Here is a 1063594-nt window from a genome sequence, read left to right as displayed (position 1 = left end):
TTATATATACTGTAGCAAACAGCAGTTTTCAATAAGAAAAAGATTTAAGAGCTGCCAAAATGGACCTCAAGCCCTTGGAATGTGTTTTATTTGAAAATCTCTCCATAATCTGCTAGTGCTACTGAAGTATTTGATTTTTGTTTCTATCCTAAATCTATATTTCAGGTGAAGGTCCTCCTGGCAGCCACCGATGTGAACTTGGTAGGAGTCATGTGTTCAGCATCTGAGGGATTATGTCCTTATTCAATAGCAATGTCAAATCTAACAAATGACTGAAATGAAGAAGGCTCTTCTGTCTTTACTGGCCCCATAGAATGTAATTATCAACTTGATAAACACTTGAAAGTCTTGTGGAAACTGTCCATGCTGTGTATTGGATAGGTTGAGAGTTTCCAGCTATCACTGCTTTTAGGATGCCCTTGTGTCTGCTCTGTCACAGAACTGGGCCTTTGATTTTCTCTGTTGTGTTAATTGGCAAGAATAAGCTAATATACCATAGAGTTCCCTGTACAGAGCAAATAGTTGCCCAGTGCATTGACTGTGACAAGTACTGCCTCCCCTCCCTTCTCCCACTCACACTAACAAGCCCAGCCATGTTTCTAATCCTGTCCTGCAGTGACTACCTCTCTCGTCTTTCTGTGAAGCTACCTGTGGGGCACAGTAAAATGTTATCAACAAATGATCCAGATTTGTTTTTTTTCTTCCAAATTATTCCTTTTATCGTCATTCTTTCAATGATTCTGTTTATTGCACAACCTCAAAACCAGTAATATTGACATAAGGAAAGAGGTAGCATGACCTGGGTGGGAAGGCGTGCTGAAGTGAAAAGCCACAGATTTCTTACTCAGATTTTGCTGCAGAGGTTATTACAAGTCAAGCATATGTCTGAGGGTACCATCTGAATAACTAACCTGTGAGCTGAGCAGTACTGTGTGGATTTGCTTGACCTGTATGTCTGTGCTGTAGTGTCAGAAGTGACTCTGGGGTAGTGTGCAGATACCTCCTTCAGCTTTTGAACAATTATTTGGAATCCCAAGAGCAGGCCATCCACTGGCATATGGCATTCATAAAGGCAAATTTATCCTTCAAGAAAAGGAGATCTCAGATAGTACAGAGGAAACAAAATGTCAATAGGTTTAAAGTGCATGTTCTTGTGCCCTGTGGGAAGGAAATCCTTTGTGTACAGTCAGAAGACTGAGCCCCATGACACTACAGCAAGCTCCTATCTCTGAACTGTATTTAGAACTATAGTGAGATGATGTGTGACAGAGCTCACCAGCTCCACAAATTTGATACCATATAATGTGCTATGTGCTGGGCAAGTATTAACAGTGACAGCAGAAACTGGAGATTCATATTTATGCACTATGTCCTAACACAGAGTCTAAACAGTCCTTGATTTTATATATTTTAGCTTTGTTTTCTTTCCCACCTGCCTGCTGTTGACAAAATTTACATAAGAACATGCCTGTTCTCAAGCAGAAGACTATTGGCTTGTGGCTTTGACCACTTGTGTCTACAAGGAGAGATCCCCAGATATTAACATCTGGCTCTTAAAATACTGCTTGGCATATAAATATCCATTTTCAATGATTTCACAAACAGCTGTCAGCTTTCGTGATTGTTCTTCAATTCAAGCCATATTTTTTCCATATTTTTGCTCCTCCTCCATCTTTCTTCTTGTGACATGCTTATGATCTGTGTTGCTTGTACAGCAGCTTTTCCAGGACTCAAAGGAGATACTTTTAAGAGGCTTCTCAAAGCACTGAGAAGAATTTAAATTGCTTGAAAAATGGTAGTGTTGTCTCCTCATTAAGGTCTCCCTCCCCCAGCAGTTGTCCACTGGCTTCAACTGTACATTCTGGTCTTTTGCTTCCTCTTCTTTCTGTTAAGTTCTGACATCTCTGTCACCAAACCTGATGGGCTTGGGACCCCTTCAGTCAGGCCTTTACACCGCTCTTTGGCCTCCATAGTTTCTGTATTCAGATTTGGAGCTTAAAAGTGGCTCACCTATCTGTTCTCCTGTCAGGATCTTTGAGCAGAACTCAAAGAATATTAGCAGGTACCCATTTACCCCAAGGGGTATTACATTTCTGCTGTGTCAGCTTTGAACAATTCTTTGTGAAGAGTCCTCTTGACTGTCCTTTCCCTGGCCTGCCTTACCGGTGGGTGCTTCTGGCAGCTTCTGAGCTGTGCTACTGATTTCAGAAAAGAGGGAGATCACAGTTTTTTCTCTCTGATCAATACCTAAATCACTTCTTATTCATTCTCTTCTTCAGAGGATTAGCATCTTCATTATGTTATCCCTAATTCTGGGCTGAACTCTTTATTCAGGAGTCATTCTCTCTCCATCAGTGAAGGGCTCATGCCATGTAAATGTAGTCTGTTGCTCACTGTGGAAGGTGTTTTAATAGGCACTGTCCTGCTTAACGGAACATTTCAGTTCCTAGCACTGCTTGTCCTGTATTCATCAGATAGGATCTCTGTGAAACATGATTATCTGTACCAAATTCCAGCCTTTCTATAAATAAATGTGTCTTTATAAAGTAAACACTTTTTCCTTACTTATAGTTCCTCTGACTCAAGATGACATTGACATCCTCCAATTTCATAGATAGTAGTGATATTAGCAAGCATGCATCTAAAATGTGTTAGATGAATTATGCTCTAAGGTGCTGTTTAGGCAGACCTTGATGACTGCAGCTATTTTACAGTATGGATATATCAAGTTAAATGGGATAAGTGGCATATCAGGTCTTGCTGGCAAGTGGTTCAACTGAGAACTGAGTTTATGTATTTATCTGAGTGATCCAGCTATTCCAAGAGACTGTTGTTTTCATTTCTACTCCAGCAGTCCAAAACAAATACAAGAATTAGGTGACAATTATTCATAATCAACTAGTTAGCTATGCAGCTTAAACAGTTCCTCCATCAATATGGAAGTGAATAAAATCAATCATAGTTTTGGCAAACCATGTGCAGGGTGGATCTAGGCATTTGAATTGACATTCAGCATGCTTGCACTTCCAACCTTTATCTTTCCTTCTTCTAACTTTATTGAAAGTTATTAGTGTGCTTTTAGAGAAATTAATTTTCAGTAGAAGAATAGATTCAAGGGTCTTGTAAGACCTTGGAAGACAACAATTTACAATTATGCTTTCAAACCTTTAAGTTACTTAAACTTTTAATTTGGTCCCTTGCATTTTTGCCTGGCCCCTAAAACCCACTAAAATGGTTTTGCTCTGCTCTATGTTCAATGTTTCATTTCCTGTGGCAATTAACTTTGTGAGAAGGGAGAAAGACCATAGACATTGGAGTACGTCAAGTAACTTTCTCTTCCTACAATTTTTCATTGCTATGCTAAATAACATCTGTGAAATATCCTTCATTTCAAGGCTCTTCATTCCACTCTCATGAAACATATTGCACAAGTGCCATACCCCCTGTTCAATTGCCGCTGGCCACAATGCTCTGTTGCACAGCTGTGATTATTATGAAAGGGGGGACATTTGTTACAATGGCAACAGCTACAGTCTTGATGTCAGAGCAAGGATTCCTGCGAGAGCTTTCTCAGCTTGTCCTTACTTTGAAAATGGTAGTCATCACTGCACTGTACCAGTGCTCTGTGAGATTAGTAAAGTTGTAACTTTGCAACTTGGTTTGTTTTCTGGATGCTATAAAGTCAACACAGCTGCAGCTGCTTTTGAGCAGATTGATTTTAGATGCTGTTTTGACTAGTCACTGCTTATATTTTTGTTGGTATGCTACTGCTTTCTATTTTGACTTCTTATGGTATGGTGGCTAAGCCAGAAGAATACATCAGATCTGCTCATTTGAGGGCCTTCTGCCAGTCTAGAGATGTGTTTTCTTATTTTAAGCCTTTCTCCTTTTTCCAGCACTGCCAAACTGTTTCTCAAAGACCAAGGATATGAACAGGATTGTACTCACCCTCTTGCAAGAAGGCCAGAACTGTGGTCTGAATTGGTACAAAATGATCCAAAACAAGGGCATAGTCACTGGTCACAATCAAACTAATTTGTCCTCTAAGTGGAACACATGGTGCGTGAAGAACACACACTCCTTTGCACCCCCCCCCCCCGATTTTTTTTCTATAAATATTGCTGGTCTAGTGACTGTATATTTTAAGGTTACGTGAATCCTGTCCAAGAAACACACTTTTTTGGGGGTAAAATAACAACAGGATTTTCATGTATAATTGCAACATGCATTAGCCTGATCGCTGTCATGAGGAACCTACAACTGGACCAGAAGTTCACATTTAAATAAGGTGAGTATAACAAGATTATCTAGTCTGTGCTTTAGATTATTTTAAAAAGCTTTTTCCCATTTGAATTCCCTACAGATAAGTAGTGAAGGGTTTTGTACAGGATTGATCAGCTTTATCTAATTTCAGAAAGCGATGTTGTGAAACCATGGATCATATCAGAGTAAATGGACCTTGTTTCTTAGTCCAGACCAAGGTTTCTTAATCTGCTGTTTTTCTTGTTTGTATTGTGTTGTGTGTTCAGCTAAGGCAAAACAAGGTCGAAGAGGCATATTTTAAAATACATCTAGATTCAGAACCAAGAAGGTGAGAGACAAGTGGGTTTTTCAAATCACATCTGAAATCTGAATCTGGTTACAGAGTGATGGAAATTTTACTCAACATTTTAACACTTCAGTGTGCTTTAGGAAACTGGTCATCATCCTTTAATGAATTGCATATAAATACTGAAATGGTCACTGAATTAGGAATCATAAAATTTTGTTTACCCTTAAACCAAGTATCTAACAACTAGACTAGAGCTGTGTGGACTTCTTTCTGACTATTTAGTCTAAGGACTGTTTAATTAGGCTGTGTGAAATGGGACATGATCAGTGAAATGGGTGTCGATTCTGAACTTTCCGTAGTTTGGCAGTTAGTGATTCTTGAACAAGATACTTATCTGGATGAGGATTTGAGTTACTGGATGAAAAGAGCTAAAGCAGTCATGCTCTGAAAAGACCATCTTTTCTTGATTTTTTATAATAGACCTGAGATACACCCTCAGCAGAGTGTTCAGGGCCGTGAAACATAAATGGGGATGGAGGAGTGTCCATGCCATTCCAGCTTGGAGATATTTGAGACTTGGTTTTGGCCACAGCATTTCCTACATGCTATGAAGAAAATATGAAGGGGTGATATATAACACAGAGCTCTGAGTCAGTACAGCCTGTTTGGCTAAGCATATGTCATGCGTAATTTTTAAATCATGTTGTGTGGAATGGGTGGGAGAATGCTTATGTTGGCCTTCAACAGATAGGAAATCCTCAAGCAGAAATGGGACACTTGGAAAAATTGAGAGCCAAGTCCTAATTTTATCTCCCAGCTTTGTTAAGGGTATGGGTGCTCCTCACAAAGCTCTGAGGAAATGACAGGTTTTGCTGCTGATTAGCTGATGGTGCCTTGCCTTTACTGGTGGCAGCAGGTCCTGAGTGCAAACCTTCTCAGGCCAAGTCACTCTGGGTGGGTGACCTTGAGGGCCACCTTCTGGCAAAACCTGTATCTCAGCACTGCCATTCAGCATGGGCTCAGTACCCACAGATTTCTGAACTCTCCTTTTGATTTTTCTTTTTATTTTTTTTTTTTGAATATAAGTTGCTCTTTCTACTTTGTTGTGTATTTTTATCTCAGGCAGCAAAGCAGTAGCTGTGGCAGGAGGGACACAGGGATGTGTTACCTGGAGGTGGGAGTGCAGCAATGGAGATGCTGGAGCCAGTGTGCCAGAGGGAATACAGACTCAGGGAAGGCAGAAAGAGCTATTGAGCCAGAGGTATCCCAGTGGGCTGTGATAGACCATGTTACCTGGGAGCTGAGCCCCACCACTCGCTCCTGCTTATGACAGGCAGGAAAGGGTAGTGGATGTTCAAGCACCAGTTCTCCGAAGTGGATATGTGAGCACTTGCGATGAATATTTTTCACACTCTCCAGTCCAATTACAAAGCCTGGAGGAACAGAAGGAGCATTGCTGGAGTAAAATTTAGGTTTTTTTGCTTCAAATGAAATTACACTTGAAAGCATTTAATGCCTTCCTTGGCTGGCAGTTTCAAGTGTGGTAAGTTTTACCATGAAAACCAGCCTTCATAGTTTATTTTCTTTCATGTTGCAGTGCAGAGCAAGCTTCTCTTGTTTCTTCTTTTATCTGGGTTGTAGTGGGAGATCTCTTTACCTGGTGCAGTGAAGACATTAAGAAACTGCCACTGGCCACAGTCATTTGCTGTAATTCTTCTGCTACATATAGCATTGATAGCTATGTATCTATCCCCATGTTTCTCAATCTCTCTCTTTTTTTAGAAAAAAATGTCCAGCAGCTGAGACAGAAACATACAACAATATCTCTTTCTTCTTCTCTGTTGTACTGAAAGAGAAGATGAGGAGCAAAATAATTGCATGGGAGCTTTCAATACAGCCTGTCAGGGCAGGGTGAGCCGTAGTTCATTAGTCCCCTTAGCAGTAAAAACGGCAGTCATGTAAAACTGGCACAAGGGGGCAGGTGTGCACCATTGAAAATTCTTCATAGTTTGAAATTGTGTTTATGAATGATCAGAATTAGCTGCAGGACATACACTGGTAACTGTCTTGTTACGTACATAAATGGTTATGTTAATTGTGTTTTAAGAAAAATGGTGCTGTATATTTAATTAGAATGAAAACTCACATTTCTACATAAAACAAAAGGGTTTAACAATACAAATTATTTACAAAATTTGACTTCCGGTACAGATCAATAGCAGAGATAACTAGGGAATAAAGATGTGTTTCATTAATACTGTTTACTGGATCAGATGAAATGAACTCTTCAACTACTGTAATTCAACACTTAAAATATAAATATGTGGTCGCTGTGTTGGGGTCATGCTTAAAGGTGTCCTAGTACTTAATCACATATACATGCTCCCTGAACAGTGCTAATTACTCAGAAACCTGTGGTGGTGTATATGGTGGAGTCAGGAGTTCATAGAGTTAAATGTGTGTACAATTGCTATATATGACTGCAAGAAGAAAGCCAGCGCAGGAGGTGCAGTCAAAGAAGAGCTGCAGTGAGAGTTGTTACAGCAGCGGAGGTTTCATTATGCTCTTAAGACAAATTAATCTGTTGTAGAGACATCTCATGCAGTGACAGCATTTTCTTCCCCAAACCTCTCCTTGCTGTGACATACACTGCATTTTCTTTACCTGATCTGTTCCACATTTAATCCAAAGCAAATAAATACTTTTATATTTTTATATTAAAAGACAAAACTCAAATGCTAGAGATAAAAACAGTAATTTTATTTCATGCGATTCCATTAAAAATTAATTTTTATTGCTGCCTGGACTTAACATAGACTTTGTTGCTCAAGCAATGCCAACTTCAAAATCGTCTTCTATTTAGATTAATCTGAAATTTTTCAGTATACAAGACATGGGGATGAAGCTTTGCAAGAACAGGTGTTTCACGAGAACTTCATTGTGGCTGAGCTGAAATGAATGTCATTAATACAAGTGAATAAGGTATTTACACAGATACATTTATATAACAAGATATATACACGTACGCAACATGAGTTTGCAATTCAGTGCTAATCTGAGAAACTGTTTTTTGGTGGAAGAAATAGACACTCAAGACTGTTTAAAATCTGACTCTTTTATTGTTGTAATACCACGTGCCAGCAAATGATCAAAACTTAACGTGAAGCAGTGGGGCTCTGTTGAGCTGCAGACAATGCAAAGGTGAATAGCTGATGCTTCCCTGCTGCCTTTCATGTTTCCAAGCACATTTCTCAGCCTCACTTGGATTGTTCCAGGTCAAAAGTAGGTAAGTTTCTTTCCAAACTGATAACATCTGACTGTGAGAGTCATCCCTGACTGATGTTCCCTATGTATTTGATATCTTCATTTTGCCTAATGACCTGTATTACTGATGTGTTAAAACAGTTCCTTTGCCTTTACTTTATATAAGTGAGCATAGCTTGAGTCTCTCTTGCATTATTTTCTTAAAATTTCTTCATATGCCAGTTGCAAATAATTTCTGTTCTTCTCTGAATTTACTCCATTTTCTCTTTGTTTCTCTCATTGTCTAAAATGTGTGCAAAGATTAGAAAGCTTCATCAGAAGCATGGAAAAGAGGACAGTTCTCCCTTGCTCTAAGAAATGAAGCCAGTTATGTAGGGTAGCTGAGGTCCATGACTGTGATGTAGAGAAGAGCCTGGGAAGCATCTCCTCCACCAGACACTGCTAAGACTTGACTTCTGCTCCTCTTGAGCCTTTTTATGAAATCTGCTACTCTTATAGCTCCATGTTGATGATCAGAGCATTTGGGATGAAAGTGTATTCAGACTCAGGCCAATGTGGAGGTCTAGATGTGGCTGTGTGGCTTCAGCTCAGTAGAACTAAAACTGGCTCCAGCCTCTGGGAATAGGTCTCTGGGAAGCTGTCCATTGAAGACCTCCTTCTCCACACTCTCTGTGTGGCATCAGACAGGCTTCTCTTCTTTATTTTGGAGTGCGGTGAGTGGCTGCTAAGTGGTAGGTTGGCATGAATGCCCTTTTCCAAGCTTTGAGTGTAGATGCTACTGATACTTACAAGGAATCTCTACAGTCTTGAATTTTCAAAAGTAATAGCTTGTGGTTCATTAAATTCCTTACTTATGTCCCTAGCTCCTTAGCCTGAATATCACCAGGATGCATTTTTTTAGCATTTTTCCATACATTCTCTTTTCCAGTCATAACAACTATCAACTTCCACATAATTTTGCTAGTAAGAGTTCCAAAGCTGCTTTTAGCTTGTATTTTTGTTGGGTTTTCTTGCTTCCCCCCCCGGACAACAGTTTACCTAATTAATTCTATCTATAGAAATGCTGGATTCTTCCCACTGTGTTTTGTGAGTGTAATAAAGAACAGAGCAGAAGATGTGCGAGCTTAAGTTTAATTCCAGATTTTTTATTTTGGTTATAACTAGGTCATTGCCAAGATGTTGTAGAGACACTTTGATTAAAATAAAAAAATACATTACTGAAAGCAGGAAAACTGGGTACCTAAATAAAGCTATTTAGCATGTCATAATCTTTTAAATGCCAGTTACCTGCTGTGTAAACCTGGGCTAAAAGTGGTTTCTTCACAACATAATCCAATCCCACAGGAAATATGCTAACATTACAAAAGTAATTTGTACTTTATTTACACAATATGATCAAGACCATATCCAACTACTTTGATGAAGTCTTAAGTTATGGTCTGTGAAGAGGAAGTATCTGTCATTGAAAAAATTTCTCTGCTTCATCTTTCAACCCTAGTTGATTTTCTTTCTCAAATTTTATTTGATGGTGTTTATTAACCTACATTTAACAAGACAGCTAATTTTAGCCAGGTTGATGATCTTTGTCTTGGCATATTGTAGAAGTTATTTCTGACCTCAGTCTCAGAAAACATGGAAAAATACTATTTCCTAAGTTTAGTGGAAGATTTGTGATAAATATTACTGTATTTACTGAGTGTTTGTAAAACATCAAATTATGTTCCAGTAATGACTATTTAATGCTGAAGTTCAGCACATCTCACAGCTGGGTATTAGCTAATGAACACAAGATGGTCTAAATATAATAGCTGTTTATCCTCTCAAGGAAAAACACAAGTTTTCTTCTAAAAAGCCTGAGTGAAGCTTTTAAACCAGACGGTTTTGCAGACATGTTGTCATTCCTCAAATTAGGAATATTTCTCCATTGCCTGTCCATGCTCTAGGAGGTATGAATGGTGATTCAGTAAAGGACCACCTTCTGTGACTGGTTTGTTCAAAGGCCCTGCCGCAGAGTGATACTCTGCCATGCATAAAACTAGGCCACTGAAATTTTGCACATGCATTTTAGAAGAGGAAGACTACTGTTCCTTGTGTTCTGACCCAGTTTATATTTTTGTCATTATTTTCTATTTCCAGAATTCTAATTATTTTCTATTTTTGTAATAATTTATTACTTTCAGTGGAGATGACACTGATTTTGTTGGTATACAATTTTGGAATACTAGGGAGGGTCCAGACTGCTGCTTTGACCACCTTTTTTTGGTACAAAGATGGGCTGTTGAGGTCCTCATTACACTAGGACTCGACTGCTTCCCAAGGTGACTTGTTGGTATATTTTGTATGCAATGAGTAATTAATAGAGAATTTTTTATGAATTTTGCTTAAATAGTTATCTCTGATGGTGTTATGATGTAGAAATTGTGCTATGAGAGGCTTATATGTGCAATAACTAGGAAATAAGTCTGGATGAAACAATACTGGATTTTCCAATGAAAACTTGGACATTTGTTTCTCAGAGATTTTAGTGTCTGTTTTTATACCTGTGCTTTGAAAAGCTCTTCCTGAACAGACAGACAAGTGATCTGCACAGGCAGCCCCAGCCTTAAGCTCTGAGAGAAGTGAAAGGCAGAAGGCAAGAAAACAGGACAATAGAACATGTATCTGTCTTGCACAGCTGAGAAGTGCTTGTGATATTTTTTCCCATTTTTGCCAGATCTTCAAACATCACCTGTCAAATAGTTTAAGGGAATTCATTCTGTAACTCTTGTTAACTCCATGCAGCAGAATTCAGTGAGGATGTGACAGGTGTTTTGAAGTTGCACCCCAAAGCTCGTGGTTCACCTCTTGGTTTTCTGGCTGAAAACATCATCACTGCCTGTTGTGGTTTAGGAATGGCATTCTGCAATTTCGTGCCCCCCAAACTGAGACTCTCCCAAACCAAATGCCACTCTCTCACTTCCCCCACTTTCCCCTCTTCCTTCCCACTCCAGAGATGGGGTTGAGAATTGGAGGCACAAAAAAAAGGTGAAAAGTACAGGTTAAGATATGAAAAATTTACTGGAAACAGCAATGAGATAAGAAAACGAACAGTAATAGCAACAATATTAATAACATAAGTATACAAAAAGAGAGTGATGTACATGCAGAAAATGCTCACCAACCGACCTGATGTGGTTTGACCCTGAGACAATGAACAATGGTGGCCTGTCCCTCTGCGACCAGATTTTTTCCCCAACTGCAACCCAATTTCCCAACTGCAATCCCACGACCATCTTCTTCTCAAAGTGAAAATGCCTTACTTCCACACTCCAGTGATGATGGAAGGTGGTATAGAGTAACAACCTAGACATGCCCACATGGCTCCAGGCTCCGCCCCCTCATGGGTACTGGGAAAAAATCAGCTGTCCTGGCTGAAAACCAGGACACTGCCAAACAACTATCAGAGGCGATGACTAATTTTCGTGCCCAGAACTGAAAAGCATATTATGGCCTGCAGATATCTCTTCCAGTTATTCATTCCAAATATTCAGTGCTTCTTTTTGCTGAAATTAATCATGCACTTACATCTCTACATTCTGACTGAGATCTTACTAGAAATGCTACGCATCAGATGTGAAACACAATATCTACAATGGCATAAAAGGAAAGTCTATTATATATATTGAGATTCATGAATCTGTAATGTCTTTCCTACAGATGTCAAAGGTGATCTATGCTGTCCAAAATGGGACCTAAAGTAATGCCAAAAATGTCAAAATATGCTAGGATACTTAAGATCAGGAGTGTCTTACTATAACTGAGAAGTGACTTATGTCAACTCCCTCCTTGGAGAAATACTGAGAATTGGAAGAAGGATTACAATTTATTAATAGTTTATTGTTGACTGAGTAGCTTTTCTTGGCAGTACGTCATGGATGCAAAACCAATTCCTCAGTGACTAATGTTTCTCACTCTCTTTTAAAATTATCAAGTGGTTATTACATGATTGTCTATTCGAAGAACATTATGGGGTGAAGTTTCGACCCTTTTACTTTCCTAATTTTCTTGTTCCTACCAAGAGTTTGTATATAAGTTGGACAAGTTGGATACAATTGCTTACTTTTGTGTAAACCAGGGGAGGTTGGCACTTGACATTTTCACTTTTAGACAAGTCTTATGGTAAAAATGGTGCTTTAGTTGCTATTTAGAAGCTCTCTCTCAGCTAGTGTATTCCAACATATATATGTGTGCATATATGTATACCAGCCTTGGACCATTATAACACATAAATGAAAAGCTAACTGGGACTTTGCTCTTTAGAATTCAATTTTGGATTTGTAAGACTAAGTGGAAAGCAGAGATAACTGCAGTTCTGCGGATTGTTTTACCTGACATGATCTATATTAGTGAGAAAAGGAACTTGCTCATTTGTTCCACCCTGTACCCTCCTTACTATTATGCAGGCAGAAGTGTCTGTACAGCCATACAGTGAAACAAATCCAGCAACTGAGCATGACCACAGGTAACTCATAAACAAAATCAGTTAGTTTTAACCTTGATCAATTCCCCATCCCAGGTCCTGGTCCAGCTGATGGATGCAAGCTGATACTGAGTAGTAGAGAAAAAAAATGAAAGAGAAAAAAAATCTGTCAGAACTTCTTAGTAGAAGATAAATTTCCAGGTAGAAAACCTTTCTTCAGTGAGATTATAGGCCTGTTTTCACTGTTTCCCAGAGTGTAGCACAGCTTTTTAAAAAAAAAAAAAATCTAATTGAGTTTTTTTTTTCTTAGTTGGTAGTTTTTTTTGTTGTTGTTGATTTGTTTTGGTTTTTGTTTGTTTGTTTGTTGGGTTTTTGTTTGTTTGTTTTTGTGTAAAAGGTTTTTTCCCGTCTCCTAGGGTATTTACAATTAAGTTTAAGTCTTGGTAAAGAACTATAATAGAAACAGTAGTAAAACCTAGACATACTACCTTGCTATCAGCAGTTTAATTTCATCGAATGTAGGCATACAGGAAGCTCTAGTATGGTGTTTCACTGCAGATTGTCATGTTGCTGTCATGGTACATCTGTCCGATGTAGATGAGGTTTGAGACAAAGCATAGCTGCTGTTTCACAGAGTATGATATCAGTAAGGATTTTAAAGTCAATTTTTATGTGAAGGTGGAAACATAAGCACTAGAATTTCAGTTCTTCTGGCAATGTTTTGAGCTTGTTCCTACTCTATAAACCAAGAAACCTGCTGTTTGAAGGAAGTTTGCTAGGATTCTTAAGCTAAAAATGGGAGGTTTTGCTGGGCAGCTTGGGTAAATGTATATAAGGTATATTAGGCTAGCTAGCCTTGCAGCAGAAAAGTGTTCTGTACCATTAATAAATATCTGCATCTTGTTTTATATAATCCCTACAATATTAATGGGGTAACATTAGAGATACATTTAAAAAAAAAATTAATGTATAATTTCATGTTAGCGTTCATTGCTTTCAAGGTCTGTATTTAGAAACAAGCATGTGCACCTCTTCTGCATGGGCCAGCAGAGATGAAAACACAAGAATATTATAAATGTTAGGTTGCATGTGTCCTGATTTCCCACACAGACATGATAATGCAAATTATAGAGCCAGCTCTGACTATAGGCATTGAAAAACAGGTAGGGAGTTTCCTCTCTCTCTGATGACAGTTCTCTCCCTTCCTTGTTCCTAACCTGTGGGCATAAACTCATTAGCAATAATAGAGTTGTTACGTTCAGTATTTTGTTTTCCTCCACAGGAACCTAAATATATTTTCTTCATCAAAGAAAAGACCATGAATCAGAATGACTACTTTATAAAACAAGATATTATAAAAGGAAAGGAAACAGTGTTTGAATGCCTAAGCTTTTTGTGGGCAAACCCAATTAGCAATAAAGGAGTTTTGACTTTATGGGAAAGCTGTGATGGTAACTCTATTAGAATGAAAACCAGACTATTTTCAGACTTTATCCCTTTAAAAAAATCTTATGTCCATTTGCATTTTTTCACTATTGAATTTCCAACCTATTCATGAAGAGACAGATACTTTACACATTAAATTATGCTTTTGTGTTTGTACATTCAATAGATCTTTTCAGTCCTGTAAATCCACTATTAGTCCTATTACAACGTTTGCTTATGTCTTTTCTGTGTCAGAAAGCTTCTTTCTATTCAAGTCTGCATGAAGTAACAACATTTCCTAATTTAGTACAGTCCTACTATGTCAGAGCAACCCACTGAGCAGTTGTTCAGCTGAATTAGCTGTATGAATTCATTGGTCCTTTGCCCATTGTACGTGCTTGGGCACTCAGTGCAGAAGAAGTCCCAACTTTCCCATCACAGCATTGCTGTTACATGCTTCTCTCCCCCTTCTGCTCAGCAAATGAGCAAATACCTAAAATGTCTTTGGTGATGATGAAGGCTTGCTGTCTTAATTTTAAACCTGACATACCCAGTGTATGGTGTAATTCAGGCTTTGTTTATCACATATCTTGTGTTCTGGGATACAGGAGGGCAAGACTTCTAAAAGTATTGGGTGGTTCTTCCTCTTCCCTCTGTCATCCCAGCAAGTAAACACCTCATGAATCATTTATTTATGACTTTTTCTTTCCCATTAAGCTCTACTATCCACAAGAGCTTGGCAATGCATACATTTAAATATATTTCAAGAATTTAAAAAATTAACATATACAAAGTCCCTTGAGAGGTCTGAGTGAGATTCCCTCTGTCTGAGATTGCAGTTTAATGAAAGCACCAGAACTCCATAGTAGACTTTATGTCTGAAATATAAAGTTCCAAACTTACAGTCTGTCCCCAGAATGACCATATATCGTCGTTAAATCTAGGCAGATAATGAGAAATTATTTGTAAACATGACTTAATTGGATGCACACCACTGAGTCATTCTTTTAAAGCTTTGGTGAGAAGCAGGCAGCAAAAAAAAGAGACTGAATGAGCTTTGAAGACTTAATTCTGTCTGCCAGGCTTTTTCAAATGGAGAAAAAAAGGAATGAACAGCCTATGCCTTTGCAAACTCAAAGCATGTCATTTTCCTCCAATTCATCGCTTTGGTCAGACTCCCCTTCTATATATAAAGTGAATATCAAAGTTAGCATCCCTTGTCCCACTATCAGTTGCAGTATTTTTGGTTGTATCAGATGATGTTTGTACAATATAATACTTTACTGGCCTTGCAGGTCTGGCAGCAGCTGAACAACTATTAGGGGCAGTGTTAAATTTTACAGACTGCTCTAAAAGCACAGCCTTGAACTCTGTGCAGGGTGGAAGGCTGACAAGAGACATAGTATCTGAATTACAAATACGTCTAAACCCTTCTGCAGCAGAATGCAGCTTTTGAGAGATGTTGTAGGAAGCAGGGATGAAATACTGTCCTGAATTTAAATTTTGTGAAGTCAAAGTAATTTTCAGTAGCTCTAGAAGGGAGACATGCTTTAGTATTGGAACTATTATAATAGAAATGCATTTTTAGAGACAGCAGTAGGTAATAGAGTCTGTAGGGTAAACAAGGATAGGAAATAGCACAACATTCTGAGATTTCATGCTGCCAGTCACTCCAGAGAAACAGAATTTATATAAGTTCCAAGAATGTCAGAAATAGGCCTAATCTAATATAGAGAGCATTAAAAAAGAATACACTCAAAATTCTGTTGCTGATTTATTTATTCTGCTAGCCAGCACTTTCAGCTTATGGCTAAACCATTAATATTCAAGGAACAGAAGAAGAAGCCTTTGCTTGACAGGTGTTTCCATAGCTCCTGCCTCATTGTGTCCTCTTTTGATCGTAAATGGAGGTGGGCTTTTAAAAGTGTCATAGCTGCCACACTCGCTTAAACGTGATAAAATAATGATTTTCAGGCAATAGGATAATTTAAGCAGTACTATGTGATGGTCAGGTATAATAACACTTATAAGTTCTCTTTGCTTCATAGCTATCAAACAGTCAATACAACATCCTTATGAGGTAAATGAGTAGACTGCAGTGCTCTTCTTTTACAATGGGTAAAATAAGACAAAAGGCAAATGACTGCCCAAGGCCATGCAACAAGAAAGTTGCAGAATTGGAATTAAAACTGTGGGAAATTTACAAACATTTACTTCATTGGAACTGTAAATGCTTTATTGAAATATTTTTTAAAAGCTGCTCTCCAGAACTGTTACCTTTGCCAGCTCAATTTAAAACAAGACATAGAAGGAGTAGTATCAACATCATGAACCAAAGTAAGCATGTTAGTAAAAATTCATCAAGGACCTTTAAGTACCTGACTCTGCATAGGGAATTTTTGTCTGTTCCCTTCTATGATGTATCTTTAAGATGATGTTGAATATGTATTTTTATTGACAAAATCAAAGCATACTTCTGAAATTGTTAATGGACATTATGACTTTTTCATCCTCTGCCTTTTAGTGAAAAGAGGATGGAGCTGATAACAAAGCAGAGTACATGGTAAACAACCAGTGATACAGGTAGTAACTTTTTGATTATGCAGCTAACCTGCAGCTGTAAAGTGCTGTGTATCTCTACATTTTATCTTGCTGGAATAAGGCATATCTGACTAATAGAGCACTCCACAAATGAATGGAAAGACAAAAGTCATGTAAGTAAAGGTATCCTATTTGTTATAAACTATCTTAATATAAAAATTTTATTAAATGAATGTTTTTTTCCCACAGAGTGCTTATGTGTTGTGTCTAAAATGTTTCTAGGATCTGAATTAACTAATTTACAGCTATTTCAGAAATCTCCCATTGACATGAGAGATCTTGATCTTTGGGTCAGATTCTTATACTGAAAATTATATATGCCATCTGGAAGGGAGAAGTAATGTTTTTCAAAGGGGCTCCTGATAGAAAAGCAACTTGTCTGTGTTCCAGGCAATGGTGTGAAGCATCTGTTGAATTCAGAGCACTTTACTAGCCAGGAAATAGGAGTTGATGCACAGATGTCTCTCCTGGTTGTGCTGTTTTTCCTGCTTTGTCTTGCCCAGTCCTGCTGTACACTGTTATGATCTGCCGTGAAAACATAACCTCACTTTTCCTCATTGAAAATATTTCAGTTAGATAACTTTGAAAATGTCACTTTAACTACTTTACTGCATAGAGAGCACATGACATCACACCTGTACTTTACAAAAACTACAACCAGCAACAGCTATAAAACCATGGGAAGCAGCAGTCCTGTGTCATCTTGCATCGTGATCCCATAAGTTGTTGTGAGGGCAGGAACTGGGGAGGTAAGCATCTAGGTCCTGCAAACAAAATCTGTATGGGGCATTCCCTGAGATTTAGGGAAGAAATGTTGTTACTACTCTGTTGTTACTATTACATATATAAGTCTATGGAGCAGGATGCAATCCACCCAAGGGTGCTGAGGGAGATAGTGGAAGTGCTCACTGAGCCCCTTTCTGTCATTTACCAACAGCCTTGGCTAACTGTGAAGGTCCCAGTTGACAAGAGGTTAGAAAATGTGATAGTCACCTACAAGAAGGGCTGAAACTACAGGCCAGTGAGCCTGACCTTGGTGCTGGTAAAGGTCGTGGAGCAGATCATTTTCAGTGCCGTCATGCAGCGCATGCAGGACAACCAGGGGATCAGGCCCAGCCAGCTTGGGTTTGTGAAAGGCGGGTCCTGTTTGACTAACCTGATCCATGACAAGGTGACCTGCTAGGTGGATGATGGAAAGGCTGTGGATGTGCCTGCCTGGACTTCAGTAAAACTTTTGACACCATTTCCTACAGCATTCTCCTGGAATGCTGTTTCCTGAAGAAACTGGCTGGTCATGGCAGATTGGATATTAGGAAAATTTCTTCACCGAAAAGATTATCCAAGATTGAAGCAGGATACCCTCAGGGAAGTGGTTGAATCACCGTCCCTGGGGGTATTTAAAAGACATGTAAGTGCAGTGCTTAGAGGCATGGTTTAGTGGTGGGCTTGTCAGCACTGTGTTAATGGTTAGACTCAATGATCCTAAAGATCTTTTCCAACCTAAACAATTCTATGATTCTATTCCTTGAACTGAAGCAAAACACAGTGGTAAGTTGAACCTGGAGCTCTGGTCTCTGTCATTTTACAGAAAGAAAGAAAAATAAAGTTGGTTTTACTTCAGTTTAGTACTTGATTCAGGTGCTTTACGCACACACAGCTCACATGTCCAGAGGTTTCCCACCTGATCACCAGCTGCCAGCACAGTGGGGCACATGTCCCTCTTAAATCCTCTGTCTTATCTATAGCCCTAAATAAATAAACTCTGTCCTAAGAATCAGCCATGCAACTGTTGGCTTCAGTTGAGTTGATCACCAGAAGGCTCTCTTTATAGTCAATATAAGGAGCAGAATTTTGGGATGAGATTTGTCTGACCTCTTTCAAATGTCTACCTTAGGATGAGAAGAATTGCACCCTGGAGTCTAGTGAGCATTAACTCATTCTGCACTGACTGAAGTAGGCTGGGAAGGCTAGCTCTGGTGTGTTTACACTGGAGACGTGTTGTTAATCATATGAATCTTGTTGAGTGTGACTGAGCACAGAGCAGCCTGGAGCAGTTTGGGGCAGCTGATCTATCACTTTCTTATTGGTTTCTTGGGACACCACTTTGCATTATGTTGAATTAAATTGCAGAATTCCTTCTGTCTACAAACCGGGGTGCAAGGAGGAGGCTTGCCACAAGATTCCCCAGGTGCAGCATATTCAGTAGCTCTGCAGGAAATTTTAATTCCTTTTTTGGCCATTGTAGAACCAGAGGAAATTTAAGTATAGATTTCAGAATTCAGGTAGTTCTCCTGTATAACTTGGCAAGAACTTATAATCAGTTCAGCTGCTGTTTTCAGGCAGAAATTAACAATCTATACCACTGATTAATATGACTACTGACTTAACCAATATTAACAGACCTTGCTGAAGACATATTATTACCTCAGAAGTGATTAAAGATGCATTCCAAGCAGCAATGATTCTCGGAATACTTGTTATTGAAATGTTGACAACATTGATATCAGGATTTTAATATCCTGCTTGATAATTAAACTTCTGTCTGGCACAGATTTCCTCTGGGTCCGCTGTATGGGATCCAGATATTACTTCTAAGTTACTGAGGAGAATTATATTCATGTAGTGGTCAGTGAAAGATTGCCATTAGTGCTTTTGTCTTGGTAATGTTTCACAAAGATGAGCCTGAAGTTACAAAAAGCAGCTGCCAGCTGAGGAGAAAAATTCAGGTTCTCTAGTCTTTGAATCTTCCAGCTTGTCTTCAGTTTCAGGGTCTGATGCTTTAGGGTACTCTGTGCTGTCAGATTTTCATTTGACATTGTGGGGGAAGGGGAGGGAGGTAGGCTAAGGAAAAGAAAGAAGCTTTATAAAAGAAAACAACATCAAAGAATGATAAATTCCTTGCAGATGTTAGTGTAGTACAGCACATTTTACATGAATTATTAGTGTTGTCAACTCTTCTTCTGGACTGTAGGGAAGAATGTGCTCTGCTTCAGTTCACTGTTTAATTCTGCATTTCCTTTAAAATGAGTGAAGTAAAAGACAGCTTATTAAAGTGGAGGCGTTGTTTGTATGTTTAGAGGATGCCATAGAAGGATAACTTCTATTTTACTGGTTTTCTAATATTTTTTTATTTTTCAGAGTTTTTAGTTAAAATGTCTTTAGTGTGGCTTTCTAGCAGAAGGGTTGTAGTAACACATTGCATGTCCTTGCATAGCTTTCCAAATCCTCTTCTGGATAAGTTTTTTGACCAATATCAATCCAATAAAATGAAGAGGGCAAGTGTTCTGAAGAATCATAATTTTTAAGAAAGTATACAACCAAGCTGAAAAGAAAGACCCTTTGATATCCTAATTGAGAGAGAACTGCAGAGAGAATTCAGACACCAGGTAATCCATATGCAACAGAGAAAGTAGTGGCTATACTGTTTTTTCAGAACACATAATTTTTTGCTCACACTTTGTTAGATATCAGAGATGGAATTCATATTAGGTAATGTTAAACATCTACAACAGTTTGGATACACCTGAGCTGTTCACCCTGGAGTTCCTTTGCAATCAGTGGAGAAAAATATACAAATTATGACTTGTTGAATAGTTTTTTTTTAGGAGAATGATTTTTAATAAGGGTTTCATTAAGAGTTTCTGGGAAGCTGATGCCCTCAACAGTCAAACTGAAAGGACATAGGTAGGGCACAGGCATTGTTATACCTGCCAGCCGTATCTCATATATTCTAGGGCATATCACATGGCACTAAATTCCTATGCTTGAGCATCTAAATTGTGCCCTACCAGTCCTAAGCTTGGTTAGTGCCTCCTGGGATTATATACACCCTTTTATGCCAGTTTTACAGCACTATGCCTGAGTACAAAGTGCATCCCTTAAACATCATCTTCCTGTTCGCAAAAGACCAAGTTGAGGAGAATGGAAAATGGAAAATAATAATAAGGGGTTTTTTTTTTTTGTAACATGAACTTATTACCTTAGCTGTTTTCCATGTTATTTTGAAATTTATTATGAGCATTTCAGTCTCTGCCTAAGAAAATGTCATTCTAACTGGCTAGTGCAAATTGCATTTTTCCAGTCATAAATGGGAGGGGCAGTATAGAAAAACTATGCCTCTCATTATTTAAATCTTAATGCCAGGTTTCTAGGGATTGAGGAGTGGCTAGGTTTAATCTTGGAATGGGGAGTTCTAATGTTCTGTATGTAGATGTTATAGGTAATTGATAAAGATATATATTTTTAATTGACTGCTAGATTGAGGCTTTATAGAACAGTTTTGCCATTGTTGTTCAGAGTGACATTGCATAATTATGTAATTTTGAATTCAGAAGGACAAAGTCTTCTTGTTCTTTTGATAACAGCATAGTTAACAGGTGTATTGTAGACTATTAATTCTTCCACAAAAAATGCCTTATAGCTTTTTTTGTGTCAAGCTGAAAATGAATGGCTAAAATTTGAAAGGGGTGAAGGAGAATGTTCATAATTATGCAAATACAACTTTGCAATGAGAAGAGGAGATTTTGCTCTCTAGTGGGACATGACAAGAGTTTATGTAGCAGAGGTTTGGAAGATTGTGTAGATAAATGATAATGATATACACTCTTTAGTATTTAAATCTGCAGCTCATCCATTTTAACAGGACTCATTGGGTAGAGGACTCTTTTCAGACCTTTGTTTAGAGTTCAGGAAGTTGAGCATCTGATTGAGCCAAGATGTCCCACTGAGCTACAGAAAGGCCAGTTTTTGGTGGCTGACAGCACACAGAAACCAGCATGGCTATCACTGCATCCAGCTACCTTTGATGCCTCAGGTCTGTTAACTTTGTATTATTTATAGCTTCATAGAGCAGGACTTTACTTCATCATGAGTCTGATAAGAGGTCTGAACTTTTTCTTTTTGATCAGTAATAAAAACATTTATTATTGTCACAATATCTTCTTGCTTCGGGGTTAGTATGTAAATATATGTGTATTCTGTGTGTATAGAACTATATATCATGGTCTTGCTTCAATAGACCCTGTGTCATGATGTAGGAAACCTGGAAGGTTTTGGGTTTTTATGTCATCACAAAATTAAAAATTATTGTCATCAATGAGGACAGATTTTAATGTGTAAGTTGTTGATATTTATGAAGGTATATTATTGCAAAAAGCTCAATATCCACTCACACAGAAGACACATCCAGTCTTTTGAGTGAGACATAAATGGTGTATCTAGGGAAGAGTTAGTGAACTGTCAACATATAAGATAATCCTAATAAAGTGGACTTTATTAAATATTTTGACAGGATTCAAATTTGGGATTAACACTTCCACTTTGTTGCAAAAAGAACACAGAGGATCAGGTTCCTTGGGCTGCTCTGGCAGCTTTGCACTGTGTCAGCAACGCAAAGCAATAACAAAGCTTGTTTAACTGGCCTATTAAACCTGGTTTACAGCTGCTTTGCATCGCTGGAGTGGTACAAAGCAGCTGGCACCCACCGGTGAACCCAGCTCTACATGTGTGGTAGTCTGCTGCTGGTGCTGCTAGCAGCAATGTGGCTGTGAATGACCCCAGTGTGAACTGCATGAGTGACGTTAAGTAATGGTAGGGTTGGACTGCTGGCATGGAAGAGTTGCTAAATTTTATTCTCTAATGATTAGATGGCTAAGAGCCCTTTCTGAATGGTCGTTTTTCATTTGTTTCCCTTTGAAGTGAAGAAAGGTATCAAAAATCCAAGAAAAGCTTTTCTGGTGCTAGAACTAAACTGACTTGCAGTGAAACTTGAAGTCATTTTTCCTCTTAATGTTTCTTATGTTCTGTCCAATGTTTCTCTGCTTCATGTAGTCCCATTTTAGGAATCCTTTTGGACTAAGTTTCTCTTGAGACAGAGGATTTTTCAATAAAAGGAGAAACACTCTGTCTCTAGTGCCTCTGCCTTCTTTTCATGGCTTAACTAGTCTGAAGTGGCTGACACAGAATCACTGCGTGCATCAGCCCTTACTAAAGTGCTGTTTTGTTCTTCCATGACATTTTCATGACCTAAATCACAGGCGTGCCAAAGCTTTATGTGACTTGGGGGCAAACCCATGGGCTTGACTTGGGACAAGGACAGGTAATCTTGTATGCCTTCCCTGGATATTTTTTTAAAAATATTTGCTTTCTAATATAAATATATTTCCTCTGGTTTTGTGAATTTTTGTGCAGCGCACATGTCCTCCATTCAGGCATCTTTTAAGTTCATGATGCTGAATGTCTCTCATGCATTTTTTAAGTTGCTTCGTTAAATTTAACATTCTTAAATAGTGGCTTCGGTGGCTTCCTCTGGGCATAGAATGCTGGCAGTTGGAGGTTGTGTCCCTGGCTGGAGGCTGGTAACACCTTTGAAAATCTCTTGCAGGGATCTTCTATCCCAGAATGTGCATTGCTTTGTTTGCAGACTGGATGAATTGCAATAAATTTAACATCCACAAAGGCTGTCAACCTTCAGCTGTTTGCATGCTCAGTGATGAGGCAGCTAAAAAGTTACTTTCAGGAGAAAGTCTCTCAGTTCCAGGAAATCATCTTTTGGCTGAGCAGTGACTACTTCAATTAAACTGAACTAAAATGGAGAGAGAAGGCACTGGAAAACTACCTGGGACCTTGTTTCTCATCCTCTGAAACTCCCATTCATCACAGTACATAGCAGCTCGCTGGCCTCCTTGCTAACCTGGAGCAACTGGGAAATGACAGTCTTTAAAATTGCCTTTTCTCACCTCCAGCTTCTCGAGAAACAGCCCTTCTTTTTGAGCAAAGAGCTGTCCACAGCAAATACTGAATGAGCACATTCGTCACAGCAAGCCATTTGTCAGCTCCAGTTGGGATTACTGTATAATGCTCTTCCTGCTGGTACACAATATGGCTCAGGCTACCACATACTCCAGTTCCCATAGTGATTGCTGGACTCCTGGTGACTGTTTAGTGCCCTGGTTCACTCTTCAGAGCTATCAGTGTAGCAAACCTCAGTTATTTTAAAGGGTCTTCTCCAGTTTGATTTTTTAACTGTCATAACTGTCATGACCAAGAAATAAGGACAAGGTTTAAATAAGGACAAGGTTTACAAGTACCTGGATCAAAGTTTTCAGTGCTGAAGAAGATAATAATTAGCTATTAAACCAAATTTTAGAGCAGAATAGATGAGTCAAGCATCCTACTGTTTTCTAAAGGTGGCTGCATAATATTACTCTAACATGGTGGGAATGATGCTCTCAATCTCTCAGCATCGACAACCCTTTGTATCACAAATCCTCTCAAATGAGAGAAAAGAAAATATGGCAAGTAAAAAAAAGCCAGCACAAAAAACAACATACAAGGATAGTCTTAACAGCATTTTGACAATGGAAACAGAAAAAAATATTAAATAGTGCACGAAGTCATCTAGATATCTTAGACATACGTACAGAGTGCAAGATAATTAGATACAGTGATGATGGGTAGTGGACAGCGCAGTAGGTTGATAATTCTGGTATCTCTTTTGTAACTTACATGCAATGCTCTCGGCTGACTGTTAGGTAGGATGTTTTTGTGGTTATATACATGTGAGGGAAAGAGAGAACAGAGTAAAGTGAGTGACCAAATCTCTCATGTTAAAACAAGTTTGCTGACAAGGCAAAGAAATGTGTGAAAAGCCCTTCAGCAAACATTCAGTATGCTCCGTTTTTCACCAGAGGACAGCTGGTACACAGATGGCCTGGGATCAGAGGAGTACAAAGCTGTATTAAGCCATACATTCTTCCCCTTGTGAGTCGACATGTACGCATTGTAGCTGTAAGCAAAGTTCTCTCCTGCCATCCCAGCCCAAATGCGTGGGACAAGGCAGATCATGAGGAAAGGATTGGATTGTTGCCTAACTGTCTTTTTGACCCTCTTGGTCAATTATATCAGGTTTTGGAGTACAGCATCACCTTTGAAAGTTGGCTTGGGCTATCAGCAATTCAGAAGAGCTTTGCCTACTGCCTGCAATGTTTCTCAAGTAGATTGGAATGCAAATTATTTTGGTTACTATGTATTTTTTCTAAAAATCCAAAATGCAAAATGAATATTTCAGATGAAGGGTCCTAGCTGAATAAAGCTGGTACCAGTCCAATTTTTCAAAGATTCTTCAAAAAGAAAAGGACTCTGCTTATTTTCCTTGTCCATACGTGTTGCACAGAAGTCTTTGTGTATTGAGATTCTCTGTAGAGACCACTAATCCTGAGAGATTGCAATGAAAGGGAGCAGATTTCCACATCCTACATATGTGCCAAAGATGGATAAGGCAAAACAGTTTTCTCTGTGTTAGGTTTTCCTGGGGGGACATAACTACTTGACATACGGTGAAATTTGTAGGGTAGTGCCTCCTGTTCTGTTCTAACCTCATCTGAGATGGAATGGCCTGGCTGGTTCTTTGTGCTTTCTTGCTACCATCTTTACATATTTGGGGCATTTCTCTTATTTTAATGATTAGAGGTAGCGGAGGGTGGAAGGATGGATTTTAAGTAGTCAAAAGGGTACCTCTGAGCAGGGATCATTGACTCATTGTGATAACAGACTTTCACATCCATGAGTTCAAAGGCTCATGAGTTTTACAATGGATGGTAATGGCCAGTGATGCTATCCAGATTCCCATCATAAAGTGCCATGCTCTGTGTTTCTGGTTTTGTTTCATCTGTTACTTTCTACTGGCCTCTCTATTCCAAGAAATATGTACAGGAAACCCTGGCTCTAAATATAAAATAGCTGAAGTGTCATTTTCTATGTACTTAAAAAATATGAATGCAATGGCATTTGCTGTGGGTAGCTGCTGATTTTTATCAAATAGTCTTGTATTTATGAACACTATTTTTGTGACATATACAAGGAACCCTAAAAAACCTGCAATCTTAATCTGAAATTAATATTTTTTTTTCCAAAATGCTGCTGTGAAAAACAGATTGTCTAGGATACATTTCACAGATTTATTATCCAAGCCACAAAAGAATAATTTTTCATATTGTTGTTTGTTTATTTTCCCCAAAGATTTGTGATTTGTGCAATCAAATGAGAGGAAAAAAGTCTTTCTCTCTCTCTCTGATCTTAATTGTTTATAGTGAGTTAGGCACCACGCTGGAGAGTCATAATTATTTCAATGGAAAATTTTTTTAGAATGCGTATCAGTTGTGGAATTATTCAGTGCATCCCTCCCAATTAATGAAAACATTAATAATCTCATAATTATATTCCTTTCTTTTTGAAGCATTCAATAATTTTTCTCATATTTTTCCTAGCAGCCAAAGCATACTAGAGTCACAATTCACTTTACAAGTGTCACTAATTGAGTGAACTGGAGCAGACTTTGCAGTGATTCATATCAAGTGCTTTGTCCTTTGGATCAGCCTTTTTGGTTCATATCTCTATAGGGTATCTCTAGGGTCACAAACCACTTGATATTTAAACAGCTAAGGATACATTTGCATGTACTTTTATTTTAAATCTGTCTGAAATTATGGGAAATAAATTTGCCAAGGTAGGCAGAAGTAATTTTTCATACAAACAGAGCCCTAGTCATACCTGAAGTAATGTAGCTGTGTAATATTATTTTGAGTAATGTATCTCTATCACATGTACAGTTTTTACAGTTTATAGTACAACAGGAGTCTCTTAGCTAGTTAGAGTAGCTGTAGTGATTGAAACATAAAGAAGTGAAAATTAAGCAGCTATTCCTCTTATTTTGAAAAAAAAAGTAACCAAAAAAGAAAATCATCTCTCAGACTCCAGATTGAGAAGATGTGGCTATAAATTACAAAAATCACAACAAGCTTTGTTTCCCTGTTGTCTGGAATAAATTTGCAAATGGAGGTAGTTTATAACTTTATTTTGTGCTCCTAGAATTTTAAAAGAATCTGCAGCTTTTAATTTATAGTTCACCTTCCCTTACTGAAGACAGAAGCCTTTCTCTTGCCTTTGCTCTCTGCTTCTAAAACTATAAATTCATTTATAGCTACAAGCTATTAGAAATGTTCCTATCACTGAATAATTTAGTAATTTTCAGCCAAAATTTTGCCAGTAAAAAGAGGAATGTGGGCATAAGGTTACTTTAAAGCAACATTGGGGAAACAAGTGTTGAACTGTACTAAGTGCTTGAAGTTTCCAAGTGGAATCGTTCTTGCCTAAGTTTAGACATCTACAGTAGAAATGTATGTTTGTTGCTAGTGGTCAGTAGAGAGCAACAACAATTTCTGGGGTATGTTTCAACTGATCTTTTTTAGATCTTCCCTTGTGATGAGTTTCAATCCAAGTGTTGTTCCCCAGTGACATGAAGAGGAGTCTGAGGTGCAGGTTTGGAAGGGAATGCCAGACATTTGCATTGAACACATTTACATTTGGGGGCATAAGTCCCACTCTGCCTCATGCATTTTTCTTCTATGTTGAATTTCCATCCTGTTACATATTTCTGTGTTGTATTGCACAAACTATAACTTTTATCTTTAATCAAGCTAGATAGTAGGAATACTTGTCATGTTTTTGGTAAGGCTGAACATGAAGCTAAAATGTCAGGGTTGATGGACCAGAGTGGTGTACAGCATTTTTAAAAATCCTGTCTTTGAAAAGATATTTTCTTGAAGAGATTCCTTCAAAAATATATCTATATGTGTAAAATTGGCATTTAAACAGTTAGGAAGCAAAATGTAAGGCTTTGGTTGTTTATACCCATGGGCTATTAACCTTAGAATCAATAACACTGATTTCTCACAGAGTCTGCAAAACAAACTCATGACAGCAATTTCCAAATAAGTGTGCATTAAAAAAAGCACCTTAGCCTGTATGCTGCAATATAATAAGTGACTTCCAAAAAGTGGTAGATATGGGCATCTTTATGTAGAATATTCACTTTACTATGACATCGTTTGAGGTTTTCATAATAGGTTCATTAAGCTCAGCAGACACTGTTTAAACTGCATTTAAACTGCGACAGTTTAATGAGCCAATGAGTATTTAATTGTCTACTGTCAAAGTGTGTGTGATGAAGTCCATATAAATTAATGGCCATATACAATATCTGAATCAGTGCAGTAGAAAGTATCCGTGATAAGCAGAGTATTAAATATTAATGTTAATGCTTTGGTAAGGGAAAATACAGCAAAACCTGACTTCACTTTAGATGGGTCTGAAAGTCCTTACATGTTCCCTCTCTCATAAACAATGCATTCTTTTAATCCCTCTGCCACATTTCAAAATGAAGTGTTCAGGAAAAAAGTTACATAGATGCATCACTGAATGTTATCAAAATCTGATAACACTGAATCCTATGGAAACTCTTCCTACATTGTTGTAACATATCTGGTATGTAAAAGCATTGAGCTGTCCATTGTGAAGAAGAAGCATATTATTCTTGCAGAAGTAATCTTTAAAGTTTTGCTTTCTCAAGAAAATGACAAAAGTTCTGTCTAACCAATTAGAAAAGCTTTTTACTTTTTTATACTTTCATACCTGTAGTGCATAAAGCTTCCTCAGCAGAAAACAAGAGGGGTGTGCTGGATAAGTATGACAAATGAAATGCATATGGAATAAAAGGCAGAAATAAATCTAAATGTTAAAAAAATCTGTCTAGAAAACCGAGACACAAAATAATTATTTCGTCAAATATGAGAAAACAAGTAACAAATGTGAGCAAACTGGAAAAAACTGTTAAGTGAAAAGTTACGTGACATGAAAATTTATTGACCAAGCTAAAGAGTCTGGGATAACATGAGAAACAAGTTCGTAAGTGGCCAAGCCACGGGTTTACAACATTAACCAGTCTACAGATTTCTTGTTCATATCACTGAATGTGAAACTGATGTCCAATTTCATGTTAAATTATTCTAAGTTGTTTCATTAATTGAGATATTGCTCTGATAATGCTTCCATCATTATGACTTCAACTCAAATATATAGATTTCCCCAGAATGGTAATTTACTTCATTAAATTGAAGATAATACCAGAAAGAAAGGCTATTAAGTAACTATTTATTAAATGATAGCTTGAGCTGGCAAGACTAAATCTGATTGTGCATGTTTTTCTTAAACCTGAGTGTCTATATTTTCTGTCACTAATGAATCCTGGTTTTAAAACACAGGTACTACTTTTTCTATTGGGCCATAAATAATGACTGGTAAATTCTCTTTTAAGGAGAAGCCAAATTACCTTCTTGATTTCAATTCATTGATAAGATTTAATTGATAGGAGAATTTGGATTAATATAAAATAGTTCAGAAAATGCAGGATATGGATGACGACAAAGAAGTGGACTTCTGCAAAATATTTATGTTGTCTAAATGTAACCAAGTCTTATTGATCTTTTTTTTCAGTGCCTGTATAGAAAATATCATAGAATAACAGAAAGATTTGTGTTGTAAGAATCCTCTCATGGACTTGAAGTTCAATCATCTCTCAAGGCAGGGGTAACTTTAAATATACATCAGGATGCTCAGGACCAATCCAGTTTGAAAATCTCCATGACTGTCACCTGAATCAAAGCAGGTGTAGAGAATGAAGTTACCTGCTCCTCAGCCTTATAGGCTTGCTGGTCTGCACAAGTCCAGGCAGATTGCTGGGGGTCTATTTTGTTAGCTGAATGTGGTTTTTGGAGTGACAGTTTGGGTGCAGACACTTATGTATGCATGTCTCTGGCTGTCTCTTCTTAAGTACTTCCCCAATCTATCCCTGCCAAAGAAAGAGCAGTAGCCCACATGAGTACCTGCTGTGTCCACAATGGCATGTTGTCTGTCTTGTACATGACATAGCCTGAAGTGTCTGGTGTTGTGGCTGGAAGACTGTGTGGTAATGCTCTAAGCCATGAAGCTAGCCAGGATTTGAAACATTAGGTTCTTAAAAAGTAAGGTGACTGTATTTACATCTATATCTAATAGTCAACAGAATCAATTTGGTTTTAAAGCATTTGCTTAAGCCCTTGCAAATGGAAATGCTTGCCCAATTCTTTTTAGGATTTTACCTTTCAAAATCTTGGCTGGAATTCCGAGTACATGTGAAAGAACAAACTGAGCCTTCAAAACATGGCAATCAGCCATTACCAGTTGCTGAGAGCCCATGCGACAAAAGTGGTGCCAAGACCTGAGCTGTGAAACAGTTCAGCTCAGTAGCAGTCATCACCTGCAGCTGCTTGTCAACTTGTTGAATCTAATGTGATAATGAGAAATGCATTGGTCTTGACGTTAAATACTTGTGCAGACATCCAGAGAGAGGATGTTTAGGAAGTTTTGGGATGAGAAAACAGAGATGAGAGATGAAAGGTTTTTTTTTTGTGCTCATGGCAAACTTCAGTGAAATTTAAGTAACTGACAAGGTATTGGGTAACAGATGATAATGAGTCTATTTGGTATTGCTAAGCTGTACAGGCTAAGAAAATTACCATATTCTTTTGAGAATGGGATGTGGCTTTAGAAGACTGTTGAAAAGTATCACTCTTTGGCATGCAGACCAAGTTGTGCTGTTGAAACGGAAGTTTTTGCAATACAGATCTAGCCCCCTGCCCCTAGGAAAACGTGAAGAATGAGAGTACCTGTTAGAGTCCTTTTGGTTTAAACCACCATCCAATCAACTAAGATGAAATAATAGAACAAGGTTTATGCAATTTAGTTTTTTTTTTCTACAACAGAACGTTTTTTCTGAATTTTGCATTTCTTGAAGTCATGCAACTGTGTAGTTAAGTTTTCTTCGTGAATGAATAAAGTAATTAAAGTAAATTCTGTCAATATAGGATGATCACGATGAAAACGATACTTTTGGTCAGAAAGCTCTGAGTTGTTTTAGAATGAATAAAGTGTAGCATCAAATCTCCATATATAAACACATTTATTAACACTTCTGTATTTAGTTTAAAAGGATCTGGGAAATACAGTAATTTTTCAAGTTTCATTTTTAATGTTATTACAGTCAAACAAAACCAGCTGATACTGGACTATTTCTGCTCTTCAAGGTGGTGAAAATCTTTGAAAATGTTTGTTGTGAGGTTTCCAAAGATCATGCTACAAAGAGCAAGAAATCTTATAAAATTTACCGAAAGGATATCAAGCATAGATATTGTGGACTGGATTCACTCTCATCCACAGATAATTTCACACATGACTAGAATTAACACACACTTACCTCTGAACACATCCCTATGTGGCTGATGCCCACTTCTGATAAAATTTCAAGCAGCAAGATTTTTGATGTTGACATTCTAAAACTTTTCATAATACTGTCTCTATAGATACCCATATACATGTTGTTTTCGTCTTTTTATTGGGCACCAAGTAGCTTTTTTTTTTTCAAATCTTCTAACTATTTCTTTTTCCAAAAACCACAGCTGTAGCTTGTTAACAACATCTTGGAAAGACATGGTTACTAAACACTATTTAGTATGTCTAGTCTACCCTCATTGTATTGAATTTAATTGCTTTGGGTTTATATTAAGTAATTAAGCAAGAATTAAAATGATTTAAAATATTGTGTATTTTATGGGTGTTCTGTGAACTCACAAAACTATTATAGATACTGCATATGCTGTAGATACTAGGTTTTAGATGTTGTATAGCTGGATTATTAGTACCAATAACATAACTATTATTATATTGTTTCTGGAGGTGTTCATAATATGCTGTTAGTTTGCAAGCAGAGTAAGACATGCAGCAATTTCAGCTATAGCCCTTGAAAATCTCTTGGGCTCAGGATGTTGCTAACACTCTACAATCCTAACTGATGGAAGAAAAAAAGCATGTTTGATATTTGGTGTGAGAGATAGAATCCAAAGCTAACAGGAAATTTATTGGCTTCTGTTCACATAGGTCCATACTCTGGCAATTGTGATTCACTTGGGATTTAAGCAAATCTCCACATGCAAACTAAAATTCCATCGAATCCACAGAGTTGTTTTTAAAATGTGTTTTCAGGTCTTTGAAGCTTTTGATCTGCATTCAAGTGAAATTTGAGCCAACTTTGACATGTGGCTTCCAAACTCTTGGGTGAATGTGAGCTTACTTTGTGGAACCTGATAGTAGAGATGCAGCACTATGAAAACTGGCTCACGACTGTTTCACAGCACGTAAAGTTAAGCATGGCTTGAGGCTACAGTGTGCTACACTTGATTTAATCAACAGATTTTTCCAAGTTTTTTTTTTTTTTATTTTTTCTGTTTAGAGAAGAGCACTAAAACATTGGACTAAATGGGATGTCTCAAAAATAACCAAACTTATCAAGTGTCTGAAGCAGGAGTTAAATAGTCAGTGTTTGATCTACTCGAGGCTGAGACTAGATAATGCTTTTGTTCGTATGCACTGGTTGCTACCAATAGACAAGGAAGAAAAAAATTACATCACAGGAAAATAAAAAGGAGATTTAAAGAAAGTGTGAAGGAAAGCAATTTCTTAACCATACTGTAGCTATTCAGTCCACCTTCAAGCCCTGTTAATTCACCCTAAATCAAGCACTAAGCATATGGTATGCACAGATGGCTCATGCAGCTGTTCAGGCCTAGAATCAAGGTGGGTGTTTCTCTGAAGTTTTATCATATTTTTTTTCAAAATTGTGTTCCAATTTTTAGTGAGGAAGTTCCCGAGAATGCAGTAATAAAAAATGCTGGGCAATAGACAGTATTCTCATTTGGGCTTACTTGCATTTTTCTTTGGTGTCAGGCCCTTGACCTGAAATAGGGACCCTCGGGGCACTTTTCTCAGTGGGTATTTCAGTGTGTTGTTCAGGCTCTTACACATTTGCTTAACATATATCCTGTACACAGGTGCTGAGATTCCTGTACTAGCTCACCACCACACAGTGTGCAAAGATACCCACACACAGAACAACACTAGATTTATTTCCCTAGACGAGAAGATACCAGTGACAAAGGACTAACAACATAGCAGGTGGCCAGTGGGAGTTCTTTGAATCAGACAAAAGTTATTTAGAGATTTTGTAAATGCTAAGTGTTCATTCCAAAACTAAGTGATGGTTCTGGGCAGTGTTTTTTCCCTTTGTAGAGCAGCAGACTGAATGAAATATGTCCTAAGAAACACCTGATCATACTGGGTTGCCTTGTCCTTTCTCTGTAGATGACTCTGTTCTATTCTCAGCCAGTAAATTACTTGATATAAATTGTGGATGGTAGAAGACTTTAGTACTGAGACTTCCTGCATCATCACCCTAACTTGATTCTTGCCTTCTCTGCAGGGCTCTCAGAGAAGAGAAATGTGTCTGAAGGAGATATGTAATTGTTCTCTCTCTATATCCTTGTATCTTTCTCATTACACTGGTATTGCCTATTTTGTTACCCTTGCTTGGGTTACGTGAAATAGTCACTAGTGCTGTGCTGTCTGAATGATCAGTCTCACAGAGATGGAACCAAGCTGCTCTGCTTACAGTGGGCTGCAGCCTGGAGGGATGCTGCATTCTAGTTCACTGAGGCACTGTGGTCTTAAAGTGGTGGCTGGCTAAAGGCTTTAGAAGCAGAATTAGATTAAATATATATCTGATATTATCATTATTGAAATAGAGTAGCAGCTTTTACTGTGCGATTGTTTTGTTCAGATAACTGCTCTTAAGATTAAAAAACTGAAGTCCAAAAATTGCAGTCTTCAGGATCTCACTGAGAAGCTGCCTAATTCTAGAGCTGAGTGAATAAAATACACAGTCAAAGTCCCTAGTAAGAATGTGTAACAGAACTAGTTAAACACCCATTTTCTCCTCACTCTCTGGACTTGAGAATCTTGATCAAAGGAAGGGTTCTTCCTGAAGTTCAGAAAATGATAAGCAAAGCAGGGTTGATCTAATAATTTTCTGATATCAAAAGAATCATTCTGGTTCTCTTCACCTTACTTGCCCTGCGTGCAGCCTTACAACCTGTACTCTGCACTGTTTCTGGAGTTTGTCAGTGTTGATTCATTTCACTGAATTTGGCAGAAAACTAAAAGCAATAAAACAAGTATTTTACTGATTTCAGCTGATCACTGGGGGACGAGATAAATGTCAGAACTGGAAGAAGGGAGAGGAGAAGAGGAAGGAGAGTAGGGTTAGGACCATCATTCATGGGAGCAGTTGGCAAGTAAATCTGAAGTTGTCTCAGCTGCCTCACTAAAGCTCATCTTATGCAGATGAGGCCTCAGAGATGGATGGCATCGAGGACCTGAAGTGTTTCTCTATTAGCTAACTTGGTTTACTTCATACTTTGTTTTTGAGGATCTAATTCTGAGGTGCTTTTCTTCCTCTACTCATTGATTGTATATAGGAATTTCTATCATATAAATTAATGTTAGGCAGTGTGGTGCTCAACTTTGCAGTTCTCAACTCCATCCCAGATCTGTGCCTACCTTCTCTGTGGGGGTGGACAATGAAGTCTTCTTTGGTCTTCTCTGAGGCAAAATGCATGTAGATTAAAATTTAATTCATGCTTTTCCTGAGTCTGCAGGGGATTAGTAGAAAAAGGACAAACAAACCAGAGAGAGGAGATTGCTTGGTATAAATAAAAAAAAATAAAATAGCTAAAAGCAAGGAAGTTATTCTCCAGCTGAAGATCTTATCTCTTTTATTTCATTTTTGGCTCAAACCGTTCAGATTGGGATTTTTGTTTACCTCTATTTAAACAGGCTTATCTACACTGCAATTTTAAACATTTCTTGATTGAAAACTTAAGGAAGACCTCAAGATCCAGGCTTTTGTTAATTTAATGTGAGTCCTTTTAGATGAAATCACTTCTAGATGAAATTGCTTCAAAATATGGTTCCTTTTAGCTCTTCAGTAGAATTTAATTAAGTGGCTCAATCTAAAATACTGGATGTATTTATCTCAGAGTAAACATTTTGATTATCCCCTTCAAAATAAAACACTTCTCTAAGGAAAAGATGAAAAGACAGCAGTATGACTGTAGCGTAATAATAATTGAGGTGATTCCTAGACTCTTTGTCAGGCATGGCATTTTCCTGCCTGGATGGCTTCCTATAAATACATTGTCATTGCTGTAACAGAAACCCTTCCTAGTCTAACCTAGTTCATCATGGCCTTGTTAAATTAGAAAATAGAAGGTTTGTTGTCTACTTTTACAGTAATATTGTAATGTACTATGGGGAAATTTTGGTCACAAAATTTTATCTCAAATAAATACTGTCATTATTGTTTTACTTCTGTTTATACCACTTTTTTTCTTTTTAAATTAAATTGACAATTTTTTATGAATTTGTCTATGAAAATGTGGTTCAGACTAAGAATGTGCAGTGTGTAAGAGGCATTAGGGGTGTGTATGTACTAAACATTTATGTGTCTATGATGAGATGAAAGAACATTAAAGTTATTTAGAATCTTACAGCTCAAGAATTATTTTTGATTCTTGCTTACTCGATTTTTTAATTCACATTTTAGGATTATTAAAGAGGTAACTTTCAGTACAAGATTCATATATGCTTTTTGACCTTGAGATTAGCTCAGTTGCTTACAGCATGGTGCTAAAAACACGAAGGTTTTGGGTTCAATCCCCATATGGGCTATTCACTTACGAGTTGGACTCCATGATCTTTGTGAGTCCCTTCCAACTTGGAATATTCTGTGAAATTTCTCTGTGAAACTTAATGTCTAAGTTTAATATCTGAGATACATTCGGATTTTTAATCTGCTTTGTACAGATTTGAGAAGAAAAAGCTATAAGAGTTCAAAGGATCATAATTATATTCATGTGATAGTGCTTTAAGTGTGTGTTGGTAAACCATCTATGCATACTGAGTTTCAGGACAAAATATCTCAAAAATATCAATACTGAACATGAAATAAAAGCTTTCATCTCAAAACTAAGTTCAATTCTTTTTGAACCTTTGCGAGAGCTTAGCAGACTTCTCCTCATTATATTTGTATTTCTGTATATCTGCTTTTGGACTATTTCCAAACAACTGGAAGTCTAAAATACAATACCTTCCCTCCTGAGGTTTGCAGCCCAACTTTGCTCACTTCAGAGTATAAGAGGGCTCTGACTTGATTTTTAAGAAGAATAATGGTTTAGATGAGAAAAAATATTTTTGTGTGCCTATACAAACAAAATTTTAGCTTAGTTTAGGACTCTAAACACATTTATTCATCCAGAGTATAGGCAGAATATAAAGTGGTGATTGTACAAAAGCCTCAGGAATCAGTGATTCTAGGCACACCCGTGGATTTAGACTAGCTTTTCAACCTCTCAGCACCAATTTAAAAATAAACCACAAGTGTTCTTTATGCTACCTAGTTACATTCTATAAGTTAATGATGGCTTCAAAGCACTATGCAAAGCTGCAGACCGTTTGGATTTATTCCCCAGAAATGTTATTGAGCTGAGGTGGCAGTGAATGGCTCAGCATTTTGTTTTTTATGGTCAGTGAACGAAGTCTGATGAAACTTTGCAAATAGGAATACATGACAAGAGGGTACAGGGGGACTATCAGCACTGGTGCCAAAGCTTGGATGCTGTCATACACTCACATAAAAGCAATGCTTGCAAGTGCTGCTGTTGGCTACAAAGGAATTTCTAATCCCATCTGAAGTTCATCCACAACCTTGCAGTAGAATAACAAAGTAACCTTCTAGCAAAAGAGCTAATCAGCTTTGGGACAACAAAATGTAAACAAAGAAATGCTCTTAAAAAATTATGATTGAAGCCCATAGGCTTTAAGGACTTGGCAGCTAGCTTTACAAACAAACAGAAACCGATACAAGTGTGTCCCTTGGGCTGGGAATTAAATTTATAATGACTCAGATTAACTCCTTTGCTTTTAATATAAATCTCAAGGCTGCATAATAGGGTGTACTTAGAATCATCGAGTCGTTTACATTGGAAAAGACCTCTTAGATCATGGAGTCCAACACAGCACTGCCAAGTCCACCACTGAATCATGTCCCTAAGTGCTGGGATGGTGACTCAACCATTGTGGCAGCCTGTTTCACTGCTTGGCAGCCCTTTCTGTGAAGAAATTTTTCCTAATATCCAATCTAACTCAAGTTGCAGTGCAGCTGCGGCTGAACAAGTTGTTTTCTGTAGAGTTAATGAGCAGAAAGGATATCCTCCATGCAGAAAACCATCATGTTTTCTACCTCACTACCTACTTCAGATCCTTTGATGACTGAAAAAGTATTAGGAAATATGTAGAAGCTTATTAAACGGGACATACTGGAGTGAAGGATAATGCTGCTGAATTCCCTATTTCTGCCACGAGAGAGACATAAATTGGATAGTTCTATAAAATTTGAGGTTGCCTCCTATAAAATACACACAAGCAAATAAGATTACTTTTAGATTATCATGCACATGTCTATTGATTTACCCAGTGGAGTTAATTTTAGATCCTGCGACTGCAGGATGAGGGAAGAGATAAAGAATTCCAGCTGAGTGCAGAGGGAAGATGACTGGCATCAAATGCCAAATTCCTCGTGGTGGCTTGAATCAGATATGCCTTGCACCAAGGCAGAAGCTGTAGCATAATAGGTTTCTAAGGACAATAGAGCTTAGGAAAGGACACTGGCTTAAGAGGAAAGGGAAAACACAGAAAAGCTAGGTTAGCATGTGTATTAAAAGAGAAGAAAATAATTCTCTGGACATATGTCTTGTGACAAATTTTTATAGCATTGAATCTGAATGATCTATGAGTATATTCCAGAAACCTAATAGAGATCTTAAGGAATTACACAAAATACTTAACTGAATGGTTTCTCTCTTCTACAGTCTTACAAGCCTTTCATAAAATTCCTTAGCAGCAACATTAGACCAAGACCTATCAAGTTAATGGGGTTAAGGTGTGCTTATTTCTGACCATGTGTCGAGGAATATGGTGTGGTGCCTTTGATTCCTTAGCTCAGCAAGCCAGTGCGTGCTTACAGCTTTCTTTCCTGGAGACACCCCTCAACAGGAGTTCAGAACAGGACTTAGATTTGTGCTGCAGGTCCTTAGTGAGACTTTTTGACCATTCTACTCTACCAGTTACCTGATTTTTGAGTGCATAAATATAGTAAAATTTTATAGAAATGCATGGATTACAAAGACGCATGCACGTATGCACTGATAAGCATAACGTGGCGATATACACAGAGTTGATCCTTCCCTCCAAAATTCTAGAAGGTATCTCTGTAAAAGGTTAGCTACTTTAAATTTGCTGTCATGGTGGGCTTCAGAAAGCAGCAAAACCAATGGAGAATGTACTGCATACAGTACTGAGGCTCTGCTGCATGGATATACTAAGCATAACATGAGTAATTAGTTATTATTAAACTCCTGTCCAGTCTAATGATCAGGTTTGGAACAGAAAAATACATGGCAGTGAACTGCTGCTCTTGGGAGGGAAAAAGGCAATAGACTAGCAGACAGCCTTCATTTTTCAGAATGCTTTAGAGAGCAATGCTAAAACAATGTTCTGTATAAGTGACTTTGGAAAAATTGTTTTTAGAGTCAAGTCATTAACATTTTTAATGCATGAAATAAGATGGAAGTCTGTGACCTACTTTCTGAAGTGGCTTAAATGTAATTTACGCTAAGGAAATGCAAGTTACATGCAAAATTGTAGGATTTTTGATTTGCATCAAGTGGGTAAAACTCCTTAGGGAGACAGTTTCATCATTAGGGAGGTATGAGTGTGACCACTTTCATACGAGCATGGTTGCATTTGTGGGTGGGAGGTATAGGGGTTGCTGATGTAATTATGATGATATAGATAAGGGAGAACAAAGTTTTAATGTAGCCATGAGAACCTACTTTCACCCAATGGATGAATGCAAACACACTCAAAAAGTTGAATTGTGACACCTTATTTTCAGAAAGTAATTTATCTCTTAGATGAGCCAAATCACCTCGATGTTCCCATGATGGCCAGATGTGCTAGACGTCTAACAGAGCCACTACAGGTGAATGCCTAAAGCAACATGGATTATATAAAGACCCTCTTCACAGTAAGGTCCTGCCCTAGCATTTCTGTGTAGGTTTGCTAACAGTTTTGCTAACATTCTTCTGTAACTAGTTCCTGCTTGTCACAGACCACCCTACCAGAATACAGAAAGACACAGATATCCTATATATATTTGGCACAGAAAGTAAATGGCACAGGGTTCCCTTAGAATATGCAAAAATTTGACTTCTATTGCACTCATCTTGCTACAACTGACACCAGCTATCTGTTCCTTGAATCATCCCAGTGATTCTTTTCTTTCATGTTAGATTTTCAAGGATTGCTACAAAAGGCAAATTTTTAGAAACTGACTTGTATTAAAAGGAAATCTATACATTTACTGTGTCCTCAGTAGCTATATATTGTGGAACTCAAAGCCCAACTCGGCCTGTCTCAGCTGTTTGCACATGCAGCAGTTGTAAATGTGACATTATGTGGGACAAGTCCTCTGTACTTAGAGCTGAGAAAGCAGTTTCCTTCGTTTTATTTAAGCTAGTGATCTCATAAAGCCTTTCCAGCTGATGAAAATGACTCACAGATTAATAGTCTTTTATTTTTAATGAAGCTATTGTTTAATAAAGTCAGTTTAATCTGCAATCATATCCACATGAACTAGGTAAACTGGAATAGTTTAGGCAGGGAAGGTAATACATTATTCTCTTAAACTATGCTGTCATTATGTCAATCAATTTCCCTAAGCTGACATGTTCTAATGACCTATTCTATGAGACTGGAAATGTATCCTGCAAATCTTATTTGCAGCAGTTCACGTGACTATATATTTTTTAATTGATTTTATAATTATTTACTTCATTCCTTGCCAGATGGTAGACATTTCTGGACATGGGCAGTAATACTCTGTGCCTGCACCTCTAATTTATGCATTCACCTCTCAAAGGCAAATTTTCAATATAATAAAATACTGCAGCAAAATTACTGCATCTGAACGAAAATTTTTAAGTTGAACTCAGTTTTGTTAAGTTATGAACCTTTCTAGATGTGCCATGATAATGGAATAAAAAGCATACCCTTACAGTAGAAAGAATTTTCATGGCATGTGTGTTGACAGTGAATTATGGATCCCTTGGGAATGGCATGTAAAGTCTTCATTTACCTGTTGTAATTAGTTGAGTGTATGTCACTTTTTTTCTCATTGTTGCTAGAATTTTTCCATTTAGAAGGAAAATGAGCATCGGCCTCATAAGGCCTTATTAACCACAAGACGAGATGACATGTTGGTGGAACAGCAGCTGTGTCCTCAGATTTGTTGGATCTGCTAGTTCTCTTTTGGTACTTGTGGAGGAGACCAGAGGCACTGAGATATGCTGGCCTTTGAAGCCACCCTTTTCCTGCCTTGGAAAGATGATGTTAGATTACTTGGGAAATATAATTCCCTTTTCCCAAATGGTTAGGACTTAGTTCCTTCTGTCAAATGCATCTGGAATTGCCTAACATTTCAAAAGCTATGGGAGGAAGATGAGACAGATGGGGTCTGATGGATGGGCAGAGTGACTGACAGTTTCCCCCATACAGCCTTTGTGCTCCTTTCTCACCTGAAAGCAGGATGGTAGTGTTCCCTCACCAGTCAGGGATGAAAGAAGAGGCACTTGGCAGGGTTAGGTGACCCTGTGGTACCTCCTGCCTCCTCTCCCACCTCCATCAGCAGTCAACACAAGGTGCTTTTGGCCTTGAGGGATAGCAGGTATGAAACATTAAACTTCACAAGGACATAAACTGACATAAAAAGTTCTGACACAAATTTTTTTTCCCTTGTGGTTTTCCTTAAAATTAATTATTATCACTGTGAATATCCCTTTCATTCACATTCTTGTCCTGCCTGTTTCTGGATCTTGGCTAATAAACTGTTGGCTTCTTGGCAAAAATCTTCGCAAACCTCTCTGAGATGGATTTTCACACTGTTTCTCATCTCTGGAGTGCCTGCTCAGCCTCCATGAAAAAATAATTATAGTAAAATTAATTGGGTTACTATAGATTTATATGCTGGTGTAGAAAATACAGTCACCTTTTATTTTCCAGGTTTCACTTTTTTGTAATCTGATGGGGGATGATGAACCTTAGTCACTGATCCAGACCATGTTCATTCTGTCTCTGGCCTTGCTTGTGTTAGGTAGTTTTTCTTAAAAGAAATATTATTTTGCTATCAAAACAGTCAATTCAGTGAAAAGTGGGAACAAGATATGAAAAAAGTTAGAATCAGTAAAAAATAAAATACTTTGAGTGGAGTCACTAGTAGAAGCTCTGTTTATTACTGTTTTTGCCAAGGCACCTCTATAAGTGGTTGTGATCCCCTAGCTCCTGGTAGCTGGGTAGCTTGCAGAAAGAAACTGTTTGGGATTATAATGACAATATGTTTGTTCAGGTTTTTTTTCTTTTCTCCTCCCCCCCCCCCCTTTTTTATTAGCCGACTTTATTGGGCCCTATAACATGCCCAAGAATTTGAGGTTTTTTCCCAGAACTCCTGAGTCTGTGATGTATAAAGCATCTTCAGTTTCTGTGGAATCTGATGGGAACTGAAGGGATCTTTAGGCTAGCAGCTAGACTATGGCTTTATACACTGTACTTCCTTTTTTCCCTCACCCACCAGCAGTGAAGAAATCATCCAAAGTGGCTGCATGTTTGGTGCTGCAGGCAATACAATGTCTCTAGAAGCTTCTGAAAGCACAAGAGTAAACATGATAGCTTCTGGGCATGTTCCAAGACTGAAAAAAACCCGCTTCTGCATCTCCTCAATCTCCTTCTGTTTGTAGACATGAACATTGTCAACAGCATTTGCTTCACTCAGGGGAGCATATGCATTGCAATATGGCCTTTAATTACTCAGTTGTAAACTATTCCTCAAGTAATACAGAATTGTATCCATATTGCTCTGTAACCTCAGATCACTGTTTGCTGCTCTGCATGAGCCCCTTGTGTGAGAAGTACGTGGAATTCCATAGTAACATTATAAAATATTTACACATTTTAATGCTGTCTGTAGGCAACGTTAATTTTCAGTTTAAAAAAAAGCTTAGTATTACAAGGCTGCTGTTTGCAGTGTATTTTTCTATCCACAAACTCAGCACAGCTTTGGTGTCTGTGTTCCCTTTGGAGGACAGATCCTCACTGAGGTCTCAAAAGCTGCAACAGGTGTCCGTGTGACCCGAGAAAGGTTCTGGGAAGTAGTTGTGCATATGAATGCATTTTTCAATTGTGATGAACCTATGCCCCATTGTGGATTTATGTTGAAAAACTGCAAACGTTAGCTTAAGTTAGACTCCATCTGGAATTCCTAATGATTGGTTTCTATTAGTCTCTTGATTTTAGTGATACTGTTTGAAACACAGGCCTTTATTCTTCCATCTAGACATGCTTCCACAGACCTACTTATGCAGAATTCTGCAGGGCTTAAATCTCACACTGCAATAGGCTATGTTTTTTTATTTCTTTTTATTTTTTCAATGTTTGCTTTTTAAGTTAAGAATGGACACATTTAAAATATTTGAGAATCAAATGCATGACTTCACATTTCATGTGCAGAGTGTCAAGACATTGCAGAGTATAATTTTAGGGATGAAAATCGGTAGTGGTAAAAGGAAATGCTGATGTATCCAAAACTCTGCAGTCCCAAAGGATGCCACTGTAATATAATTTGCTAGAGATTAAAGCAAGATGGGAAGGGTCTCTGCTGCCTGTCATACTGCACTAACAACAAACACGGCACATTTTAAAATGATTAATGGTGAGAGGATAAAAAAAAACTATTAATTTTAACAGATGTTAATAAACAGTATTTAATAGGAAGAAGGCTGTACAGGATGTCTGATATTTATTTATGTCTAGTCAGCGGTACAAAAAGAGAAGAGTATAAATTATTCCTGACATCTTGATTCTCAACAGAATTCTGTTGCATGTAGAAAGGCTATGCAATATCTTTAGTTTATTATAAGCTATGTGACCTGTGTGTGTGGTTATGAAATGAAGTGTTGACAAATGCTTTTCTCTGAGCAGAAACCGGTGCTGTCAGCCTGGAAACATGGAATTGCTGTGCTTCAGCTAGCACTAACTCTTAGGCTCTGTTCTGTCATTTTGAGGTGTTGGCTGTAATGAAAAAATGCATGTTTAAAGAGAGATGCTTTTATCAAACCTGGGAGTAGGGAAATAGAAATTGTGTGCATGGCTGAGGATAAAGAAAGGTAAGAAAGTTAGGGAGGGAGTGGCTATGACTTTGTTTTTCCCTCAGAACCTTTGTGCTGGTATGGAAAAGACTGCTATACTGAACACAAGGAGAAAAGCTGAAAATAAATTGTGGTATGTAAAAGGAGGAGAAACGAGATCCTTAGTGGTAGAAGTCAACATAGCCCTGTGTGAATCGATGAATAAATACTGAAAGAACAAATTGAGGGAGGAAGGTCCCTGGTTGCTCAGCATACACCCTGAATTGTGGGGCAGGGAGGATGCTGCATGCACTGAGGGTGTGAGTGTGATGTAAAAAGAAGGAACAGAACCAAAGAAAAGCAGTTAATATGATGAAATCCCCTCTTTCCCCTGTCCTGGGTTTACAGGACACTCACTGCTAGACCTTATGAGCAGACCTGGCTGCACAGCTGTGGGCTGGAGTCCAGCCTGTTGACTGCACAGAGCCAGTGGGAATCTGGTACTAAATAGTTCATGTTTAGATGCTTCACTCTTGCCACTCTCCGTGGTTGCTATAGAAAGAAGCTTTGCTTTTCCTGGCTCGAGTATCTCTTGTCAATTGACTTTTTATGAATTGAATCTATTTGCAATAAATCTCCCACTCACAATAAATATGCAATCCTTGTCTAAGAACTGCCATACTCTGTGTAAAGACATGGCACTTATATTCATGAAATGAAGAAAATAGCACATTCTGCTGCATTATTAACACCTGAACTTGCTATGAGTAGTAACACATATTAAGTAGCAAAAGCAGGAAGAGATTGAGATGGGGACAAAGGGAGTACTGGGCAGGCATCCTAAGGAGGAGAAGCCCTATATAATACCAGAGTGGGTATTAAAAGTTCCTAGAGGGGCTATTTCCCTACTACAGAACAGGTTTCTGGGAGGAAGCACCTAAGGAGGAAGATGCTGTATGTTATTTCCCACTATTTTGATTACAAAAGCTTCAGCAATTCCTAATGAAGACAGAGTCTCAAGTTGTCCTCCTTGCTATCTCAAAAATTAAGTCTAACTTCCACTACAGTCTCACCAACACAATTCTTATACAGGCTGGTCTCAAAATTCCATTACTCTTTTCTCTCCAGGACTATGTTCTTTTCTTCCATAATCTGTTTCAGAGCACCTTATCTCCTCCTCATCCTTCCTGGTTCTCCATGGTGCTCCCATTTCCCCTTAACATCCTCCTACTGAAACCCTTTTGTCCTTCATTCCTCATAGACTTCTTACTCCAGGTACTCTATCACTACCTATTCTCTTAAATATACCCATTGTAGTGGCTGACATCTCTTGCTGCTATGCCTGTAGCTGATATTTTGGGTTTTTTGGGGGAGGAAAATGGAATAAGGAAGGACTTAAACTCACGCTCTTCCTCCAATCCAGAAGCATCCAGAAATTATTAAAACAAAAAAATCCTATAGTAGAGACCTCAAGGATATATCTAGGGAAGCGTGGACACACTGTAATCCCAGATGCAGATGTGAAGTCCCCAGGGCTTGCCAAAGTGCATTGAAGCTACATAACAGAACAGCTCTTGGAGAGAGAAGGATGACAGCAGGAAGGTAAATGATGTGAGGACCACCGTTACCCACTTCTCTCACTGCTAGCAGCTAAGCTTGCTAGAGTAAATCATAGTCCTGTTATCAAGACACTGCATGGTCCAGCACTCATCCAAAAGAACACCTCGTAACACTTCACTTGGTTTGCTGTTGCAGTCTTATAATGTTCATTCCATTTCCAAAAGAAGCCTTCTTTTTCCCCATATCTTTGTCTTCTTCTCTATCACAGAGCTAAACTCTGGGAGCATATGTAATGCAGTTGATCTATTGAATGACACAATCAACCTCAGTTCCTTAGTGGTCTCTCAGTTGTCTGTGGGGAGGAAAACAGCTGGGACCAGACTGCAGCTACCCAAAGTAGACAGAATGCCAGCTCATCTGGATAGCTTGTAAATCAATCTCAACTTGGATATAAAAGAAACTGATCAATATTTACATTAAATTTTATTCCTTGTGGTTTAGGTCTTCAGTCCTTGGTATTGTCTCAAACAATTCAGCTTACAGGCTGGCTGGGTCTGTGCTGTCCCAGCACTAATAGGGCCTGGAGAGGATGACTGCACTTTTTCAAATCCAGGAGCAACCTCATACTCTGTTACACACACTTCCCAAAGCCTTTTTTTTCATGCAGATTTGGAAGCCTCTATGCAAGTTCCCTGGTACAGGTGCTCCTGAGCAATGCTCTAAGCTGAGCTCTGGGACAAGGCATATCCCATTAGTCATGAGCTACATTTGCATAGCAGAATATTCTAAATTGCCCTTTGAATAGCAAGGAACAGGCAATCACTGCTAGCCTGGAGTCAGAGAGAAACTTCCTCTCAAGGCTATGTCATTCTATACTTGTCATGCATTTTCCTCCTGAAGCAGGTGGTGAAGCATTGTTAGAGCAGGATATCAGATTTGACAGCCCCAGGGCAATGTGTGCTCCTTTGTTTCCCTCCTTTCTGCCTCTGGGGCAGCTAGAGGTGCAGTACCTGTTTTTCATTCTCTCTCAGAGTCCAGGAAAGGTCTATAGCACATAGAATATTGCTTTTCGCTGTAGTAGGGTTCCTTATTTCTGTTCCACACCAACAGTCTTGAATTCTTTAGTGAAAAGTGTTGTAAGAGTTTGTAGTGCAAGGTGACCACCTAAACAGGAAGTGACCACACACACACACACACACACACACACACACACACACACAAAAACAGCTGAGACATAGAACATTTGGGGAAGGGGGAAACTATTTTAATATGAAGAGGACAGACACTGTGGTCTCCCAGGTGGGAAAGGCAGGCAGGAAGGTACTGCACTTCTGCACAAAGTTTGACTTTCAGCCTTTAATCTTCATGCATGTCTGAGCATGTGGATGGTCTTCCACTTGAATACATGAACTTCCCATCTGCCAGAACTTGTGTGGTCATCTTCAAAGAGGCCAGTGATGGGGTGCTGCATGCCACATCACCAGGGTCCTGTACAGAACAAGGCCATTAGACCTGAGGCCACACGCAGATTTTGTCCAGAATTCCCTACAGAGTGCAAACCTGCATTACTGAGCCTTAATTCTATTTTCACTTATCATCTCCAGCTGTTTCAGCCTGCAGTACTAGCTCTTTTATTAGTAACAGCTGCACCAAATTTCAGAGGCAGTGTTCTTGTTAATTTTGCCTGAAGCAGATTATGAGTGGCTTGAAATATCTCTAATCTAATTGTGCATTTAATATTTGTGTTAACATTCAACAGCAAAAATGAAGACCAGAATTATACTTGAATACTGAGAAAGAAGAAAATATTAAGTAAGTAGGCTACCTTTAGCTTTTGTCTTTCTGCTAATGTATTTGTTTTGGGGTTTATGAACATAATAAATTTCAGAGACTAAGTGGAGTCTATTCAGTCTATTAAGACTCATTTTCTTTTAATACTCTAATCCCCTCAGGATACCATTTGCCCTAATTGTTTCTTGAATGATCCTCCAGTGTTTAAGCTTCAGCCTCTGACTCATAAGCTATTCTGCATACACTTGTGGCTCTGTGCAAAGAAAAATAGGACACATGACATCTGTTTCAAATTTGTTTTTCTTTGCTTTGCAATTATGCCCCTTGTCTTCTTATCTGTCTCCCATAAAAAAAATGGTAAGTCCATCTGACATTAACTATACTGTTTAAGATTCCAATAAACCAAAATTAAGTCTCCTCAGACTACATTTTTGTATCTATAAATTCAGATTTGATGGTCTCTTCTCATACTTCTTTGTCCTCAGATCAATAGGGCTGCCCTCCTTTTGAACTTTACAAATATTACAAACATTAGGCAGACCCGTGAAGTTGTCCTGGTCAGAAGGATAGATTGCATTGAAGAGAGAGTGCAGCCAGACTGTGCTTTTTCCACTCACAACTTTTTTGACTGGTGACTTAAATTCCACATATACTTTCACTTTTTTTTTCTAAGGTTTTTATTTTAAAATTTGTTTGCATTTTTTTAATAAATCTTGTTCGCAAGGAAGTAATTATTTTTAACTGTTAAATATTTTAAACCAATAACTATTATTCTTAACATTATAATTTTATTTCCATAGAAGTCTTATTGAAAAGTGACAAAAGATATTTTAAAAAAATCCAGTCTGTTATCCTAGTAAAGTAGCTTATTTCTATGAATTTTCTAAGTGTTTTGCCCACTCTGATTTGAAGTGTCTCCAAGTTCTCTGATTTTGGTTGGAAACTATTTCAGTCTTATAGAACTTAACTTCAGGAAGGATATTTGTCTGACATTCGGTCTGAATTTCCCCTTCTTAAATTCATGTCACTGCTGATATATGTGTTTTCATGTATTGTACTAAAGGATGCCTCACATCCCTAGCAAGAGCCCCTTCCCTTGTCCCTTAATACTATGCTTAGCCAAGCTACACATACTCAGTTCTTTTAATTTCCATATAATTTAATCCCATGATGCCCTGACCATTTATGTTTCTGCTTTCTGAGCTTCCCCCAGGTCCCCCTGGAGGTGACTGAGCACCCCTAACTGAGTGTAAACATACAGCACAATAGCACCAGAGCCCGTCCTGCAGCTTGCCAGCTGCCAGCAGCAAAAAAGACAATGGAGCCATCACACCTTACACTAACTATAGATTTCTCCCACGCCTAATATTGTGCATCCCTGATATTGTATTGCAATATGATGCCTCCATTTACGCACTCGAAAACTGCTCAACTTATTTCCTGTAGTTACCTTTCCTTCCAAGTATGTCTTACAAACAACATTCTATCACTTAAATTTCTGGTATAATGTTGATACTTCCCACATTTCTCACTGATATTATTTCATATATAAGATTAGGGTCCTCCCAACAGCCATACAGGAGCAGGTGTTCATTTTAATGTATCTACTTATGGGATTTTTTTAAACGTATTTCTATGATTTCCAGATCTATCCTTTGTTGTTTCTTTACCACAATCAGTTTTTGATGCACTTTCTCAGCTACTTAACACAAATTTTATATTATACAATACTATGCTGTACTACATGTATTAAGTATATATCATATTTATGCTTTACATTTCTATACAATACAATGTCTCAAACTTTAAACTTCATTGACTTAAATTTTTTTCCTGTTCTGGATGATAGACAAAAAAACTTCACCTGGTTGTGAACAGTTGTTTTTATCTCTGGTTGCATTTTTGGTGCAAAAATTTTAGCTTACAGTAGGTTTCTTTTATTCAAACTGATGATTTTCATTTAGATAAGCCTTAGTCAAACACAGTATTTACTGTAGGCAAACACTGAATTCAAACTTTAAAATGTAGTCAATAACTTTCTAAAATGATACAAAAATTCCTTTTCTCTGGTTTTATGCTCAGTTTTTTCCACTGAAAGAAAGAAAGAGAGAGGGAAAAGCATTAAGTGGTGACTGGTGGAGGAAAGTCTTTCTGTCATCAATTTATGTGTCCTTAGGAGAGATAGAAAAATAGGAAAAATGCAGAGGATTTGGAAAACATGTATATTCTATTCTTTCTTCTTTTCCTCATTGAGAAATGAGGAAAATAATGAGGCAAAAATGAGACCAGTCAATTTTTCTATTATTTTTTTTAAACAAGTGCTTCCAGTTTTTGTAATAAAATAGGAGGATTTAAAAATAGAGTTTGTTCTTACTGATGGAAACTGTTTGTTCTTACAGTATGGAAAATATTGATGAATTTTCAGTAGCTCCTACTGAAACCATACGTCAAAAGCTACTCAAGATATGGGGGTATTTATGTAAAGTGTAACTGTATGGCTGGGGTGTTCCTTTCTCAGGCTCTTTTCTACTCTCTTCCCTCTTTTCCTAAAATGCCAGTGTGACTTTTGATGTCAGTAATCATTCATTGACATAGTTACCAACAAATGGGAAGGTGCTGTGCCTGTTTGCACAGTGAGGGACAGTCAAATCCGGTTTGTCAGAACGCAAGCAGTGCAACAGCCGTGGCTGTTCAATGAAATAAGTAGCAGAGAGCAAGTGGAGTGAAAAATATGGTGATAGTTTCTGGGACATTGATTTTGCAGCCACACACCTTAGTCTTGAATCGTTCTGTTTGCCGAGTCTATGGGGAAGTTTCCAGCTTCAGGATATATAATTTTCTCCCTGCTGCTCTTAGTTGACAAGTGTCTCTGGTGGCGAGTCTATGAAACCTGATAGACTGATTGGCCTTAATGGGAATGCTCTGCTGCCTAGAGACTGCTCTGGGGCTTTCCAGCAACTGCAGCAGCCTACTTCAGCTGAGTACCATACTTGGCTCTGCGTGTCTCACTCTGCCAAAGTACAGGAGTCAACCACAGCTTATGTCTCAGTATCCCTGAGCCTTTTTCTTTATTACACCAGAGAAAAATCAATTGTAGTAACAGAAAAATGTGGGTCATGAATATACGTCCTCTTTCCTTCTCCTTGAAGTGACAAATTTAGATGATTAATCTCTATGCAATCTATTTCTAGCTTTGGCTTCCAAATAGAGAATGTCAGAGAAAGTGGTACATATATTCTTTATACTAAGTGACACGAGGCAGAAGACAGATAAATAAATATCCTCTACGTTCAGAGCTCTAAGTAACAATAGGAGTATTAAAATGAGAGGTGTATGAGCTCAGTGGATTAAACAATAGTGAGTAAATACAGAGCAACCACTGTGAAAGCTCTGTGAATAATGGGCAAAGCTTGTCTAGGTATACTTAAAAAGTGAATAGCAGCCCTTTGGGTGTATGATACTCTTTTTGTGGAGGGCTGTGGGGGAACACAGATAAAGAAAATCAGAGTACACCTAAGTGATAGGGACAGGGCATTTGCAGGCACTATGCTGAAGGCAAATTAGTGAAAGCAGACCAGGGAGCAGAAAAAACCTTTTTCTCATCAAAAGGCAGTGATCAAGGAAGGAAAACAACTAGTAAGAGGAAGAGAGGACAGTATCACGGGTGATCAGTTGTCTTTACAAAAGAGGGGTCAACCATCACGTGGTGGGGGGTTTTAGTATAAGAGGGAAAGACAGCTGGTGAGTGAAAGCACCTCAGATATCCAACATTTTATCCCAGCTGCCGTAAAGCTTAAAAACCCCAACACCCTTTGACTGTTTTTAGTTATGTAGGGAACTTGAAACTCAAGTCCACTCAGGAATTTTCAGACTTCTCCTTCAAAATTCAATGAGAGCATAAAAGTTTCTTTTCAGAAGCAGCTTTTCCAAGACACTAATGGGATTAAATGCTCAACTCCTATCGAGTCTTAATGTAAGTTAGGCATCTGACTTCCTTTTATGCCTTTGAAAAACTCCTTGTTAATCTTCACAGTTTACAGTTTGCCCTCTGAGACTGCTCTCTCTTAAAATAAATAGACTCTGATCCTTCTGAGAGTTTGAAGGGCTGTACATATTACAAAATCCCCACAGGAAGACAGCGTATGTGATGAGGGAGAATTCTTATTCATTATTTTGCTCAGGATCTCTTACACAGTTTCATGCATAAATAAGAGAGCCTGAGCATCCACCAATTCAACTAATAAATGAAAGTAAAGATGCAGAGCAAAGTATCTCAGTCTTATGGTCCACTGTGACAAGAGCAAAGCTAAATCACTATGGTAGTACATGATACATGATTAAGAAATTCTGATGTTATTTAGTGGTATTACCCCGATAGAAAATCTCCACCACATCCTGCAAACTGAACACCTGCTTGAAGAGAAGCTAAGTCGAGAGATGCCCTAGACCAAAGGTCACATGTTATAAAGAATCACTTCCATTGCCTCTTTCTGGAATTATAAGGCCACAAAGGCCTCTATAGTTTTGAAATAAGCTGCACTAGTTGAGCTAATGCCCTTATTTGCAATAATTTTTGCTGCTTCAAGAATTTATGTGGTTTTGTGTTCTCCAAGGTATATTACTCATGACTTGATTAGTGTCCATATCACATCCTGAACTAGCACTATCCTTCACTAAACCACAGACAGATGTGTGTTCTCCACACTTGGTAGAGACTTCTCTGTTCCCATTACAAAAAAGAACAAGAGCAGGTTGGAGAGACAGTGTATCGAAGCAGAATGAAGAACATAGAAGCACCAGTCAGGAAAAGAGCTGGAAAAGTAAATGCATATTGCCTGTGTCGATCAAATACCAGCCAAACCAAAGGTAATTCAAACTTCTAAACTTGATCTCTGAAGCCAGTGAAGCAAGCTTGGATAGACAATCTCCACAAAGTTTGAGTGATAACAAAAATCAGTGAAGTCACAAACATTCCAGAGAGACATTCGCTATGATTTTCCTCAGGTTGGGCAAACCTGAGCACAGACAGACCAACTTTGAGATGAGATTAAGGGTGCTATTTTACAAAACATAATGAAACTAGTAACTGAACAGAAAGAGCAGGTGCAGCTTGGAGGAAAAGAGCAATGTCTCTTGCCAAAGACAGCTGACACTCAGTGAGATTCTCAGCAAGAAATGAATTCAAGTCCTTACATTTTATTTAAAATCAAACACATATTTTTCTCTTTCTGAATTTAGAAACAGAAAATATTTTACAGAGACTGGGATTGTATCAGTTTCTCAGACTTGTGCGGACTTTGTGAGGGAAGGTAACTTTAGAGACAATCCTCTTGCTAGTAGACCAGAACTATCAGCCTCTCATAGCCTGAAGTACTTGTTGGTACCTGAGAAACAAGTGATTCAGTGGAAGTCAAATTTACATTTGTAACTTTCTTGGATTTTCATGGAAATCTGAACTAAACTGGTTTTGCACAATTTTGCCTAAAGATTTAGTAAGATTCCTTAACTGTGATTATTCTTCTAGATGCCATATCAAGGAAAATAACTTCACGAACACTGCCCAATTTATATAATTATTTCTATTTCTGATTAGTTTGTTAAGAACGAAGGTGAGGTTCTCTTTAAGTACTTCTGAAATTATGAATCTGTCTGAGCAATCAGTGCCGTTAGTTTTCAAGTGTGCGACTGAGTCCCTGGGGTGATGGTTTCTGAGTTGTGTGCTGCCAGCCTAACAAAAAAAGCAATTGTTTTCAGAAGGTGAAGACTCTGCATATTTAACTAGCTATATTTAGCACAACTGCAACATTTGCAAGCCTTTTCATTATTTATTAATTAATCATGTGTCACCACACATATATTAATGTGTGTTTTTCGCAAACCAGATTCAAAAAATATAGCAATATGGAACATAGTTTAGAAGCACAACAATAAAGTTAAAAGGCACAGCTAATTTTACAAGTAGTGAAAAATCTCACTTTGAAGATACGTACATCTGCTGATCTATGTTGTGGTGAATCAGAACAAATAATTAGAGCAATGATTATACTTTTGCTCTGATGGCAGAAAATGTTGATAAGTCCCATTCAGAATACCTGAAAAGTCAAGCAGATACTTCTCTGGAACTGAAAGATTAAAACAATGTGTAGACGTTTAACATTGCTGCTTTGTAGTTATCCTTTTTTCTCTCGACAGACTGTGAGTAATGCAACATGGTGCCAAGATACTCGAGTTAGCTCTGAATTTGCTACTTGGGGCACTACAAGTTGTGTAGCTATTTCAGTCCTTGGCTTTGCATGGGTTTCTTAGCAAATCCAGCTACGCTGCAAGGTGTGCTCACAGCTATGCTGTTTCTGGCAGTACAGTAACTCTGTGTATGCTGGGTGGATAACTATCCCGCTTTTCCTGCACAACTTGAGTTGGTGAGATGAGTTTACTTATCCCTACGAAACAGCACTTCTACAGTAACATTTCTGAAACACATGTGGTATTCTCAGTGGTATCGGGTTTCCACTGCTGAAGCAACAATTGCTCTGCATCAGATTTGGAAAATATACAGGGACAGTGGGTCTTTTCTGCAATGGTTGCCATTGAAAAAGTCATCACCTGTTAGCAACTTCCCCAGAGCAAGAAGACTAGGATGCCGAACTCGCTGGGCCATAGCAATAGGCACTTTAATACTGTACTGCATGATTAATTTATTGTAGTCTCATGCACTGAATACACCTGACTAGCTGTAAAGTTGTAGCGAACTTTGCAAAGGAATAGAGTGAAGAAATATTTTGCTGCAGTGGGATAGAAAAAGATAATACATGTCAGTGGAACATCTTTCAACTAATTATTCTTACCCTTGCTAGTTAATTTTTGCCCTTCAAGCAAACTGTTACTGATGTTAATTTTGGCTTTAAATGTTGCTAGAAAGTGTTAGTGGCTTCTCAGATTGCCCACAGCTGCAGTTAGAATGGAGATTGAAAATCGTTTTGGCCAAAGAAGGGAAGGATCTTACTTTTGCTGTCTGAGATATATGCTGAGTGTATGGATACTAGCTTACTGCAATTTATGTTCCATTTACCAGCTGGACTCAGATCATGTACTCTGTGCCAATAGCTGTTTCCATAGTGCCCAGAGGCGGAATTCAGGTCACTACAGAGGCTTTATTATATTTTTCCATTTGCACACTCACAGTGTTATTTTACTCCTTAGTAAGTAAGACTTTATTTTGGATTAGGATCCCCTGTGACACTTCAGAATAGTGTAAGGATGATTGACTCCTTATATTTATCTTTGGCTAGAAATTAAGCTTCAGCATTAAAATGATTTTACATGCCTCTTGCACCTGTATTGAAGACTCCAAACCTCAAGCTTGCAGTTCTGGGTTATACAAAGAACACAAAATAATTCTGGTGGGGAGTGAGAATATGCTGAAATTATCAAACATCCATTACTACGCAATTTAGATAAAATATATTTTATCAAAATGAAATGCTTTCCTCATTAAAACTGTTCTCCTTAAATGGGGCATATCTTTTATGGCTTTCTGGCAAGCTTTTAAGAAAATATGTTTATACTATTAGCCCCAGTCTAGGTACCCTATTAACTTTTTTATTTTATTCTATACTAATAGAAGCAGTGAGGGCCATTGTATCTGTGTTTAAGGACATGTAGAGTAAAAGGATTTACTACATTTTCATCAGAGGACATATTATAATATCTTACAAAATACTGTCCACAACCAGAAAATAGTAGAAAACTGTCATAGCTGCACTGACTGTAAGTATTTTTCAGCAATGTTTTTTTTTCTGGAAAATTAACCTACTGGCATATAAAGTTCCAGTATTTTCTTTAATTTGCTTATAGCAGGACTGTCAACAGAAAATATGACTCTTAGAAGAAAGATTGCCTGACTTAACTCAGAACTCAGCCTTTAATGGCTCTTCACGAGCTGTAGGTAACATATCACCATTTTCCATCAGAATTTCAGTTTCAAGGCTGGTAGTCCAGAGACAGATGTATCCCCATACTAACTACAGAGTATTTCCTCTACTGGTGGGCACTTTCAGAGAGCATTGGGACTGAAATTCTCATCATTCCCTTCAGCCAATCTACATTTTCATCTAAATTTTCAGATTTTTTCATATTTGTCTCAGAAATGCTCAACCCCAGCATTCTGTTAGAAGAAACAGACCAACAAGGGCTGAGTCCTTTGACCTGCTGTGACAGTCATACATAAGACAATGGGGTAATTAAGCAGGAAATACCCTTGCAAGCTGATAGAATACTGATGTATCTATGGATTTCAATAAGACTGGATCACAGAAAAATATATAACCCTAAGACAAAACTACTGCAACTCTTCAATCAGGGTGCTATTTCCACTTCAGTATATGGATGGAAGTTGGAAGTATATCAGTGGAAGTTGGAAATGCCAAAGGCATAAGCACATCTAAATGGATTGAAAATGAACATCTTGGGCAAGAACTAAATAGCAAGTGGAAAGAATCTACAACAAATGCTCAGATTTATTAGAAATTTCAAAAATCCCTTAGGACTGCCCAGAAAAGAAAGCAGAAATATTTAGAATATACTAAGGGTGAAACCAATGACAATCTATTGACAGGCATCTGGGAAACAGGGAGGATCCAATGCAAAGAAGCTGCTAAAAATCCTTAGGAAGGAAAAACTTTCAGGAAGATAAGAATAGAGAAGCAGAGAGTACATACTTATGGGACAATATAGATATGTACAATGTAAGCTTGGGATGGGAAAAGGACTTGGGCAGGAATATGATAGAAAGAGGAGAGCATATCATAGACTCCAAAGTAGAGCAGAAGTTTCTCAGCTCTGAATTAAAGCAGTTTGAACAAGAGAAAAAAGTAATGTGTGTTTTTCATATTCTTATATAGATCTTCTTTAGAGGATTCAGACAAATGTTTGGAATTTTCTTTACCCTGGAGCATACAGAAGAATTAGGTCTAAGGATATTATTATTTTATTTTTTTTTAATCTGTAGCTGGTGGGAGGTTTTCAAAGTGGTGCTTATGAAGGATTTGTGTCTGTGTGCCAGTGCAGATGGTCTTGTCAAACTGGGCCTAGTAAGTCATACTCAATCAACACAAAATGTCTGGTTTAGGGCTCTGCAGGTATGTTCTTAAAATTTATTTATTTTTATTAATTGTTTTAAAACTAGTAAACTGCTTGAAGAAAGTGTATCTCTTGACCTCTTCTTTGAAGGCCTTACATCAACATCCTGTCTCACTTCTCATAAAGCTTTAATTCCTGAAAGGATATTTGATAAAGCTTTGGTTTTATAACAATGATGACCTTATATTCCAATGTGGCTGTGTAGGGGGGTCTGAGCAGCCTTATGAGAAAATGGAGTAATAGCAATTTGTGTGAAGCTGCATCCCTAAAGGCAGAAGCAGAAAAGAGAGATTTTAAAGGAATAATTTTTTCCTTCCCTAACTGTGACTGTGCATGGACTCTGAAACCAAGCCATGAGCTTTGTTTTCTGTTTCAGTCCCAAGTTCACCTTTTCCACCTTTTCTCTATCTCTTTCTCTCCCTCAGCAGGAGTTTGACATCTCTTTGGACTGGGGGACTTCAGTTACAGACTGCGTTTTGTCTACTGGATTGCTATGCCCTGAAGGAATATTATGAGCTACTGCCACACTAGTACTCATTTTTACTAATCTTTTCAATGTATCTCATTCCATATATTTTGAGTTTTTAATTGAAAACCAATTTATTCCACTTCATTATTTTTGTTGTGTAGACTTCTCCCTCACACAGATCAGTCTGAGATGCGGTTCCTCCCCCATGGTTGCCTCAGAAAGCCTTAGGTCCTTGTGTGCGCTTTTGACCCTTGCAGCTTTCACAGCAGTAACCAAAACCTAGGAGTCAGTGTGAGGTAAAACAGAAGGAAAACATTCCTGCTCAGCAGCATCTGGACTCTGAATCTGCCCTACACCTGAGCTCAGCAGGCTTTGGAAGTCGCTCTCGCTTTTTGGCAATGCCCAAAATCAGGAAGTGAGTCTATATTAGTGTTTTAGTTTTGATAAAGAATGAACATCTGAAATTAGTCTCCCACTGAGCCCTTTAAGTGTCCTTCTGAAACTTAGCTTCCTGTAGGCTATGAGATGGTGCAGCTGAGCGCGTGTCAGCCCAATTAGTTCTGAAAGGGTTGAAGGCTGGATGATGATTTGCCTCTTTCTGGGTATTGTGGTGTCTGTAAACTCAGAATTTTCACAGGACTCACACTGGACTCCAGCAAACATTTCTAATGGAGTCTTTATCCCTTGAAAGCTGGTATCTGTCTGCCTTAAGGCAAACAAATGAGCATACAGACTAACAATGAAAGGGTAAATATCCTTCTCTATGCTTTTACACTTTGAGTGCTGCCAGTGATGTTTTAAAAGCAAAGTGTTGGTTTATTAGGACCAAAGACTGACTAAGAAATCATAGAATAAGCCACTAATCTATCTATATGATTTCTACATCCTTCCAATGTCTCACTGTTTTTGTAGTTCAAAGACTCTGTTCCTCCCCATTCTTCACCCTTGGCACTCCTTGGTCTATTCAATTTCAACATCCCTCTTTTAAGCACTATTTTGAGTATTTTTAATGTCTCTTTCTTTGTAAAATTGTCCCTAGAGATTTGAAATGGGATAGGATGTTTAAAAACAAGAGTTTTAGCTATCATCTTTCAGGTTTTATGCTGATTATTTATATGTGAGAATGTATTGCGTTACTTTTTATTTCCCCCATTTCTAGAGCTGTCACAAATAAACAATTCTAAGGCATAAAGGAAATATTGCACTATACATAATACCTAAACAGAATCCTTAATTTATTGAATAGGAAGTAGTCCTATTTGCTACAGCATTATCCTATGAAACATGAATTAAACACTTGAAAAAGGAAAAATAACAGATGTATAATGTTTATCTATATTATTTCATGTTTAGCTTCATTTAAAGATGTTGGATTCTCATTTCACAGGCAATTTGAAATGTGGATTTAATTAGTTGGTTTATAGTAATCGTAGTCTGATAGTAATAGAATTTTTGTTGGATATGCTACAGCATAAACCAATGACATCTGGGTACTGTATAGAAAACAGGATGTGCAGTATTCTGTTATTAGGGTTGTTTGTTATTTTAACAGTATTTCCTCAGTTGATTGTACATAGTCTCTGCAGTGTAGAGCATTGTTTGACCTGGTCTTCCTTGTTTCGGTTTGGTTTTGTTTGTTTGTTTGGTTTTTTACTTGAAAAGTTTTTTATTTAGACATACTTTGAGGCCAAGGCTCTGTGCCATAATACTGGAGGTGAGGCACCTGTTTCCTCGTGTTACGTTCCCAGATGAGGCATTTCATGCAGGTGTTATGTGGTGATTATACAGGCTTGAGTCATTGTCGGGACCACGTAGCAGGCACGTAGCAGGCACATGCCAGGCAGAGACTTCCTCTTCTCCAAGATTTTATTAAAAGCACATTTGGGAAAATGAAAACAAAGCAATAAGGAGCCATCCCTGTGAAATGGCGTTCTCTAGATGAGATAACTCAGAAAAATTTTTAAGTGCTCCTGGTGTATCCAGACCTTACCCATCTCAAATCTGCTTTCTGGAACCTGGAATATTGTGTAGAAACAGAATTATGAAGAAACAGTATTGTGAAGAAACAGAAAAGGTATAAGTTTTGGTAAAGCCCAGGCTTTAGGGACACATTTGAAAATTGTGTTTATTTACAGTAATATGGGATACTGGCAGCTATTGTTGTAGCATAGCTTCAAGCTTGCTACGTTTGTGTGATGCACAGTTAATGAACTCCAGACAGTGTACATGCCCCTCAGCCAGAATCCCGTCACCTCTTCTTGAGTATTTTCTCCCTACATGCTATCTCAAATAAAAGTCTTTACAATGGTTGGACAAGAGTGACTACTGAGGAGGAGGGTTATGTCTTGCCAAAAAAATGTTTCTGTTACTAGAGGGGATGCTTAGGTCTAATGTCCATAACATACACAGAGGTTGAGCAGTATTATTAGAAATCTGACTGCCAAAAGTTGTACTATTATTAGGCAGAGATCATTCTTGTGAATACTGAATAGTGGGAAAGCTGTAAGCAGAGGGCGCATTATAAACCCACTTTATTGCTAACCTGTGGTAGTACCAAGCTTGCAATCAGGCTAGAAGTAGCTTTACTCTCTGGCTGTAAGGGTGAGTGAAGGAAAAGTTTGGTTTGCAGTAACTAGCAATAGGTATTGAGATAGGCACGGTTACCCTTAGTCACCAAATCGAGGTAACAAGTGCATATTTAGCATAACATGTGTTACAAAATATAGAATGTATTCACTTGCTTCGTTATTGATTTGCAGTGACATACCTGGTGATAAGACCTTTTTTTTTTTACACGTTTATGCTCAGCTGAGTGTCTCTGTGTGTTACTGCCAGTATTCCTCTCAGCTTTTTTTCCTCTGATCAAGTCATGGGTATGGAGAGCTGCTACCCTGGCTGAGAAGAGGTGGTCAGCTTGTTTCCCAGATGAACAAGGAATCAGTGGGCAACCAGAGGAGTGAAAGGGTAATTCTGAAGTGTGCTGTCATCTTGTGCTGACCTTACCCCTCATACAGTAAAACCTGTGAGTAAGCCTAGAGAGTTATGTGATGTTTTGTGGTTTTTTTTTTTTTTTTTTTTTTTTTTTTTTTGTAGCAACTAAAATACAAGTAACTTGAAAAAATGTGTCTGTTTTTTATAAGTAAGAAAATGTTCAGAAACTTCGTGACAAGGACATGCAAGAACAAATGGCTTAGGAAAATGAAGAAGTGGTGAAAGACTACTTGTTATTTAAAAAGAATAAAAATAGCAATAGTGGAAAGGACACACAAAAGCATGGAAGACTTTCAATTAAATGAGGATGGTAGGAATATGAAACAGCTCCAGGATGAACAGTGCTGGTTTTATACATGTGTTTTCAGAGACAGTAGTAAGTGAAAATCTTTCCCTGAATTCTAGTGGGAAAAGTGACATTTATGTCATGAAGAGATTTAAATCATCTGCCTAAAATGGGTGAATTTCACTATGAAGATTTAGCAAAAACCTTATAGGTGAAAGATTGGTTTTATTTAGTAAGAGAACTAAGAGAAAAATGAGGCATGATGTGGCAATGGATTTACCATATGTAGGATGGAAAAAATCCTGTCAAAGATGGACTGGTGAGGAAAAAGAAGAAAACGGCTCAAATGTTATAGAAACAGAAGTTTTTAATGTTGTTTAAACATGACTTAAAATGGCTTTTTGCATTTCTGCAAAGTCACTGCTCCTTCTTCCCGACACCCTCTGTGAGGGACTCTTATCTCCCACACAGGAGTGTCCCGGGAAGATGTCCTGAGGTGTTCTCACTGGCCTTTGTTAACCCCTTCCTATTGGCTGTTAACTCTTTACCTGATTGGTTTTTCTGTAAGACCCTGAACGTGTAATTGGTCCCCTTTTAACCCTCCTAAAAGCCTTATAAACCCTTATCCCCACAATAAACTTCCCCTTTCGTCTGTCCCTCCCTGGTGGTCTGTGTGAGCTCCTTACGGGGTCGCTGGGCCACGTGGCAGGGGGCAGGGGGGAAGAGCATTCACCTTCCAGGTAATGGGCTGGCACCCAGGGCCTGAAGGTTCCCCCTCCAATTAATCCGCTGTAAGCATTCTAGCTATCCTTCACAAATCCCAGCAGCTCCTTTCCATGTTGAATTGATTTCTGTGAAAAAAGTGAGAAAATGTTTTGCTTAATCATACATGAGAGCCTGAGAGCAGAGATCTGGTCAACCAATGAACAAGATGCACTATTTGATATGAAAAAAACCCCACCCTTCACATTTTAAAAAAGTTTTCTTTATGTTTCAGTATATAGGAAGAGAAACTACCTATAAATATAGAAGAGATAACAATTTATAAATTGTGAAAGGTAAATGTTTAATTTAGGGACTTTGTGTTTATATGCTCCTTAATAATTTTCAGTCTGAAAATTATATCAAAAGAGTCTGTTGAATACAATAATGCTGAGAAAAAAATACTGCTTTAAATATGGAGATTAGAACACTTATTTCACTTTAAGGGAACCTTTCTCCATCTGAGACAGACATGACAGATGTACAGATTGTACCTTATATTTAAAGATTGTCTCATAAAATATTATAATTCTCATCATCATATTAAGTAGCAGAAGAGATTCTTTACTGTGGTTATGTGAATTTTAATATGTTAAGGTACTGGTTCAGTTAGAGGGAATATTTTGTACTTTGGAAAAAACCAATAATATTCTATATTTCTTTTCCAGCAGTACACTGACCAAAGTGAATTGTCTGTATTTAAAGAGATATGTCAACCATACGTGAATGAATTATTTAGGAGCCACCAAACAGGTTAGAGCCTGTTCATTCTCAACAGTGACTGCCTAATTTAGTTTGGGGTGGCCAAACACAATCCACAAGATAAGTACTTCAGCTGCTGAGGTGAGCTGAGGCACAGCCTTTTGCTGCTTATGGGTTACCTTAAGAGATTATTTCAGATAAAGGTCCTCAGTCTGTTCCTGAAGAGTTTCAAATACCCCTAAGAAGAAATTCAGTAAAGTGCACTCCATCTACTGCTTATTAGCTAGCAGCATCAGAGAGATTATCAGAAACTTTTGCAGATGCTTTCAGAAGACCCTAAGGAAAAAAAAAGTCAATAAAAATGGCTATACAGAAAATTCCAGCAAAGTTATTTCTCAAATGTTGGATATGAATTAGGTTTGATTTATTGGATTGTGTTTTAGCAAAACATCTAGGAAAACAGTAGAGTAGATGTATTTTTAAAACCTGAGTACACATGCCTTGACTAAGGAATCAGTTCAGGGAAGGATATTTTGCAGGTGGTGGATGTTGCTTGGTGGATGTTTTTTGTAGCAGGATTAAAATGACAGATAATGAAGAATGGGATGACCATGTACTTCAGCACAGAAACTTCTAGAAAGGGAACAGATTTGCCAGTATTGAGGAAGTTTTGGAAAGAGAAAAATGAGATACATGTATTACTACAGAGACATGAAGGCAAATATTTATGTTTTGATCTGGAGGACACTAAAGATGCTTCTGGTCCAAGCATCTATAGTCATAATGAAATATAATGCTTTACAAGTCCAGTTATACAAATACGTAGAAAATTTAATTGGACATAGCTACTTCTAGTGTAATTATGCAAAGTATATGTAATTAATTTATACGTAGTGGGTAAATACAGTAGACATGAAACATACAACTGCAGTGGTTTTAATTTTCATGCACGTTATCACTGTTGCAAAAGGAGCCACTCTGTGAGGAAACTGCATCACAATGAGCATCAGAAGAGAAACACCTTGCTGCCCCTAAGGGCCTGACATTTGTTCTTTCTTACCTGGCTGCTTCATTTAATCTAAAATGAATATTATCATGACTTATAGCACATGGCATTCTCTCTGTACATGAACTGTAGCCAGTCCCATTGGCAATCTTAGAAGTCAACCAGTCATCACTTTACTCGTGAGAACTTTCAGAACCTATTAAATGACTTTGCTTTGGGAAATAGCAGTTTTCATTTTACATTAAGGACCAGTCACAAAGGAAACCAGAGGCATCAGTATGTCGTCTCCAATTTTAAAAAGTGCTGAACAGACGACATTTGACATTTAAAAAGAAAAAAAAACCCATATCTTAAACTGGAAGATTTAAATGTCATCCTTTTTTTTTTTTTTACCTTGAAGTGTGAGGAATTATATCTTCCAAAGAATAACCCAAATTCGCAGCAGGCAAATGAGTGAGGTAGAGTGCAAGAGATCTTTTGTTATTGTTATTAGTGGCACCTTACATTTTCTGTAACATCTTTTATCCAATGAAGATCATTGCTATTACTGAACATGGTTTGGTTTTTTAATTCTGTTTTTGTAAAGCTTGATTGAATATTAAGCCATGACAGACATAAATTACATTTAATAATCATGCTACACAAGCATTCAAATCTGTCACACAACAAGCACAAGTGTCTAAGAAGCATTTTAAAGCACTATATTAATTTATTCTAAAACATGATAATGTCTTACATTAGGTGAAATATATTGCATTGAGTGACCTGTAAGATTTGCTAAACCAAGGGAAAGAGGCTTTTGAAATTATGAGTTAGAAATAAAAGAAAATTATAGCTTTGCACACCAGATTGTTGTGTATAAGACCCTTTGTAACAGAGATATGAGCACCAAATCGTTTGATGCATCCAGTTGAAGGAAATGAGCTGTGTGATCAAATTGAAATTTGAAAAAGTAAATATGAATATTTATGAGTTATCTGGAAGTAAGAAGTAGCCTTGTGATGAAAAATATTGTTACTTGCTACTTCAGTGGAGTAGGTTTTGTAGGTTGCTGTCACTTTGCTGGGTATCTACTTGCCTGTTGTGTGCATAGGACAGATCTTCCCTAGAACAAGAAGAGGAGAATCTGACGCTTTTGCAGAGGCATTCCTTACAGATGAACTCTGCAAAACCCACACTGGCATGCTTTACTGGTCACAACTATCAGAAGCAGAGAAAATTTTCAGACTAACAGATGGGACTCAGGAGTAGAAAGAGATACTTTATCTCTCATATGACGTCAAAACTATATCAGAAAGTAAGTAAAAAACGTAGATAAAGAATTATTTCTATGAATAGTTTATCCATAACAGGTGTAACTATAGCCTGAGAGGATTTTTGTCTTTGTAGTATCATAGAAATCACTGGTGTGGGACTGGAGTTCTACTTGCAAATATTCCTCTCTGTGACAGATCCCAAATTTTTTATTCTCTGGGGCAGCATTTTTGTAACCACTACTGTGGAGAACAATGTGCCTTGAAAGACTCTTGGAAGAATGTGTTTTACTATATTGTCATATGTCCAATCTCTCTTTTTACCTTTCATACAAGAAGCAAAACCTGCACAACAGAGGTCTGACATGGTGGTGATAAGACTGATGGTAAGCAAACAGGGCCTTTTTTTCCCCTATATTTAGGCATTTTTTATATTAACAGAGATTATAAGTGTTTCTGTTTGAGTCTATCAGGGTCTGAGTTGTCAAAAATGCTGATTGCTAGTACTGAAAATGAAATGTTGTAGAATTATCATGAATTAGGGAAACAAGTCTCGAGCAGCAAGGTACTCCAAAAAGTAATGTTTACACTGAAGCCTTGGATCTGAGCTTTCCTCTCAAAGTTTGCAAGTTCTCTTTAGAACTATATGTAAGGTATTACCTTTAGAAATCTGCTGTGGGATGTCTGATGATGACAGTACCCTGAAGCTGATAATTTAGAGTGGAAAAGAGAAGAGCTCCACAGTGTTTAACTGTGTTTATGATCCACTCATAGCCTCATCTCAGGCCTTCCTCACCAGCCACTGCCCCACAGTAGTGACCCATTGTTCTCCTGGAGGTAATAATTTACTGTCAACACAACACATTGTCTCTCCTAAAAAAGTAAGTAACTCCAAAATTTCTTTGTATTTTTGTATTTTATGGCTTTATAAAGATTAATTGGATCCTTGCTCTAAAAATAAGAAAATTTCTTCACTGAAAAATTTTGCCTATATCATTCATATTCCATTTTTATAATCGGGAGTTCAAGTCAAGTTCATGTCACAAAGTAAAAAACTGAAGCTGAACATTGTTTAAATTTCCTCTGGCTATTTAGATAGATAATAGGAGCAAAGGGTGATGGCACTTTATTAGCAACACAATCAGAAAACTTTAGAGGATAACAGAGATTTTCTAGATCAGAAAATTGTGGCAGCAGGTTTAATGCTTCACTGATAAAAACAATTCATGGTGCCACTTTATGGATAGATTCATTGTAGGAATCCACACGTTTAGTGATAGAACTGAACTTGGTGTTAAGAAAATCCACTCCAGACCAGACTTTATTTCAGGCTGTATTTTTGTGTTTAATTAGGGTCCCAGCTTGCACTTTCATCCACACATTTGATTGTCTACACTGCCTGCTTATTGATTTATACTTCAACAAATATCTGGAGCAAACCAGCCAATTTACCACGTGGAGAAACATAGTCACAGAAAATTGAATCTTGTCTTTTCAGGCTGGGGCAACTCCAGTCTCAAGCCACAGGGCATAAGCTGTGGCTTATTCTTTGTAATAATTAACTAAGTACAGGTTAGAACAGCATAGCAAATCCCCCTGCAAATCCCCACCAAGTGAATCTGGTACTGTGATTTCTCCTGGGATTGTATCTGAACAATACTCCTTTTTACTTTTCATTTTTCTCTCTGCACACCAATGCTTCTGATTTTTACCAAGGCAGCAAAGAGACAGAACAGAAAAGGCATGAGGCTGAAATGTTGCCTTGCTTAACTTTAGAGTGTTCAGGATTATGCAGGAGACAAAAAAAAACAAACCCTCAAGAATTTTAAAACCGTGTTGAGTTCTTTCCAGACATTTCTAAGATTATAACATTTGATTTTGAACAGAGCCTGAGGTCAGCAGTGTTTTTTTTCATCTCAGCTAATTTCCTGTATTCCAGTAATTTTGCTTCTTATTCCAGTTAATGCCAGAAAATACAATTGCACAATCTGCAAACATGAATTTAACTTCTAACCCTATAATAGAATTTGTCAGTCAAGTACATAAATATTTTGTCACATGGGTTGGTGGACCTTTCAGACAATTTTTTCCATCTCTCACAGAAAACTTTACCTTTTTTTTACATCTCCAAAATATCAATGTCTTTTATTTCAGATTGCCATGGAATTATTGAATTTCTGGTGCACACTCTCTCATTAAACTCATTATACCTTAACTCTTGCAAAAACATGTGGATTGAGAACTACTGGAATTGTAGCCCAATGTTAGCAGTATAGGGCGACAAAACCCTCAGATTGCCCACATTGTGTATCATACTCTAAAAGGGTTAAGGGTTGAGATGATTTCTAAAAAGATGTTTGTAGGAAACTTTCTGTTCACTGAGAAGAAAAATAGTTTCCAGGCTTTTTTTTTTTTAATCTGTATAACCTTTTTAATAAGGGATTGATTCTATCCCTGAATATATGTAAAATGAAACAAGTGTTGTGCATGTGTAAGGTGTGATTAGAGATTACTGGTTTTTTTTAATTTAAAGTCTGTTCTCCCTGACCTTCAACAGGAATGAGTTACTTATAAAGCCTATGCAATTCCAGAGTCTAAAAATACACCTGTAATGTACATCTGAATTGCAGAATATATGGTGTCAAATGGAAAAATATTGTCCCCTTTAGACTCTACTCTGTGAATAAGAATTGGGTAACAGCTCTTTAATATCCTTGTTAGAAATCTCATCTCTGATCAGAATTTTTTTCCTATGAATCAGTGGAAGAAAGGGAGTATGATCCTGTGTTCTTTGAAAACTCACCTTTTCTAAGTATTTAAAAAGTGAGTGAATTCAGAAAAATTCTGCTGCATTCTTGTATTTATGGAAATGCTTGTGTTGAGGGTGGGAGAATATTGTCTATTTTCACCTTCTCATCTCCTGAGGAAGTAAGAAAGAGAGAAAGTAACTTCCATGTCTTAAAATGGTACCTTTCACAAAATAACTCTCTCTTTAATTAAGAGAAAACTACAGATATTTGTCCTATCTGAAAATTGATAAATAAGTATAGGGAATTTAATCACAATTCCTTCTCCTTACTTACTACTGGAAGTAAGATTTTTAAAGAGAATTAGATGAGAATACAGCCCCCCAAAAGTAAAAATGTTCAATTTTTTTTTTTCAATTAAATTGTAATTTATTTGGACTAAAAAACTTTAGTTCATATTTCTGTGTGGAAAATTGTCATTTTACATTCAAATTCTAAATGAATATGTTTATACTGTGCCTTTAGACCCATTTTAGAAGTAACTGAATGGTGAAAAACCCCATTCTTTCAAAATGACCAGATTCAAATGGGTTAAATTCGAACTTATGTCCTGTTCCAAGTATGTCATCTCCTTTGAAAAGCAGCTGAATTTTAGTGTCAACAAGCACCAGGAATAAAACACCTGTGTTCATATCAATTAGCTGTTTTGGATTGAAATGTCTTCTTAGGACAAGGGAGCAGGTGGTAATGATCTGGACAAAGTCACTCTTGGATATGAGTGGGAGCCTAAGCCTATCAAGGAAGAGAGGATGTGAAACTTTTATGTCATCAGATAACCCAAAGTTATTTATTATAATAATAATAATCAAAAAAGGATTACTCAAAGATTACATCCAAAACATTAGAAATAATTTTTATAACTTGAAAACTTTTTGTTTTCTAGGGCTATAGTTTTCCATAATATTTTCAAAAAAGTTGCATTTTATCTTTCTATGGATGGTGTATTCCAATGTTTTCAGTTGTATTTCATTTAAACAATAATCGTTAATGCCAATGGTCTCCTATTATCATTAACCCTAAAAAAAAATGCAGCAAGTTGACTCTTGACTTTGTTCCAGCTCATCCATTATGTCTAATGTGTTTTGTATTCCAGATCTATGGAGCTGTTCTTGTCTATTTGTATTGTAAGTTAAATCAAAACCTTGCTTCCTATTGTGGATACTGATTTATTAAAATGTATTAGGTCAGAAGCATCCAAAAAGATAAACCACCTAATCTTGTTATTATTTTTAAAACTAGAGTTGAAAGAGCATCTAATACTCCTTTAAATTATATCTGCTTAAAAACTGTAGGAGTTAGAAACCTCCCATGCTCTTTGTAGTGAAATTTGAAGTCTGAAATTTAAACTGAAGGAATTAAGCTGAGTTAAAAGTATAAAAATTGCAAAAATGTTAAGGATAAGTAAAGCTCATTTGTTCAGCAAGAATCAAAAAAGCATATCAGATCAGGAGAGAAGAGATAGGAGCAGGAATAAATTCAAAAATATTTTCCTCTTTCAATAAAAAAAAATACCTAGCTGTTTTTGTGTTTGTTTCCTTTGTTTCTTTTTCCCTGAAAAGAAGTCTGTCTTTCAAAGGCTCTTACAGTCTCAAAAACTAACTTTTTGGCACTCTCAGTTGCCAGTAGATATTGAATTTTGTGTGCCCCATGCACCCAAGCTGCTGGAGTCCCAGCTGCAGGGTGCTGGGGTCCAGCGCAGCACACACCGGTGCATGGCACGAAGGCAGTGCTGATGCTGCCCTCGGGACATGCCCATATTTCCTTTGGGTGTTTCATCTTCATTTTACTTTGCAGCACATCCCACGGGCAGCCTGGGCTCCTCTGGCAAACAGGAAGAGATTGATAAAAGTTAGGAGGCTGATATTTGTAAAGGACTATGGCTGGGGATCCTGGATGTGCCTTTTGGACTTTGCTTCCATTTGACTCATGCCCTCATGCCAAGATCAGTGCTTGGCAAGGTGGAATCACCAAAAAATTGTCTTCATTGTTTAGCTAATCCTTTGTTTACCAGACACTGCAACCAACCATAGTTCTGACCATGTTGCAGCTGACAACATTAGCTCCTTAATATTTTGTATAATAACCTCAAGTAGGCTTCCATGGAAGCAACCTGGACGCTGAGGTGTGAGCTGGGGTGAAGAGGACCATAGCACCCGGCCTCTCACCATGCAAGCCTGTCATCCTACAGCAAACATTTGGTGCCAGGAGGTGAGGGCAGGAGACCTGTTCTGCAGGTTGAGCTGTGGCCCTCGTACCAAAGATTTTTATGACTGTTACAGTTTGCTTGTCCCCCAGCTGTATTATCTCAGTGCTTGGGTGAGGTGAAATGTGTAAGTGGTGTTCTAGTAGAAGTAATGCTCTCTCCTGAGCCAGCCCTGGGTTGGGTTTCTGAGCTCCCAAGAGGAGTCAGAGCTCAACCATGTCCCGCTGGTTAATGCACTGGGTTTTAGGCATCTCTTGCATAGTACCTTCTTTTCTCTGGGAATCTACAGAAACATCAGTTCCTGGCTTAGGGTTTGGGCTTCTTGCCCCCAAACACAAATATATATATATAAAGAAAAACAACCCAAAAAACCCCCCAAAAAACCAAACCAAAAAGACCCCCACAAAACACTGTCTAGAGGCCAGATTGAGGGCTTGACAAACTCCTGGGTTTTAAATCAGGATGTCTTGACTGTATTCAAACTGACCAACCTGTTGACATGGCATAGCTAAACTGTTAGATAGTTACACAACAAATATAATATTACTGTGAACTACTATGTGTGTAAATCATAATGACAGAACCCATTTATTTAAAAAAAGAATTGATGAAAGGGATAAAAGAAAACTTTGCAAAGAGCTGCTGATTTGATTAATATTTTTGTGGGGAGGGAGGAGAATCACTGCTATATCAGCACTAGAGAAGTCTATCAAGACAGCTTGATTAATAGAAAAATATTACCTGAATGTGTAAGAGCAGAGATAAGATGAATTTTTGTAATTCTGAAGTTTTATAAAATGCCAGCTAGAAGATTAGAAAGACATGGTGTTAGTTTCTTTCAAAAAGTTCTATAGAGGAATTTCCTGTAGGAAGATTCACAGTAAGTCATTTCAGCTCTGAGTAAGATGAGGGTAAAATTAAGATACATTTTTTTACCACGTATACAACATCTTAAACAGTACATAAGTTTGTACACAGTTCATTGGGAATTACTGATAAACAACCTTCTTTGATAACATTTATCTTCTGTAAGATAAATTCTTATTTTTGGCTCATTACTTCCTGCATAGAGAAACCTCATTAAATGGCAAAAAATATGGAAAGCATAGCATATCAGGAACTTTTCTCATATCTTTTCAGAGCAAAATGTTTCTACTGGATTTCTTGGTATATCTGGGTTTGTTTCTCTGCAAAAGAATACAAAATAAAAATTAATTGGCTAAAGTTACGAGACCTGAGCTCATCTGAATTTATTTCTATGAACAAATGGGGAAGTTGGAAATCAAGTAATTCACAATGTTTTGAAGTGGATAATTTGTGTTCCAGGTGTAAAAAGTTTTATGATGTAACTATTATTTTTGCTTACAATTAAATAAAGAAAATATAGGTTGATGTTAACTACTTTAAATATTGTCATATTCATAAAGCTGTGCAATATCAGTCTATCTTCAGATAATGAATCATGACATGATCCTGAGTTCTTAGCTCCCACATCTGTTTGCTGGTACCATGGATTGCACACCATCTGCATACTTAGTGATTTCCAACTCCTAAACTTAGTTTCGGTATGAGATGAGGCGCAAATAGACACATGTGCACTGTCAGTAACAACTGAGACAGATGGGAAAGCTGCACATCAAATGCTGTAAAAAGCATGCATAATTTGGTGTGAGCGTAACAGTTTGGGGGAAAATGAATAAATTTATTAACTCTTTTGAGAAGCTCATCAATAAGCTGGTCAATGCACCTGGAGAAGACTAATTGGCTCGCACCTGCTCCTGCTGCTGGTTAGCTTGAAATTATTCTGTATATGGGAATCCTAAACTTATTAAAACTTTGCCTGTCGTGAGTCTGTTGTGACTCTTACAGCTATCACTGGAGATCTTGCTTAACTGTCCCACAGCCACTGGGACTTCCAGGCATATGCCTGGTGTGACCAGAGGCTGCCTTTCCCTCTGTCTTTCACGATGTTTCTGTAATCCTGCTGTGGCTTGGCATTTAGTATCAAGATCCCAGCCATAACCCCCTGCCAAACACACATGATCTCTGCTTAAAAGTCTCTGCACCCATATTGCTATGATAGTACAAGCTCTTAAGGAGTACTGATACGTATTTAAATTTGGTTTTAGAAATTTAAGTTGTATGTACCAAGATTAACTGGCTGGATACTTTATGATGCACCCTGCATAACCAAGACTTTTATTCATCTTAAGACTTTTATTCATTAGCAGTCTGTATCTTTTTTCTGGGTTATTTTGGCACAGGACAGATTGGCAGATTTAATCAAATTGAAAATCTCAGGTAGGAGAAAATCCCCGTTCAAGGATTTAGGGTAATATGTTTGCAAAATAAGTGTCCTGAGTGAAAAGATTTTTTTTTAATTATTTTTTAGGCTTGCATACTGTGGCTAAAATTGGAAAAAAATATTTACTGGAATGTTTGCAAAAAAATACTTACACTTATAAAAGAATCTGAACTCTCTTTAGGAAAACCGAGTGTCTACATTGGTAGACATCTCTGTTCAAGAGTCCAAGTTTCCCAGTTCAAACCAGTCACAATTAATTGCAAGAAGAATTTCATGACCTTCAATCACTTTCATCTGCTATGTGGCACCTGGGTAGCTGTTTTTTTACCATGACCCTGCCTGCTTTTAACATATCTAGGAAAGGTATGACAGGTATTTCAGAAGTATGGTAGTGTTTTTTTTAATATATAATAAAAAGCATTTTTATATACCTCTGATTTTTGCGGGGATGGTGGTGTGTATGATAGAGGGCTTAGTAGTGATAAACAGCCTGTGAACGCAGTCTGTGAGCAATGTTCAGACTTGAGCCAAGAAGAGCTCCCTGGCGAAGAAAAGCATGGCTGGAAAGCAAGTGAGAAATACAAAGCATTTTCAGTCTCTTACTCTTTTGGGAACAGCGTGTGTGTATCTGAAACCACAGCTTGGTCTGCTGTTTAAAAAGGTTGCTTGGGGTTAAACTCTGCCATAAGATTTTGGCATCTGGCTCTGATTGGAGTCAATGGGAGTCCTCTGTATGCATCTGAGGGCACAGTATGACCCTTTCTGCTTGTTTTCATTCACTATATTTTTATGGTATGGCACCTCTGAGCAGGGCCAATCTCAGCTGCTCATTCACTTTAAAGGCCATCTGTAAGGGAAGCTATTCTTGTGTTTCCTTTCATTCTCTGAGCAGTCCTCAGCCTTCTTTCATGACTTCCTTTCTTGTTGATTTATTAAGCTACTAAAGCTCAGACCACAGTCTATAAAAATTAAAACTTCAATCTGAAAGAAAAAATAACCAAATAGACAACGTAAGTACAAGATAATAGCACAAGCAGCTACAGGGCAGACACAGTGTATTTTATTTTCAGATATCTTCTCAAAGATAAGGAGCAGTTCAATCAAATTAAAAATGTGGAGAGATTTTCCTTCAAGCCACATTGAGCAATCAAGTCTAAAAAACAAGCCATACTGTGCTCCCGAAGCAGATAATAGTGTCAGTGATGAGGTATTACTATTAGGAGTAAATGGCTCCTGTAAAATAATAAACTAATTTAATGGGCCAAATGATGATAAGGTACTTTTCATGGATATTCCAGAGGCGGAAATTTTTTCATCAGGATTGGAGTCTTAACTTGACATTCCTACTGCAAAGCTCCAGAAGGCTTCAGACTGATGGCAGTGTTGTGATTACCATGATGGAAACTGAAGTGGGACCCTGAAAACTGAATATTCTACAGCCTGTTTAAGTATTCTTTGAGGTGAGCGATGCTTGCCTTTTGTTCTGTGTTAAAGCCTGTGTGGTTGCAGGATCTCTGGGCTTGCAACTGAGACTACTGCTGGGCAAAGCTCCTTTTGACAAAAGTGATACAGGCTTAGCACATTTATAGGAATGACTAATAAAATATTTTATATTAAATTAAAATATTAATTTAGTGATAGTTTTGCCCAAGCCCTGGGTTTCTGTCCCATTGCCTGAATTTGTTGTTGTATATTGTTCTTGTACCTTTTCTTGTTTTAAAGCTGTATGAAGGGTCCCAGTTTCAGGAACCATAGAAACTCAAAACCTAGATTGTGGACCACCTGATACTATTAGTGATACAATATTTTAATGTGCTGTCATATAATTGAAAGTTTTGTGTTTTTTTCTGGTAAAAATTTAAGTAAATTGACAGAAAGGTGCCATTGTTGCAGTGGGCTTTTTTATTCTTGTATTTTACTATTATCTATACCATACTAGTGAGCAGAGTTCAGTTCTATTTCCTCTATCTCCATGGAAACATTCATGTCTGACATGTAAAAGTTTATGTCAAGAATGTGAAAGGAATTTGGGAGCCTATTCTGCAAATTAGATTTTTTTTGACCTCTTTTTTTTTGTTTTTATTTTCAGTTGTAGAAAAACTGTAAGACCCTTGCTAGAGCCTTGATTAATACAGCAAAAGACTTATGAATATTTTTTCTTTGGAGGCAAGGCAAATATTTTCATTGCAAAATGTTTGGTTTATGCAGAGATATCACCTTCAGCAATAATTTAAATAAAATGTTTTAGTTTCCTAAGAAGTTTTATTGTGGGAATCTAAGCTTCTTCTGAAACTTTTTTAGTGTCCTCATGTATTTTTCTTACTATAAAAGTAATATATTTGCAGAAATAAAAAAAAAGATGAAAAAATACTGTCGAAGGAGTTTGGAGAGTTCAAAATAGGTATAATGGATAAATCTACCTTCCATGTATTAATAATGCAGAAAAAAAGAAAAATTATTTACTCCTACTTTCAAAACCACGAGATCCAAAGCATAAAACCAGAAAAAATTTGAAGAAGTATCACCCCACCTTTTAATCTTCAACTTTATTTTCTTAGCATGCCATTTTGCAACTAAAAATTACTCATGAGATAGGTAAAAAGTACTTCCTAACACTTATTCTAGCAATTTATTATCTCATGGGAGACTCACTATACCTTTGCTATTAAGTTGTCTTTCTCAGGGTGGCTTGTTATTTTTTTTTTTTTTTTATTTATACATGTGAACTAATTTTCCCATTTTGTATTAAAGAAATTGGTCAGTAGTCTCTGGCTTTTTGTTTAGAGAAACGTATGACAAAGATACACATATTCCCACAAGGATATGAAAAATGTGGGCTGAAAAAAGCTTAATTATTGATAACATTCAGAGAGCATTATGCTATCTGAGAATACATGATTGTTGCTTATTTAGGTTCACATTTCTGGTATGTTTCCATTACAATTTCCTGAATGTTTATGCAGTATTGTATTTTCTATGAAACTGGTCATACACAATATATTTTCATTGCAAATCACCTTCAAAAAACTCATCACTGATTAGCATTATTGTGAAGGGCTCGATTATGTCACACTGGCAGTGTGAAGTGTGTTTATAATATAATGTTATCAGTAAAAGCTATCTATTTAGGCAAAGGCTCTAGGGAACCATCAGGAATCATATTTTTACAGAGAGGTATCAGTCAAAATGGCTCATATCCCAACAGCTGTTGGAAGTATTACATGGATGCCTAAAGCACAGGAGGAGGATACAGCTCCTGCTTGGTTAATCACTGCTTGGAGGAAGAGAGACTACTCTTTGGAGATTGCAGTGTCTGCATTAATTGTTTAATCTGTTTTGACAAAAACCTGATTAAGTAATGAAAAAAGAGAGAAAATGTACGTTTGGAGAATTTTTATTAAGCTGAGAATATGGTTTACTGGATCTCTAGTCTAGTAAAAACCTTCTATCTGCTTTTCTCTGGAGAGAAAATTTTTAATTCTTGATCAGTGATTGTGTTGAACTCTCAGTTCAGACACCTACAGGGCTTCAAGGGGAAAGCAGAAATATAGCATGTCTCCTTGGTGCAGAGAAATGCATTCTACCTCTGAGGTTAATACCTCGGAAGAGTCCTTGGATTCAGCATGTTCATATGTGTTTGGTGGTGATTTTTTCTGCCTATATGTCTGAGGTCTCCGGTGTGATTGATTAATATATATGGTCTGTAATGTGCTTTCACGAGGTAATTTTTGAATTTCTATAACTGGTTCCCTTGCTCACATTACCTGAAATGAAAAAAAACCCACCATCCTGATAATCTGTTTTCTGTAGATCTGTTGCTCACATTGTATATTTTAGTGCTGTAAATGCTTTTCTATTGATCACTACATCTGACAGCATAGCAATGCTTCCTTTTCATGCTTGGATTTTTTCCTTGTTCCACTATCACTGATAATAGTTATCTCTGCATAGATTAATCACAGAATCATAGAATCAGCTGGGTTGGAAGGGACCTCCGAGATCATCAAGTCCAACCCTTGATCCACTACCACCATGATTACTAGACCATGGCACTAAGTGCCACATCCGGTCTTATCTTAAAAACCTCCAGGGATGGAGAATCCACTACTTCCCTGGGCAGCCCATTCCAATGCCTGATTACCCTCTCTGTAAAGAATTTCTTCCTAATATCTAACCTAAACCTCCCCTGGCACAGCTTAAGACCATGCCCTCTTGTCTTACTGACAGCTGCCTTGGAGAAGAGACCAACCCCCACCTGGCTACAACCTCCTTTCAGGGAGTTGTAGAGAGTGATGAGGTCTCCCCCGAGCCTCCTCTTCTCCAGGCTGAACAACCCCAGCTCCCTCAGCCTCTCCTCATAGGACTTGTGCTTGAGTCCCTTCACCAGCCTTGTTGCTCTTCTCTGGACCTGCTCCTGAATATCCTTCCTGAACTGAGGGGCCCAGAGCTGGACTCAACACTCCAGCTGTGGCCTCACCAGTGCTGAGTACAGGGGAAGAATCACTTCCTTGGACCTGCTGGCCACACTGTTCCTGATCCAGGCCAGGATGCCATTGGCCTTCTTGGCCACCTGGGCACACTGCTGGCTCATGTTCAGCTTCCTGTCAATCCAAACTCCCAGGTCCCTTTCTGCCTGGCTGCTCTCCAGCCACTCTGTCCCCAGCCTGTAGTGCTGCAGGGGGTTGTTGTGGCCAAAGTGCAGGACCCGGCACTTGGCCTTGTTGAACCTCATCCTGTTGGAATCAGCCCAACTTTCCAGCCTATCCAGGTCCCTCTGCAGAGCCCTCCTGCCTTCCAGCTGATTGACACTCCCCCCCATATGGATATGGAATTCCATATCCCCTAATTAATATGTTGTTCATACAAATGGTACATATGTCTCTAAATTTTAAAATTATTTGAATAAAAAAAGACATTTATTGTTCAATATCTACTCAGGCATCTTTCTATGATTCTTCTCCCCCACTGATTTATCTCCAGTGGATATTTTGAATGATACAACTTGAAAGCTTCTGTTTGAAAAGCATATGTTAAGGAAGATCATTCAAGTCTGATCGTTCAAAAGACTCTCTGTCAGTGTTGTGATGTCTGTAGCAAACCACTTCAGTTCATAAAGAGAAATAACATTATTTTTAGATGACAATGCAATGCAGTCAATTTGGTTCTTAACACAGTTTGTGGTTTTTTTTACACTTGCCCCCTGTGATTCTACAGTTAGAAAGTGTACAATATTTCATGAAGAGATTCAGAAAAGAATCCCTTGGACTTTTCTTGAACACTAGTTCTTCAGTCTTAGCACCTATTTGTTGATCTGAATAGGAAAAGATGCAGTCTTATACAAGAATTTTATCCCAGCATACTGAAGTTAATGGGAACTCTTTCACGAATGGAAATGGGAGCAGCAGCAAGGTTGTGCAACACTCCCTGCATACAAATTACCTAACTTTTGTTTGAAAAAAGATGAGAACAGGAAATCAGAAGTGGCAGTAAGGAACAAAATTTTTACTATTAATAGAAGTTCCTTCCACGTTCCTTGGATTTGGACGTGAGGATTATGTTTCCCTGCTTTCTGCTGTGTTTATGGCAGAGATGGGAGTACTGCTGTAACTGATATTGCCCAATTCCATTTTATGACACAGTTAGCAAATGCTTAGAAATTTTGCCAAAACATTACTCAATTTGGTTGATATATTCCATGTCAGATGTCTGCCTGAGCCAAAACACCTCTGTGTCAAGCTGAGTGGCTGAGGAAATACATTGTTTTGCCACATTGTCTTTGAAGTGCTCTAGCTCCATATCCAAAACTGAATGGGAATTTACATTCATTCTTTGTCATTACCTCCATACCGTCATAAGGGAAGTAAGAAGAGGACTATATTTCTGCTATAGCTTGTCCAAGGAAAATCAATACTTTCCCCCACAGCCCAGTCTAATGCAATTTATGTTGATTGTGATTTTGATTTTATTGATATAAATACTGGATTTCTGTGCTTCACTCAGTAACCTAATAATATGGTCCTGCACTTTGCAGAAATATGAATTCCTCCAGGACAGGAAAAAGATTTTTTTTTCCTAAGCTATTTTTCCCTGATCACTGATCTGTCACGTCATAAAAGTAAAGAAATGAAAATAAACCACAACAGTGGAATGTCATTCTGAGCCTATAAAAATTACTTCAATAGCTTCACCCTCTAGGAAAATACCAAATAAACCACCTATTGAAGGGATCCTGCAATTGAAAGGTGGAGACTTTTTTTGTCTGATGATTGAAATCGATGAGCTCTTGTCACCAAGTTATCTTGGTGAGATTGGCTAAGTGGGGAAGTTTCATTTTGGGGGATGACAAGATAAAGAAGGGGCAGGATGTCAGGACCATCATTTCTCCAGTGCAGGGACTTTGGCTCAGTAGGTCGTCAGAGACCTAAGATGGTGGGAGGGTATGAAGGTTTTTTTTTTTTTTGTATGTGTTTTTTTTTTTTGTTTATTTGTTTGTTTTGTTTTGTTGCTGTTTTGTTTTGGTTTTGTGTTTTTTTTTCTCCCAAAAAAGTACTGTGTTCAACAAAAGAACAAATTCTAAAGGAAAATGTTTTGTTGGATTTTTTACCCCAACTAGCTCTACAATGTGAAATTATAATATGAAGGTCAGACTCAAGATGATGCAGTAAGGAGGAGTACTAAATTATTTTTAAGGAGAAAGAATTAAACCTGAAATATTGAAAATTATTTAAGGCATTGATGCTCTTCTACTATGCAGAACCTAGTTAACACTGACCAGAAAGTTATCTACTGACTCAGACTCTTTAAATCCACAAACATGAATGAATTGGTGCCATATTTGCTGAATGGCTTTTACAAAATTAATATTAAGAAAATGTATTGCCTTCAATATGATCAATGTTATGGCAGGAAGAAAGGATGAGAAATGTATAGAGCAATTTGCTTTCACTTGCAGAAAAAACAGAGCTGCATTGAAAATCTATCAGGAGAAAATTAAAGAAAGGCTGGAATAAGCAACCACGTTAGTCTTCTTCAGTAGCAATGCTGAACCTGAAAAAGTGAAGGCTTTGAAAATTTGAAATGCTAATGAGTAATAGGAAAGAATAGCCAGTTTAATTTAATTTTGATATTGTATACAAAATGATGTTCTATCTTAATAGAATAGACCATGTGACACAATTTCTCTTTCTATTTGTAGCACAAGACTGCTCCTTGCTTTTTACAAAAGAGTGCTGTTTTGTTACAGCTTAGTAACCATCCTTACTGAGATAGAAACATTGATCTCTATCTTATTTCATATATATTTTAGTGAATTTCATAGGTTTTGCATTCAGGTATTAATTTCTTTCATACAAAATACTCTGCATACAAGAGGGGGGGAAATCTGAATGTATTGCCTCAGTGATTTTACTGCATAAATCTGCTACCATGGAAGATCTAAATAGATTGCAGTTTTAATTTGCAATGAGCCAAAGATGAAAATTAAGTATGAAAATGATTTTTCTGTATTTGGAGACTGATATTAAAAAATAGAGGCCTTCATTCCTCATGAAAAGGAAGTAGTAGCTGTTTTCAGTAGGAAAATGAATAGCAAATTGTTCTTCCAACAGTTTATGTTAATTATTTTTATTTAAAATTATATAGATTAACAGGCTTTATCAAGCACATGGCAGTCTGCCTGTTTCCATGCTAAAGAAAATGGATATTTAAACATGAAAGCACAGTGCTGAATTTCTGAAAGAAATGGGGACCAGATCCAGTAAACCACTTGAACTGGATCTGCAGAGAAGGGAGTGTCAGAAGGCTGAGGCTGCTTAACCCACTCTTTAGGCAACATCTCTGTAAGTGAAAACTGTGTGCCATTCCAAGGCTCCCTTTGACAACACTTAAGAGGACATACATACCTCAGAATACGATGCAAACCCATCACCCTATTTGGATTGGAACTGCTGAAATCTGTGTAGAGATGGTTCATGCCGGACAAAATGGAAACACTGAGCACAGGTGTGTTTCTGCAATGTCATTGTCTTCCACAGTGTGGATGCCTTTGGTCCCTTCAAATCTAAAAGCCAGGTGTCCACTTGAAGACAGGTATCTATAATCTTTCTTCCAAAGGAGAAAGTTCTCTCTCTTTACAGAAAGGAAAGTTAGTTATTTCTACAGCTGCATATTTCTTCTAGCCTTGCCTCTTAGAGCAATCACTCTGACAGTGCTTCAGGCTGTGGAGATTTAAACCCACTGCTCACTCTCTTAGGTTCTTTTTGTGGGTGAGGACAGTTCATCATGCCTTGGAAGTGGGAAAGAGAGAAGGAGAAATAACTACAGACCTGTAGACTAATGCTTATCATGCTCATCTCAGAGAGTAGTGTTCAGTTTCTGAGGCTGTTCTGTGACATTAATCACTCACTGTAAGAAGTAGTTCTGGGCTCAAGTGCTCTCAAATGTTAGGATATTTGCAGGAGAGAAGAACACTTGGATCTTCACAGTCAAAACAAGGAACTGTGCAGTTTCTCCATGAGTGCCATAATGACTGTACAAAAGAGCAAGTTACAAGCTGTAGGAAACTACCCATGGTGGAATATCAGACATGACTAGTTTGAGTTCAGAAAATAACATTTTGAGCCTAAAAGTCACTATTTTTCATGCTTCTTTTCATTACCGGAAAGCTTTGGGATTAGACCACGGGAGTTCTGGTACAAATTCTAGATAACACTATAGCAATTTTATCAATAAAATATTATTATACAGAATACGATTAAAAAGAAAAGATCAGATTAGGCCATAGAGTGGACATGTATAGAATTTGTGTTATGACTTTTTTAAAAATTATCTATCTATTCCTATACTTATCTATATGATAGTATAGAATCCAGCCAATTCACTGTATATACAGTCATATAGAAGTTTCTCGATGTACTGACAATATGAAATGTAAGGAAAAATAAGGAAAAGCCGTACAAAAGATTCTTTCAAATCAAGTTCACTACAAACATCACTGCAGTTTTGATTTCTGCTCCTTCGTATTACAAAGTTCGTAATGCTCCAAATAATCATCCTCAGAACTGTCTTTGCATGAGTGTGTTTTCTCATTGACATTAATGAGGCTGCTTATGCATATTAAATTACTCACAGTATGAAGAATCAGTGCTCTATATAGTTGCCTTTGGTCATGATAATATTGATGAAGATTATTAATTTACATACGAGAGACTTGGGTACAGCACAGCTGTGAAGCTGTAGAACATGTCTCTCTTTAAGCCTCTCTTAAAGGTTGTTATGGCATCTACCTGTGTCTTTCTTACCTGGAAATTTATACGTGGTCTGAATTGTTCTACTATTTCATATTCTCTGCTTTACTGTAGTATTGTAAATGATAGTGGGGGATTCCCTTTATTCTGGCTTATTTTTTTTTGTTCTGCGTATGAACTGAATACCTTGTACCTTAATTGGTACAGCAGATAATTTTGAAAAGGCAGGAAAAACTCCTAGAAAAAAGTCAAATAATAGAATTTTTTGGTAAGAAAATAATAGAAATTCTTGTCCCCTGTTCATCATATTAAAGTATCTGCATAAAACAGATCAGACTTTACAGCAAAATTTACCTGGACCCAAGAGAACCGTATTAAGCTGTGTTGGAGGTTAGATATTAGGAAAAGATTCTTCACCCAGAGGGTGTCTGGCCACTGGAACAGGCTCCCCAGAGAAGTACTCACAGTCCCAAGCCTTGCAGAGTTCCAGAAGTGTTTGGACAATGCTCTCAGGCACATGGTCTGACTCCTGGGGCTGTCCTGTGCAGGGCCAGGGATTGGATTTTGATGATCCTTATGGGTTTATTTCAACTCAGGATATTCTATGATTCTATAAATGAGCCCTATTTTCTAATTACCTTGTGGACAGTGCTTGAAGTTGCTGATCTAGACCTGTAGAGCCAATTGGTGAAGACCTCAGCTGTACCAGTTTGTAAATAGACAGAAAAGAAGCAATCCTACCTCTTGCAGGAAACCTGAAAGACTCTCTCAAAGATATCATGTGTCAGAAAAAAATCAAGTGTGTCTTCAACTCAAAGCATCCAGAAGAGAGATGAGAGATGGCTTTTGTGACTTCTTGTATCAATGCTATTTTATGAGTTGAGTAGTAATTTGTTTATGAGAGTCAGGGAAATTTCAGCAATGAGCATACCAAAGATTTTGTGTGAATCAAATGAGGTTTGGACAATCATCCAAATGACAGAGACTATTTGGTTTCAAAGGCTAACTGGTATGCCATGGATCACATCTACAGAGCTAAATTATTTTACTCTTCACTCACCTTCTTTTGTATTAATTTGGAGTTTGTGTTTAGGGGGGGTTTTGAGAGAGTACTAATTGGTAGGAGCTGAAAGTATAACAGCGATTATGGTGAGGATGGTGATAGGACGCTGGCTATATGTTTTATTTGACACATTTTTGTTTACTGTAGAACACAAAAGGTACTGAAGAGAAACCTAAAACTTCAGTTCAACACTACCCCATGGGCAAGTTTCTTTGTTCTCTTGTCTTAATTCTAGTCTGATCCATGGTATATGCCAGGATAGACAGATTATGTGGATTAGGTGACTAATATAATTCTTATCCGCTCCTTTACTGCTCAGCAAGAAAGTTTCTAACCAGCTCGTGCAGCGAATTCTCTTGTAGTTGAGCAGATCCTGTGTAAGTATACTTGACTGGCATTTACTAGTTTGGAGAACTGTCCCCTAAGTGCTGAAGTCCTCTAAGAAATCTTGAAATAACTGTTCTTAATGCCTGCAGCTCTGAATTTTCACCCTCACTCAAGCTCAAATGCTATAGCTACCCTTGACCACCTCCAGTCTTACCCTCTAATAAACATGAGACACCTCTGCAAACACAGTCTCACCACGTCTTGCAGAATTTAGCGATATACTGAAATCCACAGCCACTTCTGTCCATAGCATTACCCTAATCCTAGTCATATCTTTTCTCTGATTAGTATTCCTACTGTTGTGTTAAATTTCCCAGTACAAATCAGTTAATCAGCCTGTCTGAGAGCTCATTATGAAGCCCTGTAGACCTCACTGTCTGAAGGAGTATAAAGAAATTTCTATCTGGATTCAAGAAGTATGTTATCCCAGAGATGAAAGCCATATATTAAGTTAGGCATGGGTCATAGCAATCATGTAATGCTTAAGTTTAGAGTTAGCTTAATTTTACAGTGTGGGGAAAAGTAACTACAATCAGTTTACTGACAAGTCTTTAATACTTGTTTAATCTAGAGAGACTGGTGATCAGTCAGGATAGCTGGGTAAAAGATAAGAGGCAGAGGAGGGGTTTGGAGGAGAAGGACTGTAAAATTTCATTAATTCTTAAATTCTTCAAGTCTGATGACATCTGGAAAAGGGCTGTTGTTGCCAGAAGCTTAAGATCTCATTGTACTTGTATCAGAAAATCCTACGTAACTGAAATGCAATGCTTACAGAAATCCATGAACAGAAATATTCTGTTCAAATTCGGATAATGAATGATTTTGTAATGATTAAGAACAGATTTAGCATTGGCAAGAGAGTTAATATTCAGAAAAACAGCATCTGAAGAACTGTCTTCTTGCTCTTTCTGCAGAGATCACCAATGTGAGGTAAGTGTGGAAGAAACAGAGGCCAATGCTGTCCAGTGAACAAGGTGGTGTATTGTCATCATGCTCAAACTTCAGGTTGATCATGAAAATATGAGCATGGGGAATTTTTTCTTTCCAGTTCAAGAACTCCACTCCTTGTGAAGTTGTCTGGCTTTATCCTGATTGCATTTTAGCAGAGGAGACCTGTCAGTTGAAGTCCTTTTCAGGTTGCTGCTCTTTATAAACTCTTCCAAGAGGGAATACACCCATGCAAAGATTTGCTGTTTAAAAGTTAACTGTGTCTTAACATGCATTAAATTATCATGGAATTTACTCCCAAGGTGGAAAGAGTCAAATAACAGTAGTGCAAGATGTCCTGTTTGTAAGATTGTATTCCATTTCAGTGGGAACCAGGGGCATTCAGTGACTTGCAAGATCAGGAGTTTAATATCTGTAAATGAGATATACAGTGAGCATATCCTGTTTGGGGGAATTTCAGCAAAACTGAGCGCTCCTAGGATGAGAACTGTGTTTCTACAGGTCCCATTGCTGGGCCATTTTACACAAGGCTGGGCAAGACCTTCCTGAGAGCAAGAATCTTGCAAGGAAGGAAATGGAAAATGTTTCTTAGCTTTTTCCTGCCTCCCTAGGAATGAAATACTGTCTGCTGGGTAAATGATATGTCAGTGACATTAGTGTATGAAAGCTGTAAAAGAAGGAAAATACAGAAACGAAACTTGGCAAATTTCTTTGGCCTGATCCTGCTGTTTGTATAAAAGAAGGATTCCCAGAGTAGTATGAGTTTGTGTCTTTTGACTGAAAACTCCATAGATCCATAAATTACTAACACAAATTTACTATTAGACTGTTTATTTATGAGTCAGTGGCCAATAATACATTTATGAAGAGATTAAGAATTTAATTGTTAAGAAATGATTTGGTATATTTTATTTTTTGAAAAAATCCTGTTTAATATGAAATCCTGAATGTGTGAAGTGGGAGTTACACTGTCACTGGGTTTGTGCTCTTCTAAACCACCTGATTCTGAAGTGTGAAAAGGTTAATCTGATATGCATTCCAGTTATTTTTATTGCATAAGTCTTTTGATATTAGAGCATTACAAATCTCTCAGAGGGAAGCCATTATACAATATTTATGCAAAGCTGTGTGAATACTGTGTTATCCCTCTGCAAGCTTTGCTTTCTCTTGGTGGGCATTATGCAGTGACAATAACCAGGCAGCACTCACTTGTGGAATTTACAGAGAGATTACGTAGTCCCTAAATTGAGTGGACTACAGGCAGGGCTTGGATGCTGCTAGGGAAATAAAGAGAAAAAGTGCTTTCTCTTTTGTTCCCTCAGTAGCTGTTTAATATCAAATGCATTACTTTTGGTATTTAAATAAATTAACTGACAGCTGTAAGAGATCAGTTTTGTAACATTCAGCAAGGTATTTGATGTTTGCAAACATAAAGGTCTTAGTAAAATATCCATTAAAAACCTGAAAAAAAGAATGTGGTACTTTGAAATCCCAGTTAAGCAAGGTTTGTGGGAAGATGTAAACCCTTTTACTAGACCTGCTGATATAATTAGAAAAAACAAGCAATTTTAAAGGCATGGAAAGCTTTCAACACTTTGAAATATGAGATATCAACCTTCAAAACTAAGTACTAGTGAAGAATAATTGCTCAGAATTACTAGAGACGGGAAAAAGCTGGTTAGTAGCAATAGAGCTCCAACGCTAGCATCTCAAAAGATGTTCCAACTAAATATCATAGCAAGTGACGAGCCCAGGTGGTGCTGACATGGGGAGAAGATGGAAATAAGTTTTGATGATAACTCTTATTAGTTAGAAGTTGAAAGGGGGAAAAATGTAAATCACAGACTGACAGAAAAGCAGAATTCTTTTCTGTTTTTCACTTTTAATTTTCAGGGCAGGTACAAATTTGAGTTTCTGTGCAGTACAACTGCACTGTAATAGAGGTTACCCTTTTTGTATTTTTCCTGTGCAACAATATATATCGCTAAAGAGGTATTTTTAATCAGAAGAAGCTGTCATCTTCGATATAGTTAGGAAAACAAGCTAAGCATATGTCTGTCACATTATGTACTCCCAGAGGCTGTGGCCTTTTCGCGTAGGTGTTTCTACAGCCTAGAAGAATCAATGATGCAAAGGATCACAGGGTTAAAAAAATATTTCTCCATCAATTCTTTTAAGAGCTGGGCACTGGATTCATGACAGATAGGGTGTGCCTTTCCCTAGAGTCACTGAAGAAAATTTTTTGCTAACTGTGGATGCTGTCTAAAGGAGTTGGAGATTCTTGGAAGTATTTTTTTCTGCCTGTGTGTAACTCACCAAGGATCCAGTCTATCAGATCATCAGATTTTGTATGTGAGAAAAATAATAGTCTTATAAATAATAAAGCCAAAAGTGTCTCTGTTTCCACCTGGAAGAATTTTTACCTGAACTAAACATCTGAACTGTTTGTGACATCAGGTAAAGAAAGTAATAACTCAGAACGCTAGGTTAAAAAAATACAATGACTAGACGGGGTTTATTTTTTATTTTGTGCATTTACAGTTGTGTAGACAAAAAAAAGAAGAGAGTTTATTGCCCACACCCTCCTCAGTTTATTTTTCCCAAGTCTACAAATTAAACAAATGTTAGCTCATGTGTATATGTCGTTGTCCATTGTAGTACTACAACACTGTTGGGTATCTCTGTGTGTGCATGCAAGAAGAGGGTGAAGATGTTATTTCACGTGGGAGTGTAAGAGGGTTCAGCAGAAAGCAATGTGTTTAAAGGAAGAAAGAGTCAGTCCTGAGGGACTGGCTCAGGGAGAAAGTGTTTAAACTTTAATCATGTCCACATTGTCTTCCTAGAGAACTAATATTTTGTCTGATATATTGAAGTTGGAGCTTTTAGGAGAAAGGAGAAATAGCTGAGAAGTGTCTGAATTTTCAGCTCAGCCTGAATAATTCCCTCCAACTGTCTAGCAATGAAATTCTAAGCACAGATGGAGTGGTGATATACTGGGCTGGGGAAGCTGCCCAGACTGTTTGTTGTTCCAAGTATTTAATTTTGTGAATAGCAATAAAACCTTTTTCATTGACCTCTGAAGGATTAATTTCTTAATTTAGCACTCAGTGGCAAAGAAGCCTACAGAAAAAAAAATGGGATATGCGTTTAATGAATTGCAGTGTTTACAGTTTGTATAAGGTACAAACCCCATAATCTGCTGATTGCAGTTGAATTTGAGAAGTGCTAATTCATGAGCTTTGACATTCCAATTATTTTGTTATTAATACGTTCTGCATCCACCTGTGCTGCTGTCTTAGTATCATTTCAATAGCCCTGCTAAACAACACTAAGTACAAACAATGAGAAAAAACATATAACTGCATTTTTCTAAAGAAGAGTGTGGGAAATTTAATGGGACTTTTATTTGATTTAAGGTGGTTGCTTTTCAAAGCAGAAATACAGTATGTTGTTAAATTGTGCTGACAAAGGAATGTTAAAAAGTGAGAAAAAATTCAATTCCATTGAAATTTTAGACTAGTTCAACCAATAATTTCTGTGCTTGGCATATTTATTGGTGGCCTGATGCAAATGGCTTAATATTTCTTAAATGTGTTGCATTCATTTTTGGTTATAAATTGTTCTTTTTCTTATTCTCTCTGCTGGATGGATTTAGCTACAAAGATAATTATCCAAGTCACATTGCCCTATGATTAAAGGATGTAAGAAGGGAAACAAACATAAAGGAATTCAGACGATTACCTGAAAATGCTTTGCAAGAAGTAAATTATTCCTGGTTACTGTGGAATTATTACAGAAATAAAACAGTGATATGACTTTATTGTTGTGACATGCAAACTGTGTAATATAATAATTCCAGACCACCTTTCTTGAAGTGACTAAAGAAGGCAAGGCATTTAAAATCAGAGAGGCGTGAAGACCACACAACTGCCTGGGTTTGCATATGGTAGGATTGTCAAAGAGAATACCTAAATTCTCTTACATGAAACTAAAAGACCTTCTGGTGATGTGATTCAGCCAATCTGCCTGTGTCATGCTGGAGACCTGATGCTCCCAGGCCCTGGGATGCTGCTCTGTGTCATCACAGTGTACCAGGAGCAGGACTGCAACACACGACCCTCTTCTAATAGGCCTGAAACCCCCTTGGGTAGGATGTATTTCAATCTTGAATATGATCTCATTAAATATAGGTATTGTTTTCTCTGCTAGACAAACCTAGGAAGAAGAAGCATTATTTTTAAACCTTTCCTAGCTCTCCCTATTTCACCATCTGGCACAAGAAGAAAGAAATGGGAAGACAACATCATATATGATAATAGCAACACTGGAGGTTCTGGAGATCCAACTTTTTCACTCTGACCAGTAATATGTAAGATATGAGATTTCAACAAGGAATGATATGATTTTTAGTACTGCTAATAATTCTTCTTGATGGTATTAAAGATGCACCATTCATGGAAATTTCTATTCTGAACACATCAGAATATATCTCTTCAAGGTAAACACACTAACTAACCAAGTGATAATAAGCTAGGGCCTGCACTTTTGATGTCTTAATTATATTTTTAAGCATTTTATTGGCATATTTTTAAGTTGTTATAAGTAATGAAATCAGGTGCCTACTTCATTCCAAGAACATTTTCCTAGTGCATGTAATGGTTATGCAATTTTCCTGGGGTTACTTCTCAAGAAATTTATTTGACATTTCTTCCATAGTCCATGTGACATAAAGATAATTTCTTTCCAGTGATGAAAGAGTGTTCATATGGAAAATATTTCATTAACAGGGGCTAAAAAATAGAATTCTTAAAGACCATTGTAATGTAAATAGTGACAATTTCAACAATTGTTTGGGGTTTTTTTGTTTTGCTGAAAAAATTCCCTCCATTTCGAAGAACTTTGCTAGTTATTTTTAACATGAAGACAGATGGCTCCCTTTAGTGGAAGGAAAGAACTTTTTGTTTCTGGGCATAATAATATGGTAGGAATTCAATCATTAATATCAACATTCATGCATTCGTTACTGGCGTATCCTGCCTGTGACTGTAATAACCTCTTTTCTGACATTTATGTGCATATTATATCAGAACCACATTTTAGAATTGATTTGACTTCTTCAGGAGCTGAAGATGGGGAAAGCAATTTTCATAGCTCTCTGAAAAACAATCTTTGTCTGCAGATGCTCAGTTCAGGAGTACTTCTCAAGTTCACAACAATTTTAGCCCTAGTCTGAAAAACCTCAGAGCCTTACAATTAGCCAGAACTAAATCTTAATAAAAATCAGAGTGGAAAAATGTCATTTACAGATATTTTCTAGTCACCAAAAGATATAAGTTTCTGGAAATGGTTGTAATTCACAGTTTGAGCTTCCATGACATTATAAAATAAGTAACATGATGAATATTTCCTGACTACATTGAAGTGAACTGTTATTAAATACAAGGAATTAATAATTGTCTGATCTCAATTTATGAAAACTACAATACAAAATATTATCAATTTTGTACCACTTTTGATAAGTGCCACCCAAAATGAAAATGTGAAGCGAAGGAACAACGCAGCAAAAGGAAATGATAGGTGATAGTCCTGGAATATTTTTGATGCTATAAGATGTAACTTTATCAGCCATTTCAAGTCAAAAGAGGAAGCTAGATCTGATGATTAGGTTGGCAGAGTAAATCTATGTACTCTACATTATGGCTCGGAGACCATGCTGTCCATATGAAACAGTCCTGAGCTTCATGACAGAAAATGGATAGAAGATCAACCAGACATTACTGTCCATTCTGGACTGTAAACTCTCAAGATAATAAAAAAAATTTAGCATTTCTCAACAGGCTGCAAGGACCTAAAATTACTCTATATATGAAACCAGAAATGATAAAGAGATAGTCTGGATCATTGAGAAAATAGGAAAAAAGATATGTGTTTCATTAATAGGAGAAATAATAACCATAGGAAAATACTCCAAAAACACGACTGCAAAAACTTCTTTTGAAAAAGAAGTTGAATAAACACTTTCTTACACATGGTAGAGTAGATGAATTTCAGATCTCCACATATGGGTGAATAAGAAACTTAGCTGGAGACTAGCACTGGAAGAAAATGCTTTAACTGAGGTACAATTAAGAAAACTTTTAATTAATTCTGTTAGTTCTCAAGCCTGTTAAATGCAGCTTAGAAGATTAAATAAAATTCTGTCTGTTAATGTTCAAATGAAAGTATGGAGTTTCTTAAAAGAAACACTAGCAAAGCATTAGTCGCAGTAGAAAAGATAATAATGTTTAAACATTAAAAAAAAAAAAGCAAAATATATTACCTAGATCCCTTTCAGCCTAATGTTGTGTGTATATTTTTTCATAGTTAAAATTAAGGAATATAGTTTTATGGAAATAAAAGTATTTTTAAAAATTGAATATACATTCATATAAAATAAATTTCCAGTGTGGATTAGGTTGTTAATTATGGATCTGAGTCTTAAAGCAGCTAGATATCAAAGTTCCTTTAAAGACTGTGGATTAACAATACACCTGGCGAATAGCAGGCTGAAGATCATCAAAAGGAAACTCTATTTTCTGGGAAAACTTTGCATTTGTTGAGTAGATTGAGACATGCAGCCTTAAGCCCATGAGTTTGGCTGATGTTCCCTGGATCCAAGTTTGTCAAACAGGTTTGCCCTGTAGGAGATTCCCCTGATGTCTACAAGTCTCCTCACACGGTAAAAGCTGTACTTCCTTCTACAGATACTCAGAATAAAGTCCTAGTTTTCTGAAAGTCAGTGGCAAAGCTTCTACTGGTTATCATGTGGCCTGCATTTCAGTCAAGTTGCATTAATAAATCTCATTTTCATTAATAAATTCCATAAAACATCACCATCAAAAATGTATGAAGAGTGGGAATTTTAGTAGAAAGCAAAGAATGGGAAATTGTGTCTCTGAGAGAATGAAAGATAGTCACCTAAAAATTTAATATGATTGGACAGAAAAATGGAATGTATTTCAAGGCATAGTAAGCCTGAAATTTTCTGTATATCTTGTTCTTGGGGGATGTGGTGGGGTGGGTGGTGGATGGGCAATTGCGTTTTTACTTCTGACTCAATGGAATTAAGATCATCTACACTTTCCTATGTATTCTATTCTTTAATAGATAAACAATTAGAGGCCCACAAGATTCCTGTTGAGCTATGCACAGCACAGACAAAACCACCTTGTTTGTTAATTTATTGAAAAAGAAGGTCTCTTGTATATAAAGTGTAGGTAAGAAAAAACAGAGAAGCATAAAGAAATTAAGAAACCATACATAACACAGCAGTTCAGCCTAGTTCCCTGAACTGACAGGTTTCTGTCCAATAAGTTACAGTTCTCTTCAAACAGGAATTTTTCCTTTTGGAAATTTAGTTCAGAGATGACTTCTGTGAAAATGCTGGTAACAATGGGAGTTTGAGGTACTGAGTTTTTCTGTGACTTGAGATTTATTTGGAGAAAACTCTTGCACAAAAAGCCCTTCATTATGTACCATGCTATCTTTTACTGAGACTCACTGACTGTGATAAATAAGGAAACAGAGATTGACAGCATTTGCTACTAGCAGACTTGAGACAACTTCTAGTGTCTGGAATAGAAAATCAATCAGAGGATTGGGAAGAGAAAATGAAGCAATTAACGGGTAAATTGATTCCAACTGATCTACTTGGAAAAGTGTCTGTCTCTTCTCAGATCTGGGAAGAGCTTTGTTGTTGCTGCTCATTATTTACATTGTCTGATGTATTTATTTGCTATATTTATGGCTAAAAAAGGTATTTAAATCTGATATGAAAGAAGCATTTTCTTATGTTTTATTTCTTGTATTTTTTTAAAGGATAAATGCAAGAAATTCCAATGGCTGGTGGTGTAAAAATGTCTATGTACTTGCCCTAAAAGAGGCTTACTGTGTTTTTATTCTGCACTGATATCAAAACTCACAGAAACAGCATATGATTGGCTAGATAAGTAATAACTTAAAATCAAGTATTTTTTAGAAAGACATATTTTTTATAATTTGGGATCTAATCTCAGATATATTTAATCTTGGTCCCTCTAATAACAAGTGTTTATTTTCAGTACTAAACTATTGTTTCACTAAATAAATAAGCCTGATCATTTCTTGCAACTCCTCTTCTGTAGAAGTAAAAATGCTTTTATAGAAACTTACAATGAATCTTAACTGAAAATTCCTCAAAAAAAAAAAAAAAGGAATTTCTTGACAGCTTATGTTGATTTTTGAATGTCCACCTGGAGATACAAATAAGGTCCAAACTATCTAGAGTCCATAATTAAGTCCATCAGACCTAGTCTGATGAAACCTCAATAACACTGGTTTGTCCCCCAAGGCTTATATGAGTTATGGTACCCTTGAATCTACATGTTCACTAAAAAAATCCTACTTCATCTGCAGGAAAAAATTAACAAGAAATCTTTATGATTGAAAGTCAATTCTTTCATCTTCCCTGCCATAATCTTCCCTGCTATATGTAAAAATCTGCTGCATTTGGCAATGGTAGTTTTAGAAGTAAAAGGATAGAAATCACAACTATAATAATCATATACTTCATATTATGTTAGTTATGAGCTTGCAATGAGGGAAAGGGATATCTCTTCATGGAACCTGATTATAGCAGAAAAGCCTGTCAAATATGTTAAAAAGGGTGTGTTGATTGTGTTTGGTTTTTGCCTTTTTTGTTTGTTTGTTTGTTTGTTTGTTTGTATGTATGTTTTAATTTGGGATACAGCAGATCATTGTCTTTACATCTTTAATGCTGTAAGAATGACTGCTCATTATATATTCTTATAGCAGTCCTGCCGCAGTTGCTAGACCCACTGAGAAAAGCAGTCATATCCATCCATCCATCCATCCATCCATCCATCCATCCATCCATCCATCCATCCATCCATCCATCCATCCGTCTTTTTTTCTCCTTTTTCATTTTCTTGTGGATTGGGAATCATTGTGGTCATTCCATCTGATGCTATCCTTGTTAATATAGGACAGCATTCCCCGTAAAGGCATAGGAATGCCATTCTCACTAATCCTGTGAGATTATGGGTTGAGTTTGGTGCAGATAAGAAGTGGTGTAAATTACAGAAATGCCCAATTATGAGAAAATAAGAGCCTGTCATTGTTATGACCCGCCCCAGGAAAAGGGGGGGGAGGGGGTAACCCAGGTTTTATCAATGATTCCTTTGGGGTGGATTAAAGTGAAACGACACTAAATAATCGGTGTCTGAAAACATATATTGACAAGATTTATTTTAACAATTTTGTATCAATAGACATGTTAACATTTTGGGTGCTGTCATAACCTTTCTAGGGAGGAGAAAAATGCATAGGGGAGAGAAAGACAGGGTAAGAGTAAGGGAGAGCAAGAAAAAAAAGAAGATGAGATAATCACCGCCCACTGGATCCAGCGATGTCTTGATCCGCAGGTGGTGGGGGGAGAAGGAAAAGCAAAAACCCCTCCAAACCCCCAAAGTCACCAGTCAAAATCCATATCCTTTGCCCCTCCCCCAAGACGGGGAGTTGTTTTCATAGGTTGGTGTCCCCCTTTTTGGCGCGGAGTTCATGTGGAGGGCGTGGTAAACTCGGCTCTTCCCGCCTTTTCGGGGCTTGACATCTTCTGCACTGGAGGAGGGGGGGTGATGGGCCCAGTTGCCCATCAGAAAGTCAAAAGCCTGCAGAAGTCTCTTAGAATGCATAAATCATTAACTGTTCCAGTCTCTGACAGTCATGTCCATGGGTTTCCTGTTCATGTGACAAAGAGATGTACATTGTTGTCTGTGCAGCATCCTAAGCATGTGCAGTGTGGCTATAGATGGTGCTCCAGACTGGGGTGCCCATACTGGAATGACCCAAGAAAGCAATAAAGAAGTGTGAAACATCTTGAGTAAAGGTCCTAGATGAAAATAAAAGAATATAGAACGTGACACAGCTTGACACTCTATACATTGAAGATATATCTGATGAGAAAATTGTTCTTTGGTGAAGGGTGGCATTTTTATGTACCTTTACAAGGCTTGAAAAGTAGAGATGGAAAGAACTTGATAAGCGATGCCTTTTTTTTCCTGTGAATTATTTTTAATCAAGATCATCAAGTGAGCTTCTTTACTGTCTGATCTCCACAAACTGCTTTGTTTGTCCATTTGTGAGGGTGCAATAAATGTCAACAGAGGAGCAAAATTAAGTGAAGAAGAGTGTGAAAAGAAAAATGCCTTAAGAGCCTCTTAAACCAAAGATTTGCTACTAAAGGCAATATGTTACGAAAATAATCATATTTGGATAAATTTCTGTAAATTAAAAACTAAAAGAGTTATGATGATGAATAAATTACATTTATAAACTGGACTTGATTGATAAGCAGAATTATTTTCTTCTATTGTTGATAAGTCCAGAGTATGGCGCTCTTGATTGAAATGAGTCAAGTACTGAGAATGAAAGTTTAATATACACAGAGATGCATAACATCATCCTAGTTTGCAAGGTGCTGAGAGACTGCTATCGGAAACTGTTTTAATTAATTTTCTCATTTGTATTACCACATTGTCTTTCGTCCAGCAAAAGGGACCTGTTCTAGTTTCAAGCAGGTGATGGAGGGTGCAGGACTGGAGTGTCTCAACTCAGTTAACATGCTTTTCACCTGGTTTAGGGAATACCTAAGGCTGATAGTTGTCTACCTGAAGTTCAAATAGTAACAAAGACATTTTCACAAGAGAAAATATATCCAGATTTAATTTTGAAAGGACAACAATTGCGGCAGAGCATGAAAATGAGCTGACACTACATATGCTGACAATTACCCTTTTCAAAACCCATCTGTTGCAATAGGTCAGGTAACTTGTGATGCTGAACTCAAGCCAATCTGCCTTGAAGGTAAGGTGAAGAGGAGTGAAACACACCCACAGCCATCCACACACCCATCTTGTTTGTGGATAAACACCAGGTTTCCGTGCCTGGCTCCCATCAGCCCTGCTCTGTATGCGCTGCAGAGGGTGATGACCAGAGTGATGGTGACCTTTGCTTCAGCAAGTGCGTGGTAAGTCTGAGACATCGCACAATGATGAACTCACTGTCTAGCCACTGTACAGCTCTTGTGCACATATTTCAGTTTCAGAAATCCCAGACAGAAATATGAGCCCCCAGGGCTGTAAATCACCATTTTCTCACTGAACCCTAAGGCTGACGAGGCTCAGGTTGGCTTCAAGCCTGTAAAAGAACAATGGAGATGTTTCGGCTGTGGAAAGACTGAAGGTTTTAGACAAGTCAGACTGTGGAGATTTCAGGTGTGGAAAAGGGCATGACCAAAGACAGCTGAACAGATAATACATTTCTATATTTGTAAATATTTTTTTCCTTCCTATTTCTATAAACCATTTGCCAGATCTCGGTATGGAGTTTAAATATTGAACTGCTACTATTGCTAGGTAGGCAATCCCTTTCCCATCTCCTTTTAGCTTGGTAAATCAGGAGACATCTTTTTATTTCATCTCCAAATCACAAGTCTTTTTTTATTAAGTTCTTTCTCAAGCAGAAAAATCCCTATCTCCACATTGATATTTTTCCAAGTGTAATGCCTTTCAGCCTACTAAAAAGAATAAGCCAACAACTCCTTTCCATCTCAGAGCACTTTACTCAAAGTGCTTAGTGCATTCTTATGCTGACTAAAAATGGATGGAAGTGGTTTGGGTTGGTCTGTTTTATCTGCTGTGAAACAGCTATACTGCCAACAACTTGTTTTTCTAAACATCATCTTTCTTTTTTTCTTTGTGAGGGTGTATTTTTCATTTTAAGGAAATAATTTTTGCTCACTATTTGGAAGCATCAGAACTGAATATAAAACTGTAGGTCTACTTCCAGGAATGGCATGAAAATATGTGTTGTAATAAATTTTATCTTTCATGCTTCTCAGAGAAATAGTTTATGCCATTTAAAGGGGACCAAAGAAAAGAACCATACCTGGAATTTCACTAGAAGTTTTGTACCACGCAGAAGCAATATGGGGAAAAAACACAACTGAGGTCAATACCCAGGATGCTCTCCCTTCCACCACAGCATCACTCACCACCTCTCTCCATGTGTGATATTTCCCTAATGATTATTATCATATGTGTTCTGCTTCAAAACTGCTGTGCATGAACTAGAGGTGAGTGCTAGAGGTGAGTGCTAGAGGTGAGTGCTGTCATGTAAGGGAATGATAGTGGGAAAATTATTAAAAAAGTTTCAAAGTTATGTATCCAAACACAGTGCTTCAGTGCTGTCTTTTGCTCTACCCAAATAGCCTCTACTGCCCCACAGCTGAGGAAACCTGTATGGGGGTTCACTCAACCAGAGAATCTCATTAGGAAAAGATAAGGAAAAACATAAGTTTTTCATCTCAGCACGTTTGAATATGTTTCCTGTGATCAACTACTATAACTCTTTGCCTTCTGTCTGTTATCAGCTTTAGAAGCACAGCAGAAACATCTCAGCACTTGCAAATCAAAGATGAGCTTTTCATGCAATACTTATATTTTCTGATTGAAGTTATTATGTACTCTTAAAGAAGGGATTTTTCCTGGTGCTGAGGAAACGGGTACTCAGGCTGATGCAGACCAACTATATGCTTAACTGCTCATGTTCAGGACTTGGATGCCTTTCTACAGAACTAAGACTAACAGGATGGATCACATAGAAAGGGAAGAGGAGCCCAAACCATTAAACAGGTGTCCTAGTTAGAGCAGCCGGGACCAGCTCATCACTGTGTGGGTGTAACCCAAACTGTGTAGTCTGCACCTTCTATGTCATTTTCCAGGAACTGTTAACAATAGACCATCTGCAGCAGCTGCCCAGAGCACACCTGACCCCTCAGGCTATAAGATAGGTATTAAGAAGCCTGTGAGATAGGAGGATGTTCCTATCCTCACACCAGTGACTCAAGTGTGATGATTCTAGCACCTCCATACCCAGCCTGAGGGGTCATGTCTGCTAATGGGCCATCAAGGAGTCCAAAAATTTATCACTACTCACAATCATCCATTGTGGAACTCCCTGTCCTCGGGGAGGTACTGGGCATTCCCGCTCGAACCTGAAGGTATATAATCTGGGGGTCTTGGGACTTCTGGACTCACTTGTAGGATCCAGAGGAGGACCAGAACCTCGACTGGACTGCGATCACCACCCTCAACCAGACTGTGACAGCACTCTCACCAACACGTCTTCTTTTCCTTTTACTTTGGACTCAGGGGGACCACGTGGGGCTCTGCACGGGGGCCAATGAGCACCATTCTGTTCGTGCCCCAGGGTGATGGGTTATACATCTGGGGTTTGTGGGTTAAAACCAATTGTTTGTCTGTATAATTGTATTTATTCTATTATTTTTATTAAATTGTAATTCTGACTTACAATCTCTTTTGAGTGGGGTTCATTTCTCTTGGTGGTTTACCTTTAAACCAGCACAACAGGCCATGCCGCCTCACAATCATAAAATCAGTTGGCTGTTATTTCCAGTCACTTGCCTTAATCAAACTATGAGACTTTGGTTTTATTTTGTATAATGGGCTGGCAGAGCAATATGCTTAGTAATTTAAACCAGATGTATAACTAAGGCTTAAAGCTACTGGGTGAGAGAATTTGCCTTTGTGGTGTTTATAAAGTGTCACAACCATCCATAGTTTTAACTGGATATTTTTTCTTATTCCTAGTGTTCAGCTCTAGTCATCATGCCTTCTACAGGTTGTGGAACACTCTCCAGAGTTATTGAGGAGAGGGGGTTAGAACTACATGATCTTCAAGGTCTCCTTCCAACCCAAATCATTCTATGATTCTATGATGCTTGTTTTGCCTTTAGTTATTATTCACAATGTCACTTGCCATTGCAAAATTTTGCTTTTAGTTTCAGTTATGCTTCTGTAAGTCTATGCCCAGTGATATATTATAGAGTTGGGTTTTCATTATAGTCTGAAAGATTAATCAAAACCAACCCAACCATTTTAGAAAAAAAAAAAGGTAGACAGAAGATACTGTTTGTTTATAGTAAAGGTGTTTAAATGAGAGGCATTTTTGTGTGTCCTTCAGGGCAGAAACTGGAACAGTGGTTCATGATTACTTCTCTGTTGCCAGGTGAAACTGCTTAAATGTGCAAAATCTGAGTATTTAAATTTAAAAGCTTTGGTAGAAACATTTGCTACATGTGAGAAAAGAAGATCAATGTCTCTCAACCAGAAAGCTAGTCCTTAAATGCAGCTCTTCTTCTATGATATGTATGCATCCACTCACAGAAGAAAAAAATTACAAAAAAAAAGGAAATTATGTCCAATTTTAGTAAGCTGTACTCTTTTTTTGCCTTTTCTTTTTTTTTTCCTTCCACCCCTCTCCCCCCCCCCCCCAAGCAGTGTGTCAGACTTGGTCTTGTCTCAGAAAGAAAGAGAGAAAGAAAGCAAGAAAGCGGGAAAGAAAAAAAAGAAAGAGAGAAAGAGAGAAAGAAAGAAAAAGAAAGAAAGAAAAAGAAAATTTATTCTTAGGATGCTCCTCATCCTGTGTACAGAATAAGACAGACATCCCTCAGAACAAGAGTGTGGAAGTTTGTGTTTAAATACAGAATTGCATCTGAGGACTGAATCACAGCATGCAAACACAAATGTACTGTGACAAGCCGTATGTTTCAGTTCTTGATTTCTTCATTATAAGCAACTTGAGGAGGTAGTAGAAACAGATATGCCTCCACATATTTTCCATCATTCTACTCGGTATCCATTTTTGGGGTATATGCTAAATTCCCCTAGAAAATATAGAGTAAGTCACAGTGCCATTTTCCCAGCTCATTTTACATGTATAATTTTCCACCAATATTGCAGACACAGATGACTCTGCTCCACTCCTACTCCACATTTTCTTTTCTTTCTCAGCTTGAAATCAGTATAATTTCATATACTCTACCTGCCAGATTAGATGTATTGTGTTACTCATAAGACACATTAGAGCGGTTAAGCTTTATTTATTGTTCTTTACATATATCTCTGCATAACAGTGAATTTAATATTAGGTTTGTGCAGGAAGGATTAAATGACAGGAAATAATCTATATTTCATAGCTCCAAGTGTCAATATCCCTATTGTAGATATGACTTTTATTTTTGGAATAAGAAATTAGAAAATTAAAAATGTCCTCTTTTCTCATTTTAATATGTTTTACTGATATGAAATTTGATCATGTTGGATCAGTCCCTAGGAATGGAAAAAAGAAAGATAAAAAGCTACAGTTTGGAAACAAACAGGAAGAGCAAGTAAGCTATTCAGCATAGCAACACTTTGCCTCTTTAATGGATTTCTGCTGACTGTACAACTTCATTTAGAGAACATTAATGAAATAGTAATGTGATATATATGTCTGGTGAGACTCAGGTAATATAACAAATGATTTTGTAGGTGACATTTTGTGCCTTTTAAAGAGTATTTCTGTTTGTTATTGCCTTAAGCTTGTTCAGTGTGCTCAATTTACATTTGACTTTTTTTTTTCATGTCTTCTATGATACAGGTTCTTTCAAATAGGAAGTAGTGAAGATGCCAAAGCTTATAATTAAGGAGGGTTTAGAAATAAAATTTTAATCCAAGGCAGACAGATTAAGATCCTCACTTTTTCCATTACTGAATACCGAATAGTTCCTGCTGATTTCAAAGTGTAAGAATAACAGTGAATTGCTCCTCTGCCACGGGGTAATTACAGTTTTGTGCTGTACCTGTCCTGGCTCTCTGTATCTAACCTGTGCACTGGGAGGACAGCTGTGCACTTGCAAACCGCTTAACTGAAGGGTGGCATCACTGTGACAGGACTGCACAACTGTCCAGCACTAAACACCAGAAGTTTGCAAACAGCTTTACTTTTGCAGGCATTTTTTTTTGCTGTTATTCCTTAAAATCAGGTCTTTCCATTCAATTTCCATTGCTTCTCAATCCTTTTTCTGTCCATGTAATGGTATACCCTGCAAGATGAGGCTAAGTTCAGTCAGATATGCCGGGCTGGTGCCTACTATATTTTCATCAGGCTCAGCACAGGGTTCCCGCCTTGCTCTGTGGGGAGTGAGAGAGAGTGAGAAAATGGGGATAAGTTCCTTGCAGCACTTCTCCCCAGCAAGACCATGCCAGAAACTTATATGCAATCCCTAAGGCGAGAGAAGGGTTTTTGTCATTCATAAAACTTTTCCCAGCTTTGTTCCAGGAAGCATCATATAGTACGGCACTAGGCAGAGCACATTTTGTCAGCCTGTAACATATTTGCGCTTAAACATCTTGCCTGTGCCCTTACAGCTCTATTCCACTGAGCACATTTCCTCCAGCAGGAAGACCCGTGGAATTTTGTTTGCACTTTGTCAGTGGGGAAATTGCATGAGAGTCAAACATTCCTCACTTCGTTTGAATTACACTGTTATCCTGTTGTCTGCTGTGAAAAGCTTTTAAGTGGAGTGTTTACCATTAGAGCCTTTCCATTAAAAATTATTTACTATTGACAGTGTTAGCTAGTAGGGAACATTTCTGTTGCAAATGAATTTATAATTACACTGTTAGTTTAAGGTTTAAAGCTTTTTTTGGACCGCGTAGAGAGAGGATTCTTTTTGATTTTGAAACCGCAGTACATGTACAAGAAATCTGACCTATCATGTTGCCTCTGGCTCAAGAGAGGGAATCTGGAATGAATAATAATAAAAATAAGGCAAAGAATTATTTTCTCTAATAGCACTCTAATCTGATTCCATGGACAGATGGCCAAAGCAGAAATTGTTTTTTGTTTTGAAAGGTTTGTGCGCCTGCCTGGAAGCCATTGTCCCTGCAGCAGGACAGGCAGGGTGAACTGAGCAAACTCTCCTAGTGAGCTTCTCTGAGAAGTCAGCCAGATTTCCTTGCCACCCTGGATTTACTGTGTATGTAACGTATGGCACATCTGCACAGACTGGACTGCGAGTGGAAAAAGGTTGCTGTGCCAAAGGCACAGCTCTGCAGGTTCCGTGTGCAGTGTCTGTAGGACCTGGGCCACAGTGAAAGGTGTTACTGAGGTGGAGGTTTGGCTCCGAGGCACACTGCTGCCACGATGCTGTGCTTACCCTTTTCACACCAGAGCCTTTTCTTTGCTTTTAGCTGGCCCTGGCTATGATCAGCGATGTGTTTGCCCGGAGTGCATGTCAATATTCCTAAAACCCACATCAAATTTTATAAAAAGTTTTGACTCTAGCCTTGTGTGTTTGTATCCAAATAAAGACTGTGAATAAGGAAGGTCTTATTAAGTGACCGTAGAAGGAAGCTTTAAAATATACAATTCTGTTATCCTCCTAAATTTATTCCCTCTATTAAGCGTAATTATTTTAAAGTATAATTTTTTAATATTCATTCATTACCTTATGACAATATGAAAAATCTCAAAATAACTTTAGAAGGACAGCTTAATAGTGTCTGGCACAAGGCTGATATGCATCTTGAAACAACTGGTCTGAAAGTGATTGACTTCTAAAAGTGAAAAAAATCAGCCTTTTTCTTAATCAAAGTGCAAAACTTAACTAATTTCTAGTTTACTTCCCAACTGAAAAAGCAAAGGATAATAAGTGCAAATGTAGTTTTTGAATTAGACAACTGCTATTGTCATGGCTTTTGGAAACCAGTGCAACTATTGAAAAAGGAATTTCAGAACACCATAATCCAGAAAATGTGAAATTGCCTCAGGCAGAGGTCACTGTGAGAGAAATTCATTACATTAACTTACAAACAAGTTGCTAATGATTATAATGAAAGCCACTGACTGTCTCTAGCCATGTCAGAAGTGGGTGTAATGCAGCCACCAATGACACAGCCTGGCAGTGATGGGGTGCTGCTGCAAGAGAGGCACCACTCAAGGCTCAGGTGAAGCACCTGCTGGAACATCTGCCATGCACCAATTGCTAACCCATAGCTAACCTGGATGTTAACTTTTCCAGCCTATAATAATTTTCCAAGCTATGGTAAAATGGTTCTGACAAATGCCAGACTGAAATCTCTGAACAATTCTACTTTTCTGCAAACCTTACTCTTCAAAGTGACATAAAATAATGGAGTTCTTCTGTCTTTGTATAAATGACTAAAGCATGTGTCATCAAACTGTTGAGTAGATTTTAAGTACATCCATTTTTAATATTGTTTTCATTTTACAATGGCTTTCACAGAGATCTGAGTGGAAAACACATATGAAATATACGTTTTTGTTTAAATATTCAGGCAAATTAAAAAGCTATTTTCCTAGGATGTTGTCTCAGGACAGAAAGAAATGTGACGACTGAATTATAAATCCTTGACAGTCACAGTAAAAATGCTGATACAGCAGGAACTGTAATGTTGCGACCAATTTTGTTATAATAAAAACATTCTACTTTACCTTTTTATTTTACTTTTTCTCTCCAATAGCTTGTTGTAAACTTTAATTACTGCATTTGAAATAAGCCAGCTCTTGCTCTTCGAGAGAGAGAATTTCACAGGCACAATCAAAACTTGCTAATCAAAATAAAGTTGTGAACTGAGAAAATAATTTCAAGATTGTCGCAAACATTGCCTAAGTCTGTTCTGGTAAGTTTACAGCTGATTTACTGGATATTCACAGCATGTTCTGCACTCCTAAAGACTTTATTTAGTAAAAAAATGCTCCAAAAATACCATAGCAAACAGAATGATAAGCAAGTTTGTGTTATAATATGCCATGAAACAGAAAAGCAGAGTGGGTGTTGTTTGCTGGGTGAACACTCAGCAATATACTATATAGATATTCCATCTACATAGTATATTGACAACAGCAGATTAGAGTGATCTCAGCATCCTGAGTTGCTTTTTACATGTGACTCAATCTATTGAGGAACTGAGGAGATTTTCTGTGGTTCAGGGGAAAATCTCATTTGGTTATTGGTGACCTAATTTTGAGAACTCTGGCACTACCTTGACAGCAAATTTACAGAGAATTAATTCTGTAGAGTCTTTTTGCTAATAAGGCAGCATACTGCCATCCTGCACAGTGCCTTTTCCTGTTGCAAACACTAAGATATGAAAAATACTACAAGAGATAACTACCTCTGTTGTGGAAAAACATTCAAATTGCTTTGATGTAGAAAGTCCTTAAAGTTCCTACAGATGAATTCACTCCCTCTGTAATCTAATATTCCAAGCTGAAAACCACTGCACACTGAGTGGACAATAATTGATCAAAGTATGAGATAATTGGGATAAGACGATGGAGAAAATCGTGGCTGTGCTGATGAAATTTGGAATACTACAGTTCATACAAACTGTCTCTGCAGAGAATGGAGATTTGCTGAGCCGCTCACCAGGATGCTGGACAGCCTGCCTGTTCTATAGCTACTGGAAAGTAGAGTAGAAAGTGCTCAGAGCTTCATGACCAGAGTATTAATCAGTGAAAATGGAAGATGCAAAGAAACTTCGTCTTTGCATATAATTAGCTGGCATTCAAGTCACTGTTTCTATGGGATTAGTTTTAGACTCCATTGAGGCAGCTGAGCTGGGCATGGTAATTCAGCACAGTTGCATGTGCAGATAGTAGCTCTCAGATGCTGTCTTGAGTCCTGAAAGCAGTACAACAACGTTGGCTATAAATAATACAGGAGGGAATATGTAGGCAATGCTGTTTTCAATACTCATGTTAATCTATTACAAGTTTGTTTTGGTATCTTTCCCTGACACAGCTTTATGCTGCTTAGATTTACCCTTCATGTGCAAGCAGGGAAGCTCATTGGTTTTTCTGTGCTCAGGCAACATGCAATTCTATAGTCACAGCTGTATCTGGGAGGAGAAAGAACAGATGGGCTGGAAGTAAGCGTGCCATGTTCAAAATTACAATTAAAATTTTATGCTACTTCTTGAGGAATAAAAATCTAAAGGAGAAAATTCCTCAGGTTTTGTTTTTCAGATGATCATATGAAAATGAAGACTGGGGCATGGTCTCTCTGAAAGATTCTGGAAGGAGAGTGCTGGCAATGCACAACAGAGAGGCACAGAGAACTTTGAAATACTGCAAGTACTTTTTGTCCTGATGGTATTGGAAAAAGAATGTTCAGTCTTGAGGTTACAGGCACACTGTGTTCATTCAGACATCTGCCCATGAACTTGAGGAGCTTTGGCTGTGCTTGGAGACATGAACCCTGCAAAAAACAATCTAACTCCATTGGCTGGTGAGATGTGAGGGACCGAACACAGGGCTAGCAAACACTTACATTGTGCCTCTTATAACTGCCACGGTAATAAAACCTTTTTACTCTTCTCAGGTTTCTGATAAATTACAAACAGGAAGGTTACAGTGCTGCAAACAGGGAACATTTCTGTATATCTTTATTTTATTGTCTATTTTATGTTGTATTGGGCCTGATTTGTGGAATTCAAAGTGAGGCAGGTCACAAGTGAGTACATGCATACCTGTGTGCCCACATATATTAAAGTCATTCCTTACAGTTGGTCAAAAATCCTCTGATTTTCATGAAATGTATTATGATAAAATACTAAAATACTAAAAAGAAGGCAATGCCTTTAACTGATCTTATATGCAATGTGAGAAGAGATAAAGATGAAAACACTCATGCATAAGGAAGGATAAAAGCTTGAAAGTATAAGACTAATACAAATTTGTCTGATCAGTCACATGTATTTCACTAAGATTTTCAATCTCTTAGCAGTCAATAACATCTTGCAGGAACTGGTGTACTGTCAGGGACATTTGAAGAAAAGGGAAGGGAGAAGTAGATATGTCTGGAAATCACAGGGTTATGTGCTAAGGCTACAGGGTCAGTGACTCTGTGTATGCTTCCTCCTTAATACATCTGCATAATAAGCTTTTTCCTTTTCATATTAATATTTTCAAAAGTGTTTCTGATCTGTATTTGCATATGGATGCCAGATGATGATGTGTTAAGTCTGCAAGCTGAACTGAGCACAAAAACATGCTCAAATGAAGCAGGGAAATATTGCTGTGTCAAAGCCACAGATAATATTACATATGCAAAATTTACCTAGCAAGTTGTTGGAAAGAAACCATCTCTTGAATATTGCAGCAATAGGATTAGCATTTAAGTAAACCAGCAAAATTTTTCACTGACAAAGAGTACCTAAGAAAGTCATGGAATTGAACTTTAAAAGATGCTAAAATCTAGCTAGAACAGGGAATCAGCTATGTAATGGATTTTGTCAAAAAACAAGTTATGATTGTCATCTAATGAATCTATTTAGAAAAAGAAAAGAGCTTGAATATGTAATTCAAATTGTTTCTCAGGTCACTTGAGACTTAAAAATTAGGAGTATGTTATGCATGCCTTCTTATGATAATATAATAGATGTGTGTATTGGGTTTGTGTGGCCAGGTTTTGGTAGCAGGGTGGCTACAGGGGTGGCTTCTGTGAGAAGCTGCCAGAAGCTTCCTCCATGTCCAGCAGAGCCAATTCCAGGCTGCTCCAGGATGGACTGCCACTGGTCAAGGCTGAGGCCATCAGGAATGATAGTAGTGTCCCTGTGGTAACATATTTAAGAAGAAAAAAAGTTATTGGACAGATGAGAATTACAGCCAGAGAAGAGCAGTGTGACAACATGTAAACAAGTCAGTGGGAAAGGAGGGGAGGAAGTGCTCCAGGCACTGGACTGAGGCTCCTCTGCAGCCCCTGGTGCAGCCCCTGGTGCAGCAGCTGTGCCCCTGCAGCCCGTGGAGCATCACAGGGGTGCAGAGATCCACCTGCAGCCTATGGAGGAGCCTATGCTGGAGGAGGTGGATGCCCAGAAACTGTGAATCCGTGGGAGGTCCGAGATGGAGTAGGGTCCTGGAAGGGACCTGCAGCCCTGTGGAGAGAGGAGCCCACACTGGAGCAGGTTTTCTTGGTACGACTTGTGACCCTGTGGGGGACCCACACTGGAGCAGCCTGTGCCTGAAGCACTGCACCCTGCGTAAAAGTGATTCACATTGCAATAGTTTGTGAAGAACTGCTGCTCATGGGATGAACTCACATTGGAGAAGTCCATGAAAGACTATCTCCTATGGGAGGGACCCCACACTGGGCAGGGGAAGGACTCCCGAGCAGCAGCAGAAACAACCTATGACGGACAGACTGTAACCTCCACTCCCTGTCTCCCTCCACCACTGGGGGGGTAGGAGGTAGAACTTGGGAAGAAGGAAGGAGTGTGGGGAAGGTATTTTTAAGATTTACTCTACTTTTCATTATCCTGCTCTGATTCTGTTAGCAATTGATTTAATTAATATCCCCACTTTGAGTCTATTTTGCCCGTGACAGTAATTGGTGAGTGATCTCTCCCCATTCTTATCTAAACTCATGAACCCTTCATTATATTTTCCCTCCCCTGTCCAGTTGCAGAGGGGATAGAATGGCTTTGGTGGGTACCTGGTGTTCAGCCAGGGTCAACCCACTACAATCTGATGTGCCACATTTGACTCTTTGTATCTGGCCATGCTTAAAGAGCTATTTCTAAAGTGTGTGCTATCATTTCCAGTACACAGCATTGCTTTAAGCATTGGTGTGTGCTGACTGAGATTATGGTGTGCTACAAATGGGATTTCCATTATTACAGGCACCAAATAAGACTTATCTGAAAAGTCTCTGTTTCCTGACTCTGAAAGGTTTGCTTTAATAATTTCAATAACAGATCCACAGTTTTTGTCTTCTTCAAAGAGAGAAATGAGAGTACAAGAGGGCTCTCTATTTTCAAAGAAAAAGTTTGAAATTGCTCTATCTTTAATGTTTCATTCTGGGAACTCTGATTTAGCAAGAGTTAGCTTGACTGTGTTCACAACTTGAATACTAGAGACAGCAAGCACTTTTTTCCTTATGAGGGACAAAACTTCTAAGTATTAATGAAATTACAGGATGTCAGCAAAATATATGGGCTGCACCCATATATTGGGCTCCGCAAGTATACTCCTCTTTTTTTCAATGCCTCTGTTCCAAATTCAAAGCAGAAGACATCAGGACATGGAAAAAGTCAAATAGGCATAATTTTCATTTGTTCTTCCACTCATGACTCAGTACAGTTTCTTGCACCATGAAGTTTACATTGAACTTCATTCTTTCCTTGAGCCCGAATCTTTCCCTTTCCTGTGTGAGATATTTCGCTTGGTAAATGTATACTTACTGGAGCTAAAATATATTTAAATTGCTGCAAAGTTGTAAGAGAATGACACTTGCTACTGAATAACTTTCTCAGCCTTACATAACAACCACCTGAAAGTCAAAGTTTTGTCTTTTCCCAAGGACATAGTTTCAAAGTTGTCACTTGTAATTGTTATGCATGGAAAGGAATTAATCAGATAGATGGTGTTCATCATTTGATTTCATACTTGTTCTACAAGCTTTAAGCACAGGAAACCTATGAGAGATTTATTTCACTGCTTATTCATATCTTTACTGTACAGCATAAAGATGAACGTCTACAAAGAGACCTTTGAATTCTTTCCTTTAATTTCCTGCAAGAAAGGATACTGGAAAGGTTTGTAACACTCCATGTACTTAATTTCTATCTATGCCCGAGGGTGACTTCTGATCAAAGATGCATTTTAACAAGAAGGCTAGTGAAGATCCTTTAAATAAATGCAAACTTCTTTGCCAAAAGGCTGGAGAGGAGCAGGAGTAAGTCTGTAAAGAGGGAACTGGACAGTATTATTAGTAGAAGTGCACTGCAGAAATAAAAAATATTCCAAAAAGATGAGTTTCCTCAATGGAAAAGGACTTTGTTTCAATAATCCAATACAAAATTCAGTAAAACTTTGGGAAATGTCTCCATTTTGAGATATTGCTTTGACAAGCATCCCCAACTAGCATGATTATAATTGGATTTGTTCTGTTTTTTAGCACACTGGTCTTTTCAAAGTTTCCACTGTGTTATTTTCTAAGGGAACTTCAGTGTCCGGGAAGTGGAAGCTCATCCTGAGACCATGAATTAACCTGACATGCTGAATGATTGTCTGATTTTATAACTTGTATTTGTATATAATGCTGATATAAAAAAATTAATTTCAAATTCAATGTCATTAATATCCCATTTCCTTTACAAAAAGCCAATTCATTGCCACTTGGCAGGAGCTGGCCTGGTATGAGATAATAAGAACACATACTGTGACATAGCTTGGTACGTATCTTTCTTTTAATAATATAGTCAAAATCTCTCCTTGATAATAATTGTTCCTCATTTATTTCTTTGTAGTTTGAATAGTATGGATACATATCTTTAAACATTTTATTTATTGTCAGAATTGTATGTGAATGGATGTAATTTAAATACTTTTAAATAGTATGGGTTCATAAGAATGGTGTCATTCAGTACTTAAGACAGCTGTAAAATCTAAGATATCCCAGAAGAGCATATATAGGGCACATCTAGATTCCACTTGAAAACCAAAACATTGCATCAGTACTTTCTTCAAATATTTTTTTCGTTGAACTTTGTGTGAAGAAGGCCTTTGCTATTCACATTTCATTATTCAAACGAGTATTGAAGCAAAAGTTGCAGAGCCTTGAGCTTTGCTCCTGTTTACTTCATATATAAATCAGTTTTCTTATCCTTAGAGTTCAGAAATCACCTGCTGATCTCCTTGGTGTGACATTAGAAATTGCCAGGTAGAATAATGAACCTAGAAGCAGATTTCTTGATCATCTATATAAACATGATGTCACTCCTGGGGTCTATTCTGGAGTCAACCGGCCAGCCAGCTTCCTCCAGACAATGCCCAGGATGGCTGCAGGGACCCTTCTTCTATGCAGGATGAATGACATCACAAAAAGCTGCACTTACAGGTACCCTGTGCAGCTGCCAGTGCTAGAACAGGTTTCTTTCCACTTTGTCTGTACTTCTTCATGTGTCAGGACCCAAAAAGGTCTTTAATATTTTACTATAGGACCATCATTTCTGCCTTGCAACATCACCCAGTAAATGCCAGTGCCTGCATCCCATCACTAAGGTGATTTTCCCACTGGTTTGAAGAAACCAGAATGTTAGTCTCTACACACACTAAAATTATGTCTGTTGGAATGACACAGAACAAACCCTTGTGTTTTCTGGTAGGGGAACTGGTGGGAAAAATAATGTTAGCCTTCATGCCACTAGATCTGTAGAAGGAAGGTAAAGAAATATTTTACTATTGGATTATTCTGGATTTTACTAGAGAGAGGAGAGATGAACCTTGGAAGTTGTGAATCCAGGGGCAGGTTCTGCAGGAAAGTATTCTGCCACCATCTGAATCCTTCACCTATTTCTGCCTTGCTCATCCAAATTATCTCATTACCTCTTTTTCCTCTCTGCTATTTTATCAACAGTTTTGATGTTTGTTTACCTTTTTTTCTCTGCCTTCTATTTTTTAAAAAAAATTTTTTTGTTTTCCTTTTCTTACAGTCTTTCAAGTCAATCTTTTTTACTCTTACTATCTGCACTGGAGTTAGAACTACAGTTCTTGCATGGGCGTGAGGACGGATTAGGGAAGTGTGAATAGGGAAAAGAGGCAGGGAAGGCATCAGAGTTTCTAGGAGCTGAGGGAGGCAGGTATGACAGGGTTTCAGAGTAAAAACCCTGTAGATTAACTCTTGCTTCCAGCAGGGCAGAGAGATGGGGATGGAAGAGAAAAAGACTAAAACGCAGCATCTGTAGAGAAATGTGCAAATGGAATCCCTAGTTTTTATGTTTGCTGCTGTAACAGGTGAGATCTCTCTTCTGTGTAGGCAGTGAGCAGCCTGCAGCCTTAACAGTCTGTGACCTCAGGCAGGCTTTCTGTTGTCTAAAGCTATTTGTGCTATTTCTGGTCACGTTTTCTTTCCCAGGAATTTCTGCTTCTCACCTCTCTCCAGAGCTGGTGTTTTCATTTTTCTCAGTGCATGGGTGCAGGCTGAAGAGTCACTCAGCTCCCAAGTCTGGGAGACTCTGTGCTATTGTCCACTGCTTGATATGTGGGTGAAAGGAATTGAAGAGTGGGCAACCACAGAGCTAGAGAAGATCCATCAGTTTGTGGAGCAGTTTCAGTGGTGGTGTGATCTCCAGACAACTTAATGGGCAGCCAATATCTCCTTTTTGATTTACCATACATGTATTTTTAGTGCGATTTGGTTACGAACTAGTAAGTCATGTCCCTGAGATGAGGACAGCCATTCTCCTTGATCTGAAATCTTTTATCAAGATACTTTAAAAGATTCTACAAGCTCCTCTAAATAAACACTGATGTTTTTCAGCCTATAGTAAAGTCTTCTTTTCCAGTCCCATAGCAAATAATATATCTGGGTGTGTTTCATGTCAGCTTTTTAGCTATGTGAAAATGAAATCCACAACCTATCTCTTTGTTTTGACGAATCACCTCCACTACTTCAGTTTTTCCAGAATGCCTTAAATATTTTACATTTTTCCCCCTCCTATGAATTTTTTGTGTTCATGTGTAGCATTTAATAATAGAGGCCTTGCTCAGCATATGTATAATAGGCATATGGTCCCAGATATAGTAAAATAATTTGGCTATAAGCACTTTTTACACAGGTTAGAAAGATATTTGCCTTTTTTTGAAGAAGCATTGTGATTTGCAATGTACTTCTAATCTTTTCCTGAAGTACTTTTTAACTTTTTACTCCATATTTTGCATTTATGCATTCAGTGTTTTTCCTTCTCTGATTTACCTCATAAGTAACTCATCAGATATCAACTTCTTTCTTTCAGATGATTAATCAAAGTTGTTAAGATGATTTTATATTTTAAGTCTCTTATCCAGAGAGTGTTCTAATTGGTGTTACCTGTTTTTGTTTGTTTGTTTGTGTTTTTCCCCCAATATACTCTCTGTATAATGTTTCATCCTAATGGAAATATTGAAGAGTTTAAGATGTAGGACATATCTCTTTAAGACTTCATTAATCTCCTTTTTGTAGAAAACAAAATTCAAACTATTCTTTGTTCAACCTTCTGCATAGCAGTTTTATCTACCATATATTTCTTTAGTTTGATTATGATGCTGTTTTGTTGGTCTGTGTGAAAAGCCATAAAAAACACAAGATATTTTCATGCTTACCACTCATCCAATTAGCCAATAATTTTATCAAAGAAGAAAATTGTATTGAGCACCATTTTTTTTGAAAATATGTGTTAAATGATTCTTATTACCCTCTTGTGTTAACAAGCTGATGAACTACTTTATAATTTATTCCATTATTCTTTGGGGTAGGGAGGTCAGGTTGAATAATCACTAATTTCTTAGATAGACCTTTTTCCTCTTTGAGAAAGATTTTTTTTTTATCCTTTTCCAGTCCTTGGGGATCTCACTGTCTTCTAAGCGTATTCAGAAATCAGTGCTAATAGTTCTGGGACTGCTCAGGCTACTGGTGTGAGTACTCACAGGGGGACATTTTGTCAGACCCTGCTGAGTTTGTTATCTCTAACACTTAAATAATCTTCCATGCTTCTAGTTTATCTCCCTTCCTCTTGTTACTAATTACACAATAATTTTGGTGTGATTTACGGAGTGCTTGGACCAGTAGGTACTTCCATTTGAAACAGCTGCAGTACACTTAGTGACCCCCTATAAAGCCTGAATGTTCACCAGAGATCCATATCTATGTCAATGACTGGAAGGTCTAGGCTAGATCCATGTCCTACTCTCCTTTACTGGCCTAGGAGGAGAAGTGTCAGACTCATCTCTGACATCCACAGGTGTCTGAGGCTTCAGGAGCACTGAGCTCAGCACAATACCTGCTTCAAATCTAATATCTTATCTCTCGGAAGAGTGATGGAAGCTTTGGTTTTCCTTTAAAGAAAAAAATAATCCAATAGTTAAGCTGGGACCCAGAGGTGAAATCCCAGTGCCAATGCTCTCCCTGGTCCTGCAGACCCTGTCACTCCGTTATGAGAACCAGTGTCATGCCAGGGGCACACTGGGAGTGCACAGGAGGGAGGCAGAAAGGAATGGCCAGGACAAGAAGGAATGAGCCTTGTACTACTCTAATGGTGCACAGGAAAAGAAAAGGTTAAACCATGGTCTCTGCTCCAATGATTATTTCTGCTTTTTTGAACATAGATCTGTTAAAGTTTAGGAAAGTTCCTTGAGGTAGAAGTTATTGGCAAATTTTATGAAAATCTCATTTTGCAAAGAGGGTGCTACGTTGTAAAATAATGTTTTAAATAAAATAATTTTGTTATCCAGTAGGATGTAAGTACTCATTGTGTCATATTTGTCATGCCTTCTGGCATAACAAATTTAGCATTTTCTGCAAGACACATTGGCTGCTGTTGCAGAAGGCAGCAAAATTGATTTAAAAGAGTGACAGCACATGGCAAAAATATCACTTTGGTTAAGGACATAATGCTACAATTAATAATAAAAGAAGAAAATAATCTTTTTGTAAAAAGAAATCTAATGCATTTAAAGTGCATCCCTGGAGCAGTTTGCTGTGTTTCCAAGCCTAGGTGAATTCTCCTAGGTGCAGTAATCTTTCAGTGTAATTTATTTTGTCAGGATTATACCAAGCAGGAATACATATCAGATATAGCATAGAATACATAATAAGCTAGAACCTTACCCTCTCTCTGAAATCTTTTGGCCTGATGAACTTTTGTACAAAAGACTTTACTCCTTGAAAAAGAAAGCAGTATATATACTTGAGTTGGAATGTCGGACTTCTTCCTTGCTGCTGCATCACAGTGAAATCTTTTTTTTATTTCAACGTTGGACTGAGTCTGATGGCATGTGTTGATATTTCTGAATTCTTGCTTGTCTAGAAGTTGAGTTGAAGTGGAAGATCTCTAAAAATTATTGCTTTTTGACCAGGGAAGGGGAAAAAACCCAACGTACATAAATTCAATGAAAAAGTGTCTAAAACTTCTCTGTCTAGAAGGCCAGGTGGCTTTTGCAAGTCCACATAGATGATTATTCCAAAAGTTACAGCAAATGAATATACAAACCAAAGACTCCTGAAGAAGTGTGTATTCCCTGTTTTTCCAGAAGATAGGGAGAGGTTATTTCATCTAAGGACAAGAAGGAAGCTGACCTGCTAGATCCTTGCAATTGCTTTCAAGGACTTTTACTTGCTAGAGAACAAGGAATGTGGGATAGGATAGGAGTGGGTGTTTCACATCTTAAAGCTCTGAAGAATAGGTTTGACATATTGCAAACATGCAAGAAGTACATCCCTGAAGCAGTTTGATTGGAGGCAGGAGAGTTCTCTCAGACAGTAAATAGAGTTTGTTAAAGTGAGTGGCTCAAATAACTCTCTGTGCTGATTTCCACAGACAAGTTGCAGTGAGTCCTTCAGAAACCTTCAGATCATGTTGTGCAAGGTTGTGTTATGCACATGGCATCAACTACAGGTGCACAGAATAAAGTGCACCTAAAAAGTCATGCAGACTTAGGAGCACATAAAAGGTCATATGTAAAAGCTATGCAAGTCCTCTTTATATAGTTCCTCAGATGCACACCCAGAGATCCCTCTTGAGATTGTTCATAGGGCAAGGAAACGGAAGGTGATTTAAAAAAGATCACACTAAATCAAAAAGCAACAAAAAAACCCCTCCTCTTAAGACATTGACAACATGGTAAACTTTTTGAAAAGGATGGTTCTGTCTAAGAGATGTAGCATTTTACTGTTATGGTCAGACTACCTATGGGTTTTCTCCTGAAAACCTGTGGAAATGAAGTACACAGCCCTGGCATAAATCCTCTTTTTTGTACCTCTTCCTGGTATAAATCTCCTCTTAAGTTTTTCAAGGACTCAGATTTCAACAATTTCTCTGAAACAGTGATAAGCTTTTTAAGAAGAGATTGGATGAGCGAAGAATGATAACTGTATGAAAATCCATTTTCTTTCTGCTTCCTAGAAAATAGCATAAAGGAAGGTAAAAGAGAATTCTTGTTTCTTAACTGTAATAATATGAATCTATTCTTTCAGTATATGATTAGTCATGTTTCATCCCCCCTGATAAATTGACATTTCCACTTTATGCTTAGTACTCAGCTGAAAGAAAATTTAATTTATTCTGCTTTATAATATTCATATGAAAGATTATTTTTTGAGATTTGAAAAACTGCTAAAATTTATAAGTCTTCTGTTTAAAGTGTTGCTTTGCTTGTTTTCTACTTTGTAATAATAAAAAGCATATAGACTTCATCCTCCACACAGTATCTTTTTTCACATAAAACTTTTTAGGAGCAAAGATGTCACAAAGCTTCTTGAAATAAGTCATCAGGAACTCAAGAGAACTTGGTTGTTTCTAGCTGCCCAAGACTACACCTTCAAAGCAAAATCCACAGCCCTGCTCTGCATAACAAATAGTCAGACTATGAGGAATAACCACTAGCTAATATGTTAGAGCACAGAGAAGGACTCAGTAGAATGGGAATGATGGGATTTTTCAGACATGTCTGCTGAAACATCCATATTGGTTTGTACCAATCCCATCTCATTGACACCTAAAAGCACAAACTGGCAACAGAGAATGAAATAAAATCTGTAAAGACTTGGTATTTATATTTTCTTGATTTTCAAGAGAGAGGTGCAACATGGAGCTGAACAGAGAACAAAGAATAATTCATCTCTTTTGTATGTATTCTCCTTAAATATCTGCTGGTGGAGTAAGATAAATCTGAATGAAGACATCTCACATTAGAATGAAGACATCAAATTAAAGCAGGGGGCCTTAATATTAATGTGTGTTTCTCATTATTAATTAATAATATATTTTTCCCCCCACAAAATCAAAAGTGCAGAATGAGAGACTACAGATGTTTTTTAAACATTTCTCAGAGGACCTTTTCCATGCCAGTCAGATGATGGAATCTGTTCAAGGGTGCTGTACCTAGAGGCATGACACTGTTACAGCTGAAAGTTGGCATCGTCTACATTTTGTTGCAAAACTTTCCACTGCTACAAATTCCCAGAGCATCTAGGGCAAGGACAAGATTGCTGAAAAGTTACCCTGGCCATGTAGGAATATAGCTGAACAGAGCAATGGGAGAACAATCTTTGGTTCGATTCACAAATGTTGCTCTTTCAAGAGGTAATTTGGAGGGGAGGTAAATCACGCTAAAATGTATTTCATAGAGGAACTCATTCACATAGCCACAACTAACTTGAAGGCCTGAAGATGATGGAAAAGCACACACTATTAGGAAGGATGAAAATAATGTATTTATTTTCTTTCTTATGGCAAAGAATTCAGATTAATTTCTGTATCTGGGTTTGGATGAAAAGTTCCTGCCATTTGCTCAGCCCAGCGATAGCTTCAAAGCATTATGAGTATTTGGCTAGGTTCAGTTGTATTTTGGGTCATAAATTATGGATCACATTAGCTGGGCCATTCATAAAGTCAGTAAGTAATGATAAAGGGATGGCCAGATTTGGCTTTCAGTTGCGCAGGTGTAAGTCTGTTGTAGCTTTGACATCTACAGAACATTCAGTATGAGAAGAAACTCTTTATTTTCAATATTTCCAGAAGACATGAAAATCAAGGGACTGCTTCGAGAGCACAAAGAACAGCATATCATTTCAAATAAAAGTTTAAGAACCCCAGAGATTTTGTGGAAAAGAGACATGTTTTCTAAATTTACATGTTCCAGTAAATGTTGTCATAGTTTAATGGTGGCAAATATTTTGACTAGCAAATCTTAAACCTGAAGAGGCCACAAAAGGCAATAAAGGATTGTTTTGGACGTATTCTGATATCCGTTTTTGTGGATGTACTGATACCTTCTAGTTCCTCTACTCAGAACTGGCAGGAAGACCCTGGTTCATTTTTCAGCTGTGCTGCATCCTGTTAGAAGAAAAAAATCCTGACCTCATCTGGTAGGTATCCTGACCTCATCTGTAGATGATGCTTCTGACTCTATCTGAAGAACCCAGTTCTGGATAAGCATTTCTTCTTGCTTTTCTGTAGCAATAGGTCTGATTGTTGCTCTTTAATTAATGGGGAGATGATTGTCATACTGCTAGTTGGCAGTTGTAGATGTGTAGATAAATAAATGAGATGGACAAGAGGGTGGTATTGTTCTACTTCAACAGGAAAGAAAAGAAAGGACAGAAAAGAAAGAAAAGACCACTCTGAGCCTTGAGATGCCAGAATCATGGCAGGCTGTGTGCCCTGTGTCCAGTGTTTTTCCAGACACAGGCAAAGAGCTGACATAATCCGGCGTTTTAGGAATTATATTTTAGGCTTGTCAGAGGTTTCCGCGTGAGCGTCTGTACATGTGGATCTTGAAGGACTTTGTGCATGGAAACACATATGTTTGGAGGAGCAAACTGGAGTGTCTCATTTGAAGAGACAGATGCAGAACTGATAAAACACCAGTGGGACAGAAAAGGAGTAGTGGTTGAATGCCAAATACATCAGGTGTTACCTTGATGTAAAACAAGTCTGTGCAGAGGTACGTGTGAATTGTTTGTAGTGCTTTTGGGATGAATGCAGAACATAGATGCCTCAGCCCTCTTCAGATGTGGATTAGTGTTCCTGTTGGCTAATGTGTAAAGCTGCAGGTGCCTAGAACTAGCTCTTTACTAAAAAGTCTGCAAGGTCTACTCTGTTACTGAGCAGTTTTGAGAGAAGAGGAAACTACAGTATTCTGATTCAAGTCATCTTCTTAGCTTATGCACAAACTTCCTTCTGCGTGTGTATATGAGAGGCAGTGCCTCCATATTGCTGCATGGATCAGAGAGGGATGAAGCTGTCAAAATCCATGTGTAAGCAGCGAAGCTGCTCTACTTCAGTGCTACTTGGCTCCAGAGCAGAGGAGAAGTAGAGAGGCATTTGATTTATGCCTACTGTTAATCTGTATTAACAAAAAAACCACTGGAAGCTATTTTCATTATCCTTTGCTTGATTTTTGCTAATCCCTCAGTAGCCAGAAAAAAAGCAGCAGTATTTTGAAGGCTTAAATTCCTTTGCATCTGCGCTGCAAATATGCAAGTAGAGAAGAGCATGTGCTTTGAATATTATCAGTCCAGGTATTGCATAGATTCATCTACAGAAGACCACTTTACTGCCCAAATTAATTCCTATTAGCTAGAGTTGGTTGCACTGCTACCTCAGTTTGTTTCCTCTCCTACCACTAGATTATATGCAAAAAGAACAATTTCTCAGACACTGAATCAGTCAGAACTTTTTATATTGGAATTAAACAGCAATGCAGCCTCTCACTGCCAAATTCCTTGTGCGAAATGGTGGCAATAATAAAAAAAAACCACTCAACATTTACATCCTTGTGACACTTATCTTCTACAGAGCTCAAATCACCTGTCACCTCCAGTTTGTTCAGCTGCAAATACAAGATTAATGACTTGCTTAAAACAACATAAATAATCATATTGCTTTTCCCCCTGCATTTTCAGCATTACAATTAATCATCTGACATACTGCCTTTTTTAGATGATTCCAGAAGTCTATTCAACTTGATTCTAGTGTAGTGATACAAAGTAATATTGGGCCAAAATTTTCAAGGTCAAAACAAAAGCCCCAAACTGTTAGACATATCTACATTTCAGACATAGCTACATTGTATCCCAACTGTAAATAACTGTAAATCCCAGATGTTTTGGATCATGTGTGGGGAGCAGACTAAGCAGAGACATTCGAAAGAAAAACCGAAAGACTTTATGAAGCTAAAAGTGTATATGAGACTTAGAAAACTTGTATGAGATCTCTATATTTCATCAAAATGTTTTGATCCTGTGGAATTTGAATTCTGCTGGCAGTACTCTCAGAGCTTCATAAAAAAATCCATATTGTCATATCAGTAAAATATCTGACACAAATATCTGAATTTTTAGGTGTTTATTAAATCAGTGCCAGAAAAACGTTCTTACTGAATCGCATGATGACAGTCATTTGCAGCAGAAAAGGAAAATGAGTTGAACTACACAGAAAAAGGAAAAGCTGAGCCAAAAAGGGGATTGGAGGGATGAAATAATAGAATAATAGGTGACTGTGACACAGATGGGGTATGAGCTCAACTTTGACTGGTCTTATAAGGTTTAAAAAATTGTCCTTTCTCCCAGCTTTCTCTTGTTCAAACTGATTCATCACACTGTTTCTATTTTTTCTGGCTTCAGATAAATTTCATCTAAAGACTCCTTCAAAACACTTGAAGGAATCCCCTCTGGTGAGGTCTTGAATCATGTGTGTCTTTTTTTCCTGGAAAAGGCTATTCTGCCCTGCTGGCAGGCCTGCCTTTTTTCCTCAGGCTCTATTTCTCTGATACAAGACTTGTTTGTTAGAAATTATCTAGTTTCTTCAATGTCTAGGAAAGCCTGACCTGCTTTTATCTGCCGAGAGCCTTTTTCTTCATGAGCTAATGCACGTCCATTCCAAAGGGATAGGCAATAGATTATGACATCCCTATATTTTGCACACTCTCTAAGAGCATCAAACCCTCATGGGAGCCTGTTCTAGTGTAACACATTTTTCATCTTTCTAATTAATTGAATCCTTCTGCCATTATATAATAATTACACTGCCTTCTCATATATGTATTTTGAGTTGAGGGTACTAGTTTGTTAAGTTGTTGGCTGATGATTGGTGTTCTTTTTCCAATTAGGTAATTTTTTCAATCTTCTTTGAACTTCCTCTTCCATGATCTGCTCTTAACTTTAATTAATCACATCACTCCATTCACATGTGGGTATTTTTTGTTAAATCTCCTTTGCCGAAGGGTTACCTGGTGCCTCCCATTCCCATTTTTCTTTCCAGAAGTCTGTCATGCTTAGTTCATTTGTCATTGTATTATTCTCGTCTTTCTGCTTGACAGTTTGAAAAATTTCCTCTGGTCATCTCCACCTCCCAGGTAATGGTGTTATTTGTGTGTGTATTCCTTTAGTTCTCTTGTCTGTATCAGTAGATTCTCCTTCAATTCCACTGCAACTTCTGCAATGTTATGATACGAGATTAAGGTTGTTTGGCTTTTTTGTTTGTTTTTGTTGTTGTTTGTTTTTTTTTTCTGTGATTGCATTAGTATTGATCTACTTTTCAATTTCCCCTTATTCGTGTCACCCCAAATAAAGCTGCTGTCATTACAATGTTCCTGTAGACACAGTGGGACAAGTACAGGGTGGATACGAAATGGAGCCATGCCTAAAATGAGCATGTGTAATTTTATACACTGAAAAGCTCTGAAAATGTAACCTGTGCAGTGTCATGCCTATTTGGATCTGCTTCTCATTATGGTTTTGTCTTTTAAAGTAACACTGCACTATAGGGATTTTTTCATGTTTCTTTAGCAATTCCCTCAGGAATTGTTATCCCTTCAAACAGGTGAAATGCTTATTGCATACATGCATATAGAATGCTATATTTTATGCTGAAGTGAGCAATGAAGACAAAAAATTCTACAGTTCTCTTTCTTTCTTTCCTACTGTTTTAGTGGATGAAACAGGAAAGAAACAAAGCAAAATTCTTATGGATTTCCATTCACAAATTTGGCATCAGCTGGAAGCTGAGATTTTTCAGGGTGAACACTGTCATCCTATCGGAAGAAAGTTTTAGAATTTCAAGAATAAACAATGTAGTGTTTGGTCTCCCCTCTTCTGGACATCAGAAGTTTTTTTTTTAATTTGAAAAAAATCAATATTTTTATTGCGCTTTGTTTGTGAATTAGGTAATAGAATTTAGAACCTGTTATAATGAGTGACTAACCATGTGGTTTAGGTCAGGATTCTCAATATAAGTCAGGAAACCAGTTACTAAATATATTAATTTCTGGTAAATTACTCAGAGAGAGAACCGTGCGTGTTCTTTTAACATTGTGAGTTTCTATACTCTTTGATAAGAATTACCCCTATCTGCATGCTGGTAAAGGACCTTTTAAGAGGTCACTAACAACTCATTGTAAGTAAAATGTATTTTCTGAGACCTTTGCCTTGATAAAAAGACTGCTCTCTGTGAAAATAAAGTAGTTGACTTGCATACAACATAGGGATAATAATTTAAATTTTAAATCTGCTTACTGGAGAGAGGAATGTGTTTTGAAGTTAAAATTTCATAATTTGGAACTAGCTAGAGCATCTGTTCTTTTGCAGATAAAGGGCAAGTGTAGTCTGAATCAAAATTACATGAACCATTATTTTATCTCTGTGTTGTTGATATCCTCATTGCTTCTATCTAAACTTTTGAATATTGAAACTAACTTGGTGAGAAATTGTTTATTCCCATTTTAGGATTTAATTTGTTGCCTACCATTTGTTTTACATTCTTTCTTCTTCCCACTGATCTTTTTCAGCTCTTTTGAAAGTGTATATTGTGAAATGCATAATTAGTTAGAAATGATTCTACAAAGTTGGACTTCTACAATGTGCCAACAATTCAGAAGAAAATCCTGTTAACACACTTTTATTTTCCCTCCTCCTGCACTGTTTCCTTCTTCTTTGAATTAATTCTGTGCATGAAGGTATGCAAAAGTCATAGCAATTACTGTGTTTTAAAACTTCTACTTTATGCAATCTAAGAAGCACTGCATAAGAAAACAGCAGATCCCCATCACAGTAATTCTTTGGTCTTATAGGATCAGTACGAGTCTCTCCTATGAATTCTTGTCTATTACAATTGAGGAATGTCTAAACATTTTTTCTCGTGTGCTCTCTAAACATCCTTTCTCTTAGGCTAGGGATCTTTCATGCATAAATATAGTTTGGCTAGTGATGTTTAGACTAGATTTCATACTGTACAGCTGCTAGCAACAAAGACAACTTTGGCAGCACCCTTGTAATTCTCCTTAATAAATTCTCGAGATTTTTAATCACCATAAGGGTGATCTCTGGGTAGATAAGGTAATGCAAATTAGCTAAGTCTTTTATAGTCCCTGGATATGCCCACTGGTTTCAAAGCCCTCGTATGAACAGTTCCACACCTAAAATATCAAGCTGAATTATTAGAACCAATCTTGGCTGTGCAATCAGTTCTTAAATCCTCTAAGAAATGCCATTTTATCATCCACTTAAACATTTGCAGCATGATTGCAAACAGCCAGAACTCTCTCTGGCTCATTTCTTTCAGTGTAAAATGAGATTTCTAGAGCTTCCTGATCATGAGTGTGCATGTGTATATACATATATATATATATATATACACAACACACACACAGGGGCATGTCCATCACTGTACCCAATCTTGTAAAGAGGATATTAAAGCTCTTAAATATTTGACATCCATGAATAAACATGGGATTCATCTCACTGAGTGATAGTCTTCCAAAACTTTAAGCATCTAGGATCTCCCAGTAATTAAGAGAAAGTCTCAGTCTTGCCTGCCCTGGACACCTATCAGCAGATGGAATGAATCACTTCTCTGAAGGTGTGCATGTGTCCCCAGGGATGATAGAGATTACCAGATTAAACTATAATTCTTACTTTTAGAGGCAATACTTGATTGAGGTTCATATTCTAAATGGAAATCTCTGTTATGGCAGTAAGTAGAAAATACTGGTTTTTACCTTTGCATAAACGTGGTGCCATCAGAGATGATGATGAACCAGGAAACAACCCTATCAGATTTTCTAAACTTGGAGAGAAAAAAAATAATTATCTTTATAAACTGAAGTTAAAGGAAAGAAACACACTCAGTGAAGCTCATGTTTTCTACTGTTCTTGGTCTTTCTCTGTTTTCATGCTTTCTGGGGTGTGATAGCATACCAGAGAAGTCTTGCCAAATATTTTCTTGTTGACACCATTTAAATTCATGGTGATGAAATCCCTAAGTATCCTGCCAAATCTAGAAGAGGAGGCAAGTCTGTTCTCCACACTTTTTGCCCTCTTTTTCCACTAAAGACTGAGGAACCTAAAGGGTTTCCAGTCTCAAAAATTCCAAGACATCTGCAGCATGTCAGCAACTGTGGTCAGCAACTGCTGGTGATATCTGTGTGATGGAAAATGCTCAGATAGAGGAACTTTAAGCACAAAAGAAGCTCCTGCTCAGATTGGGTGTTGCCTTCTCTTTACTACCTGAGACACTTACTTAACTTTGGTCTGCATAATGTTTTATTTCCATCTCTACACAGAATCAATAGGAAACCCCGACTGGGGCACTCTGAGGCAGCCATTAGTGAGTAGCTGTGGATGTAAAATGAGTCAGTCACATTATACCACCTCTGTGCCACAGAGAATATGGAGGAGCTGTGGCTCCCCATAGGCTTAGCACTCAAATGTTTAAGCATTCATTTATTCAGCAAAAGCACGGTTAAAATTTTGCAAACCAAGTGTGGCGTGTAGACACTCACCTTCCACCGCGATTAAAACAGACCCACTGCATTACTAAGCAAATGTCAGATTTTAGTTTCTTTACATGTTACTCTGGAGAGCAAAGAGCTATTAGACTATTGGTTAGGAGTATATTTTGACCAAGATGTCCTAGAACAGAACTTCCTTTTTTTTTTCCCCCCAGAATCCCGTGTTTGTGCTCAGCACAGCCCCTTGAACATAATTGGAAATTTGAATAAAATCTATAAACAATAGGTAAAGAAAGAGGCTATATGACCAAGTGAAATGATCCCAAGCTGTGTCTGCAATTGTGGCACTATTTGCCAGTTTAAATAATGATGGTTTTGTCATTTCTTCCAAAGCTGAATTTATAACCACTTTGTTCAGTACTGTGTATTTTAAAGTCTTTACTATGAAATTAGCAAATGTGCTGAAGTGTATTCTCTTTAGAAGTTTGCTTGCTTAAAGGTCATTCCCTGCTGCCTGCACTGGATAAATAACAGGATTTGAGGATCTATTTATCATAAGAAAAGGCACTGTATTAGACAACAGGGTGGTAATATTCCTTGTTCTGCAACACTTGTATCTTTCTGAACACCATGCTTCTATGTATAGAAGAGAGATGTATGTATGTATGGGAGATCTGAGAAAAGAAATTACCATGAGGAGGGAGCCAGAGAGCCAAAGAGACTGACTTCCTAGAGAAGCTGAAGAGCCACACACGTACATGTGGAAGCTTGGTCAAGTGATCAATGGCTGCTGGGACTATGACAGAGGTCTTCCAATATTTAGTGGGTATGAACACAGAGAAGTGACAAGACATTTAATATAACAAAAGTGAAAAAAAGGTCTAAATCTTGTGAGTTGGGAAAATGTCATGTAAGAGATAATATATTAGGCCTATTGAAGTAATCACTGCCAGTGCAGCATTTTCCTAGGGCTTTTTTTATTTTTTTGCATGGCTGATAGAAATCTGCTTTAATTACAACAAGAAGAAATGCAGTCAAAGTCACAAGAAAAAAAACACTCAATTTTGAGGGAAAAATCTTCCTGTCTGGCAATTTTGATGAACTCTAGAACTTTCTGAAAAGTAGTAAATCCCTGTCTCTTAGGACGATAGTAGGAAAATGGGAAAAATGTAAGCAAAAGCATAATAGCATTGACAAAGAGCAGAACTAGATTTGCTAAGGTTTATTTATTTTAAATTGCACCAATGATCAAAGCCTTTAACTTTTTAAAAACACTTTACCCTTTGGTGCATCTATAATTCAGAAGACACTAGAAAAGCCAAGCAAAAGGAAAAAACAGAGTCCTACTGTGTTAAGGCACCCCTCCTTCTCTTTGTTCTTCTTCTGAGAACTGTGCCTCAGAGGAAGCAATGGAGTGAATATCATTTAAATTCCTTCTGGAACATAAGCACCTTCACCAGGACTGACATGCGCTTGCCTTGCTTTATGTACCAGCACAGGATGACAAACTTTTATCGCCACTCAAACATTTGCAACTTGACTGCAAACAGCCAGACATATGATGTGGCATCTGAGAAGCTCCCTCCTGGAAAGTACTGGGCAGTTGGTGATGCTACCAGGCTTGGGATGGGCACCCAGAGGTGATGCCAGAGTGCTTGGATCATCCACAGTGGTACTCTCCTGTTTGTCTTTGAAAATAATCTACCTCCCTAACCTGTCTTCCTGACTGCAGAGACATGTTTTACTCCTGTTGGTTGTTCAGAATAGTGAGTTTGGATTATTTTTTTTACTCTGGCTGTATTAATGAAGTACAGGGCTTCTTGACAGATCCCCCTGGACAGCACTGGCTGTGTAATTTGTACACCTTGTTGCTTCTTCCTTCTCTCCTTCTTTCCTTCTTTCCTTCTTTTCTTCTTTCCTTCTTTTCTTCTTTCCTTCTTTTCTTCTTTCCTTCTTTTCTTCTTTCCTTCTTTTCTTCTTTCCTTCTTTTCTTCTTTCCTTCTTTTCTTCTTTCCTTCTTTTCTTCTTTCCTTCTTTCCTTCTTTCATTCTTTCCTCCTTTCCTTATTTCCTTCCTTCCTTCCTTCCTTTCTTCCTTCCTCCCTCCCTCCTTCTCAAGCTGTTCGCTCTCTGCCTTTCTCTTATTTTACTCCACTTGGCATATTTTACTGTTTCTGAAGTTTGTTTCTTTTCCAACTTCTCAGCTTCCTTCCACATAAAAAAAAATGTCTGTGAATAACCATAAACAAAACTGTAAAAGAGCAATGAATTTTGGTCTTAAGATACATCTGGCTGTAATAGCTGAAAGAAAGAGTGAATCAGAATCTTGAGTACCCTGCATGAGGTCTGATGTCATGTATGATTTCATATTACAGTATGATAAAGGGAAATGGGTAACAGGCTAAATTTCCTTGAGGAAATCTATGACCTCTTGGACTAATGCATTGTTATTCTGACTCATCCAGCTAGAAGGGTCCCAGCTCTAAAAGGTGAAACATAGAACCTGATCTCTGGTGTATGCAAGCACAGAAAGATGAGGGCTTGATATATTTGAATAAATACATTTTCTAGGTTGAATATACCTTAGATCAAGGTATTTAATATGTTACTAGCGTCCTTATCAGAGTTGACTTCTGGAGGACTCATTATAGGTCAGTCTAGTCCCAGATTCCCCAAAAGGCCTGCAGCTCCTTAGGTCTCCCCAAATCAAAGTTTCTAGTACTCTTAAAACCTGAAAAACTCAGTGCCCCTGAAAAACTGGCTCTGCCCTCAGTCATAAATTGCTGTTTCATAGAGCATCACATACATTAAAAGTAGCTTATGTCAAAAGAATCTCTAAGCCTTTTTATGCTCATAAGACAATCACAGGCAGGGATTTAAGTACTTGCACTTATCACTCCTTTCCCCGTCCCCAGAGAGAAGGAATGCCACAGTCAGTGAGAGTTAATGCTTGCAAAATTGCACTATTTCATATAATTTCTATTAGTGTTGCCAAATGTATTTGGAATTGTAAAGTTTCCTTTATAAAATAACACAGAACCCTTGCTTTCTTCTATTAAAAACCAAAAACTAGTATACCTGCATGCGTGTGCCTGTGTGTATGTACGTGCCCTCTTCTAAACAACAAAAAAAACCTGTCTTCAGGACAACATTTATGAAAGAGACATAACATGGATTGTATCCTTAATACTAGATATTGTTTGCCAGTTGGGTGTGCTTTAACACACACTATGAGTTGATGACAAATTTGGCACTTTTTTGGGCCTCAACAGCAAAAAGAGTTTCTACAGCAGAGCCGACTTCCAATTTATACAGCGCTGATGTGTTTTCCTTACGATAAAATCCCTGTGCACTAAAAATGACTGGTGTTCCATTTCTGCTTTCCGTGCCATATATTTTCTCCAATTCTTATCACTGCTCATTGTTGTTGTTCAATATTTTTTGGTATTTTCAATGTGATAAGCATCTCTGCCTTTCTTTCCTATTACCACATTTGGTCTTCTCGCATATATTCCAAATCCATTAATAGTAAAATTTGAAAAATTTGGTAATGCTTTTTCATTTCTTTTTTTCTCTACCTTTGTGCCTTATGAAGATAACACTCTTTTCTTACTTGCTGCACATTACTGCCAACTTTCTAATGCAGTAATTTATAGTCATCTCCAGACAGTTAGTTGCATCAACTGAAACGTGATTTACAGTTAATGAGGCCAGGCCACAAATTTTATTGTCTGAATTCACATTTTCCCTATCATCTGTCTTCTGTCTTTGCATTAGCATATCTTATGTAAATCATGTACTTCGAGCAGTCATAGTTAAAACTTCAGGATGTTCTGTCCTTCCTTCTTTGTCATGTCACTTCTAATTTTCCGTTGTATTCAGTGAGATTTAATAAAATATACACCATGTCGATTTTTTTCATCTCTTTCAGCTTGGGTGTCTCTTCCTGTTGTCTAATGACCTATTGACAGAAGTAGTATATTCCTCAGATGGTTTTGGTTTTGATCCAGTAAGTCCATCTCTCATAGTTTCCTGTCATTACTCATTGTATTCCCTGACATCCTTCACTGATCTCATCTTTTCTTCTGTACACTTCATGCCAACAAAAAGTCACTTCAGGTCAGAGTTCATACAATGCTAACTTCCTCCTGCTGCTCCTGTCAGATTCCCTTAAATCTACTTTTCATCAAGTCACTAATCCCAGGCGTATGATCTAATTGGGTGGTATGTTGCAGCTCCTTAAATAAACCTAAGAATTACTGAATTTCCCTATGAAAATACTCTTTGTTTTCTTTGTTTGATTATCATAATTCTCCTCTCTTAAGTTTCTGTATAAAGCAGCCTGAACTCTTGTAATGCCCATGCCTCTTTCCTGTGGCATCTGTGAAATTCCTTTCAGTATCACAAGGCACTGTTAGATCTAAATACTAACTCTCAAATCTCTGAAAGTTTTCACTATGGAATTAATATAAAGGAAAACCTGTATATTTTTAATCTCTATAAAACATAGGAAAGTTGTTCTTTTAATGTTCCAATAACATTTCCTATACATTTCAATAGCAAAATGGCCTTTCCTAAACTCTTGTCTTCCTGTTGTATCAATCCATTCTTTTCTTCGTGCAGCCTATTTTAAATTCTAATAACAGATGCCCTTAAAAGATTCAAATATATTGGAAATTTCTCTCAGTGTGATACTGTTTTGTACTGCAGCGCAATTTGCCTGACTAAACTGCAGGCTATTTGGCAAGCTTTCATCTCTATGTCATCATTGTCTGCCTTCTGATGGCTCTTTACATCCTGCAGCTTTGGCATCCTTCTTGTTCTTGAAGAAGCCTATCATTACTTTCAATGGGCTTAATATTTTTTTTGCTATTAATACAATTAATGCTGTTCTGTTACACCCAAATCATGGGAAAACAGAATATAGACTTGCAATTTTACATGGAACATTTTATTTGTAACAATATTTTTCATTAACAAAATATTTCCTGATGCCATTCAGTTAAATGAATGTTTTTCCTGAGTGTTTGCATACAACTTTTGAGCAGATTTATATTTGCAAAACTCCTAACTGATGATTTTAGATTCTAATCAGGCATTGGAATGGGCTGCCCAGGGAAGCAGTGGGTTCTCAGTCCCTGGAGGTTTTCAAGATGAGACTGGATATGGCACTGAGTGTCATGGTCTAGTAAACACGCTGGTGTTGGATCAAGGGTTGGACTTGATGATCTCAGAGGTTCTTTCCAACCCGGTTGATTCTATGATTCTTCATTCCCAATTGCTTTCCAGTTAGTCAATTCTCTCTGTGAACATTCTCACCTGTGATCTGCACTTTATTCTGATTAACCACACCATGTTATTCATACTTTGTTTTTAATATCCACTTCTCAGAAAAGTCTTTGTTTCCCTTCAATCAAGAAACCAAGCATCCATTTTCTTCAGTAGTTTTATTTTTTTTAACCTTCGATTCTGTCACCTCTCCAATTTCCTCTTTTCATTTACAAACATCTTTTTTTTTTTGGTGGAAACATCATCATTATAAGCAAAGTTAGTAGCAATGAAAGGTTGTCCCAGATTTAAGCTGCAATAAAAATAATATTATTGACTTTAAGTGTGCCCTTCTTCAAAATAAATTCTATTCTTTAAATTTGATTTTGACATGAAACCTCTGTGTTAAGAAAATGATATATTGATTTTTAATTGCAAATGATAATGCCTCCTCAAGTTGGTTACAATGTAGTGATTTGTTCAAGTTTATGTGGAAATTGTCTTCTGCCATGTTTTTGTGAACACAGCAAATCCACATAAGAGGTGATATTTCTATTGACGCTGCTTAAATTCAAGGATTTCTTTTTCTAAGTAAAGGTATATGAAAATCTTTCAGGCTATGAGTGTTGGAGAGATTTGTTCCTCTGCCAGTCTCACAACTGCCAAAGAAAAGGATGGGTTGCCATCCTACTGTGTTCGTACACAAAAAACCTACATGACCTGCTAGCACTGCCTTTGCTTGCTGCAGAAAGTAGTCTGGCGAAGAGCCCTATATAAAGTTACCATCTGCTGGGCCTTTGCATTTTCTCAACAAGGCTCCTGCCCCCCATAGCCAAGTCTCTATAGAGAAATCAGCATTGGACAGCAACATGCTCTGGCATTCCAGGTCAGTGTCGCAGAATGAGACCACTGATGACACAGAAAGGAATTGGGATTTTGGCAACTACGTGGGAGCGTGTGATGCTTGGCACCAAAGGATGTGAAGAGGATCGCATAACTCAACATAAACCCTCTTAGTAATGTAATAACTGGCCCAGAATTTGCTGACTGTTTGTTAGTTATTGAACAATCCCAAACTGTCTAACCAAAAACCTACCCTATATCTCCTCAGTTGCTTGTCCCAGATGACTAATAGCAACTGTTTTTGAAAGGGTTCCAGGAATGTCTTTGTACTGCCTTTACTTTTCCACAGCATTAGCCAAGTGACTATGTACCAAGAACCCTGAAACTCTGAGCCAAAACCTCTGCCTCCTGGTACTTCTTCCATAAACAAGTTCTCTGTTGAATTTCAAATACAGCTGATGCTGAAATATGCAAAAAAAAAAGTTTGAACAGAAGGATTCTTCGATTAGAAATTCTCCTAGCATCTTCAAAAAATATAGCTTCTTCATTGTTGCCATTAATAGAAGTAACACAGGGAGGAAGGGAAAAATGTAAACTATTAGCTCCTTAGACAAGCAACAAGAGGTAGTAGTCTCTAAATTAATCTGTGAATAAATGTGTAAATCTGCATTTTGTACATAAGGTGTCTGTTCCTGTATTTCTCTAAGTTCCAGAGGAGTTTGAGGAACACAGACTAGACGTTATGTTCTAACACAAATTTTTAGAGATGACGCCTCTAAAAATTTATTTTTCAAATGTTTTTCTTTGGAAACTTGCACCTTTTGACAAATAAGAAAAAGATCAGTAGTTTTACAAAATCAGCTACAACTGAAAGAAAAGCTACACCAAAGCTTCATTTTCTGAACAGATATCTGTCTTATTTCTGTCATACTTTGCAAATGTTAACATTGTGAGGTTTATAACAGGAGAGCAGTATTATTCTTTAGTCAGCAATGCCCTCAACCAATACTGACTGAAGAACCTGTCAAATGAGATCCATGACTTCTTTAATTAGAATTTTAATCCTCAAATGCTGTTTGAGGCTTTATTCATATTCTGAATTTTAATGATACCAGTTGCCAACCCTTGCAGCACAATTCACAGACTCTTTAATAAAAGGTTTCTTTTCTTCGTTCTGTGATATGGTCACATATACTACTCAAAAGGAAAAAGAAACACTCTCCTTCAACATAACAGAAACAAATATATCTTGATCCTTTTCTGTCCCTGAAGCTCCAGGAAGGTGCCCACAGAAGTGATTAAAAAGCCCTATAATAGACTTTCTTGCTATGTCCTATGCTCTTAATGTATCTATTAGGCTGGTAAAGCAATTTCATTTGTTTTTTCTCTCTCTTTCCATGGAAACATTGCCATTTCCTCTTAAACTCTGTTGATTTACTCTTTGCTTGGGAATTTGACCTGTAATTAACTTTGACTTTTAACAAGCAGTTTTATGCTGCTATATATCCTTAGTCTCTCCAGATGGCAAGCTAAAATCTTGGCCATTTCATGTGGAATGTCGGAACAGGTGGAAACAAGCAATTTTGTCTATTTTATAGTTACTGGTATGCCTTTCTCATAATCTCTCCCTTTGGTTTGGTTGCTTGCCATTTAAACACCTATTACTGTTCTACCTGCTAAAATACTCTAACCTTTGTCTCCTTGGCCTTCATATTCATACTAAATCACAAACAGTAAGAGTCAGCAGCAAACAAAAAGTTATGCTCCTCTGCATGCCTTCACCTAAGTCTTCTACCTGACCACATCAGAATGTGTCTCTTCAACTTAGTTCCTAGGGAGGAGTCCAGAACTGTGAGTTAGGTGGGAAGTTGTCTCCTACAACTTAGGAGAAAAGTTAGAGACACCCGAATGGGACTGAAAATTACCAATGGAATGATCTGTCTAATGCAAGTCAGTGGGAAATACTGAGAATGGTGAATTTTCTGATTTTTTCCTAGTAATTTCAGGGCTGTGACTTTAGATAGGGACTTGCAAGCAATGCCTTGGAATCTCTTCTGGTAATAGACCCAAAGAATGTGTTTTCACATGAACTGAGCAGTGTTCATTTTTTTATTTTTCTGGGGAGAGGGCGGTGCCATCATCTAGTGTCATCACTATGGACATTCTGAAAAACAGAAGAGAATTCGGTGCAGTCAGACTGCAGCAAATTCTTTGTATTACATTTTGAACAGTTTCCTAAATCCTGTCTGTTACCAAAAAAAATAATTATCTGCCTCTATCCTTAGGACAGGTCAGTAGTATAAAACTGTATGTGTTTAAATTGTCATTGAATTGGTGAGAAGATTGGAATTAAATTAGCTATCTAGAATATTTAACTGAAACTTTCTTGCCTTCTTGAGTTGGAAAATATAATTTGTATTTATATGTTAAATAAGCTATGTTTAGCATTAATAATCAATATACTTCTGCAATATGTAGCCTGCATCAGGAAGGCCAGGAAGAGAAAAGGAGGAAAGGTCAAACAGTTATACTGAAATTTATATATTGCAGTTGTGTTTATACCAGGGTTTCAAAGAACAAGATAATATTTCTGTGCCAGAATTCAGACAGTATATCTGAGGTCTTTGGAATGTGCTGCATTTTTTTAATGTTCTCATCAAAAAGCTTGAATTTTCATTGACAGCATCTTGTGTAACCGTTAGGCAGGTGTTAAGAGGTTCACATAATGTGAGATAGTGTGGAGAAAGGTCCTAAAAATATCAGCAGTGAGCTTGACAATTTTCCCTGAGCTCTGTGTGCCCTCTGCCATTCAATTTCTGGTACATAAGGTAAAATTCAACCTTCAAGGGAGAATGTAGTTTTACAACAGGCATTTTGCAGAATGACTGTTCTTAAGCCTCCAGTTGCCCTCTTTGAATGACTATGGATACAGACAAGAATTGAACAGTTATACAAAAAGTTCCCATCACTGATATGTTTTGGTAGTTGTATGTAGGAGAAGCAAGTCCAAACCAAAAGATGATGAGGTTAAGAAATACAAAAATTAAAATCTAATTGATTTTTCTTGACACATTTAACTTCACTAAGGTAAGTTTGAACAAAGTTGAACAAACCAAGATTTTAGCTAATCAGCTGCTTTAATATCTTTCTTCATTTCTTGTCTCTTTTTAGTATGACAGTTCCCTCTGTGGTCTCAGATTCCCTTCCAGTTACAACTTTCAAGGCTGACCTCCTTCTTCATCTTCCTCCCCTACAACTGTTATTCCACACTGACTTCCTGACTATGCTATTGAAATAATATTCACAATAGTGCCTCCACAACACACCTTTACCTAGCCAGGAAATACATTATGTGGCTGCTTCTCTGGTATTTTGTCTATATCTTGTCTCTTCCTCAGTTTTTTCGCTCTTGGAGCTGTCCATGATTGTGTCTACTCTAAAAGTAATGGTAATCCAATGCTGGCTGCCTGCAGCTGTCAGACCTCAGACCCAGGAACAGATCATTGTATTTAGGCCTTCTGTCAAAATTTATAATTCATTGTATTAGTAAGAGAACTAATAGTTCTTTAAATTTAGGTTTTTACATTATGATTTGTTCTGGGATGACCAGCTGTGCTGATTTTAGAGATTTAAACTCTAAGATTTGCATTATTGTTTATAACAATGAATTTAAAACCTATGATGATTTAAAAAAAATCCAGACATCTGTCCTGCCTTTCCTTTTATGGGCATCCACTCTCATCTCAATAGTTTTTTTCGTTTTTATGCCAACATGTACAAACTAATGATTGAAAGGCTGATAATATGACTAAAAGCTGTATAGTTGTCATGCAAATTGAAAATGAAAATATAACTCTTTTAAGACTAGTCTACTGATTAGAGGCTGTGCTCTGTGTTAACTATTCACTTTTTGCCTGCTTCCCAAAGCAGACAAAAGACTGCCATGCTGCTTTGCCCACACAGGCCATGGCTGTCACATCTGGAGCTGGTGGGATTGGAGGGACCGGCATTATGAATCAGTTATTCAGAAATATTTAGGTGCTAACTCATTTTGAAAAACCAAATAAGAATGTATTTGACATCTGAATATTTCTGAATAACTGTTTTGTAGAGAACAGCGGAAGCTTGTCCTTTTGTTCCACAGAGGTATAGCTAATACTGCCTCTATTTATTAGACATTTTTGTATGCCATATTTCTTTTTTATTCTGTAAGACTTCATTCAATTAATAAAAACATTGATTTTGTAGATTTTTAATGTACTTGTAGTTTCCACTAGAATACAGAGCAACACAAATCCCAATTAAGAAAAACACTTTTGGCATGCTAACAAGTAATGCAGCATATGCTGGTTTTGAACAAAATGGAAAAAATGCAAAAATTAAGAAGCTGGCTATTTTGGATTACTACGAATTACCCTTTGTAAGTGCGTGTCTTGTGCAACTGGATAGAGTGAATTAAAATTAAATTATGTGCTGAGTTTCTACATGACTAAAGCTGGTTACATGAATTCCACCTTCTCTGGATGGTCTTTAATTGTAAATCAAACCCCAAATTTCCTTTGGTAACTGACCAATGATCAGGAATCCACTGTTATGAGGGAAATTATGTGCAAACAGAGAACATGACAAAAATAAATATTTTAAAAATTCTTTCTTACCAGTTTAATCATAACTAAGAAAATGTTTTACATTTCTTGGCCTTTTAACAATTCAATAGAATGATAACAATAATTAATAGATAATATTAGTTCAGCTTTCCAAGCCACTGGATGACTTGAAAGAAGATTAAATGGAGCAAAGACTATGTGGTAGAATTATTCACTTGTCCTTGGTTTGAGTTAGGGTGTCAAAGGCTATTGACTGCAATAAAATTGAACACCTCATACGTAGGCAATGTATCACTTGAATTTTCAAATTGAGAGTGACTCTTCAAATAGGTACTGATGAGCAATCTGAACAGCACAGGTTCTGAAAGCATCACTCTTGCTCAGTTGTACCTCACTTTGCAAACAAGCATTTGAAAGAATAAGGCTACTTATGGAGTAAGGGTAAATTTTGCAGCAAATGGAAATGATGAGTTTATCATCATTGACCACCATCATGGATTTTAGAGAATGCTGTATGTCTAACAAGTAACAGTTTTTTAAATCCCACAGAGCACAGGAAAAAATCCCACAGAACAGAGGAAAAAAGATAGCCTTTGCCAATATTTGCAAGAACCACTTAGTAATTACTGGCTTCAGAAGAAGATATATGTTGACATTTGGTTTTCACAAAAAAATTGGGAATGTTTTGCAAAACTTTGGTCATGAAGCAAAGAGCAAGTTACTCCCATTCCTTCACTTTAATGTTATTTTCTTCTTTACCACATCCAGTATTGTCCCTGAAGCACATCCTTAGCAAAATTTCAAAGCAGTATGACAGTTTCTTAATCCTCATTCATCATATCACTACTCATTGTAAGAGAAAGAACTGTGTCAAACTTTCATGTAAAATAACTGTGTCTTTTATGTCAACAGAAATGTGACAGCAATAACAAATAAGATATGATGCAGATAAAATTAAAGAATTATTCAAGAATTCATATGTTGGCTAAAATATCAAAACATATAACTTCCTGATTACATTTCCCAGAAATCTGCACATGTGAAGAGGATTCGTAGCTCCTATCTGCTGTTCAGTAGGTGTTAAGTTCTCAGAACTGAACTTGGCAGTATGCTGTCTGAAGGAATCCATATGTATGTCATAGCCAGCCACCTAAATATATATTATGGCAAGGTTAATAAGTTATTCATAAGAGTGCAAGCCTTTTGCAAATATCCTTCTTTTCTCAAACAAAATTGTCATCTATGTTTATTTCCCTTGTAAACCCACAACTCCATCAAGCAGACTGAATTATCTTTTCAAAATAAGTATAATGGCATCTGGACTGCTGGAAAGAGTGTACTTACTCAATCCTTTTTTAAATTAAATTATGCAGCCACATTCTGATAAAGGTAATATCTGAACTGAAACTTTGCATGCAAGTTTCAAAAACCAGCAAAGGTCTAAAACTAGAAGCTCGCTCATTGTAAGAAAACCAAAATGGTATCAGAAATTACTATGGTATTTAACCTGTTATTATCACAAATTTCAAAAAGGAAAATTGGAAAGCTTTGCTTGCTGTTTAATGAATCAAATTTTTTTTCTCTTAAAGTGAAACCTTATACTTCAATGCCTAGTTGATCATGAACAAAGAAATTAAAAATCTGAAATATCATCTCGGAATAGTATGTAGTAGATTTTATGTTTATTTCAGAGCACAGAACAATGTAATTGAAAGAACACAGCCTTTTAGAGTTTAAAAATATGCAATTTTCCTGTCCAGTTGACAAGTTTCGAGTTATTTGTTTATAAACCTCTTTGTCTAAATGAGAGCTCCAACAGCATGTTTGTGTCATTTTCTCAAAATAATAATAAGCTTTATGATAGAATTATACATTTGTCCTTGTTGATAGAAATAGTCTTCAATCTGGGCATGTAACTATGTGCACAGCTAATCTGGGACATGGAAGTGTCCCAGCAGGGCTGCAGGCTGGCTTAAAACCACTTATTTTAAAGAAACAATGGTGTTCTTCCTAATATTCTCTACAACCTTGGTTCAAGAACATGTCACATCTATTCTCAGTAAACAGAAGTGACAAAGTTTGAAAAATCCCTTCCTCTTCCCTTGTATACATTTTATATGCAACTTTTTCTGGATGTGGGTTTTTGGAAGTAATAAAACTCTCCCTCAGCCTTTCAGTGGGATTTGTAGATGCTCAGGACCCAAGTGCATCAGTGTCCATAGCCACTCTCAGTTTATGCCTCTGTGTCATTTATCACAAGTTATTACAGTGTCCCGATGATCTTTAGTAACTGATTTTAGACAACAGACCTTGCTGAAGCACATAGCCAAGAACAAGAAACAAGAGCAGTTTAAAACTACACTTTTACCACATAATTTTGTCAATTCATCTCTTGCTTTCTTTTAATTCTCTTCCGAAACTTTGCATCCTGGAATGATGAGTTAGATGTCAAAGACACATAGACATTGCGCTGACACCTCCAGGGGAGCAGGTCAACGTGGTCTAGTGGAAGGTGTCCTTGCCCATGACAGCAGGGTTGGAATTAGGTGACCCTTAAGGTCCAAACTGTTCTATGATTCTATGATTTCTTGGCCAGCCTGAGTGTGGCTCCTGATCCACAGATCCACCTGCAAGCTGCAGGCAGAGTAATGCCTTAGGGCAGACCAATGCCTGAGTAACTGATTTTGACCCATGACTAAGATTTCAGATTTAAAATTTAGCTTTGCATTGAAATAAGGAAAAGCAGATGGGAATATGTGGTGAAGGAAGAGTCTTACAGGTTAGTCTAATGAAGAATCTCAAGGATTTTTGTTACCTTTGCTCAAGATGTGATCCCCATATAAACCAGCAGAATCACCAAGTTAAAAAGGATAAGACTTTCAGACTTCATCTGAAAACCTGATCTGCAATATATTTCCCATCTTGTCTCTCTCAAAGTCTGTTGAACTCACTTATTGAAGCTCACTTAGAGAACTAGAGAAAAATAACAAGAAACCCTCTCCACCTCTATCTTTAACAGAACAAAGTTAGGAGTTTTCTTCTTCATGGTTTAAAGGTCTGAGAAGTGTCCTGCTGGGAGTCTGCCCTGCAGCTTGCTAGTACAAATTTTGCATAACTCCTTTCTAAAACCACCTGGTGTATCTGGCTTGGAAACTGACCTGTCTGTTTGAAGTGTGTGCATATTAGCTGAGGCTAAACTCTCATTTGCAGTGAGTTAACACAGCTCGAGAGAAATCTCATGCTATCTTGGTGACCCAGGATGGCATACTGATGAGAAAGAATTTTTAGCTTTTCCAGGAAGCTAATGGCTTCCTTTCAGCATATTACTATCATAATTTATTTTGTTATTCTTGCAAATTATCTGATTTTTCTTTTTTTTGTGGGATCTTTTATTTGTATTTATATTCATAGTTATATTTTATTTATATTATTTATATTTATATTTTATTTATATTATTTATATTTATAACACATTTTACTGAAATACCTTTTGGGTTGTAACGCTAGTTTATATTAACTGCATAATTTGAAGTGTTTCTTGTGTTCTGTTACCCTATCCCTCTCTTGAAGAAAATGTTATTTTGCTGATGGTAAGCAACAGCTTACAGTTTACCTTTGTGGGGTGTATTCTCTGCTGATACAGAGTTGCTGTCTTAAGCACCCCTACAGTTCCTAGAAAGCTGATTTCTCCAGGGCTTGTCTAGGATGGGAATATCACCTCTAGTCTCCAGCAATGTCTATGTAGTTTAGTTGCCCAACAACACAATAAGTCTGCTTTTGCTGTACCCTGTTAATGCATCAGCAGTCACAGACCTGGTCATGAGCAATTCCGTTCTGCTCCATCATTGAGGGCCTGTAAATGAAGCTACCAGTTCACAGCCTTTGCCAAGGCTGGCAGCCAGTTGACAGCTAATGCCTATTGTGATGTCTTTTCCTTGTGACAAACGAACCTCAACGAACCTCACTTAGTAGCTCTCATCCTCAGTTACAGCACCCCAGTCACCTATACTTTTAAAGCAGACCATGAAGAACCACATCTTCTGGATAAGCAGTTATGGGAAAGTAAGATTTTACGGTAGATATTAATAATTTTATTTGAGAAATACAGTGTTAGCAATGATAAATGTAGTTGTATGTAAACAACTCATTCAATGGAACTAATGGTTTAGGTTATTTTTATAGCATTAAGTTTGGTAAATACTGGATAAAAAAAGTAATCTGGCAATTCAGTATCAGGTTCCTTTTATTTACAATGATCTACAACAAAAACATCTGCTGCTACTGTTATTGTTCTTTATATGTTCCCTTCTGTGCAGCTTGGTTTTTTTGGCTGTGTGCTGAAACACAGCCTGTGCTGAAGGCCATAAAAAAACAACTTAATTGCTGTGTTGATGTGTTCTTGGATTCCATTGAATTTCTTGGGCAGCCTGTGAGCCCAATCAGAATGCAGAAATTTGGTGCACCATAGGTGTGTGAAATGCTTGGGGGCAGGAGAAAGACAGGAGAAAACCATAGAGTTAATGAAGCAGAGAAGAATCAATTCACTAGCTTGAAGGCAAAACAGGTATACTGGCCACTAGGACTTTGTAAATTGTTTTAACTAACTCAAATGAAATCCAAATAACCAAACCTTAGTATTGATAAATGCTGAGGGAGTAATATTTTTTTCATAGGAAGGCATTGGTAAGAGTACAGAGAGGGTAAGAGAGACAGAGGAAGGGTGACCTCCATTCCTCCACCCTTGTTTTGGATTCTTAGCTGATTCTGTTCTACGGTACCTCAAACAGTACCTCAGCTGAGAAAAACATAAAACAGAAGTAATTTATTTCTATTGTAATAGAAAGATATTCAAGACTGAGCTTCCAGAGAGATTACTACTTTTCACAGGTGGTTGAAGCTACTTGGCTTGGAGCCTTTATGCCTTATACCACCATCCAGGGAACTGCAATTGCCTGAAAACACACTGCCAGTCTTTTCCTACCATTTAGTTATAGCCTGGGTTTGCTAGCTACTTATCTCCTTTTTTAATTTTATTTAGCATATGCTGTATTCGGAATGACAGATAATGAAAAGTAGGATATCAGTGTGTTAAATCTGTTTGCTAAATTATTACAATATTTTTTAAACTCTCCACTATTTACCAATATTCCATAGATGATATTACAGATATGGACAATATAGTTACTTCTCTCTCAGAGTTTGTTTTTGTAAAAACTGAAAATATTAGAAAGCTGCTTGGAATTACATTGTTTGATCAGTGTAGAGTTAGTACATTTTCAAATCCACTGCATTAATGTAGTGCTAAATAAATAAAGAAAATGAAAGTTGTATTTTCAGTAAACTGTTAGTGCTGAACTTCCAGCTATCACCGGTTTTGTTTGAGAGTATCAAAATTATCAGATGTGTAAACATACTGATAGGAAAGAACTACAAGATAAAATCTGAAGAATTTCATTTAGAGAAAACAATTCAAATCTTGGTTGATCTTGTCACAATGCTTTTGCTGCATAGTACTTCCTTTTCTAAATGGATGTTTTTCTTCTTAGAATAAGAAGAGAAAATAAATTAAGGTAATAAAATCCTAGTCATATAAGCACAATGAAGGAAAGGAAAATATGCATTAATTGAGAATGAACAGCTCAAGGATTTAATTTATGTGAAAGCTTTTGAAAATCTACAGGAATAAATTCTCAAATTATTAGGAATATGTATGAAATTAGGCAATTTTTGCAATTAATTCTAATGCTACACAGTCAAGACAGGAAGGTGACTGTTGTTCCATCCAAAGTCATGAATGTGTTTCCAAATCCTGTGATGAATTGTTTCTCAGTATTGCAGTAATTTGGGCATATGTGCTCCTGAAGGAGATCCACCAAAGGATATAATACATGTATATATATATATTGCTGGCAGTTTGTCAATTTTCTTTATTCATGAAATACATCAGTTTTTGCTAGGGGAAATAGCTCTCCTAGGAACTATAAAACCATTCATTGTCTATAAATGTTATAGTGAAAATCTTATCTTTCCAGCATTTCGGCCTTGGAACAGCAACCTTGGTACCTGGGGACTTACAGGTTGAGATTAAAAAAATGGAAAACCACTTCACTCCTAGAAAGAAATTGGATTAGTGTTAGCACTTCTCCAAGTGGTGTCGTCTGTCTCTTAAGGGACTGAACATAAGAACATACCTTAAAATAGGTACTTCTCTGGTTTCTATGTCTGAAGAGGGCGCAGGAGTTTATAGGCTGGGTGCTGAGGTTGATGTGGTCACTGAAGCTGACTTCAAAGTCCATGAGCATCCTCTGGGTCACAAATAAGCACCCAATGAATTTTTGACAGCTCCAACATTAAGTATCAGCTTCATGTGGTTGGATCTTTTTACGCTTGAGCAGGGAAGTGTGGTCATTCCCTCATAAGTGAATTTTTCCTTCTGTTTTAAGATTATTTGATTTGGTAACTTAGCGTGGACAAGCCTTAAACCTTCTTTACTAACAGGCAAAGAAAATTAATTTAAGGCATGTTCATGTTTTTTGCAATATTGTAAAACACTTAATTTTAGTTTTTAGTAGTTCAAAAAATCAAGAAAAAGGATTAAATTTTTAGTATGACCTTTTGTGGGATTACATCTTCAGCACCAGGAGGAATAGTACTTTATCTCACTGAAGCGGTTGACCTCCAGGACCTCTTTCACTTGTGACCTTGCTGCTGAGACCTGTATATTATACTGCCTGTTAGAATCCTGGGGAGGAACATTTAATGTTTCTTAGTGTCAAACTGTTAACTTATCTAATCGTCCACTTCAAATTTGTCATGTACACAGAGAATTCAAACATGTTGGAGAAAACACACAGCCCACAATTTTAGTCCTGTTTAGTTCTATTAAGAAGTGCCCAGTTTAGAGGATTTATCTTCATAAGCTACTCCCTCTTTATCTATACAGCTCCAATTTCTATACTGCAAATAGAAGAAAAATCATAATGATAAAAAAAAAAGTATTGTCTGTTAGGACAACTAGATTTATTTTATGCTAAATGGCATATTTGAATATTTTATTCAAGAACACACTGTGATCATAGAACATGAATATGATTTTTGGATCAGTTTATGAATATTTAGTTTCAAGAGAGTTGCACTAACATGTTTGCCAGCATGGTGATTTTCACCCAGGGGTGTGTGTTTTGAAATAAGCAGATGAGAGAGTGTCTGAATCCCATTAACAGCAAGAAAATAATGGTTAATCATCATTTAGGTTTCATTACTGTACACAGGGCACAACTAAAAAATAACCTTTTTCTGAACATTGAAGAATTTGGGCAGAGTTGACAATTGTGACTCTTAAAAGCAGCTCCTGGGCTCATTCCAGTTAAGGTCCATGTGGTCAACTGTATCTTTCACCCTCAAGACTTACATGGGTGTCCAACATTCTCTCTATAACTTTAAGAAATTGAATTTCTTTGTTGCAGGTCTGGGATCTCATCCAAATTCTGTATGAAAGGAATAATAATTAATACTACTAACTAAACAATTGATGCACTAATATATAGGTATGTCCTTGGGTGAGCCAGCCAGTCAGTAAACAGTTGAGCTGTGAAGCCTTTCTTTGGACTTACTTCAAAGATGCCAAGCTTTACTGCAACCCAGATAACAGAGTGAGGATCTAGTATTTCTAACCCACAAGGGGGACAATGCATAAAAAGTAGTCAATTTACTTTGAAACATGAATTCTTGAATGCTCTTTATACACAATAAATAAACATTAAAGAATAGAAAATGGATCTTCTTCTTTGTAGGTCCCCTTTAAGAATTCCAGCTCTTAAAGAGAATTTTGTCTTAAGAAATTACAAATCTACTCCATTTTAATGGCTTATTTTCAGACAAAAGAATTATTCATTTTGATGCCAGTTGGAATGCACTGGCAAAAATTTGTTACTGGACAAAGACAGTGAGCAGAAACCATATTTAGCAGTTATGTGCTAAAGAAAGATATTAGCAATGTTAACTACCTCAGAAAGATACGAGGGTTTAAATCCCTAAGTTCCTTTTCCCATCTGATGCCTGCCAGGAGCTGTATTAGGGGTACTACCAAAATGGAGTCTTTCAGAGAGGCTTCTCTCCTTATCTTCCTGAGTGGGAAGTTTAAGCCTTGCTTCTACTTTGACTTTTGTGGATCAAGGTGTTGGGCCCCAATGTATAGACAGCAAGGCTGTATGGACAAGCTAGGATATTTCACAGGGGTTGGTTAACCCTTCTCCCGATGCAAGCCCCTAGAGTTAAGGTACTACCATATTCACAGCATGGCAGGAACATAATTTCTTTGTCTTAGAATGTCACTGGGACTCAGTGGCATAGTGATTTGCCCAGGATCACAGAGTAGGAAGTAGATGGGTAATCAGGGAGTTGCAAGAAAACTTCTGAGATCTGTGGTAGCCACTAAGGTACTACTTCTTATCATCTGACTATATTTATCAGCTGTATGTGACTCTCCAGGGTAGAAACCACCATGTTCATCGTGCCATCAGCACTGACAAAAGGAAAGGAAAACTTTTGGGACAATTCCTCTTCTTAAAACAAAGACAACTCCCTCTTTGTCTTTGTGCAAAAGAAGCTGATAAATATGTCTTTTTGTCCTCTTTCACTCTGCTTATTCAGAAACATGTAGAAACTGAACTGATGTCTATCTGCAGTGTTTTAATGTAACTCTTGAGGGCAAGAAATAAAAAAGAACAAGGACAAAAAAATCTTTTCCATCAGTTGCTCATAGCAGTGCCAATGGCAAGTTCTGCTTTAATAGCAGAAGGAACATTTCTACTGCTTGTTGAAGCAGAGAGAATATACTGTTGAAGAAAATAAATCAATGTAAATTATTTTAAATATCCTTCATTATATTACTCATAGTCAGACAAAAAAGGTGAAAATTATGCTGTATGTGATGGAAAAAGGATGTAGCTAAATACAGAAAGGCATGAATTATTTAAAGGCTAATGGATGACAGAAAAAATTCGACACAATTGCAGATGACTTATGATCTGAGAATTTGCCTTACAAGGTTTTATAACATAAAGAGAAGTACTTGGGTACTAATGCAGCAAGGGGATGTGAAATGCTATTGAATAAGAAGGAAAAGAAAAGCAAGTGAGAAACCAACATATGTGCACTGGGGTGAAGACTGTGCTTCTAGCGAGTCAACTGCTTTTGCTACAAGCTTTTAAGCAGAGGGCACTGATGGGTCCCAAAGTTTGGGCCTCTGAGGCCATACTGGCTCCTGAGTGATATATCCTGTGGGACTCTGTGGTCCAAGGATGACTACTTGATAGAGGGCTTTCAGCTGCAGTGTAGTGTGGGGCTGTCCCCATCCTATATGGTCTGCAGTCCTTCCCCATCACCTCTCTGGCCATGTGAGATGCCATGGTCAAGAGGACAAAAGTAGAGGCACCTTTGTAATTGGCTGTGACTTTGTTCTCTCACAGAGGATGACGAGAAGAGCTGCTTCGCTCCACAGCACACAGAAATGTTATTGCTGTTCAATGGCTTCCTACCTGCCTTAAGCTACTGGGGACTGCTTCTGCCAGGATGCTGCAGTCAGCACATCCAGCAGGTTGAGTGAAGTGAAAAAATTGCTGCCATAATAAAGTGCCCATAAGCCTGCTGCAAAATCACTCACACAGCAGTTTCTGGAGTTAGAGAGCTCTATCCTGCCAGGAGGTCTGGGAAGTTCCCCACTGCCCCCAAAAAACACCTTCAAAGCTACATAAGCCCTTCAGAGACTGTTGAACACTTAAAAAAATTTTCTTATGTTTACCAAATTACAACTGACTGCAGTACAGATGCTTAAGCAACATGCAGCCTAACTAAAGGTGCCAGCTTTGTTATATCTTAGTGTGCAAATAATAAATTATTATTCAATAAATCGAAGTTTAAATATTCAAGTGTAAGTTAACATGAGTGGTTACAGCATAGCAATTTTAAAGCAATCAATTAACTAAAACATATTTCATCTGACAGATCAGAGAAGATTAATTAGAAAGGAGTACCTGTGTCATATGCCTAAGTAATGATAGAAGAAGAAAATATAAAATGTAAAAAGACAATAAAATGCCTCATATTGACCTGTGCAAGAGCTGTAAGTAAGAATGAAACTTACATAAAAACATGCATTTGCATGCATGTATGTTTGATTTTGATGGGTCTATTTATCAAGTGAAAGAGCTTGAGGAAAGCAGCTGCCCTTAAGCACAACTAAAACTACAAAGATATGGTTTATTTATATTCAAATCAATGACCTTAATCAGAGATTAAGGTAATATGTAATGTATTGCTCAATGAGATTTGCCACCATGACTCAACTGTAAGGAGTTGCCCTTGTTATAGACCATTTTGTTCAGGAGGATGTGATATGATGTTGACTCCATCTGTCTGTCTACTTTAGACTGTTGCTCAGGGGCCACTAAAGATGAGGAATGGCTAGCTTGAACATTACACTGATTTGATTTGCGCTGTTTTCTTCTTCCAAGACATACACAGTTCTTAACTTCATGCTAAATCATCAAGCATTTGGCTGTAACAGACATTTACACCATGCTATACCTGTGCTATCAGCAATTACATTAATTGGAATGCAAACCAATCAGCAATCACATTTGGACAGGCTGCAAACAAGGCTCCATGAGAGAAACATGTAGGCAATTCAGATCATTAGCCACATACTTTCTGTACAATAGGGGACTGACTGTGCCTCCTGAACTTCTCAGCCTACATCAAGATGTATGAATGTGTGAAGCACCTGAGGGAGAAGAAAGGAACAACACTGTAGTGCAAAGAAAATTCCCTGACATTCTGGAAGAGTTATAAATATGTGTGTGAAGGACATTCAGAAGTGAAATAACCTTGGCTACCATTTTCACACCCATGTAGGTATTTCCAGAAGAAGGATAGTGATAAGTATGGGAACAATGATGAACTGAAATGACAAAGTGTCAATAAACCCTCAAATTTGGCTTTTTAAAGGTCAGAAAGTTTTTAACATTAGAACTTTGAAGGACTGGAAAATAGTATAGCACACACCATAAATCTTCTAGCAGACGCCTGCAGAAAGCTATAAAAAAAAATCTGTATTACAACATACATATGATTGAATTTAAATGAATCATCATTTTATAGCAGCCATGACATGAAATCTCCATCTTCCTCTGAAACTGAAGGTTAAGAATGATACATTATTTTACATTGTCCTGATCCTTATATAGAATTCTGAAAACAGCATGAAGCAAAACAGAAAAATAAAGCAGACATATTAAAAAGTTTGTATGATAACAGGGGAACCATTGTTCTGTTATACAGAACATTTTTCTGTTATATATACTTAGTGAACTGGAAAAAAACCGCCATAAATTAGCACTATCCTTCATTTCATTAGTGTAACAATCACGACTGCCTTGCTTTGGCTGTTGTAGCTTTATATATAACATACGTAAAAAATATATTGAAAGATTTTAGAGCTAGAAGTAATTTTGATTTTATTTTTAAAGTGACTAGCTCAAGTTTTAGTTTCAACCTTCAGTTGGTTGTTTCACAATATGGCACCAAGACTTTAAACACAATTCTGAGAAACTAAAAAAAAAAAAAATGTAATGAAGAATCTTATGGCTCTATGAGCTTTAAATTCTTCTGGCTGGAGGTATATCTGGTCACTAGAAACATTGCTAAACTGTCCTACATCAGGAAATTTAACATGCCAGCTGACTTCTATTTTTCCTGTGCTAAATCAATAGTCATACATATTGCAATTAATAATATTCCCATGGCATTGGTAACCAACTTTTTGCAAAATAATTGAGGCTGATCCTACTCTGAATAACAAGTGTATGATGTCTACAATATGCATGATTTAGGAAGTAACTATTTTTCAATTAAATAAAAAATTAATTGTACCATTGTATTTGGATAAAAAAAAGTTTTACTGAATGTATGAGTTGTAAAACCATTGCATTCATAACACAAGAGAGTAAAGGGAGAAAAGATTATTGTGTTGCTGGCCTTTTAGAATGGAATTTAGGGACTATGGTCCGTTTTCTGATTTTAACACTGAAGTCTGATGTCCCTTGGGACACCTTCTTGTAATCTCTGCACCTAGCACCCTTTCTTGCTTGACATCAAGCTAAACTGATATATTTTAGGGTCTCAATTCTAACACTTTAAAGGTATTTTAGTACTCAGGGTACAATAATAATACCATCAGTGTCAGAAAATCTGCTCTCTTCTCTTGATTACGTGTCCCAGATGACAACAGATGATCTAGTAGGTATGTGAACCTAAACCTTGCAAGGGAATAGTGTCAAAACTTTTCTGTTCAGAGAGGATGTTTGCCCTAAAACTGATAACACAAACAGGAAACTAATAATGACAGAGTTTACTTAAGGCTCCCTTACCCTGATTAAACAGTAGCCTGGGGATTATGAAGAAATTGTCCAGAAAACAAAGTGTCATCTTGAAAAGAGGCATGAGTGCAAAAGGGAGGGACTCACACCTTCTGGATTAGCTATATAAGTGTGTTACAAATTTGGTGTTTATTTTGTGTGTGTCTCATGTTACTTACCTGATTCAATGCTGAATGTGTAGTTCAGAATAACTGCACATATCCTGGGTAATTATGTGTCATTAGTAAATCAATAAACTCCTTCCATCCCAATTCCCACTGTTTCCCTGCACCATGCCCAGTGGTATTGACCCTTACAAAACCAGCAAAAATGACAAAGACACAGAAGGCTCAAACTAAGAATAAAATTCTTAAGAAACAAAGTACAAGGGGGAATATTTCTTTTGTAAGTTACAACCAGTTGCACTTGCACAGCTAAGATATGCTGTTGATAAAGATTACTGTAAAACTCCTTTTTGTTAGCTGAGATATGCCATCAACTAGCAGTCAGGAGAGCATAAGAACTGTCTTTCATCTCATGTGGAATTTTTATGTCAATTTAGTTTTTTAGAGTATGAACCAGTGATAGCTGGGATAATATAAATCACTGACATAAGTATTTGCATACTAGTTCTTTGGTTTTGCTGGGTGTGAAGCTGAGTCAAAACTGAAAGCTCTGAGGGTTTTTTTTTCACTCTCAAAATTTAGCAAAAGCTTTTGAAAAAATTTTCCATAGGAATTTTGGGCATTTCTATTCTAGCAATTGCAAATATTATCTTTTCTAAAAAATGCTAATGTTTTGATTTTGTTTTAGGAGAGCTGGAATGAATGAAGGCCTATGGTAGAAAGAATAAAAATCATCAACATGTCTGCAATAGCTCAATCACAGTAACTATTAAATAAACTTGAGAGAAAAGCCAAATTTCCTGAGCTGAACAGTCCATAGCAATCAAAAAAAAGGCCTGCTATGCCCCAAACTTAATCACAGCTAGTGGCAACAGCAAGAACCACTGAGAGTGGTTATGACCACTAACAACCATGGATAGAAAAATGTATTGCAGTAGAACTGAAAGGTGTGCATGGAGGCAAATGTCTTGCAGTATCCACTGCAACTGTGTGCCTCTCATTCTCTTTTGTATTGAAAGGAGAACACATGGCAAGTTTTGTTTAATACCAAGACCAAATTCTACATCAGTACACATGTATTTTATTTTTTACCCACCAGTTAACCCAATGCTGCAAAGTGCTTAGCTTCTATTGGACAATACATGTGTGAATCTGGGGTATTCAACTCATTGTATCTTCTGGGCCTCATATCATTCAGGGAAGTAATAGGCCCTACTTATAACAAACCTGGCAGTTTTAAAAGATATGACACTAAGGGCCCCATGACTTCAGTCACCTGAGAATTGCAATACATAATCACCATGAAATGCTCAGCCTGACATGTCCACTTATTATAAAAGTGAACAGATAAAAAAGGATAAGTTATAGTTCCACACATTTGTTAGACTCGAGTGGTTCACTTTCATTGGATCATCAGGATGTACCAGTTAATTCTGTTTGTCTGAAAATCTTATTAACAGTGTGCAATGCTTTTCCTGTTTTTTTTTTTTTTTTGTGTAAGGCTGGGTCATAATAAGGTCTTATATAGAAATAACCTCTTCTTATTAATTATATTTGTTTCCATGTTTAACTCATCTATGTAATAATATATATGATTAAGTAGGATGTGCTTGTAATAATCGCTGTGCTCCAGGCAGCACAATTTGTCAAGACAATAAGAGTGAACAAGCTGGAATATACCCCTGCTCACACCTCATCAGCAGATTGTTTCCTGCAGCTCAGTCCCTGGACGAGTGCTAGATGGGAGCAAATCCACTGAGGGCAATCAAAATGCACAGGTATTACTCAAGGCAGAAAACGAAAAAAAATGTGGCTGCCCAGACCTCTAACATCAACATTTAGCCTAATGTGACCTGCATTAGTGGAGCTGATGTATAGGAGGAAAACAGCCACACAGACCTTCAAGGTCCAGCAATGATTTTTCCAGGGTAATACTTGGTCAAAAATACAGTTAAATTCATATCCCATAAAACTAAATAATTATGTTTGGAATTGCCATACAAAATATATGGATACTCTGCTACCAGACACTTTGTATTATTACTCTGTATTAGTTCAGGATTATAATTTATAAAGACAATTTTATTTTATTTTATTTTGTTTTTTCTTGTCAAGCTGCTGGTTCAGAGCCTCACATATGTGGATCACCACATCTCATTTAAGCTGGCATCATAACTGATGGTCATATTCATCCATGATGTGAGCCTGTTATGAATATGAATTTTTCCTGGTATGTTCTGCACCTTTTGGGGAAGAAACTAAGTATAATTTTTATTGATGTATTTTAAATTACTAGACTTAGAAGTTAATTTCAACTAATTTTTTTTCCAGAAGCTTTTACCAAGTTCAAGAGCTTACACTGAATTCCTCTCAGATAAATTTCTTCCCTTGTGTTCCATTTCACTAAAGTGAGAGATTCCATTTTATGGTAAGATAACTAATTTAGAAATTTATTTAGCTATCTGTAACTCCCTAAATGAATCCAGCATTTTCTTTGCTCTATTTCTTATTAATCTAAAGGCCAGATGCATTATCTCACTTCCAATTCCATTGAAATGAGAAAGAAGATTACTTTTTTTAATTCCCATTTGCCATCAGTGCAGTAGTCCTGGAGCATTAGAAGTCCAGTTTCCCATTTATTTTTTGTACTCTGATTATTGCCCACAGTTTGAAAACAACTTCTGCAATACCCAATGCTGCAATATGGATCCCCATTCAAGTATTAACTATCTTGAACTCAATTACCATTTTGACAAAATTAAATTGGCAATGTCGAGTTTTGGGTTTTATTTGAGAGTAGTGAAAATAAAGTGATTTTCTTCTGCTCAAAACTAGGGAAATCTTATAAGGATTTATGTTGAGCTAAAAGACTAGCCCTTAGATTACAATGTTTGGAATCAGAGCTGCTTGAGTTATTAACATTAAAATGCATTACGAATGGGTCTTGAAAGCCTGGCTCTGCCTGGGGCCAGTACTTCAGGATTCCTCCCAGGGTTGTTGTCCTCTACAGAGATCTCATTACCTCCTGGCATATCTGCAAGGATGGAAATGGAAAATACTCACTTTTGCAGTTGTTGTTTAAATTACACTTGGACTTTTGAGCCTGATAGAGAATCAGACACTTCTCTCTCCTGGTGTTTCTACCCACATTTCTCTGGTGTGCATTCCTGTACATACTCCCACTTTAACTTGCTCACCTCCTGCAAAACTCTTCTAAATCCTGGAAGCTCTTGTTAGCACTCCAGAAATAAAGTTATATTTTACAGTTTGTAAATAAAACAAAGGAAATAAACTTACAGCTATAATAGACTCAGTTACAGCTGCTCCATGGTAACAGATGAGCAGATAGGAGCTTCCTTTGCCCATGTTTCAATTCAGATAGACATGAGGTAGCTGGGTATGTGATGCAGGGTGCTTGCAACACACCAAGCTGAGGCTATGCTGACTTGATGTTAGGAGATCACTCAATATACGGATTTAAAAAAAAAGACAGTGTTTTCTTTCATGTGTGCATTTTAAATTGTTTTCTTGAGGTTTTAGAGTATTTCAGGTACAAGAATAACTCGTGTTACTGTCCATTCAGCCCTACGAAGAAGCCTAAGGACATATGAAATTTCACATTGGGAATTTGAGCATTTCTGTGCTATTTAATACTGAAAAACAGAGAAAAGAAACTGTAAGTAGGTGGGAAATTCACCTCCATCTCTTTCTACTGGAAAAGACGAGTTTTGTTGTGCTTTCTCTGTGCATGGTTGCTCTGCTTCCTGTTCTCTTTTCCCACTGCTATGCCAATAAAGTTGATACCAGAAACACACCAGGAATTCAAATCTTGCCACGGTAAATCCTAATTGTTGTGAACAGGAACTGGAGTTTTCATGGCCATTTATCATGGGTTTATCAGTGATGAAGTGGGGAGAGCTTAACTTCCACCAGTAAAACCACTACCACTAGAAATGATGGTGTGTGGGAAGAGCACATTTTATGCCTTCTAGGTTTCGGTCTCTGTTGCGACAAGAGCAGAGGTGGCAAATGGCCTCTGTTGTGCTGTACCTGTGAGGGAGGCAAACTAGTGGCTTGTATCCCCTCTCCCTGAAGCCCAGTCTCTTGCCTTTGCCCACATCAGTTACCAGCTGTCAGCTGCTTCCCTGGTCAAGCTTCCTGTGAGCAGCTCACCAACTGGCAGTCACTGTGAGGATGTGCTCATTTCCAGAGCAACCTGCTCCTTCACTGATGTTTGTTTGAACAGCCATCAGGTCAGAAATTCCCTGTGTAAGCTGGGTTTCTGTTTTCCCTTTTAATGCAGAGATCTTTATTGGTTGCTGGCAATGTTCTTCTGTAAGAGATTGTGTCTCTGCCAAAGTCATATATGAGCATGACACAAATTATCATCCTGAATGAAGTTGTGTATTGCATTACATAACCCCTTAAAGGAAAAAGAAAAAGCAGCAGCTAAAGCAGCACTTATATTTACGAGCACTATTTCATGGTATTAGTTCCACTTAGGCTGTAATGTTTCTCTGATACAGATGCTTAATCTGCTTTTTATTTTCAAGAAAGCCATGCTAATGTCATTCAATAATTCTCATTTCAAATCTACCAGCATACACTCCCCAGCCCTTTGGATAATCATTGTGTTAAATATTTTTTCATAAATCTTTCCTTTCAGGTGCTTTATAATATTAGCTGTGATTTCTTTTTTTTTGGTTTGGTTGGAGTTTTTGTTGGAAATGGACTTCAACAAGACTGGCTTCTGTGTAGAGGCAGAGGGAAATCCATCCTGCAGGTTGCCATAGCTGCTGTATCTGCTCTAAAGGAAGAAAGCAGCAAATAGCACAATGTGTAAACTGATCTGGGTATTCACAGGTTTCAATATCATGTCTGGATGTACCATTAATCTCCTCTTTCTCTGCAGGTGGGCATCCCTTTGCCTCCCTAGGAGGTGCCAGTCAGCTGAAGGACTCCGTTTTTGGGGACTTCAGTACCTGATGACTCTTAATGGTTTCCATACCCCAATTTAATGTGAGTAGGAGGGAACTAAACCTTTGACACAAATATAGCCATTATTGGATTTAACTTCTCCATGATGCTCTTCATTCAGTCATTTGGTCAGTGGGTTGATTAATGAAGAAAACTTCTTGCCAGTGTATTTAAATATCACTCACTTTTTGTCCTCCTCCCTCTGAAATTTTTTAGCAACAAGTGTAAAAAGACACCTGTATTTTGGATTTTTACCTATAAGGGTTTTTTAGGATTTGTATGCCACTGATAAATGTTTACTTAAAATATTTGAAACATTTGCAGTAGATTTAGTGTTGCTATCAAAGATTAAATAAATTAAATATAGAATATTATTTTCAAAACATCTGAAATGCTTTCACTGATAATAAACAACAGAATAGAGTGACATCCTACAGTTTGGGAAACATCCCTTGCCTTCAGCAAAGGAAACACTAATGCTATCACACACTAATCCAGGTAGACATTCATATTTTGAAACTCAGTGAAAAAGGTTTGCCTTCTTTGGGCTGCTGACTATGATTATAACTTCATAGAAAATGACTCCTTTATTCAGATCAAATGTACCTCTGTTTAACACTCAGAATCATTACACAACAATTTTCTTGAAAATATTTGGGTTTTATTAGATATGGTGAGGAGTATTGTTTTTCTCCTCCTATGTGTTGCTCATTCTTTTCCCATTATCTTATGTAACAATCGAGATTCATTTGCAGGACTTCAGCCAAGCTCTCTACATGCTGTACAACTATTAATATCCACTGCAGGAAGAAAGAGGGATCAAAAACACAGGGCTCAGAGTTTCTCTCAAAGCCAAAGATCACTGCTTATTCAATAGAGAGACAACTGATAGAACTTTTACTAAAACAACTGTGTCTATAAAACTTGGGTTTGTGTATACATTATCTTAGTGGAAAAGCTGACACATTTCTAATCTGCAATAGGCAGTGGCTGGAGAGAAGATATAGACTAGACAAATAAAACTCCATACATCATTTAGTTCCCAAAGTACAAGGTGACTGCGCTAAACCATTAAAATAGATGACAGCTAGACTAGCCTCCACAAAGCACTTCATTGCTTCTGCAGTGAAGGGTTCATCTGATTTCTTTACTGTCTTGCTCAGGATTTCCTGTTCTGCAGCAGAGAGAAAAGTTTGGCTTTTCTTTTTGTGTTTATGTCTGTGTTCTTTATTCCTAGTGATGCTCATCACAGGTACCTCAGCATCCTGCAGTAATGCTTTACCTGTCCTCACTCCTAAGGCACCTAGCACGTCAGAGAACAGTGTACAGCGATGCAGAGCTTTTCCACATCAACTCCAGGAATTAAATTCCCAAGAAAATGTTCTCAAGCAAATGTATACCTAAATCCATATACTGGTGGACCAGATTCCTGAGGATGAGGTTGAAAAAATGACATAACATGAAGGGGCAAGGGTGTTTTATGTCCAGTCTGTCGCTAGTAAAATAGCAGTGTATGTCTGAAAATCTGTCTTACTGATTGTGGGAATCCAGCATCCTCGATTTAAGTGTATAGAGGCAAAGACACAACCTGAGACTCCTTGTTACTTCTGTAAGTTCAAATGACACCTCTAGATGAGAATCCAGTGCCCAGCACACTTTTATCCCTTAACAGAGACCTTTAGTTGGGCACTGACTAATCCCATGCTATGGTCTCTCACTCCTTTGGGGCCACAGAATCTTGCATCTTTTCTGCACCAGAGTCATGGACAGCTTCTAAAAAAGGGTTTGAGGAAACTTAATGTGTATACCACTGTTTGGGAGTCTCTCCTGGATAACAAGACTTCACATCAACCAAACACTGCATCTATAACCTCATGGTCGAATGATCAAACTGCTAAGCTTAGTCCCTAAGAGGGGTCAGACATCTCCATTATCACTAAATGTAGGTGGAGGCAGTTTCCAAGCCCTCCACCGTGAACATTGCTCTTGGCAACTGCTAAAGATATGTCACGAGCCCCTCATTGTTCTATCCCTTAAAGTCACTGCCGTATAGGATAACTCAGCCAATGCTGGTCATCTGTGTCAAGCATATTTACATACCGAAGTCACTTCAGGAAAAATTACAAGAAAATTTACATCCTTAGCTAAATTTTTGGATGTCTAATCTTATCTAATAGATTGTAATCTCTCTCCAGGTTCCCCGTCATGCCTCGTTGCCTCCAGGCATAAATCTGCAGGCCAAGACAACCCCTGAGCACTTGTCACCTTTCACTGATATGCTCACCCACACTTTGGAGGAGTAGTACAGAGTACTGGGAGATCTGTCAGGCAACCCTCTCAGAAAGCACAGTGGTGCTGCAGAGACACAGAGTGAAATGACTTGTGTCATCTTTTCTGGTAACAGAGTGCTCTTGCTCTGAGAAAATACTTGAAATGCAAAATGCATGGTTGACAGCAACTGGAAGGAGTGTGAGAGGGTGCAAGCGTGTGTGTGCATGGCTGCAGGGGGCCGTCATGAACAGAGCAAAGGCCATGCTAACTCCGCAGCAATGCCCTGGGGGGGCTGCTGAGGAGATCCTTTGCTCATGCTCAGCATTAAGGCAGAGGCTGCCACAAAGTCACCCCCTTTTTCTGGAGCACGTAAGCCTTAGCGAGGTGCCCACTGCCTCTTTGCTTTCCAAGCAGGAATGGCACCTGCAGTCCTTCAAGCATCCCCTCCCCTGCCCTCATTCTGTCCACATCCTTCCCACAGCCCTTGCTGGAGCCCTTTGTGGCCTGGCTGAGACGCCAGGCTGGGAGGCAGTGAGCGTTGGAGGTGATTTCATCCAGTGATAGCACAGCTATGCATGGCTTATGTTTTACAGAGTTAGTTATTTTCAGTCACACTCTGTAACCTACACTGCCAGACTCATCTCTCTAGGAAGAGGATTCCTTCTGGAAACAGGCCATTGTGAAAATGCCCACATATCTACGAAAGGCACACCATTTTTTTTGGAAAGCTTCATCTTGTCACTAAAACAGGGGTGTGTATTTGTGATGCAATCCTGATGTCCTCATAGGCAAGGCAGAGCTGGAAAGTTTTAAGGTGAAAAGCTTAGATAAAGGACACCATGGCTGATGTGTACTCAAATGTGAAAATCAGATTACAGTATTTGTTGGTACCTCCCAAAACAAAATTTAAAACTCTTATTGGAAAAAAAAAAGGATCTAGTAATAAAACCAGCAGTCCAAACAAGCTGGACAGCCAAAAGTGGTATTTTTTTCTAATAGCTTCTAAATGTCTGAGGAAACATTGTGCCATCCAAACAGTCAATAAATGAAATTTCTTTCAAGCTAACATTAGCAATTAATAGCACTTTTTGTTTTTCAAGTGAGAGCTATGCCAAAGGAAATAATGCAAACTGCATGGGAAGAGTTTAATTAACATCCCTGAATGCTATCTTCCCAAAGAGACTACAGAGACAACAGGCATCTATATTAATTAATTGAGTAAAATTATCTGCTTAGTTAAATGGATGTAATTAAGAGTAATGTCTTGAGGTCTGCCTTCTAAAGTCCTTTTGCTGCTTTAAAAAAATTATCTGGGACAACTTTTCCTCTGAAGAAACCAGTAGTTTGTTTGACCAAAATGTCTAAACAAAAAGTTTCCAAGAGATTCAGCATTTAGCTTGCTGACTCATGTGGACAGAATTCAGTCAATAACAGGAAAATCTACCTTCAGATAGTTCTGTGAACAAGAACCCACATACAGAGGAAAAATCAAGGGGAGCGTTTTTCAGATTGAGGCTTATTTTGAGTGACACTGAAAGTGGTCATGTTGACACATCATTCAGGGTTTAGAGGAGTGCAAGAAAACAAAGTAGTGAAAATGTAGAGTTAGGTCAGAGGTGAAGAACTGAAGAATCAAAAAGTGAGGCAGGAGATAGGTATTGAAAAATCTCACAAGAGAGAGAATTGCATTGAAATGCATGAAATGTCCTGAGAAAGACTGTGGAGTCAGCATGAGACCCACTAAAAAGAGTTGTGCACAGGAGAGCAACCATTCTGGCTGGGAAAGAGCTGTGTCGGGAGATAAGACTCTTTGCCTTGTCAGGTGGATACTTTATTCTACTTGGCATCCTCAAATGTTTTTTTCTCCATAAAAAAATTAAAAAGTCAAGAAAATCTCTTTAACTGATAGTTAAAGGACAGCTTTAGATTTATGATATTGTTTAAATCAAGTCCAATCAGTCCACAGACTTGAATATTTTATGAGTTCTCCAACACCAGGGATATTGGCTGCTCTGGATAAAATTAAACTCATTTGTTCCTTTCAGTTCCATGCAAGCTGCATCCTGCTTTGCCATATTTGACTTCTGTTAAAACACTACTAGCACACTGTTCCACCTCAAAATGCTACCTGTGGTCCAAGCTTCTTTTCCCTAATGAGTGGCACAAACCATCCATGAGGTAAAATATGGACTCCTGTAGATTTAGACAGAAGTCAGTGGTTCTGATGATACTTCTGATTTTTAAATGATGGAGATGGACATGAAGGAAGACTTCATGTGTTCTCATTCAGTGCCACTGGCACACAGTACCAATGCTCTCAAGGCTGTACATAAGGTTTCTTGCTGTACCTCTAGAGCATCTGGGAATATCGACACCCTTCCCTTCACTTCTGCATTTTTCTCTTCCCCTTCTCCTTCTCCAAAAAATCCAACACTCAAACTCAACTGAGCATTACATCCATAATGAAAAGTAGTAGCAGATGTCAGTTCCTGAAATCTCTGCCTAAAAGGTGACAATTAAGGTTAATGCTGCATTGTTGGTCAGTAACATTTAATTCTGGAGTTTTTTAGGCTTCAAGCTTCAAGCATTTCTCTGCAAGAAGGCAGAGGCACATGTGTAAGAATTCCAATGATCTTACTGTGGACAACAGTGCTTGCTGCTATTCTTTCTCATCACTGGAAGCAATAAATTCCCTGAAAGCAAAACTGTTGATCCAGGCCAAATTTGTGCTGTGTTCCAGTTCTTCTCCTAATGGCTAATACTGTGGTCATAGGCACTGTGATTTTCTGCAGCTGAGATATCTTCTAGGTGAATGCCTAATCTTTTATACAAAGCTTCATTGCTAGTGTCCGAAAATAATAACGTAACCATTGCTTTCTCCACTGTATGCGCCCAAAATGAAATTTCCCTTTGATGATCTTGAGCTGGAACATGATACATCATAGGGTACTGAATGCTCTATTCACCCACCCACTTTGTGAAAAACTGCCAGCTCCTGACAAATGCTTGTAGAATCTTATTTAGAGATTCTCTACAAATAAAATAATGGATGTTGCAATTTACAGTTTCTTTTTCTTATTCAAGAGGTTATCTAAGAGAATATAGAAATATTCTCATGTTTCCCTTGGAAGACTTCTTACTCTTCTGTAAAGAAAATCTCTTCCCTGCTCACTGGCAAACGGGATCATCACTTCCTTTTCCATTGCTTCCACGGTTGGATGGCAAACTAGTGCTTCAACTACTCAGCTGTCTCAGATACTAGTGTAATGAGTTTTTTAGACTTTGAGCTCTGTTGACCACGGAAAAATGGTGAAGTTTGCAAAGTCAAATATTCTGTTCAGCTTGGCTTCCACAACTTTTAAAATACAGTGATGTATTATCTTTTCCCCCAGAATTCCAGCACACACACACTATTTGTAAAAATGAACTTGATCTGAAGGTAACTTATAATGGTGCACTGAAGTAGGTTTATACTTACAAGATATCTATGTCATTTGTAGCAGAAGCTGTAGAGAATGAGAAAAGCAATCATATGAAAAGAAAGAACTGTATCACACTGGTGTTCGCTGGAAAATTGACTCCCTTCGCAGGAATGCTCAGAACAGAAATAAAACAAGGTGTATGCATCCCTTGAGTACAATAATGTTGATGGGTAAAGAAGAAAAGACCATGAAAAAAAAGAAGTCTTCTGAGCAGGGTTTGGATGATATGTAACAAAGTGCAATAAAACTTGAGCAAGGAGGAGAAAAATGTGGAATAGCTGCTTGTTATGAACAATCTCTGTTCTCTTTCTCCAATACGTCATAGGACATGCTGAGAAATGGTGGGCAATTAAATAAGATGGCATCATTATATGTATGCACACGGGAGTGAAATTACAATTCTACTTCTTCAGCAGTTCCAGAATTTTTAACATCTGAATACAATTTTGCAAATGTTAGGGTCTTTTTCCCAACAATTTCTGTGTGAGATACATGTATCCACTTTAGCGTTTCGTCTTAATGAGATTTAAAAGCTGCTTAGTAATGTGTTTTGAGTCCTTGTAGTTCCAATTTTCCCTTTTCTCCATGAAACAGGATGAGCTGAAGCATAAGAGTGTTAGGTGTTATGGAACATTTGACACTTAAATGGTAAATAATAAGAAATAATTTGGGGAGATCTTGAAATAATTACAAGCATTAGATACATAAATTTACAGGAAAGTTTAAGAGTTAAAGTAACTGTTAGGATAAATGACTCTGTAAGCAAGCATTTAAACAAATGACATATTCTGAGTTAGTTTCAAATGAAGGACCAGTGGGAATGCTAGTGAAGCCACTGTTTCAGACACTTGGATGTAAATTTCTTTATGAATTGTCGAATAACATTTCAGTTGGATTTCTGATAAAGGGTTATGCAACACTTTTTTGGTCTGTATCAATTAACCTGGTGCTTTATAAAAATACAAGAATAGGATTCTCAGTTAATTTCAATATTTTATCACACCTCTAGATTAATGTTTGTATAATTTTTAATGTGGCAATTTTAATAATTAAAAAATTAGAAAACCAGATGGAATTACAAAACATCAACAGATTACTTAATTAACTTTTGCCTACTGGGATAAATAAAACATACCACAGAATATATCAAAGCAGACACCAATGAGACACTATACACCCATTAGTATGCAGGAGTTTTTCTCTTCAGATAGCAGTTCTTATCAGATGTAAGCATATGCCTATCAGTCTTATTCAATAAACCCAGCAGCTCCTCATGTTACAATCCATAGCATATAACATCATGGCAAAAATCTAAAGAAGTATACTATGATGCTTCCCATAGACCAGTGAAATCTGCCATCAAATAATGTGAGCTGAACAAAAAGTGAAAAAAATAATTGCTATTATTTTATGAAGGAGTATGATATGTAAGTTGGTTTGCAAATACTAACAAACATCCTTCAGGTGTGCAAGAGTACCTTAAAACAAAATTAATAAAAATACCAGATTTTAAAAGTGTTGTTGCATTTGTCGAATCATGTTACAAATATTCTGCCAGTTCTATTGCATGACATGTATTACATACATGGGTAAAAATATGAGTGAATCAGATGAACTGCAGATCTGTAAATACATAATAATATAAATCTTCTTTACTTGTATGAAAAGTCCCTTGAATATATTGCAATTCTATGTAGATTTTTGTAAATTTCTTAGTATATTTTGCCAAGATGTGCTCTGAAATAAAATTTTTTCCAAATAGGATTCCAGAAGCTTTACAGTTGCTTCATTTGGCCAATGAACCCTAGCTGATGACCTCCAACATTCCTAGAAAAACTAATGATAATTATTGCACACCAAATACGTGCCTAAATGATGTGCACTGATACCTTTTTATTTAATAAAAAATGTGTCACCATATATATGTGCATACATTTGGTTATTGCTATCAGAATTAACAGCTTGCAATTTAACCCCATCTTATTAGAAACAGGGCTCAGCAGACCCACACAAATTGAAATGAATACTTGCCACTGGCTTTACACCAGGCTTCAAGACAATGTGTTTGTTAGTACCTTCAGATTAATACCAGTTAGGTTTTGAACAGTTTCAATCTCATGCTAGATGATTTAAACCAGATGAAAATAGAAGTGTGTTACCCAAAATAAAAGAATACAGAAAATATAGTATTGTAGTATTTACTGAACAAAAAAACAAGTAAAAATTGTGACTCTTTTTGTTTGTTTGTTTTTAAACATCATTAAGTAATCAAATTTAGGCCATACAAGCATCAACAAGAAATGTAAATAATGTACTGTTAAGGTGATAACTACAACTTTTTTAAACTGCTCGAGAACAAAACCCACAAATGTTGCATACCTCACTTTAAAATCATTCAAGTGCCTTGCACAGTATGTAAAAAATTTGGTAGTCAATGACTGCCATGAAATATACATACAATACCTGAATTTTATATTTTAGTAGCCCAGGCCCAGATCATCAAAGTATTTAGGTTGCCACTCCGCATGGAAGCTCTGGGTCTTGGTGTATGTTAACCCCTTCCATGAAAGGAGTAACTGTTTTTGATGGTGTGAATTTATAGTCTTGTCTTTCCCTATACAGGGAGGGAAAGGGTCGATATTAAAGAAAGAATGGTTCCAATAGGCAGAAAGTTTATGGCACTGCAACTACATGAACCACCTTCCCTACACAACATAAAAATATTCTAATATTAAGGATTATTTTACAACTCAGTGGAAATATGCAGTAATGCAATCCATTTCCTTTGTCTGGATGACAAAAATGCAGTCTTAACAGTCACAAGAACCCGCCTTGTGTTAGCTATAAAAAAAAATATATTTATATATATATTTATGCAACTACTATGTGCATTAAACAAAACCACTGTATGAATCAGGGTTCAATAACACTTGTATCTGAATCTCTGCAAGGGGTGCATTGAAGTCTGTGGTGTTTCTCAGTAATGACTCACAATGAAATGGCAAAGGATAGAAACCCATTTATTTTAAATCTTATTTTTTCATATCACATTGCCTAAGAAATGGTCCATAAGCTCTCTGGCAGCTAAAAGGATCTGTTGCCTTTACTTCAGTCTCCTGCTGAGAAATGAAAGATATTCCTTAAAACAAATCTGATAATTCATTTTTTAGTGAACACTGAAACTGAAAATCAGCCCAACTTCACTGTGAACTCCCAGGAAATAATTTCACCACCGTGAAAATTCTCTGTTGTCAGCAATGTACAAGAAACCTACTACTCCTGGAAAGCATTTACATTGTGACTCGCTCAGTTAGGTGGGTAGGTTAATTTAGAATTGAAAAGTGTGTGTATTTCACATCTGCTTAGAGAAATATTGGTAAGTTCCTTTTTTCTTCTTTACCTGCACTGAGATACTATTCTCAATCACCTGTGAACACTATTCAGTGCCCTTTGCACTGAAACAGTACAGATTTGTCCCTCAGTCTTTGAGATAACAGAGAACACTTAAACCAAAGGGCAACACTCTTGTGCACCAAAGCTTTATTATACTTCTGATTACTGTGCATCCCCACACCTAAAGCAAATAATATGGCACTTGTGCCATAGTTCTGATACTGTAGGTGTCCACTGACAAGTGTTCTGCATGAACCATTGTGTCTCAGTCCACTAACAAAAACTACTGTGCAGTAGTAATCTGGTATCTTAGATAGTTTTTCTTCTTGGACAAAGCTTATCCAAAATCTTCTTTCTATCAGGCTACAGCAGCTTAGGGCTCCTTTTCTTTAAAGAGAGGCAAAGTAAATGTCTTACACCTGTAGGCCAGTACTGGTGTTCTGTCCCAGAAATTTTAGCACTGCTCTGATACGATGAACCCTTCTTTTTCTCCGACTGGTTCCACTTCAGCATAGGCAGGATGTCCAGATCCTCTTCTGAATTTCATTGCTGGCCATCTGCTTGGACGTCGCTGTAACAGCAACAACAAAATAAACTTTCAGAATATGAAGGGTGCAACAATAAACAATTAAAAAAAATTAAAAATGTCCTACAATTTTGATCTCTCATACTAAAACCCACTCCATGTAGTTGTTACAGGAACAGAGAAGCAGAGTTCAGCAGCACCAGAAGTCAGAGGAATTAATCTCTCTTTCTAAATCTGTGAGTGATGGCTGTTCTTAAAGACATAAATAATTACCACTACTCTTAGCAGTGAAGAGGATGAAATAGCTCCTGTCTAAACCACTTGATTATTGGATTTGTCACATAAAGAACTGCTGATCCACTACCCCCTAAAGGATCTGTCCAATGCTCTTCCTTCTTAGTTCTGCATAGGAATTTGCTAACATACTCTACGCTATGGAAGAATGTGTAGTAGAGACGGCAGAGACTGTAATTTTAAAATTATTTAGGACAAAATTCTGGCATGTTTATACAGAACTGTCAAAATAATGACTTTCTGTTTCAAGTGTCATAATATCTACTTGAGTAGTTTACTTTGATTGTTCACATAGACTTTTAATTTAAAGTCTTAAGAACTTTGGGTGCAAAATTCTTAAGGAGTCCTAATCAATTTTCATTAGGATCTTTGATGACTGCTTTAAAGACAGCTAAATGACAAAAGAAACAATTATTTTCTAGGGCAGATAAAACAATTCCTGTATTATTATGATGTCTCTAGGAAGAAGAAGTGCTTTAAACAATCTGTATTTTCAAACTGATTAATGTCCAGTAAGGCTCAGACTTTGGGTGACCACTCTGAGATTAATGTCAAAGGGAACAGCTTTCAGGAAGAATAGGGAAACTCCTTCATAGCAGAAAAGCAGTGAGCAGAAAAGCTGTCCTAAAATGATTATTCTTTATTGAAAATTTTATCTGCCAAATATGCTGATACATATTTTTTTTTTTTTTTACTGACAACAGTTACAATCTGCTTGGAAGGAGGGCTAGAAAATACAGCAACCTATATAGAAACATTGCAGGAAAATGAGAGGAGAAACAGTGAAAATAAGTTACAGCCTATATTTTCATCAACAGTTCAAAATCTAAAAATTTTACTTCATGATCTTTCCTCTGAAAATAAACACTGCATTCAATTTGCTGTCCTCATAACACCCCATTTGGATTGCCTTTCAATTACTAAGGATATTTCATGCTGCTAAGAGGTGGTGTTGGTGACCACAGAACAGCCACAGCTGTGATGTGTGGCTGGGACTCATGGTGCTGTGGGGCAGCAGTCACTAAAGAAATCTCAGTGAATCTTGTTACCAACAAACACACATCTGTCTGCTGGTACAGCACAAAATGTTCCTCAGTGATCATCAGAAAGATACAATATAAAAGCAACTACTTCCTTTTTCTCCTGTTGCAGGATCAGGTTACTTTTGAGGCATCCAGAGTTAAATTCTGTTTGGCAAGTAATTTAAAATCCCAGGCCTATCAATGAAACATCTTCCCACAAAGTAGGAAGGCAGAACACTGTCTTCTTTAATGGGTGTTTTTTCCTAATAAGAAAACTTAGTCTATTCAAACTTTGGAGACTTTTTTCTACCTAAGCTTGATTCAATGTGGTTTCAAAATTAAGAAGGACAGTCTGGTTACTGCTAAAGAAAAAGGGTCATATTCTGTTCTTAGGCTTGCTAAAGAAAATCAAGAACAATTCAATTAAATGTAAAGGATTTATTTTAGATTTACACTGGTACAAATGAGAAAGGAATTTGACTGAGAGCTCCCTAATGAAAAGTGAAAATGAAAACCCACTGGAAAACTAGCAAAAAAATAGCTAGAAACTGTATCAAACTGCAGCCTATAAGGATGAACTGAGCTTTAATCTACTAAGTTACTCCCTAATTTAATTTTAAGATGTACCTATGATTAGTTACTACTTCCTTGCTACGTTGCTGATAGAAACTAAATCTACCATTTTGTGCTACTCTTTTTAATTGGTCTTTGCAGATGATTAGTTATGCAACAGATGTGCACCAGTTTTAATAATACAAAGTCATACAACATAAACATGAGTTGTATTTCCAGAAATGAAGAAACATACACAAATGTCACCTCCTAATATTACAGTTACAGTTTTCTGTGGTTTCTTGTCACGTCTGAGGTGAGATTTTCCCTTCCTAGTGATTGTTTTATTTCAATTACTTTATGTGCATGTGAGTAATGTAAGTGGTTGACAGTCTTAAAAGAGAGTGATGGCAAACTATCAATTCATTGCCTTGTGTAACCCCCCCAAAACCTGTAAAAATATTACAGCTTTAATAGATAAAATCAAAAGTAACTTGACTGGTGTTGGGAAATACAAAGCTCCTTCAGTTACCAAAGCACTTCAGGAAATGCCTAATGCATTCTTCCTTTTTGTTCTCTGGGAAGACTAGTAAGAAGACAGAAAAAACCCCCACCCTAAACCAGCAAACCAGAAAACCACAGCAAAAATACCACCAAAACCAAATCAAATGGGGAGAAAGCAAGATGGGTATTTTAACTAATTCCTTATTTTTGTCATGCAATTTTAGCAGGAAAAAATATGTTTCTTTCTTTAGAATTAGAACACTTAAAGGAAATCCTCTGAGCTGTGGCTGGAGAATTCTAACTCCTGCTTCCTTTCAGTGTATTACAAAGCAGGAAAACGGGACTAATATCTTTTTCATGGGACTGAAACATCCTTGGGTTCACTATTTTAAGCAAAGAAATTGAGAGAAAAGCACTTTTGACCCTACATGACCAGGATGCAGAAGAATAATTTACGATACACATTAAAAAGTTAGTTCCTATTAAAGAACAGTAAGATAAAATGAAAGAAACTTTATCTATGGAAAGGCAGGTCTACCTTTCACATTTCTTACACTATGCCTGTCTGTCTACACCTTTTTTGGTGGCTATGCAGAATATTTGATTTCCTACAAAGGCTAAAATATGTGTATTTACATGCATCTTGAAGTAGAGGCAGAATTTATACTATTTGTCTTACTTCTGAGGAAAAAATGAAGGGGATTCCACCTATGAATAAGAAAGGGTAGTGACTGGAGTAACCTTTGAGTGTTGTTGCATGGGAAGGTCTAGAAGTGTGTTATTGTTGACTAGTTTCTTCTTTTGACATCTTTCAACATCAGGGAATTTTGAACCTTATAAAGCCTATTTTATCCTTGAAAATCATATGATCTCATTTAGACGTATTAAAAAAACCTGGAAATATGCAAATATGAAGCTATCCAAATTCCAAACCAATTCTCAAAACCCCAGAAAAATTGTTATGACTTACTCAAAAGGATTAAGAAAAAGATCCAAAACTACAGTGAATTCTTACTAAATGGTTAAATTTTAATCTCATATTATTCAACACCCATTATTCTAAGTACACTTGTCCACTGGTAATCTACCTCTGCAGTCATGTCTTCTGCTGTCTCATGAGAAGTAAAGATCTTTCTGTAACCAATTACCTTTCCCGTAACATGTATTTTTGCGCTCAAAGTTATCTGAAATTTGTGCACCAGTCTTTAATCTCTTCTAGAAACACCCAATTGATTTGGCAAATCATAGTCAGAAGTGGATGAGGCTTAAAATATCTGAAACTATATTTCTAAAATGTATTTCCAAGAATAAGAAAAGACCAATTGCCTGACACCATTATTTTGAAGAAACTGTTCTGACATAAAGATTGCTTCAGACTTAAGATTCAGTAGGATCATTTACTGGCTTCATTTATTTTTCTTTTTGATAGAAGTACTTTTTTAAAGTATCATTTTGTGATTTAAACCACATCTTGCTATAACAGTCGTACGTATATCTAAGGACCTGGCTGCTGAAGGATGAGAAATAGAATGCCTCCTTCCTCTCCACCTTTGACTTTTATTGTCAGTGTTGATTATTTATTTTAGTGCTTCTCCCTTGTGGCTGATTTGTGTTTCCCTTGCTGAGCTGCTGGTTCCTGCTGAGCTGGATAAGCTTTGGAAAAAATAACTTTACTATCAGTACAAGGCAATGACAGCGAGATCAATGACAATACTCCAAACACCAGGACACTGCAGAACTTTGAAAGAAGAGAAAAATGATACCTGTTTTCTTCTTTTTAATCATCATTTTCATTAAACAAAATTCAACCTGAACATCTTGACAAAAACTAATTGATGACCATGGCAAGCCTATTTCAAACTAAAAGTATAATCCCCTGTAAAATGGATACATATAGTAAAACCAATGGGTTGTATCCCAGAAGAAAGCACTAGAGCTCTGTGAAGTCTATCAGCTGGATTAGAAAGCTGAGGATCTCACTGTTTTTTAAAAAATCCTTCTTTCTTTTTTACTCTGTTTCTTATTTATTCCTCAGTTGTTTGAAGATATACATTGCATTTGTTACATTAATGTAGAAACCTGGAAATGGTGCGTGGAGAACATTGTTGAATGTTAAATCTGGCTCTTATTTGTGATATGTTGTTATAAGCAGAGATGTATAATAGTGAGCCAGAAATGTCCATTAATTCCCTGAGCTCTGAAAAACCAAGAACTGCCTCCAGCTTTAACTATTTTCTCATATTACTTCCTTCCTCACAGCAGACAGGGGATGAGCAGAAGGTCAAAATCTTAAGAAACTCTACTGCTAGATCTGCGTGCCAGTGAAAGTTTCCAGATACTGAAATACAATCCCCTATATGGCCCAATAGTTAAAAAAAATACCTAATAATTAGTGCTTTCTCAGACCACTCCAGCTAGGGCTCAGTATTTGTGAACCATCTTCAGTCCATGCTAATACTCTCCATGCTGTCAACTTTATGTGAGACAGAGTTAAATGACAGGAATACAGATCTTTCCATGCTGGTTGGTCTTTAAGCTAAAAAAATCTTCCCAGCTTAATTTAATTTACTAGCAAAGACATAATTTAAGTTAAATCAGAAGGAGACAAGGTGCATCCTCCAGGCTCTGATCACACACTATTATTTTATTTGTGAAAGATCTGCAGCTGTTCATTCCTTCCTCCCTCTTTTTCCTCAAGGTTACTCCATGGCTCCATAGCACCAGTTCAACTCTCTGTGTGGCCATTTAAATAGATTTGTGAAATTATTCATCTTCAACATCCAAGATGAAGTGAAATAAACAATAAAAAAGACATCGGTATGTGTATATGTGTGATGTATGTGTTTATAAGTGTACATGTATGTTTCTAAGCAGCTGAATCAGCAAAATAAAGCTCTGGAATAACTCCAAGGAGGGTGGGAACATGAAGGCAAAAGCTATGACCTTTAAAATGGGATCTCAACTCTGAAGAATGTTAATTTTTAACCACAAGCACCCACACTGCTCTTCAGTGTGTGACATATTACCTACTATTAACACATACACAGCTGAGTTCATTCATATTCTCACAACTTCAGAGTCCACATATGTTAATAAGTTGGATTTGGTTTTGTATGTATAAGCTGAATACAAGAGAAAGGCTCTTTGCCTGAGGTTAAGATGATCCCAATTTGCAATGTTAGTTTAGACTCCTTAAAATCCCCTACCCACAGAGAATCTGCACAGAAAAATTTTATCCCGCTGTTATCAAGCCTTTCAGGCATGCTTGGTAACGGTATCACTGTCCATATGGGAAGAAACACTGCAATGTCTGACTCCTTGCCTTCATATTGTCCAGCAATCCCTCTGCTGTCTTCTCAGCTGTGGCCAGGTCATGTTGCCCTTGATCCCCAAAGGCAGAGCACTGGGATGACAGCTGAGGTAAGTTTCAAGCCTTAAAAGGACTTTGTTTCACTATATAAGTAAGAAAGGTAAGAAACATACAAAGTATGTGAGTGAAAATTTCTTGTATCACATGCAACCCTTTTATCCACAGATAACTCCGTGCAAACAGGCAAGACATCTGAGTAAGATGCAGTTGGCCATATGCCTTGCTTTTCAATTTGCTAAATATTCCCTGGAAATTAATTGCTCTCAATTAATTCAATGGTTCCATAGTTCACACATAAAAGTAGATCCTTAAAAGTTAAAAATGTAAGAAAAAAAGAACATGAGGGAAAAGAAAGGAAGAAGTAATATATAAAATACTACTAAAGCTGTAATCTGGTCCATAGCTCATTGAAATTTGAGCAAATCCATCTGGCTCAGCTGAGAATTTCTTCCCATCTCTTTATATCCAGCTCCAGATATTTATATCACTTTTGCTGTAATCTGTATCACATTTATGCAATTCCTGACATTCAGGGCACCATGATTGGCTTCTTGTCCAACAACTCTCACATCCTGAATGCAAGTATACCACATAGGTTAGTGAATAAAGGAATTGCTTTTTAATTGTGCTACAGTTAGCTTGTAGCTATATATGTTGTCTCTAGACTTTTGACATAAGCTTCTGCTTTGTTGAAAAAGTCATGAAGAACACTATTTGACATGAATGCTGCCTTTCAAGAATCAGTGCAAATCAGTTCAAAGTGTACACAAGAGACAGCATTCCTCAAGGTAAGAGTACGTATGTAACGTGATTTAAAAGGGAAAATTATTGGCAACCGAATCAAACTCAAGGGAGATAAAATACTGCAAGGAAAATGATAAATAAATAGAAAACCAAAGCATGCAACATCTCTTCTGTCAGTCTGTAAGCTAATCTCTAGAAAACATTTACTCTTAGCTTTTAGAAAGAGCTTGCATTCATTGGAACTTTGATTGAAGCTCCCTTAACTTTAAAAGCAGATAATTCATTCTACCCTTAGGTCACCAGAGAAGTGTCCAACTTAAACAACATGAGCAGTCTGGAGTCTGGAAGAAACAGGAAAGCACTGCATTTTGATTTGAATTTTCTACACACTTAAAAAAAGTGGAATTTTTTTGAAAATGTGTTGAACTGTTTGGATGGCATTCTTTTAAAATTGCATACTATCATAGCCAAATTGAATAGCATAGGCATTCAAGACTTTTCAAGCTGTTTGCTCGAAATAGCTATTTTTATTCCAAGTGGGGCTGCACATGTGCATTCTGCTCAACAGCTATGAACAAAAACACTAGAGGAAACATTTTCTTCAGACTTTAAGAGTAAAAAAGTAATAGAAAAATGTTACTCTGTTCTAAGACAATAGTTGCTTTTGTAATAAATTGTATTTTTCTTGGCTTTGTGTGGCTTGTTTAAACTAGTGCACTCAGAATATCATTTAATGTTGTTCAGAAGGGATTGCCTTTATCAGTGCAAGGGTAAAGAGTGCAGTCAAAATGTGGGTGTATTTATCCTTATGTGGGGGAGCTCACTACATGACAAACATGAGTGGGATTTGAGAGGAGCTATGTGAGAACCTCAGTGAGGCAGTAATTGAATATTGAATAATATCTGCAGAGAATACAAGGAAGAAAGAGACTTGAAGCCTCAGATATGGGGTCAGTTTATTACACTTTTCTTTATTCAGTAATCAGTCATGACTATAAAACAAATCAAGTAAAAATCACTTACATAGCCCATAACCTAAAACCCCCAACAAAATCTCATTGAAAATGACACTTTACAAAATCATGACAGTGTTTTAGAACTTAGATGTAAAAAGAAGTTTCTCTGTTAGTCATATTACAGTTTTGAATGAATGTTATGTTTAATGTTATATGATGCCCCTGTAAAGTTTAAAACAAAACAGAAATGGGCCAGGTTCCTGTTCTTTCTTTTGACCAGCCTTAGAGTTATATTAATTACTGATGATATATAAACTGATGCAGATCTTCATTTGGCTAGAAGACTTCATGGCAGACTACAGTGTACTCATAATTTTTTAGACAACTGCAGGAGGGAGCTGCCTGTCCATCTGTCACATCTTGTTTTAACTGTGCAGCTTGCTTTATTAATCAAGAGACTCATTCAAACCAGTATAATTTTCTGAAATATTTATATGCTTCTCATTTCATGACCAAGCCCATGGCAATTCTCTTGAGTTCTTTCCCAAGAATGGTAAAATCAGATCCACATTTCATTCATTTCCCATAAATAATGCAGCTTGTCTGCTGTGGTGTGTGGGCTATTATGTTATATGTAACAGCTTAATCAAATATTTTTCAGTTACAAAAATGCAATAAAAATGACTTTTTGTAACACTGTTTATACCAGTTTTGCCTCATTATTTTTTGTACTGTAGTTTCAAAATGCAAGTTTGAGAAGATATGTTCTTCTTTGTGTTGGAAACATGTAGATCCAATAGATTTCTCCTTTATTTTAAACAAAAAGCACATGTTTTTCCATTTTTTTCTAAAAGCCTACATTGCTTGCTAGAAGACATTTTAGCGTTGACTGCATAGATTGATTAATGGCACCTAAAGATTAAATTCAGTGGAAGAGGTTTAACAAAACTGTTTAAGGCACCACTGTTTGCATGATGAGTATGATATCAATAAAAGAAATAAATTAACATGCCCTTACTATATACTGAGAACAAAAATAAATAAATAAATGTGTATTGTAATTTAGTACTCTTCCCTCTTTAAAAAATGGTGTTGCCACTTACTTAGTCTTTTCAATCACACCATGACAGATAAGAAACTTGCTTTAACTAGAAGGAAAGAATAGAAATTCAACCTGTGTGCAAAGGAAAAAAAGGGACAAAACCTCCTCTTTTATATATGGACTTTAGTGGAATTTTGTTTGTATATATCTATCAATAGAGAACTGGCTTGAAATGTTGCATAAACATGAAAGAAAACTATATTTTATTGCATGGATTCTGTTTCCTAATGGTTAACACAGTTACATCACTTGAGGCTGGAATACTGATAACAATTCATTTTGATTTTTGTCACTACTATTGCATCTAAGAAGTATATTTATTATAATATGATTTAAAGATGAATCATTCTGTTCATGTGCATGTCTCACTTCAATTCTCATTGCTGTCACTAAGAATGAACTTCTACTTCCTATATTCCTGGTCCAGGCTTTTACCTAAGAAATTCCTAGGTACGTCCCTAGTGACACAGTGGTTTTGCATCTTCACTGTTGTCTAGCAGTAAGTGTCCAGGCTCTTAATAGTAGGGGAATACTGCAAATGGGGGTTACGAACAGTCAGCCTTTTCTTTCACATTTAGTAACTCTACACTTATCACAAGGTAGAGGAACACTACCTAGTAGGGAAAAAAAATCCACAAGTAGGTGTAAGTATTCATAGGTTTTTGAAGACTCAAACACCTATGGAGAATGTTCCTTTCTCATATTTTCAAGAACAGTGGAAGTGAACTGACTAAATGTCAGCATCTGCAGCGTAGATGTCTGCACCTAAGGTAGCTACCTGCATTTGAGGGAGTAAAATGGTAATTTATCTAATCCTAAAGGAGATGTCTCAAATAGGTCGGATGACTTATGGTGTAAAAGAGTCAGTTTCTCTCTACACTAATAAAAAGAGCAAAAGAAGATGATAGATGTAAAAAAATTAGATGAAAAAAATCTTTCTCACACTTGGAGACAAAGCGTTAAAATATTTCTTCAAATGATGTAAGGAACAGCTAACACAGGTTTTCAGCTAAAAACTTAGTGGTCAGCTCTTCTGCAGAATTAGTAATGCACACTTTTCTTTCCCCCCTCCCCAGGAAAATAACAGAAAAAATATATATCCTGAAACAAAATGCCAGTGCACATGAAAGGTGATGGAGAAATGCTATCATGAGGAAAACGAAGGATAGGAAAGAGAGTTGGAGTGGTATCTGAGATATATCTTTTAGATATATGTGCTGTCTAAAAGCAAAAAAGTTATAGTGATGGTAGTTAAAGAAGGAGCTGAGTGACAAACATGCTAGGAGCAAAACAGTATCACTTGCTAGGGGAGGTCAATTTCTTCAAAGATTACACTGTGAACACAAGAATACTTTCCAATTTAGTTAAGAAAGACCAATTCTGGAGACCCCAAATATTTGAGCCAAGAGACAGCACTGGTGACACAACTTTTTACTTTTGTCTTACCTCTATGAAGAAGAGACTGGCTGCTGATGTTGGATGATGATACATATAGACCGTCACGAGGATGGCTGCAGCCACAATAAGGACCAGGACTAGAATGCCAACAATTAAGCCAGCATGAAGCGTTCCACCTTTCTTCTCTGCCGCACTGTCATCTGTCGAAGCTGCACAAAAAGAACACTTAATAGCACAGTAATGTATGTCTTATCCGTTCCATTCCCCAGATGGCAAATAAGCATTTCCTTTTTATGTGTTTCATGTACCTTGTTTTCTGCAGCCCAGGTTGGGAAAAGATATTAGATGTCTTTTTCCTACAACTCATAATCTTAATGGAAAGACATTTTCAAATGTTTTACTAATTCTGACAATAAAATTAACATCTTTTGAATATAACTTAGATGTTTTGAAGTTCCTAATTACCTTCATAATGAATTTTGCCTTGATTTTCTCATAAAATTATTGCAATTCATTCACAGACAAAAAGTACTAATTGAATACATTTTGAACCTTGTATTTTTTTTAAATGTTCAAGTTGAGATATGTTACAAATCCTTTTAAGATCTAACTATTAAACACATTCTGAAAGCCTTATTCATTAGCTTGTATGGGAGTTTGGAACCACTTTGTACAACTGAATCAGACAGTGGAAAGTGCAACAGATGGATGCTAAATGATCCTGCAATATTCTAATCTTGGTTTGAATGGAACACTCATCATACTGAAGTATTAAAGAAGTATTACAGAAGACCATCCATTTACTAAACTTCTTACCATCAGGAGAAAAGAGAGCTGTCTCTGTCACACAAGCAACTTGTCAGCAGTGCTTCCAAATAAGTGACTAAAAGTCTTTTAACAACAACACTGTAACTTTTGTGGAAACAGTCTCTCAATATATCAATCAACACCTGTAGAACTGCTTGTTCTTCAGCATACTCTTGCATAAAAGAAGAATTACTGTACTGCCCACGTCTGCAGGCAAAAGCGCCATTCAGAAGTCCTAGGTTTAAGAAACACCAGAAGAGCACTGGTAATTTGACTTCACAAACTTACATCATTCTCCTAATATTCCCACTGCTTTCTGCTGTTCCAAAAATCCTTCTAATCACCTCTATGCCTTATTCCATACAGCACCTATCTCTGGTCTTGCTTATGAGAAATTTTCTTTCAATTCCACTTTTAAATTTCCTCTCACTATGCTTGTTTGCCAAGCTGACTATAAGGAAAACTGTTGATTTCTGCAGTCATCCTTTTTGCTGTGCCATCCCCCTGAACTATTTGTTTGGTAGTCTTAGAGTTCTGTGTTCTTTGAGGCCAGGGACTCCCTTTTGTTTGTTCTCTGAAGACAGATATTGAGTTAGGGGTACCACTTCAAGTTACGTGTTATTGTTATTAATGGTAACAAAAACTATAAAAACAGCAGTAGCAATAACTGTACATGGTTTTTTACCATTCATCAGATTGGAGTAGAGCACTCCATGCTAATGTTAATAAAGAGAATATAATAGAAATATAATGGAAAATAATAGAAGAAAGGTATATTGATCCAGGTAGTGTTAAATGCCTTGCATGAAGGGCAATAAAAGAAAACAGGAACAGTTCATCTCAGTGTAACAGCTCATGCATCCACATACGGCAGCACTTTTCTCACCAGACCAAGGAAGGTGGCATGTCTCATCATCCAGTGGATTGCAAGGCACCATTGCAATAACAGGGTGAAAAGGAAAACGAAGATGCCTTATTTTAGCCAAGACATAGTTCTAACTATTACTCCAGTTAATAGTTACTATTCTGTGGGGGCAGTGAAGGGATTCATGTACATTTGCTTTTGTCCCTATTTCCTCAATCTTGATTTGGAAGAGGAAAAACCTCAGTGTTGCTCTGTTCTTTTCCATAAAGTCAGTGACAGCTTATGGAGTAAGGACCTGAGTAACAGAGTCAGAAGATAAAAATCCCAGTAACTTGAGAGGCTAAAGTATGATGTGGGAAGCATTAATGAATCTAATAAAAAGTTGCAAGCATGATCCCCGTTCAGGTATGGCCTAATCCTGAAGCTATCTTTCTTTTTACTGCAAACTTCACGAGTACCTGTCCACACAGGAACTTCATCTTTAATTGTGCTGACTCTGAACATCAAGTTTGAGCTTAGGCATAAACAGGTCCCAAGAACCAGGCTTCTCCCTGCCTAAATCCTAGAAAGGGATTTACTTAGCTTTCTGAAAGCTTAGTTCACACAAAGGCATAGGAGCTTTTGAAAAAGAAAAGTAGTGTCAGCCCTATTTGATCTTATCTTATTTTAAATTTTTTTTTTTTCAACACAGTGCATACAGTAAAAATTACCAGGCCATTCTTTTACACTGAAGTGAAAGAATGGAGATATTGCCTAGAATCTGGAGGATCTATTTTCAAATTTTTCAAAATTCTCACCCAAAGGGTCCTTGAAACACTTGCTAGTATTTGTAGCACTATATAGCAAAGGATGTAAGATTCACAAAGGAGACAGAAAAGAAAGGTGACCTGAAAAAAGGTTCCTCTTACTTTCAGATAGCAGAGCCTTTTACTTGACGTAGCCATTAATACTCACTTCATCCGAGAATAGATGAATATATAGAAGTCTTAGTTTCTGTTCATGCAGTGTAACAATATTTAGTACTTGTACATATATTTCAAATCACCATACAAATGGAAATTAAGCAACTGAAAGGCCATCAGGAAAGGCCTGCTTAAATGTACATCCTCTGGGTTGGGCTATTAATTTCCAGTCATGAGCAGTTAGTTGTGTGAGTCACCCTACTGAGAAGTAAGTGCCCCCCAAAAGGAGCAGAGGATTCATATCTTGTTTGTCTCATAATTGTCTTTTTGACAGCTTCATAGTCTTCACTTCAATGTCATATCAGTGCATCACAAACTGCTTTGTCACTTGTACCCATTTTCAGGCTGATTTGCACTAAATGAGCAATTTCTATTGTTACTATTTTATGATTGAAGGCAGAACATCATGTTCTGCATATTAAAAAATGCTGGACTTCAGCAAAGGTCCTAAGCACTCTGTAAAGGTCATCAGTTTAATCCCTTTTGATCTGATATTTTCTCAGCTTTTAGCACCCGGCTTTGCAAACTAGAACACTGTCTCTTCCAAATAACACAGGTAACAACTGCCTGCCTAGATTTCTAATAGTCTAGGGTGCAGCACTGTGTGGACATCAGTGCAGTGATCAGAATGCCAAATGCAAAAAATAATGAAATAAAAGAAATGCTTTTCTTAAATTACAACAAGTGTAAGTAACTTGTAATTTCCATAATCAAGTTCAGTCCATTGACCCCCAGGGCTCAAATACTCATGAGAAATTGATTTCACTCTCTTTGCACAGAGACAATAAACAGTGTTGTCAACTTTGAAAATACTCTGCTGCAAAATCAACTGCCAGTTCTTTTAAAAGCCACCAAGGGAAACAGATGAAAAAACAAGGGTTCAGAAACCTTTTCAGGTGTAGAAATCTTACTAAGATTATCACAGCACATCTGCTGTTCCAGATAAGGCTAAACCCACAGGAGGCTTATAACCAATCCTTTCCCAAAAGGAGTATTCTCAGTGGAACTTTCCCCAAACTTTCCTTGTCTTGTGCTCAGAAAGCAATTGTTACATACAATATATTCTATATTTATAACTTTTCCCCAAACTCTTAGATGCACAAAACTTTCAAGCAGAAGGAGCATATTAACATCTCCAAGGTCAGTCTGCTTCTCAGTAGGTGCTGAATTACAGGACAGAAACAGCAAGTAGCTTTTTTCCCTGATATAAAGGCACAGAATCCAAAAATGAAATAACTGCTCTCTTGCTGGAATTATGTTTAAAAAACAAAAGTGAAAACACAATAAAAATATTCTCATTGTTTGCAAAATAAACACAAATACTATATAATATTTGATTTAAAATTACTGTATTATATCTCTAGTTACTGCTGGCTTAGCTTCTTTTGGAGTAGGAAAACAAAAAACCTTAAGGATTTATGAAATAAAATGTTGTCATGGCCCATGGGGACTGTAACACTGACTTTAACAGAACAAAGCGTGTACAAACTGGGACTGCTTTAGAGTGTGTGTAAACACATTGTGGATACTTTCTCAACATTATTTTTCTCACAATTGCATGTTAACCATTGAGATCTGCAAAATAATGAAATACGTTGTTTTACATTATCTAAATCTAAGGATTACAAATAGTTTCTACTGTGATAGTTTTATGTATGAGAAAACAAAATTGTGATACATACATTTACACCTCTTATGATATGAGATGGAAAAGAGTTTAATTTCCAGAGATTAATATCTCTGTCTGTGAGAGCAGAGATATGAAAAGTTCTACAGGAAAACTGAGGAAAAATAGACGAACTTCTGGTACTTCCTGTCTAGAAAATTTCCTTTATGTAAAGTGATGTGGAACAAAAGGCAAATGAGAGAAAAAAAAGGGGAGATTTATTTGTATGAACTTGGAAAATAACATTTTGTTTTTCCCTGCAAAACCCATGTAATTCCTTTTTACTCTTGCATTTTGGCAAAAAAAATCTGGAAAAACATAATTGGAATTGAACTTCAAATTCAAAGTCACTTATATACACATGCATCTTTAAGGGATAAAATAAGGGATACCTTATATGACTCTCCTGACTGACACAGAACACCAGGGATATAGGTGATTTAAATAGCAGAAACCAGCCTAAAGATGATAACTCAGTACTGAGCTTTGTTCTTTTCTCCCCTCTTTTTATAAGAAGAACGAATTTTCAGGGAAAACCCCTGAATTTGTCACAAAGACATAGGGAAGGACCCCTACAATTTCTTCTCATATAGGAATGTTTTTGATAAAATGAGTATTTGCTGTTAGGTCATGTGGAAGCAATTAGATGAATTTTTAATGTCCATCAAAACCCATGAATTTTTTAGCTGTTTGGTCAGATGAATATGAAACTAGGGATGAGAACACCATGCAGCACTACTGGTATAGAAATTCTGGTTTAGTAAGTTGTCAGTGTTTCTGGCATGGTCTTAGTTATATGGCAAAATTGGTCTGGGTACAAGTGCATGAAAAGAGCTCCTACATATGAAGCAGACTGGAAAAACATATAGGTATAACCACATTCAGGTGTAACCGTGTCTACAGTACAGATTTACCTATTCTTTTACTCTTATTACTTATGAGTATGCTCTAAACAGATGATTAATCAATACAGAAACAGAATGTGTCATAGTATTTTCAGAGCCTCCACACAAACATGTTATTTTTCAATAGTTGTAAACTGCAGAACTCCCCTTGCAATGTACATATTAGGTAATGACTGTTTTGGAGTTGATCATGATTTTGAAACTGTAGCATGTCCAGCTTAATAAAAATACATTAATTGATTTTATTGATTAAAGTAGATTGTGCCATATTATTAATGCTAATGCAAAATGAGTACCTTATTCTTACATAATCCTTCAAATACCTGCTTAGGAAATTCAGCTATGCTTATATATCATTATTATTACTATTACGTGAAATTATTATAGAAACAGAGAAACTTGATTATCCTTAAAGAATGCAGCATTTAGGTAACTTCAAACTCACTGTGACAACACAATCTGACTTTGATGTCATCAGAGACTGCAAGTTTTGTAACTCATTCTGTAAAAAATATCTCAGTCTAAAGTCCTGACTTGTGGATGGGATTGAGATATACTGAAAGCTTATTTCTTAGCTGCGCATTTCTACTTCTTGGTTGGGTTCTGGGTACTACATTTGGTAGTTATACAAAACTGATATATAAACAAAGGCATGTACTACTTAGGAGAGATGCTACTTGAGATATCACAAATCTATGATAATGTATACTTGACTTTTTTTAAGTCATCTAAGCAATTTTCAACCCTTTCCAAGACTTATTTCATGGTAATAAAACTGTCAGCCAGTGACAGTGCTGGAACATTCTGACTTTGGGCAAATCAGCTGAATCTGTCAAGTCAAGCCCATCTCTGCTCACTACTATCCAGTGCCTGTCTGATACTCTATGTTACCTGTGCTAACCTCTTCCAACCATCCTTACTAACAGAACAGTTCATCTTCCATAACCATCTTTGGATCATTATTAATCTGGTTCCAGCCATCCAGGAACTTCAGGGTGTTTGATAGCTGTTTCTATGTGAGAAATTTCTACAAGTCTTTTGACATCTCCTCTCCATATGTTTGTCCTACTTTTTGGTCAGCCAAAGAGAAGAAACTTTCTCTTGCTGCCTGATCTCGGCCTGCAACTACAGATCCAAGTTCACTCCAGCAGCCCTCCACCCTATTGCCTATGTAATTTCTACCCTGAAAGCTGCATCACTACTATTTACATGACTGTGGGTTTGAGTTAATAGGCTCCTGCAAAAAGGGAGGACATAGGATTTAGGACAGCTGAACACATAGGGTTACAGCTTACAGTGATCTCAATAGAGCCACTGAATTTTTCCCCTTTTCTGGGCCTCCATTTACATCTGGAATGTGAATCTACCAGGAGGTTCCTTGTTTTATGGAGCAGGTATATGGTTCTCCAAACCTAAGCTTTTTCTTGTACATAATGCAGATTTCTGAAAAGATGATTAATGACCTACATATAGTAACTGTGGGAGGGAATAAGGGAAGGAGTACAGGGAAGGAATAACGGAAGTACACTTGGAAGGAGGCTCAGAGGAATATCTATAAAAATTTTCTCTCTACCTCTTTTAAGAATAGCATGCTCTGGGGTTCTCAACTTCTTCACAGTAACGGTGTGTGATTTTCCTGAATTGTGGATTCATTACCTTAGCATTTGTTAACATTTTGAGGTTAAACCACTGTTACACTTTACGTAATTTCATGATGATTTATTCAGTTATGGCTTAGCTAATGCTTTAAAAATTGATTTCCAGTTGCATGTAAAAAGTGAAAGGTGGTCTTTGAGTGAGAATATTAGGAACTGTAACCCACAAATTCTGAATTCAGTATCTGGCTGTGCTATCAATATTTTGCAGGACCCAGGGCAACTCAGTAAGTCTCTCCAAGATTGATCAACTTCTTAGTGTAGTAAATTGATGAAAGCACATTAATATCAAATCCCTCTGTTCATAGGATGACAGCACTCTAAATGTGTTAGGTAAGGGCTTTCATTCTTCTCCTCTAAAATATGATATAATGCTACAACTGTTTTCATCTGTATTAGTTTTATTTTGAATTGCTTGAGGCCATGGAAGCCATTAAAATACTTAGTAGCATCAAGAAGGGGTCATTATGTAGCTCAATATTGTACCATGGAGGACTGCACTGTTTGACCTGGAAAGGTAGCAGACTCAAATCTAGATAAGCAAAAAGTTACCAGATTTTAAGAATTTCGATTCAGTCAGTCCATTGACTCCACTTGACCATACTGCAAGCAAACACAAGACAATAGCATCAAGCAGGCAGTTCCTCTCTAAAGCTGTGTCTAATGTTTGCAGAGTTACACACCCCTGTGCCCACCACACCTTTTGGAGACAGAACAACTTCAGGTACTTCAGTGCAAAACGTCCAGCTCTTATTAGCCTTCTTTCACTGGACCTTCACAGTTACCCTGCGCACTGATGTCAAAGATGAGTAAGCAGTGCAGAGGAGATTGCAAGAGGTTTCTGGCAGCAAATACTGGGTTAACACTATGTGGAATAGGCAGTTAAAGAGAGAGAAGATCACAGGAGCTTTGTGTGTCCTAACTGTCACACTGTGACACCAACAGGAGCAGAGGATAAAATGATAAGATAAAACATTAAGTAATGCAGCCTTGCATTAAAAGTTTATCCAGTTATTTACATGTAGCCCTCCTTAACATCTGCATTTAGAGCTACATGGGGTTTTCATATTAAGTCTTGAGCTTGTACAAAGTCCACAAAATTAATATGTTTAACAAAATCAGCTGTGTGTCTTTACAGGAAAATCCCGGCAACTGTAAGAGTAGATACCATACATCATTTTATATCTGGCTTGGGTCTGCATATTAGTCATTTGTTATTGAGTTTCCTAATCCCTCAAGCTCAAATTGAACTCTATAGCATTAATGTTAATCCTGTCCATCGCTGATGTTAGGATCTAGACCATCTTTGAAAATGTCCACAAGAGAGTGAAAGTAGCAGGACACAGGCATTTCCTAGCACTACTGCTGGGATGAACCTGTTCACAAATAAATAAAATAGCTTTCTCCCTCAGGTAGGTTTTTTTTTTTGCACAGTTTTCCTTTTTTTGAAACAGTCATTTCTGTACATTTTGATGAATGAGTAGTGTAGCATTTTGTCTGACACCTGCTGCCCAAGAGACAAAGACTTTTCTTTTGAGTTTTAAAGCTGAAGGACTGCGAGGGACTCATTGCAATCAAATCATCACAACAAATTGTCTAAAAAGGTCAAATAAAATGTCTAGATGTGCTGGCCAATCATCTAATCATCCACCAAAGAGTTCTCAAGAAGAAAATACTACATTACTGGCTAGCCACAGCCAATTGCTCACAATTTTTATGAAAAATTAGGCTTTTAAACTGTCTAGTTGGCTGTGTTGCATTTCAAGAAAAATTAAAAAAAAAGTAGAATCTGCAATTAATGAAAAAATGTACTTTTTTTAGTGCTGGATATATCTTAAAACTTATAAAAGGCATTTTATTTTAAGGACAACCAAGATACAACAAAAATTGTGATGGCATGCCAGCAGTATTTTAAAATGGTTTAGGCACGTATGCAATAGGCATCTGTCCTACCTGTAAAGAAAGAGAAACACACAAATTTGAAATGTACGTTAAGATATGCCACAAAAGATTGTGGGTGAATAATAGGACAGTTGCAAGTGATTTTCTCACATAATTGAAAGATCAAATCAGTATGACCAGAACACAAAACTTAATTTAAATTTAGTTATTGATTTATAATATTTGGTTTCAAAAGTTCCAGGCAGAGGTGAGATGCAGAATTTCTATGGAATCCTTTTGTTGTACCAAACTAGATATTGACTGCTATCACCCAAGGACACATCAAACTATAGGCAATCATTGATCCAATATAGCTTTGGTTTTCTATTTTAAAAGGTTCCCTTTCATTAGAGTTTTAAAGGATTTAGTGTGAGAAAGTAAAGACCCTGTATTCGTGACCTGGAATAATCTACTCTTTATGAAAGGCTAACAAAGTATAGAGAATCAAAGAATGTGCCTGCGGCTGCAGAGGTTTTATCTGAGTCTAATCTAGGGGTCACTGGAAAATTCAATGCATAATTGAAGATTCATCAAAAAGAACTTCTCAGATTAAAAGCTACGTTTACTGTGTGAATGAGAAATCCTGGAGTGTTGCTTTGCTTTTGTGTTGTTTGAAGTAATTTTCATTTTTTTTTAAATTTTAAGAATAAAAGAAGCAGCTCAAGGAAAATGAATAATCACATCAGGTTTTGGCTTGTCCTCCTAAAATGTAGCAGCTTTCTCAGTGGACATGAATGTTCTATATTTAAGATAACTAATACTACAAACCCTACATCTCACTCTACCAAGAAGGCCACAGCCATCTATCACTTTCTCTAGTATTCCATATTTTGTTTACTTTTACGGAGTTTTTCTTTTCAGATCTTGGGCAAAGAGTAGACAAGTCAAAAAATAATCCTGTTGCAATTCCCAAACTGAAAGAAACTTGGATGTGTTTTATAAACCCTAATTTTTAAATTGTTTTTTATATAACAGCATACTATTTTGAGCTGTGTTTGAGATGCATATGATGGAGAGCTGCCTAGTCCCAGGTTCACCACGTGCCATAGGGCATTGGCTCGTGGGGCAGAGCGTGGGCACAGTTCAGCTGGGAATATGCCTCCTGCATAGAGCAGAACAGGAGAGTGAAGTGCTGACTATTGACCTTTAAGAGCACTGAAGCACTTTTCACAACAAAATAATAATTTCATTTCCAGAAGAATAAGAGAAAGAATGTTCAGGGACATTCCTATAGAGAAAATGCCTAAAAGTACTACCCTGAACTTACAGATCACCTTATTCCAAGGGATCACTTATGTGTCAAAGCAATGTCAAACAGCAGCACCACCAACAAACGGACAATTCAATGCCCAGTACAGCATGTGACCAGCTATTATGTGACCGCTAACCTGTAGTTAGTGACAGCAAAGTGGTAAGGAAGTGGATGACAACTACCTCCTGTGGAGTGAAAAGATCTCTAATTTGAGGGAAGGAGAAAAGAATGGCTGAATATAACTGAAAAATACCAAGAGGAAAATAGACCAACTTGCTAAGTTGCCTCTGCACTCTGTTTTTTCAAAACTTGAATAATTCTCTGTGAGGGTCCTGAGAAACCACTACACCCCACCTTTCTGGACTGCTGCACCTGGGACCTCTGCCCACCATACTGGCATCTCCATGTACGCTCAGGTCCAAACTTAAGCTACATTGTAGATGAACCTGTATTCAGTCCCATCTTTGATCTCCTGGACCAATGCTGAAGGTAGCTTGTCTCCAGTCCTGCCCATGGGCCATGTCTCCGTGAATGGACCTTGGAGCTGTCTTTCCTTTTGCTACTGACCAGAATCTCTGTATGGACCTGGTTCATCACCTCACTTCCTCTGGGACTGCTGATGGGTCCTGCCTGAGCTGTGCTGTTGGTTGCTGTCCCTGGCCTGCTACCTTGCTGCTCCTTCGCTGCCTTGCCAACCTGGCTTCCTACCTTGACCCTGGGTCCGCACTGTTTCTGCAGACTCAGTTGAGGGTGACTAGACCATCACAGGGTTCACCACAGTTGCTTCCCCTGAGCTGCTGGACTGACCCTGTGCCCTACCTGTGCCTGCTGCTATGCTTGGCTGCCTGTTCCCCTGACCCATGAGAGAAGCTTGGTGCTCCCTGCTTGGAAAGGCAATCAGAGCCAATAATATTCCCCTTTATATCGGTGGAAATATAATTTATTTCAGTTTGCTGAAAAAATCATCCTCTGGTTTGATAGACCATTCTGAAGGCTGCAGAAATCAAGCCAAATCTTCTCTTTCACCTCATCAAGTTCTAGATTGGCAGTGAACACAGACACAGGTCTGTGTTCACAATCCAGTCCTGTTCTAACTAATAAGGGAAGGGAAATTCTCATCCACTTCAAAGCGAGAAGGAACAAACCTCAGGTCTCAGTCCTTGAACCAAAAAGAAGATGACAAAAGCTGTCCCCTGCAGAGCATATAACCAATAACTGTATTAGTACAGTTAAAAATTTACTTAATATGTCCATACATGGAAATTAATTAAACCTGCTGTTTTTTTATAGAATTATAAACAGAGTTGTAAATATTTAATTTTCCTAAGCAGTTTTGAAGCTTATTTGCCCTCCTTCTCTTCCACACAGATGTGGAAGGCTAAAGTCCTATGGGAGTCTGGTGAAAAACTATTTCTACAATCTGATTTTGATTAGTGAAGTTCAGTGGGGTATAATTTGACAAATTACTGCCACTACTTACAGAAAAAAATAAATCTCTTACCTCCATTATCTTTTAGGTGCAGTGCAATCTTGGTGTCATCTATAAAGGAAATTCAGAGTTAGTTGAAGGAAAATGCATTTTTCTAGATCATGAGTCATTTTAGGAATCAGTTTCTAATGTCAAAGAAATTCCACAGCTAGAAAATTATTTGGTACTCAACTCAGTGAGAATTAGATTACGGTGTTTCTTACGCTGAGCATTACCTCACCTCCTTACCACTAAAAAAATCATTTATGAGAGTGTACAGGAGGATTCAAAATACTGGTAAATAATGGTACTAGAGTCTGTCTCATAATGTTTACAAATAATTCATTTATGTTACATGTTCATACATATCTTGAGCATTCTGTCATATTAAGGATTAAATGGCCTAACATATTATAATAAAGTAAGACAATGACTTAGTTCCTCTTCTAAGAATCATGAAAAAGTCTACCAATATTAAATCATATTTATTTCCATATTCCTCTTCTTCTTGTGAATTTTAATGAACAAAATGCCAGGGAATATTCCTTTTAATGCAGTCCAAACTCTGTACTGACAGTTTCTAAACTTTTATTGGTGCGAACAAAACCAGACTTTCCTATCAGTAGATTCCCACTTTGAAATGCCTTCAGCTCAAATTTTCCTGTCAGAGGCCACTTGGAAAATTTGCCTGTACTTAGTACCTTTTCTTCTGTTAACATACAATGCCAACAGACAGATGCAAACACACTTTATAGATGTTCTTTGATTGATCTGATATAACTTTCCTGCCCAGTTGAATTTTCTCCCAAAGCAGGAAAGCAGGATATCCCAAGCCCAGAAAGGCAAGATTTAAGTAGCCAGTGGAACAAGGATGAGAACTGACACACCATCGCTTACCCAGTTAATTCTGTTCAGAAGCCTAGAGAAACTATTTCACAACAACAACAGTGAGCACCACATGAAATAAACAGTGTCAACTGACTGAAAAAAAGCAAACAGGCATATTTCAAAGACGTTTTTAATTTGGATTATCTAAAATTTTCACTTGGCTAAATAGAATACCTAAAGGAATTAAAAATCCATTAAGTCTGTAGTGGGAGTTGCTTCACTAACTTTAATAGGGCTCTCTACTACTGCTATTTCAGCAGGTTTGGACTATGGCTTGATGGTAAAGGAATATGAAAAACTCATTGTAATCTCAGGTTTTCCAGAAGTCTGCCTGACTTGCCTTTGCTTCTCCAGCATCACCCCCTCCTCCAGCCCTCATCCCCTTGCACCTTACTATTGCAAGAGTGAGCTGCAAATTAAAACCTGTAGCAGATATCGCCTTGACTGCAATTTCCAACTCCTTCCGCTGCCTCAGAGAAAAAAGGTCAACACGAACACACATACTTAAAAGAAATAAATTTCTTTTTGACTTCTAAATGACTTGTTTGCACTATAGAATAATGCATTGTATACACGCCACCTTCTGTGGGCAGACTAGTTGGAAGGTGGGAAGTGGTGGATCCTCTGGTGGTTGTTAAAACTCTGAACCTTGTGGTGGTTGGCAGAAGGGTGGTGGTGGAGTATGGAGGTGTTTCAGTTGTGTCTATATTCTTCTCACAGATCTTATCTTTTGCCTGTGGGGAAACAACAGAAACAAAGAAGAGAAAATTAAAGTGGAGACTGCCACTGAATGAAGAATTTAAGCATGGGCAAACTGCTGGAATAAAATGAATTATAATAGAAACCCTAAATCAAGAAATTTCAAGAGCTTTATCTTTTAATTTTCTTTTTTTTTTCCTTTGAAATACTCTACACTGCATCCAGTAACATGTATTTTTTTTTCATTTATCTGTAAAATTTACAACTCTCAGTTGTTAACGACAAGGCTTCAAAGTCTTCCCAAATTGTCAAGCATGTTATTATTTTAACATATAAGATTATAATTCATATTTTTACTCTTCTATAATGAAAGCTCACTGCCATCAATACAGGTGCCATAACATATGTTGAAAAGGATATGTGGGAATTAAACTGTAACTCTTCATAGTGAACAATGTGTAGTTAAGTGGAGCATTTAATTTGGCTTTGCATGCAGTTATCACAGAAGAACACACATATATGTGTAAAATGTGTGCATGTATTCAGTCTATAGAATATTTATTTACTACAACACAGCAAAACATTTACTGTATAGCTATTAATTCTACATAATATTAAAATATCATGTATTATTTGTATCTATAATAATTATTATACAAAATATATTCTAAATATAAACTATAATAAATAATAATGAAGAAAATTATTGTAATATAAATTATAGTCATCATCATCTAATAATTTAACTTATTTTCATGAGCAAATGTTTTGATACAAATCTTGAGTCTGTTTTTTTTTTTGTTTTTTTTTTTTTTTTAATTTCTGGACATTTTTAAAATTCTGAAGATGTAATGAATAATTCCTTTTATGGATCACACAGTTTTGCAGGAAAATACACCCAATTAACCTGCAGCAAATACTGGAACTGCACTTAACTCCTGCTGTCCTCATTCATTTTCATAAGAAGTGGAGTCCTGCAAAGCCTGTTCATTTTATTGAGATCTGACTGTCAAAACCCAGTGGGCCCTGTGTTTCTTTTAATATGCACAGGTACTTTATTATCCTTTGTTTTACCAAAAACAATATATTACATTAAAGAAAGGTATCAGTGCCTGCGGGAGAACTATTCTTCAAATTTCTTTGTGTTTTTTTCTTGAAAACTACTGGTAATTTCACTGATGCAATTAAATAAAAATTTAGCCCAAAATATATATTACAAATAAAGAAGCCCTGTTATGAGAATCCCCGCTATTCATCCTCTTTAGTGAAGGCATCTAAAATTAACCACTGTATGTTAATTATTGATCCGTCATTGAACTCTAGCAGTCAGCTCAGGCGTAATTCTGAAGATGCTAAATAAGCTGTTGCTTCTACTCCAGAGCCTGAAAGCTGGACAGTGAACTGCAATCAAATAGACTGAAACTTTGCAAATTAACTTATTAGTTTCTCAGATACACAAAGTGTATCGATAATTTCCTCTCAGATCATGTACTGAACCTTGGAGCACTAGCTGGACTGAAACGAGAAAGGAAAAGCAGAATGGTATGCTACTGTCCTGCAGAAAGCATTTTTGGGTAACTTCATTTACAAGCACAACTGAGTCCTAGCTAATTATAATTGGATTAAAGCCATACAAAGGTCAGGTACTATAATAACACACACTCCCACTAACTTTTGTCTTATGTTCTTGAAGAGGTTGCTCTTCACAGAAATTTTGTTCTTAAATCAGCAGATTACAAACTGCAAAGCTGAAGCTTCAAGGCTGTGTAACAAGGCAGCAAGTAGGATGCAGTTATTTTGCAATTACAGTTATAAGAAAAAAAATAATTCTTCCATTAGTCTGGATTTATGCCATCACTTCTCTTTGCTTCTACTGAGAATAAAACAGAATGTACTTTTCTAACTAGACACTTGGGGCTTTGTTTTGCCCTGAGTTTCACCTGACATTACACTTCAGAAGGCCTATGTTGCTGAAACTCATGAGAAAATTTAGCCCCTTCAGCAAAAATTGAAAAATAACTGCTCTTTTTTTATGGCCATCAGGACATTAAAAGTGTCACAAATTAATTTGTTCCTATTACCACAATCCCCAAATGAGAAATAAGAAAAATGAAAAAAACCCCAAACCAACTCCCAAACTAAAGGTCCTTATAAAGGGAGGACACTGGAAAAGAAACACCAGCAGCATATTTATATATGTATCTTGAAAATGAACTGCTCAGGTTTAGGAGTACCGCAAATAACTTTCAGAGGAGGTTTATAGTCCCTGTTTGGCAGCCTGCCACTACCACAATCAGGTATCCTTCTCATCCTCTCACTGCCTCCCCATGAAAGGAAATCCAATGCCCTGTAGGTTGGTTGTCTGAGGGCTTTTTAAATTTTTTTAAAATTTTTATTTTATCTCTTTGAATTCATCTGTGTAATGTCTTCTGTACTAAATGATTTGACCAGATTTCATAATCAAAATACAATGCCAGTTTTGCACTCAAAATTACTCTAGTTTTTTGAGGTGAGGAACATCACAGTTTCTTTCCCTTTCCCAGAAAATTCAGAGATCTAAAGAAAAATCAGCACAGGGACACTGTTTTGGAGTAGGCTTTTTTTTTCTCCTTTTTTTTTGTTTGTTTTGTTGTTTTTTTGTTAATTTAATTTTTAAAAATTATTTAAGTATTTTCTCAAGGATAAAAATTCAATTTATATCCATTTTATTCTACCAAATGGAAAGTGAAATTGCTCAGCCTATTCTTCTTTATTATGTATTATAGCATTTCCCCTGAATAATAAAGATAATTATAGAATGTCTTTGGCCTTGAAACCATGCTTCATAATCTGAAGAATTTAATCAAAAGCATCATATCTATATAAGTTTCCTCTGATGGGCTGAGGATGTAAACTACTCACATACCTCTTCAGGGCAGCCACTGTCTACCCAATCTTGCCGGTGACGGTCAAATCCACTGGAGCATCTTTAAATGATGAAATACATAGAAGTTGTTCCGATGGAAATCGGAGGAAAATAAGAATAAGAAAGGAAGGGAGAGGAACAGAAGAGAGTGACAGAAAGAATAAGTAAATGATGTGATTTAAAATTCATATGATTTTATGTCGTATCACTTTTATTCAAGATTTGTTACACTATGAGTCACTCCTTTAATCCACTTCTTTGAAAGGTGCTTCAATGAATGAGGTTTTACTTTAGGTTTTTCAATCTATCTATAGCTTTTCCACTGGCTAATTATTCTTAAGACTGCAGTGACCCATAGCATTTTTAAGTTTGATGTCAACCATAGGGATGTAAATTGGTTTAATTATTTTTTGTCCAGAATTTGCCAGGAAAAATTAATCTCACAAAGGATGCAGTGAACTAGTCACTGTTTTTTCAGTCAAAGTGATCTGAGACATCAAAATACACATATACCAGTGTGATCAACGCTCACAGCTCCTCTGAACACTCTTCACGACAATTAGAGAATACCATACAGCTGCTTCTACCTCTTCACTAAACGCAGAAAAATTAAATTGTGTGCACATTTCTTATCAAATTAGGTGGGTTTAATAACCTGTCTACAATATTCTTTCTCATTTGCAATATGTAACAAAGAAATTTTTAAGAAACTTGTAACACTTCAATATAATGACTCCCTTGGCAATCCCCATCTCACAAGAGTGTTATCAGTAGTTATAAAGTTAGGTTTTCCTAGACAACATCACAAACAGAAAGCATTATTAAAATGACAAGCAAATAACTAAAGAATGATGTTCAACTTTGAAAAAGATTCTTCCCATTAGGGTTTTTTTTATTTTGAAGGATTTGCTTTTTTTTTTTTCCTGCATTCATTTCCTGCAGTATTTTGTTATGATACAAGGTGATGCCATTGTACAACAAACAACTTTCTTGCTGTCATTTAATAAGACTAGACAAGGAAATAAGGCCACTGTTATGGTTAGCTATATTTAAGAGGTAATTTTTTGTTCTCAAAGAATTGAAAGATGAAAAGACATGCCAAGTGCTACCCTACTTCAACCGAGGTAAACAGGTGCATTTAGAAGAATGGAACAGTGGAATTATTTTTACAGTAGGAGAGGATTTTACAAGAAGATGTAAACAATGTTAACAACACTCTTGGGTGAAGACACTTCTCCATATAGTTATTCTGAGCACAATATATAATGTCTTTGAGAAAAGTTTTTGAGAAAATGTTCATTTTTTTGTTATACTTGCACTGATCCACATTCCACCATTCGCAATATTACCAAAAAAAGTACCCCAATGCTAACAGGTGTCAATTATCACACACTCTATAGCAACTGACTTCTCCAAAAACCTACAGCAGTAATGAAGAAAGATGTCCAAACAAGAAATGTGTTCCAAAGAAATAGAGATCTCCTTCTCAATGCATGAGGCCCCCAGTATAGGCAGGACATGGACCTGCTGGAGCAGGTCCAGAAGAGGGCCACAAAGATGATCGCAGGACTGGAGCCGCTCTCTTATGAAGACAGGTTGAGAGAATTGGGGTTGTTCAGCCTGGAGACGAGAAGTCTCTAGAAAAACCTTATAGTAGACTTTCAATACTTAAAGGGGGCTAGTAAAAAAGATGGAGAGAGATCTTTTATTAAAGCCTGTAGTGACAGAACAAGGGGCAATGGTTTTAAATTGAAAGAGAATAGATTTATATTGGACATAAGGAAGAAATTTTTTTTCAGTGATGCTGGTGCGTCACTAGAACAGGTTACCAAAAGAAGTTGTGAATGCCCCATAGGAAGTGTTCAAGGTCCAGCTGGATGGGGCTTTTTGCAACCTTGCATTCAGTGCAAGATGCCCCTGCCCTTGTCAGTGGGGCTGGACTGGATAATCTTTAAAGGTCCCTTCCAACCCAAAACATTCCATGAATAAAGACCACTGTAAAAAGTGTTTTCTTGATGAAGAGTGAATGAATCAGTGCTATGCTGGGAGCTGAGTGCTGCTTCTCCACCTCTATGATGTTCTGTCTCTGTGAATGTTTGAAAGAACCAGGAAAAATCTTACTAAGCAAGAAGAAACGATGACATAACATTCCAGGTATGAATAGAACATATTTTTTTTAGACTCCCCTACTTTTCTCTGAAGTTTGAAGAACTTCATTAGCAACTTCTGTGTCCATTTCAAATCCAACTGTACTTAGAGCTAGTAAGGATTAACAAACTTTTATCCTAGATTTTATCTTGTATCTAAGTGGTTTCCAATTTAAGGCTCCAAAGATTAAACGAATAAAAATGTATCCCAGGTGCACTCATTTACAGTCCTTAAATATTTTCTTACAAACCACTGAATTATGGTGGTGACTAACATTGCTGGGGTTAATTTCTTTTTCCTAGGCATTAACAAACTACCAAAGATTGAATGCAACATGTAAGGACTTGGAATGGCTCTTTCAAACATGTGAGGCACTCTTGAGATGACTCTTTCTTAAAAAACATTACATTAAACCCTGAGCACTGTTTATTTAACATTTCCTACTGATGCACGGTGAGTCCAAACAATATTATCAGAAAGCAGCTTTATCAGGAACGAGATAGGCTCCAGGCAAACCTGTTTGTGAACTTCCTTTGAGGCATATATCACGAGATGTCAGCTGCAGCAGCAACTATTATTGCTGTGCTGTTGATTTAGAACTCTGGAAACTGGCATTTCGGCGCACCACCGGCTTTACTGATTGCATTTTGTAGCATGGTGATAATTCCCTGTTTCCATTAAAACATTGGAGCAGATTTGATTAGCTATGCTCTTTATGCCATCTGTCAACACGGCTATTTTATAACAACTTCATTTTCAAGTGATGACCAAACTCAGCTCCTAGAAAAGCAATAATAAAGATGTTCTAGGAAATGAGAATAGGGACATTCATGAAATGTAAGGAATTTCAGGATTTGTATGGAACGCTGGAGTACTGGTTCAGGGAGGAAAGAGAAAATTAATGTGTCTGCATGTGTAGCAAAGACAATTTGGCATAACTGATGCAGCTGAGTCCGAATAACAAGAAAGCTGTCAAAAGCCTTTCAGTGAACTGTATGTAGCCAGAAAGGAGTTGGAGATGCCATCCTATCTACCAAATGCCATATACTGGTATTTGGCAGAGAATATTTAAAAGATGTGTTCATGCAGTATATGACGGCTGCTTCTCTTTGAAGAGAGTTCAATAAGAATTAATAATAATGAATCAGATAACGTGTATACAGAAAATTCAACAAGGTTTATCATGTAGGGCTAAAAACATAACAGAAAATTATTGAGAAGGAAAGTGACAAAGTCTATACGGAAAAATCTTTTCACTAGGTTGAGCTGGTATAATACAATCAAGAGCATTAAGATGCACAACACTTGTCCTTTAAACCTACCATTCCCTATTTTTTTTGGCTCTGTAGGAGCATGTAAAGAATGGATTCCTGGGACTGAAGGGCATTCCAGAAACCTGAAATGATTTTGTAAATACCATGTAATGATTTAGCTCAGTTAAAATTCTTATTGACTCAGCTAAATAAAAGGTTAATCTGAAAAATTAAAAAGACTTTCCTGCCTTTAACCATTAAAGAAGGACCATCACATTATGAAAAGATTAAAGCACTTGCTATAATGTTTGCATTACTAGAAGAATTAGAACATTTTAAAGTGGAATTTCTTTTCAAGTTGAAATAGGAAGCAAAATATAAATAAATAAATAAATAAATAAATGATATATTAAAAAACCTAAACTGGAGGTCATGAACTTTGTGTCTGTCCAACTGAAAAATAACCCTAATCATAAAGTGATTTTTGGAGGAAAAAAGATTTATCTTTGTGCTTGGTCTGGTTTTGCCTCTCTTTACCACAGAACAGGTTCCAATATTGTTCTTTCATCCTTCAAATATTACTTTCTTGTCACACTGTGCTGTCTGGGAAAAGACTGAATTTTTGTGCCTTTGTTATTTTCCACTTTCAGATGTAGAACTTTATCACAGCTTGAAATGCTTATGAGGTTCTGGTGAAGTGTCACTGCGAGTGACTGTAGTATGCATTTGTAAGGTATTTGAATGGTATTCGTGCTTACCTTGTTCAATACACCCAATCATACATCTGAATTCAAGAATAAGTGTGTTCTCTGTATTTATCCTTTACTTAAACACTGCTTAATGAAACTGTACTTTAGAATAGGATGACAATTTGATTAGTCGGAAGATTTGCTCCCACTTTGCTGTTGTAGAGTAAGAATATATAAGATGACTAGCTTAATAAAAGGATTTTAAACATATGGCACTACAAACAGTTTGTACTATTTTAATGTTTATGACAAATTTGAATATAATTACTAAGGCATAGTTAATAGTTAATGCAGCACTGAATTCCATCATTGTCTTAAGATTACGTACTTCTCAAAATTTAAAACATTCAGGTGATGATAAGGAGGATCAGAGTGGCATAAAGTCCAGCAGTCAATCTTCAACCTGACAAGGGTTCCACAATTTTATGGGATGGAAAGTTTGGAAAAATATAGCTACATGTTCTGTAATGTACTCCTGCAATATCATATAAACATAGAAGTGAACGATGTTAAAACTCGAGCTGTTATTTTACAGAAAAAGACTGAACATGAGTAAGCCTCAATATTTGTAACTCCGACACATTTGAATAGGCAGTAGGAAATAAGGACACCCATAGGGAATTCTTTCTGTTGAAAGAGGCTAAGAATAAAAGTGGGATAAAAGAAGTAAGTAGTTTTATTTCCAATTCAACTAGAAAGAAAAGAAAAAATTATGGTTAAAGGAAGACTTGGCAAAGTTCTGATTAAAGAAGAATAGGAGGATATTTTCTATAAATTTAATGTCAGTTACAACAATAAAGGAAACATGCTGAAAAGCAGATAAAGAATAAAAAATAAGCTTTTGCTAAAGGCTCTGCTTTGAATAGCTAGAAGGAAAAAGAAAGTGTAAGAGGAACACCTTAGAGAAAAATTTATGAGATTATGGTACCAGAATTTCCAAGAGAATTATCAGAAAATAATATCAAATGCGTTCTCTGGAAAGGAAACACACTGAGATTAGTCTCCGATACTAGATTACATGGAGGTGTTATAGAGTCCTCACTCTTTAGGTGACTGGAAAGATTGAGAATATATGTATGCTATAAAGAATCTTCAGACTACATTGAGAAATTGAACAGTTTGCCTTAATAAGTTTTAATTTCAGATAATCCAAACTTTATGAAGAGACATAAATAAATTTTTTTGGCAACATTATATAGGAATGTCTGTAGCTATATGTCAAATTTAAAATATGCTAACAAAAAGTAACTTTTCATATATGGCCCTTCCTTAAAGAGTGATATCTAGGAGGCTATGAAGCAAATATGATTTCAGCGATGCTCAAGTTGTATTGAGGAGTACAACCATAAGAGGTTAGCACTTCTGGAAAGCAGTTAAGACTATTGTGATCATCCTGTCTACAGTAGTACAACAAACATGGCTAGAAATGTTCCTTGGCACTGAAGGCTGTTGGTACAGAATGGCCTATGTCTGAACAAACTCTCTCAACCTTGAAAAGAAGGAGGCTGCATGTAAATTGCCAGCTGGGAGTAATCCTTGGAACAAACTCCTGCAACATTCCTGGGAACTGTTGTGGACAATGCTCCTGGGCGTGGACTGAAATGGCATCAGGAAACATCATAACTCTTTTAATGGCACAGAAAATAGTTTTAAAATTCCCAGGAAGCTTCCCAGGCTGTGTTTAATTTGCAATTCTATGTAAAAAAATATGTGGTATGGGAAGATGAACTATATCTGTACTAGTGACTGGGGCTGCCATTCTGCATTATATTTCAATGAAACAGAAAAATCAGAGAAAAAGAAAATTAGATTAAGTGCAAAAAATTTACATTAAAAAAATCTCGATTGCTTCAATTAAAAAAACCCTTGACTTATTTTATTTATTTATTATTGTTTTATTTATTTCCCTTGTAATGAGAACAAAGGAAATTAAGACAGCACCAAATAATTGGTGGAAGATGGATTTCTCCATGGTGATGCAGTGGGTTGGATGCTTATATGAAGGAAAAAAAAATAATGCTTCCAAAAAAGTGGATTAACATTCATCCTATAAAGTATCCTAGAGTCAAGTGTGATAGTTTGGGCTGTTTCCACATTTGTGACCTGAATTTTGACATTTCTTGAAATGTTTTGTTCTCAGTTTCTGTTTCACCTTTTTTTTTTTTTTTTTTTTTTTTTTTTTTTTGTTAAAAAAAAAACAAAAACCACTTGGAATAAGGAAAGAAAGGTGCAGTTGAGGAAATTATTATCTACACCAACAATTTAGGTTACAATGGTTAGGTGTTATCTGGCCTCTGTAATATAGTCTCATAAGTTTTCAAATATTTAATAAAAGATATAGAGCAAGTAATTTCTCGGAACATAACATTTTCTGACAGTTCAGGAAGGAGTTGGGAACTACAAATTAAATTAATCTCAGACACGAAAGGGAAGAAATCTGATACCTTGTTCTTCACTAAATTAATGTTCTACTAAGAGGGCCAATTGGAAAAAATGCACTTACTGCACAATTATTATTTTTGCTGATCCATTAATGAACCTTTTTCTGTGCCTGAACTTATCTGAAAAATTCTCCTGAAGTCATTAAGCTTGGGTTGGTCAAATTTGAGCATTTTCTAATGCATCATTTTTGGGAAAGAAAAGAATTCCCAAGTTGTTCACCTGTTGTAAGCAGTACAGTTGATTTATTTCAGTCCACTGGAAGAGAAGGTAAGACAAACTGCAAAATAGCAGCAACACTGCTCTATGTACAGTAATACATAAAAATATTGCAAAATGAGAAAATGAGAAACTATAGATAACGGAACTAACCTATTATAGTACTAACCTATCTTTTTTGATTCAGAATTCAGTTAGGACTAGAAAAACTAATTTGTTTAATCAGAAGGAGCTTACCTAGATATTTGGCTCAAAAACTGAGAGAACTGCTGTTATATGGCCTAGCTGCTCTCTTGAGAAACTTTTCTCTTTTTTTCTCCCTTAATTTCATATTAGATCTCTGATGGGTTTTTCTCTCCAAAGTAAAAACTTCTTATATCCTGCCATATTTGGTTTGAGTAGTGACCATGAACTATGTTACAATCCACTGTTTTCATAAGTGAGAGTCAGCTCACTTATAACTCTTCCAGTAGCATGGGAATAGTAGTTAGTGTAGAATAGTATAAAGAAATATACATGATAATCAACAGAGAGAAAGTTGGATAAAAAGATCAGTAGTTTAGCAAGTAAAGGTAATTCATGCAAATTAGTGTTATTTAGGTTAAGGAAAGTCAGCAAATTTCAGAGGTGTGAAAAAGAGATAAGTTGGGACTTTACACCCACAAGAAATGGAAGAAATGGCCTGAGTGTCAGGAATATAATCTGAGCAGGGTAAAAATTATGCTGTAGACAAGATGATAAGTTATTATCTCATTGTTTTTTGTTATGATACATTATAGTGAGCAACCAAAGAGAAGTTTGAGACCCTGACTTCATTCCTCTGTCTTTGAACTTGCCCTCATAGAGTGGTGGTTTCTATCGGAAGATGTCAAAACCTTCTTGAAGCTCTTTCTCTCAATTCAGATAAGGTCGATACAATTTTTGCCTTAGGTGGCAACTTCCCTCTCAGTGTTTTTTTAAGTAGCCTTTACTCATTTGTTTAAGTAACAGTCCTATTTTTTCTATTCTCATTTGTGTTCTGTATTCACCTAATCATCATCTATCTATATTTCCCATTTCACATTACATGTATATGGAAATCGACATCCTAAAAATTTTGCATTATTATTTATTTATTATAGTGCTTTTAAGTGTAGTTCTTTTAATTTGTTATCAGCAAAGCCTGTTTTATTTGAAATGTGTCCCTTCCACTCTTTGGATTATACATTTAAAGCCTAATAGTTACATTAGGCCACCACTTGAGACATTTATTTGGGAATCAGACAGGCTATAATGTCTAGTATAGGAACTCTGCCTTGAGACAGCCTATCACACGACACAGAATGATGACCAGAAGCCTGAGTTAAGTTTCTTAAAATGTCTAGGATATGTGTAAATTGCATCCTAAGGCACATGTCTGTGGAACCATTTCATGGACGAGTATTACTTTTCACTGATCAAATAGGAACATGTATGAATTCAAATTTAGCTATCAGTGTAAGAAATGAACAGATGAAAATGAAACCAAACACAAAAGAATTTAGGGCTGTGATGTAACTGAATGTAGTGTAGTTCTCTCAGAAAAAAAAAAAAAAATTTAATCCCAGAGGGAATGCTTCTCTAATAGAGCAGGGCAACACCCATTGTAATGGCTATCACACTCAGCATAAACAAACAATGTGGAATTAAGTCTGTACTCAACTCTGTTGCAAATTGAAAGATTTATGGCCAGCACAGAAGCTACAGTTCTAGATATAAATGGTTCATTAAAGACCGGGCTGGGCTTTGTCTTATTGTTCTAATGCAGCAAGTGAAGAATAAATAAACCACTACTAGTATGTAAAAGAATTGCAAAAGAAATTTCTACAGAAAAGTGTTCTACTACCTACCTATTTTTCTAGTGTTTTATCGCTATGGTATCTTAGGTGCATCTGTGAATTTAAACATGGAAATTAAACACAGATACTCCGAGGAGGTCAATAACTAACCGATCCCAGTTCGGGGGTAGAAACTGGAATCTTTATTGAGCACGCGCTTTGCAATATAAGGGTCTTGGGGGTAGGACACATTAATGAGGAGGATGGGTTATGCTAACTAGGGGATGGATTATGCCAACTAGAGGATTACACAGTTTTCTGCTACAGTTACAGGGTTGGTTAATATTTTCCCTTAGCTATAACTAAGGGGGGAAAAGAACAAAGGGGTTTCTACATGGTCTGATAACATCATCACAAAGTCTTTCCATATCTTGCTGCAAGAGACAGGCCAATCAACATAGTTAAATATCAATAGGTCTTGTGAGGAAGTTCCTCAGAGTAAGGAGTTTCTCCCAGCTCCTGCTGTCCATGGCCTGCTACATAATCCTTTTCTGCTGATATCCAAGTTTCGGATTGCTACATCACTCCAATCTTGTTTCCAAATTAATCAGGAAAAATAAGTATTCTCCAAGGCATATATAGCAGGTGGATGTGTTCTTTCCCTCCTCTCAATGAGATTTAGGTGCTTAACTGTCCTCTGTATCTTTGATAACTACTTTCTGCATTTAAACCAAAACACTTTAGGAATGTGATATATTTGACAGACCTATATGAAACAGACTTTGCATTAAGGTCATAGAAAAGTCCAGACAGTGGTCTATTCATATTAACTGTGATGTCTATATCTTGTCCAATTGTGTTGCAAAATTGCACACCACAGAAACCTTCAGAGTGGATAATGAACAGAATTTCTAAGCTGCAGAAGAAACAGCAACATCTTCAGCAAAGGATATTGCTATGAACATCTAGCTAGTGAAACCAACCTCAAATTTTGAAAAGCAAATGATATGGTAAGAAATAGCAATATACAACATGAGTAGTGTGAGTGATGTGGTTTGAATAAATCACTGTGTTTACATCTAGATTAAGAATCTTCAAAATGCTTCCCTGTCTTCAGGCCCAGGATTTAAAAGAAAATATTTTAATAGAAATATTAGGATTTCAGAGTAATGAGAATTGTAGCAATCTTCTGCTTATTTTCTAGAAATAACTTAGAGTTCTATAACCCAGCCTTGAACTTCTTAAAAATCTGCATCAGTTATGAGCATAACTGTAGTACTTATGTTGTTCTGAGTTATTCAGGGAAACAAAGCAAGGTATACATATGTAAAAGTAGTGACTAATGCTGCAGCTGTAAGAAAACTGGCTAGTTTCTGTATGAAAGCAGGATTCAAATGCAATCAGGTAGATATCAATCTGTTAATGTTAGGGTAAAAGTTTTAGGGAGCTGCTGAAAACATCAGTGAGTACACAGGAGAAGAATGTGTGGAGAAAAGAAACTTAAGGAGTGAAGCCCATGAGTAAAAGTTCTAGTAGTGCAGGAAAAAGCTCAGGTGTTTGTCTTGAAAAAGTATTCCACATATTGCTCAGGCAATTTGAGTCATCTGTTTTGAACCATGCAAGGGGATGATTCTACTCTAGTGGGTCCTGCCCCATATCTGGTGAATTGGCTGGTCTTGCTCTGACTTGTGCTAAGCCCCCAAGAGCTACTTCATATTCACTTGGGTTCTGTTCAGAGACTGAGCTTTTTAGGCTTATTTGTATTAAACATAGGAATTATTCCAAACAATCTGTGCTCAAGGGGCATTCCAGAAATTCCACAATAATTCCACAGACTCCAGCTACTAACAAATTGCAAACTTACCAAAAATGTAGAAAGGCTATTAATCTGCTATTTATTCATGTATGAATCTCAGTGAACAGCAAATTCCTCTGGCTGCAAACTAACTTTCAATAAAAACATATCATGAGGTCAGGATTATGTACATTCCTTAACAGTACTTTTCAATGTACTGTTATGTACAGTTTACATGTACATCTTTACTGTTATGCATTTTTAAGTGTACCTTCAGGCTCACTGAAGCTTACACTGTCTTCTAAACAGAACTGCCGTCACACTTGAGAATATCTATTACTATGTTCTTGTGAGGCATTTTTCATCAAACAATACCATCAATGCTTTGTTCATTAAACACTTTCGTGCCACTTTCTTTTCTTACTTTACTCCCATCAGGCTTGCCATGCATACAAAATTCTCAATTATTGAATGCTAATTTCCTAACGGTTTCTTGCAGTCCATGAGTGTAAATTAGCTTGTCAAATTAAGAGCAAGCAGCTTGGAAAGCATTTGAAGAAGCTGGGTGTGGAGCAATTTTTTTGCTCAATAAGGTATAGATCTATTTATTATATCTTTCCTATCAGTAATGTATCAGGGGTGACAAATTTGCACATTCATTCTTGATACATTTGTTGCACTTGATTAAAAGAATCAATTGATGTTTCAACATAACTTTTAAAACAGAAGAAAAATATGTTGCATTTTAATCAGAGCAACTCTGACAAATAGCCATAATTTCTGATTCTCGGGTTTGCAATGTGATTGCTTCATAATCAGCAAAGAAACAACATACAGGTTAGAAAAAGAGTAGTGACATCACTTTTCATTTATCAGAGGGTAAATTTGACCTAATTCAACAACCCAACTGCTAAAACCCAGGTGTTAGGTGTAGCTGTGTTTCCATACAAAACCACTCCAGCACAAAGAACTGCAGTAGTGGAATACAGACAGGCAAAATCTGGGCATATTTCTTTTGCTTTTTTTTGAAGCAGTGGTATAATCAGCAAATTCATGAAGTAAGACACTGATAGAATGCAACATATTTAACAGAATACACTATATTTTAAACCTCTAGCCCTTCTTAAGCATTTAAAATGAGATTTGCCTTGTCATTTGTATATGAAACTATTACATTGATTGGATTATATATGCTCCCTCTGGTGGTTTACTTAATCCATACAAATGCCTCATTTTTTTTTTTTCAGTTTGTAATTCAATGGCTAAGATACTGTGGCCAATTTTGTTATAACAGCACACTACTGTCAGTGTTTGGATAAAAAAATGCTTGAGTATAAATCAGCAAGTCTTTCTGCCATCTTTTAGTTTGAAATAGCCCTAAAGCAATGGAACAAGGAAAATTAAAACCTCAAATGGTTAAAATGAGAAAGTATTTAAAAGTGAACATTTTGAAAAAACCTAGTGGCCTTATGATGGAGTGATAACATCAGTGGACAAGGCAAGGTGTATGGATGTCACCTCTCTGGAATTCTGTAAGGCCTCTGACAGAGTCCCCCACAACATCCTTCTTTCTAAATTGGAGAGATATAGGTTTGATGGGTGGGTGGTTTAGTGGATGAGGAATTGATCAGATATTTGCGTCTAGAAAGCAGTGGTCAAAGGATCAATGTCCCAGTGGTTTCAAGTGGTGTCCCTGAGGGGTTTGTACTGGGACCAGTGCTGTTTAATATCTTCATCAACAACATAGACAGGGGGATTGAGTTCACCCCCAGCAAGTCTGCAGATGACACCAAGCTGAGTGATGTGGTTTGCCTTTCCCTGCTTCTCTAGTGGAATCTACAACCTTCATTGTGGTGTCAGCTATCAAATAAAAGCTAAGGAAAATGTAGATTCCAAACAGTAAGGCATGTGTGGAGAAGGATCCTGTGTTTCTTATTAGGATTTAATTATTTTCTTTTGTAAATCAGGAGGTTTATGTAGTTAGAATGATAATGATATTTGTGCTTTTTTTTATAATTCTGTATGAAAGATGCTTTGCTTAGCTGATAAATATTTAGATTACATAAAACTGTTATTTATACTACAATATTTTAGTCAACACAGTTTTTATGAAAATAGGTCTTGTCAGCTGGGACATACAGAACAACAAACAAAAAACCTAACCCTTTTCCTCTTCCTAATATTAAAAATTTCCAGACGCAAACTCACATTTGAAAACTAACTAAACATGTCTCCAATTTCCTTCTAAAGGAAGGATAAACAAACAAGACATTTCAAACTTGCCCAGAAGTTCAGAAGACAAGTAATAGGCATTCATTTTTTATCTCAATTACTATAAGGGCTCTATGGAAAACTGTCACTTCATACTGTAACATGTTTTCTTAAGAACTGCAGGTGGGTAAAGATTCTCCCTTCCCTGCTTTCCAGCTAATCAGCAAGGAATGCAAAACAACTTGTTTCTTTATTATCTGCTTAGATGGGAGTAGTGATCATAATAATAAAAGCTTAGAAGTGTCAAGACTTTAATCACATTATTGCTACTATTCCCAGACACGTTTCTGATTTTTCACTTTGCTCAGAACATGTTCCATAAAACCCAGCCATAACCTTTCCATTTATACAGCTAGTGCTGTTGTTGGCACACAGAATTAAACACTGAAGTGAAATGTATCACGAATGGGATTCTTTCACATTTTTTTAGCTCAGGATTGCTTTAAGAGTATAAGAAGCTTTGGGAGCTATGCATACACACATGGGCAAGATGATTGTTTCTAGAGTCCCTGGAGTGTCTTGGCTCATCACTACACACAGGAAGTCTTGGACTTTGTACAGTCTGTTTCAGGGCACCTCTCAAACAGGGGATTTATACTCTATGGGTCAATACCATAAACTGATATGATTTCAAACCAGATTATTCAATGCATATTCTGGAAAACAGAGACTTTTAAGGACAAGAGTGCATTTAAGCACTTAACATGAGCAAGATCTCTTTGTGAACTGGGACTCCCAAAGCCAAATCTCACTTCCCTTGCAGATCCAGGAAAGTCCCCAGAGGGGCTGCCTGGACAGCAGTGTCAGGAGTTAACCTTGACTCTCCAGGCAGCCAGTGCCTGAGGGTAGTGGAAGTGATCTGAGCTGGAGTCATGCAAGGAAGTTTCAGTGCTCAGGCTTACAGATCTGCACATCTAATGGGCCATTCTTCAGGGGTGACTTGTTTTCAGAGGACCCATGTTCACCTACCTCCTATGCCTCTGGGGGTTCTCTGATCACTGAGAGACTTTTGTGTAAAGGGCAGTGTCAACCCTAAGGAGTAAAGGAACTTCATGGGACTTGGATTTCACTGCTGAGTCCTGCTTAGACTCAGCTGAAGATCTTTCCTCAGACAAAATATTTGAACCTTAGAGACCTTTTTAGTCTTAGATTCTTAAGTCCAGATATTGGTGAAAAGATGCTCTCTTATTCTGCATAATTTCCCTTGAAAACCTAAGTAAGTCTGCCAGAAGAACCTCCTTGTGGATCTAGCTATTAGGGTTTTGGGTGCTCTTGGCATAAGGCAGACAGTTTTGAGGATTAAAAATTTGAATATAGGCACCACACCAAAACTGACTGATGTTGCAAGGAGCAGGAGATATTTTTATCCTGCATTAATGAAGTAAAGCATGCGACATTCAAAGCATGAGCCTCCAGCCTGCACAGATTGCAAGAATGGGCTCTTTGTCTGCTTATTTCTGAATGCACTGAAATATCAGCTTCATTTCACTGCTCAAATCTGAGACTTTCCTGAAGTTCATTAAAATAAAACCATCAATATCTAGAAAATATTTATTGGACAATTAACTTCAAATATTTCCAAGGGAACTCACTATTTCAGTATATGTGAGCAAATTTTACAAACTGAAACCATAAAATAACAGCAAGGTTTGTCTTAAAGCTTTCAAATACTTTCCTAGAAAATTATATCTCTAAAATGCAAGTTATACCAAATGCCTAGAGTATACAGACATTTTCAGAAGCATAAATAGATGATATAAACAAATCTAACATTAATAAATTCTCCCAATTTTTACATGTCAGGAATTCAGAGATAACGAAGACTAAATGATCCAAGTTTCAGGCACAGGTGACTCTTATGGGGCAGATGCTAAAGCACTTCTGGCATTTTACAGACATAGATCCGGTGTTGCAGACATACCATCTTAGGTTCCATATTTGTAGTTAATCTCTTTTTGAACAGTTTTACTTATAAAACAATTATGAAATATACATAGTTAAGAAAAAAAAATTAGCTCCTAGTGGGATGCTTCATCTGCTGAAGTCAAAAGAAAATGATGTGCCTTTGCTTTAGTTGTGATAAAATTGTATGACACACATCATGTTGGATTTCAGAGCGGATACTTTGATGACCCCTTATGAAAAGTCTAACGGTGATTTAAGCTTGTAGAGAGTGCAGGAATGGAGGATTTTGCCCTGAATTACATACAAAGTGATCTGCCTCTTCAACCATTGCAGAGTTTGCACAACAGCTGGGCTGAAGTTACAGGTAGGAAACAACCCACTGTTGCAGGATAAAGCTGTTTTCATTCCAACAGATTGCCCACATGGGGGAGAACAGTTATTCTGCAATCAGTGTGCTGGTCAATTTTCCTTGCGCAGTTACAGGTTTTAAATAATTTTTTTTTTCTGAACAACTGTACTTTGCTGTGTGAATGATTAAATATGTGGATTACATTTTATGCAAGGAAAAAAATACAACCAAGATGGTGCTCCTGATAGTAATGTTGTTCCTTGTAACAATGTTGCTGGATAAATGGCATAATGAGTTCCTGAGAAAAAAGATTCGTAGAATTAGTATAGAGTTTTGTTTCTCAACGGGTATGTGTTTGCTTGTAACCCACACAGAAGGCTGGCTGCTCTGGAAGATCTCACTTGAGAGCACCAAACTACTACTGCAGCACCACAGAAGGAATATCACTGCGTGTTCCAGCCATATCTGACCCTCATTACTGCCTCAGTCCCCACACTACCAAACAGGCATTCTCCCTCTGCAGAAATCTGAGTGCTAGATCAGTTGATAGATAATTGGTACTCTGAAAACCAGTCACTGACAGTTCAAAGCCTTCTTCAGGCTTTTGCACCAAAGGCTAATTGGCTTCCCCACCCTGGGCTTTGCCTACAACCAAGAGAGATAGTTTTGGTTCCTCACTTCCTGGACCAGCATGTCCAGCCAGCTTTGTAACCGAGAAGAGTCACTCCTACTTCAAAAAGCCCTACGAGCACTCACTCGAAAGTGTACAGTAAATATTAATTTTCTTTGTACTCCAGGCACTTCAGAAATATCTAAATTAATACTTCATTTAATGCTGTGCCCTCGTTTTTTCAAGCTCATTTTATTCTACCGCAGCAGAGCAACATATATCATAACAGGAGATAAAAGTCTCTGTTGATTTACAAGGATGGTGATTGAAGAGCAGTGACACACAGAAAAAGGTGGAGCATTATGGTGAAGGAATTCACAACTTTCCATCCTTTATGATTTTTAACCAGGATATTAGATTTTCTTGTTGAGCAAATGCTTCTTAATCAGATGCAAAAAGAACATTTTAACACAGCAAATTTATTTTTGAAGGGAACAAAACCACAGTGTGGTACTGAAGCAAATGATTCTTAGTATTCTCCTGTGATCCAGACATCTCCACTGAGAATGGAATAAGATTTTTTTTATCTTCCTAAAATGAATAGACACACTGAAAAACAGTAAGTTAAAAAAAGAGAAGCACTAGACTAGAAGGCAAGAGAGAGTATCCAGAACTAGAAGGGAGCAGAAAATTTTCAAAGCGGAGAAAGGAACGAGTCCTCATCACAACAATCCTGCAAATGTAACTAAATAAATGTTCAGTCTTCACATTTTGGAGAGCAGGTTGCCTCTTTTCACAAAATATGTAACCACTTAGTATTTTAGATCTGTTTGTCTCTAGAGCTGAAATAGTTAAAATAAACTGCTAATTTCAGAAGTTGGAGGAAAGTGGCCAAAAAAGGTAATGAGGCCTGAGGCAGACATCATCATCAAAGGCATGTTTCTGGAGGAAATAACAAGTTAAAAAATAAGGCGTAAAATCTTGTATAAGATTAAGAAGTACTGGGGACTGGACCACAGCCTCAGTGGTCAAGTCCAAGATGAACAAAGTCATGAACAAAGCACTCTGATCTCACAGCTGGCTCTGCTTTGAGTGGGAGGTTAGTCTAGATGATTTTTAGAGGATCCCTCTATTCTGAACTATTTTCTGACTCTACACACCATTCTCCATTTGCTAAAAACTGACTGAGTATTGTTCATCTTAAGAGATGCAAATTGGATGGTATGACTGTTTTAAAACTACTGAAATTCTCATACAGAGGCATATTCTTAGTTTGCTATTCTGGATCCATCCTTTTTTTAAGGAATCCTCTCGAGTTCCTGCTTTTGCTGGTAGTCAAACAATGTTCAAAGACAAGCTGTATGAAGTGACAGTCTCGCTACTGTCAGTAATGGGCTAATTAATAGCAATAAAACTGTTCAGTCTATCTGCTGCAAATCATGAAAGACACAACCATGCTGCAGCATGAAGCCAGCTGGTTTTTGGAAACAGTGCATGACTACCTCACAGTAGTTTCATCTTTTGATCACAGTATGATCTTCAGAGGCAAAACAAAAAGGAAGACTTTCTTAATTAAAAATTTGTTTGAATAGATGTGTTCAGACTGTATATTTTTTCAGTAGTAAATTACACCTTGCCAGTTGTGAGGGGGGCAGCCACAAATTCATGGAAATAAGTGGAAGGAAACACAGTGTGATCACATGCCTGGTATTGCTCCTGCTAAAGGTGAAGGATAAAACTGTCTTAGTTCTCCACAGTGAATTTATGCCTCAGCGAGTGAAACAAATTTTCCAGTAATTCCAGAACTCAGGAAACTCAGTTCTTTAGAAAATACAGAAAACCACAAAAGATCTCAAGGTTTGCCCGTTCTTCACAGGAGTCAGAACTTTACAATATAATTGAGTTTATCCAAACAGAAATAAGAACACTGGCCACAAAACAACAGGCCTTGCTCAAACCAAAGCCAACAGAAACTCAGTGCTACAACATCTGTTGATGGAAGGAAAATCAAGCAATGCTGAAAGCAAGGAATCAGCTAAAGCAATCATGAACTGCTCATACTTGCCTGGAACAGTTTTCTAAAAGTATTCTTTCTCTTGAAGATATTTGATTTGATGTCTTCTGTTACATGATTTCACTTAGCTCTAATTCCACTAAAATGTTTTTTGCAAGATAAATGGGGAACAGAGTTAGTTTTCAAGTGATTTACTACAGGAGTTGAAGCTTAAGAAGACATTATAAAAGTGACCCCAATTTCCTAATTCTGTGCCATGTTCATCAGCTATTTATCAGTTTTTCAACATGGTGTCAAATTATTGCACTATTTTAGAATGTTAACAGCCTTTTGTCATTTCATTTTGCATCCATTTTATACATAACATTTCTGAACATAATCACTAGGGTTGAAAAACACAACAACAATAAATAACCACGATATTGCATTTTGTTTCAGAGAACAGGTGTTAAATTCTTGTTATGAAGGTCAGTGAAAGTCAGTGGGTGAAGAACTTTTTGGGAAGCTACAGCTGCAGAGTTTCCATTTTGCCAGCTGTGCTCCAGCTGCTTCACAGTCTAAAGCGCTCCTGCCATGGACTTGACTGTCCTCATTAATGTGGCAGTGAGAGGCTGAGGAGACCCAAAGTCCCCTCTAAGTATAATGACAGGATAAAACTAAAAATACTCTGACTCTTTGGGTGTGCTGTTCTCCCTACTGTTGAATAGTAAGTCTTCATAGTTACATAACACCCTGCATCTCCATGTGGTTAAAATATTTTTGATGAAGCCAGGGATATAGGGAGAAAATATGAATTTTGTTATGATTTCTTCTTCTTGTTCTCCTTCATAGGGATTTTAAAGTATGACTAAAGAAATAGGAACAAGGGCTTAACTCCCCAAACAACTTTTTTGATTATTCTTGCCTAATTGCTGAAGTGAAATGGGACAATGATATGTTGCTAGTGATTGTAACTGAGGTTTGTGTTCATGTGAATGCTTATATATAAAAAGAACCAAATATAAGAACTCTTTATGCTGAATAACCTATGGGTGATGCTTTTGTATATCCTTTGAGCCCAGCTGCATAGCCAAGGCAAAAAAAACCCGACAAAAAAACCCCCTTTTCTTTACCTTTGGAGTTTACTGCACCAGCTGCAATTGAAACCAATCTGGGCAGTGACACAGGGACCACAGCTGGTAAACTGGAGACAAGCTGGGATGTAGATAAACAAACACAAATTATTATATTAGTATCACAAATAATTCACACAAAAAAAGAAGAATATATCTTCTGATAATATATATTTAGGGACTCAACAGGTTCTCCCATGTCCAAAATAAGACCCTGAACCCAGCCTATTACAATGCATTGCACAACTGCATGCACAAAAGTACATTTTATCTGCAGGATTCCATTTGTATTCCATTTGTAAATTTATTACCACTTCCACATCTGTTCATTCACCTTCATTGTTATTTTTTAATTTTTTTTTTTGCTCAATATTAAGATTTTCCTTAAATCTCTTTTTTCCCTGGTTCCAACATTCCTTGGTATTACTTACATCCAGACATAAGCAGATAAGAGTAGCAGAAAAGTGTGTAAGAACTATAATTGGATTAAAAAGTAAGAAAAATAGATCTTTTTTATTGTTTTTACAGTAGTACAGCTGGCATTTTAAATTCAGAGATTTCTAACCAATGTAGTTTTACCTTGGACAAAAGAGAGAGATGAACTGCAAAATATGTTTGGGGATATTAATTCGTGATGTGATGCACAGTGCACAGAAGAATTTATGTTTTCCTTGCAAGCATGAAAATTGTTCTTTTTTTTTTTTTTTTTTCTTGAGGAAACAAATTTAAAGGCAATATAATCATTCTTCTGAAAAAATGATTTGGCACAAATTTCATTCAGAATCTACTGGGAGCTACATACCTATAAACTAACTTGAGATAAATGAGGATGTACTTTATAAATGCATAATCCATATGGGAATCTGAGAGAGGATAAATGAATCTGTTCATGAATCCAAATCCACAGATAAAACAAAATATTTAAAATTGTGTTTGTGTTGCTGGGAGGGAGAGGGAGGTGCTTCCTAGATCTGGCTCCTGCTTGTTATGCTTTACTTACTTGGAAGAGGTATCATTTCAACAGCTGAGAGATTGGTAATCTTTGACATCTGTAGCTCCACCCTGTGGTATTCATAAATTGTTCTTCTTCGGACATCTACCAGGAAAGAAAAAAAAAATCATATTTTACTATTTTGCACTGTTAGATGGTGAAAAATAGTGGGTGTAATGACTGCACACTGTTCCTTAGGGGCACACAGGGCACCAATTTTCTCCAAGAATATATTTTTAACTTTAGACACCATGAAAGAACATGCAAAGATAGAGAATTTTTCACTTCAGAAACCCTCAAAGCTGTCAGAATAAGTACCTATTCCTGGCAAAGAATTATGAAAATGCTGAGTGTGCTCTCAAGCATCTTAGTGATTGATTTAGGCAAAAATTCTAGAGAGTAGACATTTTAGGGTGTATTTCAGATGCTTGCTAAGACATTTCTCAGTTTACAGGCTTGAGAGAAATATTTTATATGCTCACTTTGTCAGTTCTTGCCAAGATGTGCAAACAAAACTGAAATTCATTGCTTAATCAAATTTGTTAGCTACAAGTTGGCTCACATCTAAATGTACCAGAATATTTTTCATATTATAACACTGTTTTAAAGAAGACAAGACAAGCCTTCCTAAACAGTCAATGTTATGCATAATCTTTACACAAGCTGACTGCACCTGAGTTTCGCAAAGAAGAAATTCAATATAGTCAATGCACTGTTCTTATGAGCTTTGAACTCACAGGTGACTGTAAGACCCAAGCACAAGATAAGCATGAAAAAAATCACATGCTATTTCCCAGATCAATATCCTATAACGTATTTTGAATATCCTAGATTTTATGTGCACAGTTGCAATGTAGACGGGTGATCTTCTATATTTGCAAATTAAAAATCCAGCCTATACCACCAGTCTGACACAGAAAATTACAATTTTCTGATGTGCTGGTTTCATATTTATGTTCTTTTTGAAGGTCTGCTAAACTAATCGTAATTGCTGACCCCACGGAATCATCCCACAGAAGAATAAAGGGTTACATACAAAGGATTAACGGGGTACTCTGGTCAATGGCTGGGCTGAGTCTACATGCAACAGAAGAAAAATGACTTGTAGACAGCCATAAGCTCAATCTTAGGTGGTCTTCTGTGTTGCCAGTCCTGTGTAGATTAGCTCTCAGGCACAGGTGGGCAGTGTCTGGCTTCCAGACAATAATATTTCATGTTTACCTCAAATTAGCACCTGTGCCAAGCACTTCCTATTGCAATTTATTTGGAGCTTTGCTATGACTTCATCCCTCCTGATAGCAGATTTCTCTTTCAGTATGAAATTAACCTATAATTGAGCTAGTTTTATGTTTGACCTACAAAGTCATTCTGACTAGTTAAAAGACAGATATGAGCACGTGCCAAAGTTTACCCCAATAAATGCCTTAGCCATGTCCATCAAACTCACCAGGCAGAAAGAGTTTTCAAGACAAAGCTCATCATGTGCTGGGGTAGGAAAATCTCTTGCCAGCTGCAAGAGGTTTATGCTCACAGGATGGTCAGTCCCATAAAAGCACCTGCCAGATCAGAGGGATCAGAAAACTGTCTTTGAAATGAACTCCTGCCAATGCTGAAGGAGGTAATTTGTTTCCACAAATATCTTTATCCTTCTGTCCAAAAAAATAAGCAAGTGGATCCATAAGTTCAAATGGTGGATGCTGACACTTCAATTGAACTCCATCTCATCCCAGATGAGCCCCCACAAGTTCCAGATGTGGGAATCCATGGATAGTCCACAAGTTCGTAGGTTTTGACAAAGTTTGTCTCATTCATCAAGATCCCAATTAAAGGCCAGTGACTATTCTTATCATCAATTTTTGGCATTTGAGTACAAATCCAAGTTATTTTTATGAAGAATATTAGATACTTCTTGGACTAGAGCCACATGTAACTTTCAGTTCCAAACCTGAATCATGGTTACCAACTCTACAGATAATAAATACAGAAGAAATAGTCTAAGTCACATCTTCTTCATTCACATCAGTCTCTGTTTGACTAGTTGTCCCAGGAGCAGAAGCTCTTTTAACTCTGGAATAGTGAAACCAGGGTCCTTTGCCAGCAACTTTGACTGTGGTGAGGGAGGTCAGCAGAACTTGGAATGGTCCTCTCATCAGTAGTGGTATAGACTGGTATGCTATAATCCTGTTAATGCTGAAGCTTTCCTAATGGACTTCTCACAGGGCTTACAATAAATGAGGAATAAACCAGAAATCTACCTTTCAAAAAATTCGGTAAGAATCAGTGACTCAGGGCATAGGTACTTCTACCTCACCCAGTGCATGAAATTTTTGAAAAACACTACTTTTAAGAGTATTAAGTGTATTATCAAAAATAATAATTCTAATCATGCATATTTCAGCATGACTCTTGCTTCCATTAAATCCTATTGCCTGACAGACTCAAGTCTGATCTTTTTCTTCAGAAAGACGACTGTGTCAACCACAGGTGGTGAGTTTGCATATGAGGCATCCATCTACTGTAAGAAACCTAAGCACAGAGAGGTATTTGCATAGTCACCTTCTAAGGGCTTTGTATATATATGCAGGCAGGTTGTTGGAAACACAAGCATTTGAATTTATCGGCCTGGTCAGGCTGTAAAAACATGCAGGCCTAGATTCTTTTGAAAGTTTGACTTATACATACCACGCTTAGATCCTCAAAATGCACTTTTCCTATTTAGAAATCTGAACCTGTGTCCCCTTAACAAAACTGGGTTAAAAAGCTAAACTCAACAGTATAGACAGAAAAATGAATACTCTCCCCTGATGCTTTCCACTCAACCTCCTCACACACTCCTGCTGCAACCCAGGACACACATTGCCTATAACTCAGGTGGAACCTTTTTTCCCTTGTCTTATGCTGTCTATTTAGCTCTTTCCCAAAAAAACCCCACTAGTGGAGAATCACAAAGAGCTTATGAGCCCATGTAGCTCAGTATACACCTTAACATGACAAGAACTAGTGAAACTATTTGATGCAGTAATAGATAAATATTTAAGCATCATCTACAGGTATTTTGCTGAAAAGAGGTGTTGCATAACGTCTGTCAGGGAAGGGAGGAAAGGAAAAGGACTTTTTGCGTGCGTTTATACTTTTGAAGTACCAGTCCCAGTTCCGAGTGACAGAAAATATGTATTTTTCCCCCAGTCAAGAAAACATTTTACATTTCTATGTCTGAGTTTCCCAAAAACACCATTTTAACTGAATAACTCATATTTTTCAATAACAGATTCTATTTTTTTTTATATTTGGTTTAATTTTTATAGCATGATTTAAACTGTTCTTTGTTTTGTTTCTGTGACATGTACATGTGTTATCTTTGAACACAAGGCCAAAGGTACAGTCCCAGCAGAAAAATCTGAAGAAAACAGCAGCTACTTGAGGTAAGAACATTCCTCAGTGACCTAGAGAGATAACGTGGTGGGTCAGAAGGCCAGCTGAAAGAATCCTTTCAAGGGATTAGACAATGGATTGGTAAATTATAAATGTGCAAGATTCTGGTGTGACAAAATACTTCTCTGTGATTTTATCACAGTAGTATTAAACTAAATGATGCCATATAAGTATTCGGCAAAAGAGAACTGCCAGAATTGACTAAATGTACTAAACAGGGAGAGCCCTCTGGAGATGGATCAGTACCAGGAGAGCACCAGTGATTTCTTAAGATGTCTGAAGGCTCAGTAGCTCACAAAAAAACATTCTAAATATATGTCTGACAGATGCATAATCTCTCAGTATCTTTTGTATTACATATCATTTTCCTCATACACCATTCCTCGGCTAAAACCTGCAATACAGTGGAATGTGAAAATACCGGAGAAGTCATTCTGAGTTTTTAAATTATATGTTCGTACAAATAAAAACCTTTGCTTGAAAGATTTCTAGGGAATTGAGATTGGCCACAGATACAGAAAAAACTGCTAAACAAGGCCATATGTATTTGCACAACTGCACTTTCACTTTTAAGTTTTGCTGATAGAGAAAACACAAATGGTAAGAGGGTGTATTTGATTGTCTAGAAGCCAATTTGAAGTAAGCAATTTATGAGACATATCCAGCGAGCTGCAAGCAGTTTGTGAAAAATATAAGGCATAGAGAGGGGTGGGGCACAGCTGCTGTGCTATACAGCCATGGACTTTGATTGGCAGCAATCTTGTTTAACATCACTGACCGAATAAAACCTTCAGGCAAATATATATTTTGCCAGCCTGGTATGTCTGATTGCCATCACCACAAAAGACAGGGGAATCAGAATGACATTCTGATTTGTTTTTAACAGCTTTGTATTGCTAAAGTTAAAGGGTTGGACTTGATGATCTCGGAGGTCTTTTCCAACCCCGTTTATTCTATGATTCTATGAATATTAACTAGCTAATTCTTGAGGTGCTGACACTGGGACCAGACATGCCTGTAATCCAAATACCACCATGATTGCTCTTGGTCATTGACTATTACACATATCTGAATTTAGATAAAAATTCAGATCCCCTAGTTGTACTAGTTTTATCATTCTCTTAAAAAAAATCCTTTCAAACTTGGAAGCTGCAGGTCAAAGACATATAATCTGTGAACAAGCAAACCAGTGAAGTTGGTTCTGCAAACACCTTCTTTATGAACAATGTAGAAAAAAACATACTGTCCCAATGCTCTGTGTCTACCAAAAATCATTTACTTTGACACTCTCCATGTTCTTTCAGATTTACCTTAATTCCTAATGCCAGCTGAGTAGCTCTTAGTACAGGATCTAGGTGTGAAAACTTTGCTTTACTCCCTTAACCCACTATGCACCAAACTGCCTCACTCTGAGACTGGTCTGTGGTGGCTTATGAGAATATTTTAAACTTTGATCACTATCATGTTGCCGATGGTCAGCAGCATGTCCATCTCTTTCCTCCACCGCTCCTAAATCGCACACCTAGTGCAAGGAACCCAGCAGCTCTTTTGTACCAGCAGACAAGCACGCAGGGCTGGAGGGGCTGGTGCTCTGTGGGGTTAGTTACTCTAGTGGAAAGGATGAATAAACACTGAGAATTTAGACCAATAACTATGAGGCCCACTTCACACAGGGATAAATGACAACTTTGCCAGTAAGGCAGCAGCAAATTAGACTGCGATTTCCCAAGTGGTGCTGCAAGTTTATACAATAGACATCAAAACATAAACAGCTAGTCATCTTTTACCCTACAGGAAGGTAATGCCAAGGTTCTTTCAGAGGCTTCACTGCTGTAAACAAACTGGAGAGACATCTTCAGCAAATAGTTATAACATGCAGAGTTGTCACTTAATTGTATGCTTGAGGTACACTACACATTGAGTGACACTAATTGCACCAAAACTGGAATATTAATAACACATAGCTACAATTTTGTTTCGGTACACAGTGTTGTCGAATAATTTCAGTGTGATTAAATGTTGAGTTGTCAAGGTATGGATTTCCTAAAAAAGCTGTATCTAATATGGTATAGGCCAAGATCACAGAGAAGTATGTCTCATTGTGGAGAAAAAACTGCTAGCCATTATCTCTTAAGTGCGAGACTGTGTAGATCCTCTGAATCTGGCACTCTCTCATTTTACCAGTGTGTTTCACGGTTTTGTGGAAAACAAAGCACAATCTGGGAAGGCTCACTGGTGGGCTTTTTTATTTCTAAAATACAAAAGTGGGTTGCAGCAAATGCTTTTTTATTTCTTCTTCTTGCCCAACTAAAAGCTAATTGAAAGACAATAGGGGAGAGAGCACTGAAACAAAGGACAGAAACGTAGTAACCCTGAAGAAAAAGAAAAATGGAAGGGGGGAAAGATGGTCATGAAATTAGAGAGAGATCTTGGGAGTCTGCAGAAGAGAGAGAAAAGAACACCATAGGCAACTGAAAGAAGGACCAAGAACAGAATGGCAGTGATGGATGACAAATAAACAAGAAATAAAAGGGAACAGGGAAGAGAAGGCGGTTGCAATGGGAAAGGGACAAGGCTCCTGAAGCAGTGAAGATGTTGAAAAATAGAGAGAAGACTTGCTGGAGGAACACATAAAGCTATCTCCCAGTTTTTTCATCATCAATCATGTGTTGTCTAACTGGAAAACATCCAAGAAATATTCTTGGTGTCTTTGTTACAAAAGGAAAAATAGTGTACAAGTGTTCAACCTGTCTGAAGAAGAAATCAAGGTGGTCCCTCTAACTTATCTTACAAATCAGAAGTAGAGGTCCAGAGCCTGGCTGATTTCAACTGAATTACCTGGAAAAATAAGAAACTTTTCCTCTGAAATTAATTAATATACTTACTTTGCCATTTTTGCTGTCATTTAAATTTCAGAATTTAGGGCTTTTCAGGTTAACCTTGCTGTCAAACAGAAATTTACTTCCCTTCACACATTACCATTCATTCCAAAACACTTCTAGAATATATACAGGCAAATCTAGATCTAGATCTAAAAGATAAAATAATGGCCAATCTGCTACAATACAGTAGTACCACATATAGGCTTGAAAGTAAAGACATTGTCTATATGCAAGAAGTAGTAGCAGATCAAGGAAAAGTATCAAAAAGAAAAGAGGGAGAAAGTCACCTGCCAAAAACCTCCTGTCTCTATGCTCTAAATTTTAAAAGATAAAGTACAAAAGTGTAGGTGCCTGTATTCTTTTAGGGGCAGATGAAAGGGGTATTACTGCAAAGCCTTTATATAGGACTATATTAACAAAAATAGGTATAAAATGCTCAATGTCCTCCATTTTAAAAAGTTCAGAAAATCCTTCCTTTTTGCTCTTGACTCTTCAAGAGGATACTTTTCAGCACTTATTAAAATGCACTTTTGAAATGAAATGGCTGATCAAAAAGCAAGGCTGCCTCTCCTTAGAATGAAATAGGTTTGTCTGGCTTTTGAACCCACCTTTCAGAAGAATTTAAAAAGTTATTACCAATGTTTTGGACAGTACCTCTGAAAAAAAGTCTGATAAATAGTTCTAAATCTTCTGAAAGTACTTCAATAAAACTAGGACTGTTATAATGAAATTTTGGTATGCTGAGCATACAGACTGCACCAAAGACATTCAGCATCTTTGAAAACTGAGAGGATATTTTTGTTCAAATTGGCTTATGTTGCACTTACTGTCTCTTTCCTTTTCAAAGGCACAATATATACAAAACCAACAAATATACAAATGACAAAGGTCGAACATGAAACAGCAGAGTTTGGGGGATGCGATGGTGGTTTGTTTTGTTTGTTTTTTTTTTTTTTTTTTTAATAACTAGCCATGAACATAAAGGGAGACTGGGTTCTTTTGATGGCAAAATCTTTGCAAAAGTGATAACCTAGAGCAGCTAGCTATACTTTGCCTTCTTTTGGGACAGACAGCAATTTATATTTTTCCATTGCCTTAAGGAGCTAATAAAGTAAAATAACAATTCCATCATATCACTTTTTCAGTAATTGACTAGCCATAGTTGATTCGACACCTCTGAAAAACAAGCATTCAAGAATGTGCATATTTTAAGGGCATCTGATACTTGCTTTCTATGGACCAACATTATTTACCAGTTCTGTCAAGGTGTTATTATATTGCCCACACCTATCAATATTAACCTGTTTCGTTGAAAACACAGCTGGCCTTCAGGAAAATCTACTGCAAAAGGAGGGTTCCCATGATTAATATTAGCTCTTGTGTAAACTGCAAACTAGCAAAAGTAATCATGAATTACCACCATCCACAGAAGTGCAAGCTAGAGGTAGTTAGGGGGAAAAGCATTGCATTGCAAACAGTAATACCTGAATAATGCTATCAAAACAGTTATAGCAGTGGCATGGTTTATACTCCTTACCCACACTATATTCTCATTTCACTTGGCAGAAAGTGTCATGTGAGAAAAAAAATTACAAAAATACTAACACCAGAAGACTAGTAAGTAATTCTGCATTCATGAAAATCAACATTATTTAGTGCCAGTGAAACAAGGTGCGTGTCTAAAATATTGCTACAGAAAGAAACATTCAAACTAGAATAAAGACTCACATATACCATATGTTTTCCATACAAAATATGTAAATCTAAAAAAGGTTTTTTAGTGGTGTTTGATTATGGAACCCTGATGTCAAAAGATCTGCACGCTGCTTGCATCTCTTACATAGAATTTCTCTGTGACTGTTCTCATAAACCATTTGCATAAGTCAATCAACCTAGTTTCCACCTGAATCCATTTCTGGAGCTCTTACAAGCTGAAGATTCAGAAATATTCAGATCATTCCCTTGCAAACATCACTCACATTACTGAATTAGATTGCCTAGATTCGTTTGTTCTTAAACACTCAAAACCAATCCATCCAACCATAGGAACATCACAATTACAAATTTCTGACCTCTTAAGTGAAATCTGAGCTCATAACAAGTAACAGATGGTACTGAAATTTTCCATATTCCCCATGACCAGACATATAGGATTTAATCTCCCTCATGTTAAAGACTGTTTATATGTTTATGTGATAAAGATAAAGGATAAGCTGAGAGGCAATGGCACTTATAACTTCATTGTCAGCCTCATCTGCCGTCTGTCTTAAAGATGGGCTGGATCAGGTCAGTCTCTGGGAGTTTTGTCTGCACCACAGGGTGCCTCCTAGGAGGCTAGTTCAAGCACAGTTGCTTCCATCTACACCCTGCTATTAGAGGATCACTAAAAACTGAACTTAGTAATTTTTTTCCAAATATGTAAATAAAACCAGCAGACTCGAAAAATGAACATATTCTCTAATGGCTAAACAAACTCAAAGGGTTCTGTATACACTCTGTTAAAACAAAGCATTGAAGAAATCACGCTTGATGTCCTGCTATTCATTTTCAGTCAAGCCGTATAAAGTATAATGAAAGACAGGGAAAATCAAATGTCACCTGCAATACTGTTGCCATGACTATGTGAGCCCAAGATGTTATCTAATAACTACATCTCCTCTTCTTTCCTCTCACTAAAATGTATATAAAGTATCAAGAACTTCCAGCCTGGATATTTTTATATACAGATGGGTTTTTTGAACAGGGTGATTCTTCTTCTCTATGAATAAGGAGACATATTCCAAATAAAGTATCTTATGGAATACCAAATTGTGCTGGTTGACAGTTTAATTTGACATTATTTGACTGGCCATTTAGTTTTATTTACTTAATTTATCAGTTCAAAAGAAACAATGACAGAAAAAGCCATACTGGGAATTATCAAGCAAATAAAATTACACTTGAATTAACAAGCTGAAATTAGCTAAGTGATTTGTTGTGCAGCTAATCATCCTTGATAAAATTAGCTTATGGTAATTTCTAAGCCTCCAAACCGTTAGCACCATTACAATTCTACATACTGGGAATTTGCTGGATCCTGTGCACAACCACAAACGCATCTGAAAGTCCCACTTTCACTGGGTGGTTGGTTGAACTTATCTGTGTTACAGCGACAGGAATCTGGAAGACAAAACAGGAAGATATATATGAAATATTGAACTAAAAAAGCTCTGGCTAAAAATAACAACACTGACAAAATGAACATTTAGTCAGTGTAAATTGCAAATCCTAAATAAAATATTTTATACAACATAGCATAATATGACCAAGAATTTATTGAAGATAGAAATTACTGGTTTTAATTTGAATTTTAATGTATTTTCCTTTGCTTCTTATGCAACAATATTCACATTAACACAGGTAAAACAATTGTTAATGACAAAGCAGAAAAAGGTAATAATTGTGAGCAATTTTTGAAGAAAAAGTATCATGATATGCTAGTAACACTCAGGGAGAAGAAGGCAATACCCTCTTGTCTACTACTGAACACAAAACCAGCATATCTTGCTTCTCCAGATATCAGACCTAGTATTCAGAAGTTCTATTAAAGACTGAGAAGGAGACATAAATTTCATGCCTAGCAGTTCTCCAGATGGCACTAGCAGAGTAAAATTAATTAAATGCCTGGATCAATTAGCAATGTTAGACATTGCAAAAATTGCAAAGATGTAACTCAGACAAAAAAGAGCACGAGGTAGAGGATTGAGGACTGTGGTCTAGAAAGAAGCAGTTCTGGAAGGAACCTCAGTATTGTATTGGATGAACAATTCCAGTCAGAAGGGATATCATGGAAAGAAAACTTAATACAATATTTGGTTACACAAACAGTGAAATATAGCCTGGGAGTGGGGTGGTCATTTCACTTGTACCTGAACATTAGATCATTGCTGATAGTGTCTGAACATTAGATCATTGCTGATACATTACACAGATTTTGAGAGGATATATTTCTTAAAAAGAAATTAAGAGAAGGAAGATTAAAAGTGTCATAAAAATATGTTGTAATCTTTAGTTCTCAAATGACATTAACAGGAGGATTAAAGAGGTCTATCTATTTGGCTTCTATTTGGTCTATCTTTTTGATAACAAAAAAGGGATAATGGAAATCTGGCTAGATATCATAAACAAGTACTACCATAGGGAGAAATTACTCAGGGTCTTCTTTTTATTCTAGGACAGAAGGATATAACCAGAAGTTGGAAACTTTAGGCAGGTACCTTCAGAGTAGAATAAGCTACACGCTTTTATAACTGAATGTAATTAACCACTGGGATAAACAACCAAGAACAATTATGATTCTCTACCCATTGCTGCTTTCAGATCACAGTTGGATGTCTGATATTTCAAAGCTGGTCTTCATTTAACCAGAAATTACTAAGCTGAAGACAGATGGAATTGGATTAAGTGTAAGAAAATGAGAACCAAGGTGTTAGTTTAGCTAATCTAATAGTCTCCTCTGGCTTTATCTCTGTAAAACTATCAAAATTATACTGTCGGCCAGTACTTTTCACATAGGAGAAAAGTGCCAAACTAAAAGTCTGGTTACTTTTTTCCAGTGAATGAAGATTCAGTTCTGTCTACATGTCAATTAATGTCATGACTTCTGGTACTTGAATTAAACATCAGCAGTTGTTCTCCTTGGAAAATACCAGTTAGTTATGCTTTCTCCTGATTACACCGATAACTGTTTAGTAAAAGCTGAATTTAAGAATACTAACACAAAAAGTAGGTTCTGTTGAATTTAACATTATAATAAGTTTTCATTTCTTTTACTTAATTTAGCGACTGTTTTTTTAGGAGTTCTTGCACACATGATCTGCTGTGGTATAAAAAAGTCATGAGACATTCTTAAATCAACATGAAAAACAGAAGTGGCTTGGAAATACTAGTAATACATCAATTTAAATTTGGCTTATATCAGCTTAGCTCTGATGCAGTTATTGGAAAATACAACAGAAGAAGGCTGGAAATCATATTTTCAAATTCTTCAAAATAAAAGACTCACTAAGATCAGAAATAAGTCTATAAATTTTCTCCAGAATGTAAATATAAACAAAATAAGGGAATTATTCATAGTTGCAGAATACTAAGAAAAGCTTATATTAGCTGTCAAAGAAACTGTCTTAAAGAATTTCAAGGATACTCTAGAGAAATTATTGAAAATTAAGTTAGAAAAAGCACTGTTTAGAAAGATGCAATGACTGTTTCTTTTCCAAGTTAGGGAGGGAACAACAGATGAAGAAAGGACAGAGAATGTAGTTGGAATCAGCATTATGAGTATGTGTGACAAAATACACTGCTAAAATTGGCAGCTCAAGGCACAAATTGTGTCTGATGCATGAAAAGAATCATACTAATTTGTGTGGGTAAGTGTAAATCAGAGGAAGTTGCACTCAGATCTCCTTGAATAATACTCCTTTATTTTAAGCCTTTTCAGGTGTTCGTTATGAATTTGTGAATTACTGAACAACTTCCCTCAAAAATTATGAAAACAGCAAACTAATTTTTCTCTTTTTTTTTTCACCCCTCCTGGGAAGGAGTAATAGATTCTTTCGGTACTAACGCCACAAGTGAGTTTGTTTTGGTTTGGATTTTTTAAAGTAAATTTAGTTTCATTTCAACTTGGTTCAGGAGAAATTAGAAAAATCCCTAGCAGAAATAACTCAGTAGATTTTGCCAAAATCCCTGAAGATGTCCACACTCTTCTACTGGGCATTCTAGTGAGAGTAAGGAACTTGTGGACTAATTTTCTAAAACAAATAAGGAAGTTATAGTAGGGTCCAGTCTAATAAAAGAAGTTTAGATATATGTTTTAGAAATAGGGTTTAGGAGCAAGTGCTTGTGTAAGCTTAAAAAAAAAATCAAATTTGTTTAGCCGACTTCAGACTGAAGGGCAGGCTGTGTCAAACAGTCATACAGACAGAAATGCAGTCAAACTAGAAGGGAAACCATGATTCAGGAACACTCTTATTCTCCTGAAAAATTAGTGTCATTAAACCTGTATATATACATATATCTATTTTTTAAGGTGGGAAAAAGAAATTTGTAATGAGTTTACTGAGTGCCATATTACAGGTGAAATCTTTACATGAGATGTCAAGATAAAATGGGCTTTTGCCACACGCTGGCCTATTAGGAAACATGCCCTTCTGACAGAAGACTTGTAGTAAATATTAAAATAATTTGCTGAAAATTAGAACAAAACATTGGTAGCAAGCAGATAGCTCCTGTTCTGAATTCTTCACCCGAATGGCAAGATTGTCATAACAGGCCAACATGTGAAATAGCTGAACAGTAAGTTAAGAATGTGCAAGTGATTGCTAATGGGTGGCAGTGATTTTATGGCATTACCTTCAGAGAATACTTTTTAGCTAGAATAATTCCAAAGTGTATGTTAGCTCTACCACAGAAAATATGAATTTTTGTGTTGTACAAGTCACTAGTTTATGAATAAATGCACACTAGCACTGAGGCCATTAATGTCCACATTTTGAATTATATACTTTCACAATGGGGAGAAAGGTATTTAGAATTCATTCTGAATTCTATCACTGGGACCAGTAATTCTTTTCAACTTTGAGGTCATGCCAGAATCTCATCCTTCAAAAAGGAAGAAAATCATGGCCTCTAACCTTATTCTGAAGGAGATGGTAAGCAGGGTGCAATTACTGCCTCACTTCAAAACTGAGTAAAAGACCAAAGACAGAGTATGTTGCAAAATAATAATGAGGAACAAAATAATAGTGCCTATATAGTGTTTTCACTGACAGTTTCCTAAATAGCCGTTAATTACTCTACAGGCTAAACTACATGAAACCTACTCATGAGTTTTAAATTGTATAAAATGACTACCTCAAAAATCAAAGATCCTGTTTGCATGTTAATATTTTTGACAACAATAAAAGAGGCAAAGAAATGCCAGGCACGTATAATATAAGCAGAACATCCATCAAGAAGATTTTTTGGTTTTTTGGTTTATTTTTTTTTTGTTTGTTTTTTTTTTTTTTTAAATTTCTGTTAGTTTTCAGGCAACAATAACAAAGTTTGTAGTCTTGTTTCTGAAAACAGTGTATTTTCACCACACATAGCAGGAGCATAAATTTTATTTAAGTGCTAGCACTTTACCAGTTTCATTCAATTCTGTCTCCCTTTCACAAGAGAAAGAAATTATACGACAAGTTTCTTTTAGAATTTTTTTCAAACTTCTTATATTGGGAATTTGAACAAGCATTTCAACTTTAATAATGGTTTCCGGATGACCACATAAACAGAGAGTCATTACTATTTAAATGAACAAAGAAAGCCTTCAGGCTACTGAAATTAAGAAAAATACCCTAAACAATTAACAAGGTCTGTGGTACCTTTGCCTATTTTTTCCTGTATTAATCATTGATAGAAAAAGAAACAAAATGATACTCTAAGGAACATTAGCTCTAAGCATCAATGGGAAAAGACTATACAGAACAGTTATTTTGTTCACTTAGAAGCAAAACTCTTGAGAATTGAACTTGAGTGAAATTTAGAATATAAGAAATGAGTATTCACTACTAATTCCGAACAAATATGCCTTCACAGAAATTTTTCTTTATTACTTTGTTCTGTTGGCTAGTTTGCACTGTAATATATTTCATATGTAGTAGAGGTGCATCAATAAAATTTTCTTGTTAGCTGTTTCCTGACATATTGGCCCTTTGCCAGAATTCTAACAGTCAGCATAAGCAAAGTGATATTTAAAATTGAAGGTATGTGCACTGTAAACAAAGTAAATTGCTAAATAAATAAATATTTTGCTTGCTATAGGACCTTGCTATATTTCAAATTGTTTTCACATTTTGAAAACTTGACTATACAGCTCCTTCTCCTAACATTTAACACTTCCGAAAGATATTCTGATGTCTCCATATTTCTCTATCCTGATGATTCAGCTCCTTTTCTAAATGTTTATTTTTTCAAAATGTGTTCTAGATTTTGGATAACAATTGTGAACTTCATGTTGCCTCCTACTGGGAAAACAACAGAATGCAGAAAATTGGGCAGAATAGCTTTCATACTCAGCAAACCTCAGCCGAGATCTTGTCTTGGTGGTCAACAGGTTTATGAGGTAGCAAACCTTGTTTGGGAGCAGCAAGGATGTGAAAAAGGGAATCTCAAATGGTTTGAAAAAATAAAAAATAGAAGGTAAAATTTACCCAAAGTACTTCAGACATAAAAGTCCCTACTTGTACCTCCCTTAAATGTATAAACAGTTATTTTAAAGGTAGATTCTTCAAGATAAATGTGTCACTAGTGTAGAGCCCCTATGGGATGCTTTATAAAGTTACTGGCAACCTGTCTGCTACATTTCTTACATGGTGCTTCAGCTTGGAGATTTCAATGACAATGCCTTGAAGACCTCGCCGATTTGCCATACATCACTGTCATTTCTGATGGACTGTGATGCTAAAATAAAATGGCACCAAAAAGACAGTAGAAATCTTCTTGTGCAACTTTTAGTCGTGCTAGTGAGCACTTACACAAGTAATCCTACTGGACTTAATGACAATATGACTCACCAGCAAGAGAAATGGTTCCAGAAGGAAGGACTTCCTCAGAAAGCAATGGATTCTGCACTGGAAAGTAAATAAGTTCCTAGCCAGATGTATCAAGACTAAAATCAAGTTTAAATTTGTAAGTGTCTTGTTTGTTCTTTTCAGACAACTTGTGTCTGATCAGTGATTGGCATTTTTATTTAATTTTCCTCATTTAGGAGAAAAGCTGAGGTCGTTGTAATGGAGTAAAAGCTGTAAATAAAGAAAGCAGTCTTCTGGAAGTCTCAGCCTCCTAATCTATTCCCTAAGCAATTTCTAATGGTATACACTAATTTTAACTTTCTAAAATTTTACAAAAATCTTTTGTCAAAAGATTGACAGATCATTAGTGTGTTACAATTATAATTTTAAAAGTCTCTTTCCTTAGCTATATGCAATAGCTCTAAAGTGATGTTTAATAATTCCATTCAGGACAAGAATAACTCACGACAAGGGGATGAGTTAAAAAATTCAGCAGTAGGAAAAAAGAATATTATTTGATTTGTAAATTCCAGTTTTCTGTCTCAAAATTAACAAAAAGGACATTCATAGATCCTCCCCACAAAAGCACTGTGGTTTTGGAGGAAACTTCCAGTACTGTAATGAGAGCAAGCAGCCTGTGCCATTGTAGCACAGAAATTGTTTATCCACAGATAAAATGACACACTTGCATACGATTCTAGGGAACCACTTGTTATAAAGGAGGTGGCCCATTTCTTCCTTCTTCCTAAATGAATAAAGTTTTCCACTGCCTGACACTCTGCATCATCAATTACCTTTATGCAAAATGAATGCAAGGTACTTTAAGTTTAGAGCAGCAACTAGTATCACTGACATTAAATTCATTTTGCACAGGGCTGGAGAGTAACAGAGAGGGCAGAGAATAGTAGACTCCTGAAAATGTCACCATTTTAATGTCTGAATGCATATACAGTTCTTGACAAAATTATCTTAAAATTACAAATGGAAGTACTGTCCCTCCCCATCTCTCTGGGTCTTGAAGGCAGGAAATTTTCAGCAATCTTTAGAAGTTTTTGCCTTTCTTTGAAAAGATTTCAATAACAGGAGATAAATGAAGCTTTAGTCCACGATTCTTTGATCAAGCACAAGCTCTATAGTACTATGTAGAGTAAAGCTTACATGAAGTTGGATTCAAAATGCAAAGAAACTGCATTTTCATAGATGAAGACTCTAGCCTGTACCTAACATTCAGGAAAAGAATCTAAGCAGACCTTGCATCAGTATGTCTTTTATAAGAAAAGGATAGTCAGGTATGTGGGCATACCAGAAGTTTCTTGCTTCTACAAAATAGATTGAGCATTCTGTTTGCAAGGTGCAAAGATATGGCTGCAAGGTGAAGATATGACTGCTGCTAGTAGACTAACCCAGATCCTCTCTAGCTTTCTAGTGAAGGGGATAGGAGTGTTATTATTTCTGCTACATTAAAGGTGCATGGCTACAATACATCAGAGAGAGAAAAGAAAACAGATTTCTCCAAGGCTGGACAATCAGTTGTATCACTGATTACATTTCTTTTACCACAAGGAGTATAAGAGAGACTTACATCTTAAAGAGAAAGTCACAGTTTGCATGCCAAACAGATTAAACTAACAAAACCAAACCAAAAACCAAACCAAAACAAACTAAAGAGAAAGAAAGAAAGAAAGAAAGAAAGAAAGAAAGAAAGAAAGAAAGAAAGAAAGAAAGAAAGAAAGAAAGAAAGAGAGAAAGAGAGAGAGAAAGAAAGAAAGAAAGAAAGAAAGAAAGAAAGAAAGAAAGAAAGAAAGAAAGAAAGAAAGAAAGAAAGAAAGAAAGAAAGAAAGAAAGAAAGAAAGAAAGAAAGAAAGAAAGAAGGAGAGAAAGAAGGAAAGAAGGAAAGAAGAAAGAAAGAAAGAAAGAAAGAAAGAAAGAAAGAAAGAAAGAAAGAAAGAAAGAAAGAAAGAAAGAAAGAAAGAAAGAAAGAAAGAAAGAAAGAAAGAAAGAAAGAAAGAAAGAAAGAAAGAAAGAAAGAAAGAAAGAAAGAAAGAAAGAAAGAAAGAAAGAAAGAAAGAAAAAGAAATTCTTCTTTGACCCTAGAGATTTGAGCTTGTCTACTTTCTGATACTCATTTGCATGAATCACAGAAGCACTGAATCATAGAATACCAGGCTGAAAGGGGACTTCAAGGATCATCTGCTCCAACATTTCCTGGTAAAAGTACCAAAATTCAACTAGGCTACAGCCTCCAGAACTCTAGAAAGAAAAGAAAATCACCTAAAGCAACAACTGGAATTCTGAAACACCTGGAGAATGCAGAAGAAGCCATCCAATGCAACATATTAGTGCTATAAAACCAAACCAAATGGCCTCAATCTAAGCAATTTTATCACCAAACAGATGGGAAACCTCAAAGATCTAGTGATACAAACCAGTTATTTCTCATTTAAAATATATGAACTTTGAAATATGTGAGTTGCTAGAAATGACAGTTGCAGGGAAAAGGTGACCTTTTAATACTAACCATTGATTCTAGAGTATTTTCAAATAGGTCAAAATTGGGTGAATTAATTGAGCAAATTAGACCCTACCTTTTAAAACCCAAGAGGAATTTACTTAAAACCCCAAGAATTTACTAAACACTCAACACTTACAACCACCCAAAAAAGTCCAGTTGAAATCCAGGAGTAACACATTTGAGTCATGTTGATGGTTTTTAAGTCCATCATATGAACAACATTTTTACAATAAAACATTATTTTCAGCAAAATAGTGATCTTATGAACAATATAATGAAATGATCTTATAGCTGATCTTTCAAATACCTTCCCCCCACAGAAAAAAAATACCTTCCCCCTTCCCCGACAGGGAAAATCTTGGCAGGTATAATTTGTCCACTTAAATGATAATTTTTAGACTCGACTTACTTCTTTGTAGCCGAAAATGATACGCCCATCATTGAGAAGGGTGGCCTGAAAAGTGAAACTGCCCAGGTTGTAATTATCCTGCAGATGTACATGGTCCCACTGGACAACTAGTGCTGTGCCTGTGAACCCCAGAGCGGGGGTAGAGAGGCAAAGGGAAGAAAAAATGTAAGAAATACATTAACTGACTGTAGGAAAAGTACTTAACTTCAGTTACTTGAAACAAGAACAGTGACTAGCCTCTTTTTATCAACTTTCAGCTCCACACCTTGAAATGCCAAAGATATTAAAAACTCAAGTTGCAACTGAAATCCTCTTACATGTAGACACCACAGTGCCACACATAAGCACCTCGACTACTGCTAAAGCAGGAGTGGTCAAGTAACGTGTCTGGAATCAACAATCACTAAAGGTAAGATCCAGCACTCAGAGTTCAGGTGTGCTGCCATTACCACTTCTCTGCAGGGGCTTTTTTGCACCATATACATAAACCCAGATGACTTTGAAATGTGAAGTGCTAATAGCATCACCTGCTTAGTAAAAGTTCTTATTTGAGGAATTTGAATTCTTCCATTAACTATGCATTAATTAAATAGCATTAACTTTTTTCTGCATGGTACAAGTCTTTGCTGAGGTTCTGCAAGTTGAAAAATGTTAGGTCTTTGCATTAAATAAATGTAGTTTAAATCAAACTCACTAAGAATTCATGCATAGGGTAAATATTGAGTCTGGTATGCAGAGATTTAGTTGCAAGAGGCTTGTTAATATTCATGGGAGTTCACTAGCTGAATATCCACTTACCACAGCAAAAATGTACCTCAAGCAACTTGCATACCCTGTGAGTATGTTTTATAGATGTTGAAGGTTATTTTCAAGCAGCTTGACTGAAAGACACTTATCACCAAAACTGTGTTTATGAAAACCAACATTTTTGTCTTTATACGGCTTCCTCAACAACTTCTCTCTTTGGCATTAATGGAGTCATGTGCTTTGATTCACACTTTAATTTCCTTTCTTCCTGGAGTGTTCATGATGGCTCAGTATGTACCCAGCTCAAAATATTTTTGATATATCCTTGAAACATCTTTTGTCACAAATCTTCTGTGATGTAAATCTCATGAACACATCTTGGCAGGTGAAGTCATGAATACATGAACATAGAAAGTTTGGGTACACACTGCACTAAGTCCAGCACATTATTGTCTTTTGTGTCTTTCATAGATGTAGTACATACTCATTAATTGTGCACACAGTGCATTTTTTGCTTTGTGACCACACTCATTAACTGCTTTCTGAATATTTATTTATGATTGTATTAAATTTTATTTAAAGGTAGGTTGACTTTTAAAAATATATTTATTATCTAATAATATGATAATATTTACATTTTTAAATATAATTATTAATTATAAAATTATTGGAATAAAAACAGCCAGAATTTCTTATGGTTGGTCTTTGAGTACTTCAGATCTATGTGCATCTCAGACCCCTACCCAAAAATGAAAATCATCTGCCACCAAAACTGTCATCTCATTCCCAGGGCTTTTAGGAAGATTTGAGTGTGCCTAAACTCCTTGCAGTGAGCTCTGTCAGTGAGACCTTGATGGACCCCATGCTTTGTGCTTGCCTACTACAGATGCTGCTGTAAAGCAGCACACTTATTCATGGGGAAAAAACATGGAAGTAAGAAAGAAGGTGCTGAAGATACAGCTCAGTTCCTTTTTATTTGTGGTAAAATAGTCAATTCTTTGTCCTAAAGCACATGGAGTTCAAAAGATCATGCCTTACATGAAGGGGGATCCAAAATCTCAAAGAACTGTTTAACCTTGTCATGAAAGCCATGTGATACAGCTTGATTCACCTCGTATGAAGATTGGAAGTCTGGAATACAATGAGAATTAGCAATGACTTCCCCAGAATCCTCAGATTCTTTAAGAAAAGATGAAAAATCTCAGGCTACAATGTTAAATAATTTATGAATTCAAAATTATATTTTTTCTCTTTGAAATTCTTCATGTAAAGAGTAGGATTTTCTCATGTAAATATTTTATTGGGTTTTTAACAAACATATGCTGCAATGAGTAGATTGTAAAAAGGTTACGACTAGGTACAAAAGTTATACAATACATATTGATCACTGTTCTAAAAAACAAAAAGTAACACACCTGGTTGGAAATACAATATGTTTTGAACATGCTGTAAATTTATGCTTAAATTCACTATAAATAAACATTCAGATTAATCCATGTGTATCCAGGAAGATTTAAAAATCATGGATCTGATGATATTAAGTCATGATACTAAACTGTCTAAGTTTTAAATTCAGAATAGACAGTCACTGCCACTGTAGTTGATCACTAAAGGCCTGAAGTAAGGCACCAGATGCCTTTTAACCACATGGATTACGTTTCTGAAATATCGATTATAACTGAATTCAAGAGAAAAATATCCACACATTCAAGGCCTTTGAAATATCTCACAGAGTTTCAAGTATAACACTGCAGTTAGCCTTTTACTCTTTCAATCTTTTTTACAAGGAACTGTTGAGAATTCATGATGTAGATGAATGTCCTTGATTCCAGTCCTGGGACTCCATGCACTTAGTCATTGACAGGTTTATTAACCTTATGCCTGCCCTGCTTCCGTGTATTCTTGCTATTGCACTCCACAAATGCTATTTTCATTTTAGGTAGTGGGTAAATGGTATTTACTATCTCTCTCTCTCTCTATATATATATATTTTGAAATAGCAGGAACTTACACTTTTATACAAGACAGATTTTTCCTTTTAAAGCTGATAAAATGCATTGCTAGTTTGAGTTGATGCACTTCAACCTCCAGAAGATATCTGTTTGATAAGGAAAAGCATTCATGACTCTTTAACTGCTTTCTAAATTAAGAACTGTTTATGTATGTCTAGCTACATCCTTTATGCAGCTTGGGAGTTAAAAAAAAAGAACAAAAAAAATTTTAAAAAATCTTCAATGTTTCTCTCAAAAATAGTTAAGAAAATAAGAAGAGCCAAGGGATACGGACACATTCATTTATGAAGGACTGCTACATACCATTATCAAAGTATCTGACTGTTGAATTTCTTGATACACTGGGGTCAAAATTTGCCATTAAGGGTGCAATATATTGGGTAGCTGTTAGCATTCGATGTACAACTTCTCCAGTATATATGAAACCTACAATAAAAAAAAATTGAGACCATTTCAGTAAATTCTGGAAAGATATATAGAATGGCAGATTGAGTTAGGCATTGCCAGAGCATTAGAGGGTCATCGGAGAGAAATTAATCCCAAAATTTTATAGTGAATTAAATAAGAGCTAAAATGTCAGGAAAACATCTGTCATGGCTGCAAGAAGAACAAGATTCAAAATGAACAGTGGACCAAGTAGTTCAAGAAGGAAGTTCTCATATAGAAATAAAACCAAAGAAAACTTAAGGAAGAATAACTCCAGTTAAGGAAAACATGCAACTATGTGGCATTGTGAAAATGAGCCATTTACCAGCAGGCATATTCCATAGTGGTTTCTTCTATCCTTTCCAAAAAATCTTGTTTGTTTTGCTTTTGTAATTTGTGACCTCTTCAAAAGTTATTCTAACCCTTGTTCATATTTCTAGAGACACTGAGTGAGAGACTATTTCATCTAAAATTTAGATGAAGAGTGGAACAGACAGGACTATTTCAGGATTATAAGCCAAGTAACATTTCTACTACATTCTCTGCAGTGTCAGGTCGCACTACTTTATCCTATTTGCTCTTGAATCAACCATAGTCTGCAGATTAATAGTGAGCTTCTTCCATCAAAAACCTCTGGTGGTTTGGAATTGGAGACCTTCATTTGAAAGAAGAACAGTCATCTACAGTAATCCTGCAGGTTTTTTTCAAAGCAAAAATTTGTGTCTTTTAATGGCAGGAAACCTCTTCAATTTTAAACAGTAGATGGTCTACAAATGTTGTTTATGTTTGTTTTAGCCTTTGCTTTTAACTTGATTTGACTACAGGCAGAGCTTCAAAACTAAGGTTTGATATTACCTCTCCTCCTGAAGTGTTTACCAGATGGTGCCTTATGATGAAATGTTTGCTTTTTCTCCTTCTATTGAGTCAATGAAGTATATTCCAACAGCAAACAGCTCAACAACAAGAAGAATATTAGAATTTTTTCTAATATGAAAAATTTTATTTGAAAGACATCTCAAAGATATTTATTTTTTTACTGGCAAATGATACTATTCACTGCAACAGTATTTGCACTGGTTTGTGTTTCTTTTTCCATCTTCAATCATATTGAGAGTTTTTCTTCCTCCACAACTCCTTCCACTGTCAAACCCAAGAAGTCCTTTCTTCTCACATTAAGGATTATGGCAATGCAACATACTATGTAGGAGCATGCAAATCTATCCCTAAAATACAATTCTGAAATTCCAGAACTAAATAAAAACCTGATCAAATCTCCTGTTAAGAGATGCTGTCTCAAAACTATTAATGTGCAACCTCACTTTCTTAATAATGGTATCTCCATCTTAGCCACTGTGAGATGACAGACTTATTTGATATGACACAGGAAATCTCTGAGTGCACAACAAAGAATAATTTTATGGAGTGCTTTAGCCATCCTTCTACTCCTGTCCTCTCCTGAAATATGTAGCTAAATTCTTGATAACTGTTCATGGAACTAGTTCTAGAAGTCATAAGATGCTACAAAGAAACAAACAAAAAAGGTGGTTCTCTGGAATAATTCTTCTGCATGGCTGCTAGTATTTAAAATCAAGTTCTGTGAAGTCAACTAATGTGGAGGTGATAGGAGAGCTAAGAAAAAACCAAGTGTGGAGAAAATACAATGAAAAATTCGTTTGCAAGATTTGGCATCTGACAAAGGGGTGAGCTAGGAACCAAGCTGCTTTTTCTTCCGTTAAAACACATCTGTGTATCAGAAAGATACAGTATTTTAATATCTGGACACTCCCTAACTACTAAATTAAGTCTTAGGACTAAACTAAAACTTCTTTTTTTTGGGGGTGTGTGGAGAGGGGGTGGGGAGGGGAGAGAGTAGAGGGCTGAATATCTAAGTATCACTTTTCTTTTTTGGTAATTGATATGGAGAGAGAAACATAAGTTAAAAAAATATCTACCCACACATATTTACAAGTAATTTATAAACTTGAATTTTCAGAAAATAGAAGTGTGGCTGGAATTTTACTCTATAAGTTGCTATTTTAGGATAGCCAACTGTCTTGCCAAAGTATAGTCCCTGAAATGCATTTTCATTATTTTGTTTTTGTTATTGTCTGCTTCTTAAATGTCATTCCCTTGAGAAATAATCCTTTATTCTTATTTAGACATTCTAAATACATGCAATTTCATAGAAATATACCTCATATTATGTACTGCTTGTTATCCCTGTGCTCATCTGCACACATATTTTAACACAGCTGTGGGTGGGTCTATAACCTTGAAACCCTTCCTCAAAAGTATTTTGAAGACAATACGAACAAAACCTTTGAAGCTATATTCTTATATTACAATTAGTCTTAACAGTTCAGTACTTATTCATCCCTTGCACAACGGTCCTATCCTTACACACAGTTTCCCTTTCATGCTTCCATCCCATTTACAGTATAAATGTCACCATTATAACTAATAATGAGGCAGATACAATAGGGAAAGAAAGGACTTAATTGTGCTGAAACACATAACTAAGTAAATCAACCCAAGTAATTAGTAACCACAGCATGTATTTCCAAGGGTTTGCCGGATGCAGCTTTACTATAGACAAAAATGGAAAGCAGGAGGTGGATGATAGCTGGGAAGAGGGCAGGCCTTGCATGAAGATCACTCTAATGAGAGCTCCAGGCATGCATTGGAACAACTTGAAAAGAAACAAAAAGTAATTTCATATCATCCCAGAGATTCAAAAGCTGAAGCCACTGTTGATCATGGACATTTTATCATTGTCACTACAACTTAAAGAAAGTAGCAAATGTAAAATTAACTTATTCCTGAATGGAATTCCACGGAAAACTCACTTATATCATCTGTAACCTAATTTTCTGACAGTGGTAAATGCTTATGGTCGATTCATTTAGTCAAGGAAGACTTTTTTAGACCTGCAATTTCCTGAACCACTTAATCAGTCTTTTGTGGGAGGTGTTGGTAGAGCTCTTTTCCAAAACTCTCCACAAGCATTATACCTAGAAGCATAATATGTTCCTAAATACTGGAATGAAGACAAATAGGAGAGTGCTCAGCATTTTGTATGTTTAGTATGTACACATAAATTTGACTAAAAATAAGGTTGAAATAATACTAAAACCACTTGTAAATCAAGAAGGGTACACTTCCAGTTCTTGTAGTGTACAAATTTACACTCACACAAATAGGGGGAAAAATATATATACAACCACTTAACTATGAAAGCACATTTCCACCTGATGCAGGACACTGAATTTATTTAAAAATGCATTTTACATCTGAATTTATCCATTCCAAAATATGCTCCTTATCTGTTGCACATTAGCATATTAGATTTACAAAGAACATTTCATATACAAGAATATAACATTCTGCACATAAGATTTCTGTGGTTTCTTTTTTTATACTCCTAGCTGTGCACAAACTCAGTACGACTTAGAAAGTTTTTGACAATATTTGCCAAGTGTACAGAATAACAGAATATAGGTTCAAAGCTGAACAGGCAATGAGTCCTTTGAAGCTGCTATTTTGTGTCTATAAAGATGGTAGGATATGGGATATACAGATAATAAAAGAAAATGAAATTTCTAGGTTGATAACCATCTTCTAAGTTAGTTGATAACTAACTTTTATGATAAACCTTCTAAGACCTTGCATGAAAAACTACATAAATCTGAGCCTGGTATCTAGGTGACAATATGATAAACTGCTTTTGCATTTCAGTATTTAGCTGAATTAGAAAAAAATCTACTTTAGGTTGTAATTCCACGTGTAATTTATTTTTAAATATATGAAACAACTGGTCATATCTTAAAAGCATATTGGATAAGGGTATAAATGAATTGTACTTGTGATGAGTAGGCTTCGTTTCGAGAGTATATATTTTAGGTGCCCTGTACTACTTCAAAGCTATAATGCCAGTTCAGTCTATCTGTGTGATGGAATGACCTTTGCCATCTGCCACATGCCCACCCAGCTGCTCTCTCACAACCCTTCCTCAAAAGGATAGGAGGACAAAATAAGATGAAAATATCTGTTTGTTCAGATATAGACTGGGAGAACACTTGGCAATTACTGTCGTGGGCAAGATAGAAGTGATTTGGGGAAAATTAATTTATTTTGCTGCTAGATAAAACAGGCTTACATAGTGAGAAAGACAGATTAAAACACCTTCCCTCCACCCCTCCCTTTTTCCCAGACTTAGTGCCACTCCTTTATTCCTGACCTCTCTACCTTCTCCTCCCCATCGAGCAGTGCAGTGGGATGGGGAATGAGAATTGTGGTCAGTTCATAACACTTAATCTGTGTCACTCCTTTCTCCTCACATTTTTTTTCCTATTTCACTGTAGAACTTTCCCATGGGCTGCAATCCTTTAGGATAAGACTGCTCCACTGGGGTCCTCCATGGTTCCTTTATGAGAGTTCCATCTTTCCAATGTGGGGTCCTTCACAGGCTGCAGCACAGATATCTGCTTCAGTGTGGCTCTTCCACGGTCTGCAGAGAAATAACTGCTCCATCCTTGTCTCCTCCACAGATGCTTCAGTGCCTGGATGATCTCCTCCTTCTTCTCTCTCTTCCCTTGGTGTTCACAATTTTATTTCTCATGCTTTTTCCCTCAATTCTGACACTGATGTGCAACATTTTTTAACCTTTCTTGAATATGTTCCCCTGGAGGTGCCACCAAGGTAGTTCATGGGCTCAGCTGTTTCCTGTAGTGGGTTCACTGGAGCTGGCTGGATCTGTCTCTGTCTGACACAGGGCAGTCCCTCATGTCCTTCTATAAAGGCACCACACTACTTAAACCTTGCCACAACCCACAATACATCCTAAGACTTAACCTAATCATAGAATCATAGAATCAGCCAAGTCGGAAAAGACCTCCCAGATCATCAAGTCCAACCCTTGATCCAACAATGCTGTGGTTGCTAGACCATGGCACTAAGTGCCACATCCAGTCTCATCTTAAAGATCTCCGGGGATGGAGAATCCACCACTTCCCTGGGCAGCCCATTCCAGTGTTTTATTACCCTCTCTGCAGAGAATTTCTTCCTAATATCTAACCTAAACCTCCCCTGGCACAGCTTAAGACCATGCCCTCTTGTCTTACTGATAGCTGCCTGGGAGAAGAGATCAACCCCCACCTGGCTACAACCTCCTTTCAGGGAGTTGTAGAGAGTGATGAGGTCTCCCCTGAGCCTTCACTTTTCTATGCTAAACAACCCCAGCTCCCTCAGCCTCTCCTCATCCCACTTGTGCTCCAGTCCCTTCACCAGCCTCATTGCTCTTCTCTGGACCTGCTCCAGCACCTCAATATCCTTCCTGAACTGAGGGGCCCAGAACTGGACACAGTACTCCAGATGTGGCCTCACCAGTGCTGAGTACAGGGGAAGAATCACTTCCCTGGTCCAGCTGACCACACTGTTTCTGATCCAGGCCAGGATGCCATTGGCCTTCTTGGCCACCTGGGCACACTGCTGGCTCATGTTCAGCTTCCTGTCAATCCAAACTCCCAGGTCCCTTTCTGCCTGGCTGCTCTCCAGTCACTCTGTGCCCAGCCCGTAGCGCTGCAGGGGCTGTGGCCAAAGTGCAGGACCCAGCACTTGGCCTTGTTGAACCTCATCCTGTTGGAATCAGCCCAACTCTCCAGCCTGTCCAGGTCCCTCTGCAGAGCCCTCCTGCCTTCTAGTTGGTCAACACTCCCCCCAGCTTAGTGTCATCTGCAAATTTGCTGATAGTGGACTCAATCCTCTCATCTAAATCATCAATAAAGATATTAAATAGAACTGGGCCCAACACTCTTCCCTGGGGGACACCACTAGTGACCAGCCACCAACTGGATGCAGCACCATTCACCACCACGCTCTGGGCCCGGCCCTCCAGCGAGTTCCTAACAAAGCACAGAGTGTCCCTGTCCAAGCCATGGGCTGCCAGCTGTTTCAGGAGAATGCTGTGGGAGACGGTGTCAAAGGCTTTGCTGAAGTCCAGATAGACCACATCTACAGCCTTCCCCTCATCCACCAGGCAGGTCACCTGATCATAAAAGGAGATCACATTGGTCAGACAGGACCTGCCCTTCCTAAATCCATGCTGGCTGGGTCTGATCCAATGTCCATCCTGTAGGTGCTGTTCTTGTTTTATATATTACCTCTTCCATATTTATTTTATATAGCAACTATTTTAGGTAATTCACAAAAATAACACAATTTTCCGGAATTACTGGAATTTCTTGTATCTTGTAAAGAGGTTTATTTATTTATTTTTAGATTAGTCATATTTTAGTAAAAGATAGGTGGAAAATTGCAGCTGAAACAGAGCACTTAAAGTACCAATCTTACCCTCAGTAATTGCTAGCTCTTGTCCAAGTTAGGTTATTCACACTGCATAATATATAATATAATATAATATATGATATATATATAATATATAATATTTAATAATATATAATATATAATATATAATATATAATAGTATAATATAATTTTGTCTTCTAAAAAGGGAAAAATGTTCTGGCATAAAGAAAACAATCTACAGAAAAAGAATAATTGTGTCTGCTGGTGCTCAAGAAGTTGATGTGGAATCATGCCTTCAAATAGCCATGATATTGTTTTCATAAAAAGCACATAAAATTTTGCTTATTCTCAGAGATAATTTTGTTGGAAGTAAACACCTGGAACAATACTGGTTTCAACCTGAAATACTAAACAATGCATTTGACAAGAATAGGAATACTCAAAAGCTATTTGTACAGTTGCCAATAAGCAGTTTGACTCAGGCCTCTAAATCCCCTATAATTATCATTCCCTTCTTTTCACAATTCTGGAGAATTTGAGAACTTGACTGAATGGCACATGAGTTCCATCAAATCTCCATAAACCAACTATACTTATCAGGTGGTTTTGCCATCATGGTACAATTTGGTTCATGCACCTTTTGTTTCAGGTACAGGCATCAATATTATTTTAATGATCTCCAAAGCCTGGTGTGTTTTAAAGGCAATCAATTGATCCAGTTCCACATTGGTTGACTTAATCTGAAGTGTGTCATAGAGTCCCCAGAGAAGGCTTTTTCTGCCATACAATGTTGGCTCACAGGGAATCAAAAGATTTTCTTGAGACACCTTTATTAATTCCAGACCAGAAAAGTGAAAAGATGATACTTGGAATTTAAGATTAAATGAAAAGATATGCATTTAAAAATATACAAATGAACAAATCCCAGGAGCTCAAAACAGAGAACAAATCTAACCACCTCATACAAAATATTAAATGTAGAATAAAACATAAGATTGGTTTGGAAAAAAAAAGTTCATTTTTTTATCAAGTAGTTGATGTTAAGTAAAACCATATGTTAAAACCCGTAGTAAACCAACAAGCTGTGGTTACCAAGCTAGAAAAGAAAGGGCCTGCCAACAGTGGCTGAACAATGAAAAGTTTTGCATGACAGAGACTGTCCTAGGCAAAGGCAGCGCTGCCTTTCCAGCCCACAGTTCACTATGGGTTTACTCGAATGCCTTTGCAGCATATAAACTAGAAGGAATATAGCAGAGCAGCTTCCGAAATAGGGAACCAGAGGAAAGTGGTTTTCCTGAAAGGGTAGGCTCCAACCCAGATCACTCAAGTTAAAGCCTTGATTTCAGCTTATATATTCACATATGCAACAAGCTTTGAGAGAAGTAACAACACACTCTCACCATGCCCCCTGCCACCCTCCCAAAATGTCTTGCTGCACAGAGAAATCATTCCTTTCATTTCTCCCTGCTCATTTTCTCACTTAAGCAGGGTGAAAGTAAGAGACTTCTGATGCTCATTTTCCTCCAAAACACTTTGAAAACTGTTTGTGCAGCCAACAGAGAAAACTGCAGAGGAACTGGAGTTTCCCAACTCTCTGATAGCTTTTCTTTTGGTCTCAGCAAAATCAAACCCTTCTGAGAGGATCTGCCCTGGGGCATTTGATGGTATTTTATATGAGCTCAAAGCTACCTCAATGGGTAGCAGAACTTCTACTCTGTATTTACCATCTTAGACTGAGCTCACTACCCATTTTTGATGGAAACCAGAGTCAGCACAAGTATAGTACTGTACAGACTAAGAGTTACCACAATTTTCACAGCTTTACCCCCAATCTAACAATTATATGTTGTTGACTGACTGCCATAAAATGGGCTATATTATCTACCTCATTTGTTTATCTACTTCCCTATATCTAATGAAGAAGAAAATAGGAGAGAAACTATGAGACTTACCTTGGGGTTGTTTAAAAAACCCACCATAGTGAACTGTTGGGACAAAGAAGTGTTTAATGTCTGATTTCTGTCAGCGTTGGGCATCGCCAACCAAGACAAAATAAGCTGCTCACAACTTAATGGTGTGTAAAAACCCCTCATATCCTAAAAGTGATTTATATTCCATCTTAACATCTCCAGCTGTCAGAGATATTTTTTTGCCAAATAAAGAAATTGGAAAGTGGATCAAAAATTCTTCTGTGTTCTCCAAGTGATTATGATAATTGGTAATGTAAAAAGGTGTATTGAATTCTCTTGTCAAATAACTATTTGCCTGGACAGTAGGAAAAAATAGAACAGAGACAGAGACTGAGATGTAGGACATGAGAGTTTATACATACATCTTGTAAGACTGAGGTTTTTGTTTCTAAAGTGTCAGAGATTTCTAAATTGTTCTATCACTGGCAAATGGTACCTTAAAAACAACTGGTTCTTAAGTACTCACTTCTAAAGGATTTTTGTAAATGGTGTCTTATTAAAAATCAGCACCTAATAAAACCTTGACATTCTTTTATTCAGGATAACTCATTTCAGTTGCAGCACACAAACTATCTTATTTGCAAAAACCTCTGTTCTGTTCAAATGGGAATAAATTATGATTTGTGACACATGTAATCTAGGCTATAGAAACTAGGCTTCTCCTGTAAAAGACTATTCCCCACACATTAACACCTCTCCCTGCTCATTTTTTATTCTTTTATTTCATTAGAAAATACATATAATTTTTCTATGTGGTAGGGAACAATTCAACCCTTTTGTTACAGCTACTCTTCTCTAGGTGATAACAACATTACTGCTTCAAATGCACCTTCTCATTAGGTTAGAAGACATTTGTTTGCATGGACACTGTATAAATATGTTCTTGAACTAGTTATTACATCATTTTAATTCAAGTCCTTCATTTAATTTACCTTAGTACAATTATAAACAACTTCATAGAAATTTATTGAGAATAAGAAAAGAGTTCCCTAACCAACAAAAATGTATTCAAGCTTTATCAACTGGTAAAATTGTCTCTGTCTGTAAAGTGGTCACATATTTTTTCCATTTCAAACTATCTTTTCAAAATAGTTATCAGCAATTTATGATCATATATGATATCTCAGTTAGGAAAACTCAGAGCTGCAAGTTTTCTCTTCAGTTGAAAGCCCAGTGGAATGTAGATTTTTTTGTAGTTGTTTTATTTAATGCTGCTGAGAATTTTGACTTGCATTTTATTTTCAGGATGTTTTCTTGTCTCACTGTTTCTGACGTACCACATTTTCACCTTATGTTCTTTTTGTTCTTTTTTTTCTCTTCAGCAGTAACAGTAAAAACCTGATCAATCTATTCTTGTTTTTGGAAATAAACTACACAAGGACTCAAAAGAGACATTTACATTCAATCGAAAGATGGCAAGATGTGGGGAAGTAAAACATCAGGAGCTGTGTTGCTCATGTATTTATTCGGTGAAGCTGACAATTATTGCATAGGTGTATAAAGCATAGCCCACAAAATGCTGCACTGTATCTTTTTCAGTGCTTTTCCTGTGATTTTCATATTTCTTCACCATTTCATTATGAAGCAAATTCAAGAATGATATTCTACAAAGCCCCTAAAATACATTAGAATGCTGAATTTTAGAAATAGATAATGCAATTTATTTTCACGTCTTGTCCTATATAGCCATATTAATTTTTCTTTCATACTTCACTGAAGTAAGCTTTAAGTAATGTCATTTTCCCCCAGATGGCTAATTTATTGTTATGTCTGTAGAAGACTGTTATCATCACTGTAATTGCATGAAGATTACAGAGTAATTAAACAAAAGGATAACAGCAACTCCAGATTCCTCAGACAATCCGTGAAAGTTAAATACCTTAACGAGCTTTCAAGATCAGTGTAAAATGAACCAATCTCTCATGTTATTTTATGATTCTTTCCCAGTCTTCTGGGAAAAATGAATTAGAGACAGATTATACATCCTTTTTTGCTTTGCTTTTGCTTGACTAGATTGAATGTCCAACCCATTTCTTCTTTTGGCCTTAAAAATGGGCTATCTGAAAGCTAAACCCCAGAAGGCATAAGTATAACAGTATTTCTTAATTGCATAACCTTACAAGGTCTCCTTGTGAGTCTGTTCATGATGGTAAAAGAAAAGATACCCACAATTCTCATACTCTTCTTCGTACTTCTGTGTTATCTTATGTAGATATTTAAAGGCCAGAAAATTAGCTTTTCACTATTATTTTTCCTGCTGCTTTGTTAATACTTAAAGCAAGCATTATCTGGAAAATTTGAGAACATGCAATGTATGACATTGAGTAAATGTCAATAAGTTTTCCAGCATGCTGTAGCTTCCCTGCTACTCATGCTCTTTGGGAAAAGTATATGATCTGGTGGAACATAACCCTTTCTGATTAATATCCCATGCTACTCAGTGAAGGGGTTTCGGCGATAATGCATCATGAAACTCTACCAGTACATATTTTTCTTCTGACATCCCTTGTCAGGAAGTTGTTAGATACCAGTAGGAAAAGGACAGGAGCAAGAGAAGCCCTTTTACGTAAGGACGGTGACAGAGTGCACAGAACTTGCAAATTTAATTGTAACTGAAGTATCCATTCACATACTTTTAATGACTCAAAATTGCAAATTCAGGAGAAAGAATCACAAAAGTTATTTAGAGTCTAATGGCCTGTATTCGTTCCTCTCTGATCATGTACTTACTTCCTTAGGGAAAATTCTTGGACAGAGGTATGAAATACAGTATCTACTCAGTGAGATACCACCATAGTGTATTTGGGAGTGATAGCTCCCAAGTGCCTCTCAGCTTCAGCCAGACAAAGACCAACAGAGTTCCTAGACAGGCTGGAACCAGAGAAAAGAGGTTGGCAGGAGGATTATCTCACTTGGGACGAATATCTTAGCAGCTGTGTCATTGTTTTAACTTTGGCACTGCTGAATCCTTGGATGAGGCTTGAACAGAGCTGTTAGAGGGAAATCTAATTTTGCAGTCTATTTCTGATATAAATGTCTCTTCCACTGGTTGGGTAAAATATCTTCATGCCTGAACAGCTTTTGTCATCAATAAAAAGTTTGGATGGAACTGAGGAAAAGAGTCTTCAATGTTTGAAAACATTTAATATAAAGGAGTTCATCTTTGAGTCAAACTTGTAATATCAATACAGATTCTTCTTCTTTTGCTGTTGTATCTCTCTCCTCCTGTATTGCCACACAGTCTAATAAAAATAACTATCATAACTTTTCTGCTTGCTTTGCTTATTCTCCTCTTTCTTCCTTCTAACTTTAAAAGCTGTTTCTTACCTGGATAAATCACAGGAAATTTGAATAACAGGACTTTAATGAAAAATGAAAGACTTTCTGGTTATGATGAAATAATTATTCTCCAATGTATCAAAGAATTCATTACAGAAAGAATAATGGGGTTTAGAAAAATGCTGAACGCCATCAAACTTGGTTGTCATTCATTCTATAGAACTTTGAAGCAACAAGGTTGCAGAAGACAAAAATTTTAAATTTTAAATTTTAAAAAGTCTGCTTAAAATTTATGCATAACAGAAAGACAGTCTGGAGAATGTCTGGGTTTCTACTGCAATAAATCAGTGTTATTTGAAATAAAATTTTGGGGTTGCTAGGTACAGATTAATTCCACACACATTATATAATGCTATTGCACTACTATTAGTCCTTCATAAACTACTTAAGCTAATCCTATGTATATCATATTCACATCCATGTAAACAACAGCACTCAGCATGTCAGGGAAGACTGAAGAGGCTAATATGCATCAGAGAAATTTCAGAGATCCCAGTAAATTACATTTCACATATATACATACAAAATCCACTGAAATAGCATGTAATGAAGATGTTTTTTATTCTATCAAGATTTTTTCAGAAGAGAATTAGCTCTGGGTTCCTCTACTGCCATAGCTACGTGCCCTCCAATTCCTTGTTATCCCACCACATGTTTGTGTTGGACACAGAGTTCAGAGACCTGAGGCAGCGTGGGTTTGCCTCAAGCAAAACTATTCATCAGTGAATATACAGCTCAAAACAATGAGACAGAAGCTGGCAAATGTCCATGTGTAGCTTGGGCTTCAAGGAAGGAAGGTTACGTTTGTCTGTAGAGAAAGAGGTTCTTGTTCATATGTGTTGCTCAGTTAAAGTTTGGGTGTATATAAGCATATTACCCCGTTCTCTAGTTCAACTCTGCATCCCTCCCAAGAGGACCCCTCTAATGCAGCCATTGTAAGGGAAAAACAGCCAGCTCTTCCCCTTTCTGTGGCTTCAGTCTCATCACCAGAACTGGATATGCCACTCATCAAACAACGGGATATGTCACACACTAGACAATTTATTTCCCTTCTTAGTGAACTACTGGCAGATAATGCTTTGGAGGATGAATCTCTACACTGGTTCAAAAATAAATAAACCCCAAATCAAACCTTTTTGATTAAGATCAATTTGCTGATCTATCTCTTAGTGCACTGGACAAAGGTTGTCTGGCAGGGAGGGTGGCAGGCTGGTGTGATGAGGAACAGACAGCAAGCAGGGAAAACAAGCAGACTTGTAACTGACACGCTGTATACTGAAGGTGAAGCCAATTTTGGTCTTGTCCTTTCTTTGTCTCCTTTATCCACTCACTACCTCACCATCATTTTGGGCTATGCTTTTAATTTGTGGAGTTAATCTACGAAAACATCTGGCTTAGAGCAACACGAGCAGAATGAAACAGAGAACAGACAAAAATAAGTGGAGAAAGACTAGAATATATTAGTCTCAGTGTTTAGAGTTTGGGAATTAAGTCACATTAGCTTTGGTATCATCAGTAATTCCCTTGTGTTTCCTCTCTTTTGCTGCATTAGTTTACATTAAAGCAAATTACATTACATGAAAGCCCTGTATTCATCTGTAATTTAAAGCACGCAAACAAAACTTCTGCAAACGTAGGGAAATGGACCAATTTCCCTTCCAAAAAGAGAAATAATGCTTGGATAAAGTGTTCCTTTATGATGTTTAAGTTTTTATAAAATTTCAATACTGAAGACTTTCATAGGAAATATGGATATTCATACAAACTTTGTAATACATGATGGGGATGGGAAGAGCAAAATGTCTTTTTCAGTGTCATTTAATAGAGGAAGATATTCACCCAGATCCAAAAAGATGAAGTTTTCTCTCTAAGCAAGTAACTTAACAAAGTTACACCCATAAAAATGTCAGGAAAATCTGCACTGTTGAACTGGGTAATTACACTCTCTTTTCAAATTAGTTCTTTTAATTAGAGAAAAATCTTTCCCTTATCTTCCCATTAGAATAGGACCTGTGCTGTATCACAGTTTCAAGTCCAAGGTTTTAATAACCTGACCATAAAGAATGAATGACAAAAAAAATATTCAATACCAGTTTGAAGGATATGATTACAAATTTCTGCCATAGGAAGCATACTAGATTCAAGTTTGAATAGAAAGCAAAAGTAAAGTAAAAGTAACACCTCTTGATTGCAACTTTAAAAATAGTGTTTGTGTATGTGAATAAGCATTCTAAAGGGAAGAATTCTCTTATGGTCATTAAAAAAAAAGGAAAAAATCTTTGGTACCATTTCAAATCATGTTTTTAAAATGTGGGTGTCCTTTAAGAAAAGGAACTTTGGCAGGGGTCAGCCTGTTTAAGAGTTATGCATGCAGAGGTTTAGGAGCACAAGGGAATTAATCTTTCCATCTGAAGACCTCAAATCTGTACTAACGCATTCGTTCCATACAGTCAGAGTGTGGAAATAGGCCATGGCTAGGCGGCGGGTAGGATGTAGCTGTGCTGTTCAGAGTTCAATTTGTCATAGGCATAAAAAGTCATCTGTAGGAAGCTGATTTGCCTGCAATCTCTGTAAACCCCCTTAATAAATACAGTTCTGCCTTGTTTCATGGCTGTTTGTCAATACATTTTTAAGAAGTTGAAGTAGTACAGCAGCATTAGCCTTGCTAGACATTAGCCCTTATAGCACAAGGGAGCATGTCCTAACAGAAACATGAAACTGGGTTTATATTTCTGTGCTTCAGCAAAACACATATGAAAACATGTCATGTCTTTCAGATATTTGCAAAAAACTGGAATGGTCATCTTTTATACGTTCAGTATGCATTGGTACATGATCTGAATGAAACTCTAAATGACTGAGATTAAAAATGTTTTTCTAAGTCTTCCAGCAATTAACTGATGAGCTTTCAGACTAAACTAGACCGAAAATTAATTTCTATAAAGCTAAGAACTTAAGTTACAATATTGTTCTACATTGTGGAAGACATATACAATGCACACTTCACTCTGATGATAAATGTTGGTCATTTAATCATACGGTAAGTTACAAGCAGCAATAGGATATCTCTGGTAAATACCACGTAATAACAGGGTACATAAACAGTGATCCCTGCCTCCTAAACCAAAGTGCAGGTTATAACATAATTATGTTTAAACTTACTAAAAGTAATAATCACATGTGGTTGGATTGTATTTGCCAAGAAGAAGCCATTTAGGATCTGCCCAAAGAAAACACATTCGCTTCTTTCAACATTAGGAGTTGGGGAAGCATAACTGTAGCCCCTTGACTCAACACCCATCCAAAAGATAAAAGTTATGGCAGGAAAGCTAGAAGACTCCTCTTAACGTAGAAAGCCTTAGACAGACACAAGCTGTAATAATGATAAGGCTTTTTCATCATGCTGTGGTCTGTATGCTGCATAAGACACAATAGGCTGCTCTTCACATCAGATGACACCTATAGAAGAGTGGTGGCAGTTTTTTTCCATGAGCATTTTACCCACTTCCTTCTGAATGAATAACAAAATGGAGAGCATGGATTAAGCTACTAAGACGCAAGAAGAAAATCTTACCTCCCATGAAATCTTAGCAAGAAATCTTGTTCACATTTGGTTGGGTTTTTTTAAGAAATGAAGTTCCTGAAAGATTAAATTCAGGAGGCATGCACAGGCAGATGCAGGAACAAAACTGCTTTCAGCTACCACCTGCACTCATAGTTATTTTCGTTGTTGCAGGTCATGAATGGCAGCAGAGAGAAATGGAGAACCTATCAATTTTTTTTACTTCATTTTGTTTGAACAAAATAATGCAGGTTCTATTTATTTCCCTTGGGATTGTGTAGACATATGGTTTGGCATCCTTCTGTCTTCTGTCATGGCTCCATTAGGGAACTCATTATTACTTTTACTCTTGTACAAACTTTATATCCAGAAGCTGCTACTTTCACAAGCTGCTATCAGTATGGCAACTCACATTCCTTTTTTGAGGAACATAATTACTTGTTCAGAGTACATGATCTCATTAGGTAAGGTGCCTATACCCTTATTTCTTAATAGAGGAAATAAAATTATTTTTTCATCACAGGTTATAGTGATCTTAGTTAAGAATTTAAGAAAAAGGCAGCAAGAAAACATTTCAAATGTCCACCCTGAGTATACACTTTGAGACATTTAGACAACAAAGGAAATTTTCAAAGGTGAGCATCAGTACTATTTATTCCTTGACAATCTGCCCACACAACTGTGTGTCCACCCTCTCTATTTTGGGAATTCAGTAATGAGTACATTTTTTTAAAATCCACTGTGGACATGCAAATACATAAAAAAAATCATAATTTGTTCAGACCATAAATATGTTTTGTAAATGCAAGCAAGAAGGAACTGGCTTGTACTTTCAGTTACTAATTATACTAGGGGTATATGGTAGTGCAAGTCATAGCTAGCAGTAACCAAGATTTTCTTACTGAGTCTATGTAAAGGCCCTCTAGAGATTTGACTCCTCTGGAAATGTAAAGAAGTGATAGCTAGTACAAAGGGTATTGCAATCCTATTAAGTGCACAAACATCATGTGAGACACTTCAGAAAACCAGGATCCTGGTAAGGGGTCAGACCCAGCTTCATCTGTACGCTGCTGACACCGCTGGATCACTACAACAGTGATCGTACAACTCCAACAGTGAAGTTGTAGTGATTCTGACACTGTCAGAACACAGCTTCCTGAGCTCAGTGAGGAAGGCAAGACCACAAATGACCACGAGCAGCACAGTGACTTTGTTGATATTAACAGACATACCATCACGTGCATCCTGACTTCTTTGTACAGCATCAGTCAGGGAGGAGTTGTGAAAGATAAGGATGCCATGCAACTTCCTACATCAATCAAAATGACAGAAGGAAAACTTCTAGTATGATATACACTGACATACAGTGTGATAGAATAGTATGTTTTCTTGACAGAGAAGATAATGGTTGGGACGTGTCTGATCAACAGGACTGACACATTGAGAAAGCTGTCAAATCAAACCCTCTATGATCATCCCCCTATCTATTACTCAGCGATAATACTAGACTAGAGAGCTGAGGGATATCATCTCCTGAACTGCACTGGTGCTTGTTGCCTCTTTTGCACTAAGCTATCTGGCTCAGGGAAGGTCAGTTTCCAAATGGTCACATCAGCTCTTTTCTCCTGTCCCTTAAAACTCTGCATAAGAGGTAAGATCAATGGGGATTTTCAAGAACATTCATACTTTTGTCCCTAAGTTCTCTATTCACTTCCATTTTCCTCTATTTGGAGATGAACTTTAACTACAGCTTCTTACTCTGTGCATGCACTCAGTCATAGAGAATGCACAACACTTCAAAAAATCACTGCTGAGGATTTCTACCAATGTGACTGATGTGATTGATATTAATTCTATCTGTGTGTGATCAACTAAATAATGTACGATGTCAACTAAAACCAGCAAGCTCTCAACACAAGAAAGCTTGGTACAGGTACAGCATAGGATGAGTGCAATTATGTACAAATCCATGTTGTTGCTGCTGCTTTTCCTTCCTCAGCTGCCCACAGGAAACATGGAAACAGGACTGCTCTTGTAGTGCTCAAACCCAAGTAGCAGTCACCAGAGAACCACTAGTAATTGCTTTCTCTGAACCTCTTTGTTAAAATGATTGCTGGTATCAGAAGCAAAAGCTTTCACCTATTAGGGGAAACTTCCTTGAAATCCTCACCACAGAACAGGACTGCATTCCTTGAAATCCTCACCACAGAACAGGACTGCCTTCCTTTTGTGTACAGATGGCTTGCACCAAAATAAAAGTCCACTTTGTGTTTATGACCTTGAAAAGGATTGTCAGCAATCTGCCACTAATGATGCTTATGCCAGTCTTTTTGCCTCCAAGACCAAACTCACACTTTCCCATTGAAATTCAATTTCTCAGCTCTTCAGCTTGTTTAATGAACACACCAAGGTGATGTAAATCCACATCCTCATCCAATGTGCTGTCCCCAACCACTTTACCTGTTTTCACATCCCTCCTCTCATGGGACAGAAAACTAAGCCAGCAAAAATACCAAAAAAATAGCTTCATCACTCCACTGAACTGCAGCACAAGCACTTCTGCTATCCCATGGACAGTGCCCTAAAAAGGTAGCAGGCAGGATCAGCAGAGAATGAAACTATTTCTTCTCTTGGCTGTGAAGTCTTATGCCAATTCAAAGTTTTCATGAACTTGCAGCCTTACACAAGTTAGTGTGATTAATGTCTGTTTGAAAATGCCTTGAACTTTCAGTTTCCACCCGGGACTCTCAGTAGGCTAATCTACTCCCTCTAAACCTCCTAAAATTTTTGGCTGAAATTGCATCTAACAAAAAGTTTTACTTCTGCAAGTGTAAAGTAAGTGCAAACCTGAGAGTTAGATTTAACTTTTTTCATCAGTTCTAGGATGGAGATGATCTAATCACATCTTCCTGAAATGAAATCACATGCCTGTAGGTCTGGGACAGTTGAAAACCTTTTTCATCAGATGTTTCTGAAAGTGGAAACAACATGCCCTAGAGATGGATTTTCTTCTCATGTGCAAGTACACAGATTCAGTGATGAGTCATGAGCAGGAAGACACCTGGTGTGCAGATTCTGAACTTGAAAGTTTAACATTCAAGATCAACATGTTCAACATTCATGATCGGCTTCAAAATAAGCCAACAAAAAAAAGAAATTAAACCATTATTTATGACAAGATACTTAAAAACACTCAACCAGAACACTTAGGAAAGATCATAAGTCTGTCTTTCATTAAATATGTTTCTCTATGGAAGAAAACACATTGGTTCTTAAGAAACCATTGCCCCACATTTTATTTCAGCTTTTGAAAACTCACTAAGCCCCATCAAGTTGAAACCAATAAATTTGATTTAAATGAAAGTTAGGCCATTTCTCAATAGAGAAAGAGCAGGCATGCCTCTTTAATTCTCATCACTTACATACACTATAGAAATAGTAGAAGGACCAAATGTCATTAAAATACCTATTGAAATAAGACTGATGAATTCACAAGATGGAATCACAAAGAGAGAACTCAACTATTAAATTTATGTTAAATATAAAAATTAAATTTTTATGCAGTTTTTAATATACTCAGAAAAATAATGTTTCATAAAATAAATGCACATTATTTACACTGAAGCCTGTAAGAAATCCATGCATTTTACAACTACTTGTAATGCTTTAGTTATTCTGCAAAGGCTGGTAACACAATCAAATGAAAAGCCCTAAAGGCCTGAATATTCTACCAGTTGCAGAGATGGCTTTTCACATTTAGTAAATTATAAAAATCTTTAAGGGCCTGTGTCTGCAAAGGCTTGAAGGACCATCAGCACCTATTGAGTTCAGTCAATGTTTAGAGTGCTCACAGTGTACAAAAGGACTAATGGTTTTGACAGGAAATCTGGTTTTCCACTTATTCAATTTTTTTAACAAAGGGGAATGCACCAAGCCTGGCAGAGTTCAAGAAGCATTTGGATGATATTCTCTAGCACACCGTGTTACTCTTGGGAATAGTCCTGTGCAGGGCTAAGAGTTGGACTCAATGATCCTTGTGGGTCCCTTCCAACTCAGTACATTCTGTGATTCTGTGATTCTGTGATTCTCTGCAGCTCCTACCAATATTACCATAGCACTCAAGAAGAGTCTCGGCTACCATTCAGCTACACATGGAATATGGTACTGCAATCTTTATTTAAACTTCTACACAAGTTACTACCTTAAAGGATGTTACAGATATCCAGGAGCACCAAGCCAGAGTGGCTCTTCAGCCCTAATGAGACATTCACGTACAGTCCTCTTGGCAGTCAAATATCTCCTGAAGCCCAGGTGGCTGAATTCCCCATACAGTGTTTCCCATTTTGTTGAACAGCCTCATAGAAACGCAAAATCCAGCCATGCCTAGCGACTTTTCTGCCTCGGGTTGCTTCCAGATCCTCCATTCAACCACAACCTCTGACAGATGGAAATCATACATTCACTTAAGAGAGGAAATCCTTGCATGCTTGGCACTGTCTGTTCTCACAGCACCTTTCCAGATTGTGGAGGGGGAAGAGGCCTGATCTGAGGAGGGAATCTTATTGTAGTGGTGAATAGGCATTTATCCAAGAATAGGATACAGGTTAGGTGCTCTGAATTACCTCTTTCATTTCATTGACTATGTAAATAAATATGTGTGTGAACTGAAAGTGATTTCCATCTCTCTTGACATGTTTCTCTTTCCATCTTTCCTTCCACCTCTAGAGAGAGAAGCAGAGCTTTTACTGCACAAAGATTATGGCATCTTGAAAAATCACAACAGCAGAAATAATCTTTTGGCCGCTACATTTACTTAAGGATTTATAATGCTCAGATCATATAGCTACATTTTAAGCAGAAAAGATGTCTTGTAAAAACTTCTTTTCCATCGTGTATATACTATTGCTAGCTAGGCAACAACTTTGTAATACCACTGATATGTTTCTTATTTTTCTCTTAATATTTATTGAAATGAGTAAGAAGAGAGCATATTTAAAAGAATCAGTACAGAAAAGCCAATAAAGGTGGCAGGATAATTTGGGCAAAAGGATGGTGCTACCTCTCTTTCTAGAATTAAAGATGACAAATTTTTTTCTCCTTATTTCATCTCACTTTCTAAAGTTGGCTATTTTTTTGCACAGATGGCACTACTCTACATGTGGGCTTTACAGGTGCACACATTTACTTCTATTACCATTGCATGGTTTCTACTTCAGTTTCTCCCTTGTTACTTGTTTTAAAACATGGGTAATTTTTGTGTAGATTGTGTTACTGGAAGTCTGCATGGACAGTAAACAGTGATATACCATTTCTGCTGAAGCATCACCTATTTGCAAATTTTCTCTTCGGTAGAATATACCTCTCTTTCAAAGTAGAGATGTGCAGTCAAACACATTTCTTTAGTGACAATTTATTTCCAACTACACTTAACCTTTTATTTGGGAATGTGTCATTTGCTTGGTTTTGCACATTTAATTTTCTTGTAAGATGTGTAAGTTGTGCCCTTTCACTTGACCTGCAAATTAATAAATTGGGAAAACTCATACACTGTAAAACAAGTACCGGTATTACCTAGTAGGAGCTCTTGGGTAAAGTCCAAATTATACTGCTGTGTGATTTTTTTTTTAAGTGCAGAGGACAAAATATAACTACCACACAACATGAATCAGCCAAACTCAGCAAACAACTTTAGACATGATGGATATGACCTTTAGAAAAGCAACTGGCTTAACAGAGCACACAGAGCTCATATTCTAATATGGTTGAGCTTCCATCAAGATAGTAATGTGAAACATAATTCACAAGTTGTCCTGTCACAGGTTAGCAAGAAAGTCCTAATGAAATCTATTTTAATCAGTGAAAAACTTGATCAGTGAAAAATTTGGGTATAACCCAAGTACAGTTTTTCCAGGTCTCTAACAACAATTAAAAAAAATTAACCAAACAAAAACCCTCAAATGTCACTAGCTCTTACCATTGGGAAATGACACCTTTGGGTCTAACTAGTGCTTTATTTTTGTGAGACTGGAAAGGAAGAATGGCTTTTTTCCCCACAATTCTGCCTAAATTTCATATGTAAAACCACCTTGTTCGTGTTTTTTTTCAAAGGGACTCCTTGGGAAAATCTCTACATTTATTGTAGATAGCAGATACTAAAAATAAGCAAAATTGACTGCACAGAAAGAACACAGTACAAAAGAAATATTTGACTTGTCTAATTCATGCAGTTCTTGGGTGCTACGCTTCACTGGATCTACCCCCTTTAATCTTATGCAGAGTCAGTCAAATATTTTCTGAATGAGGGGCCAGAAAAAAAGTAATCAGCAGGTCTTTTGATACATTCATAAAAGTTGGTAGGATTTACTGAAGTTCTTCCTGCTTTTTCTTCCTTTTACTGCTGATGAAGAAAGTAATTTAAGATACCAGTGCTGCAGATTTAGTCCTTTACAGAGTACTGTTCACTACTCAGTTGCTTATATTTAATATTTCATCTTGACTGCTCACTGCTACTGATCCACTTCTGCTGAGATAAATTTTCCCTTTACTGTCAGTTCTCAACACATCACAATTCAAAGTCTTTTTCTTTGCCATCCTCCTTAATCTGAGCAGTTCTTTCCTGAGGCTCTTGCATTGGTCTTTAAAATCAAGTCCTCTCTGATTTCTCAAGGCTGCATGTTTTCAATATTTTGTGTCTTTCTCCTTGAAACAGGCTTTCTGATTTCTAGGTTAGAAATCCCTTTTCTGCAACTGACTTTCTGCAAGAATTTAATAGTTTTTCAGTGTTTAATTTTAACTATTTCTGAGGGATTTTTGTGAAAAGATCAGGCCAAGGGATTCTGTACCTAACAGAGAAACTCTTGGTTTTAACAATTATCTGTGTAATGCAGCTTGTATACTTCACAAAATTTTTGGCATTATCATAGCACAGTGGGGTTTTAATTTTTTTTTTAAATTTTTCTGCAACATTCAATGACTATTTCTCCTCTTGTATAAAGCCTGCTACTAAAGGTAGCTAGAACAGCACAGAACTACTAGCTGCTTTTAGCTGTGACCTCACACATCAAATTGTTGTGCATTTTTCTGTCCTACTGTCTTTTACTGATGACAGCTTCCATCTCACATATTTTTACACTGCACTTCAACAAAAGACAGCTCATTTTATTTATTGACACATTTACAGTCAATAAATTTGCTACCAGAGATCTGAGAACCTTACAGGGTTGAGATAAATCATTTACCTTCAGCAGGTGTAACTCTCTCACCACGTTTCTCAGTGTTGGTAATACATTCCTTTAGCTCATCTAATATGATCTGCTTTTGGTTTCTCATCAACAGATTCTTTGTTAGAGTGAATTCCCATACCAAGAGCAAAGTGAAAATGCCCTGTAGTGCTACAATGCTCTGCTATGAAGGTTTACGTCAGGCAATGACTGTGACTCCTGAAACAGGAGATAAACGGGAAGAAAAACTGTATCCTGGTTGGTAAGATATTTATTATCAAGCTGCTTAAGAAACCTCCCTGCGATGTTACTGTTTGATTTTCCAGGGAAGGGGAGTTGATGGGGTTGTTAAGGATTCCTACTATCACATGCAGGGACTACCTTATGTTTATCCTGTTACAATGAGTCTCACAGAAAGCTCTCTGGGTCTACAGACTACTTTTTGCTGTGTCAAGCTCTGCTTTCATTACATAGCTAAGAAGAATCCAGGTCTAAATAACCTGTTCCTGGAGCTTTAGTTTGTTGGAAATGCTTTACGCTGAGTGCCACACTACATCCTCATCTGAGACCAAATGTTAATCAGTGAAGTGCCTGATAGTTCTATACTCTTTTCATTTTTCTTTTCCTTTACACTAGTGCTGTACAACAAAGCCTCTACTATCTACAGTAATGAAAGTGATACCTCTTCCCTGGTAGCAGGACCTCAGGTGAGGAATAACTTTCTAAATGCAATCAAACTGAATCAAACCACACTGTGTTGAGATATAGATCTATTACAAAGCTAAACTTTTTTGATAAAGACATCCTCAATCAACATCTTTTGAAAAATTACAGAAACTAACAAACATTTTTACAAGAACAAAGAAAAAATTTTTCTTTCTTGAATAAAAAAAAAAAGGCAATTCTTCTGAACATAAGTAGCTTTTTAATTCCATGGATTTTAAATTTTAGTCTTGCTAATTGTGGTGTCACAATAGCATGTGCCATGTGCACAAAATCTGTGGAATGAGAGCCATTGAAGTATATACCTAGATATGATAAAGTATTCTACTGACAGTTGTTTTTTGCTCTTTGTTTTCAGAAAATTAGCTGATGAAAGTCAAGTGAATTTACTACCTTTGTTGATAGCATGAAAGCAGCAAGACCTGAAGCAAAGCTTTGTTAGATCACTCCCATCATGGCTGGATGCAGCCAGGTATCTCCCTTCAAGTCCTAAAACAACAACAGTTTGCAGCTAGATTTTTAACACGTCATTTACAATGAAATTTGATCTTAAACATCAGTTTTCATTGCTACTCCAAAAGTCACTGTTGGTATAAATTGTGGAGTAATTGATTTTGTCCATTTGAGACTTTTCTGAGCAAAAGCAGAAGACCATGCCATTAAATTAATACCGCTTGGCAAGAAACCATTTCAAAGTTAGATGACACCGAAACAGACACACATAACTCCAGCATTCATGAGATACTGAGTAATCTGAATTCTGGCTTGAGCTCAGACTTCAGGTTTGTGTTTGTTTGTTTTCGAGAGTATATACTCGGAGCGATTGGCTGGAAAGGAGCTTTGCAGAAAATGACCTGGCAGTTCTGGTGAACACGTCAGTAATGGTGGGACACATCCAGAGCACTGTGTCCAGCTCTGACTCCCCAGCACAACAGAGATATGGAACTACTGGTGAGAGTGCAGTGAAGGATGCTCCAGTGAGGACAGTCCAGCAAAGACGATCAAGGGCCTGTTCAGCCTAGAGAACACAAAGCTTGGGGTGGATTTCATCTATACATAAATGTCTAAAAGGGGGAGTGCAAAGAAAATGAAGCCAGGCTCAGCCAGTAGTACCCAGCAGCAGGACAAGAGCCAGTGGGCACATACTGAAGCACACAAGGTTCTGTCTGAACATTACTGTGAGGGTGATTCTGCACTGCCACAGGTTGCCCAGAGAGGTTGTGGAATATTCATTTCTGGAGATATTCAAAAGCACTCTGGCCACTATCCCAGGCAACTGGCTGCAGCTGGCCCTACTTGGGTAAGGGGTTGGACCCGGTGACTTCTAGAGGTCCCTTCCATCCTCAACACCTCTACTCTGTGATTCTTTTGGGTTTAAAAATTACTTTCTGTATGACTGACTGAAGTCAAATGCTTGAAAGACTATTATATGTGTATTTTGTGACACATCCATTAATTTCCAGGCTAATAAGAAAAAAGCTTTTTTTTCCCTCAAAAAGCATAAATGAGCATTTCATGAATTATCTTTGCAACCTTAGCAGTTTAATGAGATCAAACTGATTTTTAGGAAACAAAATATTTAATGGAGATCAAAGTCATTAAAACACTGGCAGACCTGCTAAACTAATCTAGTCATGGTATTTTGTATTTACTGCTTGGCTATGGAAATTGTTATAACCTGCCTCATGGGGTACAACAATTTAATTCTCAAATTGTACCGTTGGAGAAACTATAGTTATAGAATAGGGCAGTCTTACAGGATGAAGTTAGAGTCATCCTTGAAAAGAATTAAGTGGCCAGCTGAATTCCACAAACTATCTGCAGTGTGCTGATAACTATACTGGTTTTGTACTGCTTCAAACTTTACCTGGAGGTGAGGCAGTGTTTAGACCACACCACAACTCTTTTATAGATTTTCTGCTGTGTTACCATGGAAACTTTTCCCACAAAAATTGCATTGCATTACAAATTCTTACAGATACAGTGTTCATTTTGTTGATGGGTTAAAGAAGGGGCCAAAATTAAATGTTCCTTCATTTTAATCATCCAGTTAACTGATAACAATGCACTGAGTCCTAGTCAGTAATTTTTCTTATGGCTATTTTTTTCTCAAACTTCTTGCAAGGTTGAGAAGCTTCCCATGGATATCAATCAGCTCTTACAAATGAGATTCTTCTACTCAAAGTCTCCAAAAAGTTTCTCCTCTCACTCATTACAGAGGCAACCTTTTATTTGTTTCTTCCTCAGATTTATTGCTGTGAAACCACTGGGCTAGAACCTGCTTAAAGAGTTGTGATACAGAATGGGTTTTTAGGCTGATGCTTTTAAATCATTCATTTTCTTTGTCAGGTGAAAGGAAAAACGCTTCATGCATGTTTGTTTTCATGAAGTCAATCAGAGAAGCAGCCAGGCTTTAGATCTTTATATGGTGGGGATCAGTCAACATAGGATCAGAATAACTGTAATGAATGGCAGAAGTTACTTTTGTTTCTTTTTAGAAAAGTCAAAACTAATCATCTGAAAATCCCTGTGCTTATGAAAACAGCTTCATACAGCTGTTCTCAGCTCTGTTATTTTATCCAAGGATCAGGTAATATGTGATTAAGATGAAAATAGTGAATTAGGCTAATAACATGAAGATGATTTTAATGGCTACAGAATTTTCTGCAAGCACAGAGAAATTAGGTGGAACAAACAGTAACAGGAATGTAATAGGTCCTTGTCTCCCATGACCGTGATCTGCCTTGCTTCACTGAACCTACAAGGGCATTTACCCTCTGACTGAAGCTGAACTAGAAGGTCAGATGAATATTTATGAAGCAGGGATGTCTACAGGCAACCCAAGGTTTGCTGAATCCATGTTGCAAATTTTTTTTCACATATTAGTGAAAATCACATACTAGTGAGTTTTCCTTGGTCCCTATTTTAAGTATATTATGTGATTCTATCTCCCTAATATTACTAGAAATGCTTAAATCTTAAATACTTAATTCCAAATTTTATTGTAACACCTATATTATATATTTTAAATACACTGGAGGCAAGACTAATTTATTAGTTTCCTGCTTGGAGCATGAGGTTGGATGCAGTGATCTCTGAAGGTCCTTCTCTATCTGAGGTGCTCAACATTTCTATGATTATGTTTGTCCTATGCAGAGTTCACAATCAAAGGTCCAGTCTTTTTTTTCTGAAGCACGCCTTAAACAGAATTGTTCCACCATCCAGCAGCTTTCAGTCTCAGTCTGTGATGAGACACAATAGAAAGATGAGGCTAAACTCATCACAGATTGATTCCCACTCTTGCCAAAGTCAGTAACAGATCTCCTAATGATTTTGAGGGCAAAATGTTGAGATTTCAGCTAAAAGGTTCTGTTTCAGCTACTGTTTTAAGGCTTGAGAATGTGCTGAAATATAGACAGAAAGGGGTACCCAAATGGGAGCATTGTTACATAAACACACAAATATTTTCAGTGTCTGCTGTCTTAAAAGACAAGTTGACTGTCTGCTGAACAGAATCTTTTTTCACACTGTCCCAATTTTACATAAATATACTGAGTTGACAAAGCTATTTGACATATTATCAAAATGCATAGGTTAATTGTTGCAACACAACCATCGTCTTCCTACAGAAGAAACCAAATAACAGCAAGAAGACAACAAAAGGACTAGAGACAGAAATAGATAAGTTAAGTTGAAGTTCTTGGACTGTCATCAGGACAAGAAGATTTGATAATTTCATTCAGAGATGAATGGAATAAGACCAAGAATGTATTCATTGATTAATCTGTCCGAAACTAAAGTTTAATGTTGTATACGATGAAAAAATACAGGAGGGAAAGAAAGTAGAATACATGTCTAAATTCAACAGAGAAGACAACAGTTTTTGAAAATGATCAATGCCCTTTGCTCCTACTTGCAGACAGTAAAAACTACTAAACATTCATGATCATGCAGAAGAAAATCTCCAAGAGAGGTCATCAAAGAACACAAACATACTTAAAGGTGCAACTAAATTTCAGTATTATTGTTGGAAATGGAACAGAAAACAAAATAATCACAGAGTGTACTGAGTTGGAAGAGACCCACAAAGGTCATCGAGTCCAACTCTGGGCCTGCACAGGACCATTCCTGAGAGTCACACCATCTGCCTGAGAGTATCATCCAAATGCTTCTTGCACTCTGTCAGGCTTGGTGCTGTGACCACTTCCTTGGGGAGCCTGTTCCAGTGCCCAACCCCCCTCTGGGGGAAGAACGTTTTTCTAATATTCAACCTAAACCTCCCCTGACACAATTTCAGGCCATTCCCTCTGGTCCTGTCACTGGGCACCACAGAGAAGAGAGGGCTGTCTGCCCCTCCTCTTCCCCTCATGAGGAAGTTGTAACTGCAATGAGGTCTCCACTCAGTCTCCTCTTCTCCAGGCTGAATAGACCAAGTGACCTCAGCTGCTACTCATACAGCTTCCCCTCAAGGTCATTTACCATCTTCATTGCCCTCCTAATAGCTTAATATCTTTCTTATATTTATAATATAAATATATTTATTTTATATATATATATCTTATATATTTTCTTATATTAATGTTTCAACAGCAAACAGAAAGTTTTCATTATATTTTTACAACACGTAGCAATCTGGTAACATGACTTTTTTTCTGCCTAGTCACACATCAAAAATTATAAAGCTCTTAAAGATGGATTTATACTGCTGACTACCATGAATTTAAATTCACATTATTCATAATCCCGATATCACATAAACAGGTACATACGAGGATATGCACGACCAGATGCATTTCCCCACGTTCCTAGAAATGATTGCATTGTGGATTTATTTCTTTTTCTTTCCCCTGGCAAAAATTAACTAAATCAATAAAATTATTTCTGAATTTACAACCTTACCCTGGCCACATAAAGACACATTTCAATACTGTGATGAATACGAAAACTTCTTTAAGCTATGTCTGGACACAGACTATCTCTGAATCAGCTATTGCCTCTTTTCACACAAAAGGATGGTCATTCAGTATTTAAGGCCAAGTAGACTTTTCAGGACACACTGAACCCACACAGGAACCTTTAGGAAGTGTGAAAATATCTCCATTTTTTTCTGTACCGTCATACAAGAGATGTTATCTGAACTGGCTTGACCGTGAGGACAAGCTTCCACCAAGTTATAAGGTTATGCAATTTTCTGTCACTCCAGGACTCATGTCATTACTCCAAACCATGAGACCAAAAAAGGCATGCATATTAGATGCACAAAAAGATGTGAGGACAAAATATTTGTCTTTTGATTGACCTCTTGAATCATAACTAAAAATCATATTTTTATGTGCACAGTTCCAGTTGTTTGGAAGCAAGGGACATTAGCTTAATAGCAGTGCTAGTCTGTCACAGTGAGGAGATTACAAGATCTCTCTAAATCTATTCAAAATGAGCACTCTGTTCTGCTGTTCCTTGCATAGCAGCTTCTCCTGGTACATTGTTATCTTTTGAGCCCACCTGCTTCACACTGCTGTCCAATGAATATACTTTCAGTGCCTTCTGGCTTAAAGGACAAGTTGACTGCCTGATGAACGGAGTTCTTTTTTTCACACAGTCTGAATTTTACATTAATATACTGGTGTGACAAAGCTATTTGCCATATTATCAAAACTCATAGGTTAGGTGCTGCAGCACAACCATCGTTTTCCTACAGAGCGGCCGTTCCGTTGCAATACAATTAATGGGCACATCAGACAGTAATGGGTTAGTGAAAATGCACCAATAATCTCCCTACCAACACTGTGCTGGTATTTGCTCTTGCAGTAGGCAAGGTTCTGACTTGTCCAGGGAAGTCAACTGACTGCTGGGGCAATGACAAAGCAGTGCTGAAGAACACAGAGAAGTCAGTATGATGCCAGCAAAAAGTCACGGATAGAACCGTCTGACTGTCCAACTACCTCTCATACAGAGGGAATCATCAACAGGGGAAAACTCATTTCATAAATCTCTTAAAGTTGAACCATGCCTTGTTAATGCTAGGCCTCTGCTAGCAGAGAACAGTAGCTCTGCATTTTGAAGATGGAGGAGTCCTCAGTCCTTCCTTTTGAAGCTAAACCACTGCATTAGTTTTTCTGAAAAAAAACCTCAAAAAAACAACCACATTTTTGGACTGTATAGAAGAGGAAGAACAGTTTTATAATAGCCCACAGTCATCTGTCCTTATTGGCTTTGCGAGACCAAAAAGGATCTCTATTAGATGACAAATTTCATGTGACCACGCCAACAAGACCAAGCCTCCCTGGACACTGTGGAAGGGACAAAAGCTACCATGCATCCTCATCTAAAGGAGCAAGGCTGAAAGGGCCTTTCTCAGGGAACTGTCTTCTGTAAAATGCAAACACCAGAATCTTAGTGACCCAAGAGAAGCTGCAAGTGGGTAATGGTGCTTACATTTCATTTTACAAGAAAATATCCAGAAACAAAACCAGCAAAAACCTACCTCACTGTGGCATTCTGACAAGTTAAAAATCCCAAACCAAAATGCATTAGAAAAAATCAGACATCTAAAGGGGAACCACTGAATAAAAAACATCCCTTGATTAGTTTTCAAATATTTGATAAGTTTAAAGTGCTTCTGTGAGTGGAGCTGACCTTTAATATCTATAATACTGACTGCCAAAATGACTACATTTAAAAGAAAACAAAATGTCAACAGTGCTATACTTGAAAATAACTATATATCAACCTCAGAAATATTTAAGAATCTTCTTGACTGCCTCACCAGTACTACATTTTTGGTGGAAGTACTTTCAACACCTGTGAAAAAAAAGCATGTCATATGAGATTCTTGATAATTCAGATTCTTACCCTCTCCCTAGTCTTATCAAGGATATTCAATATAATTAGGTTACATTTCTGAACATATACGTGAAATTCTGTCTTCAAACCATAAATTGCCCCTTGCATGAATAAAAAAGGAATAGCTTTTTTGGATAAAGGACACTACACAGATATTTTCCTAATTTTTCTTTTTATTATTATTTCACAGTAAACCAAATAAATAATTTCCTACAGAAAATCCACATTTTACCATTCTTTTCTGGTCTGCATAAAATGTAATTAGACCTAGTAGATAACTGATAATTGTACTGTCAGTGTCCCTCTTTTAAGATGTACCTTCATGGATAGACATTATTTGTGTTCCATTTGTGTTCCCAGCAAAATTGTGTTTTCTCAATAAATGTCAGTGATAATAGAATAAACCAAACACAGCTAGCAGTGAAAACAGCATGCCTCAAGCAGTGAAATGACCCAAACTATGCCTTCCAAATACTCAGAGCACCTGGTAAAAATTACTTGAGTTACTCTTCATGTAGGGTAAAGCCAGCTGAATGCCTCATAAACATCTGTTCCAGTTCCTAACTGCACAATGGAAATAGATGAAAAATGTACTTATAAAAACTGAAATTGGTGCATTTTGCAATTGGAGATCCAGAGCTAGATTTTAAAGTGCTCTGTATTCTGAGAAATACCAGAGGATGCAAACTGCTTCACCAAATTTTTTCACTATTTGTTGAGTGAATACATATGAAGTAATGTCAAATATTATTCCTTGGACTTTTTCACAGCTGAATGCACAACTTTCTCATCTCTGTGTGATCAGAATCAATGTTCATACTAGAAGTTAGAATTAACAAAAAAAAATCATCGTAAAAACTACAGCTGAAGAAGTATGAAAAAAAGCATTTGTAAAAACTCAAAAACTCTCCTAAAAGAGAAATATTCAGGTACCTAATCAGTCTGCTGTCTGGCTTGCTGCTTATGGGCAGTGCAAGCATGTGTACTTCGAAGTAAAAAAGTGGTTTATCTTTCCCATCACTATTTAAAAGAAGTCACTAATTTAGTAGGATAACTAAGAACAAAACTTTTTTCAAAGCAAACCTGAAGATTTTTTTTCCTGAAAATGATGACATAGATTTTTATAATCAAGGCAAGTAATGCCATCACTGTCCTAACCCTGCTCTGACACTTGAAAACAGGTACAGCTCAGAGCTGTTAAGGTGGAGGAACAGTAGGCACAGGTAGGAGTGCATTATTCAGACAGGAAAGCAGGTGTAAAATTCACATAATAATTGCTCTGATCATTAAGAAAAAACAAAAGACTCCAGGTCTAACAGCTTACAGTGTACCCTGTAGAGATAAATGCAGGTCATCAATTATGAAACAGAATTTTTCCCTTACAATACTGGTTCTGATGCATTTGTGAGAGAGGTAGAAATTAGGGGATAGGAATCAGAAAGTAAAATGCAATTATATGTATAATGCCTCCCAATCACACTTCATAGAAATATACTCAAAAGAAGGAAAATGTTTTAGTGTATAGGACTGAGAGAGATGGATTTTAAGACTCTTAGTCAATGCTCCATAAATATTTTTATTCCTTTATATTTCATGTCTCCTCCACATAAGGCAAAGAATGAAAGCAGAACATAAACTGCATTAAAAAAGAACAGGCTGATGACTTTTATTGCATTATTTAGTAATTGCCAAACAACACCTTGTTTTATTTGGCTTCACTTCCATCTAACTAGAGATATATGAAATCACACATCTACTGCACTTGATATAACAATAATGCAGCTAGCTTACTTCAATTAATAAATTCTTAAATTACCACACATTTATTTCTTTGACAAAAAATAGGATGATAGCATGGTAATTTTTAGTGACTTAAGCCCTTTGATTCTTAAAAACAGCCACCATTCAAGTTCTCCTCAACAGCCTTTAGACTCACTCTGCTCTCAGATGTGCAGGCACGCACCAGACTGTCACGTGCAGCAGCCTGCAATCAAAAAGTCACCATTTCTACTTGAGCAAATAGCTACAAAAGGATTTTTCAAGGTAAGTAGCCCCAGGCATCATGGGTCATGATGCAGGTTACAAGGTCTGGTGCTTTTTTTCAGGTTGGTTAAAAGCAAAGTTATAGGCTACACTTCACCCTGAACAGATTTTGCAGTACAGTAATGGGTGAAGTTAAAACACTTCTAACATGAATTGCAGGGCAGACCCTGACCAATGAGTTACACCAATGTTGTCTGTGGCAACACAAGGCAGCTTTGAACCCACTAACAAATGAGAAGCAGTGTTTGCACCGATCGCCCTAACACCTTGGCTATTCATCCCCCACTTCTTAAGAGCTGAGACACAAGACTGCTGAGCGGGGCAGAGTAAGAATGCCATGCTACTTTTTCTGGCTACCTTGTCATTTCCTGGAAGCACACTAGAAAGACATGTCCCAGGCTGCTTTTCCAGGCTGAAGTAGCAGCCTGTTTGAGCATCACAAACAAAATGACGCACATAATATGTGAAATTATTACTTATTATGGGCTAATTATTATGGGCTATTGGTAGTAGTTCTAAAATAAAAGTCCTGTCTAGAATAGTCACTACAAGGCGTTGGAATGTGAAGAAGCTGCTCAAAGTAAATGGAACTAAAACACATGAAAACAAAGGTAGTTTTGATGTAAGCTTTCCATGAAAACCACAAAAACTATTTTTTTATTTGTTCAATTTTTCGTGACCAATGTTACCAATGTTATCATTAAATCAATGATTTGTGACAAAACTATGATTTCAAGACTTAGCAAGGAAAACAATTTCACAAATCTATGATACATTCTTTCCTAAGACTTTTGTAGAAATTTAGTCCTAAATGCTTCTTTCCACTGCTCACACCTGGAACCATCTCCCCAGGAACAGGCATATGCATGAAAAAGCTTGAAGACTGGGGATGTCACAGCCAAATGACAACACTGACAGAAGGGAAGAGAAAGGATGTGAATGGAGCAAGGCTGAGATTGTTAGGAGGAGTGGGAAGCGAGTAAAGAAATTTAAGTCCCAATTCAAAACTGACAAAGATCCATGGGAATCTGTTTATTTCAATGGCTTTGGTTCCAGAAAACAGAATGATATCAATCTGAACAATTTGCAAGGCTAATGAATTTAGCAAGGACTAGCTTGAGACGGTGGTTGCCAAGGAAGGAATGATGTTATAATGAAGAAGCCGGCAACGGGCAACTGATTTTTCATAATGTGACTCAGACAACAGTTGCATGCATTCTGCTTTCCAGTTGTTGATCATGCAAAACACGTAGCAGCATTTGCTTTTCTTAAGACTCTCCAGGAGTCAGGGATGGATGGACATGGATAGTCATCACATGCACAAGTCAAGATATTAAGAAAATCTGTACTCCCTGTACTGTCTGTTAGAGATGGTAAAGAAATTCCAGGTGCAGACATTTCCTCTGACAGTGACAGATCCCAAGTAGGAAAATTAGAATACTTCATCTGAAGTAATGAACATAAAAAGTCTTACATATCTTGATTCATGTGCTTTTCATACTATCTAGCAGTCTTTCTTCAGACATACAGATAGGAAATGAAAATTATGGGTGATTATGGGTTGCCCAGGGAAGTGGTGGATTCTCTGCTCCTGGAGATTTTTAAGATGATACTGGATGTGGCACTAAGTGCCATAGTCTGGTAACCATGCTGGTAGTGGATCAAGGGTTGGACTCGATGGTCTCGGAGATCCCTTCCAACCTGTCTGATTCTATGAATCTGTGATTCTATGAATAGCGTCTTTGGATGCAACAAAGCAAATACTCTTAGCAGCAAGAAGAAAGAAAAATTATATTTAATTTTTTAATAATGCTGCTGGTAACACTTAAAACTAAGTGACCAAATAGCCTCTTATTAATCTGAGTCTGTGCCATCAGTAGAATGGTTCCAGTAGGATGGTTTTTTGTTGCTGCCTTCTTTTAGCTCCCACAAAATATTTCCTGCTTCCTCATCAGTGAGGACTGGCACTGAGTCTCTATAGGCTGATCTAGAGCCATTTCAGGATGCAATTTACTTTGTTAATTATATTTCTTCAGTAATAGTTTCAGTGTTCACTTTTAAATCCTTCATTGATTTTAATTAATCCTGTGTAAGCGTCTAAACTTTTCTTTTAGATAACAACGAGCTGCTTACAGCACAACAACCAGCAATTCCACATTTACTAATTCAACTGGAAATCAAACATACTGTCACTTGCTAAAATTGCTTTGTACATAGTGACAGTGGTCTAACAAATTGGTAACTCTGAAGCAAAATAAAGAGGTAAGAAATATTCATCTTTCCAAAATATTACAAGTTGCAAACTAGGACATTATTTCAAGACTTTACATTTCCAATTTTCTTACAATTTGTTATTGTTAATAATTAATTCTTTGGATGATAGCTCTACACCAGGTATTGAGCCTTGCATAATGTTAAAGATACTAAATCTAATGTAATGCAGATTAAGTTGCAAAGGTAATATAGCATAAATGCTTAATTGTTGTACTAACACTGCACTAGCTTGAACACCTTGATATACATCATCATGTGAGCTTTTGGAATACTGTTTAAGGTAATAAATAAATTATTAACTGGATAGAACTTTTACCTAACCATAGCTTTAAAAACACCATTTAATTGAACTGACATAGCAGTTGATGAGTAATTCCAAATATAATATTTCTAGTATCTTTTCTTGACAGCATTAAAGGTACTTTATCTATACACATGCAAAACCTTTGTTCATGTTACTCTCTTATTGTATCTAATGTTACCCACATAAGTGGAAAAAACCAAACTACACAGACTTTGACACTTTACCCTTTGCTGCTCTGCTATACCTTGTAAATATACTCTGCTATTGCAGAGAGGAGCAGCAGTGACCATCAGTGTTACCTGCCATTGTAGAACACAGTTTTAACAAAGCACCTACTGAACCTGCTGCCTTGATATGAAATACAGACAATTAAGGGAGCACCCTGTGGCAACACAAGAAGCTTTACAGCTCATTTTGATAGCAATAATATCAGGATAAAATTTCTGTGAACAGTTGTCTTAGTAATTTCTTAAGGAAGTCAAATGATCAGTCAATGTATGTGTCTAGATTTCAGCAGAAACATGAGGAACAATATGAATTTCATAAGTATTTTAGGAATAAGAATATAAATTTATGACTTTGCAGATAAGGATGATGACATGTAAAGGAGATGAAGGCCTCAGTTTCTCTGCTTGTTAAGTGTAATCAGCAATAGTACCCTGTGCTATGGTACCAGACAACCATAACATCGCCTCACGTACAGGATTTCACATCCAGAATTTTAAAACTGCATTTAAAGCTGCCTGATTTGAGATGTAAAATGACTTCCCTCGAAAACTGAAGGAAAGAACCTTCACTTAAGTGCACATTGGACAAACTAGCTGAAAAGCTTATAATACCCTTTTACTTTGATATTGATATTATTAGGAATTCAACACATTAAAAAAACAACCAAACAAACAAAACCAACCAAAAAAACCAAAAAAACCCCAACCAGATAAAAGCCCCAACACCCAAACACTAAAAAAAAAACAAAACCAGGAAACAGAACTTTTGCTAAAGTTAGAAATTAACTTTATCAAAAAGGACAACTCCTAATGATATTTGGATAGAAAAATTAGACCCAATTCTTATTAAAAATAATGTAACTTATAGCAGCCCTCATGTTTAATAATTAATACTGACTCTGAGTTGTGTTCTTAACCCAATTCCCAGCCTGACTGGTCTCTAAATATTCTGTGCTTGGAAAGACTTCATTTTTTGAAAAAGTTTGTAACCAACTGTCATCAAGATTTTTATTTTGACTTTATGAAACAGACATATACAAGTACTATTTTACATATCTTAGAAACTTTATGGACTGAGCACATTTCATTAGTTTCAGGACTTCCACATTAATACATAATTTTTATGACATATTGCCTTACAATATCAAAAGTTATATTTCCCACTCTTTATCAGGAATTTCCTCTTTTAATTAGAAACTACAGGTAAAAATGGATTGAAGTTTATTTCTTTTTAACTTATAAGCATGCAACAAATCAAATAAATATTGCATTTTGTACGAGTTGGAGAAAACAAAGACTTGACATGCACTAAAAATCTTTATGATGATGTAATAGTACCATATTACTGAAACTTTGCTATGCTTCTATAAAGGCAAAACTTGAGATATATTATAAAATTCTACTATAAAAAGTGATGGATCCATATTAGACATAGCCTCTACCTAACAACTTGCCAGTGTTCAATGAAGCAGTTTCTGGTTACCCCAAAGGCTCTTTGCCTTAACATCAAGACATTTAATTTATTACTAAGATTCTTACTGGTAAAATTGTTTAATTTTGTTTAATTCTTATCTGGCATTACAAGTGGGCAAATGATTTTGCCAGTTATCCATTATTCTATCAGACAGAATCTTACAGAAACAAAAATGTCATAATTTTAAGTCCAGGAACCACTTCAGTGTGACTACTGTCCACAATCCTCACAGTCAAAGTTGGCAAATGCTTTCTTATATGAAGGTCAGAGTAATGTCAAGGCATATGGAATACGTTTTTTTTTTCCCTAAAGCTTATCATTCTCTTTGCACTAAGTGTTTCTGATTCAATTTGTAAAGATAAAGCATAAGGGTGAGAACAGAAAGAGTTGTAAGAGGTCACTGAGGGAAGCTAGACAAAGCAGAGTTTCAGGGAAAGGTTGATAAAAGGGCTACCCCCTTACAAAGACAGGGCAGGTAGTTCCAGGGACACTTGACACAAGAATGACAGGCAAAGGAAGATTTACATGGGGAATTTTTTTTTTTAGCAGTCATATGAAAGACATCAGAAGCAGAGGAGATAAATGAAGGCAACTGTGTGAACTAGTCAGCAGCAGGATCTCTACAGTCCCCTCAGAGTGAGCTGCCCACTGGTGATGACAAGTGTAATCCCCTGTAACAGACACAGGGTAGTCTGTCATTCATTTTGCCTAGAAACATTGTGTTTCACTCTGCTTTGTATCATCTTTTCCATTTAACAGATGTTGTCCATAGGGCAATTTTTGTTATCAAAGAGCTCTTTAAGTGATGAACACATCCCCTGCTGGCTCCTGTGCTGAAGGGTTCAGAGCAGCAGGAAAAACCAGAAAAGCCTCACTGAGATTTATGGCAGGCTCCAACAAGATGCCCCACTCAGTACACTGATACTTCAAAGAGCCAGGTAAACTTCACTCTACCTATCCACTGGTTTTGAAAGTTTAAGAAAATAAATTTATGAGATGCAGGGAAAATACATGTAAGCATAATCATTCCCTGAGGACTAGAAATCTCCAGATAATTTTTAAGTAGCCTAGACTTACTGCAGGCTGCAAATGAACCACCATCCTCACCATTAATAAGCTCAGATCCCAGCTCTGTTGATCCTTCTCTTTCCACAGCACCACCAGCTAGGTGGACACATTTCCCTGCTGCTCAGAGGTATTGCTCTGTGTGCCAACACAGAAAGATGGGGCTCAGACACTGCAACATCAGGTTTTATTCCTTCCCCACAGCATGCTCTCTCCTCTTTCACTGATCCTCTTTCCTTGAAAGTACTACAAAATGTGATGGAAATTATATTAGAATTCTCTGCACTTCAGTACTTATTTTTCATATCCCTCCTGCTACATTAAAAACAGAACAATTAAACATGAATTCCATAATCCTTTATACACATTCAATGTCCAAAAGGAAATTCAAAAGTATATTATCTCTGTATAGAGCTTCAGTGTTTAGGTAGCTAACCAACTAGCTTGCTAACTCAAGATATTTTGCCTCTGCTACTTTCCAACAAGCCATCTGTGCACTTACAAAGAGTTTTATACTGAAATAGGCATGATTCTTTTTTGTGAGAATAAAAGATTACTTTGAATCTGTTATCCTGACTGGTCAGGGTTGAGAAACCATGCTCAGGTACCTCACAGCTGCTCATCAGCACAGGTTCAAATAACACCAAGTTTCATCAGAAAATTTATTTCAGCACCTTCAATGCTTGTGGTTTTATCTTGTGTCAATAGAGGGTAAGACGTAGTTTTGATGAAAAGTTGTGTGAATCTTCGATGCACAAAGACCTCTCTCTTTCATAAGTACAGATATTTTTAAGCGTATGATCTGACCTCAGGAAGTAAAAATCATACAAAGAATTCTTGATCTCAGCTTTAGAAAATGATCAACTTTAATTTGATTACAGTGGGATTTACTACTGGGATGCCTTTTTATTTCTTTACTTGTTACTCCTTCTATTATTGACAGTGGTAGAAATGCTCAGGCAGCATCTCCATCATAAGAATTATTTCAAACAGTTCCTCCATTTGGAATATTCCTCTACCAAAAGATGATTTATCAAATATTATCTCACCAGAATTTAATACAGAATATTAGAATTTCAACTGCTTGCTTCAACTTCAGCAGTTTGCTGTTTCACTTGCTAGGTGGGCATTTCTGATGCCTTCCCATGCTAGCTGGCAAAATGTATCAATAGTCAAATAAGCTTTATAAATCTAAAAATGTAAATACCATATATATGATCTGATCACATGAGACTCTCATTGTAGCTATATTTATACATAGTGACATATAGAGAGAATTAGACACAGAATGCAATTCATCCAACCTATTTTAAACGTCTGTCTTCAGCATTCATATACTCTGCTGACTGTATTGATTACAACTCTACTGACTGTATATGGGTTTAGGCTGACAAATATGGAAATAGATTGGCACAGCTTGATGAATTGTACACTTTATATATAACCAATTTATTTTTACTTGTAAATTTGCCTGCAGGCTATGCCCATGCTTGTAGCTTATAGCAGTTACTTCCGACTGGGCACTTTCATTATACAATGTCATTTCCAGTGCTATCAAGGATCAACTCATTGTGAATTAGCTAACCTTTCATCAAGCAAAATCCATGTCACTCAGTTACCTTTTCCTTTCCTTCACCAAATACTAAACTCTTGTTTTCTGTTACTTTTTACTTCTTACTTCTTGATAGCATTTATAAGGTAAGTTTATAAAGATGTGTCTTTGAAATTGAATTTTTCATGGAATTTCCAGGCATTTACTGGCATGTTCAGAGGTTCTAGAATAGATAGTGATCTTTGTCTATTAAAGATCACTGTGTGGTTGCTCTAGCCTTGTTCAATTTATTATCTAAACCCCTGCAATTCTGTGGTTTTCTGAGAAATTCTGTGGTTACCATTAAGCATACTGTTTTTAAATTTTTCCACATGGCAGTCTGACACAATTATTTGCTTTGTAATCTTCTGTAATTTCTACAGTATTTGTCTTTCCAATTTCATATACCTGCAGAAATGCACTCATTTCCCACTTTATTACCTGCATGTTTGAGTACAGAGAGCACCAAAGAGGTGAAACTTTGAAGTTTCATCTTTTTATTCACACCTGTTTTTCCCTCTTGTTCCAGTCATCTGTGCTCCTCAATACCAGTACAACAGCATCCCCACTGGGAGCTACTACTGAAATTGCCAATCTATTAAATGGCTATTACTTATCCTAATAGTAGTGACCTTCAGCTTGATTTCTGCTTCCATATATTTCTCCTGCAGTTTTTTTTCCTTTAGCTTTTCTGGGATAATACTATTTCCTTGTTACAATCCAGTGCTCCCTGTGAGTTGAAATCACATTCAGCAATACTCTGCCTTTTCAGTGTATAAACCTCTTTCAGCTCATTTACCTCATGGGGCTCCTGTCTCCTTAACGCTGCAACTCCAAAGTCAAACCCTTCCTCTAACTCATCCTGTCCCTAACTGTCAGCATCGTCTTGTCCTAGTACAGTCCATCTAGCTGAGGTCTACAAGTTCATGTCCCAGTGCAATCTAAGCTTCAACCTCTCACTTCTCTTCATCTCTTTCTCCCTTTCAGCTTAGAAATCAGCAATTTCTTGCCTTAGTTAAGACTGACTGAAAAATTAACCAGATTTCAGGATTTAGCTCACAGACTTAATTTCCATTTTTAGTTTACAGAAAGTAATTACTCCCACATTTTTAGGAGTGACGTTCAAGCAGAAACAATTTCTTTCAATTCTGAAATATTTTTTCCTTATCAAAATCATAATTAATTGTAAAGAATTTGCCAGTGAAACATACAAGTGTACAGTCATAATAAACATGTTAATACTTGCACTGACTTCTGTTTTGCAAAGCAGTTACTGGCTTTGGGAATAAAACATGATGGATGGTTCAAAGCAAACAACCTCAATGTCAGAAAATTCTAGTCATGACAATATTCTGAATTGGTCTAGAAATATTCACTAGACAAAGAGAAAATTTAACAGAAAGGGGCTTTGAAAAACTTATACCAAAATTACAACAGAGCCCAATCTCATCGTTACTTATCAGAAAACTATAACATTTTTAGGAGATGCACACATGTCATTCTTTTTAATGATAATTCCTGAATAATTGTCTGACTCAAAGATCACATTGACTTGCAAGATTATCTAATCTGTTTTGGAGCTTCCAGATGTTGCTCTGCTAGGAAAAAAATAAAGAAAGCTAAAGGGAACTAACTACTCTGTCAAATAAGGAAAGTTAGAGCCACCATATACTTAAAGGTGACTCCAAGGGGGAATTAGACCCCATATGACACCAAGTTTTACACATCTATTTGAAAAAGACCTTTGTTTTATTTTCACATCTACAGAGTTTTGGTCATATTCCAAACACCTTTTCTATGTATTAATTGCAATTTCATGTATGTTATTGTTATGTTTCATTATTGCTGAGCAGTGCTTACACAGTGTCAAGGCCTGTCCTGCTCCCTCACACATCCAACGACAGAGTGGACTGTGGGTGCACAAGAAACTGGGAGGTGACACAGCTTGGACAGCTGATCCCCGCTGGCCAAAGGGATGTTCAATACCATATCATGTCAGGCTTAGAGTATACAAAGCTGAAGGAAGAAGAAGGAAGGGGGGATGTTGGGAGTGATGGCGTTTGTCTTACGGAGTCACTGTTACACCTGCTTTCCTGGGGATGGCTGAACATCTGCCCACCCATGGGAAGTGGTGAATGAATTCCTCCATTTGCTTTGCTTCTGCATATAGCCTTTTGCTTTACCTATTAAACTGGCTTTATCTCAACCCACGAGTTCTCCCCTACCTCACTGTAGGGGGAGTGAGCGAGCTGCTCTGTGGAGCTTAGCTGCCAGCTGGGGTTGAAACACAACAATCCAAGGCAACAAACAAAAGGTTTAGTGAAAGGTCATAATAATCTGGGTTGTCTACCACCCTTCACTGTAATGCTGCTACAGGCATAGCAATACAAGAGAGAAATGTAATGTCAAAGAGAGGTGCCATAAAAGAAAGAAAATCCTAAATAATTTACAGTATCTGATACAAAACTGCACTACAAAACAGAGACTGATAAAGAAAACAAACCAAAAAAAGACATGGAGATTAAACAAGTGGGATTTACTCCTATGTGCATGGAAAATTAATACAACCAGGGATGAAGATTTGCTGCATGTTGAGTAGGATGTGGGGTCACAGAGCTTCAAGGACTCTTCTAAGAAGTGTTATGATACTGCCTGGAGAGATGTAGCACAAAAAGGGTTTTCCCAGCTTCACAGCCACTGAAGTCTATGACGGGTATCAGTGACTGGCAACAAACAAACTTCATATACTCAGCTCCCTGGAATGCATTATGTAACTCACTATCTCACGAGTGGTTTATTACAAAATTAACCATACTTGTGGCCTGTGCAGTACAAACTGTAGAAAGCTTCACAAAAAACAGAAATCAGCTTTTTCTTGTGTTATTTACTATTACTAAAGTTTTGAGATCTCTCTATAGGAATGTGGCCAGATAGATGTCCATATCTCAAAGCTGCAATTACTAATTATGTTAATAATACTATAAGATGTCTTACCTTCTAGTTATGAATTAAATAGCCTTTTCAAATACAATCTAAGGACAACAGTGAATAAAGCCCTTGAGCTAATTTATTTTCACTCCTTGTTCCTCCTTTTCTTAAACACAATTGGCTCATCAAAACCATTCAGAAGAGGAAATAAATATTAGCTAAAGAGAAAAAAAAAAAGTTGAGATTTACATCGGCAGTTTCAAAGTTACCTTAAGTAACCTGGGAAGCCTACTATGCCACAATGTACCCTCCATGAAGAATTGCAGAAACCATTTGGGTAGACATTTTTATTATGACAGGGATTTAATGCACCATTGTCCTAAGCTTTCCTTTTAATAAGGTTATTTAATTTATCATTTAGAGGAAAAACAGTTTGTAGTGTTTTCATTAGCATAATTAATCAGATCCTGCTCTTCCTGAAGTAGACATCTGTCATGTGGGATTCCTGTAGATATTAACTCTGCCATTCTTTTGATGTCAGAATAACCTCTGGAGGTGTTTCAGCTCTCTAATAATAGTAATGCCATTGTAAAATCCTGGTTACTACAAAATAGTAGACCATACAATATACAAAGCACATGAAAACTGTATTTATCCTTTTTATCATAAGTCATTGGTGGTGAAGTGTGGTGCTTAGCCTAGCAACAAAATTTGCAAATATAGACAAAACAGTACAGAAATAAACCTTTCTTTTTCCACTAAATGAGTTTGGGGGTCTTGTAGTTGTAGAAAAAGTTGCATCCTGTATTAGACTGACAGAATGATTTACAGTTACTGAGCTTTATCAAGGTGATATTTTTAAAGCTATTACTGACTAGATCTTTCTTTTTCATGCTTAAGTTTGAGGTTGAAAATCATGCAAGTGTCAATGAAGACACAAGTATCTCTATGCTAATGGCAGTGGTGTATATTAAAAGGACTGATTTTAAGGTCCTATTTAGCTTGACAATAATCTATTCACAGCAATATTAGTTTACTTAGACCAAATGTAGACCAAAATAAAAGCAGAATTATCATCCAGTGTTCCATTAATAGCAAGAGAAAAGAGTGCTGTAGAGCTGGAGCTATTCTTATATGCTTATGTACTTTTTAAAAAAAGAAATCAAGACCAAAACCATCTGAATTCCCCACATACTCTGAAACAAAAGAAACAACATTTCCCATACAAATTACTAGTACACAGCTCTCCTTAGGAGCTTAACTTTGCTCCCAAGTCTTTGGGGTCAGATGGGGAAACTGGTAACAGCAGCGTATTAGTGAAAGGGGTAAAAGTGGTAAAAATTCAGGACTTCCATTAAAAGGGAAGGCCCAACAGTGACCACACAAAAACAATTAATTGAAGGAAGAATGAACTTTGTAAAGTTTTAAAGAACAAAGTACAGCAGTAGGAATAAGGGGACATTTAGAGAATGAACAATGTCTCCACTGCTGCTGTTTCAACTGTGCAGGATCCATCCTACCCCATTCTTTCATGCTGCACAGATCATGCACTTGATTTTGGCACCCCGTCAAATGCGACTCCTCTAATACAGAATACAGAACTATGCACTGACAACCAAGCACCAAAATGAAACTAAAAGCAAAGCAGAATGGAAATCAGGCAAGTCTCAAAATCAGTAGTTCATGGCTTTTCTGATCAAAATCAGCATCAAAACATCATTGCTGATCAAGAAGAGAAAACACTGATACTGAAGTAATCCCATAACTCTGCACCTTTTTTTATCATTCTTCTGCAAATCAACCATTTAATATCAGCATTTATTCACCTCTGTCCATCTCTTGCATTCTTTTGCTTTGGTAGCAAAATGGAAATCCTGATGGGGAGCATGATAGAAACCTCTATTCTAGTTCCTACTCTTATTGAGACACTGGTTGCAATTCTTTGCTAATCTTTTAGTCATAACTTCTGCATTTAGGACTGCAGTGGGACATGGACATCCCCTGATCTTGGCCAGCTGGTCACCCATAGCATGAGAAGAAGCCTTGACTGTGGCAGTGTAGGATTGCTCCTGATGATAGTGGCTCCTATTTCTGCCTGCTTGTCCTGTCACACCTCTAGGCAGAGCACCACCAGCCAGAGTCCATGAACTTGCTGGACCTGTTCAAGGACCAGAGGATGCTGTGGGTGTGCTCTCTGTGATGCCGTCTTTCACCTCCCTGTTTTCATTTTTTCACCATTACTCCTTCTTTTTATCATTTGTTGTCTTCCATGTCATCTCATTATCCTCTGGTCTCATCTTTGTTTTTCAAGGAGGCAGAGAGGGAGGGGAACAGAAGGAGTCAGTGACTGTTCCTAGTGCAGGAGACTGGTGCAAGTAGCAGCCAGCAGCAGTGGGAGGGAGAATCCTAACCACAAGTCAGCAGTGGTGCCCAGAGCTGCAAGACTTGGAGGTTGAGCTGTGCCACACCTCCTGTCTTACATCACAGAAGAGGAACACCGTGGTACATTTTCAGATGCCTTACCACACCAAGACAATGCACTGCAATGAGTTTGCCTCACAGGTGACAAATTGTGTACTTCTAGTATCACTTATCTTTGGATAGTAAATCCTCTGCCCTCGTACAGGCAAATCCTAAATCTGCCTCCTTGATTTGGCTCCAGCAAAATGATTTGTGGATTTCTCCACAAGTGTAACTACTACACACACATACACACAAGATTTCTGGGGAAATATTTAACAGAAAAGTCTGTTAAATTATTTTTATAATATTATAAAGTCTTACAGTGAGATGGGTTTATAACAGTTCATCTTGAACACCTGGAGGTTTTTCATCATATTGATATTTTGTGACTTTCTTTTTTGTGGACAGGAAGATTTCCTAAATAAAAGCTGCATTTTATCTCTTGACATATACAGGGGAAAAAACAGTATTTTAAAAAGCTGCAAGAAACTCTTCCCATATTACTCAAAGTAAATTGTTAGAAAGCCACTTACCCCCAGTTGCCACAGTAATTTCACGTAGAAAATGACCGTAAAATGGAAAATCAAAGGACAGATTCACTCTCTGAAAGGAACATCAGAAAATAAAATCAATATTGAGCAGAAAGGTAAGAGAAAACAAGATGGAACAGTCCTCCACTTCAAATATCTGTTTCATTGCTTTTTATTTTTCACTGAACCCTTGCTATTCTTTTTGAATTTGGAACTGGTAATAGCTACTGGAAACAATTCTGTGTAGCACTTGAACACCTGAAAGCAGTAGATCTTCATAATTAAAGACTTCAGAAAATAAAATACATTAATAGACATTGTAACTCATTCATAAGAATAAAATTAATAAAGATTTATAGAGTTTTTCCTTAAAAAAAGTTGCTTTAACCTCTTTCTTAAGAGGAGCCATCAATATCTAAAGCCTTAGCCATACCTACATTTTACAGGATGCCTCCTACCTTGGCTGCTGGTCATTTGCTCCGCCATCACATGTGCCTTCAGATCCAAGTGCTCACCCTGACATCCTGCAGCTACCTGGGTGCTTATCTAATGAAGGCTGGTCACTGGAAGGCAATTTCTCCACTAATCCCATATGACACCAGTTCCTAAACTTTCCTATACTGTCAACTAGGAAATGAAATGATATACAAAGAAATATTCAACAGAAGCAACAACAAACTACATAAGGTACTTACTGCAAAATAAAAGTTAAAAAAAATTGTTTGTATAAGCCTACAGATGACTACCCTCTATAAGGCGAATTCATAGCAGGGAACTTTAATTTGGGGAACAGACTTTTCTCAACTAAGCTTGCTATAAAGCATCATTCAAATTCAAACTCATTTTTCGTCTCTGCCTATGGCTTTCTCCTTTTCTACCTATTCACTACTTTCCCAAAGCTCGCTAAATATTGTGGCTGATCTTATCACCTCATGTGCTATCTGGTTAAACTCTGAATAAATCAGTAGTTATGGTAGAAAGGAATGCTGAAATCCCAGTAAGGCCTTTCCATAGTTTAAATATAATATTCCATGAAAAACATATCACTTCCATAATGGTCCAAATCCCAGATAGAAAACAGGCATGAAGCCCATTATTTCTTATTTAGGAGGAATTATTATAGTAAAACTCAGTGTGAAGGTGGGTTGTTGATGACTGTCCCTCAATCCTTTGATGTCTCCACTTAAGTAAGCACAACAGCTCATACATTTTAAAAAAGAGGGGAAAAAAGGAAAAAGAAAATCACTTTTTGTTTTTATTTTCCCTACCATTATTTCTGTCCTGGGTTTATTATGTTCAGATTATATCTGAGTACTTCTCTCAGAAAGAATTATGCTTACACCCACCAGAAATGTTTAAAGACTTATTTAGCATGAAATTAGCAGCTGAAGATTTACAGTAACTTTAAATTAGATTTACTTTCCACTTAAGTGGAAGACAGAATTTAGACAGGATTTATTAGCACATTTTTGTTTGTTTTTAATTAAAATGCAAAATCCATTTGCATTGTGTTAATTGGACTGAGTGGGTTCTAATGACCTTTTCTGTATATACATAAATATGGATGTGCCACTGAACATTTCTAATCAAAATGGCATATGCAAAAGACAACTAATGAATTAACTTAAACAAATGTTCTTTTACCGTGTCCTAAAGTTTTCACTGCTGAAGTGTATGCTATGTCTGTGTATGCAGTCCATTTAAATTGTCCTTGCTCTACCAAACATAATTTCCAAGAACTCTGTTAAAACTACCAGTTCACTGACCAAACCATCCCTCTTTCCTTTGTCTGCTACCCTCCATTTTACCTAGTAGCATTAGCTTGCTGAATACACAGTAACCATGAAACTGCTTCAAATCAAAACTGTCCCCTTAGCAGTCTTCTCAATTGCTGTAATATAAACATTAGTATAAAGATTTTTACAATAAAAACTTGATTATTTGCCCACTCAAGCCAGATACAGGTCTCCCACTGACTTAAATCGAAAAAGGGTGCCTTAAATTCTGACAATGTAAAAATGTTTAATGTAGACAGTTTAGCATAATACTGTAATAAGAAGCTACATGATTTAAGGAATGTTTTAAAGCACAATATTCTAATAGTCACTAAAAGTGTGCTTTCACTTTTGCTGCTAGAAAGTATACCTTTTTTTCAGAAAAGAAATCAGAATTTTTAACCCGCTGAAATAAAAATGTTTTCTTCATACTTAATGATCAAATGGACTGTGAGAAAAGGGAATTGAGTTCTCAGCTATGAGGTATCCTGTATCTAGTTCAGTGTTTGAGTAATCAGCTACTAGATATCTAAACACACTGAATATCCAAGCAACTCCTAAAATTTTATTTTATGGTTAAGAATATGGTGGTCATATGTTAAGAAACAATCCTTACTATTAGTGATGTAAATCCTGTAGTGTTAGACATTTTAATTGTTCCATTAATATATGTGTGTTACTTTCTGCAACCAATTTCTATGCCATTTATACAATCAAATCACCTCATGGATCTTCTCTTTATTACTTTTCCTGTAGAAGCAAAACCACCTGACAGCTTCTGGGAAATCTTAGGATTATATATTTCAAACTGAAGGAAAACACACAAATTAAGCGTAAAAGTTTTACCATTCAAAGAATCCCCGACAGTGTTAAATGAATTCACTGATTCTTAACATATAATAATTTAACTCCTGGTTCTACTGTCAAATTGGAGAATAATGTTTAGAAATTATCAGCGTGTAAATCACTGAGTCACAAATAATGTGCAAAATGGCCTTTAAAAAAGAATAATGACAAAGTTTATCTCTATGGAAGGGAAAGGAAGAGATTGCTGCTCAGTTATGTATGATCATTTCAGAATATATGACTCTACAGTTGTACAGTTATAGAGAGCACATCTCTGTTAAATAACTTCATTGTGTAGTACATATGAATGTTGTTTGTTCAGATGCATAGAAGAAATCAATTATAGATGTATAAATGAAATATAAAACCTGATGGGATGACTCACTGATACTTTTTCATCATTCAGGAAGGACATAAACCTCTGAAAAAGAGGTCTTTAAAAATATATGTAGACATGGCTACAGACACTTAAGTTCACAGTCCAAGATATTTGGGTAAGTATGAAAAGAGATGGATATCAGAGTTCTAAACCATGCTGAATGCTCCTCCACACTGATCTCACACCAAGAAAAAGAAATTGCCTCATTCTAAACCTCAGTTTAATAACTTCATTAAAATGTCTGCCTTGGAATTGACATTTTTTAGGTGTATAATTTCAGAAGCCAACTGGAAACAAAATTGCTTACAACAAAGATGTGGAAGGGTGTCGTCTTCACCAATACTTAAACACAGGTTAAAGTTTCTCAAAGGAATTTCACTGATGTTTAGATCTCACTTTCACAAATTACTTTTAATAGGGAAAGATGTTATACCTTTTATATGTATTTATAAATATTTTAATACCTTTTTTTTTTTTTTTTTTGACATATTTCCATTCTCTCCCTCAACACAGATCACCAGGAACCCACATGAAGCTGGCAAGGCAGACAATAAAGATTTTCACTTTTAGGTGCCCTGAGGTTTTTTTCTCATTAGAATCAAATTCTTTTATAAAAATAGCTTATACAATGTTTTATTAAATCTACCCCAAAGACATATAACTGCCTGAACCCTCTGTTTTTGCATTATCTCTGGCTTCTTACAGTCATTTTGACTATGAGGAATATATTTTTTGAATTGGACTCTTTGTCAGTCACATGCACTGGATTTATCATGTCATTCTGCTTTTTGTATTCTGAGTTAAATATCACAGTATTTCTTCCAGCCACCTCTTGCATTTCTCTGAGCCAGTCACCTGGTTTGTGACAGGGAGCAAACAAATAAATTCAGAGAAGATGAATTAAACTTAGGTTTTCTCTCAGCTTTAAAACTGTTAAGCTTATTTGCATCTTTAAAAACCATACGACTTTTAATTAAGGTGTCCACTAGAATTTGTTTTAAACTGGCAAAACCCAAGGACTTTTTGTTGGAGCTAAGTTGGCAAATGGATGAAACAAGATCCCCATGAACCACAATTCTGAGTTGTAATTTTCTGTATTTAATTTGCACTGATATTGGCTCTTCTATGTATGCAGCTTCTATCTACAGGTGAGAACTGAGAATACAATTTGTAAATCATACAGTATTCTATTGCACTTCCAAGTTTGTAAGCCTATTATTTTCATATCAATTTTACCAGGCAGCATGATTACAATAAGTTAAATATGATTGTTGTTTATGTTCTGTGATATGTATTTGTTAATAATCTAAAACTGTGATCACATCACTTCTATTACTATAAGACATTCTCATGACTTTTTTTTCAGTTGTCCCAAAAGGAAAAGTAAGTGTGACACCTCATGCAAAATAGAAGCGAAAACACAGACACATTCCATGGGAAATTTAAACTTCAACTTCATCCTGAACCCAGTTCTGTTGTTATCGAACTCAGTGGTAAAATTCCCTTCAACTTCAGCAACACAAGTAGTTTACTGTTTGATAGCTTGTGATCCTCCTGAACAGAGAAAAATTTTAAATCTATCTGTAAAGGCATCTCTAAAGGACTTTTATAGCATATTCAAAAATGCAACTTGGAATCACTTGATAGCAACACTGTAAAGACTTTCACAGCTTAACTAAGATTCAAAGATATAGCTCTGTGAACAGTAGTCATCATACTTAGTAATACTACTCTGTGGGTCACTGGTGAAAACATCAATGTTAGTCAAAGAAGAAAATGCTGTGATAACTTACTGCAGCTTGACGATGCGTATTGGAAAGGATCCCATGAATCTTTACTTTGTCCTTCTCCATCTGGTCTATATTGACCCACAAATCCCGACTGGTAGAATCATATGGGCCATACGTCCTTGAAGTATAATAATTATGATCTGTATCTTCCTGAAAGGGGGAAAAAACACAGTTTGATATGGAAGATGCACATTAGTTTTATGTAAAACGCTCCCTTGAAATACTGAGTCCTGTCGCTTCTGGGAGCAGCAGCAACATGTACACTGCAACTCAGTAATAAAGGAAAAAATGTACAAATTGCAAATGTGTTGCACAGACAGCTCTGTTTCTAACCACTAGCAGTTGACAAGACAGTTACCTCATCCAATCATCTTATATTATGATGAAAATGTTCTCTATCCCCAAATCCCAATCATATACTTCCTGTAATCATATCAGTGAAATCTATGGCAAAATGTTTGATGGCTTTTGAGGCAAGATGGCCAGTTAAGTTCCTTAATAATGGACACGCTCTAACAAAGCAATGAGCAGTATTCACAGTTAACACCTTAAAAACAATGTGGTTTTCAACATTTCTGAACATAATTCACTAGACTATCCTTTGTAAGAATATCCAAAAAAATTTCTGACAGCTATAGGCTTACAATGCTATTTTATTTTAAATCTCCAAAAGTTTGCTTTACTGTAGATTTGCCATTCAGAGACAAATACATATATATTTGTGGAAGAAAGTTTCCTAATTATCATGGTCTTTAAAATTACAGAAGTTGCTGTTATGCTCATGTCACAGCAAATTTCTGTCAAGGTCAGTAGCTGTGAAGGTCTGTACTTTCCTGTCTAAAACAGAGAAAGGGGAAAAAAAAAAGTGTGTGGTCTGAAATGAGCAATGAAACAAATCTCAGATTTCCAGTCTTCCTTTACACATCCCAAGCTGTTGTAACCATAAAATATTTAAACCAACAGCACTGCCAGCTTTCTGTTGAAAAGCTTGAAGTAATACTACAGAAGTAGTACATGCTAGTGTCAGTTCCTTCCTTGCTTCCACCTCCTTTGAGACAAAGCAAATTAAACAAGGCCTCAATTATAGTGTTTTAAAATTAGAGTAAACTTAGAAAATAAACAGTACTCTAGAAAATGGAAGAGGTGGACTTAGAATTTAGAATTACCCTGGTGATGGAGAAGTTCCTTTCCTGCAGTACCTCTTATTCCCAGCCAGCAGCACAGGACTACCGTCTCATCAGACCATGCTGCCGTGCAGACCTGACACTCCCTCCCCACAGCCCACTCCCCAGAACATACACAACCTATTCCTGGTGACATTATCCTGAGCTGAAGACATACTTGATAAGAACTTATATTCTAGATGAAACTATTAAGGTCCTAGTTTAAAATATATTGACCATAAATTCTGTTTCAGCTGGATTTCACCCTACATTAACGTCATTACTGATGCATTTTACTTTAGCTGTTGCAGATATTATCAGGTTACTTTCTCCTTGACACTTTCTGTATCATCTGCTGTACTTTCTATGCCAGGATGTACTTTATGTACCCAGTAAATCTCAGTGACACCTTTGAAGCAACTTCTAACAACTTCAGCAGCTCTAGGTAAGTCACACAAGTAAACATAATTAAAACTATACTGTCAGGAAGATGACAAAAGCCAGCCAGCTTAGAAATTCTTTCCTCCTTTAATGGTCAACAGAAACGGTTATTACTGTCATGTATAAAGAAGGTACAGTAAATTAAAAGGTTTTGAAAACAAAGATATATTTTCCCAGTTTAATTTATCATTCTGACAAAATTTCCATAGAAAATAAAAATTGCATTTGAGGCCCAAGGAAAGGGCTCCAGAAATAAAGAAGAAATAATTACTAAAATAGTTTGTTTCAGATAAACATGCAATATTTAAACCATAGTCAAAACTCTGCAAAATTTTTTATTTTTCCAGTTTTTCATAACTAATAATGCTACTCCAGTTAACTATTAGTACCTAAGCCTCCACCTCCACAACTGGAAGGCTCTAGTGCTGAGCCTAGTTGGTAGCTCTATACAAATGCTTTAAATGGTATCTTGATCCATGCTCAAAGAAGATTCATCATACATTTTGTAAATCAAACACTTTTATTATAGCCTTCAGCTCAAGATTTTGTCAGTGTGAGGACTTACTCATGTCTACCAAATTTTCTGTATAAAAAATGAAGTCTCATTTAGTATTTTAATTCAAGTTAAATAACCCTAGATACTTCTGGAAGGAAACAAATTCACTTCTACTTGGATATTAGAAAGAAGACAGAATTCCTCTTACTCCGAAAAAGCTTCATACCTTCATGAAAATACTATTAATTATTTCTCTCTCACATCCTAATTTTTCTTAATCCTATCTGTAAAAATTTACAATCTGACTACAAAAAGGCTCATGCAGCTAACTACTGAAGTTGATCTGAGCAGCTCAGGAGCCCTCAGTAAAGTTAGGATCCAAGCTTGTGTTCCAAGTTACTGCCTTCATGGTCTCTAAATTGTATTACTATGGAAATAGAATTCTTGGAGTCTTTCATAAATATGATTTTATTGGTATCATTAGATACCTAGGAGTTGTCATTCTGTCAGACCTGTTTATATGGTTTGGTTCACTGTACCTGCTTATAACGTATTCCATCCCCTACAGGTACTACATGCGTAAGAAGATGCAAAAATGCTTCAAAAATTATAATGATTTTGCATGTAAACTACTGAATTAAGAAAATAATTTTAATAGTTATATGGTACAGATGTAGAGTTCTGCTGATAGCTAGAATTCTATATAAATACACTTATGAAGAGAAACAAACTTTTCAGTGTCTTTTAATGATGTAGAAGCACGTTACTGAAAGGAAGATCATTCACAGCAAGTAGAGAACATACACATTACTACTTCAAGAAAGTTTTTCTTTTTCCTTTGTTTTTCAGGTATGGATATGAGTGTTATCTCCCACTGCTTCTCTAGTTGTACAGTTCTGTCCAAATACTGCATATGTATGAAGTACATAGCACCTTTATTCTACTGAACAGTACAGCATTAAAGCAAAGGATTTTTCCAGACATTTTTTTCACCAGCTATGAGGATTACTGTCAGCAACCCCTGTGAGTATAAAGGGAATATTTATTAGAACCTCTCTCATAACAATTGTCTTTTGGGGAAGTAAGTTATTTTTTACCTGAGGCCATCCTTGATGCTGAGTTGCCATCTTACTGTATATTGTAAAGAAGATTAATTTCTTACAGTTTTAACAAGGGATATTTTCTGATGACATCTTGCCTATATTCCCATATATCTCCAAATACAACTGATTTTTCTCAGGAAAGCTGAATGCATGCACTACTTGTAAAAGCTCAGCACAACTGAAGTTTAAGCCTTTTTTAAATTCTTGGTGTTCAGTATTTGTCAAATTCAAATCCAATTCAAATACTGAACATCCATTCCATATGTTACTTATATGGACACTCCCAAATACAGTCCAAACACCATTTCATCAATAACTGCTGTCCCTTAACAGATTAGGGTGATCTGTCACAATCAAGATAACATAAAGTTAATATATGTGATATTTAAAAGTAACAACTACATTATACCTCTGAAATTATTTCAGATTATTAACTGGGATTCTGGCCAAAGATATCTATGAAAGTAGTACTGAAACAGACATGAAACAATAAAGTTCCCTCTCAATGAAGTAAGACACCACGATTCAGTGATGTAATCACATATGTAAACATTGGACTTTTTAGGTTTAATTCTCTTCCTGACACATTTTTTCTTTAAGAGAAATGAAAAGGTACTATAAATCTCTAGGAGATGGAGGATATTATCAAACAAGGTTTAGGAATAAGAGCCTTTGTTGAATCCAACTGCATGAATATTTTGCTTCTAAATACTGGGTTCAATTTGATCCAAACCACAGACATTACTGAACAAGAAGCTCTGCCAGCTACTGAGCTCTCTCTCTTTAAGGCAATAACTGAAGAAAGCTGATAACTTCAACCAGAGAAAAAGCAGCTGGTACACCCAGGAATGAGCTCTGCTATTGCCCAATAGTATGTTGTAGAAAAACCTCTTACTGTCTCTGTAGTTGAAGGAAGAGAGTAAGGCATCCACAGAGCAAATCGTTAGAGATCAGCCAAACAGATGGCAGTTACATTCCAGTAGATTAAGTTTTGGCTGCCTTCTCCCAGTACTGGAAGACTGTTTATGACATTACCAATCAAAAATCAATCAATCAGTCAATCAACCAATCATCCCATCCGAGGCTCCTCATCTTCAGATATTTGTGGTCAAGTGTTGTGAGTTATTGCTAGGTGCAATAGGAAACAATGAGACTGCATTTGATAACTGCTGTCCCTTTAAATATACTATTTATTGAAATTGCACTTCCAAACTTCAGTTGAGATAACATCACAATGAAAAAAATACGAAGCCCTCAAGGACATGCTTAATTTTATCACTTTAAAAGGAAGGTGTGATATCTGATTGTTAACAAAATACATTAAAAAATTGCCCAAATATTGCCAAACTCACAGACAAGGTCTATTTTTAAATTAACTGAAATTGCTGGTAATATTTGTCCTAAATATTAATTCTGAGAAAATTCATCACCTATTACTAAGTTCAGAAGGTCATCTTTAAGCATTTCTTGATTAATAGCCTATGAAATTAATCAGAGAATTATGCTTTCTAAAAGGTGCATTTGTAGACTAAAATGGAAACACTGAAAGGACAAAACAGGCAATTCTATATTTTTTAAACAGACAATTTTTCAGCAAGAAACCAAAGATAATAATACTTCTTTGGATATTTAGAGAAAGGAAATGAACTAGCAATTAAAATTATTTCCCTAAGGAATAAGGCAGTTCTGGTGATCCATTTTGCAGACATACAGCAAAAACAGCTTCCCCAAAACTATTTGCACTCTTACCCAGTCTCATGTAATGTTTGCTATTCTCTTACAGTATCTGTGCCTATCATACAGCTAAAATAGACTTCTGAATTGTTTCAGACTTTTGCTAGAAAATTGCTTTTATATTTCTGAATATTATTAGTCCCCACCAGCTAAAAGCAGCACAAGGGGGAGAACAGAGATGATAGCTTGTGTAGGACTTGAGATAGCTGTGCATTGGAGCTGATGGAAAGCCTCTTCCCAATAGCACGTTTTTGGGCACCAAGAAGGGGCAAGAGAAATGCACGTTCATACTCTGCATTACCTGGGCAGGGGAAGCATGTGTGTATGGGGTTGCAACTGACTTTTCCTCATTTATTTACATTTTCCTTAGGCAGGGACTGACTGAGACAGGAGCAGGTGTTAAGGACACATGGAGAATACCCCTATCTAACAGTCATTAGCACAGGAGATGAGACAATACAAGATAAGATCACCTCTCCTGAGATGAGGTCCTAGTGGGAAGATTAAGACCAGAGAAAACGGGGAAAGAGACACTTTGTATGCTGCTGTCATATAACTCATTTTAACAGGGAGTACCATAATTACAATCATAACATAGCAATCCTATGTTGCAATTTTACAGTTTTATAGGATCTGATAATCTAAGAACCCTAAGGAGTTCTTGATTTGAACCGGCCTGTCAAAATGTGAAAGCTCTAATTTCAGCAGATAAGATACATGTAGACTACAACATCAAAGTCTTACAGAGGACATGTATAGGGGCACAGAGACAAAGTTATGATAGATTCCTTTTGTTGTTTTTCATGGTTTTGTTTTTTTGGTTTTTTTTTTTTTGGTTTTGTTTTTGTTTTTTTTTTAATATCTGAAGTGGAAAAAACTAAGGGGATATATATACAAATATGGGCATAGCATACCTGCTTCACATCAACAATCAGCAGAACCTGAAGACAGCCTGAGACCATCACTGTTGACTACACAAGCCCTAGCAAAATCCATTTTGAACAGCTAATGTAACAACTAATGAATGAGGGGAACCCAATCTAATAGAAGAGGAAATTCTGTGTCTGAGTGCACTAGGGTCAAGAACTTCACCTTACATTATATTCTCCAAGAAGAGACTACACAAGTGCTCTGCAGAGTCTTGAAAGCTACTGTGTGTGTGCAGAAGTCCTCAAAGTCAGACTGTCACTAGGGCCAGTATAAAGCAACATTGCCCAGAATCAGACAGATTTACATCTGTAGGTTATAGTAAACATTAAATGATGTCATCAGCTGGGATGAAACAAAGGCATTCAGCTCACAGCTCTCTCCCCTATGTAGACACAAGGCTTTACACAGCTCTACAACATCTTAAGTTCCCAGGTTTTTAAACTGCACTTCTGAGCTCCTGACAGCACCTATAATGGAGAGTCACACACATTGACAGACAGTCTGCAAGAGAAGGATGCCATAAAACTGTTATTAATCCAAAAAGCCATTTAGTCTTTCCGGCTTTGTGAAAAGTCAATGTGGAGCCACTGACTTTTCCATGATATTCAGCCCCTTTTGAAAAGAAGCTTCTCTCCTGGGGACTGCTATAATACTGTCAGCCTATTTAGGGGTCATTACAGCAGTCTCATAAAGCCCCTTGGATTGTCTTGTCATATGAGACAAGCTTCAAAAGAGCAAAAATCTCTGCAATGCCTTACTTAAGAGAGGAAAAAAGCCAAATTGCCAAGTCACTCAAAAACCAATTACAGTAGGGAAATATTTATTATGCAGTTTTGTTCCTGATTTGCTAGAGCAGGAGTCTGAGAAATGACATTCTCAAAATAAGCCTTTATTAACTGCTCTGTAGCACCCTCTCCACTAAAGGAAAATAATAGGAACCATTTCAATGCAATGTCCATTAAAACACCTAGCAGAATTTGATTTTGGTGTAATTATGACACAGGTTTTAGAGTTTATATTCTCATTTTTAGATCTGTATAAATGACTAAAGTGTTCATAAAACTGGAACTGTGAAAATTACTGTTTATAAACATAAATACTATCTGCCAGCTCTAGACTACAGAGCATCAGTGGTTATAACACCATGTCTGTTACCAGGCCCATTCTTGGGGGGTCATGACTCCAGATAATGCCATAAATAACTATTTTTTTGTCAAGTTAGCTTTTAGATTTAGTATTTCAGTCTTCTAAAGATCCACCTCCTGTGTGGAATATAACCAACAGTATATTTCTTTGTATGTACTTTGACATACTTACAACCACATTTGTGCAAATTTTTTCCTCTCCCTAAATATACAATAAGTTCAGTTTAATATTATATACTCTTTTTTTCTGTTTAATCCAGGTATTGGAACAACTTTAAACTCTCTGTAGCCTATGTAATTTCTCCACTATGTGTTCAGATGTCAGGAGAAGTACATCATCCTTGTTTCCCATTCTCTGGCACTTCTCTAGTGGAAGAGACAGGAGGAAAAGAGCAACCAAGACACAAATGAGAACCCTGAGGCCTCACATGAGGAGGCAAAATGGCAAATCTAAATTAGTACGAAAACTGTTACAGATCTAGAGGATTAAGTTAATATTAGCAGGTATAGTTTCTAGTTGATCAGGGCTTTCTGTAGGACAGTGCAGGAAGCTCCCTCCACACACACTGGTGTGTGATGCAGTTCCTGAGCCCTTAATACTGTGTCTCAGGGATCCATCAGGGTTCAGAGCCAAAAAATTGTAGGGCAATTAGTTGTAGGAATATGTACAACCAATACAAAGTTGATACAGGCAGGAGCATGGGTTTATTAATGCAGTAGCATTTTACCTCTAGGGATAAAGCCTAATTTAAAGCTTTTAAAAGTGTCCTATGTACACCTCAGCACCAATCTTTGCCAAAGCCATGCTGTTCAGTCCAGCTGTGTGCTGGTCAGCATATAGCCAGACAGCAGCATGCTCAGCACAGGGTCTGGGCATAACAGGATGAACTGCATCACCGTGGCTTCTCTGGAAAGCACTTGGTCTAAGCAGATTGCAACCAAAACTGGTAGTCTATTTAACCAGAGCAATTTCTAGTTTGGCTCTCCCATGCACATGAATCTTTAGTTACTAAAACACAGGACTGGCTGCAATCCACAATCAATAAGTAAAATTTCAAAATTACAATTCATGCCTTAGAGAGAAAGATAGTGACGATGAAAGTGATTAACCTGTAGCGATTGCTACTGCTCTTTGAAAGCTTGCTCTTTGGTTTGAAAAAGGGATTAATTTTGTTTTATTCACATGGATTTTTCTCTATACATCCGTAACAGGAGTTCAGTCAGGATATTCTCCACAAGAACAGTGAAAAGAACACGTGATTTTAACAAACTGTTCTGACCAGCCACATTTCTTAAGGACTTGTCACAGAAAATGCTTCTTTATCTGATCTTGCAGTCACACTCAAAAACCCAAATCCCTAGACAGCTCTCGTGCCACAACTGTAAGACATCATATTTAATTGAGATGCTTGATTAGTTACATGTTGCCTAGACAGGCGTATCCAAGTTGCTGCCTTTGCATGACATCAGGCACTAAATAAGCTTTCTGCAGAATCTGCACTCTTGTTCTTTTCAAGAGGGATAGTCTGAGCACTTAACAATTACTCTGACAAGATCAAGATGTTAAATAATATCCTCCCTCTACGGTCCCTGAAAAACACCACTGCCTTCAAGTTAACCCAGAGTGTAGTTGATCCAATACTCTCAAGTATTTAAAAATTAAACACATTATTTTGGTTTTGATAGATGCTATTTTTTCTTGTATATAACTTCTAAATCTATGTTGTTCTTTCAGAGTAGAGCAATTCAAAGAGGAAGGTTTCACAAACTTGTATTTCCTTATTTGGCTTTCATCTAAATGCAGGACACTGGAAGACAACACACACGGCACTACAGAATTACTTCTGACTGCAAGGGTGTCTTTTCACAATTTTAAGCAACAGAAGTGATGCCAAACATCTAAGCACTGAAAAACAGTGAAGGATAAAGTCCTGAGATTTTACTTGGGTTCCAAAAAAACCTTTTTTTTACTGGAGGTGGGGGTGGTCAATGAGACAGGAAGTGGTAAAAGAGAGGAATAATCTCAACATTTTGACCCTGACCAGAAACAGGTCATTTTTATTTTGCTTGATTCAATTTGTTGTTGGTATATCTGTAAAAAAAAAAATTAAAAATTATATCTTTTCACTTCAGATTTAAACGAACAAATAGGTAGCTGAGCAGGGTGGAAATCGGTTTGCAGGTGCAGCTGTCTGTGTAAGAGCTACATTTGCAAGGGCTCATTGTCAGGACCAAAGACCTAGTAAATGCTGTCAGCGAAGGTTTGCCAGCTCATGAAGTTTCCAGGTTCACTCTAGAGCAAATTAAATACCCACTTTGACTGCACTGACCATGGGTGACATATAATTGCCTAAGCACAGGAGGAACCCAGGGCTGTCTGAAACTTGCAGATATGATTCAGTACCTCCAGCAGAACCTTATCCTACAGGAGCAGCAATGGACCTTCAGTATAACCACAGTGCCCAAAATGATATCGGATATCCACAGCTAGGTAACTTTCATCTTAAATTTCCATCATCTGTGATCACAGAATCATAGAATACTTTGGGTTGGAAGAGACCTTAGAGACCATCTCATTCCATCCCCCCAGCTGTGGGAAGGGACACCTTCCATTTGACCAGGTTGCTCAAAGTCCCATCTCACCTGGCCTTGAACACTTTCATGGATGGGGTATCCACAACTTCTCTGAGCAACCTGTTCCAGTGCTTCACTACCCTCATGGTAAAGAATTTCTCCCTAACATCTAATCTAAACCTACTCTGTTTCAGTTTAAAGCCATTCTCCCTTGTCCTGTCAGTTCATGTTCTTGGACAAACTTGCACATACTTCATCTATGTCACATGCACCTATACTTAGGTATCCAAATTGAAGAGTTGAATTTCACCTTCAATTTCAATATTAACTACTACTAAAAAGAAAACCACTTGTACATATCTCAGCCTTTTGTAGCAATCACAGTGGCCTTGTATTTAGTGTAAACTCATATGCATTTTTAGAGCGGTATAGAGATGTGTACTAGCCTTTACTGAATGTTTATGTGAGAAACAAAACCTCTGCAGTGTATTTAAGAAATAACCTTGATTTCCAAGGTGATGGAATAATATTCCTGATACACTAATATAAGAAAAATTAACACTTCAAGCACTGTTAATAATTAAATGAAAACATTAGAAGTTCTATTTCTATTGAAAAAAGAATTCTCAGAAATAAATTTCTTTTTCTTTCAACTACATAGTCAGCAATTGTCCAACTGTAAGAATTGGCTGTTTTGTTTTCTAGACAAATAGGAACATTGGGTGCACTAGCTTATAACTGTGGAAGGAAGATGTTTCAAATATGTTCGCCAAATTTGCTATAAACCACTGTGCCAGCCAGCCAGTTATACCACCAAAATGAACAACCATTGGGTTGTTGACCTATGGAAGCCACATTGTTGGCCCACTCCTGCTGGATATGGCTAAACTCAGCAGTAGCACGTTGGAGCCAGATTATGCCTGTTTTAGCACTGAAAGAAACTTTTCTTTTCACAGACCAGGAGAGAGGCATTCATACTCTGCCTGAGGCAGGAAGAACCTGAGAAAGTTTGTTTTGCAGTCTCTACTGGAGTCAAAGGAGAATACCTCTGAGAGATCACGGCATTTTATCCCTCATGACATTTTCTGCTCCACCTATATGAGATCAGACAGATAGGATTTCCATCTGTAATTTCTCCCTCTTCCTATTTTTGTTGCCAAGGCTACAGAAAGAACACACAGAGAGTGATGTTTTGATTTATTTAAAAATTTTAATAGGTACTGGTGAAAAGTCATGCAGCTTGATACAAATGAATGAAACAAACCTCCAGTAACTCTGTCACATCCCTCTACTTTTGTCAAATGTTGTGCCACTAAGAGATCTGGTGGATATGTTTTCTGTCCTTTATCTTTTTTTTTTTCCCTTGTTATTCACACTGCAAATTGTTCAATTTGTTGTAGACTCTCCAAGATCTCCATTGCCAATTTTGTTTTCTAGAAATAAATATACTGTTTTATTACTGATGGTCTGTGAAAACTTAGACATGCTGCAAATGAATGCATGTTGGTGTTACAGAAGAAAGAAAACAAATAACCAAAAACCCCAAGTTATTTTCATTAGTTATTAATTTTTATTCAGTGCATGAAATACTACTATTAAAGGCATCTCCTCAGCATTTTCTTCAACAGTTGAAAGCATTTAGGTAGTATTTTTGGAAGGACAAATGCACATTTTACAAATGGAACTTTCTTAACTTTGATACCCCTCTTGATATGAATTTTGAGCGTTAGCCCCATTTATTATTCTCTTTGAAATTCTATACAACTCACATGATCACAATGAAGACAGACCATTGAATGAAGTTATCATCATGGCTAGGCTTTGCGAACGAAGATTTGGGAAGGACTCTACCCACACTTGCTAGTTATAATGAAGTTATAATTACTAACTTTACACAGAGTCAAAGGAAATGTCTGACCGAATCCGAAACAAAGCACTCATCTGCTTACATGCCAAGCTGCTACTGTTTTGGGATAACAGATAATAGACTCCAATATTAAAGAAACATGAAAGATTTTAGTAGGCATGGAATAATACATCAATGTCATTAGAATTCCTATGGCTTTGAAAATCTATCCCTAAGGATTGGTGTTATCCAAACTGGAATTATGTGGCTTAATGTGACAACTTTTTACTCACCTACCCAAATTCCTCTGCACTAACAGCCCGGTAATGTATTCACCCTCACTCCTGGCTCCAACCAGCTATGCACAGTTTGCTGTGTGCTGCTAAATTAGCTAAGGTTGTTTGCTTTGCATGGGTTGAAATGAACACAGTCTTCTGCTTTCTGCATGACCAAATTGATACAAGTCTCCTCCTTCATTGGGACACTCCAGGTGAACGGGATGAAAAGGGTCAGAAAGGAAATGCTCAGGATAGGAGAGACTTTCCCAGTCTTCACAGCCACACTCATATTCAGTTCTCACAAGCTGAATCTATTTTCAGCAAACTTCTGCAAGCAAGGGCTAAGGCATGCATGACTGAAATAATTAATTCAGAAAGAAAGTACAAGGTCTGTTGATACTGCTCACAGCTCTTTTCAGCCAAGAGTTCACTGATTCTGGCATAACTGTAATGTGCTTTAGGAAGTTGGAGATGAAGAGGGATATGGAAATGTAAAACATTATAATGAAGAAAATTCAAAGGCAGATTCCCTTAAACTCTGAATTCCCTGTCTCCTTCCTTGCTATAAAAATTCATTATCATCAATATGTTAAATTAAATGCCTTGCGTGCCAACATAGCTAAGCATGTAAAATAAACTCAGGATTACAATGGAGTTCTCTTACTTAGGAGTGGGGGAACTAGTTTTTAATTTCTTTCTTTCCCCATCTTCTCCCCCGAAGCTTAAAGGAAATAGAGAATGAATGTCACCTCCAGTCTTTGCCTTTTTCAGCTATACCTGAGTTGATAGCAGAACCATCAACTCTTGAGCTTAGATTTAAATTATTGGAAACATTTACAGTACTTTTTATCAAGCTGCCAATACATTCAGTCCAGCTGAAGACTGCAGCAACACCCAGTGCAAGTGTAAAGATGACCTTGATATAAGTAAGCAATTAATGTATTCAAAACAAAAAGATACATGAGGCTTTTCTCTAGTTTACCATTTTGCAACTGAAAGCCTGAAAGAAAACAAGACAGTGATATATCAGTCTGCTGGCTGGCTAGAAAGTGTGACATCACTGGTGAAAAACTCAGCCGGACAAGTGAAAAATAGTGAGTAAATAAACGATTATCCCAGATTCTGCTTTTAATTGCAGATGACATACTGTTTGTTGTGATTAGTAAGAGCAGAGAATTAGATTATTTCACATGTGATCTGTGCTGCTTTCCAGATCAATTCACTTTCTGGCTGTTCTTTATAATTACTAAAAATATTACTTAAATACTGAATGTAGCAACAATTTTCAGGCCTTTTAGTTTGACTTAGGATGTCACATGAAGAGAAAGTTCAAATACTTTCAGTAATATCACATAAAAAAGGAACATATTTTTTCCCTTGACTCAGTCTGAAAACAAATGACATTCTCCACCTCCAAAGTAACAAGGTATTTTCTAAAATTAACTCTGGCAAGTGTGAATAAAAACATTCTAAAATAGCAATAAGAACCTCTGCAGAAAAAAAGTAGATTAAAATATGGCAAGAAAATCTCATACATCTTAGTCTTTGATTACTGTATCAACTGTATCATTTAACAGCAAATGTTAGCTCTCTTACAACAAAAATATTACAACTAAATATTCTGCTACATAGAAAAGCAAAAGGTATATCCAAAATGGTTTCAGTGGGCTTCAGTGCAACTCCAGCATATCCCAAGACTCTTCCTTCAGTACATCTTAAATTTCTGCTGCAACTTTCAAGCTTCTAAATATGAAAATAATAACATGACATTTCAGTAAATCTAGTAAATGGATACCAATAAAAGCACAAGAACAGCTGGACTCTTTTTGGCCAAACGTACTTTTAGTCTGATCCTCAGGAATGACTGGGAATGAGAGTTGGACTCAATGATCCTTGTGGGTCCCTTCCAACTCAGAATATTCTGTGATTCTGTGCCTGTGCCTGATGCCCAGGAAGCCCAGGGGACCCAAGACAAACAATGGCAATTTCCCATTTTCCCTAGGTTCCAGTGATCTGCTCTTCAGAAACTCCCTTTTATGTTTAATAATCCTTGACAAATTCGTATTCCATGAATTTGTCTGATTTTGTAACTTTTGACATCCACAACATTTAGTGTCAATGAGCTCCACAGCTTTCGAAGTTTAATGATGTGCAGTAGAGAGGAATCATATGGGAAGTTTGTTTAATCCTGTAGAGCATTATGGAAATATCAGAGACATGAACATCTATTGCAGCAAAGACTTCTGGGTCAATGTTACACTGGCTTAAAGTCAGCAAGACAACTGTGTTATCAGTACAACTGACATGGCCTAGGGCAACATAAGATAGGGTCTGAAATTGCTGAAAACCTGATGCAATACCGCTTTCAACTGTAAAACCATGTTTTTTAGTCACAGTTGTTATACCCCTGGAAATTCTAGGGCTATACTAGATGGCCAAAGTTTAATCAAAAATGGAGAAAAATATTTGCAAGCCTATGGGAGGAACCCAAATTTTTCCTCCTTCTCTTGAATGAATCATGCGCCAAAAATATACATACACCAAAAAAATCACATGATGTAGTAATTATTAACTGTAAAAAAGAAATAACTACACTTCCTTAACATTAAAAATAAGAATGAATATAACTTTTGTTCTGATAAAGATTTTGCAAGTAGACCTGGCAAGCTACAGCCATGTAATTAAATCAGTTAAAATATATTTCTTCACCTAGAACTAAAATGATGCTAAACCAAAATTTGATGTTTCCCTTATTTCAGTCAAGGGCTAAATATGGTTTGAACTAAATAACATAGTCTAGAATCCATTCCTCAAATGAAGCAACATCACAAAGCAGATATCAAAGATAAAACTGATAGTTTCTTCAGTTTTTTAAGTTGTTTTGTTGGTTTTTCTTCCACACAGATTTTTGCAAATACAGATTTCAGAACAGAAGTACCACTCTTTTGCTCTCTACTGAATCAGTCAACTCCTGTGACAAATTTTTGTTCTGCAAAGGTTCATTCCTCCTCACTTATATGTCAAATATTTCAACTAAAATAAAAATTAGAAGCCTAAAATCTGGTTAAACCTGTGTAATGAACATATGTTACTTTGATATTTCATAATCCACATTAATATGTGACTATGCATTAAAAAAGAATTCTGTCCCAGTACAGAGATCAATAGCATCCCCAATATTAAACTGAATGACTATACAAAAAATGTTGCCTGTGGAATTGACTTGCACTGTTAACTTTAGGGAAAGGAAGACACAAATACTATTTAAGCAAAATATTAGAACTATAAATTTAAAAGCTAAACAAGCAGGCAACTCTACACAGGTAATTAAAGGCTCTAAAAATTGCAAGTCAGAAAACAGATTTTAGAAGTAAAGCGTGACACTCTCATAGTTTGGTATGAGGAAAAAGAACAGAAATGCTCATTAGACTATGTGATAATAAGTTTTTTTCTTAAATACAGAACATGCTTCTCAGTAACCTGGAGAGACTATGGTTTCAGAATAAGTTCTATTGATGCTGCTCCTTCTAAGTCCTTCAGATGCAACTGGCGTTAAAGCACTGGGATGTGAAAAAAAAAGGGAAAAATTAGGAAAACAGGAACAAAACAGAGGTAGGCTTGGCCAAACTGACACCTCACTATGAGGCTATGATATGAAATTGTTTAGTTTTAAGGTTTCAATAATGCATGGTCAAATTTTTCTACTTTAAATATATGCATTAGAGCAGTAATCACAGGATTGACTTATCATTTGCCCCGTTGAGGGGAATTTCATCTTAACCATTTATTTTCTTCCTTGCTCAGTCTTGAAGTGAGAACACAGCAATGGGCATGCTGACACTGCTGTTAGTAGCTGAGAGTAATTGCTCTCAAGTCTCAAGGGCTGTAAAACTCAATCCCTTCTGTTGTTTTTGCCAGTCAGAATCAGACACCGTCACTTCCCTGAATGACTGGGACCGATAAGGGAGAAGCATTCTTCTGGGCACAAGCTCTGGGTCAAAATGCAAAATTCAGCAAAAGACCATTTTTAGTAGGAAATCCAGCAGTGTTATTCCAATAGGGGCAAGGGGATTTTCAGGTATAAACTACAGAGACTGCTAAAATTTACATTTCAAACAACATTTAGAGAAAGTAAAGAAAGGAGAGAAAAAAGAAAGAAGAGTGTCTTCAGTTAACAACTCCATTTTAGTTAAAAGCAATACACAGCATGAGATATCAGTAACAGCCACAGGAATAAATGAATCACTTCACTACAGAAAAAAATTATTTTGCACTGAAATAGTCACAATTTTCTATGCTTGCAAGTATTATGTTAGGAGGGGTGGAGAAAGTAAGATAAAGTTGAAGTTTGGTTTGATTTAGCGTGCTCAGCATCCTGTTTATTGCTTGGAACTGAATTTTTTTCTGTCATACAGTTGCAATCATTCATTCTGTTCTAAGACTTTATATGAAAAATCATGTTTTCCTCATACTTTTCCTGGTACAAAGCATTAAAACCTTACTGCACTCAGCACAAGCTTGACTATGATTTAATCTATTATTTTATTGCTGGATTTATTTTTGATATTTGAAGTTTGCGAAAGACTATTGTTTTGATGTAGTATCTCCACACAATGGCAAACATTTGAAATAATTCACATGATCTAAAGTTATTTTGCAAAGTTTGTTATCTTCTGCTCATGCCAATGCAGGCTATATATTAGAGACTTTTCCACTTCAATTTCTCTGTATTTTACTTGTCAGTGTTCTACTGTGCACTGGAGGTGGCTGCAGACACAAGGACCAGGGAGAGAGAATGGTGAAACAAAAGACCATCAAGCAAGTTGTCCAAAACCTTTCTATAAAGTCAGCTGCAGCTGGGGCTGTTTTACAGAAGATCTGTGATAAAGAGATCAAAACTCTACATACAGAAGGAGAATCAGTTCTGTGTGGAGCTACACATAGCCATAAACATAGGATATTACTTGAAAAATTATGCACATTTTAAATAATGGAAAAATTATGATGCAAAAGTTTTGAAATGCACAATTGTATATTAATGCATTATTAAGCTTTTTTCAGTGCTCAGTAGTCAGACCTACATTAGGAATTCATTTGTGGATACCTTAGTGGTGAATACTGGGGACCCAGCATCCATACTAGATGCATTTCAGAGATCAGCTCCTTTTCCAGTAAATGCAGAAGAGCAACAGGCAGCAAGAACCTCTGATATCTGCCTTCATTACCTTTATGGCTACAGGGCTTCGGGGTCAATTGAACAACTGTCACATCATGACCATGAAGCTGTGTTTATTTTAACAATATTAATACTAATTTACTTAATAAAAATGAGTTATTATGGAGCATACTTTTCTTTTAGGAGAGTATATGAAGAAAAGTAGTGTATTTGTCTTATTTTTCTCCTTGCTTGAAAGAAGACATGCCAAACTAGACATATTCATGAAGATGTATTTTCACACTCACTGCTTTTACAAGGACTTACAGTGTTTGCAGCAACAAATTCCACCTGAAACATTGCATTTTCTAGGCTCTATTTATCATAAGTAAAAGGCACTTCTGAATGCCCTCAGCACAATAAACAAAAGTGGTGGATTATAGAACAACTGAAAAACCCAAAATGACCCTGACCCCCAAGACAAGAATCCTAAGAAAGATGGGAGAAAAAAAAAAAGGAAAGCTAGACTTGAAGTTATGAGATTGTGAAATCCCAGAAATTTGAGAAACAAACTTTCTAGAAAGAATTGTTGATACAAATAGCACTTCATGTTGGAATTTCCCACCTGATTTCTAATGTATATCCCACAATAACCCCTATCTTTGAGATCCCTGAACCACAGCGTGGTACACTCTTCCCCCATCCACCACCTGCAGGACCGTGGAAGCTGCCTTTGCACTGACCATTCCCAAGCACCATGTAGTGCCTATGGGATATGATTTTGATGCTTCCAAACTCAAAAAAACTCCTCTGGTATAGTGGGAAACACTTCAGCTTCTGACAGTTCCAAAGTTATTCCAGGTATAAGGCTTTAAGGTTTGGCTTTGTGACCCTTGGGAAGAAATATGGCTTAGCCATGGATTCTCCTATCTCCAACAGACTCTAAAATTCTCATTTGCCACGAAGCCAACTTGTTGCAATGCATCACCAGAATACTCTTTTTGGGATTGACCCTTACAGTTGATTTGAACTGCTGACAACATACTTCTTCACCTGCCCCAAGAAAAACTGCTTTGGGGATTTCTTTAGAACTGTGACTTTTGTATCCACCTATATAACATGGGATCTCACTCTTTTTACACCTGTACCTTTTCAGAGCTTTCTCCCTCTCCTTGGCTACTTTATGTAGTGGCAATGAAACCATAATAAGCCTCTTATGGAGTATGACTCTCCTCTGTATTTGGGCTCTAAAATACTAATTGCAAATAAAGGAAATGAGACTAACCTCCATCCTTGGGAGCCTTTTTAGATTTACAACATCATAGTCTCTAATTGACAAAGTATAATAGCCCTACCAAAGTAGGAGAAAAGAGGAATACTTTTGAGATAGTGATACTGTTTTATAAAGTGTTTATGATAAACATTTGTTATATACTGATTTTACCCCATAATTTACAGCTAGCTGTCAGCTCTCCAATCTGGCTTGCTGCAGAAACCTGTTCTTCCCGTCCTTTGCCTTTCTCTTGGCACCTCCAGTTTTGTGGGTTTGTGCTGCCACAACAGTGCACTCAGGGACCACAACATTCCTATTCTATGGCAACACAATGGGACTTGGAGATCTTGTCATCTTCTTCTCAAGGTCCTGCTCTTTCCGGAAGGTCTTGCACATCAAATGGCTATAGCCACTGCTTCTGCTAATCTCAGCAATTTAGTTCAAGTCCAATTCAAGAGAACATCTTTATTTAAAAAAGTAACTGAATATGTATATTATTTTGCATGAGTCCTTTCCTGAATCACAGTGCCAAACAAATGCACGAGACAAAACAGAGATGTGAAGAGAGATAGCAAACGTCCTGGAGTCCCTGATGGCTACACTGCTCCATCTCTTGGACCAGAGAGGCTGCACATCTGAACAGGCACCTTATGACGGTATAGATTTAAAACAAGGGAAATATTTAGAGTTAATTTTAAACAGCATGCAGAAATTTCTGCCTACTGGCTTCCCTTTTGTCCTTGGCTGTTTTGGGTTGGTTTGGATTTTTTTTGTTGTTTTTCTTGGGGGGTGGGAGGGGCAGGGTTGAGAGAGGGCAAGAGCTGTTTGTTTTGGGTTTCTAAAGCTGCAGGTAAAGTGAACTCATCATTGAAAAGAAGAACAAAAAATAATTTCAAGTGAAAACATTGCTGTCTGTCTTCCTATTAAAGAAGTCTTCTGCATTTGCATGGTAAGCCTAGAAAATATTTTGGAGAGAAACAGTATCTGTAAAGGAGGGATGTTGTCATCCTGTAGCATTGCTAAATATAAGTGGCAGGTAATACTCATTCTCTGGATTTTCTTTAGCAAGCCCTGCAATGTACACAGAGCAAGGATTTAAAATAATCAATATGCTCTCCAACACTACCGATAAGCTCCCAAGCTGCAGAAAACTGCGACATACGGATTCTTCCTCTCTGAATATCTGTAGTACACTTTACCTCCTCTATAAAGAAAGCCAGGCATCAACGTTTTTTTTGTAAGATGCCTGTGTGGCATAGTAGGGATTTTCAACAGAATCCGATAATGTGTAAAACCACAACTCAGTTATCTTATTGTGCTGAAAAGACCTTAGAAAAAGAGGTTACAACAGAACACAAAACCTGAATTCAATAAACTCAGTAAGGTTGACGCACTATTCGGGTTAAGACACTGTAAGGCCATTAATCTGACAGGAAAGATGCCCCTGGAAAAATGTCATTCTATGTATATTGATTTGCAAGCATTCTCTTTTTCTTCTTTTTTTTCCCCTCCAGATCTTGCTATACATTAGTGTTAGAGAGGGAGATCTGACCTGTTTTGCTTCATAAGAGCTGGAACTGAAGGGAGACACTGCATAGGGATCTATGGGTAAGCCATGGAAAGATCAGCTACTCAAACTTTGGTGTAACTGAGACATCTTGCACTTTACCTGCAAGATCGATCTGTGTTGTGTGTGCAAGAGCTGCTACACATATGGGCACATGAGGATTACATAGGGGGAAAACAGAAATTATAAAAGCAACATGCAATTCAAAACTATAATTTACCAACCAGTGACTTCCATGTTTATACAAGAGGAAACATAATTGGGTTTGTGCAAACTGGGAAGCTTAAAAAATAACAAACAGAAAAGGCACCTCTCAGAAAGCACTATTATTTTTCACTCATGCTGCAGACATGGCATTGTCTCTACAGATGGGTTTTATATTGCTTTGCTTTTTTACTTTGTAAGATAACAACCCAAAATCTGAAAGCTGTTTTGTTTGTCTCAGAGTGAGCTTCACAGAACTGAAAAATAAATAGTACTGTTGCTTTGGAAGTAGATTCTAAACAGTGAAAATGTTAAGTGTAGTTTATTCCAGGCCATATTTTATTGAAAAACAGGATGTAGATTTTATTAATAAGAAAACCTCAAAACCAATACTTAAAAAAACCCCAACAACAAAAACAACCAAACAAAACAGGACAGAGGACAGGGAAATATAGCAGTCAAAATTTTTTAAAAAAGAAATCAAAGGTTGAATGACACCATGAAAGAGAGGGAGAATATCCCAATACTTCATACAGAGGGACTTGATCCGTGTTATTCCTCTTTGGAAGACCAAAACTCAAATAACATGTGCAAATTGTTTCAATGACCAACCTGAATTTTCTTCCAAATTCTCATTTTTCTAGAGCCTTTTCCCCTTTGTGCCTGGATATAGCTCTCCATAAAGACAGGCAAAGTCTCGTAAATTGAGGTGTTTACACCAACTTCTAAAAAATAATTCAGTTTTATTTTATTTTAATACTACTTCTTTTTCCATGTCTCCAGAACTGCCAAAACATGGGACTTCCCTTAGGTGTTTTCCAGTAAAGGAACAGACAGCCTCAAGAGACTATCTTCAAAAGTCAGAAAGGATAGGCTCCTGTCTCAGAACAAGAGATAACCAACTTCCACATGCTGACAGGTTCACAAATACAAAGACCAGAGGTTCTCTTCCCTGTCGACATTTGAATACACTGAAGGAAATGTCCTAATTTTTTACTTACCCCCAATCAAAGATAACAAATTGAATAAAAAAATAGATGGAATGAATATCTACCTCAATCTGGGTGGTGTTGTCATGTCCTTCTTCAAGCAGCAGGTCTGTGAAACCCCCTGGCTCAGAGGAATCTTGCCCCATGCTGGCTCTGTTGGTGTCAATTGATTTGAGAGACTCTGAGTGCCTTCTCCACCTGTTGCTGCTTACATATGAATCCACTCGCACATTTTCCTCCATTCGAGGGAAGCTCTGAACAATTTCATAAAACGCACCTGTTTGACAGGAAAAAAAACCCCAAAGCAACATAATAAGTGAGCAGAACATTAGTTTACTAACCACAATTGAAAACTTAAGAATTTTTTATAAAGGTTTTGAGCAACTCCATAAAATAGCCATTTACACTTCTCATAAATTTTCTACAGCAACATAAGTATTTAAAAGAATAGACAGAATACTATACTTTCAAAAAATTCAGAAATTTGGACTGTTTTGTAGACACCTCTAAACATCCTAAATGTTTTATTTTCCTGATTATTTTATGTCTGGGAAAAGTTTTTCCTGTAACTCTTGTAACTTTAATACATGCCTACCCTTAGTTGTTCCTTTTCAAAATAAATTTAACAAAAAATATTTTAATTATCTAAGAAAAATTTAGAAGAGGTAAAGAAACACTTGTACATATTTAGTTTTTCCTACTGATTTTATGTTGAAAGAGCTTGGAAGCATTGATGACAGGCAAATAAACACTATGAAAGATGTGGAATTCTCATAAACATCTATTCCAGCGCAAAAATAAAGCTGTCCCGCTGTACAAGTGATAAACATGAATGATGTCTGAAGTCTGTAGACACCCACTATAACATCTGCAAAGGGTGAGCAGTTGAGCAGTTGGGTGGTGTGTTTTACATATTCTTTTAGGACTTTTTCATGCTCATTCACAACTTGTTTCATGCTAGTAAAACTATCAGCAAAACAGAACTATAAAACTATCACCAGACAAAATCATAAATTCTTCTATTTTGCCCAATCCAAAAATCAATCATTTTTCTGTTTATTTATTTCTGTTAACATCGTCAAGAGAGGGTAATTTTGCATATTTTGCATTAAAAATCAGATATGTTTTTCATACTGTCTTTGGGTTTAAAGGAGAAGTAGAGGGATGTTCTTTGCTTTTCTTGTGCCAGGAAGAAGGTGATTTCTTTCAAAAAACAGAAAAAATGAACTTTCAAGAGAAGCTGCAAAGTAAAAGGAAACACTGAAAGGGTACACTGGTAAATAAATTAAAATATTTCCATTGCTTCTCTTTAACTGAAGCTTCTGAACAAAAGAAGGCAGCCTTCCCAAGGTCCTTTCTGAGCACTGCCTGTATTGTCTAAGCACCTAAGAGACAGGAAAATAGAAAATTACCTATCAAAGGTTTAAATAAGTAAGAATTTTCTGCATCACAGCAGGAAGACATGTAGGAGTCATGGGTATAGGAAAATCTGCCAGATGCTGGTTTTGACAGACTAGAAAGTTCACGGCTCACATACATGCTCGACATGTTGAGGCAATCACCTAAATTAGCAAATAGAACATGTGAAAGTTAGGGGAGGGTCTTAAATCCTATTCACCTCAAGATGAGCTCCATTTGTAAAGGAAAGCACTTATGCCTTGTTCTTCCACATCCTGAATAGAGTTTAAGGTGATTTCTAACCTATAAGGTGTTCATAACATAAGATTTTTTAAAAATTATAATAATATAGTGATGGTGAGAAGAAAGAGAAAAGTATATTGGGGTATTTCCACTGTCTTGGAAACTCTGTACAATTTTCTCTGTATTTTCTTTTACAGTATAATTGCATCATGGCATCTGCAAAATGTGGCTTACACCATTCCCCATTACAGAAATCTCTGATGTCATTAATGCACAACTTTTATCTCTTTTCAACTATTTTAGTTATGTGATTTTTCTCTTTGAAACATAGAAAATGTTCTGAAACATACTGTTTCTGCCATTACACTGATAAATATTTTTTACAGGTACAAGCTATAGTGACATAAGGAAGCTTTAAAATCATCTAATTGTATTCAGAATGCATGATATCCTTCTAAATGCAATAGTAGCAAGAATTAAAAGCATGAACTGATAACTTTTCAGTTTAAAACTAGTCTTCGGGGTTTTTCACACCATTATCTTTGAAATCCATGAAACACAGTTATCAATAGACTAGTTAACTATCCTGGACTGGCAGATTAGAGATACTGAAGCTAGAGTGTGGGATAAAATCTGGATGTGATTTCAAAGAAGAGAGAAAAGTACTGTATGATTCCTCCTTCATTAAACGTTTTCCTTAAGCTACGGGGGATGCAGAGAGAGAGGTGATGGCTTGGCTAAACCAGCTCTGCTCCAGCATGCTCTCTCTGCTTATCCCAGTAGATCTCTAATGTTGAGAAAATGACAAACATTTTTAAAATGGCCTGAATAGGATGTTTTACTTTTATGTAAATATAACTTAAATATATAAATTCTCAGATAATGGATCAATAAATTAATTTTCAAATTCTAAAAGCAGGCAGCTCATGAAGAAAAAGCATTCAGAAACCTAAAATTCCAATACCCTACAAGTTAGAACTATTTAATGTTTCTGATTGGGATCTTTGTGTAGCTAATAAATCACATAAAAGGCATTTTAGAGGAAATGTACCAAAGTATTATAGTCTTATCTTTTAGATCTTGGAGCTTGCACCTAATTAACACTGAAGTAGAATATGTCATTCAAATAAATTGGAGAGAAGTCAAATGCAGTAATATCTGTATTATAATAAAATCATAATATCGGCAAACACAGATGAGTAGCAACTTGTTCAACTTGTATGAACAGAGACACAAAACTACAATAAGCCTTCGAATCTGTTAAAGTTGGAATTACAGCTTTCAACTGATATTTTTTATGTGCAAACTAAGAGTCTTATATATAGTCCTGCCACTGGCATGCCAGTATCTGTGTGAAGGTCTATATGGCTGATACTGTACTGCAATATTTTGGAAGTAGTAAAAATAGAGTAGAGGTTTGTCCAATGAATACGTAATACGTGTTTTGGTTTGATCCTTCAGCTCTTGTTCTTGAAATTTTCATAAAATTAGCAATGAAAATCATTAGGTCTGCAGCTCCTTGCCTCCTTGGGTTAAGATTACAGCTCTATAGTGAATAAAGCTAGAGAGACAATAGAGTGGGGATAGGAGAAAGAAATCTACAAAAAGCTTTCACTGCTTTATTTGGCGACTATTGGCAAGTTCAGAAACTTGTCAGAATTGGCCAGTTCAGCCATTTGTAGTTGATGTGGTTGATCAGAATGACCACCAAAGGCTTTGAGGGAATAGAGGCATTATTTACACAAACTGCAAAGGCCTGCGCAGAATATTTACAGAAGGCACTGTGGAAGAGGAATGGGTGAAAATTATAACTTGGACTCACTTTCATTCACATCTAAGACAGGTGCTCAAATTTCCTTTTGTACAGGTTTACATGCTCACATCGAAAAGGTTTTTGAAAGCTTTTGGCATCTATTGCTTAAACCACCAAGTATCCAGATAACAGCTTTTTTACTACTTGAGTTTGCCTTTTAACAGGTACTAAATAAACCTTTAAACTGTGTTAAACTAAACTGATGGAAGACAGACATCCAAAAACCTGTGTCTTGTACATCAGGACCTGACTTTTGAGGATGCTCTGATAGTCTGAGATTTTGGAAAGGTAGATGTTTGTCCTGTACTACAAAATACATAGAGCTGCTTTACACTCACATCGTTAATAAAAATCAATGCTGAAAGTGGATAACAACTAAATAAGCAGAGAAGTTTGTCCACTCCAATATTGTGAGTTATGCAAGGTGCTCTTACAGATTGGAAATGCTGGGCTACACAAGACAGATTTGCTGAAAGGGAAGCAAACACCCAACTATGGTGGGGGCATGGGTTCTCTGCTTTTCCAAGCCTTCCCTCAAAGAAAAGATGAAAAATTCTACGCAAATTAAACCAAAATGCAACAGCAGAACTTGACAAGTAAAACCAGCTCTGATTTAGTACAGAAGTCTGATCTGCATAAAGCTTTATTTATAAGGAAGATATATCTCACTTTACAAGGAAAAAGACGTTATAATTTTATGGACAGCAATGTAACCAAAGGAGAAAAACCCCCCTATTTGGAAAAAAAAAAGGCAAATATGAAAATCATCTACCACTAATTCAACTAATTTTGGGGGGTTTTTTCCCCTTTTCCATGAGCTCATACAAAGGTTTCTGGAATATTTCAGCACATCAGAATTTCAGAATTGCATTTCTGGAAAACATGTTATCCACATTTCATGATTGCACACATTTAAGCCAACTCTTCAATTTGACTAATTTCATAAATGCACCATAATCAGCAAGATTTTTTTTTGAAAGCCTAGAAATACTCTCACATTGAAACCTCTATTCAACGGATTGCTTATGAGATATACTATGAACTTTATAAATATGCCACAGTCCAAATGCCAGCAAAATTAAGTATCAAATATACAAATTTATTCATCTAGGGACAGAAAATGCCATCATACTACTTCAGCTTAAGTAACTTTCTATAGACTGTCTCATGAGTCTTTATTTCTATTATGATCATTTTGGTATAAAGATGAGAACTCAACAAATGCTGGTGGAAGGTATGAATACTGGTCCCATGAAGTTATAGACTCTTCAAAACATAAACATTCCTTTAAAGGATTCTCCAAGGAGAGGGCTCATATACTGAATGACCAAAATCACAGCAAAAATCAATCATACTTCCCATAAGAAGAAAAATTTCTAGTTTAAATTAACTCTGCCTATGAACAGCTCAGCACGATAGAGACTTCTTTTTCTGCTGTACCTGACTCATGGGACTAGAACCAATGCCATTTCTCTGACCTTCTTTAGGAATGATATAACAAATAAGCTTAACTTTCAATATGTCTATGATAAAGATATGATAAATTTCTTAATAAATTAAAAATAACATTACTTGCAAAAATTATCCCATGGTGACAATTAGCACACAAACAGCTGTGTCAGTTTGGTTCGTGATTTTAAAAACCACAAAAGACCAGATCCCTATAGTTTTGTTTTACAGATTGGCTGAGACTGCTAAAAGAATTGTAGTAAATATGTGGGAAAATAATGCTTAGCATGATCCTGTTTTCACCGAACAGGGCCTGCAAAGGGAGTCAGAGGTTAACAATGATAAAATACTGATGATGGAAGATGATGCTATTGTATTATATGCTCAGAACAACAAATAATACCAACACGATTTTGATGCATGTTTTCCTTGCAATTATACAATAAGTAGCAATTAAGACTCATGTCCAATACAGAGTTAGTATCAATAATAATAGGTATTATGGTAGGGAAATAAAATAACTGGTAATTTTCTTACACATCCATTTTATCAACAACATGAACCCAGACTTTCCCTTTGTCCCAAATATAACTGCTGCAGGCTGGATTTTTTTTTTTAATTACCTGATTTAATTTCACTTTGTAGTTATTTATGTAATCATACCAGTAAATTAGAATGGTATAAGCAAAGTCAAGATCTGAGTCCACTGGTAACAATACTGTTACTTTGATTAGCTTACATCAGCATCGAGGAAATACTGTTTAATTCCAGCTTCACTCATATTCTCCAGCTACATAAACACAATAATTTAACATGCACATTGAATTTACAAGCAGCCTGATTACAGTTTTATAGCTTACTACAGATGTGTTTTGCTGTTCTTCCTGTCAGTTCCACTTGGGGACCAAGACCTAAGTTTATTCCTAACTGGATACACACAGAACAAAAAAAGTACAATTTATGTGTCAAAGAAGGCTTGCAGTCTTGAAGGTATTATGTAATAAGAGGAGGGAGAGAGAATTTTGGTCAGTACACAGTGATATCAGTCATCACCAAAAACCTAGCCAGTATCAAGATTTTGAAGCCATTATAGTGGGGAGATTTAAAAAGAAAAAAGTTCTATTCTGATGTGCTTAATTTTTTTATACACACAATCTAGATGGATTTCACTTGGTTTCACAGCTGAGGTTAAACCAGTGATAAGAGTCTAGGGAGGGCTGATCATAACAGAAGTGGAAGGCATATAACCTTTCACGTCTACTAAGTTCTTACATGTCTTATGCACATCTGCGTCCCACACTTGCAGACCTTTTTTGTATTGCTTTTGGATTGATGATAACACAATTATGATTAAGGTAAAACTCCAGAATGTAATCCTCTATCTCAACCCTCCACTTTCTGAGACAGGAAGACAAAATCACTTTGAAAGGAGATCACAGGTAATGAAATTGGAATTGATTGAGGTTTAGCCTTTTCTTACAAAAAAAAAAAAGCTCTAATAGGCTTAGATGCCCAGCCATGGTAAATTCAATCTGAGCACTACTCAGCATCCCTACTAACAGAAAACCTAGAAAAGCCAGAATGATGTCGTTCTGATTTGATTTAAAACTTCACAGATGTACTGTTACTGATGTGATATTTCCAGAATTTTCAGGTGGATCAGATCAGAGAGCTGGACCCCATGGATCAGGAGAAGAATTAAAAACCGTGCTATTCGTGTCTACCTAAAGTCAATATGCAATGCGCAACTGGAATAGTTTTTCTGAATGAAAGATGGTAAAGACTTTGCTTTCTCCTTAACTTTCTCTTGTCTCACCTGCTGTAACATCAGTATAACTTCACATAGCTTTGATCATTGCTATACATTTTTTAACACTGGACTTCAAGATTTTTCAGCTGAAGATCCCTAAAAATTTCCAAGTAGAGTTATAGGCCTAAGCCTACTTAAAGGAATTTTTCCAAGTTCTCCCTTTCCTTTCCTCCTTTCCAGCACAAAATTTGGCATTATAGGTGGTAAACACTACTCTCCTGATCTGACTAGCAAGAAAAGGGTGCTTCCTGACACACTGGTCAATGCTGGGATTCTTTCTTTTGGCGGTATTCAGCACAAATAATCACAAATATCACTTAATCTTTAGTATGTTTTGTATCCACATTCCCAGTAACACTTGCAATAATTATTAATAATGCAGACACCCAAGTGTACCTACATGAATTCTTAGCACATACTAAGCTTCCAAAGGAAGTATATCTGTAATGTTCCTATGTCCCTAGTACAAAACTCAAAATATTAATAATTGTATTGATTTGTGGATTATCAAAGTACAGCATAGAAAAGCAGGAACTTAATAAATTTTAAATAATTTGACATTTTCTAATTAACCATTGTAGCAATAATTTCAAAATATTAATTCATCTGAAATTTACGTATTTTCTGTCCAAACCTCTCCATATCACAAATCCTTGTTAAGCCACAGAATTATTTGTTTAAAAAGCAACAACAAGTAAAGAATTCAACAAAAAAAGTCCTGCTAAGAGAAATGGAGATCTCTCTATAATATTCTATTTATATGCAAATTCTTGCCTTTCCAAACTTGATTCTATGGTTTTCCAGAGAAAATAAGGTACCAACTGTACCTTATTTAAACACATTGGAAAAAAGTTTCTTTCTGGTCAATAACTGGATTACAGTATGATTGCTAATGTTGCAAAGCAGTATTAGAGCTGTCTCCATAGTGTCCACCTCACAGTTCCAATTTGAAAGCACCTTTATTTTTCCTCAAGGACGCAGCAAACCTAATGTGATGGACTGATAGGTCAGTAATGTCTTAAACATTGTCAAGATCATAGAAAGACTTTTTGTCAAACTGCAAGGAAGCAACAGTCTGTGGCCACCAAAGCATCCCCTCCTCCCAGTGTCTCCTGACTGGAGTTTGGACTGTGACTGGGGACTTGAGATAAAACTATTGTTTAATCATTTCAAGTCTGAGGAGAAGCAAGCAAGGCTCAGGAAAGAAGAATGCATTTGTGTTAAAAATCAGCCCTAGCTAGGCTCAGGGGGTGGTGAGGGAAAAGGAGTTTGGGTCTGTGATGGTGAAATCTCTCCAGACCAAACCAAAGGAGTAACACCCTGTCCCCCAGAGAAGACCACATATATACAGGACATTCACATGAGAGGCAGCTGAGAAGCAGTCATAAACCACCGAAGACCCCCAAAGCACCCCCCAATTCATTCCTGAGACCTTCCACCTCAGAAGACTGCATGTGATCCAAATCTGTTACAAGAGACTGCAAAGTTTCTCCCACTCCAAGGGGAGGTGCCTGGCATCTCCTGAACATATATTAATCCATTAGACTCTATGTTTTTTGGGAAACTCTCCCCACTAAGAAGACCAGAAGAACCGAACCTACAGAACAGTGCCGGTTTACACGGAGTGCTGGTACTTTTTCTATTTTTATCTCTCTCTGTCACTTTCTTTCTTCTACCCCCATCCTCCTTTTCCCTATTTTTTTCTTCTATCTCTCTTCGTCTCACATTTACCATTAAATAAAACCCATACTATTGACTGTGGCATTTGGTCTCATTTGTACCTTAATTCAGGAAGAGGCATTTCTAATAATTTTAATAAACGGATCTTAACACTTAGGCCCTAGAACAATCCAGGGATGCCAGAGAAAACCATACAAAAAATGAATTAGGCATTCATAATTTGAACTGCAGCATATGTCTGCAACTTCTTTTACATGACTTGTTGAGACAGAAGACAGCAAATATCTGGAATGTACCAAACTGTGTTAGCATGGCTAATTTATGCCGTTCCCAGCAGACGGTGCCAAATGCAACTTTGGTAGAAGGGTTGTCTTCAATTTTAGCCTGAGGAAAAGCCAAAGGCTAAGACAGATGCAAGCTCATTGCTTGAAAAATGGATTAGCACAGACAGCACACACAGTGCCCCTGCACTCTGTAGCGTGCAGAGGCAAGGAGCAGTGATTCCAGGGACACTGCTTTGGCCCAGACACCATCACTTAGCTTTCCACAGGCTTGTCACTCCCTGGTGCTGAAGCAGCATCAGAGGGTAATTGGCTTCCTGGGTAGCCCTGTCAGATTGACTGAGGCACAAGGATCGATGTCAGCATTCACACCAAAGGCAACCACGCAGAATCTGGTTGCTCAAGCAAAGAGAAAATGGGGCTCACCTCTCAGCACAGTGTAAACATGTATAGACAACATCACCTCAGGGGCATAGATTAAAGCCTGAGCAACCAGGCACAGTGGAAATAAGAGAAGGAAGGTGGCATAATGCCCTGTCAGCTACAACAAATGCTGATGGACACGCAGATGAAGGATTTTCTCTCCTCCCTTTTCAGGGATACCCAACAGATTGAAATTACCCTGTTAATAAGTTTGTCTGCAAACAGGGCCAAACTCCTAAGCCCCTTACTTGCTCTAAACAGATTTATTAATGAGTCTGTGGCAGTGGGACAAAATACAGTCTACATAAAGAGTGCCATTTCGCAGAACTCAACCTGACCTGGACACCTCAAAGAAAAGCAGATCATGCAATGTAGTCCCAGCATGACTTAAATATGGCACATTTCTCTTGCTGTGTCCTAAATTCCCTCTGCCCCCATCATAAGAGTGGAAAGGAAGTGGTTTGCAGTATTAGATGTTTCACAGAGCTCAGGATTTGGAAAACTGGAAAATGAACAAGCAATTGCTGTTGCCCAGAAATGTGTGGCAGAGAATGCAACAGTATCTGATATTATAAAAGCTGAAGAAAAAGTCTGCTGTGATGTTTCTTCCTGCAAAAGAGGGTTTTTTGAAGATGGGAAAATTAAAATTTAAACTGTTTGTGAAAACATAACTTAAACTTTTCTTCAGCTCAATGCTAAATGCACACACCTATTTTAGACAGAACTTAAAATTTAAACCCCTTCACTTTCATTGTGGACTAAATAACAAAATCTTATATTTTCTTTCATTTTCTGCACACAAAGGTTTCCTACACCAACAGTGATTCAGGATTTAGAAAGATTTATCCAGGTGCAAGCAAATAGATGGATGATTTGTGGAAGCAATGAATTCGCTTAATAAACAGTGAAGGCTTAGTGCCAGACCTCACTAAACTGTGGTGTCAAGACAGGGTTTTCATAAAATGTCCTGCAAAAAGGAAAAGAAGTAAATTGGCATGTTCAAACATAGAGTTGCTCCAAGGGTCAGGAAAAAAAAAAAAGTGGTTTCACTGGGCTTATATGGCAGGGTTGTATGTTGAAGTCAGCAATGATTGAGAAATATCTTAAATGTTAGTACTTTAAAATTATCAAGATATTTTTAGCCTAATTATCTTGCCTTTATAGATACACTTAATTATGCTTACAGTGTTTTACTCTTGGCACTTTTTTGGTAGAGATGGGATGGTCAAGAAATGAAAATGGTATTTAAAAAAAAAAAAGACATCAGAGCTTGTCTCAAGATCTCTTCATCCTCAACCTGCAGCTGCTGTTCAACTTAAATTTCTCTATACATTTACCCAGTCCTCTCATTTCTGTATATTTTGTTCCAAAAGAATAGTACAAAATTTTAAAAAATAAGATCTATTGCCTTCCATTTTCATTCATATGCATTAAGTGTTTTAAGGACTTCTGAAAATATAGTAGTGATTTGAAACAGTAAGGGCTTCAATCTGGCCCAGTGCAGTAACTCAGTAACACAGATATGGTCCTCTGTAAAAGCAGTCAATAGAGAAATCAGAACCTTTCAACTTTCAGGAAGCACAAGAGAAACCTAAGTAACTACAGTAAATATATATGATGTAGAGATGGATTCTATAAAAGAACCCAAATATAAGCTCTGAAAGTGTAGGTTACTTATTTTTTAAAAAAATATTTTTCACAATAGCTCAATGGATACTTCTCTTTTGCAACCTGGAAGATGCAGATAATGATACTCACTGTGATAAACATAGTCTGTGTTACTGATGACTAGATAATAGCTACATACTGTTACTGAAAGGCCAATGCTTATTTCTTTTAAACTCTCTGTTGGCAAACTATTTTCTATTTTATCTAATGAAGATTAAATTTGTCACTGAAATTACAATGGATCTAAATGCCTTCAGCTTTTATTTCTTATTTTCAGGAGAAATTCTCATTTTAGCTTGAGCTAAAATCCTAGATCAGGAGATCTGCTGGAGAAAAATATCATGTTTCTAGTACACTAATGGTAGGAAATTAGAGTGGAGATTGTTTTTAAGCTCTGGCACAGAATCTGCCTTGCTAGACTTGATGTGGGAACAAAAAAATATGTAAATCATACATTAAGAAGGAATTGTTGTAGAAATGAGTTTAGAGTCAAAGAACAGCTGTATTAAACCCATCAAGAATCAGAGACATAAAAATAAGAATTAAGCTGATTTGAGATATGAATGATAGAAAGACATTCTTTGCTTGGCAGAAAAGAAATAATCCATCTGAAAACTGGCAGAGATATTGGAGAAACAGAAGATAAAATATTGCCTCAATCTTGAAACTTGTCAAAGCAATGAAATTATCCAGCAAATGTTTAATTGGACTGCCTGATACATGGAGTATTGAATATTGCCTTTGTCTCCTCTCAAAAGACAGACAAACTAGTACTGTGGATTGTCCAGATCTTGGGAGTAAAGGGCAGGAAGGGCATGTTTTCACATGTCAGTTTTTAACTGACAAACAGAACTGGAAGGGCTCAACTCCTATAAAGGCATTTTAGAACTTACAGATAAAGCCTAGTTTTCACACTGTTCACATGCACTCCCCCCATGCCTAAATAAAATGAGGAACTGCATTGCTGCCATTCAATTTTAATACACCAAACTTACATGGAATTTAGTTATTTGGATAGACATGTTCTGGGACAAGATTGAATAAATGTGGTTTTCTTCTTTATTATACATCTTCCAATGCTACCACAACATTTCCAAGAAAAAGCATTAACAGCTTTGCAGCACTCCTGTTGGACTGGCTTTCCTGTGTACATACATTTCAGCTGTGCATTTTTTTAAAAAGGAGGCAGAAATGGATACTGCCGTGTTGGAAAGCACATGGTGTTTTGGAAGCTGTGCAGGGATGAGCCAGCTCAAATTACATCGGTCTACACTTACAAAGGGACAGATTTACAACTCTCTGCTGTGCCAGTGCTTTTCTAAGTGGAAGATAGGACATTATGTAATGTGTGAAGATCATTACACATTAATCATCACATGAAGAGTATGTTATTTTACTTTTCAGAGGGTAAAAAAGAATAGAGGTGACACATGGAACAAGGGAGTTCAGTTTCTTAAAAAACCCACAAATGTGCTTAAGTGCTTTGGAGGTCCTTACTTTATAAATGAACCTGAGCTTATAGGAACTCAGACTTGGTAGACTCAATGATTGAATGCATGCAAACTACCCAGTCCATTAAGAGAACTGAAGGAATGGCTCTACGAGAAAGAGACCTTCTTCACAAGATGGTTTATTTCCCTGGGTAATCACTATTGTGCAGAGCATTTGTATTTCTATTCAGCCACTTGCTCAGGCTGTTGCTCAGGTTCTTTATTATCACTGGCAACAAGGCAAATTCAAAGGAGAAAGGAGAAAAATGTCTTTAAATAAGAGTGAAAATAGTATGTTTTAAAAGCTTTTTGGATACAATTATATTTGTGTGTTTACCTACTAATCAAAAACAGAAATACCTGGGTACAGAATGGTTTGGGAAAGTAAGTCAGTCAAAATGCAGTCTATGTTGTTAGACAAACTGATATATCTGTAAAATATACTTGAAAAATCACCCGTTTCTCCTCATTCTACCCACTATAGATTTTATTCCTAAAAAGCACATAATAATGCTGTCTCAACACGTTTTTTCTTTTCCCTTTCCAAATGAAGAATAGTGTCATCAGTCAGCTATGATTCCCCATACCCTGCCCTTAAGATTCAAAGACAGTAAAGCACCATCCAGTTGCACAAAAAGACATCTTTTACAGCAATTTTATACGTCTATGTCACAGCACCTTGCTGCCAAGGTTTTAACCCACAGACTGGCTGACAGCCTACCCAGAGCCAGAGCAACCACAATAAGGTTTGGAAACCAGATCTTCACATCTTGCGACATGGAACAGATTCAACAACAGCTAGACTTCATTCAGTGTTGCAAGAGTACAATGCAAAGAATTACCTGATTCCTGGAAATGAATACAACCCTAGAAATCATATTTTAATTTCTCAAGAACATATTCATAGTAATTTTGGTTCTATTGCTAACTAGCTCAATGTTAATTTAGGCCATAAACTCTCCCTCCAAAACACATATATTCACACTGTCAAAGCACTCACATCTCATGCAAGTCCCAAGCTGGTGCACTTTAATAGGACTTTAACAGCCCCTAGAACTGCTCATCTTCTACAGGGCTGTCAATTCCACTCCACCGAGGAGTTAGTCTTAAATTAATCTGTCTTCTTGCTGAATGCTGACTGTCTTTCTCAACATGTACATCTCATTTACTCAGGCAGAGAAACAGCTCAGTCTCCACAGATATATCCATGTCTGGACTACAGAGGGATAAATTACCAGTTCCTGGATATCTAGGTGTCTAGGCCAAGCAACTGCTAAGCTTGCACAGGCTAATTGTGCTTGTGCACTGTGTTCCACAGACCCAAACCCACTACCATTGACAGGCCCGGTTACAGGTCTCTTTTCTCTTCAGATAAATGTAAGAGCTAGGCTATCAATCAGTAAAGGATGCAGTCAGTAAAAGACTGGGAGACCACACATCCCCACCTTACCAAAGAACTGGTTTGGCCACCTTTCTTATCTGCCTGAGCAGCTCACTTGATCCTGCTTTTCATTTTCGGAAAGCAAGTGCCTATTGTGACAGAACTGTCTCTTAAAACTCACAGGAAACTTTTTTTCTTTTATCGGAGAAAGTTACAGTCCTTGTGGATTTTTTTAAACTGTCTGTCCTGCCCCTCTCTTTTGCTCAAAGTAGTCTTTCCTATTTTCTGGAACAACTTCAAAAGCAGGACATTTTGGTAGGATTGTAGGTGCTCCGTCATCACATTTGTAACACGAAAAAAATTTGGGAGGAAGAGTTCGTTAAACAATAACCAGTGTTTACAGCAAATGCACACTTGCTTCAAAGACTAAACCTGGTTTTGCAGCCCATACGTCAGTCATGTGCAAGTTTCTCATAGTTTGGTGCATTTGGGCACATTGCTGGCTCAAAATGAGCCCCCAAAACCACTGACACTTCCATGAACCAGGTCCTTTCAAAGGCCTGTTATTTAATGGAACTTTATCGCATAATTCAGAATGGACATTTTTCCTCTTTTACATTGATGGTAAACCAAAACCTCACAACTTCTCGTGCCCTAAATTAGTCTCACTTCTGCCTGGTTATGCCAAAAGTTGCAGATTTTCCACATAGTGTATTCATCCCTTCACATGATTTAGCTAAGCCGTTTCTAAGCATCTGTCCGGTATCATCTGTTTGTAAAAAAGTGAGAAGCATATATCACTTTTTACCTACTCCTGGAGGAGAAAAGTAATAAAAGACAGCACATTCAGCCTCCTCCTCTCATATAAATGCAGTAAGAAGGGAAAAAGCACAACATACTTTATTACTCCCATCAGTTTTGCTGAAGTAAGGAGACTGAAAGCTGTGGGAGAAAACTTTCGGTGTCATTAATACAGCCTCTCCACAGGAAACACGGGCTGATCAATATATTGTTTTTCACCTTAAGCTTTAAATATGAGTGATTTCACAAATACCAGCTCATACAATTTCTTTTAGGTTTGTAATGCACTCAACTATAGGCAAACTCAATCTTGCTTCTCTTTTTCTTATGGATTTTTTCTTCCCTTCCCCCACATGTGCATGTGCTCCCACCCCTCACAGTGTGCCCTGCCCCAGACACCTCCTCCCTCCCTTCCATGGGGTACAAAAACGCAGACTGACTATTCCCTCTGACATTCTCGGACTCCAAGTCAACTGTCCCCCCATCCAACCAAAGTTATCTTTCCCATACCTTGAATGACAGGTTTTATTAGAGGCTCCACCACCCAGAGCCCTGACAGCTCCATCCCGCCAAGTACAGACCTAGACAGGGAATTCCTCCTTTTATAGCTTTATTCAGGTTTCTTTCTGTGCCCAGTTCAGTTAATCAGCACTTTTCAGACTCACTCTGATCATCTCCCTTTTCAACAGCTGCCTGGTCTCTCCAGATGAGCCTGTGCTCTCCCAGGCAGAGGCATATTTTCACACCACATGTTGCATTACTTCTGTTTAGCCCGGCTGCAAGGAGGAGCAGGAGCAGTGTGGGGAGGAAGGGTGATGTTGCATGCAGAGGCTGTCTCATAACCTCAGCCATAGGCTTTGGCCCCACTTGCCTGCTACCTCTTCCCAATCTTATTGTCTGAAATCAGATGTTATCCTCTCCAGTGACCTGTCAGAGGAAGATAAAACAGCCGAGGGGAGAGTAGGACTCCATGGAGTTCTGCAGTCAGAAAATCACTGCTCTGAAAAGCAATGTGACAAGCCTAAACTCTATTTTGCTATAATATATTTTCTCAGTATCACAGAGGGAATCGCATTTCTCATTTAAAAATTTTAAAACCAGGACCTTTCTTATCTGAACTTAGTATCAAAAATTTGTTACATTATAAATGCATAGCAACAGCACTGGGCTTATTCCACACCCTTCAAGCCTGTGGACAAAGAACTTAAATGTTTTAATTTACAGAACAGTCTATATCCATATTATGATCTGTTACTTACTGTTCCATGAATAAATATGACATAAATCACTAAGAAAATCACTTAGCCAAGGCAGTGGCAAAAGAGCAAAGTAGTTTTTATGCACATAGGGAAGGAATGAAATGACTGTGCATGTTAAGTCCAGTGAGATGTCTAGATTCCAGGAAAAAGCAGAAGGTAATTTACTGATGGTATCTAACATACAACAACACCATAAAACTGCTAGTCATGGAGTGGGTTCCTCTAGCTTCTCTTAGAAAACTCAGATGTTAGAAAACCCAGAAACAGACAGAATTCTAATATTATTCTACTGCAAGATGCATCATATATCCAATAAATTGACATCTTTAAATCTCATCTTTAAAAGTGATCTAGAAGTCATACATTTTGCATTGAAGTGAATAGGAATACTTGTTGGTGCTCTGCAGAGGACTGATTAGTCACAGCATGCTCTTTCTTCAGTATTCAGCTACTAAACAACATTTAAAAAGTTAAACTCAAATATTTACCTGATTTTTATTGTTCCATGTAAGCAATTGCTGCAAATGCCACAGGAACACTGTTCCATTGCCAGAAAGAGGATAATCATCTATGCAATGGCAAATAGGCTGGGAAGTAGGCCCATGAGGCAACATCTTTGTTGTAACATGAATTTGTGAATCCTCTGGCCAGCATTGCTCAACATGACTGAGGCATTTCACATTTTGCCGGTGCATGACTGAAGCATCTTAAAGAAGCATAATTTCTTCAGAGTGACCTGCTGACACTTCCTGAACATCATTCCATCCACAACATTCCATCCACAGACATCCACCAACTCTCACTCTGGTTCTTCTCATTGGTAAGCTCAGCTTCTTCCTTCTATTAGCACTATCCCCACAGAGTTCAAGACTTAGAATTATAAGCACTTCTGGAACATGTAAAAGTAAGTGCAACCTCCTGAAGATCTAATGATTTCAGAGGAGTTGTGGATACTCAGAGCACTTTTGATGTCAAACTGCTTCTAGTATAGGATGATGTCTGACTGGAGGTGGTAGCCTCTCTGAAACACGCAGCTGTGGAAAACTGAATTGAAATCAACTGCAACAGACTCTCAAATTTCTGGAAACAGGCAGTGCTACTTTCTCACAAATGTATGTGCCTCATACAATATCAGGTAGAAGAGATCATGTCCCCAACTTCTAAGTCCTCTTGAGTATTGCAACTATTGGTTGTTCTGGCTCTAGTGTTACTGGGTTAATTTTCCTTCACAGACCAAACATTTTCTGTCCTGACTAACTTGAAATCCTTTAAGCCTGAAATATTCTAGGTGATCAAAAAAAAAGGTTTTTCCCATTGTGTATTGAGGATGTTCAGGAAGTCTTTGAAACTGTTCTAAACTTCAATTTGGCATATAAGTAACCTCACTTTTCTCAAACTAGCACCCTCTAACACATTGCCTGCTCCTAAATTCCCTGTCATTACTAAGAAAGTCAGCATTGGGTCAGTGTCAGACATCTGCATTTTCAGCTCAGTAACCACCCTTTGTGGAGGGAAGGAAGGCTTGCCAGAAAGGACAAAGTTCAAGAACACAACACCCTTATTAGCATAGTTCAGTTCTAGTCAAAATAGCTTTTTTACATCCTTATTTGAAATCAATCCCTCCCCCAATCAAATCCAGATGTCCTCTGTTTATTTATTTATTAACATTTTTTTGAAGCAGGAAGTGATGTAGGTATGGTGAGAAACAGTTTGAAGCTCTGAGAAAAAGCTTTGATCCCAGAAGCATTGCTAAAACTGTTGTGAAACATGTTTTTTTTTCTCAACCAAAATGCTATGAACTGTATATACTCAAGCTTACTAAAAAAAAAAAAAAAGAGGAAAAATTAAAATTAAGTCCTTCCAAGCACATTCTATGTATTTCTACCCTATATTGTGACTCTAACCAAATGTAGCTACTTTCTCCTTTACTTATTGAAAATGCAATCAGCAATGAAGTTAATTTGTGTCTGAGCAAGGCTCTTACAGTAACTCATTACTTACAGATGTCAAGTCTCCAAGTGAATTTTTTGCCACCTGCTTTCAATTTCAGGATTGGCAGTTTTGTATTTCCACAACTTACTGACCTCGTGCAGGGCTATACCATCCGTTGTTGTGTGCTCCATGCTCAATCATCAGTTTCCACAGGATATCAACAACACCTTTATATAGCTTTATCAGGAGGTTTCCTCCTTTCTACAAGGAAGTATCTTAAATATTACAGCCTGGAAATATCACAATGGTCTTCCACGTCAAAAAGAAGCTGTAGATGAAACATCAATTACTTTTCATGAGTAAGTTGTTTCATTCAGGATGTGAATATGGTTTATTTATATGTCAAATTAACTATATCTAGATGTTTCCATGTATTGTCCAGGCCAAATTTCACTGCATTTTTATATGGATATCTATTATCTAGCATAAACATTTTGTATGGCCTGGTGATTTTTAGAAGAGCCCATTTGATTAATGGAAACAGTACTGTCAACATTAAATATATGTACTAGGAAATACAACAGTTTAATTAATTTTAAAAGGGCAACAAATACACTTGGGAAATAAACGGGGTTTGTTGGTAATAAGCAATGATCAGAATTACAAAATAGCTTATTTTTTCCCCAGCAATCTGCAAAGGATACATTGTTAAATAGTTTTGCAAAACATTTTTTCTATTTTAGAATGACACTCATTTTCCAAAATGTATTACCCATATTGTTTAAGACATGACTCATCTACAAATTAATTTCAATATATATTCTCATTATAATTATTACTAGATGACACCTTTAAGAGGAACCTGTTATGGAAAAGGACCCTTCAATTATCCTATCTGTAAGCTGCAGCACAAACCTCTAGGGGATGCTGTGTTTATTAAATTTATACCACATTTTTACTTTTGAACTCTTTTTATTATAGAAGTCCCAGCTGATATTAACCCACGTGGCCTATGGTTGGTTGATGCTATTATTTTTGGCCTGTACGATCACAGTGAGTAAGTGCCTTTGCTGTTGACAGGACCTAGGATGGTAGATGCACTGCAAATGCAGGCAAAAGAGACTGTCCCATCCTTTCTGTTGCTGCATAAAGAGTTAAGCATGTGCTAAATTCATCTGTGCTCTGAGGTGATGTGAGCATCTTCCCTCTCTTCCCACCATCAGAGGAGGCAGCAGGGCTTTGGAAGAGGGGGAGGTTGGAGATGAGTATTCTTTCCACAGCATTGGTGTGGTCTATCAGAGGTGGAATACAAGAATTCAGACATGAAGGGTGAGTGGGCATGGGTCACAGACCATGGGCAACTTGCTTAGGATGGGAGAAAAGGAGAGTGGGCTGAGAAATAGTCACCTAAGAAAAGGTCAAAAATAAAAGGAAGGAGGAAAATGATGACTTTTTGCTAACACACTAAACCCCTTAAAATGATAGTTTCCCTCTTTCAATGCCCCCCACAGAGATTTCAACACAGTCTCCTCCCTCTGCAAGAAATGATGGGTGTCCCCATCCCATCCCCTAGTTCATGAGGCAATTCAAACCCTTTCATAGTCTCCAAAAGAAGCTTTTGAGCATTCTCCTTGGGTCCAGTATTGGTAGAGACAAGAGACAGTACAGGATCAAAAGGCACTTTCCAGATAGTCACAGCTCTTCCAAGCTGGTCAGACTGCAGTTACGGCTCTTGCGCTAATGCTGATAGACACAGAACCCTTTATTCCTCATAACAATTTGGTTAACCTTCTGCCATACCATTTGCTACTGCTCAGTCTCTAGAAGAGTGAGGGAGACTTTGGCATCAGTCTGAAGCCACTAGAGCTTTTATGTCTTTTGCTTAAAGAACTCTGCCAGGCAAAAATTAGCCAGGATTGTGGCCCACTCACTGATGTCCTCTGACCTCAGTTAACACTGACATACAACTAGAAGAATGCTGTTGACTGGAGCACAGCTATTACCATTGTACAGGAGTGCATCTGAGGTCAGAATCCTACTCAAACTGCTTGCCAAAGACTGCAAAATATTATGAAAGAATGGCTAACAGAAGCTATCCACACCCACTGAGCTGTGGATGTTTCAGCTGAGAAGCAGATGTTTTAAGGGTCAGTACTTCTGTAATAAGTAAACACATTTATTGTAACGTAGAACACTGAGCTAATAATATAAATACCAAGTAGGATACTTGAAATACCATGCAAACAACAACATACATCTGAAAAATAACTGCAACAAATGCTTCTTTTTCACTAGAAAGATCACAGGATCAGCAGCTGTTTACTGCTTTAGCACAGCAATTACGACATAAGCTTAGCCAGTGTTTCCAATAAAGCCTGCTCCCATCCATCCCATTTCTAATAATCTGTGACAATTTTCCTGGGTCTAATATTCAGAGAGTTTGCTGTCCAAAATTCTAGCAGAGTTACTCTCAGAGCAAGGCCAAAGACCACGTGCTCTGCTTTTCAGATGCAGTTAGCTAAAACTAATTCACTTCATTCTTTGCAAAGACCCCCGGCTTCCTACTCAGCAGTATAGTTGTAGAACACAAATAAGGAAGTTTCTGAAGACTAAACATTTCGATTAGAAACTAAAAAAAAAAAAAAAAAGGCCTGCCAGAACAAAAGAAATCTTTGCATTTACCGTTTTTTTTCCTGTGATTTGGTTAAATAAAATATACTGGTATGATAGCCAAGCTTTCAGCCCAGGAGAAGACACCCACGCAGATTCAAGAACAGATCCAATGTTTGCACTTCTGCTGACTTTGGTGGGATCTGAGCCAGCCCTCAGTAAGGCAAATAAAGTCTCACTTTCACCAGTGTTCCTGCTTATCTGCATCCCTGTGCAAGTTCTCCATAGGCTCTGACACTTTCAGAGAGAGGCCACAAAGCCTTGCTTGCACCATGTGGTGGTTTGAAAAACCTTTTCTCTGAGATAGTAATGGTTTGCCCCACTGATAATACTGGACCAATCAATAGTCCACATGTGCCCTATGGAAATTACATACTCACAGAAACGGAAGAGAAGGTAGTGAAGATAGTTTAGAAGGTGGGTAGCCATGATCTGAGCCACGAGGAGGCAGGGGGCCAGTGAGCCCCTCTGGGGGCCAAGGCCCAGCCGAGGCTACGGGAGTCCCAGTATAGTGTCAAAGCTGGACTGGGTCCTGTAATTAAGAGCTGGAAAAGTTTCCTTACTGTCAGCAGCAGAAGAAGACACTGAAAGCAGCAGCGGAGCAGTCCTGAACAGAGGCAGTGATGGCTGAAAGCCAAAAGATAGCCAGTAGCAATGAGATAACGTGAAGCCGGCTGAAAGACGCAGAGATGTTCCTGCAGGAGGGAAAGCGGGCAACAAACACAGGTAAACTCAACAGAGCTGGTTTGGGGTAAGACTGTATTATTTTCCCAAAAACCAGAGACTCTCTGAAGAGGAGAGGTGGACTTCCAAACCCTTAGGGAGTCCCGAAAAGCAGCAGCAGCTATATAGAGAGAGAAAGGAGCTGAAAACCCGAAGTTGTCCGGAGAGCTGAGCCAGGATGGAATGCGGAGGAGGTGGCCGTGCCCTCTGCTGCTGCTGCTGCTTATATCGTGCTACCGAGCTGAGACAGAGCAGAAGAGCTTTGGTAAGACTGAATTGAAAGCTGCCTTCAATGTTCTAACCCAAGAGGAGTGAAGATCTACAAGGAAATCCCCTGAAGGCTCGGGCTCGGGGTTGAAATTTCCACAAAGTAAGAACAAAAATCCTGACTGCCACACTTAAATCTGCTGCCTTGGGAAAAATGAAGGACACTAGCCAGTGCCACAAAAAACTGAAATGAAGGAACTGTGGCCTGAGGAAGTGACAGAAAGACTTTTTTCTTCTTGGACTTTTATTGAAGAAGAGGAGAAATTTCATTTAATGTAAATATATATGTGGGTGTAAATAAACCTTTGTAAATATTTTCCCCTTCCCCCAATAATGAATGGTTGTGTTTTGTCTGAAAACTCTCCATATGAGGTGAAAAAGATATCAAGTCCATACCATCACTAAACCCTCTCACAGGGGCAAACTGTGGGAGGGGGGCTTGAACTTAAAAATTAGATTCTTGGGAGTTTCAAACCACCACACACCATCAGCAGAAGTCTGAGTTGTGAATCCAGACAGTCACTCCAGGGTGAGGAGAGGCTGTTTGTCACAAGGGAGCTGCCTGTGCCTGTCCCAGGGGTGCCTTGTTCTAGCTGCCCCCCCACCTGCCTAATTCAGACTTGTCTGTCTGGTGTACTGGGTATGTTGGAAGGTTAGAAATTAGTAGAGTCCAGCATCACAGTCAAGAAGAGACTGTTGTATTCACTGCAGTATCTTCTCAGACACCTTCAAAACTGCAAAAATAGATAAATATGCTCAAATGTGGGAGCAATGTTAAACCAGATCAGCCTAACTATTGCATCCATATGAACATTTTGTATTGTTCTACATGCTAGCTAATTTGGTTTTATTTTTCATTTTATTCAACAGGTTAAAACAGAGGCATCATCCAATCTCTTCTACTTTTTTCTGGGAGAGAAAGGGACCAAAAATCACAGTGAAAATGCAGATATACACACATATTTTTGCTAGCATATCTAAAGGTTTGCAGACATATCTCCTCCTTCCTTTTCCTTGTCTAGAGGAAAACTTGGCATTTCCTTTATTGTTCAAAACTGTAAACCAAAAGCCATACCTACCATTCCTCATAAGTCCCTTTCAGAAGTTAGGACTTCTGCACCAAGCAGTGAAGCTACTACAGAAGGAAGCCAACTAAGCAGACCACTCACAACCCAGAGAAGAACTCCTCATAATCACAGAATCACAGAATATACTGAGTTAGAAGGGACCCACACAGATCATCGAGTCCAACTCCTGGCCCTTCACAGGACCATCCCCGAGAGTCACACCATGTGCCTGAGAGTACTGTCCAAGTGCTTCTTGAACTCTGTCAGGCTTGGTACCGTGACCATTTCCCCAGGGAGCCTGTTCCAGCAACCAAACACCCTCTGGATGAAGAACCTATTTCTAATATCCAGCCTTAACCTCCCCTTAAACAACTCCAGGCCATTCCTTTGGGTCCTGTCCCTGGTCACCACAGAGAAGAGATCAGTGCCTGCCCCTTCGCTTCCCCTCACAAGGAAGTTGTAACTGCAGTGAGGTCTCCCCTCAGTCTCCTCCAGGCTGAACACAGCAAGTGCCCTCAGCTGCTCCTCATATGGCTTCCCCTCAAGGTCCTCCACCACCTTCATTGCCCTCCTTTGGATACTCTCCCATAGCTTAATATATTTTTATATTGTGGTGTCCAAAACTGCACACAACATTCAAGGTGAGGCTGCACCAGTGCAGAGCAGAGGACAATCCCCTCCCTCGATGGGCTGGCAACATTATGTGTGATGCCCTCCAGGACACAGTTGGCCCTCCTGGCTGCCAGAGCACTGCTGACTCATATTCAACTTGCCATCGATCAGGACCCCCAGGTCTCTTTCCACAGCACTGCTTTCCAGCATCTCATCCCCCCTTCTGTAAGTACATTTTGGATTGTCCTATTTCAGGTGGTACTTTCCCTTGTTGAACTTCATGTGGTTGGTGATTGCCTATCCATTCCAGTGTGCCTAAATCCCTCTTTTAACCTGCCATTTTGCATGTACTAGCCCAGGTTCATCTGGGGTGAACAAAACTGGTTTGTTGACTCCATTAAACAGGCAAAACTTTGGAACCTGTTCCAAAGTTCTTCCTGCTCAGGAAGAACCTGTATGTAGTGCATCATCTAGAATTGTAGTGGTTTATTTTGTCCTTTGAACATAGTTTCTGCCTATTTATTTATTTATTTCTAAATCAAGAACATACTCTTTTGCTTGAATGAAAATAATTTCCTTCTGTAGTCTATAAAGGTACACATGTGTTTCTGATAAATTAGGGGATCTTCCTCTGTTCCTGAAGAAAGAAATGTGAAGACAAATGTTGATAAACAGGGTCAAGATTAGAAAACTCAGGGGCTGGACTGAGCCATCAAATTTAGAAAATGAATTGGGCAATGTCAGACACCAGGATGAAGGAAGAATTTTTTCATCACAGCATCAGCTAGCACCCTCTGGTAAATGGCATGCAGCACGGGAAGAGCTCAGGTAAATGTCTCATCACCATGTTCTGTATCTGGATTTTAAATCAGTTGTAAGTTATAAAACTGCTTACAGAGTTTCACGTTACTGACCTCCAAAGATTTACTTCTGATGTCTTCTAGCTCCTTAATGTCTAGCTCCTTTTGTCTACTGGTTGGATAAGTTTTCTCCAAGTTCAGAAAGCCCTACTATTAATGTAGATGTCAAAAATGTTGGGTTTTTTGAGTACAAGCTGTTAGGATTTACACAGTTATGCTCCTCCACCTTGCAGCTCTGGGTTAGAAAAACACAGATAAATGAAAAGGGATGTAACAGATACATGGATGACTTGTTTATTTTCATTGGCCAAGTAGCATCACATGGAAAAAATAAAAGGGTTTTAAAAACAAGATTTAAAACACAGCTGGATAGCTATAGACATGTAGTTTAAAAGCATAAATTATCTGTGAGCTCTAATGCTTACTATCAGAATGTGAAAAGGTAACCACATGCAAAACAGTATAGTCTGGTCTAACATGAAAGATTGAATTAATGAACATAGTCACTAATTTCAGTTGTATTTCCATAATTCAGAGTGAGATTTATGGTATTTGCACATCAGAGGCCTGCAGGACAAGACCAATGACTCTGACAGACGGCTTTCACAACACAGCTTCGTATATGCTCTGCTTCAAAAAAAAGGAAAGGTACAAGCAGAGATGGCAGGCTAATTCCTTCCATATACAAACCTTTCATGCAACAATTATATAATGTAATAATCTTATAATATTCCTTTAAACATTAGATTTCTCTGTGTAAATAACTTGAAATAATATACATAAACTAAGCATCCAACTTCAGCTTCTTAAGAAGACCTGGATATAGGGATGTAATGATGTACAGGTAATTTCTAGATGGAAAACTTGTGATTGGAAAGAACAACAAATAAACAACTTAAGTCTTGGGTTTCATTCAGTATAAGGAAGTTACAAACATATTGGATTAATATATCAGGGCAATATAACCCCAGATTTTTGTAAATCTCCTCATTATATTTAACTGGTTTTCATGTAAATTTTTTCCTTTTGAAAGGCAGGGGTTTACTCACCTTTTTAAAAGATATTGAGAACAGGGAACCTCATCATCATTCATGTCTATTAGCTGAAATTTTATCTAGTAACATTTTGCCTGTTTTAAAATATTTTCTCCCTACATTGGTAAAGCAATTAATCTAGATTAGTGTAAATTGACTGCCTGTTAAATTAGCTCAAGAATGCATGGGAAAATCCTTCAGGTTAATATCTAGTTGCTCAGCTGTGTTTTGGAGAATGTGGAAAACAATATTCTCTAGGATGCAAAACCTCTTCAGCAAGCTAAGCAAGTTTTACCAGTAATTATGTTATTAATCTTCAGTGTGACTTCAGTGATTTCGGGAATTCTACAAGTGTCAAAAAGTATAATTATACATTATGCATTAGCCTCTTTAATGTTGTAAAATACTGAAGTAGAAACAAAGACCTTGCTCAGCACAAGGAAAACTCAGTGCATGCAGGGTACCAACATAATATTTACTCCCTAGATACCCAGAGGTAGAAGAGATGGTTTAACATGACAACTACCTTCATGGTCTTATAACTCAAATGTATTCAACATGCAGTCAGTCCATTAGGAGTAATATACCAAAAAGAGTGACAAATTAATATGAGAGTTTTATATTTTAAAAGCAAAGTCAGTGAAACTGCATGAAATCCATCAAGCTCTTTGTTACCATTACCAGTTTTCAAGGAAATTGCTGTTCTAATAGATAGCTGTATATAATCCTAAAATTACTCTAACCCCATTTTCTATCTGTTCTCAGTTATTTACTCTGCAGAAAAAGACAACTTACTATTTATTTTCCTTGTCTAATTTTTGGGTGGAAAACTGTCTCCTTCTGTGGATTAGTGCTCCTTGGCCTGCACTAAAATATTAGAAGGCATTTAATGGCCTGAAGAATAAGAGTCTGAATATGAAGAATGAGGGATACTAAAAGCTTCCAAACCCAAGATATTTCCATTTTCTTTCACACAGCACGAATTTGAGCCAGCAGTACCATATGTGCGACTGTATTGTAATGAAGGTGAGAATTCTTGGACATGCACTGAGACTAATGGCACCTACAATGAAAATTAATGAATTTTCACATTAGTTAGAAAAAAAAGCAACATTATTTTAGGTAATATAAGAAACATATTTTATCTACACCTTGTCATTTTCTAGCTTTCAAAATAAGCTTGTGCTTCAGCATATGAAAATGTGGATAGGCAAAGTATCAAGTGCATAACCTTCACCCTCTCATGATACATTCACAAGTCTGAATAATGAAAACACAAAGCAAATCTGGAAATTCATCAGCTCTGCATATGGCAGAGCATGTGCTATATTCCCCACAGCTAGAACAAGAATACAAAAGGTGTCAGAAAACAGGGCCAAATTCGCCCAAGGGTAGAATCTCAACTGATTGGATAAATCCCATCCCCAAAATAATCAACACTTCTGTAAAAGTGACTGAAGACAGAGTTCTCACAAGCACGTGGCAACTTCCTTCACATTCCAAGGAATACATGGATAAACACTTCCTTCCCAAGAAACTTTATATAGACTATATGTATAAAAATAAACATTCCCCCCCAAAAAAACAGTGGTTCCATAAAATATTTTCCAGGGCTCATCACCTGGGTTTTATTATTTTTTCAGAATATAAGTGCTGAATTTTTCTTGCAATTTTACCTGGACATTGTATTTTGTGAGATGATATCAAACGAAGTCACACTGTGAAGTTCAGACCTACAGGTAAGCTGGCAGTGCTGTCAAGTTACACACAGTGCTCTGCAAAGCTTAATTTCTAAATTCAACTCACTGAAGGCTGAATATACACTGTGAGGATATGCTCACTGTCTATTCCATTTACAGATATTAAACTCCTGATCTTGCAAGTCACTGAATGCCCCTGGTTCCCACTGAAATGGAATACAATCTTACAAACAGGTCATCTTGCACTACCATTATTTGACTCTTTCCATCTTGGGAGTAAATTCCATGATAATTTAATGCATGTTAAGACACAGTTAACTTCTAAACAGCAAATCTTTCCATGGGTGTATTCCCTCTTGGAATAGTTTACAAAGAGCAGCAACCTGAAAAGGACTTCAAGTGACAGGTCTCCTCTGCTAAAATGCAATCAGGATAAAGCCAGACAACTTCACAAGGGGCGGAGTCCTTGAACTGGAAAGAAAAAATTCCCCATGCTCATATTTTCATGATCAACCTGAAGTTTGAACATGATGACAATACACCACCTTACAGTGAGTTATTGTTAACAAACTACTTATCAGTGATGGTTTAATAGCACTACTATTTTTTAATATCTCTAGTTTCCCTGATTGCTGAAATAATGGTGTCTTTATGCACTAGATTCTGAGTCAAGTAAATCCCTAGTGTGATTTGGATGCAAGGCAACAGATTACAGACATTTCCCTATCTCTTCAAAATATCTCTAGAAGGAAAAATTAAATAAATTTCTCACTCCAAAAGAAATTGTGCTATGTTCTTAAAACAAGAATGCAGCCTTGCAAGGAGACTGCTGTCTCTTTTATTCATGCCCAAAGGATGTATTAAGAACATGGGAAGGCCTCTGCTGAGCTGCACTGCCAGCATTAATTGCTTTTTCATAAAGAAATATCAAAGAAGAAAGTAGGCACCAATGGAGCGAGTGATACACAGAAAATTTCTTGCCAGGAAAAGTACTTCAAAGAAAGTCAATGACGTTATACAAGTTGGGATAGAAAGGGAAACCTTTCAAACTGCCTTCCACATCACCTCCATTAGTGTATTGCACTCACCGTGGGCACATTGACCAGTGATATAAAACACTTCTAGTTTCAATATCTGGAGATCTTCACATTAATAATGGCCTGTAAAAAGTTTCCTCAGGATGGTAATCATTCTAAAACATAAAATGGAAATGTTATAAATGTCTCTTGGTATTTGTAAGATCAGAAAAGTGTCCTGTTGCCCTGTTTGATTTATGATTAATTTTAATGCGTTTCTAAAGAGAAGCAATAATTTTCTAGTTCACTTAGAAAATACTATCAGAATAACAAAATCTTACAACCCTACTGTTAATATTTTATTTTTCCCACAGTTATCTTGCTTGTATTTCTGTACCTTGAAAAGCAATTTTTTTCTGTCCTCTTCTACCTGCAAAAAGTCTAACTTGACCGTAACCATTTTCTGCTCTTGCAACAGACTGTATTATTGCTCAACCTGAAGGCATCTTTTAACAAATAAACTTTGAAGCAATCTGTTTTAGCCTTTTACTTTAAAAAGAAATTAAAAGAAAATAATTATCCCAATTCAAAAGTAATGGAGCCCTTTGGAAACAAATATAGTCTATTAGCAAGTGCAAGAGCCTCTAGTATTGGCTCATTAAATAGAAACCTTGCTTTGAGTAACTTCTGGATTAGACAAAAATAATAATATATTGTAGACAGAAATTTTACACATTCACTAAAACCATCTCTAGGTATGTTTACAACAGTGTAATCCAGAAATTCTGCAAGCTGAGAGATCACATTTTTAATGTGCAATTCACTTGAGATTAGAAGATCTTTTGCTGCCTTTGGCCCTGCCTGTCTCCTTTTCATCTCCCTGCACCCAGCTATGATACAAACAGGGACAGAGGTACAACTGCAATCAGGGCTTTTTTTTGGTGTTCACCCCTGCATGGAGGCAGAGAAGGGATTAATACCATCCATGACTATTCAGGCATGTACAAGAGACAACATATTTTCCCTTCCCTCTGGTATCAGCCATAGGTGATTACCAGAAGCAATAAAGCTATGAGGTACTAAGACCACTGAGGCAGTCTTACATTCAGAATACTCTTGGACCTAAAGATCCTGTGTCCAGCTGCCAAGACAGACAAGGCGTGTGGGTTGTGCAGACATCTGTAATGCTGGTATGCTGCAGCATTTTATTTTAACATCCTGTTTATCCTGGCCCTAATTTTAGTTCATTGCTGGGTAATGATGCAAGAGATTATCTGATGAAACAGGAACTTTGAACATGCAACCAAATTTCCAGGCAAATCAGATTTTTCATTTTTTCCTTGCAGTTCCCTTTGGCTCATACCTGGTAATTGCATACCACAAGATGAAGAACACGAGATGGCATAGACAGATGACCTTCTACCACAGTCTTTGCTCCAGGATCTCCCAGCAAGTTCCCATTTTCTATTGCCAACACAACCACGAATTATAGAGGACCTTGACTTCTTCAGGCCATATATCAAAGTAACTAATATTGCATTTTTAAGGTATAGTTTTGTCTTATATATCACATAGTACATTTTTACTGACCGAAAAAGCTGAGCAGAAAGAGGAGCAGAGCTGGAGAAACTGATGGAATTCATGACTACAGAGTAGAACTCAATTTCCTTTTGAGCAAGTCAGAAAGAAGACACTTCTCTCTTGCTTCCTCTCCTCTTTTCTCATACAGCAAAATAACTTACTTGCAGAATGCAAGTATTACTTCTCTATGCGTAAAAATAAAGGTGGTTTGAGGAGTCAAAGGACTTTGCAAGTAAAAGACACCAGAGGCTACAACACAACCATACTTAACACGGGAAAGAAAGATATAACAGATTCCCTGAGCTGCAGGGGGTGAGAGGGAGCATAACTGCCACTGGCACTGTAAGGTCTGCAGGCAGCTGCTGGCATGCAGCAGCCAGGAAGCAATGGGACCCAGAACTTCAGATGCTTCTCCTGGTCAAGACCCAGCCTGTTAGGATGGCTCCCATTGCTGCTAGCAATCCTTGCAGCCCTGGGACAATTGTGGTTCAGGGAGAGGTGCCGGACAATCCCTCGAGCCCTGTTCTGACATGGTGAGTACTAACTGCAACACCAGCATCAGGTCACAAATCAGAGCATCACATTGTACAGGCTTTATGTTCTCTGTGCTGCCTATTATTTTGACTATTAATATAGAATTTTTCTATTCAGTCTCTCAGAGAAATGTTTGAGACAGAACAAAGAAATTTCAAACCAAAGGGTTTAATAAAGTCTCAAAAAAGAACATGTGGAATTGCATGTCTCAAATGTAAATTTGTACGGCACACCAGGGCTGTGCTCCATATCCATGGTCACAACCACATGCTTGATACAGGTTTCTTCACACTAAAGATATATGTATGCAACCCATTTTTGGATCTTCTGGACCATGCCTGAGTAACCAAAGGTACACTTTCTGGTTATTTCAATGTTTTATTTTGCTGCTTTTGCCCTTTATCATCTCAGCATGCTGTGATCCCAGAAATGACAGTGTAATTGCTGGTGTCTAACAGGCTTTTTGGCTTCCACACACAAAGTTTATGATTCTGCCATCAAACTGTAACTTGTACACATATGATTACAACTTTTCAAAGAACAACTTACCGTATCTGTAGGAGGCAGAAGATAATAGGCAGTCAATACAGACACTCTCTTTACTGGTGGGAAGATAGGCTGCAGATAGATATCTAGAGCATTGCACACTGAAGGAAATGTCTTGCCTGCACTGGTGCGTTAAACTTACATCTGCTAGGGTGTAAAAAGAATAGAGTATCTCTTTCACTTTTAGGAAGTAATTAAACCAAAGGTGCGCAGTCAAATGCAGCTCTGAGAACCATGTGACATATTCCCTTAGACATCTCACTGGTTCACAAGAGAGAATACAATGCCAACTTGAACAAAACAGCTCTTAGACAGCTTTTTATAAAGGATTTTCATACCTAGACTAGTCTAACCCAGGCACTAATTTGCCAGATTAATGCTGCTGCGAACAGCTGCTACTCCTTAAAAATATTCTAAGTGCATCTGACTGAAACCAAAGGGAGACAGTATGACTTTGTATTTCATCTCAATAGAAGTAGACCATTCTTCAGGAGAAATTCTCCTTCTAAATCAGGCTCTGGTGAATGGCCAATGCCAAAAGCAGGCTCTAGCACTGGTCATGTAACTTTCTCTCCAAGTGCCATTATTTCTGCCAAGTGTAATGAAACAAACGCTGCAGCCTGTACTTCCCAGCACATAATGGAAAAGAATTTGGAAGCGCATATGTATCTGCACCATGCAGTGACATCTGTCTTAACACTTATCTGTTGTAACACAATAAAACAGAAATAAAATAACATCTGGGACTGCTGCAACAAGAATCCAGCTTTTGGGAAGTATTAAGGACCTTGTTTTACCTTCTGTGAGGTCAGCAGTAATTTTGTTATTGACATTAGCAGACATAAAATTGAAGAAAAAAGCTTATTTCAAGCCTCAAAATAGCTGCTGACTGTGGTGGAAGAAAGATGAAATGTTTGAAGAGGTATTTATTGCAATGGTAGGACATTTCCTTGGAGTGATTAACTAGTGTACAATGGACACAAAAGCAGTAAGATAACAATGCTTAAAAAATTATTACATACACAGTGATTCAGTATTTTAGCTATATCTTGTTGCTTTTCAAGATCAGAACATATGAGGCTGTACTGTTTCTTCAGTTAACCAGAACATTACCTGACTGGTATAGTGGACCCGGTAGCAATGATCTTCTAGAGTTGGAAAGCTATAATAGATATATCTATCCTCTTGGATTTTAGAGGGATTCTTTAAATTAAAAAATAGATTCAAATCTGTGTGTAATTTACAGGCACAAATTTGAATCTACAACTGCTGCTCCATTGACAATTTACTCTGAAGTGCCATACACTGATTTTGTTAATGAGAATTTTCAATTAATTTAATAAGAGCTGAATTTATCTTCCATGTGTTGTTCTAACCTAATGAAGCAAACATATTAACTACTTGACAGTCACAAGACATTATCTACTAAACATCTTTAGAAAGATGAGGAGGAACAGACATTTTGGGAACTAATTTTTCAGTGCTTTTGTACCACTTTGGTAAAACTATGTAATTGGTCTTTCTTCAAAGATGTTATACTGAGCTGAATGGCAGATATGTGTGGGGTGGTTGTTTTTAGTTTTGGTTTGGTTTGGGGTTTTTTCTTAGAAAAAAATAATACTTTCACTTATTTCACATTTTGAGTCAGGCTTTAATGCTGTTTAAACACTGTCAGTAGAACAACCAAACTTTCAATTATCACTTTTTTTTTTCTGAATTGACTTAGCACATGAATGTTAAGCCTTGCCCAAACAGCATTTTATTCAGCAGATTCACAGAATTTCACTTTAAAGAAAATATGATAACCTGCCTGGCTTTGCTTTATTCTACTTTTTAAAAACAGGACCCAAAATATTGTGTGAGGAACCTCACATCTAGCAGATTTTTATCTCTTGACACTTTTGCCTTTTTTGACTATTTTGAATTGTTTTCTCCAAATTTCAGTGGAGGGGCATTTCTAGTTTGACAGCATTAGAAATTGAAGTACTCTTTATTTAAGTGAGGAGCAGCAGAAAAGCATGTTAACCTATCAAAATACCTTGAATTAGAGATCACAGTTTCAGAAGTGGAAGATAATTCAACTTGCATCCATTTGATTTTTGGCAACTTAACAGAACAAGCTAAAAAAGGGTGACAATTAGTATCGATTGTAGTGTAAGTTTTGACAAGCCCAATTGAAACAACTGCAGTTATAAAGACCTTACATTAAATATAAAACCAATAACTGGACAGTTAATGAAATACCATCACGGTAGCTTATGCTGTCACTGGTCAGATTTAGACAGAATGATTCATATTTTAGAAAGACAGGTACCATTTTTTCTACACTACCCCTCAGTTAATTGAGTATTGTATCTCCCTTGTGCTATCCAAATTACTACTCTAAGTACAGGCACTTACTCTCTCTCTAAGCCTAACCTTTCACACTCCCAGAAGATATGCAATGCCACTGCAGTCAGACATGCAGATGTCTTTGAGCTCAGGCTGAAGTCACTGCCAGCTGCAGTAGCTACTTCGAACATTACAGAGGAGTTAGAATCCTCCATGAAGCCTTGTACATTATTAAATCTTTCTCATAATGGTGTTTTTATTGCAGTTGACTAGTACTCGGATTTTTTCTAGGACTGCGGTGTTTGTTACAATCTGCCTTTGAGAAAATTAATTCTAAGTCTGCTACCCTAAACTACACATGACTGTGGAATACATGCCCTAAATGTACAGAAACCAGGATTCACAGATTCAGTTGCAATAGCCTGAAATTATGTCCTCACAATCAGTTTGCTCTCCTGACATTTGTTTATAAGTGTTATCACTATCTATTAAAAAAATGGTTGAATTGGAGTGAAATTTAAGCAAACACCTGTCTCTTAATGTACCATGTTTTTCTGTACTGCCTTTTGGAAGCCACACATCCTACCACTAAAGCTGTCTGGAACACTGTTCTCCATCTTGACAAATAATCTTTTGGACTTAGCAACATATAAATTTATTATTCCAGTTTTACACCAGAAACATGAAACGACGCACTCTCAAGGGATTACAGCTGTTATCAACACAAATACTGCATTTTCTCCACAGTATGGGTTGCTGTAAACACCTTTAGACTACAGTTACATCAACAAGCAATATCAACCTAAACTATATGTAGACATATAGTATATATGTTAACATAATTTAAAAAAACCCAACCATTCAGAAGTTTATAAGCATTAAACTTTTCATGATGCTGATTCCTTATAAAATATCATGTCAGACTGATTTTATTTTTTGTCTTTAAGGATCTCAGTAAGAATTTTGCCAAGTTAGGTACACATCAAATGAGGCAGATCACTGGCTCAATTTTCAGTGCTCAGTTCCAGCTGATCAAAATAAAAGACTTACAAAAATGCTTCTGAAAGTCTCAGTATGCCTGCTTCCTTCCTCTGACACATCTGCCTTTGAAAACATGACCCTTAGTGATCTCTGGAGTATCTAAAACTTTTCCTCAGGCACAGGCTTGAGGAACTCAGTCAGGATGCTCCACATTCGTTTCTCCTATAATTTGACCAGAACACAGATATCTGTAAAAGAATACAGGATGAAAATCTGCTTAATCCCAACACCTCACCCACACATGCTATGATAAAGTCCATTTTTACAGCATGCCTTCCCATACATGTTTGTGTGCCTCTGTCTATGTGTGTGTGTGGCACAACACTTTCTCCTGAAGACTATGAGAAAGAAAGAGAAAATGAATAATTTGTACGATACATTATAGTTATATTAATCAACATGTTTCTGAAAGGCACTTGGAGACCACAAAAAGAGGCATGGAATAGGAAGAGAAGGGTGGATTTAAAGTGTACATGAGATCATAGTATAAATAAAGGAGAGTTTAGTCCTCAAGTAAACCTGTGGTAATTTTGATAGATCAGCAACCTCTTACAGAAAACATCTCAAGACTCATATATCCAGTTGTGCGCATAAAAAAAATTAAGATGACCCAAAGGTATAATTCTGTCTCTTTATCTTGTTCACTCTATGTAGAAAACTTAATACCTCCATAATTCACAAGCTCCTTCATAAATTGATCATATTGGTAGTCACAGAGTAGCTTGGTCTTACTAACCTAGCAGAAAGCTATCCAAGAACATCTTATATATTTCTCCTAAATTCTGACTTAGATGTATTCATAAGTAGTATGCATGTATTTGTTCTTGTGCCAGTGTTATTCTATAGTTTAAATAGATCTTCTCCTCTGTGTTATTTACCCTGCTAATCATGCATGAAATCAACCAGCTCAGCTTCCATTTTGGAATGCTAAACAAGCCAAGACCTCTTAGTCTTTTTAGTTTTTGACAGCTCTGTATTTAATTTTGCTCTTCCTTCAGTGCCTATTCCAGTTTTAGTTAATCCCTCCAGAAGATGGAAGACCAAGCTCCATGCAGCACTGCACGAAAAAAAAAAAAGTCGTACCTGTTCTCTGCACAATGTAATTAGTTTTCATTCACCTGAAGTGCCCTAAATACCACATTTTACAATCATAGCACCATTGGATCATATTTATTTCTGTGACCCTGCTGAAATTTCCTTCATGAACTATGGCAGATTAACTGGAGACGAAACCTAATATATCCTAATAGGTTTCTGTTCTGAGGTTTCTGGTTTATTCAGAAACCAAACTGGACTTTGTATCCCAATGAGATGGTACTGCCATGTTTTCAAGTTAAGTAAGAAAAAAGTCAAACAAGTGACTATCATACGTCATAGATTTTTCCAAGGAACCCATATATCAGGCTCAGAATGCTCTGGCTTTTTTACTGACTTTTTTTGCTCAGAATACATAAGGAAAACCACATCTTTGTTTAAATGCCATAACACACTGTGGTGAACAGCAGTCTTATAATGACTCTGGATGCCAGTTACCATCATTTCTCAGGCTTTCCATTTCATTTGCTTAAGACTTTCTTAATTTTTCAGATGTTCAAATAATCAATCATAGATAACCCCAATCTCAGATCACAAGAAATTAAAAGCTTGTATTTTACCTCACAGACCTAGCCCTTCGAGCAATCCATCTGGCTAATTAGAATTAAATTTGCTTTTAATTTACCTGTACTAAAATGAGACAGGATATATCAGAATGTATTACAACTCAGTACTATCAGCCAGCATTGTTCAATCCCAAAAGAACCGAAGGCTTTAAAATGGAAGGATTATTCAGAGATTATACACTATATTCCTACATGTTAAATAATTCATCAGAATTAATTCTACATATATTAACAGCTCTTCTCTCCTTCACACAAGTCCCACAGATCAGTTTATAAGAATATGAAGTGATTCAGACATCCTTACCGTATTTTTCAGATTTTTCCTTTTTTTTTAAACATCACCCTCAGAATGACTGTAAAAAAGGGACAAAACAAAAAAACCAGACAGTGAAAAGGATAATAGCAAGTGAGCAAGTGAAAGGGCCTCATGTTGGACAAATCCTGATTTCTTGGATGCCTGAAGTCCATCTTTTAAAAGAAAAGGTCACAAATCGTTTTTATTGCTGTCTTCCCCTCCAAGAAAACAAGCTATCAACATAACTCACTCTACAAGCATAGTTTAATACACTTAAAAGAGCAAAGCACATTTTTCAGATGACTGGCACTAAGCCAAAGCAAAGAAAACACAAATTGTGCTTCCAGTGTTCAAAAGCACTATTAGATTAGCAGGGCTGACACAAGAAACTGGCCATGCTGACAGGTTTGTCTCACCTAATGTATCCCAAAGAAAGTGCAGTGCTCTTATTCTTTGATGATTGCTGAACAGTGTGCTTAAGCTATTAAACTAAGCTAAAAAACATTTGGGTCACTGAAGATTTTTAATATTCATGAACAGGCTTCTTACACGTTGAATAGCTGAAATCAAGAACTCAAGTGATGGGTTCTTCTAGTAAGTGTTGCCTTTTTTGTCCTGTCACTCTCAAGACATGACCTTTCTCCATAAATACTGTCCATATCTTTCAAGAGATGATCAGCATGGTCCTTTGGCAGTTTACTCACATGTAAGTCACAACACACCTTGTTCACTATGTCACAATTTTAATTTAGATCCCTTCCCTCTCTCCCTACCACCTATCTCAGCTGGCAGGCTTGGACTCTTTTGCCTTGCGCTGAGGCAGGATCCATTATGATCTGGCTCTTCTTGGCTTGGATCAGGAAAAATTCCTGTTCAGTACTCCAGAAAAGAAACCCCTTAGGTACTCCACTTAAAGAAAACCTCTTCTCTCTGGAACACAAATATTTTTAAAGATATTGAAAGTGTTTCAACAAAATAATGCATTAGTTATTTGCTCAATGAGGATTAAAATTGTAATTGGCCTATGTAGTTTGGTTCAGACTCTCAGAAATATTTAGAATATTCAGTACTTAGCATCACTAAGTCCCACTGAAACAAGAAATGAATTTAATAATTCAGGCTGTAAGTTCTTATTTAAATATTGTCCCTTCATTGCAAGCTGAGGTAAAATCTGAGTCAAAGAAGCATAACCCTGCTGCAACAGCTTTTCAGCAATTTGTCAGAAAAACATTTCTAGAAGTTCTGGCTGATGCTCTTTTCTCCTGGGTTGAGAGACACTTTTAAGCTTTCTCTGTCTTTCAGTCCTAAGCCTTATGATCTTGTTAGCTCACCTGGATGGAGGATGACATTTCCCTGTTATTAGCACTCCCTCTACTCTCACAGGGCCTCACTTTTCTCTTTGAGACATTTCACATTTGAAACTGTTCTGTGCTTTCCTGCTTTCTTCCTAACAGCTTTGTCTGCAGCTCCAACTGGTCCTGCTGAATAACATCAAGCAGATAAAGTAATACTAAATAGCAGTGATATTACAACAGGAAAAAAAAGATATTTCTTTTATTTAATTCACTTTGCTTAAAAGTAAAGGTGAACACTGTCTTCCCTGAGAGTGCAGCTGAGAATGATGGCAGTGTATCAAATATAAGAGCAGAAGAATATATCAAAAGGAAAGTCCCCATTTTAATATAAAATTAGGATAGAAATACTTATTTTGTATTCTTGACAGGGTTGATCTCACTGTCCTTCTGTTGCTTCACTCACTGAGAGTCTATATGTCTATGCTGATTATGCCATTGCTGACTTGCTACATACAAATATAACCAATTTATGAGTTTTTCTTTTTGATAAATTTAATTAAATCTCATAAAAAGCGTCATTAAAAATAATGACTTTTACATATGTACATACATATGATTAAATCATGGAAACACAGATATGCAGAGGTACCTTTCCTCTCTCAGAGAAGGACTTGGTATGGCTGTGATTTGAATTCATTCATCCTCAAATATAAACACCTAACGGGTCTCATCCTCCACTGAAGCCTCTGACCATGGCAGATGGATAGATGGATGCCGACCTCTGTCATTTATTTAGCATAACTTCTACAATGTTTTCTTTTCATCTACCTTCCTCCCTCTTTTGCAGCCTATTCTTTATTTTCTGTTTCTTCTCTTTCACTCCTTGTCACCTATTCCCCCTTCTCGCTATTTTTTTTAGTGTTTGTAGACCTCTGCTTCATTTTACACACCAAGGAACAAAAGTGCTTCTTGGCATGGGGTCCTCCTGATGCCTTCAACAAGCCACACCGGAAACTTTTTTGGAACTTAAACCTGAGTGTTCCAGGTGAAAAAAAAACAAGAAGATAAAAAAAAAAAGAATTATCGATCTTTCGTCTTCTATAACTTTTTCACAAAAATAGGAAAGATTTTTTTGTGTCCAACTGGAATAAAAAGCCCCTCCTAAAGGAGAGTACAGGTGTAAGGTGTGACAATTATGAGGCAATTAAAACAAAATGAGGCAATGGATTAATGTGAAAAAAACCTGCATAGGATTAAGCAACTTAATCTCCAAGCTCTTTTCAACTCTGAAGCAGTTTATATATTAATAAAGGCAAAAAATTGCCTTAAAAGATCTCTCCTAATTTCAAAACTTATTCTCATTTTAGGAAGGGCCATTGTAATTCTAATTTCTCAGATATTAGTTATATAGCAGATATGCTCACGTGCACACACAGGTGCACACCCACTGCAAAGCACCTCAGGCTGTAGAGAGGTGATGAACACTCCCACTCTCAACAACATTCTACATGAGAACACACTCTGTGTACACCCTAGGGGAAGTTTTAGCAAGCTTTTATTAGCTGTAAAGTATGTAAAGTCAAATAATGAACATGAAGAAAAATACTAAAAAGAATAAATAAGATTAATTATTACAGAAGGTCTTGGAAACATGCCTCTATCTATTTCCGTCCCCCCACAACCCCAGCAGTGTAAAAAATGTGTGTGGGGAAAAAGAAACCATTACTGTCAGCAAAAAACACTCCATGACCAAAGACTAAAGATGTGCTCATCATTATGCCCTTAAAAACAAAATCTTTTTTCTCCTAATAAGAGTTAAAAATGTTTAACAGTGCATGAATGTGAAATATACTCAAAAATTCAAGCCTGCTTTCTTTGTGCTAAAAAAATGCAGACCAGTGATGTTAAAATATTTGCAAAGTATGGTTGATACAATATTCATCCATATTTATGCATTGCATACTTAAAATGGAAATATTAAGTATCCCAATTTCATTTTACAAGGAGTATAAGCCACGGCACAGATCTTATTAAATGTCATACAATTTCTCTGATCAAATACAGATAAGCAACACTTTCTGATTTTGCAGTACATATTGTTGATCCACATCACTCTAAAAACATTTGGTTTGAGGAGTAAGAATCAAGGCAGCAAGCTTTTCTGAACTAAGAAGAGAGGTTAACTTTATCAAAATTTGTCACGGGCAGCTACTCACCAGAGCTACATCAGCTACTTAGGAGCCCAACACGTGAAAGGTCCTCCTTCATACCACCAAGAATTCACACTCAGGTGTAAGCATAGCCCTAGGATTTGCTGAACTTATTAAATTACTTTGTTCATGGAGTGTAGCCTTGCTGTAAACCTTTGTAGCATGATAAAGATAATATTGAATTTGACTTGTGACAGAGAATTGTAAAAAAACTCAGTGAATCTTGCTGTCAATGGCAGCTTCAGCAGTATAGTATAACATAAATATAACCTTCGATTGCAATCCTCAAGTCATTTAAGTAGGGGTGAGTAACAAGGCTTGCTTTAAGAGAAAATCCTGGTTTTTTCGGCCATCATGAACTAAAATAAATACCTGGTTAAAATAAATATCTGTAAAATAATCAACAAAATATAAGAAAAAAATAAACTATTAAAAATACTTCTGTATTTTCTGAAGAGTTCGGTAAAAAATATTTTATATAACAGATGTTTCTTAGATTTCAGCCATGTAGAAGAGGAGAAGATGAGAAAGGGAGAAGGGAAGAGAGAGAGAGGGTGGAAGGGAGACGAAAAGGGAGAAGTAGACAGGCAGGGAGAGAGAATGTTTACTCTAGATCAGCTCTGAAAGTAAAATGTTTTCATACTAATTTTTGAAATAGGAGGAGTTGGACAGGGAACCCTTTCCTTGATGTTTGCAGGATAAACTAATTTAGTTAAATGAAGGAAATGAGGAAATGTAAGTATACATCTCACTAGCAAAAGGTTTCTTGTTACTATGGTAGACAATGCTAAAATAGAATCTCTGTGATCCTACGATGTTTAACAAGACTCACAGAGCATCTGTGACTAAATGCAGGTCACATAAAATAACATCTGTACCTCTGCCAACTTCAGTGAGGCTCAAGCATGATACTGATTAAATGGTGGTCACATAAAATAACGTGTGGACTCTGAAAACCATGGAACAGATTTGCATTTCAAAGCCACGTACACAAATATATATGTGTACTTGGATTATAACTGCTGGAGATTAACTAGCAGGAAATTCTTATGTTCTCTAACAAGGCTTAGAATGTTGCAAGGTAGGCATAATCACAACCTTTACTAACACATAGGAGTCATGATGTAGCTCCTCATATGCGGGAGTGCTGTAGTAGGATGCGTTGTAGTCTATCCCACAACACTAATGATTAAAGATATTTCCACACTTCAACGTGTTCTCTAAACATCATACTGGTTTTACTGAGTGTTGGAGGGATTTATATGAAAATAAATAAGAAGAATATTTCCCTCCCCTCTCTCTTTCAATCATTTGAAGTGCTGTTACTAAGTAAAAATAAGAAGGACAGAGCACTGCTGCATGACCTGAACTCTCCAAGGGGTGGTAAGGCAGGGGAATAACTTCTTCCTGCAGCAAACACAAACCAGAGCTGGGTGTCAAAAATATAGCTCCTCACATCAGCTGCTGCTGCCGCCTTTGGAACCAAGAGCTAAGACCTATTCATTCACATGGGTGGACTGAAAACTAAACATTATCAACTTGTGTTAGATCTGTTTTCAGAATGGTTGCTCATGATGCATGATAAAAAAATTACAGTTTCAGAAATCAAATCAAAGCAAATCTCCATTACATTAAAAAATATTCCTCTTCAAAGTCCTGACAGTCCAAGCTACTTTTTCTAACCTTTACAATGCCAGGTGCCACACCAAGATATCAGCAAGCTTGTGAAGTCCTGTTTGTCTTTAGTAAAAAACATCCCTTTTGCATCAGTTTAAGAGATAAAGGTGCTTTTGCTTTTTCCTGATAAAGTCATGCTGACATACTGAATGCACACGTCCTGCAGTCTTTCTCAGCCTAATAATGGAAGCGTATAGAGCCAAAACTTAGCTGATGCTTTTCATTTACTTTTTACTTATACAGTAAATCATGACGGTTCTTCTGAATTCTTATTTTTCTTCTCCTGACCTACTTTTTGAACATGAGGTTTTGGGAATACTATTACATGTTTGCCTACCAGATGTCTGGACCTCTGATAAAGTGAGCTTCTCTCTCTTCTACACTTGCATAGCTGCTACTTTCAGAGGAATAATAAACTGCCAGCATGAAAAGGCTAAATTTAAATATTTCAGTACAAAGCCACAAGTGAGTGCATTTGTTGAATGCTTCTTTAAAGACTCGACATTATCAGTAGATTAATTTTTACTTCCAAGTTTAGCAGGTTTGCTAGGAGTACTAGCAAGCATATTGACAATATGTACAGTTCTGTCAGCTGTCATCGATTTAGTCCTTTGACCTTTTCCAGTGGTAAATCTTACAAAATGTACTACATTACTGAATTTATTTGAATCAGAAATAGAGTACAAATAACCTGTCAATTAATCTGGCTTCCAGTCCTAGCATGAACCTAAATTTCCGCAGCCATTTTGTACTGGCACTTTTGGCACTGAAATGATAGATATTAAATATAAATAAAAAAATAAATATCTCTCTTTCCCTGTTAACAAGCTTAGAAGTCAAAGAAGTGGTTTTATAGAAGCAAAGATACTCTACTTCTTTACTTTCATCTTTCCTTAAGCTTTGCCTAGTTCACAGACCAGCTTCTGAAGGAACCAAGCAAAATATTTGTGTGACTCACTTCAGTCATTCAGAGAAAAAAGACTTCAGCAATCTCACTACTGACATAAAACTTGTAGAGGAAGCAGTTAATATATGTGCTACCTCTTTAAGGAAAATATGATACTATAAATTAATAGTAAAACCAAGACTAGCTAACAATTAAAGTAGAAACCTTATGCTGCAATGTCTACTCTCTGCAAAGACGTGAGCAGGTGTTTTGTTTTGCACATAAAATAGACTCATTAAAATTAATGGGACAATTCACTGTACATAAGAGTGCACAGAACTAAATCAAAATGATTGGAATCACCAAATTTAATCAGGACTTAAATGAGTCAGCAGAAGAGCTTCACTTAAATCTTCAAGTTTAATCTTGTTTTTCATTTTGTACAGTTTTTTCTTTAAAGAAAGGATGAGTCTTTATGGCTGGTAATTTTTCCTCTCTTACTGCAACCAGGAAACATTAGACCAAACATTCCTATAAACAGTGGCCAACATAATTGTGTCACTTAGTAAAATTTATTCAAATCCTTAATTTTTATGTTTTATTAAGTATGAAAATAGTGAATGGAGTATTTCTTACTGACAAGTTAATGGTTATTCTTTATCTAGGTCTATGGATACAAACAGAAGATTGTATTTCGGTTTAAGCTAAACAGAAAAGAAAATATTAAACTAATTTAGTAAGGGAGTAATCTCACTTAACTTCACCCATATAAAGTTAAGCACCCAGTCTCTGCAGGCAACGTAGGTTCTGTTTGCACTCAGTGGAGATAAGAGGCAACTTCATAATGTGATTCCTCTTTTTAATGATGAGGTGATTTGTCTTCTGTAATGGCTATCTTCTCCCTCTGACTAAAATGGGAAGACAAACTTTTTGCTTGGAATTCAACAACTAATGTTAGGTGGAATGATTCTCACTCATATTATTTAATCTAAACACTTAAATGCACTAGAGAAGTGAAAAGAAAAATCTACCTAAATTTAAAGTAAATAAAAAAATATAAATATAAAAATAAATAAAATTATTTCAAATACAAATATCTTCATTTTGCAATTTAAATACATTGACTTTGGTTAGACCAGTCTTAAAAATTTTAGAACTAGTAAGCAGTACTTCTCTTGTATTTTAACCATAAACTGTAAATTAAAAATATGACCAACTTTCAGGCTTTTCCAATTTCAGACCATTTCTTAATTTTTAGGGAAAAAAATCACTAAATAGACCTCACTGAATAAACTGAAATAAAATACCTACAGTGAAGATTAGAATATTTCTGTCAGAAGCTTATTTTGCACTTCATCAAACTTATGTTTCAGGTGGTCCATGTTTTAGCTGGCCAATGATTTCTAGTGGTTCATGCAGATATCTTTCTAAAAAACTTGTACCAAAAACACAGTATACTTAAAAGTGTTTTTTGTTGCTGCCTTTTTTTTTCTTTTGTGCTGGGACTTGGCTCTAGGCAAAACAAATGTTCAGAAAGTGCTTGTGCACAGGACCATAGCAGCTTATTATAATTTTATGGTTAGTCATTACAAGAATGTAAGCCAGAGTTAAAAAAAGCATTTTGCAACCTCCACTATAACACATATTCATTCAAATTTTTAAATTTCTTGGGGATAAAAGTATTATTTGTCTGAAATATCTATTTCAGAACATTAAAATAAACAATTAAAGTAGTATTTGTTAGTAATTGCTTATTGCATTTCTTATGTCTGATGAAAAACCTATAGGAGTAGAAAAAACAAACTAACAAAACAAAATGAGATTGAGCATTCTGCCTGCTGGTGCTTCTATTAAGTAGAAAATCACATATTCCCTGCCCCTGAGGTGTTCTGCTAACAATGTGCTCTTTGGATGCTTGCTCTTTTCACAGCAAATTTACAGCTAAAAGTAAAACCAGGCTTATTAAAAGCACACACCACCACCACCCAGCTGAAACATCCCTCTCTCTAACTGAGAGAAGGCTCACAATCTCCTAGGAAACACTTTTTGTAAGCCCAGTTAATAAAATGAAGATTTATTGGTGAAATATGCAAGGTTCTTGGAGACCTTCTTCCCACAGATAAAAAAAAGAGGAATGTACCTTTCTTTCTGAAAAAAGATGAAAAGAAACATGTGATCGGGATAGGGCTGTGATAAAATGTTTAGCATAAAGCAATTGATGCACAGTACCTGAAATTGCAAATACTTCATTTGAGAAGCTACTGCAGAAGTTGTTTATTGTCAGCTTTATCTAGACAACACATGAAGAAGGATTCCTATCATAAAATTAATGTGTCATAGCACCAGTTAAAAAATAACCTCCTTCCTAGCTTTAACATTTTGATCTATCATCCTGTTGTAGACACTATGATAACATTAGGAAATGAAAATATATCGAGAAGCTTAACAACCTTGGATTATCCTTGGTGCCTTTCTCTGAACAATTCCAAGTTCTACTGCACTGTTTCTGGGAGAAAGAGACCATGATGGTACACAGTACTCAATGTAAAACTGCCTTGTGAAATGTTGCAATTGCCCAGTGATGTTGTCATGTTTAGTTTTCTATTATTTTCCTAATAAGTCCTACATTTCTAATTCTACAGGACCACTCCTGTAGATGTAACTGAATCTTTCATAGAACTACCCACCATAACCCTTCAGCAGTAATGGCCAGTAGGTCAAGGGTCATTTATGAAGTTAGCTTTTTTTTCCCCTCGTAAGCATCACTTTACAATTATTTGTTCTGAATTTCTAACTACCTAAGATTAGCTAAAATGATGAACATTGCCAGGCCTCTTCCTAGATCCCTGATCCAGCACTGTGAAAACCTAAACATCTGATCTTGATGGCATATGCAGGACCCAAGCATTAAACTTCTAGGGTACCTAGTTCCCTGTTTTGGAGCCACACATTTTACTTCCCAGTCTGAAACACAAAGACAAGAATAAAACCTCTGTGCTTGATACTCATAAATGAACAAACAAACAAACAAACAAATTTGTAGTGTAATGCAAGAGAAAGTTTCTGGGCTGTTAATTTATACTGTTTAAGCATCCCATGTGCTGCTAAGGTTAACATCCGAATGGATTGTCTGCCACGTACATCTCAACACGGATACAGTATTTTTATAATACAAAGGTGATGTTTATACAGATGTTCCTTTTCTCTCAAGTTATGTTTCTTTCAGTTTGGGTACTATAAAAAAACCTGTTTTCAGGAATATTATTTTGAGATGTTTCAAGTAATAGCATGGTCCAGAGTGCTTTAAAAAATTTTGATTGAAAAGATTCTAAAACCAGCCACATTTTTGAGGTCCAAATTTTACTAAATTTGAATTTAAAATCTAGAATCACCACTTTGATGGCTGGCAGTAACCTCTGATTTCACTTGCACATCAGTTCAAAAGTATTTTGCTCAAGATGCTATGTAATATTCTTAATTTCTAAGTCTATCCTCAAAAAGACTAGAAATTGCATTTCTGGCACTGATTTGGATACTTTCACACTATTATATAAATGGCATTAAACTATGAAAACCTGTATGATGTCCAAAAATGCTTGTTAGCCAGGTGTATTAAAATCACCATAAAGGTTGGGTTTTTTTGTAAAATAAAAAGTAGCAATAATAACAGTGCTAGGAAAATATTAATATCTGAATGACTTTTCCTATGTGTGGGTTAATGGCGCATGTGAGCTGACACAGGCAAAATGTCTACCCAGAAAATAAATTCTGAGCATGAAGGTTTTTGTCTAGAGTTGTGGAACATGACAACTTTAATCTAAGCCAGACAGGTTACCAAAGACAAGGTAGCTCCAGAGGTGTGCTTGGGATCAATGCATTCTTGGATCACAAAGAATTTGCTGCACAGCATTTCTGCTGGCAAGGGAGCTAATGAGATTAAATTGAAGTTGTGCATGCCCATGCAAAGGGCAGTCACCATCACCTTCTGTGTGGACATATTCAAAGCCTAATGCAAAAGGTTTTGGTGATGCATAATGTTAGGTGATTCATTTTAGCCACATGTAAACAACATAGCAGGAAGAATTCATATACAAAAGATAAGTAGAAAATACCTAACACAACGTATGTTAGAAAAATATTGTGGAACTTACTCTTTGCAAAGCAATGCAAAATACTCAGAGTAAACATTTATAGATGTTTGAGGCTATTAATCATTGCATAGTTTGCTTCCTCAGGGAACAGAAGACATATTAACAAAATTCTTCTATTATTAAATCAGAAGACAGATTCTGAACAGAATGTCATAAGGGACTGTGTTGACAGAGTACTGAGAACAATGGCCAGCAGGTCAGGCGCTTAGCCTCTTCTGCCATGATACAAAGCATCATCCATCAAAATATCTAACAAGGTTGCAGTTTTATGAAGAATAGATTTTTGCTTACAATGTAATGTAAATGGTAGCAAAAACTATGGTATATTGTAAACAACAAACACATTACACAAAAGACAAAAATACAGCCACTTCATGTTAACAGTTAAACAGTGCAGTTAAACACTGCACATAAACCCACAAATTTTATAAAAATCACTTTACAAATAGAGAAATAAAAAGAAAGAGAACCAATCAACAAACTATTTTTTCTGATAACATAGTACAAAGCTTGCATTTTTTTCTTCATAGTCTGGACCATTAAGCTTTCATCAGGAAAGTAAATAATGTTCATATTATATCCCAACTTCAGGATAGGACTGCTGACAAACAAGACTGGCAACGAACCAAGACATTATTTTTTCCCAAGACTGGAAAGCGTCAGGAAAGTTGTTCTTAGCAGACCGTTCAATTCCATAACTCTGCTATTGCCCCTTGTTTGCAACAGGCTCCTCATCAGGCTGAGAAATCACAGCTTGATTCAGGCATTCACATTACTTCTAACAAGCATTTACATGCAATATACTGTGGTTTTAATCCTGTGCAGTGAACAGGACTGAGTGAGAACAGAAGTTCGTCTATCACTAGACATCCCTCTGCCTCCAGCACTGAACGTGGGAAAAGGGAAAGTAAGAGATTTGGTTTCACAATCAACAGCTCTAAAAAAGGCAAAATGAGAACTCTACCTAAGTAAAGATGTCTTAAATAAAAAAAAAAAAAACAAAATAAAATACATCAAGAACATATTGATTTTTGAAATACTACCTTTGCTGAGGGATTAATTGTCTAGCTTGCATGCTCTTCACGATAAATACTGACTGAAGTAGCAAGATCATCAGGTCATTTGAAGCCCCTGTATGTATTAATTCATATATTAAAATAACAGAAATATAAAAGATCCCTGTAATTGTAAGGCTTAGAAGAATAAAAATGTAATTTTAAATATTTTATAACTATTCTCTTTCAAATATTTATCTGCTCTTATATAACATATCCCATTTTTTATTCTCCTTTCTTTTTTTTTCCATTTCTTATTTCACTCTATCATTTCTTATCTGTTCTTGCAGTTGCTTTTAGAAATGGAATCTAGAGAAAACTCCTGCTGAAAGATAACAGCTCTGTTTGCAGATTAAATAGTCTATGAGGAGATTTAGCACATGCAGGGGAGCTGATTCTGCTTGAAGTTAAGCACCATCAGTCATGTTCTGAGCATCAACAACCACAGCCAGCATCACTTTGCTTAAAAGTGGCAGAGTTTTGCTGGATCTAACCCTTTCAAAGAAGATAGAAATAAAAGCAAAAAGAAAAATAAAGCCATGGCTTAAATATGAGTTTACAAGGTCATATAGTGATAGGATGAGAGGTAATGGCTTTAAACTGAAAGAGGGGACATTTAGATTCGATATTAAGAAGTTCTTTATTGTGAGGGTGGTGAGGCACTGGAACAGGTTGCCCAGATAAGTGGATGTCCCTGGAAACGTTCAAAGCCAGGTTGGATGGGTGTGTGAGAGTATTTATTAAAAAAAAAAGAAGCTAAACTTTAGAAGAAAAAAGAAATTACTGGATTTTCTTTGATTCAGCCTCCCAAAACATTCCCTCGTCTCTGACAATAACGTACAATCTGAAGCAGCACTTCCCTATAGAATATTCTACTTAGACTTACCTAAGACAAAAAACAAAACAAACCACAAATCACAAAAAATCCACCAAAAACCACAAAACCAAACGCACAAAACAAAAACCCCTACCAAAACAAGAATGGTTTTCTAAGTTTTTGAAAAGAGGTATACTGAATTATATGCATTAAATTTGGTTAAAGCTGAACCAGCCCCAAGGAATCACCTTTTCTCTACTTTCTTAACATTCTGTGAGTATTTGTCCATGTTTAAAGCTAAGATATACAGGTGTTCAGACTTTACAGTGGTGGGAGAGACAAAAACAGTAATAAGTCTGAGTCACTGAAATAAGCACTGCACGTTTCTAGAGTTTTTATTTCACAGTATTTATCTACTGTCCTGACCATAGAGGAGAAAAAAAAACAGATAGAGATTTATTTCACTTAACTTTCGCAACTCGAAGTTACTAGTAATATTTAGTCTGAATTAGGTGCTTCAGCTCCTACAATGTTGAAAGACAGACAACACACCAGCAGACCCCGAAGTTTACTTGTCCCAGCATTTCACAGACCTGCCTTAGACTGGGCTGACTCAAACCTTGTGGTACTTACCTCTCCCCCCTGGTTACAAGTTGATCCTGGATAATAAACCAATTAGACTCAGGCTAACCCAGCTCTATAGGCAGCTACAGTTCATGAAATGATTTCCAAAAAAATAAGTTAGACCCATACCTAGCATTTACTCAGTAGGAGTGCAGCTTACACGACTATCAAAGTGGAAATTAGTGAAATAACAAATTGGCTCTGCTCAGGAAGATTAAAACCACCTTTTTCTCTCCCTCCACCCTCCTTAGTATATATAAAATCACTTTTAAAACCTGAAATCAGATTCTCCTTTGTTTATGTAGCAAAAATGGACACATATCTATAGCCAGCATACAAGTAAACACAGGATTAGAATATTCTTTTAAGGGTATGCAGAAACGTTCAGAAAGTGATATTTAGTTATCACTATCAACCCTCTTAACCTGCATGTTACGTAAGTCAGGTTTCTGTAAACTCACTTAGCACAAGATCCAGTGTCACTTTCACATTGAGTCCAACTCCTCCTTCCTGCCCTTCTTGAAAATTGGGACAATGTTCACCAGCTTCCAGTCAGCTGGGACCTCTCCAGATTCCCAAGACAACTCAAAAACCATTGAGAGAGGTTTTGCGATGACATCAGCCACCTCTTTGAGGATTCTTGGATGAATCCCACCAGGCCCTATAGATTTGTAGGGATCCAGCTGGAGCAGCAGATCCTGCACAATTTCAGGATCGACTGGGAGTTTATCATTCTTGCAGTCACAGTCCTCCAGCTCAGGGCACTGAACCCCCCTTGGTCTGTCATCTGTGTTGAAGATAGAGATAAAGTAAGCGTCAAACACCTCTGCCTTGTCTCTGTCCCTGTTTGTGAGGTGAGCATCTTCATCCTGCAACTGGTCGATGGTATTTCCATACTGCCTATCACTATCCATGTATTTGAAAAACTCTTTTTCCTGCCCCCCATATTTCTGGCCAGTTTCAACTCCAGTTGAGCTTTGGTTGCACAGGTTTTCTCCCTACAGTGGTGAGCAGCATCTTTGTATTCTTCCCACATCACCTGACCTTCCTTACACTGGGCATTCACCTTCCTTTTTTGACTTATTTTGAAGAGAAGATCCCTGCTCAACCAAGCCAGCCTTCTGCCTCACCTGCTTGACTTCTGAAAGTCGGGAATTGCTGCTCCCGTGCCCTTAGGAGGTGATGTTTGAAAAGTGACCAGCACTGATGGGCCCCAGCACCTGCAAAAACATTTTCCCAGGGGACCTTACTCACTAACTCCCTGAGCAGCCTGAAGTCTGCTCTCCTCATGCCCAGAATTGAGGTTTTGCTGGTACTTTTCCTCCTGTGAAAAGATTTTAAACTCAATTGCCTCGTGGTCACTGTGGCAAGATGGCTGCAAATCTCTACTTTGCTCATGAGATCCGCTCTGTTGACAAGCAGTAGATCAAGGAGGGCATCTTTTGGAGTCAGCTCCCTTAGGACCTGTTCCATAAAGTTGTCATCAAGCTTCTTCAGGAATCTTCTGGTCCAGGCTATACCAAGTGTGTGATGCTTACAGTTAATTTCTGGGAAGCTGAAGTTCCTCACAAGGACAAGGGCAGTTGACTTGGGAGTGTCACTTAGTTCCTCGAAGAATAATTCATCGGTGTCGTTGTCCTGGCTGGGAGGTCTATAGTAGACAACCACAATGACATCCACATTACTTGTTCATCCCTTGATTCTTACCCAGAGACTCTCCACTGTGCCATTGCCAACTGTGAGCTCCATACATTCTAATCCCTCTATTACGTACAGTGCCACCCCTCTGCCTCTTCTGCCCTGCCTATCCCTCCAAAGAGCCTGTAACCATCTAACAGGGCACTTCAGCCACAGGACTCTTCTCATCAGGTTTCACTTATGCCAATGATGTCAAATCTAAGAGACTGGGCCAAAGCTTCAAGCTTCTCCTTTGTTCCTCATGCTGCCTGCATTGGTGCAGAAACATTTCAGGTGTGGGTACATTGTAGCCAACACCATCTGCAGCAGATTGAGGGATCATATTACTGCTCGTTTCCTCAAGTTTTGGCACATCAACCCATCGCTCATCATAGGTGAGCCTAGTTTCATCCCCTTCTCCATTCCAAGGTAGTTTAAAGCTTTATCAACAGGCCCTGCTAGCTCCCATGCTAGAACTCTTTTTCCCCTCTGAGATAGGTGCATCCCGCCAGGTGTCAGTAGACCAGGGATTGAGTAGATTATCCCATGGTCAAAAAACCCAAGCAACTTTGGAGTTTTGCATTGATTGGATAGATCTGCCTAATCCTATCATTATTATTCCCTGTTACCAGAAGGATCAATGAAATCACTACCTATTGTCCTGATCCCTCTACCAATCATCACAGGGCCTTGGAGTCTCTTTTGGGTTTTGACTTTGGTTGAACCTGTACAAAAATACACCTTGCTAGGGATCCATCACAGCACTAAGACAGTCAGGTGTGCACCCTGAGATGAAGTACAGATGACGCTAAATAGCAACCCTTCTTCCTGCCCATCTCTTCTGTCTACTTCTCCCTATTCAGCAAAACAGCTCAGACACATCTCATTTTCATGAACTCCACAAGCTTAAACTTAGTTTTAAAAACACTGATGTACTACTGTGCTGATTTAGAAAAATCCAGCAGCCTTGGATTCAACAATACAGAAAAAAGAAGCAGGACAGATCACTGTGAACACCTGGAAGTGTCCCAGGTTTGACTTTCAGGAGGCAGGCATGTGTACATGTCTAAACCACTCATGCAGTTAAAGCTATATCATCGAGTTATTAAATTTTTAATGAATACACATTTCTGAATGCTGCAGTAAAGCTGGTGATTTCAGATACATTGAGAGAGCTTCATGCTGAATACATCCTCTGCTTAAAATGCTGTTAACAATGTCATATGTGCAAATGAATGTGGTCAATCCATCAACAGTGGTTTTTACTGTGTTCTGGGGCAAAGCACAGGCAATCAAACAATACCAAGGGGAGAAGTGAAAGTTCTGTTCTTCAGTTTGCAGTGCCTTTCAAGAGAGATTGAGCCTCACAGTTCCTCGTCAGCGTATGCTGCAAGGAGTCAGAATTCCTTTCATCAAATTTACAGGAAAATGAGAAAAAGTGGAAGTAGAAGGAAGGAAAAAAGACAGAGACAACTCTAAAGAAGTAATTTCATTGTACACAGTGTGTCTTACGGTTGCTGATTAAAAAAAGACAATTTGATTCATTAAATGGAGATTGCCATTTTGTAAACATAGACTGCAGGCTATTGATTTAATTGAGTAAATTCCACCTATCCTGGGATATTGTAGGGATGCACTAAGCCTTTTATATCACTCCAAGCAATTTGGCATATTTCTCTGTATTTAACTTTTAGCTCTCATTAACAAATGTTTATTTAATTTAATAGCATTTGTAGTGGGAGTATTCAATGTGTGCAAATTCTTGTAACCTCTATTAACAGGTTTCCAGCCCAGGGATACAAGACTCAGTTCCGATAAGTAAAAAAGAAGGTCAGGTGCCTTTAGCAAGGAGCAAGCCTGACAATGCTGGCCTTCGTGTTTTGTGGTGGTGAGATTATAATTGGAAACAATTTGCCAAAGCTAGGCCAGACTCCAAATATATCAAAATATTCAATGGATTTGAGAACTGCAAGGGATTGGTTAACAGAGCCTAAAATTAAAATGTCATGGTGTCCCAGCTTGGAACCAGCAGAAATTCAATGCCTGAAACTGCATTTCAGACAATAATTTCCCCACAGAAGAGAGAAAGCCTAACAATGCCAACATCTTTTCTGTTCCATCTAAATTAAGTTTGAAATTTGAAAGAGCTGCCCTCTTTTTAGTCTTACAAATAGAGCAAAAGAGAAACGGAGGTCTCGCTTAGACCAGCTCTTATCACTTTGTAGACCAAGGGACTCGACCCTTGTGGGTCCCTTCCAACTAAGGATGGTCTATGATTCTATGAAGTCATGTTTCACTGAGTGCCTCACTTTCTCTGTTTGGAAAAGTATGTATTTCCATGGTGCTTGACTGCTTTTCATCATATTTCCAGGGATTTGTCAGAACTATGGTATGCCCTAGAAAAATACACCTTACTTCTTTTTCAGCAGAAATTCTCATTCGTCATCTCTTATTAGGTCTCAAGGTCTCAATTGTTTACTTCAGTTGTTGAAACAAAGCTATCCATCACAGTCCATTCATTCTGCATGAATTACTGGCATCAGGCATAACACATTTACAGTGGTCCCTGCCCTACAGATCAAAAGGTAAAATCTCAAACAAATGCAAAAATTACTCAACAAATTCCAATGTAGAAATGAGTTAGAGGTAAATTCTCCTCTGCTTGCTAAATGTAAACTGACTTTTTTTTTCTTTTACTTCACTCCATGGCCTGAATGCATTCACAATGAAGAACTATGGAAAAAAAATGGATGATGAATAAAATCAGTACTTGTAACACAAGAAATAAAGAAATCTCACCATAATTTACCAAGAGAATGAGAAAAATGATAGAAATTTTGATACTATAGAAATGGAATCTTGCAGCTTTCCTAAAGATTTTGCTTATGTTCCATGAAGAACGGGACATAAAACTACAAATCTTACATACATCAAACAAATATTCTCAATATTAGGAAAACAGAAGTGATAGTCATACAAATAATAATCTCCTAAGTACATAGGGAACTTTGAAAGTAACGGACAATGGAATGAATCGTGTAGGCATTTGACATGATTAGGGATAGAAGAAAAAATCATGTATATTGATGTCTTCTTTTCTTCCCAAATGATGACCCAAATTTGTTTCTTGCCAGCTGGTCTACAACAGAGCAATCGAAGCAATCAACTGGCAAGGAACTCTAAGCCAAGAATGATAGTGATGTTTGCTTCTGCAGTGACAAATGCCATCTCAGCTTCCATGTGCTATTTCTTTTAGCCAAGAAATCTAATGATCTCCTTCTATAACAAGGCTGCTATAGCTACAGACAGAAAAAGAGTTTATCACAACTGAATAAAGCTCAGCTGTGCAGAAGACAGTTTTCAGATCAGAACAATTTTCTGTGGGAGCTAAAAACCTCACTGTCTTGTTTTTTTCCCAAGTGCAATAGAAACTCTTTGATTTTGTTATCACAGTATTTTATAGCATATATATAGTGCACACATAATTTACAAAACCCCCTTAAAAGTACAACACCGTTGGATAAACAATTTCGCACTTGGAGAAGGGAGAAAAAGAATGAACTGCATATGACAAACATTTGTCAAGCTACTTAGCATGTTTCTGCAAGGCAGTGAGAAACTCCCTGATAACGGGAGTAGGAAGAAAATAAATGGAGCAAATGTAGAGGTAGCAGAAAAGTGGACAGGATAAACTATTTAAAACAAAATGCGGCAAACACTTCTATTTTTATAAAGGATTAATAGTGTTCATCACATAGGTACCTGTAAATAGTTTGCATAGAAAATGATAAATATATATTGCAGAACTATAAACAGAGTTTGCAGTCATTTCTGAAGGGAAATAAGGTAATGTAGGCTTATTAAAATTCAAATGAAAGATTTGTAAAATCCCAAGACATCAGCTTTTGGTGTCATGTAAATGAAAGTAGCCCCAGCAGACACAGGAGGATCACCACCATTTAAACAAGATGAAAACTGTGCTGTTGTAGTCAGTTGATTTGAACTTATTAGGAGAGCACTTGCCAGCTCATCAAAGTGCGGTCTTATTCCTGTTAAGCTCCTTCTCATCCAGTATCATTCCTCTTGATTATTAACATCTTTATTCAGGTACAAAGGCTAAATTTACTGTAAGACACCTGCTATAAATCTGTTTGGAAGTTTGATTGTGTGGTCAGGGGACTCTGACAGCATGTTTATGCATTAAACATACACATTACAACTACATATAAATTTCTTTTCCCTCTTCAGTCTCCCCTTTTACGCATTTACCCTTTTACGTCTCTTTGGACTATGGCTCTCTGAAACCAGAACTGACTTGGTATTTCTTTCTGGCACAGTGTCAGAATTTAACAAATAAGAATTAGTAACGATATTCCAGAGGGTGTTGTGCAGTGCCAGAGGAAAGCTGTCATGAGGTCACATGTCAGCTGTGCCTGCTCGCTGCCAGCGGGCTCTAAAGGGTTTTGAGGAGAACCCCTGCAGAATACTGAGCAGGAGAACCCCTGTGGAGTCATTCATCCAAACCCTGCATCCTGCTACCAGAAATAACATGCTGGGGAATAAGGTTGGGGAAAGTAAAAAAGGCAAGGAAAAATAAAATAAGCAATAAACTAGACACACATATACAGCTAAACTGCTTGGAAGTGAAAACTCAGCAGGGAGGTAAATGTTGCTACATAACTTTGAGACCACATACAACACAGAACCTCCAATTTTCATGCAGTTTAATTGCAAGTTCTTTCCTCCTTCGGGAATTAAATCAGTGAGAACCATATAACTTAGAGTGGCTTGTTGTGGGCTCTATCTTCTGCAATCAGTGCCTGGTTTCATTTTTTCATGAATACTGCCTCTGTTGTTGCAAGCATTATTTCTCTTCTCCTGTAAAACCGGATTGCAGAAAAAGGTGTGTGGGAATTTTTAGATGGAAAAGTCTGCCGAATTTGAATGAGAGAGCTCCACTCATTTCAAACCACGTCAAAGAGTAGATGCAGAAGCTGTAAACGACATGCAACTAAGGGCTCAATAAGGCATCCATAAAAAAGATTGAAATGCAAACTGAGTGGTCCAAATAAAAAAAGGCTGAGTCTTGCCTTTTATTTTTTAATTAAAAATCCTCTCCATGAAAGCCCTGTAATAAGTTAAAAAGGGTAAGTGAATTATCTTGACAATATTTGTAGAACAAAAACAATACAATTTTCTGTGATTGAAAGTGATGTAGTGAAAATCAATCAGAACCAAAATGAATCCTTCTTTCCTATTCATCATCATCATCATCATGGCTGGGCTTTGCGAACGAAGATTTGGGAAGGGCTCTACCCACGTTTGTTGCAAGCGCGTTGGTGGCTAAAAAGGCCAATAGGAGATAGACATTCCTATTATTATACTTTTATTAAATTACTGAATTTTTTCTTGGTATTTTCAATACTTGGTAATATTTGGGTGCAGTTATCCCACCACTCTGTTATTTTCATAAGAAAAAACTAAATAATTCAAAATTACCTGCCATTACTTCAGAGAGTTTTAGACCAGAGTAATTTTTGACATCACTTCTCATGATTCCAGAAGGGGGGAACGTTTCTTGCACTAAGTGCCAGAAAAGTACAAGGAAACACTCTACTGAAGAAAAAAAACCCCAAGCTAGCTCCTTATTAAGGCATCTATTCACCTTAAGAGTTGCATTCACTGTGTGCTTTCAAGCCACATGCACACATTTCCAAGCTTTCTTCTCTCCACAGCCATCCTTCCCTCCCTCCCTCCCTCCATGTTTCACACAGGTTTCTACAGCAATGCTTACAATCGAGTGCCCAGCACACACACAACAGAAAAATATCCCCTAGGAATGAATGAGGAAGAAAACAGCATTTGATGCTGCCTTGAACAGAATTCAAGTAAAATGAAAACAGCAGTTTTCAGTCATTCATTTAGTCATTCATTCATTCATTCACTGATATTCTCTAACAATTAGTCTACATAATCCTTTACAGCATTTTCTGATACTGAAGAGAATAAAAAGCACCAGAAATCATCTTCTCAGGGAAAGGTGGATGGATGGGCAAAAGGACAGAAAGGAAAGGAGGGGGTTGCACAAGCAAATACCTGCTCATATGGTATGACTGGGGGGCTCCTGTCCCATTCAGCAGGTTGTGAGAGCTGTGTGGCAGGACAGACTCACCCACCCCTTACCTGTGACAGCAGCTCCTGCCTGGCCCTGGGACAGGACACTGCCCAACCCTGCAGATGCACTACATGAAACTGGACCATGCATCTCTGGTTTTAGCAAGGAGTTAATGCACAGGCTCTGCACAGGCAGGCTGAGCCTGAAGGCACTTGTTCTGGAAGGCTGCAACAAAGGGGTGAGAACCATTGTCTCCATATATGACCTCTCAGGTATCCCTTAACATGCAGATGCTCTCTCTCCATTTTTGTTGGATGAACATAACCTCCTCAGATTCACGCTTAAATGGATCCAGAATTGATCACTCAAGTTGAAAAGCTGCTCTTGACCACTTCTTAATGGGTAGTTTTGTCTGTTAACAAGTTTCAGCATGGTTTGCCATCACACTATCCTTAAAACAAAGAGAACTTTACCTTGAGGGCTTGACTTTCCCTGACTCTAAGTTCCCCATAAGATTTCAAGCTACAAAAGGTGCCGGAGTCCAGGGATGGATATTCTGGATGCTGGCAGAGGACCGGGTTTAGCTCAGTGTGCACATGCACATCTCCATCTCCAGATCAAGCCCATTACCTCCAGCAAGCGACATCATAGCATTCAGAAAGACATGGAAACAACTCTAAAGATTTTGTGTAAAGGAGAATCTGCCAAATACATGTGCAAACTTTTCTCTATTTCTCTTCTCTTCTAACTATTTTAAAATCATGTCTCATTTCAAGCCTTAATATATTAAATTGAAGCCTTCAGTCATTAGGACACTTAATGCCTTTCTGCTAAATGAGGTGCCTCTCTACTAGAATAAATGTTTTCACTGGGATTTCTCTGGAACATACAGTGTTTGCTTTTAAAAATACCTCAGACAGGTTCTTTTTGTGTTACCCTGTTTTTAGTGCAATTGGGTGGCCTTGATTTTTTTTTTAATTTTCTGTATTTCAGATTGAAACCTGTCATAATGTCATGTTTTTCTTCTATGTATTCAGTGAAGAAGTTGAGGAGATTGAGAAGAAAAAAGGTCTGTGTATGAAAAAAAAAAAGAAATAAATCTCTATGGGCAAAAATACCTTTCTGAATTGCCAGGAAATACCATTATAGTTTCCCCTATGTACCAGCATATATTAGAACATTATCCCTCATTTTAAATAATATGATGTAGTCTATAATTTTGGCCATGTAATTTTAAAAAAAATGCTACTACAAATATTCCCATTTGTTTTCAGCATAAACATGAATTGGAATTTCCAACTATCTCTGTAAAAAAATACAGAATGAAGATTAAACTGAAGCTCACTTTCATTATGTATCACCAGCCTTGGTAGGGCATTGATCCTTTGAATAAGGATTTCCTACAGTAGACAAAACCCAACCAACTAACCAAAACCCTGTTAAAAATAAATAAATAAAATCCTGTTAAAAATAAATAAAATCAGAAAATGGCTGGATACAGATGTCACAATGCACAAACCTGGTGCAATGTAACAGTGCAACTTAAATGTATTAACTTGCAGCGTTTTATTAATTTCTCAAGTACTACAACCAATTTACAAATAACAGGGACACCATCTGTTCTCTGAATCATGGTAAAAAAAGCCTGCTAGCAATTAAGAGGTTGTACACAAGACACAATTTCTGCAGATTTCACTTTCTTCCTGTTTTGTTTTCTTTTGTTTGCTTGGTCTGGAAACCATGTCATCACACCAGTAGATGTCCTTTCCAGTTTTTTTTTTTGTTTTTTTTTTTTTTTTTTTTTTTTGTTCTAGACTACTTAGCTTACAGATGTACTTTTTTAATCAGTGTATTTGGTATTCATGACTAATGCGAATTTGTAGACGAGATCTGAGAGAATTATGTGGATTTAGATTTAGAGCTTTTCTCATCCTGGCAGACTGGCATTAGTTGAACATTTATTCTATTCTGGCTAATGTATTCTCTCTCTCTGGCCTCTCAATTATTCTTAGTTTTCCCTTTCTCTTTTTAATAGTTATGGTACATTAGTGTAAGTATTGCTTCTTTTGGATTGTGCTATTACTGAGACTTTGCTAACATGTGGACATCAATGCTGTCACAACTATTTCACTGTTACAGATTTTCACAGTCCTCGAGGGTTTAAAGTTAAAAGAAACTATAGATTTGTTAATGCATTTTGCAATTTGATCACGTTGATGTGTTCAGTAACATGCTCAGATCTTTGGAACAAGTCTGTGGCCTTTGAATTGTATTTGAGAATAATTCTTATGTACACAATACCATTCTGTCACATGACAGAATTGCTATTCAGATAAGTCAATAAAGACACAGTGAAATACAAAACAAAGTCATACAGGAGAAGTAAATGATGTAGGCTGCAATATTACTTGATGTCAAAAACACTCTCTTCGGCCAAAACAATTTTCCCTAAAAAAGAAGTTCAAGTTCACTATTACCATAATGTCTTGGACAGTTAACTGAACTTTGACAGCAGAGACACGATGACTATTTTGGTTTCCATTGCAGTAAGTCTAGTCAACATCAAGTGCTTTCTTTTAATATATCCCTACCCTTGAAAGAGCACATATTCCTGCTGTCGGTAGAATACTGGAAGGATTAGGATGAGTAGGAATTTTAAGCTACAGGAACACCTGGAGTCCTGCAAAGATCTGTAGTTGTTGAAAAAAAAACCTTCCACAGACATTGTGCTAAATCAATCCTCCCTGCCAAAACCCTCAAAAGCCTACGTAAGTGTGATTAGTAAGATATGATTGCATTTGCCAGTCACACCAAACACAGCATTTTTGCTGTCCATAGTGAATGAGGTGAGGACCAGTCTCTCAGAGCAGAAGATAAACCAGACCAGCATCTTCAAAACGTCTACACAGAACAATCCTGACTCATGTGACACAGAGGAAGCCAAGGGGCACTTTGGCCACACTGCCATTAAGAAACAGAACTTGCAATATCATTAGTTCTTCTCAGCTGCTAAGAGATGTCTTTCGAGATTGACAAAAACTGAGCACATGTAAATTCAAAACTACACAGAGAACACATAAAGAGACTTCACATTCATTTACTGAATGATTTTAACAGCAGATAATTTAATGCTAGGATTTAAAAACAGAGAATTTTACAACTGCCAGTAAAACTGGCCCAATATATCTGAGCACAGCCCTGAATTTCCTGGAAGTGAACCTTCATTTCGAAGGAATCCTGCTCTTTCTGATGTCTGATGCCAGCATTGCACTTCAGTAGCCAGAACTGGAGTTGGATCAATAGCAAGCAGCAATTAAGTGTATCTAAGATGAATGTAATAGGTGTATTTTCAGTGTGGAGGAAACCAGCCACACCACTTGCACTAATGGGAGTTATGCTTTTAAACTTTATTTGTACTGTATGCTGGAAATCCTACTCTGTTCCACTGATCTACAAGGTACTTGACCACTATACTTAAAAATGGAAATTGAGAATGATTATCCTGTTTCACTTTTTCCTCATATGAGTGCCTGACAGTTTAAATACAAATGGAAAGTCCTGACTTATTACTTTATATATAAAAGAGGTATCTCTGCTCATAGGAAATGGAGAGGAGTGGGTAGACACACCTTTAGACTGGATCAGGGAGCACATCACAGGAAAGGGAATGCACAATCCTGGGCTCCTCTGGCAGAGCCAGTGACACAGGGGATTCAAGGTGTTGGTAGGGACCAGTGGCACCCATTTTTGTCAGCAGCAGACAAGCAGCATGCATGAAGCAAGCAGGGACAGGACTGGGCTCTCTGACTGGATGTTTTCTGCTACTGGCATGAGCAGGGATGTACACAGGCTGCTCCCTCTGGGCTTCAGAGGTGTGTTCCAAACTTCATGAGCTAACAGAGCCCTCAGAGGCACACACAGGCCAGAAATCATAGTGTTTTTATTTACATTTGAGAAATTATTTGTAGCCTGTGTGTGAAAATGTATGTACAGACATTTGGGATAAGAAAGTTCAAACATATCTGATTATTTAATTGCTTCACTTGTTCGAAAAAGCTTGAGTAAAACTACTCCTTGTTTGTGCTTGTTGAATTGAGCCATAGTGATTACATCAGAGCAGAAATCATCTCACCTAACCACAAAATACTTTGCTTTAGGGTGCCTTATGGAAACAGGCTATTCACACTACTGTAGCTAGAGGAAGATTCTATATGCTAGGAAAGCTAAGGCTGGCCGCAGTTCCTGTATTTATGTGGATGGTCCATATCTCTCTGTATGTGATCAAATATTTCTTTGTTCTGTCTCAAAAGACACGGTGCTGAAATGCACAAAAATAGTATTTTTTTAAAAAAATATTTATAGCAGAACTACTGAGCATTTCAGTACCCTGCCTACCCACAGGATCAGAAGGGCAGAATACCTCTTTACACATAGCTATGAATGAAGAATACCTTTGAAATATCACTCTGGTGCTGCCTGATCTTCTGTTAAACAGAACAGGCTATTTAATGTAGTTCACTGAGTTTTGTCTTTTCCCTGTCACTGCTCCTGACATAATTTCACTCTTAAGAAAAGAGAAGGGTGTATTTTTTTATATGAAATAGATTACATCTTGAAACAGCCATCTGTAAGGTGGTATTGTTCTCATTTTTATTTAACTCTACATTTCCTAAAGTTTGTATACTTTTTCAGAGTTAAAAAAATGTTCATTTTCGCACTTGGCAATTGGCCTGGGAGAACAGTAGCGACAGGACTGAAAAATCATTCTTGCAGTGATCAAGATGCAAAAATAAAAAGTTGCTTAACTAGGCAGAAGATATCTTTTTATAAGTTGGTCTTTCTACCAGCAACTGATTTCCACCACCAATTTGAGTTTGGCAACAGGCAAAGATTCTCATTTGCACCTCTGGCACCAACTTATGCCGCTATTGTCTGTATCACCATTTCATAACCCATGTCCTGCTCCTAAGGGAATAAAATAACCATACAAGCACCAGGCTCAGTATTACAAGTCTGCACGTCAGGCACTGGCACAGCAAAGATAATGCATCTACCATTTGGACAAATGTGGTCTTTAGGTGAGAAACTTTCTCAGAGCCTGGTCCAAGGCAGCATGAATGACCAGTGAGAGTCTGTGACAGAGTACCAAAAAGTTGTACTCCAAGAGCAAATACTAATGTAAACAAGGACTATTCTAGAAGTATTGTGGTGGCACATTGCTCCTATGACTACACCCAGGTTTGGGCACCAGCCTTGACTCACTGCTCTGTTTTCCAGGCTCTGACTCTCTGCTTTTACCTGGGACTTGAGCAGAGTCCCAGTCCTCTGGTTACTGTTTTGGAAGAATAAGTAACCAATGCAGACAGCACAATATAATGTTGCGTACCAGTATTAGGCAGTTCCTAGTGAAAAGCAAGGACCATGATCTGCTCTGGAACCATCTCAACTGCAAAAAACCATCCACCACCTCTGAAGAAAACTCAGGAAAGGAATTTTGCATTTGTTACAGGTTCCACATGGGTCCAAAAGAAGTCAAATATAGTTTTACTGCTGATTTGTTGGAACCACTTTACCTTCCGTGCCTGATTTCAATGAGGTTGTTTTTCTTTTTGCTCCTTTCCTGCCTTGATTAGGGCACACCTGATGGATTAATGAGGAAGAAAGAAGCAGCTATTCATTCCACAACTAGTGGGTCCTGTTTCTCTCTGAAGTGTATCATCCAAAACAGCTACTGATGTTTTCAGTGAATGTCTATCAAATATTTATCACTCTGACTACAGCCAAGCTTTAATTTGAACTCTAACAATGATGACCTCAAGCAAAGCACTTAAAGAAATCACTAGAACCCAGTAAAATAGAAATTTGATTGTAATATGGCATGCAGACATCATGATTTATCAGAGTATACCAAAAACTGGTGAGTTCATTAGCATACTACAAAACTACTTCCCTACTACTCATGTAGCTGTTTGGTTGTAGTAGTCAATAATCTACATTGAAATCCTGGGTTCACTACAAACAAAAGCATGCAAATTTCAAAAGAAGCTATTTAGCTTTTGTGTTCTGTTGCATGAAAAAGGGGAAAAGGGAGGAAAAAAGAAAAAGGAAAAAGAAAAAAGGAAAAGGAAATAAAGTAAAAGGTGGTAGGAACTGACTTACTGATTTACAGTTTAATAAATGGTGAAATAATTTGCTGAACATCAACAAGGTTTTAAAGATGCTCTGAAGGACTATCTGAAAGTTCAGTAGCGTGTTAAGACTATAACATGCTTCAGTGGTCAAGATAAATCAAGTCAACAAATCAGGGATCTGTTTTTGAAAAATGGAAATCTGTTGTTCTCTGCTAAATGTTGAATTAATCTGTATTTTGAATCAAAATTTTTGCTGTTTTCAATACTACAAAAAAAAAAGTAACTAATTACTCACTTGTTATCCCTTCCCTTTTTCACTTGCAAAGCTGTTAACCCCCACAAAGATGATAGTCAGTTGAGAAAAGCAGGAAGGAGCAAGGGCAAATGGCACAAAAGATCATTTCATTTGCTTGACTAGGCACATTAATGAATTCCACTTAGATTGAAAAAATGCAGTGAGCACCACAGCATCATACATTGTTTTAGCTTGAGTGATTCAGAGTTTATGCCATTAAAATGTACAGTAAACTGCAATTAAGCAATTAGACATGAAAGAGCATAAGCTGGGTTGAAATAATGTTAGACCCCAAATGCCTTGTTTATTTTATGCTTTGAGCAGTTTCAGCTTTAACTCTATTTCAAAATGACATATGCCCTGTCAGAGCTGTCTAACTGTGGTTATAAAAAGCTATCTCTTTTTCTTTCCTACCACAAAACAATTCTTAAAGTATTTTGTTCTTATACTTTTGTGTAAATCCTTTCAATTCCTGTTAATTTGTTTGCTGCTCATAGAAGCTGCCTTCCAGAAAGTGTGATGATGGCTAAAAGGCAAAAAATGAAGTGGAAAGACAGGAAAGCTTTCCTTAATATTAGGAGAAATAATAATTTAGTCTACAGGATAGTTTTAGTATAACCTAAAAAGGATGCCAACATGAAAAATTATTTTAATTAAACTATGAGTAATTGTAAAACCTTGTTGGAAGAGATAGATTCTCTGCATCTCTCAGATCAGAATGTAAAATATATAAATAGGAAACTCAGATGAAGGATGTACAGAGAGATGAGATAAGGTAAACTAAATTGTAAGGGAGAATTATGACTATATCTCATTTTTACATTTTTTCCAATAATTTCCTGGTGTAAAAAAATTCAGGCCTCACGAAGACTCAGTGATGAAGTCTAGCCTATACGCAGCAATGAAACGAATAAGGGAATACATTTTAGTAAAAGAAAGGAGAGGTCAATACAGAAATCTTACAACATAGGACTTCACAGATGATGCCAGTGTTTGAAATGGTCTAGGACATCAGGATATCTTTTAAACATATGTTTTGGTGATCTCAGTTGAAACCTACAGAATGAACTTTTATCACACCAGCAGGTCAATGTAAATATTCAGAACTTGTAAATATTCATTCTGACCACAGGATGACATCATTCTGATTCTCATAAAGCAGAGATGACAGTTGTTGAAAGTGTTAGGAAAAGATTAGGGAAAAATAACTGTCATTATATAGTTTTGCTAAGGAGAGTTTAAAAACAAACCTCAAAAAATCCTACAGAGTTTAGAAAAAAGGATAGCTATGCTTAACGTGTCATAGTGGGATTTTTAAGCACTAGCTTTCACATTTTCACATGTGTATTAAATTTATTTTTAGGATGTTTTGTTGTATCCCAAAACATATTTCTTTTGGTAGAAACAGGAAGGTAAATACTGTAAAAACTATTATTGCATAACAGCTACTAATCAGCAAGGTATGCTTCTACTTTTATTTCCAAGAGGAAAAAAAACATATACTAGATCTGTAGGTTTTATTTTTTCCCTTTTCATTCTTTTTTCAAACAGAGTGTATGTACTTGAGCCATTAAATTGAAATATTAAAAGGAGGCTTAAAGTCTCAAAAAGTAACTAGTGAGATGTGATTTAGGAGAAAACATGCCAAACAAACCAACTTCACCACATTTTAAAATTAGAAAAAACAGGTATATAAAGTGCATTATAATGTGTTTCACATCTGAAGCAGCTGGCACTAAACATCAAAAGGGTCAAGCTAGGGAGACTGAACACTGGCCTGATTCAATGCCACAGATTTTACTGTATGAGGCCATCTCTCTGTTTTCAGCATTGACTCCCGATCACAGGCAGTATAAGACCTTCCACAGGGAGCTTGTGATCAGCAAAAGCAAACAGTGTTTGTGAGGTATCAAAACCTTCCCTGCTCTCTGCATAGCAGGAAAAATGTCTGTTCAGGCTCCAAGGCAAAACTTGGTTCCCAACAAAACAACTGTCGTGAAAAACAAATGAAACTGAACAAAACCCTTCTACCCTTTTTGTAACCCACACACTAAGATATCTTCAAATAGCTTATTCGTTATTCTGTAGGGAGCCTTCCGCAGCACTCCTAACCTCTGTGCAGAGCCAACTGCACAGTGAAGAAATTAGTGACATTTGTGAGATCATGAGATATTTTGGAGAGAGTGAACTCTCATTTCTTTTCTACCCAAGTGACTGTCTAGTTGTGTTCCTGCCAAAAATTTGTTTTTCTCTTTCCATGTTTTCTGTTCTTCCTTTTTAAATTAAGGTCAGTTTGGAGTCAAAGATTTAACACAGCTGAGTTTTCGGGTTTGTATTGAGAATAGTCATTTACTCATTTGAACTCTAAAATTCAAGTTTTCTTACTTTCTCCAAAATTTATGAACTCAGCCATATTGCAACTATATAGTTAATCAAGTTGTGAGTATTTAACAAAAATAAAAAAAGAAAATGGAGGTATTAAATATTTTACATTTGGATTTTAGCATATATAAGTCTGCTAGCAAAAATGCAAAGTTCAATTTCCTGATGTCTTCCCAAAATAATGAAAATAAATTTAGAGGTTACGAAAGCACTTGGCTCAGCAGACTTGCAGACTAATGTCCTCTGTTTTTCAGAACAGGAGGAATGTGGATAGTGGCCAGGACATCTGTCAGACAAACTCCATCAACAACCAGGACTCAGCAAGCCAGATGTGTGCAATCTAATAATCCTGGCAGATCAATATTATGTAACATTGAAGTTGATGAACTTGCAGTACAAAAGAATTTATCTGTGACCAATCATGATCAGTTTATAGTGTGAGAAGACTACCTGAAAGGAGGTTGTAGCCAGGTGGGCGTCGATCTCTTCTCCCTGGCAACCAGCAGTAGGACAAGAGGGCACAGGCTTAAGCTGTGCCAGGGGAGGTTTAGGTTGGATATTAGGAAGAAATTTTTTACAGAGAGAGTAATCAGACATTGGAATGGGCTGCCCAGGGAGGTGGTGGATTCACCATCCCTGCAGGCTTTTAAGATAAGACTGGATGTGGCACTCAGTGCCATGGTCTGGTAACCACAGCAGTGTTGGATCAAGGGTTGGATCTATAATCTTGGAAGTCTTTTCCAACTCGGTTGATTCTATGATTCTATGATTCTATGAAGACACAATTACGGGATTGATACTGCAGGACAAACCAAGTTTGCTTTTTTTTTACTTATTTTAAAAAGACAAATAACAATCACCAAAATCAGCAGAAAGGATAAGAGACTAAAAAGAATTATGTCTTTAAAGCAAACAAATAGGAGCCAGTGTGATTTATCAGAGACATATAACAGGTCATCAGTACATGACATATCAAGAAAACCTTAGGATCATTATTCAGAGATTAATTATCTCTGAGGATCATGTGGTCCAATCCCTTCCTCAAACCACAACCGATCTTGCAATTTTTTCCCCTAAAATCTAACTAGATTTCTTTTGTTCCAACTTATGTCCATTTCTACTTGTCCTATCACCTTTTATTTTTAGCTGCCGACAGCTGTGAGGTCCTCCCTCACCATTTTTTCTTACAGTTTAACAGTCCCAGGCCCCTCAGCCTCTTCTCACCTTATCCTTCTTGTCCTTTTTCTTCCAGAAATGCTCTGTGCCAATAAACCTTCATAAGGAACGGTTCTTGAAAGGTAGGAAATGCCAATGCAAACTTACTTAATCCTTGAGTATGCTTTATTTACACAGTTACATGAGTTATGAGGCAAAACTCATCTTCAGTGAGTACACAAAGCTGGTACATTATTTAATTAGGACCTCTCTTATGTTGTTTCCAGAGCTAGATGACAGGCAGTAGAAACTTCCATGGCCCAGAGCCTGACCTGACAAGACCACTGAACAGAGCTCTCAGGTCTCTGTTACCAGAGCAACCCCTTCTCTCTCTTCTCCTCCTGGTCATATGGTCCTGCCCTGTTGCCCTTGTGCTGACTCTTAACTTTAGCCTGAGCACTTGGTCAGCCAAATCACCTCACCAAGCTGCAAGGGACTTTTTTGGATTTTTTTTTCTCACTTAAAGAGTCAAATCATCTGTCAAAAGCCAATGCACAAGAGGGACTGTGCTAGGTAGCCAGACTTGGGGGCAAGAAATGGATAGAAGGAGCACATCCTGTTTTGACTGGAGAGATTGTCTTGCATATAAAAGTAACAGACGTGCCTCCAACAGATCTCTAGTAATAATGTGTATAACAAATTCCCACATGATAGAATCCTGTACAGCCTATGTTTTAGGTAGAGAACAAAGGACAAGAATGTGTGAGAGCTACAGAACTGAATTATCACAACTTTGGTGAAAGAAGGAGATGACATCTCCCTTCCACCCTTCATAAGCACTCCACAATGAGTCAGGACCAGTGGCAGGATCTCAGTTTTACAGTGCACAGGGAAACCAATCAGAGTGGAGATCTGTACACAAAGTAAGAATATATGTTAAAAATCTCCACCTTACTGGGTCTTAATTGTCTAGTCCATCAGGTAGAAAGCAGAATTATTAAAAAAAGCAAAGGAGAGAAAAGTAATTCAACTGTCTTCACAGCATTGCTTTTGAAGGTGCACTCATCTCCCCCTCACTGCCTCAGAGTGCAGTATGACAAAGGTTTGATGTTTGCCTCAATGGAGAGCAGCATCTTGTGCAAGGAGTTGAAGACATACAAATGGCAGCATTTTTACTTGCCTTTTCTCTCAGCACCTTCAGATAATTTCACTCCTCTTTAAATAAAAAATGCAAAAAGTCAAGGCTACTACAAATACAAAGGAGGTAAAATCAAAGCAAGATTACTAAATTCTAGCAATTCTTTTGTAAGTAAATCAGAGCCATGGCAAACTGCTGATAATGTAAGAACACAAATAGCCCTGGAGTTAGAATGGAGGAAACAAGAGTCTCCTTTCTTCCAGTGTAGACAAGAAAGCAATCTTCTTTTATTAGGCCATATTTCCCTGCACTTATCACAACTGGAGCAATAAGATTTCATACTGTGAACAATCACACATTGCACATTCTTAATTGTAATCAAAGTTTGGAGTTTCTAGATTATTTAATTAAATATTCTCCTACTGCCTTTAACATATCACATAATTATAGTATTCTCATAGCTCAAATACATCTGTTTGAGAGATCTGACCTATCCCTACTCCTGAATGAGTCATCGTATAGTTACAAAAGCCACAAGTAACACTATCGATCATCCCATGTATTTACTGATGAACTGTGAGCGACACAATTCCACAGAGAGCAATACTGAAGGAAGAAGCTGAGCAGCCAGCAGGCCAGACATGAGTGCAGACCAGAAACTTTCAATTTGCATTTGGACTTGTTATTGTCCACAGATTAGACTCATTCAAAATTTCCATCCAGCCAGGGCAATCAGAGAATTGACAGGAACCAGAAAGAATTCAGTAACATGACTCCCACATGAGTTGGAGAAAGCCAAAGGCCAGTTTTGCTGTTCTTCGTCAATTAATATCTCCATGCAGTCCTTTCAATTTAGGGAAGGCTTCAACAAATGTTTGTTATGATTAAGCATCACTTTAGATGATGCTTAACACTGGAAAGGTAAATAGGGTAAATGAAATCATGGAACTCAGGACATTGTCACCCACTTGCAATGGAGGAGTTTCATGGTGATGCTGAGGGCAAATGGCAGAGTAACTGCATGCAGAACACGCTGTGCATTATTAAGACTTGGCAATTGCACAACTGATTAAGAGCTCACCATCACAAATGCTTATTCACAGAAATAATTGCTATTCAGATAAGAAAGCCTAATGAAAGCAATGGATCTGCTAAAATGCTCACAAGGACTGAGGTCAGAGTAAGACTCATCTACAAGCTAGAAACAAACTAAAGCAGTCTGGCTTATTCTCTGTCTTGAAGAATAATCACGCACAGTCCTAAAGCAAGAAAGTAGGGCCTCAGTTTTAGGTCAGGTGTTTCCTTGATAACATTCTATGCTGTGCTGTGCAAGAAATTACCATGATCTAGCTAAGCAGTAGGTGGAAAACAGTCCATGATGGATTTAGCCATCTCTACCAAACACTCTGGTTAATTATACAACAATAAAATGCATTATTTTTATCTTCTTTTCGCATTGAAAAGATCTGAGTGCAAAATAGGATAATAACTTTAAAATAAACTTTGTCCCATTTTATACAACACAATAATAACAAATAAGATACAAAAATAAGGTATGCTATAGGATTACAACACTACTGTCCTTTTGCATTTTGCAGTATTAGAAATAAGAATTCATATTGCAATGCTTCAGCCCTGTTACTCACTGTCATTTCAACAAGTGCTTTAACAGAGCACACAGCAAAGATGGTTGACTTGTAGTTTCCCAACTAAGCAGTTCTCTTGTGTTGATCACAAAGCAGGTACCTTCTAGTATATGGTTGGCAATAGAAGCAATCAGTCATAAAAGCAACAGAATGTCAAGAGGGAGCTGCTGAGACCAGGCTTGCTGGGTTACACAAAGCACAGCGGGCCACCCAAACCAGACTAGTCTCCAGCATGTCATGATGTAGCATTAGCCATGTCACTGCTTCTTGCCTTTGAGACCCACAGTTGCCTTTCTGAATCAGGTGCTGTGCAATTTGTGGCCACATAAAGGCTCCCTTGGGAATCGTCAGACCAGAAGCAATCTGAAGTGTATCTAACATTGGATTAGAGAGATGATACTTCCGTAAAACTCTTTTACCATTAAAATTCCATTCATGGACACATATGTCTTGGTCTACAACTCAAGACGGGTGATGAGTGTTAACTTTAAAACTTCAGGTTTTCAACAGGATTATCAGTTGCATAATTTAGCCAGTAAAGTTCTGGCATAGTCTTTCTCAGATCCACAGACAAAATTTCTATAGACAACAATGGGAACAAAATATACACAGAAAGGCAAATGAAAAAAAGCAATCCTTTCCTAGATTCATAGAATATTTATCATATTCTTTTGAACATGTTAATGTAGATTCCACACAGCAGTGATGGATTTCCGTTTTCACAGTCTATGTCATGTTAATATCCATATTTTTCTGCCTCTAGGTTTAGCATTTGACACTGAGCCATTAGATAAACCATGAAGTACAAAGAGAAATGCAAAACAAAAGCATGCTCAGAGTTTCTACAATCAGCAGTGCAGACTTTGCCAGATGGAGCAGATGATATGGTCAATGAAGGTGCAGAAGGTGAAAGAATTAATCTAAGGAAATTAACAGGATGCCTGACACCAGACTGCTCCACAAAATCTCTTGTGTCGGCTTCAGCCGTGTATGCAGTCAAGTGCGCATGGTGGACATGCACTAATTATGTGTGCCTCTCTCTGCTCTTACAGAATTTATTGATTGTTTTTACTGTGCTTATTTAATTTCTTTTCCATTATTTAGTTTGGCCAAGAAATCTCCACTCCAAACACTTTGAATTGCAAATTACAGCTGCCAAAAAACTAGCCTCTAACACTGGTTCTTGCGCATTTTCCACAGTGTTTCCAAAAGCATCAAAAAATGCCCTTTCTTGAGAACTGACACCATTATATTCCCATCAGCAGCATATTATGTTTGCACAGTGCATCTACAATTATATCTGGATTTTCCATGCATATAGCTGTTTATTTGTCCCCACACAATTTTTTCATCTTCTTTCAAGATCTACTGAGGATGCAAGGGAAGAAGTACATAGTCCAGGATGACAACAGAATTTCTCAAGATAGACTTCTGTGGTTCCCAATATGTTCCATCTTCAACTATTCAGTTATGAAATTTGGAAGACTTGGATAAAAAGGTCTACTTCCTGCAGCAAGGGCTGATTTTGGGTGCCTTGTACTACAGTCTCAGAATTTTCTACACAAAGTGTAGAAGAAAGTATCTTTGTGTAAAAAATTTAGCGATAATAACTTTGAAGAGATGGAGTTTGCTTCCATTCCCACAAGGCATATATGTGTTTGTGAGCAAGTTTATGCAGAAGAAAGAAAAGGCTTATAACCGTTTTGTTATTTAGAAGACTCACACTTACTCCCTGCAGTTCCCTTTACTTGTATTTAACTCTACTCCAAGTTCTTCCTCTTAAAACTTCTGCAGGTCCTCAGACAGCCTGTGACACTGTGCAGGAGGGCCAAGGTCAGAGAGACCTAGACCTGGGCATGTGTACAACTGCAAGCAGTGTTATTACATCAGGTGATGTCACAACTGACCTAAGAAGGGACATCTCTGAACTAATGGTTCCAACCACTGTTCTCAGTGGAACACACTGGAGGGAGAGGTTAGCCAGACTTATTAACTGATTAAATGATGCCCTGGTATTATTCCAGAAGTACCTGTGCTTCCTGCTGCACCATGAAACCTAAAACACCCTACGGAATCAGCTTTTCATGGAACAAGGTAGTCTCTTCAGATAGTATATCCTTCCAAACTCTCCCATGCTCACAGCTTGTTCACCCTGTTGCTCTGAGAAAAACTTTTCCACGAATTTATCCTTCTTCTCCGCATCTCTCCAAACTGGTCATGATCTGACCTAAAACATCAGGTCATTTTAGAACACCAGACACCTGCCACTAAGAAATAAGACAACAAGAAATTCTGCCTGTCTCTTTGTGGTGGAATACTCAAACTAAGGAAAACTGATAGATTATTCATAAAGAAAAAAGAATTCTGACTATGATTTGTTAAATTGAAGAAAAATGTTCAAGTTTTTAATAGCAGAAATAATACCCACATCTTCTCTTTTGGAGTTTTTGCTTAACCACTAAAATTTATATTCCCCAGATTTCACCAAGGGCTATTCAATAAAGAAGGTATTCCAGTCAGTAAAACCTCTCCAAAAAATCTTTACCTGCTCGTAATTATCTAGCTTTCTTCCTCCTATCATTTCTACTACTCTCATTGCCAATTATTTTCTTCTAATGAAAATCAAGAGACACTTCAAGAAGAATAATTTCCTTTACTTGTCAGCTCCCTTTCCCTTTCCCTTTTATTAGCACTAGCTGATGCCTGCTGCTCCTACACTTCTTCCAGTACAAGTATCTCAGATCTCCAAGCTGACATTTCTGAAAAATGAAATCTATACCACCCTTACAACATTCTTCTGACCCATTTAAATTTTTTTTGTATAATTTATTACATTTTATTTATTTTATATATATATATTCCTATACATTATTTATATGTGTCAAAATCTGAATTACAATTTGTCTGCTAAAACCTTCTTTTCAATAACTTTGTAGGAACATACTTGCATATATACAAATAAATGGAAAATCTTATGAATTCCTTTGTGATAAGACAGTGCCTATAGCATCACAGATAATACACAGATCTGTTATTGCAAGAGAACAAATGTTTGATGACTAACTTACTACAGATCAAGTCCTTAATATCTTAAAGTAGATATTCCTGTAACATCTTACCCCTCTGGTTTGTCAATGGACTGCAGTGCACCAACTTGGGAGAATCCATCTCTACCTTTACATGCTTCTGTGCCTGAAAATGCCACAAGATAAACATGATGCTGTTGAAAGCAGCACAAAATATCTTTATCTACCATGCTCTTTGTAGAGCACTATCTGCAAATGGAGAGCTGAAGATATGAATTGTGTACGGTGGGAATCACTGCAATGTACAGTGGGAATCGCTTCCTTGCAATGTGAAGCTGATGTACTTTGGGAGATGAGGTGTTTGCATACACGTGTGAGTGCATGTGAAGGGGGGATAAATATACTGAACAAACTTTATCCAGAAGTTTTACCTCCAACTCCAAAGTACAACACATTAAGTTTGTCTATTCATAGAAATTAATATCACAATTCTAGTCCAATACAGGTAGAATAATACACCTTAGGATATTGGTGTTCAAAAATATTACTCTAGCATTTTCCCAAGGAAGTCAAGATGATCAAGCCATGATGAGCAACCTGATCTAGTTGAAGACATCCCTGCTTAGCACAGGATGTTTGTACTACATGACCTTTAAAGGTCCCTTCCAACCCAAATTATTCTGACCTTATGTTTCTATACTGTTTAGCCTCTATAGCTTTTCTTCGGCTGTATTAGAAAAGTAGCTGTCCAGCACTATAGGCACAGACAGTATATACTTGCAATATACTGTACTTCACTAGATTATTTTCTAAGGAAAATGACTGCTTGATTTAATATTGCTTCAGTTGTTAAACACGTTCTCATAATTAAGCCAAAGATGGTACTTTGCTGACAACTAGTCAACACTAGAATGTTCCTTGTTTTAGATGACTGGCATAAGGCTTTCATTTTCTTTTAAGTGAAACTAGATTTTAGGAAGCATTTCTTTACTGAGACAGTGGTCAAACACTGGTGTTTGAGGCATTTGAAGTTAAGGCTGACCCTTAACTTGGTCAGCCCTGAATTGGTCAGGCAGTTGGACTAAGTGATCATTGTAGGTCCTTCCAGCTGGAACTATTCTAAGAAATTGTAAATTGTAAATAAATTGTTAATAAATTGTTAAATAAATTATTAAATATATAAGAGATAGAAAAAGTCATAAACTGCCTCTCCCAGGGAAGGGTAAGGTGCCTAGCAATGAACATCAGGGCTGCTACATTCAGTGTGAAGTTGAGAATCAAAGCATTGGCTCACGCCTATTATTGGCCTAAGGGATTTCAAGACAGCAAGACTGTTGAGTTTCCATCTGGAGAAAGCCTGCTTGATTGAGAATAATTAATGTCACAGTATTTTTTCTCTAGATAATGACTTTTTCTCTCCCGTCTGAAGCACCGCTGTCATTTTACTGCTAAGGTTCCTTCCGACCTTTGCGTTATACCACCGATGTGGCAGTACAGCCATTGGAGCACAGACACCAAGAAGATAGAGGAGAGGACTGCAGCGGCTAAAATGTCATCTCAAATGGAACTTGAATGATTTTGTCAGCAAGTGGTCTCACTGTGTCAAAAGATGTAAATGCTCAGCTTTTTGTTCATCATTACCTTGCTTTAAAATAACCAAGAAACAAACACTGAATTCAGTGAGGTAAGATCACCGTGAACATTTTGATTTAGAGGTCTGTACATTTCATTATCAAACATTATTAGATAAAGCCCTGTTTTAGGTGGTGTATATTTCTGAAAGATAGTTTTCTAGTTTTCAAGCACATCGCCTGTAAAACAGATATCTTCTATCTCTCTCTCTCTCTCACTCTGTCTTTACATTGTCAAATTCAGACATGCAACATGATTTGCAAAAGCTAAAAAAAAGACAAACCCAAACCGTGGCATGAATTTAGATGCTTAATTACACATTTAAGAACCAGATCTTTTACCCTACCTTGAATGAATGGGCAAATAATCTTGACAGAATGATACATGCTTTATCATTGTTTTATCACAAGAACATCCAAAGATTTAATTTATATCTTTTATGATGTCATTCATGACAAAGACATACATAACACATAAACACATTACTAGCTAACAGCTGTATATCTCCTCTCATCATCCTGAGCTTTGAAAACTGAACACAAACATACTGGCTTGTTATCCTTTAAAAGGCATTGATGAACATTTTCTCTCTCCTTCTTCCTTTGTTTCATCTGTCAAGCATTAAGGCTTTCAACTGCCTTAGTTGCAAATTAAACTGTTATTGGGGAATTATTATCTAGGTCTATATAAAATCCTTTACTTTTGCTCCATGTATTAGGCGAAGCTGCCATTGTCTGAAGAATACAGCAATAACACACTATAAAATATGAAATTAATAAAACAAGTGCTGTGCTTCTCGTACTATCAAATTCATAGATTTAACTAGTGTACAGAGAAGAAATGCCTGTTGTCTGTCCCTGAACACTCCCACCATTACCTCAGTGATAACAGAATGTTCTCCTGGCTCTGGAATATGTGCACAAAACCCAAACATAGTGTTTCTTAATTTTTTTCAGTTGAGAGGAGAAAAAATATCTCTTCTTTCTCATCCCCCAAAACCTGTGGCCCCTCTGATATCTCTTTATATACTTTTTGAAATGGAGAATAAGCAGGAATGAAGCAATTATGAAAATGAAATGCTATTGCTTAAAAAATTTATAATTTTACTCTTTTAATTGAAAATGAAAAAATATCAGTCATTAGTAAGTTTCTTAGTATACTTGGTAATAGACTTTGACCAGACAGAACCTACGCCAACGTTGGAAAATTACTGTATTAACTTTATTTTCCCCTATTGTTTGCTTATATGCACAGGGATGTTATGGTGCTTCTAGGGATCAGTAAGATTTGTACACCTTCCTGGTTTTTTGGATGAAGAATGATCACAGTGACTGAGCAAAATCATGCTAAATAATTACTAAGAAGTCAGTAAAACTCAGGCTGTCTAGAGTATCTGGCCCAGTCTTTCACTCTCTGCTACATGAAGTGCAGTTTCTGGCCAACTCAGCTGTCTATACACAGCAGGCAGAAAGGGAAAAATGTAAGGTGTATGCCAGCCTCTCCAGCCTTGCAGGATGTCAACTGGCAGCCATTTCTCTAACAATTCCCTCAACTAAGTATTCCTTTGAACTGGGATTTATGCAAATGTTTATGTCAACAAACATCAAAAATGTCTAATGAGGGATGAAGCAAGAACCTTCAAAATAAATAATTTATTTATAATAAATTATAATTTCATATTAAAAATAATTAATTATAACATATGTTATCAGACAACAAATGGAAAGACAAGGAGAAAAAACCCACAAACCAAAAAATCCTTTAACAACCAAACTTTTGTGGTTTTTTCTCTCATTTTTGCCTCAGAGGCTATTCAAAAACAAAACGTAAAATGGGTATTGATGGAGCTACTCATCAGCTCAAGCAATTTTAGCTACAGCCTTTCCTGCCAGCCTTTACAAAAGGGAGAATCTCTTCCATCCCAGAATATTCTCTCTATGCCTGAAACAGGTATTGGATTAGCAATACAGGTTGAGTAGGAAGCCTTAGCAGCTGGTACGGGCACCAGTTATTGAACCTGGTTCTAAACTTTAGTATCCAAAGCCCAAATGTGAAAAAAAGCATTGATTAAATAAAATCCAAATGAAAGGGCAGAAAGATTTTCAATGAAAATGTAAGATGATTTGATTGCGTTCTTCTATTTTATTCTCGACAATCTCACTGCTATGAGCTTTATTTCCCCCCATCCCCCCAAAGATTGCTTTCAAACAATGCAATTGAAATACTGTCAACTTTGGCACATAAAGTTTTGCATTAATACTAGCAAAATCCTTCAGATCACAGAATCACAGAATATGCTGAGTTGGAAAGGACCCACAAGGATCACTGAGTCCAACCAAAGCCTAATGTTGAGATGCATAATTTTCTTCATAGTTAAATTAATTCTCTTTTTTGTTTGCTTGTTTTCTCTTATGATGGTTTTGCCACTTGCATATTCAAGATTTACAATAACGACCCAGATGAATGGAGGGTTGTGCATTTCTCATATTTCTTTTTTAAAACCTGGTATTTGAGTTTTAATACATTGATTGACCATTGGAGCTTGCCCAGAAGCAGAATTCCACAGCAGAAGACACACAAAACTTATGCACAAATAGCAGATTTGAACCAAGCAAAAGGAACATAGCAGGGTGCCAATATGGAAGAGTTTAACCTTATGTGATCTCCACTCTTGTTTTCACTCAGAGAAATAAAAAAAAACAAAACAGGAATTCTATGCCAGACCAAATGTAGGAAAGATTACCATTTTAGTATAAGAAAAGTCTACTAAGTAATAAATCAATACTGAGAGAAAGCAAAATTACAGGTAAGAAAATTATTTTTTCCTTTTTCCTCTGTTATATCCGCTCGTATGGGCAGAAGTAATAATTCATAGGAGGTATCAAAGAATGACCATCATCCATCAACTGCACAGAAATGGTGATGAAAGAGTAAAATAAAATAACTCTGCCTTCCTCTCGAAACTTCAAAAAGGCCTATTTTCAAGATCTTTCAGTAACTCAATTTTGTGAAAGACGTGTTCTTTTCTGTATACATAAAAAAGTACATTTTTTACAATTTATAGCATTTAATTTCTGAGTAAATATTAAATATTCTAATAAGAGGGAGATACAAAGAAAGGGGAATTTTAGACATTAGCTTTCATACAGAGAGACTTCCTTTTTCATGCACAGAGCAGATAAAATGAGTACATGTGCAAAGCTTGGTTTCTATGAGTAGTATGAATCTTCCTTCCAAAGGTGTTTCCGAGCAGACTAGATGATTTGCTATATCTAAATACTGTATTTCAACACAGATCTAGAAAAAAATTGATTTTTCACCATCCAGAAGCATCATACCTCCTCACAATCATACATGTGACAAAACTGAAATCTGAAAGGATGTTCCCAGATTGCCAGCTTTCCTGCCTGAAAACAATGGAGCAATTTCACTTGGTAAATTATAGCACAGTATTATATGGCTTTTTCATGAAACAGCCATACAACATAGGAGAGGCAAATAAGCTTCTTTCAGGTCAGAACGTTTTAGATAGACATTATTGTCAAGACTATTTCCAAAAAGACAGAATACCTTTCCAAGTTATTGAAAAAAAATTCATTCCACCCAAATGATTAGAAAAAATAGGATAAAAGAATCATATGCTTTAGGTTGAAATCACCCACCTGCTAGAAAGGTCCAAGAACTTCCATACAGGTTTTTTAAGATATAAAAACAATAATACTGTTATTAAGTTAAAAAAAAAAGACCTCTATTAGTGTAATACACCTGAGCATATGCCCCCTGCTTGGTCTGAAGAAATTATTTTAATGAACAGCATAATGAAAAGGAGAAGGTACTGCAGTGTGAGGGTGAAGTACAGCTGGACATGGTGAAGGAGGGTTCTTTAGCTCAGCCTTTCAGAAGCCATCTCCTATTCAAGCATTCTGATGTTTGCCTTCACAAAAGAGTTTACTCCAAGCTCTCTCCCAAACACAGATAATATCTTAGTATCTTCGTCAGTGTCCCACTATCTACTAGGCAAGACACTCCTTGGATGCTAAATATGTTGTACACTACATTGCTGGTGGGGGCCCCTTGGTGGTCTAGTGGTTAGGATGCAGCACTCTCACCACTGCAGCCCAGGTTCGATTCCCAGTTGGGGAACTCCTCCAGGAAGATGGAGCTCGTCAGCCCTGTAAGGCCATACATCTAAGAGAAGGTCACTCTAAACAAACCTATGTCCTGAGGACCTTGCTGCCACCGTCCGAGCTCGCTCAGCCCCGGCAGTTGAACCTCAGGATTAAAGGGTGGGCTCAGTTCAGCGCACACTGTGTCTCACCTAAAAAATCCACTGCACAGGCTCGAAGGGTAAAGACCTTTCCCAAATCTTCGTTCATGAAGACTGGCCATGATGATGATGACATTGCTGGATATATAATTACAGCACAGAGATTTTACTATATGCCTTACTCCTGCTGGCTTGAACAGTGATAGAGAAAAAAAATCTGCCTGGATTATAGTTTTGCTTCAGAACTCAAATTCTGATTCACTTTCAAAAGATGAACCTACTGACATAATTAACCAGCAGTCTCCCAGGGAGGGAAAATAGTCATTTGGGGTTTTTTGGTTTGGTTTTGTTTTGGTTTGGTTTTGATTTGGTTTCTTTTGTCTCGAGGAGGCCTCACTATAGAGAACAAAAAGAGTTCAAAGAAGTATTAAAGATGAAAAAATAAAACCATACATCTAGAAGAGACTTGAAAAAGCTTTAATTGAAGATTGTTTAGTATCATGCAAGTACAAACAAGAAAAACCTGCACTATAACTCTTTGTTTGTGGAAGTAATAGTAATTAAGTAAATGTTCTAAATGCATTTGTAAAGAAGGCTGTTTGCTCCATCTCTCTCAGCTTTGGGAGAGACCTACCAAGTGTTGAATCAGTTAGCACCTCAAAAATAAACAAGTTTTCAATCTACTAATGAATGGGAGACAAGGGGTTTTTTAAATTCTCATGTAATCAAAAACTACTGGATCTAAGAGATACATTATGTAGTGATCTGCAGATATTCTGTCCTGTTCCTTAGTCCCTGAAAACACTGGCTTTCTGAAGGAGCATATTTGCCAGTTAAAAGTGTGGAGCCAGGGCAGCTGCCTGAATTCAGAGCCAGAGGTGGTGCTGAATAATACAGCACAGAGTGTGAGTCCAACCAAAACCATTTGGGATTATACAAGGTACCACACTTGTTAAATAAAATGTGAATTCAATTATTTTATTTGTTATTTAAAGTGCTTAGCACTTCAGGATTGGCTGAGCAACAAATACAACAAAATTCTTTTTCAACAAAACAATTACCCCAGAGGAGTAATTGTAATATGCACTTTAATCCTCAATTTTGAAACTCAGGGTGATTACACAACCTGGAATTCAGAGCATCTGATGGACACTCAAAAACATATCCATTATTTACTATTCTGAGGAAAAGGCATGAACATGTGTGGCAGCTTTGAACATTTGAGTTCCAGTGTTAGATCATATCACAAATAAGCACAAGGCATTTGCCATTAGTCTAACCAGCTCTCAGAAGCCCATTCATACACCATTGGTCCAGTTCTGATTTATTTCTTTTCACTTTAAGAAAAATTCCCCTGAGTCTCAGCTTTCATAATGTCCCTGGAGTTCCATCTACTATTCTGGAGGCAAGAATACCAATGAAAAAAGATCTCACTATTATGGGAGTAGGTAAAGAAAAGACTGGAGACAAAAGCTTGACCTCATGCAAGACACTGTCAAAGTTCCTTGACTCAGGGGAACCCAAACTTTACCCTAAGGCCCTTCTGATGGCATATATGGACACAGACAGTCATAGCTGACAGTTGAAAATTAAATGAAGGATAAAGAGATAAAAACTGTTACTCAGTTTTGTTTCAAAAGATTCTACCAATGAAAGCCCACACTTCACTCCTAGCTGTTGGGCTATTGACTCTAATGCAGCTGTTCCAACTAATCTTTGCTCTGAGTCTGTTGAGATGATGTCCAGGGTGAATACATGGATTCCTCTGCCTCAGTCACAGGGTCAATCTAAGCAACGACAGTCAAGATTTGGCCAGCAGTAGTTATTCAGCTCTAGAATCAACCAAAATGCCTCAAATTAAAATGATTTGGGAAACATAAATGACTCCGGAGAAAGGCAAAGTTTTTTACATATTTCACAGAATGTTTAGAAATTTGAGCAAGAAGAAACATATCACATCCTTCTGCATGGAAGTAGATTCAATTTTAACTCAGATATTCCTGCCAGACATTTGTCTAATACATTCTCAAGTATCTCTACCAGTGGAGACTTTCCATGTCATTAGGCAATTTACTGTAGAGCTTAAACTGCTCATACAGTCACAAGGGTTTCCCTAACCCCCTACTCTCATTTACTTTGCTGCCAGCACTGCTTCTCCTATCCACAATGGGCAGGAAAACTATTGCCTTCTCCTTTGCAACTATGTTTTAAGCACCTGAAAAATAATTTTGTGTTCCACTTCAGTCTGCTGACATTTTAGTAACCGAGCCCCTTTAACACTTCTCTACACTTTCCAGACATGTGGGTCCCATTTGCTACATCTTCTTTCTTTTCTCTTTCCATCTAGTTAGCTGGCTTGCATCCTTCCTGAAGGAGGAAATGTGCAAGCCTGGATGCAGCATTTGTGTTGAGTCTGTATGAACTCAGAAGAAAACAGAGAGACTCATCTTTTTCTTCTTCTCGGAGCCATTTTAGCCTTCAGAACTTCAAATATGAATCCTCTGCCTTACCCATATTTCTCATTCCTGTAATGGTGCAGTCACTATTCTGAGGACACTCTTGCACAACTTCACATAGAATTGGCTTCTATTTCTTTCAAAACACTGCTCCCACTTGTCATGATCATCCTGAATGCAATCCTCCAATGTGCTTTTAATCCTCTCACCTTTGCTTCATCTGCAAATTCAGTATTTCCCAGCTGATTTTTCAAAGCTAACAACTTATTAGTAAGTATGCCTAGCATATGCAATAGCATCTGAGTTCTTAGACGAGATCACAGAATTGCTCTTTTAAGTTTGTTTTCAATGTTATAAAATCCATAGCTACAGAACAAAATACACCTATTTCCCTTCCATTTTATCCTGAACTCTTTTCCCCTCCCAGATATACTGTCACCTAAGCAGTTTTCCTGTTCTTTATAACTGTGTTATACAATCAGTACCAAACCTCTCATTGCTGAAAGAATGTTATGACAGCATTTTACTTACTGCCCTTGCTATTGTGTAACTTAAGATAATATTTGCTTTTAAAAGCCTAAAATGTTTCTAATCTTGTATAAGCATGGCATTGTAGCTGTTACCCTTTGCAGATAATCTGCTTGATATCAATGCAGCTGTTCATATGAGTTACACAGCGGATTCCAAAAAATCCTATTTTTTTATTATTTGTTTGGTTGTAAAGTTAACACATGTACAGTACAAAATTATTCATTACATACTTTTTGGGCAAAGCTGTTCATGTTTCTTGGACAAAGTCCCTAGTCTATTACTCTGTGCTGCCCAGTATCACAGTATATGTGGTACCCAATTCTCTGTTTTTCATGTGCCTGTGGTGAAGTCTTGCCACATGGAAGCCCACTGAATTTCAGTCTTAACCTTCATGGAAACAAAACTGATTGCTTCAAGTGATCTTTCTTGTAGCAAAGGCCTGGAGGATAGGTCAGTAATTTCATTAACATATCCTACACTGCTGTGAATACTCCTACTTGAAATGTGGAGAGAGCCTAAAGACATTTCAGATGGGAGGTTCTGTGAAATAATGCATGTAATTAGGGAATGTTTCAGGATGATCAAAAGGGTGTTTTTCATCAACATCATCTCTGTTGTTTTGAGCCCATCCACTGAACTTTGCAGAAAGGACTTTCTGAACAAGAGGAATGTGGAACATAGCTATTATTACTGTCAAGGATGACACATAGGTGAACTATCCCTCTATTAGCTAAAAAATCACAGCTCTGGCTAATAAAAGCTCTACATTTCATCTGTGGTCTTAACTACAGAATTCTTTAAAACTATTAACAGCATCTTCTGTTTTTCTCAGAATGAAAGCTGATAAATTAGCAGCAGAGAGAAGAGTTCCTAAGCTAGACAGCTCACTTGGAGTTGTTATATAAATGGTCTTTCTGAAATGTGTCCAAGACTTAAATTACTCTGATTAGCTGATGTCTGTGGAACTGGCAACAAGCCTTTTCACTGTTGCTCTCATGGTAATTATTATTCTTGTTTCACTGCATATTTTGATAGCATTTCTCAAGTGTCTAGTTATAAAACTCTTAAAAGCCTGAGGACAGTTGAATGAGTAGAGGTAAAATAAAAACAGAACCAAGCTGATATTATCCTGGTCTTTCCTGTCCAACTATTTTTGAAGTTGAAAATAAGTGTCTCCCTACATCCAACCCGGAATGGATCAGAGCGCACTTCAAAAAAAAGGAACAGGGGTGCTTTTAAGCCTCTCCATTGTATTAAATATCACAAAAGAATATGTAATTCAGCACAACAAAGTCATGAGCTACTGCAGACAGTTTGCTTCTTTTTGTTCAACTGTTTTTTTAAGAAGGAAACTAACTGTAAAAATACAATTTCTAATAGTCCTCACCACCACACATTTTTCCTTGCCGATAACAGCTCTCCTCAGATTCAAGAAAGCTCTAAAAGATCTTGTTTATCTAATCTATCAGAACCAATTAATTTTACCAGAAAAATATTTCTCTCATATCCTCAAACATCAGACCTTTCGTGTTCCCATAATTCATCTCCCCAAACTGCTCTCAACTCTGTAATTGGAATTTCTGTCTCTTTGTTCCCACCGTTCTTTCAAACACCACTTCAAGTCCCATCACTTCTCATTAACTAGTAACTTCTGCAACTCTCTTTGATAGAAGAGTCAAATCCCCCCAGTCTAAACTTTGTAAATTAGCATTTATTAATCCATGTTTCACCCTGCTCTGTATTATCTGCCACTGAATCAGGAATACAAACTGCTTCTCAGTTCCTAACATGTTAAATGACTTTAGAAAGTTTCTCTTTTATTGTCCTCTGTACGAATCATTCCTTTGCACCTTGTGCTGCCCAAGAGTGACACAATGCACAAGATATTACTCTAACAGTATGGTATGACATGCCATCAAAAATCAGCTGTGAAGTATTCTCTGACAGATGCTGCAAGAAATTTTCCCTGCTGTATGATGAAAGCAGATACAAGCAATCTTTTAATTACTTGCACCACATTTCAGCTCTCTTTTTTCTTTTCTTCTTGATCACCCATGCCCAAAGGGCTTAATTCTGGTGGTTTTGAAAGCTTGAGCTGCGGTAATCTTAAATGAAAAATATTCTTATACTGAAGTAACAAAAAGATAAACATGCATCATTACCAAATCTGAGTTTCCATTTCAGTGCATTCCATCTGGAAATAAGAGGCTGGCAATTTCCCAACATGCCAACCATAATTTTTGGTAAAGAGGGTTCCAAAAAGCTTTCTTATTCCACCAACCCAATTCTTCTCTTTAATAGTACAGAACAAAATGGCCACGCAATAAACACTTCCATACATATGAATATCATGAATGCCATTGTAAAGGCAAGGAGATAAGAAGAAAATTCTTCATTACCAAGAAGTTAGATTACTAATTGAAAAATTCTCTACATGAGATAGAAGATGATAGTGAAGGAAAAAAGGGTGAGTGGGCTGAGGCACTCAGGAAGCCAATCCAGTGCAGACAGATTTCCCTGGACAGAAGATGATAAATGTGCAGAGGACCTGTTTGTAAACTGAAAATTCATCTAGTGGATTAGATAGAGACAATTTTTTCCTTAGGATCTTAGCAGGGTTTTGTTTTGTTTTCTCATCTGACAGTACTTTCAATTATTGAGACAGAATGACAAAAGAGCATATGTGCTCAATGATCAGAGGACCTGCACCATCAAACTGGGCATCTGCTACTCATTTCCGAAGGATGCTGCAAGTGAGACACAAGTGAAAAACAGAATACTGAATAGTCCTGAGCCAGGCCAGCTGGAGCAGGACCAGGAAGTGGGGCTATTTGTAGAGGAACTTAACAAAAGTAGTCTGTAGACAGTAATTTGTACCTGGGAATGCACCCTGTAATTGTTTCATTGTATTTGATCAGCTACGTTACAGAGATGATTTAGGCATACATATGGCCAAAAACAGACCAAAGAGCAATTGCAAAGATGATTCCATCTCAATAAAATATCTTTGGATTTGCTCCCAAATGGAGGCAAAATGCACTTCCATGACCCAGCCATTAATCTATGAAAATTTAACTAGATCTGGAGGAACTGTATCCTTGAACAGGATGCATCACAGAAATAATCATCTAATATATGAAGCTGAAGGGTCTCCTCTGACTTGATTTCATTCTAGCCTGATTTGCACCTTCCCCATGCTGTCCTGAATTGCTCACTCATTTTTGAAAATATTATGGCTACCTATGGCATTCACCAGCTGTAACTGCAGCTGTTATTTCTGGTCTTTTTCCTTCCATCTTCCCATGTAAACTGGCAGACTGGTAAAAGACATTTTGCAAAGAAAATTCTGAAGCATTTCAGAAATGGTGAGTCTAATCAATTAAACGAATAACAGTTGCTCAGAATCACTAGGGGTGCAATGTTATTTATGACTTCTTTCTATTGACCGCACAGCATTTACAGAAAACATAGTCTTACTTCAATTAATTTTTAATTCAATAAATCTTAAAAATATTTTTTCTTCTTCCTGCATGGCTTCAGATAAATCCCTGAATAACCTTCTGAATAATTCTGTAAGGAGGACATAGTTTCTCAGATTTCATGGAGACAGTAACTCTTCATAAATGTGTGTTGTCTAACACAGCTTCTACTAGAAACCTTTGTAATCTCACCACATTGTGGGAAAGGGAAGAGGGAAAGAATTCCTTTTCATTGAAAGGATGGTTAGCAGTGAGTTTCTTCAAAATGGTAAACGGAATCACAGAAATTGAAGCCACAAGGGACTTTCAGGACAATCTAGTCCAATCCCTGGCTCAAAGCAGATCTGTTTAGATCAGGCTGCTCAAGTCCATGTCCAAGTGAGCCTAAAGCACTTCCAAAGACAGAGACACCACAATCTCTCTGTACATCCCATTCCAGTATTTGATCATTCTCATGGTAAGAAGAAAAATCTTAATAACTAAACAGAATATTCCACATTATTATTTTTTTACTCAAACTTTTAAAACCTATAACTGATTTAAAGTCACATTAATTATAAAACCCCCCAAATTCCACGTTCATTGCTTTTTGCCTGTCAACCCCACAAATGCAAACTTTGATTTGAATTTCTTTTGTCTCTTCATCAAATATCTGAGTGGTAAATGAAAATGTGTAAATAAAATGTGTACAGAAATTCTGTACAGATGTAGAGGGAAAAAAGGATCCAGAATACAGCATGAACGTGGCAGTACATCATCCTACAGACAAAGTAAGTCTGATAATTGTCCAACTAACCATTATTAAGAAAAAGTCTTTACCCTGTCCTCTACTACTACATAGAGCTACACATGTAAACAATAAGTGGTTTGCATTTCCTTACGTAAGCACCACAACTTTCATTTGTTTTATTATTTTCAAACTGGTACCAAACGGAGAACCAGTTTTATTATTTTCAAACTGGTACCAAGCGGAGATCAAACTCTTTAAAACTGCAAAGTTGTTTGACAGTCAATGTTCCTCTGCAGAATATTCGGAAAGAAGGGATTCCTGTGGAATAATAGCATTTAAGAATTTTATATATCACATCTGTAAGAATGGGACATACTCCTGAAGAACATTTTTATTGACTATTTTGGGGATGTTCACATTATCCTCTTAAGTGACTTACTCTATTTGAAATTCAGCAGACCTCTCAGACTCCATAACTATCAGCAGTAAGTTCTTACAGGTTAAACACAAGTTTCACAAAAAAACAAAACAAGGCCCAAAAAAATCACACCCTCTTGTTTTCTTCAGCCTTTTTATTTGTTCCTTTCTGTTCTACTGGGTATGTTTTTCCTGTAGTATGAGAAGATGAAAGCGGAGTGTTTGGCTTGCATGCTCAATTCTTGTTAGTTTTTCCATCTTTTCTCAGTTGGCATTTTTCAGAACTAAAGAGTCCAAGGCAAAAAAATATCCATTTCGGAAGGTCTTTTAATGCCAAAGTATTTTCTAGCTCATTTCTGAACCCCATTGTCTTTTGATTTCATGTAGGATGACTTTAAATAAATTCAGCATTCAAGTAAAAGACAGTCAGTGATAAAACTTTAGAGAACAACAAAAGAAAAAAAGTGCAAGGACCATTATACCCAGAACAGGTACAATAAGGAAAGCCAGGTGGTCCCTGGGTCAAACAAAGACCAGAATCACTTATTCTAAAAACAGATATTATGTAACCTCAAAGACACTGAAAATACAATAATGTTGAAAGGCACCCTAAAAGAAAACCCTAAAATGGCAGGCAATGAAATCCCATGTTATCCCATTCTCATCATCAGGATGACTGGGAGTAACACAGAAAGAAGAAGTCAGATATTTTATCTGCTTGCACCTCAAAGTAGGAGGTTTTTTGTTTGTTTAGTTGGTTGTTTTTTTTTAATAACTAGTACAGCTAGGGCTCTAGAAGGCCTGATAAACATTTCCAATATTGGGTAATGCTAATTCAGCAATGTCCAAGGAATTACAGTGTATGAAATGTGCACCCATAGCCATTAACGAAGATTGCTGAAGAGTTCACTGGGTCTTTTCCCTAGAAAAGCTCTCCTACAAATGGGACTAAATGAAGATATGATGGTAAGAACAGATGAAAAAATTATTACTTAAGTCAAGTTGAATAAAATTTTCACTCATTTTCTTTTCCATACGTTAAACTAAATGACCAATTTTGGTAAAATTTGACTTTTGTAACAATTGTACAGATTTTTCAGCTGCCTCTGGCTACTACCAAGAGCCTTGAATTTTACTTGGAAAATTATAGAGGCAAAAGGATATACCCTCCCCTTAACCACTTTATTTTATGTCTTGGCTTTTATTAGGTGCTTAAGCTGCAGACTCAGACTGAACTGATTTAGTAGCTTATATTTTCAGAGATAGTCACTCTTATTTAACTACTTATAAGTTAAATATGAAAACATGTTTCCATATTACCCCTAGGAGAGCTCCTGAGAGACAGAAGGCGAGTTCTGTCCTCAGCTGGAGGAGGCTGAACATAGGTGAGTTTGTAAAATGTTTTCTGGGTTATCTGGATCCACTTCATTACCCATCTGCACCTTGAAGGATGGAAGAGCTGGGTGGCTGATTTTAACAAAAACTTTTAGGAATTCCTTAACATCTCTCTTGGAGGCAGCACCACTTCAGTTTCCAGTGCTGGTTTCACTGCCTTATGTTAGTTGCTAATTTAAAGCTAATTGTAGAGCAGGTCACATTCAAGTCACTGGAAAAAAGCCCAGTTACTTTTATGGTGCATGACCAAGATCTAAAAGAAAATAATAAAACCATTAATTAAATTCATTTAAAAGGAAAAACAGCAACAAGCAAACACAACCCAGCTGTGGTTATTTAGAATTACATGTAATTTTTCTAACCAGTTATGTTCCAGGTAAATAAAAGGGCCATTGCTTTTTTAAGCTTTATAAAACCCAAACCACAGAGCACCTCCTGTTGTCTCACACTGCCACACCTGGCTTGGCCTTTGTAATCACAGTATTTGGGCTGTAATTTACAGACATCTACTGGCACTTTAAGCTAGAAATTTCTCTTATCCATCCCTTCTTTTCCCTAACAGCATGGAAGACAGCTGTGAAACATCAGACCTGAGAACTGAATCACTCTGGGTGCCATGCAAAAAGTCCATTATCATCAGAAGGCAAACATATTGCTTTTTTCCATATAGGGGTGAATTCAAAACATGAAATAATTAACTCATTCCCGAGAGTATGAGGGCATTCAAGCCAAAAATACTGGCTGCAGAATATAGCGTCTTCATTTTACATTCATGATAATGCCGAGACTCAAAACATTCCCTCCCTTATTTATTTATGTGCAACAACAATAAACGTCCTTTTCCGGGCAGCAGCAAGCATACCAGAAAATAGAGCTCTGTCTCCACTCCTATTCTGTGGTTCAAGATTGAGAAGAGAAAATCCCCAGCAGCGTGGCACAAGATAATTAAAACATAATAGACTTTACAAGTGAAGCAAACTGTACAAGAGTGACAAGATGCCAAAGCTTTGACACCTACAGTGTCCAAACAGGCAACATACCATGTAGAGACTGGGCAGAGCACAATGGCTGCTGTTCACTAGGCTATGTGAAATTCTTACTGAGACCTTGGATGACAAAGTTTACCTAGTGCATTCCTTCTGTTCATCCACCATCAGGCTCAGTAAAGCAAACAGGCTGTGAAATCAATAGCTTCCCAATTGTTCATTTTTAGGAGAGGCACAACACTGTTTTATATAAATGAGACTGAACTGCCAACATTTCAATGAATCTGAAAGAACTTACCAGCCGCTGACCCAAAAAGATAATCAGCACACACCAGTGAGCACTCAATGCTTCCCCACTAGAGAAATGGTTTAGTAATGGTGACATAACTCCTGGCTTCTGGGTCATGAGATATAAAATATCATTACTTTTCAGTAACTATTCAGTGATTCAGAGGACACAAGAAGAGTTGGCAATCACAGTCTTTTTTTTTTTTTTTGTACTTGTGATGAGAAATTTCTGGCTAGACAAGTGGTTCTCTACAGTGCCAGGCTAAAGGATGCCAAGTCTATTCTGTTCCAACCAAGGACTCACACAGGTATTTCAGTGGGATTAACCAAGAGCTTGACAATTGACTACAAGTTTGAAGGTCACGTTGGACTGGGACCAAAGTGCTCAGCACGAAATCTCTCTTGATGAACTTTTCTGTATACATGTGTATTGCAAAAAAAAAAAAGAGAAAGATCTTGAAAGGTCTTTAGATACCAAAAGTATTTAGATACCAAACTCCCATTGTTGTAACATGCTTAAATATCTCTGAAGATACGAGCCAAAACCCACCCTCTACACTCCCAATTACTCTATTTGTTGGGAGCCTTAGCGAAGAGGCCAGTGAAGAACAAGCCTGCAGACAGGCACATCCCACATGGCAACTTGGCAGGCTAGAGAGACTCTTTTGCAATCATACGAGTTTCTGCTTCTCCAATTTGGCTCTCAATCATAAGCATTAAAGATTTTCCAAAACAAAAAAAGAAAATGCTTCCTATACTACAACTGCCCTACAAAAGTAAGCCATAGTTAATCACAGTTGCAAACAACCAATACATTACACTGAGTCATATGCATCATTCTCCTTAATCTGTATCAGGGAAATATCTACTTTATTTATAGAGGCTTATTTCAACAGGTTAACTAAAACTCTGTTACAGCTGCATGCCTAAGGAGAGGAGCCATACTGGTCTTTAAATGGATAGCCACGTAGCACATTCAGCTGTGGTGCATGTTTTCTCCGTAATTTCCCTTCTCTGAGCGTGGAGTCTTTGACATGCAGAAGAATGGACAGCACTTGTCAAATTATGATTACTTCAGAAATTGAAATACATAAAATAATAACCGAGGCAATCAAATGCACACATAACTATCATTTGCTTGGAACACAGACAAGCAGATAGCAAATGATTCAATTTATAATGGATTCAGAGAAAGAAGGAGGAGTTGAAAAAAAGCAACTATATAAATACATTCTTCAGGACTTGGCAGAAAATAATGACTGAACATGGATCTCAAAAGGAAAATTAATGAATGACAACAAGAGCAGCACATGTGTAATTTGAAGATAGACTGCAAGAAAATTAAACATGTTGCTCATGAGAAAATAACCACCTTCTCCATATTTTGCTCAGAAAAAAACACATGGTTCCTAATGGAATTCAAGGCTATTATTCAATCAGAAGCTTCTCATGAAGGCAGAAACTGTGAAAGTATGCTTCCTAAAGCAGAGCCCCAGGAGATAATTGAAGCCTTGGAATCATAGCAGTGATTTTCTTGAACACTCAACCCCAGGTTACCTAAAATAAAATCCATCAGACAAGAACATACAATGAAATAACATAAAGGTGACAGTGAGTGAGATGTAAATAAAGTGGAAGAAAATAAAATGTATAAACAATCTTTGGGAAAATTATGGGTGAGTACTTGCACATATACACATATAAATTCAACTTTACGATATAAATCATATACCTGCAAAAAAAATATTTTAAGAAATCCTAATTCCTTTTTGAGAGGACTGTCCGTAAGTTTTACATACCTTATTAGTGTTTTAAGAGCCTTGCAATAGCTGCAGTTTTCAGAAATCAACTACAGTTTTGAAGATCACACTCAAGCAGGTTTTCTAAAGGGAACACTGAAAGAGATGGACTCAACATGTAGAAATAACCCAGATATCATAGCAATGCTGTGTGAAGAGTCCCAACATCCGGTTTAAACTGATGAAGATTTAAATGGAAGCCAGACTCACAAAACAGATCCCAGTCTGACAATTCACACATTACAACTGCCTCACTAAGAGCAAGAAATATTTTTATGGAAGTTATATACAGAAAAAAAGGTCCTATTGAATTAAAAATTCATTTCCTAAATCCTATGATGCTGCAGGATTGGAGAGAGAAGAAAACAAAACAACTGTTTTCCTCCTAGGGTCAGTACTGAAATTAAATCTGTAGTCTTCTCAGCCATGCAGCCATTTCTCAAGGTCACTCAGTGTTAAATTAAATTATTAGAAGAGCCTCATACTCCTTATATGAGGACCAGGTCCCATTCTGTGTTCCTCTTCCAGATGTTCGTAAATAATGGTGTGCTAACCTTATTATTTGCCTTCAAAGTTCCCTCACCACCAATGAACTTTGCCACTGCTGCTCTGAAGTTAAGGTCAGAGGACAGCAGAGAGAGAGATGTATTTGCACGATTTGCCAGATACTGCTACATATAACCATTGCACTTATGAAAGTTAAATGACATCTGTGTGAAAATTCCATTGTCCCAAGTCCTGCAGCCACAGAGGCTGATGCATTTTTTTCCTAAATGAGAGAATTTAGCCATTCTTCAGTCCCAAGCTAGACAGAATGCACACCATACATCATACAAGGATGCAAAACCATCTCTCTCTGCAGCAAGTTGCAGCACCAGTGAGGAAGGGTTAGAGAAAGGATTATCAGCCTAGGGTGCAGCATGCAAGCTGGCACATCTAATTTATGAGCTAAAAAGTCTGTGGAGAGACCTTAAAATAGGGAAGCAATAAAAACTATTCAGAGTATCTAAGACCTAGTGGGCAAAGGTGGCCAAATAATGGCAAGAAATTAAATAGGCTTAATATACTACTGGGCTCTCACAGATAAGTGCCATTAGCTCCCACATACTTCATTTTCTAAAAGATCAATTACACAAGTCCTGCCACTGAATAAAGATTGTGGCTTTTACTCTAGCTTCTAGGGGAGAAAAGAAATTAGTCTGGACAATTCAGAAATTATACAAGCAAATAAAAATGCCAGTATTATTATTTCTCAACAAATCCCATGATTTCTTGAGACTTGTGGTGTTTAATTTTGGAGTCAGTTGCACAGTAAAGCTTTATTCATGAAGGCAGGGGCACGAGTCAGTTATTGTCAGTATTGAAAAAGCCTGAACACTGCACCAATGTGAATCTACTGATTGCTCAAACTATACACTGGAGTAGGAAATATATAGTCCAATATCACTAAAGAAAATATAAAATTTTTCATTCTTATTTTCTCCAATTACTGAGAAAAATCACTTTGAAGAGCATAGTAAATTAGTATCAGGCAAAATACTGCAGCACTTGCTCCTCATAAAGGGGAGGTTTCCAGCCACAGCAAAATTTGGCTGCTATATTCATGTCCTTATTCCTAAAGTTTTTTCTGATATCTGCTGCCCTATAATCAGTGTTTGGATGCTAATAATTACATGGGATATGATACTATACATCTAATCAGTGTTTCAGTGAACCAAAGAAAGGGACTAAATCAGAAGACAAAGAAAGAATTCAATGAAGAAAAAAAAAGAATTCAAGACACTCAAAATGAAAGTTTGGGTTCTCTCTCAATGTTCCCGTTTCCTGACATTTTTTGATATGCAGTAAAAAAATTGTATTTATACTAAATGGGGTACTACCAAAAATCAATTCCTAAATCACAATTGCATTTAAAAGAATTGCTGCAATACATGCCTCTTCTGGGAGTCCTGTGAGCAGAGGGGCTCTTACATCTTCTCTTCACATGATGCAGAAATGAGTGCAATTGATATTGATGGGTCAGGTACAAAGCTCCCTTAGCCATCCTTTCCTTTCTTGCTAAACTCTTCAGACATATGTCTTTGTGTATGGAGAAATATGGACAACATAAATATCAGCTTGCCTGAAATCTGGAGTCCAAACAACACAACTGTGATTTCACTGCCCCTGTGATTTGAACCAGGTTGGAAACTTTCTTGCTATAGAAACCAACCAAATGTATTAAAAATTGTCACCAACCTCGAAGACAAAAGGCACAATGAAGGAAACACTGTTCTCAAAACTGCTGGAGACCAGGCACAGAAATTGATTTTCAGTTAGGTTCTTTTACAAAGACAATACTTGAAAGAACTGGGATTGAAAGTGATTCTCCTGAAAATTGGTTTGGTGACTATCCTAAACTGTAGGAGAAATTGTATCTTGCAGTCTTCATTATTTGAAGTCTTTAAATCAGATTTCTTGTAAGATAAATGCATACTGAGGTCTTAACAATACAACATCAAAGTTACAAACTCCCAGCGAACCCAAGGAATGGACACTCTTACTTAGCTGCCCACTGCAGAGCACTCGAGGTTAGTTTCATGGTGATACACACACACTGCTAAATCTTTCTGACACACAGATATTCCTAAATCTGTCTTCCAGTTTTTAAAGTAGCCTGTACAGCCCTGCTATCCTTTGGATACTCTAAAGAAAGACACTGGACAACGGAAGAGTGGTTTAGTGCTCTTTGTCCCCTGTAAACAGATTTGTAAGACTGAAATAAGCTCTAAGAAGACAAAAGCAAGGGAACATACTCTCAGCACCTCTAACAGTACAGTTACTCTGTCAGACTCACCAGCCAACTTGTTTGGCCTCTCTGAAGTGGCAATTTGGGCCACCAATTCTACCACTGCTTCAAGATTCTTTTTGCTACTGAACATCATTTTGAGCCCTTCTGGTTTCTTTTGCCTAAATGACATTTTAGAAAAGGAAGGAATGGCACAGAGTAAGGAGTTGGAATCCTCTCAGTGTGTTTCCCAAATGTCAGAGCACTGCTCATTTGTCCTTTCAAAGGCTGCTTCTTCTTCTCCTGTCAGGGTGTGCTGGGACACGCAGACCTCCCCCTAGCCCTTTCTTTTTTTTTTTTTTTTTTTTGAATATCCTTAGATTTTTCTTGATTACATTAAATTTCTGGATTAGCTTTAAACAGCTTTTGATAGTCAAAAGATTAAATAATAATGGTAACATTTTAGTAAATGTTATCACACCAACTTTGCAATGACACAGTACATAAGTCCCATAACTGAAATCACATGACCTTCAGGAGCCAACACAATCTAAACACGGTACCTGAGCACAGCTTAATTACAGGATTAAGGAACAGGTTGTCTGATGTGCATTACATGCCTATATCCCTTCAGGGGAATGCTTGAAGGACTCAAACACAGCACTATGATGCCTGCTTCATTTTCAATCCTCCACTACACTGGGGCCACAGTGGTTTTAAAAACCAGTGATTAGCCATCCTCCCGACATTCATGCTGCAAGGTTTGGACTGTCATGTACCACTGCAAAGTGGTACAGCCAGGTTATATAAGTACCTATCATAGTGTCATTATGGAAAAATCTTGAGTGAAATCTGTAGATAAACAGCCATGCCATAAAGGTTTTGTAGAAGCCAGCAGGTTAGACACACAACTGTGATGCTAAAAAATCACAGTCTTTGGGACAGCTGGAGCAGAAACAGCAAAGTTATGATATAACCCATGCCCACAGACAGCACTGCTGGTGAAACTGCAAGCCAAGTCTCCTGGACAAAAGCCCACTGGGATGCTCTCCAGGCAGCAGAAGCTGTGGCATTTGTTTTAGAGTCTAGCACGCATGATTTAAGTGTCTTTTCAGATTATAGTAAAAAGGAAATTGCAAGGCCAGAACGTAAAAAAAAGTGGATTGCCCGTGAACATGTCTACTTCTCTTACATCTCCAATTTCAGACTTCGGGCAACACCCTTCCATTGCACTGCTCCTGAAGGTGTTTATCTGTGGAAGACTGACTGAGCAGTGTTGAAGGACTCATTCATCACCTCCTGAGATGGCCATAACACTTTCCTCTGCAGTATTGCACAACAGGACCCAAAGGGAGCAGTTCAAGCTATGCAGCAGTAAAACCTGAGTTAGAACTCCAGTACTCTATAGCCAGGTGTATCCACTATATAAATTCTCATAAATTTTAAATATGCACTCATTAGAGAGCTTTTTGACTTTGAAAGGGAAGTACATTCAGAACCTCACTGATTTACTGGTTACTGATCTTTGTATTTGCAGCATAAATTTATTCATGGCAAATGTATAACTGTTTGTTCTTTACCTCAAATATCTCCTCTTCTCTGTTTTTTCTCCGCAAATATATTTACAGAAAGCTATTACAACTTCTTCCAGACTTTATTTTGTGAGACTAAAGAAATTTATCCCATCTCACAGAGGATGATTTGTCCTTTTCATCCCAAATAGGCTTCCTCTGCACCTGTTGCAATTTGAGTGAATTTTTATTGCAAATGAATGATCAGAACTTTATGAAATATTCTATGCTCAGTTATATCAGTGTACTTCCTTCTTGCTGCTGAAAAAGCTGGTTCTCATATCTTTTAGTAGCACATTCACTTTTTCCACATCTGTCACATATTTTTAAGGTCCAGTCTTTCTGCAGTAAGGAGACAGATAAGTTTTTATTTCAGTTTAGAAGGAGAAATTTTGTCTATCAGTCACCAAATGTGTGAATTTTGACTATGCATTATTTCATGCCTTTTTCATACTCCACCATCTCCTAATTATTTTTACAAGAACTTTTAGTCCTCCTCTGACACAAATTAAAAGGAGTTGTCAGTACAACAGCAGAATTTACTGGCATACTCCCACTTTTTATGACAATTTTATTACAAAAATGCTAAAAAAGACCAGTCCCAAAGACAGTTTATGAGAATTTCTGTTTGTTTGGAGGGAAGCTGCCACTACTTTCTCTTTCACAGTCTTGCCATGTCCATTACAATTCCTTACTTAGTAACCATTTTCTCTATCTGACCATCTCCTACTACCAGCAGTATGGCATCTGGTAAAACATGGGAAGAAAGCAACAAGTGACCCTGACATTAACTGAGTTGGTTGCTAATAACACCAAAGTTGTGGTTTGATCCCTGTATGGGCCACTCACTTAAGAGTTGGACGTGATGATCCTTGTGGGTCCCTTCCAACTCAGAATATTCTATGATTCTAACTGAAAAACTCTATGGGATATAATAACAAATGCCCTTGAGAGGAAAAGTAAAATAAGACCTACCACGAACTGTTTTCACTAAACAGTAAAGTAATAATCTTCCCTTTCTTAAGTCACCCAGATCTTTTAAAAAAAATTAATTTAAAAAAGGCAAAATCATTACATCAGTATATAATTGAAATTTTAGAATTATTGTTTCCAAATGTGTTCTAAAGTCAAATTGCCTGTATTTATTTTCTCCTTCTGAAAAATGAGACATATGACAAAATGTCATGTATCACCAAATTAAAAAAACAGATCCTTTTTTCCCAAGAAAACACTGAAAATCAAAGGGTGAAAAGGTGAAAGCTCATTTTTTTTTCTGGAATAAATGCATTTTCATTATTCAGTCATCTCTAAAAAAAATACGTAGAAAAAACATGTTTCTTCCAAAACCATCTGCAAAACAACAATCCACCTATTAAAATACAGATATGCAGCTGAGAATGTTTTTGATTTGTATTATAATTATGGAGTGAAAGGGATAGGGAATTTCTTTGCTATAACTGTTGGATAAACTTACAAGAGATCTTTTTGGGTATGTATGTCTTAAAAGGCTCCTCTTTCAACAAAGCGCTTTGTATAATTTGCATCAACATCTGTGGGCCTGTTGAGTTCCTTCTTTATTCACATTTCACTAGACCCATAATTAAACCCTCTTAAAAAATGCATCACTTCGGGTGTCCTAATGAAGAATCCTGGGGAAGGTGGTAATAGTTTGCTAAGGGCGACCAACTCCTCTACTTACAACCATTTCTTGCAAGATTCATTCTCTTCAGCAGACGGAGGGCTGCAGTAAAAGACAGCAACTGAGGGCTGAAGAGGTCATAAAACTCTCAAGGGCAGGAAATTACATAGGTATATCTGCCAATGAGGTCTATTTATGAAAAGTCATTAGGCACTCCCAATCTCTTCAGTTCCTGCTTCCCCACATAAGAGAACAGTATTTAAAGAGTAGTAAACACCAATCATCTTGTTTCAATTTAAGTTTATTCCTCTATTTTCTTTTATATGGTAAGCATATAACTCATGCCAAACACAAAATGTATCCACCTGCTACAGAAAAACCAATTAGATGTATAAGCAAGTAAGGGATTTTCTCCCTTGAAACTTGATCCCGCAGCCCATGGAGAGTTTTGAAGCAGTAAATACCTAGACAGCATTGATATCACTGATTTGGCTTTTGTTTCAACACAAGGTTTAGCCCCCAGCTCTAACAGCCTTTGAAGGCCTCACATTATTATGCCACAGCTGTAAGACTCAGGAAGCAGAAGTCACCTGCCTCTCAGGAGCTGTGTCACACGCCAGGTGACCAGACCACACTGTGGACCTGCCTTCCTCCTGGGCTGGAGAGCACTGTGAGCTTCACGTGCCTTCTTCCTCTTAGGCTCTAGACAGCAGCTGTGAGCAGCTGGACCCAGGCTGCTCCAGCAGGGACAGGTATAAACCTTAACAGGGAAATTGTTACTGGAGGCACTGGGGTTTTTGCCAGAGTAAGGAAAGCAAATTTAGACTAACATCCATAGGTATAGCTATGCACAAAAATCATCAATATGTGAAGTTGCTTGTATAAGGACTTGCAAAGAAAAGCGATCAGAAGAACTCTGATGTCCCCATGTAGGCACTTTATTTGAATGCACTATGAGGTACTATCAGAAACCAATGAGGTACCAGTAGAAGTGAAAAGTGGAAAAGCAAAAGTAAATTTCAAGAAAAGACAATTATTAGATGCTTTCTGCAGTCTATTGATTTATCACTTTGATTAGTACTGAGTATTAAAAAGATGACAAAATACTGAAAACAGTAATTAAGCTACGATAAAGAGGGTTGTGTTTTCTGAATAGACTACATTCTATCAATAAACAAAAGCAAAACTTGGAGTGGAACATGCTCTTAGAATAGTAAAAGCAATGGTACCTCTGGGAAATAAACACACAAATGTTCAAAATAATATCCTTATTATAAGGACTGTGAAAACCAAAGTAGAAACAGGCAAATAAAGAATGAAAACAGAGAAAATTACTGTATAATTGATATGCAGCCTTGTCTTTAAATATGACAATACTTACACACATTCATATATACAAATACCTACAGACACCTCTTCTGTCTGTGCATTTATATAAGAGGTTACATACGGAATGTCAAAATGCTTACAACTGAGCACCAGTCAAAATGGGTTCATAAGTATTTTCAGTGTATAAATTCACAGTGTCCCGCAGCTCCTTCTAAACATTTCTAGTTTATTTTGCATCCTTCCTACACAGCTGTGACATTTTACATATCTTTAAAAAATATTTAGTGGCAGAAAACAAAGACAACCCAGATCAAAAGATCTTCTTGTACATACATCTCAGTGTTTCCCAGACCAGCAGCTTCCCCCAGGCCAGTGAGAGCTGCAGAGCTGAGCTCTTCAGGAACAGATGAAAACATTCTTCAAGAAACACATATTCAAATATCCAGTGAGTACAAGGGACTACTGATCAGAAGTTATTCTGTCCCATGACTATTATCTTTTCTATTTTGATTTCAAAGTCTAAATGGCTGAAATTCATTTTGCTCCCAAGTGAATGGCTCTATTAAGCTGCAAAACCTTTGCATTATCTGGCATTATTGAAAGGGAACAAAAAATAAACTCAACCAAACCAAATGGAAAATATAACCTTGTATACTGCACATCTAGAAGAGCTTAAGGAGATTTTGGGCACTTAGTTCCCACTGACGTCAGTGGTAAGATTAAGCACTTAGGGAACTGTACAGGAACAGTTGCAGGACTGCATGGTGCAACTGTAAGTTAATTTCATCTTATTAACTAGAGTCCCGTATTTTCAGTTTTGCTGAGAGCATTCCAAATGTGTTGTGGGCATAGTAAAGCCAGACATTTCAAGCTAAATGGAGCACATGTTTCATTGAAGTTATTAAGCAAAGGATTAGAAAACTTTTAACATATTTTTCCTACGAATCTGCTCTAAATATTCAGACAATTGTATATCTTTCAGAATTGAGATAATAATTTAACTCAATGACTTGATTTAATTTCCAAACCGGATAATTGTTCTTTAGAAAAAACATCTAACTAATGCATCTAATTTATAGCAGATCTTAAAATAAATCATACAGGTCATTAATTTTATATTGCAAAAGGTCTAGATATTAGATTAAATGCTCAGTTATATATACTGCACAAGAAAATTAACAGGTCACATTGGCTGCCTTTTCTTCATCATCATTTCTTTGGAAACAACTCTTCAGCCACTTGGCATATCTTTTTCAAGGTAAATTGTGCTGTTGAATAATTTGAAGATTCTATTTTTAAACTACAGACTATACAATCTTTCCATCAAGGAAAGAATCTAAAAAGTTATTGTGCTGGACTCCAGATCTTAAAGAATATGGGGTTCTTCAGAGTTTAAATTTTGGAGTACGTCTGCTGCTGGTATATCACAAAGCCAAGCTCAGTTACAATATCAAATCTTTTTTTTTGCTGCCCGTGACTATGTAGTGTAATTTAATGAAAGACCAGGTACATTTTATGTGTAGGCCAGAAGAAATGTTAGGAAGTCACATACTTTATCTTCTGTCCTTGCACACTGAGGCAGAGGAACTCATGCTCTTATTGAAAAGCCTCTGAAGGGAGCATTTGGAAAAAGGTCTCAGTAATGCAACTATCCCTGGTTTATGGCATTTCTCCAGATTTCTCCTCTTCTAAGAAGATTTATATGGCCTTCATTATCTCCTTTACATAGATGCAAGAGGTCCTGAATGAAAGCCTAGACTCTTCCAGGCCTCCACTTCTCTGCCAAAACTTTGTTTCAGGAAGTGTGGATCTCTGCCTGTTCTATTGGCCTCACATAACTTCCACTTCTAATTCCTGCTCGTAGCATTTAAGGAAAACTTAAAAAGTAAAAAGTGGGAAAAGAGGACAACAGAGTTGCAGAAAAGTGTTCAAAAATCTAAAATGGCAAATAAATACAACCCATAACTAAATTAATAACTTCACCCAGAGGTGTGTGTGTGGGGTATTTGTTTTGGGGGAGAGATTTGGGGGTTTTGGGGAGATTTTTTTGGGGTAATGTTTTTGTTGCTGGTTTTTTTTTGGGTTTTTTTTTTGTGTGTGTGTTTGTTTTTGGTTTGGTTTTTTTGTTGGTTTTTTTTTTTTTTTTTTTTTTCTGTAAAGCATATGTTATTATTCCCATGGAAGGAAAACATATTCCCTGATTTAAGAGACTGCAGCTCTACTCAGCAGTAAGCTTGAATGGCATCTTACAAAAACAGAGAGAGGAAAAAACTAGTCTTTGATTGCCAAATATTTAAATGGAAGTTAAAGAGCTGTTGGCAGGATGGTGGAGTTCTGACAGAAATTGTAAAGATGCTATCAGCTTGTGTTTTAGTGAATAGTTCTTGTATATTCAACTTTAAGTCTGTAGTTCCATCACTATGAAGCATACAGTGTCTGCTCTGAAGATTAAACATGAAAATACAAATTAAAACTGTGAGGTTTTTTCTTGTTTCTGCACTAAAATTGATATGTGTGATCTTAGGAAGTCATTCAAAACTCCAGTGCTCCATTGGTAAAATGAAAATAATAATAGTTATTAGATATGGCAGTTTTGTGGCTAAATTCATCAGTATTTAAAAACAACTCTAATAAATGGTGATGATGAAACCTATAGAAAACCTTATAAATAGTTTTTTCAAAATTCAAAGCTATTCATTCTAAATCCACAAATGCTAAGTAAAAAATATTACAGCACAAATACCAAGAGATGGGAGGGAGAAAAGGCACATGACATGATTTTAAATCATGAAATGCACATGGGATTTTTCACTGAGCTTGTAGAATGATGGCTATTATTCTTCAAATGCCATTTGGCTGGATAAATAATAAACAGCAAGAATAGATACAGTTCAGTGAATTTCCAACTAATACCTTGGCAGGTGGGTATCAGAATCCTCAAGGGAGTAAGAGCAGAGATGCCTTGTTACTGATAAAAAGAGCAAGTTGAGGGAGATGGGCATCTCTGAATCAGAAACACATTTTAGGATTCTTGTGAAAGATGAAGACTGGAGCAATTTGCCTCGGCAAACAAAGATAAGTGATCTACCATGTCAGTTAACAAGTTAAGGAAATACAGCCCACAATTGCAGAGGGATGTGCAATGAGAGCAGAACATGTTTGACATTCAGCATCCTATGTTTAATGAAGCCATTACTTTGAGTTATATCAGTGTTTTCTGCTGGGATTTACAGTGCCTCAAGGATGGTCAGAGGATACTCTGTCGAGCTGCAAGTTAAACCGCTATTGCCACAGCACAGCTGTAAATATACAGGAAATTACCATAGGGCCAAAAGAACTTAGCCTGTACTTATCTTTATCATCATTATTCAATTCTTTTCCTCTTTCCCCCTCAGAAAAGCATGTTTATAGGAGTGTGGAAACAACTGGACCTTTGAAGAAATACTGAAAACCAGAAGTCACCCACTCTGCCTTCCTGGCCTGTCCTCCCCCCATCCTGTAATGCCTGGCTAAAACAGGTGTTCAGTAATGAAAAAGGAAGCATTGCTCCTGAATGCCTAGAAGCATAGCCCAGCACAGATCCAGACAAAAAGTCTTTTCATTCCTAAGATATTTTTTACAATGAATCCATTGATAAGAGCAGTCACCTGGTAGGGAGATACAGATTGGGAACCTTTCCTTCCCAGTTTACCTGTCCTATATAATTTAGAGATTTATAACACTTCTTGAACTCTGCAACACAGCTCCTCCTTTCTATGATTTTCAGGAGTAAAGAATCAGAGAAAGCACTTCTCTTTTTTTTTTTTCCTAATAATTACTTTTTTTAATACTGAAAAAGAAACTGAATTAGAATAGTAAGTGCAGCATTTTCCCCTAAAGGGACACCGCTTCCCTATAGAGCTTCTGAAGATATCTTTTCCTATCTTCACTCTCTGGCTCCCTACAGATTTAAATTACAGAAGAAGAATATCTGTCCTCAAAGTAACCTAGTTATTTAATCCACATGGATGTTTTGATCTCTTTCCTCTAGCCTTCCATACTGAATAGTCCCACAGAATTACTACGAGTGCTAAAATGTATAGAGTGAACTGAATCAGGCCTTTCATTCCTGCCCAGTAAATATTCTCATAGCTCTCACAGTCAACCCATGGACTCTGCTCTTCTTGCTCCTCTTTTTCACATTTCAAGAGTCTCAAGCACTCTGAAACCAAATGTACTTCCTTTACCCTTAGAAATAAGTAAATTACACTATCATGTATTATAAATAGATAATACAAATAAAACCATCAGCAATGAAACAGGTAACCAGAACCTTTCAGCCTCCAATCTCAAATGCCTTCAAATAATATAATCAACAACTTAGGGAAATGCAGTGCATTTTCAGTAGCAAGGTAAAAATCATTCCCATTCATTCACTCTCTTCCTGGGAGCATACAAGCCATGCTCACTGCCATGGGAAAGTGGTATCAAGCTGTACCGTGACCAAAGATCCCACACGGCAATAGTTTACATACACTGAGGGTTATTGAGCACAGTACAAAATTAGAGAGAGGGCTTTGTGGGCTAAAGACTCATTTCAAATTGGCCCAAACTGCTCTTATAGGAGTAAACTGTGGCTGTGTTGAAGTATCTGAGGGCAGAATTTAACCTCTTTTTTTTCCCCCTAAATTAAATTCTGGATATAAAAGGCCCTATAAACATTTCAGAAACACCTACCAGCATGTTCTAGCACAAGTCAGTTTGGTGAAGACTTTACATATGCACTTCTCTTCAAGCACACACTTCAGTCACCTTTTTAAGTGCTGTGCCAAATTGAGACTTGCAACTATTTTTCTTTTTATAATGAATTTACATTTTCTCTCTTTGCCTTCTCCTACTTTATGGTGAACCTCAAAATGGATTTGAATTCTACTTAAAAGTCTAAAAAAAATTTCCCTAGATCTCCAAACAATAGATTATTGGAAAAAGAGGGAGAACTGTACCAGCATCAGTATTAGACTCTCTATTAGAGAGATAGAGTTAAAACTGCAGTGGATTTATGATGATCAATAAAACATAATTGTAGCCATGCAAAAGATTACCAAACACTGGACAATCTCCCTGCCCACAAAGTTTTTAAGTTTCAGTAGGAATGCTGGCTTGGTATGCACCCCCACTAAGCTGTGCCATAAAAGAGCAGAATAGGGATAAAATAATGAAATTCAAATACAGGCATGGGAGGGTCAAAGCTTAAGCTGAAAGAACTGTTTTTATTTTACATCCTACACTAACTATAGCAAACTTCCGTGCAGTTAAAGCTGGACATAAATTCCTATCCTGAAGACCTTACCTTCAGTTCGTTTTCTGTACATGCCTAGACAAAAATGTGATTCATTACATCACTGGGTCATCCCTTGAAGCTAGCAGCAATTTTTTTGTGTAAAGAATAGAACAATAAACCATAAATTTGCATTCAAGAATCAGCATGTAATAAGTGTTTACACTTAAATTTGATGTGAGCCATGTGTGCTTATTGCTTCTCAAGCTCAGGCCACATTTCAGTGCCTTGGAGACAGATCATAAAATCTAAGTGAATATTTAGTTCACACATCTAAACGTGTCTCGCACATCATATAAAAAAAAAAATTAAAATAAAACCCCAATGCCCAGCTCTTCAAGAGGAATGAAACATGCATGCATTAGAGGAGAGATTGTTACTCTCTCTTCTCATCCACTACAAGGTGGAAGTGGAAGTCAGTTTTCCCTGCCTGCTGAAAGATCCTTCTTCCCACAAATCATCTCAGGATTTGCAACAATGCTGCAAAACTTATTGCCACTGTTGCAAATGTCCTGGGGCTTTTGAGTCAACTAAATTCCAAGGTCCAAGATCAGAGAAAAGTCTTAAACATCTACATCTTTTTCAGTCCACTCATGTGTAGCATACCACTTGTATAGATTGACATAGTTAAGCAAACATTTAAGCAGAGCTCTAAATCAGGGAAGCTTTCCATAACTGGAGCCTAGAGATGAAACACCAAGTAATTCAAAGCATAAAGCCTGTTTGGGGTTTGGATTTTAATTTTTTTTGGTGGGTCATTTCTCCACCCCTTACCCCCACATCCCCACCACCCCGATGGTTTTGTTGTTCTTCTTGCTTTCGTGTTTTATTAGGGTTTTTTGGTTTGTGTTGGGTTTTTTCCCCCACTGATGGCTCTATTAGATCAATTATCTAAAGGATAATTTAAATTTCTTTTCAAATTATGGGGGCAGAGGGAAACTCATATACTTTGCAAGATAAGAATAACAGCATTTTAAAATTTAGCTTTTTTAACTTATCACCATTTCTTCAGAACAAACAAAATCAACCTGATTAAACAGCAGATGCTGAAAAGCACTGGTCTGCTGTTCTATCAGTTCTGTTTTCAGCCAAATACTCTACAGGAAACTTCAGCATGATTTATAGCATCAGGAGCAGAGTATTGTACATGGACTGTATAAATACATGTGTTACAGACCATTTGTCAATAATCTTTCTCCTTAAAAGCTCGTGAAGATACAGTATCAGTAAAAGCTGGCATCATATTTATGCAGCAAAATAATAATATTCTACATCTTGCAATGATCATTTTCTGAGGAGGATAAATGTTTTGAACAATCAAAGCATTCTAGTCAGCAGTGCTGCAAACTGATTGCTTTGGAATTCTTCTGACTAGTAATTTCTGAATCTAGATTGTTATTCTTAAAGTTTAATTACAGGAAAAATAATTTTACAGTTTGTGGAACACCATCATTCTCTTCTCTCCAAGAACTCAAAGACGAAACCAAAAAGATTTGGATATAGTCCTTCCAAGTTGTCAAAGTGCCAACCGGCAGAAATCTGACCCAGTATTTGTCTATGTTTCAGACATGCTTGTGTTTGGGAAAGAAACTTATCTCACTAGACTATAAAGTGTGGCAGTTTGGGATCTGTTACATAAGCAGCTGAGAGACAAACCCCCATCCTGATGCAAGCCTGAGCAAGGGAAGGAACACCAGTAATGGCAGAACCTACAGCAGTCTCAAACTAAGCCTTGTTGTCTCTACACTAATCAGAACCCTCAGTCAGCTCAACTCTGGATTTTTTTCCAGAAAGACATCACTTGATCAAAGATCTGACTGCGATTTAAAATCTGAGATTAGGGAATTCAAGGATAAGAATGCAGAGAGAAATTACACCCCTTAATTTGGTGAAGCAAGAGGAAATACAGGTCACTGGGCAATTGCAGAAAAATTCAGCTCTGATTCTGAGACAGAAATGACGAATCTTTAATTTTGGCAAGGTTGTCACTTTTTCAAAACCACCTTCTTATTTGTAAAATTAGGATATTACCTTATTCTATAGGGTTTTGCAAGAACAAGAACACTAATGAATATAAAGCATATATCTATGATGATTTTGGGAACAATTAAGAAAGCTGTAAAATAAGTGTTTGCAAACAGCAACGGAGAAGTAGAGCATACAGATTGCCTGATGAAAAGTATGGGAATCAAAAGTCTGAGGTTGAACATCAGAGTACTTAAATAAAGTTAGGAACACAAGCTCGATTCAAGCTTGCAGTACAAAATGGAATGGCAGAACTGCCAATCCTCAGGCATGTCAGCTGAGTCAGAGTGTAAACCCACCTCCTTTTAAACACTAGACTGCTTTTCAGGATGTATACCTGGTAAGCTCAAGCAGATGACAAAAGATAATGGTAGTTCCTTTTCTCCATTCAAGTGGATAGGTTTACTACAGGAAGAGTCATTTTGCAGGTCATTTATGCTATTCCAAAAAATGGCTCTGAATTGAAACAAAACCAGTGTTACCAACTCTGCAATCATTGTCCATGTAATTGTGCATGAAACAAAACAGGGGGTGAAAAAGCCAAGTATATTAGGTCAAAAAATAGACAGAAAAACAGGCTAAGGAAAACCAGATAAAGACCGACAAGCTTTCAAACAAAGCATACTAAAATTAAAACTTCTTTGCTACTGTGGAAACTCAAACTATTGTCAATGCCCTCGTTACCTTCTGTGGCACATTATACTTGGGGCTGCAGCTATTTTACCACATGACTGAAGATTGTGAAAGGGAAGCACATTACTGATGGCCTGTGGTGCATGGGGGCATGTGGAACAGACATTCGTGACACAACTGCTTCTCATCTCAGGGAAATACTTGCTGACCTAGATAGTCCCTTCTTAGCTGTGCTGTTCTAAGTAAGAACTTGTTAGGTCAACTTACTACTGTTATTATTTCATCTATGCATTGGAAAGATAGAAATGCCTCCAACAGCTTGCAGAGGTTTGGGGAGGATAAATGCATCAACATGAGCCAAACTGGAAAGAATTATGTTTTTGCTTAGTGTGATGTTTAATAGAGGAAAGAACATTTTGGTTTTCGGTGGTTGAATGTAAACATGAAAAACTGTGTATTTCCACAGTCTACAATTATACATGTCAATTATTGTCTTGCATAATTTGCATAATAAACTCATTGCATTACAGATACATTATTAATAAAAACTTTTTTAAAGGAAAATTAATAACAGACATCATAAAAAGTAGAAGGAAACCAGAACTGATGATAATCTATAATGGTAATTCATGCTAATCATTTTATTTGTTTTGAGACCACAACTTAGATCAGTATATATAAGTTTAAATGGAACCAGTAATAAATTGTGTTGATACTGAGGTCAGGTTTCTGCAATACACCAGATACTGAACTTCTAGTCCATAAATGCCTTCACCCCAAATAAACATAAATCTGTTATCTTTACAGCAGCTGCAATATGGAAAATATGATCTTTTTTAATTTTGTTGTCTCATGTATATCTTATTAACCAAAAAGACATAAGAAATATGCTATATAGTTAAAAACCCCAAAGCCCTAGTTGTATGATCAAGAGGACTGTTTTTTTTCAGCTATTCTCTCCTTTCCTGCCATCAAATTAAAGTAAAATTTCTACAAGATAAAATGGCCTGGTCTTACAGGTCTGATCCACCTCACCTAGAGCATGGTCACGTCCACTACCAAAACAACGCAAGTAAGGAGGAAGCAATCTCTGAAGCAGGCAGGAAGGGCAAGGAGGAGAGGAAGGATGAGGCAGAAGAGGATGGGCCTAGGAACTCTGAAACCTGTCCTGCCACAAAGAAGCTCCTTTTAGGAAGCCTTGGGTTTATATCCCTGGGTGACTGAGGTTGAACTGCAAGTACATGCTGCTTGGCTTGCAAATTCAAAAGGAGAGTCATACAGACCCACACAGGAAAGCAAAAACATGCAGCTGGAGAATATCATGGAGCAGCTATCATAATAAAGACTTATGCTGGCTTCCAGTTCTCTATGGAGGCCAAGATAGCATTTTCCAATGGATTTTTAGTTCAGCTGCTGACTCACAGAAGAAGAATCTGCATAGTGATGAACACTCTTTAACATTTCATCCTTCAGAAAACACTGAATTTACAATGGATGATACTCGCCTTTTACAGTCAGCCTAGTAGCAACTCGTATGAAAAGAAAAGCTGCAATTATTCAGCACAGATGCAGTTTGCACATTATGACCAAAGAGAGGAAAAAAAAAAAAGGTAATACTTGAATAGAAGTAAAAATTAAATACACCTCAAAGTGCTTATTACTGGATAACCACAGCATCCTATTCTGCTACTAAACACAGCTGAAATTTCTGAGGGAATCTGCCCTATGACAGCAGTTAAGGAAAGCTGCAGTAAATACTACAAATGGCTTTTCATCTCTGTAACATAAGCAGCCCTTTGACACAGTTCAATTACATCTCTAAAGTAAAGGACCCAAGATCCTAGTATCAACTGTGACACAACATATATTTGAAACATTGCCAGAGATAGGTTAAATGGAAAGGTTTATATATTCCCTTTATGCAACTCTCCCTATTCAAATCAAGGATTTCTCACTCAATAGAATAACATGGGAAAAGTAATGTTTGCTAAAGACCAAAAAAGTCACAATGAGAATATCTTAAAAAAAAAAAAATCTGCTTATAATGGAAGCTAGGCAGTGTTCATATTAAAAGGTAAAAGTTCTAAACAAGTAAGAACAAAATCTGATTTTAAAAGCCTTATTTCATAAGAATGCTAACTAAAGCAGCATTTAAAATGTCTTTACCTTGTCTGCAGCTACAGAATAGTGTGTAAAAAATCACATTAAAGCCACACATATCACTGAGAAATGAGAGACAGAGACCTCAAGCTAAGAGAGCTCTGGAATTCATACTTGTATTTTATCCAGCTGCAGAGTTCAAGGTGAACCCCTGTGTACTTAAAACTATCCACACAGAATAATTCCAGATAGATGGGTGAGATCTTGAAAGGTCACATTGTCCAGCCGCTTGCTCCAAGGCAGGAACAGCTGCCTTTTTGGATAGAATGACATTTTGGACATATGTTTATCTAACCTATTTCAGTGTTGAAGACTACTCATAGATAATCTGCTCCCCTAGCCTTATCATTTAAAGTCTGCCTTGCTGCAATTTCAGTCATTAGTTGCTGCTGAGGACAAGTTATTCCCTCCTCTGTGGAAGTCTCTTACACACTAAGATTGTTACTATGTCATCTCTTACTTTTAGTCTCTTTAGCAGTGTTCCTTTCTTCTTTCCTTCACGCAACAGTCCTCAATTAGTCCACATATTTCTTAAATGCTGTGTTTGAAACTGAAGGGAATATTCCTGTTGGGATCTTACCACTGTCGAGTAGAGCAAATGCATCATTCTTGTGATGTCTTGCCTTGTATCTATCTTCATATTAATCCTTACATTTCTCTTGATGTATCATCCCAAGAAGATGTTTTCTGCGCTTGAAATTGTGTGTTAAACTCAAGTACCATGTCTGAGCCTGGACTTGGCCTCAGAACCTGCTCCATTTTCCTGTTTCGGAAGGTTGGGCCAAATCCAACTTGGAAATACGCTCCGACACTCGGTCTTTTGGTTGAAGGAGATGAACATGTTACACAAGCTCTTTCAAACCCAGAATTTACAGACACTTAGTGCAACTGATTGCTCAATGTTGACAGTAAGGAGTGCTAACTGAAGCTATGTTTATTGGTTGGATGAAAAAAAAGAAAAGAGGAGAAAGCGGAGGAAGTGTTCCATGATGAGACACAGCACCCGGCACTCACAAACATTACTTCAGGGCAATGTTTTATGCTCATTTGTGAGAAGCCACAAACAAAAACAAACCCCACATACACTTAAGCATGACCTCTCAGCATACTTCTCCATAGAAAGAAAACTCATAGGTTCTTCCAGTTCCTGCTGTGATTATGCAATTCCCCAATTTAGGAAGTATGGCATCTGCCAATCGCAGTGCCTTAATACTCCCAGTTCAACTCTCATCAAACCTAACAGTTGGATATAATTCCACACGGCTGGCAAGCTTGCAGCACCATAAATGCTCCCATCAAATTACCTTTTTTTCCCTCTGTAGAGCGCCCCCAGCAGAGGCTTACCTTAACCACTGCTGCCTTAAATTCCTTTAGTATTCATTTTTCTTAAGAACCATGAACCACACCAGGAATTCAAAATACCAGTGACCCCAGCTGTGTTCTCAGTCTAAGAGACTGCAGCCTTGATAAGTTTTGAAACGGGGCTGCTACAGAGTTTTCTTTTTCTCCAATGCTTTCAAGGTTACAAGCAGCAGAACTGCTCAGTACTTCAGACAGTCTAATGAAACCACAGTGACTTTTATAAAAAGCAGGGTCAAATTATGCTTTTAATGAGAAAAAAAAATACAGTAGGATTCAACAGAGCATGTTTCTTGTGTGATAGCTGTCTTTGGCATAATTCAAAGCAAAGCAACCTTTCAGGCATTTTTGCACAGTAGTCCTGCAGGAAACAAGATTCAGGTCCAAACCTCCATCTCCTGAACTCTGTGCAGGTGTACGGACCTGCAGCACTGCTCCACCAAAAATCTGTGAAAAAGTCCTTAATGAAAAATGTTAAGGTCTGTGACTATTTTCCTCAGGGGTCTCTCATCACCTTACACTATGAATTTCTTCATCTGCCTCCTTCATGGTCTGAGGATTCTCTTCCTCAAAAGGAACAGTCCTTTTGAACTGCATTTTTTAGAGGAAACTGGTATTCAGCAAGGCAGTAGATGTTGCCACAAAATTTTGCTCTGCATGGTCTGTATGCATGACTAGCAAATTGTTGATCAGAAACAGAGAACTTCTCAGATTATAAAGACCTTTTCCTCATTTACTACATTTGTTTACAGTGTAGAGAGCTAGTTCCCCTATTATTTATCATCAACTCCCAGTTAAGTGTCAGACAAAACCTAGCACCCGAGTCAAGTATTTCCTGGGTTTTAAATGCTTGCATGAGGATGTAAACTCTGAAGAGGAATATTTACAGCCAAACAAAAACACTGTTTTCCCCAAGGGAATTTTAAACCTTGAATGAACTATGAGTATTGATCTTACTCTAAATCTGTGGAAATGAGTTTCTGTAAAACTGAATTAAAGACCTTATTATAGTCTTAATTTACCCACTATTTACCAACAATATTTCAAATCACTCTTTCAGAGGAAAAGACAATGACAAAAAACCACAAAAACAAAAAAGGAAGAACCAGTAAGAAAGTTAAAAAAAAGATTACTTTTTTAGAGGGAATCCTTAGTAAAATATATATGATATGCAAATAGGATTTGCTCTCAAATGTCACTAGGATTTTCTAACCCAATTGTCCCTGTTTACATATCATGAACAGAAAAAACATACCTGATATACATGTTGTCTAATACTGTATTTCTTTTGATACTTCTAAGATAAAAAGCTATGATAAAAGCCGAAGGTCCTAATGTGTAATGGTGAAAGTTTGGTTTCAGTTATTGGTTTTTTTTTTAAAAAGAGTAAAGCTCAGGCAATATACAAAATGTTACTATTTCAGCAGTAGATAAATGCTAGATAAACACACCTTAATAGCAGTTTATCCAATAAAAATAATTCTACCCCCATTTGAATGCTGATGCCTGGGGACAACAGCAGTCCAATGAATATAAATTATATGAGGATTCTGGAACATGCTTTGACAGAATAAAAATTACAATAACAGCCTCCTAATTCTGACTGATGACATTTGCAAAAGAATGTAACACTTTCAAGACTTCTTGTGGCAACACTTCAACAGCGAGCCCTCAATTGTACAACTGGAAGCCTTAATTACTGTGTGAGCTTTCAAGGGTCTGCTTCACCTCACTAAATTCATGTTGTATTCAGTTTTACTACTGTAAAACACAACACACACACAGAAATCTTGTTTCTAAGAACTTCCATCCTGGATTTATAGTATTTTTATCAACAAAAGTGAAGTTCTGCCCGGGCCCAGGGGAGGATGCATGGATGGATGGATGGATGGATGGATGGATGGATGGATGGATGGACAGACGGCTGGCTCCTGGAGAGGAGCCGCAGCCCGCGCGGCGGCCGCTGCGCCCTCTGGTGGGGACGGCACCGCTCCGTCCAATGCAGCCTCGCACCCCGGTCACAAAAATTTGGGTTTTAAAGCCCCCCCGAGACAGCCAGTATGCCTAGAAAATTATTGCACTTGAATTGGTCCGACCCGATTTTTACCCAGCAAGGTAATTCTGAGGAGCTGGCAAAAAAAGGCCTTTGTATTATTTTTTCATCTATGTTGAAATCCCTTTGGTAGCATCCTCAGAAATCCTCCATGGCTCCAGCTCTGCCCGGGCTTACCAAAAGTTTCCATTTCTTGATACTGTTATTCCATTCATTTTCAATAAGGTGTTTGTTACTGAGTATTCGTAGAATATGTCAAAAACAGCTTCCCATTAAGAATTTGCAGCTACTTCAAACCACTTATTCTTTAATTCTTTAAAGGTTTTATCTGAGCTGATCTAAAGGGATACAGTAGGTGCTAAATACAGTAAAACTTTGAAACATTACTTTTTATTTTGACTCATGGGACCTGAAGTTGAATTTCTGGTTTTACATAATTAACCTCTTCTCACTGATTAGACACAATCTCTCACTGTATTTTTTATCCAAAGAGCAGCAGTATTACAAACAAACAAACAGCAACAAAAAAGGAAATAAAACCCTAATTCTGTAAATTACATTTAATTATTACTATCATAATACAGATTTTTTTAAGCAAGAGGAACAGAAAAGATGCCCAAGTTATAAACATCTGGCTGTCAAAACTAACATCAGGTTGCCCATCTTGTGGAAGAAAACAATTGCTTGGCATATTTTCTTCAGACTGTATTAAATATCAGAATAGTATTTGCCTGATTATAAACTCCTTCATACTTTATAGCCCATTCAGGAAGATATAAGACACTACTAAATGATTCATGGATAAGCAATCCATTGGTATACCTTCTATTTAGCACCTCCTGGTGCAGACATAATACATCTTAATAGCCTAAATCAGTGATGTGCAGCGTTTATTTGTCCATTGATAAATTTTATTTGACTTAGTCAGACTAATGTCTTATTGTCTGGATACAGTGGCTGGAAGATAATAAACTTTGTGAGCTCAGTCCACAACATAGTAATTCTCTTTTTCTAATCTCACCCCACACTTTTTTCCCTTATAACTAATGTTAACAAATACCAAGATTTGTTGGTTACAGCCCCAAGTGCAGCAACACGGCATTTGCAGCAGTACATGAAAAGTCTCCTCTTGGTTTTTCCCTTTGGCCCCAAGTGACATGTGAGCCCCAGCAACCTGCTGAGCTACCTTGTCATTTAACAATTCCAAAACTCAGTGGTAGGCCCCTGGCTAGGAAAATCCTGCTCTGTCTAGCACATAATCTCACTGGTTATTTAAAAAAACTACCCAGTCTTTCTTGTTCGGGTCAGTTACGCTGTGACCACTAAACTTTTCACGTCTGTATCAAACCTTTAAGAAAAGGAAGAAGGGGCAGTTCTATCGCACCGGGGAAACCAGTGGGCGTGCTTCATCTGATAATAATCTGGCTGGTGTTTCAAATATACAGGCAGAGCTTTTGGAAATACCTGTAAACAAGAAGCTTCTGCAGGCAAGGTCCCCTGACACACAAATCCCACTACTTTTCTCACTATCTGCAAGTGCTATCTGCCAAGCTTTCCTTTAGCAGCTTTCTCCACTACAGCACAGGAATGCAGGATACAGAAGGCTTTAGTGATCAAAAGGGACCTCCATGCTGAGGGGAACAGTGGCCCAAGAGAAAGCACTACAAGTGCTGTGTGTCACACATTAACAGGTGTTTCAGAGAAGGACTGACAAGAGGACCCCAATACTTCACAAGCAGACTTAGTCAACAGAGCGAGCTTCTCACTCCTAAAGAACAGGTCACATAACCCCGGGGGGCTTCTTCCATTATCCTGCTCCTTCTCTCAACGCCCGGTTTCCAGGGAAGGCTGCAAGCTACTGACTTCCGCGGGGGAGGAGAGTGCCCGCTAGGTCTTCCAGGCAGAATCTGCAGGGAAACTTTGCCTGCCCTCCACGGCTCGCTGCCGGGAGAGCAGGGGGGGTCCGCCGCGAGAGGGAGGCGGGGGAGGCTGTCGGGGCACCCCAGAGCTCCCGGGGACGCCGGTGTCTCCGTACCTCCCTTCCCCGCGCTTAAGCGGAGCCCCTCGCGTCTCGCACAGGGCTGGGAAGGAGGCTCCGGGAACACCGCGGAGGGGCTGGGGAAGGGAACAGCACCGGCTCTCGGTGATCGCGGGGCAGATCCATTAAAGGAGGAAAGTCCCGAATCTCATTAAAATAAAAACTGAAGTCATGGAGAGCTCTTTCCAGAGAAGCCCGGGGTAGGGAAAAGTGAGAAGCCGGGACCCCGGGCCTCCCTCAGGAAGAGGGGGAGCCAGCCTCCGAACGGCGTTTGCTCTCTCCGGGTGCGCGGCCCGTGGAGCTGCCAGCTTAGCCCAAACCGCGGGATGCTCCGAAGAGGCGGCCCGGCCCCCCGAGCCGACCCGACCCCGGCCCGGCCGCGCTGTCCCGGGCCGGCCCCGCCCGGCAGGTACCGGCTTCGCTTACCGCGGCTCTGCCTCGGCGTCTCCCCGCCGGAGAGCTGGCAGCGCTCGCTCAGGCACTGGAAAAGTAATAGAAATCCAGCAGCTAGTTTGCTCCTCCGCAGCCTCGCCATAGCACGGAGCCTGCCGAGTCAACTCTCTGGGTGCGGGGTGCGCTCCGCTCCTCGTCGGTGGTGGGGAAGTCTGGGGGGCGGCGGAGAGCAGCCCTAGCAGGCGCCGAACCGCCCTGTCCTCGGAGCAGCGCTCATGCAGTGGGGCGGCAGGGACGAGCCGCCGGGGCTGAAGGCGCTGGACCGGGTCTGGGGGGCGGTGGAAGGGGGGGCTCCGTCCCCCTAACTTGCACGGCCGCGCCGCTCTCAGTCCAGCGGCATCACCGCTAGGGAAAACAAGCCCAGCCTCGGCTGCGAAGTGCCAAACTCTTCCCTCCTCGCAGCCTGCTGATAGATTTTAGGAGAGCCACTGAGATCCTCCCTTCCTGGCTTGCCCCCACCCAGCTCCCTTCCCCCGCAGGGTGAGGCAGGGTGCCTGAGGGACGGAGCCTCTCCTCGGTATACCGCTACCGAAAAAAACCCTCAGAGGGAAACGAGCGACGAAGCGTTCCAGCTGGAGCCAGCGGATCAGCCCTGAGCCCGGGAGGGAGCAGCACCCGGAGGGCGGGCGGATGCGCCGCGGGAGAGGATGCGCGGGCGGCAGGGAGGCAGGCGGAGGACGGACGAACAAGTTCTCCTTCTCTTTCAGGGCGGTTTTGGCGGCCGGCGGTGCTATGCGGGGCCGAGGGCAGCCGCGTGGGGCGGGCGCTCCCCCGGCCCGCTCCGCGCCCCCCGCCGCCGTGCGCGCCCGCGCTGCCGCCGCCACGCCAGTGCGAGCAGGGGGCTCGCCCGGGGCCGGGTCCCAGCCGCCCCCTCGCTCTGCCTCCCGCCCCCTCCGCACGGCGCGGTGGGGCGCAGGCGCCGGGACTCCGCCGTCTCTCCCGCCGCTGGCGGCCGAGCAGCGTTCCGGCAGGAGCACAGCGGGATGCGCCGGCCGCGCTCCGCACGGAGGTCCCGGGAGGTTCTGCCTGCCCGGCACCTGGCACAGCGCAGCTCCCCGAGCCTCCGGTGCACGGCGTGGGGCTGGGGCCGGCGGCGCTGTGCGGTTATGAGGGGGAAAGGGGGCGGGCGGCATGGGAAGCCCCTCGGGACGGAGAGAGCCTGGCCCAACGCCGCCTGCTCGTTCAAAAGTTGCGTCCAACAAAAATGAACATGTGAACATGCGTCTGTTTGGCGGACGACAACTGCAATAACACACAAAACCTCCAACCCCGTTCCCTGTTCCCCCTCTTCCCCTAAATTTTCCCTGTGCTTTCGGGGAAAGCAGCCTCCCCTCTACATCCATTCCGCCCCCCCCCCCCCCCCCCCCGCCCCCTGCTCCCACCCTGTAATTTTCTTTTTTTCTTCGCAAACCGAGGAGTTGTTCATGTACACTCTTCACATCAAAAGTGCAATGACTAGGAGTTCTACCCTGAAAAAAAAAATTACCTACATGCTTAATTAAACGCAGCCCATCCCCTACATTAATCTGTGAACAACGGCGCGGAGACAGAAGCGAGCAGAGGGCACATCAGTCAAACCCAGACAAGCGAAAGGGGCACCGGGGACCGGGCGGCGGCTTTTTACCAGTTCAGCAAACTGTGGCGCTGGTAATCAGCTGAGCAACCATGAATGCACCAGCTTCTCAGCACTTGCTACAAAATAATTAAATTAATTAGATGACAATTAAATTAATCAAATAAATAGGTCTACAGAATGTCAAACATAGCAGATAACTAATACTTAATCACAAAAGAACAACCAACAACGAGACTGTGTTTTCCCTTAATTTAGCACTGTTCTTTTGATTAAGAATTCATCAACTCCATTGTAATTGTCTTGCTCTTTAATCGTTGATGTACTTATGTGTAAATCAAAGCATAACACTTGTGGGTTTAACACGTATATTTGAAGTACAAGCAGAAATTTGCAAAATCTTTTCAACGTATATTCAAATAGGTTACTTGCCAATAAATTTTCTACATTTAAGTTTATAGTGGGCCTTTCTAGTCCAACCTTTTTGCACATACCCCAAAACAAAATAAAAAAGTAGACCAAATATTGCTAAAAATAACTGCAGAAAATATTTTCTATGAGTAGATAATACTGAAGATTTTATGCAGCAGGAATTAAATCCTGGCTGTGTTGAAATCTGTGGGAATTCAGGGAGTGTTACTACCTTGTATACCAGGTGATCTGGATTATACCACATGTTTTGGGCAGATTTGGTCAGGTTATTATTTAAGCTACTGCTGTTTCTTAAGCAAAATGTGAGTCATAGGCTTCTTCGTGCTGTCGGAATACCATTTTTTCCTTGACAATTGGTCAGATTTCTTATTTTACCCAAAGTTTTGCTGAAGTTGCAGAGAAAGCTATTGAGCTTTTGGGCTTTACTGGAAGGGGTACGGATGTAGTCTTAAAGAAGGACTGCCTCTCTCTCTGCTGTTTTTCAGCAATGCTGTTAGATGAGAATAAGAACTGGAATAAGGTGAGAATAAGGTCTGGAAAACCTTCAAAATCTGTTTTCATCTGCTTTTGTCATTTTTAAAATAATAATAAAGATTAGATTATTGTAAAGTTACAGTAAATCTTAAAATACAAAAGAATAATTTGAGAAAAAATGTATGCATGATGCTAAAATAAGAATAATCCTTCAAGCCCCTTATCTATAGAATAAGATAGAAAAGCCTAAATGAGGGCAAATCAAATTTTCTTTCATTGGCTCTCTGCTTCTCAGTTTTAGAGATGTTGATAGTTTCAGATTTATATTCTTCATAGATATACTACAAAAACTTTGCATGCTAAAGAAAAGATTAGCAATAGGCAACTGAAGCATGCAGTCACAGATAAAAATACTAGCAACATAGTCCAAATTTGCAGTGCTCTGTGCAGTTGTGGGACAGTTTTGCAGTGTGCCTTCTGCAAGGTTAGCACACAGTCACTGCATTCAGTACCTCTTGTGCTCCACAGAAAAAAATCAAACTGTGCCCTCCAAGGAAGGCTGTAGGCATTGTGCCTCATGTATTAAAAAACATAATCAGGGCAGAGCTGTATTTTGGTATAATTGCATGTAGAAACACAGGCAAAACTTTTTATTGCACTGAGAAAAAGCCTGAGATGAAAACTAATAATGAATTTTACAGTGATTAATGACAATATGTCTTTGTTGAAAAGGCATTCACAACAGAGAAGTATATGTATTATCCATTGTTACTTATAAAGCACAAGTAAAACTGAAAGAATAACTTCTTGAAGGCTTTCTGAGGCAATGAGCTCTTTTTACTCGGAACAAAGTGCCTGTGATAAGTTTTCATTACTTTTATCTTAGCCATCCTTACACATTATCTCACCTCTCTTAGATATCTACCTTGCAGTGGCTTAAACAGCAGTGGTTCCACAGAAATCAATGAGAACAGTTCCATTTTCACCAGTCAAGAATATGGCCTTGTAATTTCTCTTCCTGTATAGCTCCACCATCCCTGATTATAACATCAATCACTCAGGAAAGAAGGGTGGGAAGATTGTTCACTGTTCACTGTTCATTGTGTTCTACTTTCATACTGCTTGCAAGTGCTCACTCTCACATACTCATTTAAGAATTTGCCTTTTTTTTCTTTTTTCTTTTTGTATCAACATAGTCTTTTTGACCTACATGCTTTCTGGCCTTATTGCAATCTGATTACGGAAGGTAGAGTTTTTAACATTTCTTTTCTCTGTCTTTTTTAACATGTTGTTAGCTCTTCTGCTTTAATACATACAAGAGAGGCACCTCTCACCTGCATTTCTGTAAGCAACCAATGCTAGCATGGAACAATATGTGCTTTTACATTTGAGAAGTCAGGGAAGGATCTCTCTCTTTTATTTGGGGAAAAAAACCCTGGTAGGTAAACTGTAGCATCTCTGAGACAGTGGAGAATATATCTGTATTGTCTTCCAAGAAAAAAAAAGTGAGTTTTCCTGTTTAGTGAACCTGCACTTGCTGTTGTTCTGCACAGGATTGTGTCTGCATATAATTAAAAAGACTACAACCATCAGTATCTTCTGCTGCAACTGAATGGTGTCTAACAAATAACCTACTTTCCAACTGCAGAGAGAAAAAGATCTGGATAATTTTAGAGCAACAAATAATACTTGATCTGCCAGGATTAGTCCCCACAGGAACAAAATTGATTGTGGGACCCTTATGGAGCAAGTAGTCCATAACACCTCGATGTTATTAGTACTGCAGATTGAAGCTGCACATAGCCTTTAATCTCCAGGAGTGAGTTTGCCACTGCGATTCACCTCCCTCCCTTTGGGGCTCTGCACTAACTAGGGCTCAAGAAGGTGATTAGTGTAGCTATTAGGAATTTGGCTGAGGCATTAGGTTTAGTATAGTCAAAGAGAGGTGTTAGAGCTATGAATTTAGAGTGCTACCCAGCTGGCAGCTGTCTTTGACTTTGCCAGTTCAAAGAAGGAGCACAGCATTTTAGCTGGATCACTAAAGGGCCCTGCAAAATGTAGATGTCAAGTATGAGGCAGAGAGGCAGCTTCCCTGTTAAACAGGGAAATACAATAACTTTCCAGAGAATCTTCACTGCACTCCTAAATAAGCCTTTGTTCTTCTCCTCTTCCCCTGGCTAGGAGAACTGAGTCTCGAGTCTCACCACTCTGCTTGATTTCCCAGGGAAAGCACTGAGGTTCCCTTTTTGGTTGAGTCACATCCGTTAAGCTTCTGCTAAATTCCCTGTAATTCTCTACAGGATGCTGTATGCAAACACATGAGTTTCCATAATTGTGCTTAGTTAGAATATGTCCGTACTGTGGCTCTGAGGGCTGTGCAGTTAATGCTAGTGTAGCTTTGTTCAGCGAAGCTTTCTACTTATCTCTAGGACAGCCGGGTTGCAAACCTCCCACATCTACTACCTTAAGCCTATGCCACAATACATAGGCTGCATGGTTAGATGCATGGTTAGAGAGAGGTTCTTTTGAGGTAAAGAGAGTTCAGATTCATGGAGTAGTAGACACTTTGTCATATAGAAACTGGAACTCAACCTTGTTATCTCACACAGTGATAAAATGATTCACTGGTAAATTGAGGAAGGGAAAAAAGGAAACAAACATTTCAGCAAGCAATGCAGCGTGAAAAAATAATAAAGTTTGAGGTTAAACAAAAAGTTTAATCCAAACCAGTTTTGATTCTTATTTCAGCTCTGTAATGATTTTAAAAGGATTGAATAGTTTTTGAAACAGAACATCCTTTCAAGATGAGAAACCAAAAAGTTCCAGCTAAAGTTCAATTATTTGAACTCAAGATGCTTCAAACATATTCTTTCAATGAATCTGCCTTTGCAACAACACTGACACAGGCAAAAGCAATGCTGCACCAAGTCTTTCACTGCTTGTGACTGGGAACTTCGAGGATGTTACTCAACTTTGAAAACCACAAGGCAACAAACCCCAAAACAGGGCCTGGGAGTTCCAAGTCTCACACCCCATCCTTGCAACTACAGTAAAGTCTGTGACTGTGACTGAGTGAAGTGAAGGAGACCCTGAGTGACCCTGAGTGTGAATGGAACTCTCAGGTACTCACAACTCAGGGTTGTGACCCTGAGTGAATCAAGAACTAGAAGGCTTCCTGAATGCTTGTGGCAGGGCCAAGTTTAACAGAGAAGTTAGTATTTCAGTATAGCAATGGTCAGCAGGCTAAATTAAAGCCATAGGAGAACTGAAAGAGGCTAAGGGGTGACACAGAAGAGAAAGCAAGCGTGGAAATGAAAGTGAGAGAAGAAAAAAACAATTTTGCCAGTGACATTTCTCTATTGCTGTGATGGAAACCTTATTATATATGGACACAGACTTCTGTGTGATGAACCATACATGCACAGCACCCAGGCCTTTTATCATGGATGGCTACAGGGAAAGTGGGATGTGCTAAGGAGAGGAATGGTGGCAGAACAAGCCATTAGGTTTCGTTCAGCCAGGGTAGTGAGGCTCAGCGCAGGACAATATTCCGAATGGACACATTTCTTAGTGGACATGTTAGTACCAGTAGCCACTAAAGTAGTCAATTTAAGGAAAGCTGATGGAAGTTTTTAAATAGAACCAAAATTTTCAGCTGCATTTAAAACTAAATCAACTTCAAACACAGCTTTTCAGTGGCCAGATTTCCTAAGAAAGCAATCTTTATTAGAATCTGCAGAAGCATATAAAGGAATTCCCCACAAAGTCCTTTCTTACTCATGATTTGGAGCTGGTAGGAGGGCCTGAGCAATTACCATGGCCCATACAGTTGCGAGTAGAGTTAACTCTTTTAATCAGTTGAGACCAAAGAACGAAATCTGCTGCTGAGCACAGCAGGGGAAGGCAGACTGGGGTTAGGACTGGTGTTACAAAAAGTAATTGGGTTGGGATTAGGTTTTAGGTCACCAAGTCTGGGCAAACTTTAATGCTAGAATGATCTTAATAAGTGCTTAGCTGAGACAACTGACAGAGAAGTAGCTGTGACAATGACCTGTAGAGGGTCAATGCTTGGCGTTAATGATGGTTGTGGGGGAGGGGGAAAGGGGGAGCTGCAAAAAGTAGCAAAAATTTGGGAGTTAAATTTTGAAAACAAATACCACATTTTTGTGCTGTGGCCGCAGAAGCATAACAATCTGCTGCACATCTCTCAGCTTGTTGCACATTTTACTTTCTGAAACCTGCTTGCATGTGAAACCACACCACGGCCTGCTCTAGCCGTTTGTGGCCAGGAATACCTCTGTTGCTTGGGTTGCCCCAGTTTGGTTTGTTATAGGCATCAAGTCTGTGCAACATGTTTAAGGTGCAGTTCAGATATGGTGTTTTTTCTTCAACACTTGGAAGAAATAGTACTGTTGAACAACTGGCTCCCTTAAAATGTGAGTACTATGCAGTACAGAACGTGGGCTTCCTCCCTACTGTCTGGACTGATGTCTCTAGGCACAGCTGTCATGTCTGATGAGCCATAAACCCTGAAACCTGCTTCAGAAGCATGCCAGCAGACTGCATCTCGAGCATGGACGTGTCAGGATCACACCAAGGTGGGCAAGTTTAACCTGACCATTTAAACTGGTCACGAAGGCCACAGCCTGTGCAGGCAGAGAATGGAGTTTGCCAGAGACATTATTTTTATCAGTACAGATATGATCTGCCTACGAAGAAGTGAGAGATATAGTTACTTGGAAGCTGTGTTGTCTTAGTGTTACCTTAGCGTATTTCCTGTCTGTTGTGGTGGATCTTAAAATGCATTATAAACATTCAGTGTGTAGAAGCACACAGCTGATGTGCAAACTGGCACTGTGACTTGTGCAGATAGCAGGCTTAAGGAGGGGATGTATCTTCAGAGAAGAGCATAACCTAGCAATTTTACTTCCTTTCAGCCTCTGTGGCAATACTTCCTCTGCCAGGGAAGTCTTCAAGAAGGGAACTCTCCAGGAGCAGTTGGATGCTAAAGCAGATGAGTATCTCCTTTTATCTTGTTTTGAAGTGGTCCCTACTTGGATATCACAGACTGAAAAGACTGAAAAGGTTTTTGTAGTGATTCCTATCTCTCAAAAACACAAGCTTTGTTTATCCAAAGGTTGGTAACAAGCAGCAGTCTGGGCCCAAGCAGTAAGTTCTACTCTCTGGCAGCTTCCACCCCTCTCTACAGTAAGGTTTCCCTGTAATTTGCCCCACATGTTGGTCCAAACTACCCTTGAGTACCTTAGCTCCTATATAAACATTGAGATATGATTCTTTGTGGGTTCCGCATACACCATGGAGCCTGGCTGCATGCCTATGAGAAGTGGTAAGCAACTATGCAGTCAAGGGTAGCACTTATTTGAAGATTTTTCATGTCAGAAATCCACCCCAGCTAAGTGTTTATTGCGAGACTTTGATCTCAAAGATTTAGCTCTCCCTGTGGAGTAAAAGCAGATGCTTGGTAAGCTGTAGCTGTAGTCCTGACAACCCTTTCAATTGTCTAGACAGTGGAAAGACATGATTACATCCTCTTTTAAACTCAACTGCAACAATTCAACACACTTAACATGTTTACCTCAGGATGACCCTATTTACACTGCTTTGTTTCATGATACTGCAAGTATCTAATACTATTGAAAAATAGTATTAGACAATAGACAATAAGGTGGTTCAGCATAAAAACCTACTTTCATTAACAGTAATAAATCTGACAAATGTGCTGGGTCACATATGGTCCTTATGTAGACTTTAGCATGGACCTAGAGATTAAGGAGTTTGATAACATGCATTTACAGTTAATACTTCTCATTTAAGAGTCTTGAAAATGTTAACACTTACAGAAAGGCTACTTAATTAATGCTAACTGAAGAACATATTAAATTCCAGACATAAGGCCGGGAAATGTCCGACATTGCTGCATTTACTTTAAGTGATGTAGTGAACAGGGCAAGAGAAAACTAAGTTATTGTAGTTATAACGGATGAAGAGCTGTCTTTGTCTCACAAAGTAGTAGACTTAGGAAAAGAGATAGAAAAGAGATATGAAAAGAGAAAGATAGGAGATTCCAGCTCAATCAGTATCCTCAAAATAGGTATGAATTCAGAAATTTCTCCAAGAAAAGCCAGCCATAGAAACAGGAGGTGTTAATGTGCTAGGTCTGCCTCATGTCAACCACGTCACTGGAGGAGGTATGTAAGAATTTTACTGGTAATATGATTCAGGACTATTTTAGGTGTTTTCTGGTTTTGTAATTTTTGTAACTAAGAAGGTAAAACTTTTCCTTTTGGTAGAATAAAACTTCTGATTTTCTTGTCAATCTGTTGTATTGTTTAAAATTGTCTCAGGTACTTCTGATAAAGCAGAAGGGGTTTTTCCTTCTGGAAAGCCTAACAAACTAGTGTTGCCAACACAGGATCACAGAACAAATGCTTTGGATGCCCGAGAACTCAGAAAAGTTTGGGAATCTCAGAAAATTTATCCAGTGCCATACCAAATTGTGTCTGGATATCACCTTCAAGGGCTAGACTTTTAAACAAAGCTCTAAGTAAATGTAAACTGTAAATGTTTTAAAATACTCTTACCTTTGTCAATGGCAAGCTGTTGATGTCTTCAGAAAACCCTGTACAAGGTATGCTTCTTTATTCTAGTTGCGTAGTCAATTGTCCAAATACCTCCTCATGCAAAAAGCTGAGGTTACTATTGTCAAAATGTGGTCTTGAGCTTGATTCAAGCATGTTTTGTGGACTACTTTGTCAACTTCTCTTTCTCCTAACATTCATTTTGAACAGTCCTATTTCATGTGATCAGAAAAATCAGTTTCCCAGTACTGTTTTTAAGATGCCACTAAGTGAAACATCATTAAAACAACAGGACTTATTTTTGAGGATGATTTTCTGGAGGTATTTTAATGCTTGGTTACAATTTCAGTTTGTTGCATCTATTCCATTCACATGATACTGAGAAATGATTCTTCAGAGAGGTTGCCAGTATGGTCAGACTGGATTTCAGAAAGAAGTAGGTAGTAAAAACACACAAGTGAGATGTAGATACACATATACACAGACACTCAGTACACATACTGAATAAATATAAGATTTTTTATGAGATTATGACCTCACAGTTTTATGCTTCACCATGAAGTCTGATCTGAGTTGCACAGCTACAACTGCTAACATCAAGTAGCATTAGGTTCTTTTATTTCTGGAGCAAAATGAATTTTACATACGGAACACAGATCATGAATATGAGGATTGTAAAACAAACATTTTTAAAGTGAAAATAGCATTTTTAACCATCAGTGTTTGACTCCTAGCAAACATAAGGAAGAAGAAGATGAATTTTAAATTTGGAAGCACCTAGTGAATTTTTAAGGACATATGACACATGATAATGGTAACTGAAATCTGTTTAAGTCAATAAGTCATAATTCACAGTTTTTCCTCAAAGCACACTGCTGTGTTGGCAACAATTAGCTCTTCAGCAATATCAAACAAGCAGATGATGTAGAAGAAACAATTCCCATATGTTCCTTTCAGTAATAAAATAAGAAGTCTATACAGCTAATACTTTTTCACACGATCTGAGGATTTTATCTTAATCTTATTAGGTATACTGGCAGCTATAAATTTCCACATTATGGAATGTGCCTCAAAGATGTAGATCAATCAGTGTCACAAGTCAAAATCTGTTCTGAAAAATAAACTTCTTTGCTTTATAATTCATCACCTATTTCTTTCTGCTTTATTTTTTTCTTTCCATTTCCCTTCTTTTTTTTTGCTTATGAAGAATGGTGCTTTGAAGCAAGAAAGTTATAAACTGTAGAATGTGCAAATAAGTCTATGTCAAATATACTTCAAAGATTTACACTCTCTTTATCATTCAAGTGAATTGTTTTTTAGAGGTTAGACAGTATAGTACTTCTGCCCAAATATTTTTCAAAGTGCTGTGTTTTAATCCCAGTTGGTGATTAAGTACCACACAGCCGCTCATTTATTCCTCCCTAACACACCCCCTGAAGGGAAGAAGAATCAGAAAGAAAAGATAAACCTTGTGGGTTGAGATAAGAACAATGTAATAATTGAAACAAAATATAATAATGGTAATGATAATAACAATAACAACTATAATAAGAAGGGAAAGGAGAAGGAGAGGGAGTAACAGAATCCAGGAGAGATGAATGATTCACAGTACAATTGCTCACCAGCTGCTGACCAATACCCAGCCCACCCTTGAATGGTGACCAGCTCCTCCCAGCCAACTCCCTCAGTTTAATTTACTGGGCATAATATCCTATGGTATGGAATACCCCCTAAGCTGGTTCAGGTCAGCTATACTAGCTGTGCTCTCTCACAGCTTTTTGTGTCCCTCATCACTAGCAAACATGAGACACTGAAAAGTCCATGATTTAGGGTAAGCACTACTTAACAACCACTAAAACATTTGTGTGTTATCAACATTATTCTCATAATAAATCCAAACAACACAGCATTGTACCAGCTACTAAGAAAATTAACTCTGCCCCAGCCAGAACCAGGACAAAAAGAATAACTACTTTTTTTTAAAATTTTATTTTAATTTGAGATTTTAGATACATCTGCATTTGTTTGTTTGTTTGTTTAGGAAAGATAATAGCAGAACAGCACATTTTTCTAAATTTAGTATTTTGTTCAACACTACTAAGGTAATATAGCCAAGTTAGACAACTGAGCCAATGTGTATAAAATAAGAGCAAATCGCAGTCTAAGGAGAAAAAAAAAGCAGATAAAACTGACTTGGGCCTCCTGATTCTTTTTTTTTTTTTGTCTGTGCTAGTTTACTACAACAATTGTAAAATATTTTCTCTTTCTTTTATAGCTGAAGAAAACTCCTCCTGGAAATCAGTGCTAGAGGTCCATCCCAATACCAGGCAAAAAAGTCTTATGTGATTAAGATATCTGAGCACAGTCTTCAGGCTGTGTGAACTAAAGTACTGGGATGTCCAAGAGAGTTATGTCAGTTCAAAACATTTGAGGATCTAGAATACAGTGGCAATACATGGCTGGATTTCACAGCCTGTCTCCAGAACACCTCTCTGAGAATTACAGACTTGTCTGAAGTCTTTCAGCAGATGAAATGATTATGCAGGTAACAATTAGACATTGGCTGTTTTCCTAATATTATCCAGCCTTTAAGTCATTTATGTTTTCATGAAAATAAAAGAGCAAAGTCTAATACGTTACACTACGTTTACTTTTGTTGAAAACTATAAGATGAAATATAATTATATCAGCTGGCATGACTATAACCTAGAGGGTTTTACAAAACTGATTTGTGAGGGAAAAGACGGGTGGGGAGATTACAATGTGTGTGTGCACATACATACACCTCTGTCTGCTGCAAAATGTGAGACCAGGCTTCTGGTAGCAAGAGAGCTGTGAGCTAATTTTTTCTCATTTGAACTCAGGGCAATTTTTAATTAGCACCCTGTTGAGTTGTGTTCACCCTCTGTCTGGACAGACCCATTTAAATCCAACTTTTATTTTGGCAGTCGCATAATAAAAGATAAGAAAATTAAAAACAGTCTATATAAATGACACATGGAAGCATGGATGTGATATTTCTAAGTCCCTTTCCTACTTTTTGACAGTTGGGGTTTGTGGACAGATAGTGATTTTCAAAGAAGAAGCTGTTCTAACATGCTGCCTTTCCTTCTTTTCTCATCTGATAAACTGGATTTTCAAAATAAACCTGCTTGAATCTTTCAAATTAAAACAAAATAAGAAAAAAAATGCTGAAATTTTATATTTCTTTCTAAAATAGCAGCTATTTTTCAAGCTCTAGAGTTGGATTTGAATAAGGTTTAGTGTATATGCATTGTCTCTACCTTCCACTGCCCTATATGAATTTCCTTTGTCTTACTTTTTACATGCAACTCTTGAAAACATGTTCTGCCAATACAAACATTCACTGTTTTTCTAATGCCTGAAATGTGATGCAATTGTAATTGAAATACAGCATAGCTCATACATGGGAAGGTAAGGGTAAATATATTCCCTAATATTAGTGGAAAAAGATGTAGTTACAAGTGGTCTCACTAGCCTGATTTATCGGGGTTCTCAAGCAGGTAGAACTTATTAGGAGAGGAAATAGAGCCAGAAGTTACAGCGGGAACTTGTTGTTCAGAAGAAGGGGACTCAGTTCCTGGTGTATCACTGGCTTTTCCCAAGCCATTAGGAAAGCAGATTCCCTCCTCCTAATTTTAGAAAATACTCTGTCCTTACCTTACCAAGCTGTTTTGAGCGCCAGTCAGGGGAGGCTCTGAGGTCTGGCACCACCTCGATAAGGCAGCCCTGCAATAGATGGTGCTATTCCCACACTTCAGAACCAGGGTGTCATGCAGTCTGTCAAGCTGCAGGTCATGTGCTGAGTATATCTTGATTTTATTTTTTTTTCTCTTATGATGTTCTCACAAAAAGCAGGATTATTAAAACCTTTGCCCCACCTTCCTCAAGTAGTATTCTACTTCCCTGCTTTGGGTTTTTTTATTTGTTACCTACTATTATCTCTCCATACAGCAGTTTTCCTCTACTAGATCATGTCATTATTCATCTCACTTTCCACAAATTTCCCTCTCTCCCTAAGGAAAGTAGAAGAAGCTCATTCACTCCATTCAAGTATGGAAACAACATTTTCAAAATGCTAGTCCTAACTCCTATGTCTTGGAATCAGCTTAACAATTTGTATCAAATCCTTTGTTCAGAAGACAAAAGAACCAGCAAAGAGGATAATGGATTACCCACTGTCATGTTCCATCTGGAATTATCTAAAGGCTGGTTTGATAAGTAAAGTGAGAGTCGGCGGTGTGACTAATGTTGCACCATTATATTGCTATAACCTGTAAAACACAAGAGATACCAGGATCATAAGAAATACTGTTACAGAGCATCCAAACTGGATAACAACAGTGAAGGAAACACTGGCATCTCATCCATTAAATATATTGCGTTGATATAAAAAAAATTATTTTTCTAGCAGGAGTGAGGTATTAGAAGTCTTTACGCAAACCTCTTCTTGTTAAGTGTTTTTAGCATGGCATAGGAGATTAATTAGAAGAATATAGACACACGCATGCTCAGACAGAAATCTTATTATAAAGTTGTCTTGTTGTAACTATAATAATATGTATATCTGTCAAAGAATCTAGACGCCAGTATTTAACAACAGAAATAAGCAGGGTAATGTAGTATCCTCAGTTCTGCTGATGGTTGCCTGTAAAGACTCAACTCCACTGGTCAGCCTTTTCCTGGATAGTTACAACAGGAATCCTGGTTTGCCTCTAATGCTACTCTCCAATCCACTCACACTGCTTTAATTAGCTCTTAAAGACCTGCCTGCCCATACTAAAAAATGTTTAATATTTCTAATAATTGTCAAAGTGTTTGCCAAAAGCTTAACAAGGATTTTGGTGCCATCCTTATCTCCTTCCTCCTGGTTGAAGGAGCTGTGATATACAACAGCAGATGTTTAACTCAATTGACCCAAAGGACACAATAATATTTGTTAGTGTGTCGTATTTGCTCTATGTGCTGTGCTTTTTTCTTTCACCATTGTACATTGTGTCATCTGGAACACCCACATCTGTCACAACCTTCTCAAAATCTCTTCAGTAGAAAGGGGAGAACTAGGATATTCACGAGAAGTGTCTCATGGATTTTGTGTTAATGTGTGTAGCAAATTGGGTTTGCCCTAAAATTAATCGTTGTTCTGAAAGACTCTGATAGTGGTTACTTAAGAACAAGAAAAGTAAGTTTATACATAAATAATCCAGGAAATAGATTGTAGCAATAAACTCCAGGAAATATTCATGGGCAAGAGGGTCAACAGAAGTTAGGCAGTGACCCTGAAGTAATAGCACATTACGGTTTTCAACTCCAATATATTGAGTGCAAAGGAACAAATTGATTTTTTTAATGCTTTGAAAATTAAACCAACCACAGTAAAAGTGTTTTATTACACATCAGCCAAAAAATGTAAACCATGCCATAAAAGCTATTCAAGTAAAAACAAACATCACCATAGATACAGAAGGCAAGATTCTGTTCTTCTTTTCAGATGATGTCTCCCTAGGGCTGTCAATCCCTAATGGCTTTATTGCTACAGCTGACAGCAGGGTTTGGCCTGGCCCTGGGGACCAGTGCAGTATGACAATAGAGAGTTGGCTTTCTTTTGGAAAAGAGGGACTTGAGGAAAGAGTTCTGAGATGAAATAAAGAAAGAAATTAATTAAACATTTTCTTTTTAAAAAATAATAAAATTAAAATGCCCATTTTAATCTAATCACATATTTTTTTAAAATCTCAGCATAGGGTACCAAAAGCCGACATCCACACCTAAGGCATGTCCTATAGTGTCTGCACAGCAAATCTCACTACCCCTACATACAGCACGTATCACTCACTTCTAAGTAACATAAAACCAAGCATAGATTAGTCCTGCATTATCACTAGTTTAATCTCAGAGTCACCATTTCCTCTTTTTCAGGAAAATTCAGCACCAGTTCAGCCTCTCTTGCAGTCTACAACCCGGGTTAGCCTGGTGATACCTTCTGACATGGACCCCTCTTCCCATCAAGCTGCTCCAGCAGCTTTAGAGGCAGATGTAATATCACCATTCATCATCTTTGCACACGTTGATTTTCAGTCTTTCATAGTAGCTGCCCCTCATTAGCTGTGTTCTGGAGGAAAAAGCAGGAGAGTGGATTGGGGTGTTACTAACACTTCCCATTTGATTGCTGCGATGCGAAGTGTAGATGCTTCATCACAGCCTTTGGTAGTTCCAGCTAGTGTGACTGGGGGATGAAGTTTCTAATGGTCATATAAAAGCTGCCTGAAAAGTTATACCATCTCAATTATATTTCTGCACAAAGATCTACCTTAGACCAAAATTATTAAAGTAGAAGGAACAGAGATCTCAAAGTGACATGATGTGATTGACCTTCATTGGTATTGGCCTCAGTAGTTATTTCTTGAAATCAAAGCTTCCTACATTAGCAGCTCACAAAGAAATGTATTTAACTTTTGGGGAGAATAAGGTGGTAAAGATATTTGTTGAAGAAAACCTCAAGTATCTTTTTTTTTGCTGCCATTGCTCAGAAATATCAGTGCTAAAAGATCTCATTCTACTTTTTGATTGATTGCTGTGGTTATGAAAAACCAAACAGTTTCCTCAGATCTTGGCTCTGAATTGATCGGGTATTAAAAAAAACTGTCAGGAAAATAATTGCATTTTAAAATGTATGAAGCATGTGCAAATTCATGTTTATCTTGTATGAGTTCTTCTAAGTTTAGAAACAGAAGAAAATACTTGTCAATGAGACAAATCATCTTTATTCTGCGTACGTGAAGGACCCAAGACATACCATTTGAGGGGAAGTTTATAGTAGAAAACCTGTGCTGAATGTTGTTCCTTATACAGTAGTATGCAACTAGGTTCCAGTTCCCTCCTTTCCCCTTATTAAATAATCATAGAATCACAGAATAAGCTGAGTTGGAATGGACCGACAAGGAAAGAATTTAAAAGAAAATAAAATTTCTGAATGCTCAGGACTAAAGGTGAGTAAAGATGTCTTTTAGATACAGTAATAAAATCTTCTATTGTAAATATTGCTGGCACATATCTCAAATTGCATTTTTAAAATATATATCCATATGCCAAATATAGTTTTGTCTGTTCTGAGGATAGATCTTTCATCTCTGCAGATATAAAAAGACACTCCAGAATCTAGTGGATTTTCTACAATAGTTTGAATTAACCCTCCATTGTAAGACACTTTGCACATCCAGTCTCTTATAATGGGAAAGGCATAGACAAGTATACATTGTGTTGTCTGAATTCTTATTTCCAGATGGCAGCATCCTTCCATGGGCTACTTGTTATTTATTCAAGCAACAAAGACGCTTGCACCTCTAAGTTTCAAAGCTTTGGGGGGAAAAGCAAATCCTCTCTCATTTATTACTACTAAGCTAAGTCTTTGTTCAGCTGTATCTATTGATGATGTTAACTGAGAACATCAGTTTTATAAACCATGAGAACCAAGGGGAAGTGGTCTCTTACTGGTTTGTGGTCTTCAGCAGGCACTAGACTCAAAGGAGCCAGAGCAAAGCACTGTGGTCACTGCTTCACCATGTGGCTTGTACGGTCCCCAATGCATGGTCAGCTCCATCAGAACCTGAGACTACTTGAAAACTGGAGGAAAAGCTTTTTAATCACTAGTCTAGAAGATGGGATTCTCTTATTCAACTCCTTGCCCCCCGTGGGCTTCAGCAAATCCCTGTGGTGCAGACTCATAAGCAGTGTTCCAGTGGAGCAAAGTAGGCAATGAGTGAGTTATTGCTCTGGGGAAGGTGTGGGGGAAGTCACCAACTAAATCTCCCTATAAAATAAATAAAGTAAGCCACATGCAGAGGAATATGCTTTCTACCAGCAGCACACTGAGGAAAAGCAATCAAATCAGTTGGTGAGAAGTCCTGAGGGGAAAAGGTCACCTGGTGTCTAGAACTTGGCTACACACTTACCTGCAAACCTAAATTGTTGAATTTGGGTCTATAACATAAAAGCCCCTTTCTAGAGCTGATTTTAGATAACAAAATAATTCACTTCAAATCTCTGATAGGGACTGGGTCTTGGCTTCTGAGAAGACATTTCTTCAGGTGATGAAGAAGGCATTTTCTTTTGAGGGATTAGTCATAAAAATATATGATGGCTCTATGATGGATAAGAACCAGAAATCAACATCCCTATGCAGTGAACTCTTGCTTTTGGTTCTCTGGCAGTGAATCTCAATATTCGCTCCAAAAATGTGTGTTTTCAAGAGAATTTGTGGTGAGTGTATATAGCTTGCCCTTGTCTGTGTACTTTTCTGAAAACTGTGTAGATATGGATTTGACAGATGTTTTGTTTTGCCTCTCCCTCCTTTTCACCAGGAGAATAACATAGTCTAGGCATTCACATCTCACCATTCTGAGAGAAGTGCATTAACCAGCAGGTAATTTTCCTGCCTATGTTTGTGAACATACATGTTGGCACATATTTCACCCTCCTATGGGGGGGATTTTCAGTGTGATCTGGTCACCACACTCGTGCAGGGAGACTTTGTGAATTAAGACTGAGACTAGAGTTTTCACAAGTCCAGGCAGGATATTTGGCTCTTCTTGCTTGGGTAAAGTGATCTGAATTCTTGTGTTACGCTGCATGCACCTAAATCCTTACAGCTCAAGAGGAGAGGGAGATCTGGACTTGTACTCTGACTCAGTTCCTGTATTTAAACTGAACGCCAACCACTGACTGCCTACCAGACAGCTTCATTAGGAACTGACCATCTAATAAGGATGAATAAACTTATGGATATTCTAGTGTTAGGGGCCATGTAAGTTCTTTAAATAGGTATGACAAGTATAAAAATTAATGTAGAATATCTGATTTTTTTTCATCACACTCCCTGGCAGACAGCCTGCAGCAGAGTGCAGGGATCAAAGCAAAGGGAAAATATCTGTATGGATATCTGTTGGTTCCAGGAATTATAAATTCTAATTTCCATCTGCAAAAGTAAAAAAGGCTTAGCATAAATGTAATATTGTTTTCAAATCTGAAGAACATTTAGCTTCTTTTGTAGCTGGGCATTTCTCTTCTTTGCTAGTTAAACAGTATTACATTTGCTTTTAGTGAGGGTGAAAGGAGAAAATCATGGATCATGTTGTGGCTGTAGCTTTTTGGGACCTGCTTTCATTTCTTTGCTTTGTTCCCTCTCCATGCTGGTCTTGGTGTGAGCAGTAGCCCCACATAAGCACACTACTTCTGCCTCCTGTGGGAGCAGAAACTCAGGATTTTGATGGATGCAGCTCTGGGGCTATGTTAAGGGAAGAGATGTCTGTACACAAGGGCAAGAATGTCTGTACACAGTCCAGAATTTTGTGTTTCTGAGAATGTATATTAATATTTTGGTAGTCTTATTATATAACACCTTTTGATACAAAATTAGTTCCAGTTAAGAGTATCCATGGTTATTCATACTGTGTAATAGTCAACTAGTATTTTGATGTATTTTCTAAACAGATTTTGATAACTTGTGATGACACTAATCACCTAAAAAATAACCAAACAACTGTGACCATTGCGTGTCTTAAACCGCTTGTATAACCTTGACTTTGTTGGCATTGCACTGGAATGACCAACAGGTTTAAAATGAGGCACAAGCTATATACTGTGTTGTAATGTGATTGAAGAAAGACTTGATTAGGCAATGCACTGGTGTCCTTGTATTAGCTTCAGAACCAGTATACCTATTCTCTTTTGATCAATTACAAACATGTTGTGCAAAAGTACACAACAAACTGGGTCATTGAATGTGTAATTACACGTTGCACATAGCTTCAGGATCTGTTTTTGCTTTTTTTTTTAGCAGATGCTATTAATATTTAACAGCAGCCGTATGCAGATTTACTTTCGGTTGAAGAATGATCTAGAAAATGCTATGTCATAACAAAAAGATTAACAGAAAATAACTTGAAAGAAATATTATTCAAACTGTTTTTTATTAGGCTACTCTTTAAGTTTAATACATATCCTTAAATATAACTAAAATACATATTTTATAAAACATATATAATATATAAAATATATAAACAAGAACGTAAGATAGTCATGTATTATGAATGTATGAAAATTAAAATTTATTTACCATTTAAATTCTGAGGACATTGTAATGGAGTTATTTTCACAGGGACCTATTAAATATATACAGATAGAATATGTCCTAAAAAGCATCAGTGCCTAAATTTTTCCTCTGGACAAGGTATTTTTAACAGTAGTGATGGCTTTTTTCTTCTTTTCAAATTTAGTCATGATTGCTAAGGTTAAAAGTTCCCAGCGTGCAACACACTGTCCTTCAACATAGCTCAGATCAAATATTTTGGGCATTTCCTTTGGGCAGTTTGCCATTGTTCTATTGGATTGGAAGTTACAGCAATTTGACTGGTATGTCTATTAATCTGTTTTTTCCCTTAGCTATTGAAAGCAAGTATTGTTGTGTCTGTACTGCAGCTGAAGCAGTTTTGCAATTGAAAACTTGCACGTTTGCTTTCTGCTTACACAATAATCTATTTTGATACAGGGTTCTGTTGACTGCTGCATAAAGTAGCAAGTGCTATCACCAAAAAAATGTACAGCTTTAAGAGAATAGTAATACTTTGTTATCTAGAAAAGGCTGTCTGTGTGATTTATATTTCTGGCAGTGTATTAAATGTGTCACGTGGGTGTCAGAGAAGGATAAAATATCTTCTGTTATACAGGCGCCTCCTGTAAGTCTGTTCTTGGGCCCTCCTTAAGATATTTCCTTTTTTAACGTGATATAAATGGAAAAGTGGCATGAAGTACTTTTGTGGTGCAGTTCAACTCTGTAGTCAATAATTTCATAATATAAAGTAGACATACTAAAATGCACTCATTATTCACACACTGTTAAGGTCAGGTGTCATGGAACTTGAAGCTACGTAGAAAAAAGCTCTGTAGTCAATGATTGTGGTAGCTGTGCACCAAACACGCATCCGGCTTCCAGAACTGTTGTTTTGCAGCATTCTCCAGATTTCCTTGCAGAATCACAGATTACACAGAATAAATAGAGTTTGGAAGGGCCTCTCAACTCTAAAGTGAATGGCCTGTACAGTGGCAAACCCACAACCCTGGCATTGTTAGCCCCATGCTCTAACCAACTCAGATAGTGTCAGGGTCACTTGTTGCTTCTCCCCATGTTTTACCAGATGCCGTACTGCTGGTGGTACCAAGGGCCTTTCAATGGGACTCAAAGTCTTTGAACTTCATCAAGGTGACATTGAAGCCTAAGATTTTCTCTGACTAGAAGAATTAAAAATTATATCTAATCCTGTTAACTATATCTAATCCTGTGGCAGTGCAAAGTGCTAAGGTAACTAGTAGATATCAAAGTGAGCTCCAGAACCATGTCATGTAAGAGGGAAAAATAAGTGTATTGCTCATATTACAAATTCATATTGAAACAAAAAAAATTTCAACAACAAACTTGTCTATCTTATTGTTATATGGTTGCTATGTTGTGTGTCAGATGGAGGAGAATTACTTGTCTGAAATGAACTATCCCTCTCCACCATGTGCCTTGCGTTTCTTCACAGCACTTATTGCACGAGGTAGCACAGGAGAAGAACAGTAATGCTTCAAATATCTGTATGTTTCAGGTACAGTTCCTACATCATGGTTTTGAACTGTCTGAAAATTATTTGATCTAATGATACAAGTCTGTTCAGTGAGAAATGAAACAAAGATAAAGCAAATTATAAACAATTATTTAAAACATTGAAATGAAAATGCCCAAAGTTAAGAGTTTAAATCCAAATTTTGGCTATTAAATAAGATATGCTGTGTCTGGAATTTCTTGAGGTCCCAGGACTGCAGTTCCCATTGACTTCAGTAAGATTTATAGGCAATTGAAACTCTTGAAAATTAGGTGACATTATTCATGATAATCAATGTAGTAGTGCCTGAGGACCAAGAAAGCCTTGAGGATTTTGCAATCGAATATATAAGTTAGAGATAGTGTAGAGGATACGTGTAACTTAGCAAGCATGATTGAAACAAATCACCTATTTCATCAAAAATCCATTTCCTTTTCATGTAGAAAAGAGAAAAAGTGAAGGGTTGAATGATCAGTGAGAGAAGATAGGAAAGAAGAGGATAAAAAGGCAGATATAAAGACTGAAAGGCTGAAAAAGGTGAAAGATTGAAAGTTGAAATAAACTGCCCATTGGCACAGGAAAGCCCTTCAAAAGCATAGACAGTTCTCTGAAGATGCAGAGGTCCAGAGATATACATGCTTTGCTTGTCTTTCCTCATGTCAGCTAACATGTGTGTTTGTATACAGATGTATGACTAATTTGTGCCAGGTTAAAGAACATTATACAGTCTCAGCTTAGTTTTAAATAACAAATATGTGCAACTTGATTAATCAGTTCCATGGTAAAAGATGTCAAATCTATTCATGCAACCACTCCACTGAAAGATTTTATATTTTCTCTTGTAGGACTCTGTAAATAATCATATTTGAAGAGTGCTCAGCACATGAAAGACATGGGCTTGCTGGAGTAGGTCCAGATGGAGGCCACAAAAATGATCAGAGGGATGTAACATCTCTCCTATGAGAAAAGCTGAGGGAATTGTGGTTGTTCAGCCCGGAGAAGAGAAGGCTCTGTGGAGATCTTATTGAGCTGTTCAGTACGTAAAGAGGCCTATAAAAAAGATGGGCTAATGGTTTTAAACTAAAAGACCATAGAATTAGATTGGCCATAAGAAAGAAATTTTTTAAGATTAAGGTGGTAAAACACTGGCAGTTTGTCCAGAAGGATGGTTGATACCCCAACTCTGGAAACATTTAAGGCGAGGTTGGACAGAGCTCCAAGCAACATGATCCAGTTGAAGACGTACCTGATTCTTGCATAGGAGTTGGGCTAGATGACTTTTAAGGGTCCCTTCCTACCCAAACCATTCTATGGTTCCACAATTATCTTTTCATTTTGAGATAAAAAATTGTACAACAATCTGAGATCTGTGTATGGTATGCACTGGGTACCACCTACATTTCAGTTTCATTTTCAGAGATCTTTGAAGGAATGCATGAGGTGGTGAGTTTAATTGCTATTTATAGGAGGATGACAAGCTAAATATGAGTGAGCCCACACGTCTCTACTTATAGGTGACATTTTGTGCAACAGCTTTCTGTTGGTGAATTTTTCAAGAACTACCACTGCTGTTGCAAAACAAAAATTTTGGTCGATTTTTTTTCCAGTTAAATGCCTTAGTTAATTTTCAGTGAACTTGGAGAAGCAGCATGTTAGCTTACTCTTTGATTTTCATCTTAAAGTAGGAAATGGATAACACTAACATTATAGAAATATGAAAATATTTCTTTTCCTAGATACATAGCATGTTGAATATTCGCTGACATAAATTCCCTTCCTTGCCTCTCACCATTGTATTCCATACATAATTGAAGTTGAGCTGAAGAGGATTTTCGTTGCATCTACTTCTTAGTAGAAAAGTTAAAGTGAAACACATAGTCATACAGACAGGAAAATAAAATGAGACTGAATCCAAATGTGTCAATGCTGCCTTTCAAATCTTTACCTGTGAGAAATAGACATTCAAGAGAAAGTTCACAAAGCAAATAAATTAGGCAGATTTCGAGTCATTGAAAGTAACATTTAAAGTGTTGCTAAAATGCAGAAATTGCCTTGATTAGTTAACATATACAAAGGAAGTTACACGAGTCACCAGAACTTTTGAATCTGAGGATCCTTTGGCCACTGTATTTTCTCAGGGGTGTCCAGAGAAAGCTCCTGCAGGCTGAGACAGCCAAAGAGAAACTTCAGAGTAATTTTATCCCTTCTCTCTTCTGGATATTCTAAATTGGTATGGAAGTATATATCCAGGAGCATACTCCTAGGAATCTTCCTTTATCCTTTTGATTTTCTTGGTGTTAGTAGCAATTTTGCATAGAAGCTCAAGGCAGCATAAAACCCTGAGAGTTTTACTTATGTCTTCAATTTATTACATGATTAATCATGTTACGATGAATACAGACTCTTTTTACAAAAGGATGTAAATCATTATGAATTCCATGACAACACTTCACATGAATCTCGTTGAATACTTAAACTACTAAAGTAGGTGTAATGCACAGCTCCATCGGAGGCCAGTTGTAGTGTAGTGCTTATTAATGTCCACTGCTGGCTAACATGTCCATGTGAATACCAGATAGATTACTAATATTAATGCCCTTGGCATAGCATGTTTCTAACATAACTGTATGTTGGTACTCAGTCAGATGTATTCTTAGATAACAAAACCACAATAACATTGATGAAAGCCTTATAAATTGGCATGCCATATGTATTGTAAAATACTTGTCACAGAATGATACTGATTTTATGACCTATGACTTTATGAAGTGGCTGAAAAAAAAAAAATTAACCACTTGAAGATGTAGGACTCAAAATTAAAGACTAAGATGAAGAACAAAATGAAAACAGCTTTCTTTTGAGAAAAAAAGGAGTTACTTATAATTACCTTTAAATTAGTTAGTCTTAGCATCCCAAACTTTCAAAATATGCAGAAAAAATTAAAGCACTAGATTATCAGAAGGTTTTTGTTTTCCATAGCTGTATGCTAATCATTGTGCTGAGTGTGAACTGACTTTTTGCTCCTGCTATGAGCAACCAAAGTCTTTGTTCTGGGAATGATCACATAATTACACAGAAGATTAAAGAATTCCCATGAATAATTTGTGCTCATTTCTCCTTGTTAAACCCATTTAACCCAGCTGAGCATGCCTTGCTGACTTGCTTCAGAGACTCACATTTTCATTAGAAAAGTAGAATACCCACCCTCCCCTGCAGCTGATAACTTTTTATGGCTTAACCTGTTGCCTAAACTCTTCCCTGACCTTGACCAACTCTTCCCCAAACCATAATCATTTGACATTGTTCATAAATAAAAGTTAACTCCTTTTATCAAGAAATGGTAAAAAGAAAAGATAACATTTAAAAATTCATTGAACTGTCGGAATGGAAAATTCCTTTTTGAAGTTGGAACCAACGCTGGGAGACATATTTTAACTTGTGGTCCATGAGGGGCCAGTGGACTGCAAGAAACTAATTTTCACATCACAAGCTACTTTAGATTAGCTACTACACCCCATTTTCACCACCTGAAACTCAAGTCAAGTTTTATGTTAGTGTTCTCTTCTAGGCTGATCACTATGTTGCTTTTTGGCCCTATTAAGATAAAGGCAAAATTGTGGCTTATTATAGAACAGTAAATATGCTGTAAATTTCTGGTATGTCTTCGGTTATGTTCTGATCTGTTCCTCCTGTCTCCCTTTGAGATTCACCTTGAGTATCATAATACAAGTGAAATGCAAACCTACCAAGACTAATATGCTAAAGTTTACCATATCTTAGTTGTTACATACTAGATATTCTGTAGAAAAATGCACCTTTTTTTTTCAAGTCCTTTTTTTATTTGAGCATGAAATGTATCCCTAAGAATGATTATAGCTACAGATGGTGAATTAAAATCCAGATATGAATATTAGCTTCCCTGACATTTTTGAAGATCTGTGGATGGCTGCTGCAGGAACATGCACATTCAGGCCACCCTTCTGGTCAGCTGCATACCTGCTTTCAAATACACTACAATATAAAAGCTACAGTCAATGAAGTGGTAACAGTCTAGCAACAGTTCAGAATGTTGTTGCTATGTGTGTTCTTAGTATTGTGTTTCCCTCCTTTGTTGTACTTTGTACTTCTTCAACCTCACACAGTGGAGAATAATTTCCTATTCACAAGTCTTAGTAACAGACTGGTACCTTGGAAAATAAATGACTGTCTTTAAGTACTTAGCAGAGAATACTGTTCCATGTCAGGTGCCTGAGTTCTCACACGTTGTAATCTATGTAGACCAATGCAGCCCACAATAGATTTTTCTACTTAGGTGCTTATGAACTTCCATTTCTGTTAACTTATATCTGAATTCTCTCCCTGCTTTCTCCCTGTCTTCCCACGAACAAAGTGAAATGAAAGATGGAAGATGCCAGTTTTTGACAGATGCATTACTTCAAGTTATATGTATATATTAAGCTCTTTCTATCTAATTCATAGAGAGGTCTGGAAATTGGCTGTGTATAAGAGAGCATTTGTATGTACACTTATCCAATGAGAATCTTCATATCACATACATACATTAATGAAATTTGGAGTTAATTAAAACAATAGGAATGGGAATTGGATTATTAAATCTAGACATTTCTGTTGCAGACATAATGTCTAGACTGTCATTACAGTCAACAGAAAGAATTAGGAGCTGCTAGAATTCCGTTTAGTGCATTCTAGGGTGGGCATCTACCTGAGGACAAGATTAATTTAACTGCTGCCAACTTGATGGATACAAAAAATGGGCATTTTTTAGGTGGTTCCGGTGTTTATGTAGGGCAGTGTGTCTGATTAAGATGCAGCAGATCAAAGCTCTAAGTAATCCAAGAACCTATCTCCAGCTGTGTCAGATACTGAAACAGGTAATGAAAAAGTCAAAAGTTGTGCCTGAGGCCTCAGCCACAGCTGAGCAAATAATGAAGGAACTGTAAGGGGCAATTGAGGTTACCTTTGGCTTAGAATTCTCTCAGCAGATATGGCACAAGCTGGAGACAGAACTTAGTGAGGACAATGATGTCAAGGAGGAACTGGGTGCCACCATGGAATCAAAGAACTACAAGAATGTTTAGGCCGAAAAGAACTTCTGGATGCCACCTAACCCATCCACTAGCTCAAAAACAGAATAACTTCAAGATTAGATCATATGGTTGATCAATTTTATGATTTTCATATTCATCAGGCTGTTGCTGTTGGAATAGGAAAAGAATGAAAGTCTCATCAGTGAACATCTGGACTAAATCCATGGGCATCTCCATTGTAATGACCAGCAGATGCAGGAAAATAGGAGACCTGGAGTAACAGTATGAAACATTGGTATAGAGGCAACAGTGCAACCACTGAGCCCAGAGGGGAGCTCTGAGCAAGGCCTGAGCCCCTCAGTATTGCCAAGGGGATGGTACACAGCCACACGATGTACTTAAAGTTTTGTATACAGAAGATAAGATCTTGCTCCCTTTGAACACCTCTTCCAAATCTGTGGAGTAGTATCAGCAGCAGATGTCAAGGCAAGTATTGAAACAAGCTGCAAATACAGTGACTCTTTCTAAGACAGGATCTGTGTGTGAAACCATTGTTGAGATGTGCCATAAATATGTCTTGTGTTGAAATGAAGATTAGCTGAAACCAAGAGACTTGTTGGTTGCTTCTATTCTTTATGACTGTGAGACTTTGGGAGCAAAACAGCTCTGAGAAGAGCATAATGACCACACTGAAGGTGGTATTAGGTTCTGTTAAAAGTTTATTGTAATTTATTTCTGCTGTTACCTTGGATCATTAATGTAAAAACATATTTGAACTAGTCCAAGTACAGTATTTATCATCTGTATACAGTATCCATCTTCTAATTTATTCCCAAAAAAACAGGTCACTTAGAAACAATTTATTTTTATTACTTAGAATTTATTACAATAGCAGCATAAGCTTACAGAAGATATTTAGTCAAGGGCTATTATTAATTGGGAGAAGTAAGAAACGTATGTAGAAAGTTTTAACAATATTTTTTTCCCATATATTAATATTCTGTATATTTCATGTATATTTGTTCTTTAGATTTTGAAATTGAAATTTTGGCAAGGATAACTGAAAATATGAATTCTATGAATTTGGTTCAAAGTACTAAAAAGTTTCAGAAAATTAAATAAAAATTATTTTTTTTGTCTTAAACATTTCAGTCTGGGGCTGTTAGCTGATGAGACAATAACTATAGAGTGAATGTAATTTGATCTTTTGTTCTTGATGAAATAAGAAGAATAAAAAAACATTGAAGTTCAGGAAGTTTAAAAGTCTGAATTTTAATGCTTTCTTTATAAACATTCTGTCAGTTATAAAAATGGAAAATTATCTTGATGAAAAGCCTACCTTGCTTCAGCTACAATGCAGAAGAGTCAGAGTTCTCTCTTAGGAGATAATTACTGATGAGTAATACGATGTTATTTGAGTTCTTTTACAATAATTCTTTATAATCATATGCTTTTATTTGGGACATTAAAATATCAGTACTGTTACTAGTAAAGTAAATATGTTTTGTTTCATAAGGGAGAATGTGATAAAGTTCTACCATTATTGAGCTTATCCTTTGCATTGTTGTTTTTTTTTACAGATATAAATAGTGTGACACAATGAATGAAGATTTAAGAACTATAGCATAACCAGCATTTTAGTGTTTAATGAAATTCTGCAAGCAGTGCTAGTCTGTTGCAGAATAAATGACAATTTGAGTACATAGGCTTGACCTTGTAGGAATGTTCAAAGCCTGTTTATAACATGGAGATCAATCATCTCCCAGAGATTTATCAAAATTCTAGAGTTCAGGAGCTGGAGGCGCTTGGCACTTTGCTGGATCAAGTGTATTCTCTGTGTCTTAATTGGTACAAGTACAATAAGAAAATTCTGTGTTTCTGTTTCAGAAAGAAAACAGCATGTGAGAAAGAAAGCAAACAGCTCTTGTCACAGCTCCTTATTTAAAACCTTAATGAATAACACTTGGTAACTTTCAACTAAACTTGGCATTAGGACAGGTGGGTGTAGAAAAGACGTGAAGCTCTGAGTGGCTTCATTAAAGCAGCAGTGGGGCAGGGGACAGCCACACAAATTCAGGACACAGAGAAGGAGCAGTTGCAGTGAGAGTTTGTTACCTGTGCTGCCAACCAGTCAAGCAGCCACATGTGCAGCAGCTGATCAGCACACAGGTAGCTCTGGGCCTATAGTATATATAGGCCTATATATAGATCGATGCTTCTTTTTCAGTTTGTAGTTAGAACATATTAAGGAAACAAGCTCAAGAGACAAAGTTTTTGAGTGGACTGTGGAGTTTGGGCAAGAATTGAGGATACTACAGTGGATTACAGAAGATAGAGGAAAGTGAAACAGAAGGTTTTACAATGCAGCAGAGATGAATTTATGAGCATAATGCTAGAAAGGTATGAGATGGGCAAACATCATGCTTTGTTGCTTCAGCTACCAGTGAAACAACATGTCAATCAGACTATAAAGAATAAGTTAAAAGTAGTTTTGTGGCCCAAAGTACAAAGATATATAGATATATCGAAAGATATAGACTATGGTTATGCTATGAAGAAAAAGTGAAAGAAAACCAAAACAAACCCCAAACAAAACCAGTAAGTCCTGTGCATGATGGAATGAAGCCAGACTTTAATGTGCTTTTCTATCTGGAGTCTCAAAAGGTTAATAAATGTCAAGAAATTCAGCTTTCCCTGAATGAAGAGATACCATCTACTGTGCAGATGTCTGTTTTTATGAAATTTGTAGGAGTTTAGTAACTTCAAAACATGCCAGTGGGTTTAAAATTATGCACACTGTAGAAATACAGTATGGGAAGAAAACACAAGCACAGCAGGAACACTTAAGCCTTCAAGCTAAAAATGATGATCTTATAATGCAAGTGGGCATTATAGAAGATGACAAATTGTCAGGTTATTTAAAGTGTAAACATGTTACAAGATACGCCTGGTACCACGGAGGATGGCAATCAAAATCACAAGGCAATCCAGAATTCCTTCCCAATATCTTTCTCATGTAGGCACGGGCCGACATAAGTTTCAGCTGTGTGGGAGGCCAACCTATTCAGCAGAAATATGGTTTCCTAAACATGCTAGTTTCCACCCTCTGTCAACCACTAAGCTAAATTTATCAGTAGCACTGTGGTAAGAACTGCAGAACTGCAGAGCTGACCAGAGGGAAATTTGGTCAGATATAGTTATCAAGGTTAATAATAAACACACATTTTTTTAAATAAATTTATGTACTAGTATGTCACACTAATGAATTACATGATGAGCTGATATGCAAATCTATGATTCATGACCACTGGTGATTTAGCTTGATATGTTTCTAATTATACAAAGACTTTTCTTTTGCTTCTACTTCTTGGAACATTAAAAGAGTCAGTTAAAATCCCTTTCTAATGTAAAATTACAGAAATATTTAAGTCATCCTTCCTCAAATACCAGACATAAAATTATGATTCCCAAACCTCAAGAATCTTGATTTGCTTAAACATTTTATTAACATACTGGAATTTAAAATGCACAAATGTAAAATGAATTCACAGTTATAATTATCAATCTCTTTCTCCACCAACAGAAATGACAGAAGACTATATATAATTATGTTTTACTTATGTATGGATTCCATTTTTAATATAAAGTTATTTTCTGAACATAATTGTTTTAATAAAAGAGTTATTCTATGAAGGGTTATTCATTCATATTGCAAACACTTCAGTATCATGACATACTTTCAAATTTTAGAAAAAATCTTCAGGCAAAGAGTTACAATCAATATTGATCCTGGTGTATGTTTATGTTTTCAAGGAACTACATAATTTCTCCATGTCTTCTGATGCTACACCATAGAGAGGATTTGGAAAAGAAGTAGCATTCACATCTTCATTAAACAGATACTAGAATAAAAAAAGATAGAATGAAATTTAAAATCCAAGTCATTCAATTCATTTGTTAAAATGCACATATAAATGGCTGTAGATTCACGATAGAAGTAATATATGATGATAAGTTCAAAGAAAGTTCAAATAAAATCAATAAACTTTCTTAGACGAAACTTTCAGTTGATAAAAATTAGCATAGCTCCACTGAAAAAATTGTCTGCCACATATACCTGATTAAGTAATTTAACCTTCTTCTGCATCTGTTTCCACTTTTTTTTCCTGTCTCCAAAGCCCTTGCTCTGATAGACATATAGTATTATTTTAGGAGAATCCGTGTACAACAGTGTAGTTGCAGTGGGTCACTAATTTTGGTAAATGGTATTATAATTTAAATCACTGGTTCTAATATCTTTGAATGAGGAATGTATGAGAAAAGAGATATTATGAACCCTTTGGGTAAGGATTTCAGTTGTTCTAAAAGTTTTATTTAGCATCTGACTGTATTGGAACACGTTGAACTACTGTGTGGTGTAAAAGCAGCTATGATAAGCAAAATTAATAAAATTGCTATTATGACGTCCTTGCCAACCAAGGCAACCCTGGTCATCTTTCTCAGATTTCCAGAGTTGCTAACATTATGAGTAACAATACACCATTGACTTTGACTGACATTTTTCCCTTTCCTCTGAAGATGAATTTCATTTACTAGCTCAACATATAACCTAGAAATGTGTTATTACATACCTCGTGCCATGGTGAAACACTGATTTGAACAGCAGGTGAGGCCGCATACCCAGAAGACTATAAAAAGAAAAAAACTGCTTCAGAATATTTTTAGTGAGCTGTAAATAATATTCAGTAATATTCTGAAAATATTTTTCAGTGTTGCTGCCTGAATAAGACATTCTTTGGATTCAAAATTATGCAGCAGTACTATAGGCAAGAATGTGGCACTGCTTGGCTTTGGTGTTCAGAAAGGTCCAGGAGAATTGTTCTTTCTTTATGAAACTTAGAGACTCCCACAAGTGCATAACTTGTGGATATTCAGCTGGAGATAAGAGCTTTTGCTCATGTTTTGTCATACCTTTTGATTGGTGATACACCATTCAGATTTAAGTCTCATTAGACTTGGAGAAAATTCATAACTCCTGTTTTCCTTTCAAAAAGAAAAATTAGTGTAAGCATGTATTTTTCCAGTCTTAAGGAAAATAGAGGACAATTTGGTACAGAACAGGACTTCAATCACAATGCCTGGGGCTGTCCTCCATGAAAATGTCTCTCCTGATGCTATGCTTCTGTTTTTCAACTTGCTATTAAATGAAGCCTGTCAGGAATCTATTTTAACTAAAATAAAAATGTCCTGATAAATTGGACATGATTGTGATGGGAATGTTTCCAACTTGGAGCTCTCACAAACTCCAACGTATAAGAGAATTCATTTGATCTAATGTCGAAAATCAGGTGTAAGGACCCTTTTATAGAAAGTAAATGGCATGTCATAGTTAATCCTATTCAAAGCCACAGCGGAATCTTATATTATTGACTGTGCAAAGGACTAGGAAGTTTTATTTTCTATTTTAAACCAAGCCTAGTTCTTTCAATGCTAATAGGAGTAGTATAAAAATGAGAACAGGAAGGATATTTTAAATTTTTTTTCTGCTTTTTCCTCCAGGGTGCTTTGTCTATTTTATTTTTAATTATAAACAAAAATATAAACAAAATTATTGCAGATATCTGCATTTTAAGTGAATCATATTTCTCTTGTTAAATGTAAACCCATAAATTTTAGATGTTGTAATTTGATAATTAAATCTTACCTTTAAATCTTTTGCTGCAATATGTTCACTTTTAGGTATATTTTTTATTTAAAATCTTCTTTGTTACTCTAGCAGTCTTTTAATTATGATCAACAAAATATATTAGGCAAATGTGTGACCAAGTGTTTGTTCAGTGTCAACATGAATTTTACAGTGATGGTAATTGTGATGCACATTTAAGGTACTGGGAAGTATTATAAACTGTTTTATTATAGTGAGCGTGTAAAGGCAGCTTGGATGCCGAATCATGCGTTTTGTGGTTTTATTGGTTTTGGTGTGTTACTGTTGTTGGGTGTTTGCTTTGTTGGGTGGGGTTTTTTGGTTTGTTGTTGTTTGTTTGTTTGTTGTTTTTTCCAAAGCAAAAGGAGATAAGTCCCAGCGAGCTTTTTTCTTATCTATGTGTGGCTAAATATTTCATCCAAAACTCTTTTTTTTTCTCTCAGAATCAACAGCCCACAGTCATAAAAGTTGTAAATATTGAGATGTTTTCAAAACTGAGCTGATTTCAAATCTTCCTACATTTTAAAAATGCAGTGAGAGCTGCGTTAATTTTTAATTCTCACTTCTTTTATTAAATAACATTCACTGAGGTATTACATTACACTGTTGCAATGGAAAACTGAGGACTACAAACTCATACTTTTCTGAATGTATATAAGCAGTTATTGCTACTTACCTTTACTTTCTCAGATGAACTAAGGTCTCTGTACAATGGATTGGCAAATGACACATTTACAGTTTCCTGTACTTTCCTTGAAAAGTCAAGCAAAAAAAAAGGAAAAACACCCACCATATCACACAGATTGTCAAAGAACTGAACAGTTTTAAGTTGAAAAGACTTGAATAAAAAATAATACATGGCTAAATATATTTCCGGCTGAGCTCTACTGAAATTAATGAAATTAAACCAATATTCTGTATAAGTAATGTCTAGGTTAAAATTATAATTTTGCATTTGTAGCTGCTTAAAATGTTGCTACTTTTGGATATGCATAGAGCTATTAAGTATTCATAAAATGCAGATACAGTGTTATATGTTAAACAAAACATGATTTTACCTTAAAAGATCACGTTCCTTCTGTGTTTTGCAACTATCACACAAACAATTCATTAATTGGCATGATCTTAGGATCCAAGTTCAAAACACATTAGTTATTTAATTGTTATAAGAACTCTGATTTTCCAATTAATTAGGAAAGGACTTGCATTTTGGGTCAAAATCATCAGTATTAGTTTTAAATCTATAGAAGCAACCCATAACTTTTACTGAAAAGCCAGAAGTAAAGAATCACTGAAGGTATTGAAATGCAGAGGTTTCATGAATTAACACAATGCCTTAAGCAATTTATGATAGATGAATAGGACAAATTTTGCTAATTATGGGTCTCATGTCCATTACCTCCTCTAGAAGTTTAAAGATATGCTTTCCTGATAAAGGTCTTCACATATTCCATTTTCTTTGGAAGCACTTATAACCTGTGCAGTTAATCCCATTAATTCCTCAAAAGCAGAATGAGGATGGAGCTTTCTGCCTATGCCTAAATATTTTTCTCTTATAGATGACTGGTTCCTAATATTCCACAATTCTTGAAATCACAGAATCATTTAGGTTGGAAAAGACCTCTAAAATCACCGAGTCTAACCTTTTACTGATCCCCACCTTGTCAAATTGACCATGGCAGTATGTCCAGTCCTTTCTACCTCCAGGGATGGTGACTCCACCACCTCCATGGGCAGTACATTCCAGTGCATAATAACCCTTTCTGTGAAGAAATTCTTCCTGGTGTTCAACCTGAACCTTCCCTGGCACAGCTTGAGGTTGTGTCCTCTCATCTTGTCACTAGTTGCCTGGGAGAAGAGATGGACTCCCACCATGTTCCACCCTCCTGTCAGGTAGTTGTATGCAGTGGTAAGGTCTCTCCTCAGCCTCCTTTTCTGCAAGCTAAAGAACCTCAGCTCCCTCAGCTGCTCTTTGTAGGACTTAAACTATAGACCCTTCACCAGCTTTGTTGTCCTATTCTCTGGACTCACTCCAGCACCTCAGTGTCTTTCTTGTAGTGAAAGGTGTGAAACATCAAAAGTGTTCCAAGACTATATAAAAAACAGCAGATGTATTAGTTAAAATTACTGAAGAATGAAGCTGAAGCTAATCTTTGCTTTTGAAGAGATGCTTTTAGTTTTTGTTGATTTTTTCCACAGTTTTTAAGAATAAGAGGATATGCAAACCCGTGCGTACATAGAAAGCTGTGTTTGTACAGTATTCTAAGACAAAAATTTTCCTAAAGCTTCCCATCAATCTCAGTGATGGAGAAATGGATTTTCTCATATTAAAAAGTCCTATTCCAAAGTTGCTCCTACAGGTGGCTGAAGCAGTGTCTTCCTAGAAGCTGATAGACAGGCTCTGGGTTACTGAGGGGAAAAGGGTAGTCACAGAAGCACAGTCGATGGAGGTGTTGGGAAGGGAAGCTGTTCCTCAGTGAGAAACACAGAGGACACACACTGCATGATTTCTTTTGCAAATAACTAAAACCAGAATGGCTGCTTAGGAGGAAGGCACAAGTAGGCTACAGAGTTATATGACCTTATGAGTTAAATCAGCACAAGAAACTAAGTTTGGGTTTTACACTAAACCAGAAACGTCTCTATAATATTTTTCACAACAAGATTCTCAGAAAGTAATTGCTTCTCATGCCAGTCTCATAATTTATTTTGATTGCCTGCAATGTGGAGAGCTGAATATTTGAACCTGTTGATTTTTCATTTTATCTTAATCTTAAAGATCATGATATCATGATTTATTACAGTTTAGTTAGTTTAGTGAACCTATAATATATTAGATTACTTATATGCATCCTAAGTATATATTTGCATCCTAATCCTCCTGCATAAAGTCCAGAAAATGTATACAGAATGTATTTTTTACTCTAAAATGAAAACATGAGGCCAGAAGCAAACTCAGATGAGTAGTTTTCAAGAAGTTTGGTTCTTCTTCAAAACTAGTGCCCAAAGGGCCAGATTTTCATGCCTTAATTTTTCTGTCTGATTTAGACATCACAGACCAACTGATCTAAAAGCATGATGTGGAATTAAGCACATCAGTTCTGCTTACAGTCAGTGGAGATATTTCCAAAAGGCAGTCCAAGTCACAAAATTCTCAATGGGAACCTCCTTTACTGTGCCAATAGCAAATGGCGAGGATAGGTCTGATTCTCTTTCATTCCCACTCCCCCGTGAAACTTAAGCAATTCATGCAAGACCTATATATAGCTTATTTTGGACAAGAACATGTTGAGTACTTAGGTCTGTCTTGAGGGCAGGAGGATGCTGAACATGGATCTCCAGCTTTCTCTGCAAGGAGTATAACTAACCAGAAGAACACTGTGCCAAACTGTGGGCACCAAAAAGAGTGCTGTCTGAGTTCTTAAACAGTATGTTTGTGGTTGCTGTGTTTAGTGCTGAAATTGGTCCCGTGTGTGTGTGTGCGCGCGTGTGCGAGGTTTTCTCTAGCATGAAAACTGCTCAGGCTGCCCAGTAGATTTCAGGTGTTTCTCCACTTTAGATCTGAATCATGAAAGAGCATATGTATTGGTCACCTTATCAGGAAAAATGGGAATTTTATGGCCCAAAATGTGGACAGTGCTTGAATTTATGCACCCCAAACTTAGGTGGAGAATGAGCCTTCTTAAGTTCTCTCCTGTTCTTAGAAACATTTTTGCCAAAGCAGGGTTTTCAAAGTCACCTTGAATGTACTACCTTATATGTAACTTTTATGCTACACGTATACATACAACATATATATGCACATAGATGTACATATATCAATGTATTTATACAAACACATGTATGGTTACCCCTGTTTGTGAATGTAGCAAATGATTCTTTCTAAGGGATACCAATAATTATCCTTAAAAATTCTGAAATATTTTCAAATTACTCAAAAGATCTCAAAGAATATATAAGAAAAAATGTAATCCCATGTTTACACAAGTGCTGCAATCCATCAGTTGGATGAGGTACTAACTGCCTGAATGACAGAACCACAGAATATGCTGAGTTGGAAGGGACTCACAAGAATCATTGAGTCCAACTCCTGGCCCTGTCCAGGATCATCCCCAAGAGTCACCCCATGTGCTTCAGAGTATCATCCAAATGCTCCTTGAAATTTGTCAAGCTTGGCATTGTGACCACTTCTCTGGGGAGCCTGTTTCAGTGCCCAAACACTCTCTGGGGGAAGAACCTTTTCCTAATATACAACCTAAACCTCCCCTGAAACAACTCCAGGCCATTCCTCAGAATGAAGTTGTAACTGCAATGAGGTGTCCCCTTAGTCTCCTCTTCTCCAGGCTGAACAGATCAAGTGACCTCAGCCACTCCTCCTGCAGCTTCCCGTCAAGGTTCTTCAGCATCTTTGTTGCCCTCCTTTGGAACTCCCTAATAGCTAATATCTTCCTTATACTGCAGTGACTAAAACATCACACAATATTCAAGGTGAGGCTGCACCAGTGCAGAGCTGAGCAGGACAATCCCCTCCCTTGATCAGCTGTTGATGCTTTACCTGATGCCCCTGAGGTCATGGTTGGCCCTCCTGGCTGCCAGGGCACTGCTGATTCATATTCAACTTACCATGGACCAGGACCCTGAGGTCCCTTTCCATGACACTGCTTTCCAGCATCTCATTCCCCAGTCTATCTGAACATCTGAGGTTGCCCCATTCCAGGTGTACAATCCAATACTTTCCCTTGTTGAACTTCGTCATTTGTCAGGGTCTCTCTGGGGGGCCTCTCTGCCTTTGAGGGAGTCAACAGCTATTCACAGTTTTATGTCGTCTGCAAACTTGCTTAGTATCTCTTCCAGTCCTGTGTCCAAGTAATTTATGAAGATATTGAAGAGCACAGGGCACAAGATGGAGCCCTGCAGAACTCCACTGGTGCCAGGTCAGCAGCCTGATGTTACCCCTTTCACTATTACCCTCTGTGCTTGACCCGTGAGCCAGTTGCCCACCCATCACATGATGTGTTTATCCAGCTCTGTGCTGGACATTTTGTCCAGAAGGATACTGTGAGAGACAGTATCGAAAGCTTTACTGAAGAAGTCTGTCCTAGGGAACTGAGATGACATATTCGCACTACTTTACATGTCATGTATACATCTCTAGAATTAAACACAACACAGTAGAACTTTAGCTAATCAGAATATGAAGCTCCCCTGACTAGAGAAAAGCAATGGTATGTCCTCTACCGTACTCTGTCACCAATATAGATACTGCTGAGGAAGGCATAAAAGTGCAGTACTAGTCAGTGGGCTGGCTGTTGCCATCTGATCATCAGTTTTTAACTTCTTGATTGGACACTTTAACTAAACGTATTGTAGTGGCTTGAGTTAAGCTCATTCCTGCAATGCTTGCTGTTATTTGACCAAAGTGAAACACTGACCTGACAGAAAATGATAGCTTTTTGCTACAGTAAAGAGAAATATAGCTATCTCCCTCGTGGTGGGGAGAAAGTTTTATACATGTGACCACTGTACTCACTGCTTGAAAACTTACAGTCCAGAATAATTGATCAATGGGAAATGTTTATAAATCTCATTTGTGAGGAAAACTCATAAATTCTAAGTTCAGAAGACTCTACCAAGTAGGGAATAACTAGGGTTAAAAATGGCAAGCACAGAACAGTTTAAGAAAAAAAAAAAGATGTGGGTAAGGCAGTTCAGAGAGAACTGGATTTTCTAACATAACCACAAATACCACAAAAGGAAAGGAAAGGTTTAATCATCTTGAGATGAGGTAACATAGGTCATAGCTTTGCTAAGCTCATCTGTATTCTTTAGTAGCAAAAACTACTGCCTTGTCGTAGGTTTCTCCACTGTGACTTCACAGAGACGGGAAGAAGTTGTATGCTCTACAAAAAAATACCTGCCCGCTATGTTACTGCTGCGTAACATAATGCTTTGTAATGGAAAATTAAAGTATCTAGATTTCATTTGTTTGGATGCAATAGGTCATAATTTTGTACTTTTCAATGTACCTTTGAAATAAAAATTAAATCTTTAGTACAGGACACAATTTTGTAGGAAATATAGTACCTGAAGAATGCTTATCATCTGGACCATAACAACAATGACAAAATCCTAGTGGACCAAACATTCGATTACAATTAAGCTACTAATTAAAATAATTCCTTTAAAGAATTCTTTATAGGTATTCTAAAGCTTGAGTTCTAAACAAAGTAACCTCAAGATCTCAATTTCCAAAGTATTCACAAAATCTTTTCAATTAAATTTATGTTTGCAGAAGTGGGCTATATTTTTCACATCCCACAGAAGAAACAGGAGGCATGATGAAAGGAGAGAAGACTTTCCAAAAGCTGGATCTAGAATCATCTACAAGTCACTGTGACATTTGATTAGACTGTATATATGCTGTCTTCCTTTCCAAGGTCTACACTTTGTACTTTTTGAGTCCCTTTAGGAAATTTAATTTTTTTATATTTTTTTTAAATCAGTCCTTTGCATCTTTCATCTGAGTGGTCTTGTTGGCTGCAGACTGATATTAGCTCTGCTTCAGCTTGCTACTTCTTGTTTCTTTGCCATCCTTCCTATGTGTAGTGGTCATGAGATGTACATTTCAGAAAAACTGAAGACTTCTGATGATAATACTGGGTATCATCCTTCAGAACAAAAATACTCTACAGAAGAATAAATGGATTTGGATAGCAGCATTAGACTAATACACCAACTCCCAAACAACAGTTATGGCTGATGCTTCCAAATTTTGCTTTTCTTTTTCCCATAAAACTGCACATTTTTCTCCCATTTTACAAGAACAGTATCTGTCTCTGTTCCAGTTCACAGGCTGAAAATGATTCAATAAATGTCATTATACTGTCATTCTGTTTAACACTTTGGGATATAGGAACAGAGGCATTGCCAGCAATGACCTCTGGCAGCCCTTCAGATCCACTTGGAGAGCCTCGCCTGGAATACACTACCCATTCCTCCACACCAGACCTCCAGAAGGGTAAGGTCTAATCGCAGAAAGTCTGGCAACAGAAACTAGGAATCATCGTAATTATAAGTAAACCTTAACTATGGAGAAAGGCAAAAAGCACTGAGCTTGTTTAGCCTGAAGAAAGCAGCCTGCAAGGAGGCATAACAATTGTCTTCAAGAGCAGAAAAAGCTTTTTCAAAGGAGGAAGGGAATGATCTGTTATTGTCCATGGTGAATAAGAATGAACTTAAATTGTAAACAGACATATAAGGATTTGGAAAATAACTTTTTAATAGTAAACATCTTTCTACCCAAGGTACCAAGATTGCCTGAGGATGCCATCAAATTCATGTTACTAGAGGTCTTTACATGCAAATTTAGGAGGGATACCATTGAGTCTCTGTTATGTGGCAGAATGAAAAATGGCTTCTGTGGGTCCTTTTTCCCCCTGATTTTCTATAATTTTAGAATACTTTTTCAGAGCACCTCCATTTTTCACTCTGTTGCCTGTGTGGCAAAATACATTTTTTATATGCTTTGGAAAATTTATTGTACTGTGCTTGTTAAGATTGACAGGACTGATAATAGCTGTGGTACATTAGCCTTGCAACTGATGGCACAGATCAAGAATAGGAAAGAAACAAACTGAAAGGATCCAGGGACAATGACTTCTTTGGAGGCAAACACAAAAAAGCATAGCTTTGCTGGGCAGAAAGTCACTTACTTTTCATATTCTCACTTTTTAAAGTAAAATGAAGCATGTGAAGGAATCTGCAATAAAATGGAAGCTAAAATGAAGCTTTTCTTCTATGTGGTCAATAAGGACAGATGCTACTGATGGAGTGGAGTAACTGGCAGCCTTCCCTTCTGGACTAGGAAATCATCTCTGCAGTGCTAACTGGAATGTGAGAAATTTGTAAGCTTCCCCAACTTGAAGTTTCTATACAAAAGTTTCACATATCTCCAGCTGGGAACCGGGAAGTAGCTTGCATATCTGAATGCCATCATGGTAATGAAGTACACTGTTGCCAAGCCATGTAGCCGGCCACTTTTGTCCATTAGGAAATAAACTTACATGATGACTTCCAGTAAATCCCATTCAGTCAATGGAGCATTTAAAGCCTGCAGATCAGAAATTAAATTCTTGCAAAGGAAGGAGAAGGAGAGAGCAAAGGAAAAGTGGGGTATCCTTTCTGAGTTGAAGAGTTAAGACACTATTAGTCTTTCCAGTGGCAAAAAAGAAAAAAAGGAGGGACAAATGTAACTCTTAGATTCTTACCGCTGTTATTGACAACTTCTCAGCCAGCAGCTGTCTAAGGGGTCCCAGTCTGGAGATACTGCCTGCTACCTGGCTTTCTGGTGAAAAAAATTAGTTCTACTGGACTCTGAAACTTCTTCTCTAGCTCTTGTGCACATTCCTGTGCTGTTTCCATTGAGGCATAGATGGACCTGCACTCCATTTCGAGATGTCCTGGGAGCTAGCACCTACAACTGTTAATGTGCCTCTGAAGAACCATCTGCCAATACCTGCACGTGTGGTTCTATATCAGTAAGGCAAGGAGATACTAATGGAAATTATCTAAAAATAGCTAGCAAAAGAAGTTATCAAAAGGCAGTAAATAAGGCCTCAATTGTGTGAAAGCTTCCTTAGAGTGACTATACTTTTAGAAAACAATATGATCCAGGAGGGCTAAAAGCAGACACAGGCCTTTGAAGAGAAAATTAATTGCAGGAATGTATTATTTATGTGTCAGTTAAATTCCTCTCTTTCATCAAATCCCTTAAAAAAAAAGAGGAGTAAAATCTCATGCCTCTGTGTGGTGCTGTCACATTGTACATTTTACAGACTTATGCAGACACAAGTCTCTTCTTATTATAAAGGCTTATCTTAAAAATCCAAACTTCTGTATGGTAACATTGGCTGCATTTTGACTAGTCAGTTCTGACTACTGATCAAGCACTGAAAGAATAATTTGCCTTAATTCACTACTATGTTTCCAGCTGTGATTTTTATATACCAAATCATGGTAGGCACTAGATAGTTGAAGAAGGAGAGACAGACTGCCTGAATGAACTTATCTTCTCAAATTCAAAGTTTCAGATTTCATTGTTTTTGCAATTTCATAATTTCAAATTGCCATTGATTAGCTAGATTATTTCTTAGCAAGATGCCTATAAAATGCATTTTAACTTATATGTTAAGTCAACTGTGATTAAAAACAATGAAAATTATAAATTTTTGTTCTGTACCATGGGCAAAATGATTTGGAAATCTCAGTTCATAACAGATAAAACTTGTAATCACAAAAATTTCCATCAGCATAACTGATCTTTTTGGCAATTCCAGTGAAAACAATCAAGACTTGAATGAGCTTTGTTGCATAAGCTTGTCTAACCCTCTGTTTCACAGCTCTGGTTCTCTGCATATGAGGGCTGTGATATTTTCTTAGCACCATAGTAAGAAGATCCTCATTCATCCCTGTTTTAACACCTAGTAGGTGATTTAACATCTAATAGGTGTTTTAATAACTAATAGGATATTCGCATGTTTGACATCATATTGCAACAGAGTACAAAAAAGACTGGGTGTTTTTTCAGCATATATAGCTTTTCCAAGAAAGGAAAAAATATTCTTTGAATACAGATATGTGGGTAGAAGAGATATGAATGACAGTGCAGTAACCTTTAAGCAGACCTTTATGAAAGGAAAAGGTAGAAGGGAGCATTGAGAGTACAGGAGAGGTAGCATAAGGAACAACAATACTTTTTTAATTAGAACACCATCAAACATGTTTTGAGAAATTATTTGTTTCCAAAGATACTAATTGAAATTACAAAAAAAAAAAAAAAATCTAGCAGCTCTTACAATAAAACTAATCTTGCACTTCTGAGATGTCTTTCCCTACGTGTGCCTTAGCAGGCTGTATTACTGTGAATGAATTAAGTCTTGAAGCCCCCACAAAATCAGATAAGAAAATGTTATTCCCGCTTACAGAAGAGGAAGGAGATGTAAAGAAAGCAGGTAAAGCTATGCACTCAATTAACAGTAGCACAACTGATATAGGCTCCTGCTTCAACATTTTTCTTCTGTGTCTATAGACAGCTCTACCTGTCAGGGGAGCATGCAGGGACAGGAGACATGTCAGCAGCAATAATGTCAGGACAGGAGTCTGCATGGATTAGTGGATAGTTTGGGAGATAACAGCATCCCCAAAGAGAGAAAAGTCTATAGCAGAGAACAAGTTTAAAGGAAAAGAGACAGCTTTGAAGATGAATTATGGAGAAGAAAATGAAGGGTGAGGAAAATCTAACAACATGAAAATAGACAGCACAATGCACAACAGAAACTGCTGAAAGGGAGGAAGAGGCAGTGGTAGGTACTTGCCGACAGAGAAGGATCTAGCAGAATAAGTTACGAGATGGGTAGAGAAGCAACACAGGTGTAGGAGGAAAATAAGAAACAGAATAAAAAAATCTTACATTAGGGAGGAGAGAGAAAGCAGAAATTATCAGAAGGATGACAGGAAGGGCTAGGAATTATATCTGTGAAATAGTGATTTGTCAGTGTAAGGCACATCCTAAAAAACCTCTGAACTCTGAATTTTATAATTTAAGAATACTCATACAATGTTACAATCAAAACATTCTAAGCAGTCAAGCCATTCCTCATTGTTTCCAGGATGGGGTCCACTAAGGTCAGCTTTTGTTGCAAAGCTAGTTTTTCTGCTTAGTGTTGCACATGAAGACAAACAGACTGCAGGGAGATTTAAAAGTTGAAACCAATGAGTCTGGGCAGCTAGCCATTGCTTTGTGCCACATTTGTGTCTGCTTTACGCAAAATAAAAGTTTCACTTACGTTTCTGGCACTTTCTTCTTCGAAAGAAAATACAAGGCAGCAGCTGTAATTTTAATCAAGAAGAAACCAATACCAAACCCAATCCAAATATCTGCAAAATTAGAGCAAAGACAGAAATAAGTAAAACAAAACATTCAAAGAATGAATTGAAAGATATTTCTTTCTTTTTACAGACCCACCATTTTGTAGGAGAGTTGGAGGCTGAAGAGGCTTAGCACTTATGTGGCAACGGTTTCCTTCCCATTCTTTTCCACATCTGTGAATAAAACAAGAATTTTTGAAAAAGATTAGCACGACTATCTTTTTTTTGAAAAAGATTAGGAACGATTAGCAGAGATGAGCACACAGGAAATGCAAACCTTTTAACACTTTTGCCAGGGAGACTAAAGCTTATCTGGGAATCATAAAGAGCAGCACCCAAGTCAATATAATGGAATGTAAGTAGTAAATACACAAAACAAACTTAGGAGAGAGAAAAATAAAATAAAACTAAGTTCAAAGCTTAGAATTGGCTTCCTTATCCACATTATCACTGTATTGTTTTCTCATAAAAGAAATCTGATTAATTTCCCTGTATCCCTCCATGTGAAAGTTAAGTAAATTTCTGAGTTGAGGAACTGGGACCCTAATGTAGAGAAACACAAACAATTAGAGATGAAAAAGATGCGATTTCCTGCCCCCTCACCTAATCTGTCTCTCTTTTGTTTCACTATTTTCTTGCAAAAATTATATCTTTCTAACAAATGCCCCTTCAAAACAAAAGCGTTGCATTTGAGTTAAAAACTGCAGCCAGGTAAAATTATTCTAAAATTACTGTTTGGTAAAATCCAGTCTTAATTTGAAGTGACCAAATACAAGAAATCTTACACAAGCATTACTGTTTTAATTTGTTGCCTAATGGTTAATCACAGTCACAAAAAAAACCCCAAAACAAAACAAAACAAACAAACAAACGAAACACAAAAACCAACCAACCAAAAAAAAAAATCCCAAAACCCCAAAAAAACCCCTGTATAATTTGTCACTTTAATTTATCTAGATTTAGCTCTTGTCTACTCGCTGTTATTGTGGCCTTCATCAGAATGAAGGGACCTCGGGCACCTAGGCCAGGTTGGCTGCCTTTGCTGAGACACGTGCAGTTTGAGGAGTCTCAAAATGGCTGAAGGCACGTATTTTTGCAAAACCTAAATGACAACTAGTGTAAAGGCTTATCAATTTTTATAAAGTAATTTCCATTTTGAAATTGTGGTTTCCTCTCCTTAAATGTGTAATACAAAACCTCATATATACACTATTAAATGTTTATATTAAAGCTATTTTATTTGAACATGTGAGAGGGAACTTCATGTTTTTTACCATGGTTTAGCACATGGTATTGCCTTTGTGCCTTACCCTAGCAGTTACACAGTGAGTTAACTAGGCACTCCAGAGGGAGAGTGTATTCCATTATCTCATTTTCCCAGAAAATGACTTTGAGTGGTCGATGTAGGGAGAAGAAGGGTTGGATGATAGGAGCAACAAGAATCTGTCTGTAGCCTCAGTGACATCTAGAAGAATTCAGAAAGGATCAGGGCATGTTAGAAAGCAGATCTGTATCCCAGTTTCAGATTTGACAGGAGGAAGGTGACTTCCCTAGAGACCAAAAGAGACTGATGCGGGATTTATTGCAACTCAGTGCTCCATTGTAAAACTGTGGGCAGAGACCATGCCAGAGGGGAAGCACCAGCCCTACTCAAACACAGTGAACAGAGAGAGATTTATTAACCCATTTTACAGATGTGAGTTTTCTCTGGTTAAAGGGTTACCTTGTTCAAGGTAGGTAATTAATATAACTAATGAAGCCTAGCTTTAGAAACTGGAGCCAGTAGCATATTCTGACATGCCAACTTTTAAGTAAAAATGGCATAATTTCAGCTGACAGCTCTAGCTGAGCTGGAGAGTAATTTTATTCAGTGACAGAAAATACCTGGTCCATTCAGTCCTCCTTCTTCTTCAGCATACTACAAAAAAATCATGTAATTCATAAGCTGCCTTTTATGCAGACTGATGATTTTATACAAATGTCAAATTGCATCTGGGCTCCTACCAAGCTCTGTGGAGCCATGTAGAAACATTGCAATCTGATGGTAATCACCCATCAAAATAATTTTCTGATTGCTCTTGATTGTATAATTTCTTTTCTCCCTGTTTGCCAGATTTTCTCTTGAGCCAGATATGCTTTTAATCCAAATTGCCCTCTTTCTTGTCACTGCAGAACTTGCTTGACTGTAAAGAAAGAATAAGAAAACAGATTTGCAGCTGTGCACAAGAACTACTCAGACATGGCAAGAGAGGTGCCATCTGCTCTGGATCCACTAGGGCACAGTTCACCTCAGAACTCTCACAAAGCAGGTGTGTATACTGGTAAGAGTATAGGAAAGTTCTATTACCCAGAAGTATATTCATATGTTATGTTTCCATTTATTGATGGAATATTTCCACATATTCATGCTATGTTTGAATTATGGATAAAAAATTTAGGCAGCTTTTAGTCATATGGGCAACTACTTTATCTTCCTAAGCATGCATACATAGAGGTTTTATAATCAACTACTAACCACCTAAGGTTGGCCATTTATTTCCTTCCAAATCTCTGAATTTGAACAGTATTTTTTTGTCTTACATGGCACACACTACTTAGGAATCTGATGTCAGATTATCAGTGTGCAATTTTGGCCAGTGAAATGATTTTCCACTGTGTCCATGTAGGTCACTGTTATTGATTAAAGAAAAAAAGGATAGAAAATGGATTAAGGTGAAACAAAGATAGTATCTCTGAAACTTGGTATGTTGTTAGGACAAATTAAAAAAAAAATAGATGGGAAAGATACTGAAGATGGGAAAGCATGAAGCATGGGGACTATCTATAGGGAGAGGGAGGAGGCAAGGAAAAAAAATATGATGATAGTTAAGACAGCATAGCTAATCCTCAAAGACCAGGATGGATAAGAAGTGTTAAACAACAAAAAGCTTGAAGAATGAGTATATTAGCTGGTTAAAAACTCCTTCATGTATCTCCACACATTAATTTAATTGTTAATTTCTAACTTTGGCTGGAATCTTAGCAAGCATTCCTGCCACTGAAGCAAAATATAAGACTATCAGAAAAATTTGTTTTATAATTTGGAGGTTCCTTCAAATCTTCATAAGGTTTGGTTGTTCATTGCTAAGAAAATTCCATCTTCTCAAGTTAAAAATAAAAGACTTGAGAAAGTAAGAGTTACAGCTAGTTGAGAAGACTGCAACTTTCACTGAGGTTACAAGAATAAAGGGAAAATTATTCATTAATATCCTGGGCATAGTGGTGGTGGAGAAATTACTCTCTAAATTGAGAGGAGAGAATGGAATTGAGATTTGTAATGGTACTAATATTTACCAATAACTTACAGTGGAGAAGAAGAGAATAGTTCTAGGACATGAATGTAAACAAAATATAAATAATTCTTATCAAACTACTCCAGTTATTTCACTCCATTGGAAAGCAGAGGGGTATTTTCAAAACAAATAAATAATTTAGGCATGGTCTTCTATAGGATATTGGAGGTTTTGATAAGAAATCCAGAAAAATTGAGAGTATTTTACAGGTTTGAAAATGCTATACCACTATATATTTTTTTATATTTAATAAAATCCAGAAACCATTGCAGGCTATAACTGACGAATCAAACTATTTTAGAAGCTATGCAAAACTTATACAACAAAACACAGAACCTTTTGTCCTTAAGGAATGAGGTATATGTACCCCCTGTGTGAGGTAGGTGTTGAAATGATGTTCTTCTCATCCAGTGACATTTCCTGTAGACTTCACACTCTGTCCAATGCCTGTAGGACCAGGCAATTGATAAAAATCCAGAAAAGTCCCTCTTTTCATTAAGGAATAAAATAAAAATACTGGGAAAAAAGGTGGTAAAGGCAAGCATGGTGTTAGTTTATAGTGATTATATATATTTTATTTATATTATATATATGATGATGGAAGATATTTCCCTGATGTTTGTACTGAGGACGCACAATACCTATTCCTGTGCTTTTGCAATCATAATAATATGGTCTCAACTCTCAGACTTTGTTCTTTGCCTGTTACTGCAAAACTGTATGTGAATAACAGTAATAATCCCAGGCAACTTTATAGGAAGGGAAGTCAAACTTCACCTTTCTACTGCGCAGTCCTTGATACATGTAATCCTGACACGAACTTTAATTACTCTAACAGCTCCAGGTAGGTCAGAGCAGCCTGCATATGCACCCAAGAGCTGGCTCACTTGAAGTACAGCTAATGGAGGAAAACACTCTTAACTACCCGCTCACTGCTATGCATGGACTGTACTTCCAGTGTTCTGCTTTCAGCTGGGAGGCAGGTAAGTTGCTTCTTCAAAGTCACAATTAGCTTCCTCGCTGATGAGAGCAGCTGGGGATACACAAATGCTGATGTGGTGGAAGGACCTTACGGAGTACAGATCAACCATATCTTCTGGGCTATGTGTTAAATCTTCATTAGCAGGGTAATGGGAACTTTGAAGAGCTTGCTTAATAATCCTCTTCTGCTACTTTTTTTAAGACAGACAATTCTGAAAAAGCTCTGAATTTATCTCTTGAGCCGTGAAGCTGAAATTCCACATTATTTATGTACAATTAATTTCCCTGGACTAATGACATCTTGACTAATTAGCACCACCACATTTTACATGAGTCTTAAGCTTATCTGAAATGCAGACATAGTCACTGCGATCCATTTAGACAGGAAACTCCTCATAGTTGAAACAGGAGGAGCAACAGAGAAAGACAGATGAAATAGCACTTGAATACTTCCATCCCAGTGCACATCCTAATCTATCCTGCCTGACAAAATGTCTTGTGCTATTAGCAAGTTCTTATGGTAAAGTCACCCTGGAAGAGAGAATGTTAACCCCTCAAATTTGCTTCTAGGATTTCCAACTCATTATTCCCTAATATACATACAGGTAATTCAGAGGAATGAATTTAGCATTGCCCATGTTGCTGCATCCTGTGCCTGCAGTTATGGCTCATCTCACTGGAAACAAAAAATAAAAACCAGACAAGGTGTCTGTTGTTTTTTGATGTTCAGTCAGGGCAGGTTTAATTTACAAGGACATGCCTGGCTGATACACTGCTTCATTTCAGGATGTCAAAGCATATCTGCTTTTCTTATTTTAATCTGAAAAATTTTTTATATAGAAAACTTAATCTGTTATGTCTTGCATATATTCAGAATGACCAAAAGTTAGTCAGCCAACTATTTAGTGTACATGGTATTAATAGTATGTAGATTAAGGCAGTAATATGTGGATGATCGTAGTTATACATTCCTATGAACATGAATGTACACTTTGCAACATCCTTTAGAGACTGTACTTATGAGACAACCACAGTGCACTGAGCCAGTATCTTCTGTGTGAACTCATATTTGCCATTGCTGTGTTTCTAATACATTTGCTGTGTTTATAATACATTACATGGGGGTCATTACACATGAATGCTGACATTTTTTGGGAGCTGTGCCATATGTATTGCAGTGCAGGCTGCTCCAGAAATGGTGAGAGAGAACACAGGGAAAAAAACCCCACCAAACCCACAACCTAGTTCCTTGAAGAAAAGAGAGACTTGACATCCATTTGCTGTATCAGTGTAGAAGTTTCTCTGTGCACAAATCTTTGCAATCAGTATTATACAAAATAATCTTCACTAGATTCTTGGACAGTATGGTGAAAACAGCAACTCTTCATTCCATTTTGGAGAAAGAAGTAACCTCTACTTCAGCAATACATACCTCTTTTTGCACACATACCTCAAAGATCCTCAGAGGCTGTAAACTCCCAGTAGCACAGAAAGGTAGAGAGGAATGTGTAAGCCAAGAATTCCCCATAATTGGTCATAAAAGAAAGCTAACTAAACTTCTGAATAGAATTATATGATGTGACTGTGTATGATAACAAGGGTCTGGATTTGAGCATCTAGATATAGCTTCTGTTCTGAAAACTGCTAAAATTCATAGCTGGCAAATACAAATGAGTCAACATGAAGGTGAGCAATATAAACAGATGCTAAAAGAACTGTAAGTAGTCTGAGAAAAGATCTATGCATCCTCATGGATTATTCAAAGAAAGTAATGGCTCACTTTGTATCATAAAAGCATGCAGGATGCATAAGAAGTAAGATAAAAGACATTAGAGATTACAGTGATTAAACTCATATGACAGAGACTGAAAATATCAGATTTAATTTATACAGAAGATGAGCGGGAGCAGATATGCTGAAGGTAAACAAAATGATATATGGTAAATGGAAGAAAAACTGTGTGTTCTATCTTCTAGAACATTCAATCAAACTGAAAGGAAATACATCTTAAATTAATAATAAGGAACCTATTTGTCACATAGTTCTTAACTGACCTGAGGGAGTCCTTGCCATAGCAAGTCTTAGAAGCCAAGAACTTAATGATGTGTACTAGAGAGAATTCCTTAAAACAGAGATTGCAACTCTTTAGAAATGCAGGCTTAATGTGATAATTGATGACAGTTTGGAAGAAAATTCATGTATTGGCATTATCATCTTTTATATGTAGCTTTTCTTCCACGGTGTGCAGGGAGCTACTCCCAGGTCCCTAGCATGACACACTCTGATTACACACTGCTCTTATAGCCACAATGAGAGGTTCTAATTACAGCCTGAGCTGAATAGGAAAAGATAACTGTTATACAAAATGAAATTATGGTGATCAATTTTAAAGGTTTAGAGAGGGACTTAATTTTTCTAATGTTAACACCTGAAAGGGGAGGTATCTAGAGGCAGTTCAGACCAGCTTAAACTGTGGGAAATAAAGAGACCAATCTCATCTGAGTCCTTTACCATTATCTGTAACAGTGTCACAATGACTGGTTCAGATTAGATAGGTACATTTAGCTGTTTCACAGCTAGGAAAGAGGAGCAACACCTTCATGCTTGCTGTTAAATGTTGAAAGAGAAAACAAACAGCATCTGGTGTTAGAATAGGAGCACGGGGGTAAGCTTTGTATCACAGACAGCTTGCGAATGACATCCTGTTAGGTGCAGGCAAATCATTTATTAAATGGGGAAGGGTAAATGCTTTCTCTAATATCTGTTGTTTTAAATAGAGAGGACTGGAAAATTTCAGAGCAAATGTTTCTTCACTGAAATTAGTTGACACATGAGAAAGTTCGTATTTCACAGAGAATATGAATTTAAATTTTAAAGAAATTCTGTCAGTGTCTGAAACCTGCCTGATCAGCCTGATTTCTTGTCTGGCCCCTACCCTAAACACCTCAGAACAAACTCAAATTTTGCTGTTATTTTGCCAAGAATTACACTGATTTGAAGAACAGGTTACTTTACGGCTTCACTAAAATTCTTGTTTCAGACTAATGTGTTAATCTTGGGCATGACAGAATTTTTTTCAGGGTATTTAATCCTATCATAAGGAAATGCAGACCTATATGGAAATTACTTTTTGTGTCATTTGCTTTTGTGCCTTGACTCTTTAATGAAATAAGCCCCAGAAGAATCATTGAAGGTTGGTATGTGATGCCCACTCTATTTTATGGCACAGATTTCAAATATGCAGCTACACCAATGAAGCAGAAGTATGTGTTCACAGCAGATGGTCAGACTTGAATTTCATCAATTCAAACAATTACACTCTTTTTTATGCTACCTTGTCCCACCTTCTTAAATAATAGTTTTTGATAACAGATTTTTCATGACTATATCACTGAGTTAAAATCTCGAGTGGGAGATTTTAGGAGTGAAGCTACTTCTGGCACTGAAGAAAGGATTTGGTGCTAAATTCAACAGTGAAATTGCTATTCACTTAGATAACCATTAAACAAAATAAAAGTCTTAAGAATTCCTCCAGAAAAAAAAAAAAAGTGATTTTTAAAATGAAATTTTCTCTAGGACAAAACCAATATTTCAACCCTGCTTTAAATACAGGTCAAATCACCAGTAAGCATATTGTTTAATTGATGCTGACATGAGACATTCACATGACAGAGAAAGAAACAGCTTGAAACAGTGTAGTGGGTACATTTATCCCTGACAGCTGGAGATGAGAGTCCAAATTAAATTGAGTCCTGAGTTTCTTCCCCCTGCTTTTGGGTCTGGGGTTGTGCTTTGTAGAAAGTGACCCTCAAAATGAATGACCTTCTTCATAAAAAACTCATTGTAAACTTGCATAAACCAGTAAAAATTAGTCATTTTGTGAAGTAGAATCAAAATATGGGATACTGAGAGCACCGGGCTGGCTTGAGGGAAGTTTGGTGCAGATACTCCAAGTGATGTGCCTAGCATACAAAGTATTTCAGTAGTGAGAAAAGTGACTGATCTCCATCTTCTTTTACTCTAAGCAACCCAGGAGATTGAAGTAATACACATTGGCATTTACAATATGAAGTGAACCTGCTCAAGAAATCAGTACAGCAGCACCTAAACTGTTGAAGTGAATTGAAAAAGTTCACTGAAGAGATAGGCCCTAGTTTTAATCAGCTTACAGCAAAGAAGTAGTCCTTCATGCCAGCCTGCCCATCCATCTTGTTTCCCAGTTCTTTTTTCTTCCTTTTTTTTTTACTTTTTGTCCAATCTTACATGTCCTTCTTTCTTGTGTTTCTCTTCTGTTCTTTCCCTCCCTCCCTTTTGCTCTTTGTGGAACATTCAATTGGAGCTGATGCTTGATTTGCTCTTGAAGAACACTTCAAGTAAGGGAAGAATATAGAGAAGAGAGCAAGGAGAGAAAAAGACAGGGAACCATAAACCTCTAGGAACCACTTTTTACATGTTTGTGTCTCAAATACAGACCCGAGTTGCAACTTTTAGAGGTCTGAATAAAGATTAGGGAATGACCTGACAGAAAGGCTGACTGTGCTGCTGTATTCTGGTAGCAAAATTATTTTGATTTCAGAAGCAACACTGATTCCATATTTAAGTAAAATTAGGAAGCAATGCTTAGATTATAGAAGAGACCTGTTCATTTCAGAGAAAAAAGCCTTTTTGCCTAAATGACAATTCTCTTGATAGAACAGACAGGGTTATGTATCAGTAGAAAACCTGATAAGAGATCTGAATATATTTACAGTGGCTGTATTTTTCCACAGAGACCATCCTTTTCTTGCTTTGTTTTTGTTAGATTTTGGGTTTTGGTTTTTAGTTGGCTTTTTTTCTTTGTTTTTGTTTTTTTGTTTGTTTTTTTTTTAGGGGGGGAGAATTGGGGGATGTTTTTTGTTTATTGGTTCTGTTTCATTCGGTTTTGTTTCTTAATGTTTGCTCTTATTGCTTTTGATCTGTTATATTAACACTACTACATGCTGATTACTTCATTATCTGGATTATAACTAGTTATGCAAGAAATAATAGGTATTTACTGCAAAATCAGTTCACAAATCTGCTTTTCATTGCACTTTACCCTATGAATAGCTTTTGTGAGATGAAATAGTTATTTTAAAAGCCTGAGCAATGGATGGTCTGTATTAAACTATACATTTGGCACAAATAATAATTAAAAAAAGTGATAAAGTTATTTTCTTTCCTTTCCAGATGCCCCTTTTCAGCATTGGTTTAGTCTTTTTATCAGTTAAAATGGTCTGCTTTAACCAGAGCCTGCCAACACCAGGCATTGCTCCTGGCAGGTGGACTGTAGTATATATTGGAGATTATAAATCATTTTGTCATTCTCAGACAGTTGTAAATTTATCTGCTTACATGGGAGACAACACCATACAATAACATCTAATGCTGCTTCTCACTGTTGTACAAGCTAGGTGCGCAAGTACAGGCTAAGATTACACCAGCAAAAATATATTCTTTAAAACTTTTTCTTGTATTTTAAATTTGTGTCTATACCAAAAAAACCCATAACACAAAAACCACAAAACTTTTCTTTTGCTTACTATCTATGTACTAGAGAGACAGTGATTTACACTAGGAATTACACATCACCCAAAAAAGGCTTAAGTTCAGCAATGAGTTCTACACGTACCAGTGTGGCCCATAGAAAATAATGCAGGGATGTTGTCTCTGCATAATACGCAGATATTACAGGCAAATTTCACAGATGCTTGGGGAATTCTCTCTCTAGTTTCTTGCTAACAAGTTAAATTTATGAAGTCTTTAGAGGAATGACCTTTAAACAATTTATGAGAACCTAAGACACTTTAGATGTGATAAAAATAATTTCATCACAACCTTTCTCCCATCTCCACATTCTGTTACCGTTGTTATGGTTACAGAGTCAAGACTTGAGAATTTAGGAGAAGCTGGAATTAAGGATTCCCATGCAATTTCAATTCAAACCCTAACACATGCCTGTTCAGGCACATATTTAATTGGAAGATCACAAACTCCCCATGCACCTCCCTCCCAAATCTAAAGTTTTAATTCCAGTATTCAGTGCTTAGCATTGTAACAAGATTAATTTTATATCACACAGCAGAGGTAATTCACTACACCTAATAAAAACACGACACCTAATAAAAACAAATGAACAAACAACCCCCGCCCCAAACAAAGAAACAAACAAACCAGAAAAAACCCTATTCTTATTATGAATAGCTAAATTGTCACTTCTGTTCTCAGTGTTTAAACCTTCAAACTTCAGCACTTAATGCTACTCTTAGTTGACATGAAGAGAAAATTGAACTCCAAATAAATGCTTGAAACTTTTATTAGGGAGAATAGATAGGTCTAAATCTGGGTTATTTGACTTGCTTTGATAGAAGAGCTTATTTCAACTGTGATACTTGGCACTCTGATAAAGCGAAATCTTTCCCATGATCTTTCATGCATCACATATTGTTAATAACATATGGTGAGCTACAGTTAATGATAGAAAAATTTCTAACAGTATTCCAGCATCCATTCAATAAAGTCTTTTCTTGGTTACAGCCAAGGAATATGCAGTACAGATGAAGAACTGGGAACAATTCCCCTGATGTTAACACTGCTGTACAATGAATCAATGTACATATAACAATTCCGAGTAGCCTTTATGCTCCTTTACCACATACCATGAGGCAGAACAAAAGCTTTGTTAACCTGCATTACTAGTCAACAGCCCTAACAGACAGAGTTAGTATCCAAAAATCTCTGAGATCAAAGAATCCTTGCTATGTTCTGTTTTTCTACTGATGATTTTATGTCAGCAGTTGGGACAAGGTGGCAGGGAGCCATGACAAACATTCGGTATTAATAAGGGACAGATTTACATTTTGTAAAGCCACAGGACTAAGACTTTTATATAAGCTGAAGTCAGCTTTTAAATAGCTGAAAAACTGATTTCATTAAACCACTTCTCAGAACCTCAGGACATTGCAATTTTTCATCTATTTGGAATAAATACTGTAACATTTTTTCTGCAGGGTTCCTAGCAGATGATATTTTTTTTACTATTCTTGAAACAGTCTGTCACAAAGCTGGTACAATGCCCTGCCTTTTTTCTTCAACATCAAATAGCTGAAAATCAAGACAGGATAATTTAATTTCACAAACATATTCAAATAATTAGAGTAAGAAATGTATCACATTAATGCATATCAGTCCTTTTTTCACCATATATTAAATTATGACACATATGTTCTCAAATATGACCTGAGTTAGCCAACTCTGAATTGTGCAAAAGGAGACTGAACTTGTTTGCATATGATAGTTTATTATTTTTTGAATGAGATTAGACATTGATGTTTTCAATTTCTTTTATTAGGTTCTTTTTTTTTATCAGAAGGATTTTCTCATAGCCCTTTTTTTGACTCTGTGAATGTTAAAACAAGGATAATCTGAATTTTATCCTTCTTTTTGTGAGGTACTTGAAGACCTGCTTCTTTACAGTTTCCAGTTTTGTCATAAAAAATATTTCTTTCTATTTTTTTCTGTCCGTTTTCTTGTCTTGGGAAATACTCTAAATTTTAGAGTTCAGTAGTCTACAGTACTTTTTTTCTCTATCCAAAACTTGTAGTATAATTTTTTTGGTTGTGTTGTGATATCAACGAGAACTCACCATCAGAACTGATGCTACATCTCCCAGAAGATATGGTGTGGGCACCAAATACACGTAGAGAGCTGTGAAAATAGTGAGAGTGCAAGGCTACCTTGTTGGTCGTTGCTGCCATTTTATCACAGGACATGTGATGTCTGATTTTAATTTTACAAATCTCAGCCTGTCTCTTTCCAAATGTAAATTTCACGTTAATTTTCAGCTTTATGTTAAATTCCTTTAAACAGTGTGATTAGCTTTGGTTAAACCTCTTGAGGTTTAACCTTGCTGTTTTCCTGAGAAACTACTGATCATCCAGAGGAGAGTTGAGGAGAGGAGTAGAGAGACTGCAGATGAAATCAGGCTGGGCAGGACAGGGAGACACTAGAAAGTTGCTGGCTTGTGGCTCACTTAGAAAGATTGAGAAACTACTGAAAGGAGAGGGGAGACAGGCCATCAGAGACAAGGGAATGTTGTTTTGGGATGGAGGGGGAGGAGCAGAGCTTGCAGTCACTCAGGAAAAGTTTGAGATAACTGCAACAAACTGGAAAGTGAGAACACATCTATGAGGACAAGTAGGCAAGGGGACAGCTGTAAGTGCTTTTATTTCTACTCTGTTGTCCCTGGCCACACTGAGTTTTCTCAATGTAAATAGTATTCTAATTCAGATTCCAGTAAAACTGGATTTTAGTTTAAAAGCCTTTTTGTGTTCAGTCTGGGCACATCCATTTTTAAGACAGAGCATGCTGCAAGTACATCTTACAGGTCTAAAAAATAACATAACAGTATTATCAGGAAAAAAGTGCCAAATTTTCTTTTTTAGTCCGAATTTGACTTTAGGGTAGGTCATAAAATATTGAGACCTTGTCAGCCACAGAACTACTCCACTTTTGGGGTCTTCATCTTCTAGGTGTGAAAATATGGTAAAAATTCCAATAAAAATCATTGGCGGCTGTGTCTGCAGGTGTTTTCTCATACACAAGTACATCATGAGGCATGCAACTGCTGGGAAGTGACAGGGGCCTGAGCCTGCTTCTGCTTGTCTTAAAAGGTGGAAACCAGAGGAAAACATCCTGCATTATGGGTTTTGTCTGTGAGTCGATGTTTGGGACTTAATTTTTTTTTATATATAGACATTCTTCAGCTACAAATTACAGTACAAGTGATAAGAATTTGTGTTTTTTTTATTCTCTCAATTCAGTCTTTAAGATTTTAATAACTTAGTTAAAAGGTTTGTGACAGTGATGAGAGATAGTCAGGTTTTTCTGTGCATCACAACCCTGCCTGCCCCCCACCTTGCTGTTTCTGGTGAACAATGTGATTTGCCCTAAGATAAGAACATCGGGTGGGTATTGCAGGAGGAACTGTCTGGATGCTCACACAATGAATGCATTCCAGAACTGTGGGGGCTGTGCTGGTTGCGATTGACTGTGGTGCACATCAGAGTGCAAAAGGGTGTGAAATGCTGCTGGAGGCTGGGTCAACTGTGCAAACTGGTCTCCCGAGGCCGCAGGCATGGTGCAGGTGGATCCCTGCCCTGACAGGGACTCACTTTTGGGCATATGAGTGAAAACACTAAGATCCAGTCTAATACAGAGAGAAAATCCTAAAGTAACCACATAGGTGCTTTGTTGTCTTGCAATTGTGCATTCTGCAAGGCTAAAGACTGCAAACCTGTCTGTTTCTAGCTGAAGCTGCTTATATTATAACTCTTTAGACCTGCTTGTATTATATTCTGCATTGACAATATTTAGGGACTGTATTAACAACAAATCTAATCACAATCATCCACTGGATCTGAAGTAGTCTCAATAACAAAACATTAAGATTACAGCAAAATAAGACTGTAACAAAGAATAAAACTGAATCAGCTATGTTTAGAGTAATGAAAAAAATCAAATAACTTTAAATATGGGAAATCCTTTCATAAGGATTATAAAAACTATTCTTTAAACATTCGAAAATGACAACTACCAATCAAACAGAGAATCTGTACTTGGACTGGGCTTTGTCACAAACTTCGAATCAAAAAATGAAAAAAAATCAAAGTCAAGTGTTGTCCTTAAGTAATTTATACAGTTCAATACCATGATGAAATTGTTTCATTGTTCAGCAGACCAGCAGCTTATTTCTGGCCACTTAAAAGTTTTTTTAAGGACTCTTTAGCAACAAAAACAAAATTAAGAGGAAAAAATAGATCCTTTTCATTAAAAACAGTATCTTCAATTCTAACACAAAATAAATTAAAGCAAAATTCTATTTCAAAGTAATTCCTCTTTGTAAGACATGAACAAAATGTTGTCTAATTTAGGCAGTGAACATTGGATTGGTGTAATGTTGACTGTCTTTTTCACTTTTCACTTCCAGACGGAGAGAAGAACATTTACATCAGCTGAAGAATTGGTTCAATTATTACTGTGGTGTTACTACTATGAACTTCTTTTAGTGCTCAAGAATGAATCTAGAAGTACAAAGCCTATGGGGCCAAAGTGCTGGCAAGAGTAGAAACAGGATTTGTTGCGGGTATATATAAATTTTAGAAACTACATAAACATCAGTGCAAACTGAAGGATCTACTCCATTTTGTAAACTGAGAACTGAATACTGTTTTTTTATTTCACCACTGAAATGTTGCTAGCACCTCAGACAGTCTTTTCTTGAAAGTCTAAAGGGTTAACTTGAGATCAACGCTTGTTTATGCACTTGGCAGTTTTGTGAATAACATTTTATGTAATTTTGTTTACCTTTGAGGTTAATTATGTTTTCCTGAGCTTGTCCCTAAGCAGTTCCATTCCAACTCTTCTTTTATTTCTTCCTCAAGAAAGAGACTTTGAGAACTTACTTTCCATGAGGATTCAATAAAAGCAGCCTTCCTGTTGCTCTGGTCACCCACACAGCAAAAAGGAAGTTAAACTGTTTGCTGACATATCTCTTATGGTTTGAGTCTGAGCCTTTGCTCTTGAGCCTGCTGCCAAAGTCTGACTTGCACAGACAATACTTTGTGGGTGGTGACTTCACTGGGAATCAAGAGCCAAGAATTGGAGAAATGTCCTGTGTGCCATATCTGTGGTGGACAGGAAAGCATTACTGGATCCACAATTTTAAAGTTACAGCAGATGTGCTTATTTTGTGGTAACCATGCAGTGGAAGAAAGTCGTTCTGTGGGACCTAAACTCCAGCTTAGCTAATCATAAGGCAGGTTAGCAAATGCAGTGTTTTTCTCATGACATTTCATAAACACACGATTTCAAAGTGAATGTGGACGGAAAGGCAAATAATCCTTCCATTCCTTATGATCTGCATATAATTGTGGTTTGCCTGAACTGGTTGTAAGCTTAGAGTAATTATTTGGAAAGATTGGCACTGTTTAGAGAGCTAATGTATCTCCATCAATTCCTATCTTACCCTTGCATGCTTTGGAACATACAAATGAATCTTGATACGTTCATTGATAACAGATATGTAGGCTCTATCCTAGATCCAGATGTGGAATTTCTATTAATATCGTTGTTATTTTCCTACAAGGAGTTTAGTTTGCAGTCATTCTAAGGAAGCTGAAATGAACACATAAGCCAATGTTTCCATAAAAGAAGGGAGTAGAGATTAAAGATGGACAGATATTGATTGTTATTTAGGATATCTGATTTATTCCTGCATATTATATGTGACGTTATCAACAAAAAGATAAAAGCCTGATTGAAAACTGAGCATTGATTCCAGGTGGAATAAATAATTCCTGTTTTGCCTTGGTATATACTGAAAATAGTATTTACTGATCACTCTTAATTGGAGTCTGATAATTCACAACTAAAGTCCAGCAGAATCTTTTCATCAAACAGTTATGTACATCTATCATTGCCTTGTTCTGACTAGTCTTCCAGAAGCTTCAGTAACACTAAAAAATAAATAGCAAAAAAAATGTGCTGTTTATTGATTTGGTTTTCAGCTTTTTGAAATGAGAAAATAAGAAAATCCAAGAATTCTGCAAAGACTCATATTATGCTTCCACGTTTATACAACAGGTTTTTGGCGTTTTTTTTTTCTTCAAAAATGGTTTTTCTGGCTTCTCAGGTCTCTAAGAACATGTAGAAACTTAACACCTGCTTACATACTTAAAATTTACTATTGCAGATCCTGTGGTTGTTATTATATCTGGGTCCCTTTTCATCAAAGCTCATCAAAACTCCAAAGAGTCCCTCTCAAAAAGAGCTTGAAAAAGGCACACCAAAAATGCTGAAGGAGAGACAGCACTATCAGAAGCGTGTTAATGATGAAGAAGTAACCCACAAATGAAAAGGATAAACCTTATTAATAATTTAGCAGCATTTCATCAAAAACCTTTTGAAAGTAGGTGAGATATGAGCTTTAAAATTGCTTGTATGCTTTGGAAGACCTTATGTTAGGGGAGCTGCACATCTTAAGCTCAAAAATCCTCAATTCCAGACTTGTACAATTATTCTCAGGACTGCCAGGCTTCATAAATCTGTGTCTGAAACTGCTGCTTGAACTGCCCTAAAAATAACAAGAGCAAAAAAAATATTTCCATGCGGGTTCTTTGTTGCAGAAGAGTGAAACTGCTCATGAGGAATGCGCATACTTGGCACTGCTCTGGATACTTAGCTGCAATCATTTTTTAAACCACTAAAAAAAATGTCTTTTACAGTTACTCTGTGCTTCCTGTTTCACTAATGCTACATGTTTTTTTTCATGTGGCAATGTTTGGGAAACAGGGGGGCTAAAGGGGTGTCTCCTGTGAGAAGCTGCCAGGAGCTTCCCCATCCAACAGAGCCCATGGCAGCCACAACTCCAAAACATACTTGCTGTTTGTGAAGGCTGAGCCCATCAGTGATTTTCCCCAAGTCAAGTCTATTTTGCCCATGACGGTGACTGGTGAGTGCTCTCCTGGTCCTTTTCTCAACCCATGAGCCTTTTGTTACATTTTCTCTCCCCTATCCAGCTGAGGAAGGAAGTGATGGAGTGGCTTTTCTGGGCATCTGGTGCCCAGCCAGGGTCAACTCACCACACTACACCAGAATATGAGCTACAGATAGGAGTCTTCTGACATCTATTGTATTTTAGAAATATTAGAAAGGAGAGTGTCATGGCATATTGGATGGAAATACCTTTTAATGAGGACACACTTCATTTACAAGAAGGAAAATTTTTATTCATATTTTAAAAAATTACTCCATCTCCTCAGAACCTCTTCCCTTCATCATTGAATGCAAATCGTTCTTCTCCCAGTTCCAAGTAAAAAGAAGGTACAAATGAATGAGTTTAGCCCATGGTATTAACAAAGGTTTTGTTTGGGTTTGGGGGATTTTTTTTTTGTTTGTTTGGGGTTTTGTTTGCTTTTTTTTCCCCAAGACCTTGTGAGTTATAAAATACTTTCTTGAGCCAGCCTAAAAAGGGGAAATTTTAATTGTGATTACTATTGCAGCACACATGTGCTTCTTAATTATCAGCATAACTTTGAATCTTGCAGTCTAGCCTGCCTCAACGAAAGAATTGTACAGTTCACTGCTGTGAATTTTTTGTGACTATTTGCACATTCTTCATAGCTGTAAGAAAATATATTCAAATAAAGAAAACCTTAAAAATTTACCATATTATTTGTTCCAGCTTTTGCATACCAATACCACCTATGAAGACTTCATACTACTAGAAAAAAATAGGTAATTATAAAAGGTGGCTAGAGGCTGAAGAAAAAAAAGTTGTAAAAGAAGCTCAAATGTCCAAGGCAAGATTATTGTACTATGCTTTGTTCCTCTGGGTTTATAAGGAAAGCATATGCCTAAATCTTTCCTGTGCTCAGTCTTTGTTTCATGCATATTTGGAATGAAGTTATTTTGAAAGAGAAACCTACTTTCTATTCAGTAAGTATACAGAGTTTTGTCAAATTGTGCCTTAAACTTTGACAAGGATGCTGTTAAAAACATAGAAAATCTATTGCTATTGTTGTGCTCTGGGTAGGGACAGATATATTCTCTGTTGTAGCAAATGTATTCAAATTATATTTTTAAAATGAGAAATGATAGATGAAGTTAGAATAAATTATGAAGGCTTGGAAAGCAAGGTCAATAATTAACATTTGATGCAATAAGAAAGAGGGAGTAGAGACACAAAAAGAAGAACAATATGGTCAAAGCAACAGTCAGAAGAATCCTCTTGGGGACTGCTTTTGAGGAACATCAGCCTGAAAACCTTGTAGTCATTCAAGTAAGGAGGGTCAGTAACTGAGGTGCATGATGATGACAGCTTTTGTTAGATGTGACAGGTAAGAAAATGCATCTTAAAATGAAAAATCAGGAAAGAATGTGCAAGGTACAGATGCAACCTGCCTGTAGATATAGGGGAAGTTCAGAGTGTAGAATTTCAGAGTAGTTCAGGATGATTAAGGAAAAGGTTTTCTGGAGGACTTTTTCATAAGACTAAAATTCAAGTGACATTGACCTTGTAGGAGGTGTAAGACTACACAGAGAAAGCTGATTAGTGTTTCACCATCTTTTTCATATACACAGTGGTTCAACCATATAAAACATAGAGAGAAATAAAATAATGTAAGGTCCGTTGTTGTGGCCCCATTATGACACCTATTAAAATCTTACTTTGGCCTTAGCGTCTGATATATTTCAATGACGATAGAAATAAATATATAACTTTAAAAAGCTAAGAAAGAGTGATTTGGTAATATATCAACTTCTACATGATATTTAAATGCACAGTTGTGTTGCACAGACCCATCTTGAAATGTAGTTTCTGTAGCAGTATGGTTTTTGTAGTTCAGAATAAAGCATCAGGTATATCCACAACTTCTTTTTTTACAGAGACTTGTATCTCACTATCTGTAGTAGCACAGATAGTATTAGAAAGGTATTAGAAAGATAGCTTTAGAAGCATTATCTATATATATATGTATAGATATGAATGCTAAATGAAGAATAATTGCTATACTGCTATAATCCAGTTTATATTGTTGAATACAGCTGTATGTTCATTTTTAGCTTTTCTTTACTATCTTATGATCCATCAGAAAGAAATTCTCAGCTACTACCATTAACTAAAACATTCTCAGTCTGTGGCTTTTTTGCTGATTTCATTACAAAAAGTAACCAACATAGTGATAGACTTTATTGATAACATAAGGGAAGCCATGACAAATGGAGAAAAATTTGACAAGACCTATTAAAACACTAGAACTACAATAATGAGTAGCTACTGCGTAGCCTCTCAAAATGTATCCTGCCAAATTGTTTCACCTTCAACTCTAGAAGCAAAAGAGACAAGAAGGTAGACTTCATGAATTTCTATGACTATGTAAACACAATATTTTTCACATACTAAAATATTAAAAGGTTTTAGCTCTTTCTTCCATTTTCCTAAGACCCCAAAAAAGTCCACATCAATAAAATATTAATTTACAGAAGAGATAAAGAAAGGCAAAGCAAATAAAAGTGCTTTTTTCCCACCTATTGAAGTCCGTTAATAAGTCCTGTGTTTTAAATTTTTAAATTTTTTTGATAGACTACAATATAGATCAAATCATGCACTTTAATTTACCTGATAAAAATCAGTGGATTACGAAAGAGTACTTAAAATCTGAAAGTTACCAGAGGTGAAAAAATTATTTGTAAACTGGAATCCTGCTCTGTAAAAAACAAGCATTGGAATATTCATCTCTAAGTAGCACTGCTTTAAAAATGTTTTGTTCAGCTCCTAGTGATGCAAAGCTGCAGTTTCAGTAGCTTGCATAGGAAACTCAAGCATGCAAGGACTGCATAATACAAGCTCCATATAACTGTATGTAGTCAACTCGTTGTTAGCTCACTTTTGTAAGCCTAAGCAATTTTTTTTTATTTGCCCAACTTTTGCCACCAAACTCAGTTGAGCAGGCGTTTCATCAGTGGAAAAATACAATAGTTAATAAGGATGAATGCCAAAAAGATTAAAGTATGAAATTGGAAAGTTCTAAGTGGAAATAACTCATGAAGCAATGAAAACAACTTTCTAATATACTAAGTTAATGACCTAGAGCTTAAGCACATTTAATGTTAGAATTTAGACAATCCTTACTGTATAATCTCACCTAGCACTTACGTTAAAGAAGCCATTGTCAGGTATTGTTGATTCCAATACTATTTTCTTTTCTTTTCTAACAAAGGCACTTGTTAAGGGTTAGCCTAGTGCAATGTATGTGTTTATACACAGTTGATACCTGAAATCCATCCAAGGAATTTATACAGCTGCCAAGGTGCCCTAAGTACATACAGAACTAGAAATAAAAATGGAGAAGCCAGTTTGGGCTTGTTAACAATCCTTTCTGTCTGAACAAAGAGAGAATCACCATGGTTTTGGCTTTCTTGTGGCTGCCCAGAGAGTGAGTTAAGGCACGGTTTATTTCAGCACAGCTAGGAAGCCATATGATAATTTGTCATCTAGTCTGCTGATATAAAAGCACACATAATGTACATAAAATATCACATATTCTGGTCAGTTAGTTTTCTCATCCTCAGGGAAACAATTTTTGGTGGGTTGACTCTGGCTGGATGCCAGGTGCCACAAAAGCCATTCTATCTCTCCCCTCTTCAACTGGACAGGGGAGAGAAAATATAACAAAAGGCTCATGGGTTGAGATAAGGGCAGTGAGAGATCACTTATAATTACTGTCATGGGCAAAACAGACTTGACTTGGGGAAATTAATTGAATTTATTACCAATAAAAATCAGGGTAGGATAATGAGAAGTAAACCAAATCTTAAAAACACCTTCCCCACACTCCTCCCTCCTTCCTGGGTTCCACCTTCTCTCCCTCCAGTGGCACAGGGAGATGGGGAATGGAGGTTACAGTCAGTTCATCATGGATTGTTTCTGACACTGGTCAGGGAGAGGAGTCTTTCTTCTGCCCCAGCGTTGGATCGCTACCACTCTGTTGAAAGAGTTCTCCACAAACTTCTCCAGTGTTGGTCCTTTCCACATGCTACAGTTCTTTGCAAAGTGCTCCAACCTGGGTCCATTTCCATGGGGTGCAGTCCTTCAGGCACAGACTACTCCAGCCTGTTCCCCCAGGGATTCACAAGCCCTACCAGGAAACCTGCTCCAGTGGGGACTCCTTTCTCCATGGGTCAGCAGGTCCCTGCCTGGAGCCTGCTCCAGCACAGGACTCTCACAGCATAACAACCCTCTTTTGGACACCCAACTGCTTTGGCGTGGGTCTCCTCCACAGGCTGCAGGGGGATCTCTACACCCTCGTGGTCCTCCATGGGCTGCAGGGGCACAGCTGCCTCACCATGGTCTGCACCACGGGCTGCAGGGGAACCTCAGCTCTGGTGCCTGGAGCACCTCCTCCCTCTCCTTCTCCATTGGCCTGGTGTCTGCAGAGTTGCTCCTCCAAAATATTCTCTTTCCTCTCTTCTCTGAGTGGAATTACATCCATGCAATAATTTATTTTCTCTTCTTAAATATGTTATCACAGAGATGTTACTAACTTCTCTGATTGGCTTGGTCTTGGACAGCAGCGGGTCTGTCTTGAATCCAGCTGGCATTGGTTGTCTCGGACATGGGGAAAGCTCATAGCAGCTTCTCACAGAAGCCACCCTTGCAGCCCCCCTCTCCACTACCAAAACTTGGTCACACAAACCCAACACACAATTAATTTAAATCCAACCCTTTTTCACCTCCATCATTTAAAACAAACAAACAAAATCTCAACCTCCTGCAATTTACTGAATTCTGAAGCCTAATTTGATGACTGATGTACTACTGGGTTTGCATAGCAAGGTTTTTGTAGCAGCTGGGTGGGACTACAGAGGTGGTTTCTACAAAAAGTTGCCAGAACCTTCCCCCACATTTAGCAAAGCCAGTGCCAGCCGGCTGCAAGATGGACCCAATCCTGGCCCAGGTCGAGTACATAAGCAATGGTGGCAGCACTTGTGATGAACTTACCACAACCTTCATTTCCCATCCCCCTGTACTGCTGGAGGGGAGGAGGTGGAAAAGTAAGGAATCACAGAATCAATTAGGTTGGAAAAGATCTCTGAGGTCATCAAGTCCAACCTATGACCAAACACCACCATGTCAGCTAGACCGTGGCAATAAGTGCCATGTCCAGTCTTTCCTTAAACATCTCCAGGGATGGTGAATTCACCTGGGCAGCACATTCCAATATCTAATCACCCTTTCTGTGAAGAATTTCTTCCTAATACCCAACCTAAACCTCCCCTGGTGTAGCTTGAGACTATGTCCTCTTGTCCTGTCGCTGGTTATCATGGAGTGAAGTTGAGTTTGGGAAGAAGGGGGGAAGATATTTTAAGATTTAGTTTTATTTCTGATTTGATTGGCAATAAATTATACTGATTTCCCCAAGCTGAATCTGATTTGCCTGTGATGGCAGTTGCTCAGTCACCTCTATCTGTCCTTATCTCAATGTACAAACTTTTCATTTTCTCTTTCTGTCCAGATGAGGAGGGGAGTGATAGAGTGGCTTTGGTGGGCATTCAGCACCCACCAGAGAGGTTTATTACTGAAGTAACTCCGGTGTTGACATCCATACTGTAACTCTTGCATGAGCCACATTAACTTAACACATGTTAAAGGATATTTCACAGTTCATATCTATCTTACAATCCAGTACATATTTTTGAACGAAAAGTATTTCTGTACAGTGAAAATGCAACTTTCAGACCAGGTGCAGACATAATTATTTTAGTTTAAAGGTGTGTGTACTTTTTTTCTAAATGGTCTACAAGTGTCTGTGTGGGAATAGCACACAGTTACTGCTTCCTGCTTAGAGATGTAGCCTAGTAGCTGATTAGAGCAATAGCAAACATGAAAAGATCCTTCCAGGCATCGAGAAAAATCCTCTATGTTTGTGTGTGTGATTAAAATTAAAATGCATGGAGCTTTCCAGGGCAGTCAACACTGCAAAAGCTGGCAAGAAAAGTTCAAAAGTTCTTCATTTAGTAGAATTTGCTGCTTTTGGGAAATCCCTTAGCCACCTAGCAACAGCACAAAGGGTATAATTCTTGGAGACTTAAATTCACATTGACTGAACAAGAGGGAAAATTGCAAACAAGCAAGATAGCTTGAGAACATTGTGTCACCAGTGTGTTTAGTGGGTCAGACAGAGTAGGCCACATACCAGGGTGTGGTTAGGACAGAATACAAGATATATGGCTTTTCTACACAGCTTACACAATAACAGAAATTCTCAAATACAGACCTCTACCATCCTCATCTTTCCTGCCATCAGAAGAGACTTATCTGCATCACAGTATTTCTCATCGTAGTCATAATTCAAAACTCCTATCAACACACTTCATGATATGTTTTCCAAAAGTCATGTTTACAAGTTTTATGATAAATTTTGTATTGTATTAGGTGCATCCAACCAGCAGCCTCCAGATGCCTCCTACAGAGAGGGCTCTAATGGAGAGCTAATTGTCATTCAATTAAGTTTTGATATGCAAACATGCAGGTGTAACTTTTGGGGATGAGAATACTGGCTTTTACAGCAAGTGCTGTCTCTGACTTTCATTTAAATCCAAGAAGACTGAGTCTGAAAGAAGACTGTTTCTCAAGCTAAGTAAGACAATCTGAACCCAGACTGTGTAAATTATTGTTTGATTTAATATAATCCAAAAAATGTAGAGTAATTTATGTGCCTATAAATAGATATACCCAAAGATGTTTTTAAATTTCTGTGGACAAAAGACAGCCACATGAATGTGAAGAAGAAATGGCTGTAGCACAAGCATCTTTGCAATGCTTTTGTTTATACTTCCTCAGTTGTTCCCTTTCTTCTCTCTTTTGAAAAGTATTTATTATTTTACTGCTATTCTTTCCTGTTTAGAAAAAAAAGAGAAAAAAAAGTCGTGGTTTAAAACTTTCTATGTATGTTTGCTACTCTTGAGCATTTGGTGTTAGTAGGAGTAACTCTTTGGGGAACCCTCAATACTTTGGCAAACATCCAACATCCAACATTAATTAACATTCTCCCATATAAAAATCTCTCATATTATCACTCAACAAGCATCCTCTCCTACACATACACTTTCCAGATCCTAAGCTTCTCCTCACTGTACACAAACCCATCTCCTGAATTTTAAATGTAATAATGCTTACAGTTTTGTATAAGTAATTCTGAGGTACAATGCACTGCACTTAGTAATAATAAAAATCCAGCAGTAGTTTCCTACACCTTGTAGTTATCTCATTTCACTTTGAGTCTTTTTAAAGAGTATATTGAAAATCAAAAGAGAAATATAGGATGTTTATCAGAGAAATCGAATGCTTTCAGCACCTTAAGCATTGCTGATACAACCGAGGAGAAATATTTTTGCTTTATTATTCTCATATATCCAAGTAATTTTCATTGTTTCTACTAAATTATGCCCTTCTCAATAAGATGATAGTATCCTCATATTAAAACATCAATTATTTTGTTCAGACACAAAATATAATTCTCCCTCTGATCTTGAGAGTTGCAATAATGTTGATAAAGTACTAAATCCAGCTTTTATAATGAAATCCACAGCCACTTTTATTCCCAAAGCTAAGTGTTAACACCTCTCAACTCCAAAATTTTGCAAGAAAAGGTTGTACAAACTGTTCATAAAAAACTGTCCCAGAAATTCCTTACTGATGTTTTACCAGTAACAGGCAAAAACATCCCCACATATCATTAAGAGACAATTTGAAAACACTTAGTTCACAGTTGCTTTCCAAAATGACCAGTGGGCTATATTTAAAATAAGCCCTTTCATTGTGAGTGCTCTTCAGATTCTAGCAATGAGTCATTCAAGAGAGGCTTTTTCTGTTTGTTACAGTAATATTTCACCTCAGGAGAACAGAGAAAGACTATAAGCTACTTAGCTTGCTTCCAGTTTTAAAGATGTCCTGAGCTTTGGTTTTCTGTACAAAAAGAGACCAAAACCCAAGAGTTAAATGAGAAAGTCTGATTTACATTTGAATCAAGAATTCAAAAAAAAATTATCAGAAACATTGTTGTAGAACCAAGCTTTGGGTCTGTTCAGTCATATTTGTTTAATTGACTATATCACCTGGCTTTCAATTACAGTCAAATTTTAACGTTTACATAGAGACAACCTTGTTTTAGTTTTATAATAAAAAAAATGAAAAAGACAGATTCCCCCAGGAATCTTTTGATTCAACAATCGACTGATTCAGACCATTCCCAAGAGAACTTCACAGGATTTCGCTGCCTCATTGGAGAAGGTGGCAGATCGCCCTATGTATTCAATTAGGTTTGACCAAGATAAATGTCACTCGGGTTTTTTCATCATTTCTAGGAGTTGCAAACTGCATGAAGCAGCTGGCTTCAGTGTGATAAAGAGCTGACCTCAGGATTATACTATTATCTTCAAAGAGGAAGAAAAAAGCAAAGCTCGAAGTAAACTGCTTCTAAATACAAAATGATAGCCAGTGAATCCATTTGTAAAGAAATAATTGATACTTCGCTCAATAGCAAGAAGGTTCTCACTAGGTAAAACTGATTTGGCCAAACTGAAGTAGTTTGGTATAAGTGGGGAAAATAAAAAAAGAAAAAAACAAACTTATTAGACAAATTTGACATATTCTTTCTACATGAAGGAACATGATTACCTGAATTCTATTATATGAAGGATCTGGTGGATTCTAGATTTTTTTTTCCTATTTTTTTGTGTTGTGAAATGATCACTGAACATCCTGTGAGTAGGCAGTCAGCAGCAAAAGCAAAAATTGCTTCCTTCCAACTATTACAAAATGAACAAAATGCTAAGATTTATGAATCTAAGTCTCTGCTGCACTGCACAATAATCCCTATGGGATTTTCCTTTGGAGAATGCTATGAAGTTAGAAACATGAAAAACCAAAAAGCAACAGTATTTTTGTATCAGGTACCTTGATTTCATGCAACCTTTCTGAATAAGAAATATATGAAATAGAAACTTTAGGAAAGAGTTTCCTGTAAGCAACTCTTTAAAATGCATTCCCGTCAATATACTGTATTTTTCTTTCAGGGCAAATTGTGTCTAATTTGTTCTGGAGAGTAGACATATTAACCTGTCTTCCCATATTCGATTTTACCCAACTCAGGCAACCTGAATTTGTTATTTTATTTACTTCAACATCACTTGCCAGATGGCAGTTGGGTAATGGAAAGATAAGTAAAAAAATTTTCTATGGTAGCTCTCTCTCTCTCTCTCTCTCTCTCTCTCTCTCTATATATATATATATATATATATATGTCTTTGTTTCCCAGAAGGCAAATCTTAGCGTAGCATTTGATTCAATGTTTTATCTTTTTGACTACTCATCATGGCTTTTGTTTTTATTCATGGCTACATCCTTGTTTCATTCTTCCTGTATGTAGAATTGGTTTTCATGACCACAACTTTCTTGGGTAAGTATATAGGCTAGATATAGATTTATCCTATTTCCACTTGTTCAATAAATCTAAAAGGAAATTATTAGGAAAGCAGTGAAATCAGTATGAATTTTTTTGCTTTGTTTCTTTCAATTTGCTTTGTTTGAACAGTTAATAATCTGCTGTGCTTCAGCAGCTACTGTGTCAGCAATCTTTAACTAAAGTGGGAATTTCTGAGAGCAGCAGGACAAACAGCTGAAATGGAAACTGCCATCTTCTCCCATTATAAACTCACTTTACTTATGAATTGTTTCTATACTGTCAGTCTCTTAACTTTGCATTTCCATCAAATTACAGTCTAGAGGCTTCCAAGTATTTTATCTTGTAAGTCTGGAATATCATTAGCACTCCACTTTCATGACATCCTGTGTGATATTAAAATAATCCCCCCACTTTTAGTTTTTAAAGATAACTATCACCATCAGCCCTCAAAAAACAGTAAAACAGTACAGGCAAGAGTACATCCAAAGTAAAACATATTTAGAAAAAACCCAAACAACTACACTTCTTGCTGGAAGATATTGTCCAGTGAGGATGAGAATTTCCCTCCTTTGCCACATGTGATACTCAAATGGAAAAAGTATCAGTCTACCAAGGCATTATTTAAAGCTGCATGCCACTTTCCAGGACTCCTTTTCCAAAATTTATTGTGCTTACCAGAAGTCAATATTTTGAAGACAAAATCATATTCTGAAAAAATGTCTTCACTACCAAAAAATTTCTTTATTTTATTTTATTTTTTTTTATTTTGTGGAATACTGTTTGCTATTGTAATACTGAGGAAAAAATACTTCATTTGCAATTTAAAACAGTTTTTTTCTGTTATAATAATAAGCTCATTTTAAAAGTGAGAAGGAAAGAAGCAAAAAATAGAGAACCACAAAACTTTTAGCTTTTCTAAGAAGAATAAGCAAAATTTCCTCTCCTCTGAATTAATTACTACCCTGTAAAATCAATTATTTTTCTTAAACATAGAGGGAAAATAATCTTTGCTTTTATCAAATAAAGGAAAGAAACAAAATAGGTTTCTATTTTTTGGGCCAAATCAGCATGCAGATATACAACTAACAAAACCAACCAAAATTTATTATCTATGTATAATGACTCCTTGTAATTCTAATCTCCAGAGCTCAGTTAGCTAGATGGTATGTATTCAATTAATTTTAGAACTGTTTAATGAAGATGTATTTCTAAATTTTAACACGACTGTTTAATTACAGGCCAGTGAACGTAATTACTTTTTTTGTGCTAAAGGATAGAATCTTCTCATGATTCAAACACTAATAAGATCACTCATATTATACTCTTAACTACTAGTAAGTGTAACTGCTCTGAAATTTGGTATATTACACTGAAAATATTTGTATAAAATAAAAGGAAAGTCAAGCATTGTATTAAGTCTTTTCCAATATAAACTATTCCATTCCATTCCGTTCTATTTTTACCAAGGCCTGGAGCAGTAGGACCAGGGATAGTGGTTTTAAAGTAAAGAAGAGGAGATTCAGACTAGATAGAAGACATTTTTTACAATGAACACAGTGAAACGCTGGAACAGGTTCCCAGAGATGTGGTAGATTCAAGATGGGGTTCTGAGCAACCTGGTTTAGTTGAAAATGTCCCTGCTCATTCCAGGGGGTTTGAACTAGATGAACTTTGCAGGTCCCTTCCAGCCCAAACTGTTTGCTGATTTGACAGTGATCTGATATTTATTATATGTGAAATTTAGTACATTTTAAATGTACATGTTTTGTATTATTCTTGTTCAGCTGGATGAGAATGAAAATTAAGTATTAACAGTCTGGTAAAATATTTTTTTTCTCAGTGGTTCTATTTTTCAACATCAGTACAGTCTTTGAAGCCTCACCATTCCATTTCAGTGTGTTACACTTTTCCCAGCTTGCTTGTTCTCATCTATATTCCTCTCCTATGTTTCCAGAAGTCTGTGGTCTACTTTGAAACAAAAACATGAACACAAAAACCCACTAGAAAAACAGTTGGGGAAAGTATGCATATAATCAAAGGAATGGTTTTGAAATCAGAGGATTGAAATTGCAAAAATTCTAGTCATCATTGCTCAAATGATCATGATTTGCATGTGCAATCACAGTAGCTGATTGCCAGCATCAGAGAGTTGACTGCATGACTACAGAAGGGACATCACTTAGGACCAAAGGAGTCACATTTTGTCAAATGAGAGTGGCCATAGAATTTCAGACTAAAGCCCCATCTAGTCTGGCCAACAAAGAAAATACCCATGAAATAGTAAAACCAAGATAACCATGTTTGATGTGCACCCCAAGTAGCCTTCTGGCCAAATAGGAGAAGCAAATGCAAGTGGCTTTCAAACTTTACTCAAAAATTCAAATACCAAGGAGGACCAGGATAACAATCAAGATGTTTCATTAAAGTAGGAAGCTAACCATCACCCACAAAGGATCCTTTCTCCGCATTTGTTCACAACAAACTCTCACTGAGAACAACCACGAGTATATCAATCAGTCACATTATCAAATATTGTGATCTCTCACTGATATTAGTGCAATCATTATGCACCAGCTAAGAGAAACTTTTCTTAGTAGTATGAACAGAAATTACAGTAATCTGATACACCAACTCTGTTGCTCACTCCAGTATATATTGGAACTTTATCTAGACTTGTATCCACTGTTCCCTTTTCCACCTGGTCTCCTCTCTTCACAGAGGGATGTCAGAGCTCACCTTTCGCCCGCTACTCACCTTCCATCCTTCTTAGTTACTTACTACTGAAAGAAAGCCAGGTTGACGCCCTAAAAATTTACCTTGCATATTTAAGCTACATTAGTGCACATATGTGAAAATGAAAATTTCCCTAGGAAATGAAAAGTGGTATACTTCTACATTTTTTATTTTACGTACATTTTTATTCTTTTTTTTTCTTTTTCACGGTGTTGACAAGTGAGATTTCAAAAAAATCATGCTGAAGTTTATCTCAGAAATGGTTACCTCTCCTGTTGTTATTATATGTATGAATAATTATAAAGCCTTGAATGGTATTGATATCGGACTGTTGATCTGGTTATCCTTTTTCTTCTCCATTTGCTACTCTCCAGTCACTTCCCTTGCTGGCAGAGTTTTCAGGAAGCCTCTGACTATTACAACATGCACTGCTTTTCAGGTATTCTTGAACAGAGATGACATATTTCCCCAACACAAGCACATATGACTCTTCGAGTTATGTTAGCCCATCAGTTAGGTCATTTTAATTTCTGTCCCTTTTCTCTGATTGCCTATGCATTGCATCAGAGTTAAATATCATGTTATTGACTGCTGAGGGAAAGTACCTTATGTACTAGTTTAATTTACTGTTTTTATTCCAACTGTCTTTTATTTCTGTGTATAAAGAAGACTTGCTAGTTTGGTTTCCTTTCTCTTGCAAGTCTGAACATCAGTTCAAATCTTATAATTCTCTTGTATGCTTAAAATCTCAATTACTCCTGCAGTGCTTTGTCCCTACAAGCAATTTTCTTTTTGATCAATGACTTAATCTACAAATTGTAAACTCCCTGTTCCAAATCCCTTTATTTTCTGCTGACTTTTCATTCTATTTCATCTGCAATATTTCTCTATTGTTTTTGTCCCTTTTCTCTCTTTATGGGTTCCAAGAAGTTTTGAAACAGCCACCTTAATGAAATTCTAAGCTTCTTGCAGAGACCATTCTCTGTTCTATAATAGAGGAGATTCTTTGGGAAATCTACAGGTAATTAACAGTGTTTTCTGAAAGCCAAATCAAAGTACCCTGTATGAAAGTGCCTACATTTTCTGAGTAGGTTATTTATTATATTTCTTCAACGAGTAAAGGATAAACTTGTCTTGAAAGACAAAGCAGGCTTATTAATGTGCATTTTCTAGCAACTGGGAGACAAACCTTAATGTGTAGTCTTGACTAAGACAGATACTCTGATAAAACAGTGAGTTCTTTATTAATTTGGCAAACTCTTTGGTAAGATCCACTGAAGCAGAGAAAGACAAAAGCATGATAATGCATACCATTTCTTTCTTTGCACTTCAAAAGTCTCCTGTAATTTCCCGATGGGAAACAGAGTGATAGCTTGTGTAAATGAATCCCTTCAGATAGCCTGAGACACCCTCTAATGACTTGTACTTTCTACATCAGAATTGCATACATTATTTCTTTTTCAGCATAGAGCATTTCCAAAAAAAAAATGCAAGCATATGTTTAAACCTTTTTTTTGGAATAAGTGGAAAAACATTATTTTCTTTTTCCAAACACACGCCAAAAAGGTAAAGATCAGTATATGGCATGCTGTAAAATCTTCTCTGAGGTACAAAACATCTGCTGCATATAAGGCACAGAAGCATGTGTTGTTAAATGTTGATGTGAAACACGAGACACAGAAAACGGGGTGTCAGGCCAACAGGTTGTCTCACGTAATGACATATGAAAGTTACAGAAAATTCTATCTGATAAATAATATTCTTCTCAAAATGTGATTTAACTCACTAAATGTAAATAAAAATAGTGTAGACATAAAGACAATTTAAGAAATACACTTCTATTGAATGTCGTTTCTGTCTCTGGGGAGCAAAACTTCTCTTTTAACAGCAAGTTTATCCAACCTCAAACACAAGTCAATCACCAATGAAACTTACTGGCATAATGGAATGTCACCTTTGATGATGCATCTTCCTCCATTTTTGCAGTATTCTTCAGGACAAACTGCAAACATAAAATTAAAGATTATAATTTCCCTCTGTTTTTATGTTTGTCATTGTCTAATTTTCAAAATGGCAGAATATTCACATCTGTCATTTTGGTGCTTAACACTTCCAAAACTTCTTCTTTTAGACCCGGTCTCGGTGATATAAGTGGGAAGTCATGAGTACATTATAAGCAATAGCGTGCTCTTACTCTTATAGAAATCCTGATGCTTCACTTGAGCAGGCTTCAAATTTTTCTCAAATCAGATCTTCATCTGACTCCAGAAATGGGGCTTTTACAACTGACTCTATTTTCAAATAATAAAAATATATAAAATAAGACCCAAATTATATTTTTGCAATACATAGCATACATTGTGAACTTTATCACATAACTCTTAAAATTGTAAAAACAGAGTTAAATTCTAAGGCATCTTCAGCAAAGCTAGGGGAGTACTGTTAACATAGAACTGGCCCAGTGTTTGTAACTGTCTTGGGAAAGAACTGCAGTAACTTTGTGTCATTGAATGGGATGCTTTGAACCTAGATTTAATTATTTACATAATTATCTACGTTTTTGTTAGACTTTATTAATAAAAATAAATTCAATTGAATATGTATTATTGTCCTGTACTTATCTTTCTCTACCATTTAACTATTGCAAACCAAACCTGAATATTGTGGCAAGTTCATTGTGCTAAAACAAATGCTATTTGGTTTATCCTCCAACATGGATTTGCAATACACTTGAAAAAAACAAACAAACAAAACCCAAACAATCCTATTAACTCAAAAATATGGGTTGATAAGTGGATTACTCAACTGGCTAAAATTAAGGGAGTGCCTAATAGTATACTACAATGGGTTGTAAAGTTTTGGTTTTTTTTAATGATGCATTTATACCTTAACAAACATCTCTTGTGAAGATGTTAAGCATATTATTTTTCATCTTTTTTTCCCTCTTTCATCTGTGTCATACTTTCATCAGGAAGACTCATGCCTGATACAATTTGATAGAGTTTTAGAAGAGGAAACTCAGTCAAGTTTGAGGACTGCCTAAAGATTCAGTAGAAAATAGCTATACTTTCTTTATTTCAAATTATATTTTTAAGCAAAACTAAGTACCTGAACAGCTGGACTCATCAAGGCTGAAATCAATGCAGTCTGCAATTCCATCACAACGCTGGGAGACTGCTATGCATTGATTAGTTGATGCACACAACAAAGAACCATTGAAACAATCTTTAATGGCTGAAACAAAAAGTAACATGGTGGTTATTATCCGCTGTATTTCTTTTTCTCACTGTTAAAAAACTAGCAGAAGAAGCCTGATTCATACTGTAGGCTATAAACTTGCATCTGTGTGACCTCTACAAGCTTTCATCTTCAAAGGCATGTGACTTTACTACTGAGTTGCTAAATAAGTAAACAAATACAGAGCACAGATGGTAGAGAAACTGAAATTTCCCATATAATATTTGTGAAGAAGAGGAGGGCATATTAACTTAAAATGTTGAGACCATAGGCTGCAAAGCCCCAAAGAAAACCCATAAAAAGATATCACAAAGCATAATCAACTTTCATTCATCAACCAGTTTTAAAATGATGGAATTAATTTTTTAACACATAATATTTTAACACATTACAGAGGGAACAGTCAACCAAATGGATCTAACTGCTAAATACTTTGCAATTCAAGACAATGACATTAAGTTATCAGTGCTGAGTTATCAGTGCTGAGGCAAAGAATGTTAAGAGCACATGGAGGCACTGAAAACAATAAAGACATGAAAGTGAAATTATTAGATTTTTGTCTATATTTAGTTTTGCAGGTCCAATTAAACCTGTAGAAAGTCTGTTTGAAAGATTATAATCTTTAATATTTCCTAGGTATTTAAAACCTACCAGGATCACAAGATTTTAGTTCACTACAGAAAACTCAGAAATCATTTTTTATTCATTGGTATTAGCACTCAATCAGATGGTGTCGGGGTCTGTAAAAAAGTAATATATACATCCCATTGGTGCTAATATGTTTGTTTTGGATTAAATAGGTGAGATAATGTAACCTTCACTAAAACTGACAGCAAGAAAAGGGATGGTCCAGTAGAACATCTATAACTGGAAAACAGTTACATGATTTTCTTGTTAAATGCAACTAATAATAAAATCCACTACATTAGTTGATATAAAACAGTATTAGCACACTACTGTACAACCTAACTGCTGTGTGAAGTCCACAGGAAATTCTGTCTGCATAAATCTCTAAGTCATGAAGAAAAGTATTTCTGTGGTACAAACTGTGGTTTTAGTAGAGATGTGACTAATGTTTTTTGTTTGTTTGTTTTGCTTTGTCCTGGCTTTCTTTTGAGCTTTATGTCTAATCTCTGCAAGATGCATTTTTGACAACTAGCCTTTATCCAAGAAGAAAACTTTCCCTGGTGAATTCCTGAATTCAGAACCCAGAACATTTTTGACCACCTCTTGTTAAACTTAAATGAAAGAAATTACTATGGGACACAAAATGGAAGGTGTCAGTAATTCCTAAATTGAAGTTTTCTAAAATCACCAGGTAGATTGGATCTGCATCAAGGAAAAAAAATTAATTTTCAGTCTAAAATCTAAAAAAAATTAAAAAACACTCTCAATCTGTGCTATTATTACAGTACATGTACACTGGAGTTACTAGCAAAACAATAAATTTTTTAGATTATGCATAAATTTCAATAAAATAAATAAATTTTTTGAGACATTTACTTTTTCTCTCTGACCTTTCTCTGTTGACAAACTTCTATGGCTTTTCACATGTTTAAAGTAAAAAGCTAGAGATTAAATGCTTGCTCTCATGGCATACACAGTTTGATCTGAGCACCAGCTGTGACAGTAATCAGCTTTCCACTGATTCCATTCCAAACTAGCACTAACCACTTTCTTTTTGCTTTGCCTGCAACCAGTATCTTCTTCATAGAAGAAACACAAATCTCTGCTTCTGTATTTCTATCTTATAATGCCAATATTCACGTGTTTCTATACTATGAACTGAATTTTGGAGCAACACAATGTGATTGCAGACTTGAATGTTTCCACCCCGCTGAGAACCCCAAAGGTGTGCAACATCCATGGAGAATTTTTGTTCTTGGACTAGATAAGGATTTAATTTCCACTCAATCTCTGGGCATTATTTAGAAGTCAAAGCAATAAAAAAAATTAAACAAAACAGAACAAACCACAAAACAAAAAAACAACCCCCCTCAAACAAACAAACCCCTCAAACTCCCCAACTCCCCAACATTTCAATTTTTTGGGGGATACTGATAATTATAGAAATCTTGTGGCTTTCAGATTTTGAGATTCTACATTAACTGCTGTGGTGTGGAGTTGGGATGTGCATGTAGTAGGACACAGCACAGAGGTCTAATAGTGGACAGATTGAAGAGGAAACAACTTAAAGAAAGGTTAATGATGAGAGGGTTATTTCAAGAAAGGAATATATAAAATTTCTACATGCCTTTGGGTTATGTAGAATTTAAGATAAGAGATACCTTCAAAATCATGTCTTTTGCCAACAAGACCACAGAGCTCACTTCTAAACAAGACATGCACAAATAGTCTGCCAAATCCATGCTAGTCTGATACACTAATTTGTTAAAATAAATAGCATGTGCAATGGCTTGCATTTATATTCAGTAGTTTTGATACAATATCTAAAGAACTCAAATTTCTAATCCTCTGCAAACTGATATTTACCTTTTTTTTTGTTCTGATAAGTATCAAATATAATGTTAGAAAAACTTTTACAACATGAAAAGTTTAGGAAGAAAAGTTTTTATATCCAAAAATCCTCTTTTTTTTTTTTTTTTTTAATGTAGCTAATTATTTTGAAATTCCTAGAAAGCATAGGCCTCAGTTCATATACCAATAATGAAATGTTTTGAAATGGGCAGACGTGCAGAGTTCAAAGCCTGTTGTCCTTGTGTTTTGTTTGTGAGCCTTTTTCCTTGCTTGGGGCAGAGATTGCTGTTGCTGCATGAACAGACTTGATTTAAAAATCCTTGAAAGGTCAGGACTGCCTTGAATATTACTGAATTATAGAACTGCTAAAGTCTATCTGTCATATTGGAATCAGAGATTACAGAGCCAATGCAAATGCAGTTGACTGATCTATGGAAAAAATGTAGAAATGTTTGCAATTATTAACAGAAATACAACATAAATTTTTAAGCATTTACAAAAGTTGATAGGCAGGGAATAAGAATGCATAAGCGAAACTATTCGGAAATGTAAAGTGTCTCTGCAGCAAAATGTCTCTGCAGCATTATATGTGATACGTAGTATTTTTTTGATGAGGGAATGGTGAATTTTACATTATACTTCATTATATTGCTCTTTTTCTTTCTTAAAACATCACTGGTTTAGGCAAGCTAGCATTGCCACAACTATAGCAATGAAAGTAACTTACGGCAGCCAATTTCATCTTCGTTAAGGCGGCAGTCAGACACACCATCGCATTTCAGAAGGGATGGGATACAGCCAGTGGAGGCACATAGGAACTCTGTTTCCTTGCAGGAGCCTGCAGTCACGGTGGTAGGTCTCTCCATGGGACAATTCATTTCATCACTTCCATCCATACAATCTTCAACCCCGTTGCATCTCGCAGCGAGGGACAAACACTGCTGCACATACGCGCATGTGAACTTGTCACTGCTGCAAGTTGGAGGGTGTGGATCAGCTGATCCTACAGAAGAAAAAAGAATATTTATTGATTCTCTTCTTTCAGAAGTCATTCATACTGCCTTTGAGATATACATAAGGGCTGCTAGGACTGCAGCTGATTTTGCTTATTAAACTTTTTTAAAAAGCCCAATCCAAGTTCTATAAAAACACAGCTCATAAGTGTAGAACACAGTATTAAAAACATTTTGTTTCATATTAACTCCATTGCTGTTGCTGCAGCATTTTGCTTCTAAAGCCCACGTTCAGCATTTATTTTGATCCTATTACTTCTTTTGGCATGTACACATAGAAAGGTTAATACTAAAGTATTAATAAATCTTGTTTTTCACCCTGTATCTGGAAAGCATTAAAATACCCCTCATGTTACAATCTTCCTCTATTTGTATTCTGAATAGGTGAAGAAAAATCAAAGACTATGTAAGTCTTGATCAACAAGGAGCACAATTCATGGAAAGCTATAATGAAGAGTAAGGTCTGAACCTTCAGCAGAGTAAGAAAAAGATTTTCATGAAGTAACAACAAAGATTTTTACTGATATAGTGTATCATCACTTTGGTTCTATAGCTTAGTTTGATGTGATAGAGAATTAAATCAAAGAAGATACTAGATAAAAGAAAGTTTCCAGTGTACAACTAAATTAAAAACATGTTCTTAAAATTTCAGACTTTAACTAATTCAGACAGCTGACAAAAAAAAGAAATAACCCATGCTTGCTTGCATTGCCGGAAGAAAATACTAGAAAAAGCTTTCTGTGATCATGTATATATAAACAAATTTGTCTCAGACACTAAAGTCCCTCTTTCTTCCTACAAAAATCATTGCAACTGAGTTTTACCAGCAGAGGATTCAGAACTATATGGAGAAACTGAATTCTAAGTAGCTGGCTAGGCTAATGTTGTATTCTTTATACCATCCATCTCTATGCTAGTGTCTACCATGGAAGCAATGTGATGGATTCCTGTACTTTTTTTGTGCAGAGAAAATAAAATAATCTCTAGAACTTAACTCTATACATTTAATCTTTTCAAAGTCAGTTTGCGCCAGGTGAGTAAAGAATATAATATGATTGTTAGAGACGAGGAAAGACAAATTAATGTCACCACTTCTGTAAAGATAGGAGGCTTAAAGACTTGGGCTGAAGCAGAGCAGATCAGGCACAAAAGTTATGGATGGGTTTTAGCTTGTTTTTTGAAATGGTGCAAACATTGTTCTCCCACCTCAGATGTCAAATTTTACTGTTGCATTAAGGAATGACGCTGTAAGGGAGTACCTGGATTTTGTCATGATTTTATGACTTCTAATCTACTGGTCATAGAAGTATGATTGTGTATTCTGCAATACCAGAATACCAGGCAGGGGTTTTACAGCACAAGAACTTTGCTGAAACATGCTCATTTTCTAAGGTACCTGCATTGTGAATATCAGCAATTTGTACGAAAACCAATTAGCCTCTAATGCATTCAGATAAACCGAATACTAACCTTATTTTACTACCTTGTTTCTTGTGAAACCATTACAGGAAAAAGAGATCAAATTTCTGTCTAATATAGACCTTTTCTAGATGATAAATTTTTGGTTTTCATATTCACTTTATAAAAAAAGTCATAATTAAAACACTTCGTTCAGTAGAACATTCCTGACATTATTTCCTACCACTAGTGTTATTAAATTCTATCATGCTGCTAGAAAAATGTATTTGATACACTGAACATAATCTAAACATAAAACAATAGAAGTGAATTTTGATGCAGCGAAAGTAATAATCTAGTGATCTTTTGCCCTGTTTGTATTCAGAATTATGTCATAACTCTTTCAAAGATGTGTACGTGGGATTGCAAAGATTGTGGTTTCATGTCCTTTACAAATATGTTAGTTAAAAAAAATTAATTTCCTTTATGCTACTTCAAAAGGCTTTTGAAAGTTGCCTTTAGATAGTTGATTATAGACATTTAAATTGTAGATTGATTTTGAACAAATTAGATGTGCTCTATATTTTGCATTTTTTCCTACTTTGGTACTGTATTTTAGCAGATAGTTAATAATAGTAGCCCATAAAGGTGTTAGAAATTGGTTTGTCATATAGAATTTGCATATAAGAATTATTTTGTATTTTTAGTTTGCACTTGCTCAAGAAAGAAAAAGAAAAGGATGTGGATGATGAGTGAAAAGAAAAAGAAAAGTACTGGAGATGGATCGCAGCTTTGAAAGAATCAAGAGAGGAAGAAGACTGTCTAAGATTACGGACTTTACCTTCCAATAAGGGACGTTACAAATTAAGTTAGAGTTTAATGTTAAAACAGGGTTGTCAGGTTGTGTTTTGTAATGTTTGCAAAGAATCTACCCCCTATTATCCCTTGTTGATTCCCTTACAAGGTTGTTACTGCTCCCCTCTTGTTAATTATGCAATTGTGATTCCTCCCCTTTTGTCCATATCCAATCGTATCTTTTCCTTGGCAAACCCCTCCTCCTATTTGTAATATTCCAGAAAGTTCCCCAGCTTCTCCTATATAAGGGGGAAGCCATCTTAATAAAGTGTTCACTCCTGTTTCACTTACAACCTGTTTCTGACCCTTTGAGCAACCTTCCCCGTTTCCCTTAGCCAGGCTGTGTTAAAGGATATGATTATATTAATTTGCAAATTTTTTTCTTTCTGTTACTCCTGACCCTTTCCTCACAGTGCCTAGGGGGCATTTAGACAGCAAAAATGACTTAAGCTGCAGTCAGTTCTGCTTAGACACGTGCTTTTGTCCTTGCATAGTCCTGTGCTGGTTTTTCTGTGCTTGTTCTGAGACAGTGGAAATCAATCCCAGTTCCAATACTTTTGACAGTTCTCTGGTTGCTTGTTTATGTTGCAGGAAAGTTTGTATTTATAGGACATTTGTGAGCACTTCTGACCCAGTTTAATTTTCTATACCTATCTGTTTCATGATATGTATGTTTCTAATATGTTTCTATCCAACTTTGTTCTGTAGCCTGAAATCCCCTCTTAAACTCAGTAAGTCTTGAATGTGTTGCTTGTTATGAATCTGGTCTTGAGTGTTAAATTATTTTCAGGCTTTTGTAGCACTGATCAGTTTAGCCTTATGATCCCAATTATATAAATGAGCTTATGCATGCAAATAATCCCTCACTAAATTCAATATTTAAGCAAATGCTTAAATGCTTTATTGAATTGTGGATTATTATTATTATTATTATTATTATTATTATTATTATTATTATTATTATAATTATTATTATTATTATTCCTGACTTGCATACCAGTTATTTTAGAGTGTGCAGTATTCACTGAGGGTAGCAAAGATGTGTCCAATTTATGGTAGAGGTTAAATTAGAGGCAAGGTTAACCAGGGGTCTTCTTGAGGTCTGTTTTATGTTTTCAATTCATTAATAAAATTCCAAAATCATACCCTGAAATCAGAGAAATCATTTTAGATCAGAACTATGCATGAGATGAGGATATACCTCAAAGAACATAAGAATCTTCTCTTGCTTTTTAGCTCACATTATGTATTAGTTCACATTTGTTTGGTTTCAGATACAATAGGAAAATTGTGCTCTGGATGACATTCTGTAAAACATCAGGATTGCCATGGTCTACCAAAACTCCACTCCCAAGTTCAATCTATTTTCTTTAAATAAAGTAAGTTATAAATGCTTTTCTCAATTATAAATTAAATCTGCCTGGTAAAAATTTTGAAAATTTATAAAGATATTATTTTGTACATAGCTAACATTTAAAACAAACCAATTAGGAATATGCTAATGTAGAAAATCATTAACTAATTCCAACTGAAAAGAAATCTCAAGCAACATTAATGCAAAACTAATTACTTGTTTTCAAAACTACCATCTATGTAATTATTTATTTTAAGCTCATCATTATAGTATCTCCCACTGCCATGTTTCTTTCTAAGAGTGGCAACATTAATTCTGTTTTCTTGCCACTGGGAAGAATTTAACTAACAGGTTAACACTGCAATGTGGTTTGCAGTGAAAAATGAGCTGGCACTAATGAGAGACTCATCATAAATACCCTCCATGTGCCGAGTCACACAGTGGTACACACCCAACTCAGCCATGGAAACTAACTTTAAACTTATGCATATCCATGAATCTTGAAGATATATACAAAAGTTATTTAAACAGTAAAATCTGAAGTATGCTTTTGTGAAGCAAATTGGACTATTTCCTTGTGGCCCACAGGTAATTTCTGTCACTTAGTACTGTTAGATTCAACAATTACCTGATACTGGCATGCCAAGAAAATGTTTCCCTCACCTTTTCCCAAATGCAGAAAAGATGTTCCCAACACAGCACTCATCTGAGTGCCGCATGGCTCTCATTTTCAGACCACGTTCAGAAGTGGAGGAGATACTGTACAGGTTCCTTTTTTAAAAAGCAGCATCTCTTTGAAACTGTAAGCAGCATCTCTTTGAAACTGTTTAAGGATTTGGAGATAAATCTAGTGAAAATAGTAAGTTCTAAGGAAGACAGGACAAAAGCTTTCTGTGTTCAGGCTGCATGAGCACTGAAAAGCAGGACTAAATATCTTCAAGAATATGTTCAGTATTTGCACACAGATGAAAAGTAAACTAAACAAAAACAATTTCAGCAAGAATAACCTCTGCACTCCAAAACACTGTCTGAATTTAGATCTGCATGATAAACAGCAGTAAATTGCTGATGTTCCATTACAGCTAAAGGAATCATGACTTTTTAAGTAGCAATATGAGTACACGTCCTTATTTATTTTACTTTGCACTCTGTGTTTTATTTTGCATTTATTTTTACCTTGCATATGGCAAATAACCAAAATTAAAGAAAGGGTTTAAAAATGTGCATATAAAATCTACTTGTACATCACAAAAAAGACATTTTAATTAGCTCCTATAACCTGATTTTTAATTTGGTCCTATTACTTTGTGAAACTTATTCACAACAGCTGTGCTGGCTGAGTTATCATCTAAAGACAGGAAGTGCTACTGCACAGGCACTTTCACACTTTTAAGATAAGTTAGGTAGCTGAGGTAGATAGAAAAACATAAAAATCAGACAAATGTGTAAAGCAAACAAAATTTGGCATGTACTGCTTCATGAACTGTAATAACTAGAACTGTATATATCTGTATTTCATTGTCATCAGATCAAATAAGTTCCTTTACATACATTTTTATTGCAGTGTGCTAACCACCAAAACATGTTTACAGTAAATAGAGCTCGTGAGCTGTGATTTGGAAGAAAGGAGCCTTTACAATATAAAAAGTATTAAGTCAATGAGTGCTCATTGTCAAGGACATAATTACATGTTTGTGGGATAGGGATTTGTAGAAGGCTTACTGTTGTTTGATGAACGGTATCTGTACACACATGCTTTTTTGTTGTATTATGGCTTTGTCATCCATGGAGTGTAATGATCCTCTTTCCTGACTACAGTGCAAACTCCACAGATCAGCATTGCAAATATTTCATCCATGAATCACAGGGATTCAGTCAGAGGAAACCACAGAACTGCTATTACCCAAAGGTTAATATAACCTAAGCGTTTATATTACACAGTCATTAGCACAGCAAGAAACACACAAACATGCTTAATTTGAATGAAGCAACACCTCCAGGCTATACTCCTCTTTTCTGCCTTTCTTCTTCAAATACCAAGATCTTTGGTGCAGAGTAGGTCTCCATTTATATTTATATATCACCTGTAACAGTGAATTTAATGAAAACTAGTGGACATTGGCACTAGAGTCAACACCAGGAAGCATGGAATAAAGTTACCACATATGCTATTAGGCAGCATTTGCTCAGTTGTATCAGAGCTCACTCTAAAGCCCATTTGAGTAAATGGGACAACTCATATTGATTTTAATGGGCCTTGCATCAAACACTTGAAAACTAACAACCTGTCTGTATATTTGCATAAGTAATTTGCCTAGTTAATCTAATAAAAATGGTGGACCTATTAACTGCAGCTAAAAGAGGCCAAAAATAACTTCCTCCAATAGTTTACATTAGACAAGAGTATAAATTAATTACAGGCCCAATCCAGTGCATTCATTAAGTTGAAATAGGTGTCAGTCCTCACTTTCGCTTCAATAAACACTGGATCAGGGCATGAAATCAGCCCTTTCAAGGTGGCTGCAAGGAAACAACCTTGTTAAAAAAATTAATCAGACTAAAGTTCCTCAAATACTTTAACAATCTGTCCATGAAATTTTATCAGTTTCAATAAAGCTTCTGCTAGAAAATAAAATGTTAATTTCCAAGCTTGTAAAAAAGATGAAAAAAGGGGGAAATTGAGTCTGACCAATTGAGTCTTTAAGTCTCTCCCCTTCATGGCAAGACAGAGGTACATGGCAGGGTGCTGAAAAGGGTCCCAGAGACACTGTTAAAAAGCTGGAATTAACAAAAGCAGAACTTGGCCCAGTGACTTCAGAGTTTTATATGTCTTGTGCAGAATTTATTTTAAATGATTACAGTTTGATAACATACAAACATATTGGAAAACAGACAGGTTTACTGCCAGTAAAATCAAGCTATGATATAGTTTGCACTCAGAGAACTAGTGCTTCTGGCTGGAACACACTGACTACCTGTGACAGCAATATGGGAATATTTACCATATTTCTGCTAAGAAGAGTACAGGAATTGCTAGCTATGCCTGCTATTGTGATGGATTTATTTGCTTGTTTATTTATTAGGAGCAATGATGAATTGGAGAGGCTCTGAAGCGTTAGTTTTCAAAGAAAATGAAGTGGGCTGAACTATAGGACAGGTTTCAGTGGAGGAAAGAACAGTTTCTTGGAATCAGCACATTTTCATAAGTGGGATGAGAACATAACACTATCTTTTATTTCTCAGCTTCTGCAAAAAGGTACAAATTTATCATTACCAGTTGAGAAGAGCCCTAAAGAAAAGATTGATATAATTTCTGAGATAAATCTGACTTGTGATTTACACTTATCGAGGAGATGGGTAAGTTTTACATAATGAAGAACCTGAGAATTTTCTTTTCTGTAAGATAGTATCATGAAATCATTTCATTCCAAAAATTATTTCTCTCCATCCCTCCAAGGAAATATGCTGATTTTTATGAACGAACTTAACAAGGCAAAATGTCATCTCTGTGATTTGAGGTTTTTTTTTTGGTGTAAACAAATGGGGTTTAGAGGTTCAATATTAATGAAACTATTTTAATACACTATTAATAAATCCAAAGATTTTTAATTTCCCAAAAGACATCTAGCTCGATTCAGAAGATTTCAGTATTCTGTACAAGTTATAAGAATGCCGAGAGAAACTGAAGAATTTGGACAAAGTGTATTTATTGATTTAAACTTACACAACATATTCAGGACTTCCCAATAATTACGCTAGTTTATACAGTGTGATTATCTTATCCTAAAATTGTTCCCAGTTCCTTTTCTAAGAAATCCACAAAAGTTTTTGTTTTGGTGCCAGATAGGTCTGTGCACTGGAAGATACTAGGACAGGCTAAAGAAGCTCTCTAAGGTACTATATCCTAAATCATAATTTTTACTCTAAAAATGCAGAAATACCCTACCTCTGCCAAGCAAAGAGTATCTAAAGCATATACTGATTGGTTTCAGGGAAAAAATAATTAAGTAAAGAACCGGTTTACAAATTTCCCTGGTATCTCCAGTCCTCTGTTAGTACTAATCTTTCCTCTTACCCTCCTTTGTTTTTATAGGCAGCCTCCCTCAACAGCTCCCCCTGATTCATTTCTTGCCCTTAAGGAAAGAAACTCCCTAAGTTTCTTCTTTTTATATCCCTGAGAAAAAAATAACCTGATAGAGATTTCTGCTTCACTGCAAGCATGAGCAGACAAGTTATCAGTGATTCCCTTGGCTCTGCAACTTAAAGAAATCAGAAGTTAAGTCTCCTCTACAGAGTTTTTCCCCATGATCTAACACTACAGTATCAGCAACTCGGGCAGTTAACTCTTCCAGTATTTCCTACACCCAGGCTCTGGGAGTTTCACAGGATCATTGACTCTAAGGTTTTCTCAGATGAGTCCTGTTCTGCTGCAGAATTTTCTCAGTGTTGCCTCACACACACACACACACACACACACACACACACACACACACACACACACAGGGACACAGACACACACAGGGACACAGACACACACAGGCACACCCCTCAGCAACATTCTCTCTGTGCCACTGGGCAATTTTTTTTGCACAAACTTCACACAAACACCTACTCTACTTTTTGGGTTGTCTCTTAATTAGATACAAGTTTCATTTATGCTTTTCTAGTAGTAAAAAGGGATCTACTCAAACTACTGGAGAGCATATAAAATCATAAAAATGGATGGCTTCTAGGCTATTTCATTATTTGATTAGTTTGCCCATAATGCTTATTGCTGGTCTGCCAGTTTAGGGTCTGTATAGGAGAAACATTTTGGTCAATTCATATTTTGCTTCTTGTTCAATTCAGGATTCTTTATTTTGATAACCCTGAAAACAAAAATGGTTTGCACATTTCCAAACTAACACTCAAAACTACAGAGGTTATTTTATTTCATTTTCTTTTTAGTTGCCAGGTAGATAGCATTATACAATAAGAAGTAGTTATGCAGGTAGTTATCAAATACTTTTAAAATATTTGGACACTATAGCTATATGCTGTTTAGAAAAACTTCATAAAGGTAAATAATTTCACATTTAGAGGAGCAACCCTGAGATTAGCTCAGTTGATGCCAAGGACACCCAGGTCATGGTTTTGATCCCCGTATGGGCTGTTCACTTAAGAGTTGGACTTGATGATCTTTGTGGGTCCCTTCCAGCTCAGAATATTCTGTGACTGTGGTATCTGAATAGTGTGCACAGAGAAAACAAAACACTCAATTATCTCTCATCTCTGTATTGGAAAAAGTAAAAGAGAGCTGTGAGTAAAGAGTATTCAATAATGTGGTTAAAGATTGTCATTATGTATAAACACACAGATCCTGTTGCGAAGCAAATGGAAGACTGTGGCAGGAAGAGCAGGGAAGGTTTATAAACAATCAGGATTCAAAGAGTGTGTTTCATGAAGCAGAGATAAAATATGGGGAAAAAGTCCTCAATATGCGGTTGAGCACTGGAACAGGCTCCCCAGGGAAGTGGTCAAAGCACCAAGCCTGACAGAGTTCAAGAAGAGTTTGGACAGTGCTTTCAGGCACATGGTGTGATTCTTGGGGATGGTCCTGTGCAGGGCTAAGAGCTGGACTTGATGATTTTTGTGGGTCCCTTCCAACTCATTATATTCTCTGATTCTATGAATATATTCTATGAGAAACAAAGAAATAATAACTAGCCAAGATGTTATGACAGTATTTCCAAGCATATGTACCTTTGCTCTGTGGTTTCTTATCTGAAATCAAAAGGGGAGTTACTCCCTTTTTTTGAAAATTAGATACCTTCAAGACACCACATGATCTAAAATTATAGTGGTTCAGACTAATATTGATTTTTAAAACCTTAACCAGCCACATAGATTTTTATTCTTTCTTTCTTTCTTTCTTTCTTTCTTTCTTTCTTTCTTTCTTTCTTTCTTTCTTTCTTTCTTTCTTTCTTTCTTTCTTTCTTTCTTTCTTTCTTTCTTTCTTTCTTTCTTTCTTTCTTTCTTTCTTTCTTTCTTTCTTTCTTTCTTTCTTTCTTTCTTTCTTTCTTTCTTTCTTTCTTTCTTTCTTTCTTTCTTTCTTTCTTTCTTTCTTTCTTTCTTTCTTTCTTTCTTTCTTTCTTTCTTTCTTTCTTTCTTTCTTTCTTTCTTTCTTTCTTTCTTTCTTTCTTTCTTTCTTTCTTTCTTTCTTTCTTTCTTTCTTTCTTTCTTTCTTCTTTCTTTCTTTCTTTCTTTCTTTCTTTCTTTCTTTCTTTCTTTCTTTCTTTCTTTCTTTCTTTCTTTTTCTTTCTTTCTTCTATCTAGCTATATAGAAATAGTCTTTATAGTCACTATTCCTTTATACTGTTATTAAATGAAGAAGTATTGGAATCTATCTTCATTCTGCTGTGTTTGAGTTATAAAAACTCATAAGCAGTTTGAAATAAATGACAATGATAAAGTCCAAATCCTTCCACCTTGAACAAAGGCTATGGCCTTATAACTTTGGCCTTTGGGGACACCTTCCTTCTCACCTTGGTGCCTGAACTTGCACTTATCATAACTTTTTGGTATGATATACCATATATTCAGCTGTTGGTTGGAGGTCAATACAAATTATTTAACTCTGAAGGAACTTCAGGATTGGTCTGTCAGGTATGCATCTACTGTGAGGTCTGAAACTGTATTATGGAGAAGTCTTAAAGAAATCCTACCCACCAGACAAAAGAGTGAATCACCAAGGTTTAAATAAAAGTTTCATACATTTCAAGACCTGAATGAGAAAGCACTGAACAGCTTTTATATTCATGAATATAAGCCTAGATTCATACAAGCAGCAGCATATAATTAAATTTCTGAATATTAAAAATTTCCCTGGTGTTAAAAGGAGAACAGACAAGTTCAAAGAAAAAAACAAAACAACTGAGGATCATTATTATGAGACTATGTATGGCTCAGGAAGGTTGAATTGCAAATGGCTGGCAACAGGGAATGCATTGGAGAAAAACTAAATATGGTTCCCCTTTTCTTATGCTCTTTCCCAGGCAGGTCGGAGACAGGTTATATTTCTAGATGCACTTTTTCCTTGCTTACTATGGCTGCCCAGAAGTTCTGAGTGTGTTTATCCTAAATTTTGATTGATATATTATTCCCTTTGTCACACAGTTCTTTGCAATATCACCCCTTCTAGAAAGTTAGAAAAGGTGATCTATAGGGACTGATGTAGCCATATCTCATGACTGTCTTATGATGACTCAAAGAAATTGAAGATTCAGTCTCTGGAGGGTATTAGGTTTTATGGTACTGGGAAGCCTTTTTTTAAAAAGACCTTTATAGGTGACTTGAACTTCAATATAAAGCCAAACCCAGCATTGTAATTCACAGATTCTGATTTGTTTCTTCTATTTGTTTCTTCACAGCGAGTGAAAGCTTGCTTATAGTAATAAGGATTATTTGAAACCTTTACAGAAGGTCTAGTTTGTGCTACGGAGCAATGGGGAGACTTAGAAGAGTTATGCCATGTCAAACCAAACTTTTCACCTAAGTGAAATCTGTCAAAAACCACCAAATACTTTACTGCACTTCTGCACCTAAAAGGAAAACCTGGCTCTTTTGTTGATAACCTATGTGATGAAGTCAAGACCTATAACAATATCAGAAAAAAACTCAACCCACAGCAGCCTGGAAAATAGCAGTTTTTGTATTCATGCTTCCACCAGGATCAGATGACAGTGTTAGAGAGAACATGTCCTGTCTGTGCTGAGTGTTTTGCATTATTTGAGTTGCCTTTTTATCTCCAGTGTATCCTTATATAATGATTTTTTCTACTGCAGCCAAATCTTCCAGACAAGAAAAAGGCTGCAGCAGGGTGTGGGGGAAAATTTGTAACAGGGACAGTCCTTTCTCATATGTTAAGTTTACAGGCTAAAAAGACATTTAAAAAAAAAATGTTTTGTAAAGAAAGGAAATTATAAAAGTACAGAAGTAGAAGTAGCTTGAAAATAAAATAAGGAAAGATGATGAAAAGTAGTTCATCAGAAGAAAACAGAAAGAAACAGAAGAAAAGGAAAATACTTCAGATAGCATTAAACAGCTGCAGGAAGTAAACTATGAAGGCAAACAGACTAAAAGCAGAAATTAAAAAAAAAGATACTGATAAGGAAAGATGGAGTTAAAGAATAGACACAGAGGCACATCCAGATTTATTTCATTCATATTAATTATTTCACTAAGCAATACTAATACTGAGCTGGTGATAAGCATGACTGATGGTGGAAAAACAAATATGGCTTTCTCACTCTAGAGCCTCAGGCACTGCATGATATTTGCACTCCTGTTTATACTAAAGATTCATCCCAAATATTCATTTAAAAGTGTCAGCACTATTTTTTTGAATAAACCAAAACATTAAGGCAATTACTTAAAGCAGTACAATTTGAGTTCACAAAGAGCTGCTGCTAAATGGGGCCTAGTGGGTGACTTCACTGCATGAAAGAGCTGGAGCAGCATTCGGTGCTGACTTTGTACTGAGATTTACCTTCCAGTAGCAGATCTCCACAAGCACAGATATTTTGCTTGGGTGATCTCTGGAAGATATCACAAAATATATTTACTATTTATTTGTTTCTCGAGAATACTGTTCCAATACATAGAAGTGCTATTTAACTAGTATGTTACTATTTAAATTACACAGAATTTGTCCATCTGGTTTATTTTTCCAGTAATGAGTGAATGACAAAACATAGTATTCTGATTTTCATAAGCAGAATAAAGTTCGGATATTAGGCATTGTTGTGCTAGTGTTAGGATTTAAATTAGGTATATCTGTAATTTTTAGAATTTCTGTGATGCCTCCTGTTTCAGCTGAACTAGAAATACTACAAGAAAGCTATTAATGAATACAAAATCTGATTCAATACTGATGCCTTAAGCCCCTAAGGGTTTTTTTATTTTTCTAATATTTGTAAGACTTGTAAATTTTATAGGTAGGTTTTAAAAAGCAGAAACCCCTTTGTCCCTTGTTCCTTTCCCTTGTTTACACATTCCCTAACCCTCTTACCCCATTCTATGTTCCCATATCAAACCTACCCCTGAATTCAGTAGCAATGTTTTATCTTCTGTCAAGGCAAAGGCCTAGACTGTTTGGAGAACAGCATATCAGGGCCTAAACCACAGAATACGGTCAAAAATTAGGTAAATATGTACCCTTTGTGCTCTGATGAAGCTGAAGGTGGTGAAGTAAGTGGTCCCAAAAAGACCCCAGACCCAATTCTCAGGGGGAGGGCCCGGGGCGGACCAGAGGAAGGGCCAAAGGGTGGATACATCTGGGATTGGATGGATAATGTTATAAAATGTAACCACTCAGGCATGGCCGCACAAGCGCGCGTTGTATTATCACCTACTGCCTTGGCAAATAAACCCTTTCTTATCTCACCCCTAATTAACTGCTCCAGAGATTTTTTTTCAGCACCAAAATACACAGGCAAAAATACTTTGGAATTTTTGGTCCATCTGAAATCAAAAATTGACTTTTTTAACTTTTATTTTCAGAAATTGCGACATTAAATAAAAATCAAAGGTGTTTGGTTTTGGTTTTTTTGTTTGTTTTTTTTAGATTAAGCAATTACTTAAAAGTTTAATGAAAATTACTAGAACTGAGTAACAACTAAATTCCTTGGTTCCTAGGATGCACTAATTTCTGTAAAATAAGATCACACAATTTTATCAGCAGAAAGTCATGGCCCTTGAAAAGTGATAAGAGAACATCTCATTTAGAAGATAACTCTGAACTTAGCTAGATCCCTTGCCACTGATGGCTGGCGCTGCAGCTTCCTCTGCATCTACATCAGCTAGAAGCTGCTTCTGCAGTAGGCCTAGCTTGACTTAGCACTAGCCTGACCACAGTTTATTTAAATGTTCAGAAGTATTCTTGGATATCTAGAAACTCTCATGGCTAATGAGGGCTGACTACTTAAAAACATAAAAACCACAACTGAATTAGAGCTGCTGGTAATGGTTTATTACTTGGAGCTCCCAACCAGCTAAATTGCGATTGCTTCTATTTAGAACATGTTGCCTCAGGAAGCCCAAAGTAATTAAAGAAAAGCTGAGAAATAGTAATACAGAGAGACAAGAAATATCTGCAGTAGCAAAGCTACCTTCTAAAAGAATGGACGTTACACAAAACCTGTACAGCAGGTAATACACTTTTCTTTGAGCTAGATCTTTGAATAAACATAATGAGCAAAAATCAAAGCAGGACTGACAATGGATTAGCTAAACTTTCCCACAGTTTCTGTAACAGAAAAATATTCCTGCTGAAATATCTACAGGACAGTGCTTTTATACCATTTGAGGGTAATATCTTCAAATTTTACCATTGTTTCTGCTGATCTGGGGTCCGGTACCATGGTGGCGGCGTTTGGGCCATTATGCTATCTCAAGGAAAGTATTAAGATTTTCCTTGGCTAGTTCTTTATTGAGTGTGTATACCTGTTTTTGGGTTTTTTTTGTTTAGCCCCTTTTCCCTTTCCCTTTTCTGTTTTCAGGTGTTGGGTTTTTTCTCTTATGTATATATAGTTTTTGTAATTGTATATAAATGTAATATAAGTGTAAATATATATACATATTGCTTTAGCTCTCTCTTATTTCGGTTCTCTTGGTTTTTTTTTCTTTTCCCTTGGTTTTGGCGGGGGGGAGCTCTTGCGGTGGGGGTTTGGAGACTTGGCAGGGAGCCAGCTCTAAACCACCACAACCATCTAAATTTTGAAGAAGTTATTCAGCGACAACCATTAGCAAAAAATAGCACCTCTTCCTAAGTAGCTGCTTTTTGTCGGGAACAGTATTAAAAAGTCAGAGATAAGTTCTTCTTCCTAAACTTCTGCGGTTTATTTTATTACGTGGGTTTTGTGCAGTTCTCTTGCCTCTTCACAAGCACAGACTTGGCCTACCTGGCTAACAAAGATTATTAGCATAGAACTTTTCCAGGGGCAGTACAAAACCAATCTTAAGTAAGAGCATCAAGATATAGTTTTTTTGTCTGGAGAGGAGATTATGTATCAAGTCAAAAACTCCATGTAGATAGGGCATGAATTTTTGACTTATTCAACAATATAACAAATTTTCTTAAGCCCAAACTTACAATATATTGTATTTGTAAGACAGAGAGAGTGTGATACAAGTGAGATACTTCAAAGTATTCTACAACTGGAAAATCTCTAGAGAAAAATAAGGTGATTAGAAAATGTTGCTTCATTAAAATTACCTTATTTGTGTAGTTATGATTATTTCAGAATTCCTTAATATACACTTTCCATGGAACATCTTTTTCATTTCTCTGAATTCAGGCTTGTTCATAATAAATTACCAAAATGTAAGTTCCACAAAATTAGAAAATTGAGTTGTATAAATTGTTGAAATACAGAACTAGGTCTTCCAGTTAATTACAGGTACTTAAAATATATAATTTGAACATTTCCCTATTATGCTATATTATGCATGAAACTGCTTATGTAATTCTTAAGACATGGTTAACAAAGCTGATTTACATAATAAGGGTAGAACAAATGCCTGTTTATGTACATAGTCTGCAGCTCACTGAATAACATTCCAAAATATTATTTGTCTGAGCCTATTCTGACAAAATAAACAAACTTTTTGTTGAACATATTCTTTCACTTTAAGCTTTAATCAGCATGTGGTTAATTCTTCAAGGAGGTGCTTACCACAATAAAAGTAATAAAGAAAAATTGTCCTGAACAGTATGACATCTAGTTTATACACAGGCTATCCTATCCAAACAAGAGTTGTTTAATAGGAAGAAAAGTATCCAAGATTTTTATAATCTTAATATTGACATTTATTTAACCATAATCATTCCTATTCGTTCCTTGTGAATTAAGTTCTGCACAAGAAGTTTTCTGTTTCTTTGGTTTTCTTCCTCTCTTGACTTTTCAAAATAAGGAATGGCTAGTATTTCTATTAGAATCTGTATTTGCAAATACATTGCTCTTTTTCTGATACTGTATCATGCTATATTTTGTTTGCAGAGTAAAACACTGCCTTCCACAGGCAGGGCATTATCAAACCTTAGAATTTTTTTCTACACAGATCAAGTCACTTAAATTGTCTAGCAGAAATGAGATTGTAAACTCTCAAGAGCCTGGCAGTGAGGCAAATACATGACGCTGCTGAGATATTTTATGAAGAAAATGAAGATAAAAGAACTAACATATTTTAAAAAAATTGTGAACCACTTTGATATTCATCCATCCCAAAATAAAACCTTCACTAATTTTTTTCATACGGGAGAAAACCAGTGTATTTGAATGACAGTAGATCCTTCTCAGCTATGGTTCATAATAGCACTAAGAGGCCCTAAATGGAAGTAATACTCTGAGTTGGTATAACTATTCATATATTCAAATTCTAGCTATAATACAAAACTGTCGTCCACAAACCATGAGAAAATAACTTTATTCAGACACTGCGCTCAGACAACAAATAGATAGGAGCCCCTCTGATAGGTATAATGGCTTTCCTTTAGGGAAAAAATGAAAAAAATTGCCATGAGGGTCATACATGATAAATTTGATCTTTCCTTTTCACATTTTTCTTTCCTTTGAAAAACACATAGTTCTTTGCATGATTATGCTGCACCCATTTCTTTTCTACTGTTTTTTTTTGGAATTAAGTAAAAACGTACAACTACTGTAATAATTTGAAAAGGAAAATATTTCACTTTTTGTAACTGTGATACACATTGAAATATGAAATGCCACAATTTTCCTTTCCCTCTGAAAAGAAAAACATAGATATTTTTGTGTAATAGCATACCTCCATCAATGCATTCTGGGGTGAAAGAAATATCATCTAGAGCAAATTCTGTGGGTTCACTCCACCCCACTTCAGCTTCAAAGGCAACTTTGAAAGGGCTGTTACTGGAGAGGACTACACTTGCATACATCCATTTGTTTTCTTCGTTTCTACTAGAAGACCACATAAGAATATCCATTCCATGTTCTTCAACTGTATACACCTGTTGATGACAAAACCCAAGAGATGCAACTGAATCAGCATTAAGCAACAGGAAAGCGGGGAACTAGAGGAACACAGCCCAGCAGTGCAGCTCCTGCCTGGATAGTACTTGGATATGGTTGAAATCCACATCCTACTGGTGATGACCAGATGTTACTGAATAATTTTGCCAATGCTAGTTCAGCTTCAAATAAAAAGCTGCTAAGAAAAGAAAATCAAAAGAACTGTTAATACAATCACTAATATGAAAACCTACAGACAATCTCAGCCTGATGTATAGAAGTTAATGAGTAAAGACTTAACCCCAAATTAATCTAAAAATTGAAGAAAAGACTGAAAAGGATCTTGAGCTATCCTTTCATCTCTAAAAGGTGACCTCCTTATAGTTGATAGATGGAATGAAGATTACAGAGATAAAAAAAAAAGGCTTAGCAACTAGGGATTGAAGGCTGTTATCTGGTGCAAGAAATTTATGATAAAATGTTTCAGACAGTCACAGAAAATTATTGCAAGCGTATTTAGCAAAGCCATGAATAAAAATAAATAACATAATTAAATAATGAAAACAGTAAGTAAGACAAAGAATGAAGTCACAATTACCCAAGAACTGATGAATTTATGCCAAGCACATGAAACTGAAGAATATAGAGTTAATTGCTCTTCCCACTCAAGTATTCAAAATCCTTATACAATCTAAACCAGGTCAAAAATAATGAAAAAGAACTGGAGTAAAGAAAATAGGCATACTCTAACCATTCCAGATGATAACTATTTCTTTAAGAGCCTGAATATTTTAATCATTATCCAGTGACCCATAGATTCATGTTGCCAACTGAATGTCCCAGTTCAATGACGGAACAGAAAACCTGAGGCTCAAGAAAGTTATAAACAAACCTCTACTAATGATCTGCATAACTAAATAACCTTGATTCTCCCAGTCAACCTAGTAGGACAAATAAGCTAAAAACCTAAATGGCACCATGAACCACATACTTTGTAGAACTTGATGTATTGATTAAAATATCTCTGATGCCTGATGCTCTTGAAAGTTATTTCATTTTTAAAGCAGGTGAGCATCAAGAATACTGATATACAATAATCCAAGTCAGGACCTAATTTAGTCAAGCCTGATATTTGGTTAAAGGAATGTGTAACAGCAATATCTTGTACTCTCTCCCTAAAAGCATGCATATTGCAGGGCTAAAAGGACAAGGGTCAAGAAGAAATAGCTGATTCAACCCATATAATAAAATTAAGAACTATTTGTAACAGTATTCCAGGCTCTAAGCCCGTAATAAATTGAAACCCTTGATTAGAATAACTCTACATGTGAGGTTAGGACTAAGTTACCATACCTGTGTGTGTCTCTAGAACCATTCACTATTCTACCAGTCATGAAAGACAACAATCTTGAGGATCTAGAATTTTACTGCACATAACAATTTTAGTGTGGTTTTAGCTATTACTGTATCATTCAGTATTAATTTCTCCTAAAAAATGAGATAATATCACTTTCAATATATCTCATTGTTAAGTCTCACAGCTGCACAAATACATGTTGGGAAAGTGGGAAGAATCAAAAACATTTGAAGACAATACTGGAATCTCTCTTACAGGACAGTTAAAGATTGTCCTGTTATTTAAAACAATATTTTTTTCCCACTTCTTTTGGTCACATTAGTAGGAGAAGTTTTTCATACGAAAAATTTCAAGGCACATACTTGCTTGAACAGTTCTATGTACAGAGGAATTGCATCATGTCCATACAAAGCCTGGTCTCAGATGGAGCATGGAATCATTCTGTGTACATACAGATCAATCCCACAGCTCAAACTCAGTACAAACCATAAATCAACCAGGAAACCTGCAGTATATTTACTGGCCAATGTGTTTGGAATGGCAGAAAGTCAAACTGGGTTTTAAGTGTGACATTAGCTACTGTTCACATAGATGCAAAGTAGTTTATATCCTTGCCTTTCTTTTCCTTGAGATTTAATTTATATTTATCAAAGAGTAAGGATGTGCAGATATGTAATTATTATAGATTAGTTTATATGTTGTGGTGATTTATGTGGCTCCATGCTCAGCTAGACTAAAGTTTAAACCCGGTGTATAGTTTCTCATAATAATCACACAGATAATCTGAGGAAACTATAGCATTTAGTGGAAATCACTAAACTGGTTCACTGGAAATCTCAGTTGAGCTCCCCGCTCGTTAAGTCTATGCAGGATTTTTGCTGGCCTGTATAAAAATATACAGCACATGAAAGGTAGAGCAAATTCTCATAGATAAGATCTCCCTAAGCCCTAGAAAGGTATAGCTGTGTGGCACTTAATAGCTCCAGAGACTACACTACCTCCTTGCACAGTGTCCCATGAATTGTGTACAAACCAGCCTGATAGTGGAAACAATTTTAGATGTGACAGAGAAAAAAGCTAGCAAGATGAATCTCACTCTGTGGTATGTAATGAAAAAACAAACAAACAAACAAACCACAACAAAACAAGCAATCAAAAAACCCCAACCAAACAAGTTGTAACAAAGTCCTATTGAACAACTCTGTATGAGTCTGGTAAGACTGTGCTCCAGACTAATACTGATCTAGCTGGTCTGCAGAGAACAACATTCTTCAGAAGATTCCATTACCCTGCCTCAAAATCATGAGTTAGTTCCAATTCTGAACAGAATGTCCTGTGTGTTAGAAACTTTCGAATCCTTCTTTCAACTTCTATTTCATTCTGGGAATGGTGAAAGTGCATGTACTTTTGAAGGTCATGAAGTATAAACTGCTATTTTCTACTTAGTCATCAGCAACTACAACTCAGGTGGCTATCCTGTACCTAATCCTGATTTTCAAGATAATTATCTTGCCTGAATCTAGCAGTTGGCATGCTGGATGGTGCTATGTTCCACCTGAACTGCCTAATAACTGAGAAGCCAATGCAGATCTAAAGGGTGCCTAATAAGAGACGTATTCTCCTGTTGTTTACAACACATAGCCTTTAATTGCCAGCCAAGGAAGAAGGAAAATCTTGAGAAAGACAACCTGTATTTTCACTTCATTAGGCACCAGAGGCTTGAGTTAGCTGAGGAAACTTTCCACTGACTCCAATGAATAATGATGCTATGTTTTCTGCTTTACACCTTAAAATCATGAACTTGAACTCCTCATGTTCCTTGGCAGTTATCATTGCACATTTTCCTTGGACTGAGCCTACACCAGAGACAAGGTGAAATTGTTTCTCCAAAGTCCAAAAATCATATTACTAAATTGTATCACATTTCACTTTCTCAATAGAGAAGCACTTAAAAAAATTACTCGCCTCTTTTCTCTTTATTTCTCTAAACCTTTGTTTAAAGTAACAAAAAATTTCATCTAAACATTAATTTGAAACAATAACAAATTATCTGTCCTATAATAAAATCCATTATACCTCAGTTTTGCTAGTATCAACAAATACCAAAGCAGAAAACTGATATATCAGTTATACTATCACATAGGGAATTAATTTTAGTTTTAATTCTCAACTGTATGAAAAACTCCCGAAATAAACGGGCAAAGAAAGAATGCTAAAGCATAATAAAAGCTGAATATTTTCAGTCTAACTGACAGATGACCAAAAAGATCCACAATGGAAACAAGGAGATGTGAAAAACCCATTCATTCCTTGCTGAAACTGCTCTCCTGCACCATTAAATGCAACTAAATAGTCATAATATGCAAAGAGAAATATGGGACTTTTTTTAGAAATTTACTTATGTATCATAATTCAGCAAAATTTGTTTGTACTGAGAGCTATTCTCATTCAGAGCATATTAATTGATATATTAGACCAGCTATGTATTTAGTGCTGAATAACTTCCATTTCAAACGCTGTCACCACATACTTCTAAGGAAAACTAGTGATTTTGTACTTAATAATTACTAAGCAATTTTTACTCCTGTTGGCAAGTCGTTGACTGAAGTCCTGAAGCATTAGTGTTCAGATCTCTTTCAAATAGCATCCATTCTATGTTAATTCAAAAGTTGCTGTAAACATTGTGTCCTTTTTAAAAATAATAATAATAATAGCCTATGCTTTAAATTTCTCTATGAACAAATTACAGAGTTTATGACAATGGAATTGTGCGGTTGAAATGTGCACTATGAATACAGAAAAGAAGCACTTTTAGTTCCTTTTTCTTCAGTGACTAGTTGCTTTTTAGGATAAAAATAAGATTATTCCTATAACTTTACCTTATTTTGTGTAGTTCTACCACATCTACTTCCTATACCAATACAGTCTTCCTTTTTATCTTTCTTTTTTACGGGTCCCTCTATGTTATTTGAATCACACACCTCAGCACGTCCAATCTGCAGTCCTTTTTTTTTTAGTTCAGATTTGACCAGAGAGCTGTTTTTTAGATAAGAGCTATAACATCAGCTTTTGTACTGATGTTATTATATTCCAACACATTATTCAGACTTCCTATTACAGTTTGACTTCTTTCACCTCCAGTGCAAACTGAAAAAAAATCTTTACAGAGCTCTTGCTTTAGAATTTCTGGGCTGTTGACTTTACTGCTTTTTTGTTTGTTTGTTCTTTTTGGACTTTTTTTTCTTTTTCACTTGAATGGTTACAGGTAATTTATATTCTTGATTTAATATCAGCAAGAGTTGATGCTTAAATAGATTATTAGTTTGATAGAAAAGAGCAAAATGTCCATATGGGTAAATTGAGCCTGTGACAGGATGATATTCCTTGCTGAGTGCTTCAGTATGTTGTGAATACTGTTACGTGTTTCTACACAAAAAGTGCACATTGCAAAACCATAAACAGAGAACTTTATTTGCGTGTGGAAGACAGACAATTCTTTATGGACCTCTTTATGAAATTGAAGGCAATGAGAGTTAATTAAACTAGTCTGTTTAAAATGAAAAAGAAAAAAAACCTAAAAAGCAGACTCTTTGTGACCATCTGCCTACTAACTCATACATAGGCCACACACACCTACTTATTCAGAAACACTAAGTGTTCTGGGAAGCTTGGAAACATTCAGAAGCTCCTTCAAAAAGTCTCACTGTCGATCTTGCACACTATAATGTCCAAGATACTTGAATTTAAACAAGCAGATAATAATAGATAATCTCGTAGTATTTAGCTATCAACAAATTAAAAAAGCAGTTTGTCTACTTTTTACTGCTGCTTATACTAACTTCATGCAATACAGTGAGTTTTTTGTTGTTATTATTCATTTTTTGCAGCAATACTCAGAGGATTCATAAACTAGGTACTAGAGATAAAATGGAGATGCAAATCCCATCCAGAAAAAAATACTTAAAAAAAAAAGGGTGAAATGAAAGTTAATATTATTCTTTGGCTGGGTATAAGGAGAAGTCTTCTCATGGTGGGTGGTTGATTAGTGACAGAGGTTGCCCATAGAATTTGAATAGTCTCCACTTACGTCCATTTTCAAAACTGGGTAAATTTCTGAGCCACCGGGCATGATCTTGTAGCAGAAGTACTTGGAGCAGAAGGTTGGACTGGAGACCTCCTGGGGCCCTTTCAGCCTAATTGAACTATAATCCCATGGACTGTGCTATGATTATCTTTTCCAGTGAAGAAAACAGTGGTACAAAATTCCTGACTTAATTTGAGGTTTAAGGCCACAAAGATATTCTCGTTCACTTTTAAAATAGACTATCTTAGTTCAGAAGTTAGCATGTGCACATTTTTCTATTCTGTCCAAATTAAAAAACAAACATAACCTGTATTTTCAAAGTCTAACAAACCACCATAGACAGGAGTCTTGCCCAGTCCACTTAACAAGGAACTGCGTAATATATTTATTCAGTGAGTCACATGAAATGAATTTTTTGCCAGGGGTTCACATCACTGCTTGAACTAGAGTACTTAATAACCAGAGGTACCCATTAAGGATGCTTGGGGAACAGCAAGATGATGTTTTCATGGAAGTTTGAGTTATAATTGTTAATACAGTAAAATACATTATTTACAGTTGTTTTAATAAAACACCCTTTACACATGACTATATTAATATTTTTAAAACTTTTATTTTAAACCACTAAACATTGGAAACCACTTCTATTTTATGTAAATGAGTGAATTGTGCAGAGAGCTGTGCTGATATTGGGCAGGTTTAAGTATGGTAGTCAAATGTGCAGTGTTAATTCTTACATATGTAACAAAAGAACTTCAAGTGGAACTAAAACTAAAGTAGAATTGTCACTCGATCCTGTCAACAAAAATTTTGTATATAGGTGTAACTGCAGTGAAGTTGTGATGAGGTATTGTTAACATGAATTCCTAAGATTTTGCTAATTCTAGACACAAAAATGCAAAAAGTACTAAAGCAAATATTATTATGATGCAGCAGAAGTACTTTTTGTCTTACCTTTAAGACTCCTGTTTGCCTAGAAGCAAACATCCAGAACCAGAACCGAACCCTACAGACTCCAAGACTAGCTGGGAAGAATTTGGTGGTAGTTATCCTTGCTCTGTTTCCTTCCTTCTGGGCAGATGAGTTTACATACAAAAACCTCTGTCCTTTACCTTAATAAAAAGATAAAAAATATTTGGAGCTTTTCAATACTATTTTGTGCTTCAGATTATAAGCATTTTTACACACATAGATGCTAACATTTTTTTAGTCTTTTTTTACCACTCACGCGTATACCACACCTTGGTTGTATGGAGTTCTTCCATGTTAATGCTTTGCATATTTCATAGGATAATAGAATAGTTTGGGTTGGAAGGACCCTTAAAAATAATCTAGTTCCAATCCTCATGTCATGGGCAGGGATGCCACCTACTAGAGCAGGTTGCTCAAAGCCCTTTCCAGCCTGTCCTTGAACACTTCCAGGGATGGGGCATCCACAGCTTCTCTGGGCAACTTTTCCAAGTGCCTCATCACCTTCTGAGTAAAGAATTTCTTCCTAATTTATAATCTAAATATCTCCTCTTTGGTTTAAAACTGTTCCCCGGTTTTCTAGATGTCCTTGTGCTAGAAGAATCATAAAATAATCTGACAAGGATCATCAAAGTCCAGCTCCTGGTCATGAGCGGGACACCCCAAGAGTCACACCATGTGCCTGAGAGCATTGATGAAATGCTTCTTGAACTCTGTCAGGCTTGGTGCTGTGACCACTTCCCTGGGGAGCCTGTTCCAGTGCTCAGCCACCCTCTGGGTAAGAACCTTTTCCTAATATCCAACCTAAACCTCCCCTGACACAATTTCACACTATTCCTTTGGGTCTTCTCACTGGTCACCAGACAGAAGACATGAAGCAATACAAGAAACATTTAAACCAATATGAGATTTGTCCACACAACATTGTGCCAATGCACTTAATACACAATAGATATAATATCACAGACTTATTTATATTGCTATAATGGCATGCATGCTCTGTACACTGAATTTATATGCTTAGTAACTAGACAAAAATAATTTGGAACAAGAAGGAATTGGATTTGATCAGTAATGAGCTGATAGATAATTTTGGACATTACAAGCCATCAGTATTTAAGCTGTTGGCAATTCTGACAAGAGATTTCTCTATAGCCAATGTGAATATTTCTTGCCTCGGCAACTTACAAGTAAATTTACAAGTAAAATTTACAAGTAATTTACGAGTAAAATTACAACTCTGGGTAATTTTACAAACACGTTTGCTCTATTTTTGTTTTCCTTTTGCTTCACTTTTTATTAACTTTGTTTTTCTTACAATTGCTGGGTAATTTCACAGAAACAAAGAACTAATTAAATGACAGAAACTGAAATAGAAAATCACACAAAATCTTGAGAAGTCAAGGGCTAGTCGTTGTTTTCTCATCACATTACATCAAAGGAACAGCAAGAAAGCAAGTCAAACTACTTATTTGCAAGGGACAGCCGTTTCTACCTCTACATGTCTGTTCTGTTCCTTTCCAAGAAGAATGAACTTTCACATTTATTTATAATAGCAACACAAACTAGTGTGGATGTCTGCAAAAGCTGTGATTTATGGTAGATAAGCAGTTCCCTCATGATCAGGTGAGCAGTTACTGCAGCAGGTGCAGAATCCTCTAAAGGAAAAGGGAGGATAAGTGGGTAGAACAGAAATGGTTACAGCCACCCACGATAAGACATCTCTGTTGATTTTGAAAACATAAAACACACAAAAAAAGAGTCAAGACCTGGAGATCATGCTGCTCACAAATCCAAAACAAAACCTGTAGAGATTGTGATACTTCTAGATTGAATACTAATGATACTTTGCTGATCAGATGTAAATTAAGATAGGGTTTCCAACCATTAAGGCTTCTGGAAAGATAGCTAAGTATTTCTCAAATAGAGACTGGTATATTTGTGATGGAAATTAATATCCCATCCAGATATACTGTATAATGTAGGGAATATACTATTTAATATTTATGTAATAAAATATATAATTATTGCTCAACTGTCTACATAACACAGATTACTGTAATTGCCTATAAATACATTTAATTCTTCTGATAATCAATAGGCATTCTGGTAGCAGTCTATCAGCAACATCTTCAGTAGCACTTCAGTATTAAGATTTCTGGCAAGCCAATGCCAGGGAGGTAAATTAAAGCAAAGTAGAAACCTTAAGCATTTCATGCACATCCACACACTTTGCTCCTCAACCATTCTCTGAGGACCTACATATAATTGCATATTTTTTGAGAATTCATTAGGATGGTACCACACTCCAGGAAAAGTAGATTGTTTAAAATACTGACAAGGAAAAGAGTATTACTGTAGCTAGTTATACTTTCAAAAAATTCATGTTTTAATATCAGAAGCTGGCATTGTATAGATAAAATTTTTTATTGTAATAGAATGAAATTATTTCAGTTGGAAGAGACCTATAATGATCAGCTAGTCCAACTGCCTGATCAATTCAGGGCTGACCAAATTAAAACATGTTGTTAAGGGCATTGTCCAAATGCCTCTTAAACACTGTCAGGCTTGGAGCACTGACCACCTCTAGGGAGTCTGTTCCAGTGTTTGACCTCCATATGTGTAAGGAAATGCTTCCTAATGTCCAATCTGAACCTTTCCTATTGCAGCTTTGAACCATTCTGACGCATCAGCTGATCACAGTGAGATTAGCTGTTACCTTGGCAGGTAGTTGGTTGTGTTTCTTTAATTTGGTGAATATTTAATTTTCCCAAAAATGATGTAGTACACATGGCAATACCTGGTGTGTGGTCAGTATGAGGACCCATTTGTCCCATGACAGCACTGTTGCTAATATTCCAGTCAAAATCATCATTAGGGTCTTGTGTTAATCCACATACACTTGTCCATTCTTGGTCTTGTGTTTCAAAGTTACAGCTTCCAGGAATATTTGTGTAGTAACCTGAAAATACAACCAGAAGTAAATTATCACCCCAGCTCTATGTAAAGGTGCTATAATGAACATACTGTACGTGGTAATGAAAAGGATTCTGTATAGCTAACGCTATGTTTCCCTGCATTCCGTGTATGGACATAAATATTATGTGGTAGTTAATGAGGAAAGAAAAGACTAATTCTTCACGAACACATATAAACTTTATTACAGATAAATGCCCATGTAACTCTTGATGACAAACTGAGGACTTCACCAAATTTAATTCTTATCCAAGGTGACTGGACAGAATGATTTCCAGTCAATTAGCTAGCAAAACTGGACTGCACTTCTGCAGTGGTATTTTTCATAAAGATATGTGGCTCGTCCTCGTGAATGTTATGCCTGAAGGCAGTTTTATGATGAAAGAGATGTTTTGGTGATTAGGACACCGGCTAAATTCAGGAGATGAGAATGCTCAGTGGGATTTTGCCGGTGTATATAGATATTCACTGTGATGGTTTAAAGAAGACAAAGCCAAACACTTCTCGGTGGTGCCCAATGTCAGGACAAGAGGCAATGGGTAAAAAATACAGGAAGCACTTTTCAAGGTTAAGAAAAAAACTTTTTTAATCCTGAGGCTGATCAAACACTTACACAAGTTGCCCTGAGAATTTATGGAGTCTCCATTTTTGGAGATATCCAAACCCTGACTGGCAAAGCCCTGTGCAACGTTTTGCAGTGAACTCTGTTTCAAGCAGGGAGTTGAACTAGATGATCTCCAGAGGTGCCTTCCCACTTCAACTCTTCTGTGCTTTTGTTAGTACTATTCAACTGTACTGACCATCTGGACTGGCACTGCATTACAAGCATCATGGAAGCCTAATAAAGCCTAACCCCAACAATGAAGACCATCACATGCAGGTAGGGTAAAGAAGGGAACTCATTAATCAAAAAAACAAATACAGTTTTCTTGTACGTCTCTAACAAGATCAAAGTCCAAATTCATTTAGAATTTATACTAGTCATAATAGAATACCCAACTTCAGGATTTTTACCCTAATATATTAACAGTGCTTTCAGAAGGTAGTTATTAGTAAATATTTATAAACAGTATTTTCTGGTTTGATAGTCATGTGACATATCTGTACCTCCTGGGTGCTTTATATTTTATGACTGACCATAGCCTATTTAGAAGTCAACAGAAGAAGATTGTTCCATTTATTGAAACAATTGCTTTTATTTCAATGATTCGATCACACCTCCAGTTGGGTCATCAACACTGAGGCTTCTTATTAATCAAATCTGTGTGTATAATTGGCTGCAATTCATGAAAATTGAAACTACTTTCATGTGTGCTTTTTTTCAGCTCTGTCCTTTCACCAGGTAACTGAAAGAGAATGAAAATTTTGCAAGATTGCCTGGCTGGACTGAATGAAGCACAGAGTAAGCAACTTCCATGCCTTTATTTAAAACAAAAAAGTTCACCAGCCTACATGGATGCAGTTCATTTCATTCAGGTTCTGTTGTAAATCCTGTACAGAGGAATTGCTGCTGAGTGGATTATGGTCCATTTACTTCTTTGGAGTTACACTGGTATGAAACTATTGTAGAATGTGAAATAAGCTCAGACCTTGAGCTCAGTGCAAAGGAGAAAACCCAAGACAAATGTGGCCATAACCATTTGTGATGGTATAGGTTAGACTGTGAAGGGCTTTCTCTGTGCCTGTTCTGCTCTCTTTTTTGATTAAGTAGCTCCTGTTGCCTTTTCATTAAAAAATGAGGTTTCCATATCTAGAAGGCATTATATGCCCATCAACATTGTTTATTCCCATCTATAAGATATATGCTCAGGGGAAAGGTGTATTTATCTAAACGTAAGGCATCATTTGTTGAAACTAAGATATAACAGATAGGGAAATAGTATACCTGAGGCTTATCTGAATATTCTGAATGCCAGATTACAGTATCTCTATGTTACTGATATTTTGACACTTCTGCACAAACAGCAAGGCTAAAGACTGATGAAAATATTTTGATGTAGCTGCAACATTTCCATCTACAATAAAATAATATTTCACTCTACTTATTTAAAGTGAGTATCTTCTTCCCTTGGAAAAGCTTTTCTTTAGTATAGCAAGGACTGAGTTGCTTTACTGTGATTTAAGGTCATTTATGGCCTGAAATATTTCTGTCTATTATCTGACCAAGAAGACAGAATTGATGCTATCACAGTCCTTTCAGAAAAAAAAGAACAACGCTCTCCCCCAATGAAGTTACTATATCCTTTAACAATATAGTGCCTCCACAGTGTTTTGAATACCTTTACCTAGCAGTTCACTTCAGACACAATTCAGATTTACTGTGTGTCTGTTAGGCCTGAAAGATTTTATAAGGGTGAGTTTACAGAATATTTTGCTGCATTTACTTTGCCTAACTCCTGAAAAAATTAATATTGTATACAACAAATCAGATTAGATGTTTAAAATATATCTTTTCTTGGAATCTACTTTTAAATGGCTAGTATTTTAAAGTTATGATTCAATGTAGATCCATTTCCATGATTGTGATTCACAAAATTCTCCGCAACACAGAGCACTTCAAGAGGTAGAAACCAGAAATAGTGACACCAGCTTCAGCATATGTACTTCAGAACTGTTATTTACTTTTGTGAAAGGGAGAATCTCCAAGTTAAATCTCCTATAGGGACATCTAGCATGTATCCCAGTAAGTGTAAGTCTATAAGTCTGCAAGTCTGCTGCCTGGCTAAAACAATATTATTTCCATTGCCCAACAAAGGGACATTGTTTTTGTGATCCTGTCCAGTCAAAGCATATAGCAACCCTATGCAAGTGAAAAGGCCTTTGATTTTCAAGGGATCACCAAGTATTTCTTGATTTCAGTGAAGTCCTTTTACTTCCACGCAAGATGAACATTGAATTAATTTGTTTAATGTATCTACTTTATCTATCAAGGTTACTTTTGATTATATCTGCATTATAGCAGAATTTGGCCCTTCAGCTCACAGATTAACAATTAGATTGATTACTGTATGTGCAGACTACTAACTCTTCCTGCTCCAAATGTAATACTGTCCAGACAGCATCTGTAACTAAACAAAGACACGGAGCAGGAACAAAGGCATAATGTTTTACTTTTTCTGAGTTTCAAGCCTGAATTGGAAAGCCTGTGAACTTAATCCAGATTTTAAAATTGAGTTGTGTCCTGCCGTCTCAATCAGCCTTAGCGAAGAATGCCTACAGACAAATCTTGTCTCAGTATTCACTAGGACTTCAAAAAACATAGACATGTTTTTCCAACTGTTCTGTAATGAAGAAATGGCAACCTGCTTGTAATCACCTTCTGAGCGAATCATCTGTGTAAACTCACCTAAGCTATGCTACAGCATTTAGAGCTATAATTGTAACTGGAGATTACATTAACACACAAAGAGATACTTACTGCAGTCAGCTTCATCAGATGAGTCTTCACAGTCTGGTTTATAGTCACAGACGAACTGAGACTCTATGCAATTCTCATTCCCACACACAAAATCAGTGAAGGCAGGGCATTCCCTGGGATTCTCTCCAACTGAAACCAACAGGACATTTAAATCAATATTGTGATTAAATCAAAGGAGATTTTTTTATATGTTTAGCCATTAAATGTCATGACTTTAGGAATGTATCTGCTTCCAACAGATGTTATTTGGTCTCACTCTTTTAATGTTGCATTATACATGTCTAGACTACTGTATTGGCCTTGCCCAAAGCTTCAAGGGTAGAATGTTTTGCCTTGATGAAAATCATCAACATAACTGTATCCCTAGTGTGATGTGGACATTCCATAAAAAAGTGTTCCGTGAGCTGCTGAAAAGTAGATAGGCTAAAGGCTTTATTCTGCTCATAATTATAGTACATTGTTTGGAAAATAAGAACATTTTAAACTGAGAAAATCACTGTTATACATATTTGCTTAATGCATAAACTTTTAAAGCCATTATAAGACACAATTTTTTTGGAAGAGTTTAGAGATACTTCTGCTCTGAGTGTGAAATTCCTCTTATGGTATTGAATATACAGATCTTTTTTACAACAGTTTTTGTTCATCTCTGAAACTGAGTGAAAATCATCTCATAAAATGAGACTAACTCAGCAACTTGCGCATAAAATGTTAGGGTCAAATCCAAAGAATGCTGAGATTCAGCCACCCCAAAACTATCAGACTATAAAGAAACTTACATAAGTTGTTCTTTAGTTCAACATTGTTAACTTATTTTTAACTTATTTTTTAACTTATTCAAGTTATTTTTTAGTTGCACCGTGTGCATAATTTCAACTAACACTAATTGAAACAGTTCTGATGATCCCAAACACAACATTTCAAATGCACTCCTGTTAACCTTAGATTGCTTTTCAGTCTAGAGCTTCATGTGCAAAAAGACATTTAGGAAAATTGATTTTTACTCTATTCATTGTAATGTGTTTCATTTTTTCCTTCAAACATGACTAAAATATAAAACATTTTTAAACACAGCCTGACCAGAACACCATGATATTTACCTTTGTGCAGGCCCATATTTCCAGAGGAAAAGTTATTGTTTCAGGGTTTTAATCTCAAACAGTGGTACTTACTGAATTTTACAGACTGAGGAAGTGCATTTTCATTGAAGCAAAATAGAAAACGATGACTAAACTTTTGGGTTAGTTTCAACATGTAGACAAGGTAATATTAAATTGAGTTGCAATACAATAAGAAAATGTAATCCAAATATTTAAAATAGTTCAAAACAAGCAAACAATCAAACAAACAAATGAAGCAGTGCTAATGTTGGTTACTTGCGGGAGCTTAACTAGCATACAATAATTCTCAAATCTTATTTCACTGCAAATGAAAGGGGAACAACATCTGAAAATCCATGGTTTTGTGACTGATCATATTCCACATCTCTACCTTGATAGAGTAACATTATGTCCTTACACTATGATTTATATTTAGCACTTAATTACAGTTGTTTTTTTTTTAATAAGCTACTTTATAGTACTTTAAACATATCATGTACCAACATTTATGAATATTTTCATCTCTTTGGTTATCCTAAGATAAAACTTGATCCATACACAGACGCAATGAAAACATTTATCTCAACAGGTGTGAATGCCATAAAGCCCAAACACAGATTCACATATCTGTGAATTTTATCCTTTTGCAATAAGACCTTGTTTATATGTAATTTTTAAGGATATCAGGTCATGCTTATGGCAATAATGGACTTTCTACCACAGTCTTTGGCAGAGAGAAATAAAAACCCTCTTCAAATTAACATATTGGCATTAACATTGCACAGTCAAACCAAATATTCTAAACTTCTATTCAGAATTCTGGCATAAAAAATCAACTTTTCAGAGTACGCTCATTCTGACCAAAACTTCTACACCAGCTAAGATCTAAATCAAAACAATAGCATGCATTGGATGATGGCTGATTATATATAGCATATAATATTACATTTTTTTCCCAATACTCTCGATCACAACATTCCATGAAATCCAAACATACAGAAAAACTGTTCTAAGCAGAAAAAAGGCATGAGAAAATATGGCAAATTTTCTTTCTTGCCTCTTCTTGCAACAGCTCAAGAATCCTATAAGGAAAAGAATTATCTACTGTTAAATACACTCTAAACAAATTAAGACAAAGATTACAATGAGGAAAAAAAATTATCAGTTGTGCTTTGCTTTCTGTGTTACTCTGCACTTATCTTTGAGCAACTACAACATTAAAATGGATAAGTGAGACACAGCAAACAAAAGAATGAGCTGGCACCATGTATGAAAATATCAGATGTATGAAACAGTGAAATATGCACAAACATGGATTTGTCACAAAATAAAAATAAGAGGAATTACAGGGAGTGTGGATATGCAGCAGGTCAAAAGACCTCAATTTGTTCTTTTCCCAGAAAAAAACAATATAGGCAACAAAAAACCTCACTGTAAACCAAAATAAAATACAGAATATAAAACATAAACGCAGAGAAGAATTTTATACCTTATAATAACTGAGATTTAGATCAACATAGAAATAAGTAGATCAACAAGAATCAGTGGAGCAATTAAACCATTTATTTTCTCCTAGATAACTGGTCACAGCACATATCCTTGTAAATAACTTTTTTCTGCTACAGTGAATACTTGGGTATTAGATTATTATAAATTAAAAAAAATTAAAACAATTATTATGGCATAGAAAAATGATAATGGGTTATCACACTCATTTCTTTGGTTTCCCTTTGGAACTGCATCATTTCCCAAAAGCCAGGACACCACTGGAAACTACCACAAGACATATTTTAGATGAAGTAGTAACTAATGACTGCATGATGCTTTGCAAATTCCTATGCCAAATGAAATGGCAGTACTTGAAAAGGAAAAAGCGTGCACAGGATATCACTTTTCAATTAAGTACAATTTTGTATTGATGCAGTAAAGAGTCATAAAATCTTCTAAGTAGTTTTTAAAGGACCAGTAGGACTGGCTTGGCTTCTGGATCACTAAACCCTACAAAATAAGCATGTTAATGATGGTTACCATAGAACTTGCATTTACATACACCCACTTTCCTTTCTGCATATTTTGTTCCTGACAATGTAATTCTCAGAATATCACCAAAGATAAGATCTCTCCTAGTAAGAATACCTCTATGTGTTTGTATGTACATAAAAAGCAAGCAAGATATAGATGCACATCATACATACCACAAATAAATTGTAACTCTATTGCCAATACAGAAAAAAGTCTTCTCTTGTGGCCCATTTGAAATACGTGGAGTTAAGAAATCTACCATCAGATAGGAAGAGTAAGTAATATGTGAAGTAAATATCAAAAGTAAGAGACTTTAATTTTATACTGGAAATTACAACCACATGCTAGCAAACAAAGTATCTTCAGAGTCAGTAACTCTTCTTCAAAAGTTTCCCATGAGATAAACAGAAGCTTAAAAAGCCACTGCTGTTTCTTCATGAAAAATGAGGTAAAAGTTATAACTTGTTTCTTTCTCTTATTCAAAATATGTGGCAAATGGTGGTGAAGAAATATTTGGATTAAGCTCATACAATTTTTACATAATCTCAAACAGAAATAGTAACCCTAGAGTGTTACAGGTGTGTAAATGACTTCTGTACAGTGCAATAAAAACTAGAGAATTCTGTGATTTTCAAGCTGCTGCCATATTTCTCTTTTTTTTCCCTCTTTTAATCTTTTCAAAGGAGATTATCAAATGCAATTAATCCCCTGAATCCAGACTATATAATATTTCCCTCTTCAGTAAAAATGAGTTTATATTTTTCATGCATTTTTTGAAAGTCTTAATATTCAATGCTGTTTAAGCACTTGTGCATAACGTGACTTGTGCAGGAGCTCATGTCTTCTTCCCCCAGTGTAACTGTGGCAGCCCTGGCAAGCTGAGTTGAGGGAGCCTGTATTTCTTTCAAATCTCTCCTGAGAACTCTGCCTTCCCCACTGAGTCCTTCATACAGTGGCATTCAGGATGTCCTCTGGAAGGCAGCTGTGACTGATTTTCACATTGCCAAAAGGGAGATTATTTCTTGTCTAGAACCGAATTGTGCATATCTGTGTCTTCTGTCGAGTGTAATGAGATCTTATTTCAGTAAAATTTTCCCTCAAACGATAAAGTACATTCATGTTGATCTATGTTACACTAAAGTTAAGTTAAAGCTACCAAAAGATCTAGACTTCTTAAAATGAGCTTTCTTTCTCTGTAATGGAGATTCAACATGTATCAGCAATTTTTAAACTGGCAGCTCACAATGAAATTGAAGAATAATTTCCTTCTAAAGGCAAAATCCAAATATTAGACTAACAATTAAGGATTTTAGCATTGATTTCAGCACATTTACTGAGAAGTTTAACCAAGTGATGTGATTCCAGTGCCTCACGTCAAAATAACCTGTCACTGACAAAAACTAGTGGAAGACATCATGAATCATTTAAATATTTTGAAGGGATAAAAAAAGCAAATATCAAAACCCCCAAGTAACTGGATGTACATTCTGTCTGAATACAAGTCTATATCTTTCTCTGTCTGAATTCCCTTTTCTCTCACTTCAGGTCTAGGTTTGTACTGAATATTTCTGTTATAAGAGTCTGAACTTTTCTCAAGTGTCTGAGGAGAAGGAACTAAACTCTCCTCTAAATGTAAAGCTTTGCATGATACATGGCTGAGGATTCAAAGAAAACACTGGCTTGCTTTAAGAATAAAAAAGCTGGCCTACACACACACAAACAGTCGGATATTTTAGTTATTGTATCTCTGATCTGCAAAGCTAGGATGGAAATCTAATGAGAAAGGATTTCTCTGCTGAGACTTTCAAAGCTTCTTGTTTATGAGGGCACGGAAGTAAAGTCGTTCAAAGGATTTCAGTACCTTCACCTATGGTCTTTGCCATAAACAGTAGGTGAGAAGGAATACAAATATATGAGGAGAAAGGGAAAGAAAAAGTTTACTTTTATAGCAAAGCAAGCTTTTCTATATTTTAAACAAAATTTCTGTTCAGCTCAATTTGGTAAATCAAATTCCTATTAACAGATCATGGCATTTTTACTTTCCTTTCTTTTGAAAACTAGATATAATTGTAATGACACTATCTTATTTACCCTAAACCTTAGAAGAAAAGCTTGTAGAGTCTGTCAACCCACAGTCAACCACAAAGATCACTTTTTCTTATTCCTGGACTTGTATGGCACCAAGTTCCCAGACTATGAAAAAGTTATATCAATTAACTAAATAACCAAAAGTTCTAGAAATTTCAGTTGAATTTTAATTTAGAGTTATGATTCTCTTATTTTTGTTTATCTTTCACTGTTAGTTTTTCAGGTGGTGTCCTGGGATGCCAAAATCAGTGCATGATATGGCTGAGTAAAAAACTCCATTTGAGCCACACAGTCTGTCACTAAAGATGTGTAAAAAATTATTGTACAAGAAGGTGAAAAAATATCAATACCTCAATTAATTTAATATTAAGAATAAATTTGCTCTGGGTGTGATGTGACTCCAGTATTTTTCAGATTTTTTATTGAAACTGTAAAATAAATTGTATCAGATTTGGAATTTAATTTATTTTTATTATCAGTACATAGCTTACTCTCTCACAACCAATACATAAGACCCCTTTATATCTTTGTTTTTTCTATTGCTGACAATATTTCCAAGAGCTCATATTTCCAATAAACCCACGTTTTTTTCTTGTCCTTTGCTTCCATAGAAATTAGTGGGACCTGAGGGAACCGAGCCTTGAAGTACAGGAACCCAGAAGCTCAGATCATAATAAATAAAGTTATCTGTAGAATTCTACTGACATAGGACCTGTTGATTAATTAATTTTTAAAAGCAAATAGCGAAAAGGTTTTTTGTGTTTGGTTGACAATCCTCACATCACATAAGCTATGTAAATCACAGCTATGTAAGTGAAGAGCAGAGAATTCTGCAGAATTAATCCACCTCCATGAAGATACTTTTATGTTGTATACAGCTTATTTCTGTAACACACTGTATGAAAGCAAGCTGAAGGAAAATACATGTACAATAAAATAAGTATTTAGATTTAATAAATGCTGCTATAACCACTGAATATTACCATATCTCAGAAAATAGATGTGATATTCCCAAGTTAAGAATGTCACTCAAGTTACCTTTCTCTTCCCTTTTTGCTGTCTTGAGTACATACTTTTTGCAAAGAGGCAATTATTTTATTGTTTTGACTGTAAACTGTGTTCCAGGAATTCAACGGCTTCCAAAAGGGCAGTCTGTAAGGAGGAGGCTATCACAAAATATTTGAAAGCTCTATAATTGCTCTAACATTCATTTCCAACACTATAATCTATCTGCTGGGAAGCATCTAAGTATTCATTTTTTTTTCCCATGCAATATAAGGCTTTCTCATTTCAATTCCATTCTGTTTATTTAAAACCTGTCATTAGAGTTTTAATTATTTTCAATTATCTTCTAGGTTTTTCATTTCATGGTGTCTTCCACTGTTTATGTAATTAACATGTCCAGAATACTCCTAATATTGTATAAGATTTTACTTTAGCATTATAAGTTCCAGTGGAAAATACAAACGTGGACTCAGTTACCCTAGAGGACTCTGGCCATGTGTCTAGCTCAGCAATTCTACACCTAAAAACACCGTTTATGGGTAAGTGCTGTAAATCAAGTCATTTTGTTGATAAGAAGCCCCTTCTGGTTTGTATGCTACTCTTCTTCTTGAGTTTGCAACAGTAAGACTGTGTTTACTGTCTTTTAGCTTTTTTATAATAGACACAATAAAAATGTTCACCCTGTGCTGTAAAAACAATGCAATCTGTACATGACATGCTTTTTCCATCCTGAATGCCCCAGGCTTGGCTCAGATGGGAAATGTTATTTTTGAGAAACTGGCAAAATGTATTTTGCTTGTTTGTTTTACAAAGGTAAACAATCAATAACAACAAGAATGAGAAAGGTCAGACCAGGCTTCTTCATGTCATCATGCCAACAGGAAGGTCAGCACACCAAAAGTCTCAAGAAAATTCAGTTAGCAGGTCTCAACTTGTGGAGTAGAAGGCAAAAAATCATATACAGAGTCGATGCGAAAGGCACTAAAGACAATGAAACTGTGGTGGGGCGTGGGTTGGTTTTTCAGGTTTTGTTCGTTTGTTTTGTTTTTTGACAGACGTGCATTTGCACGGATGCACATAGGTACAGTTAAAAAGCAAACGCATGACAGGCCTCTGATCCTGCTGACAAGCAAAAGCATAAGCATAAACACATTCCCACAGGATACATACACCTAAACTTTACAGATAACCCTGCTGTACCTAGCACACAGTACCAGAGATGCTGTAAGTGAACGATTCCTGATTGTATAAAAACTGTGCCTTATTTGAGTGCAAAAACAATGATCATGCAAGTGACAGCTCTGTAAAGGATTAGCATCTTGGGTCTCCAACTTTCTCAAATCAATCTCAAAAAAATTTGTCTTTCATATTGAGCTTCAACTGCACATTTCAAACTTTTATGAAAAAAGCCTCCTCTGAATCATACATCTTCATAAAGAGTAATTTTCCTATACACAGGAATATTACTGTGCTGAAGCTGAAAGTAAGTGAAAGTAGTGGGAGCATATGGTGCAACTGCTTTCCCAAAAGAGCTTCTTGTTGAAGCAGTGCTGTAAAACAAATAGTTGCTATAAAGTGATAAACCAGGTTACTTTCTGAACTGTTTCCCCGCAAAGGTATTTTAATGCAACGCTGGTTATAAAACACTGTTAACATTCAGATTTGCAGGGCCATAGACTAAAAGCAATGTAAATTTCAGCAATCTTAGCATTTTAAGAGATTTAAGATCCTTCATATGACAACTTTCCAAAACCCTGTTGAAACAATTTCCTTTCTTGAAATGACAACTCTGTGGAATATTTCCAGTCGTGTTTATACAAGGTCCTTTTTCAGGTTATTATATAATGTATGGAATTAAGAGTAAGAAGAAATATTTTTACATTACATGAAGATACGTTGACAGCATCTTTATGAACTTAACAGAGCTATTACTTCTTCCTTAAAAAAAGAAATCCTAGGGTTTTTTTATTTGCTGAATGTCTTATGAATCTGACTGTGAAATGAAGTGTCTAAATTGTTGTAGCCCCAAAATGGGATAGAATCCCAGAAATGTAGTTTAAATAGACCCCACTGGTATGAATTAATACATGTGAACACAGCTGGCAACAAATTGCAAGAGAGATCAGCATCCACTTTGTTATTCCAGATGATAGAGGGATATTGACCTACCATCTCCTACCAGGGCATCCTTACTTCTCTACCCTTGTCCTTCAGAGAACAGTCACGTGCACAGCATGTGATGTTATAAAAAGCACAAGAGGATGGCTAATGCTCATGTGCTTGGAAGAGCTTTTAAGAGTACATCTGCCTTACAGTTTTATCAAAGTTCAGTTCTGAAGAAAGTCTCAAGTTGTATCCAGTTTCCATTCTTTGATTTATACAACAGAACTATTTATGAATTCAAAATCTTCATTTTTTCAGATGAATCTAGGTTGAAAGATGCTCTCCAGAAGTTCACTTTTCGTACTCAGTTGATAATGGGCATCCAGTCTATGGCAGGAGACTAAAGCTTGCCCAAACAACTTACCCAAAATTCATACAGTGTTGATATGTGGCATCAGTAATGATCACCTCACTCAAAAAATCCACTTATATTGTGTCAGTTTCCTACCAGACAGAAAGACAACTTTCTTGACAGAGGTCATGATCCACTCAGTATTTATCTTCTTTTGTTTTTTGTTTGCTTGTTTGTTTTGTTGTTGTTGTTGTTTGTGGGGGTTTTGTTTGTTTTGGTTTTTGTTTTGGGAGGGAGTTTGGTTTTTTATTTTTTTTTTTATTTGTTGTTGTTGTTTTAATAAAGGTCAACACTGTTCTTATTTTAGCCTATGTCCACAAAAACATGAATTAAATAGAGTGAGTATTCTGTGAGTGAGCCAAAGGTTTTCTTTATTTTGTTGGCCTTTAACACTTCAACTGAATTGGGAAAAAGACTATTGACAGTGGTTTATTTGTAGTCTCCACTCATTTTTATGGCAAGAGCCTTTATGATAAAACATAAAGACCACAGGTTACACATGATATAAGCTAACATAATTTATATTAAATGGTTGTATACAACATCAGAGACTCAATAATTTACCAATGAATTAAAGAAGGAAACTTCTTACTCAAAACCAAATAAATCAAGGAAACAAAAACTTAATAATTTCTTGAATTTATCTGCCATAATTTAGTGAACACTGTATTAATACAAGATTTTCTGTATGAGCAGAAGAAGGTATTTAAATTATAAATGAAAACAAATTAATTTAAAAACAAACAAGAACTTCATACATCTCGTGTAACATCCCTCTAGAAACTTCCCTCTTGAACTTACCTGTGGTGCAATTGTTGAACTCTATGTCATCTATTGCTGCTCCTCCTCCTAAGTCTCTGGTACGAATGCCTTCAAAGATAACTTCAAAATTCCTCAGCTTCCCCAAGTGTAACTCAGCTTTGTTCCACTCATAACCATGATTTCCTGATTCACTCCATATTTTCACAATCCCATCATCAGTCTGAAATTTGAATAAATTGCATATAGTAAGATACATGTAAGTATGGACTATCAAATACAAGTTTTTTTGGAAAACAAACAAAACCAAACAGAGAGAAGACTGGAAGACATCCATTCAGTTTTGTCAACAATTGGTAAACAGATGTTTTGCTAAGATAATAGGAAATGTAGTGAAATTAGATGATTACTGAACAAATAACATAACCATCAATAGTAGACAGAATCTTGGTAGAGAAATTACTATTTGTATGATTGAACTGCAAAACAATCCATTTTTGTAGAGTTGTACGTAACTTTATATAACACTGTTCTTTGTTTTTAGAATATGTTACTGTATGCAAGGCTACTCTACCATTTTAAAATTAGGGTATTGTAGTGGTTTGAACTAAGTTTTCCCCCTGAAGCCAAGAAAAAAGTGGTAACCCCCAAGGGGTGGTGACACCGGAGATTTGAACCAATCTGCGCTCCCGCAAAATATAAACATACCACAAGCAAATGGAAGAGAAGAGTTGCAGTTTGGTTGTTGTAGGAGAGGTGGCCATGTTGTGAGCCACGAGGAAGGGGCTCGGAGCCCCTTGGAGGGCTCTTCCCCCTCCAGCCCTGGCTGGGGAGACTGCAGAGACTTGGAACAGTGTTAGACTGAGCTAAGTGCCTGTAGTTAAGCTGGGAGATGTTTTCTCCACTGTGGGCAGCAGAGACAGAGCAGAAGCAGAGATGCAGCGTCCAGAGGCTATGGTTGAAAGCCAACTGACAAGAACTGAACTGGAGAAACAGCAGAAACAGCATGCAACTGAGTAAGGAAGACACCAAGTTGTCTCGGAGAGCCGAGAAAAAGAGTCAGCAGCAGAGCTACAGAGTTTTGGGGGTAAGAACTGTACCAGACCCCCCCAAACTCCTTTGAGACCTCCGAGAAAGGAGGAATAGATGGACTCCTATTTGAGAGGAGCCTTGGAGTATAGCAACACCAGAGAAAGAGAGGAGCTGAGAAGCTCAGAGAGTCCTGGGAAGCTGGACCGGGACGGAGAGGAATGCAGGGGGGGGTGACCTCCCCCCCCCTTGCCACTGCTGCCAAGGTGGCAGCCTGAGGCAGAGCACAGGAGCTCTGCAAAGGGGAATCTGAATTCCCTGAAGATACCAGACTGTCACGAAGACCCCCTGTACTTCGTGATATGACTGTGGTGGAACGACCTTTGTCTGGGGTGACGTAGCCCATGGAAGACCCCTTTACCTGTGTCAAGGGGCTGAGAGAGGCTTGGAGGCCTCCCTCGTGAGTGCTGGCAGAAATCCAGCTATCAGCTGCTGCATGTGGAGAGGACAGATGACTGCTGCTGTAGCAGATACTTCTGCTTAAAGGCTGGAAGAGATCTGTCCTTCTTCCCTCCTGGACTTTTATTTGGAGGGGAGAAGAGATCTGATCCATCGTAAATACTTATGTCATGGTAGAGATAGTTGTGATTGTGTGTATAATGTATTATAATATTTATTTGTACAGTCATTGTAATATATTCCCCCATTTGGAGTCTGGTGTGTTTTGTCTGGAAAAAACCATCTCGCATTGAATTGAGATGTGGCAGGGGGCTAGGACTAGAGAATTTAGATTTTGGGGCTATCTCAAACCATGACAGGTATCTAAGGTAGAATCTTTAAAAAGTTGTGACAATGGTGATATAAGGGAGGAAAAACAAATATTTGATAATGATAAATTTATTATAATTTATTTGAAAGTAAATAAGAGAATTCTGCCTTTCAAGTATGCTAATATGTTTTAAAGCTTTTCTTGAAATGTCCTACCACATTACCTAAATGGCAAGTCAGCAGCAAACAACATGCTTCATTTTTCAATAGTAATATTAGAATGCAGATGAACGAATTACACTTGCTGTGAAGGGATTACACATATATATGACAACATCAAAAGTAAATATTTGGAAAAGTTCTGTATGTGTCTAAATTCGTTTTTCTTTATGACTGTGTGAATAATCATCCAAACTGTAAATAAGAAAATTTTTTTCTACTCTTTTCTTATCAAAAACCAGTAGCACTCCAGCTAGGGTTGAGAAAGCACTGTGTGATGCATCAAACAGCTAAATACAATGCATAGCAAAGGTTCTAAAACAGTAGTACACGAACAAGCAAAATCTAGGGAAAAAAGAGACAGCAGTAAAATAAGCAAAGAGGAAAATTAATTACCTTTCTTTATCCATGGTGAACCTGTTAGATCAGATTTATGTTAATAAGATTGTCTTATGCATATTTATGATGAGAAAATGAATCTTGGTCGTTTAGATATTGTATTCTGAATAAGAAAGTTCAGACAAGCATGCATAAAAATATTACATTAGTTGTTTCTGAATCAGGGAACTCATAAAATTGTTGGTATCTTTTAGAAGGAGGTTCTCAGACCTACCAAAGCATAGACATACTTGAAGTGTGGCTTGGCAAGGGTGTTCTGGAATATCATAATTAACTGTAAAACAATTTTTGAAAGCAATGACAACTTTAAAATGCTAAGTAGAAAAAAAACGCATAGAAGAGTTTCTATAACTGTGTATGGAACGCGTACTTAACTATTTAAAGTCATAGATATCCAGCTGAATAACTACTTCTGCACATAACTAGTGATGCTGGACCAGTGGTAATAGCACCCCTTTAATAAGTCATGATGTCTGAGCACTACAAGTGCTAAGGGCATTGCTTCTTCAGTTATGTCTCCATGGTTTAAGGCCAATGACACAGTCCATTAAAGTGAAAATAATATAACAGGATCTCACTGGTGCTTTGCACCAATTCCAGAGTTGATGACAACTGCTTTATTTTCTCATTTTCTCAGTGTATTTCTCCCAGTGAGACTCCTGATTCTATGTGCCATAACATCAGAGGTCCATTCTTTTAATAGAATCATAGTATCACAGATTATGTCAAGTTGAAAGGGACCCATGACAATCATCAAATCCAAATCCTTGCTTCTTTCAGAACTACCTAAAACTACACCACGACTAAGAGAATCATCCAGATAATCCTTGAATGCAGACAGGCTTTCTGCTTTGACCACTTCCCCAGGGAGCCTGTTCCATTGAAGAAGCCCCTATTGAGCCTATAATCAATGCAATTAAGGGGGAGTGGAATCAGAATGAGTATAAGACATCTTCTAAAACTTCCACGAACATTTCAACATAGAAGCACAGCTTAGAAGACTCTATATTAACACTGTACTCAAAAGGAGTAGATACAGTAATTGAAGCTGATTTTAACAGTGGTAAAACGATGTGGTAAATCTATTTTAATGTTACTTCTATTATTCCTGTCCATCAAATATGTATTCAACAATTTAACTTAATTATTCCAATAACTCAGCAATATATATATATACCATTGCTTCTGATATTTTTAATAACCTCCAAAAGAGTATTATTATTGAGGTAATTTGTTTAGTCTGCAAAAATCTTCCACTTGTTCATGACATGAATAAAATGGGTGGTTATGACGAGTTACATTTGGTCTTAAGGTCTCCAACACAGAATACAAAAATGAAACTTAGTAAAGAAGCACTTCTAAAAGTTTAATCCATTTGTTGTATGTAGAGCCTCTTCTGTCTGCACTTGACAATTTTTTGGAATATAAATTACTGATCAATTTTACAGTGCTGTATGTTAGTGGTGAATTTAGAAAACTTAAAATGAAATGTATAATAATAATACTAAATGATAAGGGACTTTCTTTACTTTCATACATTTAAGCAAGACAGAAAAATTCAAAACTTGTATCTTTGCAAGCATTAAGCTCCAAATCTATAAAAAAATTACCTGTATTTAAGTTTGGATGTATGGAAGTTAGTGGAGCTTTTTAAAATACAGAGATATAAATATTTATGTAAAATCTGGAAATGTTAAGTATTGCACAGTTAACCAAAGTATGGGCCTCATGTGTGCTGTTAGCCAAATTTTGATTGATTTCACATTATATTTTATTACATAACATTCTGTTCAGACTTGTGTTATGTTTATCACATCAGTTTCTGGATGAAGGATGCTGCAAGTAACAAGGAATACTGATCACATATTTCTTTAGAAATAACCATATAAAAATGTTGTAGCAGTCAATTTGTATATGGTATCATAGCCATAAAGTATCAAATCTTTATGCAATTACAGGCTCTGGGGCATTTGTTTTATACAGTGAGACACTGAAATACTTTTTGTTAGGAAGAATTTTTTCCAGATAGAAAATTTATGGCAGTCCCCATGCACTTCACAAATTCTTGAATATGAGTACACAAATAAAATACAAAAGAGACATTTCTCTTCCTGTCTGGGTTCCACAGTAGGAATTCCTATACAACAGCAGCACTTCATAAAGCATGAAAAGCTGATTTTTCACTTGCTCAGCTACAGCTCTACATACCAAAATGAAAAGCATCCTCATCTGCTGCATAACTGCATGAAGGCTGTTCCAATCCAGAGTGCAAAGCCCCTTCAAAGACATAAGCCCTACACACTGTGTGAAACATCCAAGGAGATGTAGGAAAGGGAGAACAAGCAGGAAGCTTGGCTCTCCTCCTCTCTCCAGGCCCAGACAGTGAAGCTGGCTTGGCTCAGGGGTGTAAGCTATACCTCTCTTCATGATACATCCTTGTCATGAGAGGATCATTGCTTGTAAGCTATGCGGATTCCATTTCATGAATTATTGTTTTGTTTTCTGCATTTTCCAGCCATTTAATCTGTGTTGTGCTTTGGCATTTCTTTCATATCTTTGGAATCTGTTTGCTTCAAAAACAAACACAAATATGTCCTGAGGCAGCAGAAAAATTAGTCTGTGCTTTGACCTGCCTATTGCTTTCAGAAAACCTTCAATCTTTTTCACTGTCATATACATATATTAATGTAAAGGAGGCATAAGTAAAATAACAAGCATAAATGAGTCTCAGCGTAGAGGAGGCTGGAGGCCACAGTATTGCCTTTCTTTCTAAGAGGCTATTCTGCTACTGACTCCTGCTCATACTGACTGTCTAGTTTGCTCTTCAACCTGGGCTGATTGGAGGCAAAAGGCACAGTCAAACTCTTATGTTCCAACAGGCTGACAAAAGATTGCCAAGATCTGTGGGTTTGGTGGGTACTATCAGTGCTGTCTGTGTGTGTGGGGGCTGATTGTATTGGCTGTCGCTCAGGCTGGAAATCTCATTTTCCAGTTAACTTACAGGAGTCTCATTGCATGTTAGCATGATGCATACAGAAAGAGTCAAAGAGGATTTTTTGTGGGTCATACCTATAAGCTTTATAGAATGAGCAGACCATTCTATAAAGAATGGTCTATAAAACAGGATACAAGAGAAGAACACCTCCTAGTTTAGCATCTGTATTTCTAGTTTGGACTTATTTATTCCCAGCATGTGGTCCACTATTTATTAGTGCAGACTACTACCAAGCAATACCTCTGGAAAAAAACTTTGGAACATTCCTCAGAACATAATTTTTACAACCTATTTTGAAAGTCTGTACCTTATAATTCCCTAAACTCAACCTGAGAAATTCTGAAAGTCCAGTGTTAATGACAGAGCACTTAAAATAATTTTCAATTCCTCCCAAAAATGCAGACCAAGACCACCAAAACCAAAAGGTGTTTTCCCTTAAGGCTCTGAAAAGTTATTATTAATTGCATGTCACTGCCCTCTATGGGTTAAACATAGCCAAAGGTCAGGCTGAGGTGAGGATCCATCATTGAGGAAAACTTAACAGTAAAGGGCATGTTTTTGCATTAATGGCACATCATGCTGAGCAATAAACACTCTCAGAAAATGGCAGGATTACTTCTAAGATGACCATAACCCGTTTAGATCTGTAGGTCTATAAGCCTAGCCATATTGGAAAATTAGTATTCATATTCAGGAGATTTTTTATCTGCTTTCTGATAGTCTGAGGGGAATTACTTCTTAATGATTTCATTCCATTGCAGTTCAGAATCTTTCTCATGCTTATCTTATCTGAAAAATGATCTAAAGTGTTTGTAACCTCTCTTCTGAGCACTTCAAGGGGAAGGTATAACTTAGTAGGCTCAATATGTTCGTTAATTCACTTGGGGATACTAAGAAGAAAGCAAAGGGAAGGATTTCTCTCTGTCTTCAAATTCCTTTTATTTTGTGGCTGAGTTTAACATTTTTCCTATGCAGCAGAGATCACCATTATTCTCAGGGCTACATTTCTAGCAGAGTGAGAATAATATTAGGAACTGACTCCAAAGCATGAAAGAGGAGTATGTGATTTTGCATTACAAGATGTTGCAAAGAATCACTTTCTTTCAGAATAATACTCTAAGTATTCCAGACGAAATTATAAAGATTCTTCTATGAGACAATCTCCCTTGTTACATTTGCAGTGAAACAGCAATGAAACACAGATTTTGTTCTTAATCTGCACCTCTCCTTCTATTCATGTTCTGAGCTGGGTTCAAAATATTTCCCTGGTTCATTTGCATCAGATATTTATTTCAGCAGAGCCACAGGAAATGAAGCAGAGCTTACCAAGCGGATGGAGGCAATGAAAACACTTGCTAAATATTCCAAGACTCTTCAAAGCAAATATACTTGAGGGTTTTTTAATCAGAGACAGAATATTTTCAAATGACTCATCAAAAAACTATTAGCTGTTTATTATTAATACCAATAACATACCTTCTAGATTCACTGTATCAAAAGACTCCTCTTTCTGCAGGACCTTTCAGGTTTTTGAGAGAAGTAAAACTCTTTTTACATGCGCCCTTAAACTATTAGAAAAAAGACTTCTTTCCTCCAATTCCTTTGAAAACTGGATCTTCCTGGCAAGCTGTAACCATCCAAAATCTTTTAAACATGATATATTTATGCAAAGCACAGAAAAATAGTATAGAATGAGCAAAATGTGACTTTAACAGTCACCGCTCTTTTCTCTAGCTTTCGGTGCATGGTAATCCCTCTGTTCTAAAAGATCATTTCAGGAGAGCAGTTTACTTTTCAGGCATTTATTCTTGGTTTAGAATCAGATTTATTTTCATGGTGTGCAAATGAAGCTTATTAATAAACTTGATCTTCTTAATGAAGTTTTAGTTTCCTTGGTGTGGTATCATCATTAAAGCCTTGTCATGGTTGACTAAGTAGTTTAAAGATGGAGTATTCCATGATGTCAAACAGACCATCGACTTGTGTGTTGTAAACTTAACTTCAACCTCGAGTTCAAACCTAAAAGGGATGGTATTTCAAGGAGGAGACTCTAAGTCAACAATCTTCAAACAGCTACAGTGAGAGACAGATTCCAGGCTAATCTTCAAACTAGGCTCGAAGATCATTTCATAGATCCCTCTCCTGAAACACTTTGACAACATTTTAAAAATAGCATCCCGCAGTCCTCTGAAGAATCCTTAGGGTTCTCCTTCAAGAAGAACAAGGACTAGTTTGATGAAAACAATCAAGAGATCCAGGAATTGTTGAGGAAGAAGAGAACCGCTCACCAAGCACACCTTGCTCAGCCATCTTGTCATGTGAGAAAAATAGCCTTTCATCTTGCATGCAGCAAGCACTGTGACATCCAGAACAAGTGGTGGATCAATCTAGCTGAAAAAATTCAATTATGCTCAGATATAGGTGATCACAGAGGATTCTATGAGGCCTTGAAAACAGCATACGGGCCTACATACCAGGTCCAAAGCCCTCTACTCAGCACTGATGGTCAAATGCTTCTCACAAATAAAACCTCCATTCTGAATTGATGCTCTGAACACTTTCAGACTCTTTTCAGTACCAACCATGTAGTCCAAGACTCAGCTATTCAGTCCATCACACAACTACTGGTGAAGAATGAATTGGATATTGCCCCTACTATGGGAGAAACCCTCAAGGCCATACAGCAGGTGAGAACTGGCAAGGCAGCTGGGGTTGATGGAATCCCATATGAAGTCTGGAAACATGGGGGCCAAGCACTCCATGCTAAATTCCACGAGTTTGTGGTGTGCTGTTGGGAACTAGATGAACTACCATCAGACCTTCGTGACGCACTCATCATCACCTTGTATAAGAAGAAAGGAGACAAATCAGACTGTTCAAATTACTGAGGTATCACTCTGCTCTCCATTGCTGGCAAAATCCTGGCAGGAATATTTTTGAACAGACTAATACCCGCTATAGTAGAAGAACTTCTACCTGAAAGCCAATGTGGTTTCAGAGCCAACAGGAGTACTACAGATTTGTTCTCAGACAACTGCAAAAGAAATGTAGGGAACAGAACAAGGGTCTCTATGTAACCTTTGATGATCTCACCAAGGCTTTCGATACTGTGAGCAGAAAAGGTCTATGGCAGATTTTGGAATGCTTAGGATGTCCCCCCAAGTTCCTTAAAATGATCATCTCACTTTGTGAGGATCAGTGTGGCTGAGTCAGATATGGCAATGCACTTTCTGAGCCCTTTCTAATAACCAGTGATGTGAAACAAGGTTGTGTTTTTTCACTGGCCCTATTCACAATCTTTTTCAGCATGATGCTCCAAAGGGCCACGGCAGACCTCGATGAAGAAGATGGTGTCTACATTTGATATTGTACTGATGGAAGCCTATTCAATCTAAGGCAACTGAAGGCCCATATTAAGATCTTAAATCATCTTGTCTGGGAGCTGCTTTACGCTGACGACACCCTCATCACCCACACAGAAGTAGCTCTACAGCGTTTAACATCCTGCTTTGCAGAGGCTGCTGAGCTTTTTGGGCTGGAAGTCAGCTTAAAGAAGACAGATGTTTTCTATCAACCTGCACCTCAGAACATCTTCCATCATCCCCACATCATCATTGGCAAATCAGAGCTCAAATCAGTCCAGCAGTTTAATTACCTAGGTAGCGTCATCTCCTCGGATGGTAAGATTGACAGAGAGATAGACAACAGGTTAGCAAAGGCATATAGAGCTTTTGGAAAAAGCTCCATAAAAGAGTTTGGCAAAATAAACACCTGAAGAAAAGTACAAAGATCAGTGTTTACAGAGCCATTGTGCTGTCTACTCTCTTATATGGGTCTGAATCATGGGTCATTTACCACCACCACCTGCGACTTCTAGAACGCTTCCATCAACGCTGCCTTCGTAGAATCCTAAACATTCACTGGTCAGATTATGTGACCAATACATCTGTTCTAGAACAGGCAGCAGTCACAAGTATTGAGGCCATGTTGCTGAGAACACAGCTGTGTTGGGCAGGGCATGTCTCCAGGATGAAGGGCTACTGCCTCCCCAAGATCGTGCTCTATGGTGAACTTGCCACCGGCTGCAGCAAGAGAGGGGCCCCAAAGAGAAGACACAAGGACTCCCTGAAACAACATCTCAGCCTTGGCCATATTGATCACCATAACTGGTCTACTCTGACCTCCAATCGGGAGGTCTGGAGACACACTATCCATAACGCTGCTGCTTCCTTTGAGAACACATGCAGGATCACTCTCGAGGAGAAAAGACAACGCAGAAAGAACCGTGTGTGTCTTGTCGATACCACCTAAGGAGTCCTTCTGCTGTGCCTTTTGCAAGCAGACTTGTCTATCTCACATTTGCCTCTTAGCCACCAGTGCACTTGCAGCAAATGTGGGTAGAGTCCTTCCCAAATCTTCGTTCACGAAGCCTAGCCATGATGATGATTCCATGATGTGGTGTGTTCTTTCCGTGCTTTCTCCTTTTTTCAACAAGGAGTGAAGTCCAGCATTTTATATGTACATCAAAGAAACAGGAGACAGAACGAAGAAGAGTCACAGCTTTTCCTTATTTGTCCATATTTTAATTACCTTTTATGTGAATCTTTTTATCTCAAAATCATGGAACAATTAATATCTTTGCTGATACTTCTAATATTATTTATCTACTTATTTCGGTTTCATTGCTCGAGAATGACTCCTATTTTGAGCAGGCTCTGAGCACCTTCCTTATAGAGTTGAGCTGTTGCTACCTCTGCACTGCAGTACACAGAATACTCGCTTATTTTTAAAGATCTCACTTCCTAGGATTAAATCCTTCATATATATCTTGAAACAAAAGTACATTAAAATAAAATAAAACTGAAGATTTATGCTGTAAAGCAGAATCTCTTTAAAAAAAATGTGATTATTTTGCCTCCTTCACCTAAAGTTGTTTTCAAAGTACATGACAGAGTCTATCTTTCTTCATTTCTAACTGATTTTCTCTTAAAACTTCCTAAAAGAATATTGTTTAGGTTACTTGAAAAGAATAACTTAACCCTACAGAGTTTGACTTTATATTTTATTCAAGAAGAAAAAAGCTTTACATCAGAAAAATGCACACAGAGTGTCAAACTATCAAAAGTGTTAAAATGACTCAAAGGATGGACAGAAGTCAAGATTTGTTCATCCAAGGCTTCAGTTTTAGGTTAACATTTTCTTTCCCATTCTCCTGTTTCCTGTTTCCTTGTTTATTCTTTTCTCTCTTCTATCTTTTCTTCACGATGACATGAAGAAATAAGGAGAGCAGCCAATAAGCCCAATAAGGCCATGAAGATGTGAGTTATGAATGAACACGTGTGTCCTCTGGCACACCTGTCAATCACCAGTCTGATAACGATTCAATACAAACAGTTCAGTGGCACTTTATAACAACAGCACTACTTCACTCAGCTACTTTACTTTAGAGAAAGACACATACTCTGTATGTTAAGTGTAAGGTTGGTAAGTGTATAGAAACAAACCAAATAAAGCATTTGCACATGTTGTTGATAATGTAGGAAAATCTAGGCACAGTAGTAGTTATTTATTGCTCTGCTCTTAGCTACTGTTTTGAAAATTTTCCCTCTTATTGAGTAACCCACAGAGAGTTGTGTTTAAGATTACCATTACATTGAGAAAGTTGCTGCTAATTATCAGAATGTTAAATCTCTTCATTAAACATACAATTTCAAAATTATTATCTATCTAGAATAACTCTGAGACAAATAGAAACAACTTCAACATAGGAAGAGGTTTTAAACTCAAAATTTACACCTTCCATCACTAAACTGAAGGATGCTGAGGGATGCACACTGTGGGATTCTGCATTATTCAACAAATTGAGGTAGCGAAAAATGAAGAAATAACATCCAAAAAACAGATAATAGAACTGCAACAGCCTACAGAGTAGTGGTTCCAAAAGGTAAGAACAAGTTAGTGATGAGTATGCAACAGGGTGAGTTTTACTTCAGGAATGTAAGCTTGCTCAATTTCTAGTAACTTCAATGAAGGTTCATGATTCTCAGCAATTAAAAGAACACCTTAAAAATCAGTTTCTCTCTAAATTATATTTTGTCAGGAACCAGAAACAATTTTTTTTATATCTCTACCTTCAATAAAAAACACTTAAAAAAAAAATCAAGCTGATCAAATGATATATTTGAGAAATTATTTGATTCAGGCAAAATGTATACTGCCTAAGTGCATTAGCATGCATGAAAATTTGGCTTCACTTTTAAAGATTACTTAAAAAAATCACATAATTGCATTTTCATGGTGCATTATAGAAAGAAGGAAAACAGCAAGATGAAACTGATATATCAGCCTCCAAGCCTTTCATTACAGTCTGTGTGTACTAATCTCAGCAAGTTTTCATAATAAGAGTTAATGACAAAGCACAATCATCCACCTCTTTCATTTCCTCCTTTGTGTAAAGCATTACGGTGATTTTTACTCTCTGAAATATCTTTTTCCCAATTCTCATTTCCAAAATTAACAAGGCTATAATAAAGGATTATGCATTTCGAAAAAAAAAAAAACCAAACAAACATGCATTTTAATGAACAAATTAGATAAATAAAATAATACCACTGATGAAATTCCTTTTTTAAAATGCACCAGTTTTGGAATTCTGGTGGAATCTCATAGTAAATTCTTTCAGAGCATCAAAAGGCATTAACAGCTCACCCTGCCACAGGTGCCAGCACTTGCAATATTTCTAGGAACTAAATGGTAAGACTCTTGTTTCTTAATTGATGTAAGTGCTGAGATGAGAAAAAAGTCAGTTTAAAAAAATGTTTTGATAAAAAGTGAGACATGATTATTTTTCGAGTGGGTAGACATTTCAGGGAATGACAATTTAATTGCTCATTAGCAAAGATGAAGTTATACTTTACAACCGCTTATTTTGGAAATCTATAATGGGAAAGCAAGAATAATTTATTGATTTTCTTTCAGTTATTCTGTGTACACCACTTAAAACTTTGATTTATCCTGTTGCAACTATTAAATCTCCTAGATTTCCTTACAGCCAGATTTCTATAACCAAGGAAACTTGTGACATTTGCATCCTTCTACATTCCCATGATACTATTTGCATCAAATATACTTTTATGTGCTTTGGCTCTTAAAATATATCTTCATTCTATATATTATCTTTACCTATTAGAAGAGAGAAATAAAGCAAGCCCTCTTTGTAAAAAAAGATTCATTAGGTACATTGTATTACTTCATCCTCTCCTCATTTCCTAGCCCTCCCAGCCCTTCTTTCTACTCAAATGCAAACATTTCTTCTTCATTTCCTATCATAATCCACCTTTGTTTGATTTTGGTTTTAGGTAGCTTAAGGGATACAATTTTGATTGCTTGGATTACATTTTTTTTTCCTTCAATTCTATTGCTAAGACTGAGTAACAATAAAAATCAAAGACGTTTTCTAAGGCCGTTAGCGTTTCAAGCAACTTAGTTTCACTTTGTCTCAAACCTTGTCACACCTTTGTTTTAATCACATTTTACACATCTGTTGAGGCAACTGAATTTATTTTTAAAACCAAAGCTTGAAAGAGAAATCATCACAGTTACAAAATTTCTAAGAAGACTCTGGACAACTGTTACAACCCTCCATAGTGCCAAACAAGGACAGTGTGCTAAACTCTGCAATGCTAGATTCCTTGGTTTGTAAGATAAAAGTAAAACCTTTACTTGTACTGACTACCTAAAAAAATACAAAGAATGTAGATTAAGAGACAGAACAGTTTATGAATGAAGATCATAAAAAGTTATTTGTAGAAATGAGACAACCTCAAATCTGTCATGTTTTTGCTCCCATAAGGAATACTCTGAATACCATATTGAGAGATAAGAGGCAAAGTTTCAGCTTTTTATTATGCAGCTTTAACTCTTTAACTCATCTTCTGTCTTTTTTTGTTTGTTTGTTTGTTTGGGTTTGGTTTTTTTGTTTTGATTTGTTTTGAGGGGGTTTGGTTTGGTTTGGTTTAGTTTTTTAGCCATTAACCTTTTCCTTTATCAGTTTATATATGGAATGAGAGAAGGAATATGAACTTGTCCAAATAGGAGATGCCTACCTCTAATAACTCTAGAACTAGTAGTGACATCCATGATGCACTTCGACCTCAGAGCACCTGCTGGCAAGGATGATGGTAAGACACAGACCCTTGACTGTTTTGGAAAGTCTGTGAATATGACCAGCCACAGTGAAACTGAGACACGGGTAAAACTCACATCTCAGGTCCACAGATCAGACCAGATACTGCCAATGTGTATTTGTTCAGGATGTCTTTTACAAGGATGGTGAAGCAACTTTCTTTTCACATGTCATGGATCAAAGTATCATTTGAATGACAGTGGGCAGGCAGAAGCTGTGCTGGTGGGACTGACTTTTCTCCTCTGACACTTTGACAGATGTTGACAAATGTTTGCTAAGATCAGAAGCATTTTTCTATTCACAGTGTCACAGTGTTTACAAAATCAGTTCAACAAAGTGGGAATTGTGGAATCAATCTGTGTTGAAGTCCCCTCAGCTCTTCAAAATGTGAAGATTTGTTCATGAAGAATTAAAAAATTATCATTAGAGCTGCCTTGAAAAATAAAGTCTCCGAGGCAAAACCAATTCAGTTGAACCAAGTATCTGGAATCTTTCAGAGATTTTGTTTGCTTTAATCAATATTTCAATTTAGCAATTCAACTCTGATTCCATCTTGATTCTATGTATAAAACTGGATGGAACAAGTGGGATTCTGCTGAGGGAAAAATAAAAAAGAAATTATAAAATAAAGGAATAAGAAGTACATATATCTGATGTAAACAAAATATACCTGATAAGAAAAAGTAAGGTTCCTTTTGGTAGGACAATAAAATTAAAATATTAGTAATAATTATTAAGACTGGCAATAGTAATTCTTAATTCATGTACACTGTCATTAAAACTTTTAAGGTTTCACTAAATATTTAATCTGTCTCTTCAAAGTGAAAACCCTGCAGGACAAGGATTGACATGATTATTCCCTACTAATCATCAAAGAACATCATATGCTTTTTCAGATGTACGAAAGAATGATTAATGTCAGTCAAGTGTCATCCCTACTTTGATGCCATGGGATGTTCACTGGGATAGAACTCTATTTCTTTCTTTGTGACATCTATTATACAGCCTATTTGCATTCTATTAGAATATTCTTTTCAATTGAATTGTAGCTTTTGGGCTTGTAGAAACATAGAACAGATCCTCTGGGATATTAGATGAACTGGACAGCCTCAGGGGACTCAAAACACTAAGGCTGGAAAAAAATAGTAAGTTCTTTATATAGTTAAAGCTCTTAAGTACTTTTAGCTTCTCTGAACTGATCCTGAGCAATGACACATTAAGAGAAATACTCCAGTTCTATCTCATAGGATCTGATGGATATGCTTAGAAAGTGCTGAGGAAACAGATATCTGATTTAATTTATTAATCTGCAATTATGAAATATATTCTCTACAAATTAAGGGTTCTCATGGCTGACAGATATTATTATATTAATAATAATAATATATTTCTTTCCTTACTTCTCTATCCAATGGTCACCCCCTAGTATGTTCAAGAACATATAAAATTATAAATATAAAAATATTTTAGCGTGGTAAAGATGTACAAGACAAAAGTTTGCAAACAAACTCATGAGATTTTTTGTTTGTATTGCCAGCACAGATATTAAATATTTACATACAAATGCAAAAATATTTACTGAAATATCCAAAATTCAAATATTTATCCAATGGCATTCCTGATGGTGGCCAATATTACTTATTGAAAGATATATGGAAAATAACAGACACCTTTCCTCTTGCAGATGCTTGCTTTACAATGAGATAAATCATACTCAAGATTCCCTTTGACGTGGTGAGTAAAAGCCCACTGCCAACAAAGAAAGGCTAGAATGACTGCAGCAGTGGCTGTTCTGGAGGCATCTATGACTTTAAAAGTACGAATCTCATTCAGATTGGAAAAAATGTATTTTAACAGCAGGTCTTGTGACCTTGTGACCTTAACATATTTCTTAGAAAAGAAATCTCCCTCCTGGACAAAATGCAAAGATCTCTTTCTAAGATGTCTTTCCTGTGGTAACATAGACATAATTTTCCAGATAAAGGCAAAATGACTGATCTGAAGACAAACGTGGGAACAAGCATCAGCCACAATTCAAACATGTACAAGACAATTTGTAATAACATTCAACCTGTCAAAAAACACGGATAAAACAAAGGTAGAACAGGAAATCCAGTGGCATTTTTTCCCCTTCCATTAATTTTTTTTTTGTTTTCAATTAAAATGCCTCAGATGTCCCCTCATTTTTTTCACAGTGCAGCAAATGTTACATAATCCACTTCTGGTTTATAGTTTCAGTAGCTGCAATAACCTCAGTTCTCTAGTTCCACATCTTCATTTTCCCCTAAATGCTGAGGATAGTGGAGAAATTTTGTCTGCATTTTCTAAGTGGATTTATTTCCTACAGCAAATAAATGCAGAGCTAATTATCAGAAGAGTATAAACCTTTAATGTGAACTTTAATGTGAAGAAATGCTGCAACATTAAAAAAGACAAATAAAAGAAAAATATAGCCACTGAGTGAAAAAACAACCAAAAATAAGAAAACTCCAAGGGATTTGTGTAAGAATGTACCTTCTCCAACACTTCTACAGCAGAAATTCTGTCTGATCATGTCTGTATGAAAAGAGATATTTTAACATGATGCCAGGAAGTTTCTACAGCAATGGCATCCTCTACGTGCTATTGTAAGACCTGTAGCCATTAGATTGGCATTTGCAGAAAATATGGACTAAGTATGCTTTAAGTTATTTTAGTAGTGCTAGAGCCCTTCCCAAATGTTCGTTCGCGAAGCCTAGCCATGATGATTATGACCATGTGGCCTACTTTTGTTTTTCCACGTGGTCTCCTCTACCTTTCCTCCTTATATCCACCTTCTGTGGATACTGTTTGTAAGACCATTCAGGTTTGTCAACCACACACAGTAAAATTTTTCTTGTTAAGCTGTTTAGCATTGGTCTTTTCAAGACAGCTGGTCTCTTTAGAAGAATCTTACTGCATCATTACTGTCAAGAGATCTCAGACCTAACCTGAAGAAACACCTCAGTTTTCTGCGCAACAAATCTCCACACAACTTGGAATGAGGGAACTGCAATTTTTATAGAGATTAAATTCCAGAGATACTGACTTTAACAGATTATACTACTAACTAAGCAAAGTCTAAGGTTAAAAATGTGCAGCTTGTGAGGCAAGGGAAGATTCTCATTAGTTGTTAATTCCTTTCTGTAGCCCACATACTCCTAAAACAACTAGGCTGCTGGAAAAAAAAAGCAGAACTCTCATTCTTTTAGTAACATTAGAAGAATACAGCTGGTGTACAAAATGTTAAAGAGATAGAAATCCACTTTAATAATTTTGGACTGCTAACAAACAAACTTTTTGCTAACATCCTCCCTCAGAAATCCCATTGAACAAAATTCTGAACTGAATAACACTGTCAAAATGCTCAGAATAATGCTGTGCACTCCTTCACATTTAATGAGTATTTCCATGTCATAATAACAAGAGTCTTCTTGTGTTCGCTGATCAATGAAATGAATTAGATGCCTCATGTATCAAAATTTAAATACTACCTCTTCTGTATCGCATTGGAAACTCTTATTTAAAGAAGTTTCTCTTCCATGCAGATCAAACTAAATTAAACTGGAAAGTAGTAATATACTAAGTTATGCTATTCATTAGAAGGAGTGGAAGGCAAAAGTGACGTGCTGAGAGGAAGACCAAAAAACATCTAAATGTAGGCTGAAGATTTTAATTGGATAAATGGCATAGTAGCTTTAACATACCAACAGTAAAAAGAAGTACTTTTTTTCAGACGCCTAAATGAGATGGTATAAATGCACAGAAAACAAGCCTAAGCAAACTATTTAAAAGCTGAAAGATAATTCACATTTGTGCCTTGATTTATTGATTCAGCTAAACATAGATTGAGTGCCTGCTCCATTTCACTGTAACCACAGTTTTCAACAGAGAAGTTACCTATATAAAAAGAATGGTGTTATACAATTACATTAGCCTAAGTTTCCACTGTGGTTTTACGTGACTCTTCCACAACATCTGTCTCTTCTTGTCTTTCAATGAAAGAGCAATTGACATCCATAAAATTGGATGTCAAATAATAAATAAAATTATTAATAATAAAATTTGCTCCCATGGTATCAAACTTTCTCCTATCATTATAAGAAAGGTGTGGTGACATTTGATGGTTTATAGACAAGAGATGATTTTGCAAGGAAGTAAAAATAAGGTTAATTGCATTTCTTTGTTCACCATGCTTTTAATATTTTTCCTGTTACGAGTGCTAGAATTAAAACTAGTTTAAAATATATCACTGTATTTTTATTCAGTGGCTGCTATCCAACAAACAAGGTTTTCACTAGAATGTTTTCCATTTTAAGAATTTTAATTTTTTCAGTTTTATGATTTTGAAAGTTAAGCAAAAAAATTGTTCTTGTAGTTCTCATTTATTATAAAAATCTGAAAAGCAGCCATATAATATTTTGATAGATGACACCAAGTTGGGGGGGGGAGTGTTAATCTGCTAGAGGGTGGGAGGGCTCTGCAGAGGGACCTGGAAGGGCAGGATAAAGGGGCTGAATCCACAGGTATCGTGTTTAACAAGTGTTGGGTCCTGCACTTAGGCCAGAACAACCCCCTGCAGCATTATAGGCTGGGGACAGAGTGGCTGGAGAGTGATCAGGTGGAGAAGGACCTGAGGTTTCTAATCAACAGGAAGCTGAACATGAGCCAGCAGTGTGCCCAGGTGGCCAAGAAGGCCAATGGCATCCTGGCCTGTATCAGGAACAGTGTGGCCAGCAGGATCAGGGCAGTGATTCTTCCCCTGCACTCGGCATTAGTTAGGCCACACCTTGAGTACTGTGTCCAGTTCTGGGCCCCTCAGTTCAGGAAAGATATTCAGGTGCTGGAGAGTGTCCAAAGACAGGTAACAAGACTGGTGAAGGGACTCGAGCAAAGTCCTATGAGGAGCGGTTGAGGGAGGTGAGGCTGTTTAGCCTGGAGAAGAGGCTCGGGGGAAACCTCATCACTCTCTACAACTCCCTGAATGCAGGTTGGAGCCAGGTGGGGGTTGGTCTCTTCTCCCATGCAACCAGCAGCAGGACAAGAGGGCACAGTCTTAAACTGTACCAGGGGAGGTTTAGGTTGGATATTAGGAAGAAATTTTTTATAGAGAGAGTGATCATTGGAATGGTCTGCCCAGGGAGGTGGCAGAGTCACAGTCCCTGGAGGTATTTAAGAAGAGACTGGATGAGGCACTTAGTGCCATGGTCATGGGTTTGGACTTGATGATCTCAGAGGTCTTTTCCAACCTGGTTGACTTTGTGTGATTCTGCGAAAGAGGTGTTTTGTTTGTTTTGTAGGTTGTGAGTTTTTATGGTGTGCTCACTCTCTTTGGAAACAAGACCCCAATTCTGCTAAGAAAATGCTCATATTTTGACCACACCCAGTTATTCCTGGTTCACATTACAGCCCAGCATTACAGCCAAAGATTAAGTAATACCCTCTATTTGTTAATTCCATAAGATCCACACTTGTAATATATATTTATTAAAAAAATCCAACCAAAACACTTTCCATATCATCTAAAAACCTGGATGTAAAAAAAAAGCTGTATCACAGATAGATTAAGAGCCTCAATTAATCTGGTATGTGGGAGATAAGAAATTCAATTTTTAGTGTTCATCTTTTAGTGCTCCTGCTGAAAGCAGAATCAGATATATCCCGCAGACCACACAGTTACACCCACATATTCCAGACTTAATGCAAATGGTCTGTAATTCCTGATTTTAGTAGTACAACAATATCATCTCTCATGACTTCATTAATTCAAGAAGGAAATCATGTTAACATGGGGGTTTTTTAGCCATATTTAAATTTAGCTATATTAAAATTCCTTATATGAGCTCTCTCCTTTTTTTTTTTTTTAAATTTTGCAGATATGGCCTGGAACACCTTGCAGAAACAAGTTACAAAGGAATGAGGCACGGAGTGCCAAGGGAAGCTGGAAATCTGAGGTGTGTGACTGAACATAAAGAACTACTGGAAGAATTTGAGTCCAAATACCAAGATAAGAAGCTGCTATGAGTGGACTATGGGGTTTCCACAAGACTGCAGGAAATTAATCTCTGAACTGAAATGGCCCTCTCACCAGCAAGCAACACAAAGTTACCCGGTTGTGGAAGGGTTTCTTTCCATAGTAAGTAAGACAGAGGGAAGAAAGCTGTGTCTCTAAAAGCTCCCGTTACACTGACACTATTAGTCTCTGCGTAAATAATAATTGCTCTCTACCATGGGCAGGCAACAATAAGGGCATGCAATTATACTTTATGCAATGGGGTCCACCTACAAACAAATACACGTAGAGATTATTACAGTCATAAATATAGGTACTAAAAAATACCTAGCCTGACTCTCACATGAAATTATTTGGAATCAGATCCTTCCATCTTTGAGAAATAAATTACAGCAAATACAGAAAGAAAAATATTTTGGAGTTTTTGTTTGGTTTATCTTTTTTTTTCCCTGAAGTTAGTAAGGATTCAAAGCTGAAGGTCAGAAACTGAAAACAATCTGTAGGGTTAAAAATTAGACTCTTAACTTAAAAGCCCTTATTGATTAATCAAAATAATTTTAAGCGTGATACAACTTGATACTGCAAGCCTGGCAAGGATCAAAGACTACCAGAAACTAGAATATCTCCAAGACACTAAAACTCATCAGTGAATTAAAAGTTGCATTAAAGGAATATAAAACTGGTAACAAATTAATGTTCTACACCGTGAGCACTAGTGCTACACCTGATCTTGCTGAAGGTTCTCAGTATAAAATCTATTCAGTTCAGTACTTGTTTGAAAAAAAGAAGATACTTTTCTCAGTGGAAGACTAAGAGGCTTTGTGGTGTAAAGAGAGATGAGAAAGGAAAAAAAGAAAGATCTTTCACCTTTTCTGCTGTCAAATAGAACTCTTAGAAATGCTCAGGTTTTTTCTTAGAATTTTTTTTTTTACCAAGTGGAGTTGTTGATTGGGAAAATTAGATACTGCCTTGGGATTTTAGATCTGATAAATGCTATATGGTTTGTAAAAGATATCAGCAGGCAACAGGTTACATCTTGTATTATTTATTATCTTAGAAAAAAAAAGTTAATTAAATTTCTGAATTTACTTCTTTAAAAGAAGAGGTGTGGAAAACTAATGAAGACACTCAAATTTGAAGGTTATACCTCCATCAGTCAGACAAAGTCCTATGTCTGTTTCAAAGCTCTCAAAAAAAAAATCTGATTTCAATGTCTATTGCTTCAGTAAAAATCATTAAACAGCAGCTCTATGATCCTTAGAAGAACTCTGCCCTGAGACACACTTAAATCACAACTTTTGCTGTTGAATGTCTGCCCTGAAAAGTGTTAGAAAAGAGCAAAAGAAGTCTGACCTACAAAGATCCCAGAGTCACTTCAAAGCCTTGAATGTTAAAAAGGAGCACTATAATAGCACTCTATGAGGTTATGAGCTGACAAATCAATAAAGTAAATCAGTCCCAGAGATTTCTGATTTGGGGAATGAGTTCAGTGAAACACTGCAGAACTGTGCATTTGTTATCTATGTCACATTATGCAATCTGGTGCCAGGCTGGGATAGAAATTAGGAGAGTGGTATTAGCTCCGAGACACAGGGCTTGTGACTCCAGGTGCAATGTTATAGGATATTGCTGTGTTGCTTCAATGATTTGGTATCATTGTGCTGTCAAAATCTGTCAGCCTGCTCAGTTTTATAACCAGGCACTGCCCTGCAGGACAGAGACATGCCCTTAGTCACACTAATCCTATAGTACTCATCAGGCTCATCTCCTAGAGGGAGAAAAATGTCAAGTTCTCAAAGATTTTGAACAAAAAAATGCTTAATAATTCACATATGAACAGTTTCACTTATATGTGTTTCTAGAACAATGATGTTTTTAGATCACAAATCCTCTGATTAACCTCTTGTCTTCACAAACAAGATTCCAAAGTACAAACAGGATTCTTCAATCCTTCAAAATACTTTTTTCCTTCAAAGCACATTCAAATATATTATTCTATTTCACTAGCTCTGGAATGAATACTTACTGGTTGCAGTATATGAATACAATGAATTATAAGCTTCCAATAATTGACAGTATGAAGATTGAAATAACTTCCTAATGTACTCATTTGAGAAAATAAGAGACACTGAATGGTGTCTGCACTTACCTACAATTGTGCATACTTTTTTGTCCCTTCTATATAAACTGCTTTTGAAAAATTATGCTTTTATTGAAAACTGACATTTCTGTTTAATCACTGTCTCAATCTTAATTTCCTTAGAGATATACTTATGTCATGGGGTCAAAATCGGGCCTAAACCAACCCTGTTTGAAACAATGCCTAAAAAGATGGAAAGTGTTGTTCGAGATACAAGAAATATAAATACAAAATTATCTTGTTCTGGGAAGTAAAAATGCCATAAAATTTACTGTTTACAAGCATTATTTAATTGCATAGTATCTCCACTGATATCCTTCAAGACTCCTGGGACTCAAATAATATTCCCTTACTGTCACTCATTACATGAGACATTTCTTTGACTCAAATACAACATTTAATAACAGTTCATAGGTCAACAAGGGGAGTAAATATCTTAAAACTGTGTCCTTTTGAGAGCTGTAGATACTCATTAAATAAAGGCCATTACCACTGTGCTTCTACATGGAACTAAATACTAGAAAAATTTACGCTTTGCCATTAGTTTTGAAGAATTTCTTTAATAATTTTATTCTGTTTATGAAATAAATATTATTTCTATGTATATTAAATCTACAGATATTCTACATTTTTTGGATCATGATTTGACATTCAGTGAACTCTTAAGTAAAATATTAAAGCAAACCTTTTAAAATTTAGTTTCTTCCTCTAGTTTCATGGAGGTGAGATAATCTGCCTTGAGGCTACCTGAGCCCAATGCAATCTCTAACTCCTACATTAATGTGAGGAGTTGCTTGTTTTTCATGCAGTTAGTGAGAAGAATCAATGTAGAAATACATAGTCTATTTTAAGCTGTGAAGTAGAATAAGTTCCTTCCTCAAACTTTATTCCTGAGTGACTTCCTATAGGAGTAGGGTCAATTATATTGATTTGTGAAAATTACATTTTAAACTACTTGATCCTAGAAATACAAAATGTTCAGAATATATCAGCTGGCATCTGCAGCACCTCTCGTGCAGGTTTTCATGTTGACAGCACAGGACAGTAGGCTGCTCCACTAAAAATAACCAGGTAATTACAAAACCCACTGTAAGTCATCTATACCTGAGCTGTGGCACGTGCTGAGCTGCACATTTCTACATTACTAACCCTCTCCACTCTCCATTAGGCTGGTTAAAACCAATGACAATATCAAGGGAACAACTGTGACGGCTTCCAGCTTTTGCTGAGAAGCAGCAGCAGCGAGGTAACAGGATTTGTGCTGCACCAGCCCTGAAGAGCTGGAGGAGGTGGGATCCTGGCTCCAGCTGCCTGTTGCCCTTGGCCAGGTTTGCCTGTTGCTGCAGCTCTATCAACAGGGCCCTGCTTTGCTTGCCATGAGCTGGCCAGGACTTTTTGTCCTCCTGAATATCATTTTGTCTTTGCTCATTTGTAACTGGATGGAATTAATCAAATGGGTAAGGTCCACTGGAACTTCTTAATGAGATCCTGTGTGTGTTGGCCTTGTCACAGTCAGCAGAGGTAGTTACTAATGACAGGTTTCACCTTCTTTATACATCTGTATATTTTTTTCAGAAGTTTGTTTCAAATCTTTGAAAGAATCTCCCCCAACTATATTAAATATATTAAATTATCTTTTTTAATTAAAATATGCAAAGCAATTAACATTGATACCACAAAAATTATCTTCAACAAGTGGTTTTATTCTTTCATTGGTGTTCCTTTCCCACTGTGATACCTAGGACTTGCTTCTTTTTTTTTATGATAGAAGCAACTTAAGTAGCAGTAGGAAACTTACGTTTAGATTATCAGAATAATAAAACGTTATCATTTCTTTTGCCTAATAATACTTACTTGTCTCTCTATAAGCACATTTAAAAATACACCGTTTCTTCTAACTCATAAAATAAACCAGTACTGAGTGCTGATAAGGTACTAAAACAGGCATAGTGAATATACTGCACTTTATCTTCAACTTATCTCCTTCAGTGGATTGAATTCCCTTACAATTGCCACAGAGAAGATCCAAATATCTCAAAATCTCACTGGAGTAGCAAAGTTTTGACTATTTGTATCCAGATCTTTTCTGGTAATATTCCATTTGCCTGGTGAACTTTCACAGTGCTCTTAAACATTTTGTAACTTGAATTTAGATGTATGGTGAGCTGGATATTGCAGTCTCTGTAAATAGCTGAAATGTCAATATCTTTCATTTGCATAAATATTAAGGGGGTTGAAGAATACTATATGTTTGCAACTAGTTCAACGGCCCACCACTTTGATTGGATTATTATCACATATACAGACGATTTTCTCCAGGGAATATGTAGTACAATTTCAGCAGAAAAAAAATCAAAACAATGGTAGTTGCAGAGAAATTCCATTAAGAAAATGAATTGGTTTTCTTCAACAGCAAACCTTAACAAAAGAAAGTTCATGCTTGGCTATAGCACCCCTTTTATGATCCCTCAGTTTTATTGTTTCTATCATAATCTGAGATATGACTTTATTAGTATAATAACCTTAGACTTCCTGAATGTGGACAAGCAATGCAAATATTTAGAGACACCACCAGTGCATACCACGAACTATGATTTTTTAAAAATGCCTTTTTACTCTGGTTTACTGTTTTTCTTCCACTGTGATATTTCAGGAGGAAGAGGAAGTCTTCCTCATTCTACCTCTATAGATTATTTTCTCATCATATTGTTCATTGCTGTACCATTGTATGTATGGTGTTAACTCTCAGTTCAATTTTTAATGGATGGGATGACTTTAGCTAGAGACAGTTTGCTAAGCTGTCAAACTTGAGAATGTAATTACCTTTCCAGATTCTCTCCTCTTCATTGCATTTTCAAATAATCACTACCTACAGATAGTGATTTCATTAACTTTATTTTAAATCAAGAGATACTAAATTTGGAGGGAAATATATTGGTATTACAGTTTGAACTAGGAGAAGCTTCAGTATGACTTCCCATGATTATGTGCTGTTTAATTAGACTTTATTTGTACAGACACTGCTAAGTAGAAACTCTAATTAAAATATTGATTTATGGATCCTTATAAGCAACATAACAGGTAAACTGAAGCTGATCTGCAAAAAATCCCAGGTACAATAATGAGAATATTTTTTCATATCTCCAGGTAGAATTCTTGTTTTCATTAAAAAAAAAGAAATTGAATAAGAATAATTAGTCATGCCTCCAATGTCTTCTATTCATATTTCCTTTAAAAATATCTTTAGGCTCCCTGGAGACAAGGGTTTAAAATAATATAAAATTAATGTCTGAAAAGTTTATTAGGATAATAAAATTTGGTAAAAATAAGAAGAGGGCAATGTGTCACTGCAATAAAAATAAAAGAAAGAGAAAACGTAAAGAATATTTACAAAACCTAGAAAAAGAAAATATTACTTTTCATATAGAAAATATTACTTGTCATATAGAGAATTCCATAAAAGTAATACATTTGAATATTAGTAGAGTAAAAAATAATCTCTATAGACTCTTATTGATGGGGATAACTATCCAGTAAATCTCTGCTCAGGTTATTTTTTTTAAAAAATAAACAAAAAAAATTAAATCCCTTTGTCCATCCTGAGGATGAAAAAAATAATTAAGAATTTCTGCTTGACTTGAACCCCTCAGAGACAATATCTCAGCAGAGAACAAATGTCTCTTTTTAACTCATTTTAGGTGGTGTGGTTTGTTTGATTTTCTTTTATTTAACTTCTTTTGTTTCCTGTTTAATAGAAGTATTTGAATATGTATTATTAAATTCACTACATGTAATAAAATGAGATTAGAATTATTTTTAAGTTGTTAAGGCAACTGTCTGTGCTGCAACATACTTAATGTGATAATTACAGTACACAGTCAACAGGGATACAAACACTACCTGCACACCACTCACACATGCCTGATGCAGCTAATATTTATTTTCCACCAAAGTTAGCTTACAAGTTAGCTTGCAACTAAAATTATGCAATCCTAAACTGCTCATAATTACAATATTTGGGTGCTACAATAAACACAGTTGAGTAATGCAATAAAAATATAATTTGATCTTGGATTTAAGATAAATATTTATTTTTGTACCTTATTCATTTTAAGTAATGAGAGCTGTTTTTGTTTTAATTTTTTAGTACAATAACAATTGAAAGTTATTTTTAAGCAATTATTTCTATTTTTATTTAATCTACTTGCCTCATTTGAGATTTGAGCCTTTCTAGGAAAAAGAGCTGTATAAATATATCTCATTGCTATACAGTTACTTGATGAGTAGCCTGTTGTCATTTGTAGGTGTTTGGACTAATCCATGAAAAAAAATCTCCTAATGCCTGTCAAAGGGTTCATTGTTTTTATATTTCAGACAGACACATCCTAGGGTTTATCCTTAGATTTTAAAGCCTACTGAAGTCTTTTATCTTTAAGGGTTTTAAATTATTCTTATAATATACAGAACATTTGAGAAGTAATTTTTAGTAGCTTATTTTCAAGGAAAAATATCATTTATCATTTAAAGATAAGGCAGTCAACATATGCACTGGAATATTTCAAGGCAGTTAACCAGGACAATATTAGAGATATTGTAGAATATCATATGGCAAATAAATTGCACCACTGGAACAACTAGAACTCCCTGCACAGATACAAATGAGCAAAAATACACACACTGTCTTTTGCAAAGGTTTCTACTCCGTCTAGAAGTGCTATATTTGGTCATTGGATCCGAAGAGCATTGATTATTTCTACTCAGAATCATATTATGATTTAAAAACTGCTTTTACAAGTAGTTAATACTTTTTAATGAACAACAAAAGAACAGTCAATTTTTAATGAATGCCTTAGTTTTCACTTGTGAATTAGTAACTAAATACGTTTTTTAAATAATTTGGTGAAATTACACATTTGGTGAAGAAAATGCCATTTCTAAAGAAAATTGATTATATATTCTGTACTTGTTTACATAAAAAGATAAATTATTTAATGCAGTCATATTTTTGAATTTTATTCTCATTTTGTGCACGTTACAAATTTATTTATTTTTTTTTGTGGATGCCATCCTATCAGAACAATAGGGTTGTATATTGATAGCTACCAATAGGGATGGCAGCAAAAAATGAAAATAGCCTCATCTGGAGAATATCAGAGGTAGGTACTGTATGTGAAGAGGGAAAATGGAAAGAAGATTTTAAGACTTTCTGTGGCTTTTAAGAGAAGCTGGAGCATATACACCCTTACAGATATAATATATTCAAAATAAAGGGGGTTTTTCATTACCTTAATCAGAACCTGAATATGTCCCATGGCTTTTGATGACTTGAAGTACCAGAAGCTCATCACACAAGTCCTACTTGATTCTTTCCATATGGAACTCTTCACATGGGCTTTTTCATTTATTAGGCCTACTGCAGTAGCCTCAAGGTACAGGAAGTGTCCTGAAATTAAAATATATGTTACTGAAAAAATGTTTTAGACTTTCAAATTATACAATTACATAAATTATTTAGTCAGAGGAAATTGTAAAAATAGATGCCTAGAGTTAATATTTTCCAATCCTGATATGGTCCTTGAGTTTTCCATCTTTATTTTTAATCAGAAGCATAATACATTCTACAAGTTTTCAAGTTCATTCTTTCCTTTGTACAAATAACAAATGTGTAGTTCACATAAACATAAATGTCGTATAAAAAACAAACTTAAATTATAATTGCATATCTACTAAATTTTATGTATGACTTAGAGAAAAAAATTACTTCAGTAAACATGGAATAAAATGGGCTTATTGTAACTTAGACACTTCTCTGGCTATGCTACAATTGCAGATGTTTGCCATAATATTATGGGATGAGAAACTTGTTTTTTCCCTCAGGTCAAGCATATATTAAAGTGTTTAGTGACATATTCATGACAATACTTTAAAAACATTTATTACTAAAAAAATGTAAATTAAATAATTTTTTCCCCATATATCTTTAAGTTTCTTGGGTTTTGTCCTTCAGCAGTTCATGTAAACATTCAACAACTACTGTCGCACCTTTGTGCAGTTCTGCTGTGAAATATTTCAATTTAAAGTCAGTTCTGAGCTCAGCTTTGATATCATCTTTGCCTGAGCTGTAGGACCTTCAAAAACAAAAGATGAAGGCACAGAGCTTGTAGCAAGGACAAGAACAGATAACTGGGTGCTTTGGCCAAAACAAACCAGGAGGTGCACTACCACTAACAAAGGAGGCCCATTTATTTAAATTTATTTATTTAACATTATCTAAAATTAAAGTATGAATAGTCACTATGGGTAACTATAAGCTTCCTGAAAATAAACTTTGAAGGAATGGGACCCAGTGGACCTCACAGCTGAGCTAACTCACCCTTGGAAGTTTCAGCCAGACCAGACGTCTCTCTCCAGACAAATATCAAATTATTTTTTTTGACTCATATGAAAAACAACTGATTTTTCCTAACTTAAAGTCATTGTACAATGATAATTAATACTTTTATATTGTCACACGTTGAAAATGACACCCTGATTAGACATGTTAGAACTCCCCTGATGCCTGAGAAGGGAGGTTTGAGACACTTCATGTAGACAATTATGTCTTGTTTGTGAACTGAAAACATACCAGTTCTATTTCCAAAGGTGTGGTCCCCAGAAGGTCTAAGACTTTGAGGCGAGCTGATCCCTAGCACCCAGTTAAAATTGTCAGCCAGAGAATTTTTCCAGCCACATCTGCCGTTCTCAAAGGTGCAGGAAGTTCCACATTCACTCTCATCTGTATTATCCCCACAGTTGTCCTCAAAATCACAGCTTTGTTCTGGTCTGTAACAGTTGCCGTTCTGGCACTGCCAATGGCCGTGTGAGCAGGAGCCTGAAAAGAGAAGAATCACACTGGTGAATCACACTGCTATGCATCCCAGCAAGGTTACTGGAAGGTTACATCTCAGAGAGCTTGGTATTTAGGAGGACAAGGGTGGTCCAGAGCAGTTTTATTAAGGCCTTTGGTTCCCCTGAAGTGCCAATCCATTATCAGTTTATTTCTTTTGTATTTTGTCAAGTGATTGCCTAAATAAATTACTGTTTCCCTTGTAAAGCCTTGAAGGGCAAGCTCCAGCCAGGCATTCCTTCACTAACAAAGCTTTCTAGTTTGACTTAATTGCTGACATTCTCCTTTCATGTGGTGGAGGATTAAATCATTTCATTTCAGCTGCAAAGTTGAGCCTACTTTAAGAGCTCTAATTTGGAAGAAAAAACTTTTCTCTTTTAACTAGAGAGGTTTGCCTTTTAATGGACTTATTTTTTTCCTGACAAGTTCAGTGGGTTGATGGTGTCCTTTTTGTGCAGTATTCCTGGCATTGTTCAGGGGTAATTCTACTATTGTACAGTCTAAAGATTGTAAGACTCAGATCACAGGATCCATTTCTAAGTTTCATGTTTTCATTTCAGATCAGTTTCTGCAGGACTCTGGATAAAACACAGCCCCTTCACTACATTCTATAATCAAGAAAAAAGACCCAAAATTCTTAAATGTAGCCCTACCCATTTACTTTGTACATTCTGCTCTTCCCCAGATAAATGAACAAGCATAATTTTATTTAAATTTAGGAGTATAAATATATTAGCTCAATAGAAATAAAATTAGAATATGCACATATATGAAAGTTGTACAAGTGTGGGGAGAATGTGAGTTAATGGATACTGAAAATCACATGGTGCTAAAAACTTGTTTCCATTGCCACTGTATTAATTTCAAGGATGACCTGATGGAGTTAAATGAAATTCATATAAGGCTGGATTTTATTAAGAGATCAGAAAAACTGATTTATTAATAAAAAGAGAATAAGAGATGGGATATTCGTTTGGCAACCTCCATTCCTAGGCATTTGTTTAAGCCAGACTCTAAATAACAAATACCCCAAACAAAGTGAAAAAAACGTTGCCAGACCCCTTCGGTGTAGGCTTTTGGTAAAGTGAAAACAAGTCTTGAATTTCTAGATGTTAGCTAAAGAATACAAGTGTTAACCTTTCTTTTTTAAAGTAAAAATCCTCCTAACACAATACTTATTAAAAATTAATAAAAAATATAAATACATATTAGAATACCATAGAAATATCTAGCAAATTTTCTAGGGAAAATATTAATTTTTAATTCCTGATTACTTAGTAACATAAAAATATGTATCACGTTTGCTCCAGAAGAGTGTGCATGATTTGGCTTTTAGCACTTGCTCAGAGAAAGGACGAAAAATATCTGAACAGAAAGAAGCAAACTAGAATAAAAATGTGATACTCATTGAAAGTCAAGAACATCAGGCAAAAGTCTCCAGACCTGGAGGCAAGAAAAACAGGTAATCTCTGACTAAAAGAAAAAGACTTATTTGAAGTCCACAGTTACAAGTTTATGAAATCATCAGTGGTTTTTTATTAGGACACAATCTGTGAAAATGGTTCTGGTTAAAAGAATGGTGCAATTGTATCAATGAATCAGTCAGTGTCTATCAGAAACCTTTATCAATCTGCTTCAGATTTTCAATCATCTCTCCTGTTTCCAAAAGGGTGACAGAGTTGTGTTGTAAAATTGCTGCTTAAGTTAAATGACATATACTTGTAGGAGCTGTTTATTATAATCCTACATTCTTTTATGTGATTGCAGTAAGAATTTAGCAACACACTTATTTTGTCAGCAAACTAGGGATTTAAACTTCAGGATGTAGTTCATGCCTTGAAATACTATTCCTTGCAGTTCAAAGATCAATAATTGCAATAACTATTGCATTTTGAGGTCCCTTTGTAGCATTACTTCCAATTTCAGGTTGGAAAAAAAAAAAGAAGTTGAAAACTGGAAGTCTTTGTTCCCTGAGGAAAAACAAAAAAATCCATCTTGAATCTTGGCATGAATGAATCTTTTCAAGCATGTGTAATGAATGATATTACACTGCCTAACTCAGTCCGTAACGTGACTTGTTTCTGGATGTGCTTCCATAGTATGACTTCTCTTTAAGTGACATTACTTTATAAGGCTTTATAACTGTAGCAAAAAAAACCCAAAAACAAAACCCCCAAAACTCCAAGCAAACAAACCTCCCCCAAAAAACCAACCCTGAATCTATATGAAAAGGGTTTTTTTAGAACTCTCTTCCTTTCCTCCCTACTTTTTCTCAATCCTAGCTATTCAAACACTCTGTTATATAGATTCTTGTGGGTATAAGAGAGATATTTAATTGAGAGGAACTTAACAAAGTTCAGTAAGTTTTTCCTCCAATCAGAGAACATTGGATTTTCCTCCAATCTTGAAGATTATTAGCAAGTAGACTTTTTGTGTGGTAAGTGCATCAAATTAGGCTGCAGTAAGTCCAAAGGGGCTCCTAGTGTCTTTCAGATCAATAATCTTTGAACTGAGGAGGATTTACACAACAGAGGAAAACTGCTACACCAGTCAATAATCCCCTTGTTTTATATACCCTGAGCAAAATCAACAGGTGGAACACTTATATCTAAAAATATGTAGTTAGGACAAAGGTGAATCTCTTTATTTTATGAAGGTGTTTCTCTTAAATCTATTTTGAAAAAAAAAATGTATCTGCAAATATCAAGAGAGAAAATAAAGTTAGTAACAGAACTGAAATGTGGCTTATCTTCTACATCAATGAACTTCGGATAAAGTTAACATGGTATATAGCTTGCACCACTGAAGCAGAACAGCAATAAATTATAGAAAATATATTCCTATTAAGAAACAGGCTCTATGTGCGTCACTTAAGTAATCTTCAAACTCTGGTAAGATCAGTTGTTTTCTTAAAGGAGTAAATCCAAATGTGAAAAAATTCTTTAATCTTTGAAACCATAGCCTGTGTCAAAAGAAGGTTTTTCTATGAGGTAGCTAATATTTTATATCACCCTATATCATAGTAATAATTTTATTGCATGTTTATCTCCTCTGTTAAAATAAATAAAAATAATATTTTAAATCTCTAAAATATATTAACTCCATTAATATATGCTAAGACGATGCACATTATTTATTGTTTTCTTTTGCTTTAGAAGATGGAGACATTTGAGAAAGACTTAATCTTTTCCAATATCACTTAAAAGTTCTGAAGATCTTCAGGTGGTCTTCCTATATCTCTGTTCAGAAATATCATATACCTATTGTTTTTATCAGATACTTCACATACCATTTTTATCATCCAAATCCTTTATCAGTTGTTTGTTTCCTTCATAATATTTAGTTTTCATTTCAGGATGAGAATCATTCATCCTTCCTTTTAAATATACAATAGATATTAGATATAGGGCGGTTTGTTGTTTTGGTTTTTTTGTGTTTTTTTTTTTTTAAATTCCACTTATCACTTTACCCTCAAAATCCACTACAGGTTCTCACAGGTGTTTGGACTCATATCTGAGTATATAACCCTTTCATTTACATTTGGTATTGGTGAAAACAAATTGTGTCATATTTCTTGGATTGGCCATGAAAGATTCCTAAAGGAGTTTTCTCATTACACTTTTACATTGAGTGACCACATAGAGCCCAATTAATGTAATTTATTGGAGACAAGATTAAGAAATAACTAGATCATGTTATTGATCATGTTCTGTAATTACTTGTAAGTAGACAAACAGTGATAGCAGAAAACTCTAATTTAGTACAAAAAAGCCCATCATTACATGCTGGAAAACTGAAGTTACTGAAGTGCAAATTAAAATGAAATGGTTGAGCAATTAACCATTGAATAGATAATCAAAGACTGTGATAAATACTTTATCAGTTAAAGGCTTTAAATAGATACTGATTTTCTTCCCAAGAGATATGCTTTAGTTTAAACTAAAATTATTTGACAAATCAAGGAAAACTCTAGATGAAAACATAGTTAGTGTTATATAGGAGGTTAAATTAAATATTAATTATTAACCTTAATTTGCGTATAATATATAATTTGCTTATAATATTTTGGGAATTTATAATAGATAAACTAAACATTTGTCCATGCCTACAGTACCTGCAAAATAGAGAGGAAAATCTAAGATCTCTCCAATAGATTTCAATCTTCTTGAAGCTGGTCCTTTAAATATCTTTGCTTATTAGAAGTAATTTAAATATTATAACTAAACTGATAAAGAACTTCTAGAAAATTGCAAAAATATGATTGTAAGAGTTGGACTTGATAATCTTAGAGATCTTTTTCAGCCTTAAGAATTCTATGATTCTACGGCTACATATGGGATTACACTAGTTATGACTCTAGTTATGAGCATTTAACAGTTAATCTCATAATTTAAACTTGTTTGTTTATTAGTTTTTATTGTATATCAACATTGTTTTAAAATCACCAGGAAGGTAATTCATGTTTTGGAACAACAGGAAACAGATTGATGATAAGGATATTCTAAAAGTCATTAAACTTTTTCTTCTCAAATTTATTATAATTAATCTTATCAACATCCATAATTAAATGAATGGGATAGTTTACAATTATCAGAATTATCAGAATAACCTATTGGTGGGCATGAAAAGCTAGATCTGTTTCAAAATATTTTCAGAAGATTTTATTTACATTCACATAACTAGAAGCATACCAGCTCCTAAATCAAAGCTAGAGCTCCTGTAGAACCATAATCTGACATAGAGGCCAGAGTAATTAATCAGCAGGCTAAGAGAGTGACATCCCAGGGATAGGGGCTCTCTGGATAATTTAGATCTCTGAGCTTGTTCCCTGCAACAATTACTCCATTATCATTCCTGCTCTGAGTTGACATTACTGTATGACTGAAATCTATGTGTCCTTAAAAAAAATAATTTGTTAACAAGAACGTCTTTCCCCTAATATCTCACCAGTATAACCCAAGGACACAGAGTAAAGTGCTTTCATCACTGTTGATGATGCATAGTAATACTGACTTGTTGGTGCAGGAATGTGAAAAATGTATCTCATTTCAAAAGCAAAGCTTTAGAAGTTACAAGAATTTTTAAAGACTTTCAGAGGTTGAAGTGTTGGGGAAAAAAAGAAGATTTAAAAGCTATTACACTTTATCAGCCTTAGTGTTTTTTGTTGTTGTTGTTTTGTTTGTTTGTTTGCTTTTTGTTTGTTTGTTTGTTTTGAAATAACCCTTTTTTTCTAGGATTGAGTACAAACATTTGGTTTCATAAGCCTTTCAAGTACCTTGACATATTGGTTTTATTATGAGCAACTGAAAGTTTAAAAATACAACAGCTTCATTTAATTTACAAAATGGACTTTTAGAAGAAACTATTAACCTTCTAAGTCACTACCATTACAAAGAGCAGAAGAAGACTTCAACAACCAAAGCATTCTCAGCTGATTCCTCATGTTGTCTATTTCCACATACAAACACAAGAGAACTCTTTTCTTGTAATCAGATCCTGTAATATTCAACCTCAGAAACACTGAGAATCAAAACCACAAACTGCAAGGTAGCCTATTACTGTTCAATGTTATTGTCTCTGTCCACAACAGAAAACTGAAGAACCTTCTTTGTTCTGTTTGTTTGTAGTTTGTTATTAGAAAAGTATGGGCTTTTATCAGTTGCTCAATACACTATAACACATACCCAATCTGTGACCCAGGCAATGGATCCTAACATGGTGTTTTGCTTTAATTAAGTTTACCAGAATTTCTGGAGAATTCGAGTAGCTGAAGGCACATTGGCACTCAGTGCCTCTTCAGACCAGATTTACTGCATATACTATAGGCATAGCGTATACTATAGGCTAAAGACAATGCTGTAAACAGAAAAAGCTTCATTCTCAAGTGCTTAGATGCATGTGAGTGTGCATTCACTAAAAAGAAATAAAAAACCCAGGTTTTGGTTAGAGAAGGAGGTGTTAGGTCTTTTTAACTCATTTATTCTTACACTACTTGTATACTAATACTGTCAGTAGTAAAAGTAATGCATACTTTCCACATTACTCAAGTAATTCTACACCTGTTTATTCTCTAAATCATTCTAGTAGGTCCACTTAAAAGGAAATTTTTAGTTAATCTCTTCAGGTGGGAAATTCCCATGCAGAATAAGAAGAGACCTAGGCCTGGATTCACTGACAGATTGTAATAGTGTCAAGACTGGTTTGTTCCTTGCCAGAAAACTGAAACAAGATACAATACATGTTAACATTATTATTCCAGTCCTAAGCAGGTGGTTTATGTCTCCGACATAAAGAAACGGACAGACAAGGAAAACTGGTGTAACAGGACATTCACTTGATATATCAGTTCTTATATAGAATATTCCCTTTCCAAAGCCAAGTTGAAATTTATAGCCTATCTTTTTGAGGATGGACAAAGAGAAAAGTAATCCACATATAGTTTTTAAGCAAAGCTTTTTCAGAAACAATAGTAATCATCATATGCATCTACTACAGTGAGGAAAATTAATACTAACTAACATGAAAAGCTTAATTCTTAATTCTTAAGTTCACCTGAGTTTATTCTTAGAAAAAAAACATAAATAAATGAAACCTAAATATTTACTAACTAAACTCCTTAGCAAAGACACAGAAAGAAGAAACATTCCTAAGGTATAAAGTCCACAATCTAAAAATATGTCAAAAAGCTGTGGCATGGCCTTTAGAAGTACAACTCAACAGCTAACATAAAATGTATGACTGTACACCGACATCTTGCCTGAAGCAGATTAAAAAACTATTACATTTATCTGAAAGCCTGGACTGGTGCATAATTGGTGAAATCTCTACCTTAGAACCACAAGTAGTTTCTCTGTGACCTCCAGTTTAATGGTCCTGTTGTTATCTGACTGTTTGGAGGGTGCAAGAAAGTGTGGCATTTGCATTTCATGGTGCCTAGTGCAGGCTCTGGTCAGTGGTTTCATCGCCTGCTTTTCTGATGGGAGAAAAATCTGGAGATTGAATCTAAAAGATGTCCTGAAGTAAAGCAGAAACCCATAAATCAGAACAGTTTGAATATGAGGAATGGGTTGCACAAACTCTGAATAGCTGAGGTATGCCAGAAGGGAATTTCTATAAGGAGATCAAAGGAAAGCTGGGTAGACTGAACTGAAAGCATTTGATGATGTTATACCTCAGTCTGAATGAGAAGAGATCTTCACTGGCTGCACTGGAACATAGGTTCCTTTCATATTCTTCACCACACTCCAAGCTGTTGCCCAAAGTATAGAGTGGAAGCTGTGCAGTGATAAATTCCCTTACAACTTCCCAGAGCTGCTGTACTGTGCTCAGTAAATTTGACAGTTGGAATATGCTTCCCTGAATTCCTACTCAAAGCCTGACCAATCAGTTCTCATTCACAGTCACAGACCTGACTCTGAGATCAGAGGGCAGGACACTGTCCTGGTCAGATCTGACCTAGGTAGAGAACATAGTGGACATGGAGGCCCAGAACCTGAGAAGCGCTGGTTCCACAGCTGAAAGTATGAACAAAAATATGGTTAGAAATCCTTCTCTGCCAAACAAAGGTATAAAAAAACATGGCTTAAGCAGTAAATAGTCTTTGTATTTATTACATGTCCATAAGAGCTCAGATGTCTCTTCCATGAACTATTTTCTTTGCCAAGTTATACATCTTTTTGTTATCTTCGCTTTTGAATCCTGAACAGTCTTATGCCAAATTAAATCCATTACTGGACCACCTCATAATGTCTATCTATTATCAGTTGGGCAGCTCCACTGTTTACAAATGTCAATCTGCTCCCTTAAGTCTGTATTAACATTCCAGCAGCTGAGGTCACTTGGTCCATGCAGCCTGGAGAAGATGAGACTGAGGGGAGACCTCACTGCAGTTACAACTTCCTCATGAGGGGAAGAGGAGGGACAGGCACTGATCTCTTCTCTATGATGAATAGTGACAGGACCTGAGGGAATGGCCTGAAGTTGTGTTAGGGGAGGTTTAGGTTGCGTATTAGGAAAAGGTTCTTCCCCCAGAGGGTGGTTGGGCACTGGAAGAGGCTCCCCAGGGAAGTGATCACAGCACCAAATGTGACAGAGTTCAAGAAGCATGTAGATGATCCTCTCAGGCACATGGTGTGACTCTTGGGGATGGTTCTGTGCAGGGCTAAGGGTTGGACTTGATGGTCTTTGTGGGTCCCTTCCAATTCAGCATATTCTGTGATTCGACAATACAAATGTAAATTACAAAGGAAACTGCTTTGGAGTATTCTCAGTTATGTACAGATGGGATGGAAGTGTGAAAAAGATGCAAGAAACATAATTTCTGCAAGCAATTACAGCATTTAAACATTTATTCTCTAGTATTCTTAAGTTATATTCTTTAGAAATAACTTGAGTAAGAGTCAGGTGTAAGAGAAACTAAAAACATCCAAAACTGATTAAATTTAATCTCATGACACCTATGAATCCTCATCTGTCATTGCTCAGAAGGAATAAGTTTCAGGACTGATGTATTTACACTTTATTACAAAACTTTCTATCTGTATTAGACAGAATGCTATAGTGAGCTGAAGAGGACGTGATGATTAAAAGATTTTATTGATGTCTTGAACAGCCTTCCACATACCTTTGAGCCTCCACTGAAGGGGTCAACAGGAAAATGAAAAATATCTTTTGCTAGATGGAGGAGAAAGATACCAACAATCTCTTTAATCACTCGGTATTATAAAGAAACATAGCTTCTAATATGATCAGCTTTTGCCTTTTCTCTGTGTTACAGTCCTTCTCAGACAAAAAAACCCCAAGATTCTCTCTTTCTCAGAAAGAAAAATATTACCACTATACCCATAAAGTTGCCATAAGTCCTTTGAGGTGAGGTTCTGTAAGCAACAATTACATTTGGAACTGCTATTCTCTAATGTCATATTGTTAATATCTCCTAGTGATATTAAGTAGTTCAGTTCCTTATCTTTTTTCCAGACAGTCTGAACAATTAAGATCAATGCATTTTTTTTTGTTATCCTCGTTTAACAGTATTCCAATCCAGAACAATCATTTATTCCCCAAAGCAATAATAACTTTATTAACTGTACCTCCATTCAGCATGTGTTCACATTTATCAGTGCACTTTGAGGTAAGCAAATAGTAGCACATCTGCTTAGTAAGTGTCTGAACATGGGAACAGCAGAATAGTTCACGGTTAAAAAGAGAGCCCTGATGAAATTGTTTTATGCCACTTCACAGGAACTGGGGTTTTAAAAGGAATTGCTCAAATCACTAGGTCTATTTCACTTTTATGAAAGGCAAGGACCTCAAGCAATTCCTCTGTGTTCAATTCAATCAGTACCTTTCTCCACTGCTGTTACTGAAATGCTATTTTCGGGTTTTTAGATAAGGAATCCTTTTAGCATCTAGCCTAAATTTATTCATGGCCACATCAGATACAGTGATCTCTATGTAAGCTCTGCCATTCAGCTTTCCTTCCCTTAGAAGGGAAGGTAAAGGAAATACAGAAGTACAAACATACCAGAAACCCAAAAAACAATACTACTCAAACCCTTCATATTAACCTAGCTCAAACCTTCATCTCAAAGTCCAATAGAAGCTGAAAACTTTCTTACATAATCCTCTTTTGGAGCTTCGACAATTTCAAAATACAAAACCACAAGAAAGATTTTTCCTGTGTCATATCTGCTTTGTGACATATGGTTCTCAGAAACTTGAGGGTGGGCATCCAAATTGAATTATTTTTTTTTTAATCTAAAGTAAATCTCTGAGTCTTTCCAGGTTCATACATTGATAGATCGTGTTTTGTATGCGCCAGAATACTGAATACTGGCCTGGTTAAACAAGCACTCAAATTAACCATTTCAGCTCTTGAAAATCTTTATCTCCATTAACAGGTAAATATTCTCTCAAAACCCGGAGTTTCAATATCCTGAGATATTCTCCAGGGACAGAAGTAAAGAATTGTAGTAAAGCTGTGTTATAGCAGCCTTGGCACTTTAGCTCATGACTGGAATAGCTTTTTGATGAATGTATAGCATCTACTTGGAAGTAGTTCTCTTGAGCATTTACATTTGAATGCATATATATATATATATATATATATATATATACATCTCCTAAAAGTCACTATACAGAGTCACAGAAATTGATTCCAAAGGAAGTAAGTTGTAGGATGTGTATGAATCTATCTGTGTCCCTGCTTGGCACAACAGTGCAGCAATAGCTCTGCTATAGAAAGGATCTTTTCCTTCTTATATATAGAGAAAGAGGCAAGACTTTAGCTTAAGATACTATTTATCAAGGATTTGTTATTGTATTATAAAAAATATTTATGAATAACAATAGTTTCTCTCTTGGATAGTGATTTTTTGTTTTCTGTATCAGTTACTGATTATTCCTGATCACTAGAAAAAGTAACTTGCTATCTAGCATTCTAATTGTTAGGTTTTGTCTATCCCACTAAAACATTTGTGTTCAGATTTATGAATACTCAGCAAGTAGGCTTAAAAGCTTAAGATCAAAATCGTTCCTGAGTTTCTGAACGTGGAATAATTATAACTTGCTATTGATATTGTCACGTGAAAGGGGACTGGTGTAGCCGTTACTCATTTTCTCAGTAGGAAAATACTTTCTTTAGAGCAAACATTCTGCTTGTACAGAGCCTTTCTCTGTGTGCTATTGTGGTTTTTTGCAGAAGCAAGAAAAATGGCAAAATGTCCCAAGAAGAGTTATTTCAAACATGTTTCCCGAATTTATTCTCAAACAGTTTGATAATTAGAAGTCAGTACTTGCTCTAGGATTGTATCTTTAGATACACAGGGGAAAGCCAAAAGTACAGTCTCCATTGGAAGAGACAGAGTAGACATAACTCCTGGTCTGGTGTACAGGGTGTGTTCCTTTTAATCTCAAGAAACAAATAGTTAATTTTTACTTGATCATGACTGGGCTCCGCAAACGAAGATTTGGGAAGGGCTCTACCCACATTTGTTGCAAGCGCGTTGGTGGCTAAAAAGGCCAATACAAGATAGACACGTCCGGTTGCCAAAGGCACAGCAGAAAGACTCCTTAGGTGGTAAATTCTGCAAGGCACGATTCTTTCTGCATTGTCTTTTCTCCTCGAGAGTGATCCTACATGCTTTCTCAAAAGCATCAGCAGCGTTAAAGATAGTGTGTCTATTTTTACTTGATAATTGGCTGTTAAATAGCCACATGGCTATAGATGTTTCTGTTTATGAATGTCATATTTCTCTTTTTTAAAAAAATCAAATAGCAATTTGTTAAATGAGGAACTATTCTGTCAAATTTAGACACAAAAAGTTGTTATAGATAAGCATTTACTTTGCATAAGCTTCTTTTATCTAAAACTGAAGAATATATATATTTTAAAGCAGAGGACATGATGCACTGCCATCACATGTAAAGCAAATCTTAACTAATCCAGGAAAAGAGAGAGACCTGTAAGAGATGATGAAAATAGAACTATTTCGTGGTGCCTAATGAGTTTAAAAGAGTCCTAAACTAAAAACTTAGGTGGTATTCAGCTCACAGAGACATATACTAGTATGTTTAGATGTATCAAGCTAAGTGTCCAAGTTGCCCTTAAAATTGATGGGATTCTGGTTGGTAACAATCATTGGACTGCAAAGAATGATTCCATTATGCTAAAGTAGAAACCTAGAATTTTAATTGATTGCCCACCCACATAGCATTGCAGAATGTGTCCTTGTCACCACCTGAAGGCACATACTTTCCATATCTCCTGTTATACATCTGTCAGCACTGTCAGGATTTCTTAGACACCCTGCTGCATCACAAATAATGAATACTTCTCGTGTTATTCAGTTGTGTCAAGCATCTGGGCAGCAAAAGATCAATAACATTTACAATAACTGCAGTTTAGATATCTGACACATCTGGAGTACATGACACCTGATTTCAGTCTTAACTTGGAGCTGAATCCCACTCTAAATATTTCAAGTCTTAGATAAGTTTCATAAAATTTGAATTTACTTTACCTAATGATTATATGCCAATGAAGATATTCTAATTTGTCTCTCCTCTTCCCCCCAAATTTATTTTTTACTCAGACATCTAATAATGCAGCACACAAATAGTAAGGACTTTCCTCAAAGAAAGAAGTGTTTATTAAAAAGAAAGGTGGAGAAAAGAATCTTTGTTTTCTTCAGTTCACTGACATGTTCCCTCTCCAGTCTAGTTGGAGAGGAAAATCAGATATTTTTTTTTCCTCTCTGCTTGGTAAAGACCATGAAGCCTCAGTCAACAACTTCCCATCATTTTTTTCTAGAGGACAACCTCCGTGATTATTGGTGACACAATCTTTGCTCATATGCTAGATAGTTGGAAGTTTCCAATCATCAAAAAAGCAGTTTTTGTAACTTCTATTTCTTTAATTTCTTCTCCTTATCTAAGTCATGTGAGATGTTCTGACTTTTAAGTGTAAAACAATGGTGGTCCTTCCACAGTCAGAAATGCTTTACAAATTTTGACATTTAACAGTCTTTTTACCACTTTTTGGTTGTTAACTTTGTTTATCTTAACACTTAACAGCATCCAGGCACATCTTGTGATAGTTAGGTAACTTATGCAACTTCCAGTATCATTCTACTTGGAAGTCATATTCTGTTGACAAGTCTGAGAACAAAATAAATCAGAGAATGAAAATGAAGGTGTGCAGTGAATTGCCTTAAATTGGCTTTGTAAATTATAATGTATAAACTGAACTTTCAAATACAATTTACAAATATCTTATGAAAAATAATGTGTTTTTTGTCTACTGTATACCATATTGAAAATGCAACACCATAACTAAAAAAGTAAAATGTAACCTGAGGAGACTATTGATAAGTATGTGCTGAAAAAACATTAAAGTTACAGCTTGTTTCCTACAGTTAGACAGGCAGAATAAAGAAGCACACATGTGCTTTCAGTCTTAACCACGCATGGAAATTTTGTTCCAGGATGTCTAGACAATTCAAAATGCCCAGAAAAGTTGTACTGCACTGACAGTAAAATAGGACTAGATACTGTGAAATATAACTTTTTTTTCAGATAATTTTTGCTGTTGCGAGACTTAATAGTAAAAACACTTGATATTTCTGAGAATGTGCTGTACTGCAACATTATTTCTCTACTTTTAGGTGTGTGAGAAAAAGAAAAGCAATAATTACACTCAACTAAGAGTAATTTGTTTGTTAGTTCTTGGAATGCAAAGTAGGGTTAGAGCTTTCATGTTCTCAGTTCACCCAATCAGAGGCCAGCCCTTAATGTGGAATATGTAACACATAAGGGAATGGGTGAGCAAATTTGTTTCTCCTGCCCTCTTACTTATTTAGATGTCTGCTCTGTGACACCTTACTCAGAAGCAAGTCTGTGGAGACCTAAGAGCTGAGGAAAGTTTTGAACATGTTAAACTGTTCTGCAAAACAGAAAAACAAGTGCTGACAGTGTCCTACCTCCAAGGACCTTCGATGACATTAATCATGTTCTGAGATGACATTAATCACATTCCGTGGTCCAGTTTCTAGAATTGTAATCAGTTATGGGCCCAGCCCAGGCTCTGACTGCTGATCCAAAGAATTGTTGAGCTTTAATTCACTTTCAAGGTATTAGGTCTGGGAATGCCTAGGGAAAAAATTTGTTTCTTTGCCATAAAATTTTAATGAATTATGGGAAATGCCTGCAAATTATCTGTACTTCATTTTTGTTCAAATATGGTAGTTGGTTATGGACAAAAATGTATCCTAAAAAATATTTTTAACACCAATGTAGCTTTAAATTTACAATGTGTATCAGATTTCTGTCATTATTTTGTAAATTAGACCAGTACAAATAAATGGAATTTTCTTTTTTAGTTTAGCAAATGGGCACATTGCTTTCAAATCCTCATACAACCTGGTAATGCTAGAACTCAAAATAAAAGGGGGTAGATCAAAGTCCTAGCTATCAACAAACAAAATGAAGAAACTGTGGAATGATAAAGGTGGCGCAAGGGCAATATTTCCAATTAAATTGATAAAGTACAGCAATTACAATTACATGGACAAGAAATTTAACTGGAGAAAGCTTCACAGAATCAGAAAATGCAACATGAAAATCCAGGATATGTATTTTTCTCCTTCACTGTCAATAAAAGGATAATTTTTATTATAACACCCAGAAAATATATGTAGAAGTTGAATTGAATTCATCTGTATGCATGATTATTTTATATCCAAAATTAGTAGCTTTATATCAAGCTACTAAACCGATCTACATATTCTATTGCATTTCCACCATTTTTCTGAAAAGTACGGAAGTAATTGTGTCCTGTACCAGAAAGGAGAGAGAAAAAATTAAACCTGTCGATTTCTTAGTTTTAAAAGTCTAGGCTACAATTATAAACTTTTTGTATTATTATATAGGTGAAAATGAAAATTGCCACTTCCATGGAATTTCATTCTAGATACATCTGAGTCTGTTTCTCTTCAGATACTAATGAATAAAAAAATTCACAACTTGCTTCATGCAATTAAGGTAGCTATATAGACATAGCCAATCTTCCAAAAGAAATTATGAGTCCTCTTTATAGAGGACTGTGGTTTTGTGTTTTGGCTTTTGCTGTAGTTGTTTTGGGTTTTTTCATTTATTTGTCTGTTTGCTTGGTTTCAGTTTCATTTTTTGCTTTGTTTCTCTTTTTCTAGAACTGTTTTTAAATGCTTTAGACATTCTACTTTATTTGTTTCACGTGCTGTTCTCACAGTTAGTGGTTGATTCTGACTGTTTCAAAGAAAGCTCTAAATGCTTTGTTATTCAATTAGATTTCCATAAAAAGATATTTTTCCTCCTTTCAGTATAAGATCACATTATGCACTGAAGCATAAAATGTGAAAGTTCTTGTAATTATATATTAGTTACAATAACTGCCATGGTTATTTCTGTTTATGTGTCTGTAAATTTTTATAGATCTAATTATAACTGCAAAAGAGTGATACAAGGAATACCCTTTGGCCTTTAGAGTACACTAAACTTCTGAGCAATATTTCAAATGAAAATATTTTTGGCAAATCTGATTTTATGATAATTCTATTACTTTGCTTATATTTATTTTAATTATGTTGCTGATGAATTTATAAATTTTAATTTTTTTTTTTTTTGTGAATTAGACTTTTGTGCTAAAATGATTAAAAAATCAGTCTGGCACAAAAAACACCCCCACTAACCAAAACAAACAAAAAACTAAGCAAAGAACAGAAAAACATAGCAAGATTGTGTTCTTTAGCACTTATAAAAGACAAGGAAAGTGCATGAGTAATGAGTTAAGAAACAATGACAATACGAAGTTTTTCAGGGTGACATAAGCTAGGAATAACTATAAATAATAGGAAAAGTATTTTATGAAAATTAATTTGCTTAATGTGACTGCTCCCACTGCTAGTTATAAACTGGGCAACCTTCCTGATATCAGCTTGCATTGCAGGACATTTGGCTTTCCTAGAATCCCTGTAACATCCAACCCCAACAGGTGTGTCAGTTATTTTATACAACTACAATGGAGAAAAACAGCCACAGTTAAGCAAATTAATTGCATCCTGAGTGACTGGCAACGAAATGAGACCTTGAGTTACACAAAATAACACAGTCTGTCTTCACATAGAGGTGGTGGGATCCTATCATTACCGCTCCTAAAGAGTACTGACAGAGCAGAGTACTGAAATAGCTCCAGGAACACAAAAGCCCAGTGTTCAAAAAGGACAAAACAAACAAGGCTTTAGGATTTATCAGGAAAGAGAGAAAAGAGAGAAAGAATAATTTTGTTACAGTATTATTCCATTGATCATTCATTTCCTAAATGCTCTACACAGAGCTGATTTTATAATCCTGAAAGAGTATAGTAGATTTTTTAAAAAGCGAGAGAAAGGAAAACATATGGAATAGTTTCCATGTAAGGAATAAGCTGCAACTCCTTTCATGTATAACGTTGCTTAAGGAGGAATGAGTGCAAAGAGAACAATCTGGAGTAGGTGTGTTTGACTGTTGTTCACCATTTTCAGCCAAAGGAGACAGGGTGTAAATAGAGTTGCTTTCTCAGCAAGTGGCAAAACTGTACAACATGCTGCCAAAAATGAGAAAGGGGCTGAATGTGTTCCCAGGGAAACCAGACTCTACACAGAAGGCAAATACATTAAGGTTTACTACATATACAAGACCACATTTGGTTCATAAGGTCTCCTAAAAAGGAAATATTAGGAACATTAGAAGGAAGCATCATATATGTTCAGCATCTCACTGACAGCAGTAGAGACAGGATATCAAGTAAAATGGACCTTGATGTGGTCCTCTGTGAATATTCCTGTGTTTTGAAAGACATATGCAACACTTCAGTGACTTGCTTTTAATTTTTTGAAAATAACTGTCTTCTCTACAAACCTGAAGCGAGCAGGGAACAGTTCTCTAGTCTCTGGGAATAGCTTTTCTTTATTGTAGCCTGCTAATCTGATCAGCAGCCCTTGACAGGTGTTGTATTCTCAGGCAAATGCTACAGAGACAGGAACAGAAATTCTGATGGAGGGATGTGCCATTTTTATAGTCAGTAACAACAGTGCAGGAGAGAAAGGATGGCAAAAAGAGAGGACAAGCAAATTTGGAGGACATGGAAGTTGTTGCCAAATCTGTGATGTCTCTTGTGAAAGAGACTATAAGTATAAAATATGACTCATGGATAACTTGTGGATAACTATTCCACCATTAACCTCCATGGTCTGCAGCGGGACAGCCTACCGCACCATGGTATTCACCCTAGGCTGCTAGGGAATCTGCTCCAGCACCTGGAGCACCTCCTCTCACTTCTTCTTCCCTGACCCCGGTGTCAGCAAAACTGTTCCTCTCACGTATTCTCACTCCTCTCTCCACCCACAATTGCTGTTGTGCAACAACTTTTCCCCTTCTCAAGTGTGTTAATGCAGAGGTACTGCCACCATTACTGATGGCCTCAGCCCTGGCCAGCGGCAGGTCCGTCTTGGAGCTGGCTGGCTTTGGCTCTGTCAGACACGAGGGAAGCTTCTGGCAGCTTCTCATAGAAGTCACCCCTGCAGCCCTCCTCCCAGCCCAAACCCTTGCCACACAAACCCGATACAGAAACAAGTGCAACTTTTATGAAGTTCAGTGTGACTAGGGTCTGTCCCTGGGCAGGTGTGGATACAGGTAGCCCTTCACACAGAGCAGAATCTAACTCAGGAATCTTACCCCACTGCAGAGACACAGCAACAGGCATAAATAGCATTGTCAGAACAAAACTGTCTTTGTATTTTCCTACACGTGGTACGACTGTGGGACATGAGCAAAAACTGATGTTCCCCCATGCATCACTGTTCATACAGTGAAAAGTTGATAAGGGCCAGGCTAAAATGATATTTATTGTTTCTCAGGCCCAGCAATTTAAGTGGCTCTCAGAGGCTTTCCACTTCAGCTTTGCTGTTGCTAAGCAACATCATGAGGACAGTCTACAATAACCTGTCAGTTTACAGAAAATGACAATGCTAACTTTCAAAAATATTTTTTCTAGCTGTCCAGTGATTGCTTTCAGCCTTTAAACATTATTGCATGCTTTTCTGAAAGAAATAACCACCTTAGAATATATTTTTGTTAATGTGTAGAACTTCAAAGTGTTTATATATAGTCAGGGAACAATCCTCCTGAACAGTGAGAATCTCTGTCACAGATAGGAAAAGTTAATAGCTCAATTCTATTTAGTCTCTGCACAGCTTCCATTGCCAACATCCATTTCTCTATGTGCAGAAATAACAAGCACAGATCTCCTTAGTATATTTGTCTTACATAGCAATATTGTTCAATAAGATTCAGTAGATTCTCCCTTGCTGTGTGTGTTATGAAGATAATTTACAAAAAAAAAAAAAAAGACATTAAAAACGAATTGTATTAGAATAGACCTCAAAACCTACAAATCTCTCTCTTGGAGTGGAAATATTTTGGCTTAACAACCATTCTCCCTAGCTGGAGACAAGAAAGGAACAGATCATCTGAGGATGATGTTCATCATCCTCAGAAACTTGAAAAAATTTGATAAATGGATAAAAAAATCTTTCACTTTTGGCTAAACTTTGCATATAAGCAGATAAGTCTAAGAGTCTGCATTTTTGCAGCTGATCATCACAGTCACTCTAATTGGTTCTAGTTAAAAAAGTTGCATTACAGAGCACTTTTCACAACTTCCAGCATGCATTTTGTCACTGTTCAGAGCATTTCTGTAGGTATGCTCTGGTTTGTAAGCACACTTTTTGAGCAATGATCCAAACAGATATCACTGCTAAATGGTAGCTGTAAGTTGAACCTCTCGGTGGCTGATGTAAACTCTTATCCCGGACAAGAGAAATTTGTTGATATAAAAAAATGGTTCACCATAAGGATGAATTTACACCATTACCTCAAAGTGTTGTGAATCTACAAAGTTCACAAAGTACATCTTAGATGAGATACACCAAGAAATCAGTCTCTGGTGGCTCTTTCCTGAGATTTTAGTAGCTTTTTTATTATATATATAATAAAAGTGTTTTGGAACATCCTTTACTATCAAAACCAAAGCTTTTAAAGCTTCTAACATTGCCATAGGGACTTGCATCTACCATTAAGAGGATAGAGATTGAATACAACAAAAATAAAGAATTAGAAATCTTGGTTAGTGTTCCTCTTAATGTTCATATAAAGCTGAACTTTAAAATAGCAATCTCATTTGCAGTAAATTCCTGTGACTTGTTTAGCACAAGTAGGAACACAATACTATGTACTGTAACTGGCACCTTATCAGAGAGATGCCTAGAACCTTTGCCTGTATCTTTTCTGCTTATCTTGTGTGTGAAGTACAGCGTAATTTGTTGGGTTTGATGCAGTCTCATCAGTGTTATTTCTCAATGCCTGAGCAGTGCTTAATGATATCCTAAAGGGGAAGACTACCCATTAGCAGCAGTAACAAAGCAAAGTATCTCACATAAATTAATGATTCATTCTCCTGGTAGTCCATGACATTGGGAAATATTAACTTTATTTTATTGATCAGAAACACAGAGAAGTGAGATAAAATGACTCTCTGCAGCCATGCAGGAAATTTGTACTAGGCCCAGGAAAAAAATGCATCTCCTAAATTCCACATCAGGGGTTTACATTTGAGTAGCTCTGTGATAAATGTGGAAGGAGGAAAAAATATTGGTCCTGTTCTGTCAAAAAGAGTTTCTCGTTCATCATTTGTGTCCAAGCAAATAATGGTAATGAAAAACATCAGTGCTTTCATGAGTAGCTCTTACCTTGGTGTTATTGGGATCCATCCCCATCAGAACTTTATTATTTCTGGTGTTTGCTGAATCTTATTTCCCTTGAGTAGGAAGTGAGGATGGTGCAAATAATTGCACCACACCACACAGGAAGATGGATGTGGTGTCTAAACAGTATCAATAGCAATTCCCATCAGCCAAAAGTATTAAAGTTTCTTGTCCTTATTGCAAACTATCCATATTGGCTCTTTCCCATTCAGTTCTTCGTTTTACAATAACTACATTTTAAAACTATTGAAAAATAAATCCTACTAAATTAACCAGGATATTGTCTAAGTAAACATCACCAGACAAGAAGCTTCACGGGTGTTAAATCAGTACCCAAAAAATTACTTCATAATTACTTCATAACATATTTTTATTAGAATTTCATGGATTGTCTAAAAGCATTTTTGTTTCTACATGTCTTTATTCTATTTCTCTTTTGAAGAAGAGACAAAGAAATGAAAGCATTGCTGCTGTTCCTTCTTTCTAGACTTACCTAGACTGTCCACAGCAAGAACATACCTGTTGGAGGCAGCTTTGTGGGTTCTGCTGGTAAAAACTCCTGCAATGGTAAGCACTCCTTGGAAAATGTAAGGTCATCGAGTGCTATGCCATCTTTGGGACCATTTCCAGCTATCCCTTCAAAGATAACTTGAAAATCTTCGTTTCCATTTCCAGCCAGTGTCAGTGCCTTGCGCTGCCAGAAATTTCCCTGGTTTCCAGTAAGATTGAGAAGAATTCTTTCATGTTTTAATGTAGTTCTTTGGTAGACAATCAATGATCCAATGTGAGCTCCGTACATATGGTAATAGAAAATTATCTGTAAGCAAGAACAAGAGTATCAACTGTGGAATAGGCAACTTCAGACACATTCTGTTCTTATATTTACACTAATTCTTAAACTGAGCATTACTGGTTACATTCACAATATCCCTTAATTTTATTGATTGAAAAACAATTTAATTAAAATGCCCAGAAAAAGACTTACTAGTGGCAATTTTTGAACTATTCCATAAGCCAAACTTTGAAGCCAGCACTAAAATATTCAACAGTTGATCTTTCATCCCTTTGAATAACTATTGCATGTAAATGTAAATGAATTAAAATACTTAATAAGGAAACAGAGGAATAGAGTAGTGCCATTTACAATATGGGAAGCAACTCAGTTTACTGAACAATTATCTGGTTATAGATGTGTTTGTGCCAGATTATAGAGTGTGTAATTAGAAAATAACCTAATCTATAATGGGAGCAAATCTTCTAAATGCAGAAAAGAAAAAAAAAATCTAAAATAAGATATAAGATGTCCTTGGATTAGAAAACAGTGATTTATTTATTTTTAATTAGAATGAGGAAAAAAAATTATGAAGCACAAAAGTAACATCAAATAAATACAGAAAATAAAACAAATTGCTGTGAAAATTCTTCACCATTAATTACACTCTAAGTTATTTCCAGTTCAAAAGCAAAAAGGAATACTTGTATTTAGTCAAATTAATGCTTAATCTAGTTCATTATCTTGTTTCTGAAAAAGATAAGAATATTTCCAAAAATCACGTAGGATCCTGAAAGAAGGTAATTCATGCTATCATATATGCTATCATATATACTATCATGCAGTATATATCCTATCACATGTCTATAGCCCAAATTTCTTCCCAGCATAATGCATGGCACAAGCCCTAAAGTATGAAAAATCTTAACTTACTTATTATAGTTATAAAAACATAATAGCAGATGTTATGATATCTGTAACGCAGATGTAAAACCATGTCTCTTTGTGTTACCTGGTGCTATAGAATTTATAGGCTTCTGCAGTCTATTGCATTGCATAAATATACTATTTAAAAAAATCCCCTACATTTCAATTTAATTTATTTCCTTTAATTATTGATTAGCAAAACCACCCAGGGCTTTGTGTTCCAATTCTTTTGAAAGTTTTACTGTGTTTACTTTTAGAATATCTCCTGTGCAATGTAGTCAAATCTAATTTTTATAAGTCAGTTTTCTTACTTTGAAATATTTATACTCACCTGCCATTTTCCTGCCCTGTGATTACTCTTTTTCTCTTGAAATCCTCCTTTAAATGAGGCTTTTCTTTCAATATATGTGTATATCTTTAGATAATATAATGTTTTCACATTTTTTTAGGATTAATCTCTTTCTTTTTACCACTGCTGAATTTTGTTTGCTTTCTGTCATTAAATTCTGAGCAGATATTTTCATAGAGTTTCCCACCACACAACTCCTGACTGACTACAGTTCTTTTCAAAATTACCAGACTGTATTTTGTATATTTTCCTTTCTTTTATGGTAATTGAATTATACTCCATCCCTCTTCCCTGACTCTAAATATTTCTTTCTGTACTTCACATTTACCTGCAATACACTTATCTCAATTACACTGAATGATTTTATATATTAGAGTCAACATACTGTCTATTGCAGTATGTTGATTGTAATAGAACTTCTGTTCTATTATATCATTTCAAGATATATCATGTAGGAGTAATATCATCTTGCTAACAGCTATACTCAAATTTAGTTTTAAGCATATATCCAAGTCCTTTCATGGCTGGGGCCCCACATTATTCAAACTTGAATTCATGTGAAATATTCATTCCCATACTTATTTGCTTTTCATCAGGACATGGGCTAGCTCTCCAGTCTTAGTTCTACAAGTCTTTCTGGATGTTGTCATTCATCAGTTGGCTACTTAATATTTTCAGGTTTATCCTGGAGAATTTATAACAGAGTTTTGAAAGAATTATAACAACTGGTCCCATTTGTAAATACTTTTCTCATACTGAAATAAATTGGAAAGATTACAATTCAAAAATTTACAGAAAATATAGTATTTGCAAAAACATACAACTATGAAATGCTTCCTACTACACATAACATAAAGAAATTGCTGATATTAATGACATTATTCATGCTTTCTATTAATATTCTTAAATTCCCTCAGAATCACAAGGTATGCTAAATGTTTCTGGTACTAATTACAATAAATTTAAAACTTTTTTTCAACACCATCTCTTTTGGCACCACAGTCTGCAACAATGGTGCTTCAACACTGGTTTGAAGAAGCACTCCTTATAGAGACACCAGAAGTACCAGCCTGGTATCTCTACACAATGTTCTGCAGTGAATAATAATTCAAAAAAGGTACATAAGGGTTATTTTTTAACACAACTTTGTATTACTCCACAATAATATATAAATATATAAATATATAAATATACGATTTTCTTATGGGTTGAAGTTTCCAGATAATATAATTCCTTATCACTGATGCTTTGATGCAGAATTCTTTTTCTTTTGCAGATATATCTTGGCATAGTCTTACTTTCTACTTAGGCTCTTTTGCTTGGATTTCTATTCTTTTGAAGATGAAGCTTTGTTTGTGAAAGTCTTGTATACAGACAAAAGATTTTTGTTCGTGTATGTCCCTTTATAGTTTCTGATGTATATTTTGTTTTCTCTACATAAAACTTATCCCATTGATGTAAATGTACATTTTCCATTGATCTGAAAGGGCCTAAGATCCCATAAGTCTATTGTAATATATGGTGTAACATTTGCTCCACTAATAACACATAGCAAGGAGTAAAGTACTTTAAGAGACTCTCTGATCTGCTAAGATGAAGCTCTGGGTCTTGAAATAATTTTTTTTCATTAACACAATATCATTTACCAGAAATTTCACTTTGCTTGGTCAAATGCAAAGTAAGTTTCATAACTGGTCAGAACCTTCAAAAAGCACTATATAATGTCATAAATAGGACTGACTGTTTCAGAGGAATTATTTCAGTGATCACTTTATTCATTTTATGAGTACTATTTTGATGCAATCTAGAAATCAAATTCTTTATTCCTGGTAATACCCCACCCTCATGTACCTTGCAGTTTTTATTCCTTCTGCTTAGGACAGGACTGGAAATCCTAGCTTTCTGTCCTGGGAGCTGAAAAAATGAACTCTTTATAAAAATATAATGACCAGATGGCTCTTGCAGTGTATGATCAGTAGCTGGTCCAGTGCCCAATTTTGATGTACTGCTAGTTCTCAGGTTCCAGTCAAAATCATCATTTTCATCTTGCTTCCACCCACAAAGATCAAACTCAAAATTGCAATGCCCAATAGATGTACCTGAAAGACATTCGCACACACATGAGAACAGATTTTTTTTTTGGAATGTAATTAGATACATATACTGTACCCTGGTGAAGGGTCTGGAGCACAAGTCTGATGAGGAGTGGCTGAGGAAGCTGTGGTTGTTCAGCCTGGAGAAAAGGAGGCTCAGGGGCAACCTTAATGCTCTTGAAAACTACAGGAAAGGAGACTGTAGTGAGGTGAGGGTCTCCAAAGTAACAAGGGACAGGATGAGGAGAAATGGCTTCAAGTCATGTCAGGAGGTTAAGATGGATATTAGGAAAAATTTCTTTGCTGAAAGGATCGTCAGGCATTGGAACAAGCTGCTCAGGGAAGTGATTGAGTCACCATCTCTGAAGGTATTTAAAAGATGTGTAGATATGGTGCTCAGGGACATGGTTTAGTGGTGAAACTGGCAATGCTAGGTTGACAGCAGGATTTGATGATATCAAGGGTCTTTTTCAACCTATATGATTCTGTGATTATCTAGATTTCTCCTTAAGTTGTATTTAATGCCTAGAAAAAGAGGTAGTTGTCATAATGTTGGTTAATTTTCATATGAATCAACATGTGTGTTTTTTATCAATTTTCAAATCTTTAATGTCAAAACAGCAACCATGGTGAGTAAACTGTCCACTTAAATTATGGTGAGGTCAACTGCACCACTCTAGAAGTTTAAGCTCTGTATATTTTTCCCTCTATGCATCTATAAATTAATTATAATGATTACCAAGTAAGACTAAAGTTGCTGAAATAAGCTGGAATTTCAGTAGAGCCATCAAGAGGTTTTCGACTGTGTCCTGAATATTCTTATTATTATTGCTGGAAAGGAAAGTGCTTTGAAGACAAATTTGGAAACTGTATCAATTATTTAGTCTGACAATATAAGAAATTACAAAAGCTCTCTTGCAAAATGTATACAAAACCTGAGCCTCTTCTGGGATCTGATAAAGTTCAGCCATTTCAAAGTAGCTTTATTTAATTGACAGCTGACCAGAAGCATCAGTAATGAGGCCAAGGAGCTGGAATCTTTGGAATCTACACATGTACTCAAAGAGTGCAGATAGCTACCTCAAAAATTTCAGGCTGAAATCAGATGAAATAATTTTTCCTTGTATTTTTCTCTCTTAAGGTCATAAGGTGAAAAAGAAGGTAGAAACTTTTTCTTAAAAATATGAACTATTTAGTAAAAATAGCTTCACTGCCTTTTACATTTGCCCTTTATGGCATATATGAGGCCATCTGAAATAACAATTAAAATCACCCAAACCTGATGTGCTAAATGATATGATTATCTTTCATGAAAAATATAGACTGTGGTTTACCTCAACTGCCCATAAAATTGGTTCATCCTCATATTTTGCCATATGATTACTTAGTTACTAAAATTTCAAGATCCTTCTTTAAGAAATTTCTTCTGTTACTTAAAAGTTCCATCCTGAGTCAGTAAAACTCATGCATGCAACTGACTATTTTATTTTAAAGACATGTTTTCAAGAATCAAGACCTTAACTCATGATCACGGAATGTCCCTGCTAATGCTGTAGATGTTTATGTTACCTAAGCTAAATTTGGTTGCCCTTGTAGGATCTCTGTAGTCAACAAAGAGAAACACTCATACCTATAGGACAATGTATTTAATCTAACTCAAACAACTGATTGTAAGTTGCACGAACTTCATCCTGAAAAATGAGTCACTCCACTGATGAAAAAGAAAATTTAGGCAGCCTGCTTAGATGCTTGAGTTACAGCAGATGACTGTGTATTTGTATGTTAAATCTTTGGTAATAGACACTTCTACAAAGAATTCTTACTAATGAAGTACAAAAACTAAGCTAATCCTTCTCTCTGTGGAGCAGTGACACAGGGTTGCTGAACTAGTTCTACTGAATGACAATAATTTAAGAAAAACACAGCTGTAAGACTGAATCATATTGATCACAAATGATCTAATATATCTTTATAATAAACTAAATAATTAATTGGAGCATATTATTACCAACTATGCCTAGATGAACAAGAAATGCAAACTATGGGAGCAGACCTGTAGAGCAAAACAGCTCTGAGCATGGATCATTCATTCCTTATCTAATGGAATAATTTCTAAACATTTGACAAAACAGTGTATCTGTTAAAATGTGTACTTAACTTATGTTACAGCACTGTTGTCACGCTCCTCAAAGCAAATAAAACCAAGGCACAGGTCTCTTAATAGCAATATTTCAGCTTTATGAGGCATAGTTTATAGCTCAGCAGTACTGGCTTTATCCAGACATTGATAATTGGACTTGGTGAGTATTGTCTTGAGATGTAGTCCCAATGACATTCTGGAATTTCAGGAATATAACAAAGGTTAGAGACTAGTTTCTTTCAATATGATGCAGAAAGATTTCCTTAACTAAGGTATGATGACTTCATGCACATAGCTCACCATATCTACAACTAGAGTTAGAAATCCAGGAATGACTACTCCTGAAAGGTGCTTTGGAGATGTCTAGAAGTTGTCTGTCTTCATGTTTTTAAAAAAAATTGCTATGGATGGACAAAACTGCCCATCTCTTGTTCTCTGTGCTTTGGTCTATTCTGTTTTGCCCTACTAGAGCCTTCCTCAGGCTCTGAAGTTTGAGGTTTTCAAGTTACCATTCTATGGCTCAGCAGTGAGGAAACAAATATTTGATGGCTGGAATAAAGAAACCTTCATAAAGAGTGGAAATATGTGTTTCCTATCATTTTGTTCTTTTTGGAGGCAGCCTGCCTTATGAAAAAGCTGGGAAAAAAAAGAACTAGTATTTTTCTGTTAGATATATTTTCAGCAAGTATTGTGATGTATTTCTACATTATTAAATGTATAAGGCAGAGGCAAGATCAATAAAAGAAATGCCTAATTCTCCGGCATATTGTGGAATTTTAAAGCAGCATACCTATTTCAAAACTGAAGAAAAAATGAAAAAGAAAATGAAAGGAAAAATTAGTCTAACTCCTGATGTAAACTATTGAATAAAGCACCACCAGACCTAAGAAAAAAGTCCTAATTGGTCGCCAAGTATTTACAGTACAATTAGATGCTATGAAACGGGATTACTTTTTTATCTGAAACAAAATACATGTTGATTTACAAGTTTCAGCCCAGTAATGAGCCATGTGCTTTTAAAGCTCCATCATGTTTCACTGTAAAGCTTACAGTTTAAAATGCAGATGGGGAAATGTTTTTTTTTTTGAGAATTTTTTTAACTTTTTTTCTTTACTTAAAAATAACAATAAAAAACCACTTTCGAGGAAACCATTTACTTTGTGGGACTGTGTCTAGTCATCTTTTCCAATGGGAAATCAGAATAAAATCCTTACTTTAGTAGGTTGCAAAACTAAATTTCATCAGACTGTTTGAACCATTTTGCCTTTAATGCTTCAGTTTTTACTTGGCTGATGGTGTTTGATGGGAAATACAGACAATCTAAAATCTCAAAAAAAAAAGTAAACAGTTTTTAAATATTTCAGAAAGTAAAAGCCAAAGCCTGAGAATCTTTTTCAATAAAGTAGTTCCAATTGAAACAGTCCTTATTTTTAATTACAGAAGATCTGAGGTGAATATCCCCATAAAGGTTAGTGATGTACTATTTCTGGATTGGAAATCACTGAGGAGTTAAATGAAAATAATTTCCAAAATAATTTGCAAAACAGAGTCCCTTCACCCTTCACTTTAGATCAATAGAATAGCAGCATACTTTTGCTTCATAGAATTTGTATCACTGAGAATTTGACAAACTGTATTCACATTCTTCATAAAAATGAGGCACCTTTTCATATGGTACCAAATAATGTAGATTTGATTGTGTGAGCCTTTCTCACTATTGTAGTAGGAAAAAAAAAAAGAAAGTGTTAATACCATATATTGTAATCCAGGAGGAGCCATTTGATGTGAAACATCATTCTTTGAATCAGATACTACATATACTGTTTCCTGATACCTCTTGTAAAACCAATATTGTACAGTATCGAGATTAAAATGATCTGGTGAGAGACCTGACAATCCTTGGAATATCTAAGGAGGTAGGTCCCTCATCTCCCAAGGGTATTATGCTTGAAGTATTTTTTTTCAGCTTTAATACATTCTTTTCATATGGAAAGCAGGATAATTGTATTCTACTTTTAAAGACAGCTGCTTTCTGAGTTATTTTAAGAAATTCATTACCAGTTCTTTGTATTTTCTATAATGTGATTTTAAATTAAATAATGGTAATTTCAAATCCTTAAAAGCCAAGGAATAGAACTAAATTATTACTTTAAGCAAATTATTCTTGTTTGTTTTCTTAGCTGATAAGCCGTCAAAAGTATTCAAGTAATAAAAATTCACAGCAGGCACAGTTACTTATGATAATTATATTAAAAAAGAATCCATTCTTACTGCAAATAGTAGGGCTTTCATCCGAGTTGTCTGCACAGTCGTTTACAAAATCACACAGATTATTCTTTGGGATGCAGTACTTGTTGGCACATGTGAATTCCTCTGATGTGCATGGTTTGCTTGAGATGAGCAAAGGGGAACAATCTTCAAAGGTAATATCATCCACTGTCACGTCTCCCATGTAACTGATACCACGTTTTGCCCTGAAAATAACCTAATAAAAATTACAGAGCTGTTACAGTAAGCCACTAATAAGGTATAGAAAAGCTTATACACACAACATGAGAAGAACAGAGACTGGTGGTTCTTGCAAATCTTAGAATATGAAATGGTCAGTTCTTCAAAGCTCAGTCCTACAAAAGCTTGTACTACAGCTTGTACAGATCTGTCACTATAGCTATTGAAGAGTCATCTTCTAACACTACCAAGAACAAAAAAAAAAAAAAAAAGGAAATAAATTGTGCAACATACATACCAGCCCTCACTCATCCTGAATTAATAGCAAGAGTTTCACCTACTTCTGCAAAGTAAGTCTGAAAAAGAGTAGTCATTTATTCCCATAAATGCAAGAAGAATGTTAAAGTTTCATCAAAAGTCCATGACAGAAGTATCAGGTAATGTAACACTTAAAAATATGTTCCTGACTGTTTTTTCTTTATAAGACTACAACTAAGCACGGCAAGCATCTCTAAGGGTCTTGGGAATCTACTCTTATTTCAAAGCAAACATCATGCTCAAGATTCATTTTCAATGTTTTTACTTACTACACAATAAGGAGAAAGAAGTAGAATAGTTTAACCTAAGTTGGGTTCAAGGACAGAAGAGATTCTCAGTCTTAAAAATGGATATCAGTCTGAGATTAAAGAGGAATGAGAAAGCTCCAAAAAACTTGAGTCCAGCTCAGATAACCACTCAGACAGACAGAGAGATGACTTTTGCTATTCAGATTAGAGATACATGTACGGGGTAAAAAGGGAAATGAGGAAGTGAAGTATGTATAATATAGAAGTACTGAAGCCAGCTGTGTAGGAAGCACATAGTATAGGAATACACACCTGAAAATTTGATCGAATTCCCAAGAACACTTCTGCTCTGTTCCACTGGGGACCTTGGCTGCCACTTTGAGTCCACAATTTAGAAGTCCTGTTACTGGTTTTACAGAGTACCTAAAAAGGGAAATAATTCTAGGTCACTAAAAAATATCTTTCCATTTCCAATTCACTTTAGGGTCCCTTAATTGTATACAAGAGTACAAAAGCATCCTGTACATCTCATCTCTATACCATCATTAAATATTGCAGAATCGTAGAATATCTGGAACTGGAAGGGACCATCAATCCCAAATCCCTACTCCTCGCAGGACAATCTAAAATGAAATCATATGACTAGGAGTATTGTCTGAATGCTCCTTGCACTCTGACAGGCTTGGTTCAGTGCCCACTTCCCTGGGGAGCCTGTTGCACTGCCCGACCACCCTCTCAGTGAAGAACCTTTTCCTGATGTCTTATCCAATGCAAACAGATATGCCAGCATAAGTGACTATATTAAGGAAATAATGCTCTAAGCTTTTCTGATCTCGGAAAACATACTCAGTCCAGAGCCTTAACTTGGACTAACTTATTAATTTACTTAGAGTGGCTAACAGTGAATAAAAATTCTTCATTATTGGGTTGTAATTCAGTTGTAAAACATGGGGAAATGACTAACAAGTGTTACTGAAAATATACTAGTTCATACATACATTAGACTGCTCTTCTGGGATAGATTGTCTTGTCCTGATTCTTATGAAACATTTTTTTCTTTTACAAACAAAAACTTGGTCCTTTTTTATAAAGACCAAATTTCATAAATTTGGGCAATGAAAGACTTGTAAGCCCCCATATCCCTGCAAATAGTCAGTGAACGGGGGAAAGATGGCACTTTTCAACACGAGCAGAAAGTCCGAAACATGATTTGCTCCAACCTCTTGGGCATCCAAATTCAGCTGAGCTGACAATAACAACAAGATGAGTGTTTGATGAAGTGTATCAAGCTGTGTCTCCAGCCAGTACTAGAGAGCTAAACATCCATTCACCAGTTGCCTGAACTACTTCTGCTTTCAGGGATTTACTGCTACTCTGCATAATCTTCTTAGGGCAGCCCAGGCATTTTTCATCATAATGAAAAAACTCCTTTTTTTGTTTTAATTTATGCAGTCCCATGTGTATATGATGTTGCATAACAGGTAAGTTCTGCCAAGCAAACAGCAGGTTCTTACACTAAGGAGCTTTTATTCCAGGGAAACAAAAGGAACAGATAACATTAAATTGGATAGAAAAACAAAGTGACATCTGACTTTACAGACAAGAAGGACTGTCCATGGAAGACATGAATTTAAGAGAAAATAAATAAATTAGAGAGAAAGGAATTACAGATATTATTTGAGAGAATAAAGGATGCTGAATAAGAAAATATCTTTTTTACTCTCACATACAAACTATATTTTTATCTGAAGATACATGTGTGAGTATAGACACATACACACATGCTTTTACATAGACTGTGAATTACCTGTTCTATTATATATCCAATTTGATACTGAATGCAGGGGTGACTGAGTGACTTATCCTGAGTATTTTTTTTCAATCCATTTCTGATGCTGTAGGTATTTTGTAACAATCATGGGAAATCCCATTTTATGTTGTGTGGCAAAAAAATTGTTCAGAACAATGCTGCTGTTTTATTCATTCTTTTTGCAGTGACTCTGATCTACAAGCTGCTAATGAGTTAAATTTCCTTTCAAGAAGCGCTTTATTTTAACTAGAGTTAAGAAAAAGGTATGGGTAAGCACATTTGCTACTTATATGTCATAGAAATAGTTCAATGGTGCTTACACTAATATAATGAAACTCTGAAAGTTGTATCTTCAGTTTTCTAAGGACTAAGTTATTTTTACGAAATTTTAGCTCAAATTTTGATACAATTACTTCTTTTGTTCCTACTCCAACATTCAGGCAAAGACCTTGATGCCCTATTATCTACTGTTGCTTTTCAGTGTCAAAGAGTATTGTGTAATACCAGACTTTTCCTTGTATGGAAGCTCCAACTGTGGTATGTCTATAAGGTCAGAATTTTTGGTTGCTATAGGTTATATTTTACCCAGCCTATTGAAGCTAATTCTTCCTTCAGATCATAATATATTGAGAGAAGTAGAGTGTTAGTAATTGTTCATTTTCATTTATTAACAGCCTAGGCTTTAATGAAATTAAAAGAGAAGGCATAAATTTTCTCACAGTAATTTCATGCTGTAAAAAAAACACCCAAAAACAAAAAACAAAACAAACAAAAAAACCAAAAAACAATCAAGCAAAAAAATCCCAAACAAATAGCATCTCCATACCTCCAGAGAACCTATTGTTGAACCATTCATGTAGTTCCAGAATATAACTTTGCATCTGGGGCCCGTAAAGGAGATGACCGGGGTAGCAAAGTCAGTTGTGTGACCAAATTCTCCATTTGAGCTGTCTGCAAACAGATACCATCCTTCTTCAGTACCCCTGCTCAGAGAAAAAAGGTTATCTTTATTAAAACAAAAAATATAATCGTAATTAAGTTATGTTTGCAATATTTTTCTAGATAGTATCTCCTGTCTGGGTATCTGGATACATTCTAGTGTGCAGCCAGAATCCCAAGAAAGCCTTGCAAAGGCAGCTAATATTTTCATATCAGAGATAGGCAAAAAAAATAAAGAGTTGAAGTCAACCTTTATCCACAGGATCATACAGATGTGGGCTAGAGGGCCTCTGGCTTTCCCTACAACCCTCTTTCCTCAGGGAAATCAGAGAGTTCAATCCTGCCTTAAAGAACATCCAAGACACTGGGTGCAATTTTGTCTCCTGAGCTGCTGGAAAAGATTGAAAGATGAAGTAAGCATCAGACTCTGAGTGTACAAAGAGACCAGAAGTGCAGTTTTAGTGTTTTGGGCATCTGAGATTTGGCCCCTAAAACACTTGTTTTCCCAAGTAAAAAGCAGTTGTTAAACAAAGATGAGATCCTGCTCTCCCCAGTGGAGATGCTTCATGCTCAGTGCTTCTCAAAACAACCTTTCCAACAAGTGCTCACAAACCTGATGATGTAGCCTATGTTCTTAAATAGGTGCTGGTGTTAGGTTTTCCTTGCTTTTCAGTTTTCTTAATTGACCAAGTTCTGAGCAACCACTCTGTAAAGTTGTACCAGTACAGCTGTGAGAAGGCAGTGACCATGCCCAGCAAGCACTACCAAGAGAAATACAATATGCCCAAAGATGTCATGGCATCAGGCCCTTCCCAGACTGAAAGTCCTGCCTAATGGAAGAGTCAGAAATTTGATGGTAGAGATTCAGAAACATCCTTTCAAAAATCCTCAAAAACCAGAGACTGTTTCACTGCTTGTTACTCAGAGTACTGCTTTTGCCTCCATTGGTGTCACACTAGAAATGAAAAACAAAACAAAACAAAACAAACCCCCACCAAAACAATGAAAAAGATAACATTTTAAAATGTGGAGCATACCACCGTTTGGTGTAGGTCAGACATGTTACAAGAGAAATCAGTGAAGACTGTTCATAAACCAAGCAGGGACTGAAGTCAGTCAGGGGGAGATTTCAGCGGGAAGAACAATGATCTCTGGAAATCAGGATCTTCTCCACAGTTTTATTTTACTTTTCATTCAGAGACAGATGAGAGAATTTTTGCTGAAGCTTTTCTTTTATCTCTGAATTCTGACAATTGAGACATTTTTATAATTACTTCCTGCATTTACATTATCATTTAGATGGCAGCCTAAATATTAAAAGTTTCTCCTAATAAATTGCAGGTACTATAATTAAGAGTGGAAAACTTTGAAAACTAATAGTTACAGGTCTTTTAAGCAAGTATATATTTGGAATATTAATTTATTTCCCTCCTTTCTACTGAAGAAAGCTGTAACAATGTAACAATTTTATGTTTCTTCTTTTCCTTGGTGCTGAGTATTCTATCAAGGTCTGGCCTGGACATAAGAGAGTATCCATTTCTATTAAGGTTTGCAAAATATTTAAAAAATCAGAATTTGCTACTGGGAACACATGCCTTCGGTGGCCCAAGACAGTCAGCTCTGTATTTACAACAGCATTCAAGAGGACTGTAAGAAGCAGAATGATGGAAAGGTCTGAAAAGAAGTAGCACTTACAGCCCTCATACTTCCTGGGTTATTCAGTATTACATCTATGCCTCCCAGTGAGATTAGTTTAAAGCAGTGGTAGGGTACAATCAGTACTATGACAACATTAAATCATCCATCTCTTATTGACATGTTCTGTCAGACATGTCTTTGTCCTGAAGGCAGACCAAAGATCACATCTCTGCCTAGATACTACTTGCCCCATAGCTCATCCTAAAAAGGCAGAGGTCATTGCAAATTTTTTTACCTTGTTTCAGTGTTTGGTACAATATCACATTTAAAACTATTAAACCAGAGGAAAGTTAAGTTTACCAGTGAAACTCTTCACAGAGCGCTGGAGGTTAAGCTTGGTGGCAGTACGCGATTACAAGAATATTAAGGTTACCCGGGAAAGTAGCAGGGAAACAGAAGGATCAGAAAGGGATGGGTAAGTATGTGTCAAGCACTCTTGTTGACTTTCACTCCTTCCATGGAATTTTTACACTTAGGACTACGAGACTTACATACTTGTGATCTATCCATGTTCTTTAAAAGAAATGCTTTCTCCTAGTGACATTAATTTGTATCATGTTTGCTCACAGAAGAAAGAAATTTCTGTCTTGAAGTCTTTAAGCTGCCTGGTCTAGCAACCTGCATGGAATTTACAGGGAGGTGCACATTATATAGGGGGAAGAGTCTGAAGAAAGTAATAAGAAATCATTCTGTTTGCATAGAGTACATATGCTAGAGGACCCTCATCTTCTATGGATACATCTTTTGTTAACGTATATGCAACCATTTGTTCAGTTTTTCAAGCTCTCACTTTCAAAGTAAAAGATTTCATAGATGGCCTACCTGTATTTTAAACTAGTAAGAAATATACAAAATTTCCATAAACACAAATTATAAGTCTCTCTTACTCTGCTCAGAAATCGTTCTTGTCTTCACCCACCGTCTCTGTTTTTATGTGATCTTTAGTGAAGGTAAGAGTTTCTTCATTCTGTGATTTAATCATTTGATCCCTCCTTAAATTCCTTTCTTTCCTATTCCATAAAAGTATTCCCCTGATTTTTTTTTAGTGAGATCTCAAGGACTCAATGATAACAAGTGTAAAACAAGATATTGTTCAACATGTATAACAGTAAATAAATCTGGCTTTCAATGTAGATCTTATGTAAGTGCTGAAATTCAGCAGAACACAGTAAGACTCCCCTGCCAATAGTTTCAAGAGCTCAGGCTAATTTGGAAAATTATCCCATGGAAAACCTTTTAGTTGGCAGCTACAGTGTCATTAAAATCTTGATACTTACCCTTGGAAAATAATTAATTTTACCTCTATACTGAAAGTATTCCCTATATAGAGACATTCCTGTGCCAGTGCAATAATCCTAATTAATTTCAAAGGGAAATTCACAACATTTTAATGGATATAAAATTTTCAACATAAGCAACTGACCTATATTTGCACACTTGTCTTTGTTAATAGCTTAATATTTCAGATATCTTTTAAACTGTATTTGGCAAAGAATGGGCATTCATAAAGAATCTTCACTGTATTTCCCTCTTCAAAGCATTCAAAAGAACACAGCGGACTGAATATACTGAACGGGAATTAACACTGAGGGAAAGATTAGATGTGTTAAGAAAAGTTGGAGACCTATCAAATAATTAAGCCCATCTTAAATCTGGTAGTGTTACAAGTAATGTCTCATGCTGTGAATTACACATTTCACAGTAGTAGTTGTCTATTGTTGGAATGTTTGAAAGTGGATCAAAAATTAATCGGCTGAACTTTCTTGTACAGAAAGTTTAAGCTCTGACTTAATTAGTTGCTGGACATACCTTAGTTTTTAAAGTGTTAATTCATCTATATATCTTCTACAAATTTTTTGAGAATGTCTAATTAAGCATGTAAACGGACTTATAAAATACCTTTTACTCATTATTTTTCTTTAGGATTGAAACTAAACCTGATTAGAAAACAAACAACTCCATTTCATTAAAGATTTCTGATTTCCTTCCAAATCTCAGCAATGAGAAAAGCAAACAAACAACAACCACAGAATCATATAAAATTACACAGAATCAGCCAGGTTGGAAAAGACCTCTGAGTCCAACTCATGACCTTCAAGTCCAACTCATGACCCAACACCACCCTGTCAACTGGACCATGGCACTAAGTGCCACGTCCAGTCTCTTCTTAAATACCTCCAGGGACCGTGACTCCGCCACCTCCCTGGGCAAATTATTCCAATGCCTGATCACTCTCTCTGTAAAGAATTTCTTTCTAATGTCTAACCTAAACCACCTCGGCATAGCTTAAGACTATGCCCTCTTGTCCTACTACTGGTTACATGGGAGAAGAGACCAATGTCCACCTGGCTCCAACCTGCATTCAGGTGGTTGTAGAGAGTGATGAGGTCTCCCCTGAGCCTCCTCTTCTCCAACCTCAACAGCCCCACCTCCCTCAGCCGCTCCCCGTAGGGCCTGTGTTCCAGTCCCTTCACCAGCCTCACTGCCCTTCTTTGGACACTCTCCAGTATCTCAATATCCTTCCTGAACTGAGGTCCTCAAAACTGGACACAGTACTCAAGGTGCGGCCTAACTAATGCGGAGTGAAGGGGCGGAATCACTTCCCTGGTCCTGCTGGCCACACCGTTCCTAATACAAGCCAGGATGCCATTGGCCTTCTTGGCCACCTGGGCACACTGCTGGCTCATGTTCAGCTTCCTGTCAAAGAGATGAAAATTTCAGTTTCCTTAGAGTTATATGCGTCCCAATGATTAGCACACCATATTAAATTTTGAAATTCAGAAAGCAACAGCCTCCACATGCATTTTTGTTTTTCCTGAATATGTATGTCCATAAACACTGTGCAGTATCTACAGAGCTGATCAGAGCCCCATAGACATGTTGGACTTATTACACATTGAAAGTGTTATTCTTCCACTCTCCAACACCATCTGCCCAAGATGTGCCAGGTTAATGACCTGTTATTGGACTAGATGGGTTTCTGTACCAAGAAAAAAAATAAAATAGTGGTCAAGAAAACCCTGCAGGGAACAAGATGACATTCAAAAGTAGCACTGTCTTGACCAAAGAGGAAGGACTGTGTGACACTAGACATATCAGGAAAATGTGGGCCAACAGAGCTCAAACTGATGGTTTGAACCAGACAAGTCAGTGGCTTCAGTTTGCATTTGCCACATCCTCTGCATCCTTTATCAGGGTAGTGGTGGTGGTGGAGATCACTCTCTTCTCTAGCTTCTTTCCCCCAAGAGCATAGATAACCAGCTGACAGAAGTTTTGCCAAAGTTAAAGTATTTGCAGGAGATTTTTAATTTCAGATTAGCTAGGATTTCCTAGTTAAAAAAGACTTCCTCAAAAGATTTCTGGGAAAGTTTTTAGTTAAGAGGGAGTTAAATTCTTTTAATTTATGAGAAAATGCTTATGTTTTTGTCACTTTTTTCCTTGTACTATGTCATTAGAATATAGTATTGGCATTTTAATGCCTTATATATTTGACACAAGATGGTTGTAAAGTCAAATACTTTGACCTTTCCATCATGCTTAGGTTCATTTTATGTTGATTCCTATTAATTCTTGTTTATAGTGTCAGAAACCAAATGATTTGAAAGTTCTGGTAAAAATTTAAGTGGGTATAAACAGAAACCTTTTCATATTTTCTAGCATTGGCTACAAAAGTTGCATTATAAATATTCATAAGCATTCAAAATTCATTATAACAGTATTCCAAAGGAAACAGGCAGAGATACAAGGACAGCTTAATCTTTATGTGTCCATATAGAGTCCAATGTCACTTCAATATGTTAAGTGTAAAATGGGAAAGTTGTGCCTATAGCATTGTTTATTTGAAACGTGACTTTAAAGTGGGAAACTGCTAAAAGGTTGGTAGAAGCAATTTAGAAATATTACAGAAAGTGTTATAGAAATAAATAAATAAAAGCCTTCTGTAAAAAGAAAAACAAACGCTAACACTTCCTTCAACACTGCATCTTCCTGTAGAAATCACAAAAAATGATAAAAAATTCAGAAGTGAAAGAGACCTTAATATTCAAGCACTCATTCAAGAAGAAATTTATCACCTCCTTTATGTTTTTTTTAATAGCTACTCAATGCACTGCCCTTTATGCCCATTGGTTTAGTCAGAAGGCAATATGTGGTATAAGGAGAGGGTAGTCCACGATGGGCAGTGCCAAGGTTTTACTTAAGATGTGTAGTGACTGTGAATCGGAAAGAATGTGGCAAAGCACATCTCTAGGAAACAGGAAAAGATTTATAATGAGAAAGAAGGAGAATAAGAAAAAAATAACTTGTTTCTTTCATATCTATGCTTGTTAGATATTTGGTGTCTGCACCAGAAATAGTTTGATTACTTATCCTTCTCTAGATAATACAGGATGGCCTATTATAGATGATAACATATGAACAAATCTTGCATAGACCCTGTCTTGTGAGGTTTGACACATAACATATTAATAGGCTTCAAAAAGGTTCTTCCCTGAATAAAAATTATTGTAAGTATATTATTTCAGAAAAAGAAACTATATTTTAAATTAAAATAGTTTAAAGCATGTGACTTTCAGTATTCTTATACAGCAAGAGGAACTCCAATAACTTAATTAATTCTATGTATCAGAGAAAGATTTTCTCTGCTGAGCACTTCCAAGCACTTAACTCTTAATGAGTTTTAAGTAGTCAGTGACTAAAATCTGTATCTAACAACCAGAAAAAAAAAGAAAAAGAAAGGCTTTTCTTGAATTTAAAGATTTCTGTAAAGATTAAAACAAAAATTTAAAAGGGAATTGAGAGCAAAGAGTTATTAGGAATGCAGATTTTCACTTAGAGCAATATGTGATAAATTTAATTTCAAGCTGGTTATTCCAAAAGGAATAAGTTGTCTTACTAAGATTTGAAACATATTTTTATCTAGTAAACTTTCATATCTATTAATATTCAATATTAATGCATAATAAACCCAGAAACAAGAAAGCAACATGATTGTCACACCATAATAAAGTAGACATAATCTGAAACGATGTCATAGAGCTATTTGCTATTGCAGAAGCCAACCTCTACCTGTGTTTACAGCTGTCTGTAGGCTGCTGGCCTACAGACCTGGTTCTTTGCACAATGTTAGAGAAAAAATTTCTCTCTTGAGCGTCTAAACTTTGGCGTAAAATGGAGGATCAATGGTTAATTCAAACTGAACAGAAAAAATGGTGCTGAACACACCAAAACACTAGTCACATACTGAGACCTGTAATTGGACACTGACATTAAAAAGTTGCTCAAAAGAAAATCACTAGAAATGTGAGAAGGAATCCTTGTACTAAATCAAAATGTGGTACCTTTATTATCAGATTTTAAGAGTCAAAATTCCAAAAGAAAATCTCTATCTTTGACCATGCTATAGGTGTATCACATAAAAGTTTGATGCCTTGTTTTATACAATAAATACAAATTCAAACAAGAAAATGAGCTGGTGAAGTTTTACTCACGCATAATGATTAAATTCTTCACAGTTTAATCTATCTTCATTATGAGATTAATCCTAACATAAGAGGTAAAAAATACTTTGGGTACGTTCTCTTTCTTCATTCAAAATTAGGTTTGATGCAATTATGATTACTTGAAATGAACTAATTTTACATCATCCTGCAAATAATTTCTAGCTGTTAGCTTATTCATAAAAGTAATTCATATTATTTAAGTTGCACACACAAGAAAAACAAACCAAACCAATCAAGACACCAAAAACCAAAACCAGCCAAGCAAAAAAACCAAAAAACCACAAACCGAAGGAAAAACACACACAGTACTTTAGCTCCCCAAGTGGATGGTGCAAAATGTAAATTTAAATTTTCAGCACTTTTCAAACTTCTTTTTACCTTAAAATGAATTATTATATTTTCTTCAGTTTCACTATAAACACACTATAGAGATTTCTCTTATAAAAATGTTGAATGTACAGTCTTTAGTGTCTAGTTTTTAAGCAACATATTGCTTCAGTTGATACTAATATGTATTATCTGTATTACTATGACAGTTGTGTGCAATTCCAAATTATTTTTCCATGTACATTCATCTGAACTTTGCCACTAACAAAGTAAGAAAACACTAATGACAAAGTCAAAAGATAATATTAAGATGAACGATAAAACTTCAGACTGAAGGTGGCTCACTTCTTATAAGCACTGGTGGAGTCACCTGATATTTAAACCTGAATCCATCTGTAGATTCATCTGGCAGTATTATTCAGTTATGGTGAGAAGAATACAAATGGAGATGCAGACTTGTTTGGAGAGCAGAGAGGAAAACTGGGGTACATCATGTAAATCCAGTGCTTTACAGATATAGTGTAATCACAGCAGAAGAGAGATGAGTAAGGTGCAACCACCCAAATCTTTATTTCGCACTTCAGGACAATTTTGTGTACAATGCTCAGTGCCACACTCCCATAATATGGCAGTGGTAGCTATCAGTGGGCTAAAGCAGGTATATGCACAGCAGCTTTAATCACACCTGAACTGCAGCACTGACACACAGTTTATAATCAGAGTAAAGTGCACAATGCTAATGAAACAAAAAGTCTGATGAAGCACTTCAAATCACACTTTCCTTCTCAGTAACTGAGTAGATCAAACATTTTGAAAGTAGCAACAACTGATTAAAACAACTTATCTGTTCCTCAGACAAAGCGTGATGACTGCATACTCCTCTAAATACATTTGTGCTTTTTTGTATGGATCTTGCATTTGCAAATCTTGCAAACCTCTAAACCTCCAGGCTGTAGGTATGATTTTTAAAAATTCACAGATATGCCCTTGGAACTGCAGAAATTTCCAGGTCCTTTAAGAGCAGAAGGTGTATCATTGGTTTGAGGCTACCTTAAAATAGCAGAACACTAAAATAACAGAACTGCTGATACTGAAAAGGAAAGCCTAAAACACCTTAAACTGCAAACAAATAAACTTTATAGCTGAACAGTAGAGCATGGATTATTATGTTATTACTGAACTTAATCTCCCTTTTTTCCCTTTGTTCTGTCAGCACCATCGTTCTCAGAAAATTTCTGTTAAAACTCTCTCAAGATTTACCAACGCACTTAAAAGCATTGCAGCATACCAACCACCACAGAAAGCAAATGGCACTGGAGATGAAAGATTCCACGTTTTGATCATAACACAAAAGTCAGTGCTGTTAGTTGGATTTTCTGCACTGGAGATTTTATTCTGATTGCTCTGACTGACACAGGGCTGAGATTAATTCATGGTCTTTCCATGACTCATCTAACCTGCCACCTCTCATTAGCATTCTGTCATATCTCCATGAATTCTGTTGCAATTGAAGGCAATAAGAAACAAGAGGAATGAGTTTTCTTCTCAAATAACCAAGCTGAGGTGAAAAAGCCACCAAAATTTCTAATCACAATGGGTATTATTTTTAATTAGTTATTTTCTGCATTGCACTTTAGTATAAAATGGTCTGTTACTGTAGAAAGCTCCTCAGTAACTACATTTTTACTTAGCATAAAAAGCTCAGTATCTATGGTCATGTTTCTTGCCTTATTGACACCCTGGATGTTTACTAGTGTGAACAGTAAAGTACATGTTTCACAAGTACTTAGAGAACAAGCATATACTAACCAGCATCTTATTAAAAAAAATGACAGGGGAAACCCTGACCTTTGATTATCGTAATTCTTATTATCTGAAAAAAAAAAGGATTATAGAATAAATTGTCGGATACTTTTTCTTGCAAATGACCTAGTGAAGACTTTCAGCAATCCTATAATTATTTTTAATAATAAAAATATATATTAAATATAAATATAGCAACCCATTACATTGCTCTTCCTACGTAGATAGAAAGGCTTAATTTCTGTTTTTAAAAAATATTTGACTGAATCACTTTTATAAGAGAATATACGTTTTAAATATCTGCTGGGCTAACTGTAAGCATCTTCCTGTAATTTCTGCATTACAAATCAGTCTAGAGAAGATATTGTCTTTATATGAGAGCATATACACTTTCAAGACACATATAGGATAATCCAAGTGAAGTCTTTTTTCAGCCTTTGAATGAGGTATTTGCCTGTAGCACACAGGTGTCTCAAATGCTTTATCTAAACATCACATGGACAAAGCTATCCCAACATGGGAAAAGTATTAGAAAAGGTTTGATTTTGGTTATAAAGCACTGCTGAAATCAAGAAGGTATCTGTAATGAAGAAGACAGTACTGGCATGAAGCTAGTGGGAAGAAAAGGCAACTTCAGAAAGGCTCTCCTTCAGCAGCCAAGGAAGCTGTGACCTGTGCTGAGAGTGCTGGGAGGACTGAAAGCTTGGGCTGTCTTTTTGGAAGCACAAGGAAGCTGCTGCAGTGACTGGAGGAGGGGTGGCCTTGGTTCCTCTCATCCATCCATTTGCAAATCTACAACTTGCCTTTGATTTTCAACTTTGCACCCTTCCATCTAGGCACTAGGAGGCTGTTGCAGCAATGAATCTCCCTTTCTTCTTGCTGGTTGTTTCATGCCTTTGCACCTCACAAATCATGAGACAGTTCAGTTCTAAAGAAAACTATGTAGCTGTTATGGAAAAGGAATTTTAAGGGGAATATGCTTTACTGGAGAGGATCCTCATCCATGAAACACCCTGTTGCTCCTCTTCCTGCCTGGCCACTGAAGAATTTTCCCTCTGTGTTTTTTCACAAAGAGAAAATCTTACCTTTAGAGTCAATGTATCTGGCTATGAATGCTCCAAAGAGAGCTCTGTTCATATAAGACTGCACATTTTCCAAGTCCCAGTTGATCAGGTCTCTGACCCCTTCACGCAGGATATTCCTTAACTGCATTTAACTATTTTGGAGACTACCTAGTATTTATCATATACATGAAAATTCATTTCAATATTTATTTTGATGCTCATTTTATTATCTCTTCTCTGTCAGGCTCAATGGCACAAAATCAGTGCAATTTTGTATATGCAATATAATTCTGGGGTTTTGGTTATATCACCTAAGTGAAATGCACTATAAAAAAAAATCACCTTCAAGTACTTAAATTAAGCTTTCTCCCTTCAAAAGTTCCTTGAGTAGTATTCTATAGGATTATAATTTTTCTTCCTATTTTGAAGTTCTTAGACTCAAATTTAAACATTTTTTGACTGCTTAAAAACTGCTGAGCTTAAGTATATTGCTTAAAACCTTTAATTTTGCCTAATTTTTCCTGTCCTGAATTCTGGTAATGATGGTCTGAAAAGCACACACAAAAGCAAGACAGATTTGTTATTACAAATATGATTCTCAGGGGAGCTATTCACACAGTAATAATTATCATGTGAGCTTAGAAATTTATTTCTGCATCATTATTTGTTTTGACTTCTTAGATTTGATGACAGATTTTGGATATGAGTTATGTCAATTAAGTAATTATAAAGTTTTCAATTACCATTTGTACCCAAATATCATTAATAATATCAAAGAATTTGCTACATCACCAACCAGTTTCTCTAAAAAGTAAATAAATTGAGTTTTCCATTTGCTGATCTATTCGTTACATTTGTTTAAGGCTACACAAACTGATACTTTCATTGTTATAGCTTTTAGAAACCTAACTGCCTAAGAGAATTTCATTTGCTAAGTATAAAATCATGCCACAAGAGCTCTGCATTCATGCAGAGGTCTTTTCAGTGCACAATGTCAATGTCACCCAGTTCTCTGCAAAACAACCAACATCCTTTTTGTGGCCCGAGCTGAGGACTGTCAGGCTGCCATAGCACACTCCCATAATGGCTTCTATTCCTCCAGCCTTGAGTTTCTATATGCAAATACAAGCTGTTCTCTCCTCTATTCCTGAAGTAATTACTTTCACTTAATGTAATTATAGCTTCAAAGATTCACACCTCCACCTTACAATTCATCAGCCTACATGTGGCTAGCCCAAGTACTTATTCTAGGGAAGCAGATGATTTCACTCTCCAACCATTCATGGGTATTTCTGCTGAAAGTACTCATTGTAAGTTGCACTGTCACCTACTCTTGCATCAGGATGAATTCAGATAATTCTATACATAATCCTGCGTGTTTTATATTAATTTGCAAACACAGAAGATTACAGTAATACATCTTCTCTCACCTAACTCCATGGAAATCTGGGGAAAATGGATGAGAAAATAAAACCAAACATTGCAGGGTTTTAATTCAACAAAACTGCTGCTGTGCCTCTCTTACAGTAATTTGGAAGCATCATGCATCTGTAGTCTTCTATAGGCCAATAAACAGGAAGGGGGAAACAGTAGAACCAAATTGCATCTCATGTGAAATATCACAGCAGCAATACATTTCAGAGTTGCCTGAAAACTGCAATCTCTATGGATCATTTACTTTCTCTTTTTATGAGTCCTTTTCAATATACTGTTAGTTCCATTAAACTCTGAAAATATGTTGTAGAACAGTAGTACAATTTCATGTATCACCGTGCCAGCGCAAATGCATAGTGGAAAGGTTGTGAAAGGATTTACTAAGTACACATACACTGCTGGTGTTGGCAAATATATAACAATTAAATAGCTGTCAATTAAATATTTGACAGCTAATTTATTGTAAATAGCTGCTGTTTTTACATAATACACTTATTTTCCATGTATAATGTAGACATCTAGAAATAATTAGGTACCATCGCGACTCTTCTTTGCTGTTGTTGAATGATTTTTTGTGGGTTTGGTATATTAAAGACCATTTTTGCACTCTGTGGGCTATTGCATAAAGTAAACACACGTGTCACTAGAACCAGTTAAGTATTTTTCTGTTTATAATAATTAATCTGTATGGAAATTTTCTTATTAATGAAGTTGTATAACACTGAAAATTGTTTGTACTCAATGCATTTGCTAATTAAACTTGTAGGGATTTTGTTTCAATAAATCTCAATTATTATTTTAAACTGGAATATATTACATTAATGTATTTTTTAAAATCACAATTCTTACTTTAAAAAGAAACCAAAGAAACCCCAAAAAAACTAAACAGGTAAACCCAAATGTCCATGAAGAAAAGCTAATTTTTGTTCTTTGAGACAAATCAAAGGAATATCTTTAGGGGAGCTAGTAATTGTCTTAAACAATTCACCTTTAATGAAATATTAATTTAGAAATATTCACTAAGAGAACATAGACATTTTACATTTTAATATGAAGTTATATAATGTATCAGAAAAATGATAATATAAAAATATATGGCAAATAAAATATCAATTAAACTGAGCTGCATTAGTTAAATATTAAATGACTGCAGAATTCACAAGACCTGTTAAGGTAACTTTTTCTGCCAATCCTTGGGTAAAACTGCTGGGATGATAACTATATCTAACAATAACAATAATAAAATTGTTAGCAATAGCTAACAATAACTAACAATAACTAACAATAGCTAGTATAGTAAAAATGTGAGCATAAATTGTCTGTGTGGCTGAAGGCTGTCTGAGAAAGTATTGACCCAAAACTGATCCAGATGATGACCACCATCAACTACTCTAAACAGTACCAAACTAATTACAAAGAGCTTTTACAGGAGAAGTCAGCTTGAAAAGAAATATAAAAGTGGGATGAAAATTTGTAATAGAGGAGATTTATAATGGAGTGCAAAGAGCAGCAGCCAAAACCTGGTTATGACATGCCAGAAGTCATCTTGCTGATGCCACAACCACTGCACAGACCAGAGAGCAGCACCCCCACTGCATGCTGCCAATAACCAGCAGCCAGCTGGTGGGCTGACGGTTTGGGGTGCTACAAGGAGGGTTGATTTCTCATGGCGTGTTTAACAGATTGTAGGCAGTGGTATGTGTACACATAAAGCTGGAGCAGCATGTCTTCCAAACTTGCTTTCCCATAAGGGGGAACACATGTTTCTCTGGATGGGGAGGTACTGAAACTTTTGGGAATTACTCATAGAAGGGTGTTTAGGAATGTGTACCTGTTTATTAACGTTTTGTATTTTGATTCATCTGTTGGATTGATGCTGTTGATCCTGCATATCTACTTCACTGATTGTCAGCTAATTACATGTCATTAATAAATCAGAACACTGCTTCAATATTGTGAACTGAGAGTTTTACCCTCTGACAATCCATTTGTGGTGGCTAAGCTCACATATTCTAAGACAAATTCACATATTTGAAAAATTGTACTCACGTAGTATGATCGGTTAATGGGCTGTGTTGCTCTTGCTCAGGGTAGAGATTTGCCCCTCTTCCAAGTTTCCACTTGAATATGTTTGTGGTACGTATGAAATAACTTCCTGACATCTGTTCAGAGGCTGGTTGATGCCATCCACAGAGGTTTTTATCTTCAAAGTCACAGACTTCCATAACTTTAGAGATGAAGAGTTAATACTTCATGTTTATATAAAGATTGAAAATCATTAGCTGATGGTACAATAAAGTAAGCAACATGGAAACACAAAGGATTCAATTTATAGTAATCATGAATACTTGCACAGTACTAACATGCATAGTTTTTTCTCTATAGATAAAACATCAATTTTCTATGTTTTCTAGTAGGCAGATTCTAATTTTGGCAATATACCAATTCATTTGCACTTCAATATCTACCTTCATATGTGTTCTGGCCAGCTTTCAGGTCGTTCTAAAAATCTGTCCTGTGATATACGTGGAAAGATGTGTAAAATTCATCAGCTGCAATTCTGTGAGCTGCTGTGGGGCTGTTTCTTCAGTCCTGTAGACTGGTGACATTAGCAAATCATTGCACATTGTGTACAAAGTCCGTGACCAAAACTCTAAAAAAACCCCCTGAATATTTCAGACAGCTATTTGGCACTAGTGTCAAATACTGAATTGTTATCTTATTAAATAAATATTCAGCTGCCCATCACTGAAGTTTGGGTTCCAGAATAACTGGGCAAGAAAAGTAAGCTCAGTACTAACCTTCCTTAGGGGAAAGAAACCCACATATTTTCCATTTCCTCTGTGAATACTTATTCTCCAGTACATCTTCTTGAGTATTTTACAGAAACTTTGTCTACATGATCCAAATTGAGTCTAGTCACTCTCTAGAACTTTGGAACAAATTATTATACTGAAGTCTAAGTGACTGCTGTGAGAATTATGCAAGGGAAATGAGAGTTTATTTTAACACATGAAGCTTAAATGTTTCATCAAGAAATTACAGTTTGTTAGGAGAATGTGCCTGATGTTTCTTTCCTTGGAGGGTAAAAATGGTAGAGTAAGGAGAGAGGGAGTTTTGATCTAAAGCTTGTATATCCTCAGTAAGGAAGCAAACTGAAGCCAGTGTGATCTCAAGAGTTGCCCATATAAAGATTTGTGATGTTTCCTGAGAATGAAGAGTGTTATAGCATTAAGAGTTTATTCCCCTTTTTAAGGTACTTTGTAAACATTATGTTTCAAGTGTCTCTGACAAAAATAGCACCTTTCTGAGAATATTTTTCTGTTTCAGTCAGGACATACTTAACTCCTATTCCAGTATTGTCGTTTGAAGGATAAATTGCTATCTTAATGATGGGAGACATCACACAAAGCAAATATCTAAAGGTGTATTCTACACAGTATTTATCTTGCTTAGGTGGAAAGGATGTTTTGTAAGATAATGCAAATTTCTGAGGGGAAAAATAAAAGCTCTATTCAGAGGGCTCTGCTTTATTTTTCAGGGCAAAATTTCAGTGGTTCGGGTGTTTTCACACTACAGGAAACTACCCAGTGACATTTATATATCAGATTCATTTTTCCAGTTATTCCCACATAAGAAATAGACATGGTGAGTCTAGTGTTACTTTTCCTTGCTGAGCCCTCAGCCCTGAGACAGGTAATTGAGTTCCCTACACAAAGTGTAATGAATTCAGAGTTTTGATCTTCAGTGACCATAGTTTTGCTTGCAGAGGCTGAGGAGGTCACTCTCTGATGTTTGTCCCCCTCATTAATCGGCTTCTGTAAAGCAGTACTTTCAAGTACTGTGCTTTGAGGCAAAATAAAGTCATTAACAGCTTCTTCTAAAATGCTGTAGTGTGAATTGCTGCAACTCAGAAGCAATCAACAACTGTCTTAGACCTTTATGAACAACATATGGGGACCTTGTCCACTGTCTCACTTCCAGTGTTCCCATCTGACTACCAGATCTTTACAGGCTGTAACTCCTGTGTGGAATAGGCTGAATTTCATAATCATTGCTGCTGCTGCAACTACTTTGTATGAAAAAAAAACCCTAACAAGAAAACAAAACCCATATTTATTAAAGTAGGTAAGAAGTGGATCCCATTCTCCCAGATGTCCACCTGAAACATGAGACAGTAAACTTATTCTCACTTCTAGTCTGGACCAGTGAACATTTTAAGAAACAATGCTGTCTGAAAATTGTCATGTACCCATCATTAGAGAACTGAGGATTCCTTCCCCTGTCACATTTCATTAGTAACTTGAAATGTCAAGTCTGAATCGCAAGGCAGAAAGTGCAGAACATCACAGATTCCCATGTTAAGAGCAAAATGCAATTATTTTTTTCTGGGGAAAATCATATTAAAAATACCACATTCCAAAGGTAAACAAATAGCAGCTAAAGCAATGTGTTTATCAGCCAGAAACTAGTAAGATAACAAAGTACAAGGTTTCATACACTTACCACAATCTGATTCATCAGACTGATCAGAGCAGTCAGGTCTGAAATCACACTTCTGGGTCATGTGGATGCAGCGACCAGAGGCTCTACAGACAAACTCCTTCTCTGTGCAGTTGTTCATAGGGAGTGTGGCAGGAACTGAAGTTCCTGAAGTAGTTGTAGAGATAGTGGGCAAGTTTCCTTCGAAAAACAAAGCAACAGAATGTTGAGTGCCCCGATCAAGGCGTTCTAGCTTCATAATGATTTCTCCCCTTGCCACTCCCACCCTTTGTCAAGGGTATAGATTTACTGGAAACATGCCTGGACAGTCGAGTTGAATGACTTAAATGCTGCTCAGCAGGAGCTAAATTGAACATTTCCTCAGTGGAAAGCACTAGTTTTGTCATGCCAGCCAACCACGATCCATACAGTTTTCGATACTTGCAGGAATTTATTTACATCTCTCGCCTGCCTTTCAAATTTGGATTAACTGAGTGAGTCATTTCAAAAAATTGATGCCACTGAGACTGAAAAACAATCACAGAAACTTATTTTCCCTATGAACCAAGGCTAACAGATTATTCTGATGATAATGGCTTTTTTTTAACATGTCGATTACTGCAAGTGACTGTGGAAATTACTATGTAACCTTCTTACCTTGTAAATTCATCACTGAAAAAAAAATTCTTTTCTCATTAAAGAAATTATTCTGAGGTCATCACCTTGTTCCACCACCTCCTTTATGCTTCATTCAAACTCATTACCACTTCTTTCAAATCAATTGTCTTTTCTTTTCCTCTTATACTTTACTATGCACCTTTCTTCAGGCTTACTCTCATTTCTTGAAAACCTTTGCTATTATTGTCCATAAAAAGAATTTTCATTATAAAACTCCTTTTTAAAATTTAATCCTTAATGAAATTATAAACTGTAGTGCACAATGCACCTGAGCAATACACCTGAGTTAATTAAAAAGTACATGTGAGGACTTTTTATATTAAATGTGTCTGGGACAGCAGGGATGGTTTTGCTGGTTTTTTTTCTTGAAGCCTGGAGCACTAAGAATGATAATAAATTACACACAGGAGCCATCTCTATTTCAGAAGGTAGAAAGCAAATCTAAGACAAATAAATTACACTCCAATCAAATGAATGGTACTCCTATAATATCTTAAGATTCAAACAAAAGACTTGGGGGAAGAATCCTTTTGAAGGAAGAATTGTATGAATTAATATATTTGTCTACATCTCATAATAATAGCAAAGACCTTATTGGTTAAAAATTTTTAAATATAAATGCCACATTCAAGTCTCCTAATCCACTGGAATGAGAGAAGAAATTTGGAGTATTGTAACTTTTACTACTCCTGAGAAGATAGGAAGATCTGACACTTTCTCTATTATGAAACAACGAATTTTCTGTGGTTTACAAAATACCATTTTCCAGAGCAAGCATCATAGCCTTTGGTTACGGCAGTCAAATAATGTATTGAAGCGGTACACTCAAAATTAAACATCTTTTATATTACTTATGAGGGACTTTACCACCAAGCTATCAAGCCTATCTCTTCCTAATCAGTTTTTGGTTACTTAAAGTGGAACAAGAGCAACTGGGCAGCTAGTAGTCAATTCTAGGGTGCAGGGATATGGAAACCCTGCTTTTTCAACCTGATCCAACTTCTGTTAAATATGGTGGAATATGCCATATTTATTGTCTGTTTTTTTAGGCTTTTCCCACAGTCTCTTTGACTGTTTTTTGGTTGTTGGGATATTTTTATGGCATGGAGGAAATAAAATAAAGGTAGGACCCTGGAGTGCCTCAAAAATTGCTTCAAAACTAAAAACACTTTAAAAATATACAGAACACAAAACCTGATTCCTGTCCACCATTATACTTGAGTATTTTTGTTTTATCTTTCCATACAAAATGAACTCTTTTTTCCTTATTTATGAACTTTGAAACTCTGACTCTCTATACTTTTCAAATTTCTCGTTTGATTTACTCTCTCTCACAGTATCCTTCTGGACAAAATGTCCAGCACACAGCTGGATAAACACATCATGGGCTGGGTGAGCAATTGGCTCACGGGTCAAGCACAGCGGGTAATAGTGAATGGGGCAACATCACACTGGAATCCTGTCACTAGTGGGGTTCTGCAGGGCTCCATCTTGGGCCCTGTGCTCTTCAACATCTTCATAAATTACTTGGATGCAGGACTGGAAGGGATACTAAGCAAGTTTGTAGATGACACAAAACTCAGAGGAGCTATTAATTCCCTCAAAGGCAGGGAGGCCCAGCAGAGAGACCTCGACAAATTAGAGGACTGGGCAATCACCAACCATAGGAAGTTCAACAAGAGAAAGTGCTGGATTCTGCCCCTGGGACAGGGCAACCCTAGATGTTCAGATAGACTGGGGAATGAGATGCTGGAAAGCAGTACTGTGGAAAGGGACCTGGGGGGTCCTGGCTGATGGCAAGTTGAACGTGAGTCAGCAGTGCCCTGGCAGCCAGGAGGGCCAACCGTGTCCTGGGGGCATCAGGCAAAGCATCGTCAGCTGGTTGAGGGAGTAATTGTTCTGTTCTATTCTGCACTGGTGCAGCCTCACCTTGGGCACTGTGTGCAGTTTTGGGCACTGCATTATAAATAAGATATTAGGTTATTGGAGAGTGTCCAAAGGAGGACAATGAACATGGTGAAAGGCCTTGAGGGGAAGCCATATGATGAGTGGCTGAGGGCACTTGGTCTGTTCAGCCTGGAGAAGAGGAGACTTCATTGCAATCTACAACTTTTTCATGAGGGGAAGAGGAGGGTCGGACACAGCTCTCTTCTCTGTGGTGACAAGTGACAGGACCTGAGGGAATGGCTTGAGGTTGTGTCAGGGGAGGTTTAGGTTGGATATTAGAAAAAAATTCTTCACCTCTAGGCTGGTTGGGCACTGGAACAGGCTCCCCAGGGAAGTGGTCACAGCACCAAATGTGACAGAATTCAAGAAGCATTTGGGCAATGCTCTCAGGCCCATGGTGTGACTCTTGGGGATGGTCCTGTACAGGGCTAAGGATTGGACTTTGATGATCCTTGTGTGTTCCTTCAAATTTGGCATATTCTGTGAAAATTTTCTTTCATAACTCATTTGAAAATATTAAGGGATTTTTTTACTTGTTCTTTCAAGATATTCTTTCTCAGATATAAGGCATTGTACATTAACTCAGTGTTTAGAAAAAACCCTTTATATTCAAAATGTTATAATAAATGCTGTGCACTGTATAAATTTGCTAAAAAGTGAGATAATTATCTGCAAAAGAAATGCCATACACACTTCATATTCCTAGTATACATAGTTATATCAACAAGAAATTTTTGGAGTAGCAAAAATGCATCTGCACTAGCGTGTTTTAGAATTAGTGCTAGGATGCTGATATTTAGACACTAGTCCTGTCATGACTTTACATCAACTGCCACACCACATATAACTCTGTAATGCCTGTTGCAGCTAACAGCAGTCCTCTTAATCCTTCTGTGATGAAGGATTTATGTCTGGTGTCTTGAAGTACATGTATTTTGCAATATAATATTTTACAATTCTGTAGACATTGTACTACCCTTGGTAACAAGGATTTCTGAGAACAGGTTGCTTTATCATCTGAACTATTCGTGTACTGTCATGTGAGAGCAATTGGCACAGCAAATACATGAAGAATTATTGAGGGGAGGTGGAAGGTTGTTTCCAACTGAATAGGCTAAATGAAAGTTTAGGTTTTTTACACACAGTTATATTTCTTTTTTCTTCTAGGAATCAAGATCTCACAGAGTTTGGAAGCTGCACATTTCTCGCTGAGGATCTGCTTTGGGCCTCACTCGCACAGCAGAAACTATTTTGTGCTGATGCCTGGATATGAGGGGAGCAGGGAAACAAGTCTGAATTTCCTTGTCAGGCATGAGTCACAGTTTGATCTGGGTTTTGCTTTTCTAGTAGTAATATTTAGAATAACACCAATGAATCAGCTCACAGCTAGGAGCTGTACAGTTCAACTCTTACCATTGTAAAGAGTACAGCCTAGAAAAGACATGTCATCAAGTCCAATGTCTCCAGTGAAACCATCGCCTACAGTACCTTCCATCAAGATCTAGGGGAACAAGAATTATGAAAACATTTTTCAGTATATAGTAGACTTCCACTACTCATTAAATATTTAACATGAATTGATAGAGGAGTCATTTGCCATGTTTCACACTTAAAATGAAATTAAATTTATTCTAGGGGAAAAAAATTCTATTTAGAGACACTTTACGAAAGAGACTAATTATTATCAGCTTTCACTGGTGGTTACATTAATCACAGTGAACTGTAACAGAATGATTGGCTTCACAATGGTGTAAATTCACTGAAACATCATTGTGATATAAAATGATGGCAAGACATTATCAAAAGTGGCATATTATGATTAGTTCCTTTGGTACTTATTGCAAAACCACTAATCATGCCTAAATATAGTAACATTTATTTGAATAAATTATAGACTCTTACACAAATACCAGTGTGATGAAAACAATTAAGCAGGTTAGAGAAGAGCTATGGAACCTTTTAAAGATAAATTTTCTACTATTTCATTAGAGTTGTCAATGCTCTATTTGTTCACTTTCTCATTATTGTCTACTGCCAAGGAATGGAAGAGGTAAGTGTTTGTGAAATATTCTTTGGAACACTAAATAAGCCTCTTTTCTTCTGACTGTTGCTGAATTGTAAATATCCAAGCAGGTGATCAGAGAAAGATTTACTAAGAATTGTCTTAGTTTAACTGATTAATAATCTCTATTCATAAAAATAAAAAAGCCTTCTCAAACCATGCAATTTGAAAAAAAGATAAATGGATGTTTTTGCCGATCCAATGGAGTTCAAATGTTAAAGTTATTTCCTTGCTGTTTTTTAAAATACTTCTGTCACATACTATATACATACATTCAAACTTCCAGCTTATTCTGAAATGCTGCGTAAAATTTCTAATGTATTTTTCACAGTTTGTTCCTCAGTTCAACAGAAAATTCCTACCCAGGAATTATCTTTATAAAGATAAACAGTGGCAAAAACATGGCAGTCCTACTTCACAGTACTGTCAGTTCTAATTTTTTTTGCAATTTATTATTTGCAATTTTTCTGCTATTCTGAAATTGCATGTGAATAGTAAATTTATTACTGATGCTGACATCACCAGAGTAAATAAAAATGATTACACATCATTTCTACTTGATGTCCATTAGATAAAAAAAATGAGTATGCTAAAAGAAGACAGGTATATGTCCCCTACTGTGGATATACTTAAGATAGGTTATTTTAAGATAAAATATATCTAATGGGAATGACAACAGTAAATGACACAATTGTCTCTTATTGTTCTCATCTTAGTATGGAATTCTTATTTTTACCTCAGAATACCTATAAATATTCTTTACAATATTATCTCAGTCTTTTGTTTCCTGTTTAGATTAAAGTGTGGGCAATGCTACAGTACTGGTAGCAATAGCAATAAAATGATTAGAAACAGGACACACCAAGACATCTGTTGTTTGGAAATGCCATGTAAGAAAACTTATTATTCCAAAATTATTCTTTCCAGTGTAATTTTGACTGGCAAACACACAGTAGTTTACATATAACTTTGAATTTGTTTTCAAAGCATGAAATATTAACTACTAATAATTGATTACTCATTAATTAAATTCAGACAAAGAGAAAGAGGCTTTGTTTATTCACACACTTATTACTAAGACAAATCTGGGTGCCCTCAAAACTACACTAATTTTTTTCCCTTGAGAAAGTTGCACTCATGGAACTTAGGCAGGAATGTGCTATAAAGAGATTAAAGTTATCCAAAGCTAGAAGTGGCAGGACACAGTTCTGTAGGGGTAATTGAATTCAGAATACCTCTGTACTGTTAAGATGATGATTCTGATTGCACTGTTTAAAATCTCCCCACCCAAAATAATTTTTTAATTTATCTATGTAGCTGGGGAGTCTGATACTTTGGCATATAGCATGAACTCATTAACAACACAGGAAATGTAACAGAGATGTAGGTAGAGACTTGAAAATAAGGCTGATTTATGAGTTAATGCCTCAATATAGAATATAGTCTCTCTGCACCTGTGGTTAAACATTGACCACTTAAATTAATTTGCCAGCTGTAATTCTGCAAACTTCATAAGCTATTATTAAACAATCTCCAGGGAATTCATCCACCATGAAGCTCATTTCACATCTCATTTATTATTTGAATAAGAATAAATAATTCCCAATTTCTCGTTTTCAGAACTCTAGAGATCCAGTCTCAATGAAAACTATAAAGGTATCAAAAGGTATTCGACATTAAAAACCTCCATGAAAAGCAAACTGTATTAGAATGACAGTCCATATATATAAAAGGAATGATCCCTTATGATTTTGAACAAAATAGGCTTTGAAGAGTGAAGTAACACTTCCACAAGTGTTAATAAAGAAATTACAATGGGTAATATTGTTCTGTACAAATGTCCAATTTTTACAGCAGTGCTAATTTCTGTCACTAGGCAGTTCCCACTGAAGGTTAGCAAAATAAAATCTTAATTTCCATACAAGCATAGCTTAAGCTAAAATTGAATTAATTTCAAAAACTGTGAGGTATTAAAATTTCTAAAGATTTCTGAATGTCTAGGAAATGGTGATATTAGTTCTAATGTATTTAATCAGTGATTTAGTTGAACAATATCTCGGGATTGTCACAGGAAGTGTCAACAGTGTTACTTAATAATTTTATTAGTTGCTTGAGTATGGTAATTTGGATTAGGTTTGCTATGATTCTTTCTAGCAAGAAGTTGTGTGATTTGGCTTGAAGAAGAAAGAACAACCAAAAAAGTGAATAATAGCACAAATAACTGACAAAGCACTTTGCCTTCAAAAACTTTTGTTGTAACTTACTGAAAGCAAATGTAAGATTGAAAATAATATACATTTCACCCCATGTCTCTGAAGTAAACTACTCTTACATGTTAATGCTAGGGATAAATAAAGAAAAATTTCCAATAAATTTTCATCCAGAAATGTAACAAATCCATTATGAGATGATGGAACTTCTGTAATTACAAAGGACAAGCCGTAGAATCAAGCCTCAAAGTTCCTTTTTATTAAAATATCTTCATTCAATGATCATGTCACAATAAGTCTTTAGTGTAGGAAGATTTTTTTCAAGAACATATGGACATATTCTTATTCCTATAATAATATAAGTACATAAAAGAGGGAAACTATTTACCAAGCAAAGATGATTTTTTTCAGAAAAATTGTGATTTAAAAAAATGGAAACATTTAGATTTAATTTTGACTTTTTGATCACTTATTAGTTAGTTCATGTCAAATAAGACTTGTTGATTTCTTTGATAAGTGAGTAAGAACACAGCAATGTATTCCTCCCTATTTTTTTCTCTGCTTCCTCAGCTGCAAAGTAGTAGGCACTGTGGGACCTGAGACTATTTCCTAAATCTCTCATCTAGATATCCAGTAGTTGCATCCTGACTTTGTGACATCGAACTTTTCCCCTGTACCTTCTGCAACATCGGAAAAAAAATCTGTGTAAACACGCAGAAGGGTTGTCACAGCATGTTCCAGCTTTCCCCCTTATGAGGGGAATGACTAGGCAGTCAGAGCTGTTATTCTTTGCATGGAACCCTTTTGCCCCCAAAAGCAAGAACAAGTGGAGACCGGCCATCATCCTTTGGAGAGATTATCAACATTGGATCACCACGACATTTTAACGATACACATAGAAAAGCTCAAGATCCCACTGCCTTTCTTCAAAGCCCATCAGCCCCTTTCTTTTGTAACAACCAAAAATGCTTTAGAAATTAATGTCTCAAGACTTCAAAAGTCAAAAAAAGTCCTTTCACAAAGTTGCCCAAATGAATTGTTACCAATGTTCTTAAGGTTGAACACATCAAATATGAAAAATCTTGTGTCAAATATTTGATGTTTTACAGTGTTTGGTTTTATAAGATACTGAAAAACACTAGTTCTAGTTCAGTAAAGCACTTCATCACACTTCACTATAAGTTTGTGAACCCTCATGTTGATTTATGATGTTTTTCAAAGCATTTCTCTAAAGTGCAGAGATGAATCACAATTCTGTCCTGTTTTAGACTGTTCAGCGATGTTGGTGGGACTGCTGACAAGCATAATATTAATAACTGTTTACATATTCTTGGAGTCTTTGCTGTATTAAGGCCACAAAATTTCATTCAAGACAAAAGATCCTGTTTTCACTCTGTGATATTAGCACTGGAAGAATTATTGCAGAAGTTTATATTGTCAGTGCCTAGAAATTTCTGAGATTCTAGGTTTGTAAAACAACATGTTTAGCCTGCCCACTTGGGAAACATCTATATAGCAATTATAATTCTAAAGCTATACTTAATACAATTTAAGGTCATGGTTACTTTTTTTCTTAATCTACAAAGATAAACAGAAGTCTTCTTTCTTTTCTCCCAAACACCTTTTCCCCCAGACTTTGTAAGTAAGTAAATGAGTAAATAAATAAATAACACGATTCTGGCTGAGTTACTATATCAAATTTCTGGGCCTAATGGTCCTGAAATATCTGTCTTACACTGACCAATATGACTTGCTATGATCTGCATACTTCTGTCCCTCCCTTTTGTATATTGGAGCATGTCAGGATATCAAGGGCTGCATAAAGACATTTCCACATCTCTATGCTGAGATAGAGAATTCTGAATAAGGTTGAATGGACAAACATGTATGCAGTGTTACTGCTAAGGCAATTCTTCCATGCTGAGCTAAGGAGTGTCCTAAGAGCAGACACACATTGTTTTCTTTTCAGTGCTTATGAAAACATCTGTGGCAGCAACACAGTGAATTATCTGTTCAGCAGCAAATGATAGTGAGCAAGGGGATCATTATTAAATCTTTTGCCTAAAGAGGACCTTTCTTAATCCAGAGGATTTTTCTTGACTAAGTTACATGGAATTGCTGTTCCTACATCCATGCATATGGCCTTAACCTCCCAAAGTAAGAAAACAGTAACACAGGGATATCACTGGGACATGTGACTTGAAACCTTGTCTTCATTAAAGATAATGAGTAGAATTTCTACATTGTTTCTAAATTCTGCTGTAAGTGTACTTAATAAACAGAAAGATTATAAAAAAAATATTTAAAAAGGACTCTGCTGGATATAAAGCATAGAACTATGGAAGGAAATTTAATTAAAAGTTAAATGAAGTACAGCTTTCCTGTGATCTTCCTGTTACCTTTTCAAAGACGTCTTCTAGATCCAGTAAAAGAATGAGAAAAGAGTCACTAACATTTTCCTTCTCCTTGCAAAGTTATCCAAGTCTCATTTTCCTGTTCAGCAATAAGTAATATAGTAACAGCAATAGGAAATTTGAAACACTACTCTTAATTTTCAGGAAAGCAAAACTCCTACCTTACATGATTTCCCTCAAATTTAAATGGCTCAACACACTTTCTAAGTGGGTGGTGGGTTCTGAAAGGTGTTGAAAACCTCTCATTACTTCAGGTTTTCTATATTAAAAATGTGGGCAGTACTTGACAGTTCAGTGGTGTATAGAAAGGTTATTTTTACCTTGTGTGATTTCCTTTGAGCAGCCTGCATGTAAATAGGAAAAAAGGTAAAAAACACTAACCCCTGCCCCCTTTGCCTTCTCCCCTCTGAAGAAAAAAAAAAAGCAAGGAAATGACAGATGTGAAATTAAGAATATAATTTTCACTGGGAAAGGCATTATTAAAGATAGATTAGAAATTCTTATTCTCAGTCCCCTTTGTGCACACATTGGGACTTGATGACGTTATGACAAGTCTTCCATGGCATCGATAAAACAATAACACAAAGAATAAATTATTTCTATTATTAGAGTGCATTATAGCTTCATAATATTTAGTGTTGTGATAGCACTGAATGAAAGGGCACTATCTTTCCCAAAGAACTGAACTAAACCCCTGAAATATTCTCTGAGGTTTGTAAAATATGTTTTCCTGACTTTCCATGTGATTTCCTTATTTCCACAGTTTTCTGTGCTCTGAAATCCACTTGTCAAAAATGGCAATACTGATGTTTAGGAATGACTTTTTAAAAAACTCACACTACTTTTTCCCTTTCAAATATACTGCATTGCACCACAGATATTTTGGAGATGCAAACTCTCAGTATTTCATTTCATACTGTAGGTATTGAATAGCCTTCACTATCAAGACAAAATTCACTACCAACCACAAAGTCTTATGGTTGTTTTTCATTCTTTCTCTCAAGTGCCCTAATTTCCTCATTGTCCACTCTACATATACTGTTTCTCACGTATATTGTGCACTGTTTAAGAAACCTGAGAATGAATTGTCCAAACTAGACCCTACACAACAGATCAGAGAAAAAAAACAATTATTAGAAAAAGAGCTACTAAGATGCAGCAAATATGGCTGGACATCCATGTATCTGAAGTAGTATTGGAGGACTAAGAGGCAACAGAAGCAAATGGTAACATTTAAAGGACAGAAAAAGAAAAAAAAAAGAAAAAAAGAATTTCTGAATACTAATCTCAGCAGATTATTAGGGAAAGTACAAAGGAGCAGAGCAGGCAAAGGAAGATAAAGAATGATAAACTGAAAATTGAAACTGAAGTTATGGCTTGAGTGGAAAATCCATGATGACTAAATCTTTGTGTGGAAATTGCTACCAGGGAAAGGATCAAAAGTGATAACAGAAAAATGATCACAAGTGGATATTAGAGGTGTAATAAACATCTTAGAGAAGTCCTTGATAAATTCAGAGTTGCTTCAACATCAGATTTTAATGCAAAATGCATATCTGACCAACTAAACATTAACAAACTCCTACTGGTATGTCTACACACTGCAAACAAGGCCCTGAAGAAGGAAGCAAGAAGACAATCAAATCAAGGCAGAAGGCTAACAACACTTGACGATAGTAAACCTGGTTCAATTATGGCGAAAGTGATTGCAGAAAATCTGAAATCACAGTTAGAATATCAAAGAGTGAGCCTCCCAGTGCACAGAAAGCTCTCTGCAGCACAATGAGATGTCCAATGAGGACAGATGCACCAGTGGCTGGGTCAGCCGTCCAGGTGTGTGTCAACGGCAGTGTGTGTCTCCCCGCAGACTGCTGCCACTTCCACAGTGACAACAAGCCCAGCATGTAGTGGTACCACCCAGACTCTATACCCAGCAGTGCATCACAGGTAGGAGGTTATAGTCTCGTTATTGTGCTACTAGCCCTTAACAGACTTTTCTTTCCATAATTTGCCAAGATACTTATTGATTCCATTCCATTCCATACTTCCTCGTACCCAAAACATCCCTCACCAATGAATTGTACAACAGACCATCCTAAAATACTATTTCCTTTTGTTTTGACTGTTTTACTTTATGATTTCACAGAGTATCTCTCATTCTCTGTATTCAGAAAAGTCACAACTGATCTTTATGCAGCTTCTCTGTGACACTATTGATTACATGTTTCTCCATTATATCTATTCATCTCCCTTTCTAAAAGGAACACTGTTTACCTAAGTGTTCTAGAAAGTGTCAAACATTTCTACTTCCTTTTTTTTTTCCATTTTAATGTTACAAATGTAAAGGTAAATACACAATTACTTTGTGTTTTTAGTATATATATAAGAAAGAACACAAATTCTTCATAACAAGTTTCCTTCTAACCACACTGTGAGTAGTAAAGAAAAGTCCTAGCTATGTGTGCTGATATGCAACTCTAACAGACTGAACCTGGTCTCCTCACATTACTTTCCACACAGGAAGGAATACTTCTTGGAACAAAAAAGAGTTATGTGCACTCTTTACAGAGAAGCTGCATGCAAGAAATTTGGTTAAGTTTGGTCAGCCCCATTTTCTGGAGCGCACCAATGTAAGTCCAGAATTTCAATCTGATGCTTATCCATTACTGATTAGAGAAGACTGAAAAATTGACACAGTTAAGTCAATCTACAAAGGTACTGATGCCACAAAGCCCCATTAAAAATTTCTCTGTGAGGGGGTGTGAAATGTGATACAAGATCACATTATTTCCATATAATTTCCATAGTTCTGATGTTTGTTGTGTAGGAAATGAAATGTTGAATTTTCTTACTTCAAGGGTATTATAGCTAATGAGGAAGACTAGCAAGTCATTATCTTAAATTGCTCTACTATAACAAGTCCTCCCATACTATTCATATATGAAATATAATTATCACCATTAGAAATGTATGAAAGAAAAACGTTACATTTTGAAATCTCACAAATTGCCACAACAGACTCTTTTTGTTTGAAACAGAACTCAAACCCACTTTAAAAATAGTTTGTAAAGTAGAATTGTACCAAAAATTCCATTTACCACTAGAATTCTGAGTTTTTCATTACAGAAATGGCTGGTGGAGTGGAGGGGTTAGTCAATCCCCTGTCTTATCAGAAAAGTAATTTCCAGAAACAGTTAGAATTGCAGAAATAACTGAAGAGTGAGCTTTGTGATGTTGTTTCACTTATTACATAGCAAATCATCAGAATCCCCAAGGAACAATCTCATTCCTCATCCCACTGAGGAATGAAAAGAAAGGGACTAGAGGATGAAAAGTAGAACTGCCTATGTGATCATAACTATATAGCTGGTAGTAACTTATACACAATTTTTAGACCTTTCTGTCTCTCATTTTAAATGAATGGCAAGAGCCTGAATGCAAATGATGTGTGTTCACCACGTATATATTTGACACTAAACAGATATGTCTAAGGTATACCAAAAACCATAATGCATGAAGTACCTGGATATAACAACAAAAAAAAAGAAATGCATAACAGATACTAAAAATAGCAGTTGGAGAAAGAAAGTTTGTTTGTATTTGTGTTCACAGAACACAGTGCTATTCTATATTCATAGCAAATGTATCATTCTAATTTTCAATCAATATTCCATTACTTCCTAAGTTAATACATAATTGATTTAAAGAATAAAATTGTTACAGTGAATTTTGTCGTTTACTTTTCTTAACCTGTTGTAAAGTAAGAAAATACAAAATACATTTTATATCTACTTATTTGAAATTTTATTTTACTTATCAACTTTTATAAGCTAATATTTTTCAATGAACGTTCATTATTTATTTTCTCCTGATTTTGCTCCTTATTTTCCACACTTAAATGAAGGAACTTTTACATTTGAAGGTACAAGCAAGTTGTTATATATGATACTCAGAATAAAAAAATTTTTAGTAATGATGCTAAATATAATATTAACGGTTAATAATGAACTTAGTGTATTTGCATTTTTAAATTTCATAAGATCCAACAGAAAAAATTGATCTTTATAAAATCACCAGAGAATGTTAGACTCCCTTATGCATTACTTATGTTTTGAAGTATCTAAGATCTATAATCATTTTTATTTACAGAGATAAAGATATAGATTGCAGATGAGTAACAAGTGAACAATTGCATCAGGTTAAAGGTAATTACTGATTCTTTTAATAATTTGTTTCACAATGTAGTAAAGTTGCCCTGGGTCTCTTAAGACAAAGTAGGTATGTAATTTTTATCATGACTAAAAGGACTGAGATACAAAATTTTGCCACTGTTCACATATTATAATTTTCTTTTTTTGTATCCACAGAAAGATGAATGATAGAGCAAGCTAAGAGAGAAATGTTTATCTAAGATGTTAAAATAGCATATTTGCACTTTCTTCTGAGGAGAAACTATTTCAGATATTATGATTATGCTAAGATAAAAGTGAACACTATTAATCATCAATATAAGTAGGTGACCATAGACTGATTGTTCTTTTATGACCTTTTCAAATGTTCTTTTAAGGAAAAGACGTGTAAGTAAACTTCTCAGGGAGATGGAAATAAATGCAGATCAAGTACAGAGACAAGGACACTCGACAGTGGGGTTTTTTCATGTTGAAACAAGTATCCCATATGATAAAAAGGAATAGCTTATAAGGAATATCTTTTAAACTTGAATTTTCCCAATTAAAAAAAGTATAATTTCTTTCAGATTAATAAATCCTTTGCAGAGGAAGGAAAACTCTAGATCAATAAAGTTCCAAAATTTTTATAAGCACGTGTATTTTGGACCATTTCTGTTACTTGTCAGTATTAGTATTTGATGGAGGTGCTTAATTTTGGCTTGGAAAACTTCATCTCTTTCATTTAAATAATTTATTTCTAAATTTACCTTTTTCTCATCCAGCTACTCCTGTTCCTCTTATTGATGTCACATTTTACACTCTGGTGTAAAATGTCTGACAGAACGGCAACAAATGTCAGCCATGGTTTACTGGCAGCTAGAACAAAGGTTTCTTGATAAAAATAAGATTCTGAGGCTTACTGGGAGCTGGTGTGAGCCAAGGGAGTCTGCACGTGCTGTTCCCTTTGGGTTTCTGCCAGAGGATTCAATTAAAGGGCCTGCAGTATCATATCTGAAGTTTTGAAACTTTCAAAAGAGAATCTGGCTTTTAAGAGATTCTCAAGTACCTTTCTTTGCTGCTTTGAATTTTGGGCTGACAACTCCTCCTTTTCCTAGCAGTTAGTATGTAGGTACAACTATCTATATACTCCCAAAGCTGGCTTACCATGCTTAGCAAAATAAACTGAAAATGTGAATTTGAGGGATTTACTATTCATAGTGATTCTTTCTTGGAATGTGGTAAACAAATGACCTACTTACAAAGGGAGGAAAGAGGAAGAGGAGGTATCTCACAGGTATGATTATCCCATATATTTAGAAGAGAAAAAGCAAAATGAAGGTCTGTTACAATGACTGAGACCATCTTTGTTCCTAGAATCTGATATTTTCTATTCACTAGGAATCTCTGAAAATCCTGAAACAGCTGATGAGATGCTCTGGCTAGAAACAGAGATTATGAAACCAAGACATGTATTTTGATCAGAAAATTATTAAAAATTTCTATCTTATTTTTAGACTTTCATGAAAAAAAATCCATTCTCAAGTGAATCTAAACATTTCCTTTGAAGCACTGAGGTGATCCTCCAGACTTAAAGCCTGTGGTGTGAAAGCAGTGAACCAATAGCTTTATAGGGTATGGGGAATACAACAAAGTATGGAATCTACAGCTTTAAAACTGTTACCCAGCCAGTAGACGCCCCAAAACTAATTGAGAGGCTATTCTAGTCTACATCTCAGTAGAAATAGATCAGAGAAAAAGTGGTAACAGTGTGAAGATCTTTCCACCATGTGTCTTTATAGCCGGAAGTATCCAAACACAATACACTTAGAAGAAAGATTGGAAAGAGAAAAGAAAGATTGGAAAGACATCAGCACCTGTCAGCTTAGTAGAAATAGAGCACAATTTGCTCTCTTCAACATTTCTGAGTTTTGAAGGGTCGTAGGTTGTGACGCAGCAAGCTCCATTATAAGATACACAATATACAATTATGAACATCAGATCTTTATCTCTTTCTTCAGAACAAACTATCAAATCTTACACCCCATGCCCCTCAAAACTGACTGTGAAAAAAAAAAACTACATCAAAAGAATACAAGATCTTTGAAATTCCCTGTGTGGAAATGGGCAAGTACAACAGAAAACCCTACATCTCTAAATCATGAAAAATATTTTCAGTTACTGAATAGACCTTCCTAACCCTCAGGAAGTCAAACATGGGACACACCAGTTTATAGCTCTTTAGATAAACTACTGGACACAGAGAAGGAAAGGAAAAGGAAGGAAGAGAAGGGAGGGAAGGGAGGGAAGGGAGGGAGGGAGGGAGGCAGGGAGGCAGGAAGGAAGGAAGGAAGAAAGGAAGGAAGGAAGGAAGAAAGGGAGAAAGGAAGGGAGGGAGAAAGGGAGGAAGGGTTTTTGTTACCATTATGTTTATACACCTTTACATTCCTACAAAAAGTCTTGACAGAAAATGAGCACTCTCCTTCCAGGTGCCTCTTTGCAAGCACAGTAGTACTAATGCCTTTTCCTCCAAAGGGTATAGAACTTCTCTCTACCTAAAAATAATTTTTTAGGAAATAAATGTGAACAATCTAAAGAAAATATTGCCTTTTGTCAGATTTAAAAGGAAAATGGAAGATGTTTATTTCTACAATATGGGGAAGGTGGGGTGGGATGGGGGGGTGTTAAGTAATTCTGTGACCAGTTGATAATCAAGTGAACCAATCCTCTAGTAACCCTGCAGAATATCCCAACCGGACTAAACAGATCATATATAGTGAAAGGTAAATAATATTTAAAATATTTAAAGGGTGAGACAATAAGTCAAGATTTATAGCATTAACTTACTCTAATCATATCTTTCTCCAAATTATATTTGATTATTAGTCTAGCCTAGCAGCCAAATATTTTGAATTATATCTTTTCAGGCAGTATATAATTAAAGATTAATTTGTAACTCTGGAAAAGTAAGACAGAGCAGAGGATATTCCTTTTAACAGTCTTTACATTAATGAATCAAAATTTTTGCCAAGATGTTTTGTATTAGAGTTCGATAAGCTTTTTTTATCAGACACTTGAAAAACAAAAATACTATCTACTTCAAATAACACATATTCCTGTTCAAAACATTAAAATTAAGTGCTTTAGGGGGAAAAGTTAATGCAACACCACCAACAAAATTATTTTACATATTTCCTCAAAAAAACCTACAACTATATTTCAAAGCAAAATTGATCAGTTACAAATAGCTTTGAGATTGTCCAGTCTTTTATATACTCTCAGCAAATAAGCACTTCACAACATAGAATCATCATACCTGAAATGGTTTAGAACTGCTGATGCGGAGTGTTTGTCTGATCCATCTGTTTTCTTGATTTCCAAACTTGTACCACAATGGCCATCCCCTAGCATTACTCACAGTTCTTTGGAAGACTGACAGCTTGTAAACTTGTTTTCCAAACATGTGATAATGAAAGCGGAAAACACAGGTTCCATTGTCAGAAGGGCTGAAGAGAGGACTAAGCAAAATTGCTTTATCTTGGAATTGGCGTGGCCCAGAGGATTCCATGTAAATGTAGTGTCCCCTGACTGTGCCTGTCGTGTGATCCTTTAAAGGGCCTGTATTAACCGTGGGGGTTGGACCTTGTATTCTGATCCAGTCAAAGTCATCCTTTACACTCTGCTCCCAATTGCACAGCCCATTTTCAAAGTTACACTGTAGGTCAGGGTCTGAAATGTAAACAGGACAGATTGCAAAAAGACCCCAAAAAGCAAAGGGGATAATGCATTAATTGATATACTTCTTATCTTTGCAAAAAATCCTTTCAAATTTATAGAAAACCCCCATATCTTCTCCTTGAAAACATTCTTATCTGAAGGATAAAATATACATTTGTCTGTACATAAGAGAATTACCTTTTCTTTCAATACATATCTGTCCATCTGTACATAATTTATTGAATAAACTGAAGTGTGAAAAACATTTTATTATCCATGCTATTATTTTCATGTATTATTACAATTAAATAATACAAAGTTCTTTAACTGAAACTGAACTGAGTAAAGGAGTTAAAACTGAGGTTAATTGAATGAAATAAACCACAGGATATAGTCTTGTAGGTATGTGTAATAAGTGATCTGATATATTTTTACATGACAGACGTAGTCCTAAAAATGGGTTGTTGTGGTTTAGGTCTTTATTATCCTCAATAACAGTAGCACAATAGCATTATCAAAGCTAAATTCAAGAGAGGCCTTTATAACAAAACTGCACTTTTTTATTTGACACCAAAGCAAAATATTGATTAGCGCAATTACTTCTAATGTAAAACAGTAAAATGTGTCAGGGGTGGTGAACTTGCATTCCAACTTTGCATGTGCTCTTCAGAAACAGTAACTGAAACTATAGCCAATTCTTTTTTTTTTTTTTTAATTAAGCTGTTATCTTTAATGATGCTTAAAACTGCAACTCATATCTTACTGTGGACCTCAAAATGGGTTATAAAGAAGATAGACATTACACAAGGGGGAAACTGAGATAGGAAAGCCTTCACTTTCTTTTGAATTCAGGGCAGTTTTAATTTAATAGTTGGCAAATATCACTGCAGACTGATAACCCCTCAAGCACGTAAGGTATCTCACGTTTCTCAAACTGATTGTGATTTGCATAATTTAGCTACCTTAGGATGTGATAAAGCAACTGCTAGTTAATTTTATTTTATATTAAAGTTCTTGAGTTCTTAAAATTGATGAATGCATGCTTCAGGGAGAAAACCATCAACAGCACCCTTCAGCACTGCAAGGTGAGTGTCAAAAATGCGAATGACTCATGGCTTTCTTTGGTACTTACAAGTTCTTTCCTTGAAAGGGATAATTATGTCCAGCATGACTGCTATCTTTATAACAGATATTTTAACACTTCTTTGATAGTAACAGTATAGGTCATAAGAAAAGATAGGACATACACTCCTCTCAGTCCATCAGTATGTCTTACACTGTACTTCCATCAGTATAATCAAAGATAGCATGTTGACCTAAATCAAGTGGCAGACTGCAAAACCTCTCTTTTAAAATAACCTTGTAATGTGTGTTTGTGTTTTATGTGAGTTAAAGAAATATAACTGGTTTGGATGAAGGAGACTGAATTGCATTTACCCTCAGTTGTAACTCTTCATATGCATTTAGGTTTAAAATTATCATTCTGTTTTATCAATAACTATATTCAGTGGAATCATCACTGGCAATGACATTGATAGGCTCTAACAATTCTGTGTTTTTTCTCTCAAGAGTTGAACTGGCAAGTAAATTTTTGTGTGATGTAAAGTAAGCAGTAATGGAAAGTACTCACTACAGTTGTCTTCATCTGATCCATCCCCACAGTCATCCACAAGATCACAGACCAACAAACTGTCAATGCATGCTTTTGTGTCTCTGCACCAGAAGTGATTTGGACCTTCACAACTTAATGCTGGAGGTGAGAGAGCACAGTTTTCAAATCCGATATCATCAATTGCTGAGACACCGTCATAAAAACCCAGACTGATTTTATCAAGTGAAAATTGGAAAGCATGTGGAAGGCGTCCAAGCTGTATGACTGCCTTCAACCACTGATTTCCCTCGTTGTAATATGTCCTCCAAAGGACAGTAGGCTGTTTCAGCCCATCTACAAGCAATTGCAGCTCTGCTGCCCCAACTGACTGTCCATAGTTGTAATACCTAAAATGATAAAAAAAGAATGTTAAATGGGCAAATTATGAAAATGGACCACATCAGGTAAAGTAGATACATACAGTATATTTTCTGTTATATCTCTGTGACATATAGGAAGTCCCTAGTGCCTATTACAAGTTTACTTGTAATTCAATACATTTTCTGAATGATGGTAGGATAGGCTGCTATATCAGTCCAGGCCTCATTTCAAGAATTGAAGATTTTGAAAGGAGAAGCATGCTTCATTAAATTAAACCCCATAACTGAAGAGACACATTTGTTTTCATATTAAACAAGAAACACTCAGATGCATAACATTTCTTTTATAAATTTAATTCAGTACATAATTGTAAATTTTCAAAAAGGAAAAACAGAATACTTACTGAATGCAAAACTACACCTTGTATCTATGTTACTTATGGTTAACATGTTGCCTTTTACAGCATTTTTTGAGGATCTCAAAGCATTTAAAAATAATAAATACTTAGATTGGCAATTGTACAAAACTGGAAGTAGAATCAAAAATACAACCAACAACTCGAAATTTCCAAATCTATACTCCAAATTCTAGTCATGAGCCTTGAATAAAAAGACATTTCCTCTTCCTGTGGCAGATGTATTTGATACTACTGAGAAAAACCACACTTAATAACATCAAGGTCAGGCCAAACATTTATTTAAACAGTAGTACCAATCTGACCATAGTAAAAAAATTATCACAAATTTTTCTGCCTATCTCTGAAAAGATTCCAAAAAGTCTGAGACAAGACAATAACTGAAAGTGTTTCTTTGGGTTTGGTTGTTGATTTTTTTTTTAACGGGTTTTGGTTTTTTTTGTTGTTGTGTTTTTTTTTTTTTTTTTATCTCTGTATATAAAAAAAAACCAATTGAAAGCAAAACACCTATTCTCATGCTGGAGCTTTTGCTTAAAGACGATGAAATCTGATTTTGGATACTGTAGGTGACTCAAGGACCTACTAGATTTTTCAGTCCTTTCCTGTTCTTGAATAAAATTTCACATTTTCAAATTTATTTACCAAAGAATTATTAGCAAAAAGACTGTGGTATTTGTCCATGTATATGCAGGCATGAGCCTTTACTATAACTTTGCCAAGAGCCTGACAACAAAGTCATCCCTTGTTTCAGTTCTGTTCTCCAAGTACTTCTGCTTATGTCTGCATCTATATGATTACAGAATAAAATGAAACAAATACTTCAGAGGAAGGTGCATCTATTGTAAACTACAACCTCAATTTCAGTTCAAGAGAAGAAATGTGAGATGACCCAGGAATTTTATATCTAAATTATTTCATACCAAAAGGACAGTGTGCAATTTGCTCCAGTTTGCCTGAACTTTGGGCTTCGTAGCCGAGCTATTTGTGAAATGCTGGTGCTGTTCTTCATAATGAACATAAAATGACCTATTAAAATAAAACAGAAAACACCTTTTGAGGTTGAAGAAATAAAGAGTTTCTAAAAGCTTTTAAAACCTTCATGGTTTCCACTTAAAATCTGGTTACAGAGGAGGTTTACCCATTCCATTTCTCTGTTTTCTAGGCCTGGCTTTTCTTACCTTCAGGTTTGTTGTAGGTGTGATCCCGTGGAGGAGCTTGCTTCTGAAACACAGGTGGAAGAGCACTACTGGAACTTCTCACCCAATCAAATTCATCTGTATTTACAGTTTCAATCCAGCCACAGCTCTCTCTTTCAAAGTCACATACAGCAGCTGAAATGAAGAGACATTTTACTTCTCTATCTGACATTACCAAACAAGTTTTTCCAGTATGAAAAGGAAATAAAATGTTTCTAATACTTCAACAATATTCTAGAAATACATCCAAGAAAAGGGCATGGAGAGGCAGAGTATGGCTTCATACCAGAGATGAGGTATTTGTTTAATAACAACTGAGTAGAACCACAGTTGCACAGGAGCAACCAAGCCATCGTTATCTGCAATGTGTTCAATAAAATAACTCCTTGTCTCTTACGGTGCTGCAGCCAAAGCACTCAGAGGAGGTGAGAAAGTGCTGAGAAGACCTCACAATCCTCATGCTACACAGCAAGAGCGTAGGGCACAGAAAGCAGTAACAAGCATTCTGCAAGATCTTGTAGGGAACCGATAATGGAACTAGAAATCAAACCCCTGATTTCGTGAATGTCAGCAAGTATGCTAATGGCAACAAAACACTTCCTTTATTCATAATAGGAATTAAGTTAAGCATCAGGCATTACTGAGACACTATGATATTGGTAATCCCTGAATCAAAAACTCTGCAGTGAAAAAGATCTGAAAAAAATATTAAGGTGCATTCTTCAATTCTTCACTTCAAAGAGCAGTGACATTTTAGAAAATATGTATATTCCAAACAAAAGAAAGAAAGGAGTGGAAGGGTATCATGTATGAATGAATGTAAATTGAAAAATAATGATTACGTTATAATGAAGAAACACAGAATTATAGAATGGTTTGAGTTGAAAGAGACCTTCCACTAGACCAGGTTGCTCAAGCCCCATCCAACCTGGCCTTGAACACTTTTGTGGATGGGACATCCACAACTTCTCTGGACAACCTGTTTCAGTGCCTCACCACCCTCACAGTAAAGAATTTCTTCCATACATCAGGTTTTCCTCTTCTTCATTTTATAAGAAATCCTCATAAAATCATAAAATTATATTTTCAAATCCTGCAATTATAAGAGGCTTTTAATGGAAGACATTAAGAAAATATTTAAAGATTTTTAATCAATAATTTATCAATCACATACATAGAATAAATAAAACAAATATTCAAGCATGACTGTCATAATTCTATCATTATTTTATAACTCATCACAATTTTCAGTGGTCATATTATGGTATAAACTATTCATATTTCAGAATCATATGAAGTCTCTTGGGAAATAAGATTATATCAGTGTTTATTTATGGAAGATATGGGAGGATTTTTTATTTGTTTCTTTTGGTTTTGTTTTGTTTTCCTCTTTAGCAACTGTGTCACACTAAGTTATATGTAATTTTTTAGAAAGAATAAAAAATTAATTATGAGGCAAATTAGTATTATTGTTGTCTATGGCTTCTAAAAAGACAAGGTTTTGTGAATTATTAAGCAAAGCACATAGAAATCCACAGTTAGCTTAAAAAAATCATTCCACAAATATGAAAGAGCAAATAATGTTTAAGAGATCAAAGAAAATATAATTTTGCTATACATATACTGTATGTGGGTCAGAAATGTCAACGATAAAAAAATGTAGACCAAATGTGACTAAAAAACAGAAGGAAGAAATTTTTTGACAGAATGCTTTAATAGAATAAAATGAAGACAAAATATACCTACAAATATTCAAGGACCTAGACATGAGAGAAATGACTGAAAATCCCCTGACAGAACAAAATGATAAGAGAATATGGAGAGCTATTTTTGATTTACTTTTTGCTCGATAGAAGAAAGTGTTCCATATTCCCAGCAGAACAGCAACAAAGAATATGACAGACCTTGGACACAGATGGTTACACCAAATGAGGCAAATAAACAAGATAAAACTGTTAAGTCTGAGCCCAGACTTCTTGCATCTGTAAGTTGTAACACAGACAAAACATAAAAGAAAGGATGCACCAGACCATTTAGTTTAAGCATGGATGAATACACTGAGATAAAATAACTCTGAAACTTTCAACTGAATCTCAGACCAGCTATTTAACAGCTAGGGAAAATACAAGAATAGAGCAAGTTGGTAGAGCCTGAGAGAAATGCACTTGGATATTGATGCTTGATAACACTTCAATCACCGAATTGTCTTGTCCCATAACTTCTTTGACTGGTACTTCCATTTTGGACAGATTGTCCAGAAAAAAAGGCTGTTGCTTGGATACTTCTATAGCTTCTTTCACAGTAAACTAACAAACTAATCTGTCTTCTCTCCTTATACTTTAATTTTTGCTTTTCTTCTATTTTTTATTTTTTTACATGTTTTCTTATACTCTAACCATCACATGATCCTATGGACTCTACCTGGCTGTCTTCTTTCATGTGTTTGATGAATTTATATTTAGTGTTTCTTAAACTTCATCTCATTACTGTGTTTTTGCACTTAACCTATCAAACTTTGTAATATTTTCTTTTTCTTTTAGAGAATACTTCACCTATCTTATGCTTCTAACTTCTAGTGGTATACATGCCATCTGTATGGATACATTTTTCTTTGCTGCCCCATTTAGCCTCTTTTTTAACAAGCTCCCTCAATAGTCACAGAGGAATCAGAGAGATACTGGGATAGCATTAAAGAGTGGTTGGTTTTGTTGATGCTTTGAGAAAGCTGCCTTTACATCTTCAGCAGACTTAGTTTTCTCTGAGTTGGCTCCTTACCACAAGACTCTAGATTTCTTCTGATTTTGGGCTTTTATGCAAAGTGCTGTGTCCTTTTCTGTTTGGGGGAGCTTTACTCAAAGGCCTTCTCAAATCAGATATTCATGTTCTCTGTAAGCTGAATGATGATTAACAAGAATTTAACAAACAGTCCTGCTGAAAACAATATTTTAAAAATAAATGTTTAAGATGTTAGCACTTTAAGACTGGAAGTTCATCAATATCTACAATCTGAAAAATCTCTCCTTGCCTCTCAGCCCGTGTAAGTCTATAGAGCAGGCATCATAAAAAAAAAAAAATCCAGGTGAAGAGATATCATGACTATTACTGGCTTACAACTTTTTTTTTTAATTTATTTTAAAAGGCTTTAATATGCTAATAAACTTTAAACTATTTTTAATCAGTAATTTTAAAATAAATTTAGGAAATTATCACTAGATGGCATGAAGAAAACTCTCATCAAATCTAGGAACCAAAACAAGCTTAATTCTGGACATACTCATCCTAAAAAGTTATTTTAACTCCCTTTATAATACAAACACACTGAAAAGTGTTACATCTGCCTTCTCATATTTATGTTTTCTATCCCAGTGACCAATTAATAATTTCTTGATATGCACTCAGTCAAATAAGACTGTACTTTGTAGGTCACTTAGTGTAATTTCTACAGTGAAAAACTGAATAGAGGTCAATAAAAAAATTATTGCAAAACTTCATCAACAAGAAGCAATGCTAACTGGGAAAAAAAACAAGCAACAAACAAGTGAAAAAGCAAGTCACTATTTCAAGCTCAAATAAATTGGATCTTCCTTCACTTTCGATCTCCCAATATTATCTGCTATCATTTTGAAAAGACAACAACAACAACAACAAAATAACCAAAACACCCACACTTAAAAGTTTAGGACAAACAGATATGGTAGTCTCCTCTACAGACAGCTCTACAGAGGAAATAAAACATTCCAGAACATTTTCTTTTGCTGAATTTCTGTTGGGAAATCCATTTCAATAATCATGAAAGGTCTTTTCCCCTCTCTATAAATGGTATTTTAGTCCCATCCCTTCACCATTTAACTTCCACAAACTGATTCTAATGCAGTTGCCTCGGCACTTCCAGTATTAGGTACCTTCTCAAATTTACAAGCTGACAACCTCTTCACTTCTTGAACTTAAACCCATTTTTCTGATCTGGCTGTTGTTTCTGGTCTCACCTTTAAAAACTGCTTATTTTTCTGGCTGAAATGGAGTAGCAAGCATATGAGACAGAGTTTTTGGCTTGCAAGTTTTGACCCTAAATTAGGAAGAGTTAACTTATAACCACTGCAGAAGTTTTATACTTTGGCAATATTACTAATGGGAAATATGGAGGATGTTTCTTATAATACTAAGGAGATTTTTATTACTTATACAAAGATAGCCATTAGAAACCAAATAATATTTATCATTAAACAATTACGCAACAAAAGTAGTTTTTACAAAACAACATGTGCATCATTCTCTTTACTTGCCTTCTAACCCAAATAAAGGTACAGAAAACTCTGTAAAAACATATAGATTATGTGCAGTTTATGACTTAATTTAAGACTAGCTTTAGCACGCTTGTGCTGTCCTAGTTTGCACACCACAGAAATAATAACTATTAAATGCATCTTTCATTTAGACATAAATACAAAACAATACTATATTTATATGTGTGCTGGTTTGGGCCGGGGTAGAGTCAACTTTCTTCACAGTAGTTGGTATAGGGCTGTATCTTGTGTTTGTACTAGAAACAGTGTTGATTATTCAGGATGTTTTAATTATTGCTGAGCAGAGCTTACGAAGACTCAAGGCCTTTCCTCTCCTCACACTGCCTCACCAGCAAGGAACTTGGGGATGCACAAAAATTTGGGAAGAGAGACAGTCAGGACAGCTGACCCCAGCTGACCAAAGGGATATTCTATACTATATGATGTCATACTCATCAATAAACTAGTGGGGGATGTTTGGAGTGATGGTGTTTGTCTTCCCAAGTCACTGTAATGCATAATGGAGCCTCGGTCTCCTGGAGATGGTTGAACACCTGCCTGCCCATGGGAAGTGGTGAACGAATTCCTTTGCTCGTGTGCACAGTTTTTGCTTTACCTGTTAAACTGTCTTAATCTCAACCAATGAGTTTTCTCTCTTTTACTCTTCTGATTTCTCTCCTGCAACCCACCAGGGGAGTGAGTGAGGAGCTATGTGGGACTGAGCTGCCAGCTGGGGTTAAACCACAGCAGTCCTGTCTGTCACTTGGGGCTCGAAGGGTTTGAGACAACGACAGGTTTGATTGGAATGTGTTGGATTGAATTTATAGCTGTTTAGATATTAATTGGCACACTCCGGTGCTTGCCATGGGGCTTGCTTCCCTGACTGTTTATTAGAGTCTAGTGCTCATTAGTAGCTTCTTTTTCTTTTCATTGCTTTCTGTACTGCTTCTCACCTTACCCTACTGTGCCTGGGAACATTTTGATAACAACACAGGAGATATGTCTGCTAGCAGATGGCCAGGTCATTGCTGCTGCTGTACTGGAAGGAATAGGTTGGAACTACAGTGTGACCTGCCTTAAAAGGGACTCTGACCTGTGGATGAGGCCACATGGAATCAGGACACCCTGGAGCGACTGTGGCTGAGAATAAGCCCATGCCAGAACAGGTACATCCTGATGTGTCTGTGGCCATAGTAAATTATTTCATATTTATTTTATATATAAACCTATATAATTATTCCTGATAATCCACACCGTAAGTAGACAGAGGAAAAGAAAAAAAACCAAACACAAAAGACAGAGTGTAAGGAAAAAATAAGCAAATGTCAGACAGAATATCAAGAATACACTCCTTACCAGATTACTTTCCAACGTGAGCTTATTCCTATTCCATCATCATAGTTCTTAGGTTAGAAAAATGAGCATTTAGACTTCACTAAATGCATAGGACATAGACCACAGAAATCATGCTGTACATTCATCTTCCACAGCACAAAGACACAATGTGACAGGTATAGTGGGTCACTGCTGTAAATCTGCAGTTTGAAAAAGGCTGTCGCTTTTTTCTTCTACTTTAATGCATGGAAGTCATGTATAATATCTTTATGACCATAGTAAATTCTTCATCTGTAGAAGAAAAGCTGGGTACCCTAGTCAAGGGTAGCAGCACTCAAAAAAACCCAACATTCAATGTCTTTTTGGGTCCAGGACATGCATTTTTGTAAAATGCAAGTGAGAAACCTGGAAGAAAGAATAATCTCATCTCCTGTCAGTATCAAGAACATGAATGTGGTTCTAAGGCCAAAGGATCAAAGTAGAGAATACAAATTCACTTAAAGCCTTGTATATGAAGAAAAGTAACAGAAAGTTTCTTGCAAAAACTGTGAGCTCAGAAATCTACTTTTAGGTAAAAAAGACAGTCCGAGAAGTGGAAATCTTCAACTGAATTCTTCCAGGCCTGACAGAAAAGAACAACCCACTTGAGGGGTAGTGAAAAACAAGAGATGTCTTGAAGAATTGATGTTGTGAGATAAAAACATTTTGTGGAGACCCTGCTTATCAATGGACTTAGCGGATCCAGGCATCTAAGGAAATCATCTTGCTGGAATTTAAGATAAGAGGATTTAATTTAAATATATTTTGAAAGACCCGTGTAATATTCTTGCCTGGTTCTCATACAAAGAGGGAAAACATCAAGAAGGTTAAGATGCATACAATCATTATTAGATTGGAAAAAAATGTGAATATTGATGAAAAGAGCAATGTAGTTGTTAAAGGTGAAGTAAAAAAAAAAATCTGTGCTTAGCCAAGTTCAGAAATTAGGAAAAGTTCCTGAGAAAAATGAAATGCTTGCATCCAATTGCAAGAATATACATAACAGATATAGAAAGTAATGGTGTGCTACATAAGCACGAAGATGGTGAGATAACATTTGAGAAGAATTATGAGAGCTGTTATAAGAGTGCTGTAGGTTACCAGAATAATATGCTGAAAGGCAAGTTTATTGCTTGGAAATGGTCGACTTGCCAAACTACTTGCAAGGCCCTTTGTGTACCTAGATTCTGCTTCTCACTTTACGAGCTGTAGTGCTAGCACACACTGAGCCAGCTCAGCAATAACAATGATTTATAAGTCAGCAACATATTTAGAGCAAAGATCACCATAAATATAAAGGCTCCAAAGTTTAACCTTTAACATGACATTGTTAGTGTATTGTCTGGACAACTGAGACTTCGGTATAATAAAAGTTTCTTCAGTCATGTAATTAGAGAAAAAAGAAAGAGAAAATCAGTTGCCACATAGGCAACTTGCAATTAAGGTTAGTCTAGGACTGGTTAAACACCAGCTGGACATTTGTCTTCACCTTTAGGGATAATGGTGAAATGAAAACACAGGCTGAACAGCTAAAAGGAAATATAAATGGCAAGAAAACCTAGTAGATCTTAATTTTCATGATTAAAAGCTACCATTTCACTGCTATCCCAGAGGAGTGAAAGTTGCATGTGACTAAATCTATTTAGAATGTTTTTAATTAAACTATTGATTTGGAAGAGTTATTATTTTGACAGAGAACAAATACCCAGTATCAGAGTTTAAAAAGGTTAATGTGAGAGCAATCCAGACTATCATACCCAATGCTGCATAAGATGTGCAACCATATTTTGAAGTAAAGTAGAAAAAAACATGAAGTAACTCAAACAGCAATGGAGTGTCATAAGAGTTTTAATATGAGTAACACAGACAGGGAGGGAGCAAAGAACTCTTCTTGGTAGTGCCCAGAGAAATGAGAAGCAACAGGGACTTGTGGTTGTACTGGAAGGGTAATCAAACACTGGAACAGGGTGCCCCAAGTGGTTGTGTAGTCTCCATACTCATAGATATTCAGAACCTAAATGTTGTATAAGGTTCTGGGCATCCTCATCTGCTTTGAGCAGGGTGGGGTTTAACTAAATGGTCTTCAGGTATCCCTTCCATCCTCAACTATGCCATGGTCTCATCAGAATTTTCTTTACTCTGGCCCACAAGAGGAAAGATATTCTGCTTAGTAAACATTTAATATTTACTTCTGGTTTTAACTAGTCAAACAGTTGTCTAATAAAACAAAATGTAGTTTCATGTCTTAAAGGTCTGTATATTTTCGATACCAATCTTTCTAAACACCTAAAACACTCGACAGAAGTGCTCTATCCAAGAAAGATAGAATACTAAAACTGTAGAGAAATTGCATTAATACAAATAGAAGCTGTAATTATTTCTTTTAACTGCTAATATTCAAACAGATTTTTGTTTAACTGAGCAACAGGTCTCAAATATCCTAATAAAATTTGGATTGTGAATTGGATTGTACTAGTATCTGCAAAGAAGGTTTTGCTTTGTCATGCATAACACAGCACAGAAAATAATTGGAGGATCTTGTCTACAATATTTCTGTTATTTGTGTGAAAACCATCATACTATATTTTTTAAAGGAAGCTTGTATTAAATAGTGCCCATGGCAACTCCCTTTGAAAATGCATCATTACTTTTATAGCAAAGTTGATAGTTCAAAGCAAGAGACTCATTTTCAAAAATATGACTGTGATTTCTTATGCAGAGCAGGCAACTGAATGAATCAAAAAGACTTGTGAAGCTACGTGTTAGAGACCTTGAAACATTTCCAAGCTCCCTGCTGACTGTACAGTGGAGAGAGACTCTGAGATGCATCACCTCCCTCTACTTTCCTACTTGTTTGTTTCCATGCAGAGAAAGCCTATGAAACCTTGACAAGTCATAGCACATCCAAAAAGAAAATGCTGACTCAGCTTAAATAATATCTGTGAGCATGTTTGTGGTATTGGTGACAGCTGTGACATCTTCACATCATAATTTGAACATACAAGACATACAACATACAATTTGAATGTCAGTCTGTGACCACTGCATTAGCATTTTAAAATAAAATACTGTCTGTTAAGCAGTAGCTTCCATTAAATAATTAATCAAAAACTGGTTTTTCTGGTTTTAATACTAGAAGGGAAGTAGTTGCTACAAAAAATAAAAGAGGAAAAATTTACAGAACAGAATCAAAGTGAAGTAACTATTTCTCAAGAGCTTTTACTTTTAATTAAATTGCAAGATTTATGAGGTCATGAAAGCATTGCAAATAGGACAAACAAACACAGTCACAGGAGCTTAACAACATAGATTTTTAAATTTTCACTTACGGCACTTGGCTTCATCCTGGCTATTTGAACAGTCAGGCGTAAAATCACAAAATTTGTCAGATGAAATACATTGTCCATCCCCACACGAAAAAAATCCCGGTGGACAGTAAAAAGATGAAGCATTAGCATCTGCAAATTCTGTTTTCCCTTAAAATCAGAAAAGGATATATGAGTAAAAACACACATATCATCTTTTAATATAGCAATATACTCAGTGTAAGGAACATAGCATCACCTATGAAGTGTGCTATATTATATCAAAACTTATAAGAAACACAGCTGATCTTAATGTCTGATGCTCTTATACTATATAATATTCTCCACAATATTCAAATTTTTGTGTGGAAAATTATCAAATACACAGCCAGGCTGTTCAGAGGTGAGTGGCTGTGCACAGATACCTGCTCTTTCCCTTGGAATAGAGAGCAAGTGAGAGGAATGATGAGCAGCTTCTCATCTTTATTGTGTAACTTAACTTTTTTAAATACTCTTGTTTCTATCCAGACAGGGCTTTTTTAAAAAAACTAGCTCCTTTCTAAGAACAATATCTGTTCTTTAAATGTTTCTTTAAATACTTAGCTACCATCAACCTGTATATAGGGATCAGAGAACCCTTAAAAACACAACACTGAAGTCTTCTATTATGCCCTTAAATTTTTCAGTAGAGAAGAAATTCAGCTATCAACTGGCTATAACTCATCAACATTACCCTTGACCGCATATGTGCCTGTGCCATTTTTGAAAAGTAGAACTAGAAGTAGCTGTCTGACAGAAGGTAACATTATTTTATATTTCCATCTGTTGGCATTTCAAGACTATAGAATGTGAGTACACAAATAAGTATGGTGGACACTTATTATAATATGTTATATATTTAACAGTAATAATGGAAGAAGCCTCCTGTCCTAAAGGTAATGCAGTGGAATTTGCTCTCCAGTGCAAGACATAAGATGCTTTGCTTCTGCCTTTGCATCTAAATGTGTATGTGAGCAGGTACTACATAGTAAGTGGTATCTGGAAATTCTCACCACAGCTCACTTTGCAGAATTAGGAAAAACTACTTATAGCAGCTACTGTATAAAACAAGGATGAGAGCCTTTATTATAGAATCACAGAATGGTTTGGGTTGGGAAGGATGTTAAAGATCATCTGGTTCCAACCTCTCTGCCATGGGCAGGGATACCATTCACTAGACCTGGTTGCTCAAAGACCCAGCCAACCTGGCCTGGAACTTCAAGGCAGGTGATTGATTACAGCATACAGACTTTTTTTCTCAGATTATCCTCCGTTTTATTAAAGCTATTTTCAAGTTGTCAGACAAACACAGTTATACATAACAGACATTGGGGAAAATGTATTGAAAACCACAAAACTTGCCTTCACTTTCCTGGCCGACATCTGGAAGTGATCTATTCACAAATACACATTCTTCTGTTATACTGATGTCATCAATAGCAACAGTAGCATTTGTTGTTAGAATAGTACCTCTTAAAATAATCTGTAAAGATGAAAAAAAAAAGGTAGTTCATTAAAAGTGACATGATAAAAAGACATACATACATACATACATATATATATATATATTCCATTATAATTTAAAACATTTGCTCAGGAAGTAAATACTGCCTACAATCAACTCTAAATACCACTGAGGAAAAACTACAACTGAGATTTTACCAGGTTAGAAATTTGATCCCCAACTGTCAAAGCCACAGCTACCTTTACCTATGGCGAGTTATGCAACCCAGATGACCTTGTTTCAGTCGAAACTGGTGAAAGCCATCACTATTGAATGAATGATCTTCCCGCTGGAACAGTCAGAAGTTATATATATTCTTATATTAGCTATTCAGGGTTACCAAATATGATGATTTACAACTCCATTTAACTGTGTTCATCCATACTGTGCCTGCTGAAGTCAACAGCATGTGGTACAGTAAAGGTGGGGATTGTACGGATGCATTTGTAAATTCAAGGAAACACTCAGGAGATCATAAAAGAGAGTAAAGTAATAAATAGATTCCCAATAATGTCCTTTCTTTTTGATCATTTTATAGGTAAGACATAAAACGAGGAGACCAAAAGTGGAATTTTGGTTTACTGAATCCTTATATTTGAGTTGCTGATTTCCCCAACATGTCCATTCTAGGTTTAAGCAAAGTGTAGCCTGAGATTATGTAAAAAGAAAATTAGACTTGAAAACTGTGATCAGTGCTGCAAATTGTAGTATCTGCACTGTCAGTCTCACTTCTGTTCTTGTGAAGATCAAGGGACAGATCCTCCCATAGGTTATGCTAAGGCACACAGAGGTCAGGGAGGTGATTCAAGATAGCCAGCACAGCTTCACCAAGGGCAAGTTCTGCCTGAAAAACCTAGTGACTACATCAGTGAAGGGCTATGGATGTCATTTATCTGGACTTCTGTAAAGCCTTTGACAGCCTCCACCACATCCTTTTCTCTAAACTGGAGAGAAGTGAATTCGGTGGGTAGACTGTTAGGTGGATAAAGAATTGGTTGGATGGTCACATCCCAAGGGTAGTGGTCAAAGGCTCAGGGTCCTGATGAATGTCAGTGACAAGTGCTGTCCCTCAGTGATCTGTATTTGGACCAGTGTTATTTCGTATCTTAATTAATGACATAAACGAAGGGATCAAGTGCAATTTGCAGATGACACCAAGATGAGTGGTGTGGCTGACACACCTGAGGGATGGGATGCCAGAGGGACTTGGAAAAGCTTGAGAAGTGGGCTCATGGGAATCTCATCTGGTTTAACAAGACCAAGTGTGAGGTGCTACACCTGGGTCAGGGCAACCCCCGGTATCAATACAGGCTGGGGGATGAACAGATCCAGAGCAGCCCTGATGAGAAGGACTTGGGGGTGCTGGTGGATGAGAGGCTAGACATGAGCCAGCAATGTAATTTGCAACCCAAAAAGCCAATCATACCCTGGTCTGCATCAAAAGAAGCTGAGCAGCCGTTCAGGGGAGGTGATTCTGCACCTCTCTTCTGCTCTCGTGAGGCCCCACATAGAGTATTGTGTCCAGCTCTGGGGTCCCCAGAACAGGAACGACATTGACCTGTTGGACTGAGTCCAGAAGAGGGTCAAAAAGTTGATTAGAGGGATGGAGCACCTCTTCCATGAGGAAAGACTAAGAGAATTGGTATTGTTCAGCCTGGAAAATAGAAGCCTTTTGGGTAACCTTATTGCAGCTTTCTGCAAGGGAAACCTATAAGAAAGATGAAGAGAAACTACTTACAAGAGCATATAGTGACAGGACAGGGGGGAATGTCTTCAAACTGAGAGTAGATGCAGATTAGATATTAGGAAGAAATTCTTTACTGTGAAGGTAGTGAGGCACTGGAACAGGTTGCCCAGAGAAGCTGTGGATCCCCTATGCCTGGAGATGTTCAAGGCCAGGTTGGATGGGGCTCTGAGCAACCTGGTCTAGTGAAAGGCATCCCTGCCAATGGGGGTGGAATTAGATAATCTTTAACATCCCTTCCAATCAAATCAATGTCATGATTCCAGGATTCTGAGTCTTCTGCCTGTAAGCAACATAATTAGGCCCTCAATCTGAGGAGCAGTTTTTATAGAAAGTTCATTTTTTAAAAGCTACTACACTATTGCAACCTGATGTTTATTACAAAAAGCTATTCTAATGCATAGAATATTGAAACGATGGCCATGTTCTTTAGTAGATGCACCTGTAGAAAAAGCGGAATAAAATTCTTTTTCATATGAGCATTAAAGAATAGAAATTCTCTTTTTACATTTCATCATAAAAGTAAACTAATTCTAAAGGCCAAACTGGAGTAACTTTTTGAAAGCAATGTAAATGCAATTTCTAATTACCTGAAAGGGTAATTCCTCAGCTGCACTCTCTACAAGTATATTCCCTTTTGTCCACTTCATCTCAGGCGATCCTGAAATGTCACATAATTTTTCCAAACTTCCATCCAACACAGTTCTCTTAAAGACAGAAAGCTGGGACCCCTGAGATAGCCTGTACCAAAATCTTACCTGTTGAAAGAGTTTTTAATGAAACACTTAAAAAAAATTACATAATAAATCTGAAATAAGTTCAGAACCAATTCATACATGTACATTATAACATGACAGGTCTAAACATAGATTTGGCATAAAAGAATGGGAAGTATGAAATTACAGCATGTTGAAGAGCAGTATCATGTCTAAAGATAAAACCATATTTAAAACTAAAGCTTATTTTTACAACTTTTAACTTGTATCTATCAACTGATTCAGACTGAATGATATAACTTCTTTTAATTCTTTTTAGCTTAGTAAGTCCTTAGAAACTTCTCAAAGATTATTTTTCTTTTTTAGTGAGAATCATAGTTCACTTGCTTCCCCTGTAATACAGAGTAAACCTGATACATTTAATTTCTTTTTTTTTTTTTTTTCAGTAATACCAAGGCAAAAATTCAGCTGGTAACTGCAGAGAAAAAATAAGATTTTCAAAAACTAATTTTTCCTTCCCCCTGAGTCCTTCCTGCTTTTTCACATAATGATAGACTAAACTTTCTTCAACTGCAGTATCATTATTTCCCTGCAAAAGCCTTGATAGTATTTGAGTCTTCACAGAGGTAAAACCAGAGCTGGATCAGTGGTTAAGAAATATTCCTGTTAAAACACGCTCCTACTATTTAATATCTTCTGGCTTCATGGCTGGTGGACTCAGTCTCTCAATTTTCTTTGGAGTTTCTTTTTCCCCCATGCATGAAAATCATATTTTATATAAAATAATCTTGTGACATTATTAAAATGAAATACTTTCATGTAACTTTTTTCCCAACCAAAAAGCTTAAGAAATAGAAAGCAGGAAGTATACAAACACTTTTCAAAATGAGCTGTTTGAAGGACTACACTCTGAACAATTTAGATGGCTTTTGTCTATTAACCTTTTCAAACAAATTTATGTTTTCTTTATGTAAGAAACAAAGTTACCCTCCTTCTCTGTGTCTACATGTTCTGCTATACAAATACTGTGTCCATTAAAAGTCATAAACAGAGAGCTGGGACTAGAAATTTGCTTCTACGACTCCAAACCCTTGAGCTAAATGAAGATGAGCTAAATGAAGAAATGTAGCTGACATCTACAAAAAGAAGTTGCAGAAAGAAGTTACTTCTAAGCTTAAATTAACCAGAAAAGCACAATATAAATCTGTTATCCTTCAACTCCTATTTTCTTTCTTTTTTTCTTTTTTTTTTTTTTTTTAAACAACTGGAGCCAAAGAACTTGTAAAGCTATTAATAAACACAGACCTCTTTATGTGGATCCTTTTATCCTCTCAGTGGAACATCTAACAGAGGGCATCATCTCACATTTATACACAGAGAACATAACACATCCTAATGAACAACCCCTACTCCTTGCTATTTCCCAGAAATAAAAGTCTGCAGGGAAAATGTGGCAGAAAGCCAGGCTTCCAGGCTTCACAAGCACTCTCTTTTCAGACACATATATCTAGGTAAGAACTTCCTCTAGATTTTGTTGAATCTGAGAACTTTGAATACATTCAAAACATATATACTTATAATAAAAAGTGTTTCTTTTCTGCCTTTGAACTGGAGAAAAATACATGTATCCCCGCTGCACTTGTGTTTATTTTGAATGCAGACCAAACTCCAAAATAGATCTAACCCGAATAATTCATTGATTCACATATCAGTTGTGCCCAGTCTGCCTTAAGGGTTTCTAAGATAAACACCTTTAAGGTACAGATTAAGTTATCTACTCAGCATCAAAGTCTACAAAAGAAAGATGAAACTGCCTAAACAATGCATGGTGGATACAAAGTGTGTTGGGTGTCCCAGGAATAATGCAACATGCAAGGCTTCGATGGGATGCTGTGAGGCCTTACAAGTTCCCTCCAACAGCATTCTGCTTGATTTTATCCTGAATTTATTTAATTTCTGATGCTTTACAACACTAAAAAGCCATGTGAAAATTAATAACTGAGAAATTGCATTTAAAAACAGTAAGGAACTGTTCTTAAAGTGTTTAAGAGGCTTCTAATCCTCAGCTGCAAGTTGCAACTATTCAGATGAGATCTGATAACTCATTGATGTATGTAATCCAAGTCAGCTACAGTTTCAAGTAAAACAGATTTAGCTAAGCCAGCACTTGCTTCAGGTCCCTTACATGAGATAAAACCTAAAAGCCTAGATCCTACTGGAATAAAATTCTGCTACTTGTTGGGCCTTTAAGTGCAATTCCTTCTTTTCTGAAATTTTTGTTTTCAAAAAAAGTTTTCCCAAGTGCAAGTACATTTTCCGTCCTACATTGTGTCTGAAAAATTAAGCAATGAGTCTAAATTTTATTTTGTTTCTCTAAAGCCTCTTTTTGCCACTGAACACAATAAAATTATTTTGGCAAGCTTTCTCTGTCTTTTCCCTTTCTTCTCTGAGATTTTTTAAATCAGAAGGCATTTATGCAGTAGCAGAAAAAAATTAACGTCATAACTACACAACTTAGCTTCTCCTCAGTGCAGCATAAGCTTTGAAAAGTTATAGAATAGAAAACAAAAAAAAGCCTCCTGAAAAAAAGAAAAAAACTTAAACTTTACAATATCTATTTACTTTATTCATTGGCCAATCCAGTTGGGAATGTTTTCTTGCAGTGACTAGATGCTCTACATATTTAATATATTTCTTCAAATTCTGCTTTACATGTTTTGTTTAAAATTACAACACTCTAGCTATAAAGGTGTGTTTTTATTTTTCATGTATTACTTTTGTATTTTTTGGCCCTTCTGATACATTTTTTTCAAGGTACCTTTCTAGATTCTCAGATCAAGTGCCATCCTGGCAGGTTGTTTTTGCATTCCTCTGCAGAGCCCCAAGACATTTGACAAAAAAAGCATTTCAAGGTAACTCTCAAGTACTGCACTAGTCAGCTTAAAAAACATCCTCTCAAAACATCAATTAAAATTTAGTACATGTCTGGAGCATGGTAGTGAATTCTCTCTGGTCACACCAACATAGCTAATGTATATAACAACTTCAAACCTTAGGAACACCGTTTATGTGACTTTCCTGCCTACAGACAACAGAGTGGCTATTTGATATGGCCCTGTTATTTATTGTTGTTCAGATAGGTTTGTCACAGCATACAAAAACCTGAAGGGCATCCTTAAATCTGAGTCACCTGCTGGGTGCTTTAGAAACAATAATAATAATCAGATATAAAAATTTTGCAGCAAAGCAGTAAAATGTCAGTTGCATCTCCCTCTTGCCAAAGAATTTGTTTGTAACTCCTTCCACTGCTCTTGAAATAATCCTCATTAGCAACACTTACAGCATGAAGAATACCATCTCTGCTCATCAGGTGAGTGATAGCTTGCAAACGTGGGGACAGTTAATACCAAACTGTTACCTGACAGCAGGAGAGCCCAGGGGATGGCTTGACAAGAAAAGGGCTCTCCAGATGAGACATGGCCACCTTTGTGTTCGTCTGATGTGATCCACTGAAGTAAATGAATGCTCCTAAAAACAGATATTTTTTTTAAAGTATGAGAAATATGTCATGCTCCAATGGCAAATAGCTACCTCAGAGAGGTAACTACGTGCTCCATGAGGCACATAAAGCTTATTCATAGCTGAAAACAAATGAAACAGCTTTGCCATCAGGTCAGTCTCTGTGGATAATGAGGAAGGTGTTGTAACAGGCTGCAACAGTGTCTATGTGGGCAAAGGCAAAACACAATTGCTAAATGCTCCTGCCTTTTCCCTCTTGCAAAGTTATCATGACTAATTCCAAACACGAGAGGGAGAAGGAAATAAGGCTGTGTGGGCAGCCATTGCTAAGGTTACCCTGTTGTGGTGTCTGCAAGCAATTAAACTTGAGGAGGTGAATATGGAGCACTCCAAAAGGAGTTCAGATGTTGCTTCTCTGAGGGCTTTACTGTGCAGACCCACCGGAATTATTTTTTATCTGCTCTCTTCAAGCAAAAACTTAAGATCTCCAACCTCCAAATACTACAACTACTTCCCATCACCTTTGCATGATGCCCATCTGCTCTCAGCATGGACTGGGGAGAGCAAAGGAGCTGCAACACAGAGCACCCTGGAGATCAAACAGCACAGACATCAGCCGAGATCCCTAAAGGACGCATTTTAATTGGCTTAAATAATGTTTCAAACTGAATTTAAAACAAAAATTATTTCCTTTAGGGTACAGTATTCACTCTCAGCACAGCCCAGCCAGTTTTAAGCATGCTAACAATGTTGCAGACCCCAGGAGCCAATGGAATAAGCTATATTTTCTCATGGGGTCCACAGACTTGACATTGTTGTCTGTGCTAGTGGGGATGAAAGCTTAATTAAAGATCTAATCTGAACTCTGGCAAATGAACTTCATTTGGATTTGAACTACAGCAGATGTGCTTCAGACAAAGGTAGGGAAGGATAAACATTTTCAAGGGGCCCTAAAGCAGCATATTTTGAATGCCGTCAGTGCTGCCTTTGCTGAATACTGAGACTTTTTCATGAAGGTCTATGCAAAACAACACTAAAGGCTCAGTCTTTTTCACGCATTGATATTACACATATCGCCTTACGTCTTGGAAAATCAGCTATTGTGCTGCCACAGTCATACTCCTTAGCCATTTATTTCCCATGGATACATAATAAAGCAGAGGGTTAGGTCCAGCCCCACACGAATAATGGCATCGCTTTAGCAAGGTTGGCACAAAGAGGGGACCGTCACAGCTCCCTGTACAAACAGGCATGCTGCGCTTGCAGCTCGAGGGAAGCTCCCCTCATTGGAATACAAGGGTACTTCAAAGGACCCTCTTTTAATTTGCAGCTGAGGCTCTACAGTAACCTTGTTAAGATCTCAATTAATCAAAATTTGCTGCTGCCCTCCCCAGGAGAGAAGAGACATCCATGCTTTGTGGTACTACAAGGAACTGTTGCAACCTGAAGAATCTTTATTTAATGCTGGTAAAAACTTGCTCAAATTCTCGAATCCTAATTCTAAAGCTGTGGCTGTAACAGGCACAGTGATAGAATGGTAAAAAACCACCTCAGAAATACCTTTTCAAATAACTTATATGTGGAATGCAACATTGCTGGGCTCAAGAGGTAAGGCAGGGTACCCTCAAGATCTGCTTGAGGCTTCAACCTGCAGCAACACTGAAACAAACTTGTGATGACTCAGGTATCAAAGCAGCTTAAGTGCAAAAGCATGCAGTTCTGTATGGGCAATTTTAACTTGCTACTTGGGCTGCAGATCAGATGTTTCTGCTAGTAGCCTTCCTTATGACCACATTACACCTCAGATCTCACCAGCATCTAGAACAGAGAAAGACACAGGCAAATCAGTGCTACCCTGTGGGGCTTTGAAAGTTTGGAAGCTGTAACACAGTAGTGTTCACAGACAACGCAGTAATGCAGATCCAGTGTCACTCTACAGAGACAACAAAATGAAATATCAAACAGATGCTGAGAAAAGTGAGTAGCAACTTTGGTGCACTTCATCACACAGGGACTAATGGAAAAACAGGCACATGATTGTGCAGTCAGAATCATTCTATGGCACGCACACACATCTTCATGTCTGCTCAGGTGAATTTTAACCCTAGAGTTGCTCTATCTTTGAATGCTTGAGGTGGAATACTTAATATTACACATTCCTTTAACATGAACACGGGAGAGAAGTGTGGAGGTCTGATTTTAGATAATATACATCATTAAATAAATTTAACTTAAAGGGTCATTGGATTGTAACCCAGATTTTAAAGTAATCTGATCTCCACTGTAAGCAAAGTAGTTACATTTTAATAAAATTAGTCACAGAATACTTGCCAATATTATTTGACAATGAAAAACATGCTCAGCAATTTTATGTTATGCAGTGTGCCATAATAACACTTTAATTTAAAAAAAAATACTTTAAAACAGCCCTCTACTGCAATAAACTGTTTTTTCGGCTGAATGCATTGCATGGTAAATATGGGCTGAAGGAAGAACAACTCTTTAAAGGATATTATAGTCACTCTATTTTTCCCGTACAATGTGGATTTATTTTAACTGCCTTCTACCGAAAGCTACAGTCATAGTTTGCCCAAATAATACTTCCAGGAATGGCCTCTCTGTATGTATAGGGTAAACAATGCTAATGATATGAACAAAAAAAGTCAGCTGTCAGTTCAAAGGTCAATATCTCAAAAAGCTGCATCAAGTCGCCACGTCATTGATTGTGCCAGTCAAAAATGAGGGTTACAAAGGCATAATAACCACATCCCAACTAAGAGCAGCCCAAACAGATTAGCTTTCTGTTACACACTAGTTATGTTGTATACATACTATGTAGCACCTATTTCAAATTAGTTTTTATTATCAGTCTATGACCGTTTACAAGAAGGAATTTTCATGGCAGAAGGAGGAAATAAGGGGGAAATAATAAAGAAAGAAATCTCACCATGCCTCGTATTAGTTGTATGACCACTGCCAGGGAGTTTCCTGTCAAGGGAAGTGTGTTCTTTCATTATGTTCCAGTCAGCATCACCTCTGCTCAGTGGCCTCCATCCACAAAGGTCAGTCTCAAAATCACAAAAGGTGTAATTAGCTGTTGTAAGAGCAATAACAAGAGATCAATAAGTGTAATTTGATGCAGCAGTTTAATGCCACAACTATGACTATTTTTATTTAGATGTACTAAGAGTCTTAAAGAAGCCCAATATATTTCACTGTCAGATTATTCAAATGGACAAAAAGTTCTAGAATACAGGTAACAGATAAGGCAGATCTTTCCTTTCTTAAGCAAACTCAGAACCATGAAGCAAACTACCTGCAAGAGAACAAACTATATATAGTAAAGATGAGACCTGTACATAGGCTGATAGATTATGAAAGTAATGTTAGGTATGTTTTAAAGATGAATTGTACTGGAAACTTAATTATGAATGTGTGGGAGAAATCAAATGTATTTAGAGTTTAAAACACATGGAAAGTGAAGATGAATTAAGCTTTCACTTAATTTATTTTTGAAAATGAGATTTAAAATTATGAATTATTCAGATGTCCTAGAAATTCTTATTGCAAAGTAAAAGACCATTTTCTCAGTTGGTATGGATTAGACCAACTTAAATTTTATAATAATTTCACAGACTATTTCATTTATTGAGTACAAATAAATATTTTGAGAAGAAAATTTTATACTCTGAGAAGTTTTTTTCCTGGTCCAGAACAGCTTCCCAAAGCAATACACTTAACTCTTTGGGTCACTTACTGCAATTGCAACCATTACTTTAGAACTGTATTTTTCACTTTCCACTTTCATGGCACATTCATCTGATTGTATCAGCCTCAGACACCATCATATATATTACTCCAATTTTCATATTGTACAAAAAAATCAAAATGAAATGCATCTTTCTTTGAGCACTGTTGTAGCAAAGCTCTGTGGTAAAAGTCTCTCTGGAATAAAGAGGTTATTTGAGCAGTTAAATCTTAAGGTACAAAATAAATCACAAATATCAGTCTCTCTTATCTGGCTTCACTATATACAGTAGAATCTAATGGTGCATGCTTTTCTGTGCAATGCAGTATATTTAGTTAAACAAGAAACTTGGCTAACTTAGTTACAATTTCTTGTGCTTTTGACAAAGTATCTTTTAAATTAGGTTGCAGTTGCTAGTACATTAAGGTCCAGTATGCAAATTGATATCAAAGACTAAGCTGTTTTGCTGTTCAGTAATTAATATTATGTCTAGGCATTGTGCTTTCCTTAGCTAAGCAGTCTTGACAGAACCAATGTGACACAAAAAGGCAAACATTCTTTGCTTAAACATCTCCTTCTTCTGGCCTACCTAAACCCTGTGACAGATCTGCATAAGCAGCTGGCTGCAGTGTCTGCATAGTAATATCCAAAAAGACATAAATAAATGACTATGTAGGAACAAAATGAAGTTAAAATAATGGTTTATACATAAAACAGAAATCAAGATGGTACTAATGATAAGATCAAGAAGATATTTAGCATGGAAGTATTTTTTTATTTTTATTTGCTTTTAGCTAATCATTTAATTTTGATTTGCTTTCAACTAATCACAATAAACCCAGCATCTTTTATGTGTTTAGACAAAGCCCATGACTGCCCTTGGTGTCCAACAGGAAGAAAGGTGTGAAATAATGATTTCTTACATTGGTAGTCACTAGTAAAATTTCTTCTAACACTATAGATGTAGAAAGAAGTGTCCAAACATCAAAGTTTGGGCTGAATAGATAAGCAGTGGGGGAAAAAAAAAAAAAACAAAAACAAACATGCACACACAGGAAGACACAATCCCAAATTGGTTTTGTTCAGTGACTTTTTCAGACTTTGTTCAAATATGAACACAATTATAATGGTAGGAAGAACATTCATGGTGGTGCACTTTTGGGGTTTTTTTGTTGTTGTCGTCGTTGGGGTTTTTTTTGGAGGGGGGCTGGGGAAGAAATAAAATATGATAATGTTGACCACATTTAAATGCTACTTCTTTTTTTTTAATTACACCTGTCACTTAAAATTTAAAACGCTATACAAGTATCCAGTCCTGCAGAAACACTGGGCCAGTCACTCACCAAACTCAAGTGTTCCACCCTATGTAGTTTCTGGAAGTGATGCTTCATTTTTAAAAGTATAAATATGCTGGAGAACAGCTAGACACCAAATGTGAGTGAAACCCAGTTGTCCAAGTTAACAGTTTGACTTAAACTTTATCCCTACTGAATTCTAAAAACTTAAGAAGTGTTTGTAAATGTTTAATCAAGCTTGAAAGAAAAGTTCTGTGCTTTGGCTAAAACACAAATCCAAGTGAGACAGTTTCTCAGTGTGCTTTTTCGTTGCACAGACACCAATAAACCTTAAGAAATGTGCCTTTCCCATCAAACCAGTGCATGATATTTATTCTTCACAACCTGTTTTCTACATTTTTATCTGAAACTTCAAGCGATTATAGATGATGTTTCACTTTCCATAGTTGGAAAAGATGCAATTGCATCACCTATAGTTTTTGAGCAGTCATACTATAGTTAAGTAAGCTTGACATATGTCTTTTCTGACATATTATGTCCCTTCCTAAAGCAACTTTTATCACCAGAGCTTATGTCTCTTATTTCACTAGGAAGATTTCACTGGATTCAAACTGCAGAAAGATTTTCAACATTTTGAATAGAAAACAACTCAATTCTCTGGTTTGTACATTCATCTATTTATAATTCAGCAAAACAGAAAGGAAAATAGAAATGAAACAACAATGTGCTTTCATTTTAACAACAAGCCAAATTTTTTTTCCGTGTGGATATATCAGCATATCTCAATTAATCAAGAAGTATTACACCACTTCTACAAATATCAATGATGCAACCAGGAAAAAAAATATTCCCCAAACACTTGAATTTCAAGAAAAAAGTATAGCTTACGAAAGCCATAAAATACACTGGAAAGATTTTTCAATTAATACAAACCATTTTTCCACATATTTAAAAAAAAAAAAAAAAAGGAAAAGGAAGCAAAGCACATATTCCAAGAGCACTGGGAGGAATATTTTTTTTCTTTGACTAGCTTACTCTATCCCAGGTTCTCATGATCCTCCCTGGGGGAAAACCAAAGTAGTTCTCTTAACTAGGCTGTGTTACTAGCAAATTAATATTCTTTCAGCATTGCTAACCTGAAACTGCATGAAGGTTTTCAGTCCCACTCTGGCAGTTTAATCGAATGAACACAACTGGGGACATTCAGTTAGTCTCTGCATCAGGTTGGTGTTTACCTGACTAAGACTATGGAATGAGAATTAGTTACCCTCACTCAGTGTGGCAGCACCTAAACTTCTTTGGAATTTGGGGTATAAACTATCTGTATGGACAGCAACAAAAAAGGACAGTCATTTCTGGCTAACATTTAATATAATTTTGGGAAAGGGAAGGGTTACACATATACCTTCTTTCTGACTCTGTGCACTTTTCCTACCAGTGTGATTAGTTTTATTTATCTGGAATTCGTTAAATGATGCATACAGAGACATCACAGATGACCATAGGTCATCTAGCCTGAACTTCCATATGTCATAAATCATTAAACAGATAACTCATAACTCCCTGAGGTGAGTTGGCCTCATCTCCTGAAACTACTCAGTTACCTCGATTACGGTTAAGAGGCATATGGTGTCCAGAGAATCTTGTGTCAACCCCTGGTCTGCAGAGGTTCCGCTGACTTTGAGCTAATGGTTCTGGTGAAACCCAAAGGCAATGACACACAATGCTTGTCAGCAATAAAATCTGTGAAAATAATATGGGTGTAGCTTGTTGCCCACACGCACATACAAGCTTGATGAACAGATATTGACAATTTCAGAACAATAATGTGTCGCAGAAAACACATAAATGTTTAGTAAAACAAATGTTTCCTACTAAAAAATGCTCTTTCTACTTTAAAGTTGGATTGTAGTAAAAGGATTTGCAGCTGTGCTCATCTGCTGTGAAAGGTTTCAAGGATTTGCAATTGTAAATTTCTACACTCTAAATGAAATGCAGTAAAAGGTATATGGCTTTGAAATGATACAAGTTTCCTTCATCTTACATATTTTATATTCATAAATTATACAAATCCTATGAAAAGCTGGGAATATTTAAGCTAATACTAGAGAGGTTAAATTAAAAGCAGAAGAGGTAAAGACAGGTATTTTAAAAAAGCTTCTAATTAGGCTAAATGGAAGGTGATGGTCTTTCAGAAACAGCTGAAGGATGTCCCCTCCCTACAATAATTTCTGGCAATTTCCAGAAACTCTACTGTATCAAAGTGGGATATTACTTGAAAATAATTAATTTTTTTAAGGCTAGACTTTTTCTAAGTTGCTAGGATTGGTAGCTGCTGATTAATTTGTGATGTTTTTATATGTATTGTGGATGTTATGTATAAATAATGTAAAATAATAGTAGGTATAGTGTTTGAAATATGTTATTTTTCACAGTATTTAGTGCAAAACTTCCTTTATCTTTGGTAGGAAGTAAAGAAAAGGCATCAGCATGAAAGGGATCTTTATAGTCCTTTAAATGATGTAGGTACTGCATTTCACTTTCTGTTCTGAATATATTTACTAGGTTTTGATAGTTTGCTGTCAGTCACTGTGAAATAAATTTAGAAGTGATCACAAATAAGTGATATTCAAAAAGACATAATGAAAATGGAGAATTTAATATTAAAAACATTAATTTCATAATTTATCACTTCATTAGATTCATTGATTTCAAGAAAGCTACTGAAATAAAAGTGTTTACTTGTGCATAAGACAAATTCCTACTTTTTGAGTCTTTTAAGTCTCATATACGTAAATATATATTTATATAAATGAGCAGAGATTAAACAGACAGATTAAGAAGCGTTACAAAACACATAGGTATTTGTTCTTGTGATAAATTGTATTATTAAAATACCATTCATGCCAAGTAAACATGACCAAAGAGAGACATTATTTCTAACTTCCTTATTATAATGAAACAAAGAAATTCTTAAGAGAAGAGGGACGTTCTTCACATTGTTAAGTAGCAGTTGTCGGCCTGTGTTTTCATTCAGTACGGAGATGTCACCTTTTTCAGTACATGAGAGTACTTCATCAAAGGAAACTACTGAGGATGTGTTCAAGGACAGATGCTAAAACACTGAATAAAAGCTAAAATGTGCATTATTGTACCAGATAGAAATTTTTACTGAAAATTAGTGTGACTGAATATAGTGCACTCTAAACATCACAGACAATTTCAAGATCTCGTGGAAAATGGATGTAATGGGAATAAAAGAGCAAAGGACAAAGATAAAGGAGGATTTTTTTCTTTACATCTCTTTTGTTCAAAACTGTGGTAAGTGTTAGAAAGGTGAACCTTCTAAGCTGACTAAACCATTGAATAGCTAAATTCCACCATTAGGGTCCTCTTTCCTGAAAAGGAGTGTCTGAAGTATCCAAGACAATACTATCCATTAAAGTAGACCAACTTTTAAAATGGTTATTGTTATTTTAAAGATGGCTATTTTTTTTTTTTACTTTAGAAAAGAACCTTTCTTCACTCTTTTTTGAGAGTCCAAGTATACTTTTGTGCTCTGCTCCAACAAAATGATACCTCTTTAACCTCTGACTACCCCAACACAGTGAAGCAAACAATCCCTATACCTCAGGTTCAGCTGAGTGTACTATTTTCTTTAAACTGAAGGGAGTTAGTGGAGAATCAGTCCAATAGGTAAACCCAAGTTAACTGCAGAGGCAGCAGCAAAGAGCAGAGCACTATGCAGAGCAACTCAAGAGGGTTTTGCACTGACCGCCCGTCATCATTCCTCGCCCCAGAACATGAACTCTGGAGACTCCACAAAGAACAGCGTTGGGACTCCCAGGCCATTCTGATTTTTCTTTCTTCTGCCCACTCTCCAGTTTCTCTGACCCATTCACATCAGCATGATGGAAGAAATATTCCCAAGAGACCCACTGTGATCTTTCTTTAAAATACTGACTATATCTAGGTACTTTGTTAGTCTTTTGGTCATCCAGTGCCAATGTCCAGTGTCTGAGGCACAGGGGTGTACCTGTAAGTACACGGTTAACAGCTACCCTTCAACTGTGACAATTATTTTTCATCCTCTTTTTAAACATTGAAATTATTCTTTTATATTCCTAGTCACTATTTGCTACAATTCTCTCCCATTGTTATGAAGTGAGATGGCTAAATTGCTGAGAAATACATTCCAATTTTTAAAGTACAATTCAATCTCATTCCATTGCTCGTAAAGAACATAAGAGGACTCTCCACACTCCTACCAGCAAACACACAGAGGTAGCAGCATAGGGTCGAGTCTTGTAAAAAAGGAAAAGAGATCTCCGAGGGAGACCCTGTAGTCTTTAATGTTTGTTTAGATTCTACCTAGAGATAAAACAGTGTATACCTTCCTATTTAAAATGTTGTTTCAGCATTTGCACATATTACTTGTTTCAGAGATGATTCCCACAGGGTTATTTAAGTAATTGAAAAAAAATTTGAAGATTCAGATTGTGAGTTAAAAAAAAAAAGCTCGTAGTCACAAATAGTTCCTAAAGTGTCATCAGGCAATTAGAAAATAAAACATTATCAGTGTTTTTCATCCAGCTATCTTGAGCAATACACAAAATTTTAGTTGGTACCTCCCAGCAGCAATATATATCATCACCGATATCTTAAATAGGTGCAGAGTTTTTATCTGCAACATACGTTTGAGTGTTACTACCACAGGCAAATATACATACAGATGTACACGCTATAAGGTTAATTTTAGAAGTCTCTAAAGTAGTTTTCACAGGAGACCTAAAATTATTCAGAATTATTATAGACATTTTCCAGTAATTTCAATTATTTTCTTTTAATCTTGTTTGTACAGTAGAAATTGTGGCTTCTAAAGAAAGTTACCTTCAGCTGCAAATATAATGAAGAAGATGTAGCTTCTGAACTGCGGCCCATTTGTATGGTGATTTGTATCACCATGCAAATATCATGTCACTTAATGCATTTTCTGACAGTAACTCACAGACAGTCTAAATTAGAAAACTGTTCTAACAACAAATCCCAAGGCAGATTTCATTCTCTAGCAATTTAGGGAAGTAGAGGTTATAAAAGTGCTATATAGGGAATACATACAAGTAAAAATATGCTAAATATTGCATTTTAGCAAATACTTAAAAAAATTACTATCTGGATCTAAAACATAATGCTGAGGCCTGACAGAGAAACAGAAAGCAATAGGAAGAAGAAAAATACACAACAGAAAACGCTATGAACATTTTCACTAACCTGAAAGCAATTAAGTATTCTGGGGAAAAGAAGCCATAGAAATTAACAATATTTTTTCTAGTGATTTGTTATACAGAACTCTTTGGGTTTCACAATATTCTTCAGCACAGTGTTCTTCTGAAACAATGAGATTCACTTACAGCAGGCTGCTGGGTCCTCATTGCTGCCATCAGAACAATCTGGGTGGGAGTCACAGGCTGATCCAAGTGCTGTGGACTGCCCATCCCTGCAGGTGAATTCTTCTAAGGAGCAGAAACCTGGTGGCTCTGATGGTGCAATGTCCAAGAGCCGGATGTTATTCAGACAAATGAAACCTGCCCTGCTCTGGAGTGTTCCTTTAAACATAACCTGTGGATTGTTACAGATAAAATATTTGTGTTAACAGACAACAAACTGATTTTTATTTGTATAAAACAGTTCTAAGTTTAAAAAGCACTGCATACTTTCCATTACAAAAAATCTGAAATTTTGTATGACTATCTCAGGTTGAAATTTCCGAAAATTTTCGGCTAAAATGGTTTGATGAACTCCAAGAATGAAATTTAAAAAAAAAGCCTATTTTAAAGAAAAACTCGTAATCTCATTAGCATTTAGCTAAAAACTTGTAATGTCTCTGCTCTTTAGAAAGGTGTCCTGAAATGTAATCTCCTAAAGACTCCATCTTCCTTTCTGAAGTCTCTTCATAACCTCATTTTGCAGATGCCCAAGAGAAAAATTTTCAGTTACACTCACAGGTGCATAAAATGGGCTGGGGACTGGTGTCCTCAGACACCACTTGGTACAGCAGAGCCTAACAGCTCATACCTGTTCCATAACTTAAGATAAAATGGATGCACTCAGTCTCTGCAGTGAGATTGGTCTCTACCTGCTTGTAATCCTGGAGCTGTTCTGGGCACTGTCTGGGAGATGGCTGATTTGCTTGGGTCAAAACCTTGCTAAGGACCATGCTAATGTTTTAATTATATGGACTGTCACTCACCAATGTTGGGCCTGTGCCCTCACCTGGCTTATATTACTGCTATTGACTTAGAGAAATTCAAGCAGCATTTTTCTTTCTGACAGAGTTCCCTTGCTCTGAGCAGATTTAGGACAAGCTGATTTATGGCAATGACATTTCAGATGAACACCTCTTGCTCCTGGCCATGGAGGAGCCCACCTCCACTGGGCCTCAAAACAAGGAGATTACCCCACTTGTGCTCTCCAGGTTTCTTTTACCTGAGTTAAAGCAGCAAGCAGGATATCAAAAAGATGAAGACTGCAATGAAAGAAAGCACTGAAAAACAAGAACTGGAGGAATAAATAGGAATAAATAAAAATGGAGTTGTGGGGTTTGACCAGCTGGAACATGACCATAGTGTGTCTCAGAAAGTATTTACATGCAAGAGTCAGAAAGCACAGTGTAAGAGTACCGGACAAAACAGGAGGAAATAGAACAGTCATTTTTTTGGGACATAAGCAGAAGGGTCTAGCATACTCCCCAAAGCCTGGGAATTAGATTGGAGTGAAATCTCAAGAGGCATTTTTCTTTCTAAACAATGAGAACGTTATATGTCGTTATCTTCCACTAGAGAATTTCTTCACAATGACAAAAGCCTTCTAACACTCTGCATTCTCTATTGGTTCAAACAGCACAATGCTGTGCAGAAACCATGACACAGCCACATAATTAAAGATAATATCTTTCCTTTCCTAAGTACAAGTGATCCTTGCAGTCTTTGTACAAGAATACATAGTTTTGGCTCTCTACTTATATACATACAACTTCAGCAGGCTTTTTATTTATTTATTTAGTTAGTTACTATTTATTTGTTTATTTATTTTTAGATACTATAGATAACCTAATTACACATCTGCTTGTTTATTCACACTTGTCCTTGTGTGAAAAGGAGAGGCGGGCAACAACATGCATTGAGAACCTACTAGCTTCTTGAAATGCATTCATTCTAACATCTGTTGAAACATCAATTCCTGCAGTAGGCTTAGTCTTTGTCCTTTCACAGAGATTATATTTTCAACTGATTGTTGAAACAGTAAAATATGATGGTTATTTGCAGAATTACAAAAAAAAAATGTAAATTAGAAATTCCTTAAAATGAAAACTTGTAAATTAATATAAGAATTGAGTAGTTGCAAATTAACATTCTTCTCTATGCCTGTAAAGTCAAGGAGGAGGTATCCTCTCAATTAGTAGTTTACATAATTTCACTGAAATCCCGCAAAGATAATTTAAATAATCTCACACAATAGTATATATATTTAAACGAGTTAATAGCATCTGAGATGGACTCAGATGACTAACCAAGTCAGGTGAGATTTGTATTCATTTTCTTGCATGTTATTAAAGATCAGCAGCTTCTGCATGCGATGCTTGTGTAGATGTTTTGTTGAGCTACAACCAGATATTTATTCATATTGAAGAAACAGCAAGATATTCAGGATGTATATAATTTTAGCAACTTTTTCATTTTCCTAGAAGCTCTATAAACAATAAAGTAAAGCATCTCCAAAAATTGAGCATGTACCTTTTTTCATTCATACCTTTAATTTTTCTAGTCCTCTTGGTAGCTGTATATTTACTTTGACCCATTCCTTCTTACTCGCGATGTTGGTTTCCCATAAGACATATTCCTCCTGTAAAATGTAGAAAACAATGTTATAAAGATATTTGTTTTCCTTTAGAAATTATCAAGGCCATTTTTTTTGTTCTTGATCTTTTCATATCCCAACCAAATGACCAATATATACAAAGTTGTTCTATATGAGAAAATAGAGCTTCATATATTTGTTTGCAATCTTTGCACTGAGGTCTATGGGAGAGGGAGGAAACAAGACATGTTCACTGTGATTAAACAGACTAATATAGTTATCAGGAGTTGGTAGAATTATAGTTAATTAATATGCAAATTAAGCCATGTTATTGCTGAATTTAACAATATCTTTCCACGATGCTCTCTACATAAGTTTCCTGTTCATAAATAACTGCTTATATTAGGTTGTGTTAGATTTAGTTTTCTTAGAACTGAATTTGGGGTCTATCAGTTGTGCTAAAACTTTTTTTTTAAAATATATAAAGCAAGCACACAGAGTACAATCTGACAACTTCTAGTCATGTTCTGAGTTACCTTAATCCCTATTTTCATTCCACCTCCTAAGGATAAAAGCAAGACTGCCAAATATGGTAAGATTGCCTTTATGCAAGCACTCAAAGCCCTTTTGATTCAATAATCTGGCAAAAACAGCTTATGTTCATCCTGCTTCTGGTCATGATCCCGTCTGGACCATACTTAGGCCAGTATAAAGAAAAGAAGGTAGCATTTTGAACTTCATATACCTACACAAAATCTTTTCAAGAACAGCTTCAAAACAGACCAAAACCAGAAGGACAGAAAAAACTTCTGGAAAATTTAATATAGGCTATACATACAGACTTACCATTACAGATATCAATATTGAGACTCCTTTTAGGAAATATTGGTCATAATTTTTCCACAAAAGATATCACAGAATTAGTGACAGTTCAGAAAAATATTCAAAGCAGAGTAAGAGAAAGGGAAAGTCCCTTGTATGGAGAGAAATTGAAAGTATAAAAACAATTCATCTTACAGGAGACTAATAAATGGGGTTATGATAGGAATGTGAAATGTTTTCAATACTATGGACAAGGACAGTTATCTTCTTTCCTGTCTTGTAATATAAAAAAGAGGAGAAAGATGTTGTCTACTGCTTGATAGGCTGCGAGGTCTGTGCCAGTAGAATTACACTGATATGATTTGTGATGGGCAGCCAATTAAAGTTCTTTCCTTACCAGTCTTGTTCTGACATACTAACAACACTGGAAGATTGAATCTCTATTGAAAATACATTCAAAGATCGGAAAACTGCAAGAAAACTGCAAGACAGAGCCAAGGCAATACCTTATTCCAAACACTAAATTACAGATGAGATCAAATTTGGATAAACCACATGACATATTTGATTTCAGAACTAAAAGTCAGCTGTGAGTTTCCACATAGGTATGGGATGTATTTGTCCACTTGTTCATGTAGCAGATATTCAGCAAAAGTCTTTCAATATTGAGAACACTTCATTCTGTGTAAAACTTACTTCATTTTCCTAAATAATTCAGCTTCCAAAGGAAATCTATTAGCCTACAGTAGGTACATATGAGACACAGAAACTGATGATGTGCTAGGAACCATACTGCATGGTAGGTAAAAACCATAGCCTGTGGTTATGTGACTTAGCTACTGTATTCCCCCCACACCTACACATGTGAATGCTCCAAACACATTTGTATACCCTTTGGAAATACTCTACATTTGCTGTGTCTTTCACTGTATGCATCTGGATACTATAACTTAGTTCACATTCAAATAATAGCTGAGATATCCAGCCCCATGACCATCTTTCTCCCAAATTAATTTTAATAAGAACAACTTGTAGCAGTAAACTTGATTTTTCTGTTCACATGTTAGTATCCAGACCTTCTAAGGCAGTTTTTTACACTGAAGTCACCTCAGATGTACCAAAATTTTAAACTACCTATTGTTCCATGCAGCAGACTTTACCCTCTGATTTTATACAGCTCTAAGAAGCCAATATTATTATTTCCCTTCCTTACAATATTTCTCTGCAGTATTCATCCCGTTTGTCAGATTCTTCTACCTCTTTGGAACAAATAGGTTAGCACCTCTAGCACATTCCTTGCATCACTAGCTTTCTTTTAAAATGTGGAAGGTATTGCTTTTCCAGTACTTTCCTTCAAGATTTATTTCAGTTATGCGGGGGAGCAGTTGCTCAAGATACCTTCACTCTATTCCTCATATTGTGATATATAACTATTGATAAACAATTTTTTGTAAAACTAAAATGGGCAAGAATTGTCCCTTTTCCCAGCAATGTTTTTTTCTGAGATCACACTAGTCAGATTCGAAGGATGGAAGAGACTATCATGACTTTTGCTAAAATACTCCATTTCTGAAATAGACCTTTTTCTTTTTTTTTTTTTTTTTTGACATTTCTTTACAGATACATGCACTACTGTGCAACTGCACCCATTATTTTGTTCCTACTTCTCTCATTTCAGAGAGCAATTTGGAACAAAGATTTATCTGTTCCCCCACAATGATTAATGGATCAACTTTGACTTCTGTAAAGGAGTGCACTTGTGTAGTTTTTGCAAGTGTTGGTGAACACCCAGAAAAATTTTAATTCATTAGGGTACAAATATGATTGTACATATAAACATTAGTTGAAATTACCTTTTACTGTCTAACTTCCATCTGTTTTTTAAGCCGTACAAGATGTAAAGATAAAAGGAAGAAGTCCATTACTTAATGGGAGAAATAAACAAGTAATGAATGGCAAATGATAAACTGAAGTTAACATTATCTTATTTGGTTTCAGTTTTCACAGAAAATTTTAAAATTTATCTGACATTGTTGATTGTATGGACAGACTGGGGAACAAGACACTGGAGAATATTGCCAGGGAAAGGGATCTCAGGGTCCCTGAATATGAGTCAGCAGTGCCCTGGCAGCCAGGAGGGCCAACTGTGTCCTGAGGGCATCAGGCAAAGCATCGCCAGCCTGGTGAGGGAGGAGATTGTTCTGCTCTGCTCTGCACTGGGGCAGCCTCACCTTGAATATTGTGGCAGTTTTGGGCTCAGCAATATGAGAAAGACATTAAGCTGTTAGGGTCCAAAGGAGGGCAGCAAAAAAGGTAAATGGCAATCTTGTAAGCAGCTAGGGAATTAGGAAGTGAGAAACCTACATTAGCTGCTTCTAATGAGGAGTGAGTTGCATTCAGTGAGTATAATGTTTGTGGGTTTTTTCATCAAAATGATTTAAAATCATCTCAGTATACAGAACCCAGTTTCAAACCAATAAGACAAAGTTCAAAGACATATGAATCACAGTTAAGAAAGAAAAATCAAATAGAAAGAAAAATCAAATAGTCAAATAGTAGTCTTTAATGAAGAGCAACTTTGCCAAGCCAGCAATAAAAGAAGAAAAGCTGCAGATTATAATGGGCTGCAAGCTAAATGTAAGTAAACAATAGGTTTCTATTGACAAAAGGAGTCCATTTTCCCTGTCCTTCTTAAACCCAAGAGCAATTTAGATTCCCTGTCTTACAATTGATGACATAATATCTATATTAGACAATACGTTCACTCTTCTTTGCTCTTTCTGTTGAAAGGGTGAGGAAGGCCTCACATTTACAACATCTGTGGTGCTTGTTCTCTAAGAACAGTAGTAAAACTGTACATTAAGTGTAATCCAGTCTCCATTTGTGTCAGACCCGTCAGTGCTGGGACTTAGCAAAAGTTATTCAAAAACAAGTGGTTCTGATCAATAAATACAGTAATAGGATGTGCAGAGAAACTGCATGGAACAGGCAATTGAGAAGTTATCTTGAATGACAGCCTCCAGGGCAGCAGCTCTGTTGTCTTCCAGGGTCAGAATCAGCACTTGTCTTTCACTTCTGTCTCTCAATACTGACTAGCTTTGAAGATTCATTTCATTTTCATAAACAACCTAATGATTTAGTAGCAAAATATGTAAACCCCAACTCTCCCTCCTTTTCTGCTTAAGAAGTCTCAAATATGAGTCTATACGGTTTTGTTTTTGAAACTATCAACAGAAGTTTCTTAATATTGTTCTGGTAAATTTTGCATCAGCTTTAAATAACTTTATATGCAATAAAAAGACTTCTTACTGAAGGCAAAATTAAATAACTAAAACATTAAAGGACTAAGAGAATCTATGGAAACAGAATGGACTGACCTGTTGTAATAACCACCAAAAATATTCTTCTTGTGCTTATGTAAGGACCTGTTTATAAATTAGTTGGTTTTATCTAGGTTCCTAGTTGTATCGGAACTCAAATATCAGTTTTCTTATGGTTTTGACTCAAATAATTTGCTCTATTTTCAGGAAAAGAAAACTCTTAAATTGGGTCTGCTGATCCTACTTAGGTGAACCACTGAAATCAGGATTTGGATTCTGTCTCGAGGTTGCCATGAGTGTCATACCTGGGTTGCCATGAGTGTCACATTGGCGAGTACTATGGCACAAATCTCCATGCATTCTGACCAGAACACTGATTATGTTACAATTCCCTGGTACAGTAATGGGTCATCGAAAAATACAACTATTCCCTTTTATAAATGAAACACAGAAGAACCTGGAGCTGTTTTCATGAGTAGTCAGAGTCAGAAAGAAATAAATTATTTCCATTACCTGTTCCTATGTTTAGACCTCTTGGTATTGTTACCCTTCGGGGTTTTTAGCATCTTATCTTTGTGAATGAAGTAGATCTCTTTTTAAATACAAATGTATTGTTGGGTGATAAGAATTCAACTCCAACACCAAGATATGAGAGCCATTAACTTAATGAGACCAGCTCTATTGCTCTTGCTTTCATTAAGTAGCAGTACAAAGCATCAATATTAAGCTATTAAACCAGACTTTCAAAAGAGAACATCAGAAAGCCTCTACAAGGCAAGGGAGGTAAAAAAGATGGAAATAACATAGCTCAACTGGGATTTGTGTTTCAGTTTGACAAGGCTGTTTTATCTACTAATAGGTAAAAGAATAGGAAAATTACTTCTCTAAGACTTGGGCAAAACAAATCAAGTATCTAATCAAGAACTTTCCAGTTATCCTGAGTCAACAACTTAATTTTTTTCTGTGTCTCCGTAGACAAAAGTACCTATTTTCATATTTCCAGAACAGGAAGAAGGCTAGAAAAGCCTTTACTATGGATTTTTCCCCTGAAATCCCCAATTTATTTAATTCAGTAATAGCTTGGGGGTGACCTTGAAGTATTATTGCAGAACATTCACCTATCAAATTAGTTTATGGCTGAGATGGCAAATACCCAGGCTTTGCAATTGCACAGATCAGTGGAACAGTACCAAGGTACTGTTTTGCACAAACTAATTCAGGGGGCAGGCATGTAGTAGCAGGTGTATCTTCCATTTTGTCTAGTAATACCTGTGTTGCCATGCCTTTACCTTTTGGAAATGAATGCATGATTACCTGATTACCTGATTAATAAACAGTACTGCCTTGAGAACGCTGCTATCTGCCATGGAGTAATGAAACTGAAAATGGCAATTCTTGCTGGAGCAATGACACATGGAGTTGTTTAGGTAAGCACTTTCATATAATGCATTGTCATTAGCTTCTAACCATTCAAAATGGCCTGAAAAATGAAAGAAGAGAAAGGTCACTTTTTCACAGAACATTCTTTTTTTTCTCAGTCTATGAAAATAAGGACTGCTTTCACAAAATTAAACCATAGACCCATCCCAGCAAGAATTGAATTTGATCATCAGGCTGTTTATGTGACTTCGATGTCACCTAAGTGTTTCCTGTTACAAAGATAGATCTTCATTTTACTCACAGATAGCCCCAGCAACCAAAAATTATATCAATTGGTAGTATCTCGAAGTTGTTACTTTGCATGTTAAAAGCTGTTAGAAGTCCCACATTCAGCTCAGCCTCCTTACATTCACAACCATTCAATTGTAACCTAATGACAAATATATGTGGAAACTGGGCTTTCTTCCTACTTCCACTGTGGTTTCCAGAAAATATGCTTTTTACACCAATACTTAAAAAATAATAAAGGCATTCTGCTTTATTGCTACAGGAGGCAGTCACATCACCACCACGTAATCAAGGTCTTTACTTCTCAGCCAGAATTTCTGCAACAAAATGTTAGAAGTATATTGTCTTTCCATCTGAAGCAGAAAAGCAATTTGTGCTCTTCTTGACCTACTGCCCCTTATAAAAGCCTTCCTACTGAGATCTAAAAGAGTACTACATCCCCTCAACAGTGTCTTTTAGTTGTTAGAAATAAAAAGCCTAAATACTTTTTACTGAATATATCAGGTCTTTTTCCCCCCTGCTCCTGAGCCACTGAATGTTTGCTGCCTTCTGAAGCAACTATTAAAATAGTAAACAAGAACTGATTAAAGGTCTTAAGTCAGCAGTTTCTGTGTTCCTTTCTCTAAATAAAACTTATCTCAAATGCAGATATTGCACAATCTCAAGGTGAAGGGAGAAAATGTCATTTCACAAGGAAAACGTTCATTATTATAAAGGACAACATTCTTTTCCTTTTGTTGCCAGTTTACTCTTTGTGTTAGGCCATGATTTACACTGAAAAACATGGTTGCAATTTCACTGGAATTAAGCTTGCAATTTCATGCCACACAAGCAAATCTCAAGGTAAAGTAGCATTATAGATTTAACCCAACTTTCTGTTCGACACATATCAACAAAGCATTTACACTTCTATATTTTCTTGTGCATAGGAGAAATATGCAACAACACTAGAAGTTATACTGCTGCTTCTTTGTCTAACTTCAGTGTTCTCCTATGTGATTATAAAACCAACCCAGTATAGTTTCTGAGCCAAATGATAATTAACATTCTTTTCCCTTTTCATTTCAAATTCCTGAATCTTTATAAACAGGGTAAAGTGAAGCTGACATGGTTTTTAGAGGAGAAAGCAAGTGAACAGCGCTAGATAAACAGAAGTTCTATGAAGCATCCAGAATGATTCTGTGTCCAAGAGGCATATTGAGTATTCTTTAGAGAATTCACACAAGTATTGTGAGTGCTTCTTAGAGAAATTGAGGCCTAGCTTCAGAAATGAAAACTACAGAAACTGAAAATTGACTTTTTTATTATTTTTTTTCCCCTTTTCTCTATAGCCTGTAAAAGCAGAACAGTGGTCCCCTCTTCCAGGGATTTTTTATTATTATTACTTTTGAACAACATTTATCAAGTAGTTTTCTAATGATTAAAGGTATTGGGAAGAGTTTTCTTTCATTTGTTGCAAACTTTGTACCTCTGTACCTTTCAGACCTTTAAGGTCTGAATTTCCCTCAGTGCAGACACTGCATAGCATATTACTGTGTTTATGCTCTGACCTTCTTTATGACTTGTTCTCTTAAATTTTCCCAACTTGCTTTTTCTGAAGTGCCAAACTTCTCCTTGTTTTTAAAGGCAGAACAGGTCTTTTATTTTCTCCACATGGCTGCTTAATCAGGTTTTAGCTAAAGAGTCTCGTTTCTTTCAATTTTGAAGGAAAATTTTGTCTGTCGTAAGTAAAATCTTAGGAGTCCTGCAGAAAGATCAGCCACTGACTACACTGGCGCTCAACTAAGAAGCAGAGCTTATGATTTACTGCTGAGGTGGCCCAGCATCATCTTAGAGCTGAGGTGGGCTGGTGAACCTGCCAGTATCCCGCTATGCTGAAAACTAAAAGCCTATAAATATTTAGCTAACTAATTCTATCTTAACCGTATTCTGACTCAAATCTCATCACTCCCACTTAAATCCGTGGGATTTTTATTTCACAAATGACACAACTTTGAATCTGTGTTACTGGTTTTAGAGTAAATACTGAGCTTTGAGTTTAAACTGAGCCACTGAGTGGGACTTTTTCATTTCTGACAAGTTCTCTTCCCAAGCAGAGACTTGTTCAGTCTCTGAACCAAAGCCCTGCAACAATTCTCCCACTCAACCATTTAGAGGAAAAAAGAGCTCAAATTGTCATTGTTTCTACTCTTTGAAAGTGAATTTTCATGAACTCAGAAATCCTGGGTTAAATCTTTGAATAAAATAAAAGAAAAAGAGAGAGAAAAAAGATAATGAAAAAGAATCACATAACCTAATGATGTCACTGTTTTTTCACGTTTTAAGTTGAGTAAATTTTATCACTGGTTATCTGAAATGTTGGGTTTAAAAACTTGGCACTTCCTTTGATTTCTTTTTGCATCTTCATTTTTCTTATGCAAAGAATTTGTTTCACTAATTTTGCTATTAAAGAAGTGTTACCCTAGATGTAGGAAACCAGCTTAATCCAATGTAAGCATGAACTATGGAAACTATACAGCATGCATGAAATATCAATAAAGAAAACAAGAAGAAAAAAGTATTTTCTGAACAGTATTGCAGGGGAATATAAAACCTCTGTAAGAACTTTTGACACTAGAGAAATTAAGAGAAAAAGTGATAGAGAAAATGCCTACAACACTGGAGAAAAGCAATAAAGGAACAAAGAAAAAAAGTCATCCAAAGACAGAAAGTATTTTATTAAATTTAAGAACACCAGCAAAGGAAGATTATTCAAAGACTATAAGCAATCCTTTCTTTATATATAAAATTGTGCAGACCTTGACTTTATAATTTCATTTCTTACCTTTTTCTATTTATAGAAGCGAAACCTTTGATCAAAATCAGAAAATAAACCTTAGTCAAGCTCTATTTGCATTGCAAGTTTGAGACCTCAAGCATGGCATTTTTTCAGCTTGCATCCCATTTCTTTAATTTTTAGAATTTTAGTTAATATTCAGCCTCTTCATTTATGCCTCAAAAAATCTGCATGAATAGAAATACTGAATGTATTGAGAGGCAAGCAGTCACAGTTCATATTTTTCAATACTTTGCAATGTTAATGATGAATTAAATTCTATGTGTTGTTTTGACACTTGTTTCTTCTCACATTTTACTTTTTCCTTGATGACAAAGAAGCACAGTGTCCCCAAGCAGCTGTCTGTGTTACAGATTCAGCCTACTCAGCTACCTGTGCATATTCATACAATAATGCCCAAGCACCTATAGAGCCAACATTTCCAGATATGTTCTGTTTCTATAGACATTGCTGGTCTAGTCCTAGACCTAGTCCTGTGAAAGCCACTTACAGAATTTCAGTATTTTTTCTGTTAGCACAATATTACCATAAAAGGGAAATCCATACCCGTTACTAGCCCTTGAGGTGTCGTGTTAAAGTATGGCACAGATTAAACACCTTTCAGAGAAATGTTTCAAATAAAATCAAATTAAAAGTCTAATTGGAAATTGGAAGGTGGTGTGACTTTTTTTCCTCATATTTAAAGAGGAAAAGAAAAAAGTCTGCTTGACTACTCTATATGCTCTCCATTGTACATACGTGTAAAAATTCATCTTAACAGTGTATACACTCAGGCACTTTTGCCTGCTATTCCATTATAACTTGATTTACAGTTACTAGACTGTGTTGAAATGAATGCTAAAATTTATTTTAGAAATCTTTCTATAATAAAAACAATATCTAGCATTCGTTCTGCTTCTATCACTGAGATGTGATCCATTTCTGTGGGTTCAAAGTTCAAGCAGTTATCTCCTCACTATCAGTCCTTCAAAGGTACATCACAAATTATACTGTTACAACTAGCTCCACTTAACCCCTCTGAAGACAGTCTCAGTAGACAAGCCAAACACTCACCTGGTAAGATGACTCTATTTCACATTAGAACACTTAGAGATTTACATCCATTAAGCTTTCAAAACACACACTACGCAGTTCAAAAACAAGAGATGCTCTTTACTTCTGAAAATTGCAACTGGACAAATTTTACTGACAAATTTACTTTAAAAAAAGAGTAAGAAACTATTTTGTATAATAATTGTTTCTTTACAGTTCCCCTAATGAAAGGTTTAAGATGAAATTCCTGACTATATGTTCAGAGTAGTACTACACAAGTAAAACTGCCAAGTATCAAAATCAGAACAAAATAGAAAAAAAACCACACCCAAGGACTTGGCTTAAGTGGATTTAATTTCATTTTGCCAAATTCTTACATGGTTCTCGTAAAGAGAATTAACTGGATAATAAATCAGTTATTGGCTTATACTGGAATTCTTACATTAAAATGTTTCATGAATACTTGAAAATATTAATTAATTCTTATGTTAAAATATTTCATGTTTTACCAGCATGTATGTTCACGGTACTCTTACCAAATGGCCAAATCAAAAGCTAATTTAAATATGAAATGCATACAATTACTTTTTGTAGTTTTGTTCTGTTTCAGTATTGGGTCACAATCTTGCCCTAAAAAGCACCATATTTTTCATAACAGCTAGTAATTTTGAATTAACTTTAATTCCTACCTTCAGTATTGTTGCTCCAATCCTTCAGGAGGGAACAGGAGGCAATCTTGTGCTCAGCTTGCAGCCGTGCCCACTGAGAAGGCTCAGCCAGCTGGTCAGAATGCCACTCACATATGTCAAGCTCAAAACTGGAAATCTGTGGTGCTTAAAGAGAAAGAAAAGCTATCACTTAACTTGTTAAGTCATTATTTATGAACCTATTTCCCATTAGAAACACACACTTATTAAACTACTCGACAACATTTCTGCCTCTTCAAAAGGTTACTTCAAAAGTACTGTGCATCCCTGTTTGCTCTCCAGTATTTCAGGCTGCCATCTTTAACAATACCATTCTAAAAAATCATTCCCTCATGATGGATGTTTCTTTCAAAGCAATGGAGTGCTATTTATGTTAGCCACTCATCGCAACCTTCGTGAATTCACTTCCGCAGAAAGAGTTGCCAGGTAACATAAAAAATGACATGTCATAATAAGAAATACCTATTTACTTTTCTAGATGATAGCTACATAAAAATCACTTCTAACTGAGAGGTTTAACTCAGCAGCTTCTCCCAACTACTTGTAAAAGAATGCTTCTCTTTAGAGACAAAAAGTTTCTGAATACATTACCACATATTTTCCAGAATTTTTTTTAAGGGCACATCATGCCCGACTAATTGCCTTCAACAGTGGCCAGGATTTTAAGCAGGATTGCACTATGATGATGGATGGATCATTTCTTAATCATAGCATCACAGAATCTGCTAGGTTGGAAAAGACCTCTGAGATCATCAAGTCCAACCTATTATCCAACACCACCTTGCCAACTAGACCATAGCATTAAGTACCACATCCAGTTTTTTCTGAAACACCTCCAGGGACAGTGCACCACCACCTCCCTCGGCAGCCCATTCCAGTGCCTAGTCACTCTCTCTGTGAAGAACTTCTTCCTAATGTCCAACCTAAACCTCCCCTGATGCACCTTAAGACCATGTCCTCTTGTCCTGTCACTGGTTGCCTGGGAGAAGAGACCTAATCCCACCTGGCTGCAGCTTCTTTTCATGTTAGTTGCAGAGTGTGATAAGGTCTCCCTTGATATTCTTCTAATATTATTGCGGGGGAAAGATAATCTCCTGGTTAAGGCAGACTTTTAAATAGCAATTGGGGTATCTCAGAGAAAACGTAGAGATTCCTAATTGCATGGAGAAAACAATTTCAGGTCACTACAGATAGATGCTACTTCATCTCAGAGAGACAGTATTATTCACATTACTGAAATCTCAGTGAGATGGCCTGTCCAGGTAGTGCTACAAACCTTTCATTTCTTCCTTGTTCCCGTGATGCATAAATATGCACTTTTTTCAAACCATGTGTATTATGTGAGGAATCTCAGGGAACATGCAAAATTCCACGAGGGAAAAGGATGGATTCTGTTAAATTTCAACACTTAAAAAAAAGTTGCAAGTACAGTCAAAAGGAATCAAGTTCTTTAAACACTTTTGAATTATTAATACAAAATATTTGTACTCATTCTTCATTTTTTCACTTTAGTTTTAAACATTTTTGATGTTTTGGGGGTTTTTTGACAAAATACCCATTTTCCAGCTCTTAATTCCACAGCATGTCAGACAACAGTAAGATTAGTATTTTGGATTTTCTGACTCCCATCCCTGTAGCAGTTCATCTCAAAGACCTGCGTCTGTAATATTAAAAGCTACATCTTTGCAGGATTAGAATTAACAACGGAACTAAGTCTGGGATTTTGTCACTTGAAGTATTCATACTGGATTTTTTAAAAAATTTATGCATTATAAGTAATACATATATAATTACTTCAGTTTTCCTGAGAAACAACACAACTCTGCAGAGAAGCTGTGTAATTTCTGTATAACAAGTGACTTAAGGAGGACTAAAGCCTCCTACTCCCTCATAGCATTCCACTTTCATGCCTTAGAACTCTTGGCTTTCATTTCTTTGGAGAGATCAGAGGAACAGTCTTAGTGGGGTTCTTCACATTCATAATTCTTATGGGGTTGAGAGGGAGTTCTGCAGAACAGCCACTTAGATAAGAATATGAGGCCTTTGAACAGAAGGTCTACTAAAGGTATAATTAAAGATTTCATGTTATGTATGTTTCAGAAAATAGCTTGAATATTTTCTGTTTGACAGCTTTTTTTTCTGCAGTCCATACACAGTTGTATAAAAAAGAACTACGGGGTTTTTGAGTGATAACAAGCTATTTGGCAGCTGTTGGGAAAACTACGAACTGTAGAGTATCTTCTATTAAAATACTGAAGATAGAGTTTTGGTTGTATTTTTTAAAATGCATTAAGTTTAGTCTTTAGTGGTACTGGACAACAGACTGAAGGGGAATGGTTTGGGAGACGGGAGGAATAGAAGTGAAGAAAAGACTTCAAGTATAATGAAATTACATTTATATTTAACCATCACAGTTTTTACGAAGAAAGTCCTGATAGCACAAAAATTTAAGATATTTTACTCATGGACCTAAAAGCATAGTCATACTAATGAATAAAAATGCACAGGTTATCTCTTGCGTGCATTTATAATGGGATTAAAAATCATGAAGTGTACATTAAAAATGCAAGTTTTAACTAGGAATTTCATGCAATTGAAGTGGTCTTCATTAAAAGTCTACTTATCTAGACATTCCAAAAGGACTAGAGAAAAAATTATTCCAAATTCAACCAACCATTAGTCTGACCTTTTGTTTTAATTACTGGAAAATGTTCAGTAGTAACATTCCTCTCTCGGGGACAAAATTAAGATCCTTTGACCCTGGTTTTGGCTGCTGTCAGCCATTTAAAAGTCACCTAATGAAGTTGACTTTTCTATTAGGGAAACGCAGGATAAGAACTGGCTCTTGTTAGAATATTCTTGATGTACTTAACAATGCAGCAGCTCAGTCTGTAAGCCACAATATACAGTTTAACACCTGCCATGTAATGTAAGATTAAGACCTGGACTTATAAGTTCTTGTGAGTACCTGTATTTCTGTTTCCCTTTTTTTCCCCTCCATCTCTTTGAGACAGTATTTCATCTCTATAGCTGATTTTTTTTTTTTAATTTTTGTTTGCTTTAGGAACTTCGTTTATGAAAAAATTCAATATATTTTTACAGACAGATCTATATCCTCCTGCAGGAACTGGTTAAACAATTACATAGGTCACTAGAATTTAGCAATGCAGGAGTTTTTTTCTGTTTTGTATCACCATTTTACCTGCAGAAAAGAAAGAAGTTGGGGAAAAAAATTCACATCTGTCCTCTTTACATTGGAGACAGATTTCAAATTCCATTTCAAATTAATTTTTTTCAGGCTAAGTGCACTGTACTCTTTTCTTAGTTCCCAGACAAGCATGCCTGAAGTTTTAAATTAACATCCTTGTTTATTTAAGTAATACAGCTGAAAAACGTCTACAAAGCAGAAAAGCAAGATGTGCTCTGGCATGAAAATATATTTATATAACATTTACTTCTATATCTCTCCACTGCAACACGGAGAAACTGACATGATCAAGTTTAGTTACACAAAAATTCATTTCCCTAATATAGACCCCCTTTGAGATAAATATGTATGCCTGCCTGCACCACTAAATCAAGACTTGTATCTTGCTCTTAGTGTGATCTCCCTGCAATTGCTTATTTCTCTAACATGCTAATAACCATGTGCATCTCTTTTCAATATTTTTTTTCCTACTGGGAAATATGGAGAACATTATTTTGGATTACAGTGAACACAAACCTAATCACATAACCTAGTTTGGTCTGTGTCAAACGCTGCTTCCACACCTGAAGTTAAGTTTGAAATCTGAACCCTCAGTGCTTGTGCTAAGAATAAGAATAAGAAAAACAAAAGAGGTGTTTTGACTGTGCTCAACTGAGGATGTGACATGGGTGCACAGGGCAACACTCTTGTGCAATACGGCACAGCAAGCAATTTAATTTATGCTAGGATGGGTAGTATTCCTTTCCCATGAAAATACATTGGGTTGAAAAAGAAATAGGAAATGTTTTGCTAAAGAATCCTGACACGCAGAGATTCTCTGACTGGAGACATGACTGGCCTGACATTACAACTCCTGGGTGTAGCAGAGCAGAACAACACAGCCGCTCTGCACAGCTGAGGATCAGGACCTCCACGCGTTTAGAAATATACACAAGTGCCTTGGGAATCTCCCTAAAGTCAGCCCCAAAGCTGGCTGAACACATCAATTCTTCGGCCAAAAACAGTAGACCTTTTCTGCCCACTGAGCCCTGCATTTATACTGTATCATATTTCTTAAAGTGTTTATTGTCTTTCTTTGTAACTGTGCTTAAATGTGAAAAGACAGATGATTGTTTAGGGAAATAAAAATGAGCCAGATGAAAACACTTTTGGAGTTTAGAAAGCCTTTGAATAGCAAAAGGATTTCCATTGTGTTTTCTAAGGAAATCTAAGGAAATCCAAGGAAAAGACAAGGTAAAATGACCTGTCTCCTGAAAAAACAGGTAATCTTACCATATGCCAAGGAACATCCTTCACTGAAAGTAATATCATCAATGGCAACAGTTTCATCTTGTCTCTGGGTCTCCACCATCCCCCAAAAGATAACCTAAAGAGATCAACAGCAAATCAACAAGAAATCGAATTTACCAGTGTCATGGACAAGATGAAACACCTCACAATACATGCCAGTCTAGTCCATGGAGTTTCTATTGAAATTATGAGAACTTAAATCCCACACTTAACAATTTTTTTTACCATCCTGGCTTTTTCACACTTATGTGGTTCATCAGCACAGATATATATACTAATTGTCTTACTCAATATTGAAGTAGCTTTTAACAAGAAGGATTTGAAAATCACAATAAAATACCTTAAATCAAAGCAAGAATAGTGACAGTTAAAGATTAAAACACAAAGAATTTTGTGTTTTATCTAGCTACTATTCCACCAGGGGCTGGAAATGTGAACATTTTCTGGTTGGTTTCATAATTTATCAGAGACCTGGAGCAAAGTCAATCAACAAATACCATTAGTCAGATGCCTTTCATCAAGTTTTTAGCCAAAACAAACTGTGAGGAGTACTTGGTCAACAGTTATTCTGCTCTAATGTTACAACAGTGATTTTTTTTCTGCCCCTAAAAAAATCTTCTCTACACAAGTTGTTACAAATATCTTATATTTCATCTTAAGGGCAGATTTTAATCTGCATTTGTAAATGCACAGGCTACTACAAGTTTTCTGCAGTGGTGTACAAGGGGAACTGGCTGATCAACCACAGTCCTTGGGAAAACCCAACAAAAAGCACACCAATCAAAATAACCAAAAAAAAAAATCAATTTATGGATAAAATTCCTTAAATTATTCCCTAGACAAACCTTGGGATGTCGTAGCTCCAGGATTTTCTGTAGTCTTGGCTGGGTGTACATTTTAGCTCTTAATAGCGAATGCACAGTGTCAGCAATATTTTTTTAGATATTACCTTGAAAGTTCAGCAACCATTTTCTGCATAGTTTAACAGATTGTAGCAGAAAACATGTATTTATTCTATAAATTGCAAAGAATACAGTATTTCACTGTACAAGATAATACAACTTATCTAAGGATATGACCATTATGTTAAAAGTTGGAGTTTTTTTGAGGGTTGGAATTTTCTGTGTTTTGTTAATTTGTTTTTCTTAAGTTGTAGTTGGCTTGCACAAGAAGTATAGCAGCCATATCACATACAAAAATATGTTTCTATGAGTGAAATGCAGCATCTTGGAAACTTGCTCATTTGATTTGTTTTAGAAAATAATATCTTGAACTCTTGAATTCTGCTGCAATGATACATATGGTTAATGTGTACTTTCATGACATCATCAGTTGAAGGACAGTGTATTCGTGTTTTCTTTTTCTATCATTACATAGTTTTAGATAAGTTTCTAAAACAATATAGTGAACCATTTTATAATTAGAAATACAAGAAATATTTTTAGTATCAAAGATTTGACAAATACTTAACCTTTTCAGAGTTATGTTTCATTTCAAAGTCAAAATTCAGTTATTAATAACAATTTATAATACGCATTTAACTGTATAATATAGCTTGCGCTTAGAGCTTCATAGTCACATTTTATTTTAAAGCAAGATAAAGTGATTTAGACAATGTGAAAGAGGAGCTGTCTCACTTTGCTGGTACAAAATCAGAGACTGCTTCAAGTTCATATTCTGCTAGACCATGAGCCTGTATTGACCTGTGTTTCCCTAAAACTCATAAACAGTAAGCCTTGTCTTAACTTCCTCACTTCCAGAAGAAAATAATGTTAGATGCCTCCACCTGCTCGTGTCTAAAAAAAGACTAATCAGTGAGCCCCAAGCCTAGAACCATTTCTCTTTATGAAGTCTGGGAGACAGAAATTTGTTCTCAGTAGAACACAGCAAAAGTAGCTTAGGAGAGCAAACCATGATACAGTTCTCCAAACCCCAGCCAAACCAGCCATACCGATCTTGCCTTGTGTTGAGTAGTTAAACCACTGACAGTCTTTGTATTTCAGAATTCCCTAAAACAGAGATTTTTAAGTTTTGAAACAAAATCTCCTATTCCATAAAGATAATCAATATATTTTATTTTTTTAGTAGGAAGAGACTAAGTATTTGACTATTAAATATTTAACATCAAAATGAGGAAAAAAAAAAAGCACTGTAAGTTCAGAGATTAATTTTAATTAAAATCTCACTTCAAGTGTGTTTGCAAAATACCAAAGACATTAAAGCACCCTATTTCCAAAAGATTTGTACACCCAAATAAAAAATATTTTTTTCTCATAATTATTTGCCATAGAAACTTTAATAATCAACATTTTATCTTGAAAAATTCCACAGACATCCCTGTAGGCTGACCATCTTGTCATATAAAAAGAAAAAGTGCAAAAGGGCAAGTGAATTGCATCCACTTGTATGACAGTGATGTCTTGCAAATTTTCACTGGAGCAAAAATGTGCAAAGAAGAAATTTTGCTCAGACTCTAGGTTTGGTGAGGTGCTGAGCTGTATTTCTTAAGCCAATTGTAATGATTACTGCAGTAAGTTTGACACAGGCCTTTTTAAAGCTGGAGTGCTCATATATCGAACAACAACTTTGATACTTGTGTTAAGTGCAGTAAGGTTTGAGCAGGTGAGTATTACTTCAAAAATTCAGATCCTGTTGGATGCTTTAGCACAATACGCAAGTCAAGTAATTATGTTACACATATGGTTTACTGAAATGAGGTCATGCTTCCATGCCTTCAGGCTGGTATGCTAACCAACTTCACAGTAACTGCTGTAGAAGGAAAGCCCTCTCATTTTCTTCTCTGCTCCCCACATTCTCACCAGTATTATGCACAACAGTGAGTATACATCACCTACAATATTATAGCCTTAAGTTACATTTACTGTACTGAAGTTTTTTGTAAATACACATGTAAAAACATTTAAATAGCCTATGACATTTGCATTGCAAAACACCCCTATAAAACTATCTTACAGTATAAAATTCTGTTTCTTATATAAATGAAACCTTGAATTTATCAATACAGTTAGACTGAGGCTAAGGGAATACTGCATTGAAAGTTAAGATCTCTAAGGACTGGTAGATAATTATGACTCAAAGAGACCAATTGTTTTGTTTAAGACATGCACAGTTTAAGCAAATTCTGGTATTAGTTTTAACACCACTAAGAGATAAGAACAAGCAATATTTTTTAATGCTAAGTAGGATTTTCCAAATGGCTTTTCTCTTATTTACCTCATGATAATGCTTTCTTTCCATTTACAAAATATTTAGTTTTAACCTATTAAAAAAGACTCACAATTCAGAAACCATTTAACAAGTGTCATTTACAGTAACTTCAATTTACTAACCTCAAACTTCTTGGTGCTATTGATTGTTATGGTATTTACTTTCCACTGACTTTGCAGTTCTCTTGAAACTTGCCAGATACTTGTAACAGTATCTTCAGAGTGCTTTTGAAGTCCCACCATCAATGTTCCACTCATTTGACTGACCCAGTAATGAAATGTAATCTAGGACAAAAAAAGGTCTGATTATTCCAGGGAAATTCTATGATAAACAACATAATACAAAGACTATGCACCAAAATACCTGGCAGACACGTTCTTCATCAGTTGGAAGGAAAACATTTGTCCTTAAAGTTGCAGAAGAGGACTGCATTCCAGGGGAAAATGAGAGGAAATAAGCTATTAAAAGAAAAAAAATAGAAAACTTAGAAGCTTGGGAAAATAATCCTAAAAAACAATAAAACAAGAAGAGGCACACATACAGGTATAAATTAATAACCAAAAAGCCACCTAGATTTTTTTCCCCAGAAAATATTAACAGTTGCAGCCATTGTGTGCCAGGCTTTTTTCATGTTAAATATAGTTTGTTTATTTATTTATTTATTATTATTGTTATGTTCCATGTTCCAGCTAAAATTTTAAGTAAGATTCCAAAATGCTTCATTTGCTGCATGCATACTCAACTTTGAAGTGCAAAATTTTGGGACAAAGGGAGACTAACTCAGCAAGCTGACCAAAGACTTTAAATCCCAATTATTGAATAGATTACATATTCCATGCCTAAACATCAAACTGCTGAAACTAACTATAGAGATTAATCATAGATTTATCATGACAGTTCAAGTCTTTAAGGAGATGGTGGAAAATGGGAGAGGAGACTGTGGTGATCTTACAGGTTCTGCATATGTTCAGAGAGGTGTCTGGTTTTTGGCTGCTTAGAAAATTGCCTCACTGCAAAGAGGAGGTTGTGGTAACCCTGTATACACTCCCCATATACACAATTTTCTTGGGAATTTCAAGGCTACTATTAAAAATACCATTACCTTTCCATTTATAAAACAAGTCCTTGCTTCCCTTGAAAGTATAACAGATTAACAAGAGTCAGTAAAATACGGCTGTTGCCATACTTTTTGACTGATCATGTCTCTTCCTGACAATACTGTTTTAGATCTTATAAAAGATGGAAGGCAACCACCCTATTTTAGGATAATAAATACAGCTAGTCAAAATTTGGCTCTTTCTGAACACAAAGATTTCAGAGATGTTAGATGTTAAAGGATACAAGGGGAAAAATAAAGAATAAAAAAATGCTCAATGTCCTTTTTAATTTCTTTTATTCCTTTCCCTTCTCTCCTCCTTCCCAAACTCCAAGCAATGTCAAGTAAACTGTCATTCTCTGACATTAACATGTAAGTGAAAGGAGGAAGATGAAGGAGGAAAAAAGCCAAGTGGTCCCCAAGGAATAAAAAAAGTCTTAAAAATAAAGATTATTACAGAAACCAGATACCAATGTCAGAACATCTAAACACTTCATTTATTAAATCACCCGTCTTGGCCTTTCGTCCCTGTGTGAAACTGGAAAATCACTGGCCAAGCACCACAAGCCTAGCTCAGTGTTGGAGCCATCTGAGAATCCCCCACAAAAAAGCATTTTGTAGCCTGCTACCAGAGATATGGTCATGCTCCACCCAGGTTTTAGACCTTTTGTGACTGCTCAGGCAGCACTTTCAGAGCCTGCCAGCTGCAAGGATATTCTTCCTACCCACAACAGATGGCTTGGTGCCTCTGCAGAGCCCTGTCCCTGACTCCAATCTGTTCCACTGGATGTTAACTTCCATAAATTTTTGAAATTTTTCTTTTAGTTGCCTAAAGATAAATGTATCTAAGACTCAAAAACTTATTTTTCACCTGCCACAGGAATTTTAAGTTTTACACAAATGGGAGAGAAATAATAACTTTAAGAACTTCTTTGAATAGTGATTTCACATTAGACCTCTGCATAGATAAGAATTTCACTTAGTAGAAACAGGTTGTGTCTTATTTTGGTTTTGTTTTCTTTTTTTTTTTTTTTTAAACAGTTTTAACTGGTCTGTTCAACTACCTTTTCAGTGAAAAAAAAAGAATAATGAGAGACAGCACTAAAAAGCATGTTGGGTTCTAGTAAATTATTACATAAATCTTCAAAGGAGTTACATCTACCAAGTGATCTTTGCTCTTCTGCTAACGTGCATGTATTATTCTGATGTCAGGAACTCTTCCCTTTAACACTCTGCCATAGAGCACACTCTGCTCAGTTGTCACCACACAGAATCATTTCCAGGTTTTAAGCAGGAACCAACATAAAACTGATTACATAATCTCTTGAGTAGCCAGCCATGGAAAAACTCAACTAACTGCCAAAGGAATATAATTATTTCCTAGGTGATTAGCACCAGCAGTCAGGCAATGAAAGTACAGTTTAGACATTCTCTAGGTAGAAAAACAAATTAACTAAATGCATTTAAATCTCCTTAGTCATTCAGTTCACATATCTTGAAAGTTCACAGCCTCTTGAAAGCCAAAAAGGTACAAGTATTTGAACTTTCTTTTACCTGAATAAAATAACTTAGATTAACATGGCTACCAGACAATCAGACATGGAAGATACAACAGTCACTGACTGCCCAAAACAGGTAAATGTGACTGAACTGTTCAAGTGACTAAGCAGTTTGCTTTGTCTGTAACAAACCATTTAGGTTGATGATTCTCAATATTTTGTTGGCTTTTGCTGTCTACATAAGTTAAATTTTTTGCTCCCCACCAGTTCTTTGCAAGATAAGGTAACCTTTTTTATGGTTATAACCAAGAGTATCTTTCTGGTCTTCACTATATCCTGATATGGTGTGTGCTACCAATCATGCACAAATCCTAGAAACTTCAACTAGAGCAAGACTGTTGCCTGGTTAACCAATTTTGATTCTAGCCAAGAGTTTGCTGTATTTGTATTCCCTGGTACTTTTGTACCTTTATTTTTTTAATTGTGCTTCTTGATGAGAAGAGCTGTTGTTATTTTAAAGATAAATTATTTCACAACTTACATACTTGAAATAAAGCTTACATTTATGAAAATATTTGGTAGTTGCTCAAATTTTTTTGCCAACATCAGTTTAAATCAATATGTATTTAAGAGCAGCCTTATTTTCAGAAGCACAGTGCACAGAGCAGGATGTGCTTGCGTGCTACACTCAAGTAAAACCTGAAGTTGTTAAAAAGCACATCACATGTATAAAGTTTCCTAATTACAAAGAATCATGAGAATTGTCCACTTGCAAGAAAATGTAGAGTGGGGTTTTTTGCTGATGTTTTCCGGTGAGAATAATTTAAAGTTGTATTCCATTTTCATCTGCTTACTTCTAAGCAAGTGTTCCAGATGTTAATCTTGAAACCACCAGCTCATACTCATTACATGGAACTTCTACCTGTTTGGTAGCTTATGCAATGTGTAGGAGGTGCTGCTTTCTTTAGAACACCACAGATTTCCAGACTCCCAGATAATCACAGTTTGGAAGAGAGGTGTAAAACACCTGGGCTAATCAGTCTCACAACAACACTTGCATCCCACATAGTTATGTGCTTATACACTCCCAACACTGCCTTCAGGTGCTTGCATTGAGGCCTGTCACAGCACTGCCTGTACCCAGGAGAGGTGAGAGGGAGCAGATGGAAAGGAAGGGAAGGAGAATAACAGAAAATATGAAGAAGAGAACTAAATAGTTATTAGTTCAACCAGCTCACCCCTTTACCATGAGATCAGAAGTCCCCATCTATTCTTTCCCTACTTCCTTGCTTGCTTACAAACAAGCCTTCCAACAGCTTTGGAAAGCAGGAGAAGGCTTGCTGCAGCTAAAAAAAGTGGCTTGACTTAGCTAAAAAGTTATGAAGAAAATCATGTATAACAGAAGGAAGAAGACAGGTTTCAGAAAGCAGGATTAACCTGGCAATAGGAAAAGTATAAGGGATATATTTTATCTGAGGACAGAAAAAAGGAATTAGTTGAGAGACAGTCTTTGAGGCAAAATGGAATTGGAATAAGATCTAGAAAAAAACTGGCTCAAACAGGCCATCAAAGCTTACCCTGTCCCCAGACACAAAGCCATCTTCTCTCAAAACATTTGGAGCATTAGCCACAGATAATAGATCCACACACTCCAGGCATTCACCAATCCAAGAAAAACTGAAAATATGTCTTAACATTTCTAAACTTTGCAATCATCAAGACTGACTTTATCACTTCATATCTCCAAAACAGGTAAAGATTACTCAGGTAGATAAACACTACTCTTGTAACTGATTACTTGCTCCTCTATGATAACAAGAATTGCTAAAGGGAATATTGGGGGTTTTGTAGGTTGTTTGTTTGTTTGTTTGTTTTATAGTTCTAGGTCTTTGCAATTGCTATCACCTAAAAACCTAGACACAAGTCCTCAGAAAACATGTGGCAGAATACAATTGAACTATCAATAAAATAGCAAAAATAAGTAAATCGAACAGAAAACTATATAATTTGTAAGAGTCCATGGTTTCTGCAAAGAACATGAGGATTCTTACTGCTCTCATTCCCACTGTGGTCAGAGTATGGTGGTCCTATGCCAGATTGACCATTTCTTCTTATCCATCCAGTCTGTAAATTAAATTCATGAAGAGCTCTGCATAGATTGGTTTCAAAATCACACTTGTCACAGGGGAAACCTGAATTGAAGCAAACAAACAAAAAATTAAAGGCTCAAAAACAGAAGCAAAAGGATATGTTTTCACCATCACATGCTTTCTAATTAGCACACAGGAAAATTTCGAACAGACTCCTGTAAAAAAGCAAGAAACCCCAGAATTTTTAAATCATGAACAAGGAGAAACAGGGCAGTGGAAGTGAGATGAGAGAGAAAAAACATTGAAAAAAACCCCAAAACAGACCACCAAGCCCTCCTTTCACCAAACCAAATCCAAACTAGTCTCTTTATATTATATTACTATAACATATACTTTTTTTCTTCACATATATGTGTGCAGCTACTTATTTGCAGGAAATTCTCCAAGCTAGCATGGTTTATATGCAGAGGCTATTTTTAAAATACACTGCAGCTATCACATGAAGAATTACAGTATGTCCTCTGTTTGTCCAGGGTTCTTGCATAGAAAAACAAAGACTTAACACCAGGAAATAATCAGACAGCAAAAATTTTTTTTTTCTATTCCACTAACAACAGAAGGTGAGACTCAACATATGACATACTTCAAAGTTTGCCAGTGCTCATAATCTTTAGAAAGTTGCTGTATTAAATTAGAAACCACGTTATTTAGAGAAGAGTTGAGTCCTCAGAATGACATAGTCTCCCCACTTGCCTTTCCTCTGCCTTATTTCTTGCAGTGCATGCAGCAACGTGGTAAAGATGGATCATTTTTCCCCCTTCCACATTCCTCTGTAGGGCAGCATAGGTTAGAAAAAGGAGGCAGGACATGTCTTTCTGGAACAGACCCCAGTATATTGTACCAGTTCATTCAGGAAAATTGAGGAGAGTATACAACCAGATAAATAATTGCTTACTGGGTGTCAGATAGCCCTTTATGCATCATATCCAAGCTGAATGAAAGAGCTTGCATGTGCCTGACAGGCTGGACAGACCCATTCCTTGAACCATTTATTGTAGTCGTGGAAAGATTTAATTTTTTAAAAAAAAAGCGTAAGCAGATGCATCTGTGAAGAGCAAACTTATTGCAGCTTCACCCCAAACAGAACGGCTGGTAGGTGGCACTGTCTCCAGATTTCATGTGCTATGTGGAAACTTTCACCCTCCTTTTCCCTTACACAGTGGAGGAAGATGAGTTAAGACCCTGCCTTCTAATTGTGATTCTGGTTAGACACGAGCTACAATGCCTTAGCACACCCTCTCAGATTGGTTCCAGCCCCTGTAAATGCTTTTGGCTTATTCTATATTATCATAGTTCACCAATAGTTTTAAATAAAGTTATCACTGCAGCATTTATAGACACATTACGATGTTCAATTTCATGGCTCTCATATTCACATCAGTTTACTGCAACAATTAAATCACAAGGTAAGAGAGGGGAAAACAGAAATAATTCATGTAAGCATTCCAGACTCAAGTTAATGTGCAGATTGGCTGATTCATCAACCAACTTTTTATTGCTGCTTTAATTCCTTAGCTCTTTAAGTGGCTGAAAAGCATGTCAGTTGTTCGTCAAAACCACAAACACTGTTGAAGCATATCTGCTTCACATTGCACAAAATGAACCAAATCATATTCCATATTTCCTCAGGAATTTTCTCATCGCTGAAAAAACAATTGCAAAGCAATATTCACAAATAACAGGAATGCTACCTTTTTTAATTAAAAAAATAAATCTTTGATCATTCATAATTATTTTCCAAAGCAGTATTCATTTTCACAGAAAATGCAACTTAAGAAGCAAACCAAAATAAATTTGCTGGAAGTTTGAATAAAAAATGTAAAGTCACTGCTTAGAGAGGAAAAATCCAGAAGGAAGGAATATGTGGGATGTTCTAGATAATTTCTGCAGAGTTTCCTGTGAACAAAACAAATATTTAAAATAACCTCTAAGGAAAAATTCCAAGTCTCAGAGGAACAGTCTGCAATTTAAGGTTCTATTTCAAGTGTGCATATGTATAATATCTCAGCTTGTGATATTCTGTGAGCAAAACATTTTTAAGAGTAGTTAGTTTTCATTCCTTCACTGGTGTTTTTGCAATATGAAGACCAAATTAACAATAAAAACTGAAATTCCATCTTTTAGATATTTTCACTGCAGATACTGACTTAAACCTGAATAGAGCCCAGAGAAAAGAGCAGGAACCTGTCATCAACATAAGATCAGGAGCTGAAACCTAAGTGGAAAAATAGTTTTGCAATAATCTCAAATCAGAAGAAAGTGGCAGCAGGATGAATCTTCAATTTGATACAGCCTGATCTATATCTTTATATCTGACAGCTGACTTATCTCCTGGAGTAACCCAGAGAATTATCCAAGCAGTTCCAGCACACAGCCTGTCTCTCAAAGCCTAGTTCTACACCTTTTCCTCAGTCTTATTAAAATACAACATAATTTAATATTTAGATCTTTTTACAGAGTCCATATACTCATTTTTCTAAATCAGTCTGTGGAACAACCTTTAATTCTTTATTTTCATATAAGCATTTATCTATAGCAGTATTCCCTCAACAAACAGGTGCAAAAAGCTGCTGCAAAAATTAATGGAAGAATGCATCTCTTGTTCTATATTCTACAATCATAACAGAAAGTGCTGCCTGGAGGAAATGCCCTTTCCAGGGAAACCAAGCACAATGAGGATTTCAAAGCTATGCAGTGAAACTTAGCATAACCACCTCCTGTGCAAATAATAAAAAAAATATGCTAGCCTGAGACGTGTTAGACATGTCAGGGAATTCAACAGACATAATTTCCAGCCATTGCCATTTAATACATTTTTGTACAGCACAATAAACTAACACAAAAAGGAATACAATCTTAACAATTGTCTTATTTGCAGGGACATAAAAAATCGATTCTCCTGGAGCTGATTCTGACTCCTGTCCCAAACAGATCTCCGCATACTATTTGGATGAAACAGAGAGTCCTACTGGAGGAAGAAAAACTTTGTGTAGGTGAGCACACAATTGTAATTTGAAGAATCTGGATTTAATTTACTGCTCTTTCTCACAGATTTCAGCTGCATTCAGTGGTAGCTGACATGATCTAATTAGCATTTTTCAGAGTGCACAGAAAGACACGGGCTCCTCCATGGACAATCTACTTCATACTTAAAGTGAAATGTTAAAATCCCCACAAATATGCTTCCTTTGTTGCACAGTGAGTAGATGAACTTACATAGGCTTTTAGGCAGAATTATAATTTGATAAATTTAAGCTCTTCTTTGGACTCCAGAACCAGAATCTTCAAGGAGGACTATCTTATCCATCCAGACTGTAAATTAAATTCATGAAATACTTTGCATAGATTGGTTTCAAAATTACACTTGTCACAGGAGAAACCTGAATTGATGCATCGTATGAAATTATTTGCAGCATCATTTTAGTACACTATTCTGGAAATACTAGAATTTTGATGCTAATTTACTCAGACAGCGGTAGTTAAAATTCACTCTCACTGCTTTGATCAATTCTTTACAGGAAACAGCAGCAACTATTTTTGTAACCTCTGAATGTGACAAAGATTAAGCTAGGATAATCAGTTCCTGAATTCAAGAAAATTTCCACCCTTGCCAAGACTTTAAAAAAAAAAAGAAAAAAAAAAAAAGAAAAAAGCTGTTGTTGCCTGTACCTCGGTCTAGGTATTTTGGATTAGATCTGAATTCTATCAACAAATCTATTGCAATTTAAGGAGAAAGGTATTACTTGCTGAATCTCCATTGAATTTGGATGAGGAAACACTTTGCTATAAATATCCGTATGAAGATTTATGAGATACTTGCACTTTACAGATGTTGAAAATTAAGCAGGAAAAATCAAACTGAAGCTGGAAGAAACTTTCTTCAAAAATTTAATGAAGAAGAGGGTAAAAAAATCCCCAACCAATCAAACAAAAAAGAATTCCCAAATATTTTTGAAACATAAAAAAATCCTCCCTAGTTCTCTCTGCTGACACGTTCAGTTATCAAACTATCACGCTTGTGCTGAAGCCCACTCAGACTTACCTTGTTTCTCCTCACTACTGTCTCCATACTGGTTGGTGGAAATGCACATTTCTCCAGGTAGAGCAGAGGAGCCATCACCACGTTGGCACCCATTTCCTATGGATGACTGAGTATTTACCAGAGCAAAGTAATATAACACACAGAAGTATGTGAGTCTATTCATGGGCTATATTACTACCCAAGCTTTCACTTGGAAAATAATTACTTTAACTGTCTAATATTGGTCATGAAGTGTCTTTGACCAAGTTGTATTTACACATATCTCTCTGAATGATGTTTTTAGTACCTCACTTTCTGAATCTGCAGCTTAAGGGAAATATGATTTCTGCTTAAGCAGTGACTTTCAACCCTGTGTGTCTTGGGATAATATTTAACTGAATTATAACATTGTTTTATGACTAAAAAAATTTGGCACATGTTATGCAAGTCAACTGTATATCATTAACTTATTGATCGTATTTATTGCCCAATGGTTTGAAAATACATTAGATAAGAAAATAATAGGGAAACAGAGTAGAATTACTAAATGACCAACATTCATAAAGATCTCTCTTTGCTCAGAGGGAGGTGGCAAGTGCCTACAAAATATATGAAGAGTTTGTGCATGTCTTAGTAATGAGGATGTCTTAGTAATGTGTATCACCATGTTTTGATGTTTCACTGAAACACACTGGTTCTGGCAATGCTTTTACACAGATGATGTAAGGATCTTCAAATGGAAGAAGGGGAGTGGGGATGGAGATCCAGACAATTGAAAAAAAACAGCCTTGTAAGAGAATATTGAATCAACTTTTTTCATTCAGCCTAGAACCACACGAAAACAAGGAAGTTATTTTAATTAAGTACCTTAGGCACTCTAGGGGAGACCCAAACCTAGGGGAGAGAGGCATAGTAGAAAAAAGAGAAGTTGATTGCAAAAGTTAAAGGATAATATTAGCCCAAGGCAAATGACAGTAAGAACTAGACAAAACTAGACTGACAATCATGTAGGGCTGGCATTCCTTTAATAGGAATAGTAGGATGAAAAAATTGTAACTCCTTTATGACAGACTTGTATTACTTTACTAAAAGGATCATACAATTTCCCAAGTGGCAGCTTGGGAAGTAACAAGTAACTGATGCCAGCAGGTCTGGAGATTTCATCACCTGCAAATTCACAAAATCAATTAGGGGGAATGCACATTCCACTGTGCATAACTACAATTTGCCTATTAGCCCTGGTAGGAAGAATTATGATATATCTCTGCAACTAAAGCATGCTCCTTGGAAAGCACAAGTGCTATACTATCTGCAAAGAGAAACAGGCAGCCTCTGCCTGGAAGCTTATCAATTATTGCAGCTCTGTATTTTCATAATGTAAGAAATCTCTTGTCAGGGTACAAAGATGACTACTCCAACATCGCCTGAAGGTGAGTAGTGCAAGATCTGTTGCAACTTCCTATTATCTACAACACCAGAGGCAGGTACATGTTTGTTGTAATAAAGGTTCCTGTTCTGCCTAGAAAGCATTTTCCAGTTCATTTGGTTCAACTCCACCCTTTTCATCACTATTTCTGAGGACATCATTTTATCTGCTTTATTTTAATGCTTTTTCCTCAGGTCATAGAGCTGTTTGGAAAACTTCCTGATGAAAAGCAGAACTGAGAATAAATTAATTAAGACTTCATATATATATGTGTGTGTGTGTGTGTGTGTGTGTGTGTGTGTGTGTGTGTGTGTGTGTGTGTGTGTGTGTGTGTATGTATTCCTCAACAATATGCATAATTGAATTGTTTGTTTCCATTCTGTTAAGTACACCTTATATTAGGAGCTTACATTACAAAAAAAAAATTATGCCATATAATGTCACATTACTACCTTTGCAAAGGCTTAAATATTTGTGCTATTCAGCTGCTTTGTTTTCCAATTGATTTTCTCCAATATACAATAATTCATCTTATTTCTTCTTTTCCTCTATATCTTCTAAAACTCCTCACATTGATGCACTTCACAATGACAGATTTTCCCTGTCTTTCAATTTTCTCCCATTTTATTAAAACCCTTACTGCATTGTTCTAAGCTGCTGTACTGCTCTGCCCATAATATAAATCTGTATACAAGTATTCTGAATCAAAGGGTAATTTTTACAGAAACTGGTATTCATTTCCATTGTAATATGCTCTAAAACACTAATAAGAAGAAAATTTGCATAAACCAAACAAGGCAGAACCACAATAAAATCCATTATGAGTGGAAATAAATGCAAAATGCATCAAATATTCAGGAAGCATTTAGGATGTTATCCAAGGATCTTTAGTGAAGAAGGGAAAAAAAGGTATTTTAGTGAAGGTCTAACAGAAAGTGCAAAACAAAAGAAACCTGTCTTTTTTGTTATTGTTTTGCAAGTGTTTGGCTATGTATATGCAGAGAGAGTTTCCTGATGAATGCAACAATTCAGCTTTCTTGTCAACTAACAATAAGAACAACACAGTTGTTTATAGTTCTGAGAATCCTATTAAAAGGGACAGAAAGATAACTCAAAAGCAAAGGACTTTCAGGGAAAGTTGAAAGGACAAACAATTCAAGTGTGGAATTGCAATCACCATGAAAGCCGAAATAAAAACCAAAAAGGAGATGCAGAGAGAGAAGGAAGAGTAAAAACTGGTAAAAACATGCAGGATGCCAGAAAAGCAGAAGTATTGGCACTAATCAAAGGGTATTTTTTAAAGCAGCAGAGAAATATTGCAGAGAAACTGAAGACTAAAAGGAAAGCAAGCACAACCATGCACTATGTCTATTTTCAAAGTTACTTTAGCAAACAAGTAGTTTTTGAAAAGGAAACAAAAAGTTAAAATAAAAATCTGCTTGAATTTACATTAAGGCTGGATTTATCTGGCTTAGCCTAATTAATTTAATTTAAGGTAAGACAAAGCATTTCATGTAAGTGAAAAAAGATTGCCCACTCAGTCTTCAACTTGTTTAAGTAAATCAATTGAAAAAGTTGTAGATATTTAATTTATGACTTCTAAAAGATAAATTTTAGAAAGAAGTCCAAACAGGCTCTGAAACAGGGCCAGAAAACTTTTGCATTAAGCCATTTTTCATGTGAACAGAAAGTTATTTGCTGAAGCAGAAAACAGATTGCAGTTAGTAATTCTCCATAAAGTTTTTGTAGAGCCAGTAATTATCAGCAATGAAACAGAGAAAAGAACTTAAAAACTGGGATATGAGCTTCACCAACTGAAAACAGTGTTCAAATTTTGCTGCAACTACTAACTTTCTTTCAGGGAAAAGTCTTATGAGTAGAAAACAGTCACACTTTCTGAGAAGCCAAAATTTCATTAAGTTTAATATAACCTTTTTATGGCAAGATGATATATTTTTTTTAGTATGATGAAACTAGGGAGCAGTACTTTGCCAGTGTGCATATCTTTAACATATATCTCATTTTCTCCCAATGTACAGTTTTAGTAAACGTCATTAATTTCAACACAATCCTCCAAATTTTTATGCAAGAACAATTTTAGCCAATCATTAATAAAAACACCAAAAGTTTACTTTTAAATAATTCACAAATATTCAGCCAAGACTTCATTTCAAGAGCCCCTTCCCAAAAATATGCTACTCGTATTATCGTATGACCACTCTAGTTTTTAATTGCCAAATTGGAATTGGAAGACATCTGCACAGTAGCAGAAAGCCAAGCATTCACAGTTACCCCAAACTGATCCATTTTTAAAAAGAACTGGCGGAATCCTTTACTTTGATGTGAAAGGCAATAATTGCATAGCATCTGTTTCCAGTGAAGTGGCACTAATTCAATAGTTATCTTGAAAGAGGACTAAGATACTAATACATTTGATCAAAAAGGATTCTGGGTAAGTCTTCTTACCACTCATGTTCATTTGCGAAAAGAAATTGGTAAAATCAATTGAGAAGTTAAAATCAAATTTAGTTCATTGATTGGTGTAGAGCATGAACACCACAGTTACAACTAGTGAAGCAAAAAAAGTCTGTAATAGTAAGGAAAGGTGTGATAGGCTAGATATAATCAGGTCAATCAAAGCCCTAGATCATTACAGACTAAGAAAACATTACACTTCAGGAAAAAATTCAGTAGCATAATTTCCATCTTTGTAATAACAGACCATACATATCACATTCAAGAGGAGATCCCCTATGCTGATAGAGAAAATAATCAATGGGAGATACAAAAGATTCATTTAACTCCACGTGCTACAAATTGTCTCCGCACCCAGAGTTTGGAGGAAGAAAATATTTCAATTATGAACTATCAAGAGCTCAGTATAACTGCCCTTCTTTCTCTAAATCCCAAGTAAGCAGGGGAAAAAATTACAAAAAATACTTCTAGTCCATAAAGCAATATCCTATTAGAAGGCAAAACTATTAATTGGCATAAACTTTGATCAGGTAGAAACATTTCTATCTCTTGCCTACTGTGTGTTCCTTCAGAGAAATTGGAGCAAGAATGGAATAAAGATTTTCTCAGCATTTGATTTCCAGATCAAAAACTTCCAATAGATTTCAGCACATACTGCTCTCACACAGTCTTGTCCAAGTAAATAGGAAGGTCTTTCTTCCATCACATCATTCTACCAAGCATTTTGGTTCTGTTCTCTCCTATAAGCAGCTGCCTGGTCCCTGTAACTAATTTATCAAGTAGCACTGTCTCACAGGAGAGGGAAACCCACGGGGTAGAGGACCTGATACATTATGTGATATGAACTATTACATGAGACGACAAAATACATTTCACGAGGTATTAAAATCTAATGCTCCAGACTGGTCCCATGGAAGAAACACACATGAGTGGCCAAGGTGTATTAAGTGTGCTCCTGGAGTTTATCCTCTGCCCTAGTCTCGTGCAAGGGTATCCATTTCACACTCTCCGTGGCTGCTCTGCTTTAGGTCACACTGTGCAGGAATTGCTGGAAGATTTCTTTCAATTAGGCACTCCTTGCTGGATACCAAAATGCTAATGTGTTAAGCATGCTTAATGGTTCTTGGAACAAGAACTGGCCTTCCCTTCACCCCTAAGAAATATAAATTGATCTAGATTTTTTCAAAGTTTGGAGAGAAAAGTATATATAAAAATAAACCTGAACCAAATTAAAGAGTTCTGCTATCAACATGTCCATGTGCCAAAGAGCTGAAAATTAGGCTGCTAAGGTCTAGAGGGAGTCTCAACAGAGTATATATCTTAGTGCTAAAAGGCTAAAAATAAATAAATGTATCCACCAAGTTTTCCCATATTATTAATTACTCCCATATTATTGATTTTGACATCTCTGGCATGACACTGCTCCTGAGGATTTCCCAGCAGTCATGCTTGCTCAACCTATTTCTAGAAAATATTCCCCAAAAAAGAGACAGGAGATGTGTTATCACAAATCTTTCTTAGTCAAAACTTCCATTTATCTCAATTTCTTCATCTGTAAATAGGTAAGGCATCAGAAAATTTATGAATTGTTCTGATACCTCCTGATAGGTGAGACTAAATAGAAACTAATAATCCTGAGTAACTTTTCTCCACAAATTGTAAGTCAACCTTCAATATAAGGGTAATATCCTCATATCCAAGGAAACAATATTTCACTAAAATAAGAGAGGGATACTTTCCAGCTCTGATTTTCAGAGGTATGAAATGAAAAGGTGACATTCTGAACATACTTCTCCTTCAAAACATACTTTCAGTGCAATTATATACGAAGTTGAGCTTTATCCAATGAAGGCATATGTAGGGTTTGGGAAGGGTCCTAGGAATTAAAGCATTTGGGAGATTAATGGCAGAAGCTTAGCACTTACACCATGAAATTGTGTAAAACTTCAGAGTGTGCTCCATTTGGAAAAAAAAATAATTAAAGTGAATCACAGGGCGACTGTGCTGTCTCAATAAAGCAGTTCCAGCCTAAGTCTAAAATGCTTAGTTATGCTTCTTAAATTAACCCAGAAATACTAAAAATTCTATTTTGAGTAACCACTTTTCAATTGGAGCTATGTATTACTTAGAGCTGTATCACACTTTAAGGAACTGTAGAAAATATTCTGTCATTTTATTAATTTATTGACTATTTTTCATCCTGTCACTACAAAAAAAAATTATGTAGATCTAGTGATTCATTTAATCCTAAAATCTAAGCTAAATGAATATGAACCTCAGTCTAGATGCATTATTGAGTTAATGTGAAATGTAATATGTTCTAGTAGATCATCGAAAGGTAAGAACTCTCCTTACTGGTTCTAACAATGTGTTAATGTTGCTTTGTACTTTGAGTGACTTTGCTTACAGTGAGAGATCAATGGGACAAGCAAAAAAATGAAAAATCAGAACATACATTCCTATGTCCTTCCTAAACTGGCTGCCACTAAGACATGGAAATTTTTCCACTACTGTAAAAACTCTCATAAAGTGCCAGCTGTAACCATAGCTCAGAAGCTGCTTCGAATTATATTTCTAGAACCACCCAAGATAGGGAAAGAATCATAAACACGCCATACCACTATTTCCATCTCTCAGTAATACAGAACACCCCCAGAGCTCCTGACCAATTCTAGGAAAGGGCGTGTAGCTGGCAGACTGGACAGGTCCCAAACAGTTGAAGTAAACACATTATTCTTCCCAATCGCAGAAAAAAATATATAAGCTAAATACCATTCGCAGCCTAAAACTCCCACATACCTTAGTCTAGCATGCAGACTCCACATCTTCCTGATTACCTACCCTTCCTCTACAGTCCTTACCCAGACTTCTGCTTCTCCCCATGATTCATCAGGTAGTAATCCACTACAGCTGCTTTAAAGCAAAGAGATTTCAGCTACTCTCTCAGAAAAAATCCTTTATGGTTTTATCTACAAGCTGCTTAGAAATTTGATGGATTTTGTTTTCTTGAAAAAGCTTGAAGTCTCAGAGTACCAGAGCCAGAGAAGCTGCCATGGCATGGGTTTATCACCACAGGAGTTTCCTCTTGAAGCAAGCAACACTACTTCCAGAGTTGTTTTGAGTGCAGTTAAATGTATCAAAAATTGAGATTAAAAGAAATGTTTTCTCATTTCATCCCCTCCTCCATGAGATGCACCACATATTGTCAGACTGCAGCTGACAAAGCTGTGATTGATATTTTAAATCATGTTTCCAAAGTCTACATGGCTCTTGTTTTTCACAGTTAGGTATTGCCTAACTGCCATCAGCAGCAGTAGTTTTCAGCCCATATCAAACTTATTGAATGTTTGCATCGAATTACAAAGTTTAAAAGGAATGTAGTGTTTATAGATAATGACAGGCTATTTCAACTTTGGCAATAAACTTTTATTGCTTTTACTTACTAATTTAAAATTCTAGACAGCTGCTGTGAGTTATGTATTTACCACATCAAAAAGACAAGTCACCTGAGTGAAAAAATTCATATCTGTATTTTTTTCAACTGCATAAGCAGCAGCTCCATTAAACTATTCTGATGAAGCTTTTAGCTGAGTGTTATCAAAACATTCAGGAAAAATTCGAGTCTTGAGAATTTCTATGTTAGGCCAAAGGTTTCCCCAAAAATGTAAATGTTTAGATGTCCCCCACACTAAAAAGAGGCAGAATTGTTTCATCAACTCCGATGGCTCTATTTCAGTTTCAAATAACCTAAATCTGAAATATATGAAACTGTTGCACTCAAGATTTTGTTGGAGAAACGGGGAAAAACATAAATATGAACTTAGGGATTTTAAACCATCCAATTTCTCTTTTAATAATACAAACTATTTCAGAAAATCCTCATAAATCCAGCTGATGTACATGGCATTCCAAGTGTCTCACTCTTTTCCTCATGTTGTATTCACTTCTGCAATGATCCTAAGGGTGTTAATATTAGCAAATTCAATCTTCCTCAAGAATAGGAGAGTATTGAGTTAAGTCATCAGCAACATGAAGTCTTCATCAGAAGGCCAATAACACTCTTTTAGGGACGTAATTAAAATAGTCTTCATCTTTGGTCTAGGATGCATTTGGGTCCAATTTAGCATGTTTTCTTGCAAGAACTTTCTGCCTTCTCTTTGGTTCCCAAGTGAAGCATGAAAGCAACCAATGCTTCCCTCATCCTGAGCAGAAGTAAATGGCTGTTGTTTTTTGAGGGAATATACACATTTTTCAGACATTTGCTGCAGATAGCTATCACAGAGTTTATGCTAAAATAGGCTAGGCTACAGTGAATTGATCAGTAGAAAACTGTTAAAACAAGCTCAAACAGAACAAGACAAGCCCTGATGGGTCCTAGGACCTGCACTGTCAAATTAGCATGAAGGCTATGGCCCGTGACTACATATCAAATATCTTATATACCGGGTTATACAAAAAAATGAAGAACAATATAATATTTTGACGTTTTTGTCCTTGACTGCTTACATATATGTCATCTAGACCTATTTGTGAGCTTTTTCAACAAAAAGTTAGTGGTGCTTTCCACCAGTGGCATGCAATTTCAAATCTACAATTTCAAAATCTTCAAGATGCAGTACCTAACACTGAAACTCAGCATGTTCCTATTCTCAGTAAAAACCTACTGATTAATGAGTCCTCTGCTTGTCTTTATAAGGTCAAAAGCCTCACTGACTGCAACCAAGGATATCTGAGGACTGAAGCAATTAAAGCGTAACCTTCATAGGGCACAAAGTCAGAAATCAGATAGCAACCAACAGTAGTCAGAGCTCTACCCTAAATGGTTAATCTTCAAAGGCTGGTAAGTGGCTATTAATTGATTTACTGCCTACTAAAATTCTATTTTGTAAAGAAAATTCCCAAGACACAATAAATAAATGATTGGACATCCGTTAACATGAGAAAATTACATTTTTAGCATGAATTATGTAGAAATGAGGTAACTTATCAAAGAATACTCGCATAACTTAATATCAGGTAAATTTACGATTGGAGGAGGTAGAAGCCCATTGTAATGTTTCACAAGCAGGTAGAAATTACTTTACAACAAGCAGTTAATTATTTTCTGCATATATGGTAAATACAGATGACACATTGTAGTCCATCCTCAATATTCTACTAAGATTAGGAGAAATAACTATTAATGGCAATTCAATTTAAAATAAAAATGAAATCTAATTGCAAGATCATAGAAAAAAAACACCAAAAGTTGAGATGAAACAACTACCAAATTCAGATTGCTCTGTAAATATGTACCTAGACAAGGTTATCGTAAAATTAAATTTTAGTAATGGAAGTTTTCAGTTAGCAAAAGAATTTAGAAAAAGTGTCATCACATGTCCAATGAAACAGACTATACCCAAGTACCATGGTGAACATTCAGCTTACCCATTGCCACACATGGGAACCAGAAGTTAGCAATGCCTCTGAAGCAGATTCTCAAGAGATTTAAAATGCTCCTTTAGATTTTTGTCAATTTAGTTCAGACTTTATTGCTCTTCAGTTCCTTTGTTCTTCTGCTGAGGCTGTTGCTGGCAAGATGCCAGTTCTGGCTGCAGTAATTTCTGAGACATAAACCATGGATAGCTTTGACATAGTTGACTCTTTCCATAGGAGACAAGCAAACAGCAGCTGACAGATACTGATGAATTTCAGTCCCTGGTGGCATGAGTGAAATGCTCACAGCAATGGCTGAAGATATGTACCAAGAAAGCAGGCAGCATAAAAGTTTGTGGTACAAATCTACCAGAGCAGATCTGCAGCATATCTGGATAAGAAGTATGTAATCATATCAACCAATGACTTGGGTAAAATTAGGAACTTCATTTCTACTCAAAACTCAAAAAAGTTTTGAATAAATAACTCCGAATCAAACAGATCAGCTCAAAACCTAATGCAGAATGATCAGCAGGAAATGAGAATGAGTGTCTGGATAAAGACAGGTCCTGCAGCTGGCTAGATACAGATGCAGGAAATATTGGCAGAGATTAGGCATCTTAGACTATCCCTTGCACGCAACCCTCTAGCAAATGGATCACAGAAAAGATAAGTACACTGTCAGAGTTATAACTCTTCCCAGGAGGACAACAAGGCCATGCTGAGGGAGTAATACTTACCAAAGCCTAGAAAGACAATTTGGGGCAGAAAAACAAACATAATGAGCCTCTGTCTTCTAATGCTGTTATCAGCAGGTCCTGTGTTCTGACATCTCCTTCCATACAACGCATCGTGTGAAATGTGTGTTCTAAACATTATTATATTGGAAAAGAGCCATTCTGACAAAGACTAAATAAATTTTTTCTCATATGTCTTATTGCCTGTGACATCATAGTAGCAAAGTCCTTCCAACAAAAACTCAGAGAGATCATGGCAATGGTTAGTGCTTGTCCAGAGGAGTCCAGGGAAGTGACAGGAACAAAGTGCCACCATCGAGCAAAAGCCTAAGTGAGAGAGACATTAGATTTTCAATTAATAGTTGAAAAATACTTTATTTTGAAATTATAAGTTCTAGCAAGATAGAAAACAGTTAGTAAAAACTATTCATCCTGAAATAAGATAGAAACTATGGTTGTTTGCATCGAATACAGTGTGATACCTCTTATTCCAACATATGAACTCTGAGGAGGTTTTGAAAATGGGAATTTAAATGAAAACTCTCCTTGTTCTTTCTGGTGATAAATTACCTTCTGACAGTGTAATCAACAGCTGCAAAAATGAATTTTCTCTGGAATTCTTAAGAATAAAACAAAGTCAAAACCTGCTGGCAACATCATCCAGGCCACACTTTCGAGTTTAATTTTGTGTTTAGTTTAATTTGGTGGAACTGGTTTCCCAGAGCTTAATAGACAAAGACTGTTTTTGGGAGAAAATATTTTGTTGGTTAGGAGAAGGAAGCTGAAAACTGAGCTGCTTGTTTCTAACTGCTGATTTGTGACTTTAAAGAAACTGAAATCCTTAGTACTCCTATGTGCAAAAGGAACATAATGATATGTAGTACCAATGGACAAATGCCAGTGTAAATTATTGTGGACAGTCAGACCAGATGATTAGAGCAACCTGCTTTTCTCCTAAATTCTGTCCTCTACAGCTATCATAAAAGTGGGATTTATTAATGTTAAGATGTATCTTTAAGATGGAAAGACACTATGTACACCCATTTGACTAATGGGTTTTTTTCACTAATCAAGCACAAAAAATAGAGTATTTCTGATGACTTGAGGCCATATTTCTAGCAGAGACTCAATGATACAAGAGTGGAAATTATTTAAGAAATAAAGGGAGTGGGGATTTTAAAAATCAAAGAGTAGCAGAAAACAAAGCTAAGACTGGAAAGTCACCGAAAATGACACTAAGACTGGAAAGTGAGCCTTAGAACAAAATCTCATGAAACAAAAAATAAAACAGATCAGTAATGTGCCAGAATGTACAAGGCAGATTGGGTAAGGGTTGCGATGTCTTAAGTTCCATACAAATGTCCAAACAAGTAAATTAAAACTACTTAGGCAAAAAAGGAAAACACATGTCTGCTAGGAGTTCCACCAGTAAAGAGCACAACGGTAGAATTCTCAGTGCTACAGTCTGCAGTTGATTTAATTTGTTAGCAGAATTACTTTCTGAAATTTTAAATAATACTGTTACATGCCTCCCACAGTCACTCATAGCTAAAAGTGCTTACAAAATGTAAGCACTGAGCAGCAAAATGAAAATAAATGTCACCTACGGAGAAATATACACATCTCCAAATTGATAGAAATGAGCTTTATGCAAATAGTTTGCTAGCACCACAACACTAAGTTAATATTTGATTCAGTTCACTTTTAAAAAAAATAATTGGGATTTTTGTTGAGCTGGACTTTCCTAAACTTAAATCCCACTGGGGTTTGGGGGTAGAAAAGCAGGGTTAGCAGGCTGTGGCACAGCTGCCTCTGCTAGAAAAATCAATCCTTTATTCTTGTTTTCTTGAATCTGTATGACAGAGGATGGCTGAGAAAGTGTAATATTTCCTTTTTGTACATTACAAATGAAGCAAGTCTCCAGGATTTTCGCCTTGCACAGGCTGTCAGCTATCTTAAAGCCTATACTTTCTCCAAGTTTTTGTCCAGGTCTGGTAGCAGAACACCAAAAAAAGAGAATACAAGGGAAAATATGAAAAGAGAACTATGTAACTCATAGCAACAGCTCCTATGGCACCTTGAGCACAAACAGGGCTATCAACAGGAATACACAACATATGAGGTACGTAAGAGTTATGCTCAGGAGGCAAGATTTGGCAAACATGAGGTGTGTGGAGGATGGAGTGGGTGTTACCTAGCAATCTCGTGTCTGTGCATATGCATGTTTGTACATGGTCACATGGAGTAACACTGGCATCTCTTATATTCCCAGATTTGCTCCAGAATGCAAACTTTATTCAAAGTCAAGGCTGCTAGTGGAACAAGTCCTACCACATGGACAAGCTTTCAGATCAAAACAGATGATGTGGATGAAATACACACAGTTAAAGAATCTTACAATCCTTTAGTAAACAAAGGTCTTCCATTTCTGTCCCAGTGTACTGCTGAGAAACCTGAGCCAACTCCCCTCCCATCCACAGAACTAAAATTCCTATAAAATTAAGCAGGATTAAGACATAAACTTAATTATGACAATAAAAATTAAGTTTTAAAGGTAAAACTGTTCTTTTAATTACTGACAGTTAGTAAAATATGACTGAATGTGGCATAAATTGGAAAATCATTCACTGTGTAATAGAAGCTCCAAATGGGCTTATAGATGAAAAGTAAATGAGCTGGAAAAGACAGAACAAATGTGCTGGGGATGCTGTTTTTCATGTTATGTATTGTGTGAATCTGAAGAGATCCCACTGTACCAGCTTTTTCACTTCAGTTTGGATGGAAATATACTGGCTTAATAGAGAAACACATTTGCATTTCATTTCTTAACCCTTCTAAATATTTAAGAATATTAAATCATTTCCTTGCCAGAAGTACTAAAAAAATACATATTTCATTGTCAAAATCATATATCCAGCATTATAATAATAATTTTCCCCAGGATCATTAATCTCCAGATACAGAAGATTTATTCATTTTAAATATCAAATAATGCTTTATTTTACTGAGAACTGATGTGAAAGTATAAACATGACAAAATTAAGTCTTGGTTAGATCTGACTTTAAGAAGATATTCAATTTTAACTTTCTATAAAATTAAAGCCTTTTTAAGAGTAATGAGAAATGCAAAATAAATACACATGGCAGAATGCAGCTAGCATCTTCTACCTCCTCAGTCAATATTTAGGCTTTAGAATCTACTCAGCCAAAAGAAATGCAATCAATGATTTCAAAAAACTTTGAATCAAGACCTTGAGAATTCACCAGGACTATTCACAAGTAAAATATTACAGTCTACTCCTATGCTTACCTGCCTTACTAAGCCAGAGTATCATTCTGATACTGGTTGTAAACCATAAACCTACTTATGCCATAGAGGTCATCAGCCCATAGCTCCTTCGTACACTATTTCACTGGGATAACAAATGCCTTATCTTTCCTATTTTCCTTTCTCTGTTCATCTTTCTCATTCAGGCATCAAATTCCAATATTTTCATATCTGTCACAACTGTTTTCTTCCTATACGCAAATATAACTGTGTAACTAGTGCAGGAATGTGAGTCTGAAAGTTCTCCCACCAGTCTTCCTAAAGCTTTTCATTACAAGAAGATGATAATGTTTTCAGATTGACATGCTTAAGATAAATGAGATTTTTATTGCGATCAATGAAGACAGTTAAGACTCTTTTTCCTTCCAGCCCCTCAGTGAGTAAATTAAGACTATGCAAAGCCCACTTTTATCATACTCATAATTACAATTCCATTACCACCGTCCTCAGATTTTCTACCCAAGTGAATATTGGATGAACCTGAAACATAGATAAAAAGTGAAAGGCAAAAACGAAGAAGCTGTCAAAGACCATTGTTTCCTGAAAGACTAAAAAATCATTATGGATTAGGCAGCTTAACTTTACGTGTCTGGGTTTTTTATGGGTTTTTGGTTAGTGCTTTTTTTTTTTTTTAATTTACCTTGGTTCTGCTTCTTAGCACCAGGCCTTTTAAATAAAATCCATAAAAATAAATCAAATAATGTCTTATGTCTTTATGGGGTCCAAACAATGCCACTGAAATGATATTGATAACAATCATTTTTGATCTATTTCTTCATATTTCTAGAAAAATGGGAAAACTTTTTCTCTGAATACACCACAACTACAGAAGGAAGGTTTGTTGACATCCAGTATAGTACTCATTTATCCAGGACTTTATTTAAAAACTCTACATGTTTCCCTCAGGCCTCTGTTCCCAATATTTTTTTCATTGTGGCTTTGATTTTCACTGCCATATTCCCAGTTTTCCTCCTCTTTCTCTCAGATAAAGACACATTCATAGAATTATAGAATGGTTTGGTTTGGAAAAGACCTTAAAGATCATTTAATTCAAACTCCCCTTCCATGGGCAGGGAAACATTCCATTAGACCAGGTTGCTCAAAGCAGCTTTCAAGTTGGCAATGAACTCTGACAGAGATGGGACACTCATGACACCAAAAATTTTTTCCTAATACCTAATCTAATCCTTCCCTCTTTCAGCTTAAAGTCATTCCCCCTTGTCCTATCACTACAGGCCCTCATATAAACTCACTCTCCAGCTTTGTTGTAGGTGCCCTTTACGTACAGGAACGCTGCTTTAAGGTTCCCCCACCACTTCCTGTTCTCAAGCTGAACAATCCCATCTCTCTCATCCTCTCTGCACAGGAGAGGTGCTCCAGCTCTCTGATCATCTTTGTGCCCCTTCTCTGGAATTGGTGCAACAGGTCTATTGTCCTTTTTATTCTGGGGGCCCCTAGAGATGGATGCAGTACCCTGCGTGGGGCCAGCCACCACACTGCCTTGTGGGTGTATGTAATTTAGTTTGTCTGAGTTTTGGGTAGTACCAAGTACCAGCACTTTGGATGAAGGTTTTTGCTTTAGCTATCTGATTACATGAAATAGCTAATGTTTTGTTTCATTACTGTAATGAACAGCTATTTCATTCACAGTGTGAACAAGTTTTAACACTTAAATTCATAAAATTCATACAAGTAGAAGAGCTAACTGGTTTTAAATTGCTCTGCCCACCTGCTTTGACTGCCAGTGGTAGGGGTAGAGTTTAACAAGTTTAATCTTCATAAGCATGGCTTAAATAATTGCCTCCATTTTAGTCATATTATAGATAACTAGGTAATTGTAGCTATAATACAGGTGATTTTAGATTTTTGAGGTTTTCCTGAGTACACTTACTATTTTTAGGATTTGTGAGGGTACATAATGATTTTTAAAATAAAATACTTAATTAATCTCCTTTAGACTTTTACTAACACAGTGCTGAACTTCAAATTGCAGAAATTATTTTTCCTATTTTAATTATTCAAACTAACATTTTATCTAGACATCTGCTCCTCTCAAAGAAAGAATTCTTTATTATATCTCAAGTTTTTATAACTCTCTTTTGTCAAATGTATTGCATATATGATATTATTTTCTTTTTTTATGAGCTTTTTACTTCATATATTGTTTAATGAAATATAAAGATGGTGGAAACATCTGGGGGAGAGGGGCATGAGACAAATAGGTTGTTAGTTATGGATAGTTTTATAGCATTGCCATATGATTTTTTGACCTAATATCAAGATGTGCTTGATTCAGGATGAACAAAGCAAGAAGAAATGGCTGTTAGTTTCTTGATTCTTTGTTTCAATGAATAAATTTGCCTCACGCAAGCAGATTACTGAAGAAAATCTAAGATACAGGAATGGATCTGGATTTTGTTTCTGAAAATGGTTAAATTTTCTGAAAGTCATGACATGGAATAGTTCCCTTGGCTATTCAAAATGTTTGTACTTTTTAGTTAGTGGTTTTACTGCTATCAAGTAGATGGAAAGGCAGCTCACATTCACTTGGTGCCTTCATTGTCAGAAGTACAGGAGCACAGGGGACCAAAGGGAATTTTATTCTGATGCACTGCTGCAGTCTTATGCTTTATAATAGCAATGAGCAAATTATGGACAAAGAAGATAGTTTTTAAAAAAAAAAGCTACAATGGAATGAAGTAATTATTTTAATTGAGGGATATCTAATTATGCTAACAAAGCATAATTTAGAGCTTCCATATCCATTAAACCATAAACATTAAACCTACAGTCAAAACAATACAGTGTCCTCAAATACATCAGCTTCTAAAGAGCAGCTTCTCTAATAGCTGTACATATTCCAGCTATGGATTCTCCTCCAAGAATTGCAATATGCGTAAAAGAGAAGAGACCAAATCATGGCCTGATTTACAATGAAATTAAACAAAGGCAGACAGTATAGTAAAACAAATCTGACGCCATCACAATTTTGAAGGAATGACAATCACTCTTCTGCTGCTCATCACTTTCTTGAAAAATTATTAATTAATAAATTAGATTTACTATTTTGTTATGTAGTGTGACAAACTTGCCCTTGACCTTAAAATAATTGTGGATATTTATTTAGGAACTATAGCAGAGGAGAATGCGTTTTCCCACTTCTCTATAGGAAATAAAAATTCTGTTCTACTTCCATTCCACTAAGTACATAGATTTGCAGAAGTTGCAGCACTGAAAGGAGACCCTAACATCAAGTAATGAACTATTAACATAATTTTAATCATCAGAGCAACACTGCAGATGGCCTTGATAATATTGTTTGACTCAAAAAGCAGCCAGAAGTTTTGTTGGAACTTTTTTCTGAACTGTTTCACTTTGCTAATTAAAACTATATTTGCTGACTTTGTCTCTACAACAGTCAATTATGGAAGCATTTCCCAATAGTCTGTAGCACACAAATATTATGTGACATTAAAACCATCAAAGTTCTTCTGGGGAACTGACTGCTACTTATTGCTATACTTTGGTAGACAGCCAATATTGTTTGAAGTGCACCTCTTTCAGTCATTGTATCTTTGTTGGGTGCCTAGTCATGATTTCTTTATGTGATATCAGAATACCAACAAAATCTGTGAAAGAGAAAACTTCTTGTCAAGGAAATGTCCAGATAAAACAGCTTATTTCTTAGGTGGTAGTGTGTGCATTCCCTCTGAGTAAAAGGTACCTAAGCCATAAGGGATAGAACTGATTTCAAATAGTCATCGTATGTTATTTATGTATAATTTTGACTTTTTTTATGCAGTGGAAGTCTATTCAATGAAACTATGAAGAAACTAAAATTTCTTTTATTAACAAAGAAAATATTACTGGCATTATGTTTTATTGTTCAATCCTAGAATGTAGGTTTGCAATTAAATGTCTGATGAAAGAATATTGTCTTTTTGCATGCACGTAAAAATAATTAATTAAAAGCACAAGCCTTGTGATAATTTAACTAAGTTACAATGAAAAATATATCAGATATTTCTATTTAACTTTTGATTATGGTTTATTCACATTGCTTACAATAATGCTCTTTTCCCTCTATGTTAACTTACCATACTTAAAATGATAGGGTCTTTAAAGATGAGGCCATCTCCAGTAGCTTGAATTCAGTATGTTAAGTCCATGAACTGCATCGTTTAGAGAAGACTCCAAATTCAGTATTGAAAACCATAAACACATCTCATCAGCAAGTCAAACTTGGATGTGGAAGTAATTAGCTGTGTCACAAGAATGAGCATTCTGCCCTTAAGGAAATAACAAAAGTTGCATAGAATTTGCATACAGTATATGAAATATGGTAATTTCTCTGTAAACAGATGTGTTTTCAGCTTTGATTTACTGTCATCACTAAATGATGAGGATGTGCACGAATACTAATATAATGCTATTACATTATTCATTTACTAGAGAAAGGTAGAAAAGAGAGGGAGAGAGAAAGGAAATGGTCTTACATTCGTAGAAAGAACTCTTCTATTTAATGAGAGTTTAAATAGATAGCTAAACAACTTAGTCAACTTGATGCTGGAAAAGAAGGTAGGATGTTCATACAGAAAATCTGAAAATTATGTGGACATGAGAGCTTGAAACAAAGAAGGAATTACACCAACTGAAAACCAAGAGGAAGGCTACTCATGGTTTAAGAAGTAATGTACAAGGAAATCATCTTTTTGCAGCCTTATTTATTATGCCTTTTATTTTTAACAAATTTATAAACACTGATAGTACATCTAAGAATGTTATTACACGAGTAAGTGATAATATTGTACATTCCTTATATCTTAGGATCAAAAACACTTAAGGAAGAATTTTAAATCTGAGTAAACTTTTGTACCTACGTAAATGGACAAATGTAAGTCAGAGTAGACTTTTTCATGAATGCCAATCATCTTCATATTCATTACATTGTAGTAATTAGAACTTTTGATACCCAATTATTTGTATTTCTGTACATAAATGCAGAATATATGCCTTATATCTAATATCAAAGTTAATAAATTCCTCGTAATGCAAAATATGGGCAAGTACATGAATTTAAAGTGCTCATGTTGAGCACACCTCGTGAGACATAAGGACTGTGTTTACAGAACCCAGGAGCTCTCCCTTGTAATGTCCTCCCTGAAATATTTTTCAAATTATGTTTGCACTGGAATATTCTGACTCCACTGAATTTGAAGACAAATATCTACAGAGTTCACCAAAGTACAGAGTTTCATCATTTTCATTAAAAAATTGTTTCTGGAAGGGAAGAGGGAATCAACTGAGTTTGTAAAATTACTCAGTTATAAAAGTGAGTAAGTTTGAAGTTCTAATACGAACAACATATTTTTTCTCTTAACTCTTAAAAATTATTTTTTAGCCCTAGAACATGCTCATGTAGTCAACTTTGGACATGAAAAACTTACCAATTTAAAAACAAAACAAAACAAACTAACAAAAAAACACTCAAGAAAACTAAGTTTGAATTTTTAAAATTATAAAAAATATAAATAATTCCAAGGGAGGTGAAGGAAAAACTTCGGAGAAAAAACGGCACTGTGCTTCACCTTTGACATATTTGTGTACAGCCATAACCATGGAAATACAAAGGTTCTTGCTTTACATCAACATAAATTTTGGTATTGGATTAATAGTGGTGTTAACTGAAATCCAGTATTGAAGCTTTTATGGACTATTTCTATAAAATACATTTTTGCTTTATGGTTGAAATTTCAGGAACACAAAGCTGATATGTATGAACTCAAAAGATGAATCTATTTTCATTCTGTGAGTTTTCATGTGTTCTGATCATATCTTCTTCAGAAATGGCAGAGGGAAATAATCTGAACCTACTGGAATTTTATCCAACTCAGCTGACTAGCTTGAATTTTAAGAGATGTTTGAATACCTACCTTTGCCTTTAGGCTATGAAAATAAATGTCAAGTTCCCACTTAAATAAACAGTGGGAAATTCTAAGTTGATAATGTCAGGTAGACCAATTGCAACAAACACAGAGGAAATAAAATATGAACAGACAATTGTAAGGGAATAAAGAGGGTCTTAAAAATCTTTATGCACCAGATTACTTCAATAGATGTGCTACAAAGTTATGATTGTTTACACTGCACGTTTTATTCCCATTTGCTATTTTGTCGGGTTTTGATAACAGTCAAAGCCATTTCAGTTCAGTCATTTTCACAGCTGTCTTGTATCCCCTATATTCTTTTTCAATGAATATACAGGTATGTTTTAGTCAAGCTTAAGGAGGAAAATCTGATATTATCGTGCTGCAGGGACACGGTTTTGTATCCTGGAAATCTAAACACTGTTGGAAGCTGATCCCATGCATATGCTGCTTACAAAAAGAGCAGACTTGTTTAGATCAACAGCATAAATAAAACATTCACCTAATACTAATCAACTTTTAACTCAATCCTCTGAACAAATCCTGTCTATATGAGTTTTATAAAGATAACCAGAATGTAACACTAAGAATATCCAAAATCTTCCCCACATGAAGAGGTTTGGATGTGCAAACAAAATAGGCTGTCTCAGGGCCTTTTGCATGAAGATCCAGTTGGAGGTCTATGACTAGTGGTGTCCCCCAAGGTTCAGCACTGGGCCCAGTGTTGTTTAACTTCTTCATCAATGACTTGGGTGAAGGGAGAGATGCCTCCTCAGCAAGTTCTCTGATGACACAAAGCTGGGCGGAGTGGCCAATACCCAAGAAGGCTGTGCATGCCTTCAGAAGGACCTCGACAGGTTGGAGAAATGGGCAGAAAGGTACTGCCTGAAGTTCAACAAAGGCAAATGCAGGGTCCTTCATGTGGGAAAGAACAACCCCTTGCACCAGTATAGACTGGTGGCTGACCTGCTGGAAAGCAGCTCTGTGAAGAAGGACTTGGCGATCCTGATGGACAACTGTCCATGAGCCAGGAGTGTGTCCTTGTGGCCAAGCATGTAAAGAGTATCCAGGGCGATTCTTAGCTAATGAAATAATAGACTGCATAGGACATTACAGACCTGTGGGTTCAAAGATAGTTTTTAACTAAGGTATCAATAAGAAATTCAGGAATTTCATTAGCAATAATAATGACAATTAAACTGTCAGGTGAAATTAAAAATCCTGTTCTCCAGTAATTCATTTTGGTATTTTTATAAGGGTCATTTTATTTATGTATGCATACCAAAATGCTGGGCTAATATCATCAGACCTAGTTTTGTTCTGTCTCAGGAATGTGCACAGAGATACCTGCAGAAATGCTGGATCAGATAATTATGAAGTATGCATTATATTAGTTTTGTGAGAGTTAAATCACTCGCATTTCAATCCCAAACTCACTAAGAAAATAATTCCTCCTTCATAAAAACTACTAATAAAATAATCAGTCTTCAATTATTGAGTAATGTTCACTGAAGTTTCTTTACATGCCATTAAAAATACAATATTTAAAATTAATACAACAATGGCAATAAAGGCCCATATTGGAATGACAAATGCTGTATGCATCAGCTAGCCAGATTTGCCTTGAGTGATTTCATCAGCTCATTTTGAAGTTTCATCTGACACTTCAGTTAGCTATTAAATATATATATGGGAACCATCTGGAGATCTACTGTAGCAGAATAGTCCCATAAATGTGGTGTGCAATGATGACATGCCTTTAGATTGTTTATATCTTTTGTTTGATTGCCATCTGCACTAATAATGTGTTTCCAAATTTTACAAAATTCAGCTTTAAAGCCTTGCACTAATTTTTACATATAATTGTAATGTACTGCAATTATCTCTGGAGATCAGACTCTAGAACTTGGACTCACTTTGCTGAATAGTGACTCAAGTTTGTTTACAAAGTGAGCAGTGCCATAGTAAGGACAAGTTGTTGCTTGGTATGTTCACCTTAAAATACATCAAAATGGCAGTGCAAAAGTCAAAATGCTAAATTGAGAGAATAAGGGTGTGAAGAACACCTCCTCACAGATAAGAAATAGAATGTTCTCTCTGCAATCAACAAAATAAATTAACTCAGGAATTTCATTTTTAATTATATATGGTCAGTCATCTGAATATTCACAACACCCTACATCACAGTGAAAAATTAAGGAATAATTTCTGCTGATTTTTTGGACCAAACCAAACCAATTTCTCTGTTAAGCAATAAATTATACTTTCTTGATATGCCCATATTTATCCTGTGAACTCAGCCTTCTAGCAATTCTGTTCTCACATTGGCCTGATCATCACTACAATCCTGCATATTATCTCCTTCCCAAGGGTCCCAAAACCTTCCATAATGCCTGTAGAAACCTTAATTGGCTTTTCTTCATGCTCAGGTTGGGGGAAGGAATAAATAAGAAAGCCTAACTTTCCCATAAGTATGAAATATGTGCTATTCTACTGATCTTGCATTTCAGAAACTATTTTTCTAGGTCTATGACCCACTGTGACTATTACTCCAATTAAAATTCCATTAATTGTGGCTGAATAGTCTTTAAATATCTTGACTTCCTATTCCTAGGGCAATTTAAAATTCTTAAACATGTCACCAGAAATTATTGTAAACAGCGCTATTTTAATTTTCACTTAGTTGTGCATGTGAGTTTTGACCTTGTCAGCCCTGACCCAGCAAGTGAAGCAAGAAAATTAGAGTTTCTGTCTTGGCACTATTCCAGATTTTGGCTGATGGCTTATTTTTCATTAGATAATTTCATACAATTTCACTAGATTTAAACACTCAAATGAATCTGGCCACCATTGATTTATGAATCATCAGACACAGTCTGAGCATTTCAAAGCAATCCACACATGCTTGCTAACAAAAACAGTTAGGTGCTCCAAGAAAAAGCCTGAGGAACCCAAGGATGACAATACTAGTGGAAGCTGATCACTAGAGACAGGTGGTGTGTATAAAATTTAAATCAAGTAATCTGTTAAAAATTGTTTGGTTGCTGACTCTGTTTTACCTCTGAAATCCATTCTAACTTGCAATTACGTTTTTAGAAAGCATTTGAATAGCACACCTTGTACATAAAAGAATACCAATGATGCACCATTGCTAGATATTCTTTGACAACACACTTGTTTTCTTTCTTCGAAAAGCCCCAAAGGAACAATCCCATGCATATTAAAAAGAAGAAGAAACTGTAACCCAGTGAGCCGTAATATACTGTGGTCTTTTCAATTAATAATGTCACAGGCAGTTGAGCACCTTAGAAATAGAAGCTTCACAATGCACTACTCCACATTTCACAAGCAAAAAAGTATGACGTATAGAGTCTTATTACTTAGAAGAACAGTGGAGCTTGAAAGCCATGTATTAAGTTTGAGCAGTCTTTGTGAAAATGAGATCTCGTTCCCTCATTATGCAATCTGACATCCTTCATCTAAAACCAAATGAGATAATAAAGTAAGAGAGATGAGATATATTTTCTGCATAAAGAACCATAAAATCCTTTATCTCATTTAAATAATAGATTCATAAAATCTTTTTTTAAACATCCAACTAAATGATGCACTGAAATATTAATAAATCTGCATATTTAATAAAACTGATAGCACATGCTAAATGATACCCAGATTAATTGATATCCTCAGAGATATACCAAACAACACCAACATGGTTGTGATTGCCTCTTGGATTTGAAGACTGTAACTTAACTTCTCATGAAAAAAGAATCTCACCAGTTGTTGTGAATCAACCCGATAGTGTGTTTTCAGGCATACTGAAAACGTGCAAGGCATTTACCTCACACCTGTACTGGAAGTGGGGCCTGAATAGACCCTTTTCTCTTCTCTGACTTCTTTGTGTCTGCATCAAGCATAAGTTTCTGGTAAAAATAAAATGTCAGATAAGAATTTTGATAAGTAAGCAATGAACCATTAAACACAAATCAAAATCATCCTGACTTTGCCTGAAATAGATGGGAAATGAAGATCCAAACCTACTGCTGGGAAAATGCCTGACAGACTGAACATTCAGATGCAACAGGGACAGTATTCCAGTTCACTTCTGGATATAAACGGTTTTCTACATTTTCTATAATTTTTTAAGTACTACACAGTCAGGAATTAATTTCTCTCTGTAACAATTCTGTTATGTACAGGAGGCTCTTCAGTCTTTTAAGAATGGAGAACTGAGACATAGAATGTGATGCTGAAATCCAAAATAGACTATAACAAAATATCTACAGCGAAAGTTAAGCACAGTATAGGCACATAGTTTCAAATCCAAAATCCTTTAAACCCTGGTCATTCACTACCTATTCTGTAGACCCCAAAAGCACTAAGTGCTTTGTTCATCAATAGTTATGGTTCCTGTTCCAAAGATATAGTACTCTCTCGGAAGTACCTTAGAGTTGACAGTGCCACCTGGGCACACTGCTGGCTCACGTTCAGCTTCCTGTCAATCCAAACTCCCAGGTCCCTTTCTACCTGGCTGCTCTCCAGTCACTCTGTGCCCAGCCTGTAGCGCTGCAGGGAGTTGTTGATACAACTGAAATACATAAAAACTCTAGAAGAAGGACCCAGTAGTCTCTGTTAACACCTAGGGTAATGTCCTTATCTTCCCATTCCAGAAAATAACAAACATTTTAGACTCTGAAAGGGATGAGTCAGGATAGGGTAAAATGACAGTGCAAAACACAGGATCATATGAGTTTCACTGTTGTCAAAAACATAAGTTTAGTGGAGACAACAGAGGAGGAGAAAGACTCATCAGCTAACAGCTTACAATGTAGCCACAAAAGAAGCTACGTAATGAACAGAGCTAAGGAAGTGTAATCCCACTGTCCAAAACTCTCATGAAAAAGCACAACAAATTCTTGCAGAGCATTAGTCTTTCACTTACAAAAATGTTTATTTACAGCAATGACCATAAACTACCTAGACTGAGAAAAGATATGAAGAGATCATCTTACAAAAACAGACTAAAAAAATATGAAGAAACAAGCCCAGGCAAGCAGACAGGAGGGTAAAGACATCAAAAGGACATATTGAAATAAAAGGGTGTTTATAGATCTAGATAAAAAACAATTCATAATCCTTTTGGAGATAGTTCTTTCCTAGGGGGAATAAAGGTTGTATCTCAGAGGACAAGAATAGACTACCCTAAGAGTCCTCAGTGAATATAATAGACTTACTTTTCTGCCCGAGAAAAGAGAAACAGGAAAAAGAATCATATTAAATAAGGGCAGACCAAGGTTATAATGAGAAGATGAAGTAAACATAAAGTCAAAATATACACCTTGGAATTTCACTGTAGGTGTACTTCCAGTGGTTGCCTTTTAATATCTCCTTCTTGTTTTCTGGCATCTAAAATACATACACATTTGTGATGACCCAAGGTAAAACTGGAGCATTTTTAATGTGCCACCACAGCCTGATTGGTCCTAATTGGATTTTTTATCTACGTGGGAAGATAAATGATTTTATTCTACTGCCTACAGTGAATTTACAGGTGTGGCAGTTCTCAAGGCTTCTTTTTAATGGGGAAGGTGATTTATTACAGTATCAGTGAAAACCCAGGAGCTTCAATGTGTCAGCAATTGCTGTCACTTTTTCAAAATCTAAACACTCTTCAGTTTGATCCCTCACACTTTATACTACCATAAAACATAAATATGCTTTTTAACATATATTTTAATCATTTAATGATTCTCCTTCCCTCTAGCAATATATTCTTTCAAAGGTGTGTTTCAAATTGTGTATGGTCTGCCAAGGAGTTACAGAACAGCTTTTCATTCAGAAGGAATTACGTCCTTTAGGTTAATGGTAGTATCATTTCAGTGCTATTTAGGATGGTACATGTCCTTGTACATAGTCTCCTAACATATTTTGTGCTATGATGACTTATTTATATAGGGAAGATAATTGAATAGAAAGAGAGCAACAGCTAAGGCATGAATTGGTTTTGAATTGCCTGTTTTTCTTTTGCTAGCATTTGTTGTGTCCTATGGGGTGAAAATGCAAAGATGATTGCCTGAGCTCCTAAAGGAAGTCAAAGTGATTAATCATGTCCTACAAGCCAAAGATATGTATATCTGTACCTATGTGCATATATATATCAATATGGTTTTCATATATTTGCATATGTCTTTACACTTGACTGTTTTATACATATGCACAGACATATACACTATTCTTGGTGACTATACAGAATATAACTATACCTTTGCATATTATGCATGCAGTACATGCAACAGCATACACAGGAAGCATGTAAAAAGTGATTATCCAGTCATAACCTCAACTTTGAATTTATTAGGTATTATGAACAAAACCACGTGATGTATGGGAAATAAAGAGTCTGAGATCCATACCTCTTTTCCTGTTCTTTGTATCACTTAGACCAAGCAAATCAAAAAAGTCCTAACTTCAGAGACTTTTCTGGAATCAGACTTAGATGCATTTCAAGTAACTAGAAGGTGGAGGATCTTTTTTTTAAAATGTTTCTAATTAACTGTTAATGAATCTATTAGCATTGCTCCTTATAAAAATTTTAAACAAAACTAAAAAAATGCAAACAATAGTTAACATAAGTAATGATTAGACAACGTTAAAAAGCCTTGTCTCTATGTAAAAGTAATGGACTAAAAATAGTAAATTTTTGCCTAGCAAGAACTGCTCTCACAATCAATTGCTACACTGAGTCAAAATATTTTTATGCTCAGTAGTCACAATGAAATACTGATACAAAAGTATTTATTTTCAGTAGGCAGAATGATTCTAAAACTTAAATATCATCTGCTCACTTGTAAGCCCATGCTTATCATGACACAGACATTTTCTGTAGAATATTTTCCATGAACAAAAACTAATGTTTCTACAAAAAGTAATTATTACCTGATTTTCGTGCCTTCACATGCTTCACCTAAAACAAATGCCATTGGCTTTTACTGCATAATATCATTATAAAGATATATCTTCATATTTTCAAATCAAATAATCACTGTAATAGCAACTTGATTGCATGAAGAATAGTGGCTATCAAGACATATTAGCATTATACGATGTGCACCTAAAATGAGGAAAATTTAAAGCAATGTTCTACAATTTCATTATCATGACAAATGAAGACTAAAAGTCATTTTACCCTGATGTTCTCTTATATAACTTGCAAAAGAACTCAAAGTGTACAGTAGTTAGTACCACTTTGGAAAGATTCTCTTTTTTCTAAGTAGTAGGACCTTAGAGATGGAATAAACTTGAGGAAAGTATTGCCTGACTGACTTGCACCATTCTTGATTACACTTTAGAGCAGCATATCATTGTTTTCAGTAGATCAAATTACATGACAGTGAGAGCAGTAATGCACATGCTGTCTGAATTAACATTCCTCATCTTCGATTTTTAATACCAAGGTGCAATAATATGATGGCAGTACTTTTGTTGTCATTCTTAGCAAATAATACTTTTCAAAACAGTTCAGGAAAGAACTAGTTTGGAATACGCTGCACTCTGGAACTAGAAATTGATCCAAGGTCTTAGGAGTTGTTGCTGATGCAAAGAAAAACCAACAAACTGAAATCCTGAGCTATATATTCCATTGGCAGGTTTTGATGTAAAATACTTAGCAAATGCTCAGTTTAAAAAAAAAATCAGAAAAGGTTATGGAAGTCTGTCAACATTGGCAACATAGTTGTTATAACATTTTTATACAAACCATAGAAATAATTTTGCCAGTGAAAAACAGGCTTGTGTTTTTATATCTGTATGAAGTTTGGCTGATGTCCCATGCTTAGGACAGAGGTATAACTTTACTAGTGATGGCTATTTCACTGAAGGTGGATGCCAAAGCAGTGGAATTATAGGCATTTCTGCCCCCCACTACTGTGAGCTTCAGATCCTCAGCATGATTTGAATAGGTCTAGTGGCAACTAGCTCACTCATGCTAAAACACCTGGTAGCAACATTACTACACCTGGTAGCAACATTACTATATTTGATTGTTTTAATCTGTACAACATAAGTAATAACTTATTTCTTCTATTTGTCTTACACCAAGGGGAACAAACCAAATCACTAATTGAAAGCGGTAGGTTAGGGAAAATAATAATCACAGCAGTCACTTTAGAGAATGAACTTGTTTTAACAGTTTTGATTAGCTTGGTGCAGACATTCTCCGAGCAAAATTTTACTTACAGAAATCAACTTTAAAATCATTACCTTGCATATTCACATGCTGTCTTCTTTATGGGGTACCATACAATGAACCGCACTCCACTACAGCTTCAGGAATTAAATTTGATCTGTATCTCACTGCAAATAGAGGACCTGAGCAGGTAAAGGTGACTGAAATAAGATTAATCATATTAGGCATTTTGCATCACTGGCTACAGACATTTACAACCATGCTGACCACTTCCACCAGATCTTCCTCCTTTTTTTCAAAGGCATAGACTATTTTCTGGTGGAGGAAAGACAGTGTTTACAGACCTCTCCCCTGGGATTCTGACATAAGATGACAAAAAAGAATCTGACTGCATCCCTCCCATTTCAATGCAGATTGGAAAATGCACCATTTCAATCATGAGACAATAGTTTGAAAAAATTCCTCATAAACTGAGATCAAGACAAAAAGGTGTTCATATATATAATTTTTGGAATAAATAAAGTGTTAATAATGTTTCCCAAATTATCTCCATTTAGTTGTTCACCAGCTGTTTCTGATGCTATTTTTTTCAGGAAATAGTGAAAGTCTCAGAAACTTATCCTAGACTTCTTCAGGTAACAAGATATAACAACATCACATGTTCATTCGCCCACTCAGTTCCAACTTCAATAACCAGACGGGCACCGGACCTGGCTAACTTCGTCTCATTGAAACAGCGAAAGAAATTCAATGGTAGTTGTTTATTATAAACCACAAATCTGTATTCTTACCCTATCTTACCCCATTCTTACCCTATGTGCCTTCTTTTTCACTTATGATCTCCATTGCAAGCACTGTTTTTGAAATCTCTTTTCTTGGATGTGTAGATTCATTTCTGCCATTAGTTTTGCCACCTTATATTCAAACTCAAATCTCTGCTAGACCTTCTGACAGTTTTTGTCTCCTTGTTTGTGTGATTTAAACATGACTAAGCAGAGCTTGCTGATTTCTTCAATAATCACTTCTTCAGCCTTTATTACCCCAGAAAGCTTCCTTTTATATCTACTGCCTACTCAGATCCAGTAATCTGTCCTCAAATCCAGATAGTCTACACTCTTCTAGTTTTTCCTGACAAGTGTCTTTAAGGCACAGGCTTTCCTGACAATTCGTAGACACAAGTACCCCTTTCAGGGTTCTGTTTTTTCCATTGTTGACAAACACAGCTTCACTCTACTTCAAGTGATTCAAAATGATTCTGTATAGACTACACTCCTGAATTTAACTGAATTATACCAGTTTTCCTCTAGGTCTCTAGCATACTCTATTTTTTTCACTGCATGTATAAACAATTCAACTTTGTCTAAAGGTCCATTCTGGTTTCAGCAGAAAACTTAATACAGCAATTGGAAATAAGAAAACAATTAGAAATAAAATAAGGAGGAAAAGAGAAAATGGAAATCAAAGTAAATTAGAAGTTATGAGGTATATAGAATTGACAAAGGATAATAAGTACATTGGCAAAAACCAATTGTTGGCAGAGCAAAAGACCAGAAAAAAGTGCTTTAAGCATATTGAAAAGATAAATCTAGCAACATTTTTTATTCATTATCAGATGAAAAAGTTAATGATAGTAACAACAGCAACAACTAATGAGCGGACTGAAGTGTTCAATAAATATTTCTATTTTACAGTTGGGAAGAAGTAGGATAATGTAAAAATTGATAAATGTGGAAGACTTCACAAAAATAGCCAAAGAGGCTGTTAATCAGCACTTAATAGTGATGGGCAAACTTTCAAACCAGTGGACAATCTCTGGTCTGCATACATTCCTTCAAATAAATCTGGAACTCCAAGGAAATGCTAAAATATTGCTAGAAAATTATGCCAATGTCACAAAAGACAAAGAGGATGACAGGAGTAACTGATATTAAATGAGACAAACTCTTGGAAAACCTGTTACAGGAACCAAATAGTTTAATTTTTAATTATCTTCCAGGAAATTGATCTTGTCAAGCAAAATTGACTTAATCATTGGATGAAATGGTAAATTTGTTTAAATGTTCTTACTGTAGAAGTATAAGAATCTAGGACTAATAAAGATATTTGAATTAGCACTGCAAGTGCATAATAAGAAGATTAAAAATTGGCCCATTAGGCAAGCTTGAAAGGAGTGTCTGTGAGACTCATCAATTTTCTAATAACATTTAGATTCAATAGTACTCAACTACTGATGCTCAAACTGGGATATAAAGGTCTGTCTTATAAAATAACATGCAAAATAACATAGATTTCTTGGTTAAAGCGGTCTTTACAAAATCTTTGATTCAATACAGCTAAATGTAAACATTTACAGCAAGAAACAAGGAATGGAGGCCTCATCTGGGAACAAAAACTGCAGAAACTGTGTAGGAGTTATAATAAATAGTCAGGTCCCAAGGAGCCACCGTGAGGCAAAAAAGGTTTAATACAATTGCTACTTGCAAAAAAAAAGACTATCAAAAAAGGAACCAAGATTATTTTACTTCTGTTTCATAAGAACAAGACTTGAATATTCTGAAAAGAACATTAACTGGGAAGTCAAAATCCTCCTCAGCTAAAATATCAGTATTTTAAACATTGAATTAAGGTGGAAATAAAAATGGTGAACAACTTAATAGAAAGAAAGTTCTGCACAAATCTTCCTCACAAAAGAGAAAATAAACCAAAATAAAAACATGACAAAACAACTTGTCAGTTGGTATGCACATGACAGACAGTATCTGAAGCTCAAGTCAGAAGTTTATCAGCTATTACATTGATTCTTCTATACGGTCTGATACATTTGATTTAGAAAAGGCTTTTTTGAAAGTTTTAGTTTTACAAAAAGGAATATTTTTCCATTAAAGTTTTTAAACTATATCTGATGGTTTAGAATACTTTTTTTTAAAACCGTAGAATTTTTCAAAGAATAAAAATAAAGCTCCATGAAAATACAGTCAAGTACTTAGCACTTTAGTTGAAAGAGAGCACCAGATATGAAGGGACCACTTAGGTTATTGGAACAAGCTGACAACTGCAGCTAAAATAAGTGAAACAAGGAATAAGGATTTTATTTTATAATCAGGGTGATTAACCACTGGACAGGATTTCCCCAAAACACTGACAGACTCTACAGGTCAGTTTTTGATGCCTTCTAATCTAATTTGTGTATATAATGCAATACCACGTAGTATACAGGAGATTTGACTGGATGGTGTACTATGATCTAGTAATCTATTCCAGGCATAAACTTTCATGCTGTGATAGGAGTTGCCCTACCTGACCTGACATTGCTTTCCAGTTGTAGGTGACAGTATACAAAGCATTAATTAAGCTTCCCATTACCCCGTAACTGCCAAAGTTATTTCAATAGCTGCAGAAACCAGCATCATATGAATAGAGAACATGATATTTTAACATTGGAATTCAACAGATTTCTGCCTTTGCTCTTAAAGAAGATAATTATAGCAAAGATCACTGTCCACAGGAGAACTGCAGCAAAAAATTATGCATATTAGTTAACACAGATAGCCAAATTCCCCTTCTTATATCTAAAAAATATTATTGATGGAGTTACTCTCAATAAAGAAGTTATGTTATCATGTGGGATATGTCCAAAGACTTTTAATATCCTTTGTTGAAACACAGGGAGATTCACAACTCACCAAGAAACAAATTGCTTCCTTGTTGCCATATTTCATTAGCATTCAAAGCAAATTCGATATTGCATTTAAAGAAAACATCTTTATTTTTGTTGAACAAGTTAATCAATATGATCAAGAGGGCATAATAGCAGAAAAATTGTCATTCTGTGGTACAACTACGTTTCACACCACATCTCAGAAAGGGAAAGAAAACTGCATTTAGTTTAGTTTTCTTGCTTTATGTACAGTCCTCATTTCCTCTTTCTTCTTGTACATTCACTTGATATCTCCTATTTCTGCCTTATGGAGCAAGGCAAGTCTACCGCTGGGAAACAGAAGAAATAGGACTGATTTACATCTAAGTTATAATTCTTATAAAATTAACATACTTAGTAAACATCTTCTTTAAAATTATACTATTTTATATACTCTGAGATCAGCTCAGTTGGTTAGAGCATGGTGTTGGTAGCACCAAGGTTGTGGGTTTGATTCCTCTATGGGTCATTCACTTAAAAGTTGGACTCGATGATCCTTGTGGGTCCCTTCCAACTCAGAGTATTCTGTGACTCTGTATAGAAATATCAGGGAAACGACAAGCTTTTAGCAAAGTATCAATCCCATTGAAACAGCAAAGAAAGCAATGTTTTGTGCAATACTTACTGCAGTTGCTCTTACAGTGTTTTAAAAATATTAAATCAAGAATCAACATTCCCTCAGGAAATAAATGGAGAGACAATGTAAGCAGATTGCTCACCCACTGCAGCATTGCCTCTAGACAGCAATTGCTTACAACAGCTAGTAACAGATAGTGGGAAAATATCCTACTGGAATGGCACAGAGGATTTGGGAAGGCAGAACACAATTATCTGAGATAGAATTTCATCAGAATGCTAAGGTTATACCAAGGGAACATTAATGATCACTTTACAGACTCCTTTGAAGTGAAAAGCAGGTCTCAGGTATAACAACACAGAGAATTCGGGGTGTAGCACAGAGATTTCAGTTTTTCTACATTCCCTACTTTACACTGAAATACAGTTTGCCCCTTTTGAGGCTTTTTTCCCCTCCTATTGATCATCATTATAGTACCTGAATGACAGGCCTAGAAGAGGACTGAGGGGGGACATAAGCAGAATTTAATCATGAAACAAAGCTAAAACTGCAAGACTGAAAGTCTTCTGACTAATCTCAGTAGAAAACACAGACAAAACTCTGAAGAGTTTTGAGAACATTCAAGGGAATACGTGCCATGGAGTGCACATTGCCCTCTTATGTTGTATAGATCTTGAAACAGATGACATTGGAAATGCTTTTCAAGACTTTATCCTTCCTCCATTCTGAACAACCATGAAGGAGGCAGATGCCACACAGCCCCAAGAACCTAAAGAAACTCTCAATTATAAGATAACTTTCAATACCTCTGATAAAGATAATAGGACTATGTTCTTGGTTGTGGATTATTCCTGCTGTAAAAGTTGGATCTAATGTATTGCCAGAAGTAATAAATAAGAAGATGCAGCACAGCACACCACCACCTCACTAAGGCCTTAAGAAGCACATAAACTGTTTGGATACATTATTTCCTTGACATCTTAGATTACAATGTTATTTTTTCTTGTCACTTTTAGGAACTGGAATATAATGAAGTTTTGATGAATTGGAATATGGTCTGTTGCTTCTAACAAATCACTGTGACCAAAGCTGAACTCATTAGAAAGACTAATTTTTTTATACAAAGGACTAACCATTGGCAAAATTCAGTCTAGATTTTTTAAGCTTTCATAATGAATTTAAAGAGCAGTTTCTATGTAAATACAAACACAGCCTTGACTGAAGAGGTGAAAGTAAAAAGCTGGCTTATTACAGATTAAATTCTCCTCTGAGAATAGCCTGCCTGACAAGCAGAAAATACACTCTCCACATCCTCAAAAAATACGTGACTAGCTGTTATTTCCAGTCAATAATAAAGCTGCAAATTATCTCTGCTAATTTTGATCTTTTCTATAAGTCTAGAATTCCAGGTATATCAGGAATTTTGTATAGCTCTTTCCCTTCTGTTCAGTTGGAGCACTTTTGGTTTTTTTGGATTATTTGATTCTAACACCTTTTGCTGATTTATAGACAAGGCTGTTGTTTATATACCTATTTAAATTAATCCAGACTTGTGTTGCAGTGCATTTTGAATGAGAACAGTACTGATCTTAAACCTTTTATACAGAGGGATCCAAAGTCCCAAAGTAATGTGAAAAAACCCCTTCATATACACCCTGCTTAGTGTGATCCATATCCAGGAATATATTTCAGTTCCTCACCTGTGCAATTATCTCTGGTATCTTTCCTATAGAATTCAGTGTGTGGACTCTAATTTGTAAAGGTCTGTCCGTTTCAGAGCCATGGAACTCCTTTCCCATATATTAAGGCAGGGGGACAACATAGTCACCCTCTGAACAGCTTCTTATTTCAAGGCTCATACTCATTTTTAGGAATAAAAATTTAGATTTGAGATTTTAATATAAAACATTATTATAGTAAAAATTCTCTATCAACAATGTAGCATAATTTGAAATTGGCCTATTTGTCTGGAAAATTGTGCCTAATTTACCCAACTTCAATTTCTCACTGTCTGATGAAAAGGTGGAGCTACATCTGGGATCCATAAAACCTTCTGTGGCAAAAATTGGCAGCAGTTGGCAGTGCCTCTGAATTTATCATGGAACAGAAAGATAGAAGTCCTAAAGCAGACATGCTGTTGTTCAGCAGCTTATTTCACTCCACATCATTTTCCAAACAGTCTTTTTTCCACAGTCCTTGATTTTAGCTAGCATATGGAGCTACTTGGAGAACAAAATCTCTGTCTTGGAGGCAAAAACACTTTTGTAGTGGCAGATTTATCTTATGGACAGTAATACAAGCAATCAGTCTGAATTCAAATAGTATATTATCTATATTCCACACAAAACTAGAGTAAGTTAAACAAAATATGCTCCTTTAAATCAGATAATATCCCACTGGAATTACCATCCCATCTTTGAAATGATGAAAAACAATACAGGAATTTTTATGAACAACTGAATTTCTGGCAAACATTATCCAAAGAAATACTGATATTTTTGATATATATGATCTGTAACTATGCTTCTTATAGACTGTATCTTTATTTCATTTTCACAGAAATTTATTTTAAGTGCCAAAAATTTCTCCATTCAGCACATTTTTCACTCCATTTGTGGGCTCAGTTACTTTTTTGGTTCAATACTGACTAAAAATGTGCTGTCTTCTGTTTCCTCTTGTTTTCCTACTCCTTTCTTGGTCACAATATTGAAGGGAAATACGTTTCAAAAATCTCAAAATTCAATTCAAAATTATTTCATTCTTAATGAAATATTGAATGAGGGTTCTCAATTTTGATATATGCAATAAAAAATGCCTATAAGTATACAAATAAAAATGCATCAACAATGCAAACAAATATATCCACAAACACGTACATGAATACAAAAAGAAAAGGTATTTTTTAAAGATTGAAGATAAAGATTAAAGATGAAGTGACAATGAACAGCTACTAAAAATAATAGTGCACACAAAGAACTCTTATGACCTAAAGAAGATAAAGCAAACATTACTTAGACCATAATTCATAGCCATAAGCTAGGACAGGGACCATCCAACAGATGTAGCTGTATTCATTAACATTCAATATCACTGCACTTGTGTCTAGCAATGTCCTTTAAAATCTTTAGCTTTATCCCCCGAAGATGTTTCAGAAATTGAACTTCTTGACCCCACACAGTCTTCTCCAGGCATACACATCCTTCTGGTTTTCTATTACCTCAAAAGGTCCTGATGAGGTCAAAGTCATTATCTATAAATTCTGAACACTAGAGAGAACGGAAAAAATGGTACAACTTTTTTCATATCCCTAAAACATAGTTTGGGATAAAGAGTATTTTCTCCCAAATATCCATAAATACAATGCACAGTTGATGTAATCTTTTAAATACAAGGTAGTCTATGCACTGCAGTGCCTAATTGAACACATAAAAGCTAGTGACATAAGGACTAATAATAAATGTGTAATAAGTATTCCAAAATCAGAGATGAATAGACTGTGGGGTCAGAAAATGAAAGTGTAAAAGAAGTTTTTAAAGAAGAGAGGTCTTCAAATAATTTATACCTGTAATCACTGTAGAGATATTAGAAAATGTGTGATGACTGAAACTTTCTTTACTTGGAATAGACTGAAGAATCTGACTCTGATAAAAGTGTTAGTAGAAGATGCTTTAGAAAAATACAGAAAATGAAAAGACAAATGAAATGACAAAAAGTTCTCGGAAAAAAAAAAAAAAGAAAAATCCAAATATTATAAGCTGTGCTGTTAAATTATTCCTTAAAATTATATTAGTACCAGGTGAGTGGAACATAGTAAAAAAGTAATCCATCTTGAAAGGCTCTGATGGTAAAATATTGACAGCTGTTTCTGACATCTGCACTGGGAAAACTGTTAGAAACTATAGCAATCACAGAGACATGTAAACACAGAATCACTAAGGTTGGAGGGAATCTCTGGAGACCTTCATGAGGTAATCCAAACCCCTGCTCAAAGCCAGACAACACAAGTCAGTTGCTTACAGCAACAGGCAAACTTTGAATGTCTCCAGGGATGGAGATTCCACATCTCTCTGAGCAACCTGTTCCTTGTTCAATCATCCTCACAGTACAAAAGGTTTACTTTTTTTACATGAATTCCAGTGTGTTCATATCTTGCTGGTCCTAGGGAGCCCAGCAGGGGACAGAGAACTCCAGATGTGACTCACCAGGGCTGAGCAGAGAAGGATCACCTTCCTTGACCTGCTGGAAATGCTATGCCTAACACAGCACAGGAATATGATGGCCTTCTTCGCTGTAAGGGTGAATTGCTGACTCATGCTTTATTCCTTGTCCACCAGCATCCCTAGGGACTTCCCTACAAAGCTTCTTTCCAGATGATTAGCCCCAGTCTGTACTGATGCTCATGGGTTCTTCCTCCGCAGGTTCAGGATTTGGCATTTCCATTTGTTGAGCTTTATGAGTTTCCTGATTATCCCTTTTTCCAGCCTGTAAAAGTCCCTTTTTCAAGCCTGTAAAGGTCCCTTTAAATAGCAGTGGAACATTCTGGTGCATCAACCACCTCTTCCAACTTTGAATCATCAAAAAACTTCCTAAGGGTGCTTTTTTCCAGTTCTCAGAAAACTTCCCCTGTCACCACGACTCATCAAAAATTATCAAGAGTAGCCTCACAAATACATGAACCAAATCCCTTAGCACTTGGGAGTGCATCTCATCAGGTTCCATGGACTAGAGCACGTTCAGTTTCTTCTAGTTGTCTGAGAAGGCCTCATCTATTTCTTGTTTCTGTTCAGGCAGTCTGTAGCTGATGTCCATCACAATATCCTATATTAGTCTGCCTGCTAATTGTGACCCAAAAAGGAAATGGATCATTATGTACATAAACAAATATTGAGGAAGAACCAGTGTAGATTCTATGGAGGGGGGTCACGACCACATTTCATTGGAGTTTCCAGAATTAATCAAAATAAGTTTGTAGACCAGAGTTATTTCTTTAATACATCATTTACCTGGGACTTTGTCTGGGTTTTTAACAAAATCCCTGTCAATGTAAGAATATAGATTATAAGTGCCACGAGATAAGGAAGAAAGTTGTCTTGTAGATTCTTAGATGCAAAATAGGAAGCAGAGTAAGAATAAACTCAGAAGGTGAGAGACTCATTTGCATGCAAGAAGCATCCTAGCTCAATCTGATACTTTTCAACATACGCATAAATTATTAACTCTGGTAAGTGTTCACAAATCTGTAGAAGGTTAACAAAGTAAGATGACAATATCTTATCATGATTATAAGTTTAGGCTAGTAAATACAAAAGTCTGAAGCAAATGACTAAGAAAGGACATGCTAGAGGTAAGTCATTGAACAATTCGCTGGGAGATAAATTACTGACAAAGATAAGGTAATGCACATAGGAAAACCATCACTGACTAGATGCACACACACTGATGCATTCTTAACCAGCTAATATTCCTCATGGAAAAGATATTAGAGTATTTTAATAGGTTAAATAAGATACTTTCAGAAAAGTAACTGGGATGTTAGTATTTTTTAGAAAAGGAATATCGAACACAGCAAAAAAATATCCCTATACCACAGAATAACTCCACAGTACATTTTAAGTGGGTCTTCCACTTCTGTCACCAAAAGGCTTGAGTAGAACTAAAATAGCTGCAGACAACAGAATAATATAACGCACTCTGAAAAGGAAACTTAATAGATTTAGACTCTGAAGCCTGGAAAATAATTGTCTGTGAGGAAATACAATAAAACTTTATAAAAGCACGAATAGAGGGAAATAAGGAACAGCAGTTCATCATTTCTTAATATACAAAAAGCAGAAGACATCAAATGCAAGTAGTAAATAAAAAATTAGAATACTTTCCACAGAAATCAGAGGTAAACAGTGTGATTCATTGTCCCAAGATGTTGAGAACCCTAATACTTGATTTCAGAAGTGACTCGAAACCTTAGTTGAACGAAAATATGTCAAGCACTACTAACACAAAGTAATGACATCTAGATTAATCTCTGAGCTGTAGGTTGCTGGAAGCTGGGACGTTGCGTTTGGGAGTTATCTCCTCAACCTTGTCTTCTTCCTAACCTTGTTCTTATATTGCATCTTGGCTGTGTACTGTGAGCCATTGTCTGCCTTAGTGAAAACAGTCCTCTGCTGAAAGAGATCACCTGAAAAGCATCAAATGGAAAATTATGACTATAAATGAATGAAGAATCTCAAATTCATCTGACCTGGGAATTAAACATGTATTAACAATATGAAAAGATGAAAGCCAAAAGCATTTTTGAAGACCTATCACTTTTTATTATGTCATGTCCTAAACTTTCAGAAAGCTGTACAAAATCATGTTTGCTCTGTCTATGCAGGAATCACTATCATGAGCCACCTGCAACTCTTAGAACGCTTCCATCAACTCTGCCTCTGTACAATCCTAAACATCCACTGGTCAGATCATGTGACCAATACGTCTGTTCTAGAACAGGCAACAGTTACAAGTATAGAGGCCATGTTGATGAGAACACAGCTGTGTTGGGCAGGGCACGTCTCCAGGATGAAGGACCACCGCCTCCCTAAGACCTTGCTCTATGGTGAACTTGCCACCGGCTGCCGCAAGAGAGGAGCCCCAAAGAGGAGATACAAGGACTCCCTGAAACAACATCTCAGTCTTGGCCACATTGATTTCCATCGCTGGTATACTCTGGCCTCCAGTTGGGAGGTCCGGAGACACTATCTGCTGCTGCTGCTTCTTTTGAGAAAGCAAGCAGGATCCTCTCGAGGAGAAAAGACAAAACAGAAAGAATCGTGCCTTGCAGAATATTCTACCTAAGGAGTCCTTCCACCGTGCCTTTTGCAACCAGACTTGTCTATCTTGTATTGGCCTTTTTAGCCACCAGCGCGCTTGTAACAAACGTGGGTAGAGCCGTTCCCAAATCTTCATTTGCAAAGCCAGTTCTCAAGAGTTTTAGTACCCTCAGAAAGCAGAGAACTGTACATAAATGCTCAACGTGTTTGAATAATATCCTTCACTGAGTGATATACTATCAGTAAATCTGAAACAATTTTCTCTAAGTTTTTCAGGGAAATAATTTATATTTTGTAGAAAAGTAAGCAAGTTCCCATACTTTTTTTCTTTAGAGTAGCCTAGCAAAATACATGTTTTGTAACTTCCAATAGCTCCATAGTTCACAGTATTACATCCTGTTGTTATCTTATTCACACCAAATCTAATTTTAATCACACTGGGGGCATTCCCTTTACCTAACATGAAGTTACAGGACAGGTAGGCTCCTTCAAAGGGAGACTTATATCCTCTTATATTATACCTAGTGATTTTTTAGGAGTCAAAGAAAAATTTCTTCCTTTAATTAGAAGCCTCAAGACAGGTGGGAAGAAAACATCTCTGCAATGACAGGCATCACTTCAGCTGGTTGAATATGCATTTTGCTCTGAGCTTCTAAAAACAAAAACAATTTCTCAATATGATGCTTTTATTAATGTTGCCTGCTTTACTGTGAAAACAAAGAATGTATATTCCTGTCTGAGGTTGAAAGGATCAGCCACTAACTATCTCCATCTCCCAGTGCAGGCTTTCAAATCCAAAAGGGTCATGTAATTGAGCTCTAAGTCTGTGATGACCATAAAAACAGAAAAAGGCCACTTTCTATACTGGGAATATACCTTGAAAATGAGTAAGGAAGATGTAGATATTGAAAGAAAACTACCAGTGTCCATTATATAGATATTTTACAAGTTGGGTGGGGTTTTTCCCTCCAAAAGAGTGCCAAAGCCATTTCTAGTTTTTTTCCCCTGTCTGATTTAATGTTCCATGTATCCATGGATCCATCCAGGCTTCATGCCATTGAGTCTGAATCTGAGGTGTCCTCAAATAGCGCTGAATATCAGCACTATAAACTTTTTCTCCTTCTTTTTCTCTTATAATTTTAAGCTTTGAAGACAGAACTCTCCATCTCCATCAGTAGGTAAAAGAAAGTCGCGTGTCTATTTGTCTTACAGAAGGTGGCATAATCTTTGCCTTTTTCACTCTTCTGCCAGCATGGACTGTTCCACAGCCCAGGAAGAGATTTTTGTCTTTGCAACGTGAAGAGCTCAAAAGGGCAGGAAAAGTTGAACATCTTCATCTTTTCAACAACTTTCATCTTCAAAAGTTGTTTGAAACATGCCTTGCACATGGAGTGCACTTTACTTTGTGTGACACAGGAGAAATTGCTGCAAGTCACAGGATAACACAAGTAAAGTCTAGCTGAGCTCAAGATACATGGCCTGTGCCTTTCTTGCCATTGTTTCATTATGTCCCAGAATGCTTATGTTTCAGGATAGTATGGTCTCTGTGCAAGTATGAAAGCCAGAGTATCATTAAATGTTCAAGGTATAAGCTTACCAGGAGACTTAAAGAGGCTGGACTCCGTCTTCTTTGCAGCATGGGCCAGTCAGAGAAATAGTCATAGTCCTGCCACTTTCAGTGGGGTCTGTGACAGACACAGCAGTACTTGATAAGACATGATTTAGGTAGTGAGAGATTCAAATCAGCAAATTATTCAAGTCCCAAATGGTCATATGGGGAGCACAAAAGTCTTTTGAGTGAAGCCCCAGAACACCATCACTAGATGACAATTCCAAATGAAAGAGAGGAACTATTAAGCAAGTGACACAAAATTATTATTTTTACTTCTCAAATCCTATCCATTTAATAACATCTAAATGTAGGCAAACAAGCTTTACCGGTTCCTCTCTTGCTTCTCCTCCCTCAATTTGGAGGAAGTTGTTTTGATCCTTTCTAGAGTTTAGAGCTCTCTCAGACATGCCACATACATACAAAAAGAAACTAGAAAATAAAGCAATGGAGAAAGACACTATTCTATTCACTCTGTTATCAGATAATTATATCACTATATCTTTACTGGAGGAGAAATGGCTAATTTTGTTTGGATCACCTCCTTATTCACATACTTATTTTAGTGCTGCCAGAACAGATGCCGCCACCGGTTATGACAGAGCTGTTGCAAGAACAGGGCTAAGTAGCTCATGCTTGCTTCATCAGCCTGACAATCTGGTTCAGTCTCAGTGGTATTAAATCACATATTCTATAAAAAAAAAAATTCTGGCTCTATAAAGCTCAGCCATGCTTGGTTTTGCAATGAACAGCTCTTGATATTTCTTAGGCTTTTTCATTTCTTGTTTAGAGTTGTAAGAATTGTATTTTTAAAGAAAGAAAGAAAAATTTAATGTTGCCTTATCCTGAGACTCATGATTTTCATTCTGGATCTCATAAAGCATTTGCCTAAGTCAAAACAAAAGAATAATGCCACTGAGTTCTCAGGCTATGGACTAACATCACTATAGTCTACTTTTACCCTGCTGTACAGTTCCCTTTAAGCAGCAAATGCAAGGTACTGCAATTTACAATGTAATAGTCAGAGCACAATTTCAGAGAATCAAATCCTGCTTATGTACTTGGAAGCAGTGTCACTGAAGGCAGTGAAAATGCTCAAGTGAGATATCTGAATAGGCCTATCATGCATTATTTTTCCAGCCCTATCACAGATTATCTTTCCAAAGTGGCATACATACTTTTGCTGGATAAATAATACAGCTTTCTATATCACACAGCATTATACCTCTAAAACTGCAAATCAAAACATAATTTTAACATAAAAAAATCAAAACTTGTTTTTGTTAAGATTTTTCTTCACCCTTATTACCAAAAAGACATTTCAAAGGCATTTAAAATGTCATGATTCCCTGCATGTCAAAGTATGCTTCCTTTATCTTTTGCTGGATTTTAAAAGTGCAGGAAGATGCTGGCTTTTGACCAAGATTGTGACTGTGCTGTCATAGGTATGGACATACAAATATCAATAAGAAATCCTTAGAATTCCTAAATGTCTGCTTTAAAATTAACACAACTCTTTTTTTTTCTTTCTGAAAGAAAATGTTACCAATAATGAAGTGAAATTTTTCTACTTTTTGTTATTAAAACAGTTCTGCAAAATGCAGTCCTAATTATTGTCCACTGTATCACTCATATTGTTACAGAATCACAGAATGGTTGGGGTTAGAGGGGACCTCTGGAGATCATCTAGCCCAACTCCCCTGTTATTTTGAATATCTACAGAGAAAGAGACACCACAATCTCTCTGGGCAGCCTGTTCCAGTGTCCTCAAGGTAAAGAAGTTTTTCCTCATATTCAAATGGAACTCTGTGTGTTTCATTTTGTGCCCATCGACCCTTATCCTGTTTCAGGACACTGCTGAGGCCCAGCTCCCTCAGCCTTTCCTCATAAGAGAGATGCTCCAGTCCCTTCATCATTTTTGTAGGCCTTTGGTGGCCTACAAAAGTAGGCTTTTATACCTCCTTGTCTCTAGAGTATGATAAATTAGCTTCTAAACTTCTTAAATGACACTGTACTATACCTATCCTACATATAATTAAAATCAGATATTGTGTAGATGCTCAAAAAGCATGGTCAGGAACAAGCCTTAATGGACAATGTTAGATGGTTCAATTGTGCAAGTTAAACATGACAACTTATTGACTGTCCACTAGTTCAAGCTGCTGCAAATGTCTAACATAGCCATTGTCTTTGGGGAAGTACAAGGCTTCAGAGCTTTTTTACACTCATTTATTTGTTGCCTATACCCAGGACAGGTATTCTTTCCAAAGCTACATATGCAATGAAGACATTGCTGTTCCCATCTGCTTGTCCATGACAGCTGGATGGGTGTTGCTGCCTTCATTTCTTTTGTGTGCGGAGGGGAGTCCAAGTGCAGTCTTCCCCCAGTAACTCTAACCTGCTTAAATTTGCCTTTGCCTGGCCTGTAGGGGTAACTGTCCATACAGTCCCTTCTATTGGGTGAGATATAGAATGGTAATCCCCAGCAAAATGGAGGGAATAGAGGGCACCAGCGTCTTCTACCAGCAGAGATGATTGCAAAGTGTCTGCCCCTGCCCTAGTAAGAAGGTTGTGCCAATATAATTAAAGGTCTTATTTCATAATAAAACAGTTAAACCGGCACAAAAATTCTGTCAACATGGTTTCTTTTACTTTTAAAATTAAATTCCCATGAGACAAAATTGATTATCCCATTTAAACTTGTTTAGAGTGGTACAGTCTTCCATTGGACGACATCCATTTCTAACTACCAAACTGATGTTTTTCACAAATGCTAAGTTTTTTAAATTATTCTAGAAAAGCAGATGTGTTGTAACAAATATCAGTGATTAATATGTTTGTGGGGTTGGTTGGTTAGTTGGTTGGTTTGGGTTGGGTTGGTTCGGGTTGTGTTGGTTTTGATTTAGTGTTCAATCTTAAAATTCTGTCTGCCAGTGTGTGTGGAAGAAGGGGCTGAAAAGAGAAGATTGGCGAGGAGAAAAGAGAATAAGTTGGTTTCAGAATTGTTTTCATTCAAGAGACTTTTGCAGCTGGCAATGCTAGGCCTGGGAAAGATCAATGCAGGGAAATCCCACTTATTACATCTACTGATATTTCTCCTCTGCCTGTTTTGAGAATTAGGATTCCTGTGTAGAGATAACACTTTTTCACATGCTTGAGGCCCCTGCTGGGAGAGAGGGAAATAGTAAAAGCGCAGGGAAGAATACAGCCTTGAAGATATGCACGTGTGAAAGTTGTTATAAAAGCACCAGAACGGGCCTGCTGCTGTGCTCTTTAACTCGCTGCATGATTTAGCAGTGTATTTAGGGTTTCCAACTTCAGAATAAACTTTTCCTTAATACCTTAGCTGTGGTTTGGTCATCTGGGCTTACTGGTGTGCGTATCAATTCTTACACAACAAACTTCAACCACATATGCGAAGTCACAAAACAGAAACTTCTACATGTGCCTTCTGATTCACCCAACTTACCTGGCTCTGGTTGTGAGAATTTGATTACACCAGCTATGCCCCAGTGTTATCCAAAACACACTTCTTAGGAGATGGTCAGTACTCCTAAAGGAGCAACACAAGAACCAAAAAAAATCCCCTGAAATTCCTATTCTCCTCTTACTACTTCTTTCCTCATTATTTTGCTCATGATTTTCTTTTTACCTAATGTTGTTTATAAACTCATCTTCCCCTTCATAGTTTTTTACAAATATTTCATCAGTGCCTCCTTATTTTGCATATTTCACACTTTGAAATCACCGAGTTAAGGATAATCTGACCCCAATAACTTAAATTGAGCCTCCAGAATGACAAAAAACTACAAAGAGCTATCTTAGACCACCAGAGACAAGACTTGTCAGTTTTGCAAAAGACCCTGATCCCCAAAAAAACCCTTTAGGATGTGCTGCAAACTATAAATTGATAATTTCTCAATCTGTAAGAAGAAAGCACTGACCGAATAAGTTCATAATGCTACGTGCAATACTGCACTGCTCTGGTTCCCCACATTGTCCCGAGTGGAGTGTCTGTCAGCGCAAACTATGGTTCCTTTCTGCTTGTGTGCCCAAAATACCTTCCCACTGCTACAAAAATATGTGGAAGGGAACTGATGAGCACCTGGATGTCAAGGGATAGAATCAGCTCACAGAGAAGGTACCTGTGTGCTCAAGAGATGAGCAGTGCTTCTGGGGAACCAGCACAGACTTAACTCACCTGTTTTGATTCCTCCCTTAAGAAATATGGAATAGAGTGACAAAAAGGAAAGGAAATACGTACCTTTTTATTATGTGAAGTCCAGCTGCACACCACCTTACAGTGACCTTCTCAAGTTCTCTGTGTTTTGATTGCCTGCTGCCCTATGTACCTCATTCCTCAAAGGTTAATGAGGCTAAACAAGAGACAAACAAAAAGGTCAGCCAACAAAATGATGATCTATTGACAAAGTGGAATACAAAAGTAACGTAGAACTCTAGGATTGCTGTTCCTCCATTGCTGATACCATGCTAAAGCAAACACATACATTTCCTTCAGAAAATTTTGATGTGCATGAAGAAGTGACACCCTCTCTTGAGTCCAAAAAGCTGAACCAATGCTATTACACCCCGAAGCCTGAAGTTCTTATTTCTTTATAACTCTGGCATGGTAAAGAAGAGCAAAGAGGGAACCAGGGAGGAAGTCAGGGAAATTACTCTGCCTCTCTAACTAATTAGTCATTCATTGGATCAGGTACATGTGTGAGAAGACTGAGGTCAGCCGCCCAGATAACCATGTCACCTCTACTCCTCATCTCCAGGCTTAGATCTTTCACAAAGGCTGTATAAGTGCCAGTTGTCAGAGAAACTGCTGCTCAGAGGTGGTACAAGCAGGTGTATTACAGCTGAAGACTTTTGTCTTCCTGTCACCAAGGCTGAAAGTAGAAAATGGCAGAGAATCTGTCCCTCAATTCAAGTGACAAGCAAGAATAATGACTAAAGAGCAATTTATGATGAGGACATTTTTCCATTGTAAAAATTTGATTGCTCTGGCCCCCAACTTTTCATTGGAAATGGCACTTCAGTCAATAGGAAGAAATGTCTGGTCAAAATGAGCAAGTAAAAAACCATACATTCCTTCCCAACACTGTCTGTCTGAGCAGGGACTTAGAGCTGCTAATTTTTTTTTTTTTTTACAGAAGGACAGAGGATTTGTTCAGATCAGAACTCAAGATTCCTGGAGATCTGATTTGTTTCAGAAAAATGCAAATTTTTAACTTTCACAAAAATTTTAACAAGTCTGTTCCAACTGTTGGAAGCAGAGTGAATACTGTTTAAAAATAATCTGCTTTGTTAACTTTACACGGATCTCCATCCATTTAAAAATGTAATTTGTTTCTTTAGTTAAAATTCTTTGACAAACAAGAGTTTAAAAGAAAGCAATAGTTTTCAAAGCCCCTTCTGGACTCCTTCTTTAATTAACAATGATGCTGAAAAAAATGCTAATATTGATAGTTACCATCAAATTGTAAGACTACAGAATCAAATCAAAATGTCTAGAGCATCGGATTTGAAAGAAGAGTCTAAAACAATACAATTATCTGCAAGAACAATCTGGAGAGCTGATTTTACCTTTGCAAAGTTGCCCTTTACAATTAAATTAAAAAATATTTAAAGTTGCCTCGGCAGACATCTTCAGCAGTAAAGCTAAAAACTGAAGGAAAAAGAAAAAAAAAGGAGGATTGAAAATGTGTTTTCTTTACATAGTGAATCAGATTAAAAATGAATAATCTAATAGAGTTGATTCCAGGAATTACAAAGCATAAAATTGCACTGAAGATCTCAAAACACTGTCTCTTGTTTTATGGCTCTGCACAATCCCTTTTTATTGTTTTTTTTCCTTTTGTAGGGATGGGAAATGAGGCACTAGCACCTGTCACTAGACCACTAAACAAATAATGTGTCGTTCCTTTGCATGGGCCACTGGAAGGAAATTGCTGCCTGGTGCTCCCATTAGTTCTCATTTGACATAAATTATGAGCCACTTAGAATGATGTAGAAGGATAGATTTCTTTTCTTTGACTGGAAACTTACCTGCTGATTACTCTGGAGCTTTGATTAATGTTTCTGCCCCTTTTTGTATGAAAGCTAGCAAACTAAACAGAGTTGGTACTCAGTAACTGTGTCAGTACAGTGGACAATAATGAGCCGTGTCTGAGAAAAACTGAAGGTTTCAAATTGCTAATGGCATAAATGAGACTTGTTACAGACCTGCAGGCTGAATCAGAATGGGAACTCCTCCATCTTCAGTCATGATGGTGATAGAACAAACTATTATATACTCAGAAATTTTAAGTATGGAATACTAAATATGGTACTGCATCAGTAGTTGAGGAATCTGTCTCTTACCACTGGGAAGTACTTTACTGAGGTATTTCTTTTGTGATAAATTAAGAATGCCTGTTATATGACCATGGAAAAAAAACAGATATATGAGGCAGTCAGTGGGTGCCCTGGAGAAACTAGCTAATAGTGATTCTTGTGTTTGGGGACCCCAGGCAGTGCAAATATGGCATCCACAAGAAAACTTAAGCTTAAGGAATTTCTTGCACTAGTTTGTACAACTATGCAGGGACATCAGTTTCCATACAAAAGCTGGATATGACAGCAGAAGGAACACAGAATAGGAAAGGGAAGATAATCTATTGTAAATAGAAAGGCTAAATTCAGAATCAATTACTACGATATCAAATTCCTCTTTTTGAAGAAAAAGCTGGAAACTACTTGCAATTAATATTTTTCAACTACAGTAGTATTACTGGTACATTATTAAACCAGCTGGAAGTAAATTTGCTTGCTTTTCTCCAAGCTACAACACCCTGCAATGTAAGTGGTATTTCAAAGTTGAGATCTGCAGGCCTGAACATGTACATTTTATAGTTTCCATGTGACCAGAAATGGATGCCTGAAAGTCCACCAAACAATGCTTGGGGTCAAGGATTCAGGGTTTACTGTCTAAGGAAAACCTTTAACAAGTGGAAGAGGGAAATGGAGCAGGAGGTACTGTGAAATGGTACATGGAAGAGATGCAAGCCCATCTAACCCAGCCCTCTGCACACCTGCTAGCTTTGGTTCACTAGTGTCCTAGTTAGAGCAGCCAGGACCAATTCATCACTGTTTGCATGTAACCCAAACTGTGTATTCTACACCCTCTATGTCATTTCCAAGGAACTGTTAACAATAGACCGTCTGCAGCAGCTGCCCAGAGCACACCTGACCCCTCAGGCTATAAGCTGGATGTTAAGAAGCCTGTGAGATAGGAGGATGCTCCTGTCCTCACACCAACAACTCAAGTGTGATGACTCCCCTCCAGGGAGTCATTAGCACCTCCATACCCAGCCTGAGGGGTCATGTCTGCTAATGGGCCATCAAGGATTCCAAAAATATCTCACTACTCACAATCACCCATTGTGGAACTCCCTGCCCTGGGGGAGGTACTGGGCATTCCTGCTCGAACCTGAGGGTATATAATCTTGGGGTCTTGGGACTTCTGGGCCCACTTGTAGGATCCAGAGGAGGACCAGAACCTCAAGCAAACTGTGACCAGCACTCTCGACCAGACTGCGACTTTGGACTCAGGGGGACCATGTGGGGCTCAGCACGGGGGCCAATCAACACCATTCTGTTTGTGCCCCAGGGTGCTGGGTTATACATCTGGGGTTTGTGGGTTAAAACCAATTGCTTGTCTGTATAATTGTATTATTGTATTGTTTTTATTAAATTGTAGCTCTGATTTATAATCTCTTTTGAGTTGGGTTCATTTCTCCTGCTGGTTTACCTTTAAACCAGCACAACAAGTGAGTTTTCTTCATGTTCAGATATTTCCTTAAGTCTGTACACTTGTCATTTTTTACAATATATTACTTTTTTAACCAAAAAGCACATATACTCCCCGCATATGAATGGCAGCACATAAATAAAGATGTGCTTGAAATAAAGATTATTGCATGAAGCAATAATCGGATGACACATACAAGAACATAATTTAAAAGATAAAAAGACTACTAAGATTGCTGAAAAGAATGTATGAGGTTATACTACAAAGTTACTTGGCCAGGTGTAGAGAAGAATATTTACTATTTCATAGGTTTTATGTACATAATGGACCATTAGGATTATTTTGTCTAAAATTTTGCGTAACAGAAGTTATAACTGTTATGAGGCATTTACTGGGTGGTGGAAAAATTATTATTTTCTGTAGTCACTGCAGGTTTCTTTTACGCATCAGTGATTTGTCTAAATAGAAAGTACATCAATTTTAAAAACAAGGCTATGTTAATTAAGAAATAAATTATCTTGGTTTGATTAAACATAATGAAAAATTGAGTCAGTCAATGAGAAAATGAGAATGAGTTAAATTAACTAGTTTTAGACAAACCTTCTTAGGCATGTTTGTGTCTTTAGAGTACGTAGTAAGGCAAATAGGCACATCTGAACCGTCACCCTGGGCACAGCCATTCTGAATACTTCTCTTACTGGATGTGCAAACTCCTCCTACTTATATTTCTTACAGCTTAGAATTAATGGTACAACAGATTCACTTTAACCACTTAAATCCCACTAGAGACTCTTTTTAATAAAGGTTGATGTGAACATTTATCTTGTGACAACTGGATTTGAATTCTGTTGTGGGTAGCAAGTTCACAATCATGTTTGTTTTGAGTTGACTCTGCCTGGACACCAGGTGTCCACCAAGCTGCTCTATCACTCCTCCTTCTAACAGAACAGGAGGAGAAAAATATGACATGGGTGAATATATTGTGGTCTCTGCACTTCTTCCTCCTACTCCAGCATTGGGTGCCTCCCATGGAATACGGTCCTTCATGAACTTCCCCAACACACATCCTTCCCACGGGCTGCAGTTCCTCATGAACTGCTCCAGTGTAGGCCCCTTCTGTGGGGTGTAATCCTTCAGGGACAAACTTTTCCAGCATAAATCCCCTGCAGGGTCAAAAGTCCTGCCAGCAAACCTGCTCCAGTGTGGACTCCTCTCTCCACAAGGCCACAGGTCCTGCCAGGATCCTGCTCTAACATGGACTCTCCATGAGGTCACAGCCTCCTTCAGGCATCCACCTGATCCAGTATGGGTCCTCCATGGGCTGCAGGTGGATCTCTGCTCCACCATGGCCCTCTGTAGGTTACAGGGGAGCAGCCTGTCTCCCATGGTCTTCATCACAGGTTGCAGGGGAATCTCTGCTCTGATGCCTGGAGCACCTCCTTCCCCTCCTTCTTCACTGGCTTTGGTGTTGGCAGAGTTGTTGCTCTCATTTTTCACTCCTCTTTCCCAGCTGCTCTTGCACAGCCCTTTTTACCCTTTCTTAAATATGTTATCACACCACTGTCAGCAATGGGCTCATCTTTGGCCAGTGGTAGATCCATTTTGGAGGCAGCTGGCATTGGCTCTATCTGACATGGGGGAAGTTCTCACAAAAGCCACCCCTGCAGCCCTCCTGCTACCAAAACCTTGCCACATAAACCCAATGCAACATTTTCAAGTTATGATCATCTCATTCATAAAGAACTAGAAGATCTTTTTAATTTCAATCCTATTGTGCTTTACCTAGGAAATGCCTGCCTCTGATTGAATAGGTGATGGTTAACTTGACATTTTATCTATCCCCACTTTCATGACTTGAAGTTTATTGTTAGCTCAGCCAGCAAAAACTATTTATGACTTCAGGTCTTTTGAAAGGAAAAAACCCTCTTCATTCCATGGCATCAGGTGATACTTATTTCCTACAACATTGACGTGCAGTTGCTACAAAAAGAAAAAGCCGCAAGTATTTTATTTTTTCCAATATATTACTACATATTAAAACCCATTACAAATCTGTATTAAAGAGCAGTCCTTACAGAGACACACAGAACTCTTAGAATACATTTGCATGCAAACAAAAGAATTGCTAATGTAAGACATTACCTTTCTCAGTGATGTTCAATTCCTGCTTTTATAATAAAATGGTGCTTTTTAATTACACTATTGAGGCTCCAGTTAAAGAACTGGATTACTAAATCAGTTACAGGTTCCATTAAGCTCATGGGGGTCCAGTCCTCTCTTCTGAAGCCTGAAGTGTGTGCAGCATTTTTACTTTGCCACTAGAACTGGGAACATTCCACATACCAGAGGACTGAACTTACCTTTGTTCTGCATGGACAACACAGGTCTTCTTAAGAAGCCCCTATTATCTCAAAGCAGCAAAATGCTAATGAGGAACAACATTTTAGTTATAAGTTTATTTAAGTTTAGCTTAAAATATGACACAAACTACCAGATCCAGATACCTGGTCAAGTTAACATTGCTTAAGTCACTAGTCAAAAATGAGGCTATGGCACACTGTCCACCCCAAACCTGTAGCAAAAGGAAGCAGCAACACTTACTTTAATCTTATTTAGCTGAGACTTAAGTAGTTTTAACTTGTGACTTGCCATGTCTGTAGAGTGCATGAATGAGTAATTATCATGGTTGAATTGATGCACGTTTAGCTAGCTTGTTTGTCTGTTCCTGAAACTAGTATGCAATCATCCTTTTGGTTTGCTTTAATTAAACTGATCTGTAAATTATTATGTTAGTTAAGACTGTGTTTCCACTGCAATGAGCTAACTGGTGTCTTTTTTCAGGGAGGGTAACACATACTGATTTAGCCTAAAAAAAAAAAAGAGAAAAAAAATTGAATTAAGAAAAGAGAATGTGGTCTATCACACACAGAAAAATTCTGCATTTATTTGCAATACAACAGTTTCAAATAAACAAACTCCTCTTTCTTCAGCAATAAAATCTGCTTTTGGAACAAGATGTTACCAAATGAGTTATGTTTTCATTAAATAGCTATTTAATTTTGGCCTACTGATCTGCTAAATTTGTGGTTGCATAGTTGGCATGGCTCTGTGGACTTTGAGAAAAGTACTAATTCACAACTGATAAAGAGCCAAGAAATTTCCATTCATCACTTTCATAGAGATTTTTATTTTCTTGCCATTTTCTATCAGTTGATTGTCTTTCCCGTTCTCAGAAATAATTATTTTTCTGACTGAAAAAGAATTCCTTCCAGAGATAAAAGCTTTCTGGTACCTTTAATTAATATCAACAAAGTAACACTGAAAATGGAACCAATCCTCATTAACTTAATTTCCCCCCAAACAATTATCTAGTTTCTTCTTTGCATCTCAGCAGTTATTTCCAAATTCTGTCTTAAGTAACTCCACTACAAGTTTCGCTCTAATACAGAAAGTAAAATAGTTTACACCACTGCATCCCATTAAAAATTATATATATGCAATGGGATTATTAGAAAAACTTCAAGTTACTGCTGTGAAATTATTACATCAGGAACTGTAAGAGTCAGAATGCCACGTGCCAAGTGACTTGTCTCTGGGTTAGCAGTTTGTACCAGGTTCAGTACTTTCAGGCTTGCTTTTAGAGGACTCAGGGTTTCTTAGCAACTTGAAAGAACAACAGACCAAAATACAATTTCTTATCAATTATATTCATAAAGTGGCTTCACGGTTCTTCCAATGCATGTATGAAAGAGCTCTTGTCTGTACGTAGCTTTATAATGTATATAGGAGAGCTTTGAGATTAAATATTTGTATCTACTTTATAATGATTATTAGAGATGAATAAATGACACTGAAAGACATATCTTTAGCCAATATTAACAGAAATTTATGAGTAAATTTATTCAATTAAATTAATTTATTGTTAAAAAGATAAAAACAAAAACAGGAGGAAACCTCAAAACTTTAAAGTACATTTACTAAAAGTGACATCTGGTGGAACAACTGGGTGGTGGGAGGTTCACCTTATGTTTGAGCTGTTCACATTAATGAATTTCAGATAATCTGGTGTTTCATGCATTCATGCATGTGTGACTTTGGCTTTTTGAGGTCACCAGAATGGTGAGGACATCATAGGCTTCTTTGTTAATAATAGATTAAATATGATTGCAAAGGAAATTTCACAGGTGATTGGGGGATTTCAGTAAAGACATTAGCTCCAGCTAAGCACTTATAGATTCAAGGAGACTCTATGTCATTATTGGCATTTATGAGTAGCTTGAATAAAGCTCTTATAAATTCTGACATACTGGTATTAGTCGAGTGACTTATTCCTGACACTATAGGTCTTAAAAGTTAGGACTATTAATGAGAGAAAATGCAGTTGAGCAAAACACGACCTGAATTAGAAAAGGGCCAAGGTTGGGTAATATAGAGTGTATGCTACCATCAGTTACAATAGGCTGAAAAAAACCTCTATGAGAAAGGCTATTGGTAAATGCAGAGTTACAAATAATAAATAGAAATACTACATATTACTATAGTACCCTGCTCTCTTTTTCAACCATGGAAATCATTCCTTTTGTATGAATGGGAAAGTTGATCAAAAAGGATATGCCAAAAAAGTGAGACACCCGCTTTTAGTCCCTTGAGGATGTGACTAAAATAGTAGAATCTTGCATAAACAGATTTATAACCACACACATCAAGCATACATTCACACTGATTTTATTTGCAAACACAAAAATGCACACAAAGTAATATTAAGAAGGGCAGTCGTATTTTTTGATGCAATCACATGGAGTGTAATGAGAAGCACCAGATTATTTTTCCTTGTAAAATGTAATCACTCAGCATTCCTTCACCCTTCTGCCATTTAGTACTATATGATATGTGTGATCTACTGCAACCACTACAAAATGAAACTTACTTTTTCCTAGTTTGCATTCAGTTGTTTGACTCCTCTCATCTCAATAGTCATTTTTGCAGTCCTAGTGGACCTCTTTCCTTGGATGACATCTAACAATGCTAACATGGAAGTTCTGCTGAGACCAGATCCTATTTTGGAGCCAGCAGGTACACCAGATAGAATTTTTTCCTTTTACAGCACTAATCTTATGCACAAGACAAGGAACAGAGCTGCCAAAAAGCCACTGAATGTAGATATCTGCAGTTCAATGACTCCATCACTTTACACATCAAAAAAGTATTCAAATTGAACAGGGGAGACTATCTGCCAAAAGTGGAAAAATATATTATCTAGCAATGCTGAACAAAATGATACACTAAAAATGGAACTTCAAGCTCAGTAACATTGCTTAACAGTCCAGAAGAGAAGTCTGTGTGTTTTTTCAACATAAATGATTGAACCACACAATTCATGATGAGAGTCAACATCGTCAGTTGAGGGATGGAGCATTGTAAAACGACAAAGTGGCAGTTTCAGACAGAAGTCAGAATTGAGCCTTAGCTGTGAGTCTGGTGCCACTTTAAAGAGAGTCAGTGGACATAAGAAAGTCCATAAAAGACAGAGAAAGGTTCTGAATGCTTCTGGAAAGAACAGCCAGGACAAATATAAAGGAAGATAAAGGCAAAACAATATAATTTAAAAAAAAAAAAGGCAAAATAGACTGAGATAAAAAAAAGTAACAGAAAAGCAGAATAAGGAAAAAAATGGATAAAAAAGGCAAGGGAATATTGTAATATTAAGTCATCTAGTACATTTTGAGATGTCATATTGGTAAAGGTATGATTTTCCCCAAAAGGAAAAAGATTTAGCAGGAATAATTAGGAAGTGTATTAACTCATATTCTTTCCACGAGTAAGGCAGCCCCCTTAAACTGAAAGCCAAACAAATTAAGAATAAAACAGGGAAAATTCAAAGAAGCTCCTCTGGGCCACCTTTGACATCTTCCCTATGTAGTTTACAGTGAAGGTCTAAGAACAGATCATATTAATACTATGGAAAACACAAATTAAAATCTCTTCCACAGGAGGAGTTCAGACAGGAGTGCTTATGCTATATGCATGATTGTCACACCAGGTTAAGATTGCATCAACTCTTTGTTCACTAATTCTTTGAAAGAGTTTTCCAGTTCTTCTAAAGGCACAGGTTTAATGAAGGTCATTTCAGTAGTAGACATCTGTAAATTGATCAGTCTACCATAACAAATAATGAAAACGCTGAGATTTGTATAGTACTAATTATGATCTTTCTGAATGATGTCTATTGTGGTTCTTTATTCAAGTACCAGTGAGTCCAATTATCCTTCTATCATATCACGTTACACACCTAGACAATTTTGATGTCCTTTGCTAAGTTATCTTGTTATTTAATGCAACTTTCATTTTGCAACAGTGACCAAAATATCCAATTTTAGAAACATCTTAATAGCTATCTTTTGTAAACAGTGTACTGTTTCCACTCTGCACCTGTCAGGTGTATATTTTTTAATATATAATTTCATTAATTCCCAGTTAATTACACTGAGCTTATCTTAGAGTAAACCTCAGCTGGTTTATGCCTACATACTGAAGACCAGAAAAGGTTGAAATTTTTACTTAATTTCTCTTGGAGTAACAGAGGGTCAAACTCACTTTGAAGAAACTCACTGGAAGAAAAGGATTATCAAATGACTTCTGAAAGCCAAAAAGCTCAAACTGAGTACACTTCTAGTGTAACATTTCCTTAGTGTAGATGTCCCTGACAAAATTTCTGTGGAAAAGCAATTTGTGTACTTCGTATCTGCCTAATAAAAGGGGGGGGAGGGGAGGGCTGGGGAGGCAGAATACAGATGAATTTAAACTACTCAGCATCCATTATTTTTTTTAATTTTGAGGATTTTTGTTCCAAAAAGAAAAAAGTTTTGCACTAGTTTCTCCACATCAGTCCCACTCATAAAAGCTGTACACTATCCCTGTTCACCTCTACTCATAGCAGCACTTCCATGAACAGCTTTCTGTTTGCAAGAAAAGTGGACAAAAATTAAAGTAAAGCTGCTGTAGGAGATGATGACACTTGCATTTTTTCATAGCATGCAGCCATGCTAAGGTAAACAAGTGTGGAAGTGTGTTTACATTTAGGCTAGTTCTAATTTCTCCAGAAAAGTGCTTCCCATAGGACTTCCAGTTCTATGAGCACACCAACAATCTTCTTTATGGAACACAAATTATAAATCTGTTTTGAAGATGTTTGTTTGAAGAAACTCTTGTCTGGGTTTTCATTTTGTGTGGCCAGTTGTTTTTTTACAAGCCATGGTTTAAAAGTGTTTATAGCAAGTAGCATTAAGTACTCATCAGCATATCAGAGTAAATACCACAGAGACACATGAAAGCACAGTTTTTCACCAAAGTTCGGTACATGTCCATGAGGGCTGCAAAATTCTGAAGTTTGCTTCAACTGTCAAGACTGTCAGAGACACAGTGTATGAAAAAGGGATGTCATGGCTCTACAGGCAGAAAAAAATCAAAGTCAGCTACCGAACTTCCAGCAAATTTATCAGCAGAGTAGCATAAATTGTGGAGTATAGATTTTTTTTTTTTTCATATGTATGGAAGAACTGACTGAATAAAAAGGAAAATATTCTTGATCTCTTTTGGACATATATACTTTGCTTATCTAAATAAAAATTTTGTTTTAGACATGGTAATGAAAAAACCTACAATGTACAAAACTGATAGAAATACTGAAATGAGAATGAGCATTTGCCTAAACTGTTTTTCATAGGCTCTCAGATGGATTTGTTCTTTTTTACAAAGCTTTTATTTACAGTTCCCAAGATTAGCCTCTCAGCAATCAATCAAGTAGCCCTCTATCACCCTGACACAAAAAGATTTGGGAATAATAATCCTTTCAATAAAGAGATATCAGCATTCAGAAGCATGCAGTGTTATAATAAAAATATTCACTTCACCTAGTGCATTGTTTCTAATTCTTTGCTGAAAATCCCTTTCCTCTGCTGAAATGGCAATAGTGTCTAGACTTTGTGGGTTCAAGCAACATCTGGTACTAAATGGTGCTGTCCTAAAAATTTCAACAAACAAACAAATTTATTGTGGCTGAACCTTTTGCCCAGTTTTTGGAGCTGTATTTACAGACAGAAGCAACTGTGGATATTTCTAACTACAAGCTCCTTTAGATTATATGATCAGTCCAATTACTTTGTTTTACAGCTTGGCAGTTACTGTATGGATTTTTCAACAGAATTTATAGAAGAAGATTGCTGGAACATCATATGCACATGCACAGTGCCTCCCTACACGTGCATTTTATGATTATTCTTTCCCCCGAGGGCTGTGAGCAGATCAACTGTTGCAGGAGCCATAATTCTAATTAGTTTTAGATGGGAAGATCACATTTCCAAATACTTTTGTTCCTCTTGCAAGTAATTTGTCAAGCTTCTCTTCATTAAATTTGCTTCTGCTAGTTGACACAGGTAGGGATGCTGCAGAAGCCTCAAAACAGAACCAAAGTCTTTGGCTCTTCATCAAAAGCTTAAATCCTTTGGAGTTCACCAATCTGTACCGCACATTAATGAGTGTTCATTCACAAATTTAAAAGGAGACCATCAAATAGATAAGAAAAATAATGTGATAGTTAAAAGGTCATATTATCATTAATGTATAATATTGAATTTTTTTTAAAAGAAACAGTTTCTGCCTTTTATACACCATTACTGTGTTCACTGAAATCAATTTTGGCTTTATAAAATACACTGTATGTAAAGTTTCCAGTTCTCAAAACACATTATCTTAGAGGGAAATAGAAATACCACACTCAGCTCTCACCTAAAACTATACCTTTTAGTCCTACTAACAGACATACAAGTTTTATGAAGGGAGGAAATATATTCTTCCCTTCAAATACTCACTTATCTTCCACTTTTCACAAAACACACTTCCTTCTAAAACAAGGTTTAAATTTTGGGACATTTCCAGAACTGGCAGCCAAATTAGTGATGTCATATACCTACTGTCATGAGAGTTCCAATTAAAGATATTCAAAAGAATTTTAATTCTAATGTCTAAAATGCTTTATTTGCTAGCCAAGTGCTGGGGTTGTCTTAATCTAGATCAGATGTTCGTAATCTAGTAGAGGGTGCAGCTATCACTGATGTGTGCAACCTCTATGGGTACTCACTTGGAAAGTGAAGGCAACTATCTCATGTTCCAACACAGATCTGAACCAGAAATGGATTTGGTACATCAGATGTGGGAAATCCACTCTGTAGAGGTCTCCTGCGAAACAATTTGTTACCAAGTTCCCCTCAGCTCTAAATGCCCATTTTTTCCAGGAATTGCCCAGAAATAGCTACTTGTCAGGACTGGAGAATTCTGAAATTGGCAGCAGTGGAAGGTAGACCTGGCCAAATTAGTGATTACACCAATGAATTGGATATAATTATTTTGTGGATATATTGCAACAGAATGATGTGCTTACCATAGAAAACATGACTAAGAATACAGTTGCTATGTCTGAGGGAGAGCGTTCAGCCATAATTGACAGATTATAGTCCAGGAAGCATTAAAAGCTGAATGAGATAAGGTTTCACACACAGTTCTAGAGCATATTTGGGTCTATTACTTTTGCCAATCATAGGACATTCACTATTCTTTAATGTTTACAGTTGTCCAGCAATTTACTCCAAACAATACATATATATATGTAACTCTATATGATATGTTATATGGAATATAGCATGTAACATAATAACACAGTATCTCATTTATATTTTGGGACTATTCATATATACAGTTTATATATTATAGACGAAAAAATCTAAACCCAAATGTTTTTATGTATTTGTTATCAATATTATCCTTCCTCATGGTATCATAAGCAATTGTACACACATCATATATGCCAGTTGGGGAACTAAAGGATGCACATGTTCTTCTGCACCAGATAGAATGCTCTATTGCATGTTCACTTTTCCTATTGGTGTTATACCTCAAATTAAACTAGCAATTTGCAGGACAAAAAAAAGATGTGAAGTTTTGCTTATTAGTGCTTTATAAGTCCCACAGGCCATTTGTAAGAAAACTTTCCCCTCGGACAAAAAAAGGAAGACAAAACCAGAGTCTATCAGATTTATATGACAGCCTGAATACAGCTTTCAAAAGCACAATAGTCAAACAATTATTACAAAGTGATGAGTATCTAGGGTTTTAATTGAAAATAACATGATTCCCAGGTCCCCTAAAGCTTTGAAAGCCATCAAATTATGTCCAGTTCCTTGAAAAAGTACTCGTGTAATTCAAGACATCCAATCCTAATATTGTCTTATACTGTAGCACAAAGTCAAAACCATTTTCTATCAGCTTCCATGTTTTTTTTCTAGACAATAGAAAAAAAAAAAGGACTCAGGGGTCAGGTTGTGACTACTGAGATGAAAAATAAAGGAAAAAATTATGTGAAGCACAACCCCAGCCAAAAGAAACTGCTAACTTCTGCAGCAAGTTATCTGTTATCCAAAGAGGGGAAAAAAAAGTCTATGCTTCAGAGGTGGAATTGTCTGACTTGTTTCTCTTTAGATTCCAGAAAACACTGGAGTGTGGAAAACAGCAAGATGTGATGTCACAGAAAATGTACAAAAGGAACAGACAAGTTTTATGAAGCTTATGTTATTGTGCTAGTTTTATCAGCTTCTCCATAATTACAAATTATGTCTTTTTCATTATTTCACTATGTCTCTCTCAGCACTTTTAAAATTGAAATTACATGGGGTGGAAAGTTCTGAGTAATATAGTGTTAATCTAACAACTCTTATGATACTTTAAAAGATTTGGATCTGTGCTACTGAAACAAATAAAAAACAAAAATAACCACATCAGCTGCTTCCACCTTTACATTATAATGATGAACTATTTATTTCTTATGTACAGGTTACACAGAAATCACACCTCAGTTTTATAAAATGCATGTATAACTCACATACTGGTGAGACATCTCAGGTATGTCTAGGAATTGTTATGGAGAACACATCCAACAAAGCTGGATGACTAATGTAAAGAATTTCTTTGTTTTCCATATCAAAAATTGTGAAAGATTTTGTAATATATAAGTCATCAGAGACAAAACTACTGCAGCCTTGAGCACAGGTTTTTTGCCAGCAACAAGAAAAAGAATGGCCTCAAAGGTAAACACGTGCTAAAAAAATAAACAAACAAACAAAACCCCTGTATGTGTAATGGAAAAAAAAGTTGTAAGTAAATGTAAAGTAACACAAGTGAATGAAAACTCCATCTGAATACTTAAGAGCTAATCCACACTAGGGAGATTTTTTTATCTGTTATTCCCTTTACCATTACTTAATCCACTTCAGTCAATGCACTTACAGAAAAATGAGGGTTTTAAAACACAGTATAAAAATTTGCCCTTGGAGAAGGATTATAAAATCTCACCAGAACAAACCTACAGGGTTGAACTTCACCAAGGAAGAGTTTCTACTATTTGTAGCAGAAAAAGCCTTATGAACATGAGTGGTTTATAGGAAGATTCTTACTAATATTCAGCTAATGGTGGTAGAGGGGAACTGGGACAAGCAACAAGTCTCCATAAGAGCCCTATTCCCATCAACACTAATACCCCGTAAATGGCAAAGCCTCCAACCATTGCACTCAAAACTATAGCACACCACAGCTGTGGTGAGAAAGGGAGGTGATGAATTTTCAGCATTATATATATTAAAGTCCATAAAGTCATACAATTTATATCAGGGACACATTGAAATGGACTAAGTTACCAGCTAAAGGATTGTCAATGAATCTGAATAATACCATGTACATTTTGTAGCCTGTGCACTTTCTTCTCATATAGAAATTTGCATTAGTTTTTGTTGTGTGGTTTCTGACCTAATCTTTTGCCCTTAAAGGCTGGGAGCAGCAAAGCAAAAAAGCAGAAAAGCTTCAAAAAGTCAAGATCTACAGATGTAGAAAGCTTCAGCTTTGCATGTTCCCATGGTCTCTTCTCCATGTCTTCAATTCCTAGTTCATAGCTGAAGTCTACCTTAGTGGATCCTGAACAATTCAGCTTTCCTTTGTTGCCCACAGTGGAGGGGAGCCAGAGCAGCACTGCAGGATGCAGTTCAACAGACTGGCACATGCCCACAACGAGACAGCCAGGCAATGTCAGACTTCAGGGAGATGCTTTGCAAAGCCAGCACATTTATTTTGCAAATGAGGAAAGGACAAAAGCCATGGCATCCTCTGCAGTGACAGTACAATGTACAGATTTGGGAAAGTGAGGAGTCTAGCAGGTTTTTGCTGGGAACAGCCAATTTGAGGAGCCACTCTTCCTGCTGACTTTTCCTGTGGAGCCTATGGAGTCCCCAGAGCTAACAGCACAAAAACTACTAGAGCCTCAGCTATATAATTCCTGTTACTAAGTGTTTCGCTCTGCATTATATTCTATTAGGAATGAATAAAGACATTTTCAGCTATCCATTTTTGCTTAAAACTAACCACAAAATAAAATAATAAACCACAGATAAGCAAATAATTCCAACACAAAGCAATATCACCTCTGGCTAACTTCACTTCCTTGTCTCCCATGTTCCCTAACTAACTGAGCACAGAAGCAGTAATTTCAATTGTGCTTTCTCACTTTCACATTTCAAAGACACAAGCTATGTCTCCAGCTACTGAAAGGTGTATGAGAATACATGAAATCCAGAGTGAATGCTCCATCTCGTGGCACATCATTATGTTCCCTGTATACAAAAATACACTCACAAAACCATGACTGTATAGTTCTGTTCAGATTGAAAATGCAAAAATGAACAGTTTCTCCCAGAATTAGAATAGAAATGCACACACATATGTACGTGGTGGTAGGAAGCAATTACAGTTTGAAATCCCCAATTTGCAGTAAAATTTCTCCCCATCAAGAAATCCCACAAAATCCCCAAAACCAAAGGCCATAACAAACCAAAAAACCCAAAACAAATTAACAATAAAATAGAATTTCTGATAGAAATTCTTCACAGATTTCATAGAAAATACAGCCAAATAGAATAACTGGATTAGTTAATCTGACTTCTTGTGTGTTATAGGTCTTTAAGTATTGATTAAATACTCCAATATATATAAAAATATTGTAGCCTTCCAAAATTAAAATCTATGCTCCAAGAAATATGTTGCCACCTTAATTCTCCAGAGATAAACTTACCTAGCTATTTTCTGCTCCACACACATAAATAAAATCAATCATCAAACCATTCTCTGGTTCATTTGCAAAACCAACATTGTCAAGAAGCTAGAAACCCTTGAAATTACTTGGATTATATCAATATCAAATTAAAATACTGAATCAAGCCAAGTAATCAGAAAGTCAAAGAACTCGGAAAACCTAACAGCAATTCTTTGAATATTGGGAACATGACACCAAAGTATTCTTTTCTTGACAACCATGTTCTTAAAAGTCCTGGAAAAAATGCACAATAGTAGAGTATTACCCTAACACTATTTCATATATGGAGGTTTGCTACCCGTAAGGGCTCAAAGAGATATTGTTTTTCCTAGGTTCAGATTGTTTTAATCTCTTAGTTTTTTAAGAAATTCTAATTTTGCTTCAAGAACTTCTGCTTCATCTCCACAAAGTGCTTCAGGAGATATCACAGGTAGTAAGCACCAAAAATAATTTAGCTTATCCTCCATGATATCCACTGTAGGATCACATCAGGATACATCTATACTATTGGAGCCTCACCTGCTTTGTTGAATTCAAGTGTGTTTTCAAGTTCTCTGGGAAAAGTGAGTCTGTAGGCGGCACTAATGCTTGCAAGCCTTCTGCCTCTTCTTCTGACCACAGCTAAGACATTTATCAGAGAAAACCCCATGCTTCAAAGGGAGAAATCTATTACTGAATACCTATGCACTGACAAACACTAAAGAAGCCATCACACTACTGATGCCACTAATTAATGTTTCACAACCTAGATTCATTTTCAAAACAATACTAAATGGAGAAGTTTATAAAAAGTCTGCTACATTGTCGAGACATCCATTTTCCTAAACAACACTCTGTGAGTGAGAGGCATAGGGCATGGCATTGCACTCACAGATCATCTCTCCTTTATCCGCAGTGGAACACAAAAACACAATTCACCACTACTGCTCGTAGCAGCCAACTGGTTAAACTGCTTTAGAGCTAAAAACTAATGGTGAATAATCACTGCAAACTGAATCCAAAGTGTGACTATTTAGTCTTTCATTTTCAAGGTCTTTAAGGAAAGTACTAAGCCAACAGAAATGCATGAGAAACTCCTCCAGATGTCTAGTTATATTAAATTTGAGGGACAGCATATCCCAGCCCATCCACCCCCCAAGCCTTGCTGTTTTACTTTAGATAGAAGAAGAAATATCAAGACAGACAGGCAGAAAGAAAAAAAAAATTCTTTTTTTTTTTTACCTCCAACACAAAGGAGAACTTCAAACTTAGGATTCATTCGAAGTTTTTATTACTTTGCATTCCCATTATAGCTATGGTCATCTGTCTCTGATGGTGGTGACAGGAAGCTGTCTCCACCATTTGAGATACACACAATCGTGTTTCAGACACTCATGATCTTCAGCTGTAGTCATCATGACTATAGTTCATAGCTAAGAATGTCTAAAAATAGCAGCAACCAGTCCTAAATAGTGTAGTCTACTAAGTGTCAGAGGTCACCATAAATACACCAGACTACCACTCCACTGTCTGCACTGAGTCTCCAAAGAATAGTGCAATTCAAGAGCCTTTTTCTGATATGCACAGCCTTCATTGGTATTAGAACCACTTGCTTGCTTCCCAGAATGGGCAGTGAAACACTGATTAAAAATTGTAGGAATAGCCATCAAGAGCCAGTTTCATTTTTAACACTATATTTATCCCAGGAAACTCATATGAAAAGTGTGACAAGGACATTTGTAACAGAGACAAGGAGAATGCCATATGACTTGTTTGTGATTAAAGCCTCTCAGATATCCAATACTTGGACAAAACTATAAAGTAATTTACGAATCAGTATTCAGTCAAGATTTTGCAGTCAGCATGATCAGTTTAACCCATTCTTTTCCTTGTGGTAAACAATATTTGTGATTTGTGACAAATGATAATTTTTTGACATTACAATGTTATTCTAAGAAATAATGAGTAAAAAAAGAATCAAGTGGTTCATAAGCAATCATTTATCTCAAACTTGTTACTACCTGTTATTAAATGCCTTAACCTCAGCTGAAAGACTTACTGAAGCTTATAAAATCTAAAGTACAAACAAGAAGACAAATAACCAACAGAATGCTAAGTTCAGGGGTCTCTAAGAAAATCAATGCTCTGATTATGTAAAAGATTCCTGAGACAGAGGGGAAAAAAAGCTAATTTAGAACTAGAAAAAAAGAGCATTTATAGATCTCAAGGAAAAATGTTTACCTTACTAAGTTTTGAAATCATCAGAATTAGATTGTACAGGCAAGCTAATATAAACAGGGTAGGTGCAGGAATTAAATATGACTTTCTGATAAAATCTGATTAAAGATAACCATAGAAACATTTTCAGTAATGTAAGCAATCTATCACCACTATTTTATCTGCTATGATCTTGCTTCTACAGACAGCATATATTTTAACTTAACTGAAACAAAATTAAAACAGCTCCAAATTACATTCTGACTAACTGAATCTCCCTTCCTGTGTTAATTAGACATAATGTTATTCACTTCATGCTCCCTTACTTAACAGCTGATGTTTACAGTCCTAAAGCATGTCACGTCACTGTAGGTGACTGTAGGCATCAATTTCTATGTACATAATCTGCACCTTTTTATGCCATAACATAAAATTACTGTGGATGTATACTTTTCCTTTGGATAAGTTAGTGTATCTGGACTTCATAAAGTTCTCCTATATATATGGTTAAGCCTCCCCACCAACACCTGTATCCCAGAGACATCACGCTGCTCACTGTGTGACCACACACGTCACCCTTCTATGGCATTATCTGGAGACTTCTCACCAGAGACAATAATGTGACAATGTGTATACGAAGCACAATGAAAAATAACATAAAATATGAATATGTAGAGGTGTTAGAGGGAATTAATTTTCCTCTTACATCACGAAATAAAGTAACTCCTAAAAGGAAATAAAAACCAAAGTGTTTTCACAACCTTCCAGTACAAAAATAAGCAACTATGGATGTGGAAATGTGATGCTCAGGACATTTGGCTGCTTGATGTATTACTAAGAAATGCTTATCTGCACAAGTTTTAGGCAATCTTTGTAAAGGTGACATAAGCTACATTTCTGCTGGACATCAATTTGTACATCTGACATTTCACCTTAAAATATACTGGGATTTCTCAAAGACCCAGAAAGAAAAAGGGTTCCAAGGTAGTGGCTCACTGACAGCTGTCCATTACACAAAAATTAGTTCAAATAGACTAATTAACTAAGTGTATTTTGCAGACTAGCTGGCCAAACCATTTCAATTAAAAATATTTAAGTTGAACATACTAGACTTTGTATAGTATTTACTACTGAAAGAATAGAAACAAGAAGAAACTAAAGCACTGAAGCACTAATGAACCTTTCCCTGGTAATGCCACATCCTGTTTCTGCTGATGCTTTAGCATGAACATTGACAAATTGGAGATCAGAAAAGAGTTGCAAAAACCAGTCCAGATTTGGGAAAACTATTTTAAATTGAGTCTTTTTCAAAGGTCTATTTAAGATGTTTCAAGGAAGGTCAAAGTCCAGAATAAGATCTCTAACCAGAAGACAGCAGAAAGCTTTCTGTGTTAGTCAAATTCCCCCCCCCCCCCCCCCAAAATAAAACCAGTCAACTGAGAAGACAAGCATGGAAGCATTTCGTCAGCCCTTTTTGTGAACAAAAATTATTAAAAAGAGGAAAGCAGCAGGGAAGAGAGTGCAGTACAAGTTTGAATAGAAGGGGATAAATGAGAGATGGATTATTTGTTTTAATATGTTAATATAGTATGATTGAGAATTATTAATTTGATAATAAACTTCTGCTTCCCTTATTACAACAATCCTAGTATTTGAGCCATAAGGGAATAAAACGTTTTATCATCTCCAGTATTCATAAGCCTTTACCCTTTCTTAAACCACAGTTAAGTCACTAATCTTATCTATTTTCTTTTTAAATGATTGTACAGGATACCCTACATAACACAGGACAAGGGAACTTTTATTCCTTCTTCTCTGTGACCTTTCTGTAGCTTCTTTTTCCAGTAAGCTTTTCTTTCTCATGCTTATTCAAAATCTGCCTGTGCTTTATCTACCCTTTGTTTTTTTTCAGCCCAGTAAGGGGCCTGAAGTTCATTTCAGCTGTGCCGCTGGGAAGAGCTGTAACTGAGGAGCACCAAAGACACCCAGGACTGTAGAAAAGAAGAGTAGTAGACATTGTCTGCAACAGTTTTAAGAATGAAGTCCAAAGAGTCAAACATTGCTGGTCAACATCTGCTTCTCATATGTCATTTTGTGGCAACTTTAATTTAGATGGAAACATACTGGAAAGCAGGAGAACTTTAAAAGACCTGAAGGTCACTGGAAACTAGAGAAGCATAGCAGTGAAAAGCTACTGAATATTTGCTCAGCTCTGTGTCTCCTTCACAGGTATCTGCTACAATTCCTCATAACAAAGAGGATACTTGGGAACAATTTTTTGGTCTAATTTCATCCAGATAACTTTAAGTAGGAGCAAGGAAAATACAAAATAAAGAAGGGGAGAGGGATTAAAATAAAATACATAGATATTTCTGCATCAACATGACTTACACATTTCTCATTAGTTTTTTGACTACTTTTTATCTTGCATCCTTAATGCTAAATGAGTTCCATACCAGCTAACTAATTTAATCCCTTTTTGATTTCTGAATGCTTTCATTAACACTTAGTTCAGAGAATTGTGCAGCCCGTGGCTACAGTGAATAGCTGAGGGAACTGATGTGGGCCAAGCTACAGCAGCCGTGCCGAGTCCACACCATTCCACAGCAATTATTTTCACTTGGAAAGAAAAGGAACAGAGATTCAGTACCTGCACTCTGCCAAGTTGGCCATACTTTCTTTTTGTTAGATACATTTTTTCCCTTTTGATTCTCATTAATGATCAGGACAAGGTCATGCAAAATGACTGCACACACTTGAAAATCAACAGCACTGTTTTTCAAGAAGCAAAGGAGTGCTTTTGTGCTACTATAGTTATGTAACTATACAAAGGAAAAAATAGGAGTTGTTCCTAATCAGTTCCTCATCTGTTCCGAATTAGAAAAGTCTTCATACAATTCCAAGTCCTTCAAAACCTCAACCTGTGGAATACATAAGAAAAAATTATCACAAATGGTTGCATAAGAAATATTTGTTGTATAGAGAGCAATCACAAGTTTTCCATGACATGATGCATTATCATGAGTATGACCTTGAGTGTAAGTCTGAGAACACTGAAACTGTTGACAAAAGGTAAAAAAGTGAGCTACCTGAAACTTAGGACCCCTAGATGCTAGAGTATTTCACAATGAGCCTCTAAATAGAAACTGATACCAGCCCCAGAGCAGAGGGCAGAAAAAAACATGAAGCAGAGTTGACCAAATAATGCTTTGGTGCCTCAGAGCATTGTGTAAATTACAGCAAGCATTCCATTTAGGAAGAGCAATAGAGAGAGAGCATGAACATGCACTAGAGGAAAAATCATTATAAGAAAATGAAATAAAATCAAATGAGAAGCATATATATACAAAGAAAATCTATGAAAAGGGAAAATGTGAATGCATATATTGTGATCAGACTGAAATTTAGCTTCATATTTGACACGTTCTGCGTGTTGCAGTTACTCTCTCATACAATGTTTGAAGTGAAAGACAATTTACTAAGGGAAAACAATTCAAACCACGTATCTAGGGGAAGAGTTCTTTAAGAGCAACCTTATTCATCTTCAGACAAAACATAGTCCTTGAATTCGGTAGGATTTCCAGAGCTGAGCTGATCTCCCCCTGGTTTCAGTAGAAGGATTTGATTTGAAATCTTGCAAGCTCCCTCAGGCTCCTGCCCGTGTCCCTCCTGTCCATCGACTTGAGCTGATGAGGATCATCTGGGTGCTGCCAGGCCATTCCATGCCTACATGAAGGCCCAAGCTGCTTTTCCATGGCCAAGAGGTCTGTCCTGAACATGGATGACAGTTTTCACTGAAGTCATACAAAAGTCATACAAAAGATAGTACCTATTGTGTTTTCATCACTCTGACAAATTGTCAGGAAAAAAATAGACTCTGAAGCTATTAGGCAAGACCTGACAGGTGAAGAGAAGGTAGGGGATTCAGCTGCTTAAATACTGGTGTCTAGTGCCATATTTACCTCTCAAGCACCCACAATACCCACACTGGACAATCAGATGTGACTCAGCACTTATTGGACTCCATCCCCTTTTTGAGTTACAGCTAGAAGCCAAATAGGAAGGGTTAAGGTATTGAAAATTATTGCTTTTTCTTTTGTATGGCACAACAGATTTTTACCTTTTTTTTAGATGAATGGTGGAAAAATAACAGGACAATCCATAGTTTTTCCTTTATCTTATTACAAATTTTTTACATTTCTGGATACACTTCCACATACCAAACACTGTTCTATCTAGGTTTCAGTTCACTTTCTCTTTTTTATCTAGTTACATTTCTATGGAGAATAACAAACATTATTTTTCATTCTTCTGTGCTCTAAAATGCAACATTACCAAGTGAAAAACTGAGCTATCATTATCTGCCAGATATCCCATCCGCTGATTTAATTCAAGATAAAAATAGCCAAATGGCTTTATATATGATAAAAAGTGGGAAAGGCAGATTACTTATAAGATAAAAAGAAGAAACTATGATAAGTCAATCATGAGCACAGGAGATGAGAGTTAATACGTATTGGTGTGATGAAGACTGACATGCCCATTACCAAAGTGGAACAATTTTTAGCAGTAAAAAGATTAAGCATGATGGTGTGAAATAAAAAATTGACTAGACTTTACAGAACATGGAAGTTCAGAGGCTTCAAAAGGATTATTAAAATGTGCTGTGAACAGAAGCTTCACTGAGTAAAAAGAATCAGAGAGATTCTGCTACCCCTTAATGTAAGAAAAAAACCCCAAAACTTATGCCTTCTACATCCACGAAAAATGCAAAGAAATTATTTATAAGTAAGAAACAGTAAGAGAGAAAAAGAACAGTCAACTGCAAATTGCTGCAGAAGAAAATGACAAAAGTAGAAGATGATTGCCAGGCAAACACAAACCTCAGCATTGCCAATTAGTGACCTAAAACTTGAGAAAGATACTTTTAGCCACAGATGTACCAGATATTAATTTATTGGATATTATTTTAAAGAGTTGGTCATTTACTGCTGATCATCTTATGAGAAGCTGCAACAGGTATTACTTTATTCTAGCATCTTCATGGGCCTTTGATTTGTGTTTATGTTGCCCTCAGAGGACAAATGACAGAGTCTCTTCTGCACTGGCACTGTGGACCAACAGATTTCCACAGCACTGTGGCTTTTGAGATAGTGAGCCACACACTGATTAAGGGCTTTATCCAGCTTTAGAGGTGCATCCAAGATGAATGTTTATAATTTTGTTCATTCCCAATTATACAGTGAAGACAACAGAACTGGATCATGGTATCAAACACCATGATACTTATATCATACTGATGATGTATACCACCCTAGGTTCAGACCTTTTACTCTTCTTTTCATATATTCAGTTTTATACTTACTATTGAAGTTTTTCTAAACTGGATTGACAAGCCTTTTGGTCTAACACATAAGCAAGTCATTAAAATTGTAGGCTTTACATTTGAAATTATGACCTTTTAGTATATTTATTTACTTAGTCGAGTTTTATGTAGTATATATCAATACAGTATGAGCATTTCAAGATGCCCAAGAACCTTAACCTATCTTAGGGAAATATTATACCTTACAAAAACTTCATTATTTTGTCATTTAATTTTTTTGTCCAAATACTTATGAATTATACACAAATGAAGTAACCATCTTTGTAAGCCTACTTATTAATAAACTAAAACAAAACCATCAAAAATGCATTCTTTTCAATGGGATATTGATCTCAAAAAAATAATTATGGTATAGGATGGGATTAATCTGAATTGGTAAAAAATCTACACTTGAGCTAATCACGTACAATTACCTTCAAGTGACATTTAGCAGACATAGTTAGAGGTAGGCAGGGAAATTCATGTCATCCTAATGCTGACATCTAACACAGGAAAAGTGAACCACATGCTATTTCTTTTAGATGACTGCAGAAGGAGCATAGTGTAAATATCTTACCAATGTACAACAATAATATTTAACTGTCTAAATTTCGGATTGATGATTCTCATCCACAATGTCTACCAGGCATTTTTTCTGTTTGCTTGTGTTCATTTTACCCCTATTTGTTGGAGAGCTGCTGATGCACAAAGAATGTGGTTGCAAGTAAAGACTGATGGAATGAATGTGAAAATTCCAGTTATTCTAAACCTCATGCTGGTCACAGATCATCACTGCTTGACAGTTCCCATTTCTGTGGAAGTTTGCTAAGCCCTCATGACTAGGTCTATAAGTTTAAAAATGTGGTCTGAAAGATAGATAAAACTGCAGAGATATTGCCCTCTGGATTTCAGATAGCACACAACTATTACCTGCAGTGAGAACTTTGTGTTTTGCTGAAATAGATGTTTAAACTATTTTTTGCATCACAGCACTCTGGAGAGATCTTAAAACTGGGATTTGCTTCAAGCTATAGTTATTAGAAAGAATAGAACAAAAACATAAAAGGAAAAAAATAATCTTATGCATTTCCATTAGTAATATTCCTTTCTATGAGGTCAGCTTAATTGCTTTCAATGAAGAATCAGTAGCAAATTTCCATTTATATTAATATTAGCTAATAAGGAAAACCTTTGAATTGGAGAAAATACCGAGGAAAAATATCAGTTATGAGGACATGGTTGTATCAACTGAAACTTTCCCATTGTTTTTTTTAATTGTCAAATTTTCAGTCATCATGATACTTCAATTTGTGTGTGTGTGATAATTGTTGGTCTGATGAAACAGTTGCCTTAAGCACGTTCCTAAACTCACTAAAACCAGGCTGAAACAAGCAATAGCAAATACTTATGCAAAACACTGTATTGTTTCTCATTATTCAGGCTTCTGGGTGAAGTAAGAAATTTCATTGTTTCAGTTTTCTGTTTTTTAAACACTCTCAGGGGCAACTAATGCCCAGTCATTGTGCAAACACCAGTTTTCCAGTGATCCATCAGCAGGACAGTGCAGAGTGCTGTCATTACTAGCACAGTGGAAGTGGTTTAGGATAGTTCTCTTAGAAAAAATAAAAAGCTTAAATTCATGAATGTAGTTCATGACTACTGAAACTAAAGTTCATTTCTGTCCTCACTAGGGGGATTGAGTCCCCCTGAGTGCACTCCAAGCCAGGGTTCACCTCCTCTTCTACACAGGGCTGCACTCACTCCAAGGATTGTTCCAGCCCAATGAGGCAAGTACAGTCACATACATAAGAAATACGTTAATTGCAAGTAAAGATAAATTATTTTCTATTTGAACGGGCAATAAGAATTTTTTAAGAAGGCTCTGATAAATTAAGGTTCATCAAGATAAGATCTGGGCTTTGGTTCTCACAGCACACATTATTACCTGACATTCCCTACTGTGTAATACAAAATAGGGTAAGGTTAAAACTTTCTGTATTTTAAAGCAGATGTGATCTAAGTAGATATCAAGAGAAACACATATTTTATTTCTTTACATAGTGCATGCCCCAATTCCATTGTTTCTAAATGAGACATTTTTATTCAAACAAGAGAAGTAAGTTGGTCTGTAACACATTAACCACACATTTCTTTTACTGTAATTTATTCCTTTAAGAAATAACAGGGTCTATGTCAGTCAAAGAGGAGTGGTTGGCATGCATTTCGTATTTTTTTTATTATTATTATTTTCTTCACAGTAACTTTCCTATTAATTAAATAAATAAATATATCAATTCAATTGGAACTGCATAAGGGAAGAAATTATCAGCTCTAATTCATTTTTTTGACATTTCTTGTCATTTAGGCAACATACATTAATATTTGGTGGTAATATATTTAAGAAAGAACCTTTATCTATTTCCTTCTCCTCTATTTTCAGAAAGGTATAAAGCTTTGTTCTTTCTCTTTGCTTGTTACAGAGATGAAGGTATAAAACCTGTATCATAGTCTAATATCAGTACCTCAAAATTCTTTCAGCTCTTTGTGCCTTTCCTGTGGTGCCTGTGATTAATCTCATGCAATAGGGACTATTAAAAATAGACAAGAAAGCTAAAACTTCAGAAGTATAGGAAACTTGTTTCATTAAACCACCCTGAGTTTCTCTTTTTCTCATACATAGCTGATGCCATTTCTGGAAAAATACCTGTAGTGTAAGCTCAAGGTACAAGCAAATACAGCAGGGCGTACTATTAAGAATTATTACTTCCTGTCATGAGGAAAAAGTAATTTTAGTGTCACGATGGTTGAAACTTTTCTGCAGTTCATTGAGCTAATAAGAACACTCGTGGGCACCTCTCTCTCTTCATGAGGAAAATAAATAAACAAACAGCAGCAGCTTTTAACAGCTTTTAACAGCAGCAGCTTTGCGATCAATACTCCCATCGATTTTGTGTCAAGATCTGAAGATTGAAGAGAGAGAAACGTTATGCTACTGAATTATGTTACTGCATGTCCTGAACACCTGAGGACCAGGATAGCAGCTAACCTGCAAAGATGAGGAATGTTCCTGTTGTAAGTGTCACCTCCGGCTCTGAGAGGAGAAGGATGTGCGCTCAGTGCTTCTGTCTGGCTCATTCCGGCTGCTGCTGCCTAACCATGAGCAGGATTTGGATACCAAAATGAGCAGCTCAGACCTTTCACTGCTTCCCAGGCAGGTTCCAGCGGGAAGGTGGAGGGCTAAACTGGCATGACAGAGAATGGGGCTCAATTTCCAGTAAACCAAACCTGTCCTGTCCATATCACAGCAGAGGAGGGAAGAAATAAAGAGCTTAGAGGGATTTTCACATTCAACTCTGAAGTGTCCAGGAAAGTTTTGGGATAAGCATCTTAAGACTGTAGAAGCTTCCACATCAAACGTTGGGGAACTTCTTTGGGAGATGGATGTATGTAAACTATTTGAGATTTGAGCAATGTTACATTTTTAACTGCAAGTAGCAGTTTTATAAACAGCAGCAGCGATGTAGGGGTTTCAGCAATTGATTCTCAGAAATAAAAAACAAACTGTAGCCTGGGGAAGACTGAATGTATAAATGCAATAATTCTTTCTTCCCCAAATATTTTCATTACTTTACTTTACTTTACTTTACTTTACAGGTGCTTTACTGCACCTGTCAGCCTGTGTTCTCTCAGCAGTTTCTAAACTACCATTATTTCCATTTTTTCAGATAGGGAAATGGGCCAGAGAGGTGAAGCAACATTCATAGACCAAGTCAGTAACACTTTGGCAATAAGTGCAATTACTAATATGAGAATTTTAAATTCAGTCATTACTGTAATACTTTTTCTAATTATTTGATATTTTACAAGTTATCAAGAAACTGTTTACACCTTTATTAAAGTACTTGTCTTACCTATTTCCTTGTTGTGAAAAAGACACTTGATAGCCCAAGGGGAACAACACAGGATTTTAAAAAAATATTTACTTCTACCACCTCAATGGTAGAAATAAATATTATTAGTAACAGCAATTTCTTAGAACAGTGCAAAACATGTCTTCAGTGTGACAGGTTAGGAGTAACATTTCAGCAATCTCACCTTGCCTTCTGATTCAAAAAATTACTTGACTCTTACAAGCACCACTTAGCCTTTAGCAATTTGAGTGCAAGCTTCAAACTAAACACAAAATTTCAGATTTCCCTCACAGCGATGTAACTATATGGTAAAACATTAGGACGAGTTTTCTGAGCATCACTTTAATTTAGAATTTTAATATAAACATGCAATTACTGATATGCACTGGTCTGCGTGCTGCCCTTAATTTATGGAAAATTGCTCATGACCTGTGGCAATCTATCTGAAGGGGTGGCCTATGAGAGACAGAAGAGTTGAGAAGGGCAGCCCAGCTGGGCTGTCACCACAGTGCCCTGCTGGGTGGGCTCTCTCTCAGTGTTTGAAGTCCCACTGAGTGGGGTGGGCTGGAATGGGGGAGCAGGTGAGGGCATTGGGCGGGGGGAGATTCATTTTTAGTGTGCTTGCAGATGTGAGGCCAGGCTGCTCGATTCTTTCAATACTGAAAGTCCATACCAGTCTGTTTTCCAATCTTTCTTTCAAGTAAGGAAAGGTAGAGCCTAGCTTCTTTGTGGGGAATAGAGGTTAAGCCTTCTACAAAGTGATCAGCAGCCTCCACGTCCACCTCTTCACCCTGTTTCCCAACAAACCTGTCCTCCTTGATACAGCTCCCTCCATCACCCAGGCTAAAACCTCCCCCAGACAATTTAAAGGATCAGTCATCATCTGTTTCTCCTGTATCTCCGATTTCAGGAAGTCCTCTTGCCACAACCCAGAACTCCAGCACTCATTTCCATTTTTGTTTCAAAGTCTGTAGCTCTCTCACAGCATGAAGCACCTCTGCTACACTTAACCAGGGCTACATTAAATAATGGAAGCGATGAAACACTCCTAGGAAATTATCCCACAGTGCTAAATTCAACACTTAGAAAATAATGCATCACTCTCACCCAGGCAGAAATTACTCCAATAAGAAAAAGTGATTTTAAATGGAGCTTTGACTATACAGTTTCAAGTAACTATCAGAAAGGCTTTATCATGAAATGTTTACATTTTAAATTTTGTCAAATCCAATTAATGCATTTTTTTCTCTTTGAAGTATTGTAACTTGCTGCTTTTCTTTTTAAAAAAGATTTAAATAATTTATTTTATTTCTTTTCCACTCTCAGTTCCCCATATAGTTGTATTTTATTTTACCAATCCCTTATGCCCTATTTTCAGAAACTTCAGTCACCTGCTTGTGCGAGAAGAGTTAGGCAGCTGAAAGCATGTTTGTTAAACATCTTTTTACAGCACCTCTGTACACCGAAACAAGCAACAGTTAAAAAAAAATCCCACTATCCTTTGATAAAGAATGATTACTTGTATGACAAGTAAGGCAAGTAATATTTAGGAAAGAAATAACAATAGTTTTAGAAAGTGTTCCCAGGCAATGGTTCCCCAGCAGTAATAAGGGCAAATTAAAAAGTCTTGGTGAACTCCATCTTTTGAAATGTTGCATGACCCACAACTCTAGCCTTCATTTCCCTATATTTATTCACTCAAGATAAATAATAAAAAAACAAAACAAAACAAACAAAAAAACCCACCCAACCAACCAACCAAAAAAAACCACAAAAAAACCCCACAGAATCCCCAAACCACATAACCCTCACTAAAAGTAAAACTGCTGGACTGTTGCCTAGGCGATATGTTACAATTTTTGGAATGCAACAGTGAGGGGACACTGAATCAAAATAGGGATGTTTGAAGCTGTAGGTAATCAAGAAAAGCTGTATAATCTGAAAAAAAGGCTGCTACACCTACAATCTACAAGACAAATGCACAGGTTTTGGCTGTGGGAGGATTCAGGATGATGAAAATTTGTTTTGTTGGAACTTCACTATAGGTGTTCTGCTCTACTGCACTTGTAATTGCCTCATCTCTTCCTTGGCTGTCCAACGTTCATGCAGTGCTCTTGGCACCCTCTCTTCATTCCTGGCTGCATTTGCTTCTTCCTGGTCCTCCTAAGCAGGGAGGTGGTGGCTGCTTCACACGCAAGGAAGAAACCGGCACCGCTGAGAGAGAGTCTGGAGGCAGTAGCAGAAAAATGATGAAGAATGGGGAGTGAAGTACTGAATTATGTAGTTTTTATGAGCATGTTGAGGAAATGCGAGCATACCTGAATCTCTCAGGGATATCCCTGATATCCATCCCCACTTGGTTCAGTGAAGGGAAGCAGCTTTCTGGTCTAAGGCAATCACATTGTGACAGGATGCAGATACCTCCGTTGGAGAAAGTGTAAGAATCTGTCCCTAATCTGAGCACTGGAAATGGAACATACTCCAGCCACAGCTACTTCTGCATAATATAGCACCAGCTGCTATTATTTTCTGTCATGTTATTTTGCTCCTGAAATTCATCTAATTGGAAATGATGACAACTAAATAACAATTGAACGGAGTCTACAAACTGTAGAGATAGTTATGGGGACATTTATAATGATACCTGTACTAGGTATGCAAAGAAATCTATTAAATCAGTTGGCTTTGGATTATATTTGAAATAAAAGTCTACCCTCAAAGGGAATCTGATTGCTACTTCCTAATTTTACATAACATTTTGAAGGAGATTTAATGTACAAATATAAGAAACAATGAATAGAGAAACACTTCTATTTTAATGTTCCTTCTCAACTGATGTCCTTAATAAAGAAATAAAAATAACATCACCTACATATTTAAATCATTAAATAGCTCTGTAAAAAAACCCCACCAATAACTCTTCTTTGGTAGCACTTTTCTTTATTTTTTTTTTTAATTTTTCATCCTGATGATGAATGAGAGTGATTTATTCATAAGTGTTTTCACAGCAAGAGAAGGACACACAGCCAGGCAGTCCCCCAGAAAGCTTTATCACACTACTACTGTGCCAAACTGCAGGATGACACTGGTGTATAGATAATGTCCCCTGAGGACAAGGGTGTAAATTCATTTTAACTTGTGACACATCCCAGATTTGAATTCAAGCTGGTACCTGAATACACCAGGCTGGGGAGCTCCTTATATGCAATTCTGCTCCACTCTCATCAGAACAGCTAATTTCATATCAGGGATCAGTCATATCAGTAAGGTCTTGTCTTTTAAACCTCAGTTGTGCCTGCAAATAACTCCCACCTGCTCTGAAGCTTTTTGATGCCTAAGTTACATCTCCAGCCCTTTCACATGATATTTTCTTCACATTCTATCATGTAACATTCCCTACTATAAGGAAATGGTTGAATGAACCTTTCACTATGACAAGTGAGTAAATAGCCAAAGTGGGAAAAGAAAATGAACTGAGCCATCAACATTCACACATAACTTCCTGAGTAAGAATTACAACATCACTAGTTTAGACAACTACTCCTTAACTGTCACTTACCAGGTATCAGTTACATTAAGAAGATGGTTCTTTTCTCAGAGTAGCAATTATCTGTTAATGTCTTAACGAAACACACCTTGAATATCCCTGTGCAGACTCAAAACATAATTACCAATAAATATACTAATATGCTGGCTCCAATGTCAACATACAGGAACTATCCAAGCAGTTTTAGAGACATTTCAGTGCAATACTTTCACCATCACTAGATCTACTACTTTCCTTTTAGTAATTTTAAACTTTTTATGTTAGGTCACATTGATTTTTGCTGGGGTTGACAAAGACAGAAAGTCTTAATTTGATCACACAAATTAGCGGAACTGTTAGTGTGCTTTAATCAAGCAAGCAAAACAATTTCTTTGCAACTATCTCCTCCTCCTCTTTTCTTATGGGAGTGAAGACAGACATAAACCTACAGGGTGAGATAGTGACAAAGAATACACATCCAAACACAGCTGTGTCTGTTCATAATTTTGTTCATTTTTAAACACAATTTAAATTGTATGCATTATGCATTTTTAAGACATTTTCCATACAAATAGCAAATTCTGCAATCCTAAGAAGCTCAGCACAGCTGCACATAGCTCAAGCCAGTACACATTTCTGATGAAGGTCTTCATACAGAATGCAGCCCCATTAAGCAAACTCACTAGAGAACATCCCTTAAAGCTATTAATTATACATTAGGTGGCGTATACAACAAAAATAAAACAGGTTTTATTATTTAACATCTACTTAGTGTTTAAAAATGCATGCTGCTTGTTTGGACAGTTTAAATGGTACTCAGGTTCCATGCACTAAGTCAGATTGAGTACTTTTGGTGACTCTCAAAGTCAAACCACAAAAGAAATGTTATTTGGCACTTGCCTGTGTTTAGCAGATTCTTGAGAGCTTTAAGAGGGTTGATAGCTGCTGACAAACTTACTCTCTAGCTCAGTAAAGCATATTTACAATTCTGGAAGTAATGCGGCACATTAAATTTTCACAAGTTATTTATATCATCGACATGACCTAAGTTTTTCAGCAAGTCATAGAAAACTACATTGCACTTCCTTCATGAATTTGATTGCATTTTATTGTTTCCTGTTCATTCTTGTTGCTTTACATTGATGGTGATAAGCAGACCATTTTACGTGAAACCTTTGCAGTTTGAATAATCCACTATACAGCACATAGTATGATCAGCTGCCAAAGTAATTCACTGATTACCATGGAAGACCACATATCAGTAAGACAAGCAAGAATCTATAGATTCAGTGGAAGGTTGTCAGAATTGAAGAATATTAGATTATAATTTGAAACATTGCATTCACACAGAATAAACCATGCAAATTTCATTACACAAGTACAGATGGTGTCAGGGTATCTGCTGAATGATGAATTTGTTGTCAATTGAAAGAAGAGCTGAGTCAGCATATCAACCATTCCTGCAATCATTGCTCTACAACAATGTGACTGTTTTTGAGAGATGCTTGACACCTGTAATGTTCACGGTTCATAGCAGTTAATGTTGTTCTTCTAGCTTTTAACTTTTATTGCCTCCAAGATACTCAATCTCAAAGTTTGCCAGCTTCCAATTTGCAGCTGAAGACATGCAGAGTGTCTAAATTGTTATCCATTAGAAGGGTCTTCCTTAAATATCTTTGTAGAACCTAAGTTGTGTCTTGTTTTCAAAGCACACTTTGCTGTCATAAATACAGGCATTTAATGTTAACTTCAATTTGAGCTGCACTTCCAATAGCATTCATATTTTTATGAAACTTGAGGTTTTTACCATATGATTATTTTAATGAATATAATATTTCACAAGTCTGGAATAAAAATGTCTATCTTACTGTAGCAATTTGCAAGCAGATATTTATGTACAGAATATGGTTTGAACTACTCAGTGTAAGAGGACAACTGCTCTATAACAGTATAGAGAGGCCTCTTCTTCCAGGGAAGCAATTTATAACAGATGTTAAAACTTCTTATATTTTGATGGCAAATAAAAGGAAAGTTGAGCTGAAAAAATAAGCTGAATTAAAATATAGTTATATTTACCAAATATCTTTAAGACTTTAAATTTTAAGATCCCAATGAAGCTCTGTGTCATTACAAAGTACAGAATACTGGATGAAATAAATTGCTAAAAAGGAACTCTTTGATCTCTAGAGCAAACAACCAAGATCAAATAAAATCATGAATAATACTACTAAATAAAGTAGTTTAAATCTTCAGAAAAATATATTTTACATCACAAGTGCATCTCCTTTAGGCTTCATCCAGTATCTAGTGGGGGAAGAACAGAAGGAAGGACTGGGGCATGTGGGAAGAACTTAAAACACGTATTTTCTATATTTGCACAGGTCTCACGTTACTAAGCACCACTTTATACTAAGAAAACTGTTCAAATGAAAAATGCATGCAATACAAAGACAGTATTAGTTACTTGAGAATGGCATTTACAGTTATAATACTCTATGCTATTCAGATGGCCCAATTTATTAAGTTTCAGCTCCACTATAATATACAAACCTTGAAAAGGAAACTCAAAATCTTTCGAGTTGATGTTTCACTTAGAAGCTTGGGAAGGAAAGGACAGAAACAAAGAAACCACAGAAAACAAACGAACATTCAGAGAATGATGAAAAACAGAATATAAATTAGAATTGTGTCTATGTTTTTGCATACACCTTTACGACACCTGAACCTTCCCCTTTCACCACATACTCCCCCAGCTCCAACCCCACACCCATTTTCTTTGACCACATTGTCCTTGTGATGAAAAAACCCAAGGATTTAAATAACAGAAAATCAGGATCTCTGAACTAGACCTGGTTGTTGAATTTAAAATACTATCTATTGCTAAAACTTCATCCCCTTGATGTTTTATTGTCCTGTTATCATGGTATGTGCGTCAGAAACCCGATGCAGTGCAGCAGAAATCATTTTAAAGTTATTTATAAACAGTATAAAGCACTGAACAGCATGAGAGTTAGCAGACTGACACACAGAATCAGAGTGAATGTGACAGGTCTCCATTCTAAGTTCAAATATCCTAGAGGGTAAATTAAAGGTTTTACTATACCAAAGAATAAACCTCAGAGAACATTTTGGTTGTCATTGAGCTTAATATTAGGCTATGGAAAAGCTGAGCAATATCTGAGACAGAAAGGTTCTGTAAGGCTTTTGTTTGTTTACTAAACACCACAGTTTGGATTTCACATATATTTTTCAGAACAAATCCAGATTTAGAATTTGACATGAACTGTAGCTTTCAGTGAGCTTTGAAAAATTACAGCAAATGCTTGTTTTTCCACCACATTTTTACATGAAGCCTAAATTTAAGATATTGCTGAGAAAGGTACTTAGCATTTTGAATTTTTATTTTGCAGATTGTTTGGGAAAGTAAAAAGAACTTAATAGCTTCTGATTGTGCTGTCCATTCTTCCAAAGCACAATTTACATTGGTGAAATTTCTCACATGCTTAAATGCAAGAAGTTTTCTACACCGTTCACCTGTGTGTGCATTGTGGAGGGAAGAAAGAAGGGACAATGTTTGCACTTGCCAAGTGGTTGTTTCTTTTCTGCATCTATCCATCTTACTTCTCTCAGGAAAAGTCAAAAGAGGATGTTGTTAACACCAATGTTGTTATTATTTCTCTTGAAGTCACTTAATGGTTGATTTTTAGCCAAATAGGCTTCCTGAGTCTCAGTGTGGTCACATGAATTCTCAAACTCATGCCCTGGGCATGGAGACAGGACTGCAGATGAAGAGGCCAACGTAGGCAAGCACTGGCACTCAGTGCTTCAGTCAGTGCAGACTAAGACAACTGGACAAGGATATAGGCCTAAGTTTGAAGCTGGCCCTGCTTTCGGCCAGGCACTGAACTCAGACATATCTTCCAGCCACAGTTCTATTCCAGCTGCCACAGAGCAGTGCTCTTTGACTCACACGGACTTTGATGTTTTCTTGCCTGGGCAGACTCAAGGCATTTCCACCTCTGAGGCCTTTTCCTTTTTCCTTTCACCACTCATTTCTCCTTTTACCACATATGCAGTATCCTACTCAGACACCCTATAAGACAGCCAGCAAAGCAGGCATCTCCTTTTGAACAATTACTGAAGAAGGTATCAGGGAGCACATGAAGCTAAGAAAATACTCTCAATATCTGTTAACAGTGAAATGTCTTGGAAATGTGAAGGACATCAAAGAAGGTTTAAAAGAGCACTTCCATTTCTGGCTCCTAGAAGTGGGTTCAAGAGAGAAAGGAAGACAGCCACAGGACACTGTTGTTCCAAGCTACTAATTCTCAAATGGCTTCAGCACACTTTTAAATAGACAGTATAAGGAGTAAATGAAGGCAGAAGGAGTCTCCAACTAAAGACTGAGAAGATAAATATGGTTTTTAAACTTATTCTAGAAAGAATCCAATAAAAAAAATGGGAGTGTGGGACAAAATGACCCAGAACCTTTAAGGAAATAATAAATTTCCCATTCAAATATCACTCAACTAGACATGAAATTTGATGACAGAGCAACCTACAGCACTGGAAACATGACAAAATGCCAGAGCAAGAGAGAGGAGAAGAAGAAGGACTTGCAGAGTCTAACACTGGAGTCAAAACAAGACAAAAAGCTGCACAGACCATTAAATTATCTGGCAGATTCACAAGCCAATAATATGCACGTCACTTAAAAATAAAACAATAAAGACGCTCCTTGATTTCCCAAACAAATGCAAACATTAACAGAGTACAAACAGCACGAGCAGGGCTGGAAACAGCATTATTAACATATTGGAAGAAATGAACAACATTGCACTAAAAAGTGATTGGGCTATCAATTTTAAAGAAAGCAGAATGTTAACTTCAAATTGGACACAGATGAATAATCTGGTGTTATCAGGACATGGCAATTGTTGCTTTTGAGAGAAAAGCTGCAGGAAAACAGATGAAACTCAAATGCTATAATAAAGATTTTATTCCCAACCAAAGAAGTTTATGAAATAAATGAACAGAAAACTAAGACACAGGAAAAGGTACAATCTATATACGGTATTGCCAAAGGGGGATAAAAAACCTAAAAGAGAATAAAAGATGTGCCAGGGTCTGTGTTTCTTCACCGTAAAGCCCATATGAGGGTGGACTTGATCAGCTATGGAAAGAGTTTGAGGGTTTTCCTCGGGGAGAGAGGGCCTGACAGAGCCCATCTACTTCCTGTTCCTCAGGCACAGAGAGCAGAGGAAGATTTTCTCATGTGTGGGTCTCACCAGCTGAACTTGAACATCTGGAAAAAAAAAAAAAAAACAAACCAAGAAAGAACCCTGCCTACTGGTTTCTGATCCAGTGGGCTGACCTTTTACCAATTCCCTGTTTGGTTCAGCACACCTTGTTTGGGCCCACATACATTTAATTTGTTCCTGCTTCATCAGGATTCCATCCATAATAGAAGTAGGGCTTACAGGGATGCCCAAATACAAAAATGGTACACTAACCTTTAACTACTCCATTAATCACACAGCACCATTTTACAGTCAATGTTTTTTAGATAACAAAACCAAAAAATTCCATTATATGATTCTACCCAATCAGTAGTGATGATAGATATGTAACCGCTACTTGAAAGTGAAATTTGTATATCCACAGGATTAATACTATTTTTGTGCATTACTCCAGTGGAAATTTCTCCAATATCTGTTTTTCTAAAAATAGTTAATAGGAATTTTATTTAAAAAAGTAAAAAAAAAAACTTTTGAGAGCAGAAAAATGGATAACAATTTTTGGATGTGTTTGGAATGCCAGTACCACCCGAAAAGGACACAGTGAGGGGATAATTGACCTTGTCAGCTAGAAACAGTCTCTTCTTTTCCTTGGAACATTTAACTCATTGATGCAGTCAATTACCTTCAGGTAATGCTTGCTTCAGGGGTTTTATTGCTGTATTCCTTTGAAATGAAATAGATTTACTACTCAAGTTAGACACATCTTGCCTGAAGTTCCAACAGCACTTTAGCATAATTTTAGCAATATTAAAATTCTCTCTGATTCTAGTACTGTACCTTAAAAACAAAGCCACTGACATCTGTATCTCAAAACAATCAAATATTTATGAATCTTGCAAGTATTTTTGTCCATAACCCTGAATTCATTAGTATGTATAATAAAGGAGATTTATAGGTTCAATAGCTAATTGTTACTCATCCCATTATAAGTGTATTGGACAACTTTTAAATTGTCTTTATACCTCATAAGTGGTTGGGAGAGTCTGAGGGTCTTTGTCTTAAACCATAAATCCTGGCAGAGTCAAAACAGGGCACAGCAGTGTGCCATGCTTTATGACTCTGTCTCCAATACAGTCTCTGCCCAGGAATCTTAAGAGAGTTCAGTGCTGAGAAATCCCAGATGACAAGTCCTCAATAGAACAGAAAAGAGAATGGTTGGAATGTAAAGCCTGTGGCTCACACATGGGGCCCTTGTCTAGTACTTGTTCAGCACAATTAAAAAACTCAAATTCTTTTCTCTCCAAAAGAAACCCAGGACAAGGCAGACACAGATTCACATGAGGCAAAACTGGTTTGACCTCAGATGAGAGTACTTCTGCCCCTTCTTTATTTCAACTTATAGTTAATATTTTTTATTTTTATTTTTCCTTCTTTTTTCCTTTTTATTTAGTAAGAAAAAAATATAAATCTATACTAGAAGAAACAGTCTTGACTCCACAGAAGAGACAATCAAACCAACAACTGAATTAAGAAGGTACTGAATTTAATTGCTTATTATCCAGACATAAACAATTCATGTTAATGTAAAATCCCATTTTCATTGCAGCTAAAAAACAGAGCAAAAAGAAGATTCAGAGGAAGCAAAAGAAACTTTCGACAACTCTTGCAGAAAATCAGTGTATGGAATTGCAAGCAGTCCAATACTTTGTTCGTTAACTCCTAATTAGATAGTTCTATAAAGAAGAATGAGTACTGTTGGATTATGTGTCCTACTGCAAGTCCCCAGACACTTCCTATATTGTTTATTTTCACAGAAGCAATAGGATTTAATTCTACAGTAATTACTTCCCAATTTTCCTCCAGAACAGAAGTATATTACATTTCCTACTAAATTGAAAATGGATTATATCAAGTAGCTGCTGTCTTGCAACTCACTGATAAAAGAACAGAAGGAAAATATTTTAAGAGTTTGTATTAATCCTTGAAAGGTGCTGAATCCAACAGCAACTGTTGGATGGGAAAAGCAGATCTAAGAACTGAGTGTTTGGGCCTCTGTAGGATCAATACTAATCTTGTTTAATACTCACTGGAGAGACTATAATATGTATCTGCATCAACTTCCATTACATGTAAGAGAAATTTATATATATCTTTCAAAAAAATCAGGCATTCATATTTCTTTCCAAGTTTTAACATTAATCTTTCAATTAGCTTCTTCGGCCTCTGCCTAATTGTTGTGTACTCAGCTGAAATCTACACCAAATATCTAGCAATGGCATTTTTAAAAAATGCATTCAAAGTTTTTCCCAACACTGGAGTATTGGCATAGTTGTTAAACTTCGAAGCTTGACCAAAAGGTCTTTTCTCAACATGAGATTAGAATAACAAAGCTCCAAGCCTAAACTAGTGAACTAGTCTACAGAATGGAATAAAACCTCAAGGGGATGTGGGAGTTGTTGACGGAAAAAGAAAAGCACTCAAATGATTCAGTGAAAGGACTGCATTAAAAGTATAGTCTTGAAAAATGAGGGACCACAAACCAGAGCTTTGTTTTGTAGAGAAAAGGTGTATTTTTTCTTAGAACTGTCAAGGATTTTGAACAATGTTAGCCAGTTACCAGGATTTTCTTAAGTCACTATCAGTTTTAGCAGCACTATTTTTGAAACATGTTCTCTGAGGCTCTTTGAAAGAACTCAGTAGACATTTTTCCAATCCACAGTGCCTTTTTATTCATTAAATTCCAAAAGCTCAGTGGTTATATCTGAAAATTTCAATGAATACTTTCACTACATTTTATCTTTGTACCTTTCATTTCAGTTTCCACTGTCTTCAACAGTCATCATGGCCATTTCTGGAGAGCAGTGTAGTGAGACCACAGTCATCTCTGGAGACAGATCCTCCTCATTCTTTGTTGATCCAGCATGTGCATCATGTGCCTTTGTAGAGCACAGAAGCCTCTGCACAGGGCTTTGGAGACAGCTCCTGTGGGTTGGACAGCCAGCCACAGAAATTTTACGCACACAGTCTGGGTGTGGGGATCTACAGGTCAGCTTTCTTAAGAAATCTTGCAGTTTTGACACAATTCTGTGCTAGTACATCTCACTCTACAGACTCAGAGCACAGCTAAACTATGTCATGACTGCTCCCAACCGCCCCACTAGATGTCTAAAGTTTTTTCCATTAAACTCTTTGATACAACTTTTGCACTGCCAAAACTGATAGAAAGTGAGTTTCAAGAAGTTCTTGCTCACCATTTCATTAAGGAATATGTTTAGAAAAGACCTGAAATTATGATCTTATAGACTTCACTCCCTCTCAAGGTGCCCCAACATTTTTTACCACCTCTTTTCTTGTCCTGTACAGAGGATGAGCCCTCTGAGACCATACAAGGCAATTCCACCTGTAATGAAGATTGGCTAGCAGTAACTTTCAATGTGGGCATAAAAATGAAATGCTAATTATTAGGCAATACTCTCATCAATAGCAATAACAGAAATAGTTTTTTACAACACTAGAGAGAGAGAAATACACAAAATACAAGAAATATGAAATATAAAGAAAGAATCATAGCTTCCCACTTGAATTTATATAAGACTGTGTTTTCCTCTTGTGCATATTTAAATATATTTTACAGAAAATCATTTGAAATTCTGTACACATGCTGCCCAGCTGAAGACTGAATACTATATTCCATGAGTAAATATGATGACACTGGGCTTTGCAAAGTCAGAAAGAAAGATTTAGCAGGGACCTGAGACCATTTTGCTGTTTTCCCAAAATTAACATTGTTTCTACCTGTGAACAGAGCACTAATTCTAGTCTACCACTTCAACTGCAAGGTCTTTGTGCTGCCACTGCCTTTTGCAAGGTTTCCTTCTTCCAGACTCATTCCACCGGGCAGAAACTCCAAGGTTTATTCAAAGAGAATGAAACAGAACTAACCAGACTGAAATCTGCTGGATGTGCAGAGGGAAGTGAAAGGAGTATTCAGAAAAGGATGAACTGAGGAAAAATAAAGCAAGAAGCAATGGCAGAAATAGATGAGTAAGAAAATGGTACTTTCTTCATGTGCAGCACTGCTCATCACTGAGTAACAACATCCTATCACTGCTCTTGCTTCCCTGCACTTACTTCCACCAGTGTCCATCTCCACCCCCACTGCACACTATTCATCTTTAAACTCCTTTGCAATATTGCACAGAAGTTTAGCTTTCAGAATGTGCCAAGCAGAAGATACTGACATTACAAATACACACTGAACTAACACATTCACATGTATAGCTTGTCTCTCTCTAAAAATATAATTAGACCAAAATTTTTCCAAATATTTTCATACTGCCAGGCTGGCAATGTTTTGTATAAATCTTTCTTCAGATCTGAAACAAAAACAGTAACTTGTGAACTACAAATTAGTTGAGAACAATTGTTTGGAAATTAGTTTGATATTGTTCATCAACAATTAGAGACAAGGTAGCTCTAAGTGTCAAATGGGTGGATGCCAGAAGGGTGAATGTGGTGAAACACCTCCTCTAGTTAGTCATAGAAGAGCAGTGCCTCTACATCCATAAGGAGGTGACCATGAACACCTACCAACCAAGTCTCAGGTACAACTCAAGATTGGTCAAATTCTACTGTCTTCATCCAAGTCATCAATAGGACACTCCTTAATAGAAGCCAGCATCCTCTTCTACTGTAGTCAAACAGCACTACCTTTATTTTCCTATTATGAATTATCTTATCTAAACCAAATGTACACAGCTTTCCAAATGAAAGAATTACTGAAGAACTGGTAGCAGGACACATAATCAGGCAGGACACATCCTCTCACCCCTATCTGAACTTCAGAGAAAGAAAAATCTTTCAGGAACAACTGTCTCTCAGATACTTCACTGATTTGCATGAACCTTTCCACATTTGGTACCAGTATACATTCCTTAAATCTTTAATATCATATTTTTTTTATTAAATACTGAATCATTTAACAACTATAGCGGAATTAAGAGCTGTTTCAGAGGAGACATCTATTACATCAACTGCAACAGAAACGACATAAGCCATGAAAGCCTATTGGTGGTACTGACCACTGTGACTGTTGCTATTTTGAGCACTGCTTACCATTAATGATGATCTAAACCTTGCACCAAAGCTGCTATTTTACTTGAATTTAGCCTTCATATGCAGTAAGGATATAGTGAAGACTACAAATCATCATCACAGCTAAACATATAGCAAGTTGACAGTTCAAATGTTACAGATCCCTGCAATTTCTGAGTAGTAGTAGTGCAACTTTGCAGCACACTAGAGGAGCAACTGTCAATCAACTGAGTTCAAATTTATTCATACCTCACCATAAGCCTCCCTCTCACGGAAGTGATTCAACTTTCCTGTGTCTCAGGTAGATGCTGAAGTATACAAGCAAAAGCAGATTTGGTACTGTTAAACTGATCCTTTCCTGCCATCTAGGGGACACAAACTGGTGTGCAGAGGACTGTCTTCAGTTACATACAGGGAAACTTTCTATACAAAAGCTTTCTCTCTACCCAGCAAAACAAAAATCAATTTAATTGAAGAGTAACACACCTACCAAGAAACAACCCTAACTGATAAAGAGCACAATTATTTTATTAGAGACGAAACTTGTAACAGTTTAATTCTGGCATAATCCTAAAAGTTTCTACAGTAAATTTCAGTTAAATGACCAGCAAAAATATTGAGGTGGTAATTTAAGCCTCACTTTTATGACATACACCCATGTCTTCTGAGCTACACAGCCATGAGAAAAGCCTTTTGATTTTCCTTGATTCCTCAAGACAGCAAGATGTGTGATGCTATAAGCAGTGTGTCACTGTCAACAGCCAATACAGAAAGAAAAAGGATTGTCTGTCAACCCAGAAAGTGAGGAAGTCAGAAAAAGCCTAATTGTTTCACACCTGATATTATGAAAATTTAGCTTAGAAACTCAGAACTTGATTTCCAATACATCACTAATGTGAAGTCTCAAGTCTCCTGCCTGCATGGCGGGCATACACATTGTGTTAACATCATGTACCTTTCCAGTGCACCACCCTCTAGGAAGCGAAACATAGAAACACTCAATGTTGAAAGACCATCAAGGTAATTTTGGAAAAAGTTAAAGGCTTTTCCAAGATGCAAGTTTCTATTGATAATGTTGGCATTGTGACCAGGTTTCTCATACTTGCTCTCCTCACTGTTGCCTTCCAGACTCTTTCATAAGGCAGACTCTAAAAACGAAAGGAGCAAACTCAGCTAAAAACTAAGCATAGTCAAATGTACAGGCAAAAATCCATACAAGTTTTTTCCCACTCTTTTGTTTGGATTTGTTTTGTTCTTACTTTGAAAGGGAACAGTACACTAAAACAAACTCCCTTCACTAAAACAAACAAAGACCCACGCTTCCCATGGCTGAAACGATGTGACAGTCTCTTCTCCCAAGATGAAAAGAAGCAGGTGTCCAGCCAAGATGTTTTGAGAACTGGCTACAGCTGCACATGATGCAGGCCCTAAGTCTGCCCCACTGAACAGACTGGAGATGAAATTAAAGTGACAATGCTACCCTTGTGAGATACCTATTCACCAAAGAGCACTCACAAATAAGAAACCTCTCAAATTTAACAGAACAACTCAATTTTATTTTGACAACAAATATTTTGAGCAGCTGTGCCCAAGTCCTCTCCCCCTTACTGTGTGCCGTGTGTTTAAAGACCTGGAAAGAATCACTCGTTTGGGGATACTGAAGCTCTTTACCACCTACACAAGAAAGTAAAAAAAATATAAACAAATAAAAAGCCATGTGCCAATGCATTTACAGCAGTATAATATAAATCTGCATAAGACATCTTAATTTCTTGAACTTAAGCTGATTAACACTGTTCTTTGGGAACAACACATTAGATACAGAATACTTTCAAAGTGCAAAACTATCAGCAATATATTTACTACATTCAGACTAGGAGACATTATGCAGTATTTGGCAATGCAAAGACATGCAGTATTCTAAGGCACACCTCTAAAAATAATTTTAATCAAATCACTTCTGGTTTAACGGGTACTGAAGTTATTAAAAACAGATCCCCAAAAATCCCACACCAGGCCTTTTTAAAAAAGAGACCCAAAACAAATCACAGTAACAATGCTGTGAACAAATTGATATTATCAATAAAACTGTTGTAGAAAATGAAGTTATTAGGTGATCAAAATCATAGCAGTTGTCAAGAATGTTTCATTTTTTAAAGATATTCAAAGGTTTTAAGTGCTAAGAAATTAAAAAAAACCCCTTCCATTATTCTGATATTTTAAGGTCTACAACCTGATCATTTCCTCCTAATCAAAGTTATATGTATTCTCTCAGGTGAGACTGGATTTAGAATCAAACTATAGATTTACAAATGGTTTTAGCCAGAAGGCATTAAATACAAAATCCTTTTTTTTAAACAATCAAATTTAAGTATTCAGGGTTACATTTCAAATTACATAAAAATAAACTTGAAAATAAATTTAAATTGCAAACTGAAATTAAGTCACCAAAGAAGAAACATCATTCATACTTTTATTTTACTTTTTTCATTTATGATTTTCTTCCCTAAGAACAAAAAAAAAAATCTTATTTTCGCACATTAGAGCAGCTGAACATCAGAGCAAGCAGCTTTATATCAGATCTTAACCTTGCCTTGCATTCATCTTTTTTATACACTTTTCACCGATTTTCATTATTTTCTGAGTTTTTGACTTAATACTCAACAGTCTTTCTCCTAAATGTGACTTTTGTTAACCAGCAACAATATACAACTTCATTCAACCAATCACTGTTTCCACATGTATTCAAAGTCTTTTTAACATTTATAACAACATATTTGTTGATACTTTTAAAATTTCATTAAGTTTTGTTCAAGTAAAAATGCAAGCAAATTGAAATTTACAAAGCTTAAAATTTTATTAAAGAAAAATCCATGTGCTTGAATTATCAAAACAAGATTTAACAAAAACATTTTGTCATTAAAGGCCTACAGTCAATTCGCAAAATGGTTCTGGTAACCAGACTCCACGTGGCTTTTAGGCATGCAGAAGTATAGAACGGTACTTTTGGAAGGCCTGGCAAGCATTTATGCAGGTTAGGTACCTGACTGCTGCTGGGACTTCACTAGGAATTAGGTGTCCACTATTGGTTTTGTTTGTTTGTTTTTTTTTTTTAACCCTCATATGACTTTTTGGGCGTTTAGTGGTCAGGTTTTTTGATCCTTAATGTTCTCAATTAACTCCGTATCTTTACATTATCTTGATAGATCTAACTTCATTCCCTTCAAATTGAATTAAGAGTTGCTAGGTCCAATCCTTCACCACCTGTTTTTCAAATTTCAGGTGAAGGAATCTAACTCAAACACCGCCAAAAGTTCTCTCCTTGTGCAAATAAGACTAAAACCAAAAATTAAGGCAAAATAATTTCTCTGCAAAAAATCTGAAAACATATGTGATAGTAGGTAAATAAATGTCAAGATTAGCTTCAGTCTGAAGTCTACAGACACAGCACCATGGTATTGTTTTGTTTATAAATCTGGCTTCCCTTTTGATTTTGCATTCATTTAGAAAACAGCATTCTCACTAAAAGGTGAGGAAGGCTCATGTATACAGAATTAAAAACTTTAACAATATACAGCAAGTCTACACATAACACTGGCTGCTGTGATTCCAAATTTAATTATTGAGAGATTTATTTTTAAAAAGGTATTCAAGTTCTAAATGACTACTCTATCACTTAATAACAAAATTTTTTATCCTCTGTACAGAGATGTATTTTCAAGTAAAAGAATCATCTCCTAGAACTACATATCAGAGAAACTGAGACTGAAACAGATTTTTTTTAAGGCAGAAGTTCCACTGTATACCAGGTTAAAAGCCACCACAATATTAACTATAGCTAACTCATTAAGGACTTAAAAATTCATATTCGTAACTATTAATTCCAGTGCTGGCTAGAATGCTACTGATGTTCTGGGAAGTCTAGCTGGAGATATGGTTATCCTTAGAGGTTAAAGAAAGCTATGGCAGAGTAAAGTTAACCTAATCACTACTTTTAATCATTAAATAAAATGTGCTCATTTATGTTAGTAAGTTATACAAACTATTTAGAAAGAGGAAGTATGAAATACTGGCAATGACAAAACAGATTTTAAAAGGCTACCATCAAAAAAGTTAGAATACATATTCAGAGGAATTTCAATGCCTAAAAACAGATTCACATATGTTCATCCACCGGAAGATTAGTGTATTAAAAAAAGTTAAGAAAATACTTTTGTGTTTCAGTTCAACTGCACTTGATTCAAGCACAGCTTAGGAGTTGGCTGATATAAATTAAACATGGTCACTGCCTCAGCAGCCAAAAGTACAGAAAAATGTACATGTTCACAGGATAAATAGAAGTCTCTTCTTTTGGAGGAATAAAAAAAAAAAGTAAAAAAGCTATCTCACTCCAATACGGGAGGTCATCCACTCCAAGCCTTGGCATAATCTGAAAGATAAGAGATGTTATTGGTACTAGTTCTATCTCAAAATCTTGAAAGTATTTTCTGGTTGACTTTATGTGTAAAAACATCTACTTAAAATAAATTAAATCAACTGGAAATGGGATTGAAAGTTGAGCAGAGTAAGCAGTGTTTTAAGCTAATTCTATAGGCTTTAACCACAAGGAAAAGGTCATGCATTCTATTTTACTGAAGTTTGGCAGCACTTCAATTTTTTTTCCTTGTAAACCTGAGAGACACTACTCCTAAATGCTAACTCATAAGCACCTGGAACCAAACAAGTTTTTCTTTTTCTACAGATTTCCCAAGAAAGACTGCTTACATGAAAGCTAGACCTTTATATACTAACTAAAAGACAAAGGGCAGGTTAACCAGACTGAATTGTTTAATGAAAAGGCAGTGTATCAAGAATTCCAAAATCACATTACAAAATTAAAAGTATGTTTATATTGAATAATAAGACTGCATGGGATCTAATCCGCTTACTAACTCAATCTCCATCTCCATTTAAAAGTCTTCCATTTTAGAACATCGGCCTTCCTTTGATTTTCTAGCGATCTAGTTTGTTTGTGCCCCCTAAGCTTTACCTTTGTAAAGTAAATCATGACTTAGCTATCCAAGAATGCTAACTTCATGAACACAGGGCTAATCTCTCTAGATTTCTGTCAGATCTTTCCAAGGAAGACTCAGCTCAGCAATCTAACTCTGGGATTTTTTTTTTATATATTGGTCTTACTATTGTCACAGTTTAAATTATTCTAAATATTCACTTTTTTCTTACAATAAGAAAGAAGCAGCCTATGATGGCCACTCTTTCTAAACTAAAGTTCATATTTATTAATTATTACTTTCTTTCAAATGTCAAGTTGGTTGAAGACCTTAGTACTTAAACTGAGTATTTAAAAGTGACTTTAGCAAAATTGGTAGATGGAAACCAGAATTAACTCTTAGAATTAAACAGACTCAATGAAAAATCCAGTTTGTCCTCAGTAACGCATCCCACCCTAAGGAAGTTAATGCCATCATTCACTCTTCAAGATATCTCCATTACATTAGAAAATACTTCATATTAGAAAGTGAGGAAGATGCTCTCACTTCCCAAATACTCAGTTGGATTTACTATTTTTGATGTCACAAGACTGCATTATTATAAAGGTTGTACAACACAGCTGAAAAAAACCTCTAAATATTACACATTATAAGACTGCTTTAAAAATCAAGATGAAAAATTAACGCATTTTACACCTACAAGTAAGGCATTATTCAACTTGTTAAAAGGCATCCAAAATTGTTTTCTGATCTTCACAGACAAGAGATCTAAGGAAAGTTCAGCTTCCCATTTTAATAATTGCTGGCATAAGGTATTCAAATTTCAAAATTAGCTACATTAGCCAGATATAAACAAAATGTTAAGTATTGATAACAATTTTGGCTTTTTATACCTTTTCATCTAAACTATGTTTCAATGCTTATCAAAAAACCCAATCAACCAAAAAAACCCCACCCCAACCCACCAACTTAGAAGCTTCCTACAGATTAGAATGTAAAGGAAGAAAATAGGAGCTTATTTCTTTAAATACACCAAGACATACAGAATAAAAGAGCAGGGCACAGAGAGTAGACAGTTATGCCAACAGCTACATATTTGGGTCAAAGAGCGTTGTCTGGTTTTTCTTTTGGAGTTTTTAACAATAAACTAAAAGACTTTCATACAAACATGGAGTTCGAGCTATGAAAAAACCCACAAAGTTAAAAAAAAATATGAAAAATTCAAAATACCCCTCTTAACTGTAAAGAGCAAAAAATATGTTCTTTCAGAAAATCCACACTGGCATCAAAAGGATTCTAAATCAGTATTCTCATTTGCCACAAATTGCTGTACTAAGCAGTAAGCATTTACCCTTCTCCTGTCAAAGCACAACAGGATTGAATGTGCCACGGGTGATCCTTTATGGAGCTGAGGGTGAGGTATGTAGATATCTCGGCAGCTGTCATGCAGCCTTTCATGTCCTGCTTGTTTGCAAAGATGAGAACTGCAGCCTTCCGTAAATCCTAGAAATGATTTAGAGTACTCATAACAGTTATTATGAAAAACTAAAAGGGTATTGTGCTAATTTAATTTCTTAAAAGAACTGTATTCAAACTAATCTACAATTACACAGAAGTATGGAGTTTTAACCAACTTTCTGTAGTAAAAATTCATTACATTAAGACTGAAGAGACTAATTTATTCAGTTCTTCACCACAGAGGATCAAATTGAAATGTAATATGAGTACCATTTTGGTATCAGCAACATGTTCATATATAACTAATGAAAGTCTTGTTAAAATATATTTCATAATGCTCCAAACCACCCAGCCAGCAGAATTATTACTGGCAAACATTTCAAACTCTACAATAGATACTATTCAAAGGGAAAAGCCTGCTAGATATCATTCCCTTGAAATCACTTTCAACGTCATTAAACAAGTTCTGCAGTGACTAAAACAGTAATAAATTAAGAAAGCTATCTGAATTCATGTAAGTTTAATCCTGGTGTTCCAAAAAGGGAGCTGTAACAATGTTGCAGCAGCTTTAGTAACTAAAAAGTTGCTTTGTTTCAGTGTGGAATTTAGGATTCCAAACAGCACTGAGGCAAGAACCGGGATGTATGGCTTTAGAGGTGCAGAAGGGTAAACAAATGCAATACTCAGAAGGCTGACAGTTACAATTAAGTGTTCAATATGCTTCAATGTATATTAAATCTGGGACTATTTCTCCATCAAGAAGAAGAAAAACAACAACGAAGTTTTATGATCTAAAGCTGAAAATTCACTCCTACAAGTAGTCCAGTCTAGGCCTACCAACTGTTTTCAAGAGATAGCAGATCACAATTTCATAAGAGTTTAAGACTGGAAACTAATAAACTACATGGGAAAACTTCACCACAAGAAGTCATCTTCCCACTTCTTTTGGTAGCATATTTGTTCCTTACTACTAGACCCAAACTACCTTAATATAAAATTGTAAAGCAAAAACTCACTTATTCAAGACAAAGCAAGATTCTCACAGAAATGAACAAAATTACTTGCACACTACTAAATCCTTTTCTTTCAAAAACGAAGGAGAACATTTAGATTTAAAACAAACAACTTAGCTTGAGAGTGTTTAGCTAATCCAATGTACATGTTAGTTTAGAAAGTTTGAGGGAGTTGACCCAACGTTGAACAACTCAAACAAAAGTACAAACAAAACAATCCATAAGGAAAATGAACTGAAATTAATTTATCCATAGTATCATATATGCTCCTTAATTTTAAGGAACAGGATTAAGACAAACAAGAAAAAGTAAGGAATTCCATTTTTCTAAAATAAAAATTAAAAAAAAAATGTTTCTTGAAATTTTAACCATTTAACTGAAAGGAGACTGTGGTAGAGGACAATAATTCCTTTTTAAACTAATATGAAGCATAAGATATTTTAGAACTTCAACATCTGCAAAGATTGATCTGATTACAATCAAGCAAGCCTTAATAGAGAGTGCTTCACAATAATTTTTCTGCTTATTTATAGTTTATGTGGTTTTAAAATGTGACTAACATGCATGCACATTTATTCTCAGATTTTTTTTGTGACAGTATAATTTTTGTTAGCATAGGAAGCATGTAATGTTATTTGACTGTTCTCATCAAAACTATTATCCCAACTCCCCACCATACCTCATGAGCCAGCATTCTATAAAGTTCTTCTTTTGTAATAGAAAGTCGCTCTCTATCAATGCTGTCAACAACCAGAATGATGAACTAGGAAAAAAACCCAACAGTAAAGTACGTAAGTAAAAAGTATAAATTACAGAAAGCACATTTTCAAGAGATCACTAACTGCAAGTCTTCCTCTAGAAGAGACATACACTTGCAGGACACTAGAAAAGAGAAAACTTTTATTGTTAGTCTTTTGCTAGAGCTGTGGGAATCATACATGAAGATTATAGCTAAAAAAAATAATCTAACGTCATGCTTGCACATTTCAGCATTATTATTAAGATCTGCCTATATGTACTACGGCTAAATCTCCTTGGTGGATTTTCAGGCTATATATCATACTCAAAATAGCTATGTTACTACCAAAAAGCACCTACAGATAGTGGATTACATTTAAAATGTGGATGACAAATGTGCTACAGATGTCATCAATGAAAACAGATGCTACTGTCCACTATTACTTGCATACTCAGGAAATTATAAATCTGAAATTGAAATTATGTACTTTTAAAGAAGTATATTTTACTTTACAGTTCAGCATCATTTTACTCACAAGGCTTAAGAAAGATTATTTCAAAGCAGTACATCAGATGTCACAAAGCTATGTATCTGTAGGGCTTAGCACTATGTTGCTGCAAACTTCATTTTACCAAGGACCTGTGCAGTTGGCCTCTCACAACTTTGCACCCTTCCATCTTTTGGTGAAGCCCTTCCAGGCTTCGGGAGATGGCTGTAGCAGTGATTTTACCCTTACTATTCCCGTTAGGCACATTATTCTTACGGCCTTGCACTTGTGGACTCTGGGACACTGCTAGGTCTGGTAGATCAGGCCTCCCATAGAAAGCAATTGTCACTGGTATGAAAATGACTGTCTACTACCCACTCTTTCTGCTCCTTGTTTTGTACCTTCTATTTTATAGCCTTGCACTAGAGAAGAAAAAGACACGGCATTATGCAGTAGGTAACACTCAAGCAAATTCTTGTAAGCATCACACAACAGTATTTGCACACAAAGCATAACAACTGATCAACACTTCAATACTTGCCCTGCCCAGTGTGCTCCAAGCAGTGCTAACAGCATCATGGGGGGGACAATGAGTGGGGAGACCAAGCACATTCTGATGAAAATTATGCAGATACTATAATAACAATAAAATAAATTACAGGGAACATATGCTACACTGGAGAGGAAACCAGGAAGATTACATTCATCTGACAGATTCCATTACTTCTATGCCCAGATGACAGTACTTCTCAACTCCTTTTCTGCTTCACTGTAACTCTCTTTGTTCACCCGCAAACCCAAAAACTTAACCATGAGAGCTCCCTCCCCTTTCCTGTCCTCCCAGATTTTTATCTTTAAGTCTGTCTTAACATCCTCTCTGTAAGAATATGATCTAACACTTAAAACAGAATTGCAGAACTAGCCATATTAAGTTGAAACTAATTAGGACAGGTATGCACTAAAATGCTTATTTGTGGGACTTTTACATTACTCCAAAGATTTTGTGTAGATTGCTCCAATTTGCACACAAGGAAAGAGAGAAAAGAGAGACAGTAACAGAAAAGGAGAATTAGAAATCACTGCTATAATTCTCCAACATATGCTCCAAATCTCTTCGCCTCAGAAAATTAAAGAGATTCATTAGCCATTGAGAATGACCACAGAGAATGAAAAACTAAGTCAGTTTAATGCTGCTGTGACTTTGAGATGCCTAGCAGATGAGGAGGAACAGTAAAGGAATTATTCATATCAGGGAGGCTAGGATTGGCATACTAAACAGATCTCTTTTCTTCCTCAACTGTTTCCAGCAGACAAAGCTTCTAAGTAAAAGGGAAGTTCTTCTTTCCAAGTACTAAAAGGCACTGGATTTCAAACACTTACTAGGCCAGAATATGATGAAGAACATCACAAAAGTATCAGAAAAAGAACTAATATATGCATCTCTCCAAATTCCAAAATCAAAGGTACTCAAGGGACAAAAGCCAAGAACTTACTGCTCTGTAGCAGATAGTGCAAGCAGAAGTGTCTTCAATCTCATGTATGTCTTAGATGTAGCTATACTTTTCCAGAAAAAATTAAAAATTACTTTAAAACACTAGAGATGAAGGTTGAGATGTCATCACCAGGCTTTCAGTAGACCTAGGATGGATTGCTAATCTCATCTCTCTCCAAGAGAAGCATAGGACAGAAAAATCTCATTTTACAGGAGGATGGAATACTTACATAATGAGCAGTATCTACAAGAGATTTCTGCTTTTAGTAGAAATTGTAAGTAATTAAGCCTAAAATAGTTTACATCAGTGTAGATGTCTCAAAATGAGTCCTCAGAGATTATATGTGCATTTTGTATTGATAACCTTTTGGCAGCAAAAAGGCTGGCATAAAAAACAAACCCCCAAAAGACAACTGACACTGAATTCCAACCTCTCCAGCAACGGCAGCTTTGCCAGTACCTCATGAGTATTGCAAAGCTAGACTTTCCTTTACCCTTGGATAAAAGCCACAAGCTGGTGAGCTTTTTAAATACCGTTGCCTAGAGAAAGTTTCATTCTTCATCCTTAATTATCATTATCTCAAAAAAATTTCAGACTAGATGTACAGAAGTCAGGTTGACCACTGCAAATCCTCACTAAATTTGCAAATTACAATGCAAAATTTTCATTTTAATCTACTTAAAGAAACCATGCAAGAAATCTGATCTGAAATGTACATTGATATCATTTATTGTCTAGGAAAAAAGTCTAACTTCATAGTTTATATCATAGATCAAACAACAGTACTGTAAAGTAAACAGGAAAAATACTTCAAATATTACCAGAGAATTGGCTGCACACCAGAGATACCTCACACTTTCTGGGTTTGTTTTTGCTCAATAAGATTTAAAAACAATACAGCTGCAATCTTTATAAAAATGTACCAATATTCCTAATAAATAAATATAATTTCTAACAAACTTGCAAAGCAGCTTCTCATACCTCTGTGTTTGAATAATAGGTATTCCACGATGACCGTAATGATTCTTGTCCTCCAATATCCCACATTAAGAAATGAGTGTTTTTCACCACTATTTCTTCTACATTGCTTCCTATGGTTGGAGAAGTATGAACCACCTCATTCATTAAACTAAAGGAAACAATATCACACAAAGGACCAATCAAAAAAATCCACAAGGCTTGTTACAGCTCAGTTATAATAAATTTGTTGTAGAAAAAGTAAATATGTGTAACTGATTAAAAAAATAATAAAAACCAGGCATATTTTAAAAAAGCTATACATTTGAAATTTATGGAATGCAGTGACTGTAGACATGCTTAAAGACATCAGCAATGAAAAATAAGCACATAAAAGGCATAACAAATGGATAAGCATCTGCATTTTAGGGGGATTCTCTTTTTAAAGGACATTAACAGATACTTAAAATGCACTTGTCTTAAAGTAGAAGCTGCTATTCTAAAGATCCCAAATATGGGAATGTTGAACTGTGCAAAATACAAATCAGAAGATAATTTTATCAGAGCACTCTACTTAGTAATTCAATATTACAACCAATCCCAAAGGACTGTTTGGTTACATAGCCGAAAATTCCTCAGTTCTACCTTTAAACTTACTCAAAAATGCTTAGGGAAAAAAAAGTATTTTGGGAAAACATACTCTGCTGCTTTTGTATCCAAATATACAGACAGTAATTTAGCTCCATCCTCCCTCTTTTCTACAATTACAATAGTAATTATGGTCCTGCTGACATTCTTGAATTTATCATGGATATTCTTGTAATGCTGGCAAGATTTGGGTGCAATGATGCCATTGAAAATGCCTAAGGTAGAACCTGGGCAAGATGAAATACTATTTTTAGGAATTCTCCATCACAAATTTTAGACACAGGAACACGGAAACATTTGGAAATATTTATGGATTTTTGCAGAGTGGTTAGAATTTCCATTAATTTAAAAACATGCTCTTCTCTGCAGTTACTGGCAACAGGATTATTTCTATGCTTACAAATTCAGATGGGCTTTGATGGCAAAAAAATTGCAGTTCACTTTGTGCTTATATGTACAATTTTGTTATTCAATTTACAGTTCAGTTTTAAAGCATGGCAATTGCTTCTCTTATCCTTTAAATATTTACTCTGTTTAGAACAACTAATACTGTTAACGTACAAACTGTGATCTGGAATCCTAGAGATTCTGCCAGGTTACAAAGCTGAATTTTCAATGATTAAACAGTGACAAATACTAAAATGCAAACAGGAAAACAAAGTAGTTCATGTACTTACAACTGGTAAAGAATAGTAGTCTTTCCAGCATTATCAAGTCCCACTATGATTACTTTGTGCTCTGGATATACAAAAAAAAAAAAGAAGACAAAAATAAATTACTGGAAACAGCAACAGTTATAATTCTGGTTAATCACTTTTCCTTACTGAAGAAAGCAACAGCTTGTTTGCCTAATTTCAATAGCTTACATAGAATAGTGGCGGCTTCGAGACAAAAAAAAAAAAAGCTGAACAAAACTACAAAGCCTCATCTTCTCTTGAGACTACAATCTTGGGAAAAGTCAGCACTGGAGATCTTCAGAAAGGAACAGTTACTTCATCAAAAAAATCTAGTTTTAGAAAGAAAAGTACAATGAAAAAATGTAACTCATAGCAGCGTATCATCTTAAGAACATCACCAAACATCCAAAGACTGCAAAAACATTAGCCTAATGGTCAAGGCTCAATAAAAGCCACTTGTTAAGGGACCACCATTATCCATAGAGTAGAATCTAAGAGGAATCTGCATTTCGAATAGACTGCAAATTCCAACTTTTCAACTTCTAAATTGAAAGTCACAGAATGACAGAATGGTCACAGAATGACAGAAGGCCTAAAGACACCTCTGAAGGTCACCTAGTTCAACCCTCTAGCTCAACCAGGGCCACCTGGAGCCAACGGCCTAGGACCATGGCCAGATGGGTTTTGAATGTATCCAAGAATGGCAACTCCACAGTGCCCCATGGACAACCTGTGCCAGTGCTCAGAGTTTCCTGACGTAAAGAGAGAACCTCCTGTGTTTCAGGTGCTCTGTTGCCTGATCCTGTCACTAGGCACCACTGAGACAATCTGACTCTGTCCCTTTTGCATCTCTTTTCTCATATGTGAGATTTTCCAATTCCTTAATCATCCCTGTGGCCCACCACTGGACTCTCTCCTGTATGTCCATTTCTCTCTTGCAGTAAAGAGCTCAGAACTGGACACACTACTCCAGGTGAGGCCTCACCAGTGCTGAGCAGAAAGAAAAGATCGCCTCCCTCAAAAAAAAAAATAAAATTATTATTAAAAATAAAATCGCTTTTCCCTGCATCAGACAAACCCAGACCCTCCCTGCTGCAAAGTCCAGCTTATAGAACAGTGATCTTTCAATTGCCGCAATGTCATTTTTTCCAGGCATGGGGAAACAAAACAGAAAACAAACAAACAAAAAACCCCTTCAGAATTTATATGCTTCTCTGTAAATAATCCTTCTAAGAATTTCAAATCCAGCAGCACAGCCAATTAGAACAGTGGTTCTTCTGCTACATGTGTGAAGTTAAAAGGTACCAATGCACTTACTGACAAAAAACGGTAAGTCACTTGAGACCGGCAAATTTGCAAATAGATACTAGAAGTAAAACGTATTTACAAAGTCTGTGAACAAGCTCACTTGTGAAAGGATAATATTTACAATGCTAGGGCACTTACTCTAAAGCAAAACATGGTTCACAGCTTAAAGATTTCCTGTAAAATACCGCACTTGATTTGCAAGACTTATAATAAGTTGGTAGAAAATCAGAAGATCTATCATAAACGTCAAGTTGGTAGGGCTTTGCCCACAAGTGGGTGGTTTAAGGCAGTATTAAAGTGCTTGTTTTCTGGGTTTTGTTTTGGTCTTAAATCTATTGACATGTAATTACCTACATCTTTTCATACTGAAAGTGACTGTAATGAAAGATTCCAGTTTGAGAATTTTAGAAGTTTTGCTAGGCAATACCATCATAACAAATGCTGAAATGTATTTCCTTGTGCCAGTTCCCCTACTACTGCATCCTGTCAACACATTCTAAGGAAAGAATTTTTCCTGGCCTTAAATCCAATAGTACTTCTAGCACCATAAACAGCAGCGCCAGTAATTAGTAACATTTCCCAATACAGAAATACTACGAAATCCTCTCTGCTTTCAATGCTGATAAACCATCCCTCAATGGTTTGACTGTCCATCTCTTATTCAAATTCAGTCAAAGAGCTCTCAAAGTTCAAACACAGAAATACTCTTTGGTTGTTTTCAAATCAGACTTGTTGTCAACAATTGCCTGGAAGAAAAAGACCCTACTTTAGCAACATTCCATTTCGAAAATGAATTCAAGTCAGGCATTACATTGCTCTTTCTCACCTTTCACTACAATACAGTGCTTAGGTGTGAATTACTGGAGTGCTGGACGAAACAATATCACCCTACTTAAAGTAATAAAAAAGATCTCCATTGAGATGACTGTTTTTGAAAGCCACCGAAGTGTGAATGGTTTGACATTATTTGGAAAAAAAGGCACAGCTTATCTGTGTTACTCCATAGTCAAATGGTATTTCACACAGTAACTGAATAACCACAATATTCAGACAAGAAATAGTCACACAAGTGTTAATTAATGGTGATCTGGGGATGAACATAATAAGATGAACGCATTGGTATCTCACACAAATAGCAGTTTCCACCTTTTATTAATGGCAGTTGCTATTAATATAGTAATAGCAAACTCTAGATATATATTCTAGATTATTATTCTATGTTTCAATTCTATATTTCCATTCTATAGTTCTAGATATAGAACTATAGTAATAGAAAACTCTTCACTTACAAACACATTCAAAAGTTGAAGTTGTGTCTAGTTTGGTTAAAATACAGAACATTAACGCACAGATGTGCATTAGAGGAAAAACACGTGAACTTAAAAACTGCCAAACCAAGAGAGAACAGAATTTTAGCAAGACAAATACTTGTTTACAAGAGCAACTAGTAGAAGACAGATGCCACATTTAGGAGAAAGGACAGTTATGGGGTAAACCATAGGCAGTGTTTATTGGTGTTCTGTACTTACAGACTAACCCAAGTTTATCCCTTTCACTGGCTGGTATTCAAACTCATTTTGGGTTGTATTCATGAATATCTTCCCAGTCCACCATGTTCTTGGCAAAGGAAGAAGAAAATCCAAAACAAAGTTGACAGAGCAGAAGACAAGAGTCAGGTAAGAAGGGGGGGGAAGTAGAAAAACTAGGCATATGTGGGGGGGGGGAAGACAGTATTAGACTACTCTTTAAAAGAATCCAAAGACTTCTGTTATATCAACCATTCTTAGCTCACTGTTAAAAAAATAAAGTAGTATTGTTAAAAAAATCTCTGGCAGTCTACAATTACAAAACCGCAGGACAGTGAAAATGATCTTCTTGCAGATGTTACAAGAAAGACATAATATGTTCTTTTTTTCACTTACTCATATATATTTCTCTGTGGTAAAAGGGCCCAAAACTGAAGATTCAATTCTCACAACTTTGCCCTTCCCTCTTTTTCCAAAAGTTAAATTAAAAAAAATAATAATTTCTAAATACAATAATGATGAGGCTCTTCCAACACACTTAAAAGAAGAAATGGGTACCAGAAAGGTTCAGACAAAACACACACATCTACTTTTGAATAGTAAGGATCATGGAAGCTTCAAAGTTGAAGACAGGATGCAGATAGAAGTTTGCTGAAGAGGAGGCAGGAGGAATAGCATATTTCTAAATGTCAATGGGGTTTCAGTATAAATACTCAGTTTGGATACTAAAAGCTACCTGAGAGTCTTCTTTAAAGCACAAAAAAACCTGCTTAAATACATCTTGTATCTCCAGACTTGATTACAAGAAGGCAGAGAAACTGTCAATAGTATTTAGTAGTCATTGGAACCAAAATCTATTTGGTTTTCCAGATAATGGTCTCTTCCAACCTGACTGTACAGTCTGGGAACTGTCAGCAAGCCTAAGTGACGTGAACTGTGGAGTTCCAGAAGTTCCTTGAATTAGAGCTTACCATTAGTTTTCTTAAAGCAATTTTTACAACTATAGCAATTATTCTGAGCACCCTGAAGACTTTGAACAATCACCATTTTAAAATAATTAAAAACCAGATTTGTGAGCTTCTTAATGAACTTATTATACACACACAAAAAACCCCAAGGTACTGACAACTGTCAGTTACCTTTATCAGCGTTGCTGACATTCACTTCTGGTCTTTTCCTTATGGTTTCATTAAGAGCAATCTTGATAGCATTGATAGAATACGTCACACAAGTTTTACTCAATCATGTAACACAGCAGTAACTTAAGCTGCTCCACCATTTATTCATATTACTGCATGTTGGTTAGAAGACTGTGCCATTTGAGTACTGCACCATAGCTTCAGCAGGTCATTTTTGAAATCTGATTTTTCCTTCAAACTTCCATAAGTAAGTTATTTTTATAGTAAGTATAAGTAAGTTCAATCTTAAGTCACTTAGTAATTGGCCTTAAATGACTGCAGGGCATGAAATTTTAAACAAAAACAACACTTGAGGCAATGTTTTTTGTCAATTTCAAAAATAAGGAAAAAGAATCAGGAAGCCATTAGAAAGTCACCTAGAAAAGAGACAAAAGTTTATTTTAAGCCCAATTGCTTCTCTTATGAGTAAAAGTACCTCTATTTCAATTCACATCATTCAATTACTACTTGATTATGACACAATATACATGGAGAGCTGAAAGACACAGAAATGCTTATATTCCTCCCTCCTTCAGGCCTTAACCTCTGCACTGAAAAGGCCCAGAAACCAGAAAACAAGATTAAATCATCATGGCTGGGCTTTGCGAATGAAGATTTGGGAAGGGCTCTACCAATGTTTGTTACAAGTGCGTTGGTGGCTAAAAAGGCCAATATGAGATAGGCACGTCCAGTTGCAAAAGGCACAGCAGAAAGACTCCTTAGGTGGTAGATTCTGCAAGACAACATTCTTTCTGCGTTGTCTTTTCTCCTCAAGGGTGATCTGCGTGCGTTCTCAAAAGCATCAGCAGCGTTATAGATGGTGTGTCTCCAGACCTCCCAGTTGGAGGCCAGAGTAGACCAGTTATGTTGATCAATATGGCCAAGGCTGAGATGTTGTTTCAGGGAGTCCTTGTATCTCCTCTTTGGGGCTCCTCTCATGCAGCAGCCGGTGGCAAGTTCACCATAAAGCAAGATCTTAGGGAGGCGGTGGTCCTTCATCCTGGAGACATGTCCTGCCCAACACAGCTGTGTTCTCAGCAACATGGCCTCAATACTTGTGACTGCTGCTTGTTCTAGAACAGATGTATTAGTCACATAATCCGACCAGTGGATGTTTAGGATTGTACAGAGGCAGTGTTGATGGAAGCGTTCTAGGAGTCGCAGGTGGTGGCGGTAAATGACCCATGATTCAGATCCGTATAAGAGAGTAGACAGCACTATGGCTCTGCAAACACTGATCTTGGTACTTTTCTTCAAGCGTTTATTTCGCCAAACTCCTTTATGAAGCTTTCCGAAGGCACCGTATGCCTTTGCTAACTTGTTGTCTATCTCTCCGTCAGTCTTACCATCCGAGGAGATGAAGATACCTAGGTAATTAAACTGCTGGACTGATTTGAGCTCTGATTGGCCAATGGTGATATGGGGATGATGGAAGACGTCCTGAGGTGCCGGTTGATAGAGAACTTCTGTCTTCTTTAAGCTGACTTCCAGCCCAAAGAGCTCAGCAGCGTCTGCAAAGCAGGATGTTAAACACTGCAGAGCTGCTTCTGTGTGGGCAACAAGGGCAGCGTCATCAGCATAAAGCAGCTCCCGGACAAGATGATTTAAGGTCTTAGTGTGGGCCTTCAGTCGCCTTAGGTTGAAAAGGCTTCCGTCAGTACGGTATCGAATGTAGATACCGTCCTGATCCTCGAGGTCTGCCGTGGCCCTTTGGAGCATCATGCTGAAAAAGACTGTGAATAGGGTTGGTGCAAGAATGCAGCCTTGTTTCACACCATTAGTTATTAGAAAGGGCTCAGAAAGTGCATTGCCATAACTGACTTGGCCGTGTTGATCCAGAAAACAAGATTAAATAAGGCCCTGGAATACCACCACCACTCAAACAAAACCAGCCACTGCTTAAAGACTATTGACAAACTCAAACCGGAAATGAACCCTTCCAAATGTATCAACAGAGCTAAATAGATATTTCTTGACAGACTGTACTCAGACTGTTAACCTTCCTCTCTTTCATTAGTCATTGACTCATGGATCAGCACAGGCAACACCAAGTTTCCTTAAACTGCTTTGCAATGCAGCTTTTCTTATTTCATAATCTCCCATACCAGATTTGGAGAGTAGATCATGCACTAGCCACATAACATTACTTTAACTGTTGCATTTTCTTACAAGCCAGCTTGGGTTTGGCAAAATGGGGTAACCATAATCAAAATGGGCTGAACCAACTGGAACAGCTTCTGTTGCATGTACAGTGATTTGAAACAGAACAGACAGATTCAACTCCCTTGTAGGAAACACTCAGATGCTACCCAAGACAGAGGGCTAAACCACCTGAATACAAGTAATAAGAAATGATGCAGGAATAGCTCAATAGATATGCTAGTCAACAGACACTTAGCAACAGAATGTCTTTACACACAAATTAGGTCCAGTCTCTTGACCTTCCTTGTAGTATCTTATCCTTACCACTGGAAAAGCAGGTAGGAGAATCAAATTGCAAAAGTTGCAAAGAACGTGTAAATTAATAAGATGACATTTATAGCTTTAGTAGGATCTAAAGGTATCTCCATTACAAGGTTTTCCTGCCAGGCAGAAGTCACTATGAATGAACTCAACTTTATCCATACCATATGGTTATTGCGACAGGACTGAACCCCAAAGCACAAAATGAAATGTTAGTTATCTTAAGATGTGCATTTTTCTGAAAGCTACACATATATCTTCTTCCTACAAGTTAACAGCATTAATTCACTGGGAAATATTTCTTTAAAGTTGTCCAGACATTACTGATCAAGTACCTTTCAAATTGGGCATCTTCAGCTTGGCTATTAGTCACATTTATGTAAAGCAAAACTGCAGTGCATAATTAATAATACTCAAATGAATTTCCAATTATGCCCTGTTCTGTATTTTCGAGCACTAAGGCACACCTCCTCCCCCATGCCCTATTTGATGGAACACAGACAGCACTTTTCAAATCTTTGCTTTGTTTAACCTTTCATTTTGCCAGTATCAAGTGCCCCAACCTATCAGCACAACTCACACTAACCACAACAAACTGAAAGTATCCTCCTCCCACACTGAAGTCTATTTGCATCTTTGGAATACTCCCTCTTATACAGTCAAAATCAATGTGTAAGGTACTGTGCTGGTCTGCTCAACAAACAGCTTCATGGGACAGCCTACGAATTTCCCAAGGAATTGTCTAGATTTGATGTAACTAGAAGAGCAACCAAAACCAACTCATAAATTACTATCCTTTATTATGAGTAATGATATTATTTAGAGAAAAATAGTTGTGTAAATAATTTCCCATTAGATAGGTCAAAACTTTCCGTTTGAAGCAAACTTTCTAGAACAGAAGTTCAATTTTGGCCATGAAAAGAAACTCATTTTCTTTTCTGTGGCCACCACAAGAGGAAAAAAACCAAATCAAAGCAACAAAAACCAAACCAACAATAACTCCAGCAACAAAGCAAGATCAGAACATACCCCAGAAACTTATTGGGATAAACGTCAAAGAGTAAATATTTCATGATATCATCTCATCTATCTTAACTGTGAGACAAATTTTCATTAACATTTTAAATATATGAATGCATTGGGTATGCATGGTGAGGTTTTGATAGTGGGGAGAGCTACAAGGGTGTTTTCTGCGAGAAGCTGCTAGAAGCTTTTCCTATGTCTATGGAGCCAATGCCAGCTGGCTCCAAGGTCAAGCCCACCAGCAACAGGAGTAATGCCTCTAGGATAACATATTTAAGATGGGGAAAAGTTATTGCACTGATGCAACTGTGGCAAGAGAAGAGAGGAGCGAAAATATGTTAGAGAAACAACTCTGCAGACACTACAGTCAGTGCAGAAGGGGGGGGGGGAGGTGCTAGAGGTGCCAGAGCAGGTATCTCCCTGCAGCCTGCGGGGAAGACCACGATGAGGCAGCTGCGCCCCTGCAGCCCATGGAGGTCCATAAGGGAGCAGATACCCACACGCAGGATGTGGAGGACCCCATGCCAGAGCAGGTGGATGCTCAAAGATGGCTGTGACCCCATGGGATGCCCATGTTGAAGCAGTCTCCTTGCAAGACCTGCAGACCCATAGAGAGAGAAGCCTATTTTGGAACAGGTTTGCTGGCAGTACTTGTGACCTCATGGGGGATCCACGCTGAAACAGCCTGTTCCTGAAGGACTGCACCTTGTGGAAGGCACCCATGCTGGAGCAGCTAGTGAAGAATTGGAGACCATGGGAAGAACACACTTCGGAGAAGCCTGTGGAAGACTGTCTTCCACGGGAGAGACTCCCCACCAGAGCAGGGGAAGGAGTCTTCCCCTTGAGGAGGAAGGAGTGGCAGAGACAATATGTGATGAACTGACCACAGCCCCCATTCCTCATTCCCCTGAACTGCTGCAGGGAGGAGGTAGAGAGAACCGGAAATTAAGTTAATCCTGGGAAAAAAAGGGAGGGACGGGGGAAGGAGTTCAGAAATTCTGGTTTTATTTCTTATTACCCTGTACTGATTTGATTATGAACTAAATTAATTTCACAAGTTGAGTCTCTTTTGTCCATGACGGTGACTGGTGAGTGATCTCTCCCTGTCCTTATCTCGTCCCAAGAGACTTCTTTCATATTTTCTCTCCCCTGCCCAGCTGAGGAAGGGAGTAATAAAGTAGTTTTGGCAGGCATCTGGTATCCAGCCACCATAATGAAGAATAACTTTTCTTGCAGGAAATCATATACAATAACAGAGACAATGTGTTTTCCTGAAGATAAATACTGACATCATAAGGTACCATACAGGACAACACTAAAAGCCCCCAGTTATCGCCTGATCAGTTCTTTGCTTACAGATCTCTTTGGAGTCTTTAGAGTTCTTTATGGACGGAAAGGATTTGCAGATTGCACTATCTGATGAAAACCAAAACAGCACTCAGTATTTTTCTGGAGAATTGGGGAAACCTTACCAAATAGGTTTGAGAGTTCAGAAAAATAAGAAATCAACAACAGCAACAAATTTAGAAGACTGTTAGATGACTTCAGGAATGATGTGGTAGGATAGTGCATGTGGGAGAAAGATAAATGATCTGGGACTGGGATCCCTCCCAATCTCATCCCATGAAAGACAGTTTGATACACAGATGTCAATGTGTACACACACTGAGGCTTTGCTCTGTTATTTACAAAATTAGGACGGGTTATGTGCAAACACAGTAGCAAGACTATTAAAGGGATACCAGGTGTATATGCCTCCAAAAACTTGCAACAGAGCACCGAACAAAAAAGTTTATCTGCATTCTTAGTAACTTTAAAGTGGAAATGAAGCGTGCATGTGGAAACTTGATGAGAAAACAATTAACAACAGTTTGCCTTCTCCAAGCTCAGGCCCTCAAGGAAAAACAATACAAGCAATAAATTCCTCGACTCTTTATTTTCTAACCAAAGAAGGCTAGGTAAACAAAATTCATTAAAACAAATAAATTAACAGATAAACTATAATTTTCTATTTTATGATAACCACCTGAGTAAAGGTGGTGGCAGCCACAAGTTCTGAGCTCTGGACTACAGCATGAGTCACGACTGCGGGCCTGAGCTAGAGAGGAGAGCATGTAAAGCAATCCTATCCCCTTACGACCTTTTTGTTCTTGGTTGGAGAAGTGATTTTCTTGGGACACTAACTGTATTTAACCAGCATCTTTGCCAAAACACAAACAGATCTTTACCTCGAAGGTCCCAACACGTTTAGCGGGTTTTTTTTCCCTTTAAACTAAAGACCAAAATAACATGACTTTAATAGGAGACCTCGACTCAAAAAACTAAGGTCTGCAAACACAAACACGACCGTCATCGTCCATCAAAGCTTCAGCCGCGATCGCGGTGGCAAAACCCGGTCCGAGAGGCAGAGACGTGCCCGCCGTGCGATCCCGGGAGCGCAGCGCCCGAAGGGCCGCCCGGGGCACACGGGGCGTTTAACGCGGCCAGGGAGGAGGGGGCGAGGAGGGACCACCTCGGGAACTGAGACAAAGCGACCCCGAGCATGAGGCGCCGCGGCACCAGCGCTCCCGGCACTGCACAAAGGAAAGACCAACTTTAGGCTGGGCGGGCCCTCAGGGGAGACTCGGTGAGCGGAGCCGGCCCCGAGACCCCCCCGGCTGCTCGCGGCCCCCGCAGCTCCGCGGGCTCCGCTCGCCGTCCCGCAGCCGTCCCGGGCCCGCGCTCCCACCTTGGCTACCGAAGAGGCTCCACAGCTTGGCGAAGATCAGGCCCATGCCTGGCCCCGGCTTCCCACCGAGCCTCCTGGACACCCCGGGCTCAGCCAGGCGGCGGCGGTAGCGGTGGCAGCAACACCAGCTCCCCCGGATCCCTCCGGCAGCGGCCCCGGAGCAGCGGGAGTGGGCGGGCGGCGGGAGGGGCGGGCACGCGGCACCGCCCCGCCCCGCCCCGCCAACGGCCGCACGGCGGGGCCGCCCCAGCGCCGGCACGGCGGGTGCGTCACTGCTGCGTCAGCGCGGGGGCGGGGCGGGGGCAGCGCCTCTGCGGGAGAGCCTGGCCGTCCGCCCGGGTCTGATGAAAGGCCCGCGGGGCTGGGGCTGGGCACGGTCGGGAGGAGGGACCCGCCTCGCCTCGCAAGGAAGTCGCGGTGCCCTGCGTTGCAACGGGAGGCGCTGGCAGCGCACCTCGCCCGTCCCCGTGTCCGTCAGCCGGGCAGTGCTGTGGCCGGTCCGCGGCCTCTGCCTTTGACAAGCGTTGCGGGTTTCAAGGCTCACAGTTCTCTCCTGTGTAGTAAAGCGTGTTAAAACAGCTGGGCTCGCTTTCAGTGCTGTACTGCAGGTTCCTGCATACTGAGCTCTTGAGCGGGTACCCGGGTTTTATCACTCAGGAGAGGTCAGTCGGAGAGCACGAACCCTGTTCTGCCCTAGACGGGGAATCCACAGGCACTTAGATGCAGGAAGGGTGAAAGAATAAAATGTTATTATAATCCACGCATTTCAGCTTTTTCAGAGGGAAAACATTAAAAAAAAAAAGCGCGCTCTCAGCAACCTCTTGTCCAATGAGCTCGGATGCCCCCGGGCTCTGGCCCCGCCCTGTCGCCGCCCTCCCTGTCCCCTAGTGGAGAGCGGGTGCGGCGGCTGCACCCGCTCCCCGCCCCGGCCCCGGCGTTCCCGGCTCCCATGGCGACTCCGCACAGGCGGGACTTCCTGCGGTCGTCCCGGAGGAGGCGGGACCGGCCCGGGCCCGGCGGTAGGTGGGGGGCTGGCGGCGTGTCGGGGTTTGCGCCGGAGGGTCGAACGCGGTCCGGCACCGGCACCTGTGTGCTCCACCCTTCTCGTGGTGTCCCAGCTGTCCCTCGGTGTCCGTCGAGGCTGAGGGGGCGGTGGCGGCAATGGCACCTCCCCCGTACTCCTGGGCTGAGGTGCCTCGCAGGGCGGCGAAGAGCTGTGTGTCCTGTCCTACCCCGTGGTGTTTTCAGTAATGGACGGATGGGGAAATAAAGGAGGGCGCCCCAAATTCCGCTCCCCACAGCAATGAGCCGACTGACTTTTTCCTCGTGTGTGGAAGGGTAGAGAAGGGAGGTTTGAAAGAGTTGGCATCTCTGGTGCTGACTGCGTTTGACAGCTCGCAGTGTCCATTTGCGTAGTTACATCAAAGCGCTGGTCCGGCGTCGCGTTCTTCGCTGCAGTTTCCTCCCCACTGAGGCACAGAGAAATCTGCAAGGAGATGGTGAATAGGGAGGGGAGGCTCCCTCAAGGGCTTTCTTCTGAAGTCCGTCAAGCCTTTACTGTGTACGGCACAGCAGGTCTGGGCAAAACAATACCTCTCGCAGGTGTCGAACCTGCCACCTGCTGAACGCTTGAAGTCCGAGTCTTGTAGTTGGAGGGGCACTAAGGCTGTCTCCCTCATCAGCCTGGCTTCCTGCCGTGTCTGAATTTATAAGCTATCCCCTCTCAGGTCTGTTCCCCAGACTTGAAGATTGCAAACTGTTTAGTTTTTCCATATTTGAAAGCATTCCATATTTGAAAGCATTTTTTCTAAGTTGCATTGGATCTGTTCTGAGATAATGGCCGCGGAAAGGGCATACATACCCTGCTAAAGCTGAAGGTTATGTGGATGTGCTCTGGACCTCCAGTTGTGTGGTTTTGACATTTCCAGACATTTCCATTTCCTTTTTAACTGAGGAATTGATTTTCATTTGTGTTGTTCCTCTCCCTGAAATAAGCATATGTGGTATTTGTCATTCGAATGAATGTCTTGAGTCCACATACCTTAGAGTTTCTGTGACAGAGGAGCTGTTCTGCAGTCATGTTTCATACCAGGTCTGATGAACTAGTCATGATCAAGTTTTAACTTCTCCTGTTACGCATTCTGTAACTTCCTGAAATGTTCATCAGCTGTGGTTAAAAGCATAGATCTGGCATCATGCTTCTGTGTGAGTCTGCCTGTCTATACTGGGGGAATTGAAATCCCCTGGGTACTGTTTTTACCCACTGATGGATGCCAGACCCCCCTTCCCAAAGCCCTTCTGGGTAACTCCCACCAGATTATATACTGGGCAGACCATTCTGTGGTGTGGAATATCCCTTTGGTCAGCTCGGGTCACCTGTCCCGGCTATGCTCCCTCCCAGTTTCTTTTGCATACTTCCTCACTGGCAGAGCATGAGACAAGAAAAAAGTCCTTGATTTACGATAAACACAACTTAGCAAAAAGTCAAAATATCCGTGTGTTATCAACACCATTCTCATTCTAAATCCAAACCACAACACTGTAAGAGCATCTGAGAAGAAATTAACTCTACCCTAGCTGAAACCAGGACAATGGGACAGGATTTGGAGGTGGTAACACTTCCTTCGTGTTTCAAACAGTGATACAGTAGCCTTGGAAGGTATGACTTGGAAGGATGTGGCAGCAAGGAAACCAGTAACCTCACTGTAAGTTGCTTGCAAGTGCTAAACATGTTAATGAACATATTCTTCAGTGTAATTAAGAGTAGTGTTGAGTGCAGTAAAATTGCATTACTAAAACAGAAGAACCAGAAACCTCGGCTTAGGTTGTGAGTACATCTTACGTTACATTTATAAACTTAGAGAATATGATAAGAACCAGTATGAAAATATTTTGCTTATTTCCATTCCTTACCAGCAGATTTTATAAAGGAAGATGTCCTTTTTCCCTAAAATCTCTTTCCAGTGTGAAGTTGAAGAGTATCTCACCAAAGTGTTCAGAAATAATGAGGTATGTGACATGGATACTACTAATCATCAACAAATAATCAGATTTTTTGTGTAACTTTAAGACCTTACAATAAAGTAATTGTCCTCACATTAGAAAGAGTTTTTATTAAAACATATTTATATTTAAAATATAAAATTAATGTTTATGCCCATTGGATCAAAAGAACATAAATACTTAAATTAAATTTGACACAAATCAGAGAATTCAGTTGATTCCACTGAAGAGAGAGTATAGATAATTAACGACTTATTAACCACGTAATATTGAGAAGACATACTCCTTTACCCCAGTATAGAACCAAAAATATGATAGACAATCCTTTAATTCCTAATGCCAAAGGATAAAATAATTACATTTTTGTATATCAATATGAAAGTTACTAATTCATAGTTTTGAATCTACCCTTCCTTAGGACTGCTTTTTGTACAGTATCTCTATGACAGAGCAGTTACTTTTGATACTTACTGCAGACTATTTGAAATTATTTTGCTAATACAACTGTTTTTCCAATGAGTGCTTTTCAAGGAATTTATGAGGCTTCCAGTGGAATTAGACTTCCAGATACTGACATTTCTCACTGTTGCACACCATACACCATATTCCTCCATTTCTATGGAATGTTTATTCAGTGGTGTCCTTTTGCACTGAGCAAGAGGCTGCTTTGTGAATCTCTTTAATATAAAATCTCTTCCTTTCAGCTTATCACTGCTTTAGGTGGACAGGAGGCAGAGAATAAATATCAATCTCTGTTAAGTCGTCTGTCTCATCCACCAAGTTTTACAACTGTAAGAGTTAATACCCACTTGGCCTCCGTGAAACATGTGAAAAAAATGCTGTTTGAAGAGATCCAGAAGGTTTGTGCAATTTCTGTGTTACAACAGAAAGAATAATTCATCTTATACCTGATTATGAGAGCTTTTCATTACTGGAAACTACACCTTACCTTAATGCATGTCCAGTAGTATTAACATTATGCAATCATATCCATTTCCTGTCAGCATTAAATGTTAAATGAAAATTCACTGTCTAGCAGTATTCCTCATCTAACCCATCCAAGAAAGGCAATAATAGAGGGAAGAGGCAACCAACTTTTTTCACGTGGCAGATCCAAACCTTAGGATTGAGGTTCTACTGTAGTAAATGCTGTCAAGGTGTCATAGGTCTATAGAGAAGATGGAAGATAAAAACTGTAGTTCAGTATGCTGTCTTCAGCATGTTTAGAACATTTTTTATTTAAGATTAAAGGAGAATGCCTGTATATCTCATTGCAGAAACTGTTTAGGAAAGTGAGAAAATCTGTGTTTTAGAAACTGGAGACAAAGTGATGCTCTGCAGCTGCTGTATTTTATTTTATTTTTTTAACCTGTTTTTAAATTTTGTATAATTTTGTGGATTTTTACTTACCTTACTTAAACATTTATTTATATGATAATATATAAGCAATCATGTTTAAGAAGTTTATTATTTTGAAACTGTGTCCTAGATCTTCACTCTGTCTGAAAGGATCCAGTTCTTCTTTAAGTAAATTATTAATGCTAGTGGGTGTACAGGGAGCTTTTGCATGACAGGAGCCAAGATGTTTCTGTGATGCAGAGGCAGTTGACAGTTTTCTGCTGGCTGGAATGGTAATGAGCTATGCTAATTTTAGCTTGATTGTAGAAATCTGCAAGTGGGTATTGCAGTATGATATTTTGCTTCAAGGGAAAAGGCTTTGCTGAAAACTGACTTAACACTGGCTTTTCACAAACTTTTTGTATTTTGAAGTGTGATTAGAAAAGGAAGCCACATAACACAGTTTTGGACAAAATTATGGTCATGGATTGTTTTCTTTTTTAAGGGAAAATACTTATTTATCAGAAGCAAACTGATTTATGGTTTGGCGTGCTTTAAGGTTATAATTTAGAAGGCTCAGGAGAGAAGACATCATGTTTTTAAAATCCAGGAACCTTTATAAAATGGCAAGCTGTCATTTTTTTTTCAACTATCTTCACAACTCAGCTCTCAGTATCCAAAGTTAAGCTGACAAGAAAAATGAAAAGTAGCGCCAACCTGGCATGTTAAGTGAGACAGACAATACACGAGTAGAGTTAAACAGTGGTTTTAAACTAATAACATCAAAAAGATAACACAGATTAGACCCAAGCTTCTCTGGTGGTGTTGCTGTGTTCTGATGACAACTCGACTCAACCTTCTTCGAGAAAAAAGAAAAAGCCAGTGGTAGAGATATGAGTGTCAAAACACTTTCCCACTCCCTGAAATCAGTTCTCAGTCAATCCCTTTGTGGCCTTGTTATTTCTCAGTTTATTAAATGTTTAGACTTTTACACCAGTATTTTTAATATTGAATGTCCCCTTACACACTATTTCTCACTCATTTTTATCTGTTTTCGATACCTTTGTTTTTTGTGCTCTACAGGTATAAATTATGAATGGAAAAATAGTTTTCAGTCTAATTAAGTATTTAAATATTAAGTTTATTAGCAGTGCCTAATAATTATGTCTTTTGTTAACGAAACAGCAGTTCAAAGGACTATGTGTTCCAGTTCTTGAGCACCCAGAACTCCAGGACATCCTGTTAATTCCTGTCATTGGACCCAGGTTTGAAATTTTCAGTCTTTCCCCTTAAAATGTTGTAACACATTCTACTTACAGATTTCTTGTTAAACAGTTGTGATAACTAACTCACTATAACTGAAGTACAACTTCATTTATATTATGACCTTGTGGACCATCATATACTAATCAGGTCAGAGTTTTAGTTATTAAAAGATATAGGAAAACATAGAAGGAGTTTTGTGCTTATTTATGAGACTAATGTTTTATAGGGAAAGTGTAACATGAGTGCATCCTCCTTGGAAAGCCAGGTAGGTGGCATACAGAAGAGCTGAACTTTTGCAGCGGAATATAGAACTATAGATAAATATGGGCAGGATTTTTTTACACTGGAAGAAATCAAGTGGAATCAAGAAGTACTGAGAAGTTTTTAAACGCAAAAAAATTACTTTACAATCACCTGGCCTAGAAAGGGATAGAGAATTATTTCTCCATCCCAGTACAATTTTTTTGTATTCCTGTATTAGCTTCTGGCAGAATGTGCCAGAATCTGCATTGTTTTGAGGACTGTTCTTGGCTCTTTCCTTTGACTTCTCTGGGACTAAAATAAATCTTTTACATGTAATACATGATATTTAAGTACTTTTTCTATTATATTCTGACAAAATCAGTATTTATGAACTAGAGTTTACTTGAGGAGTATTTGGCTTTTTTTCAGTATATTTTTTTTTAACTGAACTACATTTTGTATTTCTAGGCGAGACTTAAAAAAACATCCATCTGAAGTAATTGTTGGAGCCCAGTGTGGATATGCAGTACTTCGAGGAGCACACGTTTATGTCCCTGGAATCGTATCTGCCTCAAGATGTAAGAGTTCTCTGAATACACCCAGTTAAGTTGTAAAGCCAACAGAAAAAGTGTCAGCCTTTGATGACAATTTCCAATAAATAGTGACATGAAATTTTTTTCTATTCACAGCTGAAATTAATCTTAGTTGTAATTTATGCTAATTACATTTTTAAGGTTTTTCTGGCTTTTTTTTCCTTCCTGAGATTTTCACTATTTTTCATTATACTTGTAATGAATTAAATGTAATTATTTCTCACCTGGCCTGTTTTAAATTCCTTTTTCCATATATAATTTCTACCTTAAGTATTAGTTCTCAAGGATTTCACTTTCTTGGTCGCATTTCAAAGCCTTTTTAAAGAGCATTTTGAAAGTAAAACATGGCTTTTTAAGAATTTTTTTGAACTAAATACTGTAACTTTTAATATGGATGTTCAGTTGAATAAATTTACAGAAGTTAGCTGCTTTCCAGTCTTGTAAAGAAAACCCAAAAAACACGGGATGCCACATCTGGATGGTGCCTGGATGTATCTTGATTATTCAATAGATACTGTTTCCAGATATGTTATTTCTTCATTCAGTCACAAAGCCACTTACCTTCATCATCTTGTCAGATTTTAAGTTACAGATCTATAAAAACCCTAATTTCCTTTTTTTTAACCCATTGAAAATTCATTTGATATTCATTTGATACTATTTGTGTATGAGAGATCTAGTAAAAATCTTTTTTCATTGATGAGAAAAATCTTCAATTTTAATGTCAGATTCTTAAGAAATGGAAATTATGTTTCAATGCCTGTGAGACAAGATTAAAAAAATCTACATATACATGCTTTGTGTTAAGCAGCCTATTTATTTTTTATTTAAAGGTCAAATTATCTTTATGTAAAACCAGTATAATTTTGGGTGATTCACCTTATTATTCTATTGTGATGAGATCTACTAATCATCATGGTTCTTATTATTAAACAAAGTGAGTCAGGAAAGCATTTACCTAGTCACTTCAATTCTCTTTCAGGAAAAAAAGACTTTAAGAAGTTTTGAACATGTGCTTAAGTCCAATTCATTGAACAGAAATGTTTTTCAATCTAGGACTCAATAATGAAATAAGTATATTGCCTGAGCAGTTGTTGAAGCTGCTTATTTAGACAACGTAATAAATATTCAAATCCTGCTTTGAGTCAGCTAGTGATTTATCATAATTGCTGCATGTAATTATGCATGCAACATCAATTCAAAGAAAAGAAAAGATATTATAAAACTTCAGGAACACTTCAGGGGAATTGCAGATTAGAAAATAAAATTAAAGGGCATGCTACCCACTTGATGCCAAATATAATAAGGCTGTATTAAGCACAGATGGTCTAACTAGGAAAAAAAAATAGTACAGCAAGAACACATTTAATCACCAAACTTCCAAGCCAAATGAGGGTAAACTAATGATTGGGGGACTTCGAGTTTAATTTAACTAATCAAACCCTAAGCTTTATGTTTATGGAATGCCAGAATAAGCTACAAAAAGCTTAAGAACTATATACAGTACTAATGCATTTTGAAAGGACAATTGTCAGCAGAGAGTGAAATAAAATCATTTCTGTTTGATTACTGCAAAATATAATTGGCAGATATGCTGTAGGTTTTTGTTCAGTGAAGTTTGATCAGACAGTGAGCTATCACATAATATTTTGTGTCACATTGTGTAAAAAGAAGCTATGCAAAAAAAAAATATTTCAGTGTCTACCCAACAAATATTACCATTTAAAATTTTCAGGGTATTTGTGCATAATCAGAAGGCCACTTGAAAATGGAAAAAAAAGGATTCCCAAGTGCAATTCAAAGAATTCCTGGGAAGCTGAACTGTCATTAATCTTACTTGTTATACCATCTGGTTCCTCCAGCTTGTCACTCATGTCAGAAATGTAATTCTGGAATATTGTTTATTGCTTTCAGAAGAGACCTTTACTTTTAACATTTTTCATCCAGTCAGTGCACAGAGCTTGCTCACTCTTCTACAAAATCATCTAAACCATCCCCCTTTTCCATCTATTTTTGTTCTAACTCAACAAGTTTTTTAAAGTCTGAATGATTACACTTCTAGTGTTTGGTGCATATTTACATACTTCACTGATCTGGTAGGTTTTAATTGGAGATAAAAAACTCTCTAAGAGGATTATTGAGAACAGCAGTTGCCTTAGAGGGAAGAAAACCAGACTAGAACGAGAATATCTAATCACTTGTATTAAAGCAATAGTTAGAGAAAAAGCAGCTGTAGCTATGTTCTACCTAGCTATTGAGAGGTCATTTGACAAATTTAGCATTACTGTCTTTGTTTAGTAAGTGTGAACTGGTCTTGTTTGATATACTCATGTGCTTGGAGCACATGGAGAGGACTGCATCCTGAAGAGTGTGCTGAAAATTTATGGGTGACCCTGCTGTGATCAAATAAATAAAGTGCATATTTTGTAACCTCTTAGAAAACAAGGCCCACTATCTGACTTGGAGCTTGGTGTTTCTCAGTAGCTCCAGTCATTTGGTAGCCATCATTTACCACCTAACACTTTAAAGCTTTATATCGGTTAATCTTCGTCTTTGATTACATGAAGAAAGTTTAAAGCTTTATATGATACAGGAGTTGAAGTAAGTAGTCTACTGAAAATCCTAAATTATGTGGTCACTACTGTCTTGTTAAGTGTCATGTTGATCTCAGAGTTTCTGTTCTTCTATCTGCAGTTGTGAAAGCTGGAGATCTGGTCTCAGTGTATTCAGATATTGAAGGGAAGTGTAAAAGAGGAGCCAAAGAATTCAAAGGAGTCAAAGTTTTCCTTGGAAATGGGATTTCAGAACTGAGTCGCAGTGAAATCTTCAGTTCAAGTGGCCCACTGAAGTAAGTCCATTGTAACTTCAGTCTACGCCTACAAATTTGCAAAGGGAAGGAAGAAGCTGGGAAAAGATTTGAAATGTTCTGGACCCTACGTGAAAGCATAAGATGGCCTTGACTGAGACCTATGTTGTATGTTGGGATTTCCAGTATTTTTGGGGAAGCGTTTAGTTTCGTAGTGGTATCCAGATACCAGTTTACATGAGTGGTAGGAAGAAATAAGTGGGAGCTTTTTCATAATTTGTGTACAGCATGTGACTTCAGCAATACAGAACAAACAGAACTGACAAATGTTCTCACTGTGGCAAAATTGCATTTTGGTGAATTATTCTGTGCCATTTCCCTGTTTGGATGGAACAGAAGTCAGCCTTGCCAATTTCTCCATCTTTTAAAAATATCTGTGAGGGCCTTTGTTTTGGTGGGACAGGGGACAGAACATAAGGTCAGATATCTTAAAAAAATTAATAGCATCTGCCAAGATAGTTATCTATTTCAAGATTACTTGCTTTTCTATTTTGTTGCTGAAGCATATGGTTTACTCCTCTCCTGTCATCCAAAACACATATAAAAAGTGAATCTGGTGTCTATAAGTTTGCTTTCTCATATCCTTCCTTCTCCATGTTGAACTATCCAGTACATATGCAAAATAATACTCATTCTTGTTCTCTTCAGTTAATCTTTTGTTTTCAGGCTCAGACTTGCTTTTTCTTGGTTTTCTTTTTCTTGTTGTCAATCTCCTGATACATTTGTTTTAACAATTAAATCTGTATCAGGATTTCATCCATATTTAAAACCTCGGGTTGCTTCTAAGTTCAGACCTTTGCTTTGCAGGCAAATTGATGTACCTGTAAGGCTTTTCATATAAGATTTCTGTAGTTATTTGACTGAAACCTCAGATAGTTTACAAAATGGAGGAAAATCTAAGTAGGAAATCATATGCCAGTGCCCTGGTGCATACATGGCTAGCCAAAAGCAGTTATGGATTGAAGCTAACATATTTAGAACTGTTTTTATGCATTTCTTTACAGTATCAAGGCTTGGATTAGATCTTGGTTTGTCCTGTGTAGAAAAACATAAATTTGCTTTATGCAATTTTACAGATGATTCCAACTTACAATGTAGTGCATTTTTTGTCATGGTTTACTCAATGATGTCATTTTTAAGAATATCAGATTACAGAAGTATGAAAGTATTTTTATGTCATTTATAAATTCTTTCATTTTTGTAACATTGTTGTTTCAAGCTGCTATTTGTAAGCATAGCAATTTTAATTGAATACTGTTAAAATTTATAAAACTGAGTAGTTGAAATTTTTTTTCATGTTTTTCAGGGGTCTGGGCGTAAGAATGATAGAGCCAGTCTACCTTAGTCCTTCATTTGACAATGTGCTCCCTAGTTATTTGTTTTTACAGGTATGTTTGTACAAAAATAAAAGTCTGTACTATTTACAGAATAATGAATATTGTCTTAGCACACACTAATTATATATTTGTTGTGTATTTTAGCATCTAATTCAGTCTTTGGATTTAAGGAAAACAAAGCATTTGGAATGAAGTCAGTATCTATATGTAGGTGGTTTAATCATACTGTGTCTGAGATATGATAAGGGACTTCAAAGTGACTTAAGAGATATTTAAAAATGTAGAAATTCTTTTTGCACAGATACTCTGCATAGAGCTATTAGTTTTTGGAATCTGCCTATGAACTTTAGTTCGTATTAGTTTTTGGAATCCGCCTCTTTCAGAGTACATAATTCTGCAGACTGTCAGGAAAATCTCCAAATATTACGTTGGCTTTAAGCTGTTATTTAAGTGCTAAAGACAACTTTAAAAGGTTTTTATACCTTTGTGTTGAACTAAGAAGAGAATATTTCCATATTGTCTAAGATGCAATACTGCACACAATTAATGCATGTTATTTCTCTTTGGAGCACCTATTCTGTTTATACGATTAATAGTGCAGTTCAGCTTCTTGGTACTTTAGATCAGCAAGTTTAAACTTCTGCCTGTTGATCTTACTCTTCTTCAGTGTACTGCATCAGTATATTAATATACTAAATGTTCCAACAAACAGGTTCATATATTTGTAATAGAGAGAGCTGCTCTGTGTCTGAGACAGTATCAGCTTATTTTATTTTGACTTTTAGCACTGTAGTCATGAATTCTTAAACTTCAGTCATAGACACTCACATATAGCTTTAAATAAAAAACTAGCCACTGGAGACTTCTGACCTATATTGTCCTTTTTATATTATGCAAATAGTTAATTTTTTGTTAAATAACTGAGAGCAATATCAGGTATCTTCACTGCTGAATGAATTATTTTATTCAATGAGTTTGTCGTTCCTTAGTAAAGGAATTGATGCAGGGTATAAGGTTTGAATTTTCCTGTATTTGTTTTTATGATAGAATTTACCTTCTGTGGTTGTGAGCCACATTTTAAACCCTCAACCAGGAGAGAAAATTTTGGATATGTGTGCTGCGCCTGGAGGAAAAGCAACCCATCTTGCAACATTAATGCATGACCAGGTAAGGGAAGTCATTGGAAATTTTCCGTCTAAAGAAGAAGTCTGACCATTGTTCATTTGTACAGCTCCCTTCACTTAGCTGTCAGAATGCACAGATAATTTACAACAGCAAACAATATTCTGCTTACCAGTATATTTTGCTACACATCAGAGTTGCCACTGGCTGCCGCATGAGAGGAGCCCCGAAGAAAAGATACAAGGACTCCCTGAAACAACATCTCAGCCTTGGCCATATTGATCACCATAACTGGTCTAGTATTATTAATAGTATTATGGTTCTGGATTTTACTGATGCTGCTGTTTGCTTTTCTTTCTGTTTACAGGTTTGATGTAGCAGTTAGTGGTTTGTGTCTGTTTTAATTTATCTTGGGAGAGGGAAAGAAACATTTTGATTTCCCTCCCCCCACCTCTAAATTTATTCTAGTATTTACACTATTTCCCAAAATAAATTGAGTGGCAACTACTGCAAGTATAACAGTATGTTATGAGTCTGAGCAAGTCAGAGGCAGGGCTGTGGGCCTCATTTCCTCAGGACTGACTTGTATGTTGTCATGTTTGTTACCATCTCCATGCAAATTTAAACCTGTTGACCTATTTTACCGTGTATTTGAGGTTTTTACCCTTTTCAAATGATTACATTTTTACTTTAGTGCCCAGTAAAACAGTTCAAAACAAACAAAAAAGAAAATAAACAAAAAACCCACTTGCCAAAGTCAGACATTATAGGGTCCCTTAGACTGACAGTACCAAGCAGTCAGTGCCAGTCAGAAGGCACACAGCTTCAGACTAGTATCTGGACTAATGTGGGTATCATTGAGACTATGGGCAAACAAGGACTGTAGGAGTGTGGATTTAAGAATAAAATGATTCTGTAGGGAAAACTAAGCTTTATTCATTTCACTGCTCATGGCTGGGGGGAGAAAGGAAATCAAAAAATGCACATCCATTTAATCCCTATGCTTTTGATGAAAACTTTGGGTTTTTTTTTTTCAGGGTGAAGTAATAGCCATGGACAAAATAGCTAACAAGGTCAAAAAAATCAAGCTGAATGCTGAATTGCTACAACTGAATTGCATTAAGGCCTTTTGCTATGATGGAACAAAGGCTCTTTCAGTTGAGAAACGAGCGGATGAACAAGGTAAAATAAATAATTTGGCTTTTAGAAGAAAATAGGAATGTTTTGCACTAACAGTATTAAACCTGCCACAGGTCTACAAGTCCTTGAAATTTTGGCAGATTCTTAAGTTGCTTCAGCACTGTGAATGTGCTTTTATTTTCTACTCTTTTGTGATTATCAGCTTCTCTATGAAGCAAATACAAAAGTCAAATGATCTGTCCTTATCACAACCTAATATGCTCAAAGGAAATGCATTCCTTTCCCAGATAATATCAAAGAAAGAAGAAGCCTTAAAGCTTCTTTCATGATCCTATTTAACCCCATACTCTCAATTGTCTGACCTAGTCTGAGAAAAAAGCTATTTGTGCAGACTTGCTTGACTTTCCTGCCTCATAATCCTCATCAGTAAAATTGGGTTATTAATACCTAACTCCCAGGAGTGCTGCAAGGTTTAGTTCATGGATGTTTATTCAGCTGTTCAGCGGAAAGTTATACAGAAGCATGGTGTATTATTTTAAGTTCATTTCATTTGCTTTTCTGAAGTGCTGCAGTTATGATACTGGTTCTGTTCCCATGACAGAATGATTTAAACGGTATCTGCTGTCTTGATTATTTTTAGTTTGTTGTGCAAAGTATGCTGTTCTTTCTCACTCTATTTTATCTCAGTCAGTGGTTAGCCTAAGTAGGAATCAGATTGCATAATTCACCTTCTTTGTCCCTATGCTTTGCAGTTATTCCTGCTTTGGAGGAACAAAGATACTTTCTTAATAGTCTCTTTACGAACATTAAATATTGTAGGTGGTGTGTAGCAATTACACTGATGAACAAGAGCAAGATGTACCACCCAGAGATCCTGAAGGCTTTTTTGTACATCCCTGCAAGCAAGACATGACATATTTTGAACATTTTAGTAATGGATCAGAGGTAGATAAATCAGATAGACTCATTTTGTAGTGCAGGAACAAGCTAGTTAGCAGTAGTATGACAGTAGAAGTATGGGAGCAGTAGTACCTGGAGATACTGAGCTGGACAGCCTCTCTAGAACTGAGGAGGTAGAAACTTTTGGGCTGTTGAGCCAGTGGGGTTCAGATTAAAGCAGGCTCTGCGTGTAGAAGATACATATTCCCATATCATCCAAGTAGTAGTTAGAAATTGTTCTTGTCTTCTCAATCCTTGTTTATTGAATTGTCCTGCCATGGAGACATCATGTCACACATTAGAACTTGTAATGGTTCATGTTATTCTGAAGTGCTTTATTTTCTATGGATATGCATGCATCACAAGAAATAGTTATCATATTGACATTCCAATTATTATTATTTAAGGCAGTCGTAACAATTAACTACAGGTTTCTCTCAGTAAAGGTTTGTTTCAGTTATGAGCTAACTGTGATTCATCACAGCCTATATGTACAACTCTGTACTCAACATCTCTGACCAATCATATTTCTACTTACTTGTTTGATTACTTTTACATATTGCTTTCAAATTACTAAATTAATTTTAAAAATTATTATTGCCTAAAGGGATAATTTCTGAGCTCACAAAACTTAAACTGTTTAGTTTTCTGGGAGATGAAAACTACCACCAGCAGTGCTGAGACTTGTCTCTAGCTGAGACTGCTTTTGCAGACACTGTCTATACTACATTAATGTTTTACATCAAGGAAGCAGTAACAGCTTGTCCTTTTCTGCAGCGAAGTCTCAAGGAAAGAAACACAAATTTTACATTACTATGTGCTTTTTACAGAAGGACCTCCATTCTCACCAGAATCATTTGATCGAATACTTCTTGATGCTCCATGTAGTGGGATGGGACAGAGACCAAACATGGCTTATTCTTCAACTTTAAAGGAAGTGACCTCTTACCAGCCACTACAGCGCAAGCTTTTCACTGTGGTATGTATTAAACACTGAGTAGATAAGCTAAATTGAACGTAAATGCTTCTGCAGCATAAAACTTCATACTGAAAAAATGGTGCCTTATTTTCCCTACTTTTTCAGCAGCTAAGAAGTGTAAGGGTCCAGTTAACCTCTCAGCTTCACCATATCTATTGCTTAGGTGAAGTCAATTCATTGGAGCATGGGAAAGGTATATGTAATACATAGTAAATAAAAACCTTTGTGTTTTTTTAAATCCCTCAGTTTCATCACTTTTAGTTTATAATAATTGCAAGGGTCTAAGTCACAGAGAAAGTTTCTTAGGAGCCTGCTGAGGAGTGTGCTTGGGCTGATGCTGAAAGATAAAATTTAATGCAACTTGTCTAAATCTGAATGACACCTCCTTTTTTTATAAAACCTCCATTATTCTTTATTGGACATAGGCAGGAATATGGTTATCAAAGATGAGGAAAAGGCTGAGGTATTTAACACCTTCTTTACCTCAATTTTCAACAGTAAGGGTTGTCCTGAGGACAGCTGGCTTCTGGAATGTAGACAGAGCTAAGAAGCTGAATACAGCTCCCCTGTAATCCAGAAGGAAACAGTTAGTGACCTGCTGGGCCACTTGGATCCCCACAAGTCTATGGGACCAGATGGGATCCACCCAAGGGTGATGAGGGAGCTGGCAGAAGAGCTCACCAAGCCACTCTCCGTCATTTACCAGCAGTCCTGGCTCACTGGGGAGGTCCCAGATGATTGGAAGTTGGAGAATGTCACGCCCATCCACAGAAAGGGCCAGAAGGAAGACCCAGGAAACTACAGGCCCATCAGCCTGATCTCAGTGCCTGGCAAGGTTATGGAGCAGATCATCCTAAGTTCAATCACACAGCACCTACAGGATGGACATTGGATCAGACCCAGCCAGCATGGATTTAGGAAGGGCAGGTCCTGTCTGACCCATGTGATCTCCTTTTATGATCAGGTGACCTGCCTGGTGGATGAGGGGAAGGCTGTGGATGTGGTCTATCTGGACTTCAGCAAAGCCTTTGACACTTGTCTCCTACAGCATTCTCCTGAAAAAGCTGGCAGCCCATCTTGGACAGGGACACTCTCTGATGGGTTAGGAACTGACTGAAGGGCCGGGCCCAGAGCGTGGTGGTGAATGGTGCTGCATCCAGTTGGTGGCTGGTCACTAGTGGTGTCCCCCAGGGATCAGTGTTGGGCCCAGTTCTGTTTAATATCTTTATTGATGATTTAGATGAGAGGATTGAGTCCACCATCAGCAAATTTGCAGATGACACTAAGCTGGAGGGGAGTGTCAATCAGCTGGAAGGCAGGAGGGCTCTGCAGAGGGACCTGGACAGACTGGAGAGTTGGGCTGATTCCAACAGGATGAGGTTCAACAAGGCCAAGTGCCGGGTCCTGCACTTTGGCCACAACAACCCCCTGCAGCACTACAGGCTGGGCACAGAGTGACTGGAGAGCAGCCAGGCAGAAAGGGACCTGAGAGTTTGGATTGACAGGAAGCTGAACATGAGCCAGCAGTGTGCCCAGGTGGCCAAGAAGGCCAACGGCATCCTGGCCTGGATCAGGAACAGTGTGGCCAACAGGTCCAGGGAAGTGATTCTTCCCTTGTACTCAGCACTGGTGAGGCCACACCTGGAGTACTGTGTCCAGTTCTGGGCCCCTCAGTTCAGGAAGGATATTGAGGTGCTGGAGCAGGTCCAGAGAAGAGCAAGGAGGCTGGTGAAGTCTATGTACTCAGTCCTATGAGGAGAGGCTGAGGGAGCTGGAGTTGTTCAGCCTGGAGAAGAGGAGGCTCAGGGGAAACCTCATCAATCTCTACAACTCCCTGAAAGGAGGTTGTAGCCAGGTGGGGGTTGGTCTCTTTTCCCAGACAGCTATCAGTATGACAAGAGGTCATGGTCTTAAGCCAGGGGAGGTTTAGGTTAGATATTAGGAAGAAATTCTTTTACAGAGAGGGTAATCAGGCATTGGAATGGGCTGCCCAGGGAAGTGGTGGATTCTCCGTCCCTGGCAGTTTTTAAGATGAGACTGGATGTGGCACTTAGTGCCATGGTCTAGTAATCATGGTGGTAGTGGATCAAGGGTTGGACTTGATGATCTTGGAGGTCCCTTCCAACCCTTCTATGATTCTGTGATTCTATGACACATATTCAAAGTGAACGACAGCTTGAAAAGCAGCATAGATATAGCTTCCATGCCAAATATGTGGAAACAGTTGACATCTAATATAACTGATAAAAGTATTGTGTATCTATGGTTGACAGCAGGTGGTGAAAACAGACCTACTAATCTGTCTGGGATATGCAGAGCTGTATAAATAACAACTCTTACAAGGTGAATCATCTCAATGGCATTAATAAACTGCATGAGCTATAATGCCTGTTTAGAAAGAAGAACCTTTCTAATCCGTGGGATCCTTTACTGTATTCCCTGAGAAGAATTAGTATCCTAATGCCTCTCTTAGAGAGATTTGAGTTTAATTAAGTGCTAAGTTTTAATATTATAGCTTAACGGATTCTTGCTTAATGTTGCTTAATATGAAAGTTTTTAAGCTGTACTATTGATTATTCTCCTTGCAGGCAGTGAAGTTGCTGAAGCCAGGAGGTGTTTTAGTATACAGTACATGTACGATTACACTTTCTGAAAATGAAGAGCAAGTTGCTTGGGCCCTGAAAAGATTTCCATGCCTCCAGCTTCATCCACAGGTAATAGTATTTTTAGGGTACTTCACGCAATCTAATGAGCTTGTTTTGGAACTGTAAAGTTACACCCTATATTTACCATCAATAAATCTCTTTTTCACTTTGGACAATTTTAACTGCTGTGGATAAAAATAACGTGAGGATTTCAGCTTTTTTAAAATCTAATTTTGTGCTTAATTGAGCTTCATTTAGGGATCATTAAGTAGTTTCCCACTGTGTATTGTGGTTATTTTGATTTGTGCAACAGTCTTTTAAAACACAACAGGGACAAAAGATAGTTCAGACAGATTGTCTTGCAATTGTTCTTTAATGCATATATTTTATTCTCTTCTTTTGCACATTGATAGGAAAGGTGAAAATTATTTTATTAATGCCACTGAAGTCGTGACGACATACATAAAAGATGGGACATAAGTGAAAATAAACTTGTGTTTTGAGGAAGGAGGATTTTATATGTATGGCTGCTATTTTTGCTTTATTTAAAGGAATGAGGGAACAAATTTATTTTGGGCTAGAATTTTTTATCTATACCACATACTCTGTACAGTTAAAAAATATCTGTTACCTTTATTAGTACTTTGAGGGAGTCTGTCCCTCCCACTGTATGCATCCCTCTTCCTCTGATGATGTGATGAGCTGGGTGGGGTAGTTGTTTATCGTCATGGCTTTAAGGAAAAATCTACCTCCAATCCCTGTTTAGCTTACTTATACATTCTGTGATGACTTGTACCTATCTTAAGAAGTTTAGATGAACCTTTTAACTGAAATTAACAAAATATATACAAGAGGTATACAATAAGAAATTATCTGAAGACTGGTAAAGATTTAACAGAATTGAAGCTCTTCTTCAAGGATTTGTTTGTTCTGTTCTTCTGTCTGCTTTCTCCCCATCCATTTACTAGGAATTTTTCAGTTCCAGCCATTTCAACTAAGATTATACATTTTACCTAACAATATAAAAAAATTCTCCCTGACAGAATTACAAAGTGAAACACAAGCCCTATTAACTCAAATGCAAGATTAATTCTGGTTTAATAGACTTTCTCTCACCTGTAATATCAGTCTTAAATAAAGCACTGTTCTTCACACACAAACGCCATAAGAATAAATTTTTTGTGAATAGTATATTTTAAATTAAATGACACTGAATTGTTTACCCATAGATAGTTTCTAGTACCTTATAACCAGTTCTCCAGTAGTGTAAAGTAAGGTGATGTTTTCCAATGAACAGGAACCTGGAGTCTAAGGTCTACTTACCTCATGTTCCTTTATGTATTTATTTCCTATGTTCTTTAGTCACTTATTGGACACCTCCTTTTATACCCAGTCCACTGTTTCCCCATTTCTCAGTTTGGCAATAGATCCTGGAATCATGTTGGGTAAGATGAGTAAGGAAAGAACAGGAGATGGAGCCATAGGTTTCGTTCTCATAGGTGGAAGTTACCACGTCGCAGCTGATCCTTTGTGCAGACTTACTTCCTCTTAGGTGTTACACAGGAGATACTGTAGATCAGTTTAAATGCAGTAACTTAACTGGAAGGAAAAATTAAGAGGTATACGAAAACACTGGTCTTTCTTTGAGCAAGTTGCTTGAACCTGTGCAGTACTGTTTTTCATAGACTTCTACCTTTCCATCCTTCTACTGCATTACTTCAAGTTGCTACCCTTGTCTCCCTTTGTATGTTATTTTTCTCTCAATTTGCAATAGACACCTCTTTTTGTCTTTTACCTGGAAAACACTGAAATCCTATTGAGGGGAAGGAAGAGAAGAATCAGGCTGCAACCTCTTGGCTGTCCAGCTTTACTGCACACAATATGTTGTTAAGCAGCTAACTCACATCATGTGCTGACTGGGTGAGATCATGTGTTTGCAAAGTATGATGACTGACAAAATGCTCTGCTGCAGGCTGCATTATAGACTACATTAGACTAGATTGACAAAGGAGATCTACTTTTGATATTGCAGTGCCAGCTTTTGTACATTTTTTCTATTCCTTAATGAATGCATTGAAAGCAAATCCAGCTAAGAATTAGATTTCTTCCAGGTGTGTATTAAATAAAAAACAGTCAAGGCTACTCACAAGAAACACTGAGAAAAGGGCTGTGATTTTAAGCCCTTCTCCTCTCCAGGATTTTGATGCCAAATGTCATCTCCTGAATTCAGATACCTAAGCGTTGCTTTCTTTTTTTCTCTGCCTCATAGACATACCCATGTAACAGTGGTCCCATTTATCTATTAGTCTTATTACATGACATATAAAAAATCTGAAGTTCAGATTTTTCTGCTGCATCATTTGCCAGAATGATGCTTCCTCAGGCAATAAAGTATTCTGGACTGGGGCTTTCAGTCTCTGCAGTGCAAGTTTTCAATGTGAAAAATCCAGGTATTTCTACTACTGTTACTGAGTATATTAGTAATGGGCTAAGGAATGACTATTTTTGACTTAACTAATAGCTATTAGTCAGTACACAGCTATTAGTCAGTACACAGAAGTGCTGCATCATTTAAAAGTGGCAACCTAAAACCTTTGGACCAGCTGTGTGGTGATAACAGCTCTCTTGTGATGTTTCAGTCCTTTGAGTAATTAATTTAGACCTGTGTACTCATCATCAACAAGTGCTCTAAGCAACGGGTTGAAGTGGGTGAGGGGCACCACCACCTCCTCAAAGTACTCTGAACCTTGTATATATGTTTGTAAATATTGGCCAGATGAAGGCAAGAAAAGGCCACATTACTTCTGAATCCCACCTGGTGTAAATGATACAAACCTAGCTTTTCCACATTACCAGTTAAGTATTCTGCATATACTCAGCAGAATACATATAAGGCCTTTAAGAATTTTACAGATGCAATAATTTGCTTTTCTTTGTTACTTGAACAGGAACCTCACATTGGAGGAGAAGGCATGAAGGGAGCTGGACTGACACTTGATCAGTTGAAGCTGCTGCAGAGGTTTGATCCAGCTGCTGTGACATTGCAAGGAATGGATATTAATTCTTTGCAAGATTCCAGAGAAGATGACCTGATCTCATTGGCAAATAAGGACTGTATAGGATTTTTCATTGCAAAATTTATTAAATCGAAGAGTAAATAAGGATCTGGGAATGCAACCTGAAAAAATACCTCAGTGAGTCTAAGAACAGTTCAGATGTGAAGTGCGTTTCCTCCTGCTGCAATGTTACCAAGCCAACGGACTGACGGCAGGGTTGCTATGGCAGCAGTAAAATCTGCCAGCTGTTCTGATGGGAAAGAGCCACAGGTTGCAGCAAGAAAGTCATGGTTGGGGGAAGGGTAGTATCATTTTTAAGTCTTCCTTTGCTTTTGTATTTACAGCAGGTCAGTGCCTGAATGACAAGTGTGTTCACTCATACTGGTGTTGCTTATCTGGTGCAGCAAGCATAGGAAGGGGATGTAAACTACTTTATGAAATGAAAACATAAATAAAATAAATGGGAGCTATTCTAATGAATTTTTGAAAAGGAAGTTTCTATGGAGGTTTACTGATAGTTAATGTTTCATTAAATAGTGCTTCACAAAACACTGTAACATGTTACAAAGAACTGTTTTATAAATTGATACTTAGAACCTCATTTCTCTTTTATTTTAATACAAGCAAGATTCTCTGTACACATAGTATATACACAAAATACGATTAGGCTTTGTAGCATGTCTTTTATAGCAGCATGAATATATTAAACCATCTCACTCTGGGAATGTAAATAAATATTGTTTCAACATCAAACTTCCCATGCATAAACTGTATTGGTTCTGAAATAGGCTACTGGACTGGCTGACAAGTGACAATTTTAAAATCAAACATTTGCAACAGAAGGGGCTACAGTTGTGATTAATATATTAAAAGACAGAAAACAATGCATAATACCATCTGAAATGTTGCAAATCACCTTTCAAAGAACTAAGATTAACTCTTTATTGATTAGAAAGCATCACCAGCTAAAATCATGTGAAAATTGAAAATGGAGAAGCACGCTAATGAGAACTGCCTTAATACATTGCTCAAAGATTTAATAACCTAAATTTCTTAAAGATGTTAGCTGTATTTGAAAATTCTGCTCCAGTTCCAGTTTGAACAGGATTCTCCTTTCAATCCTTTTTCTCAGGATTCTCTGCTGGAACTGACAATAGCACTAAAATTAGAAGGAAAGGTTAGTACAATTCAAAAACGTAAACTGACATCTGTGTGTTTGTTTCTTTCCTCTCTCTCATCAATTTCCAGTTTTAAAAAACATTATCTGAAAAATGTCTGTCTTTTCACACATAACTATTTGTTGGATTAAAAAGAGTGATAGTTCTTTTATCATTTGTCTTTCCACTGTCAGAAGTGCATTTGTATTTGCTTGCAATCAAAACAATCTATAGATTTGTTTCTCAGTAGTCTGGTTGTTTACTTATATTTTCTATAAATTTTTTGGTACCATATGTTTTCTACTCTTCTAAAATAAAAAACAAATGTCTCCTGTTCTGCCAAGGCTGACTAGTACATCCTCTGTAAGTCCTATCCTAGAAGGATAGGAGGATGAAATTCTTGTGTACTACTCTGCTTTTGTTGGTCACTCCTTGCCATTAAACACAACATATCTAAAGAAGATTTAAAGTAATTCTGTTTCATCAGTAGTAGGTGAGATATCCTATGTAGAATCATGAAAGCTTGTACTATAAATTACAGTCTTTTTAGTCTAAATATGGCTAAAATAATTACCTGGTAACAAATTGTTAGTATGTGTTGAAATCTTTAACCCAGTGCTAGTAAAAAAGCATTTTCTTTTTTGCAGAATATATAAATTTTGTAAACATTAATCAGCACACATAGACTATATACTGAAGTTTGTATATTTATATAAAGTAAGGAACTTTACCTCCAGTTTCAGTAGCAGGATTTGTGCAATGCAGAATTTGAAGGAATTAAGATTGCTGAATTTTTAGTGGAAGATTTGTTGAGACTTTCCCAGATTTCTTTAGTTTTGGATGATAAACAGGCTTTTCAAGAAGGTGACCTCACTTGATTTTATATGAGAAATTTCTTGGGGGTGAGGAGTGCGAAGAAAAAGTAGCTAACTTCTATTTGATTCCAGTGTAATTGCAGACCAGACTTCAGCTGAAAAAAATTACCGATGAACTTTAACTAATAGGTTAGTTTCTGCAAAAGTCAACTGCTAGACTTAAAAGAGCATTCAGCATATTAAAGGGATAAGCCTCAGCTCTTTCCAGGAGGCTGCTTTCCTTGTTGTAGTTGGGGAGAGACTTCGTCATGCAGTTCAGAACAGAAAGTCAGTTGAGATGCTCCAAATCATACCTTGAGGGAGCCAGCATCCTTTCTCTGGCTACAGGTTTGGCTAATTTAGATGACTAAAGTTCGATGGATGCCCTTCTTTTTTTTTTTTTCTCCTTTTCCAATCTTACTGTGACTTTAACTAGAAGTGTAGGAATGCTTTCTCATTGACACATTTCTGATGTATAGTGTATATATGTTTTAAATACATAATAGGATTAGTTTCCTATAAGAATCTTTACACACTGAATAATTATACTTCAGTGATTGGTGCTGAAGCACAGCTGAATATATATATATATATATGTGCTTATATATACTATATGAGATATTTATATAATAAATTTAAAAAGTTATTGTTCTTGTCATTGTAATGAAAGATTAATCCTACAAAATAGATTAGGCATGCAATCAGATCCTGTCTGTAAGAAAGTCTGAAAAGTAGTTTTCTCTATCTGCAGAAAGAGTGATTAGTAATAGTGCCAAATCTAAATATTCATCTTGGTCAATATAAAGATACTAAAATAGGCAGCCTCATATATTATGAAATTATTATACAGCTTTTTCCTGTTTCAGTGTTATGGAATGCACCATTTTTTGGATCACAGGATTTCATATGTTTTTTAAGGTAAGGGGAGTATTTTAGTAAAAAATAGGCTGGTGATGGTGATCAACGAGAAATTACTTTGGAGTGGGTAGTTTAAAATATAAAGAACCTTCTTTTTGTGTTTGATTGTTCATGACTAAAAAGTTTATGAACAAATCCAATCTTGTACTGCATGATAGCATGATAGATAAAAGTGGCAAGAATAAAGTAAGAAATGAGAACATGGATGAGTTAGAAGAACGGGCTTAATCTCTATTATATCTGATATAAATCTTTTTTGAATTTGCGTAGGAACACATTTCTAGGGCAGTAAGTTATAAAAAGAAACTGTCTATAAAACTACTGTAAGCTCATATGTAACAGTTTGTTATATAAAAGTGGGGAAATAAATTACAGACAAATTGCCAAGCAATAAATTTGATTGAATCACATTTGATTAAAAACATTCACAGTAAAAATGGCATCTGTATTTTACAGATGATAGAAGAACTAAAATTTTGGTGAAAGATCTGCAATAAAGTAATAAATATAAGTAAATGTACACCAGAAATGTTATATTACACTCTGAAAAGTAATTTCTCTGTTTTCCTTTAGACTATGTAATCAAGTTTTTTGCAATGTGCTTGATTTTCATGGATGGAGAAGAATTTAAGTCAAAAACATTTGGGAAATAGCTTTCAGCCTGATGTGTTAAAGCAGTCAGAGGTCAAACATAACCACAAACCAAAATAAATCTTGAAGAGTCTTTAGTAACTAACAAACACAGGAGGTGGTTTACACCAATTTTTTTACTTTGAACAGACATTGATTAAAAGCAGTCAGACCACTCCCTTCATTCCAGCTGAGGGAATCAAATAGTGGACCCCATTAAAACCTTTGCAGGTGTCACAGAACATGAGCATGACTTTACAACAGAGCTTAAAAATTATATTTACTAACAAAATCATAAATGACAGGAAGTATTAAGGGGCAGGGTATTAGACCTGGGCAGGAACTGCATGTATAGGAAGAGTAACCAGGTATGCAGGGAGAATTAAGAATGGGTCTTTACTTTTATTCAGGGTTTAGTGAGTGGAATTCTATTTCCTTATCCTCCATTTATAATAAGGGCTATAGGTTAAGAGTTTACAGATTTCTGTGAAGAGAAATGCTCCACTGAAACTCTGTGGCTTTAAAACTAATCTTCATTAAATAGGTCCAAAGCCTTAATTTTATACATTGAGAAGCAAAAGTTACAGAACTCTCTTCAAATTCTGAACTCCGGATGCCAGACCCAGAATATGAATTCATGAGCATTCTAGAAGAATTCTTTAAATTCTAGGCAATAATTTATGGATTGATTTAATAAAAATAGTTACTTTCAGCTCTTAACTCCTACTGATGCTGCCTCTGTGCACAAAACTCTTTTCTCATTCTTCCCCACTGTCCTGTCCTTTAGCTGGTCTGGAGACTGTTACTGTCACCTCCTTCCAGTCCCTCCTCAAGAATTCTTTCTTCCATGATGTCTGTGTGACACTAAACAACTGGTAAAAATAGACTCGGGCTACTCAGCACTGATGTATATTCATTTGAAAAAAACCACACAAAATAAGATTCATGTCTAACATATATACATGCAAATTTGGAAATGCATCGCATTCCTTCCATGTACTGAAATTCTTTAGAAAAATATAGAGTTAGAGCTGCCAAGACTTACATATCACTTAACTATTTTATCTTCCTCCCCTTTCCTTTTGTTCCACTGATTTTATTGTATTTTAGCTCATTTGAATAGAAATTTTACAGGTTGCTTCGTACCACACATACATAAGAAGACTCTGGAGCTCACTGGGACCTCTACCATTTCTCAGATTCAAAACCCTGAAACCAGATATAGAAATACAAACTCATTAGTATCCTAATGCAAACAATAATATTAAACTTTCTATTGGCAAAACTTTGCAAAGACATTTCATCACAATAACCTTTGATATGTTCTCCAGCTGGAGTATATTTAAAGCTTCTTATTGACATAACTCTGTTAAAGTGCTTTTCAAAGTAGTGCTCAGCAGGCAGGTGGTATTGTGCAATATATGTAGTACAAGCTCACATTACAAATGATTTCTCACTCTTAAAACAGTAACTGAAGGAAAGTATCTTAGCAAGGCTAATAAAAACCTATTCAGTGAGTCTGTCTAAGAAATATGCATTTTTGTTAGTACGTTGTCTGTACATAATCAGCAGCACTATACAAAAAATGTTTCTATGACTAGCTGGATTGGGACTTGCCCTTTTTTGTGATAAGATGTTTATACTCCATAAATCAATTTATAGGCCATACTTAAATACTAGTGTTTGGACTATGCTCTTTATTTTCTTATGTCTATACATGGCTACCTACTCCATAATTTTCATATACGACTCAGTGCTTTGAAATTCTGCCAAATATTCCTTAAAAATACTTTAAGAAAGGTGAAAAATAAATACTCTCTGGAGCAAAAGTAAAAACAAACAAACAAACAAAAAAACCCCACAAAAAAACCCCAAAACCAAACCAAAAACCCAACAGAAAAAGAACAAAATATTCAAGGTATTGAAGTGGAATCACTTCTTAGAGAACATAGCCATCATGAGTTGCAGAGAGCAACAGCATTTACTGAAGCTGGTAAATTAGCTAAAGCCAGGCAATATAGAGCAAGACAATATAACTTCTCTTCCCACTTACACATGATCTGATATGATTCAAACAACAAAGTCTTGCAATGTTATTTTTCACAGATACCCTGAAAATTCTCTTGTATCAAAAGCCACTGTTTATGTACTCTTATATATCCATTTACTAATACAACAGATCTACTTACCTATTCTTCCTTTGTCTACAAAGTCATATAGTGATGTTTAGAAAAATGATGAGAATTTTATTTCTAGAAAAATAACCCTTTTTCTTGTGTTCCCTATAGTTCATGCTTTGAGCCAAAACCTACCCCTGAATAACCACAAGAGTCAGCAGCACTGGGAGAAATGGCCAGATATCTGACAGCAGAATTTCTTACTCTCAGGTTGTTGTAAAAAGTGCTTATAAAGCATCAGGGAGAGGGGTGGGAGAGGGAGAGGAAGGACAGAGTATGTTTAAAGGAGTTAAACTGAATTACTTGGATGCTGAGATAGGAGATTGGAGAAAACATGCATCTGCCATATATATTATCCATTTCACTAAAATGATATTCAAAATCAGGCAATGCTGATATTCCCAGAATTTAAATAATAAATAAAAAGAACTTCCAGCTAATTTAATTATTATCGCACTACAGTCTTTATATAACGTGCTATTTACAGGGAAATACAAAAAGTATTTCATTCATACAAGTACTACAAAGACTATATGTGATGCAGAACAGCTTTTACACTAGGCAAGGGTATGGAACCTGGAGTCAAAAATAATAGTGAATTTGCCCCCACTTACCAGTGCAACAGGTGTTCAATGCAAAACAAACTGTTCACTCCCTTTGATTTCAATGCATTTTCTTTAGAAAGCTCCTAACAAAGCATTTTGTCACAGTCATTTTTCTATACTCTCACCAGCAGCACAACATCTTAGGTGAAGGAAAAGCAGTGAGCTGGCTGCAGAGTGGGAATGCAGAGGAATTGGCAAGTGTAGAAAAAGTGGAGAAGCTACAAAAATTTATTTTCCAACAAAATATCTCTCCACAAGCTGAGTAAACTTTTCTTGCTAAAACAAATACTCTAGAACAAAGATTTTACATTTCCAGTGAAACTCACAGTAACATTTGCCTGTTTTTGCTCTCCCGAAGTCTCAACAAAGAGCCAGCAGATTTCTACTTTCCCAGTTACTTGGGTCAGTAAACTCCCTCATATTCCCTGACTGCAATTTGGATTTTTAAACTAACAGACAGAATGAAGAAGCAGACTTTTTGGGCTGTTGAGTAACCTTTGTTTTCTTCAGTAGATTCTCACACTTCACTGCCTAATGTGCACACGTACGCCCATCCACCACCCACCACTCACATACACACCTCCAACATGTGTGCTCTAGTATACTGACAATAGAACAAAAATTAAGCTGTGCCCATTGCAATCTTGTGACCTGAACAGAGAAGAATAATTTATAGTGGTAAGTCATTATCTTTACCATAACCTTGAAATGCAAAATTGGGTTTGCAAGGACAGCATAAGGTAAAAGAGTTACACCCTTTATCTCAAGCACTCATCCGTATTTACAGTAAGTATAAGCTTTCTGCTACAGAAGAAGTAGTATTTAGATTGAACACTGTTACAGATTTCCTAAGTGAGGCTAGTTCCAGTTGCCAGTAATTCAAAAGCAAATCTGTTGACTTGGCATTAGGACTCTAAAACAGTGTGATCAAACTTATATAGTAAGAAGGTGTCTGCAGAAATAACATTTATAAACTGTATATACAGTACACAGTACCAGTACATAGAAAATAGATTTTGACTCCATGATCCCCTGTGTGTAAGGCAAGACAATTCTGTCTTCATATGGAGACCACCAGAGGTACAAGCGACAGAGTGGTGCTTAAATCAATATGCAAATCAAGTGCATACAAATTAAAAATCAGAGCAGACAAAAAGTTTTAGATTCTTTTATGTGCTGATCTTGGCTTGCTGAATACACGGGAAGTTATTAAACATCAAATGTACCTTTTTTTTAAAAAACACTAACAACACCTTGATGGCAACAGATATTGTTCAAGTGGCAGCTACCAAAAACAGCTTGAAAAATGTCATAGTACAACATCAGGAACTCTTCAGTTGTACCACACTAATTCATATAGCACTAACCAAAAAAATAAGTATATGAATATTCTATTTCATGCTATTGCTATGCAAGCAACAGCAATACAAATCAGCATACAGAAGGATACCATGTGTTCTGCAATGAAGAACCCAAAGATATTTTCAAGGGCCATTGTTACAAGACTTCAAAGAAACACAAGACTGCCAGAGGCAAAAGTTACTGACGGATGTAAACATCCCTGTTCCATTCTCCCGCATCATTACGTTTTTTCGATATCACTTCCCCATCCTTGTCACAATATTGGTCCCTTGATTTATGACGACTACGCTGTTTGTTGCATTCATTGTGGTCCTGCTCGCGGTCCCTCTCCTTTGAGCGATGCCTTGATTCTCTGTGTCTGTGATCACTGCTCCCATGGGACTCGTCTCTGTGATTATGATCCCTGTGAGAATCATAGTGGTCACCGTGGTCATGTGAGTAGTCCTCCTTTGGCTCTACATAAGCTGAATCTCTGCTGTCTTGTGTTTCTGAGTCAAAAGTTTCTTGCCTGTGAAGGCCTCTACCACCACTGCGATGGTTGTGGTGTTGGCTTGAGGAAGAGCGGTGCTGGGATTTCTTGATGGGTTCAACTCGTGCTTCCTCTTCAATTTGTGAACCACTGCGTTCAGGGACCGAATGGTCATTCCTCTGGTCTCCTTGAGATCCCTGCTATCAGAACCAGCAGTAAGTTCATGTACATGAGGTACACACTGAAAAACTTTCTCCAATATCAAATTCAACTAGAAAGTACCATGAAACCAATAAAATTCGAGTACACAACAATCCACTTTGAATCTAAACTAGAAAAAAACCCATTAGAATTCAACTTTTACTGAAAATTCAGTATTATAATACAAACAATTCCTTTCCCTCTCATCAGAATGGAGGGTGGGACTTGGGTTATTCTATGACACTTTCACGTCTCTTGTGATGTTTCTGACTATTCCAGTTAGCAGTAAGTGCCACCACCCTCCAAACAAAAAGAGAGCATATGGAAACAAGATAAACTGCAGAAAAATTAGAGAGGACACATCATGCCAGGAAAGGGCAGGTATCAGTCGAGAGTTTACAGATGTCAGCTTAGAAACAGCCACTATGGGAAAGTGATTTTAGTGGGCTGAGGAGGTTGATTACACTAAAGAACCAAAGTACAAAACCTTGGCACTTTTAGAAAAACTTATTTTTTTAGGAAAAAAAAAAGCAATTGAATCTGGTATGAATAAAGTTTGTATTATGATACTAATAGTATCACTGACCTTTTGTTTTCTCAGCAATCATTTCATTTCTTCATGGTAATGAAAAATTAAACTTTGACCTTATAATTTTTAGAGCTTGAGAATATAGACCATTGCCAAGAAAAGCAGGAGGAGAGTGATATTATCACATACAGAATTTCCTAACACACAACTGCTATTAAAAGACTTAAATAAAAATTACCAGGTAATAAACCTACTCTTCACCCGCATAATGCTTTGAAATCACTGCAAAACGAACAAGTGACATTATTTAACTCATCTGGGGGTTTCATTACATTAACCAGCTTTTGTTGCCAAGCCACAGCCAAAGACTTTTCAAGCTTAATTGCAACAATTTTAAGAAATAGTTTATGTTGAAATTGAATTATCCTTCTCATAAGAGGTGAAGAATGTCAAGACAAAATCATCCCTGCTGGCACAAAATTAAAATAGGTTTTAACAGAGGCATTTGTTTGTGAGACTGCTCTGAATTTACCAAAGTTAGGCTTAAGTTTGCCCTTCTATGTTCAGAGTTGTCTAAAAATAAGGATTGCCTCCAGAAAAGTTCATGAACATATCTTCCTTCTGTCTTCTGGAAAAGAGCTAGAAAATTTTGTCCTTCAGCCACAGATCCTGGAAGGTGGGTTTTCTAGCAACCCAAAAAGTAAAATGACAGGAAATTGGACAGGAAAAAAAATCTGTATTTCATCAGAAACTTATAAAAAGCAACATATTTCAAATCAGCAATTTGATAAATTTGACCAATTTTAATTTTCTAAGAAAGCATTTTATTCTGTAAACTTTCCAGCAACTAGATGGCTTATTCCATGTGTTCCTAATTTGAAAAAAATAGTATAGATGAGAGCAAGGTAACAGGAACAGCAGTCAAATTTCTTGTTTGTTCTTGTTCTTATGATTCTCAAGAAGATTCTGATTTGCCAGAAAGGAATGTAGTAATTGTAAACATGAATATACGTGTTCAAGGTGAAATGAAATGACTCAACAGAGGTGAACTGTAAACGAAATCAAGTGAAAAGTGAAAGAGTCCAAAGCAGTGCCTGTTTCAATGTGTAAACACAATTTTTATCAGTTCATCACCATGACTGTTTTTAAGGCACATAAATTTGGTATACATATGAAACCCTTTCATTCTCATATGGTCAAATGACACATATGTATGTACCTGTATATGATCAGGACTACTAAAAGCCATCATTGCTGTGGTTTGAGAGCAAATGCAAAATGTGAACCTGCTTTGAACACAGTGCTACTTTTACAAGCTCAAATGCATCCTTTCTGCTATGACGAGTACATGTGAAGGAACATAAGGAATGAATTTAGACAGTACCTGCAATTTCAAAATAGTGTAGGACTGTTGGATTTTATGGGCAAATTCACTTGCCCATAAATGTTACAGGGACACTGAACAGGTAATGTTTGAATCTGGATTAGAGTCTGGCTTTGTGGTTCATAACCACATTAGGGCTCTGATTTGGATTAGATTCTGCTGTGCTGGAATTTTATGGCCCAGTCTCATAAGGCCTTTTGTCTAAAATGGAGAAAGTTTGAGATAAGCCTATTTCATTATTTAGGCTGTAATTTCAAAGAAATAGAGGTTCTTAGAAAGAAGTTTAAGGAGTGTTGAAAGAGGAGAGAGAAGTCTGTGTCCACCAAGTGAATTTGCCTTGCTCCCTATTTCCATGCAGTGGTCCCTGATTGCCTGCACCGTGTGTGTGTGAGGTTGCTGCAGCCTTTTTGGAATTAGTCAACAATTTCCACATGAGTTTGCTGCAAAGCTCTTCATCAGGTGGACAGGAGGTGTATGGTCTTTGCTGATTTAATTTCAAACAGTCCCAGGAGGCCTCACACCTTCAAGCACCTCGTGCCGTGCAACACAGTCAGGATCATCCTATAAAAACACGACTCTGGCAGCTGGCAACACAAATACTTCTTTACAACGTACACCCAGGACTGAAAAATCACGAAAAACAAGTATTTTTCATGGCAAAGGGGCACTGCATTGGACTTGGGGGAGGATGACTCCAATGCTTTGCAGTGCAGATGTGGCTCCTCCAGGCTAAACAGCTGGTGGTTTGGCCTTTCCCAGCAGAGCAGTCCACAAAAACAGCACAGGCAGAGACTTTAAATTCTCTAAATAGAGGATCTTAACACTGTTGAGAGAATGGGTTATGCCACCATGATAAGGAAATAAAACCATTCTGTGCCAAGACAGTGACTGGCTCAGGTTTTAGATGTCAGCTGAAGATGTATCATAGGAAAATGAAACCAAGACAATGTAAAAGTTCTGTGTTCCATAAGGCACCCCTGTTGATTCACACTTCTGTATTAGTAGACCTACAAACAAACTGTGACACTGCAAATACACTCTCATTTTTAGTCCTTAAAATAAAAATGTTAGTTTGTAAGGAGCACAGCATTCAGAAAAGTGTTATTAAAACTCTTGCAATAGTTCCTCCAGAGAATGTGGTTAATAAAATGAGTAAGTGAACTATAAATCCACATCCAAAAGGCATAAAAAAAACTTAAGCAAAATAATTAAAAAGTTTACAAAGCAAAAAAAAAGTTTATCTAGCAAGTCTGCACACAATAAAACTGAATTTCATACTCAGAAATTCTTCCAGCTCACAATTTTTCAGGGCGTTTCAGCTCTGAGGACAGAAAAAAAGGTAGAAATGAACTATAGCTTACAGTCTCTTTTCCTGCAACTGCTTTTGAAAGCAAGAGAAGGAGATACCCTTCAAGGTGGCTAAATTTTTCTTGTTAAAGAACAAAACCGTAAAGTCTGTGGTTTTCTAATGGGAAATTCTTTGACACAAAAAATGATTTTGCAAGACCATAACAAAAAACCCCACCATTTTTTTTGTATTTTAATTGGGGTGCAGATACATTTTTTTCTTTGATTTTCTAAAAGGAGGCTTTTTTCTTAGCCAAAGTTATGAATTGCAACTTGCATATGTATGTAACTTATGGGCATATATGGAGCTCAGGTAGAAATTTAGATGTATTTAGCCATTATTTTATCTGGGACAGATGTATTATAACCCCCACTGTGATCTTCTCAGCCTCAAGGCAACACTCACTATTTAAGTATCATCTTTAAAGACCTCATTTTATGCCATGCAACAAATATACAAATGAAAGCATCTCCTTATGCTGAGCACCTTAATATAATTATACAAACAAAAAGTTGAAGGAGAATAGAGGGGATATAATATGCCCATATCAGTGAGCACATCAGTGTAGAGGTGGGAATAATGCCTATTTTTCCCAGCTCGCTAGACAGCGTGCTCCCTGTTCAGAACATATTGCCTCTCAAGGTCTTTCTGCACAACATGTGCAGCAGGACTCAAGTTTTATGTCAGAGTTTGGCTTGAAGGAAATATGTACTTTTCACAGCAGTGGCCAGTGAATAAAAGAACAAAGGAAACACTACAAGGGCCACTTTGACCTTGAGACTTTACCAATAGAGTCAGTCATTCTCAGCCTCTACAACTCTATAGCCTATGGGAAGATTGGAACAGACTTCCCTCCAAAATTTGTGGATCTGCTCTGTACATAACCCAATTTGTCATGTAGGGTCTCTGGGGCTGGGATTTGCCTATTAGCAATAGTCTGCCCATCAGTCAGAGAGTTACCAGAGGCTGTACTGTGCACAGTATTAGCCCATTTTTATTTCTCTGACTGGATTACATATGACCAGCTACAAAAATGCTTGTGGCTGGTACACATATTACTGGCACAGTGGTGTCCTGGGCACAATAAAACCTGAAGTATTCCACTTCACATCAACATATGTTTTCAGTCAGGCTGGCTAAGTCCTTGAAATCAAAACCAGCCCCCTGGTCAGTACACAAACACATGCTACTATGAATACAATAGTAATAACAATAGCATGCTTGTGTTTGCCTTTTATATTGAAAATGGTTGAATGTTCACTGAAAAAGCTCTTACTCTATCAACAACAGTGAAAAATATCCAGCATATTCTAGTATCAGCCTACCACTGTGCTTTGGAAGAGGAAGAAGTTGACAGAAAAAAAAAGAAGAGATAGTATAAAAACTGTACCTGTAAATTAATATTTGGACCTGGGCTAATAGGAAGAGTGGCTGTTGCAAGTGTGCGAGTGAGAAGCTGGTTAGGAGGATTGCTGCTAGGTGGATGTGTAGCCTTCCAGTAGGCTTCCAGATAGTCAGCAAGGTGTTCACAAGCATCTTCAAGCTGGTTCTCATCAAGAATTACATCGAACATTTCCTGATAAAGGAGAGGTTATAGTGAGAATAATCACCAGCTAAAGGGACATCAGCTAGAGACACTGACCACACTTTCCATTCATCAAAAATGAACCACATTTCTAGTACCTGTATTAAGATATTTTACCTTTTTTGTTTGGTTTTGTTGTTGTTGTTTGTTTTTTGTTTTTCTGAATGCAATTGATACAAAAGACAGCAATCATAACTACCAATAATGTTGCTAAAACAAGTCCTCATGACTTCCACTTAGTAATGCACAAACAGTCAATGAAGACATGAAGAAGCAGCTTGAACAAATCTTAAAACTCAAATATACAGAAAGAAGTGTTAAATATTGAAGTATTTAGCTATAGGGAAAAAAAATGAAACGGCAAGAAAAGGGATCACTCCCTATATCTAGAATAACTAAGAGAACACTAAGACAAACTAAGACCAATAACTAACAACAGTAAGAAACACAAGTAATACAGATACTTCAGTTTCCAAGTGTCGTACAAATACTAGGCAAGAGATTAGTCACATGGTCTAATTTTAGATTCTGAAGTTAGGAGGTGAGTTTCCTCCATTTCCTCCCTGTTCAGGGAGCCAGAAGGCATCTTTGAGGGCCTGTGCAGGTCTCTGTGAAGGTCACTGAACTGAACCTTCATTTTCTGGTCTCTTACCCATACTCTTGACAGCTGAGTATGCCAGTAGCAATGCATGTCATGTTTAAAAAACAGTTGGGGTCTCATCACCTCTGCTTTATGGTGGAAATTGAGAGAATTTACTTCAGTGCACATCACCAGAAGAACTGCAGAGCTCTCAGGTACCCCTCAGCTCTTTGCCAAAACTGTGACCAAGAACATCAACAGTAGTGGCCATGGTGATATATGCCCCAGGGGAGCTACTGAAACCATTGGCCTTATCCTAAACTACCAGAGATAAAGCGTAGTCACTGAGAGGGTTCAATTTTAGGCCAAAACCACCCTAAAACTGTCAAGTAAAACAAACATTCAGTTTATTGAAGCACTGAATGTATCAGCGCACATCCTAACAACTGCTTGTGACTCGGACTTTTTTTCTCCCCTGCACCCTTGTGATGAGCCCGGAGTCCTCAGGAGGCATTCTGCAAAAAAGCAATAGTGAAGAATGGCCAGAAGAGGGCAAACATTCCTGAAAATTATGTAATAAACCTTGTGCTTGAAAAGAAAGGCACCTTTCAAAGACAAGACATAAATTAACAGTAACTCACGGGAGGACACTGTGCCAGTTTATCAGCTGCCACCATCTGAACATTAAGGTGTTTGGCCTGAGATTTCCCTCGAGATTTTATCAACCTCTGTAAAACCTGTGAAAAGTAAGACATTAATGAAAGTGACCAAATTCAGACTTCGTGTACATATATAACCACTTAATATGTTTAAACTGCTCACTTGAGCAGAGCAAAATCTTAATTTGCTTGCTTCAGGAACATTTCCCATGCTCTTTAATCCAGAATGAGCTAATTTTCATTAACTTCCAGACATCTTTTTGTTACAGTCCCTAAAAGGTCCTCCTCCTACTTTGCTCTGCTGCTTCTGTTTTTTTTTTTCTAAGTTGAATTTTTTTAATTGATCTCCTGAGTTCTCCTCCCACAAAATCATTCTGTTCTTTCAAATGCCTCTTTGCAAGGTCTGTGCATGGTTTTTTCAAGGAATGAAAGATGTTACAGTTTAGCAATCGTGTGAAAATGTTTCTTTCATTTCTCTATTATTTTGATTCAACAAACCATTAGCATTACTTAATGTGATTGATACTAAAAGTGCAATCCCAACTAAAAAGCCCACTGGAGCTACAGCATCTTTTCCAAAATGGATCTTGGTAACACTAGATCTGACATACCTTTTTGATTAGTAATACTTCACCATCCAAAGAGAAGCAATAACAATATATAGCCTCTGAACTTGAGTGAAGACACGTGATTATCTGAACTTAAGACCAAAAAATAAAATCAAAAAAAGACTGAAAGAGCATGAAAGTGACTACAATACTTACTTTAGGAGAAGAAATCTTTACGTATACTATAATGGGAGCCAGAGAGGTTTTGCTTAGTTGAGCTGGGTGGTTAATGGTATCAGCATCAAGCACTACTAACTGCAGTGTCCTTGCTAATTCAAAAATCCGTTCGATTTCACTTTGAACTTCAGCTGCAGAGAAACAGAAAATTAGAGTTACAAAAATACTCAGAGGTGATTAGTTTGAAGAAATGTAAAAATGTTGTAAACTGGTGTGTTGCTCCTCCTCTGCTTGCAGGAGTTGTTATCTGTGCATGTCCCTGGCCCACTACAGTAATGAATGCAACATTAATGAGAGCATTTCATCCCCGGTTTGCTGCCTTGGCAGGCAGCACAGCCTGCCTCTTTCACCTCACCGATTCCTGCCATTCCAGACTGGAGAGATACTGTTAGTGCCTTCTTACAAAACCTCAGATCATGTATGTAAGAAAAAAAGAGGTATGAATGCCTGCTGCATCAAACAGTAATCTTACTATGCCACAAATTTCCTACACGTAAATAATTTCAGTTCAGACTTTAATCTTAGGCAGTAACGAGTTTGCTCAAACTGGAGTGCCTGAGATAGGCATTAGGAAGTACTGAAGTGCCTATATTAGCAGAAACTCATGTTTTTCCATTTACTTCAACTTATCAAAGCTCTGGAAAACAGCTTCCTTCATATAGTAGCCTCAGTAAAAATTTTGATTATTATGTGTAAAACACTTTTTCAGGAGAAATAACTCAATAATCCAAATAATGCTATGGTGTCTTCCTCACAACCCCAGAAGATCTGGAAAGGTGATTTTCCCAGAGAAAAATCTTCTCTTCTTCTGGTAGTCATGCTCCCAGCTCCTCAGCACCCTGTCTGATTGGCAGTACTTTTCAGGACAAACCTCTCCAAGACAGATGGGCTGCATCCACTTTCACAAGTGGTGTAGAAACTGTCTTCATTCCCCAATGAAACAAAACTGAATCTTGTAATAGCAAAATCATCCTTGAAATGGAATCACATTTTCCTGCTCAAATTTTGCTATAGGCTGAGAAATTACATAAGCTGGATGATTTGTGCAAGTCTGCAACGAAAGTCATCAGGTAGGCAAGGCAGTAATTCATAAAGGTTTCCCTTTAAAGGTCATGCACGCTCCATGAACCAAAATCAGATTAGATATCTTGCCCGTTCAAGGTAAATATTAGAAGACAACCAACAGAAACTTAAAGGTCAATAAGAGATACCAAAAACTTAATAGAGAGTTTCTTGAAATTACACTATCAGCCTTTTATCCATTGTACTGGCAAAAGCTTTAGTTTTGCTTGGAAACACAATCTATGTGATTAGAGAGGGTCTCTTTCAAGACATGTGAAGAGATCGATTTTTGATATCTTGGAATAGCAACTGAATAAATCAGGTACCATAATAAGGCTGCAAAATTTCCAAGAGAGAGCAAGGCATCCCAGCTAGTTTAGCTCAGTGTTTTGGTTCCATATCAATAGGTGACTGCTATGGTCATTTTATAAATGAAGTAACCTCTAAATGGTCACCAGAAAAATCTATATATGATATCCTTTATTGGAGGAGGTTGACATTGTTTTGGATCTATTAGAGGTCACTTCCAAATGTTTGTAGTTATCTCCAGTTTTAGGTGAGTACATGCCAATCAGTCATTTTCAACAGCAAACATCATGAGGTGTGCATGGCATATGGAAAGCATTAGTGCATGCTTTTCTGCTGGTCAATGAAAACACTGTGGCCCAGCTGCTGTCTAAATTAGGACCACATTTTTTAAGGGAGAACTGATGGTTCTTGGCACATTCATGATTACATTTTCTGCAACTTTGCTGTGTAGAGACACTGCTGAAGTCACTGAACACTGTTGTCTCAGAGTTTTGGTAGAAGATAGTCAATAATCTATGCCTAATTTAAGTCCAAATGACAACTAGAATAAACATATCATAGATAACTTGTCATGCTGTTCTGATTACAAGTTTGGATTCCTTTCCTGCAATTTCAAACCAGGCTCAACACTTCAGTCAGTATAACAATATCAGTTAATGTATCATTTTAAGATCATTCCAGACTGCTAAAAAACCCTTGTTCAAGACAATTTATAACCAGCAAAATCTGCCTCTATGCCATTGTATCATAATTTTTTTCTGGGATAGCAGTATTTGCTACACTGCTGGAAGCACTTTTCTGCCACTATAGAACACATCTCTGTGGACTAGATTTCCTGATATACTTTTTGAATCACCCTTTGCCAGAGCATGCCTCAGGATATGTTCTATTGTGAAATATACCCAGGGCAATAACTGCAGGTAACTATGGCTCTATGAACCAATAGTTTCCACTTGAATCTGAAGATGGAGAGATATCTTTTTCATCGACTAAAAAGTATTTCAGTACTTATTTTTCTAAACTTGAATGTAGGAGAGAAGGTCAAGGAACTACACTGTGTGATTGGTGAACTGATATATGTGCCTCTATTCTCCACTCAAGAATGGATGGGAAAAATGCCAGAGACTGATGAAGAGGTCCCTATCTCCTGTTCCTTAGAGCACTTCTTCAGCATCTGGAAAAGCTTTCATTTCACTTGAAATCTTCTTTGAATTCTAGCTTTACACATAAGATTGTGCCAATTACATAATAGTAGCTTCTCTTTTTAGATGACAAAGACTTTATCTACTGCTATAGCTTTGGTTTTCATCTTTCTTTAGTAACATCTCTCAAAAACCTAGTTCTATACCCATAGATTCCTTCCAACAAGACACTCAACACAAATCTTCTCTCAGACTTTTGCCCAAAGTAAGCAAAGAACTCGAAATGTCATCTGGGGATAGTAACACAAATGTCACTGATAGTTAAAATAGGGAGCTGAGAACAGTGACAGAGGGGTATCTTCAAAGCAGCACAGCAATAGCTTTGCAATCTTCCCACCTCCATGAATACTGTCTATTTAGAATAATGTCCCTTATGTACTGGAGAGGCATAACTGGAGTGAACTTATAACATTAAACTCCAATAAATTGTATTTGCAAATCATGAGAGGCATAAAAATAATTAGATCTACTATGACAACCATTGTGAAATGCTGGCAGCCCAGCTACAACACTCAAACCCAGAAATCAGCTATCAAATTTTAAAGTCACCCTTACAATCTATTTCATATGGCCTCCTTAGTAACCAGAAAGCAAACATATTTTAAATGACAGGAGCATGTAACTAATTATCCCATACAACTCTAAGAAACAGTAAGTACACATCTCCCAGACATCTTTAAATATAGCACATTTAAACTTATTTCCAAATATTAATTCTCAATATCCTTACTGCACCTTGAAATGAAATTCAGTGCAATGAGAGTACTAGTAAAGGGCTTTTCCCATTATGGGGGCAGACAAATATTCTTTACACCAGGTGGACCTTACAAGTGAATTTCAAGCAAAAGTCTTTAACAGTTCATTACAATAATCTCACCTGAAGTAAAGGCAAAGACAACAGCACTGCATTTTATCTATGCCAATTCACTAATAACATGGTGAACTATGGCGGAATTTAGAGTCACTTATATAATGCCATGGTAAAAGAACATTCTCTATGCTCCACAGTTGGAGAAACACAACCCTCCTTCACACTTGGGCTGAAAGCATCCATAGCAGCCCGGAGTCACTGGGACTCTCAGCTTGACAGAGCAGTGGCTATGTCAGCACTTTGTTTTAGGAAGACCCTGATGAGATGGAAGTTTCATGACAGGGATGAGACACAAAATGGACATGCTTCTGGCCTGCAAAGGCCAAATTAGAGCCACAAATATTGCTTAAAAGCAGCAAAGAGACTTTAGTCTTCACAAGGAGCAGTGAGGTTCACAAACTGTCAACTGTGCACAGTATGACTTTTATATCCTATTTAATTTGACCTTGGCTACTGTCTATGGTATCAGTGGCTCTGTTTTGTTCATAGAAACAGATATGTAAATTATTGCTTGGATTGCAACAGCTACAAAGCATTCTAGTTTTTTAAACGGGGCTCCTGATACTACAAACATATGGCATGAAAAGAACTCACCTAAGTCAACATATGCCATATAAAATGATTAGCAGCACCTTGCACAAAGGGCTTTCAAATAATTTCGTAAATTAAGGAGAACAGCATCAGTTGCCATGATTTTTCTTATACTAAGTCTTTTATACAAACACAGTTGCTTGAAAATAACTAATTACTAAATTTCACGAATATAATTAGAGTAATGAGAAGTTTAAGGCAACCTCTCAAATTCACAATCAAGGCGAAAGAAAGAAATGCGGGTTTTATTCCCAGTGCCTTAAAAGCATGTAGATTGTCTTGCACCAAAAAAAAAAAATGCTGAGAAATGAATAAAGGTCATATCTGAAATCCAAGAAAATGAAAATGAAAAAAAAAAAGGAAGCGATAACTATTGAGCTGGGCCCACACAAGTCTCAATTAAGAAGAAAATCATGAGCTTGACTGACAGAATTAAAATTTTAAATTTTAATTTTTGAACGTGTGTGTATACAAGGTTATATTGAGTGAAAAATCACAAGAGTGTCTACATTAGGTATTGCTGTAAACCAGAATGCAGGTACCTGGCCACAGCAGGCTACCCTGGACTGCACTAGATATTTGTGCTCACTGTATACAAAGCAAGGAGGCCAAGAAGCTACCAAGGATAATCCAGTAAACTACACAGTGTTTGGCCTCTTCCTTCTCATCTTCCTCTTTTCTCCCCTCAAGCACCATGCTGCTCTGGGCAGGCAGGGAGCTAACATACTGGGTAGGGGACAGAGGGTTTCTTTCCTTCCCCAGCCAGGGAGGATCAGTCCTGCAGTCTCCAGGCAGGACTGTGTTTCCCACTCCACATTGTGGGGGCATCCCAGTGCTGGGGAGCAGAAAGCTGCAGCCTACGCTGCAGTGTACCCAGCTAAGAAAGAAAAAGTCTTGGAAAACATAAGCAAGTAAGAGAGAATAAATGCTTCAGCTTAGTCTCAGGCAATTTGTCAAAAGATACCTGGATTACAGGTGTTTTAATCAAATTTCTAACACAAATGTAGTTTAGTGAATATGCTTTCATTTCCCTCATCTCCACAAATACCTTAGCCACTAGCTTGCTACGTAAAAAGTGGAAGGTGGAAGTGGGAGGATGACAATATTTTCCAGGAAAAGTGGCTGCATGTGTTACTCATGCCTAACAGATGGGGCTCCTGTGAGGGATAAGGCAGAAAGGAGAGAAGCATGTCTGCTGTTCTGCTTGGCACTCCCATCTGGGCTCTGCTGAAGGGGAGATGTGGGGTGAGGTGCTGCAAGAAAACAGGGTTTTCCTCTTCCTGCCTGCTGAGGCTCAGTTTAGGCAGAATTCAGATGGCTTTTAATGCACACACATGTCCAAGTGGTATTGACAGATACAATGCCATGTTTGGGAACTTCAGCATAACCAACATCTATTTATAATGAACTAACATCTCCTGAAATGCAATACTATAATTATGTGAAAATATAAAACAGATAGTGTCATTTAAAAATGCTAAATAGCACATAAAAATATCTACATCCTCCCCTATTTCTCTGGGCTAGCAAAACAATAGCAGCCATGGAATGATGCTTCTTATCCAAGTTTAAACTGGAAGTAAATTTTAATGGCCTATGACTGGAAAAGATTGAAATCAGCAGATTGCAGCTGAAATAAGTGGTTGAGCACTGCACAGGGGAGAGCTGCACTGAGATGGAGATGACTGTGCCAGGCAAAAGTGGAGCAGCTCCAGAAGGTGCCATGCAGTACCATGGCACGGCTCCCATCATTAGGCTTCCCTACACTCTGTTAAGGAGTAATTGGGATAGTAAAACTGGGCAAAGAAGTAGTCTAAAATTTATATTGCCCAGGGGACCAAGCAAGTCTCTCTGCCTAGTTTAGAAGGGATATCATCACATCAGGCTGGCACTAACTTGGGTATTTTTGTACCGTGCCTCATTACTCAGTGCAGTGCTACAGACTTTTACAGCTCTGGTACATACACAGGCACTAAGTAAGTGTTCCCTAGGTCTGTTGTTTTTTTACAGAACAAACATAAATAAAAATGTTCAACATTTCTCACAGACAGAGTATGGAACTACTCTATCACTGGCTATTCAACCCCTCCTGCTGATGGTGTGCCACTCGCAAAACATTTGCGTATTCACTGAGTGGGAGAGATACTGACTCTGCAGCCTGATGCTTAGAGTGGGAGGCAAAACACATGGATTCCAGTTCCTTCTCCAGGGAAAGTTTAATTATTATGCAAAGTGCGTACGACTCAGCAGGACCAACCAACAACCATCCTAAAGGTGATCATAGCCCTGTCACGGGGATGGAAATTATGAGTTCATACCAGAGAACAGGAGTGAACCCAGACTTCTTTGCATTCTGGTTAAACAACTCAGGCCCATAATCTTGGATAAAATGAGGATAGAGACACCAACTTTTAATCAGTTGGTGAGCCCAGGAGAAAGAAAAAAACCTGTATCCATTCAGCCTACAGTGTGAATAGTTTTAAGACATGCAGATTGTACTCTGCTTTTAAGCAAACAGCTAACTGGCTAAAAATATTGGTTTTTATATTGATATCTGTAACCTTAAAAATTATTCTAATACATTGCTATATTCCTTTGTCTCTAGCATGTTTTGTTTCAATATAATTACCAATTACACATATTTCTGTGAAGTATTATGATAAAATATAGGAACATGTTGCTGGGAGTTATCTCTAATTTACAGAAATTAAGATTTTTTCCACCCATATATCCTGGGATCATAGAATCATCTGGGTTGGAAAGGACCTCTGAGATCAAGTCTAACCCTTGATCCATTGAAAACACTCAGGAAATTTCATTAAAATACTTTGTCAATACTGTATCAAAAACTTATTTGCAAGTTATAATATTGGAAAGTTAGGACCAAACTTCTAATCCAGAACTACCTAAAGAATTCATTAAGGAAACTCTGACCTTATATGTTAAGAAAATCTTGGCTGGCCTGGCAGGATAAAAGAGCATTTTGGGACATGTGAGATTGATAAATTATAACTGGTTCAGGAACTTCATGCTACTCTTTCCCCGTTTGTGTAGAAGTGTAGCTACATCCTCATGAAAACCCCAAACCTCTTATCTGCTATATTAATTACAGCATTCTGGTTTAAGGCAGGTTTAGGTTTAACAGATTAAAATATCTGAAGATTTAATGCCTGGAAGTGAGAGTTATGGACATTTGTCCCAGCTACCTTGAAGATAAAATTAAAAAAGGAACAATCAGGATTTTCCACAACACACTGAACACCTTTTCTGTTTTCTTTAACTATATTAGATCCTGGAACACACTCTTGGTTAAATCCCAGTTTTGCATTCCTGTTTCCTGGCCTCTGGAAGTAAGGAGGGATTTTTATGAGGCCTAGCTAGCACTCTTTTAAGTTTATCTTTGATTTATAGTTGGGGAAGCATTTACTTCAAACAACTGTCATTAAATTACCAAACGTGGAGAAGACATAATAACATTTCATATATGGATATAATATATAGTGTGTATTCATACATATATTTAGAAACAAAACAAATAAATTGTTACCATAGTTTCAAGCATTCAACTGGCTTTTTACATAAATATCAAGAAAATAAAAATATGAGGCTGAAATTTGCACAGGTAATCCACTACTATTTCTTCAAGCATTTATATTTCATTTTCAGAAGACAAAACTTTGGAATATCAACCTAATGATGTAAATGGGAGCTCTATACGTTTTCTATAGACAACTTTCCAAAGGCTGGCACTCAATTGCACATGCAAACTGTATGTAATTGCACATGTAATGCCTGACAGGTTATTGCATGTGCACAGAGAAAGCAAATAAACAGATTCCCAGGCATGTGACTGCAATTGATTTAACACATACAGGATGACATATTTTACATCAACATTCATACATCTGTGTCAGAATATGCAGATTAGGTGTACATACCTTAGAAGTATACAGTAGAATACCTAATCTTTAGCGTTTACTTGTCAATGTCAACTCTATTTTTAGAATTACTTGAAAATAAATAAGGAAAACCAGCAAGGTTTTTTAAAAGAAAGACTTAGCAACACAGTACAGGATCAGCTTTTGTCTATCCGTGAGCCAGATGCAAGAAACACACAGTGGTTCTGTGAGGTACAATAAAGCACTGAACACAAAACAGCAGGAAAAGTAATTTGCAAGCTTGTATACATACCTAAAACATCTGGAAAAGGAGAGCATTAATGAAGCAAAGAATGGAAAAAGCCAAGACAATCAGGTTTTGTACGAAGCATACAGCATGAGGTAAGGTTATAACAAGTGTAACATACACAGAAAAAGGTTTGGGTTCTTTTGACAAAGAAATGCAGCAAAAGCACAAAGCTGGTTCAGCAGTTTCTGCAAATGGCATGTATCCATATAAAAATTTAACTAAGCCAACTGGGGCTGATTTTCAGGTGAATGAGATTTAACCATGTACTGTACCTTGTTGGAGAAAAAAATTCTGTTCAAAATGACAGATTTCTTCCAGGCTTTTAAAGAAATTAATCATTTGCCCTTTCCTTAAATTTAGTTCTAGCATCTCACATGTTAAACATGTATTGACAAGCAAACATTTCCCTTTATATACAAAACAATTTTTTACATAGGAGAGGAATAAGACTGTACTGTCCTCCTAAATCTTTACAAGTCAAACACTATTTTTTAAAAATTCTTGATAACATTAATTTTGTACTAGATATGCAGTGGTAGCATTGGTTTCCAATGATTCAAATCCCAAGTCTATTTTTAACTGATTCCATTACAAAAGCAAACTGTCAGTCGATAGGTGTATGTAGCATTAAGCTGATTGAGACTACCCTATAATCCTGTATATCCAGTTCCTCGTGGCTATTCCTACTCCTGGTTATCACATTGTTTGTCTCTGCCTCTTTGAAATTAATTCTGGGTTATCTATTAAATCAGTTCCAAATAATAGTGCTCACTTCACTGTTTTCTGTGCTATCTACAATTATGAACAATATACACAATATCACAGATCTACAGTTCTCAAAAAGAGGTTTATTTATTTCTCAGAAAAAAAGTATTTGGTATTAATATATCAAGCACATTACCTTTGTAACATATTAAGTAATTGTCAGAACACTTATTAAAATAATACTTAAAACCCAACAATATATTTTCAAAAGTCTAAGAAATAGCCTTCTCTGCTGCAGTTAAACTGCTGGTCACAAATGTGAGCATAAGTGAGGGATAAATCAGTGGCCTGGCTGTCTAGCTGCGTGAGGTACCACTTCACAAAGGTGAGTGAGTAAAGGAATAGTTGAATCCCATTGAATCCAAAAGGAGGGAGGGATTTGGATTAACATAAAGCAGTTCTGGGGAGCTGTATTTGCTATAATAAACAGCCACTGAAAAGAAGCCATTGAGTAATTTAATATCTCTTCATTGTCAAATATGTGTTTCAGATCTCATTTAGAACACATGGTTCTAATCTTTCTCTGAAAAGAGAATGAATAAACTATTTATGGGCTACTTTATGGAACTTACTGTGGTGGTACTTCATTGACGCAATAAAACAATTTTTCACTTTGAAACATCCTGGTTAGGTGAGAAGCTGGAATTATTCATATTTTCCAGAGAGAAAATTGAATTACAAAGAATAATCAGAGGTTATGAATAATTTTGGGGGATTCCATTTCAGAAATGGAAATCCTGATTTCTGGGGATTCTTTCTTCCAAAATCGAACATAACCTTGAAGCTTCTTTTAGAAGTCAGTACTAAGACTCAGGACATTCCTGATGCTGCTCCTGTCAGTACAGGATATCAGGACTGATCTGAGAGGAGGGAAGAGTTCTTTGAGCTAGGCTTGGAATGACAAGAATACCTCCGAAGTTAAATGTCAGCAAAGAGAAGAGCCTAAAATAAGAGGATTTCTGGGGAATGAGAAGTCACAAGGCTGGTATTTCACAAGGTGCCCAACAGAAGCTCCAGTAGTCCATAGGACTACCTGGTTTCCATCTTCCTTTTCCAACTCAATGTATTACCATGCAACATGCTGATTTTAATGGCACACCTTATTGTTGACAGGTTCAATGCTTGAATCTCCGTTTCAGCTACAATACTTAGTACTTCTAAAAAACATGCTTGAAGCATGCAGAAAACATGAGGGAAAAATAGCCATCTTTATAAAGTCTGTAAATAACTAGTCCAATACTACCCAGCATTTCCGTATCAGAAGCAGCAAAAGCCACTATTGCACAGGGCTCTTCAGTTAATTCAGTAAAAAGGGAGTCTCCTTTTGCACCCTTCAGCACTGCACCTCATCTCTGACTTGGTAAGCCACGTGGACAGCCAGTGACAGGATGGGAGTCAGCGCGGAGGAACCCAGCAGGAAGGGAAGGAGGAGGATGCTCCTTCCCTCTGTGCCTCCATCCTCTGCTGGCACCCACCCTGGCTTGAGGCAGTCACCCCGGTACATGGCACACTCTGCACTGCCTTGGTGAGCTTTAAAGGCTGTCATCTCTGGCACTAAGCCTTCAGTGGTGTCAAGGGGCTACTCGTTTGCCCTGGGTGAGTGTGCCCTCTGCTGGGATTCAGAAGAGAGGCCCATGGCACACTGTGCTGCAGGGCTGTAGCTTGCAGGCCATCAGATACAGCAGATCCCCTCCCACTGGGGTCATCCCATTTTTCAACAGAGAATTAACACCTGATGAACCACAGAGACAAACCAGTGCTCAGTACGCTTAAGACTGAAATTTAAATCCCTTTCCAAAACAGGAACATAAACTGAAAATGTCTTGTTGTGTTTTTAGAGAGTTTCATTCGCATTCCTGATGTTTCTTGCCCCATACACTGTCAAAGTTAATATGGGGAAATAAGGGAAATAGCAATATACTGAACAATTCCAATTCCCCACATTAGTTTGCATATGTTTTCAAGAAAACTAAGGCAGAGGATTGGTGGAAAAGTAGTGTGCAAACACTTAAACAAAGACTGAATCACAGCATACATAAACCTAAAGCTACTAAGAAGCTACACAGTTAGCCTTCTTACTATCACTTCCTAACCTTTATTTTTCACAACTTGAATTTGTAAATTATTAAAAGAGTAATTTTCTTTTAATAGGATTTAATAGGATTTTTTGTTGGCTTACAGTAAATTCGTCACACAAACTGAAGAAAAAAAAATCCACTATATGGTGTGAAATTGCCACTCACCTCTTCTACTTCAGCCAACTAAACGCTCAAAGAAGAGGTATATTGTTGTCTTCCTTGTGAACCACTGCTAGGAGAGGCCACCCACCATCAGATTACAAAGACATTTTCTGAGTCTGCCTCTTATTTCTACCTTGAGGTACATTTCAGGTAAGGAAGGAAACAGGCTGTTACACTTCTTGTCCTTTTTTAATTTTGCCTTGTGCAATGGTTTTCCCACTGTCTTACAAAAGCAGTTACCTTTTCTGACTCCAGCTTATTTTATTTTATCTCAGTTTTCCTTCCAACACACTGCTGCCACATAATTTCTCTTCCTGACTTCCTTCCTGGCTGGTTTTTGGTTTTTTTTGTCCTTCCGTGGTTTACACCACGCCTTGAACAACTATCCCAACTCCTTCTCCATAACTCCAACCTTTTCCATAATGGATTTTCACTACTTGCCTTCCTCCCTGAGCCTGGTCAGCCACCTCTTCCTCCAGGTAAATATCTTCAAAGAAAATGTCTTTTTATTCCATATTCCATGCTGCACAGCAAAGTAGGGATTGCAACTTGAAAGATGAGCATCTTTCCACTTTAGTTCTGCTTGGCTGACCTGATTCAGTCTGCTGGGAGCAGGTTCTGCTCAGCATCATTGCTGGACCCTGCCCAAGAAAGGCTGAGTCTTTAGGCAATTCAGATGCAAAGCTTGGCATGTGTTAATGGCAGCTTCTAACAGTTTGGTAGTTTTCTTGTTATTTTCATTAAAAATGCCCACAAATATGTAACTGAAATTTTATTCAATTCACTAGCAAACTTCAAAACCCTGCTAGTTTACTGGAACTACAGAAGTATTACAGCTTCTGAAAAAAAAAGGTTTTGAGAATATTTTAGCATAGGTAAAATTAATTTTTGCCCTAACTCCATGGTTAAAATGACTCAGTTGCTCTATCTAATATTTCCCAAGATACTTCAGAATTACTTTGTAAATCAGTTAATTTTTAGAACAATTATAAGCAACTGAAGACCTGATATGTAGCAGGAAATCTTAATTAATAATAACAGGCCTGTTACAAAAACTAGAAAGACATATCTATCTATACACATATTTACATGTATACATAATTCCTGTCATCTTTGAGTCTCTCCAACTGAAGTTCTGTCAGAACTTCCATTTTAAATACCTCTATCTAAAAAAGTACCTTGACACAAAGAAAAGATGTTGATGCTCTCAAGGGTAAGGTTCAACATGAGATGAAGGTGTACAAGATTGGGCAGCATTTAATTTTTATAGAATTTTTTTTCCTGTATACATTTTTGTGAGAGCTGTTTTACATATGTGAGAATATTTTAGCATGAGGAATAGATGATATGCTTTTTACTGCTGCATATATTTGTGCAATATTGCAAAATTGCACACACTTTGATGATCAGGTTGGGAACTCAATCATCATGATTCTGTTCATTCCATGACTGGGTGACCTCCATCCTTATTACCAATTTTCAGTTCTATTCAAAACAAGTGACACTTCATATTTTCAGTAGATTATTAAATAGACTTTGGTTACAAGACTGAAATTCACATAAAAGAATATTTTTGTGTGTAAAGATATTAATTATGTTGTTACAGTACATTGCATTTTCCTATTTGAAAACACTTAAAATAAGACACTCCTGGAAGTTATCAGACTACTTGCAAGCAAAAATTCAGACTCCACATAGCTGAGAGCAAAGGTTTTAAGAAGTAAATTTTCAAGAAAGGGAGGTAAAACTTTTTAAGGTAGAGAAGCTTTTTCTAAGAAGGACAACTATATTAGGCAAGCGTTAAATATTCAGTCACGGCACAGGTGGAGTCAGAAATTTTTTTGTAACAAAACTGATAAAGAATCCACTTAATAGGATGAACGAAATTCCTTTCCTGTTCCACAAAATTTACAAGTTTTCAAGATACAATGCTGTGTTTGGGGGAAACCAAGCTCTCTTGAAGGGTACTAAGAGGAACCTGCAGCAATGTAAAGGCAGAAGGATGACTGGAGCATTCACCTGTGATCTAGCAAGTTCCTCCTTTTTTTTTATTTGACTGCGGAATTGAACAGGACTTTTTAGGGGACTTGTGTCCCATATCTCAGCTGGGTGCCCTAACACAAGTATATAGACTCCTAGCAGAACTCATCTTATACTCCTAGAACAGTTTAAGTTGGAAGGAACCTTAAAGATAGATCATCTAGCTCCAACCTCACTGCATGGGCAGAGAACCTTCCACTATACCTTCTAGCTAGCTCCAGGTTTCTCTACACAGGAAATGCACTAGTGGTAGCAGCAGAGTCCTGGATATAAAATAAATGTTTAATTATTTATACAACTGGACAAGCTTCACTACAAAATGACTCATGTAAGATGACAGACGTGTATGCTGTGAACCTAGCTATACAGTTTTTAAGAAACATTTAAAAAATATTTTAAAAACACTTTTTCATCCTTCTTTTTTTGTACCAACCTCAGGATTAGTTTAAACTGATACAAAATTCATAAAATGTGTGGCTCGATAACTTTTTTCAGGCCTCATATCAGTAGCTGTCATTACCAATAATCTTATCAAAGATAATGCACAATATAAATAACATCCATATAATTCCAAGTATTTGAAAACTGTTACTTTTTTTGAACTGGAAGAACATGTCTTCAGATTTTATATGGATGGTTACTTCTCCCCATCAAGGCAAACAGCAAAACATTGAAACTGAGCATAAGCAGGATAAACAAAAATCAGGACTTTATGAAGTTTGCATGGTAGTGATTTTAAAATGATTTCTAGTGGCAGGATTTCTGGATGATGGGAATTGTGATTTTCTCACAGCAGAGAGAAGGCTATTTTTAGCTTACACATATGAATTGAGAGTCGTATACTTTACAGGCAATTTGCAGATAGCATCATTACAGGTACTTACCTAAGCTTGATCTGGTGTTGGATCGCTCTATTATCGCGTGCTTACTGGGATTGTTTAACACTGAGCGTTTGGCAAGCGAGATGTCTGCTGTGACTCGTGTAATTGATATACTGCAACAATAAAGACAGTAAGATAGTACACAATGTTACTTATCTTTCAGGGGTATGGGGAGAATTCTCATTTAACACTAGAAGATGGCTAAGACCATAGGAAAATTACTTCTTCTCAGAAGAACAGTATGCTTCCCATAATGGGAACAGAGAAAAAACTTTGTCTAACTAATACTGCTACAAGAACTATTGATAAGACATCATCCTTCTGTACAGTCCTGAAATGCAGTATGACCACTGCCTGCAAAGCTACACATGCCTGGGGAGAGGGGAAGCAGGAGAAGGTCAGAGATGTGCTGCAGAAGATGGGACTTCCCTGGAGTGCCTGGGTCCGACGAGTCCGTGCAAAGTCTGACTTTGCACAACTATGCCCAGTATGAAAAGGCTGGTTTCTCTTTTCCCCAATTTCTTGAATGGTACTGAATGACAACCTGGCATATTTTAGCCATACATATAAGACATATAGGGATTAAATGGTAAAGGTAAGTCTTAGCAGGGAAACTAATACATCAATACAATCTATTTATTTATTTGAATTTTATTGTTCAGTTTACTAGCATGTGTTTTTTAACAGAGTGTAAGAGTTACCTATGATTTTCCAGAAAGATCCAGCAATATGCTGGCCACCTAAAAATGGGAACTGTAACACAGAGAAACATGTACTTGAAAACTGGCACGCTCAGTTTTGTGTTTATGAGGAAAGATGGGCCAAGAAAGAAGTGGTTACTTTCAGTTTGCTACGTAACCTTCTGCATATTCTTCATCCTAGGAAAACAATTACTTTGGTTTGTTTCGCATTACAGGGTCAAAATACACTCTTAAGTTCCCTTTCAAATTCTGGTCTAATGAGTTTCAGAGGTCACATTTTTCCAGTGCTGAAAGTTAAATCAGACTGATGATATTCCCTTGTTCTTCCGTGTAGGATTTTACTTGCAATTGAAAAGGAGGAAATGGATTTGCTAAGAACAGGGAGGGCTCCTCTCTAGCAAGCACTGTCAGATGCTGTTTGTTCATACGAAATGTAATCCAACAGGTCATTTCCCAGTGAGCTTAACATGTGTATACACTTATCTAAAACCCTAAAAAATGTAACAAAGCCAGAAGTTAATATGGAAAAGCAGAATTATTTGGACAATACAGATTAGTAATGTAATTTTGGAAATTTAAACATGATTTAACTTAAACTAAAAACGTAACCAAAGATTGTGATTTCTGGTACAGCTCCTCACAGATAATGCCATTTGTCTTAAAAATAAATCAAACTCATATTGGGGTAGTCATCAGTTATATTTATTTGTTAATGGATATACACTAGAAACTTCTACAACTTTTTGGGTTTTTGGTTTGATTTTGATTTTTTTCCTGCCAGTCTTCCTTCCTACATGTAATAGAAATTTTTTGTCCTTTTTAAATGCAATTATGGTATATTGAACCAAGCCAGATTTATCAGTCTATTTTTCTATCTATGAAAAAATGGTATTTTTCATTTTAATGTCTTTCTAAGGTCATTTTAATGTCTTTTGAGACACGTCTCACCAGAATGACCAAGTCTGCTCTCAAAACAAAGGATATGTATGTTCATATTGCGAAACAATTGCAATGAGAGCAGGAACAGCAGTGTGGCAGCTGAAAGCAGTAGTATGAATCTAAGAACCTCCTGTACAAATTTGTTCAGGACCTTGATTACCAATTCAGATTGCTAATAAAGTTTGGGATGATTCAAATCTGCTATTGTATTCAGAGTATTTGTGGATTCATCCTGCCTCAATTAGATCTACAACTGAAAATCAGAAATTCTCTAAAATACCTAAAGACATAAAAACACAGTATTTTTTTTTTGCTTGCAACAGCCACTGTTTTGTTAACTTCCAGTCCTGAAGGTATGCATTTAAGGTTTGATGACCCTGAATAATATAAAGAGGGATTTATAAGTGGTTAGGTATCAACATCATTATTCTGACTGAGAAAATCCAACAGCTTAAACAACAATGATCTGCATTTTAAAGAGCTGAAGCTATTGACAAAAAACCTCAAGCTCCCTCTTCAAAGTTTTGACTGGACAGATAGAATAGTGTTACTGATCTGTCCACTTCCAAACTAAATAGAAAGTTACAGATATTATAACACTTTCCTGTTCTTTCAATTTTCCCCCCACAATGCCAACCTATTAGCACATATTAATCTGTAGCTTGATCCAGTCACAAAAAACATGTGGGGAATGCACCTGATGTCTCTGGTCCATGATGTTTGAGCTACAGATCACGCTACTGCTTTTAGAGGCAGATTATAATTTGACATCTGTACTACAGTAATGTCCAAGGGCTCAAACACAAATCTGAGTGGACCTTGCCTAGTCTGCTGCCACAGTGCTCAGATCAGAACCCAGCAAGTGCAGCTCGTCTGATACCAAGGGTGACCATATTTCAGCAAAGTGGGGGACTGCCTTACCCCTGCACCCCAGTCCTTCTGAAACTTCCCACTACAGAGCCCAGAAGTACTGTCAAACCAAGATCCTATCTTGAGGGATCAAATTTGGATTTGACAATCCCATATATTAGATAGTCAAAATCTCATAACACTCTTTCCAAGTTCGATGCCAAGTAAAGAATTAGAGCTGAGGAGAAATGGTGGCTCTTGTCATTTTGCTCAGAACCTGAGAAGCACTGATGAGGTATCACTTGAAAAATACTTAAAATAACTTTTTAATTTGTAGACAAATATCTAGCAATTTGGAGTGTGAATGTTGCAGTCATCAAGAAGGAGACATCCTTTTTTCCACTAAAATATACGCCCCTGAACACTTCCACCTGCCACACAACCTCTGCATGTTCTGCCAAGGAAACTTTCAATACAAACTAGAGTCCACTTATCAAGGAATTATCCATCATTCTTGATTTTCTACAATGTCATAAAATGTCTTAAAATCCTGGTAGTACCTAAACAGAACCTGAACTGAAGTATATTTGCATTGCCAAGTACTTACCGCCCTTCGAATCTATGTTTTAAAAAATCAAATAATGCTTTTTGCATCATATCTGTTACCTAGAAGCAAACAAACAAAAAATTAATAATCATATAGGAAATTCATAATACTTGATGCTAATAATATTATATAATAAAACTGTCAGTAAATCATATCTGAACAACAGGATTGGAATGCAATTTATTCTTCATCTCAATTCTGACATGAAGTAAAATACAAATAAGCAACTATTTACTAGGAGTAAAAAATGTCTAGATATTTGCCTATGATATAAAAATCAAATACAAATGAAGCACAGTATTTTGGCAAATAAAACATTCTCAACAATCAATTACCTCATATCCCTTCAGAGAAGGCCCCACTAAAACTACTGGTCGCATAGAAGGCACTACATCATAAGGAGGGATGTGCTCTGTCTGCAAAACAGATAAAGTTTTCAGTGTCACAGTACCTAGAGAAAGTTTATACACTGTTTATAACATTAGGAACTATGAATTTCCAGCGATGTCACCAACACAGGAATCTCTTTTAATTAACTTTTCCCAAAAACTTGTAGCACAAGATAAGGACATAGAAGGTTCAGGGATTTGTTTTGAAAAAGTTTTTTTTTGGACTTTAGGTTTTCCCACTGTTTTCACATTTGCTCTGGATAGTTACAAAACTCTATTTCTGGGATATGCATATGTTCCTCTGCATAATTCTTAACTGGTAAATTGAAAAGGTTATTTCCAACAGCTAATGATTTGAAATGATTGACTCTAGAGATGTGACATCTGTTTCCCACAAAAATTTTATGTAGGAAAATGATGAAAGGGAAAAATAAAACAAAATGGGATGGAAAAAGCATAACACATCTCTTTTTTTAATGTTCAGATCTGCCCACTGCTTGACAAAACATTGTGACATCACTGCAAATTCCCATGGCAGCACTCATAATCTGACATCCACATTTGCATCCATGATTCAGTTGCAAAATGAAACCAAAATAATGACTGATTAAGTTAGTACTTCTAGAAAATTATCATAAACAGAGCTTGGGATAGCAATTCTTCCACTGTGGGAAGTTCCTGTCACTACCCAAGAATGGATTCTGTTAGTACAATATTTATCAAAGTACTTACTGATGTATCATGCACAATTTCTAAAAAGTATTTTAAAATACAAAGATAAAAAGATTACTTCCTTCCAAAGATTGCAAAGGTTTTATATTGTTATCATAATGCAATAGAAACAAATTAAACTGTTGGTTTGGTTTTTTTTTCTTTGTTAATAAATGGCTATTTCAACATGTATCAATCACCAAGAATGGGTCTTATCAGAAAAAGTTTTTTGTTCATATGGGAAGTTTTGGTTTATCTTCGGGAAAACATGATTGAAATCCAAATCCAGAAACATTTGAGTGATATGGAAAAAGGAATGCTGGATCTATTCTTCTAATGGTTACATAGTACAAATACATCAGTCAAGATAACAGAATACAGACACTGTTCATTGTTCTAGTACTCAATGTATCCCAAGGTGTTTCACAATAACATTAAAATAAGTATATACATTCCAAAACACAAACCCACAAAGACAGACATTAGTACAGTGACAGCACACGGTGCTACACAAGCAGCAGTCTAAAGCAGTCTAAAACATAGAAAATATTTTTGTGAATGTTCTTTAACATCATTTATTTTGGTTTTTGTTACCTGTAGTTTCACCAAATAATTAGTAACATAAGAATGAATACCAGTGCCCAAGGCATCATAAGCATGTGAAATGGATTTATTTTACACAGCACAGAAACTGACTCAACATATTTCAAAGCAAAACCCTGCAATTAAGGTGTGCCAGTATCAAAATGCAATCCTCCACTGTTCTTGCTAATATTATTAATAATCTGGTAAGTGTATTAGAGACAGATTCAATGAAAAATTCTTTACAGATATGCAAGTGCTTATAGAATGAGTGTCCTGATGCAACAGATCTTTGTCTTAATGTGACTAACTCAACTGAAGGCATACATGCTAGAAGTTAATCAGCTATTTGACAGTTAGGGCAGGCATAGAAATTACCTTATTTGATGGAATATGAATTATTCTTAAAATCTATTCTGTCAAAATGGGCATATTTTTTTCTCTAATCTTTAAAGCTTGAAATAATAAAGCTCTCAGCAGAAAATTGAGTAAGAGTTATCTAATGGAAGCATTAAAGTTCTTTAATTTAGCATTAGCGAATCTAATGTCAGTGAGCTATACATTTTTCACTGCAGATTTAAGTTCAAATATTAACTGATACTGAAAACCAGCAGTTTTGACACTATGGCTCTTGCTCAGTGGTTTGACTATGTAGATTAATTTGAAATGCCCATCCAGTACTTAATGTAAGTGTCAGTATCACAAACCTCGTTATATCCAGTAATGATTCTGATATGGAAGAAAAGAGGCACCACAGAGTAGAAGAAAGAGATGTGACTAACCATCATCCAGGTCTAAGGTGGTTCATCTAGAAGATGAACCTTTGAAAGATGCTTATGCAGACAGCATCCAATACATGTCAACATGTATTATTCTTCCTTATCATTTTTATGTGGTTATAAATATGATTAAATAAGAAATTACTCAGAAACAAGAAACTGTTGTTGATTTCCACACTGGGCATAACACAACCTACTGAAGCCAATGGTCATGACTTTGGAAATGAGAAGGATTCAATATTATTTAAAAGAGTTCAAGAAAAAAAGAGAGACAGAAACAAAGTTCTATTTACTAAACATGAAAGCATCCACGGCAGGGATAACAATGTCACTTGGCACTATTTATAGGCACTATAACAGTCTGTTATTACCTGTAGATTTAAGTAAATGGTTAAAAACAAGTGAATAAGAGCTATGAAGTTTAAAGGTTCTAAAACAAAAAAAGTAGAAATATGGTATTTCACTGCATAGTTTGCCTGCTACCTAATGTCTTGCCAACTTATTCCAGCAAAGATCCTAGAAATGTATTGCAGCTTGTTGTAACACAATGCCAATTGCATAATTCTTTAGTTATCTGGGTTATCTATGGAGAGACATTGGCTCTTCTGGAAACGACCAGTGCCATTTCCAATAGCTGAGATACTAAAAAGGTCTGACTGATGGGTGACAAGAACATTTGGCAGATAATTTATACATGACAACAGGAAAAACTCAAAGTAAACTGTCAAAACAAGTCTGAGGTTTTCCACTGGTCTTGTGCACCTGCAGATTTTGCACTTAGTGAACTGGAAGCTTAAATATGGACTAAACTAAAAATACAACAATTTTGATTATTCATTTTCTAAGTACAAACTGAGTATCTGATAGACTCCAATAATGATTTCAATAGACTGAGAAATAAAAAAAAATATAATTGAGAAAGATACAGAAAGAATAAACAGGCACTAGAGAGGTGAATTATATGGATTTTCTAGAAATAATTTTCTCAAACTTTCAGAAGGCCTTTCAAATGTGTTCTATTATTCCATCAAAAAGGATAAGTACTGTAGCAGAGTTTCACAGATACACTGAACTCTTGCCTGTTTTCTTGTACTGAATCCACTAACAGCTCAATACATCTCTTCCTCCTTAATTCTAGAATAGCTGCATTGTTAATCTGGAGTAACAATGCTAATGATGCCAGTGGCAGGATAAACACAGGCAATGTCAATATAAACTTACCGATTTCTGCTTCTGCTTAGCTACAGCAGCATGGAAAAGAAACAAAGAACAACAAAGCATGCATGTTATTGGCTTGTCAAAGGACGCAGACAGTTAACAGGACTAGAAATGTGACGCAGTGCAGGTGAGCAGGTGGACAGATGGGAGCTTGGAAGTCGGTGTTACCTTCTTAAAGAAGGGCATTCTTTTCTCTTTGGAGTGGGGTGATGTTACACTGTTTGCACTGGGTTTGGGGGAGCGATGGTTTGCTGGAATATCATTTTCTTCTGCATCTAAGCCAGTGGCATCTATGTCTATAGCTACATACAGACAAACAATTCAGAATTATCAGATGACAGGGAAAGTAAAGATAGGTTAAAAAAGGAAATTACGGGTAAAGAGAAATAAAACTGTCCAGAGTAATAAATAAATAAAAACTAAAAATCAACCATGAGAACAAAACACAATAAAACAAAGGGAATAATTTAAAGGTGCAGGACATTAGGATTAGAAGACAGAAAGTGATCTGTAACAGCTATTGTAACATTTACAAAATAGACCAATGGCCAAGTTTGTTCTTCTTACACCAGTGTAAATCCAAAGTAGTTCACTGGAATAGATAAGACTTTCACCAGTGTAAACAACAGAACTTGGTCAAAACATTTGGATTGTTTTATAGCAATGAACCCTAGTTCAAAATGGGCATCATCAACTGAAATTTGAAATGTCACTAGCATGTCTATAGGAAATGAAGAAACAGCAGAAAAATCACTTTTGAAGACAAAATCATCCTGATATTGGTGCAATAATATCTACATTTATCATAGGGTGGACTACAATTGGCATTTTCAACCCCTTTAACTAAAAATGCATTGTATTCGTAAAACACATTTATTAGGAATAATTAAATTTGATCTACTAATAGTGAAAACTAAAATGAATGGGTAGCAGAAGAGCAGAAATTTATCCCAGCTTGACTCAGGGACATGGATCCTGTTGTAAAGAGTGAGGATGTAGACAGGGAAAAATGGAAGCAAATACAATAAACCACTGCTGTTCAACCTCTACCCCAAAAGAATATACGGCAAACAATACTTATAATGTAATTATGAATAGTTTACCCTCTTTAGCAAGTAAATAGTAACAGTTTCAAAAAAAATCATCACAGACTCAGTAATAAATATAGTATCAAGATGCAAAGCCATGTTATCCTGAATGCTGAGTCCAACAGATACCTGCCAACTACATGTAAAACAAAACAAAACAAAACAAAAGGTTTCTTGTTTACTAGGATCAATTCTGATCTTAAGTAGTGGTTTAAATTTGTCTTCAGAAAGCAGGTAGATGCACAAAAGTGAACCAAAGTGTGCTGTACAACATCACTCTTGTGTGTGAAGATTTTACCCACCTTTTAAGGCACTCGGGTAACACAGGTTTATCTTGCCATGCCATTATGTCAAACTGAATCTAACACTAAATAGATCTGTAAGCAGAATCGTTTCCATTGACTTTATCCAAACCCTTAATTAATCATTGCAAACTATTATGAAACTATCTTAGTGACCCGCTTTCATCTGCTTGATGAGTGGGACATCAACTAAAATAGTGGCATGTGGTATTAAATTATGTAACAAATAAATATTTCTGTCAAGCCTACATGCAGCTACTGATTTAAGAGACAACTGGAGCAGTGATTTCTTTTGTTTGTATAAAGTATATTTTCCCATTTGAATTATCCACATATCCCTGAGTCACTGTGCCTTTGAGCTCGCCCTTCCCAGGAAAGCCGGTGTGTAGATCCACATCCTGTTTCTATAATCCTGCTCCTAAAAACAGCCACAGAAGCCACGTAACATTTTCTTCTAGCAACACTGTTCCTTCATCCTCTTCATAAGTATAAAAAGAACATATTATCTTTTCTTGAATACAGGCCAGCACAGATGCTGTAAATCACTCATAATAAGGCATATTAAAACTCCTTCAGTATGTTCAACTAAAATTGTCAGTAAAGAGAAATCAGAGTTGTTAAGCTTTTCCTGTAAAAAAGAAATGCAGAACTTGATCAGCTAGATATCAATATCTCCTTTTCTCATTCTCAGTCTTCACACTATGTACATTCTTCTGTGACAGTTCTTTTGCTGTTAATTATCTTTATTTCACTGTTTTTTCAAAAGTCATTTTCACCATTATGATCACTCAGTTTGGTGGCCCACAAGGACTGTATGAATTGATTACTATATCAATATAATATTGATTATTTAAATTGATATGAGACTCCCTTTCATTTGTTTTTCACTGGGTCTTAGTCCTGTTTGTGGGTTTGATTTGATTTGGTTTTTTCTGTGGCACTATTTTATACTGAAAAAAACCATCCCTGACTCAAGGTTAAAAAATGAAATTAACTTGTTCAGTTAATATTCTTCAACTCATTAAAAAAATTATGTGTTTGCAAGTGTACTTTCAAAAAGAGGAGGTTTCGGAACGATAATTGAATTGTACTTCAAAATCACTTGAGTTCTTGTGTTAGTCACAAACTATGTCTCTTTCACCTTTTTTAGGATGTCTTAAGATAAGCAAAAAAATATTGTAGACTCAAAATCTTATGATCACAGAATCAGCTAATGTGCACTATTCATATCAATCTTCCAAATCTTCAATGTAACTGAATAAATTTTACCAGATTTCCTTTTTTCTCCAGAAAACTATGATTTTGAAAACTACCACCTGAAGAAACAGCTCAATGCAATGAAAATTACAGGATGGCTAGCAGTCAGCTGGTGACATAGGTATGCTATCTGTTCTCTTACCTCTAAATTCTGGGCAACTTTCTGGAAATATAAGTAATGATCTTCAAGTGGGTTTTGGATAGAAAATAATATTACAGCATTTCAGATGTTCTAACTATAAAATTACAATGTAGGTCCAAAATAGATAACTTTACTAAAAAAATGCAATTGTTGAAAAAGTTTGCCTTAACAGTAAACATAACAATTTAAAGTCATCATAAAACGGAAGATTAAGGTGTAGTCTACCCACTTGTGATGGACACACATTAATAAACTAAAAAAAGAGAACTTAAGTGAAGCTGGAGTTTTGATAAACAAACTGCAATCATAATAAAGTTGGTTGTTATAAACAAATTCATGGTTTCACAAGAAAGACAGAAATATTTTTCAATTCATTTAATCAAATGAAGCTACTAACATAACATAATTGAATTCCTCTGTCTCTGTTTTAATGTCCATGTATATTCCCTAAAATCTTCAGTCTGATTTGAAGACACCTGCTCAGTAGGCCAGGCTATGTATAAATGAATATCATTGGAAAATACATCTTTGCCCCAGCAGACAAGTCACTAGTAACATTCATTAATATCTTCTGCTTTCAGGTATTCAAAATGTACATGCAAAGATAAAACATCCAGCCATGCAGCAGCTGAATTCAACAGAATTTTTTTTCTTTTGTAATCTGCTACACTTTTTTCAAGGAGCTAATGCCAGCTTTCTCCACGAACTCACCATGTATTTGCTTCATACCTCTTGAATCCAACCCACCTGAAGTTAAATCTATCTGTTGATGCTCTAAATGCAAAACAGTATTTGAGAAAAATTTGTCGAAGAAGGCAAAAAAATATCCAGTATCCTAGAATTATGTGAAGAACATTCTCAGAACTGTGAAACCGAAAGTTCCTGATGTTTTAAAAGACTGTCTTTCTTGATGCTACTGCAGAAACCTTTCAAGAATTTTCATTTTTATTGCTGCTTTTTCTCCTGTACCAGAAGGTATTTATTGTTCAGCAGGAGTGCTTTAACTATCCTACTGTAATGTAGTCTCACCAATTTATTATGGCTTTGCTATAAAACTCCATGGTAGAAGCAAAGAGGGAATACTGTGCCTGTCACTGCCTGAACTTGCTGGCATTGACTCCATTACTTCAAGTCTACCCAAACCAGCCTTACATGGTAGTGTAACACTAAGGTTCTACCTATGAAGTATAGGGAATAAGAAAAATAGAACTAAATCTATATCAATTTTAACAGATTATGTTGATTGGCCTGTAAACCAAAGGGTTTACAACCTACTCACCAGATGATGGAGGCGTCGATTTTCTGGAACTAGGAACGATGTCACCCAAACTGGATGAAGAGTTTCCTCCTGATTTACTGAAGTAAAGTAATAAATTAGTTTGAAGTTCTGTAGCTTTCTCAGTATTTATTCTAGTTTATTTATTACCTGCCTTCTAAATGAGGTGTTAGCTGTGAGACAAACAGCAGTTCTGGCAGTGGTATAAAATATACATCTCGCACAAAATGCACGTACTGCGGACTGAGGAAATGCAAACATCAATCATGCTCCTTGTGCTGCTGTGCAATTTATTTTGCTGCTCTCACTACTTCATGATCTTAATGTAATCCAGTTATTAATATGGCTACTGGTATATAATTATTAATATTATAATCCATTACTAAGACTAATTCTTAAGCCAGTAAGCATATCTGTTTTCTTTGACTGAAGAGTTATTGATAAATCCCTAATGAAGATGTGACTGTGTTTGTCTACCTTTTTCAATTTAATTGAAGTACAAATTCTTTTTGCTTTCTCAATACAAGATAGCACCTAGGAAAAAAAAGTCTCTCAAAGTTAAAGCAGTCTAGGGTTTTGTCATGTTCCGCTTTGTGAAAACCTACTCAAGTTATGAAAATCAAGCAATACTTTTAGTGATTTATTTCAGCTACCATAACGAGAAAAGCCCTGAAAAGTATGTAAGGAAGCCTACTTCACTCTTCAAATAATTCATGTGATAGTACTAGTTTCCACTTTCTCTATTTTAAAATATTAATAAGCATTAAGTTAATGCCTTTGTGGTGTAGGACAATGTTATCTTCGGTGAGAAGTTCTGGAGAATTTGGAAAGGGACCAAATCACTGGGACAGATCTGGGTGTATCAGAAGTGTCCCAAGAGGAATAAGGAACCCAGCATCCTTCTGCTGAGGACAGCACGCGCATGGGAAAGGCATTTCACAGCTGGCAAATGCAGCTGAGTGCTGCGGAATTGTGGTGTCCTCCTAACACAGACATGCTCTTCAAACACTCCAGCCCTTCCTGTTGACGATGGGCATTTTTGGAAAGCATTTTTGGCTTCCCAAATTGTTTCTAGTCCAGTTCAAGGTCTGTCCCACTCAGATACATTGGAAATATTTGTTTCCTATATACCTACAGGTTAACAATTGGTATTTGCTTCTACATGTGTTACTGGAAAGCTACTTTATTAAGAATTCTACAGCAAAGATGGCATTATTATTATCTTGCAGTATTGTTCAATACATAGATACTGACTCTTTTTCTTATGCAATGATGGTTGCAGTCAGACATAACAAATTACTTGACATGACATTTCCATCATAAAATGTAGTGGTTTTAAAAGCTGTATTTGTAGGCAATGAATTTGACAAGACCATTTTTTCCCCTAAGAACTAATGGGCACTGGCTTTGGCTTACAAATAAATTCATCTTAACATTTTCTCTAATTTATAAAACGAGCTTTAAAACAACTTATAAATAGCAAGATCATGAAAACAAGTAACAAATGCTACAGAATTTAGATAAATTATTTTTTAAGTCAAAAATTGTGCACATACATTGTAAATGTACTAACTGAAAGGTATATTAGCAAATACTTTATGAAAAAAATGGACCAACTTCCATTGTAGGCCACCACAGATCAACAATTTAAATATCTACTTTTTCTCTAAAATAGCAATGACATTAAGTGTCTTATTAATTAATAATTTAGCATGTAAAATATGTTATATATTCTATAATAACGTATAACCAATTATATATTAATTCCTTCATTATTTCAAAGTGTTTGTAACTGCCATTTATGATAATTAATCATACATATGAACAATACATAGCACTAATTTCCAAGTTGTTTCACAGACAATGCTACTATTTTTAATGATTTCTTGTTATTACCTGGAGTAGAATTTTCCTTGTTTTGCCTTTTGTTCATGCTGCAGCCTCATGTTTTCTAGTTTGACTGGACTTGGTATGAATCCTATTTCACAGCCTTCTTTTACCAATCGTCCTATCCACCAGTCATTATTAAATTTCTACAGATTAGAAAAAAAAAATAAAAAAGTAACATACTGAGAAATTACTAGATCTGGGATAATTTTGTTATTAGTTTTAATTTGCAGCTATGCCATTTTTTTTTAATTCTTCCCTGCACTTAATCACTCTGCTATGCTATTACGGCAGTGAAGAATTGTGGTAACATTCAGAAATACATTAAAATAGTTATTCCTTTTAAATTATTAAAATCCACAGTGCTTAAGCAGAAACCTTCCTTCATAGACTTTATGTTTCTTTCTGGCTTTTGTTTCCACCCATTTCACCATCTTTATTTTTTCTTGCTTCCCAGTATTGTTGCTCATACAGGAAAGTTGCTTTTGTTTTCCCTTCATGGTTCTCCTTGGAGAACATCAGAGACTTCTTCTGATCTACTCCGACCTACTGCTACAATTTTGATGACTCTGTAATAATCTATTGGTTTTACTCCATTATATTCAGTTCCCTATTCAAATTAAAAAATACTGCTTCTCAAACTCCCCCACTCCTCCAAAGTCACCAAAATCTTCTGAAATATGACCAAATTCTGCTGCTCATATATGCTCTACTGCATATAGCTCATGTGATCTGCATCATAAACTATGATAGATCCAGAAGGAATGGATATCTTTAGATAACTAAAAAACCCTTACAATTATACAAATCCACAAGTAGTCCAATTAACTGAATTTCAGCTCTATGTAATATGAGATAATGACTACTTTAATTCAATACATTTATTCATACACACACAAGGGGGTTGGGGAGGAGCTTTTTTATTTTTCAGAGGTCTGAAGAGCAAAACTATTTCCTTTTTCCATTATTATTCATTCACCATTTTTGGATGAGAATAGGTCACCCTTTTATATGGCCCCACATGCAATACTCTCAGTGTTCCATGGGAATAACTACCACCAAATATGAATTTTAGATAATTCGGATTATTTATGAAACTGTAGAAGAACATCTGAAAAAAGTTGCCTTCTTGAATTTGAAGCTCTTAATGTAAATATTATAGTGCTTTTTAATTATTTATTAAGTAGATTTAACAAGTGTATAGTTAGGAATAAAACGTAAAATGTGTGGGCTCCCACACAAAGGAATTAATTTCACCATGAATACATCATTCGTGGATCACTGATACACAACCTAAATTGCAGTATTATCTTTCATTTTGGCAACTATAGAAATCTTGCGAGGCTTGAAACCAACTGTAAGATATTTAGCTCACAAAAAAAATAGAGATTAAAATAAAAGCACTTTTAAGAACATAATATATAAGGAGATCTGTAATATTCATCCAATGGGATGCCTTTATGAGTAAGAATACCAGCATTTGATAGGGAGCTAATCTGGAATAGCAGTTTCTCAAAGATGTATTAGACTGAAACATATTATTAAAATTATAACCTTTCATTGCAAAATGCTAACTAAATCATCAACTTGGTAAAAGGAGGAGACAGATAATTAAAAACCACCATTAAATTACAATTTGAACAGCCGCTATTATTTTATGCTGTCCTACAGTACAACAGATTACTACATAACAACGTTAATTTTATTTGAAGTTATAGAAATGTTAAATACATAGAAATTTTTTCTTCATATAAAAATAAGAGTATGTGGAATTCACTTTTGCAAAGTCTCAAAGCTAAATGCTGTGTCAGTATATGAAAAGGAATATAAGATACTTTTATAAGTACCATACATAATACCATACATAATACTTCCTAATTTTAAAAAGCAACAATGGAAATCTTGGTAGTGAGGTGTCCAGCTCCCAAAGTGCTGGCCAGGGTGAGTGATTTTCTGTAATTCACCTGTGCTTGGAGTGCCAAGGGAAACACAAAATATGAATTAAATGCAAAGCAAAATTATGACCATGAATTAAAGCCTCAAAATATTCAGAAGTTGCCATGATGAAGCACACATTTCTTCATGCAGGAAGGAATCCTTCATCTTTATGTCCACTTAGTTTTAATGAATGTAACCTAATAATGAAAATAAATTTCCCTCATACATAATCACTGCAATACTTTTCACCATTGTCCATGTACATTTTGAACTGAGTTTTTTCTTTCTTAGTGAACAGTGTTCTTAGTGAACAGTCCTCAGGGACAAGAAGAGGACAGCATTGGTCCAGTATGGCATCATTACACAGGCAAAAGTTATTGGACATTAACTTAGGTTTCTTTATTTCTAGCAACAAGTTAGGTATAAAATATAAAAGCAATACATCATTTTATTGTCACATATGTTTTTTTACTTTTAATCTGCATAAATCATTGAAGTTTGGACATTTCAGTTCTCCCAGCATTAACTACAGGGAGCACCAAAAGTACTGAAGGAGCAATATCTGTTGGGATACAGAGCCCTGAAGAGCGAGCAGGACATGGCCATGGAAGATGGAGGGGGAGGACAGAACTATGCAGGAAAGGGGCTGCTGCTTGGAGCACCCTTCTGGGGAGGTTCAACCCATCCAGACACAACAGCTGCTGCCAAACATGGAACCAGAGAGTCCAAGTCTGACTTCTTACAGATCCTTCCCTGCTTTTCCATTCCAGTGGTGCACCTGGACCCAGTCACAGGGTCCCGTCCCCAACCCACCTCTGGCCTAGCACTGCTAGGTAGCCAACTTTTCTTGACAACTTAGAGAGAAAACCAGGCGGTTTTAAAGGCTATTCGCACAGAATGTCTCTTCTATTACACCTGAGACTGCAACAACATTTTAATCTATTTTTCCATCTCTCAGTGCTACATGTGGCCACAGATATTACAACAACTCAGCTGAGCTAAGCTTCCTTTCAAGGTATTTTTGGAGATTCAGAAAAGTTCAGAGAAATTTTTCATCCTGATGCTCTCCCAAGTATCTGTACATCTGAGACTAAGTTGTGCTGTGAGGAAAAAAGCATAAACTTTAACACAAAACTGCTAACACTGTGTTTCTGGTTCATATGGAAACAGGGAAAACACTTGATGTAAAGTCTGAGATTACCACTTCATCTGAAGTACAGATGGAATAGATGACTACAGAAAATCATTTGATCTAACCAAACTGAGCCATATTTTCCAGTGCTTCAAGACTCACCGGAGAATGATGATGGTTTTCTTTTGCCAGAACTCTGTGCCTTCTCATCTCTACTTCTATTATAGGACAGAACAGAGCAATTCTTTCACACTACTATCAGACAGAAAACATTTCCTTCACTATATACAATCTGAACCAAAAGTATCCCCTTTTTGCATGTTTACTACACATGGAAAATTTTGACCATTAGTCATCAGTATGAAGGCACTAGAAGTCCATTTCTTGTGTTTCTGTAGTCTCTGTCCACCTGTATTTCTACCTCTGTATTAGGAATGTTTCTTGCTTCTGCAAAGCACTTGCACTACCAGAATCACTGTGCATCATCTATCATAACTATTGAGGGATTTTTTGATAGTCTAAAATGGGGCAAAGCCAGAATTTCACATGCATGGTTAGGTTGCTATCAACCTTAAGTTAACTTTCTAGTTCTTTTGTTATAAATTTCCATTTCCAGATAGACCATTTTGAAACAAACCCCAAAGGAATATGAATAGAAGCTGGGAACCTCAAACAATGAGGGAATGATTCAGAAGGCAGCAGCACGCTGCAGAGGAGGGCCTGCATGGCAGAGTTACCAAGTTATTTCTTTGGGATTGTCTTGCAAGGAGCAAAGAAATAAAATTACTCTTGGTGTTTGAAAATGTTAAAATTCAAACTTTTCAAAGCCAAACTACAGGAAAAGAAAGCCAATGCAGCAAACTCAAAGCACCTTTTATGAAAGTTGCTATCATCTTGAAACATCATATCAGTTCTCCAGCATGTAACTGTTAAAATATTGTCTGTGCCAGGGAATTAACTTCAAAGAAAAAAAGAGACCTGAGGATTTTGGAGTTAATTGAGATGCAATCACACAAACAAAAGAGAAGCAACCCTGGACTGCTGAATCACAATGAACCCTCATAGTACTAGGTTAGAAAAAAACCACAAATATTTTATCTTTGAATAGTCAGACACACACTTTTAAAGCTATAAATAAGGGACTTTTACTAGACAAGAAAAGTGCTTGCTTTCTAAACTTCATTAATTTGATTTTAAGGAATTTGCGTCTTTGCTTGTAGGAGGATAGCATTTAAAAGAACATTCAATTCCTGATACAGTTACCTTATTTAAATAACATTTGAAAAGTGCTTTAACAATGTGAAGTGTTATCAGCATTGTGAAATAGTAGCACTGTTACTCAAATATACCCTTAAAGAGAGATTCACTTACTCCTCTGGTTTTACTTACTTCTTTAACATGAAGAAAATCTTTAGCCTCAAATGAGATGGCCATGCCTGGGACTGGAACATCGTCATCATGAGCTGCACTGTACCCAACATTTGTCCGAACTGCAAATGCAACAGGTTTTGACTGCAAAAGAAAAGATAAACAGCCTGAAGACTTCCCTTACGAACATATATTTATGTACAAACATATACACAGAAAAATTCTGTAAGTCATCCTTTTAAAATCATAACAGTTACAGAGAACTCTCATTGCATCCATGCAAAACATAAAGAAGAATCACGTTCACTGATACTAGTTATTTAATATCAACACATTTCATAGAATACAGAGTTTTAGAAAGTGATAGAGCTCTGAATTAATTTGAGATAAGTCAAGTCAGTAATTAGAAACTACAATTCAGTTGGTGATCCATATAATATGCTTAGTTTGCAGTTCTGCTTCGAGTTCTGTGCTTGGGGCTGCCATAAGAGGTAGGGTTCCAAGAGCTACAAAGCCTACAGCCCCAGGGACACTGGGGCTGAAAAAGGCATGCCAAGGGGAGCACAGCATTGCACCATGTTGTTCCCTCCATACCTTTCTTTTCTGGGCCCCCACGTGCTGGTCACCTCAGCCTCATTGCTAAGACTGCCATAAGTGAAGCCCTCTCAGCCTCACCCCTCAGGTAGTGTTCAGGGAAAATACAAATTTGGAGAAGAGGTGCCAGCAGCTGTTAGTGACCCCTATGCAAGTCATCTCACTGGAAGCCATTCTTAGAGCACAGCAACGTGCCCCCAGATCATCATGTCATAACTAAATACCAACCACAGAGAGATTTGCTCATTCTCATAATTCTTTCTATAACTTTTACTGTTACATCAGTGAGTTTAGAGGATTTTCCCAAGTTTTGTTTTCAAGAAGTAGTTGCTGGAAGAGTCAGCGCCCCCACTGGCCCCCAGCCCTGCCTTCCACCTTCTCCTTCCAAGTACCACTGGTGCTGAACACTTTTCTGCACAGGTATGGTAATAAAAGCTGCCGTCCAGATCAGCTCAGACTGTAACTACTGAGAGCTTCCTCCTCTCAAAGGTACAACCAGAATACAGGAGAACTTATTCTGCTTTATTCTATGCTAAACACCACCTTGACCTTGGTCTCCCAACAAAGGATATCACACAGTATCCCTAGGACCCACCACTGTCCTACCCTAGGCTAAACCTTCAGCCCATCCCAGAATTCTCCACACCACACTTATTATCTAGTCTGAAGTGCCTATACATTAAAGCTGGTAAAATATTCTTTAAAATGTTGAACTAAGTCTCAGAGGTGCTCACAAGTGATTGAGGAACGCATGACATAACTCTTCATCTTAAAATATAGTAAAACTTCTACCAGACAACAAGTTTAGCTTTATTAGTTGGTATCCATCATCACTTCAGCTTGGCAAAAAGTATGGTATTTTACTGAGCTGACAAGCAAAAAACCAAATCTCATTTCCTATGTAAGGAATTTCTTCCCTTTCTTCTCAACGTAGAAGTTATGAAAATGCACCCCCTACTTCATGACAGCAAACATGAATACCTGAAAACAAAAATCATTCTCTATTTTTCTGATTACTAAAAATCCCTGCCTGCTCTACCCACGATTACTCACATGGTGACAGAGAACGGAGACCTGCCACATTAAAATACATTATAAAATAATGAGGGAGATACATAAATAATTCTAAAGGCAGGATGATGCCACCTAGCCTGGAAAGGACAGTTGGAAATAAATGGAGAGAAGGATCCCTTTATTGCTTCATTTAGGTCTAATGTGCTGTAAAACCCACAGGGTCCCAATAAAGCAGACTTTAAAACTCCTTAAATAGACCTGTATTTGAATGAACTACCACAAACAGACAATTACATCTATGAGCACATTCTAGGAAGGCTTTCTAATTTAGAAAGCTCTTTCATAACAGTGGGGCCAAGAGAGTCTCTGTGTCCTGCAGAAGTGAAACTAGCAGTTTCAACAGAACTAAATTTTGCAATGGGACCGCAGAATTGGCTTCATGTTTATGTGGTATTCTGGATCTAAATACATGTTTGTACAAAGGGATGATCAGGAAATTATTGGAGAAGAACTTTATCCCACCTGTTCTTTCTTCTGGAATCAGTGAAAAAAATCTTAAGGGCATCATGATATGATTATGCATTCATGATTACATTTCTGAAAATGGGCATTTATGAAAGTGATCATCCAAAAATAAATTCTGGTGATTTCTCCACATCAATTAAAAAATCTTGCATTGTTGATGCAACAGGTATGTCCACTTCCTAGCAACTCAAATTTGTCTTATTCATCTCCTTTACAATTCTCTCAGTATTACTACCGCTCATTTACCTTACATAAAAGATACCAAACTACTATAGAACTAGACATGCCACAAAGAAGTAGTCACACAGGTACTGAATTCAGCAATATCACGTATCTTCCTTAAAAATAAAAGATAGCATAAGTTACTGGTTTTTATTATTCACACAAAACCCGAAAGCCTTCCTGAATGTAAAAATTACAGACCAACAGAAGTGATGCTTTCTATGCTATTACAAATTTCAACACTGAAAATACAGATATGAATAAGCATTAAATTGTCAAATGTTCTAAACAATTCTTAGTATCAAATAGTATCTCATCAAATAAATAATTTGGTGTTATTAAGGAAGATAATTTTGTAAAGCATAGGAAACTGTCATTGTAGAAATATATGTCAGAACAAGAACTGAAATATTGCGGAACAATCTGTGCCTAACACTGATAGGAGGGACAGTATGCTTGCTTATCCATTCTCACAATTTCTGTATCCTCTAGCAAATATAAAAAATTGCTCAAGTGTTGTTACTTACTCCTAATAGTATCAGTGGATGAAAGACTTTAGGCTGACTACAGACTTCAAAATCTTTGCAGCATTGCAACAAATAGACATCTTCAGTAAGTTAGTGTCCTTGACATACTTCTTACAAGTGATCTAAAATTTCCTGTTAGAAGACAACACCTGGTTATCCAAGAAAAAGAATAAAATAGAAACTACTCCAGAACTATCTTAATATGAAAAAAAAGTAACAGGTAAAACTCCTCTGTCATTTTCTGCCATCAAAAAATTAATTTCTATGAGCAGAAAAACAAAACAGAACATTGAGCTACAGATATTCCCAGAAATGGAATGTCCCATTTTAGATACTTGTCATACTGGTAGAAAGGGAGACTGAATTATCATGGGATTAGACCACAATACTTCATCTAATTGAATATTTAAAACTAATTAATTTATAGAAGTTAAATTCTAGTCTTTTTACATAAATAAATAATTCTGAAGCTTTCCCAGAACTGTCAAATTAACTAGTTTTCCTGAACTACATTGTCTTGAACTAAAAAAGCTCAGTTGTTACGTAATTAGGGTCTGATAAAAAAGAAGTAATTTTTTTTCACATATGCATATGTATACTTTAAAATATATCTAGAATTTGGTTACATATCCTACAGTTCTAAAATTAGATTGGGTCAAAACAGTTAAGCACTTTCTGTTCATTCTCTAAATTTATATGAAAATGGGATGACAGTTTAGCACTCAGTTAATCCACAGACTGGACTACAAGGACAGATGCTCTGAGTTGTTAAACAGTTTAACATTTCATGTCTCTCTAGAGAAACAAAGTAGCCTGGAGAAGTTCATATATCTTCAGAATGAACACTTCCACTTTGTTTTTCTTTTTTTCTCCTGTAAAAGTACAACATTCAACAGACTGAATAAACTCACAAGGAGAACAACCAGACATGAACATTACCATCATCTGTACCACTAGGGTAGCAGGGAGCACACGCTGGAATGGGGTTCTTCATGAACCAGTTTCAGCTTCCAATTTAAACTCAGAATATAAATCAACAAAATTGTATTCACCAACTGTTAAACCATCTTTGGCTTACACTTTGACAACCAACACAAATTAAAGTGAGTCTAGAGTGACCTTAGTCAATTTAATCTTTTTCTATCTGGATCTCACTTCTTCCTTTACAAGTTATATTTACTTTATACATCTTCATACTAACCTCATTACCAAGTCCATACTATTTGCACTATTATTATACTTTATTACTTATGTTCCCTCACTCTTGTGTTATGACTAACTCATATTGAATGCATACACAAGCATTTGCACATTGTACCTGTCTCAGTCAATTTGTCAGTTTAAACAACTTTGCACCTGCTTGGTTGAATTTGTATTTGAGAAATATTTCATTCAACAGCACAGCAAAATAATACAATCTCTTTTCTAGTAATGTACTTAAAACATAACAGGATCCTTTTTCCTATAACTAATTTCAGATATTTTATTCTGTGCCATAAACCAAGCGGAGGCAGTGGATCCCAGCCAAGATGACAAATTTTTTGACACAGAATTTGCTCATACAACAGGTCATCTCCCTCATGGCCACTAATTTTGGGAATTTTGCTTCATAATTGAGGTATCTCTATTCCCCATATACTACCAAGATGTAGAAAAACTGATGACAGCATTCTCCAAACCATTTTCATATACCTGGGCTTGATCTAGGATCTCTGATCAATCTCATTTCTTTCTCTATTCCATCATTCTCACATAAAGGCCCTTCTGTATTTACACCAGTTTATATGAAATCAGAATATATCTTTACAAAGGCAAGAACTGACTCAAAAAAGTACTACAGTTACCATTTTGACAAAATGCTTGTCAAAGTTGGCATCTGTGTTAAAGTTCAGAAAATGTATCTCAAAGCAAGTCCACTCCTTCCCTACTTCTACATAAAGCTACTCATCCTTCACCCTATCCACTTTTCACAGATGCATGTAACCTTATTCGGAAAGCAAGGAATTATTTTTCTCTTGGGTAATGAATATAATGGGTCTCTATGAAACCACTAGCAGGTCTGAACTCATGAAAATTTAAAATGCCATGTCATTTCTTTCAGCTCAGGAAAAGTGATTATTGCTACTAAACTTTTCATTAGCACTCTTGGTAGGGAGCAAATATGACAAATGATGACCTATGTTTGGCACTATTTCCACAGAGTAGCCCTGTACATAGTATTTGGGCCATAAACAATATTAATACTCCACACAGGACAAAGATCAATAGCACTCTGATGACCTAACGACTGCTGTGTTAAAAGCATGTCACTGTATTTTGCCCTGCTAATGACAGAGAGTCAGACGTATAAAGCAGAAATAGTTCAAAACCTATATGTTTTAGAGAATTACATGATTTTCATTACTAAAGAAATTTACAATGTTATGAAATATATACTGTCACAAAAGTAGCTTGAGAATGCAAAAGCAAAAATAATAACTGTCCTATTTTACCTTTTTATTTTGTGCATTAATTTATACATCTGTTACACATGAAACAATAATAAAACCCACCTGAGAACATAGACAATTCACAGGTAATTTTTGTTCTAAATGCTGATTATTGCTGGAGCCTCATTACAGATAAGTAATTGTCCAGTCTCTAACAATAGCATCTACTCAGCAATCTCATTGCTAAGGAAGCAATGACAATTCATGGATGTCCCAACTGAAAACTAGAGCATACACAGCTGCTGTCACTAAAAGCAGGGATCAATAATTTGACATTCCAAGAAAGATCAGGTTTTCTTTTATTAGTGTGGGTGCATATACCAAACAAGTCTGATAGCAAGCCAGAACCACAGAATGATTGAAGCAGGAAGGGGCCTCTGGTGTCTCCTAGTCCAAAACAGATCTCCCTGCCCAAAACAGGTCTGGTTACATCAGGCTGCTCAGGGCAGTGACCAAGTGAGTCTTGAGCACCTCCAAGAACAGACAGCGCAACCTCTCTGTGCAACCTGCTCCAGTATTTGACCACTGTGATGGTGAAAAAACATGCAGTAACTATAATTCTCTCACATATCAATGAGTGAGGGACATAACAATCTATAATGGATAACAAATACTTGATTATATACTCTAGTACATGCAAAATGAAGTGTTATTACTAGTAGAAATCACCAATTTCCAGTTCTAAGTGTAAGGGGTCTAAAAAGAAGATTTATGCTCTATTCAGCACTTCCAACAAAATGAAGGAGCTGAAAAGTACAGTGGGAGAGCAAAACACAATACAGTTGTAGTTAATAAGTAGCAGCCTAGGCACAACAATGGTAGAATGACATTCAAACTCTCCTGAATTATTAAGGCTTTTGATAGCATGGATACCTCCTGAAGGATTGGGAGAGAAGTGGTCAGACACGAAGTTATTTGATCTGAGGGCATTTTCTCACCTGTTTCCAAAATTAGGGCAAGGTGAACTGTGCCCAGACATTACCTTACAGAGGGTTGGCTCACCAAATTCTTGCCTAGGAATTGTCACAACTGGTGCTCTGGTGCCTGACACCAATGTCCACCATCCTGCAAGAGCACCCAGCAAGGAGACGTGACCATTACACCAGACACTGCCATGATCAGCCCTCCTCTTGGACTCTGGGCAAGCTGTAAGTGTTGCTGCATGGAAACAGCTTTTAAAGCTTAAGTGTGATTTTCCTTAGGATTGAGGCCCACTGGTGAAATTTTCTGAGGAAATCTCTGAATCCTTCTAGTTCCTTGGAATCCCTCCTACAGCAAAGCCTGGTTTCAGTGCTAAAGAGAAAGAAAATTTAACACATCCAGCTGGTACAAAAGAGAGTCTGCCAGATTCATTTTTTCTTAACAATAGGTAGACTTCAGAGGAAATTTTTTTTTGCCCTCTAGTACTCTCTAGAGATACTTTTGTTACTATTTTAGCTCATCTTCACACACAGCTTGAAAGTCAAGTTTCCTACTTCCTTTTGCGAAATCGTATTTTAATAGAGTCACCGATGTCGGTTTACATTCAGCTCAGGAGGCAGCAAAGACTGAAATAGCTTTACTGACGCACACCGAGCTTTCTCATATGAGCAGGGCCTTTTTTTTTATTAGAGCATAATGCCAAAACTCGATGGTGGCCATGTGTTGTCTGCATGCAAGTGTGCCAGAAAGGTGGCTCTTCAGTACCACCCACTTGAGGAGTTAACAGGAACCGCTGGAAACAGGCACAGCTGAAAAAGTCTGTTTGTGCTTGCTGAAAACATGCTTATTCTGGCAGCAAAAGCCAGCAGATGAAAACTGTCATTTGCAATAAAAATACCGCGCTGGGATTTCAAGTTCTTTTTTTCAATGTCAAAATGAAGATATTTTATGCTTATGAGACATTTTAAGCATATGAGACAGCATTTTAGTAGATCTTAACTTTTTGGCTAAACTGAGGTTCACATAGAGAAAAGATCTGCAGTAACATTTTCAGGCTATTCACAAACAAATATTCTCCAGGAAAAGCATAAATCTGTGACACAGCAAGCTAAAGTAAACACTAAATTAATCAGCAATGCAGTGGTTGGTTAAAAACGTAGATACCATTATCAAAAGCTCTTGAGAAAATGCTGCATTGCTGAAAATGTTTCTTAATTCAGTATTATGCATGCAAGTTTTATTGCTGGTTCCAATATTTAAATAATTTTGCAGCTTATTTTTTCAAATGTATGAGAAAGTCTTTATGATTGCAACAGCCAAAGGTTAATATTTATTACAATGTCTCACTTTTACAGAATATGTTAAGTGGTTTTTTTTAAGAAACAATGGTGAAAAATTCTTCCTCTGTTCAAAACATACATTTTGTAGCTAGACTGCTCTGTTTCCAGGAATTATATGAATATAGGTTCCAAGGATGATATTTTAGAGTCGTAAAAGTCAAATGTTCTATTAACTTATATGCAGAACTAAAACTGAGAAGGTATATGAGGACATGGTACACACCATAGCTGACTCAATGCTCCTGCCCGTTTCACATGATTACATTTTATAGCCATAGCTTATGTTATCCTATCCCTCACCTGAGTTATCTATTGTTTGTGTAGGTCTTGCACTATCTGAGATACTTCTCATTTATAAATTCAAATGGAATCTCAACTGCAAATCTCCCTGACAGCCCAGATACAGATTACAGAAACATAGAGCACAGAAACACAAATATTTAAAGCTGTGGTAAATGAATATTTGTTAAAACCTGAAAAGTTGAACATCTCAGACTTGGGAAAAGTGAAAATGGGGCTACTTTTAACTCTGGGGAATGGTTGTGGTATCTTTACCTTAGCCCTCAATATGTATAGTATTATAGCTCAACCATTCACTTCACAATCCTATATTTTCCCTCACCTCAGTACTATAGAATCATAGAATCATGAAATCATTAAGGTTGGAAAAGATTTACAAGATCACTGAGTCCAACCTTTGACTGAACACCACCTATCAACTGAACCATGGCACTCAGTGCCATGACCAGTCATTTCTTGAACAAGTCCCGGGACAGTGACTTCACTACCTCCCTGGGTAGCCCATTCCAAAAAATTCTTCCTGATGTCCAACCTGAATCTCCCCTGGCACACCTTGAGGCCATTTTTCCTCTTGTCCTGTCACTAGCTGCCTGGGAGAAGAGGCCAACATTCAGGTAGTTGTAGAGATCAATACGTACTATATCTTACTTGCATGCAGGAGGGATCTCTCCTTACAACAAACCAAGAATGTGCAAAACTCAAGAAGCTCTCTATAGCATCCTACACCCCTCCAACGGATTAATTTATGCCACTAAAGAGTGAGGCTCCCTCAGTTCAAAAGAGAAAAGCAAGTGGTCACTAAGGTATGATTTATCTCTTTTTAAAATGGCATGAATAACTTTTTGCCTCTCTCTGTCCCCCAAGCAGGGAACTAATGAACCAATCCCTAGACAAGAAAGGAGAAACAAAACAATCAACAACTAGTTATTAAATATAATCAGACTATACAGTAATGTCTATAGCATTATAGACATTATATATAGCACAGGAAAGCTAAGGTAGCATAAACCACTTTACATCTGTCATTTTCTAGCTTTAGAGCACCTGACATTACATACACAGTTTGTAGGTTTTTCTATTTAATTATGTGTGCATGTGCAATTTTCCACATTTAATTAAAACAAACAACAAAAAGATCACTCAGGCAATGCATTTCTATTGTCACACTGACGTTTTCAAACACCATCAGTACGACTGAAATCTCTATATCCACTGCCAAAAAATCATTGCAACTTCCATCACAGAATTGACAGACTGCAAATGGTTTAATATTTTGTAAGAGGCAGAGGACTAGAATTGAGGCACAGTTTGGCTCTGCTCTTCCAATATTTGCTAAAAGCAGAACAACCATGAGTCTGGGGAACTAGAGCTATCTAAAACAAAGAGAAATAGTTTTATCTAAAACAATTTTATCTAAAATTTGTCCCTTTTTTGTTGTTTTGTTTAAATAAAATTTACATAAAGCTTATAAGAATCATATAAAATATTAGGCCAAATATCACAATTTTGGCAAAATGACAAACATAAGAAGAATAAATTCTACATCACCAACTTTATCTATTATGATTCTCCTGTATCTGTTGTAATCCTCCTTTTGTGCTTTAAGCAAAAGGGCAATTTTTGAGTCCTCAGCCTGACTGTCACTGTGCCTGTGCACATCTGGGAGACCACTGAGCACTTACCCCTTCCCCTTCTCTTTGAAGGGAAGAGTTCCCAGGAGGTTTAGTACCAACAGAGCTGCTGTTGCACTGCAGTTCTCCTGCCCTGGTACAAGAAGAGTCATGGTCTTGTTCATATGTTCTGGAGACCCCTTTTTGCCAGAAAAAAATCCTCCAAAGATTTAGAATTAAGCTAGAGCAGTACTAGGGGTTCTCTGACATAAGCCAGAAACCAGGCAGAACCATGTAGGAGAGAAGCCAACAAAAAGACAGCTAAAAGCCAGGCTTTGGGCCACTCTGCATCTGAGCTGTGCCAAGAGCAGCCCATCATCAGCACCTACAGACTTATGAGAGCTCTCATCTCATTCCTTTCCAAAAACATTATCTCACAGTAATGAGATAAAAACAGAATTACTTCTCTTTAATATTTCCTAATATTCTTACTTACTTTTCCTTAAGACATCCCATTTGTGCTCAGAGCGCAAGATAAAACGTGCTTCCTGGTGGGTGTATGAGATGCAAGAGTGAAGTGCTGTGATGATGATATCCTTACAGAATATATTATACAGCTGGTGCACAGCTAGTCATCTAGCCAGCAGATGAAACATTAGCTGGCAATAAACCTTACTCTTAATATAGCGTAGAACTGTTGAGGTTTCATTCCAGGTTGGATGCAGCAAGAGTTATTATAAAAGCATAAAATAAAATGACAAAGAATTGTAACTATTTTCTAAGAAAAAGAGACATGGCATTAAAATGCAAAGTGGCAGTAAGAATTCTAATTTGGGTTTCTAGACATTTTTAATTTACTCTACTTTCTTTGGCTTGGTGGACTGAATTTTCTGTGGGTATGCAGGGACACAGTTCCTCAGGCTGAACCAAAGCAAGCGGAGCTGCCTGTGATCAGTCTTACCAGGGAATCCACCCTGTATGATACACCTGCCTATCTGCACAAGCTGTTTTATCCACAGACAACAGGTATTACACATGCTGGTGTCTCGTTCATAAGCAGCTGCCATTTACACACTCAACATTACACAAGGCTTTACATGTCATCACCTGTTGCTGCAGCAGGTTCTCCTGGCAAGTGACTGTCAAGGGCCTGAGAATCAGCCCTTCTCCCCTCCAACCCCCAAACTGTCTTGCCCTTTATTTTGTAGGGTCTAGTTTATATTAGAGAAATCCAAAATCTAGTTTCTCTCTCACTGCGTCATACGGTAGAGGGGAGAACACCCAGAGGAGGACGAGGACACTCAGCAGGGGATCTCATCACTTCTTTCTCCAGCTGGCCAAGGCTCTCCTTGCCTTTTTTCTCTTCCTCTCCCCTGTTTTTTCTTGTTTTTCCCCCTGAAGTACCTTTCCCTGTAAAGAGTTGATGTATGTCACCAACTATGGATCTGGTGATACAGCTCTGTGCATGCCAGCGTGCCTCAACACTCTCAATGCATACATGCTGTTGTATGCCATGTAAATGGCTATTATGACACAACCCATGTGCACAAAGTGGCACCAGGGATACAGGACAACAGATGGTAGAATTCTGTTCTTTATATTTTTTTAAATTTAAATGAGTTTTATTAATAGACATATTTCTGTATTTACTTAAAGAAATTAAGAAACTGGAGTGAAGCTTAAGAGTAGAATATTAAGCTGCAATGCTGTCAAAACATTCTGCTTTTTGTGAATAAAAACTTTTTGCAAGATATGGAGAATGGAAAGACAATAAAGTCAGTAGTTATTATTTAAATAATACATTTCAAGCTTTTTTTTACATTTGTATTTCACCCCAAAGAAATATTCTTCGTTGCTAGCATGAAAAACTTTTAAAATTGGTTGATCGGTATCAAAGTAAAAATTTCTAGTATATGTTTTCATGGCTGTGTCAGTTTTTGAGTCAGACATTGGGAGACAAAAGCGTGTTTTACTTGTTTTCATCTAAAATGAATCCTTTTCTGCATAATAAGAATAAAAATTACTTAAAATGAATAAATATGAACACAATATTAACTTTACACAGCTTTGTAATTTTCATATTACTCTAATGCAACATGTGCAAGTTTTCAAATATTCACTGTAAAATAACTCTTATTTAATAGTGTATGGTATCATGGTGGGTTTGTAAAGATTGGTTTCACATGAAACAATACAGATGTATCTAATTAACCAGCATCCAGTTAAAAAACAAAGACAATTAATTCTTCTGCTTATGTATCACCAAACAATTTACACAAAATTTTTGTTGTCACTTTTTATTCTCACTGATATGGTGGTGGAAAGAAGTGGAAGTCCACTGCACAACAGCAATCATGTCTAATTAGCAAAACAGAGTTATGTGATAATTGCATAATCATAGTTTACATGAAGAAGATAGCATTTCCTGGATTGGAGAAGAAGTATGCTTCCTAAACCAACAAATACATAGGCCTTCTCTGAAGTTCAGAATGCACTATGGGACAGACCATGGAAACTGTTTGATTTAAGGATAAAATTAGGAAAAAAAACCAACCAAACAAGCCAAGGAAGATACATGAAAGAGACACATTATAAGCAATCAAGTTTAGAGAAGATAATAAGGGTTTTATTTGAATAATTAACAATTATATAAGGATAGTTCATTGTCTTAATGCTATATTTAAACTATGTAGACATTTATGGAGAATGGAACCAAGAAGGGCAAGAGTAACCCGTTTGAATATGCTGGAAGCCACAAGAAGGTAAAACAAAATAAAGGGGGCTGTTCTAGGTTTGCTTCTAATCAATTGGTAGAAACTGTTTAAAACATGAAAGTGGAAAGAAACTAATGATCAGGAATTGGAAAAACTCACCAACAGTGAGGAAAGACTGATAATAGGAGAATGAATACAATGGTCTCCAGGAAAGCAGATTTTATTACACTTTCAGTGTATTCTCAAGTATAAGTGCTTCCCATGGGAAGCAATTCTCAGGGAAAAAAATAGTTCAGGAAAGTGACAGGTCCTCAGTGAAATAATATTAAGGGCACAAGCACAAATTAACCAATATGAAAAAAGATGGAAAGTTCATAACCTGAAATTTAGGAAAGTATATTAAAGGGGAAATTATATTAATATAATAGAATCAACAAAAGGGAAAAATCAGCATAAAATTATATTCAAATAGTAATAATAAAAATGTTTTTCCTCCTGCTTTTAATTTATACTAATAGTAAAAATAGATCAAGAAAAGAGTTACCGCACCCAAGAGAAAAGTCTAAACTTCACCCTGATTATGAAGGAATAAAAATTAAGGGTATACAAAGAAAACCAGAAGTGAGACAGAGGTTTAATAAACCTCCAGGTATAGCATATTTTGCTCTGGCAATTTTTGAAGCATAGTAATAAAGAAAAAAGGACTAAGACAAATGGAAAAACAGTCGAGCTAGCTTCAGTTTCTAGAAAAATCACATTAACAAAAAAAAATAGCTTATGCAGAGAAAGCAAATATAACAAGGAAAGTCTCTGTAACAAAATACGTCACACAGCCCTAATTCTTTCCATAGGAGAATACACAGATGGCAGAGAACCCTCTCTCTGCTGGACTGACTGATGCTCTGAACTTTGCTCCTCTGTCTCACAAGCAATTTTTAAAACTAATGCTAAAGTAAGGGGACTGCACAATAGATTGGAAAAGTTAACAGTTGCTATGAAATATGAAAAACAAATTAATTGATATTCTGCAGCTTTGTATTTCTTGTCCATTACTATTCAGAATTTCCTTTACCTATCTGGATGATGAGAGACAAAATGTCCTTCTTAAATTTACAAATACTGAACTGGAGGAAACTAAAAGACCCCGAGATTAGCTCAGTCAGTTAGAGCATGGTGAATTCAATCTCTGCATGGGCCATTCACTTAAGAGTTGGACTCAATGATCTTTGTGGGTCCCTTCCAACTCAGAATATTCTGTGATTCAGCTGTGGAAGAAAGCAGCAAGTCTGCAACACCGTTTTACTAATCTGGAAGAATAATCTAAACGACAAATAGAGCACAATTTAATCAGGAAAGCTGCAGATGGCCAGAAACTCATCAACTTTGTAAGAAAGAAATGTTTAACTGACTCAATGTCTTAATGACAGGATTGAAGAATTGGATCACAATTAGAAGTGACTGTCATAAATGTGTGAAAGACAGCACCTCATGGAAGATGACCAGGCAAGAATACAGCCCACATGGCCCAAAATGATCTTTCCACACAATTTGAGAGCGGCTGGGGCCTCACGCAGCACATGCTGCACCATCTCATGGAGAAGAGTAATAGTTTGGACAGGAGCAGCAATGATGATAAGAGGTGTAGAAAACAGCAGGGAGAACACAGAAAATTACTTATTTTTAACTGTCAGGTTTCAGGGAAAAGTTACACAATGCCTGTGTGGTACGTAGAAGAACAGTCTTCTTGGGAATGCCTTGAAATCCCTTTAAGTCTTAATTTTATTTTACTATGTGAAGTTTTTCACATTTACAGAAGTCTATTTTAAAAACCAAAATATGTCCATTTACTAAATTATTTTACTTTTAGAGTTCATATCCAGTCTTTGCCAGCTATTATGTCAAAAGTTTGATCACTTATTACTACTTAAATATTAAAGAGAGAAAGAAAGAAAGAGAGGAATGGAGAGAGGGAGACAGAAGTAGAAAGAGAAAGAAATGAAGGAAGAGAGATGAAGGAAGGAAGAGAGGAAAAGAGGAAGGAAGGAAGGAAGGAAGGGAGGGAAGGAAGGAAGGGAGGGAAGGAGGGAGGGAGGAAGGAAGAGAGAGAGAGAGAGAAAGAAAGAAAGGAAAGAAAGAAAGAAAAAGAGAGAGAAAGAAAGAGAGAGAGAGAAAGAAAGAGAGAGAGAAAGAAAGAAAGAAGGAAGGAAGAAAGGAAGGAAGGAAGAAAGGAAGGAAGGAAGAAAGGAAGGAAGTAGCATCAACCACCAGGCAACAGACTGGAAAATCTAACACTCACAAAACACTCAGATTCTCTCTGTTTCACTACTTCCACTTTGGTCAAACTCTTGCTGGACTTCATGGTGTCAACAGCACAGCAAATCTCGTCTCCTGCACCTCATATTATTTTTTTCTATGAACAGAGATATTTCTAGTGAACTATTTCTTACCTACCTTTTGTCTCCAAAGCAAACACACAGCTCTGTATCCATATATATTGGGTTACTTAATTACCTTTTTATGGTACTCTATGAACTTCTCATGTGTTTATTAATGTGGCATCTAAGGCCTATATATCAAAATTCATAAAAGCATTCATAGTCAGCTCACAGTGGCAATATGCAGGCAGGGACAGACTGGAACCGGAGGGACAGAAGGAAAAATTTATTTTTCTTGGATCCTACAAGAAACAAAGTGGGGTTTATTCAACTAAAAAAGTTAATAAGTTGCTAGGCAGAAAGCAAGCCTTAAAAAAAGAGCAACCTTACTCAGAGCAGAAGTCACCTATAGCAAGTCGGGTCAGGTAGCAATTTACTGAGATACAGAAAGTGCAGAAAAGTGGCCTGTAAAGCACCCTTTAATCCCTCACAATAAAGAGGCTCCCCGTGTTTGTATGGAAGAAAGACAGATCAAGCCAACTACAATGGTGGTAGGCCTATCTGTGAGCAGAAAGATTACAAAAAGACAGAAAAAAATAGAAAGTATGTCAGGAGATGGAAGCTCAGAGGAGCCAGAAAAACAGCCAAACATCCTGGACTGCTGAGCCCAAAGGACATTAGCAAGAAGTTAACATTGATATTCAGACTTTCCCACAGAGTCAACCCTCAAAACCTAAGGCACAGAGAGAAAAGCAAAAGGTATCTGCTACTCCCAGGCTGGTCCCAATCCTAGTCTCCTGGCAGTGCAGTGATTTCAACACCCACTCTCCCAAGAAACAGGCAGGGAAAAGGACAAGAGACATGAACAAGGTGGTACTCCAGAGGGCATTTTGTTCATTTGTCTGCTGCTTGGAAGTCAGGACAGAGGGTCAGGTAACCAGTGATTGGCCTCCATAGGCCAGACAGGGAAGTGTTAGAATTCACTCATTCAAAGCTTTTTACACCCGCCAGAAATGTGGCATTTAAAACACCCTGAAGACTGACAAAACTGTCACAGAGGAAAAATAAATAAAGAAAAAGGCAAAGAAGAGAGAAGGAGTGAGACAGCTTAAGCTGTGAAAGAGCGTGTTAGAAGAGAAATTGATAGGATGCTGTTCTGCCACTTGTCTTTGAGCAGCAGCTGACTGAGCTTGCTGGGCCACTGGAAGCAGCCCCAGCACAGGAGCTAGCACCACCCCGCATCTCAGCACTGCCCATGGAGAAAATCAGTAGAAGTAGTGCTAGATCTGGCCTTTAGCTTTACCTCTGATGTGATTACAACACAGCTCTCCCCAGTCAACAAAAGCACAGCAGCCAGCAAAGCAAGGACATTTGAGCAAGCCTATTGCTCAAAATATATTTTAAAATTCATTCCCTCTCCTTCTTTTTCATCTGTACCTCACGTCACCTTCAACTGTTGTGTCAAGTGCTAAAGGAAGGTCACAAGAACATCCAAGTTCAAAACTGTTCACTATCTGTGTCACTTGCTCTATGTGGCTTGGCAGACCTTCTTGCCAAAATATTTATGTGACAGACCTAGGGGCCACAGAGAGGAAGGAAAATCTGGTAAGTGACCAGAATCTTAAAAAATTCAGTGTCGTAATGAAGTGCAGTTCCTAAAGTAGCTGAGGCATTTTGATGGAGAGTTGTCAGGCCTCAGTTACACATTTTTGTCATGCTTCCATCCTCCTTGACTGCAGCACTGCAGCAAGGTGGCAGGAAACAAGGAACCCTGGCAAACACAGCCCTGGGTGGCAGGGCTGGCCCTGGCTGTGCTGCCAGGCCATAAGCAGATAGCTGCTGCTTAGGCAGCAAGTCTGTCATCCTATGTACTGGATTGGGGTTTTTTGTTCTATTAAAAAAAAAAAATAATTCTGTCTTTTCCAGCTGTTTGCACTTTTGTGATTGGAGCTACAAAACAAACACCAAGTAACTCTTCTCATCAGTTACAACTGTAAACTGACTACTTTTATTTACTCTCATTTTATGTAGCAAGTCAAAGGCAAAAGTTATAAACAGAATTTAAGCTGGAAGTATTCCCCCTTTTTTACAGTTCAGCTCGTATAATGTGTTCTGGCCATGTAACTCAATGTTCTCATAAATCTCCCAAAGCCCAACCCCTTCTGACTTAACCATGCCAGTATTATTTGCTCACACTTTTTCTTCTATTTTTTTTTTTTTTTTCTGCATAGGATCAAATTGCCCAGTTCTGATTTTAGGAGGCATAAGAGGACGTTTGGTTTATGTTGGTCTTTGTATTGAGACTTTATTTTTCTTTACTCTGAGCATCAGTACCACTGGAATTACAGGAAAGCAATAAACCAGAGGAAAAGTGTTCCTGAGACTTTTACACTGCGTGTCCAAGAGAATGAGGCTCATGGCATCGCACTCTAAGGTGAGTGAGACTGCTCTGGTACTTGCCCAAGCAGTCATCCCACACACCATGACCTCTGCAGCCAGTGGTTTTCAGTTTGTCACACAAATTTGATAGAGGGAGTAGAAGTCTTACACATAGCAAGTACGCTTAAGTTTTGTGGTGATAGGTGAGCAGGTAAAAGCAAAATATGTGTAACCGGTGTGACCAAAACACAAATGTCCACCACACTCTGTGATTAACCAAAAGCCAAAATCACAGAAAAAGAATGTTTAATGGTAGCACTGGGGAACTGCTTTCTCTTGGTGGTAGTCCAGTAACAGTACAGCCTCAATAAAGAGAAATTCAGTATGAAAAAGGATCTGGGGTCTACAAACTGCGTTTATTATCCTAAATATCAAATTCAGTTAAACATTAAACTCTACAAAAGATAACATTAAGACATTATGTGGAAAACCTGTGTTTTTTCAAGCCACCTGAGAGTGTTTTTCCGCCCTGTTCCAAGCAGTGAAGAACACGCTGCCTTTCACTGGCTTAGTACGTTATACCAGATTTGAACCATTAACATCAAAACTAACCAATGAATTCCTCAGGAAGCAGAAGCTGTAGCTGACCCAGTAACCCTTGAGAGGCTTAGGAAAAGCTTAGAGCCTTTAAAAGCATAGCAGAGACAAGCTTCTAACAGATCCTTCATTATAAATACTGTTTCTTTTCTGGAAAGAGAAAATCCTACCACCCCAGTGAAAAGACCTTGGGAGACACATCCTTCTTCTCTGAGGGGGCTATTTAGTCAGACTGCTGAGAGAAGCACCATCCCATGGGATGCAGGAGGGCAAGGAACAGAGGGAGGGGACTTTAATTCCTGGGAAAATGCCTCATGAGGTCAGGACATTACTGCTGATCCAGCCAAGAAAAGGGACGCAACTGTTCCCAGAAGGAAGAGGGAAGAAGCAAACAACATGAAACCTTTAACCTTTCCGTTCACCATATCAAAGTGGTCAAGCAGAGGGTAATGGCAGCTGACTAGCTTTCACTTCCCATAACCTCATAAACCACTAGACTCCCTGGCCTTGTCATTTCTCTCTCATCAGTATTCCATGAACTGCTTCAAGTATTGTGAAGATTTTACTTTTTTTTTTTTTTTTCCAAATTGTAAATTATCTCTTTTATCACACTGGTATAGGTCTGTTGATTTGTTTGCTTCTTCGTCTTACACATATAGGACTGGTTGAATGAAGTCCAAGCTATCAATGTCTGACTTTAAAGAAAAAAACAATTAAGCTTATGATACAAAAACTTGTACCAAGAATAGAAAAAGGCCAAAAGTCCAGGAAAGTAAACTTGCATGTTAAGCCAGACATAGCATTTCTGTAAATGGGCAATGCATATGAAGGAAAGGAATAAAATATTCTGAGGCTTAGAAATTGCTACTCTTTCCTTTGCATATAGAGGAAAACGAGAACATTCACAAGTAACTCAAGTCTCTGAAGTAGAGGATAAAGGGTATCCTCTGAACTGACAATATGACAATATCTTAACATTATAGCAAAACAACCTGTGACTTATCTGATTTTTTTTTAACATATGCTACAGAAGACATGATTTTTCTGTCATCTTTACAGGTAACCTACATACAGGGTAACTGTGCTACCAGACAGAAGACATAAATGAAGACAGCAATGAAAATATAGCAGTTCAGGTCTGCCACTCCTATGCACTTCACTAGCTCTTGTCCTCGAAAAGAACACTGCAGCCCTTCACAAAGAATATCTTCTCTCTTCCCAACAGGACACCCAAGATGTCTCCAGCTTTAACTACAGGCATCTTCTTGGCCCTCATAGACCTTTCTGCAGCTTACACAAGTTCCCAAGTGCCTCCTGGATTTCACTGTTCTGACCCCATTCCTTCAGCCTAGGGCAAAGCAGCAGCCAAAACCTCTGTTGCTTCCCTTGCTGACAGGCTGTGTGGGGAAAAGACACAATTCCCCTCCAGTACCCAACCCAGCTTCAGTGTTTCCAACCTGTCTGCTCTCTGTGACTCTGGCAATCCTGTTCCTCAGAAATCTCACTGACCACTGCAGTGCTCTCACCGACTATTGCTTTCCATTCAGTATCATATCCATCCTTCCTCCTGGCTCCCTGGTTTCAGAGAGGATGGAAAATAATTGGAGGTTTTTGAGCTAAATACTGTGGTTGCAGTGTTAGGACATCCTGCCAGCACTGAATAACCTTACTGAACTCAGTTTGCTACCTTGGCAGGAAAACAGAAGTTAGCGTGATTCCCTGGTAAATTAAAATTAGCAGGATCAGTCTTGGTTTTATACCCTTTCAACAAGGTAATACTTGACAAAATCTTTCTACTAAAGTACACTGAAGCACAACCATCTTCCACACGTATGTCCAAGGAAGATGGAACAGCACAGCAAACCATGACAACAAATTACTTAAGTGAAAAATGAAAATACAAACTGTATAAAAAACTTGAGAAAACACTTCATTTCTCTTGACCAGAACTCAGGCGATAAAATCCTTATTGAACTTAATGGAGTACATTAGTTTTGGAACAGCAAGGTGACAAAGGAGGGAGCCCAGAGCACAGCTAGCTGCTGCCCGAGGGGACAAGGTGGAGTGGTTGTTGTCTGGTGCTGCTCTCCAAATGTACCCCCACAGCAGTGGCTCCTGGCGGCTGCAGCTCCGTCCCCTAGGAGGCTCATCCCTCCATATGGGGCATAAAATGCCTCTTCTCACCCTCCTGTTTAATTCAGATAAAATACAAAATTGAACAGATAGTATGCCCATTAATTAATTATTTAAGAAGATACTATACAGGATCTTATTCAACAAGACAGTTCAGGGGCTGAAGCAGATATTTCCACTAAAACTGTTAGGAGAGATGCTTCTTCCCAACCTTGGTTATGGCATGTGAAAGGCTGTTGCTGAAAACAAACTAAGGGAAAGCAATTCACTATCTACTGTATAAGCAGTTAATGAATGACAGATCTCCAGTCTCTCTGATTTTGAGCAATTTTCTCTTCCTAAAATAAAAAGTGAAATTGTTCTACAGGCTGTGAATTTTTATTTCATTTACTTGTTCCAAATTATAACTAAGCTGTACTGATCAAAAGTTACATACTTCTTTCCCCAAATGATACTTAAAAATTGATTTGGATTAGGGAGTATGGGTTTTAATCAAATTATTAGCAAATGACTTCTAGAAAAGTGTAAGGATAGTTTTACTTAAGTTACATAAGAATAAATAATAACAGTCACTTTCCAGAAGTTATTCTATTTCAGAGAAAGTTAATCTTCTCAGTCTTTTGTAAGGAAAGGAAAAAAACCTGATAATTCTTTAAGTAGTTTTATCCAAACCCATAAGGAATCAGATGCTTAATTTTGCCTCTGACAGCTTCTATATCTCTCAGAAAGTTCCAAGACAACTGGAAATACAACTCATTAAGATAAAACAATCTATATGGTAAAAATCAATAGTGAAGTATCCTCTAAGGTGCTATCATGACAGGAGAATACAAATAACTAATTGACTGTTTTCAAAGTGTCATAAACCAGATGCTTTGAAATAATGTCTGCTGCTAATTTAAAATAAAAATGTGTTTTATAAAGATGTGATAATCAAATGAGAGTGCTCAAAAAGAAAAGGCTCTTTTTTTTCATTGCATTAATTCACCAGTAACAATTTTGCATTTAATACAAGATTCTTGAATTTCAATTAGCTATTCAAGTATATGACTATATAATCAATTCCAATTTAGCAGGATTACTGTCCTCCATTCAATATTATTATTTCCATTAGTAACCTTTGCAACTAATATGATAAAACCATGAATTGTGAAGGCCATTACTTTAATGCAATAATCATAAATTGCCTTTCATTTGACATTAGTCCTGGACAAAAAAATGACCAAGCATCACAAAGGGTAATTAAGAAATCACATATATAACTTCAAGTGTAAAGAATATCACATTGAAGAACCAGTCTCAAAGGGGAAGTTGGTGAGACAGAAATCCTGAATAACACATCTTTCAAGGACGAAAAGGTAAGTCTCTTCTATAAAAATACAAAATTACTAACACAGTAAATTCTTACTAGAATAATACAAAACAAGGGTAATTAGTGAGCATGCATAGACTAAGACCAGGGCAAACAATTTTTTCTTTGTTCTTACTCTGATGTGTAAGCAGCTCAAAGAATAGGAGCATTTTATCATGGAAAAATGCTGCACAGGTCTAAAAGGCCACAATAAGAAGCTTATATTGCTAGTTGCATGCATTCATGATTGACTAAAACTTGAAGTTCACAGTAGAAACTGTGAAGTCACAGGTATTCAGATCTGTGATGTGCTCTAAATATAGATAATTTAGGTCATAGCCATAAGAGATACAAACAGTCCTCTGAGATAATCTTCATGTGACATTGTTATTACTTTAAAAGGAGTATTTCTATAATAACTCTTGATTAAATATAGAAATATGACAGCAGTGACTAAATCTAGATGCTATATGGCTTTTCTGTAAGGCTCTTCACACAAATCTGGTGGTGCAGTCAGTGGACAGAGAGCACTAAGGCTGCTCACAACAAAACTGGTTTTCTTGTTGGTAAATGGAAGTCGCCTTTCCAGCTATTTGCATTTTTTAAAGATACATTCTATAATGTTTTCAGAGATACAAACTCACATCAGACAGAAAAACCAACCAACCAACCAACCAGCCAAAACCTCCAAGGCTGTGTATAGCCTTTGTCACAAAAAAAATTTGAAATAGATACTAATTACTTTGTATTTCACCTATTGTCATCACTGTTTCGTTAATTCCCAGAACCCTTGAACTCATGAAATGAGTAATGTGCTGAAGTACCTAAGTTACTTGCTCAAGTTATTCAGATAAGAAGTATTCAGATAATAACTTCAGCTGAAGTTATTCAGATAAGGAACATTTGCATTTCTCCACTCCCTTTCAGTTAATGGCTTTGCGAAGGCAAGAAAGTAATGTTGCCAATACCCATAATTTTAAAGTCTTGGATTATTTGGTTCTTATTCCAAAAGTCCATGGTCTTAGAATTTTATAATTTAGTTAAAATCCAAACTCTCATTAAAATAAAATTAAAAAAACTAATATTCTAGTCCTCACAATTGTGGAAGAAGGCTTGAAAATATTTCCCAGGCCTTTCCTAAGGGGTCAGAAACTTGGGAGCATTTTTAATAAATGACATTGCTTTTAGTGTTAGTCTTGTGATTTCTTGAGGTCTGCAACTGGGGAAATTGCATTTACTTCTCTGATATCCCCCCCCACCATTTATTCCCATTCCTTCAGTAGCACCTCATCAAAAGTTGTGCTTCTCAGATCTCCTAGATTCTGCTTTTTTGAAGTTCTTTGGGGTTTTCTCTTTCCTCTCTTTCAAAGGGCTCTCACCACATCCTCTCTCCCTTCTCCCACTGTCTCTGTCAGGATTAACTAAATAAAACGCTGCTCAGCCCATCAGACCTCGGTGCCACCACGATGCCTCTCTGGCATCTGTGCAAATCTTCTCCTTTCAAAGGCTCACTGGGGAAAATGGAGAAATGTCACCTGGCAAGTGAAGGAGCAGATAAACAGCAAGATTCTACAGGCCTTGGAGACAAAGAAATAAAGAACTGCTGTCTCTTGTGACCGGTCACAAGCTTATTGTTAAATTAAAACCACAGGTTTGAGGGTCTTGTCTTCCCCTGACTGGAGAGGACTTCTCCTAACAGATATTTTCTGTTCCCAACAGAAATTATCTAAGTCCAGGTAATTGCTATGCACTTTGTTTTACCTTTTGCTTAGCTCTGCACAACTGTGTTGCGTAATACCTATTACCTATTTTTGCAACTAATGAAGAGTAATAACAAACAATGGAACTATGTGGAGTGCACAGTCTGTATCTCTACAATAAAATGTAGCAGAGAGGAGTCCAGGTATGGGATGAAGGCAGAGGCTCTGAACGATCCTTGGGAGCTCAAGGCCCAAAAGCAACTTGCCTAGTGATCTATAACTGGCCACTAAACAAGTGCAACTTTGGGCATTGTGTGTAACCCACTCTTAAGGGTAAACAGAGAAGAACCCTTATGAGCACATGTGAAGCACACCACACACAGCAGCTATGGTTGTAATGCAGAATTAAAGCCCAATGAAGCCCCAAAGGCAAGAACAACTCAAGATGGATCCTATATGGAAGATGAAGAAACCACCAGTCTCAGAACTGGGTTCCTCCCAGTAAAGGACACTGTGATGACTCACTGTACCCCCACCCTAAACACAACAGCTGCCACTGACCTTAGGACCCAGTGGTGCAGTAGGAAGAAAAGGGAAGATATTAGAATGTTTGTGTGTATATCTTTTTAACTGTTTATAATTCTAAACTGTTGAAATTGGAAAGACAATAGTTTTTTGGTGAAACTAACGATAAATTCCTGACTTTCCATACAAAGTGCTTCCTTTTGTTCATTCTTTTTATGAGTCAAAAGCTAGTGATAATTTAGCCAACCTTTTCCCAAAACATCAGTTCTCCCAAAAGAAACATGTTGGTGTTTAAAAGTGAAAAGTAAAATTCAGCTCATTTTTCCTACAGATTACAATAGAGAAATCTCAAAGGTTTTTTGCCTCCTCAAAAAATTGCATGTTGTTAGCTAAGCTAGATGGATAGACAGCATTAAGTCACGGGTCTTTATCACATCACTCAAACTTTTGCTTCAAAACTCTCCAATAAACATCCAGCCAAATCTTTTCAGCATCATATTTCTCATGTCTTTCTTCTACTCTTTATAAGATTCAAGATTTACAAATACATTCACTTTTTTATTACTACAATTCATAAATAAACCAAAACCAAAGTTCACTGCGTTTATATTTAGATTTTTCTCTTTTATAGAGAAAACTGTTATTTGTAGAAATTTGGGCTAATTATTAAAATTATAATTATTATACTTTTTAAAGCAAACTATAAATACAAAGGCACATCTTAATGCACCAGGAGCAGACAGAACCATTCCCATATCTCTTAAGCTATACCTGTACCATGTTTTCTTTTATAAAAAGTTAAGTTAGAAATGCTGATTTTCTCAAGCATGTATGACATTCCAATTAACCTTCTTCTTGGTCTCCTGAAATTTCAAACCAAGCAACATCATAAACATAAGGTAAAACTTGTAACAAATTTTGGCTATGCAGGACTATGAACTAGATTTTCACTCTGATATTTTTTCGTGTGCATGTTCATGGTAAGTAAAAGAATAACAGAAATCTTTTGAGTGAAATATTGTTTAATTTTAAATTGCCAAGAGCTATTTTTAGCCTTTGAAAGTACCAAATGTTCGTAAATAGGAGAATAAAGATAAAGATAGAGCCACACCCAGAATTCAAGAGGCAAATATTGTCTCTGTCTTTATCCTTTCCATGTATAATGCTGAGGCTATAAAATCAGAGCCTCTCAAAAATTCATGTTTGCAAATTCTCTACTTCAGCATAGCAAACAGTCCTTTCAGAGCTCCTGATCTGAAAGCTAGTGTCAACCACTATATGAACTTACAGAAAATGTTTGATGGTTAGAGTGAAGGAAGGCAGTACCTTTGCAAACTCAGAGATCTGACCAACAAATAAGGCATGAAAACATGAAACATTTTTCTGTTATTTAGTAATCTTGAAAGGACATCTATAAAAATATGTTTGATGTATGAACAGTTTAATACCTCACATTACACTAGATTTGCAATCATTGCACCTTCTTTATACGAAAAGACAACATTCCTCTGTCATAGAAAAAAACCCATAAGCAAAGGAAGCATGGCAAGGGACACTCACTACGAGGAAAGCAAATGCAACAGAGGTGAATGCAGTGGCATTATTTGCAATGGCAAACTACATTTTAAATATCAGAAATGTAAACTTGCCTGTGTTTTTTCACTAGACCAAAAGAACATAGTAATAAAAAAAGGTATCAACTACAGAGATGTCCTATTCTATTTAATAGACGTGTAGACCACTGCTTTTACGAATATTGCACATACCTTGCAGTCTTTGTTATCACAACACATAAACTGGACAGGAAGAAATGTTTCAACCTTAAGGAAGCAAGCAGGCAAAGAAATAAAGAACCAAGCAGCAAAAGCAACACTACTCTCATACTGTGGACCAGTGATAATTTTCAAGAAGATTATTAAAAAAAGTCAATTAACTGAAAAAAAAAATAATACCAGCAGAAATCTGTTAACAGAGTTTGAAGAAGCTACCAACTTCTTGAGAAACATCCACAGCTGATTCTGAACACACTATCAACAATATTTTAAGTGGATGACATATGATGAGAAAGAGGTGCCAAAAGTCAGGGCTTTCATGGTTTTGGGGCCTCAGTGCCAAGTCTGTGGTAACTTGCATGTCATCATGCAAGAGGTTTTCCTATCTTGAAAATCAGGCTTAGTAGAAGAACTAAGAAGATCCACCACAACTCACAACGTTTCCATAATAGATTAAGATAAGACATGCAGGATAACTAGCAAATGGTATCTGAGGTACCACAGAAGTTAATGGTTTTCAGACTGTATTTCTGAAAGGTGAAAGAGTACTGGATATTAAAAAACAAAACACAACAAAACAAAACACCAGCATTTTTAAAATCAGCAAGGAATGAGACAATTATGAAAATTTTACAAAAGAAACCCAAGAAAAACAAGTCTGTAAGGAGTAGTAGGCAGGGTTCTTGTGCAGAAAGTGGGCAGGAATTAGGAGCTCTGGTCACTACAACTCTACCAAAGTTGTGACAAGTTCACTTAAAAAGTCTCCACTGAATCCATCACATATGTTGCACTAGATCATTCATGCCAACCAGCTAAGATATCTTATCTGGAAAAATAGAAACAAACCACAACACATAAACCTCCCAAAAATCAACCAAAACAGAAAAACTCCAAATATACAAAAAAATAGAGTATGAAATGAGAGTTTATAATACATACTTGTGACAATTGCTTAGCAGTAGCAAGCAGTGCATGCTAAGAAAGGAGTATATATCTGGCATATAGCCAGAGAGATGTAGGTGGCAAAGAAAGATGTAAAAAAGAAACTATTTTTCAATAATGTGAACAGGGGAGAGAACAAGAGGAAGAAGAAGGAGCAATCATTACAAATTCTGAGTCCAAAAGGCTGTTTCACTGACTTCATGTTTGGTTAGCATTCAGTGTTCAGAGCCCACAGCCTTACACAAGCCTTGACTAAAACAAATTAGGTACTTTTTTTCCCCTTTATTTCTACAGATTATTCATCAAGCAAATATGTCCTAAAATAAATGTGAGGTGCTTTATAAATATATGGAAATAGCTTGTAATTATGATTTATAAAGCATCATGAAACACCAGGGAAAATCCTAACTCAATCTAGAAAAATCAGCACTGAATCAAGTTAGAGTTATCTTAGAGGGAGGGGAAAAAAGGTTCATGCCTTGAGAAGGAATCCAGATAAGTGAAAAAATTTTGTTATATCTGAGATATTTAGTCACTACATTTACAGTCTCCTTTACATTTTAAAATGGAACTAGTCATTTATTTCACATGAATTCAGCTACTTTTTCACACAGGACACCAAACAGGTATGATTTGACAATCTGTTATTTGAAATACGAGTGGCCACTTTTAAGAGATTTAAGACTTGAAAATAATTGTGTGTCTGTATATACAGACACACAATTTTAGCTCTGGCAATATGTTTCCATCTTTTTGAAAAATAAGCCTTATATTAAGCACAACTACTTTTCACAGGTTAAAAATAGCCTTTAGAAAAAAGACATTCTGAATTTAAAGAAAATGTGGACGACTGTTACAGAAAAGCAAATGGAATGGATTAATGCTCTATTCATGATAAAATTATATAAAAGAGGAGACCAAAAAACTGTAAGAAAATCATACAAGTGTGCATTTAGATGGAATTCACACATTCAATGATCTCTTTTGTCACTGCTGCTAAAAATAAGAAAGTTCCTGTTCTGTCTCAAGGCAGCTTAATTCGTGTATTGTGAATTTTACCCAACTTACTAACTGATCAGCAAACACATGAATAAAGGCAGTTGAGAAAGACCCTGGAAACTAGACTAGACATTGAAGGATAGATGAAGTATTCTGTCTACACAGTTGGGTTTGTTTCTACAGCTGAGGAGACAACTACTGGAGATGAAGGAATTCTGCAAAGGAGGTCATAGCCTTCCCCTCATAATTTCCTCTCTCCTCGTTAAACAAGAGCCAGTTTTCAAGATTTGTAAAAATGACATTTCCTTACTCTGACTGGTTACTCTTCCAGGCGACAGCAGCTCCCAGCCCCTCCTCACCCCCTGCATCACCACCAGCCTGCAGAGATGCTCCAGCCAGGCAGGGAGGAAGGGAGCAGACTGCCTGGGACTTGACACCTCATCACCATGATTAACAAGGAGAAATTGAGGAAAAGGGGAAAGGAAAGAATTAGAAATCTGAAGAGAGCAACAGGTCAGGTAAAATATAGAGAGAGATGGAGAAAAATAGGATAAAAATACCACTAAAGAGAGCTGTTGTAACTGTCCTACAAGATGTTGATCTGGACCCAATCCTCTGTTCTAATGAAATCTAGAAAAATACTTCAGAAAATTTGGACTAGTCAGTTTATGTCTAAATATAAAGTAGCTATCCACTCTATAAAGTATCTTTTTGAGAAACACAGAGGTGAGATGAATGGCCCTGCATCAGATGTCATGTACTCATTTTTTATGAAGTGAAGTAGAAGTGTTTTAAATGTACTTTCAAGGGTATTTTATTAATGAAATTGAACTCTAATTCAGAATGACCTTCATGTATGGCTTTATGCATATTTTCAATTCCTTTCAGCCAACATTCTCATCATAATTAAATACTATCTTCCTATGACCCCCAACTTATGTTCTCCTACTGCCGTGCAGCCTGTCTCCTGATCCCAAACCACAATCTGGATGGCAATGGAGTGAGCAGGATCACAAAACTTATACTGCTTATAGCTACTTTTATTCATTAGGTTACATTTAACTCTAATATTTCTCAGTTTTATTTCACCATGCAGTCACATAAAAGCTGTTCCAGCACAAGAGCTGGACCACAGCATTCATCTGTAGAAAATATTGTGTTAATTTTTACATCATTAACTGATTAGTGTAGTCTGATAGAAAACAAAAATAACTGCAAATGAATTCTGATTATGAATGTGTTTAAATACAGTATATTTTGAATATGTTCCTTTTTCAAACGTAAATTTCATTTGGCTGATGACTTCATGTCTTTCTTTAAGTCACTATGGGATAAAAGCACCCATTTTCATGGACTACACTTTGACTTAAAGTTGAAAGAATTTCTTTCACTATTTAATGTGCAGAAATTTGCTGCAGCCTACTAACAAACACACAGACTTCTTTCACAGTCAGCGTAGGCTCATTTCTTTACCTGTATCGACTATTTGCATATATGCATTATACATGTAATAAGTGCCTGCCTTGATAGACATTCTAAACTGATCAGAGTAATTTTAAAAAAATTGCAAATGCCTATCTGCTAACTTCTACTTTAACTAGGCTAAATATAATGACTAAGCCAAGGCTGGAATACAAAATTCATTTTGCGATTTAAACATTCTACAGTAAACAAAATATGTTACTCGAAACTGGCTTTCTGCATATGCAGCCTACCTCCTCTCAGCTTAAGGGAAGTAGGAAAGATTTAGGGTCCATTTAATATACAACAGGGTTTTTTTTCTTTTAAGTTCTACAATGACATTAAAATATACTTCTCCTGTTCCTCTGAATTTGACTCTGAGATGAATGGTTTAAATATAGTATATATGTTACGAAATAGATCTATTAGATTTGTTTTGTAACTAAGCTGATCCAAGAAATTCACCTTTTAATGGGGTTGAAACCACATCTCAAAGCAGACACTGGGAGCAAGACAGTGTCAATATGGGTTTCAGCATCATCCACTGACCATGGCTGGCTTTACACATGTCAGTCAGAGCTGGTTTTTAGCAAGGATGTTAAATCTTTGAGCTACTGGTTAGGCAGTGGAAGCAATTTCAATGTTTTCTACCTCTAAAAGCCAACTGGAGGAGAACCTGGTGTTAAAGCTTTTCTTGCCCATCCCCAGGGTGGGAGATACTGAGGAAGTGTGTGTTGGGACTCAGAAGTGAACAAAAAAAGAGAAAAAGATCAGAAACATCTGCAGAACATTCAAAGAAGATTTGAGAGATTTTATCCCCTCTGTCCTCTTTCAAAATGAAACAACTTTCTGCAAACAAAGAGTGCCTCAGACGATGCACAGTGAACCCCAAGCAGTGGTTTATTATTATTACTATTTTAACTATTTTCTGAAAAACCACCATCCCCAGCAGTCTCTTACATATGAAAGAGTGATGGATGAGATGGTTACTGCTATGATACAGTGTTTAGTACCCATTATTTGGCCTCTTACAACTAATTAGAGAAGCCTTACTCTTCACGCATAAAATTTCTTTGGGTGTTATTCAACTCACTGCTAAATTTGACAGTGTAATGCAAGAACATGTGCGTCCCCCACCTCTGCAAAAGGTTTCTCTCCTATGCATACTTGATACTGATTTCACACACAGCCCAGCATTTGCTAAAGCTGTTTTTGTCCTCAGTAGTTAAAGCCACATATAGCAACTGCTCAATGGTTACTAAAAGGAACCACATACTTAATTTTCTGAGACTTAAACAATTTATCTTCCCTTTACTGTACTAAAGACCTCATACTTCACTAAAGATCTCAAACTTTATATAAAAAGTGAAGAATCAAAGTCACAAGAAATATTGAATGTACTAAAAAGCTACTAGAAAACAAGGCCTTTTTATTTGAGAAAAAATCTACTACAATAGTGACAAGTAAAAAGCATCTTTTTAAGATTTAGAATTCTGGAAAAAATTGACAGAACTCTACAAAAACACATGTTTTGACTCCCTGGAAATGAATCTGTGTGACCAGACTGATCAATTAAATTTATATTCTTTGAACAAGATGAATTTTCATTCTTAGACCTTGATTAGCCGTTTAATTTATAACTTAAATTCAAATAGTATGTTCTGAACTGCCTCAAAATATTGTAAGACATTACCTCCTATTTCTATTCACAGTTCTTCCACTGAAAAAACAGCATCAACAAATTTCAGTGATTTGACAAGATGTCCTTCCACTTTTATTTCCACCTGAACTTTCAGAATGCTTCATAAGAAGATGGAAAAAAAACCTGGAGCAAAAGAAACTAATTTAACTCCCTGAAATAAATCACGGAAAATGGTATCCAACTAAGGTCTCCCATATTTCTCCTAAATGCTTAGATATTTCTTAGCCCTGCACTGGAGGAAGGATCAGGACATGAACTTTTCCCCAGATGTATTAACACCACATAAATTCTCATGTGTACTTCGTCATTTGATGTCTTTTACTTCTACTTAAAATATTCAAAACAAAACAAACAGGGAAGAAAATTGTTTGTGGGTTTTGACATGGAGGTTCCTGAGTTAGCTGTAGTTTATAGAAATTTCCCAAAAGAAATGAGTTTATTGACGACAATCAACACTTCTTTTTCAGATCTTTTTAAAAAGAACCAGCATAGCATTCTTTTATAATGTCTAGAGCTTGACGCTATGATTATAAGGATAAACAGAATCTAAACAGGCAGTATCATAGCAATACTGACACTGAATACTCTGTATGAGCACCTAAATTAACTATCTGACAAAACAAACATATGTTTTATGCATCATTTCAAATAAATGAATTTAGGACTTGAAGTTATTTTTATCTTGTATTGATGCATAAAAAACTTGACAATATCAGTAAGACACCATTTTTTTTACAGTTTTTCAAAAAGAGAAGTGTTTCTGTTTTGACAACTAGTAAAAATTATACTATTGATGCACATCCGATGACTTTTAGTTTTGTACAAACACTTGGGAACAAGATACAAGTTATAGAGTATTTAGTGGCCTTTCTTCTCTGCAATTCCAGGCTCTCACAAAGGAGTTTCCTTTAGTGGGCATGGTTTGTTACATGTAGTGTGGATTTTTTTCCTGTCAAAAGACCACTGTGGTGAGAACTTCAAATCAGGATTAAAACGCACAGGGAGACTCTGTGGGAAGTCATGTACGAGAACAGACATTCATGGTGTCTAGAATTAATGATCATAGCTTCAAGAACCCAGTGGTAGAAAAAACTCAGAAAAAGGTATCAAAAACTGTCTTTGAGATGACATGAAAGATGCATACTGGATGGTATCTATATGTTCCAGCTGTCAAATTAGGCTTGTCTTCATTCCTGTCTGAGTATGCAACAGTCCTGCATAAGGGCAGAGAGCCTATTGCTCATGAATATAGGGAACTTGCTGTAACATACACTGAAGTTTAAGAAGAAACCACAGTTTTACTTCTGACTGTTAGAACACAACTATCAACCAGATTGCATTAGACAAAATTTCTAGCCTGGATGTGCCAGGGCCATCCAGGAAGAAACACTGAAACGTCATTTTTGAGATCGAAATAAGATTTTCTCCATTCATGACAGAGTGAAGCAGATACATTACTTTATGCCTTTTTTTGTCTCGATCACATTCGTGGAATTAACTAACAAGTGTATAGCCATGTCCCTGTTCACATCAGACAGCTTCTGAAGGAAAGTCCTGAAGTGCAACCAAATTCATTGGCAACTGGTGAACACCAGCAGCACGTACATGTGCTGCTGTATCAGAAACTAGGATTAGAGGTAGGTTAAGTTCAAGATCCCAGCCCACAAACGAGAAAATGGATTTCTCAGCCAAAAACGCACACTCACTTTTCCAACCTTGTGGTTTGGAGCACTGACTCCACCCGCATCCCCATGCCACAGCACACCACTGCCTATGAAGTTGCACCACACGCACTGTGCCTAACTAACCTGGGCTTTGATTAACCTTCCCAAAACCAAAGAATTGAGCAGATGGGGATGGAAACTTCTTAAACTAATGCTTCGGAGCCATTAGTAGCCACTGCCATGAAACTGCGCTGCCAAAGAGACATACCAGTCAAAAGGTGCAAGAGAAACACTGCCAACGGTAAGAAAAACTGTTAAGGGTGAGAAACACAAGATAAAAGTTGAGTGTTTCAAACCGCTCAAGAATACCAATATTCAGCTCCCCATTTCTCCTTCCCACTGGATTTTCTGCAAGCTGAATCACAGAACAAGACTGTGTCAGTCAAGTTCCAAAACTCTTTTGCCCCCTAATTTCCCCTCATCCTGAGGCCTATGCTGTAATCACAGGCTTCCAAATAAAGCTCCTGGTTTGAGAGCTTCCATTGGAGATTTTACCCAGCACTGAGCCTAATGTCAAAACAAGCTCTTGCTCCAGAAGGCAAACAGGAAGGATGCAGATTATGCTGGGTGATTTAATCTGGCGATTTTATGCTGAGTAGAGTTTAAATTAGGAGTAAGGAACCTTTTCCTTTCTGAGAAACAAGTGTTTCAACTGCATTAGAGTTCACACCTATATAGGCATGTATACCAGCACAGTTCTTCATGTTTACCTCACGAGAGGCAACCACTCCTTTGCCACAAGCTGCTGGAGTTACTGGGGTCCCCAGGTCACTGCCAGCTGAACAGCAACAGAAACTGAAATTATTCTTCTTCCCCATCTTCCTGTCAGGAAACCTCACATCCCTGTGCCCACAGAAGGCAGCTTGGGAGCTGGCAGGCAGCCGGAGAAGGCAGGCCCACGCTCAACCCCAGCAGACCAGGTCCAGCAAACACACCAGGGCTACTTTGAAGGCAGCACAGTTGAGCACTTCCATAGTGGGTCTGTGTTACATTTAAATTGGATTAAACAACGAGGAAACACCAGGGCAGAAGGCAAAGAAATGTGTATTTTGTGGGTGAGTCACGTGCCTCACTGCAAAAAGGGCATAAAGGGTCAAAGTAATGAGAGAGCTGGGATAAGCACAGTACATTCCCTTACAGCTCCTCTGGGAAGGATACTTTCAGCTGTAATTTGACTGCTACTGAAAGTCAGAAATAGATTTGCCTTTCCAATTCCTGCCATTTATTACTGCTGATAATCAAAAGAAATGTGCACAGTTGATTTGCAAGATGGCAGATACCCACGGCTGCTTCTCATTTTCACTTCAGTGAGTGTTTCTCTTATGACAGACAGAGGTGATGGTGAGACTGAGTAATCCTAGGCACTTTACGTTCATCTATCTTACCCCAGGTGAAATATTAGAATCCAACAACTTTTAAAAACTCAGTTTTCAAATAATCGGCAGAGTGGATGGAGCCAAAAAGCAGCAGGCACACCTCTTCTCTATTTCAACAACCTGACATCTCCAGTCAAAATAATCAAAGCAGCTACAGTTTAATCCTTCATCTTCCCTTTCAAGATGTTTTTTCCCTTTGCTTTTCCTCCAGTCATTGAAAAATGACTTGCAGATCAATAACACAAGTATATTTGCACAACAAAACTCAAACCATTGGGTGCATCCTTGCTGTTCATACCTGTCAAATGCAGACTTGTTCAAAATACTGAAAATAAGGCATCAGTTTTCAAACTGGATTTTAGATTCTAGATGTAATAAACAACAAATCACCTTGAAAATATGTATCTTATCTAGTAAAATTCCTCAAAAGAGAATGAACTACAGTCTCACTGACATGTACTTAAGTTATATATCTACATTCCAAGAAGTAAGACAGAGTCTCAGTTCTAAGAATAATCAAATAAGAAGTTCGTATTTTAATGTCAGTTATGGGAAGGAACCAAAAGAATAAACAAAAAAGTAATATAATAATTACAGTATGCTAAAATTAGCCAAATATGGATAAGGAGAATACTAAGTAAATAAAGATGGAGATACTAAAGAAAAATAAAATAGGAGAAACCCTTGAATTCTCTGCAATAGTATTAATCTGAATTTTCTGCACAGTTGTATTGCTTGACACTGAATCACTTTTTAAAACAGGTACCATTTTCATGTCTTGCTAAAAATAAAATTGGATTTAAATATGACCCTCTTTAGCTATTTAGTAAGAAGATGAAGGAGTTTTAAGAAAAATAATTCCAAGAAGTAATATTTCAGTGGGTACTATCTCATCTAAAGCTAGTAATAACATCTGAAACATATATGTTAAGATTTCATATTGGATGCAATAAAAATATTTGATTGCTTGCTTACTTGTTATTAGAGCTGAATTTGTTCAATCAAGTAAGTAAAAATAATACTAGGTAGTTGTAAAAGTTGTAAGACTAAAGCCCATTGGCAACACATCACAAAAGTTAATGGAGAAGAGTAAATGGTTATGCAAACTTTCACAAAGGATAAATGTCTGTTTAATCTTTGATGTTTTGTGGCAGCATAAAATGTATCTCAGTACATACATTTTAACTCGGAACTGATTATTTTAAAAGTATAAAATAGAGGGTTTATCATATTTAATTTGGGAATACAACCCAGGTGGCTAAGAAATGCTGAAGGAAATGATGCAGGATAGGGCGTTAATGTACAGAGGAAGCATTCGGAGTTTTCTCTAGGTTCCACAGGTGAATGTTAGGGGAATTTCATGCTATGTTTTTTGCTCTAGGATTTGCACTGGCTTTACACCGAATATAGAGGAAAAGATGGCAGGAACGCATCCAGAAAGTATCCAGAACACAACCAGAAAAGCGTCAGTGTGGCCTCTCTGAATCTTCATTTTTAATTAATTTCTCTTATACTATGAATTATGCAGAATCCAGACGCTCTTCATAGTTCAAGATGAGTTTTGCATTTAAAATGTTCCTACCCTGGGAATGCACAGTATCTTCCTTGCAGGTATCACAGGATTACTTTGGGCTCCTACTGATTTTTCTTAAATTTTATAGAATCTGTGACTAGTTTATGTAACAAATATTAAATTTTCCAAAGTAAATGCTTTTCAACTGACATCTAATGTCAGTCTAATTTTGTACCAAAGCACTATAATGCTACCTATAGTTAGAACTTATTGGCATCTTGCATGTAATGTTACCAAAAAAGTTGTAATTATGAAGAAAAAAAGAGATTATTTTTGAAGCTTCTTTCCATTTTTTTACATACAAAGCCAAAACTACAGATACCTGGTGTTTTTTTTTTCTTTTTTTCTTCCTACCTGTTCTTTTCGGAGGGTGGGTTGGTGAAAAGGGAAGGGATTCAGATCTTTGCCAAGGACTCAAGAACTGTGACTAGAGGTTTGCTTTCATTGCAGATGAAGTACTTTTCTGCATAATAACACACATCAGCTGGGTGTCTGCTTGAACAGAAATCAGGTTAGTTCCTTCAGCATAACAAGCAGAAAGCATAATGCTTTGCTGTCCAAACTAGTCTTTCTCCAAGGCATTGCACCACATCATGTGGGTCAGTGTTAGCTGGGGCACCTCTGCAAGACAAACCACTTGTTGCCTGCGCTGAAGTCCTTACTCTGACTCATTCTTTCTTCCAAAAAATCCATGACAGTCCACTACCAGCTCTGATCACAGGATAACTTTATTCTCTGACAAAACCTTTATATTTTCTCACAAGTTCTCCCTGTGTATAAAACAACCATTTTACAGCCAGCTGTAGAATATAAATGGCCCGTTAAAGTCACCAGTGAAAGTTACCTAATGCATGCAGACATATATAAAAATGTATATCCATATGTACACAGGGATGTGTATAAGGATATATGTAACGCGTACATATATGTATAAGCACACACAGGTGCAGAATCACAGACATTTAAAATCAAACATTACAATCATTATAACTACCATGGCCTGTGCCCTGAAATCCTATTTTTCCCTCTATATTTAACTCAGTATTCTCTTTCAAGTGAAAAACCATATGTTAACCACTAAAAAACTCATGGTATCCAGGTAGCTGGAACAGCTGCTGATAAAAGCAAAGCTCTAGATTACAGTGTACTATCTCAGAGCCTATAAACCTCAGGAAAGTTAATGAACCAGGTCATATGTGTCTTAAATGGAAATTACTTTGCTTAGAGCAACAAGCAGCATCTACCTCTGTCTACATCAGCGAAAGTGCTCGCCTTTGTGCCAGCCTGAGCAGCTGCAAAGGCATATTGTAATTCTTCCTTTCCCATGCCAGACCCACTCGCCACCAGTCACAAAGAACATCCCCAAGGCCACTTCTCATACTCTAGTATGATTCCCATGACCCTCAGCAACTTCTGTTGACCCCTACATCAGCATCTGGCCCGACACCCAGACCCATCGGTCACCACCACAGGGAGGGCTGGCCTGAGCACACTTTATCTGCAGCTTGGCTCAGCAGCCACAGGTGGGATGCAGGCACATCAGGGCTTGGGAGCCTCTGCTGTAACCTGTGCAGTGCCAGCTTGCAGCAGAGGCTGACAGTTAACTGGCTGTGTCTGCCAGAGAACTGCAGGAGGAGGAGCACAAAAATGTACGGGCAAGGATTTAAGACGTGCAGATGTTTGCACATGACTTACAACACCTACTTTGGTTAAAATATTTCTTTGAGAATTCTTTTACACAAAGTACCACTGGTATTTCTGTCCTGTATATGGTAATTTAACCATACAGAACAAGTCAGAGAAGACATCTCATCAAAGGAGCGAGCAGGCTCATGTGAAAGTAGCAAGTGAGAGCAGACAGAAGAGCTGTGCTTGTCCTCAGAACTGCTTCTCAGTATGGCCTCTGTTCCTTGGAGACAATTTATCTCTTTTAGCTATTATTTGAAGAATGTCAGGACACTAAAGTATCTATCTGCAGTTAGATGTCTAAATGTAGGCTGTGTTAACATCATTCCACTCCTTTTTTCTACTCACACCCAAGAAGCAGAAGCGGAAATGTTATGATACTTAGTAAACAGATCTGATCACTGTGTAATCACAGAATGAATGGGAGACGACAGATGTTCTTTAATTAGAGACGGTACTGTCTCTGGGGCATTTGATTCCAGGTTACATGAGACCCCATGGGAAGAAAGAATTCCAGTCCCCAAACAACGCAGCCCAATGGTGCAAACAGATAAACTGTTCAGGGAAATAACCAATATAAAGACAGGCACTAGTGTAAAATAGGTGTATACACTTAAATTGAAGACAAAATAGATCATGAATAGAAACAAACAAACAAAAAAATATAGGTCACATACAGCATAAAGGAAGCTGCTTTATATCCCAATGCTGCAGTCCTAAGAAAAAGCAGCCGCAATTAATGAAGAAAATGAAGAAAAAGGGTATCTGTAACCTGATTCGAGCAGATCCAGCAACGCAGAACTCACCTGCAGCTAAGCAACAACCAGATTTGCAACTGTACTTTGGGATCAACAACTAATTTTTTTCTAGCTACACCACTGTACCAGCTCCCATGTAATCTCAGCAACTCTGACGCACATTAGTGACCTAAATGATAACATGCAATGAAAGTATTCTAAAACAAAAGGAAAAAGGGGAAGAAATTACCAAAAAAAATATTACCATACAAAACATCCAACACAAAGTACAATCCTATGTTGTTATAGCTTTGGGTGCTGTTCAGCACCATGATGTTCTCATAATTGAGAGAAAATAGAAAGAGTCTCCATGATGGAACAAGCTGACATAATATAAGGATACACATCAAGGTGATGGGCAGTTCTGGCCTGTCAAAAATGCTACTGCAGCTTCAGCAGACATACCTCAACTAGCTTTTCAGCTGCCTGCTAACAGCATGGGGTCATTCCGAGGCTGTGAAACCTGTCTGAGAGTGAATAAATACTCAGATAACTAGTCTTGGCACATTGCACTGGATAATTACATCTGACAATCTTTTTCATGCCTTCATCCTGCTACACTTTTCAAGCTGTGGTCCCCAACCCATGCATGGAGACACTTAGGATATTGCATTATTACTCGCAGTCACAAGCCATCACCACTACTACAGCACACACCAAAAAAGCAAAACACCACAGCTTATATTATTGCCTAAGAGGCAGCAAAGAGATGTCTGTTATCAAAAGTTCAGTGGTTAAGATAAAAAGTATTTAAATGGCATTTTAAGCTATGGCTACGTGCATTTCAAATTTTTACAAACTCCTAAAAGGACGCTTGGCAGTGGAGCATTAGGTGGAGTGCAAACAAAGAAGAGCTGAGAGGAACTGAGATTTCCTATTATGAACACAATTACTGACTTCTAAAAGACCACAATCTGATTTTGACAGTCATTTAAGAAGTTTCAGGAGCAAAGGATGTTGGGAACAATCTGTAACAGAGAACAAAAAGCTGTCCCTTAGTCCCAGAGAAACAGAACCTGAATTATTAACTGGTACTTTCAGTACCCAACATACTGAAATAAGTGAAAAAAACCAATTTTCTAAAATGGTGAAAATATTCTATAGATCTCAGCTCAAAACTATCTCTCAATAAGGAGCTCTAAAGCTCTTAGGGAGGAAAAAAGAGGTGAAGTTTAAAAATTTGAAGAGATTGAAGGGAAGAAAAAAGCTACTTTTTTCAGAAGAGAAAAAAGGCTTACAGACTACCCGACTAATTGTATTTCAGTCAAAAACTAGGTTCACAACATATGAAGTGCTTGAGGCAAAAGAAATCAGTGGCATATCTGAATTGATTTTACCAGCATTGAAGGGGACCAAAAATCATTCCTGAAGTCCCCTTTCTTATGTACAAATTTTAACTCAATTAGCACTGAATTTAAAGGTCTGATTAAAACTTGTACTTCCGTTTCCCTTTGATCCCTCTCGCTTGGTGCAATGTTTTAAGGGATAATTAATGGAATACTTGCAAGGAATGGACAAAAAAAATCCCCTCTACTTACTATAATTTTTCTTGAATCTTCATCCTTCAAAACTATTTGTCTGTAGAAATGACAATTTTTTTTACCAATTAACATTAAGCACAATTAATATCATTATTTTCTGGCTTTTGAATGCTTAAGATTCATGGTTTTGTGGAAATAGGAAATTCAGTAAAATATCAGTACAAGCCTTTAGATTTGTGTTATGTTACCATGCCCTATTTAGCCACAGCACAGGTCCTCTCTCTTTATCCTAGATGCAGCCACATCCTATAGTCTGTGAGGAGGATACCAAAGAAATCCTTGATGCCTTGAAATGTTGTTTTTATTATAAAACAAACAAGCAAACAACAGCAAAAACCCCAAAGAAAGAAACAAACAAAAAAACCCAAAAAACCCCCACCTTTCTGCATTTTTATTCCTAAACTGTTTTAACAAAGAACATTTCATCTCAGTTTGGGTTTAACAGCTTCATTTGGAGATCTGTTTCTCTCAGGAGTAAATATGGGCCTGCAGGTAGCCTCATCGGTTGCCTCTTAAATTTCTGTCCCTGGACGACTCTGAATATTCACCCATGGCCCCACCTTCCTTACAGTAAGTCACATGCCAAAGTGAGTCAGCAAAATATGCTTAACTGTATTCCAGAGAATCGATGCTTCTATTACATAAATGAATAAAAGTGGCCAGAATGTGTATTTCCTTACAAGCTTTTCTGGTTTTATTCTCTCTGTTTGGGAAAATGCAGAGATGTGTATTACATTCCAGCTTCATGGCACACAAACACTTAGACTCTATAAAAACCCAATTTAAAAATCTTAAAATCATCCTAAAAATTTGCCACTGTCTGCTATATCACTATATTTTTCTCTTTAATTTAATATGTTTTCCCTTAGCTGTAAGGATGGAAAATGGATATCATTAAACTGTTTTTGTTAAGTCCGTGACAGAGTTCAATAGTTTTTTTCCTCCCCCCTTAGTTCACCATCATCTTTCCTCCACCAGTGCATTATTCCTGTGTGTCATCCTCTTCTAATTCCTGTCACAAATGTAATTGTAACGATTTTATTTAGGATCAACACTCCACTCACAATGCGAAAAGGCAAAAAGTTAAAGCAGCTGTGTCACTTGGCTCTGCCTAGAAGTCGGTCAGGGCAAAGGCGAGGCAGCTGTGGGGAACAGGCAGCAAAATCTGTTGCCTGCAGGAAACAGATCTGGGGACTGACAGGAGCCAGGCAGCACCACCAGCAGCTACTGCTTTATTAATTTTACTGTGTTTCAGGGAGGTGAAGGACTGAAACATCAATAAAGACAGAAAAACACACCCTGTCATATCTTAGATCTATGGCATTAGGTTTAGTTTAAACATATATTTAAACATTTATTTCAAACATAAGCACCAATTGTACATAATATTTTATTTAATACTATTAATTTAAATATTACACTAGACTAAGTATTACACTGTTATAGCCTCTAAATAAAATGATTTCCATACATTACAACCTGGAATGACTTTCAACATTTGACTAGAGAAACAAAAATGCTAGTGTAATTACAACCTTATTCCATTTTAAAGCACAAATGATTTAAACAACTAATTTTGTGTTTTCTGTTTTCTGTGACTGGAATAACCCATTGTTATAGCAGGTTGATTTTGCCAGCGCCTTTACTACTTTGACTGTTCACAAGTTGTCTTACAGTTTCAGACGGTGTCAGACCTAGAGACTACATCTTATGCCAGCTGGAGTGGGAACATTGGTTTGATGTATAGAAATGCAGCTTTTAGAAGTCAGGGTCTGCTAGCAGTTTCTCTACAAACTACAATGGCAGCTGTGCTAGAGGTCATGAATATTACATAAGGGCTGTCCATGCATTCAAGCCAGCATCAGTAAGCCAAATTCCCATAGCAACACTCACATAGATTTACTCATTGCTAAGAGATGCATCAGTTCAGCAGTAAGCGCTGCACTGCTACCCTGATTAATCTGCAAGATACTATTACTTCAACTCTTCTTTTAAAGATTGTGCATTTACTGATAAAATTCAACACTTCACCTGAATTTCAGGGCAGCTTTTATCACCTTTCTCAGAGCAAAGAAATCTCCAACCAGCAAAAATTAGCTCTGATAAAACTGAAACTCCTGATAGAATCAGCAACATTTCTGAGATACAAGGCTGAAGGGAAAAAGCAGACTGCTTCTGTTGAGTTTCTGCTTTACTGATCCCAGGACCACAAGAGATGTTCTTCAGCATCTCCTACAGTTGGCACATTCCAGCAGCTCATTAAAAAGCTGCTTTAGGAGCTCTTATTAAATATCAGTTAACAACTACATTTTCAAAAAAACATTTTTGGCTTCCCTATTCAGGGTTTCTGGCCCAATGAAGATGTCTGCTTGTATATTATAGTCCTGTATTATTTATAGAGCTGGTCCTTGCCATACAATCAGCTGCATAGCTCAGTGATCTGGACTCAATGGATTTCTGAAGAACTCTTGTAAACAGGTGGCCTAAATGAGCAGAGGGAAAGCTAGCAGTGGAAAATTAAATGGAATGGGAGATGGAAGGGAGACAGAGAAATAAAAAAACAAGGCAAAATGGAGGAGGGGACTTAGAGGGAAAGAGAGAATGCAGATCAGGTAGATCTGAGGAGGGATCTCAACAGTGTATTTAAATATAAGATATTAGAAAGAAAAACAGATTTTGGAAAACAATAATACGCTGAAATCTGGCAGGTAGCTTACAAAAAAAATAAAACTGGAATGAAGTGATAAATGAATGATAACAATTAAGATGAGCACAATTTTCACAAGTACAGTAGTATTTAAAGATACAGCATGGATGAAAGAAAAAAAAGCCTGTTGACTTCCACTGCTAAAACCTTCACATTCCTAAATGCATCTCATGGAAAATACATAAACACACATCAAAAACCTAAAGTTTATTTAGTGTTTTCTTACTAAATTGTCACTATTTGCCATGAGTATGGAGGTAGGAGACCTATATATTACTCATGGGGTCATTTAACACACAAAGTATAAAGAAAGTCAATGAAGTCTTCAGGAAAAAAACACCCTTGTAACAGATTCTCCCAATTTACATATGATTTGTAGGGACTCATCCTTCATTGAAGGGAGATGAATGCAATGTTTGAGGGCTGATTTTTGGAACTGCAAGCTTTGAATGCCATAGCAATCCATAGGAAAACTTTCACAAACATCTTCAATAAAAACTCATGGTTTTGACCCTATACACTGCAATAAATGCATATATTTAATAAAAGAATAAATGCACAGGTTTAAATAAGAATGTTCTGAAATACGCAAGTCAATCAAATCCCTTTTATGGAAAAGTTATTTCAAGTGATTTGTCATGGAACATATATTTTCACCTGCTGTCTGGAGTATGTTTATAAGAGGTCTAATCTATATGTTAGCATATTAAAAACATTTTATGAGTAATAGATGAGATGACAGTCAAAGAATCATAGCATGGTCTGAGTTGGAAGGGACCTTAAAGATCCTCTAATTTCAACCCCCACTCTAAAGCTGAGCATTTTGTGAGTTTGTGACTGGAAGTAACACCTTACCTTTGCTTTCTCAAGCTGTGCCTGGGCCTGTCGCTCTGCCTCTCTCCGCACTGCTTCCCTATCTTCTTCCAGAGATACATCTGAATCAGATGGACGGCTGGTGTAGGAGTCCGCCGAACCCTGCACAAGGAAAAGAAAAAATATGTCACAAGTTCCTGTGATGTTTAAAAAACAAGAACAACAAAAAAGCAGAAGTGGCTATACACTTTGCCTTTTTTCTTACTTCTGTATTCCTGAAAATAGAGTAATTGTCCAAAGCAAAAAATCACTTTGAAGAAATTATGCCTAGGTTAATATTTTCTTCTGGAAACTTTCCAAAAGTGCAGGTGTCGTCCCCAGTGTTTTGTTTCCTGCACTATCCTTGCACTCTTATTTGTGTGCTTTTCAGCAAGCAGAGCCAGTTGCTCTGTAGAGCTACAGCACTGGTGCAGTGCAGGGCTGAAGGACACACAGCAGCTTCAAGGATGGCTCCACAGAAACGAAAACTCTAAACAGAGACAGAAATAGCAAGCTAACAGACTTTTTATAATCAAAATGCAAATTCAGTATCAACAATTACCATTACACAATATCTCTGTTAAGAGATTTAACCTTTGCTATGCATTTTTATTTTAGGGCAGCTTCTTTACCTGACACACTTTCCCCATCAGAACTGCAAATGGCTCATATCCATCTCTGCCCCTCAGCAAAACATGCAAATGACCACAAATCAACTTCCAACTAATAAAATCCGTCTGGACTCAACACATGTCCCCGTATCACCACAATGGAAGCAGCCACAATGCCAGAACAGCTCTATAAATAATGACAGCTCTGCTTTCCGTCTGCATCTCCCTGCATACAAAATAGAGTTCTGCTAATTCAATCAGAATGAAAACAACTGTCCTCTCCTCACCGCCTTTTTTCTCTCTGTCTCTGCAATACATACAGTATAAGCTGATAAGGAAAATGCAGGGCTTACACAGATATCAGAATTCTTCAGACGTCCTCCTTTGGCTCTTTTCAGAAGCCTGATCCAGGTGGCCTTCATTAGCCAGACAGCTCAGTTACTGTCCGCAGCTGCAGCGCCCGGCACTGATCTCATAAAACATGTGCACACTGAGCACTGCAGAATCACAGCTCCTTTCCTATCCATGCTCTGCTGTGAGAGCCTTCCTTCTCTTCCCTCTGCCTTTCAAGCTTCCAGCCTCACTGTTTCCAAGTATTCTACTGCAATTGAATTCTCAAATTTTTTCATGCCAGAAAAAAAAATAAAAATATTCATTCCCAAAAAATCCACACCACCTCCAAAAATCTCAACTTGAATGATAAAAACATAAAATAAAACCGGCTTCAGGTAAATGTTGTGAGAGATGCTTCAGCTGATCAGAAACTCAGATCGATGACAGAAAAATACCTAGGGCTTTTTCCTTTCTGTTTTGGGGGGCGGATTTGGCTGTTAAAAATAGTGCTTGCAAGAGAACCTTTTAAAATCCTGTTCAAAATGTATTCAGTGACATTTGCAAGTGCAAAGTTCATTTCATCTCTTCCTAGATTGGCTGGGGGTGGGGTAACAGGCTGTTCATACCACTGGGCATGCTCCATATGTGCAGCCTTTTACGCAGATGCTCACATCACACCGGGCTGTTAGCCTATGCCAAATTGCCATTTTACATCTCCAGGGTAAACAGCTGGAAAACGCAAGGTCCCTGTGAAACTGGAAGAGCTGGTACAGCGTCTCGTTCCCTTCATGTATGTCTGCTGCCAGCCACGTTTCCCTTGGACGCTTGGTTCTGTCACGCAACGCTGCCCTCCGCTGAGCAAAGCTCTGAGCTCCACTCACAGCTCCCTTACAAAAGCCAAAATTATGCCTGTTGAGTGGGAATTTAACCCCCTGGTTACTGTTTATATTTTTTCTGACATTAGCAGAAGAAAGAAGCGAAGAATAACTGCAACACACAACACGTAAATATTAGATCCTAATATGGCAAAAGCCAAACAAAACATTAAATTTCCCTATTCTGCTTTTCAGAGTTACCCTCTACCCTTTAATAAACTGACATGGGAGTAACATGGTAAGGCATTTATGATGTACTGATGGACATACAACATCCAAAAAGATTACTGTAGCTGACTGCAGTGCCTGCCTCCAATATAAGTTCACCGTCACAAGATAAATAGCAAATAGAGATTACAGCTGAGAACAGTAGTTGTACATCTGTCGCAGCATGTGTCAGGAAGGTTTGAATTCTGCCATGGTTTATGTCTGTATAACAATGAAATTGCCCATCACAAGTGATGCAGCAGCCTACATTTCACCATTATTAAAGCAAACAACAGTTGTCACTAAACCCGTGGTTTATAATAAAGCAAATTTTTAACTTTCAAAATGTTTTATTTTTTTTTTCTTTTTTCTGAAGCCTGTAATTGTTACAGCATAGAGTTTTATAATCTGTGTTTGAAGTGACATAAAAAAACCCCTATTCTCCAAAGGGTATTTTGCTCTTCAGAAGTTCAGATACATCTGCTGTTACAGTGACTGTTCAAATCTAAAATGCCTCCTGAGCTAGAGCAAAAGGAGCAGAAAACAAAAGAAAATACACTCAAACTTTCTTGAATTTTTTAAAATATCTTGTTCGTTAAGAAAATGCAGAGGCCCTCTAACATCCCCAAATCCTGTCAAATTTTGCTATTCTTTAAAATTTCCCTTTGCCACAACTTCTGACACACCTGCCAATGAAAATAGTGGGAAAAGATGAGCAGCAACAGAAGTTTAGTGTAGAGTTTAAATCCTGTCACGGTTGACACAACAGTGGTCTATGGACAAAACCATTTATGTTATCACAGCACTAATCAAGGTTGAGCTCCCCCACAGAGTCCCAGCCCTCAGGACACTCTGCTGTCCGGCAGCACTCCCTCTTTGGAAAGGGCACATCCAAGCCCTTCCCCACCAGTGCTGCAGTTCCTTGGTGCCACTCTGCTGCCTGAGGCATGGTGGCATAAACCAACCCTGAAGCGACACTACCTTTAAGTAAAAGGAAAACAAACAAAGAAGCCATTAAGCCTGACATGGCAATCAGATGATGGCTAGTGTACGTGTTCCCTTCCTACAGCACTTCCATGGTGAGCACATCATATTTGACACTGACCAAGTGGCATAGCATCAGTTTTACTATCCTTCATTCTGCTGTCCACAAGGGATGCTGCCTAAATGGTTCTCACCCTATAAAAAAATTCATGAAGCACAGTAACATAATTCTTATCTCCCCTAAGGGGGCAAAATGCCTTTTGGGTCAGGCCAGAATCGCTAAAATTGGAATTTCAGCTTCCAGGCCACAGAGATCATTTACAGTGCTGGTCATGTCTTATGTTGGCCGCAGTCCCAACACACATCCAAAAAATCATAATGACTCGATTTATTTTAATTATATTGACAAATCACATGAATCAAACTCAACATTACATTTATTTTCCCAGTGGGATGGACATGGTCATGCAAATTTTCTGTGGAAAGGAGAAGTTGGAAGCTTCTTTGCTTCTTAAATATGGAAAAAAAATCAAGTCTTACAGCAGAGTAATCCAGGAAAATGGATAGCATATAATTACATTCAATTCATTGTATAAACTTCTGAACATTTTTATTTACACTAAGAATGCATTCAATCACTTTAAGATGAAAAAAAAATCAAGCTTTGATAAAACCTATGATGAAATTGTAATAGAAATACCCTACTATTTAAGAAAAATAATGACAAGTGGATGTGCATTGTCCACTCATGACAACCAAGGAAACTACATTTCCTCCCTGAGTTACTTAAGCTTATGGGGTTGCTCTGGAGAACAGTATGAATCTTTCCTAAGAGCTTCAGAAATTCAGCCTTTGTGAAATTCTGCAGGTCTCCATCTTCTTCCACTGCAAAATGGAAGAGCTGCAGTAATATATGTATGTAATATATTCTACTGCAGCCCCCAGTTCATCATCTTTCATGGGAAACTGTCTAAGAAAAGTGAGATAAGTCATGTTAATAATTACTCCATCTATTTATTATTCCTCTTCTTTTCTTCCTTACTTGGCAGGTTTACAAACTCATTTTGTTCAAAAAAGAATTTCCTGTTTTAATAACATGCTTGACAAATATTTACCAACCATCTTACCACTTATTATATCAGAGTACTTTCTATGAGCTATTCTCATAATGTGAACCCATGTTTTTCCCATTGCTAGTGGTCATATGGGATCATATTTGATCTCCTTTTCCTTCAAGACCATAAATGTCTTATGTTCTTCGTTATTGTAGAAGTTCTACAGTATTGTAGAAGTGCGTCATCTTCAAACGATTGGGTTCTTCAAGTAAGAGGGTTTTTTATCATTTCCCTTTACTTGCAGGTAGAAACTCTTTAGGTAAATTAGGTGGTGCCTCCAGATCTCTTAATTTTCTTGTTAGTTTTCTGTACCCACGCTTAACTTTCATCTGTACAGTTGGAGCTTAAGTACAGATTTTGACTGCAGTATTATATTAGTAGCGTAAAATCTGTCGATGTGTTTGTTCTGGTAGAGTAATAAATTCTCACTGGGTTAATACAACTGCCATTACTCTTGCCAATTCAATCATAGTCTTTATATTGTGTCTTTGTCATAAAAATAAAAGCAATCCTCTGAGTACCATGAGTCTTTAACAGACTCTAATCCACTTATTAATTAGATATCATTAGAACAGATAATTTTCCAAATTACTGAAAATTCTCAAATAATTCTCTTTTTAGAAAGATCAAACAAGTTCCTTCAAGTTAAGACTTTTTACATTATTATTTATTAAATGAAGTCATGAAGCAGTAAGCAAACATGCAGCAAGATTTTAGCAGCAATAAAGAAATACATATGACGGCACATATATATAAAACTCCTCATTTATGATACTGGGGTCTTCTCTGAGGTATATTTGTCATCTTTTCATTCATTTAATGCTGATGAAAATTTTAAATCCAAAAGGAGAAATATATTTATGTCTTAATTTGATTTATACTTTGAATATGGAAAACTCAGGCCTCACTGCGCCAATGAGAGGAACAATTCATTTCAATATTCAGAATGCATACAGAGATATTGTTAACTGCTTATCTTCTTATCCTGTTGCAGTAGTAAGAATGACATCACATCCTTCTAGGACATGATTTGAGATGGTATATTATGTCCTTGTGATATGCAACTACTTCTGGAGTGCTTCAAAATATGGTAAAAAGATATATTTCCATAAAATGTTTATTTCACTTAAAATCTTTTAAAATTGATTCAGAATGTAAAATATGTAAAATGTCAAAGTTTAGCATGAAGTGAAACTGCTAACACTGGCAAATTATAAAATGCCAATAAGGAATACAGATTGTCCTGTTTCATCATAAATTGATCAATCTGAAAAGTGTGAGCCACACAGTTAGATGTCAGAAGCACTCCCACAAACACACCATGAGTAAGGACCTCAGTTTGACGGAGTGGCAAAGGTGGTGAATGTGAAAATTTCTTGTCTATGAAGTTTTCTCTAGATGTCTAAACAGTGTCATTGTTTTGAAGAAAACACAAAACGCTGCTCCGAGAATGCTATGCAACGTTATATTATTTAAATATAGTGATTTATTAAATTATTAGTTATTTAAGGGTAGAACTTAAAGTTAATTATTTGAGGGTAGAATTTTTATAGAAAGACCAAATTTAATTCAATTAATTGTTTGCAATGTATATTTGAAGTGTATGACAAACTGAAGAAATACCATTTAGCAAAGGAAAAAAGGAAAGAGGCCATGTTTTCATTCAGGGGATATCAAGCAGGAATTGTTAACTCCTTGTGTAAGCACCATGGACACTTCACAACCTGGCAACTACCAAGTCTACACCTGATGTCCAGTCTCCACTCTCACCCCTCTCCCTCATTGGCATGGGCCCTCCGGGGCTTGGCCATTTGCCCACACATGTAAATAAACAATTACTATGCAAGGAGGGCTACCAGATCCTACAGTAGGCATTGAAATACTCTGCTAAGTTTGCATTAAAAAATAAACCCAATGTTGATTAGAATTTTTTTTGTTGTTGTTTAGAGTGAACAGGGCATTGCTGGCATCTACAGCCATGGGGGATGTTCAAATAGCAGGACTGAAATTTTAGAACAGCTGGGAGCTTTAGGGTGGCAATGTGATTAAAAAAGGAGATTATATAGGAAACCAGTCTTTTCTTTACCCTTAACATGACTTTGTCAAGCTTGATTGCAGCACCCAGCTTGACAGTAACTGTATTCCAAGGTGCTAATCCAACCTACAGCTGGATGAAAGTACAGATTTTTTTAAATAGCCCTTAAGTTTGCAGAAGACTAGATTTTGGTATTCATGAACCAGGTAAACAGTTGTACCAGTTACTTTATCAGGAACAAACTAAAAAACAAAAACCCAAATAACCCCCAACACCAAGCAAACCCACATATTTGCACCCATATTTCATTATATTGGCCTAAATGTTTGCTCTTCTGTTGTTTCACTACAAAAAAGTAGCATGAGAAGGTTTTCTTAGAGGACTGATGGTCTTCTCATGGCCATTTTCTGAAGAAGTTTCTTCTTCAGAAAAATTTTGGCAATTTGCAAAAAGGCAGCTGCAGAGCTCAGCTTAGTTAGCAAACACCAGAGAAAGCCCTCATACTCAGAGCTAAACTTTCCCCAAAACTGTGAGATGCTGTGGTGTGTTAGTTTACCTTTTTTAAAAAAAAAAAATCTAAGATGGAAAACTCCTTGAATTCCTAAAGTACTATGCACTATCCCTACTGTGCAGTCACAAAGTGAATGACAAGCCCTGCTTAAACAAGCTTTCAGTCTAAAGGATGAGAGAATATGAGCAAAAAAAAAAAAAAAGGGAGTAAGTAAGAGATCAAGGTAGCAATGCAATAGAAAATAAAGCATTTTTAAATATTCGATACCAGCATTATGACTCATCCCTTGCATAACCGTAGTGGGTTGTTCTTGAAGTAAGTTCCCTATATGTATTATGGCAGAGATTAGTTCTGTGAAAGCCTCTGAAGGAGGATAATCTGGTTGCTCTGTATATTCTGACAGAGATTCTCACATTTATGAAATAAGAGAAAGTGCTTTTGAGGGAGAGGTCAATGACAGGAATAGAAGGAGGACTCCAAGTTTATAAAAAAATGCTTTATCAACAATATAATCACATAATTGATAAATTTAAAAACAAAACAAAAAAATCCCCAAAACTAGAGAAAAAAAAGGAAAAGGGATTTAATGTTTTGAGACAGTTAATTGGATCTAGAGGATGGCATTAAACTATTAATATTCTGAGCTATAAAGAAAAGTCAGAGCAATGACAGAGTTAAGATGTTGCCAGTGGAACAACTAAGAAACAGGTGTCAAAGGAATAAAAATACACCAAGGAAATGATTGCAAGCAACATGAACCTGAATCATCTCACTTTTGTCTCAGACTGTCAGCAGACACATGGATATTGTCATATCAACTTGGTTGACTCATGGGAACTTGATTATATGTTTAAGTCCTTAGGTAAAGGTAAACCAGACATATTAGCAACAATAAGCTGACCTGTGGTGCTGTTTACTGGAGCAGAAGGGGGTTAAAAATTAAAGGTTTTCAGAAAAAATGAAAATGTAATTTTGAGTGTATTAATTACTAAGTAGCAAATATCACAAAGGAAGGATTTTATTTGCAGAAATACAACTCAAAAAAAAATAATTTAGAATTGTGATGCTATGTGTTGAGAGAAGAGCTTAAAGAGAAAGACAAAGATTGGGTCAGCCACAAAATTAAAAGGGAACAGTTAAAATGAGGAAAAATGGAAAACACATCTGGGATGTCAACAACGAAACAGAAAGACAACTAGAAAAAGAAAGAATTTGCAGGAAAGCATAGCAACCATCATCTTAATTTGTCTCAGCTCAGTTAAAAGTGCCAATTTAGATTCTGTGTTCCAGATCGTCAGTATATTTTTATCTGGGATTTTGGTTCAAGTCATTAAGATTTTCTGCATACTTAAAAATAGCTTCCTTGAAAATTCAACATGAAATTCTGTCAGCAGTGGAGAATTCTGAAGGGAAAAAAATATTTTCTTTGAATTTTATCAATTATCTCAGTACATGCAATTTCTACCTGGTTTTTAAATGTCAAATTTTTAATCTACTCCAGATAACAAAGGGAAGATTTGGGTGCTGGCTTGCTCGTTTGTTTTTTTACCTTGGTGAAAATGTTGATGTTAAGTATATACAGTAAAGTTTTCCTTATTTTATTATTTCACAGAATCATAAAGTATCCTGGGTTGGAAGGGACCACAAGGATCATCGAGTCCATCTCCTGACCCTGCAGAGGACCACCCCAAGAATCACACCATGCACCAATGCTTCTTGAACTCTGGCAGGGTTGGTGCTGTGACCACTGTCCTGGACAGTGTCTTCCTGCACCCAGCCACTCTGGGGGAAGAACCTTTTCCTAATATCCAGCCTAAACCTCTCCTGACACAACTTTAGGCCATTCCCTTAGGTCCTGTCGCTGGTCACCACAGAGGAGAGATCAGTGCCTGCCCCTCCTCTTCCCCTCACAAGGAAGTTGTAACTGCAATGAGGTCTCCCCTCAGTCTCCTCTTCTCCAGGCTGAACAGACCAAGTGCCCTCAGCCGCTCCTCATACGGCTTCCCCTCAAGCCCTTCACCATCTTCGTTGCCCTCCTTTGGACACTCTCAGAGCTTAATACCTTTCTTATATTGTGGTGCCCAAAACTGCCACAATATTCAAGGCGAGGCCGCACCAGTGCAGAGCAGAGTGGGACAATCCCCTCCCTCGACTGGTTGACGATGCTTTACCTGATGCCCTCAGGACACAGTTGGCCCTCCTGGCTGCCAGGGCACTGCTGACTCATATTCAACTTGTCATCGACCACGACCCCCAGGTCCCTTTCCATGGTGCTACTCTCCATCATCTTGTTCCCCAGTCTGTATATACATCCAGGGTTGCCTCATCCCAGGTGCAGAATCCGGCACTTTCCCCTGTTAAACTTCATACAGTTGGTGATTGCTCAGTCCTCTAATTTGTCGAGGTCTCTCTGCAGCATGTTTCTGCCTTCAAGGGAGTCAACAGCTCCTCCCAATTTAGTGTTATTGGCATACCTTCGTGTCCTTAGTCCAAGTTATTTACAAAGATGTTGAAGAGAACTGGTCCTAAGACTGAGCCCTGCGGAACCCCAAAACCCCACTAGTGACAGGTTGCCAGCCTGATGTAACCCCATTTACTATGACTCTTTGTGCCCAATCCACGAGCCAGTTGCTCACCTATTGCAAGATGTGTTTATCCAGCTGTGTGCTGGGTACTGTGTCTAGAAGGATCCTGTGAGAGACAGTATCAAAAGCTTTAATGACATCCAAAAGGTTACATGAACTGACTTCCCTTGACCAACCAGGTGGGTTGCCTTGTCATAAAAGGAAATTAAGTTCATCAAGCAGGACTTTCCTCTAATGAAGCTGTGCTGACTGTGACTGATGACTGTGTTGTCTTTGAGGTGTTTTTCAGTAACTCCCAAAACAATCTTCACCACCACCATTTTTACCAGTCACTGAAGTGAGACTGACAGATCCCTAGTTTCCAGGGTCATCCCTCTTACCATTCTTGAAAACCGGGACATTTGCCAGCTTCCATTCAACTGGGATCTCTCCAGATTACCAAGGCCATTCAAAAGTCGTTGAGAGAGGTCTCACAACGAAATGAGCCAGCTCTTCTGAGTACTCTTGGATGATTCTCATCAAGCCCCATAAGCAGCAAATCCTGCACAGTTTTGGGGTTGACAGATTTTATCATTCTCACAGTCATGGTCCTGCAGCTCAGGGCTCTGGGACCCCCATAGCCCATCACCAGTGTTGAAGCAAAGAAAGCATTAAACATCTCTGCTTTTTCTATGTCCCCATTTGTGTGGTGACAATCCTTATCAAGTAATAGGTCAATGTTATTTCTGGATTGCCTTTTGCTAATAAAATATTTTTAAAAACACTTTTTATTGCCCCCCACATTTCTGGCTAGCTTCAACTGTATTAGAGCTTTGGCTGCACAAAGTTTCTCTCTACGATAGTGAGTACCATCTCTGTACTTGTCCCACATCACCTGACCTTTCTTCCATTGGCTTTTTTTGCCTTAGTTTCAGAAGATCACTGCTCAGCCAAGCTGGCCTTCTGCTTTGCCTGCTGGACCTCTGACATTTTGAAATTGCCTGCTTCTCTGCCTTTAGGAGGTGGTGCCTGAAAAGCAACCAGCACTAATGGACCCCAATACCTTCACAAGTGTTTTCCCAGGGGACCTTACCCACTAGTTCCCTGAACAGTCTGAAGTCTCCTCTCCTCATATCCAGTGTTGAAATTTGCTGGCAGTTTTCCTCCTATCATGAGAGATTTTTAACTTGACTGCTTCATGATCTTTCGCCAAGGCAGCCACCAATCACCACTCACAAGACCCTCCCTGTTAACAAGCAACAAGTCAAGAAGGACATCTTTCCTAATCACTTCCCTTAGGACCTGTACCATAAAGTTATCATCTAGATGTTGTAGGAATCTTCTGGACCTGTTTTTGCTAGCGGTGTGGTGATCTCAGTTAACATTTGACAAGTTGACGTTCCCCATAAGGGCAAGGATGAATGATTTAGAAGTATCCCTTAATTCCTTAAGAATAATTCTTCAATGTCGTCCTGAGTGGCCTAGAGAAGACTCCCACAATGATATACACTTTATTTGTTTGTCCCTTAATCCTTAGCCAGAGGCTCTCAAGTATGCCAATGCCAACTGCAAGCTCCAGCACTCAGATGTTGTCAGCTTTCAAAGGTAACTACTGTTTTTACATATAGCTGCTTGTTACCTTTCATTTCTATACCATAAATATAATGTTCATCTGTTTAAATAACTATCTTTTTTCCCGTATCTCTTAATGGGTTAGTCTGACAATCATGCACTCTGAAAAAAGCGCCATCACATGCTAGTTGTCTAGTGCTAAGTTTATTTTCCAGTCCATCATCTACTACAGAAATTTTGATTTTCTAGTCATGATCTTTTGTTAACAGCAGTCAGTGACTGTCATGACATAAAACACTGCAATTTGCTAACTGCTTATATTAGGAGAGGTTTTCTTATCAACACCTTTGTTAAACTGTGCACAGTGAAGATTAAAGAATTAATTAATTGGATTTCCCTAACCTAGGCTCACTGAGAGCCCAAACCCATCAAACAGAGGGTCGTTTGTGACTCAGTCAAGGTATATCTTGCAGATGTGATGACTCTTTAAGCATCTGCAGCCTTCCTCTCTTTGATATTGCCAGAAACACCAAGTGAGCAGCTTTCACACTGCATGGCATCATTTACTTCAGGATATGCACACTGCAAAAAATACACATATCCTCATCAATGGGCTAAATGTAAACCCAGTTTCCAAGAGTGTCAGAAGTCACGTGAGTCCCTGTGGTTTCAGGTGTTAGTCCTTTGTTTCAGCCTTCATCCTTGTACGCTGCTAGAAAAATATCAGGACTGCTTCTTTATACCCATTACCTATCCACCAGATCTAGAGTAAACTGAAGCAAACTACTTATGATTTTACCAAGAGGACAAGGCTCCTTTCACTATTTACATACTACAATTATTCTCATCTAATTTCAAGAATGCAACAGTCTGTAATACTTTCACATCAATGGAAAAATCTCTGGAAAGGCCTTTTGTCCCTCTTGCCTATCACATATCAAAATGATCTTGGAAAATTCTCTCTCTCCAGCATATATCTTCATAGTTTTTGTTCTAAAATGAAAATATACCAGTTAATGTATAGAGTGATTGATGCCAACTGTTGCCATCCATTGGTTCCACTGTCTTTTGAAAGAAGGAGAGCAAGACAGAGTTCGTGATTCTAACTGCTCACTTTTAGAGCACTCTCCCCATCTCTGTATGTTGCCTCTGAAGCCTCTGTACGTTATGGTCCCCGTTTTCCATCTCCAAGGGAACACAGGAATGTGAAGAGTATATATAACACTTGTTTACAAAAAAGAATCAGTAAAAGGTTGTGTATTATAGTATATAATATACTATATATAGTATTTTCTTATAGCTAAAACAGATATTGTACTATGGATTTATATTGGCACTACTGAAATATGACTGCTTAAATAAAGATGGGAGGGTTAAAAGAGGTTAAAAGAGGTATAAGCCATGTTCTGTTGTAGGTAACATGGAAACAGAAATGTGTCTACTGCAGAAGATGGTGATAGTGATTAGATGGTAACCTGAATGGAAGTAAAATATAAATGAATTGCAATAGAAAAACTAAAGGAAATCATAAAAGCAGCACATGTTGTGGTGAACTTTTCTAATTCAATGTTGGAATATTTTGTGTTTTCTGAAACATTTAAATGTTAGGACAGTACAACAGCCACTTTCCAGTATAACAACTAAATCCAGGTTTCTAAAATTATTGCAATTCAGAAGACTAAACATTTTCTGTTTTCCAGACGTGAAGAAACATCAGGAACAGACCTCTTTCTGATTCAGAACAGACTTTGCCTGGGTCAGGAGAGCACATTATATCATATCCCTCACTAAGCCATTTCCTCCTCTAGAAGATGCACCAAATTTTTAACCACTGGTTGCTCTTTCATCTGTTGTTGCTATACTGAATACTGACAGAAAATACATGCTTATTGCCTTCCCACCACATACCTCTGAGGAGACTGGCTCTGTGCTTTTTAACCTCCTTGCATATGCTGAAGAATCTTGTCTCCAGGCTGTGCAAGCCCTCATTCCTCAGCCTCCATCTGAAGGCCAAGTGATCCAGCCCCAACCATCCTTGAGGCCCTTCACTGAACCCTCTCTGATTTGTCCACATATTTCATCTATTGGGGCACCAAAACTGGTCACAGTAAAGCAGGTATGTCCTAACGAGTGCTGTGATCACTTCCCTGGATATAATGCCTGTGCTCCTGTTCATACAGGACTCAAGAGTTCAGGATTTCAAAAGAATCTGTGACCTTGGAAATACAATAGAATTCTTCTAAAAAAAGAGCAAACATACACTTTGAGCAAACCTCCATTTATAGATTTCACATGAGCCATACAACAGTCAACTTGTTCAAAAATTTTAAGACAAGCAGTACCTCAGATTGCTGTAAAACAGCATTATTAATATGGTACCAGGATCAATTAACTTTGTAAAATCTCTCAGATGAAGAGATTCCTTCCAACACATCCCTATCAAGTTCCTACTTACAAGAGTCTTCAGCACCTGCAATGATGAAAGACACAAGAATGAAACTCCAGTTCTGCAAGCCTTAAGGTCTCAAAACATGTGCTAACTCTCACCAAAGAAATACAAACAACCTCATGTCATCCCTGATAATTCATTTTTTTTCAGGAATTGCACTGGCTAAAGCCTGTTTTTCCTCTCTGCTCCATTGTTTGGTAAGGAAATCAATTCCCTCCTTAAACTCATATTTTTACGCTCAATTAAGAGTCATATTTCCTCCAGTTTACAGAATCACAGAATCTGCTGAGTTGGAAGGGAACCACAAGGATCATTGAGTCCAACTCCCAGCTCTGCTGGAGGACCATCCCCAAGAGTCACACCATGTGCCTGAGAGTATCATCCAAATGCTTCTTGAACTCTGTCAGGCTTGGTGCTGTGACCACTGTCCTGGACAGTGTGTTCCTGAACCCAGCCACCCTCTGGGGGAAGAACCTTTTCCTAATATTCAACCTAAACCTCTCCTGACACAACTTTAGGCCATTCCCTCAGATCCTGTCACTGGTCACCACAGAGAAGTGATCAGTGCCTGCCCCTCCCCTTCACAAGGAATTTGTAACTGCAATGAGGTTTCCCCTCAGTCTCCTCCAGGCTGAACAGACCAAGTGCCCTCAGCTGCTCCTCACATGGCTTCCCCTCGAAGCTCTTCACCACCTTCATTCCCCTCCTTTGGACACTCTCTAAACAGCTTAATACATTTCTTATATTGCAGTGCCCAAAACTGCATACACAGTATTCAAGGTGAGGTTGCACCAGCGCAGAGCAGAGCAGGACAATCCCCTCCCTCGACTGGCTGGCGATGCTTTGCCTGATGCTTCCCAGGACACGGGGTGATAGCAGCAGTGGTACTGATGATAAGTTTGGCTTATCAACACTCCTGGCTGCCAGGGCACTGCTGACTCATATTTAACTTGCTGTCCACCAGGACTCCCAGGTCCCTTTCTGGGCACTGTGTTCCAGCATCTCATTCCCCAGTCTGTACAAACACCCAGGTGCAAAATCTGGCATTTTGCCTTGTTGAACTTCATATAGTTGATTATAGCCCAGTTCTCTAACTTGTCGAGGTCTCTCTGCAGGGCCTCCCTGCCTTCGAGGGAGTCAACAGTTCCTCCCAGCTTTGTGTCATCTGCAAACTTGCTTAGTATCCCTTCCAGTTCTGCATCCAAGTCATTTATGAAGACACTGAAGAGCACAGGGCCTAAGATGGAGCCCTGTGGAACCCCACTAGTGACAGATAGCCAGTCTGTTATCATCCCATTCGCTGTTACCCTCTGTGCTCAACCAGTGAGCCAATTCCTCCCCCAGTCCATGATGTGTTTATCCAGCTCTGTGCTGGACAGTTTGTGCAGAAGGATCCTGTGAGAGCATTGAAAACTATTGAAATTCAAAAAGATTACATCAACTCGCTTCCCTTGAGCAACTAGGTGGGTTACCTTGTCATGAAAGGATATCAGGTTTCATAAAAAGGACTTTCCCTTACAAGGGAATCAGCTCTTGCTTGAGGTATTACCACCTAAACTTATTATCAGTATCACCGCTGGATTTCTGCTGAGGGACAGGAATATTACAAAGATGTCACTGAGATTGCTGCTCTGCTGTCTTAATCAGTAAGGCAACTCTTATTTGGATGAGAGTCCTAAAAATAAAGAGAGTGAACAAGGAGCCAGCAGAAAGTCGGTGGGCATCATCCAAATCACCCAGAAGAGGAGAACCATTACAAAGTAGCAAAGAAGGGTTAGAGAGGAAAAATCTCAGAGTAATAGAAGAGAAATATAAGATAATATTTCAAGAATGTAAGAGATGGATGGTAGTCCAATGAGCATTTCTGAGCTTTTACTAGTTCTTGCCACTCACTCTCCAGTTTAGCAGCAGAGAAGATCACAGAAGTAGAAAGGTATCTTTTCTAGGATGGAAAATATTGTAGAAAAATATTGATAAACAAAAAAAAAATTACCTCAGTGTTATTGTGCACTAAAAGGAGAGTTAGTAAGCTATCTTCCTTTTTTTATTATTTTTAATAATATACATTTTTGTAATATCTAACCACTTCCATCTCTGTACTGTATGTAATTTTCCATTAGAGCCAGCCAATAAATACCAGGTGGTTCTAGGCTTCTGAATTGAAGCATATAAACAGAAAGCTAATTCCACAACTGTTTTTTCTGCTTACAAGCATTCAACAGTCTCTCTGTGTTCATCCTGTTTTACATGAAGTCAGTTCCCAAAGTACACATGGGCAGACAAATATTACAAAATTCTAAAGAAACCCAAGATGCATCATATTTTCTAGGTCACATCTATTGCCAGCTTAGTAGTCACGTAGATTGTATATGTGCTGCTATATCACAATTCAAATACATTTGTACTCAAACCCCTTCAAGGATTCTTCAGACACAATGTGAGCGTCCCTGACCAGGCTAAAGTCAGAAGTCAACGCTAAATGCAACACTAGATTTGCACTGCTCTCCTTCCATCAATCCTTCTGTAATAGTTAGTCTATCAATATTCAGCAGTAATTAATATGTTAGCATCTTCCTTCCTGTTCAAAGTTTTTGAGTTTACAATGCATAAACCAGAAATTACAGCTTATTGTTTCTTTCATCATGCAGAAGAAAAGGAAATGTTTGTTGCTGTAGTTGGCACAGTAACACAATATGGTCTTTTATAACCTCTCGTGTTTTGTCAGTTGTCTGCAGGCAGAAAAAGGCATCAACATTTTTTAGTCCTGTTCATTTTCAAAATCATCATAGCCTATGATCTCTATAGCAGTTCCTTCTTGTTTCCTCTTTGATTAGGCTAAAATAGACCTTATTTAAATCAAATAGCATTTCACTCACGTCATAAAATCTACCAGAGAAGTCCAGGAACAACACTTTCAATTGTCACAAGGCAAGCTGATCCACAAAACATGTTGTGTAACTGGCAGGACTAATCTCTCCCACCACGCTTACAGACACAGATGTCCAGGTTTATTTAAAATAGCCCTAAGCAAAACAGCACAAATTGCCATGCTTGGTTTTTTTAAATATATGCATTTTACTGGGAGGCATTTGATTACAGAAATATCTGAAATTTTTTTCCTGTGCTGACAAGGCTACAACAGCTAGAGGAAATGTTATCAGGTTGGATTGTATTTTCTCTCTCAGGACACCAAGGACAGTCCCATCTAAACCATTTCGCAGATGTTCTGGCCTGCAAATTCCACCAAACCTCTGGATCCAAACTGATAAGAACATTATTTTCTACTAACATGATATTGCTGAACAGAATTATTCATTTCTCCTTACAAATCTGTGTTACTGGGAGAGGTGGGGGATAACATTCATGCATGCATAGGAGAACTCTTAGAAGGCAAACCTGCTTAAGTTATGAGGAAATGGGTGCATGTGGTGATTATTTAAAAGAAAAAAAGCATTTTCTCACTGTTAAGTTCAAGTGAAATTTCAATCAGCAAAATCAAAATTTCACATATGGTACTAGAGCCTTGTACAATGAACCTTATGATTTTGCTTTAGCATGTCTGAAGGCCACCCATGTTCTTGCCAGGATGTCTGTATAATGAGTAACAGAACTACAGCACACAGTCCAAATAATTCCATTTAGAAGGAATCAAGGGAAACAGAACACAACTTTCTTAAATGTATGGAGTAAACCACAATAATATACATATGATAAATTGACTATATTTGAGCAACAATCTGAATCTCTGTCCTTCAGATCGTACTTTATAGATATATCCCTATATTTACATGGAATGGAGATGAAGGTAAAAGAATCACAGTGAAGTACAGATTAGAGGCCTAAAATTTCAGAATTATATTGGGCGTCCTTCAGTAACAGGAACTAAATCATAGGCAACTGCTGGACAAGATGAAAACGTCTAAGAGTGAGTTTTGACTTATAAAAAACCTGGGAATTTCTACTTTGGTGCCCTTAAGACTTCTACATAGCTTGCATGCTCTGAATGGAATCACAGAAAAAAAGTAGACTGGTGAGAAGACATCTGGAGAAAAGACATCTAGTTCAACCTCATGCTCACTAGTGCCAGATTCAAAGCCCAATTAGCTCACTCAGGGCCTTGTCTAGTTGAGTTTTGACAACCTCCATGGATTAAAATTTTTCAAGTTTACAAAGAATTTTAGTTGTTAATCTCCTACACCAGAAAAATAAAGAAATTCTAAGAGTAATTAACATCTAAAGATAATAAACTCTGAAGTTATACGACATTTAGCCTCAAAAATTAGCCATTGAGCTGCCTCCACAAGCAGATAAATACAAGCCTATGAATTTAAGCACTAAGCCAAGTTCATGAAAGCCCATTTCTGCACATAAAATAAACCTCGAATGAAAAAAAAGTTTATAATTTCCCTTCAGGCAAATAAACTTTATAAAAAGACATGTAGAGAACCTTTTCTTATCACACTTAGTTGTTACTTAAAGGAATAGCTTTGAAATACAATTATGTTCTTATGATACATGCATGCATCAGCCTTGCTCCTATAAACTGACCTAGAATTTCTGTAATGATCTACCTGCCCTTAGACTTCAGCACTCAACTGAGTAGGTAGCATTCTCATTTTTGATTTCTGAATCAACATTGCTTAGCTTGTATCAATACACAAATTTAAAGAAATTATTTTCATATAAAGAATTTATTTCTAATAAGTGTAGATACTTAGGAAAAAAAACACAAAAAATGCCTTAAAAAAAAGTAAAACAAAAAAAGTATTAAAACCAATTAACTCTATTTGTCTGGTTTGTAAGACCTAACAGAACTCTAAAACTCTATTGTAAATCATAAAATTTGATATGTAATTCAAGCATTTTAAATGCCAAAAAGTCCTATGTATTGTTAAATTAAAACTTATAGAATCACACTGTGTTGTAAACAACAGTGTACAATGAAATATGCACAGGAGAATTTATCAGGGAATTTATTATTCCATTTCTCAGAAAAAAAACTTTTTAAAATGTCTGGTTCCTATAGTCCTGTAGTTACAGCAATGAAAACGCCCAAGTTTCGCCATATTTTCTCCTGGCAGAATCTTACACGTTAATTCTGATCAGAGATGTATAAAATAATAAACAATAATAAGCCAGCTTGGCTATCACTGCCTGTTTCTGTGTAAATAAAAGGCTTGCTGAAAAAAGAATTGATGATTCCTATTAAAGATTAGTTACCTATCTCAGCATTTTGTAATTCGTATTCATCAAGTGAAGTCATTATCTGGAAAGTAACATGTATTATAAGTAAACAAACAGCACTTCATTTGGTCAGCCCAGTTGCCCAGAGCTTGTTTATAATTTAGAGAAGACATGTCTTCATGAAGATAGATGTCTATGGCTTTGGTAAGGAGGTAGATGGATTCTTTTCCTGTGAACCAATATTAAATAAAAACAAATGGTAGGTTTACTGTGATCAACTGTTTCTGAATTTGTTCAGCAGACCTACTTATTATTATCAACTGGAAAACAAAAACATATTTCCAAACAGACATAAACACAAAACCTCAATTGCAAAAGAAGAGGAAAAAAAAGGAGGGGGGGGAAAAAAAAGGAATTGTGCCTGGAAAAGACTAACAAAGAAACTTCAGATCAGATAATCTGAAATAGGATTTTTGGCTCTTGATTTCCCTGTGTGGAAGGTTCCTATCAAAACGCTACTGGACTATATCCAGCCTGCACACTAGGAGTGCTTAGTTGAGCTGTCATAACTGCTATAGTTTTGAAAGGTCAAGAGAGCAACAAACTATCTAGACTGCCAGACACCACCTCACACACCACTGATGGGAGGGAAGTAGTTGTGCTACCTGGGATGGAGCATCCAAAACAGGCAGTCTGCCACACCAGGCAGGCAGGCACGTAATGCAGACAGAGTGAACATGCCTTCTTGACTTTAGTTTTCCATATGTGCTGCAGGGAAGTCACGATTTCAATTTTGCACATAAAACATCTTCTGCTAACCCTTCTGCCACCCCTTCTGCTACCTTACATCCATCCACAGGCTAAACAACATAGACATCAAAATGCATGTCATAAATACTTAACTGGAAAACAAATTTTAACATAACTCTATTGTTAAAGGCACCACACTGGGGCTCCTGCAAGATCTGGATTTTTTTTTGTACTATATTCATGCACAGTATAAGTCCCATTTCTTTAACCAAAGACATTCAAGCTACCTTCTTCTAAATAGCTCCAATTTTGGGTTCCACCCCAAGTGTTATAAATGGATCACTTTTAAACCACACATGCCATTAGTATCTTTTACCCAGGAGACTTCTCTAGCTGCATGGGTCTCCTGATATTTAATGAAATAAAAAGTATGAATATATGCAGTGTAACAGGGAGGAAGTTGTAAATAATTCCCAAAAGCCTGGAAACATACACAGACACAACACATGTGCAGAGGAATCCAAGGATTAAGTGCGTTTTTGCTACGTAAATCAGAGAAGCCCAGTCAACTAGCTTATTGCTAGCTCTGTGCTGCCCTACCTAGATTACTGCCCCTACCACTAACATTTGAGTACATTATGAATATGGAATAGAAAAACCCAAGTATTCCTGATCATGAAGTTATTAAGTTATTTTTTTCCCAAAGCCTGTACTGGTTCACTTCAGTGAGGCAAACTATCCCAGTTAACACAAGAGGTCGATTAGTGCTTTGCCAAGATGCAGGTCATTATCACAGTCAATTCCTTCAGAGGCAAAAAAACCTGAATCCAAGACCAATTAATGAATTTACAGATTTCATCAGGACTTGGTGCTATCAACACACTCAGAAGCCAGATCTTATGAGAAACTTACTTCCTCCTTCCCACTGCTATTTCAAATGGAAAAGTAGCTGAGAAGTTCAGAGCTACCTCAAGCAGTTTGGTAGAGGACATGCAGAGACAGGTCTCTCCACTCATCTCCACCCTTTGGGGTTTTTTCCATCAGTACTTACTACAAGCTGAAAGATGGAGGTGGAAGCAAAGAAAGGAGCTACAATGAAAACACATAAACAAAACACTCAGCACTGGTGAGGCCACACCTGGAATGATGTGTCCAGTTACTGGCTCCTCAGGAAAAGGAAGATGAAGACATTCTGGAGAGAGTCCAATGAAAGGCCACAAAGATGATGAAGGGACTGGAGCATGTCTTACATAAGGAAAGGCTGAGAGAGCTTAAACTGTTCAGCCTGTAGAAGAAAAGGCTCAGGGGGCATCTTTTTGTTTTATATAAATACATGAAAGGAGGGTACAAAGAGGGTGGAGCCAAGCTCTTCTCAGTGGTGCCCAGTCACAAGACCAGAGGCAGTGGGCACAAACTGAAACACAGGAGGTTCCTTCAGAACATCAGAAACTTTTTCACCATGAAGGTGACTGAACACTGCCATATACTGTCCAGAAAGGTTGTGGAGTCTCTATCCTTGAAGATTCTCAAAAACTGCCTGGACATGGTCCTGTGCCACTGGCTGTAGGTAGCCCTGCCTGAGCAGGAGGGTTGGACCAGATGACCTCCAGAAATGTCTTCCACTCTCAACCATTCTGTGATTTTGTGAAAAGGCTGCTCACCCACACCATCTGTGTACTCAATTTGTAAGTACTCTGTTTTTGTTATTTTGTCTTCATGTTTGTGAGGTGAACTGCACTGGTCCTCCCAACACAGGCCAGTTTTCACTCTTCACACTTCTTAGCCTCTGCCTGTAAACAGAAGTAAACTTCTCCCTTGCTATTTTGTCACCTGGAGCTGGTCAGTGTGGTTGGTTTCTAAATGTCGAAAACTGTTTGGCCTTTGTTCACTTCACAGGGCTCCCTCCCACGCATGCCTTAGGTACAAACCTGCTTCTCAAACATCGTGTACTAACTGCAGTCCTCTTCCACAATGATAAATGTCTTCATTCCCTTCCTCCATTGTCTTCAGACACCTCTCAGCACTAGCCCAGTACGAAAGGATCCATGTTAATTGCAGTTGTTGATTTGCTTCCTACTTTCTGTTGGAAATACCTAAATTAATTCCTGAAAGTGGAACCCTGTCTTTAATCTCTAAGAGCACCACATACCCCAGGACACTAAGTTATAAAACAGGTATGCTGTGCTCTACATGAGGGGCAGCTGATCTACCGCTCATAGACTCATGTACGTAACAGGGCTTACACCTCAGTGCCTCCATCTACAACCTTCACAGAGCCCCCTACCTTTTTCTTGACTGTTTATGTGTTGGATTGTGGGAACAGAGGTAGAGGAAGGTCAGACACAGTAAAAATACCTTCAATGTATTGTCAATAATATAAAAGGCTCCATCCTGAGTCAGTGAAATTCAAATTAAAGACAGCAGACAAGGAAAAAAAAGCCATATGAAGCTAAAAGAGTAACATCATTATTAAACAATCTATTCCATATACACTACAGGAAGTTAGATTAAAAAGTGATTTTTCTTTGGGGAAAAAGGTGTGGTTGCTACAGTTGTGCAAGTCACTAACTGGAAAGTACACTGGGTATTTTGGGAGTAACGCAGAAATGACCAATACCCTTCTCTGCACAGGTTTATTAGAGTTTCCCTCTCTAGTGTTTCCCTATTCTAAACTGAAACTGCTTCAGGAGCCATTCTGCTACAGGATCGAAACCAGCAGCTCTTCCAGGCTTTCCTTGGGGGAATCCCAAAACTCACATGCAGTGCTTAAAACACAGCTGCGACGTCTCTGAGCTTGTCATGGGGAATGATGCCATATAGAATGACCCTCATTTTTCCAATTTAGGAAAGAAAAACTGTATTGCTTCTACACTTTGGCTGCTGCAGAGAATCCACAGGGAAAAGGCTTGCTAAGGGTGACTGTTTCACGAATTTACATCCAGCTCTGGATGTGAACACATCTATCTTTCATGTGTAAGCAATTCCTTCTTCCACATTAAGTGTTCTTCTTGCCAAACACACAGTTTTAGGCATGAAACTCCATTCCTAGTGCTCCTGTACAACACTTATGATTGGAAATTAATCAAATACTAGCATTTGTTACGTATAAAGCTGGTACTTTTAAAGAAATTTACGAGGTTTAAAAAATAAACATCTATTGTTACTAGAAACGAACCAAGTATCTCCTCATATTTAAAGACAAAGAATCAAAATGTCAAGGGATTTGTCCAAGGATGGACTCATGGCTCTGATGTTAACCTCAGAGGCTGAATTTAATTTGACTACCTTTCAAGTCTGTACTTCAAGTTACACTCACATGTTGTACTACTTATCTATTTGAACAAAGCATTAGGTGTTGTTGCCGTAGGTTGAACTAAGGTGAACATGGAAAAGTAACTCCAAAATGTTATAGTTACCTTTTTACAGCATTCTACCACAGGTAAAATTCAAGGGAGAGGTTCCCAAAGAAGCAATTCTGATTTATAATTTTCAGACATGTTCCTGTGTCAGTCCACAATATGATTAAAACTACTGTTGCTAAACAGTTACACATGACTCTCTCCATTTTTAAACAACACCCTTATTATCTTTTCTCCCTTCATTCAGATTCTGAAATAAGGTAAGTAGTAATGACTCAGAATAAACACTGAAAACACATCACTGTGTTCTTCCTACTGATTTTTAGGACTTACAATAGCATATTTCTAAAATAGGTGGGGTTTTCCCTTCACACAGCAAAATCAGCCCTATCAGCTGAATGTCTGTGCACACGAAATTGGGATTTGTCTGATTCACAAATAGCAGTTAAAAAGTAAGTCTTCTCAAACCTGAATGACATTTGACTGTTTCAAGATCTTTCCCTCCTTTAGAAATTTAGCAGACAGATTTTCATACTTTTTAGAAGATAATGCTGCCCTGCAGGAGCCATGAGTATAACTGGCATCTATCAACATCATACTTAATATTCCATAAGAAGTGCTCCATCCTGCAAGAGAACATAGGCAAACTCCAGGGAAGTGAAGATTTAATTTAAATAGACAAGTTCAAAACTTTTGCCTGGAGAACACAAGTGACAAATGCTGGATTTTCAAGGCAACCAAAACATTTGCTCTGAATATCACAACCACTGGATTTATAAAGAGGTTTCCCATTCTTTGCAAAAACATTTTCAAAAAAAATATCTATGGAGATCAAAAAAAGCTGAGTTTTGAGTTTCTAAAGAAATTTAAAAGCAGCTTCTTTTTTGCAAAAGTTTGAAAGTCTCATGCAATAGATTGAATGAAATGCAATGATTTTTCTTAAATGACCAATCACCATGAAAACTCCTCCCTGCCCTTGAATTATTCTGCTAAAAAATAGTTTTCCAATGATTAGGTTGTTCTCAGAAGAAATCCTAATTAACCCTATGCTTACCATCACAGTGTTTGATCATACTGCCACAACAGAGCCAAAAGTTTCTGCCAGGCAAGACTGCCGTCAGGAAGGAGAGATGAAATGCTAAAGGTGTCCCATGCCCCATCAGAGACAAGTCTGCATCAGTCCTGGCCCACATACCTACAGCCAGAGGCCCCTGGAAAGGCAGTGGGGGATGTAGCTGGAGATGCCCAGCACCCACAGCCCTGGCAAGGCCACCTGAGGGAGGAAGAGTAGAGGCTCTGCAGCCATGGGAAAAGTGTAGCCTGGGGACACAGCAGAGCCAGCCAGGCCTCCCAAACATGCAAGCACTAGCTAGCACTAGCATCATCCCTTAGCCATCAACTCCAAAGACTCTTGGGAGTAAGTTTTAGATGCTTTTGCTTTTGGAGATTTGTGCAGACTATGATCTATCAGGTATCTGTGAAAAGGAGCTCCCACGTCCTGCTTCATTTTCAATGAACTATTCCAGTTCTGTTTGGTTATCAGAAGTTTATTTTGCAAACAAACAGGAAACACAAGCAACTTAGAGCCACAAATGGGACTGTTCGGCCTGTAGCATTTCATAGTTTCCTGTATTTATGAAATTAAATCACTTATATAGCCAAGCACCTCTACAATGCCAGGTACATGGCATAAAAAAATGCCTCAAAAGGTGCTACATGTTTATTCCACCAGTTATAAAGAGCTTAATAAGCATCTGCCTAAAGTGTTAAAATGCAATGTCAAAGACACTCTGCATCCCAAGCCAGAACATTTATGAAAATACTAATGGAAACAGGAAAGGACCATAGCTACATGGTTTTATTATTAATTTCAAAAATATAGCTTTTGTCACTGCGTCATAAAATGATACTTTGTTTTTATTTTTAAGATGAAGTGGTCATAAGCCCCAGCTTTGTCTTTTGATAACTGATTTTTAAGTGATATTATCTCTGTTTAGCTGGGGTTGGTGGGAGATGGTATAAAAGTTGATTATCAGTACTGTCAGATATCTAGACTTATTATGCACTCAGAATAAGCTAATAATCCAAGCTTGTTTATAGACAGGAACAAAAAGAAAGCAAAGTGGACACCACATGCAAAAGCTGGTAGCACCAGTCTGCACTGTTTTGCTATTAAATTTAACTGAGTTACAACATCGCTTAAGGTGATGTTTCTGCAAGTGTGTATGCAGGCTCATCTGGACATACATATGTGCATGTGAAATGCACAGAGTGATCATTTCTCTATTACTCTATTTAAAAGTTGAGTTTTTAAAGATGGATTTCCACTAAGAGATGCTTTAGTGATGTTTTGTTTCATTCCATCAGGAGTCTCCTTCCTAGGATAAAAATCAAATTTTACATCCATAGCTAGAATGCCTAAAACTAAATTAAAATTGCTTTAAATTAATAGCAAACTTAAAATTAAACTCTGAGATTCTTCACTGTCACTCTTTTTACTCACTTCATCTTTTAGTGACTCAAGTAATTGTTTGTGTGGAAGATAAAACAAATGCCTTTTCCACAGTGCAGAGCATATGGTTTCATGAACGACAAATCTACACAGATAGAAGTTTCACATTGATTATAGCTTTTACTGAATAATAAATGTGTTTTTAAAGCTTTATGTATGCCATCAATTCTACTGTACTTCCCACCAAATAAAGCAAACATCTTGGTAAGTATGGCTGCCAAAATAACACCAAAAAAGTGCATCTCTATTTTGCCCTGAACTATTTCGCTTTAAAGAAAAACGAAGAAACGCCCAAAATGATGTTTCAGTTTGCACTTAATGAAACATTTTATTTGAACAGGTCATTAGACTTCAGTTTCAGGGATCTCTAGAGATATCAAAAAAAAAACAAAAGAAAAAAAGGAAATTTTAAAAAAATCCTGACTCTACACAATTCATGGTGGACTTCTTACTTTTTCTATTGATGTTATTTCACTTTGCACAACTATGTAGTAGAAAAGGGACTGGAATGACATGGCCCACCTGTCTGGGAAAGGTGTCTTAAACATTAAACTATGCTCCATGACACAGAGTGCTTCAATACTTTCTAAAAGTTGAAACAGCATCAGGAGAAGAGATTGAGATTTGAGTCCAAAGCCCTAACACCATTCTTCAGTAATCTAGGTTATTTTCAAGATACTTTAAAATTTCAGACTAGCTATATAAACCAGGAAGTAACTTTACAGGCTACAATGCAATGAAGAGGCTGTGCAAAAATCTAAAAATCTGTTAAGAGAGATTTGCAACCCTTTACAAATACCTACAAAATGTAACAAAACAAAACAAAAAAAAAAGCTTCAAAGCAAGCAAAGTCTCTTTTGCTTTACAATTTTTATACACAAATAAACAATCTACAGTATAATGACTCCTATGCTTTGGAGAAGCTAAGTTCTTTTCAGTTGCCTTTCTTGGTTTGTGAAAGTTTGTGCAAGTCACACATACAGATGAGTTCAATGTGCAGACAGCTGCACTTAAATTATTTTCCTGAATGTCTTCTACATTTCTTGCACCTCAAAAACATAGGTGGTTGGAATTAAAAAAAAAAAAAAAAAAAAAGGAAAAAATCCAAAATAACTGAATTATACCTTGAAATGAACCCAGACTGCCATAAAAGGCCCTTTCATACTTCGAAGAGCAACTAATAATCAAAACAAAACATTTGCAATTGTCAGTTATGTGCAAAAAATGTGTCACTTTTTAACATATGAAATTTATTTTGATGTCCTATAGCAGAGTTCATACATATTTTTCAGTCTCATTATTCTTCCCCAAAGCTCCTCAGGTTTGGACTCAGTCACGAGTAGGTGGAAGAATGCATCCATTTTGCTTACAGTGTAGCACTTGAACCACAGGCTACAAAATTTTCTGTCAAACTTTTATGCCATGCAACAGTGTGGAGCTATTGGTGAATTTCTTCTGGTCTTCTCTGATGTTATCAGCTTATTTCAAATGCTGTTTTACAAACATAAGTAAAGATTTGTCAGATCTTAATGTGGGTGTGTTTGGGTTTTCTTTTAAGCCAGTTTTTTTGATGGACATTGCATTACATTACAATGACAGGCTTCGAACTGCACGAAAGAAACAGTTTGGCAACGTCCCCACAAACATACTATTAAGGGCAGTTCTGTAAGCTCCTTGTAGTCTATCTACATTACAAAGTATGAGACAAATTCTGAATGTAGGCATGGATTTGCCTAACTCAAGAGTCCAAATTGCCTCATAATATTCAGTAGTTAAATATTTTCAATATCACCGCAATGCAATAAACAAGACAGAGAAAGTAAATTGCATTTTATCTAGCAAATAGTATCTCAGTACTCCAAGAACTTGCAGAAAAATGTCATTTTGAAAAAGCAATCGAATGAGTGAGTACTAAAGTTCGACCACTGTATTGACAGAAATTCAAAGCTGCCCAACAAACTCTGAAGACAGGAACATTAAAAGTAAATAACAATTGAGGGAAAAAAAATCCATAGTTTACATCTTACCGCTTCGTATTCCTCACTGCCAAAAAGGTACATAGTTGCACCTTCGCAGCCTGACACTAGTTGCCCAGAGCGCCCAAACGCCTGAAGTCAGATCTTCCACTGCATGCTCAGCCCCAGTGTCCCAGCCGGGCAGACTTCCCAGCGACGGCACAGCTTTCCCACGCTTGGGCTGCTCCTGGAGCGCTGCTGCTCTCGGGCATGAACTCCGAGTCTCTGCTGCGGGGCCGCGGGGCCGGCGGGATGAAAAAGTGCTCGGGGAGCCAAACTCTCCGGACGGCGGCTGCGGCAGCCCCCGAGCCCGTCCGGAGCCGTGCGGGGCGGGAGCCCCAGCCGGGTCGGTGCGGGGCAGCCCCAGCCGGGCGGTGCGGGCAGCGGGAGGCGACAGCGCCGCGTTCCGGCCCTGCCCCGCCTCGCACGGCGCCGCCCAAATTGTCTTCGGGGAAACGCGTGGCTGGGAAAACGCGAGTGGGGCCCGCGGAGCCGTGGCTGGAGGTGGAGAGCCCGAGCGTACCGCGGGAGCAGCGCCTCGGGAGCGGCCGCTCGGTGTGTTCATCACCGAGAAGCTGAGGGGGAGGATGCTGCGGCCGGAGCGCTGGGGGCGAGCCAGCAGCACTGGGTGAACCGAGGGGTCACACTCTGGATCACCTAAACCTACCCCTCGCTCCTTTGAGAGTCCTGCAGAAACCCATGGAGCTATTTCACTATCTCTTAAAAAAAAAAAAAAAAAAAAAAAAAAGAAATTCTCTCTCTCTTAAAAAAACAAAACAAAAACAACAACAATAACAACAAAAACAGCCCAGGATTCTTTCCTGTTTCTATGTTTCACTCACTTCATTTTCCTTCTGCTGATTAGTACCAGACTGCTCTGTAAGCGAGACACGATGCAATTTTATCTCTGGAGCACAATGGCACTCAGGTAACAGAAAGTTATACCCGCTACATCCAGTGCACGGGAAGCAGATCCAGCATGCAATACCACACCGTGACAGAAGAATTCAAGACCCTGCCTCGCTCCTGGACAACTTCTAGTCCAGGCAGAGCAGGCAGGAAAGAGTAAAAGCAGCCAAAGAGCAGAATAAAACACTTAACACTAAAAGACTTCAGAGACTAATTCACCAACAGCATTCCCAAACTAATATTAAAATGGGGCTTAAAAATAAATCCCATTAAAAATGTTTTAGGACAGCACAAAGTAATCCAGGATGAAGAAATAGTGTCCTCTGGGAAAGTCTGTTCTTTACAACTCAGGAAAAGGCCACCAGCTGGCACCCAGTAACATGACCCCACTCAGAACTGCTTTAAAACAGCACTAGGAAACCCATCCCCTCTCAGCTCAGTCCTCTCAATTCCTTATAGTTCATACTGCTGCTAGCACTATATCCCATAATCAGAATTATACATAAACCCTAGGAAAAAAATACAGAATATGTAATGTCTTAAGAGGAAATGTGTGGGTGTATGCTTGCCCATTTATATCTAAAATCGAGTTAATATAACATACACATCTCATGACAAGATACACACAGAGCACTGAAAACCAGTTTGTGCTCCTCAATTTCCTTCTCTTCCACATAAGCAAGAGAAGAAGACCTCTTTCCTAACAATAGCACTAAATGAAGCAGTTCAACTACATTGTAAACATCCTCCCTGTTCCTTCTCCTGCCTCATCCGCTGCTTATTTTAAATAGACTTTGTCTTGACTACCTCAATTTCTTTGCATGAGTTAGTGGGATATTCTTCTCTCAATCTGCCTTCTCTGTCAAAACAGACCTTTAGTCCTCTGTTGACTATATGTGATGTGACTCATGACTCTGGATTTTTCAAGTTCTTGTATGTATTCACAAGCTGAGTTAAAACCAAGAAAATGGTTGGAAAGGGCAAATTAGAAATCAGAAGACACTAATTTTATTTCCAACCATATGTTTACAAAATAGCATCAGTTTATCTGTCAGCCAAACCGGTCACTTCACATTATATCAACTGCAAATTACTCTTCAAACAAATAATACCATAACATTGTATTCCCAGAAATTAAATAAAACATGCACAACTCCTGTATGGCAGGAAATATCAGACATCAGACACCACTAGTGGAATGTAATAGTCACTTGCCCAAGTTTGTTGTCCATATTGATGCTGAACAAGTGTGGTCACATATACTTATTAGCTGTAATATAATTGCCTCAGCTTTACTGCACAGTGTTTTTAGCATGAAACCACACCTGTCAATACTAGGCAAAGCCAGTGTCATCACACATTACTTTGTTTGTCAGATACAGCTCTTATAAACAACTGAATTTTGGGTGCTCCCTTTTGGATATGGCTCTCCTAATCAAATCTGGAGAAAAAAAAATCAGCAGGAATGTTACAAGTGCTCCTACCATCAAAAGTAAGGAAAGCATATTCCTTTCTATGTATGAAAATTATTATGATTTTATTTTTTTTTATTAATTTTATCAGCTTCTCTACTTTGGGCACAAATAAGAAATCAAGGGAGGATTGCAGTTTGCAAACACTCAACAGAGACTTAGGGCATTATTCAGGCTGTCACCATAAGTGACTTTCATGTCACAAGTAATTCTCACTACAGACAGTACAAGCAGCCAGAGTCTGGCAGCTGGGACAGTAAATAAGCTGAATTGCTCATTGCTCTGTTGAATTGAAACATCATGACAGGTAGCAAAGTCTGTCTCAGGGCTCCACAAAGCAAATCTGTATATAGCTTTTATGATTCAAGAGTTAAAAGTCTGCAAAAATGCCACTCCTGTTGAGGGTGTTTAAACTTAGCATAGCACTGCTGGATGACCTCTGCTCCACTCCCAGCTAAGTGATAGCAGTGGGTTTTTGCTGTGCAGCCTTCTGCTGGTGTCTTAGTGTGACATGGGACTGGCCAGCATAGGGCGGACAGTGTCTAGCCAGTGCTGACCCTTGCAGACCAGAATCCCATGATCCACACAGAAAGAGTGAGCACAAAAGTGGAAATTAGAGAGGTTGGAAAAAGGAATTTGGCAATGATGGGGCTGGAGATGTGGTGGAATGAGAGTACAGAACAAAGAAGAAAGCAGTGTGACTCTGTGACCCACAGAGTCTAAAAGACAGGCCAGAAGACAGGAACTAGGATTAGGCAAGAAAAGCATTCATGGCAGGTAGGGAGCACAATAGGATTTGAAAAGACCTTCACAGAGACAGCTGGCTACCTGACTAGCCTAAAGCTAGGTGGTAACCAGGGAAGAGGGGAATGGTGAGGACCAGGGCAGAAATGCTGAAGTGGGGTGTCTGGGTAGAACTGGTTGATCTAGCAAATATGGGCTATTGGAAAACCTGTAAATTGGAGACTTCAGGAAGAGACAAAGTTGCTATGCTATTTTTAGTATAGCAACAGAACTGGGATAAAGGCAGAAAGTGTCAAAACCGCAGCAAATGGTCTAAAAAATGGAAGGCAGAAACAATGCTAAGGGTGAAATTGCTCCTCTCCACCACTGGTACTTTTCAGCAGGACATGTTCTCTATGACAGAGAGCTACACAGGTACCCAAACCCAACTTGATGAAGAGTAGCCCTTAAGGAGCAGCATTCAGAGTAAAGAAAAATAAACTACTATGACTGTGAGAGTCAAGATTATAGTCTCAAATGATGAAGTAAATCACAACAATAAAATAAGTAACTTATTCAGCTTTCTACTGTATGCAAGCACTTTTAGAGCAGCTCTTACTCATCTGTAGAAGCAAGGACAGCAATAGCAATCCTAATCATCTGTTAACAGAGCCAAGCAGGTACAAATGCATGAGTCAATATGTGTGGACTTTGTTTTCTCTGATTGCTTCCCTAAATTTTGTTCCCTTTATAAAAATCTATTAAGGTATATAGCATCTGGTAGGAGGGGAGTAAAGAAGACAGCCAGGCTCTTCTCAGTGACTCCTAAGGAAAAGGCAAAAAGCAACGAGTACTGTCTGAAATATAGAAAAATCCATTTGAACATAGGTATTTTTTTGGTGGTGGTGGTGGTGTTTGTTTTGTTGAATCTTTTGTACTGTGAGGGTGACTGAGTACTGACACAGATTGCCCAGGGAGGTTGAGGAGTCTCCATCCCTGGAGATATTCAAAAGCTGATCACAGTCCTGGGTAACCAGCTCTAGGTGGCCTTGCTCTTAGCAGGTGACTGGACTAGCTCCAGAGGTTCCTTTTACTTCAATCAGTCTGTGAACCTGTAACAAATTCATATAAAAATATCTGATTCACATTGATATTGTAGCGGTTCTATCCCTCCATTTCAATATTCCAAGATTCAGCATAACGACTTTTCAAACTGTCAAAGAGAATAGGATTTAACTCTGGTATTTAAACTCTGACCTATGTCTTTTAAGCATAGCTATGAACTGTCTACAGTATAAATAGCTTTGTATATCATAGTACTTTAACTTAGTGCCTTTGGGAAAACAACAGAAAAAACTGCTGACATGGTTGTCAAGGTTAATAGACTAAACAGACCTTTCTTGATAAACAAGAATCTTTCAACTTGCATCCAACAGTAACAACATTTTTTTCTTCAGGAACTCTAATGGAAAGCAATTGACTCTCTCTTACCTAATTCAGATTCAAACCCAAATCCCAGTGAAGAATATCAACAGCTTGTAACTCTCTTACACAGCTAGCAACAAGAATTGTCTCTTGTAAACACGACAGTTTCATTTTAAAGGAATTTTGGCAATGCTGCTATTTTCATTTTTCATTTACCTCTGGCAAAAAATCTCTGTAACTTGTCCCCTCTCACATATGGGATGAAAGAGCAAAAGCTATTTCAGTTTAATAACCCTCCATCCAAACTATCCCATCCCACACCAGCACCTAATAATTTCTTAACAAGGTTACTTATATGGGAAAATTATGATTAGCAAACAATTTTTCAGTTTTTATATGAATTTTAGCTCTTCGATTGATTTTCTCTCATGGTGGTCATTCTGACTCTGGGCAACACACTTGCAGCAGCATGAACTGTGGTTTGCTTACACCTCCAGGAGGGTGGCTGCCTGAAAGTGCTACAGGATGGATCTGAAGCCCAGGACACCTTGTTCCTCTGGATGTCAGCACATTTAGAAGAATCCATCTTTTCCAGTTCTTCTCGTTGTTGTAACTCCCTGAATGCAGTGTGGTGGTAACCACAGTGTCTTGGCAGTTAAGAGCAACTGGGAAATAAGACTCCATGTTCTAAGAAACATTCAAGTATTTTATGAAAATGACAGGGCTGTCTCAGCACAGGAGAATGAAAACATGTTAACCCAAAAGAGTTAACAGCTTGATCATAACACCATGCTCATATACTTTCATAACCTGTTACGTAATTAAGAGTTTCTGAGACTCCTTCTAAACACCCTATTTGTTTGCTGGGGGTATGAAAGGAGAAGGATGGCAGGGCCAGGACACAATCTGAACCTCTTCCTTCTTTTGAATGACACCTTTCTTTCTTTTTAAAGCATCCCTTAAAAAATAGCATGGTTTGGCTCAAGTTAAAGAGGGGGTTTTTTGTTTGTTTTCATTTTTGTATCAGCAGAAGTGTTGGGCAACATCCCAGAACACGATGCAGATTCCAAATGATCAGGGTGCATTTGCAGCAGACTTTATATTTCTTTTCTGAATGTATGCATTTTACATCCAACCATAAAATCAAAGTCCATCTCCTTCCATAAAATTCCATACATCCTGTAGAATGCTTATAATTCTCCCTTATAGATGGTGTACATCTGAAAGAGGATTGTTAAGTAAGATTTTTTTTTGTGAGATTTATTTAGGTATATAAAAAACCAGTGTGAACTAATTCAAGATGCACTAATGAAACACTTCCTTCAGATTAATGCCACATCTTAAATCTCAAAAACAAGCTTAAAATGAATGAATAATAAAATAAAATCTGAAAGTATGCCCATGGAACTATTGGAATGCTATGTAAATTTTATTTTTAAACACTGAAGTCGCTTATCATTTGCAGATTGTTATTGGTTATTATGGTTACCATTCTCTAACACAATCCAATCTGCCTGCAGTTTTCTATTTCAGGATACAGCAGTGATAACATTAACAGCAGACTTAGCTTCTCAACTTGCAAACATACATACATTAGGGGCACATGCTATCTCCTGCTGCACTGAAAGATAACGTAAGTATGTTCTCACAGTGTCACAGAAATAACAAACCGCTGTTCTCCTTGCAGTTACATATTAAAAGATCTAACCCAACTCACAATGAGTGTCAGAAACTTAGCAAAGGTTTGATATCATTTGTATTACAGATACATAATACCAATACTTGTTGTATTATGAATCCTCTGCATCACTTGGATATTGGAGAGGTGCTATAAATGCTATAAAGTTGGAAGGTCTGCTCACAGGTGATTGTTCCCATGTGTGGGCAAGACTTTTTATTTTTATTTTTTACATGTGATGTAGAGTCATGTTGAACATTGCTGCAGTGAAACACAGAGAATAGGGATATAAACAGAAAGAACAATTCAAGCATTCAACATGCTGTTGCTGGTCTAGGATGGTCACAGAAGTCACCTGCAGCCAAATGTTCTGCCAAACACTTCTGAAATAGCTTCTGAAACAGTAAATTCTGTCAGAGCTTTAAGTGGTTGGAAAAAAATGTCTTCAAAAACCATATTTAAGAGAAATAATATTTTGAGTACTAAAACAGAGAGAATGTTCATTTTGCTACACTTCTTAATTGCAAGAAGGGAAATGAATATGCTTTTGAGCATAGAATATCAATAACAGAACCATTCTTCAAAGAGAACACTAAGATCTTGAAATAAAACATATAAGCCTCACACAACCCTGTAAAAACGGCCTGTCCTGGCTATTTTTCCTTAAAACATACAGCTTTCCACTGAAAAGTTACTAATTTATAGTGTCACCACTACATCCTGCTGCACTGAACGCAACATCAAACAAACAGTGGGTTTTAACCTCAGTGAAAGTCTCTTAACTCTCACACTCAGCATATGTCTGCTTTTGGGGGCACTGAAATGTTTCAAGTGCCACGAGCAGCTCCATGAGCACCAGATGCTGATCCCCCAGAGCTGCAGACTGAGAAGTAACGTTGGCTTGTAGCTGCGTACAGGAGCTACCACAAACTACCACAGATATTAACCACCTCTGGCCACATCCACATCCTGAAAACTGTGCTACAGTTACAAGTTGTCCTCTGGGTATTATTGTTGTGCAATTCCCATACTCAGGACATTAAATTAGTAACTAATAGTTCATAGAGGAGATGTCTGAGCCCCTGGTCCTTTAAAATGTTTTTGTTTTTTAAAATGTCCAACCATATCTCAGAATTGCATTTATAGAAGGGCTTGTAAAACTTGAGCAATCAAAACCTCCAAATTCTGTTCTCATTTCAGAAACTAAAATGCACCTAACCAGGAGAGCCATAACAACAGGCCACAGCAGGCATTTTAGCTTACTTTGCTTTTGTTTATTCATTTTTGGCACAAGCCATCATTCCAAAATTCCATCAATTTAAATTATTGGTTATCACCAAATGTTGTGGTTTCTTTGGCCTCATCACTTCTTCAAATCTCAGTTCCCATTTCTCATTTTTACTGTGTTTGAAACCTCTGGTGTTTCTGATGGTCACAGTTTTTCAATCCTATTAATTAATTATGTTTAATTTTTGGTGTATACTGGCTTGTACAATTTAACAAACTCCAGTGAAATGAGTTCTGGTGAAATGTGAAATCTGGAAAACTTGTCTCTGCAGAAAGGAGTATCTATCACTTGAGACCCACTTCAGAGTTCAAAATAGGAATAAAGTGGAATTTAGGCAGCATATGTGCTGTTGTAATGGCTCTCTCATCTATGAGACTGGGCGTCACCCTGGCACAGCAGAAACGTACCTCAGTTTGATGAGCAGGAAGCCAGATGTGTAACCCTGGTAGTAACTCTCAGGGTCTTGCGGTGAAAAGAGTATATCAACATATCAGCTAAGTGGGGGCAGTAGTTTGAGATGTAATGGATGAAAAAAGTACTGTAAGTTGTTCCTTACAGAGAACTAATGCAGCATGTTACAACAACATCTTCGGAACTGCCCTGAAGAGATGCAGCATGAAGGTAAGGTACTTTTAGTCAATCTTCCTTGTCCACTCAAATTAACAGAATCTTGTTAGCAGAGAGTAAGAAGGTGAACACTTAGGGCAAGGTGAAAAGGTCTTCCTCTTCCACACTGAAAGGACACATTTTTTCCCAGTTATAATCTAGATTGGTGTAAAAATGTGATCTTGCAATTACATTTTTCTGTTTGGCACATTTTTTTTACCCTTCTCTTGCTACAATTCATAATCAGTGCTTATAAAAAGAATGCTCCAAACATCCTGGTTCCCTTGTGCTGACAGTGCTGACAGCTCATGCATCAAAGCAAAGAGCAATCCTTCCAACTGCATTTCTGTGTGAGGCTTGCCTTCTCTGTCCGACACCACAGGACTCTGATACTCCAAAAAAGGCACTCAGGTATTTTCTACATCCTAGTTAAGAGTTTTAAAGGTGAACCTGTTCCTATGATACAGCAGTCATACTCTACTAACTTTTTAGGTACAAACCTATGATAAATAATGAGTTGGATGAGAATTTCTGAAGTCACAGAGGAACTCCTCCTAAGTACAAAAAACTTACTAGGCAGTTGATTTAAAATGAGGAAAAAAGGCAATATTACAAGAATTCTAATCAAATCTGTAATTGTTGATCTTAATATGGTAGTGACCTATAAGAAGACAGTATTTTTAATTCCAAGCTGCAAGAATTTCTCCTCTCCTAAATTCATACAATTCATACAATTTGTATATCGTGCTGTACATGACATGAATGGAATAATGGATTTACAGTAAACCAGCATCAATGCAGAAAGTTCTTTTTAAAATTTAATAAGGAAATTATTGTCTCAAGTGGTTTAGTTCCAGCACCTTAAGCTTTTCCTAAAATAAAATATTTCCCCCATTACAATGGTAGTTGCTTTTTTTATGTCTATACAAATACTAATGAAGCAGGGAGATCCATGTGAAATCACAGCAATAGAACCTGATCACATTTTCTTGACAGAAAACACTCAGCTAGAAAATATCATGATATTTTGGGAACTCACTGATTTACTTTGAATTTTGCAGTAAGTTACCAAAGTTTGAAAGCGACTTTTCTAGCATCCCACCATAGCAGCAGGTATTGAAACTATTATATAATCAAGCATTAACCTATTTCTTACATACCAAAGTGACCCCATTCCCAAGACAAACAGGAAATATTGCTGAAAAATTGCTGAAATAAAATATTTTATTTTAAAAATTCAAACATTACTTTTTCTAATGCCTCATATATATATTCGTTTGCAAGTTTCTAGAGAACAGATACTGAAGAAATTACTCTTTCAAATAACACTATGGTTAGAAAATACTTGTTTCATTGTTAGCTTATAAAAAGAACATTATCATTTTATAAAAATGATAAAGTAGATGTGAATGTGACATGAAAAGAAATAACCAGAATCTTTCAAATAAATATCAGTCACTGAATATTGCTCATAGAATCATAGAATATTTTGTGTTGGAAGGGACCCTTAAAGGTGTTTTGGTCCAAACCCCATCTGTAAGGTTTTTAATAAGAGGGAAAACTGTAAAGCCTAAGAACATCTTGGTCAGAGAGATTTTCAGGGAAACTCTATCTTGATGAACTGGGACACTGAATTGTGTACTAACAAGACAATTCTGCGCAGGAATTGCACAGAAATAATAATACATACTTGACTGAGAACTTTGTCAAACTAAGAAGACACTAAGTTACAATTATTGCAACTGTAAGACAGTCTTTCTACAGGCATTCTTTGATCAGCACGAGCCTAATCAAAGAGAAATTTAGCTTTTAAATCTAGAATTGCTACCAGAGCTTTAAAATGGTATTTTTTTCTAGTAATTATATTCCATTAATACCATTAATTAACAAGCTAAAATTTTTTAAGGGACAAATATTATAAATTGTCAATCTGACGGCATCCTTTCAGCAGCCTCAAAATGTTCAGGAAAAAATAGATGCTTATATCCACTAAAATACTGCAAAATGCAATGTATCATTAATGAGCTGCAGAAAAACAAGTTGTTTTGTGACAGCAGAAGAAATGGAGCTTGGGTTCCCACACACACCTCCACGGTACCTTCAGCTCTTTCTCATTTTCCCTACACACCACATGTTCTGTACCCTCAGCTCCCCTCCCCTCTCCAAACTTCTCTTCCCTTTCCATGAGCTGCTGGTTGAACAAGAGGCAATGTTCATTTCAGCTATTCCAGAGTAAAAGTCGTGCTCCTTGGCTGGCTGGATGCTATCTTTTGGATGCCAGAGGAGTCCAGAGTGTCTTACGTCTCCGATGCAGGCATGTTGAGAAAATGCCTTTAACAACTCTGTCCATCCCCCAAGGTCTGTTATAGTCACTCAGCACTTCTGAGACCTCTGCAAGGCTGATTTAAATTGGCCATTGGATTGAAGTTCCTGAGAAGCACAACTAACAGATGGAAAGTGGGATTGCATAAATCTTGTCTTAGGAAATAAACCTAAAAAATCAGAGCTGTTATACAAAGACTGTCCATACACTTTAATACTCAGCAGCTTGTTTAAATATAAGATGATGGCATGAGCTGCAATGTAAACATTTAATCTGTCAGTCAGAAGATTTCCAAATTATCATTGTCACAGAACAGTGGTTGCTGTTATTAAGCAGTTACAAGTATGGTATAAACCATAGGCTCTTGTGCAGTGTACATGCAGTACCAGTGGCGCATAAAAATTTGTAAACAAATGCTGAACTTATAATGAAGGACTTAAGGTTATATATTCATAGGTAATTAGACAACCTGTTTTCAAAATTCTGATCTCTCCTGTATTTTGGTCCATAGCAAAAAAATAATTAAAAAATATTGAAATAAAGCATCCTAGTTTAACAGCCTATAAAATGGATATCTGACTGCAATTGAAGTTTCAAGGCACTTTACCACCCCTCCTTTTACACCCTTTTTTTGCTGCATTTGCACACCATGGATTCTGGGAAGTAAATAGCAGAATTAGCCTTTTCAATTTCATGAATTCCTAGGTTTGTTCACTGCAACTTGAAAACAGAATGAAAAATAGCAGCAGCAAATATATATTTCACTGATGGTAAAAACATAAATTCAGGTAAATTTGGGTAAATTGGAAAAAGGCAGGGTGCCACTTCTCTGCATAGAGGGTGAGGTAAGGACAAAATGACAGTCTCAGGAGACTGTAGAGAATTACTGTGCCTGATGTGCTTACACTTTCTGGCAGTTACCAAAGTTTCCATATTGAAGAATTTTTATGTTACAATGACTGTGTTGGTGGTGAAAACATATCAGTGGTTATGCAATAAATATTGTTTTATTTCATTCAACTATAACATTCTGTATTAACTTGAATACATCAGGGGTCAATCTGCTACAAGGGACATCCTGAAATTTGGCAATTCAGAAAAATGTATCAATGGCCAATTATGCAATTTGTATCCACTTTTGATGCAACAATTGTCATTAAAAGACTATCATCAATAATCAATTTACTTAATTATTCTTGCTAAGAAATATGAAAGTTCTCAAGCTATATCTCTTTTTTAATCTTCGCAATTACTTTCCTCAAAGACATTTAAAAAATTCATTTTTTCAATTAGATAATGTCTGAGGACTAATACTGCCAAAAAAAAAAGCTAATTTGCAAGTAGGTTTTCCATAAAATGCTTCTGAACAAGAAGTGACTACAGCCAAAATTCACATTAGCAAAGCTAAATGGTCTTTCCCTCATGACACAGCTAGAGGCTAGGATAAAAACTGAGGAAACATGAAAAGAATGGTCATCAACTATCACTTTGAAAAAAGCTTTGACCAAATGTTGACATATCCATGCAACATACATGGTTGAATCCCTTTTATTCCTTGCCACCTGTGTTTCACTTCACCTATTCCTCTTTGTTGCTGCTTCTCAGTTCACAAGGGCTGTACATCCACAGCACCACCCGCTGTGATCCCCTTACCCTGCCAAACAGTAACTTCTTCCTCCATCTAACAGGACCTCTGTGATCATGCTAAATAGAACTTGGAGTTCTTCGTGATGTGCTAGGAGGGAAAAGCTTCATTTTACTCTATAGCCCAGATAAATCAAACTCACCTTTTCCTTGATGACATTATTTGACAACCAGTAGACAGAAAGATGAAAATGTTGCATGGACACGTAGACATTATTTGTGCTAAGTTATAACATTAGGTTGCTTCTCTTTAGGAAAACAGTATTTTCCAATTTGAGTTTTTTTTTCATTTTACAAATTTTTTCCAAGGAAAAAAAAATTATGCTCCAATTTTTCCCCATTTAAGTTGTATTGGAGTTGTCAGAGAACCCTAAAACATAATTATTCATCAGAACTTTTAATAATTGCTTGTATATAAATTAAAACATAAAGACTTAAGCTTTCAACTGTAGTAATTAGATAAGAAAAGACTAAAGGTTATAGCTATGGTTGAACTCAGTGATCTCAAGGGTCTTTTCCAACCTAAATGGTTCTGTGATTCTATTAGTAGCTGATTTCTACTGTTCTGAACATCCATGCTGCAAACACGTTCAGTGGAGTTGTAGATAGTATTTGTACACTTTCCTACTTCATGGCATACTTCCTGTAAGACTCGCCATTGCGTTATTGCCCCCACAAACACATGAGCACATTATAATTGGAGTAAAAAGAAGTTGTCCATAAAGAAAAGTTGTCCATAAAATGAGAACAGAATGGATGTTAGCAATAACTACTTAGCTTCCTATGTGGCGATCCCTAAATAATCCAGGAATAAGAATGATCCAAATCTGATTTCCTGCTAGAAAAAAGCTCTGGAGCAGCTGTTACACAAGACAATGCCTCTGAATTTTCTCAGAATAACCCTGGAAAGCTACTGTCATGTCTATGGTACACTTCTTTTACTGCAACTTTATTCAAATCTCTCATAAATGTTATAGAAAGCAGCAAGCTTAAGTGAAACATTTGACTTTAAATTACGTTTATGTTAATTTTATTTTAATCCCCTTCCTTAGTTTTACAGTGCAAAAAGAAAACAAAGCACATCCATTAGAACTTTAAAAATAGTATTTGTCATTTATTTATATTTTATTTCACAAGCACAGTTTTTGTGGGATATCTGCTGCTATAAGTCTATGGCCCCAGGATACCTGTACCTGGTCAAATGCTGCAAAAAAAAAAAACTTCTGAGTGTGTTCCAACATAACCCAAACAAAAATAGTAAAGTATAATGTTTGTGTCTGTAAAGAGAATGTACTTCAAGCTACTGCCAGCAGAGAGTCCCATTGCACTCATATTGAGGAGAAAATAATTTAGCACAATCCCCAAAATCACGGAACAAACAGCAAGCTACTTCATTTTGACTACATTAATAGGGTTATAGAGAGAAGCTCTCAGCAACAGCCACTTGCAAGTGCTTTCCCTCCCCATCAACTAATTTTTTTTTCACTTTTTCAACATTATAAGTCAAGTTAGTATGTTTTAAAAAAGTATAGTTTGGACTTCCATAAAAAGGCCGACACACTTCTCAACAACATTTCAGCTTGCTAGATGAGAACAAAGTGAAACAGTTTAACTGTAATTAAGTTAACTTGCAAGCCAGCCTCTACATCACATTGTAAAATTAAAGGGCTCCCGAGCATCTGGCCTGCACTCCTTCCGCATATGCTTACCCCAGGAGTAATGTGCTTAGTTTGAGGAGACATCAGGCGTCTGTCAAGCATGTCAGCCTCACTCCAAGCAGGCCAGCCCTTCCAGCAACAGCGACACTTCTTGCAGGATCAAAACCTCCAAAGCAAAGCAGTGCACCAGCGAAAACTTCAGCAACTCAGCCTGCATTAACCATTATTTAAAATACTTGTCCAGCTAAGGCCTGGTTTACAGGGCCCAGCTTTTGTCTGTATGGAGCAAGACTGATGGCGATTTCTCTCAGCTGTTGATCTGATTCAATCCCTATGTTAGGTTACAGCTCAGCAGAGAGCCCGTCACCATCAATTACCAAGGAGGAGTGGGAGGGCTCGGTGCTCACGGTGACGTCAGGCGCTGTAGGAACGAAGCCTGCACACTTGCTGGAGTAACCTAACATTTTATTAATCTCAGATGCATGCCTTGCAGCATGCATGGCCCCCTGTTAACTTACAACTGGGTATGCAGCCAGAAACAAGTCCTGGGGAAGCACCTGAACATAAACACTGTATAATCGATTGATTGATGCTTGTGGATACAGATCTTTTTTTTCTTCTCCCCCACTCCCAGAGATATTTTGCACTGGAATTTCAAGCTGTAAATCTCAATTTAAGTAGGAAATTTTCCCTGTAAAAGGAAAGTTCTGGTTGACTATAATTAAGATAGAAGATCTAGTATGGTAGAAGATACATGTAAATGAACCTTAATCATGATTCTTTATATAAAACACCATCCTAAAAAAGCCTCATTAGACATATCAGCATGGCAATATTTCAGTGCATTCGCCGGTCCACTGAAATCGTCAGGAAAACTCACATGCATAGTATTATTGGCCCTAATGAGTTTAAGAATTTGCAAGATTAAGGTCAAGACTTAAAATAAGAGCATAGGTTAGATGTGAATAATAAGAAGGAAAGATATATGTTTGTATTGGTCTGAGGGTTCTGAGTGTAATGAAGAGGAGAAAGCAGCAGGCAGCACAACAGGCAAGGAATGGTACAAACAGAGAAACAGTTCCAGAGAAGATGCTTTCTGCCTCTGTTACCACTGTTACCTCTCATACCACTGAGGTAATGAATGCTGCGACAATGACTCCTCAGAGTAGCAACAAGCACAAACATTCTTTTGGCTCCAGCTGCTCAGTGAGCTAGGCAATCTTCTCCTCTGCCTACATCTTCAGACTGGTCTTTAATAGGCATGCGAGACAAGCAAAGCCCCATAAAGTCCAACCAGTCCAAACCGTGGTCCATGAGAGCTGAAAACACTGCCTGTTTTCAAAGGCCAAACTCTTAACACTGACTTTGTGAGTAGACTCTGTAAAGTCAACAGGACTTGGAGAGGGAAAGGCAGATCCTACCTACATGTCTCACAATAAGAATAAAAACAGGCCTTTTTTTTTTTTTCTTTTAAACAGAAACTTCAAACTGGCTTCCATTTATATTAACTGGCTTCCAGACATATTTTCACACAACCACTTTTAGGGTGTACCAAGATTGATCAATATAAAGTTAACATCTTAAAATGTAATTTCTTATTTATACTATCAGCATACCACATTGTTAACAATTCTAATTCACTGAAACAAGAAGTGACTTTTGTTTAATACCTGATCAGATGATTGTTTGTTTGCTGTGTTTTTCCTGATTTTTTTTTTTTCTTTTTAGGGGAGTATGGGAATGCAGGATTGTTGAAATTTTATCACTGTTTCAGAATTCAGTATTCATATTATGTCCAGTTTGGATGCTAAATAAGTAGAAACCTTGCCTTTCTTTCTCATTAAAGAGACATTTCTATTTACCTGAAATAGATTCAGCAAAGAAAAATACACAGAACATTGACAACCTCTTGCATAAGGCACTTCTAAGGATGGATTATTAAACTCAAAATGTTGAAACAACTACCAGTTTCCGAGGAAGCAAACAGTAAACTTCAGCAAATACAATTTTAGAAGGCTGTGAGAAAAATAGTGATTTCTGATGCAACACTGTATTAATAATGTCGGCGGTTTTACAGTTAAGTTACTGAGCTAGCTCTTTGGCAAAATTATTATCCTTAAAAAGTTTAACACATGTTGTGGGACACAAATACCTTAGGGCAAATCAGAACTACTCTGAAGAATACACAATCACAGTCCCAGCTGGAATATTGCAATTAGGACAGGGCAGCTCCCATTCCAGAGGCTTATTTTCTACCCTTTGGCAGAATTTACAGAATACTGAAACTAAGCTTGTAAGACCATGCTGTCATCATGGCAAATTTTGGTATCACAATATTGAAATAAAGAACCTTGTAGTAGAAAACACAGTAATAAGGTGATTTAAACTGTGGAAACAACAACAGAAAAATTCACCGGTACCAATCATAAAGTTTCCAAATTTCCCTAAATCTTCTATCCATAGAATAATAGAAATCACCTCTTTTTCTTCTGTTTTTTGTTTGTTTGGTTTGGTTTGTTTAAATTTTTTAACTTCTGAGCAGACAGTCATGGAATTAGTATACAGTAGGTGCTAGATGACTTCTGTCTATTTTTGCCCAACAGGGTGAATCATCACCTAAGAAGTACCAGATCTGTTAAAAGCTGCCTGCTGTGTATCCTGACAAATTAGGGTATCTTAGAACAAAAGTAAGTGACCTTCACCCCCTTACAGAAAAATATAACATCTTTACTAAAAGAACAGAACACAATTAATCCAATTATTACTATTGTAATTCATTCTTTAATCCTGTATAGCTTTAATGGAGAAGCAGCCTTTAAATCTAATATTCTGTATTTACAAAATGATTTCATCAGAAGCCTCAAATCATTTTAAACACAACTTTATGAAATTTTACTATGTTTGGACTATAAATGCCATTAAGAACATCAGAAAACAGAAGTACTGATTAACTAAATGCTTAGTAACATACTAATAGAGGCTTGCTTGTGAATGTTTAAGTTTTTTTGGTTTTGTCTCTTTGTCTAACAAAGCAAGATATCTGCACTCTGCCTCTTTCCATCCCAAGTTAAGCATGGATGTCAGTCTATAAAAGTTCTTATTGGCAAACCAGATCAAAAATGAGTAGTTAGAGATCACACAGTCAATAACTCAGAAGCTGATAAAATCTTAAGACATATGAGTAATTTTTCTCATCACCAAGTTATTGTGCATCAGCTGATCCATATGTGGACATGTGGGCATGCTTAGCATATGGCAAACAAATTAAGGCAATTTATTGTAATTCTGCCTCATTATGAATTATGTTATCTGACATTTTCTGATGGATTTATGCATGAACAGGTAATGCATGGCAACTTGTAAATCTACATGTCTAAATCTAATACATATATATATACAGGAAAATTATTCTATTTCTTATTTCTTACCCATTTTAAAGGCAGATAATGCGTTTGTTTTTCTTCAGTTATCTCAGATATCACATTTGTTTTTATTCAGTCACCAAGTATCTCATCAATCTTACAAAATATTTCAAAACATAACTTCATGTTTCTGAGATGGCTCAGTCAAACCTTTAGGTATCCAAGTATCCCATACAAAGATCTCAGATTGTGGATTAACTACAATCTAAGCTGTTCCCTTTTCCTATTTGAATATTTATCCCTTTGGCATAAATATTTGTCATATATTACCAGCTCTTCTCATCTAGTAAGATTCAGCTTCAGAAGAGTTTGTTTTCCCCTTTTAGAAGACCTGAAGTCTTTCCAAAAGATATCAAGGTACTAAAATCCCTTATTTATTTATCATGGCAAGACAGTAGAAGACTGCATATGCCTACGCAAAGTTGATATATATGAATTTTGACATCTAAAAAATTTTTGTTGAGAAGACAGATGATAAATTAGTCAAAGATCACAGAGAGTCAACAATTCAGTAGCAAACAAACCATATTCAGATTTTCTAAATTTTTGCAACACCTGTCCACAAAAAACACGCAAAACCACCCAAGTCCTGTCAGCAGGAGTTCACTCAGTCCCCTAGTTCATGTCAAAGTCCATGAAAGTTTCTCAGGTTCATCCTCCCCTCTCAGATCTCTACCAAAGGGCCAGTTCACTTTCTGCTGTGCCCACTGACACAGCAGAGCCCCAGCTGAGATGCTGAGAGAGCATCTGGCTAATACTTCTAGCAAAAGACAACAGCCCAGTTGCTCACCCAGCACACTGGGAGCTGAGCTGTAGGATTGCTGATCACTTTCCAAGTACACTCTGTCCAGTTTGAGTAAATAACAGTTTTTCTCTCCATTGCCAATGAAAAATCAACTATTTTTCATTGTAAGTGGGAGAGGACTCCAGATGAAAAATTTGTCCCAGAATGAAGGAGAAAATTCTGTAATCCGTAAATATTTCAAAATAGGTTTGAAGGTTTGAAACATTTGAAATAGGTTTGAAGGTTTGAGTGTTCAAAGCAGCAGTGTTATTGGTTATAACAGACACGGAAGAGTTAGATGGGTGTTTTTTAACAAGGGCAAGATGACATTATTAGATACCTACTGTGAGAAAAAAAGTTCACAGCTGTGTTTTACAGCTGAAATGCACAATAAGAGTGCCTGGCTTACCAAGAACTGCACTTTGATATTTCTCACTTTTGACCAGCTAGCTTGAAGAAATTGTCTTGCAAACTGTTTCTCCTGAGACCATCAGTTGCATTCAAGAGTGAATTGCTGCATCTTCATGGATGCTGATCTTCCTGGCTTCAAGTAAACACTGCTTTGCCAAAAATCAATTTAATGGAAAATGTGGAATTCCACCAGTCTAAGTAACTCCCATTTTTACATGACAATACCTTACTGCAAGATCCACAAAGTAGGATCAGTGTCCAACAGTACTTCAAGGTTAGGTGTTAGTTAGGCAAGCAGGATTCACAGAGCACCTACAGTTTGGTTTAAATTTCTGCAGAGAAGGAACTTCAGCACTGGATGAAATTTTAAGTTACGTTTACAGGAGTCTGATTGCAACACATAAAAGACAAACATCCCATAAAACAGTTAAACTTAAATTTTAAAAAAATTAACACTACTGCTGGGAGCAGTAGTGTTGGTCCTCTCCACTCTTGCCCCCAGCTATGGTACCTCCATCAGGCCCTTTCCTCCCCTCTGCTGGCCCCAGCACTTGTTAGATCCCTCCAGGAGGACAGTGACATACCTGGCTTAGTAGGAAACTACTTGTTTGTTTTGTGTTTTTGTTTTTTTTTTCAGGGTCAGTAAGATGAAATAGTTAAAGGAAACAAAAGCAGTGGAAAGGATGCTGGTAGCAGTGGAGCAACAAGCCTAGATCACAGCAAAACCTTACGAGATAACCTATCAAGGGCCTAACCCCCTTTGTGAGCTTTATTTCTATTTTGTAATGCATAGCAATAGCTCTGCGATTTAATACTGTATTAGTTTAAAAGCAGAAAAGACACCTACTTCACAATAACTGTCTCATATTCAAAATACTAATAATTTACCACCCCCACAAAAATGCTTAAGTAAACAGGAAAAATGATGGCTTTTAAAATACATACAACTGGGCTAATGTTTAAACGAAGGCTTTTTTTTTTAATTAAAGATAGTTCATGCCACATTTTTCCCATTCAAAGTACAAATTTAACTCCATCCACAGTGAATAAGGCACACCCCTTCATCCATATATTTTGATTTTATGCTTACAATAGTTACAGACAATGTTAGCTTACTGCAATCTCCTTCAATGTTAATTCTTTTGAAAATGTTCTTATTGGCGTGATCTGAAGCCCACAAGGCTCTCTTCATTTGGCTTTAGATTAGGCCCTTACATAACTGCAACATCTGGGGCCCATTTCAACTATACAAGTTCCAGCAGACACAATTTCTGGGTGTATAAATTAATTTCTGTTTAACAGGCACCTGTAATTTGGAAAAATTAATACATATTCTCCAAAAAAATGATGAAATAAATACTGCAATTCTGTATGACATACACCCCCCCGCTATTCCAGTGTAGGTTTTTTTATGTTCTGTGCTTTGCAAATTAACAACTGTCTCTGAACAGAGGATAAAAACAACAGCAGACCATTATTACCACTTCTGGAAATACTGGAAGGAAGAAGGTCCAGGGTCATTACTCTTCTCCTACGTTATTTTTATGCAAAGTATACAAAGTATTACATATCCCTTGTAAATTCTAGATTAGTCTGTGATCTTAAGCAGGAGCCAGCAAAGCAATCTAATATTGAAGTACAAAAGACACATCACACCATGGCAGAGCCCACATGGAGCAATTGTTAATATGTAAGTGAATGCATATTTGTTTATGTGCAACTTCACAGTGAAGTTTGGAAGAGATTGTTATCAAATAGTGAAAACTCCTCACACAGTAGCCCTTAAGATATGTGTAATGTAGAAGTATGAGCTCTTATAATCTACTTTCTTCTTAAGCATAATTTTGCTCCAGTGAAGAACAATTTCTTGTTAAATTGCTTTTTTTTCGTACCGATAATAAAAAAATCACACAAGGATATCTATATCCATCCTTGTAATTGCACAAGCAATAAAATATTAACAGGATTATCACTAAATCCTTGTGAAGCACTCATTATTACTACTATAGAAAAAAGCCTTGCTGAAATAAATAGATAAGCCACAACTACTACCCAGTAAGGTCCACTGATTTACAGGGAATCAGAGAACGGTCTTCAGATTAAAGCCGCAGAGATTATATCAAAAATAGGTCAGTACAACAGAACTAAAAATATGCTATTTTAAAATTATTTTCTCAGCTCTTATCAATGCAATAAGAGTGGATTATTTACACTCATCTATTTATTTCATGTTCCCAATTTATCACAGAATACTACAGCCTACAAATATCTGAGATTATCTTTCCATATTGATAGAAATTATAGTTTATTAGGCTGATAATGCAGTATTTTCAGTGATCCTTCGCAAACAATAGTAGGGTCTCCACCCCTGAATCTAAAAGGCACTGGGCTTTGCAATTCACAGTTCAAGACTACTTATCTGGATTAGGAAAGCAATTACTTGCCAATTAAGACACATAATTATGCTAAAGAAAACAATGTAACACAGCAAAAAGAACGCTAACTTACTCTTTTTAATAGTAACAAACACTGGAGGGGTTTTTTTTCGTGTAAGCAGGGAAAGAATGATAAGAAACACAGTCATACCAAGTTTAAACTACAATATATTACTCACAGAACCTACTTTGACAGAAGACTAGACTGCAAAATAAAGCAATTAAGCATTTGGTCAATGTTAATTTTATTCCTTTGTCCTCATATAATCATATTCTCATTTTCAGGGAGCTCCTATATTTTTTAGCAATCAGACAGATGAATGTTTAGTGATCTACTACCTTATATATTCTTTCTCCTCTTCGTTCCCCTGAGTATTTGGGACTCAGGCCTCCTGCATTGTTCTGAAACCTTTGTTATTTACTTCCGTTTTTTCTATTTTCTGAGAAGCTCGTCACTGGCATTCTCTATAGTTTCAAAAATTTATCTTCACAATAAGAAGTAAGATGGAGGAAATGTTTTTTCCGCTTTACAGATGAGACTTTAAGTGGGCAGAATATGGGCAAAAAGGGACGTAATATCTTGTCAGTATTTGAAATTGGAGCATGCAGTCTTTTTGTTGCCTGCAGCACCATAGTTTGTTGTGTAAGAGAAAGCCTGGTGCTTCCCGTATCAGTGCCTCACCTCTGAACAGCTGACAACATGAACAGATCCTCTTGTAAGGAAATCTTTGGAAGAAAGAACTTAAGCCATTACAACCATCTGCAGTGTAAATCAGAAACCATATTGCTACTGAGTAGGTAGCATACACAGCAAATGACAGAATTGGACTCAAAAAGCAACTGGACACAACACATTCTTGGAAAACAAATACAGTGAGAGCCAGTAAACACAAAACAAATAAACCTTAGAGGTAGTATCACAGCTGCAGTTCTTGTGCCAGTACTCATGGAGAATAAACTGTTATATGGAGGGGTATGACTATCCACTTGCTTTGGGCTTATGTTTCTCTCTATTTCTGCTACTGGCTACTATATCTACAAGCAGCTAGATAAATCTTTGATCTAACTTGGTACAGCATGTTTTATGTCAAGTGCTAAATTAATAGATGAGGGGAGGAAAGAGAAGAAAAGGAGATACACACCGAGTTCTTCAGTGTTCAAAGTTAGCTTAAAAGCTGATATAAAACATAACTTCCAGGAAGTCTTGTGGTGCTAAGCTGCTCCTAAGGCTTCAGGGCTTAGAAATGCCTCTGCAAAATCTTCTAGGGAAGGAGGTTGATGTTAAATATACTTAAAGTTTCCTTTTCATTCCTTTTATGTTTTTCTCTTTTAACTCTGGGTCTCTTTTTGTGATCAAGGACTCAGTTTTCCCTCTGGTAAAATAAAAAGCAACCTCTTATTGTGTTAAAGCACAAATTCCCCAGACACATCACACCCAAATGTGGGGTACTAAGTGCAAGCAATCCCTTTACATGATTGCACACACAAAAAAAAAATGCACAAAGAACTGCTGTGCATTTTCACTAAACTACATAGGTTAGTAGGATTTTAGTACTGTAAAGTACCAGATTACGGGAAGGAGTTTTCCCTACAGCATTAAACAGTGCTTTTGACCATGAACTAGGCAGCAGACGGACAAGCCCATGAAAACAGGAACTGGACAGAAAGTTATATCTGCAAATAGAGACTTGAGCTGATAGTGTTATTTTTTTTCCTGATTAATATAATTTAGTACATTTTTTCCCATGATTATTTCCTTAATATTCTCGATCAGTCAAGGACATGATATACCCTGCTTTTAAACCTGATTTTGCCCATAACCAGAAGTTGTAGTAGACACTGCACTTCCTGTTTAATTTTGCTGTATAGTTAATATCAGTATTTTGTTTAAAAAGCTTCATTTTCAACACAGAACATATTTGTGAAAGTAATATTTTCAAAAGTAGAAGAATGTGGAGAATATGGAAACCAAAGGGTCATATGATTTTTTGGCAGTGAAATACCACTTATTGCATTTCAGATCATCTGTTCAGTCAAAAAAGAAAAGTATTTTGCAAAACATCTACTACTATGTGAATTATCAACCACAACATGACTTACAAATGATTGCTAAAATGCAGTCTTGGGCATGCAAATGCCATCTTTCATACAAGGACAGAAACAGAAATACTTCTTAATAAACATTGAGATACCTCCAAGGTTGGAGAAAGATCAGGACTTTTCCTCTTGGATCATTGGGCTCCTGGTTCAGTCACAGAAGTTAGCAGAGCAATCACTGCAGGGCCCCAGAAGATAAATTGGTGGCTACTGTCATGGAACAGTACTTCTGGCTCCTCTTACTGGGGTCTAATGCATCAAACATACCTGGACCATTCTCCTGAACCAAAGCCAATTGGCCTGGAGTTGCCAAGTCCATAGTATTTAACTAACTCTCTTTCCCTTCAAAAGAGGGTGGTTGAATCCAAACTGTCCCACAGAAATACTACCTGGCCTGTGCTGTCTCACAAGTGATGCCAAAGAGCTGCCTGGAAGATTGCAAGTTAGTCTTGGCCAAACGCACACCAGGGACTGCTCTGACAACTCTACAGAGTGTTCCTTTGCCAGGAAACCTCTGATGCTCCTCAGCTCCCATGAACAGAAACAGCCTTAATGTTAGACAGCTTCAGTAACTCTACAGGCAACGCCATGGCCCATTTCTGGCCACAAATGTACTTTAAAATGCCTTCAGGTAATTGTTTCACCATTGTTTCTAAGCCAGCTCAAGTGTTCCAATTTTATATTCTCACCTGCTCACCTAGAATTTTTTTTCAAAAGACAGACTCTTGTCCCCTCAGCAGGCAGGGCCAGGCCATCAGCTGCCCATGGAACATCTCACATGTCTCTTAAAGGCTTCAAGACTTTCCAACACATTTGAGCACTGCTAATATCAGCTTATTTCTGTTCTGAATCTTCTTACTTTTTGCTTTTACTCAGTTAATTATTTCCATAAAGCTTTGGTGAAGTATTTAAAAGGAAGCTTACAAAACAAAACTGTGTTAGATGCATCACTGTCATTTAAATGCCTGGTTAGATTAATGCAGTTGACATTTGTTTAAGACCTGGTAACATACACATCTATCACACATCCAGGCATTTTACACACAGATTCAGGATTGCTGAAAACATCTATTCAGAAAAATACATATTTATCTCCTTGCAACTGGGTTTATTTCTATAAACCTCTTTAAGACAAGTTTTCCCTGATACGGACCCAGCCCAACCACTGCTTCCCTTCTCATCGCCTTTCCACACAAAATTTCCTTACTTTTTAGACATGGGACATATCCAGATCAGTATAATATAATACAAAATAAAGCACATGTTCACTTTGCATCCCCTGGGGAGAATTTCAAACTGTATAGCCCTCCAAGACTGTGCCCCCTCTTGTACAGCTACAGAGAGAAGAGGTTTGGGTGTGGAGTTCTTTTGTTTGTTTTTATTCTTGGCTGATAAAAGATTTCAGTGGCACAGCAAATCAAACATATGAAATCTGTTTGTTTCAGCCCCAGAGACTGGTTGGAATCAGAAAGTAATCAGAGACAGGAATTAAGGGAATGATTTTGTGTCCCAGATCTGGGGAATGCCACAGGATTGCTGGGCAGTATTTAGACAAGAGGCTACTGGAAAGAAGCTTCTAGAAAAGAGAAAACAAAACATAACACAAAATCAAACCAAAACAGAAAAAAACCCTCCCATTTGCTATTTTTGGTACATAAGAGATATTTTGGGATTAGCTCATGATGCAGAGAGGTGGCTACATTGTAGAAAAGAAATAATGTGTATTGTAAAAACAATTAGGCTTCTTATGTAACAAAGAGAAAAGAAGGGACAGGAATTAAAGAAGAAAAGAGAATGAATCAAATGTATTTTCTAAAAGAGCATATTTTACTACAGAAATGATTTTGAATCCGATGCACAGCTGCAGCATGCTCAGTGCTGCTCTGCCCACCCCACAGCTGAGGCTGAGAGAGGGAGGAGAGATATCCCCCTTTTCCAGCTCCTGGATGGTGAAAAAACATGGAATTAATCTTTTACACCTCTTTCTTAAAGTATTAGAAACTAAAATCATCTCGTAGACTAAATTTTTAATGTTACATATTTGGTTCATTAATAGCATGCATATGTCAGAAATGAAGCACTCTTTATCTGATCGTGTTGTCTTCCATGTTCTGTGCAAATGTTGTTGACAACACAGAGAAGTTTTGTGGTGTCTGACAACAATAAGCCCAAAGTTACAGGTACAAAACCAGTATTCTCAATTTATCACCTCGGTACATGTTAAAACATTAACATGCCAACCACAGTACCTTAACAGAATATCTATAAATCAGATGAATTTTTAAGAATTTGGTTGTTCTGGTTGCTTCTGTTTCAGATTACAACTTCTACATCAATCAAACATGGTTGTTACTCAAGTTGACTTAAAAGCTCACCTTCAATTCTGGATTAATTCTTTTCTGTGTCATCTTTCCCTTCTACCTCTACATCATTTGCTGCTCTCACAATATTTTGACTTTTTTTCCTAATCAATATGATTTTCCGTTCTTCTTTTAAATCATTCTCGCTCATCTTATTGTGTTATTCTCCTATATTGGTGTTCCTTGAAAAACCAACAAAAAACCTGTAAGAAAACCCTTTCTCCAAATCTTACTTTCTTAAAACACCCTGTAAATTGTAATTTAATCAAACACTAATATATAATTCTTGTTTTAAAGACCTGAAACCTCACTTGAGAGCTGTCAGCAAATAGTTTCCTTAAAAAAAAAATAAATTCTTAATCCTTTTTCCTTATGAAATCCAGTAGACCTAAATAAAGATCCATTACTTGCAAACTTTTTTCGGTAGTAAATCTATTAGATCAGCCCTGACAAAAATGAATTTGTAATGAAGAATATAAATTATTTTGGTACATGAAAAAGTCAGGTCATTTGGAAGGTGCTACATCTCTAGTATTTTTGGTTTAGAGCTGCTTTATAGGATGTTTTGTGACAGATAACTTTTGATGGAGGGTTCAGAGCCCCCTCTCTCTCCTTGGTTATGTATTTCTCATCTCCTGATACACTTTCACATCAGTCTATGTGAGAAATAGTGCACAAGAGAATGGGAATACTCAGGTATCAGTTTGCCACTACCAAGCTCAGTATGATCACGAAACAGGTCATGTCATGGCTGCAAAAGTTTTATTTTTTTTTCAACTGAGACAGAAAGGTATTCTTGCTAGTAAGCGGCATCATTTCAATTTGTCCCCTTCTTTGCAGTGTGGGATTACTTAAAGGAAGCAAAATGCTGCAGTTCTGTTCACAAAAACAAAACCAAAAAACAAACAAACAAGAAAAACCAAAAACCCCCCAACTTTGTGTTTATTGATCCATCGAGGGGAATTCCCATAGAGAACAGAGAAATTAACTTTTTCTTACATTTGTTATTTTTACAATTTATTCCTTATCTTGCTGTGAGAGGAAATTCAAGCGCCGTTGCCCTCAAGTAACCGTTTTGAACCACAGTTTACTGCTTTGCGCACCCCATCCAGCCCTCTGGCAAAGGCCACGCAGAGGGAGAGCAAAGGGAGGGTTTGGCTGCCGCTCCTCATCCTTCTCATTTAGCAAAGCTCCTCCGACGAGCGCCGGTAACACAAGGCAGGCGCTTGTCCTGACACCGCTCTGCCTATGAGAGGCGTCTCCTGCCCACCCGACCCATCCTGCCTCTCAGTGATTGTTTCTTCCTAAGGAGATTTAGGCAGTTTGCGTCAATCAAGGATTTAACACAAGACATAAATGCCATCCCCTCTTAACATAAACAAACAGCTGCCAGCACCTTTCCTGATGAGCCAAGGGTGCATGGGCAGCTGGCAAAAATTATAAGTTAGTCATTTCTGTGTACTCTCCTCTTCTACTACCTAATCTTATCATTTAATCATAGGACTGATTTTAAAGGTTTCCATTTCTCTACAGTAGCAAAAACAAACTACTTAAAAAACTATGAAGGCAAGTATAAATGAAAGGTAAACTTTTATGAAAAACAATATTAAAAGCCCTGAATTACATTACATAGTATGAAAACCATTAACAGAATAAACGTATGCAATCGTTAAACATTTTTCCAATGCCAACTATCAAAAGGAAAGAGATAGAACTCAAATAATGAGTTATTGTATTAGGCTTGATCCTTGGTCCATGAAGTAGAGTATATCTGTAGCAAAACTACAGAAGAAATTAGCATTCACAAGTTACAAGGTTTCAAGCCTAGTCAGATTTCCCCCCCAGTAAACTGAATAATATTAAATATTAGTCGATTAATATTATTAATAGTATTAATATTATTAGTCGATTAATATTATTAATAGTATTAATATAGTATTAGATGTGATAATACTTAATTGCACAAATATCACTTGCATCATTATTAAGTATAACTATATTTAATATATATAATATTTAATTTTTTAAAATCTTTAGTTGCTTTAAAATTGCAGAATGAGCACAAAAACCTGCTTGATTTTAGAAGCAACAGCTTCTGCGTTTTAAACCTGTTCATGTTCAATGCATACTAACAAACTGAACAATTAATAACAGAATTATAAAGTCTTTAAAAAAATGGCCCAATTATTCGCACAATAAAATTATCAGGAAATTATCAAGAAATTAGCAGTTTGCCAGATGTCCACACCCCTGCCTCCCAAATGATGTCACTTAATGGACAGATGCATCTCTCCTCCTCCTCACCACCAGCACCCATCTGCATTTTTTATCCCAGGTAAAAATGAAGTGGCCTAAATACAGCTCACATATTCTCTTATTTCCTCATAAAAATAATTTAAATAAAAATACCTCTTTTTTGCCCTGGATTCTCCTTTTAATAAGGTGTTTGGTAGCTCCCACTGAACACCATTAAATCAGTAACAATCACCCTTTTAGCTACAGTTCCAAAAGTTCCCTTCACTATGTTAGAAGCTTATTGCAATTATAGCACCTCTTAGCACTTGAACTTTTGATCTGACTTTCTTAAAAATAGCAAAGTCTCCCAGTTGAAAAGAACATTGTTGAAAATAATGGTATTAATGCTATTTAATCAGCTCAATTTTCTTCTAGTCTCTTGAAGCAGAAGACAGTGGGCTGCATATTCTATTCTACACTCAGACTGACTCGAAATTTAAAGTTATGTCTTTTAATATTTCGTTCTGACACTGTTAAATAGCAAATTGGGAATCATGCAAAGCATCATGCTAACATTTTCAGATAAAGTTTGTCCATCCTAACTTCCCATGTTCTTCTGCTGACAGGTTTTGGGAGTAGAATCCAAAAATTTCCATCCTCAATTTCTTTCTTTCTTTTTATGCTGCTGCAGAAGCTGGGATGGTTGTAGGACCAGAAGAACTGCCTCGCAGGCTCAGTATCTACTCTTCACTCTGTGGCTTCCTTAGGATCCTTCTTGCCTTTCTGGAAACCTCTGTAAACAGCATTCAATTGTGTTCTAAGGATGTTTTGGAAACCTTCAAACCTCTAGGACCTGCTCACAGGGTAATATTGCAGAGTTTCTAAGAAAAAATTAAAATCAGATATATTTCTATTGAAAACAGGGTCCTAAACATATCCAAAATTTCAGAAAACAAAACAAATGCTGTGACTTTGTAGAACAATTTTGTCAATACATCATCTAATTGTCTTCTTTTTTTTTTTAAGTAAAAGGGATATAAGCCCATTCCTACCTGAAATAAATAGTGTCATAAATATTCCACAGAGATTTAAAAAATAAAATGGCACTCACTGGGATAGTTCGTATCTCACTTATGCTCACACAATCCTAATTAACACCGGCAGAATTTGGCCCGCTGCACAAGCCCCATAAAATCCCCCCACTGTAGTCTGCCACACCAGAAGGTTATTCCTTGAAACACTCCCCAGTAAGCCGGATAATTCTAGAAATGACATTTCAATGCCACTGAATCAGTTTGCCTAGTGCTACGATTTAATTTCCAAGCCTTTTCCATCTGACTTGTATTACAACATAGAACTGGTGACAATAAAATATTTTTTGAGAAAGAAGTCAAAACCAACTACGATTATTGTTGTCTGCAGATTGGGACATTCATTTGGAAATTATAGAGTCTTTGCAAGGGTAGCATCATCCCACATTTATTGTATTTATACAAGGTACATCACAAATTACAAAATACAAGCAAGATCATTTAGAAAGAGAGTTTCAGAGAACCAGAGAACCATCTAATGAATAAGATAAAAATAACAATCCCATTTGTTTAGTGTCTTAGGACTGCATTTAAAATGAGACACTGGAGCAGCAAGAGCAGAGCAGCGGGAACAGAGCAGCTGTTTTTACAATATTTAGCTCCTGGCTCCCAGAAAAAGGGCCTGTGAGAGGAGGGGAACACAGGGAGAAGTGATGGACTGAGCATCCCAGAGGCTTCTGGAGCAGAGCCGGGAAGAGTTTAGATTCGGTCATGTCATTGTCCCAAGGTTGACAGCTCAAGAGGCCATTTTGTACATCCTTGCCTGAGCTGCACTTACAGCTCACTACCTATAACCCTGGATTTAGGAGTGAGGGTTTAGCATAGGAAACTATGATATAAATAAAACCAGATCCTGCAAACAAATTGGTCATCTCTACTAAATGGAAACCATTTTTATAAACATTTCCAAATTCAGCTCCCTGCTCTGCTGACACTATAATCTATTCGGAACAAAAGGCAATCTGCACTGGTGCCATCTCTGGGCAGAAGTACTCTGCTTTCCCATTCATGCCATGTAGGGATTAAACAGGGCTGGCCTCTACCCCAAGTCCAGGGTTTCCTGTTCTTTGGCAGCCTGGATTTGTCAGCTTCATGTCCAGCTGCCTACAGAAATGAGGAAGAGCTCACCTGGCTGCACTCCCTGTTTATGCACAGCTCTGCAAAATGGGCAGGTCACAGAAGGAATGAAAGAAGATACTGCTGCTCTGTCTGATGTCAAAGCCAGGAACTCCACATTATGCAGATAACTACACCTATACTTTTCAGGATGTTCCTGTCCTCATAACATAAGGTACATGAGTGACATATCTCTACATTTTCACTGATGACTCTGCTCGGAGCATATTGGTACCATCCAAAGACCACAGACTTTTTTACAGCTTCAATTTCACTCAATTTCTTCACCTATTGTCTCTTGCCTTGTTTAAAACACTCAAATTTAAAAAATATCCATGGTAAAACTAATTTTTAACTCTACAAGTCCTGAGACTGCTGATTTTTAATTTTTCTTTTTTTCCCCTAGCAAAGCAGAAACATAAAAACCTTGAAAAAAACCACAGTGTAGCAGCATAAGGAAATTTGTATCTGCTCTGCTAGCACTCTACACTCTATCACACTCCCTTGAAGACAATTTTAGTAAGAAAACTAAGACTATCAAGTCAACTAAATATATAAATATACAGTTTTCTTCAAGTCAGACAGATATCTGAACAAATAAGCATATGTGCAACACAAATTCTGATGAGTAATTATTTCATATTCATCATAGACCATTTTTAAAGTTATCTCAGTAAATAAATTACATTCAATAGCAACAGAATTTTCTAAGTTCTGCTACAATAACACCAATACAGTTTTATAAACCAAAAGCCACAAAAGAACACTAAAGCTGTAACACTAAAATGTAACATAGAAACACTGAAAGACTTGGCGTGCCCCTCACCACATCATATATCAGACCAACTGTCTGTAAAAGACATATGGATTTGGGGAGGGTTTCCTGTACCATCAACTGGACCTGAGAATGTTATATGATAAAACACTGCAGCCAGCTATAAATATCTCTGAAGCTCAACAAAATCTTTAGAAAGGGGTCAAGATAGTGAAAGTTGTTTGCAAAAGAATAAGAAAATCCTTCAGAGCAGAGAAGAAAGTGGGCTTCAAGAAGGTTATTTTGCTGGCTCTGGCAAGGCTACTTTTCAGAGGAACTCAAGATGATGTTTCATCCTTGGGATTTTAATACTGCTACTTTAATATTTTTTACCTTTATGTTTGATTCAGACTAATCTATTCAGATTTACTAAAGAAAATTTAAAAGACATATTCTTATTATAATCTCTCTAGAATTCATCTTCAAACTGGGACAATAGAAAATATGGAAGCATAAAAACATGAAGTTCTGACAGCAGCATAAACTCACTGTATGGTAGGATTTTGTAAAAGGTAGAAGTGCAGATTTTGGACCTGATTCTGCACCTCCCAGCACAAACCAGAGAGAGGCCCCAGGGACTCTCTGCCACAGCCACAGCCAGCCTGGGCAGCCTTGACACAAGCCAGGAAGCTTGTTTAGATTTCTCAAGAGTATAGGAAAATGCAACTAAAACATCTCTCTCTCTGAAAATTTAGGACCTGAAAAATATGACCTTAGACTTTTTCAAAAGAGTTTTCAGCTCAGTGCTCTGCAGCCCTTTGCCATATCAACATGGATATTACATTTCACCCTGCCTTTTTGCTCTGAAATATATTCGATGATTTCGTCTTTTCACATGTCAAACTACATGTAAAAGAGAAAATCAGAAGCTCAATACAAAATAAGTATTAAATGACATCCCAAACGACAATTTTTATAAGAGCTGAAATCTTCCTGGCACAATATAAAAAGACACTGTAGAATGTTTTAAGCTTAGCATAATCCTAATATTTATTATACAGCATTTTTAGATTGCATTATCCCAACCCTGAAAGCAGCGTAACGCGTGGTCAGTGCTAGAGAATTGAGCTGTACAATCTCCCACCATGACAGGTGTTCCCAGCTGGGTTTGGGCATGCTTACACACAGCTGGGCATTCCTATGCATACTCATGCATAAAGAGCAAGGAACAAGGGGAGTATCACAGCATTGCACTTGGACAAATTTCAAGCTGCCCTCCTTGACTACATTTGAGAGTTACTGGCACTTTAGGCCATTCTGACTGGATCCACATCCAGCTGTGCCGAACAGATAAGCCCCATGGCAAGGTACCATATGCTCATGAAGGATGGGAAACACCAGATCCAGAAAAGGATGTGGCAAAAGTAAAGGCCAAACCTAACATTTCAACCCTGGAAGCTCTTTCCTGGAAGCTCCAAAATTTCTTAGGGGAAAGAAGCATCTTACTCTTCAGACAAACAAGACATCATCTCCTAACGCTGAGATCACAGAGTGTCTCTGCACCGTTCCCCTGCCAGACTTCATCTGGCAGCATGCACAAGTAGGACCAAGTTACTACAATATAACATGGGAAAGAGTGAGACCCAAATACATAAAAAGTTTAGGAGAATAAAAATAATTACTTGTAGCTGTATGAAAAGTAGGGAAAATCCACTGATTTCAAGCACTTGATCTGGTGCAGGAAAGCAGTGTTGAAGGTCATGTTCCACCACTGCTAGTTAGTGCTGCTTGAATCATTTTTTTGTAGGAGCAGGGGCCAAATCAGTGTCTTGGAACATTGTGTAATGTCTTGTAAAATACTAGGAATACACCAATTTTTTTTTTCTATTTACTTTTACTGAAATGCAAATGCAAAATGAATCACTCAGGTTTTAAAAAAAACTAATTTAAATATTGGTGTCCGATTCAGGACTCGATTTGAAGAAATGCCTGAATTCAGATTGTATGCTACAAATACAAGCCCCTTCAGAACCTTACACGTATCTGGGCCTCGATAATGAACAGTGTCATGAGTTCATTGATTTCCCTTTGCATCTCAGTAACAGTTAAACATGTCTCCCTTCTGCCAGACCATGGAATACTCAGTTCCCGTTTCCGCACTATATACTCATTATCTCAGTTAATATTAATTGGTAATCAAACAGAAAAGCACCTGAACCAAAGAAACAAAACAGACTAATATTTTTCTTCCCACCAGGCAAGAACTGAGACACAGCACTAGGGCAATATGCTTACCATTTATGTTTACCCTTCTACATAATAAAAGACTTCCTCAATCAGAGTAAATAGACATTTTTGATCAGCACTTTTGTTTTTCAAATGGTAGGCTTTTATTACATGCAAAATTGCATTAAGCATGTATAATGACCTATTCAGTGATTTGCATAAACATCTTCCATGGCGTGCACAGAAGCTGACAGCTGTGGTTTGCTTTAGCCATGCATAAAGAACAACAAAATCGGCCCAAAGACTTTTGCTTCACATTTTAAATGTGAAGCCTAACAGGGTAAAGAAAAAGGTTATCACTTCCAGAAACACTGGAAAAACACTTAGCCTAGACCTAGAAAGAAAACACTAGAAACAGGACAAAAAACGTGATATGGAAAAATTATAAAATTCCTAAATCATAGGAGATTTGTACTCTATTGACCTCAATGCTGAATAGGGCATAAATTTTGTTATAAGGGCTAAATCAGCTAGATGTTTCTTTTAAATGGTAAATAATATTTTAACTGTTTTGAGAACTTAATATTTCAGATATCCACCATTTTTATAGTTGGAGAAGATAAAAATATTTCAAGTCTTCAACTTCTTAAAATAAAATTAAAATATTTTCAAAATACTTTAAGGACTTTACAGGAATTTAAAGTATTTTAAAATACTTTGGTTAATCTATTCTATGGTTAAACTTTAAGATATTTTTTAAGTCTACAAGGAGTAGTCATTGGCTGGAGTTTACTGAAGGTTTGTTATTTCCTTCTTTCTGTAACTATTTCTAGCTATTTAAAATGTGTGTAAAAGTAATTTTTGCTTTAGCCTAGGTGACTACACTTTGCCTACGGAAAGGCAGGTTCTCTGTCAAGGGGGGTGATTTTCTTCAGATTTAACTAACATTTAAAAGGCAGGAGGGCATGGAAGAAAATGACTTGCATGACCTTTGCCTTCTTGCACTATCAGGTCTAGACCATTTAAATACTTTAGCCAAAGTATCCTCTTTAAACAATACAGGCTTTATTTAGACAATAAGCTGATCAAGCCAGACAGGTTAATTATTTGCCTTCAGCAGGATATGTGCACCGGTCACAGCTGAAAATCAAAACCACTGTTGAAGTAAGTTCTACAAAACAATACTATAATGTGAATAAAGAAGTCAAAATTGAATCACAAAGTGAGAATTGTTGAGTAATAAGTCTTAAATATTTAGAAATAAAAGGACATTAGTCAAGATATTTTTTTTAAATTCAAAATATAACAGAAATCTAATCAATTAATTATATTCCGCCCTATCCAATGGAAATAACTAAAAATTCTGCAAATTTATCAGTTTTAAAGGTTAACCGCTCCCAATTCCTTTTTTTTTTGCCTTAATTTTTATTTACATCTTTTACAAAATTACATGGCTTCTTTTTTTTTCTTTTTTAATAAACTTGTGAAAGTATAAATCAGGACAGCTTTTAGATAGCAATCTCTTGAGTTTCTAATTAGTTGCTTAGAAGGAACCTAGCAGAAATTATGTTGCCCATCTATATGCTAAAAAAAGTTTTACAGCATTTGGGGTTAAGAACAATATGGTCTTGACAGTAGTTTGCTGTACCGGAAGGCATATAACATAACACAGGAAAAGAGCCTAGAGGCATTAGTGTAATCCATCGAGGTTAAAGTAGGAAAGCTAAAATTATTTAATACTTTTTAAGCCCATAGTACAGTAAATGGTCCGTTGCTAGGAAGCAACCCTGGCTAAAAATACAGCTCTTTTTAATATGCTGACTTATGCTTAAAGAATGATGGAAATGCGTCTCACTGAAGGCATTTCTTACACTCCTCCTCTCATTCCACAGAATCCCCAATTCACATTCACAAATGTGTGGACCTGACACGCTTCTGAGCCTGGAGGTTGTTTGACCAGGAAAAGGCAAGCTGAAAAGATGGATGATCTTTACTAACATCTTGTAAGAGTGCCTACATCAGCAGAACTGTGGCAACAAGCAAAAACTCTTCAAAATGTTAAGGTTTAAATTTCTGATCCCCTACTCTGACCATAGGTTGGCCACCATGAAGGAAGACTTTCCCCCCAGAAACCTGAGAGCTCAGGAAGAGGTTGACTGCCTGGAGAGATCCCCTGGGGGGCAACGAAGGGATGCAATAGATGGTCCCAAAACCCTCCCTGTATGCTATGATAAATTCCTATAAATAACCAATATTTGCCCTGTTCTGTCTGTGAAAAGAAAAAAAAAAAGGCATTCAGCTGTCCTAATTTACAGCTGCAAACAGGTGAAGCAATTCTTAATCATGCAAATTAAAAACATCAGAAACAGAAAGAAGTATTTGGCAGTAACAGTGCTAAGGAGTTGCACCCATTTAGCCAGAGAACTCACCAGTTCTCCAGTAATATTGTACCACGAAGGTCAGTACCATTAAGGAACACAACACACCAAAAGACAACTTGCTAAGGATTAAAGTGCCATGGATAACTTGAAAAATGCGAACACAGACAGGATAGTCTGGGTGAAGCCACAGTTGTTACATTTTGTGCAACAGAACCACAGTCACACTTCTCAGGTTAAACAATATATTAATGAAAAAATAAAACATATAAGCTTAAGCACAGAACTGCAAAGGTATCATGAATTACTGGAAGCAACTCGAAGACCTTGAGTACAAAATATTACATTGGTCTGTTCTGCAGTGTTTAGTTAATGCATTCTTTAAGTAAATGGTGACACAAACCTGGGTTTCTAGTACCTGCATAGTGTCCCTGAAAATGAATCTATGAGTAGAAATTGATGATGACCTTAAAAGAGATAGTAAATAATGTATATTATTTTTTTAATTACTATATAAATTTTCTGTCAATAATTAACGCTATTGTTGAATTATTTTGCAATTCAACTTTCTTTATTATGTTTTCACTCTGCAATCTTTTCTCCTTTCTAGGTGGTTTTCTGCTATAAGGAAGATTGGTTGGTTTTGACTGCAGAAGTACTTCATTTACTTTACTATTCTAACCTAAGAAGCTGCAGTTTAACAGGCAGGGTTAAAGAGGAAAGGTTGAGAACTATGGTATTTTTTTTTTCCACCTTAAACTAACATAATGGGAATTGGTCACTGTCTCAAAGAGTGTGGGATCAGATCCAGGTCCTGTTGTCTTACTGAGTCTTGAAAGTTAAGCTCTGACTCTAAACATTGGCTATTCTCCTTGGTTTCTTTTCTGGCCATGCTGCATGATGAAGAGGAGAGCTGGAACAGCCTCTGATGGTTCTACAAGGCCGCAGCTCATATATGGGTCTAATCCTTGCCTAAGAAATGGCCCACCATGGATGCTTACAGTTAGTTCAATCCAGTTACAGGTAAAAATGCAAAGATTTCAACATTCCTGAACATCCGCTGCCCTCTGGATTAACTTTTTCAGTTACTCCCTCTTTTCAGATTATCCAAAAGCTTATTATTTTTTTGTTAAAATCCTTTTCTCCTGTCTTAAGTAGAGAACAGCCTGGCTACTCTCTTACATGAGATCCCAGTTGATCCCCATCCAACAAGTAGATGAATGTTTCTGTTATGCTCATAAACATTAATTTGGAGTCCTGCATTTATCAGTTAGCAAAAAAGTCTTTTGCATCGGTGAGGTATAAAACTCTCTCTCTTCTCGTTCTTTAACACAATGACTACTTGGAATCTTTAGGGAGAATTTTTTTCTCTTTGGGTTTCATATTCTCTGTCAATTTGCACATTACAGCCACACAAGAAGTGAACATCTAATTAGGCTACTTTTTGTGTAGCTTAAAACAAGTCATGGCCAATACCAGAAAAAAAAGAAAACATTCACTTTGGAAGCACAATAGTTTTGAATGGATTTCTTCAACCTCCTCCTTTTAGTCAGGCACACTCATAAAAGAAAAATCCTATCAGAATGCATGCGTTAAGTAGTTAGTTACAGACTTGAGGAATTACCTACCTATTTTTACAAGTTACACAGTCTGTCAAGTCTTGAAACTTCAACCTAAACTACAGTTTTAACAGTGCCATTAAGTCTCTTGTTAATGACAGATGCAACTGGGTCAGGGCAATTGCAAGTACGAATACAGAATGGGCAGAAAATGGATTGAGAGCGACCCTGACGAGAAGGACTCAGTAGGTGGACGGGAAGTTCAGCATGAGCTCGCAATGTGTGCTCACATCACAGAAAGCCAAACACATCCTCGGCTGCATCAAAAGAGGTGTGACCAGCAGGTTATGGGTTGTGATTCTCCCCCTCTACTGTGCCCTTGTGAGACCCCACCAGGAGTACTGCATCCAGCTCTGGGGCCCTGAACATAAGGACATGGACCTGTTGGAACAAGTCCAGAGAAGGCCACAAAGATGATCAGAGAGCTGGAGCACCTCTCCTATGAAGACAGACTGAGAGACTTGGGACTGTTGAGCTTGCAGAAGAGAAGGCTCTAGGAAGACTTCAGAGCAGCCTTCCAGTATGTAAAGGGGGCCAACAAGAAAGCTGAAGAGGGACTTTTTACAAGAACATGTAGTGACAGGACAAGGGGGAATGGTTTTAAAACTGAAAGAGTAGAGATTTAGAACAGATATTAGGAATAAATTCTTCACTGGGAGGCTGATGAGGCACTGGAACAGGTTTCCCAGAGAAGTTTTGGATGCTTCAGCCCTGGAAGCGTTCAAGGCCAAGTTGGATGGGCCTTCGAGCAATCCAGTCGACTGGAAAGTGTCCCTGCCCATGGGATTGGAACTAGATGGTCTTTAGGGTCCCTCCAAAGCCAATCTAAGATTCCGTGCCACAAGGTATAACATACTTCAGAGAAAGTTTGCCCTTTGTTTCTAAATATACTCCAATATTATTACCTTCCTATTATTTACCTTAACCTGAAATATGCCTGAATTAACTGTAGAAAGTTAACTCCCCTCTTTCTCACACCACAGTGAGATTTGGCCTCAAATCTTCACTATTTCAAGTTTCTGTGCAGATTTAGAACTGTAGTACCATTCATTGTGCAACAATACAAAGGTTAATACAACCATCCAACAGCTATAAAAATCACACTGCTAAAACCCATCAGTAGGACATTAGCACACTACAATATATCAACAATAAACCAGCTACTAGTACTTGAAGTAGAGCCTGAGTTCAAAGACCATCACACAACACTATAATTAATTAATCTGAAATGCCTGAGTCGTTGCTAAAGAGCTTTTTCATTCCTTTTCCTTAAAAATGCCATATTTACAACAAAGTTTACACCGTCACTAGGAGAACATCTTTTCCCAGAGCCAATGTGTTCATTACTCATGATGTAACTTGCAGCATGAAGAGTTCCTTTAAAACTGCATAGTACAAGAATACAGTAGTTTCCATTAGTGTGGGAACATACCTCATTTCTCATAGGATTCAAAGTATTTCCCTTAGCAACAATAAATACACAGAGAAAAAGATACCAGGGAACAGTTAAAAGCATTGGCTGCAAGTGAAAAGAAGTCTTTAATTCTCAATCATGAGCTAGTCTAGCACTGTTCCAGTTATAAATATGCAGAAATCACTCCAATAGTTTAGAGCAATTGGGTTTTGGACTTTTTTTATTGGTTTTTTTTTTCTAAAGGAGGCAATGTGCACATTTTTAGTATTTATTTTAGTTACAAATACATTTCAAAGAAGCACTTTGAAAAACAAACCAGACACTTTGCCCCTTGGAAGAAGTTACCTACAAAATATCTCAAAATAATCTCTTTCCAATTTACTAAGATCTTAAGGTAAATTTACAGGAAAGACTGCAATTCTAAAGCCACTTCTTCATGAGTGTTTGAATCACCCACAAAAGAGTTCAAATTAAAGCTTGCATGTTTACTTGGATGCGATCACTTAGCATGTTGTTTCCCCAGTAGCAGTTCAGATTTAGAGAGGTACCAGTGCCTCATTTACCCATCAGCATATGAACCTTTTCCTCCCTCTCCCACCAAACTGGTCACACATGTAACACAGTGTGCAAGTAACCCTATCAGTAAGGTGCTGTAAGGCCATATTCCTGGGCAACACTGTCAGACATACCAAAACTGGAACAAATTGGGAAAAAAGTATTTAGGGGAGGGCTTTTTATTTGGATGAGAATGAGGGTGGGAAAGGTGAAGAACTTGGGAGGAGAGAAGGGAAAATAAGGTTTGGCAGATCAATGCAGTTTCTGATGGTGTTTGGGGGAGCTTATCAAGCAGCCCCAAACCTGGATCCTCCCACAAATAGATTAGAAATCATGGTGCTGGTTAAACAGCCATGCTGCTAGGCTATCAGCAGGGACTTAACTTCTGTCTGAAGCAAAACCACCTCACTCCAGTCATGCACAGTAGCTGAACATTCCACTCAGATTTCCCCGGCCCAGGCCTTGGGGGCTGTTCCTGGATCACTAGACTTGCTGAAATAAAAATAAACTTCTCATTTGTTTTGAAAAGGTGACACATCAGTTTTGCTCATTTAAATAGACTTCTGGTCCAACACTGTAGAGAGGTGATAGATTGATAAGATGAGACTATCTGATAGAGAAAAACAGACCAATAACATAAGCCTTGCAGTGCAGTCCACAATGCTTGTCATCCCTAAGAGGATGAAAAGACTGAAATGTCTGATCTGGTGACAGTGGAATGAGATTGTGAGACTGATGTTATTTTACTCATCAGAAATATAGAACAACCACACCTAGCTTTGCCCTTGCACTTACACAACACAGAGGTTACACTAGAACAGATTTACTGACTTCGAACAAGCATTTAGAGATAATTACTTAAACTTATAGGACTACATTAAGCATGTGACAAAGTTGATGACATTTGAAATTACACTTGAGAGTACAGTTTGTTCAAAAGAAAGTTGGAAAGTCACTTTACAGATTTGCTCTAATCTTTGTGTCATTTTGCCAGGAACTCAAGAGCACATCGCTGCTCTGCCCTGTCCCTTCTCCTGCTGCTTTCTTGGCCCTGGCACTGGGAACACTTTGAAATTTCTGGCGATCCAACACTTTTCTACTTACTCGTCATATCAAAGCTCGAGGAGAACTCAATTAAGTTTATGAGCTTTTTTAAGTGACCTTGCAAGGGCCCTGCAGTGCTGAAATAGCTGGCACACAGTTTGTTTAATTTCTGTTTACAATGGGAAAAATCTCCTAACACAAGTTTCCATGATATTGAGAAGTATTTTACAATTTTAAAAAAATAATAATTTGTCAAAACTCTTAAAATGAAAGCTACCTAAATGAAACTCAATATAGACTATAATATTACATTAATAATATATCCATATTACATTAAAACTTTTTAAAAGTTCAAAACAGATTTGAAATTAAATGTTTTGTTTATTTTCCATGAAAGAATACAATTTGTCTGTTGCCAAATTGCAGATCTGCTTTAGATGGCAATGCATGATTGTGTTTCTCCTTCCTCTGCAAAATCTACTCCTAAAAATATGTTAAGAGGAAATTAATGTTCATTAATTCTCTGTCAGTTGTTAATGACTCCAAAGAACATCACGATGTATTAATGTCTTCCAAGCACAGTATTCCATGCACGTATGCACACCAAGAACTTACAAATCTTTGTTTTGTCGGTGTTCAGAAATCACTAATTAAAATCTCAATTTCTGTACAATAGAAAGTCTGATAAAATTAGAAGGAAGTGCACTTTTTTCTAAGTGATCAATCAAACAGAACCAAAAAATTAGTTGTCTGGTTAGTGAGAAACGAGGTACGGTATATGAGCAACTTCCGATTTTGCAAATCAAGGTTTTTGTGAGAAGAAAGTTCTTGAATTTGGGTGTTGTACTTTGGTGCTTCTGCTTCATACTCACCTGTCTGAATCAAAGCAGACCATATTAACTATTGTTCTAATTTCTGACAACTAATAAAGGCATTCCATTAACATCCCATTTTCACCAACAGGCAAGAACAGCTCTAGGACTAGATTGAGATGACGATTATAAAGAGTAAGCAGTTTCTCAGAATATGTCGTGTCTGATCCATGCCTTCTAATATGAAACAAATAAAGAAGTAAATATCAACAGCTGGGATAACATTACTTTGTTTTCCCTGTTCCCCTTGTGCTTTTTGGATTTCGTTCTGTTTTTCCTGATGTCTTTAGATATTCCTGTATCTTTAGAAAGGAACTTTAACTTCAAGGACATCTGAATGGCCCTTGTTAGCCCAAGAAGAAGTAAGCCAGAACTTTTGGTACTTGAAGTTTAACAACAGGAAACCTCATTCAGAAGTGCAGCAATGAAAAAATCTGTAAAATAATATCCACATACATAACCTTTTTGCAGGGTATTTGTAGCTTTTTTTTTTCTGTTTGACATACCTCTGCATATCTTTCTTGAGATTTATCTAGTCTAGCAATCAACTGTTATATTCTGTGTTAACAAGTGATGATGCTGTTCTCATTATATAGAAGATATCTTACTACACAGCTTACTGACACCTTAAGAGGAAACAAATACACACTTTATAGTAACTAGGTAAGTATTTCCTGATGACCATTCAGAGAAACTATGTTAAATGTGCTGCTTTTTTTTTTATTGTGGTAATTTTTATCATAGTTCTTTCTACTACAATAAATAATAAAAATAAATTGTGTACTTGGCTTAGTTTTCTGCACAGTATTACATTCAAATTGGACCTAAATACTCAAAAAACAATTTCCACATGGGAAATACTGAACAGGCCACTGAATAGAAATGGAACTTCAGAAGGCTTTCAATGTAATCGGAAGCCTTTAGGAATTAGTATAAAATAGTTAATGGTTAGATAAAAATATTCTCCTATGAATGAGTAAACACAGTAATAAATAAACAGATGCAGAACAGTTTGAACATGAAATTCTGATCAGCTGTATCCAAAATTTTTTGACTAAAATATGGACACATTTCTTGAACATTTCTCATGAGCCTCTTTTATGATATGCATAATTTTTGTTCCATATCACACATTACTTGAAGGACAACATAACTTAATGGTATAAAATAACAGCAGGACATTACCAAATCTATATATGAGCAGAATTCCAGTTGAAATTTAGCAACTGTGATGAGGACAAGTATTTTTAAAAAGGAGAAAGATGAATCCAAACCGAAAATATACAGCCTTAACATACAGCACTAGTGTGTTCAACAGAACAAAATATTTCCCTATCATCTGTAACATTAGGCAAATATGAATGAGTTAAAACTTCTCTATCTTCTTTAGTTTTTATAGAGTATTCAGAGAGTTGCAGTATTTTCTCAGCCCTAAATGTCCACTATCCACTCTCTTGCCTACCTTTCTGTTTCCCTTGGCTACCATAGTTTTAGGAATAATTCTCCCATTAGTGCACTAATGTTTTGAGTTACATGTTTAAATTTGTCATGCATCATTGGAAAAATAATCCATTTACACTTTATTCACTCTGGGCCCATTTATGCCTCTAGAAATGCGAGATATATCTGGCAATTTGTCCTAAATTGCAACCCCAGACAGTTTTAATCTTTGCAATTTAAATATAGGAAAATTACTGTATACATTTGTATTGCAAGCATCTCCAATTTTTGCAGGGGCAAAAAATTCATGAAAGAAAAAATGAAATTACAATAGAAATAACTAAACCACTGGAATATACAGCTGGCATTCCTGTGTCTAGATTGTAATGTCAAAGGCCAATAAAAATACTGCTGAGAAAAACAGGTACAATTTCCTTTTATGCATAGATGCTTCTGTAATTTCACCTTCTATTTAACTCAGATGACATTACCTTCAAAGTCAGGTTTGTATTTTTTCCTACACTCTCCTCTCTCCCAGAATAAACATAAGGCCTCTAAAAATTTCAAGACAGTTCAAGGTAGCTCAAATCAGTTGTGACTAGGTGAACTGGTAACTTCTTCTTGTTTTGTTATTAACTCTTGATAGTGAAAAAACCCCACCTCTAACTCTTACATCTTAAAAAGGGGAAAACATATTCCTCTTACCTTCCCCATTATATTTGTGTGGTGACAGAAGTTCACAGAGCTTAGAAGTAGCAGTTAGAAGTCTGTGGTAAATGCTTGTATATGCTATTGCATGGTATTCACAAAAAAGTATTCTGGGAATGTTAAGTCCTCATTACTGTATGAAGTCAGTTAACAACAACTTTCTACCTTTAACATAAATTGCCCTCCACACTCTTTAAAATTGCTGCCTAGTAGTCACAAACTCAGCACACTCTACACAAAGATGCCTCATTAATTTTTCAGACATGATTGCCTAATGTTAAAGATCAGGCAGTCTTGCCTGAGTCAAGCAGTGTTATCGATGGGGATGTATCACCCCCATCCATCCCAGACTCCCAGTGCCAGCAGACCAAGTGCAATTGCAGCCTTGCACATGGGCCAATACTTCCCAAAGAAGCTGCCATCCATGCAGCTCTGTTTGCTGGCACAGCCCAGCTGCTCTGAGGATGTGGCAGAATCCTGGTTCCCCTGATTCAAGGGAAACCATTCAGAAATGTCAAGGAAAGCAAGTCCTCTGGCTTACAGCAGACTGCTCAAAGTTCTGCATGCCCTGATGACCTTTTTGCTAATCGGATTATGAATGTACCTCAAACCAAAATCAGTGGGAATTACACTGATAAATAAGTAAAAGAAAAAACAGAGGAAGGGATAATATGCAGCTAAGCTTTTCGCCTTTTCTTTCCTAGTGCTTTGAATCCCCTGAACTTTCTGTAGCACACCACAGGAGCACTGTGCAAGTGAAGAAAGACAATTCAGCAGCCACAGGAGCTTTCTCACAGGTTTGTCTTTGAGGGATGGAGATAACCCAGGCCTGCCTCTATTAATAGAAAAAAACCTGTGCTGCCAGCAGAGAGAGACAAAGTTGACACCAGAACTTTGCTGAAGAAGCATGGCCCAAGAATGCTAAGAGCTGTCTCCAATAGAAACTGAGGACTTGATAACAACCAGGAAAAAAGCAAATTACAATGTCATTTCATCCATGATTATTTGACAGAATGAATATAATTTTTCATTAGCATACACTACGCCCAGGCCAAGACAGAACTAAAACAGCAACCTATCGATCTACTGAAAAGAAACACCACTTCATAAGCAATGTAACACACAAGATTTGTTTCATTTTTCTGTTTGTCACCAGTAATGGTACATTTCAGCCAAAAATACCTACAGCTGTTTCAGCTATGTTAATATTCAAATGGCAAGAGTCACGATTTTTCAAAGGACAAAGTCCTCCGTGCAAGCCAGAATTGAAGTATCAATTGCCTCGCACTGTTACAATTATTGCATGGTACCACAGAGATACTGTTGCAGTCAGCATCTATCTCCTTAAACCTTCCATCAGATCCTTGCCTACCCTCTTTCGATAACATTTTAAAACAGCTCTATAAAATGAACAATAGTTTTATTATTGTATCACAGAAAGGTGACATGTGACCTTCAATATTTCCCGACCTTTTACAGTCTCTTCACAAGATTGCTACTAATCCAAAACACAGTAACAGCATGCCTGTGAATAGCAAGTTCTCTCCAAGTTTTCCTCTCATTCACGTGCCTTGAGAACCTGAAGCAAGACAACTCATGCAAGGGAACCTTTTGTCCTCTTTGCTAGAAGCACATCAAATTTCATTCGTATTACCATAATCTTTCATGTTTCATGGTAAACATGAAATCATACTTAGGTAACTTTCCTATTATTTCCAGGCTTTTTGCACTCTCTGTCCTTCAAACTACTTGTTTAGTTTCCTATTTTCAAGTTGATCCCAAATGAAGACACAAAAATAGAGCTCTTAATGTAGCTACATCCTCTTCTTGGTATTTCTGCATTTGTGTAATCCTTCCTTTCTAATACTATCACATCTCTTTAGATTCAAAGCTCTACTTTGCCTTTTTCTTTATCTCCCTTTTCTACCCTAGAATTTTATCTCCTCCTCTCCCTTTTTCTTTGACAACATAATCTTCCATTTTTTCAGGTTTCAAGAGTTTCAATATAACTGAACTATTCTATAAATGTTCCACAAATGAGCCATCCTATCTTGAAATATTCTGAGCTAGAACAAGCATAGTTCATTATTTGCATCCTCTTTTACTTCTTTCTTCACTCACTTTCTGTACTGTTGTAATACTATGTGGATCATCACGTAACTTCTTAAGTAATAAAGTGAGATAGAAATATCAATCCCTTTTATTAGCTGAGGGAATTCACCAGGAATTAAAATTTAGTTAATTACATTAAAGTCAGTATTTCTCCTCTGTAAATTCCATTCCTTTGAACTTGAGTGATAGCAGGTGTGCAACAAAGAGTGTTAATAATTAAGAAGACAGAGATAAAAGATACTTTGCAATCAAGAAGATTTTTCTCTTAAATACCAACACTGACAACTCAATTTAAATATTAATAAAAGCAGAAACATACTGTGTATGCACTCATAAGCATCCTACTTACAGTAATAGCAATGCAGCAAATTTCCCACCCACCCCAAACCTCTGTTTCAGGGAAGAAGAGTTACTCTACCAAAGTGGCACGTAGATTTTGCTCTTTTTTTGCAGTGGGTGCCGCAATCTATAACTACTTGCAGCAGAGCATGGCGGGAGGCTCTACAGCTTTCAGCTAAAGAGCTAGAATTTATTTTTGTGCATTTATGGCTCAATGACCTTTCTGCTCAGTAGGTTGCCTTGGCACAGAGTCAAGGTTTGTGGCCCTCCAGCAGAGCTCATAAGGTTCCAAAGACCAGAGGACGTTTGGATAGGTAAAAATGATTGTAGTTAGAATACTAAAATGATGCTACCCTTGAAAATTACATCAGGTACACAATTAGATGTCTTTTATAGAATACTGGAAGGTGTTTATTCCTCTAATATACTGGTATAACAGACAAGCCAAATAGTTTAAAGAAACTATAGGGGAGAAATCTTTCACTAACACACATAAAACAATATTTTGAAGATGCTATGGTACTTCAAATTTCAAAGTTCCTAGTTCAAAGTTCTCACCAGTATCTGATGCCTAGGTTGAAAACATGGTTTAAAGAAATATATCATGTCACATATCTGCATTTATTGTAACCTACTGGTTTTTCCACAGTTGTAGGTCCTAACTACAGTTGTCACAGAGCTCAAAGGTAGCTTTGTTACATAAAGAAACAAACAATCAAATTGCTTATGTTAGACAATGAAAATTAAATTCATGTCAATAGGAGTCAATTTAACAAAATTATTCCATTAGGGATAATTAGATGAATGCATTTTGCAAATCAAATATAAAAAACCCCATGGCACTAGATGACAAATAGATTTTACAGTCTTCTTGTCTAGGTCAGCTTCAGTTCTTCCCAGTAACTTTCAAAAACATTCACATGTGGCAGCACCAACAGCCATTAGAGAGAGAGGTGAAAATATTCTCCACATAAGTTAAAACCACACACAGCAGCAATCAAAGCTTTCCTTGAGATCATATGCACAAAACCATGGCTGCAAGTCACAGAGTCTGTATCGAGGGCATGCAGATCTATCAAACAGTATCTGGGGATGAAACAACACACTAAGAAGTTGTTGACTCCTCAGTGCTTGAAAGATACGAGATATTAATTTTTCAGCCTTGCTATTTCTGAGGTGAGGGTCCTTGTAGTAGTCAGCATTGTCAGACACATTGGTGCAAAATGTTGGCAAAGGTCCCAGAAACTGCCTAGTTTTCAAACATTGTAGCAGGTTTGGATTTTCTTTTTCACAAGGGCAGGCACTCAGGTAGGCACTTCAAGTCCCTGAAGAGAAACTACGAATTATGCAGGTAGCAGTTTTTTGGTAAAAAGATACACCAGCACAGTGTGGTTTCTGTCTTTAAGAACATTGTATGCTAAAGATACAAAGATGGAATGTCAACTTCAATCACAGAATAGCAAAAATTTAGCAAAGACCCTGATTCAGCAAAGTGGTTGGCCACAAGCTCAATACTGTGCAGGTGAAAAATTAGGCAAAATTTCACCAGATGTCAAAGTGTCTTGCTTAGATTACAGCCAAAATTTTTTTCATGCACTCATCCTTGTGATTCAGCCTTGGACCCTCATATTTCACTGCATATGCACAAAGGTCAAGATCAAATCCCCAGACAGGTAAAACTTTCAGAGTCAAAATCCAGATTTTCAGGGAGTTGAAGATAATCCCACTTGCTGGGATTTAAACCAAGTGATACTTTGAGCAGGTATCTGATTCTGTAAGGTGCCCTTGTACTTCACTGCAGGATACGTCAGATTTTCAAAACATTAGAGCACTAAAAAAAAATCACTATTCTCATTACTTGTTTTAAACATTCTTGATGCAATAGGTATTCTTTTTCTTTTTTTTTCATTTAAAATACTTATCACAAAATTATACTTACTAAAGAAGTGATACCTTCTATCACTTAGTAGTGAGTGACTTTTACATTGTATTGCCAAAGATGGATGGAATGATTTAACACACACATCACACAATAAAACTGAAGAGCAAGAGATAAATGCAAGAATTAGATGAAACTATCTTCATCTTTTTATAACTATGAATTTCTTACTTTCGCTCAAGCAGCTATTCAGTCACAATTATAAATTACTAATAGAACACACTTAGTTCAAAACAAAGTCAGAAATCCTTACAGATAATTTTTGCAGGTTTGTTTGTGGGTTTTATTTAATGTGAAAATGGTATATGAAGTAGAATACCAAAAGCTACAGTGGTTTGGATGCTGCATCTATTTCTTTATATAGCACATAGTTGCAATCATATAAGTTGTCGTATTTGCACAGGAATTTTCAAATCAGTTTATACTTTATACATTTCACGTGTGCAACTATGGGTTTAGAGAAACAATTAAAGGTCATTAATGTCTACAACATAGAGCTATGCTATGATAGATAAAATCTGTATCAATCACACAATTGAAACAATTACCAAAGTTTACCATTTCCATGACAGCATATATCTAATTCCTTTTTTATGCAAATTGGTAGTGAAAGCATGGAGTGGGAGAGAGGATTTATTTATTTTATTCTTGGTAATTATTCCATGCTGCAAACCCATGGGTAATAAGTACCTCAGCATTCTCCAACAGAAACAGAAACACATATTTCAATACTTAAATATACCTTATATTTAAATGCTTAAATATACCTTATATTTAAATACCCAAACCTGGAGACCATCATAGCTGCAAACATACGAGATTTCTACTTCCAGGAAGACACACGTTGTATGCGAGGAGTTTATCCCTCAGTACGTAATTTGGGGGATAAAAACACCTCTCAACTGTGCTTATATACAACCACAACCTGCTTCGTGAACATACTTAAATTTCTAATTAATCTGAAATTTAATGCATTTTCATAGCTATTAATCACTAAGCAGGGAAGGGAAGGTATCTGTATCCTCACAACTGGCAGCAACATCCTTTACTTCGAAACAACCCCAGCACTGTAGAAAAGGCAATGCAGTTATGGTGAACAGAGTTGGGGCAGTATTTGGGACTCAGAGGTCACTGAAGAAGCCCTTAAAGCTATCTACTGAGCAGTTGTCAGCATTTCCAGGACTCTACATGGAACTGGGATTTGATGATATTCTGCTTATTTGCTAGAGCAGGCTGTGCACTGGTAGCGTTGTATAATCATACATGATGGGGGTTAGGAAAGGGCACTGTTACTTAGGAATTATATTTTGTGGCTTACTTTATTCCCCAATAGAAATCCTAGTTTCTGGCACAGAAATAACACATAAGAACAAAATAACAATGTATTTTCTTAGTAAAAAAGAGGAAAGTCAACAGAAAAGACACTAAAACGGACTCCCTCATCCCACTGTGTATTAGAACAACATACTGAAACAATTCCTGGACTTTTTAAATAATGCTTAAAGATGTGAATCATACCACACAGAAGAACACCTACAGTATCAAATTACTGAAATAAAAGAAAATAGAAATTAAACTATAATTGCTCATTGAACCCCTCGAGATCTTTAAACCATAAAACCTTGACCGTGCACCCTGAAAGCCAAAGCAATTTTGCAATGGATTTAAAAGTACACAGCACAAATCCTTTACTAGCATAGATGAAAAGTATATATAAAAAACAAGTAAGCTGAGAGTCTCTAATTGTAAAATTTTCTAATACAGTTCCTCCAAAATTCCAGTATTCAAAATACTGTATGCTTTTTTCTTAATTCTGAGGAATATTTTAAATAATTATGACATTTAATGATTTATAATCTTTTCATCTCCCTTACACCTCAGTCTGTATAAGTTTATATTTCTACATACATAGAGAGAAGCATATTCATATATATATATGAAAAATGTATATTTATAGAAACTTTGTTCATCCTTTTGTACTTACCCAGGACACATTTTTAGCCTTGGGTGTTTTTAGCATGGCAACATGCAAGGCTGAAAAGACCAACAACAGCCCCACCAGCATGGAAAGTCAGATGGAGGGGTAGTCCAGGTGCCTTGGTTACACCAGGGTGTATCTCCCTTAGCCTGGCTGACACAGGCACTCTGAGCATGTGGTCAGGTAACAATAAAAAAAGTCATTTTTCTTCCCGATGTACAATCCAGTCAAACCAAGACACATCTGTCTTCAGCAGCAGCTGCCTGTACTTCTGTATATCCATGAAATCCAAAGTTGGCTCTTCTCTTGGAAAAGTTAAAACCAAAAGTCAAAAAGATTTATTCTCACAGACACTTCATCCTTTCAGTGAGAAAATGCAGAGTTCAGTTATCCTCCAAGCTTCCACCCAAGCTCTGAGGTTGTAGGATAATGAAGCCCAACACTGGAAGCCACTTGCCTTCAGAGGATGTCAGAGATACACAGTTGCTGGATGGATGCACTGTTTAACTGCTGCTATACCTGAATATTTCACGACCCCAGGATCTTTTGAGTAATTAAGAGAATTAGGATCTCAATGTCAATAAATAATGCATGCCAACAGATCATGCAGGTACCTGTGGCACCGCCAGTGCCCGTGGTGTGGTGGCTGCAGCTCTAGCCCTGCGGAGGGCACCTGTTCTCCAAGCACCTGCCGCCACGCTGGGCTCACCCGCCGGCACAGACACGCGTCCCAGAAGGGGAAGCAAAGACAGAAAATCACTGTCCCTGCTCGTTTCTCTTTGTTCCTCTGCCCTTCTGTCCTTTTACTTTTACCTCCTGTCAATCTAGATTACCAGAGCAGATCCAGGCTAAATTTTGCAACTATCAGTAGTGATTAGAGTGAGTTGATTGAAATCGGATTATACAGGAAGACCTCTGCTCCCTCACTCAGCACACAGGCCAGTACCATTTGCAAAATACTTATGCTTCACTGCACAGTATGAGAGCATTTGGAGCAGTCCATTAGAAGAGAAACAGTGCAGTGAAAAAAGCCAGACTGCGCTGTCTTTAAAGAGAGAGAAAATGGATCCTGTTTTCAGTAGCTGTATGAATTTACAGGGGAATCTTTCAAACCATTTCCAGATGGAAGAGGTTGTTGGGGTCTCATGGATTCACCAGAGAGCATGGTATATCCAAGAATGGTAGGATGTACCTAAAGTGCTCTGTGTATCTGATTGCTACTGCTCAGGTATGGATCCAGTACAAGTGTACCCGCACGGCCTCTGAGCACCGAACTTGTGAGAAGGATCGTCCTTTCCTGGGATAACATCTGGAAATCCTACTGCTGGTATCTACACAACTCACAAACAGAATCTAATTCAAAAGTTCTTTTTCCAAAGCATATAATTAAATGTATAAGGAAGTGATCTGCTTGAACCATATTCAAATATATATATGTTAGTTTATTTAAATATAAATACAAGTCAGCAGGTAAGAAGGTAGGACATATCATAAAACTACAGTGCTATCCTGAAATGGTGATATTTTATCTTAAAAAGAAGAAAACAAAAAAAAAAATAAAAAAATAAAATACAGAAGGAGATGGTGGAACAGAACAAGAGAGCAAGATGATAAAAAACAATTTAAAAAATGTACAAAATTAAATCCAGCTGACAGATATTGAGAATATGACACACAGATGCAGCTTGCATTACAACACCCCATTTTTCTAGGACTTCCTAAATAATAACTTAATATTATTATCTGCTGATGATACAGATCTAGATTATGTTTCAAGCATCATCTGTCACTTTACACTGATTATTTAATGTATTTGCATAAATGCAATGGGTTCAGGATTCCACAAATTCAATTTGTGGATGGTCCATAATTTTTTGGTGGGTATTAGAATAATATTAAGGTCTTTTCCCAGGTGGCAACATAAATGTTTTACTTTGTTAAAAAAAACAACAAAACTCTAGAAACTGCTTATCCTGACCAGGATAGACATAAAGTGTGCGTATTTTCCAGTGGAAATAAGTATCTGATTTCAAAACAATTACAGTCTTCTTCAGATCCATGTTGAAGGTAATAGAAGAAGTCTGGTACACTTTGCTTTGCATATACTAGAATGAAGGTTTATATGCACACAGTTTTCAATTAGATACCTCTTTTCTTCATAAGTCCACTTAGTCTCATAGAGCTAAAGAACTATCTGTAACTTCAAATGATTAGGGCTCAAATAAAACAATGAATAATTGCCTCCAGTAAATGCACTGAGGTTCCAATTCTAGCAGATGGTAAGGAGGAATACAAAGGTATATGACTGGATAGACATCCAGCAACGTAGCAACTTTATGCAGTGAAACACAAGTACAAGAAAGATTCTCAATGAGTTGTTAGGCATTTATTAGAAACAGTTCTGTTTCAAATATGCCATGTCTAGACATATTAAAGAAAATATTTCATGGAGAAATTAATTACTTTATTCCATTCTGAAAGTTAAAGAATATAAGTATAAAGTCTGTTACATTAGTACCTAACACAAAGGTATCCTACAGTACTGTCACTGGTGTAGAACAGATTGCATCAGATCTGTCCCTATATATTGTGATAATAAACATGAACTGGGTCCCATACGCACCAGCTGGAAAACAGCTGGCATTTGAGCTTTCTCCTTCTTAATATTAACTCAGTTCACAGAATTTTAGAGTAGCAGCTGCTAATGGCTTGCCAAGCATGTGCTCGAATAAAATGAACTAAATTTATTCCCTCACACAGAAGGATTTTGTAATACTGGATTTTACTTAAAGCAGTTAAATTAGTGCCAACGGCATACATTAAACAATTCTTACTGCAAAACTATCATGAAATAAAAGACAATAAGGGTTAAAAATTTAGATGCTAACAAGACTAGAAAGTCTATAAATTAGCTGTTATATGTAGGACCTATGGTGTAATCTTTAATTCCAGAGGACACAAATCTCACTGTAGAAAACAGATAGTCCTCATAAGAGGAACAACGCTGAACAATAAACATAAAATGACAAACATATTCTGCATATGTTCATCATGCATCCTCTCCTTTCTCATGATGCATTTCTTGTATAATCACTGCAATATCCAATAGTTTTTCTGTCTGTAATGAACATGTTTTCAGAAGATGTTTGTGAGGGGAGATGCTACTGTTATTCTCATTTGATGGCTGGAATATAAAACCCAGATGAGTCCATTAGTTAATGAGGAATCTAGTCTGAGAGGATTCTGATCTGATCCTTTCAAGAATTTACATTCTGTAATGTTTTCTGTATCTAGAGCACATTTGTGGACTTTTGCTGTTTTCCATACTCAGCAGTTCTGCAAACAAATCTTCAGCACTTCAATTTTGAGATCATAGAGCTGTTTTAAGCTGGGTATTCCCAAATGTTGGTACACAAGATACTTAGACTATTAGCCAAATCTCAATTAACCAAAATGTTCAGCCTCACCAAAAGCCCAACAAGTACCAAATCCATTTCCATTCTATTCATAAAACTATCCTCTCTCTTCCTGCCCTACATTGACTTAGTGAGCTCCACCTTCAGCAACAAAGTGATGTCTCACATCAAGATAATTGTTGGGTTTTTTTGTTTCTGAGTATCAGTCATCCTGTAATGAATATAGCTATGGTCTTAGGAAGAAAAGAATGTGGTACTTGGTCTTTAAATAGCACATTGCAGCATATACACAAAATTCTAGGGTGTTTCAGCTTTCAAATAACTGAATTCCTAATCTCAATACTTTCTTCAGAGGTTTTGCTTTTTTAATAGGTTTTAATAAAAGTTCCAGCACCATCACCACCAGAAAAAAAAAATATACGAATGTGTGCATTGATTCTGATTGTAACAATCTTCACAGTACTTCCTGCAACTGTCCTCAGTTCAGAGCTGTGACTGAAACAGATGTATGTTACCCAAGACATTTCATTTTGGCTCCCCAAAATTACCAGACACTTGAATTAATGTGTCTGCTTTCTCAATATAAAACAGAATAAGAATGTAACCTTGCAAAGAAATGCGGTAAATTTGCTCATTAAAGTTTGTGAAGCAATTAGATGAATATTACAGGACTGCACTGCTTAATGAAGATCATTAAAGAAAAGTCTTTGTATACATAACACAGGAATCCATGACATGGTCTGCCAAACTGTATTTGCTGTTCTTTATGCAGAATAATGGCCAGACCCCCAAAAAGGATGAGATAAATGGTCTTCTGCTTACTGATAGTGGAAAGATATTGCTGCTTAGACAGAGTGCCCTCCTCCTGCTGTCCCTGCCAGCTCTGAGTTTGGGTGGTCATCTCCTCCCTGCCACCAAATGACTTGCGACTGCACAGCCCAGTTGCCGGCCTCCCCTCCAACTCCTCTGACTCCCAGCCTCACTGTCCCTCCCATCAGTCCCAGCCACCAGTGCTGTCACCACCCAGCTTGGCCCACCAAACAAAGAACAGCAGCAAACTGACTCCTTGCTCTAGACAGATCCCCACAGCTTACTCCAAATCATACTTGTAACTAATGTTTCTCAAAGGATCATCTCATTTCCTCTAATCTCATTCTAAAAAAATTTCTGGAATACAGGCCGTGGTTGTAGAAAACCTCCAAGTTGCACAATTTCAGAGTCAATGTGTATGGGACGAATGAAGGAGTCAGGTAGCAAGGCAAGAAGCTGCTGCCACACTGGTACAGCCCAGCAGGCAGGGAAGAAAATGGGATGGATTTACAAGGAGCCAGAATACTCCTAACTGCAAAGGTCTGAAGCCAACCAAAATTCAGATAACTTGAAGTTTGATTTAAAAATAATTCTTCAGTATTTGTCATAGGTTATAATCATCATTCATATTTTCAAAGTGTATTATCTGAGATACTGCAGCTGACTCAGGGATTATGTTTCTCAGAACAGGAAGAAATTTTATGGCTACTAACAGCATGCAGTATCTGTTTCCTGTAGCTAGTTTCTAAAGCTGGTAGGACAAAAACTTCTTTCTATATCTGTCCTATTCAGCAGTACAAAGAAAAAATAGAAATGTTTCATAATAATGTAGAAAAGTGTAAAAAAAAGTGGTTCACCAAAAAAATATGAAACAAAAAATATATGATTTTTACAAGGTTTTGCATGATGCTTTAGAAGTAACTGAAAAGTTCACATTAGATATTTATAAGAAGAAAATTAATCATATGCTCATGGCAAAGGAAAGCTTAAAGAGTATGTAAATGTAATATTTCAGTGGTATTTCAGTTCATTGCATGTAAAGAATAATGGAATTACTAAAAATACTTAAAGAACTGAGGTTTAATACTTGGTGAGTATTAAATTACATTCGAAATCACACAGAAAAATAATCAAAAGCATCAATCAATAATCAATGGCAAGCCAAATCAAATCTTTCTGTGAAAGATATACTACATGTTAAGAAAGGTATCAGTTCCTGAAGTAATATATTAAGTCCAAGAATGTTTCCATGAAACAAAATTCCTCGAGCCTTGGGGAGTAATAAGAATTCTGGTGTCTTTTTCAAAATATACTAATTGTTTCTACACCTGAAAAAGTTTCTATTATTCTTATATAAGAAAATCAAAAGTACAGTGAGTACACTATGAAACCTACTACCCCAACCCCTTTGTGTGCATCTCTCATCCAAATATATTTACATTAAATAAATGCTTTTTAATGCATTTATTTATTTGAAATTTTGAGTAATATCCTTTACTATGAGTTATTGACATGACTTGAATATTTTCTTTTTTTTATTTTTCTGTTCTTTGTCTTATGACTATTCCAACAGTTCCTTCAGAATAAACACACAGAGACAAAAAAAAAAGGATCTGACCCATTTTCAATATTTTATATAACAAAACCACTGAAACATTGTATACACACAAGCAAAGCCATGAAGAGTATAAGAGAGAAACAAAAATTTATTTTAACTTTTTTTTTACTTCTAACACTAATTAAATACATCATCAGATGAAACTATTTTCCTGTGGCCATCTCTTGCATTGATTGAAAAATTTCACAGTCTGAAAAGCCAAACACCCTAGACTATGAAAAAACAGAGCTTATTAGATGTTATTAGAAAACATCAAGCATTTCAAGCCAAAATTGCTAAAAATGAGCAATGAAGTTTAGAGTAGTGATATTCAAAATTATTACTAGAACTGTGCAAGCATTTCAGAGAGACAGTTTCATTTTAAACTCTCACAATATTGTATTTTAATCAATGAAATCATCAATGAAAAGCAAGTACAAAGCAGAGTCTGTTCTACCGTGTCACATCATTCCTCAGGGACAAGCAGCATACTGCAAAGAATGGCTTTCTAAACAAAAATGCTCTGAAACATGTTATTAAAAGATTACAATATTTGCCATCTTGAAGACCATGTATCAAGAAAGATACTGGCTTATACAGCCTTTTTTTTCTCGCCTTTCTCATGTCTATTTATATTTGCTATACACAAAGTGATATGATGGACCTGTATCTCTGCTTCTCGTGTTACAGCATCGACGTGCAGGGAAGACAGTAAGAGTGGTGTGAGCAGCCAGCCCAGGACAGATCAAGGGAAAACACTTGGCTCTGGCTTATAGTACCTTTGTAGTTAGTCAACAAGACTGGGGTGAAAAGGCAGAACAGGGGACAAAGAAAAGGTAATTAAATAAAGTTCAGCTTGTCCAGGTAATATTTATGTATTATATACACAGATTATCCTCTTAGGTTGCCCAACACGATCCAATATAATCAAGAGTATTGTACTGGAAAAAGGCCATGAATTACATCATCTTTCATGTACCAAATTAAATGTTCCAGCACAGAACAAACTCAGGAGCACATCTTGGGCACTGCTGGATAAAAGCGACCAGCATGTGACAGAATGACGTGCAGCAATTTATGCTGCCTGTTAACAGGAGTGTCCTATCAGTAGTGCCAGAGAGTGGCCTCCTGAGCTAAGAGAACATCCAGTGGGACAGACCAGTCTGCAAACCTAGAAGGGCTCATGCAAATTAAAAATGAGAGGGAAAGAGATTCTCATAAAGCCCATAACCTAACACAAATATCTTTATCTCAACATGATTCACAACATGTAACACTGGGGCTGCAATACACCTTCAATTTAAGCTGATGAAGAGCCAGCATTGCTCCAGCTCCTCCTCCTCCTCCTCCTCCTCCTGCAGAGGGACAGCCATTTCCCACCCTGGTGCTGCCAGGTTGTGGTGCTCTGCAGGCAGGAGGCAGGCAGGAGGCAGGCAGGAGGCAGGCAGTGGCTGCAATGGCTGCAGTGGCAATGGCCTCTCCTGAGATCCCTACTCTGTCCTCCTTCACAGCAAGGTGCAACCATTGGCAAAGTTTCGAAACTTCACTTCGACAAAATATGTGAAGCCAGATATTCCCACTGATCTCCGAGACTTTAGAGTGTTTGGAGGCAGGTTTACCTTGTGCAGCAGCAGCTCATGTATCCCTCTTGGTGCTGGGCTGGCGCTGACATCCTGCCTCAACAAGTTGAAACCGAACCAGGACAAGCAGTCTTGATGGCTGAGAATGGTCCTGGCCATACCTTTTCCAGCTTCCTGGAGTTTGCATCTAGTTTCGGCAAGATACCATTGCAAGTTCATCAAATAGGCCTTAAATTTATCTCATTTGCTTGACTTGGGCAAAACCTTTCTGAGTTGTGAGTGACACATCATATTTTCTCATCCCAGTTCTTACTGGGAAATGCAAGTCCTGAAAGAAGGAATTTCTTATAATTTTTCCTGGGTTGTAACATTCACTGTTGCTGGTCAGCCCTGCAGCTTGGACAAACTGGTCTGTAGTGTTGCAATAGAGATACCACATTGTACCTACTCAGTACGAGAAGTACACTGAGGAATCTCTGAAGTTCCAACTGAGAAAGTTAACCTGCTGAAATCATGGTAAGAGTTCTGTATTTATCTCAGTAATTTAGTCACTTATATTAAGAGAATCATAGAATGGTTGGAGTTGTAAGGGAACTAAAAAATCCTCCAGTTCCAAGCCCCATACCATGGGCAGGGATGCCATTCGCTAGATTAGGTTGCTCAGGGCCTCATCCAACCCAACCTTGAACACTTCCAATTTCTCTAAGCAAAATAAATTTGTATATTTAGACCTGTAAATGTAATTTGCTAAATTGAATCAGGGAACCAGATAGTAATAATTTCTTTAAAAAAAAAAAAAAATTACTTTTCCACCTCTTAGGTCAGAAATCCACATTTTTTATGACAAAGTGACAGAGAAGTTACTTTCGATTTGTGATTCACACACCTCTGTATTTGAAGAGCACCCCAGAAACTTGTCACATACACAAAAAAAGAATACAAGCTCCAAAGAAATTACCATAACTGCAAGTTTTATTTGTCTAATTTGTCCTTTTTAGCATGCTTTAAATTTAACAGCATGAAAGTACAGAAATTAAAGAAAACACACAGGCACATGAACATGTGACCATCATTGAATCAGAAAATTGCTTTGGGTCTCACTGACTTTGGCAGTTTTACAAAATTTTGATTTCCAGCTGGTTGAACTCTTCTTGAACAACTCTTTTTTTTTTACTGCAGTAGTCATAAACTGTTTTTTCTGTCTCGTCTACCATCCATGTTATCTGAATAAATGTATTTTTGTCTAGAACATATATGACTTCCCTAATGCAAACCAGCTACACTATTCCTTCTGTATTTTTACAGTATCTAAGAAAACAAAGATTTTTTTCTGCCTGTAATCATGCCATTTCTCAAGGGGTACAGAAATCCTTTTTGTTCAGCATTCCTGCAACACAGCCTTGCAATAACAACTGGTACTGTGAGCAAGCTTTGCACAAGAAGGCAGAGAGATTTCCTTTGAATCCAGACGTGAGTGACTGCAGAGATCACCTCTGCGATTGCAGCCTGTACCACAGGTAAATATCACTATTTCTGGAAACAGTTTTTATCTTCTCTGTTCTGTCTCCTTTTTATTTATTTCTTTCAAGAAAAATTTATTTCAATTGATGTCCGAGGTTTATTTCAGTCTACTGTACTTTGGCATTTTTCTTCAAAAGTTACAAGGACCACTTTATCCAGCTTAGAAATGTAACTATGACGGGGGTCAACTCCTTAACTGTAAGTAGAAGTATTAGCAAAAAACATGATGACATGATGTCTTATCTCTTTGAATCCAAAGCAATTTCAAATATAAGTATAGAATAAAAGGAGAATATTTGGCCCAAACACCCCATTTTCAAATGCACACCTGGAGGAAGGGTCCTACACAGGAAGTCCTGTGTCTGCAGCTGGCAGGAGCTCAGCAATGGCAAGGCTGAGCCAGGTCACCACATTCAGACCAGGAGAGATTTGCTGTGCAATCTTCCAGCTCTCCTAAGAAGCTTTCTTGATTTTGGTGGGGTTTTGTTTATTTCTTTGTTTTTTAATATTTTAATTTTTAAGAAATCCTACTGCATGTGGATGTGAAGGTGTAACACCATAGATCATAAAAAGGGAAACAGTTTTAAAACATTTTTTGGCAACCTCACTGGAGACCAGTTGAAAAATTGCTGTCTTGATTCCCTCTGGTGACTAGGACACACAGACTTATGCAATCCTGGGACATCCTTTTCTAAGGCAAACCTTATTACCTTTGGCCACCCTGGCAGATGCATTGGACAAACAGAATATTTCTTAAAATATGAATTGAATATGTTGGGAAGTTTGACTTCCAACAGGCTTGGATGAGGCATGTTATTACCCAGGAGCTTTCCAACCTTTGACAGAAGCCAGTTTAAGATTAAAAAAAAAAAAAAAAAAGGAGATTTTCTTTCAACTTCCAAAGCAGTCAACAGTTAAATTTTTTTATTAAGACAAAAGTAAAGAAGCTGAATCTCTTCCTTTGCACAATCTGTTTCTATTGCATTTTCCATCTTTCCATCTTTTCTTAATCCTCAGGTTGCAACCCTCATTGAGTATCTCTTTCTGGTGAAGCACTTAGCATTTTATAATTAACCTGATCATTGAATCCCCCCTTAATGTTTGACACTGAGACTTAATTTATTTCTTCCTGATTTACAAAACTCTGTGGTCATTTTTCCTCTAAAAATAAATCCTGTTTTGTTTCCTCGGAGACGTAAATATTTCCTTCTTAGACAAGGTATCATTTCATGTGCTTTCCTGGTTTAATGAACCCTTCTTTGCCTCAGTCAGGATAACATTTCTTTCATTCTGCTGCCCTTTAGTGACTTGTTGCAACTGTTGTCTTCTCCTAAGGTATGTATTGTAATCTATAGGCAACCTTCACAAAAATGAGCCTTGGCATATCTAAAGTATGTTTTACCAAAAGCTGGAAAATTCAAGGTGTGGGAATTACAACTGTTGCAGTCCAAAATTCGAATACCAGCAGAAAAAAAACTGCTAGGATTAAACAGGAAGCCTTGGGCCACAGAGGCTGGGGAAAAAACCACCATTTAAAAGACCAGACAAGATCCTTTGTCCTGATCTCCCCCAGCAGGATGTAGAGAGACTTTGCATGATGCTATCAGATACCCCATTGTTTTCTCCCTCCCTGTGTAAATCCTTCTTTTGGGTAAAGCTGATCACCCTTCCCGGAATGTAACTGCTTACTGGAAATATCGAACCTTTTTCCCCCAAATGTAAATACTGTGTCCGAGAAAGGTAAAATTATTTTTCTCCTTGTATCACCCCTGTTACTAGAAATGCTGATAGACTGTGGAAACCTCTGTTTGGAATAACCCTGCCTCCTCATTAGCAGGTAAGCCCCTGAGACCCTTAAATAGCACTTGCGTGTTCAATTAATCAGTCCAGTTTTTGCCTCTATATCTGGGATTGTGATAGCTTTATTGGGCTGTTACATACAACATAACTGCTGAACAGTATTTTTGTTTTTTAATATCTATAGCCTAGTAACAATGCTTCATCACTTGGTATTTCAGTATTATTATGTGGTAACAAAGATTCTACAAAATGAGTAACAATCCATTGCCATGTCTCCTTCTGCTCACAAGGCAGATAGGATAGCATCAAACAATGGACACAGTCTTAAAATAATTGCCTGACTAAGCCTGTCTTTCCTTAGCTGCTGGGGGCCAAGAACCAGCATCTTATATTTATTTACAAATGCTTGTTTTGTGCAGAACCATGCTATTTCAGCACACTTTCAATATTCTGGGAGAAAATGAAGACTAAACCCCATTAGATTAACTGTATTACAATATTTTTCTTTCTTCTCTTTTGGACAACTTTTTGCTCTGTTAGATTCTGAGTAGGCACATAGTTAAACAAACTAGTCTATCTTCTGAATCTTTTGCATGGCCTGCAGTGAGACAAGTCTTGCACATAAGTGATGCTTTTAGAAATAGCAAAAAATCCAGTTTAATTAATATCTGTGGCTTACAAATTAATTCAATAAAACCAGCAAAGAGTACATTTTCTAATACATGTAGCTCACATTCACAACTGGAAAAATGAGTAAAACAGAGTATTTTTAAGTCAGATAAAAACAGAGAAACCTTAGAAAAGTTGTATTCACAACTTACTGAAAAAATCCAAGTGATCAGAAAATATGGGAAAAATGTTAGCAAAGAAAAAGAAAGCTAATTTACCTGGGATAGTTTCTAGAAGTAACAAATGGAAATAGAAGAGCAACAAATGAAGCAAGATGTTTCTGCTGAAAATAGATGCGTCAATGCCTGGTATAGTTGAGCGAGTTCTGTGTGCAAACTCATAAACAGAAAAGACTATAAAATGTGAAGATGGTGAGTGTTATTGCTAGCAGTCTGGTTATAAGCTCTGAAAAAGACTTTACAGAGATGAGGGATAAGATGAAGCATTTTGCCAGATGTAGAATAAATAGGTCACTATTCCCATAAAGATAATAATTTTCATTGCTTTATAACAGATCAAAGCTTGCAAATGCTACCTTCAAATTGTTTCCAGAAGGAACACAAACCTAAAGAACATTCCTTGTTTTGCATTATGCTCTAATGCCACACAGTATGCTCCTAGTTACGCTTGTGCACGTTAACATAGATCATGACTGCAAATACATGCTGCAACAGTTTCTTCAGCTGTTAAACTAATAGTATTTCATCCAAGTGAAGTAGCAGAGTGGTTCCATCTAGAGGAGGAGTGTGTAAACACTACTCATTCCTGATGACTGGCTGTTTTTAAGTAAAGAATAGACATACACCATTAACACAGCACACTCAGTATAAAGGTCCTGCCACCTGGTACCACAGCCCTACAAATAATCTGTTTCTTACAGTAGTGCATGCTTGGTTGAACTGAAAAGAAATTACAATGTTATAAGCATCAAAACTATTAACGTTTACAATCTAGATGGTTCAGGGCATATCTGCAGCCATGAATAATGTTAAAGTTGATGTGACTGGAAATGACAAATAAAAGAGCTCTACAAGTGAAACTGCTCTCTGAGGTATAAATCAAACCGATGCTTCGTTCACTCACTAACCAACAGCTTACTTTTTACAGAACCATAGAATGGTCTGGGTTGGAAGGGACCTTAAAGATCATTCAGTTCCAAAGCCCCTGCCATAAGCAGGAACACCCTTCACTGGAACAAGTTGCTCAAATCCCCATCCAACCTTGTGTTGAACACTTCCAGGGACGGGGCAGCCCAAACTTCTCTAAGCAACCTGCTCTGGTGTCTCATCATTCATATAGTGAAGAATTTCTTTGTAACATCTGCCCTCTTTGAGTTTAAAACCATTCTTCCTTGTCCTATCACCACAGGCCAGTGGAAAAAGTCCCTGTCCGGCTTTCTTGCAGGCCCCCTTCAGGGACTGGAAGGTGCTGTAAGGTTTGCCCAGAGCCTACTCTTTTCCAGACTGAACAATCACAACTCTGCCAGCCTGTCTTCATAGGAGAGGTGTTCTATGCCTCTGATCGTGTTCATGGCCCTCCTTTGGACTCACTCCAGCAAGTTCATGTCCTTCTTATGTTGGGAGCCCCAGAGCTGAATGCAGTGCTCCAGGCAGGGTCTCAGGGGAGCAGAGTAGAAGGGGAGAATCACCTCCGTCAACCTGCTGGCCACACTTCTTTTGATGCAGCTCAGGATACAGCTGAATTTCTGGACTGCAAGCACACATTGCCTAGTCATGTTGAGTTTCTCATCCACCAACACCCCTAAGTCTTTCTCCTCGGGTCTATGGCTCTCAGTCCACTCAGAATACTCTCTGCCCAGTCTGTACCTGTGCTTGGGATTGCCCTGACCCAGATGCAAGACCTTGTACTTGGTCTTATTGCAATTCTTGAGGTTGGCAAAAGCACACCTCTCAAGTAGGACAAAGTCCTTATGCATGGCATCTCTGCCCTCCAGTATGTCAACTGCACCACACAACTTGTTAACGTCAGCCAACTTGCTGACAGTGCACTTTATCCCACTGTCCATATTGCTGACAAAGATGTTAAACTGTCCCAACAACGACATCGAGCCATTGGCCACAACCCTTTGAGTGTGACCATCCAGCCAATTCCTTATTCACCGAGTGGTCCATCTGTCAGATCCATGTCTCCTCAGTTTAGAGACCAGGATGCTGTGCAGGGCAGAGTCAAATGCTTTGCACAAGCCCAGGTAAATGATGTCAGTTTCTCTTCCCTCATCCACCAATGCTGTAGCCCAGATGTAGAAGGCCACCAAATCTGTCAGGCATGATTTTCCCTTAGTAAAGCCATGTTGACTGTTACCAATCACCTCCTTATTCTCCATATTCCATAGCATATGGGATTATGTTTCCCCTTTTCAAGTCAGTGAGAACTTCACTTGACTACCATGACTTCTCACGTATGATGGATAGTGGCTTAGCCACTTCATCTGCCAGTTGCCTCAGGACCCACAGATGCATTTCATCAGGTCCCATGGACTTGTGCATCTTCAGGTTCCTTAGATGGTCTCAAACATGACCTCCTACAGCAGGTAGTTCTACATTCTCAGTCTCTGCCTTTGCCTTCTGTAACTTGGGTGGTGTGGCTGAAGCATTTGTCAGTGAAGACTGAAGCAAAAAAGTTTTTGAGTACCTCAGTCTTCTCCATGTCCCAGGTACCCAGGTATCCTGTTTCTGTCTTCAAAGGTACTACATTTTTCTTTGTTTTCCTTTTATCACCAATATACCTATAGAAGCTTTTGTTGATGCCCTTGACATCTCTGGATAGATTTAATTCTGTCAGGGCTTTGCTCGGAAAATTTTTCAGTATTCTTTCAATGTTCCTGCTGGAAGGGGGTGTTTAATCACACCAGACCATTGCAAGACTTTTACCAGAAGAGATTCTGCTCAGTGAAGGACTTTTGCTATGTTCAGCACTTCACCGAATCTATCTTTTCCATTCAAATATAAAAGTATTCTTTTATTTTCTATCATTTCCCTGTCAGTAAGTTACTAATTTTGCCACTTTAGTATAAAGATAGTAGGAAAGACATTAAACATTGCAATCTTCCTTTGAGAATTCAGGAGACTCAATTAGTATTGTAAGACAGCCAGTTAATTTATCATGACTTCACAGTCTCATAAAATTGTTATGGAATGCCAATTCATCAGAAAATGTATTAAAATTACCAGGAGTACTTAAATTTTTCCTCTACCACTGAAGTCAGTAAGTACTATACTCAAAGACATTATATCCAAGAAGAGCAGAAGGAAAAAGTAAGTACTGAAAAGGAAGACATACAGTCACAAAAGAACAAAACAATCAAACCAATAAAAGCCTAAGAACAAAGGAGAAAAACATTTTTACCAACTAAGAATGACAAAGTTCACTGTGTATGAAGTGGGAGAAAAGGCAGAGGATAAAAAGACTGTGAGCTGAAAAGACATGAAATATGAAAATGGGTTACATTTTACTTGTAGCAATCTCAAACTAATTTTAAGTGTTTAGTTTCAACAAATACTCTTCAGGTTTCATACAAAATATTATATTTCTGCACACATACTTGTGCAGCAGGATTCTCCTTCCATCAAAGAGTCAGTTTTGTGGAAAGGAAGTGCCCCAGGCCTCTTTCCATATGATTTGTTCACAGCCATGGGATGAATCACTGGTGGGTCCGGAGACAAAGGTTATAAGTCCTGATTCCCACTTATTAACTCCAATAGCCTAATCATAGAGCGTACAGTGGTCTAAATGTATAACTTGTTGCAAATTTGCAACTTATTTTCAGTAATATACCACAGGTTTCAGAAAACACAAAGCCTTTCTAAAAACACCTTATTTAAACAGCGCTTCAGAAAACTGTAATATTAAAATAATATGTATAAAATAAAGTCAAGGTGGGGGAGGAAGAGGAGTTTAAAAGTGAAGAAGGTTGATTTCACCAGTTTGAGCTTTTCTTGCTAGTAACAATGCAAATAATGTCACTAATTTAATATATCCAAATTAGAAGGGAATAACAAAATAATGCCCCAGTTAAGCAATTAGTGAAATAGTGATAGGATTACCAGAAGAAATAGGATTTCAGCCTTAACAGATGAGAATAGAGGAAAGTAATTAAAATGGGGTTCTATAACTCTTTACTTCAGTATAAAATTAAAATTGTGATATTACTCCTGTCTTGAAATTTTAGCTTTTTAAATATATTACTCAAATAGCTACATTATGTATAGAATAAAAAAGCAAAGTCAGCAGACCCTTACTGCAGATATTGCCTGCAATATTTTACCCACCAGCCATATTGTTATATATATTTTTTACTTCAAGATGCAAAATGAGCTATAAATGTTCCATTTAATTCTCCTAAATGTAAGATTTTTTTTTTTCCAAAAGAAGCCCCTTTTGCTAGTTAATTAAATTCAAAGGCTGTACCTAGGGAATGCAGCAAGAAGAAAGAATTTAAAGAAGGGAGACAAGAAAATGTATTTTCTTTAAACAGAGGCTTTGTAGTCCAAACTCTGTGCTATAAAATGGAAAGCAATCATTTAAATGGAGCCACAGAGTCCAAAAGAGAAATTATGACTACTTAATTATGGGACAGGAAAAACAATAGGAGCAAATGTGTGAATTTTCATGTGAAAAGACTGGAGTTGTAATCTAAAGAGTTTAGCTTCAGTACTACTCCCCAGTATAATGAATAACAAGTTATTAGACAATTGTAGCAGAGTAAATGCAGGTAAAGGGAATTTATTTCTTTTCATTTCATCAGTGCAAAGTTTAGCAGTCCTAGTTTGACTGGTATACAATAACTGAGTCTTGCTTCAGATCACTTTCCCCTTAAATATTGCCACATCAGTTTATTCCACTTTATTCACTTACTATCTTCTTTCTACACTACCAAAGAGAAATATTAGAAAATTAGGGTATAGAAAAAAATGCAAAAGAACTTCCAAAAATATTTTAAATACAGAAAATATGCTCCAAATCCATAGATTATGTGTTGCTCCATAATACTGAGGCACCCAATATTGAGGGCAGTCCAGTCACTAAAAAAGGTTAAAGGACTATTTTTCCTTTTCCAGCCAATTCCTTTAAGTTATAAATATAACAGGTTTACGCTAAAAGAACTGCTCTAAATCTCATCATCAGTAAACCACAACTTCTCTATACTTCCTTTCCTCCTTCTCAGCATGTGCTTTTCTGCCTACAATATACAAAGAGAATCACAGAGGTAAATCCTGATAACATCAGTTCATCCATGGCTGCCTTAGCCTGCAACTTTTACTTGTGAACAGCTCAAACTCCCACTAAAACTGATGACAGCAGCAATGGAAAAAAGAGGGATACATGCCAGACTAGGTTTAACAGCACAGGACTGTTAGGGATCATAGAAATAGCCCTTCAGGTGCAGTCCTAGGAAGGGAAAATACAAGGCTGAGGCTAATGTCAACAGAAGGAAAAGAAATTTAGAAATGTGAAGCAAGAATTCCGCAGGTCAAAACCAGAGAAGCATGGTGGAGAAGAGTAAAAAAAGTAGCTATATCTGGAAAGAAACCAAAACTATAAATCAGCAATGAAGAAGAGAAAGGGAGGTAGAGAGCAAAAGGAACAAGGGAAAGGACAGCATCTGCTATGATAAAGAATGGTCTGGTGAGGAACATGATTACGTGATAGATGGAAAAGATTACAGTCTCAAAAGGAACAGAAAAAAAAAGCTCTAGTCCAAATCTAACACCACCAAAAAGAGAACATTTCCTCAGGAGGTCTGAAATATCCTCCAGACACAGGCACAAAAAGCCTACCGTCTGGATTCTGCTCACTGCTGCAGGCAGAAAGCTCTCCAATTACAGTCCCCACCATTAGACAAGAAGCATCTTGAAACAAAAATGACACCAAGGACCTTAATTACGTTAAACTAAAATACACGGTACAAGCCATACAATAAATTTCGCTACTTATATTTAAATAAAGTTTATATTGTTTTGAAATGCATTTTAAAGAGTTTTACCCCCCTTTTTTTCATGGCAAATTACAGTAGTCCTTTGTTAAGGATGAGAGCCAGAGTAATGAATATTTGCCTTTCAGACGTCATCTCCAGGTTTTATCAAATTAGTTCTAAAGCTAAGGAAAATATTTAAAACATTGGCTCAATCTTATTCTGAATAGTCCATCCAGCTAAGCAAAAAAGTCATTTGATAATTCTAGAAAAAACCCAAACCAAAACAAAAAAGCACACAAAAATTCAAAAGGTCAACAACATGAGTTTTCAAACAAATTAATATTTTTCAAACAAACCACTATTATATACAATGTTGTGAAATCCAGACAACTAAAGATTTTAAGCTGTTATTAAAAGTACAACGGATTCCAGCCTATGGCTTGCCCATCCAGATTAGCATTTGTTGGCCCTCCATGGCTACATCCATGGAGGATGTAGCCTCTTACTCTTCTCCTGTAAGAATGGCAATAAACAAGTACTCTGCAAACACACCTGCACCCTGAGAAGCCAGGAAGCTCTGCAGTACACTAACATGCTCAAGGTGCTTAAATTTACCTGTCTGTGTGCTCCGGTAGATGACTTCCAGATGTGTATTTTGTTACTTCCATGTTCACTGACTTGTAGAGTCTTTCAAGAAACAATATGGACTCTCCTCCTTGATTTCACTTGCCATGGATAAAAAGTTCAGAATCAACTCTTATTATGTTGCCATAAAAACAATTTTTCCGGTTTGGCTGGAAAGTTGCATCATTGCAAATGAGATCACTCTCAGCAGTAAGAGAAGGCAGCACATACAGTCAAGCAAAGAGGTTGACAGAATTGCTCTGTTCAGAAACGTGCAGACTCTGGAATTATCTTGAACTCTGTGTTCAAACAGCCTTCATTTCCAGACACATCCAGGGAAAACAGCAGAGACCTAGAGACAGTGTAAGATTTCTGAGTGACCTCCATCAGACTACAACTTCTCTTGAAAGTTGGACCAACAGATGGATAGACTGGACTAAAGTTTGAAAGTGAAATAAACTGGTCAGTCTTCAGGCTCCAGTGTTTTTAGATGTTCTGTATCGTGCAGACAGGAAGAGTTGTGAGAACATTTCTGGCCAACATACAATTAATTTTAAACTCCACTTCCAGAAAGAGATGAGATTGTTCACTGGAAGGACTCCACACAGCTGGTCCTCAATACTACCCCAAATAGACCCTGTCTGACAAATGGCATGACCCCATCTCACACACATGACTAGTGGAATAAGGTGAAGAAGTTATTTGGACTTATCTCCAGCTTTGCCATGAAAATGTCCAATATGAGAATCATTATTTCTGGAACTGAGTATTAGTATGCAGTCATAACATTCATATGGCACATCCTACCATTAGAAGCTGCAGATTATTCCAACCATATTAAACATATTGCATTAAATGACACTTCAGCCTCCCATCACCCTGATTACCCACCAACCCAGAGAAACTGCAGAACAGGACGAGAAAGAGTCAGGACTTAATGCAGGCATTACATGGTGCCATGATGAAGGAAGAGTTAATGAGAGAAAAGCCCGGAGAGAACTCCTGAGCCAAATTTCATTTTGTTACCATTGTGTCATCTGCACATCACTCAACAGCCACAAAGCCTGGAGAGAAAGTAAAGATAGATACAACCCATCCAGGCCTTCAATTTTATCCCTGCACACAGATGCAGGACTAATCTCTGTGCATGACAGTCTAACATGCAAGCGATCACAGAAAGGAGCAATGTATGAATACAACCATCTTCTTTACCAACAATGCTGCACCTCCAAAGAAACAATGTGAGCCTGTGTAACTAAGGGTAATGATCTATTCCTGACCCAAAAGATCATCAAAGGGATTGATTATGCCGAAGATCTGCACCTGGACCAGAATTTTTAGGACCTGGACCAGAATGAGCTGTTTTGGAAGCAAACAACAGTCAGTTAGATTTGGTCATATGTTTTTGGTTACATAAAGTACAGAATCTTAAACTCCCCAAAAAATGAAAAAACACCCCAAAGTTCTAAGGTGGATCATTCACCACTACAAATTCATAAGCAATTTCAGAACTGTACACTAGTAACCCAGAATAAAAGTCTAATGTTTTTCCCCAGTGACTCAGACGTTAATAAAAAGGGTCATATCTTGGCTCACTTTAATTTCAGTGCTTTCGTCCCAAAAGAATCACGCAGTACAACCTCAATTAGCCCAATGCCATGGGGAACACCAAAAAAATTTAATAATAGTGGGTTTGGATAATCAAGGATTCAAACAACAGTGAGAATTTTTATTGTAATTAAGTTATTTAAGAACACGGTCGTCTTTCACGTAAGAGGGACTGGATCAAAAAGATCAAGGGCAAACTTCATTTCACTTGTCCTAACTAAGACGGAGCAACCCTCCTTTTTATAAACATTTAGTGGGGTCTTCAGAATACCACAAGATCCATCAGCATGGCACAATACCATTTACACAAAAAGTATCACAAAATAAGGTACAAACCTTAATATTCACTAAGCATCTTTCTCTCCATTGCCCGTAAACATCAAAAAAATGATGGCATTCATGGGGTTTAATCTGAGACTAAAGCTGAGTAGATGTCATGGTCATTCACAAATGAGTGTTCTGACACTTCCAGGTTGTGAAACAGGCAAATATTTTATTCTGCCTAGATAATATTATTCACAATGGCTGGTGCTACAATAACAAGGAGAAATGAAAGGTGATGCATCTCAAGAGGTCAGTATTTTCAAATGCCCTAAACTCCACTGGCTTGAGGGAGCTAACAATTAATAAATACATAAAATGTATTTGTATTTCAACTTCTGCATAATAGTGGGAATAGCTATAATGTCAAATAAGTATCTGTATAAGCGATGTCTGAGTTTTGCTTTTATATTGAATTGATGGCTAAAAGTAACTATGCACTGTTTTTTGCCTTGTTTATACAAAAAGCTGTACTATTTTAGTTCTTACCTTGATCTTGTCTGATGCTCCATACTTCTGCCTGCTTCTTACAGAACAGTATCAACTATTGCACCAGTCAGAACAAAATACATCAAAAGTCAAATTAGCTGTACAAAACAACTATGACCACACTTACATTTACAATTGGTTATATCTCTGCAATATGTTATGAAGAGATGTGTTTTCTTTTTAATAATTTTATTCTCTTCATCAATCCCCTACACAAACTTTGACCTAGATTGCACCTATTTATGACCTTGCTTGTTCTGTGATCGATTTTTAAGCACTGTCTAAAAGATCTTTCTACGGCACAGAGAAACACACAGCATTTCTGACAACAGAATTATTTCTCCTGATGCTTTTGCTCTTTCCTTCTGCAACAAGCTACAAGCTGCTTGTTGCTAATACTCAGAAATTTCAATTTGCATCTTAGCCTGATCATTGCAACCTCCTGCTTCTCATCATGTCTCTCTGACAACTGAACAGCAGAATAGAAACTGAGTGTTAAAACACAAATTAATTACTCAGGAGATTAGCATATCAGCTGAGTATAGTTCAGACATATTTCAACTAATAGTCAATCTTTTTCATTACTAATACTTGAGCTTTGGTGCTGGCCTTCCTTGTGGAATTTGTTGGAGACAGCCATTTTGCAAGACAGAGCAGTCATACCACACCAGAGTATTGAAGTACTCTGTTCTGGAAAGCAAATACACTGTGCAAACCAGCAGGCAATACTTCTGCCACTGTACTACTGCTCTTTTTCAAAAGAACTATCTCATAAGATTATTTTTATGTTCCTCAGGGTCTTTCAAATAATTTTTGTGCCCAGACCCTAATTGCTTATAACTTTATTTTCATTTATCTTACACAGATAAATAGATGTCCTTTTCTAATGACTCTACTTACATAGAGCTACTAGCAAGAATAAATAAATAGCTTAGAAAAAGAAGTCAGAATGGTCAGAATTCCAGTCTTTTAACACTACAGGTTTATTTTAAAATAAGATATATTCTTAAGAATATGAACAAGTTAGAAGAAAATAGATGACAAGAGACTCATACCTGTTAAAAAGATCCTTGTGTCTTTGGGCTGTAAAAACTTACTTCACATGTAGTTAGCACTCTGGTCAGTCACTCAGCTATACATTAAAATACCTGCCTCAGCCATACCATACCATCTAATATATTAGGAGTTGAACATAGAAGTTAGCATCATTCTTACACGAATCAAAACTTACATAGGAAACCCGTACTCGCCGTCGGTGCACCAACCCACAGCACTGCATGAAGAGGACAGCAGACAACAATCAGGGTATGCTTTCACCAAGCTTCAGTCATTCCTGTCTCGTCTGAGACACTGTCCATCTCTCCTCACTTTTCAGCCCCAAGTGCAAGGGAACAGGTAATAAAACAGTCACCCTTCAGCTCCCAAGATGTTTTAAATTACGTCGAAGACAGACGAAACTTATTCTCTCTGAGTAAATCAATCTCTTCTGTTTCCGATGATTTAAAAAGAAAGGCAGAAAAAAAACCCCAACAACAAAAACCCAGAGGCACGTCTTTATTTCCTCAGCATCCAGTTATTACAAAGCAAATTCCATATTCGTATGCATCCTTTACTACACGTGGCGTAAGGTTTGTATCAACCATTCTGAAGTTGGGAGAGACAGAGACATAACAGGATCTTTATATCCCAGACCACTGCAACCCCGGCTTTCCGAAGGTCTCTTGCTGCTGCTGCTGTCGCTGCTGCTGTTGTTATTGCTGCTGCTGCTGCTATTACAGCTTTCTTCCCAATGCACAAACCAGCAAGAGCATCCTTGCTTCAGTGTTACCTCTGGTCTTAGGCATATCTGATTTGTTAATTAACCCTTCCCAACAGCCTGAAAAAATGATGGAGTGACTTTAATTCACTCTGGATTCACAGGACTACAGAACCACCCTCCAAATAGGCAGATGCTTTGTCTGGCGATACGTGTTTCACATGAACTGTAGGCAGGACTGCTGAGTGGCCTTGCTACCTGACTTGCATCAGAGGCACAGTCTCCTCTGCTGATACTGTTTACAAAAAGAACTTGAGAGAACCTTAAAACTCAGAATATACACTTCAACCTTTTTTTTTCTTTTTACCAAAAACACTGAGAGAACTAATTAAATACTTGGATAATTGAGACTTATAGATAATGATTTTGAAAAGACAAATATAATGAAAAATTATTACCCTTAAAGTAATAAGGGTACACTTCTGAAATCAGGTCAGATTAAATTAACCTGTTTATGATCACAGTTCATCACTTTTCTTTTGGGAGAGACTGAGTATTCCAATATTGAAAGGGCTTAACAGCTACATTATATCTTAAAATTAAGTCCTTCACTACTTTATAGCAGTGGTCTAACAGTCGCAAATGTCTCCAGTATCGCATATCTATGGTCAGATAAATATATGAGGCACTTTTTTAACATTGAGGTGTACTTAACTCTTTCATTACCAGCATTTTGCTAAAAACTAGAATATGTAGTATGCTGAAAATATTTTTAGTACAATAACAGCTATTATTACTAAAATAATATTTAATATATTAATATTTGTTACATAATAATAATTTTAGCTATAATTATATCATGATATTATTAAAAGCTGCAATGAAAAAATTAGAGATTATACAAGATATCTTTATCTTGTTTTTATGTAAACTGTGTGATCATGACTAATGAAAAGGTTAAATCTTTTCAAAAAGGTAAAGAAAAAGAAGATGGTACTCCTCAGAGGCTGGCTTGGGTTCCAAGCTTGAAAGAGAGGACTCCAAAGAATGTAAGTTATCTGTGTGTGGTCAAAATGTTATCAGATAATCAAACCAGTTGAATGGTGAGAAGAGTTTTATTCCAGTGGAAGATAATGAGGTTTGGCCCATAGAAATCAGAAGCCCTCTGACTGTGACAAAATCATGCAACTAAGAGAGTTAACATTTACAGGCCCAAAGTGTGGCAACTCAAACTCACTTCATGCACCTAACTCCTGCCAATTTCAAGTATGCTTTTTTTTTTTCATGTGCAACATCCCTCTTAAAAAAATTAAAAGCAGTGGTGCTAAGCATCTATGTGTCTTTGGGGAATAAAATGCCTATTTAGTCATTCAAATATCACTAGCTTGACTGGTTTGGGGTTTTGTTTGTGGTGGGAGTTTTTTGGTAGTTTTTATTCCACTCTATCTAACAACTAGCGGCTCCTACAGACACCAATGGGTTGACTGGTCTTTCTAAGTCAAATGTAGTTTTGGTGTAAAGCCACAACTGTTAGTGAAGATGTATTGCTGATAACTCATCCCAGCTGGATCTGCAGATCCTCTCAGCATCTTAAAAAAATATAATAAGACTAATAAAATTAAAAACAGGAAATTGTGGATATAAGGACCTAATCTATACACCTAAATCTAAGTTATCTTTATTTTACCTCTTAACACACAGTCAGATAGGTATTGATTTATTAGCAGAAGAACAGAAGTTGGTACTTCACGGTGACACAAAAGGAAGTGTCCTTGTAACACTTTCACAGTCCAAAAGCAGTATACCAGATCAATAAACAATGCAGACCATTAATCTCACTAATCAGGACTGTTTAGAGTTACTCTAATAAAACCATTAATAATACCAATAATGACAACTAGCAGGAAGAAAAAAGCATTGTGAAGTCAGGACATAGTGAATATTACCATAAAAAAGTATCATTTTTTAAAACAGCTAATGATAGAATAATACATTAGATACAGCTAGACAGAATAATACAGCAGTTCCTTACATATATACATAACAATCAGTTCTCAATTCTCTCCTTATAATGACTACTTTTTACTCTTTTGGAAGATCCATACATAAACAGAAATATAAAAGCCATGCTTCAGCTATATGTTATACATTCAACTTCTTTAAAGATTTGTGAATTTTGTTTGGAAATCATCAATAATATTGGCTTCACGTAAGTGTTGCACTCGTAAGGCAAACAATATGAAAAGTGTCAATTAATATTAGAAGTTTCAATTGCTTCTAAAGAAGATAAATGCATCTATGTTTTTGATTATTCCTGAAACTCATCAAGAAGACCCATAGCAACCACGGCCATCTCTTAAAAAAACAGTACAAGAACTCTTGCTCAAATTAGTCTACAACTACTCTCACAACCAAAGATCTCATAATTTAACCATAAAATCTTTCCTTTCAACATAGACAGGAAAATTACTTTGATTTCTCTCTCCCTTCCTACTCCCAAACTACTAAAATACTTTGTCATGACCTACGTCAAACAATTACCAAAGAATTTTTTTTTCATTGTGAGTCCCAGTCGCTTTTTATGGAGGGATGAGGGAGGGATGACTATTTTGGGGATAGAAGGAACACAAATATATCCAAGTCAAACTCCATTATAGTTGAAATCCAGTAAAATTTTATGTTCAGCAAATATGACTTTTCCATAGTTCCCATAGGACAATGCAGTGAATACAGAATCAGACCATGTACATTTTATGTTAAATTTTCTTCAGCACACACACTGTGCCGTGAAGTATCTTATCTTTTTTTTTTTTTTGGTCTTCCACATTCTCATTACAAAATGTATGATGTCTAGCAGTGTTCATTGCATTTAGAGAAACAATGATGACTATTGTATTAGCAAATTTTATCACTATCTTCCCTGTACTTTTTGGGTAAGCTTAGTCTTAAGGCAAACTGCAAGAGTCTAATGATTCTCAGCAAAATTGCAACCAAAACTCCCCTTACCATTGTCACTCTAATAAAAAAAACTTCCATGTTGCCTTAAATTGAAGGTGTAACAAGGTATCTAACACAAGAATAACTAAAAATCTGAAAACCTCACTAAAAGACAGAAAACCACCAAGCCAGTGAAAGGTATTTTTTCCATGCTCTAACATTGAAAAAGAAAAATAAATATACAAATCTTGTTTTTCTTGTGATGTATTTTTGAAATGACCTTTTAGTTAGCCATTATCATTAAGACAATATCAAGGTTAATGTACTCAGTGATTGATTTTGTTTTTGCACACAGGGCAAAACAATAGCATCTTCAAAAAAGGAGCTTATCAGATACATAGAAAACATTCAGAACACTCGTAGAGACACTTGGGAAGCAGGAAGAAACATTGACACAAATACCGACAGGTACAATAAATAAGGAGAAACTTCAGAAGTAATAGGTGAGGCTAATTTTCAAATATTTAGATGCAGCTTTTCCAATACTGAAACAGCACAGAAGAAAGGACAAAAGTTCCTATCTGAAATTAAATGAATGGGTTGGCATGAAAAATTGAATAGGAATGAACCTTTAGAGGGTAAATGAGGGATACAGTTATTTGTATTCTCCTTAAGTGCTTCATCTCACAGGTTATATAAACTGAAGAGTGGGAAAAGAAAAAGAAGCTGTCAGAGAACTGTTGTCGTTTACTTTGATTGGCTTCCTCAGCTAACCAGCACTCTCTGGGTAAAGCCTCTGCCATCTCACAGTCACCCAAAGCTCGTGGCCAGATCGTCCATAATCTGATCAAGTGACTGCCCAGAGCTAATGAGATGGATCTGAAGTGTTTAATGCCAGCAAGCTCAAGGAACAGCTGCCTCAGCTACCTCAAACGGCATTGCATCCATTCCAAATGAGAGTAATGACAGGAAAAAACTATGCTGAAATCTTCTTCTGGATGAAAAAAACACAAACCATAGAATAAAACCTCCCCTCAAAAAACACCTTATAAGAAGTCACAGAAAAAATGATTGTGCATGCTATGCTACCTTCAGAATCCATTACAGATAAGTTCTTTAAATTATTATTTCAGTTTATCCACAGAATCACAAAATGGTTGAAGTAGGAAGTCACTACTGGAGATCATGGGTCCAACACCCTGGTCAGAGCAGGTTCAGCAAGAACAGGTTGCTCAGGGCCATATCCAAGGGAGTTTCAAGTTATCTGCAAGGATGGAGGCTTCATAACCTCTCTGGGCAACCTGTTAAAAGTGTGAGACCACCCCTGCAGAAAAAAAGCTTTATCTTATGTTTAATTGGAATTGCCTGTATTTTGTGGCTCTTGGCTGGTGTCACTCTAGAATGTCCATGTCTCTCTCATCCAAGGGAACCCAGAACTGGATGAAGCACTCCAGATGTGTCTCACAAGTGCTGAGCAGAGAAAGATCATCTCCTTGACTTGCTGGCAGTACTCTTCCTAATACAGCCTAGAAGCCTCTTGGGCTTTGCAGTAAGGACATGTTGCTGGCTTGTGTTCACTTGGAGTCCACCAGGATCCCATTGCCTTTTCTACAAAGCTGCTTTTAGATGATCAGCCCCAGTTTATACTAGTGCACAGGGTTATTTTTTTCTGGGTGGACAACTGTGCATTTCCCTTTGTTGAACTTCATGAGGTTTCCATCAGACCTTTTCTTCAGCCTGTTGAGGTCCATCTGGAAGGCAGCACAATGCTCTGACGTATCACCCACTTCTCCCAGTTTTGTAGCACCTGCAAACTTGCTGAGAGTACTCTCCACTCAATCACCCAGACTATTAATGAAGAGGTTACTATATTGGCTCCAGGACCACCTCTGGGGCACAAAACTAGTGACTGGACTCCAGTATGGGCTGCACTTCACACTGCTAAACACAACCCTTTGAGTCTGGCAGTTTGGACAAGTCACTTCACCAACCACTTATTTAGTCCATCATTTTGCCTATGAGGATGTCCTGGGAAACAGCTTGGAAAACTTCACCAGAGGAAGGATAAACAGCATCCATTCTTCTACCCTTGTCTTCTAAGCCTCATTGTAAAAGACTGTCAAGCTGGTCAAGCCCGATTTGCCCTTTGTAAATGTATGCTGACTGGTCCCAGTCACCTATTTGTCCTTCATATGTTTAATAACGGTTTCCAAAAGGACTTGCTCCAGCGCTTTCACCGGGATCGAGGTAAAGGTTACCAGCCTGTCGCTCTCTAGATTCTTCTTTTTCTTCTCAGCCTTCATGGAGACCGTGGTTATATTTGCTTTCTTCCAGTCCTTAAAAACCCTCCCAAATCATCATGACTCTTGGAAGATCATCAAAAGCTACTTTTCTGGCACATCAACTTTGTTTTATGGATATTCAGTGTAAATCACTGTCCCTCAGAAAGGCCTCTCCCCCTAAAAATTTACACATACATTTAGGTTGCATCATAACTTCATTCTAAGTACGTGAATGGATTCCTAAATTTGCATCAGAATGTTTAATTTGCTTCTAATTGTAATCCTTCTAAAGCTTTTCAGGCTCACTTCTTAATAGTTTACCTGAGCCAGTGTTTATGAAATAATGTATTATTTTTAGCTAAAGGTTTTTGGCATATTGGTCAGTTGCTAAACAGACTAATTTATGCATTAATATTTAATGGGAAGGACTTCAGAGAAACTGATTTGAGATATTTTAAGCCACTCAGTTATCCACAAATAAAGCATTTAAAGCACCCATGCAAAACTGTATGAGGGGTCTATGGTGACAGAGAAATTATAACAAATATGTCTCAGACTTTTTGGCAGAATAAGTTGTTTCTGAATCCCTCAGTTTTCTGAATTGTACAGAAAGTGATGCAGTCCGCGCCCCTTAAAAATCAAAACCAAACCAAAAAACACATTCTGCTTATGAAGTTACAGGTAAAAAACCTATATGAGATTCTCAAAAGTCCAACTTTTACAAAGCATTTCCTATGTATTATGCAATAAATTACACACACACACACACACACACACACACACACACACACACACACACACAAAGTATGAAAACTCTGGCTCTTAGAAACTGCTGGAAATAACCTTAAGAATGTGACTTCTCTCAAGGAGTGTCATCTTTCTCCACATGACATTTTACTGATCATGTGCTGCACTTGATTCCTCACAAGGCTTTTAAAGAACCTACTTTTTTTGATGTCTAACTCTTCCACTGCTTGAAAGACCACAATATTCTTCAGTCAGATGCCTTTTTAGTGGTATTCCAAAAGAATAAGTCTACTGTATCATCCATACATGATCTCTGTTGTCCGGGAAAAAAATGAATGTAATATAAAAAATATGCAATACTAGCTCAAGAATTCTGCATTCAGATTACATTTTTAAGTAACAGTTTGCTGATTTAATCATTGACAATGAGCTTTTGCAAAGTATGGCTCCCACCTTTCTCTGTTCTACCAGAAATGAATGTTGTTGACTTTCTATTAATGTTATAAATGCTTCTTCTCTGCTCACCTTTCTCTGGAAAAAAATATTGGTGTTAAAGAGTCTTCACGTTCATTAATATCTCTTCATGCTGGCTGCCTCTACCTCAGAGCTGTATTGCTCAATTTTTTAATTTTTTTTTTTAATCTTATAAAGCTAATGAAGTTGCACTCAGTTTTTTCTAAAGAGACTGGAAAGGAGCAAAATGCTTTTAACCTGAAATATTTTGATTTTTTTATCTATCACTATGTTATTTTTGTTGGTTCAAATGTATTAATTAATCAGCAATATTTAGATCTTGCTTACAATTTCTATGCACACATAATTGCTGAGCAAAAATAGCTTAAATAATTTAAAAATTATCTTTAAGTAAAACAGTTCCTCATTGTTATAATAGCTGATCCTGAAAAGAAGCAATGTATGTAAACCCTACTTTGCCTATTAATCTAGAGAGGTAATCCAAACTGCAAATTTTTTCAAGCTCATTTTTTGATGTTTAAAGCTCTTCAAAGACAGATCATAAACAATTTGCCTTAAATTATCACTAACCTTGATTTATACGAATCTGCTAAGGTATCATCCAAGTTACAGCTGCAATTTTTCTCACACAGATTTACGTCAGAGAATTGCAACCAGCAAGTCATAGTTTAAACTTTCTAGGAGATCAGTTTCAAACAAGTAAAATAAAATCAAACAAATAAAATATTTCTTACAACACTAGACATGAAATTTTGGTATTTGCTGCCACTGGCAGTACCATAGACACTACTGGAGAAGAGAGGACGAATTCAAGGACAGCAGGTACATAAACTGACACAACTGCAAGTAGTGAGGGATATACCCTGTGAAAAAACAAGGAAAACGAGGGACCTCAAAGATCTGACAGGCTCTCTGCTACCCTCTTCAACTAGTATAATTTTTAACTACAGTTAGAGACCGACTACTGTGCTAGGACCACTGCTCTGATGCAGGATATTTTATGTGATCTGCTATCCAAGACATCTAGTCTTCTTTAAAGGGAGTTCTGCTCACAGACACATGTTGTCTTCGTGCCAGCAGAAGTTCTTTATGTCTGCAGTTCACTCTGCCTCTTGTTATCCAAAAACATCAACTGTATTTCAACTTCTTTCCTTGTGATCCTCTACTTGTATCCATCACCCTCTGTATTGGCAGCCTGCTTTTCAGGTTTTCCTGTCACACAGGTATTTGAACACACCATGTTTCTATGTGGTATCCTCTCTTCTTTCCTCCAATTTGTCTACAATCCTACTGTTTCCACCTGAGAACTCTAATGTTCAGATATGTTCTGCCATCAGTTCAGGTCATATCTTACATATACAGATGTTATCAGAAATTCATTAGCAATGCACTTTTGGCAGCTTCTACATCCAGTCATCTTTGTTTTCTCCTTCAATGTGAAGGTCATCTCTCGCGCCATCTCAGACATTATCAGCACCTCTCCCTAGTCCCCAGCTCAAAAGTCAAGGACTTGTTTCTTTCTCATTAAAGACAGTCTGCACCACCCCCTCCTTTTTGTTCTGCTCTTATGCCTACTCATTCCTGTACTTTAGGAATGTATTAAACAAGTTCCAAAAGTTAAATAATTTGCTGCATTGAATTTGATAATATGACTGTTATGAAACATTAAGAAGATGTCCATGCTACTTCTTACTGTTAGTTTCAGTTTCTTATTGTAGTTTCTTATTCTCTCTTGGCCCTATTTTGACCAAGATGTATGATAACCTTTCCCATTGCTTTTTAGATGAGATTTCTTATGGGAACAAAGCTTTATGTAATTCTGTGATTCTTCCTTTCATCCAGCAGATGGTTCTCTCTGTCATCACATCATCAGTTTCTCCACCTGTTAGTCAATTTAATTCCTGTACTGGAAATTTCAAGGATACTTTGCTTCTGCAGGCTTGGTGACTACTAGAAGACGGATAAAATAAGAGATACCCAAACTCCTGATAATTACAAAATCATGTGAAATTATAAACAAACATTACATGCTCTGCTACAATACTATATTGTGCCTATATGTGTGGGAAATCACCATATATATATATAACTTTGGATCAGTCACATCACATGCTGTCACTTGCCGAGAAAGATTTATTATTATTGGGATATATGAAATAAAAAAAGGTATACAACAAAAGAAAATCAAGTTTCTGTAGCTCTACTGTTCAGAGAACAGCTATTTTTTTCCTTTGGAACTGAAAAGAGATTGAGAGAAGATAATTCATGTTTAAAAATCAACTTGCTGCAATGGCAGTTTTGACATTTTCAAAAATTAAATATCACTGTTAATTTCAAATGCCCATGTTATGGATAGAGATGCTTTTTTTTTCTTGATGAAAGAATTAACTTCCCCTCAATCTCTCTTTAAGTCACTTTTTCCTAAATTTAAACAAAGCATATGAGCAAGAAAAAAAAATAAATAAATGTTTCTAGATTGAAAAAAAAGAGAGTGGAAAAAAAAAGATTACATATCAATTGAGGAGCTGCCTTGCCTGTGGCTTGGTGTAGTTCAGAGAGAGGATGGCAGCTGGATCACTGTCCAGAGGTATTAGGGGTTGTTACTGCACCACACATTTCTTTGCTGTAGTTGTTCACAGTTCATGCCATTGCAGGATATGGAAGATTGAGGAAACAGCTGTTACAGTTTCTATTTTAACAGCAGTTCACAGAAAAATAGGCAGTACAATATACAAAATTACAACTTAGAGCCATATTAATTTCTATTTCTCTTGGATTTGGTTCTGCATCAGAACTAAGAAGAAGAGGAGAAAACAGTATTTATACAGTCTGTGGACTCAGCAGCCTGCCAAGGTGTCTATAAAGCATATTAAGAGCACAAGCACTGCAGCTGCAGGTTTCTCCTTTCTCTACATTGTAGGGATGATATTTGAGGAAGGATAATTTATCTTACATATGCTACAAGGATATTAAATGAAAACCAACTTGTAGTACAAAAAGAAGCCTAAAATGGCACCTTTTCATGAGAGATTTTAACAGGGATTATGTTTTTTCTTTTGATTCTATTATGAGAAGACTACTTTCTTTTAAAAACAGAAAATGAATGTGTCAAACTCTCCTATACTTGCAGTCACTCATTTACTAAGCTTTTAAACATTAGAAGATAAAGTGGTTATTTTCATAAGCATATTGTGTGTGGTTTCAGTCGCATCTGAAAATTATGCCAACTCAAAAATGATAGAATATTCGATGCGAAGAAAAAAACCCAGCAATACTGTGGTACATTACTTTTTGTTAAAAAAAAAAAATCAAGAAAATGAGCGGTTCTGTTTAATTACAGCCGCTAGATGGCAAAGTTGACCAAAGAACTGTTACTGGTAACTAAATATTTGAAACTTGACTGTATCTCTCTATTTAAATATAAAAGGCTTATGTAAAAAATGCCACAGAAAATAAAAAAGTGTAAAGCAATAAAAAGTCAATAATCATAAATGTATTTTATGACATTATCTGTAAGTATTATTAAACTGCTTCATCAATCTATTAAAATCCTTAAAATAAAAGAAGATAAAATAATTTTAGCAGATGTTCTTGAAGTCACATGGAGAAATTACTGCACTGGGCAGCAATAAAAATACTGAATACAGATTTTAAGTTTAGAAAAGAATACCTATTAACACATACGCTATCTTCTGACTTGACAGCAGGCACAGTAATGCTATCTTTTGACTACATAAGACACAGTACTCCTTATGTTTCTTGACATAAAAGCTGCTTTTCTTCCTTTCAAATCAGAACAGTCAAACTCTCCATCTGGTTGCCTTTCAGAAAATACTTTAGAAAGACAGGCAGTCTTTTAACCTTTTCTTGCAGTACTTTACTCTCCTTAACCTGTTCTGTCTAGTTCTTATTTTTTCTCTTTATTTTAGCACATCTGCTTGTTGATTCATGCTTTAAATTAAATTCCAAGCTGTCTATGCTTACACATCCCAATGTACTGGGTTCAGTGGTAGCTCCAATGCAGCTAATCATGACATGAAATGCACATTAGTTAATCCACAAATTCTCTGCAGATATACTGCAAAGCAAATCCCACCTGACTCATCTGTAACTCGTTAAAGAAAGGAGTTTGGAAGAGGAGCTTTTCTGTCCCACAGTCCCCATAAGGCTACTGAAGCATCACTCAGTAAAAATCTATTCACAGTATTAGTATGTCTCTCTACCAAAAACAAACCAAACCAAACAAACAAACAAACAAAAACCCCACAGAAAACATTAACCAGGAGCATGAAGTGCCCAAAGAGTGTACAAAGGCAGGAGGATCCTGGCATGTTTTCTCATGTTTCATGGGAAATATCTGCTTAGCCCCAAGATAGAAGTATGGTGAACTGCAATGTCAAGGACTTTAGGCTTGACTGAACTATTTAACCAGTCAGCAAATTATAAACTTACTGTATTGAGTGTGTGTGCTAATGGTAAGCTCTTGTCATATTAAGCCCCTTACAAACCAGTGGGGCTACAGCATCACACTGTCAAGGGAGGGAGACTAGAGAGAAAAAGGAGTGTGAGCATCAAAGGGGAGACAACCACTGCAGATAGGAACTGCTCAACAGTTTTGATTGTATTCTTTACAGTAAAAGGGGACGAGCTACTGCTGAGGATCAACACCATTTAGTTTGCATTTTCTATTAAGTGACACTCATTAAAAAAACATCCCACTCAGAACGAGGAGGAAAGAAAACAGAAGAAATCAGCCCAAGAACGAGTCATTCCAAAGCAATGAGCACTGCCCATTTGGAAAGTTACCAGCTACACGCAGTAGATGTGGAATGTATTTTTGCTCAGTAGCATCCACTTCCATTCCTAGATGTGTGTCATTTAACATGTCAGTAAACCACTGATCACACTGACACAGCTACAAAATCTATGAGCTTCTGTGTAATGCGAGAGGTTAAAATAAACAGCCAGAACCACGCTGAGTTCTTAACCTAAACTGCTGCATTTCTCTATCCAGAGCACAATATGAGAAGGAGCAGGGGATGATAAAGGAGGAACATAAGACAAGGCACCTGCTAAGCACATTTGAGCACTTCAATTTCAGGAGTACATGAGAGACAGAGCAAGGTACTCTCACAGCTAGATACATTTGTTCTTCAGTCCCCAAAAAGGCAGGATTCTGCTGACAGGTCACTTAGAAGCAGCTTATGATGTCCACAGTGAGGGCACACGTGAGCCCCCACATCTCAGAGGCTCCAAACCACTCACTCACGGCACTTCTATGAGGTTTAGAGCTCATCACACATTCCCAGAGGGGCATAATCTTGCAAATCTTCTTTCCTGCAGAAAATCTTCTTCCCCAGGGAAACACAGCATCATCAAGACATACATGAACAGACTAGAGTCAGTTCAGCCAAGGCCCATGAAGATGATTAAAGGCTTGGAGCACCTTACATGAAAGAAGAGAAAGTTGGTAAAGTTCAGCCTGGAGAAGAGAAGGTTCAGGGAGACCTTATCCATACGTTCACATACCCAAAGGGATGTCACTTATGCAGTGATGCCCCATGCAGCACAAGAGGCAATGGGCACAAGCTGAAATACAGACAATTCAAATCAAATATTAGAAAACTATTTTATAATTAGGGTGGTCAAGCACATTTAACAAGTTGCCCAGAGAGACTGTGCAGTCTCCATCCTGAGACATACTTAAAACAACCAGCTCTAGCTGAGCCTGCTCTGAGAAGAGGGTTGGACTAAATGATCCCATCGATGTCTTTCACAGAATTTTGCCTAAATTTAACTTGCAGCAGTCTTGTTGCTTAAAGAAAGAATTTACAATCTCCATTTCTTATACTACTTAATGTTTAGCTTTTAGAATACAATGGGAGAATAACGCCCTATTATTTCTGTATTGTAAGAAAGGGCATAAACAGTTTAATTTTTATTGAAAAGAACTCTGGTTTTCTAAATCTGTCCTTACTACTAATTGAAAAAGAAATGTATTCAAAAGACAATTACACGATGCTTTACAATTGTTTGTGAAGCTGTTATAGACATTGAGAAGAAGCTGGAAAGTTGCAAGAATGCACTGCTATGAAAAAGTAAACAAAAACTACAACATTTAAAAACAAACAACAAAACATAACAGAATTTTCCTATTACAGCAGTTTCACTATCTTTCAAAGCCTTCTTCAAATATTCCCTCCATAATTAAAAAATTTGTTGGACTCTTGGAAAACAGCTACTGTATTTCTACAGAATTGTGTTGTTGCTGATTGGCAAACCATAAAATAAGGAACAGAAAAGTTCAAATGCCACACAAACCATATTTTTTAAGAAGTTCACAGTACTCGGTTAAATTCCCTGATAGTTCTTTCTTACAAAATAAACCAACAAAAACTCCAACTTTTTCTAAAATACATATCACAGCTTATTTAAAAGAAACATTTCTAGGAAAATAAATCTAGTACAGTAAAAGCAGCTGGTGCAATATGCAGTGGATTTTCTGCAGATGATGGGCAATATTTCACTATTTCCAAACAAATAGAAGTAAATAACAATCACCTCTTAGACTGGCTTCCTAATAAAACAAAACTTGTCTCCCTCTTTGTACTGGGCTCATTTGCCAGTTTTGGTAATATTTGGCTAAGGGAGACAACCTCACTTAACATTAATTTCCAACAAATTTCCTTAAATGAGTAGCCAAGTGAAAAGAAACTGTAGATTCTGTAGAAAACACTGAGGGATAAACATGGCTGCTATTACACAAAGTGCCACAATTTTGGATAAAATGCCTTAGAAACTAAGGCTAAATATATTTGAATAGATTTTGAAATAACAAAATAAATCCTATTTTATTATTGAATTTTCAGCACACTTCATTAAAGTAATTCAAAACATTCTTTCTTCTCCAACCTGACCCAAGGCCCAAGAAGGATGTCTGTGTTACGCAATGGTGAGTGAAAATAAACACATTACTACCAGTTTTGCAGCACCCTCTGGGCTTTGCCAGTCTCTGTGGGGATGTGGATTTCCCAATCTCTGACTCCACGGGCAGCTACGATACCCCAGACCAAAAAAACCCAGAAGCCCTTGAGCTCCAAGGCTGGGGCTATGGGATAGGAGGCAAAGAGAGACAGAAAACCACAAGTTACACTTCTGACACCCTTGGGCTCTGCCAAATCAAAGACTTTTCCCACATTAACATTTTGCAAGCAAAACCCAATTGAACCAGGAGACCCCAAGCTTCATCCTAGCAAATGTATCCAATGACAAGCAAGATGGCTAAGGGATGTCATCAAAAGGTCACAACGACTGGGGTGATTATGCTTGTCTGGAGTTGGCAATGTTCCCAAAGTTTCTATAAACTCTACTAGAGACTCTAGTGGATGAAGAGAGGCAGAAAAAAAAGAGAGGGAAAGAGAAGGATATGCTGATGATGGTGACCTATTAGCAAATTTAAAGGATAACTGGATGCAAAGTAGAAGAAAAAAAGGCAGTGCTTGGAGCATAGCAGTGAGGAGAAGAGAAGTTTGGACTGGTTTCATAGCAGAGAAGGGTAACCTGGGCAACTCAGCTGAAAACAGATTTTTTTATTATTTATTTATTTTTTAATAGAGACTTTCAAATATTTCTCCCCATTTTATTTTGGGCACTTCCAAAGCAACTCAAATCAAGCACCTCAGAGCTATTCAGTGTCCAAAAAAGGATGCAGCATGTGAATGAACAAGAATTTCCAGATGGCACATCTCATGAACTCAAATAAGATATCCCTAGGGTATTAACTAATGAAATCTCTACTTCCTCCAGCTACTTGTTGCTTGGAAGAATTCAGATGGCATTAAAGCATTTCACTGGAAATGAAAACATTTTAAACCTCACAGTCCTACTTTGCTTGAAACCTGATGTGGTGTCAGGAAGCTCTTGTCTCCTGAGACAGATTGCATACATGATAACTTAAGTCTGACTAATCTTGGCTTCTCTGTTTGGATGGTATATTGTTTTGACAACAGAGTGATCAGAAGTTCAAATGGACTGGAATGAGGGAAGAGCAGCAGAGCATGAACTGCAGGTTTCATAGCCATGTAATGTACACATAATAAAGAATACAGCACAATATTGTGAAATGCAGCATGTCATTATCATTTTTTTCTCCTAGAGGCATAATCAAGTCAAAAAGTGTTACCACTTGCAAACAAAAGTATGATACAGAAAGCAAACTGTAGTACCATGTGCTTCTAATGCCTTCACATTTCCTTGTAGATGCAACTTTGAATCCTAAATGGGTATAACACTAAACATGGAGTGATGCCTAAAATAACTGAAAAATAGCAGTTCCATTCTGAGAAGAAACAAGAGCAAATAACTGAAATCATGACAGAATTCACAAGATGTCCTGCATAAAATAGGTTTTGAACTGTTCACAAATTAAGAAAGTGAATTGGTTTCCAGTAAAAAGAAAAAAGTCAGATTGTTTACACAGACATGAACAGTTCAGGAAATACTATATTAAGAATCCCAAACCTTTTACTTGATCTATAATGAAATGTTTAGTTTCTGTATTCTTAAACTACTTAATTAAAAAAAAATAAAAATATGGTCAACCTTGAAAACAAAAACTTTGTTTTGAAGCCAGAACTTAAACCCCCTTGCACCAACTTTACTAATTTAAAATGTAGCTTAATATCCTTCAGGGCCCTGCTGGCAGCCAGCCAAATGCTTTCCCACTGCCCACCACCTCCTCCCCAGGGAAAGACCGGGAATTGGCATCAGCATCACTCAGAGATGAGCAAACACAGGCCCCTTCCCACACCTGCCAGCAGTCCAACCTGGATGGGAGGCGACAGGAGAGATGGGGATGGAAGACATCTCCTTCTGACCATGGGCTGCCCAGTGCAGTCCCTGGCACTGCTGTGCCCAAGCTAAAGTCTGCAGGAGTTTCAGTATTGGGATCTGCTCCTGAGCAGATGGCCCAGTTTTCTCCACTTTAAATTTTCCTAGGTAGAAGGCTTGGGGTGGCCCAAGAATATCTAATGTCAATCTATTCAACACCACCACTAAGTTTGGTCATGAATGGTTAGAAAACGGCTAAGAAAGACCAGCATACCCTTTCTTACTTCTATGCCACACCTGAGGGCTGGTATTTCAATCTCTGCTTCATGAAAGTCAAAAGAGAACAAATCTTTATGCAAAAAGATGTTCTGCTATCCTCTCCAGTCTCTCACCTACTCTTCACAATGCATAAAATCTTAGCTTCTGCTAATTCAGGAGTGACTATCCTTATTTGAGGACAATATATTCAAAAAAAGTATTGCTATAACTCTTTTAAAAAGCAATACAGTACTTCTGCTGCTTTCATCACAGTTTTATGAGGTCACTACAAGTATTTACATAAATCTTGCTTTCTCTCATCTTTTGACATAATTCATTCTTTTTAGGACTTTTCCTCTACAAAAGCAATAATTCTTATAGTTAAGCTTAACAGAATTTCCTTCACATGTTCCAGAGGGCAGAAGTTAGATGTCACCTAACTGCATGCAATAATTAATGCACTTTGTAAATAGGACTAAAAGAAAAAAAAAAATCTTCCAAGACCAATCTTATATCTTCACTGTTTTTCCACAGAGTGCAGCTTATTTCACTTACAAAATGGTTGATTTAGACTATGTCTGCATAGTGCTTTGGTTATGACAGAGCACATAAATTATATTAACAAAGAGTACAGCTGGATTCAGATCAATTGTAGATGTGTTCCTGTGTAGCATCAGATATACTAAGTCTTGACACCTCGTAAAAGGCTAAGCACCACTATCATGTAACACACACCAAATGCTTACTCCTGGACAATTACTCCCTTGGTTTCATTCACTGATGAAATTATTCAGAAGAATTTGTCTCAAATTCTATTTGTCCAGGATCACAGACACAGGAAAGCTTGTGTGTCTTACGCTTAGTCACACCTTCAGCTTGTCCATGATGTGACACCAACAATCAACAAGCTAGTGAGCTTATTTTTGAAAAAACAAACATTAGCAAATGCACAATATTCAAAAGGGGAATTAATGAAATATTTTAGAGCTTTACCTTTTTATACTAGGGACTGAAACTAATTCTGAATTTACAGCTCTTCCTCCTTTGAAACACAACTGTGGTTCCTAAAAGGAGTACCAAAAATTAATATTAAAATTGTTTTGCATACCTCTGTTCTCATAATCATTTTATAGGGAGAATATGGCAAAAAGACCAAAGCACAACAGGAACAGAGGCTAAAATCTATGCATTGATCTATTTCCTGATCTTCATCGTCAGAAAAGTAAGCAGGTTAAATGGGAAGAAAGAGTCCAACTCATCTTCAACATTTTGAGCAGCTTGACATTTTTGCAGGGTAGGTGAAAGAGTATGTGCCTCATACACAGTAAGCTGTCACTTCCCTCAGCAGAATTAAAGACAGTGATAGTGTTAACGAAGTGGCAAACAGGTCCACACTATGGAGAAAGATACATCTCATGAAAAAGAAAGACATTTCTCAACACAGTCGTACATCTTAGAAAACCAAGAACATTACTCGCCATTACTCATGGAGATGAGTATCTGTTACACTGTTCACAGATGTCACATCGTTGGCATTGCATTTATCATAAGGACAGCAACCTTCCAGTGCACCAGCAACTTTCAACTCACTGTCAGGCTTATCTTTTCAGTACCAATCTACCTTGACAAAGAATAGAGAAAACAAACCCATAATTACAATTCCAGTCCTGAAGGACTTTTTTTCCTTTTCTCCTTTCCCCTTCAGATGGTACGGGACTTTTCTTCCACCAAGGGAAATTATAGCTGCAGCAATTAACTATATTCACAGTATAGGAAATTGTTCTATACAGCTGCTGCCACACACACAATAGGCACAGAATGGTTTTAGCATTAAACAAAGGAGGAGGCCGTTTTCTCTTGAGTGAAGAAATTAGTTGTCAAGCACGCCTATGGACTTGCTGTTTGAATTTATATTGTGCTCCAGCAAATCCTGTAGATTTAATTGCCACTAGGAATCTCAACAGTATATTCACTATTTTTGTTAAAATATAGCAAAGCAAGTTTTGCTTCCTGCAAGTTTGATTTTGAATTTAGTTCTGTGTGCTATATCTTACACAAAAATTGTAAAAGCTGAGCAGTGGTGGGGATGCTAAATTAAGTCCAAAATCGCTCCTGAATTATGGAAGAAAACAAGTAAGGATATTTTTTCTTTCCTTTTTTTTAAGTTATAAATACATTTTCCCATTTTCTTTCCTTTAAAAACAAAAATCTTAGTTTAATCTTGTCTACTTTACACCATCTAGAATGTGAATTGAGGTATTACTTCCAACATCTGATAATTTTCATTGCTCCAACTGTGTGAAGTACTCCAAGGAACTGAAACAGAGCAAAGTATGTGTTCCAAAGAGATTGCAATGTAATTTTTAGAAGTAGCACAAGCAGAAGGGGGTGGGGGGAGGAAGGCATGAGGACAGAAGAAAGACATTAGTAAAATCAATCAGAAGTCTACCACTTTCATCAAAGATGCAATAAACATGTAATTTCAGGAGCAGCTTCATTACACTTTGCCTCAAGTCTTCAACAGAGAATCTTTCACTTCTAGAAATACAAGTGCACACAATATCCATGCCACATCTAATATTCTCCAGAAACAAATGTAAAAGAAACCTACCTCCACAGCTAATTATAAAGCACTACTACATCAAGCATCAAGCACCTCTCAAAAAGAAAAAAAACCCTGCACTACTGGTAATATTTTGCCTACAGTAAGCACCAACCTAAACCCCACAAATCACATGGGTTTTTAAAAGCAAGTACAGCTCATCACAACCAAAGAAACAGAAGATGTCTCTCTTTTGCTGAAGAGGGATTAAGAGAGCTAGAAAGACATTTAGTAATGCAACAGCCTTCTTTAGAGTATAAAGGAAATCTCTGTAGGAAGTATTCTTGTACATAATCTATAAAGGCTATGCTCTTAAAAAAATTCTTTAATGATTTTTGTTGGGTTTTAGGTGTTTCAACAAGTCACTTAAGAGTTAAAATAGTACAAACAGGCTCAACTGCAAGAAATAAATTAAAAATACTTCATTTGTAATTAAAGACTATCCAGTTGCTACATAGCTACAAAAAGTAAAACTATACTCAAAATTATCAAGACATGTCTGAACTAATGTATTTAAATGCATTCCAGTCAATAACTGAAAATTATTTCAGCTGGCATGGTGCAAGTAACATTTCCTGCTCAAGAACACATGTGTAACTTGGAAATAACCTGTGACTTCTAGTGGTTACTATAATTTTTCTGTTTTCCCTAGATAACAGTGATACAAAGAAGCAACTTAATCTGGACTTCTAAAATAAAACCTTAAAATTTTAAGAACGATCTCTGGATTACATTTTATATGACACCAGATGAGCATCCATCTGCATACCTATCTTCAATACTATCCACATGGACATATATTTTAAGACAAAGATTGATTTTGGAAACAGTCCAAACCATAAACACACCATAGCAGTTTTAGTAGTGTCCTCTAAAACATAACCACTTAAAAAGACAAGATTAATATACCCTGATGTTTCCAGATGTCAGATTCTCAATGCATCTTAGCTGACTAGGCTCAATTATCTAGATTAGAGGTCTTTCATTTTCATTAGCTCGCGTGCAACAATAAAAACAAAAAGAATAAATGAGATAGAACAAAAACATATGTTACCCTCCATTTCAATTTTGACCCTTACAGCAACAATTTCAGACAGCTTTCCTCAATTCTGTAGTGTGTTTGGTGACTTAATTTTTAATTAAGAAGACTAGTTAAACAAGACTTTAACTTTTAATATGAAAAATTATGCTGAAATGTGCACTACTTTACTGTTGGAATTTATCCTCTCCTTTATAAATATTAATAAACTATTAGAACTCTGAAAATTCATATTATTAGAATACAACAGGGCTCACACCCATGGTCCATAGAGACTGTGACAGACAGTTCCTGTGAAACATAAACCCTGTGTCTGCCATTTGTACACATGTGTTGGAAAGGATGCAATTTAGAAGCCAGTTCCTATGACATGACAAACATCTCTCTCAAAGAATGAAGAATTGTGCTTTGCACTCATAGCTATGTAAGCCAATGTTTCTCCAAGATGCAAAAATTTATATTTTTTCTAAACAAAGGCATGAGACCTAAAGTAGAAGTTTTGATTATTTCAAGTTCAGTCAAGAAAAAACAGAAAAAGAAGTGATTAAAAAAACAAACCAACAAATGACAACAGTGGAAGGTGTAAGTGCTATGACTATCTCCTGATTTAGGTGCTCAAATGATAAGTAATAGGCATATGTGCTACTCAACTTTAGCACTGTAAATCAGATTAAGAAAAAAATTCAATTTAGCACATTTAACTCCATATATTTATCACCTTGAAAAAAATAAAAATGAGATGAAATTCTTTGGGGAGACTTTAACTTGCTGGATGTCTGCTGGGAACTCAACACAGTGGAGAGAAGACAGTCTAGGAGGTTCCTACAGTGTGTGAAAGATAAATTCCTGACACAGCTGGTAAGCAAGCCTACCAGACCTGCTGTTTATGAACAGAGAAGAGCTGGTGGGAGATGTGGTGGTCAGAGTCCGTCTCAGGCATAGTGAACACAAAACAATGAGTTTCTGATTTTTGTTGAAGCAACAAGGGGGTCAACAAAACCTCTGCCTTGGACTTTTGAAGGGAGGACTTTGGTCTGTTCAGGACACTGGTTCAGAGTCCCTTGGTTAAAAACAAAGGGGTCCAGGAAGGCTGGACATAATTTAAGAAAAAAGCAGGACAAGAGGAAATGGCCTCAATTTCACCAGGGGATGTTAAGGTTGGACATCAGAATAAATTTTATTCACTGAAAGGGTGGTCAGGCATTGGAATGGGCTGCCCAGGGAGGTGGTGGAATCACTGTCCTTGAAAGTGTACAAAGGCATGTAGATGTGACAAGAGACATGGTTTAGTGGTGAACACAGTGGTTATGGGTTAATGGCTGGATTTGATAGTCTGGAAGGGTTCAAGAAGCAACTGGACATGGCACTTAGCGCTTAGTGCTATGGTTTAGTTGACATAGTGGTGTTTTGCCAAAGATTGGACTCTAGGATCTTGGACTCTACGATCTTGGAAGTCTTTTCCAATCTTAATGATTCTATGAGTCATGACTACGAAATGTGAGCTGTGAGGTAATTAGCTATGCTGAAGATGAATTGTCATTTAACTTATACCAGGCTTAACTCTGAAAACATGATTATGCTAACATATAAATAGTGCATACTGCATACATTGGCAGAGGGATCCTGATGTTTCCAAAGGTTTATCTTATTGCACTTCCAAAGAGCACACATCATTTCCTCTAAACTTCTCTTAACAGAACATAAAAGTTTTCTTTATTCTTCTTTACTTCAGGTTAAATAATATTAAAGAATATTTCACGTCTGAAAAGGGACTATAATTAAGCTTTCCTGTCTCAAAGTGAGTTCTGCTTCATGACTTAAAGTCTCTCCCTTGAAAACTCTACCAAAGCCATACACACATGCACCCTGATGGTACCATTTTCCCATCTGAAGAGACAGCCCACAGAAGCTTCAGGACGCAGCTAACATCATCTAAACACTCCTTGCTGTTTATTACTGAAACTGTGCGGGGAAAGTGGGATGAGGATTTTGAAGCCTCTCTGGGGTGACAACACTTGGGAACAAATGAAATCCCCATGAAACTCACTTTATTTGCACAGAATGTGCTCCTGGGGAACACACTGGCGCTTCAGGCCAAGGTGCTGTGCCAGCCCACCGTAACGGCACGAACCCGACTCCTGATCCCACCCAGCACAGCCCCTTTAGGGGTTGGTCACCCCAGAGGGGAGGCAAAGAGCCACCACGTTCCTATGGCATGGACTCCTCCCGACCCTTCAGGTGCAGGGAAAGCTCTGTTATTTTTATGTTGCGTTAGCAGTGGGGTGCGAGCAAAATAAATCAAGGAGGAGCTACGACTAAACCAAGTCTGGTGGTAGGCAACTGATCACCGAACATTTGCCATAGTACATAGATGTCCTCAGTGACGTGCTTCAGATCAGGCTTTCTTCCTGTATACAACTGTTCTGCATAAAAATAATCTCATCTTCACCTCAGGACAATGAATGACAAGATCATCATCTTCACCAAGGACTTGTTCATGCCATCCTTAGAGCATTTCCTGAAAATTTAATTTTTGAAGTCTGACAGAAATTGAATTTTATTTTTTTTAAAATTTTTAGTTGCCAAATCCAGATACAAAAACTGCAAAGTGGAAGGGTTACAAGTCTTACACCCTACCCCACACTGGTTTTATTTCAGGCTGACAGAAGGATGAAGGTTGGAGGCCACGACAGCTGTGATCCAGCTTATTCACGCTTACCGATCCCAATTGCTGCTGCCTTTGGGAACTGCCAGAAGGCTACAGATGCCACTAGCAACTGCAGGTTGCAAAACCAGCTTCTTTGGCTGGTGTAGTCTCCCTGAAGACCCAAGGTTTCTGCCTTCAGAGGTTCTGAGTGCCTTCTATACACTCATCCTCAGTTAGGGAGTGTGCTATTGCAAGAAAAACAATTCTGCCTAACAGCGAGTTAACAGTTATTTTCTTCTAATATTAGAGCATTTAAAGGAAGCTGTATCTGCAGAATTCATCAAACTAGCTTTGCAACTAATTTCTGCCAAGCTGTTGAATCCAACAGTTGGTGGCAGAAAGCATTAATTAGCATGTCACATTACTGTATCTGCCGTTAGAGAATATTGATTGCAAGTTAACTATTACATGAAGTATCACAAAAAATTCTAAATGACACATTACACATAGCAGCTCTCTGCACACCATAGCAACAGGGAGAGATTGAAGTAAAATGGTCTGGTTTCTATAGCAACTATCACACAGACCATCTGTAATCAAAAGGAAACGTAGCAAAGGAAACAAAATGGGGGATTTTGCATACTGGAAGACTATTCATATATTTAAAATATATCACTCTTTAATGTCCCACTCTAGTCCCAAGATACTCAAGTGCAAGAAACCTACAAAAGCTTCTTAAAAAACTTTTTACTTAATAAAATACTAATTAAAGCTCACCAGCACTATCTCCGTAACTACAAAAAGACACTCTCATAAAAAAGCCAATGTTTTTCAGATCCCAGACATATATAACCTTCAAGATCCATAATCCATGTGCTCATCAAGTATTTGGTTACTATTTCATTCTGAAACTCAAATACTGGAAGAGGGCTACTGGTACAATATTTCTGACTATCTACTATATAGAACTGTTTTTAGAAAGATATCAATCTCAACAGAAACATTTAACCACACTGTTCCTAAAACATAGAATATGAAGACTTATCCATCTTTTGGGGGAAAAAAACAAACAAAGAAATGCAGATATGAGAAAACAACAAAAAGAAAAAAAGTTAAACGCCTCTACAACTGGAGAGACACTTTTGTCCTGCAGTTCATGTCCTGAACAGAACAATATTATACTAAGGCACATAACACATGAATGGAAGGTAAATTCAATGTCAGGGATGCAAGACACTCTCTTCTTTACCTTTCAGTATTTTAAATCCAGAGAAAATAAAAGGGACTCTTAGATAGGGAAATACTTTCGTACTAAATGTAATTTTTGGTGGAAAGTAACTGGCTATACACAGGCTTTTAATAAATTATAGAACTAGCAATCAGTGAATAAAACTTATTAATATCAGTCCATTTCTTTTGCTTGGGAAAATGCTGATTTGCAGAACATCAATCATCCATATGCTGAAGGTTGGCATTACAGCATTCTGGCTTCATTCAAGGCAGAAAGGGGCAATCTGCAATAACAAAACCACTTCTCTCTTCAGTATGTGGAGGGGGCACTAAGGGAGCAGCATGGTGATCCTATGCTGTCAGAAGTTTATTCGTCACTAGAGTTTGCGTGACATAGACTTCCATTGCCACCCAAAGCTGTAAGTTACTTGACTGACTACAGTACTACAAGAGAATTAAGAATGAGTCTTGTAAGAAGACTTCAATCCAGAGCTAAAGAGAGTCTTTCATGTTCTAGACCTTGATAATCCATTTTGCAAAGATATCTATATTTGTTTAGTTGTGAAAGTAATCTCAGTGCTCAAGCAACCTTACATTGGATCTATAATTATCCTGAAAAAAAACCACCAACTGTAGTGAGTGTAGACTCTTCTTTCACAGATTTAGGCAAAATTAATAGATCTAAAGTGTTGTTTTCATAATTTTGCCCACAAACCCATTTTGTGGGTTTATCACATTCCTGATGTCAGAGAACATAGAAACAAATGTCAGGATGCTATACATCCTTCCTGATAATACATACACGTAGGGAGCAGTTTTCAAAAACAAATCCTCTGGCTGCACAAGTACCTTATACCACTAACAATCCTTATTCTTTTTTTAGCCAAAAGTCAAGGCAATATCGTATCTTCTAGTAGGTTTGCATAGTGTGCAAGAAATGGAAGCCAATAACTGAAAAAATACCCACCTCTATTTAACTCAATAGTAACAACTTTTACAAAATGTACTAGCATTTAAAGAAGGAAGAAGTGGGGAGGTTGTGGGATGCTAAGGAGGAAGCTTTGAAATTGGTTATCTAAGGAAGTAATTAACACCAGTAGGAGATTGCATTCTTGGCTATGTCTCCATTAGCAATTATGCAGCACAACAGGAATCATTCAGTAGATCAACAAAAATTGGTGCCAAGGCCTCTATAGGCCTCCACTACATACAGAAAGTTTTTTATTTCAGACAAGATTTAGTCTTGGACAAAATGTTTTCAGCACACGTACAGTTCAGCCATTGGTTTGGACCCCATAAAGGATTGGGGTACATTTGGGGCACAACTCAAGTTTCTGCTTTTACACACAGCTGCCACTTTAGTTTTTTATCATGCTTATCAAAACCATTCTATAATCAGGAAATTTACTTCCAGTTCAAATTTTAAAGTATTATTAATATATAAACAAAGAAGTCCCTGAAATCTTGCAGTAGACTGGAGTTGACTTGTATCTCTTCAGCAATATCATGTAAAATTTTCAGCATGAAGTCACGGAAATTTATGAGTTTTGTTCAGTTTTGATCTTTCAAACCTCACAGTGAAAGTGGGAACGTGAGAGCAAATGAACTGTCTATGGAGAAAATGATAATTTGGAAAAAAAATCTGAACCTTAAAATTATATGAAAATGTTCCGTAAAGGTTTAGTAAAAACAGTGTTTGATCCAATTTGCTTTACATTTTCAAAAGATATGTCTTACCAAGTTAATGAACATTAATAGTAATTATACACTCAGATACTCAAGCACTGCAGAACTTTTTCCCTGCAATTGTGCGACTAATATATAATGTATGATATCTGGGAATTCTATGCTGCTTCATTGATTATGACTTAATTGCTTTGTTGCTATATCTATGATAAATGTGTGTGCGCTATCAGAGAAATAAAAATTTATGAAAATTTAAAAAATAACATGCATAGATTTTAAACACAAAATAATCCTGTTGGAACAGAGAACTACTTTAGCATACGATGGTGCAGTTTAAGATGGGATCAAAACGATTCTTATTAGAAAGTTTTCTGACATCTGTAACACCGCAGCATGAGATATATTTGATTTTAAATGACACTGCAAAAGGTCAGAACAATTCCCCTAACCTTGTCAAGGCTGGCGAGATTGATAATTGTTTTAGGTAAACTTAGTATCCATGTCATGTGTATTGGACTAAATATAAAATTCAGAGAACAGAGGGAACAAACATATATTTAGAAATTAAAAATGGAATTTCATTTTCCAGACCAACAGTTCTGTATCCAAGAATATAATTCTGTAAATATTAACCAGTTCACTGTCATCTGATTGTTCTGACAATTTATGTGGAAGTTGCACACAATTGCATGGAAACTGAGAGAAAACACTATTAACCTCTTTGCTGGTCTACCCTTTATAACTAAAGTAGAATTTTTTAAGACCTGTCTTTTTGTGTGTGTGTGTAACTGTTTGAAATCCAGAACAATCTCTGCAAGTATACAAAAAAAAATTAGTTGTGTTTCATCTTCTTCCCAGATATGCTCAGTAACCATTTAACACTGGCTTCTGCCTATTAAATCTTCATTTTAATTCAATGAAATTGATTTACTTAACATTCAGTGTTCATTAACAAAATTTCTTTTGTGTCTAACTTTTTTAACCGCAAAATTTAGAAGACAATGGAAACGTTTGCACTGTACTCAAAGCCATTTTTCTTTTCATCAGAGCATAAGACAACTGACAAATCATTCTCTATAAACATTCTTGAAACAGTGAATTAGTACTCTATATGAACTCACTGCAGCCTAATTCAGACAGAACCAAGTAATAGCCATGCCTTTGTTTATTCACTGTATTGAGAAACTTTATAAAACATTAAACTGCAAAGAACAAAAATCAGAATTATGGCATTTCATTTTTATGTATTTGTGTTCTTAAGCTTAGATATCCCTTAGCTGATACTTACAACACTACAGGAACCAAAAAGTCCATAACATTTGGGGTCACCGAGAGAATATGTTCTGAGTATTACAATTACATGTAGCAAAAGATTTGTCCTCAGAGGATACATGAAAACAAAACAAGAGAAATTCGTTACGCACACACGTGCTGCTGGCCAGTTCATGCAGCAGAATACGTATTAGGAAAAAAATACAAGTGTCCTGGCAGTACACAGCAACCTCAGTTCAACCACATTTATCTCTGTGCTACTCTGATGCAAAAATGACAAGAGATAAACATCCATATTCAAAGGGACTTAAGCCTGATTGCTGAGTAGAAAAAAAGAAACACATTCCACAAAGAATCTATGCAATTTAACATTTTAAAATGCTTTGGTTTTATTTACATGAATAAAAAACACTGTAGTAATTATGGACACAGTACCTTGGCCATTAAAAGATACATATATCATATATTATGCTTCTCTAACAATGATTGATAGCTTAGAAAATATAGCTAGACATATTTTCTATTTCCCTGAATACATGTTGATGAGATACTACAAAAATAAATTACACAAGTAGGGCATCACCTTTGTCAGCAAAAAAATATTATCATTTTCTCAAATAATGCTATTGTACTTACACATTGAACATCATCATTACATTTTGAACTTGTCTTTTTTAACTTAGAATATGTTGTAGGAAATTTTAATTCTACTTTATGTTGTAAATAACTTACAAAACCTGGGCAATAACAAACATGAAGAGCTAATCCTTGTATGATAAACACAGGGGGACATAGTGTTCATCAGTGATCATGAAGAGAGAATGAATTACAGAAACCAACTCTAGCAGCTTCTCTAAATTATGTCCCAATGCACACTCATGGAGACTGTATTTTGCATTTACAATATACTTTGCTCAGGTATTACAGAAGTGATCATGACTTATCCTTCCTCGTCCGATTCATTGGTCACTGTCTTTGATTAATACAGTTAATCTACCTGACTGCTTTTTTCAGTCACGAGAATAAAAACAATTCAAATAAACCAAAGAGAACAAAAAGCACTTTAAAAACCTCCAAAAATAATATTGATGTTGTCTTCCTTATTTTTGTTTTTCCTTATGATAATTTATCCTGTATAAAATTCTTTAATGTGTTGGTCAAAAAGAAAAAATAAACACCTAGCAAAAACTAATTTTATATTCAACAGATTAATCCATTATGCTCACATATCTGGAATAATACTTCCTTGTAATGTCTTTCTTCCTTCTTACTAGCTTTCAATAACACTTTTAAGCACTTTTTATCACTTTGAGCAGTATTTCCAGAAGATGCCAACTGCAGCATATAGCTCAACTTCACAGAGTTTACAATCAAATGCATAGTATTTGACAAGAAATTAAATGTAAATTCTGGTGAATTCACTTTCATGCACAGAATAGTGTGTATTAAATTTCCTTGCCCATTTTTAAATGTGTCTTTTTTAATGTTTCTTTATATATGACTAGCAGATCTCCTGAAGCAGGCCAAGAGTAGATCACTGGACACTGATGTTTACAATCTGATTATCTGAACTACTAGCTGCTACTTCGAGGCAACCAAAGGGGCATGCTTAGCTAGCAATTTATTAACAACACAATATTTTTTAATTCTTGCAATCTAGGTCTAATTCCATCACATGCTTGCTGTAAAAAACTCCCCTTGAAGTCTGACAGCTTTTAATTCAATTTCCTTGCATGGTAAAGAGATACCCCTCTGAACCACCATAAAAAGAATATTTCATTAAATTCACCAGGCCAGACAGGATTCTTGTGGTTATAGTTTGAAGGATTGGTAACAAAACAAAACAAAAAAATCATTAAATTTGCTGTATTAATAAACCAGAAAAATAAAAGCTCTCTCTCCAATCAATTATTGCTAATAGTAGGCATAATAAAAACTTAACCTAAAATATCATGTAACAATTTAACAAACGTAAAAATCTGATTTGTTAGACACTACATAGATAGAAATGATACAATTCTGGTCTTAATGTACTTAAAACTACTCCTAAGCACTTCTTCAGAGAAGGACGTTAAATCTGCATGGGACCTCATAGGTTATGTAAAAATGGAGTAGAAATTAATATCATTTGGACATTAGTGAATAACAGAATGGGGGGAATACAACTGACCCAGTTTCCAAACCAGTAAGAAAAGCAGTCTTCAGAAACAGTAAAATATTTCAATGATCTGCTTTTATAGCAATTTTCTTCATTTTCATGATAAGTCAAAAATACCACAACATCATCTTTGTATACACTTGTACTGAACATTTGATCTTCACAGTCAAATGCTCCAAGGCCAAGTGCCTTAATCTTGTAAGTCCTACCTTTGTATAACCATAACAAATCACCTGCTATGTCAGACTTCAGAGACATTATTAGAAAGTTTATTTGAACAGTGCTTGGACACCAGCAAAATATTTATAACAGATAGCTTTGGTCGAGCAAATTCAATGAGCAAATCATTTAAAGAGAGCATGCAACATGAGTTAAGGTCTATATATCATAATGCATTATTATTTAAAAGATATTTTTTAAAAAAAATTGAGAGAAAGTAACACAGAAAAATTTAAGTAATCTAGCCCAGTAACTTTTTGAAAACTTGTTCTTAAAGATGCAGTTGAAGGTCATATAATATTTTTATCTGTTTCTTCTATATATACATGTTTAGAAACATTTCTGCTAGAGTATTTTTAAGAAATAAAATATTATTTCACCAAAAATATAAAATACAGCAACCCACAATCATTAAATGATGTTATTCAAAATTGAACCACTGTCATCAAAAAAATCTACACAAATTAATATCTTCTCACTGCCATTCTCTTTTTTGCATTTGGCTTTCTGTACAGCAGAGAATGGGGTCTAAAGTGCCCCATAACAGCACAACAGAGTCCTGATCATGTTTCCCCATGGCAAGTAATGGCAAGACTAATACTACTGCTCTGGCTGGCCATATGTAACTATCAGCAGAAATCTATACCTCTCCCTAGTATCACATGAATAATGCATTAGCTGTCTAATCATGTAGGATTTGTCTTTGAAAATACAGGCTAGCTCTTAAACAGCATTCTAATCAATTTTGTCATACAGTACCCAAAGTAACACAGCACTAGGTTTCTTCTGCTGCTCTAAAATATTTGCTTAGTGTTTCTAGCTGTGACTATCTCCTGTTTGAATTTTTCATTGAGAAAAACTAGGATAGTACAATCATTTTTTTAACTTAAATAAAAATACTTTTTTTCAGATAGATTTGGGTGTTTAGTGCACTGACATATAAAAAATATTTGACAAACAATCACATTTCAATCTAAATATGCAGCCCAGACCCATGACACACCTAATATGTGAACGTAAGGATGGTAAACCAGTTCAGTGGAACTAATGGCAGCCTAAAACAGCAAAACCTGCATCTGTTTAAGTCCTTATGCATTTCCCCATCCCATCCATTGCATTAGCCCAGTGACTCTGACTCCCAAAGCCCCCTCACGCATCAAATTGCTATTCTTGGCAGCACCACAATGCTCCCTGCTTTCACCAGTATCCTTTCCTACCTCTGCAAGGGCAAACTTCAGATGACAGCAGCTGTCCTGAACGTACATATGTGCTTGTTGCTCCACAACAAGTTTCACATCTACTCACCATCCAACCACTGCCATACAGAGGGGACAAAGATCAGATTGCACCCATCTGCTCACTGTGGAACTACCTTTTCTGCTTCACAGCCCCTGCTCTTTTTTTCACAACTTCAGCATAAAATTAACATCTTTGGGAGCTCCACCGCTCTGCCAAATTTGATGGACTAAGGCAATGATTTTGCAGAAAAAGGATAATCAACAAAGTGGACACTTCACTGGTAGGTTGATCTGAAAACCCTAGGATGCAAAAACAATGATGGAGATGACTCAATTACTTTGAATTTGGCCTGACTAAATTAATTTAAGCAAAACACACAGATCTATTTAAAAGGGGAACTAGGTAACAGAATATTTTGGAAAGGAGCAATCTAGAAAGGATCATGAACAATACTGGTTTCACACAAAGACTCTTTGCAAGTCTGCAGCTTAGAAGGTCAGCATGATATTTGAACCTATAAAGAAATGTCAAGAGAGAGCAAGTAGGTGATGTTATGGTATTAGCAAGACTATTACTATGATAATATGTGCAGGACAGGCACCCACGTCTTTTAGGCTGCCGCTAAAAACTGTAAAATCTTAGAGGAGTGATGGAAAAATTACTTCAGGCATGTTAAAGCAGTTGAGTCTGTTTATTGCACTGAGAAATTTTGGAGGTGACTTGAACAAGGATTACACACAAGCTAAAGCAGGAAGGACTTATAACAGTAAATAGGTCTTTAATCTAGTAGAAAATGTCAAAACAAAAGCAAAGGATTAGAAACCGAAGCTAGACAAATTAGGTGAGAGTAACTGCATTTTGGACAGTCTTTAAGAATTAAGGTGGATGACACAGCTTTAAAAAACTAGGAAAGGCTATTGGGGGCAGGAGGGAAGAAATGTCGGTGAAGTGATTTTTTTAGCATTAAAATAGTGAAGAAATTTGTGATGATCATCATTAACCACATAAATATGAAATGTAGCAAAACACTTTTGACCTGCTTAAGTAATACAGATAATGTAAGTTCTAAACTAATGTAATTTGAGACACAACCTGATTAACAATGCTATGATCTGAAAAAAAAGCCTTTTGTAAACTAATCTCAACCTCATACTTTCTTCTACTCTTAAAAACTTGGTATTGATTTATGAAACCTTCTAATTTTCATCTAGAATCTGAAATCATGCATATAATTAGAGTTTGTGTTTTGGATCATTTGGCATTTAATGGGCCATTTTCCACTCCTTGGGTTGCTGAAGGGAGGTTGCTGGGCATTCATCTACCTGCCCCTCTGAAACTAATCTGCTGTTCTCTGTTTTACAATTCACAGTGTCCCCCGAGTCACCATTTATATTTGCCTAAGTTATGGCTCCTCATTACGAGCAATGATCACAATTCTCCAGCTGCTCACGCAGGTTTCACAGAGGACTTGGTAGACTGTGATTGTAAAGGGCTTTAGCACTGTAGGCTAAGTCATGTAGCATACTTGCTCTACCTCTTCTAACACCAGCTTAACTGACCATGGCCAGGGACAGCAAAACTCAGCTTGTAAGCAGCAGCTCTTTCCTGATGGAATGTTCAGCTTCAAAACCAATGGCTTAACCTCAGTTCAGACTTGTGAAGTAATGTGTCAGTACACTACAGAACCAGCTTGAAAAGCCAAACTCAGTTCCAGCTACTGGTTTGAGATTCAGAAGGTTGCATTTATAAAACAGGACCCATTCAGGATGTGCCAATCATCATAGATTCATAGAATTATTTGGATTGGAAGGGACCTTAAAGCTCATCTCGTTCCAACTCATCTGCCATGGACAGGGACACCTTCCACTAGACCAGGTTGCTCAGAGTCCCATCCAACCTGGCCTTGAACACTTCCAGGGATGGAGCATCCAAAACTTCTCTGGGCAACCTGTTTCAGTGCTTCACCACACTCACAGTAATGAATTAAAGAGTAGAGGGGCAGAATCACCTGGCCATGCTTCTTTAGATGCAGCCCAGCATACAGCTGGTTTTCTGGGCTGCAAGCACACACTGCCGGCTCATGTCCAGCCTCTCATACACCGGCACTCCCAAGTCCTTCTTGGCAGGGCTTAATCTGCCAGCTTGTATAGAAACCAGGGGCTGCCTGGACCCAGGTGCAGCACCTTGTGCTGTCTTACTAAATCTCATGAGACTCCCAGGGGCCCATTTTTTGAGCTTGTGCAGGTCACTCTGAATAGCACCCCATCCCTCAGGTGTGTCAACTGCACTACACAGCTTGGTGTCATCTGCAAATTTGCTGAGGGTGCACTCGATCCCTTCGTTTATGTCATTAATGGCAATAGTAAACAACATTCATCCCAAGGATATAGGACATTCATCCTGGCCTGGATCAGGAACAGTGCTGCCAGCAGGACCAGGGAAGTGATTCTTCCCCTGTACTCAGTGCTGGTGAGGCCACACCTTGTGTTCTGTGTCCAGTTCTGGGCCCCTCAGTTCAGGAAGGATATTGAGGTGCTGGACCAGGTCCAGAGAAGAGCAAAAAGGCTGGTAAAGGGACTGGAGCACAAGTCCTATGAGGAGAGGCTGAGGGAGCTGGGGTTGTTTAGCCTGGAGAAAAGGAGGCTCAGGGGAGGCCTCATCTCTCTCTACAACTACCTGAAAGGAGGTTGTAGCCAGGTGGGGGTTGGTCTCTTCTCCCAGGCAACCAGCAGTAGGACAAGAGGGCACGATCTTAAGTTCTGCCAGGGGAAGATTAGGTTGGATATTAGGAAGAAATTTTTTATGGATAGAGTAATCAGATATTGGAATGGGCTGCCCAGGGAAGTGGTGGATTCACTGTCCCTGGAGGTTTTTAAGATGAGACTGGATGTGGCACTTAGTGCCATGGTCTAGTAACCACGGCAGTGTTGGATCAAGGGTTGAACTTGATCTCGGTGGTCTTTTCCAACCCAGTTGATTCTATCATTCTATGATTAATTGCCCAATATCCAAGTGAACCCTGTTACAACCAGTTGAAGTAATAATCATTAATTCAGACTGGAAGAAAAGCCAAAAATCACAAGAGCTATCTCAGCTACAATTAAATTAATTTATAAAAACTCAGAAAGCATTAGATATTCTGACCTGTACATGAATTTGTACATGATTCAAAATTTTTACATGAATCCCCTTAAGGGAAGAAAGTCATTATCACAGGCATTGCAAATTCTGACAAGCAAGATTCTAATGTGAATAACGAGTAGAAATCAGGCTGCTTTGGATGCATGATAGCCATCACCACAAATATATTTTTTCTTCCTCCAAGGATATTATCAATCTAAATTGCTCCTGACCACAAACAGAAAAAACAGCTGCACATTCTTTGGGAAAGAGCACCATTCACTCATAATGTACTCTGACCATATGTGAAGATGACATACGACTGCACTCCCTGAAGAAGGCATGATGTAACAAATGTTGGGAATGAGCCAATATTGCAGACTCCAGGTCCTTTTAGCGTTGCTTTGTGATTGCATCCAAAGAAAGCACTGACAGCAGGAACAGTGGTATTGAATGTCTGGGTTATACCAAGGAGCCAGTCTGCATCAAACTTAGTTTCTTTAGGTGAGATCTATTAGACTAACCTGGAGCAATCAATAAAGTTATCCTCATGGAAGAGGGGAGCAGAGTAAACAGTGCAGAATGGGGAATTACAAGGGACTATGCAGAATACCTTGAGAGTAATAAAACCCAAATACTTGGCTGAGCATGTCACTTGTTCTTATTTAAGCACACTCACGCTTTACAGGAAACCTTATCGGAAACAATCCTCTCCTGTGCCTCAGTCAGTCTATGCTCCCCCAATAGTAGGGGTGTCTGCTATTATTAGGGGCAGTTATTGGCTGCTAATGATTCCCCACTCATAGGCTAAAATTGGTAAGATATGGTGGCTTTGCCATCTGCATGATGATGCTGGATTGTTTCTAGAGAAAAGGAGCCAGAATTTCCTAGTCCATTACATTGGCATTTCTAGCAAGCACTACTGGCATTTTAAAGAGAGAATAGTGGAATATTTGAATCATTACAAAATGATGCCAGAAAAGGAGGGACGGAGACCAAGAAACAGAAAGAAAAAGACACTCAAGATCCATAAATCTACTAGAAGTCCCTGAATATAAAGGCTGGGGAATGAATGGCATTCACACTGCTGTGTTAGAAAACAAACTGTATTTAGTCTAGGCAGCTAATGAAACTGCAGGTTCTAACTTCTGTTTACTTTCTGTCACCAGGCAGAATCTGCTGTATCTCAAGTTGAAAAGTTCATAAACTAAACATTATTTTAAAAGTTCAAGAACTACACACACATCATTATATAATGCAAGTGCTTAGTGTCCAGAATACACTCAAAGTTTGCCTCTTGACAGTCCTAAAAAGGCAGAAATATTTTTAAAAGCGTTGATTGAGCATTTTGTATCATTACTAACAATAGCATTCTTTAGTTCTTTATAAATGGTTCTTTGCTTTTATTTATCTAACATTAAAACCCTAATGGAAATAATTTCTTAACTTATTTATATCCAGTTCGAAGTATTAAGACTAAGAAATTTCCTAAGAGAGAACACATTTTCTAATGAATCCCCTCTTTTTTTAGCTAAATTAAATGTTCACTAGAGAGCTTAAAGAAATGTTAGGATGAGTTTTAAAAACAGTAAAAAGAGCTTCTGAATATAAGCAAGAACTCCTGAGCACGTGCCAAGAATTTTGCAACTTTATCAACATGATTAATAGTTTCATTTTGAAAGGGGCCATGAACACATACAACCCTGGAACTCATGAGGTCCCACACATGCAGTCAGCAACAGCAAAAGAACTCAGGAAACACTACAGAACTAAACAGCAAGAACTGTTCCCAGCTATTAGAGAGAGAAAAGCGGAGGGCTATGCCAAAGTGAATGTTTTCACAGAGCTGTATTTTTATGGTCTGAAAAAGCATGTTCAGTGGCATCAGAGCAAAGCAATAAACTATGCCAAGATTAAATCGCAAGGTTTTGAAAATAGCCCTTGTCCTTTCCTTACTCCATACTTGAAAATGCATATTAGGGCTTATTTCCTCTCAAACCAGCCTCAAGAATGTAGGGCATATGTAATGGGATCACAACTGCTAATTAATCAATCACACTCTTCCGTTCAGCAATACTTAATTTTACTTGGGTAAAAAGATGAACTGTTAAAGTGGAACTTAAAGAATTCCCTCACACTTTAATATTACAGATGGAATAACATTCTTATTTAGTAAATAAACAAATTATTTGGCAAATAGGAAAATCAACCATTACAGGCCAAGATTTAGAGTGAAGTCTGCTCATACCAAGAAATCATTTTTAGAAGTAGAAAGAAAGCCATGTTTCAGCAGCATTTATTCTTCAAAATTTTAGTACCTGAGTTGCATGTGTGCTGATTATGGTAGAGTTAATTTTCTTCACTGTGGCTAGTGTGGGGCTGTGTTTTGGATTTGTGCTGAACACAAGGTTAATAACATAGAGATGTTTTTGTTATTGCTGAGCAGGGCTTACACAGAGCCAAGGCCTTTTCTGCTTTTCATATTGCCACGCTGGTGAGGAAATTGGGGGTGCATGGGAGGCTGGGAGGAGACACAACTGGGATAGCTGAACTAAACTGACCAAAGGAATATTACGTAGCTTATGGCATCATTCTTGCTATAAAAAGTTGGGGGAAGAAGGATGGAGAGGGGGACATTTGGAGTGATGGTGCTTGCCTTCCCAAGTCACTGTTATCGTGTGATGGGGCCCTGCTCTCCTGAGGATGGCTGAACACCTGCCTGCCCATGGGAAGCAGTGAATCAATTCCTTGTTTTGCTTTGCTTGTGCGCACGGCTTTTGCTCTTCCTATTCCTGCTGAACTGTCTTTATCTCAACCTATGAGTTTGCTTGCTTTTACCCTCCTGATTCTCTCCCAGATCCCACTGGTGGGGGAGTGAGTGAGTTAGTGAGCGGCTGTGTGGGGCTTGGCTGCTGGCAAGCATGACAGCATGTCACATCTCACCTTGACCCTTCTCTCTAAAACTCAGGCAAACCTTTGATAAGAAAATGAAAAAACATTCAATATCAGAAGTTCAGATTTTCCAACAGTCAAGGCACTCTGTAAAAAATGTTTTCAGATTCATGAATTATTAGAATGTCAGACACTTGTTAATTTTCTTGTTGCATTATTAAATATTCTTTCATCCAGAAACAAGACTCATCTTTTCATTCTGACAGGGAATTCTTCCTAACATTTCTCAATTAAGAGTTTTTCAAAAGAACAACACTGTAGATAAAAGCAGTCAATCTTTCAGCTACACTTTCTGCAACAATATTCTATTTTTAACAAAAGCTTCTTTGGGACAGACTTCTCAAATTCCGGATAGGACTGTTGGTGAAAATCTCAATTTAAAAAAAACTCAAAGCACTTATCACAAAACATAGCAGGCTGAGATCCAACTTCCAGTAGATTTGGACTATTGACTCAGAGAAAAAGACACAGACCCACTCACCTGCTGGGTAGGACACTCACCTGGTTTGTAAGAGAGGTTTTAAATGCCTGCTACAGAGAGAGCTGAACAGTTCATACAAATGGGGGCAGAACCCCATCCATCATTTAGGACATGTGTGCTTCTTGCAGCAGAGAAGAGCAAGGACTTGTTTTACAGTGAAGGATCAGATCACCAGGACTGTTCATCAAAGCCTGTCTCTCATTCCTGACATCTTTTTTTCACTTGTTTGGAACAACACTGAAAAAGATTTTAAGTTTGTTCTAATATAAAAAACCTCTTTTACACCTGCTGTATTTGAAGTTCCCAATATTCATGTTTCTCCTTGAGCTGTGTGATATCAAAGAGTGCAGTTTTCTGCAGAGGAACACAGTACCACAAATATTATAGATAGAAACATATATTTCTAGCCTCACTCTCAACAGAGGCTAGTAATATCAAATTGTATACAAAAGTCCACGTCATATTAGGATAGCTTCAATTTATCCACTATCAGCATTATCTCTAGAAGTTGGCTATGTAGGTCACCTTGCAACAGATACTCTCATTCCACTCAATTCACCTGAAGATGACGGGGCATACGTAAACTTCTGCCTAGCTAGGGCAAAAAGGGCTTGCATGACATGCACTGCCTTGTTGGGGCTTCACAGATCCGACCTCTTAGAAATAACAGGTTGAATCCACAAAACCCGAGCAAGTCTTCTCAAGTGTAATTGAGAAAACAATAAGATTATAATTGTTAATAAATACATTACTGTAGACATTAAATTGCCCCAAACCTTTAACCTCTAGTACCCCTTTGCTGTACCTGCCCAGTCCCAGGTTTAGTGTCCTGCGTTGCTTCAGCAGGAGCAGATTCTTGCAAATCTTCAGGTTTAAGGTCTTGAACTTCTTCCACAGGAATTGTTTCCAGCTCATCCTTGGGTCTAAGACTTAGAGTGTCCTCTATAAAGTCTGAAATATTTGATTCCTGAAGCCTATCAGGTGTAGGGCCCCAGGCCTCATCTCCAAGAGCCAATTCCATTGCCCACCCTGATGTAGCAAAAGGCAGAGTTCTCCTTGCAAAGCAACCTGGTAACGAGAGCATCGTCACTCACAGGGAACGATTACAGACACCTGAACCCTGCTCCCAGCAAGTAAATAAAACAAAAAGCACATCTGGTTTAAAATAGTCCTATTTTAAAATCACCACTCTAAGCAATCTTTTATTTCACTCGTGAGCTGTACCTATTAAAGAATAGATTTCATTTTATTTGGAAGAATTATCTTTAAAGTGACTTGCAGGTAAAAAACAGCACAGTGGGTTCTCTCATAGGAGAGCTCTAGACATTGTGGCAGCGAGACAGAGCCAAAACTGACACGAATTACTCAGGATTACTGAGCTTCAGCTCATTGATACTGGTCTGATCCAAGGAGCCTTTTTGAAGCTTTCAGTAATCAGCTCTAGAGTTCAAAGTAACTGCAAAATGGGGACAGGAACAGACGTGGAAAGAAATTTCTTCCAATATGCATAGATGGGAAGGAAACTAGATCTCAGATGTCATGTAAGGGAGACATTTTTTATAACTGGGGTGGTGGGACACTGAAAAAGATTGCCCAGAGAGATGGTAGATGCCTCATCCCTAGAAACATTAAAGGCCAGGTTAGACACAGTTCTCAGCAACATGATCCAGTTGAAGATGTTCCTGCTCATTGCAGGAGGGTGGGACTAGATGACCTTCAATGGTCCCTTCCAACCCAAACTATCATATGATTCTATGAAACACTTGATACCAAACTCTGTCCAGTATGATGGAATTTACAACACTGTTGGAGCTCTCAGGCTCAAAGGTCAAGTAACATGAAGAACAGTTACCCAGTGGGTATTCAATTTAGTGGTACATCAAACACAAGATGATATAGTAGGAATTTGCTAATTAAATTTATGCAATTTAAGCAGAAGATGATGCAAGCTTCTGACAGGGAGATTACCTATTGAATGTATGTGGTCAAATATGTAGTACTAGAAAAGAGCAAGGGAAATGGCAAATGGAAAAGGCAAAGAGCAAAACCTGGCTACATCTTCAATCAACTGAATATATTTAATTGGCATTTTTCTGAACTACCTGAATTGCAATGAAAACATATATTATTTGACTTTCTAGGAAAAAAGGAAATTCCATTTTTGCCACATCTCTTAAGGTGAAAGCATATGTCTAAAAAACTTAAGTTACACAAACTGGGTTTCATTATGAAAGTATTATGGTAACTTAATAGCTGGTACTATCAATTATTAGTAATATTGCTAATAGGGCTCAACTATTTTCCTGCAGGATTAATTAGAAGAGGTAGTACCTGGTAACATATTAATAATGCATGTAGACTAACAGTAAACCAAATATTTAAAATTTTTTATTTGCTTAGCATGCAAATGAAACAAGCTAACATGGGTTAAACTTTAGTCAGTCCATGATTATTTCTTCAGGACAACTTACATATATCTCATTGCCTTTTGCAAATTTTCCAGACAGATATATATAACAGAATCTGTATCATAAATACTAAAAACAGTAGGATAATTATTTTGGATTGCTGACTCAGAGGAAAAGACATGGAAAATGAAAAATAAAAAATGCCACCTGTATCATAAGTAGCAATTACATCAAAACATATTTTTGGTGATTCTTCCCATATCTAGAAACAGATACCTTCTTGTTAGCTTGTGATGTTATTGAGAAAACTTAAAACTCCTCATCGTTTTATTATTTTATTCCATTCCACTTCATATTTAATTTTCTTTACTTTTGGAAACAATCACATATAAATTAGAAAACAATGCACAGATTTCTGCATAATATATTATATATAACACATCTTGATCTCAGCAAAGAGAATATTTTACCTTCTTATAGAGTTTGTTTTCTTTCTTCTCAAGTAAAAACAAAGCCATAAATTTAAAAGCATCATGACTAGAGCCAGTCTGTGTATCTAAAACTCCAACAGAAGTAAGAATAAAAATGAAATATGTTTAACAAGTCTTTGGTAGTCTACCATAACAGCCAATATCTTTAGATAAAAGTGGAAAGTATAGGTTATTCCACAGACAAAAGAAGTAGCATAAGCTGTGTATAAGGAACAGAAAGAAACATGCCTTCAGAATTAAAGATATACTAAGTAGCCCACTCAATATCCTTAATTTGATCCATGTTTTGTGAATAACTGTATGCTGCCAGCTAAAGAAACAGATGGATGACAAAGTGATGTGGACACAGTAAGGGAAAGACCCGGAGCAGAGGAACTGTGGAGCAATGTATGAAGCTTAGATGTAGAACTGATGGACAGCACTACAAGATAAAACAGAAATTTTCCCAATATTTTTAATAAATATATACTTACTCCTTAATAAAAAAAATTAGTGTATAAAATTTTATATTTTCTTCAGTAAATTATGCACACTTCTTGCACTACTGTTCTTAACATAGTAGACAGATTTTAAGTCACAGGATAAAAAGATCAAATGCCATTTCGTAAAGCATTATAAAATGAAACAGGCCTCAAAAAGAAAGATCAAGATTAGGATGCACTGGTTTAAAAACCGATGCCTCTGCTTCAAGGCGGCAAGAGCCCTTCCTTCAAGATACTACAACTCTCACTTGTGTCTATCAAGTCTGCACTCCATCAAGATCAGGGAAACTCACAAATACAAAGGCTTGCAGCCTTTGCAACCCATCTCCCACAACTTATGTACCAGGGCACTATTTCAGAATCTCTGATAAAAGTAATTCAAACATATGTGGAAAAAAGATATAAAGTCATTTGTGAGGGCAGTGAGTTGTATCCTTGAGGTATTTTTTTCCTCCTCAAAATAATCCATTACTTACAGTCAAGATGACAGATCCAAGAGGGGAAAATGGCTGTAACAAATCGTGCTTCTTTAATCCTTAAATTTCTGGGCAGATAAGGATATTAAACACCAAATGCACCTGTCAGATGTTCAAAAACTTCATATTTTTTCTCTCCCTCCCTGCCCATTTAACACAATTAACAGGGTCACACACAGGAGAGCCCCTCTGCTCCCTGCTCACATGGCAGACACCACCACCTGACACACATGCCTTGCACTCATGCTGAGGGAGGCTATGAACAAAACACTCCTGGTTGCTTTTCAAGCTGAAGAAAACAAAACACGGCATACATTTTCTCTGGCTGGACACTCATGCTCAACTTGGTCTTCACAGATCTGCCCCCATGCTTGTAGGACACCAAAGAGATGGCATGAGAGACCACACTTCCCCCATGTTTGTTATTCCCACCCATATTAACCTTTTTACCTGTTGATGTCACTGCTCAAGGATAAGGCCCTCACCAGCCCCTGAGGAAAGAAGGGCCCAAGCAGGACCCAAGGTATCCTGCTCCTGGTGCACACCCTCTCCTCACTCCCTGACTACTGAAGGCTGCTGCTTCCCACCTCAAAGGTTGCTCCAGGGTGGCCCTCCTTGCTATGGAAACTCATCCACACCCCACACATCATGAAGTCCATCCCAGTGCTGAAGCACTTGTCTCAGCACTTGTCTCAGCATTTGCCAAATTTTCATCATGTTCTGACTCCCTCTCATTCCTCTCACTATTTTCCTTGCTCCCAAACATATGGTAAGAGTTTCAATATCAAATTTAATATTTCAATTTAGCAGACATTTGAATCATCTGGGTAGTAATATACTGCCTTTTCTTTTTTCTTTTTTTTTTAAAGAATATGCAAGATATTTGGCATAAAAAGGTGTTATATAAATCCAGCCTGAAAGACTTTTTGTATCTGAAATGAAGAAGAAACATAAAGACAAATCCCAGTACTAGAAATATTGCTACATAATAATACAGCTTTTACTTAAAAAAAATAAAAAACAAAAAAGTGAAGAAGATGTACTTTTCAAAAAAATTTGAAAACAGTCTATTTTAATTCACATAAATATTTTAGAGAACACTGAAAGCAGGTGTCTGACACACTCTAGAAATATTATGTACTCTATTTTACTGCCTGTAGCACACAGAAGATGGTATTAATCACAGTTAAAAAAGACATTTCTATGGAAACTAAAAAACAATGAAGCTTGGATAAAGATTATAAACATACCTACAGTTAAGCAAGGTATATATTTAACTTTCTCATCACGTTTTCCTGTTTTGTACAGGAGAACTTTAACTAGAATTTATATGCAAAACAACACTATGTCATCAGCTGTGAAAAAGAATAAAGATTTGGACATAAGCAAAAAGAAAAAAGGTGACTATTTTGGCATTTATCTTAGTCTAGAGGTTAAGAACCCCAGGTGGACAATGGACAGGCTACAGAAGAAATATATAAGGTTATCAGTGGACTTCAGGTATCTAAAAATCAATTTATTACAGGTAATTATGTCCATACAATTTATCTGTTGCTCACTTGCTCATTTTATATTTCTCTGTCTTGAATCAAGAAATGTTAAAACACTACCTACTAGGCTGAATTGCATGTAGGTATACTCTCCAATCTAAACTGGAGGTTATTATCTCAAGTTATAGGAAGTTAAAGAAATATTTCTTCAATTGGAGTTTCAGTGCCTAGTCTTATATTTGCAATAAACAGAAAGTCCCTGGAATGCATACAAAGTTGAACAGAGCAGATGTCATTTACACGAGGCAAAACAAAACAAAAACAACAACAACAAAAAAAATCACTGTGACTTGAAGAACATTGCCCTCCAGAAACTGTGGGGCAAATTTACCCATCAGGTGCTCACCAGTCTGCTCACAGGTGACTGGTGACAGGGCAAGAGAACTTTTTTTATGTCCTCTGGACAAAAAGGAAATAAAGCATGTATACACACACATAAGTTATCCATAGATAACTTAAAAAAACCCAACAAAGCTCAGGTTCAGCTTGCTATCTTAGGTGCTCTACTTCATCTTGTGATCTTCTTATATTAGAAAAAAATTTACAAGAACGGAGTTTGGCTTAAGTTGAGAACTGCCCATACATTTTACCACATTCCGAATTTTCACCCTTGGTATGTTATCATCACTTTACTACCTAAAAAGGTATTACTTTCAGAAGACAAAAAAAATGCTGCAAACTAGCATTCATCATGAAGAATGTTACAGCAAACACCAAGCTTTTGCTCCACATAGGGAGTTTTCAAGTTCACATGGGGGCAGGCTGCTCAGATCCCAAAAAACAGGTTGCTCTGAAGCCTGGCCTAGTATTACTACCTTTGAAGTGAGAGGTATGAAGATTGACTACAGTAAAATGTTTTCCAATGGACCCTCCAGTGGTTTTGCTTCCTACTTTTTGCTTGTCTTTTCTACAAAAAGCACATTCCTTTACAATTAGTATTGCGAATGATTGTCTGCCATGTCACATGTTACCTTCAGCTTCTCCTCACTTCTAGAATTTTTTATACTGAAAAGATGGACTGTAGGGATCCTTCATTAGCTCTTTCTTGTTTGGAGTCTTTGGGAGGGGAAGGGAAGCAGGGGAGACATGAGACACTATATTCCAAGACAAAGTAAAAACAAATAGTCAGTGAGACAAGAAGATAATCAGTTTAGTGCTCAGAATTTAAAAAGTAGCTCACTTAGATATTTTATACATTAAAATGTTTGTCTAAATGAGAATCACAGAACCATAGGGGAGTAAGGTTGTATGTGGGTTTCCATTTTTTTAATTATTCTGTATGACTTTATGGACTACCATTACATAAAATAAGAGCTTTAAAATAGTTCTAAAACCAATCGCTTGATGAATCTGGTGGTTGTCACCAATTTCCAAGATTTATGTTGAAAAAGAAAGTGTCACTGCTCAGAAAAGCAAAGAAGTTGATATTAGTGACAATTAAAGGTATGACTAACAAAATGAAACTGCAGCCTTTTCAAACCCTTGATCCAATGCTCTCTGAGGTCTGAATTCCAAGACATCAATTTTTGGATTCTGTGAAGAAGTCCTTGCATTGTATTTTCATTTGATAGAAAATTGCACCTAGGTTTGTTACATGCAGACCATAGTACTAACAATACAGTAAAGCTCACCATGCACCATCTTACCAATAGGTTTTTTCAGTGTAATGTTTCTTGGGAATTACAGTATTAGATTAATGAGATGTGCAAATGTTTTATCAACTCAGTCTCCAGAGCAATGAGTCACTCCTAAATGCAGAACAGCAACAAAATTAAAAACAGCTTATGTGCTGCTGTATTCTACACCCCATAGGTATAGAACATATGATTTCAATAGAGCAGAACAGATGCAAAAAGGTTCCATTGAAACAAGAAAGCTGCAAAGACACAGAAAACACTGTAGCAATGTGTGCTAAATCTGTGCACAATAGCTAAAAAGGTGCTGTTAATGCTAAATAGCTCCAGAAACATCAACTGAGAAGAGAGTCTGACCATCAGACACAGGTATGAGCAAAAGACACTGTTCACAGCAACCAGCCACAGGCAGTTAAACGAGAAAGCTGGTTTGCTGATGTTCCCCCTGTGCCCAGAGAAGAGTAATTCGGAGTAATTCAGAGCAGAAGACTAATTTAGGCAATACAAATCAACTTCTGGAAAAGATGGCCTGTCTCCATAATCAAGCACACACAGGAATGCTGCTAGCTCGGGTGAGAGCTCAAACAGCACTTTCTGCCCTGGCTGACGCCAACAGCATTCACTGAAGACAGATAAAATGAGCTAAGGAACAGAGGCTGTACCAGGTTCTCCATTTCTCCTAGAAAAGTAGGATAAAAGCAGAGAAAAAAGGATTGTAAAAATAGAATAGTTCAAATTGTACCCTATCTTCTCATGAAAAAACAGACAAGTTTGCAAAGTGGATAGTAATTAACAGATACTCTCTTAGACGGTAAGGATGTACCATATAAGGAAGAAACAACATTTATCCAAATGCCTCAGTCACCCTCATTTATGGTGCCTAGAGACCTAACAAACAACAGACTGCTAACAATCTGATAAATCAGTTCTATTCAGAAATCCCTAGAATACTCCATACAGCAAATGGGCCGTACAAAATGTTTATAGGCACAGTGGGAAAATTCACTTCGTTTACCCTGATATTCTGGGTTTTCTGCTTAAAAAGGCTGGGAATTTCTATCTGTGCTTATATATTAATTTAATTTCCATGTCTATCTGCTTCCTAATGTATCTCATACTGAACACTTGCTGATATCACAATTTACAATACATTTTTTCTCAAAACATTAATTCAAAACCAGAATTAATCTCTCCTGCTAGTACCTAGGGATGTCCATGCCCCCAGCACAGGTGTGAAACTATCGGAGAAATGTCCAGCAGTCCCAGAGAGAGAACAGTCCAGCCATTGTCCAAACTCAGGACCTTCTGGAACACACAGCAGATTGGGTCTCCTTACAAACTCCTTTCCAGGAAAACTACAATAAGGAGGTGAGGAAAAAGGTGTGTTCACACACATTTCTGCTTCTCATGGTACAGGTAGGTGGGCTCCAAACTCAAGGGCTTCCCACAGTTTGAACAAAACCAGAGAGACTAAGACATCCAAATTTGATGGGTTTTGGCATGATAGGGATTTCAACCACACTCTTCAGCCCTGGGCTGTACTGTATATAGTATACATCCATGTGACTATTCCTATGGTCCATTCTGTGGCCAAGAAGCAGCATGCAGAACTTGACCTAAAACAGCCTACCAGCAATGCAGAGGCCACCTGGAACTGGAGAGTACACCTGACTGAACACAGCATCCAGATCCCTCCCCTCACCACCAGGTGAGCAGCCCGTGCAGCCTCCCTGGCCCAGCAAACCAGTGCAAGTGTAGTTTGGTGATTTACAGCACTGGTAAAGTACTCTTCAGTGGCTCCTCCTCTTGTCTGAGGGCTGTCTCCTTGCCTCAGTGGCTGGCAGCACTCTTATCGGCCAAGTGCAAAACAATAAGAAGCACTTTCTCAAGATGGCAGAGATAGGTTTATACACATTTCAGATTTTCATAGTTCTTGTTTGAAGATAACTTATGTAATAAAACTGATGATGTATTTTAAGACAGATCCTGTCTTCCTGGAAATACAAGGGATATTGTATTTCCCACTCTTGAATGACGACTAAAATACCACTTTCACAGAAAAATTTAGTGATGCATACACAGTTAAACAGGCTTGAAAGGAAAGTCCAATAGTACAAATAAGACCAAGTTAAGGTCCTGTTCTGCACCTGGCAGAACAACTTTGGTGAGAGTTTTCAAAAAGCCTTATAAAGAGCTAGTAGAGAAAAATCCCTGAGTAATACTCAGATTAAGCAGAGAGGTAAATGTTTGCCAGATTAACTGTAACTTGCAGCTGCTTGACTTCAAGTACGTGTTCTGAAAAACCATGAATAACACCAGTCTTATAAATACAGTGAACTTTCCTACCATGAAAAATAAAACCTTATGTGTGCTGCCAAAAAAAGTCTGCCTGGGAGCTTTCTGTTTAAGTTTTGTACTAGCTAGGAATAGGATTTCCCCCAAGTCCACTGTCTACCAAATATTCAGGCAATAGGAGGAGGTCATTCAATGTCTAAATCAAGAACTCTTCTTTTCAGATGCATAAATTGATCCAGAATTTTAAGCTGACTGACTACAAATTTCCCAGTGGTGGAAAATGAAAACTGCCTTGGAAACAGCAGAGATAAAAATTTCATCTGGCCAAGGTCTGTCTCTTTTTGTAAATGGCCTGTGGAACGAATAGTACTGGCAAGTCAAAACAGGTTAGTATTTTACAGCACAAAAATTAGACAAATGGAAAAGATCAATGCCATTTTCTGAACAACATGCTTCAGTCTTTAGTCAGAAGCACAGTACAAGCAGATCCATTTCAGAGCAACCCCAAGGGAACCATCAGAGAAGAAAAACTCTCTTTCCAAATGGGGCTGGGGCTTTTTTCTGCATTGGTGATAAAAGGACAAATGATACACACATCTCCCAAAATCATAACATCTCAAACCCTTCTTGTTCCCATCGATGATCTTTCCCTTTTATTTAATGAAACAAACACTGCAACAGTAAGTTTCATTATTATTTCATCTCTTAGTAACTCTAGGCTAAATGTAAGCCACCCACAAGTGCTTTCCCACATCAACAATGAAACAACCATAGCTATAGTTACAAACCACAGTTACAGAGATATGATGTACCAAAAATATGTATTTTCTAGTGGACGTTCTCCAACTGATATACATTTGATGCATGATGGAAATAAGCCCTGGTTTTAGCTGACCTTTTGCAAGAAACTACAAGGTATAGGATAAAGAGTGTGTGATATCAAGAAGACAAAAGGATTTAGCTCTGGACTGATGTGATGAACCTTGCCACAGCAGAAAGCAGATTAGTGATAGAAAGAAGAATACCAGATTAAATGCCAAATTCTGAAGTTCTATTAAACAGGATTTTACTACACTGACTTTTAGCCATATAATGGGACAAAATTAAGTAAATTCTGAGTTGAACTCTGAATAGCAAAAATTTGTAGGAAAGATAAAATGTAGTGTAGTTCAAACTGCCAGGAGTTTTTCTAAAATAAATAAATATCACATGGAGGCTGAACACTGTGCAAAATTTTCAAGCATTGGTCTAAGTAGCTGTTGCTTATGAGCAATTAATCAGTAAGATTAGAAAAATCTTAAACCTTCCAGAGCTAAGTTGTTTCCATAAAAAAAGCAAACAACACCCTGCCAATTCTCTCACACTATCTCCAATGAATCACTGCTTCTTAGGCCTCAGACTGATGCTGTCTCTCTTCCACTTGGCTACATCATCTCATTCCAAGGCTTTATATCAATACCACAGTTTATCATCACATTTATTATGTAACATGTTGACTAATTTTATGCATTCACATTTTAAAGTATAGTAACAGAATAGTTGGGCAAATCTATTGATGTGCTTTCATTTCTTTGTCATATCTGTAGCAGCATTTAAAATACTGTTCACTTTTCTCAGATAATAACAGGAACTTGAAGATTTTACAAATTTTATCCTTCAATAACTTCAAACTGCTTATGGAGTTTGAGCAAACATTATTTCTCCTAAGCATGGGAAATTTTATTTCAACATATTATTTCAGGACATTATTTAATAATACAAGCAGCTTAGGAAAGCATCTTATTTCCATTTCAGTTTAAATGGCAGATGATGGATAAATTGTAGCTAATGTTGGAAGGAGATGTGTAAAACGAACAGACTCCTGATTAAACGCTATTACTAACTCTAGCAATTTCCTTGGTAACTATTTCAAGGACAAGGCTGAAATAGTCTTTAATCTTTCCTTATTATAAGCAAACATTTCCTTGACACATTACTGTTTTCAAAAGAATTCCTAAAAAGTAAATAAGGTCAAAGAAGTTGGACAAAGACTGATTTATTTTTCAGAGAGCTACACATGCAATAAGATGTGTTTAGAAAAGTAGTAAGGGGAATAATAAATACTGAATAAATACTATAATTTTCATCATTTTTAGGAAAAATAAATCCAACTAGCTATGTTTCGCGCTTTCTGCAGGAACCTGTGTGAAGCTCAGTCCCCCCCAAAAGCTGGGTCTGATAATGACATTTTTGAGAGCCAACTGATCAACCATGGCTTAAAGCTATATTTCTAACATAAAAGACATAGCATTTAAAGCTAATTTGGCCTAAAAGCAGAAGGTTAATTTTCATCCTGCAACAGTCTCCCCAAGTTCAATCTGCAAAACAACTGAAAACTCAAAACCACGACTAGAGACAATAGGAGGAAACCTATCAAAGGCATATCTATATATATTTCTGCCTTTTTCTACTTCACCCATATTCCCCTCTTTCAGCAACTCGCTTGTTTGCAAGAACCAGTTCTCTCTCTTTCCTACCCAAGATTTGATTATCCTATGAGTAAACCAGCTGTTGAAAATCATTCAACACATAGGGGACTACAGGTTTATGTGGAACTTAGAAATAATACTATGCATCTCAACAGTATTATTAATGACCTACTTCGGAAGAATTGAGATATTTTACAATATCAGATTTTAAGGAAGTGTTTTTATATACCCAGGATTGCTTCAGGTCCTACCTAATATTCCAGCAAAGTCTGAGTGAAATGACACAAAAAAGCAACATTCAAATCTACAGGAACATATAATCAGTGCTGGAAGTACTGTCTAAGCGCATAGTCCAAGAGAAGACAGCTCTGTGCTGCTACTGCCCACAAAACTGGCAATTTTGTGACTAATTGGACAGAAATGGCTCTTGTATATGTTAAAATGTATCTACTTAGTGAGGGACGAAACAAAACACTCCTGAGTTAAACAGGAATGTACTGGTGGAGTATCATGAAAGACAAAAGGTTCAGTAAATCCCTCTGGCTAATTACAAAGTATCTTTCTTTACTCCCTGAATCCTGACAGCGACTAGGAGCAGTCCGGCTTCACAAGGGAGAGAAACTAAAGCTGCTTGTGCACATTCCAACGGGCAGTTATTTTCCCTTGAAAACACTTGCATTTTGGAGCAGAGGATGACATTTGCTTTACAGAGGACCAAGCTGTTCCCTTGTGTTAGGTGTTCGTTCCCAATCAAAACCATACAGCATCAAAGCAAACCCTGAAAATCGGTGCAATATCTAAAATTACAAAAATCACTTCAGGTTTACTTTTCCATAAAAGGAATTATGCAGTTATGTTTATGGTGCACTTACATGTAATTATAAGCTGAATTTTGCAACTGACTTATAACATCTTATTTCTAAAAAGAACCCCCATATTTTAAGGTCTTGTTAAAAAAACCTTCCAAGTAAATAGACCCACAAGAAAATGTTGTGAAAGTACCGCATTTATCTTCATAAAACATTTTCGACAGTCTCTGCATTAGCTATAATTAAATATGTGCATCAGAACGCTGGCCCCATCGCAGATACTTTGTATGTTTGTGTTTACCATAACTAGAAAACATTCAATGATAGCATATAATAGACCTTGCATCTCACCACAATGTTCAAAATTATTAGAGACAATGCTGCATACAAGAACCAGAAACCACAGTGAATTTTCTGGGAGAAGCAGGGGACAAAATAAAACACTTGATTTTCATTCATTCCTATTCCTAATTTTGATCTTAACTATTTACTATTGTGTAGGTTTTTTTCTTGGAGCTCCTGCTATCCCCCACCCAATAGACAAGCAAAAACAGACAAGGAGTTTCTCAGCACACCTGTAAGGCTTTGAGAGGTTCAGCTCTTGCAAACCCACTCTGATTAGAACAAAACTGAAAGACAGAGACTGTCAGAGAGCAGTCATGAAGATATTTGGCCAAAGGGAAAGCCTAAACACTGAGTTAAGCTAATCCTTTGTTCTCATTCCATACACCACCCACTGTGACGGAAGAGTCTCCCACTGTATATTTAGCAAAGTTGCAAAGATCATTCTTAACCTTCAGCAGTTTGTCTAACCCTCACATTTCTGCCTGTCTAAATAACTAAGCCCTTACCTCCTCCTCCTCTGCAGAAGTCCCGCCAGGCTCAGTGATGCACAAGTACTGCCACACCCTTCGATCGCCCTGTTGAAAAGGGGAGCACCTGATGCTGCCAAACTGGATTGAGTGCAGGCTCTGGTAGATCCTGAGCAACTGGAAAGCCCCATTTCTCCTCTCCCTCTCAGACTCAGAGGAGAAGCACATAGACAGCACGCAAGACAGCAGCAACAGGAATGCCAAAGAAGGTCCAACAGCTGCCACTAGTAGGGATGCCACCCACCCTCCTTCAGAACTCGCATCTCCCCTGTTCTCTCACAGGAGGCCACATAGGACCTCTCAGACACCTTGCAACACCCTCATCACCTCAGCAAGATCAAAAGCAATGCTAGCAGTCATCTCAGAAGCCATCACATATGAGCCCCATCTTTGAGATTTCTACTGCTGCTTGGAAAAGGATGTGTTGACTTCAGCTGCATACAGAGTAACATCAAACATGTACACTCATTCCAGGTTGTAAAGAGAGCTCCTATCCTTCAATTTTTAATAAAGTATTATTCAGTTGTTCCCCCCTGTAATTTTCTCACACTCAAGAAGAGTAAATGGACATGTAAGAAGAGCTTTATGATGTTTTGCCTGTTTGTTTTGGTTAAAGGGTGTGTGGGTTTTTTAAATACATGGCAACATTTTGATTTCTATTCTTAGAAACTGTTTGAGGCAAAAGGGGGCCCATGAAAGAACTGAAGTCCACAAATGAACTTCTTTTCTGCTGGGTTTTTCTCAGCCATCTCCCCTCCAGTCATGCCTGCCAAAATCCCATGCTTTATAGGGGCATCTGTTCTATTCTCTCCAGGCCAAAAAAGGAGACTTTTCAAACTCTTACTACAGCTGAGGAAATCTATAGCTCAATGAGCCTAATGCAATTTTTTCCCCCATGTCTGCAGCTCCACAACTGCCATCAGAAGGGAAAGTCCTTTTCTCCTCCCTCCCTTTCTGCAGCCACACACTCCCAAGCCAGGCCTCTTCTAAAGGCTGTCCTACTCCCACTCCCCATCTTGCTGGTTCTTACCACATGACTCAGGAACAAATACAAGCCATGAATGAAACTCTGCATCAGCTGCTGAACTGACATATTCTTATGAATCCCTGCACTGTTCTAAGTGCTTCACACACACCTTCTCAGTGAAGTTGGTACACTTCACACAACAAGAAACACATATAAAACAGTTGCTTTCCCATACTAGTACTTCTCCTAGTGACATTATGTAATTTTGTATTATAATAAAGGCAGTCTCACTTTATTTGACTAAAAACTGATTAACATCGTATGATACAAACAGCAGGTCACCCTGAAACTGCATTGTCTGCCCACAATTTAAGGTCACACACTGGCCTTAACAGCAAAGTTTGGTTGCTCCCACTAACACCTGAACAGAGCAGTACAGACATCATACTCCATATGCCAGCCTCACTGTAAGGTGGCTTCATCCAAGTGCAACACATTTCCTTCAATAGCTTATAACTTGGAGTGAAAAACAAAGGGCACCACAATTCCATCAATTGCCCATGAAATAATAGTTTTAATGTGTTTCAGATGCGTTTTAAATAATCGGACATTCTAGTATTTATCACTTGTGTAAGGCTTCAATGTAACCACAATAGCAAGCAGGGGCCACCAGCATCACTGCTGTGGCTTTCAGTGAAATCAGAAAAAAGAGATCAGAAACAATCTGAACCTAACAAGATATCCCCAGACATTTGCATCAAAAACAGACGAGAAAATTAAGCTGAGCAGTAGATACATATTTTCATGTATTAAAATCAGTGTTTGTACAATACCTCCAAAAATCCTTTCATTTTGTTATGGGTAAAAGCTAAAGTCTGAAAAGCTCTTTTTTTTTCCTCTGGAAGCAAAACACATCTCATCATTTGAGGCACACAAAGAATGTAAGAATATATCAATTTACAAATGAGGTTTTTTGTAATTATTTATTTAGATCTTCCATCTAGCCACAGTCTTGTTCACATATAGTCTTCAAGAAGCAGGAATAGCTTCTAGCAGGGAAAGCATAGGCAGGTATTCAGCATAAGATTGTTAGTACTGGGCATGAAGACCAAAGCTATCTGTGCCCACTCTATACAAGCTCTTTGTGGCTCAGCCCGTAAATGCATTGCCTCACTAGCAGGCTGCATGTATGAGCTGAATACATAAGCTCTTCCCCTTGTGAAAAGAAAAAGAAAAATTAAAAAAATCAAACATAAGCTCTGCATCAGGAAAAAAAGGCAATTAAAAGCAGAGGAATACATGTCTGACATGGACCAGTTCTCTGGTGAAATCAAGATTAAGAGGCATGTTTATGAGCAAAACTAAGTCAATATTTTCAAATTGGTTTTTAGTGCAAATCTTAGTTTTACCATTCATAAAATTCAATAGGTAATTACACAACTAAGAAAATGTCCTTAGAGGAAAGTAAAAGAATAATGAATTCCCTACATAATTATTTATAGCTGTGTTTTCGAGTGAACACAGTGTAACAGGCATCAAGCCAATATTTAAAGGCAAAAAACCAGATTTGTAAAACCTTAAATATTTCTGTAAGCCAGTCCATAGACTACAGCCTATTTCACAATCTAATCTGCCCTTGCAACACATAAAAATCCCAACAACTCAGGCTGCCTCTGTGATTAATCATTAAGATTTAAAATAAAACCTTGACAAAGACAGGTCCAGAAGCACAACCACAAAATACGTAATGCTATCAGAACATGCAATTTGCTTAAAATAATGTTCCCGGGAAGCACCATAGTGTTGTGTGCAAAATATTTTGTCTGATCCGTATTTTGAAAAAACCCTTGGGAACAAAATCATTACCAAGCATCAGTCAAAATAGCAACAAGTAGAGATCAGATCCAATTCAGTCTTTCATAACTAACCCTCAGAACAAGCTGCTTATCACTCAAAGCTCAAAAAGATGATGAAAACTATATAACACAATGTCCTTTAGCTCCCTAAAGACAACTGATTAAATTCAGTTAGGAGCTGATTGGAGAGCAATGATGCTTCTGCTTTCCAAATACACGGCTTAATTGCCAATACAACTTCACAACAAAACAGACAGGGAAAAAAAAAGTCCCTCTCCTGCTACTGAAAAGTCAAGAAATAGCTGCTGGCAAGTGAAAGAAAGGCCAAGTTGTTGTTATTTTTTTAAGCTCCAATATCATCAATAAATGGAGACAAAACTAAACAAACAATTTTTTGCAACAAACAAATAGAACATGATCCAAAACATTCTTCTAAAATCTCTTGGGTTTTCTTAATGTCGGAAGGAAAAATTAAAATATTAATCTATATCAATACATAAAATTCCCAGCACAAAGGAGGCTTAACTGGATTGAAAAGAATGTTTTTTTAAATGTGTATATTATATACAGATGCTCTTGCTCCATTTTAAGGCTTCTTCTATACACATTAGAAACAATACTGGACAGATTGCTCTGCTCTCTTTCAACACTCTGCAAAACAGATTTAAAAGGAAAAGATCACTGTGCACAGAATTTGCAGAATGTTTTTTCTTCTTATACAACAGCAGAAATTTTCAACCAATTGAGTAAAATGTTACTTTGTTCTCTCTCATTCAAATAAAATTAATTTGGCGTTATTTTTACTACTGTAGCATTTGGTATGCATAGCAGGAAATTTGCCAGGTATATATTGGAGCTAGAGGGGCATATGTCCTTAAGGAAATAATAAAATGCAGACACAACAAAGCTTTATCAATGTAAGCAATAGACACTAAGTCGCTCCCTCCTGTAGCAGCTCTATCTTAAATGCCCAGCAACTCTGTAGGTGCAAAAGACTGAATACTGTATCTTTGCTCTTGCCAAATACCTCCTCTGACTTCAACATACATAACATTTCTTTAGGATTAGACATATTTGTCTCTTTTATCCAGCGCCAATACATTTCTCTGTTAGGAAATATCCACTTCCCACCGATGCTGATGACAACCTGCATACCTTTCACAGCTCTCCCAGTTTAAGGACAGGCCAGCTAAATATTACGCAAAAGCACCTTCCAAACATTCTTTCTTCTTTATGAAGAATGTAGACAGATCTTAGTGATAAATGTTCAAGACAATCCAAGGATTCTTTCTCGAGTGCAGAAGGGAGTACTTGTAGACATGCACACAAAAGGTGCAGGACAAGTTAAGAAGTAAACGGGAAAGGAGATGACAGGAACCAATGGGGGGAAATGAGGTTGGAGGGAAAAAAGGTAGATATAAACATCACAAGTATTGTTGAAACAAACAGGTTGTGTGTATCCCATGTCTGCATCAAAAAAAGTGCCAAATAAATCCACAAATCACTTTTATGCAAAAACTCACTTCCTGGTTTTAAGACAGAACTGAAACAAAATAACAGAAAATAAAGGGTCCATCATTGATTATCCTGGGTTTGAATTCATTTATCCTCTCTGCTTTTCTGCCACTTTCATCTATCTTGGGAGAAACACATTTTCTCCTGCAAATAAATGATTATTGCAAAACAATTCTGGTCATTTATACCAGGCAAAATATCCCCCAAGACAGACAGGAACAAGCAATGTCTAGCACCAAGGTAGTTTCTGGGAAGGACAGAGCAGCTGAGCCCAAAAATGACTGCACCCATTTTGTTTAATATCTGGGACACTGGGCATCCTGGTCATCTTGGCAGCAATTCTTTCTTACTGCAAGAGAAACCAAGCTGTCCCAGGAAAAGAATCAGAGCAAGAAAGCCTGTTGAAGATGTAGCCAAACTCTGAAATAAACCTCCCAGAAGTAACTGTGAAGAGACATTTCTCTCATACATCTGCTACAACTTGAACAGCTCTGCCTGCACATTACTTGCTTGGAATGTTTTGTGGGGATTTTTTAAAATTTATTCTGGACAATGTCACATGACATTTATTCATTAATTCATTTATTCATTAACATCTCTTCATTATCTTCAGTGACAATAACATCGCAAGACTGAGTTTCACTTCAGCAATCTATGAAATCTCTGATTTTTCGCAGAAGCCTACTCACCTTTCAATCATTGGTATTATGTCACTATAGTAATTACTAAATTTGGATTTATTTCATGGAAATATATAAATCTCTTCTGTAAAAATCAACACTTGAGGAAGTCACATTCCATGCTCCCTTTAGAGACTTCGGAAAGATACAGGCACACTTAGACTATAGCTCACCAACCCTGCTTTATACATCTGTTTTAAAGATTTGATAAATCATGCCTCAACAGTCTTTAGAGACAGTCAGATCTCCATTGACTACAGGAGTCCACCTCAACATCTCTATATTATTTGATGATCCACCTCCTTGTGCTACACATCCTCTTTGCCCCGTTCCCCCTCATGACAACAAGAGGAGATAAACTTGAGACCAACTTCAGATTTTATTTAGATAAACAAGAAAGGCAAAGAAAGAAGCATGTGCAGCTGGTGTAAAATAAACACTCATACTCTGCTAAAAATGTTCCAGGCTGAATGCAACATCCACGAGGAGCTAAGTTAAACAGCAACACAGAATTCCTCACAAAGATTCCTTGGAACGGGGAGATCCTGTTGCTGCTCCCAAACACAACTTGGACTGTTTTTTTCAGAGTATTTTAAGACAGGACAAAATGTCACAAATAAGTAATTTACTTGATCTGGGTTTATACCTTGATATTGTTTACTGCCACTGAGAAATTACCATGATCAATTAATACTTCATGCCTATGTCCAACCGACACTGAAATGCAATAGGGGCCTGACTTTATCAAATTCACAGGTTATCACAAAACCTATCAACATGGTTACACTGGGACAAAGTAGAATTTTGCAAACAGAAGATGTATACTGATACAACCAATGCAACAACAGTGGAGATGCAGTTTTGAGATGAAGGAACATGCGTAACAAGCAAGTAGAGAAGGAGGTGTAATGCCTGCTTATGGTTAAACCAAAAAGTCTACTATGAAAGCTCCTAAATTCAAGAACCCCTCTGAAAAAGATGGCAAAGTCTGTATTCATAATACCATGACTTAAATCAACAGGACACAAAGAACTGTATTTTGGACTCTGCACAGGTTCAGTCACTGTGATGCTCCGTGTATCATTTTTGCTCTCCAAGTTGTTGACGACCACAGGCACATCAAAACACACACTCCCTCCCCAAAAGCACAGTCTCAGTAGCACCATTCTTCAGCCAAAGACCACACTGGGCTCTGGATACCCTCCCAGATACCTCTGTCAGCCAGATTGAGCTGTTTCCAAGCACCCACAGTGGGCTGGGATCCCCATGAGGTTCCATTTGGATCTCTCCTTCTGAGGGAGAGACACGCAGACACCAGCCATGGGAGTCTACAATACCGCCCCATCTTTGACAGGCTTTTTTCAGCATCAGTGCAATGGGGACAAATGTTGCTAGGGATTTCCCCTCCAAACTATCCTCAAAATAACACTGGGATGTGGGAGGAAAGCAACTAGGTTAACAGTGCCTCACACAGGACTATTTTAAGTAGGAAAACCCTGAGGATTGATAGGGTTTTCATTCTTTCTTCCAAATGTTGCCACTTTAGGCACTCCCATCAGACTCTGCCTCCTCCTCCAGCTTTAATCACCTGATGGAATTAGAGTAACAAAAATAAGGAAAACTACTATACATGGAAATGAATGAGAAATGAAAAAGTATTTTCCTGCCAAGACCAAAACAATAGCAACCAAATATTTTTCATTGTGCTGGGACAGGCTTCTGCTATTTCTCAGGCTACAGCGTCACTCTTCGATTTGACAATTTCCAAAAAACAACAAAAAAAAATTACTTGAACATTTACATCAGTAAATCATCCAGTCTTTCAGAAGCTGAAAAACCCATACCTGGCGTACAAAACTGTTAGAGGTAGTGTCAGAAGATGTACTCCCATCCGATCCTTTAAATCGGTTTTTCCTTCTTGCCCCTTTACCGTAAGACTGTAAAAAATAAAAGAAAACAAAAAAACCCACAGATTAGAGGAACAGCATTACAGCATTAAAGCATCAGTTTGTCTCACACAGAAAGCTTTCAGTGTCTTCTAGGCAAGCAGGGATTCAGATTATCAGCTTTATGACAATCAATAAGCAAATTTTCAGTAAGTAACTGATGGGATGTGAGCAAGTGCTTGCCAGGTTTGGTCAATTGAGCCTTAAATGCTTTGCTGGTTTTGGTTTTCTTCACATTGGGGTTTGGAAAAGCATTTATAGACTTGTATAGATGTAGAATTATTCACTCAAGTCACAGTGATTAAAAAGCACAGTTTGTTTTGCAGCTAGTTTAAATAAACAAGGTAGGAAAGGAGATACTGGAACACTCTCCAGTATACCACAGCAATGAGCCAAGTCAGCTGAGGGAACACTAAACAGCAAGAAGTGACCAACAACTTGTTGATTGAGATACAATCTTATAACCCAGGGAGAGTTTACAATAATGTTTTTTTAAAAAACTTGAAGAAAGTAAAAGCAGAATAACAATAAAAAAGGAATACAGGTGTAATTGGAAAAGGAATAAATGCAGCTGAAAAGCAAGGCATCATTTTTATCTATGAGGAAGTTAAAGAGACATTAGGAGAAAGCTATGGTTTGCTTAAGCAAAAATTTAAAACCATAGTTTAGAAACATAGCAAACATGTGTTTGTGTCCCTCCCCCCCAAAAAACCCTATTTGTTCTGTGCATTGAATATTGATCATCAATAAATATAATTAAAATAAATTTTAAAAATGTGAAAGAATTCAAAACTATGTTATTTGCAAACATTTATGTGGTGACTGTAAACTGCGCCATGACACCACCTCTGACCAGGGCATCCTCCCAGGTATAGAAAAGTCTCACAGATTTGTTCTGCAGAATGACATTACAACACAGCCCTTCTTATGCTAGTCCAATCGTTTTAAGTTCATCTAAACTTACAATAAAATTATGTCTTGACTATTTAAAACACTATTTTCCTTGAGGCTGATAAATACAATTTTTTTCCTCACTCATCGTGCTGCTGTAAAGGTCATTTTACTAATCCATCTCTCTGGATCATGTCTCCTCTCTTTGAATACCTCCCACAGTTCCCTGAAATAAACAAGGTCTTTGTCTTCTCTTTCAAGGTCTGTGTTGGCCTATTCCCAGTCTTACCTCTCATCCTGCATTCAGCACCCAACTTTCGAATTACACAATAACCCAAGGGAATAAAACCAAAACAACACAAAACCAAGTCACTACAAACTTCAGATCATTTGACAAATCCAGGTAACTTGCCTCCATGAGATGCAAGAGAACAATATCAAGTTGTATCTGGATCATAAGTGTTGGGTCTGGGCAAGTTTGGAGCACTGGTTGAAACAGAACATACCAATCTTTTAGAAAGGATGTCTCAAGCAACAATAGTTCTGTTAGCCTGACACTCTCAGCAAAAATAATATCTGTTATGTCACTGACCTAGCAATGACCTACAACAACAGCAATGCTTTATCCCTAAAAATACAACTTTATGGGAAAGATATTTTGCCAAGCTCATATGATTTTTTCAAAACTGTAAAACAGCCACGTAAGAAATTTCTGAAAGGCATACAAATTGATTCTACACATGCTGGTTAGGGCAGAATCATAGGAAGATCAGCATGTTACTTTCTGAAGAGTCTAGAACTGTAACCCAGCAGGTCTCAAAATGTAAAATTAAATTTCAATGAGGAATAGTTTTACAGGATTGCATTTCTAAAAGAAATCTTTGATAATAGAAGAACTTTTTGATAATAGAAAGGTCTTCATAGATCAATAAGAATACAAAGTAGGTTGAAACCACCATTACCAGCAAATTCTTCAAAATATTTTCCAGTTACGGTTAGAATAGACAGTTCTATCAGAACCATCTTTTTTCGCATAATATAATAAAATATTTCACCTAATATAATATAATATTAAAGTACCTAAAATACATTAAAAGTATCTTTAATAGCAGTAGTTCCCACATACAACAACATCTTAAAATCAAAATTAACTCTTAAAAATGGTTCTTATTGAGGTAACTGACTTTGGTCACCCACAAACATTCTGAACCCCTTTTCTACAATTTTTGTGGAAGTAAATAGAAATGTACTAGGGAAAAAAACAAAGAATTTTTAACATTCACAAAGGAGTTCAAGAACATAAAGCATTCATATAAACATCACACTATACAGGCAATTTCTTAAATGGTGTAGAGTATAGTATTGTGTGATTCCCAAGGAGATACTAGAAAAAATGTACACATATTCTCTTTCATGTTTTGTTTGTATTTGTCCCCAGTTTAAACAATATTATTTTATTTAAAGTGTCATAGTATTCATTTTTATAACACAAAAAATTATGACAAAGGCAAAAGAGGGACTGAGTCTAGAGTGATGGGGACAAAACAAAGAGCAGAATAAAACCGTGTTACAAACAGAGATAAAATGCACACCTCTCTATCTGCATAGCAACGACTAAAAGCATTTATTTCTGGAAACATCACACAGGAAATGCAACTTACACTGAAACTCACCTTAATTTTTCAGTTTGAGAAAGTTTTTTTTTGCATGGCAGAACATATGTTTTTGTTCTAGTCTTCTATAAATGGAAACTATTCAGAAACACAAGCTAAATACTGACCTTAAATACAAAAAACTGTTGACATGATGGCAGGCTGTGGCTGCAGAGTGTAGACAAAGTCAGTTTTACACCTGCTTCTTTGCACAGACTGATTCTCAGTCAGAGGAAAGGGACACAACTTTGGCACAAGGGAAAACCGGGATTTGATGACTCCTTTCATTATTTTAAAAGCATGCTAATCAGGGACTACATTTGTCTTCTATGCCTTTCAAGCTTATTCCCACAGTCAAAAATGCATGAAACTGTCTTCTGAAAATAAGTCTTCCGTAAACAAAACAGTCATATATTTTTAAAAATTATTAACTATCTCATCCCGTCACAGTCGTTATGTTTTGCTTTTTTAAGTGTACTTTTTTTTCCATAAGAGCTTGATGTGAGAACAAGACCTCTGTACAACAACAACAACAAAAATCTACCAGTTATTTTCAATTTTGGAAATAAAAAAAAAAAAAGAATTTCTTTTAACAATTAAGCCAATATGTTACTGTGATTTTCATATTAAAATTAGCTGCCTTATCTGTGTTCTGTTCAGCAGTTGGCTGCAATTTAGTAACTAAAAATAAAGGGCTGAATCATGATGCGTGGACATTGGCCAATAAAAGCAATAACACAAGGCAATTGTTCTTAATCTGTATGGTACCCAACAGACAACCATTGGAGACCAAATGCTTCCGCACCCCAGTATACACTGCCCAATGGTAACAATCCCAACACCCAGCAGAGGTGGGTGCCTATGGCAAACCAGCATTTGCCCCAGCTAATTTGAATACAACTGACTCCAGTCCTGCAAAGAAGCCTGTTCATATAAAAACTTTGCTGACAGGAACATTCTCACTGGATTTTAGCAAAACATCTTACACAAACATGAAGTTATGTATACATTTAAGTGTTTACAAGATCAAAACTGTAGCTTGGTTTATTAGTCAGATCTGTGAAATTCTTTTAAAATTGTCTGAGCTGCCAGAGACAAGAAACAAAACACACACATTTACGTTCTACAGCTTCTCAAAATACCTGGCAAACAATGTGAAACCTCACAGAAAAAAAAAAAAAACCAAAACAAAAAACCAAAAAACACAAAAAAAAACCCCAAACCAAAAACAAACCATCAAAGTAACTTTGTAAAAAAACATTTCATCAACAAAGTCTTTAGAAAGCAAAGTCTCTGCTTTCCAACTCTGACTAGAAAGTACATTGTGCAATCATTATTCAACCCATGTAATCAAATTAAATATGGGAATCATATGAAGCGTTAAAGGCATACATAGCAGTTTTCAGACAATTAACAGTTTTATATACATTTACTCATTATTGCAAACAGATGAGATCAATGTCACTCAGTGAAACCCTTTCATACTAATGAGGTCCTGCCTCAACACATGAAAAGCACGCATCTATAACATTTAATCCTCTAACACACATGACAAGCAGAAGGCATGGTTTATCCCTGTAGGCAAAATACTATCATCTGGAAGACGAAATATAAAAAATTTAAAATTACCAGCTATCTACATCCAGGGAACTGATCTTCAACAGGAATTTTAAAATGCCCTTCACCAGTAACCACTCTCATGGTATTTTATATTAAAGTAGAGTGAGCCTGAACCCTTACTATTTATTATAGGTAAAATAGTTCCTTAAAAAATATCTTACTGGTCTCATTCCAAGAATGATGAAAAGATATAGAAGATATAGGTAGTAGAGTCACTGATGTCAAGTCAGATCTTTAAACAAAGATGCAAGACAGAAATTGGAGAGAAAAAGAAAAAAAATCAAAGCTAGAATGTATCTTACATGATCTCGGATGAACAAGTGACCAATTATAAAGAACAAGAGAACACCTAAAGGTAAAGAGTGACCCCCCTAAAGGATTAGAGAATTGCTAGAAATGTCAGAAATGCAAGAATGAACTAAGTATTTTTCCTTCCCAGGCCAAAGCTTTGAAAATAGTTAAAAATACCCATGTTCTAGTCAAAGGATAGCAAGCTGGGATAGTGCAGAACATACACATCCAGCTCTATCCTCCCCTTAGAAGAATAAGCCATTGCCACTTTAAACAATTCCTTACAACAAGGCAACAAATGTTTCCGTAGCTCAGCCCCCCTGAGCCCTCTCTGGTCCATGCCAGGCTTGTCGCCACTCAGAAATGATACCCTTCAGCTACTGGATAGTGTAGCCTCCAGCATCAGCTGCGTGGCTGCAAACCCCCACATCCTCACTCTACAGAAAGGGACGTGAATATTTCTGATCTTAGCACCACAAATCATACTAATCTCATAAAGGAGATGAGGTCAGCCTTCTGACAGCACAGCCAAGGGCTAGAAGTTGAACACAGACCTTGATGATGAGCTCCCCAGCACTCCATAGCTCCCTTCTGTGATGGGAACTTGGAACATAGTAAAATATTCTGGGTTGCCTCCATCTCAGGGCTGGGGTTTCAGTCGTCCTACATGGTAAACATTAGTGCAGTTCTGTGACAGGCACTCAGCCTTGTGACATACCTTGAGCAAAGAAGTTGCCTGAGCAGTACAAACTCCTGTCCCCATAGCAGAGAAGAAGTTAGGTTTCAAAACCTGGATTTCTCCAAACAAACAACATTTGCCATAAGGACACCATTCAGAAAAGACAGGGCTTCCCTCCAGGAATCCTATCAAACTGAGGATCTCCATATACAGTCATCAAGTTCATGCAAACTACAGTGATAAGTTTGCAAAGTCCATTCCATAGACATTTTAGAAAATCCTACACCTACACCAAAAAAAAAAAAAAATCCATAGAAACAAACAAACAAATTATTTATTTCTCCAAACTTGCATATATAATACACAAATAAGTATTTGACACATGCTTCTTTTTCCCCCATGTAAAAAGGAAAAAAAAAAAACCAATTTCTGCTGAGAAATCTGTAACAGAGAAATCTTAGATGCTCTTTTCTGCTGGCCTGTGATAAAGCCTTTCCAACACTGCAGCTAGAAATAGCCCTATTCTCACCAACTCCTACACTCCTAAGCCATCTCCCAGTGCTCTTACCCTGGCCTCAGACCAGGTCACCTGGCAGTTTCCATCTGCCAGACAAGAAGCTGGGAACTTGGCTTGCTTTCCTCCTCCACAGTGTCTTGGAAACCCACCCCAGTGCAAACCTGTTGCACATGTATCTGTAATGCCAGTGATGAAGATATCAGCTCCCAGCAGCAGAAGGTGCTGAAGCTCATGCCCAAACCGCTCTGTGCTTCCTGCAGCTTTTTAAGATTGGCAACTACACTTGCAGGCCACGTGCCTGCACATACCCACCTGCTCTCCATGGATCTCTTTATTTCTCTTACATGAGCAAACAGAAAAAGAGATCTGATTCTATGACAGAAAGTTACTCGGAGGGAGCAATAGCCAACTATGGGGCAAATACTGAGGACCTCTGCTAAGGGTCTGCTGCCCTGGGGACAGAAACCAAGACCTTGGAGGGCAGAGAGGGTGATTTTCATTGCTTTGTTTTATTTGGAAGCTCTTCTATCCTGGCATAGGAAAGAACTGAGTAAAAGAAGCAGAAGAAAAGTAACCGAGACTCCAGAGAAGCCAACCTTGGAAGACTACAGGAACTTTTCATCAGTAACTGTCTGAAATTAGAAACATAGAGACAAAACAAGACAAATAGAGAGATTGCCTCTGGAAGACAGTTGCCAGATACAGAAATAAGTTAGGACTGAAGCTGCTGAATTATTTTTGAGGGATTTTACACTCTAAGAAAAAGTAAAGAAAAATTATTATAGCCCATATATGCTGATAATGTGCAATACCCAAATGGAATATGTCTCAGGAAGAGATGAGCATGCAAAATCACTTTTTAGTGGTAGAGTTCAGAACATATAAACCCAAAGAGCAGAGGAAAATCATCAGAAAAGTAATAGCGGAAATCGAAAGGGCTTTCTTCAGTGAAGGACTATTAAAATTTATTTTTGTCAGTAAGGAGTACAACACTGAAAGGAGATTACCACATTGGGAGAGAAAACACCACCCCTTGCTGAGAACCATGAGAAAGTCCAATGAATGGAGGATTTTATCTCTGTATATATTCCACCAAGTTGCTGCTACGTTGGATCTGGATTCCAGGGATGCTGCCAGAAGAGAGTAAAACCTTCCATGCCTCTATAATGAATGAGTACTGTTATTATTTAAGTAATAAAAGTGATATAATTCTTGTTTGTTTATGGCTTACAAAGTATTCTTGTAAGTCAGTACTGGGAAATACACTTGCAAAATGTTTGTTTGAAGAATAGGTAAACACGCATGAATTGTGATACATCCGGCTGAAAGAAAGCAGCAGAGGGCAGTGTGATTAGTTTGCTGAGAACAAATCTCTGGATATTCTTTCCATTCCTCATCACCACAGTACCGGTAGTGAAGGGATGGTGCTATGCAACTGGGAAGGTAGCTGGAGATCGAGGAAGGACAACAGTCAGTCTAAAAGCCAAATAACTAAGCTGATATTCTAGAATCACCACATGCACATCACTCTAAAATTCATACTAACATCAACTGTATTTGATACAGGAGGAACACTGAACAAGCCTGTCCCTAGCCCCATGCATTCAGTTTACCTTCAGCAGCGCAACATGAAAAACTAGTCAAGCACTCCAGGGAGAATGAAACCTTTAGACTTGGAAGGCAGAAGCACTTAACAGTACCAGGTGATGGAGGAAATCTAAATGCAAGTGAAAGAGTTGAAGAAAACAATCCAGAAGAGAATCGTTTTCATTTAAAATGTGTCAGGTTGTTAGGACCTGCATCGACAGATGATGCATAAGAAGGCAAGAAAAAGAACAGGAAGAAAATAATAATGAGGAATAGGGAAGAATTCATCCAGAGTAAGATACCTTTTCCCTCCACAAGATAGTCCGTAGTTGCTTGATAGAAGGTTTCATTATATTTTCTTTGAAACATCTTGTGTAATTTGCTGATCTGATTTGCTATGACTGTTCCTAATGCACAACACAGGAAACTTTATCATAAGAAAATAGCAATAGAAATTGAATCTAATGATTTCTGGGGACTGAGGGACTTTGAAGTAGGTTCATAAGAAAATTACATGGGAGGGAGAGGAAAAAACAAGAGAGGCCAAGAGTTACCATGAAAGGCATTAATATGCTATGTTATAGTATAAACAAATCAACATAGCATCTGGGTTAATTAAAATTATTAAATAAAATATTCTACTAATTCAGATTCCTCAAATAAAGGGGGGTTCTTGAAATTAAAAACTAAAAAGAGGAGTTGAGTTGATTTTGTTTAAAAAAGATACTGATCATCAGTGATGCATTTGAAGAGTTTGATACCCTTCAAAAAGAAGCAAAAGAGTTTGCTTCTTTTATGATTTTAGAAAATCACATATGTTAATTTTATTACAAAAGGGCTTCACCTAAAACTACCACTTTTCATTGACATATCCCTGAACATTGTGAATAATTCCACAGTGTAACTGTTAGCATGTACATTTGTCTGAATAAAACTGGACATCTGAAAATATACTGCAACCCCATCTAGACTAGGATCACAGTGAGTACCTAGAACTATATTTTTATAGTGATATGGACCTAAAAGCCACAGATAATAATAATACAGAATAACACACCAATACCTTGTCCCTATTGCAAAGAACTTCCCAGGGACAATACAGTATTACTGTAATGATCAACACCCAAGGAGATTTTACTTTGTTTGTTAGGAAAATGCATTATGAAAATAAAAAATAGATTTTACATAGAGGCTATCTAGGAATATTTCACACATTTAACTACCTTTTAAGTGTAATAATTCCAGAATGTTAACTACGTTTACTCCTTTTGCCACAAGTTTAGCCAAAATGGATGGACAGGCACAATCAAAGACACCAACCATGATGTACAGGTAAGCTAAAAGAAATCTCAGCTTTGCAAAAGTAAAAGTCTTGGATAAGAGAAATTTTGAGGCTTGTTACAACTTTACAAATGCTCTTCAATTACATTTTGCTAAATCATAATTCCCAGAAGTAGTACTTCAGAGCAAATACTTTAAGGAGTGATATCACTCCATAAGCTCGCATATTGAGGTTTTTTTCCCTGACACATTACTTGGCATGAAATGTTTCTAGGATTGCTACTCAAGTACCTTGGTGAAAAAGATAGTGGTGCGCATAGCTGAAGTACCTGTAGGCAATCTACTTGATGATGTCCTTATTAAGCCTCTCCTTGTCACTGGGAGTGTGTTCTAAAGCAGCAAGATTCTGCAATATTGATTTTTTTAGAAATCACGTTAATGGAGCAAAAATTCAAATAAAAATAATTGTCTCTCAGTGCATGCTAAGGAATTTAATTCCATTATTATTCAGACAAAGGGCTCTTTTTCTTCCATAATCTTATTTCCTTTATACAAAAGGTTTACGTATGACTAAAATAAGTACCTATTGAGGAGATATGATTCCTGTTTTGCCTAATATCTTTGATTCCAAAACTGAAAAACAATCCTGAAACAAAAAGCTGCGTTATTATTGTCTCAAGAAGTGAATCTTTTTGACTGTGAGTGTTGTGTTCAGAAACCTCTTTTATAAAACAGAATCTAAGTTTACTACCTGAAACATAAATAACATGGGTGTTAGCAAACTATTCTCCCTCTCTAAAGAGAGGTTTTTTATGCCTAGTTAAAAGATGGGTGAGAAATCAATTTTATAATCAGTATTTGACATTTGTCCACAGCAGAGAGGCACCATATGACTTGACAGTTGCCGATTCTGTGCTTAGGGCTGAAAAGATATAAAAAGGAGGGGATTTGTAGGTCAAAAATTAGTTCCCTTGCCACTGCTTCTAGAGAAGCTGGCAAAGCATATGGCCCTACTAAAATGTCTGTTCTGTGCTTGGAGGCTGCAGACAAATTTACATCCAAAGAGACACTTTTTCTTTTTTAGCTTAACCTAGTCTCTGCTTCAGTGTCTGGATTTTGTTCTATTGTCACCAGTCCCCAGTAAGTAAAGATCAATCAGCAAGTCTTTTGACAAACTGACAGCATTTTCCTCTGTCAACGGAGTACTTCTGGGATGAAACTCAAGCACCTTCTCAAATAAAGCATCAGAGATAGCTGTGGCAGCAACAGTAAAAACTGCCACCTCAAAATGAAAAGAAAACTGTGTCCTAAAAGAACATGCATGTTTGTAAATTTAAACTGCACACAATCAGATTTTACCACCCTTTTACTGGGTTTAAAAATACCACCGTTGTCTTTGTAGCCAGCTATTGCAAAGTCAAAGAAATTACACATTCATTTAATAAACAGGAACAACCTTTCAAAATATAGTCTTTACCAAGTGTGCAAGCATCCATACCCTGCCTCCCTCACATCATCCATCCACCTGAACACTGTGCACATGGACCGACTTATTAAAATTTCAGAGATGACTGTACAACCACCCTTCTGCACAGAAATCGAGCAGCTTAAATCTGCAGTGTGCTTAACACCTTCAGCCTTCCCAAAATTCCTGCTGAACAATCGGCGTGAATCGCCTATCCCCACCAACGCAGACTGTCACCAGCCCGTGTAACAGATAAGTGAGGTTTCAGCAGCGCATGGTAAGCATCAGGTACAGATACAACAGGTTACTGAAACAGGGGGAAATAGCCGTAACCCGTGAGCAATACACGCACAAAAGAGCAGCTCAATAGCACCGTAGCAACATATCCACCCTCCAGACAATCGCAAGGTTTTTTTGACTTACGACGCTTCTATGGCACAGAGCACCCCATGTATGTTAATTACCAGGCATTTGGGGGTGGGGGCGAGAACAGGGGTTTCGGGCGTCTTAGGGGAGCCGTGAAACTTTTCTGACGACGGGGACCGAAGTTGAGGACGGGGAGCTCCGGCAGCCCCACCGCCCCAGGGCGAAGCCTCCAAGCCCAGCCCGGCCCCGCGCCCCCACCCCGCTCCGGCCGCAGCCCCGGCCGAGCCCCGCGGTACCTGCGCTGCCGCCGCCGCGGGCAGGGGGTTGTCCAGCAGCTCCATCTGCACCTCCTGCGCCGGGCTGGGAGGCGATTTGGACATGTCTCTCTGGACCATTGGCGAGGAGAGCGGGCGGCTGGGCGCCGAGCCCTCGGCGGGACAGAGCCGAGCCGAGCCGAGCCGGGGCCGCTCAGCGCCCGGCCATGCCGCGGAGCGGGCGGGCGGCCCTGCCCTGCCCAGCCCAGCCCTGGCTGTGCCGGCGGGGAGCGCGCTCGGCGCCGGGGGACGGGGCAGCGCCGGCGGCGGGCGCGGGGGAGGGCAGGGGGCGGCGCTGGGGAAGAGAGAAAGTGACAGCGAGCATCTCCCTCCCGGCAGCGCAGGGCGGGGGCGGCGCCGCGCTCCCTGCAGGGCTCCCCGTCGGCCCCGCTGGATGCGCGGACGCGGCGGAGTGGCCAGCGGGAAAGTTGGAGATGGGGACAGGGGAGGGGTCAGGCCCTGCTTGTCCTTTCAGCCCTGCCGGACATCTCGACCCTGGCCGCAAGGCATCGCCTGCCTCAGCCCTCGTCTGAGCCCAATCCATGGTTTTAGTGGGGAAACCGTCACTTTCAAAGATAAAGTTCTGTAGATCTGTCGTGTTGATACGATTTTTGCCTGTACTTGGACTTTTCTGTGCACATATCAACAAGAGATGAGTGAGATGAAACCCACCTTCTAATTTTGTACAACCTATAGCAGCACAGTCTCAATCGTGCCATCGGTACCCCACAGGAGGCTTTTGGAAGACCTGTTCAAAACCTGACCTGGGAAAATCGCCTTCCACTGCTGAGATGATCTGTCATGCCTAAGAAATCTTTGTGACACCCAACTTAATGACTGTCTTGATAAACGCCAAACCCCATAAAGCCCACTTGTAATCTTGTTACTTTTCCTTTTGATCACTGGGTTACACCTAGCTGTGCTCCATGCAGCATGAGAGGGTAACTTAGGTTTTCAGTATCCCTTCGTGATTGCTTGTGAAATCTCTTATCAGCTGATTGTAAACAGTGAAAAGGCAGTAAAGACGCTAAGTGGACTAATGTTATATACTTAAAATCACAACCATTACTAAAAGCAATATAATAGTCACTTACAGGAAA

General features: G+C 36.9%; 5 protein-coding genes and 3 long non-coding RNA genes across 30 annotated transcripts; 2 read left to right on the top strand and 6 right to left on the bottom strand.

Moving 5' to 3' along the window:
- Positions 1-155306: 155306 nt before the first annotated feature.
- On the bottom strand, positions 155307-416838 carry PLXDC2 (plexin domain containing 2). 2 transcript variants are annotated; one of them, XM_064634991.1, is made up of 14 exons: positions 416769-416838; positions 294583-294794; positions 273623-273769; positions 268833-268902; positions 223848-223970; positions 220786-220904; positions 212336-212435; positions 202972-203067; positions 201972-202053; positions 183312-183372; positions 180288-180441; positions 178853-178891; positions 167347-167507; positions 155307-157401 (listed from the first exon to the last, which is right to left on the bottom strand). In XM_064634991.1, exons 2-14 carry the CDS (start codon positions 294757-294759, stop codon positions 157285-157287), a joined length of 1446 nt encoding a protein of 481 aa, XP_064491061.1. In that variant the 5' UTR covers positions 294760-294794; positions 416769-416838; the 3' UTR covers positions 155307-157284. The 2 variants fall into 2 exon arrangements, with proteins under 2 accessions (XP_064491061.1, XP_064491052.1); XM_064634982.1 differs by lacking the exon at positions 416769-416838 and adding an exon at positions 407661-408294.
- On the bottom strand, positions 328000-365579 carry LOC135402135 (uncharacterized). Its single transcript, XR_010425032.1, has 4 exons — positions 365061-365579; positions 331415-331561; positions 330093-330141; positions 328000-328315 (listed from the first exon to the last, which is right to left on the bottom strand). It is a non-coding gene; the product is annotated as an uncharacterized LOC135402135 (long non-coding RNA).
- On the bottom strand, positions 338210-344495 carry LOC135402133 (uncharacterized). The gene is made up of 4 exons (XR_010425030.1): positions 344337-344495; positions 343260-343585; positions 341346-341433; positions 338210-338299 (listed from the first exon to the last, which is right to left on the bottom strand). It is a non-coding gene; the product is annotated as an uncharacterized LOC135402133 (long non-coding RNA).
- LOC135402134 (uncharacterized) lies at positions 344582-346045 on the top strand. The gene is made up of 2 exons (XR_010425031.1): positions 344582-344870; positions 345810-346045. It is a non-coding gene; the product is annotated as an uncharacterized LOC135402134 (long non-coding RNA).
- A 14968-nt stretch (positions 416839-431806) lies between the features above and the next one.
- Positions 431807-678585, bottom strand: MALRD1 (MAM and LDL receptor class A domain containing 1). The gene is made up of 41 exons (XM_064634936.1): positions 678250-678585; positions 674109-674249; positions 669826-669920; positions 669585-669746; positions 666217-666310; positions 661719-661862; positions 656816-656973; positions 651304-651396; positions 648906-649113; positions 641399-641545; positions 638351-638460; positions 634807-634974; positions 632331-632451; positions 630954-631100; positions 621950-622102; positions 621692-621797; positions 620015-620382; positions 617984-618396; positions 605229-605316; positions 601215-601391; positions 598758-598935; positions 584769-584925; positions 582445-582555; positions 581390-581603; positions 576737-576984; positions 573357-573654; positions 553243-553488; positions 551903-552060; positions 524894-525074; positions 515363-515491; positions 511769-511930; positions 508954-509111; positions 502356-502557; positions 485638-485913; positions 482304-482429; positions 481131-481197; positions 450201-450277; positions 450022-450112; positions 439854-439929; positions 438105-438161; positions 431807-437375 (listed from the first exon to the last, which is right to left on the bottom strand). Exons 1-41 carry the CDS (start codon positions 678410-678412, stop codon positions 437274-437276), a joined length of 6570 nt encoding a protein of 2189 aa, XP_064491006.1. The 5' UTR covers positions 678413-678585; the 3' UTR covers positions 431807-437273.
- Positions 678586-766266: 87681 nt separating this feature from the next.
- Positions 766267-787631, bottom strand: ARL5B (ADP ribosylation factor like GTPase 5B). Of its 4 annotated transcripts, none has more exons than XM_064634909.1 (8): positions 787422-787628; positions 785194-787266; positions 777196-777256; positions 775895-776042; positions 772874-772957; positions 771075-771226; positions 769122-769161; positions 766267-766406 (listed from the first exon to the last, which is right to left on the bottom strand). In XM_064634909.1, the coding sequence occupies exons 4-8, from the start codon at positions 776036-776038 to the stop codon at positions 766287-766289; spliced, it is 540 nt and encodes a 179-aa protein (XP_064490979.1). In that variant the 5' UTR covers positions 776039-776042; positions 777196-777256; positions 785194-787266; positions 787422-787628; the 3' UTR covers positions 766267-766286. The 4 variants fall into 4 exon arrangements, with proteins under 4 accessions (XP_064490979.1, XP_064490969.1, XP_064490955.1 ...); XM_064634899.1 differs by lacking the exon at positions 785194-787266 and adding an exon at positions 780033-780120; XM_064634885.1 differs by lacking the exon at positions 785194-787266.
- Positions 787632-787664: 33 nt separating this feature from the next.
- NSUN6 (NOP2/Sun RNA methyltransferase 6) lies at positions 787665-813417 on the top strand. Of its 6 annotated transcripts, none has more exons than XM_064634852.1 (12): positions 787665-787685; positions 790341-790430; positions 791129-791284; positions 792948-793027; positions 793740-793849; positions 796559-796712; positions 798037-798118; positions 799115-799234; positions 800227-800371; positions 802099-802247; positions 804836-804961; positions 807841-808701. In XM_064634852.1, the coding sequence occupies exons 2-12, from the start codon at positions 790356-790358 to the stop codon at positions 808051-808053; spliced, it is 1410 nt and encodes a 469-aa protein (XP_064490922.1). In that variant the 5' UTR covers positions 787665-787685; positions 790341-790355; the 3' UTR covers positions 808054-808701. The 6 variants fall into 6 exon arrangements, with proteins under 6 accessions (XP_064490922.1, XP_064490931.1, XP_064490936.1 ...); XM_064634861.1 differs by lacking the exon at positions 787665-787685 and adding an exon at positions 787809-788440 and having other exon boundaries at positions 792951-793027; XM_064634866.1 differs by lacking the exons at positions 787665-787685; positions 807841-808701 and adding exons at positions 787814-788440; positions 805306-807829.
- Positions 808536-1062691, bottom strand: CACNB2 (calcium voltage-gated channel auxiliary subunit beta 2). 14 transcript variants are annotated; one of them, XM_064634822.1, is made up of 15 exons: positions 1062477-1062691; positions 1051730-1051822; positions 896957-897076; positions 854527-854649; positions 850077-850213; positions 848184-848260; positions 844284-844417; positions 840772-840852; positions 840437-840495; positions 837344-837453; positions 823171-823322; positions 822389-822484; positions 820973-821158; positions 819513-819555; positions 816222-816317 (listed from the first exon to the last, which is right to left on the bottom strand). In XM_064634822.1, the coding sequence occupies exons 1-14, from the start codon at positions 1062573-1062575 to the stop codon at positions 819550-819552; spliced, it is 1473 nt and encodes a 490-aa protein (XP_064490892.1). In that variant the 5' UTR covers positions 1062576-1062691; the 3' UTR covers positions 816222-816317; positions 819513-819549. The 14 variants fall into 14 exon arrangements, with proteins under 14 accessions (XP_064490789.1, XP_064490771.1, XP_064490780.1 ...); XM_064634719.1 differs by lacking the exons at positions 819513-819555; positions 844284-844417 and adding an exon at positions 844119-844138 and having other exon boundaries at positions 808536-816320; positions 1062477-1062690; XM_064634701.1 differs by lacking the exon at positions 819513-819555 and having other exon boundaries at positions 808536-816320; positions 1062477-1062689.
- Positions 1062692-1063594: the final 903 nt, after the last annotated feature.

The sequence above is a fragment of the Pseudopipra pipra genome, chromosome 1, assembly GCF_036250125.1.
Source record: "Pseudopipra pipra isolate bDixPip1 chromosome 1, bDixPip1.hap1, whole genome shotgun sequence".
NCBI classification, from domain to species: domain Eukaryota; kingdom Metazoa; phylum Chordata; class Aves; order Passeriformes; family Pipridae; genus Pseudopipra; species Pseudopipra pipra.
This window is presented reverse-complemented; position numbering and strand designations above follow the sequence as displayed.

Excerpts from the sequence above, each read along its gene's own strand:
- PLXDC2 (XM_064634982.1), bottom strand. The coding sequence starts at position 407,769 with ATGGCGAGGCTGCGGAGGAGCAAACTAGCTGCTGGATTTCTATTACTT. Across the intron at positions 294,795-407,660 it reads GACGCCGAGGCAGAGCCGCG|GTGCGTTTTATGAAATTGTT; the intron begins GTAAGCGAAGCC and ends CCTGTCAAACAG. Across the intron at positions 180,442-183,311 it reads ACAGTGGCTGCCCTGAAGAG|GCAAAAGATAAGATCTGTGA; the intron begins GTATGTGAGTAG and ends GTTTCCCCACAG.
- MALRD1 (XM_064634936.1), bottom strand. The coding sequence starts at position 678,412 with ATGAATAGACTCACATACTTCTGTGTGTTATATTACTTTGCTCTGGTA. Across the intron at positions 669,921-674,108 it reads CCACAGTGGGAATGAGAGCA|CTTATTTCCTCTCATTTTCC; the intron begins GTAAGAATCCTC and ends TTCTTTTAATAG. Across the intron at positions 656,974-661,718 it reads TTGGAGCAACAATACTGAAG|GCCATTTTGAATGGTTAGAA; the intron begins GTAGGAATTAAA and ends TTCATTTTTCAG.
- ARL5B (XM_064634885.1), bottom strand. The coding sequence starts at position 787,467 with ATGGGCCTGATCTTCGCCAAGCTGTGGAGCCTCTTCGGTAGCCAAG. Across the intron at positions 776,043-777,195 it reads ACTACTATTCTTTACCAGTT|TTTAATGAATGAGGTGGTTC; the intron begins GTAAGTACATGA and ends TGTTTCCTTTAG. Across the intron at positions 766,407-769,121 it reads GGATGACCTCCCGTATTGGA|GTGGTAAAGAGCTTCAGTAT; the intron begins GTGAGATAGCTT and ends TTTCTTGTGTAG.
- NSUN6 (XM_064634876.1), top strand. The coding sequence starts at position 790,356 with ATGTCCTTTTTCCCTAAAATCTCTTTCCAGTGTGAAGTTGAAGAGTAT. Across the intron at positions 800,372-802,098 it reads GAAACGAGCGGATGAACAAG|AAGGACCTCCATTCTCACCA; the intron begins GTAAAATAAATA and ends TGCTTTTTACAG. Across the intron at positions 804,962-807,840 it reads GCCTCCAGCTTCATCCACAG|GAACCTCACATTGGAGGAGA; the intron begins GTAATAGTATTT and ends TTACTTGAACAG.
- CACNB2 (XM_064634701.1), bottom strand. The coding sequence starts at position 1,062,575 with ATGGTCCAGAGAGACATGTCCAAATCGCCTCCCAGCCCGGCGCAGGAG. Across the intron at positions 1,051,823-1,062,476 it reads CCGCGGCGGCGGCAGCGCAG|TCTTACGGTAAAGGGGCAAG; the intron begins GTACCGCGGGGC and ends TATTTTTTACAG. Across the intron at positions 821,159-822,388 it reads AACTGGCACAGTGTCCTCCC|GAAATGTTCGATGTAATTCT; the intron begins GTGAGTTACTGT and ends CTCCTTTATCAG.